This window comes from Mobula birostris, chromosome 7, assembly GCF_030028105.1.
Source record: "Mobula birostris isolate sMobBir1 chromosome 7, sMobBir1.hap1, whole genome shotgun sequence".
Taxonomy (NCBI): Eukaryota; Metazoa; Chordata; class Chondrichthyes; order Myliobatiformes; family Myliobatidae; genus Mobula; species Mobula birostris.
In genome coordinates this window covers 40,253,940-41,332,370 of record NC_092376.1, presented here as the reverse complement: position 1 = coordinate 41,332,370, position 1,078,431 = coordinate 40,253,940, and the positions used below count along the sequence as shown (strand labels likewise).

The 1,078,431-nt window shown below is 40.4% G+C and overlaps 7 protein-coding genes, 2 long non-coding RNA genes and 1 pseudogene across 19 annotated transcripts; 5 read left to right on the top strand and 5 right to left on the bottom strand.

Annotated features, from left to right (window-relative positions):
- The first annotated feature begins 17,791 nt into the window (after positions 1–17,791).
- pan3 (poly(A) specific ribonuclease subunit PAN3) lies at positions 17,792–127,905 on the top strand. Of its 2 annotated transcripts, none has more exons than XR_011886566.1 (18): positions 17,792–18,597; positions 22,593–22,711; positions 43,052–43,124; positions 52,959–53,026; positions 60,790–60,940; positions 83,543–83,790; positions 84,084–84,185; positions 88,889–88,946; positions 97,641–97,799; positions 99,136–99,252; positions 100,570–100,671; positions 102,570–102,735; positions 109,526–109,613; positions 110,267–110,406; positions 113,256–113,385; positions 116,893–116,957; positions 123,051–123,207; positions 124,474–124,561. XR_011886566.1 is itself a non-coding variant. In XM_072262976.1 (18 exons), exons 1-18 carry the CDS (start codon positions 18,216–18,218, stop codon positions 125,032–125,034), a joined length of 2,448 nt encoding a protein of 815 aa, XP_072119077.1. In that variant the 5' UTR covers positions 17,792–18,215; the 3' UTR covers positions 125,035–127,905. The 2 variants fall into 2 exon arrangements, 1 of the variants encoding a protein (XP_072119077.1); XM_072262976.1 differs by lacking the exon at positions 123,051–123,207 and adding an exon at positions 124,894–127,905 and having other exon boundaries at positions 124,474–124,612.
- Positions 127,906–153,931: 26,026 nt separating this feature from the next.
- On the top strand, positions 153,932–154,849 carry LOC140200714 (sin3 histone deacetylase corepressor complex component SDS3 pseudogene; annotated as a pseudogene).
- A 51,373-nt stretch (positions 154,850–206,222) lies between these two features.
- Positions 206,223–372,064, bottom strand: flt1 (fms related receptor tyrosine kinase 1). 8 transcript variants are annotated; one of them, XM_072262967.1, is made up of 32 exons: positions 371,815–372,064; positions 369,813–369,941; positions 366,950–367,053; positions 349,434–349,542; positions 348,648–348,865; positions 339,524–339,648; positions 334,262–334,421; positions 328,377–328,513; positions 325,668–325,842; positions 323,165–323,282; positions 321,963–322,132; positions 314,027–314,183; positions 296,389–296,518; positions 290,481–290,589; positions 277,827–278,141; positions 274,284–274,430; positions 272,972–273,103; positions 269,198–269,304; positions 264,258–264,387; positions 260,697–260,801; positions 259,277–259,390; positions 257,503–257,591; positions 255,988–256,138; positions 252,358–252,455; positions 249,100–249,222; positions 248,871–248,982; positions 243,297–243,396; positions 241,611–241,716; positions 241,286–241,425; positions 230,016–230,100; positions 221,137–221,231; positions 206,223–214,834 (listed from the first exon to the last, which is right to left on the bottom strand). In XM_072262967.1, the coding sequence occupies exons 5-32, from the start codon at positions 348,823–348,825 to the stop codon at positions 214,630–214,632; spliced, it is 3,813 nt and encodes a 1,270-aa protein (XP_072119068.1). In that variant the 5' UTR covers positions 348,826–348,865; positions 349,434–349,542; positions 366,950–367,053; positions 369,813–369,941; positions 371,815–372,064; the 3' UTR covers positions 206,223–214,629. The 8 variants fall into 8 exon arrangements, with proteins under 8 accessions (XP_072119068.1, XP_072119069.1, XP_072119071.1 ...); XM_072262968.1 differs by lacking the exon at positions 369,813–369,941; XM_072262970.1 differs by lacking the exon at positions 369,813–369,941 and having other exon boundaries at positions 371,880–372,064.
- Positions 371,994–404,653, top strand: pomp (proteasome maturation protein). Its single transcript, XM_072262975.1, has 6 exons — positions 371,994–372,088; positions 380,050–380,150; positions 398,231–398,291; positions 401,524–401,625; positions 403,251–403,344; positions 403,641–404,653. Exons 1-6 carry the CDS (start codon positions 372,086–372,088, stop codon positions 403,706–403,708), a joined length of 429 nt encoding a protein of 142 aa, XP_072119076.1. The 5' UTR covers positions 371,994–372,085; the 3' UTR covers positions 403,709–404,653.
- Positions 404,654–416,960: 12,307 nt separating this feature from the next.
- LOC140200134 (lysosomal proton-coupled steroid conjugate and bile acid symporter SLC46A3) lies at positions 416,961–443,089 on the bottom strand. The gene is made up of 6 exons (XM_072262965.1): positions 442,862–443,089; positions 434,259–434,465; positions 431,262–432,129; positions 422,904–422,987; positions 419,518–419,674; positions 416,961–417,621 (listed from the first exon to the last, which is right to left on the bottom strand). Exons 2-6 carry the CDS (start codon positions 434,442–434,444, stop codon positions 417,552–417,554), a joined length of 1,365 nt encoding a protein of 454 aa, XP_072119066.1. The 5' UTR covers positions 434,445–434,465; positions 442,862–443,089; the 3' UTR covers positions 416,961–417,551.
- A 9,127-nt stretch (positions 443,090–452,216) lies between these two features.
- On the top strand, positions 452,217–599,902 carry LOC140200712 (uncharacterized). The gene is made up of 3 exons (XR_011886700.1): positions 452,217–452,305; positions 452,856–452,923; positions 599,649–599,902. It is a non-coding gene; the product is annotated as an uncharacterized lncRNA (long non-coding RNA).
- A 752-nt stretch (positions 599,903–600,654) lies between these two features.
- Positions 600,655–868,679, top strand: LOC140200711 (microtubule-associated tumor suppressor candidate 2-like). Its single transcript, XM_072264293.1, has 14 exons — positions 600,655–602,369; positions 625,861–626,101; positions 656,537–656,743; positions 745,176–745,322; positions 765,603–765,701; positions 777,830–778,047; positions 823,905–823,971; positions 847,575–847,789; positions 849,354–849,459; positions 850,398–850,471; positions 851,861–851,959; positions 855,942–856,061; positions 863,671–863,768; positions 868,100–868,679. The coding sequence occupies exons 1-14, from the start codon at positions 600,720–600,722 to the stop codon at positions 868,308–868,310; spliced, it is 3,552 nt and encodes a 1,183-aa protein (XP_072120394.1). The 5' UTR covers positions 600,655–600,719; the 3' UTR covers positions 868,311–868,679.
- An 8,695-nt stretch (positions 868,680–877,374) lies between these two features.
- On the bottom strand, positions 877,375–956,657 carry LOC140200133 (high affinity cationic amino acid transporter 1-like). Of its 3 annotated transcripts, XM_072262963.1 has the most exons (13): positions 956,440–956,657; positions 939,995–940,129; positions 923,127–923,530; positions 914,337–914,495; positions 912,388–912,562; positions 909,790–909,920; positions 907,685–907,907; positions 903,617–903,756; positions 901,522–901,624; positions 900,821–901,035; positions 889,885–890,051; positions 889,688–889,796; positions 877,375–883,486 (listed from the first exon to the last, which is right to left on the bottom strand). In XM_072262963.1, the coding sequence occupies exons 3-13, from the start codon at positions 923,494–923,496 to the stop codon at positions 883,284–883,286; spliced, it is 1,995 nt and encodes a 664-aa protein (XP_072119064.1). In that variant the 5' UTR covers positions 923,497–923,530; positions 939,995–940,129; positions 956,440–956,657; the 3' UTR covers positions 877,375–883,283. The 3 variants fall into 3 exon arrangements, with proteins under 3 accessions (XP_072119064.1, XP_072119063.1, XP_072119065.1); XM_072262962.1 differs by lacking the exon at positions 939,995–940,129; XM_072262964.1 differs by lacking the exons at positions 903,617–903,756; positions 939,995–940,129 and adding an exon at positions 902,992–903,128.
- A 1,955-nt stretch (positions 956,658–958,612) lies between these two features.
- LOC140200710 (uncharacterized) lies at positions 958,613–967,098 on the bottom strand. Its single transcript, XR_011886699.1, has 3 exons — positions 966,992–967,098; positions 959,923–960,071; positions 958,613–958,782 (listed from the first exon to the last, which is right to left on the bottom strand). It is a non-coding gene; the product is annotated as an uncharacterized lncRNA (long non-coding RNA).
- Positions 967,099–1,003,462: 36,364 nt separating this feature from the next.
- On the bottom strand, positions 1,003,463–1,065,837 carry ubl3a (ubiquitin-like 3a). The gene is made up of 5 exons (XM_072262961.1): positions 1,065,238–1,065,837; positions 1,021,205–1,021,313; positions 1,009,060–1,009,146; positions 1,005,792–1,005,869; positions 1,003,463–1,005,166 (listed from the first exon to the last, which is right to left on the bottom strand). Exons 1-5 carry the CDS (start codon positions 1,065,262–1,065,264, stop codon positions 1,005,114–1,005,116), a joined length of 354 nt encoding a protein of 117 aa, XP_072119062.1. The 5' UTR covers positions 1,065,265–1,065,837; the 3' UTR covers positions 1,003,463–1,005,113.
- Between the last annotated feature and the right edge of the window lie 12,594 nt (positions 1,065,838–1,078,431).

Genomic DNA, 1,078,431 nt, shown 5'->3' with positions numbered 1-1,078,431 from the left:
AATATAATTAATGTCACAAAATGCACACATCACGGTTCATAATATATGCTTTAATGCGAATCTATGGAGCCATTTTTCCATAATTAGATTAAAAAGAAATGATGCTTTTTATAATCTATTAATTTATGGTAGTAACCAATATTGCTGGTGGTGAAGCTGAGTACCTTGATAAACCAGTTAGGTCATAGCAAAGAACCGGAGGAAAGTAAAACATAAACCAGAGAAGGGGTGAAGATGCCAGGTTTCCTTACCTGGAGGATATTTAATGTACTGACTAGTTTAATAAATCAAAAAACCCTCTCGCCCCTGATAAAAAGCCTGAAAGCACGTTCGCGCTGCATTTTCTATGTAGTTGTTAGACTTAATTTTGCATTCCTTTACAGTTCCCACTTTGTTTTACCTCAATGCAGACCCAGTGATGTGGCACCAGAGCCTTCTGTACCTAATGCCCAGTAGTAGCTGCAAAAAGATGGCATGGTGCGGATGGTGGGGATCTTTGATGACAGATGTTGCCTTCTTGAGGCAGCGATGGTGGGGTGGGATGTGCCCATGACATATTGGCCACAGTCCACTATTCTCTGCAGCTTCTTGTGTTCCTGTACATTTGAATTGCCATACCACACCATGCTGCAACCACACCAGAACGTGCATGCTCTGTAGAGGTTTGCTGGGTTAAGTCGAACCTCCTTAACCTCCTAAGAAAGTAAAGACACTGGCGCACTTTCCTTATGATGCATCCAATATGTTAATAACAGGAATTTAAAGCTGCTAATTCTGTCTACTGCCAATACCCCCCATGCCAACGACATACAATCATCCTCTTTTTGTTTATTAATTATAAGTTTTGTAACCAGTAAAAATTTTAAGATGTCTTAAGATGCAGCAAATACAGTACTGCAATTAACAAACTTGTTACTTTACAACTTTCTAACTTCTCTCTGCAACGTAGTTGCAATATTTATTAGAAGTTCATCCCATAGTTTCTGAGGACACGTGGAAAGCTAATTTCCTCTACATTTTTGACTGGTAGCCTAGATTATAACAGACTTGAATATATTGATAAGCAATACATCAGAATCAGGTTTAATATCACTGGCATATGTTGTGAAATTTGTTTTGCAATACATAATAAAAATATAAATTACAATAAGAAATATATATATATATATTAAATAAGTCATGCAAAAGGGAGCAAGAAAGAAAGGAAGCTGGAATAGTGAGGTAGTGTACACGAATACATTGTCCATTCAGAAATCTGATGGTGGAGGGAAAGAAGCTGCTTCTAAAATGTTGAATGTGTGGCTTCAGGCTCTTGTGCCCCCTCCTTAGTAGTAGCAATGAGAAGAGAGGGCATGTCCTGGGTGATGGGGTCCTTAATAATGGATGCAGCTTTTTCAGGAATCACCTTTTATAAGATTTCCTTGATGCTGGGGAGGCTAGTACCCATGATGCAGCTGGCTGAGTTTGCAACTTTCTGCAGCTTATTCTGATCCTATGCAGTGGCTCTTTCATATGAGACGGTGATGCAACCAGTATATCTGTAGAAATTTGCTGGAGCCTTTGGTGTTATACAAAATCTCCTCAAACTCCTAATGAAATATAGCCATTATTGTGTCTTCTTAGTAATTGCATCAACATCTCGGGCCCAGGATAGATTGTCAAAAATGTTGACACTTAGGAATTTGAAACTGCACACTCTTTCCTCTGCTGATCTCTTGACGAGGACTGGTGTGTATTCCCTCAACTTCTCCTTCCTGGTCTACAATCAATTCCTTTGTCTTACTGACATTGAGTGCAAGGTTGTTGTTGTGACACCACGCAACCAGCTGATCTATCTCTCTCCTGTATGACTCCTCATCACCATCTGAAAGTTTGCTAACAACGGTTGTGTCCTTGCCAAATTTATAGATGACATTTGAGGTATGCCCAACCCCACAGTCATGGGTGTAGAGACAGTAGAGCAGTGGACTAAGCACATATCTTTGAGGTGCATCAGTTTCATTATCGGTGAGGAGGAGACGTTATTTCTGATCTGCACTGACTATAAGTTTTTGATGAGGAAGTCAAGGATTCAGTTGCAGGGTGAGGTATAGAGACCCAGGACACCTTGCATCATTGCAGTTATGAAGAGTAAATAGGATGAATGTAAATTGTTATATTTACCTAAAGTAGTTGAGTAGTCATACTTACCTAAACCATTTTAGTAATCTAATTAATGAGGAGTACTCTTATGGGAAGTAAGCACACATATAGATGTGATAATCAAATGATCTTTTACAGTGTAGATTGACAGCTTCAGTACATGGGAGTTTCAGATAGTCAGAAGTTTTACTCACCCAATTACTTAAAAAGTGCATTTATGAACTTAGAAACATAGAAAACATACAGCACAATACAGGCCTTTTGGTCCACAAAGCTGTGCCGAACATGTCCCTACCTTAGAACTACTTAGGCTTTACCCATAGCCCTCTATTTTTCTAAGCTCCATGTAGCCCTCCAGGAGTCTTTTAAAAGACCCTATCGTTTCTGCCTCCACCACCGCTGCCGGCAGTCCATTCCACACACTCACCATTCTCTGCGTAAAAACTTAGCCCTGACATCTCCTCTGTACCTGCTTCCAAGCACGTTAAAACTATGCCCTTTCATGCTAGCCATTTCAGCCCTGGGGAAAAGCCTCTGTCTAGCCACACAATCAATGCCTCTCATTATCTCGTACACCTCTATCAAGTAACCTCTCATACTCCGTCACTCCAAGGAGAAAAGGCCAAGTTCACTCAATCTGTTTCCATAAGGCATGCTCCCCAATCCAGGCAACATCCCCGTAAAGCTCCTCTGCACCCTTTCTATGGTTTCCACGTCCTTCCTATAGTGAGGCGACCAAAATTGAGCACAGTACTCCAAGTGGGGTCTGACCAGGGTCCTATATAGCTGCGACATTACCTCTCGGCTCTGAAACTCAATCCCACAATCAATGAAGGTCAATGCACCGTATGCCTTTTTAACCACAGAGTCAACCTGCGTAGCAGCTTTGAGCATCCTATGGACTCGGACCCCAAAATCCCTCTGATCCTCCACACTGCCAAGAGTCTTACCACTAATGCTATATTCTGTTATCATATTTGACCTACCAAAATGAACCACCTCACACTTAACAGGGTTGAACTCCATCTGCCACTTCTCAGCCCAGTTTTGCATCCCATCAATGTCCTGTTGTAACCTCTGACAGCCCTCCACACTATCCACAACACCCCCAACCTTTGTGTCATCAGCAAACTTACTAACCCATCCCTCCACTTCCTCATCCAGGTCATTTATAAAAATCATAAAGAGTAGGGGTCCCAGAACAGATCACTGAGGCACACCACTGGTCACTGGCCTCCATGCAGAATATGACCTATCTACATCCACTCTTTGTCTTCTGTGGGCAAGCCAGTTCTGGATCCACAAAGCAATGTCCCCTTGGATCCTATGCCTCCTTACTTTCTCAATAAGCCTTGCCTTGGGTATCTTATCAAATGCCTTGCTAAAATCCATATACCCTACACCTATGGCTCTATCTTCATCAATGTGCTTAGTCACATCCTCAAAAAATTCAATCAGGCTCGTAAGGCACGACCTACTTTTGACAAAGCCATGCTGACTATTCCTAATCATATTATGCCTCTCCATATGTTCATAAATCCTGCCTCACAGGACCTGCTCCATCAACTTACCAACCACTGAAGAAAGACTCACTGGCCTATAATTTCCTGGGCTATCCCTACTCCCTTTCTTTAATAAGAGAACAACATCCGCAACTCTCCAATCATCCAGAACCTCTCCCATCCTCATTGATAATGCAAAGATCATTGCCAGAGATTCAGCAATCTCCTCCCTTGCTTCGCACAGTAGCCTGGGGTACATCCCGTCCGGTCCCGGTGACTTATCCAACCTGATGCTTTCCCAAAGTTCCAGCACATCCCCTTTCTTAATATCTACATGCTCAAGCTTTTCAGTGCACTGCAAGTCATCCCTACAATCGCCAAGATCCTTTTCCGTAGCGAATACTGAAGCAAAGTATTCATTAAGTACCTCTGCCATCTCCTCTGGCTCCATACACATTTTACACTTGATTGGTCCTATTCTCTCATGTCTTATCCTCTTGCTCTTCACATACTAGTAGAATGCCTTGGAGTTTTCCTTAACCCTATTCATCAAGGCTTTCTCATGGCCCCTTCTGGCTCTCCTAATTTCATTCTTAAGCTCCTTCCTGCTAGTCTTATAATCTTCTAGATTCATATCATTACCTAGTTTTTGAACATTTCCGAAGCTCTTTTCTTCTTACTTGAGGGTGTGATAAAAAGATGCATGTAATTTTATTCACCCAGTTGCCTATAGACCTTTCCCAAGGCAAACATTCTTAAACCACAAGACAAACTTATATTGGCATTTTTCCAGTTGGAGAACTGAGGGGTCAGAGATTTTTCCAGACCCAGGCAACTTCTTCCAGTTGAAGAAGGAACAATATCTCCATCTCTCACGAGAGTGTTGTTGCATGAACGAAGTCACTGGAGAAAGGTTTCAAATGTACATTTATAGACAATAGGTGTGGGAGTAGGCCATTCAGCCCTTCGAGCCAGCAATGCCATTCACTGTGATCATGGCTGATCATCCACAATCAGTATCCAGTTCCTGCTTTATCCCCATAACCTTTGATTCTGCTATCCTTAAGAGCTCTTTCCATCTCTTTCTTGAAAGCCTCCACAGCCTTCTGGGGCAGAGCATTCCATACATCCACCACTCTCTGGGTGAAAAAGTTTTTCCTCAACTCCGTTCTAAATGGCCTACCCCTTATTCTTAAACTGTGGCCCCTGGTTCTGGACTCACCCATCAGCAGGAACATGCTTCCTGCCTGCAGCGTGTTCAATCCCTTAATAATATTATATGTTTCAATAAGATCCCTTCTCAGCCTTCTAAATTCCAGAATATACAAGCCCAGTTGTTCCAATCTTTCGACATACGACAGTCCCGCCATCCCGGGAATTAACCTTGTGAACCTACGCTGCACTCCCTCAATAGCAAGAATGTCCTTCCTCAAATTTGGAGACCAAAACTGCACACAGTACTCCAGGTGTGGTCTCACCAGGGCCCTGTACAGCTGCAGAAGGACCTCTTTGCTCTTATACTCTGAATGGTGGCCGATTAGGAAAAGGGGAGGTGCAATGAGACCTGGGTGTCATTATACACCAGACATTGAAAGTGGGTATGCAGGTACAGCAGGCGGTGAAAAAGGTGAATGGTATGCTGGCATTCATAGCAAGAGGATTCGAGTACAGGAGCAGGGAGGTACTACTGCAGTTGTACAAGGCCTTGGTGAGACCACACCTGGAGTATTGTGTGCAGTTTTGGTCCCCTAATCTGAGGAAAGACATCCTTGCCATAGAGGGAGTACAAAGAAGGTTCCCCAGATTGATTCCTAGGATGGCAGGACTTTCATATGCTGAAAGACTGGATTGACTAGGCTTATACTTGTTGGAATTTAGAAGTTTGAGGGGGGATCTTATTGAAACGTATAAAATCCTAAAAGGATTGGACAGGCTAGATGCAGGAAGGTTGTTCCCGATGTTGGGGAAGTCCAGAATGAGGGGTCACAGTTTGAGGATAAAGAGGAAGCCTTTTAGGACCGAGATTAGGAAAAACTTCTTCACACAGAGAGTGGTGAATCTGTGGAATTCTCTGCCACAGGAAACAGTTGAGGCCAGTTCATTGGCTATATTTAAGAGGGAGTCAGACATGGCCCTTGTGGCTAAAGGGATCAGGGGGTATGGAGGGAAGGCTGGTACAGGGTTCTGAGTTGGATGATCAGTCATGATCATACTGAATGGTGGTGCAGGCTCGAAGGGCTGAATGGCCTACTCCTGCACCTATTTTCTATGTCTCTATGTTTCTATACTCAATTCCCCTTGTTATGAAGGCCAGCATGCCATTAGCTTTCTTCACTGCCTGCTGTACTTGCATGCTTGCTTTCAGTGACTGATGTACAAGAACACCTAGATCTCATTGTGCTTCCCCTTTTCCTAACTTGACTCCATTTAGATAATAATCTGCCTTCCTGTTCTTACCACCAAAGTGGATAACCTCACAGTTATCCACATTAAACTGCATCTGCCCACTCACCCAGCCTGTCCAAGTCACCCTGCATTCCCATAACATCCTCCTCACATTTCACACTGCCACCCAGCTTTGTGTCATCGGCTAATTTGCTAATGTTACTTTTAATTCCCTCATCTAAATCATTAATACATATTGTAAACAGCTGCGGTCCCAGCACTGAACCCTGCGGTACCCCACTGGTCACCGCCTGCCATTCCGAAAGGGACCCGTTAATAGCTACTCTTTGTTTTCTGTCAGCCAGCCAATTTTCAATCCATGTCAGTACTCTGCTGCCAATACCATGTGCCCTAATTTTGTCCACTAATCTCCTATGTGGGACTTTATCAAAGGCTTTCTGAAAGTCCAGGCACACTACATCCACTGGCTAATGTCAGAGAAATGTACACAATATACATCCTGAAATACTTTTTCTTCACAACCATCCATGAAAACAGAAGAGTGCCCCGCGAAGAATGAATGACAGTTAAATGTTAGAACCCCAAAGCTCCCCCACAGCTCCCCCCTCCCATGCGTAAGCGACAGGAAAGCAATGATTTCCCTCCCCCACCAGCAAAAAAAAGCATCGGCACCCACCGAGCACTCAAGCGTGCAGCAAAGCATCAGCGAAGACACAGCCTTGCAGTACCCCAAAGACTACTTGCTCACCCGGTACTTGACATCCTCTCTCTCCCTAATGAGGGAGAAAGAGGTGTCTCCATTTCACAGCAAGAGGGGAAACATAATAAACAACTCGCTGATTTATGATGTTAAAAGTCCATTGCGTCGCCTTTTCCGAGCTCTGTGTCCAAAGAACTTGGGTCTCTGGGCACACAGCCAGCAGCCAACTTGCTGCTTTCGATACTCCGTCTCCCACGACATACCCGAATTCCTGCAGAGGCACCGACCTTCGGTCTGCCTGTCTCCAGAGCTATGAGATCCCGAAACTCTGAAGACGAGCTAATCTCCAAGGCCGCATCATTAGCATATCGAATAAAGGTACTGGTAGATATGAAGCAGCTTCTTTATTCAGCAAAGCAAGATACAGCAGGCATCATATTGAGGCACTTTCAGTTAAAAGGTCTGGCTGGCCGAATGTGGGGCTCGATATTTTATGTGCTAAGCATCAAAGGAGAATTCCATATTTACAATGCATCCACAATGCTTTCTTTGAAACTACACAAAGACTTCACACTTCCTGATTTGCACCCACAACAAAGATATGTCTTAATTAGAAAGGGAGGGAGGAGAAGATGGCGGTGCGACGCAGCGTGCGCGGCCGTTCCGAATGAACATCAATTATGAGTAACTAGGGTCCGTGCACAATCCGGATTTGATGGAGACAGCTGTGAGAAGCACAGAGGAACATCTGGAGTAACTTCTGAAATGCCTGCTTTGCTGCCGCTGCTACTGTGTGATCGAGAATCTCCAGAGACGAAGGCCCCAAATCCTCAGCTTTGTGTAGTGTCTATCGCCGGGGCCGGGGTTGAAGCACTTGGCAAAGATGGTGCTCGGTGTCGAAGAGGTGGTCAGAGGCTTGGAGTTTTCGGACAGACTTGGAGTCAGACTGTGGTCAGATGCTTCCAGGATGCTGCATCAGCAAGTTGGCGGCGATGGAGGTTTACTGTCTGCGTGAGATGATGGGACTTCTGAGAGACTTTCAGACTTTTACTGCGCCATGGTCTGTTCTTATCAAATTACAGTATTGCTTTGCACTGTTGTAACTATATGTTATAATTATGTGGTTTTTGCTAGTTTTTAAGTCAGTTTGTCATGTGTTTTCGTGATATCATTCTGGAAAAACATTGTATCATTTCTTAATGCATGCATTACTAAATGACAATAAAAGGGGACTGCGTGTCCTCATAATCATAATCATAATCATTGTCTGGGCTGTGATTCAAGACTTTTAGGAACCTGTTGTTCAGAGCTGTATTTTAAATTTACTATTTGTATTCAGATTTGAAGATTGACGGCTGAAATCATTTGCTAAACATAAATGTGCTAAACCCAAAAATTGCTCCAACAAGTCAAGGAACTCGGACAAGCGACGTGGCAGATTGTAACATTGAAGCAGCGAGATGTTGGTCTCCCCTCTTGCTGTTACAGGAACAACCTCTCTGTCTCTCGCTAGTGAGAGAGAGAGTCTGTCTGAGATGTCGAAGTGTTGGGATGGACAGTAATTTTTGATGGATTCTAGATCACGGTCTCTCTAGGGGCTTTGCCGTTGCTTGTATGGTGGGCGGTGGGGGTTTGATACTTTTACTGCTGCTTAAATGTGTGGGGAGTTGGGGGTTCTAACATTTTTTGTCATTGATTCGTTGGTGTTTTTTCTGTTTTGCGGATGTCCGTGAAGAGTAAGAATTTCAGATTGTATACTGGATACATTGTCTGATATTAAATGGAACCATTGAACAATTATGGCTTGAATCATTGTAACTAGCATCATTTGTGGCTGAGGAGAACTTGAGTCTCACATCATTATTACTAAGTTCAAGTTCCATAAAGGCAGTAGTAATAGGAGGCTAGTACATCCACCTATACAAAAACTGATTTGAGAAGCACCACAATTCAACTTGAAATTTGATCGGGAGAAAGTAAAGTCAGACATAACAGTATTTCAGTGGAGTAAAGGAAATTACAGTGGTATGAGAGAACAGTTGGCCAAAGTAAATTGGAAGGAGATACTGGCAGGGATGTCAGCAGAGCAGCAAAGGTGTGAGTTTCTGGGAAAAATGAGGAAGGTGTAGGATAGATGTATTCCAAGAATGAAGAAATACTCAAATGGCAAAATACTACAACCGCAGCTGACAAAGTAAGTCAAAGCTAATGTAAAAGCAAAAGAGAGGGCAAACAGCAAAACAAAAATCAGTGAGAAGGGAGCAACTAAAAGAATCATTAGGAGGGAAAAGATTAAATATGAAAACAAGCTAGCAAACAATATCAAAGTGGATAGTAAAAGCTTTGTCAAGTATGTAAAAAAAGAGAGATGAGGGTGGATATCGGACCACTAGAAAATGAGGCTGGAGAAATAATAATGGGGACAAGGAGATGGCAGATGAACTGAATGAGTATTTTGCATCAGTCTTCACTGTGGAAGACACTAGCAGTGTGCCAGATATTGTAGTGTGTGAAGGAAGGGAAGTGAGTGCAGTTACTATTACAAGGGAAGTGCTCAAAAAGCTGAAAGACCTAAAGGTATGTAAGTCACCCAGACCAGATGAAATGTACACTAGGGTTCTAAAAAGAGGTAGCAGTAGAGATCTTTCAAAAATCATTTGACTCTGCATGGTGCCAGAGGACTGGAAAACTGCAATATCACTCCACTCTTTAAGAAAGGAGGAAGGCAGCAGAAAGGATATTGTAGATCAGCTAGTCTCGCCCTCAGTAGTTGGGAAGATGTTTGAGTCAATTGTTAAGGATGTGGTTATGGCGTACTTGGTGACTCAGGACAAGATGGGACAAAGTCAGCATGGTTTCCTTAAGGGAAAATTTTGCTTGACGAATCTGTTGAAATTCTTTGAGGAGATTACGAGTAGGATAGATAAAGGGGATGCACTGAATGTTATATATTTGGACTTTATGAAGGTCTTTGACAAGGTGTCACACATAAGGCTGCTTACCAAGTTAGGAACCCATGGTATTACAGGGAAGTTACTAACATGGTTAGAGCATTAGCTGATTGGTAGGAGGCAGAGAGTGGAAATAAACTGATCCTTCTCTGGTTGGCTGCCAGTGACTAGTGGTGTTCCACAGGGGTCAGTATTGGGACCTCTTCTTTTTATGCTGTATTTCAATGATTTATAGATGGTGGAGTAAATGACATTGTTGCCAGATTTGCAAGTGATACAAAGGTTGGTGGAGGGGCAGGTAGTATTGAGGAAACAGGTAGGCTGCAAAGGACTTGGACAAATTAGGAGAATGGGCAAAAAAGTGGCAAATAAAATACAATGTTGGAAAATGCATGGTCATGCACTTTGGTAGTCGAACTAAATGTGCAGACTAGTTTCTAAATGGAGAGAAAATCCAAAAATCTGAGATGCAAAGGGACTTGGGAGTTCTTGTGCAAAATGCCCTGAAGGTTAATTTGCAGATTGAGCTGGTGGTGAGGAAGGCAAATGCAATGTTGGTATTTATTTCAAGAGGTCCAGAAAAGAAGAGCAGGGATGTGATGCTGAGGCATTATAAAGCACTGGTGAGGCCTCACCATGAGTATTGTGAACAGTTTTGGACTCCTCATCGAAGGAAAGATGTGCTGACATTAGAGAGGGTTCAGAGGAGGTTCACAAGGATGATTCTGGGAGTGAAAGGGTCATCATATGAGAAACATTTGATAGCTCTGGGTCTGTACTTATTGTAATTTAGGATGAGGGGGGGATCTCTCCGAAACCTTTCTAATGTTGAAAGGCCTAGACAGAGTAGATGTGGAAAGGATGTTTCCCATGGTGTGGAGTCTAGGACAAGAAGGCACAGCCTCAGAATAGAGGGGCAGCCATTTAAAGCAGAGATGTGGAGAAATATCTTTAGCTAGAGGGTGGTGAATTGGTGGAACTTGTTATCACAAGCAGCTGTGGAGGCCAGGTCGATGGGTGTACTTAAGGCAGAGCTTGATAGGTTCATGATTGGATACAGCATCAAAGGTTACTGGGAGAAGGCTGGGGAATGGGGCTGAGGAGGAGAGAAAAGGATCAGCCATGATTGAATGGCCGAGCAAACTGGCCAAATTCTGCTCCTATGTCTTATGATTTTATGATCTATTATTAATCTGTATTTCCAAAGGTATTGTATGGCTTCAGTATGTTATCATTTAGCTAGTCTCATGAAGGTAATTTAGTTTTATTTCTAACCAATTGACATCACGTATCCAGGTAGCCTTGCAGCAATGTGAGCCAACAGCAGCAGCAGCAGGATTGTATTCCACCACAATCTGTAATCCATGATGAGGTATAGTCTTTATTTTTATTGCTATCAAGCATGATGCAAGAAGAGTGTGGAAGAGCATACTGGGTGGAACAGTGAGAAGATCTGTTGGATGCCAAAATGATAAAGTAGAACCCAAACCATATGTATGTGAAATAGAACAATCAGCATGCAATAAACACATCTGAGTGATCACATAACCAACAAAGTAGATCAAAGTTCTATAATCAACAAAGTAGATCAAAGTTCTATGTCTACTTGTATTTGGTGGCTAATGAGGAGGAGGAGGCTCCATGAACATTCCCAACTTCAATGATGCTGGAATCCCAAAATTGAGTATGAAAGAAAAAGCTAAAATATCTACATCCATCTTCAAATCAAAGTGATGATCAGTCTCAGCTTTCTTCTGAGAGTTCCCAACTTCACAGAAACCATTCTGCAACCAATTCAATTTACTTCTCATGTTGTAAAGTAGCAACTAAGAGTACTAGATGTGGCAAATATGACAACATTAGACTAATCAGGCTCTTACATTGAAAACTTGATCTCTAGATTGGCTATGCTTCGAACCAAACAGTACTGACATTTATCCAACAATGGAGAGTATTGCCCAGCCAGATCCTGCCTATAAATTGCAAGATTAACCCTGCTGGATTAATCACTGCACAGTGAGTCTGCTCTCAATCGTCAATCACAAATTTCAGAGGTGAGTGGCAACTAGATATCATGACGTTACATGGCTGAGTGTGGCACTATATGGTGAAACTGAAGTCAGTAGGCTTAATGGGAAGCAGGCTTAGGGTTGAAGTCATGCCTGGCTAAAATGAAATTTATTGTGGTTGTTGGCAATTGATTATCCTAGTCTTAAGACAGCAGTTTCAGAAGTGATCATCTTTAAGGTCAGAAGTGGAAATGTTTGCTGATATTTATGCAGCATCCTAATTTCGTTTGCAACTCCTCAGAAAAAAGCTGTCTGTTATCAACACTGCAAGATTAGAACAGCATTAAGATGTAAGCTGAAAAGTAGCTAGTATTATCTGTGCACAGGTAATAAATGATAATGTATGAGGAGAGATGATTAGCCCTTGACATTCAACAATGTTATCATCAATTGCTCTCCCATTATCAGCATCCTATGAAATGCCAAGATTTCAACTGGATCATAATGCAAGTTCCATGTGGCGGCTGACTTTCATCTGACACTCCAACATCTTTTCATCAGCTACAAAACACAAGTCAGGAACGTAATGGCAGTAGAGGAGGTCAGGCCTTCAACTCCATTACAAGCCACCTTTGGGCCTCCGTCCTCCAGATACGCAGACATCAGACTTATGGGCACGACAAGCCTGGCGTTTCAACCTTTGGGTCTCAACCTCTGGACTCGTGGATTTGACCTTCAGGCTTCAACCTCAGGTATCAACTACAGAACTCATTAATTATGGGGTTCTGAACTCTGGGCATCGACCTCCGGACTCGCATAGACCTTCGAACCTGGGACTATCTATCCAACCTGGGGGAGGTCACCGGTCCTTGTGTTTCCTACCCACATGGACCTCTGATCGTGGAACTTGCCATCGGAGGGGAGTGTGTCAGCAGCCCTCAGTCTCAAGGCCCGCTGAACACACTTTTTGACCACAGAGATTGATGGCCTTGACTCAACCCCCAGGGATTGTTGGCCTTTGACTGCAGAGTGCTTCAACCTGGACTTCAATCACTGGCTCCTGCCCCAACTCTTTATTTATTGTCCTGACCTCTAACTCCCCTTTATTCTTGTCCCTAATCCTAACTTGACCTCTAACTCCACACACTGAGTCTCAAGCATGATGGACATCGCTGTTCAGCACCATCTTGACCTCAAGTCTGATTCTTGAATGTGGTCTGACTAATGCCTTATAAAGCTTCAGGATTATATCCTTGCTTTTATATTCTAGTTCTCTCAAAATGAATGCTAACATTCCATTTGCCTTCCTTACTACGGACTCAACCTGCAAGTTAACCTTTATGGAAACCTGCATTAGGACCACCATGTCTCTTTGCACATCCTAGTTTTGAATTTGCTCTGAATAGTTTTGAATAAACTATTAGAAAAAAAGTTTAGTTGCAGATTACTTGGAAATAAATTTTTTTAAAAAAAGGAATAGAATAGATTAGAACTTTATTGTTATCGCTCAAGACAATGTGATTGCAGTGCTATTTCAGTCCATGTAAAGCAGTTATTTACAATGCATGCATTTCAGCTTAATAAAGAACTCCCATATTATATATACCAAGTGACTTTGATAGTCCATAACCTTCAAAGGCCATTTGCAAGCCAGGGAGTAGCATTATTCAGCTGCACAACAGCCCTCAGGAAGAAGTTGCCTTTCAGTCTTACTGTCTTGGCTAAAATGTTTCTGTATCTCCTACCAGATGGCAGGAGATTGAACAGACTTTGTCTGGGATGGGATGGGATAATATTGCGAGTGCAGTGTAAGCATCGAGAGCTGTAGATTGCCTCCAGGTCCGGTAGTTGAGTCCCAATGATATGCTGAGCCATCCTAATCATCCGATGAAGTACCTTCTGATCTGTCTTGCTGCAACTAGAGTACAACACTGTCATTCCGTATGTCAGTATGTTCTCTATTGCACATCGATAAAAATTGGCTGACAGTTTTTGGGGCAGATTAGTTCCCCTTAAGCATCCCAAGTAGTATAGTCGCTATTGTGCCTTCCCAACTATCAAGGTTGTGTTGATGGACTGAGAGAGCTCCTCAGTGATGCTCATCCCCAAAAATTTGGATCTGGAAACCCTTTCCACCACCTCACCATTTATGAATAGTGACCTCGCTGAAGTCAATTATAATTTTTTTTTGCCTTCTTGATGTCGAGTGATCATCATTTAGCAAGTCCTTTGATACGATCTCACATGGGAGGTTGGTCAAGAAGTCAGTCACTTGGCATTCAGGATGATTTAGTAAATTGGATTAGACATTGGCTTCATGGGTGAAGCCAGAGAGTGGCAGTAGATGGTTGCCTCTCTGAATGAAGGCCTGTGACTAGTGACGTGCTGCAGGGATCAGTGCAGGGTCCATTGTTGTTTGCCATCTATATCAACGATCTGGATGATGCTGTGGTAAACTGGAAAGTAAATATGTAGATAGCACCAAAACTGGGGACGTAGCATTCAGTGAGGAAGGATATCAAAGTTTGCAGTGGGATCTGGACCATCTGATAAAATGGGCTGAAAAATGGCAGATGGAATTTAATGCAGACATATGTGAGGTCTTGTACCTTGGGAGGTTAAATCAGGATACAACTTGCACAGCGAACAGTAGGAAACTAAAGAGTGTGGTAGAATGGAGGGATCTGGGCATAATTCCTTGAAAAGGGCATCGCAGGTAGATGAGGTTGCAAAGAGAGCGTTTGGCACATTGGCCTTCATAAATCAAAGTATTGAGTACAGGAGTTAGGATGTTATGTTGAAGTTGTAATATACATTAGTGAGGTTAATTTGAAATATTGTGTGCAGTTCTGGTCACCTATCTACAGGAAAGATATCAATAGGATTGAAAGAGTGCAGAAAAAAAAGACTTATAAGGATGTTGTCATGACTTGAGGACCTGAGATATTGGCAAAGGATGAATAGGCTAGGACTTTACTCCCTGGAGAATGAGGGGAGTTTCAATAGAGGTATATAAAATAATGAGGGGTATAAATAGGGTAAATGAAAACAAGCTTTTTCCACAGAGGGTGGGTGAGACTAGATCAAGAGGTCATGCATTAAGGGTAAAAGGTGTAATGTTTAAGGGGAACGCGGGGGGGGGGGACTTCTTCACTCAGATGTTGGCGAGAGTGTGGAACATGCTGCTAGTGTTAGAGGTGGACGCGGGTTCAATTTCAAAATTTAAATGAAATTTGGATAGGTACATAGATGGAAGGGGCGCAGAGGGCTATGTTCCGGCTGCAGGTCGATGGGACTAGGCAAAATAATAGTTTGGCATGGACTAGTTGCGTCTAAGAGCTTGTTTCTGTATTGTAGTGTTCTAACTGTTTAGACTGAATAAAATACAGGTACAGTGGTACATTGTTGAATCTAAATCAAGATCACACTAGGATGAAATCATTCAGGTGGTTGTGATCCCATCCCCAAAGGCCTCTTCCTTCTGTAATACCAGGGCTTATGGCATAGAAGATGTTTTAAGAATAAAGTATGCAATTGACTACATTGCATTCCCTATGGTACACTGCACAATCGTGGATTACTGAGGAAATATTGCATTATCTTACTGTGTGCAGTTTTGGTCCCCTAATCTGAGGAAAGACATCCTTGCCATAGAGGGAGTACAAAGAAGGTTCACCAGATTGATTCCTGGGATGGCAAGACTTTCATATGATGAAAGACTGGATGAACTAGGTTTATACTCATTGGAATTTAGAAGATTGAGGGGGGATCTGATTGAAACGTATAAAATCCTAAAGGGATTGGACAGGCTAGATGCAGGAAGATTGTTCCTGATGTTGGGGAAGTCCAGAACAAGGGGTCACAGTTTGAGGATAAAGGGGAAGCCTTTTAGGACCGAGATTAGGAAAAACTTCTTCACACAGAGAGTGGTGAATCTGTGGAATTCTCTGCCACAGGGAACGGTTGAGGCCAGTTCATTGGCTATATTTAAGAGGGAGTTAGATATGGCCCTTGTGGCTAAAGGGATCGGGGGTATGGAGGGAAGGCTGGTGCAGGGTTCTGAGTTGGATGATCAGCTATGATCATACTGAATGGCGGTGCAGGCTCAAAGGGCTGAATGGCCTACTCCTGCACCTATTTTCTATGTTTCTATCTGAGATGCAATCTTTTATGAGACATTAAAATAAGTTGGCAAGGTATAACAGAACCTTTTAAATTATCTTGTACCACTATCAGAATAAAAAGAAAAAAATACCAAATCACTTAAATTTTATAATTCAGCTTGGATAAGTGTGAAGTGATTCACTTTGGGAGGTTGAATTTGAAGGCAAAATACAGGGTTAATGGCATGATCCTTAGCACCGTGGAGGAGCAGTGGGATCTCAGGGTTCAGGTCCATAGATCCCTCAAAGTTACTATGCAAGTTGATAGGGTGGCTTAGAAGGCATATGGTGTGTTGGCCTTCATTAGTTAGGGGTTTAAGTTCAAGAGCCCTGATGTAATGTTGCAGTTCTAAAAGCCCTGATTAGACCACACTTGAAATACTGTGTTCAGTTCTGATCACCTCATTAAATTGTTGTAAATCAATAATGCTCCTGTGTATGATAAACGGGTTAAGAATTCCAGCAATTGCAGAATCTTGTGTTCCCAATGAAGTACAGCCATTGGTGTACTTTTTTTTGTGATTGCATCAGTATGTTGGGCCCAAGGTATATTCTCTGAGATGTTGCCACTCAGGAAATTGAAGCTGCTCACTCTTTTCACTGCTGACCCCTGAATGAGGACTTGCATGTGTCTTCTCTATTTTCTCTTTTCTATGTTCACAATCAATTTCTTGGTCTTACTGACATTGACTGCAAGGTTGATGTGACACTACTCAAAGCTGATCTATCTCACTCCTTTCTGCCTCCTCATTGCCATCTGAGATTATGAGTTGTATCAGCAGTGAATTTATCTATCCAGCACATCTTCTATTGCTTTACTCATTCTTAATATTTGTTACTTATAGATTTGACCATTCCATAGTTTAACTGACCAGTTTCCCTCACCCCAGGTTTCAGAAATCCCAAATTTCTGCTGTAGGTTCCTCATGCCAAGTGTCATTCAAGAATCTCTATGTTTGCTAATGCCTTGGTCTATCATAGTACTTATTTTAAAACATGAGTAATCTAAGTGTTTCAATAACAAAGCTTTAATATATTAAAATTCAATTATGGATCTGTGGAATGTCTTTACTTCATTCAAAATATATTTCCGTTACATTGTTCATTAATAAAATTATGTTGGAAGAGTTCATCAGACCAGACAGTATGTTATTTTATGTGAACAATTCACAATTTCCTCAAGACTGCAACTCTCTCTCCCAATTCTGAGTAATGCTTCCTGACCCAAAATGCTAACTGATTTCTCAGATATTGCTTTACCGGCTGAGATCTTCCACAATTTTCCGTCGTTATCAGCACATTCTTCCGCCTGCAAAAGAATTCTTAACTGAACTTATAAGTCGTAGTGAGAATCAAATTAAATACACACCTAGACCTTAACACACACAAAATGCTGGAGGAACTCAGCAAATTAGGTAGCATCTATGGGAATGAATAAACAGTCAACGTTTCGGGCTGAGATTCTTCTTCAGGACTGGAAAGAAAGGTGGAAGATACCAGAATAAAGAGTGACGGAGGGGAAGGAAGATAGGTGAAACTGGGTGCGTGGAAAACGTAAAGCGCTGGGGAAGAAGGAATCTGATAGGAGAGTGGACCATGGAAGAAAGGGAAGGAGCACCAGGGGGAGGTGATAGGCCGTTGAGAAGGTGTAAGAGGCCACAGTGGGGAATAGAAGACGAGGGAAGGGAGGGGAGGGAAATTTAAACCTTAATCATTGTTAATTATGTTTCCATAATGCTTCCTGCTTTTTTTTCACCGGCATGAACCGGTGAAATACAATAACTGACACGAAGCCGAGTGTAACGAATTTAGGACATCCCAAACAGAGTGACCCCCACCCACCCTCTACTTCCTCTGACTCAACGACGTGCCTCCAATTTGTTTTGATTCCTTCGGTGCCCAGAATGCGTTAGGTTTGCGCATGCGCAGCGTGGCACTAGCTGGCTCCTCGGAGGAGGCCGCCTTCAGCCGGGGTAGAAAGAGGGGGGGAGGAAAGCTTCCACCTGCGGTCCGAGTGTCTCCTACCATCGGCAGAGATAATACTTTACCGCTGGGAGCCTCGGCCCAACCCCGTCACCTCCTCCTCCCTCCCTTCCCGATCGAGCGAAGGAGACGGATGCACGGGGGCAACAGGCCTGTCTGAGCACTGTCAATGCGTGTTCTCTCCCCATCCGTTCTCCTTCCAATGTTGCTCGTCTCCGCCGCGGCACCGGATTTGAATTGTGGGAGGAGCAGCACGGCCGGACGCGGACCTGGAACTGCAGCTGTGCGCCCCGCTGCCCATCGCCGCCTTCTCCGCCGCTGAGGTGGCTTTCTCCAGTCTTTTCCCGTCCCCGCCTGCCATGAACAGCGGCGGTGGCGGGCTGCAGAGCGTGGGCTGCAAGGTGAAGTACTGTCGTTACTATGCCAAGGACAAGACCTGTTTCTACGGCGACGAATGTCAATTCCTGCACGAGGATCCCAACAATGGCGGCGCTTCCGCGAGCCTCGGTCTTGTCGTCAATAACAACCACCCGGGACTGGGAGTCGGGGCGGTCGCGGCGACGGCGGCGGTCGGAGGTGGCGGCGGGGGAGGAGCTGCTGGAGGTGTCGCCTCCGTTAGCGGCTGTGGAGGGGCTGTTAGTGGTGGCGGGATAACAGCAGCAGGCGGAGGCGGATTCCCCCACGGAGGGCTCAAGAAAAACGAGATCAGCAGCTTGGTGGAACCCGGGCAGCTTCTCACCAGTGAGTGTGTTGTGCATATATTTCAATTATTTATTAAAACCAGTCCGCAAAATACCCGCGGCCCAAAGGAGATGCTGTCGCAAGATACAAATAAAGTTGGCTTCCTTTTTTTAAAGAAAACCAGCTCCTAGAAAGGAAACGGCGGTTTACGCTTGTCAATTTGACCCGGAAAAGAAGGCTCTTAAAACAAAAAAAAACCGGGAGTACAGCTATTCTGGCCGATCTTGCCAATAAAGAATGTTTTCGGAGTGACTATACATTTTTGTTGGGTCGAGGAATGCCTATTTTCTGAGAGATCGGCCTACTTGATCTAATAGTCAAAGTGACAAGTAAAATTCAAACTGTTTTTAGTATGTTTGTTACGATCATGCTTTAACTATATATGTATAGTAAAAATTAATGGATGTAGCATACGGATTAGATACAAGTCATCAGGAATAGGTAGATTAATCTGCCAGATTGATAAAACTGCTGTAGATTATAAACGTAAATGTGCACATTGTTTTCTTGAGACAAGTGGAAATAGAGATTAAGCCAAGGAATATTAGTGGGGATGATCAAAAATCTACTTGGTTTTGATCGTGTGTCATTTGCAATGAAGGTTACAAGTGTGCTAGTGGCTGGGATAGGGATGGGTTAGCCGCTGATGTTGGTTTACACAAAATATTGCAGTTGCAAGTATTGGTGTATTTTATTTATATTAGATTTTATCATTTAAAATATTTTTATACAGATCTGGCGACATTTTGGGTGGAGATAATTCACTTGCAATCAGTTAAAATGCAAACAAAACTTTAAATAAGTTAATATGTAGTTGCAAATAGAATAAATAAAGCTGCAGTTTGTACATTACTTGAATTGGAAGTGGCTTAGATACCTGGAATGAAAGTACAGAGTAACCTTTTCATCTTTTGTTTGCTTTGCTGTATTCATATTGCATCTTTTCTTAGTCTTGTTTGGGGCTGGGAAGTAAGAAATGTTTCCTAATTTCACTCTGCCTGGTTCTACTTTTGAGTATGGTGTATGTTCTGGGTTATCAGATCATGGAAGCTACTCTATCAAACACTTGATCTGTCCTTGTTGTTTTAAAGGGTTAAACTTGGTAAATCTCTTGTGATTCCTCAGAAGTGTGGAACTGTTTTGATTTTTAAGTACATTGCTTGGAATTGAACAAAGTAGACCAGATGGCATTCTCACTGAGTCCTTGTAGAAGTTTCTTCCTCTGGGTTTTTCAGGAACTTTCTTCCTTTTGTTTCATCTGTTAAAGGCTTGGATGGAATGCAAATCAAATGTGCCAATAAATAATTCTCTTGGGGAAACAGATGAAGTGTTTCTTAAGAGATACCCTTGACATCATGGTGACACTAACTCTCAGTGACTGAGGTGGATTCACTCTTGTTCTCAGGTGCTGTCTGTGTGAAGTTTGCATGTCCCCTTTTTGACCATGTGGGTTTCCTCTGAGTGCTTAATTTTCATTTGCATCCTAAAGATGTAGGGGTTGGTAGATTAATTAGCCAATGTAAATTGCACCTAATGTGTAAGTGAGTGGTAGAAGCTAGGAGGGAGTTGAAGACAATACAGAAAAAAAAATTATTAATGTCCAACCGATGGTTGATGTGGGCTCGATAGGGCAATGGTGCTGTTTTCATGCTGTTCAAGAGACTGAAAATAAAGTTAAGCTTATCTTGAAAAGGATTGTGTGCAGTCTGAATTTGGACTGATTTCTACTTTACTAAATAAAATTTAACATTCCAAGATGATATATTAGACTTGAAAGTGTATACCTGTAGTGGTATATTAAACGCATAGTGTTTTTTTACGAATAGAGGACTGCATTACAACTGAAGTAGGTCTTCAAGAGTATGAAAGGGCTTTGATATATTTAAAAACTGAAATATTGTGCCTTAATGACAGTGCTGGAACTAGGATCAATAAAGGTTATATACTAATAATGAATCAACGTCAGAAATTTAGGACAGAAGTCTTCATCTGGAGTCTGCAGGGTGTGAATGAGGCAAATTGCATTGATGAATTTAAGGTAAAGCTCAATTCATAAAAGAAGGAAAAAATAAAATGTTAATTTGGTGACATGAAGTAAATATGAAGGAAGGTCAAATCGTCTAAATGCACCAATATGAATTTGTTGGGTCAGATGGGCCATTGCTGTGATTGTAACCTGTCTGTCTGTCTAGGCACCATATCCGATGTGGAACTTGGTGACCGTGGTTTTCCATGTAGACCTATCCTTTGTTTTTTGGATGACTTCCATTTCCTCGATGTTTTTGATGTACATAAGCCGAGGTCTTCCTCTGGGTTTACTCCCCTCAATCTTTCCAGAGAGCATGAGTTTTTCTAGTTCATCTTTCCGCATGATGTGTCCTAGGAATCTGAGTTGTCTTTCTCTTATTGTTGGTATGAGTGATAAACTGTAGTACAATAAAATCCTAGTATCTAGTTGAATATGTGCTTCTGTGTGATTGCTATAGAATCATACAGCATGGAAACAGGCCCTTCAGACCAACTGGTTAACTGAGATTCCTAATCTCCCCTTTCTCTGCGTTTGGTCCCTATCCCTTTCTAAGCCTTTCCTATCCAAGTACCTTCCAAATGTTGTTAATATGCTTGCCTCAAACACTTTCTCTGGCCGCTTATTCTACATGTTAACCAGCCTTCTGGGTGAAAATTTTACCCCTCTGGTTCCTGTTAAAACTCTCCACTTTAAACCTATAGTTTCTAGATCTGAATTCCCCCCAATCCAGGGACATAGTCTATGTACATTCATCTTACCTGTGCCCCGTTTTTAAAAAAATATATACATCTCTATAAGTTAACCACTGATTCTCCTATGGTCTAGTGAATATAGTTCCAATCTGCTCAACCACTCTTCATAACTTGGTCCTTCAAGTCCTGCACTCACATCCTCCTAAATCTCTGCGCTCTTTCCAGTTTAATGGCATCCTTCTATGGCAAAGTGACTAAAGCTAGACATAATATTCCAAATTATTTGTATATTGGGGTAACAAATTATCTATACTTTCCAAGAAAGTATGGAATTTAGCAAAAGCTGGCAACATTTTCCAATTATTTATTCATTTTTCAGAATCTGAGTGTCGCTAGTGACTTGAATTGGGTGGTTTTGTAAATCTTATTAAATGGCATTTTAAGAGTTAACTACATTAGTGGGCGTGGAGTCACATACAAGCCAGATCAAGTGACAGCAGATATTTCCTCTCCTGAAAGACATCAGACAGGTAGGAGTTTTTACAACCATCTGGAGTAACACATACAAAAAGCTGGAGCAACTCAGCAGGTCAGGTAGCATCTCTGGAAATGAGTAAATAGTGGATGCTTCAGGGTGAGACCCTTCATCAGGACAGTTATAACAATTCAGTATGCTTATGGTGATTGTACTTTTGATTAGGGATTGTATTTTTCTTCTCATGCCAGATTTAAGTTTAACTCTAAACTTAAATTTCCTAGCTGCCACAGTGGGGTTTGAATTCTGGGTTGTGAGCCGAGGCCTCTGGACCACTTATGATAATTTAGTTTCTGTACCAGCTACCTTGCTGGAGATGGGTTAACCCATATGAATTTATTCCAATGACAATGAATGTTAATGTGCTTTTGTTTTGCAAATATCTTATCACTTTAAGGTGTTGTAGCAGTCATGATACTGGGAAATTGCGAGTTTTGTATTTAGTAAATCTGGTTACTTGTGTGATGGTGCCAAATTGATTAAAAGCATATGTTCACAGTAGGGGAATTGTTGTCCCTTCCATATCAGGTCTATAGTTGGCTCCATACATGCAGTGTGATGTTTGTTTTAGAAAAACAAAATTAGTATGTTTACAATAATAACATGCTTACTAGGTTTGAGGATGAGAAATGAATATTAATATTGCCCACATCCCAAGAAGGAAAAAAGAAAAATTGCCTTTCATATATGATATTGAAGTTACAAAGTAATCATTGAAACAAATTTTCTTATTTTTCAGTTCCAGGAATGGATACAACAATACCAGATAACCTCACCAACTCGTACTTCAGCAGCAGCTTTATTGGGGTCAATGGCTTTGGAGGAGGGCCAGCTGAGCCAAAGTACCCTTTGATTCAGGTATTATAAATTTATCACTTTGAAAATAATTTTCAATACAAATAAGTAGTCCAAATATTGTACTGAATGTGTGTGGATTGGAGAGGTTTCTTGTGATAGCAAATGGTATTGTAGTTGTTGGAAATATTTTGTGTATACCTGCAAAGAAAAATAGACACTATTGTTGGGATGAGATTTTAGGACAACTCTTAAATAACAAAAGCTAATTGAGAAGACAGTTGGGATTCCCTCTGTATGGGTCATAACTTGCTGCTTAATTGGGACAGGAGACTTTTGTTGAACAATTTCTAGGTAGTGCAGTTGCATGAACTTGAGTGACCGTTAGACACTCCACTGTGCTTAGAGCGAATGGTTTTTAAATAGTCAGTTGTATTTGTTTATGTTCAAAAAGCAGTGATTGTTGCACTGATAATGAGAAATAAGCAGTAAGGCAATTTAGAATTGTTTGCTCAGTGTGGTTTCAAGCATTCAGGCTTGGAGATACCAGAAATGGTCAGGAGTGAAAATGAAGTGATTTCACTACTTCAGGTTGAGAGCTATGAAGAACTTGAAGGAATCAGCAATCACCTTGAATGTTACAATGAAAATGAAGATTTGGAGGATACATTTATCAAAAGCATTGTATGAAGGCAGTCCATTATCTCCAGTAGATGTCTGTGCTAATTTTGTACATCTACAGTCAATCAAAAGAACACAGCAGCATGTTGGCTGTCTGTCATATCTAAGAATGACAGTGAAACCTGTGTGGGAGAGTTTTTAAAGTATAAAAACTGTTGCAGTGGGACAGTTCCATTCTCTTGACCAGTGGTCCTTAACCTTTGGGTCGCGGACCGATACATTGCCGCGAAGAATGCAGTGGTGCAGCGGTAGTTGGAACGCACCCAGCACATCTTTAAGAAAAAAGCCGAAATAAACAAGCTAATTAATTAGGTGCTGCCCATTTGTCGGAAATGTTGGACATTTACGTGCCGGCTGGCACCTAATTAATTAGCTTGTTTATTTTGGCTTTTTTCTTAAAGATGTGCCAGGTGCGGTCTGACTACCACTACACCACTGCATTCTTCACGGCAGTGTATCGGTCCGCAGCTCAGAGGTTGGGGACTACTGCTCTTGACTTCAGGACTCTGGGTCCAATGGTATGAGTTGTCATCACAAGCTAGGCTCTTCCTTGGTTGCAGTTTATTACCTTGTCATTCCCTTCACTGTCCACAAAATGTTGCAGAGCCGCTCCCTTGCCATTAGATTTCACTGTTGATCTCATCTGCCAGAGCTCATTTCACGTGCAAGGACAGGAATGTCCCCATTTCACTGGGGTATGAGACCCTTTGTCTCCCTTCTATGCCTGTCGAAGCAGTGTACCGGGGTGTGGCCACTGTCGCGTGTAAACAGCTACTTGGAGCCAGAGTTGTGCCCAACAGTGAGTCAGAATGGACATGACAAGGCAGAGATGCTACCCCTCCCTGCACACCGCATACACAGCAGTGTACACTGGATGAAGTCCACATTGATAACTATTAGGAACAAATACAGTTTTATGGTAGGTAGTAGTATTGATGTGTTCTAATTTGTTCTGTTTCATTTAACTACATAGTTTGTTACTTAGTTAAACAGTAGTTTGTCTTTTTTTTTAATACCCTTTTAACTATTTCCATGAAACTTCGGCTAAGTAGGGCATAGCGTACTGGTTCCAATAATTCCAATTAATCGGAATCCACTGTATTGAAAAATCAGAATGGAAATGGTGGGATAATCACAAATTTTAGTTTTTTTCTGGGTGCTTAGAACATTAGAACACAAGAAATAGGAACAGGAATAGGCCATGTGGCCCGTCAAGCCTGCTCCGCCTTCAATATAATCATGGCTGATCTGGCTATGGACTCATCTCCACCTACCTGCCTTTTTCCCATAACCCTTAATTCCCCAACAATGCAAAAATCTAACTTGTCTTAAATATATTTACTTAGGTAGCCTCCACTGCTTTATTGGGCAGAGAATTCCACAGATTCACCAATTTCTGGGAAAAGCAGTTTCTCCTCCTCTCCATTGTAAATCTACTCCCCCGAATCTTGAGGCTATGTCCCCTAGTTCTAGTCTCACCTACCGGTGGAAACAACTTTCCTGCCTCTCTCTTATCTATCCCTTTCATAATTTTATGTTTCTATAAGATCTGCTGTCAGTGGGTACAGTCCCATGTGATTCAATCTCTCCTCATAGTGTAAACCCCTCATCTCTGGAATCAACCTGGTAAACCTCCTTTGCACTGCCTTCAAAGCCAGTATATCCTTCCTCAACTAAGGAGATCAGAACTGCACGCAGTACTCTAGATGCAGCCTCACCAGTACCCTGTATCGTTGGAGCATAACCTTCCTGCTCTTTACTTCAATTCCTCTGGACATTCCATTTGCCTTCTTGAAAATCTGCTGCACCAGCAAACCAACCTTTAATGATTCATGCACAAGCACTCCAAAGTCGCTGCAATTTTTTACTATTTAAATAATAATCTGCTTTTCCATTTTTCCTTCCAAAGTGGATGACCTCACATTTACCAACTTCCTATTCCCTCTGCCAGACCCTTGCCCATTCACTTAGCCTATCTAAATCTCTCTGCAGACTCACTGTATCTTCTGCACAATTTGATTTTCCACTCAATTTAGTGTCATCAGCAAACTACTCAGTCCCCTCTTCCAGATCGTTAACGTATATTGTGAACAGTTGAGGGCCCAGCACCAAACCCTGCAGCACACCGCTCACCACTGATTGCCAGCCAGAGTAACACCCATGTATCCCAACTCTCTGCTTTCTATTAATTAAGCAATCCTGTATCTGTGCTAATACATCACCCCCAACTCTATGCATCCTTATAAGATTTTTATGTGACACCTTATTGAATTGCTTCTGGAAATCCAAGTAAATAACATCTAAGTAAGTATCTTTAGATTATGGTGGCAATTTGACACTTTTTTTTCCTCTCTCTCCCTTGGTTCAGGCTATCTGTGATGTAAACTTTGTTACCTCCAAGTTCTATAATATATGCAATGTACCTATGCGCAATATCCTATCTTCCATGCTTCAAGCTTAATATCATTAACTTTCCCAATTATGCTCTAACCCCACTTGATGTTGCTTGCATATCACCATATCCCTTTTTTTGTTGACTTCCCCTGGTACTAATTAATTGCAGTAATAGATGGGAAGAAGGCAAGAGCATGGAGTGTAGCATAAAGGGCTTTTTAAAATTGGCTGTGCTGTCATAAACATTTATGCTATATTTTCATAGATTAAGTAAATCATATAGAACGAGGCCTTTGTTTCATCATTCCTATAAAAAAGCGTCCATTTGTCTTGCTTTGTTTTCTCTCTTTTAACAAAAAACATTTTGAGAACTTTTTACAGTTTTCTTTCATATTACTACTTCTCACTTCTCATTCTAAATATGAGTTCCAGAATTGTCATAATATGTGTAGTACAGCCAAATCAGTACTAGGAGTGGGGCTAGATGTACAGCCTGAGGCGTGGACCTGGGAGGAGGTCACGTGTCAGCATTAATATCTGTGCAGCAATGCTTGGTGTGATCAGCAAAGATGGAATAGAGGCAACTCCAACAAAGCTTTTCTCTTGATGAAGTGCTTAGAGTATGGCCTTGTCATTACAAACACTTTGTCATGACAGCTTATGCTCTCTCTGACTGAACAAGATGCCCTGCACTCTTTGAGCAAGCTCCATAGCTGTTAAAGTTTATCATTTCCTGAGTGAGGGACCATGATGTCTGCACCACCTGCACATTGACAGTGTCGATGACTGCTGGACTGACCATTGCCTAATTTATACTCTCATCTCCATCAATTTGTCCCAAAAAAAAGTAGAGGCATTACTAAAGACGATCAAGCCCGAAACTCTCAAAGACCTGACAATGTTGAGCGTATTTAAGGTGGAAGTTGATAAAAGTTTGGTGAATTGAGGACCACGTGGAACTAGCTCCAGGGAGGAGATTATGCCTGTAGCAAATCAGCCATAATTGTATTGAATGATGGAACTCAAATGGCTGACTGGTCCTATTCCTGCCAGCTGTCTCCTGTGTTTTTAGACATGAGAAGTATTGATCACAAATATCAAAAATTAATGTGGATAGTAGAATGTGATAATGTTAGAGTTCACAGAACAGCATAAGTTATCAGAAAGTAAATTTTATATGTATTGAACTATATTGAAATAATGATTAATTGAGAGAACAAGATTCAGATAGAGATAATTCAAAAAAAAAATGAAGTTTTCAAAAGGAAAATCCAGGTTTTATTTAAAGGAACACTCAATTAAGAACTAATTAAGTGTTTTAATTTTGTCCAAGATGTTGATTAATCCAAAGTTTGATAACAGGCCACTTGCCTTTTACTAGGGTTTTGCATTTGTAGAAAACAGTTCATATTGCAATTTTCTATTAGGCTTAGCTGTGTCATCTGCGCAAGTGTCTATAAATGCAAATTGGGACAAAAACCTGTTTACCTTTTTTCCACAGAGAGTGAGTTTTATTTTCTATTTCAGGTTTTTAGTTAGTGATTTGTAAATTCTGTAATGGGTGAATTTCTGTGGGCCTTCTCCAACCTCTTAAGCTTTTTAAAATCTGCGTTCTGTCTTTTTGCACTCATTATTTTATCACTTTGGTGGATGTATCTGCAGCTGAATTGGCTCTAATTTTTTCTTCTCAAGCCCTCTACCTCTCAAGTTAATCCTCTGACCAAACCTTTGCTTACTTTCTATATACATAGTATCAAATTGTATCTAAGTAGCAGCCCTGTGAAGTTGGATTTTTTGTGATATTAGAAGCATTATATTACACAGATTACTATTTTACACCCCAAATAGCAAGATTGCTAATAGCAACATTAACAGTGCGAGTTTGTATGTTGCGAAAAGCTGAGAAAATTGATTAAAGGGATTTTTGTAGATTTCTTCAAGACAGGTCATGGAAAGATTAATAGTTAACATCATCTGTTATCAGTTCTGCATGGACAAGGTAATCGCAAAAGTTGCAGGATAAAGTGGAAAAAATAATTGTGTGTAAAAGGTTGTTTAGACACAAGTTGCTAATAAGGGAGAAAGATAATTGAAGAATTGAAGAGGCATTTTATTGGGCCACAGAAAAATGACAACAGATGGGATCAGAGAACATGTCAGCTTCAGTTGAACACCCAGCTTTGACATCTAGTGAATTATATGGCTGCCAATTCTTTTCCTTCTATGATATTATTTATTAACAGTTGCAGTGACTATGTGCTCTCACTTATTAAATAGATGATGAGTTCAGATTGAATTCGTTATCATACAAGTAAAGCAATTCTCATTTTATCTACAAAGAGTAATAAAAATGTCATGCAATGCTTCAGTGTATAAAGATAAAGATCATTGCCAAAATAGAGGATAAACACAGATGCTGGAAACCTAGAGGAACACACAAGGTGCTGGAGGAACTCTGCAGATCAGGTAGCATCTGTGGAGGGGAATAAATAATCGATGTTTTGGGCTGACTCCTTTTATCAGGACTGCAAAGGAAGGGAGAAGAAACTGGAATATGAAGGTGGGTGGAGGAAAAGCAGAACAAGCTGGCAGGTGGCATGTGCGGCTAGGTGTGGGGGAAGGTGGGTGGTTAGGGTAGGGAGAGGGTGATGAAGTGAGAAGCTGGGAGGTGATAGAAGAGGTGAAGGGCTGAAGAATAGGGATGGTTAAGGGAGTGTAAGAGTGGACCATGGAAGAAAGAGAAGTGGGGGGAGGAGAACTGGTGGGAAATAATGGGAGGTGAGGAGAAGAGGAGGAGGTAATAGTCACACAGTTATCTAACACTATGGCACAGAAGCGGGCCCTTTGGCCCTAATAGTCAAATTGACTTGCACCTGCGACATAACCTCCCGTACTCCTCCCGTTCATGTACCAACCCGAATTTCTCTTAAATGTTGAAATTGAATCCACATCCACCACTTACGCTGGTAGTTCATTCCACACTCTTAGTGAAGAAATCTCTCCTCTTGTTCCTCTTAAATGTTTTGCCTTTCACACTTAACCCAGAACCTCTTCTAGTATTTCCCAACCTCAGTGGAAAAAGCTAGTTTTCATTTACCCTATCTATACCTCTCAAAATTCTGTATACCTCTATCAAATTTCCTCTCGGTCTAGAGAATAAAGATCTAATATATTCAACCTTTTCCTATAACTCAGGTCCTCAAGTCCCAGCAATATCAGTGTAAATTTTTTCTGTACTCTTTTAATCTTATGGATGTCTTTCCTGTAGGTAGGTGACCAAAACAGCATGCAGTACTCCAAATTTGGCCTCACTAGTGTCTTATACAACTTGATCGTAACATCCCAACTCCTTAACTCATTACTTTGATTTACTAAGGCCTGTGTGCCAAAAACTTCTTCACGACCCTATCTACCTGTGACACATTTTCAACAAATTGTAGATCTATATTCCCAGATCCCTCTGTTCTGGCACGCTCCTCAGTGCCCTACTGCTAACTGTGTGTGTCCTACCCTGGTTTGTCCTCCCAAAGTGCAACACCTCACAGTTGTCTGCATTATATTTCATCTGCCATTTTTCAGTCCATTTTTCCAGTTGGTCCAGCTCCTGCTGTAAGCTTTCATAGTTTTCCTCGCTATCTACTATACTGCTAATCTTCTGTCATCTGCAAATTTGCTGATCCAGTTTACCACATTATTACCCAAATCATTGATGTGGATGACAAACAACAATGGAAACAGCACTGATCCCCAGAGCATACAATTAGGCACAGACCTTCAGGCAGAGAGGCAACCATCAACTACCACTCTGGCTTCTCCCACGAAATCAATGTCTGATCTAATTTACTACCTCATGTTGAATGGCAAGTGACAGAATTTTCTTGATCAGCCTCCCATGCGGGACCTTGTCAAATGCATTGCTGAAGTTCATGTGGGTAACATCCACTGCTTTGCCTTCATCAGTTTTCCTGGTAACTTCCTCGAAAAACTGTAAGATTAGTTAGACATGTCCTACCATGCACAAAGCCCTGTTCACTTTCCCTAATCAGTTCCTGTCTATCCAAATACTTAGATATCCAGTCCCTTAGAATACGTTCCAGTAACTTGTCCATTATTGATGTCAGGCTCACAAGCCTATACTTTCCTGGCTTATTCTTGGGGCCTTTTATTAAACAATGGAAGAACTTTAGCTATCACCTAATCCTCTGGTACCTCACCCATTCCTAAGGACAGTTTAAATATCTCTTCTAATGCCCCTTTAATTTCTACACTGGCCTTCCACAGGGACCAGGAGAACTCCTTACCAGGCCCTGGGTATTTATCCACCCTAATTTTCCTCAAGACAGTAGATACCTCGTCCTCTGTAATCTATATATGGTGCTTTGCCTTACTGCTGCTGTATCTCAATATGACCCAGTATGACCCACCCAGATCCAGTCGTTGGGCATAATGTGCATTATGTTGACTGTTGCGTTATTCATGTACGTTATGTGCATGGATGGTGTTCCTGCAAGCCAGAGGAGAGTCTCAGCAGAAGGGTCAAGTGGGAGGATCTTCTCAGCTACAGTACTGTGGAAAAAGTCTTAGGCACCCTAGATTTTTTGTGGTTTGAGATGGTATGGCCTTCACAGAGCCCTAATCTCAACATCATCGAGGCTGTCTGGGATGACCTGGAGAGATTCCTTGATGCTGGAAACAATCTACCCGCCGAATTTTTTTTCTTATAAAACTTCAAGACAGTGTACCTAAGAGAGTTGATACTGGTTTAAACGCAAAGGCTGGTCACACCAAATATTGATTTGATTTATTTTTTTCTGTTTACTGCTTTACAGTAAATTTTTTGATATTGAGAAACATTTCATTTTATTATTTTTGAACGCATCTTCGCTTTATAGAATTTTTTTTTTTACATGTGCTTACGACTTTTGCACAGTACTGTATGGCCTAAGATGGTCATGGCCACACGCAACTGTAGGAGTTGGGATTTCATTCCTGTTGGGAATATGGTTGCACTCAATGGAAGTTTGCAAGGGTAAGCAATCACTCCTGCTATTGACTCCATGACAAATCCATGGCTCTTTCGGCAAATTCTGATGTTCCAGGACGTGTCTTTAGAGTGTATGAGGAAACAAACTTTGAATCAGAATTAGATTTAATATCACTGGCATATGTCATGAAATCAGTTAACTTTACAGCAGCAGTACAATGAAATATATTTAAATTAAAATTAGTGCAAAAACACAAATAAGTAGTGAGGTGGTGCACATGGGTTCAGTGTCTACTTAGGAATCAGATGGCAAAGGGGATGAATTGCTGCGTGTGCCCCTTCAGGCTTCTGTGCCTCCTTCCCGATGATAACAATGAGAAGAGTGCATGTCCGGGATGATGGATGCTGCCTTCCTAAGACACCACTCCTTGAAAATGTCTTTGATTTTTACCGAGGCTAGTACCCACGATGGAGCTGATTTAATCTTACAAGTTTCTGCAACTTACTTCAATCTTGTGCAGTAGCACCCGCCCCTCCATCCCCATACCAGGTGGTGATGTAGCCAAGAATGTTGATTTTGCCAATGATGCATTGCTCTGATCATCTAATACCACATTTGCCTTATCTTTTGCTCAGGATGTCCTTGTGGGCATATGTTGACTATGTATTTTAGAGCAGAGTTTACCGTGGAAGCCTTTTCTGCGTACCTCTGTGCATGAGGAAGTAGCTACATCTGATGGATGCTTAGCTGGCTCCAACCATACTGTGTTGTAGGTGTGCTGGAACCAAGAACAGTCCAAGGTGTTGGCCCTGTATGAGGTGCTGATACGTGCTGGTCCCTGTTGTACTCAGTGAAGTGAATGATAGCACTTCAATCTTTTCCTTGGTGTGTTGAAGCGCAACACTTGAAACATATTGAGTGCTCCTTCAGAAACCGTCTCCGGTCTACATCCAACTTTTCTCCGAATCCTCTGCATTTACTTAAGTGGTAAGGTTTCTTATGAACAGGGCATTGTCTATTGGGGTTCATGAGAAAGTTTTCCACTTCAGTTTTGCTGACTGTAATAGGCGTTCTGGTTTTCCATGTTTCTGCTGGAGACCTCTCTTTGATGTGTTACTGGAAGTTGAGAGCATAAAGCTAAGGTCATTTCACATTTCTGTGTGACAGCAGACAAGTGCCACGAAGAATGAAAATGGCTGATAGGAGGCATGTTTCTTTTTATTCTTGAACTTTTCAGTTATCTGCTGCTGTTGCTTAATGTTCAGTAGTTTCTCCACTGTAAGGTTTATTCCTCTCGCTGTATCTAAAAAAAAACTCAGTTCTAGTAGGTAACCTTTTTTTTTTTTGCAGTTTGACATTCTAGCAACAGATCTGCAAGCTCCAGTGGTTTCCGCAGTTCTTTGTGTAAGAGCTTTGGAAAATCTTGTCTGCTGGAGCGAAGTTCTTTGATTGCCTTTGGAGAACCATAGCATTTGTCCAGCCTCTGCCACAGCATTTTTAAACCTGGAGCTGGATTATTAAAGTGAGCTGCTCTTGCCCGTCTTGCATGCTGCAATGATTTCCCATCAGGCCACTTATGGAGAAGGTCTTTTTTTTATTATACTTTATTCAAAAGTAAAATTATATACAATAAACCATTCAATGACTCTTAATCCTTTACATATGTTTCCCTTACGGTCTGTAAATATCCATACTTTTGGCCACTCACATGGCACTCTGTTGGTTCACCTTCCCACACCATTGTTGAGGGGTATACTCCCTGCCACCTGACCCCTCCCACTCCCACGGGAGAAGAACCCTAAACTGTGGTCCTTCCCCACCGGGCCCTTGCGGTGGCGGCACCAAGTTTCAGCACGCCCCTCAGCACATACTACTGCAGCTGAGAATGTGCCAGTCGGCAGCATTCTGCCACAGACATCTCCATGTGCTGGTAGATCATCAAGTTTCGGGCTGACCAAAGAGCGTTGATCTGCCGGCAGCACTGGATGTTGGTCTCTGTGTGCATCCCCGGGAACAGCCCGTAGATCAGAGAGTCCTCTGTTATGCAGCTGCTGGGGATGAAACGTGACACTAGCCCATCCATCTTCCTCCACACCTGCTCTGCGAACTCACAGTGTGCAAAGGGGTGGGTCACAGACTTCTCCTCATTGCAGTCCTCCCGTGGGCAGTGGGGTGTGGAGACGACGTGCCGGGCATACAAGAGGGATCTGAAGGGGAGGGCCCCTCTGACCACCAGCCAGGCGAGGTCCTGGTGCCTGTTGGTGAGATCTGGCGATGAGGCATTTTGCCAGATGAACTGGACGGTCTGCTCAGGGAACCACCCCACTGTGTCCATCACGTCCTTCTCCTGCAGTGCCTGCAGGACGTTACGTGCCGACCACTGCCTGATGGCCCTGTGGTCAAAGGCGTTGACCTGGAAGAACTTTGCTATGAAGGACGGGTATGACGGCAGCAACCAGCTGACTGGGGCGTTCTGTGGGAGTGGGGCCAGACCCATCCTTCGTAGCCAGGGCGACAGGTAGAACTTGGGCACATAGTGGTACTTGGTGCCCACATATTTAGGTTCTACACACAACCTGATGCAGCCACACACAAAGCTGGCCATCAGGGTGAGGACGACATTGGGGACGTTCTTGCCCCCATTGTGCAGGGACTTGTGTATGACGGTCCGTCTGACCCACTCCATCTTGGATCTCCAGACGAATCTGATGGAGAAGGTCTAGAGTCTAGCTCTAGTTTGAAACTTAGTTCTGCCACTGCATTGGAAAAGCTTGACTTCCAGGATGGATTACTGGTTGTATAAAACTTTTTGTCTGCTATGACTAGGCCTCGATGAAGCAGATAGCAAGCCTGCAGCTCCTGAATGAGAGCGTTGTGGAGTCTGGCTTGCTTGATGTGTGTCCTAGGGTTGATCGAAGTTCTGTCTGTCCATGCCTGTGCAGATGGGATTAGCATCAGTAGCAACTCTTGACTGAAGTCTTTGCTGTGATGAAACTGCAGAAAGGGGTATTATGGATCTTGGTTGTTGTAGATCTTGACTCAATGCCTGGACTATGTGAAAGGCATTTTGGCTGTGTGGTGTGGACATCTTTTACCTGTGGAGCTGGAGCACTGCCTTTTTCATAGCCAGTACGTGTTTGGACATATTCTTTTTAGCTGTTGTGATAACGGCAGTGAAGCATGACTGATTCTGGTTATGGACACACAACTAAGTCAACTGCTGCTTCAAACACCTTTGCCTCTGGTGGGGCAGTATCAACACACTCCTCTCTGAACACACTTAATGTAGCCTCTACACATGCTCTCTCCATGTCTATACGAGCATTTGCTATTTGTATTTCAAATTTGCGCTTGGAATAAGCTGCCCTCATTCTTGCTGCTTCAGCTTTGGCACAGCCTTGTGCTGTGCTAATCATGAATTTGTTCAAGCATCATGTTGTGAAGATGCAATAGATGCACCACATTCTGATTTCACTTCCAGGTCTTGGTGATAAATGTTGTTCGGATCGGATGCCAACATTATGCTCTACGATGTTCAGATTTGTCTCTAGTCTGCAGGCAATTTTCACTCTACTGCCCTTGCAGTCATATGTATGAAGCTATGCAGCGAGTTCAACACCTTCTCAAAAATCACCCGAGATAGAAGCTTTCTTCAGTATTTCTAATGAGATCTTACTTGTAAGATGATTTTGCTATTTCAGGGTTAAATAATGAGAGGATGGAGATGGATGCCTTTCTACTGCATACTTCAAGTTCAATTAAAAACCACACAGAAAGTTCGACTGGCGGGAAGGATTTAAAAGAAGACAGCTTTATAGGGCGGGTGTTGGAGTAGAGGGAGACAGAATAGGAGGGCTTTGGTTCAACGGGGCTTCGGTGATAACGGTTCGAGGTGAGGTAAGCTACTTGTGAGGAATAGGAAGTATGTCTGCGAGGCCGGTGTTCTGTACTGGGTGTCAGATGTGGGATGTCCGCGAGACTCCCAGCCTCCTGGACGGCCGCACCTGTGCCAGGTGTGTCGAGCTGCAGCTCCGTAGGGACTGGTTTAAGGAACTGGAGGTGCAGCTCAATGACCTTCGTCTGGTCAGGGCAAGTGAGGAGGTGATAGAGAGGAGCGATAGGCAAGTAGTCACACAGGGGCCTCAGGAGACAGATAAGTGGGTAATAGGAAAGGGAAGGGACAGAGTTAGATACTAGACAAGTTGAGAAGCAGGACCTGAAAGGTAGTAATCTTGGGATTGCTGCCTGTGCCACGCGACAGTGAGTATAGGAATAGAGTGAGTTGGAGGATAAATGCGTGGCTGACGGATTGGAGCAGGGGGCAGGGATTTAGATTTCTGGATCATAGGGATCTCTTTTGGGGCAGGTGTGACCTCTACAAAAAGGATGGGTTGCACTTGAATCTGAGGGGGACCAATATCCTGGCAGGAAGATTTACTAAGGCTATTAAAGAGTTTAAATTAGAATGGCGGGGGGGGGGGGGGGTGTGTGGGAACCGAACTGAAGAGACGGAAGAAGGGGCGGTTGGCTCACAAATAGAGAAAGCTTGTAGACAGTGTGAGGGAAAATAGGCAGGTGATAGAGAAGGGATGCACTTAGACTGATGGTTTGAGATGCCCTGATGAAGGGTCTCGGCCTGAAACGTCGACTGTACCTCTTCCTAGAGATGCTGCCTGGCCTGCTGCGTTCACCAGCAACTTTGATGTGTGTGGTTTGAGATGTGTCTATTTTAATGCAAAAAGCATCATGAACAAAGCGGATGAGTTTGTAAATGTAACTTTGCTGGGTCAAATAACAACAGCACGAGAAGATTGTTACTTATCGTTGCACCCGTTTATTTCTTCGAGCTCAGCTGGCGAGTGAACTTAGACCCGACATCAGGGAGAGACTCTTTCTCATCTCCCTGGCGGTTCTACAAGTTCACTGCCCGATGTCAGAATTGTCAGAAGTTATAAGGCCACCGATACAAAAGAACAATCAGTTTGATAACCATTCAGGTCAAGTCAATGGACTGTTGATACAAAAGTACAATCAATTTGTTAGACACTCCAGCCACCTTAATTAAAGAAAAGAATGTCCTACCTGGTTTGCTGGAGCCACAAATTAATTACAAAGATAAGAACATCCGTCAAATTTATGCTTTAATTAAGAAAGAAATGTTCTGTCTAATTTCCATCAGGTACTGCTTTTTGTCAAAATCAAAAGGTGTGAAAAGCCCAGAGACATCTGATGTGGATCTGGGTGAACTTTAACCTTTATCTTGCTCCAAAGAAAGCAGCTGTGAGACATTATTCAAACACACTGCAGTCACAGACATAGTCAGTACTGAATCCATTGTTTACAGGGATCTTGAGAATCCCCCATTCCCTTAAACTTTATCAAGTTTAGAGCGTGGATCAGTACTTGGAGCTATGATGTTGTGGCCATTGCAGAGACTTGGATGGCTCAAGAGCAGAAGTGGTTACTTAGAGTTTCGGAAAGGACAGGGAGGGAGGCAAAAGAGGTGGGGGCGTGGCACTTGATCAGAGATGGTGTCACAGCTGCAGAAAAGGAGGAAGTCATGGAAGGATTGTCTACTGAGTCTCTGTGGGTGGAAGTTAGGAACAGGAAGGGGTCAATAACTTTACTGGGTGTTTTTTATAGACCTCCCAATAGTAACAGACATCGAGGAGCAGATAGGGAGACAGATTCTGGAAAGGTGTAATAATAACATGGTCGCCGTGGTGGGAAATTTTAATTTCCAAATACTGATTGGCAGCTTCCTAGACCAAGGGGTTAAAATGGGGTGGAGTTTCTTAGGCGTGTTCAGGAAGGGTTCCTGACCAATATGTAGATAAGTCTACAAGAGGAGAGGCTGTACTTGATCTGGTATTGGGGAAATGAACCTGGTCAGGTGTCGGGGTCTCTCAGTGGGAGAGCATTTTGGAGATAGAATTATGATCATTATCTCCTTTACCATAGCGTTGGAGAGGGATAGGAACAGACAAGTTAGGAAAGTGGTTAATTGGAGTAAGGGGAAACATGAAACTATCAGGCAGGAACTTGGAAGTATAAATTGGGAACAGATGTTCTCTGGGAAATGTACGGCAGAATTATGGCAAATGTTCAGGGGGGATTTGTGTGATGTTCTGCATAGGTATGTTCCGGTGAGGCAAGGAAAGGATGGTAGGGTACAGGAACTGTGGTGTACCAAGGCTGTTGAAAATCTAGTCAAGAAGAAAAGAAAAGCTTACGAAAGGTTCAAAAAAAACTAATGATAAGGGATCTAGAAAATTATAAGACTAGTAGGAAGGAGCTTAAGAATGAAATTAGGAGAATCAGAAAGGGCCATGAGAAGGCCTTGACAAGATTAAGGAAAACCCCAAGGCATTTTACAAGTATATGAAGAGCAAAAGGATAAGATTTGAGAGAATAGGACTAATCAAGTGTGACAGTGGAAAAGTGTGTATGGAACCAGAGGAGATAGCGGAGGTACTTAATGAATACTTTGCTTCAGTATTCACTACAGAGAAGGACCTTGGCGATTGTAGGGATGACTTACAGTGGACTGGACAGCTTGAGCACATAGACATTAAGAAAGAGGATGTGCTGGAGCTTTTGGAGAGCATCAAGTTGGATAAGTCACTGGGACCGGATGAGACATACCCCAGGCTACTGTGAGAGGCGAGGGAAGAGACTGCTGAGCCTGTGGCAATGATATTTGCAGCATCAATGGGGACGGTAGAGGTTACGGAGGATTGGAGGGTTGCAGATGTTGTTCCCTTTTTCAAGAAAGGGAGTAGAGATAGCCCAGGAAGTTATAGACCAGTGAATCTTACTTCAGTGGTTGATAAGTTGATGGAAAAGATCCTGAGAGGCAGGATTTATGAAGATTTGGAGAGGCATAATATGATTAGGAATAGTCAACATGGCTTTGTCAAAGGCAGGTCATGCCTTACGAGCTTGACTGAATTTTTTGAGGATGTGACTAAACACATTGAATGTAGAACAGTAGATGTAGTGTATATGGATTTCAGCAAGGCATTTGATAAGGTACCCCATGCAAGGTTTATTGAGGAAGTAAGGAAATATGGGATCCAAGGGGACCTTGTTTTGTGGATCCAAAATTGGCTTGCCCGCAGAAGGGAAAGAGTGGTTGTAGATGGGTCATATTCTGCATGGAGGTTGGTGACCAGTGATGTGCCTCAGGGATCTTTTCTGGGTCCTCTTCTCTTTTTTTTTTATAATTTTTATAAATGACCTGGATGAGGAAGTGGAAGGATGGGTTAGTAAATTTGCTGATGACTCATAGGTTGGGTGTGTTGTGGATAGTGTGGAGGGCTGTCAGAGGTTACAGTTGGACATCGATAGGATGCAAAACTGGGCTGAGAAGTGGCAGATGGAGTTCAACCCAGATAAGTGTGAGGTGGTTCAGTTTGGTAGGTCAAATAAGATGGTAGAATATAGTATTAATAGTAAGACTCTTGGCTGTGTGGAGGATCAGAAGGATCTTGGGGTTCGAGTCCATAGGACAGTCAAAGCTGCTGTGCAGCTTGACTCTGTGGTTAAGAAGGCAAATGGTGCATTGGCCTTTCATCAACCGTGGGTTTGAGTTTAAGAGCCGAGAGGTAATGCTACGGCCCTATAGAACCTTGGTCAGACCCCACTTGGAGTACTGTGCTCAGTTCTGGTCGCCTCACTACAGGAAGGATATTTACAAGGATGTTGCCTGGATTGGGGAGCATGCCTTATGAGAATAGGTTGAGTGAACTTGGCTTTTTCTCCTTGGAGCGACGGAGGATGAGAGGTGACCTGATAGAGGTGTATAAAATGATGAGAGGCATTGATTGTGTGGATAGTCAGAGGCTTTTTCCCAGTGCTGAAATGGTTGCCACAAGAGGATACAGGTTTAAAGTGCTGGGGAGCAAGTACAGAGGAGATGTCAGGGGCAAGTTGCTTTTTTTTATGCAGGTTATGGTGAGTGCGTGGAATGGGCTGCCGGCAACGTTGGTGGAAGCGGATACGATAGGGTCTTTTAAGAGACTCTTGGATAGATACATGGAGCTTAGAAAAATAGAGGGCTGTGGGTAACCCTCGGTAATTTCTATAATAAGTACATGATCTGCACAGCATTGTGGGCCGAAGGGCCTATATTGTGCTGTAGGTTTTCTCTGTTTCTAGAAAATGATTTTAAACAAACAGCTTACATTACAGGAAGTGATGTTCATACAAAACTGCACTTCTAGAGGCTGGAACACCTATCGTTCTCCATAATTACCTTGAAACTAGGGGCATCTTGATCACTAGATGCAAAATGTTCCGCTGCACAAACTTCTGTCACCTGTCCCATCTCATTCTCTAATGGGAGATCTAGTATCGCACTCTGCCTAGTTTGGTCCTCTGTGTACTGATTAAGGAAACTTTCTTGAACACATTTGACAAACTCTATTCCATCCAGCTGTTTTACAGTATGGAGTCCTAGTCAATATATAGAAAGTTAAAATCACCTAATATCACAACCTTGTGTTTGTTTTTGCAGCAGTCTGTAATCTTTCTGCAAATTTGCTTATCTAAATCCTGTGGACTGTTGGGTGGTTTATAATATAGACCTTGATAAGAGGGGGACCAAATGGAAAAAGAGAGGGGTGGAGGGGTGTGGGGAGAGAGATTACCGGAAGTTAGTGTTCATGCTGTTAGATTGGAGTCTACTCAAACAGAATATGAGGCGTTGTTCCTCCAGCCCCAAGAGTGGCTTCTTCAGGGCAGTAGAGGAGCTGTGGACTGACATATTGTAATGGGAATGGGACAGACATAAAGTATTTATTGTGAGGCATACTAAAAGTCAGAGAAACTGAACATTTAAAGAAAGTTAAGGAGAATCGAGGGAGGAAACCGGGAAGAGGCAGGTTATTTGTAGTGTGAATGGAAGATGGAAGGCTATTGTCGGGTGCAAGGAATATAGATGTCTATGAAAAGATTGAAATGTGAGGACACAAGTCTCAATGCGAGCTGTAGGGAAAGTGAACCAGAGTGGGTATTAAGTACGAACTTGGTGGTCTACCATGGCTGAATATGGAATAGTATGTTTTGAATGGATTTAAGTTCATGAAGTAGCTGACTTGAAGAGTTTCAATATGAGGAGTTTGACTGCAAATGATCCAAACTGGAGGAAGGAAAACATTTGGGATGAGATGGATTACAGACATGGATACTCAATATTAACAAGGGAAGATGGAATAATACCTTGACTAATATAACGAGAGATACAGCAGGGTAACAGGTGTTTCAGCCCACTTACCATGTTGATCATTCGTCACCTGTTTTCATCTATTAATACTAATCCACCATTGGATTTGTGTTTAATTTTTCCTCTTTCTCATCAATTTACCTATCCCCACCCACCCTCGGACTCTACGATTAATCTAAATCTAGAGAAATTTAGTGGCTAATTAAGTTATCAACCCGTCCTCCCTTTGGGATGAGAGAGGAAGATGGAGCCCCTGGGTGAAACCCATGTGTCAAAGGGGAAACAAAATGTGCAAATCCACACAGATAGCCAAATGGCACCTGAAGTCAAGATTGAATTAAGTTCTTTGGTGCTATGAGGCAGCAGATCTGCCACTGTGCTGCCAGCATATATAGCATGTATAAATATTTAGTAGAGAATAAAGTAGAGATGTAACAAATGTAGTTCATGCCTTTAAAAGGAAGCTAAAACCAAATCATCCATCGTTTCCTAGGATCTTAAGTCACTTAACATCCAATGCATTTTCTTCTGCTTTGTTCCTTTGATCAAGTAGAATATTTTACAGGCTTTTTTGCTTTATAGGTATTTTGTGCTTTTCTGGGGGAGCTGTAATTTTGTACTCGGGGAGCTTTGCCCTGTTTCTTGTGGAACCTGAAGGCATTGTGGATACCAATGAAAAATAATTGACTTGAAGTGCCTTAGCCAGAAAAGTAAATAATGGTTGTCAACTTGGATTGCTGATAGACATACCTTTTTAAAGTAAGAGGAAAATCAAACCATACTTCACCTCAATCTATTCAATACCTGTCGTTCAATATGTCCTTAAACTACAGTTAAGTGTCAACTAAGATTATGCTGTTTTTAATACACTAGGTAATTTTTAGTAAATAGCTGCCTCATACTCTTAGTGTATAAATAAGAATCAGGTAATATGACAGAATTGGCAAAGGGAATTAAAGATGGCGGCCTTCCACTGATGGTTTTTGTTCTCAAATCAAATCAGGTTTAATTATTATTCAAACCATATATAGATATAGTTAAATGAGATAGCATTCCTCTGGGGCCCAGGTGCATAACGTATGTTCACAATAATGAGTGAGATTTAAGAAAAACACATCATTATGCAAGAAAACACACGTATAGTCCAAGTCCCTGAGTAACATGCAAATTGATGGTATAGCTCCCAGCAATCCAGCCTGTCATTCCACTGGTGGAACGCTAGAGGGCAGCACTGACAGGAGAGGCCAGCTCTCAACTGAGCACAGACCCATGCTACAATTCCTCCAGCATCTTACCTGGACTGCAGCAGCAGGCAAGCCTGCATGAGGCCTAGTCCTTGCTATAACTGAGGCCACTCTGCTGCCTCACCTGTCTCATCACAAAACAAGGGAAACAGGCCTGTGGCATCTCACATTATCAATGTCCAACAGGGTCTTGCGATTGCAAGAGGAACGTCCAAGACAGTCACTCACAACTACACTGCGCGCTGCTTCCGTGTACCAGCTCCGATGTTTTCTAGTAGCAGGCAGCAGCACAGTCAGCACCTCCGAACCCTCTCCAGCCCATCCGCCAGCTTCTCCTTCTCCCGGCTGCTTCGCCCATCGGCTGCTCCGAACAACAAACAGATCACTGATGTAGTTGACCTGCTGTACCCGTTGTTCTTGGGGTCCAGTATAGTCTTGCGATCATAAGAGACACATTTTAAAAAGAAAAGTGCACCTTTGGTTAGCCCCTGAAGCTGCTGCATTCGAATGCGCTGTCAACTTACCAGAATTCTATGGTGGCTACTGAAAGTGACAGAATCCACATTGTAATTTGGTCATTAGGAAGACTCACTTGAGGACTTTCCCTCTGACCGACAGGAAAGAATTCCATCTGTAGTTACTGGCATTAGACTTGTCTCCTTTCTTGAAGACATTTGAGCCAGGTATTGGGGCTTTGTCAGGTGTAGAGGACTGCATGATCTTTCCAAGTCCAAGTAACCACCTTAACTGCTAGAAGCATAAACAAGGAAACTTTACTGAAAACTACCAAACCTTTTGAAAGCTTTGCTGATGTAATGTTTGTCCAGGCAGTATTAATTCAGCTAATTGTTATTTACCAGTCCCTTCCCTCCAGTTATACAACTTTCTTATTGATCTTAGTCCATAAAAGATGAAATGGGCAGTGTCAGTAGCAGTAGGGGTGCAGAATTACAAACGTTTGTAGGTGTTTATTGTTTAGAAAAGAGATGGTGATAACGGCTGTTTTCCAAATTGGAGAAAATTGTGCTTTTTTGGTGGGGGAGGGGTTTGTTGTTGCTATTGTCTTTTTTGCAAGCTTTCGAGATTCATAGGTGAAAGATATTGGAGAGGTTCGTCATACACTTAAGCGGGGCATAAGCACTGATGAAATGGCAGTTGAAATTTAAATGTGTCATATTTAGATCTTGTAGAATGAATGACCAAATGATAGAGGTAGAATTGACATTTGTACATGCAGAAACTAGTCTTAATTATCCCTCCATAGCGAATTCTCTTGCGCTTTTTGGTTATTTGCCTTTCACAGGAGAAGATAAATATTGCTGTTCAGTGTTTTTAAAAATGCATGTTCCAGATATTTGGGTAATTGCTTTATTCTGTGTATCAAAACATGAGCCTGGAAGTCTAATTCTACATGTATACTTATAGTGTCATACAAATAATACAGAAAAAAATCTTGAGCTAGTTTTGAAAAAAATGCATAAAATACCACATGCTACTCTGAAACGGGGAGCTAGACCAACTTGAATGAGGAGGTGGTGAGTCATGCAACGTGGAAGTAGGCCCTTCAGCCTAGAGCAAGCTCATCCCATCTGCCCGCCAGTCGCCCTCTAAACCACCCCGTCCACGTATTTTGGATTAACCTACCCTCTCAAAGGAGGTTGCACCAGGATTGGTCCTTGCGTTGATATCCCTTTATCTTAGATTCCCTGTATCTGTACATAAACACTTTCTGAGTAAAGGTAAAGACATTTGTAATATTGGCGAAGACTTGTTGATCAAGAAACAACTAACCTGTGGTAATGTGTAGATTTATGTGGTGAGATCATAAACTGCAGTCTTAAAACATAATTTGTTTTCTTTTGTACCCCCACAGAGGCAAGCTAACAGCAGCAGCTCACCTAGCCTGTTGAGTGATTGTGCCAAAGCTTATGCTTGTGCAGGACATGGTAAGAATTATTATTTGTAATTCAACAGTGTTAATTTAAAAGTCTATTTAAGCTAAATACAAACTGCTGGAGGAAATCAGGTCAGGCAGCATCTGTGGAGGGAAATTGACCATCTTTTGGATTAAAACCCTTCATCTAGGTTAAAAGAATGGTGGGAGATGGCCAGTTCAGAGGTGAAGAGGAGAGTAGGCCAAGATTTGCCGAGCTATAAGTGGATCAACATGACAAGGAGTTGATTGACATATAGAATTGGAGTGGGGAATGATGAGAGGCAACAAAATGCTGCAGATTACGGAATCTGATCATAAAGGTAGGGGATGAGGAACCAAATAAGAGTTATGGTGGGTATTTAGGCCGGAGAGGTGTGACTCACTGGGAGGAGTGTGTGGATAGATCAGCAGATGGACTTGGGAGAGGAGAGAAAAGAAACTGGGAATGGGCGGCTGGGAAGAAAGCATTTGGAACAAACAGTGTTGGGTAAGGGGCTTGGGTAGATCAAGTGAGAAAAGGGACAGAGTGGGAAGCATGTTATCTGAAATTTGAGAATTCAGCATTCAAAATTGGGGTTGCAGACCATCCAGGTACTGTGAGATGTTGGTCATTTAGTTGACATTTGGCCTTATCCTGTCAATGGAAAAGTCTGAAGACAGACAGGTCAGTGAGGGAATGGGAGGAGGGATTAAAATGGCTTGCAATTGGAAGCTCCAGATGACCATTGAGATGCTGACACTATGGTAGAGGAATTTGACATCATGGCGAGCCTAGAACCTTGCCTTCTGATCACAACTCTCCAACTTAGCAATATAGACTTCTGATAAGATGATGGCGCACCTCGATGCAGTGGCCATCTGGAGGTGTTATTGTCTCTTAAACTCAATTATTTAAAAAAAAGGATGCTGCTGGACGTTAAAAACTTAAAGTACCTCAGGTTTATCCCATCAGAAAGTTGCTCATTGGTGGAGAAATTGAAGGAGCTGTACTTGCTGCAGACTGTGCTGTTCTCTGCCTTTGCACACCGACGCCTCTCTGTAGCAGTGTGCAGTCTCACAGTGAGTGGTTGTCTTAGCCACTTGTGAGTGCAAGATCCTGTTGGATATTGGTAATGTGGAATGCTGCAAGTCACTGGATTATTGGCGAGACAGATGGCGGGGAGCTGGGTGGCCTTGGTAGCAATGAGGACTAGGCCTCAAGCCGTGGTGTCGCCTGTTTGCAGCTGCCCTGGATGGTTGGTGCTGGAGGTGGTGTGGCATGGCGTCCAGGCTGGCGTCATTGCTGCCCTTGGTGAAAGGCAAGCTATATTGTATCCAACTACAGACTGCTGCAACATTCATGTACTTGGACTGTATTTTTTGTGACTACACTTCAGACATCCCACCTCTCTCAGAAGTTCCGAGAGTCTCCGGCATATCAATAGTAGCTCCCTGACGCCCGGAAATTATATACAATATCCCGGAAATAGATTTTTTGAGCGGGAGAGGGAGAGCGAGTATCCTGATTGGTGTCTCTTCGTGCCAAGAGTGGTCCCCAACCACCAGGCCACGAGGAAAAATATGATTTGGCGATATGAGTCAGCCGCACCTTTCCTCATTCCCTGTCATGCCCACTGTTGAGTTTGAACGCACATGAGGTCATTACGCACGCGTCATCCATGTCAGCGTGGGAAGAAGATCAACTCCTCGAGCTTGCAAATGACAGCGGGCTGAAAAGTATGTTTGACATAACATCTGTGCTGGCATTCTGGACCAAAGTCAAGGCTGAATATCCTGAGATAGCCACAAAAGTACTGAAAACGTTGCTTCCATTTCCAACATATCTCTGCAATGAATGCAACGAAAACTAAATTGCGGAATAGATTGGACATAAGGAACCCCCTTCGAGTATCGCTGTCTTCCATCACCCCTCGATGGCACCGTCTTGTTGCAGGGAAACAAGCCCAGGGCTCCCACTGATTCAGCGATATTGGTGTGTTGCAATGATTTTATATGTTCATATGGGGAAAATATGCGCCATTTGTTTAATATCTAAATGTTACTTAAAATGTTATGATGCTATTGACTTATAATTGACTTATCACCTATATTCCGGTCGTGATTAACGCCCCCGCCCCCAAGTGGCCAGTCCGCAGGAATATTGTCAATATTAAACCGGTCTGTGTTGAAAAAATGTTGGGGACCCCTGCTAAGTAGACCTATCAGTTTTCTCTGTGGGCGGGCTTTACAGTCGATCTCAAAAATAATGACAGTGTTGCTCACTGCACTGTTTGCAACAGTGACTTTTCTATTGCTCTTGGTGGGTTAAAATGTAAGAGACATGTTGAGGTGAGTTTAACAGGTGTCATTCGTTCAACAGGTGTCATTCGTTCATTAGCATAGCTAATGTTATTTAAACTAGCTGGCTGGCTGCTAAGGAGCTACGCTGTTGATGTCCTACGTGATGAGGCAAACTCCCTGTAGACTTGCTTAAAGTTGTAATAGAATAAACATGATAATATAATATAAGTACATATTTCACTGTCACATTTTCTGCATATACCCAACTTGGTTTACAGATTAGACAAAATCACTAAACACAGTATTACATACACCTTTGGAGGTCGACGGGGCTAAGGGGGGTGTGGGTGCTACCTCCCTGAAATGAGTTTTTGCAGGGCGGGATATCTGACACTTTACTGATATCTCATGTGCTTGTTATCTTGTATGTGTTATATGTGCTTTGTGTTGTATATGACTGTTGGTACTGTGTTTTGCACCTTGGCTACACAGTAATGTTATTTTGTTTGGCTGTATTCATGGGTATTCATTTATGGTTGAATAACAATTAAATTGGAACTAGATTGCAAGCTATGTGACCATTTGGGAAGACGGGGGCAGCTTGCTTTAGGATCAGCCATCCTGATTCAGTCGATTACTAATCATTGGTAATTTTTATCAAAGAACTTTGGATTGTTTGAAGTTTGTGGTAAGACTGTTATACTGGCGCAAGATGAAGCTTAAAATACTTAACTATTTTAGTAACACTTAAAGGGTAGATTGAAATCCCACACTTGTAGAAGTTGATTTTTTAGTACCACAAATGAATCTCCACTGGAATGGATAGTTCTCACTTTTTTCTTTTTTTGATGCTTACATATGGCAAATAGGTAAAACAACTTCGTGTCTTTCTGTATTTGAATGGTGGGTTTGGTAAAAATGCAGATTTTGGAGAGTAATTACTTTATTTAACTGTACTTCTGCGGTTACTGAAATTCTCCATGTTTCAGTATTTTTGTCCTGCTAAAAATCAATCCTATTATGTTAAAGTTTTTATTAAGGTTGTGTGTTGCTGCCATGTGTAAAATAACTAAACTTGGGCTAGACAATGAACATTATCCATCAGTAACATTAATCATCAGTTTGGTCAGAGAAATTTCATGACTTTTATCACTGTCAGCATAATAAACATAATATTCTGAGTGTTTTGTGTGTTACGTACCCTGTAACTGGGTTGCCAAACCAGCAGAAATGGATCACTCAGTTGGAGTCTGGATTACTAGAACTAAGAAAGTTTTATTAAAGAAACAAGCAACACAGTAATCGAAAGGATAATAAATGCACCAGTTCAGCAATGATAAACATACATGTGCACAGAATTAAGATAACAGCATCAATCAAGCTCTATCATTGTCTAGGGGTAAATGACCAATTTCAAAGTGACACAAAGTCCAGTTCAGTTTAGTTCAGTTCGCAGTAATCGTTGCCATGGCTATGGACAATGTGGGGGGAAGGAGAGAGAGAACGAATGATCATTCCAAAACGGCTTCCACTCACAGACCTGCGATATTTCTCACAAGCAGCTTTCGGGCGAGTCCTTTGTGATGTCACCTGGGGTCACCGACTGTGACCCCTCCTCCAGATGCGGTCAATCCTCTGCAGTGAACCCGGCACCCAAGCAAGGGCGGGCACACACCGGGTTCCCGCTGATCGTACCTTTCCACCCTGTGCGTCTAAGGCTGATCCCGCGATCAGCCGTCCACGAGCTTCCCACCGACTTGGGAGAGGCGCACCGCTTCCAGGGTCTTGTTACCTCGGGTGTCGTGTGTCCTGCCTTAGCGAACCTGTCCCTTTTTATCCCCCTGCTGGGGTATCGCCTGTCCATCACTTCAAACAGTTCAGGATTCAAAGGGGGAGCCAATCTTGACAATACCCAGACTGATGGCTCCTTCATTAACACCTCCAGATGCTGCTTCATTGTTCCTTATCTCTCCCTCCCCTGAGGACAGGTGGCAGACCAACTGCTGATGCCACTGGTGCTAGCCCAGGCCAGCAAACATCTTAATTTATGTGTATTCTCGTCACATGTGCATACTGATGCTGACTCAAAGGTCATGTCTCCATTTGTCCATAAGGAAGCAATGAATTGAATTGTATACAGTGCAAAATTCTTTAGTATTGATCACTCGAAAGTATCCATTGGCTAAATAGAGATGGTCCTTCAGTCCAACAATTCCGTGCCAACCATTGTGCCCACCCAGCTAGTCCCAATTTTCTCGATTTGGTCTATATCCCTCAAAGCCTTGCTCCTCCATGTACCTACTGAAGTGCTGCTTAAAGATACTGCTGTACCTCCCTCAACTACTACTTCTGGCAGCTCTTGTGACATTTCACCTCACTGTCTACCTGCTGAGCACTTTCTCTGTACTGTAACACTTTATTCTGTACTCTGTTACTGTTTTATCTTGTACTACCTCAGTGTACGGTTGTAATGAATTGATCTGTATGGACAGTATGTAGGACAGGTTTTTCACTGTGATAATAATAAACCAATTTACCACCAACTTCTGCATGGAAAAAATGTTGCCCTTGCCCTTTTAACATCTTGTCCCTCTCCTTTGAGCTTCCCTACCATGTGGAGAAGATTGTCACCTTATCTATGTCTTTTGTAGTTTTAAAAATTTCTATAGGTCATGTCTTGTTCTCCTGCTTTCCAAGAAATAAGACCTTGCCTGCCAACCTCTCCTTAAGTTCATGCTCTCTGGTTTTGGCAACAGCCTTGTAAATCTTTCTGCACTGTTTCCAGTTTAACCATATCTTTCTTATTACAGCATAACCAATGCTGTCCATAGTACTTCAAGTGTGGCTTTACCAATGACTTGTACAAATGCAACATAATGTCCCAACTCCTATACTCATTGCCCGATGAAGGCCAGCGTGTTAAATGTCATCTTCATCACCCTGTGACATCATTTTCAACTAAATTTACACTCGAACTATTAAGTCCCTCTGTTACATTGTACTCCCTAGAGCCCTACCACATTTCCATAAGGCTTTCGACAAGATGCTGCAACATGAGACGGCTAAACAAGATGGTATTTTGTTATTTCATGGTATTTCAACTCAATGTTAATGATTTAGATAAAAGAATTGATGGCTCTGTGGCCAAGTTTGCACCCAAAGATGGGTGGAGGGGCAGTGAGTCACCAGGAGGACTTGGACGGATCAGGAGAACGGGCAAGGAAGTGACAGATGGCATTCTGTGTAAGGAGGTATATTTAGAATCAGATTTGATATCACTGGCATGTCGTAAAATTTGTTAACATAGCAGCAGCAGTACGATCCATTACAGGATAATAAAGATAAATAAATAACTCAATTACTGTGTGTGTATAATTAAATATAGTGTAAAAACAAATAATAAATATTTAAAAAGTGAGATGGCATTCTTGGCTTCAATATCTATTTAGGATTCGGATGGCAGAGGGGAAGAAGCTGTTCCTGAATCGCTGAGTGTGTGCCTTCAGGCTTCTGTACCTCTTTCCTAACAGTAGCAATGAGAAGAGGGCATGTCCTGGGTGATGGGGTTCCTCAATAATGGATGCCGCCTTTCTGAGGCACCGCTCCTTGAAGATGTCTTAGATATTATGGAGGCTAGTACTCCAGATGGAAATGACTTTATTACTTTCTGCAGCTGCTTTGGGTCCTGTGCAGTAACCTCCCCTCTCTCTCTCCACCCCCCCCCCCCCCCCAATCTGTAGAAGTTTTCGTGTGTTTTAGGTAACAAACCAAATTTCACTGCTCATGAAATATAGCCCTAGATCACCCAGACAATACAAACACCTATGTTAGGATGCTGTTTAACTATAGCTTGTGTGTTTAACACCATCATTCTCACAGTCCTGATCAATAAACAACAGAACCTGGGCCTTTGTACCTCCCTGTACAATTGGATCCTCGACTTCCTAACTAGAAGACCACAATTTGTGTGGATTGGTAATAATATTTCCTTGTTGATGATTAACATGCGTGCACCCAGTGTGTTTAGCCCACTGCTCTGCTCTCTCTACACCCATGACTGTGTGGCTAGGTAGAGGTCAAATGTTATTCTAAACTTGTTGACAATACAACCATTGTTGGTAGAATCTCAGAGATTCGAGAGGGCATACAGGAGCGAGTTATACCAGCTAGTCACAGCAGCATACATCAGTATGACCAAAGAGCCGATTATCAACTTCAGGAAGGGTAAGATGAGGGAACACCTGAAGAGCAAGAGGACAAGATGTGAGAGAATAGGACCAATGAAGTGTGACAGTGGAAAAATGTATATGGAGCCAGAGGAGATGGCAGAGGTACTTAATGAATACTTTGCTTCAGTATTCACTACGGAAAAGGATCTTGGCGATAGCAGGGATGACTTGCAGCGGACTAAAAAGCTTGAGCGTGCAGATATTAAGGATGAGGCTGTACTGGAGCTTTTGGAAAACACCAAGTTGGATAAGTCACCAGGACCGGACAGGATGTAATCAAGCTACTGAGGGAAGCAAGGGAAAAGATTGCTGAGCTTCTGGCAATGATCTTTGTGTCATCAATGAGGACCGGAGAGGTTCTGGAGGATTGGAGGGTTGCGGATGTTGTTCCCTTATTCAAGAAAGGGAATAGGGATAGCCCAGGAAATTATAGACCAGTGAGTCTTTCTTAAGTTGATGGAGAAGACCCTGAGAGGCAGGATTTATGAACATTTGGAGAGCCATAATATGATTAGGAATAGTCAACATGGCTTTGTCAAAGGCAGGTCGTGCCTTATGAACCTGATTGAATCTTTTTGAGGATGTGACTGAACACATTGATGAAGATAGAACCATAGATATAGTGTATATGGATCTTAGCAAGGTATTTGATAAGGTACCCCATGCAAGGCTTATTGAGACAGTTAGGAGGCATGGGATCCAAGGGGACATTGCTTTCTGGATCCAGAACTGGCTTGCCCACAGAAGACAAAGAGTGGTTGTGGACGGGTCATATTCTGCATGGAGGCCGGTGACCAGTGGTGTGCCTCAGGGATTTGTTCTGGGACCCCTACTCTTCGTGATTTTTATAAATGACCTGGATGAGGAAGTGGAGGAATGCGTTAGTAAATTTTCTGATGACACAAAGGTTGGGGGTGTTGTGGATAGTGTGGAGGGCCGTCAGAGGTTACAGCGGGATATTGATAGGATGCAAAACTGGGCTGAGAAGTGGCAGATGGAGTTCAACCCAGATAAGTGTGAGGTGGTTCATTTTGGTAGGTCAAATATCATGGCAGAATATAGCATTAATGGCAAGACTTGGCAGTGTGGAGGATCAGAGGGATCTTGGGGTCCGAGTCCATAGGATACTCAAAGCTGCTATGTAGGTTGACTCTGTGGTTAATATGGTGCATTGGCCTTCATCAATATTGAGATTGAGTTTAAGAGCAAAGAAGTAATGATGCAGCTCTATAGGACCCTAGTCAGACCCCGCTTTGAGTACTGTGCTCAATTCAGGTCACCTCACTTACAGGAAGCATGTGGAAACTATAAAAAGGGTGCAGAGGAGATTTACAAGGATGTTGCCTGGATTGGGGAGCATGCCTTATGAAAATAGGTTGAGTGAACTTGGCTTTTTCTCTTTGGAGCGCCAGAGGATGAGAGGTGACCTGGTAGAGCTGTACAAGATAATGAGAGGCATTGATCATGTGGATAGTCAGAGGCTTTTTCCCAGAGCTCAAATGGCTAGCACGAGAGGGCATATTTTTAAGGTGCTTAGAAGTAGGTACAGAGGAGATATCAGGAGTAAGTTTTTTACGCAGACAGTGGTGAGTGCATGGAATGGGCTGCTGGCAGCGGTGGTGGAGACGGAAACGATAGGGTCTTTTAAGAGACTCCTGGATGGATACATGGAGCTTAGAAAAATAGAGGGTTATGGATAAGCCTCGGTAGTTCTAAGGTAAGGACATGTTCGGCACAGCTTTGTGGGCCGAAGGGCCTGTATTGTGCTGTAGGTTTTCTATGTTTCTATAAACCAATCTTCAGAGGGATGAGAAGTGAAGAGAGTGAGCAATTTCAAGTTCCTGGGTATCAAGATCTCTGAGGATTTAATCGGGTCCCAACATTTCAATGCACTATAAAGAAGGCAAGATAGCAGCAATATTTCATTAGGTATATGGTCATGTACTTTTGTAGAAAGAATATAGGCATAAACTTTTTTTTGGAAATAGGAAGTGAATTCAGGAACCAGAGGTGCAAGGGAATTTGGGAGTCCTAGTGGAGGATTCCCTAGCAGTTAATTTGTAGTTTGAGTCAGTAGTAAGGAAGGCACATGTATTGTTAGCATCTATTTTGAGAGGACTAGAATATAAATGCAAAGATGTAATGTTGATACTTCATAAGTTATTGATCACATTTGGACTGTTGTGAGCAGTTTTTGTACCCCATATCTAAAACAGGATATGCTGGCACTGGAGAGGGTCCAGAGGTTTACAAGAATGATCCTAGGAATGAAAGGGTTAACATATGAAGAGTGTTTAATGGTTCTGGGTCTTTCCTTGCTGGAGTTTAGTAGGGGGAGGGGGATACTATGGAAAATTGAAAGGCCTAGGTGGAATAGAAATGAAGAGAATGTTTCAGGTAATGTGAGGGGTCTAGGATCAGAAGGCACAGCCTCAGACATCAAGGATGTCCTTTTAAAACAGATGAGGAGTTTCTTTCACCAGAGGGTAGTGAATTTGTAGAATTCATTGCCACAGATGGCTGTGGTAGCTAATCCATTTAGTTGTTTTGAAAGTGGGAGGGTGTGATGGGTTGTAGATTTAATAAAGGCGTTAAAGGTTATGGGGAGAAGAAAGGAGAATGGGATTTGGAAGGAAAATGAATCAGCCATTAATGAATGGTTTAATCTTTTTAAACTGTCTAGGATCTCCAGGGAGTGTTCTTGATGCTTTATATTGGTACTACTTTATTAAACCTATATTTTTGAGGACTTGGGAGAATACCATTTGGGATCTGGTGGATATAATAGAAAGTAAGAATATAGCAGGAGTAGGTCACCTGGCCCCTAAAGTCTCATCATGGCTGATCTGTCCCAGGTCTCGTTTTTCCTTCTGTGCTGATTACCTTTGGATCTCAGTTCCTGATCTTTCAAAAATATCTTGCAGCTGTCCCTGTTATCTTCTGTGTATGCTATTTAACTATGTTATTCAAGTCACTGTTTTAGCCCATTCAAAAAAAAATCCTAAAATGGGTGTCCATTTTTAGTATTTGCTGTTTCATATTCACTTACATGTCCCATATAATACATCACTATCATTTAGTTTTTGCATCATTGTAATTTTCCTAGTGATAGTATTTCTGTGCAATCTTCCCATTATTTGACTGCCTGTAGATTTTGGACCTCAATTGTTCCTTAGCTCTGTTTCCTAATTTAGCCATGTGACTTGTTACCATTTCAGAGGCAGCTAGGGAATGTCATTAATTGCTGACCTTGTCAGTTGTGCCCCTATCCCCTGAATTAATAATTAAAGAAATGTTAATTGATTTCTAATCTAAGCACTTTTTTTTCCTTGCAGATCAACTAAGTTTACCTGCCTCATTGTTCAGTGATTTCTCTAGCCTCAACATCTCCCAAAGGAGAAAGGTAGGCGATTTAGCTGTGATTTAAATGACTAAGTGACTTCATTTAAGTTCATTGCATAATTTCTCTTTCTTTTCCTTGCATTTCTGTGCCTCGTTTTTCAATCATTCCAACAGATAATTTCCTCTGAGCCTTTGTGGATGATAATGAAAGGTACGCAGTTCATGTAAGTGTCTTCGAGCCAAGAAGATGAAAATGGAAACCCTGTGTTTTGCAACTTTTTATAGTTTACAGTGTTGGTTTGTTTAGATAGGAGAAAACAAAATAATTTGTACAGCTGTCTAACAGGAAGCCAGCATATAGACAGCATTGAATATAACAAAAATCATGTACACCAAAGTGCAACATATTTTCTAAGCACTATTTTACTGAAACTTTTTTGCACACTAAGTATTCTTTGAGAGTTTTTAAATTTTGACCCAGTAATCACTAATATTTGTATTATTGCAGTTACTTGTGCAAAATAAATCATTGATTATTCGATTGACTGTGTTTGTCAGCAATGTTGATTTCTTGAACCTCCAGTGACTATTAGTTACGTTTAATGTAGATAGTGTGTGTAGCATATTGTTTCTTTGTTGGAACTGAACTATCAATCATCATTATCCTGAAGCAGTAGGTAGGGATAACTTCACTCGCCTCATCACTGATCTGCTCCCACAACCTGTGGACTCACTTTCAAGGTCTCTTCATCTCATGTTTTCAATATTTATTGCTTATTTATTTATTATTGTTTACTTTTTTTCTTTGTATTTGCACAGTTTGTTGTCTTTTGCAATTAGTTGTTTGTCCTTTTGGATGTGGTCTTTCATTGTCATGTTTCTTGGATTTTCTGAGTATGCCCGCAAGAAAACGTGTCTCAGGGTTGTGTATGGTAACATACCGTATATGTACCTTGATGAGAAATTTCCTTTGATCGTTTTAACTTTGAACTGGCTGTAATAACAATGTAGTTCAATAAAACCTAATTTTAGGATTGAGATACCTAATGTATTTGGTACACAGGGCTGTTTGAACCTTTTGATCAGAATGCTATTACTTTTTATTCGCTCCCACAATTGTCAATTAATTCATGATTTTCACAGTTACATAGAGTTTGGAAAGTGCAGTGCAGGAACCTGTCCTTCAGTCTACCGTGCCTGTGCCGACCATGATGCCAAAGTAAACTAAACTATGTGCCTGCGCACGATCCAGATCTGTCCATTTTCCTGTATGTTCAAGATAGTTTAATGTCATTTCCGGTACACAAGTGTAAAGGAGAACAAAATAATTGTTACTCCAAATTGGATGCAGCACAAAAAAATGACAATATGATGAAGACAGTAATCATAAAAAAAATACATAGAAATGCACATGATAGCTTGTATGCAATGATTGTATGTCCATAAAGTGAAGTTAGGTACAGGAGTGTCTGTACATAAGGTGACTCTGACAGGAAATGATAAAGTAGTGGTGGTTTGGGTTGTGGAGGAGTGATATTGTGGGTGGAGGTATTGATTAGCCTTACTGCTTGGGGAAAGCAACTGTTTTTGAGTCTGATGGTCCTGGTGTGAATGCTATATAGCCATCTCTTTGATGGGAGGGACAAATAGCCCATGAGCACAGGGTGTGTGGAATTCATGATGTTACTGGCCTTTTCCCAGCACCTTTATGTATATATGTCCTTAATGGTGGATAGGCTAATGCTGGTGATGCACTGGGCAGTTTTGACTAACTGTTATAGAGCCTTTCCACTGCAGTGCAGTTTCTGTGCCATGTAGTGGTGCAGCTTGTTAGGATGCTCTCTACTGTGCATCAGTAGAATGATGTGTGTATAGACCTGCATAGTCCAGCTCTCTTCAGCCTCCTCGGAAAGTAGAGGTTGTGCAAGATGTGCACTCCCAGGTGTTTGAAACTGCTCGCAATTTCCACTGCTGTGCCACCAATGTAAAGAGCTGTGTGAGTGGTGCGGGTTCTCCTGAAATCTCCTTCCTCCTTTGTCTTGTTGACATTGAGGAAGGCCTGTCTAAATACTGCTTAAATGCACTACCTCCACCACTCCTGGCAGAAGTCTACAGGCACTTACCATTTTCTCCTTATAATTAATACTCTCTATTCCAGGCAGCATTCTGCACCCTCTACAAGGCCTCCACATCATCTTTGTAATAACTAGAACTGCATACACTACTCCAAATGCGGCATTACCCAAATTTTATACAGCTGCAACATGAGTCAGGAATTCATAGCTAACTCCCAACTTCATTGGTATAACTTACTGCTCCAACTGACAAAGGCACCTTATTATGTACCACCTTTACCACCTTATCTACTTATGTCACCGCTTATGAAGGTGACTGGTCATGTGCTACAGCATCATTTGCCTGTGAATGCCATCAATAATTTTGGTCATCTGTCTAAAATAGCCCATAAAATGTACATATTTTGTACCCTTGTCTGGGCATTTAAATAATCTTTTTCCCAAGGTATGGTGACAAAGCTAAATGCAATTTTAGAGATGTGATCTAACCAATGATCTGAAACACTGATGAAAATTTGGCACCTATTTTATTCCATCTAATTTTTTATTAGTATTTCAGGTTGTAGTTGTAGAAGCGCACTTTTTATTGTTGTATGTACATGGACTGGTATTGTGGTGTTGATGATTACTTACAATATTCCTTTTTTATTCTAATACTGTCAGAGGTAGGAAATGCACTTGCCTTGCTTGCTGAACACTTGAGATTATAAGTAATTTGAAAGAGATTCAGGGTAATTTCCTGGAGCAGTTTATCTTGGAACCAACTGAGGAACTAGTTATTAGAGCATTTTTTATGTAATCATTTAGGGTTTATTAATGATTGATTATCAAGAAACCACTTATTATGCTCAAAGTATTTCACATTGATTACAGTGCTGTAAGTCTTAAATTTAAACTCAATTACATATATATGCCATACAATCACAAACAAGACTAAAACATTGACTGTACTCTTTTCCATTGATGCTGCCTGGCCTGCTGAGCTTCTCCAGCATTTTGTGTGTTTTGCTCATATATGCAATACAAGTTAGATATACGCATTTAATTTAAGAATCAATTAAATGATTGCAAACACTGACAGAACAGATGTCATAATTTTTTTGAACATATAAATCAATTGAGAAATAAAATCTCCCTGGAAAAAGTAAAGATCAGAAAGTAAAGAATCTTAAGTATTTGATTTAAAAAAAAAAATTAGTGTGGCCAAGAAGAGTTGTTTGTAGGGGTGTACAATATTTGGTCAATGATTCAGCCTGACAATGTTTTGGCAACAGCAGTTAGACTTGCATATATAAAATTAACATACATGAGATTGAAAGGAGAGGCAAACTAGATTATAATCTTATCGCCTGTCTCAGCATTCACATAAAGCACATCAGTTAATGTTTATTGAGATCAGCTTTTGTGAATGTATTCCAGTTGTCCACGGTTGGCACTCCTTTCTTCCTACATGACGGGAAGGAAAGAAGTTAGATTTGATGCCTCTCAACTACCAAAGGCTGTGTTTCTGGAACCAAATCTTCATGACATGAGTGAGAGCATTGGTCTATTTGGATAAATAATCTGATTTTCAAGTCTCTTGTTAATAATTTTGTTCTTGCATCATGAATTTTCTCCTGTACAATAGAACTTATTAAAATTGGGAGCATTACTTGTCTGTCCATTACCAAGGGTAGTGACACTTTTTCAGTCCTCAATTCGTATAGCTCAGTATTTTTAGTTTTAGTCTCTCTCTTGTGCTTCCTTCTCCTTCTGTTTTGAGGTCACAAGATTCTACCTGCAAGTACTTTGTCATGAAACCAGAATATTAGGAGAGTTTTAGAAACCAGCCAAAAATTGACTAAAATGAGTGAGTGAAAATAAATATACTTGAGACATGTAGCATGTTAAATCTTCTGCAAGGAAACCAAGTTATCAATTAATACTGGTCCCTTGTCAGTGACTAGCAAAGTGGAGCTTCAAGAATTTTTTAATGAAGTAAAGATACTTAAAGTAAAATTACTAGTGGTCAACAAATCTCCCGATTTGATGACCTGCATAATAGCATCTTAAAATAAGATTCTCCTCCTTGGTAGACTTTCATGGTAGTGGATGACTTGCATCTGCTCTAATTCTGTGGATTCTGAGGTTATGTATTCAGATTGACAACAATGGGGAGGTTGTTACTACAATTATATTTGCCGTCTTTCTTGATGCTTTACTTGGTTCCCTGGGCAAGAGCTGTGATTTCATGTCTGAGATACCTCTTTCAATTTTAGAGCTTCAATCTTAATATGCATTCTTCTCTGCTTTCATTTGGTCTAGGATGTTTTCAAGACTAAACCAGAGAGTGCTATGGAGTGGAGTCAAGGACTCCTGGGAATAGGGATGTAGTTGAGTTCTATGCCTCTTACTGCAGGTGCTGACTGCCTTTCCGGCCTTGATAAATTTTCCTATATCCTTGGCTTTCAGGAGTGTACTCCCTCAGATATTAAGGTCATAGATGGTCTTGATGTTTCAACGTTGCTTTCTTTGTGGCGCTGTTGCCACCATTGTATGGGTTCAGGTTTATGGAAATAGTGGTGGATTAGTCAGTGGTATATTTAGTCATCAGTAGCCATCATAGCATGAATGATAGTCATCATGGTATGAAGAATGAGTACAATTTTGCAGTGTCTTGCTTAGAAGCAAAAGCTGTTTAATGAGTGCCAATATTGAAAGTGAGGTCTTGTATAAAATAGACTGTTACTATGACAAAATCCCATTTCTCCTCCTTTTCTGCCAACGAAACATTTCAACCCTGTATGGAAATCACCAAGGATAATCAATTTGTCTTTGTCTTTGGTGCAGGGCAGTGTTTCTTTAAACTAGGATGAGAAACTGTTAGCATCCCAGTTGGAGAATATACACTGATGGTTGTAGCATGTTGGCTCATATTAGAGTGAGTCAAGGAATCATGAGCCTTTTGTTTGTCCCATAAGGTGAATTGCTGATGTGTCTGGTTTGCTCATTGTAGTTGGAAAATCTATCAATAGCCTTATTAATCCATTATCAAAATGCCCAAGACTTTGAAATAATCTCAATAGGTAGGAGATAAGCAAGTGTAACACTTGTTCACAGGTTTCAAAATAAAACATAGGGAATAAGGGCAGAGTTAGCCATTCAGTCTCTCAAATCTGCTCCATTATTCGTTCTGGTTGAAGCCAAGTTGTACTGGGCCTGTACTCCTCCACTCTGCAAGTCCCTCATTTCACCAATCTTTTAAAATGCTGCTTAGTTCCTCTAAATAATTTTAATATGGAAGAATTGACTTCCTGCTCAAATTTTTCAACTCCTTCACCTCCCATGTCCAGATGAAGGGTCTTGACATGAAATGTTGATTATCCATTTCCCTCTTTAGATGCTGTGTTCCTCCAGGTTCTAACATCAGTTTCTTGTGACTCCCATATATCCCTTGTTGGATTAATTTTTAAAGAAAAACTGCTTTTTTTTTAAAAAACTAAAGTTCAACTGCATGTTGGGCTCATACCTCATACTAATAAGTGTACTTGGAAGTGAAGTTAAATCTGACTTGACCATTGCTTAACCAATACCAATCTGAGGTGACATACCTGATCTGGTGCTTTTAAGCTCTGCATAGATAAGTAGCCACTTTCTGTAGTAAAGCCTGCTATGGAGAAATAATGAAAAAGTGAATGTCAAATAGGACCTATGTTTTTGTATTGCATTCACTTTTCTAGTTACTTGCAGGCAGCACTATGATATCCAATAATACCAAGCCTTAAATTTTTATGAAGAGCTGAACTGACCCAAACATGGAATTTCCTTGATACTCAACTGTGAGTTTGTGATCAAGAGGCTATTGAAGTATTCTTGGGTGGTCAGGTGGTACAAATAAATACTAACTGAATGTGTTATTTTTCCTCTATGGCACATTGCACTCTATCTGAGGAATAGCTACAGATAACATGACAATTTTGTATGAATTTTTTGGGGGTCAATGGGAAATGCCATTTAACACATACTTCAGAGCCAAGCAAAGTAAATGTTTTACCATCAGTGGAAAAGGAGCAAATTTGAAACTTGTATACAGTTTATGTAGTTGAGTACTTTCAGAATTTAGCTTGTATTTTTATTTTTCCCCAGAATTCATATTTCATATTGATCCTCTCTTTTTAGTTTGCATTAAATTAGCCAAATGTGAAGCTGCTCAATGAGTTTAGTAATTCTGGGTAACCCTAACTGTAATGAATTTCTCACCCTGTTATTCAATGAATAAAAGTGCTGGTTTCGTACAAATAACTACTTGTATCTTTCATTAAGAAAAGAAATTGCTGTAGAACTCTAAATTTAAGGAACCCCTTTTGAACTATCAGTGAAAGGTTGGGAGCTATTATTAAAGAATGTAATTGTTTTATTATTAGATTTGTTTTTACAAGTTAGTCTTTGATTCACAACCTATGGTCTAGATAAAGCTATTCTCTGGTTATATTTGACACTCAAGTAGAAACTATTTATTTCCTTTCTGTCTCTTGAAATGACATATAAAGTTAATATTTGCATCATATATTGCTCCTCAGTTTTTTCTTTTAACAAGTATGTATCATTGGAATTGAAATCTAATATTTGTACTACTATTTGATGTCGTATGAAGGATCCCAGTCCAATACATTGACCTCAATTTCCCTTTACAGATGCTGTCTTGCTATTTTGTCTTGTCTTCTTCTAGCTGCTTGTTTTTTGCTTGTGTAGTCACTTATTTTTGAAATCTTCCGGCCTTATCATTTAGTGGACACAGAATTGCTTCCTTCACAAAATTCATTAACACAAGTTAAGTACTTGCAAATTTTGGCTCGGTGTCGTTGCACCTGATTGCTGATGTCCTAAATACACCATTACCTTTCAGTTTGGGCACTTAGTAATGAAATTGATAATAGTGAGTTTCAAAGAAAATTTTTACATAGTTGATGTAATTGATAATATTGATGTTTTAAAATTATATTTTGATTGTGAAGGAATGTTCTATCCATTCCCTTGATTGTATGTTAAATGAAACAATCCCATATAGGTTTTAGGGATAATTTCATAATATATTATTCCTGGGCTACTAAGAAACAATTTAAGTTCTATCTCTTCAACAGTCATATTTCCTTAATCTTGTTTAGTAAGTATAGTATTTATATATTGAGAAAGATTTTCAATGCTACACAAATATAGAAGAAAGATCAGTCTAATGTTCCCTTTGTTTTAGTTGCACAGGTTTAACATTATATTATAAATATCAGTTAATGCAAAGTAAAGAAAATATGAAACCTAAATACTAGATGCTAACTAATCACTAAGGCAGCCAGATAGACTTGTACTTTTTTATTTGTACATTTTTGACAATTTTGCACATGTAAACAGAAAGCTTAAGTTTGTTGTGAGGTGAAACAGTACTTTCATTATTTATTTCTCTTTTCTCACTTGGTCTTCAACTAGTTTGCATTTTTTGTTTTCATTTGAGCACATAATCAAACAGAAGTCAACTGTGTAGATGCTTAATCTCTGCAATAATCCAATTAAAGATGTTTGTTACTTTGCGCATAGTGCTGAAACCTCTTGTTGGTTTGAGTTTATGTGAAAGGGCTTATTTTTATCTTCTAGAATTGTTTTTACTTGCTATAAACATTTTGCAATGCTGTAAAATTTAAATGTTAGGTTAATTGCTTAGTGGTGGACTTCAAGGATCTGATGTGAATAATCGCATAGGATGTTGTTTTATTGCCAGGCACCAAATCCAGCTGCAAGTGAGTTCATCCCAAAAGGAGGATCAACCCCAAGGCTAAGTTCTGTGTCCCAATCCAATATGTCTGCCTTTTCACCAGCCTTATTCTCTCATCCGTCATTGGGCAGTCCATCAGCAGCTGTCTTAGCTCCAGGTAAGCTACTAGTGGGTATCTTAACAGCACTTCTGTACCTTATAAATTATATTCATTTTCAAAATAAAAGACTGCACACTTCCATAAGTGTGAAAGGAGAAAAAAATTACTGTGTAATGTTGCCTAGTGCATTAATAGCTGCAGGCTATCTTTGCTGATGGTACAACATTGATTGGTCTTACCTCAAATAATGAGGCCGCGTACAAAGAAGAAGTCATCACCCTGACACAGTGGTGTCAAGAAAACAACCTGTCCTTCAATGTTGCAAAAACAAAGGAGCTGGTTGTGGACTACAGGAGGAATGAAGACAGGCTAACCCCTATTGACATCAATGGATTTGGGGTTGAGAGGGTGAACAGCTTTACGTTCCTCGGCATACACATCACAGAGGATCTCACGTGGTCTCTATATATCGGCTGTATGGTGAAAAAGCACAACAGCGCCTCTTTCACCTCAGATGGTTGAAGAAGCTTGGCATGAGTTGCAAATCCTCAGGATGTTCTACTGGGGCACAACTGAGAGCATCCTGACTGGCTGCATCACTGCCTGGTATGGGAACTGTACTTCCCTCAATTGCAGGACTCTGCCGAGAGTGGTGTGGACAGCCCAGCACATCTGTAGATGTGAACTTCCCAATATTCAGGGCATTTACAGAGACAGGTGCGTAAAAAGGGCCCGAAGGATCATTGGAGACCCAAGTCAATCCAACCACAAACTGTTCTAGGGAATGGTACTGCAGCATTAAAGCCAAGACCAACAGGCTCCGGAACAGCTTCTTTCACCAGGCCATCAGACTGATTAATTCACACTGATGCAATTGTATCTCTATGCTATATTGACTGTCCTGTTGTACATACTGTGTTTTTTTACAAATTATTATAAATTGCACATTTAGACAGAGATGTAACGTAAAGATTTTTACTCCTTACGTATGTGAAGGAAGTAAGAAATGAAGTCAATTCAATTCAGTTAGAAAAGACCCAGTTGGATAGGATAATTAATTTAAAAAATGTTCAGTTCATTCAAACTTGCAGTTATATTCGGCTGTGATAAGCATCTGGGACCTGATGCTGTAGTAAAGTATATTTTTCCTCATTTGAAGTACTATAATTTGATGGGCACGGTGGGCATGTGGCCAAGTGCTTAAGGCATTGGACTAGCGATCTGAAGGTCGTGAGTTCGAGCCCCAGCCGAGGGAACGTGTTGTGTCCTTGAGCAAGGCACTTAATCACACAGTGCTCTGCAACGACAGTGGTGCCAAGCTGTATGGGTCCTAATGCCCTTCCCTTGGACAACATTGGTGTCGTGGAGAGGGGAGACCTGCAGCATGGGCACCTGCGGGTCTTCCATACAACCTTGCCTAGGCCTGCGCCCTGGAGAGTGAAGACTTTCCAGGCGCAGATCCATGGTCTTGCAAGACTAACGGATGCCTTTATTAATTTGACTAGAATAGAGTATTCAAAAAAAAAAGACTGCAGTTTCTGGAGATCTGAAATTTTAAAAACAGAATACTCAGCAGGTCAGTCAGCATCTATGCAAAGAGAAGCTATTGATGTTTCAGGTTGATGACCCCTCCATTAGGCCATAATCTAATATTGTCTAACTAGATTGTTTCTACCTTTCCCTGTTTTTAATTATGCTGATTTCAATTTTAGTATCTGATTTTGTTCACAAAACTGCTTATACAAATGAACATTATGTAAACAAGTCAATATTATATTCTCATCTATTCTATTAGTGTGAGCAATGTAGTGGTGGGGTGAGAAGTGCTTAATCTTATCCTTGGGTACTGTTGTTTTTTTTTTGAATATGCATTGTTGAATGTTTAAAAACAAAATATGTTTGCTTGTGAAGCTACCTGTTGGAAAAAGGCACCAGGCAGATCCCCAACTTTGATGGGCTGAGAGTCCAATATGTAAGTGCTGGAGAAAAGGTAGAAAATTTTGAAACGATAATCAACCTGCAGGGTCAAATAGTTATCCATATTAGTTTTCTCCCATTCTGCACTAGAGAAATAGAATGCCCTCGATATTTATTTTGCTATTTCTTGCAACTTTTCTCCTTTCTTCTGAAAGAGTTGACTTGTGGGGATGTGGTTTTTCCAGCACCTCATCCAGGTGGCCAATATATATATGTGCACTTTGAATATTGAAAGACTGTCTGATCATGGGAGGATCAATAATAAGAAGCTGAAGCTGAAGCCTCTTTGTAGCAACACTTTCGCAGTGCTGGCTGCAATCCACTTTCACTGCATAGACTACTGATTTAGTCTGGGATGATCTTTGATTGACTGGCTTAGGTATACACTGGAAAATCTCCTTGAACCATCAAGGGCTCTGTACTCTTATCCTCGCATACAGGAGTTAGGCGAAGAAAATAATTGAGATAAGGACTATGGCCCAGAATGGCCTACTTTTATCCAGTGGAATATGAAAGTTTCATTGTAAATCACATTGATTCAACAGCTCCCTTTTCTACTTCTATCTTTGGTGTAGAAAAATGTTTACAAATTTAGATACTGCAGTCAAAATGTATATCTGCTGGAACACATTATTTGAGGTATTTTTTATTTGTAAGTGGCTTCTCAGTAGTAAAGAATTTTTTTGTTCATTTAAGATGTCATTGACTTGGTTGAATCATCGCTCTGATTAAATCCCTTTTTGGTCTGATCTTTGAGCATTGACTGCTTAATGATTTAGCTAATGGGCTAATGAAAGACTTAAAATTATCAGATTACATTCGGGTGCTTTGAGGAGTTATCCATGAGGTAGAATTCCCTAAGCTTAACAAGAAATTAATTTGGCCAGCAAAATTTAATTTATTTTCCCATTTCAGGTTTATTTCTACTTTGTTCTGATTTTGGTTTCAGAAGTAATTGCTGGAGAATATCTTTAACTTGTATTGTGAAAATAAGTGTTCTATCAATGTTCTTTTCTTTAAGGACCTGTCACCTAAACTTCAGTTATCATTTTACTCAATGTGACTGTTAAATGACCCATGTCCTGTTGGTTATGATTTTTTTTCTCCACACACTTAATGGGATATTGACATGATAAATAAAATTTTCTGGAAGTCAAAGAGTTTACTGTCGTATGTAAAGTGCAATGAGAAACTTGCAGCAGCATCACAGGCTGATACTCATGTAAGCACATTCCCAAGAAGATCATAAATTATACAAATTATACAAAACTTTAATAAGAAAAAAACACTATATACAAGTGCAAAATGATTAGTAGTCACAGAATAGATAAATTGTAGTGCTAATCAAGATTACCACTCAAACCAGTTGGTTTGAGAATCAAATGCGAGAAAGCAAGTATCTTTTCTTTAACCTGGTGATGTGGCCTGAGACTTCTGTACTTCCTCCTCGATAGTAGCTGTGGGAAAAAAATGGAATGGCCCATTTAGTAGGGATCTTTGGATGTTCCCGTTATGAGGCAGAGCCTCCTGTAGATATTATCGATGGTGGGAAGGAACGTATTCATGATGTATTGGCCAGAATCCACCACTCTCTGCAGCTTCTTGCATTCCTGTGCATTTAAATTGCCATACCTAACCATGCTGCAACCAGTCAGGATACTTAGTGTTCAGTGAGAAGCTGAATTTCCTTAACCTCCTAGAAAGTAAAGACACTGGTGTGCGTTCCTTATAATAGCATTTATTTGCTGGGCTCATCTTGTATGTTAACACCCAGGACTTTAAACTTGCTGACTCTGTCCATAACCAGTCCCATGATGTAGACTGTCATGTTCACTGTCTTAGTTTATAAACTGTAACTTTTGTAACCATTAAGTGTTGTAAGATGCCTTTTAATGCAGCAAATACTGTAATGAACACTTTGTGATCTTGTGACTGTTCTCTGTAATGCAGTTGCAATATTTATTTGAAGTTCACCCCACTATTAAAGTAGGTCCTTGTTAATTATAACAAAATAGGGGATATTAGAAACACTTCAGAACGTGGCATAGAATGTACATGCCTTTAATTGCTTTTGCACTTCATTATACGATGTATTAAATACTTCTGAAAATTAGTTGTCATTGTAGCATTGAGAAAATTTCAATTACTGGAAAAGAGCATGGATTAAGGGAATAGAAGCTATGTAATATGTAATTGGTATGCATTGTGGGAATATAAACAAGAAATGCATGTTAAAATTGTAAATATTCTGAGTAGGGGGAAGAACAAAATCCATAATGTCAATGTGCAAATGCAGTTTCAGACCAAAAGATATTTTATTAGGTTGAAACTTCATTTATTACAAAATATCAGGATAAGCAAGGGCCCGATGGGATATATCCCAGGTTATTCAGAGAGGAATGTGAAGAGATTGCTGGGTCCTTGACCAATATCTGTGTCCTCCCTAGCCACAGGTGAGTTCCTGGAGGATTGGTGGGTAGCTAATGTTGTTCCATTACTCAGAAGGGAACTAGGAATAATCCTGGAAACAGTATATAGACTGGTGAGTCATGTCAGTGGTAGGGAAATCGCTGGATAGAATTCTTCAGGTTAGGATTTATGAGCATCTGAAAATCCACGGTCTAATTAAAGAGCCAGCATGACTTTATACAGGGTAAGTTGTGTTTTATTAACTTGATTGAGTTTCTGATGTGGTGACGAGAGTGATTGATAAAGGTAGCTAGATGGTGTCTAAGTATATTTTAGTAAGGTGTTTGCTAAGGTCCCTCATGGGAGGCTCATCCAGAAGATTAAGATGCAAGGGATTCATGGTATATCAGATGTTTGGAATCAGAACTGGTTTGCCCAGAGAAAACTGGGTAGTAATTGAAGGGATTTATTCTAGCTGGAGGTCTGTGATTAGTGGTGTTCAGCAGGGATCTGTATTGGGACCTCTGCTGTTTGTTATGTATTTGAATGACTTGAATGAAAATGTAGATGGGTGAGTTAGTAAGTTTGTATATGCTATGAAGATTGGTGTTGTGGATAGTGTAGATGACTAGCAAAGAATACAGTGGGATATAGATCAGTTACTCATATGGTTGGAGAAATGGCAGTTGGTAGGGTGGTTAAGAAGGTATATGCCATGCTTGTCTTTATTAGTCATGGTATTGAGTTCATAAGTCAGGAAGTTATGTTGCAGCTTTATAAAACTAGTTGGACCGCATCTGGAGTATTGCATACATTTCTGGTTGCCCCATTATAGGAAGGATGTCGAGGCTTTGGAGAGGATGCAGAAGATCTTTACCAGGATGCTGCTTGGATTAGAAGGTATGTTCTATAATGAGAGGTTAGACAAATTTGGGTAGTTTTCTCTGAAGTGGCAGAGGCTGAGGGGGGATCTGATGGGGGTTCATAAGATTGAGAGGCATAGATAGAATAGACAGTCAGTATCTTGTTCCTAATACTGGAAGGCATGCATTTAGGGTGAGAGGGGTAATTTCAAAGGAGATGAGCGAGGCAAGTGCTTTACAGAGTGGTGGGTGCATGGAATGTACTGCCTGAGGCATAGGCTTTTGTGACCTTTAAGAGGTGTTTAGATAAGCACATGGGTGTGAGGAAACTGGAAGGATATTGACATTGTGTAGGCATAAGGGATTAGTTTAGTTGGCCACTTGATAACTAAATTATTTGGTTTGGCACAACAGAGAGGGCTGAGGGGCTGTTCCTGTGGTGTACTATATGTTCTATGACTACCTTGAAGCTATTCACCTTTTCCACTACTGATCCCTCAATGAGGAGTGTTGTGTTTTTCCAGCTTCTGCTTCCTGAAATCCACAATCTGTTCCTTGGTCTTGATTCAAGATATCTTCCCAAGGCTTTACTGCTTTGACGGAAAAAAATATTTGCTTTTTACCAAAACTTTGAGTAGATGGTGCTTTATATGTAGTTGGATTTCCAACATCCTTTATCAAAAGTTGTGCATTTAATTCCACTTACTGTATGTTTGCAGTAAAGGCTACTGAACCTCCATGATAAACAGTATATTACAAGTCTTTAGTTCTGAAGTTGGGTGCATGTTTTTCACTTGTTAACCAGCAGGCATAAATACTTTTGTGCAGCTTTGAAATTGCATTTAGGAAGATACTTCAAGAAAATCCTGATGCCCAATTCAATTCTTCCTCTAACTCTACTTTTCAATTATTCAGAGATGTAGATAGGTTAAGTGAATGGGCAAGGGTCTGGCAGATGGAGTACGATGTTGGTAAATGTGAGGTAATCCACTTTGGAAGGAAAAAAATGAAAGGGCACATTATTATTTAAATGGTTAAAAAATTACACCATACTGCTATGCAGAGGGACTTGGGAGTGCTTATGCATGAATCACAAAAGGTTGGTTTACAGGTGCAGCAGGCTATCAAGAAGGCAAATGGAATGTTGGCCTTCATTGCTAGAGGGATTGAAGTTGAGAGCAAGGAGGTTATGCTTCAACTGTATAGGGTACTGGTGAGGTCGCACCTGGAGTACTGCGTGCAGTTCTGGTCTTACTTGAGGAAGGATATACTGGCTTTGGAGGCAGTGCAGAGGAGGTTCACCAAGTTGATTCCAGAGATGAGATGGTTAGACTGTGAGGAGAGATTGAGTTGCCTGAGACTGTACTCGCTGGAATTTAGAAGAATAAGAAGAGATCTTATAGAAATGTATAAAATTATGAAAAGGATAGATAAGATAGAGGCAGGAAAGTTTTTTCCACTGGTAGGTGAAACTAGAACTAGGGGACATAGCCTCAAGATTTGGGGGAGTAGATTTAGGACAGGGATGAGGAGGAACTGCTTTTCTCAGAGTGGTGAATCTGTGGAGTTCTCTGCCCAATGAAGCAATGGAGTAAATATATTTAAGACCAGTTTAGGTTGATTTTTGCACAGAAGGGGAAATTAAGGGTTATGGGGAAAAGGCAGGTAGGTGGAGATGAGTCCATAGCCAGATCAACCATGATCTTATTGAATGATGGAGCAGCTTGATGGGCCAGATGGCCAACTGCTCCTATTTTTTGTGTTCTTATGGTAGGGTGGCGAAGGAAGGGTGAATAGAGAGAATGATGTATTTGGAATGCTAAAAGAGGAATGGCAGGCATGTCTAATGGAAGCACTTCATTGAAGCATTCCACAGCTGTTGCCTGACCTGAATATTTCCAACATTTTCTGTTTTTTATTTTGGAGTTCCAGATTCTGCAGTTTTCCAGCTTTGCATCTGGCGAAGCAGCATGAGGTTCTGAAGTTTGTATGAAAACCCTTTGTTGAATTGAGAGCACTCACTTCCTGTTTCTATTGTTAATCAGGTTTCTAAATATCCAGTGTTTCCTGCCTTATGGTGCAAAGCCACAGAAAACAACTGCGCTTGTAGTACATACAACAGGACAAAATGTACATACTGGCATCACAAATAAGTGTAAATTCTCTCTGCTTCAGAATTGCAGACAACTAAAATATGAATACTGTAAAGCAATTAAAATTATTTACTTGTTACAAGGTTAATATCAAACATGAGCTTTTTGTGGTTGAATTTTGTATGTTGTATACAAGGGTATGTTCCAGCTTTCAGTAGTTCAGTGGAATGCTTTAAATACAATGATTTCTGTTGTTGCTCAAGTAATGCATAGTTCTTACGTTTGTAACGATTTTCAATTTTTCCTATGTATTTTTGTTTTGTTGCTCTATCCCAAATTAATTCTGCATAGTATGCGTAACATGCATGTATTTATATTATTAAGGAAAAGATAAAATTAGATTCCTATTGTCAGACTGAAGTATTCCCATTGTAAGTGATGTTATGTGGTCGGCAACAATGAATATATCATTGAGTCAGGTTTTATAAACAAACAAACATTTATCAAACTCTGCTCAACAATAGCGGAAAAATATTTAAACTATTAACTTAATCGGAAGTTAACTGCTATACGGCAGCTCTGGAACAGTTCTTAAATTGGTAAATTCAAAAGGCCAAGTGATTTACATGGTCAATAAGGAGAGATTTCCCTGGAAACGGATTTCTTCGAAGATGTGACGTAACTGCTGTTTCTCCAAAGGATTCACGACGAAGGAAATAAAATGGCTTAAAGGAACTGACCTTTTCGTGGTGAGTGAACACTGCGCAAACTTCCCTGCTCTTGCAGGAGTTATCTCAGATACAGGTCAGTATTTCTGAATGAATGCTCATTGAGGTCGATCCTTTATAAAACTGCCAAACTACTCCAACTTCATTGGATCCTTCAGGTTCTTGTACTTTAGTAAGGTCTTCACTCTCCAATACTACTGTAAAGGTAAATCAAAGATACGCCAAACAAAACTGCCAACTGTTGGCAAAACTGCCGGCACAACGATTCTGTACCTTACAATAGAAAGTAAAACTCCGTTTTAAAACGAAACTGCGTCATGAGACGAATATGCAGCATAACAGAGTAACTAACGAAGCAAACAACTGAATTGAAACTAACTGCGTCACACCAGGGGTCTCCCTTTTATACCTGTTGTGAACATGTCATCACGTGACCTCACATCGGCGGGAAAATTACATTGTGACCGCACACTGGCGGGAAAATTACATCACCCCACCATCACAAAACCATTACATCATGGTCATAAGACAGTCACAAGATACCCACGGGGTATGTAACAGTGAAGAAAGCCTTTTAGAAGTAGAATCAGGTTTATTATCTCCGGCATGTGATGTGAAATTTGTTAACTTAGCAGCAGCAGTTCAATGCAATAAATAATATAGAAGAGAAAAATAATAATAAAAATGTAAGTAAATCAATTACAGTATATGTATATTGAATAGATTAAAAACATGCAAAAAACAAATACTGTATATTTTCTTAAAAAGTGAGGTAGTGTCCAAGGGTTCAATGTCCATTTAGGAATCGGATGGCAGAGGGGAAGAAGCTGTTCCTGAAAAGCTGAGTGTGTACCTTCAGATATCTGTACCTCTTACCTGATGGCAACAGTGAGAAAAGGGCATGCCCTGGGTGCTGGAGGTCCTTAATAATGGACGCTGCCTTTCTGAGACACTGCTCCCCGACGATGTCCTGCGTACTTTGTAGGCTAGTGCCCATGATGGAGCTGACTAGATTTACAGTGCTCTGCAGCTGCTTTCGGTCCTGTGCAGTAGCCTCCACATATCAGACAGTGATGCTGCCTGTCAGAATGCTCTCCACGGTACATCTATAGAAGTTTTTGAGTGTATTTGTCGACATGCCAATCTCTTCAAATTCCTAATGATGTATATACGCTATCTTGCTGCCCTTATCTGCATTGATTTGTTGGGACCAGGTTAGATCCTTAGATCTTGACACCCAGGAACTTGAAACTGCTCACTCTCTCCACTTCTGATACCTCTGAGGATTGGTATGTGTTCTTTCGTCTTGCCCTTCCTGAAGTCCACGATCAGCTCTTTCGTCTTACTGACGTTGAGTGCCAGGTTGTTGCTGCGGCACCATTCCATTAGTTAGCATATCTCACTCCTGTATGCCCTCTCGGCACCACCTGAGATTGTGCCAACAACGGATGTATCGTCAGCAAATTTATAGATGGTATTTGAGCTATGTCTAGCCACACAGTCATGTCTATAGAGAGAGTAGAGCAGTGGGCTGAGCACACACCCCTGAGGTATGCCAGTGTTGATCATCAGCAAGGGGGATGTGTTACCACCAATCTGCACAGATTTATAATAAACTATTTAATAACCTACTAAGTTTTATAATACCTATTCATGTGGCTTCCTGTTTCGCTTCTTTATGCATTTATTGAAAATTTGATGCTCTTTCATCTGTCTTTGTCTCCTTTTCTTTTTCTATGATTCTTTGCCATTATCAGTTTCAGTTTCCTCTTTACTTCCTCTGCCTTCCTCTCCATACCCCCTCATTTGCACATTCCTTTGCACTTTCCCTTTTGCATGTCATATTTCCCCATCTTCACTTCCACGCATATCACTCCCTCTATTCAGCTTTTGCACAACTTGTTTTTTCTCACTCTTATCACTCTTCCTTTACTTTAGTCCCCTTTGCCTTGTACCTTCCCTTTTTACCCTCTTTCCACCTTTAATTTCTATTCACCCTCTTTCCTTGTATTTACCTAGTGATAACGAAATTAGTACTGATAATCTTGCTAGAAGTGCAAAGCCTGATTCTTATAGAAAATAATTATTGAATATCAACAAAAATGCTGGAAATATTCGGCAAGTTAGGCAGCATCTGTGGAGAGAGAAAAAGAGAATTAATGTTTTGGGTCAATGAGCTTTCTTCAGAAATTAATATAATCAGTTCTCTTGAGTCCAGGTTCTGACGAAGGGAATCAGAAACATTAACTCTATTTCTCCTTCCATGGTATTCTCTCACCCTGCTGAGTATTTCCAGCTTCATCAGAGTACTGATGAAGGGACTTGGCCGGAAATGTCAACTGTTTACTCTTTTTCCATCGATGCTGCCTGGCCTGCTGAGTTCCTCCAGCATTTTGTGTGTGCTGCGTCGAATTTCTAGCCTTTTCTGTTTTTATTATGGTGTATGTCCATTTGATTTAACTTTAAAAGTTCCAGTGGAGACTTTGTAGCAACATTATGATGCATATACACCCATGATTGGAGGGATGAAAGAAGTGTGCTCAGCATTGGTTTTCAAAGTTCCCTTTTTGTGTAAGAAAATGTGTTCTTGCTATTCTATATTCATTGTTCATTATTATTCATTGTTCTATAATACCATGTTCAACCATCTATAAAGGACAACCAGAACTTAAGCAAATTTAAGCTGCTTTCAGAAGAAGTAAATAGTTGGTTAAACATAAATCTTTGGGGAAAGAAATGCTCTCTGTAATATGTAGGGGATTCCCTGAGGACTGTTGTGAGGTACTGCTGCAGATGAACAGAATAGGGTGGGCAGAGTATTTCCTCTTAGTGTTGCAGTTTTGTTTTAGAATTTAGTTAACTGTTATGTGTACACCATAGTTGACTGTTATTGTGTAACATAGCTAATTGAGGCTGTGAGAGTTTAGTTTGGTTTGAGCCTTGATATGTGCAGTTTTTTTCCAGACTGCTGATGTAGGTTGAGTTTAAATTTGCAGCACACAACTAGTTAAGCTATTCATCTCCAAAAACCTGATCTCCAAATGTATATGTGGAGATTGTGGAAACAGAAAACCTACAACACCATACAGGCCCTTTGGCCCACAAAGCTGTGCCAAACATGTCCTTACCTTAGAAATTACCTAGGGTTATCCATAGCCCTCTATTTTTCTAAGCTCCATGTACCTATTTGTCTAGCTGTCTCTTCTGCATTGTCTATTTTTCCTCTTTCCTTGGTACTGAATTTTAAACTTTCTCCAGCTTCTGTCCTAATCCGCTGGGCTTACTTTTTGACTATGAGAGTCTTATTCTATTCCTACAGAACTGCTGAATACCCAGCACAATATTACAATACTTGTACCAGTTTATCTTATAGCAATTCCTTTCCCTTGGTACAAATGCCTGTCCCAGCCAATTTAAATCCACTGCCATTACTTCTTTTTCAAAACAAAACATTGACTTTTTCCCTCCAAGTTGCTGCTCTATCCTCATTTTCTTTTTTTTTAAAATTTTCGAGCATGTGCTCTCTCAAGAAACAAGACATTACCTGTTTTACTTGGTAAGACATGACTGATTTTTATCTTCATAATATTTATGTCTCAGACCTATCCAAGGTATTTTTATAGTGATCTTAGTTCTGAATTTTCAATTGATCGTGCTTCAACAGCTTTTTGGAGACCCCTTCTGGATTTTCACTACTTTTTTTTTTGGAAGCTGTGCTCCCGAGCAGCTTGGCTGTAGTCTGGCTCCAGTTTAGAAGATTGCCTTCTTGTCTTGAACTCTTACACCCGTTTCATCTGTAAATGCCCTAATTGATCATTTTATCACCTCAAACAGTTGATTAGATGACAGTTAATTTTTTATATTTGAAGAAATATTTTTGCACCTGTTCTCATCATTTAATATTTTTACCCCAGTAATTCACTTCTTTATATTGAAGACCAGTAATCTTTTCTAGTGCTAAGCTGAATTTGGTATACCAGATTCTGTTCTCTGCTACAGACTGCGGTGGAGTTCATATCCGTGCGTATATTTAAGGTGGAAGTTGATTGTTTCCTGATCGGTCAGGGCATCAAAGGATATGGTGAGAAGGCAGGTGTATGGGATCCGGGATCAGCCAGGATGGCATGGTGGAGCAGACTCGTTAGGCTGAAAGGCTTAATTCTGCTCCTATGTCTTGTGATCAGATGAAATCTAGCCAGAGCTGAATATAGCAGGTGAAATCTACCAAAACTGTTGAAAATAATGTGCATCAGAACAATGGTAATAAAACAGAAAGGGTAATCCAGAGCTTGGATTAATCTTGAATATTTTAAGTTCAATCATTTGATTGTATAAGCCTGGACTTAAAAGTTAGCATCAGGAAAGAAAAACATAAATGTACTTGGAATGTCAGAAGAATCTACAATATTGTGCAAAAGTCTTAGGCACATGTTAAAAAAAACTATGAAGTGAATATGTTTTCAAAATTAATGAAAATAGAAGTTTCTAAATATCAAAGGAATTACTATAAAGAACAATTTTTAAAAAAACTAAAATCAAGTATTTGGTGTGACCACCCTTTGCTTTTAAAACTGCAACAATTCTCTTGGGTAGATTGTTGTGCAGTTTTATAAGAAAATTAACTAGCAGGTTGTTCCAAGCATCTTGGAGAACTTGCCACAGTTTTTCTGCAGACTTTGGCTGTCTTGCTTGCTTCTTTCTCTCCAGGTAATTCCAGATAGCCTCTGATGATTTTGGCATCAGGGCTCTGTGGAGGCCATGCCATCTGTTGCAGAACTCCTTTTCTTTTTCTTCCACTGAATCTAGTTCTTTCTGACCTTGGCTGTGTGTTTGGGGTCATTGCCCTGCTGCAGAATGAAGTTGGGACCGATCAGATGCCTCCCTGATGCTATTGCATAATGGATGAGAATCTGCTTGTACTTCTCAACATTGTGGGTTCCATTAATTCTGATAAGATCACCAACTCCATTCGGAGAAATGCAACCCCAAACCTGCAGGGAATCTCTGCCTTGCTTCACTGTTGAATGCAAACACTCATCCATGTAGCAGTCTCCAGCTTTTCTATGGAGAAACTGCCTCCTGTTTGAGCCAGAAATTTCAAATTTTGACTTGTCAGTCAAGAGCACTTGCTCCCATTGTTCAGCACCAGTTTAAGATAGCGCTGCTGAAGGCAGGCGACTACTTACCAGCAGTTCCCAAAACAAGAAATATAACTAAATATTAATAACTTGTTTCAGTAAGAAAAAATTGTGGTAAATGAGCACTGCAAACAAGGAAGAGCGAGCGAAGGCAAGGCTGAGTAGAGGGTGGAAGTGTGCGGATGTGAGTCGGAGTGAGGTAGTGACATTCTTGAGACGGAGTTAAACGTGTGGAGTGGAGAAAAGGCAGAGGCAGATTTGGAGCCCGTCAACCTGAACTGAGAGTGAGGTTTGATCAATCTAAGCACCAGGCCAATTTGAAAAGGTCGGGTACGGGCCAAAATGTGGGGTCAGGGTCCGGGCCCAGAAAATATCGATACGATAGCGTTCGGGTCTTAGTGTAAAGAAGGACCTGATGTTTAGGCAATTTAAACGGCAGGCCAGATGGATTGAAGCAACAAGGTGTTGCCACCAGAGATTAGGGGCAGGAAATTTCTGCTCGCTGCTCTGCAACGTTTACTCCATTCTGTTGCGCTGAGGCTGTGGGTCTGCTGTGGGGCTGGGTTTGTCGGCTCCATGACATTTACTCCATTATGTGCCGAGCTGAGGCTGTGGGCCTGCTCTGGCTCCTCTGGGCTTCGTGTCCGAAAACTCACTTTCATTCTAAATGCTATTTGCTTACTTTTATTGTTTGCCCAATTTCCTCTGCTCCCCTCTCCCACTTCCTTTTCTTACAAAGCTCCTCTGGACTATAGAGGGATGTACTTGGGTTCCAGTTGTTCCTATGAGTTCAGAGCTGATAGCGGTATTGGATTTCTGATTTAGAAAAGACGTCAGTTTGATGTTTCTCTCAGCTGCTGCTCTCAGTTTCCGTGGCCAACCACTGTGTTTCTGGTCCTCAACCTTGCCCGTTTCTTTGTGCTGTTACGTACTCCGTAACTGGGTTGCCAAACCAGCAGAAATGGACCACTAGTTGGAGTCTGGATTACTGGAAGCTAGTAAAGTTTTATTAAAGAAATAAGTAACACGTACTCTAATCGTATGGATATAAATGCAACAGGTTAGCAATCACAGAACTAGGTTAATAGGAATCAGCCAAGCTCTATCGCAGTCTAGGGGTAAAATGATCAGTCTCAAGTGACGCAGAGTTCAGTTCAGTTTAGTACAGTTCGCAGTAATCGCTGTTGTGCCGTTGGGGAGAGAGAGAGAGAGAGAGAATGCAAATTTGATTCAAGCAGACCTTTGATGTTCACAGGTGGTTTCGGGCGGACCCTTTTATGTCTTCTGTGGTCACCGACTATGACCCCTCCGTTCTGGATACGGCCGTTCTTCCGCGGTGAACCCGGCACCCAGGCAAGGGCGGACACACACACCAGGTTCCCGCCGATCATACCTTTTCACTCTGTGAGTCTATGGTCGGTTCCCTCGAACTAGACCTCCAAACTCCCACCAACTTGTGGGGGCACACCGCTCTTCCAGGGTCTCGTTATCTCATGATCTCGTGTGTGTCGTGCCTTAGCAAACCTGTTCTTTTTATCCCCCTGCTGGGGTATCGCCTGTCCATCAAACTTCAAACCGTTTAGGTTCAAAGTAACCGGTCTGTCAATACTCTGAATTGTGTCTCTTTTCGTTATCTCTCTCCTCTCTCATTAACATTTTGAATGTTTCTCCATTTGTCTCCCTTATCTCTGTCATCAGCATCAATCATCTGATAACTTGGTTTGTCGTCACAGTGCTTCTTCAGAAGAGCTTGGACAGCACGTCTTGAAATTCCTGTCTGCTGAAAATTTCTACTTGGGAGAAACCTTGTCTTGTTGCTATGCTCACTCTTGCTATGGTGTACAAATTGATGATCTGAAGGTTAAACTATCACATCTGCCACACCCTTACCTTTTAGTTTGGTTGTCCTTCGCCCAGTTTGATTCCTTCTACAGCCATTTCTGTTGCAGTTAATCAGTTTAGTTCCTTAAACTCATTATGTCATTGACTATTGGCATCCTGTTTGTTATCTTTGTTTAATCATACACTGGGTTATATACCTACAAAGTAATCAAATTTTTTTTTGAATTGTGGTCATTACCTAATACACATAAACGTTGCTGGTGAATGCAGCAGGCCAGGCAGCATCTCTAGGAAGCCTGAAATGTCGACTGTACCTCTTCCTAGAGATGTTGCCTGGCCTGCTGCCTTCACCAGCAACTTTTATGTGTGCTGCCTGAAATTCCAGCATCTGCAGATTTCCTTGTGTCTGCATTACCTAATATGTTACTTTCTTTAATAAAACACAAAAAATTCTCTAGAACTTAATTTTTTGGAAAGTGGATCTTTGGAAATCTAAAATTTGCTCTTTTCTACTGACACCAATCGAGAAGGTAGAATGTAAACATCTATAACAAAAAATATATTTAAAAAGTTAGGGTGCCTAAGACTTTTGCACAGTACTATATTTGGATTGTTAGAGCCCATTGTTAGAAAATCTGCTATCCTGATCCATTCAGATCTTTGACACCCATTGATTCTCATGCAATTTAAATAGCCTAGCAGAAGAATCAGCAGTGATTGAATTGGTGACTTCTGCATCCTGCTACTTTCCTTGAATTCCTTTCACAATAAAGTGGCCACTATTCCAAACGAATCATGTTTATTTGTACTTGACAAGTGGTCATTGTTTCTTCATGGATTGTTCTATGGTTGATCCTTGTTTTTAGTTCATTGCTTTAATTATTTCTGGTCAGATTCTGTTCAGATCAAAATCGTAATCAAATTTGCCATATTTGTGACTATAATACACAATCCCTCTTTTTTTGTGGACCTTTCTAGTGATGCAATATCGGCTCAGTCCTCTGCATAAAGTGGCTCTACTACATTGAGTGGCATGTTATTCATTTCATTTTTGTAAATTGAATGCCTGTTTCTATTCTTAGCTCATCTCTTGCCAGGTTTTTGTTGCCCATTCATTACTCCATTCCCTTTCTCCCTGAGCCGTGCCGTGCTGTCCTGTCCTTCCCACCTCTTTGGTTTCTATCAGTTAGCTAGCTAGTACAAGAACAATTATTACTATCCTTGAAGCTTAAATATTGTTTTAATTTGCACTACTTGTAAAGTTTTTCTGTCACATTAAGCCAGTACACCAAGTGGTTATTAATCCACAGCTGTCTTCAGTGATATTTGCCACAGCCCTAAAGATCTCAAAACAAACAGATTTTTGTGTTTCATCAACATGTTTGTATTCCCTTAAGGCATCAGTCAGTCGAGCATTGTTGCGGTTCATTTAAAAAGAATATTCTGTGGCAGAGGATACAGCTTTAGGGATTATTACAAGTATATGTTTATGCCAGCTTGTCTTGCATACTTTTAGATATAGTTTTAAGAGTTTACAATATTTCTTTCATTTTCTCTGTGCTGGCTTTTTAAAAGAAAGTCTACTTAGGTCCCGATTCTCTGCTCTCTCAGATACGTACATTGAATTACAAAGCTAGCCTGCATTTTGCTTCTATATTATAGACGATTTCATTGTTGCCGTAAGTTCTCCCTTTGTTTCGTTTAGAATATCTGATTACTGGCTCATCAATTTATATAAATAGGTTTTCTTTATCTCTCAACAGAAAGCCTTTCAATTTTAAATACTTAAATTTAGGTCTCATCTGCCTTTTTTCTAATTTGAAAAGACATCTGTTTGCCCTATTGTGTCATAACAGTATAGCAAATTTATTCTGCATCTTATTTGTGGCCTTGACATTCCTTCCTAAAACACAATGCTGCACATTTTATAGGTGCAGCATTGGCTAGTCAAATTTTGAAGCCCTTAACTCAGTTCTTAAACTTGGGGTTTCATGTGTTCTTTCTCTGCCAGAAATTCAGATTTCTGCATTTCAAAATTGGAATCACTCAGTTCTTCTATTCCAGTGCCATTTAGCTTATACATGCAATTTCTTCAAAACATACCTTATTTCACTCAACTCAGTTTCATTTGTTGTCTTTTGCATAACCTATTAACCTCCTGAAATCGCTTATGATAGTTGTTATACTTCATCACCAGTCAGTCCTGATGAAGGGTCTCTGCCTGAAACGTCAACTGTTTATTTTTTTCATTAGATGCTGTCTGATCTGCTGAGTTCCTCCAGCATTTTGTGTTGTTTTGACTTACAACATCCACAGATTTTCTCTTGTTTGTAATCATTGACAGTTGTTCTTTGGAACTGAATGCAAATTTTGATATGTATGCTAATACAATTTGGGATCACTATCCATTAACAATGGTGCTGTAAAAGGGCCAGTAACAACATGAAGGATCCTACCCACCCTGCTTAAAGTCTGTTTGCCGCACTACCAGCAGAGAGGAGGTTACATGGCATCCATATCAGGACCACCAGAGTCAAAGACAGTTTGTCCTCCCAAGCAGTAAGACTGATCAACACCTCCACCCACTATCCCACCCGTCCACACCCTCAACCCCTGCCACTTCCTATCATTTCTTGTCAGTGACCTTGCGTACAGCCACTCCTGCACCTAGTGCACTTATGGACATCCAGCCAATGTATGTATATAAACTATCTTGTGTATTTGTATTTATTTTGTTTGTAATTATTATTGTGTTCTTTATCTTGTGTTTTTTTCTGCTGCACCAGATAGAGTAATAATTATTTAATTCTTCTTTACAAACTTGTGTACTGTAAATGACATACAACAATCTTAATCTTGAATTTTTACTTCAAATGGATCCTATCCATCTTTATTACTTGTCTGTAAGTGCATTCAGCATTTTATTTATATCATTATCATATTTGATCTGTTTGAGTTCCCATTCATTTTACTATAAATAGCTTTATCTTTTGAATTAATCCTAGAACTTACAAATGCCCACCTGTGCATTTGCCTCTCAAAGAAATTTCTGTGGATTTGTTTTGGTTGAAACATAGATGGTCCAGAACATTTAAACACTTGTGTTCACAATTTTTCTTGTTTATCAAGGCTTATTTTCTCTCAATCTAATTTAAGCCTGCTTTTTTTTTCTGGCACCTGCTTCCCAAGTTCTGTAAATAGTCAGTTTTTTTAAAGTGGATGCATGTAGGGTTAACTGCAAATTGTCAAGTGCTTGTCATGTTTTGAAGATAACTACCATGCTTTCTGTTAGATCTCTTTTAAAGAATATAAATGGTTTCAAGTCTTTTAAATGAGCAACATTTCATATTGTTTAAATACTAGGGAATATCTGAGAAAGTGGAAAGGAAGAATGGTTAAAAGTGATGACACTGATTATTTTAACTTTAGGTTTGTGCACTAAATTGAAGTATTTATTGAAATGATTAATCTGCATGTGGTCTCCTCAGTATGCAGAAGACTGCTTCATGTTATTAAGTTGAAAATGCAAGAGTGACATGACTTACGAAGATCTGACTTTATCTAAATTCTCATGTGTTGTTAAGCATATTTCAATGTTTTATGCTGTTCATTGTTGACTGGATACAGTATAAACTGCATTAGTTTAATTATGGGGAGCATTAGCATGAGTACTGTGCTCAATTCTGGTCGCCTCACTATAGGAAGGATGTTGAAACCATAGAAAGGGTGCAGAGGAGATTTACAAGGATGTTGCCTGGATTGGGGAGCATGCCTTATGAGAATAGGTTGAGTGAACTCAGCCTTTTCTCCTTGCAGCAATGGAGGATGATAGGTGACTTGATAGAGGTGTACAAGATAATGAGAGGCATTGATCGTGTGGATAGTTAGAGGCTTTTCCCTAGGGCTGAAACGGCTAGCATGAGAGGGCATAGTTTTAAGGTGCTTGGAAGTAGGTACAGAGGAGATGTCAGGGGTAAGTTTTTTACGCAGACAGTGGTGAGTGTGTGGAATGGGCTGCTGGCGGCGGTGATGGAGGTGGAAACGATAGGGTCTTTTAAGAGACTCCTGAATGGCTACATAGAGCTTAGAAAAATAGAGGACGACGAGTAAAGCCTAGGTAGTTCTAAGGTAGGGACGTGTTCAGCACAGCTTTGTGAGTCGAAGGGCATGTATTGTGCTGTATGTTTTCTATGTTTTTATGATTATTCAATGAAATTAAATGAATTATAGCAGGTGTACGTAGAGCATTATAATACCCTTAACTGTTGAAAATAGAAAGCAGAAATATGTTTCAGCACTGTTCTCAAGTACAACCCTTGTATAACCTGCTTCTGCTTGTATAAGCAAAACACACTTTCATCTAAAATAAGTGTTGGGGACCTTGGTGGTGGCATTGAGAGATGGTAAAAGGCTAACTATTGAAGTTCTTGTATTTGTAGAGAAAGGTATGTATTAAGGTTGAAACTATCTTTTCAGAATACTGAGAAGAGAAAGATGTGTTTGATGTTACTTCCTTGGAATGGCAAAAAAACATGAGGAAATAAATGGCAACTTTCATTGGTACTGCCATTCAGTAAGATCTTGGCTGATCTTTTATTTCTGGAGTCAATTTCTTGCACTAAACCCATGTCCTTTGATTCCTATAAAAGCTAATCAAATTGATGTGTGTCTCAGATGTTATGTATTCTCTCAGATACAGTGGATTCTGGTTATTAGTTAGGTCGTCGGTTAATCAGGACAGCCACTTATTTGGGAACACTCTTAAAGAACAAAAACTAATTGAGAAAATAGCCAGAATTCTCTTTGTTTATTTGAGACATCATGTCAGTTAATTGGTATAGGAGACTGTTGTGGAAAAGTTTCTAACTAGCATCAGTTGCGTGTACTTGTGTGGCCATTAGACACTGCACTGTATGTAGAGCGAACAGATTTTAAAATAACATCAGTTGTGTGTATTGTGTTTGCTTCAGGAGCCTCAGAACCCACACCACCAGGCTCAGGCTCTTGAACCAGTGGGGCTAACTTCACTTGCCCCATCATGAACCATTCCCACAACTGATGGACCCTCTTTCAAGCTCACTTCATCTCATGTTCTTGATATTTATTTCCTATTTATTTATTATATTTTTTTCTTTTGTATTTGCACAGATTGTCTTTTGCACACTGGTAGTTGTCCTTTTTGGTGCAACCTTTCATTGATTCTATTATGTTTCTTGGATTTGTGTGTATGCCTGCAAGAAAACGAGTTTCCGTTGTATATGGTGACATATATGTATTTTGATAATAAATTTACTTGAACTTTGAAAAGCAGAGCTTTTTGTCACTGATAGTTGGTGAGAAATGAGTAGCAAGACAATTTGGAACTGTTGTTCCAAGCATTCAGGCTTTGAGATGCCAGAAACGTCTGGGAGTAAAAATGAAACTATTTCACGACTTCCAAGTTAGGAACAATGAAGAATTTTGAATATTGACAGTTATCTTGAATGTACAATAAAAATGAAGATTTGGTGGTTGCAATCATCAGAAGCATTGTATGAAGGCAGTCCCTTCTATAGATGGCTGCACTAATTTTGTTAATTTACTGTCATTCACAAGAACATGGCAGCATACACTGGATGAATTCCTCCATCGATAGCTGATAGGAACTAATATACTGTTTTATATTATGATTATGAAGACATGTATTCCTCTTTTATTGTTATTTAGTAATGCATGCATTAAGAAATGATACATTATTTCCTCCGGTGTGATATCACAAAACACAGGACAGACAAGACTGAAAAAACTGATAAAACCACATAATTATAACATATAGTTACAACAGTGCACAATACCATAACTTGATGAAGAAGTCCATGAGCACAGTAAAGTTCAAAGTTTCTCAAATGTCCCACATCTCACGCAGACAGGAGAAGGAAGAAAAACTCTCCCTGCCATGCCGACCACAATCCGACTGAGTCATCTGAAAACTTCGAGCTCTGATCAGCTCTCCGACACCGAGTACTGAGCGCCATCTCTGTCCAAACGATTCGACCTCCTTCTCGGTCGCCAAAAGCAGGCAAGGCTGGGGATTTTGAGGCCTACCCTCCGAAAGATTCCCAACCACACAGTAACGACAGCAGCCAATGGGCATTTCAGAAATCTCTCCAGATGTTCTTCTGCTTTCACGTCCATTCTCCCATCAAATCAGAATTGTCCACGGCCCCTATTTAACAGATACAATATCATTTTTCACCGGAGGGCTGCGCACGCATGGCGCGCCACCATCTTCTCCTCCTGCCAATCCAATGCCAATAATACTGTCGTAGTATTGGAATTGGGATATATGGGGTGTCCAGGGATGGGTAGCACCTCTGGCCTTGTCGAGTCCCACACTTCTGAGGTTGAGAGAGTGGAAATGCCCAATACAACGGCTTTTCTACTTTAAAAATTCTTCTGTACAGGTTTCCTCTCATCATATAACAATCAATAACCACCAATTTGTTCTGTATTTTATTTCAGTACACAAATTATTACTCATTTAAGCAGAATTTTTTCTTTTTTATCTTTTTAACTATTTCGTGTAACTTCGGCTATTGAGACAGCCACTTAAATAGGCCAAATTAGGTTCCAATATGTCTCATTTAACTGGAATTAATAGCATTTCCTTCGTACTTACCACTCCCTTTTTTTCTGAAAGTTAAGCTATGTTTGACATAGCCTTTTAATATCTGATGAAAGGTCATCAGCCTTGGGTCCTGTCTGTGATGTTGAATATTTTCAGTGTTCTGTTTTTATTTCATATTTTGGCCAACTTCAATATTTTTGACCTTGCCCATTTTTCTTACACTGTTAAAATGAGGTTTAATGCATTATTCATTTAAGGATTTTACAAACTGGTGGACTTAAAGTTGAGTTCAGCAATTTGAAATCATAGTCACGTCTCCTACTTTCCAACCCATCACTACTAGCAATAGCGCATAATCTGGGCATACCTTTTCTTTCTTGTCCAGTTAGTCTTGTGTTGCTTTATCCTTTAATTTCTCTGCTTGTCTATATAAGGATGTTCCTTGATCAAAGTGAATCAGTCTTTTACATTCACTTTTTTTTTCCACAAATGGTTCCTGTGCTGCTGAATATTCTTACATAACACTTTATCATTGTAGTTTGGAGCATATCTGACACCTCCAGCTAAATGCTCACTTAATGCTCTTTTTCATAATTTTGCATTAAAGGCAGCTTAATTTTACCTTTAGTTTGTGATGCAAATAAATCTGTTTATTTTTCCTTCAAAAATGGTGATGGTTGCAAGAGATCAGTATGAAAGCAGGTCTGTTTTATACTTTTTCATGATGATTGTCTAGGAATTTCCATCTATGATAGTCAGCTTTGTCATTTGATCAGGGATTCCGACATTGGAAAATATCTCGGAGGACTGGAGGAAAGTTCATTATACATAATGCATTCAATGTAGCCAGTAATGAGCATCATTTCTAACATGTTCACAATATTTTAAAAAAAAAACTTTTTTCAAGGAATATGTTGCTATGTTCCGTATTGATACTTGTTTCTATCTGCTATTTAGATAAACACTGCTTAAGATAATTAATAAAAGTATTGGACTTTCCAGGAATGTCCTTATCAGCTGGATCGTCTCCTCTGCACTCTCCAAAAATAACTCCTCATACATCGCCTGCCCCTCGAAGAAGGAGCCATACTCCAAATCCAGCAAATTTCATGGTAGCTACTAGTGCCTCTACACCAGTGTCTGATGCAGTCTCTCAGTCTTCATCTTCTGGTCAGGTGATACAAAAAGAAACTGTGGGAGGGACAACTTACTTCTATACTGACACAACTCCAGGACCTCTTCCAGGAATGGTGTGTAGATACTTTTTTTTCTCTCTGTTAAATACAGCAAATTAAGTGTTTGCACTGCAGCAAAAAGTGAACTTGGAATGGGGTATTGGTAAAATGAAAGCAAATTGCTCATTTTATTTATTCTGTACAGCAAGTGCAAGCTAGACAACTAATTAGATTGTTAAGTAAACTTTTGTTATTATATTTTCTGCCACACTGCAAAATACTTAGAATATTTAAAATACTCAATTTTTGTATGCTTAACAGATATAGTGAAATTTTACAGTTGATTTTCAAGTTTCTTTGTTTTCCAGGTATTTCCAACATATATTTATCCTTCATCTGCACCCCATGTTGCTTATATGCAACCCAAAGCAAATGCACCTTCTTTCTTTCTGTCCGATGAACTCAGACAGGTAAATTGAACATGCTCTTAATGTAGCATTGTGATTTTTTTAAAAATGTGCGACCCTAACTGTTTTGTAATAAACCGAGCATATGCTTGATATGTAAATAATGCTGTTTGTGTCAGCGTGGGTAAAGAGCTATTATAAGTTGGGATGTTTTCTTGAAAAGTTGAATGGAAAGAGCTGGTCAACTACCTGATCCTCTTCTAGATACAATTTGCTTATCTGATATAAAGTCAAATTAGGTTGGATAGCACTGGGTTACTGGACAGCCCAATTATAAAAGATGGATTATACTGCCAACTTTTAATAATTTTTAATTTAGAAAGGCATCCAAAATCCGTGTCAAAAACATAATTTCTACCAGTTAGCATTGAATAAACAGTCTTGAAATAATTGTCTGTTTATAAGGCAATTCAGCATTAAAATGTGAGGTAATATACAATGGAGCCCAGGATGCTTGTCATGGTTTAGGACTAAGATTTCAAAATTCTCATTGAAGTTTGTTTTTTCTCATAAAGGTTGGAAATATTTTTTAAAAAGTAATATTTAATCACTGCCCACTGTATGAAATTGCAGTGTAACTAAAAGTGTATTGAATTTTAATATTCTGTTTCTAATTATTTTTGTTTGTTACAAACTGGGAATATTAACATAAACTCAATTTAGAATCATGAACTATACTTTCCAATTTGTATATTGAAAGCAGAGTCTTGTAAGAATTGATGAGTTTATTTTTATAAGCCTATCATTTTTACAATGTGAGTATCATGAGCAAAGCTAATGTATTGCCTACCTTCAGCTGTCTTAGAGAAATTGTTAAGGAGCCACAGCTAAGAATTGTAAACCTTCTGGTGTAGCTAATCACAATGCTATGGAGCAGGAAGTTCCAAGAATTAGACTCAGCAACAATGAAGAAAAGATGGTCTATTTCAAAGTGAGGATGGTGTAATACCTCAATACAAATAATGATGTTCTTCTCTGCCTATTGACTTTGTCTATGTAGCATAGTTAAGCACGTTTTGAGGATGCTTTACATAGAGCACTATGGTGGAAGAAATGAATGTTTGGCATGATAGATGGCATGTGATTTTGGCTGGCTGTCTTGTTCTGAATGATGTAGAGCTTGTTGATCTTGCCCTTCTCCAGGCAGTAAAAAATATTCTGTCATGCTCAGTCTTTGCAACCAATAATTAACCACCTTGTAACGTCCAAAATCAGCATGATCATCTCATCTTCTTTTGGGCTTCGTTCTATAGTTTTTATTCTCTCCACCCCTCTTGCTTGTCTTCTATTTGAAACATTTATATTCTAATGTTGCTGTGTAATGAGGAAGGTGATCAACATTAGCTCTGTTTCTTTATCCACACACACTGTCTAACTTGTTTTTCGCAGTTTCTGCTTTTATTTCTAGATTCTTTGTACTCAACATGCCCACTTTCATGTCAGTGAACCTGGGTCAATCCCCTGACTTGTAATGTTAAAATGAGGTATGCGTATTATCAGGTTACAGACTTTGGTGGTATACTTTACTGCTCCTGCTGATGGTCCTCTGTGTCTCAAGAGCACTCAATTTTGAATTGCCGAATGTGTTCCAAGTCTGCCACCTCGCACAATTGTCATGCTGCTCTACACAATAGAGGATTGTTTTTGTGGGGGAACAGATTTTGGAGTGCACTGGTCACTTATGCCAATTCTGTCATGGATAGGTGCATCTGTGTCAGGTTGCTTAATAAAAATGAAGTTAAATAATTTTATTCCATGTTGGATCACTCACTCCCTGCTGCAGACTCAGTTTAGTAGCTATATCCTTCAGGACTTTAGAGGCTCAGATAATTTATTGGTTCTCTTCTATTTTAGACTATTGTTTATTAACTACAACTTCACTTTCAATACTGTAATTTCAAACAAACTCATCACCAAACTTTAATACCTGGGAGTCAACACCTCCCTCTCAACTGGATCCTCAACTTCCTGACTGCAATCACCAGCACCTCTGCCATGATTATCCTCAACGCTGGTGCTCACAAGGTTGCAACCTCAGCCCTCTACTCTACTCCCTATACACTCGTGACAGTATGACCAGATTCTGCTCTACCTCAATCCAAAGGTTTGCGGATGATACCAGAAAAGTGGGCTGTATCTCAAATAATGATGAGTCAGAGTACAGGAAAAAGATAGAGAGCTTACTGACAAGGTATCATGATGACAACATTTCTCTCGATGTCAGCAAATCGAAAGAGCTGGGCATTGACTGCAGAAAGGGGAGCGGTGCACATGCACCTATTTAAATCAAGTTCCTAGGAGTGAGCATCACCAATAGTCTGTCCTGGTCGAACCATGCAGGCTCCACAGTCAAGAAAGCTCACGAATGCCTCTACTTAAGCAGCTAAAGAGAGTTGGCATGTCCCATCAATCCTTACCAATTTCTTTCCTGACATGGTAGGGCAAATGTTCTGCCTATGACTACAAGAAGCTTAGAGTTGTGGACATAGCTCAGCACATCATGGAAACCAGCCTCCCCTCCATGGACTCATCTATACTTCACAATGCCACAGTAAAGCAGCCAGCATAATCAAAGACCCTACAAACTGTCAACATTCCCTCCTGATACAAAAGCCTGAAAGTTCATTCCAGCAGGTGCGGGAAGAGTCATCATCTACCTCACACAACTTTTGGGATAAACAGAGCATGACTTAACTGTATTTTCTTCTTGGGTATTACTAAAGTTTTCAGGCATCTCATCCAAAAATGCTTCATAGCAACTTTGGTTAGAAAGTTACCACAGCAGGTTGAAGTTCATAACTTTTACATAAGGTAGATGGAAGATACTACTACTACGTTGACTCAGGCCTAGGGGGCCGGCGTCGGGCACGATGATGGACTCTCCACTTGTCCCTCTCCCTCATCAGTGTGTTCAGTTCATCTACATTAGCCACACCGCTGTCTTCTAGGAGCGTGTTGACCACAGTCTTGGGAGGGCGCCCAGGGTTCATCCTCCCGTGCTTGGGCTTCCATATGATGACGAGGCTGGCAGGTAGCTTGGGGTGGCGTAGACAGTGCCCCGCTAGTTGCAGTCGTCTTGCCTTGATTTTAGTGGTGAGCATCAAGATAGTCTTGAGAAAATACAGGGGCTACCCAGGTTCCAACATATCATTTCCACCCCCCCCACCCAAATTCTGCCATCTCCAACATAATCCCACCATTAGTCATATCATCCCATCCCCTTGTTTCTCTATTTTAACAAGGATCACTCTTTCCACAACTCCCTGGTCTATGCATCCCTCCCCAATGATCCCCCTCCAGACGCTTATCCTTGGGTCCATACTAAGGTTGCACCACCTGCTTCATCACTATTTAGAGCCTTACATTACCTATCCATGTGAATCTATTGCTGTCATCAGTTGCATCTGGTGTTCCCCAGTGCAGATCCTCTATATTGGTGAGGCCCAACACAGAATGGGGATCATTTTGTTGAGTACCTTTGCTCTGTCTGCTATAGTTTAGTGGCCAGCTTTTTAAATTTCATTTCTAATTCCTACACTAACGTGTCTGTCCATGACTTCCTCAACTGCCATGTTGAGGCCAGATGCAGATTGGAGGAGCAGCACCTCATTTTCTATCTTGATAGAGAAATCAATGTTAATGCCATCAGTTTGGATTCTTACTTCTAGTAGCCATTCCTCTTTTTCTTCTCCCCCCTCCACTTTTATTTTCTCTTATCCTTCTGGCCCCTTTCCCTTTAATTCTTCTCTTTGCTCTCGCTTGTCCCTTCACCTATATCTCCTTCCCTTTATTCCATGGTCTACTGTCAAATTTTAAATTTCTTCTTTTACAGCCTTTTGCCTGTACCACCTATAACATTGTCAGCTTCTCATATCTTTCCTTTTTTTCTCTTCACTCCCCCATATTCCTTCCCTTCCCTCTCCCTACCCCCATCCAACTGGATTCACTTATTTACCCACCAGCTCGTGTTCCTTCCCTCCTCCACCTTTTTATTTAGGCTTCTGCCCTCTTTCCAGTCCTGCTGGAGAGTCTCAGCCCAAAGCATTGACTGTCATTTCCCTCATACATGCTGCCTGACCTATTGAGTTCTTCCAGCATTTTACATGCTATGAAAGACCTGTCTTACGGACATCATACTTCTTGCAAACTCTCTAATTAAATTTTAAAATAGTTTAAAAATTATCTTAAAGTTTAAAAATAAGGGAGTAAAATCAGCAGCTAATTATTTCAAAAGATAATACTTCTTTGAAAAAATTAACCTTGTTGGAATAATCAGACATTGTTGTCGTTAAAAATGCAAGCTGCTGGTCCACAGCAGGAGGCCATTTAAAGGATTTGCTTTGGAAACATTGTAAAATACTTTATCAAGCATGTAGCATCCGTAGATGTTCTCCGGCCATCAAAACCAACCATGGCAGTGGGACATCTGATTTTGTACAATTACAATTTACCAAGAAAGCTGATGGATAAATATTGATATTGTTTGGCCCTCATTGAAATAGTTCATTTCTGACTAAGGGGGGAAAATCAATTTACGGGCTATTCTTGGGAGTGGAGCCATTGTGTAGCGTAGGGACTGCTTGTATAAATTCTGTTGCATCATAAAGCAAGCTGTTGTCATCATTGCCAATTGTTATTTTATCTACAGTGGCTAAAATTATAATGGGTGAAACTAATCTATGTAATTTATTAATGTCTTTTTGTAGGAATTGATCCACAAGCATTTAATAACTATGGCACAGATTGACCAAACAGAAAATCCAGGTAAGATTGGTCTTACACATTTGAAACAGGTTTTGCAGAATTCAGCAAGGGGCATTGGAGTGTATTATATATTTAAAAGATATACCCATCTATATTATGTGCACCTAAAACCATTTTGTAAAAATATATTGCAAATAAATTTGAAGTTATACACTTCTTTTTCAAGGTCAGACTCACACAATTGTTCCTTGCAGTCAGCATGATTTTGAACTTGTTTTCTTTTATAAAGTCGATTTTGCTGCCTAAGATGGTCCTGAAGCTGAGCAGCATGGCCCCAGGTGGCACCTGGCCCTTTAACAACATGAGACAGATGGTGTAAAGCAGCCAATCTATGAAGCTCGTCATTGTTCTGTCGTGCTTCTGAATTTCAGAAACATAGCTAGCTTTTTAAAAAAAAGTAATAAATAATCAAACATAACAAATCAGGAACATATTTGATAGATGTAACTTATTCTTAACCAAATTCCCATAGCCCTGTGGTCACTATTCAGTTGAATAAAGTCTTGGAATCTGTGCCATCTCTACAAATGTCTAAGAGCAGATTTCTGGTGTGTATTTATTAGGCGATCCCAGCAAGCTCCCTTTCTATCGTTGGACTGCATTTGGAACTGCAAAATCACAAGCAGGGGTTTGCAGAACATGTCCCAATAGGGTTTTGCCAGCAAAATTCAACCCTTAATTTCCTCCAGCTAGTGAAAATAAATATCATTTGAAAAAGAAACTGAAGTTTTGCAACTTAAATTTATAATCGCAATCAGATTTATTGTCACTGATATAAGTTGTGAAATTTGTTGTTTTGTGGCAGCTGTACAGAGCAGGCATAACAGATTAATAATATAATATCCTTCCGCACCTCACTGGTGCATCGGGCGGCAACCCTGCCATTTCTCTGGCATTTGTCTGCTTTTCTTATGAGGCCAAGTTGCTACCTCAGTGCTCAACTCAGCACGGATGGAAAGCATGCAAAGAGCCGCCTGGATTCAAACCTGGGACCAACGGGCCCACTTGCCCCAAAGTCCAGTGCGGATGCCACTACACTACTGGCTGGCTATAACAGATTACTATGTTAGTTTCTATCAGTGTAACTATAATTGTGAATTGCAGCAGGATACTTTGAGCTGTCAACAAGTAAACAATGTTTTCCAGTACTTATTTTGGAGTTCACTAACCGAAATTATGTCCAGTAAATATTTATAGTGGTGCCACAGGACTAAGTGCCAATGTGCTGTGTTTCAAAGTTGCAGTTTCCTGTGTATATTTTGCCTCAGTATTGGTACTGAAACTGAGATATCATTGCACAATAATTAGGAAACAGTTTTCACATTAGCTATAACATTACTCCAATTCAACAAAAAATGGACATGTATTCACCATCTCCATCATAAATAGATGACAGTGAGATTTTTAACTTCATCGGGCCCTTTGACTTGTGTATGGTGACCTGTAACAGCAACAAGTAATTTCCTTGTGTTAGTTTATATGCAATGTAAATAATACATGCATAAAATAATTTCTGTCATCAGGTTTTTTGCTAAAATGCACTATTTGGTTTAAGCGGGCTTATATATTGACTTTTCATTGACCTTTATAAAAGCTATATTGCCTTCAATGTAGGTAAACATCCCAAAATCCTTCCCAGTGGCATAATCAAAAATATTAAAAGTGGTAATTGTGCAGAAATTGGTTTTTAAGGGAGGTTTTAGCGGTGATCAAGAAGTGTAGTTTTTGGAAATGAAGTCTGATGGCTGTGACTGAAGGCAAGGCAATCATTAGCAGAGTAAAGGATCTGGGTCATCCATTTAAAGCAGTAGCTGTAGAAAAAGGGAGACTATTTTCCAGAAATTTTAAGAATTTAGTTTTGAATGGTAGGTGTGAGTTGTATGCTAGAGGACAGGTAGAAAAGATGAGCATTTTAGATGAAGTTTGCAGTAAGTTAATAATGGGTGGCCATCAAGGGCACAGTTAGAATAGTGAGCCTTAGTTGCAGATTTGTAAATGATTATATCAGCAGGTGATTGAGGATGAGCTGATCTGTTAGATGTCATGGAACAGCATACGTGATCTTTCTGCTAGAAAGGGTATAGAGTCTGGTATTCAGTGTGGAATGAAATAAGACACCAAGATTTCATGTTGTTTCAGGTTAACATTTCACTTGAATGACCTTCATTGACCTGTGATGTGAATTTTTCTTTGCAATTGCAGCCATCTCTTCTGAGTATGTTGTGTAGTTTATGTTTTTAATATTAAGACTATTAGTATCTGGTCAGTTGTTTGTGCAGTCCAGTTCAGCCTAGGAAGGCAATTGGAGAGTTGGATGGAATCGATAGTGAAGATAAAGTATTTGTGACAGTGACTAAGGTAATGACTTCACCTTTCCCGGTGTTCATCAAATAAATGTTGGGGCTTGTCCAACACTGTTCCTTAGTCCATAAGAATTTGGAGAGTGGTGGAAGGAATTTGCAGTTTTTTCCTCAATTTATCAGTAATAGGAAGTTTATTAGGGAGTTGAAAAGTGAATGAGACCGTAAGATGTAGAATTAGGCCATTTTGGCCATTTCATCCTGATTGATTCACCTTTCCTCTCAGCCCCAAACTCCTGCCTCTTCCCCCCCACCCCACCAGCCCATATTTCTTCATTACCTGACCAATCAAGAATCTGTCACTCTCTGCCTTAAATATACATAAAGATTTGGCCTCCACAGGTGCCTGTGGCAACAAATTCCACAGATTCACCACTCTCTGGTGAAAGAAATTCTTCCTCATTTCCATTCTAAAAGGATGCCTCTTTATTCTGAGGTTGTGTCCTCTGGTCTTAGACTCTCCAACCATTGGAAATATCCTCTCCACATCCACTCTATCAAGTCCTTTCACCATTCCATAGGTTTCAATGAGGTCACCTGTCATTCTTCTAAATTCCAGTGATTACAGGCACAGAGCCGACAAATACTCTTCATGTGACAAACTGTTTAATCCTGGAATCATTTTTATGAACCTGCTTTGAACCCTCTCCAGTTTCAGCTTATCCTTTCTAAGATAAGGGGCCCAAAACTGCTCAAGATACTCCAAGTGGGGCCTCACCAGTGCTTTATAAAGTCTCAAAATTACAAATGTTTGTACATCCTTGCTTTTATATTGTAGTCCCCTTGAAATGAATGCTAACATCGCATTTGCCTTCCTCATCACAGACTCCACCTGCAAATGAACCTTTATGGAATCCTGCACAAGGACACCCAAGTCCCCTAGTACCTCAGATTTTTGTATTTTCTCTCCGTTTAGAAAAAAGTGAACCCTTTCATTTCTTGTACCAAGTGCTTGACCATACACACTTCCTGACACTGTATTCTATCTGCCATTTCTTTGCCCGTTCTCCTAACCTAAGTCTTTCTGTAGCCTCTCTACTTCCTCAAAACTACCTGCTGCTCCACCTGTCTGCATATTGTCTGCAAACTTTGCAGCAAAGCCATCAATTCCATCATCTAAATCATTGACACATAACGAAAAAAGAATCTGTCTTAACACATGCCATATGGAACACCAGTAGTCATCAGCAGCCAACCAGAAAAGATTCCCTTTATCCCCCATTCTTTGCCTTCTGCCAATCAGCCACCGCTTTATCCATGCTAGAATCGCCCCTGTAATACCATGGGCTCATAGCTTGTTAAGCAGCCTCATGTGCGGCATCTTGTCAAAGGCCTTTTGAAAATCCAAGAAACAACATCAACTGATTCTCCTTTGTCTATCATGCTTGTTATTTCTTCAAAGAATTCCAACAGATTTGTCAGGCAAAATATTAGTCTGAGGAAGCCATGCTGACTACGGCCTATTTTATCATGTGCCTCCAAGTACCCTGAAATCACACCCTTAACAATCGACTGCAACATCTTCCCTACCACTGAGGTCAGATTAATTGGCCTGTAATTTCCTTTCTTCTGTCTTTTTCCCTTCTTGAAGAGTGGAGTGACATTTGTAATTTTCCAGTCTTCCGGAACCATTCCAGAATCTAGTGTTTCATGAAAGATCATTTACTAATGATTCCATGATCGTTTCATCCACCTCTTTCAGAACTTTGGGATGTGCACCATCTGGTCCAGGTGACTTATCTACCTTCAGACCTTCAGTTTCCTAAGAACCTTCTCTCTAGTAATGGTAACTACACACTTCATGACCCCTGACACCTGGAACTTCCACCATACTGCTAGTGTCTTAATGACTTTTTTAGTTGCCTCCTGTTGGTATTTAAAAACTTCCTACTAATTTCATAAGAATTGAAGTTGGTGTGGAATTCCAAGTGGGGGTATTTCTAGAAAGCCATCTCATAGGCATTCCAGAAATTAAAACACTTGGAATACTGCACCAACATGATTTTTCACAATCTATCTGCATATTGAAATCCCCCATGACTATTGTAACATTGCCTTTCTTGGCATAAATTTTCTATCTCCCATTGTAACTTGTAGACCGCATCCTTACTACTGTTTGGGGATCTGTATATAACACCCATCAGGGTCTGTTTACACTTGCAGTTCCTTAGCTCTATCCACAATGATTCAACACTTTCTGACCTTATGTCACCTCTTTTTGATGATGCCTACAACATCATACTTGGCAATTTGAAACTGTGCTACAAGTTCATCAACCTTATTGGGTATACTGTGCACATTCAAATATACCACCTTTAGTCATGTATTCACCTTTTTCGATTTTGTCCGCCTTTTATGTTGCAAATTGTCCTATTGACTGCAATTTTGCCCTATCATCAGCCTCTCCTTCTCTGTTCCTCTGACTAAGGAATCTCCTATCAACACTGCAGTCCTCTTCACTTCTCTGCTCTTCTGAGCCACAGCACCAGACTCGGTGCCAGAGAAACGGTTACTGTGGCTCTCCCCTGGTAAGTCGTCCCCTCAATAGCATCTAAAGTTGTATACTTATTATTGAGGTGACTGGCCACAGGTGTACTCCGCACTGGCTGGGCTTTTCCCTTACTTCTCCTGACAGTCACCCAGTTACCTGTCTCCTGCAACTTAGGGGTAACTACCTCCCTGTAGCTCCTGTCTATCACTTCCTCATTCTGTTGTATGAGTCGAAGGTCATCAAGCTGCAGCTCTGTACACCCGCTGCAAATGTTTATCTAGGAGACTGGAGTCTTCCAGACTCCCCATTTCCCACACACAGTACAAAACACTGCCCCTGGAACCATTTTCGCTATGTTATGCATTTATAGATGAGGAATGAACAAATATGAACAGAGAGAGTAACTTACCAGATAATCTACCTCACCCAATCTTGATCTCGCCTAAACCCGATGAGCCAAAGCCACTCTAAAGACTGGCACACTCCAAAAGAATGGTCGCTCCACTTGCACTTGAATTATTCTTATGGGCCCTTTCTAATGAATCCCTCTTGCCGATTGGTTGCTCCTCCAAAAAACTGTCGTGAAACTCTGCCTTTAAAATTTCGATTGCCCCTCTGATTTAAAATAGCTCTTTGCTTGCATCCCTGGTGAGGATTGTACAACTCAACAGAGGTAACTGGCATGAAGAAAATTTTTTGCTGGTTATTGTTAGGCTACAATTAGATGATAAGGGTAGACTTTCTACTGAATGGACAACTGAGTTGAGGTGTAGGCGAGAACTAATATAGTTTATTTTAGGTGGCAATAAAATGAGGCAGAAGGCAACAATGTGGAAGAAAATATTATTGCAGAACATTGAATTCTTTTTCATGCATTCAGAAACTTTGAGAGAATGTAAATCTCTGACACTAGTTGGAAAGAGCAATAGTCCTGGGGCAGTTTTATGAGTAATGGGGACCAATGAGAAAAGGAAACCATTAACACTATTAACTGTCTAAGATAAATACACTTTGAGAGATTTTTTAAAAATGGCTTTAAAAGGCAATTGACTTGAAATATTTAGTGTAGGATAGAGTTGTAAGTAATTCAGTCACATATACTGTGGATTCTGGTTAATTGGGGCACATTGGGACCTGTATATTATGGCTGCTCCAGTTAGCCAAAATATCATGAAATAGTTGGAAGGTATTGAAAAAGACAAATTACCATTTAACTTGAGAAGCAAATTATGTATTTAAATTAAATACAGAACAAATTGGAACACTACCAATACTACAATAGTATAAAAGTGTTATTAGTTCCTAAAAGTTATCAATGGAGGAGTGTATACTGCTGTGTTTCTTTTTGATTGACTGTAAATGAATAAAATCAGCACAGACACCTAGTGTAGATAAAGGACTGCCTTCATTTTGAGTCGATGACTATCGACCCAAATGGATGATTCTGGGATTGAATAGCTTGTCATATGAAGTGTGTTTGATGTCTCTGGGCCTTTATTCACTAGAATTCAGAAGAATGAGGGGTGACCTCATTGAAACCTATCGAATGGTGAAAGGCCTTGATAGAGTAGATAAGAAGAGGATGTTTCCTATGGTGGGAGAGTAGACACAGCCTCAGAATAGAGAGGTGTCCTTTTAGAATGGAGATGAGGAGGAATCTCTTTAGCCAGAGAGTGGTGAGTCTGTGGAATTCTTTGCCACAGGCATCTGTGGAGGCCAAGTCTTTATGTGTATTTAAGACAGAGGTTGATAGATTCTTGATCGGTCATGGCATGAAGGCAGGAAGAAAATTGGATCAGCTATGATGAATTGATGGAGCAGATTTGATGGGCCAAATGGCCAAATTCTGCTCCTATATCCTATGGTCTTATGGTCTTATAACATAACACAAGCACATGATACTGAAGCTATTTAAAACTGTTCACTCTAAACATGGTGTAGTGTCCCAATTAAGTGGCAGTGTCCCAAATAAACAGGGAATCCTGGCTATTTTCTTGATTAGTTTTTGTTCTTTAAGATTTGTCGCAAATAAGCAGCTGTCCCAATTAACCGATGGCCCAATTAACTAGAATGTATTGTAATTGAAAATTTGCATTTTACTCATGTTACTGACCTTAAAATTGGTTAGTTTTTCACAGCTTGAAAATTTGACTATCAAATGTATTTTCTACTTGGCTGCATAGTTTCAAATGCTGAGCTCCAATTTCCTTTTAATAAATTTTTTTTAAGCATCTGAAATTTTGAAAGCACTATTTATACATTAAAGAAAGAATTAGTATTTAGAATGCTGTTCAGAAGTGGGAACTGTGATTATTTCTTTTGTCAATAGACAATAGGTGCAGGAGTAGGCCATTCGGCCCTTCGAGCCAGCACCACCATTCACTGTGATCATGGCTGATTATTCACAATCAGTATCCAGTTCCTGCCTTATCCCCATAACCTTTGATTCCGCTATCTTTAAGAGCTCTATCCATCTCTTTCTTGAAAGCATCCAGAAACTTGGCCTCCACAGCCTTCTGGGGCAGAGCATTCCATATATCCACCACTCTCTGGGTGAAAAAGTTTTTCCTCAACTCCGTTCTAAATGGCCTACCCCTTATTCTTAAACTGTGGCCTCTGGTTCTGGACTCACCCATCAGTGGGAACATGCTTCCTGCCTCCAGCGTGTCCAATCCCTTAATAATCTTATGTTTCAATAAGATCCCCTCTCAGCCTTCTAAATTCTAGAGTATACAAGCCCAGTCGCTTCAATCTTTCGACATATGACAGTCCCGCCATCCCGGGAATTAACCTTGTGAACCTGTGCTGCACTCCCTCAATAGCAAGAATGTCCTTCCTCAAATTTGGAGACCAAAACTGCACACAGTACTCCAGGTGTGGTCTCACCAGGGTCCTGTACAGCTGCAGAAGGACCTCTTTGCTCTTGTACTCAATTCCCCTTGTTATGAAGGCCAGCATACCATTAGCTTTCTTCACAGCCTGCTGTACTTGCATGCTTGCTTTCAGTGACTGATGTACAAGAACACCTAGATCTCGTTGTACTTCCCCTTTTCCTAACTTGACTCCATTTAGATAATAATCTGCCTTCCTATTCTTACCACCAAAGTGGATAACCTCACATTTATCCACTTTAAACTGCATCTGCCATGCATCTGCCCACTCACCCAGCCTGTCCAAGTCACCCTGCATTCTCATAACATCCTCCTCATATTTCACACTGCCACCCAGCTTTGTGTCATTGGCAAATTTGCTAATGTTACTTTTAATTCCCTCATCTAAATCATTAATATATATTGTAAACAGCTGCGGTCCCAGCATTGAACCCTGCGGTACCCCACTGGCCACTGCCTGCCATTCTGAAAGGGACCCATTAATCGCTGCTCTTTGTTTTCTGTCAGCCAGCCAATTTTCAATCCATGTTAGTACTCTGCCCCCAATACCATGTGCCCTAATTTTGCCCACTAATCTCCTATGTGGGACTTTATCAAAGGCTTGTCCTCCTGATCTGAGCCAACGTTTTGTCCTCTTTGCTCAGTGATCTCTATTCCATACGTATTGTTGCTATCTGACTGAGCTTAGTTATTCAGGACACTCAGAATCTGTTCTGAGGTTTTCCCTGTTCTGAACCTTTCCCAAGGTGCAGATAGCCATCCTCTCAGGCTTTAGAGGAGGAGCTTAATTCTAGATTGCAGTGATGTAGAGCATTTTGAAATGGGTTTGGTAAGTATGTGAATGATGTACTATTTTAGTTACTAACTGGCAAATGGAAAAATGCTTTTGTATATTTAGCGTGGACCAGTTAAGATTTCTGGTTATTAGAATAATCCATGAATTTTTCTTTAGGGTTTCCAACTGAAGTGGACAGTTACCACAGTCTTTTTCCTTTGGAGCCCCCACCAGCTAACCGGCTACAAAAAACAAGTAATTTTGGTTTCATTACATCATGTTATAAAGCTATCAGTAGCAAAGACGATCTCCCATACTGCCTACGCAGGATACATGGTAAGGAAATTTAGACTGTAATCGTGGTGTACTAGCTATTGGTCAGTATTGCATTACAATTGTATTACAGAAAAATCTTCCCAATTGTATTTTTATGTTTGAAGTCAGAAATGTAGCTGCTGCAGTGTTAACAATTATTTAGTTTTGGGAACTCAAATATGCAAGATGGTAAAGTAATTCCATTCTTGGTGTATATGTGCAATTTTGTCCCTGTTTTGATCATAATCATCTCAAAAGCATTACAGTTCTAGTCACACAAAGCATGTTCAGACTGTTCAAATTTGACTTGGAACCTTAAAGTCAAATCTTATGAAGTCGGCACCATCGAACAATGCGACCAAAGATGACATCCTTCAGACAATTCACAAAACCGCTTCTTTTACTAGTACTACTTTCAAATATGATTCTGCTACTATTTAAACCTGTGATTTACATTTTCATGGTGTGTTTTCGGGCCAGTTGAATGGTCTGGAGTTTTGCTGTCTCTGGGGTTTTGAGTGAAGTTTGCGCCCTGGAGGCCAAGAAGCCTGAAGACAGACACAAGCGCCTGATCAAATCCATTTCTTGCTGATTAAAGCTTTGTGGAAGACTGAAATTGATGAGAGCAAAAGGCGAGCGGCTCTGCTTGTATTTGATCTCTTTCTGCCTCACGCTCGCTGTTGTTGGAGGAAGGTGTCTGCATGTGACCAATCTCGCTCACTCTCCCTTGATGATGTCGGAGTCTTGGATCTTGGGCGAGGATTAATCACCGTTGTTCGTGAATTGGACTCTGTAGTTCATGTTATGTGTTTCTGGTTACTCCTTTATTGCTATTTTGTGATTCTGATCGGGGCTGACTGGCTCAGCAGCTGCAGTCAACCAGTGACACTGCTAAATTGAAGTGAACTAAGCTGAACATTCCTAGACTGTTTCAATTACTTTGTGGTTTGATGTTTATATTCAGTGCTTTTCGCTTTTTTTTGCCATTTGTGCAATTTGTTCTTTTTTTTTTGCACATTGGGGATTTGTTGTTTTTCTTTGGCTGGGTTACACGGTTTTCTTTGTTTCGTGGCTGTCTGTGGGAAGACGAATCTCAGGGTTGTACACTGCATATGTACTTTGATAATATATTTTTGAATCTTTGAACAAAAATAGTGGTCAAGGTGCTAACATTAAAAAGGAATGATTTTAATTCCTGACGAAGGGACTCGGCCCGAAACGTCGACTGTACCTCTTCCTATAGATGCTGCCTGGTCTGCTGCGTTCCACTAGCATTTTTTGTGTGTTGCTTGAATTTCCAGCATCTGCAGATTTCCTCGTGTTATGGTTTTAATTTGGTGCTTTGATTAATCTTCAGGTTTTCGTCTTATTAACACAAAGTGTATGGTCCTAGTAGACATGTGGAAGAAGATACAGCATTCAAACACAGTAACACTGAGAGAGGTATTCACTACCAAAGCATTTGGAGAACACTGTGAGTAATTAAGAATATTTCAATCTATCTAAAGGATGAATTTTCTCAATTTTTAAAATCGGATTTGAAAGAACTGTAATGTTTTTTTTCCTCCTAAGTCACATTCTCAAAATAACTGAATTAACATGTCTGTTTTTAGTAAACTTTCATATCTACCTTTGACAATGTGGTGATAACTTACAACAGAACCTCTAAGCACATTTTGGTCTAAGTAATGTTTATGCACCATTTCAATCTAGGTGGCATTGATTGAACAATTATGTGTAATTCCCTCTAAATATTCTGATGGCCAAATATTTTTTAACATGAATTTATGGGAGTGGCAACCTCTGTAGAATCAGATAGGCAACAGTTTTTTTTGTCACTTTTACTTTCATTGTTTTTACATGAATTTGACTCTGCACCAACCTGTTATTTAAGTTCACTACTGACGTAAGTGTGTCAGTAATTTAAGTTAACACCAACAGTCAATTAGGAAAAAGAAGAGTAAATAATGGAGAGAAATTCTCATAACTTTTTTTGAGCTATGTTTTGCTTTTTTCATAGACGATAATACTTAGAGCTTTAATCTTAGTAATAAATATCCTTCAATATTTGTATACAAAATAAATGATCACTGTGAGAGCATTATCTCTAGGATTTTGTGGATTTGTCAACTTGTATCCCTTGATTTCAATAATGGACAAAATGTATTGATCTGTTTTTAATATGCTGACAGATTAGAGTTCCACATTGCTGTTGGGTAGAGTATTCTAAAGATTAGATTACCTCTGGATGAAGAAATTTCTTCATATCTCAGTGGTAAATAGCCAACCTTTTACTTTGAGAGTCTGTGATCTTAGGATCTAGCCAAGGAAATTTTATGCCAACTGTAAATAAAATTGTAAAGCCTATAAATAATTGTCTTTGTTTAAATGACAGCCCAGGTCTCTCTGAGCTCCACATTTTCTTATCTAACCATTTATAAAAATGTATTTTGTTTTTTTTAGGCAATGTAGATGATTTCACATTATTGCCCACATTATATTCTCTATATCCTCATCCATTCACTTATCCCATCAATATTTGCCTAAAGCTCCTCAGCATCCTCTTACTTGTCCTAATTGAGACATTTTGGGGAACTGTTGAACATAATGTAAATATGTATTTTGTTTTGTTGCCAAAGTGGTTTCAACCTCATTTATTTGTTGCAGTATCTACTGTAGGTCAGAATTGATTTTATGAAAAGCATGCTTTTGAAACTTACATATATTTTCCTCATAGAAGTATTATTGAATTATAATTTTCCTATATAGACATTATTCATTTTTCCTACAGCACTTGTATTTGCATATGATTTCCATGCTGGAGCAGAGACTATGATGAACAGGCACTTCAATGACCCTAGCGCTGATGCCTATTTCACAAAAAGAAAATGGGGTAAGTAGGAACGTACACTAAATTTAAAAAAAAATAAAACCTATAGATTGTTCTATTAAATCTTAAGTGTTAAAAGCTGTCAACAGTCTTCTGTCAAAGATGAGCACAAAGCTACCAATTGAAACAGTGAAAATTTACTGTGATTGTAAGCTACTTGATGGTTGATGGAAAAAATTGTAGTATGCTATCCCAAACTAGTTATGCTTTCTGGAAGGTTGGGTAAGTGGGCATAAAATAACCCTTTAGCGAGTATAATTCATAAATTCTTAAATTTAATAACGAGTTCCCACATTTTAGTAACAACAAGAATAAAGAGGATGTTTTAGCATGTTTCATATTAATACTTTTTAAAAACTCAGAATTTAGAAAAAGAACATGTTTACAATCCTATTAGATTGTAAATGTGTCTTTAAGATTACTGAAAATGTTTGCAAGATGCTGATTCTGTTACAGTGACATAAGTCCAGGTGTGTTCCTTGAACGAGAAACCTTCCATCGTTGTGCACTGCTAATTATTTGAGGAAAGTGTAAGCAAACAAAATTGTAAGCAAGAAATTAAATCTGCAAGTTAATTTCCATGTCACTTGTTGCTCTGTGGAATCAAAGTGTGGTTGACAGTTCAGAATTAGGACTTGTGGTAATGTGGTTAAGTCACATGTTCCTTGAGTCTTCTTTTGAGCTGTGGGTAGTCAATAGGTTTATCTTACCAGCCCATCTGCTGTACCAATCTGTGGATTTTATTTGTAAGGAATGTGGTTCAAGAATCATCTCCCACTTTAACATGCTCAATGTAATGGTTTTGTAATGTCATTCATTTAAGTCTCATTTAGAACAAACATTGTGCTGCCTTTGCCACTTCTTAAAATGTAGCATATGCTTCCTCTTCATCCGTCACATCCAACACAAATTTAGTCTACTACATAATAAAATAAAAATGCATGCAATACTGATTGTATTGTTCTTTTAATCAATGTTCTTTTAATTAACAAAGTTTGTTGTTTTCACGATTAGTAGGTGGATTCTTTGGCCAGTGCAATTTTACCTGCGTTTTGCGTTTTGTTTGTGGGTGAAGCTGCTAGAATGAATTATTTTTCAGAATAAACATTAAATACCGCTGATATGCTTCATACTGGCGTGCTAGAATTCAGCAATTGGTGAGACTAGCAGTTGTTGAACTGGTGTTAACCTACAGGTAGAATGAAAGAAGCCAGCTACATTGAAGAGCAAGCTGGCCATAAGATACGATAAGATTATTATGGACAGAAATAAAAAAAGTTAGCATTTATGTATTACATTTAGTGGTTACAAGAAGCCAGTGTTTAAAATCTGTACAAAAATGATGAAGCTGCCTACCAGAAAAGAAAATGCATTCAATTTGGTTGGGTATGTGGGAGGAGAGTTCATTTGTTAAACTCGTATGTTATTAATTGTTCATTTTTGACTGTTGGGGAAAACCGCTATGTTGGTCACCCAGACTTTAAGATTCTGAGAAGACGTGCTGTTTGTCAATTCACAACAATTAAAAAAAAAATGTTGAAAATACTCTGCATCTGTGGAAAATCGTAACATTTCAGATGAGTGACCTTGCATCATTCTAGAAAGCATTGGAAATAACAAAACAGGTTTTGTGATGTGGAGCAATGTATAAGGAAATCGGAGTAAAAATGAAATGAAGGTGAAAGATAAGTGAAATTAACTTTCAATATGAACAAAGCTTTTCAATTTTTTTGCTCCAGCTTTTTTCAATGTTTGCACGATTTTGCTACTTTTTAACTGCATGTACAGACTGGAAGCCAGTCTGATACTTTTTAAAATGGTGTTCTGGTGTGTCTTCACTTTGTTTGTTGGCACCCTACTAAATAATTACAATATAAAATGTTGTCACTGTTTTTTCCTAGGTCAGCATGATGGACCTCTCCCTCGCCAACATGCAGGATTATTACCAGAGTCACTTATCTGGGCCTACATTGTCCAGTTGAGCTCAGCACTGCGGACCATTCATACTGCAGGACTAGCCTGTCGTGTGATGGATCCAACCAAGATTCTTATAACTGGTAAAACCAGGTATAAATGTTAACTAAGAGCCTATTTATTTTGTTTGAGAATTTGAATATTTTTTCAGTGTTTGCTACATTATTCAACAAAGATTGGTATGAAAAACTCCTCTGTTTATAAAGCATCTTTCACAATGTCCTAAAGTGATTTTCAAATCATGAAGTATCTTTTGAAGTGTTTCCATATGGCAACTTTGACTACCAAGCAACCAATTTTAACATGTCAAGGTACTGAATATAGAAGTCTGGTAATGGCAAATTGCATGTATTTTAAGTAATTTTGAATATAAATTGGCATGGTAAAGAACCTTTTACTTGAGAAGGTAATATCTTGCTTTCAAGTATCATTCATAGTCATACTTTATTGATCCCGGGGGAAATTGGTTTTCGTTACAGTTGCACCATAAATAATAATAGAACCATAAATAGTTAAATAGTAATATGTAAATTATGCCAGTAAATTATGAAATAAGTCCAGGACCAGCCTATCCGCTCAGGGTGTCTGACCCTCCAAGGGAGGAGTTGTAAAGTTTGATGGCCACAGGCAGGAATGACTTCCTATGACGCTCTGTGCTGCATCTCGGAGGAATGAGTCTCTGGCTGAATGTACTCCTGTGCCCACCCAGTACATTATGTAGTGGATGGGAAACCTTGACCAAGGTGGCATGCAACTTAGACAGCATCCTCTTTTCAGTCACCACTGTCAGGGAGTCCAGTTCCATCCCCACAATATCACTGGCCTTACGAATGAGTTTGTTGATTCTGTTGGTGTCAGCTACCCTCAGCCTGCTGCCCCAGCACACAACAGCAAACGTGATAGCACTGGCCACCACAGACTCGTAGAACATCCTCCGCATTGTCTGGCAGATGTTAAAGGACCTCAGTCTCCTCAGGAAATAGAGACGGCTCTGACCCTTCTTGTAGGCAGCCTCCATGTTCTTAGACCAGTCCAGTTTATTGTCAATTCGTATTCCCAGGTATTTGTAATCCTCCACCATGTCCACACTGACCCCCTGGATGGAAACGTGGGGTCACCGGTACCTTAGCTCTCCTCAGGTCTACCACCAGCTCCTTAATCTTTTTCACATTAAGCTGCAGATAATTCTGCTCACACCATGTGACAAAGTTTCCTACCATAGCCCTGTACTCAACCTCATCTCCCTTGCTGATGCATCCAACTATGGCAGAGTCATCCGAAAACTTCTGAAGATGACAAGACTCTGTGCAGTAGTTGAAGTCCAAGATGTAAATGGTGAAGAGAAAGGGAGACAAGACAGTCCTCTGTGGAGCCCCAGTGCTGCTGATCACTCTGTCGGACACACAGTGTTGCAAGCACACGTACTGTGGTCTGCCAGTCAGGTAATCAAGAATCCATGATACCAGGAAAGCATCCACCTGCATCGCTGTCAGCTTCTCCCGCAGCAGAGCAGGGCGGATGGTGTTGAACGCACTGGAGAAGTCAAAAAACATGACCCTCACAGTGCTCGCTGGCTTGTCCAGGTGGGCGTAGACACGGTTCAGCAGGTAGACGATGGCATCCTCAACTCCTAGTCGGGGCTGGTGGGCGAACTGGAAGGGATCTAAGTGTGGCCTGACCATAGGCCGGAACAGCTGCAGAACAAGTCTGTCCAGGGTCTTCATGATGTGGGAGGTCAATGCCACCGGTCTGTAGTCATTGAGGCCACTGGGGCGCGGCGTCTTCGGCACAGAGATGAGGCAGGACATCTTCCACAATACAGGAACCCTCCAGAGCCTCAGGGTCATGTTGAATACATGGCGAAGTACTCCACATAGCTGAGGGGCACAGGCTTTGAGCACCCTGGTACTGACACCATCAGGTCCTGCAGCCTTGCTTGGGTTGAGACGTTTCAGCTGTCTTCTCACCTGTTCAGCCGTGAAGCCCACCGTGGGGGAGGGGTATAGTCATGAGAAACTGTGAGGAGGGGTAGGAGGGGAGAGTGGAATGTGTGTTGGTTGGGGGCCGACAACAGATAGCTCACGTGGGGGATGGGCAGGGGTCACAATGTCAAATCTGTTAAAGAACAGGTTAAGTTCGTTGGCTCTGTCCACCCTGCCTTCAGCTCCTCTGTTGCTAGTTTGCCGAAACCCAGTGATGGTCCTCATCCCCCTCCAGACCTCTCTCATGTTGTTCTGCTGGAGTTTCCACTCAAGCTTCCTCCTGTACCTGTCTTTAGCCTCCCTGATCCTGGCTTTCAGGTCCTCTGTATTGCCCTCAGCTCCTCCCTATTTCCATCTATAAACATCCTCTTTTTAGCGTTATGTCCTTTGTCACCCATGGCTTGTTATTTGAATAACGAAGGACAGTTCTTGTCGGAACACTGCAGTCCACACAGAAGTTAATGTAATCAGTGATGCATTCTGTGAGCCCATCAATATTCTTTCCATGTGGCTCACAGAGTGCCTGCCAGTCTGTCACCTCAAAACAACTCTGGAGCGCCTCATAAGCCTCCGACCATTTCCTCACTGTCCTCGAGGTTGCAGGTTTACTCTTCACCAGAGGCACGTAGCAGGGTTTTAGATGCACCAAGTTGTGATCTGACCTTCCCAGTGGGGGGAGGGGAGAGGAGCTGTCTGCATCCTTAACATTAGCGTACATCAAATCCAGAGTCCTCTCCCCTCTGGTTGTACAGCTCACATACTGCGTGAAGTTGGGCAGTGTTCTAGCCATGGTAACATGGTTGAAGTCACCCGAGATGGTAATGAGGGCACTCGGGTGCTGGGTTTGTAATCTGGCTATGACGGTGTAAATGATGTTAACACGCTGACGTCGGGTTGGCAGAGGGTGGGATGTACACAACAACCACAATTGCATGCGAGATTTCCCTTGGCAAATAATATGACTTGCAAAACTGACAGGCAAGATGATGCTGGTGAAACACAGCAACATGTTACGGGCAGTTTACAAAACTTCTAAGTATACTTTTTCTGAGCTACTCCTACTGCAATCTGTAGCCTGTAATTTTCTTTTAAGTAATGTACTTTTGAACCAATTTAAGGAATTGGCGATTTCACATTTTTCTGAAGGACTCAGTTGTCTTAACTCTCAGGTGTGCAAGTATTGCTATTTTAACTGGACAAAGGTACATTGCCTTGGCCAAAAGAGAGTGAGGAGCAGTGGACTCCAAGCCAGACTGAAATGGTGGGTTGTAAAATTTGTTAGTAAATGTATAGTCGCTGGAGAACAAGACTGAACACCTAAAGGCAAGATTGCTCAATGGGAGGGAAATGAAAAATTGCTTCGTTTTGTGTTTCTTGGATACCTAACTCACACTCCAGACACACTGCATGCGTTGGTAAGACTCGAGGGCTTCTTGATACACCAAATGGGTGGGACTGCTGATTTGGAGAGTTTGGGGGTTTGTGTTTAATTATAAACTCCTAGTGATGCTCGAATGCAGTGGTCTTGTGGCACTCTTGTTCCTCTGACCTGGAGCATTTCTTGATTAAATGTCAACTGTTCTACTTACCGGGAGAGTTCAGTGTGATCCTGATTGCTGTTTACATACTACCAAAGGTCAATATTAAGCAGGCAGTCAAGGTACTGAGTGCTGCCATCAGCAAAAAATAAATGGTCTACCCTGACTATTTCAAATCATTGTCAGGGACTTCAATCAGGCTTGTTTGAAGAAATCTCTGCTCAATTATCATTAACCTATCATCTGCAGCACCAGGGGTCTCAGCACAATCGACCACTACTATGCTATTTATTTACTTATTGAAATACAGCGTGGAATAGGCCCTCTTGGCTCTTTGCTAATCTGAGCCTAATCACAGGACAATTTACAATGACTGATTAACCTACCAACCAGTATGTCTTTGGACTGTGGGAGGAAACTGGAGCACCCAGAGGAAACCCATGCGGTCGGTGAGAACGTATAAACCCCTTACAGGCAGCGGCAGCAGTAGGAATGCCTACTGTTCAGTGTCTAGACTGCATTTCAGGAAATACGATCACTTGGCCACCCTCCTGCTACCTGTTTACAGGCAGAGACTAAAGGGCTAGAGGCTCCAGAGGTGAGGACAACAATGAGGTGATCACAGGTGGCAGAGGAGTGGCTACAGGATTGCTTCAAGTCGGTGGACTGGGTCGTGTTCAAGGACTCATCAGAGGATCTGAAAGAGTACACCACGGCTGTTAGAGACTTTATGAAAACAGTCCTAGATGAGTGTGTCCCCACAAAATCAGTGTTTCCCAAACAGAAGCTCTGGATGTACCATGAGATCTGCAATCTGCTGAGGGCTGGATCAGTGGCACTCAGGTCTGTCAACCAAGTAAAATACAAGAGCTCCAGGTACAATCTCTGGAAAGCTATCACACATGCAAAGTGGCAATTCCGAACCAAACCTCAATTACTGAAGGATGTTTGACAGCTGTGGCAAGGCTTGAGTACTATCACCTCCTTACAAAGTGAAACCAAGCAACAGAACAATACAGTAAGGTTCTGCTCCCAGATGAACTCAATGTGATTTCAGTCTGTGAGGCCACCATGAGAGTGTGAACCCATGGAAGGCACTTAGCCCAGAACCTAGCCACGTACTGAAGACCTGTGCTGATCAACTTGTAGAGTTGTTCATTGATATCTTTAACCTCTTGCTTCAACAGTCTGAGGTACCCATCTGCTTCAAGCATGCTTAATTTATACTGATGCCAAAGGAGAATGTGGTAACCTGCCTTGATGGCTATCGTCCAGTAGCACTTGTATCCACTGTAATGAAGTGCTTTGAGAGGTTGGTGATGAAATATCAACTCCTGCCTGAGAAGCAACTTGGATCCACTCCAGTTTGCCTCCCATCACAATAGGTCAACAGCAGATGCCATGTCACTTGCTCTCTATTCAATAATTACCATTAATACCATTACACTCAATACTATTATCCCTTCAAACCTAATCAATAAGCCTTAACTTAGTCCTCAATACCTCCCTATGCAACTGGATCGTCTACTTCCTCATTTTCAGATCGCAGTCATTTTGAATTGACAAAAACATCTCCTTCACAATCACCATGTGCTCAAATACATCACAAGACTATTTGCGTAGCCCCCTACATTACTCACTTATAATTAGGTGGCTATTCACAGTGCCAATACGGTATTTAAATTTGCTGACGACATCACTGTCATTGACCAAACAAAAGGTGGTGACAACTCAATATATAGGAGCGTTATTGAAAATCTGGCTGATTAGTGCCACAACGACAATGTCTCACTCAATATCAGCAAGACCAAGTAGTTTGTTGTTGACTTCAGGAAGAGATACTAGAGCTCCATGAGCTAGTTCTCATCAGGAGATCAGAGGTAGAGAACATCAACAATTCTTAAATTCCTCTGTGTTATCATTTCAGAGGATCTACTGGGTCCAACATGAAGAAAACAGGAATGTCTCTACTTTCTTAGAAGTTTGTGAAGATTTGCTATGTCATCTAAGTCTTTGACAAATTTCTATAGATGTGTGGTGGACAGTATATTGACTGGTTGTATCACAGCCTGGTATGGAAATACCAATGCCCTTGCATGGAAAAGCCCACAAAAAGTAGTGGATATGACCCAGTCCATTACAGGTAAAGCCCTCCCCACAACTGAACACATCTACATGGAGTGCTGTTGCAAGACGGCAGCATCTTTTGTCAAGGGCACCCTACCACTCAGGCCATGCTCTCTTCTCACTGCTGACATCAGGAAGAATGTACAGGAACTTCAGGACCTACACCATCAGGTTCACAATAGTTATTACCCCTCAACCGTCAGGCTCTTGAGCCGGAGGGGATAACTTCACTCACCCCATCACTAAACTGTTCTCATGACCTGTGGACTCACTTTGAAGGACTCATCAGCTCATGGTTTTGATATTTATTGATCATTATTATTTCTTTTGTTTGCACAATTTGTTTTTTTGCACATTGGTTTTTTTTTGTCTGTCCTATTGGGTGCAGACTTTCATTGATTCTGTTGTGTCTCTTGTACTTACTGTGAATGCCAGCAAGAAAATGGATCTCAGAATAGTATATGGTGACATATGTACTTCGATAATAAGTTTAAGTTTACTTTGAACTTTGCAACTCCAGTAGTCTATCATTTATGGAATGCTATGCTAGAGTCAACTGTATTTGTATATTGGAATATTGTCTTCAGATGCAAGACTGTTGTCAAACAATCTGCAGCTGAAATTTCTTCCAGAAGGCTTAAATTAGTTAATTGATCTACAAGTAATTTTATCTGTACTGCATTGTGTACATCATGATGAAATAGGACTAACTAAGTTATTAGTTCTATAAGAACTATTAGTTCTGCAGGTTATTTTGAAATCTTTTTGGCTATTGTATATGATTTTGTCTTGATTCACTGAATGAAGCTCAACTTATGCAACCACATGCAATTTATCAAATTCCAATTGTATTTATTGGGTGTATATTATAAATTTGAAGGCAGAGTTGTCATTGCACTAAAAGGAAACACAAAAGCCAAATAAAGCCTAACTCAACTAAATAATGCAATGTTGTAACATCCTAGGTATCAACACATCTTTGCACAATTTTATTTTTAACAATAAAAAAATTCTAACTGTGATACATTATCAGTTGAGCAGATGTCAGTTAATTTTTCGGTGCTTTTTTACATCAATGAAGTCTTGACCTGTGTTACTTTGAAATTCTTTAAGTTGGTAATTGTAAGTTCATTTGGTACAAGACAAAGTCATTGTTATGGATTCAAAGGGTCATAGCCATTATTAAAAAATTGCTACAAAAAATGTCTGAATCTAATTTTTTTGCTTGTTCCCAAGGTTGCGTGTAAATTGTGTTGGAATTTTTGATGTCTTAACTTTTGATAGTAGTCAAAATAATCCACTGGGAATGATGCCTCAGTATCAGGTAAGCACATATTTTGAATGGAATCTGTGAATTTTATTGCCTGAGTTATTGTCAAAAAGGTGATTTTTTAAAAAAAAATTGCATTCAAGAAGCTGCATGTGCTTCCACTTGAGCCAAATACAGAACTGTTGGTACATTATCCCCAGTTTTAATACTCATTCAGATTCAATTCTATGTGAATTAAAATGAACATTTTATTTTATTAACATTCTTTCATAAATGTAAACTCACACCACTTCAACAAAGTTGCCGAATATTTTAATGAAATAACCGTGCATGATGCACTAGATAGATTTTACTTCCAAGATAAATGACTTCTGAGTGTAAGGCCTGCATGCATCATTGCAAATTAGTGCAACAAAACAATCCAGAAAGAGAATATTATCCATATGGGAAAAAGTAATGTAAGCATCTGAGCCTCTTTACAATTAGTTTCTGTGCGTGTGAGAAGTGGAACTTGTTAACAAGCAGCATATCTGAATACAGGAAGAAGCAGCTGGCTAGTCAGATTTTCCATGAGTTAAATTAGAACGAACTTTGGACAGAGTACATTTCAAATACTTATATGATTTTTAGAAAGTATAATCATAAAACCAGTGGATAATTACCAGTATTTATTTTCAATTGGCAATTTGTGTTCTTCTCTTGCACAGCAAGCTGATCTGATATCTCTGGGAAAAGTGGTTTTGGCCTTGGCATGCAATTCTGTGGCAGGAATTCAACGAGAGAATATACAAAAGGCTATGGATTTGGTGTCACTCAATTATTCTTCAGACCTGAAAAACCTAATTTTGTAAGTTATTTGACAAATCTGTTCCTTAATTTGAGTAATCTTAAGTTTCTGTTTTGAGATATGCTAAGCTGCGGTTTTATGTTCTGCCAGCAACTTGTTTTCTTCCTGCATATATGCAGCTGTCATTTTCTCATTTCATGGACAGGAAGAAAGAGAAACATGCAGTTTAAACGCAAAAAAAAGCTGACAACTGGACCAAGAATAGCTTTTGCATTTCAGATCCATTAATTGTATATAATTTAAAGAACTGGTGATAATTTTGTTTTTGCTGCAAGTTAAAGATATTAATTTCTGACTTTGTTTAAAAAGAGATTTGTTTAACATTGGCAATCTACTGAATTATATATTTTTTGAAGAATCAGTACTACTGTCTAGAGCTGGATTTTGAATATTGTGAAGAACTTTTGTACTCTGTGCAGTTCTGCTACTACATGCCTCACCTGCCCATCACCTATCAAAGCACAAATGCATATTTGTGAAAAGAATGATGAGTAGAATATTTGTGCACCGCATTATCAGCTGTTGTGATTACCCTTCTATGAAAGCAAGTTTCAGGCATTAATTCTCCTGAAATCTACCAAGTTGCTGGAAAACTGAAAGACAATTAAATTGACAGGAAAAATAAACTCAACAAGAGTTTAAAAGGATCTGTAAACTCTTGTCATCTGCGACAAATTATTAAATTGAAAATGGATATTTGCAAAAAGGATAATAAAGGTTCAATACACTGAACACATCAAAGACCAATTGACAAAATTCTGCTCTGAAAATGGCTAACATTCCACAAAATGCAAAGATGTTGCCTAAAAAGCAAATGGAAACAGTCATTTCAGAATACACGCAGATCCTCCTCTTAACCAGGCGCACTCAGTACTGGTGGGAAATATTTTAGAATCACATAATGAAATACTGACCAGGAGGAAGAATCTTCAGAATTGTCAGAACAGAAATAAGCTCTTAGGCCCACCATGTCCATGCCAACCCTTCTGCTCATCTACAGTGCTTTCATTTGCCCGCATCTACCACAATCTATGCATTCACTTTCAAGGATTCTGCTACTCATGTTCATGGTGTTATTTATTCACTCTTTTTTGGTATTGCATACTTGCCTTTTGCACATTGGTTGTTTGTAGGTACTTGTGTGTAATTTTCCATTGATTCTATTGTATTTCTTTGTGGTACTGTGAGTGTATGCAACAAAACCAGTCTCAAGGTAGTATAGGTGTCATGGTAGTATAGCGATTAGTGCAACTCTATTACAGCTCAGTACATTCTGGAGTTCGGAGTTGAATTCTGTCATTGTCTGTAAGGAGTTTTCCCTAGGAACCGTGTGGGTTTCCTCTAGTTTCCTTCCACAGTCCAAAGATGTGCTGGTTAGTAATTTAGTTGGTCATTGTAATTTGTCCTGTGATTAGGCTAGTATAAAGTGGGTGATTTGCTGGGTGGACTGAAAGGGCCCGTCTGCTGTATCTCTAAATACAGTAAAAATATATGGTGAAATATGCGTACATACTTTGATAATAAATTTGCTTTGAACTTTGAACTCTGTGCCTCATGTTCTTATGACTTTTATTGGGTCATTCCCACAGCCGCCTTCACTTCGCAGCAAACAAGCACAGCCTTTCTCATCTCTCCCTTAACTAAGGCACTCTACTCCAGGCAACATCCTGATGAATCCCCTCAGCTCTCTTCAACATAATCACATCCTTCCTACAGTGGCAACCAGAATGGCATACGGAACAAAGGTTGTAACATAACATCACAACTGTTATATTTTGTTCCCCCATCTGTCAAGTCAAGCATGCCGTATGCCTTTTTCACTATCCTATCAATCTGTGTTTCCACTTTCAGGGAGCTATGGAGTTGGACTATACCTGTTCAACAATATTCCTTAATGCTCCACCATTTACGATATGCTCCTTACCTGAATTTGACTGCTTGAAATGCATCACCTTGCATTTGTCAGGATTAAATTCCATCTGCCAGTATTTTGCCCAACTTTCCATCTGGTCTATCTCTCACTGTAGCCTTGGACAATCTTGAGCTATCCAGAACAGCACCAGTATTTGTATCTTTTGAAACTTGCTGCTTTACTATCTACATTCACATTTAATATAAGCGTCCCAGCACTGATCCCTGTGGTACACCACTAGTCGCAGACTTCCAATCAGGGAAAAAAAACACACTTCTATCACTTACCTTTGTCTCTGACCAAGCTAATTTTGAATTCAGTGAGCCAGCATAACCTTGTCAATTGCTTTACTAAAATGCACAGTATCTGCTATGCTACCTTTTATTGATCTCCTTGGTTACCTCCTCAGAAAAACCTCTTAATGAAATTAGTAAGACAGGACTAAAACCATGCTGATATTCCTAAGCAGTCCTTGCCTTTCCAAAAATACATTAATCCTGTTGCCAATAATTTCCCAGCTACTGAAAGCTCACCAACCTTTCATTACCTGAATTGGAGCAGAGATGAATGGTCTCGACCCAAAACATTGACTATCCTTGTCCACTTGCAGATGTTGGAGGAACTCGGCACAACTCATTTTTGCTCCAGATTCCAGTATCTATGGTTCTTTGTGTCTCCATTACCTAGATTATCCCTGCTGCCCTTAAATACAGGAGCAGTATTAGTTATTCTCTAATATTGCACCTTGCCAGTGACCAATGAAGTTCCAAACACCTTTGTCAGGGATCCAGCAATCTCCCCTCTTATTTTCCTTGACATTCTAGGATCGATCTCATCTGTCCCTGGGGTTTATCTACCCGTGCGTGTTCCACGTATTGTACCATAAATGCGGCAGATACAATAGATTGACATTTCTTTTTAATTTTTTTTATTCTAGATATTTGTTGACTGATCAAAATCGGCTGCGCAGTGTAAATGATATTATGCCAATGATTGGTGCCAGATTTTACACACAATTGGATGCTGCACAGATGAGAAATGATGTTATAGAAGATGATCTGATGAAGGTAAAAATTAAAGTATTAAATCACAGATCAGCAATAGCTCATGGGGTGGTTTTCGTTGAAGTATACTTTGGAGATGCCATTAATTTTTTTAAAACTTTCAATCTACTATACTGAAGCAAACATATGCACTCTGAAGATTGTATGAAATGTTATCCCTGAAATGTCTTGGTCCTTTCTTTGTCCTTGCTACACCCTGCATTAAGTGACCTCAATTCTTTATCCTCTAAATAACCTACCTTCAGTAAGTTTCTCTGCTGATCTGATCTTCCTGTGTTCCAAGTCTCTTCCCAGCAGGAAACCTCAAATGAAATTCACACCAAGTTCTTGCTTCAAAATCTGTTTTAGCAGCAGTGTGTTCCCTGGTACCAAGTTCTCATTTTAATCAGATCTTTGTACATAATCACGCTATTCTTTATGGCTCGACAAGTATTCAAAACTCTCCTGCTATCTTTATAATCAACTAGTGTAATAGTAATTTAAATTTTTGACACTTGTTGTGCAGATTAAGATTGGTTGATCAAGCTGTGTTTTCTATGAGACTTCTATCTCTTTGGCCATGTAAAATGCTTGTGTGTAAAGCAGCTTTCAGAACGAATGTGTCTGGTTTAGCATTTCAGAGTTAGTGTTTGATATTCAAGATAGCTTTAGCCAATTCATGTTACTCATTTTCTGCCAAATTCAAACATTCATTATTTGCCAGCAAAAGTATCTATTTTCAGTGTCATCATTTAGCCTAGGAATCAAAAAAAAAAAATCTGTAGACATTGTTTTGGACAACTGACTGCATGAACCAAAAGGAAAATATTACATCTATCAAATAGAAAGTATTGTAAAATTTGGCAGTCTTGTATTTAGTACCATGATCATACCCTTCAGAGCAAATAGTTTCACAAAATTTAATTTTCATATTGAGTAGTGAGTTTATTAAGCTTTAAAAATAAAACAGCACTAAATGCAGTAGACTGGAAGAGCATAGTAAATCGCAGGATTTGGTTCCTCATCCTTGCTGTGCTATTCAATAAGATCTTGGCAGATCTTTCATCTCAGGGTACTAATACTATTTCATGTTCATTGAATCTTTTAGGTGAAAAGTAGTAGGTTATGCATTTGCCTACAGTTTTATATTTTTTTTAATCTTGGCAGAAGGAGGACAAACAAGGGATTCTATACACTGAGATCTTTATTTAATAAACTAAATAAGCTCAAGTTGCTATCTTCAAAATACAGCTAGGATATAGATAAAACTTTAAAAAAACAATGTTCTACTGAGACATTTTGCACTGTTTGGGACCAAATTTAAAAGTAGAACCACAAATGTTCTCAGCCACAAAGATTATTAACGAAGCCACACACAAACTGGGAAATGGTTTTTAGGATCATAGAGATGTATTTAGATACCCGTGCTCCTGTACACTAAACATCTTGCATTGAAGGTCACCATACCGTTCTTGCTTTATCTTCATGTTTGCTTATGGTGACTGGTGTTCCAGTGCACACAAAATCCTTTTGCATAACAATATTTCCCAGTCTATAACCTTTAAATAATGCTCTGCCCTTCTGCTTTTCTTTATTTGCATCCAGCTTTATCCATGTTTACCACATCTGCCAAGTTTTGCCCACCTACTCAACATGCGTAAAATCACATCAAAGTCTCTTTAAATCTATTTCACAACCCCTACCCAGTTTTGTGCAATGGAAATAATCCTCATCAATTCATTTTTTTTGTGTGAATAGCTGGGGGCCCAAACACTGTTTCCTGCACTATCCCAGTATCACCACCTGCCAACCTGAGAAAGGCCTTTCTTTTTTTTTCTTGTCCTCCTGTGTGTCAGCCACTTTTCACGCCATTCTAGTATATAACACCCAAACTTGTGTACCATCTGCACTCGAGCCATTTAAGTTAGAATTCTGAATATCTATGTACACTGCACCTACAATTGTTCATTCATTTTACCACTTACTCCATAAACTCCAGTAAGTTTGTCAAATATGGTTCCCTTCCGTAATCAATGTTGGTTTTGCCCGGTTTCCTTGATGTTTTTATCCAATCTTTATAATAGAGTTGGAACATTTTCTCTATTAATTCCATGGTTCCTCTTAGGGTATTTTTGAGATGCAGATCATCAGCCCCTAGCGATTTATTGACTACTTAATCCTTAAGCATTATTATAACTTAATAGTAATTTCCCCTAATTGCTTTTGAAATTCTACCTTTGTTTCTCTGGCATATCTGGGAAGCTATTTGTGTGCTCTTTCATGAGCACAAAGTATTTGTTTGCTGTGCTTTTTTTTTTGGTTCTCTTTTATAAATGCTCCAATTCCTGACTGTCAAAGGACCTACGTTTATTTTCAGTAACTTTTTTTTATTTTCACATACTTAAGCTATTACAATCTGCTTTTATGCTCCTTGCAATTTTAATCATGGGCTCTTTATGCTCTCTCAATAAGTCTCATTCCTTTTGTGCAGTATCCTGAACTACTACTATACCTCATGCGTAGTTTCTTTCACGGCAGTTTTTATCTCACTCCTCCTTGGATCAAATACTAACTTCATTTGAAGCATTTTTTTTTATGCTTTGGCTCCAAAAAGTGAGGAACAAACATTATCACTATTTCCAACCACTCCACTTGCTTGACCTACTGGTTACACTCTGCCAACCTAGTTTAAGCCCTCTGATTAGCAAACCACCCGCAAGGATGCTGGTGCCCTTCCAGTTTAGGTACAGTGTGACTTTCTTGTATATGCCCCACCTACCCTGGGAAAGGTCCCAACTTCCTAAAGTTTCTATACAGGATCTCATCTCTTCCTGCCTATGCCATTAGTACCAATATGGACCATGACTTTGCTGCTCATCCTCCATATTCAAGATGTCATGCACCTGTCAGATACACTCGAATCTGGCATCAGACCATCCTGGGGTTTTGTTTACAGCCACAGAAGCCCCATATCACTGCCCGTGACTGTGAAGTACCCTATTACAACCATTCAAGTAAACTTTGACCTTCCCTGCTGAACAACAAAGTCATGATGCCAATTTTGGGTATAGGTGTACATAGTCCAATTATCCTTTCCTATGCAAAGAATCTCATGATATTTAAGGCAATATCTGTCAGTCTGAATTTTTCTGTAAGGATATGATGTTGAGGATAATTATGCATGGTTTGCAGTAGAACAAAAACAACTTTCATGAGTTAGGGATAACATAGTGAATTCAATCTTAATCTTTGGTGGAATTTGTGTCAAGTTTGGATGTTCTCCCTTACAGTGTTAGTTTTTTTCCTTTCGCTCCCAGTTTTCTCTCACCTTCCAAAGAGTATGGTAGTAGATGAATTAATTGACTGCTGTAAAATGCTGCTTGTCCATTTCTATTTCTATTAATTGCTGTAGCTTCGAAAGCTAAGTACCTCAATCAAAGTGGATTGCATTTTGACTTAAAGCAAAAGTTGTGGTTGAGTGATAAATTAATTAGGTCCAATTTTAATCTGTTTGACTTTTCTCTCTTGCAGGAGGTGCAAAATGGAAGGCTGTTTAGGCTGCTAGCAAAATTGGGAACAATCAATGAGAGGCCAGAGTAAGCTTTATTTATAGAAACTCTCAACAGAAAATGAAGTTGTAGAGTTATTGTTCCCATCTCCTTCTCTCTTTTCACTTTTTCTTTTCTGAATATTACCTTGTATGTAGTCTAGGCCTGAGATTCCACTGAACATTCAGTTAATCAGATTGTATGATCCCAGTAAGTCACAGCTAGTTTAGTAATTATCAACAGTGGAATTAAATGAAATAATTGGCTTTTTATTTATGCAGGAGAAATGGGTGAGTACTTAAAATATTTAATTCCGATCTTATTTTTCATTGTATACTATTTAGTTCCATTTTATTGGTAGAAATTGTTAAAATTTGTGAGCCAAAATCACACAAGCTGGATGTCAGTTTCTTGGGATTAAAATATGCAACCATCAGATTTGATAATTTAGCATTGGGCTATTTGAATGACGTGAATAAATGGAGGAAAAGAATATTTTTTGGTTCCATTTTTCTGTGCAGTTAGTGATCAGTTTTATCTATTTTGCAAGTATTAGTGATAGCGTATATTCAGTTTTAATACTAATACTAGAATAGTAACATTTGCTGCACTACCTGTTGCAAAAAGCCACGCATCTATGTTCATTGAATTTTCTTGCTATTGTGCTTCTGTCCATCTTCTATATCCATAAATAGAAGCTTACCCGAAACTCTCTTATCTATATCCTATTTTACAAAAATCTGTTCGTTGTTCACCACTGCCTTCACTAACCTACAGTTGCAAGAAAAAGTTTGTGAACCCTTTGCAATTACTTGTTTTTCTGCATTAATTACTCATAAAATGTGGTCTGATCTTCATCTATGGCACAATAACACAATCTGCCTAAACTAATAACACACGAACATTTGTACTTTTCATGCAACACACATCAAAGTTGCTGGTGAACGCAGCAGGCCAGGCAGCATCTCTAGGAAGAGGTACAGTCGACGTTTCAGGCCGAGACGCTTCGTCGGGACTAACTGAAGGAAGAGTTAGTAAGAGATTTGAAAGTGGGAGGGGGAGGGGGAGGGGGAGATCCAAGATGATAGGAGAAGACAGGAGGGGGAGGGATGGAGCCAAGAGCTGGACAGGTGATTGGCAAAGGGGATATGAGAGGATCATGGGACAGGAGGCCCAGGGAGAAAGAAAAGGGGTGGGGGGAACCCAGAGGATGGGCAAGGGTATAGTCAGAGGGACAGAGGGAGAAAAAGGAGAGTGAGAGAAAGAACGTGTGTATAAAAATAAATAACGGATGGGGTACGAGGGGGAGGTGGGGCATTAGCGGAAGTTAGAGAAGTCAATGTTCATGCCATCAGGTTGGAGGCTACCCAGACGGAATATAAGGTGTTGTTCCTCCAACCTGAGTGTGGCTTCATCTTTACAGTAGAGGAGGCTGTGGATAAGCATATCAGAATGGGAATGGGATGTGGAATTAAAATGTGTGGCCACTGGGAGATCCTGCTTTCTCTGGCGGACAGAGCGTAGGTGTTCAGCAAAGTGGTCTCCCAGTCTGCGTTGGGTCTCGCCAATATATAGAAGGCCACATCGGGAGCACCGGACGCAGTATATCACCCCAGCTGACTCACAGGTGAAGTGTCGCCTCACCTGGAAGGACTGTCTGGGGCCCAGAATGGTGGTAAGGGAGGAAGTGTAAGGGCATGTGTAGCACTTGTTCTGCTTACAAGGATAAGTGCCAGGTCCGCTTACAAAGTTTGTTGTTTGTACTTTTCATGTCTTAATTGAACACATTGTTTAATCATTCACAGTTGAGGCTAGAAAAAGTATGTGAACCCTTGTAGTTAATAACTGGTAGAACCTCCTTTAGCAGCAATAACCTCCACCAAATGTTTCCTGTAGCTGCTGATCAGACTTGCACAACAGCAAGGAAGAACTTTAGACCATTCCTCCATACAAAACTATTTCAGTTCATCAATATTTCTGGAATACCTTGCATGAACAGCCCTTTTCAGGTCCTGCCACAGCATCTCAATTAGGTTAAGGTCTGGGCTCTGACTTGGTTGTTCCAAACCACACATTTTCTTCTTTTTAAACCATTCTGTTGTTGATTTACTCTTGTGTTTCTGATTATTGTCTTGCTGCATCATCCAACTTCTATTAAGCTTCAGGTGATGGACCGCTATCCCGGCATTCTCCTGTAAAATGTCTTGATACAATTGTGAATTCATTCTTCCCTCAACAATTGGAAGCTGTCCAGCCCCTGAGGCAGCAAAGCAGCCCCAAACAATGATGCTGCTTCCTTCATGCTTCACAATGGGATAATGCTTTGGTGTTGGTGTGCAGTGCTCCTTTCCCTTCAAACACAGCAATGTGCATTCCTGCCAAAAAGTTCAATTATTGTCTCATCTGTCCACAGAACATTGTCCCAGAAGTGTTGTGGAACATCCAGGTGGTTGTTTGCAAACTTGAGAGAAGCAGCAATGTTTTTTTTTTGGGGGAGCAGTGGTTTTACTCTGTGGTGTCCTTCCATGAATGCCATTCTTCAGTGTTTTTCTTATAATGGACACATGAACAGAGACTGTAGCAAATTCCAGAGAATTATGCAAGTCTTTTGCTGTTATCCATGAGATCTTTTTCAGCTCCTTCAGCATTGCACGTTGTGCTCTTGGTGTGATCTTTGCAGGACTCCCACCCCTAGGGAGAGTAGCAACAGTACTGAATTTCCTCCATTTGTAGACAATTTCACATAATGTGGACTGATGAACACTCGGGGCTTTAGAAATGCTTTTGTAGCTTTTTCCGGCTTTGTGCATCTCTGCATTTCTTCTAACATCCTTTGAAAGTTGTTTCGATCACAGCATGGTTCAAATAAACAGATCTTTCTTGAGAAGAGCAGGCTCTGAGTAACCTGACAGTGTGTTTTTTATAGGGCAGGGCTCCTCTACAGTGCACACCTCCAATCTCATCTCATTGACTCCAAAAAGCTTTTATAGAAGGCATTACCCCAGAGGTTCACATACTTTTTTGAACCCAGACTGAGATTGTTTAAATGGTGTATTGACGAGAAGAAGTACAACTGTTTGTGTGTTATTAGTTTAGGCAAATTGTGTTTGTCTATTATTGTGACTTAGATCGCATATTATGAGTAATTAGTGCAGAAAACTAGGTAATTGTGAAGGGTTCACATCTTTTTCTTGTAACTGTACACAGTGCCTCAGTTTCTTTTTAAATTCTCATACATATTTTTAAATTTCAAGGACTCTGCTGCACTCTTACACTCTACCAAATCCTCTGTGTACCTAGGCATTCAGTCAATACCTACCTCTCTGTTCATCCCTCTGCAACTTCTACCCCCCACCCACCCTGACTGGTGAAGACAAGCATACCTGTGCCTTCTATATCTCCCTCTCTACCTGTTCTGCCACTTTCAAGGAGTTGTGGAATTGCAACCCCTGATCCCTCTGTATGTCCATGCTCCTTAGAGTCCTCTGGCATTTATTGTAATTGTTTAAATGCTGCGTTTCTGAAAAGCACTTTTGTGTCTTGTGTGTATGTGGAAAATCAAGTCCTCATTTGGAAAAAGAGCAACCAAGCCAGGTGTTTCAAACTCATGGAACTCCATTCTTTAAATATTTTAATTATATATTGAAAGAAAGAATTAGACCTAACAAAAAGCCTCATTTGTGTTTTTATTATAGTTTATTGACAATAAATATAGAAAGGCACACACTACCACATCAGACATCCTTGTTGAGAGATGAAAACAGGAAAAATGTTGGTTTGGTTACCGTACATTAAAACTGGAACGTTGACACTTTGTGCAAGTTCAGAGTTGGGAATGGGATAGATGGATAAAAGGGAGAAGAAGATGTCTTTGCACTCAGCCAGAGAATCTGGTGATTAAAGGATGAAAGGAATAATGATGCAATGCAGAAGATTTTCGGATATGTAAAATGGGTCTCAACAGCCTGTAAATAGCAGCACACGTGTTATTAGTACCTGCTTTCAGCAAATTTGGAATTAATTGTAAAGTCTGTAGTTACTGAAATCAAAAGTTGTCATGCCGCTTTCATCTTCAGTTCATTCAAGCAGTACAGGAAGTAGAAGATACAGGTTCATAGCAAAATGATCATACATACTGGATCTGCATTATGAAACCACACTGAGCTACTTTGACTGAGTTGAAAATAATAGGAATCAGTGACTCTTTTACCCAGTCAATTATATGTGATGTTGAATGTAAGAAATAGGAGCAGTCCATCTGGCCCATTGAGGATAGCAGTGCTCCTGCCTTCAGATTGTATCCTCTTTGGACTCATTGCTTAAGTTAAGATAAACCAGTTACACTCTTTGCCTAGATGATGATCCTATAACCTCTGCATCAGACATTTTTCTGGCATAATATTTTGTTCATTATTATGAACAGTAAACCTTGTAATAGAGTGAGTCCATGGGAGATTACTTAAGGTCCAGAACAACTTTTATTGAGAAAGAGGCTGTTTTTTTTTTCTTAACAACAGAGACTGAGGGAAAATTAGTTGAGATTTATAAAATTGTGACAGACCTACAAAAAGTGGATTGGCTTGATCTATTTCACTTCACAAAGAAGTGAGGCATAAACACAAGATAATTATTCAAAAGATATGAGCAGCAATGGAAAAAATGTTTACTCTGTGGATGGGGTTGGAGCTGAAGGCCTAAAGGCACCTTCTGAATAAACTTGAAAGAAGATTTACATACTGTTGCTTCCAAATCTCCAGAACAAGTGCAGGAAAAGTAGTATTTGCCCTTTAATGACTTGCAGGGATGTGATGGGCCAGTAAGTGTCTCCTATACTATAGATTTTAGCATAATCTTTAAGTTAAATTGCTAGCCTCAGGTAATCTGCTGTAACCCTGAGTTTTAGTTTTTTTTTTAACTTCTAAATACTGTCTTTCTCAGGGTCAAATTAATTCATGCATAGTTCTTTACTTGATAATGATTTATTAAGGAAGCCTGGAAGTTGAAACATCTTGATCCAATTTCTGTTGTTGAGTTATTAAAAAGAACCACACACCTTGGCCACATCACGTGCACAAAATACAATGGAGAAATTTAAAACTGCATAGTTTTATCATGAAGGGAGTGGCTAGTCCATTTTCTTGATGGACAGGACTTGAGCATGAAATGGTGCAAACACTTCAAAACAAAAACACATTTTTTTGCGTAATTTAATTTGGAGAAACTGTAGATTAATCCCAGTTTCTAGCCAGAAGTCGTCTTCACTCAATACTACACAGCAACCTGACTTACAAAAATCATCAAGGCATTTTGGGTTGTATCTCTGCAAATGACCATGTTGATATCAGATGGATAGTGAGGATGCTAACTTGCCACTGCTACTACAGAATCCAATTCCAGTCAACTCTCAGCCTAGTTGTTTCATACATTGTTTGAAATGACCAGAAATGGGCTCCAACCAATTTTCAAGCACAGTATCAATGTTTGTCTCATTCCTCGTTAGCAGTGGAACTGTCTCTTGTGAATCAGAAAATTTAGAAGATTTAATTACTGCATAAATCTGAGCTGTGCTACATTGAGCAAAAATTTCATAGTTTCAGGTTTGATTTGTTGACTTGTTTCATTGGTGTAAAAGATTCCAAGTCATTACTTTGAACTGAAATTGACATTTCTCAGTGCTCATCACTTATCGCTTGACAATCATTTTTCATTTATATAGCTTCTATTTGTGGGATTTTTTAATACATACTTTGCTGCATTTATCTACAAGATGGTGTCTATATTTAAAGAAATATTTATTAACTGCCATTCACTTCATGAAAAGCAGCAATGTGAAAGGCTGAGTCCTATTTCCCTCTCATGGTAGAGGTACTATCAGTGTGGTTAAGTTAAGATTCTTGACCTAATTGCAAACATTCACCACTGGCTGATCCACTGAAATGGAGTGATGAAAGATCAGTAACTGAATAAAAATTATTAAACTAAGAAAAAATATTTTGTTTTTCTGAAAAAAATTACATTAATGATCTAAATTTGGCTGAGTTATGTGGAAGAATTAAGAGGACTTTATCAAAGTCAAATAATTTGTACATGTGATCTGCCTTGTTGCTCCTGGATTTTTAAAAAAACAAAATACATTAACAGGAAGAGAATTTCAATGCAACAAGAGCCACTTGGAAATGACAGGAATGCATATTTATTAAGGCATAAATATTTTATGGTTTTCCCAAATTAATAAATATGTGATTTGATTGTGGAGATCGAACTACATTCAAAGAATAAGGAAAAAAACATTCTGAAGGTAAGTTATCGAAAATTCCTAGTTTTACAGAAATAAAGTTTGTGCTGTTTATACACTGGTGTTCTTCCATCTATTGGAAGTCTAGTAAACATCAGATTTTACTAATTTTACTTAATTAAATCCTCCTAAGAGAAAATAAGTGTTAATTTCTGCATGATGTACATGTGCACAAGTATTTTGATGATTCTTCTTTTCACCTTCAGTCTGAATTTTGAATAAATTATTACAAATTGCGTATTTCACCACCTTTAAATGCTGCTAATGCAAACAAACCAATCATCACATTCAGTTCACTTGTTCAAGTGATAAATAAGTGGCTAATATTAAACCCATCTTAAGCTAGTAATTTGTCTGTTAACTAATTTTTCTTTAAAATCTTGTTGAATAGTATTCATTACTTTCAAAGCATTACAAATCATTTGAATATGTGCTTATAATCAATACTTTAATCTTGCCCATCCTTACTCTCCCAATTTTCAAGAACTAGGTTGAGATTAAATGAGGTATTTATTGAAAACTTTTAATTATGCAACATGTAACAATAAGTAAGTACAATTAAAGATGCATAAAATTCTGTCATAATTCTGCCACAATGAGGCCACTCTCAGGTTTGAGGAGCAACACCTTATATTCCATCTAAGTTGCCTCCAACCTGGTAGCTTGAACATCAATTTCTTCTTTCGGGAATTTTTTTCCTCCCCATTCACTCTTCAATTCCCCACTTTGGCCTCTTACCTCTACCCCTCACCTGCCTATCATCTCTTCCTGGTGCTCCTTCTCCTCTTTCTTCGATGGTCCACTCTCTTCTATTAGATTCTTTCTCCACCCCTTCGCCTATTCCACCTATCATCCCCCAGCTTCTTTCTTCATCCTCCCTTCCCCATCCACCTGGCTTTGTATATCTCCTTTTAGCTTGTCCTCCTTCCCCCTCCCCCCCCCCCACATCCACCTTATTATTTTGGCATAATTCCCCCTTGCCAATTCTGAGGAAAGGTCTCAGCCCAACATGTTGACTGTATATTCATATCCATAAATGCTGCTGTCCTGCTGATTTCCTCCAGCATTTTGTGTGTGTGTTGCATAAAATGGAATGCCTATTTGGTTTTGAAATTCTTAATGTGGACTTAATAGTTCAGTGTACTCTGCAATGTTACATTGCCTATACCAAATATACTGTAAGAATTGTGTACTGCTCTGTGGCTGTAAACCTTTGGAATGGCCATTAAATTGGCTTGCTATTTTATGTTGTGCATATTGTTTTACTAGATTCCAAAAAGATCCTACCTGGTCAGAAACAGGTGACCGATACCTGCTAAAACTGTTTAGAGATCATCTTTTCCACCAGTTAACTGAAGCAGGTACTCCGTGGATCGATCTCAGTCACATTGTCTCCTGTTTGAACAAGGTAATGGACGAATTGTTCATCATACAGCAGACACTGCTTTACAGTCATTTATGATTTGCAAAAATATTTCTAAATGGTCCAAGAGCTCATTATTCATCTTTTATACTATTGTGTAACTTAGAATAATTTATGTCTTGCAATGTAACATTGCTGCAAAACAGGTTTAATATATCAGTGATAATAAACTTGATTCTGAAACCTAATTCATAAATTTTGCTTATGTGCTTTATTTTGTTTGAATGCTGATTAATGTTTGCTGTTTCCTTTTCACTTTTTTGCAGTTGGATGCTGGTGTTCCAGAAAAAATAAGTCTTGTTTCTAGAGATGAAAAGAGTGTTCTTGTGGTGACTTATGCTGATCTAAAGCGCTGCTTTGAAAGCGCTTTCTCAGAACTCCTGGCAGCTTCTAATGGGCAGTTGTAGTATTTGCTGTGGTCAGGCAAAATATTGCTGAAGAACAATATAAAGAGCTAATTGCACTACAGCTGTACTAATGCCATCTCATTTTACATTTAAAAGACAAATGTAAATGAGCAGCGCTGCTTGCACGTTGATCAGGTACACTGTTACTTGAAGGAGGAACGTCCATTACAGGAGTTGGAACTGCCATCTATATCTGTCAAGACTGCTTTTAAAGTGGGAAATAACATCAGATGCATGATGATCCCAGTTTTATTTTTTCACGTGTTTATGCACTAATTTTAAGTTCAGGATGTGATCTTTAAAGATTTACCTACCACATGTAACTCTGATAAGGGAAATTTGTTACCTTTAGAATTGCTTTCTGGGTAACAGTGTATGCCTCTGAGGAAGATGAAGAGATTTTGCTGCACACAAGCCTATGGCAAGGATGAGGTGAGATGCCATTGGAAATGCTACTTGGTAAACTGCATTCCGGTGAGTTGTGTTTCTGGCAAACGGTGTGCTGGACTTCAGACTGACTGCCGTGTTCTATCACTCTGAAAACCAAACAACAAGAAGCATATTTTTATGGAAATCAGGTGGAATACTATGGATGCTATACTTGTAGGAACTAAACAACTCCAGTATGTCAGTGGTGATGGCATCTATCACAGCTACACATCTTTCATAATAAAATTGAAAGTAGCTTTTTTTGCTTCATACAGCTACCAGCGCCTTTTGAAAAATGAATTCAGTGTAAGTAATAAACAGGTAAAGTAGCTCTACATTTATGCAAGCTTTTTTTTATAGGAGACTAATTTTTAAATTGAGTTCAATGCCTGAAATCTCAGGAGTGGATTACATTTTGTTATGTACCATTTAATTTTGTATGAAGTTCTATTATTTGAACAGCAGCTTTATTAGGGTACTTTACACTGGATATGAAAACAAAGGAACTTTAAGTACAATAACATAAAAAGCAGCAATTATTTGACAGTAGTAACCTGTGCAATTAAACTACTTCATTTTGGAAGGATTGTGCACTGTTGTGCCTTTACAATGCTGTTTGCCCCAAAATTGGCTTTGCAATTACTCATATGAATTATGGATATCTGGAACTATCTGAAGTATGATTTTTCAGTATTTTAGGATTATAAGCTGTATCTCTTTTCCAGGAAATTACTTAATTTGCAGAATCAAATTCTAAACATGGTTTCATTTGTTGAAATAGATCCATTTAGGGAAATGAGAGTAACATATCAAAATATAATGCAGATTTGTTTAACTCAAGAGTCGTATATGACTGCCAAATTTGTTGGATAATTTAAAGAAGAGGATATAAAGAAAATGAATTCAAGTAATGACTGATACGTCTTTTCTTCCCAGTATTAAATGTTATATAGCATTAGTTTTATATAAAATGCAAAGAATGCTAATACTGAGTATAGAGCAAAGCAGTCTTTACAATTGAACTTTCTTTCTCATTAGTCCAATATTACCAACGTAAAGTTTTGCACATTGGATTTGCTTAGGTATTGACAAAAATGTTCATGCTTAAAGTTTGGAAGGTGATTATTCAACAACTGCGATGAGATTCATTTTATCACCATTTGTTAAAATTAATGGGGAAGGACTACATATATTTGTGATTTTGATACATTTGTATGCATCTGCAAATTGGCTTATAAGGTAGCAGTACAAGCAATCACAGTGGTTCCCTCATTTTGGTTGTAAAGGAATTGAGGACACTTTACTATGTTCTTTCAAGGATAATGTCCTAAGTAAAGTCATGTCAATAGCTCATCTGTTTGACAGAAGCAGCTGTTTTTTTGTATGTTTTGGGGAAAATGCATTCTTTTATATAAAACCATTTAAAAATTTTTAAAAAATGGTATTCTGACATGATGAAAAGAAATACTGTATTTATATCATTCTGTACATTTCAAAAGTTTCTTGTTTCATATTTGTGAATGATTGCTGAAAGGGGATCATCTCTAACTTTTAAGTGTGTGCTTGGCCTTTCACATTCTCAGTACGGACCAATATTTGGGTAATAGGCAGAAATAAGTGAGGCTTCAATTTTGATGTATTATTCAACCAGCACACTGCCTCTGGATTATCAAAAGCAAAAAAAAATGTTATCTCTGCATTAGTAAAATTCTGGTTTCTTGCATCTACTGTCATTTCAATGAGTAGCTAAATGCCCACAATATTCATTTGAATATTTTCATGATCTAATCCAAGTTAGCATTTGTATATCAGGGCAAATATTTTTACTCCATGTTATTATATTTACCAACTCTAGTCATCATGAGGTTTTAGGTCTACACCTATGAATTAATTCTCAAATAAAATTTGGGAAGTTCCTATAGTTCTTAACAGGTTCCAGTTCATGAAGTTAAGAATATTTGCAGATTGGGCTTTGAAGTTGGTATAGATTTCTTAAAATATGAAATTTTAGGCACATGCCTATTAATGATCAGCTGTTCCAAGAAGGATGATAATGTGCTACCTTTTGATGATCCAGTGCCAGCCCCTGAAATCACATGGTGACTTCAGCTTTTGAAATCATGTATTCTTTGAAAATCTTTTCAATTATAGACAGGATTTTCAGTTGCTAATGCTGTTTAAAACAATTTGCATATGTATTACTATAATTTTTTTATATACTCTATAAATGAGTTTTTTTGTAAGAAAACCTTGTAAACATACCCTGTGTGTTCTACTTTGGCCTTATTTTGTTTATTTTTGTACAGAAAAGAAGTCCTTAAACCAGCTATCCCATATTAATCAATTTTGTCTGTTATGTCCCCTCCTCTGTGTTAAATGTTTCCACCTGATTTAAACTTTTGTATGTACAGCAGTATTTTAATAAAGAATACCAGAATGTAAGTCTAGCCTAATGTCATCTGTGATATTAGCAACTATTAATATTTTAAGGACATCTTAAGCTTTTGAACATAATTTTATGCATATCATGGGGCTGACCATGGCAGAGATGGCCAAGGATCTGCCCTTTGGCACACCTATACTTCACTGTAAAGTTTATTCCTGGATGGGATACAATTCTGCAGCAGAGTATGGGCTGAAAATGTCTGTACTCATGAAGGGAAACAAAACAAAAATTTAATATTGAGAGAAAGGTAAATGAGTGTTTTATTTTGCATAATGAATTTTAAATGCATGTGTGTGTTTCAAGTTGCACTATTAAATGTCGAAAAGAAAGCTCAAAATCAGTTTTGGATATTTGTGAATATCCGGAACTGACCTTTGACAGCCAGCAAGCCTGGACACAAGGCTTTGCTGGATGCTACAGCCTATTTGTCTTACGAGGCCTGTGACTAGCGGTGTGCCACAGTGATCTGTACTGGGTTCATATTCGCCAATGATCTGGATGATAATGTGGTAAATTTGATCAGCCAATTTAGGGGTGATGCCAACATTAGGGGCGTAGTGGATTGTGAGGATGGCTATCAAAGCTTGCAGCAGGATCTGGATCAGATAGAAGACTGGCTGAAAAATGGCAGATGGAATATAATGCAGACAAGTGTGAAGTGTTGCACTTCAGGAAGAGAAGCCAGGGCAGGACTTGCACTGTGAATAGGACACTAAGGATTGCGATGGAACAGAGGGATTTAGGAATACAGATCCATAATTCCTTGAAAGTGGTGACAGAAGTAGATATCATATGGAGAGCATTTGGCACATTGGCCTTCATAGTTCAAAGTATTGAGTACAGGAGTTGGGATGTTATGTTGAAGTTATATAAAATGCTGGTGAGGCCTAATTTGGAGTATTGTGTGTAGTTCTAGTCACTTACATACAGGAAAGATATCATAAGACCACAAGACATTAAAGCAGGGTTAGGCTATTCGGCCTATTGTGTGCTTCACAACCAATCATGTCTGATTTATCATCCCTCTGAACCTCATTCTCCTGCCTTCTCCCTGTGAGCTTTGATACCCTGACTAATACCCTTGTTTTTAAATACACCTAATGCCTTGGACTCTACAGCTGTCTGTGGCAATGAATTCCACAGATTCACCACCCGCTAGCTAAAGAAATTCCTCCTCATCCCTGTTGTAAATGAAAGTTCCTCTATTCTGAGACTCTGCTCTGTGGTGCTCTATAGGAAACATCCTTCCCACATCCACTCTGTGTAGGCCTTTAAATATTTTGTAGGGTTCAATGATCTTGCCCCCCGCCACTCATTCTTTTAAACTCAAGTGAGTACAGGCCTAGAGCCATCAAACACTCCTCATAGGTTAACTCACAAACAAGAAAAAATCTGCAGATGCTGGAAATCTGAGCAACACACAAAATGCTGGAGGAACTCAGCAGGCCAGGCAGCATCTATGGAAAAAAAGAACAGTCGACGTTTCAGGCCGAAATGTTGACTACTTTTTTCCATAGATGCTGTCTGGACTGCTGAGCTCCTCCAACATTTTGTGTTGCTCATATGTTAACTGTATCATTTCCAGGATCATTCTCATTAACCTCCTCTGGACCCTGACCAATTCTAGCAAATCTTTTCTTAGATAAGGGGCCCAAAACTACTCAATAAATTTCATGACATTCTCCAGTGATATTAAACCTGATTCTGATTCAGACTGCACTTGTGGAGTATTGATTAGAACTGAGGGTATGATTATGTTGAATGCAGAACTGTATTCAATAAACAGCAGTGTGACATAAGTATTACTGTTGTCCTGGTGATACAAGGCTCAGTGGAGAGCCAGTGAAATTGCATCTGCTATAGATCTATAGTGGTGATAAGCAAATTACAGCAGGTTCAAGTCTTTGCTTAGGAAGTTGTTGAATCTAGTCATGACCAACCTCTCAAAGCATTTTGTCACGGTAGATGTGAGTGCCACTGGGTGATAGTCATTGAGGCAGCTCATCTTGATTGTCTTTTTGAAGCACGTGGAGATCTCTGATGACAGCAGTGAGAGATTGAAGATGTATTTGAACATTGTGTAAAGTTTTGGTCATTACCCACAGGAAAGATGTGAGCAAGGTTGAAAGAGTACAGAAAAAATTTACAAGGATGTTGCTAGGTTTGGAGGATCTGAATTATAAGGAAAGATTGTATAGGTTAGGATTGTATTCTTTAGAATGTAGAAGATTGAGAGGAGATTTGATAGAGGTATGAGGGGTATGGATAGGGTAAATGCCAGCAGGCTTTTTCCCCTGAGGTTAGGTAGTACTACAACCAGAGTTTGTGGCTTAAGGGTGAAAGGTATAAAGTTTAAGGGAAATATGAGGGGAATTTCTTCACCCAGAGGGCCGTGAGAACGTGGAATAAGCAGCCAGCACAAGTGGCCCATACGAGCTTGACCTCAGCGTTTAAGATAGGGTATGAATTGTAGGGATATGGAGAACAATGGTCCCGGTGCAGGTCATTGGGAGTAGGCAGCTTGTGTGGTTTTGGCACAGACTAAGTGGGCCAAAGGGCCTGGTTCTGTACGGTACTTCTGTATGACTTGTGCCAGTTGGCTGGCACAGGTTTTCAGAGTCCTACCAGGTACATCATTAGGGCCTCATGCCTTGCAATAGTTCACACTCTTGAAAGATGTCCTGATGTTGGCCTCTGAGACTGAGATCACCAGATGCTGTAGGGATTTGCACAGGTATAATTTTATTTTCCCTTGCAAAGCATGCATAGAAGGTGTTGAGCTCTTCTGAAAGTGAAATATCATAGCCATTCATGATAGATTTTGCTTTGCAGGAACTAACGGCCTGCCAGAGCTGCTGCTCATCTGATTCTGCCTCTAACCTCAATTGGAATTGTTTCTTTAACCCTTAAAATAGCCTTCCATAGGTAGTACCTGAACCCCTTGTATAACTCTGGATCACCAGTCTTGAATGCCACAGATCTAGTCCTCAGCCAACTACAAATCTCATGGTCCATCCATGGTTTTTGGTTTGGGTGTGTCTGGTATATTCTCAAAGGTACACACTGTCCACACGAGTCTTGGTGAAGTCAGTGACAACTGTGGCATATTCTAACTCAAAAGATGAATCCCTGAATATTGTCCAGTCCACCAACTCAAAGCAGTCCTGTGAGCACTCATTTGGCTCCCTTGACCATACCTTGGTCCTCACCACTGGTGCTGTGATCTTTAGTCTCTGCCTATGCTCTGGGAGTAGAAGTACAGCCAGATGATCGGACTTCCCACATCTAACCAGTTTCTTATAAAGCCTCAACATTACATCCTTGCTGTCATATTCTAGTCCTCTTGAAATGAATGCTAACATTGCATTTGCCTTCCCTTACCACTGACTCAACCTGCAAATTAACCTTTAGGGAATCCTGTAGAAGGATTCCCAAGACCCCTTGCACCTCAAATTTTTTTTAAAAAAAAAGAATATCCCCTATGCCATTATTCATTCAACCGAAGTGCATGACCATACCCTTTCCTCTGCCACTTCTTTGTCTATTCTCCCAATCCAAGTCCTTCTGCAGACTCCCTGCTTCCTCAACACTAACCACCCCTCTACCTATTTTCATATCATCCACAAACTTGGCCACAAGGCCATCAACTCCATCATCCAAATCTTTGAAATATAAACGTGAGAAGGAGCAGCCCCAGCACCAACCTCTGTGGAATGTCACATGTCACCAGAAGCCAACCAGAAAAAGCCCCTTTAATCCCATAATCCCATGGTCTCCTGTCCCATGATCCTCTCATATCCCCTTTGCCAATCACCTGTCCAGCTCTTGGCTCCATCCCTCCCCCTCCTGTCTTCTCCTATCATTTTGGATCTCCCCCTCTCCCTCCCACTTTCAAATCTCTTAGTAACTCTTCCTTCAGTTAGTCCTGACGAAGCGTCTCGGCCTGAAACGTCGACTGTACCTCTTCCTAGAGATGCTGCCTGGCCTGCTGCGTTCACCAGCAACTTTGATGTGTGTTGCTTTAATCCCACTCTTTGCCTCCTGCCAGTCAACCAACCTTCTATCTATGCTAGTATCTTTCCTGGAATGCCATGTGCAGCACCTTGTCGAAGGCCTTATGAAAATCCAAATAAGCAACATCAACTGACTCTCTCTTGTCTATCCTGCCTGTTATTTCCTCAAAGAATTCTAACAGATTTTTCAGGCAAGATAAAAGATTTTTATCATGTGCTTCCAAGTACCCTGAAACCTCATCTGTAAGAATGGACTCCAACTTCTTCCCAACCAAAGTCTGATAACTGGCCTATAATTTCCTTCTGCCTCCCTCCCTTCTTAAAGAGTGGAGTGACATTTACAATTTTCTAGTCCCCTGGAACCATTCCAAGATCTACTGATTCTTGAAGGATCATTATTACTGCCTTCACAATCATTTGTGCTACCTCTTTCAGAATCCTGGGGTGTAGTCCATCAGATCCAGGTATCTAAATTCAGACTTTTCAGCTTCCCAAGTACTTTCTCCTTCATAACAGCAACTGCACTCACTTCTGCCCCCGACATGCTCAAACTTCTGGCATACTGCTAGTGTTTTCCACAGGGAAGAAGGATGCACAAAAAGCTATTTTTTTTTCTCCAGCCGACCAGTATCCACTCTCGCCTCTTTTTTTTTATATATCTGAAAAAAATCTTGTGGTATTCCCTTTTGAATTATTGGCTAGCTTACTTTCACATTTCCTGTCTTTCTAAATGGCTTTTTTAGTTGCCTTCTGTTAGTTTTTAAAAACTTTAAAATCCTCTAACTTCCCACTATACTTTGCTATATTATATGCTCTTTACTTTGCTTTTGTACTATCTTTGACTTCCCTTGTCAGTCACAGTTGTCATCATCCCTTTAGAATACTTCATTTTTATGATGTATCTATCCTGCACCTTTCCAATTGCTCCCAGAAACTCCAGCCATTTTTGCTCTACTGTCATCCTTGAGAATGTTCGTTTCCAATCAATTTTGATTAGCTCCTCTCTCATGCCTCTGTAATTCGCTTTACTCCTCTATAGTGCTGAGGCATCTGATTTTTAGCTTCTCCCTCTCAAACTACAAGGTTAATTCCATCATACTATGATCATTGCCTCCTAATGGTTCCTTTTCCTTAAGCTCTCTAATCAAATCTGGTTCATTACACAATATCCAATCCAAAATAGTCTTTCCCCTAATGGGCTCAACCAGAAACTGCTCTAGAAAGGCATCTCATAGGCATTCTACAAATTCCATCTCTTTGGATCCAGCAGCAGCCTGATTTTCCCAATCTACCTGCCTATTGAAATCCCCCATGACTGTCATAACATTTCCTGTTTTACATGCCTTTTCTATTTCCTGTTGTAATGTATATCCCACATCCTGGCTACTGTTCAGGGGTCTGTGTGTAACTCCCATCAAGGTCTTTTAATCCTTGTTTTTTTTTAACTCTGCCACAAGGATTCTATGTCTTCAGATCCAATGTCACCTCTTTCTAAGGATTTGATTTCAGATTTTACTAACAGGGTCACTCCACCCCCTCTGCCTACTGCCTGTCCTTTGGATATAACGTGTATCCTTGGGTGTTAAGGTCCCAAGTATAAAGTTCTTTCAGCCATGACTCAGTGATGCCCACAATGCCATAACCTGCCAATTTGTAACTGTGCTACATGATCATCAACCTTATTCTGTATATGAAGTGAATTCAAATATAACACCTTCAATCCTGTATTCGTCACCCTTTTAGATTTTGCTCCCATGTTACATTTCAACTCATCCTTCTGACAGTAGTTTTGTCTTATCATCTGCCTGTTGTTCCTCACCCTCTCACTACCCACAGCACCTACTTGTATACCAACTGCCTTATCCTCAACCTTAACACTCCACTTCCCATCCCCTGGCCAAAATTAGTTTACATGTTTCCCAACAGCTCTAGCTAACCTGCCTGCAAAGATATTCGTTCCCCTTGTGTTCAGCTGTAACCAATCCTTTTATACCGGTCATGCCTTCCCCAGAAGAGATCCTAATGATCCACAAATCTGAAACCCTGCTGCCTGCACTAATATCAATAAGACTGAAAGAGTGCAGAGAAAATTTACAAGGATGTTGCTGGGACTTGAGGACCTGAGTTGAATAGATTAGAACTTCATTCCCTAGAGCGTAGGAAAATGGGGGGAGATTTGATAAATATATATAAAATTAAGAGTGGACAGTATAAATGCAAGCATGTTTTTTCCATTGAGGTTGGGTGAGACTAGAATAGAAGTCATGATTTAAGGGTGACAGGTGAAATGTTTAACGGGGACAGGGGGCTTTTCACTCTGAGGGTGGAGAGAGTGTGGAATATACATAGAATCCTATTGACTAAACCTAATTAAGCTCAGTCTATGCAAATACTTGTGTCTCTTGTCCCTTAGAATACCTTCCAATAAATTGCCAATAACTGATGCTTTTTCACAGTTCTCATAGTTTGAGTTCGCACATTTTGTGGTTTGCATACAAATGTGTGCATGCTTCTCTGATCCAGCACACACTTGTGGTACGATTTTATATTGTATCTTATCAGTTGAACCAACATATTACTTCACCCTTCTACCTTTCATTTGATATGTCTACCCAATTTAGCAGCAGGTCTAAATTCCCTTTATTTTTGTCTGTCAAAGTTGTAAGTAATTTTGTATTGAAATACATATATCATCAGGTACTAGCTAGAGATTTATTTTCTTGTGGGCACTCACAGTAGAACAAAGAAATAAGTTAAAATCAATGAAAAACTACACAAAGTGTGACAAACAGCCAATGTGCAAAAGAAGAAACTGCAAATACAAGTAATACTTGTAATAATAAATAGTAAATATAATGCTGAGAACATGAGTTGTTAGAGACTTTGAAAGTGAGTCCTATGATCGTGGAATCAGTTCATTGTTGAGGTGAGTGAAATTATTCATGCTGGTTCAGGAGCCTCATAGTTGATGGTTAATAACTGTTCCTGAACTTGGTGATGTGGAACCTAAAGCTCCTATACCTCCCTATGGCAGCAGTGAAAAGACAGCCTGGCCTTGGATGGTAGGGGTCCTTGATGACGAATGCTGCTTTCTTATGACAGCACTCCTTGTAGATGTGCTCAAAGATGGCGGGGGGGTGGGGGTGTTTTTCCTTTTCCTCTGATGGACAGGGCTGTATACACCAGTTTTTGTACGCTTTTCCATTCTTGGGCAATGATGTTTTCAAAGCAACCGACACGCAATGCTGGAAGAACTCAGCAGGTCAGGCAGCATCTGTGAATATGAGTAAACAGTCAACGCTTCGGGCTAGGACTGAGAAGGAAGGGGGAAAATGCCTGAATAAAAAAAGTGGTAGGAGGGGAAAGAGGCTAGCTGGAAACTGATAAGTGAAGCCAGGTGGGTGGGTGGGAAAGGTCAAGGCACGGAGAAGAAAGATTCTGATAGGAGAGGAGAGTGGACAATATGAGAAAGGGAGGAAAGAGGGGGGACCCAGTGGAAGTAATAGCTGAAAAGAAGTGGAAGGTCAAGAGTGGGGAATGTGTTCACTGGGAGGAGAAATTGAAATTCATGTTATCAGGTTGGAGGGTACCCAAGAGGAGCGTCAAGTGTTGCTCCTCCACCCTGAGTGTCGCCTCAGCTTGGTACAAGAGGCGGCCAGGGATTGAGAAGTCAAAATGGAATGGAAATCGGAATTAAAATGGTTGGTCACCTGGAAGGTCCACTTGTGATGGATGATGCGGAGGTGTTCAACAAAGCAGTCCCCAATTTACGACGGGTTTCACTAATGTAACGGAAGCTACATCGGGAGCACTGGGTACAATAGACAGTAGATTCACAGGTGAAGTGTTGCCTCACCTGGAAGGACTGTTTGGGGTTCTGATTCATCTGAGAGTATGCCGGGGTTATCTATTGTTTCTGGTGCTCTCAAAGCAGCCTCCTCTGCATTGGTAAATTGGGGGGAACCCCTTTGTCAAGCACCTCTATATCATACGCCACAAGTGGAACTTCCCGATGGCTAAACATGTTAATTCCAAGCCCCATTTCCATTCCAATGTGTCAATCCATGGCTGCCTCTTGTGCCAAGATGGGTCTACCCTCAGGATGGAGGAGCAGCACCTTGTATTCCATCTGGATACCCTCCAACCTGATAGCATGAATATCAAATTCCTCCCACCCCCTTCCCCCGTTCCCAACCCAGACCTTTCACTTCTTCTCACCTGCCTATTACTTCCCATTGGGTCCCTTTCTCCTTCCCTCTCTCCTATTGTCCACACTGCTCTCCCATCAGTTCCTTTCTTCTCTCGCCCTTCACCTTTCCCACCCGAAGGGTCTTGGCCTGAAACATTGACTGTTTACTCTTTTCCATAAAAGCCGCCTAGCCTGCATTTTGTGTGTGTTGCTTTGGATTTCCAGCACCTGCAGACTTTCTTGTATTGGTGTTTTCATAACAGGCCGTCATGCAGCCAGTCAGGACATACTCCACTGTGCATCTATAGAAGTTTGACAAAGTTTTAAATGAAACACTGAATCTCCACAAACTTCTAAGGAAGTAGAGGCACTGCTGTGCTGCCTTTGTAATGACACTTATGTGCCAGTCCAAGGACAGATCCTCTGAAATGCTAATGCAAAGGAATTTAAGGTTACTGACCCATCCTCAGACTTTGAAGTTACGTCATGTATCCCAAGTCTGGGTTATTAATATACTGTATTACAAAAGGTATAATAGTACTGACATTAACATCTGATGCACACCCCTGTATATTCTGAGTAAATTCTGCATATTCTACATAGCACTCCATTCTGTCACTCAAGCAATTCTGTATACTTGCAGGTATTGTCCCTTTAAACCCAGAGGCTTTGATTTAGTCACCATTTTTCTATCCAGTATTTTACCCATTTTTTTTTTAGTCCACATGCACAACCTTAAATGCCCTATGCTCTTAAACTACGCTCTTAGGAACAACTTGTTTTTTGTGTCCTCTGTAAATTCCATTTCATTCTCTTGTTCCATTTTCATCTTAATAAAATTGTCTATGTTGAACTTACTTCCCTGCTAGATTTTGAATCTTAATGATTATTACAAGATTGTTTTTATTAATTAAGCTTCTAGTTTTCTAAGAAACTTTAGCTTTGGCTGTTTTTCTCTCCTTTATAAGAATCTATGCATTCTGTACCCAGATCATCTGTCATTGCTCTAAGAACAACAACAGAAGTTACACAAATCATGTTTAAACTATCCATTGTTAGTCCTCCACCATGTGGAATTATTCTTTGCCTTTTTCTATCACACTTCAACATATCACTGTTACTCAAATGTTCCAGTGAAACTTCAGTAATTCAGCTAGGTAGACTGATCAACAAAGTTCTCACACTCTTCTGGAATTCCAAAGGTATTTCCCTTTGAGTTTGCAGTGGGATGATCACAAACTTACCATCATATAAAGCAAAATGAGTAAGCATTGTAAACAACATCAGTGATTGTACAATTTGGGGTTTCTTTAAAAATATTTGCATCACCCTGTATTTCAGCAACATGTTCAATTGTTGAATTTTCATTGTTTGGTGATCACTTTGTACTTAATTTCAGCATGTAAATTTATTATGAATTATAGTAGATGAAGTTCATAAATGGAGACTAAAAGCATTACTTTTGTATTTTTCCAAATTTACAAATATGAATGCATAAATTTCATAGTTTTTTCTTAAGGCTGGGCCCACTAGGAATCAGCAATACCATATAAAATATTGGTTGAGTGTAGTACTATTATAGTTGACACTTAAATGTATAATTGGGTTTCTTTTGTTATTAAATGGTCACATTGGATAAAATAATTATTGCTAAACCCTTAAAACCCTGCAGCCATATAAGTGTCCAGATATGTTTGTCAAAGTACAATTTCAAGTCTAATTCAGTTGTTAAGGATACAATGCAAAATCCTGAGCTGATTGCTGTGAAAATACTGGTTGATGTTGCATTAGCAGCAGTTAATGAATACATTAGTTTTCTAACTGAGTATGTTTATGAAAAATCAAAATTAAGATCATTTGTTTTGATTTCTCAATTGCCTTCAATGCCAGACAGTCCTCATCGCTGGGGGAAAAGCTCCATTCAGTGCAGGTTGGCACTTCCATTGTATCCTGGATAATGGACTACCTGACTGGCAGACCACAGTTTGTACTGTCACATGATCGGAAACAATGACTATATCGAGTCAGGATTTATAAACAAACATTTATTAAACCCTGATAAACAATGGAAAGAACCAAAAACCCTAACCGGAAGTAAACAGCTATTTGGCCATTCAGTAAACCGCTACTCAGTACTAGTTCTTAAAGCAATAATGCGAAACCAGTTCTTAAAGCGATAAATTCAAACATAGTTCTTCGAATGGTAAATTTTAAAGTCCAAGAGATTTAAATAGTCAATTAGGAGAGACTTTCATGAAGTAACGAATTCCTTGAAGACACGACGTCACTGCCACTCCCATTCGGAACCTGCCTTGTCCACAGGATTCACGACGACGGGAATAAAACAGTTTTAAAGGCACTGACCTTCCTCTGTAGAATAGATCCTGCACAGCCTTTTCTACTTCCTTTTTAGCAGAGGCTATCTCATGCAGATCATTCTTTCTTGAACGAATTCAATAATGGTCGATCTTTTCTAAACCCGTCGAACGTCTCCTTCAGGGTCCCGTCTTCACTCTCCAATGTTACTGAAAAGATACATTAACAAACCTGGCAATGATTGGTGAAGCTGCTGGCTCAGACTTCTGTGCCTTACATTGGAACATAAACCTCCGTTTAAAATCGAAACTGCATCATAATGCAAATACGCAGCGGAGCGGAGTATCTCATTGATGTTCTAACTGGAAAACTAACTGTGTCACCAGGGGTCTTCCCTTATATACTCGTGGTGAATATGTCATCACATGACCTCACTTCAGCGGGAAAATTACATCAGGTGACCTCCAAAAGACCATCACATCATTCTCACAAGAAAGTCACAAGATCTCCTTGAGGTATGTAACAGTATGGCTTCAGATTTCTGTGTCAGACATGTCTATACGCAGCACTGGGGCCCCATAGGGGACTATATTGGCTCCCTTTCTATTTACCCTGTATACCTCAGACTTTAGATACAACACTGAATCATGTTGTCTGCAGGAATTCTGTGATGACTCAGTGGGGTGTATAAAGGGAGGACGGGCAGATGAATATAGGTGGAGGTTTTTGTCAAATGGTGCAAGCTGAATCATCTGCAGTGCAACATCAGGAAGACAAAGGAGATGGTTATGGACTTTAGGAAGACTAAGCCTGCTCTGCTCCCTGTTACTATTGATGGTGAGGAAGAGGATGTCGGGAGGACCCGGGGGTGCACCAACACAGAGGCTGGATACAGAAGGGCTAGAGTCAACTTTGCTTCCTGAGGAGACGTGTTCTACCAGTCTGTTGTCACCAGTACAACCTTCTATGTGGTGGTGTGCTGGGGCAATGGCATCAACATGGATGATGCCAATAGGCCCAATAAACTGATTAGAAAAACTGGCTCTGTTATAGGAGTCAAACTGGACACACTGGAGGCTGTGGTAGAACAAAGGACCCTCCCGAAAATCCTGGCAATTTGGGCAATGTTTCTCACCCTCTGCGTGTCACCTTGGCTGAACAGAGGAGCATTTTTAGTAATAGACTAAGACAACTATGCTGCTCCAAAGAGCGCTATGTGAGGTCATTCTTAGCCTCGGCCATTAGGCTCAATAATGAGTCAACCAAAAGCTGGGGAAGTGATGACCCCTTCTGTTAGACTGTTGTAGTAACTTATTTTTTTTATTCCTTCTTACTTCTAATATTTGTATATTTGTAAATCTGTGCACTTGTAATGCTGCAGTTTCCTTTGGGATCAATAAAATATCTATCTATTAATATATTATAACTCAAATGTTTCATAAAGGTCAATTATATAATTCAAGTCAGTCTTTACAAATTTATTTCCTAATGGGATGCTTACAGATAAAGTGATCTGAGAAGTTTCTGGACGGATTAGTAGGATACATAATTGAAAACTCCATCACAATGGTGTGGTACCCAATGCACCACCCTAATAATTTATGCACAGCATCTTCACTGTATAGAATCTACAGATTTGATTGCAGTTACTTGCTAAGGTCACTTTGTTAGTACCCTTCAGGTCTACAGCTTTTACCATCAAGGTCAGCAGATGTGTGGTAACACCACCCTTTAACTTCTTCTGCATTCTGATTCTTCATTATAATGTCCATGTTCTGGGGCTCCCTCCCTAGCATTACTGTGAGTAGATATCACCCTTCAAAGTTCAAAGTACATATATGTCACCATATACAACCTTGATATTCATCTTATGGGCAATATCTGTAAATACAAGAAAAATGATTGAATCAATGAAAGACTGCACCCAGCAGAGTGGACAACAACCAATGCACAAAAAGAAAACAACAAATTGCAAATACAAAATGAAAGAAAAAAGATAATAAATAAATAAGCAATAAATATTGAGAACCTGAGATGAAGAGTCCTTGAAAGCGAGTCCAGTTCAGTGACGGGGTGAGTGAAGTTATTCCCTCTGGTTCAGGAACCTGATGGTTGAGGGATAATTACTGTTCCTGAACCTGGTGATGTGGGTCATGTACCTTCCTGAGGGCAGCAGTGAGAAGAGAGCATAGCCTGGATGGTGGGGGTCATTAATGATGGATGTTGCTTTCCTGTGGCAGCCTCCAAACTTAGAAGGAGGTTTAAAAAAAAATGGTGAACTGAAAACTGATTTCTAGACGTCCAACATGTTAACCACATTCTAAATAAACATATATATATATATAAATCTGCTAAACCTAGCTCTATCTTAATTTGCACCTCAAATGGAGAAATCTGGGCCAGACATTTGTTGATATAGTTGTCATTTGTTGAATTAGTCAGGAAGGATTACCACAAAATGATAAAATATGTGACTTTCCAAAAATAGACCTCCTGCTTGTACATCTGTTCCCAGAGGCCGTTTAACGGACACCAGAATCATCTCTTTTAAACCTCTAGTCTAGTTTGCTCAACACTTCTTTTGTTTCAGTGTAAATAAATAACTTTCTGAGCTTCTGTCCCCTATGTTTACGTTTGACCCCTTACTGACGTCAGTGTCCTTTTAAATTTCAGCTAACCAACCTTTGGCAGAAAAAATAAACGGGCAGACTATTATTTAAATGGGGAAAGAATTCAAACTTCTGAGATGCAACGGGACTTGGGAGCCCTCATACAGGATATCCTTAAAGTTAACCTCCAAGTTGAGTCAGTAGTGAAGAAGGTGAATGCAATGTTGGCATTCATTTCTAGAGGAATAGAGTACAGGAGCAGGGATGTGATGTTGAGGCTCTATAAAGCGCTAGTGAGACCTCACTTGGAGTACTGTGAGTAGTTTTGGTCTCATTTAAGAAAGGATGTGCTGACGTTGGAGAGGGTACTGAGAAGATTCACTAGAATGATTCAGGAATGAGAGGGTTAACATATGAGGAACATTTGTCCGCTCTTGGACTGTATTCCTTGGAGTTTAGAAGAATGAGGGGAGACCTCATAGAAACATTTCGAATGTTGAAAGGCATGGACAGAGTGGATGTGGCAAAGTTGTTTCCCATGATGGGGGAGTCTAGTACGAGAGGGCATGACTTAAGGATTGAAGGGCGCCCATTCAGAACAGAAATGCGAAGAAATTTTTTTAGTCAGAGGGTGGTGAATCTATGGAATTTGTTGCCACGGGCAGCAGTGGAGGCCAAGTCACTGGGTGTATTTAAGGCAGAGATTGATAGGTATCTGAGTAGCCAGGGCATCAAAGGTTATGGTGAGAAGGCGGGGGAGTGAGACTAAATAGGAGAATGGATCAGCTCATGATAAAATGATGGAGCAGACTTGATGGGCTGAATGGCCTACTTCTGTTCCTTTGTCTTATGGTCTTTATCTTACAAATGTACCTTGCCTTAATCCATCTACTATAGAAACCCATTATCTACTTTTTACTCATTAGTCAAAGGAGTCCTCTTACAAACATCATACTGACACTAAACACTGTTTGCTCTTTTAGTACAAAATTTACTTACATTTAAAAACTTTAAATACACTCAGACATTTTTAAGTGATATAAAATTAACTGAAGTCATTATTGACCATTAAAATCCATGGAGATGAACCTATGGATTCCCTAGCATAAGTTATGAGAAATCACTACAACTTCAGTTTTCCTCTAATACTGAATGATGTAGGGAAGCAACCACAAACAGCTAATTATACAATTAACTTTTAAGCGTGCGACATATTGCCAGTAAATGCTAGCATTATGTTGCAGCAACCCTGTAAAATCCTGGCTCCTGATACTACTGATGATCTGGGAGAGGTAGTGGAGTGAAGCTAGTGGATTTCTCTTCACACACCAGCTGTGTTTTAAAAGCAGCTTTATGGTGGCAGAACAACATGGTGATTTGTGGGGAAAAAGAGACTAATATTAGCTCATATTAGCTAATATTAAAAATTGAAAACTTGCTAGAGCTAGAAATTGCACAGTGATGTAAGCTCGATTGCCATGCCTGTGTATGATGCCATTATGTGCCTTGTCGTGGTTATCGCTCGAGGTCGAAGATGATGGTCTTCATTCTGTTGATCTACTTATGGGCTCTCAAGTGGCTTATGAGTCCAATCTTGGCTTTGGCTTTGAAAGACCACAGGCGTGACTAAGCCATGTCCCCTTTAAAACAGCACCTGTCCCACCTTGCCATTTTAAGGCAATTGTCACCAATTTTTTTCTACCTCTAGCTTGACTGCTCTCCCTACCCTACACCAGCTTGGTCTCCCATGTAAATTTCAGTTCATGCAACACTCTTTTCCTACCTTGCAGCCAATCAGTTCATTTACATCTACCTTTGTCCTGAAATAGCTCTCACTTCCAGCATCTGAAATGTAATTTTCTTGTCCTTCGGTCTGAATCCATTTATGCTCCCTTCCTGTGTCACAACCTCCCATCCAATGATTACTTACCAGGGGTGGCGGGCCAAAGGCATGTGGCATGGCGTGCCATGCTGCCCTTCGATTCTTTAAACCCCATCCCTAAAAAAATACATAATGATTATCCTGACTGCCAAATGAAGCAGCAAATGATTTTTAACAGATCAGTGAGATACTTTCACAAGAAATGTTTCGTGCCAGCTAGACGTGTATGGAAACACATGATGAGTTAACCTCAAAAAATGGTTCCTGTAACAATTGATGGTGCATAGTTGGTAAAGAGGCCGGTTTTGTGAATCTGTTTGCAAAATATGTTGTGCATCCACTGATAGGCTTTCATTGTATAGCACGTGAGGATGCTTTGCGAGCAAAATCTGCCCTTAAGGAACTTAAAGTGATGAAAATTGCAACAAAGGTAATTCATTTTATTTCTGGATGTGCTTTGAAAAAGACTTTCAGAATTGACTGAAGGAGGTGAATATGGTACACACAGGACCACTAGTGCACAATGTTCGTTGGCTTAGTTGAGGTTTTGTCCTGAAATGATTTGCTGATTATTTGGATGAAATTCATGTTTTTGGCAAATGAAAATTTTTGTTATCAAGAAATATGATGTTGTGTGGACTTAGAGGTTGACATTTTTATTCGGATTTCCCCACACACTTAAATTACTTGAAGAACAAATTACAGGGATCTAGCATACCACTTGATGTTATGTTCAATAATATAAAATCCTTTGAAATCAAGCTGTAAGTGTTTAAGTGTAATGCTAGAAATGGCACTTTCCCTAAACTTTAAAAAACACATGACAGAATCATAATCAGTGTCATACGTTATGAAGCTTGTTGTTTTGCAGCAGTACATTGCAATAAATAATTTTAAAAAATAAATTATGCTAAAATATGTATATGTAGTTCAAAAAGAGCAAAAGAGAAAAGAAAATAAAATAGTGAGGTAGCGTTCATTGTCCATTCAGAAATCTGATGATAGTGGGGAAGAAGCTGTTCCTGAAATGATGAGCTGATCCTGCTCTTCAAACAGGTAGGAGTCTCCGACTGCAGCAGTGAGAGATTGCAGGTGCCCTTGAACACTCCCACTAATTGTTGGCACAGGTTTTCAGGGCCTTGCCCGGTACATCATCAGGACCTGACGCTTTGCAAAGGTTCACCCTCTTGAACGATCTTCTGACATTGGCCTCCAAGACAGATCACAGTGGCACCAAATGCTGTGTAGATTTGCACAGTCGGAGTTTTAGTTTCCCTTTCAAAACATGCAGAAAAGCAGTAACATAGTGAAATTCCTGAAAAGAGAGACATTCAGAGCCTTCCAATGTAATTTTTGAGCATCATTAATTGAACTGCTAAACAATTTTCTTTATGATTTACTATGTTCAGGTCATTTTAACAATATAAACCTCAAAGTATGCAGACGGTGTAACACTATACAAACTAATTTGGAAATGTTGCACTATATGATTTGGATAATTTTGAAACACGATTTATTTACAAAGCATCTCAATTTGGAGGCAAACCTTTGTCAACTTAAGAGCTGAACCAAAAAATAGTGAAAGAGATCAGCTTGTGATCGTGCAGGCTATCCCAATAGAATTGATATGACTCAAGTGCCGCATTTCACTGTACATGTGACAAATAAAGCATTTTAGTGGCTGGATCAAAACATGAAAATCCGGGTCACCAGGTTCTGAAACTCTGGAATACTATTTCTGAAACTTTGAACTGCAAAATCTTGCAAACAGTATTTTCGTCGATATATCCATGTGAGACATTGTTTTCATTGAAGAACTTGGTCAATTCTAATTGTAGATTTACTGATGAAACTAGAGCTACATGCACAGCTCTCAATACAAGGTGGATATTTTGTTGCTGCATCATTAGTGCAGCAACAAATGTCTCATCGAGAGCAGAGTGTGTTTATTTTCCCTTCCTTGATCTTTTATAAATATCTGAATCAGAATCAGGTTTATTATCACCGGCATGAGTCATGAAATTTGTTAACTTAGCAGCAGCAGTTCAATGCAATACATAATATAGAAGAAAAAAATAATAAATCAATTACAGTATATGTATAATGAATAGATTAAAATTGTGCAAAAGACAGAAATAATATATATTAAAATATGTACCAGAGCTTATAATTTCACATTCCCATTTCTTATGTTATTGATGAGGTACAATAACAGTACTATTTAAAAATGATGTTATTTTTGATTGTCTTTTTAAAAGATTAATATTTTTGAACAGATTTTCTAAACTGCTTCATTAATTTCAATCTGTCTCTTAATTAATTAATAGGCATGCATGCAAATAAGCAACAGGGCATCCTTTTTTCCTTAAAGGCCATAATTATTGTTAGTAATTCAGGACTGAGAGCGTAGAGGCGGCAGGAGCTGGTAATGAAATGTGAATCCAGATGCAGAGTTGTTGGTGGGCAGGTGAGACAAGGAGAGTTGGAGACAGTGACCAAGTCTGGGAGGTGATAGTAGAGACAACAAAGGGCTGAAGATTATGGAATCTGATAGGAAACAAAGGTGAAGAGTGAGTCTGTACAGGGAGCATGGGAACACTGAAGGGAGGCGGGGAGATTTAGTGGTAGAGCATGTGGACGACAGGCATGTGGAGATGGGGGAAAGAAGCCTGGTAGGGTGTTGGGAAAAAATTGTAATAGCGTGAGAGGACCTGGGAAGATTCAAAGTAGAGGGAAAGGAACACAGGTTGTGCAAGTTACCCAAAACTGAAGAACTCAATTGTCATGCTTTTGGATTGTAGACAAGCTGGAGAATGAGGTTTTATTCCCCCAGTGATTTTCTGAATTCCACCACTAGATGGCAATGAAGTGCCAACTAGGAATAAATACAAGCTGCAGATGGAGTGGTTGCATGGAATTGTGGGTCCAGCTCAGGGTGAAAAGAATTTGGGGAAATTCCTTTTCACCTTTAGCGAATGTAATTTTAAAGAACTAAACCAAAAACAAGAAGCCCATCATCAAATATCTAACCCCATTTGTACCACAAGGTTTGGCAAACACCAACTCATTGATCACTTTAATACACAATAAACCCAACAGACACTTCCAACAATCTAGCCAGCTTTACAAAGTATTAGTTTATTGATGTCACACGTATCAAGATCCGGTGAAAAGCTTGTCTTGCATACTGTTCATATGGATCAAATCATTACACAATGCATTGAGGTAGAATAAAGTAATATAATAATGCAGAGTAAATTGTAAACACTACTGGAAACATGCAGTGCAGGTCACTAGGTAGTCTGTGAGATCAAGACTCCATCTCACTGTGCAAGAGTCTGATAACCACTGTCAAAGGCTTTGGGACCATCTCAATTCTGTTACATTTAAAACTGTTTAATTGTTAAATTATGATTTAAAAAATTAAATTTCAATTAAATTCAATTTAATTAAAACACAAAATATTAGCAAATAATTAAAATCAGTGGAAAAAGACACAACTCAGTAAGACGAAAGAGCTGATTGTGGACTTCAGGAAGGGTAAGACGAAGGAACTTGATAATAAATCTGACCTCCGATTCTGATTCAATTTCTTCCATATTTATATTGACTCATAGAGCTATGGAGCACAGAGAGAATGCTTCAGCCCAACTCACCCATGCTGACTGCAATATCTATCTGTGCTAATCCCATTTCCCTGTGTTAGATGTTATTCCTTTTCTATCCAAATACCTTCCCAAATAGAGTTTCAATGCTGTGATTATATCTGCCTCCACCACGCCTTCAATCCATATAACTACCACCCTACATGAAAAGCCTGCCCCTCAGATCTCCTTTAAGGTCTTCCCTCTCATTTTAAGCCAATGCCCACTAGGCTTATAAATCAGTGTAAAGTGCATCCCCATTGTCCTCAGCACAACGAGGTGAGTTAACACAGGGAGGGGAATTGCCCCAATAGTAGCCTAGTACATCTCGAGAGTGCCAGCTGAAGGGAAACTTCATTCAGACTCTTGCAAAACTCAGTTTTAAAAACTCTGTGAAATTAAAACCTGCCTGGTATCCATCCCAGTTTAGGTGTTTTTTATGTATTTTCCCTCATCATCCATATTTTATCCAATTCAAAGTCAAACCACACACACGTGAAGCAAGTCAACTTAATTTCTGGCTCTTCAATACATGCATCTTCATACACTGGCCACTGGATGGCGCTAAAGGCGTGACCCTATCAAATAGCAGCTCTCTGCTCCCACTTGCTAATTATCTCTCTGATAAGTAACAATTTCTATTATCACCAATTTCCCACTTAAGTTATAAAGCACAATCATGCTGGGCCACATCTACTGCGCTCTGATTTTGCACAGAATGTCGATTTGCACTTGGCATTTCTATGGGGCACAAGTTGCCAGAACCTCCTTGCCTTACAACCAGCTTCACAGTCCCACCAATCCAAGAGTAATCGTTATTGATGATGCCCAGGCCCAGTTTGACAACTTACAAAGATTTACCACATGAGCCTTTGACAAATTTCTCCATGGGAGGTTGGTCCAGGTGGTTCAGTCACTTGGGATTCAGGATAAAGTAGTAAGTAGGATTCAATGTAGGCTTAGTGGGAGAAGTGAGAGAGTGATTGTAGATGGTTCCCTCTCTAACTGGACGCCTGTGACTACTGGTCTGCCACAGGGATCGGTGCAGGTCAGTTGCTTGCCATCTATAGTAATGATTTGGATGAAAATGTGGTAAATTTGATCAGCACATTTGTGGGATGACACCAAGAAGGTGAGGCAGGCTATCAAAGCTTGCAGTGGAATCTGGACTAGCTGGAAAAATTGGCTTAAAAATAGCAGATAGAATTTAATGGAGACAAGCATGAGGTGTTGCATTTTTGGAGGACAAACCAGGTTGGGACTTGCATAGTGAATCGTAAGGCACAAACACAAGAGTTTCTGCAAATGTTTGACATGCAGAGTAACACATAAAAAGCTGGAGGAACTCACCATCTATGGAAAGGAATATACAGGTGACATTTTGGGCCAAGACATTCCATCAGGACTCATCAGAGGGTGGTGGAGGCCAGATCATTAGATATACTGTATGTCTGTGCCGACCGTGATGCAAAATTAAACCAAACCCATCTACCTGCACACAGTACAAACCCCTCTATTCCCTGTCTGGCCGTGTGTCTGTCTAACTATTGAACTTACTCTTAAATGTCACTATTGTGTCTGTTCTACCACCACCCTTGCCAGCACATACCAAGCACCCACCACACCCTGTGTAAAATAAACTGGCCCTGCACATCTCCTTTAAAATTCCCCCTCTTACCTTATAGCATTTGACATTTCTACCCTGGGAAACATTATAACTATTTCTAACAAAAACACAAGAGATTCTGAAGATACTCACAAAACACCATAACATGCTGGAGGAACTCACATTGGCCTGTCGACATCTCAGGCCAAGTTTTCTCTTCTGGACTGGAAAGGAAGTGGGAAGATGCCAGAATAAAACGGTGGGGGGAGGGAAAAAAGGACTAGCTGGAAGGTGATAGATGAAGCCAGGTGGGTAGAAAAGGTAAGGGGCTGGAGAAGAGGGGACCTGATTGGCAAGGAGAATCGACCATGGGAGAAAGGGAAAAAGGAGGGGCACCAGAGGGAGGTGAGGAGAAGAGGTAAGAGGCCAGATTGGGTAATAGGTGAAGAAGGAAGGGGGAGGAAAAATATTGCCAGAAAGAGAAATCGATGTTAATGCCAGCAGGTTGGAGACTAGATAGAATGTGAGGTGCTTTTCCTCCACCCTGATCATGGCAAAAGAGGAGGCCACTGCCCAACATATCCTCAATCCCATTCTGATAGGAACTCAAATGATGGGCCACCAGGAAATTCTACTTTTGTCAAATGGAGCGGAGATGCTCAACAAAACAGTCCCCAAATTTACGTCGGAGCTCACTAACGTAGAGGAGGCCACATCCGAAGTACCAGATGCAATGGACAACTCCAACAGATTTGCAGGTGAAGTGTTGCCTCACCTGGAAGGACTGCTTGGAGCCCTGAATGGAAGTAAGGGAGGAGGTGAATGGGCAGGTGTTGCTTGCAGGCATAGGTGCCAGGAGGGAGATTAGTGGAGAGGGATGAATGGACAAGGAAACTGTGGAGCGAGTGATCCCTGCGGAAAGTGGAGGTGGGGTGGGGAGATAAAGATGTGTTTGGTCGTAAACTCGTAACAATTTCTTTCTGTTCACTTTAATCTATTGCCATGTCTAATTAAAAGATGAACATTTTCACTAATAACATTTTTAAGCATAAGGTCTGACGATATCACTGACTCCAGGATTTTAGAGACCACACTGAGTTTTGTTTACTCACGTTTTGGGTTCCACTAAAGAGATTTACTAGTTATTCTTCTAACTCCAATTATGTTAATTGTAGCGGACTGCATGACCCAATTTACATCGGTGGTGCGCAAGTGGAACAGGTCAAAAGCTTTAAGTTCCTCGGGGTCAATATCACAAATGACCTGACTTGGTCCAACCAAGCAGAGTTCACTTCCAAGAAGGCCCATCAGTACCTTTACTTCCTGAGAAAACTAAAGAAATTTGGCCTGTCCCCTAAAACCCTCACTAATTTTTATAGATGCACCGTAGAAAGCATTCTTCTAGGGCGCATCACAACCTGGTATGGAAGTTGTCCTGTCCAAGACCGAAAGAACCTGCAGAAGATCGTGAACAGAGCGCAGCACATCACTCAAACCAATCTTCTGTCCTTGGACTCACTTTACACCGCACGCTGTCGGAGCAGTGCTGCCAGGATAATCAAGGACACGACCCACCCAGCCAACACACTTTTTGTCCCTCTTCCCTCTGGGAGAAGGCTCAGGAGCTTGAAGACTCATACGGCCAGATTTGGGAACAGCTTCTTTCCAACTGTGATAAGACTGCTAAACGGATCCTGACCCGGATCTGGGCCGCACCCTCCAAATATCCAGACCTGCATCTCGGTTTTTTTGCACTACCTTACTTTCCATTTTTCTATTTTCTATTCGTGATTTATAATTTTTTTTTAGTGTTTACTAATTTTTACTATTTTTAATATGTTAAATATTTAATATTTGTAATCCAAGGAGTGGGAAGCACAGAATCAAATATCGCTGTGATGATTGTACGTTCTAGTATCAATTGTTTGGTGACAATAAAGTATAAAGTATAAAGTAATTCAGGTGGTACAAATAATAATGAAGCAAGAGGGCTCTTAAGAAGTTTGAAGTATTATTTATCGCAGTTCTTTGAAACTATTTGATTTTTAGGAGAGATCTGACCTGTCACTCATCATGGGAAATCAACATGAAACATGATCCTTCCCGCAGGAGGTACCATCTAGCTTTTTGTAACTGAGGCACATCAAAGTATGTATGTCTAATCCTATTATTGAGTTTTTCCCCAGCAACTTTTAATGTTTTACTTTGTAAATGTCTTGATTTCCTCTCCTGTACAGATTGCCTGACTTTAATAACGCTGCAGTAAATGCTCCCATATTCTACCAGTACTTCGCATCAGAAAGCATAAACTTGTATTTGCTAACAGTTGTTCTAAATTGATGACCTTTCAGTTATTCAATAAGGTAGCAGAAAGAATATTCACTGCTCATTCTTTTAAAGATTTGAACACTTAGGTTACTTTCCTCATTGGTCTTCCCAGTTCTAAATAGAAATCCACATTTTTTAAAACCTAACTTCAGGCAGTTTCCCTACTTAAATAACTGAACAAAGGTAAGGGGTGAGTGTTCACATTTTGCCATCAAGATTCAAGATTTATTTATCATCAAAGAATTATACAACCTGAGAGTTGCTCGCTTACAGGTAGCCACAAAGCAAGAAATCTGAAAGAACCCAATTTAAAAAAAGAATGAAGACCAACACTCGATGTGCAAGAGAAAGAAAAAAAAAATCATGCAAGCAATTGAAATGAACAACAACTTGCAGTCATGTCTGATGCTATGTATCCTGCTCAGAGTCTAATCATATTATCTTTCTTTTGTCACCTAGAACCTGCACTGGTCTAACTGGTACACAAGCATGATGTAACTGTGTACTGACATGATGCCATGGCACCACAGTAGCTTAGCGGTTAGCGCAACGCTCTCACAGCTCGGAACGTTCAGAGTTCAATTCTGGCCTTGTCTGTAAGGTGTTTGCATGTTCTCCCCTGTGAACCACGTGGGATTCCTCTGGGTGCTTCAGTTTCCTCTCACACTCTAAACATGTTAATTGGTCATTGTAAAAACCATGCTATGATTAGGCTAGTGTTAAATGGGTGGGTTTCTGGGTAATGTGGCTCTTTGGCATGAAATAATACTACGCTCATACATATTATGCTTTACATACCATAACAATTTAAGATGCTTTTCTTTTATTTATAAATGTATTTATCTGTTGTTCCCCAGATGCCTTTCCCCTACCATCCATATTTGTTAGATCTGAATAATCTAACTGTGTCATGGTCCGGTCCGTGAAGTCCGCATTCCGGTTCACGGTCTGGTCCATTGACCCTTGTTCCAGGTTTTCCTGTTTACCCCATTTCTGTTGAGCACTCTAATTGAGGCACATGATTCTAGTTTGGGCAGACTCATAAACACCTCCAGAGACCAGGGCTTGGTTGCTGGATTGTTCCTGTCCAAACATCCTGTCTGAATCCCTTCCCTTCCTTCTGTTGCCTCGCCTCGCTTCGCCTTGTCTTGTTTGAAGCCTTGTCTCGCCTGTGACCCTCGATTGCACCTTGTCAGTCTCGCCTTGGAGCAACCCACCGGTGGAAGGCTAGTGCAGTCTTTGAGATTTGGCTGTTCCGTAGCCTGCTGTGGCTACTGGCCGCCACGAGTCTTGGGGCCACCCCGGACCCAGCTCCCTTCCTGTCCCTTGCCTCCATCGGGTAAGCCAGGCCGTTTGCCGTTACCCTGCGGTTGGTTCTGTCCCTCCCTGTCCATTGCCTCCGTCGGGTAAGAGTCCAGCGTCCTGCCCAGGAGTTGCCTCGAAGTACTCTTACCCTGTCATGTCCTCGTCTAGCCTTCAAGACCCCAGCCTGTCTCCAAGCTCAAGACCAAGACCCCAGCCTGTCTCCAAGCTCAAGACCAAGACCTCAGCCTGTCTCCAAGCTCAAGACCAAGACCCCAGCCTGTCTCCAAGCTCAAGACCAAGACCCCAGCCTCAAGCCTCTAGACCCCAGCCACATCCTGTCGTGTAGTCATGTCATGTCATGTCCTTGCCTGGTTCTGGGGCCTGAGCCCGAGGCAAGACCCAGGTTCTGGGTCCTTGTCCAGTTTCTGGCTCGGAGCCCAAGCCCAGGCTCCTAATGCATAGTTCCCTGTCCAGGTTCCCTGTCTTGTCCATGTCCTAGCCCAAGACTGCGTTCTTATCCCTGCTCCTTGTCTGTATCCTATCATGTCCCTACTCTAGTCAAGTCCTGTTCCTTGTACTTCAGTGTCTGTGTCTTGCATTTGGGTCCGTTCCGAACGCCTCATTATGACAAGCTGTTAGATCTGAATAATGATTCAGATCCTCTTCTTCTAACCGAATTGTGCAGGTCGCCTGAACAGGGAGGGGAACCCCTGAAAAGCTAGCTGACAAAAAATTCATGCAAATAGTATTTATTCAAGCTAATAGTAAGTAGTCTCCAACAGCACTTAAACCCCAAACCACCGGTCATTGCTGAAAGATTTAGATTTCACAGACAGAATCAGAGCAAAAATGAAAGCATTTCTGAATATTGTGCTGAATTGTGCAAATTATCAGAACATTGTCAATTTGGAGCTGGTCTATCAGACGCATTGAGGGACAGGATAGTGTGTGACATGCACTGTGAAACCACACAGAAGAAGCTCCTGTGCGAAAAAGACCTCACATTAGAGAACGCGCTGAACATTGCAATATCAATGGAAATGGCATCACTGGGTGCTTCAGAGATACAACAAAAATCTCTGGAATATGCTGCAAATAAAATGTCACTGAACAGAAATGGAGGGAAGAAATGTTACCGTTGTGGGAACATGTTGCATGACCCTGATGACTGTTAGTTTAAAGACAAAGAATGCAGAAACTGTGGCAAACAGGGCCACATTGGCAGAGTATGCATAGCTAGTAAACAGCAGAAAAAGGACAAAATACAGAGAAACAAGAAATGAAATGAAATATCTTTATTGTCATTGCATAGTACAATTTGTCATGCACCAATACAGCAAAAATGAGTTTAAAACTCTCGTACTCAATGCTATAAAACAACAAATAAAATAAACAATAAATAAAATCAAGTAACCAGCCAGTACAAGCAACATCCAGCAGTACAAAAGTGCAACTCAGGTGCATGACAGCCACAAAACCAGTATTAAAAGTAGCAATGTAACAATTTATAGATGATGTTTGATCGATCAGTTCAGAGCAATTATAGCTCTGGGGAAAAAGCTATTTTTCAGTCTAGAAGTGTGGGCATAGAAAATCTTATAATGTCTGCCAGATGGAAGAAGTTCAAACAGATGATTGAACCCCAGAAAGAAACCCCAGAAGGGAAAACACAACAATGTACACAAAATGGAAGAAAGCAGTTCTGATGAAAACGACTCAGGCGAAAGTGAATTGTCTTGTCTGCAACTTCACAGCGTGAAAGAGATAGATAATGGAAGAGTAATAAGGATCACTCCACAAGTGGCAGGCATGAGACTGAAAATGGAGGTGGACACAGGCTCAGCTTTAACAGTGATCTCTGTACATGACCACAAACGACTGTTTTCTCACATACCTCTGAAATGAACTAAACTACTGCTAAAGACTTACACAGGACAGAAAGTGCATCCCAAAGGTAAAATTAAAGTGACAGTGACTGATGGAGACAAAACACAGCAGGTGAACCTCTATGTACTGAAAAATGGAGGACCACCATTGCTGGGACATGAATAGCTCAGGAAAATCCAGCTGGATTGGCACACCATCAAGGCACTAGATGTGTCAACAAAGGAGGGCAACTCGGCGGGGAAGATGTCCGCAGCTCTTCTCTCACCCATTGTCAATTATTATAATGGCGAGGAGGAGCTAGACAGCATTGACAATGGGGATGAATGCAGTATCCATGGCTGCGACTTGAATGAAGATACAGAGGATGCAAGGGAGACAGATATTGCCAATAAGAAGGATGATGAAGACTACCTGGAAGTAAAAGAGCAGATATACCAGGAGAAATTGACATCTCTCAAAAGACAGCTACAGCAGTTACAGGAAGACACTTTGCAGGAGTATCAGAAAAGGATGAAGAAACTAGATCAACAATACAAGGAAAGAATACGAAATGCAGAGCTTTTTCTGCAACTGGAGACAGAACAAGTGGAAAGGAATTATATTCAAGAGAAGGAAACTGCAGTGAAGGAATTTGAAGATAAAAAGATTGAGTTGGAAGAAAAGAAAAAGATGATTGAGAATGAGAGGCTAACAATGGAACTCACAGGAGATTCTATGGAGGTAAAGCCAATAATGACTAGGAAACTGAGGAGGAGATCTAATGACCCTGTTCCAATTACAGACAAAAGACAAAAACCTGCACCTGTACGGTTAAGTTACTTGTTAACAGAAGAACAGACAATGGAAGATCTGCGAACTCTCAATAAGCTTAAATCTTCAAAAAGACCAGCATCTCCGTCTTCTCCTGAGCATCTTCCCAGCACACCTGCTGAATCACCAGCACAAAGATATGAAGCACGAATAGAAGATGGAAAGTTATATTATGATAAGAGATGGTATCATAAAGGTCAGGCTATTTATTTGGAATCTAAGGAGAATACGAAGATTGGCAGTGTAATTAGCTCAGTTGGAACAAATGAGATATGGGTAAGGAAGACAAGTGATATCACAAAGATGTGTATATATTTAGGACAGCTGCACAGAGGAGTCTTCATTATATAGAGGCAATCTGCTGTCTAGACCTCTTAGCAAGTTGAAGATGCACATCTTCTTAACTCCCTATGCTCAGAGGTCAACTTTTCATGATTTTTATATGGAAATCTGTATTAAAACAAACAAGTTTATTGACAGACATTACCCGGAGAGGCAGAGAAGAACCCCTCCCCCCCCAGAGACTTCAGTTATAAATGGATCTTAGACCAAAAGTTTAAAAAAAACTTGTTATAATTTGATATTATTAAGTTACTAAGTAAACAAATGGTAGGCATTTGTATGTTAAGGGTAAACATATTTGTTTAGCATAGTGCCCCAGTAAAAAAAACAGTTGATACTCTATTGAAATAAAAGAGTAGGAGTGTACCATATAGCCTACAGTATAATAAGGGACTATTTTATGTTTTAGCAACACATCACTGAATGCGCTATTAGGTGCGCATTGATCTGTACGGGTGTGCCGAATTCGGATTCGGCCAGTAAAGAACCATGAAACTTAGCTCACGTCGCCGATGTTTTTATTAATAGCATTATTGTGTAACCAGGCCACATGCACAACAGAAACTCAGAGGCAGTGTGGAGGAAATGCTGGAATGTTGGACTTTTGAGAGGAACATACAGTCTCCAATGGGAACTCATAGTACAACTTCAAATACAAAATGGAAACCTCCTGGGAGGGGGGAGAAGATGGTGGTGCAACGACAGCACGCACGGCCACTTCGGTGATGATATCTGTTATCTGTCAAGTAGGGGACCGTGCACAATCCTGATTAGATGGAGATAGATGTGAGAGCACGGAGGAACATCTGGAAAACTTCTGAAATGCCCGCTTCGCTGCCGCTGCTACTGTGTGGTAACCGGAATCTCCGGAGCTGAAGGCCCCGAAATCTTCAGCTTTGCATGTTTCAGCGGCCGGGGAGAGGTCGAAGGTGCTTGGCAGAGGATGGCGCTCGGGAGGCTGTATCGGATGGCCGGTCGGAAGCTCTGAGTTTTTGGATGGATGGACTCAGTGTCAGCTATAGTCGGGTGCTTTCAAGGTATCAGCAAGTTGACGGTGCCTGGAGGTTTATGGCAGGGAGTTTCTCCCTTTTGCCGCCTGCTATCGGGGACTCGGGAGCCAATCGACTCGGGACTTCGAGACTTTTTTTTAATGTGTCTATGATCTGTTCTTCATCAAATTATAGTATTGTTTTGCACTGCTGTAACTATATGTTATAATTATGTGGTTCTGTCAGTGTTAGTCTTTGGTCTGTCCTGTTTTCTGTGATATCACTCCGGAGAAACATTGTATCATTTCTTAATGCATGTATGCTTTTCTAAATGACAATAAAAGAGGACTGAGTGTTTTCATAATCTTAAAAAAACTTTCATCAGTGTCTTGTTTGATGTCTATTCCTCAATCAATATCATCAAACTGTGTGCTGAAGAAAGCATTTGGTATGCTGGCTTTCATCAGTTGGGGCACCGAGTAAAAAAATCGGGACGTTGTGTTGCAGGTGCACAAGATCTTTTTGAGACTTCATCTAGAGCAGGGATTCCTGACCTTGGGTCCATGGAGCCCTTAGTTAATGGTATTGGTCCATGGCTTAAAACAGGCTGGGAACCCCTGATCTAGAGTATTATGTATGGTCTTGGTTACCCTGTTATAGGAAAGATGTCATTATGCTGGAATGAGTACAAAGAAAATTTGTGAGAATGTGGACAGGCTGCAAAAGCCTCAGTTACAGGAAGAAGTTTGGCAGGCTCAGCATTTCCTTGTGGGAGACTGAGGGGTGATTTTAGAGAGGTGTATAAAATCACAATGATTGTAGGTAGGTAGATTGGGCACAGCCTTTTTCCCAGGGAAGGAGAATCAAAAACCAGGGGGCACAGGTTTAAGGGGAGGGGCAACAATTTAAAAGGGGCCGGAAGGACAATTACTTCATGCAGAGAATGGTGAGTTCACATTTCTATAAAGCTGCGCCTCGTTCTCTTGCATTCCAAGGAATAATGATTTAGCTTGACCAATCTTTTCCCAAAATTCAGACCCTCTATTCCTGGCAACAACCTCATAAATCTTTCTGCACTCTTGCCACTTAACCACACCTTTCCTATAACAGGGTGACCAAATTTGTACGTAGTACTTTCTGTGCAGTTTCACCAATGACTTCTAATACAATTACAATATAAGGTCCCAACTCCTACACTCCTATACTGTTCTCCTAAAGTAGAAGATCTTTGCATTTATTACTTTGACTATTCATGGGATTTTACTCTACACAAGATGATCAGTCTCTCAGTGGCTAGATTTTAAAAATATGTCGTTTGCCAGAAACCACAAAATTCAAAGTTCAGACTGCAAGTTCTATTCTTCTATCAAGGAGGGCACACACTGAATGTGCCTTCCTGTGCCCTGACATCCATTCCCACAGCTTTTACATACTGTACTTCTGGTTATCCGACACAGCCACCTCACTCAAACACAATACACAATAGCATTTGTTCACACGTTTTCCTCTCTCTTGTACAATACGGTGACACATCAATCACAGACAGCAGCAGGAAAGTGTGGTCAAATCATGTGATCTTCAGAAATGATGCAACAAGCTATAATTGGAGGAAATAAAGTCCCTGACAAGTAGCATGACTAAAGCCATTGATGGGGCCATAGAGCACGACAACACATAAAGAGGCTCTTTGGCCCATCTAGTCCATGCTGAACTATTGACCTGCACCTGGATCATAACCCTCCATACCCCTCCTATCCATGTACTTAGCAAATTTTTCTTAAGTGTTGAAATCAAACCTTCCACTTCTGCTGGCAGCTTGTTCCACACTCTCCCCTCTCATGTTCCCCTTAAATATGTATTTCATCTTTCACCCTTACAACCATGACCTCTTGTTCAACCAACCTCCATGGAAAAAGCCGGCTTGCATTTACACTATCTATGCCCTTCATAGTTGTATATATCTCTACCATATCTCCCCTCAATGTCCTATGCTTTCTGAGTAATTGAAGGGCTATCAATTTAGGGTGAGAGGCACCCTGATAGAGGTTAACAAGATAGGAGTAGGCAGAGACAGCGTGGAGAGTCCGTGCCTTTTTTTTCCTGGGTGACATATGAGAGGACACACTTTTAAGGTGATTGGAAGGAAGTTTAGTGTGGATACTTTACACAGAGATGGTGCGTGTGCAGAGTGCCCTGCCGGGAGAGGCAACTGGGGACATTTCAGAAACTCTGACGGGTACATGAATGAAGGAGTATTTACGAGGGAAGGATTAATGACCAAAATTGAGATGGTGTATGGAGGGGAGTGCTGTGCCCTGGTTAAACACCACGACCCATACACTGAGCCGACTGCAGGGCTCACAAACTTACCTGTGTCGGTCACAACGCATACTTATAGAAACATAGAAACATAGAAAATAGGTGCAGGAATAGGCCATTCGGCCCTTCGAGCCTGCACCGCCATTTATTATGATCATGGCTGATCATCCAACTCAGAACCCTGCCCCAGCCTTCCCTCCATACCCCCTGATCCCCGTAGCCACAAGGGCCATATCTAACTCCCTCTTAAATATAGCCAATGTACTGGCCTCAACTGCTTCCTGTGGCAGAGAATTCCACAGATTCACCACTCTCTGAGTGAAGGAGTTTTTCCTAATCTCGGTCCTAAAAGGCTTCCCCTTTATCCTCAAACTGTGACCCCTTGTTCTGGACTTCCCCAACATCGGGAGCAATCTCCCTGCATCTAGCCTGTCCAATCCCTTTAGGATTTTATACGTTTCAATCAGATCCCCCCTCAATCTTCTAAATTCCAACGAGTACAAGCCCAGTTCATCCAGTCTTTCTTCATATGAAAGTCCTGCCATCCCAGGAATCAATCTGGTGAACCTTCTTTGTACTCCCTCTATGGCAAGGATGTCTTTCCTCAGATTAGGGGACCAAAACTGCACACAATACTCCAGGTGCGGTCTCACCAAGGCCTTGTACAACTGCAATAGTACCTCCCTGCTCCTGTACTCAAATCCTCTCGCTATAAATGCCAGCATACCATTCGCCTTTTTCACCGCCTGCTGTACCTGCATGCCCACTTTCAATGACTGGTGTATAATGACACCCAGGTCTCGTTGCACCTCCCCTTTTCCTAATCGGCCACCATTCAGATAATAATCTGTTTTCCTATTTTTGCTACCAAAGTGGATAACTTCACCTTTATCCACATTAAATTGCATCTGCCATGAATTTGCCCACTCACCCAACCTATCCAAGTCACTCTGCATCCTCCTCACAGCTAACACTGCCACCCAGCTTCGTGTCATCCGCAAACTTGGAGGTGCTGCATTTAATTCCCTCATCCAAGTCATTAATATATATTGTAAACAACTGGGGTCCCAGCACTGAGCCTTGCAGTACCCCACTAGTCACCGCCTGCCATTCTGAAAAGGTCCCGTTTATTCCCACTCTTTGCTTCCTGTCTGCTAACCAATTCTCCATCCACATCAATACCTTACCCCCAATACCATGTGCTTTAAGTTTAAACACTAATCTCCTGTGTGGGACCTTGTCAAAAGCCTTTTGAAAATTCAAATATACCACATCCACTGGTTCTTCCCTATCCACTCTACTAGTTACATCCTCAAAAAATTCAATGAGATTCGTCAGACATGACTTTCCTTTCACAAATCCATGCTGACTTTGTCCGATGATTTCACCGTTTTCCAAATGTGCTGTTATCACATCTTTGATAACTGACTCCAGCAGTTTCCCCACCACCGACGTTAGGCTAACCGGTCTATAATTCCCCGGTTTCTCTCTCCCTCCTTTTTTAAAAAGTGGGGTTACATTAGCCACCCTCCAATCCTCAGGAACTAGTCCAGAATCTAACGAGTCTTGAAAAATTATCACTAATGCATCCACTATTTCTTGGGCTACTTCCTTAAGCACTCTAGGATGCAGACCATCTGCCTTCAATCCCTTCAATTTACCTAACACCACTTCCCTACTAACAAGTATTTCGCTCAGTTCCTCCATCTCACTGGACCCTCTGTCCCCTACTATTTCTGGAAGATTATTTATGTCCTCCTTAGTGAAGACAGAACCAAGGTAATTATTCAATTGGTCTGCCATGTCCTTGCTCCCCATAATCAATTCACCTGTTTCTGTCTGTAGGGGACCTACATTTGTCTTTACCAGTCTTTTCCTTTTTACATACCTATAAAAGCTTTTACAGTCAGTTTTTATGTTCCCTGCCAGTTTTCTCTCATAATCTTTTTTCCCCTTCCTAATTAAGCCCTTTGTCCTCTGCTGAACTCTGAATTTCTCCCAGTCCTCAGGTGAGCCACTTTCTCTGGCTAATTTGTATGCTGCTTCTTTGGAATTGATACTATCCCTAATTTCCCTTGTCAGCCATGGGTGCACTACCTTCCTTGATTTATTCTTTTGCCAAACTGGGATGAACAATTGTTGTAGTTCATCCATGCAACCTTTAAATGCTTGCCATTGCATATCCACCGTCAATCCTTTAAGTGTCATTTGTCATATGCCTTCCATATGCCTTTTGGATTCAGTGGCTCAAACGTCTGCAGCAGAGTTCGGTTTTGTTTTTAAGGACAAGAATTTTCAGCTTGTAATTCCCCATTAGTCACAATACATCATGATTTGTTAGATGGAAAACTGAAACATTTACAGTTTTGGAGTTGTGAAAAGTACAAACAAACTTTTCACCATTCACACTTCTTCAAAATCAAGTTCCCATTTCTTTAATGATGGAAAGTGTTAACAATGCACTCTTTATTTTCTGCATGTTAAACAAAGAAAGGCCTGCCCCGGGCCTTACTGCTTGCGGACAACTATCAGTGTGAATAGTGGCAATGGCAACCAAAAGGGGAAACAGTGAAATCCTCGGGTTTGGCAGTATCCCAGCTGGCAGGTGATAAATTGGAAACACAGCCACTGTGTGATGGACAGGTGTATGATTGACTCAGAACAGGCAGACGGTACCTGTGCCTAGTGAGCAGTGTAGTTGCGGTAGCACCAACCAAAGTATATTGATCCCAAAGCAGAGGGCAAACTCTGGGAACGACAGATGCAATTCTTAAAATAAAGATACACTCTGTATATTGATTTGGTGGGAACTGGTTTGGCAACAAAGTGTTCCCTGGTCCGGTAGCACTCCTCCGCTGCTGCTGGTTCCTGTGTACCATAGCCTGGTGTATCATAGCCTCGACAACTGGATTGCTGCTGGCTACTGCAAAAACAAAGAAAGGATCAGTCCGAATTCAGACGAAGCCACACGCTGCAAAGGTAGTTGGAGAAAACAAGAGAGCAGGTAAAAGCTGCGGTGAAAGTAGGCTCACAGAACTGTGCCACCACTGGTTCACTGTAGGACCGGTGATATAATGACAAGTCAGACTGAGGTGTATCTTGGAGGGGAACCTGTGAACGGTGGTGTACCCATTCACCTGCTCTCCAAATATTTCTTGGCGATAGAGGAGACAGGATTGGGAGCTGCTGCCAGGAGAGTGTGCTTTGGTAAAGGGTACGTACTGTAGCCAGTGTGTACCAGTGGTCAGGGCAGTGGATGTTTATGGTAGCTAGTAGTAGATAACCAGTAGGGCTGTTTTGTCCTGGATGGTGTTTAACTTCTTGAATGCACATGCTGCACTCACTCTGGCAATTCATTTATTTATTAACTTTTATTTAGGGATACAGCAGGGTAACAGGTCATAGAACGCACACCACACAATTACACCTGTGTGACCAATTATCTGACTAGCCCGTACGTCTTTTTCAGAACGTGGGAGAAAACTGAGCATTCGATGGAAACCAACATGGTATTGGGGAGAACGTGTACACTCCATACAGACAATGGCAAAATTGAACCCAGGTGTCTGGCACAGTAACAGCTTTAGTCTAATTGCTACACACCATTCCACGTCAAAGGGAGTGTTTTTCCTCCTGCTTCTGACTTGGGGTGTCAAAAGATGTTGCCACGGGCCATCCATCCTCTCATCTGGTAGAAACCAAAGGTCCACATTCCCAATCCCACCTCCCACCAGAACCTTTGTGTATTTCTGAATCATGGAATTCTTTGAAGTGTATCCTGTGGAAAGAGAGTGCAGGTCTGTGGTCACAGCAAAAGTGATACTGATTGAGCTTTGAGTTACTGCTGTTTACTGGAAAGCAAAGCATAGAACATGACTTGAAACACAGCTCTGTTTCTCTTTCCACAGATGCAGCCTGACGTGCTGAGTTCTTCCAGCATTTTCTGTTTTGACCTCAAGATGGCAGATTCTGCACTGTTTTGATTTTCAGTTCAGTCAGAGGTTACTGTAAATATGAGCTCCTGATCTCAAAAATCTCAAAGGAGGCAAACTGATGGAGCATGTCTTCGTCTAGGCTCTGGTTGGAGGAATGTACACGGAGCGAGAGGGTATAGGAGGAAAGGGATTGTTGCCCAGCTCTGAATTAACCCAGAGACCAGCTGGTAACTAGTCATGAGTTAGAGCATGAATCTTTTTTGGATTCAGTCTCATATCCACCTGAGTTTTTAATTAATATCAATGCATCCATTATAATATCCTTCCATTATAATTATTCCAGAATAAAAGCAGTCAAGCTAATTTTAGTCGTCATAAAATCTGAAAAAAAACACAATTTAGCAATTTCATTTTCGATTGTTGTCACAATACCCATGAGTAGGTTGTTCTGATTCCCATTTCCCCGCTGAAGTAAATTCTGTTCAATCTGGCCATGAGTTGCTCAGCAAACTCAGTCATTACTCATCTTGTACAATGTCCCTTTACAGAGCAGTCTATTCATACTATCAGTGGATTTATTGAGAAATATTGTGGCTTTTCTTCACAAACTATAAATAGACTACTGATAAATGTAGATTGGATCTTAAAATGTAGCTCACCCACTCTCGGTGCTGTTTCCTCATTCCCAAACCCACTGAATGACTAAGGGTACATTTCTTGGGGTATTCAACATACAGAAGCATAGAATCACGCAGCACAAAAACAGGCCCACCAGCCCATAAACCTGTGCCAACCACCATCCACGCATTACTATTCCTATAATATTCCCAATTTTAATTCTCTGTGCAAATCCACCAACACAGTCCGATTCTGCTGCTCAGTTTTACAGTGGTCAGCTAGCCTTCTGACCCATGTAATGTTGCAAGACTCTGGGAACAGACTTGGTCACAGGGAGGAAGTGCAAATTCAGCACAGCTTCAGAGTCCAGGTCTGAACCTGCATCACTGGAGCAGAGAGACAGCTAACCCCTGTAATACCTAAAATTTACAGATGCGAAATTTTAAAGCAATTAATTAAATATATTGAGCGAAAACACAACTACCCACAGTAGCAGTGACGATGTATCTTCCAGATTGTCCTAAAACTCTTTTTATGTATTACTGTTCTTCACAAATATTTTGCCAGTCCTATCCAGTGTACCCCTACATTTGATTCCAAACAGCAAACGTTCATCTCTCTGGATGAAATCACTACCTTAATAATTACACCAGAGTGACCACTCTTCATTCATCTGGACACTGGACCCGGGACGATCATGTCCGTTAACCCTGGATAATCCTCTGATTAATAGCTGGTGACTTGCCGCATTTAGGAAATCCGAGGAATCAAGTCGCAAGATTATAATGTCAAACTCACAGGACTGTAGCCATGGACAAGGATAGGAACAGATAGTATGGGAAGATAATGAGTTGGGGAAAAGCTAATAGCAATGGTATTAGATTGGAGCATGGAAATAAATTGAGTGTCAATTGGGAGCAGATGCTTTTTGAGAAATGTGCGACAGAAATATAGAGATTCTGTATAGGTCTGTCCCAAAGATACAGGGAAAGGACGGTAGAGTGAAGGAGCAATGGTTGACAACCAAAGTTAACTTTTAATCAAGAGGAAGAGGAAGCATACTTAAGATTTGGAAACCAAAAATCAGACAAGGTATCTGGAGAGTAAAAGCATAGCTAGAAAGGAGTTTAGGAAGGGATTTAGGAGAACTAGAAAGGGAGATGAGAAGGCCTTGGAGAGTAGGATTAAGGAAAGCACAAGGCATTCAACATAGAAAATAGAACATTACATCATAGTACAGGATTTTTGACCCACAATGTTGGGCCAACCTTTTAACCTACTCTAAGATCAATCTAACTCTTCCCTTCTACATTACCCTCCATTTTTCTATCCTCCATGTTTCTTAAATGGCCCTAATGTATCTGCCTCTACCACCACCTGAGGCAGGGCATTCCAAGCATCCACCACTCTCTGTGTAAAAAATGTATCTCTAAACATCCCCCCTTTACTCTCTTCCAATCACCTTAAAATTATGGCCACTTGTACAAACCATTTCTGCCCTGAAAAAAAGTCTCTGGCTACCCACTCTATCTATGCATCTTATTGTCTTGTATACCTCTATCATGTCACCTTTTATCCACAATTTTTTGTTTTACCAGTCAAGGTTGTTAGCCCTGACTTGAACACCAAACCTGGAGAACCGGTGGGCCACTCTTAGTCTGGCCTCTATGCCAAATGGCATTGGTGTCCCTACTAAGAGCCAAAGCATAAAGACCTGACTCCAGCCAACATAGTTCTCCAGGTCTTTGAGACACACAAGCCACTAAACCATGACAAGGTTGTGGTCCTCTTGGAGGTGACATAAATCTTAGTGGTCCTTAATTCTCAGGGTTATCCATACTCCCTTTGAACAAAGGAATAACATTTGATACCATCCAATCATCTGTACTATTCCTGTGGCTAATGAGTTCACAAATATCATTACTAAAGGCGCAGCAATCTCTTCCCTCAGTACTCGAGTAATCTGGGGTATATTCCATCTGACCCTGGAGCCTTACCTATCCTAATGATCTTCAAAAGTTCTGGCACATCTTCTTTCTTAATAGCCACAGGTTCAAGTATATCATTCTCTTTTACACTGTCCTCACAAATGTGCCTCTCACTGGTGAATACTGAAGTAAAATATTCATTAACCCTTATCTCAGACTTCAGTAGATGCTTCCTCTACAACCCTGACTGGCCCTACCCTCACCCTGGCCATCCTCCTGTTCTTCACATATGCGTAGAACCCCTCAGGGTTTTCCTTAATCCTACTCACCAAGGCCTTCTTATATTTCTTCAGCTCTTTTATCTCCATTGTTTGGATACTTCCTGGCTCCATAAGACCATAAGATATAGGAGCAGAATTAGGCCTTTTGGCCCATTGAGTCTGATCTGCCATTTCACTATGGCCGATCCAACTTTCCTCTCAGCTCCAATTTCCTGTCTTCTTCCTGTATCCCTTCATGCCCTGACCAATCAAAAATCCATCAACCTCTCTTAAATATATGTAAAGACTTGACCTCCACAGCTGCCTGTGGTGAAGAATTCCACAGATTCACCACTCACTGGCTAAAGTAATTCCTCCTCATCTCTGTTCTAAAAGGACGCCCCTCTATTCTGAGGCTGTGTCGCCTGGTCTTAGACTCTTCCACCATAGGAAACATCCTCTCCACATCCACTCTATCAAGGCCTTTTACCATTGGATAGGTTTCAATGAAGTCACCCATCATTCTTCTGAATTCTAATGAATATAGGCCCAGCGCCATCAAATGCTCTTCATATGATAAGCCATTTAATCCTAGAATCATTTTCATGGACCTCCTTTGAACCCTCTCCAGTTTCAGCACATCCTTTCTAGGATAAGAGCCCAAAACTGCTCACAATACTCCAAGTGAGGTCTCACTAGTGCTTTATAAAGTCTCAACATTACGTCCTTGCTTTTAAATTTGCATTTTCTTTTCTCACCACAGACTTAAACTGCAAATTAACCTTTAGGTAATCCTGCATAAGGACTCCCAAGTCCTTTTATGTCTCAGATTTTTGTATTTTCTCTCCATCTAGAAAATAGTCAACCCCTTTATTTCTTCTACCAAAGTGCATGTCAATACACTTCTCTACACTGCATTCCATTTGCCATTTCTTTGCCAATTCTCCTAATGTCTAAGTCCTTCGGTTGCCTCTCTACTTCCTCAAAACTACCCGCCCCTCCACCTATCTTCATATCATCTGCAAACTTTGCAACAAAGCCATCAATTGCATCATCCAAATCATTGACATATAATGTAAAAAGAATTGGTACCAACACAGAGCCCTACGGAACACACTAGTCACTGACAGGCAACCAGTAAAGGCTCCCTTTATTCCCATACTTTGCCTCCTGCCAATCAGCCACTGCTTTATCCATGCTAGAATCTTTCCTGTAATACCATGGGTTTGTAGCTTGTTAAGCAGATTCATGTGTGGCACCTTGTCAAATGCCTTCTGAAAGTCCATGTACACAATATGAACTGATTCTCCTTTGTCTATCCTGTTTGTTATTTCTTCAAAGGATTCCAACAGATTTGTCAGGCAAGGTTTTCCCTTGAGGAAACCATGCTGACTATGAATTATTTTATCATGTGCCTCCAAATACCCTGAGACCTCATCCTTGATAACCAAAGCCAATGTCTTCCCAACCATGGAGGTCAGACTAATTGGCCTAAAACTTCCCTTCTTCTGCCTGTCTTCATCCTTGAAGAGTGGAGTGACATTTGCAATTTTCCAGTCTTCCAGAATCATCCCAGAATCTAGTGATTCTTGAAAAATCACTACTAACACCTCCACAGTTTCTTTAGCCATCTCTTCCTGAACCCTGGGGTATAAACCATCTGGTGTAACTGACCTACCTACCTTCAAACTTTTCTGTTTCCCAAGAACCTTCACCTTCACACACTTCATCACCCCTGACTCCTGGAACCTCCACCATACTGCTAGTGTCTTCCACAGTGAAGACTAATGCAAAATACTTATTCAGTTCATCCACCATTGTCCCCCATTACTACCTTCCCAGTATCATTTTCCAGCGGTCTAATTCCACTCTTGCCTTGGTAACACACTGTAAGGTTTCACTGCTAATGTAATGGTCTCTCTGTAATATTTCACTGCTAAGGTAATGGCTTCTCTGTACACCAATGTTTGGGTTATGACTCGAGTTAACTGGGGCTTTGGAATGTATGTTAGCCAATGCGCGGGATGTTGTTCTTTCTTGTGAGTCTGGGAGCAGGGATTTCATGGTCTTTTGCCGGACAGAGATGAGGAGAGAAGTCGTGAATGGAGAGAGTCAGTAGACTGCCAGACAGAATGGAGTCCGAGGGTCGGCTACGTTTGGAGGAGGTCGACAGGGAACAAATGAACAGAACCGTGAGCTCCGACATTGCGCATTAGACTGTTTCTTGAGAATGGGCCCTTTTTTTGTTGTTTCTTTACTAACCATTAAGAATTATAAAGCTCAATCGTTTAATCTCATATTGAGTATTGTTTATTATTTCGTGGCACTGATTTGTAATAGGGGACACATCGTGCAGCATCCACCCAAACAAGATTTCTTAAGTTTGGCCAGGCTGAGGGCTGTCTTCCCTTAGATTAAGCCACTAGCTGAACCGAGAGTTACATCTCTTCTACACTTTGAAGAAACTTTTGGTAACCTCTTTAATATTATTAGTTATTTTTGTATTCCATCTTTACTTTCTTAATGACTTTTTAGTTGCCTCTTCTTAGTTTTTGAAAACTTCCGAATCGTCCAGCTTGCCACTTATTTTTGCTCTATTATATGCCCTCTCTTCGGCTTTTATGTTGGCTTTGACTTCTCTTGTCAGCCATGGTTGTGGCATCTTGCCTTTAGAGTATTTTTCCTTTTTGGGTTGCATATATCCTGTGCATTCCGAATTGCTTCCATAAATTCCGGCCATTGCCGCTCTGCTGTCATCCCTGCCAGTGTCCTTTTCCACTCAATTTTGGCCAACTCCTCTCTCATGCCTCTGTAATTCCCTTTACTCCACTGTAATACCAATACATCTGTCATAGCTTCTTCTTCTCAAATTTCTGGGTGAAGCTGATCATATTAAAGGTTCTTTTATTTTAAGCTCTTAAATCAATTCTGGTTCATTACATAACACTCAATCCAGAACAACTGATCCCCTAACGGGCTCCACCATGAGCTGCTCTAAAAAACCAACTCGTAGGCACTCTAGAAATTCCCCTTACTGGAAACCAGCACCAGCTTGATTTTCCCAATCTACCTCCCCCATAACTATTGTAACATTGCCCTTTTGGCATGCATTTTCTATCTCCTACTGTAATTTGTCTTACTACTGTTTGGAGGTCTGTATACAACTCCTGTTGGGGTCTTTTAACCCTTGCAGTTCCTTAGCTCTATCCACAATGATTCAACATCTTCCGACCCTATGTCACCTCTTTCTAATGATTTGGTTTTATCTTTTACAAACAGAGCAACGCAACCCCCTTTCCTTCCTGCCCGTCCTTTCTATGTATCCTTGGACATTAAGCTTCCAGCTGTAATCTTCTTTCAGCCATGATTTAGTGATGCCTACAACATCATACATGCCAATCTGCAATGGTGCTGCATTCATTTGCCTTATTTTATATACTGTGTGCATTCAAATTTAACACCTTCAGTCCTGTATTCACCTTTCTTGATTTGGTTCCCCTTTTACATTGCAACTCATCCTGTTGACTGCAACGTTACTCTATCATCAACCTCTCTTCACTACACATCGCCTCTGTTTGTAAACCAGCTACCTCATCTTCAGCACTATTATCCACCTTTCCTACAATACTTCTTGCTTTGAAATGTAGGCAGCTTAGGACACTCATCGCACCATTCTCAATCTTTTGATTCCTAACTTTGTCTGAGGTCTTACCAAGATCTGCCTCCACAACATCTCCACTAACTGTTCTGGCACTCTGGTTCCCAACTCCCTGCAACTCTAGTTTAAACCCCACCGCGCAGCATTAACAAACCTTCCTGCTAGGATATTAGTTCTCCCCAACCACCCCCCCAGTTCAGGTGCAAACCGTCCTTTCTGTACAGATCCCACCTTCCCTGGAAAAAAGCCCAATGATCCAAAAATCTTATGCCAACTCAACTTCCTAGTTCTGGCCCCACTAGCATGTGGCATGGGTAGCAATCCTGAGATCACAACCCTGGAGGTCCTGCCCTTTAACTTAGCACCAAACTTCCTGAACTCCCTGTGCAGAACCTCATCACTTGTCCTACCCATGTCATTGGTACCTACATAGACCACAATTTCTGGCTGTTCACCCTCCCACTTAGGAATGCTGAGGACTCGATCTAAAATATCCTGGACCCTGGCACCTGGGAGGCAACACACCATCCGGGAATCTCGTTCTCACCCACAGAACCTGCTGTCTGTTCCCCTAACTAACAAATCCCCCATCACCACAGCTGATCACCAGATCACTGTGACTTTCCTCGTTAGGTCATCCCCCCCCCCCCCGACAGTATCCAAAGTGATATACCTGTTGTTGAGGGGAATGGCCACAGGGGTACTCTGCATTGTCTCCTTAACCCCTTTCCCCTTCCTGTCTGTCACCCAGTTTCCTGTATCCTGACCCTTGGATGTAACTATCTCTCTATATGTTCTACTTATCACCCCTTCAGCCTCCCAAATGATTTGGAGTTCATCCAGTTCCAGCGTCAGCTCTTTGACGTGGATTGTTAGAGCCGCAGATGGGTGCACTTCTCAGGGACACTGCCTTCCCACATCCCACAAGAGGAGTATCCCAGTATCCTGCCTGGCATCTCTACTGTCCAAGCTAAGCCAATATAAACAGAGGAAATGGAAAAAAACTTAATTTTGAGCTTTTCTAGTCTTTTGCTTTCTTTGACTGATGCCTCTCTTTGCAGAAGCCTTGAAGAGCGAAAGTTTCAAGATCACAGCTCTGACTCTGTCCTCTTAGGTGATGACCGCTGCTTCTTTGTAAATCTCTAGAGCCCTGTCTGATTCTTGCTTCCTAAACCTTCTTCCTCTTGTCTAGATCCTCCACATCTCTTGTTAACCATGGTTCCTTCACCTGACCATCCTTTCCCTGCCTCAAAGAGACAAATGTATCCAGAACCCCCAGCAATACTCCTTAAACAAACACCACATTCCTGTTGTGCATTTCCCTAAGTCCAGCTGTTCCAGATTCTGCCCCCAAGTTCCTGCCTAACAGTATCATAATTCTCCCTCCCCCAATCAATGACTTTCCCATACCATCCGCTCCTGTCCCTTTCGAAAGTTAGGGTAAAGTTCGGGGAATTCTGTTCGCTGTCTCTGAGACGTTTACCCATTGAGCCATCTGACACTTGATTTGCTTCATTGTCTCGTACCAGATTCAGTATGGCATCTCCTTTAGTTGGCTTGTCTACATCCTTCCTGGACACATCTAACATATTCTTCCCCGTCCAAACCTTTTGCACTAACAAGGTGCCAATCAATATTAGAGAATTTGAAGCCCCCCATGTGAACAATTTTCTTAATTTTGCATCCTTCCAAAATCTGGCTCCTAATCCATTCCTCAGTATCTTTGTTGCTACTGGGGTGTCTACAGGATACGCCGAAAAGAGTGATTGCTCCCTACACTGAGTCGATGGGCAATCCCTTCATGACGTCCTCCCTTTCTGTAGATGTGATACCATCCCCGATAGGCAATCCCACTCCCCCACCTATTTTACCTCTCACCCTCCGTCCCTTTTGAAACACCTAAACCTTGGAGCATCCAGCAGCCATTCCAGCTCTTGTGACAAATGAGTCTCCATTGTATTTCCTCGTACTGACCCAGGCTCTAAGTTCATCACTCTTGTACATGCACAGAAATAACGGACGATGACTAGAGTGATGGCAAGACCACTCAGGGATAAAGCAGAAAACATATGCCTGGATTTGGAGAAGGTAAGGGAGGTCCATGGCAGCACCAGGACATAGGTAGGAAAAGGGAGGGGTCCTGAAGACAGAATCTAGAGTTAGGTAGAAAGCTGAACAGGAGGACCTGCAGGGTAGTTACCTCTGGATTGCTGCTGTGCCAGTGACAGTAAGAATAGGATGACCTGGGGCATGGATGTGAGACGGGGGAAGTGGTGCAGGGGCAGGGCTTCAGGTTTCTGAATCATTGAGATCTCACCTGGGGAAGGATTGACCTGTACACTTGAATCCAAGGAGACCAATATCCTGTGGGCAGGTTTGCTAGAGCTTTTGGAGAGGGTTTAAACTAAATTGCCAGGCGGCTGGGAACCAGAGTGATAGAGTTGAGGATGGGACAGTTAGTAGACAACTGGATGCAGTGTGCTGTTAGGAAAGACAGGCAGATGATAGGGCAAAATTGCAGTCAGTGAGATCAATTGTAGTGTAACATTGGGACAAAATCAGAAAGGGTGATACAGGACTGAAGGTGTTAAATTTAAATGCATGCAGTATACAGAATTAGGTGGATGATCTTGTAGCACGGTTAGAGATTGGTAGGTATGACGTTGTGGGCATCACTGAGTCGTGACTGAAAGATCACAGTTGTGAGATTAACATCCAAGGATATTAACATCCAAGGCAATGTGGAAGATCTGAGAGATCTTGGGGTCCATGTCGATAGGACACCAAAGCGGCTGTGCAGGTTGACAGTGTTGTTAAGAAGGCACATGGTGTGTTGCATTCATCAACTGTGAGATTGAGCTCAAGAGCCATGAGGTAATGTCACAGCTGTATAAGACCTTGGTCAGACCGCACTTGGAGTACTGTGTTCAGTTCTGGTCACCTCACTACAGGAAGGATGTGCATACGATACAGAGAGTGCAGAGGAGATTTACAAGGATGTTGCCTGGATTGGAGGATATACCTTATGAGAATAAGTTGAGCGTACTTGGCCTTTTGAACCGACGGAGGATGAGATGTGACTTGATAGAGGTGTATAAGATAATGAGGGGCATCAATCATGTGGATAGTCAGAGGCTTTTTTCCAGGGCTGAAATGGCTAACACGAGGGGGCATGATTTTAAGGTGCTTGGAAATAGGTACCTAAGGGATGTGGTGGGTGCGTGGAATGCACTGCCGGCGGCGGTGGTGGAAACGGATACAATAGGGTCTTTGGTAGGTACATGGAGCTTAGAAAAATAGAGGGCTATGTGCTAGGGAAATTCTAGGCAGTTTCTAGAGTAGGTTACATGGTCTGCACAACATTGTGGGCCGAAGGGCCTGTAATGTGCTGTAAATTTCTATGTTCTATGTTCTATTTTGATATACATTGTATCAAAAGGACAGGCAGGTAAGTAGAAGGGGAGAGTTGGCTATGTTGGTTCAAAAAAAGAATGCCAAGAATGCACTGGCAGAGATTGTGGTAGAGACAGATATATTAGGGACATTTAAGAGACTCTTAGATAGGCATGTGAATGAAAGGAAACTGGAGGGAAGGATTAAATAGACTGAGGAATAGATTAAGAGGCCAGCAAGGCATCCTGGGCTGAAGTGCTGCATTCTATGTTGTATGACCTGCCTTTCAGCCAGTTTGCAGTTGTGTTGTATCTAATCATAGACCCACCACCACTGCCAGCACAACGTTATACAGTGGGGCAGAAGTGACTTTTAGAATTCAAAATATTAATTCCATGCATGGCAGGGAGGAGATACGTCTCTACCCAAGGAGATGTAAGGCACTCCTTCCCTCCACTAGCCTGCAGGTCGCCCTTGGGCAAGGCGTAGCATTTCTTTAGTTCCCCACCCCACCTCCGACCCCCGAACAAGATCATGTGAAGTCATGGGAGCAGGTGGTGGATAGTCGTATGAGCAGCTGGTGCAAATCACAGGTCGTGCATTTCACTGATGCCAGGCAGACAATCTCTGGATAGTATGGATAATGGCTGGGGTCACCCCTCTTGTAAAGACACTACTCAGAAGAAGGCAATGACAAGCCACTTCTGTAGAAAAATTTACCAAGAACAATCACGGTCTTGAAATTGTGATCATCTATGTCATATGACACAGCACATATTGATAATGATGATGAATATTAATACTGAGCACTCTGAAGTTCGAATATACATAAATAAACTTCCTGATGAAGGGGTTATCAATGGGCTCTTTTAGTAGCTGAATCATTACTCACACATTTTGAACTTTCTTTGGAAGCTATAAGGGCATCGAAAGTTCAGTGGGTGAAGAGTTCAATACCTATTGCCAAGAGTTGCTCAGTAGGTTCTCAAAAGAGAACAAATCATGGCTTGAAACGTTAGCTCGAGGCTGCAGCAAGAAGTGGTGGAGGCTAGAGTAAGGTTTCTGCTAAGCTTCTCTTTCTGCCTTTATGATTGCACAGGCTGAGCAGTGAGATTGGACCCCAAGGCAGTAGGAAGCTCCTCCTGTATATGTTGTGTGAAGTCAGGGCGACCTCCAGTGTCCCTGATGACCCCACCTGCTAGAAGTGCACCCGGCTGCAGCTCCTTACAGACCGCGTGAGGGAACTGGAGCTGGAACTGGATGAACTCCAGATCAGTCAGGACGATGAGGGGTTGATCGACAGAAACTGCTGGGAGACAGTCACACTGAAGCTACAGGAGGCAGTTACCGCCAGGAGAGGGAAAGGGAATAGGCAGAGAGTGCAGTGTACCTATAGCAGTTCCCCTCAATAAACAGGGCCTCCGAATGAGTATTGAAGTGGTAAGTCCTCAGGGCCTCAGTGGATATACCCCAGGTTGTTGAAGGAGGCAAGAGATGTGATTGCTGGGCCCTTGACCAGCATCTTCATGTCCTTGCTAGCCTGGAGGACTGGTGAGTTGTACCCTCTGTTTAAGAAGGGAACAAGGGAGAATCCTGGGAACTATAGACCAGTGATTCTCACATCAGTTGTAGGGAAGTTGCTGGAAAAAATTCTTAGGGATAGAATATATGAACACTTGGAAGCCATGGCCTATTTCGGGAGAGCCAGCATGGCTTTATGTGTGGCAGGTCGTGCCTTACCAACTTGATAGAAATTTTTTGGCAAGGTGACGAGAGAGCCTGATGAGGGTAGGGCAGTGGATGTTGTCTACATCAGTTTTAGTAAGATGTTTGACAAAGTCCCGCATAGGAGGTTAACTCAGAAGATTAAGATGCATGGGGTCTGTGGTAAATTGGCTGTTTGGTTTCCCAACTGGTTTGTGCATAGAAGATAGGGTAGTGGTTGAAGGGACTTATTCGAGTTGGAGTTCTGCAGGGATCTGTGTTGGGACCTCTGCTGTTTGTGATGTATGACCTGGATGAAAATGTGGATGGGTGGGTTAGTAAGTTTGCGGAGAAGTGGACAGTGTAGAAGACTGGGAAAGAATGATATAGATCAGTTGCAGATATAGACAGAGAAATGGCAGATGGAGTTTAACCCCAATAAAGATGAGGTGTTGCACCTTGCTAGGGCAAACGCAAGGAGACAGTACATTGTTAAGGGCAATATCATTAACAGTGTTACTGAGCAGGGAGATCTTGGGAACCAAATTCATAGCTCCTTGAAAGTGGCTACACAGATCGATAAGCTGGTTTAAAAAGCTTATAGAATGCTTGCTTTTATTAGTTGAGACATTCAGTTTAAAAGTAAAGAGGTTATGATGCAACTTAATAAAACTCTGGTTAGGCCACATCTGGAGTATTGCATACAGTTTTGGTTGGCCCACTATGTTGCAGCTTTGGACAGGGTGCAGGAGAGGTTTACCAGGATGCTGTCTGGTTTAGAGGACATGTGCTATCACAGGAGGCTGGGTAAACTTGGGTTATTTTCTCTGGAGTGTTGGAGGCTGAGGGGGGATCTGATCGAGGTTTACTAGATCACTTAGTTGAAGTCAGAAATTTACATACACCTTAGCCAAATACATTTTATCTCAGTTTTTTACAATTCCTGACATTTAATCCTAGAAAACTTCCCTGTCTCAGGTCAGTGAGGATCACTACTTTATTTTAAGAATGTGAAATGTCAGAATAATAGTAGACAATGACAATAATAGTAGAGAATGATTTATTTCAGCTTTTATTTCTTTCATCACTTTCCCAGTGGATCAGAAGTTTACATACACTTTGTTAGTATTTGGTAGCATTGCCTTTAAATTGTTTAACTTGGGTCAAACATTTTGGGTAGCCTTCCACAGGCTTCTCACAGTAAGTTGCTGGAATTTTGTTCCATTCCTCCAGACAGAACTGGTGTAACTGAGTCAGGTTTGTAGGCCTCCTTGCTCGCACACGCTTTTTCAGTTCTGCCCACAAATTTTCTATCAGATTGAGGTCAGGGCTTTGTGATGGCCACTCCAATACCTTGACTTTGTTGTCCTTAAGCAATTTTGCCACAACCTTGGAGGTATGCTTGGGGTCATTGTCCATTTGGAAGACCCATTTGCAACGGAGCTTTAACTTCCTGGCTGATGTGTTGAGATGTTGCTTCAATATATCCACATAATTTTCCTTCCTCATGATGCCATCTATTTTGTGAAGTGCACCAGTCCCTTCTGCAGCAAAGCACCCCACAACATGATGCTGCCACCCCCATGCTTCACGGTTGGGATGGTGTTCTTCGGCTTGCAAGCCTCACCCTTTTTCCTCCAAACATAACGATGGTCATTATGGCCAAACAGTTCAATTTTTGTTTCATCAGACCAGAGGACATTTCTCCAAAGAGTAAGATCTTTGTCCCCATGTGCACTTGTGAACCGTAGTCTGGCTTTTTTATGGTAGTTTTGGAGCAGGCTTTCAGGTTATGTCGATATAGGACTCGCTTTACTGTGGATATAGATACTTGTCTACCTGTTTCCTCCAGCAGCTTCACAAGGTCCTTTGCTGTTGTTCTGGGATTGATTTTCACTTTTTGCGCCAAAGTACGTTCATCTCTAGGAGACGGAATGCGTCTCCTTCCCGAGCGGTATGATGGCTGAGTGGTCCCATGGTGTTTATACTTGCGTACTATTGTTTGTACAGATGAATGTGGTACCTTCAGACATTTGGAAATTGCTCCCAAGGATGAACCAGACTTGATGTCATTTTCTGACCTCAATCTGATAGAAAATTTGTGGGCAGAACTGAAAAAGCGTGTGTGAGCAAGGAGGCCTACAAACCTGACTCAGTTACACCAGTTCTGTCTGGAGGAATGGAACAAAATTCCAGCAACTTACTGTGAGAAGCCTGTGGAAGGCTACCCAAAACGTTTGACCCAAGTTAAACAATTTAAAGGCAATGCTACCAAATACTAACAAAGTGTATGTAAACTTCTGACCCACTGGGAAAGTGATGAAAGAAATAAAAGCTGAAATAAATCATTCTCTCTACTATTACTCTGACATTTCACATTCTTAAAATAAAGTAGTGATTCTAACTGACCTAAGACAGGGAATGTTTTCTTGGATTAAATGTCAGGAATTGTGAAAAACTGAGTTTAAATGCATCTGGCTAAGGTGTACGTAGACTTCTGACTTCAACTGTAGATAGAGTGGACAGGGAGTATCTGTTTCCCAGGGTTGAAATGTCTAATACCAGAGAGCTTGCACTGAAGGTGAGAGGGGATAGGTTCAAGGGGGACATGAAGGGTAAGGTTTTTACTCAGAGAGTCATGGATGCCTGGAATGGTAGTAGAGACAAATACAGTGGAGGGTTTTAAGAGACGTTTGGATAGGCACATGGATGTAAGGAAAATGGAGGGATAGGGACATGGTGTAGGTAGGAGGGATTAGCGTCTGAGTGTTTTTGATTTACTTTTTAGCTGGTTCAGCACAACATTGTGGGCTGAATGGCCTGTTCTGTGCTGTACTCTTCTATGTTCTATTAATGTCTGGTTGAGAATTTGGCACGGGGGACATGTTTTAGGTTTGTGGCTAATTGGGATCTCTTCTAGGGAAGGGACAAACTGAACAAGAGGGATGGTTACACCTGAACTAGAAATGGACCAATGTCATTGTGGGCAATTTTTCTAGAGCTGTTGGAGGTGGTTTAAACTTGGGTGGAAGGTAGGTGGGACCTAGCATGATATGTCAGATGACGGAGCTGTTGGTGTAACAGCAGATGTATTGTGTAGACTGTGCAGAATGACAGGCAGTGGATAGAGCATAAATGCAGTCAGTTGGATGGATTAACTTGAGTACTTCAATGTGAGAAGGATCAGGTGCAAAGGTGATGAACTTAGAGCACGGGTCAGTGCATGGAACTACAAGGTTGTGACCATTACAAAGACTCGGCTGTCACAAAGGCAGGGATGGCTGCTGGATGTTCCAGGGGTTAGATGTTTCAAAAGAAAGGAAGGGAAATAATGATGTGGTGAAATTGTGTTGCTAATCACAGCTGCAGAAAGAGGTGAAGTCATGGAGGGATTGTCTACTGAGTTAGTGTGGAAATCAAAAACAGGAAGGGAGCAATCACTCTTTTGGGGCTATTTTATAGATCCCTCCCAAAAGCAACAGAAATGCTGAGGAGCAGATTTTCGAAAGTTACAAAAATAACAGTGTTGTTATCATGAGTGACTTCAGCTTCCCTGTCGAAGGGTCTTGGCCCAAAACGTCGATTGGACTTTTTCCTATAGATGCTGTTTGGCCTGCTGAGTTCCTCTAGCATTTTGTGTGTGTTGCTCGGATTTCCAGCATCTGCAGATTTTCTCTTGCTCAACTTCCTTAATATTGATTGGCATCTTCTTCGTGCAAAAGGTTTAGATAGGGCAGAATTTGTTAGGTGAGTCTCTGACACAACATGTGGATGGGCTGACTAGAGGAAAGGCCATACTGGATCTAATAATAGGCAATGAACCTGGTCAGGTGACAGATCTCGTGGTGGGTGAGCACTTCAGAGGCAATGACCACAACTTCCTGACCTTCAGCATAGCCTTGGACAAGGATAGAAGCAGACAGTATGGGTAACTATTTTACTGGGGAAGGGCTCTTTATGATACTAATCCGGTAGAAATTTAGGAGCAGATGTTGTCAGGGAAATGCACAAAGGAAATATGGAGGTTGTTTTGGGAGCATTTTCATGAGGTTCCAGATAGGTTTGTCCCACTGATTCAGGAGAAGGATGGTAGGCTTAAGGAGCAATGGTTGATAAAAGCGGTGGAACATTTTGTCAAGAGGAATCCAGATCTGATGTCCATGAGCCAGTTCTCACCAGGGTATCAGAGGTGGAGAGGATCAGCAACTTTAAACTCTTCAGTGTTATAATTTCAGAGGATCTGTCCTGGATCCAGCATGCAAGTGCCATTATGAAGAAAGCACTTCTACTTTCTTAGAATTTTGTGAAGATTTGGCATTCCATCTAAAACTTTGACAAACTGCTATAGATGTATGGTGGAGAGTATATTGACTGGTTCCATCACAGCCTGGTATGGAAGCGTCAATGCCCTTGAATGGAAACTCCTACAAGAAGTAATGGATATGGCCGAGTCCATCATGGGGAAAGCCCTCTTCGCCATTGAGCATATCTCTACAGAGCATTGTCGCAGGAAAACAGCATCCATCATCAGGGACCCCCACCATCCAGGCTATGCTCTCTTCTCACTGCTGCCATCAAGAAAAGGGTACAGGAACCTCAGCAGCTACACTCTCTGGTTCAGGAACAGATATTTCTTCTCAACCATCAGGCTTTTGAACTAGTGGCGATAACTTTACTAAACTGTTCTCACTGAACTAGACTCACTTTTAAGGACTCTTCATCTCATGTTCTTAATATTTATTGCTATTTATTATTATTACTGTTAATTATTTCTTTCTTTTTCCTTTTCTTTTTGTATTTGCACAGTTTGTTGGATTTTTTTTGCATAATGGTTGATGGCTACCCTATTAAGTGTGGTCTTTCATTTATTCCATAATGTTTCTTGTACTTACTATATGTCCTGGGTATGACTAAACTGCAACCGGTGATGAGGCTCTGATTGGGGACTTTCAGAGCTCTGGGGAAAGTGGAGTTACCCCTTAGTCATTCATTGCTCCCAAGGCCACTCTGACCCAGAACAGCAGCACCTGCAAGGGTTCCTGCTCAAGTTACAAGTGAAGGCCAACGGCAGATCTGGTAGGTTCAGTAACTGAACTTATGACGGAGAAGGCGGATGAGCTAGGACCTCAAATGTCAACGGCTATAGTACAGGCGGACGAACATTTGGGAAGAGAAATGGTGATTTCTTCAGTTCGCCCAACAGAAGGCAATAGCAAACCACTGTTGCTAGATACTAGGTTTCCTAGAATCTGTTTGCTAAGAAAACCATGACCAAACTCACAAAACGTATAGCATAACAACAGCGTCAAGAGGATCTTCAAGACAATTCTGAAGATGCTTCACTCAGTAGGGTTGATTCTGGGCAGCAGGGGATCCCCGACTGTCATCTAGCTACTGCTCATAAAATACAAGTAACACAAAAGAAAATTATTGCCACTTGGAATGTAAGAACCCTATATCAAGCAGGAAGATTGGACAATGTGATAAATAAAATGGAAAAACAAAAAATTTACATCATGGGAATTAGCGAAGTTCATTGAACAGGTGCTGGAACATGTCAGAATAGAAATAAAACACTAATTTATTCTTGTGGAACATCCCATACAAATGGAGTAGGAATTCTTATGGATGAAAACATGGCAAAAAGTGTTTTAGGAAATTGGGCAATATCAGAAAGAGTGCTCCTTGTTAGATTCAGAGGACAACCATTTGATTTAGCAATTATACAGGCATATGCACCAACAACAGATGGAACAAATGAGGATATACAGTGGCAGGCGAAAGTTTGGGCACCCTGGTCAAAATTTCTGTTACTGGGAATAGCTAAGCGAGTAAAAGATGAACTGATTTCCAAAAGGCATAAAGTTAAAGATGACACACTTCTTTAATATTTTAAGCAAGAAAACTTTTTTACTTCCATCTTTTACAGTTTCAAAATAACAAAAGAGAAAAAGGGCCCAAAACAAAAGTTTGGGCACCCTGCATGGCAGTACTCAGTAACACCCCCTTTGGCAAGTATCACAGCTTGTAAACGCTTTCTGTAGCCAGCTAAGAGTCTTTCAGTTCTTGCTTGGGGGATTTTCATCCATTCTTCCTTGCAAAAGGCTTCTAGTTCTGTGAGATTCTTGGGCCATCTTGCAGGCACTGCCCTTTTGAGGTCTATCCACAGATTCTCGATGAAGTTTAGGTCAGGGGACTGTGTGGACCATGGCAAAACCTTCAGCTTGCACCTCATGAGGTAGTCCATTGTGAATTTTGAGATGTGTTTAGGTTCATTATCCTGTTGTAGAAGCCATCCTCTTTTCATCTTTGGCTTTTTTACAGACAGTGTGATGTTTGCTTCCAGAATCTGCTGGTATTTAATTGAATTCATTCTTCCCTCTACTAGTAAATAGAGATTTACTAGTAGATTTACTAGTTGTGGAAGAGATCGAGAATCCCGGATGGTCTGTTGCCTCCCTGGTGCCAAGGTCCGCGATACCTCGGATCGAGTTCTCAGTATTCTCAAGAGGGAGAGTGAGCAGCCGGATGTCCTGATCCATATAGGGACCAATGACGTGGGTAGAAAGAGTGAGGAGGTCCTGAAAGATGAGTTTAGGGAGTTAGGCGCCAAGTTAAAGGACAGGACCTCCAGGATAGCAATCTCAGGATTGCTACCAGTGCCACGTGCAGGCGGGTTTAGAAATAGTAAGATAGCGCAGATCAAGACATGGCTGAAGATATGGTGCAGGAGGGAGGGCTTCAGATTTATAGATAATTGGACAGTTTTCCAGGGAAGGTGGGACCTGTTCCGGTGGGGCAGTTTACATCTGAACTGGAGGGGGACAAATATTCTTGCAGGTAGGTTTGCTAGAGAGGCTCCAGTGGATTTAAACTAGATACAAGGGTGGAGTGGAACCAGAGTGTAGGAACAGATGAAGGGGAGAAGGAAGAAAAAGAAGATAGTAAAGTTGTTTGCACCATTAGTGATAAACAGAGAGTAAGAGGTGGAAAATTTCTTAAATGCATTTATTTTAATGCTAGGAGCATTGTAAGAAAGTTGAATGAGCTTAGAGCATGGATTGACACCTGGAAGTATGAAGTTGTAGCTATTAGTGAAACATGGTTGCAGGAGGGGTGTGATTGGCAACTAAATATTCCTGGATTTCATTTCTTCAGGTGTGATAGAATCGGAGGGACAAGAGGAGGAGGTGTTTCAATGCTTATCGGAGAAAGTATTACAGTGGTGCTCTGGCAGGACAGATTAGAGGGCTTTCCTAGGGAGGCTATTTGGGTGGAACTGAAGAATGGGAAGGGTGTAGTAACACAGGTGTGTATTATAGACCACCTAATGGGGAGCGAGAATTGAAGGAGCATATTTGTAAAGAGATAGCAGATATTTGTAGTAAGCACAAGGCTGTGATTGTGGGAGATTTTAATTTTCCACACATAGACTGGGAAGCCATACTGTAAAAGGGCTGGTGGTTTGGAGCTTGTAAAATGTGTGCAGGATAGTTTTTTGCAGCAATATATAGAGGTACCAACTAGAGAAGGGGCAGTGTTGAATCTCCTGTTAGGGAATGAGATCGGTCAGGTGACGGAGGTATGTGTTGGGGAGCACTTCGGGTCCAGTGATCACAATGCTATTAGTTTCAATATAATTATGGAGAAGGATAGGTCTGGACCCAGGGTTGAGATTTTTGATTGGAGAAAGGCTAACTTTGAGGAGATGTGAGAGGATTTAGAAGGAGTGGATTGGGAAAGTTTGTTTTATGAGAAGGATGTAATAGAGAAATGGAGGTTATTTAAAGGTGAAATTTTGAGGGTACAGAATCTTTACGTTCCTGTTAGGTTGAAAGGAAAGGTTAAAAGTTTGAGAGAGCCATGGTTTTCAAGGGATATTGGAGACTTGGTTCAGAAAAAGAGAGATATCTACAATAAATATAGGCAGTATGGAGTAAATGAGGTGCTCGAGGAATATAAAGAATGTAAAAAGAATCTTCAGAAAGAAGTTAGAAAAGCTAAAAGAAGATACGAGGTTGCTTTGGCAAGTAAGTTGACAATAAATCCAAAGGGTTTCTACAGTTATATTAATAGCAACAGGATAGTGAGGGATAAAATTGGTCCCTTAGAGAATCAGAGTGGAAAGCTATGCGTGGAGACAAAAGAGATGGGGGAGATTTGAACAATTTCTTTTCTTCAGTATTCACTAAGGAGAAGGATATTGAATTGTGTAAGGTAAGGGAAACAAGTAGGGAAGTTATGGAAACTATGATGATTAAAGAACAGGAAGTACTGGTGCTTTTAAGGAATATAAAAGCGGATAAGTCTGCAGGTCCTGACAGGATATTCCCTAGGACCTTGAGGGAAGTAAGTGTAGAAATAGCAGGGGCTGTGACAGAAATATTTCAAATGTCATTAGAAACGGGGATGGTGCCGGAGGATTGGCGTATTGCTCATGTTGTTCCATTGTTTAAAAAGGGTTCTAAGAGTAAACCTAGCAATTATCGGCCTGTAAGTTTGACATCAGTGGTGGGTAACTTAATGGAAAGTATTCTTAGAGATGGTATATATAATTATCTGGACAGACAGGGTCTGATTAGGAACAGTCAACATGGATTTGTGTGTGGAAGGTCATGTTTAACAAATCTTATTGAATTTTTTGAAGAGGTTACTAGGAAAATTGACGAGGGTAAAGCGGTGGATGTTGTCTATATGGACTTCAGTAAGGCCCTTGACAAGGTTCCACACGAAAGGTTAGTTAAGAAGGTTCAATCGTTAGGTATTAATATTGAAGTAGTAAAATGGATTGAACAGTGGCTGGATGGGAGATGCCAGAGAGTAGTGGTGGATAACTGTCAGATTGGAGGCCGGTAACTAGTGGTGTGCCTCAGGGATCTGTACTGGGTCCAATGTTGTTTGTCATGTACATTCATGATCTGGATGGTGGGGTGGTAAATTGGATGAGTAAGTATGCAGTTGATACTAAGATAGGTGGCGTTGTGGATAATGAAGCAGGTTTTCAAAGCTTGCAAAGAGATTTAGGCCAGTTAGAAGAGGAGGCTGAAAGGTGGCAGATGGAGTTTAATGCTGATAAGCGTGAGGTGCTACATTTTGGTAGGGCTAATCAAAATAGGACATACATGGTAAATGGTAGGGCATTGAAGAATGCAATAGAACAGAGGGATCTAGGAATAATGGTGCATAGTTCCCTGAAGGTGGAATCTCATGTGGATAGGGTGGTGAAGAAAGCTTTTGGTATGCTGGCCTTTGTAAATCAGAGCATTGAGTATAGGAGTTGGGATGTAATGTTAGAATTGTACAAGGCATTGGTAAGGCCAAATTTGGAGTATTGTGTACAGTTCTGGTCACCGAATTTAGGAAAGATGTCAACAAAATAGAGAGAGTACAGAGAAGATTTACTAGAATGTTACCTGGGTTTCAGCACCTGACTTACAAAGAAAGGTTGAACAAGTTAGGTCTTTACTCTTTGGAGTGCAGGAGGTTGAGTGGGGACTTGATAGAGGTATTTAAAATTATGAGGGGGATAGATAGAGTTGACGTGGATAGGCTTTTTCCATTGAGAGTAGGGGAGATTCAAACAAGAAAACATGAGTTGAGAGTTAGGGGGCAAAAGTTTAGGGGTAACACGAGGGGGAACTTCTTTACTCAGAGAGTGGTGGCTGTGTAGAATGAGCTTCTAGTAGAAGTGGTAGAGGCAGGTTCGATATTGTCATTTAAAGAAAAATTGAATAGGTATATGGACAGGAAAGGAATGGAGGGTTATGGGCTGAATGCAGGTTGGTGGGACTAGGTGAAAGTAAGCATTCCGCACGGACTGGAAGGGCAGAGATGGCCTGTTTTCGTGCTGTAATTGTTATATGGTTATAAATGTTCCCGGTGCCACTGGCTGCAACACAAGCCCAAAGCATGATCGATCCACCCCCGTGCTTAACAGTTGGAGAGGGGCTCTTTTCATGAAATTTGGCACCTTTTTTTCTCCAAACATGCCTTTGCTCATTGCAACCAAAAAGTTCTATTCAAAAAGTTCAAAGGAACATCTAAACAAGCCTGATGCATTTTGGAAACAAGTCCTGTGGACTGATGACATTAAAATAGAACTATTTGGCCACAATGAGCAAAGGTATGTTTGGAGAAAAAAGGGTGCAGAATTTCATGAAAAGAACCCCTCTCCAACTGTTAAACACGGGGGTGGATCGATCATGCTTTGGGCTTGTGTTGCAGCCAGTGGCACAGGGATCATTTACTGGTAGAGGGAAGAATGAATTCAATTAAATGCCAGCAAATTCTGGAAGCAAATATCACACTGTCTGTTAAAAAACCGAAGATGAAAAGAGGATAGCTTCTACAACAGGATAATGAACCTAAACACATCTCAAAATTCACAATGGACTACCTCATGAGGTGCAAGCTGAAGGTTTTGCCATGGTCCTCACAGTCCCCTGACCTAAACATCATCGAGAATCTGTGGATAGACCTCAAAAGGGCAGTGCCTGCAAGACGGCCCAAGAATCTCACAGAACTAGAAGCCTTTTGCAAGGAAGAATGGGCAAAAATCTCCCAAACAAGAATTGAAAGACTCTTATCTGGCTACAAAAAGTGTTTACAAGCTGTGATACTTGCCAAAGGAGGAGTTACTAAGTACTGCCATGAAGGGTGCCCAAACTTTTGCTTTGAGCCCTTTTCCTTTTTTGTTATTTTGAAACTGTAAAAGATGGAAATAAAAAAGTTTTCTTGCTTAAAATATTAAAGAAATGTATCATCTTTAACTTTATGCCTTTTGGAAACCAGTTCATCTTTTACTCGCTTAGCTATTCACAGTAACAGAAATTTTGACCAGGGGTGCCCAAACTTTTGCATGCCACTGTATATAAATTCTACGAAGAGCTTGCACGAGCAAACAATGGATGCAAATCTCAATATATTGTTACTGTCATGGGAGATCTAAATGCTAAAGTAGGACAAGGTGCTGATGGAAATGCAATAGGAAAATTTGGACTAGGAGAAAGAAATGAGAGAGGCGAGAAGTCGGTAGAATGGTGCAAGATGAATAACCAGGTCATTTTGAATACCTAATTTAAAAACCATCCAAGACACTTGTGGACCTGGAAAAGTCAAATTGACTTTATTACTATAAACCAAAGATTTAGAAACTCAGTGACTCAATGCAAAACATATCCAGGTGCGGACTGTAATAATGACCATAACCCAGTAATATGTCACATAAATGTTAAACTATAAGAACTAAAGAAGCAAAAACCTTGACTACTCGCAATTAATTAAAGAAGAAAACTTAAGACAAAAATTTATAATTGAAGTAAGGAATAGATTTCAAAGTCTAGAAGTAGAATCTGTTGAAGATGATAGCAATCATGTAGAAGTGAAGTTTAACTCTCTGAAGGATGCCTTGGTAGAATCAGCAAAGTCAGTCATTCCTAAAAAAGAAAAAAAACAAAGAATAAATAGATGACAGATGAAATCAAAAATCAAATGGAAGAAAGGAGACTGAAGAAAGCAAATCCTATGAAATGTAAGTTCTTAGATAAAAAAGTTAAAAGCTTATGTCAAAAAGCCAAAGAAGAATGGTTAAACCAGGAAGGTGTTCAACTAGAAAGAATCCCTATTATTGATCCAAAAAGGGTACATCCACAAATGAAGAATATCACTGGTAAAAATCTCCTCTGTTCTTCAGGTGGATGTTTGAAAGCAAAAGATGGTACCATTATCATGGAAAAAAATGCTTTTGAACAGATGGACTGAGTATATTCAGGAATTGTTTGCCAAGACGATCGAGGCGAAAAACCTGAAATTAAGAGAAGAACATTGAAGGTCCAAATATTTTAAAATCTGAAGTTCGTAATGCAGTAAGTAAGATGAAGAAAGGAAAGGCAGCAGGTCCTGATGAATTAGTAATAGAACAAATTATCGCCCTTGAAGATTATGGGATTGAAAAACTTACTGATTTAATCAATGACATTTATGAGACTGGAATAATACCAGAAGAAGTGAAAAAAATCAGTATTCATCACTCTTCCTAAGAAACCTGGAGCAATAGAATGTGAATTACATAAGACCATAAGTTTAATGAGTCATATCACTAAGATACTTCTAAGAATTTTGATGACGAGAGCTAAAAGTAAGATATAAGCTGTAATAGGTAAAGAACAATGTGGTTTTGTGAAAGACAAAGGTACAAGAAACGCAATATTGATGTTAAGGACACTATCAGAACGAGCTATTCAAGTGCAAAAAGATTTGTTTCCTTGTTTTATCAATGACACAAAAGCACTTGATAAAGTGAATCATAATATTACAGGAAACTCTAGATCTAGATTCGAAAGACCTCCATCTAATCAGAAATCCCTACTGGGAACAAACCGCCACTGCAAGAGTAGATGGAGAAGTGAGTCCGTTTATGAAAATCAAGAGAGGTGTTAGACAAGGGTGTGTTTTCTCCCCTGATTTATTTAATGTGTACAGTGAAACAATATTGCAAAAAGTAAGAGACATCTTGGGAATCAAATTTGGCGGTGAAAACATCAATAACTTCAGAAATGCTAATGACACTGTGTTAATTGCAAGTACGGAGGAAGAACTACAAAACTTAATTGATATAGTTGTTGAAGAAAGTGCAAAAATGGATCTATCTATCAATTATAAAAGGACCGAATGTATGGTGATATCCAAAAAGAAGGAGAATCCTATCTGCAGGCTGAAAATAAACGGAGAAGACATTAAACAAGTACAGAACTTTTGCTACTTAGGAAGCTGGGTGACATCAGATGGCAGGTGCGATAAGGACATCAAAAGAAGAAAAGGAATGGCGAAAGACAGCTTTACGAGAATGAAGGGTATACTGACCAATACTAAACTAGGCATGACAACCCGCCTCAGAGTACTGAAGTGTTACATTTATCCAGTTATGTTGTAGCTCAGAATGTTGGACAATATCTAGTAGCATGAGGAAACAAATTGAAGCAGCAGAGATGTGGTTTTTGAGGAGGATGCAAAGAATATCATGGATGAAATGAATATCTAATGAGGATGTCATGAACAGAGCAAGTATAAAAAGAGAAATAACGTATGAGATCATGAAAAGGCAATGTAACTTCATTGGACGTGATTAGGAAAGATGAGTTAGAATGCACGGTAATTATGGGAAAAATTGAAGCGAAGAAAGCAAGAGGAAAGCAAAGACAAATGAATATGGAGACAGCAGCCAGAGAACTGGAAATGAATACCAATGAATTGATCCACTTGACTCAAAACAGGAGTGTATGGGCCATGGCAGTCAAAGTTCAAAATGGGCATGGCACCTGATGATAATGACATACTGAGATTGCCCATAAGAAAATGAATCTCAGAGTTATATATGGTGATGTATATGTACTTTGATAATAAATTTACTTTGAATTTTGCACATCCTGGGACTCCTCCTACTGACATTGCATGGAGTAGACGTGTTTCTCGAACGGCTCCATTCTTTTTAAATTACTGAATCCAATCTGCTTTGAAAACTTACTCTTGGAGTATTAAGATGTTTTGTGCTAAACCTTCTGAAAAAGAAGAGGGTCCTTCTGTGACTATGGAAGCTATTGCGGAGCTAATTTGGAAAGCTCAGAGCGAAACATCTGAACAACTTTCGAATGTGTGTTTAAAAGTTACCACAGCTTAAACGAATGGAGATTCTGCTCTAGATTATTCAAAAAATACTTTACAGGAACATACTACTCAAATTCAAGAACATGAAAATGCTTTAATGAGACTGGATACTAAGACGGATGAGTTGGAAAAGTTCAGAGATAAACAATCGAAAATCGTTGAATCTTTAAGACAAAAGATTGTCGCCTTGGAGAATAGATCAAGAAGGAATAGTATATGAATCTTGGGACTTCCTGAGTTGGTCAAAGGCAATCAACCTGCAGAATTGTTTGCAAAGCTGTTGGTTCGTTTGTTTTCTGATGTTTTGGATACTCCACCAAGAATAGACCGGGCCCCAGTGTTCTTCTCAACAAAAACCTTGACCTGTGATAATTGCTTTTCATGACTTCCAAACAAAGGTTACTATAATTCGCCAATCTCGTTGGTTAGGTATGATTAACTTTGAAGATTATAAGATAAGGCTGGTTGAAGATTATTCGCCTGAGGTATCAAATAAACGTTTTAAGTATAAAACTGTCATGGCGGAGTTACATAATAAAGGCTATAAATTTTCACTTACTTACCCTATTCACCTCATTACCATTTCGAAAAATGGATCTCCTAAGTGATTTCGATTGAGGAAGCACATGATTTTCTTCAGGCCGAATCAAGTCCAGAAGATTAACTGTTTAATACTGTATCATATAAATTACGCTTCCTTAGCTTGACCGATTCTTTGTTGTTGGATCTTTGCAGTCTAATGGTTTAGTACGACTTTCTTTTGAACAATTCTCTCTTCCCTTCTCGTATACTTTTGTAATTAGTTTCTGTTCTTATCGTATTTTCTTTGCTGAGTTAATTTTTTTTCAACATGATGTTTTGAACTCTTCTTTAGCTCTTTTGAATAATATTTGATCCATCAACTCTAGGAGATTAACTTTATATAACCTCGTTCCCTCAGTTTGACTGATCAATTTGTTGCAATTGTACAGTTTATGGGTTTATTACTTCTTTGAACATTTCTTTTTTTGATATATTTTCATAAATAATCCTTTTTCTTCTCTTTTTTATCTGTTTAGAAAATTAATAGACTTAACTTCAGTAAGTGTTCTTTGTAATTTTTTTTTGCAAACATTATGTTTTGATTTTTTTAGTTCTTCGGAAGGTTATTTAGTGTAGGTTGTAATTCATTCTGTACTAATCTTTTCTTCTCTTGCAGCTCTGCCAGTAGCATGTTGGGGGTGGGATTTATCAGTAGATTAGCCTTTGCCCTCTCTTGGGTGATTTTTTTCTTTGGGAGGGGATGGGCGGGAGTGGGCTGTTTTTTTTTCTTTTTCCTTTTTATCAGCTGTTCGGTTATTTCTGCCTTATCTATTGCTTGGTCAAGTATTTTGAATTTGGATTTTTTTATATATTCCAGTGGTTTATATGTTTAATCTATGTTTTGAACATATTTAAATGGTATACAATATTAATTTTCTTAGTTTAAATGTGAAAGGTTTAAACCACCCTGTGAAGCACAGTAAGATTTTTACCTATATTAAGAAATTGAATGCCTCAATTATTTTTTTTACAAGAAACACATGTTCGCAGATCTGATTGTGAGCGTTTATTCAAACGTTGGACTGGTCTAGCTTTTCATTCTTCCTTTCAAGCCAAGGCCAGACGTACTTCCATTTTGATAGACAATTCAGTTCCCTTTGTTCAACATGATGTAATGTCTGACCCCAGTGGGCATTTCATTATAGTCTCAGGGAAATTAGATAACAAACTAATGGTTTTTACTAATCCCTATGCTCTGACTATAAATGATGCCGGCTTTTTTGAATGTTTTTTTTTTCTTTTTTACCAGACTTAAATTTGTACTCCTTAATCTTGGGAGGGGATTTTAATTGTTGTCTTGACCCTGTTTTAGACCGGTCATCTTTGAAACGATTGAATATTATTAGATCTGCCTCCTATATCCAATCTTTTCTAATGAAATGTGACATTATTGATGTTTGGTGTTTTTTGTACCCAACAAGTAGAGACTATTCCTTTTTTTTCTTGTGTTCATCATACCTATTACAGGATTGATTATTTTTTTGTTGATAGTCATTTGATGCCCGCTGTTTGATTCTGTCAATATAAAGAAATTGCTGTTTCAGATCATGCCCCCATCTTTTTATCTTTAAGTCTTCTGGGTGTTTCTCGACCAAGCAGATTTTGGCATTTTAATTCTATTTTACTATCGGATAAGGCTTTTAAAAAATTTTTAGAGAGTCAAATTACTTTTTTCTTTGAAGAGAGTACACTAGATGGCACTTCTAGCCTAATTATTTGGGATGCTTTCAAGGCTTATATTAGAGGCCTAATTATGTCCTATATAGCAATAAGGAGAGAACTGATTTAGCCAATCAGCTGAAATATTTAGATCAAACATATGCTTTTGATCTGGATCCCATCTTATAGAAAAGATGTGTTGAAGTTAAAACTAAATATGATCTGTTCTTAACTTACCCTGTTGAAACTCAACTTTTAAAAGATAGATGTCAATTTTTTTGTTGATGGTGATAAAACGGGCAAACTTTTGGCTAATCGACTTAAAACTTTAATAGTTAAACATCAATTTAAGGAAATCTCCAAAACGAATGGTGATATGACTTCGGATCAATTAGAAATAAACGATAATTTTAGAGAATTTTACGCTGAACTGTATAAATGCGATACCCCAAAGCCAATTTTGCAATGAATAATTTTCTAAATCATTTAAACATTCCCTCACTTTCTGAGGTTAATCAAAAATGGTTAGATCAACATTTTTTTCTGAGGAAATTGCCCGGGTTGTCCATTCTCTGATTTCGGGGAAGGCTCCTGGTCCTGACAGATTTTCTAGAGAGTTCTATAAGGCTTTTGCTCCTTTGCTTATTCCTCACTTACTTTCTGTCCTTCCTGACTCTTTTAAATTAGGCAGGTTGCCACAAGTTTTTTATGACACCTCTATTTCACTTATTCACAAAAAGAATAACGATCTAAACTGATTGCTCTTCCTACAGACCTATTTTTTCACTTAATGTTGACACCAAAATTTTGTCTAAACTCTTGGCTCATAGGATGGAAAACATTCTGCCTTCTATTATCTCTGATGACCAGACCGGATTTATTAAAAATCGTTATTCTCATATTAACATTCGTCGTTTACTGAATGTTATTTATTCTCCCCCTAAAGAAACTTCAAAATGCATGAGTTCTTTAGGTGCTGAGAAAGCCTTTGACCAGTTTGAATGGAATTATTTATTTAAAATATTAGAAAAATTTAACTGTGGCTCCAATTTTATTCAATGGATTAAATTACTTTATTCGTCTCCCACTGCACAGGTTCTCACTAACTCTCAGAGTTCTAAACCATTTAATCTCCAACATGGAATCAGACAAGGATGTCCTTTGAGCCCTTTGCTTTTTGATTTGGCTTTAGAGCCTTTAGCCATCATGTTTCCGTTGACATCTTGGGTATTTTAAAGAGGGGTATCACTCATAAGTTGTTGCTTTATGCTGATGACCTTCTGCTCTACATCTCTAATGTGTAGTCCTCTCTACGCTCAGTACTCTCTTTACTTTCTGAATTTAGTCAGTTCTCAGGGCATAAGCTTAATCTTCATAAGAGTGAACTTTTTCCTTTGAATAATTTGGTATCAGTCAGCTCTGACCTTCCTTTTAAAATTGTAAGAAATCAATTTACTTATTTGGATATAACAATTACTAGGAATTATAAATTTATTTTTAAAGAAAATGTTATCACTCTTTTGGAGTATGTTAAGAAGGTACTACCAAATTGGTCTTCCCTTTCTTTATCACTGATTGGACGTATCAATTCTATTGAAATAAATATTTTGCCTAAATTTTTATATTTATTTCAAGCCCTACCTGTTTTTATTCCTAAATCCTTTATTGACTCTTTAGGCTCGATTATATCTTCTTACTAATGGAAGAATAAAACCCCCCAATTAAACAAAATTTATCTTCAGAAAACTAAAAAAAATGGGGGATTAGCCCTACTCAATTTTAGGTTTTAGTACTCAGCAGTCAAAATATGCTACCTTACATTTTGGTTATATCATATTAATTGTGAAGATTGTCCAGTTTGGGTTTCTTCAGAAGTTAATTCTGTTAATAAATTTTCTATTATTTCTCTTCTTGGTTCTTCAATTCCTCTATTCTTAAGTAATTTAACTGATGATTATGTAGTTAAACATTCTTTGAGGATTTGGTTACAATTTAGAAAATTTTTTGAGTTATTTCGTTTTTCACTTTCTAGTTCCATTTTTTCCAATTTTTTTTTAAACCTTCTTTGACTGATGTAGTTTTTAAAGAGTGGAATAGACTAGGTATTAAATGTTTTAAGGATCTGTTTGTTGGAGATAGTCTCTCCTCATTTGATCAACTATCTATTAAATATAATCTTCGTAAAGCTCACTTTTTTAGTTATATACAAATTTAGATATATTTAGATATCTAAACTTCATACATTTCCTAAATGTCCAGATAAGAATTTAATTGATACAATTATACCTTTTAATAATGGATCTATTTCTAATATTTATAGTATCTTGTTGGCAATGAGAAACATACCATTGGGCAAAATTAAAAACCTCAGGGAACAAGACCTACAGATTGAAATTGATGTGGATACTTGGAATGAAATTTTTAAACTTGTTCACACTTCTTCATTATGTGCGTCACTCTCCTTTACAATTTAAAGTGGTTCATAGAGCCTACATGACTAAAGGTAAGCTCTCTCGTTTTTACTCAGATTTTTCTCCATACTGTGATAGGTGTAATGTCGAAGAGGCCTCTCTAATTCATATGTTTTGGTCCTGCCCGCGGCTTGATAAATTTTGGAAAGAACTATTTCAAACTTTCTCAGAGCTTTTTAAAGTAAACTTTAAACCCAACCCTCTGACTGCCTTGTTTGGCATTGTTGGAGGAAATGATTTTACTCTTAAGCCGAATGATTTGCATATTTTGACTTTTATTTCTCTTTTAGCCGGAAGAGTTTTGTTGCTTAAATGGAAAGATGCCGCTCTGCCTACTCGTGCCCATTGGTTGATTGGTGTTATGTCATGTTTAAATCTGGAGAAGATTAGGTGTTCTATTTCTATACCTAGACAAGGTTTTTTCACATTATGGGGACCCTTTTGAAACTACTTTCACAATTTTCGATTTGGTCAGCAATGATGATGGCTATTATATGTTCGAATTTATGACTATATGTTAGAGATTTTTTTTTCTTTTCTTTTAATCAAATAGCTGTTTTTTCCCTTTTTTTGTTATGGGGTTTTGATTTTGCTTTAGATTAGAATAAAATATACCTTTTCAATATTATGGTTAATTTACTATACATAGTTATGGGGCATTTCAACCTTGTTTTTGTTTCCATAATATCATAATGTATTTTGTATTTGTCTATGCAAGTAATTAATAAAAATATTGAAAAAGAATTTTGAACATCCTTCAAAGTTGCAGTACAAATTGATAGGGTAATCAAGAAGCCGTATGGTGCATTGGCCTCTATTAGTTGGAGGACTGAGTTCAGGAGCCGAGGTAATGTTGCAAGTCTATATAATTGTTAGACCATACTTGGAGAATTGTATTCAGTTCTGGTTGCCTCATTACAGGCAGGATATGGAAGCTTTAGAGACGGTACAGAGGAGAATTACCAGGATGCTGCCTGGATTACAGTATGTCATATGAGGATATGTCGAGTAAGTTAGGGCCTATCTCTTTGGAGTGAAAGAGAATAAGCTGCGATTTGATAGAGTGGACAGAGATGGAAGGCATAGACAGAGGGGACAGCCAGTGCCTTGTTCACAAGGTGACAATGGCTAATATGGGAGGACAGGTTTAAAGTTGATTGGAGGAAAGTACAGGGGTAGTTATTTTACTCAGGGGTTGGTAAGTGCATGGACTGCACTGCTAGGGGTGGAGGTAGAGGCAGATACATTAGGGACATTTAAGGACTCTTACATAAGCACATGGATGAAAGAAAAACTGGAGGGTTATGTGGGAGTGAAGGGTTAGATTGATTGTAGAGTAGGTTTAAGGGTTGGCACAACATTGTGGGTGAAGTTTCGTTCTGTGTTCTAAGTTATAAAGCCCAAGCGAAACTTCTACTTTGGCCACACAGTTAATCATTGCCTTTGTGAGTGATGTGACTCCAGCCTGTGTAAACATTGCAACAGCTCCATCACTGGCATGCCATGGCTCCTGTGTACCATGAACAATATTTTTAAAAATTAAACGAAGAACTATTTGAATTAAATCTATTTTGAAGTCACTTCATAGCTATATTTCCCTAAAAGCTATCACAATAGACACTCACCCACAATACAAGGAAACACTCTTTCAGTTAACCTTCCCCTCCCAGCCCCATTCCAATAGGAAGAACAAGAAGACTTTTGTTTCTCAGATTGCTCTTCTTGCTCGCTCTCTAATGACATGTTGGTCCTAATCCTGCCTGTAAGATTATTCCTTTCCTTCAGATTCAGTTCCAGCTGCACAAAAGATTTTCTGATTTTAAACTATGAATTTTCAGGCAAGTCCGGGTTCTCTTCCAGCACCTATAACAGCAATATGACACTGATAGTGTATCTAGTAAGTTAGCCCTCTTTCCAGCATTCCAAAAATAAAGAGCTGAAATCTCTGTTCCTTCAACCATTAAGAGATACAGCAGAATAAAAATGTCAACGATAAAGTGCTAGAAATCTTTGAAACTCCTGCCCTTAGAAAAGTAAATCAGCAGATTTCAACAGTTTTGGGAGTGTAATAAATAAAACTATATTTTATGATTTTTGGTTAAAGCCGCCTATTTGTCTGGCAGAAACTGTGAATCTCTGCAAGTCTGCTGGGGAAGTGAAATGCCCAATGTCTGCAGGTTTGAGCCAGGGTCCGCTGGAGGCTGGAGGTGGCCCATCCTGGGTTCAGAGGACTGTGTATGTGCCTGGGGTGGAGGAATGGGGCTCATTTTGCTATTGTTGTTTTGTTACTTACTGTGTTCTGTGTTGTTCTGTCAAGCATTGTGGGCATGCTATATTGGCTCTGTGATGTGTGATGAGACTGGCAGGCTGTGTTGGCTGTTAACATAAATGACATGTTTTACTGTATATTTCAATGTACATACAATATATAAATTTAAATCTTAAATCAATTGCTTTCAGAATAAATGTCATTCACCTTAAGAAAAGGCCATTTCTTTGTCCCAGCTTGTGAAAGTGCTGGTAGGATCATCATCAATTGTCCTTTGAGAAGGCAGTTAAGCGTCAATATATTGTGAGTCTAGAAGAACATAAGGTCTAGACAGGAGAAAAGTGATACATTTCCTTCCTTGTAACTCACAAGTGCATCATATAGGCTTAATGACAATCCACTAGCTTCATGTCCTCACGGCTGACACCAACATTTTATTTCAGATTTGATTAGTTCCTTGAATCTATATTCCCTAGACATTGGGATGGGATTTGGACTCATGTCTCCAGATCAACACCCTTCTGGATAATAAACCTCAATAGGTTATATTCCTGGACACTTCCAAGCACAAAACTTTGATAGAAAAAGTCTCAACCACAGTGTATGATGGGCCCGCTAAGATGCAAAGTGGATCTGAATAAGCACAGATCGAACAGGACAAATCCTAGCATGCTAACGGCTTTCATTCTGTAATCTTCTGGCCTGGCATTCCTTCAAGCCCATGAGCCCTGGGAGACCTGGTCCCGATACCCGATACAGATTTTAAAAACATAAGGCAGGAGCAAACACAAGAAGATGCACAACTGTTCTAATCACAGGGATGCCTACAGGCTACAAGAATCACCAGTGGACTATTTCACTTGACTTACTCCCATAGTTAGCTGTAGAGTGCCATGCCATTCCAACCAAGCTGGGGCCCAGAACACACTGAAGCTTACATTCTCTAATAATCCAGCTCAGGCCTCTTGTAATTGCATTAGCCACCTGAGAGATTGCCAAGGTATATACCACTCACAATAGTCATGGTGAAACTAATCAGAATCAGGTTTAATATCTCTGGAATATGTCGTGAAATTTGTTGTGCAGTACAGTGAAATACATAAACTTGAGGACTGGTGAGTGTTTCCTTGACTTCCTCTTCCTGAATTTCACAATTAATTCCTTCATCTTACTGACACTGAGTACAAGGTTGTCGGAACACCACTCAGCGAGCTGATCTGTTTCACTCCTGACCACCTCCTTGTCACCACTGAAATTCTGCCAACAATAGTCGTGTTATTGGCAGATTTATAGATGGTGTTTGAGCTGTGCTTAGTTCCACAGTTGTGGGGGTAGGGAGAGTAGAGCAGTGGGCTAAACAAGCATCCTTGAGGATTGCCAGTGTTGTCAGCAAGGAGGAGATGTTATTTCCAATCTGTTCAGACAGTGGGCTCCCGGTGAGGAAGTCAAGGATCCAATTGCAGAGGGAGGTATAGAGCCTCAGGTTTTGGAGCTTGTTGATGGGAACTGGGGGTATGATTGTGTTGAATGCTGAGCTGTAATCAATAAACAGCAGCCTGACTTAGGTATTACTATTGTCCAGGTGATCCTAGGCTGAGTGGAGAGCCAGTGAGAAAAAAATCCGCTGTAGACCCATTGTGGCGATAGGCAAATTGCAAGTTTCTGGGTCTCTGCTTTGTATCCACACAAAATGCTGGAGGAACTCAGCAGGTGACCCAGCATCTATGGAAAAGAGTAAACAGTCAACGTTTCGAGCCAAAGCCCTTCTTCAGGATGGCAAGGGAGAGGAGAAGTCAGAGTAAGAAGATGGAGTCAGCAGAGGAAGAAGTACAAGGTGATAGAATATAAGTGAAACCGGGAGAGGGGGAGGGGGTGAAGTAAAAAGCTGGGAAGTTGATTGGTGAAAGAGATAAAGAGCTGGAGAAGGGGGAATTTGAATGGACTATGAAAAGAAGGGAAGTGGGAGGAGCACCAGAAGGAAATGGTGGGCAGGTAAGAGGAGAAGATGAGAGAGGGCAACAGGAATGGAAAATGGTGAAGGAGAGGTTAGGTTGGGGGCCAGTTACTGGAAATTCGAGAAATCAGTGTTCATGCCGTCACATTGGAGGCTGCTCAGTTGTGATATAAGGTGTTGCTCCTCCAACCTGAGTGTGGCCTCATTACGGTACTACAGGAGGCCATGGATTGACATGTTGGAATGGGAATAGGAAGTGGAATTGAAATGGGTGGCCATCGGGAGTTCCTCCTTTTTGTGGTGGATGGAGCAAAGGTGCTCAGTGAAGTGGTCACCCAATCTATGTCAGGTCTCACCAAAGTACAGGAGGCCACACTAGGAGCACTGGATACAGTAGATGACACCAAAAGACTTGCAGGTGAAGTTTCATCTCACCTGGAAGGACTGTTTGGGACCCTGCTTTGTATGTTAGTAATGCCAATTACTATCAGTGTTTGAGCATATTCTGGACTTAGGGTGTACAGCAAAACATTCACTTCAGCAACCAATCTTCAGATCTGAAGATGGACAGTAGATTAAATTTAAAATGCAGCTCTGGACAATAGTTTTCTAAGAGCCATGAACTGCAGTTAACTGGAAAACCAGGCAATGCTGATTCATTTTGGGTGTCTGTAGTATGGGTGCAAAGAAGGAGGTATGAAAGTTATATGTAATTTAAAGGAAGCATTGTAGATACTTTGTAAATATAGAATTGTTCTTTGATCTTTAGCATATAAAATGTCATGTAATATTGGGTTAAGCAGGCCCCTTCTTCCAAAACGGACTCAACATGATGCCTGTTTTGTCTCATTTTGTCAAAAAAAAGACTAAATCATACCTAACAGCTACGTCTCTCTGGTGACTTTGTTCATGCTTCAACATTTTGGAGCTTGTCCGGGATACCATCTTGTGACCCAGCAGCAATCTGGGCAGTCTAAGCAGGTGAGTATTTTTTTAAATTAGCACTCATACTTGGATCTGTGCAGGTTGGTGGCTATGGGATCATATGGCACACGGCAAAGAGCCGAACCGATGGATATAAGAGTAGTACGGTGTGCCTGCATACATGTGTGTTTATGTAAGAGACTCAACTTTGTCTGTTAATTTGGTGACATGGGGCCACCAGTTGTGAAGGGTGGTTATTGAAGTTTCTGTACGTCAGTGCATGGGCATGTATACTCGTTCCAGGAACTATATTTTAGCATACATGTTTGTGAGTGTGTGTGTTTTACCAATATGTCTGTAACCTTGGTGTAACAGTTCGATGTAAAAGAATACAATAGGCATATGGGTTCAGATGCACATAAGTAGCAGATTGCAGAGTACATGTTCTGTGGATTTAAGTGTGTACTGTTTAATTTTTATCCATCATTTGTATTTTGTGTAATGTGGGGATTAGTGTAGAGAGATTTAAGAGAGAGGTTATCCCCAGGTATATCTGTCAGGATGACACTGATTGAGGTCAAACAACATCAGGTTGAAAACCTTGATGACCCAAGTGAGCCCTGACTTTGATTGTGACCATCCGTAACCCCTTCACCCACAGGCAGAAGTAGGTGCTTTGTCAGAGCTGCTCTCACTTAAGTTTACCTGTGGGAATGCAGAACTCTTGTGCAAGCTCAAGCAAATAGTTGAAATACAAGAGTTGATAAAAGTGAAGTGCCCGAGGAACATGTGGGAGAACATGGACTGCAGGATGTACATGGGCAACTACCAGGAAAGCTGACAATGAAGAGCTTTCACTTCTTTCAAGGGGAAGTGAGGCAGAGACAGGGGCGGGGGTGTGGTGAGACTAACTGGAGAATGATAATGTCAGTAATTCAGAGAGCTGATGAGCCAGTCATGGATTATGCAGAAATGTAAGCATCGAGCATATGAAGAGTATTCAGGTTTGGATAATCCAGAAACAAGAGAAAATCTGCAGATCCTGGAAATCCGAGCAACACACACAAAATGCTGGAGGAACTCAGCAGGCCAGGCAGCATCTATGGAAAAAAGGAAAGTCAACGTTTCGGACCAAAACCTTTTACGATAATCCAGGGAGGGATGACCCAGTCTTCCTGAAAATGCTGAAGGAAGGCCTGCCCTCAGCCCACCTGGAATTCATTATTGATAAAATAATACATGGGGGCATTACTTTCTCTTAATGATCTGGACTTTCCTGATAGATACAGTGATGAGTTCACATTTCCACATGAGCTAACAGTCAGGAAACTTGCACAAAAGTGGAAGTCCACAACTTCCACATAGTTGGCCAATGACAATTTCACAACCATGCAGGTGCAGGGTGACTTGGATAGGTTGGGTGAGTGGGCAATTTCATGGCAGATGCAATTTAATGTGGATAAATGTGAGGTTATCCACTTTGATGGCAAGAACAGGAAAACGGATTATTATCTGGACAGTGGCTGATTAGGAAAAGGGGAGGTGCAATGAGACCTGGGTGTCATTGTACACCAGTCATTGAAAGTGGGCATGCAGATACAGCAAGCGGTGAAAAAGGTGAATGGTATGCTGGCATTCATAGCAAGGGGATTTGAGTACAGGAGCAGGGAGGTACTACTGAAGTTGTACAAGGCCTTGGTGAGACCACCCCTAGAGTATTGTGTGCAATTTTAGTCCCCTAATCTGAGGAAAGACATTCTTGCCATAGAGGGAGTACAAAGAAGGTTCACCAGATTAATTCCTGGGACGGCAGGACTTTCATATGATGAAAGACTGGATCGGCTAGGCTTATACTCATTGGGATTTAGAAGATTGAGGGGGGATCTTATTGAAACATATAAAATCCTAAAGGGATGGGACAGGCTAGATGCCGGAAGATTGTTCCCGATGTTGGGGAAGTCCAGAATGAGGGGTCACAGTTTGAGGATAAAGGGGAAGCCTTTTAGGACCGAGATTAGGAAAAACTTCTTCACACAGAGAGTGGTGAATCTGTGGAATTCTCTGCCACAGGAAACAGTTGAGGCCAGTTCATTGGCTATACTTAAGAGAGAGTTAGATATGGCCCTTGTGGCTAAAGGGATCAGGGGGTATGGAGAGAAGGCAGGTACAGGGTTCTGAGTTGGATGATCAGCCATGATCATACTGAAAGGCGGTGCAGGCTCGAAGGGCCAAATGGCCTACTCCTGCACCTATTTTCTATGTTTCTACGTTTCTATGCTTCGATGTCAGTGTTGGGGTACTTTATTCCCGTACAGTTACTCTGGGAGCTTGCTCACTGAATCTGCTGAATTGGTCCTGTAGGCAGGCTTGTGACTCCATTCAATCTGAGCTAGGAGGGAGAAAGGTAAGTATTAAGTAATTCAGAGTAATGCACACAAATTCTGGAGAAACTCATGTAGGGTTCGCAGTAATATTAACTGTAAAGTTAACTGTTAACTGCTAATAATAAAATGGCTTCTCTGTAATGTTAACTGATGAGGTAATGTTTCTTTGTAGCTGAAATGTTTGGGTTATAACTATAGATAACGGGAAACTAACCAATGGAAGTCATGTTATTCTTTCTGAATATGTGGGAACCTGAGTAAGTGCGCGGGAATTTTGGCGAGGAGAGGCGAAGAGGAAGGACGTGCAGGAAACCCTCTGGTAGACCACTGTGGTTGGTCCCAGTCCGAGGGTTGAGGAGTTCAGAGGAGATTGAATGGTGGAGAGAAGATCCTGTTCCTGAGCTCTAACGATTGTGCACGAACTGTTTAACTTTGATAAGTGTGGCGCTTTTTTCTTTTATACTTTGTTTCCCCACTAACCACAGAGACACAGTAAGATTTATGAAGTGTAATCATTTAATCATTTATTGTATATTGTCTGATTTTTGCATTGTGCGTTTGTATTGGGGCACATTACACAGCATCTACACAAATTTGATTACCCAGGTTGGCGGGGCTGAGGGTGCTTCCCCTGGACGAACATGAGCTGAGCAAGTCGGAGGCTTACGTTTGGGGGCTTGTCTGGGATTTGATCCTATTGGATGCTGTGTGATCGCCCTGTTTAAACTAGTGCTGAGATGGAAACGGCTAAGATTGCACGCTGGTGTGACTCTGAGGAATTACTGGTTAATCATGCCTGCGTATTAAGTGGGGTGGATATGCGTACCACGGAGGAAGTGCTAATTCGCTGTTTGAATATGGTTAAAGCTGTCAGCAAGGTCAAAATCGTAGCTAGAAAGTTTGGTAAAATGGCGGACTCAGGCTTTGTGTTAGTTCGGACTAGTGTTGACGTCACGGTGGTGGGACTGCCAACGTCTATTTGTGATCCCGGTGAGGTGGGGCCATAGGACGTTCACATTGTCACAGAGCTAGGGTCTGATGGGACACCAGAGGAGTTGGCTGCATCTGGGGGCAGAGATTTTAGAGACCGGGTCCTATCGTTTCTGCAGGATGAGGGGAAGGAGTGGTCGGATTCGGAGAGTTTAATTAGTCCCCATTCCCCACCGGTGGGTGAGGGTTCTGAGTTGGCGTCAGCCATTGCCACCCTGGTGAACAAGGCAGAGTGTCCATGTCAGAAGTTAAGAATTTTCTCGGGGAAAACACCCACCCCTGAAGGTGAAGATGATTGTGACACATGGGTGGAGCAAGTCTCTGTTATTAGGTGAGTGGCAGTGTTTTGAGGAAGAAAAGTGACAGAGATTGGTTGAAAGTTTGAGGGGGTTGGCGACTGAAGTAGTAAGAGTCGTGAAAGTTAACCAGCCCTCTGCTTCCATTGCTGAGTATCTAGGTGCATTAGAGGAGGCTTTTGGTCTGACGGGGAGCACGCTGGAGCTCTTAGGGGGACTTCAAAACCTGTGTCAGGAGAAAGGGGAGAAGCTTTCTGCGTATCTTTTTCGGCTAGAGAGACGGCTAAATTGTTTGAGGCGCCTGGGGCTGATGTAGATCAGATAAGGAAGGACCAGGTAACCAGAGGCACCCAGCGGCGTGACACAATTGCTTGGAGTCTCCGGCAGTCCCGCAGAACACGTTCCCCCCGCCCCCCCCCCCCATCATTTGCTCACCTGCTCAGAGAGGTGAGGGAGGAAGAGGACGCTTTGGAGTCAGGAGAGGACTCCGTTCGCACGGTGCAGTCCTCAGTAGTAGCCCCTTGTGGTGAAGTGACTGGGGCCAGCTCCACCTGGCAAATAGTAAAAGAGGTGGTGGCAGAGCTGAGAACAGAGAGGTCACGGCGGGGGGTGGGGGGTCACGGCAGGTGGGGTCCCTCCACAGGATAGGACTAGCAGAGAGGGCCCCTCCCTGAGGGGACGGACTGCACAGCGGCCCGTAGGGAGCCAGGGTCCCACCAGATGAGGCGTGTGTTATAACTGTGGGAAGTGGGGCACTTCCAGTGGGAATGTGAATGGCAGGAAGCCCCTCGGAGAGTGAGCCCATTGGTATCCCAGCTGGAAGAGGGGTCGGGAAACTTAGAGGAGACCCAGTGAGGGAACAGCCTGGTGTCTCTGGGATAGCACGTTCCCAGCAATGTGCTACAGGACCCCTGAAAGGAAAAGACCCTATCCCAGAGGGATTGGTAGGACCTCGATCCAGTGTGTCGTTACGGATAGAGGGAATATATGCAAAAGCTATACGCAACACTGCGTCGCAGGTTACGTTGCTGTACCATTCGTTCTACAATCAGTATTTGAAACATTTACCCTTGACACCCTTCGGTGCACTGGAGATTTGGGGTATCAGTTCTGGTGATTACCTGTACGTCAGTGAAACTGGAGTTCTCTGAGTCCGATGTGGGAGTGTCTGAGGCTCACGAGGCCTTGGTGCTGATTTGCCCGGACCCGGTTGAGATGGGGGGGGGGTTTCAATTCTGCTGGGGACCAACACCCCTATAGTACGGAGGCTCATGGGGGGCCTGCAAGGAGAAGGCGGGTGAGAGTTTTTTGGAGACGCTGTCGGTGCACACAGTGTTTAGAGCTGCTTTTGAGGAAGTGCGGGGCCGCACTGGGCTGGATACTGAATTTAAAAGAGAAACTCTGTAGTGTGCTCAGGTGAAGCCTAGAGTAGTACCTAGGGCCCGGAGAAGTAGCAAGAGTGATGGGGACACCCAGGTTTCCCAGAGTGCCTGATGGCGAGGCCCTTTTAGTGGACGCCCTGGAAGACCTCAAGGGGGAGTCACGATTTCCGGCTGGGGTACTGGTGAGACCCAAACTGCAGAGGCCATCGGTGGTTGGCGGCATTGCCGGTATATGATTTCAGCCTGAAGTACCGGCCGGGGAGCTGGAACGTCGATGCAGACGCTTAGTCCCCATGGATGCATGAGGAACTGGAGGGAGTTGAGGAGTGGGAGAGCGTACCTGCCCCTGGGGTGAAGACTGTGTGTCAGTTTGCTATCACTATGAAGGCCAAGGAGAAGGAGAGGCCGGATCGCGCAGTGGACCCACTGACAACGCCCTACCCCCAGTTTACTGTGACCTGACTGCTCTGAAGACCAATCAGCTGCCGGAGTTAAGTCCTGGGGAAGTGGCAGCTGCTCAGTGAGATGACCCGGGCATTGGCACAATTTGTTACGCAGTGGAAAAGGGGGATATGGCGTGAGCGGAGAAGATAAAACACGCGGCAGTGCCTCCATTTCTGAGGGAACGGCCTTGGTTGAAGTTGAAGAATCATATTTTATACCAAGTAATGTCACCCCCCGACTGACCTCAGCATTGGCAGTTGGTCCTGCCTGAGAAGTACCGGAAGATCGCGTTGCAGTCACTTCACGATGATTCTGGACATTTTGGGGTGGAGAAGACTTAAGGATTGTTCAAAGACAGGTTTTACTGACCCCGAATGAAGTCAGAGATTGAAGAATACTGCAAGTCGTGCATTCACTGCTTACGCCGGAAGACACTCCCTGTGCAGACCGCTCCTTTGCACACTTGCAGAGTACAGGGCCCCTGGACCTGGTGTGCATGGATTTTCTGTCCATAGAACAACACGGCGAAAGTCTTAGTCGTCACGGACTACTATGCTAGATATGCTCAGGTTTTTCCTACCAAACCAGAGGGCGACTACGGTGGCAAAAGTGTTATGGGAGAAGTATTTCATGCATTATGGCTTTCCCCGGCGGATACATAGTGACCAGGGACGGGACTTTGAGAGTAAGCACATCTATGAGTTACTGGGCATACTGGGAGTGGAGAAATCAAGGACCATGCCTTATCATCCACAGGACGATCACCAGCCTTGGAGGTTTAATCAAAACTTGGTAGATATGCTTGGGACTCTGGAGATCAGCAAGAAGAGCCGATGGAGTCAACATATTGGGCATCTGGTTCACTGTTACAACTGTACACGCAATGAAGCTACTGGATACTCCACCTATTATCGTGACATTTTTGGGCGCGAGGCGAGGTTGCCCATTGACCTCTGTTTTGGGACTGACGCGGGTGATGTACAGCTGAAGCCTTATCTGAAGTATGTGTCTGAATGAGGAGAGAGCTGAAAAGGGTTTACGAATTGGCTGGGGTGGCAGCCGCCAAGCAGAATCCAGGAAATAAGAGGAGGTATGACCAGAAGGTGAAGTTCTCCCAACTCCTGCTGGGAGACTGAGTCCTCATAAGGAATTTGGGATTACCTGGAAAGTACAAGTTGGCTGACTGCTGGGCAGCCACGCCCTATGTAATGGAGAGTCAGATGCCAAGCCTACCGGTATTCCGGGTGATGCCCGAGGAGGGGAAGGGGCCTGTCAACATTCTCCATCGGAACCACCTGTTGCTCCTGGGTCAAGCGGTGCTGATAGACCTAGAGCCTGACTCGGAGTCTACACCTAGTATGAGGACTCTGCGGAAGTGCAGGGCGATAGAAGAGCCCACCGCGAAAGAGACGGGGCCGGACCCAGCCCCGGAAAGGGATACTGATTCAGAAGATGGTGATTCGGATGAGTGGTACATGCTGCCGTTCGCTAACTTCCCCGTGATGGAGAAAGAGACACCAGGCCCTTCTCCCACTGCGTCAGGTGAAGTGAGCGGGTCTATTGGTGGGCAACAGGGAGTACAGCAGGACTCTGGAGAAGAGGAAGTGGGACCTGAACCCGAGACAGGGGGCTCCAAGTTGCAGAGGGGCTTGAGTGACAGACTGCGGGAGGTTTTGCCAGGTAGCCCCAAAGCGTCTCCTGTAGAGTCTGAGACGGAGGATCTAGGAGAGGGGGTACGAAGGTCTCAGCTGATTAGGAACCCCCCAGAAAGGTTGGTCTATGTAGCGCCTGGGGAACAGGGCGTGATCTCTACTGTTTTGGGGAGCTATGTCACTGCTTTCTGCACTTGGATCGGGCTCTGTGTTTTGCAGGAAGTGTTGGCAAATTATCTGAACGTCATGAGGGCATGACTAAATTTGTTGGGAGGAGAATATAGGGTTCTCAGTAATACTAACTGTAATGTTAATTGTTAACTGCTAATAATGAAATGGCTTCTCTGTAATGTTAACTGATGAGGTAATGTTTCTGATGAGCTGAAATGTTTGGGTTATAACTATAGATAATGGAGAACTAACCAATGGAAGTCATGTTATTCTATCTGTATGTGTGGGAACCTGAGTGAGTGTGCAGGAATTTTGGCGAGGAGAGGCAAGGAGGAAGGATGTGCGGGAAGCGCTCTGGTAGACCACCGTGGTTGGTCCCAGTCCGAGGGTCGAGGAGTTCGGGGGAGATCGAATGGTGGAGAGAAGACCCTGTTCCTTGAGCTCCAATGATTGTGCACGAACTGTCTAACTTTGATAAGTGTGGCGCATTTTTCTTTTATATTTTGTTTCCCCACTAACCACATAGTCACAATATGATTTATAAAGTGTAATCATTTAATCACTTATTATGTATTGTCTGATGTTTGCATTGTGGGTTTGTACTGGGGTACATTACACAGCATCCACACAAATTTGATTACCCGGGTTGGCCGGGCTGAGGGTGCTTCCCCTGGACGAACACGAGCTGAGCGAGTCGGAGGCTTACATTTGGGGACTCGTCCGGGATTTGATCCTATTGAATGCTGTGTGATCGCCCTGTTTAAATTAGTGCTGAGATGGACCCGGCTAAGATCGCACGCTGGTGTGAGTCTGAGGAATTACCGGTTAATCATGCCTGCGTATTAAGTGGGGTGGATATGCATACTCTGGAGGAAGTGTTAATTCGATATTTGAGTACAGTTACAGCGGTTGGCAAGGTTGAGATCGTAGCTAGAAAGTTTGGTAAAATGGCAGACTCAGGCTTTGTGTTAGTTCCCCTGGACGAACACGAGCTGAGCGAGTCGGAGGCTTACACTCAGAAGGTGAGGCAGCATCTAGAGAAAGGAATAAAGAGTCGACATTTTAGGCCAAGACTCCTCATCAAGACTGGAAAGGAAGGTAGGTGAAGCTGGAATAGGAAGGTGGGGGAAGGGGAAGGAGTACAAGCTATTAAGCGAAGCCAGGTAAGAGGGAAGGTGGCTGGGTGGAGGGGGTAGGGGAGCACTAAGTGAAAAGTTGGAAGGTGATAGGTGGAAAAAGTAGAGCTGAAGAAGGAATCTGATAAGAGAGGAGAGCGGGCCATGGCAGAAAGGGAATAAAGAGGGGCACTAAAGGGAGGTAATAGGCAGATGAGGAAAAGATACTTATTCAACAAGCTGTATGTAATTGGTTATGGTTTTGAATGTTTTTAATGATTTACAAAAACAAGATGGTTGTCAGTTTAACTGGACTGTAAATTATATCGAGTAGGAGATAAAAGGTATGCAAGAGAAAATATTTTATAGTGAAATACGTGGGAAAACAGGACTGCAGAGGGAGCCAGCATAGACTTTATAGAATAAATTAGAACCAATATGATTTACTTCTGGGTAAGGAACAGATGATTTTGCAACTTGAAATCTTCAAAGAAAGGAACATTTAAAACCTATACTATCTTTGCGCTGACCAACATACAGGATCAGTAAGATTTTGAAACAATACAAAGATGCAGAGAAAAGGTATTGTAATGGAAATAATTAAACATATTTTATTAAGTCTAAATAGAGATACATTTATAACAGTTATACGTGTGAGTTAAAAAGTAAAAAGACATACAGAATTCATCTCATTTTCATTCAGGTTAAACAGCATACAACCGAAGAAATTTGAATTAGCTGAAGGCTTAAACTCTGAGAATATAGAGTACATAAAGATACATACACTGTTCTACTTAATGTAGCAATCTGACAGTAATGCATCACATACAAGCGTAACTACGGACTTCCTAAGAAATGAGCTACAATAGTTCACCCATATTTGTTTATGCCCATTTGCAATGTGCAAAGATTCCAAAACTCCACCCAGTGAATTCACCTCAGGCAGAATTCTTATGATATGTGACCTTGGTTAACAGCATATAGGATTGCAATTTAGAAATGCTAGCTTGCTGAGATATAACAAGCATTTTTCAGTGCAAGCTACCAAGAGCTGTTCAGCTGTTGAAAAAATATACTTGTCAACTGAAAATGATACTTCATTAGCTTTCTCCACATTTCATATGATGACCTGTGATTTCACACTGTGCTTGAAGCCACATACTGCTGTAATCCGTGTGCAAACTGGTTATGTGGCTAAAGAAATGCAGAATGCATATTAAGGAAATACCTGCATTCTAACCACTACAGCTTGATACCTCCTTCATCTTTTCGGTCAAGTTCATCAACCAAATGAATCTTTGGCCATAAAACTGACCACATCCCAATGTTTACACGAGTTTCCTTTTACAGCAGTTTTCATCTACTGTATCTACAAGATTTGTGCACAGATTTGTTTACAGGTACAGCAAAAAACTTTTCTTTTTCTTTTTATTCAATATTGTGGCATGGCATATTTCAGTAAAGACAAAAATACTTTTGTAGTTGGAAAATGTATATTACTCCAAAACAACCATTTAATTCACTCACTTTCAAAAAGCACAAAACATTACACTCAGTCTAAAATCTGACTTTCCATTTAAATAAGGTCTACAGCAAAACGATACATTTACTGAAGTGGTAAACATCTTATGTACATGAGACAACTCTGTTGTATATATATCGTATGTAGCTGCCAAACATTTAAAGACCATTCATTAAAATGCCATCTCAAAAAAATGACTTTATTCTCTTCTGAGATCAAGGGTCTGGATAATAATGTGGGTTAACTGGATCAGCAAATTTGTGGATGACATCAAGATTAGGGATGTAGTGGACAGCGATGAAGACTATCATGGCTCGTAATGGGATATGGACCAGCTGGAAAAATGGGCTGAAAAATGGCAGGTGGAATTTAATGAGGGGTGTTACACTTCGGTAGGACCAGCCAGGGTAGATCTTACACAGTGAACAGTAAGGCACTGAGGAGTGTGGTAGAATGAAGGGATCTAGGAATACAGGTCCATAATTCATTGAAAGTGGCATCACTGGTTGACAGGGTCATAAAGAATGCTTTTGGTACATAGGCCTTCATAAATCAAACTATTGTACAGGAGATGGGATATTATGTTGAAGATGTATAGGACATTAGTGAAGCCTAATTTGGAGTATTGTGTGCAGTTTTGGTCACCTACCTACAGTAATGATGTAAATAAGGTCGAAGGAGCACAGAGAAAATTTACAAGGATGTTGCCGACCAGAGTTACATGGAAGATTGAATATATTAGGACTTTATTCCTTGGAATACATAAGATTGAGAGGAGATCTAATAGCGAGATATCAAATTATGAGCGGTATAGATAGGGTAAATGCAAACAGACTTTTTTCCCCTGAAGTTGGTTGGGACTGCACTAGAGGTCATGGGATAAAGGTTAAAGGTGAAAAGTTTAAGGGGAAACTTCTTCACTGAGAGGGTCATGAGAGTGCAGAACAAACTGCCAACACAAGTGGTGCATGTAAGCTCAGTTTCAACATTTAAGAGAAGTTTGGATAGATACATGGATGGTAGGGGTATGGAGGCATATGGAAGGCTATGGTCCCAGTGCAGGCTGATAGAAGTAGACAGTTTAAATAGCTAGATGGGCTGAAGGGCTTGTTTCTGTACTGTACTTTTCTATGACTCAATGACTATAAATACAATTATTAGCTGTTTGCTAGCTACTAGCATATACATGTTGTGAGCACATTAATTCAGACTGACATTTTTTAAATAACTCTCCATCACTTGGCAACAGCAAACACATTAATCAGGAATGATGAAACTGAAGCCGCACACCTCTTTCTTTGTAATCCTCTTTCCACAACAATGTATGTTCAGTATCAACTTTCCCTAGAGTCTTGGTAAAAAATAACATTAAATATCATAAAACATCACGTCATCCACATCACAATCCAAAGATATAGATAGTTTGTCTGTGGTTTTCTAAGGAATCACTGGCAAATTTTCCTCTGCAATTTGATCATTGTTGACTTTAACACATGAACATTGTAGTACAGTGATCAGGAATGTGTGGCCACTGTAATCAGATGGTCAGAAGAACTGGAATTATCAGTGATAGATTCATATTGAAGCAAAATATGTTGAGCAGAAAATTTGGATTTGCAATTCTCAGCACATTATAAGCAGTCCTGTGGTTTCTCAGTGCATATGTTATAATGTTAAATTTTTTTTTGGATTATATAGATTAAGACTACACAGTAGGCGGCTGAGGGCTGACATAATTGCAATCCTCTTCAAAAATGGAGACAAATGCACCTGCAGTAACCACATAGGGGTTTCCCTGATGTCTTGACCGGGAAAGTAATCCCAAAAATCATCCGCAACCAGGTCCACCCTGTGGCTGAAAAGCTCCACCTTGAGTCACGGAATTAATTATTGAAGTTAAATAAATTAATTATCAAGTTAAATAACTGATCTCATCTCAATTCAATCAGCTTGCTACAGGTCAGATGGGGAATTCTTCGACTTTTTTTGCCTGCACACCATAGCTAAGGTCACTCCAACCTCATTCACTGAGCTACAGTTTGCGGATGATGCTTGCTCACCCGCATGCTCAGAGGCCAAGCTCCAAGTTACTGTCAGCTCGTTCACTGAGATATACAGGACAAACATCTATAAGGCAAAAATCCTCTTCCAACTACTGGCATAAAGATCCACTACAAGATTCTGGCAAACATGGATCATTCCCCATAATCTGGGACAACTTCTTTCATGCCAAACAAAAAAAAAATGACAGCATTGACTTTCGGGAGGTACCAACACTACCTCCATAAGATCCTCAAAATGTACTAGAATAAGCAAAGCATTATCAGTAACTACTTCCAGACCAATATCCCTACTGCTGAGGTTCTAATTGTGCTCAGCCAACTTCACTCTGCTGGGCACAGAGTCTGCATGCCGAGCACAAGACTCCTGAGGCATTCTCCTCCAAGTTCTGTCATAGCATAGGAGTTCCAAGATGATTGAGCAAATTCTTCAAGTGTAATATCGTCGTTGACTTGTAGAAATTCCCAGGCCACGACTGCTCAAAGTAGAATTTGGCCATCCATTTAGGAATTGGGCACCTCAAGATTCCTCTGTGGAAGCACGAAGATGGAACACAGAAACTCCCAAACAATCTATCACATCAGGGACCTCCTGTCCCATCTCTGTCTGAGTCTGTGGATCACACATGCTACTTTTTAGCCACCTAGGAAGCTAGAGAATTGAAGTGGGACCAAGTCATCCATCAACCAAAGGGGCTACCTAAGAAAAAAAGAGTTAGGTAAAATTCTATGCAAGAAATTTACTGACAGGAGAATCCCTCAATTACTGAGATTTAAAATAAACATAAACCACTAAAATTCTTGCAGTCTATGAAATGGATAAAATTATTCAGTAACTTTAATTGTTAATTTTAGTAGAATAATTTACCTCAATTCCTACCTATTATATTTTAGCATGATGGTTTGGGTTTAAAGTAAGAAATGGCAGAGAGAATTAAACTCCAATAAGTATCTTCTTTTTAATAAAACTGGACTCAAAAGTAGTATCATTTTGAGAGAACTTACAACATTAAGTAGATCTCATCAGAGTGTTATTATTACTAGTATTCTATTAGCTAAAGTTGGCAGAAATAACTTGCAATAAGTTTGTAAAAATCTGATTTTAAAGTAAATTCAAATTTGTGGTTTTGATTTAGGATAGGAATAATATTTAATTTTTTTTAGAGTTATTGCTTGCTAGATTCAATTAATGGGCAAATTAGATTTAAAGGAAAGTTACAGCACTAAAATAAATTATGACATAGCTTCATAATTCATAGGGTGGTAGCACACATTCATGAATCAGCAGGCTGTGAAAGTAGGAAGAACTGCCGATGGTTATGTTCTCACTTTATGAAGAACTGGTAATGTCATCTTTCCATGGAAATAACTTTTCAGAAGCAAAGTCACAATCTCAGAATGTTTTTTGCAAAAAGCTGATCTCACAATAGTGAGCGATTTCCTGACTAAAGAACAAATGAAACGCAATATTGGCTGTTCACTTATCCATTTACCACATTATGATGGTAATCTCAAAATTAATTCACTGAAAGGGAAATATTTTGCAACATCTTCTGGTGAAGGAAATCCAAGGTGTAAGGGAGATTTTTTTATTCTCTTCACAGACCACTTCAGACCATTTGACTTACTACTTTTGTGAATTAAATCTGCCAAATTGCACTGACAGTAGCTTTCAACCTTTTCTGCTCTGAAGAAGTAGCGCAATGGAATGAGTATGATATTGAATACAGGTTTAGTAATATGCCATGAATGCATTTACATGAAGCTGTATTATACATTTACCTAAAAATCATTGATAATAATGAAAGTGATACTTTAATGAAATTTTACTGGCCAGTAACTACCTACCCACTGTGAGACATATCCAAACTCTGGTTGGCATGCCACAGATTGGCAGCCGGTGAAGTTTGATACTGTCTGGTCCAGTGTTTGATAGTGAATTGAAGATTTTAATGCAGTCTGAAATACACTCAGAGACATTATCTGGGATAGTGTGAAAATTCTCTAAACCTTTTCTATAACATATCAGTTCCTGCCTGAGAGGCAACTTGGATCCACTTCAATTTGCCTACCAGAGGAGTAAGTCCACAGCAGATGCCACCTCATTGGCTCTTCACTCAATCCTGGAGCATCTGGATAGCAAAGATACAAACATCAGGATGCTCTCTATCGACTACAGCACAGTATTCAACACTATCATCCCCTCAAAGCTAATCAACAAGTTCCAAGACCTCGGCCTCAATACCTCCTTGTGCAATTGGATCCCGGATTTCGTTACTTGTAAACATCAGTCAGTTCAGATTGACAACAACATCTCCTCCACAATCTCCATCAGAACAGGTGCACCACAGGGCCGTGTGCTTAGCGCCCTATTCTGCTCACTTTGCACTTATGACTGTGTGGTTAAGCACAGCTCCAATGCCATATTCAAGTTTGCTGATGGTACCACTGTTGTGGGAGGAACCAAAGGTGGTGATGAATCAAACATGAGGAAATCTGCAGATGCTGGAAATTCAAGCAACACACATCAAAGTTGCTGGTGAATGCAGCAGGCCAGGCAACGTCTCTAGGAAGAGGTACAGTTGACGTTTTGGGCCGAGACCCTTCATCAGGACTAACTGAAAGAAGAGCTACTAAGAGATTTGAAAGTGGGAGGGGGAGGGATGGAGCCAAGAGCTGGACAGTTGATTGGCAAACGGGATATGAGAGGATCATGGGACAGGAGGCCCAGGGAGAAAGAAAAGAGGGAGGGGGGAAAGAAACAGAGGATGGGCAAGGGGTATAGTGAGGGAGACAGAGGGAGAAAAAGGAGAGAGAGAAAAAGAACGTGTGTATATAAATAAATAACGGATGTGGTACGAGGAGGAGGTGGGGCATTAGCGGAAGTTAGAGAAGTTAATGTTCATGCTATCAGATTGGAGGCTACCCAGACGGAATATAAGGTGTTGCTCCTCAAACCTGAGTGTGGCTTCATCTTTACAGCAGAGGAGGCCGTGGATAGACATATCAGAATGGGAATGGGACGTGGAATTAAAATGTGTGGCCACTGGAAGATCCTGCTTTCTCTGGTGGACAGAACGTAGGTGTTCAGCAAAGCGGTCTCCCAGTCTGCGTTGGGTCTCACCAATATGTAAAAGGCCACATCGGGAGCACCGGACGCAGTATATCACACCAGCCGACTCACAGGTGAAGTGTCGCCTCACCTGGAAGGACTATCTGCGGCCCTGAATGGTAGTGAGGGAGGAAGTGTAAGGGCATGTGTAGCACTTGTTCCGCTTACAGGGATAAGTGCCAGGAGGGAGATCGGTGGGGAGGACGAATGGACAAGGGAGTCGCGTAGGGAGCGATTCCTGCGGAAAGCAGAGGGGGGGAGGGAAAGATGGGCTTAGTGGTGGGATCCCATTGGAGGTGGCAGAAGTTACGGAGAACTATATGTTGGACCCGGAGGCTGGTGGGGTGGTAGGTGAGGACAAGAGGAACCCTATTCCTAGTGGGGTTGCGGGAGGATGGAGTGAGAGCAGATGTGCGTAAAATGGGGGAGATGCGTTTGAGAGCAGAGTTGATGGTGGAGGAAGGGAAGCCCCTTTCTTTAAAAAAGGAGGACATCTCCTTCGTCCTGGAATGAAAAGCCTCATCCTGACAGCAGATGCGGCCGAGACAGAGGAATTGCGAGAAGGGGATGGCATTTTTGCAAGAGACAGAATGAGAAGAGGAATAGTCTAGGTAGCTGTGAGAGCCAGTAGGTTTATAGTAGACATCAGTAGATAAGCTGTCCTCTGCAAGTTGTTCCAGTGAGTCCTCTGCAAGTTGAGACAATAGATCTACCAGGACAGGCAGGTTTGTGGATCTTGGGTAGGAGGTGGAAACGGGACGTGCGAGGTGTGGGAACTATAAGGTTGGTAGCAGTGGATGGGAGATCCCCTGAGCGGATAAAGTCGGTGACGGTGTGGAAGACAATGGCCTGGTGCTCCTTAGTGGGGTCACAATCAAGGGGTAAATAAGAGGAGGCATCCGTGAGTTGTCGCTGTGCCTCGGCAAGGTAGAGGTCAATACGCCAGACTACAACAGCACCCCCCTTATCGGCGGGTTTTATAGTAAGGTTAGGATTAGTGCGGAGGGAGTGGAGAGCAGAGTGTTCGGAAGGAGTGAGGTTGGAATGGGAACAAGGTGCGGTGAAGTCGAGACGGTTGATGTCCCGTCAGCAGTTAGCAATGAATCAGCATACAGGAGGGAGATTGAAAATTTGGCTCAGTGGTGTCATAATGACAACCTCTCACTCAATGTCAGCAAGACAAAGGAACTGATGATAGACTTCAACAGAGGGAAATCAGAAGTCCATCAGCCAACACTCATCGGATGATCAGAGATGGAGAGGGTTAGCAACTTTAAATTCTTGGGTGAAACTACTTCCGAGGAACTGTCCTGGATCCAACACATAAGCGCAATTGCGAAGAAAGCACGGCAGCATCTCTTCTTCCTTAGGAGTCTGTGGAGATTCGGCTAGACATCTAAAACTTTGACAAACTTCTACAGATGTTTAGTTGAGAGTATATTGACTGGCTGTATCACAGCCTGGTATGGAAACACCGATGACTTTGAATGGAAAATTCTACAAAAGGTAGAGGATTTGGCACGGTACGTCACAGGTAAAGCCCTCCCAACCACTGAGCACATCTACATGAAACACTGTCATAGGAAAGCAGCATCCATAATCAGAGATCCCCACCACCCAGGCCATACTCTCCTCTCACTGCTGCCATCAGGTAGAAAGTACAAGAGCCCCGGGACACACACCACCAGGTTCAAGAACAGTTACTACCACACAACCATCAGGGATAAAAAGGGAATAACTATACTCGCTTGCCCCAACACTGAAATGTTCCCACAACCAATGATCTCACTTTAAGGACTCATCTCATTATCTCACATTCCCATTATTTATTGCTATTTGCAAAGTTTACTGTCTTCTGCACCCTGATTGAACTTTCATTGACCTTGTTACATTTACTATTCTATAAATTTGCTGAGTATGCTCACAATAAAATGAATCTCAGGATTATATATGGTGACATGTATGTACTTTGATAATAAAATTTACTTTGAAGGTTGAGATTTACTTTGAACATATTGTTATTGTAACTGCTGTACACTAACTGACCCAGGACTGATGGGTTTATGTGTTGGAAATTCCATCCCTAAGAATGTCTCTCTCACTTCTATACCACTGTATTTTCCCTCATAATAATGTTTATATATGCTGAATGTATCTACATCCATTCATGGACACATTCACCAGTGAAAGTGGATAGCAAACTTATGTTTTCATATTGGTAACAGCAATGACCACAAAGTTTGCTTAAAAATGTGAAGTGCAAATCATTGAATAGGCAGATGCAAATTTTTTTTCTTGAGGACTAGTGAAACAGCCCTTTAAATTGGTGGAGAGGGTTAAAAAGCCAGTGAGTTGTAATCTGGGGGTGGTATACAACAACTCATTTTTGATTCACAGGAACTCAGCGAGCTGAAACTCTCCCGTGCAGCTGCTCGGTAGCCTTCCTCTCCTTTCTGGTAACTACAACCAGAGCTGTAAGTGCTCTTCCAACTGAGAGGCTCTGGTAATCCCAACTCTTTGTTTCTCCATGCTGCTTTCAAACTGCAAAAACAAATCAAATTGTTACTGACGAAAAATACATGAAGTAGTAGCAAAAGATACCAAATTCCTCATGTCTGCATGAAACTGTTTCAATGAAAATACAAAAGAACATTATTCCCAAGTTCTGGTTAATGATCAATATTCAGTAGATGTTTACAGAGTACAATACTCAACTTGCTACCCTGCTGCAAATATTAAGTAGTGTAAAAAATTTGATGGAGCCCTTTAGATGCCTTTTCTGATAAATCGCTCTTTCCTGTAACCATAGTTTCATACAGCATAGAAACAACAGGTCATTTTGGCCCACCTACTCCAAAGTTCCTGATGCCTATGTTAATACCATTTGCAAATTTAGGCCTATATTCCTCAGTACGTTTCCTATCCAATAGACCTGTCCGAGTGCTTTTGAATGTACTAGTATCTGCCTCCACTAGCACCTCATTACAAATATTGCAAAACTTACCCCTCAGATCTCCTTTTAATTTCTCCTCATTTACCTTTAACGTGAGTTCTCCAGTTTTAGGTTTCGCTGCCCTGGAAAAAGAAATTCTGTCTATCTATCTTACTGTCCCTTATAACTTTGTAAAATTTCTCTAAGGACATCCCTCAGCCCCGATGTTCCAGTGAGAATAAAACCAGCTTAACCAATCTCTCTTTATAACTCCAGTTCTCTTTTCCAGGCAGCTTCCTGGTACATTCCTTTTACACACTCTTTGTTGCTATCACATCTTCCTTGTAGTGTGTCAGCCAGATCTGTACATGGTAAGGATAACTGTACCTAACTGGGAATGCTCTGTCAGAAATTAATACCTCAGTAATGATGGAAGGAGGCAGAATGGAATGCTGATAATTCAGAAAGTTTGAATCTTGAATTTCTAGTATGCACGTTGGTCTTGCTAAAATTACTGGGCTCATTAGTTTCCCAGTTGGTTAAGGTGTAAACGTCCTTCTACAGCTTCCAAATTGGACATAAAGAGCACATACAAAAATGAGAGGAAATCAGCAAGTCAGGCAGCACTCCCTTCTGTTTTACTTACCCCTCCACTTTGTTTTCCCTCATTCCTGTTATCCCCTTACCCCTTCTATCCCTTCTCCCGCCCTTATGATCAGCTCACCATTTCCTTCTGGTTCCCCACCTCCTTCTCTTTATGCCACAGTCCTCTGTTTTCTCCTATCAGGTTCCTTCTTCTTCACCACTTTGCCTCCCTGTTTTCTCCTATCAGGTTCCTTCTTCTTCACCACTTTGCCTCCCCTATCCATCTACCTCTTAGTTTTTTGTGTCATCCCCTTTCATAAGACCATAAGACATAGGAACAGAATTAGGCCATCTGTCCTATCAAGTCTGCTCCGCCAGTCAATCATGGCTCCTCCTCAACCCCAGTTCCCGGCCTTCTTCCTGTCACCTTTGATTCCGTGTCCAATCAAGAACCTATTAATCTCTGCCTTAAATGCACCCAACAACCTGGCCTCCACAACTGCATGAGGCAACAAATTCCACAAATTCACCACCCTTTGGCTAAAGAAATTTCTCCACATCTCTGTTTTGAAAGGGTGCCCCTCTATCCTGAGGCTGTGCCCTCTTGTCCTGGACTCTCCCACCATCATCCTTTCCACATCTACTCTGCCTAGGCCTTTCAATATTCAAAATGTTTCAATGAGATCCCCCCTCATCTTTCTGAACTCCAGCGAGTACAGACCCAGAGCCATCGAACGTTCCTCGTATGATAACCCTTTTATTCCAGGAATCATCCTTATGAAACTCCTCTGAACCCTCTCCAATGCCAGCACATCTTTTCTAAGATGAGGTTCACAATACTCAAGGTGAGGCCTCACCAGTGCCTTATAAAGCCTCAGCCTCAGAGGGGAGGAGAAGATGGCGGGGCGACGCAGCGCGTGTGGCTGCTCCGGAATGATATCGGTATTTGTTAAGTAGGTACCGTGCACAATCCTGATTTGATGGAGACAGACGTGAGAAGCACAGAGGAACATCTGGAGAAATTTCTGAAATGCCCGCTTCGCTGCCGCTGCTACTGTGCAATCAAGAATCTCCAGAGGGGAAGGCCCCAAATCTTCGGCTTTGCCTATTGCTTGGTGGCCGGGGCCGGGGTCGAAGCGCTCGGCAGAGATGGTGCTCGGTGCTCGGTGTCGGAGGGCTGGTCAGAGGCTCAAAGTTTTCGGACGGACTCAAGAGTCGGGTGTGGTTGGGTGCTTCCAGGATGCTGCATCGACAAGTTTGCGGCGCTGGAGATTCATGGCAGGGAGAGTTTTTCTTCCTTCTACCCTCTGCGTGAGATGATGGGACTTTTGAGAGACTTTGAGACTTTTTTTTACCATGCCCATGGTCTGTTCTTTATCAAATTACGGTATTGCTTTGCACTATTGTAACTGTATGTTATAATTATGTGGTTTTTGTCAGTTTGTTTAGTCTTGGTTTCTCTTGTGTTTCTGTGATATCATACTGGAGGAATATTGTATCATTTCTTAATGCATGCATTACTAAATAACAATGAAAGAGGACTGCGTGTCCTCATAATCTAATCTAATCTAATCACATCTTTGCTCTGTATTCAGCATTTGGGTTTACTTTTTGTGGTGAAAGCATAGGGTTATTTCAAGATTCACATTTCATTTGGGGCCCAACAAAATCCCTTGTATCACCGTCATATGAGATTTTTTTGTATATTCTGTATGGCTTAATTTAGCTACAGGAACTTCAAAACACCATCACCCACCATACAAGGGGTGATTGATAAGTTCGTGGCCTAAGGTAGAAGGAGTCGATTTTAGAAAACCTAGCACATTTATTTTTCAACATAGTCCCCTCCTACATGTACACACTTAGTCCAGTAGTCGTGGAGCATACGGATCCCTTCTTTGTAGAAGAGGTCCACAGCAGGGGTGATTTATAAGTTCATGGTGTAAGGTAGAAGGAGATGAGTTATTAACTTCAAACTTTCTGCATTATCACTCAAAGAGTTGAACTGCACATGCATGTAATGAGAGTGTCTTGGACCTCCAGGTGGTCCACAGCAGGGGTGATTGATAAGTTTGTGGCCTAAGGTAGAAGGAGATGAGTTATACAGCTCTTGTTACATGCACGTGCAGCTCAACTCTGAGTGAAAATGCAGAAAGTTTGAAGTTAATAACTCATCTCCTTCTACCTTAGGCCACAAACTTATCAATCACCCCATGCTGTGGGCCACTTCTGGAGGTCCAAGACGCTGACTTCTACAAAGAAGGGATCCGTATGCTCCATGATCGCTGCGCTGGACTAAGTGTGTAAATGTAGGAAAAATAAATGTGCTAGGTTTTCTAAAATCGACTCCTTCTACCTTAGGCCATGAACTTATCAATTACCCCTCGTAAAACAGAAGAATTATATAAGTACCAAACTTCTTTAAAATAGAAACAATTAACATATCAGCTAAAGGTAATATATTATTAATAGGACAGGTTGGAGCGCATTTGGACATGTTTCACGTTATCTCTTACTATAGTAGTTTGGGCTCATTGGTGCAAGATTATTGTTGAAGGCGATTTTTCTTAAGACAATGGTTGGTCTTGAATTTCTTCATTATATCTTCACAGAGGCATAGGAAAGTGTAATTAAACTCCTTTATTCTGTGGTGTGAAGCATATTCTGAGTCAAAACTTGGAGTATTGAGTTCTGTTGCAGAAAAAACGTACTTCTTGGTTCAAGAAGCCAAGGAAAAAGGGAAGTTCACAGAACGTTTTCACACATGAAGATATCTGGAAATGCCATTGAAGTGAATATTGTAAATGAGGTCATGTGTTTCTAAGCAAAGAACAGACTGCAGGATATCATCGGGATATTAGATATGGTTAAAAGGATCCGTCAGGTGCAGGTCTCTAAATAGAACCCTGGATTTTCTGTAAAGTTCCTATATAAATTTAACACTTCTGGGTTTTTACGTCATTTCATTTGATGGTCTTGTCAGAAATTGTAGACACATGAATGCAATCTCATACTTAACACTATAAACTTGGATTGTTTTGGGTCAGTTGTACAATGACCAAGAGCATGCAATGAACACTATAAATCATTTTAGTAAAGAATAAGGATTCTATTCCTGAGGATTCGTCTGTCTTTCAGATGATACATTGGACTGGATCAAGCTCGCTGCCACTGTGCTAGACTCACAGCTACATTAACCCCTAGTAGTTCCCAATGACCTGGAGTCTTGGCTCCATGGCTCTCCTGTAGGAGGAGCAGACAGCAAGCAGTGATCAGGTTGGATTACTGGAACACGAGTTGGTGGCAGTGAGATCTGCGGTCTGGAGCCGCCTGGGGTCATTGGAGTCGGAGATACTCTTTGTTTTATCCATCCCTTCTCCACTTTTACGGCTACTGAGAATTAACTTGCTTCCTCTCTTTCCAAGGTTCTAACAAATGGGCCTGGACCTGAACTGTTAAATATGTTCCATTTTTCACAAAGGCTGCCTGCCCTGCTGAGTGTGTTCAGATCTCCTGCATCTGCAGTTTAAAAAAAATTCACATTACTGAACACCAGCCACCCTACCAACCCAGTGGGGAGTCCAGGGGCAGAATAAGGATTCAAATGTTGTTGCAGAGGTCCTGTTCCAATGGGCTTCCCTCAAACAACACCGCAAAAACTACTCAGCTTTCATTTCTGCTTTTGTGTCTGTTATTTTGTTATTAAATGTTCATTTGTGTTACTCTCTTGCAGTTACAGCTATTAAACAACTCAGTGAGCTGGATCTATTCTTGTTTTGCGAATAAAGTAAGAAAAAATTCTTAGGAAACAGGAAAGTACAGGAAGGATTTCAAATTAAAAAACGTGCCAGCACTTTTATTCCAAATTTTGCAACCTAATTAAATTAGAGTGAATGACAAAGACACTAGATAATTACCATGTAGTTGGGAAAAGGCTGAAGTTTACTTTGGAATTAAGCTGCCGCAGCACATTTGCCTGGCTCTCACAACTTGAAATGGTGTTTATGCAGCACAAATTTACTCAGTTTAAAAAAAACATTCTTCTGCAAAAAGGACTTCCTACTCAATCATTTTCCTGCATATCTGGAAAGGATAAACACAGAGTGCTAAACCGCATGTAGCCCCTGCTCGGCTGTTTCATTTTTTAAGCCATTTGTTACATTGGTTTCATTTCCTAAAATAATTATTACTGCTTTTAACAAATATATTACATTAGACAACGGGATGACCCGTTGGGGCACCCTTTGAGAGAAGGGTAGTGCAGTCTGATGTGACCAGAATGAACATTAAATTTTCCTAAATGCTATTAGTACCACTTTGCTTTGGAAACTGAAGTAGAAAACCTCAGTTTATTAAAGAACGACACGTAGCAAAGCAAATATAGCGGTTCCTCATTTAACGAAGGACACTTTTGATGGCATCATTTCTGGTTTATCTGCCACCCTTGTGGCTCTCGTTGTCATTCTGGAGACGTTCAACCCTTTCATCCCCCGTCTCTTCTCTGTTCATCTCTTCTGCTGTTTGTTGTCTCTGATCCTGGAGACGTGCATGCCTCTCCGCCTCTGTCTCTTTTCTCTCATCTTTTTTTTGTCCTGACTCTTTAATCTTGGAGTCGTGCGGCCCTGGCCTCATCTGGTTCTTGTCCTCTCCCTCTCTTTGCTGCTCCCCAACGACGTTTAGCGTCATCTTTTGACCATAATGTCCCCCTTCCCTTTCCACACGGCATAATTAGGCTGACCATTTTTTTTACCCTAATGCTGGATAGAAGACACAAAGCAGTAACACCAAAGGATGCTGATTATTCTTGATGATGTTGTTGGTGCTCTCCTAAATGGACGTGATAGAGTCACCGCTGTCCTTGGACTGCAGCAAAGGGTTTTACCGGTGTCTCGAAGTACATCATTACAATAAGATTTAATTATCTCTTATTGATGGGTGGCAGTTAGATCTGTCCCAATCCTGCACATGCTGATTAGCAGAATGTGATCCCTTGAAAGAGAGCTGCCTTGCCCTTTTGCTCCGGTAGGTGTCGCTGCTGAGGCTGGCCGTGCGCATGAGTTGGGCTGTCGCGTCCCAATTTCCATGATGGCGGATCGGCTCTCGGGTTAAAAGGGAGCCCGTTGATTTTTATGAATGAGCAATTTTATACGAATATATAACCCTGAACTTTGCCTGCATTCTGTAAGTTAGTGCATTTTAATTCAATGTAGCCAAAAGAAGTGCCGCTGTAATGCACCGTTTGCACTAATTGGAGGTCACAAACAGACAAATAGACAGACAGAGCATGGGAGTTTTAGTAGTATATAGATAGACTGTGTTGGCTTACCCAAAATACTGTGGATGTATTGGCTTGTTGTCCATTGGCAACGAACATTTTAATTCTTCTGGGGCCAAAACCATTCCACTATCAGTCTGATAATCCTAAGAAAGACAGGAGCAAATTAATACAACCTATTTTTAATTTTGTTATCATATCTATAAACCACTTAGCAATTTGGAATATGATTTAATTTGTGCATTGATGACAATAGCTCATATTCAAGCTTTATGTTTTTGTATAAACGTTGAACTATAAGTGTGGTGCATTGTGTTCTTTGTCCTTCTGATCAATGTCCCTATGTTATTTCAACAGTTACTTAAGATGTTATCAAGTAAAACATTATTCATGCATCTACTCAAAGGCAAACTGTGAGACGTACATAATGAATATGTACACAGCTTGTATACTGTACCTTATATAATGTAATTAACTTATTAATATTAGAAGGATCATTTTAAATATCTAGAATGATCCAATGCTTTCCCATCTATGTATTAATTTTCAAAATTATTTACAGTATGATTTTTTTTTCCATCAGTTAGCAAAAAATGTGTTCTTTAACTGTTGATCATCTTCTATGGGGAGTTTCCTGATATGAATTTTGAAATTACCTTCTATAGTTTGAACTTTATAGCTGTAGCTACTCTTTTGCTTTATTCTGTGATAGCAATTCAACTTAATCTTTATACCATTTAGTATCTCTCTCAGATGGCTTCTTTAAGGACTGGAAAGTCCATTCTTTGCAATGTTTCCTCACTTTGCTAAGTTTGACACCAGGGATCAGTCTCATGGCTCTTGTCTGTACAGTTTTTGATGGTTAGATGTTTCCTTTGCTTCTTGGCAACCCAAACCAGGTAGAGTGTTCAAATATGGTCTGACCAGAACATTGCACAATTTCAACACAGCTTTTTTCTGATTTTAGACATCTCAAGATCATTTGGCCACTTATCCAAACCATCAATTCTTAAATTTGGGTTTTAGAAACTAAATGGGTTTCCATGGTGCTACAGAGAGAAGTTGCATCTGCTAGAGTTTGCTGAATCTTTATTAAAATCAGACTATTGTTAAAAGAGAAGTTAAGAGAAAGATTGAGCAGAAAAGGAAGAGATTACTAGAAACTTAAAAGGATAATGTCTTACTCACTTCTTTGAATGATTAAGTTTTAGGATATGGGTAGTTCAGGTATTTTTCTGGACTTCAGTTTTGAAAAACCCATTGACCTGATGTCATACACAGTCCATTTATGGTAACATTTGGTAGGATTGGTGGATGGATTTGGTTTGGATAAGAAGGTAGTTAGTGCAGATTTGTAGGAGTATTATGAAATAAGAGGGTCTTGTCTTAGAGCCAGCACTATACATAGAAAACATACATAGAAAATAGGTGCAGGACTAGGCCATTCGGCCCTTCGAGCCTGCACCGCCATTTATTATGATCATGGCTGATCATCCAACTCAGAACCCCGCCCCAGTCTTCCCTCCATACCCCCTGACCCCCGTAGCCACAAGGGCAATATCTAACTCCCTCTTAAATATAGCCAATGAACTGGCCTCAACAGTTTCCTGTGGCAGAGAATTCCACAGATTCACCACTCTCTGTGTGAAGTAGTTTTTCCTAATCTCGGTCCTAAAAGGCTTCCCCTCTATCCTCAAACTGTGGCCCCTCGTTCTGGACTTCCCCAACATCGGGAACAATCTTCCTGCATCTAGCCTGTCCAATCCCTTCAGGATCTTATACGTTTCAATCAGATCCCCCCTCAATCTTCTAAATTCCAACGAGTACAAGCCCAGTTCATCCAGTCTTTCTTCATATGAAAGTCCTGCCATCCCAGGAATCAATCTGGTGAACCTTCTTTGTACTCCCTCTATGGCAAGGATGTCTTTCCTCAGATTAGGGGACCAAAACTGCACACAATACTCCAGGTGTGGTCTCACCAAAGCCTTGTACAACTGCAGTAGTACCTCCCTGCTCCTGTACTCGAATCCTCTCGCTATAAATGCCAGCATACCATTCGCCTTTTTCACCGCCTGCTGTACCTGCATGCCCACTTTCAATGACTGGTGTATAATAACACCCAGGTCTCGTTGCACCTCCCCTTTTCCTAATCGGCCACCATTCAGATAATAATCTGTTTTCCTATTTTTGCCACCAAAGTGGATAACTTCACATTTATCCACATTAAATTGCATCTGCCATGAATTTGCCCACTCACCCAACCTATCCAAGTCACCCTGCATCCTCTTAGCATCCTCCTCACAGCTAACACTGCCACCCAGCTTCGTGTCATCCGCAAACTTGGAGATGCTGCATTTAATTCCCTCATCCAAGTCATTAATATATATTGTAAACAACTGAGGTCCCAGCACTGAGCCTTGCGGTACCCCACTAGTCACCGCCTGCCATTCTGAAAAGGTCCCGTTTATTCCCACTCTTTGCTTCCTGTCTGCTAACCAACTCTCCACCCACACCAATACCTTACCCGCAATACCGTGTGCTTTAAGTTTGCACACTAATCTCCTGTGTGGGACCTTGTCAAAAGCCTTCTGAAAATCCAAATATACCACATACACTGGTTCTCCCCTATCCACTCTACTAGTTACATCCTCAAAAAATTCTATGAGATTCGTCAGACATGATTTTCCTTTCACAAATCCATGCTGACTTTGTCCGATCATTTCACCGCTTTCCAAATGTGCTGTTATCACATCCTTGATAACTGACTCCAGCAGTTTCCCCACCACTGACGTTAGGCTAACCGGTCTATAATTCCCCGGTTTCTCTCTCCCTCCTTTTTCAAAAAGTGGATTACATTAGCCACCCTCCAATCCTCAGGAACTAGTCCAGAATCTAACGAGTTTTGAAAAATTATCACTAATGCATCCACTATTTCTTGGGCTACTTCCTTAAGCACCCTGGGATGCAGACCATCTGGCCCTGGGGATTTATCTGCCTTCAATCCCTTCAATTTACCTAACACCACTTCCCTACTAACATGTATTTCGCTCAGTTCCTCCATCTCACTGGACCCTCTGTCCCCTACTATTTCTGGAAGATTATTTATGTCCTCCTTAGTGAAGACAGAACCAAAGTAATTATTCAATTGGTCTGCCATGTCCTTGCTCCCCATAATCACTCCACCTGTTTCTGTCTGCAGGGGACCTACATTTGTCTTTACCAGTCTTTTCCTTTTCACATATGTATAAAAGCTTTTACAGTCCGTTTTTATGTTCCCTGCCAGTTTTCTCTCATAATCTTTTTTCCCCTTCCTAATTAAGCCCTTTGTCCTCCTCTGCTGAACTCTGAATTTCTCCCAGTCCTCAGGTGATCCACTTTCTCTGGCTAATTTGTATGCTTCTTCTTTGGAATTGATACTATCCCTAATTTCTCTTGTCAGCCACGGGTGCACTACCTTCCTTGATTTATTCTTTTGCCAAACTGGGATGAACAATTGTTGTAGTTCATCCATGCAACCTTTAAATGCTTGCCATTGCATATCCACCGTCAATCCTTTAAGTGTCATTTGCCAGTCTATCTTAGCTAATTCACGTCTCATACCTTCAAAGTTACCCCTCTTTAAGTTCAGAACCTTTGTTTCTGAATTAACTATGTCACTCTCCATCTTAATGAAGAATTCCACCATATTATGGTCACTCTTACCCAAGGGGCCTCTCACGACAAGATCGCTAATTAACCCTTCCTCATTGCTCAAAACCCAGTCCAGAATAGCCTGCTCTCTAGTTGGTTCCTTGACATGTTGGTTCAAAAAACCATCCCGCATACATTCCAAGAAATCCTCTTCCTCAGCACCTTTACCAATTTGGTTCACCCAATCTACATGTAGATTGAAGTCACCCATTATAACTGCTGTTCCTTTATTGCACACATTTCTAATTTCCTGTTTAATACCATCTCTGACCTCACTACTACTGTTAGGTGGCCTGTACACAACTCCCACCAGCGTCTTCTGCCCCTTAGTGTTACGCAGCTCTACCCATATCGATTCCACATCTTCCCGGCTTATGTCCTTCCTTTCTATTGCGTTAATCTCTTCTTTAACCAGCAACGCCACCCCACCTCCCCTTCCTTCATGTCTATCCCTCCTGAATATTGAATATCCCTGAACGTTGAGCTCCCATCCCTGGTCACCCTGGAGCCATGTCTCTGTGATCCCAACTATATCATAATCATTAATAACAATCTGCACTTTCAATTCATCCACCTTATTACGAATGCTCCTTGCATTGACACACAAAGCCTTCAGGCGCTCTTTTACAACTCTCTTAGTCCTTTTACAATTATGCTGAGAAGTGGCCCTCTTTAATGCTTGCCCTGGATTTGTCGGCCTGCCACTTTTACTTTTCTCCATAGTACTTTTTGTTTCTACCCTCACTTTACACCCCTCTGTCTCTCTGCACTGGTTCCCATCCCCCTGTAGTGAACTAACCTCCTCACGCCTAGCATCTTTAATTTGATTCCCACCCCCCAACCATTCTAGTTTAAAGTCACCATGCTCTCCACATGCTCTCCTACAGATGTACTGTGGAGAGCATACATGATCTGGAAGAGGATGCAAAAGATTGTGCATTGGTTTACAAGTAATGCAGATGTTCGGACTATAGAGAAACAAAAGAATGTAGGCAGGTGTAAGTGGAGTGCCAGTGTGGGTCTGTAACTATCAGATCACATCTCATATAGCTAGCTGTAAACATCTAGAAGCTGAGTGGGCTAAGCCAGCGTGCGGGATGACTTTGAAGGTATATGTACAATCTCTCACTGCTGAAGTCGGAGGCTCCCATCTGCTTCAAAAGGAGACAATCATACCAGTGCCCAAGCAGAGCAAGGTGAGCTGCCTCAATGACGAATCAAGTGGCACTCATATTTACTATGATGAAGTACTTTGGGAGGCTGGACATCAACTTCTGCTAAGCAAGAACCTGGACCTGCTGTAATTTGCCTATCGCCACAATAGGGCTGCGGTGGATGCAATCTCACTGCTCTCTCCTTGGCCTTAGATCTTGTAGACAACAGTAATACCTGCATCAGGCTGATGATTATCGACTGCAGCTCAATGTTCAACACAATCATACCCTCAGTTCTCATCAATAAGCTCCAGTACCGAGGTCTCTGTACCACCCTCTGCAACCAGATTGTTGATTTCCTCACTGGGAAATCACAGTCTGTGCAGATCTGAAACAACATCTCCTCCTCGCTGACAATCAACAATGGCACAGCTCAATACATGCTGAGCCCACAGCTCTACTCTCTTTACACGTACTATTGTGTGGCTAGGCACAGCTCAAACAGCATCTATAAATTTTCTGACAACACATTTTGTCGGCAGAATTTCATATGGTGACAAGGGGGCGTACAGGAGAGAGATAGATCAGCTGGTTGAGTGGTGTTACAGCAACAACCTTAAATTCAACTTTGGTAAGACCAAGGAATTGATTATGGACCAGGAAAGGAAGTTGAGGGAACACATAACCGTCCAAACTGAGGGATCAGAAGTGGAAAGGGTGAACAGTTTCATGTTCCTGGGTTTCAGTATCTCCGAGGATCTATCCTGGGCCCCACATATTGATGCATTTACAAAGAAGGCACAACATCAGTGATATTTCATTAGTAGTTTTTGGAGAACAGGTATGTCACCAAAGACACACACAGATTTCTACAGATGTATTGTGGAGAGCATTCTAACTGGTTGCATCACCATCTGGTATGGAGAGGCCACTGCACAGGATCAGAAAAAGCTGCAGAAAGTTGTGAACTCTGCCAGTTCCATCATGGGCACAAGCCTCCCCAGCATCCAGGACACCTTCAAAAACCAATGCCTCAAAAAGATGGCCCCATTACCCAGGAATATGCCCTCTCCTTATTGCTACCAACAAGAAGGAGGTACAGGAGCCCAAAGATTTCAGGAACAGCATCTTTTCCTCTGCCATCATATTTCTGAATGGACCGGGAAAACTTCCTGAATATTGTTTTTACTCTCTTTCTGCACTACTTATCTATAAACTTTTTATTTAATAGGTTTTATTATTATGTTGTGTAATGTACAGCTGATGCAAAACAATACATTTCACAACAAATAGCAGTGATATTAAAGTTGATTCTGAATTGGGACGACTGCTTAAACAAATTGACAGCTAAAATATATTGTAAAGATGATGAAATACAAACTCTAAAAAAACATACATATGGTCATTGTTTCCAACCTTGATTTGAATTTTGAATGCTAGTGTAAATTTTCAAATAAGATTAAAATTGCTATTAAGCTTTAGTAAAGCTGGTTTCAAAAGAGGTACTCGGATAGAGAGGATAAGAAAACTGATGTATCAAAGAAGGAAGAAAGAAGCTATAACCAGAGTGAGATAACCATATGAAGTAGGATAACACTGCATAATGAAGTTTGTTATTTGTGGCAGCAATACAGTGCAAGACAAAAAAATTACTATAAATTCCAAGAAACAACAAAATAAATAAATAATGCAAAAGAGGAATAGTGAGGCAGTGTTCATGAGATGCTCAGAAATGAATGGTTTCTGACAATATAGTAATTCAATAAAAAGACTCCAAATAACGACTATTTAAATAAAACAGTGATGTAAGATTAGGTGATGTTGTTTTGTAGCTGCATGATGTGAGAGCCAGTGGAACCATTATTCCTCCTGGTGACAACATCTGTATCAAGTGTTGGCTGCTCAAAGAACTCAGGCTCAAAGTTGATGACCTGGAAACCCTGATTATGCAATTTACCAGGACTGTGGTTCCAGCATGATTTAGGTGGAGCCCATCCCATTAGAACAGCTCCCCTTTCCCCCAATAAGGTGCCATCATTCCATGGATTCAAACTCTCATCTCCCTCTCTAATTTTATTGATCTCATGCTTATTTGCACATGGCTCAGGTAGCAATCCAATCCTTTTTGGTTCTGCTTTTTAGTTTAATCCCTGGTTTCCTAATCTAATCCAAATTTCCTCAGCATGGAACAAAACATCTGGATCTTGCCCTTCCTTTTCCAAATTCCTTTGCAGATTAGAGATCAGATTCAGATTCAAGTGCAGATTTATCTATTTATCACAGATAAATTGAAACATACAGAGAAATGTGTCATTTGTGCTAACAACAAACACAGCCTAAGGATGTCACCACACATTCATCGGGGTTGGGGTAATCTCATTGAAACCTACTGAATATTGAAAGGCCTGGAAAGAGTGAACATTGGAAAAGATGTTTCCAGTAGTGGGAGACATCTCAGAGGGTGCAATCTCAAAGTGAACGGATGTCCTTTTAGAATAAAGATGAGGATGAATTTCTTTAGTTAGAGGAATTCATTGCTCCGGAGGTCAAGTCTTTGGGTATACTTAAAGTGGAGTTTGACACACTCTTGAAGAGTAAAGGTGTCAAAGGTTACAGGGAGAAGGCAGGAGAATGGCTCTGACAGGGAAAAACAAATCAGCCATGATTGAATGGCAGAGCAGAATCATGGGCCAAATGGGCTTATGCTGTTCCTATGCCTTGTGATCTCATGGTCAATTAATCTTCTAGCACTCTAATTTACCTGCTGCCAAAGATGCTTTAAGGAACCACTGGCTATTAGTTGTTAGCACTTCCTTACGCACACATTAAATTGAAAGTCTGGAACAGTATGAAAATCATACACCCAACTTTTTACTCACACTGGACTCACTACTGTGCACCAATGCACTTTGCATTGGCCATCAATATTATTTTGGGTAAAGATGCCAATTATCAGTGATCGCATTCATTGGTTCATTGGCACTGTAGAAAAAGGTAAGTGCTTGAACTATTTTACTATATTTTAAGGCTTGTAATATTTTAATATGTTTTTAATTGATGTTATCTTTTCAGAAAATTTAGTTTTTAAATTTTAACTTTTATAAAATGTCTTTGACAATGACATATAGACATGTTGAAAGGTCTTTGTTAGCAGTGATGAGTCAAAGGCCATTAAGTAATGCAGAGATGGGCTTCAGCTGTTTCAGGCCCACTTGTCACACAACCTTCCTGTGTACATTCTGTCTTCCACTTCTGGAAAAAGTAAGCACAGGTGAGGAAGGGCTTAATTTTTCTGGAGGTGGAGGACAGAATTATTAACTATGCACATTTAAAAGATCCATTAAGAATTTACCAGAGAACAGCATCACCATGAAGAAAAATATTTAATATTAGATGTTGCAGTCATGATTAATATTTTCAAAGCTTTATACCTGAATATCGTCCTTGTTACAATTTGTCTACATCCATCTTTATTCTTATTTGTTTCTTGAAACAATATTATTCAGACTATTAATTGGGTTGCAGGAGGTTAGTGAGCTAAATTAAAAGTTCATGACTTGCAGTAGTTTTCCTCCCATTCCCCTTCCTTTCTTTGCTTTTCCACTGTGCAGATCCTTTGATTACCATTTCTATCACTGACCTGCTGTCCCGGATCATTGTTATGTCTGATTCAGTTCCTTGTCTTTGCCGTTTTACATGTTTCAATTCTTTGTACCTTGTTTTGAAAATTTTGACTGCAGACTCCATTTGGTGCAGTTTTGATTAACAGATTAAATTTAGCGAGGCAAACTTCACCTTTTTATTATGAATTTGTTTGGTTTTATAGGTCATATTTTGTTCTATTTATTTTTTCTTTATCATGAAGCACAAGGTGTTCAAAATTCGTAGGAAAAAGGGAAATTTTTAATATCCTCAAAATGTTCCGAGGGAAGCTAGAAGTGATTTTATAGAGTTTGTCATAACACAGCAGATAACATCTATCCATTGTAATATGGGGAAGGATGCTTGCAAAACTATATTGTAAGTCTTACATATTGAAACAGAGCCAAGGCTATCGAACAATACACAAGTCATAAGAAAACTTACATCTGTTAATGTTGTAAGCTCATGTGGTGGCTCTTCGAATGTCTCCAAATCCTGTGGTTGTTTGTTCAGACAAGTGTTAATATATCTGCAGTAATAAAAATATATCGCACATTCAAATGGGGTTGCACGTCAGTTTTTCAGTTAAAAAAATTTTTAGTGCTGAGTTGTTTATAGTTCTCATAAGATTTCAGTTTCAACAAGGATTTCAAAAATACAGGATTGTTTTCCTCTCTCCCTACATTGTCCCAGAATTCAAGCAGATTTTTTTTTCATTCAAACCTCTTGGGACCTCTTCTGGGGTAGGTGGGACCTGTAAAAAAAGGGATGGATTGCACTTGAATCTGAGGCGGACCAACATTCTTGTGGGCAGGTTTACTAGAGCTGCTGGGAGTGGTTTAAACTAATACGGCAGGGGGATGGGAACCAGTATGACAGAGCTGTGGATGAGACAGCAGGTTTACAAGTAGATGACGGATGTAATATGAATGTAAGGAAGGACAAGCCAATGATTGGGCTCAAATGTAAACAGTGCAGAGAGTTAAATTGTACCACAGATGGAAAATTTAACAAGTGCAAACAATGCAGGACTGATAGGGCTGCATTTAAATGCACGTAGTATTCAGAAAAAGGTGGATGAATTCATGGCACAGTTAGAGGTTGGTCGGTATGACGCTGTGGGCATTACTGAGTCGTGGCTGAAAGAAGGTCATTAGTTGGAAGTTTAATATCAAAGGATATACTTTGTATTGAAAGGACAAGCAGGAAGACATAGGCAGTGGCGTGGCTCTGTTTGTAGGAGATGGAATTACATCTTTAAAAAGAGGCGACATAGGGTCAGAGAATGTCGAATCTTTGTGGGTGAAGTTAAGAAACTGCAAGGGTAAAACACATTATGCAAATCGTATATAGGCCTTCAAATAGTAGCCAAGATGTGGGGTTGAGATTGCAAAGGAAGCTGGAAAGGGCATGTAATAAGGGTAACAACACAATTGTAATGGGGGATTTCAATATGCAAGGGGTTTAGGGAAATCAGGTTGGTGTCGGATCGCAAGAGAGGGAATTTGTTGAATGCTGTGGGATGGCTTTTTAGAGCAGCTTGTGCTTAAGCCTACTCAGGGAAAGGCTATTTTAGATTGGGTGTTGTGTAATAATCCAGATTTTATTAGAGAGATTAAGGTAAAGGAACCCTTAGGAGGCACTGATCATAATATGATTGAGTTCATACTACAAATTGAGAGGGAGAAGCATAACTCACAAGTAGACAGCAGAGCAGAGATGGCAGAAGTTTCTGGGAATAGTTCACAAGGCACAGGATAGATATGTCCCACAGAAGAAGTTGTTCTCAGATGGCAGGGGTAGGCATCCCTAGTTGGCAAGGGAAGTTAAGGACCACATAAAAGCCAAGAAAAGGGCATATAATGTAGCAAAAGTGATTGGGAAGTTGGATGATTGGGAAGCTTTTAAAATCCCACAAAAGGCAACTAGAAAAAGCTATAAGAAGGGAAAAGATGAACTATGAGGGCAAACTAGCCAATACTATAAAGCAGGATACCAAACATTTTTTTCAGTTATATAAAGAGTGAAAAGGAGGTGAGAGTTGATGCTGGACCACTGGAAAATTATGCCGGTGAGGTAGTACTGGGGGACAAAGAAATGGGTACTTTGCATCTGTCTTCACTGCGGAAGACACTAGCAGTGTGCCAGAGGTCTGTGAGTGTCAGGGAGCAGGAGTGAGTGCCATTGCTATTACAAAGAAAAAAGTGCCAGGCAAACTCAAAAATCTTAAGGTGGATAAGTCACCTGGACCAGATGGACTACATCCCAGAGTCTCGAGAGAGGTTGCTGAAGGGATAATGGATGCATTGGTCATGATCTTTCAGGAATCACTTGATTTTGGCATGGTCCCAGAGGACTGGAAGATTGAAAATGTCACTCCACTCCTTAAGAAGGGAGGATAGCAAAATAAAGGAAATTATAGGCCAGTTAGCCTAATCTCAGTGGTTGGGAAAGTGTTGGAGTCTGTTATTAAGGATGAGGTTTTGGGGTACTTGGAGACCAATGATAAAATAAGTCAAAGTCAGCATGGTTTTTGTAAAGGGAAATTGTGCCTGATAAATCTGTTAGAGTTCTTTGGGGAAGTAACAAGCAGGGTAGACAAAGGAGAGCAGTGGATGTCATTTACTTGGATTGTCAGAAAGCATTTGATAAGATGCCACACATGAGGCAGCTTAACAAGATAAAATCCCATGGCATTACAGGAAAAGATACTGGTGTGGATAGAGGAATGTCTGACAGACAGGAGGCAGCAAGTAGAAATAAAGAAGGCTTTTTTCTGGTTGCCTGCCAGTGACTAGTGGTGTTCCTTAGGGGTTAGCATCAGTTTGTCAATGATTTAGATAATGGAATTGATGGATTTGTGGCAAAATTTGCAGATGATACAAAGATAGGTGGAGGGGGAGGTAGTGCTGAGGAAGCAATGCGATTGCAGAAGGACAGTTGAATTGGAAGAATGGACAGAAAAGTGGCAGATGGAGTACAGTGTTGTGAAATGTATGATAATGCATTTTCGTAAAAGGAACAAAAGTGCAGGCTATTAACTAAATGGGAAGAAAATTCAAACATCAGAAGTGGAAGGGGCCCTAGGAGTCATCGTGCAAGACTCCCAAAAGGTTAATTTACAGGTGGAGTCTGTGGTAAAGAAGGCAAATGCAATGCTGTCATTCATTTCAAGGGATGAAAATCTTAAACAACAAGGAGATAATGCTGAGGTTTTATAGGACACTGGTCTGGCTGCACCCAGAGTACTGTCAAAAGGTTTGGGCCCAATATCTCAGAATGGGTGTGCACCAAAGGTGGTGCATGAGGATGATTCCAGGAATGAAGGGGTTAATATGAGGAGCCTTTAGCAGCTTTGGTCTTGTACTCGCTGGAATTTAGAAGAGTGATGGGGGATCTCATCGAAACCTACCAAATGTTGAAAGGTCTAAATAGGGCGGATGTGAGAGGGTATTTCCTATGGTGGAGTTATCGAGAACTAGAGGGCAGAGGCTCAAAATTGAGGGGCGATCTTTCAGAACAGAGGCAAGGAGAAATTCTTTTAGCCAGAGAGTAGTGAATCCATGGAATGCTCTGGCACAGACAGCTGTGGAGGCCAAGCCCGTGGGTATATTTAAAGCGAAAATTGATAGTTTCCTGACTGGTCAGGACGTTAAAGGTTATAGCGAGAAGGCAGGTGTATGGGGTTGAGTGGGATCTGGAATCAACCATGATGGAATGGTGGAGCAGACTTGATGGGCTGAATGGCCTAATTCTGCTCCTATGTCTGATGATCTTATGGTCTAAAATGGTGGGCTCATCTACTGTAAACACGAGGAATTCTGCAGATGCTGGAAATTCAAGCAACACACATCAAAGTTGCTGGTGAACGCAGCAGGCCAGGCAGCATCTCTAGGAAGAGGTACAGTCGATGTTTCGGGCCAAGACCCTTTGTCAGGACTAACTGAAGGAAGAGCTAGTAAGAGATTTGAAAGTGGGAGGGGGAGGGGGAGATCCAAAATGATAGGAGAAGACAGGAGGGGGAGGGATGGAGCCAAGAGCTGGACAGGTGATTGGCAAAAGGGATATGAGAGGATCATGGGACAGGAGGCCCAGGGAGAAGGAAAAGGGGGAGGGGTGGAAAAAACCCAGAGGATGGGCAAGGGGTATAGTCAGAGGGACAGAGGGAGAAAAAGGAGAGTGAGAGAAAGAATGTGTGTAAATAAATAAATAACTGATGGGGTACGAGGGGGAGGTGGGGCATTAGCAGAAGTTAGAGAAGTCAATATTCATGCCATCAGGTTGGAGGCTACCCAGATGGAATATAAGGTGTTGTTCCTCCAACCTGAGTGTGGCTTCATCTTTACAGTAGAGGAGGCCGTGGATTGACATATCAGAATAGGAATGGGACGTGGAATTAAAATGTGTGGCCACTGGGAGATCCTGCTACTGATCATCTACTGAGTCAATTTGGGAGGAACTGATGAATATGAAAGGGATTTCCATGTTCATTAGATTATATTATGGACTCCTAATAGTCAGCAAGATTTAGAAGAGAAAAATGATAGAGATATAGAGATATATGGTGAATCAAGTTGGTTGAGACAGTCTTCAGGAGGACTTCAGGAATGCATCCGTGATGATCTTCTTAAACAGCACATCACAGAACCTACAAGGGAACGTGCTGTCGTAGATCTGGTCCTGTGCAAAGAGACAGGTAAAAATCGTGATCTTGTAGCTAGGGATCCTCTTGGAAAGAGTGATCAGAGTATGACTGAATTTCTCATACAAATGGAGGGTGCAATAGTTCAATCTGAAACCAGTGTATTATTCCTAAACAATGGAGACTACAATGGGATAAGGGAGGATTTGGCCAATGTAGACTGGTAACACAGACTATATGGCAGGACAGTTGAGGAACAGTGGAAGACTTTCAAAGAGATTTTTCATGGAGCTCAACAAAAGTATATTCCAGTTAGAAGAAAGGACAGTATGTGTGGGGACAGCCAGCCTTGTATAACTAAGGAAATAAAAGAAGGCATCAAACTAAAAGCTTGTGCATATAAAGTAGCCAAGAGTAGTGGGAAACTGGAAGACTGGGAAAACTTTAAAAAGCAACGAAGTACCACTAAGTGAGCAATAAAGAAAGGGAAGATAGGTTATGAAAATAAACTAGCACAAAATACAAAAACAGATAGTAAAAGCTTTTATAATTACATAAAGCGGAAAACGGTGGCTAAAGTGAATGTAGGTCCCTTAGAGGACAAGAAGGGGAAATTGAAATTGGGTAATGAGGAAATGGCCGAGGCTTTGAATGACTATTTTGAGTCAGTCTTCATGGTGGTGGACGCATCTAATATGCCAAAGAAAAATGTTATGGATGCAATGGGAGATGAGGACCTCGATGCAATAGCTATCACTGAAGTGGTAGTGCTGAGCAAACTTGTGGGCTTGAAGCCAGGTAAGTCTTCTGGTCCTGATGGAATGCATCCCAGGGTACTGGAAGAAATGGCAGAGGTTATAGTTGAGGCTTTGGTAATAACTTACCAATATTCTCTGGACTCTGGGCAGGTCCCAGTGGATTGGAAGACGGTGAATGTCATGCCACAGTTCAAAAAAGGATGTAGGCAAAAGGCAGTTAACTATAGGCCAGTTAGTAGTTGGGAAAATGCTTGAAGATATCATGAAAGAAGAAATAGCAGGACATCTGGAAAGAAATGGATCCATCAGGCAGACGCTGCATGGATTCAGCGAAGGCAGGTCCTGTTTGACAAACTTACTGAGGTTCTTTGAGGATATAATGAGTGCAGTGGATAGAGGAGAACAGATGGACGTTACATACTTGGATTTCCAGAAGGTGTTCGATAAGGTACTGCACAGAACACTTATCCATAAGATAAGGATGCGTACAGTTGGGGTTGATGTATTAGCATGAATAGGGGATTGGTTAGCCATTAGAAAGCAGAGAGCTGTGATACATGGGTGTTTTTCCGGTTGGTTATCAGTGATGAGTAGTGTGCCGCAGTGGTCGGTGCTGGGTCGGCAACTGTTCACCATATACATTAATGATCTGGAAGAGGGGACCGAGTGTAGTGTATCTAAGTTTGCTGATGGTACAAAATTCAGCAGAAAAGTAAATTGTGCAGAAGATACAGATAGTCTGCAGAGATATAGATAGGTTAAGTGAGTGGGAAAGAGTCTGGCAGATGGAGTACAACATTGGTAAATGTGAGGTCATCCACCTTGGAGGGAAAAATGGAAGAGCAGGTTATTATTTAAATGGTAAAAAATTGCAGCATGCTGCTGTGCAGAGGAACTTGGGAGTGTTTGTGCATGAATCACAAAAGGTTGGTTTGCAGGTGCAGCAGGCTATCAAGAAGGCAAATGGAATGTTGGCCTTCATTGCTAGAGGGATTGAATTTAAGAGCAGGGAGGTTTTGCTGCAACTGTACAGGGTACTGGTGAGGCTGCACCTGCAGTACTGCGTGCAGTTCTGGTTTCCTTATTTGAGGAAGGATATACTGGCTTTGGAGGTGGTGCAGAGGAGGTTCACCAGGTTGATTCCAGAGATGAGGGGGTTAGACTGAGGAGAGATTGAGCCACCTGGAACTGTACCCGCCAGAATTCGGAAGAATGAGAGGAGATCTTGTAGAAACATATAAAATTATGAAAGGAAGAGATAAGATAGAGGCAGAAAAGTTGCTTCCACTGGTAAGTGAGACTAGAACTACGGGACATAGCTTCAAGATTCGGGAGTAGTTTTAGGATGGAGATGAGGAAGAACTGCTTTTCCCGGAGGGTGGTGAATCTGTGGAATTCTCTGCCCAATGAAACAGTGGAGGCTACCTTGGAAAATATATTTAAGATAAGGTTGGATAGATTTTTGCAGAGTAGAGGAATTAAGGGTTATGTGGAAAAGGCAGATAGGTGGAGATGAATCCATGGCCAGATCAGTCATGATCTTATTGAATGGCAGAGCAGGACCGACAGGCCAGATGGCCTACTCCTGCTCCTATTTCTTATGTTCTTTTGTTCCTATGTTCTTGTAACAATTACAGGAAATATAAAGTTGTGATAGTAGGTGAGTTTGACTTTCCACACATTGACTGGGACTCCCTTACTTTAAAAGGACTCAGGGGATAGAATTTGTCAAATGTGTAAAGGACAATTTCCTTAATTAATATGTACCAACTAGAGAGAGCATGACACTGGATCTCCTCTTTGGGAACGAGACAGGGCAGATGAGAGAAGTGAGTGTAGGGGAGCACTTTCAACCTAGTGATCATAATTCTATTAGTTTCAAGATAATTATGGAGAAGGATAGGACTGGTCCTTGGGTTGAGATTCTAATTTGGAGAAAAGCCAATTCTGATGGCATCAGAAGGGATCTGGCAAGGCAAATGTGGATTGGGATAGGCTATTTTCTGGCAAAAAAAAATGCTTGGTAAGTGGGGGGCCTTTAAAAGTGAAATATTGAAAACACAGGATCTTTATGTTTCTGACAGAATAAAAGGCAAGGCTAACAGGTTTAGGGAACCTTAATTACTGATAGATTAATGAGGCTCTGACAAAGAAAAAGGGCAGGGGGTGCATATCAGGTAAAGGCAGCAAAGTGCAAATGAAGAACCTAAAGAATATAAGAACTGCAAAAGAACACTTGAGGGGAAATCAAGAGGGCTAAAAGATGTCATGAGGTTGCTCTGACAGACAAGTGAAAAGGAATCCTAAGAGCAAAAAGACAGCAAGGGATAAACTTGGTTCTCTTGAAGATTGGTGTGGTAATCTATGCATGGAGCAGAAAGAGATGTTGGAGATCTTATAATTAATTTTTTGGCACATGTATTTACTTGGGAGACAGACGCAGTGTCTATAGAAATAAACCAAAAGAGTAGTGAGGTTATTGACTATATCTGGATTATGGAAGAAGGGGTGCTTGCTGACTTGAGGAAAATTATGGTGGATAAGTCCTCAGAGACTGACAAGGCATCTCCTAGGATCTTGTGGGGGGCTATTAGAGAAATTGCAGGTAGGCTGGCAGATATATAAAATATCCTTACCCACAGGTGAGGTGCCAGAGGAGTGACTAATGATGTCATGACGTTGATCTATTGTTTAAGAAATAAAAACAAGACAGGAAATTATAGGATGTTGATACTGACATCAGTCATGAGTAAATTATTCAAAGGTATTCTAAAGAATTACAGGAAAAATACGTGCATGGTAGCAGGTATTACAGGAAGGAAACTAGTATGGATAGAAGATTGGTTGACTGGCAGGGGACATAGAGGTGGAATAAAGGAGACTTTTTCTGGTTGCCTGCCAGTGAAATGAACTAGTGGTGTTCCACTGGTATTAGGGCCTCTTCTTCTTACGTCATACAGTATGTCAATCATTTAGATAATCAAAATGATAGCTTTGTGTCCAAGTTTGCTGACAATATAAAGATAGGTGGAGGGACAGATAGTGTGAGGAAGCAGGGAGTCAGTAGAAGGACATATAGTTCAGGAGAATGGGCAAAGAGACTGGAAAGGGCGAGATACTTAACAGCATTGATGAACAGAGGGATCTTGGGGTCCAAATTCATAGCTCCAATTGAGTTCAAAACCGGGAAATTATATTGCAGCTTTATAAAACACTAGTTAGGCCACATCTGGAAGTGTTGCATATAGTTCTAGTCACCCCATTATAGGAAGGTTGAGGCTTTGGAGAGGGTGCAGGAGGAGTTTACCAAGAATTTGCCTGGATTAGAGGGCAAGGGCTTATAATGAGAGGCTGGACAAACTTGGCCCATTTTCTCTTGAGTGGTAGAGACTGAGGAGAGATCTGATAGAGGTTTATTAGATTATGAAAGGCTTGGATAGAGAAGACAGACAGTATCTTTTTCCCATGATTGAAAGGCCTAGTACCAGAGGGTATGCATTTAAGGTGAGGTGGGTAATTTCAAAAGAGATGTGAGGAGCAACTTCTTACACAGAGAGTGGTGGGTGCCTGAAATGTGCTCCCTGGGGTGCTGGTAGAGGCAGAAACATAGGGAATTGGGAATTTTAAGAGATGTTTAGATAGGCACATAAAAGTAAGGAAAGTGGAAAGACATGGACATTGTGTAGGCAGAAGATATTCATTTAGTTGGCTACTTGATTACTAATTTAATTGGTTCTGCACAATATTGTGGGCCAAAGGGCCTGTTTCTGTGCTGATGTTCAGATGGAATACAGTGTAGGGAAGTGTATGGTTATGCACTTTCTTTGAAAGAATAAAAGTGTAGACTATTTTCTGAAAAGAGAGAAAATTCAGAAATCAGAGGTGTAAAGGGACGTGGGAGTCCTCATGCAAGATTCCCTAAAGGTTAACTGGCAGGATGAGTCGGTGGTAAGGAAAGCCAATGCAATGTCAGCGTTCTTTTTGATGGGACTAGCATATGAAAGCAAGGTTTTATAATGCATTGGTAAGACCACACTTGCGGTATTTTGAGTTGTTTTGGGAGGACCAATCAGGGTAAGACAATGAACAGTTTGGCACTGAGATATGTGGAAGAACAAAGGGACCTGGGAACATGGATTGTTATTTCCTTGAAAGTAACATCACAGGTAGGGATGGTTTAGGCACATTAGCCTTCATAAGTCAGAGCATTTAGTACAGGGGTTGTGAAGCTATGTTTAAGTTGTATTAGACCTAGGTGGGGCCAAATTTGACAGAGTGATCAGCAGCACTGGGGCTCCACAGGGGACTGTCTTGTCTCCCCTTCTCTTCACCATTTACACCTCAGACTTCAACTACTGCACAGCGTCTTGTCATCTTCAGAAGTTTTCGGATGACTCTGCCATAGTTGGATGCATCAGCAAGGGAGATGAAGCTGAGTACAGGGCTACGGTAGGAAACTTTGTCACATGGTGTGAGCAGAATTATCTGCAGCTTAATGTGAAAAAGACTAAGGAGCTGGTAGTAGACCTGAGGAGAGCTAAGGTACCGGTGACCCCTGTTTCCATCCAGGGGGTCAGTGTGGACATGGTGGAGGATTACAAATACCTGGGGATATGAATTGACAATAAACTGGACTGGTCTAAGAACACTGAGGCTGTCTACAAGAAGGGTCAGAGCCGTCTCTATTTCCTGAGGAGACTGAGGTCCTTTTACATTTGCCGGACGATGCTGAGGATGTTCTACGAGTCTGTGGTGGCCAGTGCTATCATGTTTGCTGTTGTGTGCTGGGGCAGCAGGCTGAGGGTAGCAGACACCTACAGAATCAACAAACTCATTCATAAGGCCAGTGATGTTGTGGAGATGGATCTGGACTCTCTCACGGTGGTGTCTGAAAAGAGGATGTTGTCTAAGTTACATGCCATCTTGGTCAATGCCTCCCATCCACTACATAATGTACTGGTTGGGCACAGGAGTACACTCAGCCAGAGACTCATTCCACCGAGATGCAGCACAGAGCGTCATAGGAAGTCATTCCTGCCTGTGGCCATCAAACTTTACAACTCCTCCCTTGGAGGGTCAGACACCCTGAGCCAATAGGCTGGTCCTGGACTTATTTCATAATTTACTGGCATAATTTACATATTACTATTTAACTATTTATGGTTCTATTACTATTTATTATTTATGGTGCAACTGTAACGAAAATCAATTTCCCCCCGGGATCAATAAAGTATGACTATGACTATGACTAATTTGGAGTCTTGTGTCTCCTACCTACAGGAAAGTTGGTCTATAAGCTTGAAAGAGAACAGAGAAAATGTATGTGAATGTTGCCAGGACTGTAGGACTTGAGCTGCATGGAAAGGTTGAATAGGTTAGGAAGTTATTCCCTCGATCGTAGGAGGATGAGGGCAGAGTTGATGGAGGTATACAAAATTACAAGGGGTATAGATAGGGTGAATGCTTACAAGCTCTTTCCCCCTCAGGTTGAATGAGACTAGAACTAGAGGGCATTGGTTTAGGGTGAAAGGTGACATATTTAACAAGAATATGGGTAGAAACTTCTTCATTCAGAGTGTGGTGTGAGTGTGGAGTGAGCTGTCAGCACACATGGTAAATGTGGGTTTGACTGTAACATTTAAGAGAAATTTTGACTCGATAACTTTCAATGGATGAATCCAGGACCTTGCCAACACTTCTTTCTGGTAACTAAGATGCACAAAGAGATAATGTTTCCTTTCAATACTATTTCTTCAACCTTGCTTTCCATCAGCAACACAACTGACAACTCAAGAAGTTTGCAGATGTTCCCAGTAGGTTCTTCTTGTCTTGTGCATATATTCAATATTTTAAGTGAAAAAAATAATAGTATGGATTCAAAGCAGCTGCTTATTCCATTTACAATGTGCATTATTTCTTATCAGTTAATATTTTATATTTGCTGTAATCAATTATAGGTACAAAAATTTGTTAATCTTATTTTTGCTTCAATCAAAAGAATTTAGAGTGGAGTTAACTTATCATAGTTTGTCTGATTTTAAAAAAGTCCTGAAATTAAATTGATCTCGGACAAGAGCAGAAAATAGAAGAGAGAAAATCAGCAAGAGTTTTATACTGATATCTGCCTTATTTATAAACAGATGTGGGAGACGTTGCAAGATTATAGACATAATAAAACTGAGTAGAAAATAAACTCAAATCCTGGATACTGGTTGTCTTAGTGAATTATCTCAGTTTAATTCATTGTCTATCCCTTGTTTCAGCATTTTCAGTAAAGACTTTAATTTTCTTGATAAAATGGTAATATATCTTACCCAAAGCTTCCTGTATTTTTATAATTAAATTTTGAATTCTCCATTTCTTCTCCCAAGCAAGAGTCTGGCAATGTTGGCACTGAAAAATTAAAGCTATTTGATACGAGCATGCCTCTCAGGGGGATGTAGTCCTTTCCATCCTGCCAATCACAACATGTTTTGTTATAAATATTAAAAATAATGATGATGTTAACTAATGTTTATGATGTTTATGAGGATGTTAACTAATAGCAGTAAAAGCAAAAAGCTGTAGATGCTGGAAATCTGAAGTGAAAATCTGGAAATACTTAGCAGTCAGCCAGCGTTCTTCTTAACTTTTTAGTACCTGCTGAACATTTGCTTGTAATAAATCTCCAAGTCTCTCCACAAGCTTTGTGAATGTAGGCCGCTGTTTGGGTTCATTATGCCAGCAGTCGAGTAATATTTGATAGCTGGAATGAATACCCAATGAATACTTAGCTTCTTTGAGTTTTAAATATACAATTGTTTCATTAGGTTAATTTTACATTTAGTCAATGTAAAATATAATTTTAAGTAACACTTATAAACATCACATTAAAATCAAATTAATTTTATACAATCTCTTTCAGGTTTCTCAGAGAGGGAGTTGATATTAAGTTGGTTATATTCTTAACTGAAATCCACAATGTTGGTTGTAAAACATGTGGCAAACCACAAGAAAATAGGTAGAAACAGGAGTCACCCAGTTAGCCTCTATAAAGCTTGTCTAAACTTCAAATAAATCATAGCTACTTAGCTACTTCAGATTCACATTCTTTAGTGCCCCAGTCCAACAAAAATCCAGGCTCAAATGTAGCAGAGGACAAGATACATGAAGCACAAATTTAAATGTGAGACAGGCAAGAAATATGTTGCAATGTTCAAGCTGAAACATGCCACATTCCAGCAGTTGTTCACGTAGAAGTCCAAATGAAAATAGAAGCCTGCAGAAGAAGACTGAACATTTGATAGATGGGCCTTTGAAACAATTTTAATAGTTCCTGCCTAATTTCCACCAAGCAGGCCAGAATAACATAATCACTGTCAACGAATTAAGGCAGCATATTCCACAGACCCTGAAACGTTTATCTTGTCCCATTCCTAAATGTATTATACTGAATCTATACCTCTCAAAAACAGCCTGTCTTGCACCCGTTATATTCTTTCATTATTAAAAGTATGCCTAGAAAAGTAGTCCATAGAGACCATACGACTGTAGGAAAGAATTCAGCCATTCGGCCCATCAAGGCTGATTTATTTTCCTTCATATTTCTGCCTTCTCCCCTTAACTTTCGACACCATCACTAATCAAGAATCTACCAACTTCCGCTTTAAATATACCTAATGACTGCCTCCGTAGCTCTCTGTGACAATAAATTCCATAGATTCACCATCCCCTGGCTAAAGAAATTCCTCCTCATCTCTGTCCTAAAGAGATATCCTTCTACTCTGAGGATGCACCCACTGGTCCTAGAGCCTCCCACTATTGGAAACATCCTCTCTGTGTCCACTCTGTCAGTAGGGTTCAATGAGATCCCCCTTCATTCTTCTAAATTCTAGTGAGTACAGGCCCAGAGCTATCAAACACTCCTCTGTTTTCATGAAAAAGGCTGTAATTATTGTAATCACAGAGGTAACGCAGACTGCTCTTACCTTGTTTCACACACTTTTTTAGAATGGTACTAACAACCTTTTTCCATATTCACTGCTGAGGAAATCCATTACATCAAGTGAGTTATAAGATGACCTGGTGTTTTGTTTGCACTCTCTCACACACATAAATGCTTACAATATGTATTCTGTAAATTAATTTCTACTTTTTAAGTACAAATATGAAATGTGTTAGTTTAATTCATTTTAAAATCTAATTAGTCACTTATTTTGGATCAATTTCAGAGAGGGTCAAGGTTTTATTTTAGAACAAAGGTTATACTTTATAGCTTCCAGCATAATAGAAGGCAAGGTATGTGGGCCTTGAATATTTTTAAGCTAGCGATTATTTGTTGCTTACATTTCTGGGGTTGAATAGTCAGGAGCTCGCATCCTTGTGCCTTCTTTTAATCTTCGACAAAATTCCTCATCGATTTGGACTCCTGGGTATGGTGATGCACCTGAATCAGATATGTAAATAAGACCATGTTTTAAAAGTAACTACAAGGATAGAAATTGCAGATGATAACAAAACTATGTCAATAACAATCTAACTATAACAAATCTGCTTCAGAGTCAGATCTGACAAAACCTATAAACTGATATTGGCAAGTTAGTGGATGAAGAGGTAGAAGTATTAACAAACATTCATCTTATCATTATTTCCTATTAGGAAAATGTTCAGATTTAAGTACAACAATCACTGCTTTAAAACTGATGGATTCAACAAAAGTAAATGTCAAGAAATAACCCTTTTTCTGCATTAATACACATATATAGAAACCAGTATTATTCTGAACTAACTTATTACTGGCTATTTATAAACCCCAGAGAAGCTGACAAGAAGTTTGAGAAACAGGTAATTGAGATACGAGTATAAAGTCAAAGTTTATTGATATTGGTTTATTATTATCACATGTATCATGATACAATGAAACGCTCGTCTTGCATACTGTTTGCAACAGTAGCTGCTTGAGTGATGTAACTTCAGCCCACTCAGTCTGTGCTGGCCATAAAGTATCCATTCACACTAATCCTACATTAGTTCTAACCTTATGCTGGCCACATTACCATCAATTCTTCTCCCGATTCTGTGACTCATCCATTCATAATGGGCAGTTTACAGGACCAATTCACCTACCAACCTACACACCTTCTGGATGGAGGAGGAAACTAGAGCACCCGGGGCATGTGGGTGGGACATGAATTCTTCACATGTTAAACTAGAGCCATGTCCAAGACTCACCCAGTCCTACTCCAGTATACAGAGGTGTGTAGTGCTTAGTCAGTTACTTTTGAAAGGAATACCCAGAGATTTTTGCCCTCATACCTCTCTCCACTTCCTTTTGAATCTCTTTAAGCAGCTCATGATGTCATTTGTCTGGCTCTGGATGATTCTGAAGAACAGTACTATGAATGCTATACACATGACTGCTGTATATTATGCAGTAAAATACCAAACACTGGCAGGCAGCTAGTGTATTATAGCCTGGTAAGGTAGGAGCAAGCATTTGATCCTTTTCACAATTATACATTAATGATTAATGGACAATAAAATAAAGAAGAGTGGGACAAATGAAGGCCTAAGATGTCCATAGGAATGACTGAATAAACTAGGCTTTGAGAAATAGTTAGAAACAAGATGGAATATCACAATAATTATAGTTGGTCCCAGGACACACAGACCAAGATAAATTACTATTTGTTCTGCGTCTGAAAGTTCCATAAATATCTTGATAACTTCCACCAGCATATTCCCTTCCTTCACTGAATGGTGCTGATCATCCATGATCCAAGTCAAACAGCCAATTCAAATGACAGGCCTGGTTAATATCAGCTCCATTCTCAGTTTATATGGAGAAGAACAGAGGCACAGGCAGCACACCATTCCCCTCCTATCCAGAAGCTAACCTATCTAAGAACTTGAACATAGAGTCATAAAGTCGTAGATCACCACAACACAAAAACAGGCCCTTTAGCCCATCTAGTCCATGCTGAACTATTATTCTGCCTAGTCCCATCAATCAAAAGACCTCCAACAAAGACCTCCATTCCCCTTATCCAAACTTCTCTTAAATAGTGAAATCAAACCCACATCCACCACTTCCACTGGTAGCTCATTCCACATACTCACCACCCTCTGAGTGAAGAAGTTCCCCTCATGTTCCCCTTACATTTCAACGTTCACCCTTAACCCATGACCTCTAGTTTTAGTCTCTCCCAACCTCAGTGGAAAAAGCCTGCTTGCATTTAACCTACCTACTCTCCTCATAATTTTGTACACCACTATAAAATCCTCCCTCATTCTCCTATGCTCCAGGGAATAAAGTCCTAACCTGTTCATCCTTTTCTCTATAACCCAGGTCCTCAAGTCTCAGCAACATCCTTGTCAATTTTCTCTGTACTCTTTCAATCTTGTTGATAACTCTAAATGCACACAATACTTCAGAATAAGGCCTCAGCAATGTCTTACACAACTCCTGTACTTAATACCTTGATTTACTGCTTCAAATTCTCTTTAAAACCTATCTACATGTGATGCCACTTTCAAGGAAGTATGGATATATAATCTTCGATCCCTCCATTCTACTGCACTCAGTGCCCTACCATTCACTTCAAGTCCTACCCTGATTTGTCCTGCAACATCTCACACTTATCTGCATTCACTTCATTTGCTTTTCTTCAGCCCATTTTTTCAGCTGGTCCAGATCCTTCTGTAAGTATTGCTAGCATTCCTCACCACTACACCCCCAGTCTTGGTGTGCTCCACAAATTTGCTAATTTAGTTTACCACAACAAAAGACTCCACACCAATCCCTGCAGCACACCACTAGCTGCAGACCTGCAGTCAGTGAGGCAACCATCTACTAACACTCTCTGGCTTCTACCTCAAGAACAAAGTTGAATCCAATTTACTACCTCACCCTGAATGTCAAGTGACTGAACCTTCTAACCTACCTCCCATTTTCTTGTCAAAGGTCTTCCTAAATTCCATGTAGGCAACATCCATTGCCTTTCATTCATCAACTTTCCTAGTAACTTCCTTGTAAAACTCTTTAAGATTGGTAGACGTGACCTACCACACACAAAGCCATGCTGACAATCTCTTCCAATAACATTACCTACTACTGATGTCAGGCTCACCAGCCTTTAGTTTCCCAATTTATTTCTCATTATAGCCTTTGTTTGAAGAACAGAACAACATTAGCTATCTCCATTACTCCAGCACCTCACTTATGGCTAAGGAGCTTTAAGTACCTCTGCTGGCTCCTGCAATAACTGCACTAGCCTCACATCAGGTCCAAGGGAACACCTTGTCAGGCCCTGGGGATTTACCCACTCTAATTTGCCTCAAGAAAGCAAGCATAAACTATTTTAGAACATTTATTTTAGATGTATAAAGCCAACATAAGAAGCTAGCTGCAAAAAAAGGAGATGGATTGGAACTATGCTGAACCATGTGGCAGAGTCTGCTTGAATTAATACATTATGGCCTAGTAAATTTTATTTGGTTCTAAGCACTCTTCACTTACAGTCAATTGCTCTTAGATAATGTATTATTTCTCAGCCAGTCTCATGATGACTCATGGCTTGTATTCACAAAATATTCTTAAGTTGAGGGATGAAATTTGCAGGTTATTAATCATTTCAAAGTGATGGGATTAGTTTGAAAGCTCCAGAGACCCATATTCCATACTGACCTCAGGAAATGACCTTGTAGATTTTGCTCATTCTCTCCATAGCTACATAGGTTTCTTTTGGGTGCTCCTCCCAAAGATACATTAATAATTTAAATGGTAAATATAAGCTGCCCCCCTCAAAGAAATCACAAGGGAAATTGAAGGCTTATATGAAACTGAATACACTGCAGAGTTGGAGGGGATAAGGAAAGAGGTATGGTTCTAATGAGATTTTTCCTTTGAGTTCTAATGGAGTCAGAACTGAATGGCCTCATTGTGCATTGTTAGAAGGTAAGAAATGAAGGGTCTATTTCTATGCTTTATTTTTCTTGACTCAATGACTATCCCAGTGAAGACTGGCAGAGCTGCATAGAATGCAGCTTATGTCAGATCTCTTCACAGAGCTCACTTCACTGCTGATCACAATTGAGGAAGCCCAGAAAGCTCAGACCATTGTGGGGCTGAAAGGATATGGTTAGGGTGAGATTGAGAAGCAAGAAAGAGAATTTCAGAATCAGAAGACTGCTAAACTGTGAGTCAGTTTGGTTGAGCAAGTGAAGCTGCATGTGTCATTGTGCAGAATCATTTTAAGAAAAGAACTATTCATATTTCATATACCAAACCAAATGTCAGAGTCATAGAGACAAGAAATACAAATACAGGCCCTTCAGTCCAACTTCATGTTGACTGTGCTGCCCAGCAAGCTAAACTCATCTGCCTACATTTGACCTATCATCCTCTAAACCTCTTTTATCCATGGACTTCCCTAAATGGCTTTTAAATGGCAGTTCATTCCAAACATTCACCATCCCTTTTGTGAAGAAGCTCTCTCCAATGTCCACTTTAAGTCTCTTGTTTCTGAAGTTAAACCTATGTTCTCTTGTTTTTAGTACACTCTTCCTTGGAAAAAGACTACGTGCTTTCACCCTGTCTATGCTTCTCGTGAACATATATATATATATATATATATATACACACACATCTCCATCAGTTCTCCCATCAATATCCGATATTCAAAGGAATAGTCTATGCATCTTGCAGCTTCCTAGGCCCTTAAGTCTTGGCAACATCCTGGTAAATCTTTTCTAGTTTAATAGCATTTTTCCAATAGGTGACCAAAACTGTACAGAATTCTCCAGGTGTAGCCTCATCAACATCTTACACAATTGCAAGATAACTTCCCAACTCTTATACTCAGTGCTCTGACGAACAAAGGCCAGCATGCTAAACCCTTCTTTATCATCCTATCTATTTGTGATGCCACTTTCAGTTAACTATTTACTTACATTTATAGGATTCCCCTGCAATGATACAACGCAAGGCCTTACTATTCACTGTACATGTTCTACCCTGGTTTGATCTTCCAAAGTGAAATACATTTATCTGGATAGAAAGCCAATTGCCAATCCTAAGCCCACATACCAGCTGAACAAAATCTTCCTGTTATTTTTCATAACTTTCTGCACTATCTACAACACCAACTATTTTAGTATGATCTCACACTTACTAACCAAGCCATGTACATTCACAACCAAAATGTTTATATAAATTACAAACAACAAAGGTTCCAGAACCAACCCCTGTATCGCACCATTTGACACAAACCTCCAGTCTGATAAACAACCCTTGACCAACACCCAGTGCTTCCTACCACTGAACCAATTATGAATTCAGTCTGCTATTTCCCTCTGGATCCTATGTGCTCTAATCTTCCAGACTAGCCCGCCATGAGAGACAATAAGGTCCATATAAACAACATCCTCTGTCCTACCTTCATCTATTCTTTTGGTTACCTCCTCAAAGAATTCCAAAAGCTTTGTCAGACATGACTTCCCACACACAAAGTCATGCTGACAGTCCTGAATCAGACCCTGTTTCTCCAAATGTTGGTAGGTCCTGTTCCTCAGAATCCCCTTCCATCAATTTACCCACCACCAATGTCAGACACTCTAGGATATAGTTTATTGGCTTGTTTTTGTTAATTTGCTATAAACAATTTTGTAGGACATTTAGTATAAATTGGCATTAAAATCAACATGACATTATGAGCAAAATGGTCTATCCAGCACTGTACTGTCTCTATTCAATGTTCTAACGGTACCACATTAGCCACTCTGTACAAATGTTTGTACATGTCTGTATGAATATTCAAATTCATGTTTTATTAATATTGTGTACAATTTATGCATGCCAACTGTAGCCATAAAGAATCCTTTATCTGAGTATAATACATAGATGTAGATATTATGACATACCTAAGGAAAATATTTCCCACAATAAAACTCCGTAAGACCAGACATCACTTTGAGTATTGTAAACTTTGTCAAATATAGATTCAGGGGCCATCCATTTGAGAGGGAGCCTTGCCTGCAAATATTGATGATCAAGATTATTGACATGACTAGCTCCTTAAGCAAGTAATCCTTAAATTTTACTTGTCAAGTTATTTGCATCTTTTCAAATAATCCTTTCAAATGAACTTACGTCTCCCTTTCGTACATAATCGGGATCTTTATAAATATCTCGTGCAAGTCCGAAGTCACAGATCTTTACTACATTGTTCTCAGATAAAAGGATGTTTCTTGCTGCCAGGTCTCGATGGATGCACTGCAATAAAAGAGTTGCATTCTCAAAACCCATTTCCTCAATCATTGCCATGAGTTTCCTGATATCATTATTTATAAGGAAACTTACTTAGTAAAACCTCTTTGCCGAATGATAGAAAATATATAATTTAACATTTTTCCTGGGGAAGTAGACAGAGGTAAGTAGGATGTCTGCTTGAGTTCCTCAGAACTTGCGTAACAAATGTATTTGTTTTCTGATATCACAATTTGAAAGTAAGTCATTAAATGTAATAATTGTTCATTGCAGTTCTGGAGGGGAGGAAGAGCTGGGCGTCACAAATCCAGCCACATACTGTGCCTCTACAAATGCTTCAGCATAGCTTACGTGAACATTTCAACTTGGCAACAGATAACAGGTAAGAAAACATTCCTCTGTCATTTTTCCATGACATTTTCACAGTGCTACAGAACAAAGCATAAGATCCTCCGTATGTCATGCAAAGCAAAGGACAGAGGAAGATGTGCCAAATAATGAATGGGGAATAACACTCATTCCATTGACTATTGGCTCCCTGCCATAACTCTACCAATTACACTAGTTTAACCAAAATAACAGTTCAGATTTGTTCCAATCTATTTGTGATAATAGATTATATACAGTATTATATGTAACAATTCTAATACTTCAAAGGAGATGGTTACAAATGCTAGATATGTCAGAATTCTCATGTTTGAACTGGACTTTTTATTTAACTATTTACAGTTTTCTAATTTGAAATGTGATTCAATTTAAAATGTTGCTTAAATTTTGGGATGTTTAACAAAACATATAGAGATAATTAATATACAATAGACTGCTGCTGATGTTGATACTCATAAGCATGTAGTCTATAAACATAGTAACATAAGATAAAGGAGGTGTAGATCATTCACTCCCTTATACCTATCCAATTATTCAATAAGATCGTGACTGACCTTTCAGTCATCTCTATCATAAAACACTACTCTCAGATTCCTCTTTTCCCAGAATTTACAAACCTTCTACATAGTCACAACTTAATGGATAATTTCAAAGAATCGCAAATCTTTTTCTTCATTTCAGTTTTAACCAGCTGACTTTTATTCTCATTGTCTAGATTCCCCAGGCAGGTAAACATCCTTCCACCATTTATGCTATCAATGCCCTTAGGAGCTTTGTATCATTTAATGTTCATTAAAGTTAAAAGTTCAAATTTAGTTTATTATCAAAGTACATAAATGTTACCAAATATTATCCTGAGATGCATTTCTCGCTGTCATTCACACCAGAATGATGAAATACAATAGAATCTATGAAAAACTACACACAAAGACTGACAAGCAACCAATGCGCAAAAGAAAGCAAACTGCAAATACAATTAAAACAAACAATAATAATAATTATTATTATTATTAAATAATACTGAGAACATGAGTGGCAGAGTCCCTGAAGGTGCAGCTCATGAGTTGTGTTCAAATGCATTTTCATCAGTGGCTCTTGAAATTCATATACATAGTTTTTAACTAACTGATTAATCATGTAAACCATATATGTTTTGGTAAATAATAGCGGATCTTTCAGCATTTTTACCTTACTTCTTAATCAGGGTGTAGTAAATGGATTTGCTCATTCTGGTGGTTAAATGCGTTCCTGAATTGCCAGCACTTTGCTAACACAACTTCGTAGTGTTGAAATTATATCACTTTTCTCTCTGTTAAACACTTGGTGAATATAATGCTAATGCCACTCTATTCCATCAAAATAATCTGCAAATTTTGCCAAAAATACATTGAATACAGTTCATTATTTCGCACAACCTAAAAGGACGTTGGAACCTCTGTGTAGATTTCACAGCTACTGCTTCATTGCCAAGATGAATGCTGGGAACCAAGTTAGCATGTAAAACAATTTCTCTGTGGTAACCATAGCGTAACAACAGAAATGATTGCCATGACAATGAGAGAAAACATAGGGAAGGGCACATGATGTCCTCCAGCCTGCTCATGGCTTACTCTCCACTTCTTCCAATATGATGAACTGGCCTGATTAACTCTTGTATAAAGAAACAACATACAAAATGCTGGAGGAACCCAGCAGGCCAGGCAGCATCCATGGAAAGGAGTAAACAGTCAACATACCGGGCTGAGACCCTTCATCAGGATTGGAAAAAAAGATAAGAAGTTAGAGGAAGAAGAGTGGGGCGGGGTGGAAGAAGTACAAGGTGGCAGGCGATAGGTGAAACTGGAAGAGGGGAGAGAGTAAAGTATAGAGCTGGGAAGCTGATAGGTGAAAGAGATAAAGGACTGCAGAAGGGAGAATCTGATAGGAGAGGGAAGAAAGGGAAGGAGGAGGAGCACCAGAGGGAGGTAATGGGCAGGTAAGGAGATGAACTGAGAGAGGGTAAAGGGAATGTGAACAGTGAAAGGGGGTGGGTCAATTACCAGAGTCTGAGAAATCAATGTTCATGCCATCATGTTGGAGGCTACCCAGATGGGATATAATGTGTTGCTCCTCCAATCTGAATGCGGCCTCATCGCAGCAGTAGAGGAGGTCCTGGACTGACATGTTGAAATGGGAGTAGGAAATAGAATTGAAGTTGGTGGCAACCGGGAGATCCTGCTTTTTCTGGCAACAGAGCATAGGTATTCAGTGAAGCAGTCGCCCAATTTATGTAGAGTCTTATCAGTGTACAGGAACCACACCAGGAGCACCGAATACAGTGATGACCCCAACAGACTCACAAGTGAAGTGTTGCCTCAGCTGGAAGTTCTGTTTGGGGCCCTGAATGGTAGTGACCCCTCACCCTCCTCTGGTTTCACCTATCATCTACCACCTTGTACATCTACCTCCCCTTCTCCCCACTTTCTTGCTCTAACTTCTCCTTTTTTTCCAGTCTTGATGAAGAGTCTCAGCCCAAAACATCGACTGTGTACTTTTGTCCATAGTTACTCCTGGCCAGCTGAGTTCCTCCAGTGTATGTGTTACATAGATTTCCAGCATCTTGTATAATGAGATGTCCAACAGCAGTGAGCAAACTACCTCCTGATCCGTGATTAGTGCCTGTAAGTCATACTATTGTTTAATAAGAGCTGAAAACAGCAAACAGAATGTCAATGACCCAGAGCTTCATAATTTTTATTTCGGTTACATTCAAACCTTTCTTGATGCTAAGAATTCCATGCCTCGAGCCACCTGAAAACTGTAACTGATCAGGTCCTCCATAGTAATTGGTTGCTTGTGTAAGTCATCACCATCTATCAATTATTCGAAAAGAAAGGAAATAATTGTTAATTTTGAATTACTGTTGTTATCAGTTCAGTAATAAAGTTATCACTGCCTAGAGAACCATAAGATATAATTCTGTAATTTTAATGCAAATTATCTCTATATTCTTCAATCCCAGTGCAGCTTGAAAAGAAACAATCACATTCACGAATCCCAAAGAAACAGCTCATTCTAGATTCAATGCAGAACATCTCTGAGTTTGATCTTCCCTGAGCCTCATGAGCAACTCTAAACTGCATTCACTCAAGCTATCTGAGGCACAAACAGAAAACTAAAAGCTCTCCAGTATGTAACCTGGCTCACATGGAGCAAACCTTGAAAGGATATAACAATTTAATGCCCAATCCACAAATATGAAAGAAATATCTGAGTGATACTTCTGTTATTTGCAATGCAATTGCATGACTTAACCGTCTAAACATACAATTACTTTTGCAGCGCTATTTCTACATTGGTTATTAAAAGAAGATCTCTATGTATTAAGGTAATTCTTTAATAAGAAATCCCTACCAATTCCATTATATCCATTTATGCCTTGTATCAACAAAAAAGATTGAATATCAACAAAGATTTCAGCCAAAGAATATTATTTGATGCACTTTCACCATGGATGCTACCTGACCTGCTGTGTATTTACATTGCCTCCATTTATTGTTTCAGACATCAAACAGGTGCAATATTTTATTTTATGCCAAAAATAATGTTCTTTGGACTAATCTAGCAGGAACCATGGGATCAGTATTGCCACAATCAACTCAAACATACTTTTGCTGTATCCTCCTAAACCTACTCAAGATAATGATCCCAAATAACAAGCAATTACATCCTTCCTAGCCATTCATTATAGTTCACAATTGGCATTGTTTCTTATGATAGTCCATTCTCCCCCACATTCCTAGAGGTCATTAATCTTTCCTTTTTCCATAAAATCATTTTCCAGCAATCCTTTCTCAAATCTGCTGCATCACTGCTACATTTCTGTACTAAGTAACATGTAAATCGGTGTTCAAAACTGTTTTTTTTTCCATTTGTTATGCAACCATTTGCCTTCAACAAGTGAAATTACAAATCAGGAAATTATTCTGATTAAAAACACATCATGCACAAAAATTTAGTAGTGAGGTATAGGATAATATAAACTACTTTATTATGAAACTTCAAAGGTGAAAATTTACTATCTTGCAATGAATGAGTCATTCCAAATGAGTCCTTTCCTACAAGCTTTAATTTGCCTTCTCTTTCCATAGTCAAATTTGACTGCAACATTCCAATTTTCTTCTTTATTCTACACAAGCCACAAAATAATGTGATTTTACCAATTGCTCTTTGATACCTTACCGAAGTGATTACTTGTCTGCAAAATATCAAAGATATTTCCAATACAAAATAAAAACAAAAAGTGCTGGAAGCATTTTGGAGATTAGGCAACACCTGCAGAGAAAGTGGAACAACCAACTCGTTGAGATAGCTCCAGGTGGAACCACAAAAATGTTAGCAATGAACAAGAGTAGAGTCTGGGAAAAGTGGTGCAAGTAATTTACGGAAGAGAAAGGAAAAAGACCGACTCCTGGGGTAAGTGACAAAATCAGCAATAATGCAAAGCAAATAGAGCTGACAGTGGAGCAAACATGGTTGAAGGGTTTAAAGTTTCATTTATTATCAAAGTATGTATGCTGTATACAACTCTGAGATTTGTCTTTTCCATATATCCATGAAACAAAGAAAACCATGAAAGTCAGTTTAAAGAGAAAAAGTAAACCCACCCCACACAAAAAAGAACAGCAATAAGATTATCAACCCCCCCAACCCCCTCACCCACACAAAACGCAGCAAGAACATCAGCCTCCAAATCCTCCTTCCCTGCACAGAAAAACTAACAAAAGCAACAAGAACATTGACCCCCCCCAAGCCCCCTCCCCCCACAAAAAACACAACAAGAACATCAACCCATAAACCCCGCTTTTGAAGGAAATCAAGAATGGAAGTAGCAGATGTGTCATTACCGTAATACTTTTTTAAAATGTTGGATTACTAACATCCTGATTGGTCTAAGAGAAATTGAGCAATTAAGATTTAATTACATTCATTGTTAAATTTAAAGGATGTAAAATGCCTGGCTGAAAGGTTAAGTTGAGCTTTTTTGGAACTTTGTATGCAGCAAATGAAATGAAAATTAAATAATAAATGATTGAATGGTAAAACGTCCATGAAAGATCCTTAGCAATGAGCGTCATACTTGAACTAATTAGACCAGAGCTATTCGCTGGCTAGCACACATAGGAAAACAAGCAGTTAACTGCAATATTTGGCAAACAAAACTTTGTATTTCATTACATGAATCTTTGTGATACCTAATATCACTTAAATTTGAACACTCATTAGCTTTGTGGAATCTCTTGAAACAAAGTATACTTAAAGTATTAATTATTGTGTTTGTTTTGGTGGACTCCATTGATTTTCTCCAATTGGAGTGCTGAGCAAGGTTGAAGTCCACAAGGATGAGCATGTGTTCGGTGCCTTCTGCATGTGTCTGAGCGGTCTTCCTCTCCCTATCACTAACTGCTGTCGGATGAAAGTTCTTGAGATCGACATTGCAAGGATTGACTGGAGAGTATGAGGACTAGTTGTGGGGGACTTTAGGTTCATGTTGCATGTTTTCCTTGATTCTGGTAACTTTTCTTTTGCTGTTTTTGAGTGGTTTGATCAGGGCAATTGGTGTGGTCTGAGACACTTCAGCAAAGAATGCCTTCCCCTATGGTCTGCCATGGGCTAGAGGAACAACGCTGAACTGAACTAAACTGAATACAACTGGACTCCTGGTTTGATGTTTGATATTTTGTGTGTTGTTCGCTTGCTTTTTGCCATTAGCACAATTTGCTCTTTTTAGACGTACTGGGTGTTTGATGTTTTCTTCATTGGGTTCCATAATATTTCTTTGTTTCATGGCTGCTTGCGGGAGAACAAATCTCAGAGTTGTTTTCTGTATACATACTTTGATAATAAGTCTACTTTGAATGCAAATGAGGAGCGGAAAGCTCTATCGTCCATTCTTGATCTTTTCTCAGCATTGTCTCACTAATAAGCTGTTGGCTCTGTCGGAGGCTACAGTAACATTTCAGACCATTAGTTAATCACTGGTCAAAACATGGTAATAGTAAATCTGTAACATCTGCTAATATATGCTTTTTAATCCTGCCATGTTTGCTAACTCTGCTACACCCTTTCACCTCCCACAGAACAGTGGCAAAATAATGAAGTGAGGTTTCCTCCCTGCATTTCTGGAAAACTACATGCTGATAAGAACATTTTTTTCTACACATGGTACACATGTATTTTTTTTTCCTTTCCAAACTTGAAAGGTGTGTCTCCTCTTATTAAGAATATCCCACGGATGTTTATTAGATAGATAATCAGCAAGGACATCAAAGATACACATTCTGATGTAAAAATAACTTTGAAGGCTGTAAATCAGGAAGAAATCAGGAAGGAATCAGGTCTTACCCTCCTCTTCCTCTTCAACCTCACTTAGAGTTTTATCTTCATCAAACCCTGAGCTGCTGGAGCTCTCAGAGCTTGTGACACTAGCCAGCCTTCTCTTTTTCCCCTCCATGGGGATCTTTTCTTGAATTTGATTTGCCTGTAGTGTAGTTTCCTAGATGCACAATAGAGGACAAGAGCTTTAAAAATCAGTTGATATATTGAAAAATTAATAGCAAAGGTGCATCTAACACCAGTTAAAACCTGCAGCACCATTGATATCAACACAGTTCTATATTGCACAGCTAGTTCACGAAGTATTAAATGGGTTTCTACTGCATTTATGTTTTGTAAAAAGACAGAAATCATTTGCTGACATGAACGTCTTAAATATTAATTTTTCTTCACCCTTTTCTCCCACACACCACCAGCTCCCACCCTTATTACTCACTCTCCTCTGATATGGCAAGTAATGAAGCAGGCAGAGCATGCAGTCAAATAGGAGAATAACTCCTACAGAAATGTCATTGATCAACTGGAAAGAGGGTAGGAGGAAACAGATCATTTTTAAGTTTGGAGGCTGTGATAATTAAAGTAGCTGCATGGACAGAGCTGGATCTCTAGCCATTCACAGTCTGTATAACTGATTTTCCATGTTGGCTGAAAACACAGATCTGAGTGGGGATGCGTTAGTGGAGGAGGATGTACAAAGACTTTAGGGTGCTGATGAACGGGAACGACATAGCAGAGAGAACATAATGCAAAATATGAGGAGTGATCTACACTGGTAGAAATAAAATAGAAAGGCAAAGTTTTTTTTGTTGATAGTGTGAAAGCTATTGGAATCCAGATCCAATACCTGTTCTTGCTCATGAATCACAGCTAAAGTAGGCAATTAGAAGGGCAAACTGATGTGATTTTTAAATTTTTTGACTTAAATTGATGTGAAGCCAGAGGAGTCTCGGATCTCCTTTGGCTACCAAACACAAACAATATCTGTAACCAACAATGATAGCTTTCTCCAGCAATGATAGGAGTTCTTCAAACTATCTCCCTGACAACTACCCCCATCCTCACAAAAGAACACTCTAAACAAGATAGATGGTACAGAAAATGGTATTTCTGTCAAGGTCTAACAAGATAATCACATTCTGTGCCATCTTATCTAATGTGCAGATATTTATGAGACAACATTTTTTTTTGTAAGCTCCCATGCCTATTTTGTTCAGTGCAGGCAATATTTATGTCTATTTGATGCTTGAAAACAGCTTCACTGGATTTTGAGGCCTATTCTTCAAAACAGTAGGATGCAGATCCTTGCATGTAACTTGCAACATAATAAATTCCTACTTCTAATTGCAAAAGGGGACAGATCTTAGTACATTAGTTTTGAATATTTAATCATATCACTCAGTTGAGTCTTGCTTTAAGAAGAAAGAAAGGGCATAATATGTAGAATTTTCCAACTGTGAGTGAAAATACTCCATAGGTTGTAAACCCAGGAAGTTTTTAAAAAAATAAATGGTTATGTCTGTTCACCTTGTGCAACATGAAGTTATTCCTCTTGGTCTGAAGATAGTTGGAGAGGTTTCCATATTTGCAGTATTCAACAATCACCATCAAAGGACCTGTATGTAGAAAAGTAATACACAATCTGGATCAAATACTCTGGGATAAGACATGGACTAATTATCTAAATGTATATTTCCATCAAGAACACTGTCTGTCACTTCTGCACATCAGGAAATCAATAATGTGCTAATGATTTTGACTTATGCAGAAACTGGTTATGGAGCATCTCGGATTGCATTACCAAAGTTGAATTGCATCTTAAGATTTAAAAAATGTTTCTCCATAAGACAGCACTTTTGAAACTTCCAATTCATCTGGTGTCTGATGGTGTTGTTCCCACCAAATGAAATTTCTGAGAATTGGTACCAATGTATAACACTTCCTCCCTGTGCTCTGCTCTCAATATCTTCAGCTGCATGTTTTTTACAATCAGAATGCAAGAATTCTAGGCTCCAGCACTAAATCTCAGCATCTGATACATGTACGACAAGGTTCTAAGTCTACAAGTGAGAGCACTGTATGTTATGATGTACGTGTGGTAAATAAATTAATCTGACGTGAATCTGAACAATTTGCTTTGGAGTGGTGTTGCATTTTTTTTTGCAGGGAGGGACAGATTGACAATCCAAAGCACATTTGAGTCTTTTATGAGTTAAACAGTGGAGGTTCAACCTCCTGTGATTTCCCTGAAGTTACACTGGGAAATCTACCTGCTGAGCAAGCACCAGGTTAGATTGATTACATATGTTTCATTCCAGAGGAACAGCTCCAGGGAAGATTGTTGAGTGACAGATAATTTCAATTGTTTTGAAATTAATTGGGTTAACTTCTAAGAATCTAATTGCTTTCAGTACGTTGTGGAGTTTTATGTGTTTTATATTGTAAAACATTCAAATATGATTATTTCTGATAGCCCTTAATGGTTTTTGAATATTTATGAATATTGGAGACAAACGAATTTTTTGGAAGTTTTGACAGATGGTAAACTTAGTGTCATAATTTAGTCAGCCAGCAAGGTATTTCTGGCAACACACACAAAATGCTGGAGGAACTCAGCAGGCCAGGTAGCATCTATGGAAAAGAGGATGAAGGGTCTCGGCCCAAAACATCGACTGTTTACTCTTTTCCACTGATGTTGCCTGACCTGCTGAGTTCCTCCAGCACTTTGTGTGTGTTGTTTTGGATTTCCAGCATTTGCAGATTTTTTCATCTTTAAGGTATTCCTGGCGGTAGGTATTGCTGTTTTTCAAGGATGATCATGTGATATACAGTAGCAAGAACCGGCTTACTATCAAATAGCTTTAGAGTTGTTAATGTATGCCATCCATGCCTTTGAATATTATGATGGTATCTAAATATTGTGGATGATTGCAGCAGTTACTAACAATAACCCTAATCATTGTTTCCATACATCCTTTCATTTTCTTCATCTAATTATCCTCATACTCTTACTAGAAAGGATTTTTCAGGTCATTGACCTGATAGAAATTGTTCATGTGAAAGGTCATCACATTAAATGTTAACTCTTCATCTTTCCACAGACATTTCCTGGCCTTATGAATATCTAGCATTTTCTGTTTTTATTTCTGGTTTTCCGCATTTGAGTTTTCCTTGCTTTTTTTAGATCTTCACAATCACATAGTTATTTTAAGTCATAAGTAACCTAATTTTTTAGAACAAATGTATTGCTTTGTGCTATTAAATCCCATTATACTGGCATGGGAGTCGTAAGGTTACAAACCTCCATGGCTGGTGCATGCTCCCAATAAATTCACCACATTTAGGTGGTTTCCAATATGAATCAAGATCTTTAGTTCGGACATTAGAGCCTTATGTTCACTGGCTGTGGCCCCCTCTAAAAAGAAATTATTATTAAACAACTTAGAATAGTAATCTGAAATTACTTAATTTTCAATATCTATTTAATGAAAACATAGAGAAGCAAAGGCTCTATTATTGTACACAAGCACATTAAATACAAATACAAAATATGTACAGAAGGATTTAGAATAATTCCATAATGTTCCAGTTGTTTAATGACAGAACTAACATTTATTATTTTACAGACTCGCTTATCTGTTCTATTCCCTTTTACTACAGCATGCATAATTCAACAGGGTTTCAACAATTTCTTTTACTATGACTGTTGTGGAAGATGGACAGGATCCCCAAGAAAACCTTGGGGAACCAAATGAAAACTTACTGGACATCTTGTAAGTATACAAAGTCAGTGTACCCCAAAGGGATAAGTGGTGGTTAGGGAGAGGAGAGAAGTGAAGCAAAGGCACTTGAAAACTGGAAGTTCCTACATTTGAAATGGGCATGGCCCTGTGGTTTCTAATATGCCATGTGCATAACAACATACTACCATTGACAGTACTGATGTAACTCCCTAAAAAGTGTTTTTTTTTTCATAAATAAGGAGAGATGTTTTGTAAAGCATCACTGCTGCCACACCATCCACCACACTCTTCTAGTGGATACCTGGATGTCTCACAGAGACAGGCATACTCAGTGAGTGCCGATTGGTTGTCGTCTGCATCCATAAAGTCTGTAGTAATTAGGTGATAAGACAAACCCAGCAGGATCAATGCTAAAGTCATCATTTTTTTTGTCAATTCAACCATGGGAATTTTGGGGCTAAAATACTGGACAACAAAATTTCTGCTTTTTAATTTTAAAATCTACCCAATAGTGGCCTGATGGTATTTATATGAGACAATAGGTCAGTACAGTGGCATTACTTTTAGAGGTGCTGCCTTACATCTCTAGCAGCCCACATTCTGGCACTGTCTGTGTGGAGTTTGCATGCTGCCCCTGTGACTGTGTGAATTTCTTCCAGGTACTCCTGCTTCCTGCCATTCCCCAAAGACACACATGATGGTAGGTTAATTGATTGCTGTAAATTGTCCTTCGTGCATAGGTGGGTAGTAGAATCTCAGTGTGGAAGTTGAAAGGAATGACAGAAGAATCAACAAAAAGGCTTAGTGTAAATGGTTGCTTGATGGTCAGCAGAGACGCTGTATGCCAAAGGCCTATTTCTGTACTGTATGGTTCTATGATTCTATGACTATGAATGTCAAGGATATATTATAAAATCAGCTGGGATCATAAACTGTGGCACTCACTATGACAGTTTTGAAATATTAAAGACAAAATACCTTTCAGCATTTTAATGGCAACTGTTTTACATGTGGCTGATTTATTGATTCCAAAAGCAGAAGCTTCCACTACCTTCCCAAAAGCCCCACGGCCAAGTATTTTACCTACAGATCAGGAAAAGCAGTGTAGTTAATAACAAGATTATTTCCATTCTCTTTAAAATCCACAATGAAATAACCATTGTTGGACATATATATCACAGTAATTCAAATGAACTTAATTTTTATCAAGTTTCATCCAGTACTGTCACAGCGATATGGAAATGTAAGTAATGAAATATTGTTTTCAACAGAACACAGTATGTACCTTGAACATCACTACAAAAACAAATGGAATTTAAATATCATGGTATACACTGTTAAATATTTGTGGTATTTTGTTTTTAACCCTAAGTTCCATTGGCAAAAAGCCAAGTTAAAAGCCAGTTTTATAAAGACTGGTGAGTTTGGAATTTGATGTGTGTACAGAAAAGTTCAATATTTAAATTGACGTAGCTGGAGGTTTCATTTTGTTTTGGCCAGAGACTGAGTTCATTTCCAACCTACAAGTAACAAATGTTTAATAAAAAGAAAACCATTATAGATGACTACTGCAGTTGAGTTAATAGTTATCATACAAGGAAATCAGTAAGTCTCATTTGAAGAGTGCCATTTTATTGTTTCTGGAACAAATCTCCTTTTCCAGCCCTTTCAGAAAAATCAGATGGACGACAGAGTTGTAAATTATCTGTGAATTCATATGACGTCTATTTCAAAAAACTTTGGGACATCTTCAGAGGCAAAGTTTGCTCTATGAATAGAGGTGGATTTCTGGTCATGAAGAAGTGATTACTTGGCATCAAGAGCACCAGATCAGTGCTCTTGGTGCCAATAAAACAGAATGAAGCTGGAGCAAACATTGCTTCCACAATCCAGTTTGCTTCTCTGAAGGATTTTATTTAAATGCTTTTGTGGCACGTAAATTCATAAATTGCAGAGAGCAATTCATCAGTCTCAAACAATAAACGCCTTTGGAATTCTCTGTTCTAATATTAGTTTAACTTGTATTTTGAGCTTTGCGTCTAAAACAGCATCAGAAACTAAGTGAAGCATTTGTTTGAGAAAAATAGCTCAAAATACAGTCAATTCCACATAAACAGATATCTGATCACATTTAGAGCATTGACTGATTGGTAGGAGGCAACGGATGGGAATAAAAGGATCCTTTTCTGGTTGGCTGCCAGTGACTAGTGGTGTTCCACAGGAGTCGGTGTTGGGACCACTTCTATTTATGCTGTATATAAATGATTTAGATGATGGAATAGATGGCTTTGTTGCCAAGTTTGCAGGTGATATGAAGATTGGTGGAGGGGCAGGTAGTGTTGAGAAAACAGGTGGGATGCAGAAGGACTTAGACAGATTAGGAGAATGGACAAGAAAGTGGCAAATGAAATAAAATGTTGGTAATAAAATGTTCTCATTTTTCTATTTTCTACTTATGATAGATAATTTAATTTTTTAATAATTACTAAATTAACTATTTTTAATATTTTTAATATTTAATATTTGTAATCCAGGGAGTGTGAAGCACAGAATCAAGTATCGCTGTGATGATTGTATATTCTAGTACCAATTGTTTGGCGACAATAAAGTATAAAGTAAGTATAAAGTAAGTTAATAAGTAAGTAAAATGTTGGAAAGTGCATGGTCATGCACTTTGGTAGTAGAAATAAATGTACGGCCTGTTTTCTAAACGGGGAGAAAATCCAAAAATCTGAGATGCAAAGGGACTTGGGAGTCCTTGTGCAGAACACCCTAAAGGTTAACTTGCAGGTTGAGTTGGTGATGAGGAAAGCCATTTAGCATTCATTTCAAGAGGTCTAGAATACTAGAGCAAGGATGTGATGCTGAGGCACTGGTGAGGCCTCACTTTGAGTATTGTGAACAGTTTTGGACCCCACACCTAAGAAAAGATGTGTTAGCATTGGAGACGGTCCAGAGGAGGTTCACAAGGATGATTCCAGGAATGGAAGGGTTATCATATGAGGAATGTTTGATGGCTTTGGGTCTGTACTCGCTGGAATTCAGAAGGATGAGGGGGGATCTCATTGAAACCTTTCGTATGTTGAAAAGCATTGACAGAGTAGATGTGGAAAGGACGATTCCATGGTGGGAGCGTCTAGGACAGGAGGGCACAGCCTCAGGATACAGGGGCACCCTTTCAAAACAGAGTTATGGAAGAATTCCTATAGCCAAAGGGTGGTGAATCTGTGGAATTTGTTGCCACATGTAGCTGTGGAGGCCAGGTTGTTGGGAGTATTTAAGGCAGAGTTTGATAGGTTCTTGATTGGACATAGCATTGCATCAAAGGTTACAAGGAGAAGGCCAGGATCTAGGGTTGAGGAGGAGAAAAAAAAGGATCAGTCATGATTGAATGACGAAGCAGACTGGATAGGCCAGATGGCCTAATTCTGCTCTAATGTCTTATGGTCTTATGTTATGCCAACAGATCAGAACAGTCCCAGCCTCAATCAATATTTTTACTGAGTTAAGACACCATCCAAAGCAGCCACCACCGATCCACAAAGGCCGAAATCAGTTAGGACATAGAACATAGAACAGTACAGCACAGAAATAGGCCCTTCACCCCACAAGGTTGTGCCAAACCAATTAAATGGTTAAACAAAGTAATCTTTTCTGCCTACACAATTTCCACATCCTTCCATTTCCCTCGTATTCATATGCCTATCTAAATGTCTCTTAAAAATCCCTAATGTATTTGCCTCTACCACAACACCAGGCAGGTCATTCCATGCACCCACCACTCTCTGCGTAAAAATCTTGTCCCTCATATCACCTCTGAAGTGACCCCCTCTCATCTTAAGTACATGCCCTCTGGTATGAGATAGACATTTCAACTTTGGGAAAAGATACTGTCTGTCCACTCTATCTGTGCCTCTCATGTTGTTATGAACCTCCTCCAGATCTCCCCTCAGCTTCCACCGCTCCAGAGAAAACTGGATTTCTCACTCCCGTTCTTTATTCAAGAAACACCGTGACTATGGCAACACTCCATCCAGTGGTCTATGCACCATAAGATCTAACCGTCCAAGAAAGATGTGGGGCCAATTTCTTTTTGGATGCAGACAGACATCAAAATCTGCCCAGTCCTCTCCAATTCAGCACCTAGATTAGCACTGATCACGAATGAATGTGCATGTCTCAGATGCTATTTTTGAACCAGTTAACCACCCTCAGCATCCAAATCGTCGATTATCAAACTGAGTTTTGCAGGTGCATAATTTGCATCACACTAAGGCCTATTCTGCCCAGTGGAGTAAACTGAAAAATAAAATTGGAAAGAAAACTTGATTATTTGGACTTCAGGTACAGATAATCCAAGAATGTGGTTTTCATGGTTTATCCTGTACCTATGTAGATTACTTAGTGTGAATGTAGAGAAGGATTTTGCTATTATTATTTAAGATTTATTAAGAAAAAATGTTGTCAGTTGAGAATTATGAAGGTCTAGTTTGTGTAACCATGTACTCCAAAGCAAGCATTGCATGTTTGTGCTCATACCTAGCTTCAGTCTGTCTCGAGGAAATTCCCATTTATTGTCATCATAGGGGAGACATTGCTCATCGAGTGTCACTTCATCAGGATCCATTATGATTGACAGGTAGTCAGTTTTTATTTCTGCAGATCTAGGCTGGAAAACCAAAGCATGAGAAAACACTTATAAGGCCATCCACATTTGTCTGCGAGTCTTGTATAGTCTTTGTGCCAGCACACATCATCTTAATGGTTAGCAGTTGGAAAGAAAAACATTGTATCATTAAGCATTTCAGCTGAAGTAACCTTCAAGGTTCAATAGCCTGCAACAAAACTGCCAGTGTGATCCAGTCAAAATTAAATGGGCATCTTTCATGGGACTAATTAATGCTAATTTATGTACCATGTCAGACTGTCCTGATTAAACAGCAGGCATGGATAAAACAATCATTCAGTGTTAAGCTTTATTTAACAAGAACAATTATTTGTTTAGAAAGTGAAAGGATATTCAGCAACAAATTAATCAGAAATCTGTAAAGAATTCTATTTAAGCAATTCTTAATGCAAAGCAGTGTTCACAACTATTTTACATAACTTTTTAAAAATAACTTGAATAAAAAGTACTTTATAAAAACTGTTAACCAGAGAATATTCCAAAACTTTCCTCTTTAAAAATATATGAACCTTTCTTCTGATTTCCATTCATATTGCTAAATACAAAAACAGGTGAATTTTCATGGGAGTTGCCCCAGTCTCTGTTTAATTTTGACTCCCATACATCATATTATTAGTGCTTCCTTGTCGGATGGTATCCATTTCCATTTCCTCTGAAGGGAGCTTAAAACTCATCCTAAACATGAGGGATTCTACAGATACTGGAAATCTTGAGCAAGATACACAGTATTGTTTCTCCAGCATTTTGTGTGGGTTGCTCAAAACCCATCTTGCCTTTCACATGAGCATTGTTCCCAGAGCCTTAGAATAAATTGTAGTTTTGCACCAATGTATCCACCTCTTGGGTCCTTTAATTTAACTTTTATCCTATCCGTAATACTGAATTTTGCTCTCTCAATATCACAAGTGACATCACATATGACTGTGAAGCTGGTCCTCAATGTTCTGAATTTTTAAACTCCTTCATTATCTTCAAACAATTATTTTTAATGCACGTACCTGTTCATATACGGTTTTTAACATTGTAATTGTACCTGCCTCTACCACTTACTCCAGCAGTTCATTCCGTATACCCACCACCCTCTATGTGTAAAATCTGCCCTCAGATCTCCCTTAAATCATTCCACTTTTACCTTAAGCCTACACCCTCTTGTTTTAGACTCACCTTATCCAGGGAAAATTGCTCTGACAGGTGACCCTATCTATGATCCTCAACTTCTATAAGGTCACCCCCTCAACCTTCTTCACTCTAGGGAAAACAGTTTCAATCTTTCCAGTTTCTCATTATATCTTAAGCTTTCCAGTTCAGTGGTGTCCTTATGAATCTTTTCTGCCATCCTTGTAGGTTAATCACATCTTTCTTATTGTGAGGTAACCAAAACTACACACAATACTCCAATTGTAATCTAACTAATGTTTTATACAAATGCAATACAGAATGTCAACTCTCGGTACTTAACACCATGGTTGATGAAGGCGAATATGCCACATGCCTTTTTCACCACCCTTTCAGTAAACCATATTTATACTCCTAGGTCTCTCTGTTCTGCTGTTCACTGTGAATATATCTCTCATTGAAATAATAGCAATTTCAAGTACACCTTCATTATTATTCACCTACTCCCCAATCTGACCTAACACAATCACCTATTTCATCTGCACTACACCAAAACCAGTTACTTTCCTAGGTAGGGCAGAAGCTCATTTATTCTTCAGAAATGTTCCATCGTTAATGAGGCCTTTCTTGACCACTTTCAAGAGGGTCACTCTCCCATAATTTCATTATTTGTCTCTGTTGCCCTTCTTAAACCAAGGAGCAAATTGGCTATCTTCCAGTCTTGATGGGCCTCACCTTTGTGGCTAAAGAGAATACAGAGATCTCTGTCGACGCTTCCACAATCTCCTTCCTTGCCTCCCTGAATATCCTGGGATAGATTCCATCAGGTAATGGGGACTTCTGTACCTTATTATTTTTTCAAGACACCTAATGCCTCTTTTTTCTTAATAACAAAGTCTTCTTGATCTCACCATCGTCTATGTCCTAGTTCTTGATGAATACAATACCAAACTACTCATTTAAGACCTCAACCACATCCTCTGGCTCCACACATAAATTCTATCCTTGGTCCTTGAGTGGACCTACTTTTTCCCAGACTTGCCCCTAATATACATATGTATAACAAGCCTTGGGCCTCTCCTTAATCCTGCTTGCCAAGGACATTTTGTAGCACCTTTTAGCCCACATAATCCCCTGTTTAAGTTACTTCCTGCCTCCTTTATATTCCTCAATGATATTCTGATTTCAACTTCTTACAACTAGCATATACTTCCTTGTTCTTTTTGACAAAACTTACAAATATCTCATTATCCGGTTCTTGGACCTTGCCATCCTTACCTATCATCCTCACGGGAATATGCTTTTCCTGAATCTTGACCAAATGGCCTTTAATAAATTCCCACTGGATGTGGATTTATCTCCAAACAGCCACCTTAAGCTATTTTCTCCAGTTCCTGCCTTCCCCCAATTCAGCGCTTTCACCTGAGGACCAATCTTATCCAAAACTACGTGAGAACTTACAGAAATCTAATCGCTGTTCCCAGAATGGTCTCCCACTGAAACTTCCACCACCCGACCAGGATCATTCTCCAAAACTAGCTCTATTAAAGCTTACTTCCAGCTGTGTTGACTTCAGCTTCAGAAAGGAAATATAGACAAAGGTACACACTTATCTGATGCCATGGAGTAACATCTCTGGAGATGTTTACTTTTCTATTGTCATCATGCTGCCAGTCACAAAGGGAAGGTGCTACTCCCATAGAGGAAACAGGTCATAAACCACTTTTTTGAGCTATTGGAAGCTAAACATAGTCCATCCATATATTTTTAAGGCTATCTGCTGGCTTATGCACTCTAACACCAAATGATGGGCCAAATTTTGTGCCATAAACTTCTATGATTCCATGAGGATTTTGTCCATTCTCCTGCCTTCTCCCTGTAGCCTTTGACACCCATCCTAATCATTAAGCTGTTAACTGCAGCTTTAAATATACACAAATACTTCACCTCCACGGCCTCTATAGCAATAAATTCCACAGATTCACCACTTTCTGGCTAAAGAACTTCCTCATTTCTGTTCTAAAGGGACATCCTTCTTTTCTGATGCTGTGCCATCAGGTGCTAAATACACACACCAGAGGAAATATCCTCTTCACATCCACTCTGTCTATGCCTTTCAACATTCAGTAGGTTTCAATGAGACCACCTTCCCTCATTCTACTAAACACCAGAGCCATCGAACTATCCTCTTCATAAAAAATAAAATTAAAAATCTGGTCTCATTATCATGTCACTGCAATATTTAACGTGATTAATTTCAAAGCACTAAAGCCACTCCCACAGACCCATGTGCAAGACAACAAGCAGCCGTTTGGCTTACCTATTAATTTGCTGATGGATATATATGTTAAGACCATAAGACATAGGAGCAGAATTAGGCCATTCAGCCCATCAAGTCTACTCCACCATTCCATCATGGCTGATCCTGGATCCCACTCAACCCCATACACCTGCCTTCTCACCATATCCTTTGATGTCCTAATCAATCAAGAAACTATCAACTTCTACCTTAAATATAACCATCGACTTGGCCTCCACCACAGTCTGTGGCAGAACATTCCACAGATTCACTACTCTCTAGCTAAAAAAGTTCCTCCTTACCTCTGTTCTAAAAGATCGCCCCTCAGTTTCCAGGCTGTGCCCTCTAGTTCTGGATACCCCCACCATAGGAAACATCCTCTCCACATCCACTCTATCTAGTCCTTTCAACGTTTGGTAGGTTTCAATGAGATCTCCTCGCATTTATCTAAATTCTAGTGAGTACCAGCCCAAAGCTGCCAAATGCTCCTCATATGTTAACCCCTTCATTCCCGGAATCATCATTGTGAACCTCCTCTGGATTCTCTCCAACGACAACACATCCTTTCTAAGATATGGGCCCAAAACTGTTAATGATACTCCAAGTGCAGCCTAGCTAGTTATCTTATAAAGCCTCAGCATTATTTCCTTGCTTTTATATTCTACTCCTCTTAAATAAACGCCAGTATTACATTTGCCTTCTTTATCACAGACTCAACCTGTCAATTAATCTTCTGGGATTGCATGAGGATCCTAAGTCCCTCTGCACCTCTGATGTTTGAACCTTCTCCCCATTTATATAATAGTCTGCACTATTGTTCCCTTTACCAAAATGCATTATCATATATTTCCCAACACTGTATTCCATCTGCCACTCTTTTGCCCATTCTTCCAATTTGTCTAAGCCCTGCTGCAATCGCATTGCTTCCTCAGCATTACTTACCCCTTTCACCTATCTTCATATCATCCACAAACTTTGCCACAAAGCCATCAACTCCATTATCCAAATCAATGATAAACAATGTGAAAAGTAGCGGTCCCACTACTGACTCCTGAGGATCACCATTAGTTACTGGCAGCCAACCAGAAAAGGCCCTCTTTATTCGCACTCGCTGCCTCCTGCCTGTCAGCCATTCCTCTATTTATGCCAGTATCTTTCCTGTAATGCCAATGGAATTTATCTTTTTCACCTGATAACATTCAGGAAATTTGCTAATGTGCATACAAAAGCCCTGCCTGTGCTGTGATGCAGCTCAAAGATGTAAACCATACCAGATGTATTTAAAAACAACAACAAACTCATCTGGCTTTTGAAACAGGAGGTCAAGCATCATAAATGGTCATATAAATCTTGTCCAAGAAAACAACTGGGCCATACCTTTTTGAGTTTACGAATGAAGAGAGTCAGGAGGAGCCAGAAAAGTGCAGCAGCCACACAGGTACACGTTAAGGTTATCAACTCCATGTTTGAATTCTCTGTTGTCCCTAGAATCATGCAATAAAGATTGGAGAAAACAGAAACCACTTTCTTCTGAAGCCTTGGAAAGCATAAATGTAATATTCTCTTTTGTAAAATGTTAAAAGCAATATCAACGGAGAATCAATCTATGACAAGCTCAAAATGTATATAGAGTATTCTGATTGGGAACATGATTTCTTGTGCAACAGGTGGAGCACCATATATGACAGGTCGCCATGCTGGTTTAGGGGCATTTATGAAAAGAGAAATTCCAAGTTTGTTTACAATCCATTGTGTAATTCATTGTCAATATCTCGCAGCCAAAAACCTTAGCCAGCAACTTTTTTTCAAGCATGACTCTTGTAATATCTTCTATCAACAAAATTGAAGCTCATCCATTAAATAGCAGAGTATTTTGCCAGTTATGACAAGATAACGATAAAGATTTTGAATGCTTGCTTCTTCACACTGGAGGTCATTGGCTGTCAAAAGACTGCTGCTTAAACATTCCTTTGATCTTTTTGACACTGTGGTTGAATTATTGCTCAAAATCAACAAGAACTTAGGAAAAATGAGTGAATTTCTACATGGAGATGTGGCATACCTAGCTGATCTGTATGACAAAATGAGTATTCTAAATATGAAACTGCAGGCTGAGCATTTCAATTTAATCCAGGCAAAAAGTGCTGTGTCCATTTTTATTAGAAAACTGGAAATATATAAGTAAAACTTTGGGAGGAGAATGTTCTCACAGTTTCCCTGCATGGGAAGTATGGTACTCTCTTTCACAGACAGTGATTTGCAAGAGTACTGCTTAGACTTGCAGTCTCTGATAAGGATTTTCAGAATCGATTCAAGGATTTGACCAATCTGGAAATTCTGAACTGGATAAGACAGCTTGCAAGAAGAAATTATCAAAATTCAGAATGATGAAGAAGCAAAAATGCTTTTCAAAACTGTTGGCTTTTGTGGTACATGGCGACACTGTCATGCGAAGTTTCCTGGTCTTGAGAGAAGAGCCAAACAGCTCTTCGTTGTATTTCCATCCTGCTACCTTGTTGAAAGAAGCTTCAGTGCGGTGAACCACACACTCACAAAAAATAGAAACCACTTGGGCATTGTTACACATGGGGACTTAAGGCTTTTGCTGTCACAACTTGAACCAGATATTTCAACTCTTGCTAAAAACCATCATGATATCAAAGCTGCTTATAGTGCAAAGGTACTGTGTAAACTAGATTTAAAGACAAATAAAAAATTAAAGCAGAATCACTTTTCTCATGTTAGCATATGGTGGACATGTTTTTACACTACCGGGGGCGCTGGAAAGTATATTGTGCCCAGGAGGGGCTTTGGCAATTATGAAGATGCTTTAGAGGGCATTGACAAGTATAACAGCGCTTTAGAGGGGCATTGAGCTAAAAAAAGGTTGCAAAACAATGGTGTAGCACTTGTTCCACTTGCAAGGATAAGTGCCAGAAGGGAGATCAGTGGGGGGGACAAATGGACAAGGGAGTCGCATAGGGAGTGATCCCTGGGGAAAGTAGAAAGTGGAAGGGATGGAAAAATGTGTTTGGTGGTGGGATCCTGTTGGAGATGGCGGAAGTTACAGAGAATTATATGCTGGAGGCTTGTGGGTTGGTATGTGAGGACAAGAGGAACCCTATCCTGGTAGGGTGGTGGGAGGATGGGGTGAAATGGAAGAGATGCAGGAGAGGGCATCATTGATGGTGGAGGGAGGGATGTCTCTACCTTTGAAGAAGAAGCACATCCAGAGGGCAGATGCGAGACAGAGGAATTGAGAGAAGGTGATGGCATTTTTACAACTAACAAGGTAGGAAGAGGTATAGTCCATGTAGCTATGAGAATCAGTGGGTTTATAAAAGATACCAGTAAATAAGCTGCTCCAGCGATAGAGACACAGAGATCAAGAAAGGGGAGGGAGATGTCGGAAAAATACCAGGTTTAGATTTATTTTCCAGAATTAGCCTTTGTATGAGAAATGATATTAAGTGCAGAGTGAACTTTGCCACTTCCATGTGGTGAAGATCCTTAAGCAGAACTTTGTAACAATCAAACACTAAAAAGACTTTCTATATCAATGTCCAGTTAAAAGCACTGTTGCATAGAAATTAAGGTGAAATAATCCATTCAGTCTGTGTTGGTGTCAATGTTCAATTTGAATCTTCAAAAAAAATTGAGTAATTGAATAAATCAAAAAAAAATTAAATTTCAACCTTTTCCAGTAACCAATAGCAGAATAATTCAATCTTAAACTCCTCTTGGGCTTCCATCCAGGTACAGGCATTGATTCTAACCAACGTTTCAATGACAAACTCTGCCATCTTCATCAGGGATGATGCCGAGGCATGTCTAGTCTGGTGGTCTATATACCCCCATCGTCTATCTCTCATAATTGGTTAGTCCTCAACCAATCTGTTTTTCTCAGTCCCACCTTCTTTACAATTGAATTCCAGTTTTGAACAATTCCAGTTCCTGACAATTCAGTGTTTTGCTCACTGTGGTTTAAACCATTCAGGCTTGGAGATGCCAGAAACAGCCGGGAGTGACAATTAAACAATTTCACTACTTCAACAGGTTAGAAACTACGCAGAATTTTAAGGTATCGACAATCATCTTGAATGTTGCAATGAAAATGAAGATTTGGGGTATGCAATGTCAAAAGCATTGTATCAAAACACCTAGGTGGGGGATGGAATATGAAGACAAGGAAAGTGATGAGGATGACACGAGCTAGTGACTACATAGGGTGCCAGGAAATTTATTGTTGGAATACAACATTATTTAGTTTGTTATAGCCGTGGGTGGTAGTGGGAATAAGCTTCCACTACCTATTAAATGCTCCCATTGGCATGCGTCGCAAACAGCCTCTGATATCCAAGCGCAGTTCCTGGCCTTCAAGTGTGGCTTAGCTACTAAGCCTGATGGACCTGTTTCTGCTGCCAGAAGAAGGAGCAAAGCCTGGTTACTGGCTCCAGCACATCTTGGAGAAGGAAAACTGATCTTAATAGCTTTCTGTTCATGTCATACTGCCCTGGCTGGGACATAACATCCATGGCTGACCCCTAACCAACAGAGGGCCTTACTTTCATGCCATAAGGCAAGGAAGGCAAACAAGAGAAAATCTGCAGATGCTGGAAATCCAAGCAACACACACAAAATGCTGGAGGAACTCAGCAGGCCAACTCAGCAGCAGGTCTGCTGGTTTCCTCCAGCATTTTGTGTGTGTTGCAAGGAAGGCAGTCCATTATCTACACTCGGTGTCTGTGCTGTTTTTGTTTATTTACAGTCAATCAAAAGAACACACCAGCATACGCCAGATGTATTCCTCTGTCGATAACCATGATGAACGAATACGCAGTTTTATAGTACAGTACTGTGGTAATATTGGTAGTGTTCTCATTTGATTTGTATTTTGTTTAAATAAATAATTTGTAACTCAGTTAAACAATAGTTTGTCTTTTTTATACCTTGAATTTCAAGAAAATTTTCAAGAAACCAGATAATTGGAGCAGCCAAAATGTACTTGATCCAATTTGTTCCAATTAATTGAAATCCACTGTATTTCCATGACTAGTAACAAAATTTAAAATTAAGAATCCTAACTTTCAATTACTTCTTTGTGCATCATAAAATGATTTTAATATCCTTCTTCAATTTTCTGTAAGTTACCTCGAACAGTGATGTAAGCTGAAGTCTGTACAAAGCCTTTCCTGTTTGACGCTTGGCATTGATATAAACCTTCATCCTCTTCTTTGACTCTTTCAATAATTAATATTCTACTTCCTTGTCCCAGATTAATACCTTTGTACAAAATATGTGAGAAGGAATTAGAACTATGCATTCCACACACATCCTTATCTTGTTTATAGTCAGATCCCATTTACTACAGCAATAAGTTGAACACCCAGACAACAAACAAATATTACGACACCTTGCATGATACAGATACACTGTGATAAAAGCCTAATCTTCACTGGGAAAATAGACGACTTCCTGTTTAGTCTATACTTAACAAAATCGGGCAAATTATACTGAAATTAAATATAGCACTAGATTCAATTTGTTTTACTCATATATTGGTGAAAATTAAATTTATAGTCTACCAAATTTTAGGCTGCTCTTTTTATTGAGGTTGCAGGTCAATATAATTAAAACAAAAACTTGTTTATTATACTTATGTAAAAGAACATTATAATAGAAAGCCATTAAAATAGTTTCAATAAAATATCAAAAGTTATGGCTCATTCAGAGAAGGTTTGAATTTCTGGACCTCTTCAAAATATTTAAATATGTTAGTTAAAATATTTTTTCCAATCCACTCCTCTCTCTTGATTCTCAACCCAATTCTTTCAAATGCAAGAATAAGATATGTAAAAAACTTCAGCTGGTCAACGGAAATTTTGGAAATCAGAGGTGACCCAGTAACCAATTTCCTCTCACTTGTGGGAAAATATCAAATGTTTACTTAATGCCTTCCCCTGATGGCAGAGCTGACACCAGGAGCTGCAGTATGGGAACCAAAGGGAGAAGTTCTCTTCTTAAAATGTTTTGCATTTTTGTATACGAACGATTCTTCTATTATTCTAACTTAATTAGAACTATAAAATCATAAAGTAATCTCCATAGTATGTGGAAATAAAATTATCATTGTAAAATTACACAATACGGTCTATATCTCTATGTTGCTAAATGTTAGTAATGTCTCAGAAAGCTAGTTTTTCTACATACGTAGACCTCTTTAAGTTCAGCACAACATCATGGGCCAAAGGATCTGTTTCTGGGCTTACTGTTCTATGTTCTATAGCAACAAATACCAAGTTTGCTACTTAAATAATAGAGCTGTAAGATAATCTTCAGAGTAATGTTCAGATAAATTCACTTTAACAGATCAAGGTAATTGCACAAAACATTGAGACTCTATTGACCAGGTGTAATTTTAAGCTCATATTATGGACAAGTTCATTTCTTGTCAAAGTCGCACCTGATTCCATGTGTAACCTCTGATGGTTTTTGTACCACGTGATATGTGGCATCGGCCTTCCCTCTGCCCGACATTCCAATGTAATTGAACTACTGATGTTCACATCCTGGTTACTTAAGTTTTGAAGCAAGTACGGGGCTTGCGGAGCTGAAATCAAAGAAATTGTAATCCCAGAATCAAAATTACAAATTAGAGATCATCATATAATACAGTATACAGTAGTTTTTCTACAAAATTATAACATACATGTCATAGTAATACAAGGAAAGTAGGATATTGTGTCTTGCATCCTGACTTCTTTGGGCTACGTGTGATAAAATGCAACACTTGGAATTAAAATAAGAGCAGACAAGTCTTTCAATTATAAACTCAGAGATTCTGCAGATGCTGGAAATCCAGAAAAACACGGAGAAACTCAGCAGGTCAGGCAGTATCTATGGAGAGAAATATAAAGCTGACATTTCGGGCCAAGACCCTTCATCAGGACTGAGAAGTGGTTTCAGCTTGAGAAGTCTTTCGATTAGACACATAAGTACTAAATGTTCACCATATAAATTTAATGAGAAAGAGTAGATGAAATTTTATAGTTTCTGAACTAAAAAAACTGTTCTTTGGCACAATAGCCTACGTACAATTTTTTACTTTGAATGAGTACGCAAGGAAGAGCAAGAACCAATGTTTTTAAATAAATAAATTTTATCAAGCAACAGAATGCAATGACAATAATCAGAATATGTGTTTACTTAGGCAAGGCTGATATCCCCTGTAGAAATATGCTGAGAGCTAACATAACTAAATAAAAAGAAAAATAAGGCACAGAAGTTTCATCTTTCTATTACTATCATTTGCAGTATTTGTAATGCAGCATTTGGACCCATTTACTTGGAAGCATTTACCCTAAAATATTCACACTGGGAACACAACTAAAAAATGTCCTATTCTTAGTTGAGAAACTCCCATAATTACTATCCACTGGTTTCTCCTTAAATGAACAGATTCCCTGTGAACCTGGTATCCAGCAGGGGTGGAAGTGCCATTGTTTACTTTTCTACCCTCAACAAAAGCAATTCCCATGTGAAAGATAAGTTCAGTTTCAGGGCATTGTGCCACTTTTTCAAAGAGGAAGTCCGCTCAGGAGTTCACAAGCACGAGAAACCATTTGGATTTCGTCAGTTCAGTTCCACAAATGAGTAGCTATATTTTACGGGATGTGCTTTACTACGTGCCTTGAAGGCTTTCATTCACAACACTGCTCAAATCATGGAAAGTTTGTTTTTCTTCTCCACATTTTAAACACTGTGGTTCAGATATGGCCAATGAAAGAGATAAGTGAGACGTGATTTCTTGCATGTAATAATAAAAAATCATGCAGAACTGAACATGGGCCAACTAATTGCCAATCTGTTAATTAATCTCCCCTCCTTTAATTGATGCAAAATAGAATAACATACTAATCATCTTGTCGTGAAGCCAGCTGGCATAGTGCTACTCCACACACACATATGAAACAGCTATTCAAATCCTTTTCTGCTGAAGACTGCAGGCATTGTTTCATTAATAAAACAAACACACACTGACCAATGCTTGAATCATTTTTCAGAAGACATCCTTAACAGCGGATGCAATGCCTGCATTCGTTAGCAAAATAACAAAAATTCACAGGAGGAAACAAATGCAGACAATGCAGAAGCCAAGAGTTGTAGATGGGGGAATCTATTTAGCAGCAAGTAAACTTGAAAGAGTAAGTTGTTCTAAATTAGTTCTTAAGATCTAACATCATCTGCATGAAACGCTCTTCAAGCAATGTTTCACTGAGTGCTGGGTTGCTGACTTGGAGAAGCAAAGGGGGAACCGGACTACACTTCGTTCCATCGCCTTGATAATGGAGGAACCATTAATGCTTCATATAAAGTACTCCGCACTGATGCTCTCAGTGATGCCATCTAATAACACACCCCTCTACAAATGAATCTTGCTTTTTTGGCAACCGTAGCATCAGAACAAGAAAATAAGGGGAATTCCAAGGTCAAACAACTTTGAAGGAAATATGTAGCGATGCATCCTGCAGCATTATGTCCCAGGCTTCACAAAAAGCTTGCATTATATTTGGAGACTCTGTTTTACTAAAAAGACAAGCTGGAACCTCATACAAAAACCCAATCCACACACTGACACCCACTAAATCATTTTATTAGAGTGAGGGATCATAAAACTCAGAACTTGAGGCTGAACAATCATGACTGAGATAAGAAAAAGCCTCTTTATCCAACAGGTTTTGAATCCCTGGAATTCTCCATTTAAAAGGACTGTGGAGGTTCTGTTGTTTCATTTTCAAAATGACAAGCAATTGTTTTTAAATATTCAAGGAATTAAGGGGCATTTTTGCAGGAAAGTGGTGCTGAGATAAAATATCACCCATTTTCTTTTTGACTACTGGAAAAAGTGCTCAAGCCTGAATGTCCACTAGAAAAAGTGCTCAGGGCTGAATGTCCACTGGAAAAAGTACTCAGGGCTGAATGTCCACTGGAAAAAGTGCTCAAGCCTGAATGTCCACTGAAAAAAATACTCAGAGCTGAAAGTCCACTGGAAAAAGTGCTCAAGCCTGAATGTCCACTGGAAAAGTGCTCAGAGCTGAATGTCCACTGGAAAAAGTGCTCAAGCCTGAATGTCCACTGGAAAAGTGCTCAGAGCTGAATGTCCACTGGAAAAAGTGCTCAAGCCTGAATGTCCACTGGAAAAAATACTCAGGGCTGAGTGTCCTATTCACATTTTTGTTCATCTTGTTCCTATCATACATTTGCTGGTTCAAAAATAATAACAGACTTACCATTTATGTATCACATGGATGGAAATCATGAATTTAAAACTTCTGTTAGGATCACCAAGCAAACAAATCCTAAATCAGTATACCATATGTGATCTTTCTTAATCATAAAACAAAGGCATTAGTACCACCTTCATGGTACTCATTTCATTTGTAATAAGCAAGTTCTCCAATTTTTAAAAAAATTAAACTTTTGTATTAAGGTACAGCTATTGTCCAATTAACATACTGTCTTTTGTATTTTGATAACCATTTCCAGTCATTGCTAGGCAAAATCTTTGCTAAGGCCATTATTCAATTAGAGCCTTCACGAATTTGACACTGTTCTCAGTTACATTAAGTACATTCCAAATTATTTGAACCATGAGGTGTGCATATATAACTTAATGTACTGACTCTTTTACCATTTCATTGATGCAATAGATTTGTGGATAACTGAAGACAGACCATTTGCAGCAGTAGTATTGTGCAGTAAGTAATCCACAGAAGTGTAGTCATAGGTTCAGACTTAGAACTAAATTGTGTTGTACAAAAATACAAGAAAGTTTCCAGAATATTCTTGCATAATGTTTAAGTTTTTTGGGTTCAAGAATCATTTTCAGTAACAAACATGGAAAAGGCATGCAACCAATGCTTATAATCACTCTATAACTGTATTTGACTTCTGATATAGTTTATATCCCACTTACAGTAAAGGAATTACATAATCTAATACTCACCTCTAATATAAATCTCCTGCTTCTGAGTTGCCTCCTCCTGAGTGATAATGTTTCTGGCTGTGCATTCATAAGTTCCGGACTGATTCTGAGACACATTTTTAATGGTAAAGTTCAGAGCAATTGAATACTCCTTGGTGGTAATGTCACTTATACTGCCGATATTATATGTGGTCTGATTGTCCTTACTCAGAAGATGGCAAGCAATGTTTGAATATAGAAACTTATTGGCTCGGCAGTAAAATGTGAGGTCATCACCTTCGGTTGGTGGCATGTTATGTCCTATGCCAATCTCAAATCCAAATTGGTTGTGTACATCTAATAAGATAATAAAAGTATGATCATTTATATTTTCAATTTCAACGTGACTGAAAGCAATTCAAAGTCATAAGGCCGTTGCCTTGGTAACTAATGGATTAATTCATCTTGTAGTGCACCAGCGAATTATAGCAATCAGAAGATCCCTGAAGATCCTCAGTTTGACCTTAACTAACAAATATCAGTCAATGTAGCAACTGGACTAATGACAAATGGCCTTAGTGCCCTGAGCAATCAGTGTCTTTCATTTAATTGGTAACATAAGAACATTAGAAATAGGAGCAGGAGTAGGTCATCTGGCCTGTTCAGCCTGTTTCACCATTCATTAAGATCATGACTGATCTGGATTCAGCTCCACCTACCTGTATTTGCCCAATAATCCTTAATACCCTGTTATGAAAAAGTCTATTTAACTCAGGGGTTCCCAGCCTGGGGTCCACAGACCCCTTGCATAATGGTACTGGTCTGTGGCATAAAAAAGGTTGGGAACTCTTGATTTAACTGCATCTTAAATATATTTAATGAGGTAGCCTCCAGTGCTACATATGATATTATTACAAAGTACACAGATGTCAGGTGTGTAAATCAAGGGAAAGAGGCAGAGATGGGAACAAGTTGAGCTGTTTCCCTTTCTATAATATTCTAATGATCTTTACATAAACTCATGCAAAAGCATTGAGAATCAGATTCCAGTTTATTATCATTAATATACAATATCTCGGTGAAATCTCTTGTTTTGTGGCAACAGGACAGTATCAGATATAAAATTGTCTCTTTGGCAGATATCACAGGATTTAATTCAGCATTGAAAGACCAAAAAATTGATAAAGAAAGTGAAAATTAAACACAAGAGTGGGCTAGCAAGAAACAAAGACAGACTAAAAGATTCATTTAGATGTGGAAAAAAAAAACAAAAATTAACAAGGATCCCTCACAGGCTAAGAAGGAAATATTACATCAGAGCTTAAGGAAATGACAGAGAAATCACAAATATTTTAGGCTTGTCTTCCCAGAAGAAGGCACAAAATGCTTTCAGAAATAGTGCAGAAGTTAGCAGTAGTGTAAAAAAAATGTCTTGGAGAAATTATTGAAGAATTTTAAAGATGAGCTTTATTAATCGAATGTCCATCAAAACATTGCAACACACAACAACATGTGCTGTTTTGCATCAATGGTCAACACATTCCAAGGATGTGTTGGGGGCAATCTGCACGTGTCGCATGCTTCCATCACCAACGTAGCATGCCCACAACTTACTAACCTATACGTCTTTGGAAACAGGGGCACCTGGATGAAACCCATGCAGTCGCAGGGAGAACACACAAACTCCTTAGGGACAGTGGTGGGAATTGAACCCCATTCGCTAGTGCTGTAAAGTGTTATGCTAACCGCTACTCTACTGTGCCACTTATTTGGACCAAATGCTGATAAACAGTATATTAGATTCTACTGTAAGAAGGTTTGAGTATGTGTGAAGATGTCTGATTAAAATTGTAAAAGGTCGTGCAGAGTGTGTGCCTGGAATGCTGTGATCTGGCATGCATACCTGAAAAAGAATAAACTTCTAATGGAGAGAATCAAGAAAGATTTACCAAATTGGCTTCCAGAGTAGGGAGTTTGTCCTGTCAGAAGGGACTAATGAGAATGGATGTATACCCTCTTGAGTTTAGAAGGATGAGTAACATTTCAGACTCGACGGATATGATGCAGGGATGGTATTTCTTTGCTTGGGGTGTTCAAAATAAGGGATCGATCTTGAGACACAAAAATATTGTATCAACTAGAAAATAGTTAATCTTTGGATTCTTTTATTTAAAGTATGTTGTGAAGCTCAGTTGCTGATAGAGTTCACCAAAATCATGAATGTTAAGGAAATTAAGAGATGAGTGTTTAGTGCAAGAAAGTGATACTGAGGTAAAAGATCTGCCATGATTTTCAGAATGGTAGAACAGTTAGAAGATATCAAAATGGCAATTCTGTTTTTCTTTGTTCTTTGTCCATGTATAGAATTATATCACAAGAAATAAAGAACATTCAGGAGGTTAGGGTAAATGAGGGTTAGGAGAGGTGGTGCTGGTTGTAGTTGAGGAGTGGAGAGTGGGTAGAGTCTGTCTGTTTTTCATTTCACATCAATCACAGGATCCTGTAATAAGAATTCATTGAAAAAAAGTGTTCTTGATTGAAGATCCGATCATTAAATTCTATGTGTCTATGTATGCATGTTTGTTCATGTGCATTCATGTGTGTGTGCATGTATGTGTGTGTGTGTGCGTGCGTGTGAGTGCATGTGTGCGTGTGTATTTGTGTGTACACGCATATATGTCTGGAGTGGAGAAAGAGAGATGAAGCAGGTTGTTGATACATGCTAGAGAAATATAATACAGCTACAACTGAGTCTTGATTTTTTTTTACTGGTTTCCCAAGAAATGCTATGACTGGATCAGAATTGTGCTTACTTGGGAGTTTTGTAACCAGTAGTCAAAAATAACTAACATTTGAGCAACTGCTGCCATTTAATTGCTTAAACAGCAATTCATCTTAAACAGAAAATATATAACGCAATCAAATGAATTTGTGCAGAAATGATCAATTAACTGAAACTTGCAATATATTCTTTGCAGAATATGATTGTATTATAACTCTAACTATATAAAACTTAATCATTTTTTGCAAAAATTGGGAGTTTGTATTGGTACAATCTGTTTAGGAGTGAAAGGGTTTAAGGTCAAGTGCAAAGTCTTCTAATTCTGAACCAAAAATGTTTGTATTAGGTCAGATTTATTGGGGTTAGTTGCAATTTGGAATAGCTATATGAACAGGAGTTGCACAATGTACACATCATTCTAGTAGCAGACATGATAGGAGTTCAAGCACATGGTTACTCATTTCCTATAGGTGTTCACTCCAATACATTTTCACAAGCTGCCCATCCATCAGCATATAATGAAAAATTGCAAGAACTGGATAGATTTTTAGATGATGTCAACTTATCATGAAATGATGATGCTACTGAAGACACGTATGTACATAAAAAGTACAGGTATGTACTTAAGTAATGAGAATCAAGTTGAGTCAAACAAAGTACTCTGGACCAAATTACCTGGATTTTTAATCATGATCAGTATATATAGGCTACAATCCAAACTATTTTCAGGATAATCAGAAATGCAATTTAAACCTTTCAGAAGATAATCCTAAATTAATCAGTTTGCTCAAAATTTTGAATAAAGCTGATATAAACGGCACATCTACTATTCACTCAGTGTAGGATATCAAAAACAATTTGATGAAAAGCACACCCCTTACTACTTTTACACTCTTCCCTCAAACTAACCAATGCACTTTGAAATAATTTAAAGGGGATTTATTTACTTAAGTGATTTGAAACTTCCTCTGAAAATAGCTCACAGGTTTCCTGATGGAAGATATTGTTTATCTTTGCTGAGCACCATCAGGAATTGAAAACAAAATGCATTTAGTGACACTGGGAAATCTCAGAGATAAGGCAGCCCTGTTCCTGTCTCACCCATAGTCATTACTAACACACCCATGGTCATGCTGTATGCCAGCAGAGACAGAGGATTGTAAACCAGAAAAGACAAATTTCTTCTTGTGTGCAACTCTCACTTTGAAACTGAATGATCAACAGCAGACATTGAGGACATAGTTGCAGGATTTGGAATCTTTCCTAAATCTCAGCCAATATGTATTGTTTTTTTTTCAAATGCCCTGCAAATTGTAGGTCACACCCGACTACAAGCTTCAAAGCACTGTAAAGAAGAGATACATGCAACCCACATGTTGTTTTCTGATATTTTTCTCCTCCCTTCCCAAAAGTCCTGACTTTTTTTTTGAGTTATGATGCTTTAGACATCAAGAGGTCTTTACAACTAGACCATTCTCCTGGAATCTGAACGGTGGATTGGGTGGGGTGAACTTCCACTTCTCTGATCTTGGCACATACTGGAACACATATTGGGAAATTGCATAAGCCAAGCTTATGATTTTCCATCCATAAATTTTAATGAAGGAAAACTGACATGCATCATTTCCTGCTATTTGCTTCCACCACGAGCCAGAAGCGGAAAATTCTACCTGTATGTCCTCATGCTACAACTGAGGTTGCAGCTGAACTTGAATCAACCCTCAAACCCTGCTCAGAGGAAATCCAGGGAGAATGATCAAAAGCAACAATGAACTTTTACTGATTTTTTTACTACACTGTCCGAAATACAAACATGTAAGGAAAGTAAGAACTGAACTAGATCACGATATTGCTTAAACCTAATCTACTATTCAGTAGGATCAAGATTTGATCTCTGCTTCAAGTCTATATCTAGCCAATCTTCAAATGCCCGTTTTCAAAAATCTATCAATTAATCGATTAATACTCTCAACCACTAAGCATCTTATAAAAGAAAATTCCAACCTATCTTCCAAGTAAAACAAAATTCTCCTCATCACAGTGCTAACTGGCTGATTCTTACCCTGAGGTGATACACCCTTATCCAGAACCACTTCTGGAGTAACACCCACTAATTAGGATATGAAAGTCCTCTGCTCCATAAGGCCTCGTCAAATGGGAAAAGGCTCTAAGGAACAAGTTGCTGTAACAGGTAATTATGAATTTTAAAAAGTGGCTTGCAAATCCCCTCAGACAGTTTTGCATACATGCTCCAAATCTTCCAGTCAGAAGTAGCTTTACATCATCTATTCCCTCAATCTACATCTGAATTTTGTACATTTCAATAACATTACTTATTTGTTTTAATTTCTAGTGGGTTAAAAAAATCTTAGCCTACTTAATAGAGAGAAGACCACTCAGCCTTATAAATTCAATCTTAGATAAATCTTTGCTACCCTATTTCCAAGGCACTTAATCCAAGCTAGATGAAGAGTCTCAGCCTGAAACTTTGAAACAACCTTCAGCAGACGCTGCCTGAGCCGTCAAATTCCTCCAGCAATTTGTTTTGTGCTCCAGGTTCTAGCCACTGCAGTCTGTTGTGTCTGCACTTATATCCTTCCTTGCTTAGAAAAAACAAACCTCTACTAGGAATTTTTATGTGGTTTTCAAGTCCGCTGCAATAAACGAAAATAAAGAAACTAAGATGGAGATCTGAAATAGAAACAGAAAACGCTGGAGACACTCAGAAATTCATGTGGCAACTGTGGAGACAAAAACAGATTTTACTTTTTGGGTTGATGACCTTACATCAGATCTTGGAAAAGTGAGGTAAAGAATAAGGCTCAACATATTGTTTACCCTCCTAACTGCTTGTATTTCCTGCACATTATCATAAACAGATTCTTCTGCACACCAACACTTACTTGCTTCACACCATTTCAAAATATCACATTTCTAATCCTCTTACCAAAAATAGAAATCATACTTTAGATGTGCTCCAGCAGAACACTTCCTTGCTCATTAATTTAAACGTCATTTGAAGGGAATCTTATTCACCAGAGAATAATGAGTACACTATTGGAGATGGTGGAGATAGAATCATGACAGCATTTAAGAGCTGTCTAAACAAGCACTTGAATCATCAGGACACAGAAGACTACTGGCCAAGTGCTGGAAGTAGGAAGTATACGATGGATGACCACTGGTCAGCATGGACATAGTTGAATGGTTTGTTCGTTAAAACAAAAGGCATAATTTTCTTCGGCTTATTGGAGCAAATATGACTATTTTCTACTTGATAGACTAACATTTCTGATTACTGAAACCACCATTTACTCTATACGTATACTGATGAAAGTGAGAGAACAAAATATTATTCTGAAATCACACTGAAAAGATCTAACATACAGTGTTTGTGCCCGTTAATACATTTTAACTACATTGTCTGAGTGATTCTAAGTATTATTAGTGATTCATGAGTCACTTCTTAACCATATTATCCATATTTTTGTTATTCTACTACTAAGTACCCATGGCATTTCTCCTAACCTGTGATACCAAGATGTACTTAACAAGGATGTCATTTATTACACTATTCGAAAGCTCTCTGGAACAGGAACAACAGAACTATACCTGCAGTGGCTATTAGTTAATTTATTTGTAATTAGAGATTGAAACTCAATGGTTGTCAAAAGGAAAATTTAAAGTATCTCAGCTTAACTGCCCGTAAACATACTTTTTCTTTTAATTTATGATAATCATAATCATGTTCTCTACTATTCATTGTATATAGGGATGTGCAAAGGATTGTACATTGGGAACCACAGGTCAAATTCCAGCTTTCCTTTACCAGGTCTCTACAAATTTATCTCTTGTAGTATTTTCAAACATCCAGAAATAAATGCTTCCCATATAAAATTATATATTCATCTCTGACCCCCAAACTGATCTCCAGGCTAAGAAAAGATTTTTGTTTATTCCAGGAGTCTCACCCAAACAGAGGCATTCTGCCAAAGTCCAGACTAGGTTCACCAGAAAATTTTGGTTGTATGTAAACAGAGCCAGTTAGCACACACAGAAACTGGCAATGCAGAGAAGGACTTGCTTGGTCAGCATATTGAGACATCAGAAGATCAGAGCTTTGGCAATCCTCTGTCCAGAAAACAGGCCCTGACAGCTTACACTGGAATTTGTTTTGGGACTAGTTTCAAGTCTTAACTCAGCCTTCTGTTAGAGGAAGAAAAACCTCACAGTGTGGAGTCCAGTCCAACGTCACTCCAGCATATCCTCTGGCCAGATCAATCAAGCACCAGTTAATAAAAATTGAGTAAGTATTATCTTCATAAAGAAGGAAAGTGCATATGGAGCAGATTAATTTTAATATAACAGCAAATAATATTAAGAAGATAACTAATGGGTGACCTTATTTAAATTCAATTTAGTAACTCTTTTTCATGAATCCTTTCACCCTGCTGACTGTCACCCAGTTACCTGTCTATCACTGCCTCAGCCTCCCGAATGATCTGGAGTTCATTCAGCTCCTTAACACAGAGAGTTTGACGATGCACTTTTTGTTGTTAAGACCTCAGACAAAGTCGGGAAGCAAAAAAGTTGAGCATGGTGGGCCTAATGTTCTGTGTTGCATATATTTCAATGTTAAGAAGTATTGTAGGAAAAGGCAGATGAGCGCAGGTCATCGATCAACACATAGAATTATGATATTGTAGCCATTAATAAGACATGGTTGCAGGAAGGGCAGGAATTTGACTTGAAATTTGATAGGGAGAAAGTCTGACATAGCAGTATTTCAGTGGAGGAAAGGGAATTACAGTGGCATGAGAGGAGTAGGCCAAAGTAAATTGGAAGGAGAGGCTGGCAGGAGTGACAGCAGAGCAGCAATGGCGTGGGTTTCTGGGGAAAATGAGGAAGGTGCAGAACAGATGTATTCCAAACATAAAGAAATGCTCAAATGGCAAAATAGTACAACCATAACTGGCAAAGGAAGTCAAAGCTAATGTAAAATCAAAAGAAAGGGCATATAACAAAGCAAAAATTAGTGGGAAGACAGAGGATTAAGAAGCTTTTAAAACCCTACAGAGAGCAACTAAAAGAATCCTTAGGAGGGAAAAGATTAAATATGAAAGCAAGCCAGCAAACAATATCAAAATGAATAGTAAAAGCTTTTTCAAGTATGTAAAAGATAAAAGAGAGCTGAAACTGGATATAAGACCACTAGAAAAGGAGGCTGAAGAAATAATAACGGGGGACAAAGAAATGGCAGGCAAACTAGGTGAGTATTTTGCATCAGTCTTCACTTTGGAAGACGCTAGCAGTGTGCCAGATGTTGAAGGGTGTGAGGGAAGAGAAGTGAGTGCAGTCACTATTGTAAGGGAGAAAGTGCTCAAAAAGCTGAAAGACCTAAGGGTACATAAGTCACTCAGACCAGATGACCAGACCAGACCAGACCCTAGGGTTCTGAAAGAGTCAACAATAGAAATTGTGGAGGAAGGCAGCAGAAAGGAAATTATAGATCAGTTAGCCTGACTTCAGAGGTTGGGAAGATGTTGGAGTCAATTGTTAAGGATGAGATTATGGAGTGTGATGCTGAGGCTTTATCAGGAACTGATGAGGATTCACCTTGAGTATTGTGAACAGTTTTGGGCTCCTCATCAAAGAAAAGATTTGCTGGCATTGGAGATGGTTCAGAGGAGGTTCACAAGAATGATTCCAGGAATGAAAGGGTTATCATATGAGAACGTTTGATAGCTCTGGGTCTGTACTAGCTGGAATTCAGAAGGATGAGGAAGGACTTCATTGAAATCTTTTGAATGTTGAAAGGCCTAGACAGAGTAGATGTGGAAAGGATGTTTCCCATGATGGGGGAGTCTGGGACAAGAGGGCACAGCCTCAGGATAGAGAGGTGTCCATTTAAAACATAGCTGTGAAGAAATTTCTTTAGCCAGAGGGTGGCGAATTTGTAGAATTTATTACCACAGGCAGCTATGGAGGCGAGGTAACTGGGTGTATTTAAAGCAGAGTTTGACAGGTTCTTGATTGGACACCACATCAGAGGTTATGGGGAGAAGTCTGGGGAGTGGGGCTGAGGAGGGGAAGAAAGGATCAGCCAAGATTGAATAACGGAGCAGACTCGATGGGCCAAATGGCCTAATTCTGCTCCTGTTTTATGGTCTTATGGACTGGCAGCTCAATATTTCAGGATTCCACTGTTCTGGATGTGATAGAGCAGGGGAATTAAAGGGGAGAGGTGGTGTTACTAGTCAGGAAATATCTCACAGCAGTTCTCAGTCAGGACAGACTGGAGAACTTGTCTACTGATGCTTCATGGGTGGAACTGAGGAATAGGAAATGTATGACCCTGTTAATGGGCCTATATTATAGACTATCCAATGGTCTGTGGGATTTAGGGGAACAAACTTGTAGAGAGATCACAGACTGTTGCAAGAGACATAAAGTTTTGATAGTAGGTGATTTTTTACTTTCTACATATTGACTGGGATTCCCATACTGTAAAAGTACTAGATGGGATAGAATTTGTCAAATATGTTCAGTAAAGTTTCTTTAACCAGTACGTAGAAGTTCCAATGAGAGAGTGTGGGATACTTGATCTCATATTGGAGAATGAGACAGAGCAGTTGACAGAAGTTTGTGTAGAGAAACACTTTGCATCTAGTTATTATAATGCCACTTGTTTCAAGGCAATTCTGGAAAAGGATAGTTCTGGTCCTCGGGTAGAGATTCTAAGTTGGAGAAAGGTCAATTTTGATAGTATCGGAAAGGATCTGGCAAGTGTGGATTGGGACAGTCTGTTTTCTGTTAAAGATGTACTTGCTAAGTGCCTGTTAGAATAAAAATGTAAGGATAACAGCTTTAGAGTACCTTGGTTTTTGAGAGATATTGATGCCCTAGTTAAGAAAAAAAGGGGATGCACAGCAGGTATAAGCAGGTAGGAACAAATGAGGTACTTGAGGAATATAAGAAATGCAGCAGAATACTTAAGAAAGAAATCGGGAGGACTAAAATAAGGCATGAGGTTGCTCTAGCAGATAAGGTGAAGGAGAATCTTAAGGGCTTCTTTAAGGAGAATGTTAAGAGCAAAAGAATTGCAAGGGACAAAATTGGTCCTCTTAAAGATCAGAATGGTAACCTGTGTGTGGAGCTAAAGGAGATGGGGAAATCTTAAATGTATTATTTGCATTGTATTTTATTTACTTAGGAGACGGACACAGAATCTACTGAAGTGAGACAAAGCAGCAGTGAGGTCATGGAGATGAGGCAGTTTTGCTGTTTTGTGACAAATCAGGGTGGACAAATCCCTAGGGCCTGACAAGGTGTTCCCTTGGACCCTGTGGGAGACAAGTGCAGAAACTGCACTGGCCATAGCAGAGATATTTAAATAATCTTAGGGACAGGTGAGATACCAGAGGGTTGGACGATAGCTAATGTTGTTTTTCTGTTTCAGAAAGGCTCTAAAAATAAACCAGGAAATTGTAGGCTGATGAGCTTAACATCAGTAGTGGGAAAGATTCTGGAAGGTATTTTAAGGGTATAATTGGATATTATAAGTGGATATAGTATGAATATTTGGATAGACAGAGACTGATTAGGGTTAGTAAGCACGGTTTTCTGCTTGATAGGTCACGTTTAACCAATCTTATAGAGTTTTTTGAGGAAATTACCAGGAAAGATGATGAAGGCAAGACAGTGGATGTTGTCTACATGGACTTCAGCAAGGCATTTGACAAGATCCCGCATGGGAGGTTAGTCAAGAAGGTTCAGCCACTTGGATTCAAGATGAGGTAGTAAATTGGACTGGACATTAGTTTTGTGGGAGAAGCCAGTCAGTGGTGGTAAATGGTTGCCTCTCTGGAGACTGGAGACCTGTGACTAGCAGAGTGCTGTAGGGATCGGTGCTGGGTCTGTTGTTGCTTGTCATCTATGTCAACAATCTGGATGATAATGTGGTTAATTGGGTCAGCAAATTTGCAAATTACACCAAGATTGGGAGTTAGTGGACAGCGAGGAAGACCAGCAAAGCTTGCAGCAGGATTGGGATCAGCTGGAAAAATGGGCTGAAAAATGGCAGATGGAATTTAATGCAGACAAGGGTGAGGTGTTGCACTTTGGGAGGACTAACCAGGGTAGGTCTCACACAGTGACCGGTAGGGCACTGAGGATAGCAGTAGAACAAAGGGATCTGGGAATACAGGTCCATAATTCTTTGAAAGTGGCATCACAGCTAGAATGAGTTGTTAAAAAAATTTCTGTAAATTTGCCTTCATAGATCAAAGTATTGAGTACAGGAGTTGGGATGTTGAAGTTGTATAAGATGTTGTTGAGGCCTAATTTGGAATATTGTGTGTTGTTTTGGTCACCTACCTACAGGAAAGATGTAAATAAGATTGAAAGAGTACAGAGAAAATCTATAAGGATGTTGCCGGTACTGAAAGACCTGAGTTGTAAGGAAAGATTAGGTCAGAATTTTATTCCCTAGAACATAGAAGATTGAGCGGAGATTTGATAGAGGTATACAAAATTATGGGGTGTATGGATCGGGTAAATGCAGACTGGCTTTTTCCGCTGAGGTTGTGTGAGACTACTATGAGAGGTCATGGGTTTAGGGTGAAAGGAGAAATGTTTAAGGGGAACATGAGGGGAAGCTTCTTCACTCAGACAGTGGTTAGGGTGTGATATGATCGTTCAGCGCAAGCAATGGATGTGATATTGATTTCCGCATTCAAAAGAAGCCCGGATAGGTGCATGAATGAGAGGGGAATGTAGGGCTATTTTCCAGATGCAGGTCAATGGGACTGGGCATCTTAATTGGTTCAGCATGGACTGGATAGGCCAAAGGGCCTGTTTCTGTGCTGTAGTTTTCTATGACTCTACAATTATGTTAAATTCTAATAAAATCCTGTCAATATACAGCAAAAAGTAAATGCTTTGTGAGCTGGATTAGATTCAACTTTATTGTTATTGTGCCGAGTACAGATACAAAGCCAATGAAATGCAGTTAGCATCTGACCAGAAATGCAAAGAATAGTGTTATTTACAAAATAACTGCGAATAAAAAGTAAGTGCTACAGCACACAAATATAAAAGTACTGAGACAATACAATATGGGTGCAATACTGCTTAGTGCTGTGATGTGAGGTTCAGCAGGGTCACAGCCTCAGGGAAGAAGCTCTTCCTGTGCCTGCTGGTGTGGAGAGGAGGAATAATTTCTGAATATTTTGAAAAATAAGGAGAAATAATGCTTGAAGTAAAAAACAGTTATAGATTGCAATCCCATTTCCTTCTTGTGGCTATATGCAATAGCTATAACTTGAAACAAACCATCATATTTACTATTTTCATTGAAAAGTGAATAATTATTTTCATCAATGAGCATTGGTAAGAATGGTACATGAGTTAGATGCAAGACCTGTCTTGCAGTCTGGGCAGCAAAATTGGAAAGTACCCAATTTCTTTGTTGTTCTCTTTGCCAACTAAATTCCTAAACAAGTTCAAAGACAGATTTTCATCCGAATTTGACAGTCATACACAATGCATCCTCTGATGCCAAACCAAATACATTCTCTCCTGCAAATTCATGTGTAACTTTGCTTGTACTGTAACCTTCCTTTCTTTCCAACCAGGCTCTACCTATGTCAGTACAAGTAGCAGAGGATTCAGATATTCTGTCTTTTCTTCCCCATATACCATCACCTCCATATCCATGTTTATAAACATTTATAAACCTATATTTTTGACCATTTTTGTCTACAACTTTTGTTCAGTTCTCATTATTTCATCCCTTCCATTAAATTCCCAAGAGATGGTAACTCTATGAAGTCTCTAAATATTATTTAAATGCAAGCAATGCAAGTTTCAAGCTTATCAAATATACGGTTCATATTGCTGTTTGAATTTCTTACCTGAAATATAAAAATGAATACTTTTTTCATCTTTACCAACTTTGTTAGAAGCCAAGCAATGATAAATTCCTGAAATGTTAGATTCGGCTACTACCAGAACGCTGACAGTCTAAAAGAAAACAAAATGGAAAAAAGAACAATAATGAATATCCTATTCATTTTCTCATCAAATGGAACATTTCCTTTTGCAGTGTAACAGGTACAATTATTCAATGGTCCGAGTTACTCACTGACATATAATTGTGAAATTGTTACATTTCAGTTCTTTGAAAATACTTTATTCCAAAACAATGATATTGGTAGAATAACAGGAAAACTCTCCCGATGGGGCTGTTTAACATCTTTATAGTTCTGTTCCTGGCTTTGAATATGGAGACATATTTTGTTTGTGGTATACCCAGCTGAAGTAAAGACTGGTTTTCATAGAGTTAGTTTCAGTTAAGAAGCAATTGTGATTTTTAGCAATGGTCCAAATTCTTATTATTCTGTAACTCTTGACCATTTATGACAACTCCAGATAGTTTCAAAGAATGCTTATCTAAAGCATCCTACAAGTGACTTGATACTGTCTCATCTAATGATACTCATAATGGAACCTCTACAGTCACACTTGAACAACTTAATAGGTACCCTGAAAATCATGGCAAATTTGCAACATAAATAAGCCATCAAATGACTTTAATAAAAAAATGTTCTTGAAATGAAATAACTAATGATTATAAACTTGAGAACATCTGCAGGTACTGGAAATCCAAAGCAAAACACACAAAATGCTGGAGGAACTCAGCAGGTCAGGCAGCATCTTTGAGAAAGAGTGAACAGTTGATGTTTCGAGCCAAGACTCTTCTTCCGAATGATTATAAGCCGATCTTTGTTGTTTCAGTATAAACTGTTAATTTCAAAGTATCCTCTTGGACCTTGTTCTGTGTCTTTTTTAAAACATCATTAGCTGTTCCAGGCACTCCCCCTCCCCGTTACTCACCCCCCACTCCCCACCACAAATTCTCCTGCTTCACAATTATCAATCAATCACAGAACAATTTTGTTGTCAGCTTTATCATAATGTTAAAGATTGTTGAAAACTGGCTATCTTCCCCTGCTTCTATCATCAAAATGAAGAAAGTACAGAAAGAAAGAAAGTACTAATTGAATGAGTATTAAAATCTCAAGCTGCCCCTAGCACCTTACAGACAATGTACTTTTGGAATATGATCCCTGTAAAATTCTGGTCATTAATTTGTCTGCAGCAAGATTCCAGCATAAACAATGAAATAGGTGCTCTGATTCTCTTTTATAGGTGTTGTTTGTGGGGTGCCTGCAGACTTAGACATCAAAAGAACTTCCTTACTCTTCTAATAATTGTATGGGATCTGTTGATCAGTCTAAATGGGTTTTTGGGACTTTGATTTAAAGTCACATGGTACTTCAACAGCATCGCACTCCTCCATGGCAGTGACCCTGCTAAATGAATCTCTCAAAGTTTTAGGAGTTAGCATTGTAGCCATGACTTTCATATTCTGAGACAAAAGTACTAAACTGAACCAGGCTTGACATAAGATGATCCAAAGCTAATTGAGCTAGGATTTCACATATTTATGGTATGACAAAGTTTAAATGAAATTAAAGAATCATAGCTTCCCTCCTCCACCCTACTGCCTCCACAATAGGTTCCATTTCTTTCCCATAATACTAAGAATAAACTAATGTTATAGAGCACTTAATCCAGAAAACCAGAATAATAATGCAGAGAAACATTGGAAAATATCTGGAAACTTTCTGGAATGTGACTATGAAGTTAGATTACATTACAATGCCATTTAGGTAAGGACATCTACCATCCTTAGTCAATTTAGTTCGTCCACAATTCCATGCCCAAACAAATAACGTTGGAAACATAGAAGGTTAGCAGGTTACCAACATGTTTTCAGAACAATGAGGGATAGGCACCTCAAGAATGAATTTAAAAATCTTAATTTATTAAGAACTATGGCCCTATCCAGAATGTTGGCTGTTGCCTACCTCTGCATGAAATAAGTATCAGATAATCAAGGGAGGGCATGTGTATGATGACAAAGGCTAGATAATAATTACTTATGTCTCCTCTTACAACCTTTCCAGGAAAAAGCTCCTGAAAGTCCTATCATCTATTATGGATCAGTCTGAGTGACAGAAAGACCTGGACCTTGAACCAGAAGGTGTTCAATCACAATTTACAATGACAACCAGATTGGGAGTTCTGGTAATTAAGTGATCCACAACTTTAAAGTGCTTTAAATGCACAATACTGTAAGTATTTCTAACAAAATGGCATGGACTTTGAGATGTAGGGCAAGGAAACCTTATCTCTCAGGAAAACAGTGATAGAGCTTGTTTAATTCGAGTGTAATTATTTAATGGCATTAGCTTTGCTATGTTATAATTACTTTGTTCGGCTTTGCTCATTTATAAAGTTGTTTGGGCAGAGATGTTGCACAACATTATAGTCATCATTCTAGTTTAATCAGAGTTTATTTGTATTCATTTCCTCCGTCTTCATTCAACTCCATATATAACAATTTTAAATGTTAAGGGTCATATTAAGGAGATCATTAATTACATTACGACCATTATATTGTCTATTCTGGTAAAACCTTTGACCTACCATTCCTTGTTTCCAGGGACTTGGCTTCATCATGTGTTTACAGGTTTGAATTTAAAACTGTTCATAGACAGTGTACAGAATTGTACTACTCAAAACATATTGTTTGTGAAATCCATATTTCAGTTACTTCAAAAAAAAATCTGCTATGTACAAAGAGGTATCCAAAAAGAAAGCAACATTCATTTTGCTTTGGAATTATGTCACTTACCATAATTTATGGATTGGTAACATGATGAAAGTAAATTCACATTATTTTTCATTACTCAGTATTACTCAACAAGTTTTTTTTATTTGCAGTGGAAGTTTGATTTTACATTTTCAAGAAATTTCAGTTTAAGATATAAGGTAGAGCCTGTTAATTCCAAAGGACATGAGATATCCAGGACATTCTATAATAAGATACTCTGAGATTCTGGAACAATCTATTTAATTCTCTAGATAGTGTAAGTCAGTCATCCTTAACGTTCAGAAAAAATGCTTACTTCACTGCCTAATTTGGTAAATTAAACCCACTTTTGCCTTTGTTCCTCATAACAATTTCATTATCTATTCCTCTCCCAGAAAACTGAAGCTGATTAACTGTTGTTAGTGCATTTGGCCAATGCAGTATTCCTAACAATGTAAATATTAGATTTCTAAGATTGTTTATTTCTATATCTGTTGCATTTAAGTTCACAGCTTCCATCATGTGTTTGATCACATAAAGTCAGATCTTTGAATACTTGTTGAGGAAATTAACCACTTTGCTATTGTACCCATGATGCTAAACCAATAGGGTATTCACCATTTCTAGCCAACAACCTGTACATAAACAACATGCATTCAATTACTGTTTATACTTTGCTATTTACACCAATGTCCTTTATTAACCATTTGATTGGAACATTAAATTGTTTATTAACAGTATGTTTGATTGCTAATTGGCATTTAAAATTTTATGACAGCAAGTACTGACCCAAACACAACTACTGGTATATATTGGATTAATCTGAACAACAGTCCACTGAATAGTTTGAGAATTATATAAAAAGAGTAACTATTTATACACTGACTTCACTTTTGATGTAGTTTACACCCAATTAAGTACTTTTGAAGGTACTTGTAATATAGAAAATGCAGAAAATAATTTGTAGACATTAGATTACCTAAACTTGAATACAAATATGACCTGCAGTTTCTAATACAACTGATCAAGTCCTTGGCTGAGGTGAAAATTTCACTACAAATAAGATATACAAATCAATGTTTACATAATCTCCAGAAAAAGCTTGGATCACCAAATCTTTTTCTCTAGATTAAACTAGATTTTCACTTTCGCTGAAGACTACCTGGATGCAGAAAGTAAGTGAGGTGGAACAATTAATACTAAGGTAGCACAATCACTTAGCTATTGTCTTGACAAGCAAATTTGGAACAACAACATGGCTTTTAAATGCTGTCAATTAACTAAATATGGAAGTATGTATTTTCATGTTTTGTATTATATTCACGCACCCACTGAAAAAGGATTTAGATCTATATCTACATATCTAATGTCAGTGGAAATTTTAGTAGTTTTCAAATCAAGAGCCAAGTGGGCAGAAATTAAGGAGGAGACTAATATTTATTTTCTGAAAAACAGACTCTGACTTTATTATCCACTAATTAATAAATTTTAAGCTCAACAAATTTATAAACATTTGTAAGTCAGATTATTTATCATGCTAAAGGTAAGATTGTCTATGTATATTGGTATCAGGAAATTAAAGGCCAGATAGCATGACTTCAGTAGTTGCCAAGATATTAAGAGCCCATAATTAAGGATGAGGTTTCACAGTAACTGAAGGCACACTGTAAAACAGGCTGAAGTCATCATGGTTTTCAGAAGTAGAAATCTTTCCTGACAAATCCATTAGAATGCTTTGAAAAAATAATAGTAGGATAGGAAAAGGAGATTCAGGGGATGTTGTTTATTTGGATTTTTGAAAGACCTTTGACAAAGCACATGAGGCTGCTTAACAAGGTAAGACCCCATGGCATGGACAGAAGATTGGCTGACTGGCAGGAGGCAAAGAGTGAGAATAAAGTGGGTCTTTTCTGGTTGGCTACCAGTGACTAATGGTGTTCTGCAGGGGTTGGAATTTGTCCATGACTTTTCACATTATAGGTTAATGATCCAGATGACAAAATTGATGGCTTTGCAGTCATACCTGTGGATTGCTGGAGGAAGCAGGGAGTCTGCAGAAGGACTTAAACAGATTATGAGAATGGGCAAAGAAATGGCAGCTGGAATACAGTGTAGAAAAGTGAATTGCACTTTGGTAGAAGGAATAAAGGTGTAGAATATTTTCTAAATAGAGAGCAAGTTCAGAAATTTGATGTGCAAGAGGACTTGGGAGTCCCTGCGCAGGATTTCCTAAGTTTTATCTTGTGGGTTGAGTCAGTAGCATGGAAGGCAAATGTAATATTAGCAATCATTTCAAGAGCACTAGAAATAAAAGCAAGGATATAATGCTGAGGCTTTATAAGGCATTGGTCAGACCATACATGGAGTACTGTGAGCAGTTTTGGGGCCCATATCTGAGAAAGGATGTACTGACATTGAAGATGGTCCAGAGGGGGTTCACAAGAACAATTCCAGCAATGAAAGGGTTAACTCTAGTGGCTCTGGGCCTGTACTCACTGGAGTTTAGAAGACTGCAGGGGAGATCTCATTGAAACCTACTGCATATTTAAAGGCTTGATGAAGTGAACGTGGAGAGGATGTTTCCAATAGTGGGAGAGTCTAGGAGCAAAAACCACAGTCTCAGAATAGAAGGGTTTGCCTTCGTGACAGAGATGTGAAGGAACTTCTTTAGTCAAAGGGTGATGAGTCTGTGGAACTCACAGCCATAGACAACTGTGGAGGTCAAGTCATTGGGTGTATTTAAAGTGGAGTTGATAGGTACTTGATTAGTAAGGACATCAAAGGTTACAAGGAAAAGGCAGGAAAATCAACCATGAATGATTAGCAGAGCATACTCAATCTGCCAGAAGGCCTAATTCTGCTCCTATGATTATGGTCTTATGGTCTTATGATTCTGATTTGGCTTAAATACGATGCTTCTATTAGGCATCTAGCCATGTTAAGGAAGAAAAGAAATGGACAAAGAAAACCACAGAAAAAAAACTTTAGACAGTTAAATACGTCTAACCAAATAAAACATGTTACATTTTCAAAGTATTTAAAACAATATTCATTAGAAAGAATATGTACATAATGGTAAATGCATTTAATTGTTTAAATACCTTATTTTTCCCTTCCAGTAGTTCTACTCTTTCGTTAATGCCGTGTATCTTATTTCCAGTAATGTTGATGTTACTGCCAAGTCTATCCATAGAAACAATGCTGCCTTTGGTCTCTGCATAGGCTTCACATCTGGAAACATCATGTAAGAGTCATTACAGAATGATAAACTGCGTACAAGGCTTTTCCTATCTAAAAAATTAATGCGACAGATTCTAAAATGGAAGTTTATTAAGAAACCACTCTGGTGATGGTACTGAGCAAATAACAAAATCCAGACGTTTCTCGATATTATCAGATTATTTTTGAAAAGTTTGGTTTAAAAAATTGCATTATATGCCCTCTGGAAAGCTTTGGTAAAGATTTAAGATGAAGATTCAAAATAGTTTATGGTCAATCTTCAGTACACGTGTGTAAAGGAGAACAAAATGATTATTACTCCAGATCCAATGCTGCATAAAAGGACACAAAATGTAAGTAACACAATAAAAAAGAAAAGAGATGTATAAATATAAAAACAATCCTATAAAACTCTATGTACTGTTAATATACATTGACTGATTGCGTGTATATTAAGTGACCCTGGGTGATGTGTATGTAGTGGAGGTGAGGGGTGATGGGGTGGGTTAATGGGTGAAGGTGTTGCTCAGCCTGGGGAAGCAACTGTTTCTGAGTCTATCAGGCCTGGTATGGAAGCTACGTAGTCTCTTCCCCGATGGGGCTGGGACAAGCAGTCCATAAGCAGGGTGAGTGGAATCCTTCATGATATTGCTGGCCTTTATCCAGCACTCTTCTGTACACATGATGTTAACTTTGCAATATTCCTCAAAGCCAGGTTAAAAAGAGTTCTAAATTGAATTAAAATATAATAGTCTCTTCTTCAGTAGGCAAGGCTTCACTCCTCATTCAAGTGAACACCTCCTCCACCTGACATATCAAAGTGCTTGTCTTGACCAAATACATCTTCATCAACTATATTTCGAGTCTCATTGTTTTGTTCTTGTGTTCTGCTATGTGAGGTGCTACAACCAATGACCTGACTGCTCAGGTACTGAAGTCTTTTTGAGTTTGCACTACCATATTTTGTATATTAAGTAGGTTCAGTAGAATAGCTTTTGAAGAGGAGCCATGGGCCACCTCACATCTGGACAAAATGTATTAATGAATCCCATAGTTCCACGTGAAAGACGATACGACACGGGCCTGTTAGGCAGACTGCTGCTTTAATTATGAGGGAGAATCAGAATCAGGTTTATTATCACCGGCACGTGACGTGAAATCTGTTAACTTAGCAGCAGCAGTTCAATGCAATACATAATATAGAAGAGAAAAATAATAATAATACTAAATAAATCAATTACAGTATACGTATATTGTATCGTCAGAAGCCCTCAGTAGAATGGTTATTTCAATTCAATGTGACCTACAATCAAACCAACTCATTATTATGAGGGTTCAGCTCTAATTACTTTGTCACACAGGAAGAGGAAGTGGAAAATGAAATGGAAAATTAAGGTCGGGTTAAACTTAGATAATCCTTTCTGTCCATGCTGACCTTGAACAGCTCCTACAATTGTGCTACCAGTAAAGATGATCTTAATTTCCCATTCAGCAACAACTCTATCCTCATTGCATCCCCTCCAGCAATGTTCTCTTTTCCATAATGCAAAAAAAAAAGAAAACATTTCAAAGCAAATTTACAAATCAAAGCATGAGAATCATGGAATCATCACTTAATGACTGTTTACCATCATGCTAACACTCCTGTACAGAGTTAATTCAGAAGAACATAGAACATAGAACATAGAATAGTACAGCACAGTACAGACCCTTCAGCCCACAATGTTGTGCCAACCCTCAAACCCTGCATCCCATATAAGCCCCCACCTTAGATTCCTCCATATACCTGTCTAGTAGTCTCTTAAACTTCACTAGTGTATCTGCCTCCACCACTGACTCAGGCAGTGCATTCCACGCACCAACCACTCTCTGAGTAAAAAACCTTCCTCTAATATCCCCCTTTAACTTCCCACCCCTTACCTTAAAGCCATGTCCTCTTGTATTGAGCAGTGGTGCCCTGGGGAAGAGGCGCTGGCTAACCACTCTATCTATTCCTCTTATTATCTTGTACACCTCTATCATGTCTCCTCTCATCCTCCTTCTCTCTAAAGAGTAAAGCCCTAGCTCCCTTAATCTCTGATCATAATGCATACTTTCTAAACCAGGCAGCATCCTGGTAAATCTCCTCTGTACCCTTTCCAATGCTTCCACATCCTTCCTATAGTGAGGTGACCAGAATTGGACACAATACTCCAAGTGTGGCCTAACCAGAGTTTTATAGAGCTGCATCATTACATCGCGACTCTTAAACTCTATCCCTCGACTTATGAAAGCTAACACCCCATAAGCTTTCTTAACTACCCTATCCACCTGTGAGGCAACTTTCAGGGATCTGTGGACATGTACCCCGAGATCCCTCTGCTCCTCCACACTACCAAGTATCCTGCCATTTACTTTGTACTCTGCCTTGGAGTTTGTCCTTCCAAAGTGTACCACCTCACACTTCTCCAGGTTGAACTTCATCTGCCACTTCTCAGCCCACTTCTGCATCCTATCAATGTCTCTCTGCAATCTTTGACAATCCTCTACACTATCTACAACACCACCAGCCTTTGTGTCATCTGCAAACTTGCCAACCCACCCTTCTACCCCCACGTCCAGGTCGTTAATAAAAATCACGAAAAATAGAGGTCCCAGAACAGATCCTTGTGGGACACCACTAGTCACAATCCTCCAATCTGAATGTACTCCCTCCACCACCACCCTCTGCCTTCTGCAGGCAAGCCAATTCTGAATCCACCTGGCAAAACTTCCCTGGATTCCATGCCTTCTAACTTTCTGAATAAGCCTACCATGTGGAACCCTGTCGAATGCCTTATTAAAATCCATACAGATCACATCCACTGCACTACCCTCATCTATATGCCTGGTCACCTCCTCAAAGAACTCTATCAGGCTTGTTAGACACGACCTGCCCTTCACAAAGCCATGCTGACTGTCCCTGATCAGACCATGATTCTCTAAATGCCTATAGATCCTATCTCTAAGAATCTTTTCCAACAGCTTTCCCACCAAAGACGTAAGGCTCACTGGTCTATAATTACCCGGACTATCTCTACTACCTTTTTTGAACAAGGGAACAACATTCGCTTCACTCCAATCCTCTGGTACTATTCCCGTGGACAACGAGGACATAAAGATCCTAGCCAGAGGCTCAGCAATCTCTTCTCTCGCCTCATGGAACAGCCTGGGGAATATTCCGTCAGGCCCCGGGGACTTATCTGTCCTAATGTATTTTAACAACTCCAACACCTCCTCTCCCTTAATATCAACATGCTCCAGAACATCAACCTCACTCATATTGTCCTCACCATCATCAAGTTCCCTCTCATTGGTGAATACCGAAGTATTCATTGAGGACCTCGCTCACTTCCACAGCCTCCAGGCACATCTTCCCACCTTTATCTCTAATCGGTCCTACCTTCACTCCTGTCATCCTTTTTTTCTTCACATAATTGAAGAATGCCTTGGAGTTTTCCTTTACCCTACTCACCAAGGCCTTCTCATGCCCCCTTCTTGCTCTTCTCAGCCTCTTCTTAAGCTTCTTTCTTGCTTCTCTATATTCCTCAATAGACCCATCTGATCCTTGCTTCCTAAACCTCACGTATGCTGCCTTCTTCTACCTGACTAGATTTTCCACCTCACTTGTCACCCATGGTTCCTTCACCCTACTATTCTTTATCTTCCTCACTGGGACAAATTTGTCCCTTACATCCCGCAAGAGATCTCTAAACATCGACCACATGTCCATAGTACATTTCCCTGCAAAAACATCATCCCAATTCACACCCGCAAGTTCTAGCCTTATAGCCTCATAATTTGCCTTTCCCCAATTAAAAATTTTCCTGTCCTCTTTGATTCTATCCTTTTCCATGATAATTATAAAGGCCAGGGAGCAGTGGTCACTGTCCCCCAGATGCTCACCCACTGAGAGATCTGTGACCTGACCCGGTTCATTACCTAGTACTAGATCTAGTATGCAATTCCCCCTGGTCGGCCTGTCCACATACTGTGACAGGAATCCATCCTGGACACACTTAACAAATTCTGTCCCACCTAAACCCTTGGAACTAATCAGGTGCCAATCAATATTAGGGAAGTTAAAGTCACCCATGATGACCACCCTTTTATTTTTGCACCTTTCCAAAATCTGCCTCCCAATCTGCTCCTCTGTATCTCTGCTGCTACCAGGAAGCAGCAATGGTGGAAGGCTACGGAGGCTGCAGCTTGCTTTGTAGCTAGTGAGTGGCCCTAGAAGCAATGGATCCTGAAGATTCACCATCTTCTTGACCTAACCAGCAATATGCTAGCCTGATTGGCTGATTAGCAAAAACAATGCTATTGAGGAATGGCTTAGAAATTCTGTCAGATCTATCTTCCACAGAATCTTACCACTCTACTTCCATGCTAACTAATTAAGAGCAGTGTCAAAGTCTGTGACTAGGAGTTAGGATCAGTGTTATTTTCACTTTCCCCCTGTCCTTATTACATCTCTTGTGTATGTGGAAAAGGTAAAGTGTAGACTACAATTGTGGTGAGGGGTGTAGTGCAAAGTAAGAGCTGAAATCTTGTGCCATCTGCTGGTAAATTTGAATCAATCATGGGATGAGAGGGAAGTGAGAGACAAAGTGGAGCATTAGGTATGTGGGTACCATCACCTTGTAATTTTTGGGTCTGTTGCTGGTGACGTTTTCAGTCATTTCCATTGTGGTGGTTGGTATAGCCATGGGGGTGCCCCTCTGCACTGATTTGTCCTACAAGAGAGGATGAGTGCACAAGTGAATGTGTTTGGATAATGTGCCTAAGTAATTAGTAGTGTGTTCAGTCACTGAGATATCATTGGGAAACTTGGACCAATGAAGGTGTGATGAGCCTACAAATGATAGAGATTGCTGTTTGTGAAAATACTATTCCGTATGTAGTGCCAATGGTCTAGTTATGGGATGTGGCATTTAAAGATGTATTCACTGATCTTGGATACAAATGTGAGATTCCTGAACAAACTAATATGCTGTATGACTGAGGCCTGATTCCCAGTGTGAACCTTCACAGTAATCTCCTTTGCTTTACATGTACAGGGGGTCTGCTGGCTTCTTGCTTCTCCTTGAAGAAATCTGCCATCCTGTGCATCATATTTTAAGGCATTATAGAAAAGACAGCAATTAGTTTTGATATTCAGGATTTCTTAGATAATTGAATAGTGGTAAATGCAAATTTGCTCTTAAATAAAAAGGAAAGAGTTCACAGAGAACTGAAGGGCCAGTTAGCCCAAAATGAGCTGTAGGTAAAATGATATAATCTCATATTAGATAAGTAGTATCCAGAAAATCCTCTGATACAGCAGTGTTAGCACAAACTATTGGGAGTGAAGCTATGTTGGCCACATCTAACATAGTGAATAAATGGCAGTAGTGCATATAACTTGATAATATATGTGTTTGTGTGTGCATGCCTGTGTTTTTATTCCTATACTATATATGTTTAAAAAGTTTGCAAGAAAAGCTCTTTAGGCTTACTCTCTCCATTTCCTAGATACGGACTGGGAAGCAAATAGGGAGAGCTGTCGATAAGAATTTCTTATTCCTATTACAGAATTGAGTTTACTGCCTTACCTCACCATGCTGAGGTGCAATCCAGAAAAGGACCAAGTGTGAATGGCCAGCAGAAACTACCCCAGGGTGATAGCACATTATTCTCACCAATGGCACACAAGAAAGTGGACGGAGGCAACTATTCCAAACCCTGGTACTGCACACAATAGATTAAGTCGAAGAGCACATCAATCACAAACTATCAACAATAGGAAACATCAAGGTAACAAACACTGGCAAGACACATAAATTACATCTGAAGAAAGAAAATTTGGCTGCACTCAAGTTGTCCAGGGAGTATTCTTGTTATAATGTTGGACACAGTATCATCAGGAAACAGAAGCACAGAATTTTGAAAAAAAGGTTTAAGGACATGGCAAAGAGGCAGGGAGTACAAGTTATGCAAAGGGTGGATGGATATCTACGTGGCAGTCTACTCAAGGAGAGCCAGCTGATTGATATGTTAGTTTCCTTTAAGTCATTTCCCACTAAATGCACAATGCCCTCCTTAAGCAGGTGTTTTATGCTGACTTCTCATTCTGCTGGATTCTCTGCAGTAAGAAACAATTTGATGATAATATGTAGCATTTGGGCAAACATGCAATTTTGATGTTTCTTGACATATTAAGGTATCACAATATTTCATCTCATAATTTTTATGGCCTATTTCATGAAGACATTTGTAAACGCTAATTCCGTTTTATATCTTTATTTCTCTTCTTCTGATTCTCTTTTATTTAAATTTATTCCTGCCCTCCTCAGATTTCACCCAACACCTACCAACTGCTCATGTCTCTGTAATTTTCCTTTATTCTCAGTTCTATAATTTTTTTTGCCTCCATCACCAAATTTCCCACCCTTACTTTCTGATTTCTTCAATGAGGATTTTCAGCAATGCAGACTCACACTCCAGAAATGTCTCACATTTACATTCTTGCCTATATCTTCAAATGACTCTATAGTTTCCACTTCCTGTGGTCTTATTATCTCCCTACATGGACTTTGCATCCCTTATTCTGACCTATTGCACACTACTATGCTATCAGCTGCTCCCTCCTGTTCACTCTCTATTCCCTAATTTCCATTTCCCTAACATGGTGGTTGTGCCTTCAGTGATCCAAAGCTCTTGAATTTCCTCCCAAAATCTCTCTGCCCTTTTCCCTTGCTATCTTTTATTTTCTTTACCATGGTCACTTTTGACCAGGCTTTACTTCAAAAGGCCTAAATTCATCTTACTATTTTTTTCTCATTATTATACACCATGAGATGTTTTCTTTAAAATAAATTGTTATCTCTGTAAATCAAATAATGGCAACACTATTGATTATAGGTTAACCTCAATCTCCCTTTGCCCCTTTTTATAGCTTGAAGTGAAATAATAAGACCAAAAGGAACATGAGACAGTCTAATCTTTTTAATAGATTCATTGAGCAGATGACTGTTGGCACTGCATTTCAAATCTATGTCTCTTCCAGTTCATAAAGTAAAAAAAATCAAATTGCTGGATGAGCCCATCAACGATTTCATGTGCTTCATGTCTGCGAGCTCTCGGCGATTTTTCCCACTTATATGATGAATGAGACTGAGGCTTTGGGCCTACTCCGGGAATTTGAATCTAAGGACTCGATTTGGTTCGAAATGCTGTTGCTCACTCCCGTTATTTGCATGATTTGTGCTTTTTCCTTCTTCTTTGTGCATTGGGTGTTGGTCTTTTTTTTAATTGGTTCTTTCAGATTTCTTGCTTTGTGGCTGCCTGTAAGCAGGCAAACCTCATGATTGTGTAATTTATACGTACTTGGATAATAAATGTACTTTGAATGTTTGAATCCTTCTGTTGCCCCTTCTCCAGCCTTCATTCCATGGTCCTCGATCCCTCCCATCTGGTTCCTTCTTCTTCAGCCCTTCATTTCTTCCACCTATCATCTCCTTACTTTTCCCCTCGCCTGGTTTCACCTATTACTTGTCAACTTGTTGTCCCACATTCCCGTTTCCGGTCCTGTTGAAGGTCTCAGCCTAAAACATTGACTATTTATTTGCCTCCATGGATGCTGCCTGACTTGCTGAGTTCCTCCAGCACTTCCTGTGTGTTTACCTGAAATGTCAACTATCCCTTTGCCTCCACAAATACTGCCTGACCCATTAAGAGCCTTCATCAGTTTGTATTTTTTTTGCTCCAGATTATAGCACCTGCACTGGCTTGTGTCTCCAGTTTGTGAGCTTGTCATCCTCATATCCACAGTACAGGAATCCCAGAAGAAACAGTACTAGATACCAAAAGAAAGATCAGTACCTAAGGATTCGGTTGTAGGCAATAGGTAGTTACTTTCCCATAACAAAACGGTAATCTTTTAATCAAAAGAATCATCTTTTCCATAATGAAATATGCCAATGTCTATTTACGGATCAGGTTGAGTCATTCCAGAAACTCAGCTAAGAACTCCTCGGTGTGAGTCAGCCTTATACCATCAATGAAATTGCCACATCAGGGAAGCATGGGGATAACATTATTCATCCACTTGTATAGAGTGCTGGCCAAACCACATCTAGAGATCTGGAGTGCTGTGTACGGGATAATCTTCTTATTTAAGGATTTTAATATGTTTGAAGCAAATCACAGTTTTACTAGTTTCAGACCAGGGTTGATTCATGAGGAGAGATTTGACAAACTGGACTTGTTTTAGAAGAATGAGTGAGAGGTGACTTAAACTAACTATACAATATAAGAATCAGAATCCAGTTTATTATCAATGACAGAGTGGATCTAGAGAAGATGTTTCCACTTGTGGGAGGATCTATCAGAGGGTGTGGTGGGGGGGGGGTTACAGTTGGAAAATAAGGAGTCATCCATTTCTGGTAAGGATAGGATATTCCTTATCTTAAAGACTCAGGAACTTTTGGAATATTCTTCCTTAAATGGCAGTGGAAGCAGAGTCCTGAATATTTTTAATACAAATTTGGATTGATTCTTGATAAACCAGGAAGTAAGAGGTTACCGGGAGTGAGCAGGAATGCCAAGTTCAGCTGATAAGTAGGTAGGGTGTCATCAAATTGAATGCTGGAGTAGGTCAGAACTGCTGTGTGACTTATTTCTACAAATTTCAATGTTTGTGATGGTTTTATGCAACAGCCATGTAAGAGTTTGACAGACCTGGATGTTATTCTCAAAATAGCCAGCGTAGGCTACACTTGTGGCTAGATGGTCATTTCAGCACAGTGCCAGACTTGATCATTAGACAGACAAGTGAATCACTTATATTTACCCTTCAAGAACCCATTGACACATTGCACCAAGCCATCAGCCATCTACTGGCTTGTGGTCTCCAACTCATTTCCTCTTCTTAAGATCTGCCATTCTCCCCCCCCAATGACAACTTCCAAGTCACCTCCACTAAAGATCCTCGTTTTCTAATTCCCTCCTCTATCCCCAACTATGATCTATCCCTCTTCCCCAAACAACCCTTCCCTTAACTTTCTATCTTCAATCCAGTCCCATGACAATTAACACACATGAAAATTGCTGGTGAACACAGCAGGCCAGGCAGCATCTATAGGAAGAGGTACAGTCGATGTTTTGGGCCAAGACCCTTCGTCAGGACTAACTGAAAGAAGAGGGGGAGGGGGAGACTCGAAATGATAGGAGAAGACAGGAGGGGGAGGGACTGAGCTAAGAGCTGGAAAGTTGATTGGCAAAAGGATCATAGGACAGGAGGCCTAGGGAGGATCATAGGACAGGAGGCCTAGGGAGAAAGAAGGGAGCTCAGAAGATGGTCAAGGAGTTATAGTGAAAGGGACAGAGGGAGAAAAAAAAGAGAGAGAAAAATAATAAATAAATAAGGGATGGGGTACAAAGGGGAGGTGGGGCATTAACGGACGTTAGAGAAGTCAATGTTCATGCCATCAGGTTGGAGGCTACCTAGGCGGAATATAAGGTGTTGTTCCTCTAACCTGAATGTGGCTTCATCTTGACAGTAGAGGAGGCCTGGATAGACATATCAGATTGGGAATGGGGAGTGTAATTAAAATGTGTGGCCACTGGGAGATCCTACTTACTCTGGTGGACAGACCGTAGGTGTTCAATGAAACGGTCTCCCAGCCTGCATTGGGTCTCGCCAATATATAAAAGGCCACATCGGGAGCACCGGACGCAGTATATCACCCCAGCCGACTCACAGGTGAAGTGTTGCCTCACCTGGAAGGACTGTCTGGGGCCCTGAATGGTGGTGAGGGAGGAAGTGTGAGGGTATGTGTAGCACTTGTTCCACTTACAAGGATAGGTGCCGGGAGTGAGATCAGTGGGAAGGGATGGGGGGGACAAATGGACAAGGGAGTTGCATAGGGAGTGATTCCTGCAGAAAGCAGAGAGAGAGGGGGAGAGGGAAAGATGTGCTTAGTGGTGGGATCCCGTTGGAGGTGGCGGAAGTTACGGAGAATTATATGTTGGACCTGGGGGCTGGTGAGGTGGTAGGTGAGGACAAGGGGAACCCTATTCCTAGTGGGGTGGCAGGAGGATGGGGTGAGAGCAGATGTGCGTGAAATGGGAGAGATACATTTGAGAGAAGAGTTGATGGTGGAGGAAGGGAAGCCCCTTTCTTTAAAAAAGGAGGACGTCTCCTTCATCGTGGAATGAAAAGCCTCATCCTGAGAGTAGATGCTGCCGAGACGGAGGAATTGCGAGAAGGGGATGGCATTTTTGCAAGAAACAGGGTGAGAAGAGGAATAGTCCAGGTAGCTGTGAGCGTCAGTAGGCTTATAGTAGACATCAGTAGATAAGCTGTCTCTGGAGATAGAGGCAGAAAGATCAAGAAAGGGGAGGGAGGTGTCGGAAATGGACAAGGTAAACTTGAGGGCAGGGTGAAAGTTGGAGGCAAAGTTAATGAAGTCAACGAGCTCAGTGTGTGTGCAGGAAGCAGCGCCAATGCAGTCATCGTTGTAGCGAAGGAAAAGAGGGGGACAGATACCAGTATAGGCTTGGAACATGGATTGTTCCACAAACCCAACAAAAAGGCAGGCATAACTGGGACCCATACGGGTGCCCATGGTTCAAGCTCTATAACATCTGGTCTTTTATCCATCCTGCAACAAAATGTTCCTGATCAATTCCCCACCCTCTGCCCCTCCCCAAACAACTGGGTGTCCATCCCTCCCACACTAATTTGTCCCTGTTCCATCCCCTATAAGCAATTCCTGATCCATCCTGCACAGCTGGTCCCTAAGCTATTCCTCCCAACTTTCAGTCACAAATACGCACAAACATTAACATAATCAAATTATGTTAAAAGTTTAGCAAGAATATTATTGAAGTTCATAATTAATTTTCAATATCGTAATTGTATTCTGACACAATATAAATTTTTCTAACATTGATAAAAATAATTAAATTATAAACCTTTCAGGTGATTTCTCAAGAAGTATGGAAAAGTGTGCAGGTTTGGGTTACATATACTGGTGACCGGTCACTGCCCTCACCCAAACCTACAACCTTCTTTCTCTGATTATCTCAATTTGGGTCAAAAGTTGTGCAGCTCTTGCTACTTGTGCCCAGGCCTTGGAATACACCAACATTTTTAGGGAAAGAATTGTTGCCGAGTATTTGAGTCCTTCTGTCACTTACAAAATCATTGCTTTCCTTGTGCAGTCACTTCATGAGAAATCAAATGAAAGGTTCATAATTTAAGTATTTTTTATCAATGTTGGAAAAAATGGATATTGAACAGAATACAGTCATGAAACTGAAAGTTAATTGTGAAATTACACTAATATTTCTACTAAACTTTTAACATAATTTATTTCACTGCCAGTTTCTCATGGCATTGTTAAAGGGCATGGCTGTTGTAGCAACTTAAACCTTGAAAAAATATTTGTCACAATTGTGGTTGTGATGGAATGTTTAGGATTGATTGGGTCTCAAGCATTAATCAGGCACTTAAGGGAAGTGCATTGCACCACATTTGAAGAGTGAGAGACAATTGTGCTGCTGGGAATGGTCTTGCTTGGGGGAGGAAACTAAAACAACAAGAGGAAAGCCGCATATACTGTGATTTTGCACAGGAAACTTGTAGCACCTTCTGCTAAAGTAAGATAAGAAAACTCCCATGGTTCATGCAGGAGAAGGCCATTGCTATCTGCCTGCCAATGTGTTTAATAACTGCCTTGTGGCATTGGAACTCGCACAAAAGCTGTTAATTCAAAAAATTCTAAATTAGGATATGAGTCACAATCTCTGAACAGTAAAGAGTCGATCCGAATTCAAAATTAATCCTGTGGAGTATTTATTCTCCTTCTACTGTCTTCCGATTTGATTCAGATTAAGTATGTTTCAATATTTTATCAGAAGTCAGTGATTCCTGTTATACTAATGACTGCAACTTGCCTTCAATATGTCCTGAGATAAAAACAGTAGAGATTTGAATTCCAATAAGGGCTCGTACAAGAATGTTTCGATCACACTTCTGTTTAAAAGCCCAGGTGTCACTCAATTTGCTCCAATGATAGACAATGACTTCAGTTGCAGAAAATGTATGGTTTATTTATAAATACAGTACAATAACAGGCACTTACAGCCCAACAAGCCCAAACTGCCCAATTAACCTTTCAACCAGTACGTCTATGGAATGCAAGAGGAAACCAGAGCACCCAGAGGAAACCCACACAGTCAGAGGCAGAACATACAAACTCTCTACAGATACTGGAGGAACTGAACTCAAGTTGCTGGCACTGCAATAGTGCTACGCTAACTGCTACACTGCCATTTTTGTGGTAGGTAGTAGCAGACTTTCAATTACAGGGAACTTTGGTCAAATACTAAGTGGACTGACTAAAAGAGACCAGTGAAAAGACTGAAGTAAATTCATTGATGGAATTCATTAGAGTTTGTCTCCCAAACAACAAATGATCAATATGTGCAGACAGAATGTTCTCCTATGGAGTGGGGATTTTGTTGGAGGGAATCCAGCATTTTGTTCATTAAGCCCAATCAGAAATTAATCCTTAAAGGAGTAAGTTAGTAGTACTGAGGGTTGGGGGTGAGGGGATAGTTGTTGGGATTAAAATTTTGAAGACTATCCTTGTGAGAGAGGTAAATGAAAAATCTGGAAGTAGTTATTCCGTTCCTGGTTCCTACAAACACCAGAAGGCACAGTAGTAAATCCGATTAACTTGTCAGAGTCTACTGTCATCATATCAGCAGTGTTTAGCATAAGTGTTACTGTTATTATTAGGATTCTACACTGTCAAAGGAACAAAGTGAGAATATTTGTGTGCTTCTCCATCCGTTTCAGGATTGACTTCATTTCAACTATAGTTCTAAAATGTAGGACTTTGGCATAAGCTCACTCACACCTCTACTTCCACAAGAGGCGAAGGAAATATAGGATGTCCCTATTGCCCCTTATCAATTTTTATCAATACACCATAGAAACCATCCAATCTGGTTGCATAACTGTTCTGCCTAAGACCGCAAGAAATTCATTCCATATACCTGTCACCCTCTGTGTGGAAAAGCTCTCGGATCTCCGTTAAATTTCTTCCCTCTCACTTTAAACATATGACCTCTAGACTCTGAGTATCTACCCCTTTTCTGCACTTAATATTTTATAAACCGTCACAGCTTCCTAAATTCCAGTGAGAATAAACTCAGCCTCTCCAATCTCTCCTTTCCAGGCAGCACCTTTTGCACTCTTTGTCATGTTACCACAGCTGTACACAGTATTCCAAGTGCAATTTGACCTTCATTTTATACAGCAGTTTCTAGTTTCAGCCTGTCATCTAAGTCTCAGATTTTAAGTACGTCATGTGATGTCTTATAAATAAATCCCATATCCCTTTGGATATATATGCTTAATACATGCATTGAGATATTACTAATTTTGATGAAGATGTTGAAATACATTTTTGAACATTACTCATGATTGTCACATGGTATGTTTTAGACGAGGTACAGCAATAGAACTGATTGGAAAATAATTTGTCAAAAACCTCTGTATGCACAGGTAAATAGGTACAGTAGAGTAAACCACAATGGCAAGTATCAGCAAGGTTGACCTGCTACTGGACTATAGCGCACTGTACTATGAAGTTAAGCTAAATTTAGCAGTGACATGATTGAATATGGGTGTGATAGAAAAGACTTAAAAGGAACGTGAAGAGCAAATGTTTCATTCAGAGGAAGGAGGGTTTATAACAAGCCACCAAAGTAATAGAGCAGGTACAATTAAAATGTTTAAAAGACATTTAAGCATTCATGGATTGGAAAAGTTTAGAAAGAATTGTTCAAATTCAGGAAAAATTGGGACTAGCTTAAGTAGACAACTTGTTCTGCCTGGATCAGTCAGGCTATTGGGCCTGTTTCCATGCTGTATAACTCCTATGACTCTTATGGCTATGGAGTCTAGGCATACGAGTGAGACGAGTTCAGTTATTATAACTAGAATGGCCATTGTGCAGTTCTGTCTGTTTATAATGGTCAAGTATAACAAAGCTTGAGAATTAAATCACATTTCAAAAGTTTGCAAAATTAACAGTAAAAGTAGTTTTGGCGGCAATTGGGATGAAGGATTTTGAAGTTCATATAGTGAGGAATAGATACTTATGGTTTTTGCAACAAACAAACTATTGACTTTCAAATAAAGATGTTGGTTAGCAAACATGCAAATTAATACTGTTGCAGATTGTTTGATGACGAGTTACACTCCTTTTTGTAAATTCAGCCAAATACCATTATGAAAAGCAATAATCATGCTGGAAAACTACTCTGAATAAGGTTTAACAGACCTAAAGTTAAACAGACAGCAAGTAAAAGCACCAGACATTGTAATGAACAACAACAGGTCAACTTTAATGGGAAAGGACTGGCTGAAATTGTATTGGCATTTACATATATTCCAAAGTCATACATTTAAAAAATTGTTGAAAATGTATGACCATCTGCTCATAGACGACCCCTCTGGAATAACACAGTACAATGAGCGAAGATGAAGATCATAGCACACAAGGAGCAACATATTCAAAGGACTTAACTCATACATAGATTAAATGGAATCAAATCATTATCGAAGATTTTCCAAGCCATGATGAATAAAATCTTGCAAGCTGTAGATTATTGCTCATGTAACCAAGACTATCTGAGAAAGAAAATCTTTAAGTTTTGGAGGAATTGTTCAGGAGATAAAAGGAGCACAATATGAAGTTGAAGTGAAACATACTGCCTTTTTTCAATGATCAGTACCTCATTTCAAATGTACTTCATTTGAAAGTTGATGCTAATGGCTTACAAAGTGAAGGAAAATGTAGAAACTAACACCAATACGTCAAAGCCTAAAAATATCACATAATATTAAGGTTGTTCCTAGCAATGGTCCAATATTAAATTCAATTCCTTCCAGATTTTGGCAGGTACCCTTGCCATTGCAACACATGGTGAAAAAAGATGTGAAGTGGATGTAGGACAATGTCAAGAACCACCGAGCAAAAAAAAGACAAGTACATGAAATTCGATCCATTCACATATTTTGCTTGATCTTTCCTAACAGAGAAGGGCATTCCTTGGAGAATAGATTTACATGCAGGATAAAACTTCCAAATCTTGTGATGTCTTGTAAATAAACCCCATATCCCTTTGCATATACATGCTTAATGCATACATTAAGATATTACGAATTGTTGATGAAGATGTTGAAATAATTTTTGAACATTATTCATGATTGTCACATGGTATGTTTTAGATGAGATTTCAAGTTTCTACTAGTTAATGGATTACCCATCTGCTCAAAAGGACCCAGCTTTATATAAACATTATTGGCAAGTATTGTGTCTTACAGCCGTTGCTGTATCTAGTGCTCTCAGCTGTTGTTTGAAACTATGAAAGGAATTGAATTGGCCAAAGTCTTCCTTGCATTTGAAGCTCATTAAGGGTGGAAAGAATGTAATTGCTGTCTCTAATGTAGTTGCTGTTCGATACATCCTGACTTATTCAAGTAGCAATGTACATTTGCAAAAAAAAAATCATACATTAGTATTTTTCCAAACTGAAAATTATGCAGAAATTGTCTTCCTCTATTTTTAATGCTGCAAAGAGTAGAACTGGTACCTTAGAGGCACCAAGAATAATTTTCTGAAACAACATCAGCTGACCATGAGAAATATTCATTGAATCAGACTTTGAAAAATACCAATTTGATGAAAGCCATTAAATAATCAAGAACTATGCCCAAATAATTGTTGAATGACCCTGTTTACTAAAACCCTGCTTGGTATCACCAAATCTAAGAGGTTTACAGGTCAATGAACAATTTTATTAATCTAGCTATATTCAATTCCAGGTTACTAGGACTGTATGTTAATCAGTTCCACCTCATTCCCCATCCCACGTAAAGTGCAAAAGCATCTGTTTATGTAGTCATATGTAATGATGTAAATCATCAGTCTCATTCTGTCATCATGTTCACAAAGTTCAATACAATAAAGTTCACCATCAGACATGCAATAGCTAATTTTAATGGTATAGAGGCAGATACCTCTGTTAAAACTAAAAATACTGAAATTAACGATACACATTGGCATGGAGTGGATTACAAGACACTTTATTAAATTAAGTAATTAAAAAGCATATAAAGTGTAAAACAGCAGAAAGCAAAAAACTTTATCATTGAACATTAGACTGTAAAATCATTATTAAAAACCATGGGGAGAATAAGCATATTAAGAAGGGAGAAGTTTGTGGAATTAATTTTCCTTAAATATGCCTTAACCTGCCTACAAAGTCTACACATAGAGCACTTTTGTAGCTTTGAAAATAGGTACGCCATATTTGCAGAAGGGTACTTCTGAGATTTTTGAGTCATAAATGGACATGGATGAAATACCAATTCTCACAAAGATTGTTGAAAAAACTAGTAATTTGAATGTTTCTATAAATCAATCATACATACTCTGTCACAATCATTTAACCATTGCCTTTTGCTTTACCTATGGTCTCATTAGGGACAACACAAAAACCTCTCATGAATACTTCAATAACACTTTTTTCTACTGTATACCTGTAGTCTGTGTGAACTCAATGATACTGTGTAAAATTTGTATTTAAGTACACAGACAGAATAAGGAATCCTGCAAATTGAATTTTACTGTTTATATCTGTACATAGTCTAATCAAACAAGTAATAACAAACAAAAACTAGGATATGTTGCATCAGTGATAAAGCATGAAGTCAAAGTAAACAGACAAAATGAAAATTTAAAAATTATAGATGTTTAACCATGATTAACTTTACATAAAGGAGATTCACATTAATCTTTGGTCCTTTTAAATATTTGCCTCCTGAAAATACCACAAGTGCAAACAGAAAGTGCTTACCATAGGCTGCAGCTTCTTAGAGTGAAGCTTTGTCTGTTAGAAATTCCAATCAAACACACTTCTTTCCAATAATCTTTTTGTATTGATATGTATCAGGCAATAGTATGAGTAAGTGGGGAAGGGATTTAAAGAAAGGAGAACCAGCCTCTAAAAAGTTTTAAATATAATTTGTACATGATCTTTAAAAGGTATTCAATGGAAGTTTCTGATTAAAATGATATTTTCTAGAGGAGATAATGTGAATTTCTTTTCTGATAATTTAAAATTGTGAGAAAGCCTATTTAGATAAACAAAAATATCTAGCCCTTTTTAACACCAACCGCCCTGAGGATTTTATAATAGCTAAAACTGTTTCATTTATTTTTGTGTTTGGCATATATGCATTTATAAAAATATTATTTTGGCACAATTTGTGGCTACCTACATTCATAAGGCATAAGAAATTACAATAATGAAATATATATTAAACACTGACTTTTTAATTAAATAAATGTAAGTAAACCCATAACCTGCACTTAACTCATATGGTTAATAAAACTTTACATTGTAAATAAATGTTAAAAAAACAAATTTACTTACTGTGCTTTTGAACTATTTTGGGCACAAGGTTGCCATACCCATAGAATTCTAGGAATGGGGATGCCATAGGCAGTGCATGACAGAGTCTGTTTGCTGCCCAGAGGATAGAGATCATGGTTCTGAGTGGGCAGTGCCTTTTCACATATATGTGGTTTTACTGTAAAAACAAATTAATTAGAAAACCAAAAGCCAAAAATGCCATAAAATCTAAATTATGCACTTTGATAAATTATATACTAAGGCCTTATTCACATGCTCAGAGCCTAAGGGAAGACAGTACCATTGCCGCAGTTTAGTATATCCATGTTCCAACCTGTTTGTCTCATTATAATTGATCTTTGAGAAAAATGGATCTTTTTATTCTGCGAAGATATCTACTATAATCTCTATAAAAGAATGCTGCCCTACAAAAAGTCTTTGAACAATCCTCAGCATAGATGTTACAGCATTAAAACAAAAGACTGAATGAACAACAAACAACAGTTCTTTGAAAAGTCCATCAGTTGTGTGTGAATCTTCAGTTTTTAAACGTTCCTCCTCCTTTTAGAGTTCTCTGCATGTGATCATATTGTTAGCAAATTCAAGGATCGTAGATACAGAGCAAACATAAGGCGTATCAGATCTGCGTTCAGGCTTGTGTCAGAGTGGTTATTGGATTTATATCTGCCCTTCTGCAGTACCCACTTCAGCAAATGTATGCACCTTCCTTGTTTTTATTTCATAATACAACTTCACAGTTTTAGCAGTGTTACAAGTGGCAGATTGGCTGCTATGTTGCACATGCTAGCACAGTGGTTTGCATTTAGATGTCCTTGCTGAACTTTAATGTGCTTTCACGGTTGCCTTTCCAATTTTGTTTGACCTTTTTCCTCGAGGAATGACGGGCTTCATCATAGACCTTCTTTGTTCTTTCTGGGCAGGATTTATTGTCTACTGTACGTCTTCTCCTGTACTCGTTGATAATGAGCTTCACAGATGATCTTGGTATTCCAGTCTTTCTGGATATTTCATGGATGGACTTTTGACACAAGTGATATTCAATAATGACACTTTTTTGAAATTCTGAGAGCTGCTTCAGTTTTTCCATTTTGGGTAAAGTTGAGACACCTAGGATAGCAAGAATGTGTTTTTTTATAGTGTCCACAGTTGTTCTAGAGCATTCCCTAACACTGGATCTTAACTGTACAGGGATTGTCCAAATATATTTTGTAGGGCAGTATATAGTTTTACAATTAAACCATGCAATAATATATTACAAAATTAACATGCAAAACAATGCTTTTAATTAATGTTAATACAATTTGGAATATTCTAGAGAGATTTATGAACTGCTCACAACCCTGTCTCCCCAAGGATTCTAAGTAGATTATAATCCTGTTGCTATATTGTACTTTGCTTCACCCACATTCAATTTAATTCAGTGAAATTTGTCAACATTAGATTTCAATGTCACTCATAGCATGCTCCTGTACAAATGTCACTATATTGTTGATGCAATTTACTCAACACAGCATCACTCTCATTGTTATTAATACATTTTCTTTATGACAAGAAAAGTCATAATTTTTCCAAAAGAACATGTTTTTCTATTAATTTTTCCTACATTCCACTTTAAGAGAAGCTGTTTATCATCAGCAATTCAAGCACTCATTATAACAGCCTATTTTGAAAGGAGATATGTTCCACACCATGCCTCATTAGGATTATTTTAAAGGGCTTTAAAGTCAATAATATGTTTTCAAATATGTAGTCACTCAAGATCTTTAGATTCAAAACTTTGAGGGTTTAATTTAAACTGGTTCTCAGATTCTTACTAACAATTTCACAATAAGGAGTAAAATTATCATTTGGCTTGAGTAATTTATCTATTATATGCAGTAAATTTAAAGAATGCAAGCAATATCCAAGACTAAATTTCTGTTTCAAAACTTTCAAAAAATTAGGCTGCATATTGTCTAAACCAATATTTTTATGTCAATGAGCCTGTGTGGGGAAATTAAATTGCAAAAAAGGCATAAGAAGCTGCAAGGGGATATAGATAAATCTGTGGGTGAAGTTCAAGCAAATCGAGTATCATGTGGTTAAATGTCAAATAAAAGCATAATATCAAGATGGTGAGAGATTATAGTACTCTAAGAAGCAGAGGCATCTAAGTGACCTAATGAGGATGAAGCAACTGTAATGACAAGGGAAGTCAAAGACAGCAAAAAAGCAAAAAAAAAAGAGGGCAAACAATATAGCAAAATTAGTGGGAAGCTAGAGGATTGGGAGGCTTTTAAAAACCAACAGAAGACAGCTAAAATAGCAATAAGGAGAGAAAATATGAAAGTATTAAGGCAAGCTAGCAATAATATGCTTTTTTCAGGATACAAAGAGTAAATAGAGGCAAGATTGGATATTGGACCTCTAGAAAATGATGCTGGAGATGGGAACAAGAAGTGGTGGAAAAACTGAATACATTTTGCACTAGTCTTCATGTGGAAGACACCAACGACGAGCTAGAAATTCAAGAAAGCCAAGGGGTAAAAGTGAGCAAAGTTACTATAACTACGGAGGAAGTGTTTGGTAAGCTGGAAAATCTGAAGGTGGGTGTCACCTGGACTGGTTGTACTGTACCCCAGGGTTCTGAAAGAGGTAGCAGAAGAGATTGCAGAGACATTGGTAGGGATTTTGCAAGAATCACTAGAATCAGGAATGGTTTCAGAGAAATGGAAAATAGCAAATGTCACTCCACTCTTTAAGTAGTGAAGGAGACAAATGACGGGAAATTATAGGCTAGTTAGTCTGACTTCCGTGGTGGGAGAAATTTTAGAGTCCATTATTAAGAGCACAAAATAGACTGAAATCAGCCAGATTTCCTTAAAGAGAGATTTGTTGGAATTATTTAAGAAAGTAACAGACAGGATGGACAATTAGTCAGAGAATGCTGTTTACTTCAGTTTTCAGAAGGCCTTTGACACTATGCCACACAGGAGACTGCTAAAAAGATGTGAGCCTAAAATTGGCTGACTGGCAGAAAGCAAAGAGTGGGAATAAAGGGAACCTTTACTTGTTGGCTGCCAGTGACTATGTTGTTCCACAGGGTTTGGTGTTGGATCTACTAATTTTCACATTATATTAATAATCTGGATGATGGCTCTGTATTCAAATTTGCATATGATACAGAGATAGGTGGAGGGGCAGGTGGTGTTGAGAAAGCAGGGTATCTGTAGAAGGACATGGACAGATGGGAGAATGGGCAAAGAAGTGGCAGATGGAATACGGTGTAGATAAGTGTATAGTCGTATACTTCGGTAGAAGGAGTAAAAGTGAAGACCATTTTCTAAATGCGGAGAGAATTCAGAAATTAGAGTTGAATTGGTGGTAAGGAAGTCAAATGCAATGTTAGCATTCATTTCAAGAGAACTAGGATATAAAAACAAAGATGTAATGCTGGGGTTTATAAGGAATTGGTCAGATCACATTTCGAGTATTGGAAATAATTTAGCACCCCTATCCAAGGAAGGATGTGCAGACTTTAGAAAATTCCAGAGGAAATTTAAAAGAATGATCCCAGAGATTTAAGGGCTAATGCTTGAGGAGTATTTGGTGAGTCTGGGCATACACCCGCTGTAGTTTAGAAGGAGTGGATGGATGGGAGGTTCTCATTAAACCTACCAAATATTGAAACGCCTGGATAGAGTGGACATGGAGAGGATGTTTCTACTAGAGTACTATTTGGAATGAATGGATTGTCATTTGAGGAAGTGTCAGACAGGCTAGGTTTGTACTGTACCTGCTGGTGTTTAGAAGAATAGGGATTTTATTTGATTGTAGTACAAGATCTTAAGAGCTTGTGACAGAGTGGGTGTGGAGATGGTATTTGCTGTTATGACAGAATTTTGAACTAATGATGACTTTAGAAATAAGAGGCTGCCCATCTAAGACAGGGATGAAGTGATTGTTTTCCCCCACAGAGTTGCTGGTCTCTGGAACTTTCTTCCTCAAAAAATGAAAGCAGAATCTGAATCTTTGTAAAGCTGAGGCTGGAGGAGATAGATCCTTGATCAACAAGAAGAGTTGAGAAATTATTGTGGGTAGTTGAGAGTGCAGAACTGAGGTTATAGGCAGATCAGCCATGATATTATTAAATGGCAGAGCAAATTTATAGGCTATGTGGCCTCCCGCTCACTCAGCTCCTAGTTTTTACACTATCCAAGTATCCTTCAGCTTGTGTTGAAATATTCCTCAACTATAACTTTGTTCACAAACACCTCTTACTTTCCTAGTCTATGTGAATGAAATTGCAAGTTTTGTGTGATTTAACACCTCACACAGAGCCTCCCTTAATCCAAAACTGCTGAGTGGATCAAGCACATAGTTTGTCAGGTCCTGACTTTCCACCAGGCTTCTGGGTTACACAATCACTGTGTCACCATGTACACATTTGGAATTACCTAAGATGTTTAGCGTCATTTCTTCTGAAAATTGAATTCATTTTGGAATTAGCTATGAATGCTACTGGACCCAATGAATAGGAGGGAAAAGGGCTACTTGGTGACTTTTTGGAGAGATGGGATTATTTACCTAAATTAATTTTTGTCATGAGATTTCTAGAATGACAGTCAGCCAAATGAATATTCACAAAAGTGTCTGGATTGCCTAGGTGGTATATTCTTAATATACAATACTGAAGTTGAAAATTGATTATTATGATAACTAGCATATTGCTTGTTCACTACTTAAGTTCCTCTAACATATTAAGAACATTCAATCACAGGTCTTGAGATTAAAACTGGCAGGAAGATGTAACTTGGTGTGTAGTACATAAGTTTATATTCACCATATATAGTTAGAATTCAATGTGTTTTCAACCCGAAATTTAACTTAGTTTCCATTTCCCAAGATGTTGCCTGATTTGCTGAGTGTTTCCAGGCCTTCTTATTTTCATTTCAGATTCCTAACATTTGCAGTTTTCTGATTCTCATTTACTTGACAATAGTTCTCTTTGGAGGACTATGGTTCTGCATGCTTCAAATATCGAACTGACCAAAGAAAAGGACATATGAGGAACAGTGAAGGAATCTGCATAACATTCAGGAACACAAGAGACTGCAGATGCTGGAATCTGGAGCATAAAACAAACTGCTGGAAGAACTCAGTGGGTCAAACAGCATTTATGGAGACAGAAGGATGATTAACATTTCAGGTCAAGACCCTGTGCAATTTCTAAGTCATTCTAATTAGTCTCTAGTTACTTTGCCTGGTAATTCTTTGTCCAGTTACATTTTTGTTAAGATTCCTGCAGGAATTTTTTTTCATATTATGATAATTAAACAGTAGCAGCAAATGTTATGACGGGAGAGAGACCAGGAGTCTGGATTATTTTTTGTGTATCTGTTATATATTCAGATTTCAAAAGTCTATCAGTATTTTATATAAAATGTGTGTGTGCCTTTATTAAGACAACACCAAAATGTTTAATTGCATTAGAATGTCTTTACAGCCAATTTAGTTTTATTCTGTATTTGAAGGAAACATGAATTTAAGTATCACTAATAAGGCAAAATTAAGTATAAAGAGGGCAGAATACAATGGATTCTAGAATCCTGAACATTATACTAGTTTAATGACAGCCAGTCCATATTGAACCAACTAGTGTTGTTTTGCAACTGCTGAAAAAGATTGATACTAGCTCTCAAAGGCAGCTGATAACCAAAGGTAAATATTAGGTAACTATGGTGTGAGCAGTCTGCTAAGATACCCATTAAATTTCAAGAGAAATGTGCAATGAAATGACCCTAATGAATTGAACCACTTCAAAGGGGCATTCATTGAGATGTGCATGTGAAAAACGAAAGGACTTTTTCAGAATAGCTATAAATTCTTTGCCATCTTTCTATAACTGACCAGACTAGAAGCGTTTGATTCCAATGAAAGATGATGAGGACTCAGAAAAACAAGGCATCCAAATCCACAAAGTCAGATCTAGTTCTGTTTTATATTTAATTTGAGTACTTCTGGTTAAATAATTACTGTACATTCCCAACGTGGGAAATGAAAAAGGAATAAGTAATTCCTCCAACCTTATTGCAGTTTCACTAACTTGTTGGACTTACAATGAATAACCACAGTTCTTAATGTATTCATTTCACTCTCTGACTTCACTTTGGGCCAGAAATTACCTGCGGTGACAATCCACTCAAGCTCACTAATGACCTGTATGGCAAATAACTTTGCCACCTAAAATAAACATAGACTGTCCTCCCTGGCTTGGCCCAATGTTGAACACACTATGGATATTGACTTGTTTTGAATCTCCCTGATATTTGGAAACATTCAGAAGCTACCATTAAAACTATCATTGAAATTCATGATAGTTCATTGAAACTATCTTTTTGGACTGTAAGCTTGCTCCATCACTTTAATGCTCAAAAATATCGCTAAAAAATTTAATCAATTAATTCAAGATACATAAGTTACCAAATACATTTATTTGTCCCTCCTAACCCATTCCCCTTCATTGAAGTAAGTGGAGCAGGTTCACCCTAAATGCTGGGGAAATTTAACTTACATTCAACTTTTGGATTCTGTTTGGAGCCAGTGTCAGTGTGAAATTTGGCCAAATCTTAATGAAGAGTACTGCTTAAACTCCATTAGTTTGGCATACTCTAAAATTCAGTGGCACCAGACTGACAAATTATGTGGACTTCTGAATATTATTTCAACTAACATTGCAACACACTTTAAATTCTCTATTTCTTTTAAGGATGTTACACGAAATAAATTTTCCAAACTCGGCAAGTTAAGATGGAAACCATGGCCCCAGTGTGTTAAAGGGAGCACAGGAACTATACACCCCACCCCGCCATGTATCAAGGGGAAAGGTTGAATCAGCACCCAAACAAAAGAATTGCCAAACAATTTCACTGTGGCCAGGAAGTTCAGCACTTAATGCAAAGTTGATAGCATTCACATGAAAAAATGCAGTAGTTCTGCACAGAACTACTAATATTGCCTAGCAAGTTCTTTGCCATTTAGTTTCTATGAACTTTCTCAACATCCTAACTTATACTTAACAATCTCCAACAACTGTGGTACACTTATACTTCCCTGTATTGTGCAATACAGACATTAACAAATATTGAATAAAAGGCAGTGGATCATTTATCTCATTTGAACTCACTGAGTCCAGTAAATGTGATTGTATAGAAGGGCACTAGGTACTTAGAATGACTATGAAGCAGCCCAGCATTTCTTTTTCATAGATTTAGATTTGGAGAGGAAAAAAGTGGGTGTGTTTCTTGTAAAAGTGCAGCCCTCCTCAAACTGTTTCCACTATGTATTGTGTCCTTATGATAGATCCCTGTTTTGAAAATATCAATAAGTTCTTAGGTACCTAGTACATTTGATTGATTTTAAACGCAAACAACAGGAATTCTGCAGACGATTTGATTGATTATCTGTTTAACCATGTTATATTTTATTTTCTGATAAATTATGGGCACCACCTGCCTTGAGAGACAGTAGGCATTAAATATTACTGACTTAAATGTTGAGTAAGGTCTATGTTTGCAGAGCTCTATGAAGGTGCCATAGATATAATGTATGTGCTAACATTTCCAACTATAGGAATGGTTTCCACTTAAAGAAATGTAATAGAATTCCATTTAAGTTTTCAGGCTAATAAAAGGGTCCTGTTGCCATTTTAAGAATGTTGTTTAATCAATGAAACACCAATATATGTCCTGATCTAAACTGTTGCTTTCATTGTCTGATCCAGACTACAGTGATATTTCAGCCTTCAACAGAACAATGGTCTGACTGCATCACAAGAAGCAAAAGTGTAATATTTAATACATTCAAAAAAGATCCTTTTTCCTCTGGAATGTCTAGTACCTAAGGCTACTTTGGGTAGTTTACCTGATTCATAAATTTGCAGACAAGATTTACTCACCATTTACATTGAGAAAGAATGTGAGGTTTTTGGAAAGCTTCCATTGTTTAAGTTCCAGTATGATACTATAAAAACCAACATCCTCTTCTGAAACATCCCTTATAGTCAGTTTATAGCCAGTGATGTTATATCGGACTGATCTTTCAGTAATAGGCTGCCCATTCTTTAACCTGGAGAAAACAATGATTACACTGTACATTACACAACAGCCAGGTAATTACATTACATAATCATGTGACTGTATCTAGAAAAGTTTACTGTTGAGTGAAGTTCAAAATTCAATTTGTACACAATAACAGAATTTAAATTTCATTAAGACATTTGTATTTAATACCTTCACAATCTACACTACCATCCAGTTTATATGAACAAAACTTGGGTATATTAAGATTAATCCCTGTTCCAATGACATTATAGACTATGAATAGCTTGCTTGCCACAACACTCCGTGAAGTACCCACTAATCGCAACCTCCCAAGCTGATAAGTCTTATTTGTTTATTTATTTACTTAGAGATGCAGCAACGAACAGGCCCTTCAGCAACATTCTTCACTATATACAACTCTGCTATTTTCCTATTTAGATTTGTATCATCAGCAAAGCTTAATTTGTTATACTCTGTCTTTTCAAATAAAGCATGAATATAAATTTTAAATATGATATACTATACTACCATACCTGCTGCCCAACTAACAATTATTAAACGACATTGGCTGCTCAAAATGAATTCCTAATCTTTTTTTATCTTTTCCCAAATTTTCTTCCACTGCTTCACTTTCCTAGCTTCTTAAACCTCAGATCACCATCTTCTATGCCATTGCTACACCTTCAAAATTTTTCATTTGAAATAGACCCTTAAAAGTAACAGGGTAATTCCAGATTAGGAAAATTACTCAGTCTTTTCTTAAATTGTTTAGTGTGTCAGAAAATTATTTTATATATTAACAACTCTTTATGTGAAGAATTTGTTCTTTACATCATTCATTTTCTTTACATTAGGTACCATTTTCTCCAATTACTAGTGTCACTTCTTCAGCTTCAACTCAAACATAGATCATCAGTTGTTACTCAGAACCATCTGTCTTACCCACATGTCCTGACTTAATGGGGAAGTTACGTAAAGACAAATATCTATCTTTAAGCAATACTTGCAATATTTCCTACAGTCATTTTTTTGATCTGAGTTATAGTTTCACTCTTACCATAAAACATTTGGAGGTGGAAAAGCTTTGACTTTTATTGGGAAACGGTAGACTGCCTGACCAGCAAGCACTTCAGCAACGCATGATTTCCGGCATCTGGCATTGATAAATGGTTTTTCTGTTCAGGATAGATTAAAAAAACAAGAAAACTGGTTTTAATGATTAAAAATAGTTACTTTATGGACAGTTTACTTGAAATTTGTAATATACAATGATAATTTTCCCATCTTCACATGCTGTAAAATGCAAATACCAGAGGTAGATAACAAATTCCTGATGTAACTTGAAACAAAAGCATGCAAAAGAATTGATGATTATATAAATTATCAGTACAACACCTATCTATAAAGCCTCAAGGTACACCTAAAATCTGTTCTGTTTTTAATTTATCAATTCTATAAAACTGCTTTCTTAAAAAGTGTGGTATATAATCAATGACAGACACCTACAGTAGCTATTATGGATTTCAAGGTTGCTTTTAAACCAAAACATTGGAACAAGTAAATCAGGTGGGGCAATGTAAATATACTGAAATACTCCATAATATGATCCATGTGTGATATCACAACGATTATATTAAACCAAAGCTTCACTGTGGTTTTCAAGAACCCAGAACTGCTTTAAAAGCATAGTTGAACTAACAAGTGCTATTTTGAAAGTAACACTTCTTGTCCAGGTAACATTACCGAGTTTTTCTGTTACACAAAAAAAGAGGTGGGTGCATTCTCTGATGAACTGTCTGCCCTAATCAACTGGCCAACATTTATTCTCAACCAGTAGTAAATAAAATAAATTAAACAATCATATTTTCTAACACTATTGTGGGATGTACAGTATGCAAATTGGCCACAGTATTTTTCTACAAAAACAGAAGTAATTCTGCTTTAAGCCAGAAGTAATACATTGGTTGAAAAGTATTGTGATTGTATCCTGAGGACACAAATAGCATTGTACAGTTGTTTAAGATCAGTATTATTTATCATATGTACATTGAAAAATTAAGTGAATGCATCGTTTGTGTCAACAACCAGCATAGTCCGAGGGGCAGCCTGCAAGTGTCACTATGCTTCTGGCGCCAGTGTAGAATGCCAACAACTTACTAACCTGAATGTCTTTGAACTGTGGGAGGAAACTGAAGCACCAGAGGAAACACATGCAGTCACAGGGAGAATGTACAAACTCTTTACAGTCAGCAATGAGCATTGGACATCAATCGTTGACTGCTATGCTACCATGCTGTCCTGTACTTTAATCCTCCATCCCTTTCTGAGTAACATGTGTGTGGCCTTCTCTACTTTTATAATGAAGTCCAATACATGCTTAAGGAACAGCAACTTCCATCATTGCATAGTGCTGTCTTCCAGGCTCGATATCAAAATTTTAAAATTCTACATCTTGCTTTCTCTGTCTCTGTCCGAATTGATTATTTTTGCTGTGATTTTGACTCAGTTTCCCCTTCCCATTTGCACATCCTGACTTGCTAATTGAAACACGCCATATTTTTTGCCTATTTCGTTAACACCCATCCACAAATCAACGCTAGCCACAAGCCATCATAGATAGTCACTTTGTTCTATCCATCCTCCCATTATTTATCACTTATTTTTATTTAGAGATACAGCATGGTAACAGGTCCTTCGGGGACAATGAACCTGTGCTGCCCAATTACATCTGTGAACAATTAACCTACTAGCCTATACATCTTTGGAATGTGGGGAGAAACCAGAGCACTTGGAGGAAACCCACACAGTCATGGGGAGAACATACAAACTCCTCACTGGCAGGGTGGGAATTGAACCCCGGTCACTGGTGCTGTAAAGCAATGCACTAACCCTTACGCTACCATAATTTGACTGCAACTTAAAACTTTTTGCTTTCATTGCTCTGACAGAAAGACTTCATCCTGAAATGTTAACTCTGTTTCTTTTATCATCTATGTTGCATGACCTGCTAAGAATTTATGTTTGCCTTATATAAATCTATCAACTTAGAAGATAAACTGATAAATGAGATACATTAGTGCTTTGCTGAAAATGGTTCTTTTATATTTCATTACTTAGAGCAGATTTTACAGATTCATACTTGATGGAAGCAGATCTCTCTAATTCCTGGGCACAAGGTATATTTTATCCAGTCACCTTGATTTCTCATTTTATTTTCCTTGTTTAATTACATTAAAAATTGTTCTATAATATTAGGAGAAAAGAAGATCTATTATAATGGAAAAATATTGAAAGACCAGAGCAAATTTAGTCAGGATAAAATGCAGAATTCATCTGATACAAAAATATACATTGCATACAAATAACCTCCATACTGAAGTTCCATATTTTTTCAGATAAATTCTGCCAATGTTCAAGTGTAAATGCTGGCATTAAGTTCTCAGACCTGCCTGATCCTTTCGGGTCAGTATGCTATATGGAGTGGAAGAATAAACAATAAGGATTTCTAGGACTTGGGTGTAAATGTATATTTTGATTTTGGGAATATTGTTATTTCTTACCATAAACATGGACGGTCGCTTTTCTTTTTTTTATGGTTTCTCCACTCCTTACTTGGCATATATAGTTCCCTTTGTCTGATGTGACCACTTTGTCAATAACAAGGATGCTGTAGAATGTATTTATCATACGATCTGTCTGGTCAATTCTTTTTGTTATAGAATTGTTTCTATTTCCCTGAAAAAAACAATTAGAAATAATTAGCTTTGCCTATAACAAGCTGCGACTTCAGCCAGTAGAGGATTATTGTTTAAGTTTTGTTACAATAACATCAATTACATAAATGAACAAAATGTAGAAATCCAGTTCTGCTAGTTGATGCAAATTAGAAATTAGGTTCTTGATAATGACATATTATCATAATTAAACACAAACGTACCCATAAGCAATTGGGTAGATTGTGTACTGGTAGCAGTGGGACATAAAGAAGCTGGCTGAGGAACTCAGTGGGTTGAGCAGTATCCGAGGGGAGGAGAGGAATTGTCACCATTTTGGGTCGAGACCCTGCATAAGGACTGAGAGTGGAAAGGGAACGTAGCCTGTATATAGAGGAGAGGGGGAAGAGTGAAACAGTAGATTCACAAAGATGTCCCTGCACAAGGCAGAAATGGGTCAAAACAGGTGGGATCTGAGAGGGAGCCAGGCACAGGGGACCTTTGGGGAGAGAGATAGAGGGGTGGGGATGGGGACCAGCTATACTGGGTATGGATGAATGACCAGGTCATCGTGAAGGAAGGAGTTAGGTGCAAGAATCAGGCTGTCAGTGGGAAAGCCCAAAAGATAAACAGCCCTGGGAGGGAAAAACAAGTACTTGAAAGTGGACTGATTCCCCATGATCAATTCCCTATCAGCAGTAGTGAGGCCCTCCCCCTTCCTCCTTCTCTGCAACTAAACTTTTCCTAGTTCTAATAAACAGTGATCAACCTGAAATACCAATGTTGTTTCTCTTTTCACAGATGCTATCTTATCTGCTAAATAATTCCAGGTAATCCTGTTTTCATTTATACTCTATTTTAATTGCAAATCAGGTATAAATCAGAATAACTAATACATCAATATTTTGTTTCACAACCTTCCTTGTAATTTAAATAATTTCTTTTATTTCTAAATTTGGTTAATATTTTGTTCCAGTATTGGTTTTACTTCTTTAAATAAAATCTATTTCATTTTGTACTTATTTTTTCTTTGCAAGTGAAAAGCAATTTGTCACACTTTGCAGGTATAACACGCATAACAACATTTTCCTGTGTTGCAATTCATTATGTTCTTCTCATTAATTTCAACAGGAAGGGAGAGGGGAAATATGAATTTCAGATTAGGTTGCTTCTGTAATGATTCATACACAACTAAGTTCCAAAAATAAAAACAATGTTAGAAAATTGTTACTCGTATCACGTTTTCAAAGCAGTAAATCAGACAAGTTGTTTGTGTGATCATAACATAACTTTTTACTTCAGAAACATGGTGAAAATAAATCTTCCCTTTTCATTATGTTAAAGTATTCCTCTGATATTCCTTAGAAACAATTTTATTATAAATTACACGAAAAATTGTATGCATTCTGGGGAGTGCCTTTAACTGACCGTATTTTACATAAATATGCAAAAAGACTTGTAGATTTACCTATCAAGCATTACAAAATCACAGCATGATACAATTCAAAGAAGTGGCTAAAACTCTAAAGCAAATGGTGAGCCATAAAAACAATTTCAAAAGTCTTCTTTTTCTTTTTTTACGATTTTAGCACCATTGGAAAAAGTAGTATTTATTGCCCCTACTGCCCAATAACAAGGCAGTAGTAAATAAGTTTCTTAAACCACTGTAGTCTTTCTAGGGCTGGCACTCCATGTTTCTGTAGGGTAAGAAGTTCAAGGTCTTAAACCCAAGAACAACTTAGGAAGGGCAAAATACTTCCAAATCAGAATGGTTTGGACCTAGAGTGAAACCTGTAGCTATTGGTGTTTCCATACCAGCTGCTTTCTTTTGTTGGTGGTAGAGGTCATGGGTTTGGGAGATCTTGTGACAAAAGGTTGAAGGAGCAGCAAAATGTATTTTGTAGATAGTACACAAAGCACTGTGTGTAGGTTGTGGTGAGAATTAATGTTCAAGATTGTGGATGAGCACCACAATGAATTACTTTGTCTTAGGTGGTGTTAAGCTTCTTGAGCTGTACTCATCAAGCAAGCCTAAACATTTCCTTTTGAGGATGATGCAGGATGTTACAGGACGGCAAGTGGTTGGCGGGGGAGGGGCGGGGTGGATGGCAGAGGTTGTAGCTGTGGTGAACAAATTCACTTAAAAATTGCATTGAAATTATTTTTGATGCTTTTTTTTATAGCATGCATTATCAGAGTTACATTCCTAGCTTAATAGGTGAACAGAATATGATAAAGTGTTTAGTTTAAATGTTCTTATTATTTTGTATTAATTCAGCAATAGAACCATAGAATCTGATAGTTTTATATGGAATTTCAGTTTGGAGGGATATCATAATGTAAAATGTGTCGTTAAAGGCTGCAATTTTTTTGTCACTTTCCAGACTCTCTGCCAATCTATTTGTTCATAGATTTGAACTTGTAGTGTAATGTATACCAGCATTTCTTGGTAACTCTGAAGGGCAAGAGAAAGAGGCCCATAAGTAAAAGCTGAGTTATCAAATAAACTTTGTTTTTAATGGCTTTGAAGTATGTATCCTGCTTTAAGACACCTACTTTACCAGGGAAATCCCAGGAAATCTCAACTCTTGCATTCAGTTCTGTGGTCACTGTGCACTTTATAGCAAATGATCTTCCACTCAGCATTTTCACTGGACTGGTCACGTTCAGCTCTACACTTCTGATGCTGCTGACTAAATTTTAAACATCAAAATAAAATTAATACTCTAGAAAACCCAGACATTTCAATACCATTTCATATTTATCTAAAATGCTGTATAAACAGATTTTCTTTCCTGGAATAAATTAGCAAAATATGAATTAGCCAAATAATGTATAATAAAGTATATTTGCACATGAGCTATGATATGCAATAGCTTTAATTATTTAAAAGAAAGATATAAAACAGAACATAGAGCAGTACAGCACAAGAACAGACCTTTCAGCCCATTATATTGTGCCAAATTGTAAGTACCTGCAAAAAAAATTAATCTCAGGCTAGTATTTGGTGACATATATGTACTTTGACAATAAATTAACTTAGAAATATGATCTTTGAAACTAATTAAATTAGTATCAAGTGCCTAGCTAAACTAATCCCTTCTGCCTACAGAATGTCCATATCCATCCATTTCCTTCACATTCATATGCCTATCACAGAGACTTTCGAGCACCTCTATTATACTTGCCTCCACTACCACCCCAGGCAGTGCATTCCTGGGGCTCACCTCTGTCTGTATAAAATGCTTGCCCCACACATCTCCTCGAAACTATGCCCTCTCAACTTAAAGACATGCCCTTTAACATTAAACATTCCCATCCTGGGATAAAGATGCTGACTGTCTACTCTATCTATGCCTTTCCATAAATTTATAAACCTCTATCAGATCTCCTCTCAGTCTCTGCTGCTCCCGAAACAACTACTCAGGTTTTTCCAACCGCTCCATATAGCAAGTGCCTTCTAATCTGGGCAGCATCCTGGTAAACCTCTTCTGCACCCGCTTCAAAGTCTTGACATCACCAAAGCTGAATGCAGTACTCAAGAAGCAGTGTAGGTAGAACTTTATCAAGCTGCAACATAACATCACAACCCTTGAACTACATTTCTCAACTAGCAAAGGCAAGTTATGCCATATGTCTTCTTTACCACCTTATCAGCCTGTGCAGCCACAGTCAGGAAGCTATAGACATCAATACTGTTAGGGGTTTTACCATTAACTGTGTACTTTATATTTGATTCCCCAAAGATCGGCAGCACTTTTTTGTCCATTGCTGTTTATGCTTTCTCTTCTGTTGCTTTTATATCTGTTTTCTGATCTAAAGAACATGCAGTTTACTGAACCATATAGATGGAATAACTCTGTGTATAATGTAGAATAACTATGTTTCCTTCGTACTGGGATGCTCAATCTAGTATGCCCAACTAATCACTACATTCATAAAACTAATTTTTACATAATATTTTACATTTTGAGTGGATTAGTTTCTTCAGTCAAGTTAATTCACTCAATTCGGCCATGAATTATCAATCTGCATTGGGCCCGCAATTTATTGCATTTGATGACAGCACTCAAGTGGAAGTGCTCTGCATGGACCTCAAAGATGTCTGCTACTAATATCCAGTGATTTCTTTGCATGATCTTTCACTTTTTTGGCAGTAAAAATAGCATTCAGTCATCACATCAAAGGAGTTGGTAAGTCCTGCGACAGTGATCTCATCCAACTGGCTAAATAGCCAATCAAACTGGGGCATTCTCAGAATCAACAAAATCAGGAAGGAAAAATAGGACAGCTTTAGATGTATTTTTCAGTATGGAGGACTAAAGCAAACAGTTTAGAAGGTAAGAACTAAAATATCAAGTGAACCTTAAAAAATATTTATTTTAAGATAAATCAAAGTTCATAAATCAAAGTAATGAGTACAGGAGATGGGATGTTATGTTGACGTTGTACAAGATGTTGGTGAGGTCAAATCTGGAGTATTATGTGCAATTCTGGTCACCTATCTACAGGAAAGATATCAATAAAATTAAAAAAGTACAAAGAAAATTTACAAGAATGTTGGGAATTGAGGACTTGAGTTATAGGCAAAAGTTTAATAGGTTGGGATTTTTTCCCTTGGTGTAGTAAAATGAGGGAATCTTATAAAGGTATATACAATTTTGAAGGTTATAGATAGAGTAAATGCAAGCAGGCTTTTCCCACTGAAGTTTGGAGCGACTATAACTAGAGGTCAAAGGATAAGGGTGAAAGGTGAAATACTTCAGGGGAATCCAAGAAGGATTCTTTTCCACTCAGGGGCAGGTATGAGTGTGAAATAAACTGCTGGCATAAGTAGTGGATGCGGATTCAATTGCAACATTTATTAGAAGTTTGGGGAAGTATGTGGATGGGAGGGTATAGAGGGCTATGGCTCGGGTAAGGTTCAACGGGACGAGGCAGAATAACAGTTTAGCATGGACTAGACGGGCCAAAGGGGCTGCTTCAGATCTGTAGTATTTTGTGATGCTAAGATTCAATGTTATTATTTAAAGGGATTAAAATCCATAATAATTGTTTGTTTTTACTAGGAAATTTGCTAAGCAACAACAATGAAAATGCAAATAAATATAATATAACTAAGTGTAACATTTTCAGGGTACTTCAAATTAAATAGTTCATAAGCAGGTGATATTTTCATCAATGCACTGTTTACACTTGATTCCAAGAAAGAAGTTTACAGAACAGTGCAAATGGTGGAGTAGTATTGAATTACTGACAGCAGCTTCAGGATTTCTGAATCGTTCAATATGTTTATAGAAATCTCAAAGTCGTTGCCTAATTCAGACTCCAATATTGGCAAATACTGATAGTTTTGTAGCTGCAAATTCTTGCTTATAATATTTGAACCAATATATACCAAAGACTATATGGTCATGAAAATAAAAACATGGACTGGCTATTCAGAAATTGCTCTTTTAGGGAGCCATTCTAGTGATGAAAGTAGGTTAAGAGGTAACAAACAACTAACAATTATGAAGATGTTACTGCAAAGAGATAAATTTTCTGAAGCAGAGAGATAATTATTTGTGACTCAATCATCAGGTTCTTTCTTTCTTTTTAAATCTTTTTATTGAATTAGTACACAAAAGGTAAACCATATAGGCACCGATACACGGTTGCAATATAAATTTACAAGAGATATTAATACAAAAAAAAATTAGCACAAACAGTGCAGTTTAAATATAAAATAACCAGGTAATATAATAGTATACTAATTTTCAAACATGTCAATAGGAAAAAAAAACCCCCAAAAAATCCACCGTGCAACTAAACTAAAAAGCAAAGCAAAGCAATGGGTTAACTAGGTATCAAGTAGAGTTAAAACAACTTAAAACAATCACGTCCTCAAACCCGACCTCCATCAAAAACAGTTAAAAAGCAAGAAGGGAATGTAGATATGGCCAGAGAAAGAAAAAAAAAGTTACATTAAATGAAAATGTTGAATAAAAGATCTCCAAGTCTGATCAAATTTAACTGAAGAATCATAAAGATTACTTCTAATTTTCTCCAAATATAAGCATAGTATCATCTGGGAAAACCAAAAGAATGTAGTTGGAGCATTAACCTCCTTCCAAATGTTGTAAAATACATCTTTTCGCCATTAAAGTAAGAAATGCAATCAATCTACGGGCTGAAGGGGAAAGATTACTGGAAATTTTAGGTAATCCAAAGATAGAAGTAATAGGATGGGGAGAAATATCGATGTTCAATACCTTTGAAATAATATTAAAAATATCTTTCCAAAAAGTTTCCAGAGTAGGACAGGCCCAAAACATATGAGTTAAGGAAGCTATCTCCCTGTGACATCTGTCACACAAAGGGTTAATATGAGAATAAAAACTAGCTAATTTATCTTTAGATATGTGTGCTCTATGGACAACTTTAAATTGAATTAGGGAGTGTTTAGAACAGATAGAGGAAGTATTAACTAGTTGTAAAATATGCGCCCAGTCATCCACCGGAATAGTAAGACCCAATTCCTTTTCCCAATCTGACCTAATCTTATCAAATGGAGCTTTCCTAAGTTTCATAATAGTATTATAAATAATAGCCGTTACACCTTTCTGACATGGATTAAGGTTAATTATAGTGTCTAAAATATATGTAGAAGATAGCGTCGGAAAGGAAGAAAGTATAGTACTTAGGAAATTTCTAACTTGGAGATATCTAAAAAAAATGTATTCTTGGTAAGTTATTTTTATTAGATAATTGCTCAAAAGACATAAGGGAACCATCTAAAAATAAATCCAAAAACCGTGAAATACCATTAGTCTTCCAAATTTGAAAGGCACGGTCAGTGGAAGTGGGAGGGAAGACTATGTTACCTAAAATAGGAATTGCAAGCCCAAATTGATTGAGATCGAAAAATTTTCGGAATTGAAACCAAATACGTAAGGTATATTTAACTATCGAGTTACAAACCAGTTTACAGCGTTTCAAATCAAAAGGAAGAGAAGAACCTAAAATGGAGCCAAGTGCATAACATTGAGCAGATTGTAATTCCAATACTACCCATTTAGGAATGGATAGTGTATCTTAATCAAGTAACCAAAATTTCATATGTCGAATATTAATTGCCCAATAATAGAATCTAAAGTTAGGTAATGCAAAACCTCTATCTCTCTTAGCTTTCTGTAGATGCATTTTACCCAATCTCGGGTTTTTATTTTGCCAAATAAATGAAATTTTAGAGTCAACTTTATCAAAAAAGGATTTGGGAACAAAAATCGGTAGTGCCTGAAATACATATAAGAATTTTGGAAGAATAAACATCTTAACAGCATTAATACGACCAATCAAAGTTAAATAAAATGGAGACCATTTAAATGAAAGTTGAGTAATGTGATCGATTAAGGGTAGGAAATTAGTCTTAAATAAATCTTTATGTTTACAAGTAACTTTAATCCCACGATATGAAAAATGATTATTAACCAATTTAAACAGAAGATTCTGATATAAGGGAACTTGCTTATTAATCGGAAAAAGTTCACTCTTACCGAGATTTAACTTATAACCTGAAAAAAGACTAAATTGTGCTAATAAATCTAAAGCGGCAGGAATAGATTTTTGAGGATTAGAAATATATAAAAGTAAATCATCAGCATAATGTGATACTTTGTGGGACTTTAAACCCCGAGTTATCGCAATAATATTTGGAGATTCTCGGATAGCAATTGCAAGAGGTTCTAATGCAATATCAAATAATAAAGGACTAAGAGGACAACCTTGTCTGATACCTCAGAAAAGAGGAAAAAAAGGTGAGCTTAAAGAGTTGGTACGAACTGAGGCCATAGGAGAATGATATAACAATTTGGTCCAGGTTATGAATTTCGGGCTGAAATTGAACATTTCAAGCACCTTAAATAAGTGAGGTCATTCGACTCTGTGGAAGGCTTTTTCAGCGTCTAAGGAAATGACACATTCAGGATCATTTTGCGAGGGGGTATAAGCAATGTTTAACAGTGTACGAATATTATAAAAAGAGTAACGACCTTTAATAAAACCCGTTCGGTCTTCGGAAATAATATAAGGAAGTTCTTTTTCTAATCTGTTTGCTAATAATTTAGAAAAAATTTTAGAATCAACATTTAATAAGGATATCGGTCTATAAGATGCACATTGAGTAGGAACTTTATCCTTCTTTAATACTAAAGAGATCGAAGCTCTATAGAAAGATTCAGGAAGTTTATCAAGTTTTAATGAGGCCTCCAGAACCCTGAATAACCAAGGAATTAATGAAGATGCAAAATATTTATAAAATTCCACAGTAAACCCATCAGGACCAGGGGCTTTCCCAAATCATCAGGTTATGAAAATAAAATTTAACAAGTATGAAAGCACAATATGATGAAAATGATACACACCATTTACTACAAAAGTAAATAAGTGTTGCTACAAACCTCTCCTATGTGTTAAGTAGTATGAATAAAATGTCTTTCCATTCACAGTGGTTTCACATGATAGCAGGCCAATAAACTTGTAAGTGGGTCTGGGAATAACAAAGCCTTGTTTACTATCCCACATGACTTCCTTTCCATCAATGGTAAAGGGTAAAGAATTCTGAAAACACAGGCAGAAGTTATGTCAATACAGCAGTTTATTTAAAGGTGGGAATAAATTATTCTAGCTATTTTTAGTTTTAAAATGTGGATTAAAATACTGCTCATTGTTTTGAAATTTAAAGCAAATGTTGCATCAAACTATTAGTACATTTATTCAAATTTACCACCATAGTTTACTATTCCATTTATCCACACTCTGAAAAAAGTGAGTCACCATTCAGAGGTTCCAAATATGTCAAAGATTATCTGAAGAGGTCTTTTCTTTAACCCTTCTTCCGTCACCATTCCTTCAAATTTATTCTTCCAAATATAAAAATAAACCAATGTGACCATGTCATATTGACATTAGAGCATTCATCTGAAGTTTGATTCAACAATTTAAAAATATATACAGTTTTTAATCTATCTTTCTGACTTACAAAATGTACTTCAAGTAGTCAAAGTGTTTGAAACTTTCATAGAACATAGAACAGTATAGCACAGTACAGGCCATTTGGCCCACAATGTTGCGCCAACCTTCTAACTTACTCCCAGATCAATCTTACCCTTCCTTCCCACATAGCCTTCCATTTTTTTCTTACATTTATGTACCTATCTAAGAGCCTCTTACATCTTCTTAATGTGCCTGTTTCTATCATCACCGTTCATGGTGCATTCCATGCAAATACCACTCTGTGTACAAAAATCTACCTCTAACAACCTCCCTCCCCCATACTTTCCTCTAATCGCCTTAAAAATATATTCTCTCGTATTAGCCATTGTCACTCTGGGAAAAAGGTGCTGGCTGTCCATGCATATTGAGTGATCAAAACTTGGATACCATCAACCAGACCAATGCGAGTTGGTAACGCTAGCACTTTGTGAATTGATCATTTACTTTATTTACGTCAGGAATTTGCTTTACTTTAATAATGTTAAAAGTTCTGATGTATTTGAATATGAATCAAAGGACATTAAAGGCAAACCTAAAATTTTATAATTAATTTTATTGACTTTTTTCTAGCACTTCACGGAAAAAAAAATGGTGTTTCATTCAACATTTCTGATCTGTACAAAGAACACACAATACAAAGACAATTTATTGTAAAATTAACTAGTCTGAGTCATAGAATGATGCAGCCAGTCAAAAAACACAGAAACAGGCCTTGCTACCCATCTATGGTAACTAATTTTGCCCATCAACACTAAATCCCATTTGCCAGCATTCAGACTGTATTCCTTCTACCTTGTCTACTTAAGGGTCTATTTAAACATCTTTTGAAAGATCAGTGGAGAGGTGCATGGTCAGAAACACACTGGGGCTTTCACTGAACACATTTACTTTTGGCTAATAAGCAGATGAATTATCTGCACACACTGACAAACCTCATATTATAGTTTCAGTTGTAACTGATCATGCATTCAGCACACTGTATTTCATCTCATAATAAAACCAATACATCTGTACTGAATACATCTAACCTACCTCCATTCAAATGCATACTTAAAGGCTTTCTGATCATAGGGTTGGAGTTCTAGAGATATCATGTATGGAAAGATATCAACAATATGAAAAATATGCATCTCACTAAAGTGAAAAGGATACACAGTAAAAAAAAACTACCAATTCCAGACATGGAATTGAGTTCCTTAACTTCTGCATTAACTTCCTCCTGGTCGTAAATTAGAATTGTATACAGCAGTACAACTAGAGTACTATGCACAGTTCTGAACCACTTACCATAAGAAAGCGTACAATAGGATTGGAAATAGTCCAAAAAAATTCACCATCTATTTCATGGAATAAGAAGATTGGCATCTCAACAGAGACTTAACAGACTGAGTCTTATTCTTTCGAGTTTAGCAGAATGAAGGGTGATCTATTGAAATACTATATATACTATAATTACTATAGTAAATACTATATAGAGCAGGACAAGGGACAGGCTTGAAACAAGGTGGCCTATTCCTGTTCCTATTTTCTTATCCTGTGAAAGAAAGTAGTAGAGATACTCTTGTTGGTCAGATCAATATTTGTGATTTCTGCTTTTATTACAAATATTCTGTATGTTTAGCATCTCGTTCTGCACATACTAAAAGAGGTATTACTAAACAAAATGTGAAAGTGTAGGACTACATGACAATAGATTAAGTGAAGGTTACCTCCTTTTGTTAATGCCAAAACTGTTACAACCTGCTTCAGGCTGAGTGGTAAGTGATATTTTAGAACACATTTACATAAAAAGAATTTTGTGCAGATAATACCAAAGCATTTGTTTGAATATTGCTTGATGCTACTCTGCATACAATTATTGGATATAATTTGAATCTATGGAAGACAACAAAGTGTGAGAATAAACATTTTAGTGATCCAATCTAATCTGAATCACATAATGCAAAAACTTTGCAAAATTTTGAAAGAATTTCTAGTCCTCACTTGTTCAAATTCTAATGGCTGAGCTGGAACTGGCTTTAAAAATTAGCTATTGCGAAGTTACACAGTATTATACCCTCTTGGCAGAAGGCATTTACATTTGAGTGAGTTCTTCTCATAGGAAGAAAGTAGCAAACAAATACAAGGATAAAAATAAAGCCAGCCATTTAGATTAAACATTAAGTGCTTTGATGCAAAAGGAAAAAAAATTACAAAACAAATGCAAAAACTTCTCTCATGTTTTCTCAGTAAGATATTGTACAAGGGTGGGTCAGAAGGATGCCTCAAAGGATGTAGTAAACATGACATGGGCCTATCTCACAAATTTCCTGTCAACACAGGATACAGACCTTCTGTCTCTGTTCTCTGCTGCCAGCTTTGCTGCTTGTATAGAAATTTCTACTTGTGGGTTATATTGCTTTTTGAGAACTATTTTCTCCATATATGGAATTATATATTAAGAGTTTGTTTAATGCCTCTAGGACTGAATTTGAATCATGAAACATCTTGTTTTTGCTATATGTGAATGACTTTCTACCATTTAGTCATTTACTTTTCTCATTATATAGGGATCTGCCCTGAAAACAGCAGTAATATATTTAAAATCTCCTTACTATATGCAAAACCTTTTCACATATTTCTGGAACAGAATAAGATTTTTTTTAAATTCAATCTCCCGGTCAATGGTTCTGACTTCTTCCTGTTCTTTAAAATGTTTCTCTGTGCTTTCCTTGGTTTTGTTGAATAGTGGCAGATGGTATGATTAAACTGAGGAACAGTACTGAAATGTCCGTTGCTAGAGTCTTGCTTAAGATGTAATATTTCATATCAAATCCCATAGTTTTCCTTTGAAAATCCTGACTGACAACATTATATACCATGAATCCCTGATTGTAACTATCTCTGCATAAAAATTATTTTCCTCACTTTGCCAAAAGTTCATTTCTGTGCTTCCTTGTCCATGTCATCAGGTTCAGAAATAGTGATTACTCCTCAACCATCAGGTTCTTGAATCAAAAGGGATAACTTCACTCAATTTCACTCACCCCATTACTGAACTGTTCCCACAACCTATGGACTCACTTTCAAAGACTCCTCGTCTCATGTTCTTGATACTTATTGTTTATTTACTATTATTATTTTTTGTATTTGCATAGTTTATTTTCACATCAGTTGTTTGCCCATCCTGTTGGTTGCAGTCTTTCATCAATTCAATTGTGTTTCTTATATTTTCTGTGAATGCCTACAAGAAAACGGATCTCAGAGTTGTATATGGTGACATATATGTATTTTGATAATAAATTGACTTAGAACTTTGATTCATCCATTATTTGGAACAATATTTCTTTATTTAACCTATCTAAATCAATCACCTTGGTACACTTACCAAATCTTCTAATCTTCTTTACTTCAGGAAGAGTAACTGCAGTTTAATATCTTAGGAATCCTAGTAAATCATATACTTTACTGATTACTCTCTCAACAATTAGTACCTTCTTCACTATTTGGATACCTGTTTCATATTTGGTAAAACACAGCAGGCCATTCAGCCCTTCAAGTCATTGTCAGTTCTCAGAAAAATTTCATTTCATTTTCTGAAGTTCTTTTCTCTCAAATGCCCATGAACTCACTTCTGATTCTCCTACCACTACTTACACTCAAGATAAAATATGGTAACCAATTAATCTACCAATGAGCAAACTTCAGAGTTGCTAAAGGTGTGAAGGAGCAACACTACCTACTGTACCACTGTCCTATCCATTTATCACCTTTCTAAGACTGATGTCATCCAAAAATTTGATGATTTTATCCTGCACATTCTGTCGTTAAAATATTATGCAAATGCAGTGACCTCAGCACTGACTCCGAGGGAACTTATTACCTGCTACCCTCTAGAATGAAAAAGTGCTTACCACTCGCAACTTTCTGTTCACAAGGCAACTTGTTGCACTGCTACTTATAGCTCTTTCATTCCATGTGCTTCCATTTTGTTATCCCATTTTTTGTGTGAGACTTTATCAAATGACTTCTGAAAATCAACATCTACCACATGTCTTTCATCAATCTTCTGTTACCTCATTAAAGGTATCAATGAAGTTTGTTAAGTCTGAGTAGCTTTAATCAACTCTGGTTTCTCCAGAACAGTGGTTCCTACACTCCTTTTTTGAACAAGGATGTTACATTTACCATTTTTCATTTTCTGGCATTTACCCTGTATCTAGGTAGGAATGGAAGACTGGGAGATTAAGACATCTACATTTCTTGTACGTCTTGTACACTTGCTCGTCACCAGAACATGTATTTATTTCTATGTGTTTTTGAAAGAGAATGAGAATGCATGTTCAAAGCGGTAAAACCTCAATTTTCTAAACAAAATTTAATAAGCATTTTGAATACTGCATATGCTTGAATTGAACAGGATTTGGTAGAGCAGCATAACTGCTGAATAAAGCTTAATCAAGAACAAACAAAAAGTGTTAAGTTTTCTTCCATTTTCAGAACTACTGCCTATATATTTGCATACAGCCACACATATATTGCGATTACAAGCAGTTTAATCAATCTGATGAATAAGCAATCATCTTTAGCACGAACTATCATGAATGGAAAGATCTCTTAGTAGAGTTTTGAAGCATTGTATGATAATACATATTAACAATATTCAGTTGTTATCACATCCTACCTACCATTTTCAAAGTGACAGAGAAATGTGGGCTTGTCATCCTACATGGAATAAGTAGACTTTCTCCTTCCGTGAAGTACACAACTTTCGGAACTTCTGTGTATTGCTCCACAAATGGACTACGTTTGTCTAGAAAAGAATCAACGTTTATGTTCAGTTGAAATGTACCAAAGAATTTTATTTCTTTTGTGGCACAGAGAGATGTCAACTTAGAGTTCACATAAAGCTATCTACCTCAATAAAAGAAATTCACCAGAATCTGCTACATAACCAGTCATAAACAATGCAGACATTTGATTCCAATTTTTCAGCAAAAAAGGTTACTGTCTTTAAAACAGTAAATTTTAAAAAACATAAACCATCAAGCATATAAAATGACTCAAGGTATTTTCCTCATCTGTACCAGGTAGTGTGAGAATTCACAAAACTTTATGCTTGCCTGGTTATGATTCTGCTATTACATATCCATGTCCATTATTAGTGCTGCATTTCCAAATGAGATAAATGCCAGGAACATAACAGAATGTGGTGTGATATCATATATGCAAACTGCAGTTCTAAATGCCTTTTCTTTTTAAATGTAAAGTCTGTCAACTCGAGCTTACCAGTAACAGGGTTTAATTTGAATCTCATCAAATTGACAAGGTGAATACTATGCTAAGGTATTCAGATAAGCAGTCTAAATGTACCATTTATAACGTCTGACTTTTTAGGGATGTTGTTAATTAAAGTGAGTGAAGAGTGTCATCTTGAATTATATTGTTGAATCTAAACTGCTATAAGAAAAAATTAAAATTATGCATGCATGCTTAGAATACAACTGAGAAGGTGCTCGGGAAGCTTAATGGCCTGAGGGTGGATAAGTCTCCTCGACTTGATGGAATACACCCTCGGGTTCTGAAGGAAGTAGCTGGAGAGATTGCAGAGGCATTAACGATGATCTTTCAAGAATTGATAGATTCTGGCATTGTACCGGATGACTGGAAAATTGCAAATCTTACTCCACTATTTAAGAGGGGTGGGAGGCAGCAGAAAGGAAACTATAGACCTGTTAGCCTGACATCAGTGGTTTGGAAGTTGGAATCAATTGTTAGGGATGAGATTATGGAGTACTTGGAGGCACATAACAAGATAGGCCAAAGCCAGTATGATTTCCTGAAAGGAAAATCCTGCCTGACAAACCTACTGCAATTCTTTGAGGAAATTACAAATAGGGTAAACAAAGCAGATGCAGTAGATGTGGTGTACTTGGATTTTCAGAAGGTCTTTGACAAGGTACCACACATGAGGCTGCTTAGCAAGATAAGAGCCCATGGAATTATAGGGAAGTTACTAACATAGGTGAAGCATTGACTGGTTGGCAGAAAACAGAGAGTGGGAATAAAGGGATCCTATTCTGGCTGACTGCCGTTACCAGTGGAGTTCCACAGGAGTCGGTGTTGGGACCGCTGCTTTTACGATGCATGTCAATGATTTGGACTACAGTATTAATAGATTTGTGGCTAAGTTTGCCAATGATACAAAGATTGGTGGAGGAGTGGGTAGTGTTGAGGAAACAGAGAGCCTGCAGAGAGACTTAGATAGTTTAGGGGAATGGGCAAAGAAGTGGCAAATGAAAAGTATGGTCTCCATACCTGAGGAAGGATATACTGGCTTTGGAGGCAGTGCAGAGGAGGTTCACCAGATTGATTCCAGGGATGAATGGGTTAAACTATGAGGAGAGATTGAGTCACCTGGGACTATACTCTCTGAAGTTCAGAAGCATGAAAGGGGATCTTATAGAAACATACAAAATTTTGAAAGGGATAGATAAGATAGAAGTAGGAAAGTTGTTTCCATTAGTAGGTGAGACTAGAACTAGGGGACATTGCCTCAAGATTCAGGGGAGAGATGTAGGATGGAGATGAGGAGAAACTGTTTTTCCCAGAGAGTGGTGAATCTGTGGAATTCTCTGCCCAGGGAAGCAGTTGAGGCTTCCTCACTAAATATATTTAAGAAACAGTTAGATAAGTTTTTACATAGTAAGGGAATTAAAGGTTATGGGGAAAAGGCAGGCAGATGGAGCTGAGTTTATGGACAGATCAGCCATGATCTTATTGAATGGCGGGGCAGGCTCGACGGGCCAGATAGCTTATTCCTGCTCCTATTTCTTATGTTTATGTTACTTATGTTTATGAAATACAATGTTGGGGAGTGTATGGTCATGCACTTTGGTGGAAGAAATAAACAGGCAGACTATTATTTAGATGGGGAGAGAATTCAAAGTGCAGAGATACAAAGGGACTCTGGAATCCTTGTGCAAGATAACCTAAAGGTTAAACTCCAGGTTGAGTCGGTTGTGAAGAAGGAGAATGCTATGTTGGCATTCTTTTCTAGAGGTATAGAATATAAGAACAGGGATGTGATGTTGAGGTTCTAAAAGGCACTCGTGAGACCACACTTGGAGTATTGTGTGCAGTTTTGGGTTCCTTATTTTAGAAAGGACTGACATTGGAGAGGGTTCAGAGAAGATTCACAAGAATGATTCCAGGAATGAAAGGGTTACCATATGAGGAACATCTGGCAGCTCTTGGGCTGTATTCCCTGGAGTTCAGGAGAATAAGGGGGATCTCAGAGGAATATTCCAAATGTTAAAAGGCCTGAATAGATTAGGGGATTCTAGGACAAGGAGGCACAACTTCGACTGAAGGACCTCCTTTTAGAACTGAGATGCGGAGAAATTACTTTAGTCAGAGGGTGATAAATCTGTGAAATTTGTTGCCATGAGCAGCTGTGGAGGCCAAGTCATTGGGTGTATTCAGGGCAGAGATAGATAGGTTCTTGATTAGCCAGGGCATCAAAGGGTATGGGGTGAAAGCGGGGAGTGGGGATGACTGGAAGAATTGGATCAGCCCATGATTGAATGGCAGAGCAGACTCAATGGGCAGAATGGCTTACTTCTGCTTTTATGTCTTATGGTCTTATGGTCTAATAATGACCAGACCTTAGCTTACGACCACAAATTTATTACAAGTTGTCTTTATACTGTTTTATTTAGTAGTTTCACACACAATTATGAATTCATATAAAAATATATTTTATTACTGCAAAAATGCAGTTTAATTGAATCATGTCTAAATATGTAATTATTAACCCAACTTGAAACTCTTTGTCCCACAATAAAGGAAATTTAAACCAAGGAAAGGTAATACCGTTCAAAGTTACATTGGAGCCCAACCTTTTACTCTCAGTGGATTTAATAACATACCAACTGAATATTCCCAACTTTGTCTTACAGATCTATTCCCTAGCTGTATCAGCGTATTTTAAGTAAAGCGATTCTATTGTCTGATTCCGCACAAAGTAAAATACCAGAAGGAAAAAAATACCCTGAGGACCACTTAATCAGATGAAAGCTTGGATTTGTTTTCTTTACGTTGAAGGAAAATTGCGTTCTTAAGTTTTAAAAAAGTGTTATTTTGTTACATAACACACACCCTTAAAGTCATTACCAGGGAGCAAAAGTAATTACTCCCCGGTGAACTATTCAAAATTGGCACAAAATGATTGAAGATTATTACTGTGTGGCTTCCTGAGACTCACCATCTCATTGTGGAGATCATGCAAAGTGTTAGGAAGAGGTGCTGGGCATTTCTACATGCAGACATACTGTCACCAGCTATTGAAGCCAAAACTATACCTTTGGGACTGGCCCTTTAACCTCATCACAATCACTGCTGAGAAGTGACAGACAGACATGGCAACAGGCATGGTTAGGGTATTGTAATTCTGCATTGAGCTGATGATTTTTGAAATTAAAGATATTAAATTGAATAGAAACTATCCAGAGTTAAAAAAATAGTATGGAGACAAAATAATTTACAACAGGAAGTAATTTGTCCTTTTTTAATTTGAGCTAGCTTTCAGATAATATTGTTATGACTATATCCCTAATTTGCAAAGTATTGTTTTGGATCCAGTATTTCAAACAGTGGGTTTTTGATCTGCTATTTCAGAGCAGTAGATGTATTGCAATTGGCCTCAATGACCCAAGTAAAACAATGGATAAGAAAAATCTCACCTATGTTTGAAATTAAATCAAGATTGATAATATATTACCATCAACGTAATCTGTCTGGGAAATTGTCTCAATCCAGATAACAATTACTTGTATTTAGAACCAATAATAAATCATATTTACATTGCAATATAAGTCACGCCACAGGAGAATGTTATGACAAGAGTTCAGATGAGCCAAAGGAGATATTAAGTCTGAAACAAGAGACTGCAGATGCTGGAATCTTAAGTAACAAACAAGTAGTTACAGGAACTCCATGGATCGGGCAGTATCTGTGGAGGAAAATGGACATCTAGATTTCAGGTATTCAACTGATGAAGGGTCTCAACCCGAAACATCTACTGTCCACTTCCCTCTATAGATGCTGCCTGGCCCACTGATTTCCTCCAGCTACTTGTTTGAGATATTAAGGCAAGTGCCTGAAAACTTGATTAAAGCTACAAGTTTTGAGGATAGGCTTGAAGTTGGAGAGAGAGTAGGAGAGGTGGAGAAGTTTCATAATGTAATCCAAAGATTTATGGTTGAACTCATAACTAAAAATATATGAATCTGGAAAATCACAAGGAATGCAGAAAACAATACATTGTATGGGAGAAGAAATTGCAAAAATAAAGAGGGGTTAAGTAATGGAAGGATTTGAACAAGGGAATGAGAAATTGATGTAAGAGTCTGCAGATGCTTAAATCTGGAGCTAAAACAAACTGATGGAGAAACTCGAAGCAACATCTGTGGGGAAAGAAATTGTCAACATTTTGGGTCAAGGCCTTTCATTAGGACTTAAAAATGGAAAGGAAAGAAAGCCAACATAGAGACGAGAGGGAGAAGGGGCAGGAGGTGAAAAGTAGATTGAAAAAAGTGAATGGATAACAGGCAGATGGAGGCAGGTGGGGGAGAGGAGGAGGAGAGAATGAAAAAATTGATGCTGCTGGAGAGTAAGTGGGGGCACAACAGCTACCAGTGATAATGTGATAAGTATGGAAGGTAACAATTGGAACTATTAAGGAACAGATGAAGGCAGATTGAACCAGATGAGAGAAGATGCCTCGGAGGGTTACATGTGAGCATCAAAAGCTAAGAGACAATATAGGTCAGTATGATTAGGTGTGATAAGGTGAATCAAAAAAAGTAATCAGACAATAGAGTTCTGAAGGAGTTCATGTTTATTGAAAGTGGAAATATAAGGAATGGTCACAGATCACTGGATTTATTGAATCAAAGTTGTGAATGAGAGTTTCAGTACCCACTGAGTTGAAGGCAGGTGTAAAGGAGAGAAGTGCTGAATGAATATGGATACAATTCAAGATTATTTTTCTTAAAAGTTTCTGCTGTCAAATAAGGTCTATTGTAAGTTGTAAAATTCTGCAAAAGGATTTGTAATATTTTTAAAAATATATCGTAATTGATATGAACAGCATGATGCACTTACTACGCAACACACCTGCAATTAGCTACAAAATTATTTATTTTTATATTAGTAGATTTGTTGATTTCATAGCAATTCAATGACTGCACTAAATAAAAGTAGAGTTTTCAATCAAAGCAGTGTTCAGGAAAGCAACTAAGAAACTAAGAAAACCTTAAGGAAGCTTCATAGATGGTTCAGATCTGAACTCAATATTACAAAGAAGTAAATTAGTTAACTATGTTGATAATTAGAATATGTCATTTTTCCAATTTTGAGGAGGGAATATCCAGAATTGCTGAAATATCAACAAAAAAATGGTAGTAATTTATAGAGCATGTTATTCTTATTGCCTCACTCAGCAACTGTCTAATGAAAAAATAAATTATTTATAAAATTATGTGGCAAACAAGAAAAGTGATTTTTAACAGCACAAGTACATATACACATGTAGAACAAAGTTAACTTTTCACATTAAACCTGAGAAAAAGGCAAAATAGTGGCCCTCATGGAGCTAATTTGGGAAATTGACTAAAGACAATGTCCTGCCACAGGAAACAATACAGAACCATTCTACTTCTGATTCTTTTGCAATCTGTTTCCTAAGTACCGAGTCACACTGAAAACACTGGGGGATTTTTTTTAAGTTTAAGGTAACATTCAGTATACTAATGTTTGACAAACTCAGGCATGTTGGGCTACTTTGTAACATACAGCAATTAGGTGCCAGACAAGAGACTCATTAGAAGTACTCAGCATTTTTTTTCAAATTTCATTCATTCACAGTATGAACTATCAATAGCAGACTTTTGTATTTGTTGTCCAACTGGTTTTGCCCTCCTACTTTATAAATATTAGGTCACCTTCTTTAATGCAACAATCTAACAGTGCTGATTTTAACAGAGGCTAATCCGGGTTAAAGCACCACACTTGAATGATCCCTTCCAATAGCCTAAACATTCATTCCCTCCACCACTGGTGTCCAGAGTCTGCAATGCATGCTATCGAGTCCAACAGTATTCCCAAATTCACAATCTCTACCATCAAAGGACAGTAGGCACATGAGAACACCACCACCTGCAGATTCCCCAACACAATGGCACATCAGAATTATGTTCACCAGAAGGATTGCAGCAATTCAAAATAGTGGTTCACCACTGCCTTTTCAAGGTTATTAAGGCTATAAATGCTGGCTTTGCCAGCCACACCCAGATTCTGTAAATGAGTTAAACATAGAGAGAAACAATGAAAAGTTACAATACACTGAATGTTTAGATAAACATAGTAGCATGGGCAGAATGATGAGTGGGGACTAACAAACGAGCATGAACAAGGTTACGTTCAAACCAGAAAAGAGTTGTGCAATTGGATCTTTGATTTCCTCACTTGCATACCCCAGTCAATTCAGATTGGCAAAATCTTCACAATCTCCATCAGCACAAGTGCACCATAGGGCTGTGTGCTTAGCCCCCGCTCTACTTCCTTTACACTTATGACTGTGTGGCTAAGCAAAGCTCCAATGCCAAATTTAAAGTTGTTGATGATACCACTGTCATTGGAAAAAAGCAAAGGTGATGACAAATCAGCATATAAGAGGGAGACTGAAAATCCAGCTGAGTGGTGCCACAACAACGAGCTCTTACTCAAAGTCAGCAAGACCAAGGAGATGATTATTGATCTCAGGAGGAGGAAACAAGAAGTCAATGAGCCAGTCCTCATCGGGGGATCAAAGGTATAGAGGGTCGACAACATTAAATTTCTCAGGGGACCTGTTCTGGACTCACCATGTAAGTGCAGCTACAAAGAAAGCATAGCAGCACCCTTAGGAGTTTGAGAAGATTCAGCATGACACCTAAAACTTTGACTAACTTCTACAGATGTTCTTGCTGAAGGGTCTCGGCCTGAAATGTCAACTGTACTCTTTCCCAAAGATGCTCCAGCATTTTGTATGTGTTGCTTGGATTTCCAGCATCTGCAGATTTTTTTGTGCTATAGATGTGTGGTGTTGAGCATATTGACTTGTTGTATCATGGCCTGATATGGAAACCCCAATGTCTTTGAACAGAAAATCTTACAAAAAGCAGCGGATACTGCAATATCTGTCATGGGTAAAGACCTCCTCACCATTGAGTACATCTACATGGAGCACTGTCACAGGAAAGCAGCATCCATCATGAAGAACTCCCACCACCCAGGTCATGCTCTCTTCTTGCTGCTGCCATCAAGAAAAAGGTACAGGAGCCCCAGGACTCACATCACCATGTTCCAGAACAGTTATTACCCCTCAATCATCAGGCTCCTGAACCAAAGGGAATAACTTCACTCGACTTCACTTGCCCTATCACTGAACCGTTCCCACAACCTATGGACTTACTTTCAGGGACTCTTCATCTCGTGTTCTCAATATTTATTGTTTATTTGTTACTATTACTACTATTTCTTTTCCCTTTTGTATTTGAAGTTTGTTGTCCATCTTGTTGGTGGGGTCTTTCATTGATTCTATTATGGCTATTGGATTTACTGAGTAATCCTGCAAGAAAATGAATCTCAGGGTTGTATATGCTTTGATAATAAACATACTTTGAACTTTGAGTTAAAAAGTGGATTACCCACTGTTTAAGAAACAGTGCTGGAACCACCACATATACTTAAGTTGTCAATGGGTTCTAATAACAGTTATAAATTAGGAGGCTTAGCAAACAGCAGAATATGAATCCATGACTGAAAAGGTAATGAGGGACAAAGAGGTTGCAAGTCATGAAACCGTGACATCAATTGACAGAAAAGCAAGGTACTGTTGGGATTCCTTTATGATCCAAAAAGAAGCCCAAGAGAACAAATGCTACCAATGCCAGCAACAGAAATTTTTTGAGAATAGCAACCTGAGTATAATGCTTAAGTTAATGATTAAGAAATATTGAAAGTACAAAGATCAAGGTGCTGGAGACAATTACAAGAAGTGATTATGAAGGACTGAATATAAGCAAGAAATGTAAAATGAGGAAAAATATTACATGAAGGCATAAAATAGAAGCAAATTAACATGGCAATACAATGTAAATTAACATGACAATAACAACTATGGAGAAAATTGTGAATATTGAGCCTTTTACAATGCAGCAAAGGACTTAATAGAATCTTTAAAATTATGAATAAGGCTAACTGAAGAGTAGTTACCAATTCAAAATTGTCACTAAAGTGAACAAAAAAATTAATATGTCCATGTAAAAGAATGCAACATATTTGATATTGTTGTTGCAGAAGGTGTTTATGGAATAGACTACTGCAGGGTTCAAGGAGAAGTGGGAGAAAATGAGAGAGAGACAGAGAGAGAGAGAGAGACAGAGACAGATATATATATATATAGAGAGAGAGAGACAGAGAGAGAGAGAGACAGACAGAGAGAGATAGATATTTTGTTTTTACAGCTTCTCCAATTGCTGACATTAACATGTAGTCCCAGCAGCCTTTGGCAGAATAAACTTCAATGGTAGCAAACCATAATTATATTGACTATTAATAAAAAGTCTGTTTCCCACTTCCTAACATGTACTTAATCGTTATTTTGTTAATATTTCTAACATCAATAAATAATTCAATGCAAAAAAATCCTGTACTTCACAGAAACAAAAATGACGTTTGTAAATTAATAACTAATGTTTGCCTTACCCTTTACAAATATATAGAGAGCAGTCTTTATGTGTTGAGTATTTGAAGATGAGGTATTACAATAGTAGTAGCCTGTGTCTTTAGGCTGAGTGTTGCTCAAAGTCAGGTTACTACAATACAGTTTCTTGAGGTCCCCACTTTTAAAGTTAATTATACTTATTCTTTCAGTTGCATTCATTACATGGTCTGGCCAGGACCACGATATAGGTGATGATCCCCTACGAAATAGAAAAAGGAAACGTTACACTGTTCAGTTTTCCATTTGAAACAAAAATCAGGCTGCTTTATCTTCTATGATATAATTGAAACTTCAGTCTTCCTATTTTATAGGACTGTATATGTAATCACAAAATCAAGCCGAAGCTTAAATACAGCAAAACTATTAATATAGAGATTTTAGATCAAGATTGGAAATTTGCAATAGAATATAGATAGTACAGCATCTATAAATAAAAACATCAATTGGCTAAATTGGCTAATCAGTTTGAACTCCACCCCTGTCCCTATCACCATGTTCAATCTGCAGTCAATTAGAACAGGGATTGAATTAAAGACCTCCTGATACTTCTTCCAGTCAAAGATGCAATCACAGCAGACAAACTGAACATGGCAGTTTTGGAGGTCAATTCATCACCCAGTGAAATTCAAAGCCGGGGTCTTCTGACAACGTTTTGTCATCGTATTAAGTAAGACATTTTGATTTTCTATTTAACACCTAGCTTAAGACAATCTTTTGAAAAATATATTTAAAATGTCTTCCATGTATAAATAGTATTACAAAATTACCTGCATGTCAGATGTAGCGTCTGATTGACTTTAATGACTTGTTGCTTAGCTCTTAGGCTATGGTGCTTAGCTCTTAGGCTAAGTTCAGGGCTAAGGAGATCAGGTGATCCTGCAAAACAAAAGATAAGACTGCATTTTACACCTCAGTTTCCAAACTAAAGTTTTTTAATTCCACCTCTGAGTGTCTAGTTCCTGATTAGTCTAAAACAGTAGACCCCAACCTCCGGGCTGCAGACCGATACCGGGCCACGAAGCATGCAGGGGCACCTAATTAATTAGCTTGTTTATTGCCATGTTTTCTTAAAAATGTGCTGGGTGCATTCCAGCTACTGCTGCACCCCCGCATGCTTTGCGGCCCGGAGGTTGGGGACCACTGGTCTAAAACAATTATAACTATGGATATTTTAAATATAGAACTGAATGTGGAGCTGATGTACACTCTCAAGAAAGGTTGTGAGGACAATTTACTAGATTCAGAAAAAACAGTAAATGGATGGTGATTTTTAAATTAGTTTCACAATTGCGGCAATATGGAAACAATGCCAGCAACTTGAAATATCAGGGTTCTCTGAGAGTTATAGTGGGTAAATATGAAAACAATGAATGTTTGCAATTCACAATAGATTCATTCAGGAAGTCTTATTATACTGAATTTCCTTAAGGCTAAAATGACTACTAAAAGCTACAAATATAAATTCAATAGAGGGTTGCCCCCATATCCTTTTCAATTTAATATGTTTATTATGTATAACAAAATGAAAGCTTAATTTATTGTTTGATACATTCAAGGTCTTTAGTCAGACAAATTGTCTTTTTTTTTGCATTACTTTGCCCTTGAACTAACAGACTCAAGAATCATCTTGATGTATAATTAACCTAGGTACAGGTGCAATAGTCAAAAGCTCAAGCTCCTGTTATAATTTATTCAGGTTTCATTACAATTTAAAGCTGATTCGAATAAAAAAAATCTGTTTGTTTGTATGTACATAGTACTGTTTGTTATTAACACACTATTCTAAGTTCACAAGTATTCAAGAATCTTATTTGTAAAAGACATATAATGTATTTCAATCAGTAGTTGAAAAATGATCTACAGCACCAATAACTGAAAAAATCTACACTACTAATAATAAATTAACATTATTTATCACATCAGTATAAAACTAACCATTATCCAGGTATTAGGAAGCCAAAATAAACTCAGTAACTACATAACAGAGAATTCAACCTTGATGATAATGGGAACATTTTAGAAACAATAATCAAGAGTGTGGAGTGTTACTTGTTGAGAGGAAGTGTGGGAAGGGGTCATATAAACTGTAAAGCACTGTTCTATCAGCTATAGAAAAAGTTTGCTTATATATGCATAATTTATAGAACATGGCAGGCAGTGGTTAAAAGTACAGGCTTTATAATTCTATGCCTTATACTTTGAGACATGGAGCAGAAAAGCAAGGAGATCTTGATAGTACTTTGTAAATCTCTGGCGGAGTCACAATTGTAGTACTGTGCCCTATGCTAGGGAAGCTGACAATCAATTTCAGGATGAGTTGTGTAAGGAGACTGGCAAAATTGGAGTTGATATTCTGGTAACACAATAGGTTGTGAAGGGATCTGATTGAATTATTTAAAATCCTGAGTAGTAAACTAAAGAGAAATGTCCCACTGGGGAAAGGGCTAAGAACTGGGGGATAAAGAAGGATGGTCTTTGGGAAAGAAACCAAAAGCAACACAGGATTTTTTTTGGCTCAGTGAGTAGTTAGCATCAAGTGCCAAACATCCTCCTTCTATACCATTCTAAGACACTGTCTTGAGTAACTCCTACAGTAATATACTACAAGTGAGATGATTGGCCTTTCATCTCTCTTTGTACCAAGTTGGAATTAAACTTTCTCCTCTGAACCCCACTGACTTCAATGAGAATCACTTCACAATCCCATCCAGTTTAATGCTGTTTTAGTCCATTCTTCATCTACATTATATGTTATGAATAACTGAAGTCAAAACATCAATTCCTGCAGTATCCTTCAGTTATCACCAGCCACCCATAAAAAAACCCATTTATCCTTACTCTCTATTTCCAGTCAGTACCAATATACTAGACCCAACATCATACATTTGCATTTTTATCCACAAAGCATTCTGAAAATCCAATTATCCTATGTCCCCTGTCTTTTCTACCAGTTACATCCTCACAAAAATCCAATAGTTATGTCTTGCAAAAATCTGTGTTGGTTTTGTTTAATCCCAGGTGCTCAGATCTCCTTTTTTCATGATAGTGTAAAGCATTTCTCTGTTGCTGATGTAAGAGACATGCATTTGTTCTCTATCTGCATTGTTTTGATTTTGGTTTGATTTGAGTTGGCTGCTACACTAATTATTCTGTTGCTTCCCAGTTATCTCTCCCTGCTTTTCAAATGGCTGGCATGCCACCCACTTAATCTTCTCATAATCTTTAGAATACCAGGACATATAACTACTGCGACCATCCTCCAGTTCACTAGGATGCAAACTGACACTTGGGTGTTTATTAGCTCTCAGTGCCATTAATATCCCCAGTGCTATTTCTCAACTAATACTAATGTCTTTGAATTTTGTGCCTTCCTTAGATTTTTGGTACCCTAGTATTTCATGAAAATAACTTGAGTCTTCATCTGTCAAGACAGAATCAAACATGGCATTTTGCAGCTTTTACTTTCCTTAAGTTCTCTCTCTTACTGCCTTCATTAACCTGCCTCCAAGATTATTCCATCAAGATTTATCCACATGGCAACCCTAATGGGTATTTGCTTTGTTCTGTCCATTCATCCTCCACTTTCTCTGCAATTTAATTAGTTTTCATTCTATCCTATCTCTGGCATAGGGTGTGGCACCTGAAATGTTAATTCTGTTTTTATCTTTTCACAGATGCTGCCTAACCTGATGAATGTCTCCAGATTTTTTGGTCCCCCAATCTGTGGCTTGCATTCACATTCTCCCCACCCCAGCATACACCATCTCATTCAGAAGTATATCATTATCATGATCTCCAGATTAAAAATTAAATTAACCTAGATATCTTTGGTATTTTTATTATATATGCATGTTATTACAAGTTAACTGAAACAATATTTATTATGCACTTCATAAGAATGTGAATATTCTTGGCAATCGATGAACATAATTGTATAAAGAAAGAGTTGACATGGCTATAAATTATATTTTCTTCTGAAACTTGAAGTTCAGTGATTAGATTATAAAATCACCTTAAGCAAAAATAAAAAAAAATGTTTCCAACTATATAAAGTGAACTATGTTTTGTTCATAAACTAATCATATTAAAAGACTAATGAATTCAATGGGTGTGCTTTATAAGTACTGCATTCAAGCACAAAGAAAACATTTTTGTACATTGAACTGTATGATTATACTTGAAATTATATATAGGCTATCATCGGTCCTTGTAAGGAAAGTCCTAAAATAGCAAATTCTCAGTGTCAAACATGTCTAACCTCCAGGTTCTGGACATTCCATTTATAATTTCTAGAGAACAATCCATACAAAAATAGATTAACCTACTTCATTCAACTATAACACAAAATCGCTGTTATCTGTTTGCTCTTGCTTCCCCCTGCAGCCTCCATTTCTAAACTGAAGCATTTTTTCTGTACCACAGATAACAAAAGTATCAAAGCTATATGGTTGCAGAAATACATTTGCTAAAATATCCAATAAAGTTATTTGGGTGAAATTTACCATCAAGTGTCGTAATCTGATAGAATGCATTAGCTGACTTGAACCCACATGATACTCGTAACGTCGGAATTATTCAGTACAGAAACAGGCCCTTTGGCCCAAATCCACACTGATAATTACATGTTTACTTAATTGAATGCCATTTTATTCATGATACATTTACAGTGAAAGGTTTCATAAGAGCATTCTATATACTTTATAAATTGACCACTAGTTGTACTATTGAATCAACAACTCTTCCTCAAACCAGCTTCATTTGTCTGTGAAGAAATCCATCCTAACGTTTATCCTTAACTTGCCTTTCGTTGGAAGGCAATGGAAAACTAAAAAGGTTGCAAGATTTTAAACAATGAACAATTTATAAGTGTGAATAATGGAAAACTATTATCATGTATTTGCTTAGTTAATAAAGAAATGTCATTGATTTAAAAAGTAATTGACATCAAGGACAGAAATATTTTCACCATATAGAAAATTTTAAGCATATGAAATGTATTGATAGAAAGAATAGTTGTAAAAGATAAATAATGAAATCAAAAAAAGGCACAAGAATGTTGGAAAGGAAGAAAGGCAATTTAATAATTTTTGGATTGCATTAGTAACCCAAAATTTGCAAATATTTAATGAGCCATGAAAATTAAAAATAGAAACTGCAGATGTTGGAAATCTGAACAAAACCAGAAAATGATGGAAACATTCAACAAATCAAGCAGCACTTGTGGAAAGAGAAAGCATTAACATTCCAGGGAAAAGGCCTTTTGTCAGAATTGGGAAAGAAAAATTTACCTGACCTCATTTTGAAGTTTTAAACTAAACATACAAAAGTAAGCTAGCCAATAATATTAAAGAGGATACCAAAAGTTTCTTCAGATACAATAAAATGTAAAACAGAGGCTGGAGTGGATATCAGACAGGTGGAAAATGATGCTGCAGAGGTAGTAATGGGGAACAATGAAATAGCAGACGTTAGGTGTCAGGGGGCATGAAGTGAATGAAGTTACCATATCTAGAGAGAAGGTTCTTGGGAAACTGAAAAATCTAAAGGTAATTAAGTCACCTAGTGCAGATGGTGTACAACCCAGAGTTCTGAAATAGGTGGCTGAAGAGATCATAAAGGCATTAGTAATGATCTTTCAAGAATAAAAGGATTCTGGCATGGTTCTGGAAGACTGCTAATGTCACTCCACTCTTCAAAATGGGATAAAGGAAGAAGAAAGGAAACTGTAGACCAATTAATCTGGCCTCAGTGGTTGGGAAGATGTTGGAGACGATTATCAAGGATGAGATCTCAGGGTACTTGGAGACACATGATAAAATAAGTCATAGTCAGCATTCATTTTTTAATGCATGCATTTCTAAATGACAATAAACGAGGACTGAGTGTCCTCATAATCTAATCTAATCTAATGGTGTCCTCAAGGGAAAATCTTGCCTGACAAATCTGTTGGAATTCTTTGAAGAATTAACAAGCAGAATAGACAAAGGAATTGGTTGATGTTGTGTACCTTTATTTCAGAATGCCTTTGACAAGGTACCACACATGAAGATACCTACCAAGTTAAGAACCCATGGTATTAGAGGAAAGATTCTAGCATGGATAAAGCAGTGCCTGATTGGCAGGAGCCAAAGAGTGGGAATAAAGTGAGTCTTTTCTGCCTGGCTGCCGGTGACTAGAGTTGGTCCACAGGAGTCTGTGTTAGGTCCGATTCTTTTTACGTTATATGTCAATGATTTGAATGATGGAATTGATGGCTTTGTTGCAAAGTTTGTGGACTACACAAAAATAGGTGGAGGGGCAGGTAGATTCGAGGAAATAGAGAGACTACAGAGGGACTTAGACAGATTAGGAGAATGGGCAAAGTAATGGCAGATGGAATAGGGTGTCAGGATTTGTATGTTTATGCACTTTGATAGAAGGAATGAAAGAGCTGACTTTTTTCTAAATGGAGAGAAAATTCAAAAATCTGAGGAGCAAAGGGACTTGGGAGTCCTTGTGCACAATTCCCTAAGGATTAATTTGCAGGTTGAGTCTGTGGTGAGGAAGGCAAATGTGATGTTAACATTCATTTCAAGAGGACTGGAATATAAAGGATGTAATGCTGAGCTTTTATAAGGAACTGGTGAGACCGCACTTAAGTATTGTGAGCAGGTTTGAGCCCCTCATCTTAGAAAGGATGTGTTGAAACCGGTGAGGGTTCAAAGGCGCTTCACAAAAATGATTCCAGGATTAAATGGCTTGTCATATGGAAAGTGTCTGATTGCTCTAGGCCTGTATTCACGAGAATTCAGAAGAATAAGGGGTGACCTCATTGAAACCTATCAAATGGTGAAAGGCCTGGATAGAGTAGATATGGAGAGGATGTTTCCTATGGTGGGAGAGTCTAAGACTACAGGACCCAGCCTCATAATAAAAATTTTGTCCATTTAGAATGGAGATGAGGAGGAATTTCTTTAGGCAGTGAGCGGTGAATCTGTGCAATTCTTTGCCACAGGCAGCTGTGGAGGCCAAGTTTTTATGTATATTTAAGGAAGAGGTTGATAGACCTTGATTGACCAGGACATGAAGGGATGAAGGGATACAGGGAGAAGGCAGGAGATCGGGGCTAAGCGGAAAATTGGATCAGCCATGATGAAATGGTGGATCAGACTCAATGGGCCAAATGGCCTAATTCTGCTCCTATATCTTATGGTCTTATGACCTACACTTTTAAAAGTTATACTGTATGCTAACTATTTTAATAGAAACTATTAAAAATAGATAATTGCATGGTTTTATTTCTCATTATACCTGTAGCAATCAATGTGAAATTATAGAAACATCCCTTTATGAACTAAGAAAATTACAACTGAGCAGCTTCTTTTCAACAATCTGTTATTTAAAATGCCCCCTAAATATGATGCTTCTCAACTGATAAGTGCTAGCAACCAGCAGTTGAAAGCTTCCTAGGTTGATGGATGGATCTTCTGTCTTCAATGAATCCAACATTCCTTCAGAAAGTTGCCCCAGCAACAGTGGCCCCACTCATCAAATAATTAGTTGCTCCATAGTTTGTTCCAGCTGATAAAATGATCATTCATTATCTGATCATTTCAATTTCCTCCAACTAAAGATGCTCCAATTTGTGTTTAAAGAACATTAACATGGCATTAATCAGAAACTGCAGTTGTTCAAAAAAGATATATGATACCTATTTTTGGTAGTAGAAATAATGGAAAGAAAAGTTACAGATGGTGTTAATCAGTTTCAATACATAGAAATTATTTGGCAATACATTTCATTAAAACTTTGCTAGTATCATATTCTTTTAGTATATTATTACTAATCATTTCTCCCAATAGGTAAAATGTCCACTGCAATCTGGAGAGTGCTGTTATAACCCGATATCTAACAATCTGAGGATTGTAACATTTATAGTTAGGTTAGCTATATGTTTATATTGTACAATATGTCACGAAGAATATATTTTGTATCTTACAGAAGCTAGCTCAAAATCATTATCGTGAGACAAAGCTATCAGTAAACAAAGAAACAAAGTCATTTTATTTCTTTAACATAGAAACAACCAAAATGTGCTTTAACATAAATTTATCTATTCTCATAGCCTTTGAACGTAAAATCAGTAAAAGGTGGGATTATTTAAATGAGGAGTCTTCAGCCTTAAAAAAACACATTTTTCTTTCACAAAAGCTGGCTGACTTGCTGAGTATTTCCTGCATTTTATTATTAATGGCTTACCTTTCATGTACAATCACTAGTATTATGTAGGGAAACAAATTGTTTATCTCTTGTTATACCTACAGTAAATACTACTTCAAAAAAAACAAGTGTTTCAACAAATCATATACCCATTATAGAATATGTGGGACAAACACACAATGTAGAAAATGTTCTGAAAATGCAGTACCCATTGCACAGGTAAAATCTAATCATATAACATACTCCAAATTTAAATATTACTAATACAACTATAGTAAGGGTTTATTATATGGTCAAAATAATAAATAAACTTGCTGAATAACTGCCTTCTTTCAAGCACTCCTATCTCCAGCATTTTCTAAAGGGTTAAAACTTAATCCCTTTATTTTGACACATATTTGTTAAAGGGTCACTGCCTGAAAATACATTGCAATTTATCAACTTGTCTGTCCAAGTGACCATTAGGAGCCTACTCTGTGGTGATCTACACGAGATTGAGATTACTTATTTGTAATTCCAACATGAAGAAATCGGAGGAGAACACAGAAATGCAAGACCCACATAAAATAAATTCCAATATTACTTACCTTGTTCAATAATCTATATGGATGTATGAACCCTTCAATTCTCAAGAAAACTTTTCAACCTATGCTCAAGCATTACAAGAGTCTTCTGTAAATTAAAATGGTGGGAAATACTAATGCAGGAATTTACAAGTTAGTTGTCCCCACAAACAATTCTAAGTTTGCGATATGAATTATGTATAGAAGTACATTTCTGTATTTCAGACAGTTAGTTTTACTAAGTAAAACAGTACCTGAACAACAAAAACAATTATTGTCACTAATGCTCATGAACAGTTTAGGTTTATCCCTGTCACTTCCAGTCATAATCAATATAATTGACAAAAGTAAATTACAGGTTTTGATTAGACTGAATCTGTAAATTTGAGGAAAAGTTATAGTGACAGATACTAAATTGAAGTGAACGTAAGTAAACTGAATTAGAAGTTAGTCAAATGCACATCCGACAGTAGTTCAAAAACTGAGTAGTTCTAAGAATCTGAACAGGTAAATTCCTAATTTTGCAATACGATTTTGTTGTTTGAATTTATATTGTAGTGCATTTTAGACAACATAGCTATAAAGGTTTCTTTCAGTTGAAGATGATTGAATATATCCAGATTAGTTTTCATTTAGAAATTAATCAATTTGTGGAATATATTACTGTTGGTTTTCCTATCATTATGGGAATTGATTGTAATTAAACAATAATGAAATTAAATAATATTAATTACAGAAATTGCTGTGAAGCCTGAACATACTTTTCTTAAACACTGACTTACTTTTAATATGCATCAGTAATTTTATATAGGCAAACATATTCTAATTCAATGACCTTTGTGTGAAACTGATATTAAGTCAATTGATTTATTTAAAATCAGATTACATTTATTTTAATAGAATATATATGCAATTCACTTTAACAGATCATGATGTGTTCAGAACCCTGACTACTGAAACCTAAATAGCTATCAGCTTGTAACAAGGTTATCAATCATGCAGCACTGGTTTTGTCCAGTGGCCATTCTGCATATTTTTCAAGCATCATTAGCCATTAACTCATGCATTGTTACTTATATTGTCAAATATAAATTCTGCTGTAATCATAAAGGTGAAAAGCAGAACAAATATGTTTTTCTATCTTAATTATGCATAAATCTGAAGTTCATAGGTAAGTATTCATTATCAGCTGTGGTAACAAAAAGCTGGAAGCTTTTGGAAGGATTACCACTGCTCCCTCTTTCTCTGAATATCCCTGTAACTTAGCTGGAAGCTGGGCAATAGAGTAAAATAAATCCTTCTGAACTCCAGAGGTGGTGTAAAGGATAGTTCTAAGGTCTAAGACCAGAACAATCAGCAGTGAAAAGCAACGACATACTTTGGCACAATAGAAAGCCCTTTCATGATAATGTTCAGTGACCTCTAATTTAGAATAAATGTTTATAGATCCCAACAAAACGTTGCATTCCTATATCCTACAAAGAAAAAAAAAACTTTTATATACTTGCAGTCACACAGCTTTAATGTTGCTTCCTACAGTAAGATGCTGAAAGGAAGATAAACTCTGGATAATGATTGAGAATTTCAATTTTAAATTGGCTTATTTATTGTTTGAGTCAAGTTGTTTTGTCTGGATTCACTTGGTTACTCCAATGGTAATGAGAAGGAAGAAAAGTGCATTTATTTTCTGTTGTGAATTCACTGATTAGTCACTCATTAAGTTACCAAATTTCAATTTGGACTAACAAACAATACTTGTGCTACTTCATAAAGATCACTTTAGATCCACGTTTTCCGGTTTCCAAAGAAAGCTTTCTTGTTTTGTTAAGATTCATTAATACACTGAATGCTGACATGCTATCCTATCAAAGGTGACTCAGAAATTAACCAACGTGTTATGGCTACGTAGTCCAGACTCTCTGAAATACTGTAAATTAGTAAGTAATGAAGAGTGCAAACACGAGGAAATCTGCAGATGCTGGAAATTCAAGCAACACACAAAATGCTGGTGGAACGCAGCAGGCCAGACAGCATCCATAGGAAGGAGCACAGTCAATGTTTCAGGCCGAGACCCCTTGTCAGTCCTGTAATGAAGAGCTCTTATCAAAGCCAGGATTCCAAATGACTTGAGAATAAAAATATCAAACTATTTCACTATTTCCACAGGAAAGTCTCAATACATTTTTTAAAAAAACTTATGATCAGTAGGATAAGTCTATACCAAAGTAAAACTGTTACATAAAAGACATCCAGTTTAACCTTATAAAAATGCTGGAGGAACTCAGCAGGCCAGGTAGCATCTATGGAAAGGAGTACCGTCGACATTTTGGGCCCAGATCCTTCAGCAGGAAGGTCCCGAAACGTCTGTTGTACTCTTTTCCGTAGATGCTGCCTGGCCAGTTGAGTTCCTCTGGCATTTTGTGTGTTGGTTGGATTTCCAGCATCTGCAGATTTTCTCTTGTTTGTGATTAATTAACGTGCAATATTTTGCTGTATGGTTATACGAAACAACGATTTGTTTTAAATGTACAGTGTATAGTATCCAATTAGACTTCACTTCTAGGTGCACTTACTAAACGACTTCGCATTTTTGCTGGGATAGTTACGGAGCCTCTAAAATAATCATCTGCGGAATAGTTCAGAGCACAAAAAGATTTAGTTTACAAAGATGCAAATCTGAAATTGTTGAATATCTTTCGACACCACTACTACTAGAAGTCACTCTGGCGCTTTCGTCTCTTTGATGTGGAAGATAGCACCTCCAACCGAAGAAAACAGACGCACTATGAAATTGGCTTAAATTTCTACCGTCAATGTTGGAGAACGAATGTTCTATATATAGAGAATTACACAATTAGTTTGAATAATTCCTGATCTTTGGAATTTGAGCTTGAGCAAAGAAACTGTGCCTTGTTCTGTACTAACATATTACGCACATGCTTTCTTGAAATTATCACCAATACAAAGTTCCATTTATTTAGTTTTTTTTGTTTGAGTTAAATAATTTAGCTCAGCTCTGTTTTATAAACTAAACAAAAACTAAAAGTGGATTTAATCGATTTGTTCATTTAGTATCCCAGTCCAGGGCTGGAAAGGATCAGTCGGATGGATGGTAGTCATGGTACGGCGTTCAACTCTGCCGATTCTATAACCTATTGCATTTTATTTGCTTAAGAATGCAAAACTTCACATTTTATTGGTGAATGTTTATAAATGATGAAATGTTGTTTTAGTACTAAATTACTATTGAAATTTGCGCAAATCATATTCTATGTGTCATTACTAGACGACATTTAAATCGCAACAGCAATCATTTAAGACCGAAGTGGGAAAAAAAATGAGGCAATTTGTATTTTTGAAGCCATTCATTTACTGCTTTAATGCACCGATTCTCTCTCAGAGCACCTGAATTGGGACCGAACCCGAGACTGGCGTAAAATGAACTGCAACACACACACACACACAAAAAAATGCTGGTGAACGCAGCAGGCCAGGCAGCATCTATAGGAAGAGAGACAGCCGACGTTTCGGGCCGGAACCCTCCCTCTCCCTTAACACTGCCGTGAGTTATCATTGTGTGTGTTAAACTGTTTGAGATCCTGCCTTTGTAGTGTGTATAAATTAGCCGACTATCCACCCCACTCCCAGAACTGCAAAAACTGTTTGGTATTTCTCCGACGGATCACCTGCCCTCAGTTCCCGTCACCTGCCCTTACCCCTGTCTGCGAATCTCATTTATTAACAAGCTAAAAGCTACACAAGGGTCGCATTATTATATCGTTTAGTAGCTTAGTTACGTTACAGAAAAAAAGAGAAATGAGAAACTGTTCACGAGGTCAAAAAGCGTTTAGGAATATTTCGACTTTTCCTGGTTTGATATCAAATTTCCAGTAGTGGACATGTTTTGTCTTCGTTGTTAGACACGTTGGAAAGCAGAAACTTCTGTTTGTTAAATTTTAAACATAAATGCAATTACTTTTATATAATTTACTATAGATGGATTATTAATAAAACTGGCATAAATTATAAAATTGCTAGAATAGATACCGCCCATTCTTTTACTAATGCATAGGAATTATACCTACTATTGGACCAAATGAGTAAAAGGGTCAGGGGCGTGAACTTCATATACAGCTCGGAGCTCAAAGTCTACTGAGGACGTGTAATCATCGCCCTCCTGTATGCCGGACATCTCCAATCACTGGAGAGATACTACCAATAAGGTCTCTAGCACTTACGTCTACCGTAATGAGGTGCTTTATTACAGTTAGTAATGGATGGAATTAATTGCTACTGGACCCGCTCCAGTTCGCAAAAGGTCCGCAGAGACACAATCTCATTGGCTCTCCACTCTGCTTTGGAGCACCTAGTCAACAAAATCACAGGCACACCTCAAGGATACGCGTTTCGCTCACTGCTTTATTCTCTACATCTACACTGATGACTGTGTGGGTAGGCACAACTCAAAGTCATTTATAAATATGCTGGTGACACAGGTAGCAAAGGGGAGAGGTACAGGAGTGAGATAGATGGGCTGGTTGAGTAATGTCGCAACAACAACATCGCAGTTAATGCCAGTAACACGTAAAGAATTGATTGTGGGCTTCAGAATAGGAAAGTCAGGAAAACACCCACCAGTCTTCATTGAGGGTCAGCGATGGAAAGGATTTTTATAGCATTAAGTTCCTGGGTGTCAACATCTCGGAGGATCTGTTCTCGGCCCAACACATCCGATTTCTAAATGGTGCATGAACTCGTGAACACTACCTCGTTATTCTTTTTTGTACTCTTTATTTACTTTGTAGCTTATAGTAATTTTATGTTTTTGCACTGTGTTGCTGCCACAAAACAACAAATTTCAGGCAATTTAAACTGATAATAAACCGAATTCTGACAGGATAAGACAGCCAGCTCAGGTGGGCAGATTACGTTCTTCGCATGCCTGATGCTCGACTCTTGAAACATACTCCATTCTGACCCGTTAAGCAAAAACAAAACGAGGTGCCAAAGCGAAAGATTTAAAGTCATTCCGAATGGTGACAATCTCTGACCTATGACTGCTTTAAGTGGAAAAAAAACATTCAAGTGTTATCGAGAAAGTCGAGACCGTTGAGCGGGAAGGCAGCATAAATACCCGAGGGTCTCAGTCCGAAACGTCGACTGCTTGTTCATTTCCATAGATGCTGCCTGACCTGCTGAGTTCCTCCAGCATTTGGTGTGTCTTGCTTTGGATTTCCAGCATCTGCAGGATTTCTCGTGTTTATAAATGCCTGAGGGAGTGTACTACCACTCATTTTACCCTGTCAAGCAGCTCAGATCAGACCCGAGGCAATGTGCGGGTCGCTCATTGGCCTCATCAGCTAGTTGAGAATCCATCGTTACAACAATAGAAACCCCGTAAAAAGAAAAGTAGCCCATGGTGTTCCTAAAACCATAGAAGTATCTATTTAACGCAGGATTACGCGGGGAAAAAAACAACTAGAAGGAAATCTGAATGCATCTCAATCTTCGAGATCGCAATGCACACCACTGCTTACAAGTTCCGGGCTAGAAATCAGAGTTAACGCTGAGAAGTGATAAATCAGTAGATTTGAAGGAGCTTCGATATATCTACAAGTCAGTTCCGAAAACAGCAATTATACAGATACCACGGAATGCACCCCATATTTCACATCCCCTCGTTCCGAAATCTTGAAAAGTACCGGCTTCCAAAATACTACACTCTGAAATTACTTTCAAAATACTGTAATACATACTGTTCACTTAATGAAGTTCCATAGCAACTACTAACGTGAAAAAATAACTAAACAGCGTGTAAACGGGGGCGGGGGGTAGAATTTCTCTAGTTTCGTATATCTACACCCAAAAAGGCGGCATTTTTCAAGAATTCAGAACAGAGTGTATGAGGTGTACTTTGCCACTGTGATCATTGCGTAATTATACTCTGTTACTTTTAAATGATTCTTAATAGTTAATTAACTACTGCATTAAGAAATATCTCCACCCACCCTCTAAACGCCTCCAACATCTTACTGGCTACTTTTAAAGCACTTGGAGCGTGTTGCAGCATCAAGCCACTGCCGCTGGTCAGCTGATTGATGTATTACTAGAACTATTATTTTTAAGATTAAGAGTTTCAGTCCCTGCAATTTCAATAACAATATACATTTGCAATAAATTAGCAATGTATTAAAACAGTTAATACCCGGAACATTAATTAGTGATACATATTCCACCTTCTAGAATTTTAAGTTTTTTCCCTTTCTCTTAGATATTGCATATCCCGTGATTACTAAAAGATGAAAGCATTACTTACGCGTTGTGACTATATTTCCAATTTGACTATAAAGTACAATCGATATTAAAACATAAGAAATCTTGAGGTGAAATAAGTGCATTGCAGCGCAATTTCCAAGCTGAAGGTTTCCTTGAATGAAGATTGCTTTCTCCAAAAGCTATTTATCGGTCCTCTATGTCAGCGCGTTGAAGTTCTGACGTGAAATAGCCACGGTATGATATGTTTTAGATGCCCAGTGCGAACGTCCCAGGACTATTCTAAAACTCTGCCTCGCAGTTAGTTGACTCTGTCTTATCTGAACAATATACAGAAACAACTACATATGAATAGCAAAGCTAAAGAAGTAAAAGGTATCCAAAGCGAAAATTTAAGATCGCCGATGCTCTGGAAATACTACTCCTGATCAGCTTCGTGTGTTTATATACCCTTCCTCCACGCTCGCTGCGGAAACGTTCCACCCTAGTGACGTTGCGGCATTCTTACAGAGCGGGTCGCTTTGCATACTGCTATTTTACATATTCTTCTCCACATATCGATTCCCGATTAGACAGAGACATAACAAACCGTGCACAGCTTTAATATATCCGAAGGACTTGAAGATATTAATTGATTACAAGGCAGTTTTATTCACAGCCACCACTTGCAGCAAGATAGAGTGGTAAAATGTTATCTTAAGATAAATTAAAATACTGTATAATTATTTGAGAAATACTGCCGAAATAGGTTTGTTTTTCTTGGTTGCACTTCCACAAAGTGAAGGCGAAATAACTGCAATAAGATCTAAAAACTTTTATACCCTAAGGAAGTATTAAATATATTAAAATATAACATGGAGTACCTCGTTATAGTAGGAGTATACGCTAATCCGTTACGGATCGCAATGAACATGCTGTCTTGCGTGTTTCCTCGTGTTTTGATTTTTTTACTCTAAGTTTTCCATTCTCACGGTTGGCAGGAAGGAAACCACCTTATTTGCGTGTTGATTAACATTTAAACATAAGAGAAATGGGATGGGAGGTGTTTGAGGAAGTTACTGAGAATACCGGAGATCGAAACCAAGTCATCAAACGGTGAAACAGATTTGCTGTCTATTCTGGCCAAGTAAATGGCGCATTTCATATCCATAATTAGCCTTCCCGCTTTTTAGTGCTCTTGTTATGCAAGGTACAATAGAAAATATACTTTTAAATAAGTGCCTAAACAGAAAGACGGACCAGTGTTATTTTTGAGATGCTGGTTATTGTGCGCTATTGAAATGATGCGCGCCCAAACCTTCATCGGAAATTGAAGGTTCCCTGTTTTTGGCGTGGCAGCAGGTATGGGGTTGTTAGTCAATACTAGGCATGTTAGCAGAATTCGAGCCATTGTCCAAACTGGGGTTAAGAGATCCAATTGACCCAGCTTTTGATCGGAAGTTCTGGTATTTCTATTACCACTCGAAGTTTAACCTGTTATATAAATTATCTTGTAATCTGAAAGATCATTTGAAGCAGTGGAAAAGAAAATTTTAAAAAGTCAGATTCTGAAAACCTTAAATATAAGATAATAAACGTTGGAAACACTTAGCAGGTGAAATAGTTTACCATTCTACACAGTAGCTAGTGGCCTCACACCAACGGAGGGTAGTCAGACGAAAATTTCATAATAGATTATGAGCTTTTTGTTTGCATTAATGAATGTGGAATCAAAGACCATTTTTTTTAAATTGAGTACTTTTGTGTTCATAGTTCTGGTTAATTCAAACTAATTTGCTGAAATTAAAGCAGTAATATGGTGATTTCATCTGCTAGACTGGTTAACAGTTTCTTCCCTCCGGCTGTGATACTATGCCATCACCAAGGTCATGTTACCAGCACAGCCAGCTGTTTACTGTTTACCTGCGCTGCACTTTTTTAGGTTTATGTGCTGTGTAGGATGCATGGTGAGTGGGTGCACTGTGGTCCAGAGGTATGTTGTTTCATTTGGTTATATATATGAACAGTCAGATGACAATAAACTTGAACTTCAAATGAAAAAAAACATGTTCAAAATCCCTGTTAAAGAGAAAGTCACAAAAATTTTCCTCAATAATTTCCTCCCAGGTGCTGAAGAACTCCTCTCACAATTGTAGTATATTTTTATTCATCATCTTTATTCTACAGGGGATTTTGTTACCTTGACTGTATGACAAATCCATAAAAAATGCAGGGAGCAACACCAGCCTATGGCCTATAGCAACCTCTGAAAGCCTTTCATGTCATTAACAAAGAGGGGTTAAAAAGGATCTTTCTCAAATTTGGCAGTCCTCAGTAATTACTACTTGCATACATTATATACAACCATATGTAAGCTGCAATTTTGATCAATCCATCCACCTAAGTTCCATTGCACCAACTCTGTTCTCAAATTCCCTCATTGCACTTCTGTACCCCATCTCCAAAAAACTTTCCACTTGAGTGGAGTTAACCTACAGGGTAGTTAAGAAACTTCAATCCTCATCGCCTCCACTCCAGATCCAAGATCACTCAAGCATAGTTGTTAAATTATAGTACACTAACAATGCTTGGATGCATGCACATTTTGAAATCAGAAGTTCCATTCTTATCGCCTCTACCAAATGCATAATACCATACCATGACAATCAAGAATTACAGTGAGATCTTGGAAAGTAAACTGGATCACTTTTTAGTGAAGTCATACATTGGTATTGATATTCACTGTCACCTCATGTGTCAAGACAGCCTTCAGTGACTGAGGAAAAGAGTGTTGAAAGGCCAACTAAAACAATTTTTTAGTACAGGGAGTGCACCCTACAATGTTGTATGCTTCGGAGACAAGGGAAAACTTAAGCAGACAACCCAAAACACTAGCAAGGTATCATCATGACTGTCTGCAAAATCCTCCAAATCCTTTGGTAAGATTGGTGTCCCCTCCAAAGCCAACATCCCCATCAGGGACTCTGACTATGCTCAGCTAGTTTGAGTACTAGGGTCACATCAACAACATGCACTCTACTCTGAGCTCCACCACAGGCAATGGTTTAGAGGGCACAGAGAATGTTTTAGAACATCCTTAAAGTCTTCTTGAAAAATAGGACCATAAGACCATAAAATGTAGTGTCCTCTCAACTTACGGGAATACCTGGTTTCTGGCCATTCAAATCAGGGAGACACAGAACACCTTAGCTCTCAGAAATCACACAGAGGTCATCCCAAAGCAACAGATAGAATATAAACTATTTTACCTATTATTTCCCTCGTTCATCAAGCATCACCTAGCCCACCTGTGTTCGACCCTTGAGCCATCTCAGCACCTCCAGCACTGAATGGAAGCAAGTCATTCTCAACCCTGTAGAAATATAAAGTATAACAAGTTGCTAAATTGTTCCTATTGACTGCAATTATGTGCTTCCTAATACTCAATATAAGAAAATTAGAACATTACTCCAGGATAAACCTTTATTCCATAAAGTTCCAATGACTGAACTTGAACATCTTTTTATAATTCCATTTTTCCATTATCTTCACTACTAGATATGCAGATGTATAGTTGTACAGCATGCAATTGGATTGGATTGCAACTTGAATTAAGCACAATCTCAGGAATAATTTCAGTGTCAGAATTACTGGATAAAGGGTGAATGGCAACTGCAAATGTAATGTGCAACTCGAATGAAGTGAGAAACCTGGAAATATGTTCAGTGGGACAATTCAGTAGAGGAAATGAGACACCGTTCAGTGACTCAAACAAACTTACCTGAGTGTAGCAACAGCAGAAGCAAGATTATATTGTAGAGAACACAAGTAACAAACACTGACATCGGTAGTCAACAGGAAGTCTATTGATTGGTATCACAGCTGTTTTTTTTTCCTGCCTGTTGGATTTTTTGATCTTATTTTAGTAAAGAGATGCATGGCAGGACTCCTTAAACCTAATGAATGAATATCCTATGTCTTGTGCAATATCCAGGATATTTCCCACTTCCTGAGCAATCTATACAGGAAAGACCATCAAATAGAAGAGCTCAAGATGCGGATTTGACCAAAGGGATTGGATTGAAAATTGGATCAGTGGGAAAAAGGAAAAGGTGATTATCAATGTGAGTTTGTGACTAGCTGTAGTTCTGCAGGAAAATCTCAAGTAGATAACATGAAAACAGTGGTCCTGAACAGCACCAGGTCCACTGCCTTTCATGTTATATACTTGAAATTTGATTTTAAGAAAAGTGGCAATGATTTGAAGTACACTGATGACACAAGTTTGGCTAGATTGTTAATGCTACAGAACTTTCAATGGACTGGGTTTAATGGAGGCAATGGATATTAATCTGGTGAACCAACAGTTAATGCTTTTGGGGACAGAATTTAATTAAACTCACCAACGTAAAGAGATAAGGATAGCATCCTGAGAAATTCATCACCAATTTTTTGCAAATATTTATACATTAACTGTATACCAATATACACGCTAGTTTTACCCAATTTTTTCTTGACCAATGTTCCCCTTAACCACTTCAAAGGGCAGAAAAGAACTCCACATATCCTATACATAAATATATAAAATAGTACGTTTAACCCTTATTAATGGTTGTTCCAATAATAACCATACAACAGAAAATGCAATGGATTGTACATGAGTGACTCTCTTTTAATAGCTCTATGTATCTGAATAATTTATTGCCCCTCCAAGATGCAGTTAAAACCTAAACCTTTGACAAAGCTTTTGATCATTTTCTTTGGCATGGTGTCAATTTTTGCCTCATTACTTCTTAGGCTTTTACCATGTAGAAGTACCATGCAAATGCATGTAACAGAACATTTGCAGAGAGTCAGAAATAGTAAGAACAAGTCCCACTATTCTATCCTTTCACCATAGATCTGAAACATTTTTCCTTACAAGTACTTGTTATATTTATTTGAAGTCATAGAATGAATTTGTGTCCTCCAATGCACTATCTAAATCTAGGATCTAACCACTTGTTGCAAAATAATTTATCTTTAAATTATTTTAATAGGTTGATCCAAATAAGCTTTTAATTGCACCTGTATATTCAAGTACTTGTGCATATGACAATTTGAATTTGATTTTAAACCTGTGTCCCCTGATTCTTAACACATATGCTAAAAGAAGTTTCTCTCCAACAGAATCAGGTTTAATATCACCAGCATATGCTATGAAATTTATTAACTTTGTGGCAGCAGTACAGTGCAATACATGACAAATATAGAAAAAACTGAATTACAGTAAATATATATGTATATTAAATAGTTAAATTAAAGTAGTGCAAAAACATAACTTTTAAAAAAGTAGTGAGATTATTCAATGTTCATTTAGAAATCGGATGCTGGGTGTGCGCCTTCAGGCTTCTGTACCTCTTTCCCGATGGTAACAATGAGAAGGCAGCATGTCCTGCGAGGTGGGGCGCCTTGATGATGGAAACCGCCTTTCTGAGGCACCGCTCCTTAAAGCTGTCTTGGATACTACGGAGGCTAGTACCCATGATGGAGCTGACTAATTTTACATCTCTGCAGCTTACTTTGTTCCTGCACAGTAGCCTCCCCCCCGCCACCTCCCCTGCCCCCCCATACCACCTAAGTTAGTGGGTGGAGGTGTTGATCTGCCTTGCTCCTTAGGAAAAGTAACTACTTTTGAGTCTGGTGGTCCTGGCGTGGATGCCATGTAGTTGAAAGACAATTATTCACTACTATAAACAACAGGAATTCTGCAGATGCTGGAAATTCAAGCAACACATATCAAAGTTGCCGGTGAACACAGCAGGCCAGGCAGCATCTATTGGAAGAGGCACAGCCGATGTTTCAGGCCGAGACCCTTCGTCAGGACTCCTGACGAAGGGTCTCGGCCTGAAACGTCGATTGTACCTCTTCCTAGAGATGCTGCCTGGCCTGCTGCATTCACCAGCAACTTTAATGTGTGTTGCTTGATTCACTACTATGCTATTTTAACTGTTTGTTCACCATTTTTTAATCAATGCTTCTGAAGTCCCTTTTATTATGTGAGCTCCAGTCCTCTGACAAGCCCATTATCCAGTGCTTTATCAAATGCCCTTTGAAAGGCTTCATACATAATGTCAATTGCATTGTTCTCACCAACATTCAGTTACTCATCAAACCACATCAGCCTATTTAAATACGTCACAATTTGCTTGTCTTCTCTAATGAACCCATTCTTCTTCAACACGCACAAAATGCTGAGGAACTTGGCAGGCCTGGCAGCATCTATGGAAAAAAGTACAGTGGACATTTCAGGCCGAAAACCTTCAGCAGGACTGGAGAAAAAAAAGCTGAGTAGATTTAAAAGGTGAGGGGAGGGGACAGAGAACCACCAGGTGATAAGTGAAACCTGGAGGGGGAGGGTTGAAGTAAAGAGCTGGGAGGTTGATTGGTGAAAGTGACATAAGGCCTGGAAGAAAGAAAAAGGGGGAAGGAGCACTAGAGGGAGATGATGGGTGGGCAAGGAGATGGAGTGAGAGTGGGAAAAGGGGATGGGAAATGGAGAATGGGGAGGGGTTTGGGGGACATTACCGAAAGTTTGAGAAATCCATGTTCATGCCATCAAGTTGGAGGCTACCCAAGTGAAATATAAGCTGTTATTCCTCCAGCCTAAGTGTGGCCTCATCATTATGGTAGAGGAGGCCATGGATGGACATATTGGAATGGGAAGAGGAATTAAAATGGGTGGCCATTCTTCTTCAATTAACTGCCATCACTAATTTATTTCTCAAAGTTTCCACACCACAGAGGTTAAACTAACTGGTTGTTACTGTAAACCTTTACAGCCTTTTTTGAATAGAGTATAACATCTGTTTTGATCCATTCTTCAAGTATACTTCAGCAAATACTTGGAAAATTATGGCTAACACCCTCGTATTTCCACCCTTTTTTCCATCAACAATATAGGATCTAGAGTAGATAATTTATCCCCTTTAAGTACTGTTATTTTTGAGTAACAGTTCAAAATGAACCATTTTTGAACCAGAATTGGAACCTGAGAAATGGAAGTGGTCCACCATTCCATAAGAATATTGGTGAACTGATCTTGGCATCAACTCTATCTATTTCCATGTCCAATCCCTATATTTCTCAATTTAGAATCCCAAAGCCTTTCTATTACAATCTAAAATATATTTAATGGATTGGAGAATTTCAAAATATTTCATCCTTCTGAAAAAAGAAATTCATTTCAACTCACCTTCAATTGCTATTCCTTTATTCTGAAACAATGTCCCATGTATCTATATTACCCATAAATTTTGATAGCACCTCAGCACCTAGTCTGTCAATTCTCCATAAAACCTTGCACATTTCAATAATCTTTTTTTCTAAATTACAGTAAACAGAGGCTCAACCTGCTTAATTTTTCCTCATATCTCAATCAAAACAAAAATTGCTGGAAGTACTCAGTAGGTCAGGCAGCATCTGTAGAATGAAAAAGAGTTAATGATTGAGGACTCAGGCCCTTTCACAATGAAGGGACCCATTTGGGAACTGAAAGATTAACTGCTTGTTTTTCACAGATGTTGCCTGACCTGCTGAGTGCTTTCAAAATCTTTTGCTTTACTTCATCTGCAGTTTTTCCCTTCCCCAGAATGAAGTTGTTGAACTTTCTTTAAACAGCCTTCAAATATACCTCCCTTAAATAAACTAACCAAAACTGTACACAGTATCTTAGCACAAACAAGAGAAAATCTGCAGATGCTCAGATGCAGGAAGTCCAAGTAACACACACAAAATGCTGGAGGAACTCAGCAAGCCAGGCAGCATCTATGGAAAAGAGTACAGTCGACGTTCAAGCCAAGAACCTCAGCAGGAGTGGAAAAAAAAAGATGAGGAATGAGAGTTAGAGGGTGGGGGGGGGGAGGAAGAAACACAAAAGGTGATAGGTGAAACCAGGAGGGGGAAAGTAAAGAGTTGGGTAATTGATTGGTGAAAGTGGTACAGTACTGGAGAAGGGGGAATCTAATAGGAGAGGACAGACAGGCCATGGAAGAAAGAAAAAAGGGGGAAGGAGCACCAGTGGGATGTGATTGTCAGGTAAGGAGACAAGGTGAAAGGGGGAAAAGGGGATGGGGGATAGAGAAGGGGGCATTACCAGAAGTATCTTGCGTTTGGTCTTCTCCATGTACCCGTTTTTATTTACTAAAACTCTTAACATACTTTTTTAAAAATATTCTAACTTGTCTTTCCTGGAAAGAAGAGATGAAGTAAAAGCCATCGCGCCAATCAACCCGCTACTCGACTGAAGGACCGACTGTCCGCCGGCGAGCTGAGCCGGAAGTCGCTCGAGCCGCCGTCACGAGGCCGGACGTTGTCGGCGAGGGTGAAGCGGAGCCGCGGCGCGGGACGGGAAGGACGTGTTCGAAATGGTGAGGCCGAAAGTTGGGGGAAATTGACCAAAGTCAGGTCGGATCGGACTGTGCAGTATGGCACAGGGGTGGGCGTGGGAAATTATCCGCCGCTGGCGGAAGAGACAGCGCCTGGTGTACGTGGGCTTCATGTTGCTTTTCATTCTGATTAGTCACCGAGCCGGATGCAGGCTCTGGGCCTGGGCCTTATCTCGGCGCCGTGTTCCGGTATCCCGGGACCAACGCTCAGCAGGCACCGACCCCCACAGAGACAAGGTGTTCGTGACCCATTGAAACAGCCCAGAGTTCCCGGCCAAGGCCAGGAGGGATTTCTGTGACAGTCATGATTCAGTTTAGCATTTCTTGAATCATTGGAGCACCTCTGAAAGCAAAAAGTATCAATCAAACGTTCAGCTATGTTATGTAGTGACAGGCACATTAAAGTGAATAGCCTCATATTTGGTCTATTTTACTCCGTTATATCTCCACTCTTATGGCATTTCTGCGCTTTTAGAGGGGGTGTGTGAGATGGCCCATGTTCCCCTTGCATTTGTAGGAATCATTGCTCATGAAAGAAAAAGTACTTTCAAGCAGCGCTCATCAGGACTTGCGGAAGGCCATGCGATTCTGCATTCAAATCTACTTTTGAAATATGGGCACTTGATATTTGATTCAAGGAAAGAAACATTGAGTCATGAGGAATTAAATAGATGCTGCTGAGTTCCTCGAGTATTTGTGTGTGTGTGTGTGTCTTTTACGTTGTTGGTCTGTTCAGATGTTTTTGGAGGAATAAGTTATTCAAGATTGTTTAATGTCATTTCCAGTACAGAAGTATAAAGGAGAATGAAATAATTGTTACTCCAAATCTGTGCAGCACAAAAAAAAACAAGATAAAGAACACAATAATAAAAACTAAATACATAAGAAAACTTGTATACATAGATTTATTCTATACTAGACTACGGGGTGACCCATTGGGGCACCCTTTGAGAGAAGGGTAGTGCAGTCTGATGTGACCAGACTGAACATTAAATTTTCCTGAATGCTATTGCTATCATTTTGCTTTGGAAACTGAAGTAAAAAACCTCAGTTTATTAAAGAAGACGTGTAGAAAAGCAAATATAGCTCCTCCTCAAAATTGATGGCATCATTTCTGGTTTATCTGCCACCCTCGTGCCTCTTGTTGTCATTCTGGAGATGTGCTGTCCTTTCATCCCCCGTCTCTTCATCTCTTCTGCTGTTTGTTCTTTGTCACTAATCCTGGATACATGAATTTCTCAGCTCCTTTGTCTCTTACTCTCTCCTCCTCCTGTGCCTGTTTTCGTCATTCTGGAGATGTGCAACCCTTTCATCCCCTGCCTCTTCAGGTCTTCTGCTGTTTGTTGTTTGTCTCTGATCCTGGAGACGTGCATGCCTCTCCTCCTCTGTCTCTTCTCATCTTTTTTTGTCTTGACTCTTTGATGCTGGAGTCGTGCGGCCCTGGCCTCATCCGATTCTTGTTCTCTCCTTCGCCTTGCTGCTTCCCAACGACGTTTGGCGTCATCTCTTGACCTTAATGTCCCCCTTCCCTTTCCACGCGGCATAATAAGGCTGACTTTTTTTTTACCTTAATGCTGGATAGAAGATGTGAAGCACTAACCAAAGGATGCGGATTATTCTTGATGATGTGGTTGGCGCTCTCCTAAATGGACGTGATATAGTCACCGCTGTCCTTTGACTGCAGCAAAGTGTTTATGAGTGTCTCGAAATATGTCATTACAATAAGATTTAATTATCTCTTATTGATAGATGGCAGTTAGATCTGTCCCAATCCTGCACATGCTGGTGGTGATTAGCAGAATGTGACCCCTCGAAATAGAGCTGCCTTGCCCTTTTGCTCTGGTAGGTGTTGCTGCTGAGGCTGGCCGTGCGCATGCGTCAGGCTGTCATGTCCCGATTTCCATGATGGCGGATCGGCTCTCGGGTTAAAAGGGAGCCTGTTAATTTTTGGCAAAGGAGCAATTTTATATGAACATATAACCCTGAACTTTGCCTGCATTCTGTAAGTTAGCGCATTTTAATTCGATTTAGCCAAAAAAAAGTGCCACTGTAATGCACCGTTTGCACTAATTGGAGGTCACAAACAAACTGAGCATGAGAGTTTTAGTAGTCTATAGATACATAAAGTGACACTAGGTACAGGGGTGTCTATACATAAGGTTACTGACAGGAAATGATAAAATCGTGGTGTGTTAGTGGGTGAAGGTGTTGATCAGCCTTACTGCTTGAGGAAAGTAGCTTTTTGAGTATGGTAGTCATGGCATGGATGCCTGTTCCTGATGAGAGTGGGACAACAGCCCACGAGCAGGATGGATGGGATCACTTGCCATTGCTATCCCCCATATACTTGCCCTCAATCACATTAAAATTATGTCCCTGGCATTAACCATTTCTGTCCTGGATAAAGTCTCGGGCTGGCAGATAAAGAAGCTGACAGCGATGCAGGTGGATGCTTCCCTGGTATCATGGATTCTTGATTACCTGACTGGCAGACCACAGTACGTGTGCTTGCAACGCTGTGTGTCCGACAGAGTGATCAGCAGCACTGGGGCTCCACAGGGGACTGTTGTCTCCCTTTCTCTTCACTATTTACACCTCGGACTTCAACTACTGCACAGAGTCTTGTCATCTTTAGAAGTTTTCGGATGACTCTGCCATAGTTGGATGCATCAGCAAGGGAGATGAGATTGAGTACAGGGCTACGGTAGGAAACATTGTCACATGGTGTGAGCAGAATTATCTGCCGCTTAATGTGAAAAAGACTAAGGAGCTGGTGGTAGACCTGAGGAGAGCTAAGGTACCGGTGACCCCTGTTTCCATCCAGGGGGTCAGTGTGGACATGGCGGAGGGTTACAAATACCTGGGGATACGAATTGACAATAAACTGGACTGGTCTAAGAACACTGAGGCTGTCTACAAGAAGGGTCAGAGCCGTCTCTATTTCCTGAGGAGACTGAGGTCCTTTAACATCTGCCAGACGATGCTGAGGATGTTCTATGAGTCTGTGGTGGCCAGTGCTATCATGTTCGCTGTTGTGTGCTGGGGCAGCAGGCTGAGAGTAGCAGACACCAACAGAATCAACAAACTTATTTGTAAGGCCAGTGATGTTGTGGGGATGGAACTGGACTCTCTCACGGTGGTGTCTGAAAAGAGGATGCTGTCTAAGTTGCATGCCATCTTGGTCAATGTCTCCCATCCACTACATAATGTACTGGGTGGGCACAGGAGTACATTCAGCCAGAGACTCATTCCTCCGAGATGCAGCACAGAGCGTCATAGGAAGTCATTCCTGCCTGTGGCCATCAAACTTTACAACTCCTCCCTTGGGGGGGTCAGACACCCTGTGCCGATAGGCTGGTCCTGGACTTATTTCATAATTTACTGGCATAATTTACATATTACTATTTAACTATTTATGGTTCTCTTACTATTTATTATTTATGGGGCAACTGTAACAAAAACCAATTTCCCCCGCAATCAATAAAGTATGACTATGACTATCCACTCGATCTATGCCTCCTATCATCTTGTTCACCTCCATCAAGTCACCTCGCTTCTTTGCTCCAAAGAAAAAAGCCCTGGCTTGCTCAACCTATCCTAATAGACAAGCTCTTTAATCCAGACAGCACGCTGGTAAATTTCCTCTGCATCCTCTCATTCTACTTCCTTGCCATAACGAGGTGACCGGAACTGAATGCACTACTCCAAGCATGGTCTAACTATGTTTTAGAGAGTTGCAACATTACCTCGCAGCTCTTGAGCCCCGACTAATGAAGGCTAACACATTATCCGCCTTCCTTCTTAACAACCCTATCAACTTGCGTGGCAACTTTGAGTGACCTAATGATGTGGACCTCAAGATCCGTCTGTTTCTCCACTCTGCGGAGAATCCTGCCATTAATCTTGTGTTCTGCTTTCAAACTTGATCTTCCAAAGTGAATCACTTTACACTTTCCCATGTTGAACTCCATCTGCTAATTCTCAGTTCAGTTCTGCATCCCATCGCTGTGCCATTATAACATATGACCTACACCATCTACAACTCCACCAACCTTCATATCATCTGCATCCTTCGTGTCATCCAACCTTCTATCTAAACTCCACCAATCTTGGTGTCATCTTATCCTACATTTGTCACACTTTATTCTCCCTACACTTCAATTAATTTCCCCAAGATTCTTTACTCACCTACACATGAGGGGCAATTTACAGTTGCCAGTTATCCTGCCAACCTACACATATTTGGGATATTAGGCGAAACAGGAGTCATTAGAAGAAACCCATTCAGTCAAATGGTGCCAATCACACAAGAGAAAATCTGCAGATGCTGGAAATCTGAGCAACACACACAAAATGGTGGAGGAATTCAGCAGGCCAGGCAGCATTTTGTGTGTGTTGTTCAGTTAAAGTGTGACCATGCAAACTTCACATATTTTCTCTTGATATTAGGATTAAAGCAGCGTTGCCCCAGCTATTGGGGAGTGGCATTAGTAGCTGGCCACTGATTTAAAATGATATAAATCTGCTAATAACGAGTTTTAAGTTATTGACGTTATGATACTATCTCCAGTGTTATTTATAAGAAGCTAAGAGCTCCAGCTAGGTGTTAGTGTACTAGAATGATGGAAGTTGATGGCACAGCAGTTACTTTTACTTTTTATACAGAGCCTTGCTCATACAGAATGTTATCTAGAATTTCATTTAACACCCAAGCACTCGAAATGTTTGTAGGGTCTCTGGGTGTAAAAGCTCCCCCTTAAATCCACTCTAAATCTTTTACTCCTTTCCCTAAACCTATATCCTTTAGCTTTAGTCACCGCTGACAAGGGAAAATCTTACAGAATATCCTACCTATGTCCCTAATTTATATACGTCAGTGATGTTCACTGTTAAGCTCCTCTGCTCCAGGAAAACAGACCTCTAGTCTCCCCTCATGACTAAAACACTCCATTCAGGCAACATCCTGGTGAATCTCCTTTGCCCCCACTGTCACATCTTTCTTACAGCAAAGTGACCAGAACAATGCACGGTATTACAGTATTCCACCAGAGGCCTAATCAGTGTTTTATAAAGTTGGAATATGAACTCCCCCCCCCCCCCCCCCCCGTATTAACTCCAGATTGCCCCTGTGAATTGAGCACTGTTGCTGCAAGATGTAGTGCCTATACAGATGTTCCAAGATGCCGTTTGTGCATTGGTTTCCCTACAGTAGAGATGGTCACATTATGAACACTGATTACAGTACAGTAGTTTGGAAGAAATGTAAGCAAAGAAGGTGATCATTCAGCAGAGTGTTGTAGAAACACTCAATCCTCTCAGTATTTAGATTTAGGAACTTTGTGCTAATGTACAATGCTGAATGTTGGAAAGTCAGCATGACAAAATAAGGAATGAGAACATCTGCAGATGCTGGAAATCCAAGCAACACATACAAAATGCTGGAGGAACTCAGCAGGCCAGGCAGCATCTATGGAAAAGAGTACAGTCGACATTTTGCACGGAGACCCTTAAGCAGGATTCAAAAAATTAAGGGTTGAGTCTGATGGTGAAGTAGAATAAAATGCAAGGAAAGCGTGAGGAAATTGAGGTAATGTGGGTGACAAATATGTTATCAAATATACATGCTTGGGGAGCACTGAGGATAATTGTAGAAGCTTGAGAAATGAGGCCACAGCAGATGGTTTTTCAGGCCATATTTGACATATAAGAAACCAATCAGGTAATCATGGTTTCATTTAAATCAAAGTTCAAAGTACATAGACATTACGATATACAGTACTACCTTGAAATTAATTTTCTTGTAGACATTTACAAGAAAAAAAGAAATAACATTTTACAAAAATCTATACATAAACTGACAAAGGTCGACAAACAACCAATGTGCAAAAGCAGACAAACCACAAATAAAAATACCAAGAGCATGAGTTATAAAGAGTCCTTGAAAGTGAGTCACTAGGTTGTAGAATCAGTTCAGAATAGTGGTGAATGAAGTTATCCTGTTCAGGAGCTTGACGGTTTTAGGGTAATACATAGCTAACATGAGGGGGAACTTCTTTACTCAGAGAGTGGTAGCTGTGTGGAATGAGCTTCCAGCAGAAATGGTTGAGGCAGGTTCGATGTTGTTTAAAGTTAAATTGGATAGATATATGGACAGGAAAGGAATGGAGGGTTACGGGCTGAGTGCAGGTCGGTGGGACTCGGAGAGAGTAAGAGTTCGGCACGGACTAGAAGGGCCACGATGGGCTGTTTCGGTGCTGTAATTGTTATATGGTTATATAGCTGTTCCTGAATCTGGTAGGGTGGACCTTAGGCTTATGCCCAGTGGTAGTACCGATGAGAGGGCATGGCCTGGATGGTACGGGTGTTTGATGGGTGCTGCTTTCTTGCGGCAGTGCTCTGTAAATATACTCAATGGTGGGGAGGGCTTTGCCTGTGCTGTACTGGACTGTACCACCACTTTTCATAGCGTTTTCCATTACTGAGCTTTGCTGTTTCCATACTAGGCTGTGATGCAAGCAATTTAGGATGCTTTCCACTGTGCATCTATAGAAGTTTGTATAAGTTTTCGGTGACATGCAGGATGTATAGCTACGCAAACTTCTGAAAATGTAGAGACACCATTATGCCTTGTTTGTGATAACACATGTGCCCGTGCCAGGACAGATCCTCTGATACGTTAATGCTGCCAAGGAATTTAAAGTTACTGACCCTCTCCACCTCCGCTTCTCAAATGAGGGTTGGTCCATCGACCTTCCTCCTGAAGTAGATAATCAACTGTTTGGATTTGCTGACGTTGAGTTTAGATGGGCGATAATTAAAGTGTACTGGTGGAGATGAAGTTGAGGGAATATATGGTGAACAAGATGAGATCATAGAAAAACAGGGGGATTAGATAGACAATTATGTATCGAATTAAGACTAAAGAGGGAAGATAATAGGAACATTTGTTAGAGGTTCAAACTTAGGAGAGAATTAATATTGCATTTGAAGAAAGAAGGCAGCGATTATCTTTGAACTCGTGGAATAGTAAATTCGACAGGCAAGAGCAGGATTGAATCATGCTTTATGTAATCAAACCAAGTTTAGAAGGTTCTGGTTAATCCAATTGTCTATCATATACATTCATATTTTCATCCTTTGGATTTAAGTCAGTGAATAGAGACAGAATTAAGGCTGGTCAGAATGACAGTTAATGATTTTAATGGTGGCCAGAACATCACAGGTGATTTAAAGAATCTCCAGCTTCAGAATTGTTGTGGAAAGTGGATAGTAAAGTCTGGACATTTTAAAATTTGGGGAGGAAGGAACTATGACAGTGAAATCAGAAGATAGCATTGATTAGTTAAGAACATAACGTAACGTGGGCTTGGTTGTATGCCACTCAGCCCTGCAAGTCCGCCCTGCATTGCATATGATTGAGGCTGATCTGCTCTAAGCCTCAACTTCAGTCCTGTGCCTGTTCCTAGAGCCCACAGTGCCTTAAATTTTTAAAAAAAAATTCTACTTTCTCTTCAACTACTCAATGATTTAGCTTCCAGGACAGAGAATGCCAGAATTTCACAAACCTCCATAATTTCTGGAACTTTTTCTCTAGAGAAGTACTGCTGCCATCTAGAACCAAATGCAATAGCACAGGTGCAGTAATCAATCATATATCTGTTAAAACTAACATAACCCGATTTGACACTAAAGTGCGGCATTCCTGTTTATTATTGTTGCCTGATCTACTGTGGAATTAATATCACCTTTGAAATTCTATATGTTGGAAGATGAATAACTGGAATTTAGCTTGCACTGTGGTAATTAGTGTTAATGTTGCTTTGTGCATTTGGGGCATCAGGCACCATTTTTCATGTATTTCTACCTCAAGGTACGAATATATTATATGTAAGTGAATGATCTAGGGTCTACTTTTCAGACAGTTGTCGTATTGTTCATTACAGAATACCAGAGGCCTTAAATCCCAACTGAAGGACAGTGTTCCTATTGGAGAATTTGGCCTTCATGCAGGACCCTATGGCGTGCATGATACCATGCGTGGAGGGTATGTATTGTATACCTTGTATGTTTGCTGAATGGTACGTGCTGAAGTTGTTCAAAACTATGGAGCCACATATTTTTAAGAGCTAAGTAAATTGGGAAAAATGTCCTATTCATCAGCTGTCTGGGCTGGGTTTGTGCAAGCTCTCACCATGTTGACTTTGATTATGTGATCCAAGGGCAGTCTGCTCAATATGCAGCGTTCATAGGTATTTGATTTAGTTTGTGAAATATCTCTAAAGAAATGTTTAAACTGGTGAAGATATTGGTTTCTGTACCTGAGAATCAGAATCAGGTTTAATATCACTGGCATATGTCGTGAAATTTGTTGTTATGTGGCAACAATACAGAATAAAAACTGTAAATTACTGTAAGAAGTGTGTGTGTGTGTGTGTGTGTGTGTGTATATATCTATTTTTTTCTTTAAAGTTAAATTAGTGCAAAAAAAAAGTAGCGAGAAAGTGGGTTTAATGTCCACTCATAAATCTGATGAGAGGGGCGAAGTAGCTATTCCGGAATCATTGAGTGTGTGCCTTCACGCTCAAGTGCTGTGTTATTTTAGTCATCTTCATTTATACAGCTTTGATCTTGTGCGTTGGCATACAATATTTTCAACAACGGAATCAGATTTTGAAGGAGTATTTTGTATTTGACTTTGAGAGCAACTGAGATTTGATTGATGTGATACTTAACAAAGTGTATTGCCTGTTACTTAAATGTTGCAACCAATCTTTTTGAAATGGGGATGGGAGGGAGGTTATTGCCTATTCCTAGTGGCATCAAGCTTTAGAAACCATTGTAGTGCATGTTGTCTTGATGCTGTTAGACATAATGCTCCAAGATTTTAATGCATTAGAAATGAAGAAGTGATCCTACGTTGGTCCAGTTGTTAAAGGAAGCAATGAATAAGTGTTAGGCGAGTGAATTGTTTTGTCCTGGTGACACTAAGTACCTTAAGAGTATTGCAGCTGCACACGTTCAAGCAATCATTCACATCTGACATCCCATAAGTGTGGCTACCCTTGCCAGCCCACGAACTTTGAAAGGAGGAAGCAAGCTATGGATGAAAACTGTATTGACCATGAGATCTGAATGTTCTGGATGGTGAAGTGGTAGCAATGTTAATGGTTCTCATTATCACATTGTTGACTAACAGCTTCCCGATAGGTTAGTTTTGGGGAGAAGTGAAGAAAATGAGACACCTCATATTTAAATTGGGCATTTTTCATGTTGTGTATGTCAATACTGTAGACAGAGCTATTGTTACAGATGTAGTAAATTCTGAAGCACATCTTTGGTATCACAGCCAAGATCCAAGATTTCGAGTACACAACAGTAAAGAAGAACAAAATAATTGTTACTCTGGATCTGATGTATCACAAAAAAAATTAGGCAAAGAACACAATAATAAAAAAACACAATAAATAAAATGCATAAGATGGCTTATATACATTGATTATATGTCCATAAATTGATGCTAGGCACAGGAGTGTCTGTACATCAAGTGACAGGAAATGATAAAATACTCATGGTAGGGTGGTTGGAAAGCGGCAAAATTATTGGACAAAGTCAACATGGATTTGTGAAGGGAAAATCATGTCTGACGAATCTCATAGAAATTTTTGAGGATGTAACTAGTAGCATGGATAGGTGGGACCCGTACAAGAGAAACGGGTTACACTTGAACTACAGGGGGACTAATATCCTTTCAGAGAGGTTTGTTAATGCTATTGGGGAGGCTTTAAACTGGATTTGCAAGGGGATGGGAACCAGAGTGCCAGAGCTGACAGTGTGGCTGGGGTGAAAATAAATAATGTTAAAAGTTCAAGCAAATCTGCTAATAGAAAGGTTGTGAGTGGTGGTAAAAATCTTCTGAGGTGTATATATTTCAATGCTAGCAGTATTGTGGGGAAGGCGGATGAGTTGAGGGTGTGGATTGACACGTGGAGTTATGACGTTATAGCAATTAGTGAAACTTGGCTACAGGAGGGGCAAGACTGGCAGCTTAACATTCCAGGGTTCCGATGTTTCAGATGTGATCGAGGCAGAGGAATGAAAGGTGGGGGAGTAGCATTGCTTGTTAGGGAAAATATTACAGCAGTGCTCAGGCAGGACAGATTAGAGGGCTTGTCTACTGAGTCCTTATGGGTGGAGCTGAGAAACAGGAAAAGTATGGCCACGTTAGTGGGATCGTATTACAGACCACCCAATAGTCAACGAGACTTGGAAGAGCAAATCTGCAGAGAGATAGCAGGCAACTGCAGGAAACATAAAGTTGTGGTGATGGGGGATTTTAATTTTCCATATATTGATTGGGTCTCCCATACTGTTAGGGGTCTAGATGGTTTAGAGTTTGTAAAATGTGTTCAGGAAAGTTTTCTAAATCAGTATATAGAGGGACCAACTAGAGGGGATGCAATATTGGATCTCCTGTTAGGAAACGAGTTATGACAAGTGACAGAAGTCTGTGTAGGGGAGCACTTTGGTTCCAGTGATCATAACACCATTAGTTTCAACTTGATCATGGGCAAGGATAGATCTGGTCCTAGGGTTGAGGTTCTTAACTGGAAGAAGGCCAAATTTGAAGAAATGAGAAAGGATCTAAAAAGCGTGGATTGGGACAGGTTGTTCTCTGGCAAGGATGTGATCGGTAGGTGGGAAGCCTTCAAAGGAGAAATTTTGAGAGTGCAGAATTTGTATGTTCCTGTCAGGATTAAAGGCAAAAGTGAATAGGAATAAGGAACCTTGGTTCTCAAGAGATATTGCAACTCTTATAAAGAAGAAGAGGTAGTTGTATGACATGTATAGGAAGCAGGGAGTAAATAAGGTGCTTGAGGAGTATAAGAAGTGCAAGAAAATACTTAAGAAAGAAATCAGGAGGGCTAAAAGAAGACATGGGGTTGCCTTGGCAGTCAAAGTGAAGGATAATCCAAAGAGCTTTTACAGGTATCTTAAGAGCAAAAGGATTGTAAGGGATAAAATTGGTCCTCTTGAAGATCAGAGTGGTCGGCTATGTGCGGAACCAAAGGAAATGGGGGAGATCTTAAATAGGTTTTTTGCGTCTGTATTTACTAAGGAAACTGGCATGAAGTCTATGGAATTAAGGGAAACAAGTAGTGAGATCATGGAAACTGTACAGATCGAAAAGGAGGAGGTCCTTGCTGTCTTGAGGAAAATTAAAGTGGATAAATCCCCGGGACCTGACAGGGTGTTCCCTCGGACCTTGAAGGAGACTAGTGTTGAAATTGCAGGGGCCCTGGCAGAAATATTTAAAATGTCGCTGTCTACATGTGAGGTGCCGGAGGATTGGAGAGTGGCTCATGTTGTTCGGTTGTTGAAAAAAGTATCGAAAAGTAATCCGGGAAATTATAGGCCAGTAAGTTTAACGTCGGTAGTAGGTAAGTTATTGGAGGGAGTACTAAGAGACAGAATCTACAAGCATTTGGATAGACAGGGACTTATTAGGGAGAGTCAGCATGGCTTTGTGCGTGGTAGGTCATGTTTGACCAATCTATTGGAGTTTTTCGAGGAGGTTACCAGGAAAGTGGATGAAGGGAAGGCAGTGGATATTGTCTACATGGACTTCAGTAAGGCCTTTGACAAGGTCCCGCATGGGAGGTTAGTTAGGAAAATTCAGTCGCTAGGTATACATGGAGAGGTGGTAAATTGGATTAGACATTGGTTCAATGGAAGAAGCCAAAGAGTGGTAGTAGAGAATTGCTTCTCCGAGTGGAGGCCTGTGACTAGTGGTGTGCCACAGGGATCAGTGCTGGGTCCATTATTATTTGTCATCTATATCAATGATCTGGATGATAATGTAGTAAATTGGATCAGCAAATTTGCTGATGATACAGAGATTGTCGGTGTAGTAGACAGTGAGGAAGGTTTTCAGAGCCTGCAGAGGGACTTGGACCAGCTGGAAAAATGGGCTGAAAAATGGCAGATGGAGTTTAATACTGACAAGTGTGAGGTATTGCATGTTGGAAGGACAAACCAAGGTAGAACATACAGGGTTAATGGTAAGGCACTGAGGAGTGCAGTGGAACAGAGGGATCTGGGAATACAGATACAAAATTCCCTAAAAGTGGCGTCACAGGTAGATAAGGTCATAAAGAGAGCTTTTGGTACATTGGCCTTTATTAATCAAAGTATTGAGTATAAGAGCTGGTATGTTATGATGAGGTTGTATAAGGCATTGGTGAGGCCGAATCTGGAGTATTGTGTTCAGTTTTGGTCACCAAATTACAGGAAGTATATAAATAAGGTTGAAAGAGTGCAGAGAAGGTTTACAAGGATGTTGCCGGGACTTGAGAAACTCAGTTACAGAGAAAGGTTGAATAGGTTAGGACTTTATTCCCTGGAGCGTAGAAGAATGAGGGGAGATTTGATAGAGGTATATAAAATTGTGATGGGTATTGATAGAGTGAATGCAAGCAGGCTTTTTCCACTGAGGCAAGGGGAGAAAAAAACCAGAGGACATGGGTTAAGGATGAGGGGGGGAAAGTTTAAGGGAACATTAGGGGGGGCTTCTTCACGCAGAGAATGGTGGGAGTATGGAATGAGCTGCCAGACGAGGTGGTAAATGCAGGTTCGTTTTTAACATTTAAGAATAAATTGGACAGATACATGGATGGGAGGTGTATGGAGGGATATGGTCCGTGTGCAGGTCAGTGGGACTAGGCAGAAAATGGTTCAGCACAGCCAAGAAGGGCCAAAAGGCCTGTTTCTGTGCTGTAGTTTCTATGGTTTCTATGGGAGAACCAGTGGATGTGGTATATTTGGATTTTCAAAAGGCTTTTGACAAGGTCCCATACAGGAGATTAGTGTGCAATTTAAAGCACACGGTATCGGGGGTAAGGTATTGATGTGGATAGAGAATTGGTTGGCAGACAGGAAGCAAAGAGTGGGAATAAACGGGACCTTTTCAGAATGGCAGGCAGTGACTAGTGGGGTACCACAAGGCTCAGTGCTGGGACCCCAGTTGTTTACAATATATATTAATGACTTAGATGAGGGAATTAAATGCAGCACCTCCAAGTTTGCGGATGACACGAAGCTGGGTGGCAGTGTTAGCTGCGAGGAGGATGCTAAGAGGATGCAGAGTGACTTGGATAGGTTAGGTGAGTGGGCAAATTCATGGCAGATGCAATTTAATGTGGATAAATGTGAGGTTATCCACTTTGCTGGCAAAAACAGGAAAACAGATTATTATCTGAATGGTGGTCGATTAGGAAAAGGGGGGGTGCAACTAGACCTGGGTGTCATTATACACCAGACATTGAAAGTGGGCATGCAGGTACAGCAGGCGGTGAAAAAGGCGAATGGTATGCTGGCATTCATAGCAAGAGGATTCGAGTACAGGAGCAGGGAGGTACTACTGCACTTGTACAAGGCCTTGGTGAGACCACACCTGGAGTATTGTGTGCAGTTTTGGTCCCCTAATCTGAGGAAAGACATTCTTACCATAGAAGGTACAAAAAAGGTTCACCAGATTGATTCCCGGGATGGCAGGACTTTCATATGATGAAAGACTGGATTGGCTAGGCTTATACTCGTTGGACTTGAGGGGGGATCTTATTGAAACGTATAAAATCCTAAGTGGATTGGACAGGCTAGATGCAGGAAGATTGTTCCCGATGTTGAGGAAGTCCAGAACGAGGGGTCATAGTTTGAGGATAAAGGGGAAGCCTTTTAGGACCGAGATTAGGAAAAACTTCTTCACACAGAGAGTGGTGAATCTGTGGAATTCTCTGCCACAGGAAACAGTTGAGGCCAGTTCATTGGCTATATTTAAGAGGGAGTTAGATATGACCCTTGTGGCTAAAGGGATCAGGGGGTATGGAGAGAAGGCAGGTACAGGGTTCTGAGTTGGATGATCAGCCATGATCATACTGAATGGCGGTGCAGGCTCGAAGGGCCGAATGGCCTACTCCTGCACCTATTTTCTATGTTTCTATGTTAGTGGGTGGAGGTGTTGATCAGCCTTAATGCTTGAAGAAAGTATCTTTTTGTGTCTGGTGGATCAGGCAGAGATGCTATGTAGCCGCCTCTCTGATGAGAATGGGACAAACAGTCCATGAGCAGGGTGGATGCGATCCTTCAAGAGGTTATTGGTCCTTATCTAGACATTTTTTATATATGTCCTTGATGGTGGATAGGCTGGTGCTGGAGATGCGTTGGACAATTTGACTACCTGTTATAAAGCCTTCCTGTTCACTACACTGCAGCTTCTGTACCATGCAATGATGCAGTATGTTGGGATGCTCTCTACTGCGCATCTGTCGAAGGTTATGAGTACTGATGTGCATAATCCAGCTCTCTTCAGTGCCCTCAGAAAGCTTTTTTGATGGTGGTGTGGGACCATTAGAGGTTGTGCGAGATATGCACTCCCAGGGTTTGAAACTGCTCAGTTTCCACTTCCGGGATGTGAGTAGTGCTAATTCTCCTGAAGTTGATAACATCTCCTTTGTCTTGTTGACATTGAGGAAAAAGTTATTTGTCTGGAATCAAGCCTCATGCTCTAACATCTCCTCTCTGTAGGCCATCTTGTCACTGGTGATGAGCTCCACCACTCATTAGTTTCATCACTTTGTCGTCTTGCATGCCTTTAACATCTGTGAAGTCACTGACTCCCACAGCTACTTCAAATATACTTTCTCCTCCTCTGCTTCCTGTAAGGATGCCATCACTTTTTTTTCAATTTCTCAGTCCGTTCTCAAGATGCGGCCTTCCACTTTAGAGCTTCAGTAATGTGCTCCTTTTTCCTTTGCCATAGTTGATGAAGCCCTCATACACATTGCCTCATCTGTCAAGATGTTGTTTGATGTCGACTTTAACTCAGCGTTTAACGTGTTCATCCCTCAGAGGCTGGTGGGTAAACTGCCTTCCTTGAGTTTCAGCACCCTACTCTGTAACTTGATCTTGGATTTATTGACAGAAGACTCCAGTCAGTCTGAGTCTGAGCAGCATCTCGACCTCCATCATGCCGAGCACTGGTGCCCCAGGGCTGTGCGCTCAGTCCACTGCTGACTCACAACTGCACTGCCAGATGCAGCTCAAACCACATCATCAATTTCGCTGATGATACAATAGTGGTTGGCCTCATCAGCAACAATGATGTATCAATATACGGAGGGACCATGATAAGACCGTAAGATACAGGAGCAGAATTAGGCCTTTTGGCCCATTGAGTCTTCTCTGTCTTTTCATCATGGCTGATCCAATTTGCCTCTCAGTCCCAATCTGCTGTCTTCTCCCCATATCCCTTTATCTCCTGACCACTTAAGAATCTATCAATCTTCTCCCTTAAATATGCATAAAGACTTGGTCTCCACAGCTGCCTGTGTCAAAGAATTCCACAGATTCACCACTCTCTGGCTAAAGAAATTCCTCCTCATCTCTGTTCTAGAAGGATGCCTTTCTATTTTGAGGCTCTGTCCTCTATTTTTGGACACTCCCACCTTAGGAAACAGCCTCTCCACTTCCACTTGTTGTCAAGGCTTTTCACCATTCGATAGGTTTCAATGAGGTCAACTCGCATTTTTCTAAATCCCAGTACATACAGGCCCAGAGCCATCAAATGTTCTTCATATGACAAGTTGTTTAATCTTGGAATCATTTTTGTGAACCTCCTTTGAACCCTCTCTAGGTGCAGCACATCCTTTCAATATTTTTATTAGTTTCTGCAAAGAAGAATACAGGGTACAAAAAGATATATGTCAAAAGAAAAAATAAAATAGTACCAAATACATTGTATTAAAAATATAGTTACAATCACAAAACCCTGTATTCATAAAAAATAAATTAAATCGTAATATTGAAATATAATAATTTTGTTATACAGTAAAGAAAATCTAAACCCACTACCAATCCTTTCTAAGGTAAGGGACCTAAACCTGCAAGTGAGGCCTCACTGCCTTAAAGCCTGAGCATTACATCCTTGCTTTGATACTGTAGTCCTCCTGAAATGAATGTTAACATTGGAGTTGCCTTCCTCACTACAGACTCAACTTGCAAATTAGCCTTTAGAGAATCTCTTTTTCAAGGACTTTCAAATCCCTTTGCGCCTCAGATTTTTGTATTTTCTCTCCATTTAGAAAATAGTCGACTTTCATTTCTTCTGCCAAATTGCATGACCATACACTTCCCGACACTCTATTCCATCTGCCACTTCTTTGCCCATTCTGCTAATCTAAGTGCTTCTATAGCCTCACTATTTCCTCAAAATTACCTGCCGCTCCACTTACCTTTGTACCTTCTGCAAATTTTGCAACAAAGCCATCAATTCTGTCATCTACATCATTGACATATAACATAAAAAGAATCAGTCCCAACCCAGAATTCTGTGGAACACCAGTAGTCACTGGTAGCCAAGCAGAAAAGGCTCCCTTTATTCCCACTTTTTACCTCTTGCCAATCACCCACGGCTTTATCCGTGCTGGAATCTTTCCTGTAATACCATGGGCTCGTAGCTTGTTAAGCAGCCTCATGTGTGGCATCTTGTCAAAGGCCTTCTAAAAATCCAAAAACACAACGTTAACTGATTCTCCTTTGTCTATCCTGCTTGTTATTTTTTTCAAAGAATTCCAACAGATTTGTCAGACAAGATTTTCTCTTGAGAAGCCATGCTGACTATGGTCTATTTTATCATGAGCCTCCAAATTCCTCAAAACCACATCCTTTAACAATCAACTCCAACATCTTCCCAATCACGAGGTCAGACTAACTGGCTATAATTTCCTTTCTTCTGCCTCTCTCCCTTCTTGAAGAGTGGAATGACATTTGCAGTTTTTCAGTCTTTTGGAATTGTGTCAGAATCCTTTTCTTCTTGAAAGATCTTTACTAATGCCTCTACAGTCTCTTCAGCCACCTTTTTCAGAACCCTTGGCATACGCGATCTGGTCTAGGTGACTTAGATCTTAGATCTGTATCTTCAGACCTTTCATTTTCCTAAGAACCTTCTCCCTAGTTATGGTAACTTCACACACTTCATGACCCCTGACCCCTGACACCTGGAATTTCCACCATACTGCTAGTGTCTTCCACAGTGGAGACTGATGCAAAATATTTATTCAGTTTGTCCACCATTTCCTTGTCCCCTGCTACTGCCTCTCCAGCATCATTTTCCAATGGGTCATTTATCTACTCTTGCCTCTCTTTTACACTTTGTGTATGAAGAAACTTTTGGTACACTTTAATATTATTGGCTAGCTTACTTTTGTATTCCATCTTTACCTTCGTAATGACTTTTTTATTTGCCTTCTTTTGGTATTTGAAAGCTTCACACTCCTCTAACTTCCCTCTAATTTTTGTTCTATTATATGTCTCCTCTTTAGCTTTTATGTTGGCTCTTAGCCATGGTTGTGTCATCTTTCCTTTCGAATATTTCTTCCTCTTTGGGATGTAAATATCCTGCGCCTTCCAAATTGCTTCCAGAAATTCCAGCCATTGCTGCTCTGCCATCATCTGTCCTAATGTTCTTTTCCAATCAATTCTGGCTGAATCCTCTCTCATGCCTCTGTAATTTCCTTTACTCCGCTATAATACTGATATATTTGACTTTAGCTTCTCCTTCTCAAATTTCAGGGTGAATTTGATCATATTATTACTTGCCCCCAAGGGTGCTTTTACTTAAGCTTTTTGATCAATTCCAGTTCATTACACAACACCCGATCCAGAATAGCTAATTCCCTAGTGGGCTTAACCCCATGAGTTGCTCTAAAAAGCTGTCTTGTAGACAATCTAAAAATTCCCCCTCTTGGTATCCTGCACCAACCTGATTTTCCCAATCTACCTGCAGATTGAAATCCCCCATGACTTTTGTAACATTGCCCTTTTGGCATGCATTTTTTATCTCCAGTTGTAACTTGCAGATCACATCCTAACTACTATTTGTGGGTCTGTATATAACTTCCATCAGGGTCTTTTTACCCTTGCAGATCCTTAGCTCTATCCACAACGATTCAACATCTTCCTCTGTCACTTATTTCTAATGATTTAGTTTCATTTTTTCAAAACAGTGCCATGCCACCTCCTCTGCCTTCCAGCCTATCTCTCAATACAATGTGTATCAGTGGACATTAAGCTCCCAGTTATAATCTTCTTTCAGCAATGATTCAGTGGTGCCTACACATCAAACTTGCCAATCTGTATCTGTTACAAATTCATCGACCTTATTCTGTATATTGCACGCATTCAAATATAATACCTTCAGTCCTGTATTTACCTTTTTCGATTTTTGTCTGTCTTTTACATTGCAACTCACCCTGCTGACTGCAATTTTGCCCTATCATCAACCTCTTCTCGCTAGGAGTATCACTACACATTGCCTATTTGTGAACCAACTATCTCATCTTCAGCACTATCACTTCGGTTCCTATCCCCCTGCCAAATTAGTTTAAGCCCATCTGAACAACTCTAACCAACCTGCCTGCAAGAATATTAGACCTCTTCAGGTTCAGGCGTAATCTGTCCCTTTTGTACAGGTCACAGCTACCCCAGAAGAGATCGCAGTGATCCATAAATATGGCCCCCTGTTTCAGAGGAGGTAGAGAGGCTTGTCAAGTGATGCAAGAGCAAGAACAACAACCTGAGTTTCAACATGGATAATGCAAACGTGGACTTCTGAAGGCACAGGTCATGCACCCTCCATTGCACATCAATGTCTCTGCAGTGGAGAGAGTGAAGAGCTCAGAATTCTTCGGTGTGCACATTATAGATGATCTAACCCAGACCCACAACATCTCCTTGTTAGTCAAGAAGACACAGCAGCATCTGTGCTTTCTGAGGAGATTGCAGCGTGCATGGTTCCCCGCCCCCATTTTGACAACTTTTAACAGGAGCACCATTGAGAGTCTCCTGTTGGGCTGCATCATTGTGTGGCATGGAATCTGCAAGGTACTGGATCGCAAGACATACAGAGGGCAGTAACTACTGCCAGGAGTATCTTTGGGATCTCCCTCCCCCCTATTTGTGACATTTACTGGGAGTGTTACAGATGAGGGGGGTCAAAGCATTTTTGAGGATTCCTACCACCCATCCCACAATGTCTGATCTACTGCTATCAGGAAACAGTTACAAAAGCACCAGGACTAAGATTGCCAGATTGGATAACAGCTTTTTCCCTCAGGCTGTGAAACTAATGAATCTCCTGCCACCACCAAGGTCCTGCCAATCAGATAACAAGCTGATTACCTGTGCTGCACTTTACTACATAGATTTTGAATTCATTTTATTAACTTACCTTATAATAGTTTGGTTTATGTGCTGTGTGTGATACACATTGCATGGGTACACTGTGGTCCAGAGGAATGTTGTTTTATTTGGTTGTACAATCAGATGACAATACGGTGGCACGCAAAAGTTTGGGCACCCCTGGTAAAAGTTTCTGTTACTGCGAATAGTTAAGTGAGTAGAAGATGAACTGATCTCTAAAAGTCATAAAGTTAAAGATGAAACATTCTTTTCAACATTTTCAGCAAGATTTTTGTTTTGTACAGTTTTGGAGTAGAAAAAAAGGAAAGGAGCACCATACAAAAGTTTGGGCACTCCAAGAGATTTGAGCTCTCAGATAATTTTTACCAAGGTCTCAGACCTTAATTAGCCTGCTAGGGCTTTGGCTTGTTCACAGTCATTGTTAGGAAAGGCCAGGTGATGCAAATTTAAAAGCTTCATAAATACCTTGACTCCTCAAACTTCCTCCCAACAATCAGCAGCCATGGGCTCCTCTAAGCAGCTGCCTATCACTCTGAAAATTAAAATAAATGATGCCCACAAAACAGGAGAAGGCTATAAGAAGATAGGAAAGCGTCTTCAGGTAGCCGCTTCCTCAGTTCGTAATGTAATTAAGAAATGGCAGTTAACAGGAACGGTGGAGGTCAAGTTGAGGTTGGAAGACCAAGAAAACTTTCCAAGAGAACTACTCAAACAACAGAAATACTGCAGATGCTAGAAATTCAAGCAACACACATCAAAGTTGCTGGTGAACGCAGCAGGCCAGGCAGCATCTCTAGGAAGAGATACAGTCGACGTTTCAGGTGAAACGTCGACTGTACCTCTTCCTAGAGATGCTGCCTGGCCTACTGCGTTCACCAGCAACTTTGATGTGTGTTCCAAGAGAACTACTCGTAGGATTGCTAGAAAGGCAAATCAAAACCCCCGTTTGACTGCAAAAGACTTTCAGGAAGATTTACCAGACTCTGGAGTGGTGGTGCACTGTTCTACTGTGCAGCGACACCTGCACAAATATGACCTTCGTGGAAGAGTCATCAGAAGAAAACCTTTCCTGTGTCCTCGCCACAAAATTCAGCATCAGAAGTTTGCAAAGGAACATCTAAACAAGCCTGATGCATTTTGGAAACAATTCCTGTGGACTGATGAAGTTAAAAAATAGAACTTTTTGGCCGCAATGAGCAAAGGTATGTTTGGAGAAAAAAGGGTGCAGAATTTCATGAAAAGAACACCTCTCCAACTGTTAAGCACGGGGATGGATCGATCATGCTTTGGGCTTGTGTTGCAGCCAGTGGCACGGGGAACATTTCACTGGTAGAGGGAAGAATGAATTCAATTAAATACCAGCAAATTCTGGAAGCAAACATCACACCATCTATAAAAAAAGGCTGAAGATGAAATGAGGATGGCTTCTACCCAGGATAATGATCCTAAACACAGCCCAAAATCCATAATGGACTACCTCAAGAGGTGCAAGCTGAAGGTTTTGCCATGACCCTCACAGTCCCCCAACCTAAACATCATTGAAAATCTGTGGATAGACCTCAAAAGAGCAGTGCATGCAAGACAGCCCAAGAATCTCTCAGAACTAGAAGCCTTTTGCAAGGAAACGTGGGCGAAAATCCCCCAAACAAGAATTGAAAGACTCTTAGCTGGTTACAGAAAGCGTTTACAAGCTGTGATACTTGCCAAAGGGGGTGTTACTAAGTACTGACCATGCAGGTTGCCCAGAGTTTTGCTTTAGGCCCTTTTCCTTTTTTGTTATTTTGAAACTGTAAAAAGGGGAAATAAAAAAGTAATCTTGCTTAAAATATTAAAGAAATGTGTCATCTTTAACTTTATGCCTTTTGGAAATCAGGTCATCTTTTACTCGCTTAGCTATTCAGAGTAACAGAAATTTTGACCGGGGTGCCCAAACTTTTGCATGCCACTGTATGTACAGTCAGATAGCAATAAAATCAAATTTAAATTGAATTATCCATATCATCTTCACTTTCTACACATTTACTCTGACACCTTCATTCCATTAAGCTGAACAGCAGTAGAGTTCCCCTAGTCCTCTTCCATCCCATCAGCCTCAGCATCCAACACATTATCTTTTACCATTTCCACCAACTCCAACACAATACTACCACCAGTAATATCTTCCCCTCTCTCCCCTACTCCTTTTTGCAGGAACAGCTCTCTTTGTGTCCCTGGTCTGTGCATCTTTCCTTAGCTGTAACAGTCAGGGTAACAACTGTTCCTTCACCTTCCTCTTCACCACTATTCAGAGACCTACCATGCAAGTGAGGCAGAAGTTCACCTGTACTTCCAGTTGTCTACTACATTTAGTGCCTGCACTGTGGCATCCACTGCATTGAAGAAACGAAACATAGGCTGAGCAACTGTTTTGCAGAGCACCAGTGCTCTGTCTACAACATCCAGCTTGAGATTCTGATTGTTTTTTAACTTTCCTTCCTGCTCCCATAGTGACCTAGCTATCATCGGATATCTTCATTGCTACTGGGAGGCCAAATGCAGTTTGGAAGTACAATGTCTTATATTCCAGTTGGGTGGTTTACAAATTAACAGTATGAATATTGAATTTTCCATTTCAAGTAACCCACGGCTCCCTCCTAGTTTTCTTTTCTCTATATTCATCCCTTTCATCCCCTTTCCAACTGGTTCCATTATCCCCTTCCAATCTCATTCTATTTATCAGCTTCTATCCATTCTCGTACATAGTCTTTCCTGTTTCCCCTCAATTCTGATGCAGAGACTTGACCCAAAATAGCAGCTTATATCTTTTGCTTTCACAAATGCTGTTTGACCTGCTGAGACCTTCCAGAGTTCTGTTTTTTTTAAACTAGAATCCAGCATCTGCAGGGGTTTGTTTTTGTGTTCAAACAGGTGATATGTACTGTTCTTTATACCAGCATTACTAATTACATTCTCTGCTTCGGATGCAAGATTCAAAAACCTTCATTTGGAGCAATTTATAGCTGTTACTTTAGATACAACATTAGTAAAATATTAGTTGTATTTCCCCCATTTTTTGGTAATATTTTGTATACTTCTCAGTTAGAAAAAACTATTTGTGTACTGAATACACTACATTAATTGATAAGGAGCTTATAAAGTCATGTATGGTTTTGTACTCCATATTTTGCTGATCTTCGTGTTTCAGCCAAATGCATTATAAATTTTCTTTAAAGAAACGTGCTTCATTTTCTACAGAACAGGAAGTAGCTTGTGTTTTTTAATGTGAAATCACTATGTTATTTTAAGAAGCATAATATTTCAGTACCTTGAATTTCCTGGTCATGGAGCCAAAAATATCAATTCTGCGGAAAATAAACAATATAAGTTATTTTGGAAATTTTAATCAGCCGTTCCTGTTGAGGCCAATGTCTACCAGTGTCTCCCTATGTTACCTGGTGATGGGTTAGAAATGAAATAGGTGTATAAGAATCGCTGGTTTTAAACTTTTGGCATAGCTTAATTGGTTCTCTAATAAGTTTGTCCTTATAAGTTATGAGATAAAGGAATAGATATGGACTATTCATTGTTTTGGCTGATCTGTCCAATTTCAGAGCTTAAGATAATGAAAGGAACATTTATCCAAATTGTTCTTATCATTTACTCTCAACGTTCCTCCCCACCACCAAGTCTCTCTGCATTTCTTTTATGGCCAGCATTTTGTTGTTTGACTGCAGTGGACACAGTATCTAGCTGCATTAGGGATAGAAACTGGGTTGCAGGGCTACAAGACAGTGTGTCCTGCACGCTGCTACACTGTGCCATCAAATCCAGTACACTCATACTGCAACTGAGAATTCTGCTCCTGAACTATCAGGGCAGCACAGTGGCATAGCAGGTAGTGTTAATCTCTTAGCTCCAGCATGCTAGATTTTGACCTCTGCTGTTACATACATAGAGTTTGCACTTTCTCTCCGCGACTGTGTGCTTTCTTGGATGCACTTGTTTCCTCTGATATCCCAAGAATGTGCTGATTGGCAGATTAATGAACTACTTTGGATTGCCCCTAGTGTAAGTTGGTGGTAGGAAAGTCAGGGGAGGGTTGGTGGGCATTGCTTTGAGAACCAGCTGAGCCTCATTTGGCTGAATTATTTTACTCTGTGTAACGACTTTTTTAAATGAAGGGTCTATATAACTTTTAATAAGAGTTTGAACTCCTTACAGTTTAATTGATCAAAGAAGCCATTAATATTTTATTAACTGAGGAGCTATACAAAGGATATACGGTTACAAGAAAAAGTTTGTGAACGCTTTGCAATTACCTTGTTTTCTGCATTAGTTACTCATAAGATGTGGTCTGATCCTCATATGTCACAATAACAGACAAACACAATCTGTCTGAATTAATAATGCCCAAACAATTGTACAACTTCTCGTCATTACTGAGTACACCATTTAAACAATCACAAACCAGGTTGAAAAAAAGTATGTAAACCTCTGGGGTAATGCCTTTTACAAAAGCTATTTGGAGTCAGGTGTTCCATTCAATGAGATGTGGGTTGTAGAGGTGCCCTGCCTTATAAAAAAGACACAGTCAAGTTACTGACAGAGTCTGCTCTTCTCAAGAAAGATCTGTTTATCTGCACCATGCCTCAATCAAAACAACATTCAAAGGACCTTAGAAGAATGTAGAGATGCATGAAACTGGAAAAGACTACAAAAACAGTTATAAGGACCTGAAGGACCAGTCCACAGTAGGAGAAATTGTCTACAAATGGAAAAATTCAGTACTGTTGCCTGGAAGCTGGCGTCCTGCAAAGATCACACTAAGAGCACAACATGCAATGCTGAAGAAGATGAAAAAGAACTAAAGCGTAACAGCAAATCCTAGACGCAATGGTGGAGGAACTCAGCAGGCCAAGCAGCATCTATGGAAAAAAGAACAGTCGATGTTGCGTTTTGGAAAATGGATCAGCCATGATAAAATGGCATAGCAGACTTAATGGGCCAAATGGCCTAATTCTGCCCCTATATCATATGGTCTTATGGTCTTATTTATAGTCTGGATAATCAGGAATTTGTCTCAATAAGGTACTAAAGAATATTTTGAATGTTCTGCAGAACTTTCAGATAAATATAGAATAGAATTCTATTGATTGGATGGTTTGAGGTAGAAACAGGGGATTCTTGTATACTTCAGTGTCAGTCGCTGTTTGGTTTTACCATTCAAAGCTAAACTTGTATTTATAATTCATTATTCATTCTTCTTGAAGCCTGTCTAGGTGTGTAGTTTGGCTGGCAATCTTTGGTTTCCTGAAGATTGGAGACTGGGGCAAATCTACTGTTTTTTTTTAAATAGCGTCATATATACCTTATGAAAGGTATTCCTAATGCAGTAGTGTTGAGTTATGAAATGTGTTCGAGTAAGTAAATTGTTCTGTATTAGAAACAGGAAAACAAATACTGGCAACACTCAGCAGAGCAGGTAGCACCAGTGGAACAGTCATTGCTCATGGATAGGGGCCCTTTGTTGGGACTGGGAAAGAAAACAAGTTTGTAAGCACCGGAGGATATAAATAAGGCAGGTGGAATATCTTGGTAGGGAGATATCAAGGATATTGTGATGGATCAAGTTATCTGGTTGGTAATTCAAGGAGAACTGTTACTGGAGAAAGAAAACAAAAGACCAAATAAAATCTGAGAAATGCAGGTCAGAGTTATAGAAAGTGCCCGATAGATAAGACAATGTAATTGGAAAGAGGAAAATTGATTTTGTGTGGGAGATGGACATGTATAGCAGAACTTTTTGCATTTTGATACAAATAGAGTGACTTTTGACGAAGGGTCTCAGCTCAAAACGTCGACTGTACCTCTTCCTAGAAATGCTGCCTGGCCTGCTGCGTTCACCAGCAATTTTGATGTGTGTTGCTTGAGTTTTTTATTGTATGTTTTGTCATAGTTCAATTTTTAAAGAATTCTTAATACACCCAAATAGTGTTGTTTTGTTTAAAAGTCACAATGAAGTGAGAAGGCTAATCTCCTCCAAGAGGACAACAACCTTGCTGTGCCTCAATGACCCAGAGGTTTGTAAAGTGCATAGACACATCTATCATTTCAAATTAGAGGAATTTAGATAGTGAGGTACCTTGGTTATCTATAATTGGGATCTGTTTTTCCATTTATATAAATAACTTGGACATAAGTGTGCCACTGAAGGGATGATGTTGAGATTTTTGATTAAGATGCCAGGTATAGTTGACTAAGGTAAAGTGGAGGACAGATGAAGATTTGTACAATTCTTCTTCTTTTGCCCGTTACGCAGCTGGCATTCAGGGCAGCAGTGAAGATCCCTTGGCTGTGGTGGCATTCACGGCTTCCTTCATTGTGTCAGTAACTTCCCCTCAGTGTACCGTCAGTCATGCAAGTCCTGGGTAGAGACTCGGGAATACTGTCACTCAGAGATGTGGAAGGATTCTTCATTGCTGTTCCTGTAACAGTTTTGTTTGCCTAGTCAGGGTTGTAAGCCCTGACCCGAACTCCTGAATCTGGAGGATTGGTGAACCACTCTTAGTTTGGCTTTTTCCCTCTGACTTGCTAGGCATGGGTGACCCTACCAAGAACCAAAGCATAAAGCCCTGACTCCATCCAATATAACTCTCCAGGTCATTGAGGCACAACAAGGTTGTGGTCCTCTTGGAGGAGATTAGTATTATAATAGAGGTGAAAAGTATACTTTCTAAGGAGAAAAATGAATATACATCGGGACAATTGAAATAAATGTCTTAAAGAGAGTGGGTAAAAAGGCATGAGGGCAAGGAAAAATGTGAACTTTTAAAATGGTTTACTCCTTGTTAGTCTCTTTTAAACGAATTACATGTCTTCCTGTCTTTAAAGATTCTCCAATGTGAAGTCGGAGCTTTTGCCAAGTCATCCCCTGGAAGTTTCAGAAAGCAATGTAAGCCTGGAATTTTGAAACTGAGATATACATTACTTTATGTTTTGTTTGCCACTCTCAATTGTGTTATGTTTAGGGTACTTGATTTGGATTTGGGGGGAGGATTTTTATTACCCGGTCATGTTGATAAGCATGTAGAAGTGCAACTCCTAATGAATGGACAAATAATAGAATAAGAAGAAACACAAGCAATGACTTCTCACTCATTGCTTAGGTCCAAAAAAATTGAATCTTAAGGAACCATAAGACCATAAGATATAGGAGCAGAATCAGGCGATTTGACCCATCGAGTCTGCTCCACCATTTCATCATGGCCGATACAAATTTCCCCTCAGCCCCAATCACCTGCCTTCTCCCCACATCCCTTCCTGCCCTTACCAGTCAAGAATCTATCAACCTCTGCTTTAAATATACACAAAAACTTGGCTTCCACAGCTGCCTGTAACAAAGAATTCTACAGATTCACCACTCTGACTAAAGAAATTCCTCCTTATCTCCGTTCTAAAAAGACTTCCCTCTATTCTGAGGCTGTAGCCTCTGGTCTTAAACTCTCCCACCATAGGAGCATGCTCTTCTCATCCATTCTATCAAGGTCTTTCACCATTTGATAGGTTTCAGTGAGGTCACCTCTCAGTCTTCTGAATTCTAGTGAATACAGGCCCAGAGTCATTGAACACTCTTCACATGACAAGCTATTTAATCCTGGACTCATTTTCGTGAACCTCCTTTGAACCCTTTCCAGTTTCAGTAGATTCTTTCTCAGATAAGGGGGCAAATATGCTCTCAACACTCTTAAGTGAGGCCAGACCAGTGCTTTATAAAGTCTCAACGTTACACCCTTGCTTTTATATTCTAGTCCCCTTGTAATGAATACTAACATTGCATTTGCCTTCCTCACCACAGACTCGACCTGCAAATTAACCTTTATGGAATCCTGCACAAGGACTCCCAAGTCCCTTAGCACCTCAGATTTTTGTATGTTCTCTCCATTTAGAAAATAGTCAACTTTTCATTTCTTGTACCAAGTGCATGACCGTACACTTCCCGACACTGTATTCCATCTGCCATTTCTTTGCCCATTCTCCTAACCTAAGTCCTTCTGTAACCTCTCTACTTCCTCAAAACTACTTTCTGCTCCACCTATCTGCATATTGTCTGCGAACTTTGCAACAAAGCCATCAATTCTATCATCCAAATAACTGACATATAATGTAAAAAGAATTGGTCCCGACACAGTCCCATGTGGAACACCAGTAGTCACCGGCAGCCAACCTGCAAATCAGCCACTGTTTTATCCATGCTAGAATCCTTGGCCTCGTAGCTTGTTAAGCGCTTGTGTGGCACCTGGTCAAGGACTTCTGAAAATCCAGATACACAACATCAACTGATACTCTTTTGTTTATCCTGTTTGTTATTTCTTCAAAGAATTCCAACAGATTTGTCATGCAAGATTTTCCCTTGAGGAAACCATGCTGACTATGGCCTATTTTATTATATACCTCCAAGTACCCTGAGACCTCATTGACTCCAACATCTTCTCAACTACTGAGGTTAGACTAACTGGCCTATAATTTCCTTTCTTCTGCTTGTCTCCCTTCTTGAAGAGTGGAGTGACATTTACAATTTTCCAGTCTTTGGGAACCATTCCAGAATCTAGTGATTTTTGAAAGATCATGACTAATGCCTTCACAATCTCCTTAGCCACCTCTTTCAGAACTCTGGGGACTTATCTACCTTCAAACCTTTCAAATTCCCAAGAACCTTTTCTCTAGTAACGGTAACTTCATACACTTCATGACCCCGATATGCACTCTTGTCTCTTTTTTTTTACACTTTATGTGTCTGAAGAAACTTTTGTTAACTTCTTTAATATTACTTAATGGCTAGCTTGCTTTCATATTCCATCTTTACCTTAATGACTTTTTTTAGTTGCCTTCTGTTGGTTTTAAAAGCTTCCCAATTCTTAAAAATTCCAATTTTTAGCCACAGTTATGTCGTCTTTCCTTTAGAATACTTCTTCCTCTTTAGGATGTGTATATCCTGTGCCTTCTGAATTGCTTCCATAAATTCCAGACATTGCTGCTCTGATGTCATCCCTACCAGTGTTCTTTTTCAGTCAGTTCTGGCCAACTTCTCCTCTCACTGTAATACTGATACATCTGACTTGAGCTTCTCTTTCTCATATTTCAGGGTGAATTCGATATTATGTGCACATTCAAATATAACACCTTCGGTCCCATATTCACCCTTTTCAATTTTGTCTGCCTTTGCCTTTTACGTTGCAACTCATCCTGTTGACTGTAATTTTACCCTAGCAACTGCCTCTCTTCACTACACATTGGCTCTGTTTATAAACCAGATCCCTCATCTTCAGCACTATCATCCATCTTTCCTACGATACTTCTTGCATCGAAATATATGCAACTCAGGACACTAGTCGCACCATGCTCAATGCTTTGATTCCTAACTTTGTCTGAGATCTTCCCAACATCTGCCTCCACAACCTCTCCATTAACTGTTCTGGCACTTTGGTTCCCAACCCCCTGCAACTCTAGTTTAAACCCTACTGTGCAGCATTAACAAATCTTCCGACTAGAATATTAGTCCCTCTCCATTTCAGGTGCAAACTGTCCCTTCTGTACAGGACCCACCTTCCCTGGAAGAGAGCCCAATGATCTAAAAATCTTGCTCTCCCTCCTACACCAACTTCTTAGCCATGTATTAAACTGTATAATCTTCCTTGTTCTTGTCTCACCAATACATGGCACAGGTAGCAATCCTGAGAACATAACGCTGGAGGTCCTGCCCTTTAACTTGGCACCTAAATAACTCCCTGAACTCCCTATACAGAACCTCATCACTCCTACGCAGGTCATGGTACTCACACGGGTCATGATTTTTGGCTGTTCCCACTTAAGAATGCTGAGGACTCAGTCTGAGATATCCCGGACCCTAGCATCTGGGAGGAATAAGGAATCATACTTCCTTATTAAATAACCAAGGCTCACTAATGCAAAATAGGCATTTTGTTCTGGTACCTCTAGATTTTTACATTGTTACATTTTTAAAAATTGATAAATAGATTTCAGGTGTTATACAATCTTATAAAATACAGGTATTTGAACTAGATACTTCAGCAACCACGTTTGCTGCAAATAGGGAGGAAATTATTATGAATCAGTTAATTTCATTTTACATCAGTATTCAAGAAATTAATATCTTCTGTATTCAGTTTCAGCTCAATCAAAATAAGATGAATTTTGCTATGTTGAGAAATATTCAAGGATTATATGCACCACTAAAGTTACAAATGGAATACAAAGCAGTAAAGCAGGTATGCCAATATGTGTTTGTTAGTTTAAGTAATGAATCTACTTTTTTTTTGTTTATGTAAATTCAAAGGAAGTGTGGCTAATGTACACTTTCTGAAAGGTTCTGTATTGAATGTATTTTATATTGAACATTTGCGAATTCAGCCGTAGTTTTGAGTATACAAGGTTGCATATAGATATTGAGATCATCTGCCAAGGATTTTTACAATTAGCATTTCTCTGCAAATTGCACTTGTAAGATAAGAGATTTAACCAATTACATATTGTAATTATTTTTTGATAAAAGAGAAAAGATTTTCTCCCAATGTATATCTGGCCAATACACTCCCTGCAATTAATAGTTACAAAATTTTTAAATGATTTGCTATGTTTACTAAGCATTCCTACTTCAAGGCCATTGTAAGTGATGTGGTAAGGTTTTTTTTATTTTGTCATTTATGAGATATGGGCATCACCGGCTAAGCTAGCATTTATTGTCCATCCCTAGTTGCCCTTGAGAAGGTGGTGATGAGCTGCCTTCTTGAACTGCTGCAGTCCCTGAGGTGTAGGTACACCCACAGTGCTGTTAGGGAGGGAATTCCATGATTTTGACCCAGCGACAGTTAAGGAACAGCAATATGTTTCCAAGTCAGGATGCTGAGTGACTTGGAGGGGGATTTCCAAGTGGTGGTGTTCCCAGGTATCTGCTGTTCTCGTCCTTCTAGATGGTAGTGGTTGTGGGTCTGGAAGGTGCTGCCTTAGGAACCTTGGTGTGTTGTTGCAGTGCATCTTATAGATGGTACACACTGCTGCAACTGTTTGTTTGTCGACGATGGAGGGATTAGATGCTTGTGGAAGGGTACCAATCAAGTGGGCTGCCTTGTACTGGATGGTGTCAAGCTTCTTGTGTGTTGATGGAGCTGCATCCATCCAGGTGAGTGGCGAGTATTCCATTATACTCTTGACCTGAGCTTTGTAGGTGGTGGACAGGCTCTGGGGAGTCAGGAGGTGTGTTAAATGCCGCAGGATTCCTAGCCATGATGTTTATATGGCTAGACCAGTGCAGTTTCCTGTCAGTGGTAACCCCCAGGATGTTGATAGTAGGGGATTCAGTGATGGTGATGTCATTGAGTGTCAAGGGGTGATGGTTAGAGCCTCTCTTGTTGGAAATTGTTAGAGATGATCATTGCTGGCACTTGCGTGGCTGGAATGTTACTTGTCTAGGCCCTGCTGCATTTGGGTGTGAACTGCTTCGCTATCTGAGGAATCACGAATGATGCAGAACATCGTGCAGTCATCTTGTGAACATCCCCACTTCTGACTTTATGACGGAAGGAAGGTCATTGATGAAGCAGCTGAAGATGGTTGGTCCTAGGACACTTCCCTGAGGAACTCCTTCAGTGATGCCCTGAGGATAAGATGACTGACCTCCAACCACCACAACCATCTTTCTTTGTATCAGGTATGATTCCAACCAGTGGAGGGTTTTCCCCCTAATTCCCATTGAGTCCATTTTAGCAAGGGCATCTTTGCCATACTCGGTCATGTCTCCTCTGGTATTTAGATGAATTCCAACTTTTAGTATTATTCCTGATAATCTAATCTATTAGAATGTTTACAAAAATACTATTGCTATATTTTAAATTAGGTACAGCGCTTACCATTCCTCATGAGTTCCAACATTGCACTCGATACACTTCAAGGAAATGATGAATGCATTGGATTTGAAGACATATTGAATGGTAATAATTTTATTGTTCTTGATTTTGATCATTTTAACAGAATAACTGAATTCAAAACTTTGCTTCATGTAAAACCTGAAACCAGTGCTCAGATTTAAGGCTAATTCTTGTGTTTAAATTTCTTGTTTTACTTTTAAAGGTAAAATATAGCATTTGATGTAAGTCTGTTTAGATCATGACAGAAAAGTAAGTTAGTTATCTGAATTTTAATATTTTAGTAAATTGTTCTGGTAAAATGTCCGTAACAATTTTAAGATTCTGTAAAAACTTGCCACTTAATTTTCTTTTCTTTATAGATCCAGCACAAAGTGAAATAATGGGAGAACCACATCTAATGATGGAGTACAAACTTGGCTTGCTGTAATTAATGGAAATTTTTAAGGATTTTAAAGAGACAAGTGTTGCTTCCTGTTGCTCTGTAAAGGTTGTTCTGAATGTAACCAGAACATCCAAAATATTGACACTTCAACAACTAGCCCAGAATGTATAATTTAAAACTTTCTCATAGAATTCAAGTTTGTAAGAAGGAACAAATGATAAATTAATGCCTAAAAGAATTCATCTACCGGAAGTCCAAGTCGTATGTCTGTATTAGCTGTTAAGAATGCTTTAAGTCTCTATTGCACATATGTAACAAAATTATAGCAGTATGTTAAGTTGTACTCTATTTAATGCTATTTATAGCATCACTAAAATATGACAAGTGTACATTTACTATCATATCACACTATCTGACTTGTCATTTAATAGCAATTAGGATTGCAGCAACATTATTAACTCTTACATTTCTTTGTGTATCAAATCAAATGTTGAGGTATTTTAGAATGGGCAGCTGGGACAAGTATTCATTGAACAGCTATAAGTTTTAACATTTAGTATCCAAACATATTTGAACCATTATTGTTCAAGAAAATACGTTACGATTTCTCGGTCATATTGAAGGAATATTGTCTCTTTAAAACATACACGTACTATATAGTGGAAGTTATTGATTATCATTATATTCAATATTTATCATCCAGTTCTTGCAGATTAAAAAAGCATATCAGGGGGCTCTGTAATCCACTATATTTTTGGTATACAAAATACATACACCTTGAAATTATCAAAGAGCAAGATCTTTAACATCAGCGACGAACTTGAAGAGAAATGTCAGGCTTAGCACATCACAAGAAATAAACTGATGACTTAAAGTTTATTTCACCATTAATGGAAATTATTAGGTTTGCAAACTTGTAACTTTGAACAGAAATGTAGTTGATTCTGTATTTTTTTTAATTCCATATAATAAATTAATATTTCAGTTTTATTTTTGCTTGCTTATCCTATTTGATGGTTAATATTTACAGGAATTGTGGTATGAATAGGGCTTGATATTTTCCAGTTTTGTTTGGTTCAACTTGGTCTGGGAGTTAATGGTTTTAATTAGCATTCTGAAAAATTTGGGTGGCTTTGCTTATTTAAAAAAAACTCAAGAATCAGGTCACAAACCCTACAAGTGACAACAGTGACAATTATAGTCTAGTTTTAAATATGTTCTTAATTTTTCAAAAATGGCAAATGGCAGGTTTAAGCAATTAGTTTCTGCCTATACTGTTCTTATTTAACACTTCCACATCAATAAAGCATATTATGAACAAGTGGTCAGTAGTCTGGACAAACATCTTGAAAGTCAGATGTGGGTAGGTTAATTAGCCACTGTGAATAGCTTAGTTGAAGATGAACGGTTGCATTTGGAGAGAATTGATGGGAATGTTGGGAGAATAACTAGAATTAGTATGAATGGGTATTATTTGATTATCAGCATGATTTATTTCAATGGATTAAACCTTCTGTGTTGACTCTGTGGTATGCCAAAAGCTAAAAGAATGAAAAGATAAACTTTTCATGGTTGACATTAATTGCCAGAATGGAGTTTTTAATTAAAAGAAAAAATAATTATTTATGAGTCTGGCCTATGGGATATTTTTCAGTTTTTCTTTGATCATTTAAAAATGGAAAAGTCAACTCACGAGTATATTTTGTAGATAGAAGCTGGATTGTGTATGGGTTAAACTTTTTATTATAAATTTGCTGAAAATAAAAAAGAAAACTTTAAATTGCAAATGTAAAGAGATCCTTCTTTTAAAATGCTTCTCTGGAATTAAATCTCAGTAATAAGCAGCTGTGGCAATTTGTCGTGCAATTATTTTGCTTTCAGAATTCAAAATGAAGAGTGTGTTCAAAGACTTAATCCATTGTTGGTCAGTTACAGCAGGGCATTAGATAATGCACAGAATAAGTAGTATGGTATATTGCTTTTATAGAATATAAGGTTTAAATTTTGTTAAGTAGAGGAAAGAGGTGGCATGTTTGTATTCTAAAAGTGTAGTCGGTGATTGGTTGATAAGCATGAATGTCTTTAAATTAGGGACTGCAAAAGTATAATTTTTACAACTGTTTTAAATTTATATGGTGGGACAGGTTGTGTCTGATCTATGGTAAGTGGAAGATGAGACTATCTTGAGCAAATGCATCTTCAGGTGATGCTGAACTACAATCTCACCAGATTGAAGTTATTTATCTGGAGTATGATTTAAAATCACTGCAGTTTGTAAGGGTTGAGTAAAAACTTATTGACAGTTTTATTCTAGAAATATAAGTACACCCCACAAGAAAATCCTAGACGAAAGTGGCAAGTGGAAATTTACGAGAGGTTATTGGTTCTCCCCAATAGTTATGATTTCGCTGCTTAGGAAGGCAAGAAGAAAGACTGCAGAGTGAACAGTCACAATGCAGAGCCAAGTCACTGTTCCTTAAAAGGATGTGGAAGTCAGGGAATGTGCAAAATAGAATTGTGATTGTGATTAGATTAGATTAAATTATGAGGACACTCAGTCCTCGTTTATTGTCATTTAGAAATGCATGCATTAAAAAATGATACAATGTTCCTCCAGAACGATATCACAGAAACACAGGACAAACCAAGACTAACTGACAAAACCACATAATTGTAACATATAGTTACAACAGTGCAAAGCAATACCATAATTTGATAAAGAGCAGACCATGGGCATGGTAAAGAAAAGTTTCAGGTCCCGATAGCCCCATCATCTCACGCAGACGGAAGCACTGCAAACTTGCCAATGCGTTAGAGCACCCGACCGCAGCCAACTCTGAGTCCGTCCGAAAACTTCGGGCCTCAGACACTGAGTACCATCTCTGCTGAGTGCTTCAACCCCACCCCGGCCACCAAGCAACAAGCAAAGCCGAGGACTCAGGGCCTTCCCCTCTGGAGATTCTGGATCTGATGTAATAATGAGATGCAGTACGTAGTGCCGTCTTTAAGCAAAAACAGGAATCTCTCTGTCTCTGTTGCTATTCAGTGCTGGGAAAGGAATTACTTACAGTGGCTGAAGATGAACTTGGAATGTGTGAAATTAAATGCAAATGTCATTGTCTATGTTGGAGTAAAAGACACATAGTAACAGAGGATATCCTCCTGGAAGTATATCAGAAATTAGGTTCAAAAAACACAGGACCTTGATGATGAATCCTGGATTATGACCTGAATCCTGTGTAAATTAGTAAATAGGTAGAGCAAGATGATTGAAATGTGGAGGAAGAGTGATTACATTTCATGGAACAGTAGTATCAGTTTTGGACAGGATGAAGCTGTTTCTGGACTAGGATACCTCCTGTGTCTTTTTAACCTATTAAATAGGGGTGTGGTCTAAAATATGTGGGCAGTCTAAATATAATCAGAACAGGAAATGGAATAGGAAAGAATTAAGGAAGAGAGGATATTGATAAAATAAAATTGTAGGGTTAAAAAGGTAGTTGGTCATAGAGTGAAGAGACATTCTATGCAAAATGAGTTAAACTGTCCATGAACACTATGTCCATAAGAATTTGAACAAATTGGACAACAGATCTTGACCCTTTGAAGTATCAGTGCTGAGATATGACACTCCCGTAGCATTGTCACGATGTTGGTATTATTGTGAAAGTTACTGGAGCAAGTGGATTAATGCACAACCAGCTTATTACTGATTCACTGATACCAAGGCCAATTTGAAATAGTCACAGGTGCTCATCAATCTATGGACCATCAGTGGACTCCAGAAGACTTGTGACATTTTCTAAGTATGTGATTGGATCACGATGGGTGATTGGTGATGTTCACTTGTAGGACCTTGAAGTTTTCCACCCTCTTGACCTCAGTACCTTTGATGTAAATAGGAGTTTGTGCACCACACCTCTTCCTGAAGTTAATGAACAACTCTTGTTTTGCTGACATTAGGAGAAAGGTTGTTCTAATGACACCATATCACTTGGCTCTGTATCTTCTTTCTGTATTCGGATTCTTCATCATTTGAGATTCGGCCCATTGAGATGGTCTTATCTACAAACTCGTAGATGGAGTTTGAGCAGAATCTGGCTATGCAGCCATGAGTATATAGGGAGCAAAGTAGGGGATTCAGAAAGCAGCCTCGTGGGACACCAGTGTTCAGTAGTCATGGTGGTGTTGCTGCCTATCCTTACTAATTATGGTCTGTTGTTCAGGAAATCAAGGATCCAGTTAAAGAGGGAGGTATTTCCCAGTCTAGGAAATCAGGGATGAGTTTGCTTGGAAATATAGTATTGAGAGTGGAGTATTATTCAATAAATAATCATCTAATATAGGTGTTTTTACTGTCCAGATGTGCCAGAGATGAGGTTAGGGAGATGGTGTCTGCCATAGACCTGTATTGGCAGTATGCGAATTGCATTGGGTCAAGGTTGTTTGGGAGGCTGGAGCTGACATATTTGTCTATTTCAGCTTGTGTTTTAGTCATGAATAATGAATCAGCCCTTCACTGTTTCTCTGTGGTTGTTGGGATCATCCTCAATCACACTGACCTTGCTCACAGTGTTTAAGAATTTTTAACTGGACTAAACAGTACTTTCAGAGGAAGAGCAATAAGTGATCCCCAGTTCTCTTTGGTCTAAGTACAAGAAAATCTCCCCTCAAATGTCAGAAGCATACATTTTTAATTGCATAATTTCTCAGTGATAGCTGTACACATTTGCCTTTATATCTAACTTGCTAAATGATTTTAGGTACAAACTAAACAGTTTATATTCTGCAGTGCCATCCTCTGGTTATGGTCAGTACATCAATTATTGTTAATACTCTGTACTAACTTGCTGTTTGTGAAAGCAAAATAAATCCAATAAAATTGAGTTTAAAAAAAAAGCTGAAACTACGCAAAGGGAACAAATGTTTACATTTAGAAATATTTGGCTTGAGTTGGCAGATTGTTTTGGAGGGATAATTGAATAAATAAGGAACTAACCTTAACAAGTGAATGGAGGACTGGAACACAACTTCATTTTCCAACCAGAGAAGCTTTTGTTGTTTTATCTTTTCTAATCCTTAGAGTTTCATAAGATGCCAGCCAGAATTATTTATGATTCAAAGATCACCTCCTAAATTCGAGACATGGGCCAATTCAGAGCAATCTTCCATAGTTAAGAATAACCCTCTCAACCCAGGAATCTGTCTTCAGGTCCAACATTTGCATATAGAAATTTGATCGTGTAGCTTTATCTCTGCATTACATATTTGTAAGGGAACATATCCCTAAGGGATAATTAATGCAATAATTAATGCTACCTGGTTGTTAGCATCACTTAATGTGTAGACAAGCAGGATTGGTGTGGATCCAAGTGCTTGCTGCCTTGGTTGCCACATTGCAGGGTTGGAAAGTGCTGCAGATATTTGCTCCCTCAACCAAGCTACCAAGCCTATGCTTATGAAAGATCTTGGCATGGTGACTAAGGAGTAATCATTTCTACTTGTGTAGGAGTCTACATTAATTGGACACACACTGTATAGGGTGGAACCTGGAATGATACAGCACTGAAGAAGGCCACATGTCCATCATATCTCTACTGATTCTTTGAAAAAGCTATGCAACTATGTCCCTCTACCTGACCGTCCTGCAAATTCTTCATTCTGACTTTTCTCCATTTTGAAAATCACCAAGAAATTTCCTTACATTATACTTTTAGGTAGTATATTTCATATTACAATGATTGGCTGTGCCAAAAAAATTCCTTGCATCCTTTGTTTTATTCTAATCATCTTAATACTTCGTACTTTGGTTAGTGATCCTTCTGTCCCCTTGGAACATTTACTCCATTTTCAGAATTATGATTTTTGAATCTTTTTCAAATCACTGCAGCTTCTTGTGCTCTTGGAACTATCCCAGCTTTTAAGTTCTATCTAATGTTCTCTATTATGGCAAATCACTTTTGTATCCTCTCTAAGGCCCGGGTGTTCTTTGAAAATGAGTTGTCAGAATGGAATAAAAATTGAGCTAATCAATAAATGTGTAAATTTGCTGTTGTTATTATCTGTATCTCTATCAACACAAACTTTACAAATTCTTTACACAATATGTTTTAAGAATATGGAAGCCATTGATGAAAAGTTTGGAGCAAATAAGGTTAGGATCGGATGACCATCAGATGGGCAGGAGGCTCATGAGGTACAGAAATCAGTTTATATGGTTTTAGGTAGAATGGTCTACAGTGGCATGCAAAACTTTGGGCACCCCGGTCAAAATTTCTGTTACTGTGAATAGTTAAGCCAGTAGAAGATAAACTGATCTCCAAAGGTCATACAGTTAAAGATGAAACATTCTTTTCAACATTTTAAGCAAGATTGGTGTATTATTTTTGTTTTGTACAATTTTAGAGTGTGAAAAAGGAAAGGAGCACCATGCAAAAGGGCACCCCAAGAAATTTGAGCTCTCAGATAACTTTTACCAAGGTCTCAGACCTTAATTAGTTTGTTAGGGCTATGGCTTGTTCACAGTCATCGTTAGGAAAGGCCAGGTGATGCAAATTTCAAAGCTTTATAAATACCCTGACTCCTCAAACCTTGACCCAGCAATCAGTAGCCATGGGCTCCTCTAAGCAGCTGCCTCGCACTCTGAAATTTAAAATAAATGATGCCCACAAAGCAGGAGAATGCTATAAGAAGATAGCAAAGAGTTTTCAGATAGCTGTTTCCTCAGTTTGTAATGTAATTAAGAAATGGCAGTTAACAGGAATGGTGGAGGTCAAGTTGAGGTCTGAAAGACCAAGAAAACTTTCCGAGAGAACTGCTCGTCGGATTGCTACAAAGGCAAATCAAGACCCCCCATTTGACTGCAAAAGACCTTCAGGAGGATATAGCAGACTCTGGAGTAGTGGTGCACTGTTCTACTGCACTTGCGACCTTCATGGAAGAGTCATCAAAAGAAAACCTTTCCTGCGTCCTCACCACAAAATTCAGCGTCAGAAGTTTGCAAAGGAACATCTAAACAAGCCTGTTGCATTTTGGAAACAAGTCCTGTGGACTGATGAAGTTAAAATAGAACTTTTTGGCCATAATGAGCAAAGGTACAATGGCATGCAAAAGTTCAGGCACTCCTGGTCAAAATTTATGTTACTGTGAATAGCTAAGCGAGTAAAAGATGAACTGATTTCCAAAAGGCATAAAGTTAAAGATGGTACATTTCTTTAATATTTTAAGCAAGAAAACTTTTTTCATTTCCATCTTTTACAGTTTCAAAATAACAAAAAAGTAAAAGGGCCCGAAGCGAAAGTTTGGGCACCCTGCATGGCAGTACTTAGTAACACCCACTTTGGCAAGTATCACAGCTTGTAAAAGCTTTTTGTAGCCAGCTAAGATTCCCTCAATTCTTGTTTGGGGGATTTTCGCCCATTCTTCCTTGCAAAAGGCTTCTAGTTCTGTGAGATTCTTGGGCCATCTTGCATGCACTGCTCTTTTGAGGTCTATCCACAGATTCTCGATGATGCTTAGGTCAGGGGACTGTGAGGGCCAAGGCAAAACCTTCAGCTTGCGGCTCTTGAGGTAGTCCATTGTGCCAAAAAGTTCTATTCAAAGGGTTCAAAGGAACATCTAAACAAGCCTGATGCATTTTGGAAACAAGTCCTGTGGACTGATGAAATTAAAATAGAACTTTTTGGCCACAATGAGCAAAGGTATGTTTGGAGAAAAAAAGGGTGCAGAATTTCATGAAAAGAACTCCTTTCCAACTGTTGAGCACAGGGGTGGATCGATCATACTTTGGGCTTGTGTTGCAGCCAGTGGCACGGGGAACATTTACTGGTAGAGGGAAGAATGAATTCAATTAAATACTGGCAAATTCTGGAAGCAAACATCACACCGTCTGTAAAAAAAGCCAAGGATGAAAAGAGGATGGCTTCTACAACAGGATAATGATCCTAAACACACCTCAAAATCCACAATGGACTACCTCAAGAGGTGCAAGCTGAAGGTTTTGCCATGGCCCTCACAGTCCCCTGACCTTAACATCATCCAGAATCTGTGGATAGACCTCAAAAGGGCAGTGCATGCAAGATGGCCCAAGAATCTCACAGAACTAGAAGCCTTTTTGCAAGGAAGAATGGGCGAAAATCCCCCAATCAAGAATTACGGGAATCTTAGCTGGCTACAAAAAGCGTTTACAAGCTGTGATACTTGCCAAAGGGGGTGTTACTAAGTACTGACCATGCAGGGTGCCCAAACTTTTGCTTCGGGCCCCTTTCCTTTTTTGTTATTTTGAACTGTAAAAGATGGAAATAAAAAAGTAATCTTGCTTAAAATATTAAAGAAATGTGTCATCTTTAATGTTATGCCTTTTGGAAATCAGTGCATCTTTTAGTCGCTTAGCTATTCACAGTAACAGAAATTTTGACCAGGGGTGCCCAAACTTTTGCATGCCACTGTACGTCTGCATTTTTACATTTCCTATGATTCTGTTTTCTTATTCAGGTACAATTTTGAGCTGTGAGATATAGGGTGTTATAGGTATAGTAATTGGATCCTACAGCTACAACATCGGTCAAAATTGTTTATACAAATAGGAACCTTAACTATGTTATCAGACAATACTATCATGGATGCAGCACAGCTGAATTGATACCATACTTATTAATTCAACGCATGCATTTGTTTTGCCATGTTTCAAGATTTGTTCCTCATCCACAAACACAAGGTAACTACTCTAGCCCAAATAAGAGTAATCACTACACTTTAGACAAAAGTACTCAATCCACTTATTGAATAAACAAAGTCGATTTAAGTTAAGAAACAGCCACAAGCACCCATCGAGTGTGATAAAATTGTGGCTGTAGTGAACAGCAGAATCTTAAATATCGTTCCTTCAAAAAGTATACCCAGTTTCTTGGTTTTAAATTATATTTTGGTCCTGTGACTTCAACAAGAAAGCTTATCTAAAGAATAATATTATAAAGCAACAGGTAAGGTCATACTCAAAATGCTTTATCTGAGTTTGATAAACACAAATAACCATGATTAAGGAATTTTGTATGCAATACGATTTTAATGCTGCCAGAATAATTGGCTGCATCCAAATTGGTAACTGTCGAAGAGAAATCCCCAGAGACAGTGTTTATTTATCCCCAGAGACAGAGACATTATTTATGCAATGTGTGTGGCACTGTTGGTACTTCTTTAAAAAAATCTGTATACCTCCCTCGAGTGTAGGAGATTGAGGGAAGATTTAATGGAGGTATACAAAATTATGAGGGGGTAGAGGTAGGGTAAATGCAAGCAGGCTTTTTCCACTGAGGTTGGTTGAAGCTAGAACTGGAGGCTATAGGTCAAGGGTGAAAGGTGGCACATTTAAGGGGATCCTGAGGGGGAATTTCTTCACTCGGAGGGTGGTGTGAGTGTGGAATGAGGTATCAACAGAAGTGGATTTGGTTTCGATTGAAATATAAGAGAAATTTGGTTAAGTACAATGACGGGAGGGATATGGAGAGCTCTGGTCTAGGTAAGGATCATGAGGACGAAACAGAACTACAGTTCGGCATTCACTAGATGGGCAGTAGGACCTGTTTCTGTGTTGTAGTTCTCTGACTAATTAATTTCAGGCACAGAAGCAACAGTTCAAAGCTACTTTCTGCAACATGTTAAAATAACATACCAGCCTCTGCTAATTGAATAATCCAACATCAATTAGCATAACTTTTATCATCCCGAAATAAGGGAATTAAATGAGCTAAATTATTCAGGATACAGTATAAGAAAAATAAAACACGTATTCTGAATTACATTTGCTTAGTGGTGAAATGAGATTCCATAGGATGCTTTTAAAATTATGCTGTTTATATGACAATTCAAAGGGAATTGCTTTTAAGTGTCACTGATCACTAGTACATGCATTCAAATTAAAAATGTTTTATGGTTTGATAAGTATAGTTTATTACTATAATCATGATTTCGTTGCTGTAACATCCATTTTAGAAATAGCAATGTGAAGGAATTTTAAATTTGAGCAACAAGTTTTAGTGTACTGCTGATAAATACTGTATTTTAATTTGTAAACTACTTAAAATGAGCAAAACTGAAACCAATTTACTCAAACTTGATAAAAATTTGTAATCAAGCAAATTTTGTGGAAATAACATTGTTTTTTAAAACTTAGTATTGCATTTTTGTAAAATGTCTCCTACAACTATCAAAATAAAAATAATCAAAGGTGTTGAAACATATTAGAACAACAGCACTGCTATAGACAAAGACAGGAGCAGAAACTTAACCCAAACTCAAACTCTTAACTTGTTTAAAAGAGATGAGTTTTACATATATCCAGTCAAAATGACTTAACTAGTGATATGTAGACAACCAGGTGATCAGTAAAACATGGATTTAACACCTGATGACATCGTACGCATTTCTGACACTGCAACTTCATTGCAAAGTTGTTGTGGTGAGTTAAATCCACAAAAATATCATACATTAAATTTAAAAAATTGGGAGATGTTGGTTCACGCATATACTTTACCCCAGCTTTCAATTATTCTGTTTTTGTAGCACAAGTTGGGGAAGGACTTCATCTATAATAGAGGAATATAGACAAAATTTACAATATGGTGCTGCAGGATCTTATATAATTCAGCTGACTATAATTGAGATCTCAAACAAGAGAAAATCTGCAGATGCTGGAAATCCAAGCAACACACACAAAATGCTGGTGGAACTCAGCAGGCCAGGCTGCATCTGTAGAAAAAAGTACAGTTGACGTTTTGGCCCAAGACCCTTCGGTAGGATTGGGGGAAAAAGCTGAGGAGAAGCCCACCTTTAAATCTACTCCTCAGCATTTTTCCCCAGTCCTGCCGAAGGGTTTCAGCCCGAAATGTCGACTGTACTTCTCTAAATAGATGCTGTCCAGCATTTGCGTGTGTTGCTAAAACTAAGATCTATCTGCTCAGTGAGTGACCCAATGCTGCAATATCAACCTAGTCTGTGCCTGCAGTCTTGAAATTGGAAATGAATCTGCAACTGTGGAATTAAGTCAAAGAATGGTTATACTTGAGGTTTTTTAGATTACTAATTTTGTGCCAATCTTCATTACAGTAATCATTAATACTCAGACCTTATTTCAGATTATTATTGTATTATGACCAATCTTTAATTCAACAATAGTTTTTCCCCCATTTCCTTTGCTATTCAGGTTAGTTTTGGTCAATTGAAATTGATCCAGTGTCTATACACTTTTGGGTGACTGCTGCAGGTTTCCACTAGAGCCTTTCGTTTTGGGGCATCTACCACTGCTTGAATTTTCTCAGCACACTTGTGCAAGTCTTGTGCATCAATGGTGTGTGACCACAGTAAGTGAAGCTTGATTTAAAGAATTCACACTTGATGTATTGTGCTCTGAACCCATAACCTTCTAATTTTTTTAAATAACACACAAAATGCTGGTGGAACGCAGCAGACCAGGCAGCATTTACAGGGAGAGGTACAGTCAACTTTTTGGGCCGCGACTTTTTAAAACTGTCTTGAGATTTTAGAGATGCTTCTTGTCATTCTCAGTGGCAATAATAATGTCATCCAGGTAACACTGAGTGCCTGGGCAGCTTTGCAGAACCTAGTCCACAGCTTTCTGCTAGAGTGCAGGTACAGATGGTACTCCTAATAAGCCTATTATAATGATAAAGCCCCTTGTGAGTGTTTATGGTGAGAAAAACTTAAGACCGTTCCTCCATCTCCAAGTGTAGGGAGGCCTCAGCTAAGTCCACTTTGCTAAAGTGTTTTCCTTCAGAAATGTTTGCAAAGATATCCTGTATTCTGGATCGAGGATATTGATCTATTTTCAGGACTGGGTTGATGGTGACCTTAAAATCCCCACAGTCTCTGATAGACCCATTCTTCTTGGCTACTGGGACCACTGGTGTTGCACATGTGCTCCACTCAATCTTGGATAGAATTTCTTCAGCCTCTATGCAATCTATTTCACCGGCTATTTTATCAGGGATGGTATAAGTAATTGGATAGACTTTGTAAAAGTTGGGTGTGGCATTTTCATTTAACACTATTTTATCATTGATATGTTTGAGTTTTCCATTGCTATCCTTGAACACTGCTGTGGAAACATCAAGTACCTTTCTTAATTCATTTTCAGTTGACTCTGTTGCAGAAGATCTGGCATGCAAGTGGTGGGTGGATCTCCTGTCAAGTTGTAGTTGCCTCAACCAAAAAACTACCTCTCGTCATTATCAGATTTTTCATCAAAGCCATGCAGATTAGAGCCCTTTCTGAAATTACTTGACTTATCTTTTTCTCTTCACTGCGCAGTGCATTTCTTGTCTGCCCAGCATGCTATGTGCATGTATCCTACTTGGTTGCATTTTCTGCGAGTTTTGCCTTTAAACCTGCATTGGTCCTGCCACAATGGTAACACAATTTATTCGGCAAGACAGCTTTCTATTTAGACATTATAATTTTGTTCATGGTCACCTTCATACCTGACTGCAACTCAATTGTGTCTCTGGCTGTTGTTTCCATTAATACAGGAACTTCAACTGCTATTTTAAATGTGAGTTGTGCTTCAGTTAGGAGCCATTTTTGAATGCTTTCTTGTAAGATTCCACAAACTAAATGATCTTTCCGTGCAGTAGTAAGTCCATCACTGAACTAGCAATACTCAGGCAATTTCTTCAGTTCAGCCATGCAAGATGAAATTGACTCCCCTTCTTCATGATTCCACTCATGAAGTCTAAAGCATTCTGCAATCAACAATGGTTTTGGTTCTAAACGTTCCTTCATTACTTTCACAATATCGGCAAAGCTCATTTTGGCTGGTCTGGTTGGAGCAGATAAACTTCTAAGCAAACTGTATGCTCTTCCACCTATTGCATGCAGCAAAACAGGCACTCATTTCTCATTAGCTATTTCATTTGCTTTAAAATACTGCTCAGTTCACTTAGTACACATCAGGCAGTTAAGCATTGTGCAAACACATCTATCTTTCCAATGTAGCCCGCCATTTCTGCTTTTTTCCAAATTTAGTTTCACCTAGCTTTTCTGTTTCTGAACCAGTGAATTTTGTCTGTTTTCTGCCTTATTTAAAAACTCGGTGTCTTTCTCCCCTTTCTGAAGAAAAATACATGCTGCGCTATTTGTTTTAAATTTGAATGCCACGTTGTGCTTCAACAGGTAGGTAGTTAGCTCAGGTTTGTTTTAATATTTACTTGTCACCATTGTTACATTTTTATAATTCTGAAAACTAGTTGAAAGATAAAACACAGGACTGGGAATAAACGTGTCTACTTTGCTTTTACTTTATTGAGGTGTGCACATATGTGGTGGCATAATGACATATGCCATTCATGCACTTTTACATATAATCCATAATGAATTCAGTAAACAATAAAGAATGATTAATCAAACAATGCATTTACAATATTACTGAAATATTAAATACACAAAATTTAGTTCTGGATTAAGTTACCCCTTAATCTTCATAATTTGGCAGATGTCTTATTTCAAGAAATAGCTCAGGGCTGATAAAGATCAAATACCCACACTCAGCACTAATTGTCTGCATGACAATTACATTTCATAATGAGAACCTAATGCCAAACATTTATACAGAGCCTTTTTTAATTCTTCTATAACTTAGAAGTTTTTGCTTCCAAGCTAAACAATTCCATTTTATGCAGAGAATCTAGGAAGTTTATTATTTCAAAACAAGTTGGTTGGTTAATCTTTTAGCGTATCTTCCATCTTTCAGAGGATAGTTTTAGGCAAGATATCATATTTTTAAAAACAGGTAGACATCCAGAATTGTAATGATACTCTAAAAGTGGCAAATCATCATATGGTAATTTTGTAATCTACATGAAAGAGTACACTTGAACTAACTGCAATCTTCTTCTGTAATCAGTGAGGTACACTCTTCTTCTTGAGGTTTCCACCAGAACAAGACACTTAAGGAATATACAGAAAATTAGATGATTTCACAATCATACATCAGAAATGTGGTAGGTTACACATGAGAAATACAATTGTGGTTACACATTCTGCTTGTAAAATTCATTTCTACCATTTTCAATGAAACAGATCGTGTAGAAGTGAATCAATATGGGCAGCCTCTATTTCACTTTACATTTAGCACATGCAACCAAGGACAAGGAGATGATGATAGACCGGGAAGCCATCCATGGCAGAGATGAAGCAGCAGAGGGAGCAAGAGAACACAGAGATGTTTTAATGAACACGTCTCAGTGTAGAACTAAATTTAATGACTTTGTATGCATGTTCAAGTTTGGTGAAAACAGCAATAATCCTAATTCATTTGGTTTAGCTGATTACCCAATTTATCAATGGATGGCATGAAAATGTAACCCAAGATCCAGGGGCAACAGTCAAAATATACTCTCCAAAAGAGAACTGAAGATTACAACTTGTAAACATTCCAAGAATGGCTAGGAAGTTTCCATACCATGCAAGCAATACCAATACCAATATATGGTTAGCGGATTTATCACTACAAGCAACCATTGGGGAGAATTATACTAGGATTAGACCTGTTGGATGTATTTTTTAAAATATAGTATTTGCACCCATGGATCTTTAAAAAAGGCTAAAATACACTTCATTTCACGAAGAACTCCACTTTTTCCTGAGCCAAAGCTAAAATCTATTTCGCTACTGGTTTGCTAACTCCAGCACTGCTAAACTATTTGACTTGATTCCTGTGACTACTATCTCAACTGCTCCGCAGTAATTTTCTGCCCATACCCCACCACTATCTAGACCTCCTTCAAGCTAATGTTTCTGACTGTGTATGCTTCTCAGTCCCTTTAGAAGAACTTTCCAATCTGCACTGTTCCTTTGAGCATTCAGTAAAGAAAATAAACTGCAGATGTTGGAAATCTGGAGTAAAAGCAGAAAATGTCAATGGAGTTCACTGCTTTCAGATCTTGGTTTTCATTGCCTCTAGCACACACTTCTTAACTGGTATGCATTTCTCCTAGACCTCTGGAGCAGTTAGTACTGGTCCATGGTTAAGTTTCTGTATCATTGCATCACCCCCAGTCTTCCCAGTAGCCATACATTTTCTATTGTAAACATAGAGGAAGGAATTTATCATGGAATCAGTTGACATAAAACGTGAATGCCATTTCTAATTGGGAACTTTCCACTAAAAGTAGGTTGGTATTTCTTTAAAATAATTAATAAAAGAGTAAGAGGGCAACAGAGATTTTATTAATGCTGAAAATTATAATAACCTGATGTGCACTACCTAAATGTCTGATACAGGAAATTTCAATTGTAATTTGGGTGACTAGGGAGAAAATCTGCAGAAAGTGGAAAGCAGCAAGGAGCAAAGGTTGGGACTAATGGGTCACTCCTCATACGCCCCCCCCCCGCCAAAATGACATGACGCTGACACAATATTCCCTTGTCCTCCTCATATGATATCTCCTTGCCCACCCATCGCCTCCCTCTGGTGCTCCTCCACCCACCCCCCCATTTTTTCTTTCTTCCATGGCCTTCTGGCTAATTCACCAATCAACTTCCCAGCTCTTTGCTTCATCCCTCCCCCCTCCAAGTTTTACCTATCGCCTGGCATTTCTCTCTCCTCTCCCCCCATCTTTCAAGTCTACTCAGCTTGTTTTTCTCCAGTCCTGCTGAAGGGTTTCAGCCCAAACCATCGACTCTACTTTTTTTTCCCCATAGATGCTGCCTGGCCTGCTGAGTTCCTCCAGCATTTTGTGTGTGTTACTCAGATTTGCAGCATCTGCAGATTTTCACTTGTTTGTGATTGCCTACCAGTATTGTGTGCAAGTCAAAGAATCTTAAAATATACCATAACTTACCACAAAGTTCCAATGGGAATGATGCATAAGCAAGCTGCCAGCAAAAAGCTAAACCCAGCAAACTGCTTAACAGTGGCAGCATAAACATTATTGAAAATTGTGCTGGAAATGGTACCACTTAGATTTTCAAGGCAAGCAACCAAGGCAAAAAGAGCACCTACAAAAAGAACAAAGAAGATCGAAATAAATTCATCCACAAAGCTCCAATTTCTTAAACATAACTTTCTTCAATATTTTTACATTAAAATATCAAAGGAGATAATAGGAAATACAAAAAGGCAGACACAAAACTGAAGTCCAAATGGCCTACTTCTGCACTACAAAGTCAAGAAAGTGAGAAAGTTATACCAACAAGCAATGTGCTTTTAAGCTAATAATAGCTACAAACATAAACTTGGAATAGATGCAAAATTGAAGGACTAATAGAAGGACCAACTTAGAACATACACTCAGTAGCCACTTTATTAACTATACCTGCTTGTTAATGCAAATTTCTAATCAGCCAATTATATGGCAGCAACTCAATGCACAAAAGCATAGTCAAGAAGTTCAGTTGTTTAGACCAAACATCAGAATGGGGAAGAAGCGTGACTTAAGTGACTTCGACCGTGGAATGATTGCTGGTGCCAGACAGGGTAGTTTGAGTATTTCAGAAACTGCTGATCTCCTGGGATTTTCACACACAACAGTCTCCAGAGTTTTTAAGAGAATGATGCAAAGACCAGAAACAAACATCCAGTGAATGGCAGTTCTGTGGGTGAAAATACCTTGTTAATAAGACACATCAGTGACTCAAGCTGACAGGAGGGTGGCGGTAGCTTAAGTAACCATGGGTTACACAGTGCTGGATATCTCTGAACATCTCTGGATGCATAGCATGTCAAACCTTGAAGCCGATAGGCTACAGCAGCAGAAGACCATGAACAAGGACTCAGTGGCCACTTTATTAGGTACTGAAGGTACCGAGTATAGAACAGTGCAGCACTGTACAGACCTTCAGCCCACAATGTTTGCACACATTGAGTATACTCCAAGATAAATCTAACCCTACCCTGCTATATAGCCCTCTATTTTTCTTTCACCCATGTGTCTATCTAAGATTCTCTTAAATGCCCCAAATTTATCAGCCTCTTCCGTGTGTTCCATGCACTTATCACTCTCTGTAAAAAAAAAACTGATGTTCCCCCTATACTTTCCCCAATCACCTAAAAACTATGCCCTCTCATAATACCCAATGCCACCCTAGGAATAAGGTGCTGGCTGTCCACTCTATATATTCCACTTATCATCTTGTACACCCCTATCAAGTCCCTCCCATCCTCCTGCACCCTAAAGAGAAAAAAACCTTTTCTCATAAAACCTGCTTTCTAATCCAGACATTATCCCCTTCTGCAACCTCTCTAAAGCTTCCACATTTTTCCTATAATGAGGCGAGGCAACCAGAACTAAACACAATACTCCAAGCATGGTCTAACCAGTTTTATAGAACTACATTATCTCATGGCCCTTGAACTCAATCCCCCATGTAATGAAGGCCAACACACTGTACACCTTCATCACCAACCTATAAAATTTACACAGCAACTTTAAGGGATCTGTGGATGTGGACTCAATGCTCTATTCCTCCACATTGCTAAGAATCCTGCCATTAGACCTTGATTTGACTTGAGAACTTTGATATGAAATGTATCACTTTACTGGATCAAATTCCACCTGCCACTTCTCAGCCCAGCTCTACACCCTATGAATGTCCCATTGTAACCTACTACAATTGCTACACTCTCCACACCACAAGCCTCATGCCATCTCAAAACTTAATGCCGTACCCTTCTACTTCCTCATCCAAATCACTTATAAAAATCACAGAGCAGGGGGTCCCAGAATAGATCATTAGTCACTGACCTCCACGCAGAACACACTCCATCTACTACCACTCTCTGCCTTCTGAGGGCAAGCTAATTCTGAATCCACACAGCCAAATTTCCACGGATCCCATGTCTCGTGACTTTCTGAATAAGCCTACCATGGGGAAACTTGTCGAACACCTTACTAAAATTCATATAAACCCCAACGACTGCTCTACCTTCATCAATTTTGTTTTGTCACTTCCTCGAAGAATTCAATCAGGTTTATGAGGCATGACCTGCTCCTCACAAAGCCATGCTGACCATCTGTAAGCAAACTTCTCCAAATGCTCTTAACTCTCCAACAGTTTGCCCACCACTGATTTAAAATTTACTAGTCTATAATTCTCAGGATTATCCCCATTACCTTTCTTGAACAAAGGAATAACATTTGCCACCTTCTAATCTTCTCGTAGTACTCCTATGGCCATTGAAGATGCAAAGATAGTCGCCAAACATGCAAGTTCAAGGCTGAAGGGACCTCTTTCACTGCTTCCCATCGTGACCTGGAGTATATTCCACCTGGTCCTGGAAACGTTCTATCTTAATGTTTTTCAAAAGTCGCAGCACATCTCCTTTATTGATGTTGACACATTCCAGCACATTAGTCTTTTCTTCTCAGAACTCACATTCCTAAAGGTTACTCTCACTGGTGAATACTATAGCAAAGTTTTCATTTAACGACCTCCTCTAAATCCTCTGACTCCAGGCACAAGTCTACTCTTTTATCCATGATTGGTCCTACCCTCACTCTAGTCATCCTCCTGTTCATGTACATGCAGAATGCCTTAAGATTTTCCTTCATCCTACTCATCAAGGCACTCTCATATGTCTCCCAAGTCCCTTCTTAAGCTCCTTCTTGGATCCTTGCTTCCTAAACCTTAAGTATGCTTCCTTCTGCCTCTTGACTAGGTATTCCACATCTTTAGTCAACCATGGTTCCTACATCCTACCATCCTTTTCCTGTCTTAATGGGACAAATTTGTTCAAAATCCCAAGCAAGCACTCCCTAAACAACCTCCACATTTTCATTGTTCATTTCCCCCAGTACATCTGTTCACAATTTACACTTCCAAGTTCCTGCCTAATACCATTGTAATCAGCCCTCCTCTAATTAAATGTCTTCCCATACATCTGTCCAAGACTAGGTTAAAGATCAGGGAATTGTGGTCACTGTTTTCAAAATGCTCACCTATTGAGATATCTGCCGCCTGACCAGGTTCTTTGCTTAGTACTAGATCCACTATGGCCTCTCCTCATATTGCATCAGGAATTCTTCCTGGGCACACCTAACAAATTCTGTCCCATCTACATCTTTTGCAAAGTCACCCTTGACAACAACCCTGTTAATTTTATACCTTTTCAAAATTTGCCTCCCAATCTGCTCCCAACTTCCTGAATGGAAAAGGTGACCCAAATACTAGAATTAAATAGAATTTACAAGGATAGCCAATGCAGAAAAATACTTTAAAATTCACTTACCTTGATCGCTGGGTAATACTGACTTTGACAGCATTGATCGTAGGACAGGGTATGGCATAAAAGCAAACAGAGAAACCAATCTCACTATATTAAAAAAAGCAAAATTAATCAAACATTAATAGAGAACAGTCAGCTTACATTTGTTGTGGAGGTTCAACTTTCACTTCTCTTTAATAATATACATCTACTGCGATATCATTAAAGTGAATTACAAAGATTAATTTAAAGGGGAGTCAAAAAAATTGTATGTGCCTCACACATTAATAATAGTAACTATTCAATTCAGCCTATCTTGTTTCTCAATTTTTCTGCCAAAATGTTTCATTTGTTTTTTTGCATTAAATTTCACCTCCAATCTGTAATGTTATCTATATCTTCTTACAATCTAATGTTATCCATTTGGTGTCACATGATACACACAATAGCACACTGATAGGTATGACTTGGAAATGGTTATACAAGAAGTAAAGCACTCATCTGCACGGACCCCTGATAAACAAAATCGAGTAGTTTTCATCCAGGGAGGAAGAAAGACGTGTTATTAAGTCAATTTCTCACCAACACTCCCAATAATTTCAAATCTCAGCTCGCCTGCTCCCCCAACCCCGTCCTTGCACACACCTCTCTCTTTTCCACAACTTTCCCACATCCACCACCACTCTGATCACCCAGTTTCTTTCCCTCCCCCACATAATACATCACACATTCGCCTCCCATTGGGTCCCTTAAACCCTCCCCCCACTGTACCCGTCTCTCCAACATCACTTCCTTATTTGGTTCCATTCTTCAGCTTCCTTTCTTATCAGATTCCATAATCTGCAGTCGCTTGTTATCTCCCCTTTTCTCCTCCTAGTCTCTGTAGCTAACACTATCCATTCCCTCTCTCACGTGTCTCTATCTGGCAATCAGCCCTCCTCACCCAAAGTTACTTACTGGTTGTTATCCTCTTTATACTGGCCACCTCCTCACTATTCGTTCAGTCCAGACTTTCTCCCCTGAAAATGTTGACTCTCCATTTCCTTCCACAGATGCTGCCTGACTTGCTCAGTTCCTCCTCGAGCTTGATTTTACTTGTCTATTTCCCTTGGCTTTAGCTCTAACAACCACCTTTGGAAAACTTTGTCGAATGCCTTCTGAAAATCTATGACACGATTATGACATTCCCTTCAGTAACCTGGGTTACAGTGGCATGCAAAAGTTTGGGCACCCCTGATCAAAATTTCTGTTACCGTTAACTCAGCTGGGGCTCAAACTCACGACCTTCAGGTTGCTAGTCCAATGTCTTAACCACTTGGCCACATGCCCACACTGAATTTAAACTATAATACAATGCCTACAGAAGATTTGAAATTATCCTAAAAATACCCCAGCTTGTTTTTTAGAACTGGGTAAAACAGTATCAAAACAAAGTGAAAAATTTTCAATTTTTAGAAAATGGAAGTCATCCTGTAAACTTTAATAATAGCATGTTGATATCAGTGTAGATCAGATGAATCTGGAAATACTCCAAAAATTACTGAACTTGGGGAAATTTTTATATGCTTGTCACCCATTTTCCATTGGAAAGTGAATAAATGATAGACAAGGCTGTTGGGGTGTTGGTTCACTTGTTCACCCATTTGAGTAAACTTCGAGGTAGATGAGATATGGTTCATGAAAATCAAAAAGAAACAGCAGATGCTGAAAATCTGATAAAAATAAAAATGCCGGCAAAATTCAGCAGGTCAGGCAGAAAGAGAACCTGTGCAAAAGTAAAGTGTGAGGGTGACGCAAGGTGAGTGGAATGGATTAGGTGTTAAGTTAAGGGAAAGACCTATAGGATTGTGATCTCACGGTTGCTACTAGTGTCACGTGCTAAGGAGGCCAGAAATAGGAGGATATTGCAGTTTAAAACATGGTTATGGAGGTGGTGCAGGAAAGGAGGGCTTCATATTTTTGGATCATTGGTTTCTCTTCCAGGGAAGGCAGGACCTGTACAGGGTGGACAGCTTGCACCTGAACACTAGGGAGACTAATATCATTGCAGGAAAGTTTGCCAGTGCTGCACAGGAGGAGTGTTGGTGTTAAATTAGATTTGTAGGGGAATGGAACCAGAGCAGATAATGGATTGGTCATAGGGAGAAGTGTTGTTAAGCCTATATTCAAAGTCAGGAATCAAAAGGTTGAGTGTGGCGGGACATATTCTAAGGCATGTATACTTCAATGCAAGAAGTATTGCAGGAAAGGGAGATGAGTTTACGGCATGGATCAGCACATGGAATTATGATATCGTAGTCATTGGTGAAACTTGGTTGCAGGAGGGGCAGGACTGGCACCTCAATATACTGGAGTTCCATTGTTTTAGATATAATAGAACGGCAGGAATTAAAGGAAGAAGAGATAGCATTATGAGTCAGGGAAAATGTCAGGGTAGTGCTCTGACAGGACAGACTGGACAGCTTGTATACCGAGGCTATATGGATGTAACTGAGAAATAAAAGGGAATAGACCACCTAAAGTCAGCAGGGTTTTGAGGAGCAAATTTGTAGAGAGATCACAGACCGTTGCAAGGAAAATAAGATTGTGATAGTAGGTGATTTTGACTTTCCACATATTGACTGGCACTCCCATACTGCAAAATGGCTGGATGGGAAAGTGTTTGTCAAATGTATTCAGGAAAGTTTCCTTTATCATTTCCAACTAGAGAGAGTGTGATACTAGATCTTCTATTAGGGAATGAGAGAGGGTAAGTGACAGAAGTTTCTATAAGGGATCACTTAGCTTATAGGTAACACAATGCCATTAGTTTCAAAGTAAATATGTAAAAAGATTGGCGTGGTCTGCCAGCCGAGATTCTAAATTGGAGAAAGGACTACTTTTATGATATCAGAAAGGATCTGGCAAATGTGAATTGGGATAATTAGGGAAAAGAATAGGTCTGGTCCTCAGGTTGTGATTCACAATTGAAGAAAGGCCTACTTTGATGGTATCAGAAAGGATCTGGCAAGTGTGGATTAGAAAAGGTTGTTTTCTGGAAAGGTACATCTGGCAGGTGGGAAGCATTCAAAGGTGAAATTTTGACAGAGCAGAGTTTGTATTTTTCTGTCAGAATAAAGGGGAAGGACAACAGGTTTATAGAACCTTGAATTCAAGCCATATTATGGCTTGGTTAAGAAGAAAAAGAAAGAGGAGGTACCTAGCAGGTATAGGCAGTAAGGATCATATAAGATACTTAAGGATTATAACAAATGCAAGAGCACACTTGAGAAGGAAATTAGGAGAAAGAAGGCATGAGGTTGCCCTAGCAAAAAAGGTGAAGGAGAATCCCAAGGTTTTACAGATTAAGAGCAAAAGGATTGCAAGGGACAAAATTGGTCCACTTGAAGATCGGAGTGGCCATCTATGCATGGAGCTGAGAGATTTGGGGGAGATCTTAAATGGAATTTTTGCATCTGTATTTACTCGGGAGATGGATACAGAGTCTATAGGAGGGAGGCAAACCAGCAGCAAGGTCATGGGCTGTATACAGATTACAGAGGAGGAGGTGTTGTCTATCTTGAGGCAAATTAGGGTGAATAAATCCCCAGAGCCTGACAAGGTGTTCCCTCAGACTTTGTGGAGGCTAGTGTAAAAATTGTAGAGGCCCTAGCAGATGTATTCAAAATGTCCTTAGCATCAGCTGAGGTGCTGAAGGATTGAAGGTTAGCTAATGTTGTTCCATTGTTTAAGAAAGGCTCTTAAAATAAGATGGGAAATTATAGGCCGGTGAACCTGACATTAGTGGTGGGTAAGTTATTGGAAGATGTTCTAAGAGACTGGATATACTGTATAAGTATTTGGATAGATAAGGACTGAGTAGGAATAGTCAACATCGCTTTGTGCATGGTAGGTTGTATCTAACAAATCTTTTTAAAGTTTTTAAGAGGAAGTTGCCAGGAAAGTTGGTGAAAGCAAGGCAGTGAATGTTGTTTACATGGACTTCAGCAATGTCCTACATGGGAGGCTGGTCAAGAAGGTTCAGTTGTTTGACATTCAGGATGAGGTAGTAAATTGGATTAGTGATTGACTTCACAGAAGAAGCCAGAGAGTGGTATTGGATGGTTACCTCCCTGACTGGAGACCTGTGACAGGTGGTGTACTATGGGGATCGGTTCTGGGTCCATTGTTGTTTGTCATCTAGACCTATGATCTGGATGATAATATGGTAAACTGGATCAGCAAATTGTGGATGACAATGAGGAAGGCCATCAAAGTTTGCAGTGGGATCTGGACCAGGTGGAAAATTGGTCTGAAAAAAGGCAGGTTGAATTTAATGCAAACAAGTGTGAGGTGTTGCATTTCAGGAGGACAAATTAGGACTTACATGGTGAGCGGCAGCACACTGAGGAATGCAATAGAATAGACAGATCTGGGAATACAGATCCTTTAATTCCTTGAAGGTGGCATCACAAGGAGATAGAGTAGTAAAGAGAGCTTTTGCCTCACTGTCCTTCAAATATCAAAGTATTGAGTTTAGGAGTTGGGATGTTATGTTGAAGTTGTACAAGACATTGGTGAGGTTTAATCTAGAGTACTGTGTGCATTTCTGGTCTCCTACCTACAGGAAAGATACAAGATTGAAAGAGTGCAGAGAAATTTTACAAGGATATTTGCAGGACTTGAGTTATAGGAAACTGAAAAGTTAGTGTTCTGAAATATTAACACCATTTGCAGCCTGCAAGTGTTGCCACGCTTCTGGCACTAACATTACATACCCACAACTCACAAACCCTAACCGTATGTCACTGGAATATGGGAGGAAACCAGAGGACCCGAAGGAAACCCACGTAGTCACACGGAGAACATACAAATGCCTTACAGACAGCGGTGGGAAGTGAGCTCTAATCTTACAGCTATGCTTCCATTCCGCCCTGTGCTGCCCGATCTGCTACGTGTTTCTAGCATTTTCTGCTTTTTACTTAAATAGGAATTCAACATTCAAATTCAAAATGAAAAGTAGGTGTTTTATACTCGAATGGGATTTTTGGCTGGAAGGAATTTTATCACATAGAAATAATCACATCCTATGTCCTTTTCTTAATTATGTTCAGTCACTTGTTCCATGGCAAATGTAGTAGCCAACCGTACATAGGAGGAATTCTGCAGATGCTGGAAATTCAAGCAACACACATCAAAATTGCTGGTGAACACAGCAGGCCAGGCAGCAGCTCTAGGACGAGGTACAGTCGACATCTCGGGCCGAGACCTTTCGTCAGGACTAACTGAAGGAAGAGCTAGTAAGAGATTTTAAAGTGGGAGGGGGAGGGGGAGATCCAAAATGATAGGAGAAGACAGGAGGGGGAGGGATGGAGCCAAGAGCTGGACAGGTGATTGGCAAAAGGGATATGAGAGGATCATGCGACAGGAGGCCCAGGGAGAAGGAAAAGGGGGAGGGCCAGAAAAAAAACCCAGAGGATGGGCAAGGGGTATAGTCAGAGGGAGAAAAAGGGAGAAAAAGGGAGAAAAAGGGAGAAAAAGGGAGAAAAAGGGAGAAAAAGGAGAGAGAGAGAGAGAGAGAGAGAGAGAGAGAAAGAATGTGTGTATATAAATAAATAACAGGATACGAGGGGGAGGTGGGGCATTAGCGGAAGTTAGAGAAGTCAATGTTCATGCCATCAGGTTGGAGGCTACCCAGACGGAATATAAGCCAACTGTACATGGCCAGTTTCTACAAAAGTTCAATAGTCACTGTCTGTTGACTAACTGGGATACCAACAGAATTCCCTGTTCTCTTTAAAAAAAATATGAAGAAATAGTTTATTTTTATCTCAACAGATGCAAAGAGACCTCAGTTTCTATTCTCACATAAAAGACAATACCTCCAAAAAATGTAGAACTCTCATGGTATAACACTGAAATTATGAAATCTAGGTGGAGGCAGGAAAGATCTCCCAATTTTACAACACTGAGATGAAAATGCTGTGAACCAAGCAAACCCAACAGATACTGCTTAGGGCAACAGAATAACTTCTTTTGCAATTAAATATTGTATCATCTACAGTAGCTAAGTTATTATTCCAATTTTGGTACATTTGTGCTTCATTTTCTCAAGCTAAAATTAGAAACACTTTGCATCAGGAAATGCAACATTTGGTTTTACCATCAAATTTTAATTAATTCATTGCAAACTGCATCATTGCAAAATCTTTAATGGAAACTATTTTCCCTAATTCAATTTTCCTTGCCCTTTATTTTCAAACACCTAATATGTTGTTTTCAATCACCTAAGAAAAACTAAGCTTGGTTAAAACTAATCAGGCATTTTCCCTAATGTAATCAGTGGAACAAAATAACAATTTATCATCTGAAAACTTAAGATTTTCAGCTTAGGTGTTGAAAATTTCAATGAGATCTGTATGTATTTTCTGCACAATGAGTGAAGGCAGCTGCATTTTGCCAATCTACTGATGAATCTGCATGACTAACATCCTTCGAATGATTTTATTCCAGTTGTGCCTTAGGTACTGAATTTTTTTTTAAATTGCAGATGCTGGAAATCTTCAATAAAAAGAATGGTGGAAACACTCAACAGATCAAGCATCATCTGTGGAGAGGCAAACAGTTACAGTTTCTGGTTGAAGACCCCTATGCCTTAGACAATGTGTACAGCATTCCATTCTGGAATATAATAATGTTATTTATAAAAACTTGCTTCCTAGTTATGCTACCAATGCTAAACTTTGATGGAGTAAAATCAGTATTTGACAAAAATACAACATAGAAATGAAGTAAATCCATATGCCACGTAAAAGTTCATTTTTGCTGATTTGTTTATGTCAAGTGTTTAGTACCAAAAACACATCATGTGTATCTTTTTATTTCCTCTATACATCTTACAAATCATTTCATTATTATTTTATCCTAACATGTACTAATCACAGTTCTCTCCAATGTTATATGTTGGCAAAGCAGAGCTGATGGGCCCAATAGCCTAATTATGCTCCTATGTTTTATGGTCTTATCATCTCCATGAATTTTCCTGACCTATGTTCATCTGCAACAGCCTGTTGCTCCTTCTCCTCACAGGTTACTCAGTATCAATTTTTCCCTTTCAATTATAATGTGAAATTTGGTGTCTCATCCACCCCATCACCTTGGCATCACTAGTATTTCTATGTTTGAACTGCATAGCCTTGGAGAATTTAATTAAACAAAACTTGGTTGTCTTCTCACTGTTCATTAGTGATGTTGTGGAAACTGCACTTGATAGTAAAAGAACAGATCTTTATAAAAGAATATCAAGAGAGTAATTTTTCCACCAAGTGCACATTATATATAAAGTCAGTGGCCACTTGACAGGAAGGTGACAGCAGCTCAAGTAACCACTATTACAACAGTGGTGTACAAAACAGCATCTAAATGCACAACAGTCGAACCTGCAAGTGGATAGGCTACAGCAGCAGAAAACCACACCAGGTTCCACTCCTGTTCCTAATAGATTGGCCTCTAAGTGTGTATATGTGTGTTCCATGGCAAAATTTGGAAGTTGCATAGTACGTTGGTTCATTTTTACCCAAGTGAAAGGCAGCAGCTGTCAGTTATCTTTAGGTTTCCTGTGATTTACACGGGGTGATTGATAAGTTTGTGGCCTAAGGTAGAAGGAGTCAATTTTAGAAAACCTAGCACATTTATTTTTCCTACATTTACACACTTAGTCCAGCAGTCGTTGAGCATATGGATCCCTTCTTCGTAGAAATCGGCATCTTGGACCTCCAGCAAGTGGTCCACAGCAGGGGTGATTGAGAAGTTTGTGGCCTAAGATAGAAGGAGATTAAGTTATTAACTTCAAGCTTTCTGCATAATCACTCAAAGAGTTGAACTGCACGTGCATGTAACAAGAGCTGTATAACTCATCTCCTTTGTAGGTGACTTCTACAAAGAAAGGATCCGTATGCTCCACGACCGCTGGACTCTGTGTGTAAATGTAGGAAGGGACTATGTTGAAAAATAAATGTGCTAGGTTTTCTAAAATTGACCCCTTCTACCTAAGGCCATGAACTTATCAATCACCCCTTGTACTTAAATTTCAGTGTTCTGTTTAATTAAAAAATTTAACTTGTGGTTTTCATTAGCTCTAAAAATCATTTTGGTTTGTATTAAATGCTGTAACACTTACACAATTAATTTGCGATTTATAAGTTCTGGAGTTGCAACTGCAGTTATACGAGCACAGGCTATTTTAGAAATTGTACAGTCAAAACAATAGGAATCCTATGAAGGAACTAGGGGGCAACTTAAATACAGTTTTGAAAAGTAACCCTTTTAATGTTTTATTCTTATGTAAATTCTTTGTAGCCATGATATTTAATTCCATAAATAATAAAAAAATGTTTAACATACCCAAAAACATGAGCAGAGTAGTTGTGGCAAAGGAAGCCAAGATCATTCCTCCAACAAAGGAAAATATTCCAATAGAGACTATAAAGGTATCCCGAAGATGATAGGAGAATATCGTCACTCCACAAAAACTCAGCAAGAAGATGCCTAGGTCAGTTGCAGAACCAGCTCCAATCAGGATTTCATTCCAACAAAGAGGTACATTTAATTCATAGAGAGTATAAAGTCCTAAAGCACCAAATTCAGCAAGAGCAAAAGTTGAAAGAGCAAGAAGCAACAGACCAATATGGATACTTTTTCTAAAATCAGAACTGGTAAAAATAATTAAGATTCTAGATAATAGTTCTTTGAATTTATCACAGAATGATATCTGGTTTTGCTCATTTCTTGACATATGAGTATGTTCTTCAAAGAAAAAAATAATATAAATAATATTGGCCAGATTAATCAAGGCAACAGTCAGGAATGGCCAAATAAAGCCTGCTGCCTTCAAAAGGTATCCAGATGACAGTGCCCCTATGCCACCCATTACTCCTAAAATCATATCAAGCAAGGCCATGCGCATATTCTTCTGCTTATTTGAAGAAACATCTGCCACATAAGCAAATGCTGCAGCAAGTAAAGCTGGGAAACCACCAAAACAGGAAGCAAGAATTGCTGATGGAAAAAGGACATAAATAGACCAAGAAAAATAGGCCACCGCTAAATCAGCTAGGCTGTTAATCAGAGCACCAATTGAAGGGAAGAGGACAAATAGTTTGCGTCCATAGCGATCGCTGAATCCACCCAATATCAAGGTAACTATTAGGCCAGGAAAAAACACACTTAAATTCAGATACATAAAATAGCGAGAAGATTTTTCCTGAACCACCTAGAAAAAAAACACAAAGAATCAAAATAGGCACAATGCAAACCGTTTCGCAAAAAAAAAGCATTTCAATTAAATTGAGAAACTATATCTGTTCATTATCTATGTATGGCATTAAGTTATAATTTCAAAAATAGTACCATGAAATAGCCAACATAACAGCATCTGTGCATTCTCTTTCATATCTGCAATTCAGTTTCCAATGTCAATGGAACCAAACATAGTGAGCAGAGTATAATGTGCCACTACTACCATACAGTGCTACCAACCAGGGACAAATTTCTTGGCAGAGACTTCCTTTTTTTTGGTCACGAACTGAAACGAAGTTACTAGAAAGAAATCAATGTTTCCACCATTGCAGACATCTGTCTCATTATCTAGTCTATATCAAATTCGCACTTAAATTCCACTGACATATAATTTTGCCCTTATTATATAATAAACTGAAAATAAGTCTTCTGTTGGGTTCAGTTTAATTTTACTTAATGTAATTTGGGACTGGAAGTACTAGTTTATCCTAATGTTATATGTCAGACAGAGTGATATGGAATTCGCATTGACAACGCATATATTTGGCAAGTATAGAAATAAAGTAACTTAGTGGTTCCTAAGCTTTTTTGAGTTACTACCCCCTTGGCTCCCAGACCATTCTCTCTTTCTAGCCATTATACAGAACTATAAAGAACCTTGACTTACAATGCACAGTGAAAGAAAATAGGAACTGCAGGTTTAAGAAAATGACAAATATAATGGATTCCTGTTAATTGGTCCATCAGCTAATCAGGACAGCGGTTATTCGGGACAATTCTTAAAGAACAAGAAACCATAGAAAGGGTGCAGAGGAGATTTACAAGGATGTTGCCAGGATTGGGGAGCATGCCTTATGAGAATAGGAGTGAAATCGGCCTTTTCTCCTTGGAGCGACGGAGGATGAGAGGTGACCTGATAGAGGTGTATAAGATGATGAGAGGCATTGATCGTGTGGATAGTCAGAGGCTTTTTCCCAGGGCTGAACTGGCTAGCATGAGAAGACACAGTTTTAAGGTTCTTGGAAGTAGGTACAGGGGAGATGTCAGGGCTAAATTGTTGTTGTTGATGTGTTTTTTTTTTTACGGAGGGTGGTGAGTGCGTAGAATGGGCTGCCGGTGATGGTGGTGGAAGCTGATATGATAGGGTCTTTTAAGAGACTCCTGGATAAGTACATGGAGCTTAGAGAAATAGAGGGCTGTGGGTAACCCTAGGCAATTTCTAAGGTAAGGACATGTTTGGCATAGCTTTGAGGGACGAAGGGCCTGTATTGTGCTGTAGGTTTTCTATGTTTCTAACAAAAACTAACAGAGAAAATTGTCAGGATTCCATTCATTTATTTGGGACACTATGTTGCTTAATTGGGGCGGGAGACTGTTGCTGAAGGGTTTCTAGCTAGCATTAGATGTATGCATTTGTGTGGCTGTTAGACACTGCACCATGCTTAGAGCAAACAGGTTTTATGTAGTGTCAGTTGTGCATCCTTTTATTCAAAAAGCAGTGGTTTTTGCCCTTCTCTCCGCTATATTTCCACTAAGGCTATAACATCCCAGTCCCCACAGTCGATCTGCGCTCTGAGTTCACCTGCCTTATCTGTTAAGCTTCATAATTTGAATAAATGCAGTATAACTAGGTATTCCTTTCACTCCATTTCCTGTGCCCCTGGCTTTCCTGGTCTCACCGGCTACTGCTTTATCCCACGACTTGATCCTACTCAGAATCCCACCCCACTGCCAATCTAGTTTAAACCTCTCGTATAGCGCTGCCAACTTTTCCTGCAGGGGTATTGGTCCCTCTCTGGTTTCAGTGCAGCTTGACCCCCTCATACCGGTTGCCTCTGCCCCAGAAGAAATTCCAGAGAATCTGTGTGACCGGTCCCCACACCATTCCGCAGCCATGCACCTTCATTTGTAAATTATCCATTTTCTATCCTAAAATGGCTCACTTAGTCTTAAACAAATTCAAGTGCAGGAAATTGTTTAACAAAAATAATCACAAGTTAATGTCATATTTGTAATCATAGCTAACTGTGATATTATTACAGGATGTGATTTACAATTCCACTTCACTTGCAACTTGATAGAATAATATTTGTACACACTGACCTGTTGTTTCGGGTTGATACTGTCATTTTGGTAGCAGTTTGATCTATTTCCACTCTCAATGTAGCTACTGTTGGTTTCATTCTCCCATATATTACGATAAATATACTGCTGAATTATGATAGCACCTGCCATATTGGCCAAAATATAAAGAGCAACAATGGGTTCCACTGTGGCAAGCTTTTTCATTGTTCTTGGAAAAACAGGCACCTGCAGACAAGACCAAAACACAAAGAAAATGCTTGTTAACAAAAATCTGGAGAAGGAGAAGTAAAACACAAGGGAATCTGTATGGCAATGTGCACTTAAATCATTACATAAAGCTGATTATAATGCAAGCAAATTGCATAATAAAATAACAGTTTTCTTTTGCAAAATAGAGCTACAGTGCAATGCTGAATTCAGAACAATTATCCATTATATTTTATTACTCCTAATTAATATGTTTCATAAGAAAATGGAAGTTGGTGATTTTGGAAAGTAAGAGAATATGGCAAACAAACAGAAAGCTGATTATTTTATGATTTTTAAAAAAACCAACATGAGAATACTATAAACTGGGGAACTGTTCTTTGAGTCGCAAGTCTTTTCAGAAGATTATAGAAAGAAGGAGATCTGCAACATAATATGGAGTTGTAAGGAATATAGATTTATATTACTTTTTGGTGGATTGCAGAAGTCAAACCAGAATGAAACACAGATTGTGCAGGTGCAGAGGATATAGGAAAATCTCAGATTCTACACACAGCCACATATAGTATTACGTAAATTTGGTGACAATTAGTACATTACATTCTACTGATTCACAAATTAAAATATAATTAATCATAAAGGGCCAAGATGGCATGTTTCCATGCTGTAATTGTTATATGGTTATTCATTCCATCACATCCTAATTCTCTAGCTTCTCCGTGGATTGTCACCTTGTCATGGTGGAGGAGCTTGAGTGGTCCTGAGATCCCGAGAGCGATGCTGTCTGGAGCTCTGCTCCTGGTAGGGTCACCCATGGCGGTAAGGTCGAGGGTAAGGTCTCTGACAAAGAACAATCCAACCAAGACCTCAATGGTGGAACAGGCGGACGAAGTTACTTCGAACTCAACAGCTGTGAAGGCGGATGAAGGCTGCAATAAATCCACCAGCTCCAATCGTCGTGGTTTCCACGCCATTGAAATCAGATAGTTGATTTTTGAAGAATCGTGTGCTTCTTGGAGTGCAACATCAAGTACACGTTAAACAAATACACATACAGGCCTCTTCGCTCTGTGGGCCACTTCTTCAGAACAAAGACCATCATCCTCGACCTCAAGGGATAGCCACGACGACGATGAATTCTCTAGGTTCCATTAACCAGGTTTGCTTCATTCTAACCTGTTGCTGCTTCACTTTCCTCAAATGACCATCCAAGCCATAGCTCTTGTAAAGTAGAACAAAATAAACTATAGGTGCTGCCTGCTGCAATTTCACTATAAATACTCATACTCACAGAATTCCTGTTCTTCAGCGAGTCACAACACTACTGGAATCCCCTTACAACACCCAGTTCCTTAAATATTCTTCTGACTAAATATACAACTTTTACCTCTGCTTTCTATTATCACTTTTTGCAAATTGCTCATTATATATCTCAAATATCAGTTGCCCAAATCATTCCCACATATTAAATTCTACTTTGCTTACTTTCCGATCACAGCGCAGATTTCTGTAGAAGTTACACCTTCTGGTGGCTCCATTTGTACTGAATCAGATTTTTAAACAGAGGCTAATATATTGATCTTGTTTACTTTCTCTTAAGCATTTATTACAGTAATAAATGGTGTTCCTTTAGAATCCAGAGACAGTTACACTCGATACTTTCCTACCTTTCAAACTTCACCACAAAGAAAATTCACTTCCTTCAGACACAGACTGCAGGTGGTAATAATTGTTCTGCAATTGCATGTTCTACTTCCTCTTACAGTAAAACAGTTTTCGTTCTAATAGACAAAAATAATATTTTTCTTCAACAAAAGGAGATATATTTATTCCTAATGTATAACAAATTGAAAAATATCAGAGAATAAAAATAATCTTGAAGCCATTCAGCGTAGTCGAAATTAAAGTGAGTCATTTGGTCCCATGCACCATCATTCAGAAGGACAAAATTGATCTTTTGCCAGTTTGCTGCAGGAACCCCCTTGATATTATTTCATATCCCAAATTCTATTAATCTGTTTTAAACACACTCAGCTACTAAACCTCCACAGCTTTTGGAAGAGAATTCTAAAGATTCACTAGGTTCCAATAAAGAAATTCTAAGCTTTTAGTTAAATATAGTAAGTTTAATATTTCTAACAAACTTTTTTTTTAAATTTCAAAGCAATCATTCTTCTTACAATTCTAGTGTTTCTAATATCCTAAAATAAATGCAGACCTTTACTTTTCTTAATGATAAATTAGTTGCTTTCACCCCTTATTTCACTAGATTTGCAAGGAATAGAAGTTTGGTAAAGTGGCTCCATCATGGGAAATATATGCAACACAGTTACATTCTCAATACAGTGGGGAGATTAGAACCCTGAAGTAGAAACAGTAATTCACTCATAATGGTCAACTAACAGAAGACCAAAACATTCACCTCCTTTCCTTTTATTTAAGCACTGAAATTACAGAACTAAAAATTAATAACTTCTGTGGAGGCCATAAATTGGAATTAGTTTATTATTGTCACAAGGTACCATGAAAAAAGCTTGACTGGCTTACCGTTTGTACAGTTCAGATCATTACACAGCGCATTGAGGTGGAATAAGGTAAAACAATAACAATGCAGAATAAAGTGTAAGACTGTGAATAAAGCGTAGCACAGGTAAACAATAAGGTGAAAGATCATAATGAGATAGGATGTGAAATTAAGAGTCCAATTTATCATACTATTTAATACCCTTAGAACTTCAAGGTAGAAGCTGTTCTTGACCCTGGCTGTAAACATTTCAGACTTTTGTATCTTCTGCAAGATGGGAGACAGAGAAAAGAGAATGTCTAGGCTAGGTAGTTCTTTGGTTATGCTGGCTGCTTTAATGATGAAATGAAAAGTAAAGACAGAGGCCATAGAAGGGAGGCTGGTTTTTGAGATGGGCTGAGCTGTGTTTATAACCTGCTGCAGTCATGTACAGTCACACGCAGAGCAGTTGCCATACCAAACTGCAATGCATCTAGATTGGATGGTTTCTTTAGTGCATCAATAAAAATTGGCAAGTGCTGATGGGGGCATGCCAAATTTCATTAGCCTTCTGATGAAGTAGAGTTGATGGTGAGTTTTTGGCTATGCTGTCTAAGTGGTTGAACCAATGCACACTATTGGTAACGTTCACTCCTAGGAACTTGAAGCTCTCAACCTTCCCAACCTTTGTACCATTGACGTAGACAGGAGCACGTGCACTATCTCCCTTCCTGAATTCGAAGACTTGCTCTTTTATTTCCCTCCTCCCTCAGTACCACTCAAGGCCACAAACAGTCCTTCGAGGTTAGGCGACACTTCACCTGTGAGTCTGTTAGGGGTCATCTACTCTGTCCAGTGTGGCCTCCTGTACATTGGTGAGACCTGATGTAGATTGGGAGACTGCTCTGCCAATCACCTATGCTCCCTCTGCCAGAAAAAGTGGGATCTCCCAGTGGCCACCCATTTTAATTCCACTTCCCATTCTGATATGTCAATCCATGGCCTCCTCTACAGTTGCAATGAGCCACACTCAGGTTGGAGGACCACCGCCATCTGGGTAGCCCCCAGCCTGATGGTATGAACATTGATTTATCGAACTTTCCCTCACCCCCTCACCATTCCACATCTGCTTTGCCCTCTCTCATCTTACCTCCTTGCCTACCTTCCCTCTGGTGCTCCTCCCCCTTTTCTTTCTTCCATGGCCTTCTGTCCTCTCTTATGAGATTCCCCTTCTCCAGTGCTGTATCTCTTTCACCAACTTCCCAGATCTTCACCACCCCTCCCGGTTTCACCTATCACCTTGTGTTTCTCCCTCGCCCCACCTTTTAAAACTACTCTTCATCTTTTTTTTTCTCCAGTCCTGATGAAGGGTCTTAGCCTAAAATGTCGACTCTGCTCTTTTCCATAGATGCTGCCCGGCCTGCTGAGTTCCTCCAGTATTTTGTGGGTGTAGCTCTTTTATTTTGATGACACTGAGGGAAAGGTTATGGTCATAAGACCATGTTACTAAGCTCTTTATCTCTATCCTGTGCTATGACTCATCGATGTTTGGGGGTATCATCTGTAAACTTGTAGATAGAGCCAGAGCAGAACCTGGCCACCCAGTCATGAGTGTACAGGGAGCAGAGAATAGGGCTGATGGTGCAACCTTGTGGAGCCCCAGTGTTCAGGATAATTGTGGGAGAGGTTCAAGTTCAAGTTTATTGTCATACAACCACACACATGTATACAGCTAAACAAAATAATGTTTCCCAGGGACTCAGGTGCAAAACACTGTGGTGTGTCACATACAGCACATAAAATAATATTAACAGATAATAAACATATATTCTGTAAATGTCCATATACAACATATAGTTAAATATACAACAATATAATGCGACTGGCACTGTCATAAGTACTGTGTTCTGGGTGGTAGCAGAGTGTTCTGAAGTCTCACAGCCTAGCTGAAGAAGCTGTTACCCAGCCTAACATATATTGTTGCTGATCCTTACTAATTACAGTCTGTGGTCAGGAAGTCAGAGATCCAGTTGCAGGAGGAGGCAATGACTCCCAGAGTTTGGCATTTGGTAATGAGTTTACTTGGAATTATAATGCTGAAGCCAGAGCTGTAGTCACGTCCACACTAGACCAGATAATTTTGAAATCGCCGGTTTCAAGTAAAAATGACAGGCGTCCACACTAGGCGTTTTTCAAAATATCTCTGTCCACATTAAAACGGATACTTAGGCAAATCTACTCCTACTGGGTATGCGCAGACACAACTACAGAAAACAAGCAAAGAGGAAATGGTATAATATTTATGTTTCTGTGGCAGCGTTGTGCTATTTCCATTGGTCAAAAACTAGAGTACTAACAACAACAGCGAAAGAAAGTTTTCAACAATGTCTTCGAGGAATACAAAGAAAACCTCCACTGGAAAAAGCAGACTGGACTTCTTTGTTTGGACAGGCAATGAAGTCAAGCTGTTTCTGCAATTTACAAACGACTACAAAGTCAGCAAAGCAGTGGAGAATATGGAGAAGCTTAACTCCAAACAAGCTATTAATGTAGACAATAAAGTAAACAACACACGCATGAAGCCGTCCTCTACCCAAGATCAACTAGAGCAGCATTCCCCAGGTACCGGGCTGCAAAGCATGTGCTACTGGGCTGCAAGGAAACGATATGATTTGGCGATATGAAACGATACGAGTCAGCTGCACCTTTCCTCATTCCCTGTCACGCCCACTGTTGAACTTTAACACGCTTGAGGTCATCAGTGACCCAAGATGTGCAAAGGAATGGGTCCGTGACCCATTTGTGAATGTTTCCGGTGAATCATCCATGTCAGCGCAAGAAAAAGATCAACTCCTTGAGCTTGCAAATGACGATGGGCTGAAAAGTATGTTTGACATAACATGTCTGCCGGCATTGTAGATCAAAGTCAAGGCTGAATATCCTGAGATAGCCACGAAAGCACTGAAAACGTTACTTCCATTTCTAACATCATATCACCGCGAAGCAGAGTTTTCTGCAATGAATGCAACGAAAACTAAATTGCGGAATAGACTGGACACAAGGAACCCCCTTCGAGTATCGCTGTGATGATGTGATTAAAATGTGATGATGCTATTGACTTATAAGTGACTTATAATTCAGTGGTCCCCAAACTCCGGGCTGTGAAGAATGCAGTGGTACAGCAGTGGCTGGAACATCTTTAAGAAAAAAAGCCGAAATAAACAAGCTAATTGATTAGGTGCCGCCTGGCACGTAAATGTCGTCCCAGATCAAAGGCGATTGCCGATTGCGTCACCTCTGATCTAAGCCAACATTTATGTGCAGGGCAGCACCTAATCAATTAGCTTGTTTATTTCGGCTTTTTTCTTAAAGATGTGCTGGGTGCGTTCCGGCCACCACTGTACCACTGCATTCTTCACGGCAATGTATCGGTCCGTGGCCCGGAGGTTTGGGGACCACTGTTATAATTGACTTATCACAATGTTCATGCAAAGAAAATATGCGCTGGGTGTTTAATATTAAATTCATTAGATAAACCCCTTTAGGAATGAAATTGAGTGTATTAGCCACTTATAAGTGACTTATCACCTATATTCTGGTCATGATTAACACCCCCACCTCCCCCCCCACCAAGTTGGCCGGTCCGCAAGAATATTGTCAATATGAAACCGGTTCGCGGTGCAAAACAGGTTGGGGACACCTGAACGAGAGAGTGGAATCTTCTGCCGCCAGACCTGCACAGTATTTCTGACATTAATATTTTTAAAGATAGACTCAATCAAATCAATTTAGGGGATCTAGTCAAAATAAAACTCACTTTACAATTTATCTCTCACACCGTTCACACCGACTGCACGTTATAACAGCTGTCCGGCAGTGCTTGCGCAGTACCAAGCTGAAGCAGAAAAAGCATTGTTGTTGTGGTGTTGTCATGACAGCGTCTTTAAATATCTCCGTTTACCCCATCCACATTACAATGTGCAACAATTGTTTTCAAATTTACACACTCTGAAGAGTGTTATAGAAAAGCTCCATTCTCGGGGGATGAAAACGCCATTTCAATGTGGACGGAGGGCAATCGAAGAGAAAAAGCTTTGTTTTCAAAATTATCTAGCACACTGTGGACGTAGCCTTACTCTGCTGTAGGTGCCCAGATGCTCCAGAGATGAGTGTAAGGCCTGGAAGATGGTGTCTGCTGTACACCTGTTCTGACAGCGGGCAAAATGCAGTGTGTGTGGTTGTCAGGAAGGCTAGAGTTAATACAGGCCATGGCCAACTCTCCAAGTAGTTAATGATGACAGACGTCAAAGCCGATGTGTGATAGTCAGGCAGTTCTCTACCCTTTATCACTTACTGCTCTTACGAAAGACCTCTAGCTGATCACTCAGCAATTTTCCTCCAACCACTTTGTTTACACATGTAAACTGGCATCCAGGAAGAAATTCTGGCATTGAAATTTGATATCTATTGTTAGACTGCAATTAAATTACCTCCAGACAACCTTGGAAAACAGAAACAAAGCTGTTTGTCTATGAAAATCCCACCGCCCTAATCCTTGGAAATACATTTCTCTGCTTAAAACTTCCTCTTGATTGATTTTAGCTGACCAGCTGTTTATTTCCTGTATTTTGAGTAGTCATCAATTGACATTTTTTGTGCAATGGATTCCTATTATTTGAACAGATAGGTGCAGTAATCATAAGTCCTTCAAAATGTTCTATGTTCTAAAATCACAATTAAATTGTTATGCTTTCAAAGTAAGAAATTACACATCCACCAGAAGTGTCTGATTCAGCTTTTCTATACACTGGAAAACCTTACTTAACAAATAATGATATTTTACTTATGGCCTTTATTTATACAGGATACCAAAAGAACCAAAGAAGTAAAAAGGTTGAAGCTAAGTATTGTAAATTATGTTTAATTCCCACAGGCCACAAGGAACGATTTCTAGTTAAGAACTGTTATGCACTATTTTCTCTTATTTGATTTTTTCATATTATTCCAAGCTAATTTGATGGTGTTATTGCTCTTTCCACCTACTTTGTATAGTCTTCCAAAATTCAAATACAGTCAAGTTAAAAGTAGAGTTCTTTTCAGGAACTATGAAAGGCTACATAAACTAAATGATACAATTTGAAAAGGATACAGAAACTGTTTATACTTTGTTGGGAGTGATGTTGAATTTAGCATGATAAATTGGGAATATTGTTAACAAGGCACAAAGAAAGCTACTAAACATCCCTAAAGCACTAGTTAGGGCTGGAATCTTAAAGGAGAATCAGCATAATATCAACAATTCCATGGAGTGGCTGAAGAAGTTAAACTTATTGCTCTTAGAAGAGAGAATATTAATGAAGTTTTTGATTGAAATGATAACTTGTAACGTTTTAGTCAAGGAAATGTGGAGAAACAGTTTCCCTCTGAGGAAATGTTTCCCCATATTTACTTGACTTAAACTTTCATAGGACTTCACAAGCTGTAAGCAACTGAAAACCAGGGTGACACAAGCCAAATAGCGTTTATATAATAGACTATTGTAATAGGTAATGCACCCCTTTTGTGTTTGAACCAGATTCGATCGAAACACCAAAAAGGAAATGATCAATATTACAACAGGCAAAGTACAATATAATGGGACTCATCACCGTAGCTCATTCCTCTGATGACCACTTCCGTGGTAGCAAAATGATAAGAATTTTAGTATAAACACACCAGTAAACACTTGAAATACTTTAAAAATCTGTTTCAAATGAACTGTAGACCCCAACAATTGCAACAAAATATTCAAAGCAGCTAGATCACACAAATAGCTCAAGGAAATTGGATAGGTTGTCCTTTTATCAGAATTTAAATGCATCTGCATTTTATTATCAGACTAAATAAAGCGTCACGACCTCTTCATGTTTACCTCCAGACAACTGTGACTGTCCACTTCAATGGCAATCTTCGAAAGACATACGCCACGCCAAAATTTCACTCTCCTTTCGCATTACACGGGCGACAACCACACCAAAGGCTCCCCTGAGCAGATAAACTTCCCGGAGCTGTAGCAATTGGAAGCCGCTCACCGAACGTCCCGGGTATCCACTAGAACATCAACCCGACATTTCCCCACCATCACCGTCGCGCGTACAAGTCACCGCCCACCGAGCCGCGATTGGGTGGCTTGCACGTCAATCCAGTGGAGGGCGAGAAATTCAGTGGGCTGGGCGTGTAATCGGGTTCGGCTTCAAAGACACGCCATAGTAACGAGTTAAAGGCGTATAGAATATGACGAATAAACAGGAATAGGATACTAGGATGGTCAAAGATGGGAGGGTGAAGTGTAGGTTTGTGTGTATGTGTGTGTGTGTGTGATTGGGTGAAGGAATTTAGAATGTATGTCTAGTGCACATTCTGGAGCAGAGGGTGGCGGTAATGCACCATTAAGCTGGGTGCCAACCGCCGTAAAACAAGATACAGAGAGAGAGAGAGAGTTAAAGGCGTTTCTGACCAATTCCCCGGTTTAAACTTGCGGCGAGTGGTGCACGGGGCTGTGAAGGCCGCCTTTACATTGAGACGGAAGTTGATCGTTAGTATTGGCGATCGTTAAATGCTGACCCTGCGTCCACGATCACCCCGATATCCCCTTTCCTACGTTGTAAAGATTACGGAACATTTATTTGGAGTTTGATTTTTAATCATAACTCCAATTAAATATTACACAGCCGAGCCTGCTAACTTTAGTCTATCTTTCTTCCAGAAACGCAATTGCGTTCCAGAAATTCCAATGTACGAAAGTGGTTGTGGCAGCAGAATCACATTACCATTTAGGCCGTGGAAGTGGGCCCACTACTACAAATTCTCGCTGATAAAAGGGGGTGCCGCCCTCTTGATGGCTGGGTGCGTGGGAGGGAAGAAGAGAAGGCTCAAGTCTATCATGGAACTGGCTGAGTCTACAACCTTCTGAACACTTATAATCCCCGGTATTGGCCCCTCTCTGCCAGACAGTGATGCAACCAGCCAGAATGCTCCCCATGTAGAAATTTGCTAGAAACTTTGGGGATTCCTAATCCCTAAAGATTACCTGGTGCGATTTCTTCATGATTGCATCAATATGTTGGGCCCAGGATAGATCTTCTGAGATGTTGACGCTCAGGAGCATGAAACTGCTCACCTTTTCAACCACAGACCTCTCAATGAGGATTGGTGTGTGTTCTGACTGGCCTTTTTTCAGTTTCCCATTTCTTTATTCCTTAATATAAATTACGATGTTTCAGTCAGAAAGGGATTTACATTAATTTTAGCTGATATTTTCCTATTTACAAATCTATTGAAGTTCTTACAGTCTGCTTTTGTGTTTCTCATTAGTCCCCTTTTGTATTCTGCTTTTCCCAATCCTCAGTATTGCAGCTTTTGTTAGCTAGCATTTCAATTTATCTAATACTATTTTTATTTTCTATTGAAGACCATTGGATTTTTTTTAGTTTGTCGTAAAGGGATATACAGAAGCTGAATTATCAAAAAAATTCAAATTTATTACTTTAAAATCCTTGGAACGTTGACAGTTATTCAGAATGACAATCAGTTTCTACAAAATTAGGTTTTCATGCAAGGGAGCTTATTCAGTGGGAAATAGACTAACCTCTCGCACTTCATTTATTGGTGCATAATATTTTCGATGTCCCATCTAGTGCAAATAGTGGGACAAAATAGAGCACTTAACAATTGACTGTTTTATTTTCACTCACAACACGTTGGAGGAACTCAGCGGGTCGGGCAGCATCCGTGTTTTATTTTATTTGCCCGGGTGAAAGCTGCAGCCATGGGGCACAGAAACAGCTGTGAGTAAATTCTAGACTTCCACATTTTAGTATGCACGTATGCAGCACTGAACATGCTGTGAGGTTTCTTCCATTTTTAGTCACAATGCTATAGTAGGGTAATGTAATTGGTGGAAGCGTACCGAATTCACAACCTCTGACATTGGGTTGGGGTTCATTTTAAGAGGCTGGTCTGACGTGATGACGCAATTTACATGAAGGACTTTTAGTGCACTATGTGTTCTATAAATGAGTTGCTACAGCTTTTCTAAAACACAAAAGGCCATTTTATTTGTGAAAACCTGCACTGGTGACCCCAATGAGCTAGGATGATTCCAGAGTTATTCAACACGCCGGCCAGCACAGTTGCTTTGGGAAGAAGATGTGGTTCCTTGGTTTCTACAAGCCAAGCCCAGTAGGCGCTGCCAAAAACTTCACTGTCAACACCAAATATTTCTACATGGTAGCGTCGCTCAGCATCTCCACAGCTGCAAGAGTGGCAAGTCTACTTGAACACCCACCTAATATGACAATTATCGATCTCTGAAAACTCACCTTTCTCTATTCTCTACATACTCTATTCTTGGTTGGTGCAACTGTAATGAAACCCAATTTCCCTAGGGATCAATGAAGTATGACTATGACTATTTACAGACTTCTGCACCATCGGTGTCTGATCGCACCTCAGTGATGCTAAGTTCTCGGAGGTAATGGATCACATGCTGTCTCTCCTGGGAAATCACCATCCTTGCCTTATCTTTAAAGAACGGTGGTGTTGTGCATGACGTGACTCAGGTGTCATCAGCTCCTGGTTTGGCACCTCATCTGGTATTTCCGCTGACCGCGGTCCCCAATTCATATCAGACCGCTAGGCCGCAATGACCATGAACCTCTGCGTTAGGCTACGCTACAGCACACTGTATCACTCACGGTCCAATGGCCTATGTGAGTGCTTTCACCACTCCTTACTAGCTGCTCTGAGGGCTTGCCTGATGGATAAGCATTGGTATGTCTCCCATGGGTCCTGCTGCGGCTCAGAACAGCTCCAAGAGAGGACCTGCAGTCACCCGCGTCTGAATTGGTAATGGGGCAGCTGTTATGAGTGTCAAGTATTTTGATTCCTGACACCACAACCGCTTGGTCAGTCTCTCAGCAGCGTTCCACCCTACTCCTTACATTCAATTCCTTTGCACCTATTCCCAAATCCCATCATAGCATACAGCACTCTTGGGTTCCTGTTGACCTCCATTCCTCCTGGTTTGTTTTCATCTGCCATGATGCACACCAACACCTCCTTAGGCCCCCTTACGACGGCCTGTTCTGTGTTTTGGAATGGAGGGAAAAGACATTTATCATAGATGAGAGGGGTAAACCTGAATATACTTCAGTACATCGCTTTAAACTGGCCCGAGATTTGGAGGATTCTGCTAGCATACCCCTACCATCTCAACATTACCATGAGCATGTCAACACACTTCTGTACGAGCCAGAGGCCTCTGCTGTTCCTCCACCAATGGAACATAGGACCGGAGCCAGGCGGCTTGTCTGAGCTCCGAACAGGCTCACAATGCCAGTTTTAGTGAATTCTGGGGGTGGGGGTGGGGGGGGGGCGGGGTAGGGCCTGTGTAGGATAACGTAATTGATGGAAACATACATAATTTACAACCACCGACACCGGGTTGCGGTTCACTTTAAGAGGCAGGTCTGATGTGATGTGTGCCTTGTGTTCAGCTTTTGGTGTTCAATACATGAGTTGTTACAGCTTTCTGGAAACATAAAATGCCTACTCTGCTTTCTACGGGAATGGTACAGAAGGATTGGAGGGAGGCGAATGTTGTCCCCTTGTTCAAAAAAGGTAGTAGGGATAGTCTGGGTAATTATAGACCAGTGAGCCTTACATCTGTAGTGGGAAAGCTGTTGGAAAAGATTCTTAGAGATAGGATCTATGGGCATTTAGAGAATCATGGTCTGATCAGGAACAGTCAGCATGGCTTTGTGAAGGGAAGATTGTGTCTAACAAGCCTGATAGAGTTCTTTGAGGAGGTGACCAGGCATATAGATGAGGGTAGTGCAGTGGATGTGATCTATATGGATTTTAGTAAGGCATTTCACAAGGTTCCACATGGTAGGCTTATTCAGAAAGTCAGAAGGCATGGGATCCAGGGAAGTTTGGCCAGGTGGATTCAGAATTGGCTTACCTGCAGAAGGCAGAGGGTCGTGGTGGAGGGAGTACATTCGGATTGGAGGGTTGTGGCTAGTGGTGTCCCACAAGGATCGGTTCTGGGACCTCTACTTTTCATGATTTTTATTAACAACCTGGATGTGGGGGTAGATGGGTGGGCTGGCAAGTTTGCAGATGACACAAAGGTTGGTGGTGTTGTAGATAGTGTAGAGGATTATTGAAGATTGTAGAGAGACATTGATAGGATGCAGGATTGGGCTGAGAAGTGGCAGATGGAGTTCAACCCGGAGAAGTGTGAGGTGGTACACTTTGGAAGGACAAACTCCAAGGCAGAGTACAAAGTAAATGGCAGGATACTTGGTAGTGTGGAGGAGCAGAGGGATCTGGGGGTACCACAGATCCCTGAAGGTTGCCTCAGAGGTAGATAGGGTAGTTAAGAAAGCTTATGGGGTGTTAGCTTTCATAAGTTGAGGGATAGAATTTAAGAGTCACGAGGTAATGATGCAGCTCTATAAAGCTCTAGTTAGGCCACACTTGGAGTACTGTGTCCAGTTCTGGTCGCCTCACTATAGGAAGGATGTGGAAACATTGGAAAGGGTACAGAGGAGATTTACCAGAATACTGTCTGGTTTAGAGAGTATGCATTATGAGCAGAGATTAAGGGAACTAGGGCTTTACTCTTTGGAGATAAGGAGGATGAGAGGAGATAAGATAGAGGCATACAAGATATTAAGAGGAATAGATAAAGTGGATAGCCAGCGCCTCTTCCCCAGGGCACCACTGCTTAATACAAGGGGACATGGCTTTAAGGTAAGGGGTGGGAAGTTCAAGGGGGATATTAGAGGAAGGTTTTTTACTCAGAGAGTGGTTGGTGCCTGGAATGCACTGCCTGAGTCAGTGGTGGAGGCAGATACACTAGTGAAATTTAAGAGACTACTAGACAGGTATATGGAGGAATGTAAGGTGGGGGGTTATATGGGAGGCAGGGTTTGAGGGTTGGCACAACATTGTGGGCCGAAGGGCCTGTACTGTGCTGTACTATTCTATGTTCTGTGTTCTATGTTCTATGCTTTATTTGTGAAAACATATGTTATCAGTTTCACAATAATTACAAATGAACTAATCTTAGATAGTCCTTCATGACTATGGATGACACTTCCTCCCCAGTTTTTTTTTGAGTTTGAAATGCCCAGTCTGGGCAATAGAATATAGAACATACAGCAGTACAGCACAGTAAGAGTTCTGCAGCCATGATGTTGTGCAGACCAGCATAAACCTCTTCTATGATCAATTGAATTCCTTCCTTCCTTCACAGTCTGTAATCCTCCATTTGTCTTACATTCAGGTGGCTGTCAGAGAGCCCCTTAAACATCATTATTGTGTCAGCCTCTACCACCAGCCCCATGCAAACAAAACAGCTGGTTATTGACCTCAGAGCGTGGGCAGCACACAAGCTTCTGTTCGCATCAATGGATCAATGGTGCTGTAGTTGAGAGGGTTGAGAGCTTCATGTTCCTAGGAGTGAACATCACCAATCACCCTGGGCATAAAAGTACACCAGCGCCTCTACTTCCGCAGGAGGTTAAAGAAATTTGGCATGTTCCCCACACTGATTTCTATAGATGCCCACTTTCTGAAGTCAATGATCAGCTTTTTTGTCTCGCTGATCTTAAGGGAAAGATTGTTGTTATAACTCTTTTAGTTAATGAGATCCATGAATAAACTAAGACGTCTTATTATAAATGGTTCTCTTTTGTAAATGCCCTCCTGTTGGCTGCAGAAAAAGTATTCATTAGGTTAAGCCAGTATATTTTTTAATGAAATTGTTTGTTTTGGCTTTAATCCAAATTTTATTAGATTTATTGTATAATTAATGCACTTCCCTGATAATTAATGAACAACTAAACTTTTGTTGAGGTTTCAATTGATCTATGGTGGAATTTCCATTGTCTCCATTAATATTTATTATAAAGTTTGAAATCTTGACTGTTTCCATATGAAAGTACAAAACATTAAAGTGGAACATGATTCATGGAGATATTTTGTTTGGGTTGAATTCCCACCTTCCTGTTAGAAAGACAAACATAGTAAGTGGCACACCAGCAAATGAATAGAGCTGCTGCTTCACAATGCCAGAGACCTGTGTTCATTGCAAATGTTAAGCACTGTGTGGAGTTTGTACATTCTCCCTGGAGCAGTGTGGAAGTTTACTGATGGGTTGGCAGGTTAAAAGGCCTCAATTGTGGAGGTGAGTTCTAGAACCTGGAGTTAGCTGATGATTAAAAAAATGGGATTGTGTAGAATTAGTGTACATTGATGATCAGGGCAGATCCAATGCACAGAGGGCCTGTTTCAGTGCTATATCCTTGCGTGATTGTAAATTGGGTGGTTGACGGGTGGGGCGGTTGGAATGTGCTGAAGGCCTGTTTCTGTGTTGTTTCTCTGCATGACGGCAAATATAGTTGTTTTCCTGATTTCATATATGTGCTTAACTTTCTTGTATCAGATTAATTTCCTTTAGCAGCTGCTTTAAAATAGACCCAAACAAATTTATCCTACTCATTTTCTTTATATAATTAATCTGCAGATGGAATAAACTTCAGACACCCAAAGGGAGAATGCTCAGGGAGTTGTCAAGGTTAGGCATAGCAGAAATGACTATTGATTACACCTAGGAAGATGCCACCTTTAGTATTAACACTTTAATAGCAATTGAGGTCATCAAGTTGAGGAAGGATAATTTTAAAAAGCTGTTAAATATATCACCTTGACAGTGAATTACTTGGTAAGATGTACAGATCTAGGATGCATAAAGACACTTAATTTCATTAGAAGAACACTATCCCAACAGAATAATTAACCATACTTAATCTAAATCAAAATCTTTCTTTATTGTCTTATGTTAGGTGAGGACAGAAAGTCGATTAACTTCCAAGATAATATCACATCCCATTTTTGACAGTTGCTTAAGAATACCTCCTTTGACAAAATTGATCATTTATTCCTTAGAATATCATGGTCATGGAAAGCTATGATGGATAAACTGTAGACGTTATTGATTTATATCTGTTCATCCAGTAAAAGGTTAAATTGGATTATTACTCTGAGAGCTGAAAACATTTTGATGACATGTAATAATTTGTCACTACTTGCTTACATACTTAATTTAAATGTCTGAATAGATTGTATTTATTAGCTTGGAAACAAAATTAATGACAGGAGAAAGGTAAAGGCAGAGAGCAGAACAAGATTAGAAGTTTTGATAAAAGAGTGTAATTGTGGATTAGTCAAATGGCAGACTGACAAGTTGGCAAACTCAAAGGCACTGGGAAAATCTGTGAAAAATAATACACTAATGTGGCCCACAAAATGATGCTGAGGAATACCCAGAATCTAATATTTGATTCTATGGCATCAGGAATAAGCAAATCAAAATGACACATGTCTGAGATTGGAATAAACTCTAATTTAAAATATTTCAATAGAGTGTTGAAATATAGAAAAGGCAACCCTGTAGGAATAACTAACTGAATATTGTCCTTCATGCAGAGCTTTATCCACAGTAAAAATTCATTTCAAAAAATCAAAAACATGCTCTCAATAATTTCACAAGGACTGCCAATGTATTAGTACTTTAATGCTTATTTACTTATAATAGAAATGCTAGAAAGGATTTTAGATTTTAAATTATGTACAAAGATGGTGTAATTTAAATGTGTGTGGTTAGCTTATATATGCTGCATGTTTTGTGAACTTTGGCAAGGCTTACTAACTTGAATATGTAGCTTTCCTTTGTACTTGTTATCTGAGTTTGGCCAGATCCCTTTCTGAAGGGTAAACAGGAGCAATATCTTAGAACTTCTTTTGAAAAAATAAGAAAAGATTAAAACTAGTGAACATGACAGCTAATGCAGTACAAATCACTACAAATAATAAGATAAAATATTACAGAAAACTGTATGAGAATTATCTGATCTAAAAATTACAAAACACCATTAATCAACAAAGCAATTGTATTCTTCTTACCTTACATGACTTTAATGTTAAATTCCACTTGCACGCATTTCTCCTTTGTAACTCACCGAATGATCATCTAAAGCTGTTTATTTCCTTCTATACAGGCTTTTGGTAGTCTCTTGCAAATTGCTTCCAAGCTTTACCCACTTTCATACCATTCCATGATGTGGTAGTCATACCACGACACTTGATTGATATGAATCAATCTCAATAGTATCCAAAGAATTCCACAACAATTTTTTTTTTACAGATAAGTTGTTTAGAGGGTAAAGAAACCTTACTTGCAAGAAAGTATACACTGTTTGCATCAACAATCATTTTCATGCTAAATAGGCGAATATTGGAAAAAAGTGGCCTTTGACAAGTCTGCAGACTCTTCAAAGTTCACTAATAGGTTTTAGACAGCAGGTAGAGTTCATAACATAAAATGGAGGCAAACAGGTTTCTGTATTCTCTAATCTGAAGCTTCTTTTACACTGTTTTATTCTCCAAATTTGTATCTGCATTGGGGGCAGTACAGAGAAGATTCACTGGGTAATTATTGGGATGAAGTAGTTGGCCTCTCAAGGGAATTGAGCAAGGTAAAGCTGTACTTACTGGAGTATAGAAAATGAAAGGTGGTCTTATTTAATAATACAAGTTTCTGAGTGGAATTGTACTTTATTTTTATGGTTTCTTAAAATCCATATATCAGTATTTGTTACCAGCCAATCTCTTTCATTTCAGACCTCCTATTTGACTCAACTCTCAATCTTTTTTTTGCCAAATCAGTTCTTAGATTTATTTCCTTTTTCTTGGCAAGATGCATACAACCTAGTTTTTTACATTTTTAATGTGCTAATCCAACTGGGGTCGTATTTATTCGCTTTGAGTTGTTGGATTTGCAAGGGGAGGTACTTTTCTTTCATTCATCAAGTTGTAAATGTAATCCAGTTGGTAAAATAGCGATGCATCATATATAACGTTGTAGCCATTAAAAAAAAAAACACATCTCCGCTGAAACTTCTTTGTTTATCAATTTTATGCCAAGTACTCAATCTTTGATAATGGTTGAAGTTACACTAATTCCCATTATAAACAAGTGCTGGTAGTTGGGGGACTGACCATTAAAATAAAACGTTGTTGGAGTCCTGGAACGTCAGTAGGAGACGCTGTTGTTTGCAGTCTACATTGAGCTATACGTTTGACGATGGGATTTGGTGGATTGGGAGGCTGCAACAGCTTCAGGCTTAGTGATTACAACGGGAACGCCAGTCCGATGAGTCTAGTCCGGTCTTTCCCCATCGGTCTACGGCATGCAGGCCAAGCGACTACTGTAATTTACGTGTGGCAACTCGGTACCGGAGCTCAGGTATCTGCGTGGTATTCACATTGATCTCTGCTCCTCCTCGGGGAAGGTATGCTCTCGCTGGACACGGGTTTGGTAGCCAGAGAAGGGTGTCAAACATTAACGTATAGGAATCGGGTCGAAGAGCGCAGTGTGAGCAGGGTAACATCTGCAGAAACACCACAACCACTAGCTGGGATGCTTTGTGGACAGATGTGCGAAGTACAACAATAACTGCCCTTTCTCCTGCGTTTCTTGGTGGGGAGCAGCATTGGTCCTCAGCTTAATCTACATTATTAGAACAGTCGGGATGTGTTTAATCTTTCAATCCTGGGTTTCCTGGAGGGATCAACATTTTTTAAATCGCGGTTGAATTTCTCATAATATTGGGATTCGAATGGGTCCAGGAAAAGCATAAAGAACCTTAAGAAAAATCTATAAGTGATTAGCATTTTGGTTCTTCTTATTGATGGAAGGAAATATTAGTAATTGGTTTGCGAATTTCCTTTGGATAACTTTATGAAGTTGTGACCTATTAATTTCCACCCCAATGATGTATTTTCCTGTGTTATAGGAGTATAACACTGTTTTTCGATCTCCAGAGTATCCTTCACCAATTAAACATCCTTCTTACAATTCGTGGTAAGTTACTTTCTGTAAGGGCATATGGAATTATTTGTGCAATAACTACATTTTATAGTTCAGTAAAATGCAATATTTGTGAGTGCTTGAGGTATGTGTGGGCTAATTTACTGAAGGCTTTGAGTAACTTGTGTTTGGTTTGTACAGCTTCCAGTTTCAGAATAGCATACCTTTCATTCTGTTGATGTATGCTGTAACTTTAAGCATAATGAACTGTTTATTTCCATTCGTCCTGCTGTACATAATGGAAGATAACTAACAGGAGTTACTTCCTCAAGATGATGGTTTGAAAAGTGCTAGGACTGAGGTAAATAACAAAACAATTAATGTGAATGTCTGAAGATGTTAATAACAGTAAGGCTAATTCTTATTACTGTATCTAACTGCAGTAAATTTATAAGATATTGGATTAGAATTCCTAATAAGGCTTAAGTACCAGCCACAATCTCAGGAAATAGAGTTCATTACAGAGCAGTAGCTGCTCTAACTTTTCCAGGTCTTCAATTACTTTAGTTGAATGTTTGTACTGTACTATCTCAAGATCAGAATTAGATTTATTATCACTGATACATGTCATGAAATTCATTGTTTTATGACAGCAGTATTGTGCATAATATAAAAATAATCACCAGTCACAAAAATAATCGAGAAAGGGAAATAGTGAGGTAGTGTTCATTGACCATTCAGAAATCTGATGGTGGAAGGGAAGAAGCTGCTTCTAAAATATTGAGTGTAAGTCTTTAGGCACCTGTATCTCCTCACTGATGGTAGTAGTGAGAAGAGGGCATGCCAATCAAATCAAATCAAGTTTAAATATCATTCAGTGATCCAAAGATAAAGTGAATGAAACAGTGTTCACCTGGGGCCAAGGTGCAAAACACATACAAAATAACACATTCATAATGGTGAGCAAAGAAGTATATTTACATGAAACAAAAACATAGATAGTCCAAGACCCTGAGCGACGTGTCTTGCTATTGATGGTACAATCTCCCAGCAGTGCGCAGGCGTGCACAATCCAGCTTGTCATTCCACTGCTTGAACATGGGAGGGCAGCACCGACGGGAGAGGCCAGTTCCCAGCCGAGCATGGACACCACGATGCACTGCCTCGGGCGACTCCTCACCTGGTCTGCAGCAGCAGACAAGCCCACAGCTTGAGACCTAGTCCTCGATACCACTGAGGCTACGTAGCTTCCATGTTGTCTGTCGCGCCACCAGACAAGGGTGTCAGGCCTGCAGCAACTTACGTTCTCACTGTCCTGGATCATGAGGGTCCTTGAAGCACTAATTTTGTTGTACCCAGGATGGTGCCCGCTTAGTTTACAGTCCTCTGCGGCCTCAGTCCTCGGTCAGAACGCTCCCCATTGTATAGCTGTAAAAATTTGCAAGAGTCTTCGGTGACATACCAAATCTCCTCAAACTTCAAACATAGTACAGCTGCTGGTATGCTTTCTTTGTGATTGTATCAATGTGATTTTTATCAAGGATAGATTCTCTGAGATGTTGATGCCCAGGAGCTTGAAGCTGCTCATCTTTTCCACTGCTGATCTCTCAATTAAGACTGGTGTGTGTTCTCCCAACTTCCTCTTCTGCAAGTCCACGACCAGTTCCTTGGAATTGCTGACATTCAGTGTTGGGTTATTGTTTGCAACACCATTCAACCAGCCTAGCAGGCAATCTATCTCCCTCCTTATTGCCATCTGAGATTCTGCCAGTCACTGCTGAATTTATAGATGCTCGTTGACCCATGCCTAGCCACTCAGTCACGTGTACAGAGAGTGTAAAACAGTTAGCTAAGAACACATCCTTGAGGTGTGCCTGTGTTGATTGTCAGTGAGGAAGAGGCGTTATTATTGATCTGCACTGACTTTGGTTTCCTGATGAGAAAGTCAAGGATCTAGCAGAAGGTGACACAGAAGCCCAGATGTTGATTAGTAATGATGTTCCAATATGATGAGAATGCATTTATTCACTTACTACCCTATGAACAATAGCTATGACCTTTGATTTTTAAGAGAGGAGCATATTGAATGCTTTTAGATGCTTAATCTTTCACGGCTTTCAGACCCATTTAAACTTGGAGAGGTATGGTGGTTTAAAATGAAGAAGCTCAATAGCCCATGCAATTGGGTGATAATATTGTTTGTGCCTGATTGTTTTCCATGGAAATAACATGAAATCAGAGGGTGTATGATTCTGTAACGCTCATAAATACTTTGGCATCCTGGTACAGAGATTCACTGCTAAGAGCAGATGCTTCATTTAGGATTATTTGGGGCATAGGGCACAGAAACAGGCTATTGGTCTCAACTGGTCCATGGTGTGTTTTATGTTCCAATCAAGCTTTCTCTTGTCGTTCCTCTTCAAAGTATGTCTGCTAGATTTCTGGTTTGTATGCTTGTCTGGCATCATTTATTACTTTGTATCATCCTCTCCCTGTGTTGGCACTTTCACATTTCCATAACTGTTCTATAACAAAGTTTCCTCTGAATAACCCATTGGATTTCTTGGTGACTATCTTGTATCAGTGGCCTCTGTATAAGTTTATTATGTTCACATTTAATAATTTCTTCTAATACAGAAGAAAGAAATATGGCTTATTGAGTTGTCAAATTGGCAAGCAAAGCATTTTCATCAGTACTATTTTCCCATCTAATTCCCTGCAATATATACACCCATCACCTGGGTGTTTCTCCTGCCCTGAGCTACATATGGTCATTCATGGTAGTCTATTAATCTACAAGTATGTCATTGAGATGTGGGAAAACCAAGGAGAATGTGTAAACTTCACAGTGATAGCAGTGAGCCCTGATCAAGTCCAAGTCATTGAAGAGGTGTGCCATTGTTTTGGCCATGTCTTATCAAAAATGCTACTTGACCTGCTGAATGTTTCCAGAATTTTCTGTTAGAAGAAGTTAGAGCACACACGGTTGGATAAAATCTTATTGCATGATCTGAGAATTGGTTACCAGATTGATAGTAGAATAAGTAAGTGGGGCATTTCAAAGCCAAGATGAGTGGGGTGTCCTTGGGTTCAGTGCTTGGGCCTCATCTGTTTACTGTCTATTCCACCGATTTGGAAAAGTGGATCAATGTTTGCTAAGGACACAAAGCTGGGTGGCAAAATAACCCGCGAGGAGGATGGAATCAGGGGTAATGGGGTAAGGGCTAAAACGCGGACTTGAGAAAAATGAGATCAGCCATGATCCTATTGAACAGCAGAGCAGCCTTGAGAGTCTGAACAGCCTGCTCCTATTGGCCGGCCTACTCCTATTCAGCAGCCTACTCCTATTGGCCGGCCTACTCCTATTGCCACTGTGGTTCTCGGTCTCGTGGAGAGTCTGATTGGGGAAATAGTCAGAATACTGTAAATGAATTGGTGAGGACACGACAAATGGAATATAATGTGGAAATGTGTCAAGTCATCCACTTTGATAGAATCATTGAAAAGAAGATTAAAGAAACATGAGAAATTGACATGATGTTCAGATGCGCTTTGCTGCCCTTCTACACGAAAACCAATTTCCCCCGGGATTAATAAAGTATGACTAGGACTACACCAATTATGGTTCAGATACATTAAATGATTAGGAAGGCCTTTAATTTTGAAGGTTAGTGTACAAGGGAAAAGACAAGTTGAGACATCATTCTGGATTATTGTGTAGAGGTTTGTGCTCCCCACCCGAGGTTATACATTCAATGGATGAAATACATTCTCGTTCATGTACTGGGGGATTACACTATGGGAAGAGGTTGAATAGACTGAGCCTATATGTAAATAACCAGAGTTTATGAGAAAGAGAGCTGTTTTCACTAAAACATGTCATCTCTGCTTCCTCAAAGGCTTAATCATGTTGTTCCTCTCAAAACCCATCTAGCTGTACCCAAGTCTGTGAATCTGTTTAAATAGGCCTGCACTTCTTTTCTATGTCACACTACGCCAAATCATAGAAGGCTGGAGGCCAAGTGTTAGTTAAGGTGCAGTTTTTGTGTCATTGACACAATATTGTGAGCTTCCCTAATGCAATTTGTGAAAGTCATACAGTTAAAACTTCAAATGCAAGATTCAGGAAAGAATGCTGTCTAGTTTCTTTATGTAACACCGCACTGAAGCTGAGGCTGTTTGTTCCAGCCCAGTGTTCATCCTTGATACATTACACATTCTTGTAGTTGTCACATTGTAACACATTGTCATGATGTTTCCAGCCAGGTCTTAAGGGAACAGACACAACACAAGCAACATTCCTCCAAGCAACTAGTGAGCATTGCTAATGAATGAATGGATGCTGAATTGATGGGAGGAGGAGAGAGTGTTGCTGAAAATATTGCCCACAGAAGTTATGTTTCTTCTAAAAGGGGCACCGAAACCCTTTAGAGCTACAACCAGTGCAGGCAGTTGTTAGTAGGACATGAGCTCAGTCTCTGAATTTGGGAAGCCCTGTGATCCTCAATGATCCTGTCAGCTGAAGGAAAACTAGATGAAGTCTCTTCTCTTTTACTATAGAGTTTGATTCTTGGGATATGCTGATGCCGTTTCAGTATTGTGCCCGCCTTTGAAGATTACTGGCAGCTTCAAGAAAAGTGAGGGGTCTGTGCTTCAATACAGTCTTCAATCTGAGACAATCTTCAGTTCTGATCAGCTTTCTAATCCAGTACACCAGAATTTTCAGGTTGTAATAGGAACTAGTATCTTGTACCAATGCCACCAGTCTCTGAGCAGACTCTTCTGTATTTTACTTGGTGTATTGTTTCAATCTAAAAAAAGCTTTACTAGATTATTTGCATTTTGTGAAAAGCCTCTTTAAAGTCTTCACAGCACTCTTGGTTTTGTCATTTTTCTGTGGATCTGTAAGTGAAAGTGCCTTATTTCAAAAGCTCCAAGCCTCATCAACACTGTGTATTTAATGGATTTAAATTGTGTTCCATTATCAGAGCCAGGTTGTCTCATGTTCCAACTCTGTTTGACATTGTTTCAAAGCACTCCCAGTCATAATTGAAATAGGTCTAATTGAAGTAAGTCTAACCACTTCAATCAAGTTATTGCACTAAATACAAACAAGAAGAGTATGACAATGCAGCTCACAAAGATCTTTGCCTATCAGCTGACCACAATATTGTGTTGAATTTAAGGTTCCTTACATGGTGAACCGTGGTATTCCAAATAGATAATGCACTTTGATCATTTAAATTAGATATCATCCTCAGCTAGTAGAGATGATCTAAACCTCCGTGAATACAAGCTACTACGCAATCTGTATCAAATGAGCTTACATTTATAATCACACAGAGGGAGGTTATTTATTTAACTATTTAGAGATACAGCATGCAACAGGCCCTTTGGGCCCAATGAGCCACACCATCCAGCAAATCACCGATATAACCATAGCCTAATCACAGGACAATTTACTAATTGGTACGCCTTTGGAATATGGGAGGAAACCAGAGCACCTGGAGGAAACCCACGAGGACACAGAAGAGCATACAAACTTTCTCACAGACAATACTGGAATTGAACTCTGAACTTTGACCCTGAGTAGTAATGGATTAATACTAACCGCTATGCTGCCATGGTACCCCAATGTTTTGCCCATCAGTTATGAGGAGCAGCTGTGCTGTGCCTGCCATTAGGCTGCTCTATTTATATGCAGTGAAAGTGAGGCCCATGTTTTTATTTGTTAGTTTTCTTCGTCAATTGATTTAGTTAAAAATTCTAAGTGTGGAGATATTTAGGTATCAGTGATTGAACCCCATACCTGCAGCAGAGTTATTAAGCTGTTCTCATTACACAGCTCCAATTGAAACTGCTTCACGATGATTGTTTCCTTTGGCTCACTTGTGAATTCATGAATATTTGCTTCTAGTAGCTATGCATTTTACCCTTTTTGTACTCTTATTCCTTATAAAACTTCTATAATCTCTGCAATATTTTGTGAAGTTCTTCAGGGTATTGTGGTTTAAGAATAAGTGTTTACAATAGATCTGACTCAATTTTTGATGTTTCCTGTACATATCGTAGATATATGGTTCAAATGTGACAGAGCTAAACACAATTGTCTTGAGGCCATATCTGTGTAATACTCAGCTCTATTTCTGTTCATGCCTTTAAACATAGACCACCAATTATGGGCTAGGCACAGTTGTTGCTTGGTCTGCAGACTACTATACATCACACTTTTACAATGACCTTTTTTTCCTGAAAATTACAGTATTTAAGAATGGTGTGATAGTGGTGTCTTAGAGTCTTCACATTAGCTGATGGCAAAGGAGAAAATTACTCAAATATTGAGCAGGTCTCAAGAAATGTTGATATGTCTGTATTGGCCTCTTTTAAAATTGCTTTAACTTTGGCCTGTTCTGCACAGTGTTTTGCCTGTGCAACATATCAAAAAAAGCTACTTCTCGTCTCTGAAGTTCATCTTTACTCAGCATTACTGTGTACCTTTGAATAACTTAATATACAGTGGGGTGTCGGGTATGGTAGACGTGACTTATGAAAATCCCACTTTATGCATTTTCTGTACCAGACTCTGGTCTCAGGTACAGTATTCCAATCCCATCACCTGGAAACAATGTAGAGATTACCCAGAGAAAAACCCAAAGCCTTCTGTAAACGTTTCATAAGATCAAGCATTGAAAGCCCTCATTAGCACGCACTTCCATTTGTTAAACTGTGGATAGTTTTCTCATTGAGTAACAGTCCCATTCCTCCAATGCTCCACCTGCAAACAATTATTATGTTTCATAACTCCAAAACATAAAACTAACTTCAAGCAAAAGATGGAGGGTCTGAAATATGAGTCTAACTTAGTTTTTAATTTAAGCGAGCATGTAAGTATGATGTGGTAACGTAACGCTATATGCAATTCACACATTTCGTATATATAACCATAATGAATTATTTAAAGAATGAAGAATGTTTAATTGAACAATTTAGGTACAATATCACTCAAATACTACAGATTTATAACATTAAGTACATAACATTACTCCCTGTTTAGCTATCAACTCAATATAGAATGCATCTGAACTATATAGATAGTATACTACGTAATACAGCTACTAAACAGACATCCATTCACGACATGGTAAATTTTAAATGGTCCCATTCAGGCCTAAAGATTTAATCACTGAGGAGGCTCTTTTACTCTTATGGAATAACGTTGTTACCTGACAAGGGGATCACGCTGATTCTCGGATTGGAGGAGTTGACTCTGGAACTGCAGGAAGTGGTTCTGACAGCTCTAGACACCTTCCTTCTCTAACAATTGACTCTGCTCTCCTCAAATGATCGATGTGTCATCTCCAGATGATATCAGAAGCAATATCCACAGTGTAGGAGAGTGATCTGGTTCTGTCCTTAATCTCTCTGAGTACCCACTTTTGATCACCTATGTAGCCCCTCGTCTGAACTGTTTGTTCAGGAGTGGAACATCGAACCCCCTTGTTTAAGGAGTCCTCTTGTTTTTCTCTGCTGTTTGCCCTGCATACTCCTTCTGAGATTGGGTTTGACGAGATCCAATTGTGAACGCAAGGGATGAACTAGGAACAGCATAACTGCTGAGTTGTTCTGTAGGGAGGAAATTGGTGAACTTCTGGTTCAGTGTTTGTGTTGTGTGTTCTGCTGACAATGCTTGCAGAGTGTTCTTTAGTCTCTGCACAAGCCTTCTGCCAAGCCATTCATAGCTGGGTGGTATAGTACAGATGCAATATATTTTACTCCATTCATTTCAGGAATGACTGAAAATGTTCTGTAATAACTGTGCTCCATTGACACTGACTAAGTGTTCTGCTTCACCAGTCCTTGTGAAGATGCTTCTAAGCACATCAACAGTGTTCCAGGCTATAGAAGAGGCTATTGGGAACACTTCTGGGCACTTTGTAGCTGTATCCACTGCTAACAAGAAGTTTGTGCCCAGGATTTGCCTGGTAAGATCCACATCAATCCTCTGCCTGGGCAATGCAGGCTGTTCCCAGAGACGGCGAGGTGCTGTTTCCTTCAGTGGAGCAGGTGAATTGGCACAGCAGCCCTCATGTAGGCTGGGCGGTGAGAGATTTAAATAAAGAACCTTTTGCAGTATTTCATTTCTTTTAGCAGCGCAGTCGCAATTCATTAGCAAGGGCAAACAGAAGTAATGCAGGAAGAAGCAGAATGGGGAGGCTTCGGCTCATCAGACTTGGGCAAGTTACATATCGGGTAAGCAGTGGGAATGGCTCCAGGAAATGTGTTGTGCTCTTTGTGTACGATAGGGGAATTCTGTGAGACCTCCAGCCTCCCAGATAACCAGATCTGCATGAGGTGCGCCGAGCTCCTCAGAGAACGTGTGAAGGAACTGGAGCTGCAGCTCGTATGGGAAACTGAGGAGATGATAGATAGGAGCTACAGGGGTGGTAGTCACACCTAAGTCACAGGAGGCATGAAGATGGTTGACTGTCAGGAGAGGAATGAGAAATGGGAAGCCAGTACAAAATACCTCTGTGGCCATTCCTCTCAATAATAAGTTTAGTGTTTTGGATACTGTTGAGGGGGGGACCTAGTGAAGGAAAAGCTGTAGCAACTGGGTCTCCGTCACTGGGTCTGGCACTGTGGCTCAGAAGGGAAGCAGAGAGAGGAGAACTGCAGCAGTGATCAAGAATTCCATAGTTAGAGGAATAGAGACGAGATCCTGTGTATGTGATAGAGACACTTTGATGGTATATTGTTTCCCAGGTGCCAGGTCAGGGACATCCCTAAGGGGGAGGGTGAGCAGCCAGAGGTGTTGGTACATATTGTCAGGGCGCTGGAGCAGGGATCCAATCACAGACCTAATACTGTGCACACAGTGATATTAATTGAGTAACAAATCCTGAGGTGCAAACAATGTCGGCATCAAAGTTCAGGCAGAGATCAAAACATTCAGAGAAATCCAAAAACCAGAATCGGGAGACAGACAGACAGAGTACAGATATGAATGCTGGAAAGGCCCAGGAAAATTCACTGGTACAATCTGATAATAAATAGGTGAAAACACAGGACTGAAATAGACTGAGCAATAAACAGAGAGGCAGATGATAGGTGGAGCACAATGAGACACAGGTGGCAGCAATACAGGTAATAATGAGAAACAGGTGAGAGACGGAGTACTCAGTAATACAGGGGCCAGAGTAGAGCAGGAGTGAGGACAGGAGCACATGGCAATACAAAACCACAGACTTGACAGCTAGGGGGAAAACACACAAAAGGACAGAGTTCAACTGGAGGTACTGACAAGTATTGACAACAATGACATAGCAAGGAAAAGCGAGGAGGTCCTGAAAAGAGAGTTTAGGGAGCTAGGTAGAAAGCTCAAAAACAGGACCTCCAGAGTTGCAGTCCCTGGATTGCTGCCTTTACTGTGCGCTAGTGAGGGTGAGAATAGGATGATTTAGCAGATGAATGCCTGGCTGAGAAACTGGAGCAGGAGGCAGCATTTCAGATTTCTGGATCATTGAGTCATTTGTTTAGCTAACAAATTTCATGACATGTGCCGGTGATAATAAACCTGATTCTGATTCTGGGATCTCTTTTGGGGAAGGTATTATCTGTATAAAAGGGACGGGTTACCCTTGAACCTGAGGGAGACTAATGTCCTTGAAGGCAGGTTTACTCGAGCTGTTGGGGAGAATTTAAACTAATTTGGCAGGGGAATGGGAACCGAAATGAGAGGGATGTTACTTTACAAGCTGAGGCAGTGCGTAGTGAAACTGTCAGGAAGGACAAGTGGTGATAGAGCAAACTTGCAGTCAGTAGAATGAGTAAAAGGGGGACAAAGTTGAAAAGGGTGATAGATACAGAACTGGAGGTGTTATATGTGAATACTGAATAAAGTAGATGGTCTTGTAGTGCAGTTAGAGATTGGCAGATGTGCCATTTTGGGCATCACTGAGTTGCAGCTGAAAGAAGATTATAGTTGGGAGCTTAACATCCAAGGTCAGCATTGTGTTGAAAAGACAGGCAGGTAAGCAGAGAGGGTGGCATGGTTCTGTTGGTAAAAAAATAAAATAAAATCTTTGGAATATGTAGTATCATTGTGGTAGAGTTAAGGAACTGCAAGAGTAAAAAGACCCCGATGGAAATTGTACTCTGGCCTCCAAACAGTAGCTACAATGTAGGCTGCAAACTGCAATGGAAGAAAGAAAATAAATGTATGTCAAAAGGACAAAGCTACGACAGTCACAGGGGAGGGTTTTAATATGCAGGTAGATTTGGAGAGTCAAGTTGGTGCTGATTTTAGATTCCAAGGGAGTGAATTTGTATAATGCCTATAAGATGGCTTTTTAGAGCAGCGTGTGAAACAGTGATCATAATATGACATAATTCACCCTGCAATTTGAGAGGGAGAAGCTCAAGTCAAATGTATCAGTGTTACAGTGGAGTAAAGGGGATTACAGAGGCATGAGAGAGGAGCTGGCCAAAGTTGATTGAAAGGGGATACTAGTAGGGATGATGGCAGAGCAGCAATGGCTGGAGTTTCTGGAAGCAATTCTGAAGGCACAGAATAGGTAAATTCCAAAGAATAAGAATTACTCTGAAGGCAAGATGGTGCAACTATGGCTGACGAGAGAAGTCAAAGCCAACTTAAAAGGAATAGAGAGGGCATATAATAGAGCAAAAATTAGTGGGAAGTTAGTAGATTGGGAAACCTTTAAAAATCAACAGTAGGCAACTAAAAAAAAGCTGTAAGGGGGAATAGATGAAATATGAAGGTAAGCTAGCCAACAATATTGAAGAAGATACCAAAAGATTTTTCGAGAGTAAAAAGCAGTTGACAGTAGATATTGGATTGTTGGAAAATGACACTGGAGATGTAGTAATGGGGGAACAAGAAAATAGTGGACAACCTGAATAAGTATTTTGCATTAGTCTTCACTGTGGAAGACATTAGCAATATGCCAGAATTTTGAGAGTGTTAAGTGGGCAGAAGTGAGTGCAGTTGCTATTACTAGAGAGAAGGTGCTTGGGAAGCTGAGAGGTCTGAAGGTAGATAAGTCACCTGGACCAGATGGAGTACACCCCAGCGTTTTGAAATAGGTAGCTGAAGAAATTAGTAATGATCTAGAAGTATCTCTAGATTCTGGAATGCTTTGGGAAGACTGGAAAATTGCAAATGTCACTTCACCCTTCAAGAATGGAGGGAGGCAGAAGCAAGGAAGTTATAGACTAGTTAGCTTGAGCCCAGTGTTGGGAAGGTGTGGTTTCAGGGTACTTGGAGGCAAATAATAAAATAAGCCATAGTCAGCATGGTTTTCTTAATGAAAAATCTTGCATGATTGATCTGTTGGAATCCTTTGATGAAATATTAAGCAATATTGACAAGGAGCTTCGGTGGATGTTGTGTACTTGGATTTTCAGAGGGCCTTTGAAAAAGTGCCGGACATGAGGCTGCTTAACAAGATAAGAGCCCTTGGTATTACAGGAAAGATACTAGCATTGATGAGCAGTGGCAGATTGGCAGGAGACAAAGAGTGGGAATAAAGGGAGCCTTTTCTGATTGGCTACCAGTGATTAGAGGTGTTGATATTGGGACCACTTCTTTTTATGTGGCAGATCAATGATTTGGATGACGGAATTGATGGCCGTGTGACAAAGTTTGCAGGTGATACAAAGCTAGGTGGAGGGACAGGTAGTGTTGAAGATGCAGGGAGGCTGTAGAAGGACAGACAGATTAGGAGAATGGGCAAAAAAGTGGCAAATGGAATACAGTGACAGGTAGTGTATGGTTTTGTACTTTGGTAGAAGAAATAAAAAAATAGACTATTCTCTAAATGGGGAGAAAATTCAAAAATCTGAGGTGCAAAGGGGCTTGGGAATTCCTGTGCAGGATTCCCTAAAGGTTAATTTACATGTTGAGTTGGTGGTGAAGAAGGCAAATGCAATGTTAGCATTTATTTCCAGTGGGCTTTATAAGGCACTGGTGAGGCCTCCCTTAGAGTATTGTGAGCAATTTTAGGCCCCCTATTTAGAAAGGATGTGCCGATATTGGAGAAGGTTCAAAGAAGGTTCCTGAAAATGGTCCTGAAATGAAAGGCTTATCGTAAAAGCGGCGATTGGTGGCTCTGGGCATTTACCCGTTGGAATTCAGAAGAATGAGGAGTGACCTCATTGAAATGTATCGAATGTTGAAAGGCTTTGATAGAGTTGATATGGAGAGGATTTTTTTTATGGTGGGGGTGTCTAGGACAAGAGTGCACAGCCTCAGGATAGAGGAACATCCATTTAGAATGGAGATGAGGAATTTACTTAGCCAGGGGCTGATAAATCTGTGGAATTCATTTCCATATGTGGCTGTGGAGGCTGAGTTATTGGGTGTATTTTAGGCAGAAGTTAATAGGCTCTTGATTAGTCAGGGCATGAAAAGTTAAGGGGAGAAGGCAGGAGAATGGAGTTAAGAGGGAGATGGATCCGCTATGATTAAATGGCGGAACCAACTCGATAGGTTGAATGGCCTAATTCTGCTCCTCTTTCTAATGGTCTTATGGCCATATGCTCCTGGATTCTTCTGGATGTGTTGGCATCCTGCATGCTGCGCGGCAAGCTGATCGATCTGCTGATCTATCCCAGGCCACCAGGCAAATTTTTGAGCCAATACTTTCATTTTTTAATAACACCGAGATGACCAGCATGTAGCTCCTCCAGCTCTTTTGCTCTTAGTTTGGATGGTACAACAAGTTTCAAGTCCTACATAAGGCAACCTCTGTGAAAGGGAAAGTTCATCCCAGCGCTGGTAAAATTGGGGGAACTGGAGTTTCTGCTGTACTCTTCCAGCCATATAGAACTGAGACAGTGTGGGGGCTTTTCTGGTTTCCCTTTGGATCAGCTCTGTCTTAATAGGGAGACTTTCAATTTGCATTAGGGAGAATATGTTACAAGGAGTTTCATCTTTTGTAAATATGTCAGGTATTCCCTTTTTCAAAGGTTAATGAGGTCACTCCTCATCCAATCACATTTCCATGATTAGCTGTCCTCTTGAACTTGATCTTGTAATTGTGTCCTCCAGGGAATAGAGCCCATCTTTGCATTTGTGCTGCTGCTGTTAGTGAAACACCCTTTGTGAATTGAAAGTGGATGATCAGTAACAAGGGTAAACTCTCCCATACAAGTGCTGATTAAAATGTTTTACACCCCAAACCAGACTCAAGGCCTCTTTGTCAACCCATGTGTAATTTCTCCCTGTAGCGGTAAAGGAATGTGATGCAATAGCTATGGGGTATTCTCTGCTTTCACAGCGCCTATACCATAAGGCCAGACATCATTAGATGGTGTGAGTCATACAGTGTGAGTACAGTATCTGAAGTCACGATTTCCTTTTCCTTTTTTTGAAACTTATCTCACAGTGCTTGGTCCATTGTCATTTCTTCCCAATCTGTAGTAATGAGTTCAAGGGGTGGAACACAGTAACCAGGTTTGGCAGGAGTCTGTTGTACAAGTTGACAAATCCTGAAAAAGACTGCCTCTGTGACAGATCCTTTGGCCTTGGGGCATCCACCACTTGTTGAACTTTCTCAACACACCTGTGTAATCCTTGTGCGTCAATGGTGTGACCATGGGAAGTGGTGCTTGGTTTCAAGAATTCACTAGTCGCGTGTTATGCTCTGATCCCATAATCTTCTAACCTTTTCAAAAACTGTCTTGAGGTTTAGGAGATGTTCCTTGTCATCCTTACTGGTAACAGTGATGTGACCCAGGTAACACTGAGTGCTTGGGCAGCCTTGCAGCACTCAGGCTATTCCTTTCTGCCAGAGTGCAGGTGCAGAATATTGATAATCGGTTGTAGGTAGTTTGTGATTTTGCTGATATGATGCAATTTTATTGACTCTGTTAAGCTTGTTTCAGTTAAACATTAATCTCAAAGGCAACTTATTTCAACTGGTACTGAACAGATTATGGAAATCAGAACTTGATTTTTGCATTTGGATAGCCTAAAGTATGAAAAGAAAGGTCTATTCAAAGTAGTGTTTAGTTTTAAAATACTGTAAATCTATCTTTGAATCTATTGATAATTGGAAACTGAAAAGCACTTCTAAGTCTTTATGTGCTGCCTATTAAGATATATTAATTAACTAAAGCAGGTTGATGAGCAAGAAGCATAATCTTTCAGGACTGCTAGCTGTAGGAATGGAAAGTAAAATACTCTTGAAATCTCACAATTTACAGTATTGATGAAAGGGCATTTCTTAGATTGGTACAGAGAGCTATCTTTCTTTTCATAAACTAGCAACTATATTTTGCTGATAAATGTACGTTGCAAATGTCATTTGGAGCTGTCTTCGAATGAGAATGGCCAAATGTAACATTAACCCTTTCTTAATGTACTGGCATTTTGTAGGAAACCAGTTTCTGCAAATTAGTTTGGAGCTCTTCATGTTAACTTAAAATGCAGACTTTTTATGTTATTTACATAACCTGTTAATCATTTTGTATTTGTGTACACTGTCTATGAAATCTTACTTCCTGTTATCTTATTGTCATCCCCAGTATATATTTTCCATTATAAATCCCTGTGTAAACTGGTTATGTTATTACTACATCTATTCAAAGGTGATATCATAACATTTGCTTTCCTTGCCCACGAAGTCTTCCTCTGCTTCCCAAAGCCAATCACTTTGTAATTTTGCCTATGATTTAAGAGATAGTCTCTCGGCTTATAATTTTATCCGTCAGTTGTGCTTTCTGACCTCTGGGGTTCCTGTTATCTTGTTTTCATTTCCCATTTTACTTTTGCTTAGTAACCAAAATACCCAATAAGATTTTAAACAAAAAAAACTTCAGATTACATTGGAGTACATATTTGCTCACTAAGTTGTCATTTGTGACTTTTACTTGAAGTCTTTAGACTCTCCCAGGAATTGACTTTAGTGCTTTTGTTAACAGTTGTTTGTCAGAATGCATTAGTAATTCCTTTACTGGATTTGATTAAATATATTAGTAGTTTTAAAAAATTATTTCTTACGATTACATATTTAAAAAACTGCTGGATTATAATATTTGAGTATGGAAGGAAAGGAAAGCATATTTATGTTACTTCAGTATTTTTGAGAGTTTGGGAAAAGGTTAAACTGATGGGGAGAAATCTGGCTAGACAGACCAATGCAAGTTTGAGACCAGAATGAAGATTGTGTTTTCCTTCAGCTATTTTGTATGTTTTATTTAATTAGAATATTTTATTTTCTGGGGACTAAGACTCATCAAACTGAAGGCTGAATTTTAAATCCCAAAATTGTGTGGGTTGCAATCACGGGACATATCGGGATAAATGACAACAAATCTGGATTATGTATGAACTTTTTATTTGGGGCAAGGAGGAGAAAACAATCAGTTTACAGGACATTAAACCTTTAATTTGATAAATAAACTGCTTGTCTTTATTCTTCTCATCATTCTATTTTAATTGCAATTACTTTAATTCGGCCTCAGGAAACTTGACTTCTTATGGACAAGGAGGCATAGGCATGTTTGGTCTAGGTTCAAATGGTTTACCATGAACCACCACAACCTGGTTCCTCCATCCCTTCCCCCAACACCACCATCTTTTGCTTCTTCCTATTGCCCCTCCCCCATCAAAAATGCTCCTCTATCAAACTCACTGGTCACCATGTGCCCAGCACCACTTCCCATTTAAGGAAGAGGTTGATAGATTCTTGACTGGTCAGGGCATGAAAGGACATGGAGAGAAGGCAGGAGATTGGCGCTGAGAGGAAAAACAGATCAGCCGTGACGAAATGGCAGAGCAGACTCAATGGGCCGAATGGCCTAATTCTGCTCCTATATCTTATGGTCTTTACACAACTGGAATCACCCCCAACCCTAACATCAGATCCAAACTATGAGAAGAGGATTTCTAACGTAAGGAAAACATCCCATCCATTCTTTCACTGTCCTCTCCCTACTGTTATGCATTTATCCAGGATACTCAGGATCAGTACTTCCTAATTATCTACCAAGCTATTCAGTTGGCCTTCAATCTTTTGAAATGATCATCTCACTCTGCAGGTTTCATGACTACAAATTAAGTTACCGATGGGCAGGGATATCTATATACTACTAAAACTCTCAGGCTCTGTCTGTCTGTCTGTTTGTGACCTCCAATTAGCACAAACGGTACATTAGAGTGGCACTTTTTTTGGCTAAATCGAATTAAAATGCCCTAACTTACAGAATGCAGGCAAAGTTCAGGGTTATATATTCGTATACAATTGCTCATTCGCCAAAAATCAACAGGCTTGCTTTGACCTGAGACCTGATCGACCATGATGGAAATCGGGACACCACAGCCCGTTGCATGTGCACGGCCAGCCTCAGCAGCAACACCTACTGGAGCAAAAGGGCAGGGCAGCTCTGTTTTGAGGGGTCGACATTCTGCTAATCACCATCAGCATGTGCAGGATTGGGACAGATCTAACTGCCACCCATCACTAAGAGATAATTAAATCTTATTGTAATTACGTACTCCGAGACACCCATAAAACCCTTTGCTGCAGTCAAAGGACAGGGCTGACTATATCACGTCCATTCAGGAGAGCGCCAACCACATCATCAAGAATAATCAGCATCCTTTGGTGTTAGTGCTTCACATCTTCTATCCAGCGTTAGGGTACAAAAAATGGTCAGCCTAATTATGTCGCATGGAAAGGGAAGGGGGACATTAAGGTCAAGAGATGACGCCAAATGTCGGGAAGTGGCAAGGAGAGGGAGAGAACAAGAATTGGATGAGGACAGGGCTGCACGACTCCAGGATCAAAGAGTCAAGACGGAAAAAGATGAGAGGAGGAGGAGAGGCATGCATGTCTCCAGGATCAGAGACAACAAACAGCAGAAGAGATGAAGAGACGGGGGATGAAAGGGTTGAACGTCTCCAGAATGACAACGAGAGGCACGAGGGCGGCAAATAAACCAGAAATGATGCCATCAAAAATGTCCTTCATTAAATGAGGAACAGCTATATTTGCTTTGCTACGCGTTGTTCTTCTTTAATAAACTGAGGTTTTCTACTTCAGTTTCCAAAGCAAAGCGATACCAATAGCATTCAGGAAAATTTAATGTTCATTCTGGTCACATCAGGCTGCACGACCCTCCTCTCAAAGGGTGCCCCAACGGGTCATCCCATTGTCTAGACACTTATAGAATTCCTGCTTTAAAGTTCACCCAAGCATTCTGTGAAACCAGTGCATTAGATCTCCAGGCCTTTAATTTTCCTTGCCATTGGAGAAAAGGAATTAGATGGAAAGAGCTGCAGAATAAAGCTAAAGTATTTGTAAATAAAATAAGTGGGGCAGGACAGGGGCGGGAGGAGTTTTCAGCTGCAGTTTAACTGAGCATTTTTAAGGAAAAGGGAAGAGGGGATTGGGAGTGATTCCTGAGAAAGTAATGGAATAACTAGCAGGTTTCAAGAAGCTGGAAGGAAGTTGTGTCCAGATGAAACTGAGGTTAGTGGAATCATGGATAGATTGAGAAAGGAACAAAGAGAAACATATAATGAGGCTGTCATAAAGGAGATAAGGAAGAATTAATAGGAGATAGATTGCAAGATAGTACTAATGCAGGATATCATACTGGGGCAGGTAGGATGGATAGGATGCTGTCCTTATGTTTACGATACAAACTTTGGGTAGGAGAGTGGGTTAAAGAATGTTAAATACAGGTTTTGAGGAGGTGTGCACATATTGGTTTATTTAAAATAAAATAGAAAATGCTGGAAACAGGTTTTTGACCAGAAATATTAGATATGGTTCTCACTCTGCAGCGGCTGAACAACTTGCTGATGGCTTCAAGTATTTTTTATTTTTATCTTGGATTTTCAATATCTTCTTTTATTTACTTTCAATTTTCTATTTATTTTAATTTGTTTAAGCTCCACAGAATATCAAAATTTGAAGGAATGAAACTCCATGTTCACAAAAATTCATTTCAGAGTCATGTCAATTGTTTGACGGTAAGGTTAAGATTTGGCACATTTAGAGTTGAAATGTTAATGTTCTTTTGGTGTGTTTAGGTGCCAATTAAAACCACATTAGGCACTTCCATATCTGTAACTTGATTGACTGGGAAAGGAACAGTATCTTTACACATCCCATCATTTGTCTTCTAACATGAAATTCATGACAACTTTAATTTTTTTTCATGGTATTGTTTTAAGCTTATGAGGATATTATGTCAGGTTTGCATTCATAAAATATAACTCCAAAAACAAGCCCGGAGACTATCAAAGTCATGATGGTACTGTCATCATCTTCTGTACAGCCTCCAGAGATACAGCAATATTTATGAAGGCCTTGGTATCCTTTCAGTCATATAGATGTCTGCACTTGTGTTTTGTGTTTATGATTCCACTCCTGTAACTGGCAGGTACACTGTGAAGCACACAAATTAGGCTGCCTGAATTTAATAGCCCTTTAATTATTATTTATGTGTGAATACATTAATAGCTGTAGTTTACATGTATAATGTCTTTAATGTAGCAAAAATATTTCAAGACACTTGGCAGCAACTTAATCGAACCGCAGCTGCTATTGAGGCAAATGGATATTAGGGCATATGAGGAAAAGGCTGGTCAAAAATGGGTGATTTGAAGGGAAAAAGAACAGGATCAGGGATAGATTATTTGACTTTTAGTGCCAGTTCTGCCACTTATTAAGGATGTGGCTGACCTTCTAACTTAGTGGATTTTTTCTGTAGTATCTCCTTATCCTTTGATTTGGTTTCTTCATACTGGTTTTCAGTTAACATTGAATGAAGATAGGGAATTCCATGAAGTGACCACTATTTGAAGATATTTCACTTTCACTCAGTCATAAATTGCCCACACTTTATTCCCAGGTTGTGACACTTAGTTCTAGAATCATGAAGCCTGTGCAGCCTGACTAAAAATTTGTCGGTTTCAATGAGATCACTTCTCATTTTTCTAAACTCTAAAGTATATAAGCTTAATCTTCATAATTACTTCCCAACTGGCAGATCTGGTATCCCTGGAGTTAGTCTGCAGAACTTGTGCTACATTCCCTTTATGTATATCCATGTTTATATAAGGAGATCAAAACTATATACAAGACCCCTTGTGAGCTCTTCATGGTTCTGTGGAATTACACAGGTTAAAGGACGTTGGGTGGGATTCATGAGTCTGGGACCGAGTTGAAAACTGGCATTTCTGCCAAACATCAACAATGAAATCAGAATATTCGAGAGCCCAGAACTGGAGAAGATGGGGGTCATGGATAGACTTGAGTGAAAAGTAGAAACTTTAAAATTCAAGTGGTATCAGGCAGATAGTGAATGTGGACAAATGAGGAGTTAGCTTACTGTAAAATTTGGTATTGGGTGACAAAGGAATTGAAAGTTTTGCGAATTTCATAGATTTCTGCTGAGTGAGAATTGAAACATAGAAATGATTACACAGTATCTGGTGCTTTTAAAACATTGAACGAAATGAGGAGATGTACCAGGCATTTACTTTGCTGCCTGTTTAATGACACAATGATTCCTGAAAGATACTTATTGTTTAATCTTGCCAACTATGAATGGTTCAATGTAATATCAGAGAATGTATACAGTATACAACCCGAAATTCTTACATCTTCACAGACATCCACGAAACAGAAAAAAAACCCAAAGAATGAATGGCAGAAACATCTGAGCCCCAAAACCCCCTCCCTCTCTCACACACAAGCAGCAGCAAAAGCATTGACCCCCCCTCCATCTCCCCCCCACTTGCACCAGCAAAAGCTGCAACCCCCTCCCCTCACCATGCAAGCAATAGTAAAGCCCCCAAAGAGACCTTGATCCAGAGTCCATCAAAAACTACTGTCCACCCTGACACTTCAGTATCTCAGACAAGCTGTTTCTCACTCACGAGGGAGAGAGAGAGAGATCCCTTCTGCAGCAAACAAGAGCGGGATACCGGCAGCTTGCTGTTTTGATGTAACAATCTTCCGCGTCACTTCTCCGAGTGGACCGACAGGCTTTCACTCACCATCAAAGAGAGAGTATTGCTTGAGTACAGGGGTCTTCTTCTGACAGCAGCGCACACCGCCTGCTGTCTCGATGCTTCTGTGTCCCGCGACAATGGCGAGGAACCGGGTCGTCACACGGGGTCGCACCCTGAAGCAGCATGTTTTCCAGGCTGCACCTGGAGATATCGAAACGCTAGGCCGCATGGCGAGTCGGAGAACCCACTGCTCATGGAGAACCCTAGTGTGAGCTGCAGCTGTATATCACCGACTCCAACAGGACCCCAGCCACCTTGAAAAGAAAAGAAAGACATGAGAAAAGAAGAATAAGCTGTTTCTCGGACAAACTGGAAGAAGTCACCTGAATCTACAAAAACCTCTGGCACCATCTTTTCTAGCACTTCCCAATATTATAATATAATATAAATGTTGTATTATAATATAAAATAACAAGAAAGATATGTGAACTTTGGAATTCCAGCATTCTGGAAAATGTGCAACGAGTTTACTCAGGAGCTCTTTGGTGATACCTATTAATTAAACAAAGGCAGTAAACCATCCTCTTGCATTTATTTTTATCAGTACTTGACTCTTATTTTGAATTTATTTCCTTTACATTTTTATTTAGAGATAGCGCACGGAATTGGCCCTTTGAGCCATGCTGCCAGTAACACACTGATTTAATCCTAGCCTAATGGAGGGGTAATTTACAATGGCTAACCGGGAGCTCGTTGGACTGTGGGAGGAAACTCAGACATTCCATGGGGAGGCCGTCCAAGCTCCTTACAGGGGGCGCTGGGAATAAATTTTGAACTGCCACACCCCAAGCTGTAATAGCGTCATGCTAACTGCTAAACTACCGTGGTGCCATCTGATTGTATGGAGCGACAACATAATATGGCAATCACATGAAATGTGCAGTGTCCAAATAACTGTGATATGCAGTTCATAAATTCAAGAGGTACATTTAATGTCAGAGAAATGTATACAATATACATCCTGAAATTCTTTTTCTTGCAAACATCCATGAAAGCAGAGTGCCCCAAAGAATGAATGACAGTTAAATGTTAGAACCCCAAAACACCACCCCCAACTCCAGCCACGTTAGCAACGGCCCCCCCCTCCAGCCAGCAAGAAAGCATCGGCACCCCCCACCGAGCACTCAAGTATGCAGCAAAGCATCAATAAAGACACAGACTTGCAGTACCCCAAAGACTACTCGTTCACTCAGTAATTCGACGTATCTCAGGCTCGCTGTCTCCCTAATAAGGGAATAAGAGGTGTTCCCGTTTCACAACGAGAGGGGAATTTTATTCAGTGTAAGTATTTTGCACACTTTAATCGGTGATGAAGGAGCGAGAATGATAAATTCTGTTAAAATTATATTAATTAATTAATTTATTTTTTATTTAGAGATATAGATCAGAATAGGCCCATCTGGCCCTTTAAGCCACATTACCCAGCAACTCCTGAAACCCCAATTTAACCCTAAGCTAATCATGGGACAATTTACAATGAAAAATTAACCTAACCGGTACATCTTTGGACTATGGGAGGAAACTGGAGCACCCGGAGAAAGCCCACGTATCTCATGGGGAGGATGTACAGAGACTCCGTACAGAGTATGCCAGGACTGCTCTGAATTCTGATGTCCTGAGCTGTAATAACATCGTGCTAACCACAGTACTACTGTGGCACCTCATACATCTGCCCATGTATCAAATATGTCTATATTTACACCATGGCAGTGCAGCCAGAGCTCACAGTGAAGGATGAGATTGTGATCAATTCCTGTCCTATTACCATTATATAAAGAATGAATTATGTTAACAGGTGGATGATCATTTTGTGTGCTGAACATAATGAATACAACAGCTGCATGTGTTCATATTTGGCAATTTGATTAATGGATACCTTAAACCACTTTCGTGGCAGCCTTAATGTTTACTCTTTACGCATCCTATGTTAATGTGTCACCAATGATAAATGCTTTGCGAGATTTTCTGCCTTTCAAATCCACCTGCTTAGAAATGGATTGTGTTTTTTTTTGTTAAAATGGAATGTGGAATGTGTGTTTTTTATGCTAATTAAGTTGGATGGAAATTTTAACTTGGCATTTCTGATCCTCTGTTGCATGCTAACTCCCATCACATAATTCTCTATTAATAACTTCAAGTGATAAAGCTTCAAAGAGGACTATGAATTATGACCATAGTGAGCTTATGGTGTTATCTATGAGAATGGCCAGTGCTAATGCAGATGCATGTAGTGAGAATAAGATGATTGATTACGAGATTCGGAGATGTCTGAGAAGAAGTTGTCTCTGTGGTCTGCGTTCTAGTCACTTTCCTGTCTGATGAAATAGGAAGTCAAATGGGAGATGAGTGGATAAGAATCTAAGTGCCACAATAGTTGTTCTCCTTGATTTTTGTGTGTTGGGCTTCTTATCTCTGTGTATGGTGTCAGTGGCTTAGAAGGGATAATGATGTTTACAGAGCAAAAGGGCATTTGAATCAATGACTTTCCTCGTTAGATGTGTCTGTGTCTGTGTGTGCTTTGCAGGTGAATGTCGAAGAAGTGAGGTTCAGCTCTAATTGCATTTTGATATGTCCAGTCAGATTGTGGGTTTTATTTTTATAGCACTTCTCTGTATAAATAGCTAGTAATTGGCTCTCTGCTTCCTCCAACAAGCTTTTGATTCAGGCTCTGGAAGGATTCTTATCCTAGTTAATTAAGAGCATTCTCTTTCTCTGTATCTTGGTTATGGTCTCGACTCAAGCATTTTTCCTGTTCTTTAGCTTTTCCTTTTTACTCTTTCCCTTTCCCTCTCCCTCTCTCCCTCCCCCTTGATGCTGTCCAGAATATAGAACTCTTGGTGCTGGGCTGTGGTTCAGCAGAGACTGGTAAGACAGGAACGTTTTTGTAGATGCATGAAATTGACTCTTTATATTCATTCATTTTGTGGATAGAAGCAGCACTGCTGAAGCCAATGGTTATTCCCCATCTTTAATCCTCATTTGTTCTAGTGAAGGCAACCAGTTACTCCTTGTGTTGAACTTAGGGAAATGACGGGACAAAAGTATACTCCAAGTTAGACTGAGTAGGAGGAAAACTTGCGGGAAGTTGTGCTTGCAGCACTCGTCTTTTGTGACAGGTGTGATTTGCTGGTGAGCCAGTAAATGGGACACCTATGAAGCAAATGCTTGCACCTGGGTTGTTTCCAAGTTCCTGAGTGTTGGTACTTCTCTCATCCAGGCAAATGGAAAATATTCCGTGAAATTCCAGACAGTAAAAGGATTTTCGTCATTTTTTGTAGGATGACCTACTTTTAACTTACATTTGTAATGATGTTTTTGTTGTATATCCATTAATGTTTTTGATCAAGATTGACCGATTTCCCATTATCCCCATCTCACCCCTTCAGGATGCTGGAGGTGGGGATTTGGTGGTGCTAATGGCAAAGGTAAGCAAGCAGACACTCTCATTGTTAGAAACAGTCATTATATTCAGTATTTTTATGATATGACAATTGTTTGCAACTTCTCAACCCGTATGTAGAAGTCTATATTTTGCTGTATGCAGACATGGGCTGCTTTATTTTCTAAGGATCTATGAATACAAGGGAATATAATGAAAACATCAGCAAACTCTCCACATGTGGTCTTATGATGGGAAGAAGGTAATGGAAGCATTTTAGATTAATTGGATTTAGGAAGTCCTGTAATTATATTCTTGACTGAAATGATTGACCACCTACAAGCACAATAATCTTCTATTGTCTGAGGTAATATTATTACCAGGGCACCTTGGTGCCATATTTCTTAAAATGTTGTTTCAGTGTCCAGGACAGTATTTTTTTTCCTCATTTTGGAATTCAACTCTTCAGTTCCTGTGTGAACCAGCACTAGCAAAGCCTAACCTGAGGCTTTTGCGAAACTTTTAGAGTAATCACTGTTGATGATATCTTCAGCTGATATTGTGATTATGGAGCAGTAATTTATAGATTGGATATAATGGAAGGCATTAGACACTGCAAATAGGCTTCACTTTTTCAGGAGCGATGCAATCCAATACTACAAGTGGGATAGAGGCATAGAACACCACAAACACACAGAAACAGGCCCTTTGACCTATCAGGTCAATTCCTAAATATTAATCTGCCTAGTCCCATTGACCTGCACCCAGACCATGTGGCCCTCCATGTCTCTCCCATCCATGTACTTATCCATATTTCTCATAATGTTGAAATCAAACCCAAATCTACCACTTCTGGCAGCTCTTTCCATACACTCACCAAACCTCTGACTGAAGAAGTTCACCCTCATGTTTCCTTAAACATTTTACTTTTCACCCTTAACCCATGACCTCTAAATATAGTCTCACCCACCCAACTTCAGTGGGAAAAGCCTGTTTGCATTTACCCTGTCTATAGCCCTCATAATTCTGTATACCTCCATCAAATCTCCCCTCATTCTCCTACACTGTAGGGAACAAAGTTCTAATCAATTCAGCCTTCCTTATAACTCCATTCCTCAAGTCCTGGTAACATCATTGTAAATTTTCTCTGCACTCTTTCAATCTTATTGATGTATTTCCTGTAGGTCGGTGACTGCACACTCCAAATTAGGCCTCACCAATGTGCTCTCCAGCTTCAAATCCCAACTTCCGTACTCAATACTTTGATTTATAAAAGGCGACATGCCAAGAGCTCTCTTTACAGCCCAATCTATTTGTGATGCTGGTTTGAATGAATTATAGATCTTTATTCCCAGATCCCTTTGTTCCACCATATTCCTTAGTACCCTATCACGCACTATATAATTCCTACCCTGGTTTTTCCTGCCAATATGCAGCACCTCACACTTGTCTTCTTGAAATGCTTTCTGCCATTTTTCAGCCTATTTTTCCAGCTTGTTCAGATCCAACTGCAAGATTTGATAGCCATCCTCAGTATCCACTACGTCTCCAGTCTTGGTGATATCTGCAAATTTGTTGATCCAGTTTACCACATTATCATCCAGATCATTGATATAGATGACAAACGACGATGGACCCAGCACCGATCCCTGCAACGCACCAGTGGTCACAGGCCTCCAGTCAGAGAGTCAACCATCTACCAGTCTCTGGCTTCACCCACAAAGCCAATGTCTAATCCAATTTACAACCTCATCCTGGCCAAACTTCTTGACAACCCTCCATGCGTGACCTTATCAAAGTCCATATAGAGAACTTCAACGTTCCTGGTAACTTCCTCCAAAAAACTCTATAATATTGGTTAGACAGGATCTGCAGTACCATGCACAAAGCCATGTTGACGATCCCTAATCAGTCCCCATCTATCCAAAACTTAAATATCCAGTCCTTAGAATACCTCCCAATAACTTACCCACTGATGATGTCAGGTTCACTGGCCTATAACTTCTTGGCTTAGTTTAGAGCCTTTCTTAAACATTAGCTATCCTCTAATCCTCTGGCACATTGCCCGTTGCTAAGGATGTTTAAAATATCTCTGCTAGGACCTCTGCAATTTCTGCTCTAGCCTTTCACAAAGTTCAAGCGAACACCTCATCAGGCCCTGGGAATTTATCCATCCTAATTTCCCTCAAGACAGCAAATACCTCCTCCTCTATAATCTATACGTGGTTCATGACCTCACTGCATTTTTGCCTCTCTTCCATGGACTCGTCTGTCTCCCAAGTAAATACAGATGCAAAAAAATTCATGTAAAATCTCTCCCATCTCCTTTGGCTCTATGCATGGATGACTAATCTGATCTTCTAGAGGACTGATTTAGTCCCTTGCATTTCTTATACTCCTCAAGTACATCATTTGTTCCTTCCTACCTATACCTGATATGTACCTTCCTATTCTTCTTAACCAGGGCCTATCTCTCGAAAATCAAGGTTTGCTTCATGTGTTATCCTTGCCTTTTATTCTGACAGGAACATACAACCTCTGTACTCACAAAATTTCACTTTTGAAGGCCTCTCACTTACCAAGCACACCTTTGCCTGAAAAAAACACAACTGTGCCCTATTCTACATTTGCCAGATCCTTTCTAGTACTGTAGGTTTTCGTAAATGAAATGGCAGAGGCATTTTAAATATAGGTGAAACTGTAACAACTCCTTTTTTGTCAACCAAACACAGAACATAAAGCACGGTTAAAAAACTTTTCAACATTATGTCATCATGTCAGACTAGCTTCTTAAAGTGAACCCCAACTCAATGTCGGTGGTTGTGAATTATGCAGATGTTTCCACCTATTACATTACCCTGCATCAAAATTGCCCTTTAACCCGAGGACCAGACCTATTCTTCTCCATAATTATACTGAAACTAATGGCATTCTGATGCAAAGATTTCCCCCGCAAACTCTTGTCACCTGCCCTGTCTCAGTCCCTAGTCGGATATCTAGTATTGCATTCCCTCTGGTTCAGGTCTGTATGTATTGATTAAGGGAACTCTCCTGAACACATTTGACGAACTCTTTCCCATCCAGCCCTTTAATAGTATGGGAGTCCCAATCAAAATGTGGAAAATTTAAATCATCTACTATCACCCCAAACTTTTGTTTCTTGCAACAGTCTGCAGTCTTTCTATAAATTTGTTCTTCTAAATCCTGCTGACTATTGGGTGGTGATAGCATAATCCCATTAGTTATCCCTTTCTTATTCCTTCGTTCACCCATATAGCCTCAGTAGATCCTGTCTGTCCCGACTGAACACTGCCATGACTTTTTCCCTGACTAGTAATGCCACCCCTCCTTCCTTAACCCCTTCCACCCTATCATGTCTAAAGCAACAAAACTACATAACAGCTGCCAGTCTGCCCCTCCTGCAACCGAGTCTCACTAATGGCTACAATTTCATAAATCCATGTGCTGATCCATGCCCTAAGCTCATCCGCTTTTCCTGCAATACTCCTTCCATTGAAATATGCACAACTCAGAACATTAGTCCCAATGTGCTCAACCTGTCAATTCCAGACTTTGTGTGAAAGCTTAACAACATCTTTCCCACAACCACTCCACCATCTGCTCTGGCGCTCCGGCTTCCATCCCCCTGTGTCTCATGTTTAAACCCAAACTTCCAGATGAAAATTCACGAGAGGTTGCTGATGACTTTTTTGCTGGGCTCTGTCAGGATGGAAGCAATTGAATGTATAGCAGCCGGTAAAATCCTGAAATTCAACGTGAAGTACAATAGAAGTGTGCCAAATTTCTGTAATCCTCTAGAACCTATCCTTATAAATTTGCTCGTTGAACTTGCAGTGAATTAGGTTTGGCACCTAAACTACCCCTGTGCCAAAGAAGAGACCAAATGAGTGCCCCCTCTGACACCCCTAATCCATTCATCAAGGAAAGAGACGATCAGATGGCTTAGAGCATCAGACAATCTATCTTGGAAGCAGTTCGATGATGACCTGGATTGCATCTTGTAAGCTACCTTGGCAGGACCTGTCTATAGGAAAATCGACTCCCTCATAGCTATTGTGTTCAACTTTACTAAAGAGCGATTCAGCCCAATGGAGAAGAAAAGAGGATCTTAAACATTCATCGCACCCGAACAGGAGGGAAAGGGAGATTCACCACCTGAGACGTGAGATAAAGACCCTGAACAACAATTCAAAGACAGTTCACATGACGAAAAAGAAGGGGTCAAAGATCTAACTGCGGGAACAGCTGTGCAAGCTCAGGAGGGTGGAATTGAGAGATATCATTGGCAACTCATGCCTGGGATGGCAAGGCCTTGGCTCAGCACACTTCCAGTGATGGGGGGAGTGCAAGTGCAAGGGATAGGCATGACATGGTCCAGGCAGGGTATGGAACCACCAAGATGAAAGGCAAATATTAAAGGCAGTGGAGTTGGGGTCACAGGGTGCCTGGACGAAATGGGATCTTCCTAGGATCACTTGGGCAGAGCTTTTGAGACTGGAGTCCTTCCACATTTCTTTCCTCCTGCGGTACGTGTATGACACTCTCCCTACACCATCACAGCTGCACACATGGGGGCTGAGGGAGGACCCCAGTTGTAAGCTTTGTGTTCAGCAGAGTTTACTGGCACACATACTGCCAGGATCCAAAACAGCTTTAACACAAGGATGGTGTGGGTAGTGCCACGACAAGATCCTGCTGTCCCTTACTAACATACTGGAGCGGGAGAGGTGTAAAGAGAGACCAGCTGGCAGAGAGGCAAACAAGTCAGTTAGCTTCATCAGAAGAGGGCCATGCCAGTCATATCGAAGAGGCCTAAATCCAATCTGCTGCACACTACCAAAACATGAGAGATAAGGGACGATGTGGGGTGGAAGCTGCAGTTTCCAGAAGTGCTGCAAACCACACTTTGACCAGACATCATTCTGTGGTCCACTGAAGACAAGGAAATCATTCTGGTGGAGCTCACAGTACCACGAGAGGAAGGATGAGAGGGGTTTACAAGGGGAAGGCCCCGAAGTCCCGGTCCGTAGTCCAGGAGTGCTGGAACAAAGGATAGCAGATGTGGCTATAGAGGATTCCCAGCAAGGTCAGTATGGATGCTGCTGTCTACACTGGGCCTTGTTGAAAATAGCAGGAACCAAGCAGCTGGCAGGATGGGGGAGGAAGCAGAAAAAGCTTCTTGGGCAAGAGGAGTTGAGCTGGAAGTCAGGGACAGATGGGCAGTGACTTGGCCACCACTGCTGACCCGCCAGCTGGTGAGTGTAGTGTTTAAAGGTCGAAACACTCTATGAATGTTGGGCACCACCTGACGATATCTGCTCCTGGCCAAGTGCTACCATTACCTCATCAGGTAACTGAGGAGAGCACCCCAGTGTATGATGCAAGGCTCAGGTTCATTGAGTTTGTCGATTTCATTGGCAGCTGAGTGAGTGCTGCTAGTTTCAGGCAGATGACATTTTTTTGATTGATTTGAGTTTGCATAAATATTTGTAATGGTTTTAAAAGGACTTCTAAAAAAAAATAAACAGTGATGTTTTAAATAATTTGACTAACCTTTGTAAGATTTGGAATATGCTTGAATGAACATTCAGAATATGGTCTTTTCTGCATTGCAGGAAGCCTGATTGGGTATTGCTATTTTGAGCTTGCTTTCAGTCCACTGGAGCAATGCCGTGCTTTCAGTTCCCTGCTAGTTAAATTCCCCATCCCACTTCCTTTCTTTTGTTTCGGTGTGTTGAGCTTAATATTGGATTCTGTCAACTTTGATAACTCCTAAGTTCTGAACTGGGCATTTCTATTGGTCATCATTGGTGATGTTGGCTCAGTTTTTCTCCCTTTATTAGAACAGCCTATCGTCTTGGGGATGGCCCACCACCATGCTATTGAAAATACACGACAGAAAGAACCACAATCATCCCCTAACTGCTATTACGCACTTGGCGTGGTCTCACATCATCACAGATATTCCCTGTCTTACTCACTTTCCCCCACCTTCTCTTCAATCCAAGATTACACTTTTTTAAATGTGCCCCAATTCTGACAAAGAGTTTCTGACCTGAACTGTTAAATATGTTTTTCTTTCTACAACTGCTACTGATCTAAAAGTGTTTTCGATGTTTGCAACTTTTCTTCAGTGTCCATATTAGTGCTAGTAGAAACTGTATAAGCAGACAGGGAGTCGATAATGGGGCTTAAAGATGCCCATATGTATGAGGGAGAAAAGTACTTTGTATTTTTACTCTTCAGCGCACTTGGCTAGTGCTCTAATTTTTATCACCTTCTCCGGACTTAGTGGCAGCAGCCTAACCACCTTGAATGCCCTTGTTTGGGATTCTGAATGCCGCAAGCACCCTCAAATCAGAATCAGGTTTAATGTCATTGGCATACATCGTGAAATTAGTTGTCTTACGGCAGTAGTACAGTGCAATACGTAATTAAAAAATCCATAATTTACAATAAGAAATTTATATAAGTAATAAATAGTGTAAAAAGAGAGTGAAAAACAGTGAGGCAGTGTACATGGGTTCATTGTCCATTCAGAAGTCTGGCGGTGGAGGGGAAGGAACCATTTTAAAATGTTGAACATGTCTTGATTGTAGCAACAAGAAGAGGGTATGTCTCAGGTAATTGGGGTCCTTTATGATGGATGCCGCCCTTTTGAGGCATCACTTTTTGACAATATCCTTGATGCTGGGGAGGCTAGTGCCCATGATGGAGCTGGCTGAGCTTTCAACTTCCTGCAGCTTGTTCTGGTACTGTGTAGTGGCCCCTCCATACTAGACTGTGATACAATGCTCTCCATGGTGCATCTGTAGAAACTTGCTAGAGTCTCTGATGACATACTAAATCTGCTCAAGCTTATAAAGAAATATAGCTGCTGTTCTGCCTTCTTTGTAATTGCATCAATATTTTTGACCCACCACAGATCTTCAGAGATGTTGATAACTAGGAAGTTGAAACTGCTCACCCTTTCCTCTGCTGATCCCTCGATGAGGACAGTTGTGTGTTCTCTCGACTTCCCCTTCCTGAAATCCACAATCAATTCTTTTGTTTTATTTGCTAGAGTGAGTTTTTGGGTAGATAATTCATTTACACTGAAATGATTCTGGCCACCAGTCTTCTGTTTGACAAAGTACTGTGGATTGAGTTCACAACAATGCATTTCTTAAAAGCTGTGAACCCAGTTCATTTGTAACAATGCTGTTCCTAAAAGCTGTGAAAACTGGAATACTAGCCCAGATGCTGGGGATGGCAGTGTGAAGTTTACAGGTGGTTTCGAAGACGGCATTATCTATAGTTTGTAAATATGAGTTGTTCTCTATGTCAGCACGTAAAATTCCAAATAAATGTATTGTGGATTTAACTTGCATTCCTAAAGGCTGTGAATACCAGCTCAGACATGCTTGCGTCAGGAGGAATGGATGAAGTCAGAAGGTGTGATGTTTTGTATGCAACTTCAAAAGAAAACATTGTCTATACTTGTAAGTATGGATTGCCCTTTGTCTTTAGCAAATAAATTTCGAGCCCACATTGGGCTAGCAGACCTTTCCACCGAAGCGTCTCTGTCCGTATGATGCCTGCTGTACCTTGTTGTGTCGAGTAAAGAAGCTGCTTTGTGTCTACCAGTAACTCTCCGCTGATTTCATCCACCCCACAACATTTGGTGTCAGGAATGGGATGCCTTTGTGACCCATCGTGTGGCCAGTGTTCCGAGCAGTCTAAGTTGGTGAGTATTTTTCTAAAATAACACTCACACTTGGATCTGTTCGGTCGGTGGACACACGGGAACACAAAGTATCAGGAACGTGGAGAGCTGAACTGGTAGATATAGAAGTAGTGTGTGCATGTGCATGTGTGTTTATGTAAGTGAGGAAACTTTGCGTGTTAACTTGGTTAACTTGGTGAGATGGAGCTACCAGTTGTGAAAGGTGGTAACCAACGGTACGGTTTGAGATGCCAAAGTAGGGGCGTGTATACTCGTTCAGGGAGCTGCATTTTAGTGTATGCGTGTGCAAGTGTGATGCAAAGGAATACACAGGCATCATGAGTTCGGGTACTCAAAAGTGGCAGATTGTGGAATACATACTCTGCAGTTTTACATTTTGTGTGATGTGGGGATATCTCAGGGAGAGGTTTTACCCAGATATATCTGCCAGGATGGCACCTATTGAGGTCAGGCAATGTCAGGTTGAGAACCGTGATGATCCGAGCCAGCCCTTGACCTTGATTACGAACTATTCATAAGCCCTTCACCCCCAGGGAGAAACAGAGCATTTTGTCTGAATTGCCCTCATTTAAAGTCACCTGGGGGAACTCAGAGTTCTTGTGTAGGCTTGAGGAAATAGTTGAAATTCACCAGATGCACCCTAAAGATATACACGTGTTGGTAAAAGTGAAGTGCCCAAGGGATATGTGGGACCGGATGGCCCAGGGGGTGCAGCATGGTACATGGGCATCTGCCAGTAATATCGCGCTTTTAAAGGGGAAGTTATGCTGGGGGAAGGTGACAGTAGGTGGGGAACGATAATGGCAGCGATTCAAAAAGCTGACGAGACAGCCATGGGTTATGCAGAACGTAAATACCGAGTGTACGAGGAGTATTCCAGGTTGGATAATCCAGGGAGGGACAACCCAATCTTCCTAAAAATGCTGAAGGAAGGCCCGAGCTCAGCCCACCAGGAAGTTTTAGATTTAGGCATAACGGTGGGGTCGACCTACTCTGCAACAGTTGAGATAGACCGAAGAAAGTGCAAAGAGAAATCGTAAAGTGGCTATAGTGGATACAGCTGCTGTGATGTCCCAGAGAGTTTGTTTTGCTTGCCGGCAGCCAGGGCATGAAGCGAGGAATTGCTGGAATAGACGTGGAAGGGTAATGGAGTTGATATGCTACAGATGCGACCTATTGGGAGATGGTTGGAGGCAGTGTCCAAAACAAAGGAAAGAAAAACAGGTGAACGTCACAGCAGACACACAATCTCTCAACCTACCAATGCCCAGTCTGACTGTCGATCAGATCAAAGAGCTAGTAAAGACGGCTCCTAAGTCAGGAAAAGATGTGGCTGCGGGCTTCACTGCCAGCGCAGGTGACCCGCGGATGTACACAACAGCATTGTTAGGGGACCGGCAATGCAATATGTTAGTGGACACGGGCATCGGTATCGATAACAGACCTACCCTTACCAACAACCAGACAGGCTATTTATATTACGGGAGTAGGAGGAGTATGTCCAAATATCGAGAGCACTATCCTTGGAATAGACATCATAAGGGAAGCAGGAGCTATTATAGATTCAGGAAAGGGAGAATTGATATGAACAGATCAGGGGCAGCGAACGCGTACAACCAATAGAATACACAACTTGGCTAGCAAAGTCGTATCTACACCGATCACCAGAGACTGGAGCCAGGATAGTGTCTATGGGTTACCTTGTCAGCATTTCCCAGCAGTGTGGACTAGACACAAGCAAGATTGTGGTCGAGCAAAGATAAACCCAGTTAAAATAGAGGAGAGTCTGTATAAACCCCATAAGCAGTACCCTATAAAAATTGACACACTGACAGCTGTCCAGGGTATAGTGAAGGAACAAAAACACCAGGGGATACTCAGAGAGACTGCGGCCACTATTAACTCGCCTACATGGCCAGTAAAGCCATTGGACCATATCCATTAACAACAGGCTATACCACCCTTAAGACTATGCCGAGATTGCATCCCATAATGGCGGGACCTGCAACAATCCCAATGGCACAGATCTTCAGAGATATTGACAACTAGGAACTTGAAACTGCTCACCCTTTCCTCTGCTGATCCCTCGATGAGGACAGTTGTGTGTTCTCTTGACTTCCCCTTCCTGAAGTCCACAATCAATTCCTTTGTCTTACTGAGGTTCAGTGCAAGGTTGTTGTTGCGACACCACACAACCAGCTGATCTGTTTCGTCCCTGTATGCCTCCTTATCACCATCTGAAATTCTGCCAACAATACTTGTGTCATCAACAAATTTATAGATGGTGTTTGAGCTGTGCCTAGCAACACAGTTATGGGTGTAGAGAGACAGCGGGCTAAGCACACATCGTGAGGTGCACCAGTGTTGATCGTCGGTGAGGAGGACATGTTATTTACAACGTGCACCATCAAGGCCTGATGCCATGCAAGGGTTCACCCATTTGAAAGCTGTTCAGGCTATAGGTACAGCTAGATGTTCAGATTTTCCGAAGTGTGGGTGTGGAATTGCACCATAAGTGTTCTTGATGGTGGTATAACAGTGGTTAAGTGTATTGGTTCCCCTGGTCCCACAGGTGATATGTTGCTGGTAGTTGGTCAAAGACTTCTTCAAGCTGACCTAGTTGAAATCCCGTGCAATGATAGGGAAGGCCTCGGATGTGCAGTTTTGTGGCTGCTGATTGTGGTGCTCAGCTCCTCCAGTGCCTGACTGACATTGGCCAGAGATGGAATGTGCACCGCTACCAGGATGATAGTAGAAAATCCCATCGGCAGATAAAATAGATGACACTTTACCACTAGCTGTTCCAGATAAGTTGAGCAAGACTGAGGAAAATCCGTCATGTTTGTACACCACGATGAGTTAATCGTAGAGCTTACTCCACCTCCTCTACCACTAAGAGACCAAGCTGTTCTGTATTTTCAGTGGATGATGAAGCTTTCAGGCTGCAGTGCTGTGTCCAAAATGGTGGGGGTGAGCCATGTTTCCATGAAGCAAAGTACACAGCAGTCCCTGATGTCCCTCTGGTACAGCAATCTTGCTCTGACGCCTTCAATTTTATTTTCCAGAGACTGTACATTCACCAGCAGGATAGTATTCACCATCCTAGAGATGCAAGAGGGGTTCAGAAATTTTGGAAGATAAGGGATAAACTCTCTTGGAGAATAGTTATTGAGTTCATTAAAATGGTATCCTTTCTTTTAAATTCTCATCTGCTCCAAAATTCTGAGAAATAATATTAGTTCTGTCCAGAAACATTTGAATTATAGTCACTGATAAAATAAATAACTTCAAAGAGTGATAGAGCATGGAAACAGTTCCCCTGACTCCCCATATCCAAACTGACTATCAAATACTTGATTTGACATTAACCCCAGCTTAATCAATTTCCCAGCATTCCCATCAATTCTACCTCTCATCTACACACTAGGGCAATTTAAGTCAATTAATCAATCAGCTGACAGATTGTTGTACTATGCCATAATGCCACCCCAATGAACCTCACTGAAGCACTTTATGTGCAAATTGACAAAATAAACCAGTAATCCCTTGAATATGGAACATCTGTCTGGTTTTATGAGTAGGTTTGAATGGCTGAGATGATGAAAGGGAATATAAAGTTATCCTCTCCTATCCTGACTCATTTTACACTTGTACTCCAAGTAATTTAGAGACTAAGAAACAAAAATGTAAATAATTTTCACCCAGCACAGCTCTCAAGTGAGATCTGATTTAATGCATTTAGGACTTAAAATTCCACTTTTTGTACCAAGCTCTTGTATCCATTTGTCTTTTAGCTCACAGCAGATATAATGTTTTCTTATCTGCAGAAGCAGTTGCTTCTAGTTTAAACTTTCTAGTAACTGGGCCAAATTTGTAGATCATAAATTAAGACCATAAGACATAGGAGCAGAATTAGGCCAGTCAGCTCATCAAGTCTCTTCCGCCATTCCATCATGGCTGATCCTGGATCCCGCTCAACTCCATACACCTGCCTTCTCGCCATATCCTTTGATGTCCTGACCAATCAGGAAACTATTAACTTCCACATAAATATACCCATGGACTTGACCTCCCTCGTCGTCTGTGGCAGAGCATTCCACAGATTCACTACACTCTGGCTAAAAAAAATCCTTACCTTTTTTCTAAAGGGTCGCCCCTCAATTTTGAGGCTGTGCCCTCTAGTTCTGGACATTTCACCATGGAAACATCCTCTCCACATCCACCCTATCCAGTCCTTTCAACACGCAGTAGTCTTCAATTAGATCCCCCCGCATTCTTCTAAGTTCCAGTGAGCACAGGCCCAAAGCTGCCAAACGCTACTCTATATTAACCCTTTTATTGCTGGAATCATCCTCATGAACCTCCTCTGGATTCTCTCCAATGACAAAACATCCTTTCTCAGATATAGGGCCCAGAACTGTTGATAATACTTCAAGTGCGGCCTGACTAGTGTCTTATAAATGTCCAACATTATCTCCTTACTTTTATATTCTATTCCCCTTGAATTAAATGCCAATATTTGCATTTGCCGCCTTTACCACAGACTCAACCTGTAAATTAACCTTCTGGGAGCCTTGCACAAGGATTCCCAAGTTCCTCTGCACCTCTGATATTTGAAACTTCTCCCCAGTAATAGTCCGCACTATTGTTTCTTTTACCAAAGTACATTATAATGCATTTTCCAACACTGTATTCCATCTGCCACTCTTTTGTCCATTCTTCCAATTTGTCTAACTTCTGCTGCAATCACATCGATTCCTCAACACAACCTACCCCTCCATCTATCTTTGTATCATCCGCAAACTTTGCCACAAAACCATAAATTCCGTTATCTAAATCAATGACAATATGAAAAGAAGAGGTCCCAATACTGACCTTTGAGGAACACCACTAGCCACTGATAACCAACCAGAAAAGCTCCTTTTATTCCCACTTTTATATTATTGGCTAGTTTGCCCTCATAGTTCATCTTTTCCCTTCTTATAGCTTGTTTAGTTGCCTTTTGTTTGATTTTAAGAGGTTCCCAATCATTCAACTTCTCACCCACTTTTGCTTCCTTATATGCGCTTATATCTTATATGCTACGTTATAAAGACACAGCTTCGAACAATTTTAACTTCCTTTTAACTTCAAACAGATTACTGCTTGCTATTTACATTAAAACTGAAGTTTAACCCTGTTTCCTAACTATGAGTAAGGTGCTTACAACCAGTCATTTCCTCAAGAGGGAATTTGTGCCACCTCCATAAACAGGAAATTGCTAGAGCAGTAGAGGCACTAAACTAAAAACTATTGTTTGGGTAGATCTGTCCTTTAGTAATTTAAATCAATGTCTAACTGACCAAGAATGCACCTCCATCATTGTAGGATGTATAGATTGTCTGGGCGATTATAATTTTAGAGCATTAATCAGTAACTATGATCACTTGAGTCTCATGTCAAAACAGTAACACCTCATCAGAGAAAAATGATCAACAACAGAAGAGTCGTAGTCTACAGCTCAGAAACAGACCCTTTGGCCCATCTAGTCCATGCCAAACCATTTAAACTGCCTACTCCCATTGTCGTTGACTCAGCCAGGGTTCAGCTGCTCTGGATTGGGTGTTGTGCAATGAACGGGGGTTCATTAGAGAGCTTAAGGTAAAAGGGACTCTTCGGGGCCAGTGATCATAATATGATATAATTCACCCTGCAATTTGAGAAGGAGAAGCTAAAGTCAGATGTATCAGTATTACAGTGGAGTAAAGGCATGAGAGAGGAGCTGACCAAATAGATTGGAAAAGAACAGTGGCGGGGATGACCGCAGTGGCTGGAATTTCTGGAAGCAGTTCGGAAGGTGCAAGATATTTATATCCCAAAGATGAAGAAGTATTCTAAAGGCAAGATGATACCACCGTGGCTAACAAGAGAAGTTAAAGCCAACTTAAAAGCCAAAGAGAGAGTATATAATAGAGCAACAATTAGTGTGGAGTTAGAGGATTGGGAAGCTTGGGGTACTTGGAGGCACATGATAAAATAGGCCATAGTCAGCATGGTTTTCTCAAGGGAAAATATTGCCTGACAAATCTCTTGGAAATCTTTGAAGAAATAACAAGCAAGATAGACAAAGGAGGATCGGTTGATGTTGTGTACTTGGATATTCAGAAAGCCTTTGACAAGGTGCCACACATGAGGGTGCTTAACAAGCTACGAGCCCATGGTATTACAGGAAAGATTCCAGCATGGATAAAACAGTGGCTGATTGGCAAGAGGTAAAGAGTGGGAATAAAGGGAGCCTTTTCTGGTTGGCTGCCAGTGACTACTGGTGTTCCACAGGAGTCTGTGTTGAGACAACTTCTTTTTACATTATATACTAATGACTTGGGTGATGGAATTGATAGGTTTGTGGCCAAAATTGCAGACGATATGAAGGTAGGTGGAGGGGCAGGTAGTTTTGAGGAAGTAGCAAGGATACAGAAGAATTTAGACAGATTAGCAGAATACATTTCTAGTTCAAATCCCACTGTGCAGCACCAGCAAACCTTCCCACTAGCATATTAGTCCCCTTCTAATTCAGGTGCAAAACGTTCTATTCGAAAGGTTCAAAGAAACATCTAAACAAGCCTGATGCATTTTGGAAACAAGTCCTGTGGACTGATGAAGTCAAAATAGAACTTTTTGGCCACAATGAGCAAAAGTATTTTGGAGAAAAAAGGGTGCAGAATTTCATGAAAAGAACACCTCTTCAACTGTTAAGCACAGGGGTGGATCGATCATGCTTTGGGCTTGTGTTGCAGCCAGTGGCACGGGGAACATTTCACTGGTAGAGGGAAGAATGAATTCAATTAAATACCAGCAAATTCTGGAAGCAAACATCACACCGTCTGTAAAAAAACCGAAGATGAAATGAGGATGGCTCTACAGCAGGATAATGATCCTAAACACACCTCAAAATCCACAATGCACTACCTCAAGAGGTGCAAGCTGAAGGTTTTGCCATGGCCCTCACAGTCCCCTGACCTAAACATCATCGAGCATCTGTGGATAGACCTCAAAAGAGCAGTGCATGCAAGGCGGCCCAAGAATCTCACAGAACTGGAAGCCTTTTGCAAGGAAGAATGGGTGAAAATCCCCCAAACAAGAATTGAAAGACTCTTAGCTGGCTACAAAAAGCATTTACAAGCTGTGATACTTGCCAAAGGGGGTGTTACTAAGTACTGCCATGCAGGGTGCCCAAACTTTTCCTTTGGGCCCTTTTCCTTTTTTGTTATTTTGAAACTGTAAAAGACGAAAATAAAAAAAGTTTTCTTGATTAAAATATTAAATAAATGTGTCATCTTTAACTTTATGCCTTTTGGAAATCAGTTCATCTTTTACTTGCTTAGCTATTCAGAGTAACAGAAATTTTGACCAGGGGTGCCCAAACTTTTGCATACCACTGTATAGTCATAGTCATACTTTATTGATCCCGAGGGAAATTGGGTTTCATTACAGTTGCACCAACCAAGAATAGAGTATAAAATAGAGTATAGAGTATATAATAATTCTGCCATAAGTTCAGACAAGTGATAATACAATCTATAGGATTTAAATGCACATAACCTTATAGTCAAAAAGTATATTCATGGAAGGTAATTACAGTGAGAATCTTAATTTAGTATTTGAAAGAATTCATGTTGTGACTATGATTAAAAATATCTAATCTTCCTTCCAGAATCTCATTTCAGTGTATAATAGATTTTAAGTGTATAAAATGTACTGAATGCTATTTAAATTCATTTGTTCTTTTCAATATATAGATTAACAAATTCTAGAAAAATAGTCCAGTATACGGTATATTAGATGCAGCTGGTGAATGTCTGCTTACACTAGATGAAGCCCTGTAGGCAGAGAGACTTTAATATATGGTGCAATTTTTAAAAAATGTATACACTCATCTAATAAACCTCCATGACTGCATCATGGCCTGGTTCGGAAATTGTACCACCTCGGATCTCAAGACCCTGCAGCGGATAGTAAGGTCAGCTGAGAAGATAATCGGGGTCTCTCTTCCAGCCATCACAGACATTTACACCACACGCAGCATCTGCAAAGCAAACAGCATTATGAAGGACCCCACGCACCCCTCATATAAACTCTTCTCCCTCCTGCCATCTGGAAAAAGGCACTGAAGCATTCGGGCTCTCACGACCAGACTATGTAACAGTTTCTTCCCCGAAGCCATCAGACTCCTCAATATCCAGATCTTGGCTTGACACCAACCTACTGTACCCTCTACTGTGCCTACTGTCTTGTTTATTATTTATTATTATTGTAGTGCCTGCACTGTTTTGTGCACTTTATGCGGTCCTGGATAGGTCTGTAATCTAGTGTAGTTTTTGTGTTTTTTCTTACATAGTTCAGTGTAGTTTTTGTATTGTTTCATGTAGCGTTATGGTCCTGGAAAACATTGTCTCATTTTTACCATGTTCTGTACCAGCAGTTATGGTTGAAATGACAATAAAAAGTAACTTGACTTGATGACTCCTATTTGCAATTTCCCCACAATTTCAGAATCTGTTCCTCGGTTTCCTCGTTCTTTCTGAATTTCTCCCCAACCTTTTTTCCCTGTTCATGACCGTTCCCTGATCCTCACCTCTAAGCCACTTCCATTTCTACCCTATGCCAGTCTGACATTCCCTTATCTGATTATGCATTTTCCTTTCTATCAGTGGTCTTCTTCTTAGTCCTATCAATTTTATGCTTTTCAGAATATTATTCTCCCACTCACCGATCTACTTGCTGCCCACCTTACAATCTCTTTCTCTGGTCATTTTTCCAGCTCCCAAATTTCTCTGTGCTATCCTGCCTTGATCTTCTCATTTAACATTCTTTCTTCGGATGTTGCAGGGAGATGATTTGCAGCTGCTGTCTCTGGAGCCTAAAAACGTAGTGGAAATTAATAATGGAGTTCTTGGATATGATTTCTCTATGTGGATCACTGAGTTGTGAACCCTGCAATTCTCTCCAGAGAGTAGTGTGTGTTTCTTCATCCCTGCTACATGTTACACAGTCTTTGTAGACTCAGGGCAGAGCCATGCCTTGTGTACCGTAGCAGGAGGGAGGAGGTGGAGGGCAGCAGTGAAGTGAACAACACACACAAAGTGCTTGACGAATCGAGCAAGTCAGGCAACATATATGAGGGGGGATAAGCTTTCAATGTTTTGGGCTGAGGCATTTCTCGAGGACTGGAAAGAGAGGGGGAAGAGGTCAGAATAAGAAGGTGAAGGGGGGGTGGGAAGAAGGAGAATTAGTTGTCAACTGATAGGTGAAACCAAGTGAGGGGAAAGGTGGGTGGATAGGGTGGGGGGGGGAGGATTAACATAAGAATCTGGAAGGTGATAGGTGGAGAAGTAAAGGGCTGAAGAAGAGGGAATCTGATAGAGGACAGTGGACCGTGGGAGAAAGAGAAGGAGGAGGGGCAGCAGAGGGAGCTGATGGGCAGAGAAGGGGTGAGAGAGGAGCCAGAATGGGGAATTAAAAAAAAGAGAGAAGCAGGGAGGGGAGGAGTAATTATCAGAAGTTAGAGAAATCTGTGTTCATGCCATCAGGCTGGAAGCTACCCAGGAATATGAATCATTGGTCCTCCGCCCTGGGTGGGGCCTCATCCTTGCATTAGAGGAGGCGATGGACCAACATGTCAGAATAGGAAGACTAATTGAAATAAGTGGGACTGGGAAATCCTGCCTTTTGTGATAGATGGAACAAAGGTGCTTGACAAAGTGGGTCCAGCCCTGCCCCACTTCTATGTTTGGGTCTCAGCGGGGTAAAGGAGATGCGGATGAGGCCACACCTGGTGCACTGGATACATTGCTGACCCCAACAGACTCACAGGTGAAGTGTTGCTTCATCTGGAAAGACTGTCTGGGGAGGCTCCCTTTTGATGTGCTGTTAGTATGAACCAATATGGCCTTTGAAGTTCAATTGTCAGCCCAACAGTGTTTGCACCGAAATGCTAAGCACGAGCAAAAGACCTTGCCACTATTTCTACTTGAAATGATATGTAGCAAGTTACCATTTGATCACTCCATTTCAAGTGGAAATTTAGTCATTTCCTTTTGGAATTCAATGGTATATATTCAAGAAACTGAACTCTGAGGATATTAGAAGACACTAGCCTTTAAAATTTGTATTTTAAATTCCTTGATCTTCATTCAACCATAGGTGCTGGAGAATGGCTTAGTATCAAATCACACTATCTTGCCAAAAGTGCATGTAGTTTGTGCTAGACAGCTAACAGACAGAAGAGAGGGCACCATTAGAGAGGGAGCTTGGGATCATGAATACTAACACTCTGGCAGAGATTGCTGATTTGTACTTAATTATTAACATCACACCCCCTCCAGCTACTTTTGCTGGTTCCCACAGTAATCCACGATGACAGCAGTGAAATGACCCCTAGACTTTCTCTTGTGTCAGTGAAGAAAGAACATTGGAGGGCATCTTCCCATCACTCCAAGTTTTTGAATGTGCCAAGCAAACAAGGGATGAACTCTTTTCTCCTTGTCCATTTAACTCAGATGTAAAATACTGAGACTCCATTCTTAGCCCCTGAGTGCTGAGGTTTACATCTACATGGTTCAATATAAAATATGTGATACACTTTTCTTGCAGTCAATCAGGATCATGAGATTATACTAGTTATTCTACTCGTAAAAATAGTTGTTAGAAATAAGCATCTTCAGTTTAGTTTTGATGTTCTTAATCTAATTGAGTTTTGAAAGCGCCAATCTTAACATTGTATCTTAATTTGTGAAACAGATCATCCATCAAGTAAAAGAAAAGGAAGATTTTTATTCAAATTTCTTTGTTTAACATTTGTAACAAGATATTTCAAGCATGGAATTAGATATCTTGTATTTTAATCTCTGCAGCTGAAGTGTGCTTATATGGTATCGTGGTTGGTAAATGGTCATTAATATGACTTGGCAAACAGAACTGTTATTTTGTTTCTTTAGTAACTCATAGGCATCAGTTGTGGTGTCATAAATAGCCTGAGAGCATGTATCAATTTTCGTATGTTACTGAGGTATAAAATGTTTATAATAATATTGGCTCTTGATAGGGGAGATGCTCCACATAGATTGTCCAATTCTCATGCGCCGATTTAAAAAAAAATTACATTGTATCTATTTTGATAAGGAGGAAAGAGGATAAAAGGCTACCTTAAATGCTACAGTTGATTATAACAACATTATCTTTGATGGTTCTGGGTTTTCACTTCAATATAGAATTGTTAGTTCCTTAGTTCTCCTGCAGTCCACAGGAACTAATTGCTCAGAGATTAGTGCTTATAACTAGGGGTGGGGCTGGGGTGGATTAAGTGAGGCATTAAAAAGTATCCGCATCTGGGGGTGGGTCGGAGATTCAGTGAGGCATTAAAATGTGTCTACTTTTCTTCATTTTCCGTGACAAAGAACTAGTAAACTAATGTAAGGATGAAAGAAGGGGAAGATCATTGGACTAAACAAAATGTGTATGGATGGGCAGACCTGCAGGAATATGAGGTCAAATAATGAATTCTTTCAGAACAGTCATTGTTGGACATTCGCAATAAATATATGAAAGGTTTTAAAGTAAGGCATAAATGTATGACCAGAATTAAAATGTATCTCTTGTTGCACAAAAATTATTGCACAATCAGCAACGAAGCTGGCAACACTTAACAGTAGTACAATATTACCGAAATTGTTATACTATTTTATTACAATTAAATGTTCGTATGTATCACCAGTGTACAGTGAGAAATATAAACGAAGTAATAGCTGGAGTTAATACAACTGAAGATCATCAGTGTTGTGTGATGATTTATGTTACGCAATGGTGCACTTTACAAAAGCCACTTATTACTGTTTGTGCAAATTTTTGACAAACTTTTATGGATGTGTGTTGGAGTGTATATTGACTAGCTGCATTACTGCCTGGTATGGAAACCTCAATGCCATTGAAAGGAAAATCCTACAAAAAAGTAGTGGATACAGCCCAGTCCATCACGAGTAAAGCCCTCCTAATGAGCACATTTAAATGGAGTGTTGTCACAGGAAAGCAGCATCCATAATAAGGGGACCCCAACTCTCGCTGCTGGAGCGGAAGTATCAATACTCACACAATCAGGTCCAGAAATGGTTACTATCCCTGAACCATCAGGCTCTTGAAGATAACTTCATTTGCCCCTCACTGAAATGTTCCCACAACTTTCAAGGACTTTCAGGGACTCCTGATCTCATGTTCTCGATATTTATTGCTTATTTATTTATTTATTCACTCACCTGTAGCTGGAAAAACCTGAGGTACGGGCATAACCAAGCACATTTACTTCCAATTGCTAGGAACTTTCAGACTGTTCTAGTGGTGTTAAGTATTGTGGCTCTCTGAAGATCTTCATAAATATTGCTGTGTAGACCTAATTGTTTAGTGCTGTTGTGTAGTGACTTTGGGGATGATACCACTTGTAGATGTTACTATTGGGAGAATGTATACCCTGCTTATGATCCATAGTCTTGCAATTTTCTCTTTTAACTCAGCAAATTTCTGGTGTTTTTCATTTATTGATTACTGTATGTTGTTTGTGTTTGGAATGGCTATATCTATTAAGTAAGTTGTTCTTGCTTGTTTATCCTGTGATATTATAAATGGATAGTTATTATTATTTCTTTCTCTTTGTATTTACATGGTTTGTTGACTTTTGCACACTAGTTGTATGCCCAGTTGGTGCAGTCTTTCATTGATTCTACAGTGGTTATTGGATTTATTGAGTATGCTTGCAAAAATGAATCTCAGGGTTGTATGTGGTGTTGGATATGCAGTTTGATGATGAGTTTACTTTGAAATTTGAACTTTGTGGTCTACAATTTTTAAAACAGTCCATTGCTTTCAAGTTAGCGGATTTGCATGGGATGGTAAACTGTATATAATGCTGGGAGTTCTAATAATAGATTTGATAGGCTTTTAATAATATGTCTAATATGAAATAGCCAGAGTTTTTTAAATAATGTTTTAGTGCCTGGCAGTGCAGAAATAGTAAGCCAAGCTTTTAAATATGATTGACTTAATTAGCACAGAGATAGGTGCCAACTTGTCTGGCTTACAGCGCAGATCTTTTATTGGGAAGTGGGGCAGTTCTCAGTATTAAGTTGCATTTGGTTACAGAGTAATGTTGTAATTATAGTGCCACGCATCCATTTTGGAAGGTAAGTGCAATGTAATAGATGCGAAGGGAACAATAAGGCAAAGATACCCAATGACAACGCCTCCACAGCCAAGTTATTTGTGAAATGATTGAATGGTAATTCCTCGCACAGTTTATGACAGCTAACACAATGGCTCGCGTCTTCAGATAAAAATAATGGGTCTGCCATTCCTCCACGAATGTTAGTGATAAAGCAGACATGAGCAAAGTTCTGTGGAATGCCAGGAGAAGGCATCAAATGAAGTCTGGAATTTCAACTAGGTTTCACTACTCATTTTAGTGCTACAGATCAAGCAATTTAAACTACAATTATGTTCAGTTAATGAAATCTAATAATCTTTTGTGCATGTTTAGCTACATTGTGCTGAAACTTAAACCTTGGACACAAACCTGGTCATGGCGTATTTGAGTGAATTAATCACCCTGGCAACCATTACCTGATTGCGCTAAAATATGGGGCTTCTGGGAGTTTCTGAAGCAAGTGTATATTTTTAAGTACAAATAAACTCAGAGATGACTTTCAAAATTTATGACATTTATGCAATTTACTAAGAGAGTGACTGCTGAACATCAGAATTCTCTGAATTCAGTTTTCTGGTTCAATCTGGCTTCTCCTAGGTTAAAAATGCTTGTCTTTTGCAAAAGATCAACTCTTGCATTTATTAACAACATCATGTTACCTTTTCTTAAATGTACTTTATTTTTGCATTCAACACAACTACAACAAAAAAGCGATCGAGTTCTATCAATCTGCCCAATTGCACTGCCCATGGAATACTACATTCTGGCATGTTCTAATGGTTGCACAGCAAAGTTTAAAAAATATGCACAATTTTGCAAAAGCATGCCTGTCAAAAAGGAGGCAATTCTTTATCCAGAGAGTGGTGAATCTGTGGAATTCATTGCCATGATGAGTGTGGAGGCAAAGTCATTGTGTATACTTAAGGTGGAGGTTGACAGATTCTTGATGAGTACCGGTGTCAAAGGTTACAGGGAGAAGGCGGGAGAATGGGTTGATGGTGATAATAAATCAGCCATAGTGGAATGGCGGAGCAGACTTGAAGGAGTAGAATTAGGCCATTTGGCCCAATGTCATATAGTCTTATGGTTTTATTAAGTCACGCCTATAGCTGTTATTTGTTTAAGTTTTGTAGTCTCATAGCTGTAAGATGGAAATCTTACTGAAAATTACAATGCATATTTTAAGATAGTAAGCCATGGGGTCAGTATATGGGTCCTATTTGGAGGGAGCATGTAACTGAGGAGAACATTCATGTGAGCTTTTGAAAAGGAATGCGCGGCTTCTGGATGGACACGCAGTGTCAAGTGTAGACTGTGGCAACAAGAGAACCATGTGATCACTTGGAGGGATATGAGAATGCTGTTGAAGTGTCGCCATCTCCCAAGGGCAAAATGCCATCAGATCACCATCCCCGCTAGTTCACTGTCTTAAAGCAGAGGAGGTAGTCAGGAGCAAGGGGGGATGGGAAGTAATAATTGACCAAGGGAAATACAAGTGGTAGAAGAAGAGGAGTGGGAAAGGGTCAGGGAGACAATGATGTGCTAAAATTAAAATAAATATTTTGTTGATTTAGGTGATGTCTTGTATTCACGATGAAGAGCAGAATTGATGCTAATGATATAATAATTAGATCTCCAGTCTTCCTGCGGTTTAGCTGATTGAATTTGTAGCATGATTGACATTGAATATTATGAAAATAGTCAAAGAAAGCATGCAGTGCAGAGGACAGGGTAGGTGATGAAAAGTTAGAAATGAATGTCAAAAGATGATTCATGCAAGCTATTTTTCTGTGTGCTGATTCAGAGTAGTTGTGATGTGGGCTGAGATGATGGGGAGGTTAACAATCTGAGCAAGACAGTGAAAGAGTGGGAGGAAATAACATTTATGGAGATGAAAGAAATCCTCTCTGACCGTGGTGTACTGCCGTTTCTTGTGCTGCTTGACTTCTTCAGCTTTCGAAGATAATCTATTACACCATCTTCATTCAAGTATTGTGATTAAAATGTCAGATATGTACAGACAAGTACAAAAAGGCTAATGAGTGGTGGAGAAAATATAAGAGACTGAGTTTTGGGAGGGTAGGAGTTTACCTGCAGGTATACAAGGCCCTGGTTAGACTACACGCTTTGTTTGGACACCATACTTGGATACTGTTCATTTCTGGTCATCTCATTATAGGAAAGATGTGGAAGCTTTAGGGAGATTGCAGAGGAGATCTACCAGGATGCTACCTGGATTTTTTTTAATATATAGTCACCTGTTAGCCTCGTGAAACCATGGATTTGCGCCTTGGAAGGTTTTGAGGGCGCAGGCCTGGGCAAAGTTGTGTGGAAGACCAACAGTTGCCTATGCTGCAAGTCTCCCCTCTCCACGCCACCGATGTTGTCCAAGGGAAGGGCACTAGGGCCGATACAGCTTGGCACCAGTGTTGTCGCAGAGCAATGTGTGGTTAAGTGCCTTGCTCAAGGACACAACACGCTGCCTCAGCTAAAGCTCAACCTAGCGACCTTCAGATCACTAGACGAGCACATCAACCACTTGGCCACCTGGATTAGGGAACATACTTTGTTTGTTTAAGTGTGAAAGAGGATGAGAGGCAACTTCGATAGAGTTGTATAAGAGGATAAGAGACATAGATAGAATGGACAGTCAGACCTTTTTCCCAGGGTAGAAATGGCTAATATAAGAAGGAATGATTTAAAAGTGATTGTAGAAAAGTACGTGGATATGTTAGAGCTAATGGCAGTGATAGAAAAAATCTCTTTTTTTATACAGAGTGGTGGTTGTGTGGAAGACTCTACCAAGAGTGGTGGTACTGACAGATACATTAAGGACATTTAAGAGACTCCTGGATAGGCACATGCATGAAAGAAAAATGGAGGACTAAGTGCAAGGGAAGGGCGAGATTGATTTTGGAGTAAGTTCAAAGGTCAGCACAATATTGTGGGGTAGAAGGGCCTGTATCTATAGAATATAGAGTAGTACAGGACAGTACAGGCCCTTCGGCCCACAATGTTGTGCCGACCCTTAAACCCTACCTCCCATATAACCCCCCACCTTTAATTCCTCCATATACCTGTCTAGTAGTCTCTTAAATTTCACTAGTGTATCTGCCTCCACCACTGACTCAGGCAGTGCATTCCACACACCAACCACTCTCTGAGTAAAAAACCTTCCTCTAATATCCCCCTTGAACTTCCCACCCCTTACCTTAAAGCCATGTCCTCTTGTATTGAGCAGTGGTGCCCTGGGGAAGAGGCACTGGCTATCCACTCTATCTATTCCTCTTAATATCTTGTATACCTCTATCATGTCTCCTCTCATCCTCCTTCTCTCCAAAGAGTAAAGCCCTAGCTCCCTTGATCTCTCATCATAATACATACTCTCTAAACCAGGCAGCATCCTGGTAAATCTCCTCTGTACCCTTTCTAATGCTTCCACATCCTTCCTATAGTGAGGCGACCAGAACTGGACACAGTACTCCAAGTGTGGCCTAACCAGAGTTTTATAGAGCTGCATCATTACCACGCGACTCTTAAACTCTGTCCCTCAACTTATGAAAGCTAACACATGGTTTGGACTTCCGTCGAGGTACTGGGTTCATTTAGAGAGAACACATCAAAGAAAAAATATATTGGCCTAACACATTGATATCTGGATAACTGAAGGAACATGGTCTCAAGATTCCGGGGATTAGAGTTAGCACATAAATGAGGAGAAACTGCTTCTTCCAGAGAGTAGTGAATCTATGGAATTCCCTAGCCAGGGAAGCAGTAGAGGCTACCTCATTAAATATATTTAAAACACAAGTAGATTTTTGCGTAGCAGGGGAAATAAGGGTTATGGAAAAAAAACAAGTAGATGGAGTTAAGTCCACGGCTGGATGAGCCATGATCTTATCGAATGGCAGAGGCCTGCTTGATGGCATACTCCTGTTCCTATTTCTTATGTAAATAAGAAAGAGATGCAAATTAGAGCTCTGTTCCAAGAAATTTAAAAATAATGAGGTAGTTGTACTTTTCAGTACATTACTGTACAGGAATTCAATGGGGTAAGTGATAGAAATCAATTTGATGGCTACAAATTGTAGTTCTAGGCCTTATAACTGGGGATGTAGTATAGAATAAGAGCTGGCTATTTTAGATGTTAAAATAGGAAATGATTCTACTTGAAGACGCTGGTAGAAATTGAAACCATCTTTCTTAAACTGTCTTCCTGAATCGTAGTGAATTTAATTTATCCAAAACAAAATACAGTAACATGCCATGTGATTGTTTAATGAGCTTGACAACTGTAGCAGAATAGATGGCTTGCTGGCATCAAGGCAAAAGACTGTGAGCTGAAAACAAGAATAGCCATTTAGTATGGTCATATGTTATTTGTTGCATTCCTCTATAATGTGGTTAATAATTTATATTAATGACTTGCATTTTAAAATTAAGAACATAATTGAAAACATTTTACATGTCATTAAATTGGTGTTAAGGTTGAGGAAGAGGTGGGGAGGTTATGCTGCTGAAGAACAAATAATTAGAAAATGAATTTCAACATTAAATCTGGGTTGCATATTACTTGCAACGTATGGATCACAATTGGCTAGATGAATTGAGAGCTCTGAGAGTAAAAATACACATGACAGAGAGTAACGATGCAAGCTCATGTTAAAACGTACAGAGGTTCATAAGCTGTATTATATTAGGAGTACTCTGTGCGCTTGTTTCTTTGTGATGAGAAGATGTGAAGGTACCAAAAAATGATGCAAAACTGTCATTGGAAAGATGATGCCAGAAATGTGGGATTATATCCACCGGGTAAAAACTAATAGGCCCAATTTCCTCTTGAAAAGAGACTAACTGGTGAACCAGTACCAACCTTCAGTAAGCAGAGAGAAAGAATGTTTCTACTTGTGTGGAGGAATTAGATTAGAGTCCAACAATATAAAATAGTCATCAATAATTGAATTAGAAAAATGGAGTGAAACATCTTGACTTAAACTGTGGAGCTGCTATCTGAGAAAGTGTGTTAATAATATAGATCTTTATAGAGGGAATCTGGGTAGAAAAGCTGAAGAGGAAAGCTGTATTATAAATTTTAGTGTAGACTATTTGAGCTGAATTGCCCGTTTCTGTCCTGTACATTCCGTATTGGATTTTCACAGACAATATTAAACCAACGTGACTGAAGCGATAATATTACTAGTTTATTCAAATGTTTATTTAAATGTAAATTAAGCCCTATTTGTTGGCTGCTGTACACTACATTATTGACAATTTTACTTTGGCTATATGGTGCAAGTTATTTTGTTTTCCTAATGTAATTTCTGGTATTTATTTCAAACGTGGTACTTTCATAGACTGAATGCAGAGCAGAAGGAGGCACTGATCCATTGAATCCATATCCATTTACTTGTAAGAGCAATCCAGCTAGTCCCATTCCACAAAGTTCCCCCTATAGCCCTTAAGGTTTGTTTCTCTCTCAGATACTTGCCGGACTCCGCAACTGAATCTGCTCTCACTGCTACCCTTGGCAAAGCATTCCATATTTCCTTATGCTTACTTTCTTCAGCTGTCCATCGATTTTCTATGTTGAGACAGGCCTGGGCAAGGCTGTATGGAAGACCAGCAGTTGCCCATGCTGCAAGTCTCCCCTCTCCACGCCATCACTGTTATCCAAGGGAAGGGCACTAGGGCCGATAGAGCTTGGCACTGGTGTCGTCTCAGAGCAATGTGTGGTTAAGTGCCTTGCTCGAGGGCACAACATGCTGCCTCAGCTGAGCCTCGAACTTGCGACCTTCAGATCACTAGACCGATGCCTTAACCACTTGGCCACGCGCCACTATATTTCCTCATGATATAGAAAGCAGCCATTCACCTCACTGAGTTAATGCAGGCATAAGAACAATCCCATTTCCCAATTGGTTGAGTGAACTTGGCCTTTTCTCTTTGGAACTACAGAGGATGAGAGGTGACCTGACAGTGGTGTATAAGATGATGGGAGGCATTGACAGTGTGGATAGTCAGAGGCTTTTTCCCAGGGCTGAAATGGCTAAAATGAGAGGGCACAGTTTTAAGGTGCTTGGAAGTAGGTACAGAGGAGATGTCAGGGGTAAGTTTTTTTTTTATGCATGGAGTGGTGAGTGCGTGGAATGGGTTGCCGGTGACGGTTGTGGAGACGGATACGATAAGGTCTTTTAAGAGACTCCTGGACAGGTACATGGAGCCCAGAAAAATAGAGGGCTATGGGTAACCCTAGATAATTTCTAAAATAAGTACATGTTCAGCACAGCATTGTGGGCCGAACGGCCTGTATTGTGCTGTAGGTTTTCTATATTTCTATAATTTTCCCTGTAATACTTCAAAGATTCAAGATTCAAAATTCAAAGTGGATTTATTATCAATGAATGTATAAATTCAAAGCAAGAAATCCAAAAGAACCTAATTAAAAAAAGACCAACCCCTCAACACTCTCTGCACACAGAGAAAGAGAGAAAAGAACAAATCATACAAACAATGGAAATGAGAAACAGCAACAGTGTTCTGCACCAAATTGTGTCCTTAGTGCCAAATCCCCAGAGCAGTTCAGAGTAGGCCCAAAGCCTCGATTTTCAGTTCATCATATTAGTGGGGCAAATCTCTGCGATGTTTGCAGCCTTGAAGTACAGCAGCCAGGGTCAGTCTCACAGCCTCAGCGTTGTGGAGAGAAGAGCTCACAGTCTATCTGGGCCAGCGTTTAAGTTGCCTGAACAAAGGATCGTACCCCATTAGGACCCGTGGTCCACTGCAGCAAATGGCCCTGGGCCTAGATTTTGCTGCTGTAGAAGACGTTCTCAGCTGCTCCAAATCGGATCGACATGCAGAGTGATCCAACCTTGCCCATATTCCCTGTATTTCTTCCCATATTCCCTATAGTTGCACTACATTGGTAATTTACAGTGATCAGTTCAGATACTAATCATACTTAGGGTTCATATGCCGCTATATTTTGTACATGAGCATTAGTCAGCTATTTTAATTTGTCTGTGCCCTACTGATAACCATCAAAATGAATATAGAAGTACTGAATTATAATTGGTAATCAAATAGTTGATGACATATTGGCATAACATTCATCTGTTCTTTTGTCTACTGCGACACCAAAGCTATTTTTCACCTATTTGTACATAGTCACAACAGGAAAGAAAATCTAAAAGTGAAATGCACCGTAGCATTTCCAGTTGGAGTTTGTAACACAGTAAACGTGCCCCTTTTTTAGGGAGCTTAAAGGTGAAAGTTGATTCCTGTAATTGATATGGTTGTATCAATGAAATATCTACTTAAAAGCGTATGAACTATGTTGATATTGCCACTGCTCTGGAATCAGTAGGGCAGTCCATACCCATAGGAGTTCTGGCAAAGAGACAGCAGTATGTGCAGAATATTGCCGTTCGTGGGGCTACACATTTTGCTGGTGGTGATCTTTGCTGAGTGGCCATCCGAAAACCTGCCGTTCTGAATGACCTTCACACGTATCTCTGTAGGTAAGAAATCTCTCCTGCTTACTTACTCCATTTGGATGGAAAGACAGAACTCTGAGCCTTTGTATTTCAATGTAATGGTGACCCACGATACTGGTTTGCCCTCAGCTTTCACCTTGCTTTTTAAAGTCAGTTCCAGTGCTGTGTAAAAGCAAGCAATGACCGCATTGAATAAGGCCTTTAATCAAAATAACTCATCTTTATAGTAGATGTAATTTTGTAACTTCAACGCTCTAGTTTGGCTGAACAGGAACAGAGAAAATTGCAGAACGTTTTATGAGGAGATCATTTGGGTAGAAACTGAGTTGTACTCTATATAGCTTGACAAGTCAATAATATTATTTCTTATGTAACATACCGAATTTAAGGTTCCTATTTATAACTAATCAGACATGAGAGCCGTACTGAAACCAAATCTAACACAGTTATTGAAAGCAGATTAGAAATGTTTGTAACTCTCCTGCAAATAACAAACTTAGCGAAGTGTAGTGCAATTTTTAATGCATATTATCTCACAGTAGGGCATTTTGAATTTCATCCAGAGAGGCGTCTGTTGTAATGCAAGATATTAAATGGTGGTTCATGGTTATCTTGCAGTTATTGAATGAACAATAATGCTGCAATTTTAAGTAGGTTATTCTTATTTGTTTCATCTTGGTTGAACTGTGGTCAAATAAGTTCCTGAAAAGGTATGCTCGCTTATCAACGGACAAATATAAAATTAAAATTCCCAATGTTCTGTCAGATGGGGGCAGGGGTTTAGATTTCTGGATCATTGGGATCTCTTCTGGGGAAGGGATAACTTGTACAAAAGGGACGGTTTATGCCTGAAGCCGAGAGGGACCAATATCCTTGCGGATATGCTTGGTAGAGCTGCTGGGGAGGGTTTCAACTCATTTGGCGGGTGGGGAGTTGGGAGCTGGAGTGATAGGGCTGTGGATGGGAAAATTGGTTTACAAACAGTGGCAGTGTGTAGTGAGACTGCTAGCAAGGAGAGGCTGATGATAGGGCAACATTGCAGTCAACGGGATGAGTTGCAATGTAAGAGGGAGACAAAATCAAAAAGGGTGATGAATACAAGACTGAAGGTGTTATATTTGAATGCACACAGTATATGAAATAAGGTCGATGAACTTGTAGCACAGTCAGAGATTGGCAGTTATCACATTTCATGCATCACTGAATCGTGGCTGAAAGAAGATTATCGTTGAGAGCTTAACGCTCAGGGATACACATTGTATCAAGAGGACAGCAAAGTAGGCAGAGAGGATGGGGTGGCTGTGTTGGTAAAAAAAAATCAAATCATTCGAAGAGGTGACATAGGATCAGAAGGTATAGAATTGTTGTGGATAGAGCCTGAATGGAGTTATATACAGACCTCCAAACAGTAGCAAAAATGTGGTCTACAAATTACATTGGAAAATAGAAAATGCATGTCAAAAGGGCAATGTTATGATAGTCAAGGGGGATTTTAATATGCAGGTAGATTGGGAAAAAACAAGTTGGTGCCGGATTCCAAGAGGGGATTTGTGAAATGCCCATGAGATAACTTTTTAGAGCAGCTTGTGGTTGAACTCACTAGGAGATCAGGTATTCTGGATTGGTTGTTGTGCAATGAACTGGAATTGATTAGAGAGCTTAAGGTAAAGGAACCCTTAGGGATAAGTGATCATAATATGATAGAATTCACTATGCAATTTGAGAATGATAAAGTCATATGTATCAGTATTACAGTGGAGTGAAGGGAATTACAGATGCATAAGAGAAGAGTTGGCCAAAATTGATGGGAAGGGAACACTAGCAGGGATGATGGTAGAATAGCAATGGCTGGAGTTTCTGGGAGCAATTTGGAACATGCAGGATAGATTCATCCCAAAGAGGAAGAGGTATTTTAAAGGCAGAATGGATCAACTGTGGCTGACAAGAGAATTCAAAGCCAACATAAAAACCAAAGAGAGGGCATATAATAAAACAAAGCATTGTAGGAAGTTAGAGGATTGGGAAGCTTTTAAATACTGACAGAAGACAACTAAAAAAGTAATTAAGAAGTTAGAGATGGAATATAAAGTAAGCTAGCTAATAATATTAAAGGGCACACAAAAAGTTTCTTCAGATACATAAAGTATAAAAGAAAAGTGAGAGTAGATATCGAAAACTGGAAAGTGATGCTATAGAGATAGTACTGTGGGACAAGGAAATGGCAGATGAACTGAATAAATATTTTGCATCGACCTTCACTGTGGAAGACATTAGCAGTATGCTGGAAATTCGAGAGTGTCAAGGGCAGAAGTGAGCGAAGTTGTTATTACTAGGGAGAAGGTGCTTAGAAACTGAAAGGCTTGAAGATAGCTAAGTCACCTGGACCAAATGGTCTACACCCTAGAGTTCTGACAGAGGTGGCTGAAGAGATTGTGGGGGCTAGTAACAATCTTTCAGGAATCAATGGATTCTGGCATAGCTCCAGAAGACTGGAAAATTGAAAATGTCACTCGCTCTTCAAAAAGGGAGAGAGGCAGGAGAAAGGAAGTTATAGGCCAGTTAGCTTGGCCTCAGTGGTTGTGGAGTCAATTGTAGGGTCATGTATTTGGTGGAAATGTACATAATTCACAACCACTGACCCTGAGTTGGGGTTCACTTTAAGAGGCAGGTCTAACATGATGACATAATTACTTGAGTTTCTGGTACTGCACTTTGTGTTCAGTGTTTGGAATACAATAAATGAATTGTTGTGGTTTTTCTTAAACATAAAATACCATAGGCCAGTTTATTTGTGAAACCCTACATTAGTGACCCCGATAATCTAGGATGATTCCAGAGTTATTAAACGTGTTGACCAATGTAGTCGCTTTGAACCTACTGGAGTTTTGGGAGGAAAATGCAGTGGCCTGGTTTGTACAAGCCGAGGCCCAATTCACGCTACGAGACTTCTCCACCGAGGACACCAAATTTTACTATGTGATAGCATCGCTCAGCAGCTCCACGGCTGTGTGAGTTGTGAGTCTACTAGAACACCCACCTGAACACAATAAGTACTGATTGCTGAAAACTCACCTCTTACAGACTTTTGGACTATCAGAGTCTGATCACGCCAAACAGTTGCTCTCCTTGCCTGGCCTCGGGGATGCTAAGCCATCAGAGCTAATGAACCACATGCTGTCTCACCCGGGAAATCACCATCCTTGTTTAATTTTTAAAGAACCCTTTATGCAGTAAATGCCTGATTAAGTTTGCAAAGCCCCTCACTAATGCACCAGTGATGGATTATAGGGAGCTTGCTACTGATTAGAAGGCAAAGAACGATGAAACCTCACTGGAGGCTGCCAATGACAGCAGGATCCAGACTTATGGGATACAATGGGTGATGCTCTGCTACAGAAGGTGATGTTACACATGGGACTTCATCCTGGCTAAAGTCCTGGACTTTGTCCTAGACCTCCGCTCAGTGCAGATTACCAAGTGCCCAAGGACTGTGAGCTGATCTTAAGAACTGCCAGCTTGTGGATGTCAAAGAATTTGGGTCATTACCTTGCTCCCCCAGTAAGTTCCCCACAAAGATTCTGTCAAGCACATGCACCACTGGATGTGAGTTTACCTGACTGCTGGGTGAATTCCCAAACCTCACCAAGCACCCATTCTCAACTACAGTCTCAAAACATGGGGTCGAGCACCTCATTTGCACAACTGGCCCACGTGCACAGACTGGACTCAAAAAAGCTGGCAACCACAAAGGCTGAGTTTTCCAACATGGGAGGACTTAGTCGAATAGCCTCTGGGCTTTGCCCCACCATATGATCCGTAAGTCCGATGGTGGTTGCCGCTCATGTGGTGACTGATGACTTAACAATGTCACCACCCCCGATTGTTACCCAATCCAAAAAATCCAAGACCTTTCGAAATGTTTAGTGGGAAAGTTAATTTTTTCTCAAGTCGATTTAGTTAGGGGCTACCGTCAGGTTGCTCGTGTTCTCGGAGGACATTCCCGAAAGGGCTGTGACAACCCCAATTGGCCTCTCTGAATTTCTGCGCATGCCACTAGGACTGAAGAATGTAGCACAGACTTTCCAATGGCTGATGGACTCTATATTAAAAGACTTAGGCTTTCCTTTCGTTTACCTGGATGACATACTTGTCACCAGTGCATCCAAATCCAAACAAGTATCTCATCTTTGCACACTTTTTGAGCCCTTAAGCCAACCCGGGTTGATTATTAACCCTGTTAAATACCAGTTTGGGTTATCAACCATTGACTTTCTTGGCTATCACATCTCCGCAGAAGGTGCAAAACCCCTCCTGTCAAAAGTAGCCACTTTTATGGATTTCCTACTGCCTCACACTACTAAAAAAAAACTACAGGAGTGTTTAGGTATGGTGAATTTCTATCACTGCTTCATTCCGTGAACTTCTGAATTTATGCTCCCCCTTACAGTGTGTTTAAAGGCAATGCCCCTAATCGCGTGCTTGTCTGGTCAGCGGACATGACTAGAGCAATTGATGACACCGAACGAGTTCTTTCTAACACGACCCTACTGGCACACCCGCTTCCCAATTCACCCAAAGCCGTTACCGCAGGCGCTTCAGACTATGCTGTGGGTGCTGTGCATGAAAAATTGGTCAGAGGCGTGTGGTAGCTGCTCACCTTTTTCAGTTGGCAGCTCCATCCCCCCCAAAAGGAATTACAGCATGTTTGACCATGAGCTTTTTGGTCTCTATCCGGCTGCCAGCCATTTTAATTTTCTTCGAGAGGGTCAGCATTTCACAGTGTTCGTTGACCACAAACACTTCCTGCACGCAATGGCCAAAATATCGGACCCATGGTCTGCACGACAACAGTGTCACCTGGCCTACATATCAGAGTTCACAACTGATATACAACGTATCAAGGGGAAAAATAATGCCGTGGCTGATTGCCTACCACGGTAAGCTGTTGGGGCCATACACATGGATTGACTATGCCAGCATGGCAGGCAAGCAAGCTCCTGACCAAGAGTAGCAAGCTACTGATGAGAGCTCCAGGCTTACCAAAGAGCCGTCACGGGTCTGCGGTCGGCTGATACTAAGTTCAGGGAAGCTGGGTTTTCTCTTCTGTAGCATGACTCAACTGGTCACCCTCACCCCATACTGGAGGCAGATTGTTTTTAATTCCATACATGGCCTCTCGCATCTGAGCCAGAAGGCCTTACAAAAAACTGGTTTGTGTGGCACAGCCTCAGAAAGGACGTGCCTGATTGGACTGGTTTGTGTGGCACAGCCTCAGAAAGGATGTGCCTGATTGGACTGGTTTGTGTGGCACAGCCTCAGAAAGGATGTGCATGATTGGACTGCAGCCTGTGTGGAGTGCCAGCAAGCAAAAATTACCTGTCTCATATAGGCGCCATTGGCACTTTTTGAGTCCCTGAACAATGGTTTGACATGTCAATGTGGACCTTGTTGGTCCTCTTCGTCCTCTCCCGCGGTTTCACGCACCTCCTTATCATGGGGGACCGTACAGCCAGGTGGGCAGAGATTATCCCTCTAGCATCAACGACAGCTGCAGACATGGCTTGGATGTTCATCAACACCTGGGTAGCTTGGTTTGGCACCCCATCTGATATTTCCTCTGACCGCAATCCCCAATTCATTTCAGAACCTTGGCGTTAGGCTGCATCACCCACAGTCCAATGGCCTATGCGAGTGGTTTCACTGCTCCTTAAAGGCTGCTCTGAGGGATTCCCTGACCGATGAGTGTTGGCGTGATCGGCTCCTGTGGACTCTGCAGGAGTTCAGAACAGCTCCAAGAGAGGACGTGCAGTCATCCGCGGCTGAATTGGTAATGGGGCAGCTGTTACGAGTGCCAGGTGGTTTTATTCCTGACACCACAACGGCTTGGTCAGTCTCTCAGCAGCGTTCCACCCTACTCACTACATTCAATTCCTTTGCATTCATTCCTACCTCCCATCATAGCATACAGCACTCTTGGGTTCCTGTTGACTTCCATTCCGCCTCGTTTGTTTTCATCTGCCATGATGCACACCAGCATCTCCTTAGGCCCCCTTACGATGGCCCGTTCTGTGTTTTGGAACGGGGGTAAAGGCTTTTATCATAGATGAGAGGGGTAAACCTGAATGTATTTCAGTACATTGCCTTAAACCGGCCCACCAAGACTTGCATGATTCTGCTACCATACCCCTGCCATTACAACATGACCCTGGATATGTCAACACACTACTGTATGAGTCAGAGGCACCTGCTGTCCCTGCACCCATGGAACATAGGTCTGGAGCCAGGTGTCTCCTCCGAGCTCCAGGCAGGCTCACAATGTTGATTCTAGTGAATTCCTGGGGGTAGGTGGGGGGGGGGTGAATGCTGTGTAGGGTAATGTAATTGGTGAAAATATACATACTTCACAACCACTGACAACGAGTTGGAGTTCACTTTAAGAGCTTGGTTGAAAGTGATGACATGATTACGTGAGTTTCTGTTACCGGCTTTGTGTTCAGCGTTTGGAGTACAAAAATGAGTTGTTACAGTTTTTCCTAAACATAAAATGCCTCACATCATTTTATTAGTGCAAACCTGCACCATCTCTGGAATTCACCAAGGAAGAGGATGTACATTTGCTGGTTTCCTTTTCCTTGTTTATACACTGCATTAAGGATATAATGGATTCCATTCATTCAAAGTGAACTGAATACATTTCCATGTCCCTATCCAGACAGAGAGCACCAGGTGCTTTCTATGGTACATGGTGTCTGTCCTGCACTCATCTCCTCCCGTGGGCACTTAATGTCACGTCAGAAGTTGGAGAGATTCAAAGAGCTGTTGGAGAGGGATGGATCCAGAACATTCACCCACGTTCCAGGATGATGCAAGGCTTGGAGAGCAGCTACCAGGAGGTGTTCTTGTGCTTTTGCTGTTCTTATCCTTCTAGCTGGTATAAGCCAAGGGTTTGGTAAGTGCTGTCTACAGAGTCTTAGTGAGTTGCTGCAGTGCATCCTGTTGATGGTGCAAACTTTAGCAACTGTGTGTTGGTGGTGGAACGGGTGATTAGAAGCAGATGAGTTGTCTACCACCTAGGTTGCATGGTGTTGAGCTGCTTGAGTGTCGTTGAAGTTGCATTCATTCAGGCAAGCAAAGAGTAATCCATCATACTCCTGACTTAAACTCCAAAGATGGTGGATATGCTGCAGAGAGTTAGGAGATAAGTTACTTGCTACAAAATTCCTAGCCCCTGATCTGCCCTGAAGTCACATTTCTATGTTCAATTTGTGGTGGGTGGTAATCGCCAAGATATCAATAGTGAGGATTTCCTTGGTAGTAATACCACTGAATGTCAGTGGGTGACAGCTGAATTTAATAATATTGTATATCATCACTACTCATGACTTGTGTGGCGTGAATGGTAGCAGCTACTCCAGAGAAGCTCTGCAACTAAACTTTCTTAACTGGCTCCGAAAATAAATAGACTTACATGCCTTCCTTGTGATTGCACCTATGTGCCAGGCCCAGTACAGGGCATTCAATATCTTAATGCCCACAAAATTAAATTGTCAGGTGCTTCTTGTGATCAATTTTACTCTCTTGATCCTTTCACTAATTTTCAGGATTGTTATCTGCACACAGTAATTGTGTTGTCTTTGAGTTATAAAGTAGTTTCCTTTTAAAGAAGATAGTGTGTTGTGATTTAATACTCTTAGTGATTTCTCATCATTTAATTTTCTGGAACTGGAAAGACTGACAGCAGGAGTAATCCATTCGTTGAATGTTTCCATTCCCAGATCACTGCAGGTACTAGAGACAATGGATGGAAGATCTAATATGGATATGTTAGAAAATGTACAAACCTGTTGCATTGTTCAGAAGTGAAGTAACAAGTGAATAATGAGTGTTTGTTGTTATTGGCAATAAGCAAGAAGGAAGAATACATCTAATGACTTGATATTGTGATTTAAACATGAAGGGTGATTCCCATTATCATTTATTCTCAGCTCCTGGGGTGAAAGTTAATTGATTTGTCTTATAGCACAGATACAGTGGAATAGATTAGCCGAATGTTGTGATGCATTTACTCACCATGTACGACAAATAAAACCAAGGGTTTTTGTGCATTTCAGAGGAAATATGGTTCATTACAAGTATATTACCACTGGAAGTGTATTATAAACAATCAGAATCAAAATGGCAGTTTTAATGTTATTCTGTTCCTTATCTCTGACATTTAATAAACTCATTTGCAGTGGTGAGTGAAAAGCGCTCCAAAAAAAAAAATTGTTCAGTGGCTTCGATTCTGGTTTGGATTTCTAATCAAGATTTCATGTCACCCTGGTGAGTTCCCCTTTGCTTTCAATAGTAGTTTAGTCAATAAATGGCAATTGTCTTTATCGGGTCCTAGTAAGCTTCAGTGCACAGTAATGAACACTGAACTAATTATCATTTTACATATTCATGTAGGAAAATGAGGCAATTTTATTCCTGTTTCTGTGCATTTAAATATTTCTCACTAAAAGATTGTATTTTTGATTTTAAGAACATATATTCTGTCTTACCTTTATACCTACTAATCTTACCAATTTCCTTCATTTGACTCTTTTTAAACTTTAAATAAAATTAACATTTGATAACTCATGGACCTCTTTTTACTGTTGCCTAAGATCTGTTTCAATATTTGACTTTTAGGGTTTGAGAGGTAGCATAGCTTTTCCCAGAGTAATCCAAGTTAAAAGTAAATCAGTGACGCATATTCACGTCTGATTAATTCTTTGTTAAATACTATATGTTCTTTTATATGACCATTTTTATGCTGATGAACTCTGAATGAATAAGAGTAGCAGCAGAATTTCAAGAGTTTGCTGTTTCATATTTAGTAGGTACGTTTGTACATGGTTTATGCTGAAGGTGTTGGTCCATGGTACTAGTGCAAGTGTTTCCCTCTTCTCAGTAATTGTCCTGCCACCCTCAAACCTTCCATCATCATTTTATTCTGTTCTCTACTTCCATCACTATCATTCCCCATAAAACTACATGACTACATCGACCTTATAAATGACCAATTTACCTTCAACCTTCCTTTTCTATCTGACCCATATTTATTGTTCCCACACCAGTCCTTCTAAGTAGCTTTCTGATCCTGACAAAATATTGAGTGTCCAAATACTGAACACTCATCAAAGTCACACATAGCGTTCTCTGCAACCTCAGCTACAGACTTCTGACCTGTTTGCCTCCTGTGACATTGACCACTCGTCCTGCAAAACATTTTTCTTTCAGCGGAGCAGAACAGCTGGTTGTTTTCTGGTTATATTTTTATTTAGCGTATCATATTCGGAGAATCATCTGCATTGACCCCTCTTCCAACTCCACAAGGAAGTCTCTAAATGATTTGCCTTTGGCTCCCTTCTGACTTTCATCGACATGCTACTTCTCAGTGTCATCATTTAAAAATACTTGTCTAGTTCAAGTTGTGTGCTGACAACCCTCAGTCTAGTTTACCAACATCTCTAGGTTATTCCAACATCCCGCATCTGTTATAATTGATAACTTGCATGTGATATTGAGTAAGTTAAAAGTTGAAAGTAAGTTTATTATCGAGGCACATCATCATTACATCACCAAATACAAATCTGAGGTTCATTTCCTTGTGGGCATACTCAAAAACAATCTAATAATCATAATAGAATTAATGAAAGACTGCAACAACTGGGTGTACAACTAGTGTGTAAAACACAAACAGTGCATATACAAAAAGAAAGAAGAAATAATAATAATAATAAATAAACAACAAATATTGAGAACTTGAGATGAAGAATCCTTAAAAGTGACTACATAGGTAGTGAGAACAGGTCAGTGATGGGGAAAATGAAGCTGAGTGAAATTATCCCCTCATGTTCAAGAGCCCGATGGTTTGAGGGGTCATTACTGTTCCTGAACCTGGTGGTGTGTGTCCTATGATTCCTGTACCATCTTCCTGATAGCAGCAGCGAGAAGAGAGCATGACCTGGGTGGTGGGATTCTGAATGATGGATGTTGCTTTTCTGCGAGAATGTTCTATGTAAATGTGCTCAATGATTGGGAGGACTTTATCCGCGATGGACTGGGGCATATCCACTACTTTCTGTAGGATATTCTGTTCAAAGGCATTGGTGGTTCCATACCCAGCTGAAATGCAGCCAAACAACATGCTCTCCAACGCACATTTGTAGAAGTTTGTCAAAGTTTTCGATGTCGTGTCGAATCTCCGCACACTCTTAAGAAAGTACGTAGAGGCGCTGTCATGCTTTCTTTTTAATTACACTTACATGCTAGGCCGTGGACAGGTCCTCTGAAATTATAACAGAGGAATTTCAAGTTGGTGACCCTCTCCACCTCTGATCCCCCGATGAGCACTAGCTGATGGACCTTTGGTATTCTCCTTCTGGTCAAAACTCAGCTTCTTGGTCTTGCTGACATTGAGTAAAAGGTTGTATTATGAAACATTCAACCAGATTTTCAATCTCTGTCCTATATGCTGATTGATCACCTCCTTTGGTTCAGCCTATGACAGTGGTGTCATCAGCAAACCTGAATATGTCATTGGAGCTGTGCTTAGCCACACGGTCAAAAGTGTAAAGTGAGCAGAGCAGGGGACTAAGCACACAGCCTTGTGGTGCACCTGTGCTGATGGAAGAGATGTTGTTGCCAATCCAAACTCACTGGGGTCTGCAAGTGAGGAAATTGAGGATTCAATGGCAGAAGGCCAAGGTCTTGAGGCATATTGATTAGTTTTGAGGGGGATGATGGTATTGAATGCTGAGCTGAGCTGTAGTCAATAAAGAGCATTCTGACGTATGCATCTTTGCTGTCCATATGTTTCAGGGTTGAGGAAAGAGCCAATGAGATGACTTCAGCTGTGGACCTGTTGTGCGGGTAGCCAAATTAGAGCGGGTCCAAATCACTTCTCAGGCAGTAATTGATATGTTTCATCACCAGCCTCTCAAAACACTTAAAACACTTCATCACTGTCGACGTAATTGCTATTGGATAACAGTCACTGAGGCAGGTTACCATATTCTTCTTGGGAACCAGTATGAATGAAACCTGATTGAAGTAGATGGGTACCTCAGACTGCTGAAGCAAGAGGTTAAATATCTCAGTGAACATCCAGCCAGTTGATCAGCACAGATCTTCAGTACTTGGCCAGGTACCCCATTTGGGCTGTATGCTTTCTGTGGGTTCACCCTCATGAAGGATGCTTGCACGTCGGACTCAGACTGAAATCACAGGGTCATCAGGGGCTGTGGCAGCTCGTGAAGGCTCCTCCATGTTTTGACAGTCAAAGCGAGCACAGAAGGCATTGAGTTCATTTGGAAGCGAAACCCTTTATCATCAATGTCGCTCAGTTTTACTTTTATAAGCTCTCAAGGTGATAGCTTTCAAGACCTTCCACAACTGCTGAGCAGTGTTCATTGATTTCAGTTTAGTCTAAACTTGCCACTTTGCCCATGAGATGGCCTTCCAGAGATCATTCCTGGATGTCTTGAAACTTTCTTGGTTGCCAGACTTGAATGCCTCTGATCTGGCCCTCAGCAGATTATGGATCTTATTTTTCATTCAGGACTTCTGGGTGGGAAAGGCTCTGAATAATTTTGTGGTGACACCCTCATCTACTACTGTTCTAATAAAGCCTGGGACAACCATGGTGTATTCATTCAGATCGAAAAGAGAGAAATTTTCTCAAATGAATTCATTATCAATGCCACTGGGCTTCCATCCCCGCAACATAACCAGTCTCCACAAGCTCTTTTGGGCCGGTAAACCCTTAAAGTTCTCTGCATGTCAATTTCTACCTTCTTGGATAGTCCTGAATTTAAATACTCCATTTTGCTATCAACTTCCAACGCCCTAGAATTCCATCCTTAAAATCTCTCTTAATCTTGCTGAAGGGCTTCTTAAAACCTTTCTTAAACTAACAATTCAGGGTGGTAGCATTTTCTGTGATAGTAATCAAGTTACATTGGAAACTATTGAAAAATATTAAATGCTGTAGAAATAAGAGAAAAAGAAATTGGTTAAAAAACTGACTAGTAGGGAAAAACGAGAAGCAGAATTCAAGGACATTTGATCAGAACAGTTGGAACTGGCTAATGCTCTCCCGCACGGAGCTGATCTGACATTGCATCTGTTCTCTCTCTACATAAATAAGCTGGATATATAATTGGTGGAAATGTTGCCCAAATTTTAAAAATTGTTGACACATGATGCACCTTTGAGGTTGTACATGGCAGTTAAAGAAAAAAACAATGTGATTATTGTATCTTAAATGGAGAAAACAATATGATGAAATATTCAGGTTACTGAAATATTCAGGATAATGCCATGAATCGAAATCTCATGGAATATTGGGTTTCTCAACATTAAATGTGAAAATAGGGACAAATGGAAATATAGGTGAATTCGTATAAAATATGGATTTTACACAGAGTGCTTTGCACAGTTTTGGTCTGCATATTATATGACAATGAAATACTATAGAGATTTAGTAGCATACTGCCTAGCATGAAATACAGGTATACCGAAAACTGCAAAGAGAAGGAGCTGCCATTGGTACCATGGAAAAACACCGCATGGGAACAGTCTATTTGACCGAATCAGCCACACTGAGTGGTTGGCCACACTGACCCTTCTGTATCAACTGCATCTCCCAGCACTTAGTCCAAGCCCTTCTATGCCTAAGTGATTCATCTAGTCACTCCAATAACCCAGCTTCCGCCACTCTCTGAGGCTGTCCGGGTACTTTCTATTCTTTAACACACTTCTCCCTTATCCTAGATCTATATCCTTTACTTTAATATGGAGAAATGTTGCCTGCAATCTTCCCTATCTCGCCCATTGTAATTTAATATACATTGATCGTATACCCTCTTAGTCTCTTAACCTCAGAAAGAGTAGACAAGGGAACACAAACCAATCCTTATAGAGGGATCAGGAGAGAGGGAGCAATTTCAAGTTCCTGTGTGTCAATATCTCTGAGGATCTAACCTGGTCATAACACATTGTTTTTGCACTACTTATTTTAATGCAACTATTTAATATAAATATATATATTTACTACATTCAGTTTTCTTTTCTATATTTATCGTGTATTGCATTGTACTGCTGCTGTAAAGTTAACAAATTTCACAACATATGCCCGTGATATTAAAACTTGTTCTGATTCTTCCAGACGAGAGAGGATAGACCTAGCTTTTCCAGTCTCTCTTAATAGCTGAACTGCTCCATCCCAGGGGTCTTGGTGAAAACACCTGTACCTCACACAAGTACTGCCACATATGTTCAACAATATTTTCTGCCAGACCAGATACCTTGGGGAACTGGATCATTCAAATATGCAGCGAATTCCAGTGAACCGGGCCATTGGTTAACCAGGGCAGCCGCTAAAATGGGACAACTCTTAAAGAACAAAAACTAATCAAGAAAACTGCTTGGATTCCCTTTGTTTATTTGGAACACTGTGTTGTTTAGTTGTTATCGAACAGTTTCTCATCAGTGTCAATTGCATGCAAGTGTGCTGTTAGACGCTACAGTGTGCTCAGAGTTAACAGATTTTAAATAGCATCAGTTATGTGTGCTTGAGTTTAAAAAGCAATGATTTTTGTCACTGATAGTTGCTGAGAAATAAGCAATGAGACAATTCAGAACTGTTTGGCTGACTGTGGTTTTAAGTACTCAGGCCTGGAGATGTCAGAAATGGCTGGGAGTGAAAATGAAAGGATTTCACTGCTTCAACAAGTTAGGAAATAAGAATAATTTGAAGGTATTGACAATCCTCTTGAATGTTACAATGGAAATGAAGATTTTGAGGATGCAGTCTTTGAAAGCAATGTATGATAGCAGTACATTATCTGCACTAGGTGTCTGCATGGATTTTGTTCACTTACAGTCAATCAAAAGAATACAACAGCATACATTGGATGAATTCCTCCATTGATAACCATTAGGAACTACTGGTGTCCCCCGCTTTTCAAGCGTCCGCTTTACGAAACCTCACTGTTACGAAAGACCTACATTAGTTCCCTGTTTTCACTAACAGAAGGTGTTTTCACTGTCACGAAGAAAGGCAGCGCGTGAAAAGAAAAATCAGCGCGTGCCCCGAGCAGCTGCTCTCCCCTGGATTCAGAACGGCATTCTCGCCAGCATTGCTTAAACACGTGCCTGTGAGTAGCCGTAGCAAGATGAGTTCTAAGGTATCGGAAAGGCGTGAAAGAGCTTGTAAGGGTGTTACACTTAGCGTAAAACTAGACATAATTAAGCGTTTTGATCATGGTGAATGAAGTAAGGACAAAGTGAGTTTGGCTTGTGGAAGTTGACGAAGATGATGTTGAAGAGGTTTTGGCATCCCATGACCAAGAACTGATAGATGAAGAGCTGATGCAATTGGAAGAGGAAAGGATAACAATCGAAACCAAATGAGTAATGATAAAGTACGACTTTAGTTTTGAAAGAGTCCGTCGGTTTAGGGCATATTTGCAAGATGGTTTGAGTCCTTACAAAGAACTGTATGATAGAAAAATGCGCGAGGCTCAGCAGTCAACCATACTGTACTGTCGTTTTTCAAGCTTTCCACATCAGCCACAGCAGACGATGAACCTCGACCTTCGACATCGAGGCAGGCAGACATAGAAGAAGATGAGCTGCCTGCCCTAATGGAAACAGACGACGATGAGATGACACCCCAGTGTCCCACCACCCCAACCCCCAGGCTGCGGACAGATACCGATTCGCGGAGAATGCAACGGTAGCCGGGAGGCACACAGCACATCTTTAAGAAAAAAGCCAAAATAAACATGCTAATTAATTAGGTGCCGCCCGGCACGTAAATGTCAGCCCAGATCAGAGGTGATGCAATCGGCAATCGCCTCTGATCTGGGCCGACAATTACGTGTCAGGCGACACCTAATTAATTAGCATATTTGTTTCGGCTTTTTTCTTATAGATGTGCTGTGCGCCTTCCAGCTACCGCTATACCCCTGCATGCTTCGCGGATTGGTATCCGGTCGCTGCCCGGAGGGTGGGGGCCACTGCACCACCCCAACCTCCAACAACTCAGCCTAACACACCATCATCAGTGTGCTCGGCAAGCTGACCCCGTTTCCCGTAAGTGATACTACACTGTACATACATTATTTCTACTTTATATCAGCTGTGTATTTTTACGTGTTATTTGGTATGATTTGGCAGCTTCATAGCTTAAAGGTTACTGGAGAGCACTTGCGCCGTGTTTCTGCCGAGAGCGCTTGCGTGAGATTTTCGCTATGGAGAACAGTTCAGGCAACGATTGTGGAAAAGTATTTCTACTTTATATAGGCTGTGTATTTATCATATCATTCCTGCTCTTACTATATGTTACTGTTATTTTAGGTTTTATGTGTTATTTGGCATGATTTGGTAGGTTATTTTTGGGTCTGTGAACGTTCACAAAATTTTCCCATATAAATAAATGGTAATTGCTTCTTTGCTTTATGACATTCCGGCTTACCAACTGTTTCATAGGAACGCTCTACCTTCGGATGGCAGGGGAAACCTGTAATACATAGTTTTATAGTACTGTAATAGTATTGGTAATGTTCTAATTTGTAGTGAATTTCATTTCAGTACATAATTTGTTACTCAGTTTGTCCTTTTTATACCTTTTTAACTATTTCCATGAAACTTTGGCTAATCAGGGCAGCTGCTTAGTTGGACCAAAATGTATCAGTCCTGATGTGTCCCAGTGAACTGGAATCCACTGTACCTCTGACTCTTTTCCAGTCAAAAAGAGGCTCAGGTATTTTTGAAAAGTGCATGATAATGTTCTATTCATTGATGATGTAGAACAGAGCACAGATGTTGTGGCAGCAAAAAAAGCAGCAGCACGGCCATTCGCGAGTGATGAAGGAATGGTGAGGGAGCAGTGAAGGAATGGTGAGGGAGCAGTGAAGGAATAGTGAAAGAGCAGTGAAGGAATAGTGAGAGAGTAGTGAAGGAATGGTGAGGGAGCAGTGAAGGAATGGTGAGGGAGCAGTGAAGAAATGGTGAGAGAGCAGTGAAGGAATGGTGAGGGAGCAGTGAAGGAATGGTGAGGGAGCAGTGAAGGAATGGTGAGAGAGCAGTAAAGGAATGGTGAGGGAGCAGTGAAGGAATAGTGAAAGAGCAGTGAAGGAATGGTGAGAGAGTAGTGAAGAAATGGTGAGAGAGCAGTGAAGGAATGGTGAGAGAGCAGTGAAGGAATGGTGAGGGAGCAGTGAAGGAATAGTGAAAGAGCAGTGAAGGAATGGTGAGGGAGCAGTGAAGGAATGGTGAGGGAGCAGTGAAGGAATAGTGAAAGAGCAGTGAAGGAATGGTGATGGAGCAGTGAAGGAATAGTGAGAGAGCAGTGAAGGAATAGTGAGAGAGCAGTGAAGGAATGGTGAGAGAGTAGTGAATGGTGAGAGAGCAGTGAAGGAATGGTAGGAGAGCAGTGAAGGAATGGTGAGAGAGCAGTGAAGGAATGGTGAGAGAGTAGTGAAGGAATAGTGAGAGCAGTGAAGGAATGGTGAGGGAGTAGTGAAGGAATAGTGAAAGAGCAGTGAAGGAATGGTGAGATAGTAGTGAAGGAATAGTGAGAGAGCAGTGAAGGAATGGTGAGATAGTAGTGAAGGAATAGTGAGAGCAGTGAAGGAATAGTGAAAGAGCAGTGAAGGAATGGTGAGATAGTAGTGAAGGAATAGTGAGAGAGCAGTGAAGGAATAGTGAGAGAGCAGTGAAGGAATGGTGAGAGAGTAGTGAAGGAATAGTGAAAGAGCAGTGAAGGAATGGTGAGATAGTAGTGAAGGAATAGTGAGAGAGCAGTGAAGGAATGGTGAGAGAGCAGTGAAGGAATAGTGAGAGAGCAGTGAAGGAATGGTGAGAGAGTAGTGAAGGAATGGTGAGAGAGTAGTGAAGGAATGGTGAGAGAGTAGTGAAGGAATATTGAGGGAGCAGTGAAGGAATGGTGAGGGAGCAGTGAAGGAATGGTGAGGGAGCAGTGAAGGAATGGTGAGGGAGCAGTGAAGGAATGGTGAGGGAGCAGTGAAGGAATATTGAGGGAGCAGTGAAGGAATGGTGAGAGAGCAGTGAAGGAATGGTGAGAGAGTAGTGAAGGAATAGTGAGAGCAGTGAAGGAACGATGAGGGAGTAGTGAAGGAATAGTGAGAGAGCAGTGAAGGAATGGTGAGATAGTAGTGAAGGAATAGTGAGAGCAGTGAAGGAATAGTGAAAGAGCAGTGAAGGAATGGTGAGATAGTAGTGAAGGAATAGTGAGAGCAGTGAAGGAATAGTGAAAGAGCAGTGAAGGAATGGTGAGAGAGTAGTGAAGGAATGGTGAGGGAGCAGTGAAGGAATGGTGAGGGAGCAGTGAAGGAATGGTGAGGGAGCAGTGAAGGAATGGTGAGGGAGCAGTGAAGGAATATTGAGGGAGCAGTGAAGGAATGGTGAGGGAGTAGTGAAGGAATGGTGAGAGAGTAGTGAAGGAATGGTGAGAGAGTAGTGAAGGAATGGTGAGGGAGCAGTGAAGGAATGGTGAGGGAGCAGTGAGAAGGCAGTGCAAATTTGTCTCTGAAAAAGACTAAAAATATCAGCACCTGCTATATATAGTTAAAATTTACACATTTCTTGTCAGTAATCCAGATGTGTTTTTGATTATAAATCTGTCCCTTCCCTCCTTAAAAAGTTGTTCCCTAATAATAGAATCACAGTGTCATACTACCTGGAAACGAGGCCCTTTGGTTCAATTGGCTTTATGACACTGATTAAGATTAAGCTGCTTGTCTAAACTGGTTTCATTTGCCCATGTTTGGCTCATATCCCTATAAAACATTCCTGTCAGTGTACCTGTCCAATTGCCCTTTAAAATGTTATTAATGTACCTACCTCAATCAATTTATCTGGCAGCTCATTCCATATACAGCCCACCCTCAGCGAAAATGTCGCCTCTCAGATTCTATTAAACCTCTCACCTGTTCAACCTATCTCCATAACTTTCTTCTTTGAGTCCTGGCAACATCCTCATCAATCTCCTTTGCACTCTTTTCAACTTAATGGAATCTTTTCCATAGTAGGAGTGACAAAAACTGAACACAGTATTCCAAAGTAACTTCACCAACATCTTGCAATTGCAAGGTAACGTCCCAATTTCTATACTCAATGCCTTAACTGATGAAGACCAGCATGCCAAAAGCCTTCTTCACCACCCATCTCCCTGGGACACCACTTTCAGGGAACCATGTACTTGTACACCCACGTCTGTTTTATAACATGTCCCATTCATTGTTCACCGTGGAAGTCCTACCTTTATTTTCCTTCCCAAAGTGCAACGCCTTGCCCTTATCCCAATTAAACTACATTTGCCATTCCTTGGCCCACTTACCCAGTTGATCTAGATCCTGTGTAATTCATGATAAACATCTTTACTGTCAATGTCACCACCTATTTTAGTGACACTTGCAAACTTGTACATTCTCATCCAAAGCATTGATACAGATGACAAATAACAATATGCCAGCACTGACCCCTGGGGTGCACCATTTATCATGAGCCTCCAGTCTGAAAAGCAACCTTCCACCATCACACTCTGTTCCTACCATCAAGCAAATTATGTATCCAATTAGTATCTCTCCCTAGATTCCATGCAATCTCACTTCCCATTGCAGCCTACATGCAGAACTTTATCAAAGGTCTTACTGAAGTCCATAGAGTCCACATCTACCACTCTGCCCTCAGTGACTGTCTTGGTGACTGCAAAAAGATCAATCAAGTTTGTGAGACATATTCTTCTTTTCATAAGGCAGCGCTGACGATCCTAATCAACCCCCATATTTCCAAGTGCATGCATATCTTATCCCTCTCTAAATAATTACTGCCACAGAGATTAGGCTCACTGGTCTGTAGTTTCCCAATGCAAATATCTCAGCCGGTGTCACACAATTTCCTCTCCAGCTTCCCACAGTGTTCATGAATATATCTGATCAGGCCCTGGAGATTTGTCTCCCTTCATACATTTTAAGACATCCAGCATCCCCTCTGCTCTAATCTAATGGAGAATAAAATCAGAATCTGTCCAAATTCACACACTGAAGCAGTCCCTGCTTTGAAAGTAAACATCTAAGGATGGCAACTAGCTTTAGGCAAAAAAAAATCAATATCCAATCTATATTCAACAGGGAGAAAAAAGTTCCTTCTATTTCCACCCCGCTCCCCACCAGCACCAAGACAAAATCGTTCAGAGAGACTGTCTGTTTGGGGATTATTAATAACCTCATTTGGGGGTTATTAATAACCTCATTTTGGGATTATTCAACCAGGAAGTAAGATGAAAAAAGCAAGGTTTATATTTTATAGTCCCTTCATAACCCAGAAACAGCACTATTAAGAACCTCAAGGTGGACCACATAATCTATTTTGGTGGTGGTGGTTGAGAGATGTATGTTGGTGATAAACATTCCTCCTGTTCTTCCTTGTCTGATATTATGGTTACCTAAGAGAGCTATCAGGCTAGTAGTTTACTAAATCACCAGAGAAATAGTACTCAGATATTGTGGATCATCAGCACTATAACATAGTGTCAGTGTGAATTATGTATTTATTTTTGGTATAGAGATGGAACCTTTGATTTCCTCACTTAGAAGCAAACGTATTTAAGTTAAGAAAAGGCTGATAGCAGGCAAAGGATACTCTTTCCTCCTTTACATTTTGAGTCAAAATGATGAAGTAAGTGTTGTATAGTGGGGTCACAGATCTGACGTATCAGTCTTCAAATTTCCTAGGGTTCAGTTCAGGGCTCTCATGCCTACCGACTCAGAAACTGGTCCCATGAAAAATTACAGATTAAGAAAATACAGATACGTAATGCTGTCAGATAAGGGCAGAATGCCAGAATGAAAGCAAATTGCCCAAGAAAGTGAGGAGCACTTCTGAAAAAATTCAAGGATAAAATTTCCCAATTTTTTTTGGGAAGATATTACATGTAGCATTATGGAGTAAATGAAGCAAAGTGTTTGTACCTGGAAGTGGACCATCCTTAATCAAGAGATTACAATCCCATTGGACCAGGCAAGATCAAAAAAGAATTACAAGGATTGCAAAAGGGCCAGCTTCACTGGTTTGAGGACAAATCTGGTCCAGGTAATTTGGAATCAAATTGTAGTGTACTGGTCAGCACAACACTTTGCAATACCAGTGATGGAGGTTCAATTCCTACCGCTGCCTTTAAAGAGTTTGTATGTTCTCCCTGGGACCACAAGGGAATTCTCCGGATGCTCTTGTTTCCTCCCACATTCCAAAGACGTACATTAGGCTAGGATTAAACCAAGGGATTGCTGGGTAGTGTGGCTCAAAGGGATGGAAGGGCCTATTCCACACTATATTTCAATAAAGAAATAAATATAAGTTAACAAGCAAAACAGGTTATGAAAAGTGGCAAGCTTTGAAAGTAGAAACGTTTCATCCACAGCCTAGGTTTATTCTCAGGAGGAAGATGTGAAGTTAAAGCCAAACCTCTGCTGATGATCAAAAAGATAGAAAGTAAAACAACAGTAAGAATAAAAGAATGACATATGTTTTTAACATGTGAGAACAAGGATGATTACAGGAAATTCAGAGTGGAAGTAAACACAGCAGAGTAGTAAAGAAAACACAGAACTTGAATTATTTTTTTCTGGAGCACTGGATGCTAAGGATAGACATGATAGAAATTTATAAAATTATAAGAGGCACAGATATAGTTTATAGTCATTTATTTCCTGGAGTAGAAAAGACAAATTCTGGAGTACATTCCTTTAAGGTGAGAGGGAGAAAGTTTAAAATAGATTTGTTGGCAATTTTTTTTTACACTAAGTGGTTGGTTCCAGCAATGCACTGTCAGTAGCAGTAAGGGAAGCTGACTAGATAGTGGCATTCATGAGGCACTTAGACAGACATGAACAAGAAACGAATAGAAACTCATGTGTAGGTAGATGGTGTTAGTTTCATTTGGCTTCATGGGTGACCTTCGAGGGCCAGAGGGTCTGTTGCTTTACTGTACTGTTCTGTGTTCAGTTTAAGGAACGTAAGGGAAAAAAACTCAACAAACCTGAAAGGGAGCCTAAAATATATATGTAATGGGCATGTGAGCAGGAAAAATGTCACGAGGGGAGAGGTGGGGCTAATCATAGACCTAAAATGAAATCTAATTATAGGTGAGGGCATGGCTGAGCATCACTCTTCACCAAGGAAGATGATACTGTTGGAATTTTAACACAGAAAGGTGCAATTGAGATTTTGGATGGACTAAAATTGATAATGAGGAAGTAAGGGTTGGAGTAAGGAGCAAAGTAAGATGAGAAAGGCTAGCTGTTCTTAAAGTTGGATGCAATCTAGATTGCTAAAGGAAGTAAAAGAAGGAATTGAGGAAGGTCTGGGCGTAGTCTTTCCGACCATTATATGTAGGGATAACATCCAAGGACTGACAACTGAAAACTGAATTATGCGAAGAAATGTGTGGGAATAAACTGCAGGCTAATCAGTTTAATCACAGTGGTAAGGAAAGTTCTTGAAACAGTAATCAGGAACTGAATTAGTTGCAGCTTAAGCAAGTGTAGATTGATTAGAGCAGGTAGCTATGAATTTATTAAAAACAAATTGTTATCTAGCAAACTCATTAAAGGTTGTCAATAAATTAACAGAGAGGGCTGATGAGGGGAAGACCTTTGGTATGGTATAAGGAGATTTCCCGAAGGAACCTGATTAAGGTGCTATTGTAACAGCTTGTACTAAGATTGAAAGAAACAAAAAGAAGTGTAAGATTGTTTTTCTTTCCTCCGGTTTGGAGCTCTCTGACATTGGAAATATTGCTTTAGTTAAAATATGGTAATGTACTGTACCAGGTAGAATTTCCAAAATGAAGGTGGCATGAGCTGTGTAGCAGATGGTTATGGGCTTCAGTGAGAGGGTAATGAAGGGAGGGAATAGGTGATGAGGTATAGCTGGGAAACAGAAAGCCTTACATATCCATAAACAGAATGAGAAGAGGCAATGTAAATTACAGGATACAAATACAATAGGGATACAGGAACTGAGATCTTGGGCTATATGGGCATTATTAATTGAAAATGCCAGGACATGTTAAGACAAGAATTTTAAAAAAACCTAGGGGATTCTGGGCTTTATTACCGGGGCAAAAAGTGCAGCAGCAAGGAAAACCATTATATAACACTACAAGTGGAACTGTTCTGGGTAACACAGTTTAGGACAGGTGTGAAGGACTTGGAGAGCCTGCAGAACAGATGGACCAGAATGACTCCTGGGGTAAGGAAATTTATTTAGGTGGATAGATTTGAGAAAATTAGATTATTGTCCTTGGATCAGAGAGGTTTGTGGGAGAATCTAATATTTAAAATCATGTTACATAAAGACAAAGCAGTAAGTGAGAAATGATTTCCATTAGTAAAGGGGCCAAGAACTAGGAGAGATGGAAGATCAAAAAGAGCCAAATTTGACATGAGGGAAAAAATCACAGGTGAGTGGTTCGGGTCTAGAATGCACTGCTAGTGAGAGTAATGGGGGGAGAATGAGTAGTGGTGTTCAAAGTGGAGCTGGGTAAGAATTTGTAAGGAAAAGATTTGCAAGGACCTAAAGAGAAGGCCTAGCAGGAGAAAGCTAGTAAAGAACTGATAGCCTGAAAGGCCTCTTTCCGTGATGTAACCCTTTTTTGATATGGTGGATAACTGTATCACTGAGAGGAACATTGGAGTTTCGTTGGAAAATTGTTAAATAATGCACACCAGGGTATTACATGACATTTTATATCTTACTCAAGAAACTAAATAATTTCTCGACCCATACCTACATTACACTGAAGGAGGTATTTGGTCCATGACGATTTCCAGCAAACAATCCTGTTAGTACAATTTTCTCTTTACTTATTTCTTTATACCTTTACAACTTAATTTCTCTCATATATTCTCTTCATTTCTCCTTTCATTCATTTTGCATTAATGTGCACTATGAGCTGTTATACAATGGCCAACTAACCTACCAGGCCAACTTTGGGAAAGAAAGTCGAGTCCCTGAACGAAACCTATTTGGGTCAGAGTCATTGTTCAACTTCTGTCTAGGCAGCATCGAAGATCATTATGGAATCCAGGCCTCTGGACCTGTGACATAGCAACATTAACTGCTGTGTCACTCTGTTTCCCATGTAATATTTTACTAGGAAAATGAAGCCTTATAATCTAGACACATACTATTGTTATCTTTCATTCCACGAACCATAAATGATTTGATTCCATGTTTTGGAAATTGGAGTAGCAAAATTAGTACAATAAATCTCTTACTCAATAGAGAAGTTCCTGGAAATAGACATCTTTAAAAAAAAAAATCATTTGACAGCATGTAAAGAAAAAAAACAATGGCTAGAAGAATGCATGGCCAAGGTTATTGACCTGGAATGTATCCTCTGTTTCTCTCATCATGGTTACTGCCCACTCTGCTACTTCCAGCACTTTCTGTTTTTGTTTCTCTTCTCACTCAGGATACTGGTAACCAGATTACATAGTACAGAGTAGTAGGTGGCACACGTAAACTGTGTTACAGCCAATGTAGCATGGTTATGTAAGGAAAACACACATTTTGTGCACAAGTATTTCCAAAAAAACAGTATCATCAGCATTTTGTGATACTGACTAAGATAAGCATTGGTCTGGTTTTCTTAAAGATGTTTATGCCCAGATGAGAGCTCTGTCTGATATGTCAACCAAAATTGAAAAAAAGTTTTATTGTGCGCGGTGGTGGGGTAGGGGAGTTGAAGTTGAAAATTAAAGCACTAGATTCTCTTTGGAAGGTGAAGCTAGATATTGGCATTGTACATGTGGAAAATGTTGCTGTGTTTCCGGATGATTTTGTGGACAGAGTATGTATAGTAGGTGAGTAAAAGATAGGGAGTGAGGAGATAGACACAAGAGATGCTGGAAATCTAGAGCAACACAGGCACAATGCTGGAGGGACTCAGAAGGTCAGGGAGCATCTATGGAGAGGAGTAAACAGTTGATGTTTTAGGCTGAGACCCTTCATGAGGACAGATCCTTAATTTTCTGATTCAGAGAGAAAGGGAAGAAAAGCCATTGCATGTAGTACTATTGCTAATAAAGGGTGGGTAAAAATGGAAGCAAGTGAGTTTGGTGATGAGATGAAGGCATGGTGGGGTGGGATAGAGTTGGTGGAATATAAAGGACTACAACTGGATTAAGAAGGAAAAAGATAGGATTTTTTTTTTAAGGGACTTGCACATTTTCACATTGATGAATTGGTTGTGTTGCATCCCTGCAGGCACACTGTTTTAGGGTCTTGAAGAGTTTAAATTATCTGCATACCTTTCATATGTAGTTCTATATACACACATAATACACTATGGCACTTAGGATTTTGCCCATGGTTTACTTTTACTCTGTAAATATTCCTTTGCAAGTTAAAATAATTTGTTAAGAATGCTTTTCCTGCATCTCCATATGAATACTTGTAGAAGTGATGTGATAACTTGTAAGTGACAGGTGACTTACAGCCAGCATTACCCCAAATTCTTTTTTTTTGTAATATAATTTTTATTGAATTTTCAAAAGGAATACATGAAAAAATAGAATCTACCCTCCCCCCTCCCCTTAACCCTCCCCCCCCCATATATAGTCCTACCTAAAAAGAAAGAAAGAAAAAAGAAAGAAAGGAAGAAAAGAACCACCTGGGTATTGGAAGATACGAAGATGTGCTATGATAAAGTTATGGCAAGACAGGACAAAATGAATAAGAAGCTTCAGAAGATGGAAAGAGCAATGGGGCATATGAATGATAGAGTGGAAAAAACAGAAAATGATCTGCTTGTCTAGAATTCGGAAAGAAACCGACTCTTGGAGAAAGTGGACATGTTGGAAAATTTTAGTAGACGTAATAATATTAAAATTGTTGGTCTTAAAGAAGGTACGGAGGGAGATAAACCAATAGAATTTTTTCAAAGATGGATCCCGGATGTTTTGCAAATGGAAGAGGAGGTTCGACCAATTGAAATTGAGTGGGCACATAGAGCTTTAAGACCAAAACCAAAAGATGACCAATATCCACGATCGATTTTAATAAAATTCTTAAGATTTCAAGACAAGGAAAGGATTTTACAGGCAGCTGCTCGAGCTGCCAAAGATAGAAAAGGGCCATTGATAATTAAAGGGAACAAAGTTTTTTTCTACCCTGATATAAGTTATGAACTTTTGAAGAGAAGGAAGAAATTTAACCCATTGAAAAAAACCCTATGGGATCATGGTTATCAATTTACACTGCGTTATCCTGCAACCTTGAAGATTTTTTTGCCTGGTGGAGAAAAAAGATTTTTTGATGACTACCAGAAAGCAGAGCAGTTTGTGCAAGATTCTCTGAATATTCACCAGATACAAGAACAAACCCAGGAGAGCGAGATAGATTGAAGATGAAGATTGGGTAAAAGAATGGACTTGTTGGATTTTTGAAGCTGGATGAATGTATAAATATATTATTAATTATACGAGGGGGGTAAGAAAGGTTAAAACTGGAGGAATATTAGTTGGGAATAGTAATACTAATTTTGTCTATATATATAATGTTTTTTTTGTTGCGGGGGAGCTGGAAGAAGCACTGATCTATTGCTACGCTAGTCATGTGTGCAAGCGTGGCTTTTGCCACGACCCGTAAAATGGAGGGGGTTAGTGTTGTGTACCCAAATTCTTCACCTCTGAGTTCTTTCTTACGTTATTTGTGAATCTGTTGTATGCTAATTATAATGGGTCTTTGCTTTGATTAGTTAAAAACACTTCCTTATCATATGACTAGGAAGAAAACTTATAGTTAAGAATCCTGGATTCTACAAATCTTTTTTAATGTTCATAATTCATATGGAAAATTAATGCCATATTTCTCAAGTGAATTAGCATTATGGTAAATTTTATAAATAGTGTATTTCATTAGTAAATTGGCAACACTTTGTAATTAGATTGCACACAAATGAAGAACGCCATATCACAACACTCCATGGATGTGAAACAGATAGCAGGGAGTAATGGAAGGATTGAAGAAGAGATTTTCAGTGAATCGAAGTAAGACATGGTCAAATGCATTTGCCAGAGAAGTGATCATTTTACATGTGTTTTGGAGATGAAACAGGAATGAGAAATTTTTACTTTATGCTATTTGTTGGGACAAAGAACCTTTGACAAGCAGTAAACGTTTTTCAGCTTTGGTTGACACATTAAATGGTCATCTGTCCTCTCATCTGGCCTAATACACCACGTTACACTTTTTTAACAAAAGCAGACCAATATTTATCTTAGCCTGGGTTCTGATAGTCCCAACATAATATTGTTTCTAGCCAGCAGATGGTAAATAGGTTCATACAGTACTGTGCAAAAGTCTCAAGCACATATATATAATTCGGGTACCTAAGACCCTTGGACAGTACTGCAATGATTTTATGTATTGCACTGTACTACTGCTGCAGCAAAAAAAAACAGACATTTCATGACATATGTGAGTGATGATAAACCTGATTCTGATATGGTCTCTGTTGTGGACTGACAATGGAAAGGGGCCAGGGAGAGGGGAATCATGGTTGGGAAAAGGAGAAGGGAGAGGGGAGTGGTGGGAAACACCAAAGAGACATTCTGTAATGATCAATAAACCAATTGTTTGGATTCAAATGACCTTGCCTGGTGTCTCAGGGCTGGGAGTGTCTGTACCCGGCCCAGCCCCCACTCCTAGCACTCTTCCTCTGCCTTCTGCCCCACACCCATCCAACGGCAGCCCACCCTCACCATTCCCAAAACCCTCTGCACTCACCCGATTTAAAAAATCTCTCTCCCCTCCAGGCTGATAAATACAGTACTGTGCAAAAGTCTTGGGCATCCTAGCTATGTATTTGTGCCTGAGACTTTTGCACACCTTCTTAGAATTGATCTTTTTCTGAGAAGTAATTGTAGAGAGCATGCTTGCATGATCTGAGAAGCACTTTATTTGTTCCATCTGGGTGAATTTGATGGCAATGCATTTGTGCTGTGCATTTGAAAGCTATGTGTTTAAAGGCCCACTCAGTGATTTGAGCACATTAATAATTGATTTCAGTATCAAGAGATATCGCTGCCTTTCTGATTACATATTTAAGTCTTATTCTGCTGGTTCTAAAGAATATTTGATCAAGGACAAGGAGTACTTTTCATACCATACTTTTCACTTGATGTGCATTGGATTTGCAGGAAGTGTGTGACTGGTTTAGAAGAGGTTAATGTTTTTGTTATTTTAACAATAACTACATCTGTAAGATATTGCATGTTTATGATTTGAGAGTCCCTTAGCAGATGATGAGGTGATTATTTCCTACTTTCTATAGCTAACAATGACATTGTCTATTGATTTGGTCAATGTAGCCCCAATCACATGATGAATCAAAATATTAGGTCTTGATTCTCAGTGGTCTAAAAGCAGGAAATAAATTTTGATCTGAAGACCTGGAACATTCAGTAAAAAAAATCCCTCCTCTCTTCTTTTGTTCCCCCTTCTGCCCTCTTACCTCTTCTCACCTACCTGTCACCTCCTTCCCTTGGTGTCCTTCCACCTTCTCTTTTTCCTATGGCCCACTCTTTTCTCCTATCAGAATCCTTTCTCTCCAGCCCTTTCCCTTTCCCACACACCTGGCTTCACCTGTCACCCCTAGCTATCCTTCTTCCCCTACCCCTACCTGTTTATTCTGGCACTTTCCCCCTTCCTTTTCAATTCTGGAGAAGGGTCTCGGCCTGAAACGGCAACTACCTGTTCATTTCCATGGTTGCTGCCTGACCTGCTGAGTTCCTCCAGCAGTTTGTGTGTGTTGCTTTGGATTTCCAGCAGAATTTCTTGTGTTTACAATAAAGCTTCTGTTATCCCATCACGTTGCTGATTCTTTCCGTACAGTATTAATATAAATGTAGCATACTTGAATGTATGTAAAAGTTGTCTCTAGAATTGGGAGATTTTGTTTATACAGCAGAGAACTCTTACATCTTTAAAGCAGAGACATTTATATTTGTTCTGCCCCAAGCAGAAAAAGAATTTAACTACTCTCAATGAGCTTACATTATTAGAACTGTATTATTTCCTGGGCTTCTACCCACTTGAATTTGAATTGAAACTATACTATTGATTTTAACTTAGCTGAGCATTCATCAGAAGACGACTATTTTAACCAATTCCTATGAACTGGATTTCAATCAAGAGGCAGGAAATCCAGAGGGCAAAACCCTAGTGCTCAGCTGCATTTTGACCAAAAATTGCAATTCTTTTTATCTATTATAAAAGATAAGCTTCAGCCATCACTAGTCTTAGAAGTACACTTGAATATGAATGGATGCTTATGTTAGGAGTAGATTGTAATTCAAACCATAATCAATCAGAGAACAGCACAATGTTAACAATTATGTACTACTTTGCGCTTATGGTTTTAAACCACTTCCGGTGCAGCATAAATACATCAATCAATGCCTTTGCACTTAAACTAATACTATAATGGGCACATAATAAGATTGTGTTACTTATTTCTGAAACACAGTAAGACTTCAGTAATCACCTGACTATAAAGAAATCCTAATGGTCTCTCATCATTGTAACCCTATGTGATATTTGCAGTTTCCTCTCATAGGGCCGTGGTTCCTGAGTTTTACAACTTCTCTCTGGGGCTCTGGATGCTATGCTCCCGCACCTAGGTCCCGTTTCTATACTCCTGAATTATTCACTGGATTCCCAATTCCCTTGCTTCCTGACCGTTCATCAGGGCCCATGAACAGTGTGGTCTCTGATCACTCATTGGGCTCCAATGAGTGGTCAGAGAACTCACCTGGGTTAGTCAGTTCTCATATCTTGCTTTCTGATCTGGCTGGGAGCTCGCATTCTGCAATTCCCTTGAAAATGATCGGGATTTGTTTTCCCCCTCCATTGAAATTTGTTTCTGTTTCCCACAGGTCACCCAGTTACCTGTGTCCTGCACCTTCGGCATAACCACCTCTCTATAGGTCCTGTGCATCAAACCCTCAGCTATTCGAATGATCCAGAGTTCAACCTTTATTGGCTAACTAAAATGTCACTGTGTAACGATGTTTAAAAAGGTGAATTAAAAGTGTATTAGAGTAACATCAAAAATCTAGAAATTCTGTTAGTTCAGCACCAATAAAGCACCCACCATGCCTGATTGAAGGAGTTGTGCTGTATTTCTTTGTTCTATTCATGTGATTAAAATCGATCTACTTCATTATCGTAAACAATGTTCCTGATCTACTTCATTGTCCTGATGAAGGGTCTCAGCCTGAAACATCGACTGTTTACTCATTTCTATAGATGCTGCCCGAACTGCTGAGTTTCTCCAGCATTTTGTGTTTGCTGCTCTGGATTTGCAGCGTCTGCAGGATCTCTTGTGTTTATCATTCTTGTAAACCCTGGTGCTCTGTTAAGAAAATTTGAAAGAATGTAATTTAAACAGGTGTTGCATTGGCGTAACTATTACCACAAACATCAAAAGTTATCTTCTGGAAGTTCAAGGGCACGGTCAAGAATGAATATTCTGATCCAGGTGTGTTTTAAATCAGGACATGAGATGGCAGGTGATAGAGTCTGGAGTGAAAAGCAGAATCTGTGCTAGGAAAATATTTGTTGATGGAGATTGAGAGTGGAGAGAGAAGTTGTTCAAAGTAAAATTATTATCAATGTACACATATGTTATGTATATGTTACCTTGAGATTCATTTTCTAGCAGGCATTTGCGAAAAATGAATACAATAGAATTTAAAACAAACCATAGATAAACAAAGACTGACAACCAACCAATGTGCGAAACAAGACAAACTATGCAAATAAAAAAACATGACTGAGAACATAAGTTGTAAAGAATTCTTGAAAGTGAGTCTGTAGGTGGTAAAATCAGTTCAGAGTAGTGGTAATTGAAGTTATCCACACTGGTTCAGGAGCCTGATGGCTGTAGGGTTATAACTGTTCCTGAACCTGGTGACGTGGGACCTAAGCCTTCTGTGCCTCCTGCCTGATAGTAGTAGTGAGAAGAGAGCATGGCCTGGTTGGTAGAGATCGTTGATGGATGCTGCTTTCTCGTGACAGCGCTCCGTATAAGTGTACGCAGTAGTGGGGAGGTACCAGTAAAAGTTTGCTCCAAGTAGCCAATGAAAAGAGAGATGCAGCTGGGACGAGGGGTCATGCTTGATTTGTAGGAAGTGAGAACAATCTAAAGAAAAGTTGTTCAGGTAAAGAAGTATCTGCCAGATGGTTGGGACTGTAGGTAATGAAGTCATACAGCACTGACGCAGATCCTTCAGCCTGTGCTGACCAAAGTTGCCTATCAGAGTTAATCCCATTTGCTTGCATTTGGTCAATATTGCTCTGAATCTTTCCTGTCAACATGTTTTTTAAATATTGTAAATGTGCCCAGCTCTGCCACTTCCTCTTGGAGCCTGTTTCATTTCCTCACCTCCCTCTGTATGGAAAGCACTGCCCATCAGGTCCCTCTCAGGTTAAACCCACATCCTCTAGTTTTGAACTCTCCTACCCTGGCAAAAAGACTGTGAGTGTTTACCTTATTTATACCCTTCCTGGTTTTGTACTCTCTTAACACATACAAAATGCTGGTGAACGCAGCAGGCCAGGCAGCATGTCTAGAAGAGGTACAGTCGACGTTTCGGGCCGAGACCCTTCATCAGGACTAACTGAAGGAAGAGTTAGTAAGAGATTTGAGAGGGGGAGTGGGAGATCTGAAATGATAGGAGAAGACAGGAGGGGGAGGGATGGAGCCAAGAGCTGGATAGGTGATTGGCAAAAGGGATACAAAGCTGGAAAATGGAGAGGATCATGGGATGGGAGGCCTAGGGAGAAAGAAAGGGAGAAGGGAGCACCAGAGGAAGACGGAGAGTAGGCAAGGAGTTGTAGTGAGAGGGACAGAGAGAGGAAAAAAGAGAGAGGGGAAAAAGGGAATAAATAAATAAATAAGGGATGGGGTAAGAAGGGGAGGAGGGGCATTAACGGAAGTTAGAGAAGCCAATATTCATGCCATCAGGTTGGAGGCTACCCAGATGGAATATAAGGTGTTGTTCCTCCAACCTGAGTGTGGCTTCATCTTTACAGTAGAGGAGGCCATGGATAGACAAATCAGAATGGGAATGGGATGTGGAATTAAAATGTGTGGCCACTGGGAGATCCTGCTTTCTCTGGCGGACAGAGCGTAGGTGTTCAGCGAAACGGTCTCCCAGCCTGCGTCAAGTCTCGCCAATATATAGAAGGTCGCATCAGGAGCACCGGACGCAGTATATCACCCCAGCCGACTCACAGGCGAAGTGTCGCCTCACCTGGAAGGACTGTCTAGGGCCCTGAATGGTGGTGAGGGAGAAAGTGTAAGGGCATGTGTAGCACTTGTTCTGCTCACAAGGATAAGTGCTGGGAGGGAGATTGGTGGGAAGGGATGGGGGGGATGAATGGACAAGGGAGTCGCATAGGGAGTGACCCCTGCGGAAAGCGGGGGGAGGGAAAGATGTGCTTGGTGGTGCCTCCTCTACTGTCAAGATGAAGCCACACTCAGGTTGGAGAAACAATACTTTATATTCTGTCTGGGTAGCCTCCAGCCTGATAGCATGAACATTGACTTCTCTAACTTTCGTTAATGCCCCTCCTCCTCTTCTTACCCCATCACTTATTTATTTATTTATTTATTTATTTAAAATTCCCCCTTTTTTTTCTCTCTCTCTCTTTTTTCTCCCTCTGTCCCTCTCACTACAACTCCTTGCCTGCCTTCCATCTTCCTCTGGTGCGCCCCTCCCCCTTTCTTTCTCCCTAGGCCTCCCATCCCGTGATCCTCTCCCTTCTCTAGCCTTGTATCCCTTTTGCCAATCTACTTTCCAGCTCTTGGCTCCATCCCTCCCCCTCCTGTCTTTTCCTATCATTTCCGGTCTCCCCCTCCCCCTCCCACTTTCAAATCTCTTACTATCTCTTCTTTCAGTTAGTCCTGACGAAGGGTCTCGGCCTGAAACATCGACTGTACCTCTTCCTAGACATGCTGCCTGGCCTGCTGCATTCCACCAGCATTTTCTGTGTGTTGCTTGAATTTCCAGCATCTGCTGATTTTCTCGTGTTTTTGTTTGTATTCTCTTATAAGATTACCTTTCAGTTTCCTGTGCTCCAGTGGAAAAAAGATCCAGCCTATCTAGTCTCTGCTTATTACTCAAACCTTACAGCCTGATAACAATCTTGTAAAATTTGTCATCATTCTTCCCAGATTAATAACATCCTTCCTATAGCTAGGCACCAAACACATAATATTCTAAATGTTGTCCCATCAATGTCTTTTATAGCTGTAATGTGACATCCCAAATCCTGTACTCCATGCCATGACTGATGAAGGCAAATGTTCCGAACACTTCCTTCACCACATTTATTGCTACTTTCAGGGGAAGATGTGTTTATACCCCTAGATCTCACTATTCTACAGCAACCCCCAGGATTCTGCCATTTACCGTGTAAGCCCTGCTGATTTATCTTCTTAAATTGTAACTCTTTGCATTTGTTCAAGTTAAATTTTTTGATCTATTTTAACTTTAGTTAACCTTCTTTACGATCCACTACACCACCAATTTTGGTGTCACCCACTGACTTGCTAGTATTGCCATCTGCATTCTCATCCAAATCATTAATATGGATGACAAACACCAGTGGACCCACAACTGATTTTGGTGGTTTATTACTGTGCCTCCAATCTGAAAACTAACAGCCCTCCACTACCATCTTCTGATTCCTACCAACAAGCCAATTTGGTATCCAGTTTTCTGCCTCACACTGGATTGCATATGATCAAACCTTTTGCACCAGTCTACCATGCTAGATGTTGTCAAAGGCTTTGTCCTTGTAGACAACATCTACCACCTTGCCCTCATCATTCCTGCAGGTCACCTCGCCAAAAACTCTGTCAAATATTTGCCACATAATTTCCCACACAAACAGCTATAAAGAATATCCCTAATCAACCCTTTCCTTTCCAAGGTGGAGTGGAATTGCTTGTACCTTTTTTGTAGTAAACAGCAGGGGGCATTAAGACCCTGTTGATGAGGGATGGAAGTGTAAAAGGACTGAACATCCACATTAAAGATGAGATGCTGAGGTCCAGGGAATCAGAATTTGTCAAAAATGGTGGCGAGCATGGTTATGTCCCATATATGGCTGGGAAGGGACTAGACAAGGGACAACAGGTGGAATGAATACATGAATTAAGTTCAGTGGGGCAAGAACATTGGGCCTACCAAAACCATAATTTTTGCAACTCTTAGGTAAGACATAGCAACAGGAAATGTAGGGTTGGGCAATTATCAAGTTGGAGACCATAGAAGAGTGGTCACTTGATGTGATGAGATCTATGACAGTGTGGAAGACCATGGGCAGGCAGGATTATGGTCTGGGGTAGGTGTGAGAAAGTGTCCTCTGCAGAGTAGGGTTAGTCTGCCAAACTACAGAGACAACTGCCCTTGTCTTTGGGATTGGTCCAAATTAGGTGGAGTGCTGTGTGTTCACTGGCTGGGAGTCAGGAACATTCATAACGTCACCCGGTTAATCCTGACACCACGTGCCAGACGAGAGTGGCTGAATGTCTGGTACGACATGCTTAAAAAAAAAAATGGGTGGGGGGTGGAAATAGGTGAGGGGAGTGGAGAAATTGAGACGGTTGATGTCATGTGGGCAATTGGAAATGAAAAGGTCAAGAGAAGGCAGAAGGCCCAAAGAGGGTCTCCAAGAGGAAGCAGAGTGGTGGAGTATGAGAAGGTTATCAGCAGTGGGAAAGGATTCCTTGCCAAAGAAAAAGGTAATATGTTTTAAGTCAATTGAAATCAAATGATCTAATTCAACATAAAATGCAAAACAATATTTGTAGTTGATTATGCCCAGAAAACACAGTTCCCTGATGAATAATCTTTTATATTTCTATTTTAGCATTATTTTCACATTTCACTGAAAATGTAGGAAACAAGTTTTCACCTGTAGGTCTTGGTTGTCTAGTGATAAGACATACAATTTTTGGTGAGAGCCTAGCTTTAGAACTATGATTTTGTACTTGTTATTTTGTGATCTTCACACCCAACTCATGGAGTTCTGTGTCACAAGCTGTAAAGAACTTTTTTAACAGATAGTTTTAAAAAGCTAAGCTATTTTGTTGCCCAAATATTTAATTCTAGTTGAATTAGGTTAATGGATATTTACAGTTTTTCAAGATCTACTGACTGCAACTTAGGAGTGCTGATTCCATTTACAAATCACCCACATTCTCAGCAGACTACAATTTGTTTTTATCTGTAAAATTACATATTGAATCTGTGCTTTTTCACCAGTAGCAGATTTAATTAAGGCCATAGGGAATGATATTCCTGAACATATGGTGCTTAATGAATTGTGCACAAGCCGCATGGAAGATCCAAATATATACATAAAACATCACAGGAGTGACCACCGTTTCAACTAATGAGGTTACCTGGACAGGGACTGGTGATGGTAGGGTACACCTAGGGAAAAAGAACCCACCTTGAAGGCCAGTCTAATGACCACTTTGGTGCAGGTATGTTGACAATCCACTGAGAACTATTTGACCAAGACACTAACAGGCTTGCTGGAAGGGCCTGCTTTCAAAATTGTGTGTGGCCCTGTCTACTAGTATTAGAAAATTGCAATTGTGATGTCTGTTATGAACCAGCAACAACAGATATGAAACTGAGACAGGGTTATGAACAAACAATGAGATTTATTAACCTCTGCTCAAAGCATCAAAAAATAAACAAACGACTAACTTAACTGGAAGTTAACAGTTAGGCGACTATATCGAACAGTCAAACTTCTAAACTGTTATTAACAAGTTCTCATCCAAGCACAGACTTAAAGTGGTAAATTCAAAACTCCATGTAATTTATACAGTCATTAAGGAGAGACTTGCCCGAAATAACGATTCCTTCAAAGTAATGACGAATCTGCCGATCACAGCCGAGAGGTGCCTTGTCCGAAGGAATCACGAAGAAATAAAGGAGCTGATGTTTTGGCTGGAGGGTGGTTACTGGACAAACCTTCCCAACCTTGCAGGGGTTTAACTCAAATGTGCAAGCCACAATTCCCGAACAAAGGTACAAAAAGGTCGATCATTCCCAAGATGCTGAACGATATTAACTTTACCCAATGCTTTGCTCGGATGACTCTGATAATGTCTTCACTCTCTGATACTGGACTGTAAGGGAAAAATAAATGAGCAACAAACAAAGCTGGTGGCGTCTCCAAACATCCGACCGGCAACAACAATGTTGCACCAAAAATAAAAACGAGAACTCTCTCTCCTTAATGACTGTATAAATTACATGGACTTTTGAATTTACCACTTTAAGTCTCAGATGCTCAGAATTTACTGGTCTGCCTTGAGGTCTGAATTATTTTAAATCAGGTGTGTAAGCTTACTGCAAGGATGGATTTCTCAGTTTAGAGATAGACTTTTGTAGCTAAATTGATTTGTGCATTTCTGGTTTCATGTTGAGCAGTCATTGGTTGAGATGCACAATTTGTTTAATTATTTTCACTCGGCAATATTGAAAGGGGATATGATGTTTAAGTACATACACTCAGTGAATATTTTATTAGGTATGCCTGTATACCTGCTTGTTAATGCAAATATCTAATCATGTGCCAGCAACTCATTGTGTAAAAGAGGTCAAGAGGTTCAATTGTTCAGACCAAACATCAGAATGAGGGAAGAGCATGACAATGGAATAATCGTTAGTACCAGACAGTTGGTTTGAGTATCTCAGAAACTGCTGATCTCCTCGGATTTTTACACACAACGGTCTCTAGAGTTTAAAGAGAATGGTACAAAAAAAAGCAAAAAAAAAATCCCGTGAGCAACAGTTCTGTGGGGGGAAAACACCTTGTTAATGGGAGAGGTCAGAGGAGAATGGCCAGACTGCTTCAAGCTGACAGGAAGGTGATAGTAACTCAATCACATGTTATATAACTACATTAAATAACAGTGGTGTGCAAAAGAGTATCTTTGAATATACAACACATCAGACCTTGAAGTGGATGGCAGCAGCAACAGAGACCAGGGACATACACTTAGCGGCCATTTTATTAGGTACAGGAGCTACCTAATAAAGTGGCCACTAAGTGTATATTGTAGATGTTGTGCTTTTGCAATTGAAAGAAAATAAAATGAAGCAAAAGTTGATGAATTGCATTCCTATTATTAGTACATATCCGAATCTTAATATAGTACTCCTTTGATGCTGTGCCACTTGCTGCTCCCACTGATTTGTAGTCACTAGGGAGGAGTTAGCATGAAATTTGAATGTCACAATACTTAAAAGTGCTGATTTGCTCATTCAGCCTGGTAACCGCACAAATATCAATGGAGCCGGGTTTCCAGCTTCAATTTATTGTGGATGATAAGCATGAAGAGAGGCAATGTTCCAGAACATTCAAGGTGATTCAAAGGATAAGTTGGGTTTGGCTTTTATGGGAGATCACAAATATAAAATCTTGTTTGCAGCATTTGACAAACAGCATCAAAGAGAATATGACTTCACTGCGGCCTCTTTTAATTTGGTCGAGAAAACCAATATCATCTTTAAAGGGAGGAAGGGAATATCTTTTTATATCCTGTTGTATATTAAGCAACATATGTCGTGCTGCTAAATTATTCTAGGAGCAATGTAACTGAAGTAGAATTCTGCTTAGAGTTCCCGTTTATTCTGATTATCAAGGTTAGTGTTTATATTATCATTTATATTCCTTTAATTTGACAGGTACACTTCAGGATAAAACTATTCTGTGTTCAGAAATCAATGAATAAGTTAATTGATATGCTGAACTGGAAGAAAGTGTGTAACATTAAACCTCTAAAGAATCTTTGGCAATTACAGTTGAGATGTACATGCTGTAAAATATTAGTTATGTATTTAGCATAACTATTACAACAAGTAATAAGAATGACAGTTAAGTACTCAGTAGAACTTATTTATATAAATGTTAGAAAAGATCCTTGTTTATTGGAATAAGCTCCTTCATGTTTGTTTGTCAGCAAAATTTACTTGTGAGTAATGACAACTTCCCATCATTTATAATGCTGTTTTCTATTTGATTGTGAGATGTTATAATTTCAGAATTCCTCACTATTTCCTACTGTCATTCCTTGTTTTGTATCTGGGGATACTTGAAATCAGATTAGTGATCAAGAAATGTTAATGTGTTAATAGTGGTGTCAGAAGACTTTGATATTATTTGTTCAACAATCCTCACAAATATCTGTCCCTGACAAATTGAACATCAGGAGATATGGATGCAGTTTCTCAGGGAGTGTCTTTCATCAAAGAGACTGTGTTTTGGGAGTGTGTATTTTCAACCTGCCTTTGTTGTGGCCATATTAAATAATGCAATATATTAAATAGGTGTATAAGCATCCAGCAGAGGGAGCTATATTTATGGTCCTACCTAAATTGTGGGATGAACCTTAAAAAAATTGTGTCTAAGATGCAACCTACACAAACAAATTTAGGGAAAAATAGTATTTTATTACTTGCCATAATTTGCACAGATAGGTAGAGGGGGAGGCCAGACAGCTGAGAAGAAAGGCAGAGACCAGGACATGGGCCAAGAGAGAGGCTAAAGAGCCTGGAGGTGAAGCCTGTTGTAAAGTTGGGAATCAGACCATCACACCAACACTGTGGAGGGCTGGTATGTGTGATACACAATTTCTGCTGTCTTATTAAGAAATAGATATGTGCTAAAAGTGAAAAATGACTATTGGAGCTTGGAGTAAAGGGATGAACTGATCATTGGAATTATTCTTGATTTGGTCTAGACTTGGGAACAAATAATTTTAATACTTACATGATAGTGTGGAGTAACAGGTGTGGTGTTTCTGTGTGCTCCCTTGCAGTGAAAATACTTGGTTCTACAGCATTGCATGACAAGAAGCAGAAAATGTTCTGTGGGAGATTGGTTGCAAAATTTCACTCTCGAGTAAACCCAAATCATAACATTAACACGAAGCAACATACACAAAATGCTGGAGGGACTCAGCAGGCCAGGAAACATCTATGGAAAAAAATAGTTGACGTTTCAGGTTGACACCCTTTGGCAGGACTCCCGAAACATCGACTGTACTCTTTTCCATAGATGCTGCCTGCCCTGCTGAGTTCCTCCAGCATATTGTGTGTGCTGCTTGGATTTCCAGCATCTGCAGATTTTCTCTTGTTTGTTATTAACACTATGTTCATTTCTTTTGTGGCGTGTGAAACTTTACTGTCTTTTAATTGGCTAAAACACTTTTCCATGAAATGTTCTGGTTTAATTTTGCTCATATGCAATCTCGCATGTGAGAAGAAAAGATAAATTTGGTGAATAAATAGTAGAGAACTGATTTGTTTTTGTATGGTAAGACCAACCTGTGCTTCATGTACATCTAGATCTCAAGTCATTATGCTGTATGATAGCAACAAGATGCTGGAACACCTTCAGACATCCTCTGTAGAGAGAAGTGGATAGTCAATGTTTCTGATGAGTCCAGAGCCCAGATGAAGGGACTTGATCCAAATTGTCAATGATCTATTTCCCTCCATAGATGCTGCTTGACAGCTGAGTTCCTCCAATACCTTGAATGTTATTCCACAGTCTAGCATCTGTAGTGTCTAGTGCGTTCATGCTGCTGTGTACATTGAGATGTAAACATTGAAGGAGATGATAAGGTGTCACCAATTGTGAGTCTGTAATACACTGGTGCTTCCAGTTGCTAGGTTCTGCATCAGATGGTTGTGTCATAATTATGTCATTGGATTCAGTGGTGGAGCCCAGCAGCTTACATCCGGCAAATGGTATGAAATTTCAGGCATTAGTATATCCAGACAACACCCACTTTCATGCAGAACAGTGAAGAACAAAGAATGAATTATACTTCATATCAAAAGCAATCTGATTGCAACAAACATATCAACAAGCAAATAACAACCATTTGGCAGGAATGGAAGGAAACTGTCTTTACAGGCTGATTCAGCAGGGAAGCATGAAAGAAGATTACCATCTGTTGTGCCTAGTTAATCTCTGTCATAAGGACATAACTGCCAGTAACAAGTGATTTTGGCCTTCAGATGTTATGCTCCTTCCCTAAAAGAGGGTTAAATTATTGTTTTTGTAATAACATGCATATTTTTCAATATTTCTACTCCCTCTTCCCCTGAACAGTAGCTGCTGTATACTGATGCTGCCCTATTTTATGATACATTTCCCAAATTGGTGTAGTAAAATTCCATTAACTTAAGGAGATGCACATACATATTTAAAGAGAAACATGATCACAGGAAATCATAAAGTAGTTTACAATGAAGTGCAGCAAGCTAGTGACATAGCACTTTCAATGTAATATAATATCTCAAGGAACTTCATGGAAAAGTGATAAAAGAAAATGTTCATACCAATTCATGTAAAGCCATGTCAGGGCAGGTTAGAAGCTTCATTAAAGTTGTAGGTTTACTAAATGTCTTAAAGGAAGAAGGAGTGTCAGAGAGAGAGAGAGAAAAGAGAATGGTACTGTGAAGGGATCCGTTCTGGGACCCCTGCTCTTTATGATTTATAAAAATTACTTCGATTAGGAAATGGAAGAGTGGGTTAGTAAGTATGCAGATGGCACAAAGGTTGGTAGCATTGTGAGTGTAAAAGGTTGCAATAGATTACAATGGGACATTGATAGGATGCAGAGCTGGGCTGAGAAGTGGCAGATGGAGTTCAATCTGGAAAAGTATGAAGCGATTCACTTTGGAAGGTCAAACTTAAATGTCAAAGTCTTGGCAGAACATCAATATCATGGCTAATTCTCTACCATACTTCAATTTACTACCTGATCACCATAGTCTCTGATTCCCTTAGTTATTGAAACTATTTGATAGAAAGGTTAAGGAAGGGTAAAAGTACAAGGGGAGCTCCACAGGGACCCTTTCACAGTTGCACTCAGAGGGAACATAATGAGGGGCTTGTCCACTGACTCTGTATGGATAGAACTTGAAAATAAGAAAAATGTAATCACTCTGTTGTGGTTGTATTACATGTCTCCCAATAGCAGGACATTGAGGAACAGATGTGCAGACAGATGAAGGAAAGTTGTAAAACTGACAGGAATGTTTTTTGGATGACTTCAACTTCCCTAATATAGATTGGGACTTCTTTAGTGCAAGAGGATTAGACAGGACAGGATTTGTTAGGTGCATTCTGGAGTGTTTCTGAAACCAATACGTTGATAGTCTGACAAGAGGAGCGGACATACTAGCCTGGTGTTAGGAAATGAACCTAGCAGACCTTTCACTGAGGGAACAGTGAACAACATCTCACTATGATCCCCTCAAACCTAATCAATAAGCTCCAAGACCTAGACCTCAATGTCTTCTTATGCAACTGGATCCTCATTTCCTCACTTTCAGACCCCAGTCAGTCTGGACTGGCAGCGACATCTCCTCCACAGTCTCCGTTAGCAGAGGTGCACCACGAGGCTGTGTGCTTAGCCCCCAACCCCCGGTCTGCTTGTTTTATACTTATGACTGTGAGTCTAAGTACAGCTCCAATGCCATATTTAAGTTTTCTGATGACACCACTTTTGTGGGCTGAATCAGAGGTGGTGTTGGACCAGCATACAGCAGGGAGGTTGAAAATCTGACTGAATGGTGCCTCAACTCAATGTCAGCAAAACTAAAGAGCTGATTATTGACGACAGGAGGTGGGAACTGGAGGTCCATGAGCCAGGCCTCCTCAGGGGATCAGAGGTGGAGTGAGTCAGCAACTTTAATTTCCTTCGCGTTATCATTAGAGGATCTTTCCTGGTTCCACCATGTCAGTGTCATTACAAAGAACGCATGGCAGCACCTCTACTTTCTTTGAAGTTTGCTCAGGTTTGGCATGTTATACAAAAGTTTGACAAACTCTATAGACATGTGGCGGAGAGTAGATTGATTGGTTGCGTCTTGGCCTGGTACGGAAACAACAGTGCCCTTCAATTGAAAAACCTACAGAAAGTAGTGGACACAGCCCAGTCCATCTCAGATAAAGCCCTCCCATCACTGAGCACATCTGCAAAGAGTGCTGCCTCAGGAAAGCAACATACATTATCAGGATCCCCCACCATCCAGGCCATGCTGTCTTCTTGCTGCTGCCATCAGGAAGGAGGTACATGAGCCTCAGGTCCAACACCACCAAGTTCAGGTACCATTATTAGCCCCCGACTGTCAAGCTCTTGAACCAGAGGGGATAACTTCGTTCACCCGAGCACTGAGATGATTCCACAGTCTATGGATTCACTTTTAAGGACTCTACAACTCATGTTCTCTATACTTATTGTTTATTTTTCATTATTATTACTTCTCTGTAGGTACTTGCATAGTTTATTGTCTTTCTCATATTGGTTATTTGTCTGTCTTTGTTGTGTGCAGTTTTTCATCAATTCTATTTACTGTGAATGCCCACAAGTAAATGCATCTTTGAGTAGTATTTGGTGACATATATTTAGGTGAGCTTTGAAGTTAAGTTTTAAGATAGCCATAGACAATGATAAGTCTGGATCTTGTGGGAGAATATTGAACTAGAGCAAGGAAGATTATGAGGGCATTAGGCAGGAACTAGAGAGAGTTCATTTGCAGCAGTTGTTTTTGAGCAAGACCTCACCTGACATGTGGATGTGCTTTAAAGACCAATTGCAGAGAGTACAGGAAAGTTAAGTTTCAGTAAGAGGGAACGACAAGAATGGGAATGACAAAACAGATCTCAGTATCTTTTAAGCTCACTTTGACCTGTAGAACACTGAGACACCCTCAAAACCCCAACAACTCCTGATGACCCTGAAGTCCCAGTCTCTGAGTATGATGTAAGATCATCCTTCAGGAAGGTGAATTTATGTAAAGCATCTGGCCCAGAAGGTATGTCTGGCTGATTACTGAAGATCTGTGCTAATCAACTGTCTGAAATATTTATGGACATGAACTTCTCACTTTGGCAATTTGAAGTACCCATCTGCTTCAAGCAGGCTTCAATCATACTGGTATATAAGAAAAACATGGTAGCCTACCTCAGTGACTATTATCCAGCAGCACTTACATCTACTGTGATGAAGTGCTTCAAGAAGCTGGTCATGAAGCATGTCAACTCTTGCCTGAGGAATGACCTAGATCTGCTCCAGTTTGTCTACTGTTAACAACAGGCTATCAGCAGATGCCACGTCATTGGCTCTTCCCTCAGCTCTGGAACACCTGGACAGAGAAGGTGCATACATCTGGATGCTCTTCATTGACTACATCTCAGCATTCAACACCATTGTCACCTCAAAACTCATCATTAAGCTCCAAGGCCTGGGCTTTGGTACCTCTCTGTACAATTTGATCCTTGATTTTTTGACTGGCAAGCTCCTGTAAGATTGGGAATACATCATAGGAAGGATGTTTTATTATAACAAAACATAATGCAGTACTTTTCCTCATTCCTCAAAGCACTAGCTCATGTTTTCCTTCTGCATGTATGAGTGCGTAATGTTTAGGATGCATCATTTCATAGTAGTCATTCTCCTTTCAGCTACGCAAGATTTGCCAGTCCACGAAAACATAGCTGCATAGTTGGCCACTAAATCTTTTAATAGCATTTAGCCTGCTCAGACAGCTAGTCTGTTGTGGTGGGTAGAAATCTCACCTTGATTCAGTGATTAACGTCAGACCTGGCAATACTGGAAGAACTTTCTATTCTTGAAATTTGGCAAGTTCTCCCATTAAAAGCAGCAATTGTGCACATTTTCATTAAACGTTGCATTTTCAGCAGAAATTCCCACTTTGCTGAAAAATAATGTCTAACCAATAATATTTAAACAGGGTTTTGTTCTTGAATCTGCCAAGGGATTTGTGAATGTATTAATAAATGCGCAGTGTTATATTAAACACTTTTGCTTTTCATTTCTGTTAAGAATCACACAGAAAAAGTGAAAAGCTGACAGAAAAAAATTGAAGCCGTTGAATATATATATACATAAACAAAATGTAAATAAATCAGTAGAACGTCATTAAATAAATGTCCTCTTTCAATGCTAAAGTGGCTCAGCATATTCCTTTCAAAAAACTTAAGGCAGATGGAGTGAGAAGTCTGAAATATATTACGAGGTTAAGTGGTTGATGTGATAAACCATAAATGTAAAGTGAAGGCAGCTTGTAAACATCATTTCCTTGTTTGTATCTTTATTTTTACAGCATGAGTAAAATTTTCACAAATTCCTAATATCGTGTGTGTTTGATCCTGTAAGTAGGCACTTGTATGACTGCTTAACTCTATATTTATCCCTTTTACCCATATTAGGACTGTATTGTTCTATGTTTTGCCTATTAAAGTATGTGTTTCATGTCGGTTCACAAAGTCAAAGTAGTTGGTCGAGCCAGGATTTGGTGTAGCCCAGGGTGCATGCAGCAGGATTATAGATGAGCTCACGTTTGCGTACCATGGAGTTGAAAGAAAAGGCTATTAAAATTGGACTGAGAATGCTTGCAGTGGATGGGCTGAGGCAAGGATAGCCAAGGCCAGTATCATGCATGGGAAGTGGGTGGCTATTGTGAAGCGAAGAAAAAGGGGTTGGACCTAAGTTCAGGGCAAAAATTGGAAGCTGAGGCTCAGTTAGATTTTCGTTTTTCAGATTATTATTGAGGTAGAAGTTGAATCAATTGGAAGACCATGTTATTGGCATTGTTTCTATGTCATGTGCTAGGTCTGAATTGTAAACAAGCCACTCTGGCAATATTAGGGAAATGGATGGATTGAGAGAGCAGGTGGTAAGGTGAGTTGTATGTCATGACGGAACATTACAACTGAGCAACGTGTCTTTAGAGGAAGTTGCCAAATGGCAGCAGAAATTAGAAGTAGTAAACAGCTAGAAGTTCTGCCCAGAATCAGCAAGGAAAGCCGCTGCACAATATTCTGTGACTATAGTAAGAACTTGTTTAACTCTGGAGCAGCAGGATTAGAAGCAAGTTGAAGGAGCTTGCCCAACTAAGATAAGAAAAATGTTGTAAACTCCTTCAGCCACAAAATTTTTCCAATTGAGTAAATGATAGAAATAATCAGCAGACCTGTAGAGAAAGAAGCAGAGTTAATATTTCATATTATTGATCAGCTGATTGGTAGTTGACTAAAACATTAACTCTAATTCTGTCTTCACAGGCATGATCTGATCTGCTGTGTATTTCCCCAATTACATTTTCTTTTTTACTTCTCCGATTTCCAATGTTTGTATCTTTTTGGCTATCCTCTGTTGCTTCACTTCTGCCTTAAGCATTTCCCTGATTTTAATTGCAACACCATCATTTTTTCAATTCTTTGGCCCCGGTTCCTGGAATTTCCTTGTTAAATCTATCCTCATCTTTACACTTCATTCCTTTGAAACATTTGTTAATTTTTTTTGTATATAAACCTGTGAATCCTCTATGGCTATCTCCTCGAATAGCTTTGTGTATTTGTTTCCCTTTGATATCTTACTGAGTGTATTGGGATGCCTTACTGCTTTAGTGGCATTATACAAAAGGAAATTCAAACTGTTGCTTAGAGGTATGAAGAGGATGATGTGCTGAATTCTGTTGCAGAGGGTGAATTCAAAGCCTTTAGAAAGGCAATGGAGATTTGGTCCTAATAGAGATATTCAAAATTGTAGAGGGCTTTTTCTTATTCTGCAAGTATTCTGTAAAACTTATTACACCTGTTACAGAGGGTGATCACACTTAGGTTCAAATTAATTATAGCAGTCAAAAATAGAAAACAAAAAGAGATCAACCTATTTTATTTGTAGGGCTCTCAGAACATCAGTTGCTTCGCCGAATGCTGAAGTGGCATTTTCAGTGGTAGTTTTTAAATGGTTGCAAATAAACATTGGAAGAAAACTTAAGAGAATGAAACTTTTTTAGAATAGACAATGATCTCTCGGATGGAGAAATTTTAGAACTGCTTAATAACATCATGCCTGTATATTTTAAATGATCCATTGGTAATCTGAGTCATACATGTTTCCATTATCCATTCAGTTCTTTGATATTCGAGTTTATAGTATTTAATTTCATCTAATGTAATCTGCAGCTTAACCTCATACTAAACCCTTTAATTTATGACTTAATTCCGCTTCTCACCTATTTGTGCCATTGGGTTTTAATATTGCATTTCAATGTATTTGAAGTAATCGCTTCACTATCCTTATAGAGTAGATAGAGTACAGGAACTTCAGAAGAAATCCTTACAGAATGCCACTTACTGCAGTCAGACCCATCTTCATTTATAACTGATGGGCATTGGAATGTAGTATTGAAAAAAAGAAAGAAAATGTCAAAGGGAATGAGAACAGTGGATAGAACCAGACCAAGAGAGAATGCAATGAAACCCAAATCAAATGAATGTAAAATGCAACATTTATTAAATTAGTCTGGAGAGGTGCCTGTGAACGTAGCCACATGGAATTAAATACTGTGGTATTATCATAAACCTGGATTTAAAAAGAGGTGTAATTGATGGTGAGGATCTCCTGATGGTAGGATACAACGCAGGCTGATGGTAGACCTTTCCTTCTTCTCCCGATCCCTTACATCAGCAGAGCACACACGTTTTCTGTTGGAGTGTGTGTATGGAAGCTGTATAGATTTCTCCATAAAAATTATTCCTGCTTAGTGCTGATGTGTTAATTGTTCAGGTTTCTGTTATAGGTCTTCCTGATACATGGAAATCCGGGTGATTAACAATTAGACTTCCGTGAATACTGGCTAAAACTGGATATCTAAACGTTTGTTCTGTTAGCATCTCGTTTCACCTTTTCCTCTAAATAATACTCTTTCCTTTTCAATATGATGTCAAATATGAATCAATTAAACATTACATCTTATATATTTAACCTAAATAAAGAGAGTCATAGACTCACGGAACATCATGACACAGAAACAGGCCTTTCAGCCCAACTAGTTCGTGCCGAACCATTAATCTCCCTAGTCCCATCAATTTGCACCAGACCATGGGCCCTCCATACCCCTCTCATCAATGTACCTATCCAATTTCCTCTTAAATGTGGAAATCAACCATATATCCACCATTTCTGCTGGCATCTCATCCCACACTCTCACCAGCCTCTGAATGAAGAAGCTCCCCCTCGTGTTCCTCTTAAACTTTTCACCTTTCACCCTTAACCTGTAACCTCTAGTTGTAGTCTCACCCAACCTTAGTGAAAAAGCCTGCCTGCATTTACCCAATCTATATCGCTCACAATTTTGTATACCTCTATGAAATTTCTCTAAGTGTATATAATCTATATAGGGTCCATGATCTTGCTGCTGTATTTCCTCACATCTATAGACTCTGTGTCCATCTCTCAAGGAAATAGAGATACCAAAAATTCATTTAAGATTTTCCCCAATTCTTTCAGCTATACACATAGATACCACTCTGATCTTCCAGATGACCAATTTTGTCCCATACTATCCTTTTGCCCCTAATATATCTGTAAAAGCCTTTGGTATTCTCCTTCACCTTGTCTGCTAGAACAACTTTATGTCTTCTTTTAGCCCTCATGATTGCCTCCTTAAGCGTTTTCTTACATTTCTTATACTCCTCAAGCACCTCATTTGTTCCTGCCTGCCTATACCTGCAATGCAGCTCTTTCTTTTTCTTGACCAGAGCCTCAATATATCTCGAAAACCAAGGTTCCATAAACCTGTTATCCAATCATTTTATTCTGACAGAAATATATAAAGTCTGTACTCTCAGAATTTCTCTTTTGAAGTTTTTGTGCGGAGAGAGGGGGATTTGGGGGCCAATGTTCTTGTTGTGTTTTTGCGGGGGAGGGGTTGGAGATGATCGTGTTGCCGTTCTTTTTTTGTGCATGGGAGGTGGGTAGGATACCTTCCTGCTAGGATATTAGTATTCCTCCAATCACTTCTGTAGAAGTTGTACCTCCCTGTATGAGAGCCCAGTAATCCAAAAATCTGAAGCACTCCCTCCTGTACAATCTCCTTAACCATGTATTAAACTGTGTGATCTTCCTATTTGTGGCCTCACTATCTTGTGGTGCAGATCACAATTCTGGAGATCTTGTCACTTAACTTAGCACCTAACTCCCTGGACTCACTTTGCAGGACCTCGTCACCCATCCTACCCATATCATTGGGACTGACGTGGACCACACCACTAGCTGCATACCCTCTCTCCTAAGAATGCCGTGGACTCGATCTGAGATGTCCTTGACCCTGGCGCCTGGGAGGCAACAAACCATTCAGGAATCTCGTTCATGTCTGCAGGAAATTCTTTTTGTTCTCCTAACTGATGAATCTCAAAAGATCATCAAATATAGGAGCAGAATTAGGCCATTTGGTCCATCATGTCTGTTCCAGCATTTCGTCATGGCTGATTCATAGGCGGGAGGAGAAGATGGCAGCGCGATGCATGCGCGCAGCTCTCCGGTGAAAATTATATCATTTCTGTTAAATAGGGGTCGTGGACAATTCTGATTTGATGGAGACAGACGTGAAAGCACAGAGGAACATCTGGAGAATTTCTGAACTGCTGGTTCACTGCCGCTGTTACTGGGCGATCGAGCATCTTCCGGAGGGAAGGCCCCAAAATCCCTGGCTTTGCCTGCTGCTGGCGACCGAGGCTGAGGTCGAAGCGTTCGGATACAGATGATGCTCGGTACTCGGTGTCAGAGGGCTGAGCAGAGGATCAAAGTTTTCGGACGACTCAGAGTCGGACTGTGGTCGGACATGGCAGGGAGAGTTTCTTCCTTCTCCCGTCTGCGTGAGATGTGGGATATTCGAGACACTTTGAACTTTTTTACTGTGCCATGGCCTGTTCTTCATCAAGTTATGGTATTGTTGCACTGTTGTAACTATATGTTATAATTATGTGCTTTTGGTAGTTTTTCAGTCTTGGTCTGTCCTGTGTTTTTGTGATATCACACCGGAGGAATATTGTATCATTTCTTAATGCATGCATTACTAAATGACAAAAAAAGAGGACTGCGTGTCCTCATAATCTAATCTAATCCCTCTCAGCCCCAATCTTCTGCCTTCTCCCTATATCCCTCGTACCCTGATTAATCAAGAATCTATCAATCTTTGCCTTAAATATACCTAAAAACTTGGCCTTTACAGCCACATGAGGCAAGAAATTCTTTCTGACTAAAGAAATTCCTCCTCTTCTATGTTCTAAATGGGTGTCTCTCTCTATTCTGAGGCTGTGTCCTATGCTTTTAGACTCCCACACCATAGGAAACATCCTTTCCATATTCACTCTACTGAGGCCTTTCAACATTCGAGAGTGTTCACTGAGAACCCCCGCCCCCGCCACTGGAACTCATACTTCTGAATTCTAGTGAGTACAGGCCCAGAGCCATCAAGTGCTCCTCATATGATAAGCCTTTCAATCGTAGAATCACTTTCCTGAACCTCCTTCGACCCCTCACCAGTGTTAGCACATCCGTTCTTAGATAAGGGGACCAAAACTGCTCACAATACTCCCAAGTGAGGCCTCATCAGCACCCTATAAAGCTTCAGTATTACATTCTTGCTTTTATATTCTAGTCCTCTTGAAATGAATGTGAACATTACATTTGACTTCCTCACCACTAACTCAACCTGCAAAATAACCTTTAGGCAATCCTGCATGAAGATTCCCAAATCCCTTTGCAGCTCAGATTTTAGTATTTTCTCTCCATGTAGAAAATAGTCTATACTTTTATTTCCTCTGCCAAAGTGCATGACTGTATACTTCCTGCTGCTATTCCATCCGCCGCTTCTTTAGCCACTCTCCTAATCTGCCAAAGTCCTTCTGTAGCCTGTCTGCTTCATCACACTGGCTGCCCCTCCACCAATCTTTGTATCACCCACAAACCTTGCCACAAAGCCATCAATTCCGTCATTTAAATCATTGACATATAATGTAAAAAGAATCAGTCCCAACACAGACCACTGTGGAACACCACTAGTTACTGGCAGCCAACCAGAAAAGGCTCACTGTATTCCCACTCTTTGCCTCCTGCCAATCAGCTACTGCTTTATCCATGCTAGAATCTATCCTGGAATACCATGGGCTCATAGCTTGTTAAGCAGCCTCATGTGTGGCACCTTGTCAAAGGCCTTCTGAAAATCCAAGTACGTAATACACACAGATTATCCTTCGAGACGATGAGACATAGGAGCAGAAATAGGCTATTCAGCCCATCGGGTCGTCTCCACCGTGGCTGATCCCAGATCCCATTCAACCCCTTACACCTGCCCGCTCACCATGCTCTTAATGCCCCAACCAATCAGGAATCTATCAACTTCCGCTGTAAATGTACCCACTGACTTGGCTTCCACCACAGTCTGTGACAGAACATTCCACAGATTCACCACTCTTTGGCTAAGAAGATTACTTCTCACTTCTGTTCTAAAAGGTCAGCCCTCAATTTTGAGACTGTGCCTTCTAGTTCTGGATACCCTCTCCGTTGAAAACATCCTCTCCACATTCACCTTATCTACTCCTTTTAACATTCAGTAGGTTTCAATGAGATCTCCCGCATTCTATTAAGTTCCAATGAGTACAGGCCAAAAGCTGCCAAATGCTTCTCATATGTTAACCCTTTCATTCCAAGAATCATCCTTGTGAACCTCCTCTGGGCTCTTTCCAATGACAACACATCCTTTCTGAGATAAGGTGCCTGAAACTGTTGACAATACTCCAAGTGCAACCTGACTAGTGTCTTATAAAGGCTCAGCATTATCTCCTTGCTTTTATATTCTATTCCTCTTGAAATAAGTGGCAACATTGCATTTGCCTTCTTTACCATAGAATCAACCTGTCACAGTTTATCTTGCTTGTTATTTCTTCGAGGAATTTCAACAGATTTGTCAGCCAAGATTTTCCTTTAAGAAAACCATGCTGACTTCGACCTATTTTATCATGTTGCTCCATGTACCTTGAAACCACATCCTTAACAGTAGACGACAGCATCTTCTCAATCGCTGAGGTCAGACTAACTGGTCTAAAATTTCCTATTTCTGACTCTCTCCCTTCTGGAAGAGTGGAGTGACATTTGCTATTTCCCAGTCCTCCGGAACCATTCCAGAATCTAGTGATTCTTGAAAGATTATTACTAATGCCTCCACAATCTCTTCAGCCACCTCTTTCAGAACCCTGGACTGTACACTATCTGGTCCAGGTGACTTATCTACCTTCAGATGTTTCAGTTTTCCAAGCACCTCCTCCCTAGATATGGCAACTTCACTCACTTCTGTCCCCTGACAATCTCAAACCTCCAGCATACTACTGTTGTTTTCCACAGTGAAGATTGACGTAAAATACTTATTCAGTTTACCAACATTTCCTTATCCCCCATTACTACCACTCCAGCATCATTTTCCAGTGGTCTATTATCTACTCTCACCTCTCTTTTACACTTGATATATCCAAAGAAACTTTTAGTATCCTCTTTAAAATTATTGGTTAGCTTACCTTCATATTCCATCTTTTCCTTTTTTATGACTGTTTTAGTTGCCTTCTGTTGGTTTTTAAAAGCTTCCCAATCCGTGAACTTCCCACTAAATTTTGCTTTGTTATATGCCCTCTGTTTGGATTTTATGTTGGCTTTGACTTCTCTTGTCAGCCACTGTTGCATCATCCTGCCTTAAGAACACTTGTTTTCTTCTTCTGGATGTATCTATCCTGTGCCTTCCGAATTGCTCCCAGAAACTCCAGCCATTGCTGCTATGCCATCATCCCTGCTAGTGTTCCCTTTCAATGAACTTTGACCAGCTTCTTTCTCATGCATCTGTAATTCCCTTTACTTCAATGCAATACTGATACATCTGAATTTAGCTTCTTGTTCTCAAATTACATAGCAAATTCTATCATATTATGATCACCTGTCCCTAAGCGTTCCTTTACCTTCAGGTGTCTAATCAATTCTGGTTCACTGCACAACAACTAACCTAGAATAGCTGATCCCCTAATGAGCTCAACTATGATCTGCTCCAAAAAGCCATCATGTAGGCATTCTACATATTCCCCCTCTTGGAATCCAGTGCCAACCAGATTTTCCCAAATTACCAGCATGTTGAAATCACCTGTGATTATCATAACGTTGCCCATTTTAATATGCATATTCTATCTCCTATTATAATTTGTAGACCACATTTTTGCTACTATTCAAAGATCTGTATCTAACTCCCATATGCATCTTTTTCCCTAGCAGTTTCTTAACTCTATCCACAATGATCCTATACCTTCCAATCCTATGTCACCTCTTTCTAATGATTTGATTTCATTTTTCCCACCCCCTTTGCCTACCTGCCTGTCCTTCTGATGCAATGTGTATCCTTGAATGTTAAGCTCCCAGCTATAATCTTTTTTCAGCAACGATTCAGTTGTGCCCACAATGTCATACATGCCAATCTCTAACTGCGCTACAAGTCCATCTACTTTATTCCGTATACTTTATGCATTCAGTCCTGTATTCATCACCCTTTTCAATTTTGTCTGCCTTTCACATTGTAACTCATCCTGTTGACTGCAATTTTGCCCTATCATCAGCCTCTCCTTGCTGGCAGCCTCACTACACACTGCCTCTTTTTGTAAACCAACTACCCTACCCTTAGCCCTATCATTCTGTCTCCCATCCCCCTGTCAAGTTAGTTTAAACCCTCCCAAGCAACTCTAGTGAACCTGCCTGCAAGGATATTGGTTCCTCTCAGATTCAGGTGTAACCCATTCCTTTTGTACAGCCATACCTTCCCCAGATGAAATCCTACTTGTTCCTGCTTCCAGCACCAGTTCATCAGCCATGCATTCACCTGCCAGGTTATCCTACTCTTACCCTCACTGCTGTGTGGCACAGGCAGCAATCCAGAGATTACGACCCCGTAGGATCTGCTTTTCAGCTTCCTACCAAGCGCTCTAAGATCACTCTTCAGGACCTCCTCACCTTTCCTACCTATATCATTGGTGCAATATAGTGAACAGACAGAAGACTTCTGTCTGTTCACTCTCCGCCTTTAGTATGCCACGGACCCAATCTGAGACATCCCTGGTTCTGGCACCTGGGTGTCTCTATCACGTCAACAGAATCTCATCTCTATTCTTCTAACTATGGAATCTCCGATCAGTACCGCAGTCCTCGTCACCTCTTTCCTCTTCAGAGCCACTGCACCAGACTCAGTGCCAGAGACCTGATCACTGCGGCTCCCCTGAAGGTCAATCCCTGTCAACAGTATCCAAATTGGTATATTTATTATTCAGGGTAACGGCCACAGCGGAACTCTGCACTGGCTGCCCATTTCCCTTCCTTCTCCTGACAGTCACACAGTTACCTGCCTCCTGCATCTGCAGCCTAGGGGTGACTATCTTCCTGTAGCTCCTATCTATCACTTTCTCAGTTTCCCGTATGAGCCAATGGTCAGTTAGTATGTTCTCCAGTTCATTAATATGTTCTCTGAGGAGCTGCAGCTTGTAGCACCTGGTGCAGATATGGTTATCCAGGAGGCTGGAGACCTCCCAGAATTCCCACATCTCACACACAGATCAGAGCACAGTCCCTGGAGCCATTCTCACTGCACTAGCTGTGCCCTAGCAGATGAGGAATGAAGAATGAAGAAGAAACTTACCAGATACTTACCTCGCCCAAGCCTTGTGAGCCAAAGCCACTCCAGCACTGTTCCACTCACACAATGGCCACTCTGCTTGCCCCTGCCTTATTTTTATTCGCTATTTTTACTTAGTCCTGTTCACAGTTTGGGTGCAGTCCAACTCTGAAAACTGCCATGGAGCACTGCCTTTTTTGATCTTCAGTTGCATACCTAAGTAAAATCACCACTTCTGGTGCTCCCACATTGATTGGGCACTATCCAACTCCCCTATCACTACAGTTCACCTGTTCTCCCCCCCTTCCCTTTTGAGCTGTAGACGCAGTGCTAGAGACTTGCTTGCAGCAGCTTCATCCTGCTAGGCCCCCCCAACAGTATCCAAAATGGTAAGTTATTTTTGAGGAGAATGGCCATAGGGGTACTCTGCACTGGCTGCCTGTTCCCCTTCCCTCTCCTGACAATCATACAAGTACCTGCCTCCAGCAACTACCTCCCTGTAGCTCCTATCTATCACCTCCTCATTCTCCCATATGAGTTGAAGGTCATCGAGCTGCAGCTCCCTTTCTTTAATACAGTCTCTAAAGAGCTGCAGCTCAGTGCACCTTGTCAGAATGTAGTTATCGGTAAGATGGAGTTCTCCCAAAGTTCCCATATGTCACACAGGGAACATGCCACGAAGTCTGGACCCATTCTCAGTACACCAGCTATGTACTAACTTCAAAAAAACTTACTAGAAACTTACTTAGAACCTCTGCCTGTGCTTGCCTAAGCTTGTTCTCATCCAAGCCTGTTGAGTCAAAGCTGTGCCACTCTGACACTGCCCCACTCACTAAATGGCCACTCTACTTATAGCTCCTCTCTTTGTATTGGCTCAAACAGTGACTCACTCCTGATAAGACTTGAAGTTTCCAAATGGCTTTTGCCCTTGATGCAGGAGTATGCTCATAACTAAACAGAATGAATTATAGACATACCAATAATTGTCGTCTTTTCAAATTCGTTCATGAGGTATGATGTTGCTAATAAGGCTTGTATATTACTTTAAAATGTTGGCGGTGAAGACTTGAATCAAGAGATCTTACAGCTCATCTGTTTCAAGGGACCAACCACATTGCAATTAAACTGGAGTTAAGTACAATCCAGATTGTGCAAAGATTACAAGTGACAGATCAGGTATTACCACAGTCTAACTTCAAAATAACTTTTACTAGTTTTACATATTTCCATATTATTCTGTCTGAATTTGAATTCCCGAAGTGGTATGGTGAGATTTACACTTGGACTTTTTCAACTTGTAATATTTTAAATTATTCATTCACTTATAAATGTACTAAAGTAAATTATTAAACATATAATGAATAACTTAACTGGGGTTTTGTTTTATTTGCCTGATGCTTTCTAGCATATACAGTATCAGATGACATAAGAGCACAGGGATTTTTTTCCTTATGCCAGCAGTCTGCAGTGTAACCAATTTTGACTGCAGATGTCCAGTGAAAACAGTGTCAGTACAGTTCCTTGGTCTATCAGTGAGGCATATACTGTATTTAATCCACCAGGCAAGTGTGAAGGAGAGAGCTTTTTGTCTCGGACCATTACTGCTAATTGCTCAGAAAATGTCTTCCCAGAAAGCTGATAACAATGATCTCTGACTGCTTGTTACACACACAAATAGTCTGAGGCCAAGGGATGACATGTAACTGTAAAAGTGAGATACTATTCTACAGTTCAGTAAATCATCATTGCAAGCTTTGCTATTTTATTAAATGTGTTTTACAATGGCAATTCAAAACAAAATTGGATAGTATTGTAATCATATCCTTTATATTTTATCTCTTTATGTCTGAGCATTGAGGTGTAGTCAAGCAGGGTGATAGTGACGGGTAGCTTGATTGTGAGGGGAACCAACAGGAGTTTTGGTGGCCATAGAAGAGATGGCAGGATGGTGTGTTGCCTCCCGGATGCCAGGGTCAAGGATGCGTCCGAGTGGCTGCAGAAAATTCTTGAAGGGGAGGGGGAGCAGCCAGAGGTCATTGTACACGTTGGTACAAGTAACATAGGTAGAACAATGGATGAGGTCCTGTAGAACGAATATAAGGAGTCAGGTAGTACTCAGGATTACTCCCAGGGCATGGGGTTAGGTTCTTAGATCATTGGCATCTCTACCAGGGTAGAGGTGTCCTGTAGAGGAGGGACAGGTTACACTTAAACCAGAAGGGGACCAATACGGTTTAAACTTGAACAGAGAGGGTTTAAACTATTTGGAGGGAACTGAGGCCTGAGAGAACAAAGTCAGTGAGAAGACAAGGGGTTTGTGCAGCAACCGAAGTGTGTAAGTCTGGCAATTAGGAAGCCGTGTTTACAGTAAAAGGGCAGATAGGACCGCTGCTTTAAATTGTATCTATTTCATAACACATAGCTTAACAGCTAAGGCAGATGAACTGATGGCATGGACTGCCTCTAGAGATTGGGATATTGTGACCATAAAAGAAAAACGGCTGAAAGAAAGGCAGGACTAGCAGCTACAGTATTCCAGAATACTAATGCTTTGGGCAAAAGGAGACAGAGGAACATTTTAGAGCGGAGAGTGTTGCCTTTTTGATAAGGGAGGACATAACTGTGGTGCTCAGGGGGGGGATATTCTTGATGGATCATCTAATGAAGACATTTGGGTAGGAATTAGAAGTATGAAGAAGATGGTAACCTTGGTTAAGCTATCCTATAGACCCTCCAGTAGTCAGTTGCAACCTGAGGAGCGGCTGTTTGGAGAGATTGCACCTAGTTGTGAGAATAGTAGGGTAGTGCTAATGGGAGATTGGATTTGGCCACACAAAGTGCAAATGATCAGAATGGGGCAGAATTTTCGTGGTGCATCCAAGACAGTTTCTTTCTGCAATACATAGAGGAACTTACTCTGGAAGAAGCAGTACTGGACCTCCACTTAAGGAATAAGAAGTGGCAGTTGGGGAGCTTTTGGATCTAGTGACCATAATTCTATTACTTTTCAACTAGTTATAGACAATCTCTACACATTTTAAAGGGAGATTAGCTTTATTTGTCACTGTACATCAACACATGTAGTCAATGACCAATACAGTCAAACTATGTGCTGGGGGAGACATGTTGTTATGCTTCTGACACCAATAGAGCATGCCCACAAACTAGAGCAGAGCTAAGTTGAGTTCATCAGGCAGCATCTAGCTGGGGTCAACTGGACTCTTTTTAAAACCATATAGAAAGTGGAAGGCTTTAAAAAGGGTGATATCAAGAGTTCAGGAGCATCTTGTTCCTGTTAGGGTAAAGAGTAGACATACCAAGTTAAGGGAGCCCTGTCTGACGAGAGATATTGAGGGTCTGGTAAGGAAAAAAGGGGAAGCATAAAATCGTGTTTAGGAAGCTGGGTATGAATGAATCCCTTGACAAATATAAAAAGTTTGATTAGGCTGAAAAGGCAAATCAGGAGGGAAGAGAGGGCATTAAATGGAAGTGGCAGGCAGGGTTAGAAGTAATCTCAAGAGGTTCTTCTGTTATAATAACATAAAAAGGTGACTAACGGTACACTTAAAGATGATCTTGGATGCCCTATTTGTGGAGCCACAAGAAATGGCTGAGATTGACTATTTCTCCTCTGTATTTACTAAAGAAAATGTCATAGATACCAAAGGTAATAAGTGGTGAGGTATTGGGTCATACACAGGTTATAAGGAAGGAGTATTTGCAGCCTTGAAGTGTATTAAGGTAGGGAAATCCCCAAGACCTGACCAGACACACCCTCAGACCTTGTGGGAAGCCAGGGAAGAAATTGTGGAGACCCTTGCAGAGATATTTGCTTCATTGTTAGCCACTAGTGAAGTTCCAGAAGACTGGATGGTGGATAATGTTCCATTGTTCAAGTGAATTACAGGCTGGTGTGCCTGACTTCATTTGTACGGAAGTTACTGGAGGGAATTCTGAGGGTCAAGATCTACCATCACTTGGAGATTGATGGTCTGATCCAGAATAGTCAGCATGGTTTTGTGCCTGGGAGATCATGTCTGAAGAATCTTTTGGAGTTTTTGAAGAGGGAACTAAAGGGTTAGATAAAGTGGATGTTGTCTATATGGGCTTCAGTAAGATATTTGAATGGAAGGCTGAGCTGGATGGTTAGGTTGCAAGGGACTCAGGAGTAGCTGACGAGCTGGATTCAGAATTGGCTCAACGATAGAAAACAGGGTGATGATTGAAGGTCAGTTCTCTGCCTGGAGGCCTATGACTAATGAGATTTCTGAGGAGTCAGTGTTAGGAAACCTGTCTATTCATTATTTACATAAATGACTTAGATATGAACATACATGGAATGATTACCAAGTATGCTGATGATACTAAATTAAGGAGTCTTGTTGAAAGTGAAGCAGATTACAATGAATTGCAAATATCACTTAGAGAATGACAAATGGACTTCAACTTAGATAAGTGTGAGGTGATGCATTTTGGGCATTCAAACCAGGGTAGGATTTTTACAGTGAATGGTAGGGCACTGAGGAGTGTTGTGGAACAAAAGGACCTGGAAGTGCAAATGCACATTGACTGAAAGTGACAGCACAAGTAGACAGTGTGGTAAAGAAGGCAATTAGCATGGTGGCTTTTATTAGTCAGGAAATGAGTTCAGGAATAGGGATGTTATGTTACAGTTATGTAAGTTATTATGTACAGATTTTGTCATCTTGTTATAGGAAAGACATTGTTAAGCTGGAGTGGGTGCAGAAGAGATTTATGTGAATGATGCCTAGGCTAGTATCCCTGAGTTATGCCGGATCTATATTCCCCGGATCACAGGAGATTGAGGGCGTGACCTCACCAAAGTTTATAAATCCATGATGGGTATCGATAAGGCGGACAGTCATCGCCTTTTCCCCAGGGATGGGGAGTCGAAAACTAGAGGGCACGGATAGAAGATAAGGTGGGGGGGGGGGAACTTTAATGTAGACCCAAAGGGTAACTTCTTTATATAGTGTAGTGAGATCCTGGAACGAGCTCCAGAGGAAGTGGTTGAGGTGGGTGCAGTTGCCAAATTTAAGAGACATTTGGAAAGGTAAGTTGAAGGAGGGGCTTGGAGGGTTATGGGCTGGACATGGGCAACTGGGACGAGCAAGGAGAATGCTGTGATCAGCGTGGACCTGGTGTTTCCATGCTGAATTATTCTACTCTATGACTCCATTGGAAAAGCGATCACATCAGAATATTCTCTGTGTATGATTTAACTAGCTTGTAATGCCCATGAGGAAGAAGGTACGTATGGGATGTCGAGTTAGAGTTTTGTGGATGTGTCAATCTCATCCCCTCTGTGGTATTATTTCCAAAAATAAAGCTACTCTGATACAGTGTAGTCACTAAGTTCCTATGTGGAGTTCATTCATCTCGATGGCTGGGTCACTATATTGGGGGTTTGGGGGTAAATTTTGGTGGGATATAACCCATTAAAGTGAGCTCCGATGACCAGTGGAGAGCTAGATCCTATTAGGAAAAGAAGTCTGCCTCAACAGAGAGTTATGTAGTGTCAGAAAGATACAGTTACCCAGAAAGAGGAAGGAAGACAGCCAAGATCAAGAGAGGGAGAGGGAGAGATGTCAAAACAAAGACAGACCACAACACAAAGTTAAACCCCAACTGTAAAGAAAGAGCTAAACACTGACTAGGATTTAAACAGCAACTGTAAAATAAGGCTTATTTAAGATAACTAAATGAATTTTGGGCACCTAATTTGTCCGGTGAGATGGTTAATTCAGGAGATTTTATCACAGGCTAAGAGTTATAAAGGCACTGTACAGTAATTTCTTAATAGATCATTAAGGCTCTGGGTTGTGTCACTGTGGTTCAGGGAATTGTCTTCCCATTGTTGAAAGGGATGGTGTTGGTTTCAATTCCCAATCCAGAGATTTGAGCATAAAATGTAGACTGATTTCAGTCGTTCAATACTGAATGAGTGCCTCAGGGCTGGAAGGGCTGACTATTCAATAAACTGTTCAACAGAGGTCTTGTCGGTTGTCTCATGAGATATGAATGATCATATATATTAATTCAAAGAAGGACAGGGAGTTAATCCCATGTCCTGGCCAGTATTTATTCCATTATTTGATCACTATTACAATGCTGTTTTTGGGATATTGCACTGCACATTTTGCTCTGTCATTTTTTTTCAATATTCTGACTACAACAGACCCAGAGTAATTTATTGGCTGTAAAATATGTGTTGGAACATCCTGAAAGGAGTGCAAAAGAGGCAACTAAATACATTTTACAAATGTAACAATTTTTAGCCATTCATTATAAAGTGGGAAAGTACCACTGTCTGCAGTCAGGCACTTTATCATGTAACATTCCAAATTACTATGTGTCTGACCTGACAGAACTAACAATTGAACCCGATCGACCCTGACATCATCAAACCTCACTAGATCGAACCTGACTTGATCGAACCTGCTCAACCCTGGGATCATTGTCCCTGATCGGCCCTGATGCCATCAAACCTTCAAACCTCACTGGATCAAATCTGACCCACTCAAACCTAACCCGATCGAACCTGATCAAAACCGGTCAAATGTGACCAGATTGAAACTGATGGGAAGTGACATCATCGACCATGAAGCATTTAATCTCTGAACTGCCTCTATTCTGTCAAAGCTCTTCCAGCCACCTGCTAGTCAACCACTATTCCACTTATAGCTGTATTAGTAACTACCTTCCATGCATTACTAAAGTATTTCTAAAGAGCCAGTGAAAAGCAGCCCATACCACTGAATATTCCATTTTTGTGAGAATGGTACATCCACCATTCCTAGAGAATCTTAATTTCACCCTCCCTCCTGTTGCTGGGCCATTATTGTCTATTGACTCTGCCAGAGGATCAACAGTCATTAGATTCTTGTCATCTAATGACTAAGTTATCAACCAGGTTTTGTCTGAAACCTGTCTTATAGAGTCACATAGCAGGGAAGTAAGTTCTTTGGTCCAATTTGTCCATGTCAACCATGTTGCCCAGTGAGCTAGTTCCACCTGCCTGCACTTGGCCAATAGTTTCTAAACTTCTAACCATATACTTATCTAAATGGCTTTTAAATGTCATTAATGTGCATGGCTCAACCACTATTTCTGGCGGCTCATTCCAAATGCTCCCCACTCTTTGATATCCTTTCCAAATTTATCACCTCTGATCTTAAGCCGTCTTGATTTTGGCATCCTCTCTGTGTCCCTGATAATCTTAAATATCTCTGTCAGGTCACCCCTCAGTCTCCTAGGTCAGGGGTTCCCAACCTTTTTTGCACCGCGGACCGATTTAATATTGACAATATTCTTGCGGACTGGCCGAGTGGGTGGGGGGGGGTGGTGTGTGTTCAAGTAGGGTTGCCAACTTTCTCACTCCCAAATAAGGGACAAAAGTAGCAGTCAAATACGGGACACTTGTGTTTACCCCGAGAAAGACTGCGTGACGTGCTCATGCGTGTAGATCTTTTTTTTCTACATATCGGTCTTGGCTTAATCTTCCCGATTCTATTAAGTGAAACTATGCTGTACATACATTATTTTTACTTTATATAGGCTGTGTATTTATCATATCATTCCTGCTTTTACTATATGTTAGTGTTATTTTTGGTTTTATGTGTTATTTGGTAGGTTATTTTTTTGGCTCTGGGAATGCTCAAAAATTTTTCCCATATAAATTAATGGTAATTCCTTCTTTGCTTCACGCCATTTTGGCACGAAAGGTTTCATAGGAACGCTCTACTTTAGCGGGGGAAATACAGGACAAGGGCGGTCCCGTATGGGACAAACCAATTTAGCCCAATATACGGGATGTCCCGGCTAATACGGGACAGTTGGCAATCCCATGTTCAAGTTCAACAGTGCGTGATAGGGACTGAGGAAAGGTGCAGCTGACTCATATCGTTTCCTATCGCCAAATCATATTGTTTCCTCGCGGCCTGGTAGCACATGCTTTGCGGCCCGGTACTGGTCCACGACCTGATGGTTGGGGACCACTGTTCTAGGTTCCATGGAATAGTGTCCTTGTATACACAACCTCTCCTTGTAACTCAGGCCTCCTAGTATATTTTTTCTAGTTTAATAAGATCTTCCCTATAATAGGATGATCAAAAGGAGTGGCAGTAACATCTTGTCTTTGTTGAAATATCCTGATCTCATTGCGCTTTCTTTAACTCCCCTCCCTCCTAACACCAACTAGCACCCCATACTTCACTTGAAGATCCTTTTTGCTAGCAGGGCCCTTAAAGTTGTAGCTTGGATTTCACACCTTGCTTTCCTTCTTCCTTCCCTCCTTCAATACTCAGACATCGGTATCTTTGCGTTTTCTTCTTAGCTCAGTGATCTTTTATTCTTCCTAATTGCCCCCTTCATATGAACTGTTCATTGTAAATAATAACTGAGCCTCAAGCATTTGTCCTCTCCCTTTGGGACATAACACCATCAGGTCCCTTATATTCAGACCCACTTCTGAGTCCTCTGTGAAGATGGTCACCCCATCTGCCAGCCTCCCTTTCTTCTCCAAAATTCTCAAAGTTTTTCTGCCTTTGTACTGCCTTTGCTTACCACTGCATAGTTCAGTTCTTTCAAATAGGTTCTTGTTCTGCCCTAGCATAAGAGTGCCTAACTAAAATCTCAAATTACATCTCCTTTGATATTGACATTGGTACCTTACTGCTTATTCTAGACAACACTGAAGTATCAGCAACAGTTAGCCATATTATTTTCTTCCTACACCTTTCATCTGTTCTTTGAGTTCAATAGTCCCTCTTGGTTACAAGTTTCCCTACCTAATCATGGCCACCAGTCAGACTGATTCTCAGTGTCTTTTATTTCCAGAGTCTGTCAAGGGCAATCTGCAATTAAACCTAATTATTGCTGGTACATCTGGGACTAATGCTATGAGTCTACGAACCTCACAATACAGAGGGTCTTAGCTATGCAATCTTTTGAGGGTAGTCTTCATTCCAATCAAGAGTAGTCTGGAACTCGTTCACATGGCATTCATTAAATTACCAAGCTTCCAAGCAGAGACATAGCACTCGTGTAGTGATGCCAGGACATCCCACAGATTTTCAGTTATATCCCTGTGCAATAGCAGGTGCAGTCGGAATATTGGACCAGATTCCCCAGTGCTGGTTTATTTGTGAGGCTTCATAAAATAAGAAATTAATCCAAACATAAGTGTGAGGTAAGAATTTGTTTTGAAATGAAGCACCCATTGCTACTAGCTTTTTGCTGCCTTATTTATGAGCTTACAGATCCAGCACTGTGTTCTGTGTGGCTGCTGGAAGGTGATCCCTGTCGATCAGAATCCTTACAGCTCTTGCTCTGGATTTCTGTCTGGGACCAAAGCTTGGGTTATGGTTGAGGGCACTGCCTTAGAGTTAGCAATGCCGGTCGACCTGGAAGTGTGGTAAACCTGAATACTAGGCAATGGGTATGGAGTGATGCAACAATCAGGTGGCACCGAGTTCAATCCAACATTGCATCAACCTGTGGAGACAGCAGATCTGTCTGATAAATTCCTGAAACATTGCTGCTGTCCTTATCCCTCTGTACAGTCAAAGCAGGATCCTACCGACAATGAGGACGGGTGTGATTTGAAGGCGTGCATGCATATCTGCTCCTGTGTACAAGAGAAGGTATTCCGCAAGCCACTTCTCACTTTCTGGAGTGGGATGAGTTTAATTTGCTCATGCGTGGCATCTCTTAGCTCATGCTGGAGAGTCATTTGCTGCTTTGTGCAGCATAACAAGCTGCTTCCAGCTGGATGCTCCTAAGTAGGCAGGCTGTCGCGGGTGGCATCCCTGTTCAGTCTGAGAGCAGCAATCTGTTCAAGAATGATCATGGGAACATTAATCTGCTAATGTAAGACCATAAGACATAGGTGAGCAGAATTAGGCCACTCAGCCCATCGAGTCTGCTCTGCCATTCTATCATGGCTGACTTATTAATCCCCTCAACCCCATACTCCTGCCTTCTCCCTGCAATCTTTGATACCCATACTAATCAAAGACCTATCAACCTCCACTTTAAATATACTGAGTGTTTAGTTTTATGTGCTGTGTGTGATTATATGTGTTGTGGGAGCAACGTGGTCTGGACGAACAGTCAGATGGCAATAAACTTGAACTTGATTTTGCCTCCACAGCCGTCCTTGACAATCTACTGGTTCACAACCCTCTGGCTAAAGAAATTCTTCCCTACCTCTGTACATTTTTGTATTCTGAGGCTGGGCTTCAACATATCTACTCTATCTAGGTCTTTCAATATTCGATAAGTTTCAATGAGATACCCCTCATTCTTCTAAACTGACTGTAGGCCCAGTACTATTAAATGATTGTCATGCATGAACCCTTTTATTCCTAAGTTTCCCTGGACCTTCTCCAAAGCCAGCACATCCTTTCTTAGAAAAGGAGCCTAAAACTGCTCACAGATTCCAAGTGCAGTCTGACAATCAATGCCTTATAAATTTATGCATATATGTATACTATAAATATACATACCCTCACTTTTATATTCTGGTCCTCTCGAAATGAATGCCTTCCTTAATGCCGAATCAACCTGCAAGTTAACCATTAGGGAATCCTGCACTAAGGTGGGGAATGTATGCTTCAACAGGACATGAAACTGCATTCAGATGGCATGTCATTGTTCCCTGCTCTGGAGTGACACAAACCTGCACAGGAACACGTCGATGTTCTTGTGGCCTCCTCATCTGCTTCCATTACAGTTACCACCTGCCTAGGTGGCTGCAATTTGACAGGGTTGATTCTAAGTCTTTGTGTAGTAGTATTCCCAGGAGTTTATATGGAGCCTTCTACTGTTATCTTCTGCATTCAGACAAGTAAACATGGCAGTTAATACAAAAGGAAGGTAGATAAATGGTGAGAATTACTTTTCACCCTCATCAGTTCTGCTGTTACATCTATTTCTGTTGGAAATCTGTAAGTGCGATTAGAAAGCTGAATTTGCTTTTGGACAAATTTTAAATGAAGTCAAATTCATCTGCTCTAAACTGACCACTACCTTGCAAGAAGTAGCTCCTGCCATAATAGTAGTTTGTCAACAGAATAAAAACAAAGACCGTAAGGCCATAAGACATGGGAGCAGAATTAGGCCATTCAATCCATCGAGTCCGCTCTGCCATTTCATCATGGCTGATCCCGGATCTCATTCAACCTCGTACACCTGCTTTCTTGCCATATCCCTCAGTGACCCGACCAATCAGGAATCTATCAACTTCCACTTTGAATATATGAACGGACTTGGCCTCTATGCAGTCTGTGGCAGAGCATTCCACAGATTCACCACTCTTTGACTAAAAAAAAATTCCTCCTCACTTCTGTTCTAAAAGGTCGCCCCTCAGTTTTGAGGCCGTGCCCTCTAGTTGTAGATACCCCCACTAGAGGAAACATCTCTCCACATCCACCTTATCTGGCCCTTTCAATATTCAGTAGGTGTCAATGAGATCCCCATGTATATTTCTAAATTCTAGTGAGAGGATAAGATAAGAGGCGTCACCGTATATGTGGGGTTCATCATGCAGAAATGTTGTTCTGATTGGTGCTGTGAGTTCTGAAGCTAATGGTCTTTCTGAAGTCCAGGGGGAAACAATCTCCCAGCTAGCATTTGTGGAAACTTAGGAGATGTACATCTATCTTTGTAATAGCTTGCATGACTTGATAGTGAAAAAGGTAGTAAAGGGTGAAAAGAAGTCAGTTGTTTTCCTGTAAATCTGAAAATATATACACGGAATGCAAAGCAGGCTCAATGCTTTTTATTTTGTTCTTAATGAGAAATGGCTACATCTGTTCAATATTAAAAGAGAACTTATTACAGCACCTAGATTTAAGCTGCTCAGCGAGATTCCTTTCTTTTTGTATTTATTAGGTTTTGGAATGATCAACACTCATCTCCCTTGCATTCATTTTCTGATACCACTTCAATCCACTGTAGGTTTTTGATGCGACTGATAGGTCCTTTTTCTGGGGCATAACATTGACCTGAGGACAGATATAAAAGCCGAGCTGGGTTAAGTACAGCAGTTTCGCTTCGCTCAAGAAAACACATTAACTAGCTGTGTTTTTTTTAATGATAAAGTAGCAGTTTTATGATCAATCTTTACCAAAACCAGATTTTTTTTACAGGTTAATTCAATTTTTCAGTCTGGCATGGTGGGAATTGAGCGTTGTTCTCCATGATCAGCCCATTGCTCTGGATTACTGCTATTACCCTGTATACCATAGAGCTATGATGTAGTATTTCAATAAAAGAAAATCAAATAAATTTCCAGAATGAGTGATGATTGAGATTGATGTTGGTGATATGCACTCAACAGACAACAACTGAGGACACAACTGCTCAAACCATGCATAAAATGAATTAGGAAAGAAATCCATAAGCAGTACTTCCTCTTTTTTAATGATCTAATGACAATTAATTCCATATGACATCAATAAGGCAGCTGAGTTAACTTGTGTCTAAATCAAGTAGCCACTAGGAATGTTGTGGGAACATTATATCAAATATAGAATCCTTAGGTAATTAACTGCAGGGTTTTCCTCATAAGTAGTTAACTTACTTATATTTGAACACCATTCATATGGGATATGGAATGCACACGAACAGTCAATCCCTATGCCATCTGCTGCTGAAAGAATTGACCAAGGCAGTCTACACACGACAATTAAAACCGTATATACTCTGTACTTCAGAGTGATGACAAAACTGTAATTATAATCCAAGTGATTAGCTGACATTTCTAAACACTTTAACTTTCTTTTGGTTTATGATCTCATATGGAGCCCTCACGTACCTTTGTAATCATGCCCTCTTCCCCAGATATCTATTTTAACTTTATTACTCTTGAGTTATGAGTCCTCCTTGGAAACCTGGAATGAACTTGGCACACTTTGTTGGTATCAGCAGGCAGTCAGGGAATATGCTGATCGGACAGATGGTCGTATCACATAACAGAGAAAGACACCGATCAAATGTAACTCTCACATTTTTCCTGTTGGCGGATAATAAAAGATGATTAAACTAAGATTTGAGAGAAGATTGAAAAACTAATCTCTGTAAAGGTGTGTGCCTAGAAAGGAACCCAAGAGAACTAAAAGCATCATAAAATGGGTGAAATAAAATTTGCAGTGTGCATTGTGTGCTCCAATAACTTCTCTATTGTGTGTCTTCATGATTGATGATTCTTATATAATACTGAGAATCAAAGTAACTGCTTGTACCGCTGTATTTTACTATTTAAGTTTTTTCATATTTGTCTATTGTATTTCAGAAACATGCAATTTCTGTCTTTCAAAATGTATGAAGACTATAATTTTCTGCTGATCATTTCAATCTACAGATTCATCATTTAAATAATTACCTTGAAATTAATTTCAGATATTTTCAATCACAGCAATCAAACTGTACCCATTAATTGGATGGGCTGGGTTGAAAGGTAATGGAAAAGCAAAACACCACTGGAAATCTGAAATTATAAAAACATAAACTACTCGGAGATACAATACAAAAGCTTTTTAGTAAGATTATATGCTTAATACTAATTGTGTGAGCACAATGTTTCTATAAAATAAGATCAATGTTAAGGGTCTTGGCCCGAAACGTCGACTGTACCTCTTCCTATAGATGCTGCCTGGCCTGCTGCATTCACCAGCAGATTTTCTCTGTGTGTTGCTTTTTATTTTAAAGTTCACTGGTTTAATCAAGCAACTGGTTGAACTTGCTGGATGCTTAGCAAGCGTTATTTTATCTGAAATAAAAACAGGATGCTGAGACGACTCAGCACATTAGGTAGCATCTGTGGAACTACAGAGGATTTGGAGAGAATATTGTCAATAATAAACTGGTCCGCGGTGAAAAGAGGTTGGGGACCTCTGCATTAATGTATAATGTGAACAGCTGCAGGCTCAGCACCAACCCATGCAGCACCCTGCATGCTATTGACAGAAATAAGGCTGCTCAAGATAAAATAAACACAATAACATATGCCATGATCTTATTGAATATTGTGTTATTAATCAGACTTGATTAGGGAGCTTAAGGTAAAGGAACAATTCAGAGGCGGCGATCATAATATGATAAAATTATATCATATATATTCTCCTTGTAGAATATTATATATTCTCCCTGCAGTTTGAGAGGGAGAAGATAAAGTCAGATGTATCAGTATTACAGTAGAGTAAAGGTAGTTATAGAGGCATGAGAGAAGAGCTGGCCAAAGCTGATTGGATGAGGACAGTAGCAGGGATGACAACAGAACGAGAATGGCTGGAGTTTCTGGGGGCAGTTCAGAAGGTGTAGAATAGAAATATTCCAAAGAGGAAGAAGTATTCAAAAGGGACCATTAGGCAACTGTGACTGACAAGGGAAGTCAAAGATACCATAAAAGAAAAGAGAGGCCATAGTAAAAGTTAGTAGGAAGTTAGAGGATTGGGAAGCTTCTAAGAAACCAACAGAAGCCAACTAAAAAACAGAAGAAGAGAATAGATGGAAGATGAAGGAAAGCTAGCCAATAAAATAACGAGGATACAAAAAAGATTTCTCAGATATATAAAGAGTAAAAGGGAGGTGAGAGTGAGATATAATGGATGACAAAGAAATGGACGAACTTAATAAGTATTTTACATCAGTCTTCACTATGGAAGACACTAAAAGTATGCCAGAAATGCATGAGTATCAGAGGGCCGAAGTGAGTATCATTGCTATTACCAAGGAGAAGGTGCTTGGGAAGCTGTAAAGTCTGAAAGTAGTAAATCACCTGGACCAGATGGACAACACCACAGTGTTCTGAAGTAGGTGGCTGAAGAGATTGTGGAGGCATTAGTTAAGATCTTTTAAGAATCACTAGATTCTGGAATGGTTCTGGAGGACTGAAAAATTGCACATGTCACTGTATTCGTGAAGAAGGGAGGGAGGCAGAAGAAAGGAAATTTTAAGCCAGATTCAGTGATGGGGAAGATACTGGAATCTATTATTAGGAATCAGGTCTTGGGGCACTTAAGGGAAATTATAAAATAGGAAAAAGTCAGCATAGTTTGCTTAAGGGGAAATCTTGTCTGACAAATCCATGGCTTTTCTTTGAGGAAATAATAATCAGGATAGACAAAGGAGAGTCACTGAATGTTGAAAACTTGGATTTTCTGAAGACCTTTGACAAAGTCTGCACATCAGGTTATTTAATAAGACAAGAGCCCATGGTATTACAGGAGAGATAATAGTATTGATGTATGATTACCTGACTGGTAGGAGGAAAAGTGAGGGAATAAAGGAGTTCTGGTTGGCCACTGGTGACTAGTGGTATTCTACAGGGGTTGGTGTTAGGACTGCTTCTTTTCATGTTATATGTCGATGATTTGGATGGCTTTGTGGGCAAGTTTGCGAATGACATGCACACTTGGAGGCGCAGGCACTGTGGAGGAAGCAGGGAGCTTACGGAGGGACTTAGACTGGGTTAATTGGCAAAGGAGTGGCAGATAGGATATAGTGTATGGACATGTATAGTCATTCACATTGGTAGAAGGAATAAAGGCATAGGCTATTTTCTAATGGGGAGAAAATTAAGATAACAGATTTGCAAAGGGACTTGGGAATTGTCATGTAGGAATCTCTAATGGTTAACTTGCAGGCTGAGTCGGTGGTAAGGAAGGCAAATGCAATGTTAGCATTCATTTAGAGAGGACTAGAATATAGGAGCAAAGATGTCATGCTGAGGCTTTACAAGACGTTGGTCAGTATTGTGAGCAGTTTTGGGCCCCTTACCTAAGAAAAGGCATGCTGGCATCAGAGAGGGTCCAGGGGAGGTTCATGAGAATGATTTTGGGAATGAAAGGGTTAGCATATGAAGAGCATTAGATGGCACTGGGCCTGTACTTACTGGAATTTAGAAGAATGAGGGAAAGATCTCCTTGAAACCTGTCGATTATTGAAAGAACTAGATAGAGCCAATGTGGAGAGGATGTTTCCGATAGTGCGTGAGTCTAGGACCAGTGGACACAGCTTCAGAATAGAGGGATGTCCAATTAGAACAGAGATGAGGAGGTATTCCTTGAGCTAGAGGACAGTGAATCTGTGGAATCATTGCCACAGGTGCCCGTGGAGGCCAGGTCATTAAGTAAATTTAAAGGGGAGATTGACAGGTTCTTGATTAGTCAGGGTATCAAAGGGTATGGGGAGAAGGCAGGAGAATGGGGTTGAAAGGGATAGATATCAGTCATGATGGAATGGTGGAGCAGATTCGATTGGCCGAATGGACTAATTCTGCTCCTGTGTCCAATGGCCTTAGGGTCTAATAACAGCGCAGACACTCGAGGTCAAATAACTTACCCCTGCATCTGTGTTTATGCTCTTATAGTGCGTGTTTGCATGCGTCTATGAAGAAATGTTGCAAGATAGAGTGATTTAAATTCCTAGGGTGTTGGGACAAATTTTAGGGCAATGGGATATGTTAAATGGATTATACCCCAACTCTGCAGAAACCAGGGTTCCTTGAAGGCATTTGTTAGTGCTTGGGACCAATTTAAACTAATTTGGTATGTGGCTAAGATGGCAGATGAGATCAAATTGGGATATAGAGATTTTGCCCTGGGGGGGGGGGGGGCATATTGGAAATAAGTACCATAATCCTTTGGAAAATTTTGAACCAAATGAAGTCATTAAGGATGATGAGAGTCCTTATCATCATTAAGGACACTCACCTTCCAGGACATGCCCTCCTCTCATTCTGACCATCAGGGAGGAGGTAGAGGAGCCTGAAGACACACACTCATTGTTCTGGAAGCAGCTTTTTCCTCTCTGCCATTCAGATTTCTCACCGCATCGTTTTGCACTGTTTGTACTATTCATTTAGTTTGTTTTATATTTATTGTTGTAAATTATAGTAGTTCTTTATGAATTGCACTCTACTGCTTCCACAAAACAGCGCGCTTCATGATATATATCAGTGACAATCAACCTGTTTTTGATTCTGAAATAAATTTCTTGGCCTTCATATGTGCCTTTTGAGGAATGCAGTACCCTGTGTTCAGCAGAACAAATAAGTAGCAAGTAAGTATAGTTCATGTTGTTCAAACCAGGATGTTAGAAAGATGGATTTGTCAGTCTAGAATGTAATTGTACCAAATTGTTCTGTCAAAGCATTGATAGATACTGGTTTATACACATCATTCACCCCAAGGCTGTTGATGACAGACGATAAGCCCAAGATTGACCTATGACTCAGTCTGAGACATCCTCATTTACCTCCCACAGTCCAGATGATAAATAGGTTAACAAGAACATCTTGTCCATTCATTCAAAACAGATAAAGAAATTGAGAAATTAATTTCTCATGGATTTTAATATAAAATATTATAAATTGTGAAGGAATGCACTCTTTGCAACAACATATGCTCTTAAAGGCTTAAATCAATATGATGTAGTTCCTCAGAATTGAAGATAGCTTATCTCCGGCCTGGTTTTGTGGGTTCAAGGTTGACTATTGAGGCCTATGTGGGAACTGCAAACTCTCATAGTCATAGTCATAGTCATACTTTATTGATCCCAGGGGGAAATTGATTTTCGTTACAGTTGCACCATAAATAATAGATAGTAATAGAACCATGAATAGTTAAATAGTAATATGTAAATTATGCCAGTAAATTATGAAATAAGTCCAGGACCAGCCTATCGGCACAGGGTGTCTGACCCTCCAAGGGAGGAGTTGTAAAGTTTGCTGGCCACAGGCAGGAATGACTTCCTATGATGCTCTGTGCTGCATCTTGGAGGAATGAGTCTCTGGCTGAATGTACTCCTGTGCCCACCCAGTACATTATGTAGTGGATGGGAGACCTTGACCAAGATGGCATGCAACTTAGACAGCATCCTCTTTTCAGACACCACCGTCAGAGAGTCCAGTTCCATTCCCACAACATCACTGGCCTTACGAATGAGTTTGTTGATTCTGTTGGTGTCAGCTACCCTCAGCCTGCTGCCCCAACACACAACAGCAAACATGATCGCACTGGCCACCACAGACTCGTAGAACATCCTCAGCATCGTCCGGCAGATGTTAAAGGACCTCAGTCTCCTCAGGATATAGAGATTGGGCAAGAGAATGGGTGGTTAGTTTGTGAGGTGTTGCTTCTGTGGGATTTCTGTGTGTCTCCAATGCATGGTCTTGAGGTTATCAAAACCAACTCAACTACACTATCTCCACTTTGAGTGTCATAGCCTAGGGCATTTCAAGAATCAGTTGGGATGTTGTGTTTGAGTGCATCCTTGAATCTTTCTTTCTTTGGAGTCTAGTATCAGGAATGAAAAATCAGGGTCTGCCCTATGTATCCAGCTGTAGCCAACTTGACTAAAGTTGGCTCCCCAGATACTTCCTTATTTTCCCATAATACCTTGCAACATGAACACATCCATTTTTATCCATTAAGTCTATGATGGCTCACAGAATGATCTTATTCCCCAACGATTTTTCCTGCAACCTCCCTAAATTCCCGCCAGCTCGCCCCAGTTTCCACCAACCACCTATAAAGTTGGAACATTTTACAGTGGCCAGTAGATCTACCAACCCCCATGTTTGTGGGATATGGGAGCAAACCAGGGTACACTAGTGAAATGCACCCTATCGCAGGATGAAGAAGCAAACTTCACATGAGGTGTTTTATACTATCGTGCCACCTTGCTGCTCCCAGTGGTCCCAGTTTTCCTGAGTCCTGAGGCTATTTCCTGTTGCTCAGTTACACCGTTTGCTTTATATTGTTGCAAGGTGAATGGACAGAAAATGCTACTAATTGATGTAAAAAACATATGTTTAAACTGTAGTCCTCTACCTATAGAGAGCAGAATTTGATTGTACCCAACTTTTGGCAAAGTGAAAAGCGATAAAGAAAGATTAAAACACAAACAGCTGGAGGAATTCAGCAGGTCAGGCAGCATCTATAGAAAGGAATAAAGAGTCTACGTTTGGGACAGAGATCCTTTCTCAGCTCGATCAGGAAGAAAAAAATAAAGATTACCTTTATTTGTCACGTGTGCATTGAAACATACAGTGAACTGTGTCGTTCACATCAATGACCGATGCAATCCGAGGATGTGCCGCGGGCAGCGGACAAGTGCCAACATAGCATGTCCACAACTTACCCGCTCCTACTAACCTGTACATCTTTTGAATGTAGAAGGAAATCAGAACACGGGGAAACTTACGTGGTCATGGGGAGAATATCCATCATGGATAAAGAACTCCCCACCATTGAGCCCATCTGCACAAAGCGCTATCGCTGGAAAGCAATATCCATCATCAGGACCCTGCCACCCAGGACATGCTCGCCTCTTGTTGCTGCCATCAGGAGGAAGGTACAAGAGCCTCAGGACTCACTCCACCAGGTTCAGGAACATTTACTACCCAGCAGGCTCTTGAACCTAACTTCATTTATCCCATCATTGAAATATTCCCATAACCAATGGACTCACTTTCAAGGACTTTTCATCTCATGTTCTTGATATTTATTGCTTATTTATTATTATTACTAATAATTCTTTCATTTTGTATTTGCACAGTTTGTTGTCTTTTGCACATTGGTTGAATACCCATGTTGGTATAGTCTTTCATTGATTAGGGTTGTATATGGTGAAATAAATGTACCTTGATATTAAATTTACTTTGAACTTTGAATGTACAAGCTCCTTACAGGCAGTGGTGGAAGTGAACCCTGATCACTAGTGCGGTAAAGTGCTATACTACTAGGCAAGTGACTAGGCAAGTCACAAATGTGTGCATGCATTTGTGACATGACTGCCCAAAATGTACTCAACTTTGTGAAATTTGGAAAGTATCTCTTCTCGCCCTTACCCCACTCTTTTGCATAGAGTATACATAGAAGTATTATCTCAAACTCAATCATTAGAGGCAAAAATCATGGGCAGATGGTTAGCACACTGTCTGGAGAAGAGCGGGACGGTATGCCACTGGCCGCATACGTGTTTTCTTAGACCTTGGGAAGCCCTGAAATGAAAAGCAACATTAACACTCTGACCCATCACTACTTATGGAACAGTTGAAGCAGAAATGTTTCCACATACCCTGCCAAATAACTGTATACCAGCCTTTGCTTGGCAGCTTCCCATAATGCCCAACTCCAGCAATAGTGATTGGCTGCCAACTTCTCATCCCCCCCACTTCCCCCAACTCGGTCATGAGGATTTTGCAGCATTTGGCTCTTGCCCCCTGTACTGGACTTAGTTCTGCCAAGTGCCTTGCTTTCCCACTGACTTATGAATCTGTGTAGCTGCAGCTGAGAAGCCAGTTGAAAAGATCCTACTATTAAATTTCTTATATAGGGAAATTTAGGATTAGATTTTCTGGCCTATTTGCACTCCTTTCTTGCTTATTATCAGGCCATCTTTTATACTTCTTTCATCTTGTCTTATCCCTAAATGTATTAATTCATACAGACTCCCTGCTTTGCAGTTGTAACTTTGTCTTAATCCCTTTTACTTCCAAGCTCTCAACTCTTAAAGTATCAGAGGTCACATTTACTTGTGGTTGGTTCATTATTGTTCCATGTACTGAGATACAGTGATAACCTTTGTTTGCATGACGTCCAAACCATTCTTTCCTTACAGAAGTACATAGAGGCACTGCAAAAGGAAAACTAAAGCAGAATGCAGAGTGTAGTGTTACAGTTACAGAGAAAGTGCAGAGCAGATAGACAAAGTGTAAGGGCAATGACAAGGGGAGACTGGGAGTTCAAGAATTCCTTTTTATCTTATAAGTTATCTATTCAAGAACCTTATAATGGGACAGAACTTTTTCTTGAGCCTGCTGGTATGTGGATTCATTTGCACAGGAAAGATTGCTGAAATGCAAAACAGAAAGCATCAGAGTGTATAAACTGGGCACCAAACTTACGGCTTTGAGTGTGAGGTACCACCAGCACACACTTCATGTTAGCAGCTAGCACCTCAATTGTCAACACTGTATGCAGTTTACAGGACAGTATAGTGGTGGAATTTGCATGTGCTGATTTGCCAGGCATGAGTTGCTTGCAGTTAGGACGGGGTTAATGACTCAGACAGCAGAAGAAGTCAATAATTATGCTCAATGAAACGCTGGTGTATTTGGAAGCATTTCAGGAGCAGACCATCACCAGTTTGTTCCAATAATTTGTGCGGGACTTCAAGCCTTATCTGTCCAGCATGGAAGGAGTGGACAGTTTGGGACACATGGACTTACTCTTGATGCCATCTCTGCTGGGCAGTGTCACGGCTTCCATTGGAGCTTAAGTAAAACCCACTCAATGCTCTAGTGCTCCACTGGAAGCATGAACAGCTGCCAGAAAGAGTGAGTTCTTTTCACTTAGGCTGAGAGTGGAGGTAACAGTGTATGAGGTGTCCCTGCATTTTTTGCGGCTTTCCAGATTTTGCCACCTACCAGAATATTAAGGTTGTTGATATCTCTGCTCCCCTGTAGTCTGCTGCAGGACTGGTTTCAGCTTCATGGCACTCATCTGCATTCCCCTCTCTTATCATCCCACCTTTCTCCTCCACCACCTCACTGATGTTGTCACTGTTGGTTGTATACCAACCAGCCCAAATTGCTTTTGGCTCCTCAGAAGACTGGCAGTTCATTGGAATGTTTGTGACACTTGTTATTTTTGTTTCCAATTTCCAGCACCTTCAGCACTGTACTTCAGTTTGTTCACTGGGATCATTGGCCCCATCATTAACAAGAAGTCTTTGGTGGCCGGTTCCAATAGTAGCTTAAATGTATCTGGTGCAGTACACTGTCACAAGTTCCCAGAATGCTGGGCACTGAGCTTAGCAGAAACACTAGCTGAACGCTGGGAAATCCTTTTGTGCTTATTGAGAAATCCTATGTGGTGCTTGCCAAGTGATTTGCAGACAGTGGATGCACCATGAGAAGCCTTCAATCCTATAAAACTGTGTGCTCTTTCTCTTTGTTGGTTTCTGTCAAAGAGTATGAAATATGGTTAGTTCTGTTTGAGCAGATACTCTCTGTGGCCACTGAACAAGAGAAGTTGCAATGTATTGCAAATGCCTCAACCCATAGCACAGAAGAGCTAGACACAGACAAGATCCTTGCCACACTTGACCTGGTGCCAGTGCAGTTGGAAATGTCTGTTTAGGCTGCAGAAGGTGCAGATTACCAGAAGGAGGCCCTTTTAAAAAATGTTGATATTCAGGTAGAAAAACTGGGCCTTGAATACTATTTAAGTAAATTTAAATATAAATATTGCTCAACTTTTGTTACAAGCTGACACGTACATTTATTACTCAGGAATTCTAGGAAACTTTGAGATAAAGTAGTTATTCTGGATTTTTCAATTCTTAGGATGTCAGTACAAAGTTATAAATGATAAGTTAAAAGGTCATGAACATATGCTGAAGCTGCTTACATTTATATGGCATTATGCATTATCATTTTGCTCTTCAAAGTTGCTTTTAAAACTTGTTTGGAAAAGGCAATGCCCTTCAAAGAATTCAAAATATAAAGAACTAACATTGAAAGATTGCTAAACCAGGGGCTGATGTGGGTCAGAGAATAGATAATGTTGGGTGAACAGGATTTAGTGCGAGTTTGTCATTGGGCCACAGAATGGTGGATGGGAAGATTCACGAGGGAGAAATGAAATAAGCAGATGAAGATTTCATTTGTTAATAGGAAGTTAGGTTTAGAAATGTGGAACATTGTAAACTTGGAAGTGGGTAGGCTCGATGATAGAGAATATTTATTGTTAGCAAAGGGTTACCAGGATAACAAAGCTGCTCACAGCTTCAAACCAATGGATTAAATAGTACGATGAATGGAGAAGAGAGTTTGTAATATGATTTCCAGCAAATAATGTACATTAAAGATATCAAATGACAGATCAGATCAAATAACTCTTCAGCCTTTCTACCCACTGTTAATAATGGAGTAATTTTTAAGCCACATTCATTTAGTTTACATTTAAATAACAATAAAATAATTATAAATAGAAAAGAATCAAACACTCCAGAACAATTTTCAAGGCCAAGGAATGTCTGAGTAGCCACAGGTGTCCCAGTTGCATAGCATCCTAACCTTAATCATGTTGACAATGGAAAAGCTGTAAGGAAGAATTGGCCAGGTGACATACTCACTTATTTAAGGCTTCCAAAGTCACTAGATTGTGAACATTTTAAGGAAGAGTTGTTGCTAGGAATTGTTTGATTAGACAAGATGAAAGTCAAATCACTGACGTACTTGAATAAATTAAATAGCTTTCCAGATATGATTTTTGGTACATACAGTGACTTCCATCATAATGGACCAAGGTTTTCTATTTACATAAAGGTGTTTGGTGCATATAATGATAAATTATAATTGCCTTTGTCCTAATAACTATAGCCTGGGAAGTTATACACAATAAGCTTTTAAACAGCACCTGAAACTTGGTTTTTTCAAGAATCTAATGTGATTGCAATGATATCTGAGTTATTTCATGTCCTTCTTTAAATTCAACTGGACTGTTTTAGCTCTGAACAAAATGCTGGAGGAACTAAAGTCAGGCAGCATCTTTGGAGTAAAACGGACAGTCAGTGTTTCAGGTTGAGATCCTTCATCTGGATCTCAAATGTTGGCTGTCCATTTTTCCCCGCAGCTACTGCCTAATCTGTCGTGCTCCTGCAGTATCTGCACTCTTACGTTGTCTCCTCTTTTAGTTCTGCATCACACTGTAGACTCTACAATGTAGAGTGTAACCTGGAAACTACATAATTTTGCTTTTAAGTCTGAATATCACTTGGCTCTTAGATCAATCATATTTTAAGACCCTGCTCAGAGTTAAGGACCCCATTCATGTCGATTCCCTCACTTACCTTCTGTCTTTTGGTATCCTGCTGCCCATCCTGAACCTCACTCACTTACCATTGGATTGCCAGTGCTAATTAAGTTTACAGTGACAGACCTGAGACAAATGCAATCTTTGGGCACTGTGCAGGGGCCCTTTAGCAGGCCTGCCCATTGCCAATGAATTCCAAGCTCAGTATCCGTAATGTTTGTGAATGCAAGTTCTGTTAATTTTCATGTATTCAAGAGTCACAAACAAGTGAGAATAAAACCATTTCAAAGGCAAGCAATTACGACCAAGTTGTTGCGTGCTAAAGTTTTCCTCACAGAATTGTCACTGTGAACTACTGTCTGCTTGGATCCCATCTTTTTCTGATTGACTCTGTAATCCGCTAAGATGAGTCCAGTCAATATCATTAAATGTTCATTCACCGCTGGAATACCATTCTTTTTTGTGCACACTTCACCATTTCGGCTTTAGACCATTCCACAAGACTACTTGTAAAGTTGACCCCTCAGAGCCAATTTTCCAGGTGTAATTAATTATTTGACCACATAAGAAGGTGGCTGCAAAATGACTTGGCTGTAATTTTATCATTCATCTAGGCATTTTTAATGTTTCAGACGTCGGAACAGGAATGCTTGCAGAACAAAACAATCGAAGTATATTTACCAAAATTGAAAGAAAGACTGCCCTTATCTTGTAGAAATGAACAAGCAGAGTTCTCTGAACATGGAAAAACAAGCCATTTTTGATTTTTTAAAATATTTCTGTTCTTATTCACTTGTACCATGCCAGGCCATACAATTTGATTATACATTATATCTGAGGAGGTGCTTTCTGGTGTTTGCTTCTATATCTCAGTTGTTGCCATAGAAGAAACTTCACACTGAGTGACTTTCACAGATCTAGTGTCTCACACCAGCCAATGTCAATCACGATCTCAGTGAGAAACCCATCAGATTTCAATGGCCTCTTTGATTTCGATAGACCGTGTGAAAGGGAAATGTGCGAGCAGCAGCAGGTGGCGGAAGCACTAGAGAAATCTGCTCACATCCTCAGCTTAGGGACCCCAGGATCTGGATGTCATGGGAACAACATTTAAGAATTTCTTTTGGCTGAACAATGGTCTTTCTCCTGTCCAGTTATTAAACATCTTTCAAACTAGTAATAAACGTGGCAGAATCGGCTAACCATATCCACACAAAAGTGCAGCATGGAAGTATGCTGTTCAGTTAGTCAGTTAGGCTGTGTTTGTGATCATCCTTCCTACATACGGTGACCCAAATTCATAAATCTGTTCTCTTCGCATATCTTTTTATTTCACTTCCGTTTCGCTGTTTATAAAATGTAGTTTTAAAATAGTTATGTAGTCTCAACTTAAATCAATCGTTCCAGTTATTCATCCCACAGCTTCACGTTCCTGTGTGAAAATGCCTCTCCTTCTTTAAAAGACAGAACATAGAAAAGTACAGTGCTGCTCAGGCCATTCGCCCCATGAGTTCTGTCAATCTAGCGGCCAATATATACTACATGTCCTACTCTTGTATATCATCCATATCCTTCCATTCTCTTCATATACATGCGTCTATCCAAAAGCTGCTTAAATTCTACCAAACTGCATGATTCCACAACTACCCCTGGTAACCTTTTCCAGGAGCCTAGCCCTCTCTGCGTATAAAAAAAGCTTGCCTCTTACTTTGCCTTTAAACTTCTCCCCTCTAACCTTAAAAGCATGTCCTCTGGCATTTGACATTTCTACCTTGGGGAAAAGATTATGACTGTCCGCTCTTTCTACGTTACTCATAATATACAAAATATCCATTGGCTGTCAGGTCTCCCTACAGCCTTCAACAATTTAGGGAGAGAGCAACCCAAGTTGGTCCAACTTTTCCTTTATAGTTTAACCCAGGCAGCATCCTGGTAAGCCTTTTCTGCACCCTCTCCGCAGTTTCCACATCCGTCCTAAGATGGGGCAAAGAGAACTGCATGCAGTGACTCAAAGACTGAAGTTTTATAGCATGACTTCCATTCGCTTATGTTCAGCATCCTCATCAATGGAGGCAAACATGCCATAAGCCTCTTTGCCACATTATCCACTTGTGTAGCCCCTCAGAGTGAACCGTGGAGCAAGTACATCTCTACCTCAGTGCCGCTAAGGAGTCCACAATTAACTCTACACTCTCTTCTTTCATTTGACTGCCCATAGCGCAGCACCTCACACTTGCCCGGATTAAACTCCACCTGAGACTTTTCTGTCCCTATTTACCCAATATCATGGTGTATTTTTGACAGTCCTTTTCACTGCCCAGAACTCCTTGTGTCATCTGCAAACTTACTAAACAACCCCGCATTCAAATGATTGATATACATCACAAACAATGGAGGTCCAAGCGCCAAACCTTGCAAAACACAAATCTCCAGAAAGAAGATGTGTATTCCACATATTTTCTGTCTTCTATGGGCAAGCAAGTTCCAAATCCAAATTTGCAATTCCCTTAGATCCAGTGTGTCATTATCTTATGAATGAACATACTATGAAGGACCTTATCAAATGCCTTACTAAAGTATATGAGATAACATCCATTCTCTTACTCCTATCACCCTCTGAGAATGATCCTTCCAGTGTGTTCTCTCTGAGTACTGCTGTGGAATTCTCCCTTATTATTCCCTCCATCTCTTTTAACTCCTCTCTATCACATCTAAATCCAACAAAACCCAAGAATATTGAGCTACCAGTCTTGTCCCTTATGGAACCAGGTCTTGGCAATATCATAAATAATTCCTGCCCTGAATTTCTCATTTGTAATCATATTTCTGCCCTAACTTTTTAATATTTAATCTTATCTATATCCCCTTGTTATAAGCACATCACTGAATGGAAGCAATTTGTTTACATATGCGCTCATCCATCCCTTAGTATTTTTCACTGCATTCTTTCTCCTGGTGAAGGTATAGCTAACACAGAACATGCACAGCACAGGAACACTACCCACAATGTTGCGCCGAACCAATTAAATTAGTAATCAAGTGGGCAATTAAACTAATCCCCTCTCCCTACACGATGTCCATATCCAGACATTTTCTTCACAATCATGTGCCAATTCAAATATCTCTTAAATGTTCCTAATGCACCTGCCTCCACCACCACCCCAGACCGTGCATTCCAGGCACCCACCGCCCTGTGTAACAAAATTGCCCCACACATCTCCTTTGAAATTGCCCCCTCTCACCTGAAATGCATGCCCTCGGGTATTAGACATTTCAACCCTGGGAAAAAGATACTCCCTGTCTGTCCCATGTGTGCCCCTCAGAATCTTATAGCCCTCCATCCGTTCTCCCCACAGCCTCTGCTGCTCCAGAGAAAACAACCCAAGGTTGTCCAACACGCCCCCTAATCCAGTCAGCATCTCAGCAAATCTCTTCGGCACCCTCTGCAAAGCCTCAGCATCCTTCCTGTAATAGGGTGACCAGAACTGTTTGAATTTTTGTTCCCTGTTAAGAGTTATATTTCTAATGAATCTGTACTGTACTGTAACATATTCTCTATTGCCTTAACATTTTTGTTAATGAACCCTAAGATGGGACAGTAGTCATGAAGTCACATAGAACAAGGTTAACCTCTTCTGTACCAGATGCAGCGATTCAGATCGACGGGTTTACTATACACTGTCAGGATAGATCTATAGAGTCTCTCAAAAGCAGAGGTGGAGGAATATGCCTCCTGATCGACTCTTCTTGGTGCACAAATATATCAGTGCTGTCCCAATTCTGCTCACCAGACCTGGAATATTTGGCAGTAAAGTGTCATCCTTTTTACCTACCACGGGAGTTCTCTGGGGTCATTCTGGTAGCAGTTTACATTCCACCTCAGGCCAATGTCAGGCAGGCTTTAGATGATCTAAGCAATGGGACCAACGTGCACGAAACAGCGCATCCTAACGCCTTCACCATTGTTTTGGGAGATTTTAACAAGGCCAATCTGAAAAAATCACAAGCAATTACCATCAACAGGTAACTTGCAATTCCAGAGGAAACAACACACTGGACCATTGTTACACCACCATCAAGAATGCCTACCGTGCTATTCCATGCCCTCACTGCGGGAAGTCTGATCACGGCTGTACTTCTACTCCCTGAGTATAGGCAGAGACCGAAGATCACAGCACCAGTAGTGAGGACCAAGAAGATTTGGACAAGGGAAGCACAGAAGCACCTACAGGACTGCTTTGAATCAGTGGACTGGACTGTATTCAGGGATTCATCTTTGAATCTGGATGAGTATACTGCAGTTGTTACCGACCATGAAAACCTGAGTGGATGAGTGTGTGCCTACAAAGATTTACTGCACATTCCCAAACCAAAAGCCATGCATGAACCAGGAAGTACATTATCTGCTGTAGGCTAGATCTGTGGCATTCAAGTCTGGCAACCCAGACCTGTACCTGAAAACCAGGTATGATTTGCGGAGGGCTATTTCAAAGGCAAAGGGACAATTTTGAACGAGATTGGAGGTGACATTGGATGCACGGCAACTCTGGCAGGGACTGCAAGACATTACTTCCTACAAAGCAAAACCCAATAGCATGAATGGCAGCAATGCTTCACTACCAGATGAATTCAACACCTTCTATGCACGCTTTGAAAGGGAGAACACAACTACAGCAGCGAAGATCCCTGCTGCACCTGATGACCTTGTGATCTCCGTCTCAGAGGCCGACGTTCGGCTGTCTTTAAAGAGAGTGAACCCTCGCAAGGCAGTAGGTCCCGATGGAGTACCTGGTAAGGCTCTGAAAACCTGTGCCAACCAACTAGCGAGAGTATTCAAGGACATTTTCAACCTCTCATTGCTACGGGCAGAAGTTCCCACTTGCTTCAAAAAGGCAACAATTATACCAGTACCAAAGAAGAATAATGTGGGCTGCCTTAACGACTATCACCCGGCAGCACTCATATCGACAGTGATGAAATGGTTTGAGAGGTTGGTTATGACTAGATTGAACTCCTGCCTCAGCAAGGACCTGGACCCATTGCAGTTTGCCTCTCGTCACAATAGGTCAACGGCAGATGCAATCTCCATGGCTCTTCACACAGCTTTAGACCACCTAGACAACACAAACACCTACATCAGGATGCTGTTCATTGACTATAGCTCAGCATTTAATACCATCATTCCCACAATCCTGATTGAGAAGCTGCAGAACCTGGGCCTCTGTACCTCCCTCTGTAATGGGATCCTTGACTTCCTAACCGGAAGACCACAATCTGTGCAGATTGGTGATAACACGTCCTCCTCGCTGACGATCAACACTGGTGCACCCCAGGGGTGTGTGCTTAGCCCACTGCTCTACTCTCTGTATACACATGACTGTGTGGCTAGGCATAGCTCAAATACCATCTACAAATTTGCTGATGATACAACCATTGTTGGTAGAATCTCAGGTGGTGACGAGAGGGTGTACAGGAGTGAGATATGCCAACTAGTGGAGTGGTGCCGCAATAACAACCTGGCACTCAACCTCAGTAAGACGAAAGAGCTGATTGTGGACTTCAGGAAGGGTAAGACGAAGAAACACATACCAATCCTCATGGAGGAATCAGAAGTGGAGAAAGTGAACAATTTCAAGTTCCTGGGTCTCAAGATCTCTGAGGATCTAACCTGGCCCCAACACATTAATGTAGTTATAAAGAAGGCAAGACAGTGGCTATACTTTATTAGGAGTTAGAAGCGATTTGGCATGTCAACAAATACACTCAAAAACTTCTATAGTTGCACCGTGGAGAGCATTCTGACAGGCTGCATCACTGTCTGGTATGGAGGGGCTACTGCACAGGACTGAAAGAAGCTGCAGAAGGTTGTAAATCTAGTCAGCTCCATCTTGGGTACTAGCCTACAAAGTATCCAGGACGTCTTTAGGGCATGGTGTCTCAGAAAGGCAGTGTCCATTATTAATGGCCCAGCCAGGACATGCCCTTTTCTCACTGTTCCCATCAGGTGGGAGGTACAGAAGCCTGAAGGCACACACTCAGCAATTCAGGAACAGCTTCTTCCCCTCTGCCATCTGATTCCTAAATGGACATTGAACCATGAACATTACCTCACTTTTAAAACATATTATTTCTGTTCTTGCACTATTTTTAATCTATTCAATGCACACCCACCCACCCCCAGAGTTATTTATTTATTTATTTATTTCTATATTATCATGTATTGCATTGTACTGCTGCTGCTAAGTTAACAGATTTCACCACACATTCCGGTGATAATAAATCTAGTTCTGATTCTGATTCTAAATCATGACTAGAATGGGCATGGACATGCTGTGGTCTCTCTGGAGAAGATCATGAGTTTAAGTTAACCTTCAGCCACAGAAGGACACTTGAGGTGTTAAAGGACAGGACTAGCCATCCAACAGGATGATGTAAGTGCTGCTGAAATATAAAAAAAACACTAGAGAGATATTAGAATTTCATGGATCTCTGACTGACGCACGCCAGTTATTTTACTTACTTACTCCAAAGGGGCACTTTTTTAAATAATAAGTTTAGTTTCTGTAATAATTTAAAAACAGGCACAGTGGCCATTTCAAGGCTTTGGAACAAGCATTATGCAAATGAACATTTATCCAAGCTTTGATTGCATGTTATCTTAATTTCTCTCTGAGTTTTCTTGCAATGTAATGGAGAAGGATAATATCAATCTAAAAGGAAGGTAGAGTGATCTTCTGTGGCTCATAAATGTTATGTCTAGACTTGATAAGTGCAGGACTGATGCTCTTTGCCATCTGATGTTTGGTAAATTTGTTGAGTCTTATTAGATTGAAGCAAAAGATGAACATATTTATTTCACTGAAATTTAAAGACATCCTGATGAATTTGTAAACTGAAGCTTGTTTGATTCTTTGAGAGTTGTAGAGTCATAGCTCTGTGGCAGCTTGGTATGATGTGTGCTTAAATCTCGAGGTTATGGTGACATTAATAACACTATTTACCTTCAAAAATATAATTCCTGATCCAGTACTGCATGACTGAAAAAGGTAGTGTTTTTCTCACAATGACTGGATCTGAGAAGTGTTTCTCTCCAGGGACTACCTGAAGAAGATAGGGCAGGGAGAGAGGAATGGCACCAATAACTATTTAGATTAGACTGTAGAATATTAAAGGATACAGAGAGTTGTATTGGTCTCAGTGGGGCATTGAAAGACATAGATTTAGAGGAGACTGAAATTAGATTGGATCGAATGTTGGTATGAAGGGAGAGTCCAATTAAGCTGAATATTATGATTAAACTAGGGAATTCTTTATTGAGGCAAGTAAAGAACCAGTATATTATTGTAGTGAACAACTATGGAGAACATCCTCACTACAGTTTTTAAAACTCTTTAGGATAGGGTTTAATGTTCGGAAAGGCAGTGGAGTGACCAACTGTCCATATTTGCCCAGTCTATAAAGACCCATTCCTTACCCAGTGGTATTTGAATGCAGGGTAGTATTTCTGCAGAGGCAGCAAGCTGAGGGGCCAGGCCAAGTAAAAGCCGTGTTCTCTCTGACCATCCTATAGAGATCAGCTCACCACCAACATCAGGAACCTGGGCATGGCGTGGCACAAATATCTGACCCATTACTAAAGATTTTAATGTTGCTGAAAGAACTTGATAAAAATAGCTTTATGCAAAAATTAATCATAGCAGTGCAAGGCAGATGAGCTGGTAGAGCCACTATCTCATAACAGCAGAGTTTGGGGTTTAGCCCCGCTTTCGGGTTCTGTCTGTGCGGAGTTTGCAGGTTCTCCCTGTGACTCTGTGTGTTTCCCTTGGGGGCTGCAATTTCCTCACACTCCCAAAGGCCTATGAGAAGAACAAAACATAATTTTAATGTCAGATTAGTGAAAATGGATGTTTCCCTTGTCTTCATTTTGAAAAGCTGGTAACCCTAGGGTATAGTGTAAATGATAGCACTATCTCTTCTGCTTCCTTAGTGAAATGAAGTCTGCAGAGGTAGGATTTCCACTCTTCACAGGGCTGTGGTAAGAGCTAAAGCATGCCTACTCTGCTGGGAAGCAGTTAAGCACAGATTACTGTTTGTGTTGCCATGGTGACTTGGAACAGATCACTGCAGCTGGACTGGTTTATACGGACTATGTGAAATTTGTTTTTCACTGCCTGAGATGTGTTCAGAGCTGATTCATGATATCTTTCAATACTATTTATATACACAAAAGTTACCTTAGTCCACATTTGTAATATTCATGTTTGCTTTGGCAGAAATGCTTATTTGTTTTTGTGTTTTTGAGAGAACGAATCAAAACAATTTGATACTGTAGTTAAATTTATGGCTACTTTTTCAATTTTATTGATCCTTTAATCCCTTGCAGATTGCAGGAACTTTAGTGGATCTGTATTTTAAACTCATTACGTTAGAATAGAATAAGCATCCGTTAGTCTCGTGAGACCACGGATTTGTGCCTTGGAAGGTTTTCAGGGCGTAGGCTTGGGCAAGGTTGTATGGAAGACCGGCAATTGCCCATGCTGCTTGTCTCCCCTCTCCACACCAATGATGTTGTCCAAGGGAAGGGCATTAGGACCCATACAGCTTGGCATCGGTGTTGTCACAGAGCAATGTGTGGTTAAGTGCCTTGCTCAAGGATACAACACGTTGCCTCAGCCGAGGCTCGAACTAGCGACCTTCAGATCACTAGACGAGCGCCTTTACCACTTGGCCACGCGCCAACACTCGTTATGTTAACAGATCGTTTTTTAACCAAAAACTTTAGATGTTAAATTAACTTTATAGTTCTGAGATGATTCATGATTTTACTCCCAATGGACCCAAAGCAGAAAGGCCCTTACAAATGGAGCCAATTAAATTGCTTGTATTAATGGAGTATTATGGCTATATTTTGATGCAGTTATTTCTCCCTTAACACTAGATAGATAAATAAATATTGAGAACATGAGTTGTAGAGTCCTTGAAAGCGAGTTCACTGGCTGTGGAATCTGTTCAGTGTTGGAGTGAGTGAAGTTTTCTAATCTGGTTCAGGAGCCTGATGGTTGAGGAGTAATTACTGTTCCTGAACATGGTGGTGTGAGTCCTGAGGCTCCTGTACCTGCCTCCTGAAGGCAGCAGTGAGAAGAGAGCATGGCCTGGATGGTGGGGGTCCTTGATGATGAATGCTGCTTTCCTGCAATAGCACTGCTTGTAAATGTGCTCGGGGTGAGGGGGTGTGGCTTTACCCGCGACGGGCTGGGCTGTATCCAATACTTTTTTTTTCCATACCTGATGCTACCAGTCACTATATTCTCCACCGTGCATCAAGAGAAGTTTGTCAAAGTTTTAGATTACATGCCGAATTTTTGCAAACTTCTAACAAACTAAATGTGCTGTCGCGTTTTCAGTGTAATGGTACTTAAGTGCTGGAGCCAGGACAAGTCCTTTGAAATGATAGTGCCAAGGAGGTTAAAGTTACTGACCCCCTCCACTCTGATCCCCTGATGAGGACTGACTCATGGACCTCTGGTTTCCTCCTCCTGCAGTCAATTATCAGCTCTTTGGTTTTGCTGACTCTGCGTGAGAGGTTGTTGTTGTGACACCACTCAGCCAGATTCCCAGTCTCCCTCCCATATGCTGATTCACCAACACCTTTGATTTGGCCAATGCCAGTGGTGTTTTCAGCAAATTTAAATACGGCACTGGAGCTGTGCTTAGATGTAAAGTGAGAAGAGCAGGGGGCTAAGCACACAGCCTTGTGGTTCACCTGTGCTGACGTTGATTGTGGAGAAGATGTTGTGCCAATCTGAACAGATTGTGGTCTGCAAGTGAAGAAGTTGAGGATCCAGTTGCACAAAGAGATATCAAGGTGTAGGTCTTGGGGCTTATTGATTAGCTTTGAGGGGAATGCAAAGCTGTAATGAATGAAGAACATCTGGACACATACATCTTCTCTGCCTATATGTTTCAGCATTGAGTGAAGAACCAAAGTTCAAAGTAAAATTTATTATCAGAGTACATACATGTCACCACATACATGAGGGTATACTTAGCATCTCTATAGAATAGTAACCAAACAGGATCAATGAACAAACTGTGCAGATATAAAAAAATAACAATAAAGAGCAAGATGAAGAGTCCTTAAAGTGAGGCCATCGGTTGCGGGAACACCAGAAATAGAATGAGTTATCCTCTTTTGTTCAAGAGCCTGTTGGTTGAAGGGTAGTAACTGTTCTTGAACCTGGTGGTGCGAGTTCTGAGGCACCTGTACCTTCTACCTGATGGCAGCAGCGAGAAAAGAGCATGGCCTGGGTGGTGAGGATCTTTGATGACGGATGCTGCTTTTCCATGGCAATATTTCATGTAGATGTGCTCAATGGTTGGGAGTTCTTTACCTGCAATGTACTGGGCCGAATCCATTACCTTTTATAGGATTTTCTGCTCAAGGGGATTGGGGGTGTATACTTTTTATGGGCATTGTAAAGTCACTGACCTTCTCTACCTCTGATCTTCCGATGAGTACTGGCTCATGGACTTCTGGTTTCCCGCTCATGAAGTCTACAGTCAGTTCCTTGATCTTGCTGGCCTTGAATGAGAGGTTGTTATTATTACACCATTCAGCCAACTTTTTAATCTCCCTCCTCTATGCTGATTCATCACCACCTTTGATACAGCCCATAACAGTGGTGTCATCAGCAAACTTTAAATGTGTTGGGGCTGTACTTCGCCACACAGCCATAGGTAGCAATGAAACAGCATCTGCTGCTGGCCAGTTGACAGTAGTATAACAGAGTAAATCAGAGTAAGTCTTGGCAAAATGGACTGACATTTCACTAAATCCTTCTCAGGCAGATTTCTGCCGGATAGCATCAGGGATGCTAGATTAGGCGGTAATGATATATTTTTTTAAAAATCAAGTGACTAGCATGGAAAAGTCAAGCAGATGTTAATGTTTTTTTTTAAAATCAGTGTTGAAAGGAAGTGGTACAGCTGCAGCTGTGGTTAATCTCATTCATGAAATTTGAAGGCCAAGTGATGACTGCACTGTATGCAATGAGCATTATGTGGTCTATAATTTATGTCCACTCAGTAGTTTGCACAAGTTCTTCAATATGTTATTTTTTTGCTCTCTGTGAAACAGCAAACACTAAACATCTGATTAAAAATAAATATTTGATAAATATCTAATATCTGCAGATTTCCAGGCTGCCAAATAATAAAAGGTTGAAAATAATGACTAATGAAAGACCCTCCATTTTTCAAAGGCACCAACTGATAAGTGATAAGCAAAAGAGAGGTATAAAAGGAAATCAATTTTTCTGCAGTGCTTTCCAACTGTAGAAATTTATTTAAATACTTTTGGGCATGCCTATCAAAGAAAAATTACACTGGTGGTAACTGATTATTCCTGTCCCTGTTCTCCTCCTTCACTGCACATGTACACACCAATATACACCCAGCCATGCACGTTCTCTTTAGAGTTCGCTCAGCATTCAGTTAGAACTCATCACAGTAGGAAGAGGGCAGAGTTATTCTACTACTTTAATTTTCTTCTGGCAGTGGCATTACAACATGCTTATTCTTAAAGTAAGGAAGCTAGGTCAGCCTAAAGCAAAATAAGAAATATTGAAGAAGAATTATTTCATTTTTTAATAGAAAGAAATGATTTTAGATCTGTTCAGAAGTTTTTGAGTTGTTTTATTATCCTGGCAATGATTTTGAATTTATGAAGTAAAGAATGAAAACATGTATTGCAATGCAAAGATATTTTGTGAATAAGTAGACATTGTGCATTTAGTATGGCTTTTGGTTTCACTCTGTAAGTCTACATAACACAATAGAAAATACATCTCTGTGCTGCGTTATTATTCAAATCATTAATTTGTCTCACTGTTTTGAATGTGATGCTCGCTGTGAAAAATGAATTAATTACCATGCTGCTGGATGAAAAACATTACTTTTATGTTTATAGATAACAATATGGGTTTTGCTATTTTTGTCCATTAATTATTTCAATTGCAGTTAGCTTTGAAAGTTATGTCTTGTTCCAGAGCATTATAGTGGTAAAAATTAATTGCATTGGGAAATTTTAGAATCAGGCAGTTTCTCGCACAACATCTCCAGCAAGAAGCAACAGCATTTTATTCATTGGTGGAATATAGGTTGCTGCTGGCAAAATCAGCATTTATTGGCTATCTGGTCAACGCCCTTGAAAGGTTTGTGATTAACTACCTATTGAATTGCTGCAATCCACTTTGTAAAGATATGCGCAAAGTATTTATATATATGGAACTTCAATGACAAAGGAGATGCACAGTATTTACAAGTGAGGATAGTTTCTAAATAGTAATGTCCTCATGTTTTTTGGTGGTAAAGGTTGCCGTTTTGGGTGGTACTGTCAAGATGGCAGCATACTTTGTAGATGTTGCAACCACGGTGTGCCAAAGACAGAAGGAATAAATATTTAGGAAAGTGAATAACATGTCAGTTAATTCGGATAGGTTACCCTGGTTGGTGTTAAGCTTCTTCAGTGCTTTATAGAGCTGAACTCATTCATCCAAGTGCAGGTCATTTCATTACATTTCTGACTTGCGCCTCGTTGACAAAGGGAATACTTTTGGGAGACAGGAGGTGAGTTATTCATCACAAAACACAGCTCCTGACGTGCTCTTGTACCAGTAGTATTCAGGTAGCCAGTCCAATTGATTTTCTGGTCAGTGGTGATCTCACAGTGCCACTCAGCAATCACTGACAATCAAGACTAGATAGCTCAGTTCTCACTTGCTGGAGGTGGCCACTCTTCAGGCAAGATTTTTACTTGCTATTATTATCAGTCCGTGTTTACATTTTGTCTAGACCTTCCTGGATACAGTGATGACTTCCTCAGTGTGTGAGGAATGGTGAATGGATCTGGCATTATGCAATTATCGTTGAACATCCCCAACTTCTGATTTTATGATGAGGGCAAATTACCGAATCAAACAAACGGAGCTATGTCTTGTAACTGTGTGATAGGCAGCCCACAGATAACTTTCCTTGATTCCCTTTGGTTAATTTTTACCAAAACTCTTTGACAACTTCTATCACACTGTTATAAAAATATGGAATGGTCCCCTACTATGATAAGGTGGAATTTTGATCTCACAGTCTACCTTGTTATGGTCTCCCTGCACTGCCTTTTCTCTGTAATCATAACACTTTATTTACTGTTTTTCCCTTGTACTACTGCTTTGCGCTGATGTGAAGACATGATCTGGATGGGTGGCATGCAATACAAAGTTTTCCACTGTACAATAATAAACCAACCTACCAATTTAATTTTATTCATCATTACATCCTGTCTCATGCAATTGGGAATTCTGCTGTTTTGCCCATATGCAAACCAAGGCTGTATTGTGGTGTGAAGGAAGTGTTTTGATTAAATCTAGGTTCGGCTCTGGTGAGCAGGTTATTGGCCAGTGCCCTGAATAGCACTGTTGAAGACACTTTACATTTTTGTGACATTTCACAGTAGAGTGATGGGTTAGTAATCAGCAGGATTGGAATTGTGCTGCTTTTTGTGGAAAGCTGACGTAAGCTGTAGCCACTTAGTTTTTAATAGTTCAGCACAGTAGCTGATGGGCTTTCGTGCTCTGTGATCCCATACAACAGCAGCTTGGACTGAGAGTCACTATGATTTGTCCTTAGCACTGTAGTTGTGATGTTATTGACTCCCCAGTCCAGGGCTCTCAGTTGTTTCTTGCTATCACCTGGAGTGGAGACTGGTTTATGCAACAAAGGGAATTACAGGAAGAAACCAAGACAGACCATGCACTCACCCTAACTGGATAGAAGTAATTGAAAATACCTCATCCTTGTCTTTTTCATTCACTCCCTTGGCTCAGTCAATGTTGAGAGTGTGATTATTCTTAGTACCTTTCCTTATTTGCTGTTAATAGTTCACTTTCTTTCCTGATAAGCTGTGAGAGGTCTCTAGAGTTTTCATGTAATGTGATCATTGTGGTTGATTAACTCTGAATTTCAGGTCATTGTGTTGTAGTTTCACCAGATGGTTGCCCAGTTTTTATATTTGTGTGGTGCTTCTCCCAGCATGTCATTCTGCACTTCCCATTGAAACGGGTTTGGTCGCCTAGCTTGATATGACAAACTGCTTCTGATGATGCCCAGCATCTCTTGTGTCCAGTTTTGAAATGCCAGGGATGTGTGCGGTGAGCGAGAGTGAATGGGTGGTGTGGGAAGGGATTAGAAAGAATGGAAGTTGGGAAGGGATGAAGAGAGAGGGTGTAAGGAAGAGAAATGAGGGAATGTGGACTGAGAAACATGCAAAGAGAGGCAGAATGCAGCACTGAGTCAAAATTAGACACTTGGAGTTAGCTCCTTTTGGGGCCTGGTTTTGTTCTCTGCCTGGCCCTCAGTCCATCTGCTTTAGGTAGCAACAGATTAGTACAAATGCTACAGTTTTGGGATTAGTGGAAATTGCTTTCATTTTGGATGTGCAACTGCCTACCCTACCTATCAATCACAGGTGTTTTATGTTGATCTCAGTTCTTCTTCTCTGCATATTCATCATAGGCCCCAATTCCTTGATTTTTCAATATATATCTATCTTCAAATTGTTCTGAGACGTGACCTTAGAGAGAGGTATAAAATCATGAGGGCATAAATAGGCTGAATACAGTCTTTTTTCAAAGGGTTGGAGAACAGAGGGCATAGGTTTAGGGTGAGTGGGGAAAGATTTAATTGGACTTGTGTTGCAACTCTTCTACACATAGAGCAGTATTTACGTGGGCTGCCAGAGGAAGTGATGAGGCAGGTACAAAAACAACTTATAATAGATAAATAAACAGATATCTGACAGGAAAGGTTTAGAACATTGAGCCAAATTTCATCAAATGAGATTAGTATGGATAGGCATCTTGGTCAGCATGGACCAGATGAATAAACCTTATAGCTCGAGGACTCTTAAATACAGTATATTTGAATGATCGATTCTCCGCAACCATTTGGGTCAGAGAAACCCAGAGGTTCACTATCCTCTGAGAGAAGAAATTTCCACCAACCAACCCATTACTTTGTAGCTGTGACTCTCCATGTATGTGACTCTCTTACTTGGGCAAGCATCTCAACAACTATCCTGCCAAGACTCCGTAGGATCTTATATAAGACCATAAGATATGGAACCGAATTAGGCCATTCAGCCCATTGAGTCTCCTCCGCCATTTCATCACGGCTGATCTATTTACCTCTCAAACCAATTCTTCTGCCTTCTCCTTGTAACATTTCACACCCTGACTAATCAGGAGCCTGTCACCCTTTGCCTTAGATATACCCAACGACCTGGCCTCCATAGCCGCCTCTGGCAACAGGTTCCACAAATTCACCATGCACTGGCTAAAGGAATTCCTCCTCATCTCCATTCTAAATGGTTGAACCTCTATTCTGAGGCTGTTCCCTTTAGTCCTAGACTCCCCCACCATGGGAAACATCCTCTCCACATCCACTCTGTCGAAGCTATTCAACATTCGATAGGTTTCAATGAGATCCCTAAATTCCAGTGATGAAAGGCCCAGAGCCATCAATCGCTCCTCATATGATAAGCCTTTCATTCCCAGAATCATTCTCATAAACCTCCTCTGAACCCTCTCCAATGTCAAATCCTTTCTTAAATGAGGGGTCCAAAACTGCTCCAAGTGTGGCTTCACCAATGCCAGGAAGCCTCAGCATTACATCAACAAAGCTGCCCCTCAGGCCTCCTTTACTCTCTATATACCCATGACTGTGTCGCCACACACAGCTCCAATCTGCTGACAACACTACACTGATTGGCCTAATCTCAAATAATAATGAGGCGGCCTACAGAGAGGAAGTCACCACCCTGACACAGTGGTGTGAAGAAAACAACCTCTCCCTCAATGTCCGCAAAAACAAAGGAGCTGGTTGTGGGCTACAGGAGGAATGGAGACAGGCTCACCCCTATTGATATCAATGGATCTGGGGTTGAGAGGGTAAATAGCTTTAAGTTCCTCGGCATAAACATCACTAAGGATCTCACGTGGTCTGTACATACCGGCTGTGTGGTGAAAAAGGCACAACAGCACCTCTTTCACCTCAGACGGTTGAGGAAGTTTGGTATGGCTCCCCAAATTCTAAGAACTTTCTACAGGGGCACAATTGAGAGCATCCTGACTGGCTGCATCACTGTCTGGTATGGGAACTGTACCTCCCTCAATCGCAGGACTCTGCAGAGAATGATGCAGACAGCCCAGCACATCAGTAGATGTGAACTTCTCACTATTCAGAACATTTACAAAGACAAGTGTGTAAAAAGGGCCTGAAGACTGCTTAATTCATGCTGATGCAACTGTATTTCTACATAATATTTATTATAAATGACTATAATTGCACATTTGAACAGAGACGTAACGTAAAGATTTTTACTCCTCTTGTATATGAAGGATGTAAGTACTTTGTAATAAAAGTGGAGTGACATTTGCAATTTTCCATTCCTCCAGAATCATTCCAGAATCTAGTGATTCTTGAGAGATAATTGCTAATACATCCACAATCTCCTCAGACACCTCCTTTTGAATCTTGTGACGTGGTCCATCTGATCTAGGTGACTTATCTATCTTCAGACCTTACAGTTTCCAAACACCTTCTCCCTAGTAATAACAGCTGTACTCACTTCTGACCCCTGAACTCTGGCATACTGCTAATGTCTTCCACAGTGAAGACTCATGCAAAATACTTATTCAGTTTGCCCATAATTTCTTTGTCCACCATTACTACCTTTCCATGTCATTTTCCAGCGGTGCTGCAGCTCCAGTTCCTTAACACAGCTTGGAGCACCTGGTGCAGATATGGTTATCTGGGAGGCTGAAGATCTCCCAGAATTCCCTCATCTCACACAATGAACAAAACACAACCCCTGGAGCCATTCTGACTATGCACTTACAGATGAAGAATGAAGAAGAACTTACCAGCTACTTACCTCACCCAAGCCTGATGAGCTATAGCCTCCCCACTCTAACTCTGCTCCACTCCAACAGTGGCCACTCCACTTGTCCCTGCCTTATTTTTATTTGTCTTTGCTAATACTTGAGGCCTACTGTGCTGATTCGACTGAGACTGCATCAAATATGTTTGATTAAACATAATACAAACTCAAACTGTCTAGCCTCTCTTAAAAGGAGATGATGACTGACAAATTCATGAAGAGAAATAAAAGTAAAGATTAACTTTATTTGTCTCATGTAGATTGAAATATTGAAATATACAGTAAAATGCATCTATTGTGTCCAATCAAATCAGTGAGAATTGTGCTGAGGATAATCTGCAAGTGTTGGCATGCTTCCGGTGCCAACATAGCACGGCTACAACTCCCTAACCCTAACCCACTCATCTTTGGAGTGTTGGAGGAAACTAGAGCACCTGGAGGTAATCCATGCGGTCACAGGGAGAACGTACAAACTCCTTACAGACTGTGGCGGGAATCGAAGTCTGATCTTAACATTTGGTAATGTAAAGCATTATGCTAACCACTACACTACTGTGCTAAACGTTTCTTCAACTGAGAAAAACAAGATGAGAATTTTAAACTATATCATTCGAGGTTGAAAAGGCAAAGGACTATGATGATTTTGTTTATTGTTAACAGAATTGAGTGTATTTCTCACCATTGATTTAATTTTCACCCTTGTCAGAAGTTCAGTGGATATTTATATGCTGAGCATTTTGACATTACCCAAAAGTTAAACATTTTCTGGAAATGGGAGAATGTAACTATAGATTTTTAAGTGTTTAATAAACACATTGTTAGTTTGATCTGAGGCAGTGTCACTTTTAAGGCCTTCAACTACTCAGAAATTGTAACTACATTTAAATATTTATCCACCGTGGCACCTTGTAACGTTTTGCAATGCATCTGCTCTTTGATATTCTAGTGCTGTTTCACTGTGTTCAGAAGTATCTTACATTACAAAAACAAAGGCAACCGTGGGGATTATCCTAATACCGCAATGGAAATAGCTTAAAAGATATGGAGTGACATTTGAATGTTGCTGGCAATTTCATACCATCAATGTTTTGTGAACAAGAATGAATTTTTGATCTTGCTGTGATCAGATGTGAGCATGTTCCACAATTATTTTTTATTACAAAACCAGATAAAAGCTTGTTTTCCTGTCCATTTGGGCCTTTAGACTGAATTTTAGAATGTAGAAATAATGCTAGCGCTGTATTTGGAATGGTAAATTCCACAGCATACATCAGATGTTGTGTTGCATGTTATTATGTTTTATATACTTGGAAGGACTCACAGTGTGTTTCTGTGTCTAATTTTTGCAGGTTCAACTGAGAATTGCATCAAGGAATAGAAAGAAAGAAAGAAGAATAAAGAAGCTAATCTGTTCATTTTTTTTTCAAGAGTGGTAACATTAATAGATTAATATGAAAAAAGAATAATACATGAAGAGTACTGGAATGAGAAGAAGTCAAAAGTACTCGTGATCCTCCAAACTGGCTGAGGAAAGAACAATTGTCAATATGTTCTGTTTCATGAGATCTTTTATTAACAAGTTATCAAAGAAATAAATACAATGTCGATGTGATGTTCTTATCTTCCTTTCTGTTCTAAAAATACAAAAACATATTTGCCATTTATCATTGACAAATTATTAAATGGCCTATTATTAAAATTAAAGTGACAAAGAAAGACAGAAAATGACTTCTTCGGTTATTGACAGCACATTCTGCACTGACAAAGAGGGCAATAAACAGGAAAGAAAAAATAACAATGAGCAGCCAATCAGAACAGATGGTGACACCAATGCAAATGAGATAGTATCCCAAATTCCTTTAACAGAAGGAAAAGAAGAGAGACATAAAAGAGCTGACAATGTGAAGGAGCTATGCCAGATGCAACAGAATATAATGCTGCAAGGTGAACTTCTGGATGTTCCTTTGAGTCAAGACAGGGCTTCTCAGCCAGTAGATATAAGAGTTAATTTGTGCAAAAGTGCCAGTTTGGAATTTTCAGAACATCATCTCCCTAATATAATTGAAAGTACAGAACTCAAACACACAGAAGAAACGGTTCGCCATGAGAAAGTTTGTAGTTCACAGTGTCTTAACAAGGAAAATTGGAATTGTGTCACAGGTGAATCTAGCAGAGTTCCTCACATTCAACAGGAACGTTCTTCTAGAGGAAACAGTAGTTGTGCTACTGAAGCTGTCAAGGAACTACAGTGTTTGAAAACAGAGGCTACAGATGAAAATAAGAAAATACATTTCAATCATCTATATTTTAAGGACTCCTCATCTTCCAGTCCTGTGGAGAAACCTAATAAAAAAGAGACTTTGCCAGAGAACACTGCATCTGAAGAAAGTTGTGGTGGGTGTTTATCTCAGGACGTCGCAATGATTGCTGAATTCAGCACAGCTGCCAGTGGTGCTCATAATTCCCAGCATGCACCAGCCAGTCTGGTCAGAGCCATTTCTCCATTTGATCCATTCAGCTTGACCTCAGCTTCGTGTAATTCTAACTTAACTACCTCAGAAAATACGAAGTCAGTCTCAGAAAAACAGACAAATGTAGAAAGGCAACCTGACATAAAAAGCACAACTCAGAGTGAAAGAATAGAATATGCTGCGTGTTCAGATGGTGAATTGCTGGTGTCCATCAATAAACCTGAAGTTCAGGTAAACCTAAATGCATTATCTAATCAATGTGAAGTAAATACTGCATGTGATTGCCCCTCTGTGAGTGACTGGCAAGAATCAGCTGAAATTTTGCCTGAACTTCAAAACAAGATAAATATTTTTAAGGGAGTGGAGAAGTTTGAGTCTGGTGATGCTGGTAAACAACCAGCTCCATCTGAAACAGAAGAAAAAGCAGAGCAGAAACGTCTACTAGGCAGCACAAAAGAGCATCATATCGAGAACCTCAATTTTGAAGACCCACAAATGGAAAATTCTGCCGATGGCAATGAAATCAGTGGGATTGGAAGAGTAGATGCAAAGGAGCCGTTCGATACTGACAACAGTCAATTAGGCCATAAAATAGGTCAAGTGAAAACCGTGGCTAAAATGACAGAAAAGGAAGAGTCTGTTGAGCTGGGAATCACCAAGTCAGACAAAACAGTGCAACACATTTCTGAGTCAGGTTCAGTTACGGATGAGGAAGTACCGTTGGCATCAGAAGATGGCCTTGTTCAGCAGAGCAAAGAATGTTCTACCAGAAAGACACAAAGTCTGATACAACAGAAAGTGAATGAAATAAACACTAATTTAATCCTAGCGGAGGAAAATCAGTCGGCAACTGTTTCTGAGAATCCTCAACAGTCTAAAAGCCCAGTAATCTCAATGGCTTCAAATACTGCTCTTGGGAATTGCCCACAGGTTCAGCAGATTCAGCAGAACATGCAACTTACTGATTGCAACTCAGATTCTGCTTTTGAGGAGCCCTCATTACTACATGATGGGAAATTGAAATTGCCCGAATCTGTTTCTGTCCCTCCATTGGGGAACTCATTCTCCAAAGTACCAGATACAACTGTTTATAACAGTGGAATCCCAAAGCCAATACTACAGTATCCCAGGACTGTTCTGACTGAAAAAGGAGAAGCAACAACAAATGATCAGACCAAGCTTGAGGGGACAACTGAAGCAAAACTCATTCCAAAGCCCAAATATGTAAGACCCAGAATTATAACGTATATCCGAAAGCCAGTTCAGGTGAAACCACTTGATACTGTGCACAATGACATGGGACTGTCTTCGAAACTTTCAACTTGGACTGAATCAATTGCTAAACCCTCTGCTTCAAAAGAAATCAAGACATATCAAAGTAAGCCTCTCTCAGTGTTCAATGTTCCTAGTTTTTCCCATGATAGATATAAACCAGAATTACAAAAGACTAAGATATATACAACTACTTTGATGGCATCTGGAATCAAACCACCTGGTCAGAAGACTTTTCCCAGGATGATGGGGAAGTTATTTCCTACTCCTAATGATATCACATTAAAGGAATCTATGGAAACATGTGTGCAGGGGAACATTACTGAGGTAAGAGCAGTGTTTAACCATATTGTACAGAGGTAGTTGTTACAGAATAACAATTAGAAGTGGTTAGTATGCTTTCTTCCACTGCAGGTTGTCATGTTAAGGACAGACAATGGATGTTACTTCAAGGGCAGCGGGACCTGTATAAAATCTCATCAGAACTGCATCTGAACAGTATTCTCACTGAGAAGTTTGCTAGTGCTATTCAGGAAGATTTAAACTAGAGTGTCAGGGGGGGATGGGAACCGCAATAATACGGCAACAGGTGACAGGGCCGAGGGCAAGTAAGATGTGCATGATAATTAAGACTGAAAGGCAAAACAGCCAAGAGCAGCAAAGGGGGCTCCTGAGGCAGAATGTGGAGCATCCAACTCGGGGAGAGAACATACTTGGCCTGTTTTGGGAAATGAGTCAAGCCAGGTGATAAGACAAGGTAGCGGATGAATATTCTGGTGTCACAGTTGTGACTAAGAATAAAATTAGATCTCGCAGGAAGGTACTAAATTGGGGAAGGACAAATTATGACAAGGTAAGACAGGAGCTATGAAGCAACTGCTTTCAGACAAGATCACGTCTGACGTTTGGGAGTTGTTAAAAGACCAGCAGGTCAGAGTTCAGGATCAGCATGTTCTGGTAAGGAGTAGGGACAGGGATGGTAAGGTAAGGGTACCTTGGGTGACCTGAGGAATTGTATATTTAGTCAGGAAGGAAAAGGGGGCATACATAAGTTAAGATCAGACAGGGACTTTGTGAAATATAAAGATAGCAGGAAGTGCTAAAGCGGACAATAAGGAAGGCTAAATGGATCTATGGTGAGTAGGGTTAAGTAGAATCCCAAGCACTTTACAATAAGGAAAGTAAGGTAACTAAGGAGAGGGAGAATAACTCAGGGATATGGAGGGCATTTGCACTTGGAGACAGAGCAAGTGGCTAAGGTATTAAATGAGTATTTTGTGTCAGCATTTACTGAGGAGAAGGATTTGGGGGACAGAGAAAGCAGAGAGGTATACACATTTTGAGATTAACCTGTATACTGCCAAATGAAACAATGTTCCTCTGGGCCAAAGCCAAAGTTATGTTACCACAAATAAATTAACAAATAATAAAATATATTCCAGAAGATTGACACTTAGCACAAGGAGCATTTACAACACAAGTTAAAAAGTAAGCAATATAAAGCTACTGGCATTTCATATGTCATGAGACTTGTGTGGTGCCAGAGTGTTCTGTAGTCTCACAACTTCGGGAATGAAGCAGTTTCCCATCCTAACAGTCCTTGTCCTAATGCTGTGGTACCTCGTGCCTAATGGTAAGAGGTCAGATAGATTGTTGGATGGATGCAAAGGATCACTGACAATGCTAAAGGCCCCATGTTCCTGATAAATATCTCTGACGGGTGTGAGAGAGACCCCGACGATCCTCTCAGCTGTGCTCACAATCTTTTGTAGGGACTTGTGGTCAGATACCTTGCAATTCCTGTACCAGATGGTGATGCAACTGGTCAGGACACTCTTGATGGTGCTGCTGTAAAAAATGATTAGAATGAGCCTTGCTCACCTCCGTTTCCTCAGAAAGTGATGTGTACCAGTGTACGATGAAAAACTTTGTCTTGCATGCCACCCATAATGATTAATTCATTACAACAGTGCATTGAGTTGGTACAAGGAAAGGCATCAACACAGTGGAGTGCTCCAGTTACACAGAAAGTGCAGTGCAGGCGGACAATAACATGCAAGGCCAAAACACCGAAGATTGTGAGATGAAGAGTCCATTTTATCACACTAGGGGGCAATTCAGTAAACTGTAACAGCAGTATAGAAACTGTCCTTTAGCCTGGTGCTCAATAAGAGGTTGAAGAAGAGAAACTATCCAGGGTACATATCTTTGTCCACAGTTGATAGGTCTTTGTTTACACTTCTCACTGCCTCAGTAAAGCAGCCAAGGTAATTGAAGTCCATGGAGGTGAGGCTGGTTTCTGTGATATGTAGTTGGTTGTGGTCTCAGGCAGAACAGTGATCCATCCGGAAAGGATGGCACATTAATAAAAATTGGCAAGGGTCAAAGGCAGTGTGCCAAGTTTCTTTTGCAACTTGAGGGAGTAGAGTTGCCGGTGTGCTTTCTTGGTAGTGACGTTCACATGGTTGGGCCAGAACAGAATATTGGTGATGTTTACTCTGAAAGGACTTGAAGTTTCCACCCTCTCGACCTCAGCACTGCTGATGTAAACAAGAGCATGTGCATTGCCTTCCTCCCTGAAGTCAACAACCAGCTTTGTTTTGTTGACATTGTTTCTCTTTGATATCAATGACTTCATCATTTCTCCTTTCTATTAAGTCTGATAAAAAGTATTAAGAACTATACCCACATCTTCCAACTTCTCACACAAATGACTGTCTAGCTTCCAGTGGGATCTCTTTTTTCTTTTGATCTGTCTTTCCTTTCATGTATTAAAATCATATATTAGTTTTTCTTGATCTTACCCTGTCAATTTATTTCAGAGCTCACAAAGAAATTCCTACATTCTGGATCCTAATTTGCCTCTCATCCTCCTGAAACTGTGGGCAGTTTCTCATGTCCTTACCAATTGTCCAAAGTACCCTGGTCCTAATTTACAAGATTCTGTATAGTTCCGGTTTTACTTGACAAAAGTAAGCTATATAAATGGATCAATAAACTTGCTGAGAATACAACAAAAACTTGGTTGTGTTTAATAACATACAGGAATCTAATTAGGACAGCCACACTCCCTGCCTTGTCATTTATCAAAGTTATTAGAATACTTTTGGATGCCTGATGTTCAGAAACTTCCAAAAACTACTGAAAGTGAAATTAGACCATGAGACCATAAGACATAGGAGCAGAATTAGCCATCTGGCCCATCAAGTCTGCTCTGCCATTCAATAATGGTTAACATGGCAATTGCCTTCCTCACCACTGACTCGACCTGCAAGTTAACCTTTAGGGTGTTCTGTGCAAGGACTCCCAAGTCCCTTTGCATCTCAGATTTTTGGATTTTCTCCCCGTTTAGAAAATAGTCTGCACATTTATTTCTACTGCATTTTCCAATATTGTATTTCATTTGCCACTTTCTTGCCTATTCTCGAAATCTGACCGAGTCCTTCTGCATCCTACCTGTTTCCTCAACATTACCTGTCCCTCTACCAATCTTTGAATCATCTGCAAACTTGGCAACAAATCCATCTATTCCATCATCTAAATCATTTATATACAGCATAAAAAGAAGTGGTCCCAACATCGACCCCTGCAGAACGCCACTAGTCACTGGCAGCCAACCAGAAAAGGATCCTTTTATTCCCACTTGTTGCCTCCTACCAATCAGCCAATGCTCTAACCATGTTACTAACTTTTCTGTAATACCATGGGCTCTTAATTTGGTAAGCAGCCTCATATGTAGCACCTTGTCAAAGGCCTTCTGAAAGTCCAAATATACAACATCCACTACATCCCCTTTATCTATCCTACTTGTATCTCCTCAAAGAATTCCAACAGGTTTGTCAGGCAGGATTTTCTTTGAAGGAAACCATGCTGACTTTGTACTTTCTTGTCCTATGTCACCAAGTGCTCTATCATTTCATCCTTAACAATTAATTGACTCTAACATCTTCCCAACCACTGAGGTTAGGCTAACTGGTCTATAATTTCCTTTCTGTTGCCTTCCTCCTTCCTTAAAGAGTGTAGTGACATTTGCAATTTTCCAGTCCTCTGGTTCATTTTCCAGTCCATTAGCCAGAGTCCAATGATTTTTGAAAGATCATTTCTAATTCCACCACAATCTCTATCGCTACCTCTTTCAGAACCCAAGGGTGCAGTTCATCTGGTCCGGGTGACTTATGTACCTTTAGGTCCTTTAGCTTTTTGAACACCTTCTCTCTTGCAATAGTAACTGTACCCAGTAAAATTAATTAACAATTTAAAATATTAAAAAAGAGTAAGAAAAGAAATCAGCTAAGAGAATGCAAAAACTTCCAAATAAATTTTACAAAATATAACACATACAATAAAAATAGTAACCTGACTTGCTTTCATGTACAAAAGAAGCTGAGTTGAAATGAACTGGTTTGAACATCCACCTCCAGGTCTAACTTGGCACTCAGTCAATGAGCAGAATCTTCACACAAGGGCTGGGGAATCTCAGCAAGTTCGCACCCTCAGTGATAGACTTACTGACAGATTGGCCACAGGAACCTGTCAGCAAGATTAGGAATTCTGCATTTGGTGAAATTATGCTGGCCCCTGACTTGCTGGTGTTCGTGATTATAAATGGGAACAGTTTGGCATAAAGCTACTGAAGTTTCCTAGTAAGAATCAGTTGAATGTTTTCTTACAGGAGGAATTACGGCTGCACAATATTAAATGTACAAGAAATTCAACTATATTAAAATAGTAAAAGAGGAACAAAGAATAAAATTCTGCATCTGCTGGAAAGCTGGAATGAGTTAACAGATCCTTCCACATTAGAACTATCAAAACTACTAGACTTTCTTTTCCTGCTGTAGATGCTGCTCAGTTTACAAGTATTTGCAGGATTTTCTGTATGCTTTTTAAATTATGTGGATTTAGTAATTATTAATTTCCAGACATTATCTTGTGTTTTTGCCGTGGTTTTGAAATAATGTTCTGAATTTTTGGATGGGATAAAGCGCGCCTATCCCTACAGAAGCCAATGAAGAAATCCTAAAATAGAATAAAAAGAAAAAGACAGCACAAAAATCTGAAATTTGTAATTAAAAACCATATTATGGATGTACAAGTTATACATTTTCAGTCTGCCTGCCTCTTATGCATTTCCCAGGGTTTAAGAACAATGGCCATTGGAAGTTTAGTGCAACTGCCTCCTAATGTGCACTGATATTCAAAAAGACTTAACTTTATGTGGCATTAAGGCCCCACAAATTAGTGCATGTAATTGATTCAATATAAATTCCTATCGCATTTGGTGTATAGAGTTACTTCCCCCATTACAGAGGCTAGAAGTTCTTCATAATCTCTATGAGTGCTGCAGTAATAATTCAGACTGAGTTTTTGTGTGATTAGTATGAGCATCTTATCTATTTTTTACTTTCTACTTTCTATTTTATATTATTTATTTACTTTTCAGTGACAAAATAGAAAGCTTTGTTTGCTGTTGTGTTGAAGAAACTATGCGCTTGAGAAATGCCACAGATATAACACTTACATGATGTTAGTCAATTAGTGTAATATTTGACTCAGAAATAGTAAGCTTTGCCTGCATAATTGGGAAAAGTCTATTGAGCCAAAGTCAGAAGGAGATTTCTGTGTATCTATATAATAAAATTTATGGTTTAGTTGTGATTTGAGTAATTGTTTTTTCTGATCCTTTTTTGATGACTAACAATAGTCCAAAATTGTACGTTGCAAGATGAAACATTCCTTCCACACAGAATATATTATTAAGTAATATAGTATAAATCTATTAAAATCTTTGGTTGAAAATTACATTTGATCAATCCAAAATACTGGCAAAATAACCAACTTTAAAAAAGGTCAAAAGCACAATGGATTCTCCAGATGCTGGAAATCTTAAGCAGCACGCACAAAATGCTGGAGGAACTCAGTAAGTCAAGCAGCATCTATGGTGGGGAACAAATAGTCGACAGTTTGGGCTGAGCCCCTTCATCGGGACCGGAATGGAAGCCAGAATAAGAAAGTTCAAGTTTTTTTCCCTCCCAACTCATCCTAGAGCAGAGGTTCCCAACCTGGGGCTTCATAGACCTCTCAGTTAATGGTAGGAGTCAGTGGCACAAAAAGGGTTGGGAACTCCTCTTAGTTGTGTGGTAATATTCAGCTAGAGATTACAGGCATGATTACACAGTGAAAAATGCCTTACTAATCTTTTTGAAGGCTGGATGAAATGGCACTTAAGAAGATACGATCATGTACAAATCACTTCAGTGGTTTTACTTTTACAGCAAATGTACAATACATGGAACACCAGTCAGCTTTTGCATATTTACATTGTGCAAGTTATAGATAGATACATTTAGTTTAGATGATGAAAATTGGAGTTAATAAGAAATGAACATGCCATACTTCTTCAGGATGAAATAGAGCAACACTCACAACACGCAGATCGGACAGCATCCGTGGAAATGATCAGTCAACGTTTCCACGGATGCTGCCCGACCTGCTGAGTTCCTCCAGCGTGTTGTGAGTTTTGCTTTGACCCCAGCATCTGCAGAGTATTTTGTGTTTATGAAATAGAGCAATATTGGTGATACTCCTACCTAGAAGTGTGGAGTGTATTCTGTTATGCACCTGACTTTGCCTTGTGGATGATGGAATTGCTTTAGAGAGCAAAGAGATGTGTTACTTGCCACAGGATATACATGTTCTATCATAGGACCATAAGACAATGAAACAGAATAGGGCTGTACAGCCCATCGAATCTGCTCCACCATTTCATCATGGCTGATCTATTTCCCTCTCCACACCATTCTCCTGCCTTCTCCTCATAACTGTCGATGCCCTGACTATTAAGAGTCTCTCAACCTCCTTCTTAAGTACACTGAATAGCCTGACCTCCACACCCATATGTAGCAATAAATTCCACAGATTCACAACCCTCTGGTGAAAGGAATTTCTCCTCATTTCCGCTGTAAATGGACATTCCTCTATTCTGAGGCAGTGGCCTCTGGTGCTAGACTCCTCCACGATAGAAACATTCTCTCCAAATCTACTCTATCTAAGCCTTTCGAAATTTGATAGGTTTCAACAAGTTCCCACTTCATTCTTCTAAATCCTAGTAAGAACAGGCCTAGAGCCATCAAGCACTGCTCCTATGATAAGCCTTTCAAACCTGGAATCATGTTGATAACCTCCTTTGAACTCTCTCCATCCTTTCTTAGATAAGGAGTCCAAAACTGCTCACAATACTCCAAATGAAGACTCACCAGTGCTTTATAAAGCCTCAGCATTACATCCTTGCTTTTATATTCTAGTCATCTTGAAATGAATGCTAACATTGCATTTGCCTTCTTCACCACTGACTCAGCCTACAAGTTAACCTTTAGGGAATCCTGCACGAGGACTCCCAAATCCCCTTGCACTTCAGGTTTTCAAATCTCCTCTCCATTCAGAAAGTAATCTACACTTTTATTCCTTCTAGCAAAGTGCATGACCATACACTTCCCGACACTGTAGAGTCACTGCTTCCTGCTCTCTGCTTCTTCAAATCCACTAGCTCCTCCATCTATCTGTGTTACATCCACAATCTTGGACACAAGGCTATCAATTCCGTCATCCAAATCATTGAAATACAATGTAAAAAGAAACAGTCCCGACTCAGACTGTGGAACACCACTTGCCACTAGCAGCCAATCAGAAAAGGTGCCCTTTATTCCCTCTCTTTGTCTCCAATGAGCTAGTACATCTATGCTAGTATCTTTCTTGGAATATCATGGGTCTTATCTTGCTAAGCAGCCTCCAGTGTGACACCTTGTCAAAGGCTTTTTGAAAATCCAAGTACATAACATCCATTGATTCTGCTTTGTCTATCCTGCTTGTTATTTCCTCAAAGACTTCTAACAGATTTGTCATGCAAGATTTTCTCTTGAGGAAACCATGCTGACTTTGGCCTGTTTTACAATGTGCCTCCAAGTACCCTGAAACCTCATTCTTAACAATCAACTCCAACATCTTCTCCAGCACTGAGATTAGGCTAAATGGCTTTTAATTTCCTTCCTTCTATTGGAGTAACATTTGCAATTTTCCAGTCCTTGGGAACATGCCAGAATATAGTAATACTTAAAGATCATTACTAATGCCTGCACAGTTACCTCTTTCAGAACCATGGAGTGTAATCCATCCGTTCCAGTTGACTTATTTCACTTCAGACCTTTCAGCTTCCCAAGCACCGGCTCCCTAGTAATAGCAACTGCACTAACTTCTGCCCCCGACCCTCTCAAACTTCTGGCATACTGTTAATGTCTTTCACAGTGAAGACTGATTTATTCAGTTCATCCACCATTTCCTTGTCCCCAATTACTACCTCTCTAGCATCATTTTCCAGCAGTCTGATATCTACTCTCTCCACTCTTATACTCCATATATCTGAAAAAACTTTTGGTATCTTCTATGATATCATTGTTTGGCTTGCCTTCATATTTCATCTTCTCTCTCCTTATGACTTTTTCAGTTGCCTTCTGTTGGTCTTTAAAAGCTTCCCAATCCTCAGACTTCCCACTAATTTTTGCTCTAATATATTGCTTTTGCTCTTACGTTGGCTTTGACATTCCTTATCAGCCTTGGTTGTGTCATCCTGCTTTTAGAATACTTCATCTTCTTTGGAGTGTATCTATCCTGCACCTTCTGAATTGCTCCAAGAAACTTCAGCCATTGCTGTTCTGCCATCATCCCTACTAGTGTGCCAATTCAGTCAACTTTGGACAGCTCCTTTCTCATGCTTCTGTAATTCCCTTAACTCCACTGTAACTCCATCTAACTTCAGCTTCTCCCTTTCAAATTGCAGGGTGAATTCTGTCATATTGTGATAACTGCCTCCTCAGGGTTCCTATACCTTAACCTTCCTAATCATATCCAGTTCATTAAAAAATTACCAATCCAGAATACCTGACCCCCAGCGGGCTCAACCACATGCTGCTCTAACAAAGCATCTCATAGGCATTCTACAGATTCTGTCTCTTGACATCCAAAATCAGCACCAACCTGAGTTTCCCAATCTACCTGCATACTAAATCCCTCATTTATTATGAGACGCTGGCAACCGTACCAGCTTCTGGTGTTTAGACGCTCGAACTCTCCAGAGCGTGGCTAGCTGGCATGGCCCCTTTAAGCAGCCATCCCACTAATTGGCAATCGTTTTTTGGGTGACAAGAGTTGAGTATTTAAAGAGCACCTGAACTGAGATTTGGCACACATTGGTAAGCCCTACTAGTGATATCGTCTAGCTTTTTTTTGTGCTCAATTCTCGATTCAGTTTGATACTGTGTCGTGATCCTTGCTTCAGGTACTCCAGCATTTGGGTCCAAGCCATCCTCACCAAGGACTCTCGTCACAGCACGATAGAGGCAGCATGGACCCAGTGGGGTATCAGAACCTTTCATCCACTGTGGCCTACCACAGCGAGAGGACTTCCATGCAGAGCCTGGAGCTACATGACCTCCAGGTAGCCATTTGTCAACTTTTGCAAGAAGGAAGTCGGAGTCGTTCAGGAGAGCCAGTCAGCCACTCTGCGGTGCCAGTGCATCTTTCAACCCTGGAGAGATTCGACGGTTACCCAGGTTCTTGCCACGGCTTCCTTATCCAATGCTCATTAGTGTTTGAGCTCCAGCCATTTCTGTTCCCTTCAGAGCACAGAAAGGTTGCCTTCATTATCTCTCTTCTGAGTGGAGGAGCCCTGGCCTGAGCCACCATGCATTAGGAATGCAGGTCAGAGGTTTGCTTGGATTAGAAGGAATTCTTGGCTGCCATGAGGAAGGTATTCCATCACTCCGCCTGAGCCAGCCGAGCCTCAGACCGCCCGATGAATATTCAACAGGGTGGGCAGTCAGCGCCAACTACACGATCGAATTCTGGAACTTGGCCAAAGAGAGTTGTTAGAATGGGGATGCCTTGGCCACTCTACACCGCCACGTACTCTGAGGTGAACTGAAGGATGCCCTCACCTTTGGAGAGTCAACAGAGAACTTAGAGGTTCTGGTCATCCAGTCCATTTGTCTCGATGATCGCCTGGCAGAGCGAAAGTGGGGCTACTTCAGGAGGTCAAAGAGAGCCTGTCTGAGCCCAGTCCCAATGCATCGCAGTTCCAGTCCCCAACCTTGGACCATGACCAGCCCATCTCCTGCTCAAGATGCTGTTGAGCCCATCCAGGTTGGCTGCACGAGACTCTCCAACGATGAGAGGTCCTGGTCGCTGCTATTACTGCAGGGAAGCAGGTCACCTGCAGGCTGAATGTCTCTGGCTGCTACTATCCGGAGAACTGCTCGGTCATTGTAAGAGGGTATGTTTGCGGTGTGGTGTTCTGACCCCCAGACTCTCCTGAGACCAATGACTGACAAGGGGGTGGCCTTCAGTGCAAGGTAACCTGAGGCCTTCTGGAGACTAGTCCTGCCCTCAAGTATAGACAAACCCGTCCAGCCAATCGGATTGTGTGTGTCCCAATTCTGTCTAGTTGGGACCACACAGCAACTGGAGGGAGGAAATCTGTGGTTCAGGAGCAGACCAAGGAGATGCCCTAGCAGTCTGGAAGATTTGCAGCTAAGCCTAAAGGATCCAACCACCAGGACTCGAGGAAGAGAAAGAGTCCTAAATGCAGATTGTTGAAGCCTATTCCCAGGGGGAACAGTCTGTGATTTATGCTTCCCTATTTGTAATTACTCAGTGGACTTTCGGTAATTTCTAGTGGAGTATAGCTGGCTCTTCTGTACATACTTTATCTGAACACATGAATCACAGACTGTTCTTATTAAAGAAGACTCCCTTATCTGTTCAGGTTGAACTAGTTTTCAATATAAAGGAAGTCCATGAGGCAGATTCTTTGTTGGAGTTGTTAGACTGAGTTGCTTATGGTTATAGTTAGTTACCTGACACTGAGTTACTTACTCACAATGCTTTACTGTCATTTTATTATGAACAACTAATAAATGGCTGTAACCACAGGATATGCACCTCATTCTCGACTTCTGAAGATAGAGCTGCACCTAAAGTCAAAAGTTGCCTGGTCCATATAGCCTCTTGTTCAGTATTTTCGTTTTTTCTTTAACACAGTGTGGTCTAAATTAAACTGGCAGTGTTTGTGATAGTGAAGTTGAGGGCCCTGTCATCACAGAAGCTAGCAGAATTGGTCAGAATGGAAGGTGGATAATTCGCTTGTTTCTTGCTGACAATAGTTGCTATTATCTTATCTTGTCTCTGGAACTCCTGTGTTCCATCATTGTGCAGTAGTGTCAGGCTGAAGGCTATTGTCACATCCATTGTCTGTATTGGTCACTTATTGCATTTACTTTTTACCATGACCAGAGCTTCACCCGGTTGGTACATTGCTTTTAGATTTGCCTGTCGCATCTCCAGCCATGCCCCTAAACACTCACTGGTACTGGCGAAACTGCTCATCTCATCAGGACCAGGCAAGCTCTCTTCAGTCCTCCTTCCTCATTTCCCTGCAGACCTCTACTATTTTCACTTCTATATGCCTTCAATTCCCTTTTGTACCTTTTACCATTTCATAGAAACATAGAAAACCTACAGCTCAATACAGACCCTTTGGCCCACAATGCTGTGCCGAACATGTACTTACTTTAGAAATTACCTAGGGTTACCCATAGCCCTCTATTTTTCTAAGCTCCATGTACCTATCCAGGAGTCTCTTAAAAGACCCTATCATATCCGCCTCCACCACCATTGCCAGCAGCCCATTCCATGCTCTCACCATTCTTTGTGTAAAAACTCACCCCTGACATCTCCTCTGTACCTACTTCCTAGCACCTTAAAACTGTGCCCTCTTGCGCTAGCCACTTCAGCCCTGCAAAAAAGCCTCTGACTATCCACATGATCAATGCCTCTCCTCATCTTGTACACCTCTATCAGGTAACCTCTCATCTTCCATCGCTCCAAGGAGAAAAGGCCAAGTTCAGTCAACCTATTCTCATAAGGCATGCTCCCCAATCCAGGCAACATCCTTGTAAATCTCCTCTGCACCTTTTCTATGGTTTCCACAACCTTCCTGTAGTGAGGCGACCAGAACTGAGCACAGTATTCCAAGTGGGCTCTGACCGGGGTCCTATATAGCTGCAACATTACCTCTCGGCTCCTAAACTCAATCCCATGATTGATGAAGGCCAATGCACCATTTGCCTTCTTAACCACAGAGTCAACCTGCGCAGCAGCCTTGAGTGTCCTATGGACTCGGACCCCAAGATCCCTCTGATCCTCCACACTGCCAAGAATTTTACCATTAATACTATATTCTGCCATCATATTTGACCTACCAAAATGAACCACCTCACACTTATCTGGGTTGAACTCCATCTGCCACTTCTTAACCCAGTTTTTCATCCTATCAATGTCCTGCTGTAAACTCTGACAGCCCTCCACACTGTCCACAACACCCCCAATCTTTATGTCATCAGCAAATTTACTAACCCATCCCTCCACTTCCTCATCCAGGTCAGTTATAAAAATCACGAAGAGAAGGGGTCCCAGAACAGATCCCTGAGGCACACCACTGGTCACCGACCTCCATGCAGAATATGACCTGTCTACAACCACTCTTTGCCTCCTGTGAGCAAACCAATTCTGGATCCACAAAACAATGTCTCTTTGGATCCCATGCCTCCTTACTTTCTCAATAAGCCTTGCATGGGGTACCTTATCAAATGCCTTGCTGAAATCCATATATACTACATCGACTGCTCTACCTTCATCAATCTGTTTAGTTACATCCTCAAAAAATTCAGTCAGGCTTGTAAGACATGACCTGCCTCTGACAAAGCCATGCTGACTATTCCTAATCATATTTTCCACCAACTTACCAACCACTGAAGTAAGACTCACTGGTCTATAATTTCCTGGGCTATCTCTACTCCCTTTCTTGAATAAGGGAACAACATCTGCCACCTTCCAATCCTCTGGAACCATTGATGATGCAAAGATCATCACCAGAAGCTCAGCAATCTCCTCCCTCGCCTCCCACAGTAGCCTGGGGTACATCTCGTCTGGTCCCGATGACTTATCCAACTTGATGCTTTCCAAAAGCTCCAGCACATCCTCTTTCTTAATGTCTACATGCTCAAGCTTTTCAGTCCTCTGCAAGTCATCCCTACAATCTCCAAGATCCTTTTCTGTAGTGAATACTGAAGCATTTCCTACCCTTGAAATGAATCACAGTAGCCTTTTAATGTTGTTAGTATGTCTTTAGGCTGTGGGTAGAAACTGAAGCAGCTGGCAAAATCACATAGTCTTGTGGAGAACATCCAAAGAGCACTCAAGATGAAGATCATACCTGGGTTCCTGGTGTTAGGAGGCAGCAGCACTAATTGCCATGCCACTGTGCCACCCTTAAAACAGGGTTGGTTTGCTGATGGAGGGATATGCCAGGCCAAGCACTGCTCACAATACTCCAGGTGAGGCCTCCCCAGTGCTTTATAAAGCTTCAACATTACATTCTTGTCGTCTCGAAATGAATGCTAACGTTGCATCTGCCTTCCTCAACCTGCAAATTGACCTTTAGGGAATCTTGCACGAGGACTCCCAAGTCCCTTTGCATCTCATATTTTTGAATTTTCTCTCCATTTAGAAAATATTGGTGCTTTTATTTCTTCTCACAAACTACATGACCATATACTCCCTGACACTGTATTCCATCTGCCACTTCTTTGCCCATTCTCCTAACCTGTCCATTTGCAGCCTCTCTGCTTCCTCAACACTACTTGACCCTCCACCTACCTTCATATTGTCCGCAAACGTGGCCACAAAGCCCTCAATTTCATTACCCGCATTATTGACGTAAGATATAAAAAGAAGTAGTCCCAGCACCGACCCCTGTGGAACACCACTAGTAACTAGCAGCCAACCTGAAAAGGCTCCATTTATTCCCACTATACACCTCCTGGGGAGCCAATCAGCGAATGCTCCAGATCAATGCTGGTATCCTTCCTGTCGTACCATGGGCTCGTAACTTGTTGAACAGCCTTGTGTATGGCACCTTGTCTAACACCTTCTGGAAACATCTATCGATTCTCCTTTGTCTATCCTGCTTGTTATTTCTTCAAAGAATTCCAACAGATTTGTCAGGCCAGATTTTCCCTTGAGGAAACCATGCTGACTATGGCCTATTTTATCATGTGCCTCCAAGAACCCTTAAACCACATCATTTATAATCAACTCCAGCATCTTACCAGCCACTGAGGTCAGACTAATTGGCCTAAAATTTCCTTTCTTCTGCCTCTCTCCCTACTTGAAGAGTAGAATAATATTTGCCATTTTCCAGTCCTCCAGAACCATGCCAGAATATATTGAAACTTGAAAGATCATTACTAATGCCTCCACAATCTCTGCAGCCATCTCTTTCAGAACCCTGGGTATAGATCATCTGGTTCAAAATGATTTATCTACCTTCAGACCTTTCAGTTTCCTAAGCACCTTCTCCCCAGTAATAGCAACTTCACAGACACTTCTGAAATTATGGCATACTGCTTTTGTATTCCATAGTGAAGAATAGTGCAAAATACTTATTCAGTTTATCTGCTATTTCTTTGTCCCCCATTACCACTCTCCAGCATCATTTTCCAGTGGTCTGATATCTACTCTCACTTCTCTTTTACTCTTTATATATCTGAAGAAACTTTTGGTACCCTTTTTAATATTATTGACTAACTTACCTTTGCATTCCATCTTTTCCCTCTTTATGACTCTTTTAGTTGCCTTATGTTGGTTTTTAAAAGCTTCCCAATCCTCTAACTTCCCACTAATTTTTCCTCTATTATATGCTTTCTTTGGCTTTTATGTTGGCTTTGACTTCCCTTGTTAGCCACGGTTGTGTTATCTTGGCTTTAGAATACTTCTTCCTCTTTGGGATGTATCTGTCCTGATCCTTCCAAATTTCTCCCAGAAACTTCAGCCATTGCTGCTCTGCTGTCATCCCTGCTAGTGTCCCCTTCCGATGGTCTCTGTCTCCTAAGTGTTCCTTTATCTTACACTCTCTAATCGATTCTGGTTCAATGCACAACACCCAGTCCAGAATAGTTGGTCCTGTAGTGAGCTCAGCCACAAGCTGCCCTAAAAAGGCATCTTATAGGCATTCTACAAATTCCTCCTCTTGGGATCCTGCACCAATCTGTTTCTCCCAATCTACTTGCTTATTGAAATACCCCATGACTATCATAACATTGCCCTTTTGACATGCATTTTCTATCGCCCATTGTAATTTGTAGCCTACATCTTTGCTGCTGTTCGGAGGTTTGTATATAACTCCTATCAAAGTCTTTTTACCCTTGCCGTACCCACGATTCTACACCTTCTAATCTTATGTCACCTCTTTCTAATGATTTGATTTCATTTTTTACCAACAAAGTCACACCACCCCCTCTACCTACCTGGCTGTCCTTTCGATACAATGTGCATCCTTTGATGTTAATCTCCCACTATAATCTTCTTTTAGCCACAATTCAGTGATGTCTATGACATCATACATGCCAATCTCTAACTGCACTACATGTCCGTCTACCTTATTCTATATACTGTGTGGATTCAAATATAACACCTTCAGTCCTGTATTCATCACCCTTTCCAATTTTGTCCCCTTTTTTCATTGCAGCTCATTCACTTAGTGTAATTTTGCACTATCATCAGTCTGTCTTTGCTAACAGTCTCACTGCACACTGCCTCTGGTTGTAAACTAACTGCCCTATCCTCAGCCCTATCACTCTGCCAATTAGTTTAAACCCTCCTGAATAGCCGTAGCAAACCTACCTGCAAGGATATTGGTTCCCCTCAGGTTCAGGTGTAACCCATCCCTTTTGTACAGGTCATACCTTCCCCAGGTCCTAATGATCCAGAAATCTGATCGACTGCCCCCTGCACCAGTTCCTCAGTCACACATTTATCTGGCAAATGCTGCTATTCTTACTCCTACTGGTGCTTGGCACAGGCAGCAATCCAGTGATTACTACCTTGGCAGTCCTGCTTTTCAGCTTTCTACCTAGCTCCCTAAAATCTCTCTTTCGGACCACCTTGTCTTTCCTACTTTTGTCATTGGTGCCACTATATACCAAGACATCTGGCTGCTCACCCTTCTGATTTAGATTGCGGAGTCATCCCTGACCCTGGTGCCCAGGCGGTAACATACCATCTGGGTGTCTTTACTGTGTCCACAGAATCTCATCTCTGTTCCTCTAACTCTAGAACCTCCTATTACCTCTCTTCTCTTCTGAGCTAAAGCAACAGACTCACTGCCAAAGACCGGGTCTCTCCAGCTCTCCTCTGGTAGCTTGTCCCTTTCAATAGAATTGCAAATGGTACAGTTGTTATTGAGGGGTATGGCCACAGGGGTACTCTGTACTCGCTGTCCATTTCCCTTTCTTCTTATGACAGTCACCTGGTTACCCCAGTCCACCTTGGGGCGACTACCTCAAAGTAGCTCCTATCTATCAGTTCTTCAGTCTCCCGTATGAGCCAAAGGACATTGAGCTGTAGCTCCAATTCCTTAACACATTCTCTGAGGTATCTGCAGTTTGATGCACCTGGTGCTGATGTAGTTATTGGGGAGGCTGGAGATCCCCCAGAATTTCCATATCTTACACAAAGAACACAAGGATGTGATTTGTCAATTAACACACTTGAAAACTACAAATGTGCTGTGGAGAGCATTCTGACTGGCTGCATCACCATCTGGTATGGGGGAGCTACTGCACAGGATTGGAGTAAGTTTCAGAGAGCTGTAAAATCAGTCATCTCTGTCATGGGTACTAGCCTCCGTAGTATCCAAGACATCTTCGAGGAATGGTGCCTTAGGAAATTAGTCCATCGTTAAGGACTCCAGCACCCAGGACATGTCCTCTTCTCATTGTCATCATCAGGAAGGAGGTACAGGAGCCTGAAGGCACACACTCAGCAATTCAGCAACAGCTTCTTCCCCCCTGCCATCTGATTCCTAAACGGACATTGAACCCATGAACACAACCCGACTAATTTTTTATTTCTGGTTTTATTGCATGACTTATTTTAACTTAACCATTTAATAGACATGCATTTATACTTACAGTAATTCAGTTCTTTTCTCTATATTTATTTATCATGTATTTCATTGTGCTGCTGCCGTAAAGTTACCGAATTTCACAACATATGCCAGTGATATTAAACCTGACTGATTCTGATTATTCCTATTGAGGTCACACACATGGTTTTCATGAGGACTTGATTCTGAAGAGAGCCAGATCTGGAAATATGAAACCTGGAAGTGTTATTTCATGGAATGCGAGTATTCTGATTCTGAAGACCCAGAGAATGTTCACTAGGTGAACAGCTGCCGATTGAGAGTTGATTTTGCACCTGCTGATTCGACGATTACTCACGGCGTAAATGCTGACTCAACAAGAAATGAATGGACTAGTATCATTAGCAGCTGGCCCAGCTGATGTAGTCAACATGTATGGTGATTCATTGACTACTGAGCCATTAAATGCATAGTCAATTGTTGCTGACAGAAAACACTGGCTCTTTTGTGTTCAACTATGGAAGTCAACAGCACAAAAATAAGTCCTTTCAGACCATCTGGACACTTAATCAAATAGATGGTACCTCATATTGAACTTTGCAGAACCTCACTGTGGCCACTAAAGCTTATTAACCCTTGCATTCTGCGACTAAGCCAGTTACTTCCCTGATCAAGTTATCATATTGGACTTGTGAAATGCCCAGCTTCGATTCCTACAGACTACATTAAATGCTCTATATTTATCATCCCTCCTGTAACAAACTTAGTCAGGTTTGTGAGAACCAATTGTACATCAAATACATGATGATCATTGTAAGTTTTCCCCTCTAAATACTGATTTGTGCTGACCTTCAAGTCTTTTCTCAACAATTTCTTTCCAGTACTGTTGGTGAGGGCTGTCCAGGCGGGCTTTTCTTATTTTAGAAAACGTGTCCATATGAGGAGTCCTTGATTCCTCTGGAGGTGAGAAAAATAGAAAATGAAAATAAAGCTTGAATTAATTCCTCCTCTGTGTTTTTCTGTGTCTCTCCACTCATGTCTATGTTAATTGGTTTTCTATTGTCACAGGTACCGAGATACAAAGAAAAACTTTGTTTTGCATACCATCCTTGTATATCGTTTCAAAACATAAGTGCATTGACGTAGTGCAATAGGGAAAGCAATAACAGAATGCAGAATATAGTGTTACAGTACAGTCACAGAAGTAGTGCAGTGTAGGTAGACAACGAGGTGCAAAGACTATAATGAGGAAGATTGTGAAGTCAAATGAATCTTTATTGTATAAAAGGTCCATTCAGGAACGTTATAAAAGCAGGATAGAAACTCTCTTTGAGCCTGGTGGTGCATGTTATCAACCTGTTTAAAAAATCCTGCCTGATGAAAGGGGATGGGAGGAGAAGTGAAAATGACTGGGGTGAGAGGGAGCTTTGATTATGATTCCCAAGGCAGCTGGAAGTGTACATAGAGTTTAGGGAGTAGAGGCTAACTTTTGTAAAGGACTGAGCTGTGTCCACAACTCTCTATAAATCTTGCAGTTAGTTCTATACTGAGCTAGGATTCATCTCGTGATGTATCAATAAAGGTCAACAGGGACGTGCTAACTTGTCTTCATCTTGTGAGGAAGTAGAAATGCTGATGTAATTTCTTGGCTAATTATTAATTTCAACATATCCCAGCCTGGTAAAGTTGACCTTGTTCTAATCTAAAACTTGCATTCTTGTCATATTTCACCTATTCTATGATAATACTAAATCTACTTGAGTTGTCAGACGGGTTGGTGACAATTACAATGTTCAAAAGGTGTTTGGAAAGGAAAGGCATGGAGGAATACTAACCTCATGTGGGCAACTACGTTTAGTGAAATAAGTATCATGGTGAGCAGACAAGGAAGGACATGGGGCCTGTTTCTACGCTGTAAACATTTATAATTCTCTAAATAATGATCTCTCCCTCCAGTAACAACAACATAGCAACATTAGAAAGAGAAGTGGGTGTAGACCATTCACTTTGTGGGCTTTCTTTGCTATTTAGATTAGATTAGATTAGGTTCAGCTTTATTGTCATTGTGCCAAGTACAGATACAAAGCCAATGAAATGCATTTAGCATCTGACCAGAAATGCAAAGAATAGTGTTATTTACAAAATAATTGCAAATAAAAAAAGTGCTACAGCACACAAATATAAAAGTATTGAGACAGTACAATATGGACGCAATACTGCTTAATGCTGTGATGTGAGGTACAGCAGTGTCACAGCCTCAGGAAAGAAGCTCTTCCTGTGCCTGCTAGTGCGGGAGCGGAGCCTCCTGTAGCGCCTACCAGATGGGAGGAGAGTAAAAAGTCCATGGTTAGGGTGAGATGCATCCTTGATAATGCTTTTCGCCCTGTCCAGGCAGCGTTTATGGTAGATGTTCTCAATGGTGGGCAATTGGGTGCCGATGATCCACTGGGCTGTTTTCACCACACGCTGGAATGCTTTGCGGTCTGATACAGGACAATTGCCATACCACACTGAGATGCAGTTGGTGAGTATGCTCTCAGTGGTACAGTGGTAAAAGTCCATCAGTATCCTGGGACAGAGGTGACCCTTCTTCATGCTCTGCAGGAAATAAAGGCGCTGTTGCGCCATTTTGATCAGGATGGAGGAGTTCAGGGACCAGGTGAGATCCTTGGAAATGTGGACACCAAGGAATTTGAAGCTCGATACACGCTCCACTACAGTTCCGCTGATGTAGATGGGGACATGAGTGTGACTCCTGGCATGCCTAAAGTCTACAATGATCTCCTTGATCTTCTGGGTGTTACGAGCCAGATTGTTGTCGGCACACCACACAGCCAGGTGCTGGACTTCGTCCCTGTAGGCCTTCTCGTCATCTCTTAATCTTATTTAATAAGATTATGAGAGAAGACTGGTGATGTTGCATGTTCTGGATCTATAGAAAGGGTCTAAGGTTTGAAGATCGGTTGACAGGGCTGAGATTTAAGACTTGGGTACCTTTCTGGGTTAGCAAGGAGATTAGGAAGTGAGGAGAGATCAGTACTTTGGAATAGGAGCAACACACATCAAAGTTGCTGGTGAACGCAGCAGGCCAGGCAGCATCTTTAGGAAGAGGTACAGGCGATGTTTCGGGCCGAGACCCTTCGTCAGGACTAACTGAAGGAAGAGCTAGTAAGAGATTTGAAAGTGGGAGGGGGAGGGGGAGATCCAAAATGATAGGAGAAGACAGGAGGGGGAGGGATGGAGCCAAGAGCTGGACAGGTGATTGGCAAAAGGGATATGAGAGGATCATGGGACAGGAGGCCTAGGGAGAAGGAAAAGGGGAAGGGGGGGAAAAAACCCAGAGGATGGGCAAGGGGTATAGTCAGAGGGACAGAGGGAGAAAAAGGAGAGTGAGAGAAAGAATATGTGTATAAATAACGGATGGGGTACGAGGGGGAAGTGGGGCATTGGCGGAAGTTAGAGAAGTCAATGTTCATACCATCAGGTTGGAGGCTACCCAGACGGAATATAAGATGTTGTTCCTCCAACCTGAGTGTGGCTTCATCTTTACAGTAGAGGAGGCCGTGGATAGACATGTCAGAATGGGAATGGGATGTGGAATTAAAATGTGTGGCCACTGGGAGATCCTGTTTAGTACAGGCCCTTTGGTCCACAATGTTGTGCCAACCCTTTAACTTACTCAAAGATCAATCTAATCCTTCCTTCCTACACACCATTCATACACCATCTTGCTATCATCCATGTACCTGTCTAAGAGTTTCTAGAATTCTAATGTATCTGCCTCTCCCACCACCCCTGGCAGGGCATTCCCTGCATTCACCACTCTCTGTGTAAAAATCTTACCTCTGACATCACACCCATACTCTCCTTCAATCACCTTAAAATTATGTCCCCTTGTGATGAGGCCATTTTAAACAAAGTTTTCATGAAAAATAAGAAAACATGAGGCATAAAAAAGTGTATTTAATATTATTTGGAAAGGCAACTTTAGTTTAGATTCATCATCATTACTTTGGATATTGTAATTTGAATTAATGAGGAAAGAACAGAGACTTGAGACTGGTAAAAAAAATAAGAAAGGGCATGAGAGAGTGCCAAACAAGGAAGCTGAATTATTCAGTCAGAATTGTGAGGTTACATGATGTCACGAGGACAAAGACAATTATAATGGAAAGTCATCATGAATCTTGTGACCACAGGCTTGCATTGTTCAGTTTCTATCTTGTCCATAAAGTCATTGAGAAATACAGCACAGAAACAGGCCATTTAGCCCATCTAGTCCGTGCTGAACCATTTAAACGGCTGGCTCTCATTGACCCGATTCAAGTTGTTGGGCCAGATAATTGGCTGTGTCATGGCTGACCCACTGGATGAGCCAATCGGCGGCACTGTGCTGTTAAAGTCAAATCTGAATAAAACTCGGGAGACCAGCTTCTTATGGTTACCACAGTTTATTGCGCATTGTCCTGCAGAAGTTTGAGACCCGGTTGTCAAAGGGAAGGCACGTAAGTACTGCCACCATCTGACAAGTGGACCCACTCCCTCAGGTTACAGCCTTATATTTATACATAGTAAGTCCCATACATCTATGATAACTAAGCAGTAGCTATAGCAATGTACTCTCGGCAATTCAGTAAAATCAACTTGTAGACATGAGAAAAGTCCACCTGGCAAGGGAGTCGTACCTGGTGTGCAGGGTACAAGTTACCAACCATTCCCTCCTTTCCCAGGTGTTTACAATTATGTATATAATCAACCAATATTGGTAAAAACTGTGTAGGAACACAAACCTTTGCCACCGCCCATAAGATTTCCTGCCTTTCTGAGAAATTTTAGACTTGATCAAAATTAATGTAGTATTGCTGAAATCAAAATATGAAAAGAAAACAACTTCAAAAACAAGTAGAAAGAGATTTGAAGCAGTGATAATGTTATTTAATTCATCTTCTGATGTAGTGTATTGCTCATACTGGAAAAAAATCAGACATTTGTGAAATGTCTTACTGATGATCTTAAAAATTTCATGGAATTACGTTATTTTCTGCAGATATCAGGTCTTGAAGTTCAGAGTTAGTCCATTTTCCAAACAATAACAGTTCCCAGATAAGTAATTTGTAAATCATCTGTTTGGTATTGGAATGGCTGTCAACTATTGAATCCTTACTGCTTATAAAATTAAGATATCTGATAAAATGGTAATATTTATTAGTTCTGGACCTGAACCATTAACTGTTTCTCTTTCCGCAAATTCTTCCTGAGCTCCCAGTGTTTCCAGCATTTTTGGTTTTTATTTCAGATTTCCAGCATCTGCTGCTTTTTTGTGATTTTCAAGATTTATTAATGCAGAAACACTGACCTACTTATTGAGTTGGCTAACATGTTAAGTTAGTCAGCCATATATGCTCTGTTGTATAACAAACAGGAACAAAAGCCTGGATTTTAATTATCAATTGCTTGTTTTCCCATCTGCCAATGGCAGAATGAACCGGGTCAATTTTACAAGCTCTGTCTCATAAAAATGACTTCTCAGTCATCCAGCATAAAGCTATAAAGAAGTGGAAGAAGTTTGCATGACCTGGAGGTTGCTTGGTGAGACTATCTGAGTGGCAACTTGGGCTGATGGGATTGTTCTTTGGGGGTTCGGTCAAAATGAAAAGAGATGAATCCTTGGTAGGAATTATAACATTTCTTTGTAAGGCCCAGAAGAGAATTCTTATTTATGTGACATAGGGTTAGCAACAGCCTCGACCTATCGTAGAGTCATCCAGCTGGAAACAGGCCTTGCAGCCCAGTGGGTCTTTGCTGACTACCAAGCACTATTTACCTTACTCCTACGATAGTCCCATTTTATTCTCTCTGCATTCCCATCAACGTCCTGCAGATTTTACCACACAGCAACACAATGACGGCGATTTGTGGTGGCCAATTAATCTACCAGTTAACGTGTTTGCGATGTGGATGCTGATGTACCTGGGTGAAATACATGAAGTCACAGGATTGAATCCAGGTCACTAAAAGGACTCAACTTTTCCCATAATTCCCAAAGCCACCACAGAAAAATCCATAAAAGGAGTTGCAGATGACATCTTCACCCAGTTTATCCTAATGTTGGGAGAGTGTCCTGTGGAGGCTGCAGCTAAAGACTCAAGTAAGGACTCAATTCTACCTGGAGCAGACCAGATGCCAGAGCTGCTTCCTTGGATCCCATGTGATGCTGAACCCAGGGTGTCCCTGATATCAAGCCTGGACACCAAGGGACCAGTCAGTGCTTGGACTGGTATGAGGGAGCAGTTTGGGTCTGAGTGTCTGTGATCAACCTGGTCTGGAAAGATCTTTAGCTGCCAATAATCATGTTTAAGATTAAAGACCAAATAAATAAAGTCATAATGGGTCACACATATGGTTCTTTGAATTAATATCCCTGCCCTGGACCTACTCTTAGGGAGAGACCCATGAACATGTCCATGAAGGATTCCCAATTAAGCTAATACTGCAAATGAAAGTAGTGCTGAACTGAGCTATGCCTTAAGTATAAAACTTCATCGTTAAAGTTATTTTTTTCTGAAAGTTGTGGACTGCTGCCTTCAGGGGTTAATAATCAACCTTTAGATCAGTTAGCTACTGTTAAAATTTACATTGCGTGTCTCAGTATTTGTACTAAATGTTGATATAATCTGATGTGTTGGTTGTTAAGTAAATACCAACAATATCTTCCTTTTTACTTACACTAATTTATTTACTATATGACAATAAATAAGATAATTTATTTTTGCTGATTTTCAGGGTGAGTCCCCAGCTCCTGCTCTGACTGGTTCTGAACAAGATATGGCTGCAGTTACTGAAGAGTGCTTGAATCCTGTACCGAATATCTGTCGGTTACCCATGACGATCAAGCCTCCACTAGGACTGGGAGCTACCTCGAGACTTCCTGCAGCCAAAAGTAGGCTTGCATTGCAGAGCCAGAGGACACCGATAAATTCCATGGCACTTCAAATTCAAACGCAAACTGGCCAAGAAATTGCAGGTAATTACCCAGTAATTGGAATACTATATAATGAATAATTTGGGTATGTACATTCATGACTGCACTACTTTTGATCATTTCTTGTCATTACATGTGAAATCAGTGGTTGTAACAAAGTGAACTGGATGGAATTGCATTGAGTTCTATCTTCCACCGTGCATAAACTTCTTTGAGCTGATTTATGATGAGGTAAATAGAGAGTTGATGAAAATAGTGACTGTATCTGGACTTTCAAAAAATGTTTAACAAAGGGGACAAGTGATTTTGTTTTAAAAAATGAAAGTTTATGGTACTGGAGGAGCAGTGCCCAATGAAATAAAACTGGAAAATATTGTGGACAGTAGGGAAGATGACTCATGAATTCAGAAGACATGCATAGATACAGCAGAAAAATAGTAAGACAGATTTGCTTGAGGTGATTCATTCTGGTAGGAAGGATCAGGATGGGCAACATACACATCTCCCATCAGGGTCTTTTTACCCTTGCAGTTCCTTTGCTCTATCCACAATGATTTGTTACCTTCCGACCCAATGTCACCTTTTTCTAATAATTTGATTTCATTTTTTACTAACAGAGTCATGCCATCTCCTCTGCCTTTCTGCCTGTCCTTTCGATATAATGTGTATCCTTGCACATTAAGCTCCCAGCTATAATCTTCTTTCAGCCATGATTCATGGATACCTGCAACATCATACATGCCAATCTGTAACTGTAGTTTTTCTACCTTGTAACTGTGCTACAAGTTTATCTATCAATGACACTTCTCTGCAACTTTTTGTGGATTGTGTTGTCATTGGATACTAGGAAGTTCCCACTTGCTTCAAAAAGGCAACAATTATACCAGTGCCTAAGAATAATAATGTGAGCTGCCTTAATGATTATCACACGGTAGCATTCACATCTACAGTGATGAAATGCTTTGAGAGGTTGGCCATGACTAGACTGAACTCTTGCCTCAGTAAGGATCCGGACCCATTGAAATTTGCCTTTTGCCACAATAGGTCAATGGCAAGTGTAATCTCAATGGCTCCTCACATGGCTTTAGACCACAAGGACAACACAAACACCTACGTCAGGATGCTGTTCATTAACTATAGCTCAGCATTTAATACCATCATTCCCACAATCCTGATTGAGAAGTTACTCTGTACCTCCCCCTGCAACTGGATCCTCAACGTCCTAACTGGAAGACCACAGTCTGTACGGATTGGTGATAACACATCCTCCTCGCTGACGATCAACACTGGCGCACCTCAGGGCTGTGTGCTTAGCCCACTGCTCTACTCTCTATATACACATGACTGTGTGGCTAGGCATAGCTCAAATACCATCTATAAATTTGCTGATGATACAACCATTGTTGGTAGAATCTCAGAAGGTGATGAGAGGCCGTACAGGAGTGAGATATGTCAACTAGTGGTGTGGTGTCGCAGCAACAACCTGGCACTCAACGTCAGTAAGATGAAAGAGCTGATTGTGGACTTCAGAAAGGGTAAGACGAAGGAACACATACCAATCCTCATAGAGGGATCAGAAGTGGAGAGAGTGAGCAGTTTCAAGTTCTTGGGTGGCAAGATCTCTGAGGATCTAACCTGGTCCCAACATATCGATGCAGCTATAAAGAGGGCAAGACAGCGGCTATACTTCATTAGGAGTTTGAAGAGATTTGGTATGTCAACAAATACACTAAAAAACTTCTATAGATGTACAGTGGAGAGCATTCTGACAGGCTGCATCACTGTCTGGTATGGGGGGGCTACTACACAGGACCAAAAGAAACTTCAGAGGGTTGTAAATTTAGTCGGCTGCATCTTGGGTAGTAGCCTACAAGGTACCCAGGACATCTTCAAGGAGTGGTGTCTCAGAAAGGCAGCATCCATTATTAAGGACCTCCAGCACCCAGGGCATGCCCTTTTCTCACTGTTACCATCAGGTAGGAGGTACAGAAGCCTGAAGGCACACACTCAGCAATTCAGGAACAGCTTCTTCCCCTCTGCCATCTGATTCCTAAATGGACATTGAACCCTTGAACACTACCTCACTTTTTTAATGTATATTATTTCTGTTTTTTTGCATGATTTTACTCTATTCAATGTACATATACTGCAATTGATTTACTTATTACTTTTTTCTTCTACATTATGTATTGCATTGAACTGCTGCTGCTACACAAGCTGGTGAGAATACACCTGATTCTGATTCTGATTCTGAATTATTGATCTTGCTTTTAAATAAGCTCACTGATTGAGCAGCCACAGCCCTCTAATAACTGCCCCAAATTTACACATAGCATCTGGTCCTAGATGATTGTGTTTGGAGGGTATTATCTTGCCGTGTTAAACAACAGACGGTTTGAGACACAATGGCAGAAGCACAAATATAGTCATTCTGAGAGAGTCCAGTAGATTCATAATGTGTAGAGGACTGACATTCATCTGGGCTGGTCTATTTGATGGCTTTGAATTCTGTTAAACTTGGGATTCTTATGGACCCCTTTAGCTGTCCAAGCCAGGCTGAGAGGCAGAGAAATTAAACTCCCTCTACCCAGCATCTTGTGAGCAAATCTATAGTAGCTGGAGAACAATATTGAGCACCTAAGGGTAAGATTGTTGTATCAGCAGGAATTGAGGAATTGCTATATTCTATGTTCCATGGAGACATGGCTCTCTCTGGACACACTGGATACGTCAGTAAGACCCGAGGGCTTCTTGATACAGAGACTAGATGGGACTGCTGATTCAGAGAAGATAAAAGGTGGGGAGTGTTTCATAATAAACTCTTTGTGATACTTGGACACTGCGGTCTTGTCACACTTCTGTTCCTCTGACTTGGAATTTTGGATGATTAAGTGCTGAGTGTACTCCATGATCCTGACTGCAGTTAACATACTGCCAAAAGCAGATGTTAAATAAACACTTGTTTTTTCTGCCACAATGAGCAAACAAGAATTATCCTTCCTTAACACTTTTCAAATCATTGTTGAGGACTTTAATCAAGCTTGTTTGAAGAACAGTTTGCCCAATTATCATCAGCATGTCACCTGTAGCATCAGGGGTCCTCAACCACTGTTACACTACGATTATCCATGGTAATCCATGTGTGGAGCCAAAACAGATGGGGGAGATCTTAAATGAATTCTTTGCATCAGTATTTACTCAGGAGATGGACAGAGTCTATAGAAGTGAGGCAAAGAGGCATCAACTTCATGGACCCGGTACATACTACAGAGGAGTAGGTAACACTCACAACACGCTGGAGGAACTCTACAGGTCGGGCAGTGTGTTGTGAGTGTTGCTTTGACCCCAGCATCTGCAGATTATTTTGTGTTTACAGAGGAGGAAGTGTTTGCTGACCTGAGGCAAATCAGGATTAATAAATCCCCAGAGCCTGACAAGGTTTTCCCTCGGACCCTACTGGAGGCAAGTGCAGAAATTGCCGGGGCCCTGCAGAAATATTTAAATCATCCTTAGCAACAGGAGAAGTATCAGAGGATTGGAGTTTAGCCAATGTTGTACCGCTGTTTCAAAAAGGCTGTGAACAGAAACGAGGAAATTATATGCCAGTGAGTCTGACATCAGTTGTGGGTAAGTTATTGGAAGTTAATCTAAGGGACTGGATATTAAAGTATTCGGATGGACATGGACTGATTAAGGATTTTCAGCATGGTAGGTCATGTGTAATGAATCTAACAGAATTTTTTGAGCATGGACTAGATGGGCTGAAGGGCCTGTTTCTGTGCTGTACTTCTCCATGGCTCTGTGATTAGGAATGCCTATCATTCCAAGCCTAGACTGCGTTTCAGGAAATCTGATCACTTAGCTGTCCTCCTCCTACCTGCATACAGATAGAGGCTAATGAGCAAGGCTCCAGCGATAAGGACAACGAAACTGCTGACTAGAAGGCTGCAGGATCGCTTCGAGTTGGTAGACTTGGCATATTGAAGGATTCATCAGAGAATCTGAACTAATACATCGCAGACTTTGTTATGAACTTTATAAGCACAGTTATAGATGAGTGTGTCCCCATATATCATTCAGGGTTTTGCCTAAACTGAAACCCCGGATGAACCATGAGATCCATAATCTGCTGAAAGTCAGGTCAGTGACATTCAGGTCTGGCAACCGGGAGGTCTAAGTATGATCTCCAGAAAGCCATCATTTGTGCGAAGTGGCAATTCCGGACCAAACCTGAATCACTGAAGAATGCTTGACAGGTGGGGCGTGGTGTGAAAGCTGTCAGCTCCTACAAAGTGAAACCAACCAACATAGGTGACAACAAGGCCTTGTCCCCTGGTGAGCTCAATGCCTTTTATGTTCACTTTGAACATCAAAACATGGAGGCACCTTGACGAACTCTCACAGCCCCCAGTGACCCTGTGTTTCCAGTTCTCTGAGGCCAACATGAGAACTTCCTGCAGAAGGATGAAACCACGGAAAGCCTTCAGCCCGGATGGGGTACCTGGCCGAATACTAAAGACCTGTGCTGATCAGCTGGCTGGAGTGTTCACCGATATCTTTATCCTCGCTTCAGCAGTCTGAGGTACCCAGCTACCTCAAACAGGCTTCAGTTATACTGGTGCTTAAAGAAGAATGTGATTTCCTGCCTCAATGACTATCATCCAGTCGCACTTACATCCACTGTTTTGAGAGGTTGGCGATGAAACACCTCAACTCCTGACTGAGAAGTGACTTGGATCCACTCCAGTTTGCCTACAGGAGTAATAGTTCCGCAGCAGATGTTATTTCATTAGCTCTTCACTCAACCCTGGAACATCTGGACAGCAAAAGTACTACATCAGGATGCTCTTCATTGACTACAGCTCAGCACTCAATGGTATCATCCCCTCAAAAGTAGTCAATAAGTTTCAAGTCCTAGGCTTCAATTCCTCCTTGTGGAGCTAGATCCCTGATTTCCTTACTTGCAGACCCCAGTCAGTTCAGATTGGCAACAAGCTCTCCTCCACAATCTCCCTCAGCACAGCTGCACCACATGGCTGTGTACTTCGCTCCCTGCTTTACTTCCTTTACTGTGACTGTGACTGTGATGCTAAGCACAACTCCATTGCCATATTTAGGTTTGCCGATGGCACCCCTGTCGTTGGCGGAGTCAAGGATGGTGAGGAATCAGCATGTAGGAGAGAGATTGAAAATCTGGCCGAGTGGTGCCACAACAACCTCTCATTCACTGTCAGCAAGTCCACTGAGATGATTATTGACTTCAGGAGGAGAAAACCGGAGGTCCATGAGGCAGTCATCATTAGGGGATCAGAGGTGGAGAGGGTCAGCAACTTTAAATTCCTCTGTGTTATCATTTCAGAGGATCTGTCCTGGGTGGAGGATGTTATGTGCCATTACAAAGAAAGCACAGCAGCACCTCTAGTTCCTTAGAAGTTTACAAAGATTTGGCATGTCATCTAAAACTTTGGTAAACTTCTGCCTGTAGATGTGTGGTGGAGAGTATATTGGTTGTATCACAGCCTGGTATGGAAACACCAATGCCCTTCTTTGGAAAACCTACAAAAAGTAGTACATTTGGCTCAGTCCATTACGGGTAAAGCTCTCCCCACCATTGAGCACATCTACACAGAGCATTGTCGCAGGAAAGCAGCATCCGTCATCGAGGGTCTTCACTGCTGCCATCAGGAAGAAGATACGGGAGCCTCAGGATCCAAACCACCAGGTTAAGGAGCAGTCATTAGCCCTCAACCAACAGGACCTTAAACCAGAGGGGATAACTTCACTGAGCTTCACCCATCACTGAATTGTTCCCACTAAACTGAACTCACTTTCAAGGACTCTTCATCTCACGTTCTCCATATTTATCACTTATTTATTATTATCATTAGTAATATTTATTTTTTTCTCTTTCTTTTTCTATTTGAACAGTTTATTGTTTTTTTTTACAAATTGGTTGTTGTCCGCCCTTTTCAGTGTGGTCTTTCACAGATTCTATTGTGTTTCTTATATTTACTGTGATTACACGCAAGTAAATGAATCTCAGAGCTATATATGATGGTATATACGTACTTTGATAATAAATTTACTTTGAACTTTGATGTTTGAGTTTGGAATAGTGTGGACATGATGGTGGACCTGCGGGTGGCAGCATTTTCAAGTTCTTGCTTTGCTGGTCCTTTTGAGGTCATGGGTTTGAGGCTTCAGTTGGAGAAGGCTGGGCGAGTAACTGCAGTGATTTCGTAGCTGGTACACACAACAACCAGTGTGTGCAAGTGGTGTAGAAAATAATTTTTCCAGAGTGCCTCATCTGGTATCAAGCAACCAGGCTACTTGGTGCCAAATGAGGACAAGCCTTTTCAGAGTTATTGGAAGTACTCTCATCCAGGTATCTGGAGAGAGTATTCCATCTTTTTCTGACTTGTGGTTTGTAGATTGTAGAATGGCCATGGGGTATTAACATGTGATTATACATTCGCAGTGATTAACATTTACTGTGGGATATTCAGTGTCTGACCTGCTTTTCTAGCCAGAGTGTTTATGTGTCTGGTCCACTTGCAGTGCAGGGTGCTGTTGGTGAGAGAGCCCTGTGCAACAATACCCTCTCAGGTGTTTCTCTCTGGAATACTCATTCTCTCTTCCCAAAATATAGGCCACTTGCATGTGGTGACTGTACTTGGTATCTATGTTACTGGCAGTAAGTCACAGTGTGCCACCTACTTCATTCTCCCCTGCTCAATTGCTTCCTCCTGCTCATCCCTAATTATGTGAAAGGAGAAAGAAACAATAATATAGAGGTTGTAAGGGAGGTATGCAGCTTTTAAATCAGAATAGCTGGTGGGTTGAGGGAGAGGTGGAAAGGAAGGAGGATAAGGTTTAAGAATTTTCAATGATCTTTACACCATCCCTGTCCTTGAGATTTGATGGTCACCACACCAATAATTGCCAGTGCTTTATTTTCTAAGTCGTAGGAATAATGCACACTGCTGGTGCCAACTACATGCTGATTTCTGCAAGACAGAAGGAAATATTTATTGGTTGTGATGCAGTGTGCCATATTTTTGCCATAGTTGGTATTAAGTTTAACTGTGAGGTTTTGTCTTTATGTGGTGGGAAATATGAATATAACATGGGAATCCAGATTGATAAAGGTTGCTGCAGGTGAACTTTGGATAGTAATGCATGAAGTGTGTGTAAGTCAAGTGCTGAGCTGACTGGAATTTGATGATATCATTGACCTTGTCCACACATATGAAGTTATTAAATTTCTTGCTGCACAGCATCCGTCCAGGAAACTTCATTCCTGCATTCACCTTGTTAGCCACATCTTTCCACTCGTGCTTGAAGATCGGGATCTTGGGTCCTTGCATACATAGGAACTTGTTTCTTTCAACCTTAAGCTACTAGTCACACATAGCTGCAAGTCAAAATAGGAAGATCTATCACTTCGGTGCTGCGAGATGATTTCCATCAACCTTTCCAAATCTGTGCAATGACATCCTTCAGCAATTGTGATGCATAATATAAACCTCTTGATATAAGTATATAAAATTATGATTGAGGCAGATAGGGTAGATAATCAGAATAATTTTCCTGAGGGGAGTGTCAAATACTAAAGGTTATTGGTTTAAGGCGAGAGGGGAAAGTGTAAAGAAGATGTGCAAGACAAATTTTTGCACAGAAAGTGGTCGGTGCCTTGAACATGCTACCAGGAGAGGTGGTTGAACTGATAGCAATACAAACTGCATTTAGACAGGCACATGAATAGACAGGGAGTAGAGGGATATAAACAGGCGGATGGAATCAGTTAGATTTCATCATGGGTAGACCCAAGTATGGTGAGCTGAAGTTGGTTCCTGTGCAGTACTGTTCTATATTCTTTGATCTCAATGTGTGCTGTGAGCATTTACATTTTGATAGATGTAAATGTATCTCACATCAGCTTCAGCTACTGCCAGCCACACACAAGATTTGACCTGTGGAAATGCTGTAAGCATTTGCCATGGCTGGAAAGGTTGAGATATTAAAATCATGATAATGACTTGAGAGCAAATATTTTTGTGGTTATTTGTTAATTTTGCATCACAACTTCACTGCACGTTTTCTGAAGGTATTCAATTTACCTCCCAGTCTATTAACAATTGACCTGTAAATAAAATAATTCTCCAAAGTTATCCATACCACATTTAGGTCTTGCAGGCTTCTTTACTGAATAAAACCAGATGTAGATTGCAAAGTGACTCAGGCAAATGATATTGTCATTGTTAGCAGCTGTAAAATGTTAATGTGGATTCTATTAATTTCATTTCTTTCAAACACAAAACCTTGAATCACATCTTTTTAAATTACTGTATCTGACTGAGACCATGGTGAATAACAGATGAAAGTGAGGGTTGCTGAAGGCGTGCTACTTTATTGCCTTTGAAGACTCTGAAGTTCTAATGCATGATTTAAAGGTTTATATAAATCATAAGCACAAATAAGAAAAACATTCATATCAAAGTCAGTTTGTTATCATATGCAGAAGTACACGTATGTGATGAAGAACTTACTTGGAACAGCAGTATGTGCACATTGCATCACATAATTAGCATTCACAAGAAAAAAACGTGAATTAAAAATAAATTACAGTACATACTTTTTTTTATGAGAAACTTCAATTAGGATACAAAAACAAAGTCCAGTTTAGTGCAAAATGTTCCAAGAGTTTATAGTACCACTGAGCTGTAGTGCTGGTGTTCTGACAGCTGGTTCAAGAATCAAATCGTTGTAAGAAAGTAGCTTGAACGTGGTGGTGTGGGAGAGATAAACCTTCTGCCTGACGCTAGCGGCAAAAAGTGCAATGGCCTGAATGGGGGATATTTGATGATAGATGATGTCTTGTGTCTGATAAGGATGCTGATAAGGTGGGGAAGGATGTGCCTGTGACGTAGTGGGCAGAGGAGCAATAGACTATAGGAGCGATAGAAACTTGCATTTATAGAAACTATAACCTCTCCTTCGTTTGAATCTTGGGCCAGCTTTCAGGGCAATAGGTGCAATTGAGACAATCAGCACTAAGCTTGCCTATATTACCGATTTAACTATGAAAAGATGCATACATTGTAATGATAAAAATAAAGCAAAATTTACATCACCTACAAATCCACACTGTTCTTTCCTACATCATAATCTCCCTTAATTTATCACCATGAGACATCGGAGCAATTACTTATTTGTTGCTGTGCTATTTTACAGGCATTAACAGCTGCACTTAACCTACTAACATATTTGTAATTGGCAGTAAGCGAGGTTTACAGAGACTAAGCTTTTGTGTATGCTGGTCTGTCTGTCTGTCTGTCTAGGTACCATATCCGATGCGGACTTTGGTGACCATGGTTTTCCATATAGATCTATCCTTCGTTTTTTGGATGACTTCCATTTCCTCAATGTGTAGACACCTGGCTATGCTTTTGATGTACATAAGCTGAGGTCTTCCTCTAGGTTTGCTCCCCTCAATCTTTCCAGAGAGTATGAGTTTTTCTAGTTCATCTTTCCGCTTGATGTGTCCTAGGAATCTGAGTTGTCTTTCTCTTATTGTTGGTATGAGTGATCGAACTGCTTGAGCTCTTCTGAGAACTTCTTCATTTGATGTGTGTGTGGTCCATGATATTTTTAACATTCTCTTGTAGAACCATAATTCAGCTGCTTCTAGTCTCTTTTTCATTACTGGAGAAATGGTCCAACATTCAATTCAATAAGTCAGGATAGAATAAATGTAGCACTGCGGTATTCTGTTTTTAGTGTATGTGCTCATCTTTCTGTCTGTTAATACGGTCTTCATTTTTTGGAAAGCTTCTTTCGCCATTGCTATTCTGTATTTGATATCTGTGTTGCACCTGCCATTACTTGTTATTAGGCTGCCAAGATATCTGAATTTGTTGACTTGTTTGATGTCTGTATTTCTGATCTTGATCACACATTGTGGGATGTTTGTCTTTCTGGAGACGACCATGCTTTCTGTCTTCTTGGTGTTGATTGAGAGGCCTCTGCGATTACTTTCTGCTGCCACTATAGTGAGTAGTTCTTGAAGTTTTGTTTCTGAGTCAGCTATTAGTACGATGTCATCAGCATATCTGATGTTATTTATATTATGGCCTCCAATTGTGAATCCTTTGATGTCTTTGATACTTCTCAAGATATTTTCACTATACAGGTTGAATAAGTTTGGCAAAAAGACACAACCTTGCCTGACTCCTCTCATGGTATTCATATACTCACTCACTTTTCCTAATATTCTGATGGATGCTGTCTGGTCCCAGTATAAGTTTCTTAAGAAACATGTATCTTTCCCATCTATGTCAAGATCTTGAAGCATTTCCAGAAGATCTTGCTGTCTGACAGTGTCAAAAGCTTTTGTATAGTCAATGAAACATAGGTAGATGTCTTTTTGTACCTGGATGGCTCGTTCATAGATCATCCGTAGCATGAAAATTGCATTTCTGGTTCCAGTGTTTTCCACAAAGCTGCATTGTTCTTTACTGATTTCTGGTTTTATACAGCGTCTTGCTCTCGGCATGATTACTCTGAGAATAACTTTTGCCACGTGGCTCATCAGGCTTATTGCACGATGTAACTCACATTCTGTTGCTCCCTCTTTCTTTGCAAGTGTGATGAACACTGATTTACTTAAATCATCAGGTATCTCCCATGATCATAGATTTCATTTGCTATTTCTGTTATTTTCTCTATTCCAAAACCTTCTAAGGCCAGTATCATTTCAACAGCGATGTTGTCTGGACCAGTTGCTCTGTTATGTTTTGTTTTATTTACAGCTGCTCGAATTTCTGATTTTAGAATGCTAGGTCCTTCAAGATTCTTCTTTATGTTCGGTTTTTCTCCTCTTTGGTCTTCAAAAAGTTCTTTTATATATTCTGTCCATCTGTTCCATTTGTTCATAATTAAGCTGCCATCTTTTGCCTTGATGCATCCACTTGCTGAGCAAGGTAATTTCCCCATTAGTTCTTTAATCTTATTGTGCATCAACTTTGTTCCAGGTTTATGGGTTTGTAGCATTTCTATCCCTGAGCATTTCTCATTTAGCCATCTGTCTTTAGCTTCTCTGCATTTTCTTTTTATTGTCTTATCAAGTTGTTTGTATTCTTCGCTGTCTCTTAGTTTGATGGTCTGTTTTTGTTGCATCAATTGTATTATATCTTCAGTTATCCATTTCTTCTTACTTTTCCGTTCTTTTCGTGGGATGGTTTCTTTTCCAGCTACAACCATGGATTCCTTCAGTATGTCCCAGGAAGATTTGCCTCCTTCATCCTGCAGCAATTGAAAATGGTTTTTCACCTTGATTGGGTATTCTGTTTTCAGATGAGGGTTATTTTGTAGTTGTTGATAATCCAGTGGTTCTGATATTTTTCGTTTCTTTTATTTTCTATTTTCATTTTGCAAATGACTGGTATGTAGTCGCTTCCACCGTCTGCTCCAGGGTAGCTTTTAGATTGAGTTATTGGGTTGTTGAATCTGTTATTGATTGTTATGTAGTCAATTTGATTTTTGTTTTTCCCATCTGGGCTTCTCCATATCCATTTCCTTCTTGGATCTTGTTTAAACCAAGTGTTTATGATTATCTGATTGTTTGTTTTACACCATGATATAAGCTTTTCTCTTCTTTCATTTCTTTCTCCCAATCCCTGGTCTCCAACAATATGGTCTTCTCTTCCCTCACCAACTTTTGCATTGAAGTCGCCCATGTCTATGATGGCTTCTTGTGATTTGAATTCTTCTAGTGCTTTGTCTAGGGAGTGATAGAAGGCATCAATTTCTTCCTCTGAGCTTTCCATTGTGAGTGCATATGCTTGGATGATAGAGATGTTGTTTTGTTGTCCTTTTAGTTTGATTAGCATCATTCTGTCTGAGATATGCCAGTATCCTAGCAGGCTCTTGGATGTTTCTTTGTCTGAGATGATTGCAACACCCTTTTCATGTTTATCTCCACCAGAGTATATCATCTTGTAGTCATCTGATTGGAATACTCCAGTGCCTTTCCATCTTATTTCACTTAGGCCGAGGATGCTGACTTCTAGCCTCTTCATTTCTAATTTTACGTTTTCTAGCTTACCAGCTTGGTACAGGGTTTGAATATTCCAAGTGGCAATTCGCATTCTCTTGTCCTTGCAGACAGTAGTGGTGTGACGATCCGGGTACACCTGTCTGTTTACGTGATATCTCGTACCGAGCGAGGTGTCGGCACTATTTGGAAGTGGGCTGTCATTTACGCTGTTGTCTTTTACATTTGTGTGTGTATTAACCATGGTTGTACTAGGGATAAAATACAAGAAGTAGCTTCCCCTTGCTAGCTTCCGATGCAGTGTCTTTACAAGATGGGTGACCCTGAACATTGTCCTATTAAAAGGATCTACTGCTCAGCGTCTGAGAAGGAGGAACCATCGATTGTGTTACTCACAACTTGCCTTCTGCTTCATCCACCACCTGCATTCCGTGGCTTCACTGCAACCCAAGCAGGGAGGCTAACAGGTGCTACACCTTTCCTAAGGGTCACCTGGAGGTGGCTGTCGTTAATGGTAACCTCATTATCCAAAGCAAATGCTCCAAAGCCGGATGTAGTTTATCTTCATACCCAGGAGAGATGGTGGTGGTAAGAAGACCAAAGCCAGTTTGTGCACTCCATCCAGTCTTCTCCAGTCAAAGCAGATCTCCATGACGTGGATGGCAAATTATGCACAGCTTTCATAGATCTCCACAAGAACTTGCTCCAATTGCCAACAACTTCTGATCTGTGCTAGTAATTTACTGTTATCTTTTACAGTCCTTTTTGAGGATTTTCTTCTGTTTAGATAAATTTTGCATTTATTTCTGCTCTTATGATACTCCCTTAGTGAGGGGGTGCAAACTGAGATTGGGTTGAACGATAACTGAGGCTCGACTTGGAGGTCTACTGTCTTTGCCTCAGGCTTCATTGTCCTTTGAGGTTAATGATTGGTCATTCAGCACTTTTGTATAGATTTTAGGCATAGATTAAAATTCTCAGATGACTGCGCAGAGTTTTTGCTGATCAATGAACACAGCTTGTTAGAGTATACACTATGTTTTCTGCAGGACTTTACCCCTTCTTTGTTGCTTGCTTCTTTGCTGTTACATCCGCTTGCAGGCTGCTTTGCAGATGTCACACCTCTGGCAGCGGAGTACTAACTGTGTGCTTACTTGAGCATCTCTTTGCTTCTAGTGAGCATCTATCATTGTCTCCTTAAATAGCATTCTTTCTTTCTGGAGAACTTCCTTCTCATCTTTTCCCCTGAGCAATGTGCTGTAGAGATGGCATTAATCCGAACATCTGCCATGGTTTCTAAACTCTACCTGGGGGATTTCATCATAAACATTCTTCATTGCCACCTTCTCCAGTAAAAGCTCCAGGCTGCTTTTAACAGGAGCAGTTCTAGGAGCTGTGCTAGCTGTTCAATCCGAGTGTTCATTTTTTTAATTCTGTTTGGGATCAGGGCTGTATTCCATCCCTGACTGGTCTTGTGAGGAGATAATGGTGAGCCACTGCAGTATTTCCTGAAGTACTCCTTAAGTACTGTTGAGGGGAGTGTTCCAGGGATTAGACTCAGTGTTGACGAAGGAAACACGTACATTTGCAAGTCAGAATAGTGTCGGAGTTCTGAATTCAATTCTGGTGTCCTCCGGAAGGAGTTTGTACATCCTACACTGTGGAATGTGTGCATTTTCCCCAGGTGCTCTGGTTTCCTCCCACAATCCAAAGACGTACCGGTTAGTAGTAAATTGGTCATTGTAAATTGTTTTGTGAATAGGCCAGGGTTAAATTGGGGGTTGCTGGGTGGCATGGGTCAAAGGGATCAAAGAGTCAGAGGGGCCTCTTCCACACTGTATCTCTACATAAATAAGTACACACTGTTCTATTTATAGAGATTGCTATGGGAGTTTTCTAGGCGAGTAAGTGCATTTTGTTGATGGTACACATAGATATCATGCTGTGCTGTTAATGGAGAAAATGAATGTTTAAGATGGTGAATGTACAACAAATCACATGACATTCTCTATATGGATAGTGTCAATTAGCTTGAGAAGTGGAGTTTCACCCTTCCAGGCAATTGGAAAGTAGTCTATGATACTGCTGACAACCCTTGACAGTGGTGGGCAAGACTTTAGGGTGTTACAGTGTGACTGACTCACACAGCATGCTCATCTTTTCATCTGCTATCAGGGTATTTATCTGGCTGGAGTAATTAAGTCTATATTCCTGTAAATGTAAAAAAACCCTTTAACAACCACTACACTCTCAATTCTACACTTAATGATGCACTTAATTTTGCCTGCAAACTTGAAAACAATAAGGGATTAATTAGTTTTTTATTATTATCAATCAACTTAACAGAATTTGGTGAACAATGGGTTGGTCTTTAATTTGCCTGGAATGTACTGGAAAAGCAGAACGGAACTGGATAACTAAACTGGTAAATTGCTTTATTATTGTCACATGTACTAAAGTAGAGAGGCAAAACTAGTCTCGCACGCCATTCATGCAGCTCATTTCATTACAAAAGTGCATTGAGACAGTACAAGGTAAAACAACAGCAGAGCGCAGAATAAAGAGTTACAGGTTATAGAGAAAGTGTGGTGCAGGTAGACAATAAGGAACAAAGTCACAACGGGGTAGGTTGTGAGGTCCATCATATCAGATTAGGAAACCATTCAATAGTCTTACAACAGCAGGAGAGAAGCTGTCCTTGAGCCTGATGGTATGTGTTTTATATCTTCTGCCATTTGGGGGGGAAGGGAGAAGAGTTGATGTCCATGGTGAGTGGGGTCTTTCATTATGCTGCCTGCTTTATCGAGGCAGTGAGAAGTGTAGACTGAATCCACGGAGGCCAATTTCTATGATACGCTGAACTGTCACCGTAATTCTCTGTGCTTCAAGGCCTCGTGCAGAGCAGTTTCCCTACCAGGCTGATACGTATCCAGATAGGATGCTTTCGGTGGTGTATTGATAAAGATTAGTAAGGCACAAAGAGGACATACCAAATTTCTTTAGCCTCCTGAAGAAGTAGAGGTGCTGGTGAGCTTTCTTGGCTGTGGCATGGATGTGGCTAGTCAGACTACTGATGATATTCACTCCTGAGAAAGTGAAGCTCTCAACCCTCTTGACCTCAGCACCGTTGATGTAAGCAGGATCATGTGTGCTAGCCACTTACCCGCAGTCAAAGATCTGCTCTTTCGTTTTGCTGACATTGAGGAAAAGGTTGTTGTCATGATACCATGTCACTAGGTGCTCTATCTCCTTCTGGTACTACATCATTATTCGAGATATGCCATCTATAGATTTGCTTTGACACAACTATTGTTGACAAAATTTCAGAGGCTGACGAGGAGCTGTACAGCTGAGAGACAAGTCAGCTGGTTGAGTGCTGTCACCACAACAACCTTGCACTCAACATCAGTAAGACCAAGGAATTGATTGTGAACTTCAGGAAGGGGTTGTGGAGGGAACACACACCAGTCCTCAGTGAGGGATCAGCAGTGGACAGGGTGAGCAGATTTGAGTTCCTGGGTATCAACATCTAAGTGTATGTTCATGGTCTTCTGCTGCTGTAGCCCATGCACTTCAAGATTCTGCATGTTGTGCGTTCAGAGATGCTCCCCTGTACACCAGTGGTTACTGAGTTAGTCTAATGTACAGAGATAGGTATATCTGAAGTAAGAATAATTTGATGGTCACTGGGGAGGGTTGGACGATGGGACTTACTGGAATAGTCTTGATAGGAACTGGTATGGACTCAAATGAGGAATTGTGCTCTTTCCATGCTGCAGCTTTTCTGTGACTCTGTGTGAGTTTATGGTTTAATTGTAGAGTTGCCCGTGAAGTTGTGTGCCACTGAATATTCATGCAGCAGATATTTATCAAAAAGCAAGCAAAATTTATCAGAAACCTGAATAGAAGTTTACTTTTGGGCACAATAGTCCATTAATTTAAAAAAGAAGAGTGTTATTTTTAATTTTAAGATAGCACTGCTCTCTAAATTAAAGGACTATTTTTAGAAAATGAACAGATGATTCCCGGGATAAGAGCAGAAGTAACCAGCTGCTCTGCCAGAAACTCCAGATAATGACTTAAACTTTTAGTCACAGCTAGAGCAATTTGAGAGGTCAAATAACCAAACCAGTCATAACCCCTGATATTCTATTTTCAAGCTTTTTGTTATCTTACATAGCTTGTTTTTCTTGTTTCCCTCAGGGTTTTGCACCATATCCCAACTGGAAGGGGTGTTCATCCACATCTGTAGTCTTCTCCTGAACCTAACTGAATTGACTGTAATGAGATTTAGAACAGCCCCCAGTGAATAATTATGTAGTTTCTCCTTCAAGTGCAAAACGCCTGGTCTCCACTTTATGCTTTCTGCTGACAACACAGCTCAAATCAAGCATTGGTGACATGTGGATTTGCGGCTAGTGCCTCATTCTCCATTATTTTGTAGCAAACTGTGGTTAAGCAGCAATGGATTTGTTTTTTGCAATATTTAAATTGCTTGCTTATAAAAATATGTAAAAGTCACAGCTAAGACTAAGAATTCTGAATAATGAAACAAAAAGACTACAGATGCAGGTGCATTTGCTTGATGTTATACGTTTGTTTTACTAATATAATTTGAAACTACACTCAGTGGCCACTTTATTAGGTACACACACTACATATCAGATGTATGTTCATGGTCTTCTGCTGCTGTAGCCCATCCACTTCAGGATTTGATGTATTGTGTGTTCAGGGATGCTCTTCTGCACACCACTGTAGTAATGGTGGTTACTAAAGTTATGTCCAGCCCAATACACTTCTATCCCCCATCAGGAGAGCTTTAAAACAGACCCCACCAGCTACCCTCCACCATCACACTCATCGGTCCGGCAGAACTGACCGTCCCCCTCAACAATTTCTCATTTGGCTCCTCCCGCTTCTTTCAGAACCAAAATGTAGCCGCGGGCACTCACATGGGTTCCAGCTGCGCTTGCCTTTTCGTCAGCTATGCGGAACAGTCCATGTTCCAAGCCCACACTGGCATTGCTCCCCAATTCTTCCTACACTACATTAACGACTGCACTGGTGCTGTTTCCTGCAACCATGCTCATCAATTTAATCGACTTTGCCTCCAGCTTCCACCCTGCCCTCAAATTTACCTGGTTCATTTCTGACACCTGTCTCTCTTTTCTCAGTCTCTCTGTCTCCGTCTCTGGAGATAGTCTATCTGCTGATATCTTTTATAAACCCACTGACTCTAAGCTATCTTGACAATTCCTCTTCCCACCGTAAAAATACCATTCCCTTTTCTCAGTTTCTCTATCTCTGCTGTGTCTGTTCTCAGAATGAGACAATTCATTCTAGATCAACTGAGATGTCCTCCTTCTTCAAAGAAAGGGGATTCTCTTCCTTCACCATCTACGCTGCCCTCACCCACAGCTCTTCCATTTCATGCACATCTGCCTTCACCCATCTTCCCACTGCCACACCAGGGATAGGGTTCCTCTTGTCCTCACCTACCACCCCGCAAGTAATTGCCCCTCCTCCTCTCCTTCACCATTTCCCATTCTTGTTTCCCTTTCACACTTTCTCTTCTTATCTATCAATCACCTCCTTTTGGTGCTCCTCCCCTTCCCTTTCTTCCATTGTCTTCAGTCCTCTCCTATCAGATTCCCCCTTCCTCAGCCCTTTATCTCTTCCACCAATTGCCTTCCCAGCTCCTTACTTCACCCCTTCCCCCACCACGGTTTCACCTATCACCTGCCACCTTGTACTTCTTCCTCCCCTCCCCCTACCTTCTTATTCGGACTTCTTTGCCCTTCCTTTCTAGTCCTGATGAAGGGTCTCGGTCCAAAACATTCTCTGACCTGCTTAGCTCCTCCATCACATTGTGTGTATTAGTCTAGATTTCCAGCATTTGCAGTTAATATTGCCTTCCTGTCAGCTTGAACTAGTCTGGCTATTCTCTTCTGAACTCTCTCATTAACAAAGCATTTTCACTGCTGCTGACTGGGTGTTTCTTATTTTTCACACCGTTCTCTGTAAACTCAAGAGACTATTGTGAGGGAAAGTCTCAAGAGATCAGCACTTTCTGAGATACTCAAACCACCCTGTCTGGCACCAGCAATCATTCCAAGGTCTAAGTCACTTAGATCACTTTTCTTCCTCATTCTGATGTTTGGTTTGAACAACAACTTAACCTCTTGACCATGTCTGCAGGCTTTTATGCATCAAATTGCTGCCATATGATTGGCTGATTAGATATTTGCATAAAATAAAATAGCCACTGAATGTATTTATCCATTGAGTGCTTAAAATGGGGAATTCCCAAATATTTGGTGTGTTGTACACAGTACTTGCAGCAAAGTGAATCAGCAAATCAAGTTAATATATGAAAGACAATAAGCTTTTTCATTGAAATCCATACCAGCATTTACTTATCAACCGGTCACCTTACGATGCTGAGCTCGTTGACTTCATTAATTTTGCCTCCAACTTTCACCCTGCCGTCAAGTTTACTGACTCTCACAGCTAACTGGACTATTCCTCTTCTCACCCTGTCTCTTGCAAATAATGCCATCCCCTTCTCGCAATTCCTCCGTCTCCGCCGCATCTGCTCTCAGGATGAGGCTTTTCATTCCAGGATGATGGAGATGTCCTTTATTTAAAGAAAGGGGCTTCCCTTCCTCCACCATCAACTCTGCTCTCAAACACTTCTCCCCCATTTCACGCACATCTGCTCTCACTCCATCCTCCCGCCACCCCACTAGGAATAGGGTTCCCCTGGTCCTCACCTACCACCCCACCAGCCTTTGGGTCCAACATATTATTCCCCGTAATTTCCGCCACCTCCAACAGGCTCCCACCACTAAGCGCATCTTTCCCTCCCCCCCCCCCCCGCTTTCCGCAGGGATCGCTCCCTACGCGACTCCCTTGTCCATTCGTTCCCCACCATCCCTCCCCACCGATCTCCTTCCTGGCACTTATCCTTGTAAGCGGAACAAGTGCTACACATGCCCTTACACTTCCTCCCTTACCACCATTCAGGGCCCCAGACAGTCCTTCCAGGTGAGGCGACACTTCATCTGTGAGTCAGCTGGGGCGATATACTGCGTCTGGTGCTCCCGATGTGGCCTTCTATATATTGGCGAGACCCAACGCAGACTAGGAGATCGTTTTGCTGAACACCTACGCTCTGTCCACCAGAGAAAGCAGGATCTCCCAGTGGCCACACATTTTAATTCCATGTCCCATTCTCATTCTGATATGTCTATCCATGGCCTCCTCTACTGTAAAGATGAAGCCACACTCAGGTTGGAGGAACAACACCTTATATTCCGTCTGGGTAGCCTCCAACCTGATGGCATGAACATTGACTTCCCTGACTTCCGTTAATGCCACACCTCCCCCTCGTACCCCATCCGTTATTTATTTATATACACACATTCTTTTTCTCTCTCTCCTTTTTCTCCCTCTATCCCTCTCACTATACCCCTTGCCCATCCTCTAGGTTTTTCCCCCCTCCCCCTTTTCCTTCTCCCTGGGCCTTCTGTCCCATGATCCTCTCATATCCTTTTTGCCAATCACCTGTCCAGCTCTTGGCTCCATCCCTCCCCCTCCTGTCTTCTGCTATCATTTTGGATCTCCCCCTCCCCCTCCCACTTTCAAATCTCTTACTAGCTCTTCCTTCAGTTAGTCCTGACGAAGGGTCTCGGCCCGAAATGTCGACTGTACCTCTTCCTAGAGATGCTGCCTGGCCTGCTGCGTTCACCAGCAGCTTTGATGTGTGTTGCTTGAATTTCCAGCGTCTGCAGATTTCCTTGTGTTTGTACCTTGCCATTACTTCATAGCATTTGCAAGACTTTGAACTATGCCCTAGGTAATTTCTATGGTAAGGACATGCTCGACACAGCTTTGTGGGCCGAAGGGCCTGTACTGTGCTGTAGGTTTTCCATGTTTCTATGCATTTTGACATACTCTACACATAACAAACAATATATCAAAACTCATTAATGGCTTTAACACTGTTTGAGATGTTTGAATTATTTGGGGGTGCCAACATCAGTAGCTTTGTCGCCCTCTTCCAGTGGTTTAGTTATATATCAAGCTAGATTTTTTTTGGCTAGATCATTAGAAATAATTAAGGTGGGAATAGATCAACACTTGAAATACTAAGGGATTGTGGGTTATGGGTATGACACAGAAGAGGAATTGAGAAAAGCATAAACTATGATTATTTGAAAGGTGGGGCAGGCCTGTGGAGCCTGATTGCCTAATCCTGCTCCTGTTTTCTGTGCTGTTCTGTTCCAATTCCACCCCTTCTGACTTTGAAAGTCTGAAGGGAGTTGAGCTCTGGCTTATTGAAATGACTGCATTCATGACAGACCAAGAAAATTGACACGGGAGGGAATTGAGTGCATTAAAAAAAACACTTGCTACATCCTTTGAGAATTGAGAATAAAGCAAACTTTTCTCCTTTGTTCAGATATCATGTAGACCATATGTTCAATTTATTGTGAAAAACAAGCTTATAATTAGAATGCTGTGATTATGGTGCTACATCCCTGCTTATTCTCCTTTCATGTCCTAGCAGTACTTGAAAAAATTAATTTGCCATCTTTCTCCAAAATTGACTTTATCAGACTTCAGAAATGACCATTTTCAGCACCAGATTCTCAAGATGACGTGGTCCAAATTTCCCTGCTGTACTCCAAAAGAACAATTACATGAGGAATGACATCATGTTGCATGTGACTGATGTGGGAATTCTACCAGCCAGGCATGGATAACTCGGGTCAATTAATTTTCTGAAACAATGCAAAATGACCCAGAAATTATTGTTATATCATTTCACTCAAGGGAAGTTGTTCGTAATGCTGAAAATTGCATTGTTATGCAATTGAATGTTTCAGTTTGACTTTGTACTGGTATCATCCAGAACCACCGTGCCAATCTTCTGATGTCAATCTTCTCTGTCAAATCCCCTACTGCTCACATGCAGATGCAGGGCTGACGTCTAATGATGATCAGTTATAATATTGCTGGGAAAATAGCACCCACCACAGTTTTGCTAGTGATTCCTACTATGCCTGATGTTCAGTCAAACTCTTTGCTGTTTTCAATTGCAAAATTTGCTCAGACTGTACAGTATCTTATCTAAGGTTATACGTGAAGGTTCTTTGGCTGGAATTTCAACCTATAAACTTTGACTTGGAAACAAAGAGCACCATGACCTAACTCAGGATGACACAGCCGATCTTCAGTTTTATATTTCTATAGTTGGGCATTTTATGTAGTTAGACACCTTCAGTGGTTGGAAAATGTTGGAGTCAATAATTAAGGATGTGGTCTCAGCGTACTTGGAGGCACGTGATAAAATAGGCCGTAGTCAGTATGGTTTCCTCAAGGGAAAATCTTGCCTGACAAATCTGTTGGAATTCTTTGAAGAAATAACAAGCAGGATAGACAAAGGAGAATCGTTGATGTTGTGTACTTGGATTTTCAGAAGGCCTTTGACAAGATGTCACAGACGAGGCTGCTTAACAAGCTACGATCCCATGGTATGACAGGAAAGATCCTAGCATGGGTAAAACTGTGGCTGATTGGCAGGAGACAAAGCGTGGGAATAAAGGGAGCTTTTCTGACTGGCTGCTGGTGACTAGTAATGTTCCAAAGCAGTGCATGTTGCGACTGATTCTTTTTACTATATGTCAATGATTTGGATGATGGAATTGATGGCTTTGTTGCAAAGTTTTTGCAGATGATATGCAGACAGGTGGAATGGCAGGTAGTTTTGAGGAACCAGAGAGGCTACAGAAGGACTTAGACAGATTAGGAAAATGGGCAAAGAAACGACAGATTGAATACAATGTCGGGAAGTGTATGGTCATGCACTTAGGTAGAAGAAATCAAAGGGTTGACTATTTTCTAAATGGAGATAAAATACAAAAAACTGAGATGCAAAGGGACTTGGGAGTCCTTGTGCAGAATTCCCTAAAAGTTAATTTGCAGGTTGAGTCTGTGGTGAAGAAGGCAAATGCAATGTTAGTATTCATTACAAGAGGACTAGAATATAAAAGCAAGGATGTAATGTTGAAACTTTATAAAGCACTGGTGAGGCCTCACTTAGAGTATTGAGAGCAGATGTGGGCCCCTTATCTTAGAAAGGATGTGCCGAAACTGGAGAGGGTTCAAAGGAGATTTGCAAAAATCATTCCAGGATTGAATGACTTCTGATATGAAGAGTGTTTGATGGCTCTGGTCCTGTATTCACTAGATTTCAGAAGAATAAGGGGTGACCTCATTGAAATGTATCAAATGGTGAAATGCCTTGAATAGAGTGGATGTGGAGAGGATGTTTCCTGTGGTAGGACAGTCTTAAAGCCAATGGACAGAGCCTCAGAATAGTGGAGCATCCGTTTAGAATGGAGATGATGAGGAATTTCTTTAGCCAGAGTGTGGTGAATCTGTGAAATACTTTGCCACAGGCAGGTATGAAAGTCAAGTCTGTATGTATATCTAAGGTAGAAGTTAATAGATTCTTGATTGTCACGGCATGAAGAGATACGGGGAGAAGGCTGGAAGTTGGGGCTGAGAGAAAAATTGGATCTGCCATGACAAAATGGTGGAGCAGACTTGATGGGCCAAATGGCCTAATTCTGCTCCTATATCTTATGGTCTTATTAAAGAAAGAGTGCAGAAGAGATTTAATTGCATTGAATCAGGCTACAATAATATCAGCTGATAGGCCAGTTGTAAATGAGAGTGAGTTGATTGAGGCTCTAATTCTGTAGCATTGTAAAATGCTGCAGACAAGATCATGCTAATGGAGCAACACACACAGGAACTCAGGTAGTATGAACAGTCAACATTTCTGCCATCAGGACTGCAAAGGAAGAGGGTAAAAGCGAGAATAGCTGGCATTTATTTTTGCATTGATAGTTATATAACCATTATTACTTTGTGATTAACAATCAAAATATTACTATTGTTGGGCAAATGATAATCACTTATAAGAAATAATGTGCCGCTTTTATTTTGTAAATTCTGAATAAAACTGCTCATAGGAAATACACACTATGTATTTTTTCTAACGGATTGTAATTGAAATTTTGATAATTCAAGGGACACTTTAGGACCATCAGATAATCAAAAACATTGAAATCAGTGGCTAATAAAATTACTTAATGATTTTGAGTGAGTTACATGTGCTTTATCTGGCTTCCCTTCAGGCCAGTGAGACCTCCTTCATGTGCAGGCCAGTCGCAGGCACATGATAAAATAGGCCAAAGTCAGCATGGTTTCCTTAAGGGCAAAGCTTCTCTGACAAATCTGTTGAATTATTTAAGGAAATAACAAGCAGGATAGACAAAGGAGAGTCAGTGGATGTTTTCAGAAGCCCTTTGACAAGGTGCCACACATGAAGCTCCTTAACAAGATAAGAGCTTTTGTATTACAGGAAAGAAACTAGCATGGATGGAAGATTGACTGGAGGCAAAGAGAAATAAAGGGGGCTTTTTCTGGTTGGCGGCCAGTGACTAGTGGTATTTTACAGGGGTCAGTGTTGGGACCACTTATTTTCACATTATAAACCAATGATTTGGATGATGGAATTGATGACTTTGTGGCCAAGTTTGCAGATGATATGAGGGGCATGTAGTTGAAGAAGCAGGGAGTCTGCAGAAGGACTTAGATTAGGAGAATGGCAAACGAAATCGCAGATGGAATATAGCTGTAGGGAAGTGTATGGTCATGCTTTTTCATACCAGGAATGAAGGAGTGGACTATTTTCTAACTGGGGAAGAAATTCAAAAATCTGAGGTACAAAGGATTTGGGAGTCCCCGGGCAGGACTCCCTAAATGTTACCTTGCAGGTTGAGTCAGTGGTAAGGCAGGCAAAGGCAATGTTAGCATTTATTTCAAGAGGACTAGAATATAAAAGCAAGGATGTGATGCTAGGAGTTTATAAGCCATTGATCAAACACACTTAGTGTATTGTGGTCCGTTTTGGGCCCCTTATGTACGAATGGATGTACTGGCATTGGAGAGGGTCCAGAGGAGTTTCACAAGAATGATCTCAGGAATGAAAGCGTTAACATATGTGGAGTGTTTGATGGCTCTGGGCCTGTTCTTGCTGGAGTTTAGAAGAATGAGGAGGGATCTCATTGAAACCTGTTGAATATTGAAAGGTGTGGATGTGAAGAGGATATTTCCTATAGTGTAGGAATCTAGATCCAGAAAGCCCAGCATCAGAATAGAGGAGTATCCTTTTAGAACGGAGATGAAGAGTATTTTCTTTAGCCATAGGGTGATGAATCTGTGAAATTCAATGCCACAGGTGGTTGTGGGGGCCAAGTCATTGAGTATATTTAAAGTTGGAGGTTGATAGATTCTTGATTAGTCAGGGCATTAAAGATTAGGTGGAGAAGGCATGTGAATGAAGTTAAGAAGGATAATAAATCAGCCATGATGAAATGGTAGAGCAGACAAGATGGCTGACTGGCCTAATTCTGCTGCTATGTCTTATGGTCTAATTAACATTCTAAAGTGTGTAATTATATTGACAGCACAGTAGTCATGTACGAAATAAGTATAGATCATTGAAGTATCCAAATATGTGTCTATTGGTTCATGAACTTGGCAGTTTCATTGAAAACATGAATTCTTGCTGCTTTCTCATTTTTGTCTTCATTTATACTTCTTGGATAAATTTTCTGTCACTCATATTTTAATCATATTTGCATTCAATTATCTTTACATTCCCATGGAGAATCACCTTTTGAATCTTGTGTCAGGTCTAAAGTGAACCAGCTTTCCACCTCTGAAACACCATTCCAATCTGAAGCCAGTGTTTTAGTCCGAAAGCTGGCCTAGTTTCCTTCCAGAGCTCTGCAGTGAAAGTCCATGCTGCAGCCATTAAATTGAATCATAATTAACATGCAGAAGATGAACAGAATGACTTTGTATGGAATATTGTGTGATTTCATTTACAAAATTGGAATCGAATGTTTATTTTGTGCTCTATTTTGTTTTTGCACATGGACTGAGCAGAAGCGATATGAATGGTGGAGGGAGGGTGTGAGTCTGTTTGTGAAGGGAGAACTCATGTTGTAATACTTGGAATTAGACCCAAAATACATCTTAAAGGTAGTCTGAACAGAAAGACACTTTCTAGAATGACCTAATTTTCCTCATCTAGAGCTCTCTGTTTTCCTTTCTCTCCTCTTGCTGGGCCCTTATGGCTCAAGGTTGTGCAACAAGCACCAGACACCATAGACCACAGAAACCGCCCTTTCGAGTATCGTAGAATTCCTTAGTAGTTTAAGGCAATGAACATATTTTTCATCATGTGAATTAACTTCTCTGTTACATTTGGTGTGGCAGTCTAGTTCTCTACAATGATTCAGATGTTGCCATGGAACAAAGGTGTGCCTATTTCAGCCAGCTTACTGCGCTCTGATTTGCATTACCACCGGATGTTGAATACACAGAATCAGTGAGGCACAGTTGCAGTGTGGAATGGTATTGACATGTAATACCTGCAAACCAACATCTGTGCAATCATTACCAAATTGCACTGCAGGGAAGGCTGTAATCGTAGCAAAACTCCAAATTCCTCCAGGTCTCCTGGCCCTCAGCCCAGGGATTATGAAATTCACTGTCTTTGAAGAGGGAATGTTTTCCCTTAGCAGCTGAAAGATGCTACAAATATTTTCATCTTGGAAGGAAGTTCATTACCACAATTACCTTGACAACCACAGGGAATGTTGTTCTCCTCATGCTAAGAGGTTGTGTTTATGGCCACAGCAGGAGGGCAGTTTGGGTAAAGACACCATCATGGATGTGCCACTGACTTACATATTACTCGTTGCTGAGGTTCAGAGAGAAATTTGCTCCTGGAATCTGTTGACTGAAATTCTATCTTGCTGGGGGTTCTTCTACATTCCTTTCTCTTCCAGGAACCTGTTCTCTGCTGCACAGCTTTAGCTCGTTCTCCCAAACATGTCATCTGACAAAAGAAGTCCCTTCTGATGCATCCAACTCGTTAGTGCAGAGAGCCTGAAGTGAAGATGATGCCCAACAGTGCCTGGCACCACTCTCTGTAGACTGTCAGTGTGACTCAACACTCGAAGGCAGCAAACAATTGTAGACTTGTAACAATACGGGGGGAAGTTGATGACATCCTTAAACAGTACGTTTGATCACTGGTGGCAGAGTGGCCCAGCTAATAAAGCTGCTGCTTCACGGCAAACATGGATTCAATCCTGACATCTGACGTTGTCTGTGTGGAGTTTGCACATTCTCATTGTGACTACGTGGGGTTCATCCAGTCATTGTAATTTCCTCCCACATCCCAAGGACGTGATAGTTGGTAGCTTAATTGGCCACTGTAAATCATCCCTAGTGCATAAGTCACTGGAAGAATTGTGGGGAGAGATGATCTGAGTGCGGTGATTGTGTGAATGGTACTTAATAATGTTTATTTGTTGGACTCTCTGAGCACTGATGTCAGATGCTATGGTGCAGTGTGGTTGGGAGTGGAGACTAAGTGGCAAAGGGTGCCCCTTCCTGCTGAATAATATTCTGACGTCCTTCTTTAAGCAAAGATGTAAACTAGAGCACTGAGCTCCAAAGTTACTGTGCTGGTATCAAATCAGAGTTGAACCATGGTGATGTACTATTAATAGAATGATCTGACTACTCTGCATAGATCTGTGGGGCATTCAGGGCTCTGCAACCTGGCACACTGTTAATCTCATTGGAATCTCTACGGCTTTGAAAAGAGTGAGTGCAACAGAGATCAGTCTTATCCCCACGAGTTTATAATCGAAGCAACTCACTGCAGGCCTTTGATTCAGCACTATTTTACTTTAATGAGCTGTGGTGCTTGCAGCTAATTTGTGAGCTCTCCTCATTAATGGCTTACGACTGAATCAGAGACAATAGCAATACAGGAAAGTACGTATTCAGAAAATTCCCTGCAATCTGACTTTCCAATTCCAAAGATTAAATACCCTGCAAACTGGCTTTCCAATTCCATTGACTGGTATTTATCAGTTATTCATTCCCTCTGTTTTAATTCTTAATGCTTAAAATGAGAGTCAGCTCTGGCTCATTCCTGAGTCTCAAGCTTGTGGATGTGAGTTCTATTCCAAAAACAAAGAATGTAGGTTGATATTCACAGAGCAAATCTGAGGGAGTGCTTGATTTTCAACTGAAACATTAAACCAAGCTCAGTCTGTTTCCTCAGATGAACATAAGTACCCTGAAGTTATTTTGTAGAAGTGTGTTGTAGTTGAATTTCAGTGTCATGGTCAATATTTGGCTCTCATTAAACACGCCTTAAAATTAATTATTTGGCCATTTTCTTACCGGTGTTTATGGGACATTACATTGTAGAAATTGACTACTAGACTACCTATATTAAACTATGACAGCATTTTAATAGTGCTTCATTGATTGTTAATCATTTTGTGATTTTGGAAACCACAGAAGGTGCTTTAAAATGTCTTTTTAATCACTTATTCCGCAATTCTGTTGAACTTATTTTCACTGCCCTCCTGAGTAGTACACTTCACACAAGGATGTGATTAAGCTAGAGAGGTGCAGAAAAGATTGAGCAAGTGGAGGAATTAAGTTCTAAAGAGAGACTGAATAGGCTGGGATTGTTTTCTCTGGAGCACTGAGGGGTGATCTGATGAGGGGCACAAAGTGGATAGTCAGTGTCCTTTCCCCAGGGTAGATGGGTTTAAAGCAAGAAGATATAGCTTAAGCCAATGCATAGGTATAAGGAATGAGCTGCCAGTGGAAGCAGTAGAGGTGGGTACAGTGACATCATTTGAACAGGTTAATGGATAGGAAGTGTGTAAAGGTTCAAATGTGGACAAATGGGGCTGGCTGAGAAGGCATCTGGGTCAGCATGGAAGAGTAGGGGCGAAGGGTCTCTTTCCAGTCTATATGATTCCTTGACTTAATTTGCTACTTGCTATATAAAGCAGTTGGATTAGAAATCTGTCCTTTGTTCCGGATGCAAAACATTTAGGTTTATTAGACTCCGTTTCAGAAATTTGATTAAAAAAGGAAGCACAACGTAGAATAGAACTTTTAGTTGTCATTATCTGTTGTTTCTTGCATTACTGCCAGTAGAATTGTTTGTCAAGACATTGTTTTCATGTGAAAATAATAAGAAAAATGCTATTAAAACTCAGCAATTTCGGCTGCAGCTTGGAGAGAGAAAGTGGACTCTTCCTACTGCTGATCTGTCAGTTTTCCAGCATCTTTAGCTATTTCTACTTTTGTGTATGCTATATATACATACTTGTGATATAAAGGGATCAGAAATGCTTCAGGAATACATTTTTAACCTTTCATTGTGGTTGTTTTTAAGCACCTTTATGACAGTATGCTTAGGATAAATCAGTAGTGAGTAATAGGCAGCCTTGCATACAAATCAATCAGCTTAATGATCATGGCTCAAACCAATAGAACTCAAAGACTGGCTAGCAAAATAATGCTGGACTATTTACCATATTGTAGGTACACCTATGCAGGCTTATGTCTAACATAAAACATACCTATGCTGTTGTTAATTGATTCATGGTTGTCATATTAAAAAAGCCTTTGCAGAATGCTACAGTATAAGCCTATGTCAACTGTGCATTGCAAATCAGTACTCATGGCATGCAACAGGATTCTGTATTGGGACCTAAACAATTTAAAATCAATATCAATACCTTGGATGAAGGGATTGAATGTTGTTAGGTGTGCTGATGATAGAAATATATTTTGAGGAGTTTACATTGAATCTGATTGATAGGTCATGTGAGGGAAAACAAGCCAGTGTATCCAACCTCTCCGACCTCTCCTCATAACTAAAGTCCTCACATCTTAGCGATATCCTGGTAAATCTTCTCTGGAATCTCTCCAGTGCAATGATTTCCTGTAGTGTGGTGAACAGAACTGCATGCATTATTCCTGTTATTTTTTTGCTGAAAACAGCCACTCTTTCCTATTCTTTAGTTCTATGCAAAATCTTGAATCAATATTTATGCTTTACTTTCCGAGGTATACAAACTCTTCCATTTCTGGCAGCGTTAGCATTCCAGAATGTAATTCCAGCTGTTCCAGCTGCCAAGTAATGTAATTTTCTGTCATTCTGATGGCGGATCTTCAACCTGAAACAATGCCTCTGTTTCTCTGTCCACAGATTCTGCCTGACCTGCTGGGCATTCCATAAAATTTTGTTCTCATCTCAGATTGCCAGCATCTGCAGTTTAAAAAAAAAATCAGTCAAATTCCCTTTATAAGCCTTTCTATTTTTCTGAAAACTTAGTTCCCTTAATATGGCTTAGTATAATATTTTTTGGAAAAGCAAGCAGGGTTGCTCCTTTGAATTTAGGATATCCCTGATGTCTAGGTCCTGCTATATTTTTTGGCAGACCCTGTTGAGGATTTATCAATCTTTGCTTTCCAGGTACAATAAAGTTTATTTCAGAACTCTACAAGTAGAAATTGAAGCCTGTACAAATTACCAAGCAGGCTTGCAAATGAACTCTAGATCTTGGGATACTTTTTCCTCCTCTTTATCTCGTGAGCAGAAAGGTGCCCAAAGCAGTAATTATTTTTAAAATTAATTTTTAGAACAAGTATGTGGTCTGTAGCAAATGTACTAGTCTCCATTTAATGAGATCCCCTAACAAATGGGGGAGAGAGAGGATAGAAAATATTTAATCCAGTTTGACAGTTACTCTGTGAGCAATTCATTGTCAAGTGACCATTACTGGATTTCCTTTCAATGGTAACTCAAATCAAGCGTGCTTCTAGGATGTTCAAGAGTTGTCAGAAGACTTGAGAACCAAGCCGATAAATTCTCTGCACATTCTAGCCACATTTAAACCTTACTCAAAACAGTCAGAGGGAAGTTGATTATTTATTCAATTACTTTATATGGGACTTTACCAAGTCAAACTAGCTGTTGTATTTTGCTGTATTATTTTCTCTTATTGGGTCTGAGGTGTTTTGGGATTTACTTTACAGATGTTAGGAAAGGAAGTGTGCATGGGATGATGCTATATTTAGAATGATACATTATTTGTGTACTCATCTCTATATCTGTTTTATGACCGAGGAAAACTTTAACTTCTCATTACATAAATCATGAATATATAGCAAGTTTGAATTATTGGCATGCAATTATTAGCATTATGAATATATAGTAGAACTCTCAGTTTTATTATATTTTCATATAGAATTGATATATTATTCTGAGAATATTCTAACAATAACTTCTAATGAAATAACTGACAAACATTCACATGACCGTGATTGACACTCACATTTCAGAAATCTCCAACAAATATCTTTTACCTGATGCTTTGCTGTTTTTAATGAGTTGTTATGTTAGTTCCTATTTCAAAGTAAAATTCTTCTTTTCTGTATTTCAGTGGACCAGAAGAAAAACACCATACCAATCGTCCAAAGATCAAGTCTGCCCAAACCTGGGCACTCTGGCCTTCGTCCTCCTGGTTACTCTCGATTGCCAGCAGCTAAACTTATGGCTTTTGGATTTGTCAGAAGTTCAAGTCTGTCATCGGTATCAAGCAACCAGTCCAATGACAGTGTGCATAGTGACCACGGCAAGGCTACAAATCGTAAGCTACAATTTAAACATTTTTCATATTCTTGATCATGTCTCTGGATTTATTCATCTTGAAATCTTAAAGGGATCAGAATGGCTACCCTGAATTTTGATTGAAATGACATAAAACATTTAGACTTCTGAAACAGGTAAAGTCAGAAAACGTAAGAGAGAGTTATTGGAATTAAGCTTAAGTATTTATTGGTATATAAATCTAAAATTTGATTTCCTAGTATCTGATGCCATTCCATATGTTACATTATGTAATGTTAGTATTTGAGAGACAGGTATATTTCAGTTAAATATTATGCAGAATGTTGTAAGTCATTGAAGGTGTTACAAGTAGGTTTTGAATGACCCTGCCAGCGACACATCGTTGGAATTCAGACTTGGGCTGAAATTATATTGAATTCCAGCTCCAGTTTCAGGCTGTTACCTATGAAGTGCATTGCTTAACCAAGAAAATAAAATTATGCTGCTAACTGTGCATTACTGAAGGCTTGCAGTATTCAAATTTATGCACATGCATTCAAGTCTTGAAGTCAGAAATATGCCCTTAGATGTCTTGGCAAAAAAAGATTTAAAATTAAATATAATGTTATAATGTCCAAATTATATTACATCTATTCTGAACTCAAATCAAAATGAGACAGCTTCAGAAGATAAGCCAACTTTCTTGCATCAATGCAAAGTTAGAACTGCTCTGAATTAATGTAGAAATGGCCATTTAGCCACATTCTAGGAGAAATGCAAACTTAACAAGTGTAAGCAAAGGAATAAATAGTGACCGTGTAGTATTCACACAGCCTTGTTTACAGTGGACATTGCGTCAGTATATTTTCATCTCAAATTTATTAGCGGGAAGAATTAAGTATAATGTTCACAGCTGAGAAATATTGCTGGTAATCAACACACCCATCTAGTCTCGACTTCAACCTTGCTCTCATCACATTGTTAAAGTGCATGAATCACAGATTCACAAGCATCGGCTGCCCAAATATTAATTTCTGGAAATAGCGAGAAACAGAAACAAAGAACTGTCAGTGCCTCCAGTTGAACTTTGCCTTTTCGTATGTTTTCTCCCTAGCTGTCAGTCTGTGGTTTTGTATTGCCATGTGCTCTTGTTTGTTTTCATGCCCCGTGTGCTCCTGTCCCCGCTCCTGCTCTACTCCAGCCCCTGTATTACTGAGTGCTCCGTCTCTTGCCTGTTTCTCATTACCTGTTTTACTGCCACTTCTATCTCATTGTGCTCCACCTGTCATCTGCCTCTGTTTATTGCTCAGTTTATTTTAGTCCTGCGTTTTCATCTGTTTGTTACCAGCAGTGAATTTTCCTGAGCCTTTCCAGCATTCGTATCTGTACTCTGTCCGTCTGAATATCGACTCTGCCTGTTTCCTTGATTCTGCTTTTTGGATTTCTCTGGATGTTTTGATCTCTGCCTGAACTTTGACGCCGACTTTATTTGCACCTCGGGATTTGTTACTCAATTAATATCACTGTGTGCACAGTACTGGGTCTGCGATTGGATCCCTGCTCCAGCGACCTGACAATACAATCTGGCTGGAATGGATGCAGCAGACCCCGGTCGTCTGAGAGCTGCCCTGGAACAGCAGGGAGTGATGCTGGGGAGACACCAGAACCAGCTGGTCTCCGTATTTGGGGTAGTGGAGTCGCTTTCTGCAATCTTGTGGCCCAGACTCAGTCACTCCAGCTGTCCCAGAGTCCCCATCAACATTCTGCACCTGCATCTTCTGCTCTGCTCTCCACATTCTCACTTACTCCTCCTGTCCAAGAGCACCATCTGCCTCCTCCAGAAAAGTACTCAGGGTGACCCAGTACCTGCCACTCTTTTCTTTCCCAGTGCACACTCATTTTTTTGAATTACAACCAACAACCTTTCCAACTGATTGAGTCAAGGTGTCCTACGTCATCACTCAACTGTCTGAGCAGGCGAGAGAATGGGGAACAGCCATTTGGGAGGCAGGCTCATCTTTCTGCATCAGTTTTCAGTTATTTTCTGAGGAGATGAGAGAAGTGTTCAATCACTCCAAACATGGGAGAGAGGCTGCCCGTGAAATGCTGCACATGCACCAGGGGTGAAGATGTGTCAGATTACACCATAGTGTTCCAGACCCTAGCCACCTCCAGCGGCTGGAACTCAGAGGCACAGTACAACATCTTCCTGAACAACCTCTCTGAAGGCATCAAAGATGAGCTGGTCACCCACAACCTTCCTGCCACCTTTGAAGCCCTGGTAGATTTGGCCATCTGTATTAGATAGATATACTTTATTGATCCCGAGGGAAATTGGGTTTTGTTACAGCTGCACCAAGAATAGAGCGTAAATATAGCCATACAAAAACCACAAACAATCAAACAACAAAATACAAACTATGCCAGATGGAAAATAAGTCCAGGACCAGTCTATTGGCTCAGGGTGTCTGACCCTCCACGGGAGGAGCTGCAAGTTCGATGACCACAGGCAGGAATGACCTCTCGTGCCGCCCAGTGTTGTATCTCGGTGGAATGTGGCTGAAGTCCAACAGTAAAAAGTTCAATATCCAGTCTACAAACACGTTCTTCGATTGTAATATGACCTGGATTGCACCATCTGTTGTTATCCAGAACAGTAAGCACCCAACTCCTTTACGCTTACCGCTCTCAGTGCACTTCCGGTCAGCCCGAATGTTCTGGAAGCCATCCATGGAGAAGTTTTGATCGGGTATGTCCTCATGCAGCCCCATTTCAGTAAAGCACATAACACTTCTCTCCCGAAATGTTCTGACGCCTGGCTAGTGCTGTGAACTCATCCATTTTATTACCCACCGAACTCCTCTTCTCCATAAGTCTGTATTGTCTCGACCCGGTCCTCCTTCCTCGACTTTGTGATCCCCCTTTGCATCCTCCATGTGTGTTTTCCTCCAGATTTCAGTAGGGGTGTCCACCGCTCTGCTCGCCAAACCAGCCGGCATTAGCGTAAACAGCTGGTCACTGTTCGCTTTCAGCAGCACCAGAGGGAGGGGTAGTAGAGGGTCCCTGGGGGCACGGGGTGAGTTCCAAGCTCCTTGTCAGTCTACATTGCCCTGCCATTTGCCTCCATCTAATTCCCGTTCCAGACCCCAAAGCTATGACGGTTGACTGTACCTGCCTGACGCCAACTGAAAGACAAAGGAGAATCAACACCTGCTCCTAACTATACTGTGGCTAAGCAGGACATTTCATCTCCACCTGCCTAGTAAAAGCCAAGCACTCACCAGTAGAATGAGGAGTACTGGTGAGCGTGACCCCTGTCCGGCCCTCCTCAACACCACTCAATCTCATACCTGCTTCTCTGGAGTGGGGCGTCCAACAGTGAGCAGTCTCCGTCGATTCTGGTGCGGAGCGGTGTTTTATCGATTCTGGCTTGGCTGCCCAGCAGGGATTACTTACGTATGTTCTCCAGTCACCATTGATGGCCAAGGCCTTGAATGGTCAGAGACTGGCTAACATCACCCATGTCATGGCCCTGGTGAGTCTCAGTTTATCTGGTAACCATCATGAACAGTTAACCCTTTATGTTATTGACTCTCCTCAAGCTCCCATTTTCCTGGGCCATTCCTGGTTAGTTAAACACGACCCCATACTGACTGGCTCAGTCACAAGATTGTAAGCTGGAGCCCATTCTGTCACTCCCACTGCCTCCGCTATGCTCAGATCCCCTTGTCTGGAAGCCCAGATCTCCCCCAAGGAATTTCCAGACCTTAGTGCCATCCCTCCTGAATACATGGACCTCAAGGCTGTGTTTAGCAAGTCCCGGGCCACTTCCCTACTGCCCCCATCATCCATATGATTGCGCCATTGACCTCTTGCCTGGCACATCTCCCCCAAGGGGCCACCAGTATTCCCTGACCAGAACAAAAAGCCATATATCTTCATGCAGCTTGTTCACCATTCAATAAGATCATAGTTGATCATTCACTTCCGTGCCATATTCCAGTATACACGTATTCCTCCAGTAAATTTCTATCCAACGATCAATCACTATCCGAGCAACTGAGTCTTAACAAGGAGGAGAAGATGGCGGCACAACGCAGCGCATGCAGCCGTTCCGAATTGATATCATATCTAAGTAGGATGCTGTGCACAATCCTGATTTGATAGAGACAGATGTGAAGCAGCATGGAGGAACATCTGGAGAAACTTTTGAAAGGCCTGCTTTGCTGCCGCTGTGAGATCGAGAACCTCCGGAGGGAAGGCCCCAAATCCTCCTCATTGCATTGGTGTTGGAGAGCTGGTCGGAGGCTCGGAGTTTTCAGACGGACTCGGAGTTGGACTGTGGTCGGATGCTTCCGGGATGCTGCGTCAGCAAGTTTGCGGCGCTGGAGGTTCACCATCTGGGTGAGATGGGACTTTCGAGAGACTTAGACTTTTACCGTGCCCATGGTCTGTTCCTATCAAATTACTGTATTGCTTTGCACTGTTGTAACTATATGTTATAATTATGTGGGTTTTGTCAGTTTTTCCAGTCTTGGTTTGTCATGTGTTTCTGTGATATCATTCTGGAAAAACATTGTATCATTTCTTAATGCATGCATTACTAAATGATAATAAAAGAGGACTGTCCTCATAACCTAATCTAATCTAACAGACCTCTTGGGTATACAATTCCAATGATTCACCTCCCTCTGGAGGTGACTTCTGGTTTTGACATTTTAGGTAAGAGAAGCATCATTCATGTTTCTACCCTGTCAACCTCAAAAATCTTGTAGGTGTCATTGAGATCATCTTTTATTCTTAAGGTTGTTATAGCTGGGGTGGTAATGGCGACAAGCTCCCACTACCTGTTAAATACTCTCAGTGGCGTGCGCCTCAAGTAGCCTCCGACAACCCAGTTCAGCTCCTCATCTTCATATGATACCTACAAAGCTCAGCGGAACTATTTCTACTGACAGGAGAAGGGGCAAAGGGAGATTACTGGCACCTTAAAACCAGTTGCTTCGGGCAGATGGGGCTCGTCAGCTGTGGGTGGCAGCTCATCTAGGAGAAGGAAAGCTCTGATCTCAAACCTCCGCTGCCTTGTGGCTATACCCACTCACGGGGAAGGCTTCGGGAGTAAACCCTGAGGGAAAAATCCAGGGCCAGAAGCTCCTGTTACCATCTGTATTTTTAAATAAATATTTTGCTTTATTTGAAATTTAAAAAAAAGAAATGTTGGTACAAGGGATAATATAGTATCTGAGTACCTGTATGTTCTCCTGGAGGTGAAACTGGGGAATGTAGGCTTTTTACTTGAAATTGTTAAATTCAATTCTGACTTGCAAGTCTATAAGTGCACTAAATTTCTATTTATTGAGCTTGATTTAAGTGAGCATTTACCACATAATGCTTTTGTAAGAGTTTAAAGATCTTAATTTGTTTATTCCGTAATCACTTTGTGACAAAGTATATAATGCATATTTTCTCTAAGCCAGTATAAACTTCCTAAAAGGATCATCAAAGACTGAACACCATACTCCAAATAAAATCAATTTATAATTGCACTGGTGTTTGTTTTAAAGAAGGTGACCCTTGAAGTTCTATCACCGATCTAATAATAAGCAGTGCAGAAGAACTATATATCTATTATGCTGAAGCCAGCACCCATCAGCCCTCCTGATCCCTTTTCCCACCTACTTGCTAGCAGTTAATCACTTATTTTCTCTGACCCTAAACCGTAGTTCATCAGCTCCCTGGAGTATAATGAACACCAGGGTTTACTGTCCTTACAGAATGCACTGCTTCAGGTTTAGTTAGATTAAATTACATCTGCTGGTGTCTGGCTGTTCAGTTAATCTTTAATATTCTTTTACAGTCCATTTTGTGCTGTAGGCATAAAGCAGGTTAGGTTTACAGAAAGACAAGAATAAAAAACGTGAGGAACAAATGCTAAATATCTAGAGCAAAATAATAGAAATATAATATGCAATCATTTTGATAAAAACACTTCTTTCCATTGCAGGGGATCCCAACCTTTTTAATGCCATGAACCAATACTATCAAGCAAGGGGTCTGGTGACCCCAGGTTGGGAAACCCTGCTCTAGGGTATAGCATTTCCCACGCTTTTTCATTACTTCTGTGATTATCATGAAATGGTAACCTTACCTTAATGTCATAAGATGGGTGGTTTTAAAATTTTCCAAGTTGCTTACTGACCAGAAATAAGATAATCAATCCCAAACCCAATTCTACATGGAGGTAAGTGGGTAAACTGCCAACCCAAAGCTAGCAGGTCCTTTATTCACAAGTTAATCAGGATCCAATGAGACCATCAGACCTCACCTAGTTCAATATGGCTGGATGAGAAAGCAGTTTCTACTTAAGCTGATGTGCAGAGTATCATTTGACTGATATGACTCTTCTTGTGACTGATATGTTTTCTTCTCGGCTTTTAAGAAGGGCTATAGAATTCTCTCTGGTCCCACAAAGGAAGGTCCAGCATCCTTCTCTAATGCCTTCATAACCATATGAGAGCATTTCTGTATCTGTGTTTCTGTAAGGGTTTAGAACAACAAACATAAGTGTTCTCTTCTCCTTCGGGCTCCTGTCCACCATGCTGAAGTTTCTTGTTAAAATATAAATGTGAAAAGAGCACTATGTGCAGCCAAAAGAGACACCTATCACTTCTGCAATTTATCCATGAAACAGATTGTTTAGTTGTTCAAACACTTCAGGAGGCAAGTACGCAATTAGAAATGGATTGGGTGAATCCAGTGCTGCATATTATTTCTATAAAGCTGAAAATGGTTCCCTTCTTAGCCAGCAGGGTGTTTTTCGGGGCTTTCCTTTGTCACCCTTTTGATCTTTGGTGGATGCCATTTTTGCTGATCTTTGAGAGGATTGTGTTCATACTGAACAAGCTTGAAACAGAAGATGAAACTCAGCATCTGTCTTAATTTTGTATGTTAAGGCTTAACATTTTGGTAATGAGGTAATGAGGAAAAGAGGAAAATGTTCCTGAAGTTAGATAGGACCAAAGTGAAACCGAGTCAGGTAATAATTGCCTTGTTTCTTGTCACTTTCACTTTTCCAAGGAGCCAGAAGCTGAGAGTTAGAGAGGGAGCTTGTAAAAACAGAGGTCTGATTGATTAGCTTATGGAGGGCACCTTAACTACTAAAAGGAAGGTGAGGTTCAGAGGATTGGCCACTTTGAAGCAGGTACTGGGAGATTAAGCCTACATAAGAGTGGGGAACTGAGGTTTTGGCTAAGAGGATTCAATGAGGAGAAGGTTTTTAACTTTCCTGTTAATCTGAGACCTTTGATTCAGTGTAGATAAAACAGCAGTCAGGGTGGTGGAATACTCCTCCTGCAAGATGTAGCAAGTCAGAGAATGTCACCATCTCCCTGATGACTACATCTGTGGGAAGTGCACCCAGCTACAGCTCCCAACGGACCGGGTCAAGGAACTGGAACTGGATATACTCAGGATAATCCAGGGATCTGAGTATCTCATGGATGAGAGTTTTAGTGAGGTGGGAGAGGAATGTTGTGATTATACTATAGGGCCCCCAATAGTCATGGAGAAGAGGAAGAACAGATATGTAGACAGAGTATGGATAAGTGCAGAAAGAATAGAATTGCCATAGTGGGGGATGTTAACTTCCCTAATATTGATTGCAACTTCTGTAATCTAAGAAGCTTAGATGGGACAGCATTTTTTTTCCAGTGCATCTAACAAGAGTTCATGAAACAGTATGTGGAGAGTCCAACTAGGGGAGAGAACATACTGGATCTGTTTTCAGAAATGAGCCAGGTCAGGTTGTGGACTTGACAGTAGGTGAACATTATTAGAGAATAGTGACTACAACTCATTATAAGATAGTTGTGAATAAGAACAAAACCAAATCTTGGGGGAAGTTACTAAATTAGGTGAGGGAAATTATGAAGGGATGACTTGGGAGATAAGGGATGTTGATTAGGAGCTGCTGCTATCAGACAGTCCACATCTGACATGTGGGAGATGTTTAAAGACCAGCTGAGCAAAGCTCAGGATCTGCATATGTTCTGGTAAGGAGTATGGATAAGGACAGGAAGGTAAGGAAACCTTGGATGAACCAAGAGGTCCTAAATTTATCCAGAAAGCTAAAATCAGACTGGGCCGTGGTGGAATATAAAGATACCAGGAAAGTGCTCAAGCAGGTGATTAGGAAGGCCAGAAGGGGCCATGAATTGTCCTTTTGCCAGCCGGGTCAAGGATAATCCAAAAGCATCTTATTCATTTATAAGAAAAAGTGCATAAATGAGGAGAAGGGAGGATAAATTAGGCAGACTGTGCTTGGAGTCAGAGCAAGTAGCTGAAGTACTTTATTTTGGTATTTACTGAAGAGAAGGAATTGGAGGTTGGCGAATGTGCTGGGGAATTTTGAGATGAAGGAGGAGATTGTGTTGAGCAGCAAGGTGGATAAGTCCAGAGGGCCTGATGGCATGGTAGCTTAGTGGTTAGGGCAACATTTTATAGCATCAGCGATTGGGGTTCAATTCCCACCACTCTGAGGAATTTGTATGTTCTCCCCTTGACCGTGTCTTTCCTCTGGGTGCTCCAGTTTCCTCTCGCATTCTGTAGGATGTAGAGGTTGGGGTTAGTAAGGTGTGGGCACGCTGTGGAAGCAGACTGTCCCCAGCACAGTAGCAGCAGTTTGTATCAGCTGCAATATGCACTGCATCAACTCACCAAGACTCCTTAGTCTGCATCTTCCAAACTCATAGCCTCTATCAGCGATGGCTGGGCTAGGCCAGGACAAGGGACGTAAAAGCTTGGGAATTGTTCTGCCTGGAAGTTGTCTTCCAAGTCACACCACATTCTTATTGGAAATGCGTTGTTGTACCACACCATCACTAGGTCAAGATCCCAGAACCCCTTCCCTGACAGCATTGTGGGTACACTCCTATCTCGAGGATTACAGCAGTTCAAGGAGGCTGCTCAGCATCACCTTCTCAAGGGCAATAGTAGATAGGCTGGTAACTGCAAGCCCACTTCCTTAAATGAATAAGAAAAAGTTTTTCTTTTTTTTTTTTTAAAAAAAAACCTCATGAAACATTACCAAGTATGTAGTTGAACTGATGAAATTATCACAAGATAGTAATTCTGCCAACTCATGTTCTCAGATGCCCAGGAACACGTTAGTGTCCATGATGAGTAATGAGATGTGATTATCATCAGAGGTGATTCTGACCTTTTGAGAGTTCACTGCAAATTGCCTGGGCAGTCAAATTAGCAAGCAAAACTATGCTGGACATGCAAGTCAGACTAGCTCTTTCAAATAATAGTGTACAGGTGGGACAAGTGGAACAATACACTGTCCCAAAGCAAACTAAATACCTTTTTAAAAAGGTAACCTAGGCTTTTGCAGATACAGAGTGAAACATGCAACAGTAGGATGTATTGTAGAGTTATCATTCCACCACAAGGCTGGACATTGTTTTTGCAATAGGAATCCCTGGGAAATACTAGACTGAAGGGATTGGCTAATGAGTACAGATGGTATCCTGAAATAGACTCTGATAATGAGTAAAAGTTGAAGTCTTGCACCAATTCTCAAGTAAACAGAAATGTGTCTGCATCTGCACCACTGCACCTTAGGGAATGTGGCTTAGCCACTAAGCCTGACAAAGCCACTTCTACTGACAGGAGAAGGGGCAAAGGTGGGTTACTAGTGCCTCAAAACCAGTCGCTTGGGGCAGATGGGATTCATCAGCCACGGTTGGCAGCTCATCTAGGAGAAGGAAGACTCATCTCAAACCTCAGCTATCTTGTGGCTATACCCACTCATGGGGAAGGCTTCAGGAATAAAGCCCGAGGGGAAAATCCAGAGCTGGAGTCCCTAAAGTAGTCCTACGTTGAATTCAACACTGACTGGCAACTCCAGCAATGCTGCTGGTGACAAACTGTATCGGTCTCTGCCACTCCTTTAGGTTCATTAGATGAACCCAAAGTACCCAGGACATCTTCAGGGAGCAGCGTCTCAATAAGGCAGCGTCCATTATTAAGGACCTCCAGCACCCAGGGCATGCCCTTTTCTCACTGTTACCATCAGGTAGGAGGTACAGGAGCCTGAAGGTGCACACTCAGATTCAGGAACAGCTTCTTCCCCTCTGCCATCCAATTCCTAAATGGACATTGAATTCTTTGACACTACCTCACTTTTTTAATATACAGTATTTCTGTTTTTTGTATGTTTTTTAATCTATTCAATGTATACTATAATTTATTATTAATCATTTTTATTTTATTTATTTTCTCTTCTATATTATGTATTGCATTGAACTGCTGCTGCCAAGTTAAATTTCAGTCACATGCTGGTGAAAATAAACCTGATTCTGATTCTAATTCTGAATTGAGAAGGGGAGCTTGCTACATGGGCAACAGCTTGCTGTCCATACCGTACTGCCCAGGCATAAGCATCTATTCAGCTAGAATGCAATATCCATGGTCAAACCTGACTGACGGAGGCCCTCACCTCACCTTAGGGAATGGCTCAAGCAGCAATGGAGCAGTCTCCATGTTGCTAATGTTAGACCCTTCTGTGGGAAGATGCTCCTACTGATAAGCGATGCTCATTTGAAATGGATGGACATACAGTATCAAATGAATATTTCAACATACTACAGTTGTAAAGTTCAGAGAGACGTTCAGTGATCAAAGACTACCTTACATGTTAGTATTGGATAATAGAAGTTGCTTCACAAATATTGAATTTGAAGATATCATGGAATGAAATGGCTTAACAATGTGATATGTCTCCAGCCCCTTGGTATGAACATAGAATTCTCCAACTTCTGGTGATTCCCTCCCCCCCCTTCCCCTATCCCTATTTCACTCTGCCCCCTCCCCTAATTGCCTATCACTTCCCTCATAGTTCCATCTCCTTCTACTACCCATTGTGTTTTCCCCTATTCCTCCTTCACCTTTCCTGCCTATCACCTCCCTGCTTCCCCTCCCTCACCCCTTTATCTTTCCCCTTACTGGTTTTTCACCTGGAACCTACCAGCCTTCTCCTTCCTACCCTCCCCCCACCTTCTTTATAGGGCCTCTGCCCCTTCCCTCTTCAGTCCTGACGAAGGGTTCCGGCCCAAAATGTTGACTGATCGTTTCCACAGATGCTGCCCAACCTGCTGAGTTCCTCCAGCATGTTGTGAGTGTTGCTTTGACCCCAGCATCTGCAGAGTATTTTGTGTTTACAACGTGATATATGCCTGGCTTATTCTTTCTGTAATGGAGTAGTATAGAAAGCTGTCAGGATTCAAAGACGGAATCCTAACAATGCAGGGTGACAGAATTAAAATCAATAGTTTCGATTCCTATGGAGTTACTATGCTTATGTACAATGGACAGTCTCTTGCAGAGTTGTTCATGGCAAGGCAATTGAGGTTAACTCCATTGGAAACCAGAGAACTAAAATTGAGAAAGAATAATTATAAATGAAAGAATAATAAGAGAGGAAGTATTAATTAATTTAGCAACACAGGTAGTGCAACTATATAACAGCTCCAGTCACCCACATTCAGTCCACCCTCTGGTGCTGTCTGTGTGGAGTTTGCATGTTCTCGATGTGATTGTGTCAGTTTATTTCAGGTGCTCCAATTATCTCTCACACCCCAGATTTGCTGGTTGCTAACTTAATTGTTGCCTGTAAATTATCCCTCATGCAAGTGACTGATATGAGAATTGGCAAGTGTTCATGGGCATGCAAGAGACAATTGAAAATACAGTAAATGGGGGAATAACATTGAGATTGCTCTGGAAGCTTGCATGGAGTCAAAGGGTTGAATGGCCTCCTACATTGAAAGGAAATACAATATATTAAAATGGACAAATCGTCAGGTCCAAATGAAATGGATCTCAAACTGTTTATAAACAAGGGAGGAAAGCACGAAGGATCAAAGTAAATCTCTCAATTTCCCCTGGCTACAGCACTTGGAGCCAGAGGATTGGAGGATAGCTGATATACCATCTATTTATCAAAGTGAGAAAGGGATAAACCAAGTAAGTGCAGACCGGATATTTTGAGTAAATTATTGAACTCAGTTCTAAGAGTGTGTGTTTATGAAGGCACTGATGAATCAAGATCATTCAGCATGCATTTGTTAGGGGATAGATGTGATTGAATTTTTGGTTTCAGAAGATGGCATTGATGGGAGCAATATGTTTGATGTAGACTATGTATATTTCATCAAAGATTTTGTAGATATATGGCAGGCAGATCAAAAGGGATAAAACCCCAAGGGATCTAAGGAAGAGCGACAATTTAAATCCAAAATTCTCTGTGGCAGGAAGCAATGGTTGGTGTGTATTTTTGTTACTGCAGAGCAGTTACCAGTAGAATTTCACAACGTTCATTACTTATTCCTTGCTCTTGTAATATATTTTTAGTGATTTAGACTTAAATACAAAGGATGTGATAAAGTTTTCAAATGATACAGAAAAACACTGAATATGAGAGGAGGAAAGCTTTAATCTGGTTGGTAGGAAAGAAATGTGCCAAGTGAAGTAATTTCATTGAGTCATACAGAAAGGGAAGTGATTATATAATAAATGAGAGGGAGGACAACAAATGGTGAGGAGAAACAGGTTAACTTAGTTTATTCATCGGTTAATAATGATAGCAGGGCAGATGAGTTACAAAGGTAGTCAGGATATTTTTGTTAACCAAATCATAGCATACAAGAGTATGCTAGTATTGTATATACTATAGATATGGCATGCAGTTTAGTAAAGAATTGATTGCATTAGAGAAGCGCAGAAGGCACTTGTTGCCAAGACTGGAACATTTTAGTATTGAGGGAAGCTTGTACAAGCTAGAGTTGTTTTCTTTGGAATGAGTGTTTAAAAACTTTGGATTTGCACCTAATTCTAACATCTTTTCTGGAATACGATTTTTAAAAAGTAATAATCATTCAGCGAGCGTGTAAAGTTGTATATTCAGAGATTGAACAGATGCTTAGAATGGGACCTGAAGGTTGTGTTGTCAAACAACCTTTTTGAATCAGAGAGATAAAAGTAACTGCAGATGCTAGAATTCTGAAGTAAAACAAAATACTAGAAGCTCCTAATAGGTCAGGCAGCATCCATGGAAAGAGAAATAGGAGGTTATGTCCATCAGTTCTGAGGTGTCTCCTACTTAAAATGTTACTTTCATTTTTCTATCCATAGATGCTATCTGACCTGGTGTTTCCAGCACTTTGTTTTTACTTCCTGAATCATTACTCTAAAAGTTTGGAAGTTGGAAATATAGATGGTTGACACTTACATTCTATTTCACTTCAAGATAACTTGTAAGGTCATCTAGTGGATTTGGGTTAATTGGCACATATCAGGACCAGTACCTTTTGGCCCAATTAGCTGAAGTTTCATGGAAATAGTTAAGTTAATTTGTCAGGTTCTGTCAGGTTTCAGTGGGACTCAAGTGTAGACCAATGAATACCTTTTCCACCAGGATTTATTAGGGAGCACAAAGGCAATAGTCTTTCAAAAACAGCAGGCAGGCACAAATCCAAAATGGCAGGCAGAGGTCTTACCAGGAAAGGCAGTCAGGCAAGGGCAGACAATCCAGAACGCACAGGCAAAAATCAGGTCCAAGAAGGGGCAAAATCCAAAACACAGAATCAGGCAAAATCAGTTGGCAGAAGTCACAATAACAGAGTAGAACAACACAGGTCAGAACTGGGACAAACTGGCAGAGAATGCCTGTCTGTCCATCTTGTTTTACGGCAGTTGGCATCCAGCTTAATGGTGCATTACCACCACCCTCTGCTCCAGAATATGCACTAGACATACATTATACACACACACACTTACTTCACCCTCCCATCTTTGACCATCCTAGTATCCTATTCCTGTTTATTCATCATATTCTATAAAAAAAACCCCTGTACCCCTTAAAAACACTAAAAATACCCAGACTTGTGCTCTCACCCATGCCCAGCAACCCTTTTAATGTGAATTCCTGCATCCCCAACTCCCTTAATTTATTTCTCATCATCTCTGTCTCCCATACTTCCTGCAACTCAGAACTACATGTTCTACTGACTCCTCTTCCTGACATTCCTCACACAATCCTGTCTGGTGTTTCCCTATCATTTTCAATGTTTTGTTTAATACACAATGCCCCAGCCTTAACCTAGTCCACACAATTTCCTCTCTTCTGTTTCCATTACCTACCCTAGTAACTGCAACACTCTTTTGTATGTGATATAAATGCCTCCCTTTCCCCTCCCTGTCCCATCTTTCTTGCCACATTCGGTTGACTTTTTCCCAGATTACACACTTAACCTCTGCTTTACTGATACTAATGTGCATTTCCACATTTTCTTTCTTTAATGCCCTCTTTGCCAACTCATCCACCCTCTCATTCCCCTTCACCCCTACATGTGCTGGAACACATAGAAATTTTACCTGACCTCCCTGATTTGCAATACTTGTGACTGACTGAAGGACTTCATAAAGTACATCTTGCCGACTGTTTGTGTGAAAAGACCTTAAACTTGCTAGAACTGAGGATGAATCTGAGCATATCAATGCTTTGACTTGTCTGGCTTTCTGCACCCATTGCAACGCAACCAACACTGCCAGCATCTCCACTGTAAACACCCCTAACTTATTAGATGTTCTTCTGCTGATTCCAATTTCTTTTGCTGGTATTACCACCCCAAACCCTGTCACTCCTGTTTCAGGTTCCTTCGCACGATCCGTATAAATGTGAGTATAATCACTGTACTTTTCCATCACATGACAGTTCAATGCATTTACCAAATCGGTTTTATATCTTTCTTTCCTTTTTACCTCTAACAAATGCCAGTCTATGTCAGGCCATACAAGCTTCCATGGAGCTACAACCAGATAAACTACTGAAGGACTTATCCTCAGATCAAATACTCCACATTCTTTCGCGATATCATTCCCTACCCAACTAAAGGTATCCCTCTGAAACCTCCCATTTTCCCAGCACTCCTGCAACACTCCTTTAGTAGGGTGAGAATCATTGTGCCCCTTCAAGTTAGCCCAGTAGTTTGCCATCAGTTGCATCCTTCTTAGTTCCAAAGGCATTATTCCCATTCCTACCTGTAGGGCTGACACTGGTGACATTTTAAAAGCCCCACCGCACACTCTCAAGGCCTGAGCCTGAATCACATCCAGTTTCCTTATAAGAGACCTAGCTGCTGATCCATATACTACATTTCCATAATCCAATACAGATCTTACTAAAGCCACATACATTCTCTTCAAAGCTGAACAACTTGCTCCCCATTCCCTACCAGTCAAACATCTCATCACATTTATTATTTTTTTACATTTCTCCTCAACTTTCCAGATATGGTCTGCCCATGTTAATCATGAATCAAATATAACTCCCAGAAATTTAAATGATGCAACCCTTTCTAATTCAACCCCATACATCCTTAACTTCTTCCCTACCTCAACCCTTTTCCTCGTAAAAAAAAAATACAGTTTGAGTTTTGTCTACTGAAAATCTACATCCCCAATCATAACCCTACTCCACCACTTCATCAATTGCTTCTTGTAGTTTCCTGATTATATGGTCCATGTCCCTGCCTCCTTTCCACAAGGCCCCATCATCCACAAACAGTGACCTACCTATATCCACTGGTACCTTTGTGAAGACATCATTGATCATAATGATGAAAAGGAACGGGCTAATCACACTACCTTGAGGTGTACTATTTTCCACTACGTACTGTTTTGATAATTCTGATCCAATCCAAACTTGAATTTTTCTACAAAACAAAAAATCTTTAATCCAATTAAAAACTCTCCCACCAACCCCCATCTTGTGCAGTTTAATTAATAATCCTTCCTTCCACATCATATCATAGGCTTTTTCAATGTCAAAGAACACTGCCACTACTGACTCTTTATTTGCCTGGGCCTTCCTTATTTCAGTCTCTAACATAATCACTGAGTCCATGGAATTCCTTCCCTTTCTAAAACCACTCTGATAACTTGCCAGCATTCCTCTTTTCTCAAGCTCATATGATAACCTTTCTATTATCATCCTTTCCATTATCTTACATATACTTGATGTTAACGCAATTGGTCTGTAGCTAGTGGGTTTTGACAGATCCTTGCCAGGCTTCCTTATTGGAATTACAACTGCTTCTTTCCATGCACTTGGTAATCTTCCCTCCTCCCACACTCTGTTATAAAAATGCAGCAACTTCAAGAGCGCTCCTTCTCCTAGATTTTTTAGCATCACAGAGCATATCAGATCTTTCCCTGGGGAGGTTGGTCTCAATCTCTTTATTGCTCTCACCATTTCTGCTAATGTAAATGGATCATCAATTATATCATCTGTTCCTTCCCTCCTGCTTAACACACCTGGGTGTTGGCTCATTATTCTTTCCCTTCTTCTTCTCCAGACAAATTTTCTGAACTGTGTATCAATACAAATGACTTGGCCATGACCTTAGCCTTATCCCTACTGGAGACTGCCATTTCCTCCTCAGATATCATTACTGGATATTCCTATTCCCTTCTATCTCCTCCCATCCTCTTAATCATTCCCCATATCTCTCCCACAGGTGTTGTTCTTCCTACCTTGTCACAAAAACTCCTCCAACTGGTAGAGAATGCTAGTCAAGGCGGGGTTTAAATGAACAGGATAATGAGTGAAAATTAGACACAGGTGGGTGCAAATGAGGAGACAAGCAGGTAATTGGAGGAAGTCCAAAAAGGAAAGGGACTGGGCCAGGACCCACATGGCCAGGTGAAAGAAAACAGAAATTAAAGACTGTTGTGATCTAGAGCTACCAACAGAGGCCCTTCGACCCAGTGTTCAGGCCGGATCCTTAACATAACAGTTAAAGAGGTTAAAAAATTACAAGCTACCATTTATCTGAGTAGTAAATTATGTATATAAATGAAATACAGAACAAATTAGAGCACCACCAATACTACTAGAGTACTATAAAACTGTATTAGTTCCTAATAGTTATTGACAGAGGACTTCATTAAGTGTACGCTGCCCTGCTCTTTTGATTGACTGTAAATGAACAAAATCAGCACAGACACCTGGTGCAGATAATGGATTTCCTTCATACACTGCTTTCAATGATTTTATCATCCAAATCTTTATTTTCATTGTAATGTTCAAGATGATTGTCGATGACTTCTATTCTTCATAGTTCCTACCTAAATGTTGAAGTAGTGAAATCATTTCATTTCATTCCCAGTCATTTCTAGCATCTCTAAGCCTGACTGCCTGAAACTGCAGTCAGCAAAACAGTTCGGAATTGCCTTACTGCTTATTCCTCATCAACAATCAGTGACAAAAGTCACTTTTTTTTTAACAAGAACACATGCAACTGATGCTATTTAAAAAATATTCACTCTTAAGCACGGTATAGTGTCTAACAGCCACCCAAATGAATGCAACTGATGCTAGTTAGAAACTGTTCAACAGTCTCTTGTCCCAATTAAGTGGAATAGTGTCCAAAATAAATAAAGTAAATCCTGGCAATTTTCTGGATTAGATTTTGTTCTTTAAAAGTTATTGCCCCAAAGAAATGGCTACCCCATTAACCAATAGTCTAATTAACCAGAACCCATCATATATATTTTCAGCTCAAGTATATGTTGTATAACGTTTTATCTTGTAATTTTAAGTTTATGACTTCATCTGAATTCATAATCTTAGATAACCTCGATTATACTTCTACATATACGTATATCCTAAATGTAATGTTGGTAGAAGTTAAATATTAAGACTTGAACTGGAAATAGAAAATAGTGAATGCTGTTTATCAGATTTGGCAGTTGATAACAGAATCCACATATCACAGATGTAAGGACATAAAACTAATGGAACTCACTATTTTACAGCATGTTCTGGATGTAGGGACTTTGTTTAATTTCTACAGATTCCTCAGTCCCCTAGTTTGCATATTCATAGTTCCATAAAACATTTGTTTACATGATTTGCCACAAGGTCTGCTTAGCTTTCGAGTTTTGAGATTCTAACTCCACTAACAATAATTATAGTTTTGAAGCATTCCAATGGTGAATTGAAATGAAATGCAGAAGTATATTATTTATATTACTATCTCAAGAAGTCTAATTTTAATTTACTTTATTCATTTGCATTAGTTGCAGGTTGGGTTGAATGGTTTAAACACAAGAACAACTTTGCAATTACCGTATATAACACATACTATATAGAAAAATATCCCAGAGTACATCACAAGTCTATGGTCAGAGATAAAGGGATGTTGTTCAAAATATTAGATGGTGTGGTCAATGAGTTGAGTTTATGGAGAAGCAGGTGAAGATATAGAGATGTTCAGTGGAGACACTCCAGAATTTAGAGAAACCAAGCATGAGGGAGTGAGTGAAGACAGAGAATGGTGAGGTCCTAGTGCAATAATTTTCAATAGCCTCCTAATCTGGAAGGTATATCTGCAGGGTTTACCTAATATTGTTTCTCTTCAACTTATTTAGCACAACCAGCACTTATTGTACAAAGTCCAACAAGTTTTCTATTGCGAACATTTTTCAAGGTCAGTTAAGGAAGAAATTCACATTACAAATTAAACATTCCTCTTGGTGGAAAAGTGAACACTATGATTTTTGTTTTCACATCAGTCACTGCATAAATATAATGCACCAGAACTGGAAACAACTTGTAGTTGCATTTGATGCTTTCCAGCTTAGTGAGACAAATGACCATTCCTTCAAGTTACCCATTAGTTGTTTTAATGAGCTTACTGCTAATGTGTTGCAAATAAATATCTCAGATTTTGAACTTTCTGATTGATTAAGTTTTTAACCAACTACGATGGACATTGACTAAACCCTAAATTTTGTCTTTAGCACGTTGAGTGGTCACCCATCTCTCACGTGAGCACAATTTTTTCAGTGAGCTGTAAACTTAACTTGTTCAGCACCCATGTCTTCCTTTCTTCAAAGGTGCTGAGATTTATCACTTCCACCATCCTGAAATGAAAACATTTCCTGTTCTTATTTTTGCTTGGAATGAAATTAGATGCTGGAAATCTGAAGTAAAAATAGGAAATGTGACAAACATTGATCGGCAGAAACAGCGTTAGCATCTGTTGAAGGGTCTTTAACCTGAAATGTTAACTCTGTTTCTCTTCCCACAGATGCTGCCCAAAATTGCTGAGAGTTTCCAGTATTGTCTGTTTTTATATTTATTATTCTATTGTTATTAGCAGCTGACATTGTTTCCTTAATAATTAGGTTCTTCTTTTGTTAAAAAACCTGGAAAGCTCTGTGACATGTCTGCAGGGTAGCAATGTCCTTTACCTAGCATGGTGGAAGTTGCTTGTGTATGCTTTCTTTAACGTGGGATAGTGGTTGCACAACATGAGATACTTCACTTTGAGTATTCGTTCCCACTTCTGCTCTTTGTCCTCTTCCTGCCTTCCCTATGGTTCCTTTCTTTCAGCCCTTATGTCCCACTCTCTCCCCACGTTCCTGGTTGTGGTCCACCTGCTCACATTCACCTGAGCCTGATTCTGCTTGTCTTTATTCCATCCAAGCACCATCTGCACTCCTGGCCACAGTCCAAACATAACCAGCTGCACATTTGATCCTGAGTATGCCTGTGGCACATTCTGGATCAGACAGTATCTGTGGAAAGAGAAACAGAATTAACATGTAAAGTAGAAGACAACATTTTCTGGTTTTGTTTCTTCTTGGATGAAACTTGAACTCTTGATCAAACCTTGATGGCCCTCCGGGGTAAAGAATTTTCAAAGATTCATTACACTCTGAAATATCTCCTCATTTCTTCTGAGGAAGCAGCAAGCAGGTTAGGCAAAGTACATCGGTGGATGTTGTGTACTTGGATTTTCTGAAGGCCTGTGACAAAGTGCCGCTCATGAGACTGCTTAGCAAGATTATTACAGGAATTGTATTACAGGAAAGATACTAGCATGGAAGGAGCATTGGCTAATTGACAGGCAAAGAGTGGGAATAAAGGGAGCATTTACTGATTGGCTGCCGGTGACAATTGGTGTTCCGCGGGGGTTGGTGTTGGGATTGCTTCTTTTTACATTGTACGTCAGTGATTTAGATGATGGAGCTGATGACTTTGTGGTCAAATTTGCAGACAATATGAAGGTAGGTGGAGGAGCAGCTGGTGTCCATGAATCAAGAAGGCTGCAGAAGGACTTAAACAGATTAGAAGATGGTATTCCATCTGCCATATCATTGTCCAGAGTCAGGAAGTATATGGTCATGTACTTTGGTAGAAAGAATAAAAGTGTAGATTGTTTTCTAAACGGAGAGAAAACTCAAAAAACTAAAGTGCAAAGCAACTTGGGAATCCTTGTGCAGAATTCCCTGAAGGTTAACTTGCAGGTTGAGTCTGTGGTGAGGAAGGAAATTACAATATTAGCATTCATTTTGAAAGGACTAGGATATGAAAACAAGGGTGTAATGCTGAGGCTTTACAAGGCACTGACGAGGCCTTACTTGGAGTATTGTGAACAGTTTTGGGCTTCTTATCTAAGAAAGTGCCAAGAACAACCATGGTCATAGAAAGACCATGATCGTCTACATCGTACGGCACATTACAAATGAACAAACTAAGGAAAGATATGTTGACATTGGAGACATTTCGAAGGGGGTTCACAGAAATAACTCTGGGACTGAAAGGCTTATGATCTGAGGAGTGTTTGATGGCTCTGAGCCTGTACTCTGGAATTCAGAAGAATGAGTGGGGGATCTCATTGAAACCTATTGAATGCTGAAAGACCTCAATAGAGTGGAAGTCAAGAGGATATCTCCTATAGTTGGGGAGTCTAAGAGCAGAGGTCACAACCTCAGAATAGAGGGACGCCCATTTAGAATGGAGAGGAAGACGAATTTCTTTAGCCAGAGGGTGGTGAATATGTGAAATTTGTTGACACAGGCCGCTGCGGAGGCCAAGTCATTGGGTGTATTTAAGGTGGAGGTTGATAAGTTATTGGTTAGTCAAGGCATGAAAGGCTACGGGGAAAAGGCAGGACAATGAAGTTGGGAGGGAAATGGATCAGCGGAGGGCTGAATGGCCTAATACTGTTCCTATGTGTTATGGTCATACACCACCTTCCCCTTGCATGCCACACTGACCTCTGGTTCTGGGCTCATCAGTGAGGGAATCATCCTCCCTCGTCCCAACCTATAAAGCTCTGAAGGAATTCTGTGAGTTTCGATGAGACTTCCTCTCGTTCTTCTACAATCTGGATAATATAGGCTTGATCTGTTCAGTGTATTCCTATTTAGCAATACTGACATCCCTGGAACCAGTCCACGGAATCTTCACTGCACTCTCTCCTTTCCCTTGTTAATAGAAGTAAACTGTACTCAGTCCCTCAAGTATCGTTTGTTCTTGCTAAGGCCCTATCCAATGTAGTAAGACTTTCTACTTCATCTGCCATATTCAAATCCTCCAGTAATAAACCTGCTATATGTCTTCCTGCTCACTTACTTACTTGCATCTAGGCGTCCAGCGACTTGTAGTTGCACTCAGCTTCCCTGGGACATTGGAGAGTGGTGGAAGCTGAATTGTTGATAGCATTTAAGAGGTGTCCAGCTGAGCACTTGAATCACCTAGTCATTGAAGACAATAGACTATGTTCTAGAAGATGAGATTAATACAGATGGGTGCCCAGTGATTAATATGGATTTATTGGGTCAATTTCAGGCAGTCCTTGTGGTCCTTTTTCTTTAGCTGTTTCGATCTATCAATCAGGTTAAAAAAAAAAGACAGAAACCAGACGCCTTGTCCTGTCAGTTCAACTAACCGAAACATGAGGAGCAGTCTACCACTATTTTGCCGCAACCAAGGTGATAATGCCAATTCTTTGGGAATTGACACTCTTGTTCGCAAGGCCCAGGCACAAGGGGAGACTCTGAAGAACAGTCCTCTGGGTCGGCTGTTCATTCCAAGTTCTGTCCAGTTTCAGGCACTTCAGTGGGGAAATGCATTGAGAATGACTGCTCACCCAGAATCGCCAGGACCCTCAAGTTCATCAAGAGAAGACACTGGTGGCCTGGAAAGGTGAGAGAGGTCTGACAATACATGCAGGCATGCGAGGTGTGCGCCCAGAACAAGGAGCCCCATACCCAACCTCAAGGGCTCCTCTGCCCTCTGCCTGTTCCAGACAGACCATCGGCGCTCATCTCCATGGACTTTGTCACGGGTCTTCCTCCTTCCAAGAGGAAGACCATCATCATGGTAATTGTTGATTGCTTTTTTTTTTAGGCCTGCTCTGGGATTCTCAATGATCAGTCCACTACAGAGGCCTCAACTTCATTCTTCTGTATCCCCATCTTAACTAAAATGAACTTGTTTTTGCTCTGGCTCAGTTCTGATGAGAGGTCCTGGACCTGAAATGTGACCTTATTCTCTTTCTACAGATATTGTTTCCAGCATCTGCACTTTTTGATTTTCAGACTTTCCTGTTTCTTTAGTAAATAAAACAGCAAACTTAGATTCAACACAGTTTTAGAACCTATATCCTCTTGTTTCAAACCAATCAGTGACCTCTTTATTAGATACCTCCTGTACTTCGTAAAATGGCCATTGAGTGTATGTTCCGCTGCTGTAGTCCATCCACTTCAAAGTCTGACATGTTCTACATTCAGAGAGACTTCCCTGAACGTCACTGTTGTAACCCTTGGCTACTTGAGTTACTATCACCTTCCCATTAGCTTGAATCAGTATGGCCCTTTTCTTCTGACCCCTTTCATTAACAATGCATTTTCACCTACAGAACTGCCGCTCACTGAATGAGTTCTGTTTCTCGCACCATTCTCTGTAAACTCTAGACTTTTGTGCGTGAAAATCCCAGGAGATGAGTAGTTTCAGAGATACACAAACCACCCCATCTGGCACCAACAGTTATTCCATGGTCACATTAGATTACATTTAATTTCCCATTCTGAAGTTTGGTCTGAACAACAGCTGAACCTCTTGACCATGTCTGTACGCTTTTATGCATTGAATTGCTACCACCTAATTAGCTGATTAGATATTTGTGTTCATGAAGAGGTGTACAGGTTTACTGAACAAAGCGCCATGTTAGCAGCTGCAGAATTTTAGACATCCGAAAATATTACTTTTTTTAATGGCTTTGGCATCTAAGTTCTATAATGCTATTAAATAATACTGAATAAATTCTCTGTGGCTATTAGTGCATGTCTTGATTAAGGTAATTCTTCAACTGATGCGGAATAAAAGTCTTACAAGGCTGTTAATCCAATAGAAGGACTTTGTTGAAGTAATGAACCAAAAGAAATAAACTTAAGTGAACATGTCTGAAATTCATTCTGAAATTACTCTTTAACTCAGAATGCCACGCGTTTAATTGGTTTACTTTAGAATCAGGGAGCAAGGTTGTTACTGAAAATTTAATTTTCATAACTTCGTGATGAGAGGTATGGGGACCTACCTTGTATTTTTACTTGGGTTCAATTTTAAGCTAAAGTATCACAACAAATGACTAATTCTGGATATTAGCAGAGAGCTGGGTAGGTGGGTGGGGATTGTACATTGGTTATGAAGATTTTTCTTGTGAATGATGGATAAAAGAAACCTTTCCCCAAGCGAATACACTGAATTCCTCTCAGAAATAAAATCTGATATCGCTGCTTCTCAGAACAGATGCTTTACAAAAAGGAAAAGTCAATTATGAATGCAGAGTTTGGAGAGATATTGTTATCCCTTCTTATAAACCAGGACAATCTGTTTGAAGCAATTGTGTCATCTCAGGTCTCAAATGACTTTGATAAACCAAGCTCCGACAGCTTCTGAGCTCATTACTGTACTGGTGTCACGTTACAGATCTCCATGAAAACTCTGTAATATTGCCTAGAAATTTATCACCAGTCAACATGAGGAAATGCTTTATATTGGCTCAGCAGTTCTCTGTTCTGTCTCTGAATTTCTTAACATTGATGAAATTACATAACACATCTCATTAGGCAAAAATTAAAATGAATTACATAATTCTTAATTACATTCTGATACAATTGTCGGACATGGATGCTTCAGTCTTGCTACAAAACGGGGTATAAGGGCTCAGCCTGAAAAATCAACTGTTTATTCCCCTCCATAGATGCTGCCTGACTTGCTGAATTCTTCCAGCATTTTTTTGTGCGTTCAAGATTTCCAGCACCTGCAGAATTTCTTGTGTTTACACATCCTTGTTTACTACATCAATTCTCAGGTAAACACCAGCATGATTGGTAGGACTGAATTTCCCGTTTCCAAGTTGAAATTCCATAAATCCCTTTATGAGCTGCTGCATTCAGTACTGTATGTCTGCTACTCTATGGAGTGCCCTAATGTAGAAACAAAGAAACTAGGAGCAAAAGACCATTCAATGCTTTGAGCCTACCCTGCTATTTGATATGATCATGGCTGATTATCTGCATCTATACCATATTCTCCCTTTCTCGCACAGTCATTGATGCCTTTTGTATCTAGAAATGAATCCTTCTCCTTCTTAAATATAGATAGTGTTATTTGCTTCCACAGTCCTTCACTTTTATTCATGTTATCCTGCTTTTCTATGTTTTGCCCAGTTGTATGATCCATCTGTCTCCCTGAAGCCTCTTTGCATCCTCCTCATAGTTCACAATCGAACAATCTCAGCAAACTTTGAAATATTACATTCTGCTTCCTCATCTGAGTCATTTTGTGTGTATTTTTTAATACCTGGAGCTGATCCCTGTGGTACCCTGCCCTGCTCCTCTCTATTTCTTGCCTGTCAACCAATTTTTCATTACCCCCCCCCAATGCCATGTGCTTTAATTTAATATATTAAATTTCTTCATGGAAGTTTATCAAAGGTTTTCTGAAAATCCTGTCACACACTATCCACTGTTTTCCCTTATTCACTTATTCTACAAAAGGTCTAGTAGGATTGCCAAACATGATTTCCCTTCCAGAAATCCATGATGATTATGTCTAATCCCATTGATATTCTCAGCATCCTATTATCTCATCCTTTCTAATAATCTCCATCTTTTTCCACACTATAATCCAGTCTGTAATTTCCTGTTTCATGCCCCCCTCCTTTTTTGAAATAGTGCATTTTAAAAACTACCTTCATATTCACAGGAATGATCCATAATCTGTCGAATTCTGTATGCATTCACATTTTCACGACTATCCTCTTTGATGCATGTTATCTCACCCCGGGGATTTATTGGCTTTCAGTGCCATTACTTTCTCCAGCACTGATTTGCTTTAGTTCATTAACTGTGTTGATATGTCATTGAGCTGAGATATGGTGTGAGGTAAAATATCATCATACTGTCATATAGCATCGCATCTGAAAATCAGTATTTCAACCACCAATGTCTCATACTTAGAAGAGGTTGTATGCTTTGTGCCTTAACTTTTCCAATGCTTATGATAAAAAAGTAAAGCTCAGTTCTGTATTTTCTATAAATAATTAATGCACCACATTTCCAAAACAGAATTGTGGGTCAGTATATTAGAAGCAGACTGTGGAATTTGAAGTTATTGAGAGACTAGATTATTTAATTTATGCATTTTTACATTATAAAAATCTCTTCTATGTATCTAGAACCTCTTGATCTTAACTCTTCACGGTTACTTTTTCACAGTGGCATAGTGATTAGCACAACGGTTTACAGTACCAGCAACTCAGTTCAATTCCCACTGCTGTCTGTATGGAGTTTGTACATTCTCCCTGTGACCACAGGGGTTTTCTCTGGGTGCTCTGGTTCCCTCCCACAGTCCAAAAATGTACCAGTGGTCAGGTTAATCAGTCGTTTGAGTATTTCTTCATTTTTGGAATACACATGTCCTGCACCTTCCTCATTCTTCCCAGAAATGCACGCCATTGCTGCTGTGCTGACATCCTGCCAGCAGCTCCTTCCAATTTACTTTGGCCAACTCCTCTCTCATAGCACTGTAATTTCCCTTACTCCACTGAAATACTGCTACATCAGACTTTACTTTCTCCCTATCAAATTTTAAATTGAACTCAATCATATTGTGATCACTGTCTCTTAAGGGTTCTTTTACCTTAAGCTCCGTAATCACTCACAGTTCATTACATAACACCCAATCCAGTATAGCTGATCCCCCTAGTAGGCTCAAAGACAAATTGCTCTAAAAACCATCTCATAGGCATTCACCAAATTCACTTTCTTGAGACTTAATTCCAACTTGATTTTCCCAATTGACCTGCATGTTGAAATCTCGCAATACTATTATCATATTGCCCTTTTGATACGCCTTTCCTATTTCCCGTTATAATCTGTGGTCCACATCCCAGCTACTGTTGGGAGGTCTGTATATAACTACCATCGGGGTCCTTTTGCCCTTGCAGTTTCTTAACTCAATCTACAAGGATTCAACATCTTATGATCCTATTTCACATCTTTCTACTGATTTGATCCCATTCTTCACCAGCAGAGCCACACCACCCCCTCTGCCTAATTTCCTATCCCCCGATACAACTTGTAACCTTGGACATTCAGCTCCCAACTGCAAACATCCTTCAGCCATGGTTCAGTGATGGCCACAACATCATAGCTGACCATCTGTAGTAATGCAACAAGATCATTTAGCCTCCAATCTAATTGCATGAACATTGACTTCTCAAACTTCCACTAATACCCCACCTCCCCCTCGTACCCCATCCGTTATTTATTTATATACACACATTCTTTCTCTCTCTCTCTTTTTTCTCCCTCTGTCCCTCTCATTATACCCCTTGCCCATCCTCTGGGCCCCCCCCCCCACTTTTCTTTCTCCCTAGGCCTCCTGTCCCATGATCCTCTCATATCCCTTTTGCCAATAAACTGTCCAGCTCTTGGCTCCATCCCTCCCCCTCCTGTCTTCTCCTATCATTTCAGATCTCCCCCTCGCCCTCCCACTTTCAAATCTCTTACTAGATCTTCTTTCAGTTAGTCTTGGTGAAGGGTCTTGGCCCGAAATATCGACTGTACCTCAACCTAGAGATGCTGCCTGGCCTGCGTTCACCAGCAACTTTGATGTGTGTTGCTTGAAGATCATTTACCTGATTTCTTGTACCCCATGCATTGAGATATAACACTTCGAGCAACAGACATCAAAGTTGCTGGCGAACGCAGCAGGCCAGGCAGCATCTCTAGGAAGAGGTACAGTCGACGTTTCGGGCCGAGACCCTTCGTCAGGACTAACTGAAAGAAGAGCTAGTAAGAGATTTAAAAGTGGGAGGGGGAGGGGGAGATCCAAAATGATAGGAGAAGACAGGAGGGGGAGGGATGGAGCCAAGAGCTGGACAGTTGAGTACTGTATTTGCTGCCCTTTGTGATTCTGCATCCCTAATGCACTGATTCTCACCCTGCTGGTTGCAGTTTTGTCCTATCATCTGCCTGCTCTTCCTGAAGGTTTGACTGCACACTACCTTTGCTTTTTTTTAACCACCCGTCCTATCCTGAGTCTCTTCACTCCAGTTACCACCCCCTTGTCAAATTAGTTTAAACCCTCCCCAACAGCTCTAATGAACCTGTCTGTGAGAATATTAGTCCCCCTTGGGTTCAGTGCAACCCATCACCTTTAACTCATGTTACTAACCCATATGTGTGTGAGAAAAATGGAGCATCCAAAGGAAACTCAGACAGTCACAGGAAAGATGTACAAACGCATACAGACAGTGGCAGACTGAACCTGGTTTGCTGGCCCTGTAATAGCATTATGCCAACCGCTTAATCTGTTTCCTCTAACCTAGAATAAAGTGCATTCCAGATCATAGCGATTGCTTATGGTAAGTCTGCCAATGTACTTGTCCCTGTGTCCTCTGGTTTACTGGCCCTCGGGACTGAAAACAATCTTAAACTAACTGATCTAAAGAAAGGGATAGGAGCTGGCAATTTGTTATTGCCTGTTCACTCAATCTCATAAAGGGTCATACACAGTAAAATGTGGAGTCCATTGAAAGACAGGTCTGCTCAGGTATAAAATTAAACCTAATCTGACCATAGCCTCTGAGCCTGAGAGCATGATTATTTTGTTGTAAAACTTGTCTTCGGTAGTCTTGAATAATTGGCTGTATACCCACTGAGAGAGTGTATGAGAGAGTACCATCAAACTTTACAACTCCTCCCTTGGAGGGTCAGACACCCTGAGCCAATAGGCTGGTCCTGGACTTATTTCCTGGCATAATTTACATACCATTATTTAATTATTTATGGTTTTATATTGCTATATCTAAACTCTATTCTTGGTTGGTGCAACTGTAACGAAACCCAATTTCCCTCAGGATCAATAAAGTATGACTATGACTATGACTATGTCCCATTTTGGGCTAACTTGTATGTTTTCTCAGTACTTTAGCTTTAAAGCCCGTTACTCAAACATCCAAGCAAAAAAAATTGGTTACGTACTTCACATTTAGACACAATTTGATATATATATCAGGCTGTATCATGTTGGTGGCTGATTATTACACATCAACAAGTTCCAGACTTCTGTCTCTGCGTGCGAAGTACAGAAGTAAAAAATGAACTGGGGATCAGATGTGGAAACATCTGATCAATCTCCCTATCCCCCTTCTCCAGGACTCAGCACTGTAAACTACTGTGCATAGTATCTGGTCCCTCAGCTTGACAACAGCTGAAACTGGTACACCTGGAATGGCCCCATCCATTTCAGTATGGTTGCTGAACAGAATGGAAGAGTTAAGTGAGGGTAAGATGTTTATATTTATTTACTATCTATCTTTCAGTCTATCTTTGTATCTATTTATTTTTTTTATTATTCTCTTTTATTAGCAGATTAAATATGTTTTAATGAAACACAATATGTATGTTCCATCATTTCAATTATTTATTCAGTATTAATAATTTGCATTTATTTTAAATTATCCAGATAGCTGCTAATTGTTTCTAATTGTCTGTGATTATTTAAGACATTCAGAAAAGTTGAAAGGGTTTAGTTTCTGCTGCTTACAGCTTGACTTTGCTCAGGGAGCATTCTACCTTATGATAAAACCACAGCAGTGATGCCAGGAGGAGCCCAGTGTAAGTTTTGAATAGCCATGAGCAATCTATGAAGGCCAGGTCAAGCACAGCTAGGTCCATTAAGAGTATTCACAATTTTTTTTCTTTCCTGAGACTGTAATAGTAATACAGAATTGTTGGATTTCTTATGAGTGCTGTGCAGAGCCATGAGCTTGTTGGAATTTATCATCATTCATTCTTATGGAGACAGTGTTATAGTACAAGGATAATCTTGTTTAATTTTCAAGCGTTCCAGGATTAGCACCCTCTTTGAACTGTCATTTAGATTTCATCTTTTTAAATGCTTGTGATAATCCAACAGATTCAATTCTGTGATAGTGTCGACTCAATTATATGTGGAAAATTAATTTAGTCAGTCACAATGGAGCCATAGAGGAAATTCCAATTTTTCTGTCCACAATTTAAAGCTTCAATTTAAGTTTGAAATATACAATTATTTATCTGCTTATCTAAAAGTCTTGATTTCTGGCTGAAAAACTACTTGCCATCATGGTCGCAAAATAATAATCTTAAAAACTTTGTAAATATATACTTTCTTGTGCAGTTAGATTAATTTCATTATATCTAGCTCAATGACATTGTTGATAAACTATGTCTGATGACTGTGCAGTGCACTGGGGCAGAGGAATATTTACTTTCAAATTGTGTGATCTATTTTCATATTTTTAATTTGAAGCTTTTAAACACATTTGTATCTTTTTTCCCCAGTGATAATAAACACCAAAAATCAAAGGCATAGGAGTAAAGTGTACTATCTGTTGTAATATTATTTTTGTTATGAGGCAATGTGGGTTTACCTCCTTCCATAGTAATTCAGAAACAGGAGTAAACCATGTAGACACTTGTGGTAAACCATATATATGTTGTAACTGGGTTAACTGTCTGGACACGCCCCTCTGCTGACTGCCCCTGTGGCTCCTTCCACAGAATCCTGTATAAAGGTGTTTCGCCTTGCCCCTCCTCCTCAGTCCAGGGGCAGACACTCACCATGGAGGTCGTATTGTACAGCGAATAAAAGCCTTTCAGTATTTTACCCAACCTCAGTCTTTTGGAGTTATTGAAGGTGCTTCAATTTTATTCGCTGTACATTTTAAAGCATGGAACATGCACTGAGACCTGACAAATTAGACACGATCCACAAACGCCAGAAGCTGGAAACGCTTTCGAACTCTGGCTGGCCTGCTTCGAAGCGTACCTAGAGGAGATTAAAGCAACCGACCCCGTAGCAAAGCTCAGAGTTCTACTCTCCAGGGTCAGTCCACGGGTCTATTCACTGATCAGAGACCAGCCGAGCTACGATGACGTGATGAGCGCCCTCACAGGACAATACCTGTAGCCAATAAACAGCGTCTATGCTTGGCACTGCTTAGCGACACGGCAACAACGGCCTGGGGAATCAAGTGCTGAATTCGTCCAGACACTACGGACACTCGTGCGAGCCTGCAATTGCCAGGAGCTGACAGCGGCGCAGCATGCAGAACTCCTAGTGAGAGACGCCTTCATCACGGGGACCAGGTCAGTGTACGTGCGCCAGCGGCTGTTGGAAAAAGCCAATCTTACCTTAAGTTCGGCGATCGAGCTGGCCAACATGCTGGAGGCCGCTCTGCATAACTCTGAGGCTCTCCAGGCACGCAATCCCCCGATGGCCTTGTGGGCACCGCAGACCCCACAACCCGCCGGCGAATCGACCTCGGCTGCCGCCAGTCGCGAGTCTGCGAGGTGCTACTTCTGCGGACTGGAGAAGCACCCCCAGAAACACTGCCCAGGAGCTCCGGGGGGTGGGGGGGTGGTCATTGAGGCAAGCACAAGTCCTTGGAGCGTGCAGGTGGTCGTTGTTCGGAATGGGGAGAAGAATAGGATGGTCGTGGACTATAGCCAGATCTTCAATAGGTTCATGCAGCTCGATGCGTACCCTGTACCCCACATCGCGGATATGGTCAATCAGATAGCACAATACAAGGTGTACTCAACCATAGACCTAAAATCCGCTTACCATCAGCTCCCCATCCACCGGGAGGACCGCCCTTATACCGCCTTTGAGGCGGACGGCAGGCTTTATCACTTCCTGCGCGTCCCCTTCGGTGTCACGAATGGCGTATCTGTCTTCCAGAGGGTGATGGACCGGATGGTGGACCAGTGCCAACTGAAGGCCACATTCCCATCTCTGGATAACATCGCCATCTGCGGTCACGACCGGCAGGATCACGACAACAACTTCCAAAAATTTCTCCAAGCGGCCAAAGCTTTCAACCTCACCTATAACAAGGACAAGTGTGTATTCGGGACCACCCAACTTGCTATCCTTGGGTGTGTTGTGGAGAATGGACTCATTGGCCCTGACCCCGACCGTATGCACCCCCTGTTGGAACTGCCTCTTCCCAATACCCTCAGAGCCCTCAAAATGTGCCTGGGCTTCTTTTCATATTACGCCCAATGGGTCTCTAACTACGCAGACAAGGCCCGCCCCCTGGTCAAGTCCACCACATTCCCCCTCTCAGCCGAGGCCTGCGCGGCCTTCAGCTGCATTAAAGGGGACATTGCCAAAGCAGCAATGCATGCGGTGGATGAGTAGAGAGTGACGCCTCCGACTTCACACCGGCTGCTACCCTCAACCAGGCGGGAAGATCAGTGGTGTTCTTCTCTCGTACACTTCAAGGCCCTGAACTTCGGCACTCCGCCGTGGAGAAAGAGGCCCAGGCCATGGTGGAAGTTATTAGGCACTGGAGGCACTATCTCGCCGGCAAAAGGTTCACCCTGCTAACTGACCAGCGCTCAGTCGCATTCATGTTTAGTAACCAACAGCAGGGCAAAATCAAAAACGATAAAATTCTGAGGTGGAGAATCGAACTCTCCACCTACAACTATGACATCATGTACAGGCCTGGGAAGCTCAACAAGCCCTCCGATGCCCTATCCCGGCGAACATGTGCCAGATCGACTGGCTATACGTCCTACATGTAGATCTTTGCCACCCGGGGGTCACCCGACTTTTCCACTTCGTGAAAGCCCGGAACCTGCCTTACTCCCTTGAGTAGATCAGAACGATGACCAGGGACTGCCAAGTCTGCGCAGAGTGCAAACCGCACTTCTACCGACCCGAAAAGGCACCACTCATCAAGGCCACCCGCCCCTTTGAGCGACTGAGTGTTGACTTTAAGGGCCCCCTTCCCTCCACCGACTGCAATGTGTACTTTCTTAACGTTATCGACGAGTACTCGCGGTTCCCCTTCTCCATCCCCTGCCCCGACACCACTACCACGTCAGTTATAAAAGCCCTCCGCAAGCTCTTCACTCTGTTCGGATACCCATGCTATATCCACAGTGACAGAGGGTCCTCGTTTATGAGTGATGAGCTGTGCCAATACCTACTGACTAGGGGAATTGCAACTAGTAGGACCACGAGCTATAATCCCTGGGGGAATGGACAGGTGGAGAAGGAGAATGCCACGGTGTGGAAGGCCACACTCTTAACCCTCAGGTCAAAGGGACTGCCGGTCTCCCACCGGCAGGAGGTCCTTCCCGAGGCACTCCACTCCAACCGCTCCCTGTTATGCACAGCCACCAATGCCACTCCTCATGAGCGGCTCTTTTCATTTCCCAGAAAGTCGACCACTGGGACCACCCTACCAACTTGGCTGACGTCCCCGGGGCCAGTGCTGCTCTGGAAACATGCGAGGAGTAATAAATACTCCCCGATGGTCGAGAGGGTTCACTTCATGTGAACCCCCAGTATGCCTATGTGGTTTTACCTGATGGGCGGGAGGACACGGTCTCCATCTGTGACCTGGCGCCCGCAGGAGCACCGGGCCACTACCCTGAACACTCCATGGTGACTATTGACCCCCGTACCCACTGATGTATGTACCCACGAGACACCGCGCACTCCAAACCCTACACAGACACCACACGACACTCCCATACCGGGTGCTACACACATGCACGAGGGATTAACAACGCCTAACGTGCTGGCACCTCAAGTCAGGCCGGAGCCAGCACAACCACTGTCGCCAGTGCAATCACCACTGGTGCTACGTAGGTCACAGCGACGGACTTGACCGCCTGATAGACTTGACCTGTAAATATTCTTGTTTTAAATATTGTCAGTTACTTCACCCCGCGGGACTCTTTTTTAAAAAAGGAGGGGTGAATGTGATAAACCATATATATATGTTGTAACTGGGTTAACAGTCTGGACACGCCCCTCTGCTGACTGCCCCTGTGGCTCCTCCCACAGATCCTGTATAAAGGTGATTTTGCCTTGCCCCTCCCCCTCAGTTCGGGGGCAGACACTCACCATGGAGGCCGTATTGTACAGCGAATAAAAGCCTTTCAGTATTTACTCAACCTCAGTCTTTTGGGGTTATTGAAGGTGCTTCAACATTCAAGCCTTTGAGCCTCCAAAATATTCCATTTCTGAATTGATCCTTAATGAGTTCTGATGAGTCTTGTAATGGCTAATTATAGATCTGCTGGATAGGAACAAGAATAGATCTTGTTTAGGTCATTGATTTGAATTAGATTATGGCTAACCTATCTCTTCCTTGTGCTTTGATTCCCTCACCTAAAGCAAAAACTGTCAATTTCAGTTCTGAATATTATAATAGCAATTTGTATGACAGATTACCACTATTCTTTATCAAAGGCGTTCTTTCCTGACTTACTAAATGGCCTAGTTCTAATTCCGAATAGATTATAAAGAGCATCTCTCAATCCTCTGAACTCTGTGGAATATATATCAAATTTATTCAACCTGTCCTCAAAACTTAACTCACTTTAGGTCCGAATATAAATCTTATGCACTACTGCTCCAAAATGTAAGGTGCCAGGTCCAAAATTGAGGTCGATTTAGTGGATTTTACCGAGAGTCTGTAGAGATGAAGGATCGTTTCTTTATGTTTCAAGGTAAAGGCCTACATCTGCTAACATTTTTGATGACTACTTAAAGCTATGTATTTGCTCTAAGTACTTCAAGCACAAGGGCATCAAAATCCTTTGAAATAAAAAAAAGCTGTAGATGCTGGAAATCTGAAATTAAAAAAACAGAAATACTTAGCAGATCAGGCCATATCCATAGGAAGAGAAGCATAGCTAACATTTCTGTTTGAAATATTGCTAGAATTTTTCAGTTTTAATTTCTTCTAAATGTCTTTTCTTCTTAGCAATGTAATTTCCCTCACTGTTATGAAAATATTCTGTACCGGCTTTCTTACTATCAAAGTCAATGACCTTGCACTTCTCCACATTGGACTTCATCTGCCACGGTCTGTCTATCTTCTGAGCCTGGTCTGTTGGCATAGCATTTTATTCACTGAAGAAATTATTGCCATCAGAAATAGTTTTCATTGTTTGAGAGAAGTTGTGTAGAATTTACTAGTTCTCAGCAAGTTCATTCTAAATAGTCAATGGCAGTTTTCCCAATGTAAGTTAAAAGTTAGTCAATTATGAATACTGGCAAATGAAAACGAGAGGAATTAATTTTAAAGAGAAGTGTTCTAGTCAGGTTTTATCATTAAACTGCCACAGTATTAGTTCAACACCTCTCATTTAAGTTTTTGGTAGATTTATTTAAAAAAAATACTAATCCAAGTATAGAGTTTTGTCCTCAAAACTATTGGTTCAGTTTATTACATAGTAACATATGCAGCAAAATTATGAACTCAGCAGAAAATAGTTTAACATCAGGGTTGTAAGCAACTTCCTATTTAGGGCAACAGAAGACTTTTGGGATCCCACAAAAGTGAGGAATAGTAACTGTATCTGTGGGAAAGAAGCTGTAACAACTTCTCTAGGCTATGGAGCCAGGAGATGCTCCCCTGAGATTCACAAAAGGCTTTCCTGCACAACTTTTATTCATGCCTGATATGAAAGCTGCAGAGATGTACTCAATCGACTCTAATTAGCATTAAGTCATGAGGCTTTCATCTTTTTTAAACCAAAGGCCTCATTCCCTTCTGATATCTCTGATTGTCGGGAAACTCATATTCCGAGTAAGTAAATAATCTGAGATAGAAACAGAAATTGTTGAAATATGTGGCAGGTACAATTTTGAACAACTTATTTTTACTTCAGATTACTAGCATGCACAGTACTTTGCTGTGGAAATAATCTAATTAACCTCAAATATTACTTGTTACCCATAAAAATATTTATTTCCTCTTACATGGTAAGCATTATGCTCTAGTGTCAAATACTGTATGGAAAAAATGATAGCATGGACTGTTATGGTCCTCAAAAACAACGTTTCCTAATGAAGGAAGACATTTTTATTGCCTAACTTGGCAGTTTTCCAAGAGAATCCTGTTTGTATCCTCAGTAGATTGCCTTATAAAAGGTACAAGAAATACCAGCATTCAGTGATAATTTGGTTCAGATGTTACTCATTCTGCTTTAGAACTCAGTGGCCTTCAAGCCCAAAGTCAAAAAAAAAACCAAAATTGCTTTCATACATAATGTAGGAACTCTATCATCAATAACACATAAATTATTATGAATATGTATTAAAAGGCTCAAATTTTGCATATTAAGGAAGGAAAACAGCATGACTTGTCCCCATTTCAGGCTCATTATCTTGGTCCTAAGCCAATAAAGTTAATGCAAATTCTCTGCAGTGTGACCCAGTTTCCCTAGCAACACAAATGTGGATAGATTGATACACTAACCATAGACTTATATTTTTTAAAACTTTCTTTCATTTTCATGAAGCTATCAGGCATCAGGGTTTATTTCCCAATTAGATACATCCAATAGAAGAGCATGAATTATATTTTCCCAGCCGAAATATTAATGTCAATGCTTAATGTTCTTGTAGTTTGTGTCTAAAACTGACCTGAATCTTACTTTACTATTTAAATGAATTTAGGCAACCTATTTTAATATCTCACCAATTCCCCTAAGTTCCATTGCATTGTATTGTAATGTTCCATTATTCCCCACCTCTGTGAATAATAATCCAAAGATAAGGAGCCTTGCATGTTAGCACCTGAGACATTTATAGTCCACTTTTCCTTCGCCCCTTCAGTGCAGAGCTGAAGTTCCTGTGAAAGACTGTAACTAATCTGATGGCACAAGTCGAATACAGTGGATTCCTGGATATAGTTAAGAAGCTTAAAAAATACAACCTACCATTTAACTGAGTAACAAACTATGGATTTAAATGAAATACAGAACAAATTAGAACACTACCTGTACTACTTACTGTTGGTTGCCCATCATATTTCCTTTGTAATTCTTTTGGATCAATAAAGTATCTTTCTATCTATATCCAACGAAGACAGGAAACCTGTGCAGGAGACTTTTTAAAGAGGAAAAGCCATTACACTGGGGCAGTTCCACTCTCTCAACTTTGGAAGTCCGGGTCCAGTGGGACGAGTAGACATTACAAATGGGGTCTTCCCTGGTGGCAGTGGATGGCCATGGCTCCTTCTGTGCCTCAGCATGCACTTTGCTCTCTGCGTAGCATTCCAGAACCACCTTCTTAGCTGTTGGATCTCACTGTAGATCTCATCCAACCAGTTTGCCAGAGCTGTCTTTGCGTACTAGGACGGGCCTGTCGCTATCTCACCAGGGCCTGAGATCCGACGGCTGCCCTCACCTGGTTATTTAGCCAACCTGTCAAAGTGGTGTACGAAGGTGTGGCCAAGGTCGCATGCTAGCAGATACTTGGAGCCACAAGTGAGCTGAGTGTACAATGAGGACCAAAGTTAACATTCAAGATGATTGTCGAAACCTTCAAATCCTTCATAGTTCCTAATTGTTGAAGTCGTGAAACCATTTCATTTTCACACCCAGCTGTGTCTGGCATTTCCAAGCCTGAATGCTTGAAACTACATTGAGCAAAGCACTTCAAAATTGTCTTATAGCTTATTTCTCATTAACTATCAGTGACAAAATTCACCGCATTTGAACACAAACACGCACGACTGACACTATTTAAAAACCGTTTGCTCTAAGCATGTAGTGTCTAACAGCCACTCAAGTGCATGCAACTGACGCTGGTTAGAAACTGTTCAGCAACAGTCTCTTGTCCCAATTAAGCAACATAGTGTCACAAGTAAACAATGGATATCCCAGCTATTTTCTTGATTAGTTTTTGTTGTTTAAGAATTGTTTCAGATAAGTGTCTGCTCTGATTAACCAATGGCCCAATGAACCAAAATCTACTGTATTTGAAAGCTTGGTTAACTCTATTCTGAGTGGAGAGTTGCAGTAGGTAGCCCATTGTATACTTTCATAAGGCAGCATGAATTGTGGTTCCACGGTAGCATTAAGGTATTAGATGGGTTTTCTCCGCGTGCTCTGGTTTCATCTCACGTTCTAAAGCCATACAGTTAGAATTAGTAAGGAGTAGGCATGTTGGTGCGAGAAACATTTTGACACTAGGGGGTTGCCAAGCACAATCCTCGCTGATTTGAGTTTACGCAATTGATGCACTTCACTGCATGTTTTAATGTACATATGACAAATAAAGTTAATCTTTAAATATATCGACTAATGCTGTATGCAATACTCCATCTTTAAATGAACAAGAGCCAGCGAAGTTTGATTGATAGCCTCACCATAATAAAACGAGCCATAACTGATACAATTAGTCCAATGAGCTATCACTGGCTCCAACTACAGAGGCACGGGACCTGTTGAGAGAATAACACAGCAAGAATGCAACACAGAGCTGGTGAATCTTGAAGAAAGTTCCCCTCAAAAGTCTAGTAATCACTCTGGCACAGGTTTCTTTCAACAATGATTACTGCTTGGCATCAGTTTAAGAAGTCCTTAGCATCCCGCAGCTGTGTTGTCAACAAATGGGCTGACCAGTCAGCCAGATTCGTGAATTCTCAGCCACAGTAAACAAAGAATAAACCACAACTTTTAAATAACTTCATAACTTCACTGAATAAATATTGAGCATTTATATCGTTAATATAGATGTTGAAATGCCATGAAAACATTACTTTATAAAAGAAATAATGTTTAGAAATATTTAAGAGGGAGTTACAGCTAGACAATATAAACTGAAGTTTATAGGGCCAAAGAGTTTACTTAGCAGTAATTTTAGATTACATCACCATTAAAATTTCTCTTATAATTCATGAAATAAAAAATATTATTTTACACTTATCTTACTATGAGACTAGTTTGCAAATATTTAAATGATACATAACTGATTTGATTTTATTGACAAAAGAATCGCAACAATGAGATTTTCATTTTATGCTGTACATACAGGGAAACCATTCATCATCATCATCATCATCATCATCATCATCAGGGGCCGTGCCCAGTTTGACTGCCGTGGCCCACACACTCCTGTTTCGGGTCAAGTGGATCAATTTATTGGTATTCATTTCCAGTTCTCCGGCTGCCGGGGAAACCATTAATTTTTTTTTATTGGGGCTCAAAACGTGCAAATATTAGTATCGCAACCATAAGAAAATCTGCAGATGCTGGAAATTCAAGCAACACACGCAAAATGCTGGTGGAACGCAGCAGGCCAGGCAGCATCTATAGGAAGTGGTACAGTCGACGTTTCGGGCCGAGACCCTTCGTCAGGACTAATGGAAAAAAGAGATAGTAAGAGATTTGAAAATGGGAGGGGGAGGGGGAGATACAAAATGATAGGAGAGGTCAGGAGGGGGAGGGATGAAGCCAAGAGCTGGGAAGTAGATTGGCAAAAGGGATACAAGGCTGGAGAAGGGAGAGGATGATGGGATGGGAGGCCTAGGGAGAAAGAAAGGGTGAGGGGAGCGCCAGAGGAAGATGGAGAGCAGGCAAGGAGTTATTGTGAAAGGGACAGAGAGAGAAAATAATAATAAATTAAAAGTAAATACATAAATAAAATTAAGGATGGGGTAAGAAGGTGAGGAGGGGCATTAATGGAAGTTAGAGAAATCAATGTTCATGCCATCAGGTTGGAGGCTACCCAGACGGGATATAAGGTGCTGTTCCTCCAACCTGAGTGTGGCTTCATCTCGACAGTAGAGGAGACCGTCGATTGACATACCAGAATGGGAATGGGACGTGGAATTAAAATGTGTAGCCACTGGGAGATCCTGCATTCTCTGGCAGACAGAGTGTAGGTGTTCAGCGAAGCGGTCTCCCAATCTGCGTCAGGTCTCGCCAATATATAAAAGGCCACATCGGGAGCACCGGAGGCAGTATATCACCCCAGCCGACTCACAGGTGAAGTGTCGCCTCACCTGGAAGGACTGTCTGGGGCCCTGAATGGTAGTGAGGGAGGAAGTGTAAGGGCAGGTGTAGCACTTGTTCCACTTACAAGGATAAGTGCCAGGAGGGAGATCAGTAGGAAGGGATGGGGGGAGAAACGAATGGACAAGGGAGTCGTGGAGGGAGCGATCCCTGCGGAAAGCAGAAAGTGGGGCGGGGGGAGGGAAAGATGTGCTTGGTGGTGAGATCCCATTGGAGATGGCGGAAGTTACGGAGAATTATATGTTGGACCCGGAGGCTGGTGGGGTGGTAGGTGAGGACAAGAGGAACTCTATCCCTAGTGGGGTGGCGGGAGGATGGGGTGAGAGCAGATGTGCGTGAAATGGGAGAGATGCGTTTGAGGGCAGAGTTGATGGTGGAGGAAGGGAAGCCCCTTTCTTTAAAAAAGGAGGATGACATTTTCGTCCTGGAATGAAAAGCCTCATTCTGAGAGCAGATGTGGGGATGGCATTTTTGCAAGGAACAGGGTGAGAAGAGGAATTGTCCAGGTAGCTGTGAGAGTCCGTAGGCTTATAGTAGACATCAGTAGATAAGCTGTCTCCAGAGATAGAGACAGAGAGATCAAGGAAGGGGAGGGAGGTGTTGGAAATGGACCAGGTAAATTTGAGGGGAGGATGGAAGTTAGAGGCAAAGTTGATGAAGTCAACGAGCTCAGCATGCATTCAGGAAGCGGCGCCAATGTAGTCGTCGATGTAATATTAGTATGTGAGGGGTAATCAGAGCCTGGACAGATGAGACTGGTTGGGGTTGAGAGGGGTCAGCAATAAATGTTCAGAGGATTAGGGCTAGGGAGGGCTGTAGTTTGATTTTCCATTAGGTGTATTAGGGTCAGACATTTGGAACATCAAGTTATTAGAAGACAAGTTATCCACAGAATGGAGTGGGGTCAAGGCTATGATTGGTGTAAAGATGAGTGGAGGTAGAGTAGTTGCACTGTTGTGGTTAGGGAGCTGAAAGGTAGATGCTGAGTAAGGACTTTACCTTGAAACACAGGCTGAGTTCATACAGGAGGAATGTGTAGTGACAATCAGCTCCTAATCATATATTGGAAGTTTGAGTGTGGATTGAAAAGAAGTTTTTAATGGGCAAGATGTGGCTTTTTGACATAACATTAAGTATTAAGGCACTGCTTTCCCTTTGTATCAGTTATTTTTCCTCCTGCTATTTTATATTGTAGAACATACATTCAGATTAAAATCCTCACTGTATGACACAAATGGTCCTCTGGACTTGCACGCATCTTTGAGTTGGGCCTTGAGAATAACTGCATTTCTTTTTCCATGTTCATGTTAGGTCTGCTTGATAACTGCTCAGTAATATGACATTGTTTAGAGACTTAAAGTAATGATAAATGGGCTATTCTTTGTGCAATTATGTTGTGACTACGGAACAATTTAAATTCCTGAAATAGCTCGGCTATGTGAAATGATCTGAAGAATGTGTGAGACAGTGAATTAATAAACATAATGTGAGTAAATATTATGTAAGGAGAGATTGTTTATTGCCATTAAAACTCTGCAGCATCAAATGTGAAATTCATCAACAAAAGCATTACAGTAAAATATTACAGAATCTTAAAATGACACTCACTATGTAGATTTAAATTCTAGTGAAATCTTTGTATTGCCATAGTTCCTTAATATGTGCATAGTCATGTTTTCCAGGCACCAAGAATTGCCACACATTGAAGAAAACTCCTATTTTAGTAATCTGTCTAAATTGATACTGGTGGTGTTAAACATTTTTACCAGTAACAACCAGACAATCATTAAGGCTTATTTTTTTCACTAAACTGCTGTAAAAACAATTTCACGTACATTGATGTGTAGCTCAGAGGAAATTAGAAACATAGAAAACATACAGCACAATACAGGCCCTTCAGCCACAAAGCTGTGCCAAACGTGTCCTTACCCTAGAAATTACCTGGGATTACCAATAGCCCTCTATATTTCTGAGCTCCATGTATCTGTCCAAGAGTCTCTTAAAAGACCCTATCGTATCTTCCTCCAGCACCGTTGCCAGCAGCCCATTCCACGCACTCACCACTCTCTGCGTAAAAAAACTTACCCCTGATGTCTCCTCTGTACCTACTTCCAAGCACCTTAAAACTGTGCCCTCTCATGCTAGCCATTTCAGCCCTGGGAAAAAGCCTCTGACCATCCACTTGATCAATGCCTCTCATCATCTTATACACCTCTATCAGATCACCTCTGTCGCTCCAAGGAAAAAAGGCCAAGTTCACTCAACTTATTCTCATAAAGCATGCTCCCCAATCCAGGCGACATCCTTGTAAATCTCCTCTGCACCCTTTCTATGGTTTCCACATCCTTCCTATAGTGAGGCGACCAGAACTGAGCACAGTACTCCAAGTGGGGTCTGACCATGGTCCTATATAGCTGTACCATTACCTCACGGCTCCTAAATTCAGTCCCATGGTTGATGAGGGCCAATGCACCGAATGCTTTCTTTACCACAGAGTCAACCTATGCAGCAGGCAGATAATTTTGAAATGTACTCTCATAGAGAAGTGGGATAAAATCTCTTTCTAATAGTTTTTCTGTGCAACACTGGCAAATGCTCGTGTTAGTAACAGAACATGTCAGCATTTTGTTTAAAGGACCAGTCCAGCATAGATGTTATTATCCACAGGCAGTTGCATGCTGTGTTTGTGATGTTTGATTATTGACAGTTGAGACCCTCACCTCATGTGCTCAAGTATGATTTTACACCCTGAGGGGTTTTCAATTGATTTCATTGACATGGTTTTATATGCCAGGCATTGCAACATGACTTTATAAAGTGCAATATCAATGTCAAGAAAATTACCAAGGCCATGTCTGCTTGGTTGATAACTAGGTTTCTTTCATATGCATAGATCTACTGTATAGTGGGGTAATATGTAAGAAAGGATTATGGTAGAGAAATTTATGGTGTTATATAAAGCTGTGATCCAAAATTAATGCTTGATTATTCTTTGGAACAGCTCTCTCAACTGGGAGCCAATTTCTGGATGTTGGTGAGGAAATTCCCTAGGTTAGGCAAAGCTGGAATTTCTGATTGCTTCCAAACTGATACCTAGAATGTTGAAATTACACGTGTTTGATATTCTCTCCTGGTTTTCTATTTTGTAGTGGTCATTCTACAATTGAGTGGCTTGCTAAGCAAATCCCAGTTGCATTATTGAGAGACAAAAGTATAAAACTGCTCTCAGATTGAAATATTATTGAATCTAAAAATATGCAGTTGAAATAAAAAGGATAAAATAGGAAAATATAAAAAAAGTATAATGCAATCATTGTAAATACATACCTCCTTAAATCAGGAATTGATCTTTTTGTGCAGTGATATAACACCAGCAATATCTTGTGTTTTATCAATAGAATAAAATAGTAGTAATAGACAGAGGCTCACGTATAGTGATACGGAGCTCAATTATGATTTCCTATTAATATTCAATCTTGTATTGCATCTTTTATCAGTGCGAGAGAGGTCTGTCATTTTCAGACTGGGGAAACCTTGAACGATTTGATGTATAAACAAAAAAAGCTCTTTGCTTTTACAATCATAAATGTATATCATTTACTTGATTTTATCTTTGAGATGAATGTTGTCATAAGATACTTCCTAAGCTTCTGCTCTTGAATGAAACAAGAAATATGATATGAAAATAGTTACGTTTAGGATCTAAAACAGTAAAAATGTCCTTTCACGAAGGTGCTTTGCTGCATCCTAGAATTAGGCAGGCTGTATCTACATTTGGATTTGAATATCTAACTTGATAATGCAGTTTTGTTTCTGGGCATGTGATTGCCAGTCTAATGATGGGCAGTCTTTTCAAATCCAATCTTTGTGCCTCGTTCCAATGTATGATTCCCAGAGTTCTTCGTAGCAACTCCTGGCCTGCACAGTATTCCTATCCTGCCACACATGTTGTCTAACAGCTGCTTGAAGGGTTTTAAGTTGGCTTGCCTTGTCATTAGCTCTCAGTGTTTCCCTATTTATAATTATAGTATTTGAAAATACGGATAACTTACTAGGTTACTAGAGAAATAACCTCCTGCAGGGGAGTTTGTTTAGAAGCTTGTTCTCCTCATTGGTCAATTTGTACTGGTTGTTACACTCCTACTTCCTGGCTTCACCATGTACATTCAATGAATGTGACCAAAGACAGGACAAGGAACAAGCCACTTCAAATTTTATGGGGAGGAAGTTAAGAAGGATTGGAGTATGATTGGAACTAATGTCTCCACCAGTTCCTTTTTGCATGAAGTACTGGGCATTCTCATTTATTTTTTGTGCTGGTATAGTGTGAGCTTCCTTCCCGCATTTTATAACAGAGTTTTTTATGGCAGTGAAAAGCTTCAGAGAAGAAAATGTAAGTGTCAAACAGTGGAAATGCCAATGGGTGCCAAAGGAATTCTTTCGTGATTAAGATTAATGCTTTGTTTTGTTGTGCATTTGATGTTGGTCGCCCTTTGTGTATTTTGGTTACTTTTAATTGTTAGCTTATTGATTGTTTAAGTTGTTTAAACTGTAGTTTGTTCATTTATCATGATCGTACTACAGATCTGGGTTGTTTATGTTTGCTTTTCTAAAACATTACTGTTGGAAATCAGGTAATGGTTAAAGGCATATGTAAAAACGGTTGGTTTACACAGCACAGATGCATAGCTGAAACCTCAATAGTCATATATATTTAAAACAACACTTTGTGCCACTTAAGAATCCTCAGTGGAGGTACAATACATGTTCATTTTTCATTACTGTTTTCCTTCCCCCTTATCTCTCATTGTTGAAGATAGAAATGCAGACCAAAGCTTTAGAACTGGGTCCAGGAATTCTACGAATCCACATTATCAAATCGATTCTGCCTTTGTCTGTTTGATCTTGCTTCTGTTTTCAACCATTTAGGCAATTTAGACCATAACCAGGAGCACAGAATTAGGCCATTCAGCCTGTCAAGTCTGTTCCACCAATTGATCATGGCTGATTTATTACTTCTCTCATTTATTACTCCCCGTTCTCCTGCCTTCTCCCCATAACCTTTGACACCTTTACTAATCAAGAACTATCGGCTTCCACTTTATATTTACCCAAAAACTTGGCCTCCACTGCTGTTTGTGGCAGATGTACCAGCCTCTGACTAAATAAATTCCTCCTGACCTCTGTTCTAAAGGGATATTCTACTATTCAGAGACAGTTCCCTCTGGTCCTAGACTCTCCCACTAACAGAAACATCATGTCTCATCTGCTCTGTCCAGGCCTTTCAATATTCAGTAGATGTCAATGAAATCTTCCCTCATTCGTCTGAACTCCGCAAGTACAGGTCCAGAGCCATCAAACACTCCTCACTGATTAACTTTTTAATTCCCAGGATTATTCTTGTGAACCTCCTCTGAATCCTCTCCAGTGCCAGTCCATCCTTTCTTACATATTATTCATACATACTCTCAGATTAACATTAATTTTATACCAACTCTGTCCTTGAGCACATCAATAAGTGTGTAGATAGAGTGACATGACAAAAACAAATAAAAGTTTTCCCCAATCAGAGACCAAGGATGAACAGAAAAGTTCGCCTCCTGCTCAAAGCCAGAGATTCAGCCTTCAGGTCTGGAGACCAGGAGACTTACAGCTCAGCCAGGACCAACCTGAGGAGGGGAATCTCTCAGGCTAAACACATAAACAAACAGAGAATCGAGGAGCATTTGAACTCCTCGGACCCCCGGTGCATGTGGCATGTCATACAGGTCATTACAGACTTCAAACCACCTAGTACTGTGCCCCCTTCCAGCTCTGCTTCCCTCCCTGATGAGCTCAATTACTTCTACGCTTGCTTTGACCGAGAGAACAAGGAGGTCACCCTCAAAGCGGATCTCCCACCTGGTGAACTGCCTCTCTCACTTTCCACCTCTGATGTATGCGCCACCCCGAGCAGGGTGAATGTACGGAAGGCAGCTGGTTCGGATGGAATATCTGGCCATGTGCTCAGTGTCTGTGCAGGGCAGTTGGCCGGGATCTTCACGGACATTTTTAACCTGTCCCTGACCCAGGAAGTTGTCCCCACAAGCTTCAAGATCACCACCATCATGCCAGTGCCAAAGCATTCTACTGCCATGGGCCTGAATGACTTCCGTCCAGTTCTACTCACCCCCATCATTGCAAAGTGCTTTGAGAGACTGGTTCTATCACATCTGAAATCCTGTCTGCCCACTACCCTGGACCCCCATCAATTTGCCTATCACAATAACAGGTCAACAGAGGACGCCATCTCCACGGCACTTCACTCTGCCCTGACCCACCTGGACAGCCCCAACTCTTACGTCAGAATGCTGCTCATTGACTTTAGTTCGGCATTCAATACTGTGATCCCCTCCAAGCTGATCGTCAAACTTCGCCAGCTTGGTATCAGCTCATCCCTTTGCAATTGGACCTTGGACTTTCCCAGCGGATTATTGGCACCCATTTGCCCACCATTGAGAACATCTACCATAAACGCTGCCTGGGCAGGGTGAAAAGCATTATCAAGGATGCATCTCACCCTAACCATGGACTTTTTACTCTCCTCCCATCCGGTAGGCGCTACAGGAGCCTCAGCTCCCGCACCAGCAGGCACAGGAAGAGCTTCTTCCCTGAGGCTGTGACCCTGCTGAACCTCACACCACAGCGCTAAGCAGTATTGCACCCATATTGTACTGCCTCAGTACTTTTATATTTGTGTGCTATAGCACTTACTTTTTATTCGCAGTTATTTTGTAAATAACGCTATTCTTTGCATTTCTGGTCCGATGCAAACTGCATTTCATTGGCTTTGTATCTGTACTCGGCACAATGACAATAAAGTTGAATCTAATCTAATCTAATCTAATATTTAGCCCAAACCTGCCCTCAGTAGACCAAATGTGGTCTGATCAATTGCTATGCTCCTTTGTGTTGACAACGCTGCATTTTGGTGGTTGGTATTTTTCTGGAGTGTGTCATTGTAATAGTTTTCTGTGCAAAAAAAAAAGCTGGAATAATTCAGTTCAGAATGTGATTCCATTTTCAGTATTTTTAGGACTAAAAACATAAATTTATCGCTCTTTTCTATCACCTAAGGACATGTAAAATGCATCAAAAGCCGTGTTGAATACACAAGTTTCCCAGGCACCGACCTAAAATGGGAAACAGGCTTCTTGTATTATGTTAATCGGAACCCAACTCTTGTTTTAACATCTCCTGATGGAATTTTTGTAGGGCAGACTGATCATTCACCTTGCTCAGCATTTTAGTTCTTCAGTGGGTCTAAGCAGTTCTAAAGGAAGAGCTGGAGGTCATGACAGATCAAATAGAGTGCAGTCTCAACATAATGCACCATGTTGTATCGCATGTTTGGATAAACTATGCATATTACCACCTCCCTAGGGCAGTGTCTGCTTTCATTGCAAGGTCACATGGAGGCAATAATGTTTCCAATAGAGTATAAGAGATCTTTGTTTTTGACTCCCTCTGATAGTTGGTGCTGAGGAGGGAGCAATAGATTCTGGGAAAGGCTCGGCATGCCATCATTGGGGTCTGTTCTATAAACTGGTGCTATAGGAAAGAGCAATGAAGTGTGAATGGAAGTCTGTTCAATCTCTCCGATGAAAGGTCTCATACCTGAAAATATTGATTGCTTCTCTTTCCATGGATACTGCCTGACCACTCAAGTATTTTAGCATTTTCTATTATTATTATTTTATATATCTAGCATCTACAATAATTTTTTTTGACTTGTACAGGATATCCTACACTGACCTCTTCGGATAAACACAAAATTCTAATAGCTCATCCAGTTAATTTTACACACAGTCATGACACATGGATGTTGACTTCAGTAATGCTGATGCTAATGAGGAAAAGGCAGTGTTAGGATTTCTTTGTTGGAGATAGACTTTCCTTTGGTTCTTAATATTTCCAGTTGGGCAAGACCTCTATGGAACTCAGCAATGGACAGTCCCAAGCCTGATTGTGAAAAAAGGAGGATTGGCCTGGGACTAGCAACTCATGCTGTAAAAACCCGGTGCTACAGAAACGTCAATAAGACCTCATCCCTGGGAGAGGAGGGACCCTTGCCTAGAAGATGTATGAAGTCATGTGTGAAAGCAGAAAACACAGGGCAGGCCAACCTTCTATAGAACCAGGACAGAGGACTCTGGTGATCTTCTGTCATTGGCCTCTGCTCCAGTAGGGGTGATGGGCCTATTTAGAAGAAGTCCTTTATGGAGTTAACTAACACCATTTGGGCTTCCAAAAAAACCCTGTCCACATGTCACAAAAATCAAACTATTTTGTTCATGAGTCAAATAAATGTCTTTGAGCTGTATCTAGCCTCCTGGTACTTTTGCTTGCTTTTGGAATACATGCAAATGTGAAACAAAATTGATTGGTTTGGTGTGCATAAATGTTACTTTCCCACTTACCAGCACATCCCTGAATGTTGTAGTGTTGTGGCGTGTAGGCATGACCTATTTTATTTCATAAGCAGTTGTGAACAGACTTAAGCATTGCAAACATCAGCAAACATCTCCTGGCCTTGTCTTGGGTGAAGGCTTTGGAGAAGAAAAGGAAGTCTGAAGTGGAAGAATAGAATGAAAGGCAGTAAAGTCTTTTTAGATAAGCCTGATAACTGGACATTTGACCTGGAGAAAGTGCAGATTTTAGGCCCTAAGTAGTGTCAAACATACAGTGTGTACCTTTGGGTACATAGAGTATCTTCAAAAAAATTAGCTTTACTGATGGAAAAGAAGTATAGTACTTGAAGAGAGGGAACCATTAACAGTATGTGCTAATGTGAGGCAGGGAAAAGAAAGTGGGTGGTCAGTATTTTATTTAGAACTAGCTGAAGGGATCAGAAGCTAGATCTTATCAGCAAAAATATAAGAACATAATAATTACAGTGTGCATGATCTTGTATTTAATGGGTTGCCTGAGCCAGTCCTAGTTTCAAACCCACTTTTCCACTCTCTGCCCATACACCTTGTAGTATACTACAAGTATAGACTCAACCTCTCCAGTGGTTCTTCACACATCAATCCCTTCATCTGAAGATTCAAATTAGTGAACATTGTTTTCAATGTGAGTATTTCCTTTACAAAATTTGAGGATCAAAATTGAACACAATACTCCAGCTACTCTTTTGCTAATGCCGGTAAAGTTGAATCAACACTGCCCTACTTTTGTATTCCATTCTCCTTGAAATAAAAACCAACATTCTACTGGCTTTCCTGACTACTTGCTTACCTGTAGGTCAATGTCTTGTGCTTCATTCAAAAAGCCTGCCCAAGTCATTTTGTACCACAGTGTTTTATAGTCTCAATCCAAATGGCATAATCAATTTATTTTCAGAACATTGAACACGTTCTGCGCAACTGCCCACTCTCACCTGATTTAGCTGACACTGACCTGCTCAACATCAACCAAACAACACTAGAGTGGCTGGCTGTCTGCTGTGACAGGCTATGATGATGAATTTACTTTCTTATCCTTCCTTCTGAAATGGAGTGTCTTATATTTTCCCACATTGTACTCTGTCCTATATCTTCTTGCTCACTTACTTATCTATATCTTTTTGCATGCTCTTTACTCCCTCGTCACTATTTGAGGTGACGAACAGGTGAGATGGAAGAAAACGGAGAGAAAGAAACTGCAGGAGGAAACTTTAAATTAAGTTGGGATAAGAGTGCTAAGGCAAGGAAGGGACAGAGGCAGCCTGTGGGTTAGTCTTATGTGGTCAGTCTACGAGTTTCTACCATTGAATGAATAGAAGAGATAGAGGACAGAGTTCAAGAAAATAATTTGCAGTGAATAGAAGAAACCAGTGGTTATATTTACATTCTGGAATAATCTTGGAAAAACTCTCTGTTTGCCTGAGTAGACCTGGTGGTAAGTGACAGAATCAGTTGGATACCATAAGCATTCAAGTTTCTATCAGCCAAAGTGAGAGTCATATTAAAAGTAATGATCAGGTCAAGAGGGGGAGAGAATGAATGAAGGAAATTTATTTCGGTCAGTACAAACATAACAAAAAGCATCATTTTCAACGATGATTTCATAGGACAAAATTACAACAAAAAAAAACATAGATATTCTTGAAAGCAGACCGAAAGGGTGTAGGCTGAAGCTACAGCTTATTACGCCTACCCCTCTTACTTATACAACAACATATTTGGCGTCAATCATCACATCAAAACAAAAAATTTCATAATCTTTTAACACAAAATCCAATTCCAAGTATTATTTATTTACATTACTCCCATTAATTTTAAATCATGTATTTTATACTTGTTCATTAAATTATTTTTAAATAATTTTTTAAAACTTATTAAGTGTGGTGCATGTTTTTAAATTTTCACTACAACTGTTCCATAGATTCACCCCTCTGACTGAAGTACAATTGAGAAAATGGGAGTAGTGAAACCACATGAGAAAGAAAAGACTGGCAATACCCAGGGGCGTATATGTAGAGAAAGAATAATAAAGGGCTGGAGAGCAGTGAGCTCAGGGCTAAAACCAACAGCAGAAAGATGTTCAAAGGCAAAGTCAAAGCCAAAGTAAGTTTATTATCAAAGTACACAAAGCAATACGTTACCTTGCCTTTGCAATACTTTGCAATACACTACTTTGCAATTTATTTTCTTGCAGGCAGTTACAGGCAAGTAAAGAAATACAATAGAATTTATGAAAAACTATACATAAAGTCTGACAAACAACTCATGCAAAAGATGACAATTTGTGCAAATGAGAACATGAGTTGTAGAGTCCTTTAAAGTGAGTCTGTTGGTTGTGAAATCACTTCAGTGTTAAAGGTGAGTGAGTTATCTATGCCAGTTCAGGAGCCTGATTGTTGTAGGGTAATAACTGCTCCTGAACTCACTGGTGTGGGACCTAAGGCTTCTGTACCTCCTACCCATGTGAGAAAAGAGGATGGTCTGGATGGTGGAGGGTCCCTGATAATGATTTTTTGTGGCAGTGCTCTTTGTAAATATGCTCAGTGGTGGGGAGGCTTTGTCTGTGAAGAACTGGGTTGTATCCGTCACACTCTATAGACTTTGGTTTTACTGATGTTAAGTGAGCTGTTGGTCAAGTTGGAATTCCTCTGCACCAGTACAATGAGGTACAAGTTCAGTGAAAACTTGCCTGGAGAAGCATCACAGGTATGTTACAGTATTTGGTGGCATGTTGACTCTTCTTAAACTTCTCATAACATAGAGGTGCTGGTGCACTTTTGTGATTCTTGTCAAGGAGGTCAAGACATTTTTCAGCATTACTGAGCAATGTTAATGCATGAGAAACAGCTGTACTTCCTCTCAAATGTTAAAAATTCCTGAAATGCAGAAAATACTGGAAGCAGTAGGGTCAGAAAGCATCTTTTGAAAGAGAAAAAAGGATAACATTCCAAGTTGAAAAGTGTTCATTAGAACATTATTATTTATTTTGTTCTTGAGATTCCTTATTTCAGATATTTTTCTTCATTCTTTTGGCCATTATCCAGCTAATGTTCCAAGGCCACTGTTAATAGTTGAAAGTAGTTGATGAAACAGCCATGATTTCTTCTTTAACCTGGTTATGTTAGGTGAAGTACTTGGATTTTGTTAGTTATCCCCCATGGAGGGATTACATCCTCTCATGGACAAGAACCCACCTGTTACCACTGCGTAATGCAATTTGTCTCTGTGCTTTTCAGAACTCCGAAACCTGGTCTTTAATAATAATATTAAATCCACAGATAAAGGAATTCAGATCATCCATATGTGAAACAAATAATGATCCAAGTTGTATTTCATCTATTTTTACCTCCATAATGCCTCAACAAATGTCAGTGTTTTGATAAGACTGATTCTTCACCATTCAGTGTTTGTATAATTTTCACCTTTCTAATCTCGTAGTAGTGATATATACTTCACATGCTGATGCTACATATTTCGGGACATGAAGTGCATCAGATTGCTTCATAAATATCTGTTTTTTTCTGCATCTTTTGCTTAAATAAAATAGATGAAGTGTTACTAATCTACATCATAAATACATTCAGGAATATATTTTGTACACTTTACCATTTTTCATGGCTTGAAAAGTGTCACCAAAATGTGTGGATTATGCGGTGCTGTGGTTATTTTTAAACTGTAATGAAATAGTTATTGTTTACTCTCTGCAGACCTGCCTGTTCTAAAGGATTTTGGCCCTGAAAATCCACTGGGGTTTAGTCTCACCAGCTAAACCATAATCAGTATCAATGCCCTCGAGCATGACTTTGTTGGTATTTCTGTGATTAGGTGGGAAGGCACCTCATTTGTGTGGGACCAATAAGCGCCTCAGGCATTATGGGAATATTTCATCAGGGAGAGAGGATGTGCAGGCTTCAACTCCAGCCCTCCCCTCCCCCATCAATCATGCAGCATATCAGTCAAAAATATCACTCATCCCTCTCCCTCTAAAGTTGCTGCGCGACCAGCCGGTTTCCTACAGCGGTTTGCTTTTCACCCTAGGTTCCCGCATCTGCAGTACTCTTTCTCTGATCTAGATGCTCGTGTAAGGGCATTGGTATAAATCTGTCCTCCTGTTACACTTTCTGTGTTAGTGTTGAACTAAAATTTTAGTTATGCCTGTACCAAAACAACAATACACAATTTTTTTTTAGCACTAGCAATACAGATCTCAAGAGTGTCACCAAAAACACTCGAACACTCGCCAAGTTCTATGGGTGTACCATGGGGAGCATTCTAACTGACTACATCACTGTCTGTTATTGGGGGGGGGTGCGGGGGGGGGGTGGCTACTGCACAGGAACAAAGTAAGCTGCAGGGAGTGGTAAAATTAGTCAGCTCCATCATGGCTACTAGCCTCCATAGTATCCAAGACATCTTCAAAGAGCAGTGCCTCAGAAAGGCAGCATCCATCATTAAGGGGCCCCATCACCCAAGACATGCTCTCTTTTCATTGCTACCATCAGAAGGGAGATACAGAAGCCTGAAGGCACACGCTCAACGATTCAGGAACAGCTTCTTCCCCTCCGCCATTTGATTTCTGAATGGACATTGAACCGATCAACACTACCTCATTACTTTTTTATTTCTTTTTTTATGCCCTACTTATTTAATTTAAATGTTCGCAATATATATATACACACATACTGAAATTCACAAGTTTTTTCTCTATTATTATGTATTGCTTTGTACTGTTGCTGCAAAGTTAGCAAATTTCACGATATATGCTGGTGATATTAATCCTGATTCTGAAGTATTATTTAACTCTCATGAGAAATCTGATATTCTCCCTTCTCTTCCCCACCTGAAACTTCTCCATTTCTTTACCTCCCTGTTTCTCTTCTGGAATCTTGTATTTTTGACCATGATTAGGCTCATGTGTCCAAATATCTCTTTAGGTTTAGTGTCAAAATATATTTGATTCTGCTTTGGTGAAGTATTTTGGATTATTTTAGTTTGTTAAAGCCATTGTCATTGCAAAAAAAAAGCCCAACAAGCTAGGTTTTACTTATATTTATGCTAGGTTGGCTATTCTTGGTAATACTCCCGTCTTAAGTAAAGGATAAATATAGTATGGTTCTTGCGGTTGTTCATAGAGCACCACAGCACAGAAACAGGCTCTTTGGCCCATTTGATCTATGCCAACCTGATCTGCCCCTTCCGTCCATGTAACTATCCAAGCTTCTCTTATATGCTACAATTGATTCCATATCAACCACTTCCACTGACTTCCCCCTCAGATACCCCTTAAATATTCACCCTAAAATTATGGGCTCTAGTTCTATTTGAACTACACCTCAAATCAAGATCAGGAAATGTCAAGATACTTTCATGGTATTGGTGTTCTTGCAATTTTATTCCAAAAGATCTGTTTATTATCTGAAATGTCATTGCTTGGGGAGATATGTCAACAACCCATCTACCAAGTGGTTATAGTAAACACAGGACTTAGAAAAGGTCCTCCTGCCCATGATCACAATGCTGAATTAGAACACAAGAATGAAGTTTTGCTGTAGGTGGAAACATTAAAGGGTTGACTGCCATAATAGCCACATTGATTCTAACAAATCATCACACTGTTGAAAAGGTAAGATGTTCTAAAGAACAATTTGTTCACATTTAAAGTTGAAATAATTATTACTTCAATCTGTGCATAACAACATCTGAACTCAAAATCCCCTCTTTGAACAGAGCCATGTACTAAAATCCGTCATGAAAGCAGACTTGTAATCATTCTAGGGTTTTCACTTACAGCACACACTGTTTTATTGAACAGATGACAGGATGGGTATCCATAGCAATCGTGGGAAAGACAGCTCAGGTATTACATGTACCTCTGCCTGATTAATGCCAACCCCCTGTGTTACGTTTGCTAACTACAGCAGGGCCTTTCTGCGCCCGTGGCTGTAGGTGAGCCCCTGACACCTGCACTGTTGTTTAGCCTTTGGCTGAAAAGTCCTGAGACAGCAAACAGATACTGTTCAAAATTGTGGAGAGGCTATATTTTGAAGACTCTGCATGAAATGCTAAGAGATTTGAAGCATTTCCTCCTGAATCCTGCAGGGTTTTTTTTCTGTTTTAGCTGCTCTCTCAATGTGTGTGTTTTTTTTCAAGGTTGTCTCAATGACGACATGTGCTACAGCTGATAAATGATAGCTTTGCTTTTCCGAAAGTTTGGCTTCTTATTCAAAATATCAGAACCGACTTCCACTGAAGGTGGATAAAACCCTAAGAAATAAAACAAATAAGTCCTTAAATAATAATATATTCTTCCAGATTTGGGCTGAGAGATTTGGAAAATATTTAACAATATCAGTTCATTCTTTTGGGTATCTTGTGGTACTGTTTCACAAAGTTTTTTTTATTTGATGGAATTCAATAAAGCAATTGTGGCAACAAATTTTCACTCCAACTTGCAGGGTCAATGAGATTTTCCAGTGAGTGACAGCGTACATGGGACCTAAAAAGTTGCTTTTCTTAGTAATCAATAGTTGATGCAGTCAAAATTGCTCAATTACTTGTGTTTTAGAACTTTCTGCTTTCTTTGAAAAGAGTAAGAATTTAACACTTAACTGTAGTAAATGCAACTATTGTGACATCATACCACCTGGTTCTGTTGATATAATTTGCAACAATGCCTTTTCATTTGCCAATCACTTTCAGGCTACGTCTACACTACGCTGGATAATTTTGAAAATGAAGCTTTTTCTCTTCGTTTTGACCTTCCGTCCACACTGAAACGGCGTTTTCAGCCCCCAAAAATGGAGATTTTCAGAAACGGTCTCCAGAGTGAATAAATCTGAAAACGCCTAATATCCGTTGTAGTGTGTACGGGGTAAACGGAGAGATTTAAAAACACTGTCATGACAACACCACAACAACAATGCTTTTTCTGCTTCTGCCTGGTACTACGCAAGCACTGCCGTACGGCTGTTATAACCCGTAGTTGGTGTGAATGGCGTGAGAGTTAAATTGTAAAGTGAGCTTTTTTGACTATTTTAAAATGCTGTCATGACGTGCCGGAACAAATGGCCGCAGGGCGGCATTTCGTTGTTTTCTTGAACGCAACCCCCCACATAACCCAACAATTTCAGAACAGACGGCAACGAGACTGAAGCCAGAAGAGTTAGAAATGTACTCACCAAATACTTTGACCCATAGCTTACTGAATAAATAGGTATACTCATTTTGCCCTGTTTTCTGTCCTTGCTTGTATGAAGGTGGTTTACCTATTTATGCAAGTACTTCTCTGACAATAGATGTGTAACAGCCTAATGTAACATTGTATGGAAATACAAGATAACACTGATGCAGACGTGTTTTATACATTTAACAAGGTGCTTTATTAATGCAACAGAGTCAGTCAGTTTTTCAATGTTCATCGTCAGCCAGGTTATACTGTCCATGAACTCCCTGTCGGTTGCCTCCATACGCTCCAGTATTTGCTTTTTTTTAGTTTTAAGTCCTCCTGCACGAGAGCCAAGAGCAATTCCTTTTAAGTTTCAATTCCTCTGTAACTGGACAAACGCGCACTAAGTATATCGTTTCCTCTTCGCTTGTTTTCTGTGTGTCCTGCGCATGCCCAGTAGAGGAGATTCGCCCAAATATCCGTGTTAATGTGGACAGAGATATTTTGAAAAACGCTTAGTGTGTACGCCTGTCGTTTTTACTCAAAACCGGCGTTTTCAAAATTATCCGGCGGATAATTTTGCCAGAGCTGAATTATGAAAAAAGATTGAATAAGTTAGGACTTTATTCCTTGGGACATAGAAGATTGAGGGGAGATTTGATAGAGGTATACAAAATTATGAGGGGTGTAGATAGGGTAAATGCAAGCAGGCTTTTTCCACTAAGGTTAGGTGGGACTACAACTAGGGGTCACAGGTTAAGGGTGAAAGTTGAAAAGTTTAAGGGGAAACTTCTTCACTCAACGGGTGATGAGTGTGTGGGACGAACTGCCAGTGCAAGTGGTCCACAAAAGCTTGATTTTAAGAGAAGTTTGAATAGGTATATGGATGGTAGGGGTATGGAGGGCTATGGTCCAGGTCCAGGTGCAAGTCAATGGGAGTAGGCAGTTTAAATTGTTCAGCATGGACTAGATGGGCGGTAGGCCCTGTGTCTGTGCTATAATTTTCTACAATTCCTTGACTCTAATAAATCTCTCACAGGGGAGATGAAGGGTGTTTCTTCTGAGTTGTAAAAAGTTATGATGGATTTTAATAGAGTAAATAGAAAATAGATAGTATCATTAACCACAGGAAATAATATTCGAAAAGGCCGAGGAAAATTTAAACGATTTTTGTTTAAGAGTGAGATATAACCTGGAATGGATAATAGAGAAATTGGATTGGTATTATGGGTTGTTTTCCTGATTGTATACATTGATTCAAAGAACATTTAATACTATTTAATGAATATTTTCTTTGGTTGGCCTTTCCAAAGTAGTCAATGCTCTTATTGTTCAGAGGAGTATAGATTAATTTATCTCTTCTGGGTTAGCTGATCTCAGCTGGATAGGCAGTAAATCTGCTATAGTATGCTAAACTCTGCTTGACCAGAAAGAAGAGAACCAGCTGGGGATTATGCTCAGGATAATGATCGATGAGCTGTGGAAGCCGAGACAACTGCTTTGCAATGCTAATCTGCCAATTATTATTTTGCATTTCAGTGTACAAATTGGTCTCGTTTTCTCAGCTCAGATCTCTTACAACCATTGATGACTGGAGATGGAATAAATAGAACCTTTTCAGTCTCGAAGGATGGAGCTGGTGGGGAACTGTAGTGACCAATTCTTGGTAGACAGTTGCACATTATTTACGTTTGAGGGAGAAATCTCCCAAATTTGCCAGTGATTCAAAAATAGGTGGAAGGACATTTGTTGATTAGGATACCGTGACTCTGCATCAGGTTATAGGTAGATTGCGTAAGTGGATGACGGAGAGCACTCAGTAAACGTACCCCTTACACACGTGCATTCACTAACACGCAAACACTGCTGTCATTGCGGTGAGTGTACGCACTTCAATGTCTTCCCAGATAGTTGACCCACTGGTTTCCCTTCTCGTTGCCGTGTGCGTTCACAGACAGACACCAGGGCTTGGTTTGGTCTCATCCTTTATTTGGACTTGAACGCAAGAGTGCGATTGTGTTGAGGGTTCTGCTCCCTCATGCTGTCGTTTCCCGGCAGACACGTGGCGTCCGCTGGGTCCTAAACGGAGCTGATGCTCTCGGATTGGCTTTAGTCATAGTCATAGTCATAGTCATACTTTATTGATCCTGAGGGAAATTTGTTTTCGTTACAGTTGCACCATAAATAATTAAACAGTAATAAAACCATAAATAGTTAAATAGTAATATGTAAATTATGCCAGGAAATAAGTCCAGGACCAGCCTATTGGCTCAGGGTGTCTGACCCTCCAAGGGAGGAGTTGTAAAGTTTGATGGCCACAGGCAGGAATGACTTCCTATGACGCTCAGTGTTGCATCTCGGTGGAATGAGTCTCTGGCTGAATGTACTCCTGTGCCCACCCAGTACATTATGTAGTGGATGGGAGACATTGACTAAGATGGCATGCAACTTAGACAGCATCCTCTTTTCAGACACCACCGTGAGAGAGTCCAGTTCCATCCCTACAACATCACTGGCCTTACAAATAAGTTTGTTGATTCTGTTGGTGTCTGCTACCCTCAGCCTGCTGCCCCAGCACACAACAGCAAACATGATAGCACTGGCCACCACAGACTCGTAGAACATCCTCAGCATTGTCCGGCAGATGTTAAAGGACCTCAGTCTCCTCAGGAAATAGAGACGGCTCTGACCCTTCTTGTAGACAGCCTCAGTGTTCTTTGACCAGTCCAGTTTATTGTCAATTCGTATCCCCAGGTACTTGTAATCCTCCACCATGTCCACACTGACCCCCTGGATGGAAACAGGGGTCACCAGTACCTTAGCTCTCCTCAGGTCTACCACCAGCTCCTTAGTCTTTTTCACATTAAGCTGCAGATAATTCTGCCCACACCATGTGACAAAGTTTCCTACCGTAGCCCTGTACTCAGCCTCATCTCCCTTGCTGATGCATCCAACTATGGCAGAATCATCCGAAAACTTCTGAGATGACGAGACTCTGTGCAGTAGTTGAAGTCGGAGGTGTAAATGGTGAAGAGAAAGGGAGACAAGACAGTCCACTGTGGAGCCCCAGTGCTGCTGATCACTCTGTCAGACATATAGTGATGCAAGCACACGTACTGTGGTCTGCCAGTCACACACGGCAGAATATTCCATTCCATTCATTAGTAACGGGAATGTGGAAATGTGTATATGTTGTTTGCATACTGTATTTAAGGTAGATACTTCTGTTTATTTTGTAATATGATTGTAACTACATTGTGGGGTGCATCATATTCTGGTTCATGTGTAGTCGTAAGTTAACTTCGACAATACTTACAGATGGTATGTCCTAGTGCGTCAGTATGAGAGAGAGATAGGGGCTGTCAGGAGTTCACACTGGACTAGAATAAGTACGGGACTATTATTGTCTTTTCTTGTAGGTATCATTTTGTAAAATATTTGCAACTTTCTTTTCACTATTTTCACTGATTTTTATGAGTTTTGATTTTTGACGTACCTAATAAACACCCTTGCATTAAAGTGCTAAGTGACTCCAGCCATTTTTTCTTTGGTCATAATCCACATTTTTAATATGGAAATTAATGTGGAGGACTGTGAGGCCACTTCAAAAGGCAAATAATAAAGGGAGAGAGACTGCAAGTGTATGACATGCAGAGGGGTCCAGCTCTTCCAGGGCCTGAATCACAAAGGGCTAGCAGGCAGATCCAACAAGTAGTTAAGAAGGTAAAGAGCATTTTAGCCTTCACTGCAGAGTTTAAAAATAGGGAGATTTTGCTGCAATTGTACAGCATGATAGTGAAGTCTCAATGGGAATACTGTGCACAGTTCTGTTCCCCGTGCTTAAGAGATGTTACAAAGGAGATTCACCATCTTAATTCCATGGATGAGAGTTTTACCAAGAGAACTAAAAGTTGTGGGCCTGTAAGGGCTGATCTTATTCAGACATATGAGATCCTAAGAAAGGGTAGATGTTGGGATCTTTTCATTAGTCGGGAAATCTCGAACAAGGTGATATAAACACAAAGTAAGGAGCCAGTTGTGTAAAGCTGTGGTACATTCAAATCCCTTCTCACAGAGGCTGGTGAATCTCTGTCCCAACTAGTGGTGGAAGCTAAATCCTTAGAAGTACTTAAAGTGGAGATGGTTGTGGTAAACCATATATATGTTGTAACTGGGTTAACTGTCTGGACGCGCCCCTCTGCTGACTGCCCCTGTGGCTCCTCCCACAGATTCCTGTATAAAGGTGTTTCGCCTTGCCCCTCCCCCTCAGTCCGGGGGCAGACACTCAGCATGGAGGCCGTATTGTACAGCGAATAAAAGCCTTTCAGTACTTACCCTACTTCAGTCTTTTGGAGTTATTGAAGGTGCTTCAACGGTTAAATATTTGATAGATCAAGGAATAGAGAGGTCTGAAGAAACAACACAAAAGGAGTTGAAGTCAGCACAGATCAACTGAAGGTCTAATAGACTATTCCTGCTCCTTTTTTTGTGTTTTCCTATACTTGGATTGGGGAGATTAAGATAAATTCATTCATTAATACCGAATTTGGGTGCATGAAGCTAAACTTTCCAACTATTAAAGGTACTGCTGAAAAACCAATGTAAGAGTGAAAGATCCTTCATTAGGTTCTCGCCATTTCTATGCAAGTCACCCCTTGGATGACTTGTTCTCATTTCTTTTATTAATGATGCCTGGATTAGGTGAATGTGTCTGGAAGTGACTGTCTCAGCAATTTTTCCATGCCTTCCACCCCAGTTTCTTCCTCATTGACAGATAATTACAACCCTGTGTGATATGACGCATTGTGATGCACCTTAGTATAAAGTGACACTTCACATTTTAGTAAAATATTTCAAAGGAAAATGCATGAACATATCCTACCTGACAAAGGTGAAATAGAGACTAAAAGTAACTGAAGCTCCTTAGTTTCTGCAATATTTCCATATATTGTAAATGACAAGTAGCCTTAATATGACACCATTTTATCCTCCTGCCCAAAGCATTTGTCATTTGAAAAATCTTTATTGCTAATTATACTAATTCTTGAGCTACTTTCAATGATGGAAGTAATAAAAAGACTCCCTTACAGTTCTTACAGTGATAGAAACAACAAAATAGTTTCCATGGGAATTGATCTTAAAATTAAAATGAGTAAGTTCCTACAATGTTTGAAGTCAAATATCAGCAATTGGGAGTCCATGCTAATTCAAATATAAAATATTTAATTTATAGAATGTAAACAGGAAACATTAAGATGATTATAGAAGCTCTAGGTGTTGTCGTGGCAAATCTTCGTGTTATTTCAAGAAGGAAAGTACTAAGAAAGAGGGAAAGAATTTGGCATTTCTTATTCAGAGTAATTCTATTATTTTTCACCCCCCCACCCCCACTAACATTAGTAGCTTGCAGCTGTAAGACATAAATACTTCTGGAGACACGCTTTCAATCATTAGCTGATGGATGGTAATGCTCATAACAGGTGGAGCTAAAAGATCTTCCTGGATAACATGCAGATGGACAGCAGAGACCGGATATCACATACAGCACTGCTCTACCTTGATTCTCTTCATTTTGCCCAGCACAAGCCCCAAATCATCGGAATTCAGACACACTAAAAACCTAATAATCCATCTTCCCTATTCTTGCCAGTGTAAAATGAGGACAGGAGAATGAATACAGGGCCCTGGTGGAGGACTTTATCAAATCGTACAAGCTGAATCATCTACAGCTCAACATCAGGAAGACAAAGGAGATGGTGATGGACTTTAGAAGACTAAGCCTGCTCTGCTCCCTGTTGCTGTTAACGGTGAGGACGTAGAAATGGTGAGGACTGACAAGTACCTGGGGGTGCACCTGGATGACAGATTTGAGTGGAGCACCAACACAGAGGCTGTGTACAAGAAGGGCCAGAATTGCCTCTCCTTCCCGAGGACCTCCCTCCTTCACATGTTCTGCCAGTCTGTTTTTGCCAGTATAATCTATGCGGTGGTGTGCTGGGGCAATGGCATCAACACAGGTGATGCCAACAGACTCAATAAACTGATTAGAAAGGCTGGCTCGGTTATAGGAGTCAAACTGGACACACACTGGAGGCTGTGGTAGAACAAAGGAGCCTATAGAAAATCCTGGCAATTCTGGGCAATGTTTCTCACCCCCAGAATGCCACCATGGCTGAACAGAGGAACATTTTCAGTCATAGACTAAGACAACAGCATTGCTCCAAAGAGCGCTATATGAGGTCATTCTTACCTTTGGCCACTAGTCTGTATAATGAGTCAAACTGTAGCTGGGGAAGTGATGACCCCTTCCTGTTAGACTGTTTGAGGTAACTTATTTTTTATGCTTTCTTACTTTCCTTCTAGTATTTGCATATTTTTGCACTTGTAATGCTACAGTGACACTGTAATTTCCTTTGGGATCAATAAAGTATCTATCTGTCTATAGCCATAAAATGATTGCTTGTATCTTTAAGTGATAAAATGATTGCTTGTATCTATAAAACTGTGACATTAAAGCATAAAGAAATGGGAATATTTAAAGAAAATGCAAAATAATGGCAGTTTTATGCATATGATTATGAAAGGTGGTTTTTAATCCAAGTCGTTTTTAAATTGAGTAGAAAATGTGAATGGTGATTACCAAATAATGATAGAATATACAGCTTGAGAATTACAGCTACAGTAATTCAAACAGACGTGAGGATCAGTGTAGCAGTAATAATGGGAAGAATAAATTGTCCAAAGATAGACTGGAATATTACTATCAAAAGCACTCAAAATGGGAGAATTCACAGAAAGCAGGGCCTTCCTGAAGATAAACCCAAGGAAGGCGACGGGCCCAGATGGCATCCCGGGACGGGTTCTCTGGGCCTGTGCAAGCAAGCTAGCTGGAGCGTTTGCTGACATCTTCAACTGCTCCTTGCTTCAGTCTAAGATCCCCTTGTGTTTTAAGAAGGCAACGAGAATCCCAGTGCCAAAGAAGAGCAAGGTGGCATGCCTGAATGACTATCGACCTGTGGCTCTGACATCAATTGCTATGGAGTGCTTTGAGCGATTGGTTATGGCACACATCAACCACAGCCTACCAGTCAACCTCGACGCTTTGCAATTCACCTACCGGAGCAACAGGTCAACGGCAGATGCCATCTCTCTGGTCCTACATTCCTCCTTAGAACTCCTGGAGAATAAAGACGCATACGTAAGGCTCCTTTTCATTGATTACAGCTCTGCCTTTAATACCATTATTCCAAATAAACTGATTCCTAAGCTCTGGAACCTGGGCCTTAGCACTCAGATCTGCAGCTGGATCTTCAACTTCCTCACAGACAGGACCCAGGCTGTAAAAATAGGGGACAAGCTCTCCTCTACAATCACTCTGAGCACCGGTGCCCCACAAGGCTGTGTACTCGGCCCCCTGCTGTACTCACCGTACACCCATGATTGTGTAACCAAGTTTCCATCGAAATCAATATATAAGTTTGCTGATGACACAACAATTGTAGGCCGTATCTTGGGTAATGATGAGTTTGAGTACAGAGGGGAAATTAAGAACCTGGTGGCATGGTGCGAAGACAATAACCTATTCCTCAACGTCAGCAAGACGAAGGAATTGTTTGTTGACTTCAGAAGGGGTAGCGGACCGCACGACCCAATTTACATCAGTGGTGCGCAAGTGGAACAGGTCAAAAGCTTTAAGTTCCTCGGGGTCAATATCACAAATGACCTGACTTGGTCCAACCAAGCAGAGTCCACTGCCAAGAAGGCCCACCAGTGCCTTTACTTCCTGAGAAAACTAAAGAAATTTGGCCTGTCCCCTAAAACCCTCACTAATTTTTATAGATGCACCGTAGAAAGCATTCTTCTAGGGTGCATCACAACCTGATATGGAAGTTGTCCTGTCCAAGACCGGAATAAACTGCAGAAGATCGTGAACACAGCGCAGCACATCACACAAACCAATCTTCCGTCCTTGGACTCACTTTACACCGCACGCTGTCGGAGCAGTGCTGCCAGGATAATCAAGGACATGACCCACCCAGCCAACACACTTTTCGTCCCTCTTCCCTCCAGGAAAAGACTCAGGAGCTTGAAGACTCGTAGGGCCAGATTTGGGAACAGCTTCTTTCCAACTGTGATAAGACTGCTGAACGGATCCTGACCCAGATCTGGGCCGTACCCTCCAAATATCCGGACCTGCATCTCGGTTTTTTTTGCACTACCTTACTTTCCATTTTTCTATTTTCTATTTATGATTTATAATTTAAATTTTTAATATTTACTATCGATTTGTAATCCAGGGAGCGGGAAGCACAGAATCAAATATTGCTGTGATGATTGTACGTTCTAGTATCAATTGTTTGGTGACAATGAAGTATAAAGTTTAAAGCATTCAGGGGAATTTTCCAACTACATTGCATTAGATGACCAATGTTGAACTTGTAGACAAGCGAGGAAAATAAAAGAAAGTTTGGAGTACATTTTTGAACCAAGAATCGGAGTAGCCTAATTTTTCACCTGATGCCTGCATACTCTGTTCGCATTTCTCACTTTCCTGAACTTAACTGTTCGAAAAACCATAAGCCCATCTTGCCAGGCAAGATGCCCTGGAGCCAGTCATTTCAGAACTAAGTGTGAAACAACCAAGGGAAAGAAAAGGCAACTCTGAGGCAAGGAACAGCAGCGACTTTTGGATGTGATGTAGTGTATATTGACCTTTGATGCCCATACTTACATCAACTAATGGGAAGAGAATTCCTGCTGCTGTGAAGGTGGCCAATGCCACCGGTCTGTAGTCATTGAGGCCGCTGGGGCGCGGCGTCTTCGGCACAGGGATGAGGCAGGACATCTTCCACAGTACAGGAACCCTCCGGAGCCTCAGGCTCAGGTTGAATACATGGCGAAGTACTCCACATAGCTGAGGGGCACAGGCTTTGAGCACCCTGGTACTGACACCATCCGGTCCTGCAGCCTTGCTTGGGTTGAGACGTTTCAGCTGTCTTCTCACCTGTAGAGCTGTGAAGCCCACCGTGGTTGTTTCGTGTGGGGAAGTGGTATAGTCATGAGAGCAGGGTGGGGGACTGTGAGGAGGGGTAGGAGGGGAGAGTGGAATATGTGTTGGTTGGGGGCCAACAGATGGCTCATGTGTGGGATGGGCAGGGGCCACACTGTCAAATCTGTTAAAGAACAGGTTAAGTTCATTGGCCCCATCCACACTGCTTTCTGCTCCTCTGTTGCTAGTTTGCTGGAACCCAGTGATGGTCCTCATCCCCCTCCAGACCTCTCTCATGTTGTTCTGCTGGAGTTTCCACTCAAGCTTCCTTCTGTACCTGTCTTTAGCCTCCCTGATCCTGGCTTTCAGGTCACTCTGTATTGCCCTCAGGTCCTCCCTATTTCCATCTCTAAACACCCTCTTTTTAGCGTTCAGGATGTCCTTAATGTCCTTTGTCACCCCTGGCTTGATATTTGAATAACAAAGGACAGTTCTTGTCAGAACATTGCAGTCCACACAGAAGTGATGCACTCTGTGAGCCCATCAATATCCTCTCCATGTGGCTCACGGAGTGCCTGCCAGTCTGTCACCTCAAAACAACTCTAGAGCGCCTCATAAGCCTCCTCCGACCATTTCCTCACTGTCCTCGAGGTTGCAGGTTTACTCCTCACTAGAGGCACGTAGCAGGGTTTTAGATGCACCAGGTTGTGATCTGACCTTTCCAGTGGGGGGGAGGGGAGAGGAGCTGTATGCATCCTTAACGTTAGCGTACATCAGATCCAGAGTCCTCTCCCCTCTGGTTGTACAGCTCACATACTGCGTGAAGTTGGGCAGTGTTCTAGCCATGGTAACCTGGTTGAAGTCACCCGAGATGGTAATGAGGGCACTCGGGTGCTGGGTTTGTAGTTTGGCTATGACAGTGGCATTGACCTCCCACATCATGAAGACCCTGGAGAGACTTGTTCTGGAGCTGCTCCGGCCTATGGTCAGGTCACACTTAGATCCCCTCCAGTTTGCCTACCAACCCCGACTAGGAGTTGAGGATGCCATCGTCTTCCTGCTGAACCATGTCTACGCCCACCTGGACAAGCCAGCGAGCACTGTGAGGGTCATGTTTTTTGACTTCTCTAGTGTGTTCAACACCATCCGCCCTGCTCTGCTGGGGGAGAAGCTGACAGCGATGCAGGTGGATGCTTCCCTGGTATCATGGATTCTTGATTACCTGACTGGCAGACCACAGTACGTGTGCTTGCAACACTGTGTGTCCTACAGAGTGATCAGCAGCACTGGGGCTCCACAGGGGACTGTCTTGTCTCCCTTTCTCTTCACCATTTACACCTCCGACTTCAACTACTGCACAGAGTCTCGTCATCTTCAGAAGTTGTCGGATGACTCTGCCATAGTTGGATGCATCAGCAAGAGAGATGAGGCTGAGTACAGGGCTACGGTGGGAAACTTTGTAACATGGTGTGAGCAGAATTATCTGCAGCTTAATGTGAAAAAGACTAAAGAGCTGGTGGTAGACCTGAGGAGAGCTAAGGTACCGGTGACCCCTGTTTCCATCCCGGGGGCCAGTGTGGGCATAGTGGAGGATTACAAATACCTGGGGATACGAATTGACAATAAACTGGACAGGTCAAAGAACACTGAGGCTGTCTACAAGAAGGGTCAGAGCCATCTCTATTTCCTGAGGAGACTGAGGTCCTTTAACATCTGCCAGACGATGCTGAGGATGTTCTGGGAGTCTGTGGTGGCCAGTGCTATCATGTTTGTTGTTGTGTGCTGGGGCAGCAGGCTGAGGGTGGCAGACACCAACAGAATCAACAAACTCGTAAGGCCAGTGATGTTGTGGGGATGGAACTGGACTCTCTGACGGTGGTGTCTGAAAAGAGGATGCTGTCCAAGTTGCATGCCATCTTGGTCAATATCTCCTATCCACACATAATGTACTGGGTGGGCACAGGAGTACATTCAGCCAGAGACTCATTCTACCGAGAAGCAGCACTGAGCGTCATAGGAAGTCATTCCTGCCTGTGGCCATCAAACTTTACAACTCCTCCCTTAGAAGGTCAGACATCCTGAGCCATTAGGCTGGTCCTAATTTCATAACTTACTGGTGTAATTTACATATTACTATTTAACTATTTATGGTTCTATTACTATTTATTATTTATGGAGCAACTGTAACGAAAACCAATTTCCCCCGGGATCAATAACGTATGACTGCTACTACCACTACTACTACTATGCAATGAATGTGAGTAATATCAGTATAGCTCTCAGAGACCATTTTTACAACACTCAATGTTAAACTTGTATAGTTAGAAAGCTGAATATCTTGTTAGGAGAGAAGCAAAACTGTCATATTAGGTGGTTGGGGACCTTGACACATGGCTATCAAAAATTGGGGTGCTATCCCTATTCCTTTGTATAAATTCTGATTTACAGACTAGAGAATTTGTTATCATATTTACAGTAGGTGGTGTGGGTTTGCTTAAAATAGGTGGTCTGAAACAAAAGAGGTTTGAAAAGCACTGTCATGAGGAATTTTCTTCCAAAAGCTGTAGTTTGCATTTTGAATCAATGTTATCCCTCATTGAGGGTGACATACCTGATTTACCTCGATTTGTAAAGTATCTAAGTTGTAAAGTATCCAAGTTGTAAAGTATTTCAGTACCCAACAAAAGCAAATGAAAAACAATATTTACTGTACATGGACTCCAGAATATCAGCAACAAGCAGATGTGCCGGTATTTTACAACAGGGAAGATTGTACCAAAGGGATATTTCTGAATGGGAGGAAGAGATGGGGCTGAACAATTGAAAGAGTGCTAGATTGAGAAAGGATGTCTAGGGTATTCATCAATGGTGAAATGGTGATTGCGGCTGGAGAAAATTGCTGGTTATAGGACTGGCAACCAGTAAGAAAGCTCAGTGAGCCATGGCCACGGTTTCAAATTCTCCAGACCCAAGAGCAATGCTGTCAAGGTCTAAATGACTAGAGTTCTGTTGCCTTGATTGAAAATGTTACTGGCTAATTTGCCTTCTAGTGGTAATCCATAATCTGCCTCATAATATGTTTTATTTAATTATTCTTAATTTACTGAGATACATCACAAAATAGACCTTTCCAGCTCTTCAAGCTGTGCTGCCCAGCAATCCCCCAATTTAATCATAGCCTAATCACAGGACAATTTACAATGACCAATTAGCCTACCAACTGGTACGCCTTTGGAATGTGGAAGGAAAACAGAGCACCCAGAGGAGACCCCCACGGTCACAGGGAGAACGTACAAACTCCTTACAGGCGGCTGCGGGAATTGAACCCAGGTCACCAGTATTGTAAAGCATTGTGCTGACCACTATGCTACCATGCTATATTTTCAGCAGAACAAATGTCACTAGTTAATCATGATTAATTTGGTTGTGCCAGTAAAAGAAAGCCCAACGAAGCCCGCTCTATATGCTAGGTACCCACACAACAGAGGCTTTAGAGACCTGTCCGTCAAACTTACTTGTGCTGACACCTTACCAGCAAAGTGCCCTTTTTAAACATCAATCTGCTGTTTGAAGGAAAGAGTTAATGATAGTCAATAACAAAACAAATGATGGAGAGTGAAGATAGATTGCCCCTTTTTTTCCATTCACTGACACGTTAGAATGTTTTGGACCTGCCATGCAGCTTTGGTTTGTAATTTTATCCCTGTAAGCTTCCAGTTGCTAAAACGGTCTGCATATGATCGTCACGCTACCGAAAAGCTTTCCACAGCATATTAGACCTATTTATAAAATAGGCTTCTGTCAGACCAATGCAAGGATAGTAGAAGTTTTCCTGAGCCCTAAAGTCAAGTGCTCAGGCCCATTAATGTGAATATTGAAGGCTTTTTTGCAGCAAAGAGGTCACTTCCTGTTCTTTCTAAAGTTAGCATAAAGCATTGCTACAACACAGATCAAAGTTGCTGGTGAACGCAGCATCTCTGGGAAGAGGTACAGTCGACGTTTCAGGCCGAGACCCTTCAGGAGACCTGTGTGAGAGAGTTTTTAAAGTGGAAGTGCTTTTGCACTAGGTCAGTTGCACTCTCTCGACCTCGGAAGTCTGTGTCCAGAGGTATGAAGTAGTTGTCACAAAACTGGTGTCTTTCTTGTTTGCAGTAGACGACCATGACTCTTTCTGTGCCGTGTCATGCTCTTCGCTCTCCATGAACCGTCACAGACTCCCTTCCTGGTAGTTGGATCTCACCGTTTATCTCATCCACCCAGTCCACTGGCACCGGAGCTGACTGCACATGCTATGGCAGGCATGTCACTGTTTCCCTGTCTCTGGGAAAAATTCTCTGGCTATCCATTTGATCTAAGACTGTTATCACCTTGTACACCTCTGTCAAATCACCTCTAGTCTTCATTCGCTCCAGAGAGAAAAGCCCTAGCTCACCCAACCTATCCCTGTATGACATGTTTTCTAATCCTCGTACAACTGGTGTGATAATTGCCTAAGCATAAATAAAGGGGCTGAAAATTTGATGGATATGATAAATCTCAATTTGTTAAACTTAATCTGAATTTAGCTATCTGGAAGAAACTGCATATTTGTGTAATATCACGTGGGATTGATTGAAAATTGAAGCTGGTATGTTTAGTTTCTGCTAAGTCAGTGGGAGCTATAAAGGCAATAATACCTGTTGTACAGTATTTAAAATTAACTTTGCAATGAGTAATGTCTTTCAATTAGCCAGCAGAAGCTGAAGTGTACTAACTGCTGAGTTTGGAATTGAAATTCCTTCCACAATACTGATTCTACTTAAACCTGTGTACCGAGTTTCAACTTGATTCTCAAGAAAAATTTTTGATTTATTTGGGATCTGTTTGCACATTTTTTCAAAATTATAAAATGTGATACAGAAACAGGCCTTTTCAGCTTACCTTGCCCATACTGACTGTGATGACTATCTGTGCTGCATAATTCTGTATCTCCCAATGCCTTTTCTGTATAAGTAAGTACCTGTCCAAAAACCTTTTAAAAGTTATAATTGCATATTAACTCCTATGGCAGCTCATTCCAGATATTTACAACCCTCCTTGTGGAAAAACTTAATCTTCAAATCTCATATCAATTTCTTTCTTCTTCCCTTAAACCTGTACCTACATAGACTCCTCTTCCCTGGGAAAGAGATTCTGACCATCTGTCCTATCTACGTCCCTCATAATTTTATAAACATCTACATGGTCATCCTCACAGCAGGGTTTATTCTCCCATTCCGCTTCATCAATATCTCCCAACTACAGCCCTCCATTTCAGGCAACATCCTAGTGAATCTCTTCTGCATCCTCTACCTCCACGTCCTTCCTGTAATGCGGCGACTGCTGTGCTTCGTGTCTGCAAGCTGTGCGGTGACTTGCCCTGCTAATATGATGAACTGAATACCGAGGTTTTGGGCCTACGCCAAGGGTTTGGATCTTAGGACCCGGAATGCTGTTATTGTTGCTCGTGTCTATTGTTTGCAAGATTTGTTTTGTGTTTTTTTTCTCTTTCTCTGTGGGCACTGGGGGTTGGTCTTATTTTTTAAATTGGGTTCTTTCAGGTTCCTTGCTTTGAACTACCTGTAAACAAATATCGCAGGATTGTATAATTTATAATAAATGCACTTTGAATCGAATTTGAACTACACAGAATACCAGCTGCAACATGACGCCCCAAATGGTATACACAATATCCCAGCCTATGAAAGCAAGCATACCACATGCCTTTTTCACAGCCCTGACAATCTGTGTTGACGCATTCAGGAACTATGGATTTGCACACCAGGACCTCTCTGTAGATCAACGTTCCTAAGATACCTGGTAGTTACAAGTCTGAATCTTGACGTCAGCATTGTTTCTGGTCTCATAATGAGCCTAGGAAGTGATAATCTTGTTTTCATTCAGATTTTACTCTTCCTGAAGGTTTCTTGACAGGGTACTCAATTATTTGGTTGATCGCCACAGAACAAAATAATTGCCAGTAAAACATAAAATTGTTTTATTTGTTCTTTGAGGTGGGAGAATGCTGCACTTTGTGGCCATAAAGTGGCATTGAAATCCCCGATGCAGAGATCAGATACATTTTTGCATTCCAAACTTTTGATGAGTGAGTGACAACCTTTGAGGAAAGCTGAAACAATCCGTCCAGTTTGGTCACAATGTTTTGCCAGGTACAGGATACAATTCATGATGCCCTCCTGTAACCTATTCAACTTCCTTATTCATTCACAGTACTCCTTGATAAATAGCTAGCTTGGCTTGTAGTTAAAATCGAAAAAACAGAAAACACCATAAGCATTCTGTCTGGTGACTTTAATGTGGATTGTTATATATTCATGAAGATTGCAACAAGCAGAATATATACACTTAGTGAGCACTGTGTTAGGTACGTCCTGTAGCTAATAAAGTGAGCACTGAGTGTACTTTGTGATCTTCTGCTACTGTACCCCATCCACTACAAGGTTTGACATGTTGTGCATTCAAAGATGCTCTTCTGCACACCACTGTTGTAACAGGTAGTTATTTGAGTTACTGTCACCTTCCTGTCAGCCTGAACCAGTCTGGCCATTCTCCTCTGACCTCTCTCATTGACAAGGTGTTTTTGCCCACAGAACAGCCACTGACTGGAAGTTTCTTGTTACTCACACCATTCTCTGTAAACCTCAGAGACTTAACATAGAACAGAGAATAGTACAGCACAGTACAGGCCCTTTGGCCCACAACGTTGTGCTGACCCTCAAACCCTGCCTCCCATATAAGCCCCCACCTTAAATTCCTCCATATACCTGTCTAGTAGTCTCTTAAATTTCACTAGTGTATCTGCCTCCACCACTGACTCAGGCAGTGCATTCCACACACCAACCACTCTCTGAGTAAAAAACCTTCCTCTAATATCCCTCTTGAACTTCCCACCCCTTACCTTAAAGCCATGTCCCCTTGTATTGAGCAGTGGTGCCCTGGGGAAGAGGTGCTGGCTATCCACTCTATCTATTCCTCTTAATATCTTGTATACCTATATCATGTCTCCTCTCATCCTCCTTCTCTCCAAAGAGTAAAGCCCTAGCTCCCTTAATCTCTGATCATAATGCATACTCTCCAAACCAGGCAGCATCCTGGTAAATCTCCTCTGTGCCCTTTCCAATGCTTCCACATCCTTCCTGTAGTGAGGCGACCAGAACTGGACACAGTACTCCAAGTGTGGCCTAACCAGAGTTTTATAGAGCTGCATCATTACATCACAACTCTTAAACTCTATCTCTCGACTTATGAAAGCTAACACCCCATAAGCTTTCTTAACTATCCTATCCACCTGTGAGGCAACTTTCAGGGATCTCTGGACATGTACCCCCAGATCCCTCTGCTCCTTCACACTACCAAGTATCCTGCCATTTGTGCATGAAAATCCCAGGAGATCCGCATTTTCTTAGGTACTCAAACCACCCCATGGTCAAAGTGACCATAATATGATAAGTTTTTATCTGCAAGTTGAGAGGGATAAGGGCAGATCAGAAGTATTGCAGTTGAACAAAGGAGACTATGGAGCCATGAGGGAGGAGCTGGCCAAAGTTGACTGGTCGGATATCCTAGCAGAAAAGACAGTGGAACAGCAATGGCAGGTATTCTTGGGAATAATGCACAAGGTGCACAATCAGTTCATCCCCCGGAGAAGGAAGGATTCAAAGGGGGGAAAGTGGCCACAGTGGTTGACAAAGGAAGTCAGAGATAGCACAGCATTAAAAAAGAAGTATAACAGAGCTAAGGTGAGTGGGAAGACGGATGATTGGGAAATTTTTAAGGAGCAACAGAACTTAACTAAAAAGGCAATACAGGGAGAAAAAATGAGGTATGAACGCAAGCTAGCTAGGAATATAAAGGAGGATAGCAAAAGTTTTTTTAGGTATGTGAAGAGAAGGAAGATAGTTAAGAACAATGTTGGGCCCATGAAGAATGAATTGGGAGAAATTGTTATGGGAAACAGAGAAATAGCAGACGAATTTAATAAGTACTTTGGATCTGTCTTCACTAGGGAAGACACAAGCAATCTCCCAGATGTATGGATGGGCCAAGGACATAGGGTAACAGAGGAACTGAAACGGATTGACATTAGGAAGGAAACGGTGATGAGTAGACTGATGGGACTGAAGGCTAACAAATTCCAGGTCCAGATGGTCTGCATCCTAGGGTACTAAAGGAGGTGGCTCTGGAAATTGCGGATGCATTGGTGATCATTTTCCAATGTTCCTTAGATTCAGGATCAGTTCCTGAGGATTGGCGAATGGCTAATGTTATCCCACTTTTTAAGAAAGGAGGGAGGGAGAAAACAGAGAACTATCACCCTGTTAGCCTAACATCAGTAGTGGGGAAGATGCTAGAGTCCATTATTAAAGATGAAATAGTGGCATATCTTGATAGCAGTGATAGGATTCGGCCGAGGCAGCATGGATTTACCAAGGGCAAATCATGCTTGACTAATCTATTGGAGTTTTTCAAGGATGTAACCAGGAAGATAGACGCGGGAGATCCAGTGGATGTGGTGTACCTTGACTTTCAGAAGGCATTTGATAAGGTACCACATAGGAGATTGGTGGGTAAAATCGGAGCTCATGGCATTGCGGGGAGGATATTGACATGGATAGAAAACTGGTTGGCAGATAGAAAGCAAAGGGTAGCAGTGAATGGGTGTTTCTCAGAATGGCAGGTGGTAACTAGTGGGGTGCCACAGGGCTCGGTACTGGGACCACAACTGTTTACGATTTACGTCAATGATTTAGAGGAAGGCATTGTGAATAACATCAGCAAGTTTGCTGATGATACTAAGCTGGGTGGCAGTCTGACATGTGATGAGGATGTTAGGAGAATTCAAGGTGACTTGGATAGGCTGGGTGAGTGGGCAGAATCTTGGCAGATGGTGTTTAATGTGAATAAGTGTGAGGTTATTCACTTTGGGAGCAAGAACAGGAAGGCAGATTATTATCTGAACGGTGTGGAGTTAGGTAAGGGAGAAATACAAAGAGATCTAGGAGTACTTGTTCATCAGTCTCTGAAGGTGAATGAGCAAGTGCAGCAGGCAGTGAAGAAGGCTAATGGAATGTTGGTCTTTATTACAAAGGGAATTGAGTACAAGAGCAAGGAAATCATTTTGCATTTGTACAGGGCCCTGGTGAGACCACACCTGGAGTATTGTGTGCAGTTTTGATCTCCAGGGTTAAGGAAGGACATCCTGGCTGTGGAGGAGGTGCAGCGTAGGTTCACTAGGTTAATTCCTGGGATGTCCGGACTGTCTTACGCAGAGAGGTTAGAGAGGCTTGGCTTGTACACGCTGGAATTAAGGAGATTGAGGGGGGATCTGATTGGGACATATAAGATTATTAAGGGATTGGACAAGATAGAGGCAGGAAATATGTTCCAGATGCTGAGAGAGTCCAGTACCAGAGGGCATAGTTTAAGAATAAGGGATAGGTCATTTAGGACAGAGTTGAGGAGGAACTTCTTCTCCCAGAGAGTTGTGGAGGTGTGGAACGCGCTGCCTCAGAAGGCAGTGGAGGCCAATTCTCTGGATGCTTTCAAGAAGGAGCTAGATAGGTATCTTATGGATAGGGGAATCAAGGGTTATGGGGACAAGGCAGGAACCGGGTATTGATAGTAGATGATCAGCCATGATCTCAGAATGGTGGTGCAGGCTCGAAGGGCCGAATGGTCTACTACTGCACCTATTGTCTATTGTCTATTGTCACTTAAATAACATTTCTTCATTCTGAGGATTGAACAACAACTGAACCTCTTGACCATGTCTGCAAGCTTTCGCGTATCAAGTTGCTACCACATGATTGGCTGATTAGATATTTACATTAACGAGCAGGTGTACCTAATAAAATGGCCACTGACTGTATGAAAAGAGTGAACTTTTGCAATTCGTTCTGCAATAGTTATTGCAACAAAATGTCCTGGAATCGATAAGAGGGTAGATCACTTTAGATTTGGCAGCAACATTTTTCCAAATGTGAGATAATTCAGATGCTGGAAATCAAAAATAAATGCAGAAAATACTGGAAGTACTTTGCTGGTCAGGCAGCAGTTTAATTTTATCAGGCTTGGGATAAATTAAAATTAAGCAAGTGTTAAAATTCAGACAAAGGGGCAAACAGATGAGAGGGAAAAAAGAGGGAATGTTTGTAATAGGATGGACAACATGAGTATGTTGTAAAGAGGATGAAGTAAAAGATAGGGTTAAAGGAAGTACACTTGCAAATTATTGCAAAAATGTGAATTATTTTTTACAGTTTCACTTTACAATTACTTCATAAGTTCTGAGGTAAAGTGACCCTATGAAACAGGTAATACTGACTGTAAATAAAAGTAAGGAAACAGCAGGTACATGGACTGCTGGTAGCGTGTCAGTATTTCCATTAGACGAAGAAGATAGCATCTCAAACATTCTGAGGAAATTAACATTGAATCATGAGCGAAATAACAGTAACGAAGAAAATGACAGCAAACGAGTAGGTATAAATAGATTTCAGGTTTTAAAGTATGTAGATACATATACCACAGGACCATCAGATACAGGAGCAGAATTAGACCATTTGGCCCATGGAGTCTGCTCCACCATTTTATCAGGGCTGATCCAATTTTCCTCTCAGCCCCAATCTCCTGCCTTCTCCTGTATCCCTTCATGCCCTGACCAATCAAGAATCTATCAACCTCTGCCTTAAATATACATAAATACTTGGCCTCCACAGCTGCCCGTGGCAATGAATTCCACAGTTTCACCACTCTCTGGCTAGAGAAACTCCTCCTCATCTCCATTCTAAAAGGATGATCCTCTATTTTGAGGCTGTGTCCCCTGGTCTTGGACTTCCCCACCATAGGAAGCATCCTTTCCTCATCCACTCTCTCAAGACCTTTCACCATTTGATAGGTTCCAATGAGGTCACCACACTCTTCATATGCCAAGCCATTCAATCATCAATCCTACCAGTGTTTTATCTAGTTCCAACATTACATCTTTGATTATATATTCTAGTCCCCTTGAAATGAATGCTAACAGTACATTTGCCTTCCTCACCACTGACTCAACCTGCAAATTAACCTTGAGGGAATCCTGCACAAGGACTCCCAAGCAGCACACACAAAATGCTGGAGAAACACAGCAGGCCAGGCAGCATCTGTGGAAAAGAGTACAGTCGACGTTGTGGGCCATTACTCCCAAGTCCTTTTGCACCTCAGTTTTTGTATTTTCTCTCCATTTAGAAAATAGTCAATCCTTTCAGTTCTTCTACCAAAGTGCATGACCATACACTTCCATGGACTGTATTCCATCTGCCATTTCTTTGCCCATTCTCCTAATCTGTCTAAGTCCTTCTGTAGCCTCTCTACTTCCTCAAAACTACCTGCCCCTCCACCTATCTTCCTATCAACAAACTTTTCAACAAAGCCATCAATTCCATCATCCTTGACATATAACATAAAGAGAATTGGTCGCAACCAGACCCCTGTGGAACACCATAGCCACTGGCAGCCAGCCAGAAAGGGCTCCCTTTTTTCCTACTCTTTACCTCCTGCCAATCAGCCACTGCTTCATACATGTAGCACACTCCAGATATCCTAACTCTAACCTTTCAAAATGTTTACGAAACGTGTCCCCCCCCCCCCAGTTTCCTTGGCTGTGCAAGTCTGGGGAATACACACTCCGGTCCCACCAATTCCGTGAGATTGGGACAGCTCTCCCACCCTAAAACCTCAGTTTTTGTGAACGCTGTGTAATTTGCTACCCTGTTCCAACTCGGTGCCAAGAAATAATAGACAACACACTGTATACAATGAAAAGACTTATATTTATGAATCTTAACAACTAAAAGGTTAATAAAGAAAAGAAAGAGGAAAAAAAAACAAGAAGGGTCCTTTAGAATTAAACAGTGAAATGTGCACAAGGTGGAGCTTAACCCTTTCACCGATTCTCAGTCGACCTTGGCACCGTGCTCCATTGAATCACAGTCCCCCAACGGGTCGACTCCTACGACTGGTTCTCTTCAGCATCTTCTCTCTTCATCTCCCACCGAACAGAGACCCCAGCTCACACCGGTGTCAGACACACAAAAGAAAACCCGCTCCCCGATTGGACGGCTCACATTCCAAAGCACCAGTTATCTCTAACCATAACCCAAACACTGCTTCCACAGAAAGACCATTACGTTAGCACTGAAACCTTTACCAGGGCGTTACACTTATCATTCCATTTACTTACATTTTTAAATCAGTGATAGTGCAGATTTTTCAAGAACTGCCTCACTTTTATTGTTCGTGTTATTTGTTATCTATATGATTTTTTAATCCCATATATTTAACAATGTGACACAATTCAACACTTTGTTGCATTTCTGGATGCTGTTCTTTTCAAGCTTGTCCTCCATAAAATTGAAAATGTTATTTCCTTAATTTGTGTCTCATTGTTTATGAATAGTGTGTTACTGCCTGTTACGCCACAGGGGTGTTTAGGGCAGCAATGAAGGTCCTCCATCTATGGTGGTGTACACGGTTTCCATCATCATGTCAGTAGCTTCCTCTTGGTTTGTCAGTCATGCAAGTCCTGGGTGGAGATTCAGGAATACCGTCGCACACAGATGTGGAAGGATTCTTCATTGCTGTTTCCATAACAAAATGTCGTTTTACCAGTCAGCGTTGTTAGCCCTGAGCACAGCCTCAAACCTAGAGGGCTTATCATCAGTTCGCCAAAAATAATACAGAATTTTCAAGGGATTATCCCCAGATTTTTTATTTGATTATAAACTTAAAGTTCATAAAACATACTAATTGTTCAACAGGTAAGTGAACTACAGTTAGAATGCCAAAGAGACACGAAGTTCCCGGCAGGCTGCACATGAAGGAGTGAACCAAGAGAGCATACTTCTAGATCACCTGATGAGAACCTACTAAGCACTAGTGTAGTAATTTCCAAAAAACTGTGAAGTACCAGGAGCTCAGAAAAGCAGCTCTTGAAATCTGGCAGCTGGCATGTGGGACTCTTTACATAACGATTAATAAGTTAGAAAGCATAGGTTATTGGTAGCAGAAGCTAGTTTTAACTCTGAAGCTTAGGAAACAAATCAGCAAAAAAAAAGTTTAAATCAGCATTCTCTGTATCTATTAGGATTATTAAACTTTGACCTGCAATTTAAAGAGAAATAATTGTGTTGCTATCGTTATTTAATGTAGTGCAGAGAAATCTGATCACAACTTCTCGAGTATGCACATGATCAATCAAACACAGAATCGAAGTGTTGTTTTTCTGCTCCTCCACTTGAGTATGGATATGGAGCATGCAGTTTTCCCATGCTAGAGGACATGTGCTGGCATCTGTTCTATCAATGCTTCATGATGCTCTGATCTGATGGTCTTACCTCATTTCAGCTCCTTTGAGCTGGAATGTCTCTTCGCAAAATGCCATCTGTTTTATCAAAGGAACTTACCTCTACCATCTTGTTCGTGGTCTACATGCCACTTCAAACGAACATCGTTTGGGTGATCATCTCCTTTAAGACAGCAAACTCTGATGTCCTGTCCATCAACACTTGGAATTCATCAAATAGGAATGTGCCCCCCAAATACCACCAGCAGGAGTGACAGAACCTGCAGCGTGCTCAACACTACTCAATCCATCACAGGCTTGTCACTTCCTTCTATCAGGAAGGCTAATAATATCATCAAACATACTGCGACCCCAGCCATTCCCTTTTCTCTCTTCTACCTTCCAGAAGATACAGAGGCTAAAAAACCTGAATGAACAGCTTTTTCTCCTCTGAACTAATCACCTCAATTTCAACTATCCTGATTATCCTGTTATTGTCACTTTAGCACTGCTTGCATACACATTCTCTGTTTTATGCTCTTGACTGGATTTATTGTTGTAGCTATTATTAATTACCATGTACACTGTTCACTCTGTGGATACACACAAACAAGGAACTTCATTGCACCTTGGTGTATATGACAGTAAACTAATCTGAATCTGAATGGTGAGTTGAGGAAAAACTCTTTCACACAGAGGGTTGTGGTTCTGTAGAATGCTCTGCCTCAGAAGGCAGTGGAGGCCAATTCTATGGAGGTGCTTTCAAGAAAGAGTTAGGTAGAGCTCTTAAAGATAGCGGAGTCAAGGGATATGGGGAGAAGGCAGGAAAAGGGTACTGATTGTGGATGATCAGCCATGATCACAGTGAATGGTGGTGATGGCTCGGAGGGCTGAATGGCCTACTCCTGCACCTATTGTCTATTGTCTATTGTTTTGTAGCTGCTCCTAGTGAAATAGAAAAATAGAAAATAGTAGCAGAAGTCATCTGCCGTTCAGACCTGTTTTTCCTCTCAATATAATCATGGCCTATCCTCATTCTCATTATTTCCCCGTCTCTTCCTGTATCCCTTGATGACTTCTGTCTCAAAATCTATCTACCTCCTTCTTAAATATATTCCGAATTGTAAGATGTTTCCAATATGTATGAGAAAGTATTACTGCTAAAAAGTGGAAGTGATACATATTGCTGCATATGTTTTAATAATATATCAAACCGTCCAAGTTTGAACACCCAATGTGGTGCAGTCTTACATTGATCCCATTATGGTTATTATTCTGTTATAGATTTATTGAATATGGCTGCAAGAAAATGAATCTCAGGGTTGTATATAGTGACATATAGGTACTTTGATAATAAATTCACTTTGAACTTTGAAAGCATAACTAACTGTTTAACAACCCCTATGGTTCTACAAAGGTGTTTTTTTTTTGCTAAGAAATTATATTAAAATTTTATAACTATTTCCAATAATAAATTGTCTTATCTTACAAGGTTCTTAATGTTCCTTAAATTTCTTCTTACAGTCTTTATGCTGTATAATGTGTAAAACATCTATATAAAAAATTGCATATACTTCCTTATTTGCTCTTAATACGATAAGCAGCTTAACTTGCTTGATAACTTCATTATCATGCACTGGAGGTCCCCCACAAAGATTATTTTTTTTGTGTAGCATTCTTCAAAGCTGGGGAGTGAATATTATTGCTTCACTGCTGACTGCAAAGTCCTGGCCATTTTGTGTAATGAATGTCACTGCATCTGGTATCTGGTGTTATGACTGTAATTTGGGTTTGACTCCGCCACCATGGGCTCGTATAGCGAAGAGGAGCTCTTTAAAATCTAAATATCATTGCAGTACCCATTAAATAGCAAACTCCAATTTCAGGACTCATGTTCTTACAGGTGCTTGAACACAAAGAATAAATATTTCTCATAGTTATCAATGAACAGCACATTTGATGAGTTAGACCTGCTGTTTGCATGTTAAATGTCTACATTTGTACTGGTGTATTAGCAGAATATCTTGGAAGTACAATGGAAGAATGTGAAGCAGAATGTGAACTTTTTGCCTTTAGCAACAAATGCATCAATGTTGATTGCAATAATATATTTGAGATGAATCTGAAAACGACAGATACTGCTGTTTTTGGAAATGCAACTCTGGAAACTTCACAGCTTTATGTATGTAAGAATTTGGAGAATTTTGCATTAAGTTTGAAAGTGATGTAATTCAAGGATATTCATTCTGAACAACCTAAGCCTATCGCCCGGGTCCTCTGTCCAGGGCCAGAAAGTTGTTAAGCCCAGTGGTTTCCAAGGACTTGTGGCTTTCACCACATAACATCATACATCATCTAGGTGAAGATGCTTCCTCTCCCAGGTGTAAGGTCTTTGGAGCTTCTGTTGGCGTTTCTGTAGCTCTGGGTTTTTACAGAATGGGGTTGCTATCCCCATACCCAACCCTGTCCTTTCACAGCCGGGCTTGCAAACATAGAACATAGAATAGTACAGCACAGTACAGGCCCTTCAGCCCACAATGTTGTGCCGACCCTCAAACCCTGCCTCCCATATAAGCCCCCAACTTAAATTCCTCCATATACCTGTCCAGTAGTCTCTTAAACTTCACTAGTGTATCTGCCTCCACCAGTGACTCAGGCAGTGCATTCCACGCACCAACCACTCTCTGAGTAAAAAACCTTCCTCTAATATCCCCCTTGAACTTCCCACCCCTTACCTTAAAGCCATGTCCTCTTGTATTGAGCAATGGTGCCCTGGGGAAGAGGCGCTGGCTATCCACTCTATCTATTCCTCTTATTATCTTGTACACCTCTATCATGTCTCCTCTCATCCTCCTTCTCTCCAAAGAGTAAAGCCCTAGCTCCCTTAACCTCTGTTCATAATGCATACTCTCTAAACCAGGCAGCATCCTGGTAAATCTCCTCTGTACCCTTTCCAATGCTTCCACATCCTTCCTATAGTGAGGCGACCAGAACTGGACACAGTACTCCAAGTATGGCCTAACCAGAGTTTTATAGAGCTGCATCATTACATTGCGACTCTTAAACTCTATCCCTCGACTTATGAAAGCTAACACCCCATAAGCTTTCTTAATTACCCTATCCACCTGTGAGGCAACTTTCAGGGATCTGTGGACATGTATCCCCAGATCCCTCTGCTCCTCCACACTACCAAGTATCCTGCCATTTACTTTGTACTCTGCCTTGGAGTTTGTCCTTCCAAAGTGTACCACCTCACACTTCTCCGGGTTGAACTCCATCTGCCGCTTCTCAGCCCACTCCTGCATCCTATCAATGTCTCCCTGCAATCTTTGACAATCCTCTACACTATCTACAACACCACCAACCTTTGTGTCATCTGCAAACTTGCCATCCCACCCTTCTACCCCAACATCCAGGTCGTTAATAAAAATCACGAAAAATAGAGGTCCCAGAACCGATCCTTGTGGGACACCACTAGTCACAATCCTCCAATCTGAATGTACTCCCTCCACCACCACCCTCTGCCTTCTGCAGGCAAGCCAATTCATGGCTGAGTTCAGTCTAAGCAAAGGAAACTATAAGGGTGTCAGGTACAGGTTAGTGATAGATTGAGAAACTACATTAAAATATGGTAGTGAGCAGGTAGCAATTTAAAAACATACATATTTTGAAAAATATACATTAATTTAAGGTACAAAAATACAATAGTAGTAGTAGTACAGCCTTGAATTTTAGGTGAAGTCCAAGATAATATTAAGTTTAAGGAAAAGGGTTATAAAATTAACAGAGAAATGGCAAATATTTGTCCCCTATAGGGAGATTGGTAATGTGGAATAAGGAAATGGCAGACGAATTAGGTAAATAGATCAAGTCTTTCCTGAGTGAAAAATGTCTCCCAGAAGTATTGACGAACCAAATGTCCAGTACAATTGAAGATGTAACAGAAGAAGTCCCAGGAATGAAAAGCAACATCAACAAAATGAACAGTCAATGCTTCAGGCTGAGACCCTTCTTCAGAACCAGGAGGGAAGGGGAAGACGCCAGAATAAAAAGGGTGGGGGTGAAGAGGGAGGATGAGCTCAAAGGTGATAGGTGAAGCCAAGTGAGTGGGAAATTAAAGGGCTGGAGAGGAAGAAAGCTGACAGGAAAGGAAAGTGGACGGTGGGAGAAAGGGAAGGCAAAGGGACACCGGGGAGAGTTAGGTGGGAGTGGAGAATAGAGGAAGTGATGGAGGGGTGGGATTTATTCTACTGGAAGGAGAAGTCGATATTCATGCCATCAGGTTGGAGGCTACCACAGAGAGAATATAAGGTGTTGGTCCTCCACCATGATCGAGGCCTCATCTTGACACAAGAGGAGGCCTAAGGACCGACATGTCAGAATGGGAACAGGAATTAAAATGTTTGGTCACTGGGAAGTTCGACCTGTGACGGATGGAGAGGAAGTACTAAGGAAGTGGTGCCGCAGCTTAGACGGGTCTCGCCAATGTAGATGAGGACACAACTAGAGCACTGGACACAACAGACAGTCCCAGCAGATTATTCCCAAGAATGATCCAGATTCCAGGTATATGAAAGGTGGCATCCTCTGGGTGTTATTTTCCAAAAGTCCGTAGATCCTGGAGGTTTCTGAAGATTTAAGGATTCTAATGTGATCTCACTCTTTACTAAAGAAGTGAAAGGAGGAGATGAAATTGCTTACTTTTAGCCCGATATTCAGAATTGGACTTCTTATCCGTAACTTACGTGACATGAAATTTGTCATCTTGTGGCTGCAGTACAGTGCAAAGACTTAAAATTTACTATAAATTACAGAATAAATAATGCAAGAAAAATATTAATGAGGTAGCATTCATTAATAATGAGGTAGTGATCATAGACCATTCAGAATACTGATGGCATATGGAAGATGTTCCTGAATCACTGAGTGTGGGTCTTCAGGCTCCTGTACCTTCTCCCTGATGATAGTAATTAGAAGAAGGCATGTTTGGGATGACGAGGGTACTTAGTGGTGGAAGTTGCCTTCTTCAGGCACTGCCTTTTCGAGATGTCCTCAGTGGTGGGAGAGGTTGTGCCTGTTTATAACTCTTTGCAGCTCCTTGTGATCTTATGCATTGGAGGCTCCGTACCAGGCAGTGGTGCAGTAGTCAGAATGGCCTTCACCATGCGTCTATGGAAATCTGGAAGTGTATTTAGTGATGTACCAACTCTTCTTAACCACCAAACAAAGCAGAAGTGCTGTCATACCTTCTTCATGATTGTTTAGAGGTGTTGACAGCTGTGAACTTGAAGCTGCTCATAGCTGGGAAAATATTGTAATCTATGATAAATAAGTGTTGTAAATCTATAAAAAAACACTGAAAATAATGGTCAGATTTAACAGACAACATATTTATGCAAGCAAAATAATAACTGATTCACTTGCTGGAGTCCTGTAAGATTTTTTCTAATAGAAAAGATTAAGGGACTCCATAGATTTGGTGTATTTGAAATTTGCGAATATTTTTGATACCACACGGATGACTGGGAACATAGAGCATATAGATCCAAGTGTAGTATACTAGTGTAGGTTGAGAGTTAATTAATGTATAGACCATAAGTTTTAGGAGCAGAAGTAGGCCATTCGGCCCATAGTGTCTGCTCCACCATTCAATCATGAGCTGATCCAATTCTTACAGTCATCCGCATACCCCTGCCTTCTTCCGATACGCTTTGATGCCCTGGCTAATCAAGAACCTATCTATCTCTGTCTTAAATACACCCAATGACTTGGCCGCCACAGCCACTCGTGGCAACAAATTCCACAGATTTACCACCTCTGACTAAAGTAATTTCTCCACATCTCTGTTCTAAATGCACGTCCTTCAATCCTGAAGTCGTGCCCTCTTGTCCTAGATTCTCCTACCATGGGAAGTAACTTTGCCACATCTAATCTGTTCAGGCCTTTTAACATTCGGAATGTTTCTATGAGATCCTCCCTCATTCTCCTGAACTCCAGGGAATACAGCCCAAGAGCTGCAGGCATTCCTCATACGTTAACCCTTTCATTCCTGGAATCATTCTAGTAAATCTTCTCTGAAACCTCTCCAATGTCAGTATATCCTTCCTAAAATAAGGAGCCCAAAACTGCACACAATACTCCAAGTGTGGTATCATGAGTGCCTTATAGAGCCTCAACATAACATCCCTGCTCTTATATTCTCCCAAGTACCTTTGCATTTAATTTTTTTGTATTTTTTCTCCATTTAGAAAATAGACAAATCTTTCATTTCTTCTAACAAAGTGCATGACCCTATACTTCCTGACTCTGTATTCAATCTTCCATTTCTTTGCCCATTCTCCTAATCTGTCTAAGTCCTTCTGTAGCCTCTCTACTTCCTCAAAACTGCCTCCCCCTCCACCTATCTTCATATTGGCTGCAAACCTTCCAACAAAGCTATCGATTCCATCATCCAGATCATTGCCATATAACTTAAAAAAGAATTGATCCCAACACAGACCCCTGTGGAACACCACTAGTCATCAGCAGCCAGCCAGAAAAGGCTTCCTTTATTCCCACTCTTTGCCTCCTGCCAATCAGCCACTGCTTTATCCATGCTAGAAGCCTTCTAGTAATACCATGGGCTCTTAACTTGTTAAACAGCCTCATGTGTGGCATCTTGTCAAAGGCCTTCTGAAAATCCAAATACACAACATCAACCGATTCTCCTTTGTCTATCCTGCTTGTTATCTCTTCAAAGAATTCCAACAGATTTGTCAGGCAAGGTTTTCCCTTGAGGATATCATGCTGACTACGGTCTATTTTATCATGAGCCTCCAAGTACCCCGAGAACTCATCCTTAATAATTGACTCACACTTCTTCTCAACCACTGAGGTCAGACTAATTGGCCTATAGTTTCCTTTTTTCTGCCTCTACTTTCTTGAAGAGTGGAGTGACAGTTGCAATTTTCTAGTCTTCCAGATCCAGTCCAGAATCTAGTGATTCTTGAAAGATCATTAGTAATACCACCACGATCTCTTCAGCCACCTCTTTCAGAACTGGTGTACACTATCTGGTCCAGGTGACTTATCTACCTTCAGACCTTTCAGTTTCCCAAGAACATTCTCTCTAGTTATGGTAACTTCACACACTTCATACCCCCTAACACCTGGAACTTCCACCATACTGCTAGTGTCTTACACAGTGAAGACTGAAGCAAAATACTTATTCAGTTCATCCGCCATTTCTTCGTCCCCCATTACTACCTCTCCAGCATCGTTTTCCAGCAGTCCAATATTCACTCTCACCTCTGCTTTACACTTTATGTATCTGAAGAAACATTTTGTATCATCTTTAATATTATTGGTTAGCTTACTTTCGTATTTCATCTTTACCTTCTTAATGACTTTTTGTTACCTTCTTTTGGTATTTGAAAGCTACCCAATCCCCTAACTTCCCACTAATTTTTGCTCTATTGTATGCCCTGTCTTTGGCTTTTATGTTGGCTTTGACTTCTCATGTTAACCACAGTTGTGCCATCTTTACTTTAGAATACTTATTCCTCTTTTAGGATGTATACATCCTATGCCTTCTGAATTGCTTCCAGATATTCCAGTCATTGCTGTTCTGTCGTCATCCCTGCCAGTGTTTTTTTTCCCAGTCAATTCTGGCCAACCCCTCTCTCATGCCTCTGTAATTCCCTTTACTCCACTGTAATACTAGGTACATCTGACTTCAGCTTCTCCTTCTAAGATTGCAGGGTGTATTCCATCATATTATAATCACTTGCCCCTCATATTTCTTTTACCTAAAGCTCTCTGATCAATTCCGGTTCATTGCACAACAGCCAGTCCAGAATAGCTGATCCCCTAGTGAGCTCAACCACAAGCTGCTTTAAAAAAGCACGTCGTAGGCACATTGCCCCCCCCCCAGTAATCCAGTACCAACCTGATTTTCCCAATCTACCTGCATATTGAAGTCCCCCATAACTATTATAACATTGTCCTTTCAGTATGCATTTTCTATCTCCCGTTGTAATTTGTAGCCACACCCCTCCTATTGTTTGGGGATCTGTATACAACTCCCATCAGGGTCTTTTTCACCCTTGCAGTTCCTTAGCTCTATCCACAATGATTCAACACCTTCAGACCCTCTGTTACTTCTTTCTAATTTTTTTACCCACAGAGCAACACCGCCTACTCTCCCTTTCTATGTCTGCAACTGTGCTACAGATTCATCAACCTTATTCCATATACTACACACATTCAGATACAATACCTCCAGTCCTGTATTCACCCATTTCAATTTTGTCTATCTTTTACGTTGCAACTCATCCTGTTGACTGCAATTTTGCCCTAGCAGTAGCCTCTCCTCAGTACACATTGCCTCTGTTTGTAAACCAGCTACCTCATCTTCAGCACTATTATCCGTCTTTCCTACAATACTTCTTTTTGCATTGAAATAAATGCAGCTCAGGGCACTAGTCGCACCATGCTCAACCTTTTGATTCTTAACTTCATCTGAGGTCTTACCAACATCTGTCTCCACAACATCTCCACTAATTCCTCTGGCACTCTGGTTTCCATCCCCCTGCAACTCTAGTAAACCCCACAGTGTAGTATATTAAGAAACCTTCCTGCTAGGATATTAGTCTCCCTCCAGTTCAGGTGCAAATTGTTCCTTCTGTACAGGTCCCACCTTGAAAGAGAGCCCAATGATCCAAAAAGCTTATGTCCTTCCTCCTATGTGACATGGGGAGCAATCCTGAGTCACAGCCCTGGAGGCAGGAGGTCCTGCCCTTTAACTTAGCACCTACCTCCCTGAACTGCCTATGCAGAGCCTCGTCACTCATCCTACCCATGTCATTGGTACCTACATGGACCACGACTTCTGGCTGTTCACCTTCCCACTTAAGAATGATGAGGACTTGGTCCGAGATATCCTGGACCCCGGCACCCGGGAGGTAGCATACCATCCGGGAATCTCGTTCTCACCTATGGAACCTCCTGTCTGTTCACCTAGCTAATGAATCCCCTTTCACCACAGTGTGTCTTCACCCCCCTCCTTCCCTTCTGAGTCACAGAAGCAGACTCAGTGCCAGAGACTCGCCCACTGCGACTTTCCACTTTTAGGTCAACCCCCTGCATCCCCTCCCCCCGACAGTGTCTAAAATGATATACTTGTTAAGGAGGATGGCCACAGGGGTACTCTACACAGCTCCTTCACCCCTTTCCCCTTCCTGACTGTCACCCAGTTTCCTGTGTCCTGGACCTGGAGTGTCCAATATGTCCTATCTATCACCCATTCAGCCTCCCGAATGATCCAGAGTTTATCCAGTTCCAGCTCTGACCCAACGCGGAGAGTTTGAAGCTGTAGCTGGATACACTTCTTGCAGTTGTAGTCGTCAGGGACACTGGAGGCCTCCCTGCCTTCCGTATCCCATAAAAAGATCATTTCACTATTGTGCCTGGCAACTCTACTGTCCTAGCTGAGCAGATACAAAGAAGAGAAGGAAAAAAAAACTTGTGCTTTTCTTTACTTTGTTTTCTCTGACAGAAGTGCCTCTTTGCTGAAGCCTTGAAGAGCTAAAGCCTGAATATCATCAGTTTGACTATGTCCACTCAGATGATGGCCACTGTGCTTGCCCCTGCCTTCTTTAAATTTGCTCTTGTTAATCAGTTCCAAATGCCGATCGGTCACTGGTCAAAGCTCTATTACGCTGCCATAACCTGCTGCTGCCTTTCATCCTCGGGCAGTGATTGAAGTCCCCTCCTCTCCAAACTTCCGATGTCCTGATTGGCCACTGGTCAAAGCTCGATTATAAAATGATTTAGTGCTGTCTTCACAAAGGGATATTTTTGTCAATGGTTTTTAATGGTGAAACAACAATATCTGAATGTGTTCCACCTTGTTCTATAAGTGAGGGGTGGAGCAAAGGCCCTGGAATTCTGGGGCTATATTGTAACAACATTTTTAAAAATCCTGGAATGTCAAGTGTAGTTTAGCATTAGCTGATCCAAATAAAGCTGTTTCAAGAGCCATGAATGATCCATTGTGTTGTTTAAAATTGGAAAACTTATTCCTAAAGGATTCTTGAATAGGATTTTTATATTATAGCTGTTTTCAGGAAGTGACTGTGTGTATTCACTTTGCATTTTGAAACTTTTGAAACTAAGGTTAAGCTTAATACAGCATTAAACATTTATGTACTTCAGATGAAGTTACTGGATCAATATATTTTATCATCGTTCCAACAAACTTATGCAAGCTAAGTGTTTCACAGACTCTATTAAATAAAATGTAATGAACATTGCAGTGCTGAGCAGAAAATAAGCCCATGAATGTCAAACTTCGAGAATGTTAACACGATTCAATGGAGTTCTTTTACACAAAATAATCTGTAGATGCTGGGGTCAAAGCAACACTCACAACATGCTGGAGGAACTCAGCAGGTCGGGCAGCATCCGTGGAAACGATGAGTCGACGTTTCGGGCTGGAACCCTTCGTCAGGACTGTAGGGGGAAGGGGCAGAGGCCCTATAAAGAAGGCAGGGGGAGGGTGGGAAGGAGAAGGCTGGTAGGTTCCAGGTGAAAAACCAGTAAGGGGAAAGATAAAGGGGTGGGGGAAGGGAGGCAGGGAGGTGATAGGCAGGAACGGTGAAGAAGGAATAGGGGAAAACACAATGGGTAGTAGAAGGAGGCGGAACCATGAGGGAGGTGGTAGGCAGCTGGGAGAGAGGGCAGAATGATATAGGGATAGGGGAAGGGAGGGGGAGGGAATTACCGGAAGTTGGAGAATTCTATGTTCATACCAGGGGGCTGGAGACTACCTAGACGGTATATGAGGTGTTGCTCCTCCAACCTGAGTTTGGCCTCATCATGGCAGTAGAGGAGGCCATGTATGGACATATCTGAATGGGAGTGGGAAGCAGAGTTGAAGTGGGAGGCTACAGTCCCGACGAAGGGTTCTGGCCCAAAATGTCGACTGATCATTTCCACAGATTCTGCCCGACCTGCTGAGTTCATCCAGCGTGTTGTGAATGGATTTCTTCTAATGTTTAATTTCATGAATTGCTTTGATTGTTATTTAGTTTTTCAGAATGAAAATTAGGGTGCTTCTTTGTTTGTTAATGACTTACCTGTCTATTAATTTAGCAACTTGTTATTAACTAACTGTAGAATTCAGAGTGCTATCTTTAATTGTGAAATTATAGTAAGTAAACAATGGAATTTTTGCAGGTTCCAACAGTGAAGAAAAAATTATCTCAAAAGCAACAACTTCCATAACCGATGCCTTGAGTGGAAAGAGTGGTCTGCAGCCTCCAGGCAATACAACAGCGAATCGGTGGGATTTGCTTTCAGGACCTAAAACCATCAAAGCAGGCAGTGAGTATCAGCAAAAAGCAGCACATGGCACAAATAGCCTTACATCATCTGCATAATTTATGTTCTTAAATATTTCAGTCCTTAAATTGAGCCTAAGGGAATTTCAGCCTCCCTCAGAGTTCATTTTGAGTACCAAAAGTAAAATACATAAAATTTTTGTAACAGGCAAGTATTTCAGAGAAGTATGTATTTAGTAAATATAGTGTACTTGAAATATTTAGTAGTAAATAAATAAGCTTCACAAAATCTTACTTCATATGCACATACTAAATAAAATATAAACATCAGTTTGACTTTAGATCAGATAGTCTAACAGACAAGACATCTTAGTGTTGTCCTGGTATTGATAGCAGGTAGCTCTCTGCCAATGGTCAGCACAAACACAAAGGGATACCTTTTCAAACCTTTTTTTAATGGTAAAACATTTCATTGAATGCACTTTGCCTGGTGCCGCAATTGAAAACTGAATCATAACAATGATGAGGGTGGAAATGAACAGCTTCATCTTATGCAGACATGAGGAAATCTGAAGATGCTGGAAATTCAAGCAACACACACAAAAAATGCTGGTGGAACACAGCAGGCCAGGCAGCATCTATAGGGAGAAGAGCACTGGAGAAATAGTGTTACCTTTGAAACAAATTATAGATTTAAGTGACATTGACATTTCTGTGGTAAAAATGTACAGAGAAAATATCAATCCGTGACAATGAAGGTGTTTACAATATCTAGTGTTCTGCAGACAGCTCTTTCTTGTATGGAGAGTAATAACAGAGTTCTGCAACGTCTATTTTTAATGGTCTAGAAATTCTTTGTGTATGTTTTCGTAAGCTGAATACAACACAGTGATAAGAGTGTGTATCTGTTTGCTATGAGGCTGCAGTTGTCTGATATTCCAAGGCATATAACATGCTAATTTGTTGTATGCAAGGAAACTATTGCTTTGGTTACATATTCACATATAATCTATGGCAAGGATTTGTTTCCACAAGCTCCTACTATGGTTGAAGAGGAGATCAAGGCAAGGACAGTGAGAAGAAGATTGTAGTGAGATGTAGTGGTGATTGGGAGATGAGAGAAATGGGTATAAATCACCACAGGCAGCAGATGAGAGAGATGAGGATGATTCGGACAAGAGCTGAAGGGTGGCCAATGAAAAGATTTGCTGTGGGAGATCTGAGTAGTCAGTGATAATCCCATGGAGTTCTGGTGAGTTAACCAAATGGACTGTGAAAAAGATTAGTGGTGTGGAAAACAAGATCATCAGAGAGACAGGAAATGGTGTCTATTTATCCCACTCCTGACTTGCTGAGTTCCTCCATCACTTTGTGTGTGTTGTTCAAGTTTCCAGCCTCTGACTCTGCAGAATCTCTTGTGTTTAGGTTTGGAGAGAGACTTTTGAAGGAGATTAGGGAGAAGAGACGGAAGATTGGAAGTGCCAGAAAGAAGATTGTAGCAAGGCAGTGAGGATGCTAGAATGGAGGTAGGCAGAAGATTGAATGGCATCCAAAAGTGATTTCAGCAGCTGTGGACAAATTATAATGGAGTGGGTTGGTATATATTGGCCAATGATTGTTGATCATTAGGGCAAAAGCTCATCTGAAAGGTTACTCCATACTCATATCTGCTTCATTCCAGAAACAGGGTAGCGCATGATTAGGGGCAAAAGCTTTAGAGGACAGGCTTTAACCTTTCTGTGGTCATCACCTATGAATTTTTTTAAAAATGCACCTGTGATAAAGATTTTTCAGGCTACTATGCATTGTACAGCAGGTGACATTGCACAGAGTGAACTATGCTTCTTAATGGATTCTCTGCCTGTACACGTAATATATAAGGATCATTAACCAATGCACTATACAATAGAATTTCTAGGCCGGTTATTCTTTACGTTAACCTCCCAGGAAAAATATTTTGTACAAGCAAGATGAGCTGGGACACCTTAAAATACTTCCTATTGCATTAAGCGAATTCATATATCACGAGCTTTCAGTAGGGCCTATAGAAGTACTGTGAGATAATTCTGCATCCCATATATTGTCCTACCCGTTTCACAAAGAATATACCCCAGGCCCAGAGGCCACCCTCTGTCATTGAGAAACTTAATTCTTTAGGGTTACTTCCTTCCAGATAATCCAGGTCAGAAATAAACGCAGCCGACAAGAATAAAGAAATCCACTTACCTTTGCTATGCAAGTTCACCTAAAATGGATGAAACAATAGTCACACTTTGAGTAATAGAGTCATGGAGTCTTGAAACTGGCCTTCGGTCCACCATGCCCATGTGACATCATGCATCTATCTACACTAATTTCATTATCCAGCAACTTTGATGCTTTACGATTCAAGTGCTTGTCGTTATAATTCTTAAATATGATAAGAATATCTGCCTCCAGTGGGCACGTGGCCAAGTGGTTAAGGCATTCGACTAGTGATCTGAAGGTTGTGAGTTCGAGCCCCAGCCGAGGTAGCATGCTGTATCCTTGAGCAAGGCACCTAACCACACAGTGCTCTGCAACAACACCAGTCCCAAGCTGTATCGGCCCTTGCCCTTCCCTTGGACAACATCGGTGTTGTGGAGAGGAGAGACTTGCAGCATGGGCAACTGCCGGTCTTCCATACAACCTTGCCCAGGCCTGCGCCCTGGAGAGTGAAGATTTTCCAGGCACAGATCTATGGTCTTGCAAAACTAACAGATGCCTTAACTATTAACTAATCTGCCTCCACTACCCACTCAGACAGTGCGTTCCATTTTCTAACCAATGGTGAAAAATTCTTTGATCTTCTACAAATCTCTTTCCTCTTCCCCTGACCCCGTGACTATACAGAATTGAAGTTTAAGTAGAAACCAATTCTTCTTTAAGAAGTACATTAAAAGAGTCTGTAGACACTTAGAAATGGAAAAGGGAAAATACATATTATGTATTTATATTACTTGCTATGGATATAATTTTAGGTGTCTATGTTTAATGTAGATAAGCAGAAAAGTTAGTCAACCTAAAAAGCCAAGTAATAAAAACCCTGCAGTAAAAATATGCTCTACATTGGCAGTTAACTAACTATTAATACTATTAACTCTCCAGTGTCCTACATAACCTCTTTTTTCTTCACTTGTACTTCCAGTAATTCTAGCTCCAGCTCTCTTGACCCTGTGGTTGCCAGTCCAGTTGGCCAATATTAAACCGTATGTAAGCTAGAGACACTCAACAGGTCCGGCAACGTCTATGGAGGGAAATGACCAGTTGACGTTTTGGGCCGAGTCCGTTTGTCATGAGCCTTCATGAAGGGTCCCGGCCATAAACATTGACTACTTATCCTGCTCCATTGATGCTCCCTGACCATCTGAGTTCCTCTAGGACCTCACATGTGTTGCTCAAGATTTCAAGCATCTGCAGAATCTCTTATATAATTAAGCTTGCTCTAACTAAACACTGAGAAAACCAAAACCATTGTTTTATCCCCATCATGAATTCAACCGCTACTGACCCTGCACCCAAAATCAGGCACTTGAGCAGTAAAATGGGCTCTTCTGGAGTCCTCTTCAGCACCAGATTCCACATCCCATTCATTCCCTGAACAAAGTATTTCCATCTGGACAGTAGGTGTCCATCTGCTTCTCTGGCACAGCTTTGTGTTACTTAATCCTGTACTTTTCTTATCTTCATTGATGGTCATTCCAGTAGTCTGCATGGTATCTCTTCTTCCACAAAGTTCAACTGATCCCACACCACCAAATTCAGGAACAGTTATTACCTTACAACCATTTGGCTCTTGAACCAAGGGGCTTCAACTTCAGTCACCCCATCACTGAACTGTTCCCACGACCTATGGACTCACTTTCAAGGACTCTTTATCTCATATTCTTAACATTTATTGCGTATGTATTTATTTATTTTGCGGACCGGCTGACCGGGGGTGTTCAAGTAGGTTTAAACTCACCTCAACATGTTTTTTACAGTTAGGGTTGCCAACTTTCTCACTCCCAAATAAGGGACAAAAGTAGCAGTCAAATCCCAGGACACTTTACCGCAGGAAAGACTACCATGACCATGAAGCCTTGCGCGGGCACCTGCTTGCACATGCATGACGTGCGCATGCGATGTGCGCATGCGCATGCATGCCGATTTTTCCCCACAAATCGGTTTTGTCTTGATCTTCCCGACTATACTGCACATACATTATTTCTACTTTATATAGGTTGTGCTTTTATCATATCATTCCTGCTTTTACTATATGTTAGTGTTATTTATTTTCGGTTTTATGTGTTATTTGGTATGATTTGTTAGGTTATTTTGTGGGTCTGGGAATGCTCAAAAATTTTTCCCATATAAATTAATGGTAATTGCTTCTTCACTTTACACCATTTCGGCATGAAAGGTTTCATAGGAACGCTCTACCTTAGCGGGGGAAATATGGGACAAGCCAATTTAGCCCAATATACGGGATGTCCCGGCAAATACGGGAAAGTTGGCAACCCTATGTTCAAGTTCAACAGTGCGTGACAGGGAATGAGGAAAGGTGCAACAGACTCATGTCGTTTCCTCACGGTCCAGTAGCACATGCTTTGCGGCCCAGTACTGGTCCGCGGCCCGGTGTTTGGGGACCGCTGGTCTATTGCATTGTCAGTGTGTCAATTTGAGTGATAAGCAAACTGGTAAGGGTGCAAGGTAGCCAGGGGAAAGGCTTTAATGTGCTCCATGACCAGCTGCTCAAGGCATTTCATAATAGTTGATGTTAATGCCACCAGACAATAGTCATTTAGGCAGATTAATGTCGCCTTCCTTGGCAATGGAATGATGCTTGCTGCCTTGAAAACCAAGGGGACAATTGATTTTTCCAGAGAGATGTTGAATATATCTGTCAGCACCTCCATCTGCTGGGCTGTGCAGTCTTTCAGAACCCAACCTGGTGTATTATTGGGCCCCACAGCTTTGCATGGGTTGACTCTGGCCAGGGTCTTCCTCACCTCAGCTTCAGCCAGGCAGTGTGTCTGCTCCCCTGGGGTAGGGGTGCCTTCCTCACCAGCACTTTGTTCTGTGCATCAAATCAGACGTATAAAACATTCAGTCTCTCAGAGAGTAAAGCGTCCTTGTCACTAACGCACAGGGTAGACTAGTACTCTGTAATCCTCTGAATTCCCTGCCACATGCGTCTCGTGTCTCTGGTATCACAGCTGGCTGTAGATTCTCTGAGAATGCTCATAGAATGCTTTATGAAATATAACTACATGAATTGTGTGGGATGAATAATAGATGATGTGGAAGTTTAGAAATACTACGATTACAAAGAGCTGATGAAAAAGAGGTTTATTGTCCCAAAATTGATTTGCATTTATAATTTATCCAAACGTGTAAATTGGTATAAATGCCTTGTGTTTGTCTGGGGTTAAGAAAATCTGCTGTGAAATGTATCTATATATCCCAGAACACTTTCTGAAAAATCACATCAAAGCAGCAGTTCTACAGGAATTGCTAAACCCATCTCTCCTTGAAGTGCTAAATTAATTATACATGACTTGTGGATGCAATTAGCTGCTTCATTATTTACCACAGACTTTATATTTGTTTCTATGAAAGGAATAACCACCAAGTATTAGCTTTGTTCACTAACAATATCAAGGGACATCTCAAAGGTTAGGGCAAATGTTTCACTGACCACTTTAGTGCTGATGGCATGATTCTGTAAATTACTTAAGAGGATATGACTTTTCAGACCCAAGCATTCTGTTGTGGATCAAAGTAATTTCAGTAAGACAAGTTAATTCAAAAGTGTCATCAGGCTGTTTGATTATAGAGGCCGCTGGAGCTGAACACAGATTTTCTCCTAACCTAGTGCCCATGGCCTGGCTGTGTGGATCATGGTCAGGAGTAGCAAACCCCATTATTGCCAGATCCCAGAGTAGCAAACACCATATTGACTGATCCCAGAGTAGCAAACCCCATTATTGCCAGGTCCCAGAGTAGCAAGCCCCATTATTGCCAGATCCCAGAGTAGCAAGCCCCATTATTGCCAGATCCCAGAGAAGCAAGCCCCATTATTGCCAGATCCCAGAGTAGCAAGCCCCATTATTGCCAGATCCCGGAGCAGCAAAACCCATTATTGCCAGATCCCAGAGTAGCAAGCCCCATTATTGCCAGATCCCAGAGCAGCAAAACCCATTATTGCCAGATCCCAGAGCAGCAAAACCCATTATTGCCAGATCCCAGAGTAGCAAGCCCCAATATTGACTGATCCCAGAGAAGCAAGCCCCATTATTGACTGATCCCAGCGTAGCAGGACCCATTATTGCCAGATCCCAGAGTAGCCAGCCTCATTATTGCCAGATCCCAGAGTAGCCAGCCTCATTATTGCCAGATCCCAGAGTAGCCAGCCTCATTGTTGCCTGATCCCAGAGTAGCAAGCCCCATTATTGCCAGATCCCAGATTAGCAAGCCCCATTATTGCCAGATCCCAGATTAGCAAGCCCTATTATTGCCAGATCCCAGAGTAGCCAGCCTCATTATTGCCAGATCCCAGAGTAGCCAGCCTCATTATTGCCAGATCCCAGATTAGCAAGCCCTATTATTGCCAGATCCCAGAGTAGCAAGCCTCATTGTTGCCTGATCCCAGAGTAGCAAGCCCCATTATTGCCTGATCCCAGAGTGGCAAGCCCCATTATTGCCAGATCCCAGAGTAGTAAACCCCATTATTGACTGATCCCAGCCGATTATGTCACCCCTATTGATGCCTTTTGTCAGAGTTGCTCACTCACACTTGGGACTCAACATGGTGAAGGTCACTATTTGACTAAGAGATTAATCAGCTTACAGAACATGGCAAAAGTTCTTTTGGCCCAATTCATTCATACTGACCTATGCTAACCATATTTTGCAATTTTGATTTTATGCTTCTAAACTTTTCCAACTCACGTACCTTCCCAATTTTCTTTTAAATATTGTATGTTACCTGCCTTTACCATATTCTCTGGCAGCTCGTTCCACGTACCTACCTTCCTCTATGTGAAAAACCTGCCCCTAAGGTCCCTTTTAAATCTTCCCCCTTTCATCTTTAATCTGTGCCCCCTAGTTTGAGACTCCCCTACACTGGTAAAAAATTGTGATGACATGTCCTATCTCTGCCCTTCGTCATCTTATAAACTCCTCAGCCTTCTTTGCTCCAGATATAATCAGTTCCAGTGTCTCTGTGCAGTACAACTCAAGCCTTCCAGTCCAGGAAGATTTGTGTGAATCTTTTCTGCTCTCTCTGATTTAATCACATCCTTCCTGTGGTATGCACAGTATTCCAAGTGCAGTCTAAGCAAAGACTTGTACAACCGTAACATGATATCTCAATCGTAGTCATTGCTTCAGCCAATGAAGGTAAACGTACTTCCGCATTCTGTCCACCAATGTTGTTGCCACTTTAAGAGAGCTGTGTACTTACTGTATATCCCAAGGCCTTGCTGTTTAATTACACTCCCTACGGCCCTGCTATTCTCATATAATCTGAGATGAATACATCTTCATAAATTATTTCCTGCGTACTGAAAATCTAAGTCCACTGACAAAAATTGAAACATTAAGCAAGTAAACCAGACTGAATAGATTAATTCTATACTCCTTCACGTTGTTTCTATCTTGGGTGGTAATAGATATATAAAATATGTAGGCCCAGGAATTCTATCACTGAGTGTAGATCATACACTTCACCCAGAGTGAAATGAGATGATTGAAAGTCATTGACATGGTGGTTTGCATTGCTTTGGAAATTTGACAGAGCACATCCTAGATTGATTTTTCCTCATGTGCCTGATATGACACTCAGAAAGCTTCACCATTCCCTGTGGAACACTCCTAATGGATAATTGCAAGGGAAATTAGGAAAGGTTGTCTGAGAGCAGTCGTCATTACACATTCCCAGAACAGTTATATGACCTTTCCACCATGACCCCAGGCTCCAGTTCTCGGATTCTTATCTCTCCACCCAAACTACAGGCACCAATCCTTGTATCATTTATCTCCTCATCCCTGACCCCTTGTCCCAGTCCTTTTTTTTTCAGAACTCTTTGCCCCACCCCCAACTCCCCCTGTCACTGACTCAACTCCGATTCTAATGACAGATACTTCTTACTTTGACTTACCCAATGATCTAGTACGTGAGTCTCAGTGGGAAATTAAACAAGGACTTCGGACTCTGCTGAAGTTTGCCATGCACAACTGAAACATCACTGCAATCCTTCCATGCATAATGCAGTTGCAAGGTAATTCTTAAGAAATTTAGAGGTGCTTTGATGATGAGATGAACCTTTGACTTTTGAATCAAAGTACACTTATTATTAAACTAAGTATGCAGTGTACAACACTAAGATTCATCTTCGCACAGTTAGCCACAAAACAAAGAAATTTGGTACAGTTTTGGATTGTCTTCTGAATAGCATGTACAAAACCTTAAGGTAACTTCGCTCTTGGCCAGAATTCCGTTTTGAGCTCAAGAACTGGTCTGAGCCCAAATTGTGCCCAAAACTATGCCTTTATTGAGAAGTTTCCTTCCTCTCAAGATTCATATCTGTTTTGCATCAGCACAGTTCAAAGTTTCAAACTACATTTATTATCAAAATATGTATGCAGTATACATCGCTGAGATTTGTCTTCCCACAGACAGCCACAAAACAAAGAAACACCATGGAATCCATGAATCTATTCAAAGAAAACAAACACACACACACACACACACACACACACACACACACACACACACACACACACACACACTCACACAAACACACACACATACACACTCGCACACTCTCACACACACATACACACTCACACTCACACAAACTCAACACACTCATACACACACACTCACACACTCACACACTCACACACACACACACTCACACACTCACACACACACTCACACACTCACACACAGAGCAAGTGAAAAATACAGAATATAAAACATGAAATTGAAAGAGTCCAGACATAGTTCAGTTCAGTTCAATCTAGCTCTGTGCCTTCATGATCTGCAGGCTGTCCCGATCAAAATCACCCAAAATAGCAACAAAAAGAAAGAATAACCAGAAACATATCAGCATTTTCAAATTAAGTTTCATTTTGAAAGCTAAAAGCTTCCAAAAAAGACCTTGTCATACACTCGGTGGCCACTTTATTAGGTACATCTGTACACCTGCTCATTATTGCAGTTATCTAATCTGCCAACCGGGTGGCAGCAACTCAATGCATAAAATCATGCAGACATGGTGAAAGGGGTTCTGTTGTTGTTCAGACCAAACATCAGAATGGGGAAGAAATGTGATCTAAGTGACTTTGATGTGGAATGATTGTTGGTGCCAGACAGGGTGGTTTGAATATCTCAGAAACTCCTGAGATTTTTTTTTACGCACAACATTCTCTAGAGTTTACAGAGAATGGTGCAAAAAAACAAGAAAACATCCAGTAAGTGGCAGTTCTGCCTGTGAAAAAGTGATAATGAGAGAGGTCAGGGAGAATGACCAGACCGGTCAGAAAACCACATGTGTAGAAGAGCATCTCTGAATGCACAACACGTTGAACTTTGAAATGTATAGGCTACAGCAGCAAAACATCACAAACAGGAGGCACCTAATAAAGTGGCCATTGAGTATTTAAGAACAGTAATGTAGTTGAACTAGCTGAGGGTTTGTAGACAGTTTTACACACTGACATCAACAAAAATAGTTACTTTTCATTATTATTTTGAGGCACTGAAGTGATTTTCTTGGAAAATTAAAGAAAAATAGCAATTCAAAACAAACAACTTGTTTCAAACATTCAAAGATTCAAGTATTTTAAGGCTATCTGGAAAAGGCAGATCTCAGAGTTGTGTTCTGCATACACACTTTGGTAATAAGATGAACCTTTGAACTTTTGACCTTTGAATCAAAGTACATTTATTAAGAAGGTATGTATGCAGTATACAGGTTTCCCCCGCCATCCGAAGGTAGAGTATTCCTATGAAACGGTTCGTAAGCCGAAATGTTGTAAAGCGAAGAAGCAATTACCATTTATTTATATGGAAAATTTTGTGAGCGTTTGCGAACCCAAAAATAACCTACCAAATCATGACAACTAACACATAAAACCTAAAATAACAGTAACATATAGCAAAAGCAGGAATGATATGATAAATACACAGCCTATATAAAGTAGAAGTACTTTTCCACAATCATTACTGAACTGTTCTCCATAGCGAAAATCTCATGCAAGCGCTGTTGGCAAAAACACGGCACAAGCGCTCTCCAGTAACCTTTAAACTATGAAGCTGCCAAATCTACCAAATAACACATAAAAATACACAACCTATATAAAGTATAAATAATGTATGTACAGTGTAGTATCACTTACCGGAATCGGGAAGACAGCGCTGAACACACTGATGATGGTGTGTTAGGCTGAGTGGGAGTTTGGGTGGTGCAGTGGCCCCCACCCTCCAGGCTGCCGAGCGATACATTGCCGCGAAGCATGCAGGAATGCAGTGGTAGTTGGGAGGCACACAGCACATCTTTAAGAAAAAGGCTGAAATAAACATGCTAATTAATTAGGTGCCGCCCGGCACGTAATTGGCGGCCCAGATCAGTGCCGATTTCCGATTGCGTCGTCTCTGATCTGGGCCGACAATTATGTGTCGGCGGCACCTAATTAATTAGCATGTTTATTTCAGCTTTTTTCTTAAAGATGTGCTGTGTACCTCCTGGCTACCGTTGCATTCTCCGCGAATCGGTATCTGCTGTGGCCTGGGGGTTGGGGTGGTGGGACACTAGGGTGTCATCTCATCATCGTCTGTTTCCATTAGAGCAGGCAGGTCATCTTCTACCTCTGCCCGCCTCGATGTCAAAGGTCGAGGTTTGTCAGCTGCTGCGGCTGATGTGGAAGGCTTGCTTGACTGCTGAGTCTCGCGCATTTTTCTGTCACACAGTTCTTTGTAAGGACTCAAACCATCCTGCAAGTATCCCCTAAACCGACGTACCCTTTCAAAATTAAAGTCGTACTTTATCATTACTCATTCCATTTCGATTGTTGTCCTTTTTTCTTCCAATTGCATCAGCTCTTCTTCTATCAGTTCTTTGTGATGGGATGCCAAAAACTCTTCAACATCATGTTCATCAGCTTCCACAAGCCAAACTCACGTTGTCCTTACTTCGTTCACCACGATCAAAACGCTTATTTATGTCTAGTTTTACGCTAAGTGTAACACCCTTATGAGTTCTTTTAGGCTTTTCTGATACCATAGAACTCATCTTGCAAACGGCTGCTCACAGGCATGTGTTTAAGCAACGCCAGCGAGAATCCAGGGGAGAGCGGCTGCTCGGGGTACGCGCTACCTTTTATCACGCGCTGATTTTTTTATCATGCGCTGCTTTTTTTCGTAACAGTGAAAACACTTTCTGAAAGCAAAAACAGGGTACTAATGTAGGTCTTTCGTAACAGTGATGTGTCATAAAGCGAACGTTCGAAAACCGGGGGACACCTGTACAACCCTGTGATTCGTCTTTGCACAGATAGCCACGAAACAAAGAAAGCCATGGAAATCATTCAAAGAAAGACCTCAAGCCCACCCTCTAACACACAAAAAAAAACATGCAAATGGCAAAAAAAGTGAGTGCAAAACACAGAATATAAAACAACAACCCACAAAGTCATTGAAAGTGTCCAGGCATACTCAGTTCAGATCAATCTAGTGCTGTGTCGTTTGTTATTTGAAAGCTGCCTTGATCAAAATCGCACAAAATAGCAATGAGAAAGCGAGCAACCAGAAACCAGAAACACATCATAATGTGAACTGCGGAGTCCAATCTACAAAGCACGTTACATTTTGCCCAAGACCTAGGACTCTAGCACCTTACCCTGAGAGCATCATAGAAGAGAGAGAGAGAGACCATTCGAATGCAGGGACCTTCCTGTGGCAACAGCGAGTGAGAGGCTGGTATTAGGCGCTGAACACCCACTTGCCTTCTGCTCTCACCTCGATGATCTCAGTCTTCCTTGATGCTTTATTCAGTGAGGTCAGTGAGAAATGGAGTTGATCATGGGCTCACGCCCCATTTCCAGTCACCTCACCAATGTCCCTCAGAGACAGCAAAGCGTCAGATGGCTCAATCAGTCCAAAAACACACCACAAGAATGTAGATCACAGGCTCTAACAGTGGCAGACCCATATTAGAAAGAAAAAGAAAATGTGAAAGAAGTAGTTTTGTGAACCGTCTGAAGGATGTTGTCCTTGGTCACATTGCTCACTGGTGCCATACTTTTTACATTCCTATAAACATGAACACTCAGAGCTGATCAGCTTCTTATATAAAATCTTTCCAGTAGTTATATATTATACTTTCAATTTTAAGGTTTTTAGAGTTGATTCTACCAATTTCAGGTTTATTTCTCCAAAGGAAACCACGAAAGCTGACTGACCAAAAACTTCACTTCATCATGTTCATTTACTAGAACATTGCAACTTTAATGACATGGAGTAGGAATGTTTTTTTCTTTATCTATGTCAAAAATGCAGTGAGTAGAAATTGTAGAATGTGGGTGGAGGTGGGAAGTACTACCCTGATAAACCTGTGATGAAGTTTATCTGCCAAAACCAGCAGCAGGTTTAATCTCAGTTTAGTATGGGTTCCTCTCATGGATCTGTTTGATGCATTATCATTTGAGTGGCTCTTTTGTTCCTTTATAACAGAACCAAGAAATGTGAGCTATTTGATCTGCTACAAATCTTTGACTTCCCCATCAAAACGAGTGACTACTGACCTGAATCTGTGGCAATTTTTTAGGTTGTTTGCTGTTCTGCTACAGACATGGACAATAATTCTATGATGCCTGCCAGTGACTCTTAATGTCTGACAATCATTAATTTAAAAAATTATCAAATGTGCAATCTGTGACTGTAAGTATATGGTTAGTGAGTTGTAGAGGCAAATATAAATTGTACATTCAAAACATCAAGTGCTGGTTCATTCCAATAGAACTGCAATTGCAGAACTATAAAGAGAAAATAAAAAGGAAAATTGCAGGAGAAGAACTCTGCAGTGAGCACTAAATTCCACTGTAATTTTCATACCATGAAACTGCAGTGCCATGATACTTTATTGAAAGTGGATTGTGATGACATTTGATTTGGTTATAGAAGCACGGTTGCTACTGGTGCAATTGCAATGTGAGTAACTGAGAATTCACGCTTTGAGGCCAAGTGTGTACATTAAATATTAGTGCAGCTATCCTTTCTTCTAAAATCTCTAATAAACACTGCAGAATATTCCAACGTTTAGTGGAAATCTATGCTTCAATCATGGAAATTCAAATCTAGAATAATGTTCGTTGCTTCAATGCGAATATGAATGCAAGAATATTAAATTCTGCTGCAGTTTCTGGCAAAGAAATATGACACAGCCAAGTTTTTCATTTGCTTATGTTTAGCAAAGCTTCCAACCTTTATTACTATAAATGTGTGTGCTGATTATCTAACTTTCACCTATATTTTGGTCTGTCTAGATACTGTCCTCTGTATCAAGAGGCTTCATGATGATCAGCCTCTAGGTACCTACTGTGAGCCCGTTGGTACAAAATACAAAAACCTGGTATTTAATTAGATTTGCATTTCTTCCAGAAATAGTGAAGTTCTGATTAGAAATGCAACTGAACAGGAAGCTGGGGACTTGACTACATATTTTTCAAACTCCTCATCATTAGAAATTGTAAATGGCAGAATTTGTGATCCCAATCATTTTAACTTGTACATCTTCTTTCAAATAAGGACAACATCTCTATGAAGCATAGAATACAGTCCTTTGGATAATTGAGTTTAATCAATTTTTGAACCAATTGCAAGTGTGTTGTAGGGGGTTGGGGGGACTGTTGTCACCAGTTTTCTCAATCCCAGGTCCATTGCATATCAATTAAAAATGAAGATAATATGAGAGGTGGAAAGTTTAAAAAAGGTGTGCAGAGTAAGTAATACACACACACACACACACACACACACACACACACACAATGTATTAGGGGAGCCCAACGGGTCAGGTAGCATCTATGGATGGAAATAAACAGTTGACGTTTTGGGCTGAGACCCTTCATCAGGACATAGGACTCAAGCCATCAACTGTTCATTCCCATCCATTGTCATGGTCCGGTCCGTGAAGTCCGCATTCCAGTTCATGGTCCGGTCCATCGACCCTTGCTTCAGGTTTTCCTGTCTACCCTGTTTCTGTTCCTGTTGAGCACTGATTGAGGCAGCTGTTTCTCGTTGGGGCTGGCTGCATAAATACCTTCAGAGACTAGGGTGTGGCTGCTGGATTGTTCTTGTCCTTACTCCTTGTATCCCTTCCCCTGCCTTCTGTTCCCTCGCCTGAAGCCCTGCCTTGTCTTGCCAGTAACTCTCACCTCGCCTGAAGTTCTTGTCTCGCCTTGCATTGCCTGAAGCCTTGCCTTGTCTTGCTGGTAACTCTCGCCTCGTCTCGCCTGAAGTCTTGTCCTGGAGCCACCCTGTACCTGGCTCCCTTCCTGTCCCTTGCCTCTGCCAGGTAAGTCAGGCCATCTTGCTGTTACCCTGCAGTTGGTTCTGTCCCTTCCTGTCCCTTGCCTCTGTCGGGTAAGCCAGGCCCTATTGCCGTTACCCTGCAGTTGGTTCTGTCCCTTCCTGTCACTTGCCTCCATCGGGTGGAGATCCGCGCCCTGCCCAGGAGGAGCTTCAAGACCCCAAGCCTCGAGCCTCGCCTCAAGTCTCTGGTCTCCAGCCTTGCCTCAAGTCTGAAGACTGCAGCCTCGTCCTGCCTGCCAGCCAAATCACGTCCTTGTCTAGTTCTGGGGTCCAAGCCAGAGGCAAGACCCAGGTTCTGGGTCCTTGTCCAGTCTCTGGCTCAGAGTCCAAGCCCTGGCTCCTAGCTCTCTTGTCCAGTCCTGTTCCAGGTTCCCAGTCTTCGTGTCCATGTCCTAGCCCTCACCCTGCATCCTAGTCCTGTCCCTAATACTTCAGTGTCTGTGTCCTGCACTTGGGTCCGTTCCCTGCCACCACCTTATGACACCCATAGATGCTGCCTGACCTGCTAAGCTCCTCCAGCACATTAGGGTATTGCTCTAGATTTCCAGCATCTACAGAACTTCTTGTGTGCAAAGTAAGTATTTTTACACAAAAAGTGGTAGGTGCTTGGAATGTGCTGGCAGAGATGGGGTTGGAAGGAGATACAATAGTGGCATTTGAAAGGCATTGACATGCAGGAGATCGAGTGATTTAGATCATATTCAGGTAGATATGTTTACTTTATCAAGCAATAGTAAGTCAACACAACTGGACTTATTGTGTTGTCTCGAAGAGGTTTCACCACTCGTCCAGGAGGTTTCTTCAGTTCTGATCCACGTTGGGTAGTTTTCCAGCTTATAAACTCTGAGTTTCTAAAAGGTATAGCAATGACATGAGGGTTGTTAAGAGTCGTAGAGGTCATGAGAGGATGGCTAACACCTCAGGTCAAGACCCAGCTGTATATCTACACCTGAAGGACAAGGGACACTCCTTTGATGATAACAATGTGCATATTTTGGACGGGAAGGACAGATGGTTTGAAGGAGGGGATAAAGAAGCCATCTTTGTCAAACAGAAAAACCCACCCCTGAACAGAGGGGGTGGGGTATGACACCACCTATCAGCTACGTACAACACAGTCCTAACATCTCCACCCCGGAGTCTCCACAACAGTTCACACATCCATTCATGCAAGAATGAGACTAATGACCCTCTCATTACCTCTACAACTTTTAATGATCCTCATCCTTATCTTTAAACAACTCAGAGTTTATAAGGTGGAAAACTACCCACCATGAATCTTGGATGAGTGGCTAAACGTCTCCAGACAACACAGCAAATCACAGCCTTGATTTACCAATGCTTGACATACAATGACCCGGATGACTGGGAACCTTCATAGTTCAAGGTTAATTCAGCAAACACCATAGGCTGAAGGGGCTTTTCCTATACCGTACTGTCCTTTGTTCTGTAAGTCATTGTATATCAAACAAACTTTTTATCTCTTCTTCCTAAATTTTCTGCTGTGGTCTCCTTGTAAGAAGATGATGCCTATATTCTGCTAGAGCACAAAAATGTAGGAAGTGGGTTAAACCACCAGGCTCCTCAAGGCTGCCCAACCATCTAATAAGAACATTGCTGATGTATCCCATGCCTCAACTCCTTTACTATGCCTCTTCCCTGTAGCCACAATTCTCCAATATTTCAAAAGATTTCACTTCTCTCACTAAATGCATTCAAAAATCTGGCCTCTGCATCCATCCAGGTGTCCAGGAGTTTCACCACTGTCTTTGAGTGTGAGTTTTCAATTTCCATCCCCTTAGGGTGAACAAATTACTTGCAAAAACTTCTAATAACAATAAAGATAGGAATTGATTTTTCTGATTCTCCAGACAGCTCTGTGGTTTTCTGGAAGCAAGAGCTATTAAGGTGTTCTACTTCTGAATGCAACCATTTGTAAATGTCTCTATTTAGGAGGTAGGAAATCTATGGAATTCATTGCTACAAACATTGGCAGAGACCAACTCACTGGGTGTACTTAAAGCAGAGGTTGATTAGTAAGGTCATCAAAGGTTAAGGGAAGAAGGCAAATAAATGGAATTGAGAAGGAATGATCAAATGAAACAGCAGACCCGATGGGCTGGATGACCTAATTCTGCTCCTGTATTTTATAGTCTCATGATCATTAGCACTTTCTGCAGGAACTGACATTTCAACCATTTGAAATTAATCAGGTTCTGCACTTCTGAGCATGCAATGAGATTTGGGAATCAAACGTAGAAAATGCTACCTGAACTAGTTTCACACTTGGCTTGATTTTAGAAACATAGAAACATAGAAAACCTACAGCACAATACAGGCCCTAGGCACACAATGCTGTGCCGAACATGTACTTACTTTAGAAATTACCTAGAGTTACACAGAGCCCTCTATTTTTCTAAGCTCCATGTACCTCTCTGAGAGTCTCTTAAAAGACTCTATTGTATCTGCCTCCACCACCATCGCCGGCAGCCCATTCCATTCACTCACCTCTCCCTGCGTAGTAAAAAAAAACAACTTACCTATGACATCTCCACTGTACCTACTTCCAAGCACCTTAAAACTATGCCCTCTCGTGTTAGCCATTTCAGCCCTGTGAGAAAACCTTTAACTATCCCCACGATCAATGCTTCTCAACATTGTATACACCTCTATCAGGTCACCTCTCATCCTCCGTCGCTCCAAGGAGAAAAGGCTGAGTTCACTCAACCTATTCTCATAAGACATGCTCCACAATCCAGGCAACATCCTTGTAAATCTCCTCTGCACCCTTTCTATAGTTTCCACATCCTTCCTGTAGTGAGGTGACCAGAACTGAGCACAGTACTCCAAGTAGGACCAGGGTCCTATATAGCTGTAACATCACCTCCCGGCTCTTGAACTCAATCCCATGATCGATGAAGGCCAATACACCATATGCCGCCTTAACCACACAGGCAACGTGCACAGCAGCTTTGAGTGTCCTATGGACTCGGACCCCAAGATCCCTCTGATCCTCCACACTGCCAAGAGTCTTACCATTAATACTATATTCTGCCATCATATTTGACTTACCAATATGAACCACCTCACACTTATCTGGGTTGAACTCCATCTGCCACTTCTCAGCCCAGTTTTGCATCCTATCGATGTTCCGCTGTAACCTCTGACAGCCCTCCACACTATCCACAACACCCGCAACCTTTGTGTCATCAGCAAATTTACTAATCCATTCTTCCACTTCCTCATCCAGGTCATTTATAAAAATCACGAAGAATAGGGGTCCCAGAACAGATCCCTGAGGCACACCACTGGTCACAGACCTCCATGCAGAATATGACCCATCTACAACCACTATTTGCGTTCTGCGGGCAAGCGAATTCTGGATCCACAAAGCAATGTCCCCTTGGATCCCATGCCTCCTTACTTTCTCAATAAGCCTTGCATGGGGTAGCTAATGAAATGTCTTGCTGAAATCCATATACACTACATCTAATGCTCTACCTTCATCAATGTGTTTAGTCACATCCTCAAAAAATTCAATCAGGCTTGTTAGGCACGACCTGCCTTTGACAAAGCCATGCTGACTATTACTAATAATATTATAGTATGGCTCTCCAAATGTTCATAACTTACCAACCACTGAAGTAAGACTCATTACCTAGCTTTTTGAACCTTTTGTAAGCTTTTCTTCTTGACTAGATTTTCAACGGCCTTTGTACACCATGATTCCTGTACCCTACCATCGTTTCCCTGTCTCATTGGAACATACCTATACAGAACACCACGCAAATATCCCCTGAATATTTGTCACATTTCTGCCATATATTTCCTAAGAACTTCTGCTCCCAATTTCTGCTTCCAATTTCCTGCCTGATAGCTTCATATTTCCCCTTACTCCAATTAAACTTTTTCCTAACTTGTCTGCTCCTATCCCTCTCCAACGCTATGGTAAAGGAGGTAGAATTGTGATTGCCATCTTCATAATGCTCTCCCACTGAGAGACCTGACACCTCTTTTGCCTCCCTCCGTCTCCTTTCTGAAACATCCAAAGTCTGCACTCTACATAGCCATTCCTGGGCCCCTGAGCCATCCAAGTCTCTGTAATGGCCACAACATCATAGCTCCAAGTATTGATCCACGCTCTAAGCTCATCCACTTTATTCATGATACTCCTTGCATTAAAATAGACACATCCCTCTCGCACTGTCTCCAAGCTTTCTCTATTTGTGAGCCAACCACCCCTTCCTCGTTCTCTTCAGTTGGGTTCCCACCCCCCAGCAATTCTAGTTTAAACTCTCCCCAACAGCCCTAGCAAACTTTCCTGCCAGGATATTGGTCCCCCTCGGATTCAAGTGCAACCCATCCTTATTGTACAGGTCACTCTTGCCCCTAAAGAGGTCCCAATGATCCAGAAATTTTCTAATCTTTAACATGGTATTCTAGATGCAAAACGACAATGCCTAAAGTCAATGATTTATTCTACTCTTACTGATAACTCCCTACAAATTACTGTAGATTTCATTTATTTATTAACTGCCACCATTACCTCTTAGATCACAATGCTGTTTTGACTTCTTTAAAAGGAACAAAGAACCTGCATAACTTATCAGGAAGTATTGAAACCCCTCTGTGTTTTAGGTGCATAAACCCCTGAAGATGTCGACACAAGTAGATATGATGGTGAAAAAACATATGGGATACTTTCATTAATTGGAGCAGGGTGGGGCGTGATACAAAACATTAGCTAAACCACAGCTGGAGTATTCTGTACAGTTCTGGTGACCACACTATAGAATTATACTGGAGGAAGTGCAGAGCAAATTCACAAAGATGTTGCCTAGGATGCAGTGTTTCATTTATGAGGTAAGATTTGTTTTCCTTGAGGGAAAGAAGGTTCGGTGGCGGGGGTTGGTCAGGTGAAGGGGTTGGAGGAGTACACAAAATTATAAAGGGCATAGATAATATAGATAATAGGGGCCGAAAGGCTCTAGGACTCTCTGAAAGCATAATAGAATCTATTAGTTCTTCTAAATTCTCCATCAATTTCATATTTGAAATTTTATTTTCTTTTTGCAATGTTCTATGAGTCTGAAGTGACTAAGTGTTGAATGCCTTCCGTATGAACATAGGTTTGCTCACAGGGCCATTACTGAGACTTAATTGGCTGCCTTGTGTTTTGTCAGTCTCAGCCAAACTGCCAAATGTAGAGCAATGTAATAATGGAACACTCCGGTATGAGGATGAAGAGACTACAATGATAACAAAATCCATTTGATAGCCTGTAATGGAGCATAATTGGCCAAAAGTGCAAAGATGTATAATGTAATCACTATCCCTGCTGACTGGAAAAGGTTTAAGTTACTATAAAAAAGTCCTATTTGTGGTAATAAAAGGGCCTGTTACAGAGAATCCATCACTACCTGAAGATTGCCTGATAAGTTACACTTTTAAGCAAGTTTGATAACAAATATAGTATAAATTATATATTTGAAAATTTTGTAACATTGCCAAATATTTTGAAGCAATGTCTGTAATTGTGTTTATCACCTATGAATGGAGAAAATATTTATCCTTAATGAACTATTTTGATGGTCGGTGCATTTAATTTTAACTGTTTTTGTAGACAGTTCTGGCTTTATCCATGACTCTTGAATTATGTATGTATCCCATGTGGAAAAACCTGAGGAGTTATTATATAATAAATTGTTTGTTAATTTCCTAAAACAGCAATGAAGAAGGAGGTTCAAAAAGATCGTGATGTTCCAAAATCAATTAATTCATCACCAAAAAGATTAGTCATTCCTGCTAGCAAGCTTCACTCGCCAGGTATGTAAATAATCTATAAAACATATTCCTCCCATGATCCTCTCGTATCCCTTTTGCCAATCACCTGTCCAGCTCTTAGCTCCATCCCTTCCCCTCCTGTCTTCTCCTATCATTTTGGATCTCCCCCTCCCCCTCCCACTTTCAAATCTCTTACTAGCTCTTCCTTCAGTTAGTCCTGACGAAGGGTCTCGGCCCGAAACGTCGACTGTACCTCTTCCTAGAGATGCTGCCTGGCCTGCTGCGTTCATCAGCAACTTTGATATGTGTTGCTTGAATTCCCAGCATCTGCAGAATTCCTCGTGTTTGTGTTCCTTAAATCAGCTTCAATCCCATGTTCTAAGACTATTGAATTGTTCCCTAGTATGATAAGATGGACTGTTGACCTCATAACCTACCTCATTGTAAGCTTACAATTTGCTGTCGACCTGCACTGCACTCTCTCTATACTGCAAAACTTCATTCTGCACTCTTATTGGGTTACCATGCAATATTTCAATGCACCATTGTAATGAATTGATCCGTACGAACAGTATGCAAGCAAGTTTATCACTGTACCTCAGTACATGTGGCAATAATAAACCTATTTAATTTAAAAGTTTTAAAACATTGCAAGGAATGCAGAACTGTTATGTTATCATTACTACCTGATTTCAACATAACCCTATTTCTAAGTTCAAAATGAAATGCAATTTGTCAGGTTGATATCTGCTAATGTAATTACATGCCCAGCAGGCACATTCACTTTGAGAATGAAGCAAAAGCTGCTGAATGTGAAAATCTAAAATAAAAACAGGAAGTGTTACAGACACTCAGCATGTGAGATGGCAGCTGTATAGAGAAGCAAGGGTTAATGTTTCAGATTGTGAAACCTTGATCATAACTTAATAGCAGAAGGAGGAGGGGAGGGACGGATAGAACAAGGGGAATATTTCTGATAGGATGAAGGAAGATTCCCAAGAGCATTTTTTTTTTTTAGCGTGTCGCACCAGACAGTCAGCCATTCTTGTCTGGTGCGTGGAGTCAGGATTGGCCTCCTTTCGAATTAACCAGGTCACAATATGAACATTCCTAACTCGACCTCTTTTTTTTTTACGAGGCCAAGTGGCTAGCTTGATGCTCAACCTGGCACAGATGGAAAGCGTGCTCGGGGGGGTGGCCTGACTTGGACTTGAACTCAGGAGCCTTCGCTCCAGAGTCCGGCGCTGATGCCATTGTGCCACCAGCCGGCCCCAAGAATATGATTCCAATATTTGTGGAGTTATCTAGTTAATGGGTTACTGTGGGTGGTGGGGGGGGAGTGGCGTGGAGGGAGGGAGGGAGAGGGACAGAGGGGAAAAAAGGACATATTAAAGCTCTAGATGGGACCTGATACTGAAACCAAAACCAAAAGGAGATTGCTGGAAGTACCCAGCAAAGCACACAGAGGCAGTGGACAGAGAAAAGCTGAGTTAATGTAATGGAGGGCTAATCTTAAAATAGAACTGGAAAGTTCTCATAAATAGAAAAAGATAGTTAGCAGAAATTGTAAAAATCCTAGTAGACAATCTTACATTGGAGCCATGCTAGACAATGCAGGAGCCCACAGGTGGTTAGGTTAAATAAGAGCGGAATGGAGAATTAAAGTGGCAGACAACTGACAGCTCTGGGTTGTACTTGTGTACTAAATGATAGAATTTTGCAAAATAGACACAGAATCTGCTTCTAGCTTGTCCAAAATAGAGAAACTGTATTGTAAGCTACAAATGTGGAATCATATATTGTAAGGACTACTTCATTTTGATGTACTCTTTAGATCCCTAAATGGATTGGAATCCTGTCCTTTCCCATGATCCATGGATTTGAACAATCTTTCCATGTGAAATCATGGTTCACTTGTACTTCAATCACTGCTAACAATGTGGTCTCCTCTACACTGGAGAAACTAACAGAAGATCATGTGACCACTTTGCGGGCCACCCCTATTCAGTCTGCAGAGTAATCCTATGCTTCCAGTTCCACGGCTTTAATTCTCCAAACTGCTGCTGCTCTGACTGTCTGTATGCATCCTCCTATGGTGTTTCAGTGAAGTCTGATGAAAACTTGAGGAACATCATCACATTTTCCATCCGGAGAAATTTAGCTTTGGGGTGTTAATATTAGACTCTCTCTGATGTTCTGGGCACTTCCAGCTCTTTCCTTTTGGATAGCAATAGTTCTGACCTGGATCTTTCACAGCTTAAAAAAACATGTGTCCTCTAATCGCCTGAAGTATCTATTAATCCGAGAACTCTGAAAACACTGGTATCTTTTTTGGTAAGGTTAATGTCATCCTATCAGAGTAAGGTTAATGTCATCCTATCAGAGATATTCCCCTGGCCCCAGCCATCCCACCCCCACCTTCTCTGCAATGTAACATTATCTTGTTTCCCCTCTTTTTCAGTTCCAGACAGTACTTTGAGCTTAGTTGCTGCTCAGTCTCAGGAGTGCTTCCAGTAATTTCTGTTAATTCAGCTTGTTTTGTTACAATTGATTGGAGAAGCAAATTACTTCTTGTAAGAAGTGAATTAGCCACATTCACTGTAATTTTCTCATGTAATTTTTTTAGGTTTCATTAAATTAACATTTAAATTCTTCAACCTCAGTCCATTTTCACTGGCATAGTGACAGCTTAATCTGATCCTGATCACATCTCATTGAACACTATTCATTTTAAATGGGATTCTCTCTTCATTGATTATCCATTTAGAGCTTTCATCTTAGATGGTTTGCTGGAGATCAATTGCAGCATTCACTGAATACTCTACCAATAGCCTGAATGACCAACTAACTTGGACAAATATTGGTGTTACTAGAAAAAAATAGACCACAAAGTATATCTCTTGTTTGCCAGCTTTTCTGTCATCTTATCAGATTAATAACATTGGAAGTATTGATATTCTGCATTTTCTGAAGAATGATTAGCAAAACACCAAAGCTGGCAGGTAAGAACTTATGAAAGAAACTCTTCAAATAAATTGGTCAATGACGTAAATCATCTTTGTAACCCAACAACAGTAAAAAAAAATTGTTTTCCAAAAACATAATTTAATTCTAGATAATCATTTTAACCACAACCCTGATCTCAATTTCCAGAGATAAGTAGCAAAAATGTTTGTTAAACTATGTTGGCATAGCCAAGCTATACAAGACTTCAGCTATTCCCACTTAGATGGGGTGGTACTTCGTATCCTTTCTTAATCTTTCCTGCAAAACCAGAATAATACAGGATTAAAGCATTGCAAGGAACTTTGAGATCCCAGGATGTATTTGATGGCAATTCATGTACGTTTTTCAAATCAGTGGCAGTTTGAGTTTCAAGTTTAAAGTTCACGAATCATTTTTGTAATCTCAATGACATTATTAATTAATTGTATAGTACTTTCATGATATTGCTCACTCAAATACTCATCAGCTGCTGAGATTACAAAAAGCTGGCACACGCAATAGATATACTGTACTTTGTGGTTCAAAATCACCCTGTTTCTCTGCCAATTTTTTCTAATCATGTTGAACTTTTGCCCCAGGTTAGTAGGTCATTACAGTAATGTATATCTAAATGGTAGAGAATTTAGTGAGTGCTCACATAGCAAAATGTTTCTCATTTTCCACAATAAGAGGATATTAGATAAAAACAGTAAATGGACAACCAGTGAAGAGTCATCTTTTAGAAGTGAGAGCTATTTTTTTAGAAAATATTTGCATCAAGTTCCTCAGGAAAACAATAGTTAGTTCTTTTCATATTGAATATTCAATCAAGGTAAAGGTAATATTGATCAAGGAACATAGACTGTAAGTAGAAAATTTATTACCAAAATTCAAGTACAATGGATTCCAGTTAACTGGGACACATTTGGGACCCGTACACTTTGGCCAATTAAATGGGTGCTGAAGTTTCATGGAAAATGTTTTGAAAAGAAAAGCTACCATTTAGCTGATTGAGTATTTAAATGAAATACAGAACAAATTAGAACACTACCAATATTACTACAGTACAACTGTGTATTAGTTCCTAATAGTTATTGACAAGGAATTAATCCAGTGTACACTGCCATGTTCTTTTGAGTCTGTAAATGAACAAAATCAGTGCAGATACCTAGTGCAGATAATGGCAAGTTCTGTCAAAAATCATTGCTTTTTAATTCCACCCAAATGAATAACATAACACAAGCTTATGCAACAGATGCCATTTATAAACTGTTCACACTAGTCACAGTGCAGTGTCTAACAGCCAGACAAGTACACATGCTGAAGCGAGTTAGAAATTGTTGCATCCCTCAAATCTTCATTCTCATTGTAACATTCAAGATGATCGTCAATACTTTCAAATTCTTCGTAGTTCCCAGCTTGCTGAACTAGTGAAATCATTTCATTTTCACTCTCAACTGTTTCTGGCATCCCCAAGCCTGAAAGCTTGAAAGCATAGTGAGCAAAATAGTTCTGAATGATTTTACTGCTTGATTCCCACCCACTATCAGAGACTGCTTTTTGAGCACAAACACACACAACTGACACTATTTAAAAATTGCTCGCTCCAAGCACGGTGTAGTGTCTAACAGCCACACAAATGGACACGACTGACACAAGATATAAAATATTCAGCAACAATCTCTGTCCCAATTAAACGGAATGGTGTCCCAAATAAATGAAGGAATTCTGGGATTTTTTTGTTGATTAATTGTTTGGTCTTTAAGAGTTGTCCCAAATCCACGGTGTAGCAAATCGAAGAGTGACATTAGTAAGGTTATGATGGTAGAGCATCATATTAGAATGTGTAGTTAATTCAGAATAAGATTACCACAAAATACAGGAAGCTTATAAATTAACATATAGAATTAGCACATAATTGGGAAATGAATTTTAACATGGATATGCGAAGTAGCACATTTTAGCATGAAGAAAAAGGAAGTCATATAGTCCTTGCATGTTTTCTGATATACCAAACCAACTACCTTGATCCCAAAAGTAAAATTCACAGTGAATAAGATCATGGGTACTTCTTGGATACACGAGCTCCCCAGGTTTCATAGGACCTGGCTTGCAGAAATTCAACTTCATGTGAATTTTCTTATAAATTCTTAGAGAATTTTTCATGATAGGAAAATTAGTTATAGAAATACAAGTTTCATCAGGAGTTATGGAATAGCAGCCATTTATTTGATGTGGCTACCAATCTTAAAAAGAAGTTTGTTTGTAGCTTTCCCATTTAAAAAAAAATATATATTTGTCTTAGAAAATTGTGGGTTCCAGTTCACAGTTGGAGGCCATCTGAGAAATTTGCTCTGGAAACTGACATGGTATTTTCTATTGCTGATACTCTATCAGGCAATCTAACATTCATTGATAGCAATATTTTGGCTGTTTTAAGGTTGTCTAAAGTCCCACTGGATATGAGACATTCTGATTCAGTATCTTAGCAACTATGGGCGGGACTGGGAGTGGGGAAGACAATAAATGAATGTTCATGTTAATCAACACTCAGTGAAATTATTCATTTATGACTTACGGAAGAAATTTGTTCACAAATAGTTCTCAAGAATGGAACCCTTACTGCCTGTACTGCCCAGGTCTGCCCATTCATTTTTACCTCTTGCATCTAGCAGGAGTTTATGAAAATAAAGAAGAACAGAGATGCTGGAAATCTGAAATAAAAAATACAGAAAAAGCCTAAAACACAAACGGATCAAACAACATCTGGGCAATGAGAGATGGAATTAGTGTTTCATGTTAAGGAACCTTTGACCTGAAACATGAACACTTTTCTTGACCTGCTGAACCATTGGAGAAGGTTCCAAAGAGATTCACTAGACTGATATGAGAGGTTGTAGGAATATGAATAGATTGGACAGTCTAGAGTGCCAGTCAACAAATTAGACAGATGTCTTTCAAATTCTGAAACATTTGAAAAGCCAAAAAAAGCAAGGTGGGAGCAATAAAACTAATGACCATAAATGTAAAGTCCGTAGGAATAATTGTATTAATAGTACAATTGTACCAATAAACTCCATAGGAAGTCTACTCAGGAAGGGAACCCACTACCTCAAAAAATAAGAATTAAGGCAAAAAAAAAGGCTGTATTTGAAGAGTCTGTAGATAAACACGTGATAATAATGCAGAGTTTGTTGGTGATCTTAATTAAACAGAAGTGAAATGGGACATTTGGAAAATAAACACCTTTTGGGATGAATGGCAGCTTCTGTGCCACAAATACGTTATAACACTGGGATGACAACTGTGATTAACAATGGATACAGGAAATACTGTCGTTTAAAACAGCTTTAATGTGCTGTGAAACTGTTCTTACGATACCTTTCCTAACTACTTGCTTGTAGCCTCTGAGGAAGTAGGGCAGTAATAACATATGATTAGATGGTTTTGAAAGGAGCACTTGTTTACGTACTCTTAGGAGAAACATTGTTTATGAGATATTGTAAATGGCAACAATAATATTGGACAGTGAATTCAATGGGTGAAAGTTGACAAGTTATCTCTCCGTTCAGAAATTGACAAATGAGCATGCCAGTGTCCATTGTAACTCAATAAAACAGAAGACTATTACTGCAAAGAGTTGGCTCATAAACTTAAAAGAAAAATTGTTTGGAATTCCTTGCCTGTGTTTAGAAATTAAAACCATAATTTTTGTTTGTGCACCAACAGTGAAGTCAAAATTGTTTGTGAAGTTTTCAATCCATAATAGAACATGAAACAGTAGAACACAGGAAAAAGCCATTCAGCCCACAATGTTGTGCCAAACCAGCTAAAAAGCAAATCAAAATCACACAAACACTGATCTCTCCTACCTTCACTATATCCATATCCCTCCATCTTCCTTACATTCATGTGCCTATCCAAGCCGCTAATGTATTTGCCTCTAACACTATACTAGGCAGCACACTCCTGGCATCCACGGCTTTGAGTCAAAAGGGTTACCCTCACGTCCCCTTTGAACCTACCCCTCTCACCTTCAATTCATGTCCTTTAGTATTAGACATTTCAACCTTGGGAAACTGATACTCTGTCCACTCTATCTATGCCTCAAATAATCTTGTAAACCTCTATCAGATCTCCCCTCAGCCTCCGACACTCCAGAGAAAACCCAAGTTTATTCAGCCTCTCGAGATAGCATATGCATTCTAAACCAGGCAGCATCCTGGTAAACGCCTTCTACACCCTCTCCAAAGCCTCAACATCCTTCTTATAGAGGGGTGACCAGAACTGTACACAATACTCCAGATGTGGCCTAACCAGAGTTTTATAAAGTTTCAATATAACCTCTTGACTTTTGAACTCAATGCCTTGACTAATAAAAGTAAGTGTTCCTTAAGCCTTCTTAACCACCCTATTGACCTGCGTAGCTACTTTCAAGGAGCTACGAACTTGAACTACAAGACCTCTCTGCTCAGCAACACTATGAAGGATCTTGCCATTAACAGGGTCCTTGCATTTGCCCTACTAAGATGCAAACCTCACATTCATCTGGGTTAAACTCCATATGCCATTTCTCTGTCCCTATCTGCAACTGATCTATATTGTGCTGTGTCCTTTTTCAGTCAACTCCATCAATCACGGGATCATCCACAAACACACCGTCTACATTTTTATCCAGGTCATGTATATACATCACAAACTGCAGAGGTCCCAGCACAGATCCCTGCAGAGCACCACTAATTACAGAGTTCCAGCTATCTACTACCCTCGGTCTTCTATGCTGAAGCCAGTTCTGTACCCAAACAGCCAATTCGCCATGGATCCCATGCATCTTAATCTTCTGGATTAGCCTCCTATGAGGGACCTTGTCAAACGCCTGACTAAACTCCACATAGACAACATCCAGTTGACTGTTGCCCTCATTCTCCAATGCATAATGTCAGGAATTAGTCTTATTACTTCTTGACAAGCAATACATGAGACAGTTCAATGGGAGCTTTCACAGAAATATGCTCCATAGAAATTAGATTAACGTTTGAATCAGATTTGGAAGTGTGTAAAGGGAAACTAAAAAGATTCAACTGCCAAAGTATTAAATTGTATAAGAGCCCAAACTGAAACTTACAATGCAAAATTACCTGGTTTGTGGACTTTTATTTTCATACTCTAAATGATTCAGGAGTTACAACGTTCATATAAAATTTGTACTTTTGCAATTCTACAAGCAAACCAATGAGCATCAGCCGCTATTGAGCGGAGGATACTTAGCGTAGTAGGGCTTCCCCTTTCCTAACTACCAGGTTTTCAAGGTTCAGATTTATAAAACATTGATAACAGCCCTTTAGATCACCTACTTCAATGTGATTGTGTTGAAGTGGAGTTCAATTGGTGGTAATATGCTCTTGTCAATAAAGGATGTTAATTTGAAATGAGTAGTAAATGTTGACTTTTTGCAACTCTGTAAATTAACAAGAAATAAAACAGTTACCAAAAGTAATTAAACAGCAGGCAACTCTAATGATTCAGGAGATGGGAATCAGAAGGTTATTCAGCATAGAGATCAGTCTCCAGTAACGTCCACAGAGATCATAGAAACATAGAAAATAGGTGCAGGAGTAGGCCATTCGGCCCTTCGAGCCTGCACCGCCATTCAGTATGATCATGGCTGATCATCCAACTCAGAACCCTATACCTGCCTTCTCTCCATACCCCCTGATCCCTTTAGCCACAAGGGCCATATCTAACTCCCTCTTAAATATAGCCAAAGAACTGGCCTCAACTGTTTCCTGTGGCAGAGAATTCCACAAGTTCACCACTCTGTGTGAAGAAGTTTTTCCTAATCTCGGTCCTAAAAGGCTTCCCCTTTTTCCTCAAATTGTGACCCCTCGTTCTGGACTTCCCCAACATCGGGAACAATCTTCCTGCATCTAGCCTGTCCAATCCCTTTAGGATTTTATACGTTTCAATAAGATCCCCCCTCAATCTTCTAAATTCCAGAGAGTATAAGCCTAGTCGATCCAGTCTTTCATCATATGAAAATCCTGCCATCCCAGGAATCAATCTGGTGAACCTTCTTTGTACTCCCTCTATGGCAAGAATGTCTTTCCTGAGATTAGGGGACCAAAACTGCACACAATACTCCAGGTGTGCTCTCACCAAGGCCTTGTACAACTGCAGTAGGACCTCCCTGCTCCTGTGCTCGAATCCTCTTGCTATGAATGCCAGCATACCATTCGCCTTTTTCACCGCCTATTGTACCTGCATGCCCACTTTCAATGACTGGTGTATAATGACACCCAGGTCTCGTTGCACCTCTCCTTTTCCTAATCGGCCACCATTCAGATAATAATCTGTTTTCCTGTTTTTGCCACCAGTGGATAACCTCACATTTATCCACATTAAATTGCATCTGCCATGAAGTTGCCCACTCACCTAACCTATCCAAGTCACCCTGCATCCTCTTAGCCTCCTCCTCACAGCTAGCACTGCTGCCCAGCTCCGTGTCATCCGCAAACTTGGAGATGCTGCATTTAATTCCCTCATCGAAGTCATTAGTATATATTGTAAACAACTGGTGTCCCAGCACTGAGCCTTGCAGTACCCCACTAGTCACTGCCTGCCATTCTGAAAAGGTCCCGTTTATTCCCACTCTTTGCTTCCTGTCTGCCAACCAGTTCTCTATCCACATCAATACCTTACCCCCAATACCATGTGCTTTAAGTTTGCACACTAATCTCCTGTGATAGATCAATATTAAGCTAGTTACTGCTCTCTACATTTTTCAATGATTTGGATCAAGAAACCTCAACAAGTTCTTAAATGACAAAAGTATGCAAGTATTAGACACTACGAAGAGACAGACTATAGGCTGATCTAACTGGTTTGAACAAATTGGACAGCATTTACTTGCAATCCTAGGGATCCAATGTCTTGTTCAAATTATTGCATAAATTAAATCCTACTGAAGATAATTCACTCCATTAAGAAAACTAACAAAGAACAACAATGACATCTTAGCCTTCCTCTACATGTAATATTGTTATTGGAGGAATTATGGGAAGCATTGTTCTGTTGACGTCATCTGAGCAAGTATATTCACAAATTCTTGCATGAACTTATTTTTTGAAGATTTATTTAACAATGTGAAACAATGGTTGGAGGGAAGCTGATGAGAGACAGATAGTTGTGTTATAGATGACAGAATATAGGGAGAGTGGTGGTGTGAGCTGAAGGAAAGAGATGTGTTATATGTTTTATTTGGTAAGGACAAATTAAGTACTGAATCTGTGGAATGCTCTTCCAGAGGCTGTGGTGGAGGCCAAGTCCTTGGCTATATTTATGATGGAAACTGATAGTTTCCTGATTGGTCAGGGCATCAAAGGATATGGCAAGAAGGCAGGTTGAGTAGGATCCAGGATTAGCCATGATAGAATGACAGAGCAGACTAGATGGGCTGAATGGCCTAATTCTGTTTCTATGTCTTATTGACACTAAAAGAGTGAATCATGATTAACTTATTTTAAGATTTAATGCTTAGTAAGAGGATGTTTCATTATTTTAGAAACTTAATGTAGTTTTAAGTGTTTAGGTGTTCTCGATACAACACAATCAAATTCTTTACATTGGAAAATCTTTCAGTTTACATGTTTCTGCTTCAAAACTATGTTTTCCCACAACATGCCCTTTCGTAAGTCAAAGGATACCTATATTAAGATTTTTGGTCAAAGAAGTCTGCAGCTTATTCTTGAAGCTAAAGGCAAGAAATCTCAGTCAAATTTCCAAACCATAAAGGGGAATATTTAAGTGAATTCTCCAGTCAGGAATAATGATCATACAGCAGACTGTTCTTGTTTTTTTTTTATCTCTCCCCCCCGCCACTCCCGGCTTACTTTTTGGGCAAGAGAGGGGACAAGTTGACCTTTGGAATAATTTGCTGTGGTCTGGTGATTTTTATTCAATTTATGAGTAAGATCACAAATCTCTCATTCCCATGATCAGCTCTTGTTTCTACAAATATTTAAAACACACAGACCACTATTCTACAAGGTGGTTTAAGATTGCAAATCTTGATTCTGTATATTAAAAACTATGGAAGTTAGTACTCAACAAGCAGAAAATCTTAAGCAATAGTCTATTACCATCATAGTTCAATAATGTGATGGCTAACAGTGATAATGAGTACTAATTTATATATATATAAAGAGCTTTATATAGCTACCTTATGACTTTAGCATTAGCACATTGTAAAATCCATATGGAATTGTTTAGGCCAGAGATAGAAAATCCTACTGTATACTAACATGACAATAGAAGATGCTGCAGTCATTTCTAAAAATATATTCATTTAACGATGCAGGCGTTGCTGCCAAAGCCAGCAACACTGATTTCCCTTGAGAATGAGGTGGTGAGCATACTCCTTGAACTGTTGAACAGGGAGGGTTGTACTTACCAATCAAACTTCAGTGTTTTTTTGCATTCTCAAAATTTGTATTGGGCTTTCTCATCAAAAGGTGCAACCTAGCAAAGGACTGACTGTGTAAATCTAAGAGCAAATTTCTTAACAATTAATGCCAGCGGCAATAATCTGATACAAATTGAATTAAGTCTCTGAGGATAAATGCACCTATTTAAGCGTTAACCCTCATTCAAAGCGTGAGTACGATTCCTTCAGGTAACTTAATGCAAATTTATGATATGCAAACAAATTCTGAATATGAAGAATTCGCAGAGGGCACAGTTACACTGTAATTGATCTGAAGTACATTGACCCTTATTTCCACTTTGTAATATTAGCTTTGATGATGAGTCTGCCTATTCATGAGCTTAATCTACCCTGAATAACTAATCTAGTAAGTACTGCATTTAAATCACATTTTTTCCTCTGTTCTTTCAATGGCCCTATCTTACTCAGCTGAATACTTGTATGTTGTACACTTTAAACAGACCATGACCAATGAAATTAATTACATCCTCTATTAAAGTGAGTTCAGTTTTAATTATCACTGGCATTTAATTTTTTTAAATAGATGCAACTATTTATGAAGTTTTGTCCATGCAATCAATACTGGATGTACAGAATTTTAAAGAAGTGATTTTGCTTACAAAGATTGTGCACAGGTCTGGTTTTTAAATGTGATGAATGTCTTTGTCTCGAATCTCTAATGCTGGTTTCACCTCTCCCCAAGGACTCAGCAAACTGAGGACAGCTCCAGCTGTTACAAGAAATGGACTTTCAGCAAAATCTGACCACCAGTCACGAGAATGTGAGCGGCAAACCATCCAGAGACTGAAGGAAAGATGTAGGGAACAGACCAGACAGCTCCAGTCTCTCCATGAACAATTGAAACACGCTAGTCTTGGTATCGAGGTTCTTGCGATAACAACACAATATTTCCACCATAAAGTGAGTATGTCATATGTATAAAAGGCTTCCTGTCGTCCTTCTTGTAGAAATTTCCCAAGCATCAGCAATTATTTTCATAAAAAGAATTTTGGAGTTTAGAATATTTTGTTAAATCTATACACATATTAAGGCTGTCCTACTTGAGTTCAATGCTGACTGGTATCTCCTGTGATGCTGCTGGTGCCAAACTGTATTTGTCTCTGCTGTCCCTTTCACCAGCTGTTTGGAGGCAGGGAGCCTGCTGCATAGCCAGCAGCTTGCTCTCCAAATCGTACCATCCCAGCTTGCGTATCACGTAGACAGATATTGCTCAACATCGATGGTCTACCCCGACCCATGGAGGGCCTAAAAGGCATGAATTTAAGGGCAAAGTCTTACTAAAGATTTATGCCAATTTGGGCTTAAAGAATTTATTTTAACCGTAAATGATTAGTTAGAAATAATGTTTATTACTAATTGAATTCAATATTACCTCCATTCCATAAAATTAAGAGTTAAGTGCCTTTAATACTGTTTGTTGTAAGTTTACAATTGATTTTCAATAAAATCACCAGAGCAAAAATAAAATTGCTGATGTTATAGCTTCAAGGTGAAAATACTCAACCGCCAATGAAGTTGCATCAAGTTGGATAAGTCACCGGGACTGGACGAGATGTACCCCAGGCTACTGTGGGAGGCGAGGGAGAGATTGTTGAGCCTCTGGCGATGATCTTTGCATCATCAATGGGGACGGAAGAGGTTCCGAAGGATTGGAGGGTTGCGGATGTTGTTCCATTATTAAAGAAAGGGAGTAGGGGTAGCTCAGGAAATTATAGACCAGTGAGTCTTACTTCAGTGGTCGGTAAGTTGATGGAGAAGATCCTGAGAGGCAGGATTTATGAATATTTGGAGAGGCATAATATGATTAGGAATAGTCAGCATGGCTTTGTCAAAGGCAGGTCATGCCTTACGAGCCTGATTGAGTTTCTTGAGGATGCGACTAAACACATCGATGAAGGAAGAGCAGTAGATGTAGTGTATATGGATTTCAGCAAGGCATTTGATAAGGTTCCCCATGCAAGCCTTATTGAGAAAGTAAGGAGGCATGGGATCCAAGGGGATATTCCTTTGTGGATCCAGAACTGGCTTGCCCACAGAAGGCAAAGAGTGGTTGTAGACGGGTCATATTCTTTCTGCATGGAGGTTGGTGACCAGTGGTGTGCCTCAGAGATCTGTTCTGGGACCCCTACTCTTTGTGATTTTTATAAATGACCTGGATGAGGAAGTGGAGGGATGGATTAGTAAATTTGCTGATAACACAAAGGTTACGGGTGTTGTGGGTAGTGTGGAGGGCTGTCAGAGGTTATAGCGGGACATTGATAGGATGCAAAACTAGGCTGAGAAGTGGCAGATGGAGTTCAACCCAGATAAGTGTGAGGTGGTTCATTTTGGTTGGTCAAATATGATGGCAGAATATAGTATTAATGGTAAGACTCTTGGCAGTGTGGAGGATCAGAGGGATCTTGGGGTCCAAGTCCATAGGACACTCAAAACTGCTGTACAGGTTGACTCTGTGGTTTAAAAAGCATACAGTGTATTGGCCTTCATCAATCATGGGATTGAGTTTAAGAGTCAAGAGGTAATGTTGCAGCTCTATAGGACCTTGGTCAGACCCCACTTATGCTCAGTTCTGGTCACCTCACTACAGGAAGGATGTGGAAACCATAGAAAGGGTGCAGAGGAGATTTACAAGGATGTTGCCCGGATTGGGGAACATGCCTTTTTCAATCTTTTTATTAGTTTCATAAAATATAAACATAACATAGCAATAATACAAATAGTAGGAGATACATTGTTTTACTTAAAATGAGTAATTGTAAGACCAAATAGTATAAATTGACAAAACTCCCAATCGTGTAGGATAACAATGAATAATACAGGACAAAAAAAAAACTGGAGAAAAATCATGAAAAAGAAAAAAAAAAAATAGGAAAAAAAACAAACCCCACCCCAAAAAAACACTAAACTAAACAGAATTAGTCAACTAAACTAAAAAGGCTTGGGTAATTCTAACAACGTAAAAATGGAAAAGAAGAAAACCTTAGTGTCGACGACTCCGTTCCTCTCAACCAACAGTACAGAGAAGTAAAATAAGTTTGGAAATAGTCAAATTACATCATATGAAAATGCTGAATAAATGGCCTCCAAGTTTTTTCAAATTTAATGGAAGGCTCATAAACCACACTTCTAATTTTTTCCAAATTCAAACACAACATAGTTTGTGAAAACCAGTGAAATACAGTAGGAGGGTTAATCTCTTTCCAATTCAGCAAAATGGATCTTCTAGCCATTAAAGTAAGAAATGCAATCATCCAGCATGCTGAAGAGGTTAAATGATTTGAGTCTATCTTTGGTAATCCAAAAATAGCAGTAATTGGATGAGGTTGTAAGTCTGTATTCAAAACCGTTGAAATAATATCAAAAATATCTTTCTAATATTTTTCCAACAAAGGACATGACCAAAACATGTGAGTTAAAGAGGCTATCTCAGAGTGACATCTATCACATATAGTATTAATATAAGAATAATAACGAGATAGTTTATCTTTGGACATATGAGCCCTGTGCACTACTTTAAACTGTACCAACACATGTTTAGCACATATAAAGGATGAATTAACCAATTGAAGAATTTTTTCCCATTTTTCAATCGGTATAATAATCTTAAGTTCTCTTTCCCAATCAGCTTTAATTTTATTGGAAATATCAGGACATAAATTCATAATTATGTTATAAATAATTGCTACAACACTTTTCTGAGAGAGATTTAGATCTAAATTTTTTTCTGAAGTATCCATTGGATATGAGTGTGGAAAATTAGGAGAAGCAGTAATTAAAAAGTTCTAATCTGTGGAATCTAAAAAAGTGAGATCTGGGTAAGTTATATTTATCAGAAAGTTGATCAAAAGACATGAAACAATTATCCAAAAATAAATCACGAAAATGTACTATACCTTTGGTTTTCCAATCAAAGTAAGCTTGATCCATAGTGGAAGGTTGAAAAAGGAAATTAGATATTATAGGACTTGCTAAAATAAATTGATTGAACCCAGAAAATCTTTGGAATTGAAACCATATACGTAAAGTATGCTTAACTATTGGATTATTCATTTGTTTATACAATTTAGAAGGAATAAAAGGAAGCGAAGTTCCTAAAACCGAACCCAAAGAGGACCCTTGTAATGAATTACATTCAAGATTTACCCAATGTGGATTTAAAGGTACATCCAAATCTCGTAACCAAAATTTTAAGTATCGAATATTAATTGCCTAATAACAAAATCTAAAATTCGGGAGGGCTAACCCCGCCCCCCCCCCCCCTTTTTTAGATTTCTGTAAATACCTTTTACCTAGCCTAGGATTTTTGTTCTGCCATATATATGAGGAAATTTTTGAATCAACATTATCGAAAAAAGATTTTGGGATAAAAATTGGAACCGATTGAAAGACATATAGAAATTTGGGCAAAATAATCATCTTAATAGCATTAATCCGACCAATCAAAGACAAAGAAATTGGTGACCATTTAGTAAACAAAAGTTTAATCTGATCAATTAAAGGTAAAAAATTAGCTTTAAATAAGTCTTTATACTTCTTCGTAATTATTATCCCTAAATATATAAATGAGTCAGTAACCAATTTAAATGGTAAACATCCATAAATAGGTACCTGCTTATTTAGGGGAAATAATTCACTCTTATTAAGATTCAATTTGTAGCCAGAAAAATTACTAAATTGAGCCAACAAAGCTGGAATAGCAGGAATTGACTTCTCCGGATTAGAGATATATAATAACAAATCATCTGCATATAATGATAATTTATATATTTCGTTTCCGCGGGTAATACCAAAAATATTGGGCGAATCACAGATAGCAATTGCTAAAGGTTCAAGGGCGATATTAAATAGTAAAGGACTAAGAGGGCATCCTTGCCTAGTACCACGAAAAAGACGAAAAAAGGGAGATCTTTGATTATTAGTACAAACCGAAGCTACCGGGGAATAATATAACAATTTAATCCAAGATATAAATGTCAAACTAAAATTAAATTTCTCGAGCACACTAAATAAATAAAGCTATTCAACTCTGTCAAAGGCTTTCTCAGCATCTAATGAGACAATACATTCCAGGGTAGTAAGTGAGGGAGTATAACAATATTCATTAACCTCCTAATATTAAAGGATGAATAACGATTTTTAATAAATCTGGTTTGATCCATAGATATAATTTGAGCTAATACCTTCTCTAACCTAGTTGCTAAAATTTTTGAATCTACATTCAAAAGAGATATCAGTCTGTATGATGCACAATCAGTAGGATCTTTATTCTTTTTAAGAATTAAGGAAATAGAGGCTTCATAAAATGATTGTGGTAATTTACCTAAACTGATTGCTTCTTTGAATATTCTAGACAACCACGAAGAGAGAATAGAGGAAAAGGATTTTAAAAATTCCACTGTAAACCCATCCGGACCGGGTGCTTTTCCAGAATTCAATGATGAGATTGCAGTTATTATTTCTTCCTCTGTGATAGGAGCTTCTAATGATAAGCAATCTTCGGGTGATAATTTCGGAAAATTCAGTTTACTTAAAAAATCATGCATGGTATTAAAATCATGAGGAAAATCAGAGTGATATAAAGAGGTATAAAATTCTTGAAAGGTTTTGTTTATCCCATCATGATCAACTGTCAAAGTATCATCGTGTTTGCGAAGCTTAGTAATTTGACATTTAACCAAGGCAAATTTCAATTGATTAGCCAATAATTTACCCAATTTATCACTATGAATATAATAATCACTTCTAGTTCTCATTAATTGATTTTCAATCGAGGATGTTAATAGTAAGCTATGTTCCAATTGAAGTTCAAATCTGTGTTTGTACAGCTCCTTACTGGGAGAAGTAGCATATTTTTTTATCAATTTCTTTAATTTTATCAACCAACAAGCATATTTCATTCTTAGCACGTTTTTTCAAACCAGCCAAATAGGAAATAATCTGACCACGGTTATAAGCTTTAAAAGCGTCCCAAACTGCTCCATTGGAAACTTCTTCCATAGTATTAATTGAAAAAAAGAAATCAATCTGTTCCTTTATAAACTTGACAAAGTCCAAGTCTTGAAGCAAAATGGGGTTAAATCGCCATTGTCTATTAGTACAAGAAGTATCCATTAACTTGATAGAAAGTTTCATTGGAGCATGATCTGAAATGGCGATAATGTCATAATTACAATCAATTACAGATGGGATTAATCGAGAGTCAATAAAAAAAATAGTCAATTCGAGAATAAGAACCATGAACATGTGAAAAGAATGAGAATTCTTTCTCGTTTGGGTGTAGAAATCTGCAAATTTCTGAAATCCCAGAGTCAAACATAAAAGAGTTAATAAGAGTAGCCGACTTATTCGGTAAAGCCAGACTACCCATGGATCTGTCCAACATGGGATTCAAACATAAATTAAAGTCACCAGCTATTATCAACATATACTCGTGTAAGTTAGGAAAGGAAGTGAATATGTGTTTAAAAAATTCAGGATAATCCACATTCGGAGCATAAACATTAACCATAGCAACCTTTTTATTAAAAAGTAACCCAGTGATTAACAAAAATATGCCATTAAGATCTGAAATAATGTCTCGATGAATAAATGTAATTGAGGGATCTATAAAAATTGAGACGCCTTTAATTTTGGCTTGGGAGTTTGAGTGGTATTGTTGTTTTTTCCAGAACTTAAAGAAGCGTTGATTATCCTCTTTCCTTACATGAGTCTCTTGTGCAAAAATAATATGAACATTCAGTCTTTGGAATACTTTGAAAATCGTTTTCCGTTTTATTGGGTGGTTTAAACCATTTGTATTCCAAGAGACAAAATTAATAATGTGAGCCATAATTTAAGATTAGCCCTTTGGTGAGTAAGGGGTTAACCATAATGTGAACTCATGAAATCGGAAGAGGAATACATGATCAGAGAGGAACCGGAAATCCCGACACTGCAGACATCTTTGTAGTCCTAAATCAGCCCAATAGAAAAAATTAAAAAAGAAAAAGACTACCCCACCCACCATCCCCAAGAGCCCCGAACTAAGCCAGAAAAGGCTGAAGAAAGAACTAACTAATACTAAATCTAACCCCATTTCTGCAGGAGGCAACTCCAAAGATATATGTTATATAGATGACCCCCCCCGGAAACTGATATATGTATAAAAACAATTAAACACTATACTAAAATAATCTACATAGTATAATTACTAAAATACATAAATAAGAAAAAGTTAGTATCAATATGTATGATTAGTTAATTATAAATGAGAGTAAATAAAATATTGCTTCCAAAAAAAGGGGATTATTATGGGAAGAAGAAACATAAGAACATGGTGTCCCAAAAAGAACAAAGGAGGTTATGCAAAAAGAAAAACAAATCGCCATTTTAATTGTACAGAAACAAAAATAAAGAACATATAACTGAAAATGATCATCAGATCAAATTGTTAGTAATAATATCGGAAAACAAAAAGTTAAGGAAAAATTAACTAAAAGAAAGTAACGTTATTTGCAAAAAGTAAATATTTTATATAAGTTGTAAAGTAATAACTATAGTAGTAAGCACAAAACAAAAATCTTGAGCTTATAAAAAACCTTCATCGTACGGTAGTAGAAAGTTCATTTTTAAAAAAAAACACCAGGGAAAAAAGCTGATACTGAGGGCACAGAACATTAATTAAAGGGCGGTGTCCGTATCAGATGGGTAGTTATCATGCAAAAAGCTTCGAGCGGCGGTTATGGAATGGAAGATGCGACGAGATCCATCAGGAAGAGAAATTCTTAGGCGTGCAGGGTACAATAATGCCGGTTTGAGATTATTTTGATAACATTCCGACATCAGAGGTTTAAAAATCGGTCGCTCCTTCTTCACTTCGGGACTGTGATCTTGAACTATCCTGAAGGAATGCTGACGATACTTGATCATGCCTTGTCAACGAGCAGTCTGGAGAAGCTGTTCTTTAACATTAACATAATGGAAACGAAGAATAATTGGTCTGGGTTTGGATACAGCCGGTGTCGACTTTGGCCGCGGTAAATGATGGACACAGTCAAGTAATGGAGGCTCGTTGGGAAAAACTGAACTGAACGTATCCTTTAAAAGTTGAGCAAAGAATATTGAAGGGTCTCCATCCTCAACATCCTTGGGTAGACCAATTATACGTAAGTTTTGTCTTCTCGATCGATTTTCAAGATCGATGACTTTGGATTTAAAATGTTGCAGTTATTTAATAGTCGAAGCTAAATTCTGCTCTTAAGTTCTCGACTTTTGAATCCGTCTTCTGAGATTTAATATCCAGTTCAGAGATCTTACTTCGATGTTTTTGAACTTCACAATCCAAGGATTTCGGAGATTCCGTGATTGATTTTAAATCTTCATTAAGGCTTTGACGTTGTTGTTCAAATTTATCAGATAAACTTTCAGATAAATTTTGCCGTTGTTCCTCGAACTTTTCCTCTAGAAACTTCATCATAACCTCATAAGGTAGCTCCATTTGTTTAGAGTCACCTTTCTTTTTCCCTCCGTTCCCGTCAGAATCTTTCCCATCTTTGGCTTTGGATCTTGTACTCATGTCTTTAAATTCCAGAGTTGCAATTTAAGAAAAAGTCAGTAAGATAGAATAAATCTTCTGGTGTGGATAAAATTGATTAGATAAAGGAGAACATAGGTTAAAAAAGATAACGGGAATGGAGCGAAGCGAGAAGCAACTTCACTCCATGAGCGCTCCCTGCAGAATCCCCATGCCTTATGAGAATAGGTTGAGTGAACTGGGCCTTTTCTTCTTTGAAGCGACAGAGGATGAGAGGTGACCTGATAGAGGTGTACAAGATAATGGGAGCCGTTGATCGTGTGGATAGTCAAAGGCTTTTTCCCAGGGCTGAAATAGCGAGCATGAGAGGGCACCGTTTTAAGGTGCTTGGAAGTAGGTACAGAGATGTCAGGGGTCAGTTTTTTACGCAGAGAGTGGTGAGTGCGTGGAATGGGCTGCCACTGATGGTGGTGGAGGCGGATACGATAGGGTCTTTTAAGAGACTCCTGGATGGGTACATGGAGCTCAGAAAAATAGAGAGCTATGGTTAACCCTAGGTAATTACTAAGGTAAGGACATGTTTGGCACAGCTTTGTGAGCCAAAGAGCCTGTAGTGTGCTGTAGGTTTTCTATGTTTCTCTGAAGAAAATACATTTTCAGTATTTCAATTTTTTATCATTTGAACTGTTGTAGTTAGCTTTGGTCCAAATTGCCAAAGACCAAAATATAATTAAACAAAATAGATTTGAAATTTAGTTGCAGACAAATTAGGAGGTGATTTGGATCCAAACTATGACTAGTAAAGCTGGAGGCAGAACTATGCCAAATTAGTTGCTCTTATTTATTTTTGAACAGCTGTAGGTGCCAAGTCTAAACCAAGAAAAAGATCAAATGTCCTGCAGAGAAAAGATTCTGGATATTGAGGGAGTAAAGTTAAGAATAGAGTACCGAGTGGCAAACAGTAAAGGAACATTGGCAGGATTTGATGAGTGGGTGACAGTCCCAGGCTTCAAGATACACAATAGGGAATCAAACAAATAAAAACTTACCACTCAGGTAGCTGACTCCACTGTGTTTTGGAAGAACACTGGTGTTGTTGCTGAATTCAGAAAGTACTGACCTCAAATGATTTAATCATACAGTAGATGAGTTTTGTACAAAAAAAGATGCTAATCGTCTTACCGGGACTTCTGGAAAGATGACGGCATGCTCAGACTCAGCAGCTTCTATTGGGCCAGCCAAAGGTGTCATTGTCTTTTTATACATATTTGTTATGATTGCAAGGGCCCTGCTGGACATTCAGAACTTCAAGAACTGCCAGTCTACCGCATCAGCAGGTTGGCAATTGGCAGAGAAAACGAAGGAGCTGGACTTGACGTGGTTGTGCCTGCGTGAGAGAGGCAGTGGTGAGCGAAGGCAGTTGCAGTCTAACAGCGAGTGATTGTCTTAGTCACTTTTCTTGAGGTCACAAGACTTTGTTGGATATTGGTAATGTGAAATGCTGCGATTCTGATTCAGTGTCTTATTGATGAGTGGCCTCAGTTGTAGTGAGGACTAGACCTCAAACCGCAGTCACCTAAGGAGGAGACGTCAGAGTCGGTGCCTTCCACCAGAGGTGGTGTGATGTGGCATCCATGCTGGAGTCGATGCTGCCCTCCTGTATTTGCTCGGCAGAAGATAAGGTGTATCGTGTTTGGCTGCAGACTGCTGCGACATTCATGGAATCAGGGACTTGGTTTTCTTGTGTGTAACTGTCTTTTACTGCTGTCTTATTTGTGCTAGGTGCTCCCTGTGCCAAGTATGACTGTAGGCACTGTGGTTTGCACCCTGGCCTTGGAGTAACAGTGTTTCGTGGGTATTCGTGGATGGATGAATGACAACTAAACTTGAACTTGAATTCATGCTACCTTCAGGTCTACTCCCCAGTAGTTTTAAATGGATGATGTGACGCACTTCCACTGCAAAATGTGTTCATACATACACATTCTCACTAAATTGTTTAGGCACTGATTTCACACCTCTAAAATCAATGCAGTTCCAACTAATTCCCATGGGAAAAAAAACACTTTTATTTGATGTGACAAGATGAAATATTTACCTTTCATATCAGGGGTTTTCTCACCTTCATTCACGGTAGATTAGACTGACCCGAAAGTACAAGATGTTGTCATATCTGCAGTATTTGCCTTTTTAATAAGATAGATTCTATTATTATGTTTAATAGAATCTATTATTTTTGTTTAGTGGAATTCGTTATAAATAAAACTTATAAATAAAAATTGTTATTTCTTCAGATAAAATAATGGTTTCAAATTTTATTCTTTATTATTGATTGTTAATTACTTAAAAACTAACAACATTTAGAAATATTTAGCCAGCCTAATTTATTATCTTTCTCAATCTGATATCCCAATCTTTATTTTGCTCAATAATGTGTTTACAATAGCAGGTGAAATTAATGCTTTTCTGCTTCTTGGTATGTTGTCTGTTAAAACGTCTTCATGGTGATTGGCTGTTTGTTATGCTTGGTGATATTACTATTGTTGAAAGCTAGAACCCTCATTTAGCTGGCAACTGACAGCAACTGACATTGGGAAAGGTGTCATTTTGAATTCAGTGACCAAGCTCCTCAGATTTAATCCTGACTGCAAAGCCAACGTCTTTGCGGATTGCAAGTTCCAACATGATGAGAGATTCACTGCTTCTGGACTCCCACCTGATTCCTATTCTTTTTTTTATATGTTAACATGAGGTTTAAAAATGTGCCTTTTTAAAACTACTTTAACAGATCAGTTTGTTGTGTGATTTAAAAGAGAAGTAATAATTGTAAACTTAAGGACAATGGGTTTATTCTAACTTGCAATTAAATTGTCTTAAGGTGAAGCATTTCTTAAATATTCAAGGTAAGTTATTTCATGTCATAAATTATTCACTTTTTAAAGTTTATTCTTTGTGTCTATGGGTCTTTATGTTGTCGTCATCAATTTACAGAAATACATCATACAATTTCAGTGTTCTAAATATGTCTGGTTTTCATTTGGAGTGTTTTATTCCGCCAAATAATCATGATATTCTCCATTATTTTAGGCAGATTCTAAATGGGAGGTAAGCTATTTACAAGAAAGGCAAGCCTCAAGTGTTTCCTGCTCCTCAGAAGGAGCTTGTCTGGAGTCCTGTACTAACCGAACATGACACATAATGGTCAGGTTCCAGGGTTATCTCCCCAACGCTTTCTAAAATAACATCATAGTAGCTTTAGTGCCCACCTGAGAGAACAGATAGGGTCTTGTTTTAATGAATCATTTGAAGGATGAGGCCTCTGTGAGTAGAGCAGTGCAGTTGTCAGTCAGTAACTGAATAATTGATTTTGCACTTGAATCTGTGGAGTTACATCATGGCTTTCAGAACTGGAGGCAGGGGTGCCACCACCTTATCCAAGACTGGCACACAACACAAACATAATACAATTATCCTTGTAATTAGGGATAAGTATATTTAAAATCCTTGCAGGGCCAAACAATTATAAACTTCATCAGGTTTTGAATGCCTATTGTGCCACCTGCTGTCTTTCGACATAATTACACACAAATTGTTTTGTTTTACTGAATGGTGATTTATTTATATTCTGTTGTATAATTACACTGCAAGATAATTAATAAAAATATGATCAGAATAAACAGAATTCTGTTGATGGGCTAGTCGGAAAAGAAGTAATATTTTATAGTGGGAATATTGACTAATTTACTTAATTCCCACTGTAAAGCATATCTTCTTTTCCTAATAGCCCATCAACAGAATTAATCAAGATTTGCAAAAATCCCTAATTTCTTCTCAGAATTTCTTCCCTCAATACTAGATTCTGATCTAGACAGTATGTACTTTGTTTGATCTCCCTGTGCCATTTGTAATTTTGGAAGAGCACACTTCCACTTTGATCTTTACTCTTCACTGATAAAATCAACCAGAAAAACTGACCCTGATAAGAATCTCTTCAGCAATGGTGAGGTGGTGTTGCAGTAAAGCAAGAGAAATCTTTACAAGATTAGTCACCAAAGATTTCTTCAGTGTCTTTAACAGTGTGCTTCCATTTCCTAGTCAGGTTGGAAGAAATCTTCAATAAATCACATCTAATCACGTCATGTTGTTCTGTTGTCTGTTGGGTCCTTCACCACCTTGATTAAGTGCAATTACTGAGGAGGCACTGTTGCTAGAGAATATTTTTTAGATAATTTTAATCATCTTACTTTATTAAATTCTTTAGTTCATTCTCTAGTACTTTTATTTGATTTTTGAATGTCATAGGCTCTTAACACCCTGACCACTTTGATGACTGACAAAACTGGACTGGTATATGCCAGCCAGGATATGTCTACCACATGCAGGTAAATTTGGCAGGGTGCTGATGATAGGTGGTCAGCTCCCATGAACAAAATGCATACATTTTTTTCATGCTTTTTATTGTAAAGTTGAAATATGTTTTATTTTGCAAATGCAATATGCTAGATTTGGAACATGTTTCACCTGTTCTGATATTTTCCCTGGGTGCAGATGGGCATATCATGGGAGGTGATGGCCTCTTGTCTCCAGTAAAAGTACCACTCCCCCCCCCCCCCCCCAAGCATGTAGTGCAGGAAGGCACTGAGTAAAAAGTCAGTGAATATGGTCTAATAAAGTGAGCTTTGGGTGGAACCTGTACTCTTATTAACGACTGCTCCTCATATGACTAAAAATTCTGAAGTAAGCAGACTCTTACTAACTAAACAGTGAAACAAAATTATTTTCAAGTACAACATGTTAACAATTTTTAGAGAAAAATTCACACTAATTTCATTAATATCAGCATTACATCTCACATGCAAAACCCGTGACAGTATACCTTTATGTAGTTTTATACATAATTAAAAAAATATAGAAAACTGACATTTGAATTTTTGAGATAATACATCATTTAAATAACTTTAAAAAGTAATTGTAGGAAGTGTTAGATTTTGAAAATACTCTGCACATTATTTCCATGACAATGACATCAAATCAATCATGTATAAACTGAATACTTTCACAGATGAATTGAAATCCACTATCAGTAAAATTTCTGGTACATGAATTTCAATGACATAATTCACCTTTGTTGCCTGCCCTGGTATGCTTTCCCAATGGCCGATATACCCTTCTACTACCTGGACCCAGTTTATTCTGCTTAACCATTTTCCCTGTGATGTGATTTAAACTGCTGTTACTTATTAACTGCCCTTCTGCCACAGTCCTGCTGTGTTTTCACCGATCATTACTCACTGGAATCGACTGCAGCTACATAAATGTTAGCTCCCCTTTCACCTTCTCTCTCTGTTGTCTCTTGTCAATTCATGCTGTGGATGTGGATATGTCTAGCCTGGTATTCTTTGCCCAGCCTAATTGCCCTGGAGAAGGGATGATTATGGTGAGCCACATTCATGGGTTTCACATGGTAAATTTACTTCTACAATGCTATTGGGAGGAATTCTGGGACGTTGACCCAGCAACAGAGAAGAGCAGATTGAGTAAATAGTTTCAAGTCATAATGGAATGTAATTTGGATAGGAGTATGGAGATGATTGTGTAATCATACATCAATTCCTTCTGTGTTTGTGTGACTGCACTTTTGAGAAATGCTGTCAAAGGAGTTTTCCACAAGCTTCAATAGAACATGAAGTAGCTGGTAAATATTACAACGGCATTGAGTCAGTGTAGAGGGATTGAATGTGTAAGGATAACCAGTCAAACAGAGTGTTCTGGCCTGGGTAGTGAGAGTTGCTGGTGTTATAATCACCTAGACAAGTGGAATGTAGTCTATCACACTCTAAACCTGAGATTAATAAATACTGAAAGGCTTTACAAAGTCAGAAGTGTAAAACTCGCTACAGATCATTCAGTGTGTGGTGAATTGCTGATGAGCAAGTGACCACAAAATATCAACAAACTTTCATTGCTTTTGTTGATAATTACAAGTAGACTTTCTGGAAAGTGCAATGCCTATAAAAATATTCACCTCCCTCGGAAGTTTTCATGTCTTATTATTTTACAGCATTGAATCCCAGTGGATTTAATTTGACCTTTTTTTGACATTGGTCAACGGAAAAAGACTCTTGTGTTAAAGTGAAAACAGATCTCTACAAAGTGATCTAAGTTAATTACCAATATAAAACACAAAAGAACTGATTGCGTTAAGTATTCACCCCCTTCTAGTCAGTATTCAGTAGGTGCACCTTTGGCAGCAATTACAGCCTCGAGTCTGTGTGGATAGGGCTCTATCAGCTTTACACATATGGAATTTTTCCCCATTCTTCTTTACAAAACTACTCGAACTCTGTTAGATTGCATGGGAATTGTGAGTGAACACCTTTTCAAGTCCAGCAACAAATTCTCAATTGGTTTGAGGTCTGGGCTCTGACTTGGCCACTCCAGGACATCAGCTTTGTTGTTTTTAGGCCATTCCCATGTAGCTTTGGCTTTATGCTTGGGGTCATTGTCTTGATGGAAAACAAATCTTCTCCCAAGTCGCAGTTCTCTTGCAGACTGCATCAGGTTTTCCTCCAGGATTTCCCTGTATTTTGCTGCATTTATTTTACCTTCTACCTTCACAAGCCTTTCAGGGCCTGCTGCAGTGAAGCATCCCCACAGCATAATGCAGCCACCACCATGCTTCACAGTAGGGATGGTGTGTTTTGATAATGTGTGGTGTTCGGCTTATGCCAAACATAGCATTTAGTCTGATGGCCACAAAGCTCAATCTGGGTTTCATCAGACCATAGAACCTTCTTATAGCTGACTTCAGAGTCTCCTACATGCCTTCTAGCAAACTTTAGCAGAGATTTCATACAAGTTATTTTTTCCCCAGGAGTGGCTTTCTCTTTGCCACTCTCCTATAAAGCTGCGATTTGTGAAGCACCTGGGGAACAGTTGTTCTGTGTGCAGTCTCTCCCATCTCAGACACTGAAGCTTATAACTCCTCCGGAGTTATCATAGGTCTCTTGGTGGCCTCCCTCACTAGATCCCTTCTTGCACAGTCAGTCTCCTTCTTGCACAGTTACTCAGTTTGAGGACAGCTGCTCTAGGCAGATTTACAGCTGTGCCATATTCTTTCCATTTCTTGATGATTGACTTAACTGTACTCCAAGGGAGAGTGAGGTAGACCTGAAGACAGTCCACCAGTTCAGCTACCTGGGGTGCACCATCTTGTCAGATGCCAAGATCGACAAAGAGATTGACAACAGACTGGCAAAGGCAAACAGAGCATTCGGCAGGCTGTACAAAGGAGTCTGGAGCAACAAGCATTTGAAGAAAGGCACAAAGATCAGTGTGTACAGAGCCGTTGTACTAACCGCCCTCCTGTACGGCTCTGAGTCGTGGATCACCTACCGTCACCACCTACGACTCCTTGAGCGTTTCCACCAGCGCTGCCTCCACACCATCCTCAACATCCACTGGAGTGACCTCATCACCAACATCGAAGTCCTCGAACAGGCGGGGGTCACCAGCATTGAGGCCATGCTGTTGAAGACACAGCTGTGCTGGGCAGGGTATGACTCCAGGATGGAGGATCATTGCCTGCCCAAGATTGTGCTGTGTGGTGAACTCTTCACTGGCCACCATGACAGAGGGGCACCGAAGAAGAGGTACAAGGACTCTCTGAAGAAATCCCTTGGTGCCTGTCACATTGACCATCAGCAGTGGTCTAATCTAGCCTCTGATCGCGAGGCCTGGCGACACACCATTCACCAGTCTGTCGCTTCCTTCAAGAACACACACAGGGCTGGCATTGAGGACAAAAGGAGAAGGAGGAAGAACCGTGACACAGCAGCACCAAACCCAGAACAGAATTTCCCTTGCAGCCGCTGTGGCCGGACCTGCCTGTCCTGTATTGAACTCGTCAGCCACCAGCGAGCCTGCTGCAGACGTGGGCAGCCCCCTTCCTAAATTTTCATTTGCGAAACCAAGCCATGACTCCAAGGGATATACAGTGACTTGAAAATTTTCTTGTATCCTTCTCCTGGCTTCTGCTTTTCAATAACCTTTCCCCAGAGTTGCTTGGAGTGCTATTTTGTCTTCATGGTGTCATTTTTGCTAGGATACTAACTCACCAGCAATTGGACCTTCCAGATACAAGTGTATTTTCACTACAATCAATTGAAGCACCTTGACTGCACACAGGTGATCTCCTTTTAACTAATGATGTGACTTCTAAAACCAATTGGCTGCACCAGCAATGATTTGGTGTGTCATATTAAAGAGGGTGAATACTTATGCAATCAATTACTTTTATATTTGTAATTAATTTAGATCACTTTGTACAGATCTGTTTTCACTTTGACACGAAAGAGTCTTCTTCTGTTGATCAGTGTCAAAAAGAGCCAACTTATATCCACTACGATTCAATTTTGTAAAACCATAAAACATGAAAACTTCCGGGGGCAAGAGGGTGAATAGGTTTCTCTTGCTTTTAATTTGCAGGCTATAACCTGGGAAATGTATTGTTTTGTTGACTAGATGACTGCATTATACAGTATTGCATGTGTACTGAAATACTTGGTTAGAGTTAATGCTCGTTCTAAAACATCTGTCTTCAGTAGCACTATCCATTTTGCAGCTGATCCAAATGCCTTTCTACTGCCAGCTATGGCTTTAATATGGACAACATCGGACAGCTAGAATAATCAACTTCATGGTGGTGTTCACTCCCACAATCTAAAACATCTAAAACATATTCAGAACAAAATGACCATTTACTCAAAAAATAAATCCCGTGCCATTCACTAGCTTGCTGTAAGTTGGGTAGAGAAAATATGGCAGGTCAGGGTTGCTGCAGCAGATGATCTGATATGCCCTTGGGCTACTGCCAAGTGATATTTCATGAACTCAGTCAAGGCTGGAGTCATCTCTGAGATGATAGAAAGTTGAGACAGGATTGTAGTTAACATACTTGGTTCCAGATTGGAACTTCATTACATGATTTTTTCCCCTTATATACCCTTGCCTCTGACTATTGCTTTAAATCTGTGTGGCCATTTGTTGAACCATCTGATAATGAGAACAGCCTTCCTTTGTTTAGCTGACCTAAATCTGTCATAATCTTGACATGTCGACAAAATTTTCTCTCAGTCGGCATAGCTAGAAGAAGAAAATACCAGTTCCTCTGGTCCAGCTGTTTAGCCAGTTGCTTTGCCTCATGAAGCACATCTGAAATAACAACCAACACGCATTCTTTAGGATATGAAAGAATATGACTGAGTTAAAGGAAGTAGGGTTTAATTAAATGATTAATTTGTGTGATTGCTTCAGTCTGAGACATAGAAGAGTTTAATTATTTAGATCAATCTTCAGAACATTAGAATGTAGGCCGATTTGTAAAAAAATTGTTGAAAATTAAAAATGTAGCACTGAAGAAGAAGCCACATCTTGATAGAGACATTCACTGGCTTATAGCAATGATATTGTAGCCAGTGTTTTAACAAAAATATAACTTGTAATAACTTTTTACCATAGTTTACTTACAATATTTTGGTTGATTTTTATCTCTGCACTTCAAAATAATCATTAGTAGGAGCAATGTCAGAGAAAAGACTTGCACTGACTTTAGCCTTTCCAGTCTGGGGATGTCTTCATTTAGAGTGGTTTCACTTCTGCTTTTTCCTGCTGTACCCATGTTGTTAGCACTGTGGGCCATTGTCATGGATCATACAATTCAGAAGGCAGGCTTTTCAAGGTTCAAGATCATTTAATGTCATTTCCAGTGTAAAGGAGAACAAAATAGTTGTGACGATTAGTATTTGACATGTTCTGAAGCTCCTTTGTTGGTAACGTCTTCGTGCAGATATTATCATCTTGAAATCTGACTTTTCTAGTCCACAGCTGCCCAGATTTTCTTCTTCCACTCCCCATGAGCTTGAGATTGTCACAATTTTCATACGGTCGATGTGCCGTAATATCTTCCAATTTGGTTTGGAGTCACAATGTGTTTGATGGAGTTGTGAAGGACATTGCAGTTCTTACAGAAGTGTAACCTGTGTTATGGTGGGGTTTTGGGGGAGGGGAATGGGAGAAAACGAGAATCAAATCTAACTTGCATCTTTTCTGTGTTCAGAGCCAAAAAAAACATATGAGTACAAAGCAAATGAAGCAACGGTATTCCTTTCAATATCTGAGTTTCCATCGCCCTCCTGCATAGAAAATTCCAAAGTTTCATCTCCTTGTGGATGAAGATGTTCCTCCTCATCTCAGTAATGAATAGTCAGAAATTGCTTTCAGACTTAGCCCCTGGTCCTAGACCCCCAGCCAAGGACATCACCATCCCTTCATTTATTTTAAGTGCCATAAGAAATAGAACATAGAATAGTAAAGCACAGTACAGGTCCTTCAGCCCACATTGTTCTGCTGATACTCAAACCCTGCCTCCCATATAACCCCCCATCTTAAATTCCTCCATATACCTGTCAAGTGGTCTCTTAAATTTCACTAGTGTATCTGCCTCCACCACTGACTCAGGCAGTGCATTCCACGCACTAACCACTCTCTGAGTGAAAAATCTTCCTCTAATATCCCCCTTGAACTTCCCACCCCTTACCTTAAAGCCATGTCCCCTTGGATTGAGCAGTGGTGCCCTGGGGAAGAGGCGCTGGCTATCCACTCTATCTATTCCTCTTAATATCTTGTATACCTATATCATGTCTCCTCTCATCCTCCTTCTCTCCAAAGAGTAAAGCCCTAGCTCCCTTAGTCTCTGATCATAAACCATACTCTCTAAACCAGGCTGCATCCTGGTAAATCTCCTCTGTACCCTTTCTAATGTTTCCACATCCTTCCTATAGTGAGGCAACCAGAACTTTACACAGTACTCCAAATGTGGCCTAACCAGAGTTTTACAGAGCTGCATCATTACCTCGCGACTCTTAAACTCTATCCCTCAACTTATGAAAGCTAACACCCCATAAGCTTTCTTAATTACCCTATCTGCCTGTGAGGCAACTTTCAGGGATCTGTGGACATGTACCCCCAGATCCCTCTGCTCCTCCACACTACCAAGTATCCTGCCATTTACTTTGTACTCTGTCTTGGAGTTTGTCCTTCCAAAGTGTACCACCTCACACTTCTCTGGGTTGAACTCCATCTGCCACTTCTCAGCCCACTTCTTAACCTATCAATGTCTCTCTGTAATCTTTGACAATCGTCTACATTATCTACAACACCATCAACCTTTGTGTCATCTGCAAACTCGCCAACCCACCCTTCTACCCCCACATCCAGGTCGTTAATAAAAATCACGAAAAGTAAAGGTCCCAGAACAGATCCTTGTGGGACACCACTAGTCACAACCCTCCAATCCGAATGTACTCCCTCCACCATAACCCTCTGCCTTCTGCAGGCAAGCCAATTCTGAATCCACCTGTCCAAACTTCCCTGGATCCCATGTCTTCTGACTTTCTGAATAAGCCTACCGTGTGGAACCTTGTCAAATGCCTTACTAAAATCAATGTAGATCACATCCACTGCACTACCCTCATCTATATGCCTGGTCACCTCCTCAAAGAACTCTATCAGGCTTGTTAGACATGATCTGCCCTTCACAAAGCCATGCTGACTTTCCTTGATCAGACCATGATTCTCTAAATGCCCATAGATCATACCTCTAAGAATCTTTCCCAGCAGCTTTCCCACTACAGACGTAAATCTAAAGAGTATAGTCCTGACCTGCTTGATATCTCCCTGTACGACAATTATCCTTCTCCAGGAACTAGTCCAGCTGCCTTTGCACACAATCACTCAGTCATGTAGCTTTCCTTAGTGTCAGGAAAAGCAGATATGTACACAGTGTTCCAGCTACAGTCTCACCAGGATCCCTGCATAATTTCATCAAGATGCCTTTATTCCTGTATTCCAATCGCCTTAAAAGGAAGACCAGCATGTTATATTTTTCTAATTCTTCCTAATTGCTTGCCACATCTGTGCTCTAACATTTCAATGAGTTGTCTACAAGAACAACTACCTCTCTGATCATAAGGATTTTTAAACCTTTCAAAGTTTAAAGGATACTCTGCTTTTCGATTTTTTTTTTTTTTTTTTTTTTTTTAGTCAGATGCTTCAGTTGTTTCTTCTTCTGGGTGCTGGGGTGTTCCAGAAAGTTCCCTGTTGGTGAAATCTGTCATTTCATCTAACATTTGATTTCTTTCAAGTTACTGTGTTAGGTCCTTCAGGATTAGATGTTCTTCTAAATTAGTAAATTGGCTTCTTATTGTCATGTACTGAGATGCAGTGAAAATCTTTGTTTTGCATTCCACCCATTAAGATACTTCTTAATGGGTGGAATGTACTGAGATGCAGTGAAAATCTTTGTTTTGCATTCCACCCATTAAGATACTTCCATTACATCACTACATGAAGATAGTACAAGGGAATAGCGATAACACAGAACAGAATATAGTGTTACAGAGAGAGTGCAGTGCAGGCAGACAATAAGGTGGAAGGCCATGACAATGTTGATTGAGTCAAGAGTCCATTTTGTCAGACAGGAGATCCATTTAGTAGCGGTATAACAGATGGATGGAAGCTGTCCTTGAGCCTATTGGTATGTGCTTTCAGGACCAATGGAAGAAGAGAGAATGACTGGGGTGGAAGCTGCCAGCCAGCCTTGACCATGAGGATAGCTTACTGGTGATATTTACTCCTAGGAACTTGAAGCTCTCAACTTCAGTACATTGATGTAAGCAGAGGGGTGTGCATAATTACAAGTTCCTTTGTTTTGCTGGCATTACTTACTGAGGGAGTTCACTGCCAATGTGATTGTTGTTGTTTACATCTCCCCCCCACCCCCATGCTGGTGCTGGGAAGTGTTGCAGAAGCTCCACAACACTATCTGCAACCTCCAAGCCTCTCACATCAATGGTTTCTTTATTGTTGCTGGTGACTTCAATCATGCCAGCTTGAAGGTAGTCCTTCCAAAGTTCTACCAGCATGTCAATTTCACAACCAGAGGAGAGAATATACCATCAGGAACGAGGTATAGGAGCATACTAGGACTGCCAGATAGGGCAACAGCTTCCTCCCCCAGGCTGTGAGTAATGAATACTCTGCCACCACCAAGATCTCGTCACTAGGACAGCAAGCTATTTACTGTTCATTGTACTGTTTACTGTTTACCTGTGCTAAGCACTTCACATGCATATTGAATTATATTTTATTATTTGTGGTAGTATTTTGTTGTATGTGTTGAGTCTAATATATGTATTGTAGATACACCATGGTCCAGAGCAACATTGCTTTGTCTGGTTGTGTATATGAACAATCAGATGACAATAAGGTTGAACTTGAACTTGCCATTACACCATGCCACTAGGCTCTCTGTGCCCTTCTAGTGCTAAGGCTCATCAGTTGTCGGTCCACTCTGGTGGCGTCGTCTGCAAACAGTTAGAGTGGAAACTTGCCACACAGTTGTGAGTGGGATGGGAGTAGAATAGGGGGCTGTGGATGCACCGAGAATAATCATGGCAGAGATATTGCTGCCTATCCTGACCGATTGCACTGTTGGTCAGTTGCAAACAGAGATGTTAAGTCCCAGGTCTAGGAGTTTGGAGAAGAGTGTGTTTGAAATTATGGTATTGAAAACATAGCTGCAACTGATAAATAGTTCTCTCTCAAATAGTGGTCTTCCTAACAGTTGGATGATTAGCATTATCAGCTCACCCTTGTGGTGAAATGAGAAATGATCAGAACACCCATCCCTCCCACCAACATTATGAAGCAGATATTTACCAGTAGTTCTCAAGTTTTCTTTGCTGCATTCTATTTAATTGACTTTTTCCCTATTTTATTCCCTATCTGTTCTCTGCTCCATGGTAATTATAAATATTGAATAAATAATAGTTTTATAATTGAGACATGCCAGCATGTTTCTTCTTAAATTATCAATGTGGTTCAGTCAACATTTAAGGTGCAAATAAAGCTTTATTATTTTGTTGATGATAAGTTGAAAAAGCCTACAAAAGATCAAAGTTCAAGTTTCATTATCATGAAATAGGCTAACGAAACAACATTTCTCCAATATGTAAAGCACATTACCAACTGCACGCAGTACACTGTACACAACACATAGTATATGGACTGCACGCAGTACACTGTACATAACACATAGTATATAGACTGCACGCAGTACACTGTACACAACACATAGTATATAGACTGCACGCAGTACACTGTACACAACACATAGTATATAGACTGCACGTAGTACACTGTACACAACACATAGTATATAGACTGCATGCAGTACACTGTACACAACACATAGTATATAGACTGCACGTAGTACACTGTACATAACACATTGTATAAAGACTGTACGCAGTACACCGTACATAACACATTGTATATAGACTGCACACAGTACACCGTACATAACACATTGTATATAGACTGCACACAGTGCAGTGTACGTAACACATAGTATATAGACTGTACACCATACATAACACATAGTATATAGACTGCACACAGTACACCGTACATAACACATAGTATATAGACTGCACACAGTACACCGTACATAACACATAGTATATAGACTGCACACAATACACTGTACATAACACATAGTATATAGACTGCACACAGTACAGTGTATGCAACACATAGTATATAGACTGCACGCAGTACACTGTACATAACACATAGTATATAGACTGCACACAGTACACTGTACAGAACACATAGGATATAGAGTGCACACAGTACAGTGTATGTAACACATAGTATATAGACTGCACACAGTACACCATACATAACACATAGTATATAGACTGCACACTTTACACTGTACATAACACATAGTATATAGACTGCACGCAGTACACTGTACATAACACATAGTATATAGCACATATAGTTGTGATAACCAAAAAACATACAGTTACAAAGAGAAAAAAAAATAGCTGAGGCTCTTGAATGGCATGGGCTGTACATTGATAGTAAGCTGTCAGGTCCAGCTTGTTCTTCCATTGGGCAAACACCAGAGGGCAGCACTGATGGGAGGAGCCAGCCCCCATCCACAGAAGCTCTGCTGTCTCCCACACTCCTCCAGCATCTCCTGCCCTGAGCAGCTTCAATAAATGACCTCTCGGCACAACCGAGGCAAGAGTTCCCCTACTGTTGGTTTCACCAGTGAACCAGACTCACAGTATTCTACATTACCAATGTCCAACAGGGTCCCTCATTAGTTTAGCTCTGTCCATATGAGAAACTTTAATTATTCACCAACTAATATGTTCTTAAGCCTTGCTTCCCCTGAAGCAACCTGTGATTATGCCATAAACCCATCACTTATGTATGAATATTCAACCACAGTCATGAAATATTGAAAATACAGCAGATTATAATAATGTTCAATTGTGAGCAATGCTGTTCAGCTACTGTAATGATTATGTAAATATTAAATAATTTTACCGTTAAATGTTTTAGAGGGTTTTGCAATACAGTATATGAAAACATCAGATTTAATTTTCATTTGTAATTCAGATCGCATTAATTTTAGCAGAAGTTGGTTAAAAATAGGCTTAGTATTGCTGACACCTACTGGACCTAGCTGGATCTGCAACCCTCTGCACCCGTTATTGATCCTGCACCTTGTCTGGGATTCTTTAACTACTCAGTCAACATTCAGGGTGCAAGGTCTGTTAGCCTGGTTGAAGATCTTATTAAGTTGGGTCATTGCATTAACGAAACCACATTTGCTGCATGGATCAACAGAATTTTTGTTTGATTCTCAGGGACAATATTTATGTACATTTGTTCAAACTAATGCAAAAATCAAAAACTTTAAGTAGTAGCGGGATAAGTAAGCCATTAAAATGTGATAAATCTTAAATCGTGGTACATTATTTTTAGCAACACTATATTCAAATTTTGAAATGTGATGCTCCCTAACTTTTACTTAACGGACATCAACTTAGACAAAAGTAATCAGTCTTGATGTAATGCAAATTAAATGCTTCCAACATACAATGATCATAACAGAAAATAACCTGTGTTAAAACAATTCCTCTTTACATCAGATGTGAATGCAATAGAGATCACTTATATGCACAATTTTAAATCTTCAGAATCAGGTTTACGTTCGTGAACTGTGTTGTTTTGTAGCGGAAGTAGAATGAAGGACAACAAAATTACTACAAAAATATAAATAAATAATGCAAAATAGTGGTGTTCACGGGTTCATGCACCATTCAGTAATCTGATGATGGAGGGAAGGAGCTGTTCATAAAGCACTGATTTTGGGTCTTCAGACTCCTGTACCTCCGCCCGATAGTAATTGCAGGAAGAGGGCATGTCCCAGGTGGTGATGGTCCTTACTGATAGATGCCACGATCCTGAGGCACTACCACCATTTTGGAGATGTCTTCACTGGTGGAGAAGGGTGAGACTATGATGAGCTGCCTGTGGTGCAACCTGTCAAAATGGTGTACATCTGCAGAAATTTTCAGGAGTCTTGGGTAACATTCCAGATCTCCTCAAACTGAGCCGCTGGAGTGCCTTCTTTGTAATTGCATCAATGTGTTGGGCCCAGGATATATCCTCTGAAATCCTAAAGCCCAGGAACTCGAATCTTCAAATAGAATAGAGCATCAAATGAAGTGTGGTGTGAAAGGAAAAAAAAATCATGGTGTAATTTTTGATTTTCCAATATTTTCTGACCTTTACCATTATGACAATCCAAATTCAATAACGTAAGGGTCCTGACGAAGGGTCTCGGCCTGAAGCATCGACTGTACCTCTTCCTAGAGATGCTGCCTGGCCTGCTGTGTTCACCAGCAACTTTGATGTGTGTTGCTTCAATAAAGTAAGATTGTGTTTGAGTGCTGAAAGTTCAGCATGGCCTTTGTTGAAGGGCCAATTTCCTTTCTGCACAACCTCTTATGATCTCTTTATTCATCTAAGAATATATTACACGTGTAAGATGCTGTACATAGAGAGATCTGAGAATAAATCGTTAATATTTGCTTTAAAAAATCTTAGGCTGTCTGGAATTGATTTGTAGTAAATGTGTCAATGAAGTTATCACAAAAATTCAAGAAATAGGGAATGAGATGTGTGGTTAATATTCATAAAATAATTAATGAATTTATTTAAATGTTCTTGTTAGCATTGCTAATGTCAAGATGATTTTTTTCTATTCATATTTCTTTCAAATTTTATAGCTTTTCAAAATGTGTTGATGATTCTCTCAAAGTGCTGAACAAAAAAGGTGATTTTAAATCATATAATTATTGTACTTAAGTTTACACTTCCCATTGCAATTACCTTATCATGTGCTATTGATGAATCATAGCCTTCAAATAACAGCGATAGGAAAAACAAGGTTACTGAAATCAAAGCCACATCCCTATATTTGTGTCACATGTTGTCAAAAAATGGATTCAGGATCTGAGAATTGAATGAAAATATTTTAAAGTTTAAAAAAATCAGCTCTTTACTTACATATACAGTTTAAAGTTGCACAGGGGGAAACATGTATCTGGAACGCCAAACCCTATGTTTATTGTCAATGTCATTTAATTGGTGATATCAAATGGCGCTGTATTCTAATTATTGTTGTCCTGATTATTCAATATTTAGTTTATTGTTTTAGTACTGTCTGTACAGTGAGCTCCCATGCGATCTACTGAAGACCAGTTTTGTTTTGTACATCTGTTTATCACATATAAAGCTATGTGTTACTTAGCTAGCATTGAGAGGGAAAGCTTGTGATTGATTATTGGCGATGATATTAGTATTCGTTCATCATTGTCACATGTACCAAGGTACAGTGAAAAGCTTGTCCTGCATATTGATCATACAGATCAGATCATTACACGGTGCATTGACTAGAATAAAGTAAAACAATAACAATGCAAAATACAGTGCAATGCAGGTAAGTGATGAAGCGCAAGATCATAACAAGGCAGATTGTGAGATCAAGAGTCTACCTTATCATAAAAGCGATCCTTTTAAGAGTCTGATAACAGTGAGATAGATGTTGTCCTAGATCTTGGTGTTATGTGCTTTCAGGCATTAGTATTTTCTGCTCAATGGCAGGGGAAGGAGAGAGAACATCTGGGCTGGTTGGGGTCTTTGATTATGCTGGATGCTTTACTGAGGCCGCAAGAAGTATAGGCAGAGTCTATAGAGGGGAGGCTGGTTCCTGTGATGCATTGAGCTGGGCCAAAAATTCTCTGCAGTTTCTTGCGCTCACATGCAAAGCAGTTGCCATACCAAGCCGTTATGCATCCAGGCAAAAGGCTTTCTGTGGTGCATCGGGTTAACTTGGTAAGAGTCAATGGGGACGTGTTGAATTTCTTTAGCCTCCTGAGGAAGTAAAGGCATAGGTGAGCTTTCTTATCTGTGATATCAACGTGGTTGGACAAACATCAGCGTGGAACATGATTGTGAGCTTCAGATTTCATGGTGATGTTCATGCCTAGGACCATGAAGCTCTCAATCCTCTCAACCTCAACACCATTGACGTAGATGGGAACATGCACACCAGCCCTCCCCCCTGAAGCCAATGACCAGATGTTTTGTTTTGTTGACATTGAGAGAAAGGTTGTTGTTATAACACCATGTAACTGAGCTCTCTATCTCCTTCCTGTGCTCTGACTCATCAACATTTGAGATGTGTCCTACTACAGTGGTATCATCTGCCAAGTAATAGATGGAGTAAGAGCAGAATTTGGCTACGCAGTCATGACTGTGCAGACATAGAGAAGGGGGCTGAGGATGCAATCTTGTCGAGCAACAGTGTTTGGAATAATTGTGGCAGAGTTGTTGCAGCCTGTCTTTAATGGGGCACCACGCTGGTGTTGTAGTTAGTCCTACACTATTGCAGTTTAGACTGTCGCAATAAGTAGTTCATTTCCGGCATTGGCTGTAAAGAGTTCACATGTTCTTCCCCGTGACCACGTAGGTTTCCTCCGGGTGCTGCAGTTTCCTCCCATGGTCCAAAGACATAATGGTTAGTAGGTTAATTGATCATTGTAAATAGTCCTGTGATTAGGCTAGCGTTAAATAGGTGGGTTGCTGGGTGATTTGGCTTGTGGGGCCGGAAGATGCTGTTCTGACCTGCATCTCTAAATAAATAATGATTGCGGTCAGTTGGTCAGAAAGTCAAAGGTAGAGTTGCAGAGGGAGGAATTAACTCTCATGGTTCGGACTTTGGTGGTGATTTTGTTTAGAACAATAGCTTTTAATGCAGAACTGTAGTCAATAAGCAATAGTCTGAAGTAGATGTTTTTACTGTTCAGATGCTCCAGAGATGAATGTAGAGGCAGGGAGATGGCGGCATGCCATAGACCTGTTTTGGCAGTGAGCAAATAGCACTGGGATATGGTTGTCTGAAACTCTGGAGTTAATGCATGCCATGACCAACCAGTTGAAGCACTTCATGATGGTAGATGTTTAGAGCCACTGGGTGGTAGTTGTTACGACATGTTACTTCGTTTTGTCATGTGTATCAGGATGATAGTGATCTTCTTACAGCAGGTGGAAACCTCAGACTGGAGATGTTAAAAATGTCTGCAAATACCCCTTCATTGAAGGACACAACCAGAAACACAATCTGAGCTCAATGCCTTCTGCACATTCATCCTCCAAAATCCTAACAGTGACTGTAGATGCAGGTGCACTGGAGGGTGGGTGTGACATACCTGTTCCATTCTGTTCAAAACTTGCATTGAATGTGTTTAGCTGATGGAGAATAGATGTGCTGTGTTGATAATGCTGCCCGACTTCATTTTGTAACACATTGACAGCTGGACTGAGACTTAGTTTTGGACTGGTACTGTCTCTTAGCATCTCTGACAGGTTTCCGGAGATCGTATCCTGATTTCTTATAGAAGTCAAAATCACTTGATTTGAATGTGTGCATTGTGCTAATATTTTTGTATGTGCTATCATTAATATTTGTGCTGTGTGTGACTGTATGTACTTTGTTTTGCACCATGGCCCCAAAGAAACACTTCTTGTTGTTTGGCTGTATGCATGTGTCTGGTTGAAAGACAACTAACTTGGTCTTGAACTTGAGGGCAGTAGAGTCAATGGAGAGTGGATCTCATGGTTTGCCCATGGTTTCTGGTTTGGAAACATATTGTCCTCTTTGGTACGCAGTCCTCAACGCACTGGTTGATAGTCATAGTCATACTTTATTGATCCAGAGGGAAATTGGTTTTCGTTACAGTTGCACCATAAATAAATAGTAATAAAATCATAAATAATTAAATAGTAATATGTAAATTATGCCAGGAAATAAGTCCAGGACCAGCCTATTGGCTCAGGGTGCCTGACCCTCCAAGGGAGGAGTTGTGAAGTTTGATGGCCACAGGCAGGAATGACTTCCTACGACGCTCTGTACTGCATCTTGGTGGAATGAGTCTCTGGCTAAATGTACTCCTGTGCCCACCCAGTACATTATGTAGTGGATGGGAGACATTGACCAAGATGGCATGCAACTTGGACAGCATCCTCTTTTCAGTCACCACTGTCAGAGAGTCCAGTTCCATCCCCACAATATCACTGGCCTTACGAATGAGTTTGTTGATTCTGTTGGTGTCTGCTACCCTCAGCCTGCTGCCCCAGCACACAACAGCAAACGTGATAGCACTGGCTACCACAGACTCATAGAACATCCTCCGCATCGTCCGGCAGATGTTAAAGGACCTCAGTCTCCTCAGGAAATAGAGACGACTCTGACCCTTCTTGTAGACAGCCTCAGTGTTCTTTGACCAGTCCAGTTTATTGTCAATTCGTATCCCCAGGTATTTGTAATCCTCCACCATGTTCACACTGACCCCCTGGGTGGAAACAGTCTACAATGATAAAGTCTGAGATGGTGGTGGCATACTCATCTAGGCTGGCTGCTGAGTTGTTGAACATGAACTAGTCTATCAATTCAAGGCAGTCACATAGAATCTTATCTGTTTCCTCAGACCACATGGCACGTTAGTATATTGTGCAAGTGTAGACTCCAAGCCATACATCCATTTTCTCTCATATATACTGGAAATTCATCACTTCCAGTTAACAAAAAAAAGTTAAGTATCTTACCATGATCAGGCGCTGCTTTATAATAACTGCTTGTAGTTACAGAAAAGGATGAAGTACATCCCACATCTATTTAATATGTTATCAGTTAGCAAGTTTCATAAAGTTTCTCATTATTTCCTGAGGGTGCCACTCCAAGAAAGATTAAAATTGAGGTAGTAAATTGAATTCTCTGTGATAAAGATTTGGTACCAATAAATATTAATTGAAAATATTATCTTGCTTTATTGCATGTTAGATGAAAATGCCAAAAAAATCACTGGAATTATACAAATAGATTTTTATGTTTCATATTTTATATCATGTTAATATTTCCAGCAACAGTTGCATGCCATGTAGAAAACTAAAAGTAATGTTTACAAGGCTTTAATTTTTACTTTGGGTAGAATGTAAATGCACAGAAGTTACACTTGGAGAACTGGGGAAAGTCAAAGAATTCTGATTTATTCTGCATCTGAAAATAATAAATTCTGAAATGAAAAGTCAAAGAAATCATCTACTTGCTATCTAAACATTGGGTGGATTAGATTTCTTTCAACTTAGAGTCATAGAAAAGCACAGCACAGAAACAGGGTCCTTCAGCCCATTTAGTCTATGCCAAATTGTTTAAACTGTGCAGTCCATGTACCTATCCAAACTCCTCTTAAATGTTGAAATTGAGCTTGCATGCACAATTTGTGCTAACAGCTCGTTCCACACTCTCATGACCCTCTAAGTGAAGAAGTTTCCCCTCATGTTTCCTTTAAATTTTTCACCTTTCACCTTTAGCCTATGACCTCTGGTTGTAGTCCCAACCAACCTCAGTGGAAAAAGATGGCTTGCATTATCAAATCTCTCAATCTTCCATATTCCAAGGAATAAAGTCCCAACCTATTCAATCTTTCCATAAAACTTTGATCCTCCAGACCCGGCAGCTTCCTCGTAAATTTTGTCTGTACTCTTTCAACCTTATTTACAATTTGTCTGTAGGTAGGTGACAAGAACTGCACAAAATACTCCAAATTAGACTTCACCAATGTCTTATACAACTTCAACATAACATCCTACCTCCAGTACTCAATACATTGATTTATGAAGGCCAATGTGCCAAAAGCTTTCTTTACAACCCTATCAACCTGTGATGCTACTTTCAAGGAATGATGGACCTGTGTTCTCAAATCCCTTTGTTCAGCTACACTCCTCAGTGCTCTGCCTTTCACTGGTTGGTCCTACTGAAGTGCAACATCTCACACTTGTCTGCATTCAATTTCATCTGCCACTTTTCAGCCCATTTTTCCAGCTGGTCTAGATCCCACTGCAAGCTCTGATAGTCTTCGGCGCTGTCTACTACACTCCCAATCTTGGTGTCATCCGCAAATTTGCTGATCCATTTAATCACATTACCGTCCAGATCATTGATATAGATGACCAACAACAATGGACCCAGCACTGATCCCTGCAGCACTCCACTAGTCACTGGCCTCCAGTCAGCAAGGCAACTATCTACTCCCACAAAGCCAATGTCTAATGCAGTTTACTACCCCATCTTGAATGCCAAGTGACTGAAACTTCCTGACCAACCGCCCATGTGGGACCCTGTCAAATGCCTTGCTAAAGTCCATGTGGACCACCTTCACGATCTTGCCTTCAACTTTCCTAGTAACTTCCTCGAAAAATTCTATAAGATTGGGTAGGTGCAACCTACCACGCAGAAAACCAATCAGTCACTGTCTATCCAAGTACTCATATATCCAGTCCTTTAGAATACCTTCCAATAACTTCCCCCACTATTTATATCAGGCTCACAGGCCTATAATTTCCTGGTTTATTTTTAGAGCCTTTCTTAAACAGTAGAACAACATTAGCTATCCTCCAATCCTCTGGTACCTCATCTTCACCAATGGTGATTTAAATATATCTGCTAGGAGCCCCTGCACTTTCTGCACTTACCTTCCACAGGGTCCAAGGAAACACCTTGTCAGGCTCTGTGGATTTATCCACCCTAGTTTGCCTCAGGACAGCAAACACCTCCTCCTCTATTATCTCTATATAGTCCATGAAGTTGCTGCCGTTTGCCTCACTCCTATAGTCTCTGCTTCCAACTCCTGAGTAAATACAGATGCAAAAACACCTATCTAACATCTCCCCATCACTTTTGGTTCCACATATAGATTACAATTCTGATATTCCAGAACCAACTTTGTCCCTTGCAATCCTTGTGTTCTTAACATGCAGTCTCTGTATCTCCTTTACATTTGCCAGGGCAAACTCATACCTTCTTTTAGCCCTCCTGATTTCTTTAAACGTTTGCTTGCATTTCTTAGTTAATGCAGTAGTAAAAGCCAGTTTTTTCCAGCTTCGTACTATTGCCAAGATCAAGTTGTTTCTCTCTTTCAAAGATCTCGAGAAAGTCATCCATGCCCTTATATCCTCCCGCTTGGACTACTCCAGTTCCCTGTATACTGGGATTAGTCAGTCGTCCCTCTCCCACCTGCAACTGGTCCAGAATGCCGCAGCCAGGCTCCTGACAGGTGCCCAGAAGAGGGACCATATTACTTCTATCCTGGCCTCCCTCCACTGGCTACCAGTACAGTTTAGAATTGACTTTAAGGTTCTCCTGTTTGTTTATAAAGCCTTAAATGGGCTGCCCCCCCCCCCATATCACAGACCTTCTAACCCCTTATTCTACTTCCAGGTCCCTCAGGTCGGCTGACTTGGGGCTCCTGGCTGTCCTGCAATCTAAATTTAAGTTCAGGGGTGACCGCGCCTTTGCTATTGTAGCCCCTAGACTGTGGAACAGCATTCCCCTCCCTATCAGATCTGACCTCTCCATTGACTCTGTTAAGTCCAGGCTCAAAGCTTACCTTCATTTACTAGCGATTGAATCTTCCTGATGTAGCTGATTTTTGGCTTGTGCCTAGGCTCATGTGTGGTTTATTTTGTGCCTATAAGCTGTGTGCCTTGTTGTTTATACCTGTGTTTCTTGTATTTGTGATTTTAGCGACCTATTATGGTTTGTACAACTCTTTGGTCAACATGGGTTGTTTTTAAATGTGCTTTATAAATAAATCTGACTTGACTTGACTTATATTCCATAAGTACCTCATCTGTTCCTACCTGCTATGCAGTTCCTTTTTTTTCTTAACCATGGCATCAATATCTCTTGAAAACTAAGGTACCCTAAACCTGTTATTCCTTCTGTCAAAGTGCATGGTCATACACTTCCCTCTGCCACTTCTTTGCCCCATTCTCCCAAATTGTCTAAGTCCTTCTGCAACTCCCTGCTTCCTCAACACTACTTGCACCCGTCCCCCACCTATCTTTGTATCATCAGAAAACTTGGCCACAAATCCATCAATTCTATCCATATCATTGATATAATGAGAAAAGATGTGGCCCCAACACTAACTCCTATGGAACACTACTGATCACTCACAGCCAACCAGAAAAGGCCCCCTTTATTCCTAATCTTTTCCTCCTGTCAGTCAGTCAATCTTCTATCCATGCTAGAATCTTTCCTGTAATTCCATGGGCTCTTATCTTGCTAAGCAGCCTCATGTGTGGCACCTTGTCAAAGGCCTTCAGAAGATCCAAGTAAACAACATCCACTGACTCTCCTTTGTCTATCTTTTTTGTTATTTCCTCAAAGAATTCCAACAGATTTATCCAGCAAGATTTTCCCTTAACGTAACCATGCTGACTTTGGCTTATTTTGTCATGTGTCTCCAAGTACTCCAAAAGCCCATCCTTAATGATGGACTTCAACACCTTCCCAGCCCTGGGGTGTAATCCATCTGGTCCAGGTGACTTATCTAACTTCAACCCTTTAACCTTCCCAAGCACCTTATCATTGGTTTTAGCAACTACACTCACTTCTGCCCCCTGACACTTGAATTGATGGCTTGGTCCTAATGTCTTCCACAGCGAAGTCTGATGAAAAATACTTAATTATGTTGGTCCACCACTTCTTTGTCCCCCATTACTACTTCTCCAGCGTCATTTTCTAGTGGTCTGATATCCATTCTTGCCTCTTTTTTACTCTTTATATATTTGAAAATTTTTTAGTATCCTCTTATATATCATCGGGTAGCTTACCTTTATATCTCATCTTTTCTCCCCTTCTGGTTTTTTTAGTTGCCTTCTGTTGGATTTTAAAAGCTTCTCAATCTTTTAATTTCTAACTTTTGCTGCATCATGCTCTTTTCCTTTTATGCAGTTCTTGACTTGTCAGCCACAGTTGTCTCAGTCTCCCTTTAGAATACCTCTTCATTTCTGGAACGTATTTATCCTGTGTCTTCTGACTTGCCTCCAGAAACTCCAGCCATTGCTGTTCTGCCATCATCCCTGCTAGTGTCCCCGTCCAATCAACTTTGGCCAGCTCCTTTCTCATGCTTCTGTAATTCCTTTTACTCTGCTGTAGTAATGATACATTTGGCTTTATGTTCTCCCTGTCAAACTGCAGGGTGAGTTCTAATATATATGATCCTTCCCTTCTAAAAGTTCCTTTACCTTAAGCTCCCTAAATAAATCAAATCAAAGCCACCCCTGAGTTCACAAAAGGGGAATAAAAAGAATTCCCCAGAAAACCAGTTCAGGTCTCTGGCATGGAAACAAGAGACCGGAAAACCTGGAAACCTTATTAATGAGGATAATTGATGAACATGTCTCCTAATTATGTTGTGAAGCAGTTTCTTGGGAGATTGTAGTAAGATAATACCTGTAGGCTCAAATATGACCACAGGGTTGAATCAGAACTGTCTTTCCAATTAAAGAACTTGTGGCTGTAAGCTTCTTTTTCACAGGAACCTGCAGCTTTCATCTCCTGGTCCTTTAGGGAATTTTCCATGGCTCTCTTCATCAAGTGAGTCCAGTTCATTCCCTCCTTTCAAAGGAAGGAGCACGCAAGACTCACGATGGGCTATAAGAAGATTGCAGGATTCTCCAAGGCCAAGGATGCAAAAATCTGTACCACATTTTAATGAAGTCATCTCATTGGAACATAGATGCTTATATTAACAATAAATCCTACAACAAGTAGCGGATATGGCCCAGTCCATCGCAGGTAAAGCCCTCCCCACCAATGAGCACATCTACATGGAGCGCTGTTGCAGGAAAGCAGCATCCATGAAGGACCCCCACCATCCAGGCCATGCTCTTGTTTCACTGGCACCATCAGGGAAAAGGTACAGGAGCATCAGGGCCTGCACCACCAAGTTCAGGAACAGTTATCACCCCTCCACCATCAGGCTTATGAACCAGAGGAAATAATTTCACTCAACTTCACTCACCTCAACACGGAACTGTTCCCACAACCTATGGACTCACCTTCAAGGACTCTTCATCTCATATTCTCGATATTTATTTATTGTTATTATTATTCCTCTTCTTCTTCTCTTTCATTTAGTATTTGCAGAATTTGTTGTTTTTTTCACACTGATCGTTTGTCCATCCTGTTGGGTGCAGTCTTGCATTGATTCTATTGTGTTTCTTGTACTTATGGTGATCAGCTGCAAGCAAATGAATCTCAGGGTTGCATATAGTGACATATATGTACTTTGGTAATAAATTTAGTTTGAACTTTGAGAAGGTTTTAATTCATTATCAGTTGGTCTACAGCTATTCTGAGGATCACGATAGTTAATTTGATAAACTCTAGAGAGCCATTATATTATTCTGCTGGTCCTCAATATTTGCAACCATAAGATAGCTGGTTGGTGTCAAGGGCTAAATAATCAATAATCATTACCTCACTAATAAGATAAGATGTTGGAGGTAATGTATTGGATTGGCACTGGGAGTGAATAACTAATAAAAACAGAGATCTGGGATAAATGAGTCATTTTTGATTGGGGTGCCACAAGGATCAGTACTGGAGTCTTATCCATTTACAGTCCATATTTGTGACTTGGGTGAAGCGACTGAATCCAAATTTGCTGATGTTACAAAGGTGGGTGGGTCAGCAGGTTGCAATGAAGACACAGCAATCTTGCAAAAGGATAAAGATAAGCTACATGATTGGCCACAAAATTGGAAGATGGATGCAAAAGGAGGAAAAGTGTGAGGTTAGCCACCTTGGAAGAAAGAACAAAAAAAGCAAATCATATTTGAGTGAAGAGCTACAAAATATTGAATGAAAATCAGAATCAGACATCATTGATGTGAAATGTGTTACTTTGTGGCTGTATTACAATGTAAAGACATAAAATTACTATGCTACTAAAATAAATAATGCAGTAAACAGGAATAGCAAGGTAGTGTTCATGATTCACGGGCCTGATGACAGAGAGGAAATGGCCAATCCTGAATTGTTGAGTGTGGGACTTCAGGTTCCTGAACCTTCTCCCTGATGGTATTAAGAAGAAAAGGGAATGACCTGGATGATGAGGGATGGATGCCACTTTCTTGAGAATATCCTCAATGTTGGGGAGCGTTGTGACCACAATGCAACTGGTTGAGCCTGTGACCTGTTGCAGCCTTGTGCATTGTAGTCTGCATGCCAGGCTGTGATGCAATAAGTCTGAATGGCCTTCACTGTAAATCTGGAGAAATTTGTAAGAGTCTTTGATGACACCTCAAACTCCACATGAAGTAGAGCCACTGGTGCAGCTTCTTCCCAGTTGCATCCGTGTTTTTTGCTCAAGATAGATCCTCCAAGATGTTGATGTCCAGGACCGTGAAGCTGTTCACCCTTTCCACTGCTGTCCCCTCAATGTGGACTCTGTTGAAGTTCAAAGGGATCCAGGAATTCTGGTGTATGAAAGAGAAAAAGTCAAATGCAGGGTATTGCAATTACTTAGAAAGGCTAATAAAATGCTGGTCTTTATTGCAAGAAGTGTGGAATTTAATGTAAAAGTAGGGAAGTTCTGATGCATGGATGCACCTTGATAGGGACCTGGTGAGTCTACAGTTGGAGTAATTGTACAATTTAGTATCCATATTTAAGGAATGAAATACTTAGAGAAGTTTCATTGGGGTGATTTCTGAAAGTCTCTTGAACTTTGAAATTAGTAAGGCTGTCAAAGGTTACAGGGAGAAGGCAGGAAAATGGGGTTGAGAGAGATAATAAATCAGCTATGATGGAATGCAGAATGGACTCGATAGATCGAATAGCCTAATTCTGCTGCTGTGTGTTTTGGTCTTAACTTTTGACAGACGGCAGATTTGCTAATTCAGAGAACAGGAGTAAGTCATTCATCCCCTCAGCCCATATGATCACAGTCGTTACCTGCTCTCCATGGTTTTATAACCTTTAACACCCTTGCCCATCAGAATTTGGAAGATTGTGACTGAAGTTTCAACTCAGCTATTTGTTGAATACTTCTGGGTGGAAACTACTGCAGATCTTTAATACCATAGGGTATAAGCCATCGGATTCTGGAGTTTGACCATCTTTTGCTCCTTCGTTTTAAATTTACTCTTCTGGATCAGAGTGTCACGGGCCTACGTTTATTAGGTGGTGGTGAATGCTCTTTTTGAACCACTTAGAATGTAGTGATGCTGGCACCAGCAGTGATGGCATAGTTCTTCCTCAGAAACAGACCCAGTATTTTCATTTTTGTAGTTATCATTATTATGACCAGTTTTTGTTGTACAGATTCCAAATGATTAATTTAAATTCCACAGCAGCTGTGTTGGGACCTGTACTTTGGTCTCTGGGGTGTTTAGTCCAGACTTTTGAATTGCCGGTCTGGTATTTTGAGCATTGCTGTTGCAAGGCAATATTCATCACAATATATTTTAATTCCATTTATTGTACTTCCTTTCTTTCTAAGTTCTTTGTAGTTTATTTTTCCCCTTGCTGCACTGTACAGGCTGCAGTGTAAATAGCTATTTTGTAAATGATTTTCAATTACATCATAACTCATCTTTCAGAAAAGCACCACATTTTCCAAAGCCACCCTCTCTTTCTTCAGTATTACAACCTCTCACAACCTTTTCCTTGCATTCCCTTTGCTGTTCTTACCAGTGCTATCCCTTTGCTGTGTTTTTTTTTTGCATCTCTAACTTAAGTATTTCACTGGAGAATCAGCCTATATAATGTCTTTGGAGAAGAGATTGAATCCTGACTTAATGGTAACTTGAAACTGCCGCTGAGACACTTTGACACTATTTTGCACTGTGACAGGAGAATGACTAATCAATCATTTATGGAAAATATTAGGACAATGCTTTTATGAATCTTGAATTTCAAATCCCACAAGAGCCCAAGCCCTCATTTTTGTTGTTGTCAAAGCTGTTACAGTTTTAAAAATTGAAAAATAAACAATTGAAACATAAGAAAATATAAAAAATGAAATAAGCAATTAAAACAAAGGGGAATGTTTTGAAAAGTTAAATTAAATAAAAGCATTTTAAGGCAATAATTATTTAAAAGTATCAGACATACCACCCTTCCCTTACCCACCTTCCCTGCAGCCATAAAACTCCTTTCAAAATCGGTGAGCTGGCGGATTCTGGCACCAAATCTGTCAGCCAGTTAAACCGAGTAAGTGCTGCAGAATTCAACAAGAATTCCAACTCCATGGATGTCCTATAACAGTAGGTATTGAAAGATAAGGAACCAATCATAGTTTGAGACTTCTGAGTTTGACTACATATATGCAGGTGCCCCAGACTTGCAGCCATTTACCAACAAAATCTGGATCAATATTTCAGGTTCAAAGGTGTGACTGCAAACTGTGTCAGTCCGTTTCAACTCCACTATTTAAAGAGTTATAGAATTGCAAGGGGAAAGAAACAAATAAATGTTCAAAGGCAGCCCTTTGTTCCGATGGTATCAACATAACAGAGAAGTATTGTCCCCGACCGACAGGGAAGTAGGCTACCTGTGTAGCTGTGAAGATTTGGCTAGAGGCTTACAGAAGTCTACTACTGGCTTCAGTGCCTAATAAAGTTCAAAACTCTTAATAGATCAGGAAATGATCCAGCTTGGGGGCAGGGATGTATAATCATGACACAGAGACACACTTATCTATATCCTGCTTACACTTCACTTCAATCCCCTCATTTTGATTATACAAGCCTAGACCAGTATATCACACTTCACAAAAAATTCATAAGCTCTGTGTATGTACTTGAGGACAGTCCTGTCTGTCCAGCCCGCTCCAACCGTCAGCCTCTTGTTCACTGAATGCTACGTCACTCCTTTGTAAGCTGCTTCAATAAGGGAAAATGGTAGGAATATGTGAAGAATAATATCAAACAATATAAAACAGAAACACACTCTTCAGCCCAAGATATTGAGTCAGACTAATTACACTGGCATTTAAACGCCTAACTAAACTATCCCCTTCTACGTACACTTTATTCTCTGCTCTTTCATATGCCTATCCAATAGCCTCTTGAATGCCTCTTTGGCATTTGCCTACACCGCCTCCATCCCAGGCACCCATCACTCCTTGTATAAAATAAAACTCTCCCCACACCTCTCCTTTGAATTTACTACTTTCACCTCAGTGTACGTTAGAGCAGGGTTAGTGAAAAATGAGTGTGTGTTGAAGAGCATGCACCTGGTAGGCCATAGGGCCTGGTTTTATGCTCTGTCTCTAAATGATTCTGTGATAATGATTGAAAGTGTAAGTACTCTGATAGCAATAGTTCATTACTCACCTGGCAGGGGTGGCAAACCTCTGGCACATGTGCCCAAGATAGAGTATGAATAACTTCTGTTGGCACACAGCATGCAGTGCTATCCTTAGGTTCTTGAAACCACACCCATAATAGAAAGATACAGAATGATTACTCTTACTGTCAAATAAAGCAGTGCATGATCTTTTTGCAACCCATGACCAGTGAGGTGTTTTCACAGGAAACATCTCAACTTGGCTTCTTTCCAGACAGATGATTGTGAAAATATGTGATAATTGGATAGTAAACAGTTACAATAACAATAATATTGACTACAGCTAGGCGTGCAATACTGTCATCTCCTCAAAATCAATCAATAAGCTCCATGTCTTAGGCCTAAATACCTTCTTGTGCAACTGGATCCTCGATTTCCTCACTTTCCTCCAGTCAGTGGAGATGGACAACGTCGTCTCCACAATCTCCATCAGTACGGGTGTACCACAAAGCTGAGAGCTTGGCTACCTTCTCTATTCATTTTGTACTTATGACAGTGAGGGTAAGCACAGCTCCAATGCCAGATTTAAGTTTGCTGGTGACACCGCTGTCACTGGTCGAAGCAAAGGTGGTGACGAATTAGCGTGTAGGAGACAGATTGAAAATCTGGCTGAGTGGTGCCACAACAACAATGTCAGCAAAACCAAAGAGCTGATTATTGACTGCAGGAGGAGGAAACCAGAGGACCATGAGCCTGTACTCATCAGGGAGTCAGAGGTACAGAGGGTCAGCAACTTTAAATTCCTCAATGTTATAATTTCAGAGGATCTGTCTGCGTCCAGCACACAAATGCCTGTACTTTCTTAGATGTTTGGGAAAATTCAGCATGTCATCTAAAACTTTCTCAAACCTCTATAGATACGCTGTACAGAGTATGCTGACTGGTTGCATCACTGACTGACTCGCTGGAATTCAGAAGCATGAGAGGGATCTTATAGAAACATATAGAATTATGAAAGGGATAGATAAGATAGAGGCAGACAAGTTGTTTCCACTGATAGGTAAGTCTAGGACTAAGGACATAGACTCAAGATTCGGGGGAGTAAATTTAGGACGCAGATAAGGAGGAACTGCTTCTCCCAGAAAGTGGTGGATCTGTGGAATTCTCTGCCCAATGAAGCAGTGGAGCACATCAGTAAATATATTTAAGAGAAGGTTGGATAGATTTTTGTATAGTAGGGGAATTAAGGGTTATGGAGAAAAGGCAGGTAGGTGGGGATGAGTCCATGCCCAGATCAGCCATGATCTTTTCGAATGGCAGAGCAGGCTCAATGGGCCAGATGGACCACTCCTGCTCCTATTTCTTATGTTATTATGTTGATCACAGCTTGGTATGGAAACATTATTGCCGTTGAACAGAAAAGCCTACCAAAAGTAGTGGATACTGCTCAGTCCATCACAGGTAAAGCCCTCCCCATTGCTGAGCACATCCACAAGGAGCACGGTCACAAGAAAGCAGCATTCATCATCAAGAAACCCCCACCACTCAGTCCATGCTCTCTTCTCGCTGCTGCCATCAGGAAGGAGGTACAGGAGCCTTAGGTCCCACACCACCAGGTTGAGGAACAACCATCAGGCTCTTGAACCAGAGGAGAATAACTTCACTCAGCTTCACTCACCCCATTACCAAACTGTTCCCACAACCCATGGGCTCACATTCAAGGACTCTTCATCCTATGTTCTCGATATTTATTGCTTATTTATTTATTAATTAATATTATCTCTTTTATTTGCACAATTGGTTATCTCTTGCACATTGGTCATTTCTATGTCTTTGTTGTGTGCAATTTTTCATTGATTTTATTGTGTTTTTGTATTTACTGTCAATTGCATTTTTTAAAAGATTAATATTAATATTTTAACACTTTTTCTAAATGCTTCATTTATTTTAGTCTGTCTCTGGTATAATTTTATTAATTCTAAGACAATAGATGCAGATTAAAAAGCAACAGGACTCATCCTTCTTCCTTAATAAGGTCCATATTCATTATTACTGATTCTTTTATTAATGATCATCTCTGCTCAAAATTACCATGGTGCATAAGGGAAGATTATTACCGATTTTTGAACACCCTTTCAAAAAACTTGACTGCACTTGATTGCAGTCTTGCTGCAGATAAGACCATAAGGCATAGGAGCAGAATTAGGCCTTGTGGCTCATCAGATCTGTTCCACCATTCCACCATGGCTAATTTATTATCCCTCTCAACCCCATCCTCCTGCCTTCTCCCACAACCTTTGACACTCTGACTATAATTAAGAACCTATCAACCCCCACCTGAAATATATCCAATGACTTAGTCTGAGAGTGTGGATCCTGCACCGACACTGAGAACCTGTGCAATGTGGCTGCCAAGTCAGAAAGTTAGACCTTCAGCTGGTAACAGAAATCTCATTAGTGAGCCAATGTAGATGGAAGAATTGGGAAGGAAATATAGTTCACAGCTGTGAGCAGCAAAATGTTCATTCTCTGGGCAACAAACTGGTAAATTCAGAGACTAATTTCATCTGCTCAGTGATGGAGCGGGGGCCCTTGGGTCATCTTGGACTGCCTAATCACTACATGCACATATGCACCTGTTGAAGGCCACCAAGTGCCTGATCATTCTGACGTGACCTTGCTGCATGGGTCCCGTTATCAAACCTGGCAACCAAGTATCAATCACTTGCTTCCACTTTCATATGCAGTTGTCTCTGATAGAGCTGTAATGCATCACAGGTTTTGGGAAGCCACCTTCAGCCCATGGACTACAGTAGAGATTGGTTTTGTCACATGTACATCGAAACGTGCAGTGATAATGCGTCGTTTGCGTCAATGGTTCGAGATGTGCTGGGGTCCTATGTGAAAAATGGTCATGGAAACCTACCAGGTGTTTTGATAGGAGGAGGCCAGAGAGGTCAGCATTTTTATCTTTCGATGCTTCATGGACTGAAACAACCAGAGAATCATGGTCAGAGTCATAGAGTCATACAGCACAGAAGCAGGCCTGTTGGCTCACGGTTTCCATGACAATAATCAAGTTATTATCTATGTTAATTCTATATATCAACACTTAATTCATAATTTTTTAGATCTTGACAGTTAAAGTGCTCATCTAAATGCTTCTTAAATATAAGAGAACTTGCCTCAACTGCCCCCTCAACCAATGTATTCAGATTTCAACCACACTCTGGATGAAAGAAAAATATCTTCTCACTCAGCCTAACCCTTTGCCTTTAGTTTGAAACAGTTGCTATGGGGAGATGTTTCCTACTTTCCTTACCTTATCTCACCATTCTGTATATCCTATCAGGTCCCCTTAGCCTTCCCTGCTCCAAGGAAAACAAAGCCTGCCTGTCAGTCTCTTGCCATAACTGAGGTGATCCTTCCTGACAATGTTAGAGCATAAAACAATACAGTTGAGAAATAGGCCCTTCACTCCACAATGTTGTGCCAAACTTATTCAATTGGTAATCAAATGCCCAACTAAACTAGTCCTTTCTGTCTACAAAATGCCCATATCTTTCCATATCATGCACATTCAAATGCCAATCATAGAGCCTTTTGAACATCTCTATTGTGTTTTCCTCAGCCACCACCACAAGCAGTACTTTTTAAGTATCCACCATTCTCTGAGTAAAAATACCTGCATTTTCCATCTCCTTTGAACTTACCCCCTTCACCTTAACTGCATGCCTTCTAGTTTTAGACATTTCAAATCAGGGAAATAGATACTATGCTTCTGATAATCATATAAATTATCATATTTCGCCTCAACCTTCACCACTCCAGAAACACCAATCCAAGCTTGTCCAATATCTCCTCTAATCTAAACAGCATCCTATTAAACCGCATCTGCACCATCTCCAAAGCCTCAGCATTCTTCCTATAATGGAGCAACTAGATGCAAATCTGGTGAATCTTCTCTGTGCCCTCTCCAGTGGGATAACTTCCATCCAGTGGTGTGGCAACCAGAGCATTAGAATGAATGAAAATGAGAAAATGTAACACACAGCAGCACATTCCATACAGAAATTTCACCAAGGGTTACAATAGAGGTCTTTTGCAATTTAACAACAGTAACTTATAATTTTTGTAAAATCACTCCAACATTAATTTAATTTAGATTTTTGCCTTGTTTGAATAACTGGTGGCACACACACAATGTCTATCATTTGATAAGACAGATTTCACTCATTTTTTTATAAAGGAAAAATAAATGATAAAGACTTGGATTGATAAGATTTTTGTTTGCAAATCATTAGTTCCAAAGAAGTGATTGCCTATTATTCTGAACTATGTGTAAGAAGATCTTGTTTTCCTTGATCAGGTGGGAAGATGGTGAAGTTAAAGTTCTTCACTAGGACTTGACTGCAAAATCCAGGCTGAATCCTCAAGTACTACTGAGGAAATGGCACATTGTCAGAGCTCCTAAATTTTAGATAGAACAATAAAAATGGTACTGACTGCTCAGGTGGTTGTGAAAAATCCCATGGCACAACTTAAGACCAGGTACATCTCTGGTACCATTCCTTTCTTAAATGAAGGTTGTCATTTTTTTCTTAGTTGTTTTACTACAGATAAATCAGCTACTTGTACTCAACAACAGGAGGCTAATATACAAATGTAAACCTTGCTTAGCACCACACATTAAGCCAAATTATGCTAGCTGTGACTGCAATTGCAAAGAGAACAACCAGCAATCAGATTGCAAACTTAGCAATCTGTCACTCTGTGCTATTGCTGAAAATTCACTGGGGATTCCTTATCTGCAGGTTACATTCAACAGAGCAATTAGTTATCTAATTCTTTTACTAATTTACTGATATTTTAATATTTTCATCTATGTTTTAGCATTTTAATGTAGTTTCAACCAATTTTATGTGAGGCCACACTTGGAATACCCAGTACAGTTGTGATAGGATAAACTGGCATTGGGAGCAATTCAGATAAGAATCACTGGGTTAATTCCTGGGTTGAGAAAGTTGTCCTATCATGAACTGTTAAAGAAGTTAAATCTATATTTAGAGTTTAGAAGAGAAATTGAATCATTTATGATCCTAAGGGAGCCTGATAAGTTAGATATTGAGATGTTTCCAATATTGGGAGAGTCCAAAACCAGGGAATGTTGTCACAGGATAAGGAGACAACCACTAAAAACTAAATGTATAGACACTCTTTTTATGGGGGGGGGGGGAGAATTCCTATGGAATTCTTACCTTGGAGAGAATTGTGGAGAACAGATTACTGAAGAATTTAATATGGAATTATACTTTCAAAAGATTAGGAAACAGAGGATTATAGGGAACTGGTTCAGGAGTTAAATGCTAAGGCAGATCAACTATGATCCTACAGAACAAAAGAACTGTTCTGTGAGGCCATGTGGACTAGGTAGAGTCAGTGGCCTACTCCTGCTCCTATTTTGTTGTGCTCCAGTGTTTACTTTAATTGTTCATGGCATTCTTAATAGTTTTTAATGCCAGCTAATTAGATATAGGCCCAGATTCTCAAAATTAATCTTTGAAAATGGAGCAGGTGTACTCCTAAATTTGCCTCCTGTCAAATGCTATCAGGGCATTACGAGATTGGGCCCTCAGGTGTATATTAACTGAGGCCTCACCATGTCTCACTGCCCATCCCCTAGGAGTAGAGAGTCACATGTTCAGCTCTTCACATCTGGTGACAGCGGATGCCTTAAAGAATGCACCTCCATTCCGCCTATTATCTTCCTGATTTCCTCTTTCATCGTGCTGTAGCTTTGAAGTTAATTCTCGTTATCATGCTGAATGTTTCTTTCAGTTTGACTTAGCTGGAGATGAACAAAAATAAAGTATGAATGTGTTGGATCTGAAGGAATAGATCAGCAACTGTAAAATGAAAAGACAGCCTCACATTTTAGTAAGAGATTAATTATAAGAAAAGGATTCTCTAAGATATTAACCTGTATTTTCATTTCTCTAATACTGATGTATTCTGCTTTATATTTCCACTGTTTTCTTTGTTATAACCCTAAAAAGGACACAAAGTGAGAGAACAGAATCGAATTGATTTACTTACTCTGCAGCCCGGCTTTATTTCTTATTTACAATCTAAATAGAGATATCTAGAGCCTATCTGTGTTTGAATTATTGCAATCCCACCCATTACCACAATAAAGCTAGTGGCTGCACAACAAAATGTGGCTTAAAATAAGATCTCTTTTCAACAGCCAGATAGCAGCTTCAACCCATAAGCAGGAGTGTGGATTTATGCCACTGTTATGACGGCAATGAATCATTCCATGATGTACTTAATCATTTTTACACTTCAGTGGATTTTCATCATTTTTTTTGTGTGTTACCTTAACAAATTACAGTACCATAATGTAGTCAGCTTTAAGAATGATGGAATCAGCATCATACCCACAGTGTGAGTATTGATCAGCCTCATTCTGACGCAGCTAACATTGGCACAGTAACTTCCCCTTCAGCAGGATGTTGATAATCTGCCTGTATCCTCCTCTCACTCTCTGTGTTTCTGGAAATATTAAGAAGAATAAGGTAGTTCTTAGTGTCACATACAGGTAGGGGTAGCTGTTGCCAGTGTGCAGCATTTACTAAAAAATCATTGCAGCAAAGGACCTGTGAGCAGATCGTTTGAATGAAGCAGGCTTGTGTATCACCAAGCCTGCTAGGATGGGCCACTGCTGTTGCAAATTGCATTACTGCTTTGGTTGTCCGGACAAGAGGGTAATTTAACTTCTATTCTTGCTTTCTGTGCAACTGTCACAGGGTGGCGATTAAAGTCCTGTGTTTCTTTCAGTTAGAATTTTTTAGGAACTGCTGTTATGATTTTCAAAGTGCTTAATAGTAAGAAAGTGTATTTATTTTCTATTGGTCTTGTAATTTAACATGATTATATTGTAAATATTAAAGATAGAGGAGATATCACAAAGATACAGGCGAGTTCACAACTCTGACCATGGTAATAACTTAAAATGGCCATTTTCTGTCTTAAAGAGATGACGTTACAATGATGGGTGACCCCAATTCTTTTTTGTTCATTCACAGTTTTTAGTTAATATGTTAGAAATGTTACACTGCCACAGATGTTTTTGACTGGAATGAGAGGGGAAAGTAAGTGAGGTAGCTTTTTAATACCACTTGAAGTTAGTTTCTCAAGCTCACGTCCCTGGCTTTCCATGGTAACACGCATCATTTTTGTTAATTTATTAACCTCTCGCAGTCATTAAATGTTTCACAGTACTGCGAAATTTTGCATGCATATTTTTCAGAAAAGATGCCTTCAAATAATATAAACAGTGATGCCTTATTCCTTTCCCTTATTTTGAAAATTTCAGTCACCAAAACCTTTGTAGCTAATGCATTAAATAAAATCATCAAGAAATCATGTTTATAATTAGTTCCATGTCTAACTAAGAATAGAATGCAAAGGATAAACGTTCATCCCTGCTAGCCTGTGGATGCTTGTCTGTTATAGAATGTACCATTGTTTTCACTGAGCAGACTGGATTAAATTGATCTCTTGTGGCATTGCCTTACTGTTTTTACATTTTATTATCTCTATTTGCAGAGTGAAAGTGCCCTTATCAAAGAGAAAGAACTCTCCATTGAGCTTGCTCATATCAGGGATGAAGTAGGTAAGCTGAACCTTAAATTAGTGTTACTGCCTGTCTTCTAACTGGTTATTTTATATGGAGAAATCCTACAAAAGCAAACTTACAGAAATAGTTTTAATTGCATGGGACAGTTTTGGTTCCAGTGACTGTAAAGACTAATAATTTCTCCAACTATCTATTCCTGTTCTTGTTTTTACATGTTTTTAGAACTTGTTGATATGATGATAAAACAACATCTAGGTTCTGTCATAACTGAGTGTCGTCAGTCAAATGCATTCTCTCCTATTACAATTTCTAAGAGTAGTAGCAATGCGATCACTCGAGTCGAGTACGATGTTCTCCTAAGCGGTTGTATATTGGTGGGTCCTCAGGCAGCTGTAGAGTCTGATCTGAGGTCCACATCTTTTGGTGCACAAGGAAGTTGTAGTTGTGGTTCTTAAGGATAATTAACATTGTGTCATAAATAGATACTAGCTTGTTCCAATTCCCTCATCTTATTACTACCATCAGAGAGGAGGTACAGAAGCCGGGTAAAAAAAGCTTCAAAGGTTCATTTTATTGTCAAAGTATGCGTGGACAATGCAACTCTGATATTCGTCTTCTCTAGATAGTCATGAAATATAGAAAGGAGAAAAGACATCAAACTCCCCCCCCCACACAAAATGGAAAAAGAAACAAAATTCACAAACCCCAAATCCACCCCCCATCCCCTCCCCCACACAAAAACTAACAGATAGCCCACAAGGAAAATGGTGGCTGGAACATTGAACCCCTGAGCCCCCAGCAACCTCCCTGACAAGAAAAGCAGCAACAATAACATGAAACCCCCAACCCCTCTCTCACAAAAAGCAGCAACAATAACATGAAACCCCCAACCCCTTCCTCGCAGAAAAGAACAGCGACAATCACATCAAACCCCCAACCCCCTCTCTCACTCACAAAAACTAACAGATTGTCCACACAGAAACATCAACAAGAACACCAGACCCCAAATCCCGAACCCCTCCCTTGCACAAAAACATATTGCCCACCCGGAACCCCAAACTGCCAATCGGCAACAAGAAGAAAACGCCAAAAACTGAAGGAAGATGCACATTCAACATTTTAGGAACAGCTACTTCCCTGCCACCATTAGATTTTTGAATGGTTTGTGGACTTATGAACACTACCTCAATATTTTGCTCTCTTTTTGCACTATTTTCTTTTGAAAATTTCTTATTGCAACCTAACATAATTTTTTTACGTATTGCACTGTACTGCTGCAGCAAAACAGCCAATTTCATGACATACATGAATTAAAGAAATATTTTGGCACATCTGAAAGTTATGTATCTAAAATTTCCTTGCAGCAAGGGATCAAAAGCACTTAGATAAATTGGTAATTATTTATCTGTGTGGTTTGGTGGAAAATAGCAGTCAAAGCTTTACTAACGAAGATTAAGGATTGGTTATTGTATCAAGTTCATGTCTAATTGTCATTCAACCATACACGATTACCTATGAATACAACCAAATGAAACAGCGTTACTGGAGGCCCAAGGTGAAAAGCACATTACCGACAGTCATACACGCAACAAGGCACATATAGTATATGGAAGATGGCAGTAAAATACAGCCACACAAGAAATACTGTTCTGTCCAAGTCCCTGCATCCATGACTGTTGCAGCAGTCTGGAGTAGACAATTCAGTTTATCTTCTGCTGAGTGAACACTGGGGGGGCAGCATCGATTCCAGTATAGACACCATGACACACCGCTTCCAGTACTCCGGTGGAGCGCCCATCTCCGATGCCTCCCCCTGGACGGCTGCAAACAGGTGACACCATGGCTTTGGCCTAGTCATCACTACGACCGAGGCCACACAACTCCCCCACCATCCAACCCCGTCTTTCGTCAATAAACCAATAAATTCAGCTTGCAGCATTCCACACCACCAACGTCCAACAGGGTCTTGTGATCACAGGATAAGTGACTAAGATGATCACTCGCTGTTAGACTGCTTGCCTCCTTCGCTCACCGATGCCTCTCTGACACAGACAGTGTCATAGTCTACACCAAGTCCGGCTCCTTCAGTTTCTTCGCCAACAAGCAACTCACTGATTGGGTAGACCTGTTAAGACCTGTTAATGGGACATTAGGAACATTAAGTACTTAATGTCCAGCAGGCTCTTGTGATCATAAAAAGTACATTTAAAAAAGACAATAACACCTTTGGTTGACCCCATAGAAGCCGGTGCATTCAAGTGCCGCCACCATCGCACCGGAAGTATGATCCAGTTTAATTTGGGATCTAATTTGGGATTTGGGAACCAGAGTGCCAGAGCTGACAGTGGGGCTGGGGTGAAAATAAATGATGTTGAAAGTTTAAGCAAATCCGTTGATAGAAAGGTTGTGAGTGGTGGTAAAAATCTTCTGAGGTGTATATATTTCAGTGCTAGGAGTATTGCGGGGAAGGCGGATGAGTTGAGGGCGTGGATTGACACGTGGAATTATGATGTTGTAGCAATTAGTGAAACTTGGCTACAGAAGAGGCAGGACTGGCAGCTTAATTTTCCAGGGTTCCGATGTTTCAGATGTGATCAAGGCAGAGGAATGAAAGGTGGGGGAGTAGCATTGCTTGTTAGGGAAAATATTACAGCAGTGCTCAGGCAGGACAGATTAGAGGGCTTGTCTACTGAGTCCTTATGGGTGGAGCTGAGAAACAGGAAAGGTATGGCCACATTAGTGGGATTGTATTACAGACCACCCAATAGTCAACGAGACTTGGAAGAGCAAATCTGCAGAGAGATAGCAGGCAACTGCAGGAAACATAAAGTTGTGGTGGTAGGGGATTTTGATTTTCCATACATTGATTGGGACTCCCATACTGTTAGGGGTCTAGCTGGTTTAGAGTTTGTAAAATGTGTTCAGGAAAGTTTTCTAAATCAATATATAGAGGGACCAACTAGAGGGGATGCAATATTGGATCTCCTGTTAGGAAACGAATTAGGGCAAGTGACAGAAGTCTGTGTAGGGGAGCACTTTGGTTCCAGTGATCATAACACCATTAGTTTCAATTTGATGATGGACAAGGATAGATCTGGTCCTAGGGTTGAGGTTCTGAACTGGAAGAAGGCCAAATTTGAAGAAATGAGAAAGGATCTAAAAAGCGTGGATTGGGACAGGTTGTTCTCTGGCAAAGATGTGATTGGTAGGTGGGAAGCCTTCAAAGGGGAAATTTTTGAGAGTGCAGAGTTTGTATGTTCCTGTCAGGATTAAAGGCAAATTGAATAGGAATAAGGAACCTTGGTTCTCAAGGGATATTGCAACTCTGATAAAGAAGAAGAGGGAGTTGTATGAAATGTATAGGAAACAGGGGGTAAATCAGGTGCTTGAGGAGTATAAGAAGTGCAAGAAAATACTTAAGAAAGAAATCAGGAGGGCTAAAAGAAGACATGAGGTTGCCTTGGCAGTCAAAGTGAAGGATAATCCAAAGAGCTTTTACAAGTATATTAAGAGCAAAAGGATTGTAAGGGATAAAATTGGTCCTCTTGAAGATCAGAGTGGTCGGCTTTGTGTGGAATCAAAGGAAGTGGGGGAGATCTTAAATAGGTTTTGTGCGTCTGTATTTACTAAGGAAGCTGGCATGAAATCTATGGAATTGAGGGAATCAAGTAGTGAGACCATGGAAACTGTACAGATTGAAAAGGAGGAGGTGCTTACTGTCTTGAGGAAAATTAAAGTGGATAAATCCCCGGGACCTGACAGAGTGTTCCCTCAGACCTTGAAGGAGACTAGTGTTGAAATTGCGGGGGCCCTGGCAGAAATATTTAAAATGTCGCTGTCTACGGGTGAAGTGCCGGAGGATTGGAGAGTGGCTCATGTTGTTCCGTTGTTTAAAAAAGGATTGAAAAATAATCCGGGAAATTATAGGCCGGTGAGTTTAACGTCAGTAGTAGGTAAGTTATTGGAGGGAGTACTAAGAGACAGAATCTACAAGCATTTGGATAGACAGGGACTTATTAGGGAGAGTCAACATGGCTTTGTGCGTGGTAGGTCATGTTTGACCAATCTGTTGGAGTTCTTCGAGGAGGTTACCGGGAAAGTGGATGAAGGGAAGGCAGTGGATTGTCTACATGGACTTCAGTAAGGCCTTTGACAAGGTCTCGCACGGGAGGTTAGTTAGGAAAATTCAGTCGCTAGGTATACATGGAGAGGTGGTAAATTGGATTAGACATTGGCTCGATGGAAGAAGCCAGGGAGTGGTGGTAGAGAATTGCTTCTCTGAGTGGAGGCCTGTGACTAGTGGTGTGCCACAGGGATCAGTGCTGGGTCCATTGTTATTTATCATCTATATCAATGATCTGGATGATAATGTGGTAAATTGGATCAGCAAGTTTGCTGATGATACAAAGATTGGAGGTGTAGTAGACAGTGAGGAAGGTTTTCAGAGTCTGCAGAGGGACTTGGACCAGCTGGAAAAATGGGCTGAAAAATGGCAGGTGGAGTTTAATACTGACAAGTGTGAGGTATTGCACGTTGGAAGGACAAACCAAGGTAGAACACACAGGGTTAATGGTAAGGCACTGAGGAGTGCAGTGGAACAGAGGGATCTGGGAATACAGATACAAAATTCCCTAAAAGTGTCGTCACAGGTAGATAGAGTCGTAAAGAGAGCTTTTGGTACATTGGCCTTTATTAATCGAAGTATTGAGTATAAGAGCTGGAATGTTACGATGAGGTTGTATAAGGCATTGGTGAGGCCGAATCTGGAGTATTGTGTTCAGTTTTGGTCACCAAATTACAGGAAGGATATAAATAAGGTTGAAAGAGTGCAGAGAAGGTTTACAAGGATGTTGCCGGGACTTGAGAAACTCAGTTACAGAGAAAGGTTGAATAGGTTAGGACTTTATTCCCTGGAGCATAGAAGAATGAGGGGAGATTTGATAGAGGTATATAAAATTATGATGGGTATAGATAGAGTGAATGCAAGCAGGCTTTTTCCACTGAGGCAAGGGGAGAAAAAAACCAGAGGACATGGGTTAAGGGTGAGGGGGGAAAAGTTTAAAGGGAACATTAGGGGGGGCTTCTTCGGACAGAGAGTGGTGGGAGTATGGAATGAGCTGCCAGACGAGGTGGTAAATGCGGGTTCTTTTTTAACATTTAAGAATAAATTGGACAGATACATGGATGGGAGGTGTATGGAGGGATATGGTCCGTGTTCAGGTCAGTGGGACTAGGCAGAAAATGGTTCGGCACAGCCAAGAAGGGCCAAAGGGCCTGTTTCTGTGCTGTAGTTTCTATGGTTCTATGGTTCTATACAAAATAACATTTATAACATGATAAATCATTTAGTTCCATAGTATTTACTCAATGAGCTTTAACATTTTTGTTTCTGTGTACAGTGGCCTGTACACTAAATATAACACCTTATCAGGGAGGAGGGAGAAAGTCAATCAGTTGATAGGGATCAGAATTAACATAGATTGCAGATTCGGCTACAATAATCATGTTCTCTGCTCTCAAATGGTGGAAATTGCAGTCCTTGGCAATATAACTGACAAAAACATGCAAAGATAAAAATACCTTCACATAATTAGTTTACATAATCTTGAATGTCATTTAATTTGATTTCTATACAAATGCACATGAAACCATTATAAACTTGTTGCCTTTGTTTTAAACACCATGGAAGTTATTACAGAGCAGAGCCATAGAGTTTTACAGCACAGAAACAGGTCCTTCTACCCAACTTGTCCATGCCAACCAAGTTGCCTACCTGAGCTAGTCCTACAAGAGGTTCTGCAGATGCTGGAAATCCAGAGTAACATACACAAAATGCTGGAGGAACTCAGCAGGTCAGACAGTATCTATGGAAAGGAATAAGCAGTCAACGCTTCTGGCCAAGACCCTTCGTCAGTGCTCATCATTAGACAAGAATCCTGATGAAGGACATAAAACATCGACTCTATTTCTCACTGTAGATGCTGCCTGACCTGCTGAGTTCCTCCAGCGTTTTGCATGTGTTCCTGTAATGGCATTGCCTGTGTTCAGCTCATACCCCTCTAATTACTCTAAATGTAACAAGTACGGTCGAGTCCATCACTGGTGAAGCCCTCCCCACCATTGAGCACATTTACATGAAACACTGTCACAGGAAAGCTGCATCCGTCATCAAGGATCTCCACCACTCGGGCCATGCTCTCTTCTCGCTGCTGCCGTCAGGAAGAAGGTACGGGATACGGGAGCCTCAGGACCCACACCACCAGGTTCAGGAATAGTTATTACCCTTCAACCATCAGGCTCTTGAACCAGTGGGGATAACTTCACTCACCCCATCACCAAAGCCATGGGCTCACTTTCAAGGACTCTTCATCCTATGTTCTCGATATTTATTGCTTATTTATTTATTTATTATTATTGTTTCTTCTGTATTTGCGCAGTTTGTTGTCTTTTGCACATTGGTTGTTTGACTGAACTATTGGACGTGGTCTTTCATTGATTCGATTGTGTTTCTTGGATGTACTGCGTATGCCCACAGGAAAACGAAACTCAGGGTCGTTTTTGGTGACATATATGTACTTTGATAATAAATTTACTTTGAACTTTGAAACTCTTCCTCTCTATGTACCTGTTCAAATGTCTTCCAAATGTTGTAATTGTACTTGCCTCTACCACTTCCTCCGGCAATTGGTTCCACATACCCACCACCCACTGTATAAAAAAAAAATTACCCTTTAAGTCTCTCTGCTCTCACCTTAAACCTATGTCCTCTGGTTTTAGCCTCCCTGTCCTTGGGAAAATCACCGGATATTCACCTTATCTATGCCTCTCATGATTTTATATACCCCTGTAAGGTCAGTCTTACACACTTCTTGGAATAAAACCCCAGCCTACATATTCACATTATCACTCAAGCCCTTCAGTTTCAGTAATATCCTTGTAAACCTTTACTGCAACCTAATCACAGCTGGACAACTAGAAATGCACACAGTACTCCAAGCGTGGTCTCACCAATGTCCTGTACAGTTGTAAGATAACATCCCATCTCATGTACTCAGTGCCCCGTCCAATAAAGAGAAATGTGCCTGCCACTTAGTGTCTAAGTCCTGCCCTGTTTTATTTTATTTTCCACTTGTCTGAGTTAAATCCCATCTGGCATTGTTTGACCCACTTTCCCAGATCCTGTTATAATCTCAAATAACCTTCTTCACCGTCCTCTGAATAAACAATTTTGGTGTCATCCACAAACTCAGTGTTGATACATTTTCATTTTAAGTCATTAATATAGATAACAAGCAATGATGGACCCAGCATCAACTCATGATTTCCAATCTATAAAACAACCCTCCACTACCACCTTCTGACTCCTGCCAACAAGTCCATTTTGTATCCAGTTGCTTAGCTCACCCTAGATCCCATATGATCTTGCCTTCCAGGTAAGTCCACCATTCAGGACCTTGTTAAGCACCTTGCATACACACAATGTGTGATGCTCTGATCTTGCCTATTCTCTTCATAAAAATTCAATCAATTTCCTGGGACACTATTTCCCAATGCTGACTATCCCTAAAGAGTTAACAGTCGACATTTTGGGCCGAGACCCTTCATTAGGATTGGCTGAAGGGTTTCGGCCCGAAATGTTGACTTTTTACACTTTTCCAGAGATGTTGCCTGGCCTACTGAGTTCCTCCAGCATTTTGTGTATGCTGCTTGGATTTCAAGCATCTGCAGATTTTCTCTTGTTTGAGCTGAAAGAGTATGAGCTGTTGTAGTGAAATTGATTTCTGCCTGTGTACTTAAACACAACCAGCATCTCAAGAGACAAGGGCATTTTGGCTGCTGATGGCAGTTGATTTTTTTTCAGTGGGCTGCAATCAGCGCAAGAGTTCATTTGTTGGTGTTACAGTGTGAGATATACAAGGAGCTCAGTTGCTTTCAGGACTTTTTGGTGGGTTGCAATCATTATGATCTGTTAGGTATTTGGCAGCAGCCAATAAAAAGAAGTGAGGTATAGCAGAGCGGCCATTGTTGGAGTGGACAGTGTTAGAGTGGTCAGGCTCGGGCAAGGACAGGTGGAGGTTCTAAGTAAGTTTCTAGTAAGTTTTTTTTCCAATTAGTACATACTGTAGCCAGTGCACTGAGAATGGGTCCAGAGTTAGTAGTATGTTCTTTGTGTGAGATGTGGGAATTTTGGGAGACCTCCAGTCTCCCTGATAACTATATCTGCGCAGAGTGCACCAAGCTGCAGCTGCTTGGAGAATGTGTTAAGGAACTAGAGCTCAGCTGGATGAGCTTCAACACATACAAGAAAATGAGAAGGTGATAGACAGGAGCTACAGTGAGATAGTTACCCCTAAGTTGCAGGAAGCAGGTACCTCGGTGACTATCAGGAGAGGGGAAGGAAATAAATGGAATAGCAAGCAATGCAGGGAACCCCTATGGCTGTTCCCCTCAATAATGTTTTCCACTTTGGGTACTGTGGGGAAGTGGGGGAGGGGGAAATGACCTACCAGGGAGAAGCTGCAGTGACTTGATCTCTGAAACTGAATCTGTTTCTGTGGCTCAGAAGGCAGGGGGTTGAAGAGGAGTGCAGTAGTGACAGGGGATTCCGTAGAAGAGCAAACAGCAGATTCTGTGGACGTGAAAGAGACACCCAGATAGTATGTTGCCTCCCAGATGCCAGGGTCAGGAATGTCTCAGATCAGGTCTACATCATTCTTATGGTGAAGTGTGAACAGCCAGAAGTCGTGGTGCATATTGGTACCAACGACATAGGTAGGAAAAGGGAGGAAGTCCTGAAGAAAGAATATAGGGAGCTAGGTAGAAATCTGAAAAGCAGGACCTCTGGATTTCTGCCTGTGCCACACACAAGTGAGGGTAAGATTAGGATGGTTTAACAGATGAATGAGTTGCTGCGGGGTGCGGGGAGAGGACGTTTCAAATTTCTGGATCATTGGGATCTTTTCTGGGGAAGGATGGGTTACACCTGAACCCAAGAGGGACTAATATTCTTGCGGGCAGGTCTGCCAGAGCTGATAGAGTGACAAGGCTGAGGCTGGGACAGTTGGTATACAAATAAGTGCAGTGTATAGTGAGACTGAAGAAGTTCAGGCAGATGATAGGGCAAAATTGCAGTCAATGGGATGAGTTAAAATGTAACATGGGGCCAAAATTGAAAAGGGTGATGAATACAGGACAGAAGGTGTTATATTTTAATGTACAGAGTAAACAGAATAAGGTAGATGATCTTGTAGTGCAATTAAAGATTGTCAGGCATGTTGTCGTGGTTATCACTGAGTTGTGGCTGAAAGAAGAACGTAGTTGGGAGATTAACATCCAAGGATACATATTGTAATGAAAGGCCAGGCAGGTAGGCAGAGGGGGTGGTGTGGCTCTGTTGGTAAAAAATGAAATCAAATCCTTAGGAAGAAGTGACATAGGACAAGAAGACGTAGAATCCTTGTCGGTAGAGTTCAGAATCTGCAAGGGTAAAAAGACCCTGATGCGTGCTATTTACAAGCCTCTGAACAGTAACTAGGATGAGGGCTAAAAATTACAATGGGAGTTAGAAAAATCATGTAAAAATGACAATGTTGAGATAGTCATGGGAGATTTCTATATGCAGGTAGATTGGGAAAATCTGGGTGATGCTGGATCCCAAGAGAGGGAATTTGTAGGATGCCTAGGAGATAGATTTTTAGAGCAGTTTGTGGTCGAGCCTCTAGGGCAGGGGTGTCAAACTCATCTTAGATCACAGGCCGGATTGGGCAAAATACGACTTCATGCGGGCTGGATCAATTGTGCATGTGCGAACGCACGCATGTGTGCTCCCACAGCTATTGTTGCCTTCATTTTTTCAACCTGCTCTCATGTTTCTCAGTCTCTGCTATAACTACAAAGTGTTTCACTTTATGAATTTCGTTTCTTATGAAGAAGATTGCCTAGCAAGCACTATTTTTATGATTAGTGTTAACTTACAGTCGTAGGCTACAAGAAAGTTGTGATGACAGAGAGAAAAAACGATGCTATTTTGGCTAAGATTGTTTTGGGAGCCACACCTTTTCCATTAATAAACCATTTGAAATTGAACATTAGTAGACACAAATGTAGACCTAACGAAACAAATTATAAATGTAGGCTACACAACTGCACCTAATTTTTATTAGCCTGCTTCCAGCAATCAAACTCAGACAATGAACACAGTTAGCCCCTAATTTTTAATTGAAGTGATCACACTTACAATAATAGAATAGTCAGAAAATGAATGAATCACAATATTATGACACTCAATATTTCATAATGCATTTTGCTTACATGTTGCAGTGCATCAAACAGTGTCACTCATTTTTTCACTTGCTGCTTCCAGATACCTGACATCTCTTGGCTTTAACCAGCCTGTTGACATCAGGGACCAGTTTCTGGGCAGTTGTGATTTTCATAATGTCATTTAGATGTCTGTGTGTCAGCTGCGAGCGCACTTTGGATTTGTTACAATCTCTTCTTTCAGTTAGTTCTGACGAAGGGTCTCGGCCCAAAACGTCACCTGTACCTCTTCCTATAGATGCTGTCTGGCCTGTTGCGTTCCACCAGCACTTTTTGTGTGTGTTGCTTGAATTTCTAGCATCTGCAGATTACCGCATGTTTGGATTTGTTAATGTTCATTATGGAGAATGCCTGCTCACAGAGATATGTTGTCCCGAACATGCAAAGGAGCTTTGAGGCAAAGTCTGCCATCTTGGGGTACATCGGTTCCAGGTATTGATAGAAGGAGTCCAGACCCACAGTCTCAAATTTATACTTCAAAGCCGAGTTACACTGAACTTCAATTAGTTCCATTTGGAGTTCCTCTGGCACACCTGATGCTGCGTTGATGGCAAACTGCGAGCAGACTAGTGAGAATTCCTTCTCGAGCTGAGCGAAGACTTGGAAACGATTCTGAAACTCACTTTTCAGCCATGATATTTTGGCCTTCTACCTGTCCATGTTGTCATTATTCCCATGAGCGACATGCACAGACTGCAAAGGAGGGGAAATGAGCTGGGTTGCTCCGGCCTAATTTAATTTGAAAGGCACGAATGCTCTCCTAGTATTCCGTAACAAGTTTATTGCGGCCTTGCATGTTAACATTAAGCACATTTAAGTGCTCTGTTATATCCACCAAAAATGCAAGAGCATGAAGCTAGTATGGGTCATCCTACTCTGCCATTGGCTTCCCTTTCTCATTCATGAATAGTCCAATTTCCGCACGTAATTGAAAAAAACATTTGAGCACAACCCCGCCACTCAACCGGTGGACTTCAGTGTGGTAGGGTCGGCCGTGTCCAATATTACTTTTGGACAAAAGGGTGTAAAATTGCCGATGGTTGAGTCCCATGGCTGTAATAAAATTAACCGTTTTGATTACTACATTCATGACATTGTCCATTTTCAGGCTCCTGCTACATCACGCCTCTTGGTGTATAATACAATGAAAATTCCAGAATTCCTGCTGTGGATTCTCTGTCTGAACTTTCTCTCTGAGCTTCGCAACAACACCCGCCTTTTTCCCGACCATGGACAGTGCGCCATCTGTGGCCACGCTGACAGCGTGACTCCAGTCAACCCCCAGTCTGTCCAAAGCCTCGAGGAGGCTGGAGGAAACGTCGTTCGCCGTTGTGGTGTTTGTCATGGGCACCATCTCCACAAAATCCTCAGTGATGGTCAAAGATACATCAACACCACAAATAAATATTCCCAATTGAGCTACATCAGTCACGTCGGTGCTCTCATCAATTGCAATAGAGAAGGCAATAAATGACTGTTCAAATCTCCTGCAAGGTTCCTGATTCTCTCTGCCACAGTATTTCTTGACAAGCTGATATTACCAAAAGCCTATCTCCTCTCAGGGCACACCAGCTCAGCCGCCGTCAGCATGCATGCTCTGATGAATTCCCCCTCTCAGTATGGCTTTGACACAGCAGCTACTTTGTTGGCACTAATATAGCTGGCCCTGACAGCTCCATCATGAGTCTTTCGACTTTTGGTGAACACTGACTGCTGTTTTTTCAGAGCTGCTTCAAGCTCGTTTACCTTTTGCATTCTGAGTCATACTGCGTACTTGTCATATTTTTCTCCGTGTGACGTCTCATAGTGTCGTTTGATATTGTACTCTTTTGCCGTATGGCCCTTGTAGCTAAGGGATCGGGGGTATGGAGGGAAGGCTGGTACAGGGTTCTGAGTTGGATGATCAGCCATGATCATACTGAATGGCGGTGCAGGCTCGAAGGGCTGAATGGCCTACTCCTGCACCTATTTTCTAAGTTTCTATGTTTCTATGTTTCTTTAGATCCTGGTGAACGCAGCAGGCCAGGCAGCATCTCTAGGAAGAGGTACAGTCGGCGTTTCGGGCCAAGACCCTTCATTAGTCCTGACAAAGGGTCTCGGCCTGAAACGTCAACTGTACCTCTTCCTAGAGATGCTGCCTGGCCTGCTGCATTCACCAGCAACTTTGATGTGTGTTGCTTGAATTTCCAGTATCTGCAGAATTCCTCGTGTTTGTCTTCTTTAGATCCTGTCCTTTGTGGAAAAGCTGAGGGGCAAGCTGAGGCCATGATAAGAGGCATTGCTGGAAAAGGATTATTTGGAATATCTTCATGGAATTTTTCAGTATTTATTATACAGGGGTTCCCTGGGGATAACAAACGACCTGACATACAGAAACTAACTTTACACAAAGTTTCTGATGCTTTTAAAAAGCATTTTTCAAGCTACTAATTGCAATAATAAAATGTTTCATGGTATTCATTAATAACTTGATACAATATATTAGTTTGATTGTGGGTGGTGTTGGGGTGATTATTCAATGAAATGAAGAATTATAGTTAGTGAACGTAGAGCGATTTGACATAATTACATAATTGAACGATTCTGATCTATGGAGAACGTCTTACAAAAGGTTCTGTCAGAATCAGAACCCTTACATAACCTGAGACTGCCAGTACTGTTTTCCTTTTAGTTCTGTCTCACTTTGCATCCTCTGCATGACTAACCAGTTTCTTTTCTCAGCCACTAATCTCTTTCCTACTTCTGTCACCCTAACCCTTATCAATCTCTCTCAATTCACTTCCTCAAAATGTAGGTTTTTCATAGCTTTCTCTATTTGACAATGTCTCATAACTATCCTGAATAAATGTCCTATAATTCTTATCTACTTATCTAGTATAATATAATGCTTTTTTAAAAATAATGAGCTATTTTAATAAAAATAAGTTGGTTTCATTTTTCAGGTACTTTGAAATGTGCTCAATGGTCATTTTACAGTAATATTGTGGCATCACAATATTATACAGTTGTGATTATTATTTTGTTCTTAATGATGGTTACAAACTATAAAGTATAAAGCTGAGAAGAGTACATTTGTTAAATGATGTATCCATCTTACACTGTAATTAGGAATGTGCTCGTAGGCAATACTGAACTTTATAAGACTCTATGACTAGTTCATCTTTTACAAGTATTTATTTTTGGTCTGCCACTATCAAACAGCATCACTGCATTTAGTCCAGACATGACTGGAAGTAATTTTCAACTTTGTGGAAGTGAGGAAAATGAAATAAACAGATTAGAAAAGAGAGTTGGTGTAGAACATAAGAGTAGGTGACAATGCCAGTTTTAAAATTTACATCCATGGTTTCAAATCCCTCCTTGCTTTGTCCTTCCTATTTCTGTTATCACCTCTAGCCTTTTACATAGGATCAAAGACCCAACGTTGCTCAAGTCTCTCACCATAACTCAAACCCAACTCTAGGGAATAAAGTTATTTAAGTCTAAATTGCCAAGTGAGAAACCGACAGGATCACTATGGGTAAACCTAGACTCATAGAATACTACAGTGCCAACACAGAACAGTCCCTTTGGCCCATCTTGTCCTTGCTGGCCTGGTCTTCTACTTAATCCCATCTACTTGCACCTGCACCGTCGTCCTCGATACCGCTTTGATACGTGTACTGATCCAAGCTTCTCTTAGGTATTACAATTGAACTCACATCTACCACTTCACTGGCAGCTCATTCCACCTTTGCACCGTGCTCTGTGTCAAGATTCCCCATTAGATTCCCCTTAAATACTTCACCTTTCATCCTAAACCAATTGCCTCTAGTCTAGTCTCACCCAACCTGAGGGGGAGAAACCTGCAAGCATTCACTCTATCTATACCCCTCATAATTTTGTATACCTAAGGGAGCTAGGGCTTTACTCTTTGGAGAGAAGGAGGATGAGAGGAGACATGATAGAGGTGTACAAGATAATAAGAGGAATAGATAGAGTAGATAGCCAGCGCCTCTTCCCCAGGGCACCACTGCTCAATACAAGAGGACATGGCTTTAAGGTAAGGGGTGGGAAGTTCAAGGGGGATATTAGAGGAAGGTTTTTCACTCAGAGAATGGTTGGTGCATGGAATGCACTGCCTGAGTCAGTGGTGGAGGCAGATACACTAGTGAAGTTTAAGAGACTACTAGACAGGCATATGGAGGAATTTAAGGTGGGGGCTTATATGGGAGGCAGGGTTTGAGGGTCGGCACAACATTGTGGGCCGAAGGGCCGGTACTGTGCTGTACTATTCCATGTTCTATGTTCTATACCTCAAGATCTTTCCTTATTCTCCAGTGTTCCAGTGACTAAAGTCCTGTGTATCCTATTTAACTTTTCCTTATAACTCAGGTCCTCAAGTTCCAGAAACATTCTCATAAATTTTCTCTGCACTCTTTCAAGATTATGGAAACCATTTCTACTCGACTAGGTACAGGGTAGTTGTATCACAACAGTAGTAAAGGTCAAATTTTTTTCTAAACTTCCATCAACCCTTGTAGACTTATTGATTATTGATACAAGGGGAAAAAAGGGGTGTTGGATGCAGAGTGAAAAGATTATAGGTTGCTAAAGTTGATGTATGGCTGAAGGAGTTGGTAAAGATTGGATAGAGTGAGTCTGTGGCAACTGCTGGAGGATGTGGATTTGAGATTTGCTCTGTTGGAGGACAAGAAGTTGCATAGAATGGGAATGCTGCAGATATCTAAGCTGAATATGAACAAAAATGCAAGGAAGATTTACTGGCAAGGACTGAGATTGAGGTGAATGCCAGTGCATACAAGAGCGGCCTTGGTGATGTACAGTAGGTTTCTGGAGTTTGAAGCTTATCTCTAAGTTGAGGAGATGACAAATTTTCCATGGTATGGTTTTCAGGGAGACACAAGGAAACAGTGAAAAGAAGCGGAGTTTATAGCTGGTAACAATTGTATCTTGGCTTACTTTTAATGTTGTTTCAGAGTTCTGGTACATGTATAAAAGCCCTGTGTGTGTAGAAGTAGATTTTAGTGCATTCATCTCATTGCACCAACATATTCTTTCATGTGTTCCCCAGCTAGTTAAGTTCAAAATGTATTTAGACAATATACCTGACTCATTTTCATTTCCAATTTGAAAAGAAGCATTGCAAATACAATAATTAATGAAATCTGCTTTGGCTAGTCAGCAGTAGTCCAAAGAAAGTGCCTTTTTGGCAAGACAAAGTAGTTCTTCACTGGATTTCACGCTATAGGCTCTGACAAACTGCAGACACGGGGATGAAGCATAACTAGAGGTAGCCCTGAAAGTCAACAACATGATTCTGCACTTCTGAATGAAGTACCTCATCAGAAAAAGAATGGTGAAAAGATTCACACATTCACCTGATCCTGATAATGAATTATTAGGTAGTTATGTAATTCCTCCGATCTGCCATTATAAACCCACTTTCTATCCTTCACATACCAACTCACTTTTCATATACACCCATTGCTTGTCAATCCTTCTCCAGATTTGTTTTGAACAAACCATTTGTAAGATTCCATGAGGAAGCAGTTACATTCAGTGGCCACTTTATTAGGTGCACCTGTACAACTGTTTGTTAATGCAAATATCTAATTAGCCAATCATGTGGCAAGGACTCAATGCATAAAGCATGCAGACATGGTCAAGAGGTTCAATTGATGCTCATAGTGGGGAAGAAATATAATCTAAATGACTTTCACTGTGGAATGATTGTTGGTGCCAGATGGGGTGGTTTGAGTATCTCAGAAACTGCTGTTTTCCTGGGATTTTTACACACAACAGTCTCTAGATAGATGAATGGAAGGATGGATGTTTAGGTTACTCAAAATAATGTTGTAGGAGTTGAAGGACACAGCTACCTCACTATGATTCAATAAATAAGAACAAAACTAAGAAAGAGAAGTTCCAGCCAGCTGTACATTTCAGAGAGAGATTTTGAATCTGGATAGAATAGATAACTGAGTCAAGAGCTGCAGGTAGATTGAGAACATCCAGTGAGAATAATTTACAAAAGTTATCAGAAATATTTTAAAAACAATGAAATGGAAATCAAAATAAATTAACAAAATAAATTTTAAAATAAATTTTCCAATAAGTTTTAAAGCATTTTTAAAATAAAGAAAAAAATTTAACTTATTTTACCTTTCACATCTCAGGATGGGACACAGTAGATACACAAATTCTTGCAAGTGCATAGCTATAAACCCAAATCTGAGATGTATCTGGCTGCTCAGTTCAAGGTGACTTGGACGCCAAGGCTCGCTGGGGAGTCGGGGATGGAGTGAAGTGTCAGCAGTGCTGTCTCTGGATCTCCAGTAAGGTCCTGATCTCCACATCGCAATGCACAGGCAGGAAAGGCAGGAGCAGGCTGTGGCTAGTCAGTGGTATGTGAATACAAGGTGTAATTTAATTCTATCTTTTTGTAATATATAATTATTATAATACATTAATAAAACATTATCATACTAGTAGCTTATGTGAAATGGCCAATAATTAAATTAGTCTATAAGTTGTTCCTAAAACATTAGAAATTAGATACAGGTTTTATAGATGGCCTCCTTCGATCTCCCGTCCTTCCTAAATGTTATAATCAATGGAAAATAAATTCTAGATTCTCAGATGTACATTCCCATAAAATCCTTTAAACCATAAGATCAACATCAGTTTTGATTTGAGGTGAAGATGCATGCTGGTGGCATTTTACCAAAGAATCTACAGAAAGTAATGAGCTTTTGATCATAGTTAATAAATCTCAAGGCACATTTAGAAAGGTGCAATGATTTCTAATTTTAAGAAATCAAATTTGACAAGCTACTGAAGAAACATTGAAGAAGATATTAGACAACTGCAGATGTGCAGTTAGTCATTAATGCAGCATTAATAAACTTATCTTCACAAAGCAAGAGATGACCTTTCCTTCGGTGTGCTTTATAACATTTAAATTTGTAGTCTTGGAATATGATGGTGACTGGAATCTGGACGTTGCAATGCATTTGTACAGCATGTTAACTGCTTGTTCAGCTTCCTCATGCAGCCACCAAGTCATTTATATTAAACAAAAATGTGCTAATGAAATTTTGCAGTAAACGGCAATCAAACTGGCTGAATTAGTCAACGTTGAGAAACCTCTATTTTAGTAACCAGGTCCATTACAAACTGGAAGTACTGTAATGGAAAATTTTAATGTTTGGGAAGCTGAATGGAAGATTGATGGCTTAATATAAAAAGCAAAAGACACTACTTCTGATGCAGCAAAGAAAGCACTGATTAAGGTCTGAATTTTTTTTAATGCTGCGAAACTAATAGTGAGAGCAATATGAAAATATTGTAAGCCCAGAAAGGAGTAATAATGAGTCAAAAGTAAGGGAATGAGAAAATGGTGCTGCATTGGTTGAGGGGGAATATGTCCTAAACTAACAGATCAGAAAAGTTAGCAAATGAGTCAATAGATCAACAGTACAAAATAATACTTCCTGATTAAGGGAAGTGAAGATGCATTAAAGTGTTGAATTTGATAAAATGATCAAGTGAAGCGGATAAGCAGGAAGATGAGAGTTGTTCCTCAAACTTGCCTTGTACCTCATTGTGACCATGCAGGCAGAAAAATGAAAATGGGGCTGGGACAGTGAACTGAAGTGGCAGGCAACTGGAAGCTCATGGCTCCTTAAATAGTGGACTGAATGTAGGTGCAGTGCAAAGCAGTCAGCCAATTGCATTACAATTCTCTGATGTAGAGATCACATTGTGAACAGTAAATGCACAGCACCAAGTCTGGAAAAACAGCAAGTCAATTACTGATTTACCTGAATAGATTTCTGGGGTCTGTGTAGGGTAAGGAAGGAAGAGGTGATGTAATAAGTGTTGCATCGTCTGCAATTATATAGGGGAGTTCCAACAGACAGGCAGTGAGTGGCCTAGGGTTACAGACGTGATGGTGGACTAGGGGAGTTGTGAAGTGTACAGTCCTTTTCAAAATGCTGAAAGAGGAGAGAAGGGGAATATGGAAGAGTGGTGAAATGTTGTTGGAGATGGTGGTACTTGTGAAGAATGATCCATTGAATAAAGAGGCTGTTGCAGTGGAAATTAAGGACCAGAGCAGCTTGATTCTTGCTCTATTCGTGAAAACAAGCTGAGATATTGAGATGAGGTCAATGGATCTAGCACCATGGTGGAGAGGAAGCCACAATTCAGGAAGGAGAAGGATATTGCAGAGACAGTGATTAACTGGTTGGCAGTGACAAATCCCAAGACAAATAGTGAGTTCACTTTTATTTTGATGTCATGTTTTTGCTCAGTTGAGGATCAGGCGTGGACAGGTTTAGCAACTTTAAATTCTGAGGTGTTCTTACTTCGGAGGACCTGTCCTGGGCCCAGCAGGTAAGGTCAACTACAAAGAAAGCATGCCAGCACACCTACGTCCTTAGGAGTTTGGGAAAATTCAGCATGACATCTAAAACTTTCATAAACTTCTATACATGTGTAGTAACACGCACAACATGCATGAGGAACTCAGCAGGTCGGGCAGCATCTGTGAAAACTAACAGTCAACGTTTCGGGCCAAGACCCTTCGTCAGGACTGAAGAGGGAAGGGGCAGAGACCCTATAAAGAAGGTGGGGGGAGGGTGGGAAGGAGAAGACAGGTAGGTTCCAGGTGAAAAACCAGTAAGGGGAAAGATAAAAGGGGTGGGGGAGGGGAAGCAGGGAGGGGATAGGCAGGAAAGGTGAGGAAGGAATAGGGGATAGGCAGCTGGAGGAGGAGGCAGAGTGAAATAGGGATAGAGGAAGGGAGGGAGAGGGAATTACCGGAAGTTGGAGATTTCAATGTTCATACCAAGGGGCTGGAGACTACCTAGACGGTATATGAGGTGTTGCTCCTCCAACCTGAGTTTGGCTTCATCATGGCAGTAGAGGAGGCCATGTATGGACATATCCGAATGGAAATATGAAACACAGTCGAAGTGGATGGCAACCGGGAGATCCTGTCTATTGTGGTGGACGGAGCGGAGGTGCTCGACAAAGCGGTCCCCCAATCTGCGTCAGGTCTCACTGATGTAGAGGAGGCTGCACCAGGAGCACCGGATGCAATAGATGACCCCAACAGACTCACAAGTGAAGTGTTGCCTCACCTGTAAGGACTGTTTGAGCCCCTGAATGGTGGTGAGAGAGGAGGTGTAGGGACTTATGCTTGCAGGGATAAGTGACGGGTGGGAGATCCATGCAGAGGGATGTGTGGACCAGGGAGTCACGGAGGGAACGATCCCTGCGGAAAGTGGAGAGGGGTAGAGAGGGAACGACGTGCTTAGTGGTGGGGTCCTGTTGAAGGTGGCGGAAGTTGCAGAGGATAATGTGCTGGATCCGGAGGCTGGTGGGGTGGTAGGTGAGGACAAGGGGAACTCTGCCCCTGTTGTGGTTGCGGGAGGATGGGGTGAGGGCCGAAGTGCGGGAAATGGAGGAGATGCGGGTGAGGGCATCATTGATGATGGCAGAAGGGAAACCACGATCCTTAAAGAAAGAGGACATTTGAGATGTCCTGGAATGGAAAGCCTCATCCTGGGAGCAGATGCAACGGAGACGGAGGAACTGGGAATAGGGAATAGTATTTTTGCATGTGGCAGGGTGGGAAGAGGTATAGTCGAGGTAGTTATGAGAGTCAGTGGGCTTATAGAAGATGTCAGTGGACAGTCTGTCTCCAGAGATGGAGACCGAGAGATCGGGAAAGGGAAAAGAAGTGTCTGAGATGGACCAAGTGAATTTGAGGGCTGGAAGTTAGAAGCAAAGTTGATGAAATTGACGAGCTCAGCATGGGTGCAGGAAGCAGCACCAATGTAAGCATCAATGTACCAAAGGAAAAGTTGGGGAGCAGTACCAGTATAGGTTTGGAGCATACACTGTTCCACATAACCAACAAAGAGGCAGGCATAGCTAGGGCCCATGCGAGTGCCCATAGCTACATCCTTGGTCTGAAGAAAGTGGGAAGAGCCAAAAGAGAAGTTATTAAGTGTGAGTACCAGTTCCGCCAACCGGAGGAGGGTGGTGGTGGTGGGGAACTGGTGAGGTCTATTGTCCAGAAAGTAGCAGAGGGCTTTGAGGCCTTCTTGATGGGGAATGGAAGTGTATAAGGATTGGACTTCCATCGTGAAAATGAAGCGGTCAGGACCAGGGAACTGTAAGTTATTGAAGAGGTGGAGGCCATGGGATGTATCCCGGATGTAGGTGGGGAGGGACCGAACTATGGGTGATTAAAAAGTCCAGGTAGGCAGATACCAGTTCGGTGGGGTAGGAGCAGTCAGAAACTATGGATCTGCTGGGACAGTCAGGCTTGTGGATCTTGGGGAGGAGGAAGTAACTGGCTGCATCACAGCCTGGAACAGAAGACCCACAAAAAGCAGAGGAATACAGCCCTGTCCATCACAGGTAAAGCCCTCCCAACCATTGAGCACATCTACATAAAACACTGTTGCAGGAATGCAGCATTCATTATGAGGAGCCCCCAGCACCCAGGACATGCCCTCTTCTTGCTGCTGCCATCAGGAAGAAGGTACAAGACCTCAGGACCCACACCACCAGGTTCAGGAGCAGTTACTACCCCTCAACCATCAGGCTCTTGAACCAAAGGGGATAATTTCACTCATCTTCACTTGCCCCATCATTGAAATGTTCCCACAACCAATAGACTCACTTTCATGGACTCTTCATCTCATGTTCTTGATAGATACTGCTTGCTTGTTTGTTTGTTTGTTTATTTATTTATTTATTATGTCTTCCTTTTGAATTTGCACAGTTTGTTGTCTTCTCCATTCTGGTTGAATGCCCAAGTTGGGCAGTCTTTCATTGATTCTATTATGGTTATTATTCTATAGATTTATTGAGTGTGCCCACTAGAAAATGAATCCCACAGTTGTATATGGTGACATAGTTATGCTTTAACAATAAAATTTACTGTGAACTTTGTTATACAGATTTCAATTCTTGCTCAATTCATAATTATTTTGTCTTTCTTTTGTAACTGATGTAATGCTGTCAGAACTTTAAGAATGTATGTAAAAATCCAGCATGATATTTTTTCTAGGAATTATCTAGATTCTGTGAGGTTTTCAGATTTCCTTTATTTGCTTCATTTTCTTTTCATTGGTTACAATCTGTTTGCATTTACTGTGAGCCTGAAATCACCCATATCGTTCTTATTTTCAGTTTTACATTGTGTTCATGTGTCTGTCTGAACACTTGCTATCACCTTTGCAGGAACTACATGTCTAATCCATTGCGTAGATTGTATAGACAATGATCTATATCTTGTTGTATGTTAACTTGTTGCTTGGAATATCTTTAGTGACAACTTCACATTCATTTTTGCATTTTTGAGTAGGAGTTACGTGTATGGATTGTCATATTTTGCTGACTCCCAATCCACATTCATATGAATTTCCATGTGATGAATCTACTTAGGTAAAAACTTTATTTCCTGCTAGGTTTTGCATATAGGGTCCGTAATGAACACTACCTATTATTGATGGCTTGTTCAGTGTTACCTTGTAACCTTCTTAAATGGTTCTTCTGAATCAAGGATGACTTGCTTCCACTCTGGGTTTTGTGGTTTCTGAGGATACTATGGGAACCAGATAATCTTCTCCAGATGGAACCAGAGCTGGTGACTAGGCAGATGGGTGCATATTCCATGAGCAACAAATAAGGAACTCAGCGGGTAGGGTAGCATCTGTGGAGGAAAATGGAGAGTCAACATTTCAGGTCAGGATTTTCATCTGAACTGAGAAGGTTATTATTAGGCTGTATTGAAACCAAGCTCTTGTCAATATGGAGTTGAAGGGTCTTATTGCTAATTGCACAGCCATGTTCTGGAGACTAAGCATGGCTAAATTTAGATATAGCCTGAGATTAAAGGCTAAAATTAACTATAACATTTAAAACAGGAGTGTTTAATTCAGCTGCTGCATGGTTGTGTACAATGGCAGAAAGTAAAATTCCATTAATTTTCACATTCTTCCAAAATACTGCAAATACTACTCTTATTAATAAACCAGTTAGCAGTACTTCTGTGATATGACAAAGCTGGTTTTCAGATTTTAAACTATTTATTGTTAAATTGTTTTAAATATTCTAAGAAAATTGACAAAATCCTCAACACCTCCTTGGCTATAAATAATATATTGTAGCACCATTTTGTCTCTGACTTCAAATATTTTTACTAAAGTTCTATAGTGCTTGAGGAACAGCCAAGGCAAAGTCATTCATGTTCTTGGGAAAATACACCACACAGGGTCTTTAATGAACGTTCATATAGATCAGTTTTTGAAAGACCACTAAGTAAATTGCTTTTGTTAGAATAGTGCTTAAAGATCTCAACCGTGTGCTATATTAACCTCACGCTGAAATCATTTATGTAGCTTTTTTTTTTACTTTTCTGACATCACCTCTCCTCATTCATTATTTCACTTTTTCTGTTGTGGACTTACTGAGTGGATTCTGCCCTTTCCCACAGTGGTGATAGTGCTGGACAGAGCAGCCATATTGGATTATGGGTCAGAGGTCAGAGAACAAGTGATTCTGTCTTGCCATACACCAAGGAAATAGGCCATTTGGCCCATCTGTTTCATGCTGACAAAGATTCCCATCTGACCAAGTTGCACTTCCATGGAAACCTTTCCTATCCATGTACACGTTGAATTGCCTTTTTAATGTTGTTAAATCACCGGCCTCAAGCTGCTGATTCCATTCACGCAGCACTCCCTGGGTGAAAACTTTGCCCCTCAGCTTCCTATTAAATCTCACCCTCTTGTTCATGATTCCAGAAGCCTGGGAGAAAGACTGCGTGCATTGGCCCTATCTACACTCCTATTATACAGCTCCATAAGACACCACACACTCTCTTGTTCTCCTGTGAAAAAAAGTCCCAACTCAACCTGTCTCCATAAAGCAGTCCTAGCTCTGGCAACACCTTCGTAAATCACCCCTGCACATATGCATGGTGGTTCTGACATTGAACATATGAACATATTATTAATTAACACACTTAAAATAAATCAATGAATTTATCTTTGTTTTGTTAGTATCAGATCAGTAACCATCAGTTCTTATTTACCTAAAAAAAAATGCATGCTCCAGACAGAAGCCATGTTTGGAAATATCCTTTAATTTCACCGTTTCATTTTCTAAGTATTGCCATATTCAGGATTATTTTCGTGTTTTGTGCCCACAGGTGGTTTTAATACATTTTCTTATCATTATGTGTGATCCCAATGTCGAACTAATCTGCAGTGGTTTCATCGTGTTTGTTTCAGCCCTTAATACAACACGATGTGAAAAGCTGCAAAAGGAGAAGGAAGAGTTGGAAAAGAGGTTTGAGATCGAGGTACAGAGGCTCCAAAAGCAACAGCAAGCAGAGATCCGGGACCTTGAAGAGAGGTTGAAGGCTCATTATGCTACAGAGAAAGAGCACCTCATTGAGGAACATTCAGAATCCCTCAAGAAAATCAAATCTCAGCACAAGGCACAGGTTCATATCAACATTTTAATTAATAATTGATTTAGGGGTTGTGGGAGGAATGTCGACTCAGACCATGAGAGGTCTGCGTCGGGCATTTTCATGCCTTACAAGGGGCAGTTTGGAAGTCTGTGTGGGGCGCCACTCCTCGCACAGACTAGAGCAGCGTGTGATTAAGTGCCACACGCTGCCACAGCTGAGGCTCGAACTAGCGATCTTGAGGTAACTAGACAAACGCCTTAACCACTTGGCCACATGTAGAGGTTAAGTAGATAGAAATTCACAGTCATTCCAGCTCATAAATCTGGCCGGATGTGGCCGATGAGTCACCAACTTAAATAGGACTTCATATGCAAAGGATCCATTTTGTGCTGGTAAAGGAAGTTGCAAGATCAAGTATTTTTCTGCTGAGCCTCCTACTACAGGAATGGACAAGTATGATATGGCATGACTGAGTTGCAGCTTGGATCTTGGAAGATGAAGAAGTCTGTCAAACATTTACATTTTATTTTATTTCACTGTCAGTGCCACCACAAAATCTTTTTTTCTCAGAGCTTCTGATTAACTTCTCCCCTCTAACTATTCACCCCATAATCAAGAACAGCAGAATTGCTAATCTAACCCTTGGTCGCCATCCCGTTTACTTTTAATGAATTGATTTCACCTGAGGACCTGCTGATCAGGAGGCTGAGCATTTTCAGCCCTGTTGTCAGAAAGGCAACATGGCTTATGGCAATGTGCTTTCACAGAAGATACTTGGATATAATCTCCACTTCCCTTTTACCTGTTAACTTGTCAAAGTAAATTTACTTCATTATCACCTCGCAAAAGGGTTCATGTTTCAGTATTAACCATAATTTGACAGCAATTGAGCAAATGTATTGATTGCTACCAAGAGAACATAAAATTGGTATATAAAAAGCAATTCCTTTTAAGATGGAGCAAAGCACAGGGCCAGACAGAAGAGTGGAAATGGAAACAACACAGAACAATGCTTCAGCAAATACTATTTTACCCTTTGTATTACAGGCAAGATGGTATCTAAATACTCTTCTGAAAAATTAATTAGAACCTGAAAAAATTTTTATTGTTCTGGAATTCTTTTGGCTACAAAAACATCCATTTATGACATGGCTTTATTGTTCCTCATTCAGAGAGCAACACTTCCCTACCATACAAAATATCTTAGAGAGCGAGAGGACAGATTTAAAAACTCATTGACTTCAATCCCAACAATTGGTTTTAGCTTTAAATATAAGCATTTGAAATATTATTTTAATTACCTCACAAGTTTTTTGCTGTCTCCTGTCTGACTTTGTCATATAATACTGCTACAGGAATGCTGTCCTAATGCTTATTATGATTATTGTAATCATTTTGAAATATTTTCAATTATTCTTTTGCAATTTCAAATCTTTTGCAGATTTTATAGGAAAATTTGGTGAGATAATGATAATATTGACAGCTGTTGTATGTATATTGCAAATCGATTTAGAAACTTTTAGATAGAAGGTTGTACTTGAAGGAAGAATTGTCTGTGGCTGTCACCAATTGACTTGTACTTGTCTTTTATCAGATGGAAGACATGACAACTATGCATACTAGTACCATTACAGAACTAGAGAACAATCAGAGTGCTGCAATAACTATTCTTCAAAATAAGCATGAAAAGAAACTTGAAGGTACTACTTAGAATTGATATAAAGAGAACTACCTTGTGATACATTGCTGTATATTCATAGAAAGGATGGTAGTACAAGGAAAATCTCTGGGAAATGGACAAGTAAATAATTGCAAAGGAAGCCGTAATGAAAAGAATGCATTGATATCCATATTCTGCAGGTATAGTTTACATCAATATGACAAGTATGTTTGTATTCATTCTTTTTGTAGATTCTTTGAGTGATTGTGTAGGTTTCTGAACCACTTACTGTTCATTCATCCACATGCCTCTGCCCCAACTCCAGCATTTTCTCTCTCCCATACTTCTCTCCATCTGCCCATTGTTCTTTATGAATCCTTGTTCCGCCAACCACCTGCTGGCTCCTGTCTCACCTCTCTTTATACTGGCTATCTTCCCTCTATACCCAATCCTGATGCATGGCTTCAACCCAATAGTCACAATTTCCTCACCCCCTGCGGCTTCTGATTTCCTTCAGCAGATAATTTGTTGACCTCTCCTACAAACTGCTTCTCACTGGTATTAGTAGGAAATGGCATCAATACCACTTGCAGCATCTGCTCCAGCTGACCGCTGAAATAATTTTAATTGAGCAGCAAATCACACATTTTCAATTGTTCCCAAGTCATAAACAGTAGAGAACTATTTTTGAACCAATGACCTTAATCTGCCAAAATGTACTGACATATTCTGGAAAGAGCAGAAAAAAATTACCCAGAGACTTCAAACAAAATTTATGAAGATTCACCAACTGAGTTTATTATAATTCAAATACAGAAGACCGAAAAAATCCTAGTTTTCAACTGTTGAAATATATGTAAATGTTAATTTTGTCAAGCTAGTTTCCATCTACAATTTGTTTCATATTTCTCCTTCTAGGGTATTTGACTTTCTCAATGGTATTAACAGTAAAATTTCATACAGAATTTTCTTTTTCAGAACTAAAAGCCATCCATGAAGTTGAGAGGATGACTTTAGAAGAAGAATTTGAAAAACTAAGACTTTCCCTTCAGGTTAGTAGCGATTCAGAACATGGAGTTAAGGCAAAGGCTTATTTGGGACCGGTTATCATGAAAATCAATAGTTTTTGTTTTCAAATATGTAATTGCTGATGAATTCCATTTCTTTATTTTGCATGTGATACTGAGACAAATATCATTTTTAGCTTAACTGCACTTTCCCACCAAAAGCATGAGATGCAAAAGACAGATAAAAAGAACGTGTGAAACTAGGAGTGCACCACTGGCCCCTTAAAGCCTTCTGCACTATTCAATGTATTTATGGCCAGGAGTTGACTTCTTCTCAATGCCTGAATCCCAGATGCACCAATTCCCTGAACTTTCAAAAATGTATCTATCTCTTGTATAAATACGACCAGAAGCCTCCAAGATGGAGAATTCCAGGGATTAATCACCCTGTGTTAACACTCCTCTGAAGAAATTTGGAATGTGTCATTATATTAAGTGTACTATATACAGTAACTCAACGCCTTGTCACTATTGGAAGCAGGGGTAAAAATTCTTTAAAATAACAATTAAAAAGCTTAATGTTGAATATGAAGGTTTGGAGTTCAATGTTTTGGTGGATTGGACAATGTACACTAGCCTAAGTGAAAAATTTACAGTACTGTGCAAAGGTCTTAGGCACATATATATAGCCATGGTGCCTAAGGCTTTTACACAGCGCTCTATTTGTCAACATGGAGTGGAGAGTGAGTTTGTTGGGAATGAGCATGCAGCGCTGTGGGAGGGGTGTGGGACAGGTGGCAGAGAAGGAGTGCCAGGGGCAGAAGGAGGTGTGGGTGCAGCCTCACCCAGCCCTGATACACCAGGCAAGGTCATTTGATTCCAAACAATTGGTTTATTGATCATTATGGAATGTCTCTCTGGTGATTTCCACTTCCTCCCTCCCCTCTCCTTTACCCACTTTCAGTCTGCAGTAGAGACCCATAGCAGAATCCAATTTATCATCTCTCACATACTATATGTCATGATTTTTTTCTTTTTGCAGCCGCAATACAATGCAATACATAAACATTGTTACAGTACTGTCCAAAGGCCTTGGGCACCCTTGCGTACTCGCTCTCTGTCTTCCTCTTGAAGCTAGTAAGTCTCTCTCTTTTAGACCCATCCATGTGGCATAAACTACGACAAGAAATGTGTTGATGTAAGGAGGAAGATAATAATAAATTCACTTTTGCAAATGTTCTGTTTTTCCTCAAGATGCAGTTTAGAGAAGGAAAGGAAATATAGGATCTGGATCATCAATAGTTGAACATCCAGATGTTAATGGTCAAAGCCTACAAGACATACTTCAGAATTGGGGATCATTGTTTCCCCCTGATAACAACTTTAAAACAACACCGTTTCCACAATTTATTGTTTTCTGTTTCTGTATTCTAGGATCAAGTTGACACGTTAACATTTCAGAATCGTTCACTGAAGGACAAAGCAAAACGATTTGAAGAGGCCTTAAAAAAAAACATAGATGAGCAAGTTGAGGTAAAGTATTCCTGGAGTTTGTGTGTCATAATTAAGGAATGCTTGAAATGATCAATATTGCTTAATTAAATTTTTCATTTCTCTCTGAAGATCACATACAAGTATTGTAATATTCACAAGAACAGATACGTGATGTACAGAACAGTTTTTCATAATTGGAGTCAATTCATCTCCATGTAATCTATCAGCAAGCCAAAAGCTGGCTCTACAGGTGATAAGTGGTGAGAGTTCAGTACATCATACCTTATGTAGATTATGGAGATAGAAGATGAATGATTATTATAGGTCATTTTGTGAAATTAGATTGCTGTTAGATTGTGAAATTAGACTGTTGAGGCTGTCACTAGCATTTTGTACTTGAACATGGAACTAGGTGTTCTCATCAAAACTGAGAATCACTTTTGATTTCCACTCTTACTTTGCTTTCCCATAACTCATTCAGGCTTTTCCTGTCACACCTTGTCTGGTGAGCCACTTGGGGAAAGTGTGGTTGATGCACTGTCATTTGATAGTAATGTACAATATATAAAAAGACAGTGGGGAAATGCTATATGTAGATTAAAGTTCTGGAAGTTGGATTTCATCACAGAAAACGGAAATAATATTTCCCCAGAGTGCCTGTTTATATGCATTACTGTCAAACCACAATTTGGAAGATACATGATGGTTTGCAGGATATTATATGCGGATTGAAGTTCTGGAATTTGGATTTCATTATAGCAAATGGATCCATTTTCTATGATGCAATCCAATTTCCAGAACTTTCCCCATTGTGTCTTTTGAGGACTCAACAGACACAAGTGGAGTTGTTACTTTTTACTTAGTGACACTGCACGGTACAAATGAATGGTTCCTGATTGGGTAAAGATATACGTAGGTAATGAAAAGCAAAGAAACTGCAGATGCTGGCAGTACTCAGCAGATTAGGTGACATCTGTGGAAAGACAGAGTTAACATCCAGGTGCAAAGTTTTAAAAGTTATCTCCGTTAGATGCAGCCTGTCCTACTGAGTGTTTTCGGGAGTTATTATACATAGGTTAACCATTAGGTATTGATGGACAAGAAATATTCTGCTGCAAAATCATTTTAGTATGAACTGTCACTTTATTTATTCATGATTTCAGAGGCGTAACACTTTGGTTGCACTTTATCTCCTTTTCCCATAGTTTAAGCAACCAGTGTCATTTGATAGTAAAGTGGACATAGAACATTGCATATTTTAATTTTGGTTCATTTAGATGATTTTTTCAGTCCTTCTTGCTGTTTGGAAAAATTGGAAATTTTTTGTTTCTATTAATCACAACCAAATCCAAATCAGTTCAGGTTGAGCACCCCTTATCTGAAATGCTTGGGGCAGGAAGTGATTTGTATTTTGGAACATATGATGAGATGGCTCGGGATCACCATCGTTTCTGACGCTGAATTTATGTGCTACTGGTAAAGTGTCTTTGTGGTACACTTGTTCATCACTGATACGTACTTAACAACAACAGTAAATACATACCATTAATATATTGGAAATAGAATGTGTGCAGGCTAACAAAGGCAGCATCGCAGCATAGGGAGAAAACCTCAATCAGCTGCTGAACAACCAGTTTTCAGACTCCACCTTCAATGGCAAGTTTTAGTTAAAAGGTTACAGTAACCTGTATTTGAATTTTACTTTTATTAGGTTTTATATCAGGTATAAAAACAATCAAAACTGTAGACTTGTTCTGATGTTAGATTTTCATAAGCGACAATCTTGGCAAACTCATTAATGAATTTCCCTATTGCTTCGTGATCAGCAGGCACTTTAAAAATTTAACGCCATGCCTTTTCCTAAATTTCTGCAGCCAGCCTGCTGACTATTCAAAATTACCCTCAATTTTCAGTTTATCATGGTAGATCTTTGCTCGTTTCATGATCAGCATACCATTAATTGGCATATGTTCACACTGACAGTGATGAATCTGCTCTTTCAATACATAATTGATATCTTCATTTTTTGCTCTATGCAGTGTTTTTGTATTTTTCATTAGCTTCTGTTCATTACATATGTGAGGTCACTTCTCAGAAATGTCTATGGTCTCAGAAACCTGCCCATCACCTGGGAACCTTCCCAGTGCTTTGTGAAATTTTTCAATTGTGACGTAGTTTACTGCTCAAAAAACTTTTGGATTTCGGAAGTTTGCAGATTTTGGATAAGGGGTACTCAACCTGTAATAGCAATGGATAATTTGGAATGCTTTGTTGGTTTAGACTGGAAAATTCAGCCTTATTTGCATTGATCAGAATTACACCAGAGGAGGTTCTACCTATACAGGAACATGGGATGAAATGGCATAATTTGAAAAGGGACAAGTAGTTCTCAGTAAGTCTTTCTTTCCTTAAGTAGAGTTGCTAAGAAAAACAATTCCTCAAACACTTTATTTCTCATTGTACATTTTGACCTAATGCAAATGAAAAATTATTTCCTGACTTGCCAGCAATTTACAGAGTCTTAATACGTTGTATGTGAAGTGATGTAGAAATGCCTCTGAGAAACTTTATGTTAATATATTCTCAGACACAAAGTTGTGTTGTGAATAACCTGGAGATTTTCATCTGATTATTATGTAGCTGGACACTATCCCCTACCCAATCAATAATCATAATCCTTTGAATAAAATGTATTTATGTCAATATTACCGGAGTGTAAGGATGGCACTATCAAACTCAAAACTGCCTGCTTGAGAGGTGATGCTGAATACAATATTGCTGGATAGGGATTCATTCTGTATATCCAGTGGAGAGTGGAGTTGCTGATCAAGCAGTTTGAGCAGGGTGCAAGAGCCAGACGGGATGGATTTCGGCTGCCTTCAGATAATAATAAACCAATTTCAATAATAACACACAAAATGCTGAAGAACGCAGCAGATCAGGCAGTATCAATGGAGAAGAATAAACAGTGCTTTGGACTCAGATCTTTCATCAACTCTGCAGCATCTGCAGAATCTCTTGTGTTTACAGTACCAATATTCCTGCATTATGATAAATACAAAGGAAAATATTAGCTTTATTTCTCACAAGGACATTAAAGCATCAGAACACATAGTGAAATGTGTTGTTTGCATCAAAGGCCAACAGTGTCTGAGGAGATGCTTGGACAACCCGCGAGTGTCGCCTCGCTTCTAGTGCCCTCACTCTGTAGCGTGTCTTTATGTCTTTGGAACGTGGAAGGGAATTGGAGCACCCAGAAGAAGCCCATGTGGTCAAGGAGAGAATGTATAAACAGCTCACAGACAGCAGCTGGAAATGAACCCTGATTGTGGGTTCTGAAAAGCGTTACATTAGCCACTACACTAACTTGCCGTGAGGCTCCATACATGTGGCTACTAAGATGGCTGTTGACACTACCTCTGATTTTCAGAACCATAGTGCTGTTTGTTACAGCAAGCCATGGTAACTAACAGTGAATGTTTGTGTGTGGGAGTGAGTGAGTGAGATAGAACCTAACTTTGTAATATATGGCATAGTAGCATAGCAATAAGCATAATACTTTACTGCGGTAACTGTAAGATAGGGGTTCAATTGCTGACGCTGTCTGTTACGAGTTTTTTCATTCTCCCTGTGACTGCATGGGTTTCCTCTAGGTGCTCCAGTTTCCTCCCACATTCCAAAGCCATAGGAGTTGGGGTTGGTAAGTTGTGGGCCACGTTCTGTTGGCAACACTTGCAGGCTGAGCCCTGCACATTGTGGTCAGTTGGTCTTTGATGCAAACAACACATTTCACTATATGTTCTGATGTTTCAATATACATACTTCTTGACAAATAAAGCTCTTCTTTCTTGCTTATATTTATACTTGGGCTCTGTATAGTTGCATTTTACCAGTGATACAGGAAGTCGCTTCAAATAATAACATTTCAAGTACCATAATGTATGGTTTAATGGACGAAAGTCAAAATTGAGCCAATCTTAAATTTAAGTATTTTTACCTTGTTTTTTTATATATTTGACAGATTGCCTTGGCACCTTACCAGCACTTAGAGGAAGATATGAACAGTTTAAAACATGTTCTTGAAATGAAAAATCAACAAATTCACAACCAAGAAAAGAAAATTATGCAACTGGAAAAACTGGTTAGAAAAATGGATAGATTTCTATTCATTAAACTTGCAAGGTTTAGAACCAGATTTATAAATTTGTTATATCCATGTAGTTTTAATGGAAATGCCATTAAGATTGTGCTTTTATATTAGATTGAAAAAGTAGCTCCTTTAATGGAAATTACTCCAATTTCATTTGTCTAGTTCCATTTTTCAGTATTACATGATAAAAACTGATGTTTCTTTAGATTCAGTCTGGAAATCCAACTGAGCGGTTCCAATTGCTAATAACTATGTGCAACCAGCTTTGTTTTGCATGGGGAAAACCACAATTATGTAATTCCCACTGTAACATTTGTTTTAGTGTTATTGAATGAAATTAGACATCCTACTTGTAGTCTAAGTTACAATACAATCTGTTGCTCTCAGTTCTCACTCTGAACTGTTCTTCTTCAGTGTTCCCAATCCTACACTTCCCTCACATTTTCTTAGATCCCTCGCTCTAATATTTACAACCATCCCTCGCTCCTCCAACCTACAGTGGAAGAACTCAACAGAACTCTGTGGAACTCTTTGGAGCCACTGCCTCTCTGCCCTAATGATCTGGGTTCAATCTTAACCTCCAGTGTCATCTATGTGGAGTTTGCATGTTTCCCTTGTGACTGTGTGGGTTTCCCCTGAGTGCTCCAGTTTCCTCCCAAATCCCAAATACATGTAGGTTGGTAGGCTAATTGGCTATAATGGGTAGTAGAAGGATAGAATCTAGGGAGGAAGACGGAATTTGTGTAGGATTAAAGTAAATGGGTGATTGATTGCTATCACCACACATCTAATCCAGTAGACAATTAGGAAGCACTATTAAACACCAAAACATAGTTTTGCTATCATCTCATACAATCTTTGATGCCATCAAATGGGAGAAATTGCAGAGAAATTGTTGTAAATCTAGTCAAGAAAAAAAGAAGAGCTTACGAAAGGTTCAAAAAGCTAGGTAATGATAGAGATCTAGAAGATTATAAGGCTAGCAGGAAGGAGCTTAAGAGAGAAATTAGGAGAGCCAGAAGGGGCCATGAGAAGGCCTTGGCGGACAGGATTAAGGGAAACCCCAAGACATTCTACAAGTATGTGAAGAGCAAGAGGATAAGACGTGAGAGGATAGGACCAATCAAGTGTGACAGTGGAAAACTGTGTATGGAACCAGAACAGATAGCAAAGGTACTTAATGAGTACTTTGCTTCAGTATTCACTACAGAGAAGGATCTTGGCGATTGTAAGGATGACTTACAGCAGACTGAAAAGCTTGAGCATGTGGGTATTAAGAAAGAGGATGTGCTGGAGTTTTTGGAAAGCATCAAGTTGGATAAGACACCAGAACCGGACGAGATGTACCCCAGGCCTCTGTGGGAGGTGAGGGAGGAGATTGCTGACCCTCTGGTGATGATCTTTGCATCATCAATGGAGATGGGAGAGGTTCTGGAGGATCGGAGGGTTGCGGATGTTGTTCCATTATTCAAGAAAGGGAGTAGAGATAGCCCAGGAAATTATAGACCAGTGAGTCTTACTTCAGTGGTTGGTAAGTTGATGGAGAAGATCCTGAGAGGCAGGATTTATGAACATTTGGAGAGGCATAATATGATTAGGAATAATCAGCATGGCTTTGTCAAAGGCAGGTCATGCCTTACGAGCCTGATTGATTTTTTTTTTGAGGATGTGACTAAACACATTGATGAAGGTAGAGCAGTAGATGTAGTGTACTTGGATTTTAGCAAGGCATTTGATAAGGTACCCTATGCAAGGCTTATTGAGAAAGTAAGGAGGCATGGGATCCAAGGGGACTGTGCTTTGTGGATCCAGAATTGGTTTGCCCACAGAAGGCAAGGAGTGGTTGTAGACGAGTCATATTCTTCATGGAGGTAAGTGACCAGTGGTGTGCCTCAGGGATTTGTTGTGGGACCCCTTCTCTTTGTGATTTTTATAAATGACCTAGATGAGGAAGTGGAGGGATGGGTTAGTAAATTTGCTGATGATACAAAGGTTGGGGGTTTTGTGGATAGTGTGGAGGGCTGTCAGAGGTTATTGTGAGAAATTGATAGGATGCAAAACTAGGCTGAGAAGTGGCAGATGGATTTCAACCCAGATAAGTGTGAGGTGGTTCATTTTGGTAGGTCAAATATGATGACAGAATATAGTAGAGACGTTTGTATTAATGGTAAGACTCTTGGTAGTGTAGATCTTGGGGTCTGAGTCCATAGGACACTCAAAGCTGCTGCGCAGGTTGACTCTGTGGTTGAGAAAGCATACGGTGCATTGGCCTTCAATCGTGGGATTGAGTTTAGGAATTGAGAGGTAATGTTGCAGCTATATAAGACCCTGGTCTGACCCCACTTGTCTCACTGTGCTCATTTCTGGTCGCCTCACTGTAGGAAGGATGTGGAAACCATAGAAAGGGTGCAGAGGAAATTCACCATAGGAAGGATGTTGCCGGAATGAGGGTGGGGGAATGCCTTATGAGAATAGGTTAAGTGAACTTGGCCTTTTTTCCTTGGAGTGATGGAGGATGAGTGGTGACCTGATAGAGGTGTATAAGATGATGAGAGGCATTGATCATGCGGATAGTCAGAGGCTTTTCCCCAGGGCTTTAATGGCTAGCATGAGGGGGCACAGTTTTAAGGTGCTTGGAAGTAGATATAGAGGAGTTGTCAGGGTTAAGTTTTTTTTTACGCAGAGAGTGGTGAGTGCATGGAATGGGCTGCCAGTGACAGTGGTGGAAACTCCTGGACAGGTATATGGAGCTCAGAAAAATAGAGGGCTATAGGTAACCCTAGGTAATTTCTAAGGTAAGGACATGTTCGGCATAGCTTTGTGGGCCTAAGGGCCTGTATTGTGCTGTAGGTTTTCTATGTTTCTATCCTTCTCGCGTTTGACTAACTTCAGAAATGCATCTCCAGTTTGTCTCTATCATGATGACACGCATGCCATGATTATAACTAACAGGTCCACAACCATCTTAATGCAGAGGCATCATCTCCCCAATACTTTCTCACCTAAGTGGCACGCCTCTTCAACAAGCTTTCTGCAGGATTGGAGCTGATCTATAGAACAAATAGGAAACTGTTCAACCTATATCGCCTGCACTTCAGAACCAAGGGCACCCCACCTTCAGCCACTGAAATGCAACAGAGACATGTCCACGTTTGGAGGTATTGTTGATTCAGTCATACGAAAAAAGTGCTCTTTTACTTATTATCCACAAGATAAAGATCCAATGTCAACCACTCCTCACTCTCCAACACAAGGTCTAAAATAAGTCCCTAGAAAATTTGGACTACTTTCAATAGCTAAGGAGCTGTCTTCTTGAAATCAAGACGGACAGATAATGAAATTTGCTGTCATTTTTGGTGTGCCTTCACAGCCTTTGGCCATCTGAGGAAGAGAGTGTTTGAAAGTGAAGACCTCAAACCCAACACAAAGCACAGAGTCTAATGGCAAGCAGCGACCCTTGTCTTCATGTACACTTCTGAGACTCAGAGAATTAGAGAGGCGCCACTAATGTTGCCTCTGCAATGTTCACTAGCAAGGTAGACACCAATATCCATATCCTTTTCCTGCCAGTGTGCATAATGTTGAGGCCCCAATTACAGGCAGTCACCTTCAATGGGCAAGCCATTTTCACCGCATGCCCAGCGCTGAACTCTCAAAATAGACCCTCTGTTCTATGCTCTTATACAGGAAGAGATCATTAACTGGATTAAGGAAGATAATCAGAAATATTCTCAGAGCCCCTGAGAAAGTGTGGTGACCCCACCGAATCATGGGAATTCGCAACCCGTGATCTTTGAAAATGGAGACAGAGCATCATAATCAAGTCTACTATTGGCAGCACACAGAAGCCCAGTGTAAATGTACAAGTAGTGTACTACTTCCCCAGTTGTCCAGTTACCAAGCTTGGCCTGCATGTGGCAAAGTGTGCAAATCCCAAATTGGCCTAATCAGCCATCTTCAGACTCTGACAACAAGAGTGGAAGACATCCTTGATCCAGAGAGAGGGACTAAAAGGAAGTAAAGGATATTTCAGCATATGAACACCAATAATCTGTCAGCCAGGGTTCACATTCAAATCTTCCATTGTATTTCCATGTTGTTGCAAGCCTCAAACCCCCATGTTCACAGCTGTGCATTTTAAGCCCAAGGGTGCCAGTGGTTTAGTTCACAGACTACTGGCTATCTCCTCGTGCCAGTGAATAGCCTCCCACCAGATTTGCTGTAGGCACTGTATAGGAGCAATCAGGCAGCAAGGACACAATGAAGATGGGCACTGAGAAGATTACAAACAAGAGATTCAACAGATGCTGTAAACCTTGAGCAACACACAAAATGCCGGAGGAACTCAGTAGGTCAGGCAGCACCTATGGAGGGGAAACAGTCAACATTTTGGGCTGAGATCTGCTTAAGGAGAGGGTGCTGAAGAGAATTAGCAACAGGATAGAGGCATACAAGATGATAAGAGGCATAGTTAGAGACTTCCAGGGAGGAAATGGCTAATGCAAGGGGTTTGGAGGACAGTAAACAGAAGGTGTCAGAGGTAGGTTTGTACATAGAGAGTAGTGGATGCATGGGACACGCTGCAGGGGTGGTGGTAGAGACAGATACATTAGGGGCTTACACAGTTACATGGATGGAAGAAGAATGGAGGCGTATGTGGGAGGGAAGGGTTAGATTAATCTTGGAGTGGGTGAAAGGGTTGGTACAACATCGTGTGTCGAAGTGCCTTTACTGTGCTCTACTGTTCTATGATCCACTAGCTCTGCTTCTCTCTCTCCTCTTATTCTTTTGTTTTCTCTGAAGGAGTGATCCTTTTAATTCCAGCATGTAACAAAGTTGATTATACCTAAAGTGATGGAGTTATTGCCCCTGGAATCACAGCAAATAAACATACATAGAACATAGAATAGTACAGCACAGTACAGGCCCTTCGGCACACAATGTTGTGCCGACCCTCAAACCTTGCCTCCCATATAAGCCCCACCTTAAATTCCTCCATATACCTGTCTAGTAGTCTCTTAAACTTCACTAGTGTATCTGCCTCCACCACTGACTCAGGCAGTACATTCCATGCACCAACCACTCTCTGAGTAAAAAACCTTCCTCTAATATCCCCCTTGAACTTCCCACCCCTTACCTTAAAGCCATGTCCTCTTGTATTGAGCAGTGGTGCCCTGGGGAAGAGGTGCTGGCTATCCACTCTATCTATTCCTCTTATTATCTTGTACACCTCTATCATGTCTCCTCTCATCCTCCTTCTCTCCGAAGAATAAAGCCCTAGCTCCCTTAATCTATGATCATAATGCATACTCTCTAAACCAGGCAGCATTCTGGTAAATCTCCTCTGTACCCTTTCCAATGCTTCCACATCCTTCCTATAGTGAGGTGACCAGAACTGGACACAGTTTTCCAAGTGTGGCCTAACCAGAGTTTTATGGAGCTGCATCACTACATCGCGACTCTTAAACTCTATCCCTCGACTTATGAAAGCTAACACCCCATAAGCTTTCTTAACTACCCTATCTACCTGTGAGGCAACTTTCAAGGATTTGTGGACATGTACCCTCAGATCCCTCTGCTCTTCCACACTACCAAGTATCCTGCCATTTACTTTGTACTCTGCCTTGGAGTTTGTCCTTCCAAAGTGTACCACCTCACACTTCTCCGGGTTGAACTCCATCTGCCACTTCTCAGCCCACTTCTGCATCCTATCAATGTCTCTCTGCAATCTTTGACAATCCTCTACACTATCTACAACACCACCAACCTTAGTGTTGTCTGCAAACTTGCCAACCCACCCTTCTACCCCCACATCCAGGTCATTAATAAAAATCATGAAAAGTAGAGGTCCCAGAACAGATCCTTGTGGGACACCACTAGTTACAATCCTCCAATCTGAATGTACTCCCTCCACCACCACCCTCTGCCTTCTGCAGGCAAGCCAATTCTGAATCCACCTGGCCAAACTTCCCTGGATTCCATGCCTTCTGACTTTCTGAATAAGCCTACCATATGGAACCTTGTCAAATGCCTTACTAAAATCCATATAGATCACATCCACTGCACTACCCTCATCTATATGCCTGGTCACCTCCTCAAAGAACTCTATCAGGCTTGTTAGACACGATCTGCCCTTCACAAAGCCATGCTGACTGTCCCTGATCTGACCATGATTCTCTAAATGCCCAGAGATACTATCTCTAAGAATCTTTTCCAACAGCTTTCCCACCACAGACGTAAGGCTCACTGGTCTATAATTACCCGGACTATCCCTGCTACCTTTTTTGAACAAGGGGACAAATTCGCCTCCCTTCAATCCTCCGGTACCATTCCTGTGGACAACAAGGACATAAAGATCCTAGCCAGAGGCTCAGCAATCTCTTCCCTCGCCTTGTGGAGCAGCCTGGGAAATATTCCGTCAGGCCCCGAGGACTTATCCGTCCTAATCTATTTTAACAACTCCAACACCTCCTCTCCCTTAATATCAACATGCTCCAGAACATCAACCTCACTCATATTGTCCTCACCATCATCAAGTTCCCTCTCATTGGTGAATACCGAAGAGAAGTATTCATTGAGGACATCGCTCACTTCCACAGCCTCCAGGCACATCTTCCCACCTTTATCTTTAATCGCTCCTACCTTCACTCCTGTCATCCTTTTGTTCACATAATTGAAGAATGCCTTGGGGTTTTTCTTTACCCTAGTCGCCAAGGCCTTCTCATGCCCCCTTCTTGCTCTTCTCAGCCCCTTATTAAGCTCAACAAAAACAGTGTTGTGCGACGAAGCCAATAGTTATATTACTTTCAACACAGAGCACTCAGAGCTAATTAAGCAGAAATTACATCTTTTACAGGAGTTTACTTATTGGAATAAAACTGGAACATGCAATGGCAGCATGGATTTTTCTCACACTGTTAATTTCTAAGTTTGACCTCCCAGTGCAGTGGACCAATATTGGAAATTTGTTGGCAGTTTCCATTATTTACCAACATAATGGATAGAAAACCATACCACACACAAATTCCCATGATGAGGTACCAGTCTGTGACAGTTTCAAAAGTTAATACTCAACACAAAATGCTGGAGGAACTCAGCAGATCAGGCAGCATCTATGGAAAAAGAGTACAGTCGATATTTCAGGCCAAAACCTTTCAGCAGAACTAATCTACTGTTGTGTATTTAGTATTTCAGTAATATTTGCATAATATTGTAAATATATTGTTTAAGCATTTTTGTTGTTTACATAATTCATTACAGGTTATATGTAAAAGCACACTAAAGTCATACGTCATTATGCTACTACGTCATTTGTGCAAGCCTCATTAACAGTAAAACTAAATGTACACAAGTTATTCCCAGATCCCGTGTTTTCCTTTCAATTAGTTTTATGTTTTGGAGCAACAAAACATAACATCCACATCCTCAGTATTGTTACTAAGGCAGTTCCTGCACACTTCCAGTGCATATTAAGAGTTAGAACATGTTTCCTTGTAATACTGTTTAACTGCAGGACTTTCGTAGCCATTGCATCTAAGAAATATTCACAATGGCACATTAATTTTCTTGAAGCAAAGTCATTTTTATGTCATCTCTGCAGGCTGACAAGAATGTGGTATTGGAAGAAAAAGTTCAAGTACTTCAACAGCAGAATGAAGATCTGAAAGTCAGGATTGATAACAATGCTGCCTTAACAAGGTTAGTGGTCAAATGCAACACACTTGCATAAAAAGCAGTTATACAAACCCTAAATTGAACCAGCAGAACATTCACTTAATGTTAGCTTGAAGTTCCAAATGCTTTCATGAGAGAATTTGGGTATGTAAGCTTTCCAATATCTCAAGGAAAAGAAAACCATAGGCCCTGTAATTTACCTGGATGGGTCATTCAAGAGAATTACTTTCCATTACGAGTGTGTGGAATCTAGACAATAGCTAATTTTGAAAATCCTATTATTTTTTGCACCTATTGTTTTCTACAGGATGTGGTCTTTCGTGTAGTTTTACTGGTTCAGGAGTCTGGGCTGACACTAAGCCAAGCCTGAAAGGAAAGACGACCATAAGCCAGCAGCAGAATTAAGCCATTTAGCCCACTGAGTCTGCTCACCTGTGGCCTCATCCCTGTCAGCCCCATTCTCCTGCTTTCTCCCTGTCACCTTTGGTGCCCTGACTCTCTGGCTATCCAACCCATAGGATGATGGTGGTTCCTTTCAGTCAGTTAGTGGGGTTTGTTATGATACCCCACTCCTCAGAAAGAAACAGCGTGTGTGTGAGTGGATTTTAGGTGAGTAGGGGGTTGCACAGGTCTGGACCCACCCTCTCGACATCCCCTCCCGGATCCAGCGGCATGGTGGGGTCCAAGACGGCTGGGAGAAGTTCTGTTGCAGTGAATGGCCAGACCGAGCTTCGATGCAAGGGATGCCCTTTCCGCACTTCACGGCACGTGTTTGCTAGATGGCCGTTGACCCTACGAGAGGGTTCATCCGCCCTTTGACAGGTCTCATTTTTGTCCTGCAGGGAGTCTAGCCACCCTCCTCACCAGGGAAGCCTGGTGGGGGAGCTGGTTTAGTTGCCGACCACCCGACCATGCGACAGGTAGTACTGGGCTACATGGTACCAGTAGCACTCAGACGAGTGACCTGACTAATCAAGAACCTATCAAACTATACTCAGTGGCTTGGCCTCCACAGCCGTTTGTAGCAATGAATTCCATAGATTCACTACCCTCTGGCTAGAGAAATTCTCCGGCTGTTCTGAATGAACATCCCTCTAGTCTGAAACTTTCCTCGTACATTAACTCTTTCATTCTGCGAGTCATTCTCATGAACCTCCTCAGGACCCTCTCCAATGCAAGCACATCTTTTTTTAGATAAGGGGCCCAAAAGTGCTCACAGTACTCCCAAATGCAGTCTGACTAATTCCTTATAAAGCTTCAGTGTTATATCCTTGCTTTTGTATTCTAGTCCTCTCGAAATGAATGCTAACATTGGACTCTTTACCGCCAACTCAACCTACAAATTAACCTTTAGGGAATCCCACCCCAAGGACTCCCAAGTCCTTTTGCACCCACGATTTTTGAATTTTCTCCCCATTTAGAAAAGTTTTTTTTTGTTTCTTCTCCCAAAGTGCATGACCACACATTTCCTGACACTATATTCCATCTGCCACTTCTTTGCCCATTTTCCCAATCTAAGTCCTTCTGCAGACTCCCTGCTTGCTCAACACTACTTGCCCCTCCACCTATCTTCATATCGTCCATAAACATGGCCACAAACCCATCAATTCCATCATCTAAATCATTCACATATAATGTAAAAAGAAGCAATCCTGACATCAACTCCTGAGGAACACCAGTAATCACCAGCAGCCAACCAGAAAAGGCCCCTTTATTCCCACTCTTTGCCTCCTGCCAGCCAGCCAATCTTCTATCTATGCTAATATCTTTCCTGTAATACCATGGGCTCTTGTCTTGTTCAGCAGCTTCATGTGCAACACTTTGTCAAAGGCCTAATGAAAATCCAAGTAAACAACATTCACCGACTCTCCTTTGTCTATCTTGCCTGTTATTTCCTCAAAGAATCCCGTCAGATTTATCAGGCAAGATTTTCCCTTAAGGTAACCATGCTGACTTTGGCCTACTTTATCATGTGCCTCCAAGTACCTTAAAACCTCATCCTTATAATAGACTCCAAAATCTTCCCAACCACTGACATCAGGCTAACTGGCCAATAATTTCCTCTCTTTTGCCTCCCTCCCTTTTTAAAAGAGTGGAATGACATTTGCAGTTTTCCGGTTCTCCAGAGCCATTCTAGAATCTATGCCTTCACAATCTCTTCAGCAACATCCTTCAGAACCTTCAGGTGTAGTCCATCCAGTCCAGGTGACTTACCTACCTTCAGAACTTTCATCCTCCCATGCATCTTCTCCTTAGTAATAGTAATAACATTCACTTCTGCCTCTGACACTCTTAAATTTCCGGCATAATGCTTTTGCTTTCCAAAGTCACTCTGCCACTCTTTGTGCCCCATTACCACCTCTCCAGTGGTCTGATATTCACTCTCACCTCTCTTTTACTCTTTACATATTTGAAAACACTTTCGGTATCCTCTTTTATATTATTGACTAGCTTTTCTTCATATTTTATCTTTTCTCTCCTTTTGGCCTTTATAGGTGTCTTCTGTTGTTAAGATCTTCTCTGTCTTCTAACTTCCCACTAACTTTTGTTATATGCCCTCTCCTTTATTTTCTGCTGTCTTTGACTTCCTTTGTCAGCCATGGTTGCCTCATCCTCCCTTTAGAATACTTCTTCATCTTTGGGGTGTATCAATCCTGTGCCTTCTGAATTGTCCTCAGGAACTCCGCGATTGCTGTTCTGCTGTCATTCCTGCTAATGTCACTTCCAATCAACTTTGGTCAGCTCCTCTCTCCATATAACCATATAACAATTACAGCACAGAAACAGGCCATCTTGGTCCTTCTAGTCCATGCTGAATTCTTACTCTCACCTAGTCCCACCGACCTGCACTCGGTCCATAACCCTCCATTCCTTTCCTGTCCATATATCTATCCAATTTAACTTTAAACGACAACATCGAACCTGCCTCAACCACTTCTGCTGGAAGCTCGTTCCACACAGCTACCAGTCTCTGAGTAAAGAAGTTCCCCCTCATGTTACCCCTAAACTTTTGCCCTTTAACTCTCAACTCATGTCCTCTTGTTTGAATCTCCCCTACTCTCAATGGAAAAAGCCTATCCACATCAACTCTATCAATCCCCCGCATAATTTTAAATACCTCTATCAAATCCCCCCTCAACCTTCTACGCTCCAAAGAATAAAGACCCAGCTTGTTCAACCTTTCTCTGTAACTTGATGAAACCCAGGTAACATTTTAGTAAATCTCCTCTGTACTCTCTCAATTTTATTGACATCTTTCCTACAATAATATCTCGTGCCTCGATAATTCCCTTTACTCCACTGTAATACTAATGCATCTTATCTTTTCTCTCTCAAGCTGCAGGGTGAATTCAATCATATTATGATCACTGCCTCCTAAGAGTTACTTTATCTTAAACTCCCTAATCAAATTTGATTCATTACACAACACTCAATCCAGAATTGTCTTTCCTCTAATGGACTCAATCACAAACTGCTCTAAAAAACTATCTTGTAGGCATTCTACAGATCCAGAACCATCTAATTTTCCCCATCTACCTGCATATTGACATCCCCCATGACTATCGTAACATTGCCCTTTCACATGCCTATTCTATCTCCCATTGTAATTTGTATCCCACCTGGCTACAAATTTGGAGGTTTTCATATAACACCCATCAGCTTTTTTTACCCTTGCAGTTCCTTAACTCTACTCACAAGGATTCTACATCTTCCAAACCTATGTCACCTCCAAGAATTTGATTTCATTTTTTAACCAGCAGAGCCCCCCCCACCCCCACGGCCTATTTGCCTGTCCTTTCGATACAATGTGTACCCTTGGGTGTTAAGCTCCCAACTATGATTTTCTTTCAGCCTCAACTCAGTGATGCCCACAATATCGTACTTGCCAATCTCTAATTACGCTACAAGATCATCTACCTTATTCTGTATACTGTGTGCACTCAAACTTAACACTTCCTGCCCTGCATTCATCACCCTTTTCGATTCTGCCCCCATGTTACACTTCCACTCATCCCAATGACTGTAATTTTTCCCTATCATCAGCCTGTCCTTCCTCACATCTCACTACACACTGCATCTACTTATATACCAACTACCCCATCCTCAGCCTTATCACTTCAGTTCCCAACCTTACCAAATTAGCTCAAACCCTCCTCAACAGCTCTCTAATTTCTGAAGTACCCTTTCATTTCTAATGAAACTATTTTCAAATTTAGTTTAACAGAGAAAGAAGAGCTAAAAGCACTTTGGCAGTAAAAATGTTTGTAGTCAATTACCTAATTCGTGGCCTTTGAACTAATTTGCACAATTTTCTGAGAATTTAGAAGGAAAATACTTTTTGCTTGTTTTTGCAGACAACTCTCAGAGGAAAATGCAACACTTCATGAATACGTTGAGAAGGAAAGCAAGGAAAAGAAAAGGCTCAGTAGAACCAATGAGGAGCTAGTCTGGAGGCTCCAAACGGGTGAACCTGTTAGTCCAATCAAAATATCCTCCTCATCTTCAAACTTCCAGTGCCCTCAGGGCACACTCCCACCTCCAGCAGTCAGCACTAACCCGAGATGATGAAAAGGTATCAGAATGAAAATACATGGGCTACCTTGATGTTATTCATGTTATCTCTGGTGCTCAGCTGTAACTGCTGAATATCATGCTTGGTTTTGCTCAAAGTAAAAGTCACCATTCGTGCTTTGAGCACACTTATTAGCATATAACAATAAGCAAACGAAGTTGCTTTTCAGTCTCCAGTAGGTCTTGCTGTCGAAGTCACTGTCAGTAATGCACTTTTGAGTGCATTGTTTCCAAATAAAGTTGTATGCTATGAAGTTTGATGTGGGGAAGCTCTTCCAAAACTCTTCCAGGTCTACTGTTTATGCCTCTTATTGAACAGGTATGCAAAAGTCAGATTTTTTTCTGATCAAATGGGCTTTTAAAATATTTGTACCTACGTCCAAATTTATCTTGTAGTGTTCCCTTGAGTAACATTTTTAAAAGTTCAGGATTTTTGCTTTTTGCTTTTAGTATTGGACGAATGTGCAAAATTATATATTTTTTACACAATTGTCAAAGTATTTTGGCTTGTTGCCTCTTTTAAAATATGTCCCAAACAGACTGGTTATCTGAGTAAATCATCCACCATAAAATCACTGAATGGAGGAGGAAAAGAAAGACGTCATGCAGTCTACTCTCACTAAATGATGCTGCTATCATTGGGGTTGATACCAGCAGCTTGAGGTGGAACGCTCTGATCTTCAATACTGTGGCAGCTTTTAAAGTACACTTCAAAGCTGCTGATTTATTTTGCAATGTGTGCAAGAATTCAGAGAATCCATTGCTGTACAGAAAAATGTTTGTATGTAGTAACCGAAGACCTGCTTCTGCTGTTGATGTTTTCCTCCTCTCCAGGAACTTTGGTCAAGGAAGTGCATGCGCGGCGAGTTGCAAGTTGCGATTATGTAATTCAATGAAAACTCTGAGGATACTGAAGAGAAAGCTGAGTAATTTCTAATTAATTAACACCTCAAATATTCATCTAATGATCCTAACATTCATAAACACATTAATAAACAGATTGCTAAGAGACAATTCTCCCTCAAAGATTACCCAAGGATCACCAAAGCAAAACCAGCGAACCAGTCTGAAAATTACTTCATCTTGCGTATCCAGCTTGCATTACAGACCCAGTTCTAGGTCACCCTTCTGTGTGAGCTGATGTCCTGAAAGTGCCATAATGTACCAAATAAGTCATAAAGTACTACAGCACAGTAACAGGCCCTTCAGCCCATCTAGTCCATGCCAATCAGACATTCTGCCTATCCCCATTTACTTGTGCCAGGACCACGTCCTCCCAAACCTCTCTTAAATGTTAGAATTGAACTTACATCTACCATTTCCACTGGCAGTTTGTTCCACACTAGCAACAGGCTCTGAGTGAAGAAGTTTCCCTCCAGATCCCCCTTAAGTATTTCACTTGAACCAATGACCTCTGGTTCTAATCTCACCCAACCTGAAGTGAAAAAGCCTGCATGCATTCACCCTATTAATACCCCTCTATCAAATCTCCACTACATTCTAGGGAATAAAATCCTAACCTATTCATTTAACTCAAGTCCCAGCAACAGGCTTGTAAGTTTTCTGTGCACTTTTTCAAGTTTATTGGTGACTTTTCTGGTAGGTGACCAGAACTGCACACAATAATCCAAATTTAGTCTCCCCAATGCTTTGGATAACCTTAACATAACAACTTCTGCACTCCCTGCCATAATTTACAAAGACCAATGTGCTAAAAGCTCTCTTTACTACCTATCTATCTGTTTGCTATTTTTAAGGAATTATCGATCAGTATTCTCGGCTAAAAAGAAAATGACAATACTTTAACAAAATGGTAGCATGTTTTTAAAAAGGTCAAGAACGAAATCAGTAACATTCAACACAGCAGCTGGGGCTCAATTAAAGTGAATCGGATATCGATATGGATGAGAGAGAAATGCTGAAAAAGAGCCTCAGATAGAAAAAATAGCAGCATGCACTCTTTTTTTTATCAATCCAATGCATTAAAATCCTAAAAGTCAGAATTTAGTCACATTACACATTTGGGAAACAGCAACAGATAAAAATAAAAATAAATACATTTGAAATACAAATGAAACAGAAAATAAAAAGAACGCTTAATTAAAATTGAAACTAGTTTAGATGATTGCTGTCCAGTCCTTGCAAATTGGGAAATAGTACCAAAATATATTAAGAAACATACATTTACATCAAGTCCCATTTTGTGAAGTATTTCACAGAATTATTATTGATACAAGTTTCAGTCAAATGGATAGCTTGATCATTATACTAGAATACTGCACTGTTCTGCAAATTCAAAACTGAACTTGGGCTGTGTAAGGACACAGAGACAGCAGTGCTTGAGGTGAAAACTGCAATTCAAATGTTGTATTTGTCAAATATGAATGCTTAATGAAAAGTTTAAAATGGAGCCACTGCAATTCAGTTGCAGTCAGTTATGTATTCATTTCCACTTTCCTCATTAATTGAATCCATAGAACAAATGACCATTAGCTGTTCTTAAATCCAGAATAAGCCTCAATGAGACTGTAGCATTCTATTAATGCTTTTGGTGTATTCCACCATTTTCACCCTTACCTGAACTGACATTGGTGATCTTCACCAGTGCAGTTACATAGTCACAGTGCTAAGTAGATCCTTTCAATGGCATGCTGACATACTGTGTAGTTGTGGGGGATTATACATAGAGACTGTGTGACATGAGGATGTATAATACAGGTAATTCAGTTCCTGAAGCACCACCACAAACTTGCATTCAGTGCACCCCATTTATGTGATTCATTTTGCACCTTTACTGAGACTTTGTCCCAATCACAATTATCATTAACCCTTCAATTCTTATGAACCCACTTCAAAGGGGGGAAAGGGGTTACATAGACAATTTGAGTTTAGGAGTTTAGGATATTGATTCATTATTGGTGAACACTGCAGCCAAAAGTACATAGATGCTCATTTGACGTTGGTAAAAACAAATGTCTTGGGTATAATGATATGGAAGAATTATTTTGTATGTAAGCATACTATACTTGACCGAGGTGTGTGCAGTCTATTCAGTAAATCATTATGAAAAACCAGTTTATTACAACCATCTGCAAATTTCCATCTACCCAAGTCTTTTTAATTATAAAACAAAATAAATACATCTTAGAAACCCAATGCTGTTTTTTTTCCTCCGGAAAGAAGCAAATGTGCACTACTGCTCTCCATTTTATCCTCTAACATGTTTTACACATGCTGTCACGTCCTTTTGGAAAGCCCATGAACATTATCTATAATGCTTCATTAAAATTCTGCTATTTCTTTGAAGAGGTCATTCAGTATTTTTAACAGTGCTTTGTTAACCCATAGTTTTCCAAATAACAGTTAGGTTTATTATAGACTGTACTATCCACAACCATTGTTAAGACTCTCGGTTCCCTGCCTTACTTGAAGAAATGTGTTATAACTACAGCTTTGCGTCTATTTGCTATAGCCACGTTGATTTAGCTTGATGTTAATATATTTTATTATTCAGCTATCCAAGTGTTATTACTTTGCTGAAATGAATTACAAACCTTTAAAACGTTTGTGTCCCAGAGCCAAAAATGGATATTTCTTTTCATCTTAAAATGGAAAGATTTTAACCTAAAGAACTTTTCTTTCCATTCAGAAATGTAGTCGAAGCAAACGGCAGCATTAGAGGCATTTACATTTAAGTTTAAAATTCTTATTGGCTTACCTTCTGAGAAAAGAGAAACCTCCTTAAAATACAACATTCTTTGAAACCCTTTCACTCTGGCTGCCAGTCATCCTGTACCTCACCAGAAACGAGTATCTCACGAATCCTATTGAAGCTGTTCATCACAACTGAGGCGTAATCTTTTCACTTGATAGCAGTGCCCTCACTGAGTGAAGTGCTTGAGGGAAGTCCTCTCAGTGTAGCAGGAGTTCCGAACCCGTGGTCCACAGGCTTCTTGCTTAATGGCATTGCTCCATGACATTCAAAAAGGTTGAGAACCCTACAGGTCGATTGACAGTTTCAAAACAGTAATTGCTTATTTAAAAACTCAGGTTTACTAAAGTTTACTGATGAAGGTGGCAGTAATAGCAAATCTACTGTACACCTCACACTTGAACTACATAATGCCGTCTCTGGCTCCTCGATCGTCCCACATCATGGAGACTCAATGAGGGTCAACTATCGAATGGATGTTGCCAAGTAAACAGGTATCACCGTTGTTCTCCCCCACCACCAGTGCACTACTTCCACGCACCCCTGTCTAGCCCTCGTTACTGGCAGCTTTTTATGTGTTTGATCTGTAGCTTCCATGAGGTAGAGTTCCTTCAAGGTCACGGTCTCCCGTAATCAGCACAGTCATGACACAGCAGCTGTGAGCACACAGGTCTGACTTTAATATGTCATTCTATGTGCAGACTGATGAACCTCTTGCTTTAAACACATTTTTGCTAAGCTGTACAAATATCTGTGGAGGATCCAGTTGGATGTTAGCACTAGGTCTGATAGGAGTACAGTGTCTTTAAAGCAGATGAAATCTGGGCATTTCTTCCTTTAATTCATCACTTCCAGTTTTGTACAAAACATCCACAAAAACTAAAAAACGTCACCGTTTTCCTGAACCAATGGGCTTCTGCAGTGCGGAAGGCAGATGGTCAAGATGTTCAATTTCTTTGGTGAAGTGAGGGACCCATCATAGATTACTCCAGCGTCACGTGCAGAGGCCAGCTCAGCTGTAGGGTTACAAGTCAGCATGTGGGAGGCTGAGAAGGGTTACCAGTGAGGGAAAATGCTTTAAGTCGGAGCTCTCTGTACTCATCATCCCTCCTGCACTGCCTTACGTGCAGGCTAGCAGCCAAGGAAGGACATTCATATCAGATACCAGGCATCCTATTCCACACTGCATTCAGAGCACAGAGAACGATCTCCATACTCTCGCGTCATCCCCACCACTGATGCCTCGTGTAGGTGGCCACTCTTACCAGAGCTAACATTAACATTGTAAACACTCTACCAGTCAAACTCTGGACTGAATTCTCCTGTCTCTGTACATACATTGCTGCTGGGGTACTTGGCCGTACATCACTTCTTGCAGTAGCTCCACAGATACCCTGTTTGTCAATAGCCTTGTGGTGCAGGACCCTTATGCCCTTCTACATGAACATCATTTATGTTCTGTTCCACCAAACGGGTCACCTCGGATTTCTACCTCACCACTGTATGCGGAGGATCCTCCTCTGCATGGAGGAGACTCAAGTGAGAATAATGACACACGTTGAAACATGGGTGATGGGAAACATCTGCTAGCAGTGCTAATGAGGGAAGGGAATAGCAGTGCAGCAACTTTACAATGAATGTTTGAGGTAACTGGATTTCTGGAAACATGAGGAAATTCAGAGACTGGCCAGGAGGGATGATATTTTGGAGTAGACTTAAGACTGCAGATTCACAGATGGGACTAATATAGTGATCAGAATGGGTGAACCTTCCTGCAGTCGAGGTAGGAACAAAGGACTACACCCTTGCCCATTTCAACAGCAACTTCCAGCCATGTTTTCCTTCTGTTGGTATTCCTTTAGGACCACACAGCTCTCAACATTAGCATACCAATGCTATCCACATTTAGAACCTATTAAATAACGGAGGCTAGGTAGTGCACAGTGCCATCAGATGATGGACAGGAGAGGCCCATGTTAAAACTTGGCCCTAGAAGTGGTGACTCTGACCAAATTTAATCCCTTCTCAAATCATGCATTGCTAAAACCAAGTAGAGGGCTACAGCAAAAGTTCAAGGCACGATCCATTACTTCAATCCAGCCTGGTGCTTTAAGTCATTTGTGGACACGAGGCTCTCCAACACTGGAAATGTTGTCAGCTATCAAGGCACCAGGGACCAGAAAAGTGCTTTAATTACAAACTGTTTCTGTTCTGTGACAGGGTTTATCGATGCAGCAACTTGGAATCAGCAGTGAATTGTTTATTTGTTAACCACTGGGAACTAGGTAATCATATGCAAGTTAAACTGATATTTCTCAGCAATTTCAATATAGAGTCCTTTCTATTTTACAGGAGTGTAATTCTAATGACTATCCAAAAAATGTGTAATGTAACAAAAAATGAGTTATTTATAAAATCTACACTGGGTCTGTGTCCCGTGGACACACAAAACACGAGTTTGATATGTAGAATAATTAGTGTCATTTAGTTCTAGTGTTTAACTATCTGTGAATAATTTGTATTTATTTCTGACGGATTGTATGAGAATCGAGAGTGATACAGCACTGTAATGTGTATGTATACATGTTCTGACACAATAAAAGATGAAAGCATGCTAACTCCAGTCCTGAGGGTGGCGCTGTTTATGTTTGATGTGTTAAATGACAAACATCACGTAACTGAATGATTTGTAACTCATAAATCAGAGACCTCTGCTAAAATTACATTGGAAAATAAGTGATGGCATTCAGCTTTAAAACAAATCCTGTGAATAACTCATTCCCCAAACCCATTAACTGCCATTAAGATGGTCAGCTGCAAGTTAAAGATATCTTGTATGTGAGTAGATCCATAATATCCTTATAGCCAGTCCGGTATAAAGTCATCCACGTGACAATCTCAAACCAAACATTCATACTGCAGCCTTGGGGTCTCCCACCACATCTCCCTTTCTTCTCCACAGCAAAAGCACTGCATATACAGTGAAAGTCTAATAATCTACTATCTGCAGATGTATCTCTCCTACTGCCAAGCATGTCTACAGCAGACGCCATCTCCTTGGCCCTACTATCATTTGTGGAGCATCTGGACAGAAAACCCATTAACTATTGTTTATTGAGCTCAGTTCTGCCTTCAGCCCTGTAATTCCAAACAAACTCATCTTCCAACATGACTCTGACCAACAAACTGCAATCAGCAACATCTCCGGCACTATTTATCCTCAAATCTGATGCCCCATAAAGCTACATCCTCATCCCCCTACTTCCTATGCAAACACTTCTGTGTGGCCAGATTCTGCTTTAACTCCAGCTACAAGTTTGCAAATGATACCACCCTAGTGGGCCATATCTCAAATAACGGTGAGTCAAGAGTACAGGATGGAGATAGAGGACTTGGTGAAATGGTGCCACAATGACAATCTTCCCCCTTAATGTCGACAGAACCAAAGAACTAGCCATCGACTTGAGGGTGTGGTAGTTCACATGCTCGTTTGTATCAATGGCACTGAGATCAAGTGTTGAGAGCTTCACTTTCCGAGGCTTAAACATCTTTAACAGCCTGTGCTAGTCCAATCACGTAGATGCTACGGCCAAGAAAGCCCACCAGTACTTCTATTTCCTGGGAGGCTAAAGAAATTTGGCATTTCTCCTTCGACCCACATCAAATTATATCGATGGACTATGGAAAGCATCCTACCTACATGCATCACAGCTTGGCAAAGCAACAGCTCTGGCCAAGACTGCAAAAAAAAGTTGCGAACACAGATCAACACATCAAGGAAACCAGCCTCTCCTCCATGGACTCTTGTCTACACTTCTAGCTACCTCAATAAAGCAGCCAGATCACACCTATCCTGCACATTCTCTCTCCTATCTCCCATCAGGCGGGAAGTGCCAAAAATCTGAAAGCACTCACCGCCAGGCTCAAGGTAGCTTCTATCCCACTACTTATTAGTATGATAAGATGGATTCTTAACCTCACAATCTACCATGCTATGACCTTGCACCTCGTTTATCCGGACTAAAACAGTTACACTTTATTCTGCATTCTGTTATTGTTTTACCTTGTACTACCTCAATGCATTGTTGTAATAGATTGATCTGTATGAACAGTATGCAAGTTTTCAGTGTACCTCAGTACATATAGTGATAATAAATCAGTCTACCAATTGTTTGGAAACCCTCATGATTTCAGTATCTGGCTGACTAGGCTCCAGTTCCCACACCCCTACTAACACACTGTAGTCCCAGTTCCTACATTCCTTTTGAAATTAATAGGTTTGTTGAAAATTTTATTGTATACACCATTATTGACAATCATCACCCAACAGTCCAGAAAACCTACCAGTCCAGCAAAGGTCCACAGTGTACCAGATTAAGGGAGTTTTATTTTACAATTCATAAAACAACATAGAAATGTGTTCAGAGAAAACAGACCTAACCAGCATAGTAATAAGCACAATGATAGGATTCGTATCATATAGTTACCTTGCAGTAAATTCAAAGAAACATGACATTTTATGGTTGTTTTGATATTTGTCATCAATTGGATGATGCTTACCAATTTAGGTCAGTAAGACGAAAAAGCTGATTATGGACTTCAGGCAGGGAAAGGTGAAGGAACACATAACAATCCTCATAGACGGATCAGAAGTGGAGAGAGTGAGCAGTTTCAAGTTCCTGGGTCTCAAGATCTCTGAGGACCTAACCTGGTCCCAACATATTGATGCAGTTATAAAGGCAAGACAGCAACTACATTTCATTAGGAGTTTGAAGAGATTTGGTAGGTCAAAAATACACTCAAAAACTTCTGTGGATGTAGTGTGTTCAGCATTCTGACAGGCTGCATCAGTGTCTGGTACAGGGAGGCTACTGCACAGGACTGGAAGAAGCTGTAGAGGGTTGTAAATTTACAAAGTACCCAGGACATCTTCAAGGAGCAGTGTCTCAGAAAGGCAGTATCGATTATTAAGGACCTCCAGCACCCAGGGCATGCCCTTTTCTCACTGTTACCATCAGGTAGGAGATACAGAAGCCTGAAGGCACACACTCAGTGATTCAGGAACAGCTTCTTCCCCTCTGCTATCTGATTCCTAAATGGACAGTGAACACTAATGTATATTTTTAATATACATTATTTCTGTTTTTTTGCACGATTTTTAATCTATTCAATATACTTATACTGTATTTATTTTTTTTTCTTCTTCATCTATATTATGTATTGCATTGAACTGTTGCTGCTAAGTTAACAAATTTCACAACACATGCCGGTGATAATAAACCTGATTCTGATTCTTATGTTCAGCATGTGAATAATGTACGCCAAAAAAAAAATCATATGGCCAAGTTAGTTAAATTGTCATTTATTTACAATATGCAAGAACACAAAAGTCAGTAACAAATCTCCCAAACAATCCATTTGTTACAGATAAATGATGTATTTACTACGAGGCGAGTGGTCCTGGATTCGAGTCCAGCTGACTCCTTGCACGCTTTCCATCTGTGCTGGGTCGAGCATTCAGCAAGCAACTCAGCCTCGTTTAAAAAAAAGACAAAAATGCTAAAGAAATTAGCAAGGAACAACAATATTTACTATATGATGCTGAGGTTACTGAAAAAAGTTTAAATTTATGCATTTAACATATGGGAACTAAAGCAAATTGTGCCAGCCAATAATTTACTGAAAGGCAAAACAAAACATACAGTCAAGTATTTTTTTTACATAAATACAACTCCTGAATTGTAACTATGTACAGAAGACCCTCCCATTTTCCACTGAAATCACTAGGCTATTTACATGAAGTCACTAAACAATCAATGTTAAAAGTACAGTACCACATATTTAACCTTTGTTAGCCCGTGGATTAAAATAAAAACAAAAATCTTCGCGGTAATAACTGTTAAGATGGAATTAGATGAAATATGGAAAATAAACTAAGAATGATTACCTTAAGGTATTTGTAACAATTAATCCAGTAACAATTGTTATACTACAACAGTAAACTCCTTTGCACTCTGTGGTGAAGAGTGTTATTTGCGAATTATTTATCTGGTCCTAGAATTATCATAACACCAATATTACCTCAGAATTCATGACATAAAACATCTATGAACAGTGATTTCAGGTAAATAGCCTGGTACAGCCAACCTCAATTATTCAGAGGGCATTTGAAAAGAAGTATGATTTTGTGAACACTGGTCAAACAGTTATCGTTAAGAGAAAAGCTACTGTATTGCTGTATACAGAAACAGCCAAGTTGGTACTATAAGATGTTCCAGCTAATTATCAAAATATCTTGGGAGTGCAACATGAGAATAGACCTGAGACAGCCAAAGACCGATTATTTCCATGGCAGGGCACATAATCTAAAATTTGCACAAGCCCATTGGTTCTCATCATTTTAAGAGACCTGATAATCATCAGTGACATGTTGTCAATCCTTACTCAAACCAGCAGTCACAGCTTATTTTCCTCTTCCTTTTCAAGATTTGTTTTGAATTAGAGGAACTAAGCCTCGAAGATAACTATGCACAGCCTGATGAGTGGATGTACAGAAAACATTAAAACCTGATTCTTGAGTCAATTTCTCTTCCTGGCTGACCCACTGAATAGTTCCAGCATATTCCGTTTTTATTCCAGCTTTTAATATTTTTTAAAATATATTTTCATCTAATGTGAACAGACAGCAATTTGCACCTCTGTGAAGTGTGCACACTAGGACAAATGGGGCAGGATAGGATCAGGATATTTCCTGTTCATTTGTGTAGCTTTACCAAAGCAGCCCTTCCTATTCTCCTCCAACATTACGCAGGGAATGAAAGGGGAAACAATGCTGACACTATGACTTCCCACACCTTCTCCTCAACTCTATCCTACTTTGCAAACGGAAATATGCCTTTAATGCAAAATTGTTTCCATAAAATCAATAGTGACTCTTTCTATTGGGAAGGGGGTGGAATTGGGAGGAATATTTTCAACAAAGCACTTACTCCCTAAGCATCTCATTAAATTTGCAATGATATATCAGTGCACTGCTCTCCATTTATATATTTGGACTAATGGTACACTAGGATAAAGGAAGCTGATAAACCATGACATTCCCAGCTCATTTGGATGTTAATCATACTTCCGTATATGCTAGAAAAACATATTTTCATTTTTGATCTCAAAATTATATTCTCACTGAAACAAAAACTTTCTTGCCAAGTTTAATGGTGATTGAACAAGAAATCCTTTCACAGTATCTAGAAGTCAGTATCATTTTCTCCCTTTTAGTAGCTTCCCAGTAAAACCATAAAGCTGTACTGTGTTATATGTGGTGCCACTCAGAATACGTTAATGCTTAAGGCAAAACACAGCAACAATTTCAGGCTCTTCTAATGTAAATGTAGAGTTCAGCATCAAGCATAGCACTGCACCCTTTAGCTACATTAGGGATATCTTCAAATAATATTACATCACACTTGGGTTCTATTTTCCTCCCCTTTGAAGAATCTTATGCAAAGATTTTGTGCATTTAAACCCATCCCTGGGGAGACAGCAGATATATCCTGACATAAATGTGCGCAAAAAGCCGACGATAATTGTTACCTGTGTTATTCACCCGTGACTTACATCAGTTTTTGAAGATAAAATAACAAAAATACAAATAATGCGTGGGTCAAGTTGACTTGGCACCAATGACTAACCCTACATGCAAGACCCAACAGCTGTGATATCATAGTTTAATGTTTGATGTCATTTGTCTATTTTTAAAGCTTCAAAAATTCTAAAGGTATCTATTAAATCTGAGCCAAAGTGATGTAAACTGGACATAAATGCCAAATATGTTATCCAAGGCATTACGGTAATTCCCTGCACATTTTACATTTTAGTTGAGAAATCACATCCAGCTTATATAATAAAAGAGAAAACATAACTCTCCTTGCAAACAATTAAGCTTGAGTTCACTAATTTTGTGCACTAGAGAAATTGCTCACACCTTCTCTGGATGTACCACAGTGACTGACAATTACCACGGTGTCGTGGCATAGGAAACCCAAAGTGTGGATAGCAATCTGGCACCAACATGCACCCACTAGCTCTAGTATTGTTGATTGCCACCTCTCCTGATATCAAATACTTTCCCTTTTTTCCAAATACATATCCAGTTACCCAGCAGATGATGCTGTTATGTAAACCCTATGGAAATTATGTACACCTTATGGAAAAGAATTTCATGCTCCAATAGCTCACTATCAATGTAATTTCTCCCAAGCAATTTAAAACAATGGTCAGAGTTCTGACACCTTTGTCAACATCTTCCTCTACAGAAATAACTTAGTTTTTCTTCACTTCAGGATTCCAATACACTTCTTCTTTTCCATTTCTGCTGCAGTGCAAATAAATCTGATATTCTAACATCCGCAATTATAGCTTCCTATAGGTTCGCTAGATGAATCTACATTTAACTGTAAACGCTTTCTAGTAACAGGCTGCAAAATCTTGCACACTACCCCACGTGGCCTCACCATCACCTTGTTAAAATAGGGAAAAAAAATCAATTACTTACTATTTTAAACCCCATGTATAAAATATAAAATGCTAATTTAAAGATTTCATTGTCATTTCCTCTTTAACCTAACAAACCCTTCCTCCTGGTTCTTTGCCTCACTTTTAGACACCCATATTTCACATTATCAAAATACTTGTTTAAAAAGATTGGTCAATGTCTTATGGTGAAGTACAGTGAGGCATTTCTCCACTTGGGAGTGAAAACATCACCAGCTACATCATCACTTAAAACTAGTTTTTCCCAGATAATAGGGAAATCTCAGTGACCTTATACATCTCAATCATTTTATAATAATGGGGAATTAACTACCAGAGGTCTATTAATTTCATTATTTAAAACCTAGCTCCACTTGTCTTATGAATTTTCACAATTGATTCCACCAAAGCAGCTGCAAATTCCCTTTAATCATGCTTATATGACACAATTATAGGTTTAGGACCTGTAGTCTAGTTCTATATTCTATATTTACAGAAAACAACCCATGGGTTACAGCTGAAAATCTCAATATGAATTTGACAAACCTTTAGGTGCGTAATATAGTCGCCATGCTGTCACTTTTGAAGTCCATTTAATTCACTAATGCTTTTCAGAGAATGGAATCTAAAATCCTTGTGTGACTCTGGTATCAAATGAAGAAACTAGTTTTCAATACTCCTAATAAATTCACCCCAGTGCAACCCGACCCGAGAATATGATGCATCTCACACTGCAGCAGACACTTCAATGATTAAAATCATTCTAATACTCAGTGATGAGGAAATGGGATTTTATTAATGGCCATCCTTTGGGAGATTGCAACTCAAACTTCCCAGTATGCCGTCATGCTGAAAATTTCCTCTTTACCTTTCACTGCTAATAGAGCCCAGTTTTCATTAGGAGTTTAGTAGCTTGGCTTGTCAATGCCAACTAGTATACAATGTCTAATGTGGTGTCCATGAAACCCAAATGACGTGGGTGGTAATTTTATCAAGTTCTAAAATGTACAATAATCTGCCTTAATTCTGCTGCCATCAGATACTTTCAATAGTCAACTAACTACATGACCTGTTGTCTAGAGAAAGTGTATATGATATAGTATTGTGTGCATATTCTTTCCTTGTACTTTGATTGCATTCACACAAATACAAATCTGCAGCACCAGTGTGTACAAAGTAAAATTCCATTTCTTTCTGTATGCAGAAAGGCCGCATCTTCACTTTCAAAGCCTACACCACTAATAGGAAGAATATTCATGCAAATGATGCTTTAGCTTCATTTAAACGTAAAAGCCCAAGCTTCCCATTAACAGTGCCCACAGTTGTCCCTTCACTTCAAGACTTAGTCTGGTATATTTTGATATCACAAATGGTTAGTTACATTTTTGATAACACACATCATTCCAATAGCTTTTTCAAAAGGAATGCAAGCCAGCAAAATAAACTAGAAGATCTTTGTTCTAGATTTTTTTAAAATTTCTATTTGCTTGGTGAAAGCACTGTTCCTCACTGCATTACTGATTTGGTCGTAAACTTGTGAAACAATGCTTAAGAAACTATCAACCTTGAGATGCCTTTTCCATAATTTAGGTAAAATCAAAGGATACTCTATTCAATCCCCTTGAACTCTGTGGGAATTGCTTACACTTTCAATCTATCCAACAGGAACTCAAGCATACTGAGTTGTCAATATTGGATCAGATAATTATCCAGCTGATTTTAAAACTTATTACTATTAAAACTGCTAGTGCTTTTATTGAAATATGTTCTACAGAAGCCGCTCCTCTCTGGAGGAGAAATAATTGACGAGGCAGATCTGGAACCTGATTAGCTACATATAAAAACAAAACCTGCCTCTCTGTTAAACATATATACAAATGATTGGTACAATTAACGCACTGTAGGAAGAACAGTAATGGGATGACTTTATCCATCTGAACTTTGTTCCTACAGAAGAACATATAAAGACAATATAACATTCCCCACTGGAAATATTATCTATACCTCAACTACAAAATCAGAATCAATTATAGGGTTGACAAATGAAATTTTTAAAATCATGGCAAAAGTCTCACTTAGCAAAAGCACTGGCATCAGAATAATTCTCAGTTCTGTCTCCACACAATAGATCCTTTGCTTGATTACAATGTTTTTTTAAGTATTTAATTTAAAATAAAAATCAAAGGAATTAAAATTAAAGCAAAGGGCAGGAGGTAAGAGTGACACATTACGTCACTCAGTACCCTGTATTATAGTTCACGGAAATTTGTGCAACAGAGATTTTAAGCCTAGGGTAAAAATAGATACTATATTATGTACTAACAATTTTATTCTACAAGTGCTTACTTGACCAAGGAAAGCATTTCTTTTGGAAAAATATATATCCCTTACATTTTGTGTGCATAACCATGAGCTAAAAGTTCAGCATTCCCAGCAATACACATTGCTAATACCCAATAAATAGTTCTAAAACAAGTTATTCCTTTATGTGAATAATGCTTTCATTGTTTTGGAGATCCTAGGAAAATAGGGAATTGAAACAAATAGCAGCAATGCCACCTCAGCTCAACAGCACTCAAAACCCTCACCAGCATGTGCGAATAAAAAAACATACTCCCTCCCTACATGATGCAAATAGCAGTCGTTCAGCTGTGCTTTTAAAAAAAAAAGTAACATTCAAGTTAGATGCCAGACACGTATTTGGAAGAAAGTGAACTCGTATTGGTTTATACGTCATCCTCTCTGTTCCGAGAATCGGCAGCATACTCGTCGATATCGGGCAGGAAGGCTTCCTTCTCAGCAGGTACTGCTTCCCCATTCGGCGCACTCACTGTCTCCTTATAGACCCTTGAAGTTCTATCACCAGGGAGACTGGAAGAACTGGGCTCTGAGCTGTTTCGTATTCCATAAGCAAAATAAATAACACACCCTGTCAGGAAAAACAAAAGATAAAAAGGCTCTTATTTCAAATTTAACTGCATCCTGAAAATTGAACCATACAAGCAATAAGTCTCCCCTAACAATTTTAAAAAATCTGACAATTTCATTATCACAGCATTTCCAATGTTACAATTGGAAGATTTAAAATAAAAACTTGTTTGATAGACCTATAATCATACAAGACAGAAACAGGCCATTCAGCCTAATGTGTCTATGCTGGCAATCAAGTACCAGTCTATATGAATCCCATTTACAAACTCTTCCTCCACAGCCCTACCTGCAGCTCACAACAGCATTCATAACACTGACTCATCCTTACACTTATTACAAAAATTACCTTTCCCAATAAATAGTTCTAAAACTATTGCCATGACGATGCTGGAACTAGTTATTTTTGTGTGAGTAATGTAACAAGCTGCACTGGTTTTAAAACTTAGTCTTGCTGGCGACCTACTTCTGCCCAGTGCCAAGTTCAAACAATTTATTTGGCAACATCCTGATGCATATCATTATAACATACAATACTTATCGGAGTTTAGTCTTTCTACAGGTTTTGCGATTTTAGTTCTACCAACTGTGGATCTTACTACACTATAAAATTAATTCCGAGTACATGGATGTTATGAACAAGCCCAGCAGTGATTGCCCAGTTACCAGCTACTCTGAAGTGATGGATCTCGCTCATAATGGCTAGATACAAATAACACAATTTTGGAGTAGCCAAAAGTAGTACATGCAGAGTAGCATACAAAACTGGGTAAGAATAGACTTTCTTCCTACAAAGATGAGTGAGCCAGCCATATTTTTGTGCAACATTGCCAGTTTCATGATCATTATGTACATTGGCTTTCCAATTACAGATCTATTTAACTAGATTCAAGTTCAGTAGTTTAACATCTCCAGATCCATGTGTCCAGAATTATTAATTCAGCAGGTATAACAAATGGCACAGTACGAAGATAGATGTGCACACAAGGAAGAAAGAAATGGAAGAGGAGAGTTAGATCAATCAAGATGGCGGATGCCAAGAGCAAGTATTAGTAGAAGCCTTTGGATATGTAAACTGTTCCTGTTCTATTTTATGATCACAGTGCAAATAAATAACTCTTGTTACTCGATTCTATAAGGAACCGAGCAACGCTCACAACACGCTGGAGGAACTCAGCAGGTCGGGCAGCATCCATGGAAACGATGAGTCGACGTTTCGGGCCAGAACTCTTCGTCAGGACTGTAGAGGGAGGGGGCAGAGGCCCTATAAAGAAGGTGGAGGGAGGGTGGGAAGGAGAAGGCTGGTAGGTTCCAGGTGGAAAACCAGTAAGGGGAAAGATAAAGGGGTGGGGGAAGGGAGAAAGGGAGGTGATAGGCAGGAAAGGTGAAGAAGGAATAGGGGAAAACACAATGGGTAGTAGAAGGAGGCGGAACCATGAGGGAGGTAGTAGGCAGCTGGGGAAGGGGGCAGAGTGACATAGGGATAGGGAAAGGGAGGGGGAGGGAATTATCGGAAGTTGGAGAATTCTATATTCATACCAAGGGGCTGGAGACTACCTAGACAGTATATGAGGTGTTGCTCCTCCAACCTGCGTTTAGCCTCATCATGGCAGTAGAGGAGGCCATGTATGGACATATCCAAATGGGAAAGGCAAGCAGAGCTGAAGTGGGTGGCAACCGGGAGATCCTGTCTGTTGTGGCAGACGGAGTGGAGGTACTCGATGAAGCAGTCCCCCAATCTGCATCGGGTTTCACCAATGTAGAGGAGGCCGCACCGGGAGCACCGGATGCAATAGGTGACCCCAACAGACTCACAAGTGAAGTGTTGCCTCACCTGGAAGGACTGTTTGGGGCCCTGAATGGTGGCAAGAGAGGAGGTGTAGAGACAGGTGTAGCACTTGCTCTTACAGGGATATGTGCCAGGTGGGAGATCTGTGGGCAGGGACGTGTGGACCAGGGAGTCGCGGAGGGACCGATCCCTGCAGAAGGCAGAGAGAGGTGGAGAGGGAAAGGTGTGCTTAGTGGTGGGGTCCTGTTGAAGGTGGTGGAAGTTGCTGAGGATAACGTGCTGGATCCAGAGGCTGGTGGGGTGGTAGGTAAGGACAAGGGGAACCCTGTCCCTGTTGTGGTTGCGGGAGGATGGGGTGAGGGCCGAAGTGCGGGAAATGGAGGAGATGCAGGTGAGGGCATCATTGATGACAGCAGAAGGGAAACCACGATCCTTAATGAAAGAGGACATTTGAGATGTCCTGGAAAGGAAAACCTCATCCTCGGAGCAGATGCGGCAGAGACGGAGGAACTGGGAATAGGGAATGGCATTTTTGCATGTGGCGGGGTGGGAAGAGGTATAGTCGAGGTAGTTATGAGAGTCAGTGGGCTTGTAGAAGATGTCAGTGGACAGTCTGTATCCAGAAATGGAGACCGAGAGATCGAGACAGGGGAGAGAAGTGCCCGAGATAGACCAAGTGAATTTGAGTGCTGGGTGGAAGTTTGAAGTAAAGTGGATGAAATTGACGAGCTCAGCATGGGTGCAGGAAGCAGCACCAATGTAGTCATCAATGTACCGAAGGAAAAGTTGGGGAGCAGTACCAGAATAGGTTTGTAGCACAGACTGTTCCACATAACCAACGAAGAGGCAGGCATAGCTAGGGCCCATGCGAGTGCTCCCGGTGCAGCCTCCTCTACATCGGTGAAACCCAACGCAGATTGGGGGACCACTTCGTGGAGCATCTCCACTCCGTTCGCCAAAACAGACAGGATCTCCCAGTAGCCACCCACTTCAACTCTGCTTCCCACTCCCATTCAGATATGTCCATACATGGCCTCCTCTACTGCCATGATGAGGCTAAACTCAGGTTGAAGGAGCAACACCTCATATACCGTCTAGGTAGTCTCCAGCCCCTTGGTATGAGCATAGAATTCTCCAACTTCCGGTAATTCCCTCCCCCTCCTTTCCCCTATCCCTATATCACTCTGCCCCCTCCCCCAGCTGCCTACCACCTCCCTCTTGGTTTCGCCTCCTACTACCCATTGTGTTTTCCCCTATTCTTTCTTCACCTTTCCTGCCTGTCACCTTCCTGCCTCCCTTCCCCCACCCCTTTATCTTTCCCCTTACTGGTTTTTCACCTGGAACCTACCAGCCTTCTCCTTCCCACCCTCCCCCCACCTTCTTTATAGGGCCTCCGCCCCTTCCCCCTACAGTCCTGACGAAGGGTTCCGGCCCAAAACGTTGACTCATCGTTTCCACAGACACTGCCCGACCTGCTGAGCTCCTCCAGCGTGTTGTGAGTGTTGCTTTGACCCCAGCATCTGCAGATTATTTTGTGTGTATAAGGAACCGAGAGCACTTACACTTGGAAATCAGACTGATGTAGTACAAATTACAAATAAAGGTTCTGAATCCTACAGGGCCACTGGCTGACTTTATTCACAGTGCTTTTGGACAGGGAGTGCCACGATGAAGTAATGGCAATACCATTAACAGTCAGGATGATGACTGGTTTGGATGGGAACCTGGTCCCCAATACCTGCTGTCCGTTTCCTTCAGGATGGTACAGCATCCAGGTTTGGGACAAGCTGTAGAGTAAATCTCGAAGTGCACCAATATTTTTTTAAAGATGATATATACTCGGGTCATGGTGCAGCAGGAGGAGGAGTGAATATTTACAGTGGTCCTAGAAAGTTTGTGAACCCTGTAGAATTTTCTCTATATATGACCTAAAATGTGATTAGCTCTTCACGCAAGTCCTAAAACTAGATAAAGGGAACCCAGTTAAATAAATAACACAAAAAACATTATACCTGTTCATTTAGTTGAGAAAAATGTTCCAATATGACATGTGTTTGTTGGAAAAAGTATGTGAACCTTTGCTTTCAGTAACTGATGTGACCCATTTGTACAGCAATAACTTCAGCCAAAGTTTTCCGGTAACTGTTGATCAGTCCTGCACATCAGCTTGGAGGAATTTCAGGCCTTTTCCCCTTACAAAACTGCTTCAACTCTGGGATGTTCGTGGGCTTCCTTGCATGAACTGCTTGCTTCCACAACATTTCTACAGGATTAAGGTCAGGACTTTGACTTGGCCATTTCAAAACACAAATGTTCTTCTTAAACCATTCTGTTGTTGATTTACACTTGTTTTCTAGAACACTGTCTTGTTGCATCATCCAACTTCTATTAAGGACTGCTACCCTGACATTCTCCTGTAAAATGTCTTGACACAACTTTGAATTCATTGTTCCCTCACGATTGCGAGCTGTCCAGGCCTCAAGGCAGCGAACCATGATGCTCCTTCCACCATGCGTCACAGTTGGGATGAGGTTTTGGTGTTGGTGTGCAGTGCCCTTTTTCCTTCAAACACATCAATGTGCACTTCTGCCAAAAAGTTCAAGTTTTGCTTCATCTGTCCACAGAACATTATCCCAGAAACATTGTAGAAGGTCCAGGTGTGAGACGTGTTCTTTTTTAAAAAGAGAGCAGTGGTTTCCTCTGTGGTGTCCTTCCATAAACACCATTCTAGTTCAGTGTTTTTGTTATAGAGAATAACATGAATAGAGTTTAGCAAGTTCCGGAAATTTCTGCAGGTCTTTTGCTGTTACCCTTGGGGGAATAGCAACAGTACTGAGTTTCCTCCATTTGCAGACAGTTTCTTTTACTACGGACTGATGAACACTCAGGCCTTCAGAAATGCTTTTCCAGTCTTCTCCAGTTTCATGTATCTCTAAAATTCTTCTAAGGTTGTCTGAAAGTTGATTTGATCGAGGCATGGTGCACATGAACGGATCTTTCTTGAGAAGAGCAGACTCTGCCAGTAACCTGACTATGTGTCTTTTTTTTAAAAAAGAGGGCAGGGCACCTCTATAACCCAAACTTCCAAACTCATCTCATTGACTGGAACACCTGACTCTAAATAGCTTTTGTAGAAGGCATTACCCCAGAAGTTCACATACGTTTCCCCAACAAATACATGTAATATTGGACATTTTTCTCAATAAATAAATCAAGTAAAATGTTTGTGTTGTTTATTTAATTGGGTTCTCTTCATCTAGCTTTAGGACTTGCGTGAAGATCTGATCATATTTTAGGTCATATTTATGCAGAAATAGAAAAAAATCCTAGGAAATGGCCATCAATTAAACAGGCTGCTCTGTCCTGGAGGTGGCAGAGCTTGCTGAGTGACGTTGGAGCTGAACTCATTCAAGGAAATGGAGAGTATTCTGACACGCTCCTGACTTGTGCGTTGATGCAGGCGAGGAGCTCACTGCTAGTCACCCTGCCTCTGAACTGCTGCTGCAGAGGGAATCCGTAACCCTGTCTACCATGGCAAGGTGGAGCAGGACAATTGGCGAATATGCAGAATGAAATATGTGGGGCAAACTCAGGCCTACCAGAGGCAAAGTCAATGTGGGCAAGGACTAACACAAGAGATTCTGCAGATGCCTGAACTCCAGAGTAACACAAACAAAATGCTGGAGGAACTCAGCAGGTCAATCAGCATGTACTGAAAGGAATAGAGTGGATGTTTCAGGCCGAGACCCTTCATCAGGACGCTTTGTGCCCATACCTCCCATCACCGAGTTGGTGGGCAACAACTTTAACCCACTTGCAGACCCATAAATGGCTCAGTGCTGCAGAGCTTTTGACAATCAGTGTAGCCCCTGCCCTGCTGAGGGTGCAAGTGCAAAACATTTTGGTGTTGGAATCTGTTCATGCAAGTGATTGGGTGTGACTTTAACTTAGTTAGGTGGACACAACTGATCCAAATGCACTCCTTAAAGAAAAGCAAGGCTAGTGGCTGAACAAACATTTATCCCTCAATCAATGTTACCAACGTAAGAGCAACTTCTCATTTTCCTCAGTCTTCTTCTTGACATAACCACAAAACAAAACGAAGAAACTTCACAAAATATTTAATTGTTTACATAGGTGACCCCATTTGATAACAAAAATTTGCCCTTATAGAATTCACTAATTACTATCAAAATTTTTGAAATATGGAATACTCTGCCATTGAACCAGAAAAAAAAAAGTTGCCCCCAACTCACATTTCCTGATGCATGCACAATGACATGACTTCATATCAGGAGAATCACGTCAACAGACCATTTTATATGAATGCAACCACCACCTCTCAATAGCACAAGGGTCATCTGCAAAATAGTGAGAAAAGCAATCTAAAGGTACAAATCTTTTCTTCCTCACCTATTACCATCCAGATAGCAAAGCGTATCCAAGTGCCCCTGTCCAGCTGCATCATTAGGTACACGTTCACAAGAATGCTCACAACAGGTAAACAGGGCAACAGAGGAACCTGAAAATCCCAATGAAATACACACAAAGTTAATTCAGAGAAGTCAGTCATGTGACAAGCTGTAACAGAAGAAAATCAGGAAGCTCACCTTAAATGAGAGTACTGCTTTACTTTCTGGTTGTCTCCAAATTATGGCAGTGAAAAACATGCAGAGCAGAATCACTGCAAGCAACAAGCATATGGACCAGGATTTCCTCTCCAACAAAGCATCTTTTGTATAAACAGTCAACAAGCAAAATATCAGGATGAACAACCCTGTAACAGAAAACACTGAGTATTATTGTTTGATGGATTTTGGGGTTTAAGTCCAAGATTATTTTAGAAGTCATTAAAGAGGCATAAAACCTACTGCCTCACACTCGTTTTATTAAAGGTTGACAGAACAGTACCAGAGATCTACTCCCTGAAGAAAAGAGGAAACCCAAGATGGCGCCCGGTACAGCTACTTTTATACCCAAAGATGAGAAATGTTTCATTTACATCCACAGATAACAATAAATCAATCAGAAAATATTCATTTCATACCAGAGTAAAAATTAACCAATGAGGAAACATCTATTAATTTAATGAAGAAATTATACTTTGTATGCCCACTAGAGGCTTAGTAAACTACCATGCATATTACAGCCACTAGGAATTATAGTGAACAGTTACTTGCATGCAAAATTATATAAAATACAAGCAGATAATTGTTAAACTAAAAAAATGACAATTAAACAATCAGATACTCAATCCCCCCTTTGATTCATGTTTAGAATCATTCAAAGGCAGAAAAAACTAGTATGCCACATCTAAAGTAATCAAAAAACTACATAGGTTATGAAGTATCAAAGAGAATATATATTCTTCAAAGTATAGTCATAAGATTATGTCATTATTAGGCAGATTAGTAGGCACACGTGTGAATTCTAACTATTTTATTAATGATTGTCTTTAGACAAGTAAAAAGGATGTAAATTGTGAAGAGACACATTAGTATGAATATTATGACTCATGATATTGAGTAGCCCCAGCCTCCGTGACTTGAATGAATCAAATTAAAGAAATCCCATCTATCAGATTGATGTACTTCAGCTGTTTCCTTACAAATATTATGATCAGCCAAATCAGTTATGCCTTCAGAGTCGTCAGGAGTGTATGTACAAGCTCCTTGCCTATAAATGCACATTTCCAACAGCTAAGATCTAATGCCACACAGTTTTGAAGAGGCATCTAACACATGGCAATCATTTCTGTTGTTGCCTTTCCCAAGGCTTCTGCAGTGTCACTGCTCACCCTTTTTAAGACTGCAGCAATACTTTAAATCTCTCTTATACTCCCTCCAACATCATAAAATGGGAATGAAATTGATGCAAAATGATCTCCTTTTGAAACGTCTTGCTTACTTCTAGAATCTGGAAGTAAAGGTGTGTGTATATGTTTCATGGCGGGAAAGACATACCCTAAGTAACAAGAACCTGGAAGGGAGGAGTAGGCTCCATTTCCACACATAAAGTATAGGTACATATTCCATGAACATAGACCATCTCTTATTACTTTGTTGGACTGTAATAATTTTCTGATCGTCAATAATACAAGTATACATTATTAGTCATCTCAACTGGCACAAAATGAATTAGGAAAATTGGCAAAAACCTAACAACAGATATTAAAATAAACTTCATAATGTCCAGTAGTTGTCGACTTTGCTCCAAGACTTCTGGCTGGTTAGTGATTTGTTCACTGTAGCCCAACAATGTAGGTACTGTAGCTAAGATGTTACTAGCACAATAACTACAGTACTTACTGCTCTCGTCAGATACCATTTTAGCTCATTGGTAGTTAACAGCACTTGATAAGGACCTTCCCATCAGCTCACAGTGGTTTCTTAATCAGGACCCACTTGCCAGGAATCAGGGTGTGCCCTCCTTCTGTTGGATCACTCGAAATGGCTGAAACCCAGACTGTACAGCTTGGGTTAATTTCACACAATGTTTAACCAAACAGTCTGCCATAATGTGTATATTAGCTTCCCTGAGATCGCAGACGTCTGGCAGAGACATAGGACATCCTGTTACCACCTTGAATGGACTTAGTTCAGCTGTTTTATTTGGGGTTGCTCCAATGCTACAAGACCATAGGAAGAGCCGTAGGTCATGATACACCTTCCTCTTCATACTTAGTCAATCATTGTTTGATGATTCCATTTGACCTGTCCTGATGACTCTGGGTGATGTGGACAATGAAAAGACAGTTCAATGTTCATCAGTCAACATAATTCCTGACAAATACTCCCAGTGAAAAATGTTCCTTGGTCAGAAACAATGTGACATATAGTCCTTGATCAGAGTTTTTGCTGTGTGTGTATGGCAGTGACTATCCTTGCTGGAAAGCTTTCACCCATCTTGAAAACTTGTCTACTATTACCACTACTTCTGAGTATCATTTGCACTTTGTAAATGTACTAAATGGACCTGGCGGGGTAGGAGCACTCAAGTCTGATAGCTTTTCCACTGCTCCACAATTTGTTTTCTGGCATGTCACGCATCTTTCAAAGATTTGTCAAGCTTGGGCCCTGAACTTTGGATTCCACCACCACTGGGATAATCTGTCCATCATCTTTTGCATTCCAATGTGTCCCGGGGAGTGTAGTTGCTGTGCCAGATAAAGGAAGCAGCTCAGTTGGAGCTACTAGTCTATGTACAGTGCCATATCTCCATACACCATCATTGTTTAACCTCTCACCATTCTCCATCCAGAACCACTTTTCCTATCTGGGGCATCTCTCGGATATCTTGTATGTTCATCTGCGATACACAGTTTAACTTTTGTTTTTATAGTTCCAGCTGTAGGGTTCACTGCAGATGTTCTTGATGCTCCCTTTATTCCTTCCCATGCTGCCTTTCTTACAATTTCATCCACGAATGTACTTCCACAGCTTTCCACTGCAGTAATTTTGGAGTAGCTTTTACACTTTAATACTGATGGCAGTTGTATGGCATCCTTAAGTTCTTGTATTAGTTGGCCATTCTTCATTGGATTTCGTATAGCCATTAGAAATCCTCTCTGTCTCCACAAGTTTCCAAAGTCATGAACAACTCCAAAAGCACATGGAGAATCAGTGTAGACATTAGTTGATCTTCCCTCTACCAATGCACGGGCTTCACTCAAAGCTTTTACTTCTCCCTGTAGCTTGGAGGCCATGCTTCTTGACGCCAGTACTTCAGTTTCAGAAATCACCATTCGAATTCCTGCCTCAGTCACTGAGGAACCATCAGTGTACAGAATCAGAGGTTTCGTTCAGTAATAACCAGCAGGATTTTGTCTGTCTCCAAGTTCTTGAATTAAAACTGCCATCATGTGTTTCTCATTGACATACAGGGTAAATGATTTAACTGCATCAGGGATTATCAGCAGGTGCAGGACACAATGTCACCTTTAAAGTTTGAAATGCTTCCAGTTGTTCAATAAGAGTTACAGTCTGGGCACTTATTCCTTCAGTAGATTGCTGAGTGATTGATGAATAGTTGATGGATCTACCACTAGTTTGTCAATACAGTGACTAGCAATGGTTTCATATCTACTCCTGTGTGTCTTCACTAGTGGAGCAAGCACTGACATAACTTTTCTATTGTTCCATCACTACCGTTCCAACTTGAGTCGCAAGGGGCCGCTGTAGAGTTCATGTCACGTCCATCCTGTAATTCCTTGGAGTTCAGGTGGTGTCCTTGTTCCTAAGTCTGCCCGACGTGGGCTGTAATTCTTCAGGCAGAGCTACAGAAGCAGGAGTTGCCCTGGGTAGAGCGCCAGCAGTAGAGTCACTAGCAGGACTGCCTACCTGAAGGCACAGCTGCACTCTCCACTTCTTTCAGTTTGCTTTGAAACTCCACACAATGCACATTGTGTTGTTCTTTCGCTCATTCGCTTAATGCAAAGATTTACTCTTTAGACTTTTACTGTCTCTACCACGCTGTTTTTGAAGTTTATCGCAAGGTTTCCATTTCTTTCGATTAGTAAAAGACTATACTCCTTCCGTTAACTCTTTCAATTGCTCACACATTTGATAAAACCGACCATTCGGTCTTATCTCCGTATCAGCAGCAGGTATTTTCCGTCTCTTATCACATACTTGCACAGTATCATCTAGGAGCCAGGTTTCATTAGATTCAACACTGATTTATTTCATTGGGATTCTTTCCAATAATTTTATCAAACTTAAATGCTTCACTTAGGGAAGTTTCACGACTTTGCCATTGCTATGATTCAACCTTAATTGGTACGTACTTTTTATTAATTTGACAATCTCAAAATTTTAATAGTTTTCAGCCGGAAATTTTAACAGGTTGGCCTGTAACCCGAATTTAATTACTTTCCCAGACTCTGCTAGCTTGCACCTATTTGAAAGTTCTCTCACGCACTCCACTGGCTCATACGAATGTATTATCTTTTTATCTGTGCTCCATTGCTTCTGCGTATTTAATAACTGACCCTCTACCAGCTTGCATATTTAGTCCACACTCTCCCGGTTTTGCACTTGAAGAAGAGAGAAACTAAAGACGTCGCCCAGCATAAAACAGCTACTTTTATACACAAAGATAAGAAAAATTCCATTCAAATTCAGATAATAACCCAATTAGAAAATACTCATTCAATACTGCAGTAAAAATTAACCAATTTAAAAACACTTATTCGCTTAATGAAGAACAAAACAGCTAAGAAGCTTCCCGAATTATACTTCATATAACCACTAGATTAAATTTAATAACAGTTATTAAACTGTTATGCACACTAAAGCCACTAGGAATCATGGTAACACACATCAAAGTTGCTGGTGAACGCAGCAGGCCAGGCAGCATCTGTAGGAAGAGGTACAGTCGACGTTTCAGGCCGAGACCCTTCGTCGGGACTAACTGAAGGAAGAGCTAGTAAGAGATTTGAAAGTAGGAGGGGGAGGGGGAGATCCAAAATGATAGGAGAAGACAGGAGGGGGAGGGATGGAGCCAAGAGCTGGACAGGTGATAGGCAAAAGGGGATACGAGAGGATCATGGGACAGGAGGTCCAGGAAGAAAGACGGGGGGTGGGGGGGGGGGACCCAGAGGATGGGCAAGAGGTATATTCAGAGGGACAGAGGGAGAAAAAGGAGAGTGAGAGAAAGAATGTGTGCATAAAAATAAGTAACAGATGGGGTACGAGGGGGAGGTGGGGCCTTAGCGGAAGTTAGAGAAGCCGATGTTTGCATAAACATAAGTAACAGATGGGGTACGAGGGGGAGGTGGGTGCATAAAAATAAGTAACAGGTGGAATCATGGTAAGTAGTTATTTGTATATAAAATACCAGCAGATAATTCATTATTAAACTGCAAAAAAAATGACAATTAAACAGTTGGATCCAACATGTTATTCCTTCTGTGAAGTTGTTCGCAGAAAACTTGTGCAAGTCTCCTTTCCTGATTTGGCAGGCAAGAGGTTTTAAAAATGCAAACACGGGAAAATCTGCAGATGCTGGAAATTCAAGCCACACACAAAATGCTGGTGAACGCAGCAGGCCAGGCAGCATCTGTAGGAAGTACAGTCAACATTTCGGGCCGAGACCCTTCGTCAGGACTAATGGAAAGAAGAGATAGTAACAGATTTGAAAGTGGGAGGGGGAGTGGGAGATCTGAAATGATAGGAGAAGACAGGAGGGGGAGAGATGGAGCCAAGAGCTGGAAAGTTGATTGGCAAAAGGATACAAGACTGGAGAAGGGAGAGGATCATGGGACGGAAGGCCTTGTAAGAAAGAAAGGGGGAGGGGAGCACCAGTGGAAGATGGAGAACAGGCAAGGAGTTATTGTGAGAAGGAAAGAGAGAAAAAAATAATAATAATAAATAATAAATTAGGGATGGGGTAGGAAGGGGAGGAGGGGTGTTGACGGAAGTTAGAGAAATCAATGTCCATGCCATCAAGTTGGAGGCTACCCAGACGGAATATAAGATGTTGTTCCTCCAACCTGAGTGTGGCTTCATCCCAACAGTAGAGGAGGCCGTGGATTGACATATCAGAATGGGAATGGGACGTGGAATTAAAATATGTGGCCACTGGGAGATCCTGCTTTCCCTGGCGGACAGAGTGTAGGTGTTCAGCGAAACGGTCTCCCAATCTGCGTCGGGTCTCACCAATATACAGAAGGCCACACCGGGAGCACCGGACACAGTATATCACCCCAGCAGACTCACAGGTGAAGTGTTGCCTCACCTGGAAGGACTGTCTGGGGCCTTGAAAGGTGGTGAGGAAGGAAGTGTAAGGACATGTGTAGCACTTATTCCGCCTACAAGGATAAGTGCCAGGAGGGAAATCGGTGGGAAGGGATGGGGGGGACGAATGGACAAGGGAGTCGCGTAGGGAGCGATCCCTGCAGAAAGCAGAAAGTGTGGAGGGGAGGGAAGGGTGTGCTTGGTGGTGGGATCCTGTTGGAGATTGTTTGCTACTTTGGAAGCCATAACAGCTTCCTTTAAAAAAAATCACAATTAGTGTCTTATTGTTACAGTCTTACCGTTAATTCCCAAGCATTTGTCCCTCTCAAGGTTAACAAATTAGCATTTTGGAGCCACCCAAAACATTTCCCACAAATTAGATTAAGTCCTAATTTGTAGATGTGTCACCCTGTTCTCGATTCCATTGAGTGGCAGCAACTGACCGCCATTTTACATTCACTTTGAACAACTTGGTAACTCACTCCTTGATCTAATATTCATTAAAAATAAACAAAGGCTTTCCTAGCTTCTCATCAAAGACTTCACAACTGTCTTCCTGACTTGACTTCCCCTAAAACCAGTAACCTTCCACAAAACAGAAACTTGATATCAAAAACGTGCTTCAAAAGGGGATGTGACCAGCTCTTTCAAAGATAGAGCTATAGGCCTCTGTATGTTACTTGAAATAATGACAACCTATTATCTTTATCTGTAAACAAACTTTTGATGACTTGCATACTGGTATTCAGATATTATGTTTCCCCCTCACAATCACTGACTCTATTTGCCTTTCTTGGGTAATGTTTATAAAATCATAGTTTACAAATGTATCCTATAAATTTCAGCATATTTTCAGTTATTAAAGAGTCTATTTTATACCACGGAACTCACACACACGTCCCTTCAATGAAAATCAGATCAACATTTCCATTTTGCTTATTCACTGACACACGCGGTGTACACACAGTTCTGTCAATTTCATGAAAGCATGAATTTCAAGAATCAATTTTCAAAGCAAAATACATCAAGTGAAAACAAGTGTTTGGTTTTCAGAGCTTCAACTGTAAACTGGACTGTCCTTTTTGCATTTCCTTTACTTTCTCCACTATAAACAGCTTGCAAAACTCATTTTTTTAAAAATCAAAGCTCCTCTGATCACTTCATAAAATTTATTGTCATTTCTTAAAGAAGTTAAATCATTTTAAAAATTGAATTGCTTAAACTAATTCCCGACTTAAATAGCTGTAAGCATTTATTTTAAAAAATCAAAATGAACGTTGACTTTCTTTCTCACAAAACTACCTGCTCCAAAATTTACTCACGATCCTTGGGCTCCAATGTTAACTCAAAAAATTAATGACAATAAGGAATATCCAACCTTTTTAAAACTAGAATTAAAAGCCAATTTCAGCATATCTTAAGAACAGCTCTCTTCCTCTTCTGCTCCCTTCTTAACATATGTACAAGACTTTTTTTTTTCTCTTTTTCACAACCAATTCATTGAGAACATATTTTTCCCAGGAGTGCTGGATTGCATGATTTTATCAGCTAAACATGAACCCAAAGCCACTTAGATTAAGGGAGCTAGGGCTTTACTCTTTGGAGAGAAGGAGGATGAGAGGAGACATGATAGAGGTGTACAAGATAATAAGAGGAATAGATAGAGTGGATAGCCAGCGCCTCTTCCCCAGGGCACCACTGCTCAATACAAGAGGACATGGCTTTAAGGTAAGGGGTGGGAAGTTCAAGGGGGATATTAAGAGGAAGGTTTTTTACTCAGAGAGTGGTTGGTGCATGGAATGTACTGCCTGAGTCAGTGGTGGAGGCAGATACACTAGTGAAGTTTAAGAGACTACTAGACAGGTATATGGAGGAATTTAAGGTGGGGGCTTATATGGGAGGCAGGGTTTGAGGGTCGGCACAACATTGTGGGCCGAAGGGCCTGTACTGTGCTGTACTATTCTATGTTAAACATTTGAATATTAAGAACTTCCTGCCTGGAATGAGTCTGGTGCTAAGAGCTTGCAGTCTGCACAGGTAGTACTTCCTGCACAGCAACAGCTAATAAACAACTGGTACAATTTAAATGAAGAGCGGCTTAGAATTCTGCACAACAGAATCTTATAAGAATAACAGCTTTTGTTCTCTTATTGAATAAACTGTAAAACAAATGATTGTTTCCAGACTTGTATTTTCAAATACTGTTTCAAAGTCAAATCGCCTTTGGGGGGAAGCAGCTACCTACTTTGTGCTGGATGTGGAGGATGAAAGATATCGTATACTGTTTCTGAAATGCAAGAGTAAAGGAATAGATTGACTGGAAGTTGGCAGCTTCAAGTAAATTTGAGCCCATGTCACAGGACATTTACTCTTGGGAGAAGGGACAATGAATACTGTGTTCAGAAGTATCATAAATACCTTAAATTACAGCCTGGTATGGGAACATCAATGCCTTGCAGTGGAAAATGGATTCAGCTCAGTACATCACAGGTAACACATTGTGAAATATTGCTGTAGAAAAGCAGCATCCATCATCAAAGCTCCTCAGCACCCAGGCCATGCTCTTTTCTCACTACTGCCACCCGGTAGAAGGTACAAGTGCCTCGGGTCTTGCACAACAACACTCATTCTATTTCTGGTGTTCCCATCAACAAATGATCTCACTTTAACGACTCCTTATTTCGTGCTCCTGTTATTCATTGCTATTTGTATTTGCATTTGCACAGCTTCTTGTTTTCTGCGCTCTCGCTCTTTCATTGATCCTGTTTACAGTTCCTGCTCTATAGGCTTGCTGAGCATGCTTGCAGGAAAACAAATCATATGCAGTGATATATATGTACTCTAATAATAAATTTTTCTTTGAAACAGCTGCTCCAGAGATACTTTATCCCTTACGCCAATCTGTAATAATGAAGTTACAAAAACCATACAGTACAGGAACAGGCTCTTCAGCCCTCATAGCTAACCCCACCGCAATGCTCATCCAAACTTATCCATCTGTTCTATATCCATGCGTCTAAATGCCTCAAACATTGCTATCAATCTGCTTCTACCATCTCACATGGCAGTGCATTCCAGACACCTACCACTGTATCAAAAATAAAACAGCCTCACCAATCTCCTTTAAAGTTTCTCCTCCTCACCTTAAGCCAACAACCTTTCAGTATTTGACATTTCTACCCTGAGAAAAGAATCTTGTGTACTTCTATTAGGTCACCCCTCAGCCTCCAACACTCCAACGAAAACAAAGTCTGCCCAACTTCTCCTTGTAGCTAGCTAATACACTCTGTTCATGCAAAGATCCCAGTGAACCACTTTTACACCCCCTGCAGAGCCTTAACATCTTTCCTACAATGCAGTAACTGGAAAAACACACAATACTCCAAAAGCAGCCCAATCAACATTTTAAAACAGCTGCATCATGACTTGCCAAGTTTTATACTCACTGTCCTGAGCTATGAAGTAAAGCAGGCCAAATACTTTCTTTACCATCCTATCCACTTGCGTTGCCATTTTTAGGAAGCTATAGTCTTGCACAAGATCCCTCTGTACACTGACACTCCAAGGTCCTGTCAGTTGCTATACAACTTCTTTTTGACTTGACCACCAAAAATGCATTACTTCACACTCGTTCCAATTATACTCAATCTGTGATTTCTCTGCCCAAATTTCCAAATGATTTACATCCAGCTGTACCCTTTGAAAAGCGTTCTCTATCCACAACTCCAACTGTCAAGTCATCTGCAAGATTGCTATTTAGACCACCTACATTTTCATCCAAATCAATATTACGGCGAACTGATCCAATGCCACTGGTCATTGACTTCCAGTCAGAAAAAACATCTCTCCATTTGTGCCTTCTGTCTTTTGCAACCAAACCAATTTTGCATCCAACTTATCTGCTAGCTCTGGCTCCCATGTCCCTTAATCTTCTGGATCTGCCTACTATGAGGGAACTTGTCAACTGCTCAAGTCCATGCACACAACATCCATTGTCCTACCCTCAATCATCTTCGTCACTTCTGCAAAGAACTCAATCAAATTTGTAAAACAAGACTTCTCCACACCAAGCCATGCTGACTATCCCCAGGAAGTCCACAGTTTTCTTAATACAAAAAAATTCTGCCCTTAAGAATCTTCTCCGATAATTTCCCTTCCAAGTTTCCACAAAAGAAATACACATCCTTCAAATCCATCTGTAGATAGGTAGACAGAATATACAGAATCAAGTGTGAAGGGTGAAAACTTGGGTACAAACTACAAGAACATGCATTTTAGGAGGGAAACAGCACTAAATTATGTACATTTTTGATGGTTTTCAATAATGGAAGAATGTATCAAGAACTATCTACCCACCACATGCTGGAAATATTGGACCACATTAACTTAGCTTTGGAGCACTGAAATTGGGCATGATGACTGCCTTAGTGTTACCGGGCAGTCACTTAGTGTTACTGAACACAGCCAACTACAGAAATCAAAACTGCAGACACTAATTTGCAGTAAAAATACAAAGAAAAGTGGAAACACTCAGCAGTTTAAGAAGCATCTTCAGAAAAAGGAGTTAATGTTTCAAGCCAAAGACATTTCATGTGATGGCCCTGGCTGTATTTAAGCAGCAAGGACAGATCTCCTTCCTCAATCCCAAGAAAATCATTGTTGTTTTAATAAAGAGGCTTTTTGGGGTAAGCTAATCTACCCTTGACTGTTCCAAAGGTAAAACTCTTTATACAGCAAAGGACTCTGCAATTAATGAAGGTCTAGATAAAAATGGCAAATTTTAAGTGAAGGAAAAATATGACAAACTTACCAATTAAACCCACACAAATATTAACTATAGATCCTGATTGCTGCGTAGGGAGTGAATTTTCAGGAAAAAGCAATGCATTCAATGAGAATTCTTCATCACTTCCGGATAAAACTTCTGCCTGCGAGTCACTTGTGCTGGCTGATTCAGTCATATCTGCATCCTCGGATGTGTTTGCCATTTGATACGTTGCATTAGAAAATTGGTCCGGCTGGTATCTGCAATGGGGAAACGGTCACGTTATTTAGCTCAGAATTCTTTTTAAGCCACCTTCTTACACAAGAGTCTACTCTGTTGCATTTGTAGAAAATACACTGATTTGTCTTGGCATTAAGACTGTCAACATTCCTTTCAGGCCAGATTCCTTCGGCTGGGATAGCAACGAGGTGATGCACACATTTTAAGTATCTCCAGGAAGCAAAAAAAAAAGTTTACTGTAATCTCTCGACAGAAAGTGTGCACGCCCGGATGCATCAGCAGACTGCAACCTTGTCACATCCCTCCTCCTCCTAACCCAAACAGCACTGCCCTCAGGTCTCAGGTAGTGGACCTGCTCATGTAAAGTAACCACTTACTTAGAGGGCTAGAGGTTGAGTGGCATTATGTTCAGACTTGGGTACAAATTTACTTTCAGGACAGCACAGGAGAGCATCGATCCAAAGACAACTGATCATTTGACCTGAAGAGAAAGACTTTTAAATTACCTGAGCACCAGGACACAAGCAGCCACCAGAGAGTAGGCAAGAAGGGTTCCAATTGACATCAAATCCACAAGATCTTTGAGGTCAAACAAGAACGCCATGATAGCTGCAGCAAAAGAGTAATACAATTCTAAAGTTTCAGCAGACAGAGCAATAACCTCAAAACACTCAGCAGAATTAGTCCATGGTTTTTAGGACATCACAAGCAGCCCCCCCCCCCCCCCCCCACCACACTGCAGGTTAATTTTATCCGTTGTGTTTACACAAAGAGTAATAGCAATTGTGTAAGCTGCCTGCATCTTAGACACACCACAAACAAGCCCTTTAGGAATTCTGAATTGGGAAACCAGGCAAACAAGTGACATTATATATGATCAAAATGAAGGATGTTTGATTCTCATAATCAAGAGTTTATAGCATACAACATTAAATAAGTAGCAATTATATTTTAACAGTAGTTTGAATATTTATATCATGAATTCTTATGCCAAATACTACTGGGAGATGTGAACCCAACAACCACAGCAGGAATTCAGCCTTACTAAAAATGGTAGCAAGAATACTTGTGTCTATATATAAGCATTCTGTCTTACTGAAACTTCTCAAGCTTTGCATAATTATTCTTTTTTAAATTTTATTTTCAGTTTATCAACCAAAAAGACATTATGCAATGTCACCATCTGAAAAAGAACAAGGGTATTTTTGGTTATGGAGCTGGTTGAACATTGGCTTACTGTCAAATGAGTCACTTGCTCTTAAGCAGACAGCAATTTTTACAAGTGACATCCAATTGAAGCAGCAACTGCAACCTAGATTTAACATCTCACGAAAAGTATGAAGTCACATTTTCCACAGAGATTCAGGTTCAATCACCAACTACTACTGTGAGGAAAATATTCACTAAATCCATGTGTATTGGAAAAAAATAAACACCAATCCCAAAAGGCTAACCATAAGCAACGCATAACCAACCTACAAAAGATTACAATATGCAAACTTAACAAAGGACAAATACTTACTATCAACATACATAAAAGTAACTGTTAATCAGTCAGATCAAAAGCCCAAACAAGTACTTAAAAATTAAGAATCCCTGATATTTTAAACTATCACTGCTTGAAGGGAAATTGAGCTTGCCAGACTAGATCTTCCCACCCATTCTAGAGGGAGGGTTCACCAATTGTAAGTGTCCTTACTGATACCAGCTAAAGGCACTGGCTGTATCTGTGAAATCAAAGGGCAGACTTTTCTGCTTTCTATGAAAGAAGTCTACCTACAATGAAGCTAATCTCAAGGGAAAATACAATACGGATTTTTATCTTTAACATGAGTAAAGTCAAAAGCTGTCATGCACAAATTCTGGTTATAAACTTTATCTGCATACTCACAGGGGTTAGTTACGCAGTCACAATGCAATGTTATTCACTCAAAAATCCACTGCAGTCCAGACTTGGAACTTAATTCAATGCTTACCAGAAAGTACCCCAGCTGCAATGGTTGAAACTATTGGGGCTTTTCTTTCACTTACATGCGACAAAAATCTGAAGAGCAGACCATCCCGCCCCATTGCAAACAAGATCCGTGGCAAAGGAAACATTGAACCTAATAAGCTGCAAGGGAGATGGTGATTGTGAGAGAGTATGATTTGAATTTACAGGGAAAGTAAACACATGGATACCAAATTGCTTCAGGACTCCGATAGAATAGAACCACTTGACATTTCTCCACTTTTTGCAATGATTCTAATATTAGCTTTTAAGACTGATATCCAGGCAATCCAAATTAGAGAATGTACTTATGACGGGTGTGACACCCTGGCTAAGTGGCAAAAATGTGAACGTGTGCATGCTGACAACTGCTCCGATACAGCTGTAAAGAAATACCAAAGCAGACATTTTTTCACAGTGAGTTAAGGGAGAACTTACAGAACAAATGCTTCACTCACTCGCCAAGTGACTCTGAGAGATGGGGGAGAAGCCACGTACACAATGACGGGGAAATGTTCCTAGCTGTTCCACTGAACCAGAGACCATGAAATCACACATTTGGCACAATACATTCACTTCCCCTGACATTTGTGTTTGTGATAAATCCTTACCTGCTACCACCCCTGACACCACTGTGGCAATCAGTGGCGTTTTGGTCCTGTCGTTGATTCGGGCCAACACCCTGAACAGCAGTCCATCCTCTGCCATTGCATAAATTACACGCGGCATTGGAAATATGGAGCCAAGAAGACTAACAGAGAAACACAGTCCACCCTATGTTAGTATTGTGTTATCACTTCCAAGCAAATAATTACAAACAACATCACTGAAACAGCCACAGGAATGTTAAAATACATTACTGAGTTCAAAATAAATATTCTCAAATGTGCTGAAAATTGTCATCTTGCTGGTCAGACGGCACGAAATACTCTCGTACTTTAAATGAACATACAGCGGCAATTAGGGGGTGCTCTTTTATTTCATACTGTTACACTGAAACTAGACACGGATTTTTCCTAAGTTAAGTGTCTCATTTAGGAAACTACAAATTCTTTCTTCACTTTGTGGAAAATAAATCATCCACAAGCTACTCAGTGATAGGAAACCTGATCAAATATAGTAACAGCTTTCATCTTACGCGGTACCAAAGAAAAGTGACCAAACTTGTAAACAGACTTTACATATAAAGAATGGATTGCTCTTCAGGAACTTTGTACAAATGTTGGAGTACAGCAATTGATGAAAGCTCAGGACCTCAGTACTGCAGAGGTTTCAGAGATTTGGATAACAAAACTGGGCAGAAAAAGAATGTGCTTTAAATTTTAAATCTCATAAATTTTAAATAATTCAATTTACAATGGTCACAACCTGGACAATAAATAGTGGTCCTCCTCCTTTTAGTGAAACAATATGTTATATGCCCCAACCTCAGTCCCAGAACAGGAATTGCTGAAGTTACAAAAATATCAGCACTCCTGCCACACTGGGGTCACCACTGTCCACACTGTGCCCGGGCCACACTGGGGTCACCACTGTCCACACTGTGCCCGGGCCACACTGGGGTCACCACTGTCCACACTGTGCCCGGGCCACACTGGGGTCACCACTGTCCACACTGGGGTCACCATTGTCCACACTGTGCCCAGGCAACACTGGGGTCACCACTGTCCACACTGGGGTCACCACAGTCCACACTGACCTAGGCTGCACTGGGGTCACCATTGTCCACACTGTGCCCAGGCCACACTGGGGTCACCATTGTCCACACTGGGGTCACCACTGCCCACACTGGGGTCACCATTGTCCACAGTGCCCAGGCCACACTGGGGACACCATTGTCCACACTGGGGTCACCACAGTCCACACTGACCTAGGCTGCACTGGGGTCACCATTGTCCACACTGTGCCCAGGCCACACTGGGATCACCACTGTCCACACTGTGCCCAGGCCACACTGGGATCACCACTGTCCACACTGTGCCCAGGCCACACTGGGGTCACCATTGTCCACACTGTGTCCAGGCCACACTGGGGGGGGGGGGGGGTGCATCATTTGCTTGCTGCTACAAATCTTAAAACAGAGTTGAGACTTTAAAGCTGCTTTTTCACCTTTCACGAGGGCCATATTAAACTACGCTTCCATTCAGGCCCCAGTTTAAAACAAGACTGACACACTGATATTCAATCCTGCAGTCCATCTGTGACTCTAGACCAATCACGTACAGAATAAGCAGCACATTTTTTCTCGCACTATCCCTCCATAATCATACAGGAATCATACTGTTCCAAAACAGGGTTCGAATTTTCCAGGAAGCTATGCACTGAGGAGAGCTGTCTACACTAGACCAGAATTTCAAGATGACACGACACTGGTTAGTTAAAACTAAGAAGATGTGACAGATTGGATAAGCACTGACCACTTCTAGAGGTATAAAATGGAAGGCAGAAGATGAAATCTGCAAGTGCGAGGGAAACGCAAATGAATCTTCTATGCACAGGAAATTGAGCCTATGACAGAGTTAGAGTGAGTAATTACAGAAAAGACGATAGCAGCATTTCAGAATAGTTCAATCTATAATTGAAAACAGTGGCTTTTCAACAACTTCAAGCATAGCACTGTAGTAAATTGTAAAAAAAAACAGCGAGGTGTTAATGAATATATAACCACACATATCAGTTGGGGGATAAAACTGGACATCAGACAGGAGACCAGGGATATTTTCCCTGCTCTACTACTAAAGATGCAGGAGAGGGGCCAGAAGACTCACTTCAGCAGCCCACCCTGCAGTACTACCCTGCAAAGTCAGTCCAGAAATTTATACTCGGCAAGTTTCTCATTCAAGAAAAATCGATTTAAAGGGGAAAGAAAATTGCAGATACTGATAATTTGCAAAGAAAAAACAAAAACAGGCCGGTCTGCAGCTATGGAGAGAGTCAAATGTTTCGTGCTCTAGTCCCTTGATGTCACTCTGATGGCCTTGGTTTTGTACATGGAGCAAGGACAGATTTTCTGCAACATACTTAAAGTAAACTACACCCACTTGTTTACAGACAGATTTTTTAAAAAACTTTCTCTTTCCACAAACACCACCTGACCTGCTAATCTTTTCTAGCATTTGTTTTTATAAAGGATTATATAGGGAAAAAAACTGCAAGTACCTGAAATCTGATACAAGAGTGAGTTAGGGATAGGGATTGTGGGGCTGTGGTATTAGAATCACTAATACTGAGACTAAAGACACATTATTCCGAACTAAAGGTCACTTTCCATGTTGTGTTGCTGCAAGATTTGAAATGGACTTTCTGAATGCAGTACATTGCAGTATATTATAATAAAGAACTATAAGTATAGTTAATTTTTTTTATACAAGTTGCATCCAGGACACTTTCAAAAGGCGATACCTCAAAAGGGCAGCATCCTTCATTAGGGATGCCCGTCACGTAGGACATGCCACCTTCTCACTGCTGCCATCAAGGAGGAGGTACAAAAGCCTGAAGACGCACACTCAATGTTTCAAGAACAGCTTTTACCCCTCCACTATCAGATTTCTGAATGGACAATGAACCCATGAACACTACCTCGGTATTTTTCCCTCTCTTTTTGTACTAATTAATTAATTAGATTTTTAAAATATATATATTTCATGTAATTTATAGTTTTATTATTGTATATTGCAATGCAGTGCTACTGCAAAATGAAAAAAAAATTCACGACATATGCCAATGATATTAAACCTGATTCTGAAATATATATAGCAAGGGCTTATGTTACACAATGAATCAGCATAATCTTACACAAGAGTTTACTAAGCACTATAAGCCGGATGCTGAGAGTCTAGGCCTAGCTGTGTAGTAAGTCGTGGTCTGTTACAGATCTGCCATGCTGAGCAATTGCTCAACAGAAAGGCAAAAGATGACTGCACTGTCAATCGATGCCACCTATCTATGACTGCAAATATCCTACACAAATGAATACAGGTATAGTAGGGAAGACATGCAGTAGGTAACTCTTGGTATTTACTACTGCCCAATTACCTGCAGACTTACTATGAGAGGAGAGAGAAATTGTCTCCGTTCATAGAAGCACCCAACAACGTGCAGCATGTCAAACACACTGAGCCCCGTGTTTTAATTCCTGATGTGCACTCAACCGGTACAAAGCTCTATGCAACAGATCTTCAGAAGGAAGCTGCAAAATTTACCTTCAACGGCAAGTCGCAATATTTCATACGAGCACTGTGCTGAAAAAAAGCCCAAATTTAAGAACTTGACTGCAATTTGTACTTGTCAATTCTCTGTCACTTGGGTAACACCAAACATACAAGAACACGTACTAAAAATACAATTATACTCGATGTCCTAAACACAAAAAAAGAAACTAAATTACAAATGCATTGCCAACTTGGCCAAATGGTTCAACTGGGTTTCAAAGTCTTAACCATGTGAACATTTGTTTAAATAGAGAAAGTCCAATCTCTAACAAAGCAAATGAGTGACAGTGAACTCAAGAGTCAAGTACAAATTACCCAGCTGTTTCTTTGTGAATTGTCCATGCCCACAATGATTACTTAAGTTATTCATGCAGACTAAATGTCAATATTTCTAAAAAGAAAACATCTGTATCCTTTTGCATCCATGCAAGAAATGACCGGTTTAGGAAAACAACATTGTACAAATACCTGGTGGAGAGAGCACAGAGTGAGCCAACTGCGACAGCGTACTTTGCCCCATCCCATCCCACATATTTGAAAGCGACTGGCAATGGGCTGTTCTTGTCCAGTAAGTAATAAGGCATCATCAAAGTAAGGGCAGCCGACACTCCAAAATAAGCAACAAAGCAGATCAGAAGGGAAGCAACGATTCCAAAAGGAATGGCTCGCTGGGGATTTTTTACTTCCTCACCTAAAATAAAAAGTGAAGGGAGAAATGAGATTCATAATATCTTGGAATATTATTTCTGTGCAATGTCTCTTACAAAAAGTGCTACCTTAATTTCTGAACAGTCTTTCTAAAATACTTCATTATTTCAATCTGTTATACTTTTATTAATACAAATAAATAAGCAACGGGGCTCATACTTTTTTTCCTTAAGAAATCCATAATTTTTATAACTAATTTATTAATCAATGATAATCTCGGCTCACAATTACCACGGGATGCGAAAGATTTTTTTTTAATAGATAACTAAGATGTGGGCACACACTTACAAAAATGTTTGCCACCCCTGATCCACAGAGTCGACATTTCAGGGTAAGGCACCTGCAGTTTCTTGTGTTTCCATGTTCTCAAAAGATGTGCGTATCATTGATTAATTTAAGAAACTGAAAAATTACTGAAGTAATTGCTGAAGTAAAGTTTAATAGATCCAAATCTTAAGATGATAGCTTTGTCAGAAAAAAAAGAGGAGAATCTAAAGAGTTTAAGGGAAATAGAGTAACTGGTAAGAGAATAAACCGAATTGAAAATTCAGGTATGGAGCCACAGGAGATGAGCAAGGTACTCCATGAACATTGGAGTAGAAGGCACAAGCTAAAGATGAGAGAGGAAACATTTATTATTAACTCCAGGGGCAGCATTTTTGTTCCAAATAAACACACCAGGTGGTGTGGGCTGTCAGAGGAAGTGTTTGTGACACATACCATAAGCACTTTTAACATAGGGTTGGACAGGTACATGGGTAGGCAAGGATTAGAAGGATATGGGCCAAATGCAGGCAAATAGGACACGCTTGGAATGGACATCTTGGTTGGCATGGATCAACTGGGCTGATATTGTGCTATGTGATTCTATAATAACATGCCAGAAAGAAATAAAAGGCTAACTGGGAAAGGCTTAAGGTTGGTTTTTAAGAACAAATGTTTTGGAATTTGAAAGAACACAACAAAGTGAGTGGATAAAGGTATACAAGATGATCACAGGCAAAGATTGAGTGGACAGCCAGAGACGTTTTCCATAGGATGGAAATAACTAAGGGGGCATAATTTGCTCCAAAGAGATTGGAGGAAAGTATAGAGAAGATGTCAGAGGCAAGTTTATTTTTACACACAGACAGATGAGTGCATGGAACGTGCTGCCGGGGTGTTGGGAGGAGGGCCAGATACATTAGGGTTATTTAAGAGACTCTTAAGCAGGCACATGGACAACAGAAAAATGGACAGCTATGTAGGAGGGGAGGGTTAAAATGGTCTTAATTTTATTTATTTATTTGAGATAACACTGTGGAACAGGACCTTCCCGTCCTTTGAGCCGCACCACCCAGCAAACCCCAATTTTAAACTCTTGCCAATTTACAATGACTAATTAACCTACCGGCTGGTACACCTTTGGACTGTGGGGGAAAACCAGACCATCTGGAGAAACCCCACACATTCCACGGGGACAACCCGACTCCTTACAAATTATGTCGGTAACCTACGCTACCAAGGCGAGTAGGTTAAAAGGTCAGCACAACATCATCGTGGGCCAAATAGCCTGTACTGTTCTATGTTCAAACATGCCTGTGTTACTACTTTGCACATGAGGAGAAATTTCTACTCCAAGGTGCAACTAACCGCTCATGAATTCTGCACAGCCAGTAAGACAGGATATTCACTAATGCCTATAACTTGAGTGTTTACAGCATATATGTGCCTTACTGACAGTACATCACACAGCAGTGAATGGTTCTTAACAAGGGCAGTTTTTGCTCCGATAGCAGTCAGAAACTTGCAGCCAGTTAATGATCACCCGAAGTGGAATGGTTTGGTTCATCAAGATGTGGAAGTTTCAGAACATTTCATCTCACCTGTAGTGGCTATACAATCAAATCCTACAAAGGCATAGAAGCAGGTGGCGGCACCCGAAAGCACACCTGAAATGCCATAAGGCATAAATCCCCCAGCACCATATTTCCATTCATTTTCTTCTTTAGTCACACTATAAGGGAAAAACAAGGAATTTAATTTAGTGAATCAGCAGTCTGGAATCCTGAGGAAAGTAATAGCTGTGCAGAGCATTTAACAGTTAAACAAAATTCTGAATTCTGCCATCCTATTGCTCAGAAATTCGAATGGTTCAGTACCTGCTCAAAAGTTGCTGTTTGCCTTGCTCCCATTACACCAAACAGAGCTCCATTTCCCCACTCCTTCAAAACCATCAGAAACTGCACAGGCCTCTAGTCATGTAAATGCTTGTGCTCAATTCAAGCCAACAAGAAGAACATTACACAGAGGTACCAAGAAAGTTCACGAGTGAACTGTGATCAGAGCTCAGAAATCTTTGATCCTGTAGTCCTGAAAAGAGATCTCCAAACTGGCAGGAGTAGCGGTGGGCCTATACCACAGACAAATGTATAAGCTTGTTTAAACAGAACAGCCTTCTGCTTAAGGTGGTAAATGCAAAACTGGGTGTAGGATGCTGGGAACTATAGGGTGGTGAGTGAATGGCTGAACTAGTGGGTAGAACAAACAGCTGTGTTTATTCAGTCATTTCTGAACCTAATGACTGATAAATTGGCGCGATACTTCTGTTCAATCAACTATATAAATAAAATGTAATTGTTTGCAATGCCCTGCTTAATATTTTTATTGCTATGCTGTATGTATTTCATTTCAGTAGTTACGTAAGAGCAGTCTGTTTTGCTTTCAGCATATTTGGGTTTGAGCTAAAGATACGGAACTATGTTGTTCAAATTAGGAATATTGCGTCAGCCAATCAGGATGGTGCAATTGGGGGGGTGTTCTAGGGCATGCTGGGCAGAGATGTTTCTGTGATGGACCCTGTTGCACAAAATGCTTGATGCAGATGAATGGCCTTGAGGGGGAAGGACCAATATTCCTCTGGGGGAGTCCACTTATTCAAGATGGATTTTGAGCAACATTTCGAAGGTGGGGTGTACTTTCACACAGTGTGTGGGTCCACCATGCAAGTTAAAAACAAATTCAAGATGAGCTCAAAATTGTGTGCATATTTGGACTGGGTTAACTGTAATGGACCCTTTTTTATTTTTTCCTAATAATTGCTCGATAAAACTGACGTGTAAATATACTTTCTTCATAACTGTACGTAGTGTACAATCCGTTAATTCTTGCTGATGGCTAATTGCACAGGTAGACTACCAAAGCTGCTCACCTGTCAACCACAAAGACCATTCCAGTGTTCAGTTAAATCTAACCCCAGCCAACACACTTACCCTGCACTCACATTGCCATGTCAACAACACTCTCTTTCAACTCCTTTCCCATTCAGGTATTACTGATAGACCACCGTCATACAGACCCCCATCAGACCCCCCCCCCCCCAATAGACCACCGTCAGACCCACTCTCTCGATAGACCGCCGTCAGGCCACCCCCCCCCCCGATAGACCACCGTCAGACCCCTCCCCCAGACAGACCACCATCAGACCACCCCCCCCAGACAGACCACTCAGAACCCCCCCCCCCCAGATAGACCACTGATAGGTCACCCTCCCAGATAGACCACTGTCATCCAACTCACTGAACTTTTTCTCTGCAATCTCAGAGCTTGCCCTATCAGATGTCCTTTGCAAGATTTACAATGGTAACATGAATAAAGGAAAGTGTTCCCCCTCCCTCACACATTCACTTATGCAAGGCCTGTTCAGTACAGTACTAGGTACTGTGGCCTCTTGTCACACAAAATTTCCCAGCTGCATGTCTCTGAACAAGGCACTGACTGGCCCAGTGAAACCTGCCCAACAGATCTTTTAGAGTTGCTATCAATTTCTGCCCAATGAACTTAGTCAACAGATTATCTAATGCAGCACATTTTATTTTATTTATTTATTACTTAGCAATAGTGTGGAATTATCCCTTCCTGCCACACTGCCCAGCAAACTCCGATATAACTCCTCGCCTTATCACGGGACAATTTAGTGACCAATTAACCTACTGATATGCCTTTGGACTGAGAGAAGAAACCGCAGTCCTCCGTTCTGCAGGGAGGACACACACACTCTTTACAGATGTCACTGAAAATGACCTCTAAGGCCTTGAGCTTTAATGGCGTCGCACGAACTGCAACATTACTGTGAAGCCAACACGAGCTAATTTATTCAGGTTTCCTGATGTCATCTTCTTTGGTCTTTCACTAGCTTGCAGTAGTATCCTCACTTGTGGGTTCTATATACTGTAATTCATATTTCCTCTCCCTCTCTCCCTCCAACTTATTGATAACAGGTTGCTTCACCCGGCACATTGGTTATAATTTTCCCTGCTGGCATCTGTCGTACTCGGTCCCTCATTCTGCAATTTGTCATGCTTGTTGCTCCTCGACATCTCCCATTTGTACATTACTGCTCGTCAGTGTCAACGACATGACAGACCAGAACACTCCACCACTTCCAAGTTAATCATAATAAAAATGGCTACTTCTGCACTCACTTTTCCAAGTCAGTACCATTTGTCCCATTCATCAGGGTGTCCTCGCTGAGCTGCCAGTTCTTCAGTGAGCCTTTTACAAAGCCAGACAGCATGACAAAACACAGCACAAGTATGTTGATGCAAGTGAAGATTTTGTTCACCATTGCAGACTCTTTCACACCAAAGGATAATAACCCTGAACAAATAAGACAGGCGGCATAAGTATGGGCTTTTATATAAAAATATTACATTGCTTAAAAAATATCTTCTGAGAAAGCTTTAAGTTTCAGGCTGTTCAATTCAAGCTATCTGATAGCAAATCATTTGTCAAAAGGCCAGATACAAATATAAAAATTCTGAATGTTAAACCTAAGTATGACTATGAAAAGTGCTACAAACTTGAAAATTAACCAATCCAATTAACCAAAAATGCACTTCTCATATCCTTCTGAACACCTACATATAAATGAAATGTATATCCAAAAAAAAGTCCACAACTAATGCAATTTCTGAAAGCTTTAAATTGTGATATTCTTGACATGGAAACTTTGGAAAACAAAATTGCAGTTGCAGGAATTGAAAACAAGAACACAAATGCTGGGAGAGCTCAGCCAGTGAAGCAGGACCTGTGGGAGGAGAAAAGTCAGTTCGTGTTTGATGCCAAAGGTTATTCCTCAGATCTGAAAAAAGAGGGAAAAGGAGTTCATCTGAATTGCCGAGAAGGTGGGGGAGCAATGAGTGCAACGGAAGGAACATCAGCAACAGGGTGAAATTACATAATCATCAAATTATTCAGTGGTTTCCTATTCTACAGATCCTGCTTGATTGGCCGAGTCCATACACCTTGTTCTGTTTTTAATGGAAATCAAGGATACTGTTGATTCTTGAACCAGGTACCAAAAATGCCCATTCCATTCTCATACTGATTTCAGTCCAGTGGAACCAGCACAACGGCAAGTTTCATGGCATAATGTATAAACAGGAAACTCACTGGACGTATCCAACTGCAGCTTCACCTAGAGCCTTTTTAAAGCTGGGGAGGGAATGAAGTATAAAGCCAAAGGTACTTTTCTTTCTTCGCATTAGTGGCTTTGAAAAGGTCAAGTAGAGTTACACAGAGTCAAACTCCTGGAACTCCACCTTTAACAGAACCATGGAAGCAACTTCACCAAGAGGAAACAGAAGCTCCTCACCACCCTAAAGGCAATTACAGGTGAATTGCCTGCAGCACACGCTATAAATGCATGGTAGCTGGTGCCAGGGTAGCATAGCTGTGAGCGCAATGCTTTTACAGCTCGGGACGTCAGAGCCTGGAGCTTATCTCCAACTTCATCTGTAAGGAGTCTGAACGTTCCAATCTATAGAATGCGTAGGGGAGGGAGGGGAGGGGAGGAGAGGGAAGGAAGGAGGGGAGGAAGGGAGGAGGGGAGGAAGGGAGGAAGGGAGGAGGGGAGGAAGGGAGGAAGGGAGGAAGGGAGGAAGGGAGGAAGGGAGGAAGGGAGGAAGGGAGGAAGGGAGGAAGGGAGGAAGGGAGGAAGGGAGGAAGGGAGGAAGGAGGAAGGAGGAAGGAGGAAGGAGGAAGGAGGAAGGAGGAAGGAGGAAGGAGGAAGGAGGAAGGAGGGAAGGAGGGAAGGAGGGAAGGAGGGAAGGAGGGAAGGAGGGAAGGACAGAATGAAAACAAGCTTCCACTGCATGAACAACTAAGTAAATTAGTCTCGTTTAGTTCAATCAAAGCCTGCAGTGATAATACAGCAGGGTCTACAATACAAACGGATACATGGATGCAATGTTTGCAAATGTAAAAAATCTTTGCTTAATTTCCATACAACATCAATAATTAACAGAATCCTGAACATCTGGTCAGGCCCCTTCAGTTGTATTTGTAATTACAGACGGATAGATTGCTTAAATCCAGTCTCTCCATCATTGAAGTAGCTAACTCAATAAGACTATACAAAAAGGATACATGCCTGTTAGCAATAATATTATAAATACAGCGAAGATATCTGGATACTCCGCCAATATTCTAGGGGCTTTCATGGTCATATGTTGACGGCAGAACATTTCGATGTGTTTACCGATGAGCTCATCAAATGTTGCACTCCATGCTCTCGCAACACTCGAAGTACCTGCATGGACAGAAACAAACACTGGCAAACGTCACATCAGAAACTTCAATTAACATCCTCTTATGGGTAAGGAAAGCTAAACAAATGGAAGTATGTCAAGGAATTCAGGTATTTCAATTAAGCTGCTTTTCTCTCTAATTCAACATATTCACATGCAGGCTACGATAATTAAGGTACTATTTCAGAGAAAGTACACAAGCTGACCTTTGGAAATATATTTCTGCTTTTTCCATTTTTTTAAAAAAGAAAACTACTGTTACTTGCAACATTTATTAAGGTAAAATTATGTGACATTAGACTAATACCAAGAATAAACTGAAACAATCATTCAGAACTCAACAGCAGTCTCTATGTTATATTAATATAACGCACACTAGCAAACGTACGACACTAGAATTTCTGGTTATGTAAATGGGTTGCATGTAAATATATTGCAAATTACTCACAAAAATAAATTCAAGATGCCTCAACTTTGGGGAAAAAAATAGAAATTACAATTCTAACTTTTGACGTATAAGCCTAGTTGACAGAACAACATCTCACAGCCACAAGACAGCCTGGACTTGGATACAATAGTACAAGTTATATCAATATTAGTAACATTTCCTATTGTACCATTTTACCTTCCAACAGTATTACCACTATTGGCTGATAGCTTCTGGTTAAAATAAACAACTACCATTTACCTACACCGGTACCCTGCCTAATACAGCTGCCGTCACATCCAACTGATTGAGTGAGACTTCGAGTACTTTCTCAAAACCGTACAGCAGGTCCTCAACACCTAGGGTGAAGAACACAGCTCTGCACCCAAGTGCAGAGCCAACAATCTGCTTGCACTAGATCCAACTCCCAGCCACCCCACATTACCAGTCGTCAGAGGCAACCTCAACACACTGAACCATGATGATTCATTGCATGCCATTAGTACTCTCAACCTTAGTAACATGTTGAGCACCAAGCGAGCTACCAGTGAACCGTTATAGTCAGCAACCAATTAACCCTATGTTTCTTTTGAGAAGTGTTTGGGATTCCCAACTTCACATACTACAGCTATCCACTTCTCCAAGGTTAATAGGCTCTTCCTAAAACCAATGCACACGCTCCAATTACCCACTTAATGAACAAAAGTCTTGATAGATAGTAAGACAATAGATGTTGCACCAATGTTAAAAAAGGGATTTAGGGAAAAGAGAGGTAACTAAGGACAGGTAACCTGCTCATCCACCACTGTCCTCACCTCCATTCAGGGCCCCAAAGAGTCCTTCCAGGTGAGGCAACACTTCACCTGTGAATCTGTTCGGGTTGCCTATTGTATGCGGTGCTCCTGATGCAGCCTCCTCTACACTCGTGAGACCAGTCATAAATTGGGACCCCTTCGTTGAGCACCTCCACTCTATCTGCCAAAAGCAGAACTTCCTGATGGGCAAACATTTTAATTCTGATTCCCATTCATGTCCTTGGCTTCCTCTTGTGCCATGATGACTCCACCCTCAGTGTGGAGAAGCAAAACCTTGTATTTCGTCTGGGTAGCCTCCAACCTGACGGTGAGTATCAATTTCTCCTTCTGGTAAAAAACCGCGTCCCCCCCCGCCCCCGCATCTTCTATTCCCCACTCTGGCCTCTTACCTCTTCTCACTCGCCTATCACCTCTCTTCAGGTCCCCTCCTCCTTCCCTTTCTCCTGTGGTCCACTCTCCTCTCCTATTAGATTCCTTCCTCTCTAGTCCGTTGCTTTTCTTACCCACCTTCTAGCCATCCTCCTTCCCCTCACCCCCACCTTTTCTATTCTGGGGTTTTCCCTCTTATTTTCCAGCCCTGAAGAAGGCTCTTGGCCTGGAACTGACTGTTTATTCATTTCCATAGATGCTGCCTGTTCTGCTTGAGTTCCTCCAGCATTTTGTGCGTTGCTTTGGACTTCCAGCATCTACAGAATTCCTCATGTTTAGAGGTGAATATAGGCCAGGCAGCTCAACATTTGTAGTCAATGCTTGAAGCCATCATTGAGAAACAGTGAGACACCTTGACAGAAATGGTTCCATCAAGCAGGCGCAGCATGGATTCATGAAGGGCAGTTCCTGTTTGACAAACTTATTGGAGTTCTTTAGTGATATAATGAGCACAGTGTATAGAAGGGAACAGATGGGATGTTCTACACTTGGATTTCCAGAATGTGTTCGGTAAAGTGCTGCACAGAAGACTTACCCATAAGATAAGGATGCATGGAGTTGGGGGTTAATGAATTTGCATGGATAGAGGATTGCTTAACCAATAGAAGACAGAGTTGGGATAAATGGGTATTTCTCTGGTTGGCATCTGTAGTTTGCAGCAGTGAGTGCCGTGCCGCAGGGATCAATGCTGGGCTTGCCACTGTTCAGGATGTACTGCACATTATAACTGTTCACGATATTCTGTGCTGGAGCCAATTCTTTTTAAGTTATATGTCAATGATTTGGATGATGGAATTGACAGCATTGTTGCAAAGTTTGCAGATGATATGAAGATAGGTGGAGGGGCAGGTAATTTTGAGGAAGTAGAGAGGCTACAGAAAGACTTAAATTAGGATAATGGGCAAAGAAACAGCAGATGGAATGCAGTGTTGGGAAGTATAAGGTCATGCAATTTGGTAAGAGAAATTAAACGGCTGACTATTTTCTAAATGGAGAGAAAATACAAAAAAGCTGAGACACAATGGGATTTGGGAGTTCTTGTGCAGGATTCCCTAAAGGTTAATGTGCAGGTTGAGTCAGTGGTGAGGAAGGCAAATGCAATGTTAGCATTCATTTCAAGAAGACTAGAACATAAAAGCAAGGATGTAATGATGAAACTTTCTAAAGCCCTGCTGAGGGCTCACTTGGGAGTTATGTGAGCAGGTTTGGGCCCCTTATCTTAGAAAGGATGTGCTGAAACTGGACAGGGTTCAAAGGAGGTTCACAAAAATTATTTGAGGATTGAATGGCTTGTCAAATGAAGAGCATCTGATGGCTCTAGGCCCGTATTCACTAGAATTCAGAAGAATGAGGGGTGACCTCATTGAAACCTATGGAATGGTGAAAGGCCTTGATAGTGGAGAGGATGTGGAGAGTTGAGGTGTGATAGAGTGGATGTGGAGAGGATGTTTCCTATGGTGGGAGAGTCTAAGACCAGAGGACACAGTCTCAGAATAGAGGGACATCCTTTCAGAACAGAGATGAGGAGGAAGTTCTTCAGCCAGAAGGTGGTCAATCTGTGGAATTCTTTGCCACAGGCTACTGTGTAGGCCAAGTCTTAATGTCTATTTAAGGCAGAGGGTGACAGATTCTTGACTGGTCAGGGCATGAAGGGATACGGGAAGGAGATCGGGGCTGAGGGGAAAATTGGATCACCCATTATGAAGTGGTGGTGCAGATTCAGTGGACCAAATGACTTAATTCTGCTCCAATATCTTATGGTCTTATGGTACATTAACAATTTGGAAGAGGGGACCAAATGTCGTGTATCTAAGTTTGCTGATGACATTAAATTAAATGGAAAAGCAAATTGTGGACAGGATGCACAGGGTTTGCAGAGAACTACAGATAGATTAACTAAGTGGGCAAAGATCTGGCAGATGGAATACAACATTGGTAAATGCAAAGACATCCACTTTGGAAGGAAAATTCAGAGTACTGAAAGCCCAAGATGGGAGTGGGCATGCAGAGGATGTTTCTAACAGTAGGAGAGCCGTGAAATAGAGAGCACAGCCTCAGAAAAGAAAGACATCCTTTTCAAACAGAAGTGAGAATTTCTTTAGCCAATGGATGATAAATTTGTGGAATTCACCGCCATCAGTGGCAATGGAAGCCAAGTCATTGGCTACATTTAAAGGAGATTGATAGGTTCTTGATTAGTAAAGGCATCAAAGATTACAGAGATAAGACAGAAGAATTGGGTTAAGAGGAAAAATAAATCAACCAGGATTGAATGGCGCAACAGACTCAATGGGCTGAATGGGCCAATTCTGTTCCTACGTTTTATGATCTAAAAATAAAAGATATTATTTAAATGGTGAACGACTGCAGCTTGTTGTTGTGCAGAGGGACTTGGGGGTGCTTGTGCCCAAATCACAAATGGAATGTTGGCCTCCATTGCTAGAGACTACTAGTGAGGCCACAGATTGGGTACTGTATACAGTTTCGGTCTCCTTACTTGAGGGAAGACATAATGGCTTTGGAGACAGTGCACAGGAAGTTCATGAGGTTGATTCCAAAGAATAGTGGGTTAAGCTATAAGGAGCAACTGAGTCACCTGGCACCATACTCATCGGAATTCAGAAGAATGAGAGAGCATCTTACAGAAACATAAAATTATGAAAGTGAAAGAAAAGACAAAGGCAGGAAAGTTGTTTCCACTGAGAAGCATGTCTAGGATTTGGGGACATAGCCTCAAAATTTAGGGGAACAGATTTAAGGCAGAGATGAGGAGAAATTGCTTTTCCCAGAGAGTAGTGAATCTGTGGAATTCTCTGCCCGAGGAAGCAGTAGTGGCTACCTCATTAGATACATTTAAGACATAATTAGACTTTTGCACAGTAGGGAATTAAGGGTTTTGGGGAAAAAGTGAGTAGGTAGACAGTCATGTTCTTACTGAATGGCAGAGCAGACTCAACCGGCCAGATAGCCAACTCCTGCTCCTATTTCTTATGTTCTAATGTTCTTAAAGCCTAACAAGCACGAAAAATAACACAATGGTGACCTATGTCTGGCAGTAGTAAAATAAAAGTTTGAATTTATCGATTAACTTAACCATCTGGTCCCAAGTATTAGTTATTCCCAATGTTATACTGAAAGCCCCAGTCAGACAGTTTACAAAGATTCAGAAGTTCAACAGCTGAGGCCTTCATCGCTTCACTTCCATGTATTACTGGATTTCCTATTACATCTGAACAAAAAGCCTTGCAGCCTTCATTTACAGTGAGCTAATCCCACATAAACAATCCCTGAAGTATCAGCACTGCTCTACCTCCAACTACATTAAGTAAAGTATAGTAAAAGCAATTATGGCAATAAACCCAATTTCTATTTTGGTGAACAGACAGCAAATTCCAATTTGCGGAAAAACAAGTGTTGAAACACCTCTTCTTCTCTCTAAGCCACTTAGGCTAAGAGTTGCCTAAAAAGATGCAAATTCCAAATAAATAACCTAATAGTCGGGTACAAAAACTTCAGTTCCCACCTCCTTCACCCACTCTACGTGATCCATGTGGAAATACTGGGATTAGATCAATGGCTTTATTTAAACACAGAGCCAAGCAGGGAGACAGAATACATATCCTGTGCAGTCACTCTGCAGGGCAAGAATTACCTTTGAGCAAACCAGAAACAGAGGATGAAGCAAAGAGAGGAAGGAGGAAAGCAAAAAGGGGAGCAAACAAAGGGTAACAGAAGGGCATACTGAAACACAGGGAAAGCAGTAGAACCGCAAAAGGACAACGGAAGGATAAGGGGCACCAGAACAACAGGAAACAATGATATTAACAAAAACAACAGGAATTCTGCAGATGCTGGAAATTCAAGCAACACACATCAAAGTTGCTGGTGAACGCAGCAGGCCAGGCAGCATCTGTAGGAAGAGGTGCAGTCGACGTTCCAGGCCGAGACCCTTTGTCAGGACTAACTGAAGGAAGAGTGAGTAAGGGATTTGAAAGTTGGAGGGGGAGGGGGAGATCCAAAATGATAGGAGAAGACAGGAGGGGGAGGGATGGAGCCAAGAGCTGGACAGGTGATTGGCAAAAGGGGATATGAGAGGATCATGGGACAGGAGGTCTGGGAAGAAAGACAAGGGGGGGGGGACCCAGAGGATGGGCAAGAGGTATATTCAGAGGGACAGAGGGAGAAAAAGGAGAGTGACAGAAAGAATGTGTGCATAAAAATAAGTAACAGAAGGGGTATGAGGGGCAGGTGGGGCCTAGCGGAAGTTAGAGAAGTCAATGTTCATGCCATCAGGTTGGAGGCTACCCAGACGGAATATAAGGTGTTGTTCCTCCAACCTGAGTGTGGCTTCATCTTTACAGTAGAGGAGGCTGTGGATAGACATGTCAGAATGGGAATGGGATGTGGAATTAAAATGTGTGGCCACTGGGAGATCCTGCTTCCTCTGGCAGACAGAGTGTAGATGTTCAGCAAAGCGGTCTCCCAGTCTGCGTCGGGTCTCGCCAATATATAAAAGGCCACATCGGGAGCACCGGACGCAGTATATCACCCCAGCCGACTCACAGGTGAAGTGTTGCCTCACCTGGAAGGACTGTTTGGGGCCCTGAATGGTGGTAAGGGAGGAAGTGTAAGGGCATGTGTAGCACTTGTTCCGTTTACACGGATGAGTGCCAGGAGGGAGATCAGTGGGGAGGGATGGGGGGGACAAATGGACAAGGGAGTTGTGTAGGGAGCGATCCCTGCGGAATGCAGAGAGAGGGGGGGAGGGAAAGATGTGTTTAGTGGTGGGATCCCGTTGGAGGTGGCGGAAGTTACGGAGAATAATATGTTGGACCCGGAGGCTGGTGGGGTGGTAGGTGAGGACCAGGGGAACCCTATTCCTAGTGGGGTGGCAGGAGGATGGAGTGAGAGCAGATGTACCTGAAATGGGGGAGATGCGTTTAAGAGCAGAGTTGATAGTGGAGGAAGGGAAGCCCCTTTCTTTAAAAAATGAAGACATCTCCCTCGTCCTAGAATGAAAAGCCTCATCCTGAGAGCAGATGCAGCGGAGACGGAGGAATTGCGAGAAGGGGATGGCGTTTTTGCAAGAGACAGGGTGAGAAGAGGAATAGTCCAGATAGCTGTGAGAGTCAGTAGGCTTATAGTAGACATCAGTGGATAAGCTGTCTCCAGAGACAGAAAGTCTAGAAAGGGGAGGGAGGTGTCGGAAATGGACCAGGTAAACGAGGGCAGGGTGAAAGTTGGAGGCAAAGTTAATAAAGTCAACGAGTTCTGCATGCATGCAGGAAGCAGCGCCAATGCAGTCGTTGATGTAGCGAAGGAAAAGTGAGGGACAGATACCAGAATAGGCACGGAACATAGATTGTTCCACAAAGCCAACAAAAAGGCAGGCATAGCTAGGACCCATACGGGTGCCCATAGCTACACCTTTAGTTTGGAGGAAGTGGGAGGAGCCAAAGGAGAAATTATTAAGAGTAAGGACTAATTCCGTTAGACGGAGCAGAGTGGTGGTAGAGGGGAACTGATTAGGTCTGGAATCCAAAAAGAAGCGTAGAGCTTTGAAACCTTCCTGATGGGGGATGGAAGTATATAAGGACTGGACATCCATGGTGAAAATAAAGCGGTGAGGGCCAGGGAACTTAAAATCATCGAAAAGTTTAAGAGCGTGAGAAGTGTCACGAACATAGGTCAGAAGGGATTGAACAAGGGGTGATAAAACAGTGTTGAGGTATGCAGAAATGAGTTTGGTGGGGCAGGAGCAAGCTGAGACAATAGGTCGGCCAGGACAGGCAGGTTTGTGGATCTTGGGTAGGAGGTAGAAACGGGAAGTGCGGGGTGTGGGAACTATAAGGTTGGTAGCAGTGGATGGGAGATCCCCTGAGCGGATAAAGTCGGTGATGGTGTGGGAGACAATGGCCTGGTGCTCCTTAGTGGGGTCACGATCGAGGGGTAAATAAGAGGAGGTATCCGCGAGTTGTCGCTGTGCCTCAGCAAGGTAGAGGTCAGTACGCCAGACTACAACAGCACCCCCCTTATCGGCGGGTTTAATAATAAGGTTAGGATTAGTGCGGAGGGAGTGGAGAGCAGAGCGTTCGGAAGGAGTGAGGTTGGAATGGGGACAAGGTGCAGTGAAGTCGAGACGGTTGATGTCCCGTCGGCAATTAGCGATAAAGAGATCCAGAGCAGGCAGAAGACCAGAGCGGGGTGTCCATGAAGAAGAGGAGGGTTGAAGACGGGAGAAGGGGCCATCGGTGGGGGCTGGAAGAGTCCTTGCCGAAGAAGTAGGCTCGGAGACGGAGACGGCGGAAGAAAAGTTCCGCATGGTGGCGAACACGGAACTCGCTGAAAACACCCGTCACGTTGAATGTACTTATTTCAGATTCACTCACATATACTCGTTTCTATCCTCAGTCACAGAACTGCCTCAAATATCAACTTTATTCACCATATACGTTTATATGTAGGAACTTACTGTGGCATGTGGTGCAACATTCAACTAAACACAACCAACAATTACAAAGAATAAAGAATTATACAAAATAAATTAGAGGTTAATGCAATAAAATGTGTATAAGTATGTAAATATCAGCATGTATTTACAATGTAGAGAACATTATGAAAAGTGGTTTAGGGTGTTTATAGTGCACTGCAGTAACTGAGGTGATAGACAAGGTGAGACTGAAGGTTGATCAGATTAACTGACAGGGGAAGAGATCTTCAAGATGGCGTGGTTTTTGTTTCAGTAGCCCTATAGCTCTTTCCAGAAGGGAGTTTTTGGAGAAGCGAGTTTGCAGGGTCAGCCAGTACCACTCCACAACTGAGACCGTTAACTGGCCCAAGTACAGCACTGGCACAGAAGCCTTTGTCTAACCGAAAGGATTGCCAAGTCACTGTTCCTCTTCTTTCACGTAGGCATCCGAACACCACCCTTGAATGTCAACACTGAAGATTACTGTACTTACCAATTACATAAGCAAGGATTAGATTCCAGCCAGTAATGAAAGCACAAAGTTCCCCAACTGTAACATAACTGTAGAGGTAAGCAGAACCTGTTCTTGGGACTCTAGCACCAAACTCAGCATAACAGAGTCCTGCAAGCACAGATGCCAGAGCTGCAATTAAGAATGAGATGACAATGGCAGGCCCAGAATTTTCACGAGCTACTGCTCCAGCCAACACGTAGACACCTGCTCCAAGGGTACTGCCAACACCAAGTGCAACTAAGTCCAGTGTGGTTAAGCATCTGGCAAGCCTGGTTTCTTCAGTACTGCAGTCCACATATTTACGGCGGAAGAGCCGACGTCCAAAATAAGCAAGTGGTTTACAACTCATCTTCGAATTTCCAGGTCTGCCAAACAATCCAAATCTAAAATATAAGAAAATACAAGAGTAAGAAAATTCTCATTGGTGTTCAAAATATTACAGAAAAGCCAACAAAATAGGTCAACACAATCAGCACAGTAACATTGTACATTTTTAAAAATGAATCATTCTTAATAGGTTACACCAGTGTTATGCTGTCACATGCTGACCAAAATATTTCTTTTCCTCCTTTAAACTTCATCCATAAACCATTCCTGACAAACCTGTGCAGAAGTTCGAACAAAGATGTTGTAAAATATACACATTTAAATCCGTGGCAATATCCTTGCAGGAAAGTTTACCTGTCCTGCTTGGGAGAATTTTAGCGAGTATGACAGTGGGATGACAACCTGAGTACGTCAGCAGGTAAAGCAATTGGGAAGGAAAAGGTTAAATCAGGTGACTCTCTAATATGAAAAAAACAGGCAGCGACATGATAATGAACCCAACAGGAGTGATGGTATGAGGTGTATTTATTCTAATGCAAGGAGAAAGGCAGATGATCTTCGAGCCTGGAGGAGTACATGGAACTATGGCATTGTAGCCATTTCAGAAACTTGGTTGACAGAAACAACGAACTGCAGTTCAGTATTTCAGATACGACAGATGGATGTAAAAAGGGGGAGTTATATTACTGATCAGGGAGGACATCACATCTGCCCTGAGAGAGGACATATTGGAAGGCCAAATGGTTAGAACTCAGGAATAAGAAAGATACAATCACTTTGATAGTGTTAAGCTGACAGCGAATGAGTATAGACATGCAGACAAATCATTAAAAGATACAAACCAGGGATACTGCAATGGGTGATTTTAACTTCCTGAACTCCCTTAGTGCCAGGGGCTTGGATGGAGCAGACTTTATTAGGTATATCCAGGAAGGCTTCTTCAAACAATATATTGATTAGTCTGATTAGGGAGGGGACTATACTAAACGTTGCACTGGGGGAATGAGCATGGCCAGGTGATTGAAGTTCCAGTGAAGGAGCATGTGGGGAACAATGACCATAATTCCATGTTATAAGACGGTTATGATAAGGATAAGACTTGCCCTTGGGTGAAATCGCTAAGTTGGGAGAAGGCCAATTAGAACAGTATCGCGCAGGAACCAGGGGAACGTAGGCCCAGAGCAGCTGTTTGGCGGATGGATAACATATCGGAAGTCCAGTAACAAAGATAAGGAAGCAGATGCAAGAGCTGCCAAACCGAAATCAAATGGGAAATAAAGGAATTACGAGGACTAAGAGGGGCCATGGGTCATAGCAAATAGTAGACAGGGAAAGAGTAGATCCACTCAGAAATCATGAAGAGAATGTGTGGGTGGAACTAGAAGGAAGTAAGGTGCAGTTCTTATTACTGTTATTCACCAAGGAGGACATGGATGACAGTAAGATTAGAAGGGGGAGGTATGTTGATACTCTGGACCATGAGTTCCCAACCTGGGGTCCACGACCCCTTGCTTGGGGGTATTGGTCTACGGCATTAAGATGGTTGGAAGCCCCTGCTCTAGACTCCAGAGCATGTTGATATTAGAGGAGGTGGTATTAGATGCCTTGGAAAAAAAATAACATTATGGCAGACAAGTCCCCCGGCCCAGATGGGATCCATCCCAGGGCACTTAGTGAAACAAGGAAGGAGATTTCTGGGACAAAGATCTTCACAGTCTCTTTAGCCATGGGTGAGGTGCTGGAGTACTGAAGAATAGCCAGTGTCGTTCCTTTGCTCAAATGCAACACAGATAAACCAGAAAAGTTAATAAATACTCTGAAAGTGAACTTTATTCTGTCTCAAAATTTTGGGTAGTGATTTGTTACTTTGGTCACTTGAACAGCTCTAACACAGGGGTTGTTTATAATAATACATACTTATACACATCTGACTTCAGCAAACGTCTTAAACAGTTATCAGAAATTTGCTAGAAGATAAAGCAACACAAATCTAAATCCCATCATCCAGCTGTGAGCAGTCCTCACTGGTAGCTAGATAGGTTGAAACATCTCAGGAAGAGCCTTGTTGGCACTTCACTGCACCACCAGCAACACCTTCAGTTAATTAGCACCTTTTACACACAAAAATTAAGATTCTGCTTAGTGTAAGAAAATGAAACAACAAGGCAGAGCAAGATTGAAAGAGACCAAACTGAAGGGGTATATTTTACAAATGATAAAAAATTCATTTGGATAAATTCCAGAGAATAATACAATCTAAGCAAGTGAAGCCATAGCAGCCAACCAAAATACACATTATAGAATTACGATGCTGGAAATATTCAACATTTCACCTGTATCAAAACGGGTAATTCTGCTGCAACTTGCTCTATTTTCAAAATCCATGAATATACACACACATGGGTCAGTTGTCCCTTTCTCTACAATACAGCCCGGCTTGCAAAGCATGTTCCATGGCTCAAGTTCCTTCAGCATTTTGTGTGTGTTGCTTCGGAGCTCCCCAGCCAGCATCTGCAGATCTGCTCGTGTTTGTGACATCACACTCGCCTTAAAATAAAATCACCTAATAACTATGCCATTAAGCTACCTGACCGGATGGCACAATCCCACAGCAACTACGATCTCACTCTACTGCAGATAAACCCCATGTCCCATCTACCATTACCACCATCTTATCTTATAAAATTATTTCCCCGCCCGCATTTCTGAGAAAGGGCCTTTCACCTGAAACAGTAACCCTATTGTGCTTTTGTTTCTGGCTTCCCGCATTTACTTTTTGATCATCATTTTAGAACATTCCACACTCTGAATGTCATAATCTTAGATAACCATTCATTGCAGTCTTTGCTTCTCATACTCTCTGCACCTGTAGATGGTTTTTGCCAAGCCTCAAAAAAAAAGCGGCATCTAACATTAAGGACCCCATCACCCAGGACATGCCCTCTTCTCATTGCTACTATCAAGGAGGTGGTACAAAAGCCTGAAAACACACATCCAATGTTTCAAGAACAGTTTCTTCCCTTCCACCATCAGATTTCCGTCTGGACAATGAACCCAAGTACACCACCTCACTATTTTTTTGCTTTTTGTACTATACTATATATACTATAGTATATATACTATTTATATACTTTTTTTTAATTACATATTGCAATGTACTACTGCTGCAAACCAACACATTTCATGACACACATCAAAGTTGCTGGTGAACGCAGCAGGCCAGGCAGCATCTGTAGGAAGAGGTGCAGTCAACGTTTCAGGCCGAGACCCTTCGTCAGGACTAACTGAAGGAAGAGTGAGTAAGGGATTTGAAAGTTGGAGAGGGAGGGGGAGATCCAAAATGATAGGAGAAGACAGGAGGGGGAGGGATGGAGCCAAGAGCTGGACAGGTGATAGGCAAAAGGGGATACAAGAGGATCATGGGACAGGAGGTCCGGGAAGAAAGACAAGGGGGGGGGACGGACCCAGAGGATGGGCAAGAGGTATATTCAGAGGGACAGAGGGAGAAAAAGGAGAGTGAGAGAAAGAATGTGTGCATAAAAATAAGTAACAGATGGGGTACGAGGGGGAGGTGAGGCATTAGCGGAAGTTAGAGAAGTCAATGTTCATGCCATCAGGTTGGAGGCTACCCAGACGGAATATAAGGTGTTGTTCCTCCAACCTGAGTGTGGTTCCATCTTTACAGTAGAGGAGGCCGTGGATAGACATGTCAGAATGAGAATGGGATGTGGAATTAAAATGTGTGGCCACTGGGAGATCCTGCTTTCTCTGGCGGACAGAGCGTAGATGTTCAGCAAAGCGGTCTCCCAGTCTGCGTCAGGTCTCGCCAATATATAAAAGGCCACATCGGGAGCACCAGACGCAGTATATCACCCCAGTCGACTCACAGGTGAAATGTTGCCTCACCTGGAAGGACTGTTTGGGGCCCTGAATGGTGGTAAGGGAGGAAGTGTAAGGGCATGTGTAGCACTTGTTCCGCTTACACGGATAAGTGCCAGGAGGGAGATCAGTGGGGAGGGATGGGGGGGACGAACGGACAAGGGAGTTGTGTAGGGAGCGATCCCTGCGGAATGCAGAGAGAGGGGGGGAGGGAAAGATGTGCTTAGTGGTGGGATCCCGTTGGAGGTGGTGGAAGTTATGGAGAATAATATGTTGGACCCGGAGGCTGGTGGGGTGGTAGGTGAGGACCAGGGGAACCCTATTCCTAGTGGGGTGGCGGGAGGATGGAGAGAGAGTGATGGCATGAACATCGACTTCTCTAACTTCCGCTAGGCCCCACCTCCTCCTCGTACCCCATCTGTTACTTATTTTTATGCACACATTCTTTCTCTCACTCTCCTTTTTCTCCCTCTGTCCCTCTGAATATACCTCTTGCCCATCCTCTGGGTCTCCCCCCCATCTTTCTTCCCAGACCTCCTGTCCCATGATCCTCTCGTATCTCCTTTTGCCAATCACCTGTCCAGCTCTTGGCTCCATCCCTCCCTCTCCTGTCTTCTCCTATCATTTTGGATCTCCCCCTCCCCCTCTAACTTTCAAATCTCTTACTCACTCTTCCTTCAGTTAGTCCTGACAAAGGGTCTCGGCCTGAAACGTCGACTACACCTCTTCCTACAGATGCTGCCTGGCCTGCTGCGTTCACCAGCAACTTTGATGTGTGTTGCTTGAATTTCCAGCATCTGCAGAATTCCTGTTGTTTACATTTCATGACATATGCCAGTATTATTAAACCTGATTCTGATTCTGTCCTGCCAGAAATTTTAGACGTGCGACATTAATATCTCCCCTAGATGAACCTTGTCATTCACAGCCTTACCCGCCTTTCATGTTCCTTTCTGTTCTCTCCCCTCCACCCTTCATTCTCTGCAACTTAAGAAATTGACTAACCTCCAACTTCCACCAACCCTGATAGAAGGTCATTGACCAGAAATATCAATTCTGTTTCTGACACCACCTGACTTGCTGAGTTTTCCATTTGCTGACTTTGCATAGTGGCCAAATGTTGGGCAAAGGACAGTGTTGCTGGGTTAGAACACTGGTTTCCATGTTTGTATCTCCATACCTGGCCTGGCAGTATCTAACTAGCCAATGCTAATAAAATTGCATAGATGTGGCTAGGGAGAAAAGTTGCTACATATGAACTAGCAATCCCAATCAACTGGTCAATGTTGGCAGGAACCTGCAGTCATGAGGTAAAACTGCCCCAAATAGGCAAATCCACCTCATTTCCCCACTTATCTGGTAATCAATACTTAAATAAAAAGACAGAGTGGAGAGCACACATTCAAAACTGGTCTAATTTAAACTCAGATCATAAATCAGGTCTGAAACAGAAGCTTCACCTTCCATCTCATCATGATTTATATGCCCTCAGCTGCTGCAAACTCTTAGCTTCCCAACATCACAGCAGTGACCGTACTTCAAAACAGTAAATTGCACTGAAGTGCTTTGAAATACACATGCCATGGAAGTTTCAACTTAAATGCAAGATTTTCTTTCTTTACTTAGCTTCTGTATCATTATTTCAGACTTTTACATATTGCAAAATCTACATTAATCTTACAAAGAGTTCCTCAGCATAAGCATTTGCCAAAATAGTGTGTTTCATTTTCAGGCCTTAAACTGATCGACCATTCATGATCTATCCACTTGCCCAATACAATCCTAGATGACATGAGGATTTAATCTTTTCTTCCTTAAATTTCAATTTTCACTTCACCTTTTAACTGATCTTGATCTTGCACCAGACACACTGAATTTTACTTTCCAATTTAGAGAGAGTTAAAAAAAACAAATTAAGATACTGTAAAGCAATTTCCATTTTTATTCAGTTACCCACTGGCAATTTACCGTGGCAGGCAAGAAAATAATCAGGTGAACTATCACAAATTATTGATGCGCTCCTCCCAGTTTACAGTAGCATTTACAAGATTAACTGGCTCGAGAACTAATCATTCAAAAACAAAGATAAAGCTCACCCTAAATTGTTCTCAAGCAGCCTGCTTGTGATAGCATACATGGGTTTTATCTGGCTGGCCTTGAGGCCAACTGTGAGAAATCTAAAGCATAAGAGCACATAATGTGCTTTCACATCAGATGAGGATAAAGAGCAACACATGGGGCAAACACAGGACTTAGATTTGCTCAGTTTCCGAGAAGGAACAATAATGGGTAGAGACATCAGAGGCACTGCACTTGCCTGGAGTTTTTCCACAGCTGGAAGCATTTACTTTAGGTAAAATTTACCAAGGTCTAAAAACACCTCAAGAAGTTTGCTTCTTGTTGAATTCCCCTCAACAATAATCACTGGGTAAGATTTCCACTGCTCCTTGAAATGAATGGCTAATTATAGTTAAAAATTAACTAAAATGAAGCTGTTTAAACACACCAAAACAAACACTTTACTACAAGCACACCAGTTAAGAACGCCAGTTAGTTTATGGATGGGTGGGATTAAGCAGTAGCAGACAGGCTGGAAGAATTTGAAAGCACAGAGTAACATGGCAAAAGAAAATCCCAAATATTTCCTGCACCCACTTCTGGCAGATGAACTGCAGACATGCAATCATTCAAAACTAAATTCCACAAAATCTGGCACAAGCACAGATTGACTCTAAGAACTTCTAACCCCAAAATCCTGGACAAACTCAAAATCAGCATCCTTAGCTTAAAGGATAAAAAGAGGATTCACTGTACCACTCTAATGGGTGGCATTGGCTGAATAGCATCCCTTAGATTAGAATACAAGGGTATCCCTTTAAAACAAAAATGAGGAGGAATTTCTTAGCCAGAGGGTGGTGAACCTGTGGAATTCACTGCCACAGATGGCTGTGGAGGAAGGCTCATTGGATACATTTACAGAGATTAATTGGCTCTTGATTAATAAGGGCGTCAAATGTTATAGGGAGAAGGCAGGAGACTGCGGTAGGGAGAGAAAATAAATCAGTCATGGTGGAATGGCAAAGCAGACTTGATGGTCCAAATGGCATATAGTATTAGAGCTCCTGTACTGCCCAAGTTTCTCTCACAACTATTACAGAGAAACGTCTCAGTCCATTGCACATTTGTACTTGACAAAGGGTTGAGACAAAACACCACCCTAAATTGCAACTTGCTCCTGCAATCTTTTTTAGATAAGGAATTCCAGGAGTTTGACCCAATGATAGTACAGCGAAGCCTTTATGGGTCAAGACAAAATGGCAGATGATACGAAGGATATAAGGCTACTGACTACATGGTGAGCATCACAGATCAATGGCCTCTAGTTATAATCAAAGACATGAAAGCATTTTGCGTCCATCCTATTTAAATACTTCTCCAGAGAAGAGACACATTTATCTGCTCCTCACACACACTATGATATTTTCTTTGTAATCTTGCCTTCATCTATTCCATTGTTTCTAAATGCTTTATATACAGTGGATTCTGGTTAATTGGGAAACATCAGTACATTTTGACCCAATTAAGCAGCTATTCCAAGTACCGAAAGTTTCAAAGAAAATTAAAAATCTATGAAAATGCCAAACTAACATTTAACTGAGTAACAAATTATGTATTTAGATGAAATACACAACAAATTAGAAAACTATCAATACTATTATGGTAGTATAAAACAGGATTACTTCCTATGAGTTATCGACAGAGGAATTCATACAATGTATGCATTTTTTGATTGAATGTAAATGAAGAAATTCAGTACAGACACCTAGTGTAGATAATGTATTGCCTTCATACAATGCTATTGATTGCATCCTCCAAATCTTCATTTTATTTCTAACATCCAAAATGATAGTCACTACCTTCAAATTCTTTGTACTGTAGTTCCTAACTTATTGAAGTAGAGAAATCATGTCATTTTCACTCCTGGCTGTTTCTGGCATCCCCAAGCCTGAATGCTTGAAACTGCAGTGAACAAAATGGTTTTAATTGTCTTACTGCTCATTTCTCAACAACTATCAATGACAAACATCAATATTTATTTTGAACACAAGCATGTGCAACAGACTCTATTTAAAAACTGTTCACTCTAAGCACGGTGTAATATCTAATGTCCACACAAATGCAAGTGTCAGACGCTAGTTAGAAACTGTTCAGCAGCAGACTCCTTCCCCAATCAAGTGGCATCGTATCCCAAATAAACGAAGAGAATCCCAGCTTTTTTTGATTAGTTTTTGTCCTTTAAGAGTTGTCCCAAATAAGCGGTGCCCCAACTAAGCAATGGCCTAATTAACCGGAATCCAGTGTCTTACAACAGCATTCTCTCTAACCAAGGTTCAACAGAGACTTCCCTACTTTGCTATCTTATCACTCCAGTAATAAAACCAGTAATGTTCCATATCCCTTTAAACCTTCTCTATGCATGTACCTATCCAATTTCTTTTAAACATGTTAATCACACCCTCCTCTACCCCTTCTGCCAGCTTGTTCCATATACTTACCATCTTCTGTGTGAAAATTTCCCCTTCAGATCTTCCTCCTCTCACCTTCAACCTCTGGGTTTTAGACCCCCTTCACCTTCTCGATGCCACTCATAAGTTTACGCACTTCTATAAAAGGTTACTCCACAGTTTCCTATGCTCGAGGGAAAACACTCCCAGTTTACCCAGTCTTTCCTTATAACTCAAGTCTCCCAGTCTCAGCAACATCCTTGTGAATCTTTTCTACATCTTTGTTCCCAACTAAATAACATCCTTTCTTTATAAAGCTAGAAGGACAGAAATGCACACAATAATAACGGGTCCCTTTCGGAATGGCAGGCGGTGACCAGTGGGGTACCGCAGGGTTCAGTGCTGGGGCCGCAGCTATTTACAACATACATTAATGATTTAGATGAGGGAATTAAAAGTAACATTAGCAAATTTGTCGATGACACAAAGCTGGGTGGCAGTGTGAAATGTGAGGAGGATGTTATGAGAATGCAGGGTGACTTGGACAGGCTGGGTGAGCGGGCAAATGCATGGCAGATGCAGTTTAATGTGGATAAATGTGAGGTTATCCACTTTGGTGGTAAGAACGGGAAGGCAGATTATTATCTAAATGGAGAAAAGTTAGGAAAAGGGGAAGCACAACGAGATCTAGGTGTTCTTGTACATCAGTCACTGAAAGCAAGCATGCAAGTACAGCAGGCAATGAAGAAAGCTAATGGCATGCTGGCCTTCATAACAAGGGAAATTGAGTATAAGAGCAAAGAGGACCTTCTACAGCTGTACAGGGCCCTGGTGAGACCACACCTGGAGTACTGTGTGCAGTTTTGGTCTCCAAATTTGAGGAAGGACATTCTTGCTATTGAGGGAGTGCAGCGTAGGTTCACAAGGTTAATTCCCGGGATGGCAGGACTGTCATATGTTGAAAGATTGGAGCGACTGGGCTTGTATACTCTGGAATTTAGAAGGCTGAGAGGGGACCTTATTGAAACATATAAGATTATTAAGGGATTGGACACGCTGGAGGCAGGAAGCATGTTCCCGCTGATGAGTGAGTCCAGAACCAGTGGCCACAGTTTAAGAATTAGGGGTAGGCCATTTAGAACGGATTTGAGGAAAAACTTTTTCCACCCAGAGAGTGGTGGATATACGGAATGCTCTGCCCCAGAAGGCTGTGGAGGCCAAGTCTCTGGATGCTTTCAAAAAAGAGATGGATCAAGCTCTTAAAGATAGCGGAATCAAAGGTTATGGGGATAAGGCAGGAACTGGATACTGATTGTGGATGATCAGCCATGATCACAGTGAATGGCGACGCTGGCTTGAAGGGCCGAATGGCCTACTCCTGCACCTATTGTCTATAATATGCCAAATACAGTCTCAGCAATGATTTTATCAGGTGATCTTCCCAGTCTTCCAAAATACTAACCTATTCCAATCTTCCTTTATTTGAATTTCATTTTGTATTATTTGACCACTTAGTTTCACAGTTCCTAAGAAATTTTACTCATAACTTTGTATTTTTACTTTATCACGGACACACCTGCTGCTTAACCACTTGACTGATGTCTTTCCTCTTACCTTCAAACGTCCCCTTATACTTTCAACCTTATTCTTACCAGCACCTAGTTTGTGCCTTCCTTCCAGCAGAACATATTCCCCTATTTAAATACTTCTCATTGTTATTCTACATTGTCATTTGCCAACATTGTTGCCCATGTTATCTTCCCTAGTTTTACTGCCAGAACTTCAAAAATCTGGAGAGAAGCTGACTTTGTCATGGCTTCGTCCATCTTAATTACCTTAAAACAGGCATTTTTACTTGCAGCATTATTACCTGATGCTTCCTTACTGGTCCCATTTACTTTGGACCTAATAATGTGGAATAAGCCAAGTTTGTACAACTTAATAATTCAACAGTTTAGGAAGGAGCACTGTACACTCAGCGACTTCAGTACCTTACCACACAACTTATCAATATGACCCATTTAAAATTTACTGCATTTCCAAACTGGAATAATAATGATAGGATAGGGAAAAATACCAAACACTTACCAAGACACTTCCCAATATCCTCCCATTAGAACACAGTTCACGAAGAGATAAACAATCCTCTCAATACAAATGTCTTGCTTTCAATCAAGGTAGATTATGATCACCTAGATCAGTCTTTCTCAAATCTCAATTCTTGTATGCAGGCACACATAAATTTAAATATCATGGGATTATGCAAGCAAAGACATTACTTGCCATTAAATCCTGATACAATTAAGTATGGCCTGTTGCCATTTGCCAAATTACTGCAACAGTTCCAAAACACAATTATATCAAAGACAAACCTCTCCTTATTCCTCCCAACTTTTAAAACCTTCATCAATACCTTTCTCCAGCACTGAGAGGAACACTCACTTGCTTCCATTCTTATCTATCCAGACATTTACAGCATAAGTATTTGCAACAGCTTATCTGCCTTCTCCCAATTGCCTAGGCTTTCTCCATAAGACCACAAAACATAGAGGAGCAGAATGGGGCCACTCAGCCCATCAAATCTGCTCCACATTGCATCATGGCTGATATACCATCCCTCTTAACCCCATTTTCCTGCCTTCCCCCCATAACCTTTGACACCATGATTAATCAAGAATTTATCAACCTCTGCTTTAAATGTATGCAGTGGCTTGGCCTCCACATCCATCCTTGGCAATGGATTCAAGATTCAATATTCACTGGCTAAAGAAATTCCTCATCTCTGTTCTAAATGGATGTCTTGTGGCAACCCACTTTCCAGCACACTCGAACCGGCTCATGAAGCAGAGCGCGCCAGCAGAGGCCGGCCCCAAAAAGGGCACCAGGCCTTCTTCACCAGCAGGGGGAAAATCCCGCGCGCAGCAACAGTCTGGGAATATGCATTCCCCGCAGCAGTCCCGCCCAGGGAGTGCGGGAACGGGAAGGCTTTAAAGGAGGCCGCGAAGTTTGAATAAATCTCTTTTATTGCAACTCCAACTCACCAACTACGTGTCGTTATTCTAGTGCTGTGTGTAGCACACCGCTACAGTCTCTCTATTCCAAGGCTGTGCCATCTGGTCCTAGACTCACCTACTATAGGAAACATCCTCCCCACATCGACACTACCTAGGCCTTTCAATATTCAGTAGGCTTCAATGCGATTCTTCTCCCAATGCCCCTACCATTCTGAAATGCTTGTTAGTTAACCCTTTCATTCCTGGAATCATTCTCATGAACCTCCTCTGGATGCTCTCCAATGCCAGCACATCTTTTCTTAGAAAAGGGGCCCAAAACTGCTCATAAATGTGGTCTGGTCAATGCCTTAAAGTGTCAGTATTATATCCTTACTTTTATATTCTGGAACTCCTGAAACAAATGCTAAGATTGCATTTGCCTTCTGTACCACTGACTCAACCTGCAAGATAACCTTTAAGGAATCATGCACAAGGACTCATATGTCCCTTTGCATCTCTGATAGTTTAATTTTCTTCCCATTTAGAAAACAGTCTGCACTTTTTTTTAAAACCAAAGTACATAACCATACACTTGTCTACAGTAAATTTCATCTGCCACTTCTTTGCCCATTCTCAACCATCTGTCTGCCCTTTTGCAGACTTCCTGCTTCCTCACACTACCTACCCCTCTACCCATCTTTGCAAACTTGCCCTCAAAGCCATCAATTCCATCATCCAAATCACTGACATATAATGTGAAAAGAAGCTGTCCCAATACCAACTCCTGCAGAACACCACTAGTCATTGGCAGCCAACTAGAATCAAGAACTCACACTCTTTGCTTCCTGCCAATCAGCCAATCTTCTATCCATGCTAGTATCTTTCCTGTAATACCACAGGCTCTTATATTGTTAAGCAGCCTCACGTGTGACACCTTGTCAAAGGTCTTTTGAAAATCCAAAACTACAACATCCACCGACTCTCCTTCGTCTATGCTGCTTGGTTATTTCCTCAAAGAATTCCAAGATGTCAGCAAGAATTCTGCTTAAGGAAATTACGCTGACTTTGGTCTATTTTATCATATACCTCAAAGTACCCCAAAACTTCATCCTTAATAATGGACTTCAACGTTGTCCCAACTGAAGTCAGGTTAACTGGCCTATAATTTCTTCTCTTTTGACCCCCTCCTTTCTTTAAGGGAGGACTGACATTTTCCAGTTCTCCAGAACCATGCCAGAATCTAGTGATTCTGGAAAGATAATTACTAATGCCTCCTCAATCTCTTCAACTACTTCTTTCAGAACCCCGGGGTGTAGTCAATCAGGACCAGGTGGCTTACCTCCCTTCAGACCTTTCAGCTTCCCAAACACCTTCTCCTTAGTAACTACACTCACGTCTGCCCCCACACTCTTGAATTTCTGGCATATTGATAGTGTTTTCCACAGTGAAGACTGACATAAAATACCTAAGTTCATCCGCCATTTCTTTGTCCCTCCCATTCCTACCTTTCCAGCTTCATTTTCTAGCAGTCTGATAGCTAGTCTCGCCTTTCCTTTAGTCTTTATGTATCTGGAAAAAAATATGCATCCTCTTCTATATTATTGGTTACTTTACCTTAGTATTTCATCTTTTCTTTCATGACTTTTTCTAGTTGCCTTTTGCAGGTTTCCCAATCCTCCAACTTCCTACTAATTTTTGCTCTATTTTGCTTTTAAGCTGCTGCTGACTTCCCTTGTTAGCCATGGTTGCCTCGTCCTCCCTTTAGAATACTTCTTCAGCTTTGTAATACATATATCTTGCTCCTTCCGAATTGCTCCCAGAAACTCCAGCCACTGCTGTTCAGCCATTATCCCCTCTAGTTAACTCCATCCACAAGGATGCTACAGCTTCTGATCCTATGTCTAAGGATTTAATTCAATTTCCCTTTTTTTTAAAAAAACCAAAAGAGCCACCCCCCCCACCTACCTGCCTACATTTTTGATATATATATATATATGTTAAGCTTCCACCTATGGTATTCTTTCAGCTACGACTCAGTGATGCCCATAACGTCGTTCCTGCCAATCTCTAACTGCTCTAAGATCATCTAGCTTGTTCCGTATACTGTGTACATTCAAATATAACACCTTCAGTCCTGTATTCATCATCCTTTTTGATTTTGCTCGAATGTTAAACTTCAACTCATCCCACTGACCCGCAATTTTGCCCTATTATCTTCCTGACCTTCTTCAAAGTCTTACTATACACTGCATCTTCTGGTATATCAACTGCCCCTCCTCAGCTCTGTCACTGTGAATCCTGCCAAGTTAGTTTAAATCCTCCCCAGTGACTCCAGCAAACTTTCCAGGATCATTGGCATCTCCATTTTTCTCATACACCACCCAACAACATCTGAAAATGTGAATTGTTCTCACAAGTACACTGGCAACACCTAGCTCCAGCTCACCAGCTCCTCCACAACCTCTCCAGCATCAAATGGAAGCTTCCTATAAATGAATATTAGGAACACTGAAGCTAATATCTTCAACCAATTGCAGTCAATTCTACCCTTAGGCTACTAACTACCCCACTTCCAAGCACAGGCCATCTTGGTGTCATATCCAACTCGAGAGTTTATGCTGTTGGTTTGTGTCACAAGGTGACCATCCATAAACAGGAGTCGGCATTCATGGGTACAGCATGGAGAATAGAAGGGTTAAAATCAGCTAAGTTCTCTATGGTCAGCAGTGTAGGCTGAAAAGCCCCATTCCATGATTTTAATGTTGCTTAACTCCATCTCTGCTGAAACATTCATTTAAAATCTGTAGACTTTACCAAGCTAGTGTACTTCAGGCTGCCCACTCTGGCCTTCCATCGCAAACAATGGCAACCAAAACCCTACTACCTCCCTTCCTGGTCACTCTTAAGTTTCACCTTCCAGTAACAGTGGATGTACCTTTAGTCATCAAACCAATTCTGCAACTGCATTGTTAAATATCTCCACCTTGCCATGCCTTTATTCCTTCAGATGCTCTCCAAATCTAACCCATAAAGCTCTGGTTTGTCACCTGCCCTCTTTATTCCTATGCTTCAGAGAGAAACTATTTATACAATACATTCACAGGGGTAGTATCAAACACAAGCTGTCACTGCGTTGATTGCCCACTGCAAGCTGCAGGCACCAACTAAACAGCCAGACGTCAACATTTATTTGCGAGGGGAGAAGGGTGCCACTGAAAGCAATGTCACTGTGACACAGCAGTTAACGGCGCTGCCTCACAGTCCAGAGACTCGGGCCCACTCTCATGCAGTCTCTTTGGAGACTTCATGGTCTCCCCAGGACTGCGCAGGTATCTAATAGACATCCAGATTCCTCCCAGATCCTTAAGATGTGCTGCTGGGTTAACTGGTTGCTCTATTTTATTTGCACGAGACATAAGAGCTCACAGGAGCACAGGTGCACACAAGTGAGATGAGAGGTTTCAGGGGTAAAGGGAAGGCAAATGGGGTTGCTCTTCTGTTTTCAAGTGGCTGAATGGCCCCCTTCTGTACTGCAAGTAGGAAGCGAACATCTTACATTTCTGCAATTTGCTGTTACCACAGGTTGGAAACAGGAAGATATTCAGTCAGACAGTCAGTCAGTCTGCATGACTCAAACAGTGATTCACTAAGACCAGAAATTAATTTGATACATTATCAGCACCAAATTTCACTCCTTTATTACAAGTCATTCAGCAAACCAATTCTATATGGGCTAAGGCAGCTTATTAACTCCAATTTAAAGGAAAATATGAAACGTCCGATTCCAATAGCTGAGGTGAAAAGCATTCACGATAAAGTTTTTCAACCACTGATTTAGTACGACATTGAACACAGAATATACCAGCAAACGCCACAGTAGAGTAGCGGTTAGTGCAATGCCATTCCAGCTCGGGGCGTCCCAGAGTTTGGAGTCCAATTCCGGCGTCGTTCTGTAAGGAGTCTCTGTACATCCTCCCTGTGGAATGCATGGGTTATCCCCAGGTGCTCCAGTTTCCTCCCACCATCCAAAGGGATACCTTCTCCACGCTATGTTGCGAAATAAATTAATTTTGCTTACATTCTTTCTGACTATAGTTCCATGGGTGCCAGTTGTAACTTTACTACCATATCCAAATGGCTATTATTCACTGGTACCTCAATGTCAAATCAGTTTATTTAACTGCCAGTTAAACAGAGAGTAAATCCATGCCAGGTAATGGGTCACCTGATACAGATTAGCATATTGCCTAATAACTGTTTCCCATTCCCTTCCCCCAAAAAACAAACAATAAGCAGGTCCTTGGGGCAATTTATGGTTTTCTGTCAGATTAAAGGTGAGATACAAGCTGCTGATTTACTGGTCTGGTGTGGGTTATTTCCTCCTCCAGCTTCTTTATCAGATTGCAGGGCACTGACAGGTGCAGCTTCCCAAATCCAGGGCTGCTCCTACACAGCTGAGACCTTCCATCGTACATTAGCTGTGGGGCACAGTGAGACAGTTGAGATAAGTAGACGTTAAAACTTCCTATCATAGAGAGTTGGCTTTATCGCAAACTGTACTGAAATTCACTCCCATAAAGCACAAAAGATACCAGCAAGGATGCCGGAAGGGTCCCCCTAAATCAGTGGAAGGATGTTTTTTAAAAAAACATCTAAATCAAGAAGACAGGGTCTCAATTGCTGCCTCATTTGATTTTGAGGGCATCAACAATGCACCAACATGGTAAAGCGAACTGTTAGTCCGAATCAAGTGCTCAGAGCTCTGGCATTAGATTAAACCCCTGGCTCTCTGACTGCGAGTCTGTCTTCACCAGTTCTGGAAGTACAGTTCTGTGCAAAAGTCTTCACCACCCTAGATGTTTTATATGATTTCAGATGGTATGGACACCACAGCATTGAGGCTGTCTGGGATTACCTGGAGAGAGAGAATTGAGACAGCCAAAGTCTGAAGAAGAACTGTGGCAAGTTCTCCTAGATACGTGGAACAAACTACCAGCCGATTTCTTTTATATAAAGCTGCATGACAGAGTACCAAAATGATGCAGTTTTAAAGGCAAAAGGTGCTCACACCAAATCTTGATTTGATTTAGTTTTTTTTAAACTTTTTATTGCTCTTTATAGTAATTTTAAAAAATACTTGGACCTTCAATGTTCTTCTTAATTTCTGGTTTTTCGCCTCGATTGTCTTCAAACAATTCCTGAATATACTCAGTCCATCTGTTCATAGTCTCATGTTTTTCCATGATAATGGTACCGTCTTTTGCTTTCAAACATCCACCTGAAGAACAGAGGAGCTTTTTACCAGTGATATTCTCCTGAAGTTCGTGATGCAATAAATAAGATGAAGAAAGGAAAGGCAGCAGGTCCTGATGAATTAGTAATAGAACAAATTATCGCCCTTGAAGATTACGGAATTGGAAAAACTTACTGACTTAATCAATGACATTTATGAGACAGGAATAATACCAGAAAAGATGGAAGAAAAAATCAGTATTTATCACTCTTCCTAAGTAACCTGTTGCAACAGAATGTGAATTACATATGACCATAAGTTTAATGAGTCATATCACCAAGATACTTCTAAGAATTTTGATGACAAGAGCTAGTAGGATACAAGCTGAAATAGGCAAAGAACAATGGGGTTTTGTGAAAGACAAAGGTACAAGAAACACAATATTGATGTTAAGGATACTATCAGAACGAGCTATTCAAGTGCAAAAAGATGTTTGTTTTATCGACTACACGAAAGCATTTGATAAAGTGAAGCACAATAAGTTATTTGAAATATTACAGAAAACTCTAGATCTAGATTCGAAAGACCTCCGCCTAATCAGAAATCTGTACTGGGAACAAACTGCTGCTGTAAGAATAGATGGAGAAGTGAGTCAGTTTACGAAAATCAAGAGAGGCGTTAGACAAGGGTGCGTTTTCTCCCTTGATTTGCTTAATGTATACAGTGAAAAAATATCTCAAAAAATAAGACATCTTGGGAATCAAAGTTGGCGGTGAAAACATCAATAATTTCAGATATGCCGATGACACTGTGTTAATTGCAAGTACAGAGGAAGAACTACAAAACTTAATTGATATGGTTGTTGAAGAAAGTGCAAAAATGGGTCTATCTATAAATTGCAAAAAGACAGAATGTATGGTGATATCCAAAAAGAAGGAGAATCCTATCTGCAGGCTGAGAATAAACAGGGAAGACATAAAACAAATACAGAACTTTTGCTACAGTTGGGTGACATCAGATGGCAGGTGCGACAAGGACATCAAAAGAAGAATAGGGATGGCAAAAGACACCTTTGCGAGAATGAAGAATATACTGAGCAACATTAAACTAAGCATGACAACCCGCCTCAGAGTACTGAAATGTTACGTTTATCCAGTTATGTTATATGGCTCAGAATATTGGATAATATCTAGTAACATGAGGAAACGAATTGAAGCAACAGAGATGTGGCTTTTGAGGAGGATGCAAAGAATATCATGAACGAAATGAATATCTAACGAGGATGTCATGAACAGAGCAAGCACAAAAAGAGAAGTAATGTATGAAATCATGAAACAGCAACGTAACTTCATTGGACACTTCACTGGATTAGGAAAGAGGAGTTAGAATGCACGGTAACTATGGAAAAGATTGAAGGGAAGAAAGCAAGAGGAAGGCAAAGACAAATGATGACGGAGACAGCAGCCAGGGAACTGGAAATGAATACCAATGAATTGATCCACTTGACCCGAAACAGTAGTGTGTGGGCCATGGCAGTCAAAGCTCAAACTGGGCACGGCACCTGATGATGATGATGATGATAGTAATTTTTAAATATTGATTTAAAAACTTTTCATTTCGTTATTTTTCAAAACATCATTACTTCACCGATTTCTTTTTACATGTGCCTAAGAGTTTAGCACAGTACTGCATGTTTGTTTCATTGTTACCTTCTCAGTACAAAGTTTCCATACACAGGTAAATGTCATTGATATTAGTGATCATCTTTTACTACCTGAAGCAAGTCTTAATGCAATAACTCAGGCAAGATCTCCTTCCTCTACCCAATTTAACCCTGAAGTTGCAAAAGTGAATCTTCTTAATAATTTTAATTTCTAATTCCTCATTTCAAGTGGTGCCACTTAAATTTACCAGGCCTCTGCAATTCATGTCCACGTGGTAAACACCATCACCCTCAGACATGAAAATGAGATTGATGTTTTAATGAAGCTACAAGTGATAGAACCATGCTGAACTGCAGCCACATGTTGGATGCCAGAGTGGAAAAACAGCAGCGCAAGAGTGCAAACAAATATCTTCCAGTGGCATGTTGTGATAAAAAGCATTTTCTTATAGAAGGTTATTCAATAAATAATGTCACAATTTTCAGACATTCAGGAGTAGGAACTGTGGAACTAAATATACTCTTGATATTAATTCATTCGGAAATTTAAAACATGGAAAATTCAGTAAACAACTTTACAATTAACAATAGCTCAACTACATGTATGACAATGCAGATGGAGCAGATCTAACAGACAAAAATTGTAAATTGATTTATTGGCTATTTAATGTTTTCAGATCCTTATTTAGCAGCAAACCAGTAGACTGGATTCCACTGCAAGCCACCAATGAGCAAAATGCTGTTTGTATGTACAAATAGGTGGAAAACATGCAAGCTTGTTTTAATGCAATATGGCACAGTATAATGCTTTAAAAACATGTCCTGCCCATTACACATGGCTCATGGAGCATAAGACTGCAGGATTTGGAGCACTAACCCAAACATTCTGGTTAGTGCTGTTTGTATATGTCCAAGCCTTTTGGTCTGGAATTGGGAATTTTGCCATTCTCTTTGTTACCCTTCCTTTAATAAACAGAAGTTTTATGATGGGGAGTTTGATCATTACACCTTACGAACGGGGGAAAGAGAAGCATCCACTTCACTAATCTGTAACCCAATTCCTGTTAGTGCATCATATTTCCTGATCAACCCTGGTAACTTACTTGTAACCCAGTTGCGGGTGCACCAGGCTTTAGTTGAACATCAGGTACCCAACTGCCGTAGTCCATAGAAATTCTCATTACATAACTCAATCTTATTAATGATTTGATTGCTGGAACAAGATGTACTGGGCATTGATAAAGACAGGGTACACTAATCCACATGAAAAGAAATTCAGAAAAAAGAATACAATGTGTCTATGCATAAAAGCTTCAATTATTGACATACAAAAATGCTAACTCCAAACTCACTCCATTCAAATTGTATAAAACTTTACGAAACTTACAGAGATCCAAGGAAAATTTATAGACAAACATGCATTTCATATAAGTTTATTCATGACGTTACACCAACCTTCACAAAGTTGAAGAAATTTAAAATAAACAGAAGCTTAATCCAATTTTCACCGAACAGCTCTATGTTCCTCCAAGTTTCTACAATGCAATAACTTGTTTGTTTACTTGTGATACAGGTTTGACCGTTTCCAAAAAGTGGGATAGACAGGGGTGTTGAAGCCTGTGCCAATCAGAACACTGCCAGGTACAGACATAAAGCATTGGCACAAGACAGTAAAAACATGTCAAATGACCACTACAAATAGCTGGACTGGGACAGCGGCATGGAAAAAGAAATTATTCAAGTGTTGTCATCATGTCATCAATTAAAGCTCTTCGATCTTCAAATCAATTATAAACTGCAATACCACGTCAACATTACCATCCAATGAGGCCCCAGGACTTGGAAGGCGTGGGCAGTGTGGCATTTGCTTGAGGGAGGCTTGGCTAATTTTAAGACAGATATTCCATGCTGGGGCAAATTGAAACCTTGCTCGGGCACAAAGCCAAAAGTTTATCTCTCCTGCACAATTCCAGACGCTAACTTCATAGCAATATATTAAAGGGTAACTGCCCCACTGAAGTTCAACACTTCACCTCCTGCTGACGTACATGAAAGTAGGAGAGACATTACCAGATTTTCTGCTGTTTCCCCAGAAGGGCTGCTATTGATTCAGACCAGGAAGGAAGCATTTTTTTTTAACATGAGTCTCATGTTGACAAGACAGAGACAGATCACTGCAGGGCAATTCCATTTTTTTTCCCACCATAGGGTCATAAAGAACACAGCAAAGATACAAGCCCTACAGCCCAATTACTTCCATGTCGACCACAGAAGTCTACAATGACCTTCAACTATCAACAGAAGCTCCTAATCCATGTCTTCTGGAAACTTACTGATCAAGCCACTTGCATCCAAATTACTTATATAAATAACAAATAACAAGGATCCCAACACCATCTTCTGCAGCAGACTAGCCAGCAGCTTCCATTCTGAGAAGAGCCTTCAACCACACCACCTGTTTCCTACCTTTGTGCCAGTTTCGAATCCAAATTAGCTCTCCCTGGATTCCATGGAACCTTGCCTTCCATACCAGCCTACAATGCAGAAACTTGGCAAAGACTTTGCTAAAGTCCAAATATAAACATCCACTACCCTACTCTCATCCACTTTTTGGTTAGTTGTTCAAAAAAAAACTCAAAAATATTCATCGAACTCAACTCCCCACACACAAAGCCATGATGACTCTGCCTATCCAAAGAAAGTAGATCCTGTCCCTCAGAATTTCCTCCAGTGATCTTCCCACTACTTGTGTCAAGATGACTTGCTTGCAGTTCCCTGATTTGTCTTTGCTACTCTTCAGAACATCAGCCATGTTCCAGTCTCTAGGAACTTCACCAGTGACTAACAAAGTAAACATCTGTGCAAAACCCTCCACAATTTCTTCTCTAAACTCCCACAAAGCCCAAGGAGGTACTCAGTCAAGCCCTGATGATTTATCCATCTTAGTGCACTGTAAGACTGCAAATACCCCCTCCCTGATCATATGAACGCTTCCCAAAACATCTCCACTTGTTTCTCTTGTCTCTCGAGCAACCATGATCTCAATAAATACTAAAGGTCAGAGAAATGCAGCAGCTTCCCTCCATCTTGTCCATGTAGAATTTTGGTCACCCTGTTATAGGAAAGATGGGATTAAAACGGAGAGAGTAAAGAGGAAATTTAAGAAGTTGTCGTGACTAGAGGGCCAGAGTTATAAGGAGAGGTTGGCCGGATTAGGTCTACTTCTTGTAAACAGAACAAAGGGATGACCTTATAGAAATGTTTAAACATGGGAGAGGCATAGATAAGACAAGACAGTAACATTCTTTTCTGCAGGACAGCAAAGTCCAAAACCAGGGGGCAAGAGATTAGGGTAAAAGGGAAAGCTTCAAAAGGGATCAGAGGGGCAAACTTTCTCTATGCAAACGGTGGTGAGTACACCGAATAAGCGGTCAGAAAAAGTGGTTGAGCTCAGTACAATAGAATCATTTAAGCAGCACTTGGATAGGTACATGTAGAGACAGAGCTTCGAGAGAAATTGGGACGAGATGGGTGGGCAATATGGCTTGCATAGACTGATTGGGCCAAAGGGCCCATATCCATGTTGTATTGGTGTATGACGTTATGTCCCACAATGCAGCAGACCTTCCACTTCCTTGCACTCCCCTTCCAAACTTGAGCACAACAGCAACAACCACCTTCGTATCACGAGGGCATTGCACCAACTCATGTTTTCCACTAAAGCAAAACGCTCGGACAACGAAATACAAAATTAAACCCCCTTGCAACTATTTAACTCAGAGGAAGGATCAGACTACATATCCCAAATCACGCCCATTTTAGTAGATTCCACTATCCGTATGCATCAGTCTAATCTGACCAACAAAGAATACAGCAGCTGCTAGACATATGTATAGACCACCAGCCTATTATCTGCCTTGACAAGTAGGATGCTGTAATGTAGAGGCACTGCTAACAAAGGACTAGATTTGCCCAAGATTCACATGGCTTTCACCAACCTATCCATAATTAGAGAACTTCTCTATTGTCCCACACAAAACTCATTGCAGCCTGCAGTACCACCCAAAACTTCAAAATTAAAATAATTCATTTATTTGAATTTAATTAGACTCATCTCTACCTGGTCTCTCTACATTCTCCAGACTATGTAGAAGAGTGCTTCTCAGACCATCTCTGGACACCATGCACTCCACAGATAACAATGTCACTGGTTGCTGAAGACCTATATCCCAAAATTCCCTCTCTCCACTATCGTTAAAGACTTACCTCATAAACCATTTCTGATCTTTGTGTTATATAAATACCAAATACCTTAACTCAATGTCACTTGACAGATGTTCCCAGAAAGCACTCAGGAAGTTATTAAAACTACTTATAAATGCAAGCAGCTACTGATTAAGGCAGAAATCTGGAGGGGAAGTGCGTGTAAATTAACTGTAACAACAGGGTAATTCCTGAAAATCAATGGATCCAAAGCTCAGAGTGGAGGGCATCCTCGAAGTGGCTCACACTGCAATGAAAGTCCCGCATTAGAAAAGCAAGTAAGCACAATAGAGAAGGTGCAAGTCAGGCACAAGAGCGTGCCCTTGAAGAAGGACATTTCATAGTCATTTACACATAGTGAGCCAACTTTGGAGATTCTTTGTGAGTGATTTGGCACCAGACTATCAATCCATGCAAACTCTTCACAGCAACTATGCTGCAGTCAGAGTTGCCATCTTTCAAACAAGTTGTTAAAATAGTTTTTGCTCTCAGCCGTAAACAATCCAGTAGCTTTCCCTCAACCAACAGCACTCAAACAGACCCCTCTGGAGGTTCATGAAAACTTGCTATACAACTCCTTCCATTCCCTAGTGACATCAGGAAACAAAACTCTTGCTTCCCCAACTACCCTTCCAAGTACAGTTTTATCTTACAGATCTGACAAACACATTACAAAATAACGAATAATCAGTCAGAGATCACGATGTGGGTCCATTTTAAATGAAAAATACTAGCTCCATCCTCTGGAATCCCTATAATGAAATAATCTTTCAGCATGCTTTGTATAAGCACAAAAAACCCTTCAATTACAGTTTACATAAGAACATCCAAATACAGTTCACACCAAAATATAAACCAGCGACACTGCAACGGTTATACCTGTGCTGGTCACTTATCAGCGTCACAACCCTTTTTTAAAGGAGCAATTTCAGTGCTCCACAATACAGCATGTCAAACTAAAAGCAACAGGGAACCATGGCAGGTATGGAAATAGGGAGACATATCAAGAGTACAAAAAGTGTGAAGTAATGTTTACAAAGATCATTAGAAAGGCAAATAAGGATTGCAAAATATCACTAGCGGACAGGATTAAGGGAAGTCTGAAAGATGTTTTTAATAAGGAGAAAAGAAAACAACCAGGAAAACATTAAAGTCCATTAAGAATGAAGGGGGCAATCTATGCATAAAGCAAGAAGTTATAGGAGACGTCAGGAAAAATTCTGATTAATGATCACTTCAGAGATAGTCTGCCTGGCTATTACATCTGATCAAGCTGACTGAATCTTGGCCGGTTAACAAAATATATTGATGTGGTTTACATGGACTTTAGCAAACCTTTCAACAAGGTCCCACATGGGAGACTAGCCCAAAAGATTGTCCATGAGATCCAGGGCAAGCTGTCAAAATGGATCCAAAAATGGAGATCGAGAGTGAGACAAGAGGGCTGTTGTTGTGATTGATATCTGTGACTGGGGGTGTTCCACTGGGGTCAGTGCTAGAAACCCTGCTGTTTGTCATATACGCAAATAAAAGATTGTCTTCTTCCAATCACCTTATAATCATGCCCACTCATTTAATTATTTATACACTGAGGAAAAAGGCACTGGCTGTCCACTCTATCGATGTCTCTTATCATCTTAAACACCACTATCAATTCACCTTTCATCCTCCTCTGATCCAAACTACTCATCCTTTCCCGTGCTGACCCCTTGATAAGAACTGGTGTGTGTTCCCTCAACTCCCCCTTCCTGACGCCCACAAGCAGTTCCCTGTTCTGAGTGATGTTGAGTTTAAGGTTGTTGTTGTGACCCCACTCAACCAGCTGATCTGTCTCACTCCTGTACGCCTCCTCCTAGGCTCAACATATAGATGCAGTTACGAGAAGGTGAGCCAGTGGCAGTATGTCATTAGGAGTTTGAGGAAATTTGGAATGTCACCAAAGACCTTGGGCCTCTCCACCTCCCTCTGCAAATGGATCCTTAACTCCCTCCTCAGGAGACCACAGTCGGTGCAGATCAGAAATAACATCTCCTCTTCACTGATAATAAACACTGGTGCACCTCACAGATGTAGGCTTAGCCCACTGCTCTACTCTCTCTACATCCACAACTGTGCAGCTAGACACAGCACAAACATCATCTATGAATTCCCCAATGACACCACCGGTGACTGCACAAATCTCAGATGGTGACAAGGAGGCGTACAGGAGTGAGACAGATCAGCCGGTTGAGTGGTGTTGCAGCAACAACAACCTTAAACTCAACCTCAGTATGGCCAAGGAATTGACATAATAGGCTGTTCCTATTCAGTTCACTGCAGTCAAAAATTACTTGAATGTAACGTCATTTCACTGTTTCTACATCAGTATTGTTTAAAGAAAAATTCTCTCTTAATATTCCATATTAAAATAGCTGCACATAGACAACATCCAATTACCATCACTTACCTCAGAGCAGCATGCCTTGCTTCCAGGAACATTCCTTTCCTGGCCTATCATTCAAGGCTCCATGGGTGGGCCAGGTGACAAACATTTAGGGATGCCCTGATGGAGTGGTGTGAGGCAACAGCTCCTGCCCAGATCAGAATAACTGGGGCTATCACACTCCACAGAGTGCAAGGTGAAGCACGTCAGCAAAAAATAGAGACAATTTTGGCAAACAATGTGCAAGATTCACCTCAAGATAATTCCTCCCCCTTAAGCATCTACTTTAAAAATTCTTGCTTGCAGCTGAGCACCAAGCTTGTGAGTAAAACTTTATCAACCACTTTCACAACCCAAACTGAAAATCAACCCAAACCAAAAGAATGAAAGAGTCTATTAGCTCTTGGGTGTGAACATCAGCCATCACATCCTGAAAGTTCACATTTAAGCTTAGTTGTCATTCAGCTGAACATGAATACCCATGAGTATAGCCAAACGAAACAGCGTTCCTCTGGGGCCAAGCTGTTTCTACACAGTATGAACAATCATACACAGCACAAGACACATATAGCACATAATTACAATAGCAGTAAGCATACAGTCATACCTCCTGTTGATTACCACGTACCATCCTCCCTCAGCTGATGAATAGTCATAGTCATAGTTATAGTCATCCCGAGGGAAATTGGGTTATCAATACTTCTCCCATGTTGAGCAGCACTTGGAGGAGGCATTGAGGCTGGCAAAGGCACAGAATGTACTCTGGGTGGGGGACTTCAATGCCCAGCACCAAGAGTGGCTTGGAAGCACCACCACAGACCAAGCTGGTTGGGTCCTACTGGACACAGATACTAGACTGGGACTACAGCAGGTGGTGAGGGAACCAACAAGAGGGAAAAGCACACGACCTCATTCTCACCAACTTGCCTGCCGCGGAAGCACCTGTCCATGACAGCACTGGTAGAACTGACCACCGCACAGTATTTGTGGAGACTAAATCCCATCTCCACATTGTGTGGCACTACCACGGTGCTAAATGGGATAGACTTGCAGCCCAGTGGTCCCACAACTAACGGATCAGATCTAAGCTCTGCAGTCCTGCTGCATCCAGCCGTGAGTGGCGGTGGACAATCAAACTACTCACTGGAGGAGGTGGCTCCACAAATATCCCCATCCTCAACGATAGAGGAGCCCAGCACACCTGTGCAAAAGATAAGGCTGAGGCATTTGCACCTACCTTCAGTCAGGAATGCCGAGTAGGTGATCCAGCTCAGCCTCCTCCAGAAGTCCCCAGCATCCCAGATGTTAGTATGTAGCCCATCCGATTCACTCCACATGATATAACAAATTGCTGACAGCACTGGATACCGCGAAGGCTACGGGCCCAGATAAAATCCCAGCAATAGTCCTGAAGACTTGTGCTCCAGAACTTGCCACACCACAAGCCAAGCTGTTCCAGTACAGCTACAACACCAGCATCTACCCGGCAGTGTGGAAAATTGCCCAGGTACGTCCTGTACACAAGAAACAGGACAAGTCCAACCCAGCCAATTGCCACCCTATCAGCCTGCTCAATCATCAGCAAAGTAATGGAAGGATCATCAACAGTGCTACCAGCCAGCACCTACTCAGCGATAACCTGCTTACAGATGCCCGTTTCAGGTTTGGTCAAGGCCACTCAGCTCCTGACCTTATCAACTCCTTGATCCAAACATGGACCAAAGAGCTAAATACCAGAGGTGAGGTGAGAGTGACAGCCCTCGAAGGCAGCACTTGATTGAGTATGGCATCAAGGGGCCCTAGCTAAAATGGAGTCAATGGGAATTAGGGGGAAAACCCTCCACTGGTTGGAATCATACCTGACACAAAGGAAGATGGCTGTGGTGGTTGGAGGTCAATCATCTCACCTTCAGGACATCACTGAAGGAGTTCCTCAGGGAAGTGTCCGAGGACCAACCATCTTCAGCTGGTTCATCAACGACCCTCCTTCCGTCATAAGGTCAGAAGTGGGGATGTTCGCAGACGACTGCACAATGTTCTGCACCGTTTGTGACTCCTCAGATAGTGAAGCAGTTCATACCCAAATGCAGCAGGACCTGGACAATATCCAGGCTTGGGCTGACAAGTGGTAAGTAACATTCGAGCCACGCAAGTGACAGGCAATGATCATCTCCAACAAGAGAGGCTCTAACCATCGTCCCTTGTCATTCAGTGGCATCATCACTGAATCCCCTACTATCAACATCCTGGGGGTTACCATTTAAGGAAACTGAACTGGTCTAGCCATATAAACACCGTGTCTACCAGAGTAGGTCAAAGGCGAGGAACCCTGCAGTGTGTATCTCATCTCCTGACTCCCCAAAGCCTGTCCACCATCTACAAAGCTCAGGTCAGGAGTGTAATGGAATACTTGCCACTCGCCTGGATGAGCACAGCTCCATCAACACTCAAGAAGCTTGACACCATCCAGTACAAGGCAGTCCACTTGATTGGTACCCTTCCACAAGTATCCCACCCCTCCACCATCGATGAACAGTTGCAGCGGTGTGCACCATCTACAAGATGCACTGCAACAACACAAAGTTCCTAAGGCAGCACCTTCCAGACCCACGAACACTACCATCTAGAAGAACAGCAGACACCTGGGAACACCACAACTTGGAAATCACCATCCTGTCTTGGAAACACATCGCCGTTCCTTCATTATCACCAGGTCAAAATCATGGCATTCTCTCCCTAACAGCACTGTGGGTGTACCTACACCTCAGGGACTGCAGCAGCTCAAGACGGCAGCTCACCACCACCTTCACAAGGGCAACTAGGGATGGGCAATAAGTGCCAGCTTAGCTGGCAACGCCCACATTCCGTAAAGGAATAAAAAAAATAATAAGATAGCCCAAGTCCCTGAGTGTTATGTCCTGTAGATAGATGGTGCATGGGACGTGGTCGACAAGAACAAGCCGCCATCAGCCTGATCATCACATGCTAACACAGCCGCAGATGAAAGTAATCCAGTTTGTTTTCCACTGAGTGAACACTGGAGAGCTGCACCACTGGGAGCAGCCAGATCCCAACTCAAGACAGAGGCACGCCATGCCACACTGCCTCCAGCGTCTTCTTCCCTGGGGGGGGCTACAACTGGCAACCCAGCGGCACAAGGGCTTGGCGTGCGCTACACAGAGGCCACACAGCTTCCCTGCGGTCGGTCTCGCCAACGAACAAGTGAACTTGGATTTTTAGTATTCTACATTGCCAATGTCCAACAGAGTCTTGCGATCACAAGCAAAAGAAAGTAACACGAGTAACAGGAAGCAGAAAGCATCAAGGGGAACCACTGGACATAGGAAGTGAATGTAGACTTCCAAAAGACGTCCGAAGAGATGCCACATAAAGTGTTCGAACGCAAGATAAAGGCTCAAGGGAAGAGGAATACTTATTATTATGGATAAAGGATTGGTTAACAGGAAATAAATTCTTCTTCAGCCCTTTACCTTTCCACCTATCACCTCAAAGTTTCTCACTTCATTCCACCTTCCCCCACACATCTACCTTCCACCTCTAATTTTGGCTTCTCCTTCAAGTAGGCATTGAGATTTGACTACCTTTTCTTAAATTTCCTCTCAAGAAGCAGTTCTCAGTAGCAGGAAATCATGTCAGGAACATCTCAATCTGCCTTACCGCTTCCCTTTCAGTCAGGGTCACTATCGATGAACTGGTCCATGATTTGTGTGATCGTGGTGATGCTCGTGCTGAGGAATGTTGTGGTGAGGTTTCTTGCTGGTATGTCCTCTTCTCCATCTGTGTCCTCAGATTCACCCAGGATGCATTGCTCTGCCAATTCTCGAAGCTCTTCGTTATGAAGACTCTCACCATGAGAATGCAGGACCTCCTCAACATCACCGTCATTAACATCCGCACACCATATCACTTGAAGTTTCACATCCATGCCAATGCTTTTCCTAACACCTTAGATGTACAACCTTCAGTGGAAGTTGCAGGGCATTATCCAGACATTATGGCGAAAAAAATAGAATAAATTGGTGAGGGAGCAAAAACGTTTACACACGCTAGGGAAGCAGAGCATGAACTAACATGTGATTGGCTGTGAGTAGCTGACAGTGTATATAAAGCACTCTCATTGGCTGACTGTTTACTGTTATGGTGGCCACTTGAGAAGTACAAGTATTGTCTAGAATGTTTTTTTTCCCCCTCATTTTTTCTTAATTTCAAAAGAATTGAATAATTATGTTGTAATGAACCAGCACTCTGCGGGGTAACGTTATGTGGGGTTTGAACGCACATTCAAGACTGAGACAAATAGTTTTAAGTGACAGGATAAATCAAAGATCATGGGAATGGAGCTCAGAACAAACAGCAGATCAGCCGTTGACAGTGCAAGCTTGGGAAGATGTATGATCTACTCTTGATCCTTTTTCTTATGTTTCTGATGACACAGGTGTACAGCGCAAAACTGTCCCAATTCAGCACTCTCAACTGTATGGGAATTTAAAGCCACACCTTGCTACTAACAAATATGGCCCAAGTCCCGTTACTTAAGAATAATTGCTGCAGAAAATTATAGCTCTGACCAATATAGATTTATATCATCTCGGAAGTACCTCACACAGGTATGACACATAATAAAGCATCTTGATAAGGGAGTCTAGTACGACAGGGCATGACTTAAGGATTGAAGGGCGCCCATTCAGAACAGAAATATGAAGAAATTTTTTTAGCCAGAAGGTGGTGAATCTATGGAATTTGTTGCCACAGGCGGCAGTGGAGGCCAAGTCATTGGGTGTATTTAAGGCAGAGATTGATAGGTATCTGAGTAGCCAGGGCATCAAAGGTTATGGTGAGAAGGTGGGGGAGTGGGGCTAAATGGGAGAATGGATCAGCTCATGATAAAATGGCAGAGCACTCGATGGGCCGAAAGGCCAACTTCTGCTCCTTTGTCTTATGGTCTTATGGAATACGTGTGGGTGCTGAGGGGTGTGAGTAAATGTAACCCCGTGTACCTCGTAACTGAAGCTCACTTGAAATTTTAATATCACATTCGAATCTTGCCTTGCAAGCTTTAATAATTGATGCTTAGAATCAATAAGTTATAACCTATTGAGTCCAACTTGTCCATACTGCCTGTGTTGCCTTGTAAGATTCAACTTCTGATTACTAATCTGACATGTCTGTCCATGGCCTCCTCTACTGCCAGGATGAAGTCAAACCCAGAATGGAGGGGCAACACCTCACATCCTGTCTGAATAGCCTCCAATCTGATGACATGAATTTACAAATCCCCAATGTCTGGTAATTTCTCCCCCCTCCATCCTCCTCTCTTTTTCTATTCATCTTTCCGGTTCCCCTCTCACCTTCTCCTCTTCCTTCTATGGTCCACTGTCCTCTTCCATTAGATTTCTTCTTATTCAGCCTTTGACCCCTTCCACACATATCCTCCCAGCTTCTTACTTCATTCCTTCTCCCTCACCCACTCACCTTGTCTCACCTATCACCTTCAGCTTCTGTGCCTTTCCCTACACCCCACTTCCTTGTTTTGGCTTCTGCCTCTTCCTTTCCTGCCTTGATGAAATGTCTAAAACTTCGACTGTTTGCTCCCCTCCATAAATACGACCCGGCTTGCAGAATCTTGTGTTTGTTAAACTTTGGGACTGTCTGTGCCTGAGTTCTACTCCATCTATCCCTCTCATAACCTTACGAACCTCTATCAGATCTCCCCTCAGCCTCTACCACTACAGAACAACAACTCAAGCTTGTCCAACCTCTCATTATACCACATGCTCTCTAATCAAGGCACCATCTTGGTAGTCTTTCAGAAGACTTGACATCCTTCCTGTTATGGGGGCAACCACAACTGTATGCAGTACTTCAGATGCAGCTTAACTAGCTTTATATAAAGCTGCAACATAACTTCCTGACTCCATACCTCAACTAACAAATCAAGCCTGGCATCAGCCTTCTTAACCACCCTATTAGCCTGTGTATCCACTTTACACGAGCTATGAACTTGAACCCCAAAATCCTTCTACTCATCAAACTGTTAAGGGCCTTGCCCTTAAGTGTATCGTCTTTTTACATGGGATCAACCAAGGTGCAATAATTCACAATTGGCAAAGTTAAACTCCATCTACCCTTTCTCCGCCCATATCTGTAAGTGATCTTGGAATCAGAATCAGGTTTATTATCACCGACATGTGACGTGAAATTTGTTAACTTGTCAGTAGCAGTTCAATGGAATACATAATCAAGCAGAGAAAAGAATAAAAAAAATAAAAATAAGTAAACAAGTAAATCAATTATGCATGCTGAATAGATTAAAACATGCAAAAACAGAAATACTGTATTTTTTTTTCAAAAGCAAAGTAGTGTCCAAAGATTCAATGTCCATTTAGGAATCCGATGGCACATGAAAGAAACTGCTCCTGAATTGCTGAGTGTGTGCCTTCAGGCTTCTGTATCTCCTACCTGATGGTAACAGTGAGAAAAGGGCATGCCCTGAGTGCTGGAGGTCCTTAATAACAGACACTGCCTTTCTGAGACACTGCTCCCTAAAGATGTTCTGGGTACTTTGTAGGCTAGTACCCAAAATGGAACTGACTAGATTTACAACCTTCTGCAGCTTCTTTCGGTCCTGTGCAGTAACCCCTCCATACCAGACAGTGATGCAGCCTGTCAGAATGGTCTCCATAGTACAATCTATATCTCACTGTATTCGTTGCCAGTCTTCTACACTATCCACAACACCACCAATCGTCATTTCATCTATAAACTTACTAACCCTCCCATCTACATTTTCATCCAGGTCATTTATATACATCACAATCTGCAGTGGTCCCAGCAGATATCCCTGTGGAAACCACTAATCACAGACCTCCAGCTCCAATAAGTCCCTTTGACTACTACCCTGTCTTCTCTGGGCAAGCCAGTTCTGAATCCAAGCCACCAATTCACCATAGATCCCATGCACCTCTTCTGGATAAGTCTGCATAAGGGAGCATCACAACAGTTTATCCAGGGTAGAACTGTCAAGTACTGAAGGGCATGCATTTAAAGTGACACTTCAAGAAACTGAGTGAGGCAAGTTTTCCTTATACACAGTAAGTACCTGGATTGCACTGCCAAGGGTAGTGGCAAGTAAAGAGGCTGCTACTGAATATTGTATTCAGGAATTAGAAAATATCTATCAAGTACAGGCAGAGCAATTAATTTAATTCATCACCATCTTTGGGGACAGACATCATGGGCCAACGAATAGTAGTCAGGCTTTTGTTTTGCAGGGATTAAATGTAAATGTCCGCACCATATCCAACACCTTAAAAAAATACATAATTTTGACTTCCGTTTACAGTGATGGCGTTTGCCTACATTCAAGTCATGATTTAGAAAGAAAAAGTGCTGGAAATCTGACCTCACGGGGTCTTCAAACTGCAAAATTCCTCTTCCAAAGATGCTGCCCGACCTGCAGGGTATTTTCAGCATTGTTGATTTTAAACTGAAACGCCTCGTGGAAACTTGCACCCGATATGCGAATGCAAATCTCACAACCCATTCCATTCAGAATGGAAGCCAGCGGCAAAAAGGGTTACTAATGCCAAAAAAGAGGAATAACTACAGCTCAAATTACTTTTTAAAATCAGATGATTAAAATCATATTTTTTTTTAAAAATCACCATCCAAATACCCCGACGCCAACAATATTGGGAGTTGGGGGGTAGTGCTGGAGAAGTGTACGCTTCTGTTTACATCGAGTCATTCTTGCATCATCCTTCTCCACAGGAGCACCAGCAGCCATGTGGCCCCTGCAACTCCTCCACTCCAGATCACAACACCGCGTTAACCGCACAAACCACCCGCCCCCACGATTATTTTTAAATCTCCCCCCCGATCATTCACCAAGTCTTCACCCGCCCCCGGCTCTTCGCCAAACCCAACGAAAAGCGCGCACATCTGGCGCAACATAAAGACCAGGTCGAGTTAAAACGTGGCGCTCACCTCGGAGACAGTGGGGATTTGGGCGGCGAGCGGCGGGCGGCGGGCGGCGGGCGCTTCGGATGCGGCAGCTGCTGGTTCCGGGAGGGGAGCAGAGCAGAGCGGGACGGGCGTGCGGCTGTGCTGCGGGGGCGAGGAGATCCCGGTACCGTGGCTCAGGGACACGCCATTGCATTAGGAAGGACACTGCCTACCGCTAACGCCACCCACCAGCTCAATGTTCTCCCCACCCCGGCATGACATAAATGGCAACGTGACTTCATCGTAACGTATCGCATCGCATCGAGAGGAATGCTTCTCGCTGTCGGTGCCTGTCTATGTTTGGGCACCTGAGCCGAGCGCTCAACTCAACACGGATTGGGAGAGAAACGAGGGCGTGCATTTCTGTAGCGCCCTCCAGCTCGTTTCCAAGCGCATAAAGCGCTGGTAAAATACGCCGCCTTCCGTATGATCGGAAACGGGGTTAACAACTCTTACGCGGTAAACTCTCATGACAGCTTAACCTATATTTATGGTTTTGGCCGAGGGATAACTGTCGACTAGGCCACAAGGGCGAACCCCATTCTCTCGTAAGGTGTGTTGGAGAAGGCAAATCCCACCTCTGTTTCATGTCTCGACCAAGTGGTTTTAGCTCTGACGGCTTGGCCTTCACGGCACTGCATTGAGAATTGGAGTTAAACCTAAAGTCAATCTGTGGCCAGTATTGTCATGGATGTCCATAAGGTTCTCTTGCTTCTCTGCTGCTTCGGAGTGGAATTCAACCATCTAATTTCTGAGAAAAGCCAATTGAAATGCTGCTGACTGGTACAGATGAATAGCTAGTGTTCTGATATTAAAAAATAAATATGTAAATACTTGTCTCCATGACTCAGTGACTTTACCATCAATACATTTTTTTTTAAATTGAGCTATTGCTTTGGCCAAACACAACACTTGAAAAATCAATAGAAAGCTTCCACTCCAAATGGAGTTAAATAACCAGATAATCCCAATAGCCAGTATAATTAGATAATTAGAGTAAATATTGAAATAGAGAATGGGATCCTTAACATCTCATCTGAAAGAGAACATTCCCTACTATGCAATATTCCCTCAGTATTGTACTGAAGAATCATCTTAGGTGATCCTCTGGAGTGGCCAATAAAGTTCTGATTCTGCATTGATCATTTTTCCTAGATCAAGTGAAGAGGTGCTGCATTTAGCTTATGCAGAACTTCTAATCAAAATCAGTTTGTATGTTTGATACACCTGTAAAATATTCATGCAGTAGAAAGTCGAATGAGATGAGCCTACTTGGGGCTGACATGAATATGATTTTGTAAGATTTCCCACATTATTTACCTTCAATCTGTTTCCCCTTTCTCTACAAGAGAAAGTGGTTCATTTCACTACCACACAGTGACTCTGCAGCATTTTAAAGCAGTCACCATTGGCAGAAATCTGATGATTGTTGGTAATCAAAATGGGCATAACAACGGGAAGAGTCAGACTGCATTTGACTGGTCCATCTAACAGCTCAGAATTTATATTTTTCCCCATAAAGCAGGAGGGTTAGAAATGAGATGAGAAAATCGAATAAAGGTCCTTAGCTCAGAAAATCAATCAGTGGAATATCAGTTTTAGTGGATCTAAGATACAGCATGGAGCAGAAAACATCAATGAGAGTTGTCTGTGGTCCTCCTTACCATAGTAGTGATATGGTACTAATTAGTAACAGTCTCTGTCAGGAACTCCAAAGAGCAAGTACCAAGGGTATTACAAGAATCACGAGTGATTTTAATTTGCCTTTAGACTAGGCAAACCAAATTAGCAGTAATAATGTGGAACATAAATTGGTATCAGGCATTTTAAATCTAGTATTATGCAGTGAGAAAGGATTACTTTGTGAACAATAAGAGGACTCATATTATAAAATGTCAGTAAAGTGCTGGTGTTTTAATTCAACCTGAAAACAAGCTAATTAATTAAGCAAAGCTAAGAATGAGGGCATGAAAAAAAGGTCTTCAACCTGAAACGTTAACTGGTTCTTTTTGCACAGATACTGTTTGGGATCTTCCAGTATTTCTGTTTGTGATTAAGGCATGAAGCATGAAATGACAATGAAATATCATAATCCACATTGAAGTTCAAGTTCAAGTTTATTATTGTCATTGCCATAGATACATGGGGTATAAGTATCACAAAAATTAGCTTTGGCAGCAGCAGCACCATACATTACAAGCATTGTTATATTATAGAAGTTATGAGGGTAAATAAGCAGTAGCCAACTTTTTTTTAAAAAATTATATAAATTACAGAAAAATTATATTCCTTACATACACCCAAATTCCTGGAAAAATGGTCCAACTGTGAGGAGCAAGAGGAGATAAAGATATTATTAGATCAAAGGAAAAGTATTTTACAATAGTAAATAAGAGGATTAGGAAAACTTCACCAATTTCAGGAAAAAAAATGTTGATAAGGAAAGGCAAAACAGATCACCGTAGTTTTCTGGTGACATACGTAAAACAGATCGTAAAATTTCAGTATAGTGTAAAAAGAGAGGATTGGCAAAGCTTTCATTTCTTGCTTACCAACTGAGATGAAAAAAATTATCTCAAAGAATAAACAAATAACAGAGAACCAAATATTTTGTATTTGTTTTCTCAGAAGATAACCCCCCAAAAAATCCAGAAATAATGAAGCCCAACAGGTCTGGAGTGAATAAGGAACTTATAGAAATTATTACTTTAAAATATACTGTAAAATTAAAGAGACTCACAACTGATAAATTGCCTTGACATGACAGCTAATTCCAATAAATCATGACAGGATTTTAAAAGAGCTAGTAATCATCTTCGGTAATTCACACAGCTTCTAGACTGGTTCCGTAAGCAATGCAGTACTTTTAAGGACAGAAAGAAAATTGGGAACTATACACCACTTTAGCTGACATCAGTAGCACTGTACTGTTGCGACTGATTGTACTGGTGTTGTGTATTCCTTATCCGAAATGCGTGGTACTGCAAGTGTTTGAATTTTGGATATTTTGGGGAGTATTTTGGAATACATAATGAGATAACTTGGGATCGTTATCATTTCCGATTCTGAATTTATGTGCTACCGGTAGGTAAGCAGTCTTTGTCTTATACTTGTTCATCACACATATGTACTTAACAGTAAAAATTACTACATTCTATTAATATAATGAAAATATAATGTGTGCAGGGTAACAAAAGCAGCACCGCAGCATTGGAAGAATACCCGAATCAGCTGTTAAACAACAACAAACAACGGCAGGCTTTCAGTCTCTACCTACGATGCCTTGTCTTAATGAAAAGGTTACAGTACACTATACTTGTATTTTTTAAGGTTTTATGTAAGGAACAAAAACAATCTGCATTGTGTTCTGGTGTTAGATTTTCGTGATCAGCGGACACTTCAAAAATTTAATGCCGTGCCTTTTCTTCAATTTCTGCAACCAGTTTGCAGAATGGTCAAAATTACCTTCAATTTTCAGTTCGTCGTGATAGATCTCTGCTTGTTTCATGATCAGCATACAGTTAAGCGGCATGTGTTCACTCCGACGCTGGCGATACACGATCACTGTCTTCATTTTGCGATTCATGCAGTATTTTTCTATTCTTCATTAATTTCTGTTGATTACAAATGTGGCAAATCTTCTCACAACTGCCTGTGGTGCACAAAGACCAGCGCATCGCCTGGGAACCTTCCCAACGTCTGATGGAATTGTCCAATACTGACGTCATGTCAGCACGCAAATTAAAGTTTGTATTTTGGAGGATTTCGGGTAAGGTACTCAACCTGTACCTGAATCTATTATTATAGAAGCATTTGAAGAACACATAGAAAATAATAGTTTTGGATAGAATCAACATGGGGATGTCATGGTTTGACAATTCATTTATAAGTTTTAGGTGTTTTAATTACCATTATAAATAAGAACCGGGAGATTTATTATAGGAAGACTTTCAGAGTCTTTCTACGAATAATCACACAAGAGGTCATCAAACAAAATTAGGCAATCAGGGGTCGGGATGATTTTCAAAATATATAGTTATTCCATATTCACCATGCTAATGATCTCAAAAAGTTCAGCTGGATTAATAAGACATGATTAGACTGAATATTAGATATCATGCATCTTATTATTTGTTAATTTATTTGTGGTAATATTCCTTCATGTGTTGTGTTGATGGCGGTATAGATTTTGGTTGAATGACGATAAACTGAATTTGAATTTGAAAGATGCATCAACTTAGTTCATCCTTGTTCATTGAGTTCATTAATATTAGTTGAGTAACAAATCCTGAGGTGTAAACAAAGTCGGTGTCAAAGTTCAGGCAGACATCAAAACATACAGAGAAATCCAAAAACCAGAATCAGGAAACAGGCAGAGTCAATATTCAGACGGACAGGGTACAGATACGAATGCTGGAAAGGCTCAGGAAAATTCACTGGCACAATCTGGCAACAAACAGGTGAAAACACAGGATTAAAATAAACTGAGCAATAAACAGAGACGTAGATGATAAGTGGAGCACCATGAGGCAGAAATGGCTGCAAAACAGGTAATAATGAGAAACAGGCAAGAGGCGGAGTACTCAGTAACACAGGGGCCGGAGTAGAGCAGGAGCGGGGACAGGAGCACACGGGGCATGAAAACAAACAAGAGCACATGGCAATACAAAACCACAGACTGACAGCTAGGGAGAAAACATACGAAAAGACAAAGTCCAACTGGAGGTACAAACGCTAATTTATAAAGACTGCAAAATAGAAGCTGTTGAGTCATAGATATTTCTTTTTCATATTCCAACATATTCCATTATTGCATTACGTTTGTTTTTGCTGGTCAGGTTACTGCCTGCTTCTGTTTTCACAAGCACCACATATCACATTCATTCCCTTCATATATCTATTAAAATAATTTGGTGTCAGCCTTAATACTACTTCCAACTTTCTGACTAGTCACAATCTAGCTTCCTTCCAGATGCCTTTGATATCTGTAGATTTAATTATTCTGAACACTCCCTGTTGACATCCAATCAGATAATTCATATAAAACTGCTTTATCCTAAAATGCAATTTCCTTTATGTCCTTATGCCCTCAATGGGGACCAATATCCTGGCAGGGAGTTTTGCTAAGGCTATTGAGGAGAGTTTAAAATAGAATTGCTGTGCAGTGGGAACTGAACTGAAGAGACGGAGGCAGGGGTGGTTGGCTCACAAATAGAGAAAGCTTGTAGGCAGTGTGAGAGAGAGGGTAGGCAGGTGATAGAAAAAGGACACACCAGCATTTTTTGTGTGTGTTGCTTGAATTTCCAGCATCTGCAGATTTCCTCGTGTTTGCGCTCAGACTGATGGTTTGAGATATATCTATTTTAATGCAAGAAGTACCATGAACAAAGCGGATGAGCTTAAGAGCGTGGATCAGTACTGGGAGCTATGATGTTGTGGCCATTACAGAGACTTGGCAGGAATAGTTACTTTGCGTGCCAGGCTTTAGATGTTTCAGAAAGAATAGGGAGGGAGGCAAAAGAGGTGGGGCGTAGCACTGCTGATCAGTGATAGTGTCACGGCTGCAGAAAAGGAGCAAGTCATGGAGGGATTGTCTACTGAGTCTTTTAGTGTGGAAGTTAGAAACAGAAAAGGGTCAATAACTCTACTGGGAGTTTTTATAGACCACCCAATTGTAACAGGGTCATCAAGGAGCAGATAGGAAGACAGATTCTGGAAAGGTGTAATAATAACACTGTTGTCGTGACGGGAAATTTTAATTTCCCAAATATTGATTGGCATCTCCCTAGAGCAAGGGGTTTAGATGCAGTAGAGTTTGTTAGGTGTGTTCAGGAAGGTTTCCTGACACAATATGTAGATAAACCTACAAGAGGAGAGGCTGTACTTGATCTGGTATTGAGAATTTAACCTGGTCATGTGTCAGGTCTCTCAGTGGGAGACTATTTTGGACACAGTGATCATAATTCTATCTCCTTTACCATAGCATTGGAGAGGGATAGGAACCGAGTAGTTAGAAAAGGGGAATTAGAGTAAGGGGAAATATGAAGCCATTAGGTGGGAACTTAGAAGCATAAATTGGGAACAGATGATCTCAGGGAAATGTAAGGCAAATGTTCAGGGGATATTTGTGTGGAGTTCTGCATAGGTACGTTCCAATGATACAGGGAAAGGATGGTAGGGTATAGGAACCATGGTGTATAAAGGCTGTTGAAAATCTAGTCAAGAAGAAAAGAAAAACTTATGAAAGGTTTAAACAACTAGGTAATTATAGAGATCTAGAAAATTGTACAGCAAGCAGGAAGCAGCATAAGCATGAAATTAGGAGAGCCAGAAGGGGCCATGAGAAGGCCTTGGTGAGCAGGATTAAAGAAAACCCCAAGGCATTCTAGAAGAGCAAGAGGGTAAGACGTGAGAGAATAGGACCAATCAAGTGTGACAGTGGAAAAGTGTGTATGGAACCAGAGGAGATAGCAGAGGTACTTAATGAATACTTTGCTTTGGTATTCACTATGGAAAAGGACCTTGGCGATTGTAGGGATGACTTACAGTGGACTGAAAAGCTTGAACATATAGACATTATGAAAGATGATGTTCTAGAGCTTTTCAGAAGCTTCAATTTGAATAAGCCACCAGGACTGGATGAGATATACCCCAAGCTACTGTGGGAGATGAGTGAGGAGATTGCTGAGCCTCTGGTGATTATCTTTGCATCATCAATGGGGATGGGAGAGGTTCCTGAGGATTGGAGGGTTGCTGATGTTGTTTCCTTATTCAAGAAAGGGAGTAGAGATAGCCCAGGAAATTATAGACCAGTGAGTCTTACTTCAGTGGTTAGTAAGTTGATGTAGAAGATCCTGAGAGGCAGGATTTATGAACATTTGGAGAGGCATAATATGATTAGGAATAATCAGCATGGCTTTGTCAAAGACAGGTCATGCCTTACGAGCCTGATTTAATTTTTTTGAGAATGTATCTGAACACATTGATGAAGGTAGAGCAGTAGATGTTGTGTATATGGATTTCAGCAAGGCATTTGGTAAGGTACCCCATGCAAAGCTTTTTGAGAAAGTAAGAAGGCATGGGATCCAAGGGGACCTTGCTTTGTGGATCCAGAACTGGCCTGCCCACAGAAGGCAAGGAGTGGTTGTAGACAGGTCATGTTGTGCATGGAGGCCAGTGGTCAGTGGTGTGCCTCAGGGATCTGTTCTGGAACCCCTTCTCTTCGTGATTTTTATAAATAACCTGGATGAGGAAGTTGGTTTTGTAAATTTGCTGATGACACAAGGGTTGGGGGTGTTGTGGATAGTGTGCCTGTCAGAGGTTACAGCAGGACATTGATAGGATACAAAACTGGGCTGAGAAGTGGCAGATGGAGTTCAACCCAGATAAGTGTGAGGTAGTTCATTTTGGTAGGTCCCAGAATCGTGTCACAATTCACTGTATAGAAACATAGAAAACCTACGGCACAATTCAGACCCTTAGGACCACAAAGCTGTGCCAAACATGATGGCAGAATATAGTATTAATGGTAAGAATCTTGGCAGTGTGGAGGATCAGAAGGATCTTGGGGTCCGAATCCATAGGACACTCAAAGCTTCTGCGCAGGTTGACAGTGTGGTTAGGAAAGCATACGGTGCATTGGCATTCATCAACTGTGGGATTGAGTTTAAGAGCCAAGAGGTAATGTTGCAGCTATATAGGACTCTGGTCAGACCCCACTTGGAGTACTGTGCTCAGTTCTGGTCACCTCACTACAGGGAGGATGTGGAAATTATAGAAAGGGTGCAGAGGACACTTACAAGGATGTTGCCTGGTTGGGGAGCATGCCTTATGAGAATAGGTAGAGTGAACTTGATCTTTTTTCCTTGGAGCGATGAAGGATGAGAGGTGACCTGATAGAGGTGTATACGATGTTGAGAGGCATTGATCGTATGGATCTCAGAGGCTTTTTCCCAGAGCTGAAGTGGCTAACATGAGAGGGCACGGTTTTAAACTGCTTGGAAGTAGGAACAGAGGAGATGTCAGGGGTAAGTTTTTACGCAGAGAGTGGTGAGTGCGTGGGATGGGCTGCCGGCGATGGTGGTGGAGGCGGATATGATAGGGTCTTTTAAGAGACTCCTGGATAGGTATATGGAGCTTAGGAAAATAGAGAGCTATGGGTAACCCTAGGTAATTCCTAAAGTTAGTACATGCTCGGCACAGCATCGTGGTCTGAAGGGCCTGTATTGTGCTGTAGGTTTTCTATGTTTCTAAAGTTGGCTCCCAGTCTCATTTATTTACATTGGGAACCCCCCTCCCACCCCGGCCTAATCCCCTTCATTCCTCTGATGATGTTCTTTTTTATTTGCCTTCCTCCACATCATCATTGGTAACCATGACTTCAAACACTTCAGTCCTCCTTGCAATTCCCCTACCATCCTACCCCTCCTATTTCAGAGAAACAAAATCAGAAATGCTGGAAGAACTCGGACAGCCAAGCAGCATCTGTGGAAGGAGAAACCAATCAGTGATCCTTCCTCAAAACCAGGAGTAGACTGGAGGGTTTACCATTTTCAAAGCAGAGCTGAGGGTAAGGGAGAGGACTAAAGACTAAACAGAGATAGTTTAAGAGAGATAAGGTGAAACTTGGGAGAAACATTTTCGCAAAGAGTGGATAAAATTTGGAATTTGCCATCATATGATTTAGTTTCGGGATATGTTTAAATAAAAGCTGGATAAGTACAAATGGGAGAAAGAATAAAGGGTCAGATGATGGGCTGAATGAAGTAGAGCATGGGGGTTCTAAGGAGTGGGAAGGGGTGCCTATGGAATCTGTTGGGTTAAATGAAAAACAAATAAAAATGCAGATGCAGAAATCCATAAGAGCAGAATTAGGCCAGTTAGCCCATCAAGTCAGCTCCACCATTTCATCATGGCTGATCCAATTTTCCTCTTAGCCCCAAACTTCTGCCTTCTCACCATATCTCTCCATGCTCTGACCAATCAAGAATCTATCAACCCCTGCCTTAAATTTACATGAAGACTCAGCCTCCACAGCCGCCTGTGGCAAAGAATTCCACAGATTCGCCACTTTTTGGCGAAAGAAATTCCTCCTCATCTCCATTCTAAAAGGACGTCCCTCAAAGGCTGTGTCTTCTGGTCTTAGACTCTCCCACCATAGGAAACATCCTCTCCACATACACTATCAAGTCCTTTCACCATTCAATAGGTTCCAATGAGGTCATCCCCGCACTCTTCTGAATTCTAGTGAATACAGGCTCAGAGCCATCAAACGCTCTTCATCTGACAAGTAATTCAATCCTGAAATCATTTTTGTGAACCTCCTTTGAACCCTCTCCAGTTTCAGCACATCCTTTCTTAGGTAAGAGGCCCAAATCTCAAAATAAAAACAGACAATTCTGGAAAGACTCCGCAAATCAGGTGGAAATGAAGACAGTCAATGTTTTAGGGCTATGAAAGAGAGAAATGCAAGTACATTGTCAGTAGAAAGGACATTGGGAAAGAGATTAGTAGGAGCATCTATGATAGGATGTAGTAAAAATGAACAGGGACATCAAACTCTGGGCCCATGTATTGAGGTGTCAATGGTTAGATGGTTGGATTGATTTGTGCATTTAAGATATGAAAATAGAAATAGATAATGGAAAATACAAATCTTGAAAGCTTTTCCTTCCTTAAATGCTTCCTGACCTGAGCTTTTCCACCATTTTCTGCTTTTTTTTGTTTCTGTTGGACTGAATGATTTAATTGCTGTGTTGTCAAAAAATAGTTGAGGGAATGGCAGACGCATTAGTCATAATTGTTCAACGAGCCATCTGTACTTTATATTTAGCGCTGCCAGTCAGGGTTGGACTTCTGTGCATTTCACCTTCCTTTGATTTGTCTGTCTTTGATCTAGTTGGTATTTTCTTAATTCAATATGAGGTAGCTTTTAGACACATCTAAGTTAAAGCATGTAATAAACATGCAGCTGTGGTAGTCATCGATTGTTAAGTGGGTTATTTACATTTTCCGGTTGTCATTTTTATTTAGATTCATTAGGGTGCATCTAAAAATAATTCAAAGTGCACTAATTATTCGTGTAGAGCTACTTGATCTGCAGGCACCTAGCATGTAGCAAGCTTTCTCAGATAACAATGATATCAGTAAACAGTGAGTAAGGTGTCTGGGCTGAAAACATGAAAAGCTGTAAAACACACAGCAGATTGGGTAGTATTTCTTTCCACAAATGCTACTTGGCCTACTGAGTATTTCCAGTATTTTCTGTTTTAAACCCAGAACATACTGACTGCACCTGCAAGTTTTGTTTTTGATTTTCTCTATATTTTGGTTGTTAATAGTCAAATTTATTGTCATATGCACAAGTACACGTATGCACAGTTACAATGAAACACATACTTGCAACAACTTCGCAGGCACAGAGCATATGATAAACAACATTCACAAGAAATAAATAAATTATACACAATTTTTTACAAGAAAACACCATATAGAACAAAAAACACTGTCTATTTTAGCACAAAGTGTTACAAACCTGCAGCTATTAAGGTTTTCCCTGTTGTTTCAAGAACTGAATAGTTGAAGGAAAGTAGTTGTACATGAAACCTCGTCATGTGGAACTTCAGGCTTCTGTACCTCCTATCCTGTGATAGCTGCAAAAAAATGGATGTTGGGGATCATTGATAATAGATGTTGTCTTCTTGAGCAGAACTCCTATACTTACTGCCAATGGTGGGGCGGGATACGCCTGCGGTGTATTGTAGGGAGTCCGCTACTCTTTGCAGCTTCCAGGTTCCTGTGCATTTGAACTGCCATACCAGACCATTGTGTCTCATTGGGTGTTTTTATTTCTGCTATGATCAATTTTATAAATTCAATATTCTTTAGTTCTTTTACATGGAAGGATTGAATAGATTAAGACTTTATTCCTTGGAACGTAGAAGACTGAGGGGAGATTTGACAGAGGAATACAAAATTATGAGGGGTATAAATAAGTTAAATGCAAGCAGACTTTTCCCACTGATGTCGGGTGAGACTATAACCAGAGGTCATGGGTTAAGGGTGAAATGTAAAAAGTTTGAGGGGAACATGAGGGAGAACTTCTTCACTCAAGTCGTGAGAGTGTGGAAACAAACTGCCAGTGCAAGTGGTGCATTCCAGCTCGAGATCAATTGCTTAAGAGAAGTTCGGATGGGTACATGGATGGTGTAGGTTTGGAGGGCTATGGTCCCAGTGAAGTTCTATGGGTGTAGGCAGTTTAAAAGGTTTGGCATGGACTAGATGGGCCAAAGGGCCTGTTTCTGTGCTGTACTTTTCTATTACTCTATGACTAAAATATCTTTATGAGTAATATATTTATAGAATTACTTCTCATGGATTTTGTTTCATTTCTAGAATTAAATATGGTTTCCAATAGTTTTTCTGACCAAAAAAAACATATTACTCTTTTGAACTTAGAAAACCTATACTATATTCTGATAACTGTAAATTATACAGTAAAACAAGTCATTTGATGAGCGATTATGGTTCAATTTGAAGTTATGTGGTAGTATTTTTTAAACCCTGTAATATATGTTCTTATTTTATAATAATACTATCTTATTACCTTACAATATGAAAAATTAAGTTTGCACTACAATATTTAAATACTGACAAATAGATCCTAATGGATGAATACCGCCTGTGTGAGGCATCACTTTTTGAAGATGTCCTTGGCGTTTGGAAGGCTAGTGCCCATGCATTAATAATTTAATGGAAGATGTTACTTTATAATAACTGGAGATTTTTGACAAACACTACCGTCAATTCCATGAGTTTCTAAAGCAGATAAATTGTTGGCCTGGTATTATAGCATTGTATATTTGGGAAAAGGTTATGGAATTACATTACAAAACCAATATTCCAGCACATTTCACAGGCCAGATATCTGCAAAAGAATTTTCTTTGAATTTACTCAGATTATAAACTGGGGAAATTAAGCATGAAGCCTCAATAGGAATTAGTTTATAACAAACTTCGGCTGAATTATTACCTCACCTCATGGTCTGATGCAAGCTGTTTTCTCTAATGTCACTCAAAATTATTATGAATGCTTTGCCAAAAAAGCAACTAAAACACCAAAAACTAATGCAGTGCATCAGTAAAATATATCAGTTATCAGTATATTGAGTGGACATCCTGTAAAATATAGATCAATTGACTCTATGACGTTTTCCTGTTGAATTTTCATACTCTCTGTTACCATTTGCTGTGCCACCATATAATCTTGAACCAAAGGAAGGAGCTCCAATCGCATTACTCAGAAACTTGGGTCTATCAATACTATGCAACAAGCAAGATTGCCAGTTCAAAGTTTACTACCACATGTAATTGAGGTGATAGAAATAACAGGCAATGCCCTTGGGGAAATGCCTTCAATTCCTCAGATAGCAGTCTCAGATCCAGATCTAATCTAACAACTTCAGTTTCCCGTTCAACTTAGTTTTGTCATGAACTTTGAGGACAATCACAAAAAGTTGTTTTCCTTTATCTCAAAACTTAAGGATTTTCCCATAGTCAGCTATAAATTGATTGCCCCAGAGATGAATTGAATTGACTGTATTTCTTACATCCTTCACATACATGAGGAGTAACAATCATTATGTTACATCTCCATCTAAGTGTGCAATGTGCAACCATAGAAATTTATAATAAATAGAACAGTCAATGTAATACAGAGTACACTCAAATCAGCATGAGTTCATCAGTCCGATGGCCTGGTGGAGGAAGCTGTCCTGGAGCCTGTTGGTTCTGACTTTTATTGTATTCTGAAGCACTTTAACATTGAAATCAAGCAAATTCATACATTGTACAGTTGAGAGATCAATCGTACATTAAAGATAACTATTTTTAAAACCAATTTTATATACATACTTATTTTCAGTATGTTTGTTTTTATTGGTAATTTTAGTTAACCTGTGTAATTTAACCTCCTAATTATTCATGGAATAAATATGTATTTAATTCAAATTTTATTTAATTTAGAGGAATTGTTATAGAACATAGAACATAGAATAGTACAGCACAGTACAGGCCCTTCAGCCCACAATGTTGTGCCGACCCTCAAACCCTGCCTTCCATATAAGCCCCCACCTTAAATTCCTCCATATACCTGTCTAGTAGTCTCTTAAACTTCACTAGTGTATCTGCCTCCACCACTGACTCAGGCAGTGCATTCCATGCACCAACCACTCTCTGAGTAAAAAACCTTCTTCTAATATCCCCCTTGAACTTCCCACCCCTTACCTTAAAGCTATGTCCTCTTGTATTGAGCAGTGGTGCCCTGGGGAAGAGGTGCTGGCTATCCACTCTATCTATTCCTCTTATTATCTTGTACACCTCTATCATGTCTCCTCTCATCCTTCTTCTCTCCAAAGAGTAAAGCCCTAGCTCCCTTAATCTCTGATCATAATGCATACTTTCTAAACCAGGCAGCATCCTGGTAAATCTCCTCTGTACTCTTTCCAATGCTGCTACATCCTTCCTATAGTGAGGTGACCAGAACTGGACACAGTACTCTAAGTGTGGCCTAACCAGAGTTTTATAGAGCTGCATCATTACATCGCGACTCTTAAACTCTATCCCTCGACTTATGAAAGCTAACACCCCATAAGCTTTCTTAACTACCCTATCCACCTGTGAGGCAACTTTCAGGGATCTGTGGACATGTACCCCGAGATCCTTCTGCTCCTCCACACTACCAAGTATCCTGCCATTTACTTTGTACTCTGCCTTGAAGTTTGTCCTTCCAAAGTGTACAACCTCACACTTCTCTGGGTTGAATTCCATCTGCCACTTCTCAGCCCACTTCTGCATCCTATCAATGTCTCTCTGCAATCTTTGACAATCCTCTACACTATCTACAACACCACCAACCTTTGTGTCATCTGCAAGCTTGCCAACCCACCCTTCTACCCCCACATCCAGGTCGTTAATAAAAATCACGAAAAGTAGAGGTTCCAGAACAGATCCTTGTGGGACACCACTAGTCACAATCCTCCAATCTGAATGTACTCCCTCCACCACCCTCTGCCTTCTGCAGGCAAGCCAATTCTGAATCCACCTGGCCAAACTTCCCTGGATCCCATGCCTCCTAACTTTCTGAATAAGCCTACCGTGTGGAACCTTGTCAAATGCCTTACTAAAATCCATATGGATCACATCCACATGGATCACATCCACTGCACTACCCTCATCTATATGCCTGGTCACCTCCTCAAAGAACTCTATCAGGCTTGTTAGACATGATCTGCCCTTCACAAAGCCATGCTGACTGTCCCTGATCAGACCATGATTCTCTAAATGCCTATAGATCCTATCTCTAAGAATCTTTTCCAACAGCTTTCCCACCACAGACGTAAGGCTCACTGGTCTATAATTACCCGGACTATCCCTACTACCTTTTTTGAACAAGGGGACAAATTCGCCTCCCTCCAATCCTCCGGTACCATTCCCGTGGACAACAAGGACATAAAGATCCTAGCCAGAGGCTCAGCAATTCCTTCTCTCGCCTCGTGGAGCAGCCTGGGGAATATTCTGTCAGGCCTCGGGGACTTATCTGTCCTAATGTATTTTAACAACTCCAACACCTCCTCTCCCTTAATATCAACATGCTCCAGAACATCAACCTCAATCATATTGTCCTCACCATTATCAAGTTCCCTCTCATTGGTGAATACTGAAGAGAAGTATTCATTGAGGACCTCGCTCACTTCCACAGCCTCCAGGCACATCTTTCCACCTTTATCTCTAATCGGTCCTACCTTCACTCCTGTCACCCCTTTTTTCTTTACGTAATTGAAGAATGCCTTGGGGTTTTCCTTTACCCTACTCGCCAAGGCCTTCTCATGCCCCCTTCTTGCTCTTCTCAGCCCCTTCTTAAGCTCGTTTCTTGCTTCCCTATATTCCTCAATAGACCCATCTGATCCTTGCTTCCTAAACCTCATGTATGCTGCGTTCTTCCACCTGACTAGATTTTCCACTTCACTTGTCACCCATGGTTCCTTCACCCTACCATTCTTTGTCTTCCTCACCGGGACAAATTTATCCCTAACATCCCGCAAGAGATCTCTAAACATCGACCACATGTCCATAGTACATTTCCCTGCAAAAACGTCATCCCAATTCACACCCGCAAGTTCTAGCCTTATAGCCTCATAATTTGCTTTTCCCCAATTAAAAATTTTCCTGTCCTCTCTGATTCTATCCTTTTCCATGATAATGCTAAAGGCCAGGGAGCAGTGGTCACTGTCCCCCAGATGCTCACCCATTGAGAGATCTGTGACTGACCCAGTTCATTACCTAGTACTAGATCTAGTATGGGATTCCCCCTCGTCGGCCTGTCCACATACTGTGACAGGAAACCGTCTTGGACACACTTAACAAACTCTGCCCCATCTAAACCCTTGGAACTAATCAGGTGCCAATCAATATTAGGGAAGTTAAAGTCACCCATGATAACAATCCTGTTATTTTTGCACCTTTCCAATATCTGCCCCCCAATCTGCTCCTCTGCTGCTACCAGGGGGCCTATAGAATACCCCCAATAGAGTAACTGCTCCCTTCCTGTTCCTGACTTCCACCCATATTGACTCAAAAGAGGATCCTGCTACATTACCCACCTTTTCTGTAGCTGTAATAGTGTCCCTGACCAGTAATGCCACCCCTCCTCCCCTTTTTCCACCCTCTCTATCCCTTTTAAAGCACTGAAATCCAGGAATATTGAGAATTCATTCCTGCCCTGGTGCCAGCCAAGTCTCTGTAATGGCCACTACATCATAATTCCATGTATGTATCCAAGCTCTCAGTTCATCACCTTTGTTCCTGATGCTTCTTGCATTGAGGTACACACATTTCAGCCCTTCTACCTTACTGTCTTTACACTGTTTATTCTGCTTCTCTTTCCTCAAAGCCTCTCTGTATGTTAGATCTGGCTTTACTCCAAGCACTTCTTTCACTGCTCTATCGCTCTGGGTCCCATCCCCCTCACAAATTAGTTTAAACCCTCCCGAACCATGCTAGCAAACCTACCTGCAAGGATATTGCTCCCCCTCGAGTTCAGGTGCAACCTATCCAATCTGTACAGGTCCCACCTTCCCCAGAAGAGATCCCAATGATCCAAAAATCTAAAACCCTGCCCCCTGCACCAACCCCTCAGCCACGCATTCAACTGCCATCGCCTCCAATTCTTACCATCACTGTCACGTAGCACTGGCAGCAATCCCGAGAACTTAAACTTTGATAGCATGAATATAAGTGCAGACAACATGATTGTCAGCACAATAACGCTGAATAGAGCAGCTGACATTTAATATAAATAATATTTTGCTGACTTCAAGACCTGCACAAACCGGTTGATTCCAGATTTGGGTGTATATTGTGCTAAGCATAACTTCTGTAATTAAGACTTCCTTTTCATTTCTTTTGTGCGATCTATTGCCCATCCCTAATCTGAGGTGATTATAATCATATAACCATATAACAGTTACAGCACGGAAACAGGCCATCTCGGCCCTTCTAGTCCGTGCTGAACTCTTACCCTGTCCTATCCTCACCGACCTGCACTCTGCCCATAACCCTCCATTCCTTTCCTGTCCATATATCTATCCAATTTAACTTTAAATGACAACATAGAACCTGCCTCAACCACTTCTGCTAGAAGCTCATTCCACACAGCTACCACTCTCTGAGTAAAGAAGTTCCCCCTCATGTTACCCCTAAACTTTTGTCCTCTAATTCTCAACCCATGCCCTCTTGTTTGAATCTTCCCCACTCTCAATGGAAAAAGTCTAACCAACTCTAACCACATCAATTCTATCAATCCCCCTCATAATTTAAAACACCTCTATCAAGTCTCCCCTTAACCTTCTACGCTCCAAAGAATAAAGACCTAACTTGTTCAACCTTTCTCTGTAATTTAGGAGATGAAACCCAGGCAACATTTTAGTAAACCTCACAGCTTTCCAAGTAAATGTCAACATCACCTAGTTCCATCACACCAGCAGCTCTCTTGATCAATCCATTCTATTGCCCAGAATTCGAAAGCTAATTGATCGGCGATCTATACTGAAAGTGCAGAAATTTCTTCCTACTGAGTTTTGGGAAGCTTTTGGTCCCACCATGAACTCCCATTACTTCCCCCTGTCAGGGGAACTATCTGCTGAACCAGACTATCTTAGATTCTTTTCCCTAGATGAGCTTTGAATGGAGTAACTAAGACATCACAAAATTCTTCCTGTCTAACTGCCAAACTACATTTGCCCAATCACACTCCTGAAACCCACATCCACACCGTTGTTACCTTCAGCATTGTCTATTCCAATACACATTTGACCTTCCAGCCATGTTCTACCTGCTGTAAAATTGAATCATTATCATGACCTTTGCTGCTTCTGTCCTAACTTACTCCATGCCCCACTCACCTATCACCCATATGATTGCCAGGAACTTTGTCTCCCAGTTAAGCAGTGCCTATTTTTAAATGCTTATACTGTTTCCACATCCACTCCCCCCTAGCTCTGTAACCTCATCCAGATCCATTACATTAGAAGATACATGCACATCAACGGTTCTCTCCCGAATTCCCATCTCTTCAATTTAAACCTCCCTCTTTAACCAATCTATCAGTTGTCCACTCTGATTTCTCTGCCATGTAACTGTGCTAACCTTAACTTGCATTATTCCTTTGACATGCTTTGGTACATTCTAATGCCATTTGATTTACTTTCAAGATAGGATCTATTGGACCTTAAATACGTAACTCTATGCATGAAATCTATTTCTAATAGAGTTAATGGAAGGATGTTTGGTCTTCAGAGTAAAATAGATTTGGGAGTTAGTACTCCAGAGTGGTAGGATAGAGTTGAATCTGGAAGATAGGCAGTGCATGGGAAAGCTGTTACTAGTTTCTGGGTTTTTACTGCAATGTGACGAATGGAGCTGACAGCTGGAAGGATTCCAAGAGGCATATGTTATAAATCTGATTAAACCTGCTTTATGAGTTCCACCTTGGCTGCCAGGTCTCACAGACTATGAAAAACCTAAACCATGAGTGAACCCTCAGGCAGAGAGCACAAGAATGTTTCCTCCCTGTATCCAAAGTTAATTCAACATTCCATCTTTCTTCGAATTGGGATCAGACTCCTGAAAAGGCTGACATTTGGGAAAGGGAATAGAAATCTGCCTCGGGACGCCTAGATTGAAGAATAGATTTCTGAAGGTGGGAATCTTCTTACTCTGGGATTAGAGATTTTAGCCTTCCTCCTGTGTTCATATCCATTGGATTTTGCCTCATTCTGGGACTAGGGTTGGACATCCCTGTATACAGGATCTCAATGCCTGGGTCTGGAACTGAGAGGTTAACATTGTAACCCAAGAGCTGGGTCCAGTTTTTGGGCAGTGAGTTGTGAATTCTGTAAGGGAAATCATCCCTTACAAAATTCCCAAACCACTGCACAAAAAAAATGATATACAGAATAAAATTCATTCTCACTGAGTTTGTATGCTTCGTGTCAATCACAATATGGGCCATTATTTAAGTATGCAAAACCTGTAATGCGGGAATCACCTGTATTAGAACTTTCTCTCAACAATCCCTACCCTAGATTCATGCTGCTCCCAAAGCCTGTGTCAGGAATCAGATTAACCTGCTGCAGGGCCTTTCCATCCAATTACAGCCAACCTAGTAACTTCCAGATGGGGAAACCAGTCGACACTAAAAGGCACAAGCAGTGGAAGTAATACACCATGGCAATTGGAAAACAACAAATTCCAGGTTTCTCATATGGCCCAGTAAATATTAAACCAATATTTTGGAGCTTATATTGCCAGACATGTTAGGTTGATATCAAATAAGATGCATTCAAGTTTTTTTCCTGCTCTGATCTCATCCAACTGATGTTTTCCTTTCTGACAATATTATCAAGTCTGTCTAAAAAGTTGACAAAACCAAAGACGCCACATTCTTGCTAGATTATAACTGTTGATGCATTGGCATTGTGTGCAGAAGGGTTGCTTGAACAAAACAATTTGTAAACTGATAGAACCTAAAGTCTATGGATTGAGAGCTGGGAAGTGGGATGAATAAAGTAGGCTGAATGGACGTGGAAGGTTTTGAGGTGGATTTGTTTCTATTTTTGAAATTTGACCTCTGATAAAATCCTATCTGATCTTATTTTAAGAGTTAATTTTCTGTCTTTTATCTTAATAAAGCAACTTATTATATAGCAGCTGTTACACTTACATATAAAGATCAGTAAAAATGGATTAACATACACTGTAAATCAGCTTTGAGAATTAATGAATGGGCTGAAAATGTGCTAACAATATTGTGATACATTCTTTTTTTTCCCACCCAATCATCCTTAAAAGTAAATATAGGTGGTTTTTGGGTGAATACGTTCCTATGTTTGAATTCTGACCTCTGATAAAACCCTAACATATCTTATATTAAAAGTTAACTTTCTTAAGAATTAAATTCCTCCATTGATGTTTTACTAAGCTAAACCTTGCAGGCATCATATGAAACTCAAAAATTAATAAAGCAGTACATGGTCATTGCAGCCTTTATTTGTTTCTATTTGACAAACCATGGTTAATCTAAAACATGGACTCTGGATGACTAGTTGTCTTTATAAATGTTATGCTTTGTACAAAAGACAGCTTTACTCAGTGGCCACTTTATTAGGTATACCTGTACGTCTGCTCAATACTGCAAATATCTAATCAATCATGTGGCAGCAACTCAGTGCATAAAAGCATGCAGATGTGGTCAAGAGGTTTTCAGTTGTTACTCAGACCAAACATGAGGGTAGGGAAGAAATGTGATGTAAGTGACTTTGACTGTGGAATGATTGTTGGTGCCAGATGGCGGTTTGAGTATTGCTGATCTCCTGGGATTTTCACACACTACGGTCTCTAGAGTTTACAGAGAATGGTGTGAAAACCAAAAAAACACCCAGTGAGCTGCGGCTCTGTGGGCAAATATGCCCTGTTAATCAGATGAGCCAGAGGAGAATGGCCATACTGATTCAAGCTGACAGGAAGGTGATAGTAATGCAAATAACCACACCTTACAATAGTGGTGTGCAGAAGAGCATCGCGGAATGCACCACACGTTGAATCTACAGCAGCAGAAGACCACAGACAGACACTCAGAGGCCACTTTATTAGGTACAGGAGGCACCTAATAAAGAAGCGACTGAGTGTATATAAAAGTAAAGGCAACAGTAATTATTTTAATACCTTTAATCTACTTCTTCAGTTGGAAATGCAGGGATCAAAGTAAAAGAAAAATCAGAGATTATAGTATTATAGTTGTGTAATGCATCCAGTTCAAGTGAGTTCATGATTTGTTGATACCACCAATAGGTATAGTATGTTTACTAAGGTACTACTCTGACTCTGCACCACATTGGGTGCTCATCTGCTGTGTTTATGTAAATGAGCTTATACTTACATTTACAAAAGGCTGTGATTCTCCTGAACACTGTGTAAACTGCAACCCTTTTAATACCTGTTATGTTACTTCTATTTAAACGTACTGTGGGTTAACAGTAAAGAATCATATTCTGGAAGAATTAGAGAACTTTTATTTACAGTAATAAACAAACACGTCTTAACCCAGCCATGTGCTGGAACATTCTGGCAATTCTGTGCATGCTCAGTGCTCTGTTCAGTCATGTACTGGCACATCATTGCATCTGATATCACCACAGTACCACCCTGCAAAACACTAATTATAGTTTGTAATCTTATCCTCCAGTTTGAACATATGCATATATACCTGCACTCGAGAAGGGCTCCACTCAGGCTGGGAGCTGCTACACTGGGAACCTGATATGAATACCTTTGTTGACATGCGGAGAGGCTGCCTATGAGGTCTAGTGTTGGGAGCCAGGGAGAACATGGAGGGAGGGGCTGGTCATTTCTGAGATGAGGGTTTCATATCTGGCACAGTGAGTGCAGCTTTTGCTGGGAGCTGGCAGCATCTGCTCCATGTTTGGTTGGACTGCTGAGGTCATACAATTTCCCTTGTCGTTTCTTGCTGTAGGTGATGAAAGGAAGCTCCTTGCTTGTCTGCTCTGCTCACCCAGGCTCAGAGATTGCTCTGTAGTAACAAACTTAGTGGTGGTTTGGGTTTTGAGCTTGTTACCATGGAGAAATTTTTCAGGGTGGGGAGGGTGATGCAGGCACACTGCGCTGGGAATGTGATCCATTGGTCACAAGGATTTGTGACAAGTTCCCAGCACATGGTATTGCAGAGGACTGAGTACAGTAGTGTTGCCATTAGTTTTAATAACCCACTTTGGTTCTAATTCCACCAGTATATCTATTTCCTGGGAACATATCCTGAGTGCTAAGTTTACTATATCTGCACTAGAAAGAAGACTTTGACACTGGCATGCATCTCAGCAGTTTCATCTATGCAGCCCCTTGAATCCTGAGAGTGTAAATCATTGAATTTTTCTGTCGTCCACAGGACCATATGACATAGGAGCAGAATTAGGGCATTCAGCCTATCTAGTCTGCTTCACCATTCCATTATGGCCAATCCCGGATCCCACTCAACCCCATACATCTGCCCTCTCGCCATATCCTCTAATGCCCTGACCAATCAGGACACTATCAACTTCCACTTTGAATATACCTACAGTCTTGGCCTCTGCTTAGTCTTGTGTTGAGGCTGGAGTTGAGAGGCACATCCTTGTCTTAATATTGAAACTTAATGTTTTACTACCTAATGTGAAGGACCATGGCAGGATAGGGTAAGGGGCTTCACTCCTGTTGTTCCTGATGACTGCTCGAGTTTCCAGCCTGACCACTAACCCCAGCCCAAAAAGATCCTACCATATGTGTGTTCAGTTCAGATAGTTGGACCCAAGTTACACCAAAACGTTAGATTAGGTCAGGCCATGAAAGTTCATGTCAAGAAAAAATGACTGAATACTTCTAACACAGGAATAACTAAAAACATTAAAAAGGGACAGGCTAGGAAGAGACTGAATATAAGAACATAGAAAATAGCAGGAGAAGGTCTGAAAAGGAATAGATAGAGTGGACAGCCAGCGCCTCTTCCCCAGGGCACCACTGCTCAATATAAAGAAGACATGGCTTTAAGGTAAGGGGTGGGAAGTTCAAGGGGGATATTAGAGGAAGGTTTTTTACTCAGAGAGTGGTTGGCGCGTGGAATGCACTGCCTGAGTCACTGGTGGAGGCAGATACACTGGTGAAGTTTAAGAGACTACTAGACAGGTATATGGAGGAATTTAAGGTGGGGGCTTATATGGGAGGCAGGGTTTGAGGGTCGGCACAACATTGTGGGCCGAAGGGCCTGTACTGTGCTGTACTATTCTATGTTCTATAAAGAGTACTACCTTTTTTGAAACTGTGATATCTGGTGTTAGACTCTTAATCTGGAGGAAACATCTTCCCTCCATTCAGTCTGTGGAGCCCAGAAAGAATCTAGTAAGTTTCAATGAGATCTCTCAATCATCTGAAACCTAGAGAATGAGTGCCAGTCTCTGCTCGTACAGCAAACCAGCCACATATGGAACCACCATTCTGGTGAATCTTTGCTGCATTCTCTCTATGGCAATATCCTTTTTATCAATGAGGATACCAAAACTATTTGTAATACTATTGATGGGGTCTCTTCAAGAATAGAATGATCACCTTCGAGAAGAAAAGTTTATAACATGGAGCAATGGAGAGAATATTACTGTATTGGGAAAAGAAACTAAATTATAAAATGCTGACCATCAAACTACCAGGGGAACTTCCAGGACACATGAAATACTGCAGATGCTGGAAATCTTGAACAACTGACACAAAATGCTGGAGGAACTCAGCAAGTCAAACAGCATCTATGAAGGGAAATAAACATTTAACATTCCAGACTGAGACCCTTCACCAGAACTTCATCAGGGAAAATCCTGATTGTTTTTATTTTGTTAAAATTTGTTGGTGAGATACATACACCAATTACTCTTCTCAATGAAATCATGACCTGATGCTCTTTGTGTTTTATTTAGCAGTTTAATGATTGTAATCCTGGTAGGGCACTATATATGAAAAGGAATATTTAAACAATTCTTAGCTAATTGAAGATTCTTAATGTTATTTTGAGCCTTGCCATATTACTGTAATCACACAGAATTTAGTAAATTGAAACACAGCTTGCTGATTAAGACTGGCAATAACAGACTCCCTGAACCTTGGGGAATGAAGAATTTGGGAACCGACTGGGAAGCTGGATGACGTACAGAATCATTTATGATTTATTGACCAGCACCAGGATCTCAAGAGTCCTCAACTGTACACCAGCTCCAATTTACACATTCTAAGCCAAAACTGTAGTGTGCTAAGTGGGCGCTAGTACAGGTCAGGAGCATTCCATTTTTTAAAAAATCTGTGTTCAGATAAACAAGCATAAATGAAAAGTCAATAAGTTTGATAAAATTGGATTCAATAACCCTGGATAAAGGGGTTTTTCTGTTCCTAATTGTTATCAATTCCTACTAGAAGGCTTTATGTATATTGAATCAGGCTCAGAATACGATTCTTGAACAGAATACCACAGTCATTTTGTGTATTATTTTATCAAGAAAATGTTTATAATTTATTCATTTTTAAATGGTTTATGTAATTCAGATTTTTCTGGCTTTCACCTCAAAACGGATGCAGTAATATACAAGTAAACATAAGCTGTTGTTGGCCATTTGTCCCCTCATGCCAGCTCCAACATTTAATATAATCGTGACTGTCTTTTGTCCCCGAGCCAGTTCCTTGCACTAGCCCCACATCCTCCAATTTCCTTAATATAAGAACATTAAAAAAAATAGTACCAGGGGTAGGACATTTGGCCTCTTGAACCCACACCTCCATTCCCTGAGATTATAGTTTATCGTATATCCCAGCACCATTTTCCCACACATTCTCATATCCCTTCAGTCCCTCAATGTTCAGAAATCAACCAATCTCTGATTGGAGTTCAAAGCACCTCAACAATCCCGGATAAAGAATTCCAAAGAGTCACCCCTTTTCTCTCTCACCTTAGTTCTAGCAGATGCCCCTTATTTTCAAAATGGTCCATGTTTAATTTATTTCTAGATTGGCTATTTTATATTCAACTATAAATGCATTTTATTGTTATAATACTTAATCCCAGTTAAATGATGCCCTATAATATATAATAACACTTCATTTTTAAGCTGTGTATAGTTTTGATCCATTAACACATCGTATAATAGATACCATGTGCAAATATTGTCATTTCTCTAGCTGGTACATGTGGGACTGGAGGTCATAGTGTCAAGTGCACAAGAGCTCTCTGACAGCAGAATGAAATCAGTAAATCTGTGGTAAATGTATGTTTGTGTTAATTGTAAATGTTGTTTTAAAGTTCACGAAGTTGCTGCTCACTTAAGGTACTATGTCATGTGGCTAATTATTGCAGGATGTATATATCATGCTTCAGGTAGCTGAATATCAACTGCTGTAATAAGAGTTGTGCTTCCTTTATAATCTTAATGTACAGTATGCGGGTGCTGTAATACTCCAGAGTGCAAGTACAAGTAGAACCCAATTTACCACACTAGAAATGAGAAAAGATACCTGCTGTGAGAATATGAATAGTGAGTCCGACTTACAGGAAGCCCAGAAAACTTCAAGTGTGTTTCCCTCAATGGTAAGGTAAGAAGTAACATTAAAAAAAGCATTTGAAGTACATTGAGAAACCTGCTAAATATGACAGGATGTAAGAAGCGTTTAGCATTTGCCCTGAATAATTGGATATGTCTTTCAAAGCCAGTAACATTGTAGAAGTTATAGGTGAGAATTCTGAAGAACGCACAGATTAGCGAGCAGAAGAACACCAGACCATGGTGGAATACCGCGCAGCACCATTTGCTATCCAACTTAGGCTGGAGTTCAGCTACTGAGGATTCATTTTAATATAAGTCCATCAGAAATATTACAAAACTTTATATTTGATGTGTAATCAAATGCCAAGGCCAGTAGCTAGAGATTACATTGTGAGTTTGAAAAAGCTAGCAAAACTGTAATTTTGCAATATTTCTTGGCAAAGCACTGAGCGAGACAATAGGGTAGAGCTTCTGGGTAAGTCAAGGCTGATTTTCACCAAAACACTTGGATCGCCACTACAGTGGAGATGGCACTGAATAATGTAAGTATGAGTTGACCTTGGATTCTAGGACACCGGTTATTGAAAACACAGTGGAATCATCTTAATCTTCTTCTTGGTTCTTTCAGTTCTGATGATAATGGTAAGAAACCAGCAGTTTCTTAGATGTATGGACAGACTTATGAGAGAATTTAGGTGACACTTTATGGCATAGAATTTAATATTTGAAGTACCATGTGGAAAGGCTGCTAGTTTAGAAATGCCATGTAAGAATTTTGCTTTGATGTGATTCTAGAGCACAGGATTCAGGTAAGCGGAAGGAAAAACTAATGACACCCCTTCTTTTTCAACAGTTTTGTGCCACATGATCACAAGCAGTAGCTTCAGCAAGAAAGCCTTGGCCACAAGGATCAAAAAGAAGGAAATAATGTCCATGGGGGTGGATGAAAAGATTGCCAGAGCCACTTGTATATATGCCTCTTGAGGTGAATGATGGAATGAGATATTTCTGCAGAACACCATGTAAACAGTTGGTGAATAATGGTAGCCTGGAGTGGAGCCATGGAATAGTGAATCCAAAGATACTACTGGTACAGACAGGTACAATGTCTGTACTCAGGATTTTGGAATTGTTCACATGAAAGTCCTGAGCTGAAGCTGAACGTCTGGGATTTATCAGATCTATGTCAAGAGTGCAGGTGCTCATAGCCTAACTGAAACATAATAAAATTTCTCATTATCAGGACTTTGAACTTTAATTACAGAAAAGCAGTATGTTACTTGTTTTTCCAAAAAGAACAACTTCAGCAACGTTCCCTGGATCTCTCAAAATTCCTAATCGTCGTGGCAATCCCTCGAGGTCGGGATGATGGTCTTCGCTCTGAAGAAGTGGCCCACAGAGCAAAGTACACGCCTGTGGGTGTAATTGTTTAACGTGTACTTGATGTTGCACTCCAAGAAGCACACGATGCTTCACAAATCAACCAACTGATTCCAGTGGCATGGAAACCACGATGATTGGAGCTGATGGATTTGTTGCAGCCTTCATCCGCCTTCACAGCCGTTGTAATGGTGACATGCCAATGACACAGATTATAAACACAGGAGATTCTGTAGATGTGGACAGACTCAGCAAGTCAGGCAGCATCTGTGGAGGGAAATAAACAGTTGATGTTTATGAGGTAGTGACCCTTCATCAGGACTGAAGAGGAAGGGAGCACAAGCCAGAATAAGGTCGTGTGTGGTTGGCAGGAGGAGGAAAGAGCCTCAGCCCAAAACATCAACTGTTTATTTCCCTTCATAGGTGCTGCCTGGCTGAGTTGTGCATGTTGCACAGATCATATTGTTGATTTATAAAACAAATTAGGTAACAATTTATTAACAGCACAGATTTCAAATTTCAGCTCCAAGTGCAGTTTGTTTGAGAGTATAGCAGCAGTCTGGACTTCCACTGCATCACCCAGGTACTGAGATCTCACTCATCGCAGAATCAGGCATTAGCCTTTATCAATGACAATGTTACTCCAAAGGCCTCATAGGATTAACTAACTTAACCCCTGCCCAGTCGGGGGGTAACCATATCAAATCTTGACTTTTGGCAAATCACAAAATAGATCATAGGTAGTAACTTTTTACATAACTGGTATTAAACACGACAAGAAATAAAAAACTTACTGTGGAATTATTTTTTAATTATCATTTTCCTGTGTAATTGAATATAATCAACAGTTTGAAATGATTGCTGAGTGTCATGGAGATTCGTCATGTATGTCTCCCATGGTAACCAGAAAAAAAAAACTATTTTCTTCTGTGTTTACATATCAAATCAGACTTTATTGGTTTTGTTTCATACAGACTGCAAAAATGCACATTTCCCGGCCTCTGTGCAGCTGAGTTTGAAGTTTGGGTGTTTGATTAGAGGTTTAATTCATCTATAATTTATCATCAGCACACAATGCAGTATATCATCCAATATCTCAAGATGTCAGAGATGTCAGAGATCAATATTCAAGGAATATTGATCAAATTGGGCAATATAAATGAAGTCTAGAAGGATGGAGTGTGCATGAAGCTACATGTACTGTCCGCTTGCAAGGCAAAACCCTTAAGGTTGCTGTCTACATTAAGACAGGGAGTAATAGTAGATGATAGTGAATATGTGATTGAAAAGCAACTGCATCAATGTTGTACAGAGATCTAGAGAAGAAATCCAGGCCATATAACCACATAGATATAATTGGTGGCTTTGGTGACAATGGGTAGATGAAAATCAGGCTGAAAATACACATATTGGGAGTGATGGGTAAAGCAGCTATAGTCAAAATCTCAGAGTTAAGAGCAGTTGGAATTGAAGTAGTTTTGGAACTTGAAGAGGCTGTAACATCTATTAACTAATGTTCAAGTTTTGTTCTGAGGTCTTTAATTTCTACTGAACCTGATGACTGGTGAGGATTTCAACGTGCAATCCTGGATCTAGGGAAATTGACTGCCATAGGTGAATGTATAGCTCCTCATAATTTAAGCACAACACACAAAAAGCTGAAGGAACTCAACAGCATGGAGGAAGGGGGAAAAAACAGTCGATATTTTGGGTTGAGAACCTTAATCAGGACTGAAAGAGGGGAAGGGGTGGATCTAGGTGAGGGGGCACGATAGGTGGGGGAGGGGAAGAGGAAGAGTAATAATTATGTAAGAAGCTGGGAACTGGTCGGTAGAAGTAACAAATGGCTGGAGAAGTTGTAATTGACAGATCACAGAAGACTCCACCCTCGATCTGCCCATCACCTACCTACACATTTCTCTCTCTGTTTCCCCTCCTCAGTCCCTTCCCTTTATTCCATGGTCCTTTGTCATTAATGGACAGTAAATATTATTTTCTCCAAACAGATCATATCAAGAACATTTTGATCACTGTAGATTGCAAAGGCAATAATGTCTGACAAGTGTTTGCAGCAAAAATTATTGCAGTCCAGAGAAGTCCTAAAGTATTATTCAGTGGGGCTGTCTCAAAACTTTTTCCAGAAATAAATGTCTTACATTATGATGATGGCAGTTGTAATTAATCCTCAATCGCATATATTACAGATCTTAGCATTGGAGTATTTTAAGTTTGTTTGCATGTAAAAATTTTCAAATTATTTTTTTTGTGAACCATAGCTAATTGAATCCCTGTCTGGAACTGCACAGATCTTGTTCACAACTTCCCTGGAAGCTGTATACTCAGGTTAATCTCATATTTTGTTCAATAATGTCACCCTGGTATGAATTATTAACAGACAATAGAAATATCTGTTATCATCCAAGAAAATTCCCTTTCTTTGTTCTACTAACTATATGTATTTGCCTCTAGGAGTCTGAATTAGTTCAACCCAAACTGCTGGGATGAAAGGCTGTTCTTAAAGTTTAAGCTTTCAACAAGTTTTCTTAGGGTCATGTTAATACATGACTTTGCTTTATTCAGTAGAAATCTCATCACAATACTTAACCTATTTTCAAAGTGCTCGATGCTAAGATCTGTGTGCAAAATGTTAAGAATGTGGATTTTTCGGACTAACATTCAACATCTTGCCAGATACAGAAACTGCACAAAAACATCAGCATATTCTGTGGTGATTTGTAAACGATGTATTGACAGGCTCAGAGGATTTGTTTTTCAATACAATGACTTTAATGAGGTAAGAACAAAAGAACTGATGACAAGCAACACAGATATTAGGGTAGATAGACAAAAGATTGGTCAAAGTAATACTGTAAGGAAGACCAAGAGGGGTAGATAGATGGATGGGTTTAGGGAGGAATTCCAGAATTTAGGGCTTAAGGTACAGTTGCCAGTTGTACAATGAATATAGGTATTGCATATTGTACCAGGTATTCAGCTGCAGGAAATTGCATACCTAGGGAAGGGTAGGGAAAAAAATGAAAATAACTATAAATGCTTTAGAATTATCTGAGTAAAGCAGTTAAAAGTACATCACCTATTCAGAATATACTGTAATTAGATGCCATAGATGACACTTGATATAAATACTGGCAGGCTATGTTTCAAGTGACATATAGTGTAAGGCTTCTCGGTTGGTGAATCTGTGGAATTCTTTGCCACGGGTGGCTGTTGAAGTCATGTCTTTATGTACATTTAAGGCAAAGGCTGATGGATTCTTCATTGGTCAGGGCATGAAGGGATATGGGGAGACGGCAGGAAATTGAGGCTGAGAGGAAAAATGATGAAATAGTGTAACAGCTTTGATGGTCCAAATAGCCTAATTTTACTCCTGTATCACATGGCCTTTTTTATCGAATGACTAGAACTGCTGATTTGGAAAAGGCAAAAGGTGGAGGTGTGTGTTTCATGATGAACTCTCAGTGGTGTTCTGATAAGGCAAATACCATTTCTTCTATTTACCCAGGGAGTTCTCAATAATCTTGACCACAATTTGCATACCACCTACAGCCAACTATAATCAAACACTTGAGATTCTGCATGATGCCGTCTCCAAACGAGAAACAGTCCATCCAGACACATTTCAAATCATAGTCAGGGACTTCAGCCACGTTTATTTGAAGAAATCCAAGCCCAATTACCATCAGCATATAAGCTGTAGCACCAGAAGTCCAAACACACTAGACCACTGTTATACTAAGATAAGGAATGCCTATCGTTCCATGCTCAGACGATATTTCGGTAAATTGGATCACTTGTCAGTCCTTCTCCTACCTGCATACAGGCAGAGGCTAAAGAGCAGAGAGGTGGTTTTGGGAGGCAGAGGAATGGCTATGGGATTGCTTCCAGTCAGTGGACTGGGCTGTGTTCAAGGTCTCATCTGTGGGTCTGTATGAATACACCATGGTTTAATGGACTTTATTAAAACAGTTATAGATGAGTGTGTCCCCACAAAATCATTCAGAGTCTTCCCCAATCAGAAGCCCTGGAAGAACAATGAGATCTGCAATCTGCTGACAGCTTGAGGCATTCAAATCTGGTGACCAAGAAACTTGCAAGAGGTCCAAGTACAATCTCTGGAAAGCCATCGCACAGGTGACTTGGCGATTCTGAATTAAACTTAAATCGACGAAGGATGCTCAACCGTTGTGGAAGGGCTTGAATATTATCACCTCTTACAAAGTTAAATCAAGCGACGTAGGCACAGCAGGGCTTCACTTCCAGATGAGCTCAATGCCTTCTATGCTTGCTTTGACCATGGAGGAACCATTACAAACTCCCACAGCTCCCAATGATCCTATGATTTCGGTCTCGAGTCCGATATGCAAGCAGCCTTCAAAAAGGTGAGCCCACAGGGTACTTGGCCAAGTATTAAAGACCTGTGCTGAACAACTGGCTGGAATGTTCACTAAGACCTTTAACCTCCTGTCTCAGCAGTGTGTGGTACCCACCTGCTTCAATTATACTGGTGCCCACGAAGAGCATAGTGACCTGCCTCAATGACTATTGCCCAGTAACATTTACAACCACAGTGAAGTGCTAGTGATGAAACATATTAACTCCTGGCTAAGAAGCAACTAAGATCCACTCCAATTTGCCTACCGGAGCAACAGGTCCACAGCAGGTGCCATCTCATTGGTTCCTCAATCAACCCTGAAACATCCAGACAGCAAAGATGCATACATCAAGATGTTCTTTATCGACTATAGCAAACAACATCTCCAATACAATCTCCATCAGAACAGGTGCACCACAAGGCTGTGTTCTTAGGTCCTTGCTCTACTCGCTTCATATTTATGACTGTATGGCTAAGACCAGCTCCAATGCAATACTCAAGATTGCTTACCACACCACTGTGAATCAAAGGTGGTGATGAATCAGCACATAGGAGGGAGATTGAAAATCTGGCTGAGTGGTGACATAACAACAAACTCTTACTCGATGTCAGCAAATCCACAGAGCTATTTATTGGCTTCAGAAGGAAACCAAAGGTCCACGAAACAGTCAGTCCTCATCAGAGGATCAGAGGTAGAGAGGTGAGGGTCAGTAACTTTAAATTCCTCAGTCTTATTATTTTAGAGGGCCTGTCCTGAGCCAAGCACATAAATACAATTATGAAGAAAGCACAGCAGCACCTCTGCTTCCTTAGGAAGTTGATGGGATTTAGCATGATACGTAAAACTTTGACAAACTTCTATGGATGTGTAGTGGACAGTTTATTGACTGGCTACATCATAGCCTGTTATGGAAACACCAATGCCTTCAACAGAAAGTCCTACAAGAATTAGTGGATACGGCCCAGTCCATCACGGGTAAAGCCCTCGCCACCATTGAGAACGTCTACATGGAATGCTGTCGTAGGAAAGCAGCATACATCACCAGGGACACCCAGCACCCAGGACTTGCTCTCTTCTTGCTGCAGCCATCAGGAAGATGATACAGGAGTGTCAGGCCTCACACCACCAGGTTCAGAAAGAGTTACTACCCCTCAACAATCAGGCTCTTCAACCAAAGGGGACAACTTCACTCAACTTTATTTGCCTCATCATTGAAATGTTCCCACAACCAATGGACTCTTCATCTCATATGCTCAATATTTATTGCTTATTTATTATTATTTCTTTTTTTAAAATTTGCAGTTTTTTTCTCTTCTGCATTCTGGTTGAGCACCCAGGTTGGGCAGTCTTTCATTGAGTCCATTATTGTTATTATTCTATAGATATATTGAGTATGCCCATAAGAAAGTGACATGGTTGTACATGGTGACAAGTACTGTATGTACTTTGATAATGAATTTACTTTGAACTTCGAACTATTTGTATTCCTTCAAATCAAAGGGTGAACTAGATACAGCTGAATCAAATCAAGCAATACTTGATCCATCCTCTATAAAAAAAGAAAATCTGCTAATTATTCTGCCTGGATAATAAAATAGCCTAGGCTTCTATTCTGCATTACCAAACAATTCCTGAAACCACTTGTCCCATATATAACTTTAGCACATATGTTAGGACCTGCATCTGTAGATTTCTAGAGATGTACTGTGGGGAGTACTTTGAGGGGTTGTATCAAAACCTGCTATGGAGGCTCCAATATGCAGAACTGAAAGAGCCAGCTCCTCCACGGGCACAACTCTCCCCATTATCAAGAACATTTTCAAAAGGCAGTGCCCCACAAAGGTAGCATCTATCTCCTGGCCCTCTTCTCATTGCTACCACCAGGGAGGAGGTACAGGACCCTGAAGACCCACAGTCAACTATTCAAGAATGGCTTGAAAATGATGCTTGAATAGCTTCCTCAGTGTCATCAGATTTCTGAATGGTCCATGAAAACTACCTCACTATTCCTCTTTCGCACTATTTACTTATTTATTACAGCTTGCAGTAGTTTATGTCTTGTCCCGTACAGTTGATGCAAAATAAGTTTCACCACAGAAGTCCATGACAATAAATCTGATCCTTATTCTGTATATTCTACACTGATCTACTATACATTCAAAATCATCCATTTGCAAGCAATGAAGGAAAGACAACAGCTATACTTCATTAGGAGTTTGAGATTTGGTGTGTCAACTAAAACACTCGAAAACTTCTACTAGCATACCCTTGGAGAGCATTCTGACTGGTTGCATCTCCATCTGAAATTGGGGAGGGGGCTACTGCATAAGCTCAAAACAATTTGTAGAAACTTGTAAAATCAGTCAGCTCCATCATGGTCACCAGCCTCTGCAGCATCCAAGACCTCTTCAAGGAGCAGAAGACAGCATCCATCATTAAGGATCCCCACCACCCAGGACATGCCCTCTTCACACTTTTACCATCGGAAGAAGATACAGAAGCCTGAATGTATGCACTCAGTGATTCGGGAACAGCTTCTTCTCCTCTGCCATCCAATTTCAAAATGGACCATCAAGTCCATGAACACAATCTCACTACTTTTTTATTTCTGCTATTTTGCACCTACTTATTTTAACTTAACTATTTAATAGACATATATTTATTATATACTTAATATAACTCAAGTTTCTTCTCTATATTTATCAAGTATTTCATTGTACTGCTGCCATAAAGTTAACAAATTTCATGACATACTGTATACCAGTGATACTAAATCCGATTCTGATTCTGTAAAATGTTATCTTTGGCCACACGATGGTGCTGTTTCCTCAGAAGTGTTATAATATGCCAAATGTTCATCTCATTAGAGACTTTTGCATAATCAAAGTTCAAAATAAATTTATTATCAAACTACATATATCACTGCATACAACCTTGAGATTCATTTTCTTGCAGGCAGTCACAGTAAGTACAAAGAAACACTATATAATTAATAAAAAAACTGCACACAAGATGGACAACCAATGTGCAAAATATAACAAGCTATGCAACTACAAAACTAAACAAACTAATAATAGGAAAGAAGCATCAAGAACAAGAGATGAAGAGCACTTGAAATAAGTCCATAGGCTGTGGGAACAGTTCAGTGTTGGGGTGAGTGAAGTTATCCCCTCTGGTTTAAAAGCCTACCCAGAAATACCTTAATTTTACCCTGATGTAATGGCATTATAATAGATGTGCCCTTGACGTCACAATCTACCTCATTATGATCTTGCACATTATTGTCTACCTGCACCGCATTTTCACAAAAGCTGTTGCACGTTATTCTGCATCTTGTTATTGCTTTATCTTGCACTACCTCAATGCACTGTGTAATGATTTGATCTGTATGAAAGTATGCAATTCAAGCTTTTCACGCGATCTCAGCACACGTGACAATCAGAAACCAATTCCAGTGCCAAAATTCCACTGAACTTGTGGGCATCCACTTCTCTGACATTGTTTACAGTCAAGCGACAGCTCAAAGTTCTTGAGATCTGGATCCTGTAATGTCATCAAACTGTACAACATTTTAAAATTATTTTAAAGCAATCACAATTACAACAAAGCAGGAAGAAAGCAGAAACTTATAATCTTTTTAAACATACAATGGGGTGTTTAAGATCGGAATATAAAGTAGAAGCTGAAATACAAATAATTTTTTAAAATGCCCAATGGAATAGCTAGATGCAAATGGATTATACTGATAACTATAAAGTGTTACATTTTGGTAGTGGAAAAAAATGAGAAGATGAACTGAAGGGCACAAATTTTCAAGAGGCGCAAGAGCAGAATGATGAAAATGGATTTGATTGAAAATGGATGGTAAAAATACAGGCTCAAGATGGTAAAAAAATTGATGGGGAAAAGGAGCAGCAATGCACAAGTGAAAGCAAATATGGTAAGGTTATCAAATATATTCACAAGTCTGGATTTCATTAAATTTTTGTTTAAATTATGAGGTAGCCGTATATGTAGAGAAGAGTCAAATTGATTGTTGAATTGATTATTGTGGGAGTCACATAAAATGGTTTTAGTTTACCTGATATTCTAGACCCATTTACCAGAAAGTGTTTATAGTCTTATTCAAAGATCTAGCTCAATTACAAGAACAATTATTCCTACCTTGTAAAAATAAGTTAATATTTTAATCCATTATTAATAACCAACAATCATATTCTTATAAATTGCATATTCAAAGCCCCTTTTCTTTGGGCCTTACCTTAAGGGACCGGAACTATACATAAGCAAATTGATTTTGAATGACCTGCTCAAGATACATATGCTTATCCGGAACTCACTCTGTGATGAGCTTGGCTGGCTTGCTACAAAAGGTAATGTAGGCTCTCAGTTAAGAAGCCATTTTTGCCAATCCAGGAAGAAACAAATGTACTGATAATTAAAAATCAAAGCAGATGGACCCAATTTTCATTCTTGAGTTTCACAGTGATACTATTTAATACTACAGAAGCAATAATGATACATTTATTTGGTATCATTGGGTCTGAAAAAAATTACCATAATTCTATCAGACTCATATTAAAAACAAGTATTTATTAGCATTGAATGAATTGTGTTGGAGCAGCTGTTGGCTAACTATACCACTGCCAAATCTAACAAACAATAAGCATGAAATAAGACATTCTGTCTGGTTGCATCATATCCCGGAGGCTCCAATGCACAGATTCACAAGAGGCTGTAGAAGGTAACACACATAAAAGTTGCTGGTGAACGCAGCAGGCCAGGCAGCATCTCTAGGAAGAGGTGCAGTCGACGTTTCAGGCCGAGACCCTTCGTCAGGACTAACTGAAGGAAGAGTGAGTAAGGGATTTGAAAGTTGGAGGGGGAGGGGGAGATCCAAAATGATAGGAGAAGACAGGAGAGGGAGGGATGGAGCCAAGAGCTGGACAGGTGATAGGCAAAAGGGATACGAGAGGATCATGGGACGGGAGGTCCGGGAAGAAAGACAAGGTGGGGGGGACCCAGAGGATGGGCAAGAGGTATATTCAGAGGGACAAAGGGAGAAAAAGGAGAGTGAGAGAAAGAATGTGTGTATAAAAATAAGTAACAGATGGGGTACAAGGGGGAGGTGGGGCATTAGTGGAAGTTAGAGAAGTCGATGTTCATGCCATCAGGTTGGAGGCTACCCAGACGGAATATAAGGTGTTGTTCCTCCAACCTGAGTGTGGCTTCATCTTTACAGTAGAGGAGGCCGTGGATAGACATGTCAGAATGGGAATGGGATGTGGAATTAAAATGTGTGGCCACTGGGAGGCTGTAGAAGGTGATCCTTTTCAGGAACTCAGTTTTTTTAAAATCACTGACATACAGGATATTTGTTGTTTTGTGGCAGCAGTGCAGTGCGAAGACAAAAACTATAAATTACATAAAAATAATGCAAACTAAAAGAATAATGAGATTGAGCTCATGAACGGTTCGGAAATCTGATGGTGAAAGGGAAGATGCTGTTCCTAAATCATTGAGTGTGTATCTTCAGGCTCCTGTAACCTCCTCCCTGATAGTAATAATAAGAAGAGGGCATGTCATGGATAGTGATGGTGTTGCCTTCTTGAGGCATCATATCTTGAAGGCATCCTTAATGGTGGGGAGGGTTATGCCCTTAATAGAGCTGCCTAAGCCTATCACCTTCTACAGTCTCTTGTGAATCTGTGCATTGGCGCCTCCATACCAGGATATGATGCAACCAGTCAGAATGCTCTCTATAGACATCTATGGAAATTTGGTAGTCTTTGATGACATACCAAATCTCCTGACGAAGTAGAGCCACTGGTGTGTCTTCTCGTGAATGCATCAATGCGTTGGGCCAAGGATAGATCCTTTGAATTGCTGATATCCAGGAATTTGAAGCTGCTCACCCATAACATGGCTGACCTTTCAATGAGGACTGGTGAGTGTTTCCCCAACTTCCCCTTCCTGAAGTCCACAATCAGTTCTTGTGTCTTGCTGATGTTGAGTGTGAGGTTGGTATGACACCTAACACCCAGCTGATCTATCTCACTCCTGGAAGCCTCTTCGCCATCTTAGATTCTATGAATAATAGTGTCATCACTGTATTTATAGATGATGTTTGAGCAGTGTCATGAGTATAAAGAGAATAGAGCAGTGGGCTAAACATGCATCCTTGAAGTACGCCTGTCAGCGATAGTCAGCGAGGAGATTTTACTACGGATCCACACTGACTGTGGTTTCCCAATAAGGAAACGGAGGATCCAATTGCAGAGTGAGATACAGCAGACCAGGTTTTGAAGCCTGGTTATTAGTACTGAGGGAATGATGCTATTGAATGACAAGCTGTAAGCAATAAACAATAGCCCAATATATTTTAACAAGTAATTGATAAACCATAGCCCAATGTATGTCTTGTGGTTATCTCAAGATGTCCTTTAGTATTTTACAACCAATAAAGTAGGTTTTCAAATTCAGTCACAGTAGCAATGCAAAAATGCCAATTGAGTTGAAGTATTGGGAAGAGGGAGGAATGGAAACAATGGTACCATATCAATGATACCTACCCAAGAAAGGACCTGTGATTAGAAGGGAAAAGATTGGCATTAGAAATAATCTTATTAAAAAGTTAATTTTTTTTATACATGTGTTCTGTCCCATTTGATCAGAACAATTGCATCATCTGGCAGTTAAAGCAGAATATGAACTAAATTGAAATGTTTATAAGAACGAATATACAAACTTCGTTGATTCCTGATTCTCCAAAAGCACAACACATATAAGAATTTTTTCAGTGCATCATTGGTTCAAATTTCCTCAATCCTTTTCATCTTAAAGTTGCCCATCACCATCAACAAGCTTCTCTTAATTGTCAACTAATGGGAATGTGTACACTCTGTAGCAACTAAATGCCAGAACTAAGCTGACCACGTTCCACAATGAGACCCTCAAAAACATGGACCACTTGCTTCACTGTGGGGACGAAACAGACAATATCTCTTGAGCTCTTTCTTGAGAGAAGACTACCAGGTGGACAGAGAAGATGAATCAAGGATGTGCTTTGAATAAATGCGCATCCTCACAGGCTCCTGGGACCTCCTGTTTCCGAGATTGTATGGCAAACCATGAGGTCATGTATCAGAAAGCACCTGAAGTACTGTGTCGCTGGCAGAAAGAGCAAACTGCCTTCAAAGTACTCACCCATTTGCCCTGACAGCTGTCTTCTGCTGTGTGTGTGTGTGTGTGTGTGTGTGTGTGTGTGTGGAATCTGCATTTGGCACATTAACCTCTTTAGCCACCTCAGAACCCACAAAGCCTGTGTGAAAGCAAATCATGCTTGATCTCAATTCTACACACTTAGTAGTAAGAGGGATATTAGAGCAAAGGTGTGGAGAATGAAGAACACAGTAGTGATGGGGGGGGGCTGTCTGATCATTTCAATATTCCTTTATAAAAGGATTAGTAGAACTTAAATTACTTGTTTAGGTGAAAGTGTTTCTGGAATAACATAATATACAATAAGATGAGAAATTTAAATACTCTAATTTAGCATTGATGTTCTAACATATTTCAGGCAAGATAAGCATTGTGAATTTACAAAGATTTGGATGTATACGAGTCTAATAGGGGAACACTGAGAAAAGAAATCATTCTACTCAAGAACAAATACAAGTACAAATACAATAATGCATGAAGTTACTCCATCACTGCAGTCAATCACTGACTGATAAGATAGATGTTTCATTAGCATTCGACAGCATTAATTTAATTTTGTTCATCCAGGACTTTCAAAGACACTTTTTTTGTATATTTAGAACATCGTGACCAAAGATTGTATAGCTCAAATATAGGAATACTGTCAAAAATATTTGGAGTAGATATCTTAAAGCTTAATTCATAAATCAAAAGAGCTAAAGAACAGATAGCATCGCCTAAGTGAGAGGTCTCTACAGATCACAGTCCTTCGCAGAGAATATTTAACCACAGTTCAAAAAAATTATTAATGTTGGAAACATAATGCTGTTGGTAGCTCCAAATCCACTGGGACTGCTAAACGTGGTCTTCTTTGAAATCACATGCCTCATTGCATGAACAATGGAGCATCCTTAATAATATTGGCTTGCCATCCGCCTTATGGCTCTGCTACCATCCAGTGTAGCAATATTAATTATAAAGCAGACTACATTCCAAGAAAAAGGTTCCTACTGTTATTTTACATAACATGAAGCTATATAAATTGCATGCATCAAGAACTGGAAGTTCTAAAAAAATAAATTTTATGTTGATTTATTTACTGTTTTTTTCCCCCCACATAAATTCAATGAGACCGAATTTATTTCATATCCCAAATTTTTGGTTGGTTATTTGTGAATTCTGTAAAGATGAAGTTCCATAACCTGAATGTCATAATGTGAGTGTCACCTGTACTAGAAGTGACATGCCTGGCTTACTGTTTGAAGGGACTATGTTGATTTATAGCAGACGGGGTTCAAGTATTACTTCAAGGCTTTAGATTTATATTCCATCTGGCCGAGCAGATTAAATTTGCCTAGATACTGATTTGGATCACACCAGAAGATTTCCTGGGAACCAGGGCTCACATCTGTATGGGGAATTCCTGGTGTGTTGGGTTGATCGCCATTAACTGCAGAAATGTTGCCTGTTCCTTCTTTTATTAGTTTGCATTTCAGTTGTCACAGTGATAAACTTACAAATTTTATAGCTAGTATTTACTACCCATATCACCAGGCTAAAATTCTGATGTTTTTTTCCCAAACAGACCACATGCATTCCAAATTAGAAAATTAACAAAAGGTAACAATTTAACAACTGTGCTCTTGGCCTTGAGGAAACAAATAATTACATTGAAAGGTGTGTGACATTGACTTACAACTTAAACTGCAACATTTGCAATCTGATGTAAGCTTATTGGAAGGAAAATAAAAGTGCAGTTTGAAACACGTATAGACTTTTGAGTTTTTGAAAGAGATCCAAGAACTAAAAGCATGGGATATTTTACCAAGGAGATCCAGTATCAGTCATCATCTCCCTTCTGCACTCATCCTCACTCCAAACAATTTTTAGCATTTATTTGGTCCATTTTACAATAAGTTAATGCCTGATTTATTACAATCTTCAAACTTAGAAATAATTTGTGCCACTAAGGTTAGATGCTACAGTTGTAATGTTAATCCAGGTTCCAGTTCTTTATTCTGGAAGTTTAATGCAAACATTTTTTCTTGTGCCAACAGTGAAACTTCTGCAGCACATTTTATATCAATCAATTAAAACACCTCCCTGTAGCTCCTTGCAAATAGGAAGCAAAATTAATTTTAAGGTACAAAAAAATCAATTTAGCAAATGCCAAGTTTTAATAAATCTATACAAAGGATAAACAAGTCAATTAAATCTACAATCAACCTTCCAAATTAGACATGACATATATTCTGTTTTAGAAGTTGTTCAGATTTTGGTGCTTTTCAAATAGTTTCTGAAATCTCAGAATATAGACCTTTGATTTTGTCATAAAAGAACCTTCGAACTTTTAGGAGTAAACCCCATGGTATACATTTTTAGAGCTTTATTAGATACTGAGTTGGCATGCAAACAGAGTCAATTGATCTGACAACCATTCAATCAGATCAAAGCTATGAAGTCCATGTGAATGGTAATAGAGAATTCAGCTACTCACTGGAGAAGGCTACAAGAATATGTTCATCTTTAATGATCAAAACAGTCTAGTATTACACCAATCTCCAGAACTATGTAGGGCTCTAGCCCAGTTGTTGCAATACAGCTTCAACACTTGCAACTAAGCATGCGGAAAATCACCCATAATACATCTTAATTACAAAACAGGACAAATCTACTCTTAATTATCAGGAAAATTATAGACCATGTTGTTGACACAGGCTCAATAGACTGAACAAATATGCTCAATTTAAGTTTTGCAATGATTATTCAGCTGCAGATCTCTTTCATAATCTTGGTCCAAATGTGGACTGGATATGAATTCCACATGAGATGGTGTTGACATCAAGGATCCCTGGTAAAAGCCGTAATAATAAGGAGATAACACTTCTATGACAGGAGTAATAACAAGCACAAAGAAACATAGATGTGCTTTATGAAGATCAACCAGCCTTCGGGATCATTGCAAGTGTTCCCCAGTAAAGTATCCCAAACCCAAACATCTTGAGCATCCCATCAATGAATTGTTTTCTACTATAAGGTTGGGAGAGGTAGGGTTCAGTAGTGGTTTCACAAGGAGCAAATGAACCAGCCCATACAGGCCCGAACCATTAAGTGGCAGATGACATTCATATCACGGAAGTGCCCAGCAATGACCTTATCCAACAAAAGAGTCTTAATGAGTTTCGATGAAATTGCCTTTGCCAACTTCTATCACCATACTGTGGGTTAGTACTAACCAGAAGTTCAACTGAACCACCTACATAAAAATTGTGAACATAAGAGCAGCTCAGAGGCTGAGAATCATGCACGGAGTGACTCACTTCCTGATACCCCTAACCCTTTCCAAAACAAGCACAAATCAGGAGTGTAAAGGAAAACTTTCCACTTGCATAAATGAGTGCAGTGCCTTTAACTCTCAAGAAGCCTGGCACCATTAGGATAGCCTGCTAAGCCACCCTAAATATTAATTCCTCCACCAACAGTAAACAGTTGATATTGAATAATCTACAAATGCACTGTTGGCTGCTCCACCAGCACTTCCCAAACTTGCAACTTCCATCACAAAGGATCAAGGCCATTAGGAGCATGGGAACACCATTATGTTTCCCTCTAAGACACACATTATGACTTGAAAATATATCGCCACTCCTTCATTGTCACTGGATCCAAAATCTGGAACTCCGTCCCAACAGGAATACCTTCATGAGAGAACTACAAATGGTTAACAAGGAAGCCCAACCACCACCCTTATGGGCAAATAGTCTGATAACGTGCTAGCCTTGCTAGATCCTGCAAGATGAAGAAATAAAACAAGAACTCTAAAGAGCGATATTTACTAAACATTAATGATGATTAATTTGGAGCTAATCTATTTTGATTGTATTTGACGCCTCTCTTCCTGGTCACTGTCCAGCAGAAAAAGAATCACCACAATAAACGAAAATGAAGAATTTTTCAACTTACCAAATACAGTTGGCTATTGCAACTTTCCCAAATGGCAAAATAATGCACATCACTTATCCAATGACCCTTTGTAGTCAAGGAAGAACATTTACCCTGAAATTCATATGTGGCTTGGATATGATATTGCCTGTTATTGCAAGGATATTTGTCAGGTGTTTTATGAAAATAATGCAGTGCAATATACTACCCTTATTATTTATCAACCCAAATAAATTTCCTTGAAAACTTTTGACTGCAAGACCTCAATAGGAAACAATGAAAAAACACCAGCCAGTGGGTCTGGAAATGGCGGATGAGAAATGACCAAAGTCCATCTGGTTTACCTTTAACTTTTCTAGCAGTCACATGATACAATACTGACTGTCAACCAGTTTCTATCAACAAGTCTACAACAGACGTAGATATGAGCAAGGAATTCTACGTGGAAAATTACTGGCCCGAGATAGATCAAGTCTTGCTATTAACTCATTCTATTTGAAATTTCTAAGACCTGATGTCTCTCTTAACATGTTGGTGAAAAGGTTAAAAAAAAATACTCAGGGCGGCAGGTGGTGCTGTTGCCTTTAGCTCCAGGGACCCATGTTCAACCCTGACCTCTGATGCTGTGTGGAGTTTGCACGTTTGATCCTTACCCATGAGTTTCTCCATGATAATTTGGTTTCCTTGCACACCTGAGAGATATATTGGTTAGTAGGTAAATTAGCATAGGTGGCTGGTAAGAGAATCAGAGTGTATTAACAAGCATGCAGGATTGATCACATTACGGAGAAGCTAATTGGGAAATTGATTATTCTCAGAGCACAGAACTTGTTACTGCTGGCCTTATTAATATGTAAACAAGATATTACTGTTATGTAACATTTAAAAACTGTTGAAATGTAACAAATTATACATGTAGAGAACTATATTTTTTAAACTCCAGGAAAATTCTTAAAAGATGAATTAATTCCACAGCATTTATTTCCATCCAGAGAACAGTAAAAGATTGTAAACTGAAGGTCTTTTCAATTAAAAGCACTGTCATTAGTAAGAAAGTAATAATAAAACAAAAGACGACTGGTTTCCATTAACTGATACACACCATTTTAATGCATATGTGACAATCTCCTTTAAATTTTATACTTGTAAGTAAAGCTCAGAATTTCATATTTAAATGTGATTAATAAAGATTAGCGTCTTCTGCACGGCTCCATTCAGTGCATCCATTTCACACATTGCTTATCCATGTCTTACATCTTGTCTGATTATTTCAGTATCTATTCAGCCTTGATGAAAGGATAATGCTTCCATGGAACAATTCTGTCTTACCTTGCAACTTTATTCATCTTGATGGTCGTTTTAGTTAATTTTCACTTAAAAGGTTGACCTTTCTAATTCATTTTTTTGCACAAAGAATTTAGATCAGGTACGATCTTAAATGGTACTGCAGGGTTGAGAAGCCAAATATTCTTTACCAGTTTTTAATTCGTGTTTGTAAATTTCAGATCAATGTGTTCCATGATTTTATCATCTAGATCTTATTTAAAATAGTAACTTTTTAATTGACCATTCTCCAGCATTTCACAGAAAGCAAGTCTTATATTTAAAATGAGGCTTTATTCTCAATACATTTCTAACTGCTTTTTCCTTTGTCAAGAGTGTGCTTTTCGAAAGGCACAGCTTTAAGGTGAGTGAGATATGGGGGGCGGAGTTTGAGGAAATTTGAAGCATTTTTAAAAAATACTCACAGAATGTTAGGTGCCTGGAATGCAAAAAGCCAATGGTGAAAACAGATAAAGCAGCAATACTTAAGAGACATTTGGACAGGTACGGAATAGAGGAATACTAGCCTCATGCAGGCAGATAGGACAAGTTGAATTGCCATGGTTCGTGCAGACATCATGAGCCAAAGGGCCTGTTTCTTTGCTGCACTGTTCTTTGTTCTATGAAAACATAGTCATTGTTGTCACACACTATGTAATAATCAGCATGATCCTACAAAGACACAAAAAAATGCTGGAAATAATCAGTAGCTCAAGCAATATCTTCTGATAAGAAAAACAGTCAACCATATATCTGAAACTTTTCAAAATGCTCTAGGTGCCTAGAGATACTACTGTAATGATGTTGGCTTATGAATGAATATCGGTGAGGACAGAAGTAATTCACTAACACTTCTGCCTGCCAAATCTTCTTGAGTGATAGCTCCAAGTTCTTCGCTGACAATGGCACCTCTGATGGTGCACCAATTCCTCTGAAATAGTCAGCCTGGACTTAGTAATTAAATCTGGAATGACACGAACTATTAGAAACATACAAAACCTACAGCACTATACAGGCCCTTCGGCCCACAATGCTGTGCAAAACATGTACTTACTTTAGAAATTACCGAGGAATACCCATACATAGCCCTCTATTTTTCTAAGTTCCACGTACCTATCCAGGAGTCTCTTAACAGACCCTATCATATCCCCCTCCACCACCATCGCCAGCAGCCCATTCCACACACTCACCATTCTGTGTAAAAAAAAACTTACCCCTGACATCTCCTCTGTACCTGCTTCCAAGCACCTTAAAAACGGTGCCCTCTCTCTTGATAGCTATTTCAGACCAGGGAAAAAGCCTCTGACTATCCACATGATTAATGCCACTCTTCATCTTATACACCTCTATCAGGTCACCTCTCATTTTCTGTCGCTTCAAGGAGAAAAAGCCAAGTTCACTCAACCTATTCTCATAAGGCATGCTCCCCAATCTAGGCAACAACCTTGTAATTCTCCTCCGCACCCTTTCTATAGTTTCCACATCCTTCCTGTAGTGAGGTGACCAGAAATGAGCACGTAACTCCAAGTGGGGTCTGACCAGGGTCCTATATAGCTGTAACATTACTTCTCGGCTCTTAAACTCAATCCCAGAATTGATGAAGGCCAATGCATAGTATGCCTTTTTCCGTACTGTATACTGAAGCAAAGTATTGATTAAGTACCTCAGCTATCTCCTCCAGTTCCACACACACTTTTCCACTGCCACACTTGATTGGTCCTATTCTCTTGCGTCTTATCCTCTTGCTCTTCACATACTTGTAGAATGTCTTGGGGTTTTCTTTAATCCTGCTCACCAAGGCCTTCTCATGGCCCCTTCTGGCTCTCCTAATTTCATTCTTAAACTCCTTCTTGCTAGCTTTATAATCTTCTAGATCTCTCTAATTACCTAGTTTTTTTGTACCTTTCATAAGCTTTTTTCTTTCCCTCTTGACTAGATTTTCCAACTGCCTTACACCACGGGTCCTGTACCCTACGATCCTTTCCCAGTCTCATTGGAATGTACCTATGCAGAACGCCACGCAAATATCCCCTGAACTTTTGCCACATTTCTTCTATACATTTCCCTGAGAATATCTGTTCCCAATTTATGCTTCTAAGTTCCAGCCTGATAGCTTCACATTTCCCTTTACTCCAATTAAATGCTTTCCTAACTTGTCTGTTCCTATCCCTCTCCAATACTATGGTAAAGGAGATAGAATTATGATCACTATCTTCAAAATGCTCTCCCACTGAGAGACCTGACATCTGACCAGGTTCATTTCCCAATACCAGATCAAGTACAGCCTCTCCTCTTGTAGGCTTATCTACATATTGTGTCTGAAAACCTTCCTGAACACACCTAAAAAACTCCACCCCATCTAAACCCCTTTCTCTAGGGAGATGCCAATCAATATTTGGAAAATTAAAATTTCCCACCACGACAACCTCATTATTATTACACCTTTCCAGAATCTGTCTCCCTATCTGCTCCTTGATGTCCCTGTTACTATTGAGTGGTCTATTAAAAGTTATTGACCCCTTCCTGTTTTTAACTTCCACCCACAGAGACTCCATAGATAATCCCTCCATGACTTCCTCCTTTTCTGCAGCCATGACACTATCTCTGATCAGCAGTGCCACGCCCCCACCTCTTTTGCCTCCCTCCGTCCTTTCTGAAACATCTAAAGCCTGGCACTCGAAGTAACCATTCCTGCCCCTGAGCCATCCAAGTCTCTGTAATGGCCACAACATCATAGCTCCAAATACTGATCCATGCCCTAAACTCATCCACTTTGTTATTTGTAAAGTGCATACTTATGGCAACTGCACATGTTGAGTGACAATAGCAGCTCAGTAATATGCTTCTGCTCTCACACCTGCAGGATGCTTCCTTTAAACATTACCCATTACTTCTTCGTAGAACACCAGGTGAATGAAATCTGCAAGTAGCCCAGGAGAGATCTTGGGTTAAGCCACATGCTTTAGGCAACAGACATTGGAATGTAGCATTGGGGATGGGATGAAGGAGAGCCAAGAGTTGTGGAACAAAATTAAGTGGCTGAAGGGGAAGAAAAGGTATTCACTTATGATTGTAAATTTATAAGAATTAAAAATGACACTGTTGAACATAAAACCCATCTAGTTTTAGTAACATTTAAGAGCAGAAATAAAATTCAAATTAATTCAAATCTAATATTTGAAAGACCAAGAATAGAACAAAAACATGTTCAGTAAGTGATCGAGATCAAGTGATCACAGTGAAAGGATATCAGAATGTGTCAGTAACATATTGATTAAGTTTATACATGGGATGGATTGTGCCCTCTGTGGTTCATGGAGAGTGACATTATTTGATTATTAATCAAGCTCTAGTTAGGCCTTGCAAAAGAAAACTCTGTAAATTTTGCATCTATAGTTCAAAGGGGACCTAGAATCACTGTAGAATGAACAAAGATCATTTCTTACAATGGTAGGAAAGAATGTACTATTTAAAAAAAAAATGAACAACCCATGATGTATTTGAGATATTTCCACTTAGAGAGCAATCCAAAACTGGATACCATAAGCCTAACACTATAAAGACAAAGAATCATAAGACGACTACAGCAAACCTGTTCTACCATTCAACAATATCACGGCAGATGTACACTTAGGTCCAGTTCAACTTTCCTGTCTAACCTCTACAATCGTTGAAAGTAATATTCAACAAAATTTGGCACAGAATTAAAGTATTAGCCCAGATAACTGAACAGACTAATGGAACAAAATAGATATGCTCATGAAGAGAATTCTATAGCACAGGTCACAAGATGTCAAAGCCAAGTAAAGGGAATGCAGAGACCAGAGAGTTTTATGGCTGGAGACAGAGGGAGGAAGGGGGCAAGACAAAGGATAGAATTAAAAAAGAAAATTTCAAAAACAAGTAATTTTGTCTGTTCTGCACAATGGACATTTAATGTACGCCTCTTTGCAATTACTGTTGTAACAATAATTGGCATAAAAAATCTTAAATTGTAAATGTGTGAATGAGATAGCAAGAAACCAACTTATTGACAATAAATTTGGAAGTATATCCATGCAAATAATACCCAATAGAATCAATGCATGAACTGCAATATTTTATTTTAGTTTACAGGAGTAATCTATCATTACAGGTTGCAGAAAGAAAATGTTCAGTGATATTTACAATCATTGCAAAACATAGCTCTATACAAATTTTATCCTGATCAATATGAACAATATTTTGTAAGAACTATTGCATGTAAAGCATACTAAAAACAATGAACACAGATAAAAGGAGAAAAAAGCAATTAAGATATGACTATCATCTGAAAAACTATTACATATACCATCGAGTTCAACCTGGGAAGATTCTATTAGATATAGAACACAGTCAACCTGCAACATTTTAAAGCTGCTAATATTACTTACATTGGTATATTCTGTTATACTACAAGGAAATCTATACTTGTTAACAAGTTCTATTCTCAGTTCTGTATAAGATTCATATTAAATATATTCTACACATTTGTAATTCAGATGGGAGGACACAACCTCCCCCACTGAAAAATATAAAAACTTTATTTTTTTTTTACAGATTCGGACGAAAGTAGCTCATGCTTCAGTGCTGTGCAAAATTCTCTAGGTTTAATTAGCATATCATTTATAATTTTATACAAAAGGAAGGGGAAGGCTGACACAAAACAAATTTGGGCCAACCAATACTACAGTTTCCCCATCTTTTGCACAACTGCAAGCACTAGATAAAGAAATGCAAATTATACAACTACTAAAATAGTTATGGTAAAGAAAAACAAAATAAGGTACTCAGCTTGATGAGTGACTTCCCTACGATATTTTAATTCCGTAATAGGTTAGAAACTATCCAGTCAACAGTGAGGTTATAAGACAAAAACATTACTGATAGAGACATGATTAATAGAACTTTCTACCACAAATATACTAAATGATATTCAGCAGTAAGAAAGAGAAAAGCTTCAAAGCTTCTCTCTCTCCCTCTCTCTCACATTAAGGCTACAAAATGCTTTGTGCAACAAATTAAGCCTTTGTAGGCAATGCTAAGATATTGCAGTGCACAAAGAGAGAGAGAATCTTTGCAATAAAATCTACAAGCTCATCAAAATATAGGCACATACACTTCCATGACCTAATACTTAAGAGTAGACTTACCCATATTTTAATAATTATGAAATTTGCATGAAATTCATTTTGTGGGATAAAAATTATTTCACAATTAACTGCTAAGTCTTTACTGTAATTTAAACTTTAAAGCAAGTCTGGCTTCATCATCTGGTTAACAAGGCAACATTAACACTACAATCAGCAGTGCGTACTTCCTCCAAGAAATGCTTGGATTAAGAAAAATAACCTAATCTTTTTCAAAAAAGCACTGATGTACATTTGTTTAAATTCAGCAGAGCGTGGTTATAGCAAAATGGGATCAGTGGTGTAAGTATTCTTCAGTTTAACTTTGCTTGTCCACATGTAGAAATAAATACAGAAACTATAGAAGGCATTATAGGAAGTAACAAAAAAAAAACTGAACAAAAATGACCATTACAACAGAAGAGCTTTAAAATAAACCAAACAGAAATGCTCCAGTTTTTAAATATTGATCTCATGAACAGATTTGTTTTAAAAAGAGTTCTTGAAGCAATGTTACTTCGTTTTTATATCAGCAGCATGAAAGACAACGACTATATTACATCACGGTTAGCAGAAATAAGAGGAAGTATTTACAGAATGACACAACAATTGCTCTCTCCAGTCTTTTCACGGTTCCTTTGACCTAGAGACATTAAATAAAAATTTTGGTGAGAAACAACCTTGTGACAATGTAGTTTTCTTGTTTCACTTTTCCCCTGAAAGATTTTCATTTCCACATAGCCCCCACTGAGTAAAGAACAGAAACAATTCTCATGCTGCTGGAAGAGACTCAATGAATTACTCAGATTTCTTTTTTCTTTAACTATGCAACTGCTCTCTATTAAAATACTTAAGTTTTAGTCAATTTCACATCTAACTATAAATGAAATTGAGGCAGAGTAACTGGAAATGAATCAATGGTTTACTGCAGGAAACATACAGATATTTTGTACAGAGTTGACAATGTCAAGTAAATGATGAACCAACTATCAAAATAATAATGAGCCTCATTTCTTATTTGTATATAAATTAAATTGCGATCACTTTCAAAAAGAAAAATCTATAGTATTAACAAAATATAGATGCAAATTTATGCACTACAAGTAAGCATGATCACAGATAATAGCCATATTAAATGACCAGATGTCAACTAAGGGATCAGAGGGCCCTCTCAGATCTACCAATAAAAGTACATTCAAATTAAACAATTCCAGTAAATTATGAATTGTTTTCCTTTTTTAAAAAAGTGCAACTGAGTCGGTCCTTACCCTGGGAATTTGGCTCTGGCAATGTTTCTCTTGCAACCAAGTGCATTACAGTAGTTTTACCAAGTGGAAGCTTTAAAGCTGTAAATGGCACATGATAATTAATCTCAAATAATTTATTCAACTAAATCTCCAGCAAAATATAACTTTAAAAAGGCAAAAGAGAATCAACCTATTCAAACTATGCAAGTTTTAAATGAGCAATGACTTCTACTGCACAACATTGTTCTTCTGAACCGATGATCCCTCATTGCAACTCTGAATCACGCTTTGAAATCAATCCATATCATTCAAATTTCAATTGACTAGAGACAGTTATCATATCACATAAATGTCCAATGTGTAACTACATTGAACAATAAATACCAAGCAAATTTCCCATGATCTTCAGTGTTACGGCATTCACTGAATTCTGCATCACCAATATACTGGATGTTATCACTGTCCAGAAGGCATAGTGTACCAGCCTTCTCTCATCCAGAATGTTGATGTAGAATTCAATGATGGTGGTACCAATGAAGGTTAATGTAAAAGCTAAATGCTGTCAACATTAGGATGGATGAAATACAGCTTTGACTTCCAAGTATGAGTTACAATGATGTTTTTCCAATGCAAGTTCTGTATGCCATGATGACTGTCATTAACCCCAAGGGTGGCTTTCACAGGAGTGGAGGATGAGAATGGCTGATTAGTGGGGCAGATTCCTAAACAACACATGGCCATACACAGGATCAAGACTAGGATGAGGTATGGTTGGCAACGGTGAAAAGTAGAGGGAGCATAATGGTAATGGGACAGGTATCCAGATGGAAATCTTGAGGAGAAAGTGATGAGATAGAGCATGATGAGGAACAGAAGGGACTGAGGGGCTGAAGAAAGGGCAGGAATTCAGAGAATAGGGGACCGAGGTTGGAAAACAGTTTACAAGAACTTCTATTGCTTTATTCTCAGTTTATTTCCTTTCTTCAATTCCTTTCATACTTCACACATCTCCAAAATTAACTTGTTACCAAGATTATTAGCATATTTTGCCAATATTATCAAATTCTACATTGTCTACTTTTTCCTTTTTCTTTAGCCATGGTTACACAACATGCCCTTCAGTATTTCATTCTAAAATGTGTTTATTATGAGGTTTTGGTGATGTTCATCCAGAAAATCTGTGTGAATGAGTGAGAGTGAGAGAGAGCATATGTAAGAGTACATCAGAAACAAAGAAAATAAGTGTGGAAGAAAAAGTGAAGCAAAGGGAAAGAGCAGCAGTGGTAGGTGTGAGGACAACATTGATGCAGCAAAAGTTAGAGAGGAAAAACAGTCACAGAGATAGAGTTGAAAGATGAGGGCAAACATAAAATGTTATATAGCAAAAAAGAAAGATGGGGAGAGAGACAGTACCTAGAAACAGTTACACACGTGCCCCTTACATACTGTACACTCAAGGACAAAGACAGAGGGAGAAACATCTTCAGAGCAAAAGAAAAAGAGATGGAGCAAAAAATTAGAGGCAAAGAAAATATTAGACAAGCAAAAATTCAGAGAGCACCACACAGATGCTCACAATGGGAAGACAGAAGTGATATGAAGTGAGAAATCAGATGGAGATTAAAGCAAAATAAAAAGAAAACTAAAGAAAGAAAAACAAATTAAAAATTGGGAGTGTGAGACCAAGCAAGGGAAAAGTGAGAGAATGGAAGAGTCTGAGAGGGAGAAAGACATTAAGAGGAGAGAGTGGGGGTAGATCTGCATGAGGCAGATAATTCAGAAAATGCCAGAAAAAAAGAGAAGGGAAAGGAAAATATAATGCATGCAAACAGATAAAGGGAGAGAGAGCAATAGAAAGGGAGATAAGGAGTGACCAAGGATCATCTGCAGAAATGAGAAAAAGGGCAGAAGAGAGGTATAGTAGTTAGTGCCACCACCTCACAGCTCCATGGATTCTGGTAAATTCTGACCACTGATGCTGTCTGTAGTATGCATGCTCTCTCCTTGACACTAATTTTTCACCAGATGCTCCAGATTCCTCTGACATCCTAAATACATTGGTAGGTTAACCAACTAGCATACATATGGTTAACTGGTAAATCACAGCAGAACTGACAGCTAAGTGAGAGAAAATGTTGCAAGTATACAAGGATACAGCATTGGACTGATAGGCATACTCTGCTAGGAAATGTCATACAATCAATATGCAAGCATGAATCTGGAAAGACAGACAAAATTATTGGGGAGATAGAAGCAATGACTTAATTTGGCAGTTATGTAACTTTAACATAAAAGATTATCCCAAATGACCCTGATTGAAAAATAGCAATGGTCACTGGGGTGAAATGTGATATGGAAGCGAAGAAACATGGGAAAGCAGGATAGAGGGAGATCAAAGAAATCTGAAGTAAAAGAACTGAGATTAATTGACTGGCATGGCGGGTGGCAAGGAGAGAGGTAAAATGTAGGTAGGTGTTCTGATTTGGTTTACGTAGGATAGAGATAATGAGTGCGGATATATCACAAAAACAAACCTGGACAAAGGAAGAATAGCAAGCTATTCTGTTGATATAGAAATAAATTTCTCCTGGTGATGAACTGAATGTAGGGTTTGAAGTGAAGATGAGAGATGAATAAAATGCATGTTTAACTTCAGTGAATGGCTGGGGAAATGAACAGAAGCAAAAACTATGCTGAATATTGTCTACCTAGAAAGATGATTGAATTAGCATGATAATATTCATTAGAACCAAGTTCTAGGTGACAATGCCAGATAGTCATTCAGGTAGCATACTACATTTGTTTAGTTGAAGATACTGGGTGAATCTAGATATGTTAAGACACAAATTAATCCCACTGTTACCTCTGCAGTGTGGCATATGTATAGCAACTGGAAATAAATACCAGAAGAAACAGAATTAGATGGTAGCAGTATTTAGTTTTGTTTATCATACTTCCCATAGGACTGATTGGGGGGGGGGGGGGGGAGAGAGAGGTGGCTGTTTCATTACTCTGGAGGTGGTACATGCATGCTTGTGTTGTTATTGGACATATGGGAGAAAGCAACATTTCAAACTTCAGCAAGGAAGAAAAATAATAGTTATTGCAGTCAACAGACTATCACAAAGCAGATAAATTAATAAAAATGTTTAACTGAGAAACATTTACTTCAATACTGGATAACATTTATGCTGACTACTAGTATTGATATTACTGAACTGTTTTCAATGATAATGTGACCTTTGCTACTCTTATAACATTCTTACATGCTATTGATTAGATTTCTTACCTCCAAGAGTGACATTTCCATGTAGAAATCGCCCTTGATAGATGAGCCGAAGAATACTTGGACTGCTGACAAATTCATCTTCCCAATCTTAAAGACAAATAAATAGCAATATTAAATGTAGATTTAAAATGTTCCACCTCTACCATGGTACTGAAACAGGCTAAGAACTTTTCTGTCCTTTTCAACCAGTTTGTTGCTATTGATATGACAAACCATATTATTCTCTTCATATAAATCTTCACAGACAAGGGCGATTCGACATAGGACAGTATAGCAGTGGGCCTATTGGGCATGATGTTGTGCTGACCTATATAAACCTTCTCCACGATAAATTTAACCTTCCCTACTACACAATCCATAATCCATTTTATTTACATCAATTTGCCTATGGTCTTATTGTATTAGCCTGAAATGCATTCCAGGCATCTATTACACTGCAAAAAAAAAGATCTCCCCAAGACTTCCCTCCACTCAACTTAAACAGATGACCTCTGACATTGGCTTTTGCCACGCTGGGAAAAAGGCACTGGCTGTACACTGTATCTATACCTCTCAATCTTTATTCACCTTTATCATGTCATCTCTCATCCTCCCTCATTCCAAAGAGAAGAGCGTTAGCTCACTATCTTTGCTCATAAGGCATGCTCTTGAATCCAGACAGAATCCTGGTATATCCTTCTCTGCACCCACTCTAAACCTTCCACATCCTTCCTATAATGAGACAACCCAGATTGAACACAATACTTCAACTGTGGTATAATCCAAGTTTTATAGAGCTGTACCACTTCCTTGACGTTCTTGATCAATTTCCTGACTAATGAAGGACAACACATTCTAAATCTGTGCCCTATTAGATTTTGTAAAACAATGAATGTCTGTCAAGTCGAAAGACTGCTTAACCCTCTCTGAACTCTAAACATGTAGGGTCTGTATGTCTGTTAGTGAGTAAACACTGTTAATGTCTGTAGAACGTTTGCTGATAGTAGCTGGATTCTTTCTTAGTCTCAGGCATCGTTAAATTATAAATGTCTGTAAAGTAGTTAGATAGCTGGTTTGATAGATTTTTGCATTCAGGCTTATTACCTATTTGTAAAGATTAATGCCCTTTTGTAAATCCAAGGGAATGCTGTGTGTCCTGACATAAGTGAATGAGGAAAATGTCTAATTGATTTATGAGGGCTGTGTCAACGTACACAGGGCACGTTTGAAAAGAAAACAACTTTTGTCTCAACACAACATCATAGAGTCTATCTGTCTCTGTACTTGTGAAACTTGCATTTATGGGGGTGGTTTCATAGGACTTCATTTGGGACCAGAGACCGTGATTGGTGCCTGGGACCCAGGAGTGGTCTCGGGAGCAAGTTGGAATTTGGAGTTTCCCCCAATCAAGTGGTGACTAAGAATCTGAGCCCAAAATCCTTTGTGCCTTGCAGAATCTTTGTGGAAATCTTTGACTTGATGCATAGTATTTTGTGTGGTTTATCTGTTTTCTATTTTATGATAGAACCATAGAACACTACAGCACAGAAAACAGCCCATTCGGCCCTTCTAGTCTGTGCCAAAACTTTATTCTGCTAGTCCCATTGACCTGCACCCAGTCCATAACCCTCCAGACCTCTCCCATCCACGTAGCTATCCAATTTATTCTTATAACTTGAGTGAGCCCACATTTACCACATCAGATGGCAGCTCGTTCCACACTTTCACCACTCTGAGTGAAGCAGTTCCCCCTAAACCTTTCCCCTTTATCCCTAAAGTCATGTCCTTTCGTATTTATCTCTCCTAATCTAAGGCTACGTCCACACTAGACCAGATAATTTTGAAAACGCCAGTTTCGAGTAAAAACGACAGGCACCCACACCAAGCGTTTTTCAAAATATCTCTGTCCACACTAGAACGGATATTTGGGCGAATCTCCCCCTACTGGGCATGCACAGGACACACAGAAAACAAGCGAAGAGGAAATGGTATACTCGGCGCACGTTTGTCCAGTTACAGACTAGAAAAACTTTAAAGGAATTACTGTTGGCTCTCACGCAGGAGGACTTAAAACTAAAAAACAACAAATACTGGAGCGTATGGAGGCAACCGAAAGGGAGTTCAAGGACAGTATGACCCAGCTGACGACGAACATTGAAAAACTAACTCTGTTGTATTAATAAAGCACCTTGTTAAATGTATAAAACATATTTGCATCAGTGTTATCTTGTATTTCCATACAACGTTACATTAGGCTGTTACCCATCTATTGTCAGAGATAAATAAATAAAGGCATCCGTTAGTCTTGCGAGACCATGGATCTGCGCCTGGAAAGTCTTCACTCTCCAGGGCACAGGCCTGGGCAAGGTTGTATGGAAGGCCAGCAGTTGCCCAAGCTGCAAGTCTCTCCTCTCCACGACATCAATGTTGTCCAAGGGAAGGGCATTAGGACCCATACAGCTTGGCACCAGTGTCGTCGCAGAGCAATGTGTGATTAAGTGCCTTGCTCAAGGACACAACATGTTGCCTCGGCTGGGGCTTGAACTCATGACCTTCAGGTCACTAGTCCAATGCCTTAACCACTTGGCCACATGCCCACACATTGTCAGAGAAGTACTTGCATAAATAGGTAAACCACCTTCATACAAACAAGGACAGAAAACATGGCAAAATGAGTGTACTTATTTATTCAGTAAGCTATGGGTCAAAGTATTTGGTGAGTACATTTCTAACTCTTCTGGCTTCAGTCTCATTGCCATCTGTTCTGAAATTGTTAGGTTGTGTGGAGGATTGCATTCAAGAAAACAACGAAATGCCGCGCTGCGGCCATCTGTTCCGGCACATCATGACAGCGTTTTAAAATAGTCAAAAAATCTCACTTTACAATTTAACTCTCACGCCGTTGTTACGTACCCCGCAACTGGGTTGCCAAACCAGCAGAAATGGATCACTCAGTTGGAGTCTGGATTACTAGGACTAAGAAAGTTTTATTAAAGAAACAAGCAACACAGTAATCGAAAGGATAATAAATGCAACAGTTCAGCAATGATAACCACACATGTGCACAGAATTAAGATAACAGCATCAATCAAGCTCTATCGTTGTCTAGGGATAAATGACCAATTTCAAAGTGACACAAAGTTCAGTCCAATTTAGTAGTGCAGTTCGCAGTAATCGTTGCCATGGCGATGGACAACGTGGGGTGAGAGAGAGAGAGAACGGGAACGACTGATCATTCAGACACAGCTTCCACTCACAGACCGGCGATATGGCTCACAAGCAGCTTTCGGGCAGGTCCTTGGTGATGTCACCTGAGGTCACCGACTGTGACCCCTCCTCCAGATGCGGTCGATCCTCTGCAGTGAACCCGGCACCCAAGCAAGGGCGGACACACACCGGGTTCCCGCTGATCGTACCTTTCCACCCTGTGCGTTGTCCGGTACTTCCCACCGACTCGTGAGAGGCGCACCGCTTCCAGGGTCTCGTTACCTCGGGTGTCGTGTGTATTGCCTTAGCGAACCCGTCCCTTTTTATCCCCCTGCTGGGGTATCGCCTGTCCATCACTTCAAACAGTTCAGGGTTCAAAGGGGGAGCCGCTCCAGACAGCTCTCTCTCTCCCGTCCCTTCATTACACATCTCCAGATCGCCTGTCCATCACTTCAAATAGTTCAGGGTTCAAAGGGGGAGCCGCTCCAGACAGCTCTCTCACCCGTCCCTTCATTACACATCTCCAGACGCTGCTCCATTGTTCCTTATCTCTCCTTCCCCTGAGGACAGGTGGCAGACCAACTGCTGACGTCACTGATGCTAACCCAGGCCAGCAAACATCTTAATTTTTATGTGTATTCTCGTCACACCGTTCACACCGACTGCGCATTATAACAGCTGTCCGGCAGTGCTTGCGTAGTACCAAGCAGAAACAGAAAAGGCATTCTTGTTGTGGTGTTGTCAAGACAGCGTTTTAAAATACCTCTCTTTACCCTGTCCACACTATAATGCGCAACAATCGTTTTCAAATTTACACACTCTGGAGAATGTTTTAGAAAAGCTCCGTTTTCGGGGGATGAAAATGCCGTTTCAATGTGGACAGAGGGTCAAAACGAAGAGAAAAAGCTTTGTTTTCAAAATTATCCGGCGTAGTTTGGACATAGCCAAAGTGGAAAGAGCCTATTCACATTTACTCTGTCTATACCCCTCATAATTTTGTAAACCTCTATCAAATCCCCCCCTCAATTCTTCTACGCTCCAAGGAATAAAGTCGTAACCTGTTCAATCTTTCCCTGTAACTCAACTCCTAAAGACCCGGCAACATCCTAGTAAATCTTCTCTGCACTCTTTCAATCTTACTGATATCCTTCCTATAGTTAGGTGACCAGAACTGCACACAATACTCCAAATTTGGCCTCACCAATGTCTTATACAACTTCACCATAACATCCCAACTCCTATACTCAATACTTTGATTTATGAATGCCAGGATGTCAAAAGCCTTCTTTACAACCCTGTCTACCTGTGACGCCACTTTCAGGGAATTATGTATCTGAACTCCCAGATCCCTTTGTTCCTCCGCACTCTTCAGTGCCTTACCATTTACTGTGCATGTCCTACCTTGATTTGTCCTTCCAAAATGCAACACCTCACACTTGTCTGCATTAAGTTCCACCTGCCATTTTCTGGCTTATTCTTCCAGTTGGTCCAGATCCCTCTGCAAGCTTTGAAAGCCATCCTCACTGTCCACAACGCCTCCAATCTCGGTGTCATCAGCAAACTTGCTGATCCAATTTACTACATTCTCATCATCATGATAATAAATTAGGCAGGCTTCAGTTATTTTGTTATGCTTATGCACTTATTATCATATCGCCTGGACACTCAAATAGCCTGGGTCCGATTAATCCAGCCCACTATACTTTAGCATTGCAAGCAGGGTCCAGGACTATGTGCAAGTGGACAAGCAAGTTGAGCAATACCCAAGACTTATCTCAGGTCTCCAGATGGACAAATAACTTGAACTTTTTGGATTGCTGGCTAATGTTCTAAGTAAATGGGGTTATCCCAGATGTCTGAGAAGGTACTTGCTGAATTGTCTGACTTAAGCTTCTGTGTGTAGTACCACAATGCCATATGCATACAGCTTTTCCTTCTAAGAAGGATACTCTGTCTGTCTTAAGTAGGGTGGATTTTTATGACTGCATTGTGGCAGTTGAGTATTGAAAAAGCTGAGCTCTCTGAGGAAATCAGGCAACTGTAGCATGAGATGGCCTCTGGGTACTCAGAACACTGTTTTAAGTGAAACAGCACACAGGGCACCAGAATGTGTTGAGCACTCTGAAGTTGAGCAAGTTGCCATGGTAGGTAGATTGGTTACTGTAATGCAAAAGCACTGCATTCACAGAGTTACATGATGGTCGATTCTGTAAAGATATGATCTATGGTCTTGCAGGCGGACTGGGACCCAGATACTTGGGATGCGGATATTTGGTACGATGATGATGATTCGATAGGGATGGAAATAATGTAATCAAGGAACATACCCTCAAACATGCAAAAGTTAGAAGAGTGCTGATGAACAAAATCAAGCTGCAGTGGTTGTTCCTACCACCACTGTGGCCACTTTCCACAACTACAGTATCACTGAGTTCCAAGATTTAAGCCAAACGCTGTCTCAGCACCCAGGGGATCCTTGACCAGCTGGCTCACCTGAAAATGGGATTTAGGAGCTTCTCAACTGTGTTTTTTTTAAAAATGTGCATGAATTGATTCAGTTAGGGTCATTAATGACAGACCCACTGGCCCTGGCTGAGTTGCAGGCTGGTCAGGCTAATGGCGTTGAACAATAGTTGAATTGTCATACAAAGCAACACACATAAGATGCTGGAGGAACTCAGCAGATGAAGCCATCTATGGAAAAGTGTAAACAATTGATATTTTGGGCCCAGGCACTTCATCCGGAACATCAACTATTTACTCTTTTCCATAGATTTTACTTGCCTGCTGAGTTCCTCCAGTATTTTGCGTTTGTTGCTTTGGATTTCCAGCATCTGCTGATTTGCTCATGTTAGTGGTCATACAAGCTGTCCGTGCTTGTTACCCTGCCCCTTTGGATTGGGATGCTGTCCTCGGAGACTAGCAGTCTATTTGCCCAACATGAAGTGTCAGAAGTAGATCGGGAAAAGGTGCAGGTAAGGCTGCTTTTAAATCCCGGCAGCAGCAAGAGGCATTTTGAGTGCATGATGAATGGAACTAGGAATGCCCCAAAACAGCCAATGATTGTGGCTCAACAGTCAGTATTCAAAGAGCTCCTCTTCCCATCTTAGTAGAAACGATATGTTTCTGTTCCTGCTGAAAACAGGGCTGGATAAGGAAAAAACTGACTGAGTAACTACTGGTGTTTTTAGTGTGTTAAACTGTGAGCATTGTGACCCAGGTGGGTTGCATTTGATAGCTTAGACCAGGAGTTCCCGACCTTTATTATGTTATGGACCCTTACCATTACCTGAAGGGTCTATGGACCCCAGGTTAAGAACCCCTTGAGAACAATGTACTGGTCATCCTTCCAGCCTCTACACTGGAATGTAATGTTAATCTGAAAAAGGAGGAGATTGCCCGGTTATTCCCAGTCTTGGCTGGATTGCACTCTGGATGACAGGTTAATCAGCGCATCGCATAGGGCTCCAGGACTGCCACTATTGCTATAACTGCAACTCATATTCCCATCATCCCAGAGGGAGACCTGAGGCCTTACATAACTATTACCCTTTGGTGGTCACAGCGTAATAAGCAACAGCAAATCGCTTTGGTGGACACTCTGGCTAAGGTTACCTTATTATATGGGAATCCAGATCTATATACAGGAGAGCACGTGTGTATTCAGGGATTTGAGGGATCAGATACAGATGCTGTACTAACAATGGTCTGCCTCGCTATTGGCAAGGGACCTCCTTGATCTGTCCACATGTTTACCTCCCAGGTACCTGAACACAGTTTGGGAAATGATCTGTCAACCGGAATCTCTATCTCAACACCCTTTGGCAAATTTGCTTTTGGTATTAGGAACTGTCCATTCTGGTTGGAAAGGCAAAATGAGAACCTGTCTTTATACCCTTGCCATCACAAACAGTAGTTGTCATGCAAAGTAGTCTCCCTGGAGCGCATAAGCAAATTGATGAGACAGTTAAGTCTCTCGTAAACCTGGAGATTCTTCTTCCTTCCCTATCCCCTTACAATAGCCCTGTTTGGCCAGATCAGAAGGCTGATGGTTCATGGCACATGATCATTGATTATCGCCAGTTAAATTGGTTTGTCCCTCTGCTGGCCACAGCTGTTCCAGATGTTGTGACCCTTACTGAGGACCTTTCCAGCAGGATTAAGAGTTATAATGCTATTTCTGATTTGGCTAAAGCTTTCTTCTCCATCCATATTGCTGAACAGTCCCAAGATCAATTTGCTTTTACATAGAATAGCCTTCAGTACATCTTTACACTGCTTCCACAGGGTATGTCCATAGTCCTAATACACACAGGAAGACAGTATGAGGAAAAATCTATCCTGAGTTTGTGGATAAGGGTAAGCTGACTAAGCAAGAATGAAAACATTTCTAACTACCTCTCCACTTTTGTTTTCAAAGTTTCCTGCCAGAATGTTGCTTTGCTCTATTTTAATGTTTGTCTTGTGTGTTATGGGATGTCTAACGTCTATTGAGACCCAACGTTGTCTGATCGAAACGTTGACTGATCGTTTCCATGGATGCTGCCCAACCTGCTGAGTTCTTCCAGAGTGTTGTGAGTGCTGCTTAAACCTAGAGTGACTGGCCTCAGACAATTTTTTCTCTATGAAACAAGGTAAAGTACCAAATTGATTGTAATTTGTCTCTTGCATCCCTGTAGTGTTTGAAGCTCTTACTCATTCTGTTTGAATTGCAAATAGTTATTGTTAACATCTTGTTAATGTGTTCTTCCCCCACCCCCCCCTCCCCTTAGGGATTAGGACATTTTAATATGAATGTTGAGGTTAATCCTTGGATCTGTATAATTTTCTCATTTTAATAATCATGATGATTAGTTTTAATCATTCAACTGATATTAATACGTACTCACACAACACACACAAAATGCTGGTGGAACGCAGAAGGCCAGGCAGCATCTATAGGAAGAGGTACAGTCTTGGCCCAAAACATCCACTGTACCTCTTCCTATAGATGCTGCCTGGCCTGCTGCATTCCACCAGCATTTTGTGTGTGTTGCTTGAATTTTCAGCATCTGTAGATTTCCTCGTGTTTGCATTAATATGTACTCTTTGCTTTAAGCAGAAGGAAGAGTTCTATATATCAGAATCAGGTTTATTATCACCGGCATGTGACATGAAATTTGTTAACGCAGCAGCAGTTCAATGTAATACATAATCTAGCAGAGAGAGAAAAAAAATAAATAAAATAAAACATAATAAATAAACAAGTAAATCAATTACATATACTGAATAGATTTAAAAGAATGTGCAAAAACAGAAATACTGTATATTAAATAAAAGTGAAGTAGTGTCCAAAGCTTCAATGTTCACTTAGAAATCGGATGGCAGAGGGGAAGTTCAGACATTCAAAGGGCAGCATGCATCATATTAGATTTTGTAAAACAATGATAGTCTATCAGATTGAAAGACAACTTAAATCTTTCAGAGTTCTTAGCATAAGGGGTCTACCTGTCTGTTAGTGAGTAAAATTTGCAAGTGAGTAAACAGTGTTCATATCTGTAGAATGTTTGCTGATAGTAACTGGATTCTTTCTTAGTCTCAGGCACCATTAAATGCAAATGACTGTCAAGTGATTTGATAGTTGGCTTGATATATTCTTTTTGGATTTGGGCTCATCACTTGTATGTAAACATCAATGCCCTTTCTTTTAAGTCCAAGGGAACATTGTATGTCTAGACATGAGTGAATGACGAAATAACTATTTGATTTATAAAGACTGTTTCAATGGTCACAGGATGTTTTTGAAAAAAAACAAGCTGTGTTGAGACAAAAAGTTATAGTGTTTCTCTCTCTCTGCACTTGTGAAATCTGTATTTATGGGGTGCCTTTCCCAGCTTTGTAAGACTTCAACTGGGATTGGAGATTGCGATCGGTGCCTAGGACCCAGGGGTAGACTGATGAGCAAGTCAGAATTTGAAGTTCCCCTGACAACAGCAACAATCAAGTGGTGACTAAGAATCATTAGCCTTGTAGAAATCTTTGTGACTTGCTATGTAGATTTTTGGGGGTTCATTTGTGCTTTTTATTTTATGATAATAAATTAGTCTTCAGTTATATTGTTGTGCTTGTACCACATCTCATGGATACTCAAGTAGCTTAGGACTGATTAATCTAGCCCATTACAAAAATCTCTCTCATTTTCAAGTTGCTACTTGAAACTTACCCATTTAACCAAGTTTTACTAATCAGACCTAATAGCCCATAATGTAGCTTAGCTTTAATATTTTACTGGTGAACATTCTTGCTGATTTTAAAGGCAAAGGAATGTAGTAATCCCTGTAAAGGAAGTAGTGGTTCTTGTATTTAATGAACAAACAGACTGTGTAGAAGAAATAAAGACACTAACTAGAATTTTTGATCTACAAAATATAATATGCATCATGGGAATGTGATCAAACAAAATAAGATGGCTCTACACAGGAAGGTATTAGAGTAGATAATCAAAAGCTTAAGAACGGCTTGGAGGAGATCAAATATAGAAGACTTTCTTTGGAGAGTTAAGGGAAGGAAATTCCAAGGCATGTGGCCATAGCAACAGAAGGCAAAGCTGTTAACAATGCAGTAATTAAGGGTGGATTTTCAACTGGCAAACTGGCATGGGTCTGTTCAGAATGTAAGAGTTAAAGTGAGGCAGAGTTAAAGTATCTTAAATTAAGAAAACTTTAACATAGTAATGAAAATAAAAATTAAAACCACAGATGTTGGAAGTCTGAAATGAAAAAGAAAATGCTGGGAACAATTAGAAAATCAGGCAGTATCTGTGACCATAAAATAGGTACAGAAGTAGGCCATCGAGTCTGCTCTGCCATTCGATCATGGCTGATCTATTTTCCTTCAATTCCACTTTCCAATGTTGGGGGAGTCCAGAACCAGAGGCCACAGTTTAAGAATAAGGGGTAGGCCATTTAGAACGCAGATGAGGAAAAACTTTTTCACCCGGACAGTGTGGATCTGTGGAATGCTCTGCCTCAGAAGGCAGGAGGCCAATTCTCTGGATTCTTTCAAGAGTTAGATAGAGCTCTTAAACATAGCGGAGTCAAGGAAAATGGGGAGAAGGCAGGAAAATGGGGAGAAGGCAGGAATAGGGTACTGATTGTGGATGATCAGCCAGGATCACAGCGAATGGCGGTGCTGGCTCAAAGGGCCGAATGGCATACTCCTGCATCTACTGTCTATTATCTATCTTCTCCCCGTAAACTTTTGACACCCTTTCTAAAAAAACCATCAAACTCTGCACTAAATATATCAAATGACAAGGCCTCTATGTCCATCTGTGGCAATAAATTCTGCAGATTTACCAACATCTGGCAAAATAAATTTCTCGTCTCTGTTCAGAAAGGACATCCTTGTAATTTTAAGTGGTGCCCTCAGGTCTTAGACTCCTTCACCATTGGAAACATTCTTTGCATGTATTCTCTATCCAAGCTTCTCAAAATTCAGTAAGTTTCAATGAGATTCCCCTTATTTTTCTAAACTCCAGTGAATGCAGCCTGAGAACTAAACTCTCCTCGTGTGTTGACCCTTCCATTCCTGGGATTTTTGGATCCCCTCTCATGCCAGCAGATACCTTCTTAGATAAGAGACAAAAGCTGCTCTCAATACTCCAAATGCAGTCTGACCAATGCCTTAAAAAGTCTCAGCATAATATCCTCAATACTTCATGCTCTTCCACCTATCTTTGTATCGTCTGCAAATGTGGCCACTAATCCATCAATTCCATCATCAAGTATTAACATATAACATAAAAAGTAGTGGACCCAACACAGGCAGCATCTGTGGAAAGAGAAACAATTAACATTTTAAGTTACCACCTCACTTCTCCTTCCACAGATGCTACCTCACTTGCTTATTGCTTCTATCATTTTCTGTTTTCATTTTAGTAGCAGGGTGTTGCTAAATGAGGTGCTATCGTGTGGGCACGTGCCCAAGTGGTTAAGGCATTGGACTAGCGACCTGAAGGTCGTGAGTTCGAGCCCCAGCTGAGGGAACGTGTTGTGTTCTTGAGCAAGGCACTTAATCACACATTGCTCTGCGATGACACTGGTGCCAAGCTGTATGGGTCCTAATGCCCTTCCCTTGGACAACATTGATGTCGTGGAGAGGGGAGACTTGCAGCTTGGGCAACTGCTGGTCTTCCATACAACCTTGCCCAGGCCTGTGCCCTGGAGAGTGAAGACTTTTCAGGTGCAGATCCATGGTTTCGCAAGACTAATGGATGCCTTTACTTATGTGCTAAAGTGCTGAGGAAGGAATAAGATTTAGGGAGCATCTCAAGTTTAAAAAGGTAAAATAAGCGTGTTCAGAAGTGCCTTGAAATGACCATTTGTAGAGATCAAAGGGATGGGCAATTGTTTTGGTAGAGGAGTTGAGGTAGAGGCTACATAGCACAATGGCAGAGGTCAGAATAGGTGGGTCTAAGTGATTATCTCAGTCATGGACCAAATGTCATGCAAATACATAGATTTTGGATATCAACACTGTTAATGGAACAAGTAAGCTAATTCAAAGAACACTTTGCATGTTCTCCCCCGGAGCCTGTGGGTTTCCTCCAAGTAATTTAGTTTCCACCCAAATCCCAATGAAGTGTGAGTTGTTAGGTTCGTTGAATGTTATGAATTTCCAATAGAACAGGAGGCAGAATCTTAGCAGACATGTGAGAGAAACCAGGTTACAAGGAAACAAGTGGTGGAATGAGATTGTTGGAAGCACCAACACAGATTCGCTGGGGTAAGCAATCCCCAATGTCTGAGGGAAATATGATGCATTGCTCTCCCAAATCTGGATACAGTTGAATGTTTTTCAAAAAATGTTATTTCACAATAGTTAGGGATACCCTAAAACAACTAAAGCATTGTAGCTGAAAGAGTTATACTGTAAATCAAACCCAGATTAAAATCTCGAATCAAAAATAACTACTTACCCATCGGCCAATTTTCATATACATGTTTGGCAATGTCGGCTGCTGAGTCATTGGGTGAAAATAGAAATTCTTTTGTTTTTCCACTGACCAAGATGAGTCGTAAATTAATCTGTTTTAAAAAAGGGAACATTCATTACTCCAGTGAAAAATCTAAATACTTGTATATATTTGTATTTATGCTCAACATTAATACTGCCATTCAAAACAGAAACAGCAGTCAATAAATTACATCCACACTATGCCAAACAAACAAAACAAAATTAGGGTTAACAGACTACAAGTTTCCTTTAGCATAAAAAAGCAAATTAAAATACTTTTATGGCCATATTATTTACAATGGCATATAGTAAAGTCTAATAACAACATGGCAACAGCACTTAAAGCCTTGTGAATTGTCAATGCTAGTGGATGATACATTTTGGCTCCTACTCAAGACTTGCACCATGACAAAAATCTGTCTTCAGCCACTTCAACTCACTCCATGATATCAAGAAATAGTTGAATACTGAATGTAGCAATGACCATGGGGAAAAAAAATAATCTTGTCTGTCATAATGATGTCTTATAACCCAGAATTAGTCATTCCTTCAGCCAAGCTGCTGCCACAAAATTAGAAGACCAGTACACTGGCTTGGAAAATTGCCACACATGCCCGTCCACAAAAATAAATCTAATCTGGAAGATAACTTTCTAATCAGACTACTCCTAATCATCAAACTGACGAAAGTTGTTGTTGATATTGCTATCAACAAACTATTCAATTGATGTAGCTTGGGTTTCACTATGCTAACTCAGTTTCAGATTTCCTCACAATCTTGGTCTAAACAACAAGAAGCTGAGTAACAGGGATGAGGTGAAGTAAAAGCGAGTGACCTGCAACATTTGACTAACATTAAAATCGAGGAGCACTGATAAAACTGAACATCTAAGGACAAAGTTGAAATTAATTCTTTCATAAATCAGAAAACTTTAGAGTGTGGTCAATCGCTCTAAACATAAGAGGCTGCACAAGTTTCTCAAGGTAATGTTCTAGGCTGCTTCATCAACAAACTTTCTTTCATTACACAGTGAGAAATAATGTTGTTTGTCTAATTCCATTCACAACTCCTTTAAAAAAGCAGTTTCTGCCCTAATAGCATACAGAGCTTGGATTTAACTTAGCACCCTAGAGAAGGAAAATTTGACAATGCAGAACTCCATCAGCACAGACTAAAATGTTAGCCTGGGCTAGTGTTCAAATCTTTGCAGTGACCTGACTCACAGGTGACAGGGTCATTAATAATCCAGGACTTTGACACCTCAGCTAGGACACTACAGTTCTTAGTGTCCTGATCGAAAAAGCTGTCAATAATTCAGAGTACAGATTGAGCTTTGATATAAATATGTTCAAATGGAGACGTGTTAATACCCAGTGTAATTTCCTTTGGGATCAATAAAGTATTTATCTATCTAACATTAAGTATTTTATACTGCCCCCTTGGATTTGATTACCTAAATTCAAAAACCACAAATTTGCCACATTAAACTTCATCTACCATTTCTCCACAAATATCTGCAACTGATCTATAGTACTGTGCAAAAGTCTTAGGCATATAGATATAGCTAGGACGCCTAAGACTTTTGTACTGTACTGTATTTGTCAACGTGGAGTGGAGGTGAGTTTGTAAGCCAGGCAGAAGCAAAGGATTTGGGAATGCAGAGACTGGAGCACCACAGAGGGGTGGGAGACAGGTGGCAGAGGAGTATCAGGGGTGAGGGTGGTGAAATGCAGACATACCCACCCCTACGACACCAGACAAGGTGATTCGATTCTAAACAATTGATTTATTGATCATTACAGAATGACTCTGGTTCCCACTCCCTCCTCTCTCCCTAGTCCTTTTCCCAACCCAATCCGCCCACTTCCCACTCTCAGTCCACAATAGAGACCTATATCAGAATCAGGGTTATCATCACTCACATCATGAAATTTGTTTTTTTTGCAGCAGTAGTACATTGCAATACATAAAATTATGACAATACTATGCGATAGTTTTAGGCACCCTAGCTATATATATGTGCCTAAGATTTTTGCACAGTACTGTATATCCTGCAGTATCCTTTGGCAAACTTCTCATCAGGGAACTTACCAACTTCCCAGATATCCACATTTTCACCCGCATTTATTGTAACAAATCTCAGATGTCCCAGTACGGACCCCTGTGGAACACCACCGGTCATGGACCTCAAGCCAAAATAAGTCTCATCAACCACTACCCTCTGTCTTTTACAGGCAAGCCAATTCTGAATCCAAATAGTCAAGTGGTGCCCATGCATCTTAATCTTCTGGATGAGCTTACCATGAGAAACTTTGTCAAACACTTTACTAAAATCTATTTGGACATGCCCTTTCTGTGCAAGGCCTTAGAGATTGTGCAGCCATGAACTTCATCGTCAGTTGCAGTCACTGACTGGTGCAACTCACTCAGAGTGACTGTCGGTGTCACAGTAGCCTCCCTTACAATTGCCATTCCTCTCCAGTGACTATGTTTAGAGAGATGGCTAGGCCTAGGCAGTGTGACTGTGGTTTCATTTTTACCCCAACTTTTTTTTTTTTTACGATGGACTGCACAGAGCACTGAGGCATGTTCAGTGCCTTTGAAATGGCCGTCATTTCCCCGACTTGTCCTGAATGCTCTTTTGGTCTGTTGAAAATCTATCATCCTGTTGGACCTTACAGAGACAGGGATAATTTAGTCTTATGAATTCATTGAAAACAGCCGATCTTCCAATTTTCAACTAATTGGGTGGATTGGCAAGGTAATACTATAAACTACACTTGAGGAAAGTTAGCCTAGTAATTACAAAGAGGAGGAATACATTTTCAGCCTCACTATTTTGGTTTTTAATTTTTACTTTACTTTATTGTCGTCAAACAATTGATACTAGAGTGTACAATCATCACAGTGATATCTGATTCTGCGCTTCATGCTCCCTGGATTACAAATCGATAGTAAATATTAAAAATTTAAATTATAGATCATAAGTAGAAAATAGAAAAGGGAAAGTAAGGTAGTGCAAAAAAAAACTGAGAGGAAGGTCAGGATATTTGGAGGGTGCGGCCCAGATCCGGGTCAGGATCCATTCAGCAGTCTTATCACAGTTGGAAAGAAGCTGTTCCCAAATCTGGCCGTACGAGTCTTCAAGCTCCTGAGCCTTCTCCCCAAGGGAAGAGGGACGAAAAGTGTGTTGGCTGGGTGGGTCGTGTCCTTGATTATCCTGGCAGCACTGCTCCGACAGCGTGCAGTGTAAAGTGAGTCCAAGGACGGAAGATTGGTTTGTGTGATGTGCTGCGCTCTGTTCACGATCTTCTGCAGTTTCTTCCGGTCTTGGACAGGACAATTTTCATACCAGGTTGTGATGCATCCTAGAAGAATGCTTTCTACGGTGCATCTATAAAAATTAGTGAGGGTTTTAGGGGACAGGCCAAATTTCTTTAGCTTTCTCAGGAAGTAAAGACACCAGTGGGCCTTCTTGGCAGTGGACTCTGCTTGCTTGGACGAAGTCAGGTCATTTGTGATATTGACCCTGAGGAACTTAAAGCTTTTGACCTGTTCCACTTGCGCACCACCGATGTAAATGGGGTTGTGCAGTCCGCTACTCCTTCTGAAGTCAACAACCAATTCCTTCGTCTTGCTGACGTTGAGGGATAGGTTATTGTCTTCACACCATGCCAGCAGGTTCTTAATTTCCTCTCTGTACTCAAACTCATCATTACCTGAGGTACGGCCTACAATTTTAGTAAAGTGTTGACAGGTTTTAGAACCTTTAATTTGATTTAACACACTGCACAATGTTTTGTAGATTAGATCAAAAATCCTACTTCAATATATTTTAGAAAATAAGACAGTAAAATATGAAAATAGTTTAGTAGCAAAAATATTTTTACAAGACATTGTAACTACCTAAAAATTTAAGGAGATCTGTTACTGAATGTTCTCCCATTGAAAGGCCATACACCTGCTCAGGCTCATTTACCAACACCACGTCTAGTATGACCCTCCTCTCATTTGACCATCTACAAACTGATTTAAGATACCTAGATGCACCTGGATTTGCCAAGAACAACCATGGTCACGGAAAGACGATGATCGCTCACGCCATAAAACACTGCAAATAACGAATGAACAAACGGATGCACCTAACAAATTTTGCCCCATCTAGACCTCTTGCACTGAGGAGGTCCCAATATTGTGGAAGTTCAAGTCATCCTTAACAACAAACCTTTTGATCTTACTGCTTTCTCTTGTCTGCCTGTTATGCAATGTCCTGGTAGGTATTTGGAGTTGGGGGGGGGGAGGAGGGGAAGAGGGTCTGTAGTGTAATCCTAGAGTGTTTGTACTTCATTTTTTTATTTTTGAGTTCTACCCATATAGACTCAAACAAGTCCCCTCTTACTGCAGCTGTGAATATTATCTTCAATTAATAGTGCAAATCCCTCCCTCTCTACCTTTTCTAAATCACTGAAAATCTAGAACACTAAGCATCTTGTTCTGTCCTTCTCTCAACCAAGTCTCTAACGGCCCCAGCATTATAAGTTTGTATATTGATCCAGGCTCCAAGTTCACCTTAATAATCCAATCATTAAAATAAACACATTTCAATCCATCTATTCCACCGTCTACTGCCGTACTCCTGCCTGCCTTTCTGTACATTCTTACTGGTTTACCCTCATCTTAATCCTTCTACTTTTTGACAATGGTGCCTGCCAAACAAATTTAAGCACTCCCAAGTTGCAGTGGCAAACCTCCAAACAGTATATGGTTCTCCTCCAGTCAAGACGCAACCCACCCCTCCCCAGAAATGGTTCCAATGATCTTAAAACCTGAAACCCTTTCCTCCTGTATCAGCCCCTTGGCCACACATTCATCTGTTCTATTTCTATGCCTGCCCTGACTAGAACATGGGTCCAGGAGTAATCCAGAAATTAGTACCTTTAAGGTAGTAATTTTTTCCCCCTACCTCTTTACTCGTCCTTACTGCCACCCCATTAGCCTCTGCATCCAACAGATCATCCTCTGCAACTTCCATCATCTCCAAAGGGATCCTACCACTAAACACATCTTTACCTCCCACCTCCCCCGCTTTCTGCTATTCCCTTGACCGTTTGTCCCCCCTCACTAAGCTCCTCCCCGGCACTTATCCTTCCAAGTGGCCTAAGTGCTACACCTGTCCATATACCTCCTCCCTCACCTCCATTCAAGGCCCAGGGAGTCTTTCCAGGTGAGGCAACACTTCACCTGTGAACCTGCTAGGATTGTCTATTGTGTCTGGTGCTCCTGATGCAGCCTCCTCTACATTGCTGAGACTGGTCGTAAACTGGAGGAGCACTTCGTCAAGCACCTCTGCAACATCTGCCACAGGCGGATCTTCCTGGTGGCAAACATTTTAATTCTGATTCCCATTCTAACATGTCAGCCCATGGCCGCCTCTTGTGCCAAGGTAAGGGCACCCTCTGAGTTGAAAAGCAACACCTTATATTCTGGTAGCATCTCTAGGAAGAGGCGCAGTCGACGTTTCAGGTTGAGACCCTTCGTCAGGACTAACTGAAGGAAGAGTGAGTAAGGGATTTGAAAGTTGGAGAGGGAGGGGGAGATCCAAAATGATAGGGGAAGACAGGAGGGGGAGGGATGGAGCCAAGAGCTGGACAGGTGATAAGCAAAAGGGATACGAGAGGATCATGGGACAGGAGGTCCGGGAAGAAAGACAAGGTGGGGGGGACCCAGAGGATGGGCAAGGGGTATATTCAGAGGGACAGAGGGAGAAAAAGGAGAGTGAGAGAAAGAATGTGTGCATAAAAATAAGTAACAGATGGGGTACAAGCGGGACGTGGGGCATTAGCGGAAGTTAGAGAAGTCGATGTTCATGTCATCAGGTTGGAGGCTACCCAGACGGAATATAAGGTGTTGTTCCTCCAACCTGGGTGTGGCTTCATCTTTACAGTAGAGGAGGCCGTGGATAGACATGTCAGAATGGGAATGGGATGTGGAATTAAAATGTGTGGCCACTGGGAGATCCTGCTTTCTCTGGCGGACAGAGCATAGGTGTTCAGTAAAGCGGTCTCCCAGTCTGCGTCGGGTCTCGCCAATATATAAAAGGCCACATCGGGAGCACCGGACGCAGTATATCACCCCAGCCGACTCACAGGTGAAGTGTTGCCTCACCTGGAAGGACTGTTTGGGGCCCTGAATGGTGGCAAAGGAGGAAGTGTAAGGGCATGTGTAGCACTTGTTCCGCTTACACGGATAAGTGCCAGGAGGGAGATCAGTGGGGAGGGATGGGGGGGACGAATGGACAAGGGAGTCGCGTAGGGAGCGATCCCTGCGGAATGCGGGGGGGGGGGGGGGAGGGAAAGATGTGCTTAGTGGCGGGATCCCGTTGGAGTTGGCGGAAGTTACGGAGAATAATATGTTGGACCCGGAGGCTGGTGGGGTGGTAGGTGAGGACCAGGGGAACCCTATTCCTAGTGGGGTGGTGGGATGATGGAGTGAGAGCAGATGTACATGAAATGGGGGAGATGCGTTTAAGAGCAGAGTTGATAGTGGAGGAAGGGAAGCCCCTTTCTTTAAAAAAGGAAGACATCTCCCTCGTCCTAGAATGAAAAGCCTTATCCTGAGAGCAGATGCGGCGGAGACGGAGGAATTGCGAGAAGGGGATGGCGTTTTCGCAAGAGACAGGGTGAGAAGGGGAATAGTCCAGATAGCTGTGAGAGTCAGTAGGCTTATAGTAGACATCAGTGGATAAGCTGTCTCCAGAGACAGAGACAGAAAGATCTAAAAAGGGGAGGGAGGTGTTGGAAATGGACCACCACTAAGCACATCTTTCCCTCCCCCCCCCTCTGCATTCCGCAGGGATCGCTCTCTACGCAACTCCCTTGTCCATTCCTCCCCCTCCCCCCCAATCCCTCCCCACTGATCTCCCTCCTGGCACTTATCCATGTAAGCGGAACAAGTGCTACACATGCCCTTACACTTCCTCCCTTGCCACCATTCAGGGCCCCAAACAGTCCTTCCAGGTGAGGCAACACTTCACCTGTGAGTCGGCTGGAGTGACATACTGCGTCCGGTGCTCCCGATGTGGCCTTTTACATATTGGCGAGACCCGACGCAGACTGGGAGACCACTTTACTGAACACCTACGCTCTGTCTGCCAGAGAAAGCAGGATCTCCCAGTGGCCACACATTTTAATTCCACATCCCATTCCCATTCTGACATGTCTATCCACGGCCTCCTCTACTGTAAAGATGAAGCCACACTCAGGTTGGAGGAACAACACCTTATATTCCGTCTGGGTAGCCTCCAACCTGATGGCATGAACATCGACTTCTCTAACTTCCGCTAATGCCCCACCTCCCCCTCGTACCCCATCTGTTACTTATTTTTATACACACATTCTTTCTCTCACTCTCCTTTTTCTCCCTTTGTCCCTCTGAATATACCTCTTGCCCATCCTCTGGGTCCCCCCCCCTTGTCTTTCTTCCCGGACCTCCTGTCCCATGATCCTCTCGTATCCCTTTTGCTTATCACCTGTCCAGCTCTTGGCTCCATCCCTCCCCCTCCTGTCTTCTCCTATCATTTTGGATCTCCCCCTCCCTCTCCAACTTTCAAATCCCTTACTCACTCTTCCTTCAGTTAGTCCTGACGAAGGGTCTCGGCCTGAAACGTCGACTGTACCGCTTCCTAGAGATGCTGCCTGGCCTGCTGCGTTCACCAGCAACTTTTATGTGTGTTGCTTGAATTTCCAGCATCTGCAGAATTCCTGTTGTTTACCTTATATTCTGCCTCAGTAGCCACCAACATGATGGCATGGATATCAACTTCTTTCCAGTAAACACATTCTTTCTCCCTTCCCTCCCCATTCCCCTCTGACCTTTTATCTCTTTTCTTCTTCTGACTTTTAATGGTAGTTGGTAATCCAACTTAAAAATTCATTACCGCCACCAAATGGACTGGAGTGTGTTGTAGAGAAATGGGAAATAAAACTCCTAGTAGTTCTTTATCAAATGAAAACTACGTTATCCAAAAAACCCTATCGATTGCAAATAATGAAAAACAATATTGTGAATTAAAGTCACTTCCATAACTTAAAGTTTTTAAATGAAAAACTATCAACCCCCAAAGGTAGTAGTGCAGCCTGCATTTGCCTTATAAAAGAATGTATTCAACTGTTTCAGAATGACAATACCTGCACACCACAGAGTGACGTTTTCCATCAAGACACAAGGAATAATTAAGCATGGTATGCTCAATTCTGTTGAGTCAACATAATTCCTTCCCTTCTTGTTTTACCCCTTCCTCCCATCAATCCAACTGTTTTGTGTGTTCTGTAAAGGTGTCTCTCCTTACGCCCATTATCCCACAAGTCTTGCCATAATCTCTGAATTCTTAGCCTTCTTTACCTCTTCTCCCTGCATATTACTTCCTCTCCTCCTCCTCCTATCAGACCTATCCCAACCAACTGGCTTCAACTAACACCTTCCAGCTCACCTTCTTCCCCTCTCCTCACCTTTTTATCCCCCATCCTTCTCAATCCTGAAGAAGGTCTCAGCCTGAAATGTTGACTACCTGATGCTGCCTGAACTGCTAAGTTCCTCCAGAATTTTGTGTGTGTTGCTTTGGACTTCCAGCATCTACAGACTTTCTCATGTTTATGAAAAAAGGACCTCAAAGGTAGCAAATCAACCTCTTTCTTAACTCCCTATACTTGCTATGTAGAACCTCTTCCTCCTTTCAACCTATATCATTAGTGCTAATGCTCACTTGCCCCTTCAGAATGATCTGCAACTGCTCCAAGATATCCTCAACCCTGACACCGCGGAGGAAACACAACATTCTGTCTGTCCCTTCTGTAGCTACTGAGAAGTGTGGGAGAAGAGGAGAAAGAAAAAGTCTCTTGAGAGGTGGAAGGCAAAAGAACTAAAAGAGATACAGTGCAAAGTAATAAAATACTAGAGGAGTTTTAAATACAGAACAATTAACTATGATCACTAAAACAATGTGCAATTATTAGTGGAAAGCTGAAATAAAAATCTAGAAACATTGATTACACAACTGTTAAAGTTAAAAGTGGTACCTAGGAACTTGCAGCATTTACGTATTTGGTTTTATTTCGAAATACAGCAGAGAACAGGCCCTTCCAGCCCAATGAGCCGGGTCATCCACAGCTCACCTATTTAACCATCGCCTAATCACAGGACAACTTACAATGACTAATTAACCTTCTAACCAATACGTCTTTGCACTGTGGGAAGAAACTGGAGCGCCTGACAGAAACCCACATGGTTCATGGGGAGAATTACAAACTCTGAACTCCAGAATGCCACAACCTGTAATAGTGTTGCACTAACTGCTACGCTACCATGTCTAGGTTAGGAATCAGTTGACTACAAGCAGAACTCTCACATCTACATTAATTATACTTCCTACCACCCTGCCGCCTGTAAGCCATGAATGTTTCCAGTTTCTCGGCCTGTTTTATCAGCGCCCTTTTTCTGTACTAATTTTCCTTCATTATAAACTGCAGCCTTCCATTCACCACAGCTGACCAAGATGATGCTCTACAAGATCATATGGAGTTTGTTGGAAAACGGAAAGGTTGAAAACAGAAGAGTCAAAATAGGAGATGAGATGAGATGGATGATTAAAAGATAGGCAATTAAAAGTTTAGACTCTTGCACGTGGAGTACATGCAGGTATTCTAAAAAGTGATCATTTAAATAGTATGACCACCACAATATAGAGGAGAACAAGCTCAAGTTTAGTTACTTGACTGAACACAAATACAGGAAAACAAAACCTCGTTCCTCTAGAGACACGGTTCAACACACATGACTAACAGGTTTTGATTTCAGAAAAACAGTCACAAAGAGAAAAAATATAGCCCAAGTCTGAGCGGCATGATTGCAGACTGTTCTGTTTTAGCTTGTTCCTCCACTAAGCAAATAGCTGAAATAGTGCACTACACTAAAAGGAGTAAAGCATATCACTGCCTCATGGGGAGTAGAAGGTGACCTTGATGGTGGAAAGGGAAGGAGTGAAAAAGAGCAGTTGTGGTAACATCTGTGGCTGCAAGGAGAAAATCCCTGTGGTGTTGTAAATGTGCACTGGTGGAAATGGAAGAGTAAGCCAGAACATCTCGAAGGACTGTTTCCTTCAAAATACTGATGGGGGAAAAGAGGACAGGATGTGACAAGTGGCTCCTCAGATGGGATATGCCAGAAAATAAGAAGGATAATTACCTGAAAGATTGATGGAATAGAAAGCAATGAGTAGAAAGAACAATTCTAGCCTTGCTCTGGGAATGGAAAGAAAAGACTTAAGTAGAAGTGTGAGAAATGGAACGGATATAGTTGAGAGTCTCATCAACTGTGATGAAAGGGAACCTGCCGCTTACAATAAAGAAAAACATGAAAGGGATACCGAGTAAGCAGGCCGAGAAACTGGGAAATTGCAGTGCTTACAAACAACAGGGTGGAAGAAAATGCAGTTTGGGTAGCTGTGGGAATCCTTGTAGTCAGAGCTGATTGTCAGGTTATCTGCAGAAATGGAATTAGGTTAACAAAGGGAGGGAAGAGTCAGAAATAGATCACAAAAGCAAGGACAAGGTAGAAATTAGCAGAAATGTTTATAAAAATGCTATCAGGGTAAGGGCAGGAAGCAGCACTGATACAGTCATCATTGTACTGGATAAGCAAGAGGAAGAATGGATCACGTCAATTTAAAATAGAAAATGTACTTACCTCAGAGAGATAAGACATACCTTCGACTCATGAATTCCACAAAACCTTTTATTTGGAAGAAATGAATGTGCTCTAATTGGACAGTAAGATGTTAGAAGGATGAAGTTAGAGGTGGACCAGCCCCATCATCTTTTAGCTCAGGTGAACACTTTCTACCCAAAATTCATCTTTACAGGTGTTGTCTAGCCTGTTGAATTTCTCCAGCAATGTTTTGCCCCAGCTTGCTCATAAACATCTGATCAGGAATTTGGATTATTGTTAAATAATTTAAGAATAGAAAGTATACACTGACATGTAACTTCCCCATCTTCTTGCATGAACTTGCTTCTGAGTGAGAGGACCTGAGTTATAAGGAAAGAATGAATACATTAGGACTTTTCTCCTTGGAACATAGAAGATTGAGGGGAGATTTGATTTAGATATATAAAATTATGAGGGGTATAGATAGGGTAATGAAAGCAGGCTTTCTCCACTGAGGTTGGGTGAGAATACAACCACAGGTCATGGGTTAAGGGTGAAAGGTAAAAAGTTTAGGAGGAACATAAGGGGATTTCTTCACTCAGAGCATGGTGAGTGTGTGGAACAAGCTGCCAGCACAAGTGGTGCATGTGAGCTCGATTTCAACGTTTAAGAGCAGTTTGGATAGTTATATTGGCAGTAGGCATATGGTTGGCTATGGTCTGGGTACAGGTCAATGGGACTAAGCAGTTTAAATAGCTCAGCACAGATTAGATGGGCCAAAGGGCCTGTTTCTGTGACACTGCACATTTCCATGACACTCTGACTTTAAGCCCATGCCAGCCAATTACACCCATGTGCCCAACTAACCTACTAACCCACAAGTCTTTGATGGGAGAAAACCAAAGCACCCAAAGGAAATCCACATGGTTATGGGGAGAACATACAAACTCCATACAGACAGCAGTGGGAATTGAATTCATGGCCAAATTTGAGGAACATCTCAAATTTTACTTGGACATTCAAAAACCTGGTGGCATGAGGCCAAGTTCTCAAACTTGCAGTAACTACTTTCCCTCTGTCACTTTTCCTTACTTTTCTTTTCTTTAAACCTCTTTCCTGATCCAACTGGCCCCCACCACCTTCTTCCTCCCCACCTTCTCCATTTCTCTATCAACTATACATTCCTCCCGCAATTCTCTTCTCTACCTTCCTTTATTCCACAACCCACAGTCTTCACTTCCCAGCTTCTGAAATCATTCCCACCCTCATTTGCCTATCACCCCTCTTACCTGGATTCCCTTATCACCTACCAGCTCTTACTTCCTCTCCTCCCTCCATATTTTTTTAAAGCTTTCTCCCCTTTCGCTCTAGATTAAGGGTTTCAACCCAAAACACTGCCTGTCCATTTCTCCCCATAGATGCTGCCTGACACACTAAGTTCTTCCAGCACTTTTTGTATTAGATTAGTTTCACCGAGCCACTCATTCAGAATTATCCACAAAAGATGCTAGTTTTGCCCATATATTGAATATTTTTGCTTTCTCTGCAAATTTCTTAAAATGTGGATTCAACCACAGTCAATTTCAAATATACCGAGAAAGTAAGCCTAGTATAGTGCTGTAATTTGTCATGCACAGGTAACATGGTTCAGCCAGAATAAAGTCCTGAAGAGGTTTGTTTCACTGCTTCCAGAGATCATAAGATCATAAGACATAGGAACAGAATTAGGTCATTCAATCCATCGAGTCTGCTCAGCCATTCCATCATGGCAGATTTATTATCCCACTCAACCTCCGTTCTCCTGCCTTTGACACCCTGGATATATTTAAGGCAGAGGTTGATAGGTTCTTAATTCGTCAAAGAATTAACCTCCACAGCAGTTTGCGGCAATGAATTCCACAGATTTACTACCTTTGGCTAAAGAAATTCCTCATCTGTTCTAAATGGGCATCCCTCTATTCTGAGGCGGTGCCTTCTGGTCCTAGACACCATCACTATCAGAAACACCCTCATCCACTTTCAGATCAAAGGATGTATTGATGGCAAAAGGAAAGCCTATTATCCTATTATGTGCTGGATGCGGAGGTTGGTGGGGTAGTAGGGGAGGACAAGAGGAATCGAACTGGTGGGTTAGCAGGAGGATGGGGTGAGGGCAGACGTGCGCAAAATGGAACAGATGCAGTTGAGGGCAGTGTTGATGGTGGAGGAAGGGAAGCTCCTTTCTTTTGTCATCTCTCATTCTCAAGAACCTCAAGTTTTATTTCAGGAGCACAAACAAAATGCCTGACTGACCTGGACATCAAATAATGATTTTACAAAGTAGTAACAGTTTCATACAGCATGGCACTCACATGGGTGCCAATATCAATGTGACCAATGTTTTGCAGACATTTTTAAATGGATAAACAAATTATTTACTGACCCAACATCAGCTAAGCCAAAAGCAGTAGAATCAAGCATCCAGTTCGAACTTCTTCACTTTTAATATTCCAACCTATTTTGCAATTTAAATGAGGAAGAAAATGTGCTCAGTTTCTACAGCTGTCTGTATTTAAATTTATCTACAATAAAATGATGCAGAGAGTAGTGGATCCTGCTTAGTTATGACGGCGCTAAACAGCAACTCCTTTGCTTGCATCTTTGGAAACAGTTCTATTTCTATCTTTGATATCTCTTCTTTTCCCTTTCAAGGTACTTTTGAAGATCCTGACCTGGAGTTACACTCTGACTTTGGTTCTTTGTGGGAATGGGACGTGCTCTCAGGGCCTCAGGACCGGCCATTTTTCGATATCCCAAGGACGTAGCCTGGAAGGCGAGTGCCCCTTCGGGGTTCCGGATTTTCATGGCTCTGGAGACGGGCTGATTCAAGGTTGGTGTCAGTGCCTGATCAGTCGCGAGAGAACACGGAAGATCGGAAGCAGCGGGGCTGCTGCTGGCTATGTTCCCAGAGACCTGAGCCTTTCTGGGGCAGACTCTCTAGGCGCAGAGCTCAGAAAAAGCGACACAACAGACTTTTAACAAACAACCTGTTGATTTATGGTGTTATGTCTCCTCTCTCACTGTGAAATGGGGACACTTATTTTTTCCCCTGATTAGGGAAAGAGAAAGCCTGTGGTATGCCGAATTACTGAGTGAATGAGTAGCATTTGGAATACTGCAAGTCTGTGTCTTACTGACGCTTTGCTGCATGCTTGAGTGTGAGGTGGAGGGCGCTGATGCCTTTATTGCTGGTGGAGTAGGGGAGGGTCGTTGCCTTGCTGCTGCTTGTGTGTGGGAGGGGGGGAGATGGGAGGACTTTGGGGTTCTAACGTTTAACTGTCATTCATTCTTTGGGGCACTCCTCTGTTTTTGTGGATGTTTGCAAAGAATTTCAGGATGTATATTGCATACACTTCTGACATTAAATGTTACCTATTGAAACCTTTTGAACATCATGGTCAGTGAAGCAGCCCGAAGCTAGAAAATAGAAAGGATGGCTTCTCAGATTTTCAAAGTATCCAATGCAATTCAAGATAAGAGCTGTTGGCTTCAGTATACCCAACTAATTCAAGATGCCAGGATCACAAAACCACTAAACTTCATGCTTGCTTCCTAATTCTGAGACTACTCTAAATATTTCAAGACCTCAATCCATTCTTCTCTGTGTCCCCAGAGTGTAGAAATGACTTTAATATGTTCAACTCTGGCAACTTTCTCATCTTTCCAAGATCTGGGATTTCCTACAAAGTTCATAAATTATGAATTTATTCAAATACACAATTCAAAGCACATGTCATTATGCTCTTCTACTCAAAGCAGACTTTTTTTTACTCATGTTTGGAAGGCATTTAATTAACTTCTATGGAAGTAAATAAACAGTCGACTTTTCAGGTCGAGACCCTTCCTCAGGTCTGGGAAGGAAGGAGTAAGATCCAGAATAAAAACATGGGGGGAGGGGAAGGAGGATAGCTGGAAGGTGATGGTAAGAGTGGTCAATAGCTGGAGAAGAAGGAATCTGATAGGAGAGGAGAGTGAACCATAGGAGGAAGGGAAGGAGGAGAGAGCCCAGGTACAGGTGATATGCAGGTGAGAAAAGGTAAATGGCTAGAGCGGGGAATAGAAGAGGGGAGGGGAACCATCAGGTTGGAGGTTACCCAGATGGAATATGGTTCTGCTCCTCTACTCTGAGGGTGGCCTCATCGTGGCACAAGAGGCAGCCATGGCTCGACATGTCAGATCAGAAATGGGAATCAGAATTAAAATGTTTGACCATCAGGAAGTTCTACTTTTGATGGATGGAGTAGAGGTGCTCCACAAAGTGGTCTCCAATGTAGAGGAGGCCACATCAGGAGCACTGGACACAACTGACGACTCCAACAGATTAGCAGTTGACTTGTTACCTCACCTGGAAGGACTGTTTGGGGCCCTGAATGGAGGTGAGGGAGGAGGTGAATAGTAGGCATGGCACTTTGTCTCTTTGCAGACACAACTGTCAAAAAGGAAACTAGTGGGAAGAGATGAATAGACAAGGGAATCACTGAGGGAGCAATCGCTTCGGTAAGCCGGGTGGTGATGGGGGGGGTTAATGGAGTGGTAGGTAAGGACAAGAGGAACTCTTATCACTGTTAAGGCAGCGGGAAGATGAGGTGAGTGTGAATGTTCGGGGAATGGAGGAGATGCAGCTGTCGGCAGCATCAATGGTGGAGGAAGAGAAACCCCGTTCTTTGAAGAAGGCCATCTCTGATGTTCTCATAAGGAAAGCCACATCATAGGAACAGCTGCGGTGGAGACAAAGAAACTGAGAAAAATGAACAAAAGTTTTACGGGAGACAGTATGGGAAGAGGTATAGTCAAGATAGCCACGTGAATTGTTGGTTTATAAAAGATGTTGGTGAACAGTTTCTCTCCAAAGATGGAGACAGATTGAGAAAGAGGAGAGGTGTCAGAAATGGACCATGTGAACTTAAGTGCAGGGTGGAAATTAAAGGCAAAGCTGATGAAATTGATGAGCTCAGCATAGGTGCATGAAGCAGCACCAATGTAGTTACCAATTACACTTGCCCATTCACCTCCTTCCCTTCACTGCTATTCAGGGCTCCAAACAGTCCTTCCAGGTGAGGAAACATTCGACCTGTGAATCTTTTGGGGTTGTTTATTGTGTCTGGTACTCCCGATGCGGCCTCCTCTACATTGGTGAGTCCCGTCATAATTTGGGGGAACCACTTCATTGAGCACCCCTGCTCCATCTGTCAAAAGCACAACTTCCCAGTGGCCAAACATTTTAATTCTAATTCTCATTCCGACATGTCGATCCGTAGCCACTTCTTGTTCCACGATGAGGGCACCCTCAGGGTAGAGAAGTAGCAGCTTGTATTCTGCCTGGATAGCCTCCAACCTGATGGCATGAATGTCGATTTCTCCTTCCAGTAAAAAAATCCCTCACCTCTCCTCTTCTATTCCCCACTCTGGCCTTTTACCTCTTCTTGCCCTGGGTCATCCTCTCCTTCCCTTTTTTCTCTGGTCCATTCTCTTCTCCTATCAGACGCCATCCTCTCCAGCCCTTTATCTTTCCTACCCACCTGGCTTCACCTACCACGTTGTAGCTATCCTCCTTTCCCTTACCCCACATTTTTATTCTGGCATCTTCCCCTTTCCTTTCCAGTCCTGAAGAAGGGTCTCAGCCCAAAACAACAACTGTTTATTCATTTCCATAGATGCTGCTTAACCTGCTGAGTTTCTCCAGCATTTTGTGTATTGCTTTGGATTTCCAGCATTTGCAGAATTTCTCATGTTTATGATTGAATTAACTCTCACAACAGGAGTGTTTCCAATGATGGATCATATTAAAATACAGTGGCCTTTCAGAGGTTGAAGCAGAAGAGTCGGATGGGATTACAATGATGGTGGGTAAGCTGAAGAGACAGCGATATAGAAGAGAGTTAGGTTTAGTGGAACGAGGAAAGGATGAGGGTGTAAGAAGACCGGAGTGCTCCTCAGGTGGTGAATGAGTCTCCATGACAACATGTAATTATAGATTATAACTCTACAAAGATTCATGATCATTCATAAACGGGAGTAAGCCATTTGTCTCCTCATGCCTGCTTTGCCCCTCAACAATTGCTGTATCTGAAAAGTCTTTCCTTCCTGTACTTCATAAACCAATGCAAAATCTCTCTGTATAAACATTTTCTAGTTTTCCACCATTTAAAAAGGTATTACTATATTTTCCAAACATACTATATCCACTATTTTCTCTCATTATACTCCATATGCCAGCTACCTTTCCCTCTTCTTTAACCTATCAATATTTGTTACAAGCACTTAAGTTCCACCTGCAAAAAAAAAATCTGAATTTCCCAGTGGCCAACCATTTCGATTTCTATCCCAAGCCTAACTGGCTATATTTCTGACTGTGAATCATAGGTTCTCATCACCACAAACAGGATACCGTCAGCACCTGCAGCCCCCTCTCCCATTCTTACTCAGCTGATACAGAGAACTACCAGATCAGGTAAGCATTGAGTAAGCTTCCTTTCATTTGTAAAAAAAAAATCACTGAATCGGGTGGGGCTTTATAACTGCTGATCTTAATCACTTGTAATACCAACTCCTTACTCCCTCTTTACTACTGCACAATTTAATTTGCATATACTACATGTAAAAACTCCAGTCACTCATTAAGTCTATTAGCTGGAAATGCAATGGAATGATCTTTAAATGATCACAATCATATAAACTTGTGAAGTTAGCAATGATGTCAGACCCCAGGGTCAGCACAGAAAACTGAGGAAACTAATATTTCCAACCTTCGTCCAATAGCCATGAAAAGATCAGCTAGCAGCACAAAGCCCATCTAATCTGGTTCAAATACATATTCAGAGATAATTGTTGGACTGTTGAAACCCAACATCAGCAAAACCAAAATGCTGATTATTGACGAGAGGAGGAGGAAACCAGAGGTCCCTGAGCCAGCCCTCATCAAGGGATCAGACGTGGGGAGGTCAGCAACTTTAAATTCCTTGGCATTATCATTTCAGAGGGTCTGTCCTGGGTCCATCACGTATGTACCATTACAAAGAAGGCACAGCAGCTTAGAAATTGCTTAGAAGTTTGCACAGATTTGGCATGTCATGTAAAACTTTGACAAACTTCTGTAGATGGGTGGTGGAGAGTATACTGACCGAGTGCATCACAGCCTGCGATGGGAACACCAATGCCCTTGAACAGAAAGTCCTACAAAAAGTAGTGGATACAACCAAGTGCAAGCAAAGTCCTCCCACCACTCAACACATTTACAAGAAATGCTGTCACAGGAAAGCAGCATCTATCAAAGACTCGCACCATCCAGACCATACTGTCTTCTTGCTGGGCCATCAGGAAGGAAGTACAGAAGCCTCAAGTCCTACATCGCAGGTTCAGGAACAGTTATTACCCCTCAAACTTCAGGCTCTTGAATCAGGAAGGGTAACTTCACTCACCACAACAGTGAATTGATTCCACAACTAATGGCATCACTTGTAAGGACTCTACAACATGTGTTGTCAATATTAGTTATTATTTTTCTTTTTTCATATTTGCACAGTATGTTCTCTTTTGCACATTGGCTGCTGGTCCACCTTTGTCATGCATGTTTTTTCATTAATTCTACTGTTCTTTGTACTTATTGTGAATACATGCAAGAAAATGAATCTTATGTAATCTTAGGTAATTCCTAAGGCAAGGACACGTTCATAGAAATGTAGAAAACCTACAGCACAATACAGGCCCTTCAGCTCATAATGCTGTGCCGAACGTGTACCTACTTTAGAAATTACCTAGGGTTACCCACAGCCCTCTATTTTTCAAAGCTTGATGTACCTACCCATGAATCTCTTAAAAGACCCTGTCATATCCATCTCCACCACTGCTGCCAGCAGCTCATTCCATGCACTCACCACACTCTGCATAAAACACTTACCCCTGACATCTCCTCTGTACCTACTTCTAAGAACCTTAAAACTGTGCCCTCTCGTGTCAGCCATTTCAGCCCTGGGAACAAGCCTCTGATTATCCACACGATTAATGCTTCTCATCATCTTATACACCTCTATCGGGTCACATCTCATCCTCCGCTGCTCCAAGGAGAAAAGGCCAAATTCAATCAACCTATTCTCATAAGGCATGCTCCCCAATCCAGACAATATCCTGGTAAATCTCCTCTGTACCCTTTCTGTAGTTTCCACATCCTTCCTGAAGTGAGGTGACCAGAAATGAACACAGTACTCCAAGTGGGGTCTGACCAGGGTCCTTTATAGCTGTAACATTACCTCTCGTTGTTAAGCGCTGTGCTAACTGCTGCTCCACCATGCCATCCCAAAAGTGCCAGGTGTTCCATGCATACATGCCAACAAATTTAGTTTTTCCATGTATACATGATGAAAGTCATGTCCTGACTGATTAAAAGCTCATGGAATCCAAAGAACTTGCAAAGTTGTAAGAACTTCACAACATTGATGCAGTGGATTCTGGTTAATGGAGACACTTTGAGACAAATAAGCAGCTGCCCCAATTAGCTGACATTTCATACAAATAGTTAAAAAGGTATACTTACTGATTAACTGAGTAAAAATTATTTATTTAAATGAAATACAAAATAAGTTAGAACACAACTACTACAGTACCATAAAAAGAAAGTTACTGAAAGAAAAATTCAGTGTACGTTAACATGTTCTTGACTGTAAATGAACAAAAGCAGCACAAACACCTAATGCAGATAGTGGACTTCCTTCAAACACTGCTTTCGATGACTGCATCCTCCAATCTTCACTTTAATTGTAGCATTCAAGATGACTGTCGATAAATTCAAATTCATCGTAGTTCTTAACTTCACTGAAGTAGTGAAGTAGTTTGATTTTTACTCCCAAATGTTTCTGGCATCTCCAAGCCTGAATGCTTGAAACAGTGGTGAGTAAAACAGTTCTGAATTGTCTTACTGTTTATTACTCACCAACTATCAGTGACAAACATCACTACTTTTTGAACACAAACACGCAAGTGACACTATTTAAAAACTGTTCGTCCAAGCACATTGTAGTGTCTATCGGCCACACGACGTGCATGCAACTGACACCAGCTACAAAATGTTTGGCAACAGTAGCCTGTCCCAATTAAGCAGCATCGTGTCCCAAATAAATGAAGGGAATCCTGGCCATTTTTGATTTGTTTTTACTCTTTAAGCATTATCCTAAATAATCAGTTGCCCTGATCAACTGGTGGTTCAGTAAACCAGAATCCACTGTACTAGCGATTCTGCTCAAATAATAGTCCTCTTCTATTGATTTTAATTTACCAGTGATTAAAATGATAGCATTAGGAATTTTTAAAACCTTAAAGTGAGCATCTGTTATTTTATTTCTCAGCCAATGAAAACAATTTACAAAAGTTGTCTGGGGCTTACAAAATTAAACCTTTTAAGATCTTATTCAAGAGTCAAGCAAGTTTTCAGCTTTCTGATCAAGTCTTCATTAGATCTAGAGAATAATAAATGCCACATTCAAATTTTACACAACATTGATAGAACTGTTTTTTTTCTGTTGGTGGTTTCATATTGTTAGCTGAGCCACTTCTGGAACTGGTATTGTTTTTTTGCAAAAATGACAGATGTCCCCATTTAAATAACATGATTACAAAAGTACCTGGAGTGAAAACTGTACAATAATCCATATTCCTTTCTCCAAAGAATATAGCATTTCACCAATTTTTTTAATCTCTAAGATTATCAGTCATTAACAAAAATATCAAAAAGATAAAAGGCACTGAAATGTGGGCACAATCATAATTTGGTGACTGGAATCTGGGTATGGTTGCGAAACGGGCTAGCAATCCAGAAACCTCAACCAGGCAGACATTCCCCAGCTGCTGTCATGGAATTTGAATGTAAGTAAGTTAATAGAAATAAAAGAACCATTATCAGAGGAATATGTTACAAAAATTCGTCTGGATCACTGACATTCAGGGAAAATCCTTCATTCCCTACCAGCACTGCAAATGGCACTAACCCACAGGAAATAACAGACTCAATTAAATTGACCTATCACACTACTCAGATTTATCAAAACTGCTATGAAAAACGACATGAAACAAATTGAATGGATTAACTGGCATTCACCCAAACATATAAACAGTCAAATCCTGCCTTATCAATGCTCATAAACATCTGGGGAAAATCATGGTAAGCTGTGCATATGTAATAGTAAAAACTACATGCTAAAATACGTGCTAAGCAATTTCATTATCAATGAATCACATTAAAACTATGACAATGCGAAGTGCAAAAAAAAAATTACTGGAAAAATACACCCAAGAGCATCAATCATCAGTGATGGTGATGGACAGCATATGAAGACTTACATATAGTTAAGTTGTTCAAAGTCATCTACAGCATATGCACTGAGAAAATGATAAGTTGACAAACACAAAGCAAAATAAATTCCACACTATTATCAACCATTAATAAGGCATTTGACAGGAGGAGGCCTCAAGGAGTCAGTCTAAATTTTGAATACAGAAACAATCTTTCTATTGATTGGAATCATGCTTGGCACTAAGCAGATTTTGGAGACCATTAATCTCAACACTTAGGCATTGATGCAACTCTTCCCAGGAATGCCTTATAGATGAGTTTCTTCAGCAGCTTGATCAATGACCTTTTTCCATCCTAGTGACAGAAATGGAGCTGATCACTGATGTTTGAAACATTCAGTTCCATTTGCAATTGCTCAGATAATGAAAAAAAAACTTGTGCTTGCAAACAGCAAGACCTGAGCAAGATTCAGACATGGGAAGACAACAGGCAAGTAACATTTATATTGACTGCAAGTCAGACAATAATAACACTCAATTTAATGTAATTTAACAATCTTCAACTAATTTTTGAAAGGCTTTTAACCATTGTCATATCAAAACCAAGTCACCAAGTGGAAACATAACTACACCAGCCAATAAGCAATCTGGCTACAAGGGATGATTATACTTAGGGTTACTACAAGCAGGTGATTCACATCATAACTTTCAAAACCTATCCACCACCCACTGAATACTCTCCACTTATCTAAATAAAAGCAATTCTTACAACACTCAAGACACTCAAACAACATTCAGAATAAAACAAGCAGTTTTCATGGCATCTCATTCAATACTCGCCACCATTTGCAACCTCTGGCTCAGACCTAAAGATGCACTGGAGCAATTCATTAACACTTCATTAATTGCAACCTCCAAAGCAGTGCCTATCATCACTCAGGACAAGAACAGGAATTAAACAGGAACACTACCACCTTCAAGTTATCTTCATGTGCCACAATCACATGGAAATTTATTGTCATTCACTAACTATTGCTAAATAAAAGCAGGCCTGGACTTTACATTCTTACAATGCTGTGAAAATATCTTAAAGTCTGTGGCAGTTCAAGGCAACAGTTAACACCCATCTTTACACAAAGATTAAAGATTTATTGCCTGTGTCCAATTCTATCAACAAAACCCACATCTTCTGCAGGTGTGGGTATCATTAGTAAATTCAAGAGAAAAAATGTGCAGATTATGCAGATAGAAGTACAGTCGGCCCTCCTTATCCGCGAGTTCCGCATGCGCGAATTCAACCAACCGCGAATCGAGAAAACCCCGAAGTGTTCTTCCAGCACTTGTTGTTTGAACATGTACTGACTTTTTTTTCATGTCATTATTCCCTAAACAATGCAGTATTACAACTATTTTACATAGCATTTACATTGTATTAGGTAGTATAAGTAATCTAGAGATGATTTAAAGTATATGGGAGGATGTGCATAGGTTATCGTGGATCGAAAAAAAACTGGAAGTTCTCTTACTAAGTAAGTCTGAACAGGTACATCCGGTATTATTTAGTGTCAGTTAGTCAAACGTTTGTCTTAGTATATAGTATATATTTTACCTTTCTATGCATTTAAAATACTAAGAAACATATGTTTAAGCGCCGGGCTTGGGAAGTTCCCGAGTTTGATCCAGTGACAGATCGCTCCTAAGCACGCTGTCCATCCCTGCTGGGTTGATGTGAAGGATCAAAAACCCAAAACCCAATAATTAAACCACTGCGTTGCTGCGTAATAATTGTTGCTTTAATCAGGCAGGGTCTTTCTCATTATATCCTTTAAAATTGTTCCAATCATTGACCAACTGTAGCCTAAAGCTTTTCCAATGACTGATGGTGTTTTCACCTCTTTCTGATCACTTTATTATTTCCACTTTATTTTAAATCGCGCCTGTGATTATTTTCATGAACAGAAACACTGCGGATTCAGAGCTCCGCCGCCGGGTCCTAATGTCCACTGCACTGAGACAGTTTAAATAAGGTCCGTGGTTCCGCTGGGTCCTAAGGTCCACCGCATTGAGACAGGTTGAATAAGGGACTTGAGCATCTGTGTTTCTTGGTATCCGCAACGGGTCCCGGAACCAATCCCTCACAGATAAGGAGGGCTGACTGTATGTGAAAAATATTGTTGAGCTTTCATCTGAAATAAAATTAATGTAGTTTTCTGATGTCCACAACTGAAGTTGAAATTACAAAGTTGATGCAAACATTAAACTTATCTAGCCCAGAGACCATTATATTTGCATATAACCAATCTTATTAGATTGATTTTTTAAAGGTTAACTTCATTATTTACTTTGCTGTAAATACTATTTTACCTCAATAATAAAAGAACATAAAAATACCCCACATACAAGTGTGAGAGAGAGCCCCTTTCATATTGCTTGCATGTTTTTTTCTTGTAAAAGGAAATTTTGGAACTTTAATCAGCTTATAAAGGGTCAAAATAGAATTTTAACAATAGAAATACATAATACATTAGTTTTCCCAATTAACTGTGTTTCCCTCAAGTACTCTATATTATGAACAGATGGACTAAGTATACTCTGGAATTGTTCGAAGATGATCGAGGTGAGAAACCAGAAATTAAGAAAACATTGGAGGCCCAAGTAGTTTAAAATCTGAAGTTCGTAATGCAATAAATAAGATGAGGAAAGGCAGCAGGTCCTGATGAATTAGTAATAGAACAAATTATTGCCCTTGAAGATTATGGAATTGAAAAACTTACTGATTTAATCAATGACATTTACGAAACCAGAAGAGTTGAAAAAAATCAGTATTTATCACTCTTCCTAAGAAAGCTGAAGCAATAGAATGTGAATTACATAGGACCATAAGTTTAATGAGTCATATCACCAAGATACTTCTAAGAATTTTGATGACAAGAGCTAGAAGTAAGATACAAGCTGAAATAGGCAAAGAACAATGTGGTTTTGTGAAAGACAAAGGTACAAGAAACACAATATTGATGTTAAGGACACTATCAGTACGAGGTATTCAAGTGCAAAATGATGTGTTCCTTCGTTTTATCGACTACACAAAAGCATTTGATAAATTGAAGCACAATAAGTTATTTGAAATATTACAGAAAACTCTAGATCTAGATTCGAAAGACCTCCGCCTAATCAGAAATCTGTACTGGGAACAAACTGCCGCTGTAAGAATAGATGGAGAAGTGAGTCAGTTTACGAAAATCAAGAGAGGCATTAGACAAGGGTGTGTTTTCTCCCCTGATTTATTTAATGTGTACAGTGAAACAATATTACAAAAAATAAGAGGCATCTTGGGAATCAAAGTTGGCGGTGAAAACATCAATAATTTCAGATATGCAGATGACACTGTTAATTGCAAGTACGGAGGAAGAACTACAAAACTTACTTGATACAATTGTTGGAGAAAGTGCAAAAATGGGTCTATCAATTGCAAAAAGGCAGAATGTATGGTGATATCCAAAAAGAAGGAGAATCCTATCTGCAGGCTGAGAATAAATGGGGAAGACATTGAATTGAATGATCTGTACTATCATTATACATAGGTACAATGAAACTCTGTTTGGCTTCCTCTCAGGTAATTAAATAAAGCAGTAGATAAAAACAAGACAGCAATAGAAAAACAGTATTAAATAGATAAGTAGCAGAAAATAAGTTGCAGCAGCACCAGAATATCACAGTAATGCACAAAGTGTCGTTCACTGCAAGTATTTGAGTCCTTGTGTGTGCATGTGTGTGCTCACAGTTTCAGTCATTGTTCTGTGGGAGTGGTGTGATGGAGGCCACAGCTCGGGGATAGAAGCTGTTCCTCAGTCTATTTGTTCTGGCTTTTAGTGTCCTGAACCTTTTGCTGGACGGCAGTGGGTCAAACAGGGAGTGGCCAGGGTGTGTGGTGTCTCTGGTTCTGCTGATTGCTTTCCTCCTGAGTCTGGAATAGATGGTGTCCAGTCCTGGGAGCTCCATCCTGACAATTCACTGGGCTGCCTTCACCACACGATGCAGGTCTTGGCGCTCAGCGGCTGTGCAGCTGGCATACCACACTGTGGCGCTGTTGGTCAGGATGGTTTCAATTGTGCTTCTGTAGAAGTTAAGCAACAGCTTTTGTGGGAGTTTGGCCTGTTTCAGCTTTCTGAGGAAGAGTCTTTGTTGTGCCTTTTTTTTTTACAAGCAGCGAGGTGTTTTTTCGCTACCTAGGAAGCTGGGTGACATCAGATGGCAGGTGCGCCTTGGACATCAAATGAAGAATAGGGATGGCAAAAGACACCTTTACGAGAAGGAACAGTATACTGACAAATACTAAACTAGGCATGGCAACGCACCTCAGAGTACTGAAATGTTATGTTTATCCAGTTATGTTATATGACTCAGAATGTTGGACAATATCTAGTGACACGAGGAAATGAATTGTATCAGCAGAAATATAGTTTTTGAGGAGGATGCAAAGAATATCATGGACGAAACGAATATCTAACGAGGATGTCATGAACACAGCAAACACAAAAAGAGAAATAACGTATGAGATCACGAAAAGGCAACGTAACTTCATTGGACATGTGATTAGGAAAGAGGAGTTAGAATGCACTGTAATTATGGGAAAGATTGAAGGGAAGACAAAGACAAATGATGATGGAGACAGCAGAGAGAATTGGAAATGAATACCAATGAAATGATCCACTTGACCCGAAACAGGAGTGTGTGGGCCATGGCAGTCAAAGGTCAAACTGGGCATGGCACCTGATGACGATGATGACTCTATAAAGCAGGATCTGAATTTGCTAATAAACACTAAATTACCTTAGATCTAGTTGTAATTAAAGACTGAAATATAAGAAACTTTTTAAACACTCACCCTGCAATTCTGATTGAAGATAGATCTACAAATCATCATGAGATTAATCTAAATGCTGTCAGCTGAAATAATAGTGCTTTCCTGCTCTTGATGGCAAAGGAATCAGTTATTTTTTTAAGGAATGAAATTAAACATAACAAAAACTATATGACCAAAAAGGCAATAAATACAATCTCCAAAAGGTTATAAAGTCACTAGAATCATGCTTCAAACAATGTCTTACAGTTCTATTTTATTTCAACTCGGAAAAAGTTATTTACTATATGCACATGATAATTAGTACATATTGAGATTAGAATTTATGCACCTGTAAAAGTATCCATTTTGAAACCTTAATTTATAATCAGTCTGTGCCTACAGATTAGATTTGCAGTAGTTCATAATGGGAATACTTGATTCCCTTGAGAGCTGCATACAAAAAGTTATCACTCTCTAGGACCATCTATAAAGTTGCCAATGCCATTAGAATCGCAGGTGGCAACAAGGAGATATACAGGAGTGAGACAGATTGGTTCTTTGAGTGGTGTCTCAACAACAACCTTGCACTCAAGGTCAGCAAGATAAAGGAATTGATGGCTGACTTCATCAAGGGGAAGTCAGGAGAACCCACACCAGTCGATACTGAGGGGTTAGCAGTGGAAAGGGTAAGCAGTTTCAAGTTCCTGGGTATCACCTCAGAGCATCTACCCTGTGCAAACACATTGATGCAGTTATGAAGAAAGCATACCATCAGCTCTACTTCATTAGATGTGATGTCATGAAAGACTCAAACCACAAGAGGTGTACAGCAGAGAGCACTCGGATTGGTTGCATCACTGCCTCGTATGGAGGCTCCAATGCACAGAATCACAAGAGACTGCAGAGGGTTGGAGATTCAGTCTGCTCCGTCACAGACTCAAGCCTCTCCCCCATCCAGTATGCCTTCAAAAGATGGAGCCGCAAGAAGGCAGCATCCATAAATAAGGATTATTATCTGGAACATGCTGTTATCAGGGAAGAGGCACAACAGCATGAAGATGCACACTTAATGTTTGAGGAACAGCTTTTTGCCCTCCACCATCAGATTTCTGAATGGTCTATGAAGCCACAAACACTGCCTCACTACTCCTCTTATACCATTTATTTTACATTTTTTGTTACTGTAGTTTATGTCTTGCACTATACTGCTGCCACAAAAACAAAAAAAATCACAATGTATGCCAATGATAATAAACCTCATTCTGATTAAATATGCTTGACTTTAAATATATTGATATGAACATAATATTTTCACAGTCAAGAGATACAGGTGTGTCATCATAATCATACATGCTGTGTGATCTACATGTGGGGTTTGAGAGAAAATGTGATCACTACTTAAATCTAAAATGTCACTAATGTTTTCTGAGTGCTGGAGTTAGTGTTTTGTTTAAGCTATATTCCCCACCAGTCTCAAAAGGCAACATCCATCATTAAAGACAATAGTTCAAATATATTTGTTACAAAATATATTCTAATCATAAACACACAAAAGTCCTGAAGGGTCTCAGCCTGAAGTGTCAAGTGTCCACTTTTCCATAGATGCTGCCTGATTTGCTGAGTTCCTCCAGCATTTTGTGTGTGATGCTTTAGAATTCTAGTATCTGCAGATATTCTTGTGTTTACTATCCTAGAGCAGTGTTGAAAATTTAAAATTGTAATACAGCACTGCTTTTAAAGCTGACATTCCCAAAATGAATTATGAAGACATACTTAAGAATTTACACATTTTGATCATTTTTCATAACCTGTTATTTTTCCAAAAAATGTTAATTTAAAGTATGATCACAGCTGTGTGGAAATTTTTATAGCTAATTAGCACATGTCAAGACTCCAAAAAAAAAGGCAGCAAGATGATCTAATTTATGGTCATGTTGACTGAAGAATAAGTATTTATAGGGACAATTCTCACTTTCTTTGAAAAGTATCTTGAGATTTTCAAGTGCGACTGAGAAGGCAGTTAACATAGTTCAACATATCATCCAAAAGATGGCACCATTTACAAAGCTATGCTTCAGTTGTACTACATTCTGAAATGGGGCTCAAAAGTAAAGACCTTCTGTTCATCATGAAAAGCAGAATAAAGTCATATCACACCAATATCATGAAAATAAATCAAAGGGAAAAGTTACAGCAGGCATCTCCCCCTTTCTCACTAAATCTTAATAAAGTCCTTATACTAGGATTACATCTACATGAAGTTATTAACATTCGAACTTCATTAAAAAATTCTGAACTAAATCCAACACATAGCAACAGAATGGCTCAGTTCTAATGATTTACCCCTGAATTCTGGTGCTGCCCGTAGGGATTCAACATACTCTTCCCTTTCTTCAGAGTGCTCCCACACCCCAAAACCATGCAGGCCATTAGATAAGTTACTCATTATAAATTTTCCCTGGTACGAATCTGCATAGTAAAATATCTAGGGGGGAGTGTTTTGGGGGGGGGGGAGGAGATAGAGGTGATGGGAATATAGGGAGAATAGAATGGATTAGGGTAGAATTCATGTCATAATGGATACTTGGTCAGCATGAACTCAATGGGTTAGAAACATAGAAAAACATAGAAAACCTACAGCACAATACAGGCCCTTCGGCCCACAAAGCTGTGCCGAACATGTCCTTACCATAGAAATTACCTAGCCCTCCATTTTTCTAAGCTGCATGTACCTATCCAGGAGTCCCTTAAAAGTCCTTATCGTACCTACCTCGACCACCGTCACCAGCAGCCCATTCCATGCACTCACCACTCTCTGCACCAAAAACTTACCCCTGACATCTCCTCCGTACCTACTTCTAAATACCTTAAAACTGTGCCCTCTCATGCTAGCCATCTCAGACCTGGGAGCTTATTTCCATTTTGTTTCTCTCTAGGAACCTACATCCATAAATACTTAAATTTTTTATGTAGCTACTTCTAAATTACAAGGAGGCTGGGGCAAAATAAAAAGGCTGGTATTATTTAGCTAAACTGTCTCAAGTGATAATACAGATCCAAGTCACAATTTAATTATTCCTACATACAATACAAAAGCAGCAAGCAAATGTAACAAAATGTGGTATATTTGTGGACGATTTAGTTTCAAATAATAAATTTAGATGCTTCTATTCTAATGTTTAAATGAGTTGAAATAGTTCTTCAAATGAACATAGTTTAAGCATTGCTTCCTCAGAGAGCACTATCCAAGATATGTGCTCTGACAGACAGAAGAACTTCGGGAGGCACAGCAACCGCAAGAATACATTGCTATATTTAAAATAAATATTTTAAGACAGGTATGAGAAGGCAGATGACCTGAAATGTTAACTCTGGATCTCTTCTGACCTACTAATTAATCCAAGTATTTTGTGATTTTATTATCTGGGTAAATGTTATCTTTTCAGCTGCAAGGCCGGCGATGCATCGTGCCCATACCAGGATCAAGTCCTAGTTCATCCCCTCAGAATCAGAAAGAAAACTAGAGAGGAAATAGCAGCCGGTGGGGGGGGGGGGGGGGGGGAAGAGGAGGAGAAAGTAAATCAGCAGGTGGAAGATCTAGTCATCATGCTCCACAAAGGATACAATGCCAGACAGGACGAAGGACATTCTAATGAAGGGATACAAATAGCTAAAATCCAAATTTTAAAGTAGAGCTACAAGAATGATAGTCTTTGAATTACTGAGCCAAGTATGTTGAAATTGACATGGGATAAATACAAACCTCATTCTCAGAAAAGTTGGGATATTTTCCAAAATGCAATAAAAACAAAAATCTGTAATATGTTAATTCACGTGAACCTTTATTTAACTGACAAAAGTACAAAGAAAAGATTTTCAATAGTTTTACTGACCAACTTAATTGTATTTTGTAAACATACACAAATTTAGAATTTGATGGCTGCAACACACTCAACAAAAGTTGGGACAGAGGCATGTTTACCACTGTGTTACATCACCTTTCTTTTTAATAACACTTTTTAATCGTTTTGGAACTGAGGATACTAATTGTAGTAGATTTGCAATTGGAAATTTTGTCCATTCTTGCTTGATATAAGACTTCAGCTGCTCAACAGTCCGTGGTCTCCGTTGTCTGATTCTCCTCTTCATGATGCGCCACACATTTTCAATAGGAGATAGATCTGGACTGGCAGCAGGCCAGTCAAGCACACACACTCTGTGTCTACAAAGCCACGCTGTTGTAGCCCATGCAGTATGTGGTCTGGCATTGTCCTGCTGAAATAAGCATGGATGTCCTGGGAAGAGACGTCACCTTGATGGCAACATATGTCTCTCTAAAATCCTAATATACGCCTCAGAGTCAATGGTACCTTCACATACATGCAACTCACCCATGCCGTGGGCACTGATGCATCCCCATACCATCACAGATGCTGACTTTTGCACCTTTTGCTGATAACAATCTGGATAGTCGTTTTCATCTTTGGCATGGAGAACTTGACGCCCGTTTTTTCCGAAAACTAGCTGAAATGTGGACTCATCTGACCACAGCACACGTTCCACAGTCTTTCGGTCCATCTGAGATGAGCTCGGGCCCAGAGAACTCGCCAGCATTTCTGCATAGAGTTGATGTATGGCTTCCTCCTTGAGTAATACAGTTTTAAGTTGCATTTCTGGATGCAGCAACAGGCTGTGTTGAGTGACAATGGTTTTCCAAAGTACTCCCCAGCCCAGGTGGCTATAATTGTCACAGTAGCATGACGGCTTCTTAGGCAGTGTCGCCTGAGGGCTCGAAGATCACGTGCATTCAACAGTGGTTTCCGACCTTGCCCTTTAAGCACTGAGATGTCGCTGAATTCTCTGAATCTTTTCACAATATTATGTACTGTAGATGTTGAAAGACCTAAATTCTCTGCAATCTTGCATTGAGAAATGTTCCTTTTGAACTGACTAACAATTCCCTCATGCATTTTGGCAAAGGGGTAAGCCACGACCCATCCTTGCTTGCAAAGACTGAGCCTTTGATGGATGCTACTTTTATACCCAGTCATGATACCTCACCTGCTACCAATTAGCCTGCTTAATGTGGAGTCTTCCAAACCGGTGTTACTTGAATATTCTGTGCACTTTTCAATCTTATTTTAACTCTGTCCCAACTTTTATTGAGTGTGTTGCAGCCATCAAATTCTAAATTTGTGTATATTTACAAAATATAATTAAGTTGGTCAGTAAAACTATTGAAAATCTTTTCTTTGTACTTCTGTCAGTTAACTAAAGGTTCACGTGAATTAACATATCACAGATTTTTGTTTTTATTGCATTTTGAAAAATATCCCAACTTTTCTGGAAATGGGGTTTGTAAGATTAGAGAACTAAATTGCAGTAAAGCAGAAGAATTTGAGCTCAGAAAATCAAATGGAGTCGGTTTGGGTAGATTTAAGAAATGGCAAGAGGCTAAAAATTGTTAACACAGGGCAACATTTAAAATTACTAATGGATCTAACAAAGATAATGAAATAATCATGGGGGCCTCTTCATTTGTATACAAATTGAGTAAAGCACATAAGCAGTATTTTTCATTAAGTGTATAAGAGATGGTTATCTAGATTAGTATGTTGAGAAACCAATAAAGGAACAGGCTAATTTGGATATGGTATTACACAATAAAATATTAATAGGTGTTCTGGTAGTTAAGGGAGCTTTAAGGAAGACTGAACACAATACGAAGTTCTATATAATAAATAAAATTTAATATTATGCCGGGCTTTAAATCTAAAATAGATCAAGTTTTGTGCATTAAACATAAGCTACAGTAGAATGGGAAACTGAAAATAGTTGTAACAGTAAACTAGACTGGCTAATATTTAAAGAATTAATATGTTGTTTACTAGATATATTTAAAGTGGCTGGGTATGGCTCTCAAAAGAGGTTAAAGATAATATTAAAGAAAATGCATAAAATTTTATCAAAAAAGAAATAAGCCTGAGGAATGGCAAAATTTTAGAATTTGGCACAGAGTAACTACGGCACTGATGAGCAAAGAGAAAGTGCAAAACTGGAATCGATTAGCAAGGGTAGCACATATGGAAGAATATAGATATACTTACGTGGGTCCTTTACAGGGTAAACTAGAGATATTATATTGAGGAATAATGAAATGTCAGAATTTATATAAACTTTCTGTTATCAAATATTTGTAGCAAATCTAACCCTTCAGTTTAAGGAACAAAAACAAGGAACAAAGATGATCAGTCTGACACAAGTAGTAAGAAAAGTTCTGGAACTATTGTTATAGGATAACAGAAAAAAATTTAGGATTGGACAGAGTCAATATGATTTATTATAGGAAAATCCTATTTCACAAATCTCAGTTTTGGGATGTAGCTAGCAGAATACAGGTTACTATGCATTTGCACCTCGAGAAAGCTTCCAGTAAGTTGCTGCACAAAAGACTTGACAAAAAGTGTGATAGAAATGAGTAAAATCTGACATTAACTGAGTTGATTATTAGGCAAAAAACAATTATAGGGAGGTGACTTTTGAGTTGGAAAGGATATGAAAAGTGAGTTGCTGTAGATAAGAGTTGACAATATTGAGCAGTTCTGGTTACTGAATGCCATTCCAATTACTACAAATTATAAAAAGGATATGGAGGCTTTGGAGTGGGCACAGAAGTAGTTCACTAGGATGTTGCCTGGATTAGAGAGCATTAGCTATAAAGAGAGATTGGACAAACTCTCTGTAGTGGAGGCTGAAGGGCAATATGTATATAAAATTGAGATGTATTGGAAGGGTATTTAGTCAGAATGTTTTTCCCCCAGGGAAGAAATGCCAATTATATAAAGTATAGCTTCAAAGTGAGCTATAAGCTATAGCTTAAACTTGCCCTCTAAGTTTAATGGAGATTTGCATGAATAATAGGTGCCTGGAACACGCTGCCCGGATAAGTGGTTGAAGTAGATACATTAGTAATGGTTAGATGACATTTAAACATAATTTAGGTTTATCACTGCTGTGCCTTTAAATTACATCATAGTCATCACAGACTCCATGGGCTGAAGGGCATGTTCTAGTGCTGTTCTATATCCACAGGTTGGCGTAAGAATAAGAAGGTGGCATTTAAAATCCTGAGGCATTGAAACTGTTCCTAGGGATGGTAGGACTTCTACAAACTGATCAGTTAACACACAGATAATACTGCATCCCTGGGGGGGCAATTGCTAGTGTTGTTAAGAAGGGTGAAAACCAGCATGGTGGATATCCAGGCTGGGAAGCAGGACAAGAAACAAAATTGTAAATGAAAGAAAGCAAAAGATAAAGACTAGAAAGAGCATAAGCAAATAGAGGCACAGCAGACTACCCATCAATTTGAGAAAACGTAGTTAAAAAGATGAAATACAGAATTCTATAGCTAAATGCATATACTAACCAAAACATTAAATGAACTGGCAACACGAGTAAAGACATTACGAAGACACACAAACAAGATGATCAAAATAGGGAATGTAATATTTAGAGATGTTTGACCTATAACCTTAGAGGACAGGCAGGAAATAAAGTGTGGATATGTATCACTATTAATAGGTGGTAAAATAAGAGGCGATTTAGTCTTAGAAGATAAAATCCATTTACGAATTTACTGGTTGGGGGAAAAAGATAACAATGGTAGGGGCAATGTATAAACCCCTCCCCCTTCCTATTCACACTGCAGGAAGTACAAAAGTCTAAAAGACAAAATAATGGGTTGGATAAAAATAGGACATTATTTTAATTTTCATGTAAATTGGATTAATCAAATTGGAAACAATAGAAACGTGCATGAATTCAGAGTGCACTTCAGATGCATTATGGAGGAATACATTATGGAGCCAAACAAAGAGGAGGCTATTTGACTCCGGTTACACATAAAGGGCAAGTTTAATAAAGGATTTCAGAACAGAAGATCCCTGATAAAACAGTAATTATATAGAATTTAGCATTCATCTTAAAAGTAAGAAAAAATTAAGATTTGAAGCAATTGGGTTAAACTTCAGTAAGTAAAATTACAAAAGAATGAAAACAGAATAGACAGATTAGCTAGTAAGAAAATAGATGAGCAGGTGCAAATATTGAAGGAGACAAGTCATGGCTCAAAAGTATGTTGAGGAGAGGGGATAGGAGAAATGAACCAATTGTGAAAAATAGAAGATATTGAAGGATATATAGTGGTAAAATTTGACTTTAGGACCAAAAAGTGGGATATTTAGAATCGAGTGGAGGACTAAAAATAGAAGAGAAAATAAAAAGAGGAAAGGCGACAGAAAAATATAAAAGCTGACAAACCAGTTTCTTTAAGTACACAGAAAGTTAGGTTGAAAGTGAACAGACGGGGTGTAGACTGCTAAGTTACACAGGAGTTAAACAAATGTTTTGTATCAATTTTTACATTAAAGGATACCACAAACATCCAAATAATACTAAACTATAGAAGAATACCTTCACCATAACAATTGGTGTCAAACAAACTGAGAATGTTAAAGGCTAATGTCCTCTAATTCTAAGAGTGGCCAGAGATAGTGGATGCAATGGTTGTGAACTTGGTTATTGGAAAAACATTGAATTCAATTAAGTAACAGAACACAGAATAGTACAGCACAGTACAGGCCGTTTGGCCCACAATGTTGTGCCGACCCTCAAACCCTGCCTCCCATATAAGCCCCCACCTTAGATTCCTCCATATACCTGTCTAGTAGTCTCTTAAACTTCACTAGTGTATCTGCCTCCACCACTGACTCAGGCAGTGCATTCCACGTACCAACCACTCTCTGAGTAAAAAATCTTCCTCTAATATCCCCCTTGAACTTCCCACCCCTTACCTTAAAGCCATGTCCTCTTGTATTGAGCAGTGGTGCCCTGGGGAAGAGGCACTGGCTATCCACTCTATCTATTCCTCTTATTATCTTGTACACCTCTATCATGCCTCTTCTCATCCTCCTTCTCTCCAAAGAGTAAAGCCCTAGCTCCCTTAATCTCTGATCATAATGCATACTCTCTAAACCAGGCAACATCCTGGTAAATCTCCTCTGTACCCTTTCCAATGCTTCCACATCCTTCCTATAGTGAGGCGACCAGAACTGGACACAGTACTCCAAGTACTATAGAAGAACGTTTTGTAAGTTATAATCTCATCCAGCATCATCACATGACCCTTGAAAGGCAATCATGGCTGAGAAGCTTATTAGAGTTCTTTAAAATGGTATCAGCCATGAGAACCAAAAAACGTAAAGTGAAACAAGTGGGGAAAAAAGTCAGTAAATGGAGTGCAATGTAGGAGAACATGGAGTGGTTCACTTTTGAAGAAGGATAAACATCAGCATAAAGGCAAGGGTGGTGGTGAGGGTTCATATAAATGAAACAGAAGTGAAAACTGTTGCAGCAATCAGGGTGCTGATTTTTATTGCAAGGACACTGGGAAAGTACCAAAGTTTCACTACAAGGCATTAATGAGGCCACATCTAGAGAAAACTGGTAACTTGCCCCTACTACAAGAGGATTTTTGTACAAAAGTAGAGATGTCTTGCTCCAATTGTATAGAGCAAGGCAGCATCTAGAATTGTGGGTACAGGTCAACTGTCCACAGGCAAGGATGGATGTACATGCAACATGTGAAAAGGTTCAAACGATTAATTAATAGGAATGTGGATGTGTCACTTGAGGATAGATTTTATATGAACTCCAGCCAATACTCTTTAGTGATTAATAGAATAAAAACAACATTAAAAATCCTTAGTGATTTACAATGTAAATACAGAAACAATGCCCTCTGGCAGTAATGTCCAGGACTAGGGATCACTATGTTAAATAAAGGAAAGGCCAATCAGGAGAGAGATTATTAGAAATCTCTTCATCCAGATGGCAACAATTCTTCCAATTTTCAACTCAACGAGGCTCTAAGGTAGAGAGGTAGTATAATTTAATTACCTTAATATTGAAAACCTGAATTCCAGGAAAGAGATGACCAGAATCTCGAACCAGATACAACGGTCTGTCTGGCCTCTTTCTTATATTTCATACGCTTTTATGACTAAAGCACTGTGGTACAACCTTATATTGAAGCTTTTTTAAAAATAATAAACTATAAATATACACACACAATAAAAATACTGGGAATCTGAAATACAAAACAGGAAACACCAGGAACACTCAGCTTCTATTTGTGAGGGAAAAAAAATGGAGCTTGTGTATCAGAATGCTACAAAACAGAATAACCTGAAATTTTGATTGTTCTTTCTTTTCACAAAAATTTAAAGCCTAATCATATGACTAGATATACCGTGGTAAATAACTCAGCTAACTCACAGAAGCCCATCTACCATCTTCAAAACAATTTCCCCTTGGATCAATAAAGTATGACTATGACTATTAAGCCTGTGAAGGAATATTCTTCATTTACCTGAATGGCTGCAAAAGCAAAAATATTCAAGCAACTTAGCACCTCACTCAAAATTTTCTGCAGTTAGTCAACTCGACTACTCCCACAACACTGCTTAAACCATTAGATCTGCCAGGGGCAGCTGGCCCATAGAATATCACCACCCTAGTTTGGAATTATAAAGCCATCACTTCATTGAGTTGAATCCTTGGAATTCATCATCCAATAACCACGTTGTAGCATCACAGAGGATTATAGTAGTTCTCAACATAACATCTCTGCACCACTTTCTCATAGGCAAGTATAGAGAGCAAACGCTGATGCTATACACATGCTGGAGAAACTCAGTGAGGCAGGCAGCATCTATGGACAGTCAATATTTTGACTCAACCCTTCATCTGGACTAAAAGATAGAGGGTAGATAACCAATATAAAACAATGAAAAGAAGGAGTGGAGTAAAAGCCAGTAAGTGATAGGTGGGTTCAACTGAGGAAAGGTTAGAGGCAGATGCAGAGGGAGAGTAGAAATAGCAAAAGAAACTGGGAGGTGATAGATATGCTGCCAGTGATGCCCACATGCTATACATGAAAAGGATTAAGTAGCAATACATTCTCTTCTTGATCATAATCAAAATAGAAGTTGATCAGAGCAAGAGAAATATGCTTCATAAAATAAGCAAATAAATTATCAGAGGGGTATTTATCCCAGGTCACTCCTGCTAAAGTCTAAATTTTATATACCTAAATGTGGTGCATGATTAGCCTCTACAAACTCAACTCCACTGAAAAGTATTACATCAAGATAAACCCCACTTAGCCAAGATTCATCCTGAACTCGCCAATCTTAAATCAGGTTAAGTCACATTGCTTTCTAGTCACTTTTCCAAATCTGGCCTATTCTTCATTGTCTCCTTCCACTCCTTCGTTAATAGCAAAACCATGAATCTTATTTTTGAAAACTTTGAGGGAATCTCCAAATCTGGTCTCCCTTCCTGGTAGTTTGGTGTCAATTTTGTTATTCTGCACAAAAATTCACTGCTAGTTATGCCATCTTTCAGATCTGATATAGAATTTAAGCCCTGATATCTATGGAGGTTAAAAAATACATCAAATCTATACCAACAATGAGCAGGAAAGTTATTCCCCATACCTTGGTCAATAGCTATCTATTAATGAATATTTTCAATTATTATGACAATTGTTCTTTATGGGAGCTTCTTGCATATATTCCACTATCTTCAACATTACAACAGTTTACTGGTTGTAAAAAAAAACTTGTGAACATTTCAAAACTATCTGAAGATATTTTGACTCTTTTCTATCAAAATGAACTATGAAAGGGTAAACGCAAAAATCTTCAATAAAGAGTTCAATATTTTAAAAGTAAGATACAGACAAGATAAAACTCTTTTCCCCTGGAAGGTCATAAGCCAACAGTTTACATCATCTTTTCAGGAAGTATCTGGAACATTTTTAAGGTAAGAGGGAAGAATTTTTATAAACAAGGGGATGAAAGGTTATGTGGGCAGATGGCAATGCACATCAGAAGGTACACTGAGATTACCCAAGACAGTTGAGGATGCTTGAGGGGTCAGAATCAGAACTATTATCACTAAATTATATGACGTGAAATTTGCTCTTATGCGGTTGCAATACAGTGCAAAGCCAAAATTACTATAAATTACAAAAATAAATATTGTAAAAGAAGGAACAATAAGTTAACTTAAGTTGACTGTGCAAATACTTGTCTAAGAAAATACATTTTGTACATTGCACACCCTCCTCCTTGTGATTTTGGCTGAGAGAAATATAGGTCCACATGCAAACTACTTCCTCTTTAACAAGGTCACAGCATCTTTGATATCCACAAGAACTAAGATTTCATTCAATTTCTCACTGGAAGGTTAGCAATTCCAATAACATCCCTGATCTTGAATATCATAGCAGATTGGATTACAATGCTGGTTTTCTTGCATGCAACTCAAGAGTGATATTATCTCTTAACAGTTAAGCAAAGGGCATTAATGGAGAGACCTTCCATTGTCTCAAAACTGAACACCCTTGAACCATGTTATTTGCTCCAGCTTGGGCTTCCAACAGAAACCTAGCTTCCAGTTAGAGTTGTCATAGTTATATTTGTAGTTAGGGGTCTTCAGTTCTTCTAAGAACAATTTTTAAAATTTTAAAAATATAAAAAAAGGTACAAAAGCACACCCACGTACTAAGAATCAATAAAACCAACTTAATATAAACGTAACGACTTACAAAAGCCATTGCATCACTCTTACCCCCCCCCACCCACCTCAACATTCAATTAGGGACTGTCGTGCTTACACCACACTTAAAGCAGCACAGGCTCCAGGGCAAATTCCCCAGCCTGATGATAAAACCATCAGAGCAGCAAAAGGTTAGCCAACAATGCAAGATGGAAGATAAAATTTATTTGACCAAATATGTTAACATTCCACAAATGCCACCTAACACTGAGTGGTTCCCACAGTGCTGGAAAATGGAACAAATGAAATTAAAATTATGCTAATTTGAAATGTTAACATGATTGTGAAATAACCTGTAATTATTTTAATGAATATAATCCATGTTTCTAAATAATAAACGTACCGTCTTTACTTTGAAAGATTTCAGAGCTCAATGTACTAACGTCGTCGTGTCTCAAGTTACAACACTGTTACAAATTGTAACACTAAACACAGAACAACTGATGAACAATCTACAGTCAAAAAAATTTTGCTTTTGCCATTGTGCCTGTCAGTTGTTTATTGTGTTGTGAACTGTGGTTTATGTTAGTTCAAAAAAAATGCTATTTTTCAATTTTCATTCTAAACATTCATAGTATGCATATTACAAAAAAAAAACATTTAGAGCACCACACAGTCTTCAGGCCCTGTAAAAATTTGCTGTTCAGAGCAATGGTTGGTCCGTGCAGTTGTAAAAAAAAAGTAGAGGGAATGTTGCAAGCAACCATTCACATAATTCTTAAAATGTCAGTTTCACATTCCCTCCTCCTTTGCCTTGTTCTTCGTATCCAAACACAAGAGCACAACTAGGCCATCCAGCCCATTGAGTCTGCTGTGCCATTCCATCATGGTTGATATCTTATTCCTCTCAATCCCATTCTCCTGCCTTCTCCCCATAACCTTTGCCACCCTTACTAATCAAGAATCTATCAACCTCTGCTTTAAGTATACCCAATGATTTGGCCTCCACAGCCGTCTGTGGCAATGAATTCCACAGATTAAACACCCTCTGGCTAAATAAAGTCTTCATCTGTTCTAAAGGGGCATCCTTCTATTGAGGCCGTGCCTTCCGGTTGGAGACTCTCCCTCTATATGAAATATTCTCTCCATGTCCACTCTACTTTGGACCTTCAATATTTGGTTGGTTTCAATGAAACTACCTCCTCATTCTTCTAAAGAACAGTGAGTACAGGCCCAGAGTCATCAAATTCTCTTCATACATTAACCCTTTGCTTCCCAGAATCATTCTCGTGAACTTCCTCTGAACCCTCTCCATAGTGATAGTCATAGTCATACTTTATTGATCCCCGGGGAAATTGGTTTTCGTTACAGTTGCACCATAAATAATTAAATAGTAATAAAACCATAAATAGTTAAATAGTAATATGTAAATTATGCCAGGAAATAAGTCCAGGACCAGCCTATTGGCTCAGGGTGTCTGACCCTCCAAGGGAGGAGTTGTAAAGTTTGATGGCCACAGGCAGGAATGACTTCCTATGACGCTCTGTGTTGCATCTCGGTGGAATGAGTCTCTGGCTGAATGTACTCCTGTGCCCAACCAGTACATTATGTAGTGGATGGGAGTCATTGTCCAAGATGGCATGCAACTTGGACAGCATCCTCTTTTCAGACACCACCGTCAGAGAGTCCAGTTCCATCCCCACAACATCACTGGCCTTACGAATGAGTTTGTTTATTCTGTTGGTGTCTGCTACCCTCAGCCTGCTGCCTCAGCACACAACAGGAAACATGATCACACTGGCCACCACAGACTCGTAGAACATCCTCAGCATCGTCCGGCAGATGTTAAAAGACCTCAGTCTCCTCAGGAAATAGAAACGGCTCTGACCCTTCTTGTAGACAGCCTCAGTGTTCTTTGACTAGTCCAGTTTATTGTCAATTCGTATCCCCAGGTATTTGTAATCCTCCACTATGTCCACACTGACCCCCTGGATGGAAACAGGGGTCGCCGGTACCTTAGCTCTCCTCAGGTCTACCACCAGCTCCTTAGTCTTTTTCACATTAAGCTGCAGATAATTCTGCTCACACCATGTGACAGTTCCCTACCGTAGCCCTGTACTCAGCCTCATCTCCCTTGCTGATGCATCCAACTATGGCAGAGTCATCAGAAAACTTCTGAAGATGACAAGACTCTGTGCAGTAGTTGAAATCCGAGGTGTAAATGGTGAACAGAAAGGGAGACAAGACAGTCCCCTGTGGAGCCCCAGTGCTGCTGATCACTCTGTCGGACACACAGTGTTGCAAGCACACGTACTATGGTCTGCCAGTCAGGTAATCAAGAATCCATGACACTTCCTCTGAACCCTCTCCAATGGTAGCACATCCTTTCTTAGATGCTCACAATACTTCAAGTGCTTTCTGACCAACGCATTATAAAGCCTCAGCATTACATCCTTATCATGAAATATAACTTTCAATAACTGTCAGGGAAAGTAAAATATTAATGCTCAAATAAAAAAATTCAAGTTGTCCCTTGAACAATGTTCACCACAAATTGCTCATAATAACTGACACTTGACAAAGTTATGTACTGGGATACTTTACCCCCTTAACCTTATTGATTAAACCACTTAAAAGACCATATATTTAGAAATGAATTTGACTATTACCATTTCAGATAGGTTCTTCTTGCTCTTCTGTCCTACCTTAATAACTAAAACTGAAGTAAGCACATCTCATGGAAGCTGCCTTTTCTCTGTATAACTAACACAGCCTTAAATGGAATAAGAAATGCTCAAATTACTTGTGCCATAAGGATATCTCTAAACACTACAGACAGACCTGAAGACTAAACATTTAGCATCAGCTAAGAACACAAAATTCAATTCCAATCCCTTGATCTTTATTAATATAGGATCTTTACAGAAATCAAAAATAGACTTTAATCTCTCTACACACACTGCATTCATTCTTGCTTCTGAAGTTAAAAAAAATCAGAGTTCTAGCCCACATTATTTCTTCTTTGTCATCTTGCTAAAGAAATGCATCATAATTTTAAATTTACAATTTAAAATTGTGATACATTTACAATGAATTGCAATAACAATTTGAAAATAATCACTTATTCTAGCAATAATCTTTACATTATAAATCTTTAAGCATTCAATATTTGAAATTTATTTCCTGAGTTTTGAGACTTAAATACATTGCTAGAAGTGATTATTTTCAAATTGTACCTTTATTGCTAGTAAAATAACTCTGAAGGAAGTATGTGAACTATAATTAACTACCTGAATTCCTCTTACATCAGGAGTAAGGAGCAAGCCTTGAAACAATTGATTTTTCAGGCATGTCTCTTGGTAAATAAATACTAACAGTAACTTGAAAATATCTGCAGTGATTTTAATTCACATCTGGCTTCTGCAGAAATCACCTTGTAACAGTGTGGACAGTTCCTACATCAACGTGAGAATGATAAAATCCCACTCCATAGACTTTTAGCAGATAATGTAGAATTTTCAGGACCCGAAGGAGCCCGCACTGAAGCCAAGATTTTGTCTACTCCATCGGGAATATGCAAAAAAAAAAAAGATTTTCGATATAGTAAAGGAGCTATCCCCTGGTTCCCTGGACAATTATCTCCCAACATTAATAAAGGAGATTGTCATCATCTCAGCTTCATTTGAGAGATCTTGTTCTGGTATTTTTTATAAATCAACAAATGCTTCAAAACACAACTTAATTGAATGCAAGATGCCCAAGACATCCTGAGAGTGTGAAAAATGCAATTTGCCTGGAAGTTATTTACAACATGAAATAAATATGGTTTTTTGCCTCCATTTGGAAACTGAATGCAGTCCCTTACAAGATGTAATACACCTTAGCAACCAGAAATTGTATGCTTTCTGTTAGCAGCAAATTTCCAAAATGAGATTGGTTAGATCATAAAAATCTCTGCATACTGATAATGCACACTTATTCACATTACAATGTACATCTTTTCAGCCTTGTACAGAACACAGCTTGATTTGTGAAATAACTTAACACCAGTTACATCCAGCATTATACTAAATAGCAGCTTATTCTCCACTGACTTAGAAACTTAAAAACAATGCAAATGATGTGGCAATCTGTCAAAATGCTTTCTTTGAAATATACAGAAAAAGTTAACTTTTCAGGTTGAACACTGTTGATCAGAACTGTTTCAGTAGCTGTTCCTTCTTCCACAGATGCTGCCTGCCTAGTATTTCCAATCATTTCTGATTCTATTACAGATTTTAAGTAGTTTTTTATTACCTGCTCTGCATCACAAGTCACTTTTTAAAAAATTTGGACTAATATATCTTTACCTATTTACACTACCCAGGTAATCTGTCATGAGTTAAAGGTGGCTCTATTGCTGCCATTTCTGTTGTAAATACAACTACTCAGTAAATATGAACACTACCAAACACATTACTGTGATCTTATACTCGATATTAAAGTACTGCTATGGATTAGTCACACATTGATAGGTTTGATTACATAGTTCTCAGAAATACAATGCAACAAAGAAATATGTTTGGCATCTGAGCTTCTTGTGAAATAGCACATACTGGTTATTTGCCATTACTGATAATACCTTTGGCTATTATTATAAATATGTTGGGTTTATAATTGTGTATCCTTAGTTCAGCCTCAAAAGCAAATAGTGAAAGACACTTAATTGACATTGGTTCCATGTTTGCTGCAGTTACGGATACACTCAAAGCAGCTTCAATTTTCCCTTCCTGTGCCTAACGATGAAGAATGAGCACCAAACGGTAACCAAAACAAAGCTTCAGCAGAAAACGAACAGAACAATTTCCTACCAAGAGATAATTAATGGCCACTACATTTTAAATATGAAGAAAATACGTTCATGTTTCATTCATATATTTACCTTGAAATAGTGAATTTATGGATCGAAAGGTAAGAAACAGATTAGCCGGATCTGTTAAACTTCAATAATCCCTTAACTAAACAGGAGCTACCCCGCCTCCCCAAAATCTTTTGCACACAAATTTCATTAAATTTTGAAGCTAAGAATAATTCGACAGAATACGCTTCATCAAAACCCTATTAGCCAGTTTTCGACGCATAAGAAACTGCAGCGCAAATAAATACATCTTCGCGCCACCCAGTTCTCAGCTAATCTACTCTCGGGTTCAAACACAATCGATACTTCAAAATAAGGACTTTTTTTTTATAAAAGCAACTTTACAACATGCAACGCATGATTAAATTACATGATTTGCCAGTTTAAAAAAACTGTCAGTTACAAATGGAAACTAAAAAGAGTTTCCTTATTACGAAGTTGAACTAAATCTTATCTTTGAAGAGGAGACGCTGCCACCACCATTTAGCAAGTGCGTTTCTGTTTATTCTTATCCCCACTACTGAGGTGTTGGGGCGTAAACATTCGGTTAGTGAACTATGAGCGAGTGAGACCGGTATGAAATTGAGATCCGTGTAATGTCTCTTACCATGTCCGCCGGTATACAGCTTGACATTTTTAATTATATTCGTCTATCAACAATCACTGCCTCTTTTATCCGCAGAACTCTCTGCTCAATCTGCCAACTCCTTCCAAACAATCCGGATTGAAATCAAAGAAAGCAAAACAAAATGAAATTCAGAACCAACCACACGAGTTCTGTCTCAAATCTTTCCAAATTAATGCAGCTCGAGTTGAGGTTTCGCGCAGAAGGAAAAGACCAGAATTTTTTTTTAAATTTATGGCCGGTGGTCTCCGCAAGACAAACGAATGGAAGGCGAGAGAGCCACTTGGAGAGGTGGAGAATCGTCAAGTTCAAAATCGGCAGCGGACCCGAACTTGCTCCGCCGCAAGTTGGATACTGAAAACAGACAGCTGCACCGTCCGTACTCAACAATTCAAGGGCCGACAGAAAAAGAAGCGCGAAGTTGTCCCTTTCATATTCCAGTAGCAGAGCTTTTCAAACGCTCATTCTGCCGTCCGTCTCCTCAGGACAATCCCTCTGCAGCCGCCCGTCCTGTCATTTTCTTCGCTCTCTTAAACAAACATGGCGCAGGGGGAGAAGGCTGATCACCCAGCGGCTAGGAGCTGCGTCCTTTCCGGTATGACCTGCGCGAGGGCCTGCCGGGAATTGTAGTCAATGAGCAGGTACTTTACGTCGCTCAAAATCAAAGGGGCAGATTGTTCACTACATCTCCCGCGAAGCAACGCGGACAGCCTGCCGCATTCCGAAAGCACGATGGATGCGCTCTATACGTCACGCTTACGTTGCTCATGGAATGACGTAAGTGGACATTTAAAGGGGGAGCCTAAAAGCTAAGTACGGTACTGTACCACTGGAGTGTTCAAGCTGAAAATGCTGGAAGCATTCCGCAGATATCAAACTGTACAAAACTGACATTTCAAAATGATGACTGTTTTTGATCCTTTCTGATATATGCTCCCTCAACCAACTCAGCGTTTCCTACGTCTCCAATTTGTATTTTAAGGGCACTGAATTTCACGGTAAATTCAGTGTCAATGCCTCCTAGCATTGAATCCGAGTGCCCTAGATGTCTCCATAATACTTGCTTTTCAAGTATGGTAAATCAATATGATCCTGCTCAGAGTGAATATATTTCCACTTTGACACGTTAGGTGTTGGCAACACTAGGCATTCCAGAATGGCAAACAAAACCAGTGGTGTCATCTTTAATCCATGTGCTTCATTACAACAGGAACCTCAGCAGTGGTTTAATTGCAACAGTGTCTAATTCTGATGGAAAGTCATCAATCTTTTTTTCCACACATCAGCCAACAATTCCTGTTGTTACTGCCAGATTTGCGCTGTTCAAACCAAGCCAATTAATGCTTTTGAATGGGCAGTTCTGATTAAAGCACCATACAAAACTTTTTTTAATGCCAATGAACCTTAACATTAACTGGGGGTTCTGTGAACCCCTGATATAGAGTAATACAGCACAGAAAGAGACCTTTCTGATCATCAAGTCAATGCTGGCCATGAAACAAAACAGTGATTCTAGATAATTCAATTTTATTCTCTTCAAATTACATAGAACATAGAAATCTACAGCACATTACAGGCCCTTCAGCCCACAATGTTGTGCTGACCATGTTGTGCTATACAAATAACCAGCAGGTTTCAATGAGACCCTCACCCATTCATGTGATTATTTTGAATACAGAAGCGGAGATATCAAATGCTCAAATATAAACCTTTCACTCTGGAAATCTCTGGCTGTTCTCCAGGGCCATCACATCTTTTCTTACGTAGTAATATTGCACACAATAATCTAAATGCAGTCCAACCAGCTCCATACAAAGCCACAATACATTCTGGCTTTGATACCCTTGAAATAAATGCAAACATTCCACTTGCCTTCTTTCATCTCACTTGCAAGTTAACCCACAGGAAGACCTGAACTTGTCCCAAAGTCCCATTGAACCTCAATTTCCAAATTTTCTCCATTTTCTTTTTCTCCTTTTCTAGAAACATAGAAAACCTACAGCACAATACAAGCCCTTCGGCCCACAAAGCTGTGCCAAACATGTCCTTACCTTAGAAATTACCTAGGGTTACCCATAGCCTTCTATTTTTCTCTTACTATTAATTAGGGATCCCATTGATAGTGAAGCAGATCATAATTGATAGGTATCTAATTAGTCAGGGTATCAAGGCGAAAAAGCCAGAAATTGGAACTAGATGGGAGAATAGTATAGCTCATGGTGGAGTGGCGGAACGGACTCGATGGGCTGAATGGCCTACTTCTGCTCCTTTGTCTTGTGATAATGAATTTCAAAAAGATCTGAATAGTTAGGAACTGGGGCGAGGAACAGCAAGTAGTGTGATGTATTTTGCACCATCAAGCCAGTGCAGGTCACATAGTCAATGCAAGGCAGCGATGCTGCAGAGTTTATTAAAGTTCTCTGCACAAGTACACAGGGTAGTGAAAAAGGTATTTCCTTAAGACTCAGAATGGAATTAGGCCATCGGGCCTTCTCCACTTGATCATAACTGACTCATTTTCCACCTCAACCTATTCTTGTGTCTTCTCCCCATCATCTAATACAGTCTTATCATCTAAGTATATATCATAAGAAATAGGAGCAGGAGTAGGCCATCTAGCCTGTTGAGCCTGCTCCACCATTCGATAAGATCATGGCTGATCTGGCCAGGGGCTCATCATCACTAATCTGCATTTTCCCCATAACCCTTATTCCCCTGCTATGCAAAAATCTATCCAATCTTGTCTTAAATATATTTACTGAGAAGCCTCCACTGCTTCATTGGGCAGAGAACTCCACAGATTCACCACTCTCTAGGAAAAGCAGTTACTCCTTATTTCCTTCCTAAATCAACTCGTTCTGAATGTGAGGATATATTCTAGTCTCACCTACCAGTAGAAACAACTTTCCTGCCTCTATCATATCTATCCCTTTCATAATTTTATGTTTCTACAAGATCTCCTCTCGTTCTTCTGAATTCCAGCGAGTACAGCCCCAAGAGACTCAAACTCTCCTCAGTCTAACCCCCTCATCTCTGGAATCAACCTGGTGAACCTCCTCTGCACTGCCTCCAAAGCCAGTATATCCTTCCTCAAGTAAGGAGACCAGAACTGCACGCAGTACTCCAGGTGCAGCCTCACCAGTACCCTGTACAGTTGCAGCATAACCTCCCTGCTCTTAAATTCAATCCCTCTAGCAATGAAGGTCAATATTCCATTGGCCATCTTGATAGTCTTCTGCACCTGCAAACCAAAATTTTGTGATTCACACACAAGCACTCCCAATCCCTCTGCACAGCAGCATGCTGCAATTTTTTACCACTTAAATAATTATCTGCTCTTTCATTTATCCTTCCAAAGTGGATGACCTCGCGTTTAACAACATTGTACTCCATCTGTCAGACCCTTGCCCACTCACTTAACCCATCTAGCTCTCTGCAGTCTCTCCACATCCTCCACACAACTTGCTTTTCCACTTAATTTAGTATCATCAGCAAACTTTGATACACTACACTTGGCGCCCTCCTCCAGAATGTTAATATCATGAACAGTTGCGGGCCCAACACCGACCCCTGCGGCACACTACTCACCACTGATTGCCAACCAGAGTAACACCCATGTATCCCAACTCTCTGCTTTCTATTAGTTAACCAATCCTCTACCCATGTTAATACATCACCCCCAACTCTCTGCATCCTTATTTTGTGGATAAGTCTTTTGTGCGGCACCTTATCGAATGCCTTCTGGAAATCCAACTAAATAACGTCCATCTATTCCCCTCTATCCACTGCGTTCATTATATCCTCAAAGAACTCCAGTAAATTTGTCAAACAAGACCAGCCTTTGTTGAATCCATGCTGCATCTGCCTGATGGATCCATTTCTTTCCAGATGCCTTGCTCTTTCTTCTTTAATGATAACTTTGAGCACTATACCAACTACAGATGTTAAACTAAATGGCCTATAGTTACCTGCCTTTTGCCTGCATCTTTTTTTGAACAGTCACGTGACATTTTCCATGCTCACCAGGAACTACAATGGGGACCACCAGCTCCCACATCATGCAGCTACAGCCTATCACCTGATCCTGCATCATCCATTTATATAATTAGCTGTAATTTAGTGACTTTTTATTCAACCACTACAAAAGCCTTACCTGCTACTTGCATGTGCCTCCTCGCCAAAGCTTCAAGTTCGCACTCTCACACTGGTCCCCTCACAAAATGGTCGCTTTGGTTTGACCCTGCTTTACTTTTATTTGCTCCTGCTAATGAATCGCGAATCGATTGGTCTGCCGCTAATGTGCTGAGCTCCGCAAAATGCTCCTTTTTTAAAAAACTCTTTTCCCCAACTTGTGCGAAGCTCTCTCTCTCCCCAATTCGACTGGTCTGCTACTAATGATTCTGCTTTAAGTATATTGGAAATATGCTCTGAATGTCCATCCTATCTACTCCTTTCAATATCGGGTTGGCTTCAATGATGTCCCACACATTCTTCTAAACTGCAGTGGATACAGGCCCAGAGCCATCAAACGAATCACATGTTAGTCCTTTCATTCCTGGGTTCATTTTTGTAAGCCTTCTCTGGGCCCTCTACAATGGCTCCCTGACATCCTTTCTTAGATATGGGGCTCAAAGCTACTCAATATTCCAGCTTGTCGTCTGATAAGTGCCTTAGTACACCTCAGCATTACATTCTTGTCTTTATACTCCAGTCCTCTTTCAAATGAATAGTAACATTTTACCTTTGACTCTTTCTATATTCTACCGCTCACATCCACTTGAGGGGCAAAGTTACAGAAGCAAATTAACCTATTGGGACTGGAGAGCTCATGTTTTGATGAGAAACTGGATAAGCTGTGACTGTTTTCCAGAGAGCAAATGAGGCTGAGGGGTAACCTCATAGAAGTTTCATGAGAGACATAGATAAGGTGCATGATAATGATCTTCTAACCCCAGAGAGAGGGGCCTAAGGCTAAGGTTAGAGGAGAATGATGTAAGGGGATCTGAGGGACAAGTTTGTCAACAAGCTGCCAGAAGAAATAGTAGAGACAAGTATAATTACAATGTTCAACAGATACTGTATTGGGATAGATTTATGAATAAGAAAGGTTTAGAGGGATATGGGCCATTGCAAGCAGGTACCTTCATCAGTGTGGATGAGTTAAACTGAAAGGATAGTTCCACTCCATATAACTTTGTGATTATAAGCCCACGCATCTTTGAGTTGTGAGAAAAAAAAACAAAGCATCTGGAGGAGACGCGCACAGTCACAAGGAGGATGTGCAAGCTCCACGCGGACAGAACTGAGTGTCAGGGTTGAACCGAGCTGTAAGGCAACAGTCGTAATGGTTACATATGCACATGCCTCTACTAATATTATAATTTCAAATTACTCCAGAAGACCATTTTGTAAAATATCATGCTCAAAAGATCATATGGTTTGGCTTTGTACCAACTGCAGTTGGGTGCCATTATATTTTTTCGGTAAAGCAATCCATTTCAGTTTGTTGTGTTTTCTGAGGAACATTTTACACTTTGCTGTTACATGCGTAATTCAAATAATTTCATCAGGTAACTAGCCCTTGCAATCTGTAGTAATAAATATGAACAACATCAACTCGATATCTGTATTACTGTCAAGAGGTTAAGATATTGCAGACAATCATGACTATTCATGGAGAACTGCTCAGTGTAATTCATACATTTAAATCATTTTGCCATGGATGCCACAATCCATGTCAAATTGATTAGACTTCTCTCAAAATAGATTATTTGAGGAATAGTGGGCCTTAGTTGTCTAACTTTCTGGTCTGAGAATATGGTTACTTAGGCAGGAACCCAGAGATAAATATTCCCTTATACTATTTCCACCTTTCAGATTGTTCATTTCATCTTTTGCGACCATGCTCTTGGCCCTCTTCAATGGACAACCTGCACATTTGGCCATTCTGTAAGTTGACACTGGATATTATTTTCATCATGGAACAAAGCCGAGATTTGCTTGTTGCATTTTTAATTAATGAAGTAAACCTTTTTGTCTATTTAGTTTCCATGCTACATCAACATAACAAGCATTGGATTCTTACAATATGAAATAAGATTTACCTGTTCATTTTGATTCTTGCTTACAAGCCAATATCTCTGTAAACTTGTGAAGTTTCATGGATACAAATGTATATTTCTTGCTGATTAAATAGTGTGAATTCCATCTGGTTCAGTTCACAAAAGAAAGTATTTTATTCTTTTTGGTGAATAAAGTACAAGGCTTTTGGTGAGGTAAATGAAGATATTATCAGAAATTTATCACTGTAATCAATATTAAGAGCATATAAGTACATTAACAACAATTATTTATGATATCACAGAGAACAGTTCTGTGTGTGCTGTTTAACTGTGAAAAATACCGAGATTTAAATTGTTACTAACCTTTGTAACTGATACCAGCAATATCCAGCCTTTTCAGAGCTGTCAAGAAAAGCAATTTGCACTTTTTTATAAAGTTAACCTCCATGCCATTAATCAATCAACGTCACTGCATCTGTGTTGAAACTAGAGCTGACCGTGTCAGCCACAAAGCAAGCTGCTAAATGAATTATACTATTGAAGAAAAAATATAGATTGTGTAGGAGAGAATCTAAGAAAGAAATCAGGAAGACAAAAAATGGGGCCACAAACTATCCTTGGCTAATAAGATTAAGGAGAAATACAAGATATTATGTAAGTTTATCAGGAGCAAGAGGGTGACCATGGAAAGAGTAAATCTCCTTATGGACCAAAAGAGTAATCCACATGTGGAGCCAAGTGCTACAGGTGAGCTCCTATATGAATACTGTTCATCTGTATTCACGAAGGAGAAGGGTATGGGAGATATTAGGCTCATGGAAGAGTTTATGGATAATTTGGAGGAGGCCACTCACTATTAAGAATGAACTGTTAGATATCAGGGGATACATAAGGGTTGATGATATGGGAAGCCTGCGAAGAGATAGCAGGAGACCTGATGAAGAATTTTGTATTTTCATTGACCAAGGTTGTGCAAAAAGACTGCAGAATAGCTAATATTTTCCTTTATTTAAGGAAGGCAGCATGAATAAACTAGGTACTACAGACTAATGAGCCTTATATCAGTGGTGGGGCAACTACTGGAGAAGAGTAGGAGATTGGATCTATGCACATTAGGAAGGACAAGGCTTGATCAGAGATAGTCAGCATGGCTTTGTCTGGGGAAAATAATACCTCATGAATTTGACTGTGTTTTGTGAGGAGATATCTAAGAAAAATGATGAAGGCAACATGATGCCTATCTTGACTAGAGTAACACATTTCACAAAGTCCTGCTTGAAAGGCTAGTCTAGAATGTTATGGCACATGGGCTCTGAGACAAGCTGGTTAATTGAATCAGGGTTGGCATAGTGACAAGCAATGATAGATTGTTTCTCTAACTGAAAGTTGTGACCAGTGGTATATTACAGGTTTAGGGCCGGAACTTCTGTTCTTTGTAATGTACTATTAACTTGAATATGAATGGAGGAGGTATGACTGGCAAGTTTGAGGATGACAAAAGTTGATGAGATTGTGAATAGTAAGGAAGGCTGTCTAAGGTCTCAGCATGATATGGATCAGAATGAAAGTTGGACAGAATCTAAACAGAGGGAATTTAGTCCCAACAAGTGTAAGATGATATATTTTAGGAAGTCAATAAGTGGTAGGATATGTGCAATAAACTGTCTACCATTAACTGTTTGTGGTCACACATGGCAATATGGTGGTGTGGAAAGGATGCTTGTCTTAATGGGTCAGAGCATACAATATATATATTGTGATATTATGTTGCAGCTTTGTAAAAGCACTGGTTGGACCACATTCAGAGTACTATGTGGAATTCTGGTTGTCACACTGTCGTAAGGATGTAGTTGTACTGGCGAGATCGTAGAAGAGATCCATCATACTGTTGCCTGATTTGGGAATTTTACTTATGGGAAGGGGAAAGAAATTGGATAGGCTGCATTTTGTTTTCCCTTGAGGGAATGAGACAAAGAGGTAAGGAAAATTATAAGAGGCAAAGATAGAGCAAACTGGACATTTTCCCCATTGTAAAGCTATGAAAAACAAAAGGACTTAGTCTTAAGATAAGAGGAATGGGTTTTAAAGGGAATTTGAGGGTTGAAAGAGTCCTGATGAACAGTCTCAGCCTGAAGTGTCGACTGTTTATTTCTCTCCATAGATGCTGTCAGACATACTGAGTTACTCCAAAATTTTGTGTGTATGCTGCTTAAAATTTCCAGCATCTGCTGAATCTCTTGTGTCTTTGCACTGAGCAGGATTGCTATATGGAACTTGCTGCCGTAGGAAGTATTTAGCTGAGCACTTAAATAGGACATGCATAGAAGATAACGGACATAATGTGGGAAAATGGAATTAACATGAATGGACAAAAATTGTTGGCATAAATGTGGTGGCCAACAGGCCTTCTTTGTTGTAGGACTCTGTGACCTTGTGGCCAAAAGGTTGATGCAATAATCTTTTAAAAGTGAAAAATGACATGTTGGGGAATGGAATAGCTCTATATTTTGCATCTGAAAAACATTCCCACATAGAGCATGATACAAAGTGAAGCTTCTTTAACACTACTCAAAAAATGTACTTCAGATTTCTTACCCTGTAGTGTAATATTATGTAATCCAGAGGATATCCAGTATCACTGAGAAAGTTATAAAGCATGACTACTCAGCTATCGCTTGTATCTTTCTGTTGTTCTAAACTTAAGCGATTATGTAGGGAACTGTTTAGAAGTATACCTGATGTAGTATTAAATTTGCATAAAGCTGTATTGACATTTTAATCTCTTTTATGCAGCAAATGGAGAGCATAAGAAGATGGGAAGGAGGATTACAATCAGATCAACAATGATTTTACTGAATGATTGAGCAGGCTTGAAGTGACCTACGCTTGCTCCATATGGGTATATTTCCCGATCCTTGCCCTCCTATATTAGGAGGGCAAGGATCGGGAAATTCTAACTCAAATTCCTTTTCAACTATCCCCTAATTTGCTTCTTCAAATTGAAAAATAAACATCATGTGAATATACGCATTACCCAATTAGAATGATACACAGATTTTACCAGAGTCATAGAGACACACAACATGGAAACAGGGCCTTGGGCCCAGCTTGTCCTTGTTGAACAAGAATCCCATCTTAGCTTGTCCCAATTGTCCAAGAGCCTTTAAGCCCATCCTCTTCATCTACCCATCCAAATATCTTTCTAACGTTGTTAATATACCTAATTCAACCATTCTCATTCCATATATGTACATACCATGCTCTGGGTGAAAAAGTAGCTCCTCAGGCTCCTGTTAAATCTCTCCCATCTTACCCTAAACCTATGTCCTCTGGTTCTTGATTCCCCAACCCCAGGAAAAAGACTGTGTTCATTCACTCAGTCAATGCCCCTCATGGTTTCACACAGCTCTATAAATCAATCTCATTCTCCGACATTCCACTGAATAAAGTTCCAATCTGCTTAACCACTTCCCTTAATTTAGTCCCTCCAGTCCAGACAATATTTTTCTAAATATCTTATGCACCTTTTACAGTTTTGTGTTATGTTTAATGGCATAGTAGGGAGCCATTAAACAAAGTTCCAAATGTGGGATAACCAACTTCTTGTACAAAAGCAGAAAAAAGGTTGTAAATGGATAGAAGATTTAACATACCCATGCTCATATTTTGTATTTGTATTACTGATAGTTTGAGATATGTAACTATTCATTTATATAACTTTTGAATACCATTTTCCCTTGTCCTTTTGGGCCTTTCCTGACATTGCACATATCTACTGCATGTCAAGTAGGCAACCTATTCTGATGCTTCACCAATAAGAAGTGTGCTAAAAAATTAATTAATGCCAATCAAGACAGTTTAACCTCCGAATTTCACGCACCCATAGTAACGTGATCTTCTGTAGTTCTTCCTGCACATTACTATGTGATGGTGATCTATTTGCCAGGCCACCTACATACAGTTTTCACCTCAGTGTAACTCCATACTGTTTTATTTTAACATCCACGGTATGTACACAGATTTCTGATCTTAGTTATCAGATCTAGGAGCTCCTAATTTATGAAATCCCTTCTGTGCCATCCCAACACAAGGTCCAGCTCAAATAACACCGTCAAATCACTGAAATAGCGGTTCTCACTCTTGGAGTTCCTGTGCAACTTTTTATCCTTGTGAAATTTGCCAGGATAGGAATGTTGAATTGTTTAAATTAAATTGCATTTTATCAATTTTAATTTTTGAAAGATCTTACACTTTTAAAAGAAAACTGACATTTTCTTTTCACTTCTCCGTAGCTTATTCCCGCACATTTTAATTTTAATTAGTGGATGTTATGCAAAAGATGGTTTCTTGTCAATCTCATTCAATGTTGTGAAAAATCACTATGTTCTCTTACATTCTGCTATGAAGAATATTTCATCAATATAATTGATGGTCTCTTCCTTCTTCTTAGGTGGTCCTCTGTCCCTCCACTCTAGTCTGTGGGTTTTAAGATGGATGAAAATTCTGGACACACTCATTAAGTTAAGCAGCATTTGTGAAAAGGTCTAGGAAAAATAGTGTGGCTGCCTTGAAGCTTCAAAGCACTGGCTTCAACCCTAGGTGCTGTCTGTGTTGAGGGTTTACAAATTCTCACTTTGACGAAATGGAATTGATCAATATTCTCTGGTTTCCTACCACTTCCAAAGACATCTGGATTGAAAGGTATCCCTGGATTGAAAAGTTATTGGTAACTATAAATTGGCTGTAGTGTAGGTTGATAGCTATATGAGGGACAGGAAAGTCAATAGTTGATCAGCATATGAGAGAGAAAAGGTTGCAGGATAATGTGGTGAAATGAAAAAGATTGGATCGCCCTGAGAGCCAGTATAGATCTGATGGGCCAAACGTTAGCCTCCAATATTGTTGTGAAATAACAGCTGCATTGAAGCGCCAGTGCTCTTGTCCTGGAGAGGTGAAAATCAGTCACAATTCATTCCCCATTGTAAATAGATATTTCAGTAGCACACCTCACATGCAGAACTCAGATACATTGACAGTTACTGTTGTGTGTCAACCTGACACTACTATCCCATGGTATACTCTGTTCACTGTCTCCCACTCTGTATCACATTTCCAAGAATCAGAAAACTAAGACTGTTTAATCTAAGCAAAAGGGTTTTCTGCTGGAATCATTCTTGGTGTCTTCCTGATCAACTGTAAGTTCAGTGAAGGCTGATAGAAAACCCATTTATTCAGTTTATTTGGTGATTCTGCCAACCATTCACTGAAACTGAAGTAATCAGACAGTAAAATCTTGAAGGAAATTAACAGCATTTGTCTTGCTTTTAAAACATTTGGAAAGAATAGGTGAGGTTGAAAACAAAGCTGCTCTGTCTTCTAAGTTTCAAACCAGAGCCAGGAAATGGCCGAAGTGTTAACAATGGTTCAGTATTCTGGAATAACTAAGACACTGATGATGGACATAGACTGGCTGAAATTCTGGTGTGTGTTGTTTGACAAAGAGTCCTGATGTGAATCTCAGTCTGGAATTAGTATGTGTAGAAGAGCAACAACAGCAACCGATTACCCCCATGTGCATACTTCCAAATAAATGAATTTAAATTAATTCTGTGGCTAAAATCATACTTCCAATTCTTAGTTTTAAAATTAACAGAATATTTCTAGGCCGCAATATTCTGTGCATAAGTGAAATATTTCCAAAGGCAGGGAAAATAATCCATTTGTCTTACTCTAAGCAACTGCTGCTTGCCAATGACTATTAAAAGTAGTTATCAGAGGAAGGGTATAGTAACTTAAGATCTAGTTTTCATTCGTAGAAGTAAATAAACCTTGACAAATGGTTGTATCCTGTACTCTGTGCTGTGGCTGTTGTCTTCTGCCTTCTTCGGGGATGGGAAAAACTGGTGGACATTCTGCATGATTCCAGCAAGCAATTTTTCTATTAGACACAATTTATGCCTTTCGGTACACAGCAAGGAACTATAAATGTCAGAGGGTACAATGTAGCTTTCATAAGAAACAAAGGGAGCTGAATCTGATTGCCTTTGAAAATGGGAGCACTGATTGTGTTGCCAGTGCACTTTAACCCATTCTTGTTAAGTGGAGAACAGTGACATGTCAATTTCAAATTTACACCGTTACAGGGTCTTGTCAGCAATAATTATTTCAGGAATTGACTGGATTTATGGGCAAGAATAGAGATTAGGCGCGAGTGGCAAGGGCAGAAGGATTTAGGGTACAATTTTGCAAATGCTTTCTGGTTAAAGTTAGCGTGTACTTAAAGCAGAAGGTCATTGTGGATGGAGGAGATCATCTTCATCTTAGTGTTACCTGGAAAACCATTGGAGAATGACTCAATATGCAACAAAACAGGGCCCCACAGCAGTGCTTATTGGGTGGGTGGGTGGGGGGAAATGTAATAAATGTTTGATATCAGCAGATAGGCTTCCAAATGTATGTTCAAAGGGGGAAGAAGCAGATGCCCCAGGGAGACAATGCTGAGAGCTACAGTCCAAAAACTTGGTTGAACCAGCACAAGAAGTGGATTTCACTCAAATCAAAGTAAATTTATTATCAAATTATCTATATGTCATGTACACTATCTTGAAATTTATTTCCTTGCAGGCTTTTACAGGAAAGTAAAGAAATAGAATAGAATTTATGAAAAACTTTTAATAAACAAGGACTGACAATCAATGTGCAAAATAAGACAAACTGTGCGAATAAAAACATAAGTAAATAATATTGAGAACATTAGTTGTAGAATCCTTGAAAGTGAGTCTGTAGGTTATGGAATCAGTTCAGAGTTGAGGTGAATGAAGTTATCCAAGCAGAATCAGGAGCCTGATGGTTGTAGGGTAATAACTGTTCCTGAACTTTGTGGTGCGTAACCTAAGGTTCCTATACCTCCTACTTGACGGTGGTAGTGTGAAGAGAGCATAGTGTCCTTGAAGGTGGATGATGCTTACTTAAGGTAGCACTTCTTGCAAATGTACTCAGTGGTGGGGAGGGCTTGGCCTGTGATGGTCAAAGTCATACAATTCATCTTCAAATGCTGCATTTATCAGCTGACTACATTTTAAATTCTTATTTCCTTTGTATGTGTGGCAGGATT

Excerpts from the sequence above, each read along its gene's own strand:
- pan3 (XM_072262976.1), top strand. The coding sequence starts at position 18,216 with ATGAACAGCGGCGGTGGCGGGCTGCAGAGCGTGGGCTGCAAGGTGAAG. Across the intron at positions 97,800-99,135 it reads CTGCCTACGCAGGATACATG|GTTTTCGTCTTATTAACACA; the intron begins GTAAGGAAATTT and ends ATTAATCTTCAG. Across the intron at positions 110,407-113,255 it reads GACCTGAAAAACCTAATTTT|ATATTTGTTGACTGATCAAA; the intron begins GTAAGTTATTTG and ends TTTTTATTCTAG.
- flt1 (XM_072262966.1), bottom strand. The coding sequence starts at position 363,826 with ATGCACTTATTTCACCTCAAGATTTCTTATGTTTTAATATCGATTGTA. Across the intron at positions 290,590-296,388 it reads TACTGGAAGGGAAAAATAAG|ACTGTCAGCGTTCTGGTAGT; the intron begins GTATTTAAACAA and ends GTTTTCTTTTAG. Across the intron at positions 260,802-264,257 it reads TCGAGACAGACTGAAGCTAG|GTAAAATACTTGGCCGTGGG; the intron begins GTATGAGCACAA and ends CCTGATCTGTAG.
- pomp (XM_072262975.1), top strand. Across the intron at positions 398,292-401,523 it reads TGGAAGTTTCAGAAAGCAAT|TTTCAGCTCAATCAAAATAA; the intron begins GTAAGCCTGGAA and ends TTCTGTATTCAG. Across the intron at positions 401,626-403,250 it reads AATACAAAGCAGTAAAGCAG|GTACAGCGCTTACCATTCCT; the intron begins GTATGCCAATAT and ends ATTTTAAATTAG.
- LOC140200134 (XM_072262965.1), bottom strand. The coding sequence starts at position 434,444 with ATGAAAAAGCTTGCCACAGTGGAACCCATTGTTGCTCTTTATATTTTG. Across the intron at positions 419,675-422,903 it reads AGTATTACCCAGCGATCAAG|GTGCTCTTTTTGCCTTGGTT; the intron begins GTAAGTGAATTT and ends TTCTTTTTGTAG. Across the intron at positions 417,622-419,517 it reads ATTCCCATTGGAACTTTGTG|TGTCTTGTTCTGGTGGAAAC; the intron begins GTAAGTTATGGT and ends ATATTCCTTAAG.
- LOC140200711 (XM_072264293.1), top strand. The coding sequence starts at position 600,720 with ATGATTGCTGAATTCAGCACAGCTGCCAGTGGTGCTCATAATTCCCAG. Across the intron at positions 656,744-745,175 it reads CCACGGCAAGGCTACAAATC|GTTCCAACAGTGAAGAAAAA; the intron begins GTAAGCTACAAT and ends GAATTTTTGCAG. Across the intron at positions 778,048-823,904 it reads CACAATATTTCCACCATAAA|AGTGAAAGTGCCCTTATCAA; the intron begins GTGAGTATGTCA and ends CTCTATTTGCAG.
- LOC140200133 (XM_072262963.1), bottom strand. The coding sequence starts at position 923,496 with ATGAGTTGTAAACCACTTGCTTATTTTGGACGTCGGCTCTTCCGCCGT. Across the intron at positions 914,496-923,126 it reads AATCCTTGCTTATGTAATTG|GTACTTCGAGTGTTGCGAGA; the intron begins GTAAGTACAGTA and ends CTGTCCATGCAG. Across the intron at positions 907,908-909,789 it reads TGATTGTATAGCCACTACAG|GTGAGGAAGTAAAAAATCCC; the intron begins GTGAGATGAAAT and ends TTTTTATTTTAG.
- ubl3a (XM_072262961.1), bottom strand. The coding sequence starts at position 1,065,264 with ATGTCAAGCTGTATACCGGCGGACATG. Across the intron at positions 1,005,870-1,009,059 it reads TGGAAATGTCACTCTTGGAG|CTTTAAAGCTTCCACTTGGT; the intron begins GTAAGAAATCTA and ends TGCCATTTACAG. Across the intron at positions 1,005,167-1,005,791 it reads GCCAGAGCCAAATTCCCAGG|GTCAAAGGAACCGTGAAAAG; the intron begins GTAAGGACCGAC and ends TAATGTCTCTAG.